This window comes from Schistocerca nitens, chromosome 1 (assembly GCF_023898315.1).
Source record: "Schistocerca nitens isolate TAMUIC-IGC-003100 chromosome 1, iqSchNite1.1, whole genome shotgun sequence".
Taxonomy (NCBI): domain Eukaryota; kingdom Metazoa; phylum Arthropoda; class Insecta; order Orthoptera; family Acrididae; genus Schistocerca; species Schistocerca nitens.
In genome coordinates, this window is record NC_064614.1 from 297,313,754 (window position 1) to 298,467,186 (window position 1,153,433).

At 43.7% G+C, this 1,153,433-nt stretch overlaps 2 protein-coding genes and 1 non-coding gene across 3 annotated transcripts; all 3 read left to right on the top strand.

Moving 5' to 3' along the window:
• The first annotated feature begins 88,282 nt into the window (after positions 1–88,282).
• On the top strand, positions 88,283–218,441 carry LOC126243639 (translation initiation factor IF-2-like). The gene is made up of 3 exons (XM_049948179.1): positions 88,283–88,392; positions 147,772–148,008; positions 218,021–218,441. Exons 1-3 carry the CDS (start codon positions 88,283–88,285, stop codon positions 218,439–218,441), a joined length of 768 nt encoding a protein of 255 aa, XP_049804136.1.
• Trnas-cga (transfer RNA serine (anticodon CGA)) lies at positions 153,002–153,076 on the top strand. The gene has a single exon. It is a non-coding gene; the product is annotated as a tRNA-Ser (tRNA).
• A 170-nt stretch (positions 218,442–218,611) lies between the features above and the next one.
• LOC126235517 (transcription factor collier) lies at positions 218,612–819,049 on the top strand. The gene is made up of 14 exons (XM_049944238.1): positions 218,612–218,721; positions 318,302–318,455; positions 330,602–330,665; positions 353,819–353,874; positions 428,364–428,437; positions 431,307–431,375; positions 709,689–709,770; positions 737,085–737,202; positions 781,710–781,864; positions 786,972–787,098; positions 790,718–790,806; positions 795,083–795,275; positions 804,308–804,610; positions 818,946–819,049. Exons 5-14 carry the CDS (start codon positions 428,370–428,372, stop codon positions 819,047–819,049), a joined length of 1,308 nt encoding a protein of 435 aa, XP_049800195.1. The 5' UTR covers positions 218,612–218,721; positions 318,302–318,455; positions 330,602–330,665; positions 353,819–353,874; positions 428,364–428,369.
• The last annotated feature ends 334,384 nt before the right edge of the window (positions 819,050–1,153,433 follow it).

Below are 1,153,433 nucleotides of genomic sequence, written 5' to 3' on the forward strand. Positions count from 1 at the left end.
ACTCGCGTAACCATCACAGGCAGACTTAACGTTTAAAGTACGAATATGACCACGGTACAACTTGGAAAGCCGGCCGGTGTGCCCGAGCGGTTCTAAGCGCTTCAGTTTGGAACCGCGCGACTGCTACGGTCGCAGGTTGGAATCCTGCCTCGGGCATGGATGTGTGTGATGTCCTTAGGTTAGTTAGGTTTAAGTAGTTGTAAGTCTAGTGGACTGATGACCTCAGATGTTAAATCCCATAGTGCTTAGAGCCAAAGAATTTTTATAGCCATTTCCTAAGTCGAAGGAGGCCCATATTGTAGTTTTTTGGTGGGAGGGCTCTAATCTTGGGAGTATGGAATACTTCTAACATTCTGGAAGACGAATGGCGACTTTTAAGTAGGCGTAAAAAAGTTCCGGTTCCGATCCTCTCCTGTTAAAAACCTGTCTAATACCAAGTTTTAAGTCATTTCCTTGAAAGAAAAACACCTCACTACACGATTTTTTTTTCTCCTTTCCCTGACAGAGAGAAGGGGCGGCGGCGGGGGCGGCTCCCCTTTGCCCCCAACTATGGGAGCCCTTGCTTATGTCTCCTGGCGATTTAGTCTAGTGCTTTCCGCAAGACATGATTTAAAGTACTCTCCTCTTTCTTTTACAGTTTCCGTACTTACGTTGAAGGGAAAGTATTCACTAAACTATCTCCAAAGACGCAACTATCTTGCTTGGAGTGAACTTGTAACCAAATACCTCTAATAACATCTCTCACAATAGGTTATTTTATTTTCTGTATTTCACGCAACTTAAATGGCGCACTACCTAGAATTGTCGAAGCTCCGCTACTTCTTAGCAGCGCTTCAAACTCCGGTGCTTTGTTTCGAATACAATTGATCACTGGGATTTTAATACCCTCGCCAGTGGGAGACATTTCTTTGGTTCTTACGCTGATACTACGCTATCCGAACTGGATATACCGTCACCTAATATAATAAAAGTTTGTGTGCACCCCACACGGAGCCAGATACCTGAGTAGCATCCGTTGATGTATAGTGGACACCTGACCCATTTAGGGGGACCTCACAGTTCTCAACCTTATGTCGCAAGTGGCACCCTAGTTTGCTACAAAACCTGCGAAATTTTTGATCCAGGCCTTCCACTCAGAACAAGGGGGGCACGGCCAGTTCAGAGTAAATTGTTGCAGATTGTGAGCTCCGTTGAATCTCCATGAGCAAGACAAGTGTTTTCCGGTTCATTCGAGGCCAGCTGGAATACACTCAAGAACATGTTGAGTGAGCCCTCCAGGTGATCTTTCTTATTAGTTGCTGCCATTTACCCAGAGGGTATCAATATTCATCGTAAGTTTGAACAGTCAATGGTTAATGGAATATACTCTCTTGCGCTTGACTTCTCTTTACTTGGGACAGAGCTGACTTCTCAACAGGTGAAACGAGTCTCATCGGCTCAGATTCAGTGCCAGCGGAAGGCAACACCTCAATTAGGGAGATTAGGGAGATGGGCGTAACACCTCGACAGCTCCTTCGACCCTCCCTACCCTCGAAAAGGTCCTCTGGACCTGCTGCAGACACGCCACTCGTTCAAGTGGATGAGTGGTGATGGATGTTGTACTTCAAGTAGAGGCGACACCGTCAACAGGAGATGACAGTACTTGAGGTAACTTTTATGTGTCTGGCACATATCTCTCAGTAGCCATCCCTACACATCCACTCGCAGCAATTTCTGAATGCATGACACTAGTCAGGGCGATTTGCAGCTGTTTCCAAAAAGTAATTAATCATAACGGTAGCATTCAAAGGGGGACTCCATTCTCACTGTTGAAAATGTTTATCTGAACGCTGAACAAGTAAGTTTATATTAGCCTTGCTGCCTCTAATTTAATTCCTGGATCTATCACAATCTGAGAGTCAAGATGATCACGGTGCCAATAGTGTCATAACTTTAGCTACTGATTAAGTATTGATTTCATAGTGTATAAGAAGATGTTCAATCGGAACCGCTGAGTATACACTTATTTAAATGCCGGTGTTTTGTAGTTAGCACTAACACGTTACCTCCAAGTGTTTGTTTCAATATTACGAAACTTTGTTTACAGGTTTTTCCTGTGGCGAGTGTGGCCGCTCGGGGCATCGCGAAAGCACCAGCTGCTCGGCCGAGCAAGCGAGCAGCTCTGAACTGGCCAAACCACAAACATGTATTTATTACGAACACACTGCTGACGACAGTGAATCACTCAGAAGGGGAATAGGAAACTAATGAAAACGCTGTTGGAGAGGGCATGTGAGGTTACTGCAGCGATTACAAAATCGAGCCAAATTTACAAAGAACGTGGCAGTGAGACCCCACTTATTCCGGCAATTGTTAGTGTCCGACCAGTGGTGTGGGATAACAGTTGTCGCAGGTAATCCATTACTGGATCTCGGATGGCAACCGAAGATGTGTGCTCGGTACACAATACGGCAATCCTCCCTTGCGGTGGTCAGACACACTGACGACGAGTATGCTTGCCGCGCCCCCCCCCCCCCCCCCCCCGTACGTTTTCCCGTATAATCCAACATCGAGCCACTGCTCCATCCGAATTCCCCTGAGTTCTATCAACCGACTAAATGTAAAGCCCCAATGAGGCGCCCTTAAAACTCAATCAGATGCTGATAACGTTGTCTCACACGATAACGCAGCACCTCCGAGTCCTTCACCGTGATCGTTCAACATCTGACGCCTTTCACGCATCTCGCACACACTAAACACACTACCAACACTATAGCGCTCTGGTGTCCGTTATACCTGTCACAGAGAATTGCAACTCTAATCGTTCATGTTCCCGCCGATGGTGTGTACGTGTACGACGTTACATCGATATCCGACCACGTCTTCTGGGTGCTTCAACGTTTTGTCTGGCTGTGTATCTTATGCACTACACATACGCCTCCCGAAAATTCTCAAAAACATATCTTTTATTCAAATTCTGAAATTCTGGGTGAACGACTTTTTTAAACGAGTATAGTATTGGAAAAATTGTATAAAGTACAAACGGTAACTCTATTTGATGCTCTAGCAGGAAATACTGCTTTCTCGGCACTCCACATTCAAAGATACACAATAAACATGCACGCGTCTGGAACTTAGCTGGTTTCGTTACAACTTCTACACTATGTGTTTTATTTGGTGTACACTGAAGAGCCAAAGAAATTGGTACTCTTACCGAATATCGTGTAGGGCCGCCACTCGCACGCAGAAGTGCCGCAGCACGACATGGCATGGACTCGACTAATGTCTGAAGTAATGCTGGATGGAACTGACATCATGAATCCTGCAGGACAGTTCATAAATCCGTAAGAGTACGACGGGGTGAATATCTCTTCCGAACAGCACGTTGCAAGGCATCCCTGATGTGTTCAATAATAGTCATGTCTGGGGAGTTTTGTGGCCAGCGAAATTGTTTAAATTCAGAGTGTTCCTGGAGCCACTCTATAGCAGTTATGAATTTGTGGGATGTCTCATTGTCCTGTTGGAATTGTCCAATTCCGTCGGAATACACAATGGACATGAATGGATGCAGGTGATCAGACAGGATGCTTACATGTGTGTCACTTGTCAGAGTGTTATCTAGACGTATCAAGGGTCCTATATCACTCCAACTGCACATGCCCCACACCATTACGAAGCCTCCACCAGCTTAACAGTCCCCTACTGATACGCAGGGTCCATAGATTCATGAGGCTGTCTCCATACTCGTACACGTCCATCCGCTCGATACAATTTGAAAGGAGAGGCAACATGTTTCCAGTCATCAACAGTCCAACGTCTGTGTTGACGAGCTCAGGCGAGGCGTGAAGCTTTATTGTGCAGTCATTAAGGGTACACGAGTGGGCCTTCGGCTCCGAAAGCCCATATCGATGACGTTCCGTTGAATGATTCCTACGCTGACACTTGTTGATGGCCAAGAATTGAAATCTGCATCAATTAGCGGAAGTGTTGCACTTTTGTCACGTTGAACGATTCTCTTCAGTAGTCGTTGGTCCAGGTTTTGCAGGATCTTTTTCTAGCCGCAAGGATGTTGGAGATTTGATGTTTTTCCGGATTCCTGATGTTCACTGTACACTTGTGAAATGATCGCATGGGAAAATCCCCATGCCGACCGCAGCGCCGTATTCTGCCTGTTTGCGTATCTCTGTATTTGAATACGCATGTCTATATCAGTTTCTTAGGCGCTTCAGCGTATGTCTATTTCCATGTTTATTACCCTACTGCTTATAACATCGTTGTTTAGACTCCATGCCCGACGAAAAATCATTCCTTCATGGACGCTGGGTGTGCTGAGAGAGTCTTTTTGTCTGGAGTATGGACTCTATTCCATTATAAACTGCTGACGAGTTAGAACAATTATTCCTTGTAGAACAGTGGTCCTACGCTGAAATATCAGTACTTTCTGAATAAAAGAGATAAGTTAGGAATACTTTTCTTAAATAGCGCTTGATCATTGATCGTCGGTAATGAGGTCTCATTGACTTCTCATTTTTATTGGATTGGAGAGGACTTTTTGTTTCCTCACCAAACGTAAACGCTCTTACAGAGCACACGTATTTTCTCGTCCCCCCCCCCCCCTGCCCCCCCCCCCCCCGCCCCCTGCCCCTCATCAGCTTTAATTTCCCTTCCTGACAGTTTTACCTGTGATCAAACCAAAGTACCTATCGCTTGTCAATTTGAAGTGGGTTACACCCTGTGTTCTCCAAGGTCCTCTTTAAGATTAATTGCTTGACTTGGAGTCATAAAGTTTGGATATTCGCTGGTGATCGTTCCTTTTGTCTTCGAAGACATTGTCGGGACATTCTGGCTGCGGTGGTAGATGTTCTCATTCAGAAATCTGAATGACGATCTTTGCTTCCCGCCTTGAGGAATTCGTCTCTCGTCGTCTGCTCGACAGCGCTGTCTGCTGGCCAATTTAGACGAGTGTTTGCGATTTAACTGCAGAGACATTTAGCAGTACCTCCAATACGCAAATTGCGTGTCATGGACATTGATGCGCCATTGATTGGTAGTTGTGTGAGCCTGCTAAGGAGTCACAGTTAATGCAGCAGTTTTGAGGAGACAGTACTTATTTCTAAGGAATCTGTATTTTCAATAAGAGTAGTAACAAATTAGTTATGGCGATATTCTACAGTTTTCCTAGTGATGAAAATCTAGATTTACACTCTATGAAATCCGCTCTTTCATTTCTTTGGTGTCCAATTCGAACACTGGTTGGGAAAATTCCGATTGGCAGCAGTGTGATTATCAGCATATTGCCGTTCTACATGGGTTTGTACTTTCCCCTTCATTTCTGTGTAGGTATTACAACTGATATCTTCTATAACTTAGTCCATGAACCTCACTAGCTGTTTTCCTTTGGGTTCTTTTCAGTTGACACAAACCTCTATTATGACAAATAATATGGACCTTTCTTTCTGCAATAAATAATCACAAACTTCTATTCCCATACATTCTCGTAAGGAAGTTTTCATCTCTGATGTTAAACGTCCAGCTTATTTGCAGGATGTGTCTGTAACTGAAAGATAGTTGCGACATTTACGAAAAATGGGCGAGGCGCTATCACTAGGAATTGTATCGTAGCTAAGTGTTACAAATCGGAGTCAGCGGAGCTTAAAACAGCTACCAATTTAAACATCCAATGATCTTGAACAGGCTGCCATCCCATATTTTTGAGATTGATATTCTCAGTAATAATTATTTTGTTTTCTCTCTTTCTTATCTTACATAAAAGCCATAGTGAGTTTTTCGAACCTTAAACGATTCAGTGAAGCAGAGCCCGCCTTTTCCGCAGCTGCCAGTATCTGTGTCTTGTGGAAGACTGTATTGAGCGCCTATGATGTAATGGTTTATTATCGGCAGGAAATGAAGAGAGAGTGTGTGCAACCAAGTGCCAGAACCTTATCCCGGAGAAAGTGCAATACTCTCGTAAACGAATGAGTCACCATCAACAAAGTCGCTTGCACCCGGCCTGTTAGACACTACGAACGGGTTTTCTAACAAAATTATTAATGAAAAACCATACGTCACAGCATCTCCGTCCTCTGACGGACCAAAACAGTGATAGAAACAGCTTGTGTACATGTCGCCATCTATAAAAACATGACTATTTTACAAAAAAAAAAAAAAAAAAAAAGAAAAACAATTCAGGGTGAAAACGCTGAGTGTTTTGTTTCAAAAGACGTGTGGTATCTGGTGGCTTGTTACAAAGTAATAATGTAATTATAATTTATTCGGTTTGTTGCCCCAGTTATTTTCTTTTCGGTGAATAAGCTTTCACGGCATGTCAGGTACTGCAATATTCAATCACCAAAACAGGTGCAGAAGTGCTGCGATGTAACTGTCGACGGTGCGTGAACAGATCAGTATGATGTCACTGTGATGCTCTTCCATTGCATTCAGTGAACCCATATATGGGGAACATATCGGCCAAGCCTTCGTCACTGAATCTAGCCGTAATGCTGTGTACTACACTCCTGGAAATGGAAAAAAGAACACATTGACACCGGTGTGTCAGACCCACCATACTTGCTCCGGACACTGCGAGAGGGCTGTACAAGCAATGATCACACGCACGGCACAGCGGACACACCAGGAACCGCGGTGTTGGCCGTCGAATGGCGCTAGCTGCGCAGCATTTGTGCACCGCCGCCGTCAGTGTCAGCCAGTTTGCCGTGGCATACGGAGCTCCATCGCAGTCTTTAACACTGGTAGCATGCCGCGACAGCGTGGACGTGAACCGTATGTGCAGTTGACGGACTTTGAGCGAGGGCGTATAGTGGGCATGCGGGAGGCCGGGTGGACGTACCGCCGAATTGCTCAACACGTGGGGCGTGAGGTCTCCACAGTACATCGATGTTGTCGCCAGTGGTCGGCGGAAGGTGCACGTGCCCGTCGACCTGGGACCGGACCGCAGCGACGCACGGATGCACGCCAAGACCGTAGGATCCTACGCAGTGCCGTAGGGGACCGCACCGCCACTTCCCAGCAAATTAGGGACACTGTTGCTCCTGGGCTATCGGCGAGGACCATTCGCAACCGTCTCCATGAAGCTGGGCTACGGTCCCGCACACCGTTAGGCCGTCTTCCGCTCACGCCCCAACATCTTGCAGCCCGCCTCCAGTGGTGTCGCGACAGGCGTGAATGGAGGGACGAATGGAGACGTGTCGTCTTCAGCGATGAGAGTCGCTTCTGCCTTGGTGCCAATGATGGTCGTATGCGTGTTTGGCACCGTGCAGGTGAGCGCCACAATCAGGACTGCATACGACTGAGGCACACAGGGCCAACACCCGGCATCATGGTGTGGGGAGCGATCTCCTACACTGGCCGTACACCACTGGTGATCGTCGAGGGGACACTGAATAGTGCACGGTACATCCAAACCGTCATCGAACCCATCGTTCTACCATTCCTAGACCGGCAAGGGAACTTGCTGTTCCAACAGGACAATGCACGTCCGCATGTATCCCGTGCCACCCAACGTGCTCTAGAAGGTGTAAGTCAACTACCCTGGCCAGCAAGATCTCCGGATCTGTCCCCCATTGAGCATGTTTGGGACTGGATGAAGCGTCGTCTCACGCGGTCTGCACGTCCAGCACGAACGCTGGTCCAACTGAGGCGCCAGGTGGAAATGGCATGGCAAGCCGTTCCACAGGACTACATCCAGCCTCTCTACGATCGTCTCCAAGGGAGAATAGCAGCCTGCATTGCTGCGAAAGGTGGATATACACTGTACTAGTGCCGACATTGTGCATGCTCTGTTGCCTGTGTCTATGTGCCTGTGGTTCTGTCAGTGTGATCATGTGATGTACCTGACGCCAGGAATGTGTCAATAAAGTTTCCCCTTCCTGGGACAATGAATTCACAGTGTTCTTATTTCAATTTCCAGGAGTGTATTTTTAACGTTCAGCTAACACTGCCGGAGAGACAAACCCGACAGAACCGAGCAGTACTTAACACAACCTTGAGAGAGGAAAGTAAAGTGGTCAACAGAAAGTATCGTGAGTGAATGTAACAAGTTGGTTTCCAAAGAAGACCCACATCTCGTACTGTCGATATCTGCATTTGCTATGCAGATATCTTCAGTGCAATACTGATGCAAAAAAAATGGTGAACAATGGAGTTAGACGAAATGCAGTTATTCTGTAACCACAAGAGACCACGAGTCTCAGGAAATATCGCTTAATATCGACCCAAGTTTTGTCGACGGAGTTTCAAACCGAAAACAGCTGAAAAATGGAGCGTGTTCAACTTTAGAGAGATGAAGAACAGTTAAGGGGAGGCTAACTGTTTGCAGCGGTGTGGGGAGCTGTCAGACGCGGTTGACAATGCGGCCTGAGGTCCCCTGGGGGTGTGTCGCAGCCCCCAGAAGTCAAGGGGCGCAGCTGGACGCCGGCCGCAAACAACGCCGCCACGTGCTGCCTAACCACCGACCAGCGCACACACATGTCACATGACATTCGGAACCAATGTTGGCACAGTTCTCAGACAGGCGCACGAGAACGGAAACGCCGTGGATTACTGTGATATACACTAATAACAAAAACGAGACGGCGGAAGGGATACTTGTATAAAACTGTCTTTGTGTTCAATCTGCGACACGTCTGAACTAGAAGTCTAGCTGTCCAAGATCTTTTCTATCTTCCTCATCAGCAACTCACTGCCAGAACTCACGTAAGATCCTTACTCAGTAAAGTCTTGTTTTCTCTATGCATACACCTCTACATCTAAAATCTGTAATTCAAATTAAAGTGCATAGTAAAGGGTACATCCCACTGTACCACGCATTAAGGCTTCTTGCCGTTCCATTCACGTATGATTAGTAGCGTGACGACACCAGGGGTGAGATGCGAAAACTGGGTTGGTGCAGGTCTACACGATAGTCAGTCACAACGAGGTGGCAGAAGTCATGGGATACTACCTAATATCTTGTCGGACCGCCTTTCGTGCAGAATCTCGACGTAACATGGAATCCTAAGTCGCTGAAGTCGTCTGCAAAAATACTGAGCCGTGCTGCCTCTACAGCCGTCCAAAATTCCAAAAGTGTTGCCGGTGCAGGATTTTGTAAACAAAATGACTTCTCGATTATCTCCCATAAATAGTCGAAGGGATTCATGACGGGCGATCTGGGTGGCCATATCATCCACTCGAATTGTCTAGAATGTTCTGACAATGTGCATTGTAATCCATAAAAACTCCATCGTTGTCTGAGAACATGAAGTCAATGAACGGCTACAAATGGTCTCTAAGCTGTTTTAAGGCAAAAGAAATTATTATAGAATAAGATATTTAATTATAACCAAGTAAATATTTTGTATTATAATAATAGGGCATTATACACTCCTGGAAATTGAAATAAGAACACCGTGAATTCATTGTCCCAGGAAGGGGAAACTCTATTGACACATTCCTGGGGTCAGATACATCACATGATCACACTGACAGAACCACAGGCACATAGACACAAGCAACAGAGCATGCACAATGTCGGCACTAGTACAGTGTATATCCACCTTTCGCAGCAATGCAGGCTGCTATTCTCCCATGGAGACGATCGTAGAGATGCTGGATGTAGTCCTGTGGAACGGCTTGCCATGCCATTTCCACCTGGCGCCTCAGTTGGACCAGCGTTCATGCTGGACGTGCAGACCGCGTGAGACGACGTTTCATCCAGTCCCAAACATGCTCAATGGGGGACAGATCCGGAGATCTTGCTGGCCAGGGTAGTTGACTTACACCTTCTAGAGCACGTTGGGTGGCACGGGATACATGCGGACGTGCATTGTCCTGTTGGAACAGCAAGTTCCCTTGCCGGTCTAGGAATGGTAGAACGATGGGTTCGATGACGGTTTGGATGTACCGTGCACTATTCAGTGTCCCCTCGACGATCACCAGTGATGTACGGCCAGTGTAGGAGATCGCTCCCCACACCATGATGCCGGGTGTTGGCCCTGTGTGCCTCGGTCGTATGCAGTCCTGATTGTGGCGCTCACCTGCACGGCGCCAAACACGCATACGACCATCATTGGCACCAAGGCAGAAGCGACTCTCATCGCTGAAGACGACACGTCTCCATTCGTCCCTCCATTCACGCCTGTCGCGACACCACTGGAGGCGGGCTGCACGATGTTGGGGCGTGAGCGGAAGACGGCCTAACGGTGTGCGGGACCGTAGCCCAGCTTCATGGAGACGGTTGCGAATGGTCCTCGCCGATACCCCAGGAGCAACAGTGTCCCTAATTTGCTGGGAAGTGGCGGTGCGGTCCCCTACGGCACTGCGTAGGATCCTACGGTCTTGGCGTGCATCCGTGCGTCGCTGCGGTCCGGTCCCAGGTCGACGGGCACGTGCACCTTCCGCCGACCACTGGCGACAACATCGATGTACTGTGGAGACCTCACGCCCCACGTGTTGAGCAATTCGGCGGTACGTCCAACCGGCCTCCCGCATGCCCACTATACGCCCTCGCTCAAAGTCCGTCAACTGCACATACGGTTCACGTCCACGCTGTCGCGGCATGCTACCAGTGTTAAAGACTGCGATGGAGCTCCGTATGCCACGGCAAACTGGCTGACACTGACGGCGGCGGTGCACAAATGCTGCGCAGCTAGCGCCATTCGACGGCCAACACCGCGGTTCCTGGTGTGTCCGCTGTGCCGTGCGTGTGATCATTGCTTGTACAGCCCTCTCGCAGTGTCCGGAGCAAGTATGGTGGGTCTGACACACCGGTGTCAATGTGTTCTTTTTTCCATTTCCAGGAGTGTATATACAAATGTTTAATAGAGTATAACAGCATAATCATTCCCAGTCAATGATTGGTTCAGTTGGACCAAAGGACCCACCATATTCCATGTAAACACAGCACGTAGTATTATTGAACCACCACCAGCTTGCACAGCGTCTTGTTGACAACTTGGGTCAATGGCTCCGTGGGGTCTGAACCACATTCGAACCTCACCATCAGCTCTTACGTACTGAAATCGGGATCCATATGACCAGTCCATCGTTTTTGTTCGTTAATTGGTTGATTTGGGGAAGTTGACCAAACAGCGAGGTCACCGTTTCCATTGGATTAGAGAAGGATGGAGAAGGAAGTCAGCCGTGCCCTTTCAAAGGAACTATTCCGGCATTTGCCTGAACCGATTTAGGGAAACCACGGAAAACCTAAATCAGGATGGCCGGGTGCGGGGTTGAACCTTCGTCCTCCCGAATGTGAGTCCAGTGTGCTAACCACTGCTCCAGGTGACTCGGTGGCCACGGTTTTCCAGTCATCTATGATCCAGCCGATATAGTCACGAGCACAGGAGAGAAGCGGCATGCGATGTCATGGTGTTAGCAAAGGCACTCGCGTTGATCGTCTGCTGCTGTAGCCCATTAACGACAAATTTCGCTCTACTGTCCCAACGGATACGTTCGTCATACATCCCTCATTGTTTTCTGTTGTTATTTCACACAGTGTTTGTTGCTTGTCTGTTAGCAGTGACAACTCTAAGCAAACATCCCTGCTCTCAGCGGTTAAGTTGCCTCTAGTGTGAGGTAATACCTGAAATTTGGTACTCTCGCACACTCTTGACACTTGGATCTCGAAATATTGAATTCCCTAACAATTTCCGAAATGGAATGTCCAATGCGTCTAGCTCGAACCACCATTATGTGTTCAAAGCGTGTTAATTCCCGTCGTGCGGCCACAATCACTTCGGAAATCTTTTCACATTTATCACCTGAGTACAAATGACAGCTTCGCCAATGCACTGCCCTTTTATGTCTTGTGTATATGATATGCTACCGCCATCTGTAAGGGTACATATCGCTAGCCTGTAACTTTTATCACTTCATTGTAATGTCCAAGCCTTTTCGTCTCTGCATAACTACTGCTGTCTACATCCATTGTAACCTGCTTCCTTTAGTCAAGCCTTTGCCTCTCTCTACAACGTTTACCCTCCACATTTCCCTCCATCCAAACTGGCGATTTCTTGACGCGTCATGACGTACCCTATCAACCGATCACTTCTTTAGTCACGTTGTGCCATAAATTTATTTTCAGCCTGAAAGATTCACTACCTTTTCAGCTGTTATCTGCTCTACCCACCTAACCTTCAGCAGTTTTCACTAGCTTCACATTTCAAAAAGTTCTATTTTCATCTTGTGTGGAGCGGTTATAGCCCACGTTCCACTTCTGTATAAAGACTACATTCTAGACAGATACATTCAGAGAAAATTTCCAAACTCAAATTTAGAATAGACATTAACACATTCCTATTTTCCAGAAATACTTTTCTTGCTATTGCCAATGAGCATTTTATATCTTCTCTACTTCGGCAAATCGTTCCTTATTTTCCTGCCGAAATTATAAAACTCATCTATTCATTTTATTATCTTATCTACTAATCTAATTCCCTCAGCAGCATCTGACTTAATTCGACGATATTCCATTACCTTTGCTCTACTGATTTTCATCTTATGAACAATTTTTAAGAGGGTATCCATTCCGTTCAGTTGATTTTCCAAGTCTTTTTCCTCCGCTTCTGAATTACACTATCACAGGCAAACGTCGATTCCGGTTTACCGTCCTACAGATGTATTGCGTTTCCCAATTTTTATTGTTTTCCTTCCCAGCTTGCTCAGTGTACAAACTGAATGACATTGGGCTTAGATTACAACCGTAGATCACTTCCTTTTCAGCCTCTGCTTCCCGTTTATGTCCTTTCGCTCATAACTGTAGTCTGGTTTCTGCTGAAGTTGTAATTGTCTTTCGCTCAAAGATTTCCCTAAATATGGACTTGCGACGGTCATAGGTTTGATTCTTTGTGGATTTTCCATTTCAGGTTCCAAATCCAATAATGCGTGATGATCATAGGCACTCTGCGTTAAATTTATGTATTAAATTTAGTGTTGTCAGAAGAGATCTGTTGCGACGATACCAACGCGCCAAACTAAAGACTCTGTTATAGCAACATCAAGGTCATATTTATACCCTAGAAAATTACAACGACAACAGACGAGCAGAGTCACAAGTTAAACTTCTGCACATAATTAATTGTCGTGGGCACTTTTGTTCTGGAATAACTTTTTTGCGGCGATAGTATGGCATTTACTCACAATGAAAAGCATATAAACGAATGTCTAGCTGTTTGAACTCTGATAACACATTGTTCCATGAACGTTCAATGTACGGCAAAAATATTCTGCCATTAACTCATGGTCGTTGGTTTAATTTGGAATTTTAAGGGTTCCGTGCCTCAGTCGGTAAAACCGGAGCCCTTACAGGATCCCTTTGTTGTCCGTCATTCTGTCGGACTATAGAGAGCCCTTTACCACAGTGACAGGCAGAGGTATCAAGTTGTAATTCATGTCAAACGCTGAAGTCTTAGATCGTTGGCGGTGAAAAAAGTTAAGCTTCTAAGTCACTGCAATCGAAAGATACGGCGATTTATGGTTTACTCATCACAAGCTATGGGACATCTTCCATTGACAGTCATGAAATTTAGCATGAAAGAAGATTTCACATTTACAAAGAAAGAAAAAAAAATCGAAAGTTGGTAAATTGAAGTTCTGTAACTTAAAAAGTATTTCTTATCATTTGTTGTCGTCTATCTGTCTGACCGTCTGTTACGAGTCCTTCTTTTCAGGAATGGGTAGGAACATCAAGTTGAAATCTAGGCGAAATACTAATCTCTATCATCCCTTGACGTAGTAAGGAATTTAAATTTCTAGATCAATGCAGTCAAAGGATACGCCCATTTATGTTAAATATTTTGATACTCGCAAACTCACTCGTCAAAATCTGTAGATGAACTACTCATATACATAATTAAGGTTGTACGGAATCCTGAAAGCGCGAGTCCTACCCACACTTGTCCGGTTTTAAATCTAATTTCCTTTAAGTTCTGATCTGTGTGAGGAAAACTGTGAAATGATGGTCTCGTTAGTATCTCTCTTAATTCTTCATAGCAGAAGTTGCTCCCTAAAATCATAATTATGAGTATTTCTTAACGAATATTCGTTGTCAGCATTTCGCTACCAAATTTTAAGATGCATACTATGCTGTCGGAGAGGGTGATGTAGATGGTAAGAGGGGGAGAGGGGATGCGACTAGTAATACGGAAAGTGAAGTTCTTTCTTGCTCACAACTATTTTCATCGCACTGTTTGGCCTAGCAAGGGTTTACTGGCTTCGACTCTTACAAGTTATCATCAGAAAGAATAGCTAGTTACGAAATTAACACGGGGAACATCCACGTAATGATGGCCGTTACATCACTGTTGGCATGTTGCTTTCGTAGCAAGATATTGGTTCTGTGTGCAGAAGTTTCCGCAAACTTCAATATAGGAATCTATATCCAGCGTGCCTCCACGCACACACACGCACACACACACACACACACACACACACACACACACTCACACAGAAGTTGGATACAGTCGGAGAAGACGTGCAGAGGGAAGACAGTGGCCGATGGGTCATTAGAGTATCGCTTTAAGCGACCAGCGGCCGGCGGCCCCTTTTCGGGGCGGCGTGTGGGCGGCGCGGCAGGCGCGCGCGGTGATGGATTGGCAAGTAGTCCGGGGACCGCGAAAACCTCAACACGGCCCGCCACTCCGATCGCGGCGCTGCTGTCAGGCCGGTCCCTGCTACAAAAGAGCGCCGCCAGGGGACGCCTTGGGCAACGCGCCGCCCTGCATACCGCTACCGCTAGGCCGCTCTCCTCGCCGGGTCACCCGCCCGGCCTCGCCTCACCTCGCAGCCTGCCTGCCTCGGCGTCGCTCACAACGGACGTCACAAGAGGCTCCCTCCCTGCCTGCCTCCCTAACCCACCGACAGTTCGTGTTCCAACATTATAGGTGATTTGGGCGTATACAGGTTACGAAATTTGTTACGAAGAACTGCCAACTCCGGCAGCAACAACGTCTCTAACATATCTGGGCGCTGGGTCGAGCTGAGCTTAGGTGACAAATACAAGTACGTCAGTCAACGCTGGTTCAACCCTGTTCCACCGTTCATCAATTGTAGTGGTTGGGCAGTGGTGGCATGCCAGTCTCTCGGCCATCCCTGGCCAGATTTAGCTTGGGCAACATGGCGTCTTACTTATCTTGATGGAAGATAACCTTGCGAAGATATCGAAGACAGGATCCGGCCACCAGCGTTAACAGAACGGAAATGTAGCGCTTGATGTCCAAATGGTAGGCTATGCAAATCAGAGGTGATGGCGCTGTGCATCCAGTTCCACCCCACACCGTCACGCAAGGTATTGGGCCGTGTGGCTATGGCGAATGCAATCTGGCAACATTCAGGTTCTCCTCGGAGCCACGACACACGGATACGTCGATTGTGATGCTGAAGGCAGAACTGGGGCTCCTTTTGGAAAGATGACGTGTTGCTACTCCTTTGTCGGGCATTGGATGCACCACTAGAAGCGTGATTCTCTCTCTGTTCAAGTCTTGGGAAGCTAGAACAATGGTCGCCGTTGCGACACTCCGTGGTGATCTAGATGTCATCGGACTGTCCATGTGGACACTTCTCTCACTGCGAACAAGACCATTTACTGACGAGAGGTACGTGACGGTGTTGTTCAATTCTGCACGGCCGAGTGACTAATATGTTTTTTCTCTCGGGTGTTAGTCGCGTGGAACCTCTGTGTACTGTATGAGGTTCAGTGTACTGCCCAGAACTGGGGCATATTTACACTGATTTATTTCCGGAATTTTTAATTTTTTTGGCTAGTTTTATCGTGTTTAAATTGTTTAGCCTTACAACATGGTCATTAAAGTATAAATTAGTATATATACCTCTAATTCAACATTACATTTAAGAGTGGAAAATAGTTTTGTATAAGCTCAAGTCGAGTTCGTAAACGTGCTCTGGGTATGGAGCAGATTTACTCGACTTTGGGAGCAAGTTAACCCATACCGTAGAAGACAACGAGTAAACGAAGTACACTACTAAAATTTTCAGCATATGTTTACTGACAGTAAATAAAATGGCAGCCTTACTTACAGCATTTAACATGGTAAAATACAAAAAATTTAGTGGCAGTAAACAAATTTCCTGGCGAACGTCCACCTCATAGCATAATATGACCTATATGCAAGCTTGAATATTAATTAAAGTTCTATTCATCATAACTGTCGCAATTTATGTGCACAACACATGTGCTTCCTGTGGTACAATTGTTGTGAGCCCACCTTTTACGTCTACGGCACTAGATCCATTCTTGATTTCTTTTTGATTGATTGTATCGTTTCACGCAGTTAATATAAGACAATTTTCATCCTCATCAGGCCGCTGCGTATTATATGAGAAAGGAAGAAGAACTGGATGGGACAATCGTTGAGATGGAAGTTCTTGCTAACAGGCGCTTTGGAAGAACTAGTTTGAGAGGAAGGAGACACAAGATGAAGGACGACAGGAAGGGAAGAGGAAGTTACGCGCGGACCCGAAGAGGATGACAAAAGACAGGGGAGTGACGTGTGAAAACTTGCCTTTGGGCAGAACACTAATGATAACATCAGAAGTATGTCTATTCATATTTTTGCTTGTTCTAGTTGTTAGCCATTTCCGGCCTTTATCAGTCATCGCTCTCATAGACTTCTTTCTGACTGAGATTCATTAGCTTCAAACAGCTGTTTTAGCAATTTCTATCTCTTATTCTCTTGTGCTTTCATTTATTTACCTTGCGTTAACAACTGCCGTTGTCTCAAAGTTTCTTTCAAAGGGGTTTAATTTAGGATGGCAATGGGAGATAGTACATAAACGTGCTCCAAAAACTGCGTGACTGTGCCCCATACCCATGTTTGGATTAGTTTCGAAACTACATCAGTAACTTTCAGATTATACGAATACCTTGTATAGAGAATAATCTCCTACAAACGAACATACATTTCTCCATTCTCAAATGTAATGGATATGCTCCTAAGGAGCTTTGATAGTTCAGTAACGAAATTTACTCACCTTGACAAAAACACAACAATTTTCTTCGCACTAAGACATTCACTCAGTTGGTACTGTGAAGTTTGTGAAAGAGCCGTTAGTAGACGGTATTATTAATGTTCCATTGTCGGTAGCGCTCTAACAATAATGGTTACCGAGAAAAGTGCTCTCTCTAAACGTGCACTGTGCGTAAATCCCCCCAGGTCTCCCTTACAGAATCTCTAAGGCAGTGCTGCTACCTACTTTGTGGGTTGTGCTGAAGTGCTCATCATTTGCATTTGCAAGCAATTTAACGTTTGTTGCATGTCGTCTTCAGAGTATTACAGTTTTGATGGCAGCGGTGTTCAAAGCTAAACCTGTCATCCAAACCGATTCTGGCGGCAGAGAGGGGAATTATGTTAAGGTAGCAACCCACACACATACGTTATAAAGTCTGCAAGCCGCTGCAAAGCGACGTCTCTTAAGGAATTTACAGAGGCTGTGGATAGATCCATATTACAAGAAGTTACACCAATTAAAGGCTGATATTGCAACTGGTGTGTAAATTACTTTGTGTAATGACACATCTCCCTCGACTTTGGCCAAAGATAATGTGTCTAACAACGTGATACGCATTAGCTTTACTTTTTTATATATTTTTTTCTTATCCACTGGATTAGGAATCACATAGTCTCTGCTACCAAACGCACCCTGAAATGTCACACTAAGATAGAGATGAAGGCAGTTAAATGAGACTGACAGATTTTAGTTCTGACTGACGTTGCGTATAGACATACTTCACTTTGATCAGTAATTAAATTAGGAATGCCATCTTTATCAAGACGAATTATACGTGAGCAGTTGATTGCGAAGATAACAATAAAATGGTGAGTGGAAAGTATTAATTCTGTAGTAGGCTATGCCATTTAAATCGATAGACATAAATCTTAACTGTGTTAGAGAAGCTGAAGAGATGTAATGAAAATTCCCTGGAAGGATAAAGAAGTTTCTATCTCAGTTGACGACAAGGCAGAATTCTGACGTTTTTAAGCGGAATATTCTTGCGCCTCTACCTCCATAAACGGTAGTAGCAGCTATTCTTTGTCAACAAATACCAGTTTCCCCTCTAATCAGCGGAATATGATAGTCGCATTACGTGATACACCTACGACAACCCTGGCAAAGTAGGGAATGTGGTAGAAATATCGAGAATATGTAATTTTTTCTCACATAACACTACTCCATGGTCGGTGACGCTTATTTAAGTTAATGTGATGATATCAGACCTTGAAGAAATTGAAGGGTTCGGCAGAAGGAGGTATTACTGTTCTGGTCTTTAGTCCGAAGTCTCTCCGCTCAAGTCTATCCTGTGCAGGCTCTTCATCCCCGAGTAACTTCTACAACCTACATCCATTTTAACCTGCTAATTGTATTCACTACATGATGCCTTGGCTGTGGTGTCGGGGATCTCAAGAACTCAGCTGGACAGATGGCGACTAGGGTCCTCTTTTGGGGATGCAGCGGTGGTGCATGAACAACAGACTAATCATAGCCCCACAGAAAACAGCCCCACAGCCCCACATACATACCTCTTAAAAGTCAGCTTTCACTGCGGAGAAACTCTACAGTTGAATCAGAAAGCGTCTCTATCACCAGACAAACAGTAACACGATACGTTGGAGTCAAACTGGACGAAAAGCATAAACTTCACACAACACATTCAGACAATTGCAAATAAAGAAAGCAACATTATTCTCAAAACTGCCCGTGCCTCAACAGCAAATTACAAGCTGCAGCTGCACGCATTGAAAACCAGTTATGGTGACATTTTCACGTCCATCACAGGCTACACAGCAAGTGTTCAGGCGCACAGACTTCGGTGCGCGCAGCAGAGACAAATACTTCGATTTGCGCAGAGACGTGTGTTCCTCAGACTCACCGGGGCACTGTGCCTACCGATGCTTTACTTAATCTATGTTTCTGGAAAGCCTGTGTCATTGTTTAAATCACGATGCTTTACTGGTAGTCCTCCGAATTTGCCAAGTAGAATGTCGTGCAGCCTCCTAACGGGTTAACTAAAGGGGAGTTGACTGAAGTCCCAGAAATGTTACACCGAAGGGTAACAAAGAAGGCCCAACTCCTGAAGTGGAGGATGGGTACATGACAGACCGATGGGGGAAATAATGAAACAGGGCGTATCAAATATTCCCGTGAATTTGAGAACGCCTAGAGCTTGGCCATGTGAAAACCAGCGAGGGCACGGTACATTACCTATCGGAAAATGGCTCCGGCGAGTGTACCTGTACGGATATAACAGGAAAGACAATGAAACTTCCTGGCAGATTAAAACTCTGTAAAACCCTGTCTCCCTCCCTTCTTAACCACTGCTTCCCTTTCACGTCGTCAGACCCTCATAAATGCCGTCTGGTTTCTATACAACTTGTAAATAATCTTCCACTGCCCAAATACTAGCGCCGTTTACTTCAGAATTTCAATGAGTGTATTCCAGTCAAATTGTCAAAAGCATTCTCTAAATCTAAAAACACTATAGACGTAGGTTTGCTTTTTTCCATTCTTTTTCCCGTCAGATCACCGAAGATAGCGCTGTATGTATTGGCTAGCGCTTGGATGGGTGACTGTCCGGGTCTGCCGAGCACTGTTGGCAAGCAAGGTGCACTCAGCCCTTGTGAAGCCAATTGAGGAGCTACAATACTTGACTGGGAAGCAGCAGCTCAGTTCACGAAAACTGACAGTGGCCGGGAGAGTGATGTGCTGAGAACATACTTCTCTATATCTGCATCCAGTGACGCCTATCAGCTGAGTATGGTTCAAATGGCTCTGAGCACTATGGGACTAATCATCTGAGGTCATCAGTCCCCTAGAACTTAGAACTACTTAAACCTAACTAACCTAAGGACATCACACACATCCATGCCCGAGGCAGGATTCGAACCTGCGACCGTAGCAGTCGCGCGGTTCCGGACTGACGCGCCTAGAACCGCTCGGCCACCGCGGCCGGCTTCAGCTGAGTATGACACGGCTGTTTGTCGGTACTGTTCGGCCTTCCGAGGCCAATTCGAACGGAGAGTATTTTGCAACCATGACTTACTGAACTAACAGTTGCATAATACTAACACCTGTCGGTATCTGGTTTCTTTGGAAATAGAATCATTACACTCTTCTTGAAGCCTGAGGGTATTCCTCCTGTCTCACACATCTTTCACACCCAACTGAATAGTTTTGTCATGGCTGACTCTCCCAAGGATACCGGTACTTATGAGGGAAAGACATCTGCTGCATGGAATTTGTTTTGACTTAGGTCTTTCAGTGCTCTGTGAACTTCTCACAGGATCATATTGTATCTCCCATCTCTTCTTTATCTGCTTCCTTCTTCATTTTCCTTATTTAGGCTCTCTACGTAGTCTGTTCACCTCTCAGCCATCCCTTCTTTGTTTAGTACTTGTTTTCTGTCTGAGCGCTTGGTATTCATACAGCTCTTTAATTTCCCTGTAACCAGTACCTGCCTTTCAATGGCCTTCCATTTGTCCTCCAGCTGCATCTACTTAGCCATTTTGCCTTTTCTGTCAATCTCATTCTTTAGACATCTTTATGCCCTTTTGCCTGCAGTATTTGCTGTATTTTTATATATATATATTTTCTCCCTTCCACCGATTAAATTCAATATCTCCTGTAATCCAAGGATTTCTACTAGGCTTGTCTTTTTACTTTTTTGATCCTCTGCTACCTTCACTATTTTATCTCTCAGAGCTACCCATCCGTCTTCTAGTGTATTCCCATCCCCAGTTTCAGTCAATCGTTGGCTAATACTCCCTCAGACTCTCAGAAAACTCGGGATCTTTCAACTTTGTTCCGTGTTGTCGCATTTATGTTCTGATCTTCAAATTTAATCTAAAATGTAACGTTGAACAAAAAATATGATATTGTAGAGTGGCACTTTCTTTCGGCTAATCAGAGTGACTAAATAATTTGTCATTGCATGTATTTTTGTGACTAGCGACCATAGTAGTGAGTAGTTTGTGGTGATCAGATTTAGTCCCAGTGTCCTGTGTTGAATCACAAACCTCCCAGCAGTGTCTCAAAGAACGACGACGACATGTAACAGTGACCACATAGTCGCGAAACATTGCTACTTGTGTTTGTAAGAATTTATGAGTACTTTAATTTTTAGCGAAACCTTTTCAGATATGATTCGACGGTCGCGAAATATAACGCAACCTCACTGACAAATTTTTATGTACGTTATATGTGTAGATTGGTATCCAACAGGCCTCATGTTCTTACTTCACGATGCTGTATTTTATAGCGACACTTTAGCATGAGATTATTTGTAACAATGTGTACAATCAAACATAAGTTTGCTTTCCCCTTCCTTTAAGCTGAAGTTCATCCACGATTCTCCTTTCTCTTGAAGTCGTTTCGCCGTCTATTTTGTAATAAACCACATGCAATGAAAGCCGTTTTTGCACCATGGTTTTTCGAAGCACAAAGCAAACATACTCTGCGCCCAGAAAATATAGCTCTGCAAAGCTGAGAACAATCTCATTTCGTTGATAAATATGCTGCAAGTGCGAGAGGGACATGGTTCAGTACATGCTTAAAGTGAGTCCATAGCTGTACAACTTACCTATCACAGACAGATTGTGCTGACCTGTGCCTGCTACCGTCGACTTGAGAGAATGTTCTGCTGACACTACTGACGATCAGTCATTGACTAAATTGTCTAGTGGAATATAAAAATCGAGTAACTTATTCTGTTTGTTGTAGGTCTTAGACAGCTGAAGTGAAATATTTCATACTGAAAGACGAATCTAACTTTTACGTTGCTGGTTATTTTATATTTTTTTTTATTTACGGTGTGTTTTTACCGAAGTAAGTAATTTTGCAGCATGCAGTTGATTGTTCACTCTATAGAGCGACTGACACCTCCGTTGCACAGTGCTTAGCATACTGGACTTGCATTCGGGAGGACGACCGCCCATCCAGATTTAGGTTCGCCGTGATTTCACTACATCACTTCAGGCAAATGCCGTGATGGTTCCTTTGAAAGGGGACGGCCGATTTCCTTCCCCATCCCTGACACAATCCGAGCTTGTGGTTCGTCTCTAATGACCTCGACGTCGACGGGACGTTAAACCCAATATTCCTCCCTTTTTTACTGAGACCTCTCCATTTATTTGTACTTGTTGACAGAGCAATGGGAAAGAAGGTATCAGACTCAGCACTTTGTGAACTCGCGGGAACAGGTGTTCTTAGCTGAAATATTGTAGCTAAATATAACCTGCCAGATTCAGAGGACATTTCTCAGCAGGAATCTGAAGAATTCTCACAGTGTCTTACAAATGTAAATTGAAGCAGACAATTACAACTTTTAATCCTCCATATATATTTTTATGCCGTATGGATACCGCAAATTTGTAACGATAGGTACAAACCAGGATAGGTGGGCAGGGTTTTGAAGTGGCGTCCTCCCATGTCTCACCATTGTGCCACCTTTTTCGCTTTGACTGAACATGTATACTGCATACGAGAAGTATACATCAGGGACTTCAATGAACTGCCCACAATAGTAAGCGAAAGTAAGAATGTCAAATTAAATGGGTAATTAATTTGTAACGTGAGCTGACCCTGACTTCTACCAAGACGGAAAGATAATCTTAATAAGGCTTGTATTCCATTTTATGACTTCAAAGCATTCTCGGTAATTATTATTTTATAGTAAACATCAGTCTTAAAATGGAATACAAGCTTTATTAAGGTTTATAGCTCTGAGAGATCATATAGTGAAGGCAGCAGACGATCAAATAGGTAAAAAGACAAGGGCTGGTAGAAACCCTTGGGTAACACAAGAAATATCTAATGTAATCGATGAAAAAAGAAAATATAAAAATGCAATAAATGAAGCACGCATAAGAGACTACAAACGTCTAAAAGATGAGATAGACAGGAAGCGCAAAATTGCTAAGCAGGAATGACTAGAGGACAAATGAAAGGATGTAGAAGCATACATCACCAGAGGTAAGGCAGATACTGCCTACAGGAAAATTAAAGAAATCTTTGGAGAAAAGAGAACCACCTGTATCAGTATCAAGAGCTCAGATGGAAATCCGATCCTAGGCAAGAGAAAGGAAAGCAGAAAGGTGGAAGGAGTACATAGAGGGGTCTCTACAAGGGAGATGTACTTGAGGGCAATATTATGGAAATGGAAGAGGACGTAGAGGATTCCGCGTGAAGAATTTGACAAAGCATTGAAAGACTTAAGTCGAAACAAGACCCCGGGAGTAGACAACATTCCGTTAAAGTTACTGATAGCCTTGGGATAGCCAGCCATGACAAAACTCTTCCATCTGGCGAGCAAGATGTATCAGACAGACGAAGTACCCTCAGACTTCAAGAAGAATATAATAATCTCAATTGCAAAGAAAGCAGGTGCTGACAGGTGTGAAAATTACCGAATTAACAGTTTAATAAGTCAGCACTGCAAAATATTAACACGAATCCTTTACAGAAGAATAGAAAAACTGGTAGAAGACGACCTCGGCGAAGATCAATTTGGATTACGGAGAAATCTAGGAACACACTAGGCAACACTTACCCTACGACATCTCACAGAAGATAGGTTAAGGAAAGGCAAACCTACATTCACAACATTTTTAGATTAGAGAAACCGTTTGACAATGTTGACTGGAATACTCTCTTTCAAATTCTAAAAGTGGAAGGGGTAAATACAGGGAGGGAAAGACTATTTACAGTTAATACAGAAACCAGATGGCAGTTATTAGAGTCGAGGGGCACGAAAGGGAAGCAGTGGTTAAGAAGGGAGTGAGCCATGGTTGTAGCATATTACCGATCATAACGCCTAGGCTTTCACGGCCGGCGTCTTCGTTAGTTAAAACTTCCGGGCTGAGAGATCGTAGTGACCTCGGAAGATGCTGCCCGCAGTCGGCAACGACACGTCAGAAAGAAGAAGTTTTACAGATCCACCACGGCCTCTCAGCCCGGAAGTTTTAACTAATGACTTATCACCAATGTTATTCAATCTGTATATTGAACAAGCAGTAAATGAAACAAAAGAAAAATTTGGAGTGAGAATGAAAGTCTAGGGAGAAGAAATAAAAACTTTGAGGTTTGCCGATGATATTGTAATTCTGTCAGAGACAGCAAAGGACTTGGAAGGGCAGTTGAACGGAATGGACAGTATCTTGAAAGGAGGATAGAAGATGAACATCATCAAAATCAAAACGAGGATAATGAAATGTACTCGAACTGAATCAGGTGATGACGAGGGAATTAGATTAGGAAATTAGATACTTAAGGCAGCAAATGAGTTTTGTTATTTGGGAAACAAAATAACTTATGATGGTCGCAGTAGGGACGATATAAAATGTAGAATGGCAATGGCAAGAAAAGCGTTTCTGAAGAAAAAAATTTTAACATCGAGTATAGATTGAAGTGCCAGGGAGTCCTTTCCCGAAAGTATTCGTATGCAGTGTAGCCATGTATGGAAGTGAAATATGGACGATAAACAGATAAGACAAGAGGAAAATAAAAGTTTCTGAAACGTGGTGCTACAGAAGACTGCTGAAGATTAGATGGGTAGATCAGGTAACTAATGAGGAGGAGCTAAATAGAACTGGGGAGAAGAGAAATTTGTGGTATAAGCTGACTAAAAGGAGGGATCGGTTGGTAGGACACGTTCTGAGGCATCAAGGGATCACTAGTCATCGTAGTACTGGAGGGAAGGGTGTGAGTAAAAATCGTAGAGGGAGACCAAGAGATGAATACAGTAAGCAGATTCAGAGGGATGTAGGTTGCAGTAGTTACTCGGATATGTAGAGGCTAGCACAGGATAGAGTATCATGGAGAGCTGCACCAAACCAGTCTTTGGACTGAAGACAACAACAACACTGTCAAACTGCAGAACTGAAGTATTACAAATACATGAAAGACTAAAGAAAAGCATTAGTGCAGTAGTTGTAAAGGCAAATACTGTTGCAAGGAAAGACGCAGTGTGGCGCACTGTTCCTAGAACAAGTGAAGACCACGGTGAACCATCTTACTGGATCCTGCTTATCAGCCTGCATGAAACATTCAAGTGGTAAACTGACTGATCAAGACTAACCGTAGGGATGTAGGTGAAGAAGAAGGCTCAACCACCATCTCAACAGCTGGAACGGCCCATAGCTGAGTCCATAACTGAAACACATGCGCAAGAGATTCGCATTTACTGTAGAAACCAAATATTTTGTACTAGGATTGATGAGCAAGGAAATAAACTTTGGAAAAGTTTATAAGGGAATATTTTTAGTTATTTCGTGCTAAGACGAGCGAGAGAGAGGAATGCGAAAAATGACAAACAAAAGTGTGACGATACGGTGTGCTAAGTAGACTGCAGGTACAATTAGGCTGACGTGTAGCTGTAGAGCAGATATATCCAACCTGCAGCCCCCATGCGTCCAAAACAGGTATTAATGCCGCCCAAGAAATCAGCGTCCATCAAACGATCGATAAAAATGCCATAAAATTCTGTTTATTTCAAGTTATGATAAAATGAGTATTTTCAATTTGAAACTCCTCCAAATCTCCGCCATACCTCAGTCCGCCTCTCTCTCTCTCTCTCTTTTTCTCATCGTGTTAGTGTTAAGTGTATTATGTGCTGTTCAAAACTACTCATCTTCTTCCAACCGTGGCCCAGATAAGCTGAAAGGTTGGAAACTCCTGCTGTAGAATGAAGGCCACCGGCCCAGCTTCCAGCACATAAAACACGAAGATATTTTAAGCCTCGGGTACACCAAAAATTACGGTCCATCTAACCCTCAGCACAAGACCTTTCAACATGGCGCCTAGGACGAGATTCGTAGCAGTGGACACTTACTGCACGACACGAACTTTATGTGTTGGGCGCTTAAAAAGTGGCAAAGTTAAAGCTGAGTGATCCTACTGTTTTCTATTTAGACTCGGTGCTAGCAGTTAAGAAAGTATACTCCAGAAGCGTGGCGATTGTAGTCAACGGGAGACAGGACGGTGCTTTCTCTGCTGGAGTTCTGGTTGTTCTTCGTTTTCTACTGGCCCAGTTAACACATGTCGATAAAACGATTATCGCACTAGACTAATTTTGGCACATAAAATTCCGATTTGAAAGTCGTTTTCTTTGCCCGCGAAAGGCAAAGGTTCCGAGTTCGAGTCTCGGTCCGACACACAGTTTTAATCTGCCTGGAATTTTTATATCAGCGCGCAATCCACTGCTGAGTAAAAATTTCATTCTGGAAACATCCCCCAGGCTGTGGCAAGCCATGTCTCCAGAATATCCTTTCTTCCAGGAGTGCTAGTTCTGCAACATCACAGGAGAGCTAATGTGAAGTTGGGAAGCCATGAGGAGGAGGTGTGACTCATGCTTGAGTAGCTCAGACAGTAGAGCACTTGCCCACAGAAGGCAAAGGTCCCGAGTTCGAGTCTCGATCCAACACTCAGTTTCAATCTACAAGGAACTTTCGTATCAGCGCACACTGCGCTGCTGAGTGAAAATGCCATTCTTCAAACCAGAAACAAGCCGACGCTTTCTGTCGATACCGCACGTCGGATGAGAGACGCGATGCCCAATATTTGTTTAGGCTGATTCCAGCTTCACATTGGAAAAACGAAATTGCAAATATCTGCCAATACACCAGAGAAAATACGACTGACGTCTCTTAGGAGGGACGTTCTGTGTATTTTCTATAATCATTAAATAAATTTTCAACGAGAAACAGGCTAGTCAAGATTACGAATCTAGCCAAGCTATTTATTCAGAGAAACGTGTGAAAAATTGTTAACAATACCCTTCAGTGGACGACAAACGAAAACAAAGAAAATAAAAAAGTATTTAGTAAGAAAGATATGAAAATATATCTAATAGTTTATGCGTTATTGAAAAATACATAAATTATTGTCACTGCTACAAATCTGAGTACCTTGAAGAGTATGCACACTGTTTTTATTATATGGATCAAATGGCTCTGAGCACTATGGGCTGGCCGCAACGACCATCGACCATCGACTTCATGTAATACGAAACGTGATTCATCCGACCAGGTGCTACGTTTCCACTGATTCACGGTCCAGTCTCTATTATACCCCTCCGAGTGCAAACGTAGACGATGTTCAGAGAACAAGCGAACAAGCTGTCGCCTGTTACGGAGCCACACGTTCCGCAAGGCACGCTGAATGATGCGCACGGAAGTGCTCGTACCTGCACCAGCACAGTGCCCGCCGTCAGATCTGCCACAGATCGCCGCCTAACCGGCCGTCAAACTTCCGACTTCCATGTTCTGTCACGAGGCGTGAATGGGGTACACCCTGTCGCTTTCTCGTGAATTCACTATCCATCCGCCAGTTTTCAGAGATTCTCAGGACAGCGACACGAGAACACCTGATCAGATTAGCTGTCTCTGATATTCTGCTGGCAGGCTGCGGCCATAGCAATCTGTCTTTCGTCAAATCGCATATATACGTAATTACTGATACGTAATGATTCAAAGCTTCGGAATAGAAATTAAAAACCAAGGAGAAGAAATAAAACTTTGAGGTTCGCCGATGACATTGTAATTCTCTCAGAGACAGCAAAGGACCTGGAAGAGCAGCTGAACGGAATGGACAGTGTCTTGAAAGGAGGATATAAGATGAATATCAACAAAAGCAAAACGATGATATTGGAATGTTGTTGAATTAAATCGGGTGATGCTGAGGGAATTAGATTAAGAAATGAGACGCTTAAAGTAGTAAATGAGTTTTGCTATTTGGGGAGCAAAATAACTGATGACGGTCGAAGTACAGAGGATATAAAATGTAGACTGCCAATGGCAAGGAAAGCGTTTCTGAAAAAGAGAAATTTGTTAACATCGAGTATGGATTTAAGTGTCAGGGAGTCGTTTCTGAAAGTATTTGCATGGAGTGTAGGGAGCCATGTATGGAAGTGAAACATGGAAGATAAATAGTTTAGACAAGAAGAGAACAGAAGCTTTCGAAATGTGGTGCTACAGAAGAATGCTGAAGATTAGATGGGTAGATCACATAACTAATGAGGAGGTATTGAATAGTATTGGGGAGAAGAGAAATTTGTGGCACAACTTGACTAGAAGAAGGGGTAGGTTGGTAGGACATGTTCTGAGGCATCAAGGGATCACCAATTTAGTATTGGAGGGCAGTGTGGAGGGTAAAAATCGTGGAGGGAGACCAAGAGATGAGTACACTAAGCAGATTCAGGAGAATGTAGGTTGCAGTAGGTACTGAGAGATGAAGAATCTTGTACAGGATAGAGTAGCATGGAGAGCTGTATCAAACCAGTCTCTGAACGGAGGACAACAACATAAAACATTGCGGCAGTCTCTGAAACATTTACTAGTACAACATCAGTATATTTAGTAGTAACGTTATGTTCTCTAACAGACAGAGCGTAAGGACACACAATAAACTACCGGAGGAGCCCGTCAAATTTTTATGTCTAAATAGCTAAGGACGTCCATCGAATATTGAATTATCGAGACAACCGTAATGCAGCCAAGTAACATTTGTAATACTGATCATTTCTTACATTGTTTTAGGCAAAAGCAAATTTATTATCAACAGCGAAACATTACAAAAGCGGGTATGTCACAGAAAGTTTATTACACTGCTGTGATCTATGCACTCAAAACCTTTGAACAATAGTGTATTTCATGTTTCGTTAATAATATTAATGATATAGGTAATGGTCGGAGAATGAAAGAAAACTTCTAAACAAGTTAATATTAAAAATATTATTAGCAACTCTGACGGAAACCGTAACTAATAAATTATAAAGCCGCTTACATGGCATTCCCCTTTTGGGACCCGTGCCGTCTCTAGAAAGAATCTCTATTAAGCCAGCAGAATGATCTTCACTACCTTACTTCTCCTCAAACTGTTTTAGAGGGTTAAGCCTTTCGGCTACTCCCGCAGATATTCAAAGGCGCTTGCAGAATGTCTATGGAGACCTCATAGTGAACAAAAGCACGGCGAGTCGACGGGAGAGGTGTCTGTCATCATCAAATGGTTCAAATGGCTCTGAGCACTATGGGACTTAACATCTGTGGCCAGCAGTCCCCTAGAACTTAGAACTACTTAAACCTAACTAACCTAAGGACATCACACACATCCATGCCCGAGACAGGATTCGAACCTGCGACCGTAGCAGTCGCGCGGTTCCGAACTGAGCGCCTAGAACCGCTAGACCACCGCGGCCGCGCAAACCTGTCCTGTCCCCCGCATGCCGGCCAACCGCACACAGCTGTTATTCCTACAATATTGGAAAGTGCGGATACTCTCTTTCGATACGATACGACATTGCAATACCGAATTACGGTGCAAAGTTCGTTCCTTCGGACATCCAAGCATATCCGAAGGAGCCCTGCATGGATGTCCGAAGGAACATTGCGTCGTAATTCGCTATAACACAGGCACTACCATATCGAATTTATTCGCAGACACCGGGAGAGTGAATTTCAGACAAAATGTCTCCCCTGTACGGGATTGTGCATAACTAATGAACGAGTACGGGCTGCAGACACATGGGAGTTGCGAAATTAGAGTTATATTAACACCTTCAGCTGCTATTGGGCGTTGATATATATCAACGGGGACAGGTTGAAATATGTGCCCCGACTGGGAATAGAACGCGGGATCTCCTGCTTACACGGCCGACGCTCTATCCATCTGAGCCACCGAGGACACAGAAAAGTGCGACTGCAGGGACTATCTTGCGCACGCCTCCCGCGAGACCCACTTTCTCACCTTGTATGTCCACACACTATATTCGTAGTGTCCCACCCCAACACACTTATAGCCCGTGGAAGAAATTCTTACCAAGTCCCGTAAGAGTTCGGGGAATGTTTGTCCATCCGCACAGAAGAGGAAGGTCATGGCCGGTATTGCCAGAACTATATGCTTATATGGACATGGTGTCTGTTCTTTCGGACATAAGTATATGGAAGTTTCGGTCTGGCTGCCGTGCTCGGAGATTCAAAGCGACCGCTCGCTATAAGCGAGAAATCTGGGTTGTAGCCAAGCTGGCACAGATTTTCGCTGTCGTCATTCCACTATACAGCTGATGGTTGCCCATATTCGCAACTGCGAATACATTTCACGAATCTCATTCGAGGTGATCGAAGGATCATAATGAAACACCTGGCTGCACAGCTGTGGATTACGGGAAGGTTACTGATTTAGGAAGACATTGGGTCCGACGAAGGCCATTAAAGAGGTACCATGCAGGAGAACAGTAGGCTACCGTAAGGTCATCGCATTTAACGAAAATTATGTTGAAAAACAAGGGTTTTTTTTAGCCAAAAGAGTGTGTAATAACACGGTGTTTTGGGATCATGAAGAAAACCAGCCTGCTAACAGAAAAAAAATGTGGCGCATTAATTATTGAACATCTCTCGTATAATAAAAACGTAAGAAAAAATGCATAAACCATTGCCAAGAATTTCAGTATTTTTCGCTTCAGTTTTCTTCAGGTGAATTAATATTCTAAGAACAATCACCTGAACAACAATAAGCATGGAACTCCGCGCACGTTAATGTTATGTTGACTGAAAGGAACGATGGATACAATGGATTTTCTTCCCTCGATCGAATCGACCAGACTCACGAGAGCCGTAGGCAGTCCGGCGGGCAGTGAGGTGCGGCGTGGCTCGCGCGTGGCAGGTGGTGGGCGGGACGGACGTCCGTGGAGGAGAGGGCGGCGGGGGCGGAGATATGTTGCTCCGCGCGACGCCGCCGAGGAGGGACGGCCCTGGAATTAGTCTCCGCCGGTGGGGGCAGGCCTGAAAAAGCAGCCGCGCAAAAACTAAATTACCCCCGACTAAAACGAATTAGCAATCCTTGATAGGGACCTCGCAAGCCCAACCGCGTGCATAAATCTAATACTTGCGAGAGAGCGGCGCCTCTTCCCTTCTCCCGTCTCCCGTCTCCCCGGCCCGTGGAGCCGCGCCGGCCGGCCCGCCTGCCTTCCCCATGTAAATTCGTTGCTCGTAATTGTAATTAGCCGGCCGTGCGACACACGGCGCGCTAAACGACTCCGCCCAATACCATCTTAACGCGGCACCTTTGTTTCCAATACACACACACACATACACACACGCTATAATTCGTTTTCCTTCTACATCTATACCCACATCTACATCTGTGTTGCTAGCCACATTATGGTGTGTGACGGAGGGTACTAGGTGTACCACTTACGCTTCCCCCCATTTTTTCGTGTTCCAGATGCGAACAGTTGTAACGTATTACTATCTTTACGACGTTTCTCATCGAGCCATATACGTTATCTCGCATTTCTAGCTGCTTCTCTGACACAAATAATGATAAAAATTCAGAAATTCAGGGTCGCCACCAGCCCAAGCCCTTCCTAACCATTTACAAAAACGGAGCTTGAAAATTGTTAGTTTAATTACTTTAATAATTTAATTACAAGTACACAAATTTCTTTAAGCGGCCAGATAAATAGCACTCCATGTCGTGCTTGAAGCAACTTGATTAATTCAGGATTGGAAATCGGAGTAAGGGGGTAAGATCGCCACCAAAGAATTTATCTTTCATGTAGATTATTTATTGTAACTAAATATTTGGTTGCACATCCTAACTACACATAACTGGTGCCTGACTCGAAATATTTAAGTAAGAATTACGTGAGAATGAAACAGAGCACAATTTAACTACAGCAAGAAGAAACACAGAAAACGGGGGTGGGAGACAATGATACTATCATCTCCTTCGCATTCATACGATAAAAATGTCTCAGTGGGATTCGCATTACGATTCTACGCATGCACTATTGTGGACAGAGGTTTACCCAATGCACGAGGTTGTGCGATAGTTATTCAACATACTAACTGCGTCTGCTGCTTGCAAACGGCCGAACTAGAGCACGTGGTGCATTCCGAATCAAACTGTTGTGCTGCTTTGTAGAAAGCGCACGAAAGAACAGATATTCTTGCAGAAATTTTAGCTCATTAAACAAGCAAACTGTTAAAATAAAGCCTATTGTGGTGCCGTGGTGGACCAGAAGGGTCATTGATTACCAAACGCGTGGCACAAAATCGACACACAAAGACAAAAGCAATTTTCACAAAATATAAGACTAAAAATCATTAAAAAAACTCGCTTTACACGCTTCAGTTAAGCTGAAGTTCTCAAGTATTTCACCAGTTAAACATAACGAAGTCCTAACTCAACCTGATTCCTATCACCTGAAACCCACCTTAAGAGCTAGGATCCGTACTCACCAAGCGTTCACCGAAGAGTGCCCCATTCTCTTTCCAGATTACCTAGCTCCCCGTGCAGCGGAAGCTACCAGAGGGGTAGCCCTCCGTCACCAACCTCACACACAAAAACAGCCTTCGACAAAGATGGGTAAACCTCTCTGTTCAGGTATTGGAAACCTAAGTTGGTCATCCTGCGCTCTCCTTCGAACGAGAAGCAACATCGTCTGCTCCCAGCAGACGATGACCAACTCAGCGTTTCCCACAAAACCGAAACCCCACATTAAAACACACATACAGTATTCAATAGGCCTTATTTGAGTGCTCACTCTTTCTGGAAAAGTTCATGAATTGAGCTAAAATCAGGTAGTAAAGTGAATAAGTTGTAAAGAATTCGACAAGCGTCGTATGAAACGACTTCACAGAGACGTTTCACGGTGTGCGGGAACAACGATTGTTAACGAAACCGTCCTGTCAAGGGACGCGGAAACACCCGCGGACGAAGAACTGGTGACGTCACAGCGTGGAATTCCACGTTCTACTACACTGCGAGTGTAAACTGAAGAATATGGACTGGTAGATTTTTTCCTCGTGGAGAGGAACGTCGCCAATGAGATGCAACATCGGTTTTATGTTACAAACAGAACTTAGGGGAGCCACTACGGAGTTAAACTCCGTGTTTGGTAGCTATTTTTACTGTAGGGTATTTAGTATGAATATAAGCTGCTTTTGAGCATCTCGCGGTGTTTTATTTACTAGTTGTTATAATAAAATGAAAGGAAGCTACATATCAATAGTTAAAGGCTTCCCGTAGGCCTGTTTAATACTCAAGTTTTATAACTCATGCCCTACGAAAGTATACTGTTTAGGGCAAGGTGGTCGTCTGTCAGAAGCGCGTCATTTTGGAACAATTGTCGTAGTTAAATATCAAATAATGATATTTGCAGACACAGCATTTAAACCATGTATACCGGTTACGGACGCACGCATGCCATTTCTAACTCGTAGTGAAGCTGTTGGCATCATAAGCAGGGAAGAGAAAGGCAGTAAGTTCGCGTCCAGGTTCCTCGAAATTTTCTTTTTTTTTTCTTCACTTTTTTATGTAAGAGATTCTGGGTTTTTCTTACTACTTTAATAAAAGTATTGTCGGCAATAGTTGATGTTATTTGCTATAAATACTATGTTTGCAGCAATTCTTGTTGCTGGAATGTTTACCCGATGGCCAGAAATTATCGTCACTGCCAGTCCATGTCTGAAAGTAAACGCAAGTTACACACTGTAGGTTTTTGCTATCTTGAAACTTTGTGAAGTACATGTACCTATCCCATGGGTTTCTGCCCGCAGCTCGTGGTCCCGCGGTTGCGTTCTCGCTTTCGAAGCATGGGGTCCCGGGTTCGATTTCCGGCGAGGGATTTTCACCTGCCTCGAGATGACTGGGTGTTGTTGTGTCGTCTTCATTATCATAATTCATCCCCATTACGGTCGGAGGAAGGCAATGGCAAACCACCTCCGCTAGGACCTTTCCTAGTACGGCGGTGCCGGTCTCCCGCATCGTCACTTACGCTCTGTCAAGGAGTATGGGACTTCATCATTATCATCATCATCATAATCATGGTTTTCTGGACCACCTCATGTCTGTATCTTGCCGGTAAATATATTTTTGAATGATGGTGAGCAGCTTCGAAAAAACTCACCCCTCCCATTCCAAGAAATAATGGAACGTTTCCCGATCTTGAAATCTGTGTGATCAAGTACGTTACTTCATTGTGACAGTAGTCAGTATATCATTTAGACCATGCATATTATGCATGTGAAAAACTGATCTTAGACACTATACTGGAGCTATGTTCAATTCAACACCGAAAATAAGAGGGAGATTCATCTGAGTAAGCGAATAACTTCTAGCAGTAGGTATCTCAAATCACCGTACAACATTATGTAGTGTTCCCGTACCAGCAATTCCTAGTTCAAGATATTGACGAGTAAAAAATATCTTTTACGATTTTCTACGATCTACTTCGACAGACGAAAGCAGAGTTAACTCAGCTATTTCACGCGGGCCCATAGTGCGATTTACGCGCCAAATGCAGCTGGGAAGAGCCGCTAGAGAGAGCTGCCGTCGCAAATACGATGAGCAATACGTTCCGTGAGACGCAAGAGGTCGTTTCACAGCGTGCTGCAGCGACGATTCGCTGTGAGAAACGTGTCCCATGTGAGGACAGCTTAAGCCTCAGTGCGAGTTAGCATCTCTTTTATGTTACATCCATCGTCTTTTAGCGAAATATCCGTAGGACGGTGCAGTTCATTGGTCGATTCTTCTAGGAACTTGCGCTCTCTCTGAATTTAATAGTAAACCGCATTATGATGCAGAGTGTGTCTCGCTAGCGTCTGCCATTGGAGTTGTGTGAGTTTCTCACTTAGTAAACGGACCTATGACGAAACACGCTGTCATTGTTTGGAGCTCCTATATTTCATCTGCCAATATGGTAAAAGTCCCAGACAGAGCAACAGTATTCGAGCATTGATCGAACGAGGGCCTTGTAAGCTATTTCCTTCGTAGGTTAATTACACTTTCTGACAGTACAGCCCTCTGAAATCCGAGAGAAGTCACGGACGCGAACGCACCCGCCAGTGTGGGAGGAGGGGCGTGCCTGTTCGGCACGTGTTTGACACTGCGCAGACTTCAGGAGGTGGCAGACGACGTGTGTCTGCAGAGTGATTTTCCGGCAGGCATGCCTTTCAAAGTACCATGTCAGGAGGCGGCCACGTTCTTTAGGAAACAAGCGATCCATCTCTGCTGCGTGCCGAGTGAACGTGGCTGACCAAACGACGGTTTGAAACACCAGTATTAATAACAAGTACATCATGCTCTACAGCCAGATAAGAGACATGCAAACACAATACAATTGAGCCCATGTTGAACCTTGTTCCACAATTACTTTAGTAGATATAGCGTGATAAAAATGTTTCACTTGTCACGAACTTAGAAAAATTGTAACTTTTGTTGTATTACCTCCACAAAGCAAAGTGCGTGGCGTTTGGAAATTTGTCGCAAGGTCTTATAGGTCCAAACTGCTGAGGTCGTCGGTCCCTAAGCTTACACACTACTTAACCTAACTTACACTAAGGACAAGACACACAGCCATGCCCGAGGGAGAACTCGAACCTCTGACGGGGTCAGCCTTGCGGACCGTGACAAGGCCCCATAGACCGCTCGGCTACCCCGCGGGGCGAGTGGCGTTTCTCGTATCTTCCAGTTTCTGTGTTCTTCAGGAGCAGATGTTCAGTCAGCCGACGGTCCTGAGTAAACCTGAGTACTTGAAGATACAGTTACCGATACTCAGGGAAAACCACACAAAAACAGAATGTCAACTGAAATCCCAGTAATTTTCCGACTGTAATAGTCGTTAACAAGCCCCGGCTTGCCTCTCTGCAATCTGAATAGTCAGAAGAGTCCAAGGGAAACATCCGTAACTGAGAGTAAACAAAAATTATCTTAAGTCAGTCATAATTTAACTGTAGCACAACAACATATATTCTTCAACTCAGTACATATATTGCGCCAATCGTATCCCTAGTTGTCATACAGTCACGTACATTATTCACAGGCACTATTAACCAAATCTGGCCCGACGCCGAATGCTTTACAGAACACAAACCGGACGTAATTTAATTGTTTCAATCCGCAGCCAGCCTCGACGGGGAGCCTTTGACATTCGCCGCACTGTCACGCGGCCATCGGCTTTTCCGTGTCGGTGACCAGTCGCCGGTTGCAAGACTGACAGCGGTGTCCACCTATACATATTATACTTTCTACAACATATTTTCCACACAATTAGTGACAAAATTTTCTCCGTTTCGGACCATGACTGCACCCTCTGCTGCCTCTTCACCGAACAACGAGCAGAACGGGTGTTGGCTCACGAAATAAATTATGATTATCGTAATAATTCGTCCCTTACAACAGGTGACTCAAAAAAAAAGATATATAAGTACAGAATACTAACCTAATAGCAAAAACTGACAATTAATATCTTTTAGATGTTATTAGAGAGATTTTCTATATTTTGCCTTTAATTTTAGTAAAAATATCGTAAACTCAGATTACCAGTAAGAAACGCTATGCAGCATGACAAAGTAGATCTCAAGACGAATCGATGGAGGTGTCACAACCTACGGCGTACCTCAATCTGATTCGGGAAAACTTGTGTGGAGCTGCGCCAAGGAACCCGTTCGCAGTTGCGAGAGTTCAAAATAGCACCAAAACTAGCACTCACTACCAGTAATAGGATCTCTTCAGTGGGTCGTGAAGGCCCAAGGAATGTCTACCCTCCGGCGTGTCATCTTCTGCGTTGCGACGTCATGGGGAAGCGACGTGGAGGAGCATGTGGTCAACACACTGCTCTCTCGCCCGTTTAGCAGACTTCCCAGGCGGTGGAGCTGCTACTGCTAGGTCAGGTAGCCGCTGCTCTTTTAGAATCACGAGGCTGAGTGCAGCCTGTACCAGTCTTCCAACAAGGGAAAATCCCTGGCAGTACCAGGAATCGAACCTGGGTTCTCTTCACGGCAGCCACCTCCGCTGTCCACTCAGTGACGGAGGTGGACTAGCTCTCAGTAAAGTCCACCAAGTATACGCTGGTGGTCTACCCTTCCATAGCACGTGAAAATGTAAGAACGTTGCAGTAATTTTAAGCAAGTTGTGATTACGGGAAAGTTTATGGAGCGAACAGTTATAGAATTTGTAAGTGTGTGTCAAAGTAATGTGCACGGAGAAGATGCGTCATCTGACATGCATAGCTCGTATATAAAATGAAATACTCTCAAATGGTGACACAAATATTTCGATGGCTAGGAAAACTGTATAGAGGCAGGCATTACAGCGCGCTTAGCGGTCCCTTGTATGCACAGTTGTTTTTGGTAGCATAGTTCGCCAAGAGCCTTTCCCCCTCCTCCATGAATGTCGCATAGGTTTTCTTTGCTACGGCTTGCCTTTTTCCCACTGATCCACACCGCCACCCTTAAACCGATTCTGTATACTGTACCACAGATGGATCTATGTCAACTGGTGATCGTATCCAGACGTATGGCCAACACTGCAGACCAGCCCTTTTCGCAGAGGCGACAGTAGAACATTTTGTGATGCTCTCTATGGAAGTGCAAGCGAGGAGGGACTGCACATATTCTTACTCTCAGGACTCAGTCTTTTGCTACAGACAGTCGCAGTCACCCTGCTCCTAGCCAGCGGCGCGGCTGTGTGGTATGAGTAAGTGAGACGTATTCGAAGAAGAGCTGTGTAACTGCTACACTATTGAACGGAGAAATTCCATTGATTTGTAGAACGTATAAATATTCAAGCTAATGCTAGAAAATTTCCGACAGTCGCTGGGATCATTCGAAGTCGTAGGAACTTTTAAATAATTACGTGAATTTCGGACTTCCATTATTTGATGTGAATCAGTAGTATTATACTGGACTGAACAATCTATCAGTGATTGCCATCTAGAATACATGAACGACTCGCAGTGTGTTGCTGTGTTTTAGGAATATAATAGACTCCATTAATTTAGAAAGAACTATTTAGCGTAGAAACAGTCCCTGTCACTCTATCTTACTTAGATGCATCGCCCCTCCGACATGTAATTAATTTGCTAATTTTCCCGTGGGTATAAAGTAAACTCGAAAATATCCTTTGTTGACCACCTAGACAACTATAAACTTCAATGCAGTATTAAGCCCCAGTTAGAGGAGGCAAAACCTCAGTAAATCAGCCTGGCATTTGTCTTACCTGTGATTAGTTTTATATTGTCATTCCATCTTAACCCACACAGTACTCGTAATCCCAGATATTTAATGGCCGTGACTTTTCTAAGATTAACAAAGCCCTGAAAAAATTAATTACTGCAACTGATAAACTCTTATTTAAAGGAAATGGATTTTCTGCTCAGCTGACCAAGGCTTCATTATTGCGCACATTCACTAATGTTGAATATACAGACTGAATGAACCGATAATGACAGTATAAACGCAACGGATTGGTAATGAATATACAAAGGCAACTGAGTGATATTGAATATACTCGTACGAAGGCTACAGACTTATAATGAATGTACACTTCAAACTACGATGAATTTTTAACGGCTACGGAATTAATTTATTGTTACTTAAATAAAACTGCATGCACACATTTTTATGACTGCACAAGATTAACGCATTATCTGCGCTCTTGGTCAGTATTTTATCACATTTTAAATATTATCACAGCCCATTATAACCAGCGGAGAAATTTCCACCCACCTGTTATCTCGAGCGCAGCGAAATTCACACCGGGACATAAAACAGAAAGAAAGCTATGTTGTGATACGCCATGAAAGCTACGTTCATGCAACTGGCTAACTGGGCCCTGACCACTACGTTACTAAGATCTTATGTCAATTGATTTCAGAATTTCCTTACTAATTCTCTATTCTAATTCACCGGCTGAAATCAGGGTTAATTTCCAGAAAGAAGGTCCGTTAAAAAAAATCAAAGCCGCGGACATAGGTGATATGTGATGAACAAGTGTGCAGTCATCTTTAGTACAGGTTAATAAAATTCGAGTGCACTATTTGAAAACAGCAAAATTTATACTCTGATTACGTTAAACTAAAGGCACACAGGTTCATCACATCTCTAACACTGTTCGCCCCGGGACAATCTCTAATCAAAACTCAAGACGTCTGTTTCCACGTAGTTTGTATGTTAAAAATCGAATTAACGATAGAAATTACACGATACGTAATATACAGGTAATACCATAGGGCTACCCTTCAGACTGTCACGTTCTACACAGTCTTGGCTCGAAGGCCTTCGTTTCGCACAGTTAAAACAAAAAGACCGCGAAGCTGACCCAAATAACGACAAGTTCGACTCCATGTGAGAGAGAATTATTATTTCGTTAAAGTAGATTCTGGTTTCATCAATCACCTCCTAACAAGACAAAGGACTTGGGCTCACTAGCCACAATATAGCGCACAAAATCTCGAATTTACCTAGAATTTCCACTTCAGGTAGTTACGAGCACAAAATACATATCTGCATAATAAATTCCCAAAATTTTACCAAATACGCGGCCAAGAAGTGACGGCAATAACGGGATGTGAAATCTCGCAATTAAAAATGCCAAGAAACGCCAGCCAACGTCTTGCACACTAATTTACGAAACAGCGAATTTACAGAAACATATAAATAAAACACTGCAAGGAAATGAGTCATGAAATAAACGAGCAAGGTAATATTACAAATGACCATTTGGCTGAGGGTCACGTGGATTATGAAGTAGCTTCGCTCAAGAGATTTTAATTATCTCTTATCTGTCTTAAATTTACACACTTGATTGCAATAATTCATAAAATATAACGGCGAACCCCCCCATGAACCATGGACCTTGCCGTTGGTGGGGAGGCTTGCGTGCCTCAGCGATACAGATAGCCGTACCGTAGGTACAACCACAACGGAGGGGTATCTGTTGAGAGGCCAGACAAACGTGTGGTTCCTGAAGAGGGGCAGCAGCCTTTTCAGTAGTTGCAGGGGCAACAGTCTGGATGATTGACTGATCTGGCCTTGTAACAATAACCAAAACGGCCTTGCTGTGCTGGTACTGCGAACGGCTGAAAGCAAGGGGAAACTACGGCCGTAATTTTTCCCGAGGGCATGCAGCTTTACTGTATGATTAAATGATGATGGCGTCCTCTTGGGTAAAATATTCCGGAGGTAAAATAGTCCCCCATTCGGATCTCCGGGCGGGGACTACTCAAGAGGATGTCGTTATCAGGAGAAAGAAACCTGGCGTTCTACGGATCGGAGCGTGGAATGTCAGATCCCTTAATCGGGCAGGTAGGTTAGAAAATTTGAAAAGGGAAATGGATAGGTTAAAGTTAGATATAGTGGGAATTAGTGAAGTTCGGTGGCAGGAGGAACAAGACTTCTGGTCAGGTGACTACAGGGTTATAAACACAAAGTCAAATAGGGGTAATGCAGGAGTAGGCTTAATAATGAATAGGAAAATAGGGACGCGGGTAAGCTACTACAAACAGCATAGTGAACGCATTATTGTGGCCAAGATAGATACGAAGCCCACATCTACTACAGTAGTACAAGTTTATATGCCAACTAGCTCTGCAGATGACGAAGAAATTGAAGAAATGTATGATGAAATAAAAGAAATTATTCAGATAGTGAAGGGAGACGAAAATTTAATAGTCATGGGTGACTGGAATTCGAGTGTAGGAAAAGGAAGAGAAGGAAACGTAGTAGGTGAATATGGATTGGGGCTAAGAAATGAAAGAGGAAGCCGCCTGGTAGAATTTTGCACGGAGCACAAATTAATCATAGCTAACACTTGGTTTAAGAATCATGAAAGAAGGTTGTATACATGGAAGAACCCTGGAGATACTAAAAGGTATCAGATAGATTATATTATGGTAAGACAGAGATTTAGGAACCAGGTTTTAAATTGTAAGACATTTCCAGGGGCAGATGTGGCCTCTGACCACAATCTATTGGTTATGACCTGTAGATTAAAACTGAAGAAACTGCAAAAAGGTGGGAATTTAAGGAGATGGGACCTGGATAAACTGACTAAACCAGAGGTTGTAGAGGGTTTCAGGGAGAGCATAAGGGAACAATTGACAGGAATGGGGGAAAGAAATACAGTAGAAGAAGAATGGGTAGTTTTGAGGGATGTAGTAGTGAAGGCAGCAGAGGATCAAGTAGGTAAAAAGACGAGGGCTAGTAGAAATCCTTGGGTAACAGAAGAAATATTGAATTTAATTGATGAAAGGAGAAAATATAAAAATGCAGTAAATGAAGTAGGCAAAAAGGAATACAAACGTCTCAAAAATGAGATCGACAGGAAGTGCAAAATGGCTAAGCAGGGATGGCTAGAGCACAAATGTAAGGATGTAGAGGCTTATCTCACTAGGGGTAAGATAGATACTGCCTACAGGAAAATTAAAGAGACCTTTGGAGATAAGAGAACCACTTGTATGAACATCAAGAGCTCAGATGGAAACCCAGTTCTAAGCAAAGAAGGGAAAGCAGAAAGGTGGATGGAGTATATAGAGGGTCTATACAAGGGCGATGTACTTGAGGACAATATTATGGAAATGGAAGAGGATGTAGATGAAGATGAAATGGGAGATACGATACTGCGTGAAGAGTTTGACAGAGCACTGAAAGACCTGAGTCGAAACAAGGCCCCAGGAGTAGACAACATTCCATTGGAACTATTGACGGCCTTGGGAGAGCCAGTCCTGACAAAACTCTACCATTTGGTGAGCAAGATGTATGAAACAGGCGAAATACCCTCAGACTTCAAGAAGAATATAATAATTCCAATCCCAAAGAAAGCAGGTGTTGACAGATGTAAGAATTACCGAACAATCAGTTTAATAAGCCACAGCTGCAAAATACTAACACGAATTCTTTACAGACGAATGGAAAAACTAGTAGAAGCCGACCTCGGGGAAGATCAGTTTGGATTCCGTAGAAATACTGGAACACGTGAGGCAATACTGACCTTACGACTTATCTTAGAAGGAAGATTAAGGAAAGGCAAACCTACGTTTCTAGCATTTGTAGACTTAGAGAAAGCTTTTGACAATGTTGACTGGAATACTCTCTTTCAAATTCTGAAGGTGGCAGGGGTAAAATACAGGGAGCGAAAGGCTATTTACAATTTGTACAGAAACCAGATGGCAGTTATAAGAGTCGAGGGACATGAAAGGGAAGCAGTGGTTGGGAAGGGAGTAAGACAGGGTTGTAGCCTCTCCCCGATGTTATTCAATCTGTATATTGAGCAAGCAGTAAAGGAAACAAAAGAAAAATTCGGAGTAGGTATTAAAATCCATGGAGAAGAAATAAAAACTTTGAGGTTCGCCGATGACATTGTAATTCTGTCAGAGACAGCAAAGGACTTGGAAGAGCAGTTGAACGGAATGGATGGTGTCTTGAAGGGAGGATATAAGATGAACATCAACAAAAGCAAAACGAGGATAATGGAATGTAGTCAAATTAAATCGGGTGATGCTGAGGGTATTAGATTAGGAAATGAGACACTTACAGTAGTAAAGGAGTTTTGCTATTTGGGGAGCAAAATAACTGATGATGGTCGAAGTAGAGAGGATATAAAATGTAGACTGGCAATGGCAAGGAAAGCGTTTCTGAAGAAGAGAAATTTGTTAACATCGAGTATAGATTTAAATGTCAGGAAGTCATTTCTGAAAGTATTTGTATGGAGTGTAGCCATGTATGGAAGTGAAACATGGACAGTAAATACCTTGGACAAGAAGAGAATAGAAGCTTTCGAAATGTGGTGCTACAGAAGAATGCTGAAGATTAGATGGGTAGATCACATAACTAATGAGGAGGTACTGAATAGGATTGGGGAGAAGAGGAGTTTGTGGTACAACTTGACCAGAAGAAGGGATCGGTTGGTAGGACATATTCTGAGGCATCAAGGGATCACCAATTTAGTATTGGAGGGCAGCGTGGAGGGTAAAAATCGTAGGGGGAGACCAAGAGATGAATACACTAAGCAGATTCAGAAGGATGTAGGTTGCAGTAGGTACTGGGAGATGAAGAAGCTTGCACAGGATAGAGTAGCATGGAGAGCTGCATCAAGCCAGTCTCAGGACTGAAGACCACAACAACAACAACAACGGCGAAAGGGATATATAGTTAAATTTCGCTTTTTGGCGCAAGTACCGTGTAACGCAGGTAACCAAGGAGCAGCGGTGAGGTGAAGCTCGGGCAGCGCCTACAATCCAAGTGTATCCACGACTTTCTCCACCAGCGGACCTTTGTTCTTCTTTTCCACCCAAAGTCCTTTTACTTGGAAGCCTGTGTCAGTGCCCAACAGTTTGTACTCTGATCGATAGTCATCTGTCTTAATGAACCATAGTTAACGTGACTTCTTTGATCAACACGAAATCCGGATTGTGCACGTTAAGTAAATGACTGTTTATGATTCATGAAAACCTGCCAGACTTACATGTTACTTCTATTAGAATAGATATGAGTACAAAAAATCACATAAAAATCTAATTATCCTTTCTTACTGACTCAGCATTACATGGCAGAGATATTTCACACTGACTGTTTGGCAATCGTGTAACCATTCAGTAACAGGTCTTTCCGACTATTTATGCGAAATAAGTTACGTCAGTTTTTGTTGAGGGTCAGCTGGAAAACCCCTGCACCAAGCACTGATCCAATCCAGGTCTTCTGCATTTCGCTACAGTTTTCTAGCGTTGCGACTTTTTTATATGCAACAGCTTCATTTGCGAATATCCTTATAGAGATTGTAGCATTGTATAATACTTCGGTGGAGAGCGCTCGATGTCAGTATTAAATCTGAACATTTCTCTTCGTTAATATTAACCTGCTGTATTCTCTTTTTCAGCTGTATCTGAGACGAAACTATGTGTCAGCCACCAATTCAGTCATCATTTTCATATTAGAAAACTCCTATTCCGATATTTAACTACAGCTTTACTTGTCGAATGGGAGTCTGCGACAACTCGACAAAAAATCACCAGTTTTAGACGGCGGTGGACGCCCTGGGGACTAGTGAACGCCATCACCTCCCAAAATACCAAAATGTTTGTTTATATGAAGAGTCTGACAGAGCCTACCGGCGACACCTGGATCGCCACTACGGGTGCAGCACTCTACCAGACAGATATGGAAAACTCATCTGTTATTTATGTCTTACAGCACGCAATACCATCGCATCTAGTAATCATTTAACCACAAAATAGAGAATTTCTATAGGATTAAATTGAAAAAAAAGCTGTTAGTAGTGGACACGTCTTACGTATTCTATTACTCAATAATTTGAAAAGAAATGAATAAAAAATTTATTTGAGAAACACGGTTTACAAAAAAATCGATAATGCAAAGGTCATCTTTAGCTCTAGACACACAATATTTTTAGTACCGTGGATAGAGGAAACCAGAGTTCTTCGGAGTTTCTAGACTTCCATATATCTTACTGCAGTTTATCTCCAAAAGATATTGCATACAAAATGATCTTATAGCCAGTACATGAGTACTGGTCAAGCGTATGCTATTCATACAAGTTTCTCAGGTTGGATTGGCTCAAATGGCTCTGAGCACTATAGGACTTACCTTCTGAGGTCATCAGTCACCTAGAACTCAGAACTACTTAAACGTAACTAACCTAAGGACATCACACACATCCATGCCCGAGGCAGGACTCGAACCTGCGATCGTAGCGGTCGCGCGGCTCCAGACTGTAGCGTCTAGAACCGCTCGGCTACTTCGACCGGCTCAGGTTGGATTAACAGGAAATATTGAGAGTATACGAAGAAAGGTCACCGACGTATTCTAATCACTATGGAATGTAACAAATATGATATAAAACCGTAATTATCTGACACTCGAAGAAAGACAGGAGAATATGCTTAGAAATATCCAAAAATCGACTTTCAGGTCTGAAACTATAAATATTCGTCAGCCCGCTACATATCGATGCCGTAGAGATCATACAGATAAAAACTGAACTAATAACAACTCATACATAGGCGTACATGTAGTTAATCGATTCGCATTCAGTCCCTCGCAAACGGAGAGAGAGAGAAAAAAAATGACTGTACAAAATTTCCGGACGAGACACAATTTCTCTTGTCTTCACGGTCGTTACGCGAGATGGTTCTTGATGGCTGTAGGATGATTCTGCAGTCTGTACCAAATGCGGTTCTTTAGCCTTTCTCAACACTGTGTCTCGAAAAGAACATGTCATTTCCCCTAGTAATTCCCATTTGAGTTTACATTGCATTTCAGTAACACTCGAGTGTTGATCGAACTACGGGTTACAGATCCAGCAGGCCGTCTATGGACTGCTCCGATGTCTTCCTTTACTCTGACCTGGAGGGGATGCCAAACACTCGATCAGTACTCAAGGGTAAGTCGCTCATGAATGAGTCGCTCAAGAACGGGCCTCCGTTAGAAATGAGCTACACCATCTTAGTGGTGGCGACGCGGGAGACAAAAATTACGCGAAGTATTACTCCACAGATTTACTCGGATATTTTTATATTAGACGCGGATTAAACCACTGAGCTGCTACACTCAGATCATTCTAAACAGGAATCGCCAGCTTCGCTTTAACCCACGAAACACTACTAATACAGTCGTTGCTGCAATCAAATCACTTTCAAAACACTCACAGGCCCTACCACTAGACAGATAACCGTACACCTGTGCACACTTACTACATCGCCTGCAACTATTTGTTACCTAATTCTCCATACACAAAGCAGGCTGGATTTATTCGTTCAGTCGTACTTCAACCACGTTTGTCACCACCTCCAGCTCCACACTCTCTTACACAGTATTTTCCTTGCCATCACGTCCGTGATCACTAAACTGCAACACACTGCAGCTTGGACAGAACTGGGACGCACTGGCAGAAGAACTTTATTAATCACGGAGGATCACTCATTGCAGAGTTGATACACTCAACAATCTTGAAACATCACCGCCTTCTCACAGGCCCTCGACTCCTTTACTATACGCCTGAGGGCCTCTGGTCGGTTAAGGAACAAATGAGAGGTCCCAGTTCAGTAGTATGCACTAATTTTTTAAATGTATTATTTTGTTTCATTATAATAAGTGAAGGTAACGAGTAATACAGTTTTCTTTCACTAAATGTGAAATTTACTTAAATTCGCGTAAAGAGGAACAACCACTGTTTTCACAAGTAAACTGTTAGATGGCGACACGTATTTTGCTTCCGTTAACAACTAGAAAATTGTTAGGCCGCTGAGGTACAGTACATGCCAATATTGTCAGATCAGCGGGGCAAGTGCTGTTTCGATTTGACCCCTGGTCGTTCTGAAGCGGTTACTCGTACTCCTCTGTGTACTGATGGACAGTACAAGCTTTGCCGCGTCAGTTATCCTCCATAGAGATAGGAAAAAATACGACAAAGGAAGGGGTGTACAACAGAACACTAACACGCAGATAAACTACACATGCATCCAGCAGAATATTTAACAGTTAATCATCCTGTTTAATCATAACACGCATGGATGGATATTTCCACAAAAAAGAGAGAGGAATATGCCGGATTCGACATCTCTACAATTTTTGTCACAAGTCTGAGAAATACAGCCGGCCTCTGTGGCCGAGCGGTTCTAGGCGCTTCAGTCTGGAACCGCGCGCCCACTACGGTCGCAGGTTACAATCCTGCTCGGGCATGGATGTGTGTGATGTCCTTAGGTTAGTTAGGTTTAAGTAGTTCTAAGTTCTAGGGGACTGATGATCTCAGATGTTAAGTCCCATAGTGCTCAGAGCCATTTGAACCATTTGAAAAATACAGGTGTTGGTAAGAAATTTATCCCACACTCCAGCCGATAATATATTTTGCAGTCACTCCTCCATATATCCTTCATGAGGCCAATATTTAAAATTTCAAAGCAGTTTGATGAACAAACCTCCACACCAGCTGATATTAAGTGCGAGATGTAAGTTACCATTATTTCTTAGACGAAAAGTGTAAATAGATCGACGCTAATACACAGGTTGGCACATTTTTATTAAGAGAAGCGCTATGTCCAGGCTTGGGAAAGAAATGTGTCTCCTTGATATAAGTATACAGATGCCAAATAAAAGGTTATTATTGTTGTTGCGGGAAAATCATCTACACCGTTACTGTAACCATGAACGTTGCCACAGTGGAGACTCTTGAATACCTCAACGTTTCAGACAGCAACCACATCACAAGCGTGTTTGTGGAGAGGACAGACTAACGTACGGTTCATGAAGAGGGCCTGTAGTCTTTTCAGTAGTTACAGCGGCAACGGTCTGAATGATTGACTGACGAGGCATTGTACGAGGGCTGCCCAGAAAGTAATGCACCGCAGTTTTTTTCTTCAACAATTCTTTATTGAACATAATGAGAATTACTCACAGGAAATAATGTTGTTTTATCTACATACCCTATTTTTCCACGTGATCTCAATCCCGTTCTACGGTCTTTCTGCAGTGCGAAGCAAGGGCGTGTATGTCTTGTCGGTACAATCCTTGTCCTAGTGGCGGAGCCACTGCTTCACTGTGTGAATCACCTCCTCATCATCTTCAAAATGTCTTCCACGAATGACGTCCTTTAACGCCCCAAAAAAGCGGAACTCCGAGAGGATTAGGACAGGGCTGTAGGGTGGATCGGGTAACACCGTCCAACCCTGTTTTGCGATATGTTCAGCAGTCCTCAGACTTATGTGGGGCCGAGCGTTACCGTGTTTCCTGCGTTGCTGTGGCGTCGAAGTCGCTGGAAGCCCGTCTTGAGTTTTATTAATGTGTTGACATGTGCTTTTGAATAAATTCACTATGGTGTTAGACTGTATGGAACCTCGAATTAAATGTTTTCCAATTTTCCACACACACACACGCACACACACACACACACACACACACACACACACACACACACCTGTCAATAATGAAAACCTCAGAGCCCTGTCCTAATCCTCTCGGAGTTCCACTTTTTTGGGGCATTAAAGGACGTCATTCGTGGAAGACATTTTGAAGATGATGAGGAGGTGATTCACACAGTGAAGCAGTGGCTCCGCCACTAGGACAAGGATTGGTACCGACAGGGTATACACGCCCTTGCTTCGCACTGCAGAAAGACCGTAGAACACCATTATTTCCTGTGAGTAATTCTCAGCGTTCTGTTATAAAACTGTATAGGGGCTTATAGACTTTTGTGTCTTCTGTTGCTAAAAGGGTCTTAATGTTTGTAGGTAAGGCATTTCCAGAGATAATCACATGCTATAATAGTTTCGCAGTTTCTTGAAACCCTCTGTGGCATCCGAAGAAAAGTGATCAACTCACCACTGCCGCTTTCATACGAAGCAGATGTGACCCTATTGAGGCGGTAGAGAAGTTGCCGTAATCTCCCGCGATTGAAGCGAAATCGTAGTGTTGTCAGTTTCTGTTGTATCCTAAGTATCCAAGGGCGTGATGAAAGTTTAGGTATCACTGCGTCATTGTGCGTCTCTTTACTTTCGTAAAACTACTGGAGATTTTCATTCCATCGGGCCTTCATTGTAGTCCTTATGTTGCGAAGATGAGAGGTGGCATGAGCCCCCTCTCATATTTCTATCTTACGATTCTCCTCTCTAGTTGCATGCGGTGGAGGGTTGCTTTTCCTTCACACGCGAACTTCCCACGCAGCGTCTCTCGTCACCCGGGTGGTCCGGTGACAGGCGGGCTCTGTAGAACTGGAGAGGGTTAAGCCGACGTGTGTGAGGCAGTCGAGTGAATGCTTTGCAGACGCCGACATTGTCAAGAGACACGCCCGCTGGGGTGTGAAGTAGCGGCTGGGCTAGAGGTTCCGTTACTTCGGAGAAACTTTGCGAAAACACTTTCTGGCGGGCTACCAGCGAGGCGTGGGAATGACTTGTGTACCCACGCAGTTGTGGCGGGAAAATTCCCGCACTTTCTGCAAAATAGTAACGGTGATTGGTTTGCTCAGGGCATAGCTCCGTGACGTAGCAAAATCAGCACAGAAATTGGCGCCAAGAATCTCCATTGGTGGAATGGTAGTGCTCCGGCAATGGAGTGGAATTTCCGCCGGTTTTCGAGTTGCTGATTGGAACGTAACCACGGCCACTGTCGTGGGGGCGGGAATGTTCTGTGTTCGGCCTGTACGGGTGCTCTTGTGGTAGTCGGCAGTCGCCTTTCGGTCGAGGACGTCGAAGCAACCAGCCCTCGCCTGCGGTACGCCAGATCGTGTTCTAGCAGTTGATAAGGCAGTTTTGGTAATGTATGTCCGCAGCACCGGCAGATAGGGATTTTCCTAGGTGATAATCAGAGCTCAGCAGAGCGCGGCTGTTCGTCTTTTTCTAACTCTGTTCTGTCTTGAGTAGCAGCAATTACTGTTGGGTTAGCTGTGTGTCTCTCTTGAGATTTGAGTGGCAAGGAATTGGCTCCACATACCACTTCGTCTTAAACCTCACGATCTAAGTTAGGGACAACTTCACCTTTATAGTGTTTGTATGAATCTCCGATTTAGCCAATTTGATGTTTTATAAATATTTCCTGTATTTCTTTTACTATTCTGTGTTTAATCTTAATAAATCATATTGTTATTTTGGACAGAACTTTCATTCTGTTAATCGATAGAGCAACCCCATCATTCCTCCCTATGTTAATGGAACCTTTGTTTATTTAACTTATTTATCAAATTAAATTATTGCAGGTGCCAAACTCTGTTCTACTCCACTGGCAGGGTTGATTAGAGTCAGTTCGCGTATTTTTTTTATCCTTGTGCAACAGCAAAAGTCGGAGTTAGAATAGGGGGGGCTTAGAGCATGATTTACATATGTGGATTCTAGTAAAATTTAGTGATAAATACACTGCTAGCCCCGGCACCTCGCAAAGAATATCATCCGATGGTACTTTATCATATTTCACCGAATAAGTGTATACAGCTTCCTTGGTCAGGGTATCTGCTTTTTCATTTCCTATCAGTCCGCTGTGCGCTTTCAGCCGTAACATGACAGTAGTATTATTTAAACGAGAAAGGTCGCACACTACTTTAATAATCAGATATACTACATAATTTTTGCTATTGGTGACGTCGTAGCATTTGAACAGCTTCAGTGCTGAAAGTGAGCCTCATAAAAAAATGGTCGTTTCTTCCTGCACTTATTTTGCGTGTGTAACTCCCTCTAAAATCGATATATGTTCTGCAGTGAGTATGGACGCAAGTTGTGAGAGCTTGAATTTACCTTCTCAACTAGTCTTGTCATCTATGAATGCACCTCCTGCCCCCGTTTTCCGTCTACATGTGCCTTGCCTATAGCGATGCTGCTATAGTGTCAGCTAAAATTTTCTCACTCGGTGAACGTTCACTGAATGGAAGGCGCATCTTGATATTCAGCTTCACTAAGGTGTTAGCATATGGCGTGGTCAAGCGGCTGATAGCTCGTGAAGTGGCGACATATTAACCCAATAACTGCCTGCATAGTACTTCATAGTAAAATCACTAATCTTTGCCAGTAAATTGTCATTTAAGAAATGAAAACACTCAAGAAGAATTTGACTGCGAAGTATTTCCTCCGTAGCTGAAAATTACTTGCTCGTTGTTCGCGTATCTCTGCTCATCACGGACCCAGTGCCTCCTTTGTTAAAGAAGCGCTGTTATCATTGTAAGATGTACAGGGGTGAGCGAGTGTGTCGGGGTTTACCCTTATCCCAGTTTACTACTACCCACTGCCACATCATTATAACGTGCCTGTGCTTAACAGACTAAGGACAGCAAATTAATCTAAGAGTGAAATTAAAAACTAAAATAATTTTTCCAAACTTCTTCAGTGTAGACTTCAGGGTATTAATGTTAACATTGTAAGGTTTCAGAATCATCAAATGAGTATATTAGCAAAAATATACAATTTTAAGAAAAAATAAGAGGCGTTAAATAATAAAACTAAAAAGCTAAAAATTGGTCAGAATATGCAAGTTACAAGTTTAAACTTGATCAGAGCAATATTTTGGACAAAATCGGCATTTTTACGACAAATTGAAGGCATTAAATATTAAACTCAGAAAGATGAAAATTCGTTTGTAGCTTCAGTTTGATATAAAAACATATGTATGTAACACCAATAGCTGCTTTTATTAGTTTTCAAGTTATTTACTAAAAACCAAATTTGAAATGAAAACGTCCTTATTCATCATAGATTAAGTATTATTTGTATTTGTAATAGAAAGTTATAATTACAGCAGTCGATTACAGTCATGCAATAATACAGATGTGTCGAGTTTCAAGACTGTTTTGTAAATAACTACAGTTGCAAGGTATCTTAAAGAGGCAGTTTAGAGGTCATGTTCTAGTATCGGTTTAATTTTAAAAATTGTAGGCGGCAAAGTTTAACAAAGTTAAAATACAGTCTAGCTAAAAGTTGTTCAGTAACTAAAGCTAACTTAACTCTACATCATCATCATCATCATCATCATCATCATCATCATTTAAGAGTGATTATGCCTTTCAGCGTTCAGTCTGGAGCATAGGCCTCCTTATATAAAAATTAGGTACATTGTAAATTGTTGAACAACAGAGCTATTAATTAATAAGTGTTAGAGAAAGGGACCGCTTAGATGCTGCTACCTGTGCCTAGGGCCGCTGGTAGCAAATGTTCCATTTGGCGGTCCACTTCGCCCATAAATAAATGCGGTCAGTAAGGCGGTGACTAGTGACATTTCGCATCCACATGTCAATCTGTCCGCATCAATGAAACGTGTGTGCGCTGTGCAAAAAAAGTAGGGAGTGAATCCGTAAGGACTGTATACCGTCCTGAATCACTTAGATTTCATGGAAGTAGCTGTTCGTGTGCTGCCCGTAATGTTGACAAAACCGCCTGACAAGTGACGAGATAGTCTTCCACTTTTAAGGCGAGCAATTAACTTTTGGTCATTAGAAGTCAGACAGATAGACAATTTTCACTGAACCTTCCCGTAGATGTCACTTCTGAACAGTTAATAGTGCTGTTTGTAATATAAATATTTCTGCTTTTTCTTCTTTCTTCGTTTGGGTCATCTAAGGACCACGCAACAATTTCAATGCTTCCTTCGTTGTTGTTCTTTCTTCTTCCTCCAGTATTCTTTCATTTTTACACTATGTATCCTTTTTCTCTTCTCGGACCCTTTTGACCCTGTCTTCCTCTCCCTCCTGCCTTGGAATCCCATTTTAACACTTTCCTCTTGAAAATCTCTCTTTCTGTTGCATCTTTTTCACTTATGTTGTTTCTTTCCAAATCTTTCCTAACTTCTTTAATCCAGGCTGTTGTTGACTTCTTGTCCCAAATATATTTAAAAATCTGTTTTATTAACCTATTGCTGTTCTTTCTGTATAAGCGTCCAAAAAATAGCAGTCACCTCTTTCGTAGTGTTTCATTTATGTTTTCTATGTTGCGATAAACTTCTTGATTCCTTCTTAATATCCATACCTCTCTATTTTTTGGTGGCTTAAGTTTTTTGAATGTTCTTTCTTTCCAGGTTATCAAGTTTGTGTAATTTGTGGTTCAGTACTAAACATTCACTTGCATAGAGACATTCTGGTTTTACTACTGTGTTGTAGTGCTGTATCTTCAAAGTTTTAGACAGACACCTTTTGTTGCAGGCATTCCTAGTTATTCCATAAGCTCTCACCATTTTATGTACTCTTTCTTCTACAGCGAATTTTCCTAAGCCATTTTCTTGGATAATTTCTCCCAAATATTTAAGTTTATATACCCTCTTTATCTAGTCAATATCTGTTGCCAGGGATTCTGGAGCATTTTTTGTATTTATCATAAATTTTGTTTTTTATGCAGATATACTTAAACTGCTTTGTAGGCTATTTCTTCTAAGAGATTGATTTGTATTCCTGCATTTGTTAGGTTTTCAGAAAGAATGACAAAGTCATCCGAAAATGCTAAACAGTGAATTTCAATACCTTTGTTTTTAGTTTCCAGTCTGATTGGTGATAGCTTATGTTCCTTTATTTTTTGTTTCCATTCTCTTACTATTCAAAGAGGAGTGGAGACAGGCCATCACCATGTTTTTATGTTGAATGCCTTCGATATTTCACCCCCAAACTTTACTTTTTATTTGGTGCCTGTGAACGTTTCACTAATAAGGTTTGCTAATTTAGATTTGATGCCAAATTCTCTGATCACTTTATCCTTGCCTATCAACAGAGTCAAATGCCTATTTAAAATCTGTAAATGTTACAACTATATATTTGGAATTTGTAAGTCTGTGACGAATTATGGACTTTAGGTTGAAAATCTGTTCTGAGTAGGATCTACCCTTTCTAAATCCACTCTGATATTCTCCCAAATGGCTATCAAGTGTTGTTTCTACCTTGTTTAGTAGTATTGTTGAAAATATTTTATAACCCACTGGCAACAAAGATACACCTCTGCAGTTATTTACATTTTGCTTATCACCTTTCTTGTGCAAGGGGTAGATGAGATGCACTTTCCAATCTTCTGGTATCTTTTCAGTTTCCATATTTCTTCAAACATGAGCTGAAGGTTAGTTATAATTTTTGGTTGAAACCATTTAATAAGTTCAGCTGTAATAGAGTCTTCTCCACTGGCTTTGTTGTTTTCCAGGGTACTTACTGCATTTTTTAATTTATTCAGCTGTGGGTGGCCGATCTGCTTCTGTATTTTCTTGGAGATCTGGAAATTCTAGCTTACAGTTTGGTTCTTCACAGTTCAATAAATTTTCAAAGTACTTTCTTAGTATTTCACAATTCTGGCAGTGGCTTAGGCCTACTCTACCATTTTCATCTGTGAAGAAAATACTTGGAGATTGGTAGCCGTTTAGATTACTTTTAAACATCTGATAGAAATTCCGGTAGTTATTTTTTACAGAGTTGTTTTGTATGTCAAGAAGTTGTGATTTCTCAAAAGATCTTTTAGCTCTCTTTATTATTCTTGCTGTTTTATTCCTTTGCATTCTAAATGCATCAAGGTGTTCAGGCTTCCCAGAATATTTTCATTTCTTCCACTGTTTTGTTCTTTCTGTAACTGCTACTTCACAGATTTCATTCCACCAGGCTTTCTTCTTCATTTTGTTTGTTCCAAATACATTTTTCGCTGCCCTGTTGATTTCTTTCGATATTTCTTCCCATTTCCCTGATTTAGTTACTTTAATTTCTTCCTAAAAAAATTTATTACCTCTTTGGTGATATTAAGCCTGTCTATACTGTATTTAATTAATTTTTGCTGTTTCTTCTGGTTTTTATTGGGGAGAAGTTTCAGTTTAACTTTAGTCAGGTTGAAAGGGTACAGTACCGCCCAACATTGAGAATAGGTACGAAATTCTGTCAGAACAACACATTTTTTTTGTAAAAGTAACTCAATAATTTCAATTAATACAGCGAAGCCGGATACCAGTGTGGGAAAGAATGACAATTTATTTATTTAATTGATCACATGTGCACTTCCTCAACATAAATCCTTACATCCAGTTTGGTGAGATCTGTGTGGTGTAAATGAATGAATGTATGGTCGTCTGCTAACCACAGATAGTGAATCGACATGAGCATCTTTGAGTCGATCCTTTGGCTACCTTTGGTGAGACCAAAGAGATGGAAGTTACCAGAGCTTTGAGCGTCTGAAATGGGGCTGACCAATAAGGTAGCAAGGTGCTTCTCCCACTTCGAGAGAGGTGCGAGAGAACGAAAAGACGGCCATGTTTCAGACTCGGCACTCTGGCGCTGAACCTTCTGCTGTGAAGACCTGTTTTTTGTTGTGCTCCGTAATGAAAGCGTGGAGGCATGGTATGGATGTGGAATACTTAAGAGTAGTTAGAACTAATCATTTCTCTTTCCTAGGATCTTTTGTGGGGAAAATTACAAAGTGAGGCAGGTAATTTTAAAGGGATTATAGTAAACCAACGGTCACAAAGGGACCACGTGTAGTCATAAGTTGAGATACTAGCGTGGGTACAATAAGCTGAAATATTTAAGAATTAATATCGTGTGTACCATAAGCTGAAATATTTGAGAATTAATAGCGTGTGTACAATAAGCTGATATATTTAAGAATTGCGTGTGTATCATAAATTGAAGTATTTAAGAAATATCATTCCGTGTGACGCTGAATTTAAACTCTGAGAGAAAATCAAGGTGAGTCGGCCGTTTTTCCAGCAACGCCACTTGGCTTGCATTGCACAGGAAGACGAGCGTTTATCTCCAGAGTTCACAGTAGGAAACTGGAATTACAAATTGGGGCAGTGTCGAGTGAAACTGGGTTAAATATTGATTGAAGTGGGAAAGCGGAAAATGATGAAGTTGTAACGGTTTTTGTGTATTATTTCAGATTGTTGTATTGGGTATGTCTTGTAATTTGAATATGTGTGTTTTGCATGGGAGTAGCAAGGTAGTTTCGGAAGATTTTGTGGGTATGCCTGTTCCTTCTGCATCGCTCGATCTGGAGGAATGTTTCTGGAGAATGATTGTGAGAGGCGAAGTGTGAGGTATAATAAAAGATCCACCATCCGATCCAGGGAGTGCACAGTTGTGGTAGATAGATTACGAGACCGTAGTATGGAAATTCTCTTATGATATTGTCGTAGGTTGTAGAATTTGTGTGCTAATGAATAAATCAAATAGTGAAAAGAAAGAGATTAGTGGCCTATTTCATTAAATTGTATGTTATCATAATGTCCCGAATTTGTATAAAAGCCGTTAAATCAAAGACAAAAAGTAAGTGTGGTATTGCCAGTGCGTAGTGTGCAGACAGAGTTCTATAGTCAGATGCGTGTTTCCGTTGCGTATTATTCATGCAGGAGGATAATTTATAACAAAATCGTAAGATACGAGAATTCATGTTGCTAATCCACTCGCTTGGCAAACCACCCATCTTGCAGGCCTGACTGCTTGATGCCACAGTATGAGAAAGGCAAGTGGGTGCCTCTCAAGGTAATGATCAGAATCAAATTCCCTGTTTCTTGCTACTTTTACATTTATGATTTCTTTAAAATTGCATTTAGAAACAGCCACGTGATCTAACTGGAGCTCCCCTAGCATTGGATTTGGAGAGATCCATTGTTTTGCCTTTCTTGGTAATTTTTTGAAGAAGGTCGACAGTACCTTCAACTGAAATGTTCTCCAAAGACTGATTAGTCTTGTGCCATTTTTTGTTCTTTTATGGACTGGATAATATCCTACTATTTTATGAAACGATTTTTTCCTCCCTATTTATGCATTAAAATCCCCCATTAGTATAACAAAATTTGGTTTTTGGAATTTTTATTTCTTTCTTCTTATAGAAGTTCCCAGAATGCCCCTACTTTACTGTAATTTTTCTTATTGTCATCATTGATTGGAGCATGACAATTAACAAAGTTATACTGTTTATTTTTACATTTAACTGTGAGGAGAGATAGTCTTTCTGAACTGCGTTTGATGTCTATAATGTTATCTACTAGATTTTTATGAACATAGAAAGCAGTACCAAGTATTGGTATGCCTTTCATGATTTTTTATTGCTGGTTTACCCTTAAAAATTCTATAAGTTTTGATTTCTGTAACATTTTCATCCAAAAATCTTGTTTTTTGAACTGCTAAAATTTGTATTTTTTGCTTATCTAAGAGAATTTCAAGTTCTTTTGCTTACCAAATTTTAGTAATGAGATTACGTTCAAGGTAACTGCAAAGAATTTCCTTTTGAACTTGAGTTTGGAAGGATACCTAGGATGCTCCGACTCATCCTTAATGCAAGTGCTAGGACTCGGCAGAACCCTAGCTCCCGATGCATTGCATAAAGCAATGGTGGATTCCTCGTTCGTGTTTCCACCTGGGGTAGTGCTTTCATCTAGTGGACTTTCCATTCTGCAATTGAAATTGTACACTGCACATAGTAGGAAAAAAATTCCAAGGTAAGAGCGGATTGCTAGTCCGAAATGATTAGTTTTCATGGTTTTCTTCATTAGGTTCTTCCACTCTCTCTGCCATTGGGAGTTAGGATTCCTCTTCCGCCTTTGAGACCGTTGACCGGGCTTCACCTGTAACTCTAGGCAGGGGCCCCACCATCCGGAGCCAGATGGACCCAGGTGTTTTTACGAGGTTTCATTCCTCCCCCTCCTCCATCCCCATCACTTGCGAGATGAGGTCCCAGGCTTGGGACCGGCACTGGCGGAGTTAATAAATATAAATATTTAATATAAATATTATTCTTTATGTTATTATTATTATTACCGATATGATGATATTTTGTGCGTGTGAGTTTTCCTTGAATATATCAATCAGTTAAAATGGTTCAAATGGCTCTGAGCACTATGGGACTCAACTGCTGTGGTCATAAGTCCCCTAGAACTTAGAACTACTTAAACCTAACTAACCTAAGGACATCACACACATCCATGCCCGAGGCAGGATTCGAACCTGCGACCGTAGCAGTCGACGGTTCCGGACTGCGCGCCTAGAACCGCGAGACCACCGCGGCCGGCTCAATCAGTTAAAACTCAAAACTTTTACTTATAGTCATAATTCCTGATTCTGCTGAGTAAACAGAAAGTAGGAAAATTTTCTTTCAGTGAGCGCAAGTAGTGAAGTGGATTTGCGGACAGGAAATTATGGTCAGTATGTTCTACATCAGTTTCCAGCTGACCGCAAGAATAGTTTTCAGACTCCTGTAAACGTCGAAGGTAGGTAGTGTCGTTTCATGACGCCATAACAGAAAACACGGACCTTACGATTATTTACCCGCCGCTCCACCGTGTCCTAAGCCGAAGATAACGCATTATGCTATTTCAACAAAGTTTCCATAGGAATATTTTTATAGGCCTCGATACAGAAACAGAAGCAAAATTTAAAAAGAAACTGAAATTGAAGAAATATATGTAACTGGTAAGGCTGGAGGCAAAAACTGAGAGTGATGAGAGAACTTTATCGAATGGAATATTCTCAAATATGTCAAGGTTCATTTACGTTATCAATATTTCCAGGGGATGCATTTGGAATTTTTTCTGTACACTGGGCTAAGGTGAGGCTTTTCTTGCACGTGCCTGCAGGCTGCAGCCAGTGGGAGTGACCGATCGATGCTGGTGGCGTAGATTCGAGAGGGCGAGTATGGGCGCCGCTGAAGCCCCTTTGATTTAGCGACGTCTTCAGCGGAGACAATTACTCGAGGCTGGGCTGGGGGCCGGAGCTACCGCCGCCGCCGGAGGCGCTCGTCGCTCGTTAATTGCCGCAGCCGTTCATTAGAGTAATGGCGGCGGGTCGCCGCCGAGGTTTGTCCACGGCCATCCACCTGCTGCCACCTGGGCCGGCCGCCCCTCTAAATTTCATCACCGCCCGTAACATTCGTCACCCCAGCAGGAAGACAGCACCGAGTACCTGAGTAACTGTGCACACACTGTAAGACAGCAGCGCCAATACTAGCCGTGAAAGTGGAAGAGAGAGGTAGTAAAAATAATGCCCAGAAATCGTTTCTAGGATTTACTACGCATGTTTTATATTTCACTTAGCAGGAGAGTCTAACCGTTCTCACTCGGATGGAGTAGCCTTTATCACATACACAGTGCTACATGAAATGACAAAAAACTTCATTCGACTGACCACATATCAGTTTGCGAAAAATGGAACACTGTTAAGCTGTGTTTCGTGTTAAAAGAATGAGCTACTGCCATCATCATTCAAGTAAAGCCGTAAACTATTAAGCTAAGCCCCATTACACTGAGATGACAAAATTCGTGGGATATCTCCTAATATCATGTCGATTCGACGTGACTTGGACTCAATAAGTCCAACAAGTTGTTGGAAGTTCCCTGCAGAAATGTCGAGCCATGCTGCTTCTGCTAAAGTTTGTGCACGAACTGATCTCTCGATTATGTCCCATAAATGTTCGATGCGATTCATGTCAGATGATCTGCTGGCGAAATCATTAACTCGAAATGTTCAGAATGTTCTTCATACCAGTCGCGAGCAATTGGGGGCCAGTGACATAACGCACTGTCAGCAATACAGATTCCATCGTTGTTTGGTGGTGGTGGTAAGTATAGGGCGCTCAGCACCGAGGTTCCCAGCGCTCCATCGTTGTTTGAGACCATGCAGTTCGTGAATGGCTGCAAATGGTCACTTGTCGGTTCAGTTGGACTACGTGAACACACCCCACTCTGTTAATGAGCCACCAACAGCTTGTACAGTGCCATCCTGACAACATCGATGCATGGCTTTGGGGATCTGCATCACATTCGAACCCTACCATCGGCTTTTACCAACTGAATTCGGAACTCACTTCACGAGACCGCTATTTTCCAATCGTCTAGGATCCAATTGATGTGGTAATGAACCCAGGAGAGGCGCTGTAGGCGATATCGTGCAACGCAAAGGCATTCACGTTGGTGTTCTGTTGCCGTAGCCCACTAACGCCGGATCCCACCGCGTGGTCCTAACAGATACGTTCGTCGTACGTTCCACACTTTTATCTGCGGTTATTTCACCCAGAGTTGCTTTTTTGTTAGGACTGGCAACTCTACGCAAACGCTGCTGCTCTCAGTCGTTAAGTGAAGGCCGTCGGCCATTGTGTTGTCCGTGGTGAAAGGTAAGCCTGCAGTGTGGTACTCTCGGCACATTCTTGAGACTCTGGATATCAGAACATTGAATTTCTTAAATATTTCCGAAATGGAATGTCGCATGCGTCCGGGCTCTACTACCATTCCGCAATGAAGGTGTGTTAAATCACGTCGTGCGTCCATAATCCCGTCGAAAACCCTTTCACATGAATCACCTGAGTACAAATGACAACTCCACCAATTCGCTGCCCCGCCATCTGTATTGTGCATATCGCTATCCCACAACTTTTCTCATCGAAGTGTATATACAATTTTAAACGCGATCTGACCACAGATGAATAATGAAATAGTCACACAACACGCATATTCACTTAATGCATGCGCAGCGTAAGTGAATATGCATAGCAATGCGTCCACATATCAAGTAGTAAGTAATCATTCATCAAGAACCTATCCAAAAGCTATCTACCAATGTTAATGCTTTCAGCTTATAACTAAAGCTACGAGGCTGTTTGCTCCTCCCTTTAATCACTGAATTTAGACTTGAGAAGAATAATTAGTTTGGCGCCTCAAATCACTCATAAAAGAACGTAATTTAAGACAAAGTCTCCACATACATACTTTTACCATTCGAACAGCATCTGAAGTAAGTGATCGTTAAACACGAAAATTAGTCTACTTTGCTTATTTTCATTCTCTTATGTCGTATCGTATTATATTCTGGAGTAACTCTTCCCATTCTAAAAGGATATTTTTGGCTCAGAAACGGGCAGTTCGGGAAATAAGTGGTGTAACTTCGCGAACCTCTTGTCGACCCCTGTTCACTAGTCTGGATGTTTTGACATTGGCATCTCAATATGTATATTCTTTACTGTCATTTCTTATTAACAATATCAGCTTATTCCCAATCATAAGCAGCATTCACTCAGTTAATGGCTCTGAATGGTTCAAATGGCTCTGAGCACTATGGGACTCAACTGCTGTGGTCATCAGTCCTCTAGAACTTAGAACTACTTAAACCTAACTAACCTAAGAACATCACACACATCCATGCCCGAGGCAGGATTCGAACCTGCGACCGTAGCAGTCGCACGGTTCCGGACTGCGCGCCTAGAACCGCGAGACCACCGCGGCCGGCCACTCAGTTAATACTCGTCAGAAATCAAACCAGCATTTGGATAGGACTCTTGTGCAGAAAGATGTGCAGTATACTGCTGCATCCATTTTCAATAAACTACCACAAGAATTCAAAAATCTTAGCAGTAATCCACGCGCTTTCAAATCGAAACTGACGGGTTTCCTCATGGGTCACTCCCTCTATTATGTCGAGGAGGTCCCTGAAAAATTAAGCTGATTCTTATGTTGTATTGTTGATTGCGTTTAATTAAACTTATGGCTTGATTTTTTTTTTTTTTTTGGTTCACAAACATTTCATTTTTATCTGTTATTACTTTTACGCTGTAATTTCATGTACTGACACGTTCCATGACCTTCGAGATTGGTCCTTCAATTTGGTCCTATGGAACTTGATGTGTAAATAAATAATAAATAATATTCCTGAAAATAAATACTCCCTCACTAACATGTTTTCATCAAAATATGTTACTATTGTGCCGAAATGCAATTCATGGTCTTTCAAAAATCATCATCATTCCTTCACCTGTAATGGGATTCATGTAAAGAACGGAGAATTCATTATTAATGGGTGCAATATTAGTGTACGACTGAATCATGTAATTATTCGTACCAAGTTTGTTCATTGATATGACGAAGTCTGGAGCAACAGATGTGGACAAGATGGCAGCAAAACAACATGAAACTGTTGTAGATCGATAATGAAAAAATGACTTAGGTTGTGCGAGATAAATCATAGAAATATTAAGAAATATTTTTGTGTTTATCTCAAAACAGTGCAGACAAATCACACAGACCACATAGGTTCTCATTGTAGGTAATATGAACTCAGATTCTCGAAAAAGGTAATGAAATTACGTGTCCTCAAAATACGAATCCCAACAAAACAATAAAACATGCAGGACAGGATGATAAGTTTGTATCTACAACACAACAGATTGAAAAGATCCTATAATCAGCTCCCATTTCATAAAAAGGTGAACAAGCTATGAGTCTTCATGTCACCACACACAGGCATACCATTTCACATTATACTGGGTGACCAAAAACCCCGTTAACATTTGAAAATACACTAATTCAAGGAATAATGCCAGTTAAGAGGTAAAACTTAACACACATGCCTGAAATGAAAGGGGATGTTATTGAAATCAAAAGTGAGTGCAAAAACGGACCACCAGATGGCTCTGAACAGGAAGACGTCAGTATCGCCGCATGGAAATCGCGTGTAAAATGAGCTGTAGTGAGAGAGGGAGTCAGATGGGCCAGCAGTCGTGGCATGTTGACTCTACCGGAATAAGTATTGTTGGTGAATCTTTACTATCAGACTGGAAAATCCGCTACTGCACGTTTACTATCGTATCATCTTAAGAAACAGAATAATTAATTGTCGCTATGAGTCACGGAGTTCGAAGCCATGGACGATCGGGCCCGTAATGCGTGACCAGACACAAGTGCTACTGTTGCTCGGAAAGTTCAGGAAGGAATGGAGACTTTAGCGGTTTCGTCTCCGCATGGTGAAGTCAGCGCTCGTGAAGTCTCACGTTGCACCAGGTGTCACAAAATTGTCCATCGACCAAGGTATTGTCGATGAATGACGGCCGAAGTTTTGGGCATTTCTCATGAAGAACAATGTCTTTGCTGAAAATCAATTATCATGATAATTATTGATTTTCTATCATATGAAGCGCCATTTGTTGGTAATTCTGTGCACTTTTTGTTTCAATAAGGACCCATGTCATTTCAAGCATGCTTGCCAATGTTTACCTCTCTACCTCCATTATTCCTTGAAGTATTAAATTTTCAAATGTTAACGGATTTTTCTGTCACCCTATAAATTATTGCAAGTTCTCTAAACGGATTGATTTCAAAGTAACTGTCTGATTATTCGGACCTCACGGTTGAAATAACCGACACATCGCCTATTATTCACAACGGCGAGTAAATGTAAAGATCTTACCCAGAATCTCCATCATTCCAGCACTCCAAACCCAAACCAGCATGTGTCAGCCACAGAACACACCAGACAAAGCACAAAGTAGAACATGACAAAACAGAATGGAACAGAATGGTGTAGACCCATTCGAACTACACGATGTGGTCAAAAGTATCCGGGCACCTGACTGAAATGACTTACAAGTTCGTGGCACCCTCCATCGGTAATGCTGGAATTCAATATGGTGTTGGCCCACCCTTAGCCTCGATGACAGCTTCCACTCTCGCAGACATACGTTCAATCAGGTGCTGGAAGCTTTCTTGGGGAATGGCAGCCCATTCTTTACGGAGTGCTGCACAGAGGAGAGGTATCGATGTCGGTCGGTGAGGCCTGGCACGAAGTTGGCGTTCCAAAAAATCCCGAAGGTGTTCTATACGATTCAGGCCAGTCCATTACAGGGATGTTTTTTTCGTGTAACCACTGCGCCAAAGGCCGTGCATTATGGACAGGTGCTTGAACATGTTGATAGATGCAATCACCATCCCCGAATTGCTCTTCAAAACATGGTTCAAATGGCTCTGAGCCCTATGCGACTTAACTTCTGAGGTCATCAGTCGCCTAAAACTTAGAACTAATTAAACCTAACTAACCCAAGGACATCACACACATCCATGCCCGAGGCAGGATTCGAACCTGCGACCGTAGCGGTCGCTCGGTTCCAGACTGTGGCGCCTAGAACCGCACGGCCACTCCGGCCGGCTTGCTCTTCAAAGTGGGAAGCAAGAAGGTACTTAAAACATCAGTGTAGGCTTGCGCTGTAATAGTGCCACGCAAAATAACAAGGGGTGTAAGCCCCCTCCATGAAAAACAGGACCACACCATAACACCACCGCCTCCGACTTTTACTTTTGGCTCTACACATGCTGGAAGATGACGTTCACTGGGCATTCGCCATACCCACACCCTGCCATCATCGGATCGCCACATTGTGTACCGTGCTTCGTCACTCCACACAACGTTTTCCCACTGTTGAATCGTACACTGTTTACGTTCCTTACACCAAGCGAGGCGTCGTTTGGCATTTACCGGCGTGATGTGTGGCTTATGAGCAGCCGCTCGACCATGAAGTCCAAGTTTTCTCACCTCCCTTCACGCTTCTACTTCACTATCACATCGGAAACAGTGGACCTAGGGATGTTGAGGAGTGTGGAAATCTCGCGTACAGACGTATGATAAAAGTGACACCCAATCACCTAATCACTGTCGAAGGCCGTGAGTTCTGCGGAGCGCCCACATTCTGATCTCTCACGATGTCTAATGACTACTGAGGTCGCTGATATGGAGTACCTGGAAGTAGGTGGCAGCATAATGCACCTAATATGAAAAACGTATGTTTTGAGGGGGTGTCCGGATACTTTTCAACATATAGTGTACATTGTCTCGTAGCTCAACAGCCGCAAACGATTCCCATTGGCTGACGGCTTTCACAGGTCACCAAAGATCAAACATGCGCCGTCATAGATACAAAGAGATAGCTGAAAGATCTTAGCTTTTATAAAGCAAAAACATTGTGGGAAAAAATGAAAATGAAACTGGACAAACGACTTTCAGTATTTACAGGTTGTGCCATACGGATGTATACACTCTTAGAACTGTCACAGGAAATTTATTTCGCAATCTACAAGGATAAATTTCAGGGAAAAGTAAGGATATAATCCACTCCAAGAAATACACTCCTGGAAATTGAAATAAGAACACCGTGAATTCATTGTCCCAGGAAGGGGAAACTTTATTGACACATTCCTGGGGTCAGATACATCACATGATCACACTGACAGAACCACAGGCACATAGACACAGGCAACAGAGCATGCACAATGTCGGCACTAGTACAGTGTATATCCACCTTTCGCAGCAATGCAGGCTGCTATTCTCCCATGGAGACGATCGTAGAGATGCTGGATGTAGTCCTGTGGAACGGCTTGCCATGCCATTTCCATCTGGCGCCTCAGTTGGACCAGCGTTCGTGCTGGACGTGCAGACCGCGTGAGACGACGCTTCATCCAGTCCCAAACATGCTCAATGGGGGACAGATCCGGAGATCTTGCTGGCCAGGGTAGTTGACTTACACCTTCTAGAGCACGTTGGGTGGCACGGGATACATGCGGACGTGCATTGTACTGTTGGAACAGCAAGTTCCCTTGCCGGTCTAGGAATGGTAGAACGATGGGTTCGATGACGGTTTGGATGTACCGTGCACTATTCAGTGTCCCCTCGACGATCACCAGTGGTGTACGGCCAGTGTAGGAGATCGCTCCCCACACCATGATGCCGGGTGTTGGCCCTGTGTGCCTCGATCGTATGCAGTCCTGATTGTGGCGCTCACCTGCACGGCGCCAAACACGCACACGACCATCATTGGCACCAAGGCAGAAGCGACTCTCATCGCTGAAGACGACACGTCTCCATTCGTCCCTCCATTCACGCCTGTCGCGACACCACTGGAGGCGGGCTGCACGATGTTGGGGCGTGAGCGGAAGACGGCCTAACGGTGTGCGGGACCGTAGCCCAGCTTCATGGAGACGGTTGCGAATGGTCCTCGCCGATATCCCAGGAGCAACAGTGTCCCTAATTTGCTGGGAAGTGGCGGTGCGGTCCACTACGGCACTGCGTAGGATCCTACGGTCTTGGCGTGCATCCGTGCGTCGCTGCGGTCCGGTCCCAGGTCGACGGGCACGTGCACCTTCCGCCGACCACTGGCGACAACATCGATGTACTGTGGAGACCTCACGCCCCACGTGTTGAGCAATTCGGCGGTACGTCCACCCGGTCTCCCGCATGCCCACTATACGCCCTCGCTCAAAGTCCGTCAACTGCACATACGGTTCACGTCCACGCTGTCGCGGCATGCTACCAGTGTTAAAGACTGCGATGGAGCTCCGTATGCCACGGCAAACTGGCTGACACTGACGGCGGCGGTGCACAAATGCTGCGCAGCTAGCGCCATTCGACGGCCAACACCGCGGTTCCTGGTGTGTCCGCTGTGCCGTGCGTGTGATCATTGCTTGTACAGCCCTCTCGCAGTGTCCGGAGCAAGTATGGTGGGTCTGACACACCGGTGTCAATGTGTTCTTTTTTCCATTTCCAGGAGTGTATGTTTACTTTCTAGTCAAAATAAATATTACAGATTATGATTAAAGTAAATGTTCAAAATGGTGGTTTTCAAATGTGATTCATTTCTGAGTACGTCATGATCGATTCCATACTTCGCACAAAAATGTCGAATGCGATTTCTGCACACACCTCTTGAATTTCGCCCTAAAGTGTGCCCAGGTTACGTGGCACATGATGGTCTCATGACTTCAAAATCACATAAGATATTAAATTCAAATTCATATAACTATTTACAAAATAATTATATACGCCCGTTCACTCTTACCTTCCACACCTGGTGGCATTAGTATTAGCAATATTTTGGTTGTCGTCTCTATCGGTTTATTTTATTAGTCACCTCCATTAAATTTCATCTCATTTTTTAGATAGATTCATTTTCCATTATGACCATGTATCTTCATGCAAATCATCTTACTCGCTTTCCATTAGTAATGAAATGCTAACTAACACCTTTTTTTTCAGACATCAACTTTTGTAACAATACTGCACAATTCCTTTACCATTTTCCAACAGGATAACACTCCCTTCTACAACAAGTTATGCCCTTCCACCTCATTACTCTGAGACGTTTTATTATACTCTATAATTAGTCATCTCTGTTACTTCTCTCACTACTACTTCAAAATGTATACCTTCATATACAACACGACAACACCTCACTACTGCAAAATCACCATAACGCATCTTTTTTTTTTTTTTCAAATTATATCCGCCTGTCTCATTACTCTAACTTTCTCAACTCCTTTTTCCACACATACTTTACTCGTACTGTTACCACTATTCGTCACAACAACACCCCCTGCTACTCCTCATTTCCAATAGCATGGTGCATATGAAAGATGACAGATACGTTCATAAAGATAGAAGAGGATGATTGACAACACGAAAAGAAAGTGAAGTAGTATTGTCAATAACTGAAGCACCTGGTGATCGTCGGTCACCTAGCATTGCAAAGAGTACAACACCCTCTGAGGTTTTAGTACCCTCAGATCCTATTCTACATGCACATATCTTTTCAGGTCAATAATATTCCGCAATCCCAACAACTTTCCTGATTTCCAATATGCCAACCTATATGCATTTGGGTGCGGCTTTTCAATAACTCTGAACGGATCCACGTACTCGTTGGTAAGCTTTTTAGTTTCCGAAGTTATCTTTTTGGTTTTAACAAGAACTAGGTCTCCTATCTTAAAGCTTGTAGGCGGCGCCCTTGCATCATGCCTCCTCTTTCGCTCTAATACCGTCTTCTTTAAGTTCTCTCGAGCTACAGTTTCCTTCTGATCCTGGGCTAAATCAACGATAGCTGGAAATTCCACAACATCGAATAATAAGTTATTAGGTCTTACACCACACATCAGTTCACAAGGAGCAAAACCTGTTGCCTCGTGCTTTAGATGGTTTATCGCTTCCTCAAAATATTCTAAATGTTGTGCCCATGCAGTATGCTTTCTGTGGCAATACGTTCGACACAGTCTGTTGAGCTCCTTCATAAGTCACTCACACATATTCCCCTGAGGAAAGTATGCCGAAATTTTAATATGTTCAATATTTTTACTTTCCAAACATTCTTTAAATCTTTTTGACACAAACTGCGGACCATGGTCCGATAATATTGCTTTTGGTACCCCTATTGTAACAAAATAGTCTTTATGCAATTTACTCACTAATACCTTTGCATTTACTTTCCTAATTGGATAGAACTTCACAAATTTCGTACACCCATCTACCAAAACGAACATACTCACACCGCCCTCTAGATACAGGCAATGGTCCAAAAAGGTCCACCGCGACTAGATCTAGTCTATTCTGAGGCTCTACCGAGTATATTTCGCCTTGCAGAATTCTGTTATTGGCTCGAACTTTCTACTCTCTTCTGTACTCGACGCCACATGTTATTAAATATTACTGTCTCACTCAGCTTTGCTATGCACTTCTTTGCCACATAATGTCCAAACTTTATATGTACATAGTCAATAAGTAGGTCTACATGCTGCCCAGGAAAACGAAATTTCCACTGACTGTCGGTATTCTTCTTTCTCCTAAACAGAATGCCCTTATGTATTTGGTAGTATTCCGCTACTTTAGGCTGTGCAGGATCACCCAAATAACTCTCTACCAACTTGATATTGTCATCTTGATTCTGCTCCCTTCGTAAATTTTTACAAATCTTTTTCAACTGTCCTTCCTCATCTATTTTCATCATAACTACAAAATTACATACCCCTGCTTACTCAACACTGGACTTTCACTTTCTTCCTCATTCTCCACACTTCTAGATAATGCATATGCAAATCGAAAACAATAGCTAAGGCTTCTTGTTCTGAAATGCAATAATTATTCTCAGACGGCAGTAATGACCTACATGCAAACGCTATAGTCTTGTGAATTTCTTCTTCTGCCTCTGTATCCACTTGAAATAACTCAACAGCAATTCCATACCCACATGCATCCGCTACTAAACAAAACGGTTCCATGAAGTCTGAGTGGTGTAGTACCTGACTATTACATAACGCTGCTTTCAGTTCTTCGAATGCAGACTGACACTCAGCTGTCCATTTGTACGGTACATTTTTCTTTAAAAGGTTCCTTAAACATGGAGTATTAAACAGCTGACCTGGCGCAAAACGAAGATAAAATCCAAATAATCTGTACATATCCTTCAAATCTCTTCTATTAGTAAGTGCCTTATATTCCCTAATTGCTTCCATTTCTCCAGGACCTGGAAGTATTCCTTCCTCACTAATAATATGTCTTAATAACTTCAACTCTTTCTTCACAAATTCTGTCTCGTCCAACTTCAATTTCATTCCCCCTTTTTCAATAGCTTATAAAACTTTGTCTACCAGCATGCAGTCTTCATCCCAAGTAGATGTGGAAATCAGCACATCATCAACATATACTGTAATTTTTCTAAGCAGCTCATCACCTAACACCTGTGACATTGCTCTAACAAAAGCACAAACACTTATATTTAATCCGAAAGGAACGACTTTGTACTGATAACACCGGCCTTCAAACAAGAATGCCGTGTACTTCCTTGATTCTTTAGCCAGAGGCAAGTTCCAGTAACCACAATTTACGTCCATTGATGTAAATAATTTAGCTCCCTTAAATTTTTGCAGCAGTTCGTCAGTGTTTTAGGGTCGGTCACTTTCCGGTAAAACCACCTTATTTAAAGCTCTCGCATCTAGTACCAACCTTACTGACTTATCCTTCTTGATCACCACAATTAATGGATTGTTAAATACACTTACTGCTTTCTCTATTATTCCTCATTCAAGCATGCTCTGTATTAAATCCCTGACAGGTTCTATATGTTTTTCAGCAAATTGGTATTGGCTTCTTAAAAAATTGTGCACCTTCTTTAACATTCAGGTAACACTCATAGCCTCTTACCAAGCCTGGCTGATCGGAGAAAACTTTTTTATGTTTGAGTAAGACCTCTTTCTGCTCCCCTTTTTGAGTTTCGTCTAAACCTTGAATATCTCTAACTTTTTCGTCTATTTTATTCTCTACTGAGAGCATTTCATTAGGATATACCTTCACTTCTTCCCCATATTCGTTATACCCTTCCAGATCTGTTCTCTTCCTACAATATCTAATAGGAATCTGCTCACCTTCCCTCTTTGTAAGCTTTCTTTTCTTAGAGAAAGGCACTATAATGTTTTTCTCACTCACTTCCAGGCTTATACTGTCATTTTCAAAGTCCAGCCTTCCCTTGTACTTCATTAAGAAATCAATTCCCACTAACATATCTCTACTTAAGCCCTCAATAACTAGAAAGTTATGATACAATTGGTTACCATTCATACTGATAGGCAACATCACTTCATACGTTACATGCTTCTTCTCTTTTCCTGTGGCTACAATTATCTGGATTCCCATGACAGGCATAATTACTAGCTCTCTTTTATTAGGCAAAGCATCTAACCATTGCTGACTAACAGCACACAAATCACTGCCACTATCCGCTAGGCACTGTACTTCTTTCCCTGCACTAACAGATTGATTACTGGTCGAACTTTCTTTTCTTCCTTAACAGTGACTTCATTCTCCTCAAGCAAGTCGTGTACACTTTTACGCCTTTCGAAACCTTCCTTGGGCCCAGAGTTTATATTAATATCTATAGGATTGCTTTCACTATTCTCACTTCCTACATTCTTTAGCCTATCCACTATGGATAGATTAAAACACTTCTGCAAATCTGCAGCTCCCTTTTCTACAGTAATTAGTTTCTCCTCTAATTCTTCTACCTCATCTTCTCCTTCTACATTATTTTTACTCAGCTGACCCCCATTCTGGTCATCACCGGCATGAAATGCTTCCATAGCTTCCTCTAAGTCCCTATTTACTGACATCAATAATTCTTCTACCCACTTCCCATCTAGCTCCTGCAATCCCTGTATATTCATATCTCCTCCTTCTCCCTGGCAAGGTTCCTCATTCGCTCTACTGTACACTTCTCCCTCACTGCTAGATTTTACATCAATTTCAACATCTTTTCCCACCAAACAACCTGCAGCACAGTGCTCCTTTTGCCTGCTCCCATCTACATAGTCACCTTGTAGCATGCCTATTCTATCAGCCTTCGCTTTACTACTTTCAATTGTATCATTATTGTCAATAATTTGGATTTCTGTTACTTTATTCTTATTGTATACAGAAGATAAGGCCAGCGGATTCAAATTACTGCTACCCGTTCTGCAAATGCCAGCCCCTTCACAGACGGAATCTAGTTTCCCGTGCCCTGTCATTCTGCTTCATTTCTGCTCGCACCCCCACCTGATCTTTCTCCTGAAAATCATTGTCATCATGAATTGGCGATCGCGATCTGTAAGCGTGCCCCTCATCATTCTCAATTGTCCTTGGAACTGGAGCATAGCGCCAACTCCTTCCTCTCCTTCCTCGGCTATTATGTGACACACCCATTCTGTTTACATTAACATTCTGACCTCTTTCAACTGTATTCTGAGGCCTAAAACTACGAGATGTCTGTTCCTCTTCCTGCATAAGCTTCTCCACACTTTCCACATAGCTAATAAATTTATCAACATTGTCCCGAGGAGCAGCAACTATTTTATTTCTCCAGCTTAGAGGCACTTTCCATCTAACCCCATAATTATTTGCTCAGGCTCTAATTTGTTCGTCAAATATGACAGATTAGTCACCCATCTCAAAGCAAATCTTTTTATCTTCTCTTTACTGGGATTGAACTTTTTCCCAGCCCGGAAACTGTTTTGCAATTCTATTTGCTTTTGCTTGCCCCAATATTCTTTGAAAAACGCTTCTTTAAACTGCTCTAACGTCTCATATTGTTCCGTTGCAGTCGTTCCCCATATCCTAGCCTCACCCAAAAACTTCGATGTTACGAAACCAATCTTCTGTCGGACACTCCACAAACGAGGCAAAACATTTTCAAAATCGTTCCAGAACTCTTTCGGATGAACATTTCCAGCTGGATCAAAACGAAGAAACTGCCTGTTTGTAATATAAGACACTTCAGCAGTTTCCGTCACCATACTACAGTTCACACCGTTAGCACCCAATCTAATATTACGTTCCACTTCGTTTAGTCTACTGTCATGCTCATTTAATTTAAGGGTTATTTGTTCAGTTTTGTTAGTAATTTGTTCTACACCAGTCACAACCGTATTCACTCGTTCAGACACAACTTTAACACTGCCCAAACAATTTTCATTCGCAGAATCAATTTTTTATTTAAATTTCCATGTGCAGCTTGACACATAGATTCTACTGATGTCAGGTTTGACTTGACTTGACCTACTTCTTTTCTTATCTGATCTGTATTCTGTTTGCTTCCAATAGCAACCGTGCTAACCAGCTCTGTTAATTCACTTTTTACATTTTCTGATGGCTTTTTACACCTACTTTCTGCATCAGAAATTCTCTTATTTACATGAGTATCAAACACCTGCAAATCCGTCCTCCACATCTTCTTAAGCTCAACAGCCTGTTGTTCTATTTTCTCCTTAATTTCAGTCTTAAACTGTTTCAGATCATTAGCTAGCTTGATAATACTACCAGACTGTTGTTCAACTTTCTGATCTAACTTCCCAAAATTTTGTTTTACCTCAGTGAAATTTTGATTCATATTCGTCATTAAAGCTGCAAACATATCTTGTAAATTTACTGGTTTGTTTTCCTATTGTACAATTTTTTGTTCAGCTAATTGTACAGGCACAATACCAAATTTGGTATCTGTTCTGTCAACCTCCTCACTCACATTAACACTACTGATATCAAACAAATTATTAATACTAAAATCATTCAACTGACTATCGTCAAGATTTAAACTGTCACCCATACCAGAATCGGTCGGAACATTATGTTCCACTTCCATCTTTACAACTGGAGATATCTGAGCACATCGTTACTTAATACCTCCATATTAACGGTATCCCCTTCTTGCTTTTGTTCAGGAGTACTTGCCTGACTAGTACTCACATCGCCCTTTATCACAACCACAGAATTATCATTCCCATCCATACTAGCTAGTCTGTTTACACATGCAAATAATACACTATATAAATAAACTTAGCTTATATTTCTTCGTCCAACATCGTCGCAGCGTGTTGAAAACAGCAATCTGCCTTTCTCCCGGCGGTGTACCACATTCAGGGCCCCCACGCGCTGCCACTGCGATGGAAGCTGCTGCGCCTTGCTGTCCGCTTACCACAGCCATCTGTTGCTCAGCGACCAATTCTACACTGCGCCTTCAGACCCGTAGCATCCAGTTCGCTATAAAATCTCCGTTCCACAGGTTCTCTCCTCGTTGCATCTCAAAACGTATGTTCGTCTTCACAGCAATATCTCACTCGCACCTACAGTCACTGTTGCAAAGTTGCTTATTGACCGTTCCTCTCGATCACGAATTCGGTTCCTACAGCTTTATAGTTTCCCGGCCGATGCACCATGTGGGGCGCGGCACATTACTTTTTTACCCCCCTGCCAGTGTCCAGCAATGTTCATTTGTCTAGCTAAAAGCTGTAGTAGGAAATACTAGACCACTACTGTCTATTGCAGGTCGCAACATACATAGAACTGTCCGGTGAACGGGATGTGGCTAGTTACTGAAATAAAAGTTTTAACTTGGCAATGTAAATTTTCAGGTGTATTTTTACGATAAAGATCACAGTTAATACTGCCAAATCCGTACTAAGTGGCAACAGAATGTAAAGTTCACACACACACCACAATCACACACATAGCCAGTTTATGGTATTTACACCCGTTACCGAAGTTAATACAGTTCACCGGATCGTTTAGTTATGAAAATGCTCGCTGAAATGTTGTGCACTCCACTCTACACGTAATACCTGTTCCAGTCTTAGATCGCACAACACGCCACACGGTTTTAACTAACAGTCAAAAGCAATAATTTTGATATTCCGTCCGAAATTCCACTATACCGTTTACTTAAATACACTTTGTACTACTTCGCGAACTCGTAATTATCATTTTTCCGCGATTTTACAGTACTTTCGTCGGAGCTGCTTTCAATGAGATGTTACTAGTTCGAACCATCAGCCCGGACCCCCCTAGATCACACCAAAGGCTTTGTTCCCAGCATAGATTGGGGCGAGCCTGCATTTTTCTGATTGGCTGATATCACAAACAGCAAATCAGGTTGCAGTATTATCCCGCGCTAACCCGCGCTTTACTTCAATGACCAATCATAGTAAAATATTTCTTTCTATGGCAATAGCTAATTAAATAAATTTAGAAAAGTATCAAATATAAAATTACTCCTTCTGAAATTACCGATTAATTTATGTTCTACTCACGATTTATTAGTACCATAAACTGACTGCACTTTAAATTATAGTAAATCCCCTGTATAGTTTGCAAGTAGGCTGTTTAGGTTTTTATGTTGGTAACGCCACGTAGTGCTCTGTATGAAAATCACTGGCTGTGCTGTGTGCAGTCTGTGGCTGGTTTGCATTGTTGTTTGCTGTTGTAGTGTTGGGCAGCTGGATGTGAACAGCGCATAGCGTTGCGCAGTTGGAAGTGAGCCGCCAGCAGTGGTGGATGTGGGGAGTGAGATGGAGGAGTTTTGAGAGCGGATGATCTGGACAGAGACAGTAAATTTGTAAGACTGGATGTCATGAACTGATATATATATATATATATATATATATATATATTATGACTTTTGAACACTATTAAGGTAAATACATTGTTTTTTCTCTATTAAAACCTTTCATTTGCTAACTATGCCTGTCAGTAGTTAGTGCCTTCAGTAGATAGAATCTTTAGCTTAGCTGGCAGTAGTGGCACTCGCTGTATTGCAGTAGTTCGAGTAACGAAGATTTTTGTGAGGTGAGTGAGTCATGAAAGGTATAGGTTATTGTTAGTCAGGGCCATTCGTTTGTAGGGACATTTTAAAGTCAGATTGCATTGCGCTAAAAATATTGCGTGTCACTTTTTGTGAATGTCTGAGTACGTTCAGTTTTGCTCAGCTGTTTGAAAATCAAATAACATAAGATGTTTATCAGCACAATCATTCATAAAATTTTCTAAGGGGACGTTTCATATGGCGACCCTGCCAGGATACCTCACTGGAATCTTCTGATTTTTTCCTGTAGTTTGTGTAATTAGTGAGGCTTTTGTTTATTGCTAGTGTGTAATTGTAGAGAGAATCTCCTTTATACTTGCAGTCTTTCATTGTTGTACAGTAAAACAGTTGTGGCATGCATGTAGATTTGCACCAAGTATTTTGCAGCCGTTCTTGCAATTAACTAGATATTATTTTCAGTGCTATGTTAATGTGTTTTCTTATTTTTGCTCTTCAAATTGTACTTTTCTGTGTTATCGTGTGAAACATTGTGACAGTTATGGCGTGTGAAAAACGTAATACTAGGCTCCAAAGTAAACTGAGAAATGACAGTGAAGACGAAAGCAGTGTGTTAGCGCCACCGTGTAACAAATTAACTAATGTTCAAGATAGTAATTTGGTAACTGTGCATAGGGAAATGGAGTGGGAAGTACAAGATCAGTTAGCACAAGTAATACTAGAATTACATATTTCAGAGGACACTCGCGCTCCAATACAGGAAGAGGGACATAGAAATACGGAACAGCCACAAAATAATAACACAGGGCACTTCAGAAATTATGAAAGAAATTGGCAAGGTACACCGAATTTTGAGATGGAACCACCGAAACGACGTAACAATGACCGACATGTCACTCGCCGATATGATGATTTTGACTATAAGCTGTTTATTACTACACGTAAATTCAAAATATTTAAGAATTCCGGCAACGACATTCATCCACAAGCGTGGCTTCATCAATTCTCTCATTGTTTTCCTCCCAACTGGTCATTAGAGCACAGATTAGTATTTATGTGTGGCTATTTAGAGAATGAACCAGCTGCAAGAATGCGATCGGTCATTCACGATTGTCACAGTGAAGGAGAATTTTATCATGCCTTCCTCTCAGCATATTGGTCTCAAGCTACACAAGACCGAGTAAAACATAGCATCATAATGATGAAACATTTCGAACAATCTGAATTTTCCAGTCATGAAATATTTTGAACACATGTTGCACAAGAATCAGTACCTGTCAAACCCATACAGCCCCTCAGAACTCATCCGCATTTGCTTAATCAAATTGCCTGAACATTTACGACATATTATTTTGGCAGGACGTTGCAAAGACGACATTGAAGCTTTTCAGGGACTCTTACAAGAATTGGAAATTGACACTGACAATCGCTGGACGCGAAAACAGGAACACAACAATTACAGGTCACATCCGTCACAATTCTGCAATGAAAGAAATAATAACTGGACACGACAAGGCTATTCTTACAACGCAAATCGTGAACGAAACAGACACCACCCATATGACAACCACTGGCAGAGTAATAGTTGCAGAGAAAGATCGCATTTCCGTAGTAATGAATATGACAGAGACAATCATAGAAACAGACAATACGGCAACCAGGACTATTATTATCACGGGAGACAGAATAACTTGACGCAACGGTCCACTGTGCAGTAATAATTCAGGGAGAAATTCTCCACCACTTAACCGACAAGAAAGAAACTACAGGAACTACCGACATGACGACAGACGATATAATCATAACGACAGACCTGATTTCATCAGAACTGGCGGGATTCAAACAGGGCTGGGCCCTCTCGGCAAGGTGAATTTGTAGAAGTTAGGTCTCCTAATCCCAATAACGAATCACGCCAACAAAGAGATAGCAGTGACTCTCACCGCAGGCAGCCACGTGTGCCGGCTGGCTCAGAGAAAAATAACATAGACGCTAACCTTGAGAAAAATTTGACCATTCTTTACCGATGTACCATATACCACATGATACTTCCGTTGAAGCTGGAGCTCTGCATAGTAGGAAGAGTACAGGCTTGCACCACATTTCACATGTAAAACCGTTTATTGAAAGATAATCTGCTTTTTCACTTTGTCTTTGCCATAAAATTTTTCACTTCACACTACTAGCACGCGTTGTCACACTTAGAAACTTAACAGTTTCTAACAATGTTTTGAAGTTAACTATCCAGTCTAGAACCTAGGGAACATATTTAGACAGTAATTACCACTTCATTGTGATAGTGAACAGAAGACACAGTGTTATTGTGTATGTACATTCTTGCTTGTTAGTTGCACGATTATGTAGCGACTATAAGGCTTACATACTTAGAACATATACTGCTAATGAGATTTTAATGCAACATTTTGGTTTACTTGAAAAGACATTCCTTATTTGAAGTAGTTTCTGTGAGATTAAAGATGACTTAGTATTTGGTTTCTTTGACAGCTACAGGATTATACCACGACGCTACTAATGTGTGACACAATTTACATTGTTGCTTTTGTGCTATATCTGCTTTATATCGGCACAGTTTTTCTGAATTCTTCTGGAAAGTAAAACATGTTTCAGTAGTAACTTTTGTAGCACAACAATACGTTACAGTCTAGTACTTTCTTGATCACGGTAATGTACGTAATAACTACGATATCTATACGCAGAGCATTTCACTTTTGTTTATGATGAGCTAAGTACATTGAGTTCTGCAGAACTTAGATTTCGGAGGACGATAACTACGACGCTTCCACAGAATTATCTTACAGCAAGACGCACATTTAGTGCTAAAGGACACGTATTTGAGTGATTAATTTTGTACTTAAAACATTTATTTTTAAAGATTTTTGAATTACAATGATACAAAGGTTTTCCGTGATACATTTCATTCCATTGCTGTAATCTGTAACACCTGAGGGTATAATTACATTAATCCTGAGGGGGTACACACTTACTTTGTGTACCATGTGTTTGGCAAGCACAAGGAGCCCTAGATAATAAGGTATTTGCTTATACAACTTTACACATAGGTACCATATTTCTCTAACACATAATTACACAGCTATCTGATCATTTAACTGAGAGAGACAAACATTTTTTTTACTACATCAGTGACAGATGTTTACGCAATTACACAGTTGGATAACTTCACACTTATGAAATTGTATTTTGTCAGTACTTTGTGAACTGTTCATATTTTTTCGGAACTATTGTGATACTATGAGAGCTTTGATTGATGTATTTGGTATGGGATCATGATTTTTAAAGTACGTTTGAGGTAGATGACGCTGTTTAAATGAGCAGAGAATTTTTTTTTAGGTTGTGAAATTATTTCAAAAAGCTACGACGTTTTTGAGATTTGGCTGTGTTTTTATGATATTATTACGATGACAATGTGTATTATGCTGTTGAGGTATGTTTATGATCAATAAGCTGATGCTATATGAGGAATCTGATTATGCTACGTATTTATTATGATGAAATATTGAAGTGTCAACGCAAGATTGACGTGTCGACGAATATGTATATGTGTAATAAGGTAAGGAATAATGAGTAGTGGGTAGGGACTCTGATTTGTGAAAAAGGATGTTGGAAACCAAGAATCGTACTTTAAGAGTTATGAAATGTGTGTACATGCGTGAATGTTTCACAATGCCGGCGAAAATTTTTTGGACACTGTTATATTAATAGGATTTTGTTTCTACACATTTGTAACGCAAATTCTCGACCTGTGAAATCTTTTATGAGACTGTCACTGCAGCGCGAACTGCTGTCGTAAATATTTCGGTAAGGAAGCTAAGTGACCCAGGTGGCGCCCAGGTGTGCCAGTCGCCTGGAGAAAAAGACATTAGGTGAAAAAAAAAGGATATTATTAACGTCGACATTGACATTCCTTTGTAGAAAAGCATCGCAAATACGACACTTTCCGATATTTACTGAAATGACTAATGAAACGATGAGAAACATTTCACGGCTATTGCCTTGCTAGTTGAGAGATTTTTTATTCCCTTATGAAATGCCATATGGCTAGTGAATGACGTTTCATCCCTTGCTTTATGTATTTATTTGCTCATTTTGTTTAATATCTAGTTTCTAGTTGCACTGCAGCATTGGTTAAAATAAAATTTAATAGATGTACTAATATCACTATTTTCTGTCTACAGACCCAGTAAAGAATAATTTTATGATGTATTTTCTTAGAAAAGAGAGCACAAATAGACATTTCCGTTCACAGGAATTGCATACATAATTTTTGTCAATGACTGGGTAACTTGTTTAGTAGAGTAAGTCAAGGTGATGCATCACTATAGTGTTAAGATGTGACAGTTATTAGACATTTCCTATCTTTACTGTAATATTTTTTCTGCTTGAGCTTTGCCATTTTTAGGTATTAGTTATAGTATTTGCTGCTGCTGTTTGCCAGGCATAGTGTTATTGAATTTGACTTTGTATTACTCTGTCAAGTCACTTTTACTACTGATTTATTTTTCTTGTTGCTGCGCATTGGCTCATATTCGTTGTAATGTTGCATTTGCTCTGCTAATTAGGTATACTGCTGCTTGCTTTGTCAATTTGCATTTTTTTGTCATTGCTGTTTGTGTTAATTGTTTTGTACTGCTGCATTGCCTCGTCCCTTAGTATATATATCTGAGCTCAGTAGATTTAAGTTAGCTTAAGAGGGGGTAGACTATATAAGAAACTAACTCTCGAGAATAGGGAAAGAATGCATTGAGAGGTTATATGAAAAAGATTTGGGCCAAAATGAGTATTGTACACTGAGAAACAATTATTTTGAAAGAAATATGAATTGAATACAGAAAGCAGGTATAGATAGGACTTTTTGGGATTAATGATGAATGAAGGGAGATCTCTAAGAAGTAAAGAAAGTTTTGTTTGCAAAATACTGCAGTAAAACAAACCCTGTCCTTTCCTTTTGTATTACTCCGCTATGCTGTTTAGCTGATACGAGTTATGTTGTAGAATTTTTCTAATAATATGTTATTTACTTTGTAAAGATGTTTAGACATTATTTATTCTGTTTTGTTTTAATGCTCACATGTGAAGTTGATGTTTCGAAAGTTATTCAGACCTTTTATGTACACTCCTGGAAATGGAAAAAAGAACACATTGACACCGGTGTGTCAGACCCACCATACTTGCTCCGGACACTGCGAGAGGGCTGTACAAGCAATGATCACACGCACGGCACAGCGGACACACCAGGAACCGCGGTGTTGGCCGTCGAATGGCGCTAGCTGCGCAGCATTTGTGCACCGCCGCCGTCAGTGTCAGCCAGTTTGCCGTGGCATACGGAGCTCCATCGCAGTCTTTAACACTGGTATCATGCCGCGACAGCGTGGGCGTGAACCGTATGTGCAGTTGACGGACTTTGAGCGAGGGCGTATAGTGGGCATGCGGGAGGCCGGGTGGACGTACCGCCGAATTGCTCAACACGTGGGGCGTGAGGTCTCCACAGTACATCGATGTTGTCGCCAGTGGTCGGCGGAAGGTGCACGTGCCCGTCGACCTGGGACCGGACCGCAGCGACGCACGGATGCACGCCAAGACCGTAGGATCCTACGCAATGCCGTAGTGGACCGCACCGCCATTTCCCAGCAAATTAGGGACACTGTTGCTCCTGGGGTATCGGCGAGGACCATTCGCAACCGTCTCCATGAAGCTGGGCTATGGTCCCGCACACCGTTAGGCCGTCTTCCGCTCACGCCCCAACATCGTGCAGCCCGCCTCCAGTGGTGTCGCGACAGGCGTGAATGGAGGGACTAATGGAGACGTGTCGTCTTCAGCGATGAGAGTCGCTTCTGCCTTGGTGCCAATGATGGTCGTATGCGTGTTTGGCGCCGTGCAGGTGAGCGCCACAATCAGGACTGCATACGACCGAGGCACACAGGGCCAACACCCGGCATCATGGTGTGGGGAGCGATCTCCTACACTGGCCGTACACCACTGGTGATCGTCGAGGGGACACTGAATAGTGCACGGTACATCCAAACCGTCATCGAACCCAACGTTCTACCATTCCTAGACCGGCAAGGGAACTTGCTGTTCCAACAGGACAATGCACGTCCGCATGTATCCCGTGCCACCCAACGTGCTCTAGAAGGTGTAAGTCAACTACCCTGGCCAGCAAGATCTCCGGATCTGTCCCCCATTGAGCATGTTTGGGACTGGATGAAGCGTCGTCTCACGCGGTCTGCACGTCCAGCACGAACGCTGGTCCAACTGAGGCGCCAGGTGGAAATGGCATGGCAAGCCGTTCCACAGGACTACATCCAGCATCTCTACGATCGTCTCCATGGGATAATAGCAGCCTGCATTGCTGCGAAAGGTGGATATACACTGTACTAGTGCCGACATTGTGCATGCTCTGTTGCCTGTGTCTATGTGCCTGTGGTTCTGTCAGTGTGATCATGTGATGTATCTGACCCCAGGAATGTGTCAATAAAGTTTCCCCTTCCTGGGACAATGAATTCACGGTGTTCTTATTTCAATTTCCAGGAGTGTATTTACTAAAGTCATAATTCCTGTAACACTGATGTCTATGTTTATTTCTATTCTTTTGTAAAGCCCCTATTACTACAAATGTTATCTGTATTGTTATGTTCTTTAATGATGTATTTTGTACCTTTGTAATTGTATTCTCATGTTGTAAATTTATAAGTGTATAGACACCAGTTCTTCAAATTAAGTTACATTTCACTGCACACGTTTCTGTCGGACATAGTATATGCACAATATATGAAAACAAAAGGGACTGTTAGTGATTGCACGTGTGTTAATAATTCAGCAAGGGACTGGTTAACAGCATTGCTGGTTCTTATGACAGTTCCAAAAACTTTGTGAGTGCACAAGTGGTGGTTTGTGGACTTGCTATACTGTCCGCAAGACTCTTTGATGGTGACTGTGCACCTGCACAGTCGCAACAGATGGCTGCTGGCCGTCTCTACAAGGACTGCCGTGGGTCTGCACCTCTGGTGGCCCACCAATACCATAATCTCTACCAGGACTACAGTGGGTCTGCTTTGTGATGACCTACCTACCAATATTCTTCAAAACTTCGACTGACTCTGCTGTGGGTTTGCTCTATTGTGGCTCATTACCTGTCTGCATGTCAAGAGTCAGCACTGTCTTTCCGTTGGAAGGACAACACTACTTGTTCCAGACTGCATGGAAATCCACTACTTCCGTGCGCATTTTCTTTTACTGCTCAGACTTTGAAAAAAAAAACACACTGTAATTTTATAATGATGAATGATCAGGACTGTCTTTATGGACTGTGAGAAAATTTTAGCTTTTGACCACCATTGTATCAATAAGTGTGTGCATTTGATATCTTTGTTATTGTAATTATAAAAAAAATTCTAATCTGTATTGGCCACTGCCCAAAACAATTTGTAAAATTTTTTGTGGGGAGCATGGGGGCTATGTATGTAGGCTGTTTAGGTTTTTATGTTGGTAACCCCACGTAGTGCTCTGTATGAAAATCACTGGCTGTGCTGTGTGCAGTCTGTGGCTGGTTTGCATTGTTGTTTGCTATTGTAGTGTTGGGCAGCTGGATGCGAACAGCGCATAGCGTTGCGCAGTTGGAGGTGAGCCGCCAGCAGTGGTGGATGTGGGGAGTGAGATGGAGGAGTTTTGAGAGCGGATGATCTGGACAGAGACAGTAAATTTGTAAGACTGGATGTCATGAACTGATATATATATTATGACTTTTGAACACTATTAAGGTAAATACATTGTTTGTTCTCTATTAAAATCTTTCATTTGCTAACTATGCCTATCAGTAGTTAGTGCCTTCAGTAGTTTGAATCTTTTATTTAGCTGGCAGTAGTGGCGCTCGCTGTATTGCAGTAGTTCGAGTAACGAAGATTTTTGTGAGGTAAGTGAGTCATGAAAGGTATAGGTTATTGTTAGTCAGGGCTATTCTTTTGTAGGGATTTTTTAAAGTCAGATTGCATTGCGCTAAAAATATTGCGTGTCACTTTAGTGAATGTCTGAGTACGTTCAGTTTTGCTCAGCTGTTTGAAAATCAAATAACGTAAGATGTTTATCAGCACAATCATTCATAAAATTTTCTAAGGGGACGTTTCAAGTTTAACTGGTACTTCGTGAATAAACATAACAATTTTCATTTACTTCTGTTCTTCTTTACTCATACAACACTCACACTGCTATTTACTACACATATAAAACAATTATAATTATGCAAATACATTAAATATTAATGAAACATAACTTTACAACATTGTTTTGACTACGACTGCTAGCACTGTCCGTCAACTGCTGACCTCTGCCGCCTACTAGTACAACTATGTGCAGCTCTGTAACTGAGGTCCATATCAGCTGGAGACATCTGTTGATGGCTCATGCCTATAACTATATCGTCCTAAGAAGTGACAGGAGCGATGCGAAGGTGCTACGGCTCAGCTGGACATTGAAACCGTTCCAGGCCCGCAGCCTTCATCACTTGTAGCAACGCGACGTCACCCTGATCGGTCATTATACACATCACACACTGTTCCATGAATGTCGAATTTATCTCTTACACATGTAGTTGTTAATATTCATTGTGGATCAGTCCCATACTCACTTCTCCACTGTCTCTGAACCGCAGAAAGATTCTCAAACTCACAATACCACTGAATAGCCTGTTTCTGCGCTTGATAAGTGAAATGCACGTCCGTCTTGTCGATGTTACTCTCCTGGTGCTAACTGAGTTGCGAAGTTACATCGACTCTACTGCTGCCCGTTAAGAAAACATAAAAATTCTTTTACTTACAAATTACAGTCGGAGAAGGAAGCTGGTGGTAGTATTAGCAGAGGCAGCCGAAGACAGTGGCCAGGCAGGAGTAAGCAGAGTTATCTCCAATAGCTGTATCACATGGAAACCTAGTCGTTTAGTAAGGGCTTCAGCGCGTCGTGTCGTCGGTTCGGGCACAGTTAGTAGTGATAATTTCATTCTAAGTACATGGAAAGGTGCTAATTGTTGTATTGTATTGTATGGAACTGGGGACTTAGAAACGACGGAGAGGCTTCGTCCCCGCCGTAGCCCTCAGCGGTTCACAACCCCACAACAGGCTACAGTTATTGTGCGGTTCGGCCCCCAGTGGACCCCCCCTCTCCCCTCCCGGGAACGTCTCACACCAGACTAGTGTAACCCCAAGGTTTGCGTGGTATTGAATTATGGTGTACGCCTACGTGGAGGTAGTGTCTGCGCAGCAATCGCCGACGTAGTGTAACTAAAGCGGAATAAGTGGAACCAGCCCGCATTCGTCGAGGCAGATGGAAAACCGCCTTAGAAACCATTCACAGACTGGCTGCCACAACGGAACTCGACACTGATCCGTTGGGTGGATTCGTGCCGGGGACCGGCACGCCTTCCCTCCCGGAAAGCAGTTCGTTAGACTGCACGGTTAACCGGGCGGCACGGTGTAAGTTAGTCACCGTATCTGTGTAAAGACTTGGTCGTTCCGTAAGTACAGTTTCTTTAGAACTAGCATATTAGGAGTTGATACTGTTTTCTGAATAAGGTGGGAAGCTTTACCACTCACAGTGTTTGTAATTTCGGTACTTATTTGTAATAAGGATATTTTAACAGCGTAGTCAAGAGTCCCTCTCACTAACGCCAGCTGAGTATTTCTCTTCTTTCCGAACCTTGCGGCCCAATACCAACCATGACTCACGTCTCGAACGCGACAGAAAAAGCCTAACTGGTGCCAGACGTTTGGGTAAACTACTTAAACTACTTAAACCTGACTAACCTAAGAACAACACACACATCCATGCCCGAGTCAGGATTCGAACCTGCGACCGTGGCGGTCGCGCGGTTCCACACTGTAGCGCCTAGAACCGCTCGGCCACCCCGGCCGGCTTTTGTTCATTTATTTTAGTTATTATCCTGTGCGTTAAATGACAATTACTAAAAATTTGTGCATACCGTGTAATATACTAGTACTCATTTAAAAGTAGCAATAAGAAATAAAGTTATAACGTTTATCTTCCCTTGGTGTAACAGTTATGCCTCGATAATGCTGTACCGATTTAATGTACAGGCTGAATGATACAACCAATTGTGTGATGCTGTCATGGACATACACTCGCTGACTGTCCCCGAATTATGGTTTTGCACATTAATTACAGCGGATGCACATTTCCAGTGTTTTTGCTACCGTGGAAACGCGAGTGACTTTGTTTTGGCGAGGGAGGGGAGGCTATATTTTGCGGTACCGCCAGGCGCATCGGTCGCGCCATATAATAACGGCATCAAAAGTCAACGAAGCGCGCCTAACGAGCAGAAGGATGCGATTTTGCGGCTGACCAGGCGCGCACATTGAAAGCCAATAATGAGGAGCGGCCGGCCAGGCGGTGATCAAAGCCAGAGCCCGCCCACGCGCCTCTGTTTGTCATCGCCAGTAGCGGCGGCAGTGACGGTGGCGGCGGCGGCGACGCAAAAATTGAAACGGCCGCCAGCCACTGGCTGCGGCCTACGTGCCACCTGCAGAAAAGTCGGGAGCCTCACGCTGGCAGTCGTGCAGAATTGATTTCGCGGACAGGTTCCGCCGAGGTATAACACTTGACCTGTTCACTACGATTAGTCACATAGCTTGCACTTGTGTAGACTAAATATTTTTGTTTCTTCAGTTACGTGAAAAGTAATGTGATAAATCAGAACTTGTCGTCAAAAGGAATGCTACAAACTGGGATGGTTGGAACTTAAATAGTGGCAACTATTTATTCAGAACCGATACAAAGAGTTACATGTTTGCACCTGTTACAGTCCTTCAAAGTAGTCACCGGCGTCGTGTAGAACCCGTTGCCAGCGATTTGGAAAGCGTAGTATAGCGATAGCAGAGCCTGTTCTGTTGATGGCGCGAATGGAGCGTTCTATGGTTGGTTCTCGTGTACGATTGTGATGGTGATATCCTAACACATTACGTTCCCCCACGGTAGACCATCAATGCACAGTATTACTGTTCGCTTTTGGAGCATCACCTGCGACCAGCTTTGCGAAAGAAGTGGTGACACTTTCTGATCAACCCACTCATCATTTCGCGTGACAATGATCTGTTCGGTCGATGGGACTGGGAAGTACTGTACCATCCACCACACCCCCCGGACGTACGTCCCTGTGACTTTGATCTGATTCCAAAAATGAAGGAACCACTTCGTGGCATTCGCTTCAGAACTATTACAGAGATTCGACACGCAGTAGACCGCTCCATTCTCACCATCAACAGAACAGGCTCTGCTAATGGTATACTACCCCTTCCACATCGCTGGCAATGGATTCTACACAACGCTGGTGACTACTTTGAAGGGCAGTAACTGGTGCAAACATGTAACTCTTTTGTATCGGTTGTGAATAAAGAGTTGCCACTATTTAAGTTACAACCCTCGTATATATGGTTAAAGAAAGGGCTTATGTGTTTGGTGAATTACGTGATAGCTGTTTGAGTCACTTGATAGTAAGCAAAAAATTATTATAAGGGGCATAGATGAAAAGATCAATTATCGTTCAGAGATATGTCATTCATCTCATTGCACACTAGCTAATAATACTGATAGATGTACTCTGTGGACTAAGGAAGGAAACAGAACTCACAATACAGTGGTCTAGTCCTAGCCCCTTTGATTACTAATTAAAACGTTCTCAGTCCAGGGTTCGAACCCCATCAGCGCTTACGCTTTGAATAAAACTCATCAACAACAGCGGATGAAGACTTCCGGCATCAAAAGACACCCACATTGTGCCAACAGCCATTGTGCCAACAGCCAGGACGGAGGAGCGGATAGAGGTTCAGGACATTCTCCTGCCTTTGGGGTGCGAACCTACTCCTAAAGGAGGAAGAATCAGCAATGATCAACGAGATTCGGATGCAGAAGACAACAGAAACCACTGCATTAAAGACAAATAATGTTTATCTGCGGGACATGTAGCCCTTCGTTGGAAGTGTCATGATGATTTCTCCATTGGAAAAATATTCCGGATTAGTCCCCCATTCGGGAGCGAACTGCCAAGAGGAAGGTGGCCATGAGAAAATGACAGAATAACCAACGAAAGAATAACGTTCTACGAGTCGGGACGTGGAATGAGCGAAATTTGAACGTGGTAGGGAAGCTATAAAATCTGAAAAGGGAATACGAAGGCCCAGTCCAGATATAGTAGAGGTCGGTGAAGTGAAATGGAAAGAAGACGAGGATTTCTGGTAATATATATATGAAGACAGTAACTGTTCTCGAAAGAACAGATTACTGTTGTTGACCGTGCAGCTTTTCCCTGGAATAAATGATGACTAACTGAAACCCTCAGCTGCCGACAGGTGTTGTTGATATACCTCGATGTGGACAGTTGAATATGTGTGCCCCGACCGGGACTCGAACCCGGGATCTCCTGCTTACATGGCAGACGCTCTCTCCATCTGAGCCACCGAGGACACAGACGAATAGCGCGACTGCAGGAACTTATCCCTTGCACGCTCCCCGTGAGACTCACATTCCCAACTGTCCACAATTCTACAAATGTAATGTACCTTATAGACATTTGCCCATTCACTCATAACTCGCGCAAAAAGGGTTCAAATGGCTCTGAGCACTATGGGACTCAACTGCTGTGGTCATAAGTCCCCTAGAACTTAGAACTACTTAAACCTAACTAACCTAAGGACAGCACACAACACCCAGCTATCACGAGGCAGAGAAAATCCCTGACCCCGCCGGGAATCGAACCCGGGAACCCGGGCGTGGGAAGCGAGAACGCTACCGCACGACCACGAGATGAACTCGCGCACGCTTTGGTGATTCCCGTAAGAGTTTAGGCAACCTGTGCGCATTCGCACAGACGAAGGTCAATGAGTGAATGGGCAAATGTCTATAAGGTACATTACATTTGTAGAATTGTGGACAGTTGGGAATGTGAGTCTCACGGGGAGCGTGCAAGGGATAAGTCCCTGCAGTCGCGCTATTCATCTGTGTCCTCGGTGGCTCATATGGATAGAGCGTCTGCCATGTAAGCAGGAGATACCGGGTTCGAGTCCCGGTCGGGGCACACATATTCAACTGTCCACATCGAGGTATATCAACAACACCTGTCGGCAGCTGAGGGATTCAGTTAGATTTCTGGTAAGATGAGTATAGGGCAAGATGAACAGCAGCAGAAGATGGTATAACGGGAGTATGACTATGAATAGGAAGGTAGGGCAGAGAGTGACCTGCTGTGAACAGTTCAGCGATAGGGTCGCTCTCATCAAAACCGACAGCAACCCAACTCCGACGACGATAGTTCAAGCATATCTGTCAGCGTCGCAGGATGAAGATGGAGAGACAGAGAAAGTATATGAGGACACTGAAAGGGTAATTCAGTACGTAAAGGGAGGTGAAAATCTAATGGTCACAGGGGACTGGAATGCAGTTGTAGGGGAAGGAGCAAAAGAAAGGGTTATGGGAGAAATGGGCTTGGTACTAGGAATGAGAGTGGAGGAAGACTGAGTTCTGCAATAATTTCAGCTAGTAACAGCGAATACTTCATTCAGGAATCACAAGGGGAGGACTCACAGTTAGAAATGAGCGGGAGACAGGGGAAAATCTCAGTTACATTACATCATGGTCAGGCAGAGATTCCGAAATCAGATACTGGACTGTAAAGTTACTCATGTACAGATATAGACTCAGATCACAAATGAGTAATCATCAAGAGAAAGCTCAAGTTTAAGAGACTTGTCAGGAAGAATAAATGAATAAAGGAGTGGGATACGAAAGTACTAAGGATGAAGAGATACACCTGAAGTTCTCTTTGGCTTTAGATACTGTGGTACTGAACAGCTCAGGAGGCAGTTCGGCTGAAGAAGAATATGCATCACAGAAGTTGGGAAGAAAAACGCTGGTACAAAAAAGGTATGTGCGAGGAAATCATAGGTAACGGAAGAAATACTTAAAATGATCGATAAAAGAAGGAAGAACAAAAATGTTCAGGGAAATTCAAGAACACAGAAAATAGGAGCAACTTTTCAAAACGCATGTCCACCAGTGAACAAAATTGAGTTTGACATGAAATCCGATATTTTATTGCCCGCTCTACACACTCATGCAATCAGATTGTGTCCAAATGCATTTTAACACCTTTAAAAAGAGCGCTCAAAAATAGCAGATGCAACAAATAGCATTTCGTCCTCTAGTATGGTGACTCAAACTGCATTAAGTCCAAGTTTTGTTTTATTAGGCTATTTTGGCTACAATGTAAGACTGGTGGACTAAAGCGAAACCCTTTAACTGACCAACAATGACCAGTTAATATTCGTTTTCAGTATTAAAGCATTGTTGTGTGTAAACGTTTATCATTCTGTCTGTTAGACTTATAGAAGTCAGGCGTAAAAACGTTGTTGTGCTAAGATGGAGAGTATTATAGCGAGTGAATGTGAGACTGTTGGAGAGGAAATGAATAGTGGAAAGAGAAAACGAATGAAGAGCACATCGAAAAGGGAATTAGAGCATGAAAACAGGTAAGAGTAAAGAGTAATAAAATTACTGTTATTCCAAAGTCATAAAAATCAATCTATTTGTACTTACCTGTATAATTATTTCTCTTGTAATTTTTTATTGTCAGATATCGGGAGAAGGATTCATCATCTCTTGAGCTTCGAACCTCCTTGCCAGCAAAAGGTCGGATGCTTTTACTGTTGGTCGATTCCTGTTAACAGTCTACACAAAACTAAAAGGGTAGCGTTTGCTAAACCAGGCCAAAAGGAACATGATAAAAGGCTTTCCTTCCTTCTCAATGTGAGCAGTCCAAAGCGCAGGACATTAGGGAATGATCGGAAATATAAATCAACTGCTCTAACAGAGCAGTATCATGTATGTAAAAAATTGTCAAATTTATGATTTATTACACTGATAAAACGTGTTAGAGGAATAACATTGTAATTGCTACCTTCAATGATTTTCAGGTTTATTCAAAAGGTGGTGACAGCGTACACAGGGGTACTATAATCAGAGTACTAAAGGAATTTCAGTTTTCATCTAAAATAACCCGCTTGGCGGCAATGTGTCTAGAACAAACACTCTGTAAAAGTGCAGACAAGTACCGGTCTATCAGAACAGTTCCAAGTTCGAACCGGCCCTCTCCCCTATATTATTTAACCTTGTGCTAGAAAAAATAGACCGGGAATTTATGAAAACTGACACCACTAGAATACCCCTAGACAACATGTCAATGACTCGACTGGCATACGCGGATGATATAATCGTAATTAGCGGTAGTAGAGAAGAGCTCAGAAGAATGGCGAGCTCGTACTGCAAGATTGCCAGTAGGGCAGGCCTGCAAGCAAGTAAAGATAAGACAGAATACATGGTCCTGAGCAAGTCAGCGAGAGGTGGGGACCCGCTCACGGTGGACAGTCTCCGATTCAAAAGGTCAAATACTTTCAAATACCTTGGTAGTCTCTGCAGCGATCAGAACCACTGTGAAATTGAAATAAATGCAAGAATTGTCGGGGGCAACAGAGCATACTTTAGCCTTCAGGATGCGTGAAAAAGAGATCCCTCTCAAGACGTTTTAAGATCAGGCTGTACCAAAGTATGACTGTGAAAGCCTCACCTTAGGTGAAAAGACGAAAAGAAACTACTTATTTTCGAACGAAAAATCCTCTGAAAAATATATGGTACTGTGATAGACTCACAAACAGGGAAATGGAGAATTCGAAAAAAAACAAGAATTAAAATACCTTTACGCACATTCTGACATTATAAAAAGAATAAGAAGGTTGTCCTGGGCTGGACATGTAGCAAGGGTGAATGATGTGTTTCTGGGAGCTGTAGCTGGAAGGATGTACCGGGGACGACCCGTACAAGATGGAAGGAGAATATTGACAAGGAGAACGAGGAAATGGGACTAGCAGCGGGAACGACGGAGGAGGAGTGTGGAGCAGGCATATGGTCACTGAGGCCCAAGCCACCGGTAAGTAAGTACGTAAACTTCAAAAGGTGGTGGGGTTCCTGTGTGTGCTGCTTTCTTCAGGAAGCTTTTTGGCTTTGGTCAACGAAGAGTGCATACCATCATTTATGCCCTTATAACAGGTGAAGGAGTGCTTAACAAGAGAGGAGACCATAAAGCTGGAAAGTATAGTGCAAAACGGAAAAGGTTAGTGAATTCATTTCACATCTACAAGCAAGGGAGAGTCACTCCTCCAGAAGTAAGAGCCAGCGCCTTTATCTGACAAGAGACCTGAGTACAAACAAACTTTTCCTCGTGTATAACAATTCAGTCACATCTAATCTGAAAGTGAAGAAAACATTTTGTACGAAAATATTTAATACAAAATTTAATCTAGCTTTTGGATCTCCAGCAGGTGATACCTGTAGCTTCTACCATCGAATGTATCACCAAATAAAAACTGCTACAGACATCAATACAAAAAATAAGTTAATGATTGAAGTTAGGTCACATAAATTAAGAGCTAGAGCTTTTCACAAATTAATGAAGCGAACGTATGACTATAGCCTGACATTTGCCTTTGATTTACAGCAGGTACAGCCTCTCCAAAAATTATCAATTGATGAGGCATACTATGCAAGACAGATACCTCTGTACTCCTTTTTTGTAACAGATGTGGCAGGTACAGAATCTACAGTTTACATTTCGAATGAAACTCAGCTAGGTAGAGGGTCACAAGAAGTTTAAGTTGACCCTCGGCACAGCTGTCACATTTCTCAGAACGTTCGCGAATGGATGTGCTCGCTTAAACATAAAATCAGCACGTTATTAATGCAATTGCTTTCTGGTTATTCAAAGAATCTCCAGTGCATGTGACTGATGTAATACTCTGCTTTCCAGTTCGAGGACATTCCTTTTTACCTCCTGACAGAGTATTTGAACGAGTAGAAAGAAACTTCGTAAAATTTCAGAAATACTGAATCCAAACACGTATGAGTATGTTTATGCAGAAGTGGGAGAAACAAGGATTTTAGGAAAAGACTGGGAAATATTTGATTTCAGGGAACTAAGTACAGTTTTGAGGTCTGTAGATTGGATCAGTGATCTGAAAAGGATCCATTTGAAGAAATATATGGTAGGTGAAAGGGTAACTGATGTGCAAATAAAAACGCACATGACCTACTATTCTGATGATCCTTCAAAGCGCTTTTTGCCATTAGGTAAACGTGGATACTGCTTCAACAAAATATCAAACATCTCCAAAGTGTCATCACTGAGAGGTTGAAACAAGAAAAGAAAGACGATTTGTAAAAACTACTAAGCCTCGGAATGGAAACAACTGGAGAGAAAATTAAATACTTGAATTTTTCACTCACACTATCAGCCTTCCATGTACAGAACTTATTGCCTAAGCTACTAATTGTCATTTTTTACTTTGCTATTGTGAACTTTGTTATCGTAAATGAAGCACATTTTCGTTTTTCTTCCTACTTCTAGTGTTAAAATGTTTTACTAAACCATAAAAAATGTATTTTCAAACAGTAAAAAATATTTTCAACAGTTGTATGTCACTGAAAACTACTCAAAACGCATGCTGTCCAAAATAGCTGACATCAAAAGGCAGATTGTTCAACAGAACCTGCGAGGTGCCGGGGCTAGTAGTGTATTTATCACTAAATTCTACTAGAATCCACATGTGTAAATCATGCTCTAAGCCCCCCCTATTCTAACTCCGACTTTTGCTGTTGCACAAGGATAAAACAAATACGCGAACTGACTCTAATCAACCCTGCTAGTGGAGTAGAAGAGAGTTTGGCACCTGCAATAATTTAATTTGATAAATAAGTTAAATAAACAAAGGTTTCATTAGCATAGTGAGGAATGATAGGGTTGCTCTATTGATTAACAGAAAGAAAGTTCTGTCCAAAATAACAATATGATTTATTAAGATTAAACGCAGAATAGTAAAAGAGACACAGGAAATATAAAACATCAAATTGGCTAAAATTGGAGATTCATACAAACACAGTAAAGGTGAAGTTGTCCCTAACTTAGATCGTGAGGTTTTAGACGAAGTGGTATGTGGAGCCAATTCCTTTCCACTCAAATCTCAAGAGAGACACACAGCTAACCCAATAGTAATTGCTGCTACTCGAAACTGAACAAAGTTAGAAAAGGATGAACAGGCGCGCTCTGCTGAGCTCTGATTATCACCTAGGAAAATCCCTATCTGCCGGTGCTGCGGACGTACATTACCAACAGTCTTCTTATCTCCCAGAACACGATCTGGCGTACCGCAGGCGAGGGCTGGTTGCTCCGACGTCCTCGACCGAAAGGCGACTGCCGACTCCTCAGAGCACCCGTACAGGCCGAACACACAACATTCCCACCCCCACGACAGTGGCCGTGGTTACGTTCCAATCAGCAACACGAAAACCGGCGGAAATTCCACTCCATTGCCGGAGCACTACCATTCCACCAATGGAGATTCTTGGCGCCAATTTCTGTGCTGATTTTGCCCCGTCACGGAGCTATGCCCTTAGCAAGCCAATCACAGTTCCTATTTTGCAGAAAGCGCGGTAATTTTCCCGCCCCAGCTGCCTGGGTACATAAGTCATTCCCACGCCTCGCTGGTAGCCCGCCAGAAAGTGTTTTCGCTAAGCTTCTGCGAAGCAACGGAACCACCAGCCCAGCCGCCACTTCCGGCTTTCGCGGCCGCGTCTCCTGACAATGTCGGCGTCCGGAGAGTATTCACTCGGCCCCCACACCTGTCAGCCTACCCTTTCAAAGTGAGAAGAGCCCGCCTGTCACTGGACCACCCGGGTGGCGAGAGACGCTACATGGGAAGTCCGCGTGTGAAGGAACAACGGAACCTCCACCGCATGCAACTAGAGAGGAGAATCGTAAGATAGGAATATGAGAGGGGGCTCATGCCACCTCTCATTGCCCCTACGCCATTTTAGATTGTAATTGGTGAGCGGTTGGCTCACTTAGGAGCAAGGTAGTGAGTCAATCGCCCAAGAACAATCTTACAAAGTGACTCCACATGCCGCACTCTATAAAGAAAATCACTGCAACTGAAAAATGCAGCTCATAGAGGGAGGATTATTTATGATGTAGCCAACTTCACCTTCTTAATATGGAACACTAACACTCACATCACACATCCATACCCAGGGAGCCCCTTCCAAACACCGATTCACGCAGACATTCACGCTCTAAACATGGCCCGGGCATCTGAGCCAAATATGGAGCAGTTTATTCTTTACAATCAGAGTTGGAGTGCTCCGCAATTAAATGCCCAAGATGTTACAACAATTTTAATCATTAAACTAACCTGACCTCACTCACACATGGTAATATTTAAGTTAACAATCTCTTTGTGAGTTTTCCGAATCTAGTTACAACCTCCGATTCATTCTGTCTCCCTGCAGCAAGAATAACCTTTACAAAATGTTCCCTGAACTGATGGTCCATTCACAATGACAGTGGTGGTATCTGCTTCAGTTTATGGGGACTTCAGGCACACTGTTAGCATACACACAACAATAAACACAAAATACAAAAAAAACATGATGTGGAGAACAATACAGTAATCTGTAATAAGAATTACAGTGTAAAACACAAACGCATACAAGGTATAACATACATTACAGAAACAACATAAGAGAAAGAAATTTAAGAAAAACAAAAAAAACAAGGTTCATGGGGCATCAAATTGTGCGTGCACATTGCACAAAGTTCACGACTGTGCTGAGAATGAGGCACTAAATCACATTGTTAGAAATATCCGTGGCACTTCACAAATTCCACCGTACTGACATCACATAAGGCTAAACGTCGGGTGTAGTTGCTACGTTGTGGCAACAGCAATAGGGAGTTCTGGAGTGTCTGCAGTACGCTGTTGAGATTGTAGTCAGACCCACGCATATGATCACGGCAGTACGGTAGGAAGACACAGTGATAGGTTCTCCTCACGTCGATTAATTGTCTCTGAGATCTCCTTGTTGGGATACATCGCTAGTCTAGGTCTCTTCTCTCGCTGGACAGAACTTTACGTTTCCCAATATTGCAGTTCGACGAGGGATGATGGCACGTGGAGTGACTCCACAAGTGTGTGAGGTCATCCATACAGGATCGAACTAGGAGCGACTATTGTTAAAAACTGCTCTCTAATAGAGAGGAGAAGTAAGACATGAGACCATACATGTGGCACGATGCTGCTTTGTGTATGCAGATCGGCCAATGCTAGTGAGTTGTAAAAACCCAAACAGGTGAGTATAGAGCGTCCCTTTCTGTCCTGAGGCATATGAGGCGCAGGTTCTGACACGATATGTGATCTTCTTCGTGTACTCACGACAACGTGGTCTGCCGCAGGGAATCCCTCCAAGCGGCTGCCGCGTCCGGAGAGCTAGCAGGCTGTCGCGTGTCAGGGTCAACGGCCAGCCCCACTTTCGCTTGTGGCGGGGCGAGGGTCCCGTGTAATCCCTCAGGTAGGCAGCCGGGTGACTGTCAGCGTGTAGGACGGGACGCTCGCCCTCTAGCAGGTAGCCCAAGACCTCTTGTTTTTGCGCTGGCTGGCCTCTGCATTGCCACGATACCCGTCATCTGCACAGTTCTGACAAAAATCTTAAGCCTAACTTTTTCCCATGACCTTCTATGTTATAATAAATTTACATAGTGATACATTGATGGTCTGTCATTTCAGACACTCTTATTTTACTTTTATAGTTATTAATCTATGGCAATCATTATAACATCTAATCTAGACATGGAAATAATTTATTTTGATATATGTGTAGAGACTGATCTCAGTATGTACATGGTGTGTGATAACTGATGCTTTATAATGGATGAACAACTAAATGTGCGGGCCCGCACTAATATTACTATTAATTATATAGATCGACAGTAGACATGCTTCAAGAATTAACTACCATATCCCAACGATCTACATTCGACGTCTTTTACTTAAATTATGTTGTTATGCAGGTCTAAGTTTTACTGTGCTATAAAGAACATGCAACTACGCTACTTTCGCTCGCCCGTCGTCCCTCCATCTCGGGTCTGTGGTTTGGTGACCTGAAAAATAGCAACTCAACAGGCGCGCGCCACACTTGTGGTAGAAATCCCCCACAATATTAATCTAGTTATTGTTAAATCCTACAGTTTAACTTATCCTAGTATCGTACTTTCCCTTTTATTTATTTATTTATTTATTTATTTATTTATTTTTTTTATTTACCTTATACAATACCCTTACATAGTTCCTGTTACGCTGAGATGTCTTGCTGCTCGCCGCTATTGACGACAGTGATGTGCGCGCCGTACGACATGACCTCCGAGTTTTCATTACGCCTCACTGAAACTCCAGAGACTGGGTTAGCCATGGCTATACACGACAATAAATTTATAGTTGCAACTTCCTTCTCTATGTGAAGCGGTTTTCGCGATCAAAGTACACCTTTCTGGAAGCAATGTAATATGACCAAGCCAGGACTGGTTCCTGTTGAGGATTCAGACACCCAACACACGCCAGCTACACAGTATGTCACGAATATCCAAGTACAATTCCTTGGTGATTCATCTGTGACAAAAACGAGCAGCACGCTAAATCCCCAACCAGCACATTAGCATGGTAGGCTTTTATGCCCTCATTTCTCTCGTCTAGGGCACCATTAGAGTCAAATGCTCACAGGTTCACCCCGACTTGCAAGACAACGATACCGGCGCAGCTCTGCAAAAACTATACTGCCCATATTCACCCTCGAAATCGCGCAATATACCACAATCGTGCAGTGCACTGACGCGTGCCTGCAAGCATTGGTATGAACGTCTCACGAACTGGTTGTGGCCGCTATGGAGCGTATCACGACTTCTCAGAACGCTTCTAAGAGCACGTTCTTGTATGCGCCCGTTTGTGCGACGTCTCGTCACTCATCCTTATCCCTTAACATGGACACCAGATAGGAAAGGACTAAAACATTGCTCATGGAAAGGTAGTGTCTCCTACTCCATCGACATTGGAGATCGCAAACATAAACAAAAAGAGGATAGCAGCAGTAAATTCTTATGCAAGACAACGCAGCGTGTTAATACTTTAGCAATCTTAATCTATTAATGTAACGATTATTGTTCCCCGAACAAAGGTTCATATATTTGCCTATTCTACTATGTACATTTCTTACACTACTACTATTCTACGAACTCCTTTATGTGAGAGAAGTGGTGGAGTCCTATGGACTAGCGTCAATCCCTTCTTAGACTCCCCCTCCTCTGACGTGCATTAGGATTTGGAGGTCTAATTTCAATCTCCTGGTTCTCCTGTTGTCCTTGATTTCGCTCCCTCCAATTACGGTCGCTTTGCCGTTCGTCATTCCTCCTGTCCCAGATTGCTTGTCTGGATTGACCCTGTTCCCTGACGTTCTGGTTTCCGTGTCTCTGGTTTCCATAACCTTGAATAGCGTAACCTTGATCTCGGTAACCCTGGTTTCCTAACTGACCAGTGCGATTATGCGATCTGTTGTCGTCTTCCCTTGCTGGCCCGTGGTATTTGTTATTTTGCGCCTTCTTCCTGTCCTTTGCGTCTTGTTTATCGAAGACTACTTCGAGTTCGCGCAGTAGACTCTTGAATGCATCCATGTCAGATCCACACTTCCCGACAAGTGTCTGTTGATACCTAACTGGCAATTTCGAAAAGCAAAATTTAATAATTTCTCCGTTGCTGTATGGACTATCTAAAAACTGATTCTTCTTGAGTAAATCATCAAAAAATTTGGTTGCGCTCTTATGCCCGGACACTTCCAGTTCAGGACAAAATATTATTTCCTCTTTAATCCTGTCTTGCGTTTCCTTTGACCAGTAGGTCCGCAGGAATGCACCAACAAATTCCTGATAAGTCCGACACGTCGCTGCCACGCCCCGCATCTTTTCCGCGGCTTGGCCTTCGATGTGTCCACACATGAATTCTAATTTGGCCTGGGTTGGCCATGACGACGGTAATGAATTAGTAAATTGCATCACCCAGCTCTTCGGATGCATCGACCCTCCATTATCTTTGAACTTCTGGAATTTGAGTATCGACAGGAAGTGATTGTGATCAAAATTCTGTCCGATCCTCGCACTGGTGTTGTCAGACGTTTCCGATACTTGCACGTCTGCGGAGTGTCCTGATCTATCTTGCTGATAACTGTGATGTGCTACGTCTGTATCACAGTGGAAGTGGCATTCAGCATTCACTCTTCTAAGTGGGCTGCAATTATTGGAGCTATTACTCGCTGTTTCTGCGTGTGCATTGTTTGTTCCGCACGCTGTCACTGGGCTAGAGCACGGCGGGCTTTTCCTCGGAGACACAATCCTGTGTGCTCCATCATTGGTATCCGAACGCGCAGTGCTCGTGTGCCCATTTCGCTCTAGTTTTTCTATCCGACTCTCTACTTCTTTCATTCGTTTCGTGATGTTCGTAACCGCAATATTACCTTGGGTTTTTAAGAACGCTAGGGATTTTGAGTGGGCTTGTGTCGCACGTCGCAAGCGACCTGCGAGTTGAGAAGTTACTTTTGCAACTTTCATTGCCCCCATTGCTGCCGTTTTGGCTAGGCCTGCTACTTTTTGTGCTACCAGTGACATCTGTTTTGCTTCTCCACATTCTTTCTTTATTGTTAATAATTCCCCACGAATTTCCCCTATATGCGAAATTATTGCCTCCGTGTCCTTCTTACGCTGTTCGTCAGCTTCTTCTTTCTCCTTCTTACGCTGTTCGTCAGCTTCTTCTTTCTCCTTCTTGCGTTGTTTCTCATCTTCTTCCTTCTCCTTCTTACGTTGTTCGTCAGCTTCTTCTTTCATTGATCGTAGGAAGCTTAGTATTGGGTTAACGTCATCTTCTTGATCCTCTTCAAACATGGGCGATGTAACTCGGGACACCTGGGCGCTAGAGCTCTGACGTGACCGAGCTGGCCTCTGTCTGCACTCGTTCGTTTGACTATAAACTTCTGCTACCGTCTCGACCTGTGTGCCTGTCTCTGTTCCATCCTCCAATTCACTATCATAATCATGGCCGCGACGTTGCTCTAAGATCGCGTCCAAATCACCGTGCTCATCAATGACCCTGTCGTCCTGTCCTGCTAAAAATGTGCCCATCTCATCTCCGAACCTATCCCCGTCAGTAAACTGCCCCTTATCCATTATAGTATCCACTTTTGTTTTAGCTTCGCTCACTAATAGTCGTGCCTTACTTCTCGTGATCATTCATGAGAAACAAAATTTATCCAAAATACACAATAAAAATAATCTACTCCCTGTATTTTTACACATAGACATAAAATTTCAACAACGCTGTTCCAACGCTGTAATCACAAACACAATTTGATGTGGTACAGAAACCGCACACAAATCCGACAAAGTGCGATGCGGTACAGACACCACATCAGCGAAACACAAAAAAAACAATGAACAAAAAATATATACACTGAAAACAAAAACTGTAGTCATGCGCCGCTACTTAAAACTAAACGCGGAACTACCAAAAAAAACTTGGGTATTAATCATTAAAAAAAATAGAGAAAAAAAATTGAATGTTCCTACTAAGAATCCTGTTTGTTTATCAGAGATTCACAGGAAAGATCCGAGGCCAAGGGTCGCCATATTATGCGAGGTGCCGGGGCTAGTAGTGTATTTATCACTAAATTCTACTAGAATCCACATGTGTAAATCATGCTCTAAGCCCCCCCTATTCTAACTCCGACTTTTGCTGTTGCACAAGGATAAAACAAATACGCGAACTGACTCTAATCAACCCTGCTAGTGGAGTAGAAGAGAGTTTGGCACCTGCAATAATTTAATTTGATAAATAAGTTAAATAAACAAAGGTTTCATTAGCATAGTGAGGAATGATAGGGTTGCTCTATTGATTAACAGAAAGAAAGTTCTGTCCAAAATAACAATATGATTTATTAAGATTAAACGCAGAATAGTAAAAGAGACACAGGAAATATAAAACATCAAATTGGCTAAAATTGGAGATTCATACAAACACAGTAAAGGTGAAGTTGTCCCTAACTTAGATCGTGAGGTTTTAGACGAAGTGGTATGTGGAGCCAATTCCTTTCCACTCAAATCTCAAGAGAGACACACAGCTAACCCAATAGTAATTGCTGCTACTCGAAACTGAACAAAGTTAGAAAAGGATGAACAGGCGCGCTCTGCTGAGCTCTGATTATCACCTAGGAAAATCCCTATCTGCCGGTGCTGCGGACGTACATTACCAACAGTCTTCTTATCTCCCAGAACACGATCTGGCGTACCGCAGGCGAGGGCTGATTGCTCCGACGTCCTCGACCGAAAGGCGACTGCCGACTCCTCAGAGCACCCGTACAGGCCGAACACACAACATTCCCACCCCCACGACAGTGGCCGTGGTTACGTTCCAATCAGCAACACGAAAACCGGCGGAAATTCCACTCCATTGCCGGAGCACTACCATTCCACCAATGGAGATTCTTGGCGCCAATTTCTGTGCTGATTTTGCCCCGTCACGGAGCTATGCCCTTAGCAAGCCAATCACAGTTCCTATTTTGCAGAAAGCGCGGTAATTTTCCCGCCCCAGCTGCCTGGGTACATAAGTCATTCCCACGCCTCGCTGGTAGCCCGCCAGAAAGTGTTTTCGCTAAGCTTCTGCGAAGCAACGGAACCACCAGCCCAGCCGCCACTTCCGGCTTTCGCGGCCGCGTCTCCTGACAATGTCGGCGTCCGGAGAGTATTCACTCGGCCCCCACACCTGTCAGCCTACCCTTTCAAAGTGAGAAGAGCCCGCCTGTCACTGGACCACCCGGGTGGCGAGAGACGCTACATGGGAAGTCCGCGTGTGAAGGAACAACGGAACCTCCACCGCATGCAACTAGAGAGGAGAATCGTAAGATAGGAATATGAGAGGGGGCTCATGCCACCTCTCAAACCCAATAAAACACATTTTGTCCATCACTAAAGTGCTCACAGCTTGAGAGTATAAAAAGCAATTTCCTTGTATTAAACACATTTTGATTAACAGCCCTACCTGAGTATGTTGTGTAAAATTCACAAAGAATATTTCTTGCGGTATACGTTTTTTTTTCTCCTGAAAAATTTACTTTTTGGGATATAATGCGTTTTGAAAAATAACTCCTCAAATACAAGTCGCTTAGGACAGAAATAAATAGGAAGTGCAGGAAAATTAAAGCGAAATGCCAAGGAGAGAGCGGATAGGTGGAAAGAGTACATTGAAGCGCTCTATGCAGGGCAAGACTTGTCTGAGGTAATAGGAGAAGAGACAAGAGTCGATATAGAAAAGATAAGGCGTCCAGTATTAGAATTTGAAAGAGTTTTGGAAGGTATAAGATAAGATAAGGCAGAAGAGATAGATAACATTCTATAACAGTTTCTAAAATCATGGGGGAAGTGGCGACAAAACGACTACTAACATTGGTGTGTAGAATGTAAGACATACCATCTGACTTCCGGAAAAATATCATTCACATAGTTCCGAAGACTGCAAGAGCTGACAAGTGCGAGAATTATTGCACCATCAGCTTAACAGCTCATGCATTCCAGTTTCTGGCAAGAGTAATATACAGAAGAATGGAAAAGAGAATTGCCGGGCGCTGTGGCCGAGTGCTTCTGGGCGCTTCAGTCCGGAACAGCGCTGCTGCTACGGTCGCAGGTTCGAATCCTGCCTCGGGCATGGATGTGTGTGATGTCCTTAGGCTAGTTAGGTTTACGTATTTCGAAGTCTAGGGGACTGATGACCTCATATGTTAAGTTCCACAATGCTTAGAGCCATTTGAATCATTTGAAAAAAAACTGCGGATGTGTTAGATGACGATCAGTTTGGCTTTAGGAAAAGTAAAGGCACTAGAGAGGCAGTTCTGACGATGCGGCTGATAGTGGAAGCAAGAGTAAATAAAAATCAAGACGCATTTATAGGATTTGTCGACCAGAAAAAGCGTTCGGCAAAGTAAAATGGTGCAAGATGTTCGAAATTCTGAGAAAAATAGTAATAAGCTATAGGTAGAGACGGGTAATAGACAAAATATGTACAAGAGCCAAGAAGGAATAACAAGAGTGAACGACCAAGAACGAAGTGCTCGGATTACAAAGGGTGTAAGATGTGGATGTAATTTTTCGCTCCTATTGTTCAATCTGTGCATCAAAGAAGAGATGATGAAAATAAAAGTAAGGATCAGGAGTGGAATTAAAATATTAAAATTCAAGATCAAAGGATATCAATGATACGATTCCTGATGACATTGCTACCTGAGTGAACGTGAAGAAGAATTACACAATCTCCTGAATAGAATGGACAGTATAATGAGTACAGAATATGGACTGAAAATAAATAGAAGAAAGACGAAAATAATGAGAAGTAGCACAAATGACAACAGCTAGAAACTTAACATCAGGATTGATGGCACAAAGTAGATGAAATTAGGGAATTCTACTATCTAGGCAACCAAATAACCAATGAGGGATGGAGCAAGGACCTCAAAAGCAGTCTAGCACTGGCAAAAAGGGCATTCCTAGCCAAGAGAAATCTATTAGAATTAAACATAAGCCATAATCTGAGGAAGAAATTTCTGAGAATGTACGTTTGGCAGACAACACTGTATGACAGTGAAACATGGACATGGGGAAACCAGATCATAGAGAATCGAAGCATTTGAGATGTGGTGCTACAGACGATGTTGAAAGTTAGGTGGACTGATAAGACAAGGAATTCTGGGCAGAATTGGAAAGGAATAAATTGGAAAGGAATATGTGGAAACACTGACATGGAGAGGGTACAGGATGATAGGAAGTCTGTCAAGACATCAGGGAACGACTTCCATGTACTAGAATGAGGTGAGATGAAGCGGTTGGCATAGCATAAGAATTCGTGTGGGAGACATAAAACCAGTCAGAAGACTGATAGCTAAAATAAAAAAATTAAATTTCTAAAAAACAATTTAAAGATGTGGTATTCCCATTACTAACTGTAGAGTGAACCACTCGAAACTAAAAGACTCAAATTAAACAAGCACCCCAGTTGTGAGACTTCTCGACAAACAAGAATGATTACTCCAAATCTAATAAAAAAATTAGGTTCTTGAGTCAGTTGGTTTTTTAGTTAAGAGTTCACTCGCTAGTAAATATCTAAGGGGGCAGAATAAATGGTCAGATTCGCACCTTCACAAATCGCAATGAGAAGGTGAAGATGACATCTAACATAAATCACCAGTTATGAGAACATTTGCCTATCAATATGTAATGCAAAAAGGGATTACAGTCAATCGACAGTAATTAACACACCATTCTTATACAATGCACGTCTTTGAGCGGAAGGTAGAACACGGAAAACGAGTCAAGTCGCTTTTAGTTTTGAAAAGCCAGCTCCGCAACGGCGTAGCAAAACTACGCTGCGGGAGTTACGCCGGCAACCACTTAAAGAGTTGGCAGAAAGGAGGACAGCGACCCCGGGCCAGGTTATTCAAGCTGGAGGGCCACCTGTAGAGAAGGCATCGGTATAAGAGCAGAGAAGAAGCTTTAGAAAACTGCGTTTCGAAATTCCAACAGGATACCAACAAAAGCAAGTGACGCATTTTCGTCCAGCAAGTGCAACACATGGAAAGGTCAATGTACAGTCGTGGACAAAACGAGCGAGACCCCTCGCCTTTTCGTTATGCTGATCCGCACGGCTTTAAAGTCTGCTACACAGCATAACAGGCAAGGCGACGAAGTGCTACCAACATACTATGCGCAGGCGTGAAATTGACAAACTATCTGAACTTTTTTAGACTGTATTCCATAATTTGTAAGACTATATTAATGCTGATTAGTGTGTTAAATACAACACGTAAATATAAGACAGAACTGAAAGAACAAACGCTAATTGGTATGAACTGGACAAATAAAAATGAATTTCAACTTATCGAGATGACTTAACTGTTTCAGTAAGACAAAGAACCCCAGATCGTTACGAAGTAGCAAAATATTATCCGCATTCGGCCGCGAAACGGTCTGTGTCAACGTTCAGACCAGTCATACTGGATTACCGTTGCTGACCTACCATGAAAGTGTGCAAATTTAGCAATGCGTGAAGATTCATAACGAAATTCAGTTAAAAATCATTCAGTGCCACGCTTAAGTCAATTCCATTATTGACAGAAGCGGAAAAAGTAGGCAGTAACATGTATGAAATTCTACAAGAGTGTCATATTGACATGCACAGGGCGCCAGTACAGAATAAAGGTAGCGATAAAACGTATTGGGTGCGCGAGAATTTCTTAAAATTGCTTTACTGATATTCTACCTGCCTCCATAGAGATTAGAACCGAAAACAAACCAGACCTTCCTTTCACTATGCTAGCAGACAACCTAGGCAAACAGCCCTCTATTATTACCCCAGACATGAACAAGCAGGCAATTTCGAAATGAAAATCTGCAGTTTCTGTTGCATAGAGCTTTCTGGACTCAAAAACATGAATTTTCTTCCTTTATGTCACCGCTTATGTGACAATCATTCGGGATGTTTATCGAAATAACAAATTACTGTTATTAGAGAGTAAATTTTGTAGGATAATTCTGCACCACCCCAGGAAATAAACGGCTACATAGCTGCCAAACGTATTCTGCATTGTTTCGAATTCTCCACTAGACTCGCCACAGCCAGAAAACGTTCATTAGCATAAGTGTTTCTTAAGCTAGCTAGCAATGAGAATGTTCGTACTTCTAAAACGCGGTGGCATTAATACTGGGATGTGAATTACCACGTGTATGGGCAAATACATTCTATTTGCATTCCTGTAAACGTGATTTGGATCGAAAACGTAGCTACGACTAATATGCTTATGTATCGACAGCAACTAGAACATTTCGAATAAAGAGTAGCGGGTGTTATTTATGCGGCCCTCATCTTCAGTGTTTTCGTTCTTAGGATTTCGTCACCTAAACCGGTAAAAACGGAACCCTACTAGTCTCACTTTCTTGACCGTCTATCGGTCTACCCAACCCTTAAAACCCGTTTACCTCCAGAACGGGTGGACATAATAAGCGGAAATGTATCGCACTTCTTGCTGTAACCGGTCCCATGCTGGTGTAAAAAAGTGAGCTTCTATGTCAACGCAATCAAAAGATACGACGGTTTATGTAAAGAAAATTTACGCGAAAGGTCAAAAAATGGCTTCAAGAACTATGCGACCTAACTGCTTAGGTCATCAGCCCCTAGACCTAGAACTACTTAAACCTAGCTAGCCTAAGGGCATCACAGACATCTATGCCCGAGGTAGAATTCCAACCTGCGACTGAAGCAGCCGTGCGGTTCGTCACTGAAGCGCCTGGAACCGCTCGGCCACCGCAACGCGGCGAAACCCTACTCACCTCATGTATAATGATAATATATACTGTCTAGTGAGGATAAACTGTATTCTCCAGCAACTCAGATCGTTTGCTCACGGAACTTTTACGAAGCTACATTCAAACTTTGTCGAAGTCGTCTGCAATATCCATTACAAACACCCTAGGAACTTCGTATGCGATATCCACTTCTGAAGACGCTGGCAGATACTGCAGTACTATAACAAGTAGGTGGGAATTTATTGTTATTGGTCCACGCATGACACTTTATTTCAATATCAATTTAACGCGCCTAGGTGTTAGTATATGCCTGAAACTATTGAACAAAATGTAAATAAACAACAAACGAGCCGGCCGCGGTGGTCTCGCGGTTCTAGGCGCGCAGTCCGGAACCGTGCGACTGGGCATGGATGTGTGTGATGTCCTTAGGTTAGTTAGGTTTAAGTAGTTCTAAGTTCTAGGGGACTTATGACCACAGCAGTTGAGTCCCATAGTGCTCAGAGGCATTTGAACCATTTTGAAACAGCAAACAACTTCGATGTTTAAATCAAATGAAAGTCACATGTCGTAATTAAAACATAATTTCGTCGTTACATCTACATGACTACATCAACAGGATTTCTTGGCAATCCGGACTTACGTGCCTGGCAGAAGGTTAGGGTTATTTCTCTACCGTCCCACTCATTAACAGTGTGCGGGAAAAAGGACCACTTAAATCTTTTCTTGCGAGCCTTGAATTACATTATTACTATGGTTTCTTCCTGTGTTCCCGAGGAAATACCCCGATCTTGCTGAAACTTCGCTCAGTGAAAGCGGGGACAAAATAAGCGAACACGTGTCTCGGCTTATCTGCTTACACTCTACCGCTTCTGAGAAAACGACGGTCAAAGTTTTCAATGCGCTGTTACTATAGTGTAGACACCTCTTAGCGGGTAAGCATTCAACTGGAGCGGTGGCTCTGCGGCTACCATAGCGATTTCTGAACTTTGCGCTGCGAGTTCGAAACCCGGTTTTTCCTTTTTTTTCCCCTCACTCTCTGAATTATCTACGAATGTTTATTCCAATTTATGTTGAAACACTGTTGTCGTTATTCGTCAGTTAATTTACTGTGTAAAGAAATAAGTTAAAAAGGGAACACACAGTGCGTAGTGGGGCGATCACTCTGTTGTAGAAATAATTCAGAAGCCAAGATCGCTTAAATACTGTCTACTGGATAACCGGTTTCAACACACTAAAGGTGCCATTATCGGATCTAAATGTAGATTAACATTGATAAACCATTTGGATATAACGATACATGAGGCAGACGAGATGATTTTATATCAGCTTGTCTAATTCGTTTATTATTTTTTTAATTCATTAATTACACATAAAGTTAATTGTCGAGTAATGACAACATTATTTCAACATAAATTAGAAAAAAAACATTCGAAGATAATTCTGATAGAGAGGCAGGAAAATAAAATAATTAAAAAACCCAATATGGTCTCGAACACGGGAATCAATGCTAAGAAGGAACGACGGTAGCCACTGAGCCACCGCTTCAATTGCGTTCTCGGCTGCAGAAGGTATCTACACTAGAGCAACAGCGCGTTGATAACTTTGGCCGTCGTTTTCTCGGAAACGGTCGAGTGTCTGCAGATAAGCCGAAACACATGTTAGCTTATTTTGTCCTCTCCTTCACTGAGCAAAGTTTCGGGACAATCAGCCTATGACATTTGGCGAGTTCCCCTCGCTCGTCGAGTCGCTTCTTACGCCCGGCGAGAATTATGTATGCCTCCGAGTAAACTGCGCCACCTGGAAACACGGCGAGCGGGGATAAACACGTTTTCCTTCTTATAAGGCAACCTTCTACAGATAATATTCACGAAGTGTTCTTCAGGTTGCCTCAGATATTTCAGAAATGTTTCTTGCCTCAGGCCTGCCGCATATGCAAAACGTAAACATTTCATTTCATGTAATATTTATCAGGATAAGACATGACAAGAGTGGACCAGTCACTTCTGAGAAAAATTAGAGATTCTAAGTTGCTCCACTATGTAATGACACGGGCACGGGCTTGCGATCTGTCTTTTATGCCATCGATTTCCGTGTTACACATACTTGGCCACTGCGTTGCGGCTGCCATCTTGGAGGAGGCAGTCTGTTTCCTGCCAGCGCTGTTTCCGCAGCCAATATTAACCGCGACGAATCATTCAGTCAACGCTAAATGGCCCATCTGGCTGAGGCAGACAAGGGCGCTATAATACTCCATGCAGAGGGATCTTCAAATGCCGACATAGCGAGAACTATGGGTCTTCACAAGTCGACGGTAGCCAGGTGGATCAGACGAAAGGAAGAGAGTGGTAACTTGAATGGGAGGCCTCATGGCCGTCGCCGCAAAACAACGCAAGCTCAGGATCAGCAGATACGCCGTTTCAGTGAGAACCACCCATTTGTCAACGCACGACAAATCAGCAAATTCATGAAGCTTGGAATGAGTTACTTGAATCTCCTAGTTCTGTGGCTCGAGTTGTGGGCTCAATGCCCAACAGACTTCCAGCTGTTGTGGAAGCCAAAGGAGGCTATACGCGATTTTTTTTTACAGACTTACGTTTTATATAATTTCAAGGAAACGCAATAAGTGGAATGGGGACAAACAAATTAATTCACAGCAAGATATGTAATATTTAATTTGATAAGAGAAGAAATACTCACCTTATATATTCATTCAGTCTCTATAAAATACGTGACACACGTGTGTATACAAGAAGGGTACAAAACAGTTCAGCACAAAATAAAAATGTTGAGGAGAAGCTCCCCGATGAAGACGTAATTGCAGAACAAAGGTTGGGCTAGAAGGAGAAGTAAGGAGGCCCGAAAAAGCAGAACAAAATCAAATACCCAATAGACTTTGAGTAGTTGTCGCAGCAAAGGGCGGTTGGTATATGCGATTCGGAGCAACTGTACAAGAATAGTTTTATTTACTGATTTTTGAGGCTTTATTTTGTGACGGCTAAACAGTGCTGCATCATGAGACCCGCTATTTTTCCACATGTGGCTAAACATCAGAGCTGAAAAAATTTTGAGAGGTACCGAAGTTCTCTGGAAGAGTAAAGTGTTTTAGACAAGAAGATGATTTTTAGTTCATTTCATTTTAACCATTCACACTATGCTTCGACATTCTAATCTTTGATTTCATTTTATTATTACGTATCTTTCCTTCAGTGAAAGTCAACGGTAGTAAGTTTCAAGATATGAAGAATAACTGGAAGTTTTTAATTTGTGGAATAGCGTATTTAACAGTTCATATTTTCAACAAATCTGTAGTTATAGGACATATTAAGAAGCAAGTAAAAATGGCACTGTGGAAAGATCAGGTTGGCCTCTAAAGGGTAACGACGGTAAAATAGCAAATACTAAACAATGGGTAACAACTATTGTTGATGGTGAGTAGCCGTAATCGATATGTCACTTTTCCGTAATTGTATTTCTGAAGTTTATCGTCAATCCTAGGACTGACATCGATACTCTGTTTTACGTAAAGAATACAACCTTCAAAGTTTATTTAGCAGCGCAGAATATTAAATCACAGTTTATAGATCAGGAACCTAATCCAACTGCCTTTAATTTTATTCTCACGGATGACTTTGGGACAGTAAATAACAAGAGAAATAACAAAACTCTCAGAATCAATATATAGAATTCAAGTGTCCAGTGGATTCAAAAGTTTGCTATAATAGCGATTAATTGCTTTTACAGACTCCTTCATGCCTACATTTTCTATCAGACAATGTTTGAAACTAGGACTAAGAAGGTAAACAATTTTTCCACAAATTGTCAAATTGGAAGTCGGAGAGACAGTTACACAAATTACGATGACAACAAACGTTTTTCAAGTAAACTGATCACAGGAGGAATCCAACGCATTTATTGTGAGTTACATGCACAGTATGTAAACTGGCAACGCCACCAACACACAATACCACTAACAAGGGAACATCCCCATCGCACCGCCCTCAGATTTAGTTATAAGTTGATACAGGGGATAGGCCTTGAAAAACTGAACACAGATCAATCGAGAAAACAGGAAGAAGTTGTGTGGAAGTATGAAAAAAATAAGCAAAATATACAAACTGAGTAGTCCATGCGCAAGATAGGCAACATCAAGGATAGGGTGAGCTCAGGAGCGCCGTGATCCCGTGGTTAGCGCACGCAGCTGCGGAACGAGAGGTCCTTCCGTCAAATTTTCCCAGGAGTGAAAAGTTTAATTTTTATTTTCAGACAATTATTATCTGTCCGTCCGTCCGTCCGATGCGAGGTAACCGCGCCGTAGTATGATGACGCTACACCTAAAAAACATCGAAAGACATGACGTCAGTCGACTATAGCGCACGGAAGAGAGAGTATTCCTGCTAATGAGGCTCCCTGGCTGGCAGTTAACTGTTCGCTACTTTGGACGAGAGTGCATTAAATACGTGCGATGCATTGCGTGGGCAATATGAATCCAGCAAATATAGCTCGTGACTCCAATAACAATGTCAATGAATATTTTCCGAACTGTAAGGCATCGGAAAGTTCCTTAAGGGATCGAACGATTGTCGAACATTTGTATGATTATTTCCTACATTTGTTGAATAACAGTACGTGTGGTGATGATTGTCTGAAAATAAAAAAAATCAAACAACTAACCCGAGGGAAGACTTAAACCAACGACCTCTCGTTCTGCAGCTCCTCACGCTAACCACGCGACCACTGCGCTCCCGTGCTCAAGCTATCCTTGATGTTGCTTATCATGCACACGGACTACTCAGTTTGTTTGGTTTGAATATTTTTTTCATAGGTCCACACAACTTCTTCCTGTTTTTCGAATGATCTGTGTTCAGTTTTCAAGGCCTATCCACTGTGTCAACTTATAACTAAATCTGAGGAGGGTGCGATGGGAAGGTTCCCTTGTTAGCTATGAAACAACTGTAGCAAAACGGAGCATCCTCGTTATCCATGTGATGGATAAGACGACTAATTCGCAACATAAATGTCAATGTAAGCATCAGTTTCTGTTGGAACGTGCTTCCCGGACCAAATAACATACATTTCCTACGTCTTCAATGCGAATCATGTAGCAAATGTAATTTAAAGGACATAAAAATATCGAGTGAATTTACTAAAATAATTATGAACCACTTGAATTTGCATTCAACAGGCAATGTTCAGAAGTCTGGTGTAGGAGTACTGCATGCTCTAATTCGAAACAACAAAAATCAACAGAGTAACTATTATTGAACGTCATCAGGTCACTCATCGAGCATTCCTATGCAGTACTGTTACTGGTGACGTGTTATGATGCCTTTATCGTTAACTTCCTAAGAAGAAATGAAAGGCTGAGCCCCACCAAAAGACGTAAACTCGAGGAAAGAGTTGCGTGAACATATTATTTTACATCTGATAAATCCAAAAGTGTGTTTTGGGCTACGAATTCTGCCCCCAGGGTGTGTGCAACACAGCTGGAATTTGTTACCAACAACTGAGACACCTTTCGATCACAGTGTAAGAAAATCGAGCAACAAAACTACATCACCTGTGCTACTGCATGATAACGCACTATGTTGATTTGAGAAACAAAACTATCCAGGAGATTGATAGGAAAGTCGTCTCTCAGGCACATTTGTATTGATAGGGAAGTCCTCTCTCAAGCACTTGTCCCTCTCGTCATATATTTGTAAAATTTTACCTTTCCCACTCTAGATCGATCAACCGTCAAGGCAATTCATTTCTAGACGAAAATACTTTTAAAACTACTCTGGTTTATTGACATCGTTAGAACAAGTAGGTTTCTACAGGCGTAGAATTTGTAAACAACTTTAGCATTGTCATATCGTTTTAGATATCGTGAAAGAAAATTCTGCTGCTAATTAATTTCTCTTTGATAATTACTGTTGCGTTTAGTAAACTAATGGAAAATGCAATTAAAATATTCACTGTACTAATACAAACTAAAGTCAGCTTAATACAGAAACATCACGACGGCAGTCTATCTTAATAAAGCATTAAGTTTCTGTGAGACAATTGGGCTTATTTTAACACGAATTAGTAGGATATTACAGACTTTACACTTAGAAAAGATCTGTATTTATTTCATTCCCTGTACCATTCGTAAGTGTTATGAAAATGGGGCTTTTCATAGATAAAATTATGTATTCACAACAACAAAAAAATGTCGGCAGAAAACAAAAGTGGCATTATGAATCTGGCAGTACCGTAAGGTTTTCACTCTGACACTAAGAGTTACTGAAAGTAGCAAGAAGAATTTTGCTCGAGCGTTGTCTTACGATTCCCTTATTAAGTTTTTATCTGCCTGCTTGTAGCTGTGCTACAAAAGAATTAAAAATCTGGCTTTCAGCAAGTCTCGAAAGGCGAACAAAAGCAGCTTGCACCTGGTTACTAAGCATGTTACCTGGGGACTGGTTTTTTCTTAAAGCGGGAAGACATCCTTTTGTGGTTCAATTGGCAAATGTCAGTCAGACGTGTGACGTTAGTCTAAGCGTTTCGGTGTGTTGAATTTGTACCAATGATTTTTCTACACGTTTTTTCTGTCCCAAATAGAGTTGAAGTCTCCCATTAGTATTTTCACGTCATCTTGGTGAATTTTGCTCATGGTATTTTCGAGTGTGTTCCAGAATTTTTTAACATTGTCGATGTTTTTCTTATTTTCGATGTTGGTGGGTTCAAATGGTTCAAATGGCTCTGAGCACTATGGGACTTAACATCTGAGGTCATCAGTCCCCTGGAACTTAGAACTACTTAAACCTAACTAACCTAAGGACATCGCACACATCCATGCCCGAGGCAGGATGCGAACCTGCGACCGTAGCGGTCGCGCGGTTCCAGACTGTAGCGCCTAGAACCTCTCGAACACTCCGGCCGTCGATGTTGGTGGGGACACGTGCATTGATGAGTGTATATGTTTTACTGGGGCTCTGAATGACCATAGTCATAAGTCGCTTGTTGACGGGCCAGCCGCGGTGGCCGAGCGGTTCTTGGCTCTTCAGTCCGGAACCGCGCGACTGCTACGGTCGCAGATTCGAATCCAGCCTTGGGCATGAATTTGTGTGATGTCCTTAGATTAGCTAGGTATAAGTAGTTCTAAGTTATAGGAGACTGATGACCTCCACTGTTAAGTTCCATAGTGCTCAGAGCCATTGGAACCTTTTGATTGTCGATCGGTGTGATTTCTTTGACAGAGTTGATAGATCGGTGTTCGAGAAATGCAATGCCGAAGATTGGTACGCCTTTCGTTACCTTTTGTTGTATTCTGCTCTTGAAGATGCAATGGTTTCCCTAATGCACGGTTTCATTGTCAGTTAGTCGTGGTTCTTGAAGTGCAAGGATGAGAATTTTTTGTCGGTCCATTTCTTTTGTGAGATTATTTAGTTTTCGTGTTTGGATCAAGGTATCGATGTTTACTTTTAAATGCATGTTTTTTGCTTGTAGGGAAATTTACCAGAGATCTTCGATATTATCTGTCGCGCTAACCTGGACTCCCCAGAATCCGAAAATCCAACTGCCGCCTGTCGACAGCCGGGTTGTGTACCACCTGGGATAAAGTTGACTTTGCTTGCATAGTTTACGTTTGCTTGTGTTTCATTGGTTGTGCTTGGGTGATACCAGGACCGGACAGGACCAGAGGGTGTTGAAGCCTTTGAAAGCAAATATTTTCAGCCAAGCTCATTGAGCTAACACGGTGACCAGAGTAACGGTGATTTTCACTCAGACGTGTCTGGATTTTGCGTTCAACGGATTGAGTAGCCGTTCAGGATTGTGTTAGTATTTGGTTCACCCCTAGTATTTGATTTCCTCGGTACCACCCATATGGGGGAGGGTTTCCACTATCCGCCACACGCGATTATTATTATTATTATTATTATTATTATTGTCATTATGTCTCAGCAAATCCCATATGGTGTATCTTCCCACCACTGAAATAGATGTGTATTGTTCGATTCAGTATTTCCATCACATAAATGTGGTTTATAATTACGTTACATTGCTACTAGTAGACATATTTCTCACTTTTTCTTAGACAGTTGCTACCTGTTACTCCATCATAGGAATTTATGTGCGAAGCATTGTTGAAATACAGACGTTCAAATTATCCGATTTCTGTAATTTCATTTCGATACCAGATCGTTCTAATCGGATTCAGCCAGGTAGTCTTAATGTGGATATCCGACCACGACTGTCATCATATGATAGACTGTGTAAACCACATTCTTTATCGGACTGTTGAATATAGATCACTTATCTATGACAGGACCTGAATTCTTAAACACTGTCGAAAATAATAATCCGATGTGCTTATTACAAATACGTTATTCCAATATAAATATGTGAACTAACGAGATAACAGTTTATTTACAGGAGCAGAACTAATGTTCAAATGTTCAAATGTGTGTGAAATCGTATGGGACTTAACTGCTAAGGTCATCAGTACCTAAGCTTACACACTACTTAACCTAAATCATCCTAAGGACAAACACACACACCCATGCCCGAGGGAGGACTCGAACCTCCGCCGGGATCAGCCACGCAGCTCATGACTGCAGCGCCCCTGACCGCTCGGCTAATCCCGCGCGGCTACTAAAAGTATACTCGTCCACAAAACCCATGTGGACAATTATCTGATAATTGGTCAAGCTTTGCTTTGTCGCAGCTCTTTAGGATACAAGTCCATTTACTTTCAGGCTCTTACATACAATTCTTGCAATGCAAGGTAATTGAAAAAACTCATCCACTCGACGCCAACTGAGGAACTGACTGGTGCATGTGTTGTTCAACACACAGTAGTTGTCACCCTCACTAGAATCAATGAGTGTGTGCGTGTGTGTGTGTGTGTGTGTGTGTGTGTGTGTGTGTGTGTGTGTGAGTGAGTTTTCGTGTTAATGCACAATCTGAATCAATACTATTAACATCAGACAGACAACCGGGCATCAAATATGACTGTAAAGTATGTTAATGCGATGGGAAGTTACAAACTGAATTTTCACCTAACCCACGTCCTGCATATTACGTTAAGTAAGATGTATTAACTCCATAGTATCGTTAGCAGAGAGTGCGCTCTTGTTGTCGAGGCCTGCGACAAGCGCAGCGATCAGCACTGCCCAATGCCGCCGCGATTTGTTTATGTTGGCTGAGCGTGGACACTGCAGCAGACGCTTCGCCATAAACAGAAAGAAATCACCTTGGCTCTGACTGCAGTGAGCGGATATCACTGCCTGCGTGTTCTTATAGTAACCAACGTGAGACTCTACTCACAGGTGCCATGGAGCAATTGCAACGGGTATCATGTCATTAGTCATGAGAATATTAACCAGTGATGAAATGTCCACTCTATTTGAATCCTAAGAAAATAGGAACCTTCTCACAAAGGAATGTGAGGTGATATCAAAATTTATCCAACATACAAAAATTAACTGCAGGGCTTTCATGTATGCAGTAGTAGCACACAAGGAAATAATATGTCTTGGAAGCGTATATTTCATTTCCTCTTCTCATATTAACGTCCTTGTTTTAGAATGAAGTGAGAAAATTAACGCGAAAAACTTAAGTTCCTGAGAAGCATATAAGTCATTTCCTCGTCTCATATCATAGCTTTTGTTTTAGTATGAGGTGAAAAAATAAACAGTTTACGGCTCTGAAACATAATATGACACCAGATTCTTATCGTAGGCGCTATCGGAAACGCAAAAAGCAGGGAGCTGTCCATTCTTTTGTCCTAAAGAGCTGCGACAAAGCAAAGCTTGACCGATTATCAGATAATTGTCCACATGGGTTTTGTGGACGAGTATACTTTTAGTAGCCGCGCGGGATTAGCCGAGCGGTCAGGGGCGCTGCAGTCATGAGCTGCGTGGCTGATCCCGGCGGAGGTTCGAGTCCTCCCTCGGGCATGGGTGTGTGTGTTTGTCCTTAGGATGATTTAGGTTAAGTAGTGTGTAAGCTTAGGTACTGATGACCTTAGCAGTTAAGTCCCATACGATTTCACACACATTTGAACATTTGAACATTAGTTCTGCTCCTGTAAATAAACTGTTATCTCGTTAGTTCACATATTTATATTGGAATAACGTATTTGTAATAAGCACATCGGATTATTATTTTCGACAGTGTTTAAGAATTCAGGTCCTGTCATAGATAAGTGATCTATATTCAACAGTCCGATAAAGAATGTGGTTTACACAGTCTATCATATGATGACAGTCGTGGTCGGATATCCACATTAAGACTACCTGGCTGAATCCGATTAGAACGATCTGGTATCGAAATGAAATTACAGAAATCGGATAATTTGAACGTCTGTATTTCAACAATGCTTCGCACATAAATTCCTATGATGGAGTAACAGGTAGCAACTGTCTAAGAAAAAGTGAGAAATATGTCTACTAGTAGCAATGTAACGTAATTATAAACCACATTTATGTGATGGAAATACTGAATCGAACAATACACATCTATTTCAGTGGTGGGAAGATACACCATATGGGATTTGCTGAGACATAATGACAATAATAATAATAATAATAATAATAATAATAATAATCGCGTGTGGCGGATAGTGGAAACCCTCCCCCATATGGGTGGTACCGAGGAAATCAAATACTAGGGGTGAACCAAATACTAACACAATCCTGAACGGCTACTCAATCCGTTGAACGCAAAATCCAGACACGTCTGAGTGAAAATCACCGTTACTCTGGTCACCGTGTTAGCTCAATGAGCTTGGCTGAAAATATTTGCTTTCAAAGGCTTCAACACCCTCTGGTCCTGTCCGGTCCTGGTATCACCCAAGCACAACCAATGAAACACAAGCAAACGTAAACTATGCAAGCAAAGTCAACTTTATCCCAGGTGGTACACAACCCGGCTGTCGACAGGCGGCAGTTGGATTTTCGGATTCTGGGGAGTCCAGGTTAGCGCGACAGATAATATCGAAGATCTCTGGTAAATTTCCCTACAAGCAAAAAACATGCATTTAAAAGTAAACATCGATACCTTGATCCAAACACGAAAACTAAATAATCTCACAAAAGAAATGGACCGACAAAAAATTCTCATCCTTGCACTTCAAGAACCACGACTAACTGACAATGAAACCGTGCATTAGGGAAACCATTGCATCTTCAAGAGCAGAATACAACAAAAGGTAACGAAAGGCGTACCAATCTTCGGCATTGCATTTCTCGAACACCGATCTATCAACTCTGTCAAAGAAATCACACCGATCGACAATCAAAAGGTTCCAATGGCTCTGAGCACTATGGAACTTAACAGTGGAGGTCATCAGTCTCCTATAACTTAGAACTACTTATACCTAGCTAATCTAAGGACATCACACAAATTCATGCCCAAGGCTGGATTCGAATCTGCGACCGTAGCAGTCGCGCGGTTCCGGACTGAAGAGCCAAGAACCGCTCGGCCACCGCGGCTGGCCCGTCAACAAGCGACTTATGACTATGGTCATTCAGAGCCCCAGTAAAACATATACACTCATCAATGCACGTGTCCCCACCAACATCGACGGCCGGAGTGTTCGAGAGGTTCTAGGCGCTACAGTCTGGAACCGCGCGACCGCTACGGTCGCAGGTTCGCATCCTGCCTCGGGCATGGATGTGTGCGATGTCCTTAGGTTAGTTAGGTTTAAGTAGTTCTAAGTTCCAGGGGACTGATGACCTCAGATGTTAAGTCCCATAGTGCTCAGAGCCATTTGAACCATTTGAACCCACCAACATCGAAAATAAGAAAAACATCGACAATGTTAAAAAATTCTGGAACACACTCGAAAATACCATGAGCAAAATTCACCAAGATGACGTGAAAATACTAATGGGAGACTTCAACTCTATTTGGGACAGAAAAAACGTGTAGAAAAATCATTGGTACAAATTCAACACACCGAAACGCTTAGACTAACGTCACACGTCTGACTGACATTTGCCAATTGAACCACAAAAGGATGTCTTCCCGCTTTAAGAAAAAACCAGTCCCCAGGTAACATGCTTAGTAACCAGGTGCAAGCTGCTTTTGTTCGCCTTTCGAGACTTGCTGAAAGCCAGATTTTTAATTCTTTTGTAGCACAGCTACAAGCAGGCAGATAAAAACTTAATAAGGGAATCGTAAGACAACGCTCGAGCAAAATTCTTCTTGCTACTTTCAGTAACTCTTAGTGTCAGAGTGAAAACCTTACGGTACTGCCAGATTCATAATGCCACTTTTGTTTTCTGCCGACATTTTTTTGTTGTTGTGAATACATAATTTTATCTATGAAAAGCCCCATTTTCATAACACTTACGAATGGTACAGGGAATGAAATAAATACAGATCTTTTCTAAGTGTAAAGTCTGTAATATCCTACTAATTCGTGTTAAAATAAGCCCAATTGTCTCACAGAAACTTAATGCTTTATTAAGATAGACTGCCGTCGTGATGTTTCTGTATTAAGCTGACTTTAGTTTGTATTAGTACAGTGAATATTTTAATTGCATTTTCCATTAGTTTACTAAACGCAACAGTAATTATCAAAGAGAAATTAATTAGCAGCAGAATTTTCTTTCACGATATCTAAAACGATATGACAATGCTAAAGTTGTTTACAAATTCTACGCCTGTAGAAACCTACTTGTTCTAACGATGTCAATAAACCAGAGTAGTTTTAAAAGTATTTTCGTCTAGAAATGAATTGCCTTGACGGTTGATCGATCTAGAGTGGGAAAGGTAAAATTTTACAAATATATGACGAGAGGGACAAGTGCTTGAGAGAGGACTTCCCTATCAATACAAATGTGCCTGAGAGACGACTTTCCTATCAATCTCCTGGATAGTTTTGTTTCTCAAATCAACATAGTGCGTTATCATGCAGTAGCACAGGTGATGTAGTTTTGTTGCTCGATTTTCTTACACTGTGATCGAAAGGTGTCTCAGTTGTTGGTAACAAATTCCAGCTGTGTTGCACACACCCTGGGGGCAGAATTCGTAGCCCAAAACACACTTTTGGATTTATCAGATGTAAAATAATATGTTCACGCAACTCTTTCCTCGAGTTTACGTCTTTTGGTGGGGCTCAGCCTTTCATTTCTTCTTAGGAAGTTAACGATAAAGGCATCATAACACGTCACCAGTAACAGTACTGCATAGGAATGCTCGATGAGTGACCTGATGACGTTCAATAATAGTTACTCTGTTGATTTTTGTTGTTTCGAATTAGAGCATGCAGTACTCCTACACCAGACTTCTGAACATTGCCTGTTGAATGCAAATTCAAGTGGTTCATAATTATTTTAGTAAATTCACTCGATATTTTTATGTCCTTTAAATTACATTTGCTACATGATTCGCATTGAAGACGTAGGAAATGTATGTTATTTGGTCCGGGAAGCACGTTCCAACAGAAACTGATGCTTACATTGACATTTATGTTGCGAATTAGTCGTCTTATCCATCACATGGATAACGAGGATGCTCCGTTTTGCTACAGTTGTTTCATAGCTAACAAGGGAACCTTCCCATCGCACCCTCTCAGTCAGCCTTCGGCGGCGCAGCGGTTCGGACGGTGTTTACGTCCCTGCCGCACGTCTGCGCGAGAGGTGTTTACGTTACGTGTGTAGCGGTGTGTCGCGGTAATACATAGAACGAATCATGGCCTTGTCGTTCCGCAAATCGACACTGAAATTTAGTTTTGCTAACGAATATGCTCGACCGAAGGCTTACGAGATCGAACGTTATTTACGGGACGAGGTGAAAATCGAACCTGACGTTCTAGTAGGTATACACTTATCTATAGTCAGCAGCGTGGTTTATGTCAAGCTTATAAATGAAACGGCATGTGACGAACTACTACTTCGACACCGACAAGGACTTCGTTTCTGTCATTCGGACGGGAATGTTGGAGCGGTAACAGTTGAACACGCCGGCATGGGACTCCGAACGATCCGCGTCTTTGAGCTTCCATTCGAAGTGCCAGAAGAATTGGTGACAGACGCCCTGCGTCCTTACGGAACGGTCCTATCCCACGTGGCTGAAAAATGGGCGAGTTTCAAGACGTATCCTGTCCTCAATGGCGTCAGACAAATACGGATTGAACTCCGAAAACACGTCCCGTCATACTTGTACATCGCTGGTTGTAGGGCGATTGTCATTTACGACGGACAACCAAGGACGTGCTCTGGATGTGGGAAGGAAGGACACATACGTTCTGAGTGTGCTCAACGAAGATTATTACAGCTGCCACGGGATGATCCACCCCTCACGCCGCATCCGACTGTGCTTCCCATGACTTACGTCGCCGCATTACGCGATGACGTGGGCCGCGAGACAGACGCGTCCCAGAACACACAGACAGCGGCGGATCGTGACGAGCCACAGAAAGACGACGTTGCGCTGGACCGCCTGCAGCAGTCACAGGACGCCCTCTCTTCGGTTCCGCTTGCGGCCCCTTCCGATAAGGCACTTGGAGACGTCGATAATACGACGGCACACGATTCTGACGTCCCCCACGAACAACTGGAGACCATGCTGACCTCTGATTCCGAGGCCCGGCAACGTAAACAACGCTCACCAAAACGCCGGAAGAAGCGCCGCCTCACGGTGGAGAACGACCACTCTGATCTGGCAGATACTTCTGAGAAGTTTACGGGTACAGAACAGACGACCATGGATACAGAAGAACTGCCTAGCGTGGATGCAACGGTGGCCAGCGGGACGGCGGCACGACCTACCGCTGACGATGCTCCAGCCACAGCGAAGGAACTCGATAGACGGCAACAGGCTACTGAGGAGGCTACGGCGCCTGCACCGCACGACAACGATGGGACACTAGGGGACTGGTCGGAAGAGCCACCCCCGTGGGGGTCAGATGATGCCGGAGGAACTGCTCCCACGCACTCTCCCGGTGTTAGATCGGCAGAGTGCACGGAATAATGGCAGACCATATGAGGGGACGGCGGGGGACGTTAGTCCGACAGCAGCCTATGTACGGCAAAATTAGCGGCCGTACGGTACCCTATCTACGTAGACCGCCATGCAACAGGCTTATCGGATAGGGTCTGTTAACATCAATAGCATTGGGACGCCGGTAAAAATCAAGATGCTCAGTGACATGATAAAGGCTGCGGATTTAGACATCGCACTATTACAAGAAGTTCGGGTACTTCCCCCCTCGGACTTTTACGGTTACGACGTTTACTGCTCCCCGTGTGACGAGAGAGGCGTTGGCACAGCTATATTATTAAAGGAAGGGATACGTGCAGACGAAGTAGAGTATCTGCCTTCTGCCCGTGGTACGGCCGTGACCATAGGAGGAATACGTTTGATCAACATATACGCACCGTCAGGCTCGGATAAGAGAAGGGACAGAGCAGATTTTTACGCACATGAGGTTGCACCGTTGTTCCAGGGACGATACGATGGTTGCATACTCGGCGGAGATTTTAATTGTGTGCTTGACAGAAAGGACCAACAACCTAACTATACTACTAGCCCAGAACTTAGGGAGCTGGTCAACGGGATGGACTTAGTCGATACATGGGACCTGAAGTATCGCAACCAACCAGGATTTACATTTTTTACTAGCCACTCCGCGGGCCGTTTGGACCGAATATACGTTTCAAGGGCGTTAGCAGTGTCGACGGTGGACGCAGAAATATGGCCGACAGCGTTTACGGACCACGAGGCATATATTTGTACGGTTAACCTTGATAGACAGCAGGTATGGAGACGGAGGGGTAATTGGAAGATGAACGTCTCCCACCTGCGAGATGCAGAATGCCGACGCATGGTGGAGGACGCGTGGCATGGCTGTCTCCGTCGCCGAAATTCTTTCGGTTCTATCCTGCAGTGGTGGATCGAGTGCGCGAAGCCAGCTTTACGGCGGACGTTAATAGGTTACGGGAAGGAGGTTTCTCAATGGCAGCGCACGTCCAGTGAGTTTTACTTTACGGCTCTCCGGGAACTGTTAGCTCAACCACCTACACCAGAACGCCAGACGGCCGTCCACCGCGTTAAGGCGAAGCTGGTACAACTTACGAAGCAGAGGATGGCAGGTACGATGATACGCGCGAGGTCGCAGGATTTCCTGCCCAACGAGGTTCCCTCGATGCATTACGTGATAAAGGAAAGACGAAGAAGACGCAGGAATTTAATACATGAGATCGATCTCGGCGATGGCCGTCGTTTTACAACACAAAGGGGCATAGCACAGGCGTTCACGGATCATTTTAGCAGATTCTATGCGAGCAACGGGGAGGGTCAGAGGGAGCTGGGGAACGTCCTGGAAGAGATCCCAGACGCGACGAGTGTGAACGGGGAAGCAGACGGGTTGTCTGAAATTACGTGTGAAGAGCTGGAGGAAGCGATTACACGAGGTGCTTGCAACAAGTCCCCAGGTCCAGATGGATTCCCTTTGGAATTTTACCGTGCCTTCGTGACCATTATGACACCGATGTGGCTATGTATGTATAATGAGCTTCTGCGGCAAGAAGTACCGGTTCACATTCAATTCACGGAAGGGCTCATGATACCGATACCGCAGCCCCGTGGTGGCAAACGGCCTTGTGATTATCGCCCCTTGACCCTCCTTAATAGTGACTACAAGATCTTCATGCGCATCCTGGGAAGTCGTATCAAAAAGTCGCTGGAGCATCGAATACATGCCGATCAGACTTGTCTTGGCGGCATCAGTAATATCCACACAGCCTTGGGAGACTATCGTGACGTCGTCGCCCTCGCGGCTGCATGCCGCCTCCGGGGGGCGATGGTTGCTGTAGATTTCGATCATGCTTTTGATCGCGTGGATCATGTGTACCTCGCGGCGGTGATGAACAGGATGGGTGTCTCGCCATTACTGACCAATGCTGTGATGCGGCTGTTGCACGGCGCCAGATCAGCGATGGTGGTCAACGGAGGGAGAACTGAGTATTTTCCGATCTTAAGATCAGTGAGACAGGGTTGCCCCTCGTCGATCCTCCTTTATGCGATCGCCTTAGAACCGTGCCTCGCAGGCCTTCGCCGCCGTCTTACCGGGATCTCACTACGGCATTTATCATTCAAATGCAGAGCATACGCGGATGATATTGTGTTCCTCGTGCGGAATGAGAGGGAGACTCAAACAGCACTGGATTGGCTACAGACGTATGGGATGGCAGCTGGAAGTGTGGTCAACTACCGAAAATCACAGTTCATGCATGTGGGGCGTGGACTAGAACCGGGAACGGAAGGGCCCTTACCTGCGGTGGAAACCCTCCGCTGTTTGGGTATCACCTTTCATAAAGAGACAGCGGGAACGGCTGCGGACAACTACCGAAGACTGTTACTCAGAGTCCGCACGGCAGTACGACTAAACGCCCTACGGTCGATGGATATGCTGCAGCGAGTGTCACTCGTCAACATTCATCTCGCGCCCATGATGTGCCACCTGACACACCTTCTCCCCTTGACGCGTACGATGGCTATGAGGATTCAGGCGGCTTTTGGGTACTATGTGTGCCTGGGACAACTCTTTAAGGTACAGTACAACACGCTTACCCTCCCAGCGCGGGAGGGGGGCGTTGGTTTAGTGAACGTGCACGAGAAGGCGCGTGCCATGTTTATTAATACTATGCTAAAACGGTGGCGCAACAGGAACCACTCGCTTACGGGGACGATCATCGAAGAACTCGTACCAACATCGCATCTTCCTCCAGTCAGTGTCGGCCATATATCGCCCCCTTTAACGTATGTGCGCACGTTCATCGTGGAACACAGTTACGTTGGAGAGCGTTTACCGATGACCCGACAGTCGACATCGAAGGACGTGTACCATCTGCTTCTTCGACAGATCGCCCGGAATAGGGTGGAACGCAAACATCCAGCTGTTAATTGGCACGTGGTGTGGCGCACGATCCACCACCCCCACCTACCTACATCAGTCAGATCAACATGGTACATTGTCGTCAACCGGAAATACCCTACAAACGATAAAAAGTATGCAATACATTTGGTGGATTCGCCCTTGTGTCAGCAATGCGGCGTGCTGGATACGGACGACCATCGGCTGGTCTGCGGCGAGGCATTGGCTGTCTGGACTCTCGCAAGAAAGATAATAGCGTTCATGCGGCGCACTATCTATACATCGGTATCTTCTGACATAGTATTTTTTCCAGAGGAAACGTATTTTCCGCGTCATAAGACGAACGCGGTGGCGTGGATCACAGGTATGACGGTCCATTACATCTATAGAGACTCACGTACGAACTTACTGCACGTCCTGGATTACTGGCAATACTTGCAAGATGGACACACAACACTATTACGGCTACGAAAGTACAAGGATTGGTATGCCAATTTCCTAGTAACGGTTTTTGCGGACCCGCCATATACCTGGGGTGTGCCGGGTGCGCAACGATGAGCGGCGGTGCTGTCGTTGTGAAACCGACCAAGTTAAAGTGATCGACTAAGAATACTATGCGAGTATGCGACCTACGAAAAACTCACGCTTGAACAGTTATCAAATGGATGTATTTCAAATTTTGTTTTCATATCCAACATACTTTTCTTTAGGGTGCCGGAGGTGGCCCCACTTCGATTTCGTTGTTATTTCATGCTGCATGGTAGGACTGCAGCGAGGATCCTTCCAGAACAGTTATCATGTGGCAGGACGTACTATGTTTCTTTTGTGAATAATAAAGGTTTCTGTTTCTCCTACCTTCCTTCATATTAAATACATAAATAAAACTCCTCACAAAAAAAAAAAAAAAAAAAAAAAAAAAAAGCACGGGAGCGCAGTGGTCGCGTGGTTAGCGTGAGGAGCTGCAGAACGAGAGGTCGTTGGTTTAAGTCTTCCCTCGGGTTAGTTGTTTGATTTTTTTTATTTTCAGACAATCATCACCACACGTACTGTTATTCAACAAATGTAGGAAATAATCATACAAATGTTCGACAATCGTTCGATCCCTTAAGGAACTTTCCGATGCCTTACAGTTCGGAAAATATTCATTGACATTGTTATTGGAGTCACGAGCTATATTTGCTGGATTCATATTGCCCACGCAATGCATCGCACGTATTTAATGCACTCTCGTCCAAAGTAGCGAACAGTTAACTGCCAGCCAGGGAGCCTCATTAGCAGGAATACTCTCTCTTCCGTGCGCTATAGTCGACTGACGTCATGTCTTTCGATGTTTTTTAGGTGTAGCGTCATCATACTACGGCGCGGTTACCTCGCATCGGACGGACGGACGGACAGATAATAATTGTCTGAAAATAAAAATTAAACTTTTCACTCCTGGGAAAATTTGACGGAAGGACCTCTCGTTCCGCAGCTGCGTGCGCTAACCACGGGATCACGGCGCTCCTGAGCTCACCCTATCCTTGATGTTGCCTATCTTGCGCATGGACTACTCAGTTTGTATATTTTGCTTATTTTTTTCATACTTCCACACAACTTCTTCCTGTTTTCTCGATTGATCTGTGTTCAGTTTTTCAAGGCCTATCCCCTGTATCAACTTATAACTAAATCTGAGGGCGGTGCGATGGGGATGTTCCCTTGTTAGTGGTATTGTGTGTTGGTGGCGTTGCCAGTTTACATACTGTGCATGTAACTCACAATAAATGCGTTGGATGCCTCCTGTGATCAGTTTACTTGAAAAACGTTTGTTGTCATCGTAATTTATGTAACTGGCTCTCCGACTTCCAATTTGACAATTTGTGGAAAAATTGTTTACCTCGTTAGTCCTAGTTTCAAACATTGTCTGTCTGACGGAAAATGTAGGCATGAAGGGGTCTGTAAAAAGCAATTAATCGCTATTATAGCAAACTTTTGAATTCACATGATACTTGAATTCTCTATATTGATTCTGAGAGTTTTCTTATTTCTCTTGTTATTTACTGTCTCAATGTCATCCGTGAAAATAAAATTAAAGGCAGTTGGATTAGGTTCCTGATCTATAAACTGTGATTTAATATTCTGCGCTGCTAAATAAATTTTGAAGGTTGTATTCTTTACGTAAAACAGAGTATCGGTGTCAGTCCTAGGATTGACGATAAACTTCAGATATACAATTACGGAAAAGTGACATATCGATTATGGCACCTCACCATCAACAATAGTTGTTACCCATAGTTTCATATTTGCTATTTTATCGTCGTTACCCTTTAGAGACCAACCTGATCATTCCACAATGCCATTTTTGACTCGCTTCTTAATATGTCCTATAACTACAGATTTGTCGAAAATATTAACTGTTAAATACGCTTTCCACAAATTAGAAACTTCCAGTTATTCTTCATATCTTGAAACTTACTACCGTTGACTTTCACTGGAGAAAAGATACATAATAATAAAATGAAATCAAAGATTAGAATGTCAAATCATAGTGTGAATGGTTAAAATGAAATGAACTAAAACTCATCTCCTTGTCTAAAAGACGTTATTCTTCCAGAGAACTTCGGCACCTCAAAATTTTTTACACCTCTGATGTTCAGCCACATGTGGACAAATAGCGGGTCCCATGATGCAGCACTGTTTAGCCGTCACAAAATGAAGCCTCAAAAATCAGTCCACATTCCATTTACTGCGTTTCCTTGAAATTATATAAAATATACGTCTGTAAGTAAAAAAAAAAAAGACGAAGAAGAAAGAAACAAAGCTTGAAACAGCTGATTGGTGAAGCCTCCTTTGGCTTCCACAACAGCTCGAAGTCTGTTGGGCATTGAGCCCACAACTCGAGCCACATAACTAGGAGATTCAAGTAACTCATTCCAAGCGTCATGAATCACATCAGAAAGCTGTCGGCGAGTCGACGGTGACTGCCCTTTTCTCGTTTTACTCTGACCATTTCTGCCCAGATATTCTCAATGGGATTCGTGTCAGCTCCTTTAGGTGGCCATTCCGTTACAGTAATATTACTATGGTCGTCGACCCGCCTCTTAACCACACGTGCCATATGAATAGACGAGCGATCTTGTTGGAACATGATCTGATCATCGCCAAATCTTGCTGCCACAGCAGGCAACATCACGTTCTCCAGAATTGATATGTAATTGCGCGCATCGAATCTTCCTTCCACTTCCCACAGGAGCCCACACCCTTCGGCCGATATCCACGCCCATACCGTTACCGACTACAAATGGCTCTGAGCACTGTGGGACTTAACATCTGTGGTCATCAGTCCCCTAGAACGTAGAACTACTTAAACCTAACTAACCTAAGGACATCACACACATCCATGCGCGAGGCAGGATTCGAACCTGCGACCGTAGCGGTCACGCGGTTCCAGACTGAAGCGCCTCGAACCGCACGGCCACACCGGCCGGCACCGACAACCTGCCACTCCTTCGGCAACTGTAAATATATTTTCGATTATACCTAGCACATTTAGGCCGGTAAACTAGTACTTTTCCGGATGATACTGTAGAGAAAACTTTTTGGTGCGTGAAAATCACTCGCCTCCAAAACTGGAGAGGTTTGTCGCCATTTTCAGTAGCAAAAGCAAGGCAAGCTTCTCTTTGGGAAACAGTCAATGTCTCTTTCACAGCAGCGCTTCTTGCTCTCAGTCCACCTTCCCTTACACGAGGAGTGACGGTCTTACTGCTAACATTGAGACCCAAAGTTTGCTGAATTTGTCGTGCGTTGACAAATGGGTGGTTCTCACTGAAACGGCGTATCTGCTGATCCTGAGCTGCTGTTGTTTTGCGGCGACGGCCATGAGGCCTCCCATTCAAGTTACCACTCTCTTCCTTTCGTCTGATCCACCTGGCTACCGTCGACTTGTGAAGACCCATAGTTCTTGCTATGTCGGCATTTGAAGATCCCTCTGCATGGAGTTCTATTATAGCGCCCTTGTCTGCCTCAGCCAGATGGGCCATTTAGCGTTGACTGAATGATTCGTCGCGGTTAATATTGGCTGCGGAAACAGCGCTGGCAGGAAACAGACTGCCTCCTCCACGATGGCAGCCACAACGCAGTGGCCAAGTATGTGTAACACGGAAATCGATGGCATAAAAGAGAGATCGCAAGCCCATACCCGTGTCATTACATAGTGGAGCAACTTAAAATCTCTAATTTTTCTCAGAAGGGACTGGTCCACTCTTGTCATGTCTTATCCTGATAAATATTACATGAAATGAAATGTTTACGTTTTGCATATGCGGCAGGCCTGAGGCAAGAAACATTTCTGAAATATCTGAGGCAACCTGAAGAACACTTCATGAATTTTATCTGTAGAGGGTTGCCTTATAAGAAGGAAAACGTGTTTATCCCCGCTCGCCGTGTTTCCAGGAGGCATACATAATTCTCGCCGGGCGTAAGAAGCGACTCGACGAGCGAGGGGAACTCGCCAAGTGTCATAGGCTGATTGTCCCGAAACTTTGCTCACAAGGGGAGGCCGCCAAATGTGAAATTCAGATTCGATTCATACTGCGCATAATAAAAGCTCATGGCCAGAGGTGTAATGTGGCAAAGCACCAAGATGCACTTCTCAGCTGTTGTCGAGAAAATCGACAGTTAGAAGAAACCGTTGCGGTGAAATACTCTCTACGACTAATAATTTTATACAGCGTCGTGGCGCAGCGGTAAGCGCTCGAGTTCGTAATCCGAAGGTCGCCGGATCGAATCTCACGCCATGCAACATTTTTTTATTATTATTATTTTTTTGTAATTCAAATATATATATATATATATATATATATATATATATATATATATATATATATATATATACTATTAATGAATTGCTTATGCATGTTGGTGAAGGCGGATCGCTCTCCAATTGTACCGCCTCCATTTTACCGTTTGTTTAACAGGGTGTACCAAAGCTCTCACGTCCGCACTGATTTTCGACGGTGTTATAAGTTGTGCTAGGGACCGCATCTACCTTCTTTCGAAGGTAGCAGGCAACTACGCTGTTATGCGGCGGCTCGTTTCGGCCCATTCAACATCTGTCCTTCAAGTGTAACGAGCGATTAACAGAGTTTATATTTCATACCTGCCACAGCAAATTTGTGTTCGTGGGGTTTCTATTCTAATTCGAACGTTTGACTTACGCTATACGTATTCGTTTCGGAATATCGTTTCTACGTCTTCCGCTAACTATACGTGGTTAACATTATGAAGACAATTAATAACATTTGTGAAATACAAATTTGTTTGCGGAAAACATAATGATGTTCGAAGTCGCCAGTTTTTCCACGACAAACGACTTTCAACAACTTATTATATGCATAATTGTTGCAACCTGTTGCCGGGAATTATATATATATATATATATATATATATATATATATATATATATATATATATATGTGTGTGTGTGTGTGTGTGTGTGTGTGTGTGTGTGTGTGTGTGTGTGTGTTTATACACACATTTGAATTACAAAAAACAAATACTAAAAAAAAAAAAGTTGCATGGAGCGAGATTCGATCCGCCGACCTTCGGATTACGAACTCGAGCGCTTACCGCTGCGCCACGACGCTGTAGAAAGTTATGAATCGTAGAGAGTATTTCACCGCAGCGGTTTCTTCTAACTGTCGATTTTCTCGACAACGGCTGAGAAGTGCATCTTGGTGCTTTGCCACATTACACCTCTGGCCATGAGCTTTTATTATGCGCAGTATCAATCGAATCTGAATTTCACAATTGGCGGCCTCCCCTTGTCAGTGAAGGAGAGGACAAAATAAGCGAACTTGTGTTTCGGCTTATCTGCAGACACTCGACCGTTTCCGAGAAAACGACGGCCAAAGTTATCAACGCGCTGTTGCTCTAGTGTAGATACCTTCTGCAGCCGAGAACGCAATTGAAGCGGTGGCTCAGTGGCTACCGTCGTTCCTTCTTAGCATTGATTCCCGTGTTCGAGACCATATTGGGTTTTTTAATTATTTTATTTTCCTGCCTCTCTATCAGAATTATCTTCGAATGTTTTTTTTCTAATTTATGTTGAAATAATGTTGTCATTACTCGACAATTAACTTTATGTGTAATTAATGAATTAAAAAAATAATAAACGAATTAGACAAGCTGATATAAAATCATCTCGTCTGCCTCATGTATCGTTATATCCAAATGGTTTATCAATGTTAATCTACATTTAGATCCGATAATGGCACCTTTAGTGTGTTGAAACCGGTTATCCAGTAGACAGTATTTAAGCGATCTTGGCTTCTGAATTATTTCTACAACAGAGTGATCGCCCCACTACGCACTGTGTGTTCCCTTTTTAACTTATTTCTTTACACAGTAAATTAACTGACGAATAACGACAACAGTGTTTCATCATAAATTGGAATAAACATTCGTAGATAATTCAGAGAGTGAGGGGGGAAAAAAGGAAAAACCGGGTTTCGAACTCGCAGCGCAAAGTTCCGAAGTCGCTATGGTAGCCGCAGAGCCACCGCTTCAGTTGAATCCTTAACCGCTAAGCGGTATCTACACTATAGCAACAACGCATTGAACACTTTGACCGTCGTTTTCACAGAAGCGGTAGAGTTTAAGCTTATTTTGTCCCCTCTTTCAATGAGCGTAGTTAAAAGCAAGATCGGGGTCTGACACTTGGCGTGCCCCCTCGTAAATTGCGTGCGTTGGGATTCAGTAGACAGAATGCGTCCACTTTCCTCGACTACTCATTGACATGTTTGGAAACTTTCTTTGTTGTAGTTGCACTTTGCATTATGAGGGCTGGTTTTCCTGATGAGGATCTACTTATGGACTTTGCTCCTAATTTACGTTACTGTGTAGTAGACCTACTGCAACTACTTAAACCGGAAACGTTTGTTTGTTTGGATACTCCGCTTCTTAGTTGCTACATTTCGCTAAAATATTTTCCTTTTTTTCAAAACGGCAAGTTAAGATGACCACTGCAACATGGTAAGATCAGTAACAATTTAATACTTTGAAACAGTTATGTGTGGTGTACGAGGAGTCTACTGTTGTTGACTGAGGAATACATTAAACACGAAAGCTGCGTCCAATAACAATAATTAACTTTCGGTTACATGACAAAACACAAGTCGAAGCACTGTCAGTTCATCTCAGTACCCAGTAAAACTTAAACTGGAAAGATCGAAAACATACTTTTGTGGGGAAGGCAAACGAATGACTGCGTTTTATTGGCCGCACACTAAGAATACGCAACAGGCCAACTGAAAACACTGCCTACACTACGTTTGTCCGTCCACTGCTATAATATCCTTGACAGACGTGATTGACTGTGCACGCAAAAACGTCCAAGGAACGGTAGCACGCTTTGTAATGTCACGAAATAGGGGAGAGAGGATCCCAGATTTGATAATCGAGTTGGGGTAACATTCATGAAAACATATGCGTTTTTCGTTGCCACGAGATCTTTTCACGAAATTTCAATCACCACCATATGTTCTGAATGCCAAAACATTATTTCCTAGGGTACTTACACAAGAAGAAACCATAGTAATAATGTAATTCAAGGCTCGCAAGAAAAGATTTAAGTAGTCCCTTTTCCCGCACACTGTTAATGAGTGGGACGGTAGAGAAATAATCCGAACCTTCTGCCAGGCACGTAAGTCCGGATTGCAAAGAAATCCTGTTGATGTAGTCATGTAGATGTAACAACGAAATTATGTTGTAATTACGACATGTGACTTTCACTTGATCTGAACATCGAAGTTGCTTACTGTTTATTTACTTTTTGTTCATTAATTTCAGCCATATACGAACACCTAGGCGCGTTAAAGTGATATTGAAATAAAGTGTCATGCATGGACCAATAACAATAAGTTCCCACCTACTTGTTATAGTACTGCATTATCTGCCAGCGTATTCAGAAGTGGATATCGCATACGAAGTTCCTAGGGTGTTTGTAATGGATATTGCAGACGACTTCGACAAAGTTTGAATGTAGCTTCGTAAAAGTTCCGTGAGCAAACGATCTGAGTTGCTGGAGAATACAGTTTATCCTCACTAGACAGTATATATTATCATTATACATGAGGTGAGTAGGGTTTCGCCGCGTTGCGGTGGCCGAGCGGTTCCAGGCGCTTCAGTGACGAACCGCACGGCTGCTTCAGTCGCAGGTTGGAATTCTACCTCGGGCATAGATGTCTGTGATGCCCTTAGGCTAGCTAGGTTTAAGTAGTTCTAGGTCTAGGGGCTGATGACCTAAGCAGTTAGGTCGCATAGTTCTTGAAGCCATTTTTTGACCTTTCGCGTAAATTTTCTTTACATAAACCGTCGTATCTTTCGATTGCGTTGACATAGAAGCTCACTTTTTTACACCAGCAAGGGACCGGTTACAGCAAGAAGTGCGATACATTTCCGCTTATTATGTCCACCCGTTCTGGAGGTAAACGGGTTTTAAGGGTTGGGTAGACCGATAGACGGTCAAGAAAGTGAGACTAGTAGGGTTCCGTTTTTACCGGTTTAGGTGACGAAATCCTAACAACGAAAACACTGAAGATGAGGGCCGCATAAATAACACCCGCTACTCTTTATTCGAAATGTTCTAGTTGCTGTCGATACATAAGCATATTAGTCGTAGCTACGTTTTCGATCCAAATCACGTTTACAGGAATGCAAATAGAATGTATTTGCCTATACACGTGGTAATTCACATCCCAGTATTAATGCCACCGCGTTTTAGAAGTACGAACATTCTCATTGCTAGCTAGCTTAAGAAACACTTCTGCTAATGAACGTTTTCTGGCTGTGGTGAGTCTAGTGGAGAATTCGAAACAATGCAGAATACGTTTGGCAGCTATGTAGCCGTTTATTTCCTGGGGTGGTGCAGAATTATCCTACAAAATTTACTCTCTAATAACAGTAATTTGTTATTTCGATAATCATCCCGAATGATTGTCGCATAAGTGGTGACATAAAGGAAGAAAATTCATGTTTTTGAGTCCAGAAAGCTCTATGCAACAGAAACTGCAGATTTTTATTGCGAAATTGCCGGCTTGTTCATGTCTGGGGTAATAATAGAGGGCTGTTTGCCTAGGTTGTCTGCTAGCATAGTGAAAGGAAGGTCTGGTTTGTTTTCGGTTCTAATCTCTATGGAGGCAGGTAGAATATCAGTAAAGCAATTTTAAGAAATTCTCGCGCACCCAATACGATTTATCGCTACCTTTATTCTGTACTGGCGCTCTGTGGATGTCAATATGACACTCTTGTAGAATTTCATACATGATACTGCCTCCTTTTTCCGCTTCTGTCAATAATGGAATTGACTTAAGTGTGGCACTGAATGATGTTTAAGTGAATTTCGTTATGAATCTTCACGCATTGCTAAATTTGCACACTTTCATGGTAGGTCAGCAATGGTAATCCAGTATGACTGGTCTGAACGTTGACACAGACCGTTTCGCGGGCGAATGCGGATAATATTTTGCTAATTCGTAACGGTCTGGGGTTCTTTGTCTGTTATCTGGATAAGCTGAAATTCATTTTTATTCGTCCGTTTCATACAAATTAGCGTTTCTTCTTTCAGTTCTGTCCTATGTTTACGTGTTGTATTTAACACACTAATCAGCATTAATATAGTCTTAGACATTATGGAATACAGTCTAAAAAAGTTCAGATAGTTTGTCAATTTCACGCCTGCGCATAGTATGTTGGTAGCACTTCGTCGCCTTGCCTGTTATGCTGTGTAGCAGACTTTAAAGCCGTGCGGATCAGCATAACGAAAAGGCGAGGGGTCTCGCTCGTTTTGTCCACGACTGTACTTTAGGCATCTAGAATGGGCACTAAACATCCAATTGGCAGAAACTCAATAGGAAGGAGAAAACTACTCAAGTTCTGACGCAGTTTGATAGAAGGGACATTGCGAAGAATATAATCGCTGTCGCACATCAGCTGATCGCTCGCCTCGGTGACGTCTAAATCTGCAGCACGCGCTGTCGGGGGTGCAATCCGGCGTCTACGCCCTCAGCACTTCACCAGATTACCACGAAATAAAATTGACGATGAACATTCTATTTCTTGTAAAAAAAACTTAACGACAAACCGAATTGAAGTAAAATATTGTCTGTATTTATGTACTTAAATGTTTAATTAGAGTATAGTCTTTATAGCTCTGCCCTGGCTTTACCTCGGTTTCCCAGTGTCTTTTACCCAAATGGGGGAGCATAAAACAAATCATTCCAAGGAGAAGTAATAAAAAAGCTGTACTCAATTTTAAAGTAAAATCATCCATGTGCAAGAATTGCAGAAAGCACCTGTATTATCACAACTATTAAAATCAAATGGGTCTGTAGTCACCTGTTAGGACACAGGCATATTTAAAATGTATTAATATAATGATAAAAAATTTAAAAAATCAATCTGTAGTCACCTGTTTGGATGCAGATAAGCTAAGAATACATTAATACCACGATTAAATCAAATATGTCTGCAGTCACCTGTTTGGATGCAGACAACCTTAAAATATATATTAATATCATAATCAAATCAAATACGTCTATCGTCACCTGTTTGGACGTAGACAGTTTAAAAAAGAAATATGCTGTCGTTGAATGCCGTTTATAAGACTGATGTAACTATGCAAACGGCATTCCAGGGGGCTTTTATAGCACAGCCTCCGGTAAAAAAGAATATAAATCATTCGTCGATACTCAACAATGGAGAAGCGCAATCTGCGCTCTTAGAATCACAGTAATTATTATCTTTGTCCCTTTGTACGAGAAGAATGAGCGTATTTTTTGTTTCATTATCTTATCGATTCTGATGTTAAAGCTGACGGACACTAACTGTTCACGATTTGTAACTGATACAATTATCTGTAGTAGTAACAGAATTTTGTTAAATATATATGAAACTAATAATTGCAATGTGTGTTTTTGTCAGTAGTGAGTACCTATTCTGCATATGATTCAGTACGTAATAATTAAATGTTGCCCTGGCCATTCTGTGTAAGCTCATTATTGTAGCTATGCCGTTGAAGACAAAAATTATATAAGTTCTTTTAACAGTCATTTAATTCTAAAATTATTGAAAAGAATAATCTCAATAAACTGAAAACGGCATTTTCCAATTCATATTAGGCCAGAGATACAGTTTTTTTAATAATAGTAATATTAATAAATGCTTACGCTGCCATTGCACATAGGAAGCTATCCTGGGGCATCCAGCCTCACAGAAAAAATAACTAAGCATTGTTTAAATGGATTATCGCGTAATATTAAAGAAAGATTTTTAATCCATCGTGTGTAAGAGAGATGTCTTCGTGTTGGGATATGTATATTTCTGGCAGTAGCGCCCTGAGAAAAACAGGCTGTGGCTTTTAACAGAAATAAAAGAGTACTTTCAAAAGCTTTTCGTACAGTAGGAATAACGGCACAGTTATCGTCGTATGAAGCAGTATTTAATTCAATTCATTCAAAACAACTACGCGATAGTCTGATACCAAAGCAGAGGAAGCAAGGGCGCCTTTGAGACAAAAAAGTCCTAAATGAATGTTAACTACCTCTATCACACTGAAGTGTATTCAATTATATTTCTGTCCCCCATCTTCAATGAAGCTTGCTTCATCGTAAAAAAATATAGGATCTTATAAATAGCTGGCGCTTCGCTTCCTAAACAGATTTGTCGTAACACGCCGATGCTGCAAGATACTCTCATCGTGTTCGGAGATAGTGTATGAGCCGAGTGCTAAAGGCGTTGCTCCAAAAGCTAGCAATGCTGTGCTGCAGACTCGAACTTCAGACTTTCTCCAAAGTCTCCGAAGTCGAGAGTCGCCTTCAAATTCCAGAGCCAGAGAGTAGAAGTCGAGTCTGTGTCCGCAGTAAGAGAGAGTTTAGTGCAGGTTCCGAAATCAGAGTGCTTCCCGAATCAAACTAACGAATCAGAGTCCCGAAGCGGAGTGCTGTCAAACAGGAAAACTGAGTCTGCTCTCTCTCTCTCTCCTGTTTTGGGCCCAGCAAGTCTGTCCACCACCTCGAAACGTTTACAGTGATTTCCAGCCAATGTTGTAATTTTTCAGTTGTTCCAAATTTCCCACCATAGGCTCAGATAAACAACAACTCCAATTAACTGGCCCGTCAGCCCCCTTTATTAGAAATTGTGGCCTCAAACAGCCGTCATTCTTCAACTTTTGGAGCGCTGTCTTCCTCAGACGTATGTAATACTATGTGGAATTGTTTATTTTTACTTCTTGGCCTTATAACTACGAAAACGTTGAAACAAAAGTTAATGGATAATAACACTCTAATAACAAGAACAGAAAAGGGAAATGAACAGTACTTATGGCCAAAGAACAATACATCACAAAAACCAAGGAATACATAAACGCCAATACCATACAGAAACTGAAGTGAGACTCAACTGCACGATTTCAGGCAAACATTAAACGAACACTGAAAAACATTGACATGCACTCACAGATAAACGGAAAGACAATATAACCAATATAACACAGAAAAACCCACAAGCACCAACACTCTGCACCCAACCAAAGGTACATAAAGATGTTACGCCAATGAGAGCTGCTATTAACTTCAGGAAAGCTCCAATGTACCACATAACCAAACATCTCCACAAGTTAATCACAAAACACTTGTAACACCGGAAATGTATATCCACCTATTTCCATCTATTGTACTATAAATTTTTTCCTTGTTTTGTTACCTGAATATATGACATTTCTGTGCCTTTATATATTGTAATTGTTTTACTATTTGTATATATATATTTATGCATCTATGTCGATGTATAATTGGTTTGTTTTGTAAATATTATTTGTATTTTGCGCTGGGTCTTGCCTAAGGAAAACTATGCTGTCGAACGAATTCATCGATAGGTCGTGTGGAGAACCAAAGTGTTTAGGATCTTTGGTAGTGTTAACTCTGCCGCGTGGAGCGCGGGCAGAGCAGAGAGGGTCTGGCTGGAGGAGGGCAGTGGAGCAGGTGTGTTGTGTGACGCTCCCGCGAGTTGCCGCGCTTTCGGGTTTTGGCAGCATGTAATTGCGCTCGACTTGCTATGATAGTTTCTGACACGGTGTCGCGGACGGGAAGCATTAGCTGGCGCACATCAAGAGCCCGTTTCGCCTGGTGACAGTGTCGAGAAGAAGGCGAACCAACATCCAGCTTCTGCAACAGCGACGGCCGACAATGAGTGACTGCCGCCACCTCATCGACCGACGACTTCAAACCTTCAATCAACCAACAAGGAAGACTGGAAGCACGTAAAGTTTTAGAACTGTATGGCAGACCTCAGCTTTTCAAACTGTTAAATTTTTCTCACTAAATTACAGCAACGTAGCATGAACCTTTGTTGCTCATTGTCCCAATTGCATTACCAAGCAAGGTCCCTTCCTTTTCCGGAATGAACCCGAGTGTAGTTGAAATTCAAACGCCAGCATTAAAGTAATATCATTCTATTTCACTGCTTTAATTTCAAAGTTCAGTTAAGGTATTCATAGCTGGCTACAATATTTAGATTACACAAGCACAAATTAAGAGTGCGAGTTTTGTTACCGTATTTTAGCTTACCTGTGACTGCATCTCAGCTTGGTACGTACTAAATTTTACTATTGTTAATTGTTCAGAATCATTTAATTCAAGTTCAAAGTTAAACCTCTTATTTCTAAATTGCGTAGATTCAAGTAGTTTTTGAAATGATTGTTGAGGTAGCCCAAGACTAACCGTATTTTACTGAATTTCGATGTGCTTCAGAAACAAAGCTCACTATTAATTTCAGTCACTAAATTAACTTTCAATTTTCCGGTTTTATTAATTCTTTTGCTAAATTAAGTCAGAGTGTAGCGAAATTTATTACTTCTGACAAACTTTCAGTTTTCACACTACACGTGTCGACCTTCAGTTGCCACGCTTCTAGTGCTATTTATATGTGTAATAACATTTCTTTTTCAGTTACTATAGTAATTGTCCATAGGACTGGCGACCGTAATTTCCCCCAAATCTCAAATATCTAATTACCGCTAGTTAATTGTTAACTTAACGGCCGCACATTTACTTTCTTTATTAACTTTACCCCTTTTCAAAATTAATTTCCACCAGTTTCATATGCATTTTTCCTTTCATTTAGATATAACCCTTTCCTCCCTCTTTACCGACAGATTAACTTCGGTGACGATTGCTTTTCCCAAATTTCCATTAAGTACACGCGGTTTAATTTTTCACTGTCATTAAGATCGATAAGTGAGGGGGAGGTTACACACTATAAAACGGAAAACAGCACAACAGTGATAAATGCAGGAAACCTAATAGAACATATCCAGAACATACAGCATCACTGATTTAATTTGACATAGGAATCCAGGTATTTATGTTTTCTATCAATGAAAAAATAGAAATCATAGAACTACATCTCATATCCCACAGCAACCTCACTACACAAGCGATCACGGAAATAAATTTGCTCAGATTGACAACCAAACAAAATTACTTCCAGCTCGAGAATGAATATTAGAGATAGACTGCACACGGGATCCGCAATATCAGGAAAATTAGCAAACATTTTTATCAGTCATCCAGAAATTCAGGTATTTGAAAAGATGACCACTAATGAAAGATTTAAAATCATATGTTGTTGCTGTTGTGGTCTTCAGTCCTGAGACTGGTTTGATGCAGCTCTCCATGCTACTCTATCCTGTGCAAGCTTCTTCATCTCCCAGTACCTACTGCAACCTACATCCTTCTGAATCTGCTTAGTGTATTCATCTCTTGGTCTCCCTCTACGATTTTTACCCTCCACGCTGCCCTCCAATGCTAAATTTGTGATCCCTTGATGCCTCAAAACATTTCCTACCAACCGTTCCCTTCTTCTAGTCAAGTTGTGCCACAAACATCTCTTCTCCCCAATTCTATTCAATACCTCCTCATTAGTTACGTGATCTACCCACCTTATCTTCAGCATTCTTCTGTAGCACCACATTTCAAAAGCTTCTATTCTCTTCTTGTCCACACTAGTTATCGTCCATGTTTCACTTCCATACATGGCTACACTCCATACAAATACTTTCAGAAACGACTTCCTAACACTTAAATCTATACTCGATGTTAACAAATTTCTCTTCTTCAGAAACGATTTCCTTGCCATTGCCAGTCTACATTTTATATCCTCTCTACTTCGACCATCATCAGTTATTTTACTCCCTAAATAGCAAAACTCCTTTACTACTTTAAGTGTCTCATTTCCTAATCTAATTCCCTCAGCATCAACCGATTTAATTTGACTACATTCCATTATCCTCGTTTTGCTTTTGTTGATGTTCATCTTATATCCTCCTTTCAAGACACTGTCCATTCCGTTCAACTGCTCTTCCAAGTCTTTTACTGTCTCTGACAGAATTACAATGTCATCGGCGAACCTTAAAGTTTTTACTTCTTCTCCATGAATTTTAATGCCTACTCCGAATTTTTCTTTTGTTTCCTTTACTGCTTGCTCAATATACAGATTGAATAACATCGGGGAGAGGCTACAACCCTGTCTCACTCCTTTCCCAACCACTGCTTCCATTTCATGCCCCTCGACTCTTACAACTGCCATCTGGTTTCTGTACAAATTGTAAATAGCCTTTCGCTACCTGTATTTTACCCCTGCCACCTTCAGAATTTGAAAGAGAGTATTCCAGTTAACATTGTGAAAAGCTTTCTATAAGTCTAGAAATGCTAGAAACGTAGGTTTGCCTTTTCTTAATCTTTCTTCTAAGATAAGTCGTAAGGTTAGTATTGCCTCACGTGTTCCAACATTTCTACGGAATCCAAACTGATCTTCCCCGAGGTCCGCTTCTACCAGTTTTTCCATTCGTCTGTAAAGAATTCGCGTTAGTATTTTGCAGCTGTGACTTATTAAACTGATAGTTCGGTAATTTTCACATCTGTCAACACCTGCTTTTTTTGGGATTGGAATTATTATATTCTTCTTGAAGTCTGAGGGTGTTTCGCCTGTCTCATACATCTTGCTCACCAGATGGTAGAGCTTTGTCATGACTGGCTCTCCCAAGGCCATCAGTAGTTCTAATGGAATGTTGTCTACTCCCGGGGCCTTGTTTCGACTCAGGTCTTTCAGTGCTCTGTCAAACTCTTCACGCAGTATCTTATCTCCCATTTCGTCTTCATCTACATCCTCTTCCATTTCCATAATATTGTCCTCAAGTACTTCGCCCTTTTATAAACCCTCTATATACTCCTTCCACCTTTCTGCCTTCCCTTCTTTGCTTAGAACTGGGTTGCCATCTGAGCTCTTGATATTCATACAAGTGGTTCTCTTCTCTCCAAAGGTCTCTTTAATTTTCCTGTAGGCAGTATCTATCTTACCCCTAGTGAGACAAGCCTCTACATCCTTACATTTGTCCTCTAGCCATCCCTGCTTAACCATTTTGCACTTCCTGTCAATTTCATTTTTGAGACGTTTGTATTCCTTTTGCCTGCTTCATTTACTGCATTTTTATATTTTCTCCTTTCATCAGTTAAATTCAGTACTTCTTCTGTTACCCAAGGATTTCTATTAGCCCTCGTCTTTTTACCTACTTGATCGTCTGCTGCCTTCACTACTTCATCCCTCAGAGCTACCCATTCTTCTTCTACTGTATTTCTTTCCCCCATTCCTGTCAATTGTTCCCTTATGCTCTTCCTGAAAATCTCTACAACCTTTCGTTCTTTCAGTTTATCCAGGTCCCATATCCTTAAATTCCCACCTTTTTGCAGTTTCTTCAGTTTCAATCTGCAGATCATAACCAATAGATTGTGGTCAGAATCCACATCTGCCCCTGGAAATGTCTTACAATTTAAAACCTGGTTCCTAAATCTCTGTCTTACCATTATATAATCTATCTGATACCTTTTAGTATCTCCAGGATTCGTCCAGGTATACAACCTTCTTTTATGATTCTTGAACCAAGTGTTAGCTATGATTAGGTTATGCTCTGTGCAAAAGTCTACAAGGCGGCTTCCTCTTTCATTTCTTCCTCCCAATCCATATTCTCCTACTATGTTTCCTTCTCTCCCTTTTCCTACTGACGAATTCCAATCACCCATGACTATTAAGTCTCCCTTCACTACCTGAATAATTTCTTTTATCTCGTCATACATTTCATCTATTTCTTCATCATCTGCAGAGCTAGTTGGCATATAAACTTGTACTACTGTAGTAGGCATGGGCTTTGTGTCTATCTTGGCCACAATAATGCGTCCACTATGCTGTTTGTAGTAGCTAACCCGCACTCCTATTTTTTAATTCATTATTGAACCTACTCCTGCATTACCCCTATTTGATTTTGTATTTATAACCCTGTAATCACCTGACCAAAAGTCTTGTTCCTCCTGCCACCGAACTTCACTAATTCCCACTATATCTAACTTTAACCTATCCATTTCCCTTTTTAAATTTTCTAACCTACCTGCCCGATTAAGGGACCTGACATTCCACGCTCGGATCCGTAGAACGCCAGTTTTCTTTCTCCTGATAACGACATCCTCTTGAGTAGTCCCCGCCCGGAGATCCCAATGGGGGACTATTTTACCTCCGGAATATTTTACCCAAGAGGACGCCATCATCATTTAATCATACAGTAAAGCTGCATGTCCTCGGGAAAAATTACGGCCATAGTTTCCCCTTGCTTTCAGCCGTTCGCAGTACCAGCACAGCAAGGCCGTTTTGGTTATTGTTACAAGGCCAGATCAGTCAATCATCCAGACTGTTGCCCCTGCAACTACTGAAAAGGCTGCTGCCCCTCTTCAGGAACCACATGTTTTCTGGCCTCTCAACAGATACCCCTCCGTTGTGGTTGCACCTACGGTACGGCCATCTGTATCGCTGAGGCACGCAAGCCTCCCCGCCAACGGCAAGGTCCATGGTTCATGGGGGGGTAAAATCATATATTGGTACATATATGTAGACGAAACATATGAGAAAATATATGAACTCCATGACATCAACAAAGCACATCAGAACATAAAATTCACACTTGAAAAAGGAAAAGAATATAAAATAAATTTTCTTGACATAACAATGATAAAAGAAAATGGCAAACATACAGTTAACGTCTTCATAAAATCAATGCCCACAGACATAATAATACATTCAACATCTAATCATCCTCACAATCAGAAGGTTGCTGCACTAAGTATCCCACTGAATAAGAGAGACTACGAAAAAGAAATGAGTACAATCATACAAATAGCTAGGAGCAATGCGTATGACATACGTGTAGTACACAGACTCTATCAAAAAATAAAAACACAAATACAAAACAAACACAACATTTCCAGAATACAAGATAACTCGCAAGCTGAAAACTCACAAACACACTCAACACACATAAGCATTGAAAACATCACACAGAAAAGAAGCTGATGGTACAATATGACTTACACACATAAATTAACACACAGAGTGGTGGCAAACATACTAAACGGGGCTTCCAAACAGCATATGAAACAGTGCAAGCCCTCCAATCAAACGCAAGCCAGCCAACAACCAAGAGGGATAAAATCCAGGGATCAGGAATATACAAACTTGAATGTCAAAGTTGTGATGCTATATACTTAGGCATGATATGCAGGACTTTTAAAACACGATACAAAGAACATATCAGGTGTTGGAATTATGAAACAAACCATTCCACATTTGCAGAACACTTAAAGCACCGTAACCACTATCCTACAAGCATGGAACGAGATATGAAAATGTTTTTGTTGTTCTTGTCTTCACTCCTGACACTGGTTTGATGCAGCTGTCCATGCTACTCTATCCTGTGCAAGCTTCTTCATCTCCCAGTACCTACTGCAACCTACATCCTTCTGAATCTGCTTAGTGTATTCATCTCTTGGTCTCCCTCTACGATTTTTACCCTCTACGCTGCCCTCCAATGCTAAATTTGTGATCCCTTGATGCCTCAGAACATGTCCTACCAACCGATCCCTTCTTCTTGTCAAGTTGTGCCACAAACTCATCTTCTCCCCAATTCTATTCAATACCGCCTCATTAGTTACGTGATCTACGCATCTAATCTTCAGCATTCTTCTGTAGCACCACATTTCGAAAGCTTCTATTCTCTTCTTGTCCAAACTGTTTATCGTCCATGTTTCACTTCCATACATGGCTACACTCCATACAAATACTTTCAGAAACGACTTCCAGACACTTAAATCTATACTCCATGTTAACAAATTTCTTTTCTTCAGAAACGCTTTCCTTGCCATTGCCAGTCTACATTTTATATCCTCTCTACTTCGACCATCATCAGTTATTTTACTCCCCAAATAGCAAAACTCCTTTACTACTTTAAGTGTCTCATTTCGTAATCTAATCCCCTCAGCATCACCCGACTTAATTCGACTACATTCCATTATCCTCGTTTTGCTTTTGTTGATGTTCATCTTATATCCTCCTTTCAAGACACTGTCCATTCCGTTCAACTGCTCTTCCAAGTCCTTTGCTGTCTCTGACAGAATTACAATGTCATCGGCGAACCTCAATGAGAATAAATAACCATGACAGATACCTTATACAAATGCAAGAAAACTTCCACATCCAGAAAGCTATTGCTGTAAACAAACATGATAAATGAGCAAACACACATCAGTACAGCCTCCCTTTTACATTTAATATAAGAAATGGCATGTAAAAATTAACCCTCTTGCACATGCAGTCGCTTTAAAACAAACACAAACCTTCCTCTCTCTCTCTCTCTCTCTCTCAAACCTTCTGGTCACCCACAAACCTACGCGTGCGCGCCCACACACACACACACACACATACATATGCGTACACAAGTGATCACCGATATCTCAAAAAAAAAAAAAAAAAAAAATTACACTCGACAGTTGGCAATAACGTTCGATCTTTGGCAATAACAACCTACAGTCGGCGTCACAAGCCAAAACACAGCATAAAACCAAGTGTTTAGTTCCTAGTGCTGCGAAGTGTGGAAAACAAATACCCAAATGGCAATTATAAGATGAAGAACATCACCAGAAACAGAGCTAAAACACGGAAGTGGAAAATCATCCACGGAACCGGTAAGTAGAATTTAAAATATTACTACGCCATAGAAAAACCAACCTCCTGAACTGTTTATAACCTATATGTACATAGCTCCAAAATGCAAACCAAATAGTAAAAATATGTACGTATTCCAGGCTTCTGAAAATGCCTTGCAGAGAGTAAAGGCGAAAACTGTGTTTCATTCAGTTGTAGTCAGACTGTCAACAAGTAAAAATTAACAATATACCGTAACTCGTCATTCTTGAGTCGCAAAATTTCCGCCAGTGTGTGTTGTTTAGGGCACACAGCAGGGTTTTCTCCGACCGTTGGAAAGAGAAACAAAAAAAGAACTCTGTTCGCTCTTTTCGGCCTGTCGGCCTCCCACCAAACGATAAAATTTCAGGAACAGTTTGCTGTATTTTTTATGGCGGCCGGGACGTGTTTATCTGCTGAATGCCATCTTTTGACATAGTCCCAGCTGCCGCCTCTGGTTAAACCCTCATTCCAAAGAGAAAGCTTGCAGCTCAACATTTCTCTAGAAGGCAAAATCAATAAAAATACTCTGTCGAAACAGCAGGACATCGCCTCGTTGATGCTGTTTCCGACTCGCCGTATTGTCCACCGACTCCCAGGGCCGTGCCCGGCGCCACTTGCAGTGGCGTCTCCCGGTCGCTAGCGGGCCACGCAAACAATGAGGACGACTCGCCGCGTCTACCTGCCCCCAGGTCAACGTCCGGTTCTCGGAAACTCGACTTCCTAAGCCCGCAAGGAGTCCACCTGCTCGCGACCAAGCCTTCACGTTTCGCTTCCCAAGATCTCCAGCAACTCAGCTCGAAAGATCACCCAGAAAAATAATTAATACTGCTTACAACTACTTTCTTAAGATTCAGAGGAGAAAAAGAAATGGTATTGCCTTTAAAATCACTGTTATTAATTTATTGTTTGCATCAAAATGTGTTTATTCGGTTTGCATGACTTTAATAGCAGTTTAATCGAATTTGCCTGTCAAAAACGAATGAAAAGTGGGAAGTCGAAATGGCTTGCCACTTTTCACATTGAGTAAGATAAAACTGGTTGGAAATAAAATATCTGCTGAAAATTTTTGAGCGACATCTGTTTGTGCTGCAATGTACCAGAATTATGTTGTTTTGTCTTGTTCTCAAACTGAAGGGTTTTTCAATTCTGTTCCTGCTTAAAACTTGGTTTCTTTCTGTCCTCCATGCTTTAAAAAGCTGCTGTTCTGCACCTTGTGACCACAGGTATTTTACTCTACTCATGACAGAAGCTCTCCTACCCCCCATCCCCTTTTTGTGCTGTTAGCCCATCATATTTACCCTTTCCTTCCCTGTTGAGGTGAAGGCCATGCCTAGTATTATCCCATCTACTGACAGAATCAGCAGGAACCACACCAGTATGTGACCCTGCACCCAATATAAGCACCCTTTGCAACTCGAATTAGCTCTCCTGATAGAGGGATTCGAATGAGATCGGTCATGGCGTCTCAGAAGAACAAACTCAGTATTTGTACGTCTCTGTGCTGATGCATTCTTTACCAGATCACACCTTATATTGTATCCATGATCTCTGCCAATACAATTACCCAGCCCACCTACTATAGTCACAGTATCTTCCTTGGTAAATTCTTAGCGAAGTGGTCCTATATCCTCTGTCACCTGTTCCAGACCAGCAGTAGGTTTACAAATACTGGTGACCTGGTATTATGATCCTAGTTTATCATGCAAAATTTGGCGAACACCTCTAGCGTGAGGGCTACCTAACAGTAAAACTTTCTTTCTCCTAGCAGACTTCCCTACGTTCTTACCTTTCAATTTACCGCTGAAAATTCGATGTGCCCTCTCTGCACCTTCATCTGCCTGATCGTCATCAGTTTCTAATTGAACCATCAGATCAAACTTATTTTCACATTCACAACTAAGTTGTCAGATGAAGTTCTAAGCCTGTTTTTTCTGTACCCGTTGACACTTACGCTTTCTCTTCACGTTTCCCTGTCCTTAACTTGTCCAGATCTTTCCTAGCCTTGTCTAATTCAGCCTGAAGGGTAGCAATTTTCAGCTCCTGTTCCACTATCTTTGTCTCCTTACTACATATCCCACAAAATCATCAAAGAGCCTCGTTAATTCCCCAGTTTCCACGCCAATGCAGTCACAGCACTTGAAGAAACTACAGGATCTATCATAACCAAACTCCGGAACTAACAACTGTATGGCAAGTCAGACACTTTTTACTCGTGGTAAAAATAATACTTTAGTAAGAATAAGTCAGTTAAATGACCGGAAAATAAAAAAAAACACATTTACAAACATTAGACCCAGACGCAACTGCGTGTAAACAAACCACTAGTGCAACACCTTAAAAATTTACAATACTTCCAGAAAACATGAAGAGATATACTCTGCTTAAATTGTTGGATAAAAAAAATTAAATGAGATTCTCGAAGTTTATTGCAACAAAACGCAAACCAGAGTCATGTAATCCACCTCCGCGATCTCTTCGCGGTTTTTTGCAATAATTCGTGAACAAAAGTAAAACCTTTATCAGTAAGCTCAAAGAAACACACTAATACCCGTGTTTACTGAGTAATCTGTACAAAATTATCTGTTATTCCAATCTAAATGATTTATCTTTACGAGCGCACAAATTCGCTCGTCTCGCCAGCCATGGGACTGCCAACGATTTAGTGAGCTAGCAGGCGTACTCTGTACAGAGACGTCATATCACGTTAGCCAGGAGCTAGTTGGATGTGGCTTTGGATAAAAGCGGCGTACTTGGTGAGGTTTAATTGAGCCAAGGTTCCATTGGTGTCTGTGGCAACTTGAAATGAGGTTTTTCTATGCTTCTTTTCACTAATTGAATTCCACGGCATCTTTGTTTTGTTGTTGTTGAGATTATCGGTGGGAGTTGCTAGGAGCCAAAGAGACAAATGTACATTGGTGGTTTACATTTTCTAGTTCAGGGGTCAGATCTCGGAATCTTTTCCAAATTAATTAGACTGTACAGATCACTTATTACCAGTGCGGAAGTAGTGACATTTTAAACCCTGTATCCCGGGTCAAAGCGAGTAGTTTTATTTAGCAACGTAGCAGTGCAGAGTATTAATGCAGATTCGCCAACAAACATTTCCAAGTAAATGTGTGGGGCAATACGTCGTGTAATTTGCAGTAACTTTCCAAAATTTCCATGAAGCTCTCGATATTACTGTTACCAAGCCATTCTCACTTTTTTAGAAAAAACAGCAGGAAAAGAGTGTGGCAGTTACGAGACATTTAACATCAGGTCAAAACTACAATTTCATTAATCTTTTTTAGCTGTAGGCAGTTTCAGATCTGTCACCAGATGAACCGACTCTTTTTTTCTGTTATCCCTTTATTACATGGAGAATGAAGATCTTTTAGTGTACTCGCCTCTGAATGTAAGGGCAGTATCATGAAAACTGGAGGTAATCATTGTTGTTTTCGAGATCATTGTGGTAAATTTATTAGGCAACAAATGTTTATTCATGTTAATGTTTTAACTGTTGGCTAGTATTTCAAAGCTGGCCTATGATGCAAATCTGATGTTGCTGTTGCGCCTTCAGTCTGCAGACTGGTTTGATGCAGCCCTGCACGTTAGTCTGTCCTGTGGAACTCTCTTCATTCCGGAAAAACTACCACAACCTACATCCATTTGGACATACATACTGTACTCATCCTTAAAATTTTTACTCCCCAATAGTTATCTACCACAATGAAAATTAATTGATGCCTCAGGACGTGCCCTGTCAACCGCTCTCTTCTTTTACTAACGTTGTGCATTAATTTCTGTTGTCCCGAATTAGATTCAGTACCTACTTTTTCAGTTAGCTGATGTACCCATCTTCTGCATCTTTCAATAGCAACAGGTTTCAAAAGTTTCTGGTTTCTTTTTGTCTAGGGGACTTGCCGGCCACGCAACACTCCCGCACTAAGCTTCGGATACACCGACGGCAGTCACACATACTTGTGTCTCATCCAGTGACGAAACTGATTTTATAATATAGTATTTGGTATTTTCATTGCAAGAGACAAAGATTTTTTGATTACTTTGATGAAGACTTCATAATAAAATAATAATTAATTTTCTTTCCTTTAATTATGTAGAGCTGCTGTCTGCACACCCTTATAACAATTAAGTGTCCAACACAGAACTTTCCACCTCTTCTTAATCAGGTAACACAAACGACAATTGAGGAAAGGTTAACTCAGTTAATGCGACCTTTTGTTATCTACGATGAATATATATATATATATATATATATATATATATATATATATATATATATATAAATTAAGAAAAGTCACTTTACAAAACTATATATATATATATATACAATGTAATAATTCTGTGGACATGATCCTGTTTACAGAACAACTTTAAGTTATTTTCAGAGTTTAATTTATTTGCAATTCTTCATTATAATGAAGAATAGTTTTGTAAAGTGACTTTTCTTAATTTGCCAATACGCCTTCCGGATCTTTGTCATTAATTCCGGGAAGTCTCACAATTGGAATTTAAAATGCAGACACATTATATGGACTCATTGCACACGGAGTTCATCTGTATTTAGCTTACCGCCCAGTAAATGAGACGCCCCTTTTCAGCAACATTCAAGTTGCAGCAGTTTCCAGAGTGTAGTTGCCCGCATGTTACTCATTGCCACAGGTAAGCCAAAAGAGAAAAGGAATAAACTAAATTTCAGGTTTTAAGGGACTTCACTTCAAATAACGGGAAATCAGTTAATGGTTCGTCAAATTTCATATCAGAGAAGTAAAGAACTATGGAAGAGAGTCAACTGGATGGGAAATTAGGTAGATTCTGGTCTTCTTTGTTAGGCGACTCAGTAGACTTTCTTGGAAATCACGCAGCCAGATCAACTTATGTTTCTATTCATTGTTTGCAATAGACGCAACTTCTCAAATAGCCTTTCAGGCAATCCAAGCAAAGCAGTTGCCAATACAAAATCAATAAATAGCACTATCAGTAAAACCAATAATTATTTTATAAATAAAATATCACATTGCCTAATCTAAGTCCCTCAGGATCACCTGATTTATTATCTGACTACATCGCACTAACCTTTGTATGACCTTAGTTGTTGTTCATCTCATAACCTCTTTTCAACACACCATCTACTCCATCCAACAATTCTTCCAAGTCCTTTGCTCTCAGTGACCGAATGGAAGTGTCACCGCTAATCTTAATCCTTCTTCCTGAACTTTAATTCTTCTTCCACAGTTCACTAAACAACGCTGGAGATAGGGCACAGGAACCAGACACGTGAGGGAACCGGTGTTTGAGAAGGCAGTGATACAGGCTTTAATGCTGTCTCATTCCATTCACAACCACTGGTTTCCTTTCATGTCTGTTTCCTGTATAAGCTATAACTAAAATACCTCTCACGGTATTTTACCCATACTACCATGAGAATTTCAGAGAATTTATGCCAGTCGAAATCCGTAAGAAGTTTGTCTAAATCTGCAATTACGGTAAATGTAGGCTTGCCTTTACTTAACCTTCTTCTGAGATGCCCCTAATGTTCGTACGTATCTCCACCAGTTTTTCCATTCTTCTACGAGTAAGTTAACGTAAGACGGCGCAGTAGATGAGCAGTGCCAGCCTGTAAGCTGCGTGTACGGTTGACAGGGCGCCGCCGGCACCTGGCGAGAACTTGTCCGTCCGGCGTGCAGGTGGAGGAGGCGGAGGGGCGGCGAGGCTTTCCCACGGGGCGGGCGATCGGAAGCGCCGCCTGGAGAGTTGCACAATGACCGCCGCAATTAGCCGCGCCATTAAGGGCCGGCCCCCGGAGGCTGGGCCGCGGTCTCCTCCCACCTGCCGCCGTCTCCGCGAATTTACCGGCGCCGCCCGCCGCACTCCCGAGAAGTAACCACCCCGCTATGTTCATTCTGCGAAGCGTATCTGTACGTGGCAAACAACCAAGGCTGTATTCGACGAATCCACTTTTGGCAGAAATAATACTGATTCATTTATACGCTCTTTTTTTTTCTTGCTTTGAGTCACCAGTCTTCTGAGCGGAATTATGTGGTCCGCCGCCAGTTCCTCTCCTGTGCTGTCCTCTTCCTCTCAGAGTAGCACTTGCAACCTACGTCCTCAAATGTTTGCTGAATGCATTCCAACCTCTGTCTTGTTTTACAGTTTTTACCCTCTATAGCTCCCTCTAGTACCATAGAAGATATTCACTGGTGTCTTAACTGATGTCCTATCATCCTGTCCCTTCTTCATGTCATTTCTTTATTTGCCGATTCTCCGAAGAACCTCCTCATTTCTTATCTTATCAGTCCACCTAATTTTCAACATCTTTCTGTAACACCGTGTCTCAAATGCTTCTCTTCTGTTCCGGTTTTCCCACGGTCAACGTCTCACTGCCATATGGTGCTGTGATCCAAACGTATATTATTAGAAATTTCTTCTTCAAATTGAGACGAATGTTTGATACTAGCAGACTTCTCCTGGCCCGGAATACCCTTTTCACTAGTGCTTGTGTGCTTTTTATGTCCTCCTTGCTCCGTCCGCCACGGATTATTTTGCTGCCTAGGTAGCAGAATTCCTTAACTTCATCTACTACGTGATCATCAACTGTAATGTTAAATTCTCGGTGTTTCCATTTCTGCTAATTCTCAATACTTTCGTATTTCTTCGATTTACTCTCAGTCAATATTCTGCGCTGTTTCTTTTGTACAAGAGGTCCTGTAATTCTTCTTCACTTTCACTGAGGACAGCCAAGTCATCAGCGAATATTAGCACTGATATCCTTTCACCTTGAATTTTAATCCCAGTTTTGAACCTTTCTTTTATTTCCGTCACTGCTCCTTCGACATATAGATTGAACAGCAGAGCCAAACGACTACATCTCTATCTTACATCCTTTCAAATCTACATCTACATCTACACGATTATCATGCAATTGACAATCAAGTCCCTTGATCTTCCACACTTATTATTGTAATGTTGATGCATTAATTTGATCTGAAAGCGGTGCTGATATTCAAGACCATAAAAGTGGGTTAAAAGCTGTGAGATATCTGTGGAAGTTAACCTTGCATTACTGAGCAACTGTTTCACCAGGTATCCAGTCTACCTTACCAAATTCCCAACTAGACTAACATTAATTATAATCTTTTAGTACTTATCTTACGATAACCGGTGATATATATATATAAAGACAATTTAAATAAAAAGAAATAAATCAGTTTATATTTGGACATTTATTTTAACACTGATCATTGTTCCGTTAAAATTTTAGCATATTAAACTTGGTTCATAACTAAACTGGTGCCTTATTTAGGATTGTGAAAATGTGAGTTTGTTATCTTACGGAAAACATCAAATATGGAGCCAAGATTGGGAGACTGCAAACAACACTGCATTCATAAAATAACACACGAAGAACGTTGACACATATCCAAGAGGAAATCAACCACAACCAACCGATTCAATTTTCACCCAAAGAAGTTACGGTCGTAGCGCAATCCTGTCTGTCATGAAATTACCACACACTGGTATACTAAATTCATACTAACTCTCTGTGAAATCTTCTCGAAAAGAATAACTGAGGACTACTTTGATGATTACACCACATGCTTCACGTGGTCAAATTGGTTTACACAAAGAGTGTAACTCCACAACAATTTTGATAGTTAAAATAAATTACATCGAAACGCAATTTACAAAAGAAAAACCTCGAACTGGTTACTATCGACTTACTATTTACCTGATGGGTCAAACAATTGTACAAGCTCGTGGCACTGGTCTCACAAAGTACACCCCACGTGGGTTGAACATAAAGAAAAGTTGCTGTATTGAAAAATACTGTCAAGACGAGACGTTATAATCTCACGCACATTCGCATTTAAGATTGATGATCTTAGTTAGAGTTACAGATCATCAACATCTGGTTCCACTTTACTCACAAAGTAGTGACAAAGCAGCTACTGGAAGATATGCTGAACTTCACACTTGCATTACACTGTGCATTGCAATTTAAGATAAGATATTTTAGAGCTAAACCTGAAATAAAGGTGATTAATTTTTCAGATAGGTTGAACTTAAGAAATCCATTGTCCTACGGACTTAGCAGACACGCGCTTAGCCGGAGATCTTACCACTTCACACGCTCGCCGCGGACAGACTGACCTGGGCCCTTACCGAGCGTGTTTAACAGATACAAAGGGAAGTGACCAGAGAGGCAGCTTCCTATACCAACATGACAAGGCACGGACAGGACCATACCAAGAATAGAAACCTCTTTGCTTTTAGAAAGCGTAGCTACCTGTTCTGACATTGGTCCAACTGTTCTCTAGCAGACAAGCTTGTCTGCTACCATCAAGCATGCAACTAGAAATACATTTGCTCATTCATTCTTTCACACAAAAGGGAAGGGGGATGACAGTATCTTATCATATACAGTATATAAAAGAAAGCGCATGTAGGTTCCATATGAGACTGTGTGACATAAATTACATATAAACTGTGTTTTTAAGTGTAGTAGTGTGACAGATCGTTGTTGTTTATGTGTAAAAGTAACATGTTCCACTGCTCAATCTCCTCCCAATAGAGCAGAAACACCACAGTAATTTTATAAGTGGAATTTATGCCGTAAATGACAACAGATTTAAGAAATTAGCATGAAAGGAATCCAAAAGAGACCTTTCAGTGTCTTATCTGTTGCCCTATCATCCAGTCCCTCCTTCTTGTCATTCCTTTATTCGCCGATTCTCTGGATAACCTCTTCAATTCTTACCTTATCAGTCCACCTAATTTTCAACCTCTTTCTGTAACACTACATCTCAAATGCTTCTGTTCTCTTCTGTTCCGGTTTTCCCACGGTCCACGTCTCACTGCCATACGACGCTGTGCTCCAAACGTACGTTATTAGAAACTTCTTCTTCAAATTGAGACGAATGTTTGATACTAGCAGACTTCTCCCAGCCTGGAATGCCCTTTTCGCTAGTGCTTTTCTGCTTTTTATGTCCTCCTTGCTCCGATCGACACGGGTTATTTTGATGCCAAGGTAGCAGAATTCCTTAACTTCATCTACTACATGATCATCAAGTATAATGTTAAATTTCTCGCTGTTCCCATTTCTGCTACGTCTCATTACTTTCGTCTTTCTTCGATTTACTCTCCGTCAATATTCTGTACTGTTCATTTTGTAAAAGAGCTCTTCTTCACTTTCACTGTGAACACATCAGCAAATCTTAGCAGTGATATCCTTTCAGGCTGAATTTTAATCACAGTGCGTCACTGCTTCTTCGACTTTTAGATTGAACAGCAGAGCCAAAAGGCTACATCACTGTCTTACAACCTTTTTAACCTACATCTACACGATTACCTTGCAATTCACAAGCAAGTCCCTTGGTCTTCCACACTTATTGTTTTTTCTTCATTCTTGTAAATATTGTATATTATACGTCTTTATCTATAGATTACCCCTATTTTTCTGAGGATTTCTAACATCTTGCACCATTTAACATGAACGAACGCTTTTTCCAGATCGACAAATTCTATGAACGTTTCTTGATTTTTCTTCAGCCTTGCTTCCATTATCAACCACAGCATCAAAACTGCCTCTCTGGTCCCTTTATCTTTCATAAAGCCAAACTCATCGTCATCAGACAGAACCCGATTTTGTCCCCCATTCTTCAGTTTCTTATTCCTATCAATAATTTGAATGCATGAACTTTTAAGCTGATTGTACGATGATTCTCGCTCTTGTCAGCTCCTGAAATGTGGGGAAATGTGTGGCTGATGCGAAAGTCTGAATGTGTAATGACACTCACATACATTCTACACACCAAAGTTTTGTATTCATTTTCCCACACGATTTTAAAAACTACTAGCCAATATTTCTTGAACAGTTGATACTATCAGAATTATTGTTAGTAATACCAATTGGCTAACTCATTTTTAAATCTTATCGATATAATGATAAAAGTTTAAACAACAACTTAACACTAAGTTAGCTATGTATCAAAGAACCCACCGAACAGTTACGTAGGTTACCAGTACAGTGAAGGCTACAGTTTTAAGTCCTGTATCCTGTTCCCAGTTCATTCTGTGATAAAACTGGGGTCCTATTTATCACAGGGAAGATGTGTAAAGTGTGCAAAGAATAACGTGGCTGGTAGATGAGCAATCGGCTGGGCATATGTGGGGAGAGCAGTAGTGGTGCAGGTTGCAGACAGGAACTGTAGGGAAACGCCGAGCACTGGATATCCTGGAAAGAAAGGATACTGCGGAGACATGGCTTAGCCACAGCCTGGGGGATGTTTCCAGAATGAGATTTTCACTCTGCAGCGGTGTGTGCGCTGATATGAAACTTCCTGGCAGATTAAAACTGTATGTCGGGCCGAGACTCGAACTCGGGACCTTTGCCTTTCGCATGAAAGTGCTCTATCATCTGAGCACCCCCAGGCTGTGGCTAAGCCATGGCTCCGCAATATCCTTTCTTCCAGGAGTGCTAGTTCTGCAAGGTTCGCAGGAGAGCTTCTGTAAAGTTTGGAAGGTAGGAGACGAGGTACTGGTAGAAGTAAAGCTGTGAGGACGGGGCGTGAGTCGTGCTTGGGTAGCTCAGTTGGAGTATTTGCCCGCGAAAGGCAAAGATCCCGAGTTCGAGTCTCGGCCCGGCACACAGTTTTAATCTGCCAGGAAGTTTCATATCAGCGCACACTCCGCTGCGGAGTGAAAATCTCATTCTGGAAACATCCCCCAGGCTGTGGCTAACCCATATCTCCGCAATATCCTTTCTTTCAGGAGTGCTAGTTCTGCAAGGTTCGCAGGAGAGCTTCTGTAAAGTTTGGAAGGTAGGAGACGAGGTACTGGCAGAAGTAAAGCTGTGAGGGCGGGGCCTGAGTCGTGCTTGGGTAGCTCAGTTGGTAGAGCACTTGCCCGCGAAAGGCAAAGGTCCCGAGTTCGAGTCTCGGCCCAGCACACAGTTTGAATCTGCCAGGAAGTTTCATATCAGCGCACACTCCGCTGGAGAGTGAAAATCTCATTCTGGAGGCCAATATTGTTTGCGATGCAATGAGAGAATGGAGTCGCATGTCCTGTAATCCTCCTCAAGTGATTTTACAGAAACTATTCGCTAAAAAAATTTAACTTTTACGTTGTTTATAGCTTTATATGTCAGCTTCATGACGATGTGTCCATCATTTCGTTAATGATTATAATTGTTGTGATACTTTCATTTAAGTAAGAGACTGTCCGAAATTCGAAAAAGTTTGCAATGAAAAATAGGGATCGCTATGATTTTCTAGGGGACTGATGACCTCAGAAGTTAAGTTCCATAGTGCTCAGAGTCATTTGCAATCGAAGCTTTGATTCATATTAACAGAATCTTCCGTCGGTTTTTGGTAGAACATCATTATAATAAATGAAAAGCACCAGTTTGCTTAAACTGAAAGGGTAAATCTGCCGAGATCAATGACGTATGCGGTACGAGAGATATCTTTCTGCTGGATCTCCAGTGGTCCGCGAACTTACATCACTTATTGTCCGAACTGTCCGTTTCTGAGCCAAAGATATCCATTTAGAATAGGCAGAGTTGCCCCAAAATATAAGAGTTATCCCAAAATATATTTCCATACGACATAAGCGAATGAAAATAAACAAAATAGACTAATTTTCGTGTTGAACGATCAATCACATCAGGCACCATTCGAATAGTAAAAATTGCAGCCTTAAGACTTTGAACAAGGTCCTGAACGTGGGCTTTCCACGACAGTTTACTATCTATCGGAACACCTAGAAATTTGAACTGTTCAGTTTCACTAATCATATGACCATTCTGTGAAATTAAAACGTCAGGTTTTGTTGAATTGTGTTGAAAGGTCTCTGTTGGATTTCTTTCATGTTAATTTCTTAAATATGTTGACATTTACGGCATAAATTCTTCTTCTAAATTTACTGTGGTGTTTCTGACTATCTGGGAGGAGACTGAGCTGTGGAACGTGTTACTTTTACACATAAACAAGAACGATCTGTCACACTACTACACTTTAAAACACAGTTTATATGTAATACTTGTCACACAGTCTCATACGGAACCTACATCCGTTTTCTTGTATATACTGTATATGATAAGATACTGTCATCCCCCTTCCCTCCTGTGTGAGAGGATGAATGAGCAAATGTGTTTCTAGTTGCATGCTTGATGGTAGCAGACAAGCTTGTCTGCTAGAGAACAGTAGGACCAATGTCAGAACAGGTAGCTGCGCTTTCTAAAGGCAGACAGGTTTCTATTCTTGGTATGGTCCTGTCCATCCCTTGTCATGTTGGTATAGGAAGCTGCCTCTCTGGTCACTTCTGTTTGTATCTGTGAGGCAACCTCGGTAGGGGCTCACGCCAGTCCGTCCGCGGCGAGCGTCTGAAGTGGTTAGATCTCCGGCTAAGCGCGTGTCTGCTAAGTCCATAGGACAATGAATTTCTTAAGTTCAGCCTAACTGAAAAATTAATCACCTTTATTTCAGGTTTAGCTCTAAAATATCTAATGTTATCTTAAATTGCAATGCAGTGTAATTCGAGTGTGAAGTTCAGAATATCTTCCGGTAGTTGCTTTGTCACTACTTTGTGAGTAAAGTGGAACCATGTGTTGATGATCTGTAACTCTAATTAAGGTCATCAGTCTTAAATGCGAATGTGCGTGAGACTATAACGTCTCGTCGTGACAACATTTTTCAATATAGCAACTTTTCTTCATGTTCAACCCACGTGTGGTGTACTTTGTGAGACCAGTACCACGTGCTTATACAATTGTTTGACTCATCAGGTTATTAGTAAGACGATAGTAACCAGTTCGAGGTTTTTCTTATGTAAATTGCGTTTCGATGTAATTTATTTTAATTATCAAAATTATTGTGGAGTTACACTCTTTGTGTAAACCAATTTGACCACGTGAAGCATGTGGTGTAAGCATCAAAGTAGCCCTCAGCTATTCTTTTCGGGAAGATTTCACAGAGAGTTAGCATGAATTTAGTATACCAGTGTGTGGTAATTTCATGAGGGACAGGATTACGCTACGACCGTAACTTCTTTGGTTGAAAATTGAATCGGTTGGTTGTGGTTGATTTCCTCTTGGATATGTGTCAACGTTCTTCGTGTGTTATTTTATGAATGCAGTGTTGTATGTAGTCTCCCAATCTTGGCTCCCTATTTGATGTGTTTCGTAAGATTACAAACTCACATTTTCACAATCCGAAATAAGGCACCAGTTTAGTTATGAATCAAGTTTGATATGTTGAAATTTTAACGGAACAATGATCAATGTTAAAATAAATGTCCAAATATAAACTGATCTATTTCTTTCTATTTAAATTGTCTTTATATATATATATCACCGGTTATCGTAAGATGAGTACTAAAAGATTATAATTAATGTTAGTCTGGTTGGGAATTTGGTAAGCTAGACTGGATACCTGGTGAAACAGTTGCGCAGTAATGCAAGGTAAACTTCCTCACATAGCTCACAGCTTTTAACCCACTTTTATGGTCTTGAATATCAGCACCGCTTTCAGAATAAATTAATGCAACAGCATTACACATGGCGACCCTGTTCTGTGATTCCGCTAGACTCTGGAATCTCTGAAACGTTAGATTGGGAGTATTGTATAATCTTCATTTTTTTTCTCTGCAGCACTCAAAAAACTTCTGCATTGTTTCTGAACCGAGCGAGGTGGCGCAGTGGTAGCACACTGGACTCGCAATCGGGAGGACGACGGTTCAATCCCGCGTCCGGCCATCCTGATTTAGGTTTTCCGTGATTTCCCTAAATCGCTCCAGGCAAATGCTGGGATGGTTCCTTTGAAAGGGCACGGCCGACTTCCTTCCCTAATCCAATGAGACCGATGACCTCGCTGTTTGGTCTCTTACCCCAAAACAACCCAACCCCCATTGTTTCTGAGCAGACTTTCAAATGATTCACGGTGTTGTTGAGCGGTATTGTGTTGTTTGTCTTGTTGTTTTTTTTGTATATTTGTGTGTTTTATATGTGTGTGTGTTTTTTTTTCTCGCTTGTAAATTGCACTGCTTCGATCAAAGATAAAAATTTGTTTTGCGTGTGAAAAAGTGCGTACTAGGTTGGGTACCTTTCGTGTAACTGTCGTAATTTTTGGGGGATACATTTATTGTGATTAGTGTGTTGCGTACTGGGTATAAATTGAACTAATGCAGACACATAACCAAGCTAAAAGTAGGCGGTCCAACAACTTAAACAACATGGATCAAGGGGATAATTTGATTTCGAATATTAATGCGTCGGACGGTTCCGAAATTGCAATGGGGAATACTTCAGACGAAATGCAAAACAGGACGAACGGGCTCACAGCAGAGCCAGAAATTAATTTGCCTCCTACTAACCAAATTGATTTGGCAAAACTCATGAAAGCCTTATTGCAACAAAATAAAGAAAACGCAGAGAAATCAGAAAAATCGGTCCGAGAACAAAAAGAATCATCTGAAAAATCGATCCGAGAGCTAGGCGAACAAATGATGCAGAAATCTGAAAAATCGATTCGAGAGCTAGGCGAACAAATGACGCAGAAATCTGAAAAATCGATCCGAGAGCTAGGCGAACAAATGACAGAGAAATCTGAAAAATCGATCCGCGAGCTAGGCGAACAAATAGACGAAAAACTAATTCAGCAGACAAATAAAGTCGACAAGTCGATGCAGAGAGTGTCCGATGATATCTCACAAAGAATAAACAATCTGACAAGTGAAATAAAAAGTGATATTATGAAAGAATTAGGCCGTACATTTGAACAAATCGATGACCGTCTGCAAGCGGAGTCGCGATGCAGAATCGAATGAGAGCGAAGAACAGCTACTTAGGAATTTCCAAGCGCTGAGAGAAGAATGCCAAAGGGAAGACCAGCAGGTACTCTCGAGGGTCCAGGAGGCGGAAACGCATTGTCCCGCGTCCGTTAGCAACACAGTAGCAGACAACAGTCAAGCGATTCACGCACTCGAACAGCAAGTAGAACAATTGAAGCAGACTGGGGCGGAGGACAACAGACAAATACATGATAAGATTGCGGCATTAGCGGACATCGTAGGCACGATGAAGGTGACAGAGAGCGATAACACTACAACGGTAGCGGTCGTAGAGACTGAGGAAGTGCGTTCGCTTCTTGGATTTCAGAAGGGACAGTTCGATATGAACAGGAGGCACAAAGCTGTAACAGGCGAATTACAAGAACGAGTGGCGCATCTGGAAACCGCATTGGGTGTGATTCCGAACTCGCCAATAGCACTAAAAATAGCTGTACGAACAGTGCATTGAGGGACTCCGGCCATGAGGGAGATTTTGACGACAGGGAAGAATGTAATTTGAGGGGCAGACATGAGAAAAATAGAAACATTCAAGGGCCTCGTCAGGAGGAAATGCGGGGATTTGATTTCAAACATTTCCTTACGGTGAGAAAGTTTGAGATATTTCGAAATTCGCAAAAAGGAATACATCCACGAGCATGGCTCGAGCAATTTGAGTTTTGTCTTCCCCCCGACTGGGCAAGTTCACATAAGATAGAATATATGTGTGGCTATTTGGAAGGCGAACCGGCGAGTCGCATGAGGTCGGCAGCGCGTCACTGCAACTCCACTCGGGAGTTTCGACAAGCCTTTCTGTCGGCCTATTGGTCGGAAGCGGCACAAGATAGGGTCAAGCATGGCATAATTATGTTGCCAAATTTGAACCAGTCTGGTTTCGGCTGCCCAGCACGCCTATTCGACCACATGCTGCAGGCAAATCAATTTTTATACGACCCATACGGGCCTGCAGAACTAATTAGGATATGCATCACCAAATTGCCGATGCACTTGCGCCACGTCATTCTTGCGGGACGATGCAAAGTGGACGTGGAAACGTTTAAGACACTTCTCCAAGAGTTGGAATACATTACAGGAGAATGCCCGCCTAATCAGGCACAAAGTTATTACGGGGCACAGCAGCGCGATCGCAGTCGTGGCCGTAGTACTAATCAACGGCGTGACTGGTCGGCGCGACGCGAACGGAACAATAATCGGGACCGGCCGTATAGTGTGTTAGAAACTGTAAAAACTGAGTCTTACTGTGATTTAGTGTCACGAACAGCAGTATTTGAAACTGAGCCAATGTTGCACACAACATCCTTTACTACCAAGCTAGTGTCATCAGCAAACAGAAATATTTTGAGTTACTCGTAATACTAGAGTGCATATCAGTTACACAAATAAGGAACAGGAGTGGCCCCAACACTGATCCTTGGAGCAACCCCCACTTGACCATACTACACTCAGACCTCACATCACAGCCATTCTCAATATTGTGAATAATGACCTTTTGCTGTCTGTTGCTAAAGTAAGAGGTGAACCAATTGCGAGCTACGCCCCGTATTCCTTAATGGTCCAACTTCTGGAGCAATATTTTGGGATCAATACAATCAATCGCCTTAGTTAAATCAAAAAATATGCCTAGCGTTCGAAACCTTTTGTTTGACCCAGCCAGTACTTCACAGAGAAAAGGGAATATAACATTTTCAGTTGTTAAACGACTTCTAAAGCCGAACTGTGCATTTGATAGTAAATCGTGTGATGTAAAATGAGTAATTAACCTTACATACACAGCCTTTTCAATAACTTTACTGATGTCATAGAAATAGGTCATAAATTATCTACATTTCTCTTTCTACCGTTTTATAAAGCGGATTTACAACTGAGTACTTTAATCGTTCAGGAAACTGACCATTCCTAAAGGAAAAATTACAAATATGGATAAATACAGGGCTAACATGTGAAGCACAGTACTTTAATATTCTGCTAGACACTCCATCACAGCTATGAGAGTCCTTAGCCTTCAGTGATTTAATTATTGACTCAATCTCCCACCTGTCGGTATCACAGAGGAGTATTTCGGATATCAATCTCGGAAAGGCATTTGCCAGGAAAGTTGTTATATGATTCCTCTGGGAACTAAATTTTTATGTAATTCATCAGCAATTCTCAGAAAATGATTGTTAAATACTGTACATATATCTGATTTATCAGTAACAGAAATATTTTTACTACGAACTGACTTTATATCGTCGACCTTGGGCTGCTGACCAGACACTTCCTACACAACTGACCATATGGTTTTAATTTTATCCTGTGAATTAGCTATTCTATTCGCATACCATATACTCTTTGCCTTCCTAATAACATTTTTAATAACCTTACAATACTGTTTGTAATGGGCTACTGTAGCTTGATTGTGACTACTTCTGACATTTTAATATAACTCCCGCTTTGTTCCACATGGTATCCTTATCCCACTAGTCAGTCACCCAGGCTGCCCATTATTGCTGGTACGTCTCAATTAGCAGTATAGAGGATTTCATTTACTAATAGGAAGAAATGGCTGAATAATACTTGTTCCCTGTGAGTTAGGCCATGGGACCAGTGATGTAATAATTAGACCAAATGGCCACTAAGTAAGTAATGAGGCCAAGTGGACAGTTATTCAGTAAACGATAGAACAAGTTGAAACAATTGCCAAAGAGCTATGCACTTCAGATTCTACGTCTTATATTGATTACAACTGAGAGCCAAGTGACCCTCGTCTCTCGGTAACAAGAAGCCCGTGTGTAGTAAGACGGAATCGAGGGGAAAGAAGTTTTGGCAGTAAAACGTTAGTATCAGGAGTATCTCATGTATGTTAGTGGATCATAAACCTGTATATAAAAGTGTGTAACGGAAAATAAATTTATTTAACGAGTTCATATCTACTCGCTACGTTGTCAGAACACCATCCTAACCAAGAGATTCTACTGCCTCTCCAGTTCGGTGTAAGGGTTAGTTAAGAGAAAACCACAACGGACAAAATTTTCATCAACGTCCTGATTTCGCTACGTAGGCCAAACCAGATCTATATTGGCAGCTTGGAAATATGTCAGGACGTGACATATGCACCTGTTGCTGTTACTATTTTTATTAGTTCAACTTTATTCATCACTTTTATCACGTGGAGTACAAGGGACTGTTTCATTACTACGCAGAAAAGGGACTGTTTCATTACTATGCAGCAATTACTTTACTATTATTATTGTTATTAGTTCAGCGTTGTTCATCACTGTAACGTCGAGTCGATTACAACGGACTGATTTATTACTATGCAGTGGTTACTGTTATTATTATTATTATTGTTATTATTAGAGGAAGGTGCCCTAAAGTGGACTGCCCCCTCTAAAGCGGACCCCCAGATCTCCTGGCTTTAGATTCCTCTCAACTCAATCGGGATCAGGTTGTGATGTCTCGTGTTGTCTCAGCTCGATGGTGATGGTTATCCCTGTCGAGATGACGTGGAACGGCGTCCATCGATAACGACAACGCAAATCTGTAACTATTATAAAAACAAACTCCTCGCGCGGTTTGGTTATTTTTCAGATACTGTCTCTCAAAACTGATATCAACGTCTAGATGGAGCAGCATTCCGGAGTGTGCGCGGCCGCCCTTGCTTGTAATTAAAGCAATGGTGTTCGATCTTCTCCACTTATAAATATAGCGACTGCACCACTCGATAACGCTATGACTCCCTTGATCTGAAATGATAACCAAAAGTCCTCTGGGTGTTCGCGACAGGCTTTTCAGTTTACGCGACCTTGCTGACTGTAGTTCTTATGCCCAGTTTGAGAATGGGTATTCAAACGTTGAAAATATAATGTCTTGAATCATCAATCCATCACCCAAGCCGATGTCACATCATGATTTTTGCAAGGATATAGAGTTGTTAATTATTATTCCGTCGTCAAGGCGCTGCTACGTCGCGTATTCAACAACTACACGACGTAATTCCAGAGATAACATACCCTTGAGCAATGTTCAGAATGCCTCGTAATTCGGTGCAAACGTATTACTGTTTGCAGTTAAACTGTCACTAAATCACTTTTCACTTTTATGTTATCCGAAGAATCAGTTAATTCCACAAATATACTTTAAATGTCCATTAAATGATGTATGCGACAGGAAGAATTACAGTTGAATTAAAGGTTATTGTTCTTCGTAATCATTTGCCCCTACACTGAGCACGCACACCGATTTTTCATTCAGGGAATTGCGTCTGTTAGCATCAGCAATTCTGACTTCGACGATAGCTTCTGACATCACGGCGCAATTGTAAGTTCTTCGTGATTGCGTTTATCTGTTGCCTACTCAAGTCTAATAACTGAGTTTATGTCGGCGGTCAGTCTCTTTCTGTGTCCTTTGATGTTCGTGACTATTAAGTATCACGAAGGCTAAGTCCCATCACAAATCAGCAATCACACGAGTTATTTTTCTTTCACATATATCAACTATCCCCTTCTCTGTCTAAACGGTAAAGATGATTTTACTTCAGTCCGACTTCTAATACTTCCAACCGCAAAACTTTTAAACTTCAGATCGGTGTTAAAACAATCTAGTAGCGCTTAACATGCGCACTACTATTGCAAGCGTACAAGAGAGAAGTGAAGTTAACATCTCCATTGCCGAGTTACATTGTAGTCACAGTGAACTTAAGAGCCCGATGCGGCTACAACTCTCATCTAGGATAAATGTTATCTTTGGTCAATTTATGGTCTGGGCTTTAACCTTCGTAAATAATAATTTTGTGAGTTCTTTCTTTAAAGTTTCTGTTTCGTTCGTATGATATTTTTTCATTCAGTCCTTCCTTTATGATAAGCATTAGTATTTACATAACATTCTTGTTAATCAAACTGTCAAGAGTGTAAATTTTGTTGTCAGTAGCTGTCATCACTGTCAGAATGACTGATTTTTCTATTTCTTTTTGCAACAAAAGGGTGTTCATTATGGGTTCTATAATTGGGATGTTACAATGTGTAAATAGTAGTTAAAGCTTCTACCACTCTGTAGTGGGATGCACAAGTCGTCCGATCCACTTGACGTTTATCAGTTCGCCATATCCTAGACATTGGCAGCTAAGGTTTTCAACTTATACGTTTTCACGAATAGTAAGGCTTAAGCTTAAAGTTTACGACCAAGCCATTTCATTTAGATGTTTCGTTAAAAATTTATTCCGTTAACACAATGTAGGCTCTAGTCATGTTAAGTGGACCTCCTTCAATTGTCTAAACTCGACCCCTTACTTTTTCAAGTCTAAAGTCTAGCCTTATTCTAGTAAAGTTCCTTTGCATATTGCAAGATGATAACGGGGAAGACTGATCAAAGAAAGTGAAGGCCATCTAAACTAGCAAAGGCGATAGAAGCAGTTGAGAAAAGAAAAGATGTATTGCAAGAAGGCCAATATATACAATGTTCAAAAAAACAACACTTGTGAGGTTGTCCACACCTGAGGAAGCATCAGACTCTGGATAAGACCTAAGACTCTGGATAAAAATCTTAAAGAAGAACTAGTTTAATACTACTTTGCTGTGCAAGCGTTTTTCTGTGGGCTTACTCATAATGACTTGTGAAGAATTGGCATACAACTGGGAAAGAGAGATAATACTGAACGCCCTTTCAAAGACGAAAATGCTGGCAAAAGTGCGTTAGCCTTTTTCTTAAAGACCACAAAACCAAATTGTCAGAAACAAAGCCTACGTGGGCTTCCTATAGCAAGACTACTGGGTTCAGCATAAAAAAGGAGTCCTATAACCTTCTGGATGCTGTTACATTGTGCCTATTTCGAAAATAGATTGTCTTTTGTATGACTGAATACGTTTTTTAATTTTTTTAGTGTTAGTTTTATAACTTTTAAAATGGATGCGATTTTGGCAAAAAGTCGCTAAATGTAAAGTTTTTTAAAATAAAATTTTTCATAATAACTTTTCATTATATTTTCTAAAATAAAAAGCAAACGGTGTACAACATAATAAATATTACAGGATTTTAAACATAATTTTTACTGTCATTTATTTTCTTTAAATCAGAACAAAATGGTGGTCTGGTTTGGGCAATTTCCTCTATTATTATAATTATAATTACTATTACTATTACTACTGATATTTTCTTTTGGCAGTGCTACACAGCTCGCCCTATTTAAAAACGGCATCATGGAACTACCAAAAGCTATTGTGATGAATATTCGTTATAACAGCTTTTAGTAGTTCCATCTTGCTGTTGTTTAAATTATTATTATTATTATTTCTCGTCACCCACTGCCTCATTCAAGTCTTATTTGTTTTTGTTTCTTTTCTTTTTTTCGATTTAGCAGTCTAGCGTTGCGAAGTCGTACATAATCACGTTGCAACTCTTGTGTTACATACTGGTGTTATTCGCTTGCTGGAAGTGATTAAACAAACTTACTGTGCTTGTTTCCATAGAAGGAAAAAGTCATTTGATCTTCGTTCTGACTGTCGACATACATTACTGTGACTTGTTGGATGTTTGGTCTTTGTGAAGATTTCTGCGGAAGTGACGAGGAAGCAGCTGGAAGCAGACTATTGACCTCGCACATCGTATATGGTTTCTGGCCGCAGACGCATTTGAGTCTCCGCGGAAAGCCGCGGCACCATGAATATCGAAACCGAAGGAGGGTTTCAGATTCACTGAAGGTCACAAATAAGTATGAGTAAAGTGTCCTGCTTGTGTTGCTAATGACGATGCGTGACCATGGGAAGAAAAAATTATTGGCCTAATTTTGTCTGGCAACACCAAGGGCGCCGCAGAGATTGGGATATCAATTTGACGTCCGTCCCGCCGTAAACGGTTAGATGCCTTCACACCATGAGACGCTGTGGGGAGCTCTGTCATTCCGTGCAGTAGATTGGCACGAGGCGTCACCAGCTTTTATTGTCTATCAGCACCGCTTGCAGAATAAAATAAAGTAACAACGTTAAAATTGTACAAATCTTCTCGCCACTGTTTACTGTTTTGTGCGTCCAGTTCTATGTCTGCCCCTAAGAAGCTTCGCTTTTACTGCTTCTTTCTTTGTCTAGTTAATTTGTTTCTGATTGTTTATAGAATTTATTTATCCAGTTGCCACCAAATAATTATGGGAACTTAAATGTGTAGTGGCCCAGCCAGTCAGTCATGGGGTGTCACATCCACGTCCCACCCGCGTCAACCAAACACATGGAAGCGTAGGACCAGCAACCATAGCACCTGCCTAGACAGCACGACACGGAAGCTTCATACGGAGGCACGTAGACATTTGCATTTCCCTCGCTGTATTTGCAAGTGGAAATGGCTTGCTGTGGTAGAAGGTACCTTCCGCAATGCAATTTACGGTGTCTTGCGAATAATGCATGCTCATGTGGATGTAAATCTAAAGCTTCATACACATTTCGCAAGCTACCGTATGGTGCAAATCTGTAACATAATACAGCGCTTGAGCTACCGTGAATTGTTCAGACATAAGAAATACAGCCTTTAGTTGCAAGGTAAAATTTTTTTAGTTTACCTAGGTTTCGATGCCAATTATGGTATCTTCTTCTTTTGTTCTGAAGAAGATACCAGTATTAGCATCGAAACCTAGGTAAACTAAAAAAAATTTGCCTTGAAACTGAAGACTGAATTTCTTATTGTCTGAACCGTATGGTTCTTCATCTGCCTTGCTTCTTCTCGTGTCTCCTATACTTAATATTCTTCCATAATCTTGCCTCCTAGTTATCAGATAATTTTAAATACTTCATTTCCCAGTTTTTAGGTTCAGCAGGTTTTTCATCCGATTCCTACCACACTTCATCCATTTCGTATTCTTCATATTTCATCTTAAACCAAATACTGCATGAAGTAATAGATCAATCACTTTTGACGATCCTCAAGTGTCGTTCTCACTTTATTCGAGACGTAAAATTTTTTCTCATTTAGCTTCTATTTATGTTCCCAAGTTCACAACCATAATTACATATCTCTTTAAATTTTCAACTAATTAGTCGCAAAGAGCCTTATACGAGGGGCGTTCAGAAAGTAAGCTCCGATCGGTCGCGAAATGGAAACGACTATGAAAATCCGATAAAGCTTTGCACAGATTTGTTGGGTAGCGTCTCTAGTATAACCCCAGTTAGCATCACGTCGCTCTTCTCATTTCTGAGCTCGCAGTGAGTGCGTAAAGATGTCTAGAAAATAGTGTCTGCCGCCAAGTACGAGGGCCTGGTGAGAAATTTCGCCTGAAGCTACGCAGCTAACATTACATAACTGTCGCGCTGTTTCTTCTTCAAGACAATTCTCAGCCGCATTCTGCAGGGGCAATGAAGATGCTCCTGCATCGTTTTCAAATGGAAATGTGAGATTACCCACAATACAGTCCGCAATTGTCTCCCCCTGAGTTTCATCTCTGGTCACATGAACCGCTGTCTTTGAAGACAACATTTTGACACAGACAACGAGGTGTAGGCCAGCGTGGATAATTGGCGGAAAGCACTGGCGGCTGCCTTCTATGATGAGGCTATTGAAAAGTTGGTACAACGCTATGACAAAAGTCTAAGTCAGAACGGCGACTACGTAGAGAAGTAGCTGAAAGGTGTAGCTAATTGTTACAAGTAAAACATTTCTGATGTTCACTGTGGTTTCAATTTGGCAATCAATCGGAGCTTACTTTCTGAACAGGCCTCGTACTTTTTTAACAACTGACTCCCTGCACTACAATGTAACAGACCAATACGAGATCTTGTGCTTCCTCTAATGTTAATGCTTGCACTGCACTGCAATAAATACGGATTTTTCGCGTCCTGCTAGTCAGGCAGCCCTATTGCTAAATAGCATTTGTACGACATGTTATTACCTTGCACGTGATCCTTCGTTGTTTTCTTACATTGAATACCGACAATATGAATGATCGGAATGAAGTATAATATCCGAAAAACCCTTTCTGTACGAGTTGAATTAGGAATCACAAAATTCAGCGGCTTTCGATATGATCTGTATTAGCTTCAGAAAATTTGTGGCAGCAAAACCTTTGGGTGCGTGTGTCGTACAAAATTTAAGTTCTCCTGATCATTCCTTTCCAGTGTCACATTACTTATATACTAGGATATACTCTGACTGTAACGAGTAAGCACAAGCTGCCTTTAAGAATAATGGGACGCCCGCGTCATCCATAACTTTCCATCCGATAAGTAGCCAACACCACCTGTTCCCTTATCCGTTACGGGGACTGTCAACACGCTGACACATATCGGCAGCAGCAGAATTTTAACGCTATCTTAAAGGCTGCGGTAGTCAGTTTCCCCTATCCATGCTTCAGTTTAAAGTGAATGTAACAGACGGCCTCTCTCTCTATCTCTCTCTCTCTCTCTCTCTCTCTCTCTCTCTATCTATCTATCTATCTATCTATCTATCTCTATCATCGTTGACATGGAATAAATAATGATATTACTCTTAAATTTTCCTAACGCCTCATCTGTTTACAGCCACTGCAATTGACAAAACAAATACTAGCTGCAATTTGTGAAACAGCAATTGTTATAATAAGAGAGCTCAGCAGCGTCAAAATTAATAGCATTTGAAGAATTCTTCGCATGGTCAGTTCTCTCAGAAAATGCTCAATGAAAGCAATCGATTACACATCATTCAGGCTGCGAGCTAATCGTCTTTGTAGTATGTCACTTTGTTCAGTTTCACTTTACGCAAATGGTTAACTCCTGAGGTTATGGATGTTATAGTGCGTGCTTTATTCATAGTAACTCCCTATTTAAAGCTACTACCCTCACAGATCCAGCAGAAAGATATCTCTCGTACCGCATACGTCATTGATCTCGGCAGATTTACCCTTTCAGTTTAAGCAAACTGGTGCTTTACATTTATTATAATGATGTTCTACCAAGAACCGACGGAAGATTCTGTTAATATGAATCAAAGCTTCGATTGAAAATGACTGAGCACTATGGAACTTAACTTCTGAGGTCATCAGTCCCCTAGAAAATCATAGCGATCCCTATTTTTCATTGCAAACTTTTTCGAATTTCGGACAGTCTCTTACTTAAATGAAAGTATCACAACAGTTATAATCATTAACGAAATGATGGACACATCGTCATGAAGCTGACATATAAAGCTATAAACAACGTAAAAGTTAAATTTTTTTAGCGAATAGTTTCTGTAAAATCACTTGAGAAGGATTACAGGACATGCGACTCCATTCTCTCATTGCAGCGCAAACAATATTGGCCTCCCCTTCTGAACAAACGAATGAATGCGCCCAGCGCTGTGGACAGAAATTGGTCACTGCGCATCAGCCATCGTACCTTGCACAGACAGTACAGAGTTATGCATCTATGTGGCTCTTAACGCCTCTGTAAGATCCCTGTATCCGACCAGCTGCTTATTGCAGGTTGTTCATAATTATGGACCTTTGGTTACAATGATGGCTATGAGAAAGATGGATTGCTTAGTTCTTTTAATCACTTTTATGTAAGCTCAGTTACGAGTGTGTGGAAAAACCAAGTACTTGTAAATGATAATGCCTTCGGATGCAGCTGTCTCCCATTTACCATTTGATGGCTTTCCAAGATTACAGTATGTAAGGTACAACACTAGTAAACCCGCAAAGTGTGTCGAGAGTTGAGGCCAAACTCGTGACAGAAAAAGTCAGCTCTGAATTTTGGCTGCTAGGTGGGAATTAAGATGATCATGTGGAGACAGAATGTTCCAGTAAGATAATGAAAAGGGTAAAGTGCAACCAGGTTCAAGTGGAAAAAGTCTCTTAGGAAATGTGTAAAGGAACAGCTATGGGCAGCAGTGAACAGTCAGTGAGTAGCCAGTAGTAATGTAGTAAGCAAAGTATTAACACAGGCGCCGGAAACTTGGATGGCAGCAGGTACTCGTGAATGGGCAGTACTTCACCCACGAAAAGACGGTACTACTCTGGGCAACACAAAAACTGATGGATGAGTAGCAATTTTACGAGTGTCTTATATAAGCATCGTTGAATAGTTTTTTTTATATATTTATTTACATGTCAAGTTCCGTAGGACCAAATTGAGGAGCAAATCTCCGAGATCGTGAAACGTGTCAGTAAATGAAATTACAACATAAAAGTACTAACAGATAAAAATAAAATGTTTGTGAACCCGAAAAAGTCAGTCCATAAGTTTAAGTAAACGCAATCCACAATACAACAAGAATCAGCTTCATTTTTCAAGGCGCTCCTCGACGGAATAGAAGGAGTGGCCCATGAGGAAACTATTCAGTTTCGATTTGAAAGGGCGTGGATTACTGCTAAGATTTTTGAATTCAAGTGGTAGCTTATTGAAAATGACTGTAGCGCCTAGAACCGCTCGGCCACTCCGCCCGACTTCGTTTGCAATAACGATAAACAAGGCTCAAGGTTAGACATTCAAATACGATGGAATGGATTTACAATCACAACATTTTTCGTATTCTTAGTTTAACTTTGTTTTTTAACGAACTAGTAATTCAGAAAATCAGTCCATACTCTTACCCGCAGTATCCAATTATGTGTCGAAATTTCGTAACTGTATTGTCTACAAAAAATAAGAAAAGCTTAAAAACACACAAAGGAAAACAGAGGAGTCTTCTTCACTCATGTTCTATTTGATTTATTATCATTTAGAGTTCAATACCTTAAAAGTAGGTGAAGTCACAACGAGGAACCGAAATCTGTGTCCTGGCACAGTTCCCAGGAATACTCAGATTAAGACGTATATCCAATCTCCAAACATATTTGCCGATTGCAAAGCATTTCTGGGTTAGCTAGTATCACTCTAAGATAATATTGGTAATATTTCTGATTTTAGTTTGAGATGAAACAGCAGGTGTTTCGACTATTCGGGGTTTCAGTCCACCTTTAAAAATTCCCGAACTGATAAAAAAACATTCAAAAGTACTTTATTCTTAAAAATAATATCCCTCACCTTTTCGGATGAACAAAGACATACGCTGTAAGAAGAAGAAGAAGAAGAACAAGAAAAAGAAACAGAAAGAAAGGAAAAGAAAGCGCACCTCGAAGGAATTATATCCGAACGGAAATCGCCAGATGTGATGTATATGTATAGCAAACAAATGATAGCAATTTCAGAAAAATTGGATGATTTATTCAGGGAGAGAGCTTCACAAGTTGAGGAAGTCGATAACGCGTTGGTCCAACTCTGGCACTTATACAAAAAGTTATTCGCCTTGGCACTGATTGATAGAATAGTTGAATGTCCTCCTGAGGGATGTAGTACCAGACTCTATGCAACTAGTGCGTTAGATCATCAGAATTCCAAGATGATTAGAGGGCCTTGGGTGTAATGCTCCAAACGTTCTCAACTTAAGAGAGATCCGGCGACCTTGCTGACACAGGTAGAGTTTGCAAACAAAACATGGTGCAGAAACTTTCGCTGTGTGCGGGCGGACATTATCTTGCTGGAATATAATCCCAGGATGTCTGGTCGTGAAAGGCAACAAAACGGGGCATAAAATAGTGTAGACATAACATTATGCTGTACCTGTGCCACGGATCTCCAAACACGTCTGCGCTGGTCACCGGGGCTCAGTTCGCAGAGGCACTCATCAGTGAAGATAATTCTGCTCCAGTCAATGAGATTCCAGGCCGAAGACATTTCTGAACATGATCTGGATAGTTTGTCTTCGTGCTTGCCAAACCCTACCTTGGACAAGCTCGCCGGATCTCTCCTCTACTGAGAACGTTTGGAGAATTATGGCTATAACTAGCTAAGGCACCAACTGGACAGAATTTGGCACGATATCCCTCAGGAAGACATCCAAGTATTCTGTCAATCAATGCCAAGCTGAATAACCACTTGTGTAGGTGCCGACACATTATTGACTTACTCAATTTTTGAAGGTTTTCCTCTTGAATAAATCGTACAACTTTTCTGAAATTGTTATCATTTGTTTGTCTGCAAATGTACAATACATTTACCGATTTCCGTTCCATTCGGCTAATTCCTTCTTGGTGTGCCCTTTCTTTGTTTTATGGTGTACTAAGGTGCCTTCCAAGGAGACTAACATAATTTTCTACTATCCGAACTGAAATTACTGTTCTGAACGCTGAATAACAGAACAAGAAAAAGTAAAACCAGCAAAGGCATTGTTTAAAATGGAATAGAGGGTTGTAGTTCATCTACATCTGCATGACTTGTCTCAGATTCACAGTTAAGTGCCTGGCAGTCTGTTGATCAACCTCCAGACTATTCTTCCACTACAACACTTGCTACAGGACTGTTTTTCCAGAAACAGTCTCGTAACGTATCCAAATTCATAAAGTGAGTCCTATTTCATTGGACACTGAAGAAGATGGTAAACTGCAGTACTAGTCGTTGTGCGTATGTAACTGCAGCTTTGCTGTTATTTTCACGTTAATTAGTATTCTCATGCCCTGCAGATGTGGGAAGACGATGAAAGGAACAGAACTGTGAAAAGGCCTGGGAATCGCCAGTAGCAGTGAAGTCAACTGCCCCTAAGCGCCAGCTCTCGGAAGGCCACTGGAGTAGGGTCGAGGTCAATGTCCCACTGGCTGGTGGCTGTTGCCTTGGAGCACAGCTGCAGGACCTCAGGCTTTAAATAGAAAAACAGGCAGTATCTCCGATCAAGAGAACTCCTGGTGAAACCGTTTATGACCTGGAAATGGAGTGAGAAGGATCTTCCTTTTCAGTAGAAGGAGCCATACAGAAAGCTGACCATTTCCTCAATAAGCACTGAAAGCCAGAGAGTAGCATTTCGAAGGTGGATAGGCGAACCACAGTCCTGGACCTATGAAAATGTGAGATACAATGTAAAAACTGTCAGCATTAGCCCGGTTAAAAGAATTATGAGTCATAAAGAGACACCAGTTACAGATGACACACCGCACCTCACTGGTCGGAGAAAGCGACAGAGAGTGCCGCATTTTATTTTTTATTTTTATTATTATTATTATTATTATTATTATTATTATTATTATTATTATTATTTTTGTGTAGAGGACGGTAGGACACAAGTGATTGGTTAACCAGCTATAGGAAAGGAACCAGTGTTTGGTAAGGAGCAGTCTGATCAGTTGGTGCTCAGAAGATCCAGAGGCGAGCCAATCAAAATACAATGAGAGGTGAAAAACATCGCAATGCAAGGTTTTCGTTTTAATTAACACTCGATCAGAAATCAGACTAAAGCTTCATCTCCAACCTTCAGCTGCATCTTTGAGAGCCTCTATTGCCAGCTTTCTATGCTGAGAGCTACTGCTGGCCACTGAGCGGCCTGTGCTGATGCATTGAAGATTTAAAAAATTTTCTGTCTAACATCAAATGAGCTGCTGACGGGGCTGGTGGTTCTGCCAGTAATCGATTCTGCAGCCACTTAAGTCACCCCCTACTGTGTTACCGTGAGATCGATCTGTAGAACCATTAAAATCATTTTGAAGTAATACAGCTACTTCAAGTTTCACTCTAAAGACTTGCACTAACGCCATGAACAGTTGCTTTCAGCTCTAACCGCAGGTGTGACTTATTCCCGTCTGTAGCACTACCTGTTTTCATTTAACATTATGACAATCACTGGACCTTTAACGATTGTAATTCATTTACTTACAGGATTAATAGCATCATTCCTCCGGAACCCTCATGTCAGATATGCCAAGCTTTTATTAAACTACCATTGCCACAATTTGACATCTGTTTATCTATTATTTTGTATTGAGAGAAAAAATGCTATCACTGCTTGCCATTTGTTTAAAGGCTGTTTGTACTGGGATAAATCAAAGTAGCTATAATTCGTGTCTCATTTAATAACAATCGAAGCGCACCAGGGCTTAATTCACTTACCTGGAGTCTCAACACGCAATACATAATAAAACAAAAACGACTGCCGGCACGCGCATGGGAAAAACGAACTGTTAACGCTTCCCATGTGAGCTCTGATTTCTCTTATTTATTAAGATTTCTCCGTCTGTAGGCGAACTCACTGACAGGAAATCATGGATTCAGTAGCACCACTGAGACGATTCTCCATAGCAACGTAGTGTGATTAAAGCCACTTGTATGGGGTTGTGTCAAAAGCCCTCTGGAAACCTAGATATATGGAATCAATTTAGATCGCTTTTCGATAGTGCTCATTACTTCCCGTGAATAAAGAACTAGTTGTTTTTCGGAAGAACAACATTTTCTGAATTTGTGCAGGCTATGCGTTAATAGATCGTTTTCGTCGAGGTAGTTAACCATGTTCGAGGACAGTATATGTTCTAAAATTCTGCTGCAAATCGAAAGCAGTAATATGGGTCTGTAATTCAACGGAATACTCGAGTTTCCTTAGGACAACCGTAATTGGTGACTCCGCTATGATGGCACTGTCAGTGGTAACATTACCATTGCTATTGTACAGTGAAGGTAATGATTGTGTCTTGCCGCTGATTGCATTAGATATGGTCAGAATCGGATTTTTTGCCAGATTTCGAGACCTTTCAAGCTCTACGGACGGAGTCTTTCATGCCCTCCGACTAGCAACGAAATAATTCTCAAGACGAAGATATAAACTCTGACTTCTACTGAAACATATTGCAAATAATGTATAAGATATCTCGAGCTGAGAGGGAGTTGAAAGATTTTCTTTCCTTGCTCTATCCGCCAACTTTTTGTGAATCCTCGCTTTTGTTGTGGGTGGTGATTCGAATCTCAGTGTAAATAACGGACTGTGTGCCAGGGTTTTTGATATACCGTGTGACGGAAGCTACCATTTTCTTTCTCGAAAATTAGCTCATCAAGAAAAATTAATATTCCGCATGCCTCCTCCTCCATGGTAAGCTGAATCTTCAGATTGATCCTGTTGAGATGTTTGAGGAAACGACCCAGTTCCTCTCTGCCGTGGCACCACAACAAACGTATCATGACAAGTTTTCCCGTTATTAGCGAACTTGTGCGCCACAAGTGTCGAGGCTCTACATACAGCGCTACATACACGATTGCTGGATTTACAGATTTTTGGTACCAAAATCGACTGCCACGCGTACATGGACAATTACAAGTTTCATCGTTAACAACGCAGCTGAAATACAGTTATCCAGAAAGATACTTAACAAATACCTCGGAGCTACAGCAGTTAAAATAAAATATCAGAAAACCCAGCTGATGTAACGGAGCTTTCCAACAAAACTGGATCACGACAACGGAGGGTAGGACACAGCTGAGGTTAAATAACACGGCTAATCCCCGAGAAATGTGCCTCGTCAACTCGACTTCCAATATTAAACTTTTGCGGGAAACACTTCAAGAACAAACTCAAAGGATATCATATAGATTCCAAAGGACAACATTTTTAAATATATACATCCTCAGTAAAATAAACTATTCGGCGGCAATCATGCCACAGCCCGTGATAACAAACAAGAGACTTCAAAGTGACGTTCAGGACATTCAGCCCAGTTGTCAATCGTAGGATTATTGCCACAACGGGGTTCGAGATAACGTTATCCCATTTTCACGTGCTAAACACAAGGAAACCGGAAAAAACAATCCTTATACCGACAGACATATAGGGATTACAGATGTGCAGAGCTATAACCTACCTGAAAATCTTTTGGTGCCATTAGGCCTCCTCACAACTTAAAACAAGCTGCACAAGTGCATTGTCATGTCAAACCGTGAAACATAAAACATCACATGCCGGCGCATCCACAGTTGAAAAATGGCTCTAAGCACTATGGGACTTAACATCTGACGTCATCAGTCCCCTAGACTTAGAACTACTTAAACCTAACTAACCTAAGGACATCACACACATCCATTCCCGAAGCAAGATTCGAGCCTGCGACTGTTGCAGCAGCGCGGTTCCGGACTGAAGCGCCTAGAACCGCTCGGCCACAACGGCCAGCATCCACCGTTCCCGAGGTAGAGTTGCAAGCTGGAAACTGTTGCCACCACCTACCAACGATGATATTTACTTAAAGCCTAATGCTCAGCATCAACGATACTACCGTCTGCCATAAAATCTACACACTGCACTCTGTACGGAAATAGTTTACTTAAATCCTATGTCACTAGGCAAAATATGTTGGTGGTTGCTTCTTAAGGAGAATATCGCTAAAGTGTGCCCAGAAATGCCCTTTAGACACTTCCGCCGTCGCATTCCTATCACAACAAATCACTACCTCCTCTCAATTTGATATCAACCACCCTTTTCTTTGAACGTGCAACACCCGCACGCTATCCGCTATATCCCCCAACGATTGGTGCTAATTCTTAGTATGCTTTGCGGCAGATGATGAGCCGTTCTCTCTATTATTATTCTCTTTAAATCTAGCGTTAAAATTCCGTCCTGTCTGTTCCACATGTCCTCAATATTGCTTGAATAAACTTCAAAGTATTGCTTGTTGGTTCGTATGGCAGTATTTTAAAAACAAACTTTAAAATAATATCGACAGAAACAATCGATTGGTGACTGGGCGTAAAATATATGGCAGCACAAACGACGGTTTTATTCGTAAAATAAACCTGAAATATTTTACAAAACAATGCCCATGTCGTTACAAAACGCCTCTTCAGGGAACTAAAGTGTACGAACTATGTGCTTCCAGTCGATGCTGGACCCACACAACGAAATTTGTTTCGTGTAAGACAGCCTTATTTGAAATGTACGGGGTAGGAACTTAAATAGTGGCAACTATTTATTCACAACCGATACAAAAGAGTTACATCTTTGCACCTGTTAGTGTCCTTCAAAGCAGTCACCAGTGTTGGGTAGAACCCGTTGCCAGCTATGTGGAAGGCGTAGTATACCATTAGCAGAGCCTGCTCTTTTGATTGTGCAAATGGAGTGGCCTAAAGTTATGGTGAATCTCGTGTACACAACTTTCAGTCACTGAAGTTTTCTAGTCCACACAATATGCTTCGGAGTACATCAAGCCAAACTAAGAGAGGATAGTGTACAGTGTCCAACTCGTCCTGTCGTTCTAGACCAGCATGAGACGAAAAGGACTTAGAAAGGATTTAACTGCAGCATTTCAACGATTCGCCTTCTGAGAAAGATCCTTCTCGTGCTGGGGAAAATGGAGGTGTTTTATTTACTTACTTGAGAAGAGTTGCTTCGTGTAGTCATTTTGTATGTCTTCAAATGTCTATGGAAAACAGAATAGTGTTGTCCAGATGTCGAAGACACATCACAATCCATTAAATGTTTCGAAGCAGCTTGTCCAACATATGCCCTAAGGCGGCTGGTGCGCTATACTGTCCAAATGGCAGATCTTCGAACTTATAGAGGTGATCAGGAGTTTTGAAGGCAGTGTTTGCCAGTCAGCTTGATTTGTCAGTATGCTATCTCCATGCACATAACTGAGAAACACTTTGACCCTATCAAGCAGTCTATCGTGTCGACAATGGGCAGATATCTCTATTCGTGATTTTGTTCAGTTGTCGGCAATCGACGCAGAAATGCCATGTGCCATCATTATTCTTCACAAGTACCAAGATGGCAGTGCCCTATCTTTAGTGTCGTTAAGTGCAACACGAATAAATAAAATTATCAGTCTATGAATGATAGCACAACATGTGCTGTTAAGAGATAAGATATTGCTCTTAAAAATGTCGGCACAAATTACAAGCTTACGAAGAGAATGTTGTGCGTATTTAGTCTCATAGAAAAAAAAAACCATGAACCATGGACCTTGCCGTTGGTGGGGAGGCTTGCGTGCCTCAGCGATACAGATGGCCGTACCGTAGGTGCAACCACAACGGAGGGGTATCTGTTGAGAGGCCAGACAAACATGTGGTTCCTGAAGAGGGGCAGCAGCCTTTTCAGTAGTTGCAGGGGCAACACTCTGGATGATGGACTGATCTGGCCTTGTAACATTAACCAAAACGGCCTTGCTGTGCTGGTACTGCGAACGGCTGAAAGCAAGAGGAAACTACAGCCGTAATTTTTCCCGAGGAAATGCAGCTTTACTGTATGATTAAATGATGATGGCGTCCTCTTGGGTAAAATATTCCGGAGGTAAAATAGTCCCCCATTCGGATCTCCGGGCGGGAACTACTAAAGAAGACGTCGTTATCAGGAGAAAGAAAATTGGCGTTCTACGGATCGGAGCGTGGAATGTCAGATCCCTTAATCGGGCAGGTAGGTTAGAAAATTTAAAAAGGGAAGTGGATAGGTTAAAGGTAGATATAGTGGGAATTAGTGAAGTTCGGTGGCAGGAGGAACAAGACTTTTGGTCAGGTGAATACAGGGTTATAAATACAAAATCAAATAGGGGTAATGCAGGAGTAGGTTTAATAATGAATAAAATTATAGGAGTGCGGATTAGCTACTACAAACAGCATAGTGAAGCATTATTGTGGCCAAGATAGACACAAAGCCCATGCCTACTACAGTAGTACAAGTTTATATGCCAACTAGCTCTGCAGATGATGAAGAAATAGATGAAATGTATGACGAGATAAAAGAAATTATTCAGGTAGTGATGGGAGACTTAATAGTCATGGGTGACTGGAATTCGTCAGTAGGAAAAGGGAGAGAAGGAAACATAGTAGGAGAATATGGATTGGGGGGAAGAAATGAAAGAGGAAGCCGCCTTGTAGAATTTTGCACAGAGCATGGCTTAATCATAGCTAACACTTGGTTCAAGAATCATAAAAGAAGGTTGTATACCTGGAAGAATCCTGGAGATACTAAAAGGTATCAGATAGATTATATAATGGTAAGACAGAGATATAGGAACCAGGTTTTAAATTGTAAGACATTTCCAGGGGCAGATGTGGATTCTGACCACAATCTATTGGTTATGAACTGCGGATTGAAACTGAAGAAACTGCAAAAAGGTGGGAATTTAAGGAGTTGGGACCTGGATAAACTGAAAGAACCAGAGGTTGTAGAGATTTTCAGGGAGAGCATAAGGGAACAATTGACAGGAATGGGGGAAAGAAATACAGTAGAAGAAGAATGGGTAGCTTTGAGGGATGAAGTAGTGAAGGCAGCAGACGATCAAGTAGGTAAAAAGACGAGGGCTAATAGAAATCCTTGGGTAACAGAAGAAATATTGAATTTAATTGATGAAAGGAGAAAATATAAAAATGCAGTAAATGAAGCAGGCAAAAAGGAATACAAACGTCTCAAGAATGAGATCGACAGAAAGTGCAAAATGGCTAAGCAGGGATGGCTAGAGGACAAATGTAAGGATGTAGAGGCTTGTCTCACTAGGGGTAAGATAGATACTGCCTACAGGAAAATTAAAGAGACCTTTGGAGAGAAGAGAACCACTTGTATGAATATCAAGAACTCAGATGGAAACCCAGTTCTAAGCAAAGAAGGGAAGGCAGAAAGGTGGAAGGAGTATATAGAGGGTTTATACAAGGGCGATGTGCTTGAGGACAATATTATGGAAATGGAAGAGGATGTAGATGGAGACGAAATGGGAGATAAGATACTGCGTAAGGAGTTTGACAGAGCACTGAAAGACCTGAGTCGAAACAAGACCCCGGGAGTAGACAACATTCCATTAGAACTACTGACGGCCTTGGGAGAGCCAGTCATGACAAAACTCTTCCATCTGGTGAGCAAGATGTATGAGACAGGCGAAATACCCTCAGACTTCAAGAAGAATATAATAATTCCAATCCCAAAGAAAGCAGGTGTTGACAGATGTGAAAATTACCGAATTATAAGTTTAATAAGTCACAGCTGCAAAATACTAACGCGAATTCTTTACAGACGAATGGAAAAACTGGTAGAAGCGGACCTCGGGGAAGATCAGTTTGGATTCCGTGGAAATGTTGGAACACGTGAGGCAATACTAAACTTACGACTTATCTTAGAAGAACGATTAAGAAAAGGCAAACCTACACTTCTAGCATTTGTAGACTTAGAGAAAGCTTTTGACAGTGTTGACTGAAATACTCCCTTTCAAATTCTGAAGGTGGCAAGGGTAAAATACAGGGAGCGAAAGGCTTTTTACAATTTATACAGAAACCAGATGGCAGTTATAAGAGTCGAGGGGCATGAAAGGGAAGCAGTGGTTGGGAAAGGAGAGAGACAGGGTTGTAGCCTCTCCCCGATGTTATTCAATCTGTATATTGAGCAAGCAGTAAAGGAAGCAAAATAAAAATTCGGAGTAGGTATTAAAATTCATGGAGAAGAAGTAAAAACTTTGAGGTTCGCCGATGACATTGTAATTCTGTCAGAGACAGCAAAGGACTTGGAAGAGCAGTTGAACGGAATGGACAGTGTCTTGAAAGGAGGATATAAGATGAACATCAGCAAAAGCAAAACGAGGTTAATGGAATGTAGTCAAATTAAATCGTGTGATGCTGAGGGGATTAGATTAGGAAATGAGACACTTAAAGTAGTAAAGGAGTTTTGCTATTTAGGGAGTAAAATAACTGATGATGGTCGAAGTAGAGAGGATATAAAATGTAGACTGGCAATAGCAAGGCAATCGTTTCTGAAGAAGAGAAATTTGTTAACGTCGAGTATAGACTCAAGTGTCAGGAAGTCGTTTCTGAAAGTATTTGTATGGAGTGTAGCCATGTATGGAAGTGAAACATGGACGATAACTAGTTTGGACAAGAAGAGAATAGAAGCTTTCGAAATGTGGTGCTACAGAAGAATGCTGAAGATTAGATGGGTAGATCACATAACTAATGAGGAGGTGTTGAATAGGATTGGAGAGAAGTTTGTGGCACAACTTGACTAGAAGAAGGGATCGGTTGGTAGGACATGATTTGAGGCATCAAGGGATCACAAATTTAGCATTGGAGGGCAGCGTGGAGGGTAAAAATCGTAGAGGGAGACCAAGAGATGAATACACTAAGCAGATTCAGAAGGATGTAGGTTGCAGTAGATACTGGGAGATGAAGAAGCTTGCACAGGATAGAGTAGCATGGAGAGCTGCATCAAACCAGTCTCAGGACTGAAGACCACAACAACAGAAAAAAAAAACGCGATATCTTCAAGAAAACTGATGTCCCCTTTCGCATAAAACTTGGGGTAGTGATACTGAATGCCAAATAGAATGAAGTGAACTTAGTAATGCTGCAGTAATCAGATTCTCAATACTTGGAAAATTCGCGCCCTCTGTCAGCCTATACCATTGCATATGAATACTTTTAAGCGAGAAACAGTACACAGAAGAATGCAAACTCACGACCTAACTCACCTCAAATAGTACCACAAATTCAGTACAATAAAATAACTTGGAATTGTCCTACCGGTTATCTTGTGCATCGTACCAATTCTTCAACATCAATACCCTCCATCAAGCAAAAATAATTTCATCAGACTAGCAAGCTCTATCAAATGTCTTAACATTCTAAGCACCGTACACGAAAGTTACTGCAACTAGAAAGAGAATGGAAAATGGAGTGCTGACTTCCTTCGAACAAGGAAAGCACATAATGCAACTCTACCTCCAACGCATCGATATGCAGTGAAGTTGGATGGCACAGTATCTCACGGATAGCTGTAAAATAAATATTGTTTTTGTTGTTGTGGGCTTCACTCCAGAGACTGGTTTGATGCAGCTCTCCATGCTACTCTATCCTGTGCGAGCTTCTTCATCTCCCAGTACCTACTGCAACCTACATCCTTCTGAATCTGCTTAGTGTATTCATCTCTAGGTCTCCCTCTACGATTTTTACCATCCACGCTGCCCTCCAATACTAAACTGGTGATCCCTTGATGCCTCAGAATATGTCTTACCAACCGATCCCTTCTTCTAGTCAAGTTGTGCCACAAATTTCTCTTCTCCCCAATTCTATACAATACCTCCTCATTAGTTATGTGATCTACTCATCTAATCTTCAGCATTCTTCTGTAGCACCACATTTCGAAAGCTTTTATTCTCTTCTTCTCCAAACTAGTTATCGTCCATGTTTCACTTCCATAAACGGCTACACTCCATACAAATACTTTCAGAATCAACTTCCTGTTAGTTAAATCTATACTCGGTGTTAACAAATGTCTCTTTTTCAGAAACGTTTTCCTTGCCATTGCCAGTCTACATTTTATATTATCTCTACTTCGACAGTCATCAATTATTTTGCTCCCCAAACAGCAATACTCATTTACTACTTTAAGCGTCTCATTTCTTAATATAATTCCCTCAGAATCACCCGATTTAATTCGACTACATTCCATTATCCTCGTTTTGCTTTTATTGATATTCATCTTATATCCTCCTTTCAAGACACTGTCCATTCCATTAAGCTGCTCTTCCAGGTCCTTTGCTGTCTCTGACAGAATTACAATGTCATCGGGGAACCTCAAAGGTTTTATTTCTTCTCCATGGATTTTAATACCTACTGCGAATTTTTCTTTTGTTTCCTTTACTGCTTGCTCAATATACAGATTGAATAACATCGGGGAGAGGCTACAACCCTGTCTCACTCCCTTCCCAGCCACTGCTTCCCTTTCATGCCCCTCGACTCTTATAACTGCCATCTGGTTTCTGTATAAATTGTAAAAAGCCTTTCGCTCCCTGTATTTTACCCCTGCCACCTTCAGAATTTGAAAGGGAGTATTTCAGTCAACACTGTCAAAAGCTTTCTCTAAGTCTACAAATGCTAGAAATGTAGGTTTGCGTTTCCTTAATCTGTTTCCTAAGATAAGTCGTAGGTTCAGTATTGCCTCACGTGTTCCATTTCTACGGAATCTGATCTTCCCCGAGATCGGCTTCTACCAGTTTTTTCATTCCTCTGTAAAGATTTCGTGTTAGTATTTTGCAGCCATGGCTTATTAAACTTATAATTCGGTAATTTTCACATCTGTCAACACCTGCTTTCTTTGGGATTGGAATTATTATATTCTTCTTGATTTCTGAGGGTATTTCACTTGACTCATACATCTTGCTCACCAGATGGTAGGGTTTTGACAGGGCTGGCTCTCCCAAGGCTATCAGTAGTTCTAATGGAATGTTGTCTCCTCCCGGGGCCTTGTTTCGACTTAGGTCTTTCGGTGCTCTGTCGAACTCTTTACGTAGTATCACATCTCCCACTTCATCTTCATCTACATCCTCTTCCATTTCCATAATAGTGTCCTCAAGAACATTGCCCTTTTATAGACCCTCTATTTACTCCATCAGACCTTTCTGTTTTCCCTTCTTTGCTTAGAACTGGGTTTCCATCTGAGCTCTTGATATTCATGCAAGTGATTCTCTTTTCTCCAAAGGTCTCTTTAATTTTCCTGTAGGCAGTATCTGTCTTATCCCTAGTGAGATAAGCCTCTACATCCTTACATTTGTCCTCTAGCCATCCCTGCTTAGCCATTTTGCACTTCCTGTCGATCTCATTTTTGAGACGTTTGTATTCCTTTTTGCCTGCTTCATTTACTGCATTTTTGTATTTTCTCCTTTCATCAATTAAATTCAATATTTCTTCTGTTACCCAAGGGTTTCTATTAGCCATCGTCTTTTTACCTACTTGATCATCTACTGCCTTCACTATTTCATCTCTCAAAGCTACCCACTCTTCTTCTTCTATATTTCTCTCCGCCATTCTTGTCAATCTTTCCCTAATGCTCTCCCTGAAACTCTCGACAACCTCTGGTTCTGTCAGTTTATTCAGGTCCCATCTCCTTAAGTTCGCACCTTTTAGCAGTTTCTTCAGTTTCAATTTACAGTTCATACCCAATAGATTATGGTTTACTATTTAAAACCTGGTACCTAAATCTCTGTCTTACCGTTATATAATCTATCTGAAACCTTCCAATATCACCAGGCTTCTTCCATGTATACAACCTTCTTTCATGATTCTTGAACCAAGTGTTAGCAATGATTAAGTTATACACTGTGCAACATCCTACCAGGCGGCTTCTTCTTTCATTCCTTACCCCCATTCCATATTCAGCTACTACGTTTCTTTCTCTTCCTTTTCCTACTATCGAATTCCAGCCACCAATGACTATTAAATTTTTGTCTCCCTTCACTATCTGACTAATTTCTTTTATCTCATCACCATTTCATCAATCTCTTCGTCATCTGCGGAGCTAGTTGGCATATAAACTTGTACTACTGTGGTAGGCGTGGGCTTCGATAGATACCTGGGCCACAGTAATGCGTTCATTATGTTGCTTTTAGTAGCTTACCCGCATTCCTATTTTTTTTATTCATTATTAAACCTACTCCTGCATTACCCCTATTTGATTTTGTATTTATCACCCTGTATTCACCTGACCAGAAGTCTTGTTCCTCCTGCCACCGAACTTCAGTAATTCCGACTATATCTTACTTTTACCTATCCATTTCCCTTTTAAATTTTCTAACCTACCTGCCCGTTTAAAGGATCTGACATTCCACGCTCTGACCCGTAGAAAGCCGGTTTCCTTTCTCCTGATAACAACGTCCTCCTGAGTAGTCCCCGGCCAGAGATCCGAATGGGGGACTATTTTACCTCCGGAATATTTTACCCAAGAGGACGCCATCATCATTTAATCATACAGTAAAGCTGCATTTCCTCGGGAAAAATTACGGCTGTAGTTTCCCCTTGCTTTCAGCCGTTCGCAGTACCAGCACAGCAAGGCCGTTTTAGTTAGTGTTACAAGGCCGGATCAGTCAATCATCCAGACTGTTGCCCCTGCAACTACTGAAAAGGCTGCTGCCCCTCTTCAGGAACCACACGTTTGTCTGGCCTCTCAACATATACCCCTCCGTTGTGGTTGCACCTACGGTACGGCTATCTGTATCGCTGAGGCACGCAAGCCTCCCCACCAACAGCAAGGTCCGTTGTGCTTGGGGCGGGGGGGGGGGGGGGGTAATGATTGTTATATATCTTAAAAAAGATAATGCAGATGGTGAAGACGTGATGAGAGCCTAAAACGGGCACGATTAAATTCCTAATTTGAAAGCATCTGAAAATTGGCGCAGAACCGCTAACACTCGCCGACATATGCTCCTCGTACTTATGTATGATGACGGGGAATGGCTACGTTGACTTGGGGATGGTATGGCGAGGGATTTAGTTCCACAAGTCGACTATAGTAGTCTGTAAGTGAGTGACGTGAACAGAACTGTTGTGATGGTTGACGTCTGTCAGTGTAGTAGTCGGCGAACACTCGTCTTCTTTTTCGATGTCTTATCTTAGAGACACGTATTCGGGGAGAATTGTTCAAAGTCCTCTTCAGCCATCCCGATTGGGTTTCCTTTGATTTAGGTATGTCGGTTAAGATAAATGCTGGAATGATTTCTTTGAAAGAGCATTGCCTTCCTTAATCCGAGTTTGTGTTCTGTCACTACTGGGCCTCGTAGCCGACGAGACGCTAAACATTGACCTCTCTTCCACCCTTCCTGTTTTCTCCAGAGTAGCGTGCAATTTGTCCAGGACGCGCACAGTGTCAACATACCGGCGCGTTATCCTCTGTCCTCCAAATGTCTATTCTTCCGCTGGGTGTTAAACTTGGCGGAAGTGTTGGTTGTACCTGTGTTTCTCGGGTGCAGGATTGTCGATTGATGGCTGCAGGATAAGTCCGAATTGACCGAGTTCATTCTTTCTGGCGCGATCGACTGGTGGCGTAGATTGATGCTAAAGGTTGGTCGGTACAGATCTTCTTCAACACTCTTTTTTACCTACTGACGTATGGGGTCAACAGTCGTGGCTGCTATCTGTCCGACAGTTCTTGCTGCCATAAAATGCCATTTCTCTTCTCTCTCTCTCTCTCTCTCTCCCTCCGCCTCTCATGCTGTCCCTCCCTCTCAACCAGGGACCATATTTGGGAGTCGATCACTGGCACCACTTGATGAATTCCTCGGTTGTTGTAACATCCTTTACCAGAATAGCTTGATTACAAGTCTTCCGCTACTTCTTTCGTCAAGTATGATGAGCTTCGGTTGTAGTTGGATTATCAATACAGCATAGTGCCCAAAACATTCTGTACGGAGAATGTGTCTTTTTTCCCATGACTATGGGCCCTGCTCTTCAATTGTTTCTTGCTGCTGACCGTCACCAAACGTTTCCTTCAATTCGGCCTGGAATTATCCCAGATACTCAACATCTCTTCGTTGTTCCCGAAACACTCCTGGACTGTGCCGTCCGAGTAAAACATATCAGTTCCTAAACACATCACGTCATCCCACCAGTTGTATTTGGCGACTCGATCGAATTCCTTCAGCCATTTCGTCCGGTCCTGACCAGCATCTCGGGAAGACATTGTCGTAAACCTGACGTGCAGTTGACTTCCCAGCCACGGTAATGTGGATGTTTTGATGTACGACGCATCCCATCAAGCAATGTCACGTCCTAACCAGAATCAAGTAAAAATACGAAATTAGGGTCGTCAAAGAAGTGCAACATTTAGCACTGAATTGACGTTTATTACGAACTCCAACGTACAGCCAGAAAAAAAAAAACTGTCGTCCTCTGGACAAAAAGTACCGATATTTTTACAAATTGCGATTAGTCCAGAATATACAAAAATTATAAACATATGATATTTCGAGAACCTTTCAGAAATAACAAACACTAAATAACAACCAGCTGTCGGGTTTGGAAAAGCGAAACGCAGTTTGCTATCCAGCACCACCAACGGCTAAGCCACACTGCATGCTGTGCAGTTGCCTCCTGCATGGAGTATCTTTGATGGACACATTTTAAAGTAAGTTTGACACAAAGTTTCTACATTGGAACAAAGTGTATGGTGTTTGAGATCTCTGGTAAATGTATACCTTTTGAAATTGCGCGAGCTGTAGATTACTACGAAACGGTACACATCATCAAAAATAGGCTCTATCAGAAGGCACTTTGGAGTGTTTGGTCAATAGTATCGCTACATTACCTGAACAGTAATGTTAACTGGCCACAATTTCATTGCTGGTGTAAATTATTGTATATTCAGTACACGAAAAACTAGAAACGTTCGCAATGATACAAAATATAAACTGCGGTCTCCTCCACGAATTAAATTTCAGCTGTGGCTTAAATACACACGTGAATATGCGGTGGAAATGAGCAGTAGATCTCGCCGTTCCGACCATCCACTAACCGCGGCCAAACTTGCGGAAAGTTCGCGGATTCACTGCTGGGGTGGGTGTTAACCACTGTATCGGAAAAGCTACGATCAGTTTCCTGTAAGGAAAAAAGATTTTAAAAAAATGTGGCAATCTCTGACTGCGTATCACAGCGGCTGCATCGAGCAAAGTTTTATACAATGTTTTTCTTTAACGAAAACAACCATACGAATTAATTCTCTCCCGCTTCTTTGTCGGCGAAATTCTGACAACAGTAGTCCGCCCCAGTAGCTGAATGGTCAACACGTTGGAATGCCACGCATGGGGGCACGGATTAGATTCCCGGCTGGGGTAGGAGATTTTCTCCCCTCAGGGACTGGGTGTTGTACTGTTTTCATCATCATTTCATCCCCATTGTCGCACCCAATAAGACTTACACTTCTCGGCCGAATTTCCCGCCTGGGAACTAATGGCTCTGAGCACTATGGGACTTAACATTTGAGGTCATCAGTCCCCTAGAACTTAGAACTACTTAACCTAACTAGCCTAAGGACATCGCACACATCCATGCCCGACGCAGGATTCGAAACTGCGACCGTAGCAGTCGCGCGGTCCCGGACTGAAGCGCCTAGAACCGCCTAGGAACTCTCGGCCACTGACGCCATACTATCATTTCTATTTTCTAACAGCAGTTCACTGTAACTCGCAATTATTACACTTGTGATTAAGTTCAAATGGTTCAAATGGCTCTGAGCACTATGGGACTTAACATCTGTGGTCATCAGTCCCCTAGAACTTAGAACTACTTAAACCTAACTAACCTAAGGACATCACACACATCCATGCCCGAGGCAGGATTCGAACCTGCGACCGTAGCAGTCGGGCGGTTCCGGACTGAGCGCCTAGAACCGCTAGACCACCGCGGTCGGCTGTGATTAAGTAATCAGGTAGGAATGCCCAGAGCAAAAACTTCATCCGAAACGTACGTTATTCGCCTGCAGCGTTACACATATAGTACCTCATTTCTTGTTCTTTTGTCATTCTTCTTTTAAATATAAGCTCATAGTTGTGCTCGTAATTAGATAATTTTGTAGATCGTCCTATTGTAAAAATAAGAAAAACAAAAGAATTACCGAATAAAACTAGAAAATCCAAACCTTGCCTTCAAGAAGATTAAACGAAGGCACACTTCTCAAGTAAATAAATAAAATACCTCCGTTTTCCCCAGCATGAGAAGGATCTTTCTCAGAAGGCGAATCGTTGAAATGCTGAAGTTAAGTCCTTTTTAAGTCCTTTTCGTCTCATGCTGGTCTGGAACGACTCGACGAGTTGGACACTGTACATTATCCTCTCTTAGTTTGGCTTCATGTACTCCGAAGCATATTATGTGGACTAGAAAACTTTCAGTGACTGAAAATTGTGTAGAGGCAATCTGTACCCACTCTGTATACCTGGGATTTTGTTTCCGCTTGGAGTATTCTGTGATCGAAAATTATATGTAGTCGAGATATGAGTGAGAGTTGCTTTCTACTGTGTAAAGCACAAAGTGTCCTAGTAACAGACAGACGTTTACTTTTCTGGCTGTTAGGTGGCAGTGCCAGTCCGGTTTGGTGATAAGATCAGTTGTAATTAATGAGAGATTCGTGCCGACAGTATTGGCCGCCTTTTTTCTGGTTCAATTACATGTTTCGAATTGTGCCTTGCATACAAGTCTGTTGGGTTGGGAGTCAAAGATTTGGCGCCTTGTGTATCCTAGACAGGTTTTCTTTAGTTGGCAATGTATCATTAACCACCTCGTATCACAGTCGTCAGACTATACTGAGAGACAGGGTTGTTAATACCCTTCCACACTCTTTTTTATTCTATCTGCGGGTATTTTTGTTCGATGGGGATGGGTGGACTGTATTTCACTAGTTCCGTAAAGACTACCGTGGCGCATGGAAGTGTTGGGACTTGTAGGTAACTCCGAAGGTTCGAACTTAAAATAGTAGCAACTATTTATTAACAACCGATACAAAAGAGTTACATGTTTTCACCTGTTACTGTCCTTCAAAGTAGTCACCAGTGTTGTGTAGAACCCGTTGACAGCGATGTGGAAGGCGTAGTATACCGTTAGCAGAGCCTGTTCTGTTGATGGTGCGAATGGAGTGGACTAAAGTTATGGTGATTCTCGTATACGACTCTGATAGTGTTATCCTAACGCACTACATTCCTCCACGGTAGACCGTCAGTTCACAGTATTACTGCCCTTTTTTGGAGATCACCTGCAACCAGCTTTGCGAAAGAAGCGGCGACATTTTCTACGCAACGAACCCATCATTATGCACGACAAAGCGCGGGCGCATACAGCGCGCAGGAACTGTGGCTGCCTCTGTTCGGTCGATGGGACTGGGAACGACTGTACCGTCCACTACACTCTACCTATCTATCTATCTACATTTATACTCCGCAAGTCACCCAACGGTGTGTGGCGGAGGGCACCCTACGTGCCACTGTCATTACCTCCCTTTCCTGTTCCAGTCGCGTATGGTTCGCGGGAAGAACGACTGTCTGAAAGCCTCCGTGCGCGCTCTAATCTCTCTAATTTTGTATTCGTGATCTCCTCGGGAGGTATAAGTAGGGGGAAGCAATATATTCGATACCTCATCCAGAAACGCACCCTCTCGAAACCTGCCGAGCAAGCTACACCGCGATGCAGAGCGCCTCTCTTGCAGAGTCTGCCACTTGAGTGTATTAAACTTCTCCGTAACGCTATCACGCTTACCAAATAACCCTGTGACGAAACGCGCCGCTCTTCTTTGGATCTTCTCTATCTCCTCCGTCAACCCGATCTGGTACGGATCCCACACTGATGAGCAATACTCAAGTATAGGTCGAACGAGTGTTTTGTAAGCCACCTCCTTTGTTGATGGACTACATTTTCTAAGCACTCTCCCAATGAATCTCAACCTGGTACCCGCCTTACCAACAATTAATTTTATATGATCATTCCACTTCAAATCGTTCCGCACGCATACTCCCAGATATTTTACAGAAGTAACTGCTACCAGTGTTTGTTCTGCTATCATTTAATCATACAATAAAGGATCCTTCTTTCTGTGTATTCGCAATACATTACATTTGTCTATGTTAAGGGACAGTTGCCACTCCCTGCACCAAGTGCCTATCCGCTGCAGATCTTCCTGCATTTCGCTACAATTTTCTAATGCTGCAACTTCTCTGTATACTACAGCATCATCCGCGAAAAGCCGCATGGAACTTCCGACACTATCTACTAGGTCATTTATATATATTGTGAAAAGCAATGGTCCCATAACACTCCCCTGTGGCACGCCAGAGGTTACTTTAACGTCTGTAGACGTCTCTCCATTGATAACAACATGCTGTGTTCTGTTTGCTAAAAACTCTTCATCCAGCCACACAGCTGGTCTGATATTCCGTAGGCTCTTACTTTGTTTATCAGGCGACAGTGCGGAACTGTATCGAACGCCTCCCCGGACTTAAGTCCTTATGGCTTTGATTTGATTCCGAAGATGAAGGAACCACTTCATGGCATTCGCTTCAGAACTGCTCCAGAGATTCGACAGGCAGTAGACCGCTCCATTCGCACCATCAACACAACAGGCTCTGCTAATGGTGTACTACGCCTTCCACATCGCTGGCAACGGGTTCTATACAACACTGGTGACTACTTTGAAGGACACTAACAGATGCAAAGATGTAACTCTTTTGTATCGGTTGTGAATAAATAGTAGCCACTATTTAAGTTCCTACCTCGTATATTCCAAATAAAGGTGTCTTACACAAAACAAATTTCGTTGTACGGGTCCAGCATCGACTGGAAGCAAATAGTTCGTACGCTTTAGTTCCCTGAAGAGGCGTTTTGTAACGACGTTCTCTATGTTTTGTAAAATTTTTCAGGTTTATTTTACGAATAAAACCGTAGTTTGTGCTGCCATATATTTTACGCCCAGTCACCATTCGATTTTTTCTGTAGATATTATTTTAAAGTTTGTTTTAAAATACTGCCATACGAACCAACAAGCAATACTTTGATGTTTATTCAAGCAATACTGAGGACATGTGGGACAGACAGGACGGAATTTAAAAAAGCTAGATTTAAAGAGCATAATAATAGAAAGAACGGCTCATCAGCTGCCGCAAAGCATACTAAGAATTAGCAGCATTCTTTGGGAGATATAGTACATAGCGTGCCGGTGTTGCACGTTCAAAGAAAAGGGTGGTTCATATCAAATTTAGAGGAGGTAGTGATTTGTTGTGAGAGGAATGCGTCGGCGGAAGTGTCTAAAGGGCATTTCTGGGCACACTTTAGCGATATTCTCCTTAAGAAGCAACCACCAACATATTTTGCCTAGTGACATAGGATTTATGTAAACTATTTCCGTACAGAGTGCAGTGTCTAGATTTTACGGCAGACAGTAGTATCGTTGATGCTGAGCATTAGGCTTTAAGTAAATATCATCGTTGATAGGGGGTGGAAACAGTTTCCAGTTTGCAACTCTACCTCGGGAACGGTGGATGCTGGCCGTTGTGGTCGAGCGGTTCTAGGCGCTACGGTCGCAGGTTCGAATCCTGCCTCGGGCATGGATGTGTGTGATGTCCTCAGATTAGTTAGGGTTAAGTAGGGGGACTGATGACGTCAGATGTTAAGTCCCATACTGCTCAAAGTCATTTTTCAACTGTGGATGCGCCGGCATGTGATGTTTTATGTTTCGCGGTTTGACATGACAATGCACGTGTGCAGCTTGTTTTTGAGTTGTGACGAGGCCTAATGGCACAAAAATATTTTCAGGTAGGTTATAACTCAGGACATCTGTAATCCCTATATGTCTTTGGGTATAAGGATTGTTTTATCTGGTTTCCTTGTTTTTAGCACGTGAAAATGGGATAACGTTGTCCCGAACCCCGTTGTGGCAATAATCCTACGATTGACAACTAGACTGAATGTCCTGAGCGTCACTTTGAAGTTTCTTGTTTGTTATCACGGGCTGTAGCATGATCGCCGCCGAGTAGTTTATTTTACTGAGGATGTATATATTTAAAAATGTTGTCCTTTGGAATCTATATAATATCCTTTGAGTTTGTTCTTGAAGTGTTTCCCGCAAAAGTTAAAGTTTGTGAGTGTAGTTGACGAGGCACATTTCTCGAGGATTAGCCGTGATATTTAACCTCAGCTGTGTCCTACCCTCCGTTGTCGTGATCAAGTTTTGTTGGAAGGCTCCGTTCCATCGGCTGGGTTTTCTTATATTTTATTTTAACTCCTGTAACTCCGAGGTATTTGTTAAGTATTTTTCTGGATAACTGTATTTCAGCTGTGTTGTTAACGATGAAACTTGTACTGTCCATGTACGCGTGGCAGTCGATTTTGGTACCAAAAATCTGTAAATCCAGCAATCGTGTATGTAGCGCTGTATGTAGCGCCTCGGCACTTCCCGGGTTCCCGGGTTCGATTCCCGGCGGGGTTAGGGATTTTCTCTGCCTCGTGATGACTGGGTGTTGTGTGATGTCCTTAGGTTAGTTAGGTTTAAGTAGTTCTAAGTTCTATGGGACTGATGACCATAGATGTTAAGTCCCATAGTGCTCAGAGCCATTTGAACCATTTGAACCTCGGCACTTGGGGCGCACAAGTTCGCTAATAACGGGCATTCTTGTCTTAGGTAGCGGTGTTTGTACGTTGATGATACGTTTGTTGTGGTGCCACGGCAGAGAGGAACTGGGTCGTTTCCTCAAACATCTCAACAGGATCAACCTGAAGATTCAGCTTACCATGGAGGAAGAGGCAGGCGGAAGATTAAATTTTTTCTTGATGAACTAATTTTCAAGAAAGAAAATGGTATCTTCGGTCACACGGTTTACCAAAAGCCGTGGCACACAGTCCGTTACGTACACTGGGATTTGAACCACCTCCCACAGCAAAAGCGAGGATTCACAAAAACGTTGGCAGATAGAGCAAGGAAAGAAAATCTGTGAACCAGAGCTGCTTGACGCAGAATTAAAACATGTCCCAGTGCACTGCTCAAGAATGTTTATTCGGTCGCTGAGATAAAAAGAGCTTTAAAACCGCCACGTAGAAATCATAGCGATTCTCAAGCGCCGTTGAAATTGAATGTTTTCTGCCTTTTATTGAGGACGTTACTGACCGCAAAGGAATAATCTTGAAAAAGTGGCACACAGCAGAAATCTACAAACACATCCGGAAATACATAATCACTTCAAATCAGCCAAGGCTGTTTGCCATCCGCTGGAAGAAACAGGAATTTATAGGACTCCGTGTAGTTGTGGGGAGTTGTATGTGGATACTACAAAGAGAAAGGTCCAAAAACAACTGGAGGAGCACAAGAGGCATTGTAGAAGAGGGGAAATTGACAGATCAGCTGTTATGGAACATGATTTGCAGCCAAGAGACGGCCACATTCATTTTGATAGGTTTCAAGCACCGACAGCCACAAGCGAATACCATGAAAGGCTATACGGAAAGGCCATAGAGATTGTAAAACTCCCCAGGAATTTTACTGGGAAGGAGAAGGGCGTGAAATTGAATGACATCTGGATTTCTGTCTGAAGAAGATGTTTACCAGTTGTGTATCATATAGCAACAGCGGACGACGGCATTCGACAACGGTCAATCGCTTTCCCGTGTTCAAAACATGTGACGTCACGCCACTGCGCGGAAGCACGCGGAAGCGGAATATTGCTGCAGTCAGTAACGAGCCAGGACGTGAATGCGACATTCAAAGAAGCTACTATCCCACATGTGAATGTTCTCCGCAGATGGGGACGAAACATTGGGTTTTAAAGTGAAATCCATTCGACAACGGCATAATAGCGCGGAACTTTTTATTAATTGTGATATTTCCGGGCGTGAAAGTTTACGTTTTGCGGTCTTAAAAAAACTGACCATTTTAACGCTGTTTAAAGGATGAGATAATTGTGGGGCTGCTCAAAGCTGAAACTGAGACAAAGTAAGTGCACCCCTTTAATGCTACAAGAATTCCAGAGTTGGTAAGGTCAGACGTACCTGGTGGGCATGGAAAGGGACCTTCTCGCCCGAACTATGATGAAAAACCTCTAGTTGAGCACAGTATTTCCGACGTTGGTAGTGGGCCCTGATGCTGCGAGCGGAGGCAAAGTTGCGTTTTCAACATACAAGTAATAATGAGTACAGTGACTGTAAAGCTAGTCTGTACTTTGAAATACTCGAAACGACGGAGAACGTTTTTTTTATTTTTTTATTTTTACAGCGCTTTTCATAGTACCATGCAGCGCACCAAATTGTTAATACGTTCAGGTCTTTCATGCAAGTCAGCCTAACAAGCAGAATGCAGCCATTTTCATTTGCCACTCTCAAACACTCTTGTGGAAATTACTGCTACCTGCCATTGACTTCTCGAAATTTAATTCCAGCTTAGAAGGTGACGTAAAAAACTGACATCGTGGGAAAGTGTCTCGCTCCTAAGATAGCCTACCGGCCCCCGAGCACAGCAGCCAGTGCGTACTAGGTGTCTTTCCTACAGCTCACCTTGTGCGGATTAGGGAAAAACCAACCCGTCTGCTCCAGGCTGGACAAAAACTGTTTCTGCAGGACACTAAGCTCTTGCATCCGTAAAAGGTAAGAGGATGCCCCCATGGTGTAGCAATATGTGGCGGCAGACTCTCAAGGAATAAAATTTCTGCTCCAAATAAAATCCTAGTTGAATAATTGTTCCTCCAAATACCAACCCAACAGCCTCGAGAATGGCGGCGCATGCTGTCTTGCCATAGTTCGGTGTTTCTTGCCACAATGATGTTTCGTGGGTCTCAAAGATGCTAGTAGTGGGAGCATTATGACACTGTTGTTGGCAATCGTGGATGGGTCCTAAAGCACGGGAACAATGGGAAACATGACCGATACTTTATCCGGATGTATTCTGAACTTACAGCATATAATAACGATTTGCTTGAATCAATAATTTCTCGAAAATCTGACTGGTACTACACCAGAGAGCGTTCCAAAACTGTAGCATATAAGACGTAATAGCACTTTCCTTGAAACTGTTGTTTCTCTTGCTATAGTCAAAAATTTTTCCTCTACATAATTTGCTTCTCAGCGCCTCGTACTTCGTTTAACGTGAAATTAGTTCCTTTTCTTAAAATCTTCTGACAGTCATACTTTTCGATCTGAGATTAACATATGTATTATGTCTGAAAATGTGAGAGTTTCCTACCGAAAGACGGAAACAGATATCACATGCAAGTTAGATCCGTATGTGCATCTCCTTACGAATTAACAGCGCATAAACAGAAAAATAATATCAGTTTGAAGAAAATGTTATAAGGTGTGCCCAAAGAAAAAGGTGACAGCAATTATATGTATAGATATTTTAATAATAATTTTACAATTAGAGTTAAGGTGGAACAGTAAAAATATACGTAACTGAAAATGATATTGACATACCGATCCCAGCGCGTAAGAATGGAATAGATGGCTTTAATGTAGAAGAAACTTTTACGTTGATGAAGGATCCACTTTTCCACTGTGCCCAGCAATTCCTTGTTATAGGTTAACCTCTGACCTCTCAGAGTTGTTTTAAAGAGTCGAAAATTTGCGAGTCCCAAGGCAAGATATCGGGGCTGTAAGGAGGGTATTTCAGGACCTCCTATCGACTTTTCTCGTAACGTTGACACGACTGAAATACTGTGCCGCTCTTCGTACATACATTTCATCATGCAATAAATTTGTGAAGCATGCACTCCTTGTGCATTAAGAAATTGGATAACCATTCTTCGTGCTGTTCGGGAGGAATCATCATGCAACGAACTGCGGAAAAAAACATTCCAGAATCGAGGAAATTGCTGTGAAGCTGTTAACTCTGCAAGTGCAATTGTTAGTGCCACAACACAATCTTTCGCTAAACACATTCACCCACTGGGACTGCATACAACTCCGCTACAGCGAACGTCTCCCTCTCAGCTGGATATATCTTATACATTATCTGAAATGTGTTTCAGTAGAAATCAGAGGTTATATCTTCGTCTTGAGAATTATTTAGTTGGGAGTCAGAGGGCACCAAAGACTCCGTCCGTAGAACTTAAATAGTCTCCAAATGTGGCAGAAAATCAGATTCTGATCATATGTAACGCACATCAGCGGCAAGACGCGATCATTACCTTTACTGCGCAATAGCAATGGTAATGTTACCGATGAGGTGGCGCCGTTGCGGAGTCACCGGATACGGTTGTCCGAAGGAAACTGGAGTAATCCGCTGAATTACAGACCCATATTACTGCCTACGATTTGCAGCAGAATTTTGGAACATATACTGTGCTCGAACATTATAAACTACCTAGAAGAAAACGATCTATTAACGCATAGTCAGCACAAATTCAGAAAATATTGTTCTTGCGAAAAACAATTAGTTCTTTTTTCACGGGGAGTAATGAGCGATATCGAAAAGTGATCTAAATTGATTCCATATACCTAGGTTTCCAGAAGGCTTTTGACACCATCGCTCACAAGTGGCTTTAATCACACTACGTTACTATGGAGAATCGTCTCGGTGGTGCTACTGAACTCATGATTTCCTGTCAGAGACTTCGCCTGCGTACGGAGAAATCATAATAAATAGGAGAAATCAGAGCTCACATGGAAAGCTTTAAGACTTCGTTTTCCCCATGCGCGTGCTGGTGGACGTTTTTGTTTTATTGTGTATTGCGTGTTGACACTCCAGGTAAGTGAATTAGGTCCTGGTTGGCTTCGATTGCAATTAAATGAGACACGAATTATAGCTACTTTGATTTCTACCAATACAATCAGCCATTAAACAAATGGCAACCAGTGACAGCATTATTTCTCTTAATACAAAATAATAGATAAACAAAAGCAAATTGTGGTAATGGTAGTTTAATAAAAGCTTGGCATATCTGACATGAGGGTTCAGGAGGAATGATGCTAATACGCCTGTAAGTAAATTAATTGCAGTCGTTAAGGGCCCAGTGATTGTCATAATGTTAAATGAAAACAGGTAGTGCTACAGACGGGAATAAGTCACACCTGCGGTCAGAGTTGAAATGTTTAGGGCGTTAGTACAAGTCTTTAGAGTGAAGGTTGAAGTAATTGTATTACTTCAAAATGATTTTAATGGCTCTACAGATCGTCTCACGGTAACGGCTCGTTCCCACGGTAACACCGCGGGGGGGTGGCTGAAGCGGCTGCAGAACCGACCACTGGAAGAACTAACGACTCTCGTCAGCAGCTCATTTGATGTTAGACAGAAAATTTTTTAAATCTCCAATGCATCAGCTCAGGCCGCTCAGTGGCCAGCAGTGGCTCTCAGCATAGAAAACTGGCAGTAGAGGCTCCCAAGGATGCAGCTGAAGGTTGGAGATGAAGCTTTAGTCTGATTTTCGATCGAGTGTTTATTAAAACGAAAACCTTGCATTGCCATGTGTTTCATCTCTCACTGAATTTTGTTTGGCTCGCCTCTGGATCTTCTGAGCACAAACTGTTCAGACTGCTCCTTACAAAACACGAGTCCCTTTCCTGTAGCTTGTTAACCAATCACTTGTGCCCTGCCGTCCTCTACACAAAAAATAAAAAAATAAAAATAAAATGCGGCACTCTCTGTCTCTTTCTTCGACCAGTGAGGTGCTGTGTGTCATCTCCAACTGGTGTCTCTTTCTGACTGATATTTTTTTTTACTTGAGCCAGTGCTGACCGCTTTTACATTGTATAAACATATTTTTCTTTGCACAGTCAAAGCATTCGTTGATCTCTCACATTTTCATAGGCCCAGGATCGTGGTTCGCCTATCCATCTTCGAAATGCTAATCTCTGTCTTTCAGTACTTACTGAGGAAATGGTCAGCTTTCTATATTTCGAGTACAATGGCTCCTTCTACTGAAAAGGAAGATCCTTCTCACTCCATTTCCAGGTCATAAACGGTTTTTCCAGGAGTTCTCTTGATGGGAGATACTATCTGTGTTTCTGTTCAAAGCCTGACGTCCTGCAGCTGTGCTCCAAGGCAACAGCCACTAGCCGGTGGGACATTGACCTCGACCCTACCCCAGTGGCCTTCCGAGAGCTGGGCACTGAGGGGCAGCTGACTTCACTGCCACTGGAGATTCAAAAGCCTTTTCACAGTCCTGTTCCTTTCATCGTCTTCGCACATCTACAGGGCATGCAAATACTAATTAACGTCAAAATAACAGGAAAGCTGCAGTTACATACGCACAACGACTAGTACTGAAGTTTACCCTCTTCTTCAGTGTCCAGTCAAATAGGACTCGCTTTATGAATTTTGGTACGAGACTGTTTCTGGAAAAACAGTCCTGTAGCAAGTGTTGCAGTGGAGGAATAGTCTGGAGGTTGATCGACAGACTCCCAGGCACTTAACCGTGAATTTGAGACTAGTCATGCAGGTGTAGATGAACTAGAACCCTCTAATCCATTTTAAACAGTGCCTTTGCAGGTTTTTCTTTTTCTTGTTCTGTTGTTCAGCATGTCAGAACAGTAATTTCAGTTCGGATAGTAGAAAATTATGAGTTAGTCTCCTTGGAAGGCACCTTAGTACACTATGAAACAAACAAAGGGCACACCAAGAGGGAATCATTTGAATGAAACGGAAATCGGTAAATGTTGTGTACATTTACAGACAAACAAATGATTACAATTTCAGAAAAATTGTATGATTCATGCAAGAGAAAAAGCTTCACAAATTGAGTATATCAATAATGTGCTGGTCCACCTCCGGCACCTACGTTCAGCTTGGCATTGATTGATAGAATACTTGGATGTCTTCCTGGGGATATCGTGCCAAATTCTGTTGAGTTGGCGCCTTAGCTAGTTATAGGGTCCTAGCCATAACTCTCCAAACGCTCTCAGTAGATGAGAGACACGGCGGCCTTGCTATCCAAGGTAGGGATTGGCAAGCACGAAGACTAAAGAAGAGAAGTTTGTTAACATGGTATATAGCTTTATGTGTCAGGAAGTCTTTTTCTGAAAGTATTTGGAGTGTAGCCATGTACATAAGTGAAACACGGACGATAAACAGTTTAGCCACAAAGACAATAGAAGCTTTTGAAATTTCGTGCTACAGAATAATGCAGACGATTATATGGGTAAACCACGTAACTAATGATTAGGTGCTGAGTGGAATTGTGGAGAAAAGAAATTTGTGGCGCAACGTCATTAAATGAGGGTGTGTTGACAGGGAACATTCTGAGACATCAAGGGATCACCAACTTAGTACTGGAGGGAAGTGTGGGAGAAAAAATCATAGCGGGAGACCAAGAGACGAATACAGCAAGAAGATTCATACGCATGTAGGTTGCATTTGTTATTCAGAGATGAAGAGGGATGCACAGTATAGAGTAATATGGAGAGTTGCATCAAATCAATTTCGGACTGAAGACTACAACAACACAGTGCGTAGCCCACTCTCTCAGATATATATATATATATATATATATATATATATATATATATATATATATATATATATATATCGAAAGTTTCGAAAATAAATTTTATAGAATTTAATAGACATAACGCTGTAGGTGGAGAGGTGCGCAGTGATACAATTTATGAGCGGCTCATCTAAATTGTGTCACTGGTATTATAAATGGTACCAATAAAGATTTTCCCAAGTACAGCAAAAAATTCAGAATTTATATATTACCAATATTTTTTTTAATTTTTAAGATGTTAACAAACAAATTTGAACTCTTAATATCATTATCTAAACATAAGCCTACTTTTGGACTTACAATGATCAGTTTCAGTATTATCTACTCATTCAGGTTTACAGCTATCACAACAAAACACTATCTTCCTCTCACTTACTTTCGCACGCCAGGTATGGAACGAAATATTTGAGGAACTTAGTCATTTCTTGCAGCAGGTTAACTTGGCAGATCTTGCAGAACTAGCTTGAAGAGATATTGTAACGTTTGATTCTGCAATTTTAATTTTGTTTGGCCTACTTATGTTTTTGTCGGAGTCTTTGTCAAGGAGGACCCTCGCCTTAGAACTACCTGTAATCTCAGCCGAAGATGATGATGCTCTGCTTGTTTTTCTTTGCTACATAGTTGGCGTTGGAGGGATAACTTGTGAACCTACTGACACTCTCCTGCTACAGGTCTGTTATGTGGAAGTTGAAGGATTGAGGAATGCGTATTTATCCGTTAGTTTTTCTTGATTTTCCTTTTGGTTCTTGACTTGTGAGACCATTCCTTTCTTGTTTCTCGGTTCTAGCTATTGATTCTGGACTGGATTTAATAGCAACGTAGTCCGAAAACTGAAAAAAAAAGTGATTACAATGGCCGGATTCCAGCTTTGGAGAAGCCACTGTACAGTCGCGGCCCTGCCATATGAGTCTTCCCACTTCTGAACAGTCCTTGTCTGACTAATATTTCTGTCATGGTTTGTGTGGAACCATTTGTCAGCTGCTTGGTTGTAATAAGCGGCCAGTGGCTTATAAATGCAACGTCTTATGGCTGTAGCCAGTGAATGGTGTGTGGAGGCAAGCAAAGCATGCTTACACCATTACTGCTAGTCTAAGTTAGAGCTTGTAGACTTTTTCTATGTGATTCATGTCCGTATAATATTAGTAATACCCTTCTGTTAGAATCAGATTTTACACTTTCAATGGAGTGGTCTACTCACGGAACGAACAATACACTAGTTACTCAACTCCAGCCAACTTTATGAAATCGCATATTTGATGTCAGGTGGAGCTTCAGGTTTTAAATCAATAGAAGATCGTTTCCTATCGAATACTATCACTGTAGGCACATACATTTCAGAATCACTGTAACAACAAACACATGTGCATAGCCTGAAAACCGTGTTTGACCAATAAACGAGAAAGAGCTTGAAACAATTTACAATTTCATGGGAGCATCGTTACTGAAGCCAAAGGCTCTATGTATCGAAGTAGCTTCTGATTGACGCAGAAGAAATTCAGGATGCCAAGTTATGAGGCTGTAGTACCATTGTTTACTTCCCGTCAGATTCTTAAATATGTGTGTAATCCTATTTGCTTTTGCCAAATCAAACGCTAGCCTTTACAAGTCTACTCGAGGACATCCAAACATGTGGGATTCAAATGTTAGAATGTCACCCACCAGTTATTCCCTATGCTGCAAAGGTAGATCTGCGCTAAATCCAAATTTCTTTAAACCATAATGATTTCGCACTTTTATTCTCCAGTCTATACTTCAAAACGGGCTTTGGAACGCCGTACATCTCGCACATTTCATTTAAGCTAGTATCGCTGTTTCTAAAAGCATCAATAGCCCTCTCCGTGTCTTCTGGGTACTATAAACAATATTTCTTAGGTATTATCAGAAAAATGACAGTCTGATTATGTTACTATGAATAATAACAGTAATAATATTTATAATAACTGATTCACTCTTGCTACGTAATTGGGGCTATACTAAGAAAAGTACTTCCTTTTCTCCTGCTGAAAAGACGAAAAATGTCGTTCTCCACTCTTATTTTTGATTACGTGACTGGCAGCAAACGTATCAAAATGGTTCAAATGGCTCTGAGCACTATGGGACTCAACTGCTGTGGTCATCAGTCCCCTAGAACTTAGAACTACTTAAACCTAACTAACCTAAGGACATCACACACACCCATGCCCGAGGCAGGATTCGAACCTGCGACCGTAGCAGCAGCGCGGCTCCGAACTGGAGCGCCTAGAACCGCACGGCCACCGCGGCCGGCGCAAACGTATCTTACGATTACGTGTTTCAATAGAATGATGTACAATATAAAGTGTAGTAATCTAATATGTGAAAATTATAATCATAAATTTAACATAATCTTTTACTTTCTGTGGTTGAGTAAAATGAAATAAAAAAAATTTCGAAATTCAGTCTTCGAAACATAGCTTGAAAACAGCACTCCTGCGTTTAATTTTTCACAACTGGGAGCTCATATAGCAAACACAATTATTAGATCAAATCAATTGTTAAAACATGTGTAGTGTCGTTATTTTAAAATGTACGGGTACAATATATAAGAAAAGTGGCGGTAGAGTTTATAAGATGACATCACACTCTGTAAACTTACTTTTCACTGCGCAAAGCTAGGATGTTTGTAAATGTTTCCACGCTGTATTGTCACTGAATAAGTGTAGCTGACTTTACATATGTGTGACAGTACAAATGCTCTCATAACACAAAATAAACTTTAACCGTTCCACGCCGGTATTCTCAGCGGTCTGTCGAAGTAGTCACGTACTACAGCTAGATACCACATAATAAACAGGCGACAACACGATGCTGATATTTTGCTAGATACGTCAGTGGTACAATTTAAAATGCCGTACAATTTGTAAGACTGCACCCTACACGTTAAAATATAGGTCAGCCTAAAACTTGATAGTAACATCGAAGGTAAGAGAGAAACAAATCAACCTTTACTACTATAAAGTGCTGGGTATTCACATATATGCATATCTTCACTATCATTGTAGAAATAAACAGCTCTTTCATACTCTGTCGATTATTTTGTTGGAAGTTAACACGTAATCTGTACGTAAATTCACGTGTACGATCTCTCGCCGTCCCTTCGCTACAATAAACAATCTGCACGGTAAACGTTCCTACAGAATCCGCAGAATATTCATGCGCGTCACAACATTCACTGAAACCATAGCAGACCTGTGGTAACTCTAAGGCGTGTCACGAATCATTTCTTCTCTGGCCGAACGGACGATAGGTACGTTCCTTGTCTGTTGTATAACAACGACATTTTCCCATGTGGAAAACAATCTGCTCAACTATAATTGCCGAGAGAAGGACCACGACAGTTAAAGTGGACTGGACACAGCTGCTTCGCCTAACACGTAACGTGATTTTGTTTATGTTCCTATGGTAACGCCGCTGTTCTACAAACCAGCTTACAGTCAAGATCTGCGACAGACTTTTATCCTTCGCGGATGAAAGCCAGCAACAGCGCTGTAAACAGTAAGGGATCATCTCTCGCCGGATGGAGTTCAGTTAGTTGCAGCATATTTATAAATAGAATCACTGGATAGCTAAGCACTTTTGACATTTATAAATGATGGCAGTGATAGTCACTTCAAGCAAATGTAGGATCGTGGGCAGAAGCTCGAAGATTTATATTTGTTTAGTGGTTCAAATGGCTCTGAGCACTATGGGACTTAACAGCTATGGTCATCAGTCCCCTAGAACTTAGAACTACTTAAACCTAACTAACCTAAGGACATCACACAGCACCCAGTCATCACGAGGCAGAGAAAATCCCTGACCCCGCCGGGAATCGAACCCGGGACCCCGTGCTCGGGAAGCATTTGTTTAGTATTACTGTTTGTCACCTACAATCTGGCTAATAGTAGCTACCTGTCCGCTCTCTTTTACTTCTATGCTCTCTCTATATTGCTGAATGTTCACTTTCATGGAGGTATGATAATAACGGGATGTATGTATGTGCGAATGACACGAGACTGGTAAGCTGACTGAAGAAATCGACGAATTGTTAGACAAACAACTAACAGTTGAGAAGAAATATTCGTTTTTATGCATCGCTATATCTTTGCCTGAACTAGCAGTATCATATCGGAGCTGAAATGTGTAAATCTTCAAGCATTAATTGCTAATAAACCATTCGAAACAATAGATTTCTGTTACTCTGGCTTTGATCAAATACTTCTTATTGCACGTCATGTTCGTGCAAGGGTCTTTCCACTGAAGAATTAATGTGACTCTGATAACGAGTAAGTAATTGGAGATATATTAACACTGATACCATCGTGTTGATTCCTTTTCTCCGTGCATTACTGTGACAAGTGAGCTGTCTTCGTAACGTACCGTATTTTTGGGGCGGGTCGGTCTTGGCATGAGCCATTTATGTTAGCGTGGATTCCAAGCAGCGGTTGGCGCAGCGGAAAGAGTACATAAATGTAACTGGAGAGTCGTGGGGTCGAGTCGCTATGTGGTTTATTTACAAAGCAAATAAACCAAAATAATGCTCAATATATGTATTTATTCAATATGAGCACCAGAGACGTTGCCGGGATGCTATACAGCGCCAGATTTGCACCAGGTGACCAAAATTGGAACTAATTTTTTTCCAACGTAAATGGGTCCCGCGTATCATCAGCATATCTACCAAGTGTCGCTGCTATACGATAATTACAACCGCACTGGACCTCCGTGAATAGCTGCACTTTAATTGCAACCATCCGGCAGATAGAGGGTCCGTCCCCTATACAATATGTGTGGTCCCTCTTCTATTAATCCCACGTGACATCCCCCTGTGGGTCCAGGGGTTAGAATAGGTTCAAATGGCTCTGAGCACTATGGGACTCAACATCTTAGGTCATAAGTCCCCTAGAACTTAGAACTACTTAAACCTAACCAACCTAAGGACATCACACACACCCATGCCCGAGGCAGGAATCGAACCTGCGACCGTAGCAGTCCCGCGGTTCCGGACTGCAGCGCCAGAACCGCTAGACCACCGCGGCCGGCAGGTTAGAATAGGTCTGAGGTATTCCTGCCTGTCATAAGAGGTGATTAAAAGGACTCTCACACGCTTCAGCCTTTATGTGATGGTCCCCTGTAGGGTCTGACCAACATTTTTCAAAATTTTCCCCATGAGCGAGCCAATTGGGGAAGGGTGCCTTACATGGTGCATGGAGTCCATCATGCCCTGAGACATCTCGCATCCTTCATCGAAGTGGATCTGCACTTCTGTTCATTCTCCAGCTGTTGGGCGAGGTCACCCACCTGGGTGCGTTTTCCCCCATCCTCTGTGCAGTATCACTTTCTGCGCTGTCGACGGTAATGGACTTCTTAGCTCGTTTACACCTGATATCCAGCACGGTAGCTAGTCCGTTGTGGTGGGGCCGCCATGTACTCTGTTAATTGTAGCCGCTGACCACACAGGGATCACTCTGCTGCTGCCTGCGCTGTTGACTCCAAGGAGTAGATACCCATCACTCGGGGGTCTCGGCACTCTCGGCAATGGCCACCCTGCCAGGTGGCCTTGGCTGCGGCTGGGTGGCGCCCGTGGGGAGGGCTCGTGCTCAGAGTGGGGGCATCAGGGCGGATGACGTGCCATGAGACGTAGTACATCATCTCTTGCTGGTAGTCAAACACCAGCAGTCTCTAGGCGTTCAAGGTCTAACTTCAATGCTAAGAAATGCGACCCCAAATCGTCCCCCACCCCCACTCCCTGTCCACACCATGGGAGCAATGACAGGCTAAGATTGGCAGTAAAGCTTATTCACCCCAGTACCTTTTATGTACGAGAGTTGATGGGGAATCATACTAGTCAGTGAAAACTCCGTTTTTTGTGGAGCATTTAGAGGACACGTTTGGAGAGGTAGAGGACTTCTCTAAAATGCAGTCAGTGTCAGTCTTGATCATAACAGCATCCTCTGCCCAGGCACGGGCACTACTCGCCTGTGACAAGCTGGGGGATGTTTCTGTTTCCGTCACGCCCCATAAGAGCTTAAATATTCCATTTCGTCCAGCGCGTCCACCGGGGTCCGAGGGATAATCAGGTTGCCACTGCTGCCTTCATCTTGGCCTCTGAGGGTGACACATTACCCGAGAAGGTCAAGGTAATAGTCTACTGCTGTGACGTAAAGCCACATATCCCTGCCCCAATGCAGTGCTTAAAGTACTGGAAGTTCGGCCATGTGTCTTCCTGCTGTACTTCCAGCGTCACCTGTCGGGATTGTGGACATCCTTCACATCCCAATACTCCCTGTGCCCCAGCTCCCATCTATGTTAACTGTGGAGAGCACCATTCGCCTTGCTCGCGAGATTGCAGGATTCTCCAGAATGAAAGAAAAATAATGGAATACAAGACCCTGGACTGATTGACCTACACTGAGGCTAAGAAAATATGAGAGGCTACATCCTGTGCACATGACGTCAACATACGCCGCCGCTACAACAACGTTTCTACCATCTTCCGTTTCACCGTGTTCAGTTTTCACTCAGAGCCATCAGACTCCAGCTGCCCCCACTTGATGGTGGGGCGCACTTCCCTCCCTGTTGCTCCTGCACAACCTATTTCAGGAGCAACAACCCCCCCCCCCCCCCACCACCAACCATCGGGGATGTCAGTTCCCGCTTCTCAGCCAGAGAAACGTAAGTCTTCTTTGGATTCTCTCGCCTGGAAGAGATCCCTTGGGTCACTCCCTTCGCAGGTTCAAGCTAACACCTGCCAGTGGCTGAAGCAACCACAGGTAGCTGGTCTTAGGGCTTCACAGTTCGCCTCAGTCTCGACTGAATCAGTGAAGCCCTCCCAGCTGGACAAACCTAAGTAGCGAGAGAAACCTAAAAAAAAAAAGACCCCCAAGAACCAAGGCACTGCGGTGGCACCCACACCACCACTACCTACAAGCTCTGTGTCTGAGGATGAGGTGGAGAGTCTGGCGTCCGCTGAGGACCTAGATCTCGCCAGACCCTTAGACACAACGGATATAGACTGCTCAGGCGGTAAGTCGGTGGCAGCAGGTGACCCTGAGGTGTAAACTGCCTCATTGAATGTTCCAAGTCTTCCCAGTCTCACGATGACGTCATCCTCCAGTGGAGTTGCGGCGCTTTTTCCACAGCCTGGCTGAACTACGGCAACTGTTAAGCTATAAGGCTGCTTTCTGCATTGCCCTACAGGAAACCTGGTTCCCAGCAATGCGGATCTCTCCCCTGTGCGGCTGTTAGTGATGTTATAGGAACCACAGCGACAATAATCGAGTGTAAGGTGGAGTCCATGAACCATGGACCTTGACGTTGGTGGCGAGGCTTGCGTGCCTCAGCGATACAGATGGCCGTACCGTAGGTGCAACCACAACGGAGGGGTATCTGTTGAGAGGCCAGACAAACATGTGGTTCCTGAAGAGGGGCAGCAGCCATTTCAGTAGTTGCAGGGGCAACAGTCTGGATGACTGACTGATCTGGCCATGTAACATTAACCAAAACGGCCTTGCTGTGCTGGTACTGCGAACGGCTGAAAGTAAGGGGAAACTACAGCCGTAATTTTTCCCGAGGACATGCAGCTTTACTGCATGATTAAATGATGATGGCGTCCTCTTGGGTAAAATATTCCGGAGGTAAAATAGTCCCCCATTCGGATCTCCGGGCGGGGACTACTCAAGAGGACGTCGTTATCTGGAGAAAGAAAACTGGCGTTCTACGGATCGGAGCGTGGAATGTCGGATCCCTTAATCGGGCAGGTAGGTTAGAAAATTTAAAAAGGGAGTTATATATAGTGGGAATTAGTGAAGTTCGGTGGCAGGAGGAACAAGACTTTTGGTCAGGTGAATACAGGGTTATAAATACAAAATCAAATAGGGGTAATGCAGGAGTAGGTTTAATAATGAATAAAAAATAGGAGTGCGGGTTAGCTACTACAAACAGCATAGTGAACGCATTACTGTGGCCAAGATAGACACGAAGCCCATGCCTACTACAGTAGTACAATGTTATATGCCAACTAGCTCTGCAGATGATGAAGAAATTGATGAAATGTATGACGAGATAAAAGAAATTATTCAGGTAGTGAAGGGAGACGAAAATTTAATAGTCATGGGTGACTGGAATTCGTCAGTAGGAAAAGGGAGAGAAGGAAACATAGTAGGTGAATGTGGATTGGGGGGAAGAAATGAAAGAGGAAGCCGCCTTGTAGAATTTTGCACAGAGCATGACTTAATCATAGCTAACACTTGGTTCAAGAATCATAAAAGAAGGTTGTATACCTGGAAGAATCCTGGAGATACTAAAAGGTATCAGATAGATTATATAATGGTAAGACAGAGATTTAGGAACCAGGTTTTAAATTGTAAGACATTTCCAGGGGCACATGTGGACTCTGACCACAATCTATTGGTTATGAACTGCAGATTGAAACTGAAGAAACTGCGAAAAGGTGGGAATTTAAGGAGATGGGACCTGGATAAACTGAAAGAACCAGAGGTTGTAGAGAGTTTCAGGGAGAGCACAAGGGAACAATTGACAGGAATGGGGGAAAGAAATACAGTAGAAGAAGAATGGGTAGCTCTGAGGGATGAAATAGTGAAGGCAGCAGACGATCAAGTAGATAAAAAGACGAGGGCTAATAGAAATCCTTGGGTAACAGAAGAAATATTGAATTTAATTGATGAAAGGAGAAAATATAAAAATTCAGTGAATGAAGCAGGCAAAAAGGAATAGAAACGTTTCAAAAATGAGATTGACAGGAAGTGCAAAATGGCTAAGCAGGGATGGCTAGAGGACAAATTTAAGGATGTAGAGGCTTGTCTCACTAGGGGTAAGATAGATACTGCCTACAGGAAAATTAAAGAGACCTTTGGAGAGAAGAGAACCACTTGTATGAATATCAAGAGCTCAGATGGCAACCCAGTTCTAAGCAAAGAAGGGAAGGCAGAAAGGTGGAAGGAGTATATAGAGGGTTTATACAAGGGCGATGTACTTGAGGACAATTTTATGGAAATGGAAGAGGATGTAGATGAAGACGAAATGGGAGATAAGATACTGCGTGAAGAGTTTGACAGAGCACTGAAAGACCTGAGTCGAAACAAGGCCCAGGGAGTAGACAACATTCCATTAGAACTACTGATGGCCTTGGGAGAGCCAGTCATGACAAAACTCTACCATCTGGTAAGCAAGATGTATGAGACAGGCGAAATACCCTCAGAGTTCAAGAAGAATAGAATAATTCCAATCCCAAAGAAAGCAGGTGTTGACAGATGTGAAAATTACCGAACTATCAGTTTAATAAGTCATGGCTGCAAAATACTAACGCGAATTCTTTACAGACGAATGGAAAAACTGGTAGAAGCGGACCTCGGGGAAGATCAGTTTGGATTCCGTAGAAATGTTGGAACACGTGAGGCAATACTAACCTTACGACTTATCTTAGAAGAAAGATTAAGAAAAGGCAAACCTACATTTCTAGCATTTGTAGACTTAGAGAAAGCTTTTGACAATGTTAACTGGAATACTCTCTTTCAAATTCTGAAGGTGGCAGGGGTAAAATACAGGGAGCGAAAGGCTATTTACAATTTGTACAGAAACCAGATGGCAGTTATAAGAGTCGAGGGGCATGAAAGGGAAGCAGTGGTTGGGAAAGGAGTGAGACAGGGTTGTAGCCTCTCCCCGATGTTATTCAATCTGTATATTGAGCAAGCAGTAAAGGAAACAAAAGAAAAATTTGGAGTGGGTATTAAAATTCATGGAGAAGAAGTAAAAACTTTGAGGTTCGCCGATGACATTGTAATTCTGTCAGAGACAGCAAAGGATTTGGAACAGCAGTTGAACGGAATGGACAGTGTCTTGAAAGGAGGATATAAGATGAACATCAACAAAAGCAAAACGAGGATAATGGAATGTAGTCAAATTAAATCGGGTGATGCTGAGGGAATTAGATTAGGAAATGAGACACTTAAAGTAGTAAAGGAGTTTTTCTATTTAGGGAGTAAAATAACTGATGATGGTCGAAGTAGAGAGGATATAAAATGTAGACTGGCAATGGCAAGGAAAGCGTTTCTGAAAAAGAGAAATTGGTTTACTTCGAGTATAGATTTAAGAGTCAGGAAGTCGTTTCTGAAAGTATTTGTATGGAGTGTAGCCATGTATGGAAGTGACACATGGACGATAACTAGTGTGGACAAGAAGAGAATAGAAGCTTTCGAAATGTGATGCTACAGAAGAATGCTGAAGATAAGGTGGGTAGATCACGTAACTAATGAGGAGGTATTGAATAGAATTGGGGAGAAGAGGAGTTTGTGGCACAACTTGACTAGAAGAAGGGATCGGTTGGTAGGACATGTTTTGAGGCATCAAGGGATCACAAATTTAGCATTGGAGGGCGGCGTGGAGGGTAAAAATCGTAGAGGGAGACCAAGAGATGAATACACTAAGCAGATTCAGAAGGATGTAGGTTGCAGTAGGTACTGGGAGAAGAAGAAGCTTGCACAGGATAGAGTAGCATAGAGAGCTGCATCAAACCAGTCTCACGACTGAAGACGACAACGACAACAATATGTATTTATTAATATATTTATAAGACATGAAAAGGAAAGACAAAGGAAAATGCAGGATAGTAAATAAATTACCAAGAAAGGATCGTACTTACAACGTCCACGTGGACTTTACAGATAATCACCCCAGAACGTCTAAGTCGTAACCTGTAAACTGATAAAAGTATCTAATTTTATACACAAAGTTCTCGTGTATGCCTTACAATCCCTTTCTGGAAATTTAGTTTTAGTCCGCGATTTTCTTTTTCCTTTCTTTTTCATGCCTTTTATGAATATATTAATAACTACAATATACTGAGCATTACTGCTATTTATTTGCAGTGTAAGTGACGTAAAAATTGCAAACTAAGAAAACGTTGCTACGTAGGGAGTCGACCGTAAGGCCTTCGGACTACCGTTTGTACTCTTCTCGCTGTGACAACAAATGCCTGGAATTTACGCTAACTAAATGGTTCATGCTACGATAGATCTGCGAAAAAAGGCATTTTTTTCTAAATGCTTGGCCATCTAGAATTCATATTTGTGTCACTATCATTTCTGGCCAAGGCCTAGATGCACCATAGATTTGGACGACGGTCGGTGATGACTGGCAGACACAGTGGGCTTGTAAGACAAAAGCACGTAGAAAATTTCGATGAAACCTTACTAAACTGTTCTACAGTACCTATCCCGATGATCAGAACATTCATTTGTAGGGGAACTATATGACCTTAGGTGGTCTTATTTTTCAGTTTAAAAAACGAAGATTACTTTGTGATGTTCCATCCTTTCTTACACGACCCTCTGTTACGTCTGCAATAACCTCGACGTCAAGTGGACATTACAAACTAGTATTCCTTTTTTAAATTGGAAAATAAATCTATCAACAGTCATATCGTTCCCTTACACATAAATGTTCTGATCATCGGGATGGGAGCTGTCAAATAATTTAAGGAAGTTTTCGAAGATTTCACTTGCTGTTCGATATGGCCGATTCAAAACGTTCCTTCCGTCCGGGCCTCGAAGCTTCCTCGGAGTCGAGCGATGTTGCATCAGCGGCCGCGGCCAGAATCCACGCACTCTGGCGATGTGTGGCGCGCGACACAAATTAAGCGACGTTCTGATACGTGGAATTAATTAGAAACGTTTACTGTCGAACCCGAATTAATCCTCTGCTCTCCTACACATATTAAAACCTGTTTAAATAACGGTTACCAGACACGTTTTGACCCGGATGACAGAGTCAATGTTTCTCACTATCCAAAGTTAATAATTAAAGGTCCTGTATCGGTCTAATCACTTGATTCCAAGGTCTGACCACTGGACTGGATACGTACCCTGCTGTCGGTTCGTACACCACCTCTACGTGGCCTCTAGCAATTATCACACATTCACAACAACAGCAAAAAAATGGCTCTGAGCATTATGGGACTTAACATCTGGGGTCATCAGTCCCCTAGAACTTTGAACTACTTAAACATAACTAACCTAAGAACATCACACACATCCATGCCCGAGGCAGGATTCGAATCTGCGACCGTAGCGGTCGCGCGGTTCCAGACTGATGCGCCTAGAACCGCTAGGCCACACCGGCTGGCTAACAACAGCAAAACAGGAATATACACCCCCAGAAAAAAAAATTAGCACACCATTTTAGAGCTTTCCAATTCCCTCAAGATTTATTGTTGCAACAGTGCAAACGGTGTACAGGAAACGATTACATTTACAGATCAGCAGCACAAGCGGTTCTGAGGTAACAGGTAACGACTATGCTGAAACACCCGTGTTATTACGTGGTGTACGCTCCGCAGGCACTGGCTTCAGCATTCAGCCGATTGCACAGATGGCGAATACTGTACTGATATATGTTACGTCACGCCTGCTCGAACTGTTCACATAGTTCTGTAAGAATTGTTGGCTGACGAGTCGCGCGAGCCAGTTCTCGTCCCATCATATCGCACACGATCTCGATTGGAGACAAGTCCGGAAATCGATCGTGCTGGCCAGGGAAGTTGCTGCACGTCTAGCAGAACACGTTGAGGTTCAAAGGCTGTGCGTGGGCGAACATTATCCCGTTAGAATAATACATCACCTTCCTGTAGCACGAACGGCAAAAGGACGGGTCTAGCAACAAACATTCTGTACGTACCGAGCGCTGGTTAGCGCCCCCTCCACAAACATCTTATTGCACCCCTCACCCTAAGGCCTGGGGTGTGGCCAGTATATCTGGAACGAAAGCACTCTACGAAACAGCCTTCACCAGGTCTACGTCGTACCCACAAAACACCATCGCTTACGTACAGGCAGAATCTGCTTTTATCGCTGATGACCGCGGCACGCCATCTTCCAAGTGATACTGTAACGCCACCAGTCGAGCAGTGCATGTGGAGGCTGTGGCGTGAGTGGAATACGTGCTAGAGGTGTTCCTGCCCGTAGTCTCACTGCTAATAACAGGTTCTCAACAGTTCGTGTTGACACGTCTGGGCTCACAAATCCTCTTACCTGTACTGTGGAAACTGTACGACCTGCCACTCCTGCCCTTACAATACGACGTCCAGAACCTCGTCTACAGGTGTGAGAATGTTCACGTGACCACTGATACCAATCCACTGATACCAATACTGCTGCACAACTGACGCGGCGCGTCCAACTAGTGTGGCAATTCTCCGATAGGACCACCAAGCCACTCGGAAGGCCACAGTCTGACCCCTTTCAAACTTGCTGAGTCGGCTGTGGGAAGCACGAGTGCGTCTCTGTGGCACGATTGCCTGCATGCATCAAGCCTTTTCACCACAGTGAGCACTCCCTATTACAGGCTAGACGCAGCTGGCGTTTTATCAGTACATCTACTATCCTCCATGTGTAATATGGTGTCACTGTATTCCCGGCAGTGTAGTGCAAAGTCAGTAGGGTAGGCGTTACACACAAACATCACTCTCAAATTTGCAAGGAAGCAAATTATACTTATTTGCACAAATTAAACCTATCCAAGGTCGTCACTTTTATCCAAAACCACCTCCAGCTAGCTAATGGCTCGACGCTCTCCTGTGAAGCCTCTTTGTACCGAAGAAGCACGCTATACTCTCAAAAATCCACCACACTCACCGAGAAGAGCAGTAAAATGCCTAAGGCGAATTTCATGACCGCGCAAGGGAACTCGCTCTCGAATGCTGTGTAGGCTTTTCTTGCCGGAAAGGTAACCTAGTTGATCACGCAGGATCTTTAAAATACCACTCCGCGCCAGTGGGTCCACAACTTGCCGCCTTACCCCTCCGAGATCTGCAGGTGGCTTCTAGAGTTCGCTAGCTCAACATCGCTCCACGAAATTATAAATGCGTTTGAGAAGGTGCCAGAGAGCGCCAGACAACAGGTGTCAATGCGCATGCACACCTATGATGACGTAACAAGCCCGTGCTCGGTGTTTGCTCATCTCATTCGCATTTCGTGGCATTTTTGATTGCGATTGCGTGCGTATTGGAACATGACGTGACCATGGAAAGCACAGCGGCTTGTTGTTCAGAGGGGACATACGAAGTTACTGCACTTACACCAATTGTTTTATCACATCCTATCCAGATAAGGAATCCAAAATAAGGAAGGAGTTCTTGGCTAAATACTGATTTCAAAACTAGACTCTATACGCTCAAAATACCTTAATATTTTGCTATGTAGTGAATGTAACATAGATTATTTTGTATTCGTACTGTTGGATACTGTTATGCAGCATTTCCAATCCACTTTCCAACACTGCAAGTATCTAGCAAGAAGGAACGTAAAATTCTTGGAAAAAAATACACTTGCTTGGACAGACCAGAACGAAGAGCAGTGTGTTATTTAATTACTATTTCAAACTGCATAAAAAAATTAACAAGGTTATCCGTGAAGCTAAGAAACAGCACAACTGGTAATTTTATTCTACTTTAGGTATAAATACAAAACCATATGGAGACTTACAACGATAAAAGACAGTGTGCTGCCAGTTTATAATTTACCAAAAAATAAAATTCTGTAAATTTAAGTCGTAAACAACACTAATTAAGGAATAACGTCAAGCCTAGATGAGGTAAGAGCCAAGTGTTGAAAAATGTCTTGTGATAGAAAAACATTGCGTTTCACCGAAGACAGACTTGTAAAATTCAGGTGAATCTGTCAACATATTTGAAACAAAATATTTTATTCAATGCTATTGACCAAACTTGCCTGCTTGGTCAACTGCAAGTAAACATTTGCGTATGTTCATACGTATATACCGCCGGCCGCGGCGGCCGTGCGGTTCTAGCGCTGCAGTCCGGAACCGCGGGGCTGCTACGGTCGCAGGTTCGAATCCTGCCTCGGGCATGGATGTGTGTGATGTCCTTAGGTTAGTTAGGTTTAAGTAGTTCTAAGTTCTAGGGGACTGGTGACCTCAGAGCCATTTGAACCATACGTATATACCATTAAGAAAAATTGGCTCTGAGCACTAAGGGACTTGACTTCTGAGGTCATCAGTCCCCTAGAACTTAAATCTATTTAAACCTAACTAACCTAAGAACATCACACACATCCATGCCTGAGGCAGGATTCGAACCTGCGATCGTAGCAGTTCCGCGGTTCCGGACTGGAGCGCCTAGAACCGCTCGGCCACCGCGGCTGGCATCATTAAGAGAGCTTACATTACGTCATAAAACAAACAAGACATCAGAAAATATTCGAATAGCACAGCAATTTCGTAAACTGTACTAAATGCATAATTCGGCTTAAATTTCACGTTTGTGTGTCCAGATTCATACTGAACTACCTGGTATTAAGCTTTACAGTGTGGTTTTTTCTTGGAGTACCACTACTGCTTTATCTCATGTTTTGTTCTTTATTATGGAATAATGTCACACATGTCAGAAAATTAAAATCTACATTTGAAATTCAGCGAACAGTTGAAACTAGACAATAGTGTGGAATTAAGCACTTTGTTTCAAATAAAGTGACTACCTCTGAGGAAAAGATTAATAAAAGCCAAATTTCTTTAGCAAACAGACAAATTAACTTCATTGATCTGCAAGTCCATTAACGTTTGAATACTGACGAAGAGAAAATAAAATAAAATCAGAAAACTGAAACTATTAACATATTTTAGACTTCCGTGATTATGTGAATGTATTTAATTCATTTGATAGCTCCTACCCACAGAAATTCTTTTTGTTTCCATTTGACGCGGGAGCTTTAAACGAAGAGAAAACGGCAAAATAACGATACGTAAACTACCCTAACTACAACTCAGAATGCTCTGCGCATGCGCGAATCTGGCAGCTTGGGCGCTCCAGAAAAAAAATTTTCGGGTAGCGTCTGGCCTCTTGTTGCTATAGCTCATACAGTTAACAGCCACACTTGAAATAGCCAGAAGCGGGAAAAGGTGCTGCTCATACGCGGCTTTCGCTCTACGTATGCACGTGAGGGCACAGGCAGCTGCTCAAGCGAATCTTATTTAACATTTTAATCTTCAGCCAATCAGAATTAGCACCACCTCGCTCGCCGCTTTTCCAGTTCACACCATCCTGCAAAAGGAAAAGGCGGACGATGGTTCATTTACTCGTCCATGTCTCTCTTGTTGAAATCAGTAACATGATACCAAATACAGCTAACCAGTGTAGGAGAATGGTGGAAGGTTCAAATGGTTCAAAAGGCTTTGAGCACTATGGGACTTAACATCTGAGGTCATCAGTCCCCTAGAACTTACAACTACTTAAACCTAACTAACCTAAGGACATCACACACATCCATGCTCGAGGCAGGTTTCGAACCTGCGACCGTAGCGGTCGCGCGGTTCCAGACTCTAGCGCCTAGAACCGCTCGGCCACCGCGGCCGGCAATGGTGCAAGGAAGTAACTTGGCGGAGGCAAGTGGAAATAGGCGGAACAAATTACCGCTGCTTTGAACAGATTGTTAACTGCAAACATTTCAAATCCACTGAAAAATATTATTTTAAAACGTTGGGTTACCACATTAACCAGTATCTATTGTATATTTATTTATTCACGCAAAAGCTGTAGAATTTTACCACTACAGAGGAATAATATTTAAATACTGCTGGTAAAGAAATGAACTTTTATGTACTGATTTCAAGCACCGGTCACGCGATGTATGTTCATGTCCATTAAAAAGTATAAAATGTCGTCATAGTCACATCTAAAATGTGTACATCATACATTCTTACTGTTCTGTTGCGTCGTAAAAGTCAAAGACTTTCCTGTTTCATATTTAACGAACAAACTTTCCGTTTTTATTATTCAAGATGCTCTTACACAATAATTCCAGTTCCGGCTGCTAGTAACTGAAGTTAAATATAACCCACGATTAACACTATCCAGAAGTTAACACTGCTCAAAAATCAATGTATTTGATTTCGTAGAAGTGGGACGAAAGTGTTCACAGACTGAAGCTTTCAGCTTGCTAAGTTGCGTGTTTAAAAGTTGTCTGCGTGCAAACATCTGTGATCATTTGCCGCTCCGGTGCACAGTTCTAATGTAACACTTGGCTTCAGCAATGTTGCCGCTTAAATACCGCATTCAATGTTGCCGCTTAAACACCGCATCTAAGACCGCACAGACGGTCACCCTAAAACCAATAATTCTTCGCTATCTCTCTATATTCGTCAATGTCCACCGTAACACGTCAAACAAATCATTGGTGTTAACTATTGCGGACGCGTTCTAGACTATTATCATTAACCACCTACGCATTATGTACACTGGGAAAAGCAGTTTAATAGTTTGTAGGATTATTTTTTTCCAAATATTTACTATTGCTTTTTGGGATTACCAGAGCTTCACAACGCATACTAATAATGATATTAGGGTATGTTTCGGATACTACGTAACTAAAAAAATCAGGGGTGTCTCAGTTATATGTTGTGAAGCAAATTGATAATCAGAGGAAGTGTCTTACGGAAATTGACAGGGACGATCAAATGAAAGTGGTTCAGTTGAATACACATTGTTGAAACTTTTACAGCTAGCGCGAGGTCTACGTAGCTGGAACTCGTGTATCCCCATGAAAAGCAAGACGCTCTCGTTGGAGTTTGAGGCTGTTGATATAATCGCATTCTTAACCTTTTCATGTTTCCAAACTGAAATCACGCTTTCAAACAACTCCTCTTTCCCGCTGTTGTAGGGAGAATATTGAAATGAATATTGCACTGGAAGGTATAATATTTATCTACGATAAAGCCCGTCTGAATATTTCGAAAATGATGCTGGACATTTTTTAGGGTTTACTTGGATGAAACTTCATCGATTGTTCTAAACTGCTGGTAGTTTCCTATCTGACTGCCCAGCTCTAGAGGCCATTGAACATTGACACAAGCCCTGTATGTAGTCCGTAATACTAAGGTAAACCAGATAGTCGTGTTGTGATTCATGAAAACAGGAAATGGGAAGACTCTAGCAACCTAGATGAGGACGAGGCGTTAATCGTAACTTCACCTGCTTCAGTTTCCTAACAACCCAAGCACCTTCGTCTCATTATGCAAATTTAGACACATAACGTATGAATAATTTGCACGACAAACTTCAGTTAAAGGTTCACTAAAAGCTTACAACTTCTAGAAATGAATGATTTAGTCCACCAACTCATACACGTAAGAATCCTTTAACTTTTTTCAATTAGTAGTCTGACATGATACATAGAAAACAGCAACTCGTAATTACCTCAGGTTTGTTATTTGTTTCACCACTGAGCTGAATGAAAGCTCCTCAGAACCTCTACTTTACTGGCTACAACGACTGAAAACGGGTTGTCCGAGTATTATCCCAGGAACTCATAGTCAGCGACTGCTTATATTTGACATGCATATGAATTCACGTCCAACATGTAAATTCTTTAATGATTCCCTGCCATGTCTGCTTGTGTCGTTTACGTGGTTACCTGTCAGCGGTTCCAGATTTGAAGCGGTATGAGGTACTTCTCTTCGGACTTGTCCATACCAACGAAACGGTCTTTTCACCATGGGAGACATAGCAAATCTTTGGTGGATAGTGTTGCTGGTAGTAAAATTCCCATTGTCCAATACCACACACGCATTTCATGGCACGAAGATGGTTTTTCAGATTACGCATTAGTGCCATACAGAACGAACGACAGCCTGGAGAATCTTGGCAACCATGTACTTTGGTATTTGTACATCGCACAGCGTCCCAGTCATCTTCCAGCATCGCACGAAGGGTGCCATGAGCGTAACTCTTACCTCAGGACTCGGACTGGCTGCAGTGGACATTGGATATCTCTAATATTTGTGACTGAGGAGATCTACTTAGCAGACAGCTGAAATGAACAAATGTGAGACACAAAAACAGAAAGACAGCTCAATAACCATCTTGCAGAGATTTCTAAATTCCTTCATACTGTGAAAGAAGTAGTACACTCACTGCAACTGAAGTAAAATCCTTTCAAATTCTGAATCAGAAATTAGCATGATACATTAAATGATTAGAAAGTATACACCAAAAATACTCGTTCTGAACATAGCAAAACGCTCTATGTGCGACTACATGACACAGACATCTCGAAATCACTTTTTGTATCAGGAACCCGACTTTGGAACCATGTTCCTCAAAATATCAGCCGCCTTTCCATCTTCAGAAGACGGATAATGGTTCACCTCCTGACAGTATCCCCCTATTCTGAGGCTCGCTCTAGCCATATCCCCCTCGGTCTACAGAGAAGTCCATTAAGTCCACTATCGAAACACTCTGTTCTTTGTTAAGAGTTACTGTCACTTCCTTCTTCATTTCTAACATCATGTCTTCCTTTTCTAATCTTTTTGTTCACTGATCCTTCCGCAATCTCTCGGTAGACTATTACCGTAATCATAAATGAAAGCCACAAAACTGAAAATGTTCTACAGTATTAATTTCTTTCTTTGTCTGGTTTCCGGCTTACAGTGTCTCATGAAGTTTTAACTGAGTATCGTCGTCAAATTGGTGAACAACGCTGCAAAAGATATTCTGCGTAAAAAGTGATGAGAATACAGTATAAATATCATCTTTGACAGTGTAATGTTAACGTAAATTAAGATGTTGAAATTAAACAACAAAGTGAAAAACCAGAAACTAACTCTGTGTGTATCTGCGTGTGTACAAAGTGCAAGGGCGGGACATCATTATTAAATAATTACGCTCAATAGAAGAGCAGATATATCTTTTATACTTTTCTGTTGAATTATTTGATAATGATGTTCTCTTTCACCTTATATTCACACACACCCTGCTTAAGTTTAACATTTTGAATAACATTACAGTACCAATGTCAAAGAAGATATTTATTCTGTGTTTACATCCCTCCACGTGTAATATCTTTTGCAGTGTTGTTCAACAGTTATGTATCCTTTTTGACGATGATACTAAGTTAAAATTTGATTAAGACCTTGTAAATCGAAAACCGAGTAGCGAAATAAATTTTGTATAACTCTCACAATTTTGTGCCTTCCTTTTCTGATGACATTAACCGTGGGCTCCAAAGCACTAAAGTAATTAATGTTACTGTTTCGCTTAAAGTCTGCTATTATTATTATTATTATTATTATTATTATTATTATTTACTACTCATTTTTGATGGTAATAGTAATTTTCCTCTCAATATAATATCTTAGTTGTCTGTTACCGAACCACAAATACGCACAAAACTTGAGTGTGTTTGGTATGTGCAGGTACTCGCCTGATGTAAAATACTGCCTGGTCATCCTTAGTAAAGCAGTAAATAAATTAAATAATGTGGCATTGAGCACATACTTGGGATATCTTTACAATCGTTACAGCACCTGTGTTTAAATTCTGGTGGAGAAATCTTAAAAATTCGAAATTTAGATTGAGTACGTTTGAAAAAGTTTGTGTGTCTGTCAGCTCCTCTCCATTTGTTCCTATTCGACAGTTGATAAGTTGACGCACATTATAAACATGACAACGCGGATTATCGTTATTTACTAATTTCGAGGCAATGAGCGAGGACGATACGTGGGTCATAAAACTGGTGACGCAATGAAGTAGTTTTCGTAGTAAATTATAGGAGTGTCGAAGTGTTGTGTGATTCCGAAACTGGTCATCGTATGAAATACGGCGAGAAGTAACTGGGCGACGCGGACAGGAGTAACGCGCAGCAGGAACGCACGCGGCCGTGCAGTGCGGGAGCGCGCGCCTCGGGGCGCCGAGTGGCGAAGCTGCCGCTGCTCCCCGCGTGGGGCGCGCGTTTGCCGCCAGAGCCCGCCAGCGGCAGCCGGCGGGGAGCAAGCAGATGCTAATGTATGGCAGCCCGGGGCGGGACCGGGCGCGGCCCCCATTGGCCGGCGCGTGGCCGGCGATTGGCGCGCGCGGCCGGCGGGGGCGTGTCGGCCCGCCCCGGGGAGCGGCCGGTGGGGGCGGGCCGCGGTGCGGGCGGGCGCGGAGCGGCGCGGCGCGGCGCCGGCTTGTTCCTCCGCGCGCGCGACGGCCGGCGGACGTGTGCGCGAGACCAGATCACGGTGGCAGCCAGCGTTAGCGTCGGCGTCACGACGGCGGCGTCTCCGTGGCCCGGGCTGGGGCTAGCCGCGCCCGCGCCCGTCGAGCTCGACCCCGTCTGGGGGCGCAAGCTGTACGGCCCGCCCGGCGCTGGCGCGGGAGGCGGCGTGGGCGGCCGCGGGCCGGCGGCGGGGCCGGGGCCGCCCGCGCCGGGGCTCGTCTTCGGGCTGCACCACCACCACCAGGACGTGGCCGCCGGCCTGCACCACCATCACCACCACCACCACCGCGGGCAGGCCACGCTCAAGGAGGAGCCGCTGCCCGCCGCGCGCTCCTGGGCGCTGCAGCCGCCCGTCGACCAGAGCAGGTATTTCGCAGCATCGCTCCGAGTAGAAAATGTGCCCGACGAATTTAACATTTCTCCTGCTCGTCTTCGCCGAAAATATGTTTACAAATTGTGAGAACTCCTGTTTGTCTTAATACGACGTTGCCGAGACCTATTTGTGAAACAGGTGAGCCACTCGTTCGCACTTCCACACCCATCTTTCTTTTCTGATTACTTAGTTTTGAATGTGGTTAAAACTGTCCTCGGTGTTGCGAATCTTTTAATGTGGACCTCTAACAACGGAGCTACTGCCTTGTTACCACCAGTTGGTGATTGTTTTTGTTTGGTACACGGATGAAAATCGGTGTCCCGACTCCACTGACATGGGGAACGATAACGTTTGATGTTAACAAGCTGCACCTTTGTCGTCGATGTGTTACAAAAGTAACCAAACATCTCGCTATAAAGATTTTCTTCGTACGAACTACAACGCGCGATGCTTATGTCATTCACTTACTGGGTCTGTGTTGTTTCGGATCAATTATGCGAAAGAAGATGCTACTAGAAACTGTAGATGTAGTAAAGACAGCCTCCCGTCTCCCAAAGATTCCAGATTATGCTCATAATTTTTTTTAATAAAACGCCGTCTTCATTGTTACGCGTGCACTGTTTGTGTTCCTGAGTGGACCACCAATCCAGTAAGGTGCGTCTTCCTTGCATTATTTGCTTGGCGACGTAGCCAGAGGAATGATCGGCCGTCTGTTATCGTCGTTTCCGGCAGTGCGATCTGAGCTTGCGACCCGTCAGCGGAGGCGAGAGGTGGGCAGTCGACAGCTCGCACATTGTCGCTGCCGTAAATGAATGGGTTGGGGGGCAGGGTGGGGGAGGCCGCGGTGCGGGGGCGTGCCAGGTGCGCACGTGGCCGCGCCGCGCCGGTAAACACGCGCACGTGCCGCCGCACGTGGCCGAGCCTACCTGCTCCCACTCCATCGTGCCACTTGTCTCTGCCTTACGATTCTCGCTGTACCTGCTGCTTTCCTAATCGACAGCATCTGGCACTTAACTCATTTCCGTTCCGTGTCAGCGGTCATTGCCTCAGAGTTTCTCTTGTTATCCATATGCGTCACGACAAAAGTCTGCACCTGCTACCACGTTCTCAGACGTCCACCTTACCTTGCTTTACAACAATAATTACTGTATATCGGACTGTTGTCTGTATTCTAACACGCCGTCTATTACCAAATGGAATTACAGACGACGAATCCAATACCTTTTCTGCAGAAATTTGACAAATCCGACGGCACTAACGCCTTTATTGTAAGATTTCACCTATCCGTACATACACAGATGCGCCAAAAACATACACCAGTACGTCTACAAGTGTTTTGTGAAAACACTTGTTTCGGCGACCTCTCAGCAGCCAATCCACGTATTACTCACCATCTTCAGCAGTATAACTGGCCTCTGTTTTTTCTTTCAGATCAGTTAAGTCGCAAATATTAATCAATAATTACGTCGCTTATTATGTCACGTTAATACGATGTCTCGTAGGTTTTTGTAATTGCTTAGTCCGTGCACTGCGAATAAGTGCTTTGTGCACACATTGCAGACATACTCGAGAAGTAGGGCTACTGCTGTTATAACTGGAGTATTGTTGTGGTGTTCTGTAAAATTAGCAATGTTCTCCTCATAAAGCTACACAATTACCTCAATATCCAAACAGTTTGCTCGCAGCGTAACATCTTACGTATGAAAATAGTTGTCTGCAGTCATTACAAAACGGGATTTCACCGCCTAATACACAAGTCGCTCAGACTCAATGAATAACAAAAGATTTTCCATTTAAAACATTTGACTCTATAACCAGAGTAATTTTGTACATAACGTTTAGCGTTATTTCCTTTTATCGATTACAACTTCGCGTTTGACTAACAGCAGTGCCGTGTTTTGAAGCGGGACGGTAGCTTCTTATCGATGCTATGCAATGTTCTTGCATCACTGCTGGCTGGGAATCCTCCTCCGGTTGTCTTTTCGGTGTTACTTTCGTTATCTCACTACGTGCTAACAGGTCACATGAGCCAACTGATATACGCAGCTTGATATGACCGTTCTGTACCTCACGCATTGCATTCCGGACTTCAGTTACGCTCATCCACGCTGTTACTGCCTCTTTTCTGACGCTGCACATGTAGCTTGCATTGGGCAGTCATCCCAGTATATTCCTGCCTCAGTAAAGTGCCAACAGCTGTATCTGCTCACAACAGACGTGTTGCTTTGTTAAGATTGTACATCGCAAGCTGTTTTTCGAATTACTGTGCGTGTTTACTTCGCATATTACTAGTATTTCTCGCAGTCATTATTACTGATATGAATTACGACTTTTTTCTCATAAAAATCTCAAATACTTGCCGTTAAAAAGCTGAATTTATTCACGACACTAATAGAGAACAGATTGTTAGCTACCAAAAAGATAGTTGTTGTTGTGGTCTTCAGTGCAGAGACTGGTTTGATGCAGCTCTCCATGCTACTCTATCCTGTGCAAGCCTCTTTATCTCCGAATAACTACTGCAACCTACATCCTTCTGAATCTGCTTAGTGTATACATCTCTTGGTCTCCCTCTACGATTTTTGCCCTCCATGCTACCCTCCAGTACTAAATTGGTGATCCCTTGATGCCTTAGAATGTGTCCTACCAACCGATCCCTTCTTCTGGTCAAGTTGTGCTATAAATTCATCTTCTCCCCAGTTCTATTCAGTACCTCCTCATTAGTTACCCGTCTAATTTTCAGCATTCTTCTGTAACATCACATTTCGAAAGCTTCTATTCTCTTCTTGTCTAAACTGTTTATCGCGCAAGGTGCACTTCCAAACATGGCTACAGTACATACAAATACTTTCAGAAAAGACTTCCTGACACCTAAATCTATATTCGTTGTTAGCAAATTTCTCTTCTTCAGAAACGCTTTCCTTGCCATAGCCAGTCTACATTTTATAACCCCCCTACTTCGACCATCATCAGTTATTTTGCTTCCCAAATAGCAAAACTCGTAAACAATTGCCCCTAAAAAGGTGAATTTATTCGCGACACTAATAGAGAGAAGGTGGTTAGCTACCAAAATGGTATGAGTAAATATTTACGATTTGACATGTTAGGATACCTCGAGCCTTCTTAACGGAACACGAGGGAAGTCGTACTCACTGTTTACATTGTGTTTTTTTTCTTTCTGTTAAGAACTACAAAGCCGTCAACTTGTTTGGAGCAAGTTTTTTGAGACGGTAACAATACTATTCGGATCTTCTGTTGTATAAAAAGTGGTCAAGCGGCAGCTCTTCGCGTGTGCGGCATTTAGTGTGACGAAATATCTTCTATTTCTGAATGCGGAATGAGACATATAGCTCTTATTTTGTACATACACTTTCTTCTCTGAACAGCAAGAGAACTGATAGTCAATAATTTTACTTGTACTTCTGTCTCAATAGTTCGTAGACAACGATCAGTACGGGTGTAATTTTAAGAATGAGCAACACTCTGTTTTGAACTGAAATAAGTAGTTGGGTTTGAAGTGAAACAGTTGTTGCCATCTTACTGATGGAAGAAATATAGCGTGTTTTTAATGCGACCACGTAAAATAGCACGTTTGTAGTATATAGGCCTAGCTGACAAAAAAACTGACAAGTTGTTTTATATACGTTTGTGCTGGAATAAACCGTACTGTAGGAGTATCCTACATTTTGTTACATGAGCTTACATTTCAGTAAATCAGTTACGTGGCGCGACACCCATCAGGCAATACCAGGGCATTAAATGAAGCATCAAGAAACGCCTATTTGAGTTGTCTTGCGCTACGTGAAAAACATATGTAGTATATAGGTACACAGCCGAACAATACCAGTAAATCAAGCAAGTGATGTAGCACTCTCAGTGGAATATGCCCGCCATCTGTAGCTTTTTTTTAAAAAAGAAAAAAGAAAAAAAATAGAAGTGTCGCAGCAAAGTTGAGGTACGTACGTTCGCTAACGCGCTGAGGTCGGGCAGAGCGTCAATACTCATACTGCAACGTTTTTTCACCACCTTTCTGTTTTATACTAACAATTGTCCTTATCTCATGATTTACGTAGTTTGACGTTACTGTAATAAATTAACTGAGAACTAGAATAAAACCGGAAACATATAAATAGTAGATAACTTCTTTTAATAAACATACGGTTTTTTGTGTTGCTTTCAGGCTTTATAGTGCGATAGTGTATTAATGAGGTTTTATTCATTAAATAGTATTAAGATTCTGATTGGGCCAACGGTCAACATGGTATTCTCGGAGAATTTTTCTTCATACTGTTTTTCATTTCTAAATATAGAGATTCTTCTTGAAGTTCTAAAGTCACAACGAGTGAACGTAAAGTTTCTCCTGGATAGTAGAGGATATAACAAGGTGGTTGATGGTGACGCACCATTACGTTCTGCCATCATAGGCTATTTTTTTCATTGCATTCTTTCTCTCCCTGTCTGTATGACTTGACGTTTCACTTATTCAAACAGTTGTTAAAGACAGTAGAATTGTCATATAGCATGAAGGTATATTCATTGATCAAATAGTTGAGGACGGCATTAAGGGATGAGCTGGGGCCGGCCGGAGTGGCCGTGCGGTTCTAGGCGCTACAGTCTGGAACCGAGCGACCGCTACGGTCGCAGGTTCGAATCCTGCCTCGGGTATGGATGTGTGTGATGTCCTTAGGTTAGTTAGGTTTAATTAGTTCTAAGTTCTAGGCGACTGATGACCTCAGAAGTTAAGTCGCATAGTGCTCAGAGCCATTTGAACCATTTTTGATGAGCTGGGCAAATTGCTAACTTCGCAGACGAATGTGGTAAATGCGTTGCAAAAGAAGCAAACGGTCCCGTACAGCGCAAATGGCGCACCAGTCTCCTCGTCAGTGTGAAACCGCAACTGGACAACAACAAAAAAAGCGTTTAACGATAGTTTAATGAAGTAAACAGTAATTTAATGAAACCAGTGCCAACTACTCCGCCAGCGTACGGCGAATTGTCGACGTTCCGCACACCTAAAATTGCTCCTGAAAACCGCGGAGGGAAGCCTGTAGAGGTGGTCGCGCACCTCGGCCCGCGCCGGCGTGAGAAGTGCGGCCGTCTGTAAACAGGAAAGACAGGCGGCGGCGCTGTTTGAGCTGCGCCGTGTTTACTGTCCCGGTTGGCTGCGCGGAAAGGAGCCGGCGTGTTTGATCTGCTGCATAATGCACGGCGCGCCCGGGACGACCAAATTACATGCACCTGCGCCCGCTGAAAACATAATTAATAATCCCTCAAGTGTGTCAAGTATGCTCCGTCAGATACCTGGCGGCCAACGACACAAATTAGTTTGCACTTAACAGAATTTGTGCGCTGCGGTCGTGGCCTGCTGTTCCCTATCCCGGCTTCCGTTCGCCGGCCCTTCCCCTGGCACGATGCGTACACCGGACCCCCGCATCAGCCTACACACAGCCACTTACAGCGCTACAAACACCTTTCCGATGCTCCAGTCAATTCTTCCATTTATAAACAAAGGGGGTTATAACCTTTCTCTAATTATCCAAAAGAGGCGTCTGGACGAAGTGCGTACGTGGATAGGATTGTGACTTAAAACTATAGCGTCTTATTTTATAGATTTTATAGATTTACTCTCAAATTCTGTAAAGTTTATCGCTCTGCTTTTACAGAAGGTAAGGTCGGGAATGTAGGTTTCCGGAAGAACAGGCTTCTGGAAAGTCGCGGTACAAGTAATACTCTTAAATTTTCTCAATTGTAACGTCTTCCTGCTTTAGGCGAGTCCGCGTAAGGAATGTAAATCGGCATTTCTATTGCGCAAAAGTATTTTTTTCTTCCCACCGCAACACAATGGAAATTATTTCAAATCCAACATAGTTTTTGTAACTTGCGTCAAATTACAACCAAGCTTTCACTTTTTCCGTAAGATTAGTGCGATACGTTTCGACATGTCGTCAGCTACATTATCAGTTGTCTTTTTGTTGCGCCATTTCACTTAAGGTTAGAACAGCCAGACATTTTAGTCATTTTGTAAAAATAATATTCTTACAGCTGTTATTTTTGTAGCTTTTTATATAAGCTACTAGTTTGGACTCATCAACAGAGTCATCTTCAGGCTCTGTACCTTGAACGACAAAACGCATCTACACTGCACATGTATGTCACAGTGAGCTAATATTTGTGCCCGGTTACCGTAGAAGACTTCACAACTAATGTGTGCCCTTTACATGCTGTTACATCTGTGGAGAGCACACATTGCTTGTGAAGTCTTCTACGGTAACCGGGCAAAAATTTGGTTCCCTATTATAAACGTGTATCACTGGGTGCTTTTTTTGTCGTCCGTGCTACAGGGCCTGAAGATGACTGACGAGTCGAAATTTGGAGCCAAAGAGAAAGCTATACAAATAACGGCTGTTGAAATATAATTTTTACAATTCCTTGACCACCTGCAGTCCCACACTCCATAATTGCAATATGCTGTTACGTCTATTCTAGTCCTTTCGGCTGCACTGTAGTAGTATGTACCACAGAATATAGTTGCCCTCATATTCAGTAAGTCACGCAGCCAGCTTAGTAAATAATGATGCAAGACTGTGAGGATGCCGATGCACAGCCAAGGAAAAAGCGACCGAAACACGTAGCGGTAACCAGGTTAATGTAGTGAACGAAACAGCCTTGTATTGCAAGTAATTCTATAGCAGTAATTTTCTCTTGCTATAAGGAATGTGCTACTTAATTTTATCAGCGGTCTCAAATAATCGAGAGTAACATTTATACATATTTATTTCTTTGTCAGTACATCAAGGTGATCCGTCCTAAATAATAGAAAAGAAAAAAGGCATCTGGATCCATGAGACTACTCCAGAATTTGCTATAATAGTATTTTCGAGCATAGTATATTTTCGAATTACCTAAAGAGGTACATAATGCTTTCTTGCTTTTTAATTCAAATTACGCAACATATACACTTAATTTTAAACCATTTTTATACTTCCTATTTGTAATACTAATATCAGCGTAGGGAGATACGTGTACTACGTAGATGCGTGTGCTCTGTGCGACAAACGTACGTCCAGAGCTACTACCGGACGTCCGGACAGTTGTCATTTCTTCCTTCGCCTCTCCCCCTTTCATTACTAAGAATAACAATAGTTCGTCTGGAATACGTAACAAGCCTCCACTCACTAGGAAAAATTGCAGAAGTGAGAAGTGCATAGAAGAAAAATTAGCATTTAGTCTTGGTTGCATCCCCAGCAATCTGGTACACAAGATTAGAGAAGCAACATAAACGTGCATAAAAAAGGCAAACAAGAAAGTCTGAAACCTTTCTCAGTGTTCTGCCCTAAAAGTAAGCCGTTGCATCAGCACATGCGTGTAACAAAAAATAAATCTTTTTTTGAAGCCTAAAATTGTGGCGTAAGAAGAAAAGCCGCGAAGCCTGGACTGGAGTGTTTTTGACAGTTCGACGTCTGTGTACTTCCAGGCCGGAGCTGCCAGTGCCAGCACAGTAGATACATTCTGGATGAAGGACAACCTGCCATTTACGAGAGGTCGATAGCATAAAGAAAAGGTCATAGCTACTGAAGTAGGTGTTACTGGCAACTGACATCTAGACTTGAAATAAGCACCAAACGTAATAGCGTGTTAACAGTTGAAGAAAAAGAAAACTGTGACCACTGTGCGTAGAGGCGAGAGCGTGGTACAGTTTCTGAGTGGGTCAATCTCCAAGTTGATCACTCCCGCGCCCATCATCAGGCGCTTAGTTCAATCAAATGCTGTTATATACTGTAAAAGCAAGTATCTTTTTATTTCATTCGAGATTCAGTGCTATATCATCTTTCTTAAACTGTGTGTCGAAAAGAAGAGTTGCTTACATAATGAATGTCTTGTTGTGATGTTCGCAGACGCAACACACGGTTGCTTCACTCTTCTTCGCCTCTTCAGATTTCCACACGACAACTTGCCAAATGGCACGGCGTCTTAATAGCAAGACCTCCTTCCTCCAGTGTTCCTAGAATTTCGCCTCGCCGTGGACCGGTTGGCTGAGGCTTATAGCCCGTTTTGGGAAGGTAAATAACTGTAATAAAACGTTTTACTGTCTCACACGGCATATGATACTCTGACTCCAACCATTGTAAATGTCTATCGATTACTTGTGTTAGAGTGCACCGTATATTACGATGGGCATTGGGATTAATGGTTTTTGTGATCACAATGTAATTATCGTTTACTTTTTACCTGAACGATGAACGAGTTGCAAATGACAGAAGAACTCCCTCGAAGTATCCGGCTACTCGCTCTTCTGATCTCGATCCGTCCATTATATATTTTGCGAAGCATTAGAAATATTTCGTACATTCAACATTGAGTCCCTTATAGCCAATCACATGGCACAGAAGCAGGTAACTGTAGATGTGGAACTTAATCATCGCTGATGATTGTCGTGAAATCTCAAATGACGTTCTAGTAATGTCAGCTGCGAAATGCAATAGAATGTGGCGTCATTTTCCATCAGTACAGATAGAAAAATATGGTTAATATCCAATTGCAGCAGTATTTTGCAAATGCAATAAATAAAACGTGTCGCACAATCGTCTTTTTAAGGAAACAAGTTGTCAGTGGGAATATTGTGATAAAAGGTCATACAATAACTACTCAAAAGTACAATTCTTTGTTCTCTAACTGCGTCCGGCAGCTGAGTGAGAATCATTGAACTTGGTTAATTGTGACTTGCTGTTCAATATTTCCTGCCCAGACGCGAGAAAACTTGGATTCGTTTCATTGTAATAGCTTTTTGCTTGGAATAGAAGAAGCAGAGGGAAGATATTTTGAACAATATGTAGACTAGTTAATTCATTATATAAAAACATGAGCAAGCAAACTACTTCAGAAGTATGTGATCAGCAACAGTTCCACCACGCCAATAAAAACTATATTGTGTGATAGATAGATATATATGCTGGATACTAAAGAATAGATATCTCACTATCAGTAGACTATAGTATCTCCAGCATAACAACAGAAATGAAATGAAATGAAAACAGCCGGCCGGTGTGGCCGAGCGGTTCTAGGCGCTTCAGTCTGGAACCGCGCGACCGCTACGGTCGCAGGTTCGAATCCTGCCTCGGGCGTGGATGTGTGTGATGTCCTTAGGTTAGTTAGGTTTAAGTAGTTCTAAGACTGATAACCCTAGATTTTAAGTCCCATAGTACTCAGAGCCATTTGAACCATTTTTTTAATGAGAGCAGACGAGTTATTGTCTAAAGAAATATCGAAAAATAGTAAAAACCAAGAAAGAATAGAAACATAGCATAAAATACGCTGTGTCTGTCCAATGATACTGTGCAACTTTTTTTGCATTCGTATGGCATGTATGCCTTTGTTTACAATCACAAATGGCTGTGAGTACTATGGGACTTAACATCTATGGTCATCAGTCCCCTAGAACTTAGAACTACTTAAACCTAACTAACCTAAGAACAGCACACAACACCCAGCCATCACGAGGCAGAGAAAATCCCTGACCCCGCCGGGAATCGAACCCGGGAACCCGGGCGTGCGAAGCGAGATTACAATCACAGACAAAGTGTTTAAACTCTTCATCAAACACGTCTTTCGTAACATACAACTGCGTAGGCCTAAATAATAAATTCATTTGACAATATAAATGTAGCTGTTATTAAGATAAAGTTATAATTTTTAACGCTAGCTGAATTTTTCGTCGGTGATTGGTAGAACGTGGTAATAGCATTAAATAGGAAACACTTCATAATTTTCCTCAAAATCATAATTTTTGGTCACGAGTCGGCTTTCGGAATCTTAGGCCATGTTCAGGTGACAAGCTGAAGACGCCCTGAAAAGCCGAAGGCCAGTTTGCGATCAAATAAATAAAAAACTCTGTATCGTCTGAGCATCTTGAGCCCGTGTTGACGTATCACTAAAGATATAACAACTGCGGTTAAACTTACAGGTACGCGAAGTGGTTTCAACGGTGCATTGTTATCTTATCTAGCACTAGGACTGTACAATAGTAGTGCATGGAAGTGAGTATTCCACGTTTTTTGTAAGGGATCTCCTGTGTACGTCAGCCAGTTTCTGAACGTTGGGTCTCAGGCCTCACAGTACCTCTCACTATAGGCAGTTGGTCATGACGATGGTCGTCTAGATATCTCAGTTGTTTACTCGAAACTGATGCGGCCGGCAAGAATACCGAAAACATTCCATACAGAGGTACATCCTCCGGCTGACATGACCTCTGTAGCTTTTATCCACATAACGCCCGAACTCCGCAGCTTGCCCAAAACTGCCCTTGCTGCCAGAACACGAACTGTGCAGCTAGTAGTAGATCGTGATTTTCTCTTGCTCACTGCTTGCAACATACCAGTAAGACGTATTCTAGGAGTGTAGCTCTGTTATGTTAGAGTGTGTTATAGCACTTTCACTGCATTTTTTAAATTTAAATTGTCTTATATATTCTTACGAAAGGATGACGAAAAATTCTTTAACGAAAAAAGTATATAACAAACAGCTTCAGTTCCAAGTACTTTTATTCGGAACATATTTTTAAGCAAACGATAAGTGCAACCTGCCTACTGCACTATTTTATTCTAACTGGATTTCTTGTCAGTTTTTCGTACGGAACCTGAGCCAAAGCTATTGAGCCGAATGTTAGAACCTATTTTTACTCTTCTCAAATTCCTTGAATTGGGAAGGAAACAATCTTAAAACTTCCTAGCAGATTAAAACTGTGTGCCTGACCGGAACTCAAACTCGGGACCTTTCCCTTTCGCGGGCAAGTGCTCTACCAAATGAGCTACCCAAGCACGACTCACCACCCGGCCTCACAGTTTCAATTCTGCCAGTACCTCATCTCCTACTTTCAAAACTTTGTAGAGCACTTTCCGGCGAAAGGCAAAAGTCCCGATTTCGAGTCCAGATCCGGCACACAGTTTTAATTTGCCAGGAAGTTTCATATCAGCTCCGCTGTAGAGTGAAAATCTCATTCTAGAGATATCTTAGATGGGAAAGTTAAGATGTCGTTGAGTAGCCTCTGCAGCTCCGTCTTTGTCGTGACGATAGAGGAATCACTGTTAGCTATCAGTGGGTAAAAGCTAAGCTGTGACAAGGGAAGCGTGCACTTTTGAGCTCTGCATTCGCACAGTTGTTGTACATACTATGATGTATCAAATGATCTTCTCAAGCGGTTTCGGGAAATCTGTTAAGGCCAAGGAATACAAATCTGCACGTAATGCGTTCTAATTTCGTTATTGACCTATTTTTTCTTATTTTCTACCAAACGCTCGTGTGATGATTTTTCAGTCATCTTCGTGGTTCCAGTAACGGGTACCGACTCTTATTTCAAAAACACAGTTATCTTATCTCTACTGTCAGACGCAGATTAGGATTTGGGAAATTAGTCACTCTTCATCCTCCACAAACATAATTTCCTGTCAGCCCGACATTTAACATGCCACATATTCCTACGAATTTATTAATAACGGCATTAAAATACAAAGTATGTTTTAATATAGTCATAAAAGTTAACATGAGCGGTTAATACACCGATTTTTCTTTTTTTGGGAAATCATAACTCAATGAACCCCTCCAACTTCGATCTGCGTCTGTTTGTCGTGTAGAATGGATGCCCTGAGTGATCACTAACTAATCGATCACTTCTAGTGTTGAAATGAAGCGCTCCGTGATACTGCAGACAGGAAGAAGGCGACCCACGCTCATTTCACGAGAAGGGGACGTAACTGCTCCCAAAGCAGTACAAATACATTGTCATTCGACACAGGTTCAGCCTGGCTCGACATTTCTTGGGTTAAAGTTCTTTTCAGTACGAACTCTGCAAAGGCGAAAGACTGCCAATCTGCACATAATGCGTTCTCGTCTCCACATCGGTCTTTTATTTCTTTTTTTCTTTTTTGTTTTTCCCTTCTGCCAAACGCTCGTATGATGATATTTCAATCCCCTTTGTGGTTCCGTTAACGACTCTTTTTTCAAGAACACATTAAATTTATCTTTGTAGTCAGGCGCCTCCAATTCATCACTATGATTATCGTTATTATTATTGTTGTAGTGGCACATATGATTGGTGGAAGATTAGAATTCATTTGTTTGTTTTACGCGTTCAGGACAAGGGGAATTAATAACGTATACACAGAGATTAATTACATGCCAAGCTTCAATTATAGAAGTTATTTATGACGCTATAGCTCAAATGGCTCTCAGCACTATGGGACTTAACATCTGACGTCATCAGTCCCCTAGACTTAGAACTACTTAAACCTAACTAACCTAAGGACATCACACACATCCATGCCCGAGGCAGGATTCGAACCTGCGACCGTAGCAGCCCCGTGGTTCCGGACTGAAGCGCCTAGAACCGCTCGGCCACAGAGGAATAACGCTATAGCACAGGAGTTAATGTGTACAATACAAATTTATACAATAGAGTCAGGAAGATAAGAAAACAGACAGTAAGATCCTTCTCCTCATGTTCTGTGGAGAGCCCAAACCTGACTGCTGTTTTGTTAACTGCATCAGCATGACTGGTAATGTATGTGCCCGACAGGTTCCTGCAGAGTAACAGGTGGTGTTGGTCCTGTAGATCATCAGAGTGACAAATTTCATCATCACTGGTGAGGACCCATTTCCTGAGGTTCACTCTGCATGGTGAAACCCCAGTTCTCAGACTGTAACATAAGGCAGGTGTGATCGTGCAACTGGTTCCTCTTTAACATTTTAACATTCGTTCGGGGCGACTCAGACAAAGAATTTCACCAAAATCCCATTCGTCGAGTCACTTGGGCGGGGGGATGAAGGAATAGCTGCAGTTGTCTCCATGGAGCTCTTTCTTGATCTCCGTTTTGGTCGCTGAGACTCATGTCAAAAAAGGGAACGTCTGGGATCGGTGTCCTGTTTCTTCCTCTTCACTTCTGAAGCTGCTTTCCTGAGAATACTTGGTATATGTTTGCCCACAATATGGTACAGTATACTGACACGAGTTGGTCGTAAGATAACCGCTCACAATGGGTCCAGTCTCGACCAAAGCTTTATCAACCTGTCTGACATGTAGAGAATTTTGCCAGGCTGGTGCAGAATATTCTGCTGCGGAGAAACAAAGTAATAGGACAGGTGTTAGAAGCACTTTTGACTGAGCGCCTCGGCTGGTTCCTGTAATTTTACGGATGATGTTGTTCTGTGCAGATATTTTGAGCAGGGTTTCTTCTCAGTGAGCTCTGAATGTAGGGGAACGGCCCGTTTTGACTCCAAGATATTTGGGAGTGTGGCAGTTGAGTTGTTCTTCTCTCCAAGTGCTGTTTGGTGTTTTATTAGCTTCCCTATTTCTTTGATGAAATGCGCAGACTTGTATCTTTCCAGGATTTGGCTTCAAATGGTTGACATAACGGTACTTGGCCAGGTGTTCAAGACATCTTGGCAGCTTTATCTCCATTTCCTCAAACGCTTCATCTTGAACAGCACTCGCCGTATCCTATGCAAATGAAGCCCATTTTTCTGAACCCTCCATACGCTTGTCTTGCTTTGTGTGATGACAAAGTATCGCGTATTTTCCTGCCAACATTTGATGAGCTGTATTAAGCGGTAACCGTTTACGACTGAATACTGATTTCGGAGCCACCTTTTACAGCTGACAGTATCGTAAGCTGCTGTGGCGTGAACGAAAATCACAGCAGTAACTTGACCTCCATCATACCCATCCACAGTATACTGGACAAAATTATCTGTCCTCAGCAAGACTTTCCTGGTCAAAAGCTTGACTGCTCTTGTATGAGGTTTTTATTAACTTACTCTGGTATTCGATTCACAGACAGTCAGTCTTTCCATTATTTTATACAAATGACAGAGAAGTGAAACTGAATGGAAGTTTTTTGGATGTACTGGCTCTTTCCGAAAATTCGAGTACAGTAAAGGCAGTGTTGTATCCTTTCACCCTAGCAGGTTGCTCAGAAGCCGCTTATCGGCGGCTGGCGCTCTCGTGTCTGCTCAACAGGCTCGTAACACTCTGAACCTCGATTTATCTGAAAAGTAGTCAGCGAAAAGTTGAACTGCGCTCCCTTGTGAGCCGTAGTTCTTTAGGCATAAGATTTTTCAAGTGTTTCAACTTTGTCCTCTTCAAAGTAAATCCCCCTCAGATATAATACACTTGTACCAGCACTTTTTCCAACCTTGGATCGCTTCTGGAAGTCACTCTTCGTTACGGTTTTCAGCTCCTTCAGCGGTTTGTTTCTGTCACAGCAGTGGTGGGAAAAAGACGTCTTTACATGGTCCTCTTCACACTCAGGTATAGAAAGAATTTTCAGGGGGCAATGTCCTGCTAATTTGGTGGCTGAGATATCTTTTTACCAAAAAATCACGTACAAGCATTGAGACGTGAGCGGGAGCATTATCGTGATGCGATTACCACGTGTGCTTTTGCCACAGTTCTGGTCGTTTTTTTCGGATTGCTCCACGCAGTCGGTGCATAACTCCCAGGAAGTATTTCTTACTGGTCGTAAGACCATGACGCAGGAAGTAATGATGTACTGTCCCACTGTAGTCGAAGAAAATAGTGACAAAACCTTCACAAGTGATATAATTTGTTTTTTCTCTCTCTGTCTTCCGGCAGTTGCCGTTGGGACGATTGGGCCTTGGTTTCGGCTTCATACCCGTATACCCATGTTTCGTCGACTGTTATCACCGCCCTTAGAAGTTTTGAATCGTTGTCGATTCTCGACTTCATTCGGCAATTCCTGATCGATGTCTCCGCTACGCTGTTTCTGCTCGAAGTTCAACAGTTTTGAAACAAACTTTACTGTCAAACGTCTCGTACACAATACATATACTTGGCATGAACGAGAGGATATGCCGTCATCATCAGCAATCTCGTCGATTTTCCAGAACCATTTTCTTACTTCTTCCACAGTGGCGTCAATAACTGATGTGCTAGGGCGCCCAGGGCGATAGTCGTCTTCTCGACCCTGTGTGAAACGCTTTACTCATAAACGCTTGTCTTATCATAGAAGATTCGCCAAATGCCACCATCAGTAGTTCGATTGCGGTGCTGCACTTAATTCCATATTTAGAGCAAAATTTACTGCAAATTCCTTGAACCATCTTTTTCTATAGTAAAAATTCGCCGAGCGCTCGAAAAGAGATATAACATTTTCGACTCTTAACAATATATTCCAAACGGCTGAAAATTGAAACATACGAGCAAGAACATGTGTACCAACAAGATAAATGAAATCGAAAATTGGATGCATAAAATCCCGCGACATTAAAAAAAAAATTCCATTACTTTTTGATTGTACCTCGTATTTTGACAATACGCTGACTTGAGGCTTATGTAGGTTGTTCTTCTATTTGAAAGCGTGAGTAAGAGTGAGAGGAAGTGTTGCAGAGTGACTTAGAAGTACGTTTTATACTTAACCATTTGGCGCAGTGTTTTCAAAAAATTTAACCACATTCGTTTCGAATTAGTTTCCTAAGGGCGCTGGCCTGGTGTCCCCGCTGTTGACCGCCCTGTTCATAACACCATCACCACCGCCGCCGCCGCAGCGACGTAGCGGAGAAATGACGCGCAGGATGGCTGCGGGCAAGGCAGGCGCGCCCACCGCAGGCGTATCGGACTGCTGTGGTGAATTAGCTGCGCACCCGTCGCCGCCGCCGACCGCCCAGGGCGTTTTGTTAACAAGCCACGCGAGACGAGACGAGACGATGCGATGCGAGGCGAGGCGCGTGCGGCCACGCACTGCGCCACGCACCACACGCACGCGCGCACGCACACGCTCGCGCCAGCTGGCCGACCGCCCCTAATGAATTGCGTTAAGATGATGCCTCGCCGCCGCCGCCGCACTGCTGCCAACCTAATTGCAGCTCTCAATCCATTACGGAAAATAATAAGCGGAGACAAATTATGTTGGAAAATGTTGTTAAACCGTTATGCGGGGCCCGCTGGTAATGCAATCACACGGGGCGCGCCTCCTTCCCCCGCCTAATATCTGACAAATTTGCCGGCGCGCGCATCGCTCAATCTCGCTGCGCGCTCCAAACTCGCCTCTGACGTATTGCGTGCAACGCGGCGGGCGCTTGCGTAGAGAGTTCGCGAGGTTTCACGGCGTGGCAAGCAGCCCACCAGCGCTGCTCCTTCTCTCACGCCTCATCGAATTTTGCCCGCAGCGCGATTGCTTTTCCGTTTGTTCTGACTAAAGTATGTCTAGCGGCTGAGCTAGGTCATAGAGGTACGAAGTGCACATACCAAGGACTTAACTGCTAAGGTCATCAGTCCCAAAGCTTATTACACACTACTTAACCTAAAGTATTCTAAGGACCAACACACACACCCATGCCTGAGGGAGGACTCGAACCTCCGCCGGGATCATGATTTCAAAGATGCTCCGAAAAACAATACTAAATAAACAAAAATAATGAAGTTACTTCCATATTCATATCATTGGGAACGCCGTCAGGTTTTTTCGGCGTTTGGCATTTTCCAGTCAGCTGCGTATACACTATGTTATCGATTTTAAAATGATACAATTATATCCTCACGTATCCATTTGACTGCCCAATCGTGAAAATCATGTCTGAAGATGGTGTTATTTAGCTTCGAAATCGATAACATATTGTACATCTGAACAGCAATAATATAGAAAGCTGATCGGAACCTGTCAAATATAAGTTATTAATAAATACGCCTGGAATCCTACTAATTTCTTTTGACTAAATGAATCAGACAAAAATGAAGACAATTTTAACATCTGTCTGCCTGCCTATCTCTCTAACTCTGACTCCTATTCTCGCTATTCGCGCTTTATTGCGACTCACTCGTCATTGGCATTCAAAAATTAGGTACTGACATTAACACATTTAGCGAGCAGAAGACTTTCTTAACCCTAAATAATCACTTCAAAAAATGTACACTTTCTGCCAGTGGTGTTAAGGATGTCTCGTGTATTACAACTGCTCTTTCGTTGAGTTTTTGAAGCGGAGAAGGAAAAATAGTCCGGTATTTTCTAGATCTGTATGAGAAACCGCTTAAAATCCTCACCGAGACTGGCCAGTGAATCCCACCACTTTCCATCATACGTCACGCGATTACATTCCTATTGGCATATCTCCATTACCTGCATACCGACATCATTGAGCACGCCCTTATCACCGCGGTTTGGACGATAATAAGAAGAGCTCACTTATTAAAACGTTTATTTTTATTTTTGCGTTTTAGGCATGGCGCTACATCGGAATATCAGAGAAAAGAACTTAATAAAGCGTATCATGTCAATTGGTATCTATCGCAACATAGTTGCTTAAGAAGGCATTGTTGAACACCAATATTACGGTACATACCACTTGATACGATACGCTGTATTAAGTTTTTTCTCTAATATTCGTACTGTGCACCAATACCGAAACTCGCAACTGAAAAAGGTTTAAGAGCAAATAAGCTCTTGTTATTAGTACCCAAAAATCAGTGATACGGACGTGCTCGATAAGGGTCGCAGAATTCCTGCGCGACTACGTATGACAAGTTAAAAAATAGATGAAATCATTTTATGCATCTCTCCTCCAGTTCAAAGAGCAAATAGTACTGATCTCCCAAATCCTTGATGGCCTATCAGGAATATTATGTGAGCTACCAGCAGTGAAGTGACAAAAGGTGCTGCATTTTCTAAAATTTGTAACAAATCTGCGTTTATTAATTAGATACAAAAATGACGGACAAATTAATGTCACAAATTGTGGATTTTTTTTCTATGTTATTGATAGCTTTTTCAAAATGCCATGGAGAACGATGTTTTTTACCAAGTAAATTCCTTACAAAAATTGGTTGCACAGTGTCGTTACGCTAGACGACACTCCTTCGCAAATGATGTCACGCAGCAGTTTACTCCAACCAATGTTCAGTTTTCTTTTGAAGAAGACCTCGTCATTACACCCGAGACATAGTGAGCGTGTTATATTACAGGCGAGCATCGGATTATCTGTAAATTGATTTTTTAACTGCCCTCTCGGATAAATATTCACACAGTCAAACGCACGCATTACGGACACACACACATACACACACACACAAAGAGAGAGAGAGAGAGAGAGAACGAGAAACAATTTTGCTGTAATTTTCAGGCTGCTGTACTGATATGAAGAAAAGCGTGAGGAACATTTAGGAGTTGCGATTGTTAATAGAATCTACCATACGTTTCTGAGGTATTCACGTTTTCATAACATTACGCCTTGGTGCTGATCTGAGGTCATGTTTCGCCTCCTTATTTGTGCACTAGTTTAACAAGTGTCTGTGACTCACTAATTTCCCTTTAGAATATCCCCTTATTCACGTTCCACTTCCGTACAGCTATGTTAATCAAACATGCAGTTTCACAGTTTCAGAAACTTCTTCTTCACTTGAGTGACCAAGAAATTTCTACTGATAATTTCTTTCTGTTGAAACCTACGTCTTTGTGCATCTCGATGAATTTCGTGATAGGCTTCCCACGAAGGAACTCATTGAACAGTTTCCTGCCCAAATTTGATTTTTGTGAACTTGTTATTTTCGCTTCTAGTGGTCTTTATTGCTTTGGTATTCATTGTTATCCTTAATCTACACTAAGTGCGGAAAGAGTAGCTCTCAAATCTCAAAGTTATTGTCCGTTTCCGTTGCAGCTACGAAACTTCGATTAGATTTTCATTGTCAAACTGCAGGCTATGTTTTCAAGTCGGTTGCGTGTGAGCCTGTCCACGAGCATGGTTTTGAGGCCTGGCCGCCTGCACAGAACATTCCAGACAGGTCAAACAAAGTCCACATTCACGAACTGACAGTGCCTGTCGACAGCCCCAAGTCTGACAAGTAAACCACAGGACCAGATAAGCTAACGTCCCGACGTGTGTGGAAAGGAAAGCATGGAACACAATCCCCTCATTTACACGCTGGTATAGCCATAGTTTGCAGACGACTGTTCGCAGTCGTAGTGCTAACGAAAATGCTGATAATTTTGGGTGCCCACTTCGATTTTATATTGTGTATGACATTATCAAAGTTGTGAGAGTTTCTTGATACTGTAGTTCTTAAATTAATTGTATTGCACGTGTAATTTGCGTATGCATGCATTTCAAAAGACTATAGTTTTGTGAAGTGTAGTTTCTTTGTCGTAATGCTGAAGCACTGCACTATTCAGAATGAGATTTTCACTCTGCAGCGGAGTGTGAGCTGATATGAAACTTCCTGGCAGATTAAAACTGTGTGCGCGACCGAGACTCGAACTCGGGACCTTTGCCATTCGCGGGCAAGTGCTGTACCATCTGAGCTACCGAAGCAAGACTCACGACCGGTCCTCACAGCTTCACTTCTGCCAGTATCTCGTCTCCTACCTTCCAAACTTTACAGAAGAGTGAAAATCTCATTCTGGAAACATCCCCCAGGCTGTGGCTAAGCCATGTCTCCGCCGTATCCTTTCTTTCAGGAGTGCTAGTTCTGCAGGTTCGCAGGAGAGCTTCTGTAAATTTTGGAAGGTAGGAGACGAGATACTGGTAGAAGTAAAGCTGTGAGGACCGGGCGTGGGTCGTGCTTCGGTAGCTCAGATGGACGCCGGCACGGTAGCTCAGCGTGTTCGGTCAGAGAGCCGGTTGGCCTCTGTAATAAAAAACTGAGTGGAACGATCAACCACCGAACTTGAACAGGATGTCTTGCGACGTCCGCAACGACCAAACACAACGATCAATAACGACCAAAAAAAGATGGTAGAGCACTTACCCGCAAAAGGCAAAGGTCCCGAGTTCGAGTCTCGGTCGGGCACACAGTTTTAATCTGCCAGGAAGTTTCACTGCACTATTCATTAAAGAAATTGTTATTACATTAGAATATTTATATATTTTATGGTGATTAATCAATTTGTTATTATTTTAGTAAACGATTTACACGTTTTGTTGTTGTTCTTAAAATGATACTCATCTGTGGCATTTTAAAAACGGGGGTGATGGAATGTTATATTTGGAGGGGTTTGAGGGGGGGAGGAGGATGAGTGCGTGGTGGGAGATACAGACGATGATGAAGTGTGATCCTCGCCTTGCACCTTGTCGCAGTTTGTGCGTGGGCGTGTGCGTGCCGCTGCCTCTGTGCTGGTGACGTTTTGCGGAGGTGCGGACAGTCGCTGCCCCGCGCAGTTAGGAGCGAGCGTGCAGCGGCTCGCGGCGGGCGTTTATCGAGCCGCTGCCGCCACCGCTGCCGGCGGTGTCTGCCGCCTTGGCGCGCGTCCCCGGCTGCCGCCGCCGCTGCTGCAATGCAGTAAAACACGGCGCCCGCTGCCGCCCCCGCCGCGTCACACAATTAAGACGCCCGCTGCATCGCACACCGCCCGCCGCGCGGCCACCGGGCGCGCCGAAACCACGCGTCTCCACCAACACAGCAGAGACACCGCGCTGCAGCTGATTCTGAGCGAAACTTGACGCGAAAGTCGACACCGCAGTTCATTCCCTGCAAGGGACTGAACTACGGTGTGCCTCGCAGCTTTCGAGCTGAAGTAGACTGGCGTTGCTTGGGAAAATGACATGTAACAAATCGAATGTGTAGGTCTTCAAGATTCTCCGGCGAGCCGTTGTTATCTTGGAAAATCGGGTTTTCTGCCGCTAATCCGCGTAGTACTTGCACGATATTTCGATCGTGTAACTCACAGTCTTCGTCAGGTGCTGGGGATTGCTGACAGAAAACCTGGTTTTCCAAGATCACAAACCGCGGTAAACTGGAGACAGAATGTAACATATCATGTGAGCGTAGGGTTCAGCGATCGTTGTGAGCTGTAATAAAAGTTATGCGAGTGATTCCCTGTGTATTTCGCAGATTTCGTGGCGCTGCCGTAATCCTCGCACTATTCGCGATGTCCGTAACGCGAGACCAATTAGTCGAAGTGATGCTCCACAGAAGTAATCGGAAACGTTTGTTGGCGGACTCTTAGTTGACGGACTCGGATTAAATCTCTGCACCGCTACACACATAAAATCAGGTTAAATAAGGGTTGTCAGCCTCGCTTTCACCGGCGAGACGACGTTAAACTTCCGACCACTCCACAGCCGATAATTAAAAACTTTATAGCAACCTAACCGCTTTCAGAAAGATTTCGGCAGCGGCGGGTAGCCGCGCGGTCTAGGGCGCCATGTCCCGGTCCGTGCGGCTCCCCCCGTCGGAGGCTCAAGTGCTCCCTCGGGTGTGTGTGTTGTCCATAGCATAAGTTAGATTAAATAGCGTGTAGGCTTAGATACAAAAATAATTTCGAAATCCGACCAGTGTACCAGAATACGTAGACAGACAGCAGTCCAATACACGGTCGCCAGTTGACCCCTAGAAACGTCCTCCGATAATCTAAAACAAATCAGTGATAGAGTCCGAAGTCAAAAGAGAATGACACAGAAAGACTACACTCAAATTTTCGCGGAAACAAATATAATTTATTGTGTTCAGTGAAGACCTCCCGAAATCCGCCTCGTTCGTTCAACACCACCATCCAGCTAGCTATTTGGCTTCACAGCTTAATCAGATCTCTTTACCTAGTGAGCGTTACATATTCGCTAAACGCCATTACTCGCCCACAAGAGCGGTATGATTCGAGCCGAAGTCCACGCCCGCATACGAAACGCACTTTGGGTATCTATCAATTTTCCGTACTGCAAGAAACAACTCTGTCGATCACGAAGGATGACCTTCTCTCGACGTTACGAAAACACCACCTGCTCCCGAAAGGGAAGGCTCCACAAGGACCGTCCTCACACTTCGCGAGCTCCAAACCGCTCCATAAGATTGCTTAAAGTTTAAGCTTTACAGCCAGTTTAGATCAGAAGCAGAATGCAGGCATTTCCTGGTCCGGCTCGTAGCGCTTCTGTGAGGTGCTGCCTCCTGACGGGAGGCGGCGACGATAGCGAACTGTGCTAGCAAGCTTGCCTGGCCTGGAAATGACACACTACAGCATGTTAATGATGACGATGCTTGGTTCGTGGGGCGCTCAACTGCGCGGTCATCAGCGCTCTTACAAAGTCCCAATTTTTACACAGTCCAGTTTTTACACAGTCCAATCTTGCCACTGTCACGAATGATGATGAAGATGAAATGTTGAGGACAACACAACCACCCAGTCTCTGGGCAGAGAAAATCCCCAATGCGGCTGGTAATCGAATCCGTGACCCCGTGATCCAGAGGCAGAAAGGCTAGCCACTAGAACACGAGCTACGGACGTACTACAGCTTGTTGACTTTCTTTCCAAGTTGTTCGACTAGTAGTTCTTTTGTTTTTTTACATTATTCTCTCACGAATAACTGTGATTACCGAAGGTTAAAGCCATTTTCTTGGTATTACATGGGTATGGAAACTGCTAGCTGATGTTAAACGTACCCACAGTAAAGTTGCCTGGTTTTCTTCTTGCTTCACGAAACAGATCTCTGTAACGTGTAGTCTAAGGGCCACTTTTTTTCTTTTTTTTTTTTTTTTTTTTGGCTCTAGTTATTTCCTCGCTTTCAGCTATCAACAGATTTAAAGTTGCAACAACCATTCCTGACACCTACCTGATTTGCAGGTGACAGGAATGTGCTACAAAGATATTTGTCACCTAATGAACCTCGTAATTAGAATACGAAGATTTCTGTTTGCAGTATTTACAGAGAAAGACAGCATATTTTTAACATTGCTCATACCATAGTGTTCTCAGACACCGGGATCAGTAGATGCAACATAGAAAACGACTTAGTCACTTTTGCATTCTCGTAATTTAATCACGCGGATAAAACTATGTGCGACAAAAAAATTTATGACCAACAGGATGTTCTGAGAGCGGATAAATACAAGGCAACGACTGCCGCCTTGGTGTATGTGACGTATAGGGCAGTGAGTAATGTACCGGTGATAGCCGCAAGCAGCGCCTCTCAATGCATACGTAGCGACGAGGTGCTCCCGGTGCTTTGGATCCCTCCATTCCCGACTAAAGCACGCTACTCTCACCGATGACGTAGACAGGCAAGCTCTTCAACACCCTTCGGGAGGACGACGGTTCAATCCCGTATCCAGCCATCCTGATTTAGGTTTTCCGTGATTTCCCTAAATCGCTTCAGGCAAATGCCGGGATGGTTCCTTTGAAAGGGCACGGCCGATTTCCTTCCCCATCCGTCCCTCACCCGAGCTTGCGCTCCGTCTCTAATGACCTCGTTGTCGACGGGACGTTAAACACTAATCTCCTCCTCCTCCTCTCTTCAACACCCCTCAGATACCGTATGCTCACAAGCAGACGCTACAGCAGCAGTGTAGCGCCACCTGGCTGAAGGGTGTCGAGGAGCTGCCTGCCCATAGGCACCTAGGACTCAGTCAAGAGTTGTCCTTGTATAGGTACATTTTAAAGTCCTTAACAAATATGTGAAGGTGCCACTGGTGGTTTTGTCGAACTGGGAGGTCTTAGAGGGAGTCTTTACGACTTTTTTCACGCATATGTCAACGTCGAAGCCCCAGTGATCAGGCCACAGGAGGGCTGAAAAAGTACAAACACCCGTTTTTGCTTTCGATTACGTCGAATGGTTTTAAACGGGCCCTACTGGCTCAACACAGTACATCAGAGCAAAAACTGTGGTCACCGTGCTACACTCCAAAGGGGTGAGACCCCATTCAGTGATGTTGCAGCCCCACGATTTTCTTAGTGACGGGTTTAATCGTCTGTAGGGTGTCAGCAGCGTCATAGGTTCTCAAGAACGTCGTTCTGTTGTGCACCTCAGTGCTTTTTGTAGTTTTTGATCGCGGAATGTGTGTAAATGAACGCTCCAAGGGGAGGTGTGGTTTCATTGACGCCCTTTATGCCACCTCCTGGGGCCTTCTAGTGTGCATTCTGAAAGGCGGTGTGTCTGAAATGTTTTCCTCTCCCACCTATAAGAAAACCGCGTGATTTTAAAGCTTAGCGTGACTTCCATCGCAGTGGCACCGAGAGAAGTGGTGACATGTGGCCGTAGGGAGGCCGGTGATAGCCTTCCCATTGTGTGGTTTGTCCACCGTAGTGCTGGGCAGAATTGTGGTAAAATTTGGTGTCATGTGACATCATTTACCGACTTTACAGCTGACACGAACTTCTGAGCTTCGGTCTTTTTCTCGCATATGCGGTCACCTCGCCGTTTGAAGCGTTGTCGAGCCCGAGGGTGACGTCGTGGGGCGCCACGCTTTTGCACCGTTACAGAGGAGGACAGTAGGCACCTTTGAGCGAAATTTCGAACTTCTGCATAGCAATGAGAGAAAATGATGGGGGTTTCAAAACAGTGATCTTTGAAATCTTTTGTGCAGCGTACTTAATGCAATAAAGTGTTTACCAATGCTCCTGAAACACTGAAATCATGTGCTAGTAAATTCATACATGGATCGTTAAATGTTATTAAAGTCGTTACTGTAAAATACTAAATGAGAACTAACACATATTTTAATGCTGGCATACAAAAGCAACGCTTTAGATACAGAAGTAGTCAGAAATTGTTGCTGTTGTAGTTAATGACTGAAATCAATTCATTATGCTTGTTATGTGATATAAGCGATTTTTGTCATTATAAACTTGTTAGCCATGGGCATTCACTGTTTGTTTCCTCCGTATACTATTCTGGTATGCATTTTTCATTGTGGATATGTGTAATTTCCGGTGCCGAATAGTCAGTGAAACCTTTACCTTGACCGCCTTTCCGTTCCGGCATCTTTCTGTGTCTTCGACTACACACTGCGGTCCCCTGATCACAGTTGGGTACGTGACAAGATCAGGGGAGTTCAGCTAAGTGCTAGTTCTTACTGGCGCTCCCGAGAATTTTTTGGTTCAGCCGGCTGTTATGCAGTAAGTGTGGACATTTATTAGGTTATAGCTGTGCGGGGTTGTTATGCAGACTGCGTTTCCTGCAATATCTCTGCAAATAATGTGTGATCAGAGAAAAATATGTTTGGCGCGAGAAGTTAACAAATGGAAATCAGATTGATTAACGAGTTACTCGTGCCGTTAACGCAACTCGATGAAGAACCCCTTCGTGTACCGTCGACACTCCTTAGCGCACACGGCTAAACAGGTGCTTGTTTACCGATTGCTGCCACATATCCTCATTGCCACTGTGTACGAAGGTGATCTCAAAGTGAACACAGGGTGAATTACCGCTACGGTCGCAGGTTCGAATCCTGCCTCGGGCATGGATGTGTGTGATGTCCTTAGGTTAGGTAGGTTTAAGTAGTTCTAAGTTCTGGAGGACTGATGACCTCAGAAGTTAAGTCCCATACTGCTCAAAGCCATTTGAACCATTTTTTTTTTTTTATGACTGAGCCAACCAGACACAATGGTCATTACAACTGCGCGGACTAACCTATCACGCCTTCGATCAGACCCCAATTTTCAACTTTTTGTCATACTTCTAGTGTAGTGCCCTTGCCCATTATCCTCACTACTCGCGGCATTTAGCCGATTCCTGTAAGAGTGCGAGCTTGGTTTGCGTCTACACCGAAGAGATACAGGATACGAGACACTAGAGTTGTGGTGAAACGCTCGTGTAGTGGTGAAGTCACTACGTTGGCATTCGCAGAGGGACTGCAATTGTAATCAGTCTATTCTAATTTAAATTCTTCGTAGTTTTCGCAGATCACTTGGATGAATGCTTTGAATAACTCAGGATCAATGTCCTTCCTTCTCCTTTTAAATCAGCGTTCCGTTTCTGAATAATTTATCTCGCTGACAACATACATTAAAGTCCAAATTACTTCTTGAAAATGTTATTGTCTACACACAGCGTTACGGAGTAAGGACTTGTGCGGCATTGGGTGCTATGTGTCTTGTCATTTCTTGAGCGAAATGAACAGTGCGTGACAATTACAAAACGTGTGGCCTCAGACTTTAGTGTCGAAATGGTTCAAATGGTTCTAACCACTATGGGACTTAACATCTGAGTCATCAGTCTCCTTGACTTAGAACTACTTAAACCTAACTGACCTAAGGACACCAAACACATCCGTGCCCGAGGCAGTATTCGAACCTGCGGCCGTAGCAGCAGCGCGGTTCCGGACTGAAGCGCCTAGAACCGCTCGGCCACAGAATCCGGCTCTAGTGTCGACGAGTGACTTGCGCCACAGAAGTCGCTAGACGCGCCAGCGTGTGCACCACCGCGACCGCCAGCCGTGTCGCCGGTGGCACAGGTGGGGCCTGCAGCAGCTGACCGTACGGTGGCAGAGCGTCAGTCGACGGCAGTGGCCAGCGCAGACAGATACGCACGGCTGCGTCGCACCGCGACGCGCCTGCGTGCGTGCTGCGTGCCGCGCGGCCCCCACGCGATGCGATCGCCGCCCTTGTTGTTGCCGTTGCCTAATATCCATAATGCGAATCCTATTCTCTCGCAGCTCATCCATCTTGCAGCGCCGCCGATTACCATCTTATCTGCGGCCGGCGCGCTCCTCGATAGCAGTCCGGCCCATCACGACACGGCCGCGCGCCGTCGCCAGACGCAAACACCGCCGCCAGGGGCCGCGACTGCTGCCGGCTTTCTGCCGCGTTTTTAATTTCCGGCCGCGCTGCTCGGCCCTGCCGTGTTGTCACCGCCGCGCATTTCCGGCCACACTCGCCACGCCAAAATATTCCGAGCTCCACCTCATCGTTAACGGCTTTCGTTAGTTGACAATATGAAACGCCTGCATTTCGCTTCCGTTACCATTGACATAATTTACACTCGCGTTACCCATTCTGCAAATATTTCTTCTATTAATTGTCAAGCTCCTTCTAATGTTACGAAGATTACATTCTATTCATATCACTCCATTTAATTTTGCTCACAGCAAATATTTACTTCACGTAAATAATGTTATTATTAATCAGATATTAGAATAAGAATCATTTGATATTTCGATAACCTCCTTACGTTCTCACCAAATCTGTTTAGTTACACATTCGACAAGTTTACGCATCACGAGGCCTAATTCAACTGGTTCTGAGCACTATGGGACTTAACATCTATGGTCATCAGTCCCCTAGAACTTAGAGCTACTTAAAACTAACTAACCTAAGGACATCACACAACACCCAGTCATCACGAGGCAGAGAAAATCCCTGACCCCGCCGGGAATCGAACCCGGGAACCCGGGCGCGGGAAGCGAGAACGCTACCGCACGACCACGAGCTGCGGACTAATTCAACTGCTCATTGATTTAGCAAATCACTGCTTCCAAATTGTTCAGTAGTATATCGCAGCGTTACCGAAACCCTCCACCGGATTCTGTTAATGTTAAAACTCGTGATATAACTGGACAAGAGCATTGTGGCAGGCCTCGCAGAGGGCAGTCACAGATTTTACTCAAAACTGCGGTCGTAGATGTAAATTGTAATTGTACAGTAACTATATACCATCACAAACTACACTTTAAAGTAGTAAGTAGAGTATACTGGATTTGAAATTCATTTACTGAACCCTGCTTAGAAGCGAAAGAGAGAGATCGAAGAACCAAGAACCAACGCTTTACTTGTGTGTTTAAACTGCCCTGCCCAGGTACAGAAGGGCCAGCGTAAAATCCTCCTAAGCAGTCTTCTGTATTTCCATGAGAAGAACACGGCACGTTTCCTGTAGGAAGAGACTTTTGAAAACTCAATGTCTTCTTTACTATGATCAACAGATGTCGTTAGTTATTATGGAGGTCTTCATCGTAAAAACATTGTTGTCGGAAGAGATTTCGGCTTCCAGTCTCTTAAGTGACTTTGGGTTTTAAGTGTTGCTTTACAATATTCTGTTCGATTTTTGGCGAACAACTTTACACAAATCCAAGCCATTAAAATCGATCCAAATCTCGCCGCAGCTGTATGTCTATTTGGTGTGGCGTACCTTCGCATACAAACGTGCTCAATAAGCACAACCACAGTGCATATTTCTCTTTCTCTCTCTCTCTCTTTCTCTCTCTCTCTCTATCTCTCTCTCTCTCTGTAACATTTATACCTGGTGAGTCACTCTGAAGTGTAATAAGCAAGGGAACTTCATACTGTACCATGTATTAGACCTTTTCCCCATCCCATTCACGTATGGTACGTGCAGAGAACGCCTTTGTGCCAACTGTTTTTTGCCTAATTTTATCTGCGCGACCTCTACGGAATGTATCTCCATACATATTCTGAAAATCAGTTTAAGTGCCTATCAAAGAGTAATTGCCATTGTACCACTGATATTTTACCATGTTCTAAGTGGATATTTCTGAAAGTTTTACTAATTAGAATTTGGAGTACGATGACCACGTTAAAACTCCCTTATTGATAAACTGCACAACCTTAGAAAACATATAGCTTACAGCCACTGCTATGGCTCAGTGATTAATGTAGTACACGAACTGCAACGAGTGTATTACACTCCGCTACAGTGCATCAGACAAAACTTCGGCATCCATACAAGACTCTCCTTCCAGCGCAACGTGCTGCCCGTCAGGAAGTTTCCGACAGAGTCGCAAACCTAGTAATGTGTCCCACAGGAACATAATTTCTTCCGAAGGTGTCGATGTGGTACTACGTCAAAAGGCTTGAGAGAGTCTAGAAACACCGAACCAACTTGGTACCGTGTACCCTTAACACCGAGGATACCATACGCGAAGATCATTAGCTGAGTTTCGTATGATCGCTGTTTTCTTAGTCAATATTTATTTTCGTGGAAAACTATACTTTGTTCCAGGTATGTCTTATTGTTTGAAATTAAAATGTGTTCTAGAATGCCGATTCATATCTTTGTTTAACGTGCATCACGCTGTGATAAGTGCGTGGTGGCACGGTTACTTCTGAAAGTGACGCCCCCACCTTTTTACCTGTCATAATACCTCGGTGACCGTTGAAATAAATACGAATAGTTTGAAGCTATTTCAGAAGCATACAGTGGCTGTAGGAACAAAATATTGCCACAGACTTCTCACTTCTATACCACCTGAGTTGGTTCATTGTTGCAATCCTGTTTAATGTCGTGCCCGATGCCCCATGTTCCTTGACCGACATGGCAAGCTTTTATTTGCATTACATATTACATACATAGACGAATGTAGTTGCGAAAAATGTAGCAAATCCGAGTAATCATCTTCCGTTTTCAATGCATGTGATCGCTCTGACTGAGGCAGTCCTTGAATGTGAACACTCACAAGTAAATTTTGAATTTAACAAAATGCTGTGCTCATGTTCGGCATTACTGTGTAACCACAAGACATTACCATTTTCTGGTACATCATAGTAGTGGTTCCAGACAATTATTTGCTGATTATTGATACAATCGTATATGTTAGATATAGAAATCTGATATTGGTGTTCCTGAAAATCAATGTATACTTGTTGAATCCTTTAGAGGTAGGAACCGCACAGGATGGCACTTTTGACGTTCTCGACCAACATCGGCTGGGATTTTGTATACGTGGTGAAATAATCTTCCCCTTTGCGGCGAGCACGACTCGAGAGCGCATTCGGCGTCCACAATAAAACACGTTACGGAGTAGGCAGCCATTGCTACGGACGTGACGGGGAGAGCAGGGTAGGGGAGGGGGTGGGGGCCATGTTTAATTAACAGACGCAACGATTGTTTGATGGAGCGGCCGGCGCCGCTTAAGACCGCGCCTCGCCGCTGGATATCCTTTTAATTACCTGCTCTGTCAATAGCCGGCTCGGCGCGCTCTGCACCTTTGACAGTTTTTGCCGGTTTTATATTATACTTGCAAACAACTACATTTATTTGGTTACACGTTTCAAGCCTAGTATTAAATTGCCTTGTGCAGACTTTTTGTTTACTCAAGAATGAGAGACGGATTATTTCTTCATAAGCGTTCCGCCGAACTTTACGTTTCGCCTCACACATCTATTTGCTTTCCTTCACGTCCGATGTAAACGGTTTTTGATGAGAAAAAGAGTTATCTTTTACGAAGAAATTTTTCGTCCTGTTCACAGAACGAGTTCAGAAACCAATACTGACCGCCCATTCGGCTGGGAAATGTGTGTGTGTGTGTGTGTGTGTGTGTGTGTGTGTGTGTGTGTGTGTGTGTGTGGTGTGTGTGTGTGAGTGAGTGTGTGTGTGTGTGAGCCCCAGTTGCTGGTACGCTCCTGCCCGTGGGTGTCTGGTCGAGCGTAGGCGGTAGCCTTTATACTCATATGCAACGATCGGTCGCCATGCTCATACTACGCACTGAAGATTAGCAGAAAAAGTACTGGAGCCCTTATTCGCGAATGGCGGACTGGTTTGTTCTGCTACGGAATAATACCACCCGCGTTTGTCTGTCCGTCCTTAGAGAGCATGCTCCGCAAAAGTCTTTAAGCATGCCACAGAAATGTGTCAGGCAGTAGGAGGTAATTAAAAATTCGTGGAGGACGAATATATCAGTAAGCTCAAATAAGGTCGTAAGAAACCCACTCTGAACAACAGAGGAGTAACATGTCGGTAAACTATGCATACCAGAAATAAATTGACATAAGAGACAGACAGGTCGCGAGGAAACCATTATATACTACACTAAGCGATGAAATACGTGCACAGGGAAGAGAAATACACATAGGAACAATGAAAAGATGGGAAACGTTTTAAAGAGAAAAGAACACAGCGTAAAATTGTACGAGAGCAAGGTAAGAGATACACCGGCACGTTCGGGCGCTTGCCCAAGGTTGTATAACAGTGATAAAGACACAAAAATAACTTCGCTGATCTTCAGGAGATGTAGACTTATGAAGCGTAACGAGCAGTGAGTATCTTTAGACCAATATACACAGAAGAACAGTAGTCTATCTGGATTAGTGGCGCTATAAATTATGAGGTATGGCTGGACAGTCTGAAGAGAACTAAAGACTCACAACGATATGGGAGAGAGTGGTTGAGGGCTGTGATCATGTAATCTCACGTAGGGGAGGAAACCCAGATGTTGAATAAGTTTGAAGGGCGAGCTCTTAAACATCATGGGTAGACCGGAGCGGGAGAGAGCTAGATCTCCGAGCCGGTACTCTACAGAGCTCTAATCCATCTCCTTAAGCCACACGAGAAACATCCTCTCTAATCAGATGATTGTTTTGCTTCTCTAATACTCCCGTAGTTATTAACGAAGTGCCGTTGCTGTAGGTCTTCTTGCGACAGGCCTCGAAAGGCCCAACGGTACCGACCGATCGCCGTGTCATCCACAGCCCATAGGCATCAGTGGATATGCAGGGGCATGTGGTCAGCGAGCCACTCTCCCTCTGTTATCAATTTTCGTGACCGGGGCAGCTACTTCTTACTCAAGTAGCTCCTCAGTTGGTCTCACAAGGGCTGAGTACACCTCGTTTGCCAAAGCGCTCGGCAGACCTCAACGGTCACCCTTCCCAGTGTTAATGAAGCTCGTCGACGCTTAATTTCAGTTATCTGAACCCGTGTTACCGTTGCGGCAAGGCTGTTGGCGCCCTTGCTGTGAAGCCGAAATATATCAAACTTGGCTACACACTTCCTAGTACCTTTCTCTTACAGGGTAAATGAGGCTGACGACTGCAGGAGGTGGGATGGCTGCTGACGAGCACATTGGGGAAAGGTTTAAAGAACTTGCTGACTCCAAATTAAAATTTATTCACAGACTAGTGTACCCCTCGACTTCAGACAATATTCAGCACATATAACATCATTGCACTATGATTCCGTAAGAGGATACTGTTTGTCATTATATTATTTGTCATTATTCAGCAAAGATTAGTTTGATTGGGGAACACAACGTGGACTCTCGTGTGCTCACAGACCAAGATTCAAACATTCACAGAATAACTGAGGGAAAAATTCACCATTTTCTAGTAAAGATTGAGTCGCCAAAAGTGGCTTGTGACTCGCAGAGTAAAGAAGCTCGACACTTAATCAGTCTCACGATGCATGAGAACAATTGTAACCACTTACAGAACAAACCCAGGAGCAGCGAAGTTACCGCGCCGAAGAACCTGCCTCGCGTCCGCGCACAGAGACATAAAAAACTTCATGGTGGCAAACTGACCAAACGACAAGACAGATCTTTCAGTGGTTTCAGATGTCTCATCCAGTGGGAAGGTAGAAGAAATAACTCTCGTTTCTTTTCCTCAAAATTTTACATCGGTACAACGTCTAAAACTTGAACTAGCGCTTGCCTTGCGCGGGGGTCTGAGGGCACCAATCGCAAGGCCCTCCATTAAGGGAGCCGGGCAGCTAAGACCCGGTCAGTCTGCTGCCCCAAGCCAGTTTCGAAACATTAAACTCAATGGCCGTTCCTAGGTTCTATGTGAGTAGTCACGGCTGGAGGATGCTTGCAGTGTTAACTACATACATAAAAATGGACCTGTACATCTGACAATTAAATTGTTGTGCACCAAAACAATGACCAAGGTATTCGTTTTCTAGGAAATTAAATAATAATCATAATTAACTCCGTTTATTACATTAAAATGCATGATAAATGGTTTGAAAAATGTTGAAAAATGGTTCAAATGGCTCTGAGCACTATCGGACTTAACATCTGAGGTCATTAGTCCCCTAGAACGTGGAACTACTTAAACCTAACTAACCTAAGGACATCACAAATATCCATGCCCGAGGCACGATTCGAACCTGGGACCGTAGCGGTCGCGCGATTCCAGACTAAAGCGCCTAGAACCTCTCAGCCACAACTGCCGGCGAAGAATGTTGACAAGGATAAGAAAATTCCTTGGCAGGTCTGCATAAGGGCTCTGGAATGTGATTCAGTGAACACGAATCTGGATAAGCAAATAGGTTCGAATACGTCGTACCATTATTGCCGTCAGGATAGTGTCTAAAGACAGAAAGCGCTAAGAAAGGGTATGTGTTTTCATCTATAGCCAGAACTGAAAGCATATTGAATCTTAAACTGCAAACAATTCTTCAAGATAAAGCCTGAAATTACTGAATCTCAGTAAAAATGACTCGAGTTTTCCTACAGTTCGTCTCGCTGTTGCGACTTGATCTCACTCTTTTATTCAGCAGGTGGAGGCTGAAAGAGCTGCAGAACTGGTCATTGATTTCGTACTAACAACTTGCATCCGCGTCTAAGTTTAGGTCAGCCGTAAAATGCCTGAGACATCTGCTCATTAAGCCTGTTCGAAGAGGCTCCTCCCTGGGGAGACGCTCGTCCGAAGAGACCGTCCCGTGATGTCTCCTGGCTGCAGGGTAATTTTGTACCATCTGCTCCCTTCAAGGAAGACTCGGGTCTCTGCGTTTTTCTTGTGTCACGTAACTTCGATCTAACGATAAACGTTTTGAGTGCTGACCAGTGAAAAGCTGTCTTGAAAGACGCTGGCCTACTTCCTTTACTCTCATTTCATGCGGTTAACCAGTAACAACCTTTGTAACACTATGCGTTGAAAAACTGTGTCCTACCCTCTTTCTTTCTATGTCTACGGCCAATAATGGAACTCTGTAAACACAGCTGTGTCTTTCTCTATCACTTGTAAATCATTTGTGCTATGCAGTCGTCGCAGTTTTGACATTGCAGTGACTGAGCTCGATCGCATTCTCCCACTATCTTCAAAGACATCCCAAACTTCGCTGTACCTCATTCCACTCTCAGATGTTAGCCTTACCGGTCTGTCTGTTGCCACAAAACCTCACTTTCTACCATTCCGTCCACAGTGGCGCTCTTCCAGAATAATACCAAAAACAGCACGCATCCTCCGCTCCACACAAAGATAGTTAAAAACAAACTCTGTTGTCGCGGCATAACTTCGAGGTCCAGCCTTCGCATCCAGCACCCAGGGCGGCTCCTCAAAGCACAGCGTGCCTGACCAGCCGGGAGAGACCCTCACCAGTGAGCTTGCGGGCTTTCTGCATACTCGGCCGAGGGCTGTTTCCCTCGCTGTCTTTTATGACCTACCACGTCCGTTTACTTGCAGCTAAGGACAACTTGAAATCATGAAAATGTGATCTATGTTAGTTAAGTTCTGGCAATCACTGGTACTGGTACATATTTCATTTATCTGTATGATTAATTATTTCGATTTGATTTGCCTTTTTAATTCTAGTTTCCATCAGTTATGGGACAGTTTTGGGAACACGGAGGCTTAACATCAGCTGCAAAGCTGAACCAAGAAAGTACACCTGAATTTATCAATGTGCTTGTTTTTACAATTACACACACATTCATACAAACTAGCAGTCATCCGTGTTTAGGAAACGTGGTTAAAAGTACACTATGTGATGAGTATCAAACATAGTCAAATTAAAAATAAAAGTCAGGCATTTTGGTTCCCAGTGCGATGTTCCCCCCTGAGATGTTAAAAATACAATAAAAAGATGCTATTGTGCACTTAATTAACTACAAAATCACATAAAAGGCGGAGCGACTGCCCGTCCTTCAAATATTAAACTCTAAGCGTACGGTCTGTCTACAGCTACTCGTGAGGAAACATATACTGCCGCCTTAATAGTTGGAATTACGACATAATCTCTTTCCAGACGAGAGGCACTGGATTAGTTAATAGTTTCTTGCTGTCACGCTTTCTAGTGTTCGTGGTTTCCATTTCCGTATAACGTCGCTGCAGCTATCACTGCTTTATATACATTTTTGTTTTCGTGACGATTGTGCGCGGGGCAAAACAGTTGCTAGGCTTTCGTATCGCCACCTCGACTGATTTGAACCTTGTGTGATGTTTCGCTGCTTATACGCTTTTAATGGAGACGCTTCCTACAACAGACCGCGGAATGTGTGATGCACCACAAGGTTATTATAGATGCATCTTTATTGTTTGACATATTATCACAGGGCTTTGTACAAGCATACAGAAACTGAAAACCTTTTTTTTCCACAGATTACAAGTGCTAAATATGTGCCCCCTACTGATTCTGCAGATATCAAGTCGATAATGAAGTTCTTCCCACAATCGGTGCAGCATTTCCCAATAATCTGTTCAAAAGCGCTGTTGGTGCGAGCTCACAGTTATGGTACGTTTATTGACAAAGAAGGTGTAAACACTAAATCTTGCAAATAACCCTCACAGAAGAAAATCACTCGCATTAAATCGAGAGAATATGGTGGCCATAGCATGAATTGCTGATCATCAACTCCACTACGACAGATCCAATGGTTTTTCAATTTCTTATTTAAAAATTCACTAACTTTATGATGGAAATGGGGTTGAGCACCATCCTGGTAAGTCCACACTGTCAGTCTCTAGTTGTGACGTGAGCCAGTTTTCCAGAATCTCCAGATACACGTGTCCTGTAACTGTCTTCTCACAGAATAAAAAGGCACTGTAAACTTCGAAACCTGAGACTGCACAGAGCACATTAACCGTATGTGAATCTCGAATGCGGTGTACGACAGCGTGGAGTTTCTCTGCCCCAGATTCGTACACTGTGCCACTCATCACTCAAGATGAGTTCTCACAAAGCCCATCCTCTTCCATAAGCTGTTGCAACTGTGCCGAAAATTCAAAGCGTCTGACTTTCTCATTGCGAGTCGGGGCTTGTGGCAATTGCAAGGGGTAGGGCTTCAGCTTCAGTCATTTCCTTAAGATCTTTCAAACTGTCGGTTGTGGTATGCTCAGCTCTCCGCCTGTTCCGTTCGTCGACTTCTGTGGGCTACGTGGGAACTCTCCCGCGCGCGGTCAACCGTACCTTCACTCACTGGAGGCCGACACGTTGATTTCCCCTTGAAGAGGCAGCCTGAAGCTTTAAACTGCACATGACATTGCTGAATGGAGTTGACAGTTGATTGGTCTTTGTTGAACGCTTTCTGAAGTGTCGTTGCACTGTTACAGCAGACAAAAATGGTTCAAATGGCTCTGAGCACTATGGGACTTAACATCTGAGGTCAGCAGTCCCCTAGAACTTAGAACTACCTAAACCTAACTAACCTAAGGACATCACACACATCCATGCCCGAGGCAGGATTCGAACCTGCGACCGTAGCGGTCGCTCGGTTCCAGACTGAAGCGTCTAGAACCGCTCGGCCACACCGGCCGGCTTTCTATACGAGTTTCGAGATTTGTGATGATATGTCAATGTAGCTACAGTCAATTTATGAAATCGTCGTGTGCAAAAACAGATTTACAATTAGAGAAGTAATGGATGCGTAGGTAAGTCTGCATTGTATCTCTTTTTGTTTCTGTTGCGGTGGTTATTGAATGAACTGCCCAGCTCCCTTCAGTCCTCTGTCCTTGTCGGTCTCCAACCGCCAACTTGTAATGGGGTACGCTGCGGTGATTATGTTCAGTCTAAGATGATATGTAAAACGACGCTACATGTGGCAAGAAGCACCAGTGAGGCGTGATGGTGGGCGGAAACCAATCCTCCAAGGTTTGAAAGAAGATTCTTGAAGAGTACTTGTGCAAATGAAGCCTTACTGTTGATACAACATCTCAGTCCAGCAACTTGAACCACCTGTTACTACAATCACTGCGTGACGTCATTTATGCAGTCTAAACATTCTCGTAGACATGGTGCTATTCGTATCAATAACGCATTTGTAAGACTCAGATAGCCCCAATACTGTGCTAAATTCTTCAATTATGTCTGAGAAGGAGATTGCTGTGCCAGTTTCCATAACCAGGCAGGTCTATGTAAGATGGACGCCCACGGTAGATTACGCATCGGACTGCCAACTTCGTGTAGTTAAACCTGGAATCGACCTGCGATGACGTGGGCCGCAGCTTCATGGTATTCGGTCGGCTCTGTTGTTACTATGAAAGGAAAATTTACCGTCAACGATCTTGTGGACAATGTAGGATACACGGTGTGGCTTAAAAAGACGGAACCTTCCAGGGTGTAAAAGCTCTAATTTATACTACTGTCGGTGTGCAGACGTGGCTTATTACATACATCTACTCAGAGCTGAATAATCACCTGGCTTTCGTTTTGCCATAAAGACCGAATTACATCCTGTGTGACAATTCAGTGGTTATGTATCATTCTGGCAAAGGCTGCCTGGTGTATCTAATCCGGCTAGTGCGTATATCTTCAAGTATTTCTCCTTTGTAGCATCGTGACTGCTACAGTCATATGCAAAAGCAGCTAGAGCATCACAGAATTCCCATACAAAATTTCAGATCAGTCTCTTGGCAATAGGGATAAGTGCATGAATAATATTGTGAACTCTGTACAGCCGTTACAAGCTTTCGTAGCCAAATGGATGTAATACTCTGAACAGTTGTCCAAGAAGTCACTGGGTTGTGAAGATGCGGGGACCAAGCAAACGCTCCTTAACAACGCGAACACACCCTACATAAGACTCGATGTTATGATAAATAAACCTCAGCCAAAAACCTACCTTTTACGTGGATATTGCAGTCTGCCCACACAATGTTCAGATGTGTGTGTTGCCACGTAGTAGCCCCCTGTAATTGATAGTCGTTCTGACTGCTGTCACAGCCGAACCCAAACAATCAAATGAGTTTTAAATGTAAGATTAATTGTTATTGAAGGATCAGCCGTATTGCTTTAAAATCGTTTATGCCATCCGCACTGATTGTATCGTCGAATTCGACGAAAAGCAATTAAGCAGCAGCTCGTCACAAAGAAATTACGATAGCGTGCGAACGGATAGTCTCCTTTTACTGAACCCGTTGATGGTAATAGCACTGTGTAGCGCTGTTTTTATCTGGAGTGATTGTTCACAAGCAGATCTGCTTACATGTATTTCCATTTTACAGCGTATATTCTTCTGGAAAAGATTTACTGACTGCATTCTGCTGTGCCTAATTGACATGTACATGAGAGTGTAATTTGAGTGGGTCAGACGGCAAATCAGAGACACGGAACGAAGTGCGCTGAATACCGAACGGATGTTGAGCGGTCTTCGTTTTGAGGTAGGCGTGGAGCTCTATGCCACCTTTCATTGTGCTGCTTTATGCTCATTAACTAGTTGGTCTCGGAAGTAGCACCTCCCATGTGTAAATGACCGCCTTGTTAATATACTGTGACGAATATTTTATAACTAAATTGGAGAAATTATGTTGCATGCTGTATCCGTTATAGGTACAAATACATGCCAATAATAACGCAACAAAACAAAATCTACCAGAAAATAAATTACAAGTCTTTCATTTGCGATCGAAATGAATAAGATCACTCAAACACCTGATGAGTGTAAAATCACTCGTTTACTTGGGTTTAAAATTAAGTGTTGGTTTATAATAACAAGACCATTGTATAAACACAAGTAAGAACATTTTGCAGTATGGTAGTACATTTCACATATTTACAGTTTTTTTCTTCTAATGTACAGGGCCAGGATGCTCTTCTGTTCCCTTTCAGTCATGCGTCGAACTCTGGGAGCAGAGCACGCTTCCATTCAATGATTCTGACGTCCCGCTCGTTGTAAAGACACCTCTGTTTCAAATACTTTCTTGTGTCTTGGAATGATGTAACGTCACTTGCATCTAAGTGTAGACTAGACGAACAGATGTTATGGTAGTATGCAAAAGAATAGATGCAAGCGTAGCTCTCGTGTTGTAAAAGCCATGCCCTTGCTCTTTACCTTGGACGAGGCTTTCCGAGAACTTGAAAACCACCTATATGGTTCTGCTCTCTGTGTTCCCGGGACAAAATCTTCATGAGTCTGCTCTCACCGAATAGCTGAGGGGCTATTATCTGCTTACGAAGGAAAATTGTTTTCGATGATTAGTTCAAAATGATTTCTTGGTGTGAATAGACCTATTCTTATCTTACTGAGGTACATCACAACCAGAAACCTAAGTTAAAAACATTTGCGCTGTTTTTGATACAGTAAACGTACAGTATCATTGAAAGCCTTCAAGCAGCATACGGAAATCGATTAAGGCATGGTGCACACACAAGCAATTGGAAGTTTCTAATGTAGGAATTCGAGAACATTCGTCCACTTCTCCATTTGGCTGTAAGTTATTGGCCTGTCCGTGAAAGCAGCAACCAAGTGTCGCAGTGCAGCGTTCAAATCCCCGTCCAGCCATGCTGGTTTAGATTATTATAAGGTATTTTCTCGCTAACTTTGGAGCAGCTTCAGGGCGAGGGTTGTGTGTCGCCGCGCGGAGTGGCCGTGCGGTTTAAGGCGACGTATCACAGACTGCGCGGCCCCTCCCTCAGAAGGTTCGAGCCCTCCCTCGGGCATGGGTATGTGTGTTGTTCTTAGCATCAGTTAGTTTAAGTAGTGTGTAAGTCTAGGGACCGATGAGCTCAGCAGTTTGGTCTCTTAGGAATTTTGGTTCTGTGTCTTGAAGTCCCTACACTAACAATCATTATGAAACTAGCGAAAGCCGCTCTATTGAACTCTACTCTGAAGACAGGCGTTTCAGTTTCGCTGCTTATTTACCCAGGTAGTTCCTTAAGTGTTCTCACGAGTATGAGTGCACCGCGTTTTAGATCTTCCATTCCACAAAAACAAAGACAAAATCGTAAATGATTGAAGGTCTGCTCCTCAGACGGTGGAACCGTTCAATCAAAAACCATAATACTGCATCTTCGCTGTCTCCCCACTCGCTGTTAACTTCCTTTTGAACACTGAAACAGATAAACTGCAGGTAGAGCTATAGCTTAAAACTTCATGAGATTCCAATTCTGGGTAAGCGAAATTCTCCCTCCAAATTCAGACTAGATTAAATTGAAAATTAAATCTCTCCCAACATTCTGAGCACACTGTCGGCATTACATCGCAGACCTTTCCTCATACGCGTGATGTGTTTTCCTGACTATTCTCCTCCATAATGAACGAAGTGACACAGTGGCTGAGGAACTCAGTTCACTTTCGAGACTACCATTCAAAACTCCTTGTAGCCAACATGGTTAACATTTTACGTGCGTTTGTGACTTTACCTCTGTCTGAGAGAAAAGATCACTCGCAACTTTTTAAATAAATGGTTTTGATATCGTCTAGATCAGGTTACATTAGACTAGATCAGAGGATAGCCTCCCGTCGACAACGAGGTCGTTGGGGATGGTGCATAAGCTCGGTTGGGGAAAAAAGCTGAGAGAATTGGGCCGTGCTCTTTCTTTGGCTGGAGGGATTTAGTGAAATCACGGAAAATCAAAAACTAGGTGGCCAGACGGGGATTTGGACCGAATGCGAATCCAGAGTCCAGTGGCACACTTCTGTCGAACAGCTCCAGTTAATAAAAGATGTAGGTAGCGTAAATGTAACTGAAATTATCAGTCTCTTACACAGACCGGTTTAATTTTTCACTAATACGTTTGTTTAAACTGTCTATAACGTGATGACATACGACTGACCTGGATATGAAGAATTCGGCACACAAGTTAAATTTCCTTGAAAGCTGAAATAAATTCGGAATATCGATGGAGCGTGGTATTCCAAGTTACAACTCAGATTTAAAGTATTTCTAAGAATTCACAGACTGGAAGAAGTCAGTCCCGCAGTCGTGGCATAGACCAGATATCTACTGTCCTGTCAGATTAAAACTGTGTGCCGGACCGAGACTCGAACTCGGGACCTTTGCTTTCGCGGGCAAGTGCTCTACCAACTGAGCTACCCAAGCACGACTCACGCCCCGTCCTCACAGCTTTAATTCCGCCAGTATCTCGTCTCCTACCTTTCAAACTTCACAGCTCTCCTGCGAACCTTGTAGAACTAGCACTCCTGGAAGAAAGGATATTGCGGAGACATGACCTAGCCACAGCCTGGGGGATGTTTCTAGAATGAAATTTTCGCTCTACAGCGGAGTGTGCACTGATATGAAACTTCATGGCAGATTAAAACTGTGTGCCGGACCGAGACTCGAACTCGGGACCTTTGCCTTTCGCGGGCAAGTGCTCTCTTTCTCACAGTGCGACAGCTGGGTCGCTCAATCATCAAATATCTCTTACAACCGCTAACGACCTGCCACACACAAGTCTGATTCCTAGTCAAATGGTCGACGCTAGCGATAACTCGCGACGAGCCATCCTATGTCGTCATACTGAAGTCCGTTGTTTTCCCAGTACAACATACAAGGTATCTTCCTGAATACTGTTCTTACCTTAATTTTAATTGCACTAATAGACGCGCAACTGTCGATTCAACTAACAGAACATTTACCGTGAATTTGATGAGACGCACTTGTGGACTTTTCCAAGGATAAGTTATACTTGGTCCCTATGCTGTGCTATGCCATTACTGTGGCACATTCGAACCAATTCTGCGCCAGCTTTCACATGGCCTAATTTTTTTGCAGGTCCAATTAGTTCAGTAATTATTCGCTAATTTCCAGGCTCGTTAACGAACAATTTTGATCAATCTACTCACACTTAAAGCAAGCTGTACTTCTTTTATTTTATCCCTCAGAATGGTTGGTGAAAGCCTGCAAATGTAGAAACAATTGGCTTGTTTACAAAATAATTTTTCCTGCTGCTAGTCACAATCGTGACTGCCTGCAGAAAAAAGTTATATTACAAACAATCCTAAGTTATATGTTCTACAGATTCATAATTTTGTACTAAGCCTGATAAATACCGTTTCCTATTCAGGCGGATTTTAATTACTCAATTAGTACACGTTTTCGGCTCTTGCGTAAATTCGGACATTTATGAAAAACGTAAATAGCTCACTTTTTAATGCCACTCTCTTGCTGTCTGATAATGGTTTCCTTGTTGTAATAGCATAAGGCGTCTAGAAATCATACTGTTTTTAATAATCGTTGTTAGACCACGCCTTCCGAAGCCTTAGTTACGAGACTATTCACGAGTGCTGCAGTTCTTCCCACCTTCCGTGCCCTCTGTCCGGCCATCCGCTACTGGTCGCCTGGGAAATCCACTCGCAGTAAGCGTTCCGAATACCTGCTAAGCTGTGACTTCCGGCTTACTTCCCGTGTGCTCCTTCCTAGCAACGAGTTGGGACCCTGCAAACTCGTCATCTGCCTGTCCGCTGACATCTCACCGTGCCGCGCGTGCTCTGGGGGTTCCAGCTCGCTCTGATGTCCATTGTCACGCGCGCGCCAACACGCGCACTTTCCACAGGCTATGTAAATAATGTAAGTGGAATGCCAAGCCTTTTCTTCAAGAAGACCACATCTCACTCTTCTGTCGTCCCCCAACTTAGCTAGTGCTCCGTTTCTAAAGACAATAACGTCGTCGACGCGTTGGTCGAAACGTCCTCGCTTTCTTTTACTTATCCTTTGGTACACTTTGAAACTTCCCCTTTGAATGAAAAGAATGATTATGATGGTAAAACTTCTTTGTTACTTCATTTTCAAACTCCAGAGTGAAACTGAACGTACTGAGACTCTTTTCTCTTTACTTATTCTGATCATCACTAAACTGACACACAATATTTTAGCTCAATGCAATCTGACTTTCAATAATCCCTACAAAAGAATAGCCCTGCATAACGATAACCTATACCCTTCATGAATCACTTACCTCACAAAAATCTTCGTTACTCGAACTACTGCAATACAGCGAGCGCCAATACTGACAGCTATATAAAAGCTTCTAACTACTGAAGGCACTAATTACTGATAGGCATATAGTTAGCAAATGAAAGATTTTGGTAGAGAAAAAAACAATGTATTTACTTTAATAGTGTTCAAAAGTCGTAATATATATATATATATATATATATATATATATATATATATATATATATATATATATATATTCTTGAAATCCAGTTTAACAAATTTCCTTTTTCTGACGTCCAGATGGTACGCTCATATTAACATCTCAGAAATCTGGCCTCTCTCTCCCCACATCCACCACTGCTGGCGGCTCACCTCTAACTACCCAACTCTACGAGCTGTTCACATCCAACTGCCCAACACTAGACTAGCGAATAACTTCAAACAACGAGTCCAACAAGCCACAGACTACGCACAGCGCATTGAGAGATTTTTATACAGAGCGCTAAGAGGCGTTACCAACATAAAAACCTGAACAGCCTACTTACAACGTCTGTTCTAAGATGCATCGGAATTTTCTTACTAGCACATCCACTATTTAGAAATCAGCTTGAGAACTGTCTGAGCACGTGTTACATTCTTTCCTGTTTTTCTCTACATTCTCCAGCACAATAACGTTTCCGAACGCCCAAACTTACCGTACAATATTTCTCGTATAAATTTACTTTTTCTTTTAACTCGTTAAACTGCTGATTAGGCCTACAACAATTAATCGTTTTGGATACCGCCTCATATAGCTCTCGAGCTCCTCTGCCATCTAAAAGATTACAATAGGTTGATTCATAATTCATGTCACTGATTACTACTACATTCCATCTTCCACATTGTTTCTGCGCCATAGAATCCTTCGTGTCTTCCACTCCCAATCACATTAAGAGGCAGTTCTCGCCACCGCACACTTAGTCATACAGCTGTTCTCTTTACCCCGTTTTTATGTTCTCATTTCCCTAATAAACGGATTTGCACTTACGTCTTGAATTTTTCCATGAACATCTTACATGTTACGTCATCTTTGTTGACTGCCGTTTCCATTTCTGTTCCTCTATTTTTTCTAATTCAATGTGCATTTCACTGTTGAATTCGGCTGTTTCTGCTTCTAAGTATCCCTTACCATTACTTTACATACAAAGTTTCTACATCATTGCATTTTACCTATTCTCTCATAAGGTTTGAATATTTCTTTCGTTATATAAGGGACGATCAAAAGGTTTCCATTTCAGAGAGTCGCTGCAGCGTATCTGCAACCCAGCGCTCCCGACATGTATGCAAGGTGTTGATGTGGCCTTCGAGCGGAAAGCGTTTCTTCAGCTCTTGTACAGGATTATCAGTAACAGTCAGTTTTAAGAGTGTAGGACGGTAGGTTGTGGTGAGAAATAATCGTTAAGGAAAAAAAAAGCGCTATGCGTTAAGCAGTTTCCTAGTTAAATAGCATTGAAGTTAGCCGATCAGGTAGCTGCGCTTGCAGTTTCAAGCAGCCTACCGGGTATAATTAGTGTCCGTTATTCTCATAGCGTAGATGATTGCGCAAGAGACTCATCAGCCTGTCCAATTTTTATATCGCTCTCTTGTTCGGTCTTACGAAACCAAACGTAGTACATGTTTGACGACGCCATCTCTGGAATTTTTTCTTAACAATTATTTCTCAGCACAACCCACCCTGCAACTTTCTTACAAGCTTTTCAGTTTGTTTCTAGCTACCCTACATACGTAGCAGTTATACCATTTTCTCAGTTTTTCAGTCCTCTGGCAGTTTTTATCTTTTTTTACTTGTTTAGTTTCGCTGCTAAAGCAGACAGATTACGTTTTCGTTAGTGAATCATTCTTATATTGCAACACACAAAAACTACTCGCATGGCGAATCTTAAAATTTCAAGCAATTTCATCTGCACAATATTTCTCGTTAATGTGACAGCTTCGTGTTTTTTGTTAAGGGCTCTTTCTTACAAGTCAAAAGTTCCGTATCTAGGTCAGTATCTACACTTGGGTACGTTCCAATGTCGGTGATTGAAATTTTGAGAAGATTCCGCCTTTGTTTTAACGATGTCCACACCAACTCCTGTATCATGTCAGTGACACTCTGTTCCCCATTTCTCTTTAGTACAAAACGTGCTGCTCTTCTTTGAACTTTCCCTACGTACTCCGTTGATCATATCTGGTAATGATCCCACACTGCGCAGCAGTAATCCAAAAGACGACGGACAAGTGTAGTGTAGGCAGTCTCTTTAGCAGATCTGTTGCATTTTCTAAGTGTTCTACCAATAAAACTCAGTCTTTAGTTCGTCTTCCCCACAACATTTTCTGTGTGTCCTTTCCAATTTCAGTTGTTCGTAATTTTAATTCCTAGGTATTTAGTCGAATTTTCGACCTTTAGATTTGACCGAAGTTTAAAGGATTCCTTTTGGCACTCGTGTGGTTGACCTCATATTTTTTCATTATTTATGGTCAATTACCAATTTTTGCACCGCACAGAAATATTTTATAAATCGTTTTGCAATTTGTTTTGATCTTCTGATAACTTTACTAGACGATAAACGACAGCATCATCTGCAAACAACCTAAGACGGCTGCTCACGTTATCTCCTAAATCTGCACTGAAATGTTCAAACCAACATCCTGCTTGAGAATGGCCTTAGTTCACTTGGGGGCCGAATGTTTACTTAACTCACAGCTAGTGTTCAGAAAACATCTGGAATGCAGTTTTAATTTCATACAGTTCGAGATGGGAAATGCTTAGTGTACAAGATAGAAAAATTGGAGCAGAATATAGATCGAAAATGAAAGAAAGGCGACCCTCGATGTGGGCAGGCTCTGGTGTCCAGCAGGAGAGCGCATTCGCAGGCGGGCGCAGCCTGGTGAAGAAGCGGTGCGGGCCGCGGCGCATCTCTAAGTGGCTAACCCGGTTATCAGCCAAGTGCACCGCTAATGCGATTGAGCTCACCGCGCTGTGGAAAATATGATTCTATTTGTGCGCCTGGCCGCCAGTTTTTCCCTCCGACGGGCGCGAGCGGCTGCGGCGTAGCGCCAATCTAATTAGCGGCCAAGTCTCTCTATTGATTCTCAAAACAAAAAATAAAAAAAAATGATGGTGAAGTCTGTCGCTAAGACCGGCGCTCTCGCAGCACGATGTAAATCTGTTCGCAGTCGCTGCGGTTATAGCTTCTGACCACTGTATTTGTTAACATTATAATTCCAAAGGCTCTTGTGTGTGGATGATAAACATGCGACATCCGCTGTGAATTTCTGTAATAATACACTCGTACATTAAGAAGGATTCCGTACAAACAAGACAAGCAAATTTCAATTTCTGGTAAGGGAATCCGTTAGTTCAAACACAAAGAATTTTGTTTTCTGAAGGCAATGTAAGAACAAGGCAAACAGCTCTCGACAGTGGAAACTGAACCGTTGGAATATTCTTTTCAGAAGTACGCGCCCGTAAATGTTGGGATGTGCCGTTACCGCACCTTTTACGTACTACGCTGCACAACTATAATTTTTTCCATCTACTCGTTTCCCGTCACCTGCTTGCCTCTGGAAGTCGTCTAAATCCTGGGGAGCCTTATCACATAGTAGAGTTTCACGTTCTCAGTTGGTACGAAGTTTGTATTACGGGTGAAGTATGTGTCTTTTGGTTCTTTAGGTTACTTACAGAATCGGGCTCCTACTGTAAGAAAGTGGGATCCAGATCTTGTCTCTGGTGATTACTTTGCTCTACAGGTGAACTATTACTGCAAATAGCGTCGAAATAAAGCACTTAACGCCTGCTGGGCCGACACTGAAGTCCTACCGTTAACAGAAATCAGAGTATACTATCTGTTACTGAATCTGATGCTAAAGAGCCGTAGGTTAATGAAGCAGTTGCAGACAAGTGGTGAACTCTAGTTTACAATACAGGGCACTAGCTAAGCCCTCAACAGATTCTGCGAAGTTTTAAGGACTGAGACACACTGTGGTCTTCTACCCCTCGGGAAAAGGAATGTGTTGTGATAAACAATGAATGTAATTGTATTTATTGTCTCGTCACAGAAAATTAGGGGGCCTACATTAACTGCGTGAGCTGCTTCGGGGGCGGGGTGGGGGGAGGAAGGCGGTCGAGCCGAATCTCACCCGGTATCACGTGGGGGAGACACCACGTAATTTTTTCCCGCAAGAAACAGTGTAAAATTGAGAAAAACTGGGTGAAACTAAATAAACATGTTTCTCCACTAAAATATGGCTAAATCCTACACAATAGTATTTATCGTGGTTATGCGAACGCCACAAAGTAGTACAGTAGCCCCTCGGCCAGCCAAACGAGCGACTGGACGAACGTTGCGTTGGCAGCGACGTGCTGTGTTTACTGCAAAAGAGGTGCTGTAGTACGTGCGGTGTCTACTCTTCATCCATCACAAGCGCTGTACAACACCGGCGCTCGGTCCACAGTACACCAGCGCGCAAAGTGCCACCCTCACGTCGAGCTTCTGCGTGCGACAACGATTTAGAATGGCTAAATCACACAGATTTTGAGGGTGCAGATGATTTTACCGAAAATCACGTGGACATGTTGGTTCCAGTACTCATTGTTTTGACCATACATGAGACCCGTGGACTGAATTAGAATTTTAGTAGTCCCTTTTACTGAAGTATTTTATTGTTGAATTGATGCTAGACTAAGTTCTGTCTTAAATACTAGTCTGGAATAAAACTAATTAAGCAATAGGTAGTAATTTAATGTCATCCATTTCAAACACTAAAATATACGTAGTCAGTTGCAGGGGTTTCGTACTTTGGTTTCGTAACACTGTAAAAACAATTAACCATTTATTCTGCTGAAAAAGAAAGCTGCATATCGAACGCAAAATACATTTCTTGCAAAGGTAGATAAATGAAATTCGTAATAAACATAAACGTTTATTTTCGTTTCTATGAGATCGTTTCGTAGTGGAATAACAAATAACCTTCCACAAAAGTGGAATCTGACATTCAGGTTCATTTATACATAGCCTAGGATTATTTCTGAATTGAGCGGCACGAACAGCACAAACGTGTACTACGTTCTTGAAGACGCTATATAATAACACGCACGAAATTGCCATTCGTCAAAGGTGGTAGGGTACAAATGTTTCAGCTCTGCTCAACTTCTTTCTCTTGTTACGTACTGATTGCGTGATGTGAAAAGTATATTAAAAGTGTACAGCCAAACAATGGGTATATGATGATGATGATTGGTTTCTGGGGCGCTCAACTGCGCGATTATCAGCGCCCCTAGAAATGCCCAACCTTTGCTCAGCCCAATCTCGCCACTTTCAGGAATGATGAAATGATGAGAACAATACAAACGCCCAGTCATCTCAAGGCAGATGAAAATCCCTGACGCCGCTGGTTCAAATGGTTCAAATGGCTCTGAGCACTATGGGACTCAACTGCTGAGGTCATTAGTCCCCTAGAACTTAGAAGTAGTTAAACCTAACTAACCTAAGGACATCACACACATCCATGCCCGAGGCAGGATTCGAACCTGCGACCGTAGCGGTCTCGCGGCTCCAGGACGCCGCTGGGAATCGAACCCGGGACCCCGAACGCAGGAAGCGAAAATGCCACCGCAAGACCACGAGCTGCGGACACAGCGGGTTAAGCATCGGGCTACGTAAATCCCATCAACATGAATAACATTCAATACACTGTACCCACAATCTCAACAATAAACTATCACTGCATTGCCCATTGCTATAAACGCTTCTACCAGTTAAATGAAACCCAGCAAATTAGAAAGAAAGTTGGTACTTTGAAAAAGGTTGTAGTCACCTGATTTACATGTAACAGCTACAGCTTACTTACATAAGTAAGCAACAGTTCAGCATTTCTTTTTCCGTCGCTCAGTGATATGCAAGGATAGTCTGCAGTGTGCTGTTTGTGTTGTATATTTTACTATAAGATACGTTAACGTTTTATACGAGGGCTGTTCGGAAAGTAAGGTCCGATCGGTCGCGACATGAAAACCACTATGAAAATCAAAACGGTTTTATTTGCAACAGTTACCTACAACTTCCAGCTACTTCTCTACATAGTCGCCGCTCCGACTTAGACATTTGTCGTAGTGTAGTTCGAATACCATCGTCGCCGGCCGAAGTGGCCGTGCGATTCTACGCGCTGCAGTCTGGAACCGCGAGACCGCTACGGTCGCAGGTTCGAATCCTGCCTCGGGCATGGATGTGTGTGATGTCCTTAGGTTCGTTAGGTCTAACTAGTTCTAAGTAATGACCTCAGAAGTTGAGTCCCATAGTGCTCAGAGCCAATACCCTCGTCACAGGAGGCAGCCGCCTGTGCTTTCCGCTGGTCTACAGCTCTTTGTCTGCGTCACAATGTTCTCTTCATTGCCATCGGTTCATGTGAGCCTAGATGAAACTCAAGGGGAGCCAATTACAGGCTGTATTGTGGGCGATCAAACACTTCCCATAGAAAACGCTGCAGGAGAATCTTCATTGCCCTTGCAGACAGCGGCCGAGAGTTGTCACAGAAAAGAAACGCCTGGCATTTACGTTATGTGGGCTGCATGACATCAGACCAAATGTCTCAACCAAGCCCACATACTCGTACTTTGCGGGAGACACAATGTATCTAGGCATCTTTGCGTTCTCTCTGTAAGCTCAGAAATGAAAGGAGCGATTGTGCCGCGATCGACGGGCGTACTAGAGACACTGCCCAAACACATCTGTGCAAGGCTTCATCGGATTTTGTCTGTGGTTTCCATTTCGCGACCTTAATTTCCGAATAGCCCTCGTGTGCTTTGCTGCTGTAATACGAACAATGAGAGCACAGTAAAGGTCTTCTTGCTTTCGTGTCCTACATTGAAAAATGGTTATGTTCGAAGCTTTGTCTCTCTAAATGCGACTGCACGAGTTTCCAAAAAAAAGTGATGTTAGTAATGAAACCTACGATAAATGTATTGTGCTGAATCTATTCGCTCCGTGCCGAGTAAGGTTTCGTAAGCAACACACTAATGCGTAGTGTACTAGCTAGGGCTTCGACCTCGTACTGCTAGTTGATATCTGTCTGCTCCATTGTAATGTCCGCTCCACGCAAGCATCGAGATATGTCCACAAACAGGACGATCCATTTCAGTCGACGAAATATTAAACTGTACCCGCACTTCCGTCTTCCCGCAGGCAAGTACTGGGTAATACGGTCAGGACTGTCAACTCGAGAAGCATCTCACAGAGCGGGTTTTCCCGAGCAGGGTTTAGGGGCCAACGTTGGCGAGGCTGGCGTCTTTCTGTACTTAGCGAGTGGCGCAACGTCAGCTGGAAATTCCGGCCGGCCGGCTACACGTGTTTACGGCGGGGCCACGCGGCTTGCCTGCTACCTGTTGCGGTCGTAAAGCGCCGGCGCCGGCTGCCAGTTGCAGACCTGCGACAGACCTGCGCTCCTTCTTCTGCTGCGGCCGCGCTCGCCGTCACCTCCCACTCTACAGTGACCGCAGCTGCAGTTTCTGCCATCTAAGTCCAAGCCAAATATACACACCCAATTTACGGCGAACTGCGGACTCCGAGCACACGTTTATCGCATTCGTAGTAATATAGCGCAGTTGCTCAAGTTCTTCTCCTGTTATATGCATGTACACAAGACATTTCCTCGATAAGGAAAAAACGTATACCTCCTTAGTGAACATTTTGTTCACTGGAAAAAACTTGAGGACTGTGCTTTTCGAAATGTACAAGGTTCCAAAGTAACAGGAATTTTTGTGTTTCTTAAAGTATCTTTATTTGTTCATCATCAACATCAACTTTGTACCTTCAAAGCAGTCCCCCTCAGACATAATACACTTCTGTAACTCTTCTTCCAATCTTGGAAGCACTTCTGGAACTTACTTATCGTTATGGTGTTTAGCTCATGCAACGATTCTGTTTTCACATCCTCGATGGTCGCAAAACGACGTGCTTTCGCGGTTCTCTTCAGCCTCGGGAATAGAAAGAAGACGCATTGGGTCTTGTCTGACGAATACGGTGGCTGAGGCAACAAAACGGTTTTGTTTTCTTCCAAAAAAATCACGAACCAACTTTGAGTTGTGAGCGGCAGCGTTAGCACAATTAAATTTCCACGAGTGCTTTTGCCACAATTCTGGTCGGTTTCTTCGGACTGCTTCACGTAAACGGCGCATAACTTCCGGATAGTATTCCTTACTGACCGTAAGACCGTGAGATAGAAACTCACGATGCACTGTCCCATTATATTCGAAGAAAATATTGATAACAACCTTCATAACTGATGGAACTTGTCGTTTTGTTCCCTTCTCTCTCTCTATCTCTCTCTCGCCAGAGCCGGGCGTTGCAGCCGCGCGGTCTCAGGCGCCTTGTCACAGTCCGTGCGGCTCCTCCCGTCGGAGGTTGGAGTCCTACCTCGGGCATGGGTGGGTGTGTTGCCCATAGCGTAAGTTGGTTTAAGCTACGTTAAGTAGTGTGTAGGCTTCGGGACCAATGACATCTGCAGTTCGATCGCTTAAGACCTTACCATAAATTTTTTTCTCTCACCAGGCAGTTTCCATTGGGACGATTGGGCCTTGGTTTCGACATCATACTCGTATATCCATGTTTCGTCACCGTCCTTTGAAGTTCGGGATCGTTGTCGACTTCATTCAGAAATTCCTGAGCGATGTTTGCGTGATGTCTTTCTCGGTCGAAATTCAACGGTTTTGAAACAAACTATGCTGCTACAGGTTTCATGCCCAAAACATCCGAAAAAAAAATGCTTGGCATGGGTCAGAGGATATGCCGACATCATCAGCAACCTCTCTGTTGGTGATTCGGTAATTTTCCAGGGCCGTTTTCTTTACTTATTCCACATTGTCGTCAGTAATTAACGTGCTAGGGCGTCCAGGGCGGTAGTCATCTGCAACTTCTTTTAGACCGTCTTTGAAACGGTTATACCACTCATAAACTGTTGTCTGACTCATAGTAAATTCGCCAAATGCCACAATCAACATTTCGAGTGAGGTGTTGCACATAATTCCACTTTCAAGCAAAATTTAATGTAAATTCTTTGCTGAAACTTTTTCGTAAGCAAAAATTCGCCGAGTGCTCCAAAACACTTATCATCTTTTCGACAGTCAACAATAAACTCAGCATTCAAAATAGCTGAACATGCAAATATACATCAGGAACATGTGTACCAAAAAGATAAAAAATTGTAAATCGGATGTAAAAAGTCCGCAAAATTAAAAAACTCACGTTACTTTTTGAGCACACTTAGTACGTTACACCTTTTGAGGTGACCTGGTTGTACAGCTTAACACACAGCGCCCTAGGTTGCTACACAAAGAGGTGAGCCAGTCTTGGATGTAATCTGCATGGCGGACTAACGACTGTTGCTCCAGCACACTGGCCAGCCTGAATGCTTGTTTGGCAGTTTCCCTCGCTCGCTTAGGCCAAAGCTGGGCCGGCCCCTACTCTCTGCCTCAGATAATTCGATACGCAAACAATTAAAACAATAAAACACACAGTACGATTGACATACGGATCTCCCACGAGGTATCCCTCTGCTAGGTGGACGGTTATAGCGACTGGAAGGCATTCGGCCACGAAGTTAAGACAAAATAAATGCGCTCTATCATAAATCAGCGACGCGCGCACGGTGGGATTTACGCCAGGAAAGACAGAGACGTTCACGCTGAGAGAAGCGTTCGCTCTCGCTCTAATAACCCTAGCACCAAAGCATGAAGTCCTAAACACTCGTCCTCCGTAACTTGGTCGGCGCTAATGTTTCATTAAGCACTCTGTGCTATCGAAAGGAAAAGTTTTAGAAAAGCACCCAAAATGTTGAGTATTTTCTGTATCGTAATGTGGCTTTTCTACGTTTCGTTTGCCATGCAGCATGAGCTAAATGTAAGAAGAACACGGTAACGCAGAGCAGATTCCGTACCATTAGCAGATGATCAAGTATTAATTTTGGAGCCGGCCGGTGTGGCCGAGCGGTTCTAGGCGCTTCAGTCTGGAACCGCGCGACCGCAACGGTCGCAGGTTCGAATCCTGCCTCGGGCATGGATGTGTGTGATGTCCTTAGGTTAGTTAGGTTTATAATATTACTTGAAAATACAGCTCTTCGGTTGCACAGGTAAAAAATGTATTAACATTAATATTGCGAAAGTACTTCGGCTCTTACATCCCGTCTCTTCTCGAATACTCGGCTAGCAGTTTCGGTGGCATCATTGTTACGTGGAAGAAAATGCGCAGCGGTCATACGGTTGGAGGAGTGTACCGTCTTATTTATTGCTGTCATTGTGTTTTGTAACTTTTCTGATGTAACAATGTAAGTGCTGTTCTTTCGAATCATTTAACTTGTGAATGACACACCGTTATTGAACCTTTGATGCTTAGCGTCGTATTGTTGCGAGTCTCTACTGGAGAGAAAACCAATACATTTATTTCTTTTAAAAGTTAAAATGTTATATGATTTGCCACCTATCGCGAAATAATGTCACTGTGTCGCTAAGAGTTCACTGATATCTATTACGGACGTGTAATTAAAAAAAACAGTATATATTCATAGTAATGGAGACAGTGTCTTACGTGCACCCGATGCATGTAGTCTCACGTCGAAGGAAGATTGGCGCTTAACGTCCCAAGATCGTTAGAGACGGAGCGCAAGCGCAGATTGTCGAAAGATGGGAAAGCAAATCGTTCGGATATTTATGTTTAAGGAAACCACACAAAACCTAAATATTTATCGCCGGACGCGGAATTGCATCCTGGTCTTCCTGAATGCGAGTCCAGTGTTTTAAGCACTGCACCACCTCACTCTGTCCTCTGACGTTAAATTCTAATCGTCTTTCCTTCCTTTACTTTTACTATCATTATTACTTTGACGTGATCCTCTCACTTGCAGTTAGTAGTTTTCAGGTGAAGACAAGGAAACACTTCCGGCCGTTCTGTGACTCTCGCTACCTCTTATATATTGGGTTTTTGTATTATTTTCATTATTATTATTTTGACTAACGTTGAATGTTTTTAGCGTTTTAAAACGTGTTTATTAAGCTACGTAGAGGATATTTTCAGAGTCATGCAGGTTTTTCTAATCTTATTTTTCCGTTACTGTCCAAGAGGAAGTTCCATATTAACTGACATAATTTCCTAAGGTGGTGAATTGGGAGTACTTTTAGAAAAAGTTATTTCGTTACTTGGCTCTGAGCACTATGGGACTTAACTTCTGAGGTCATCAGTCCCCTAGAACTTAGAACTACTTAAACCTAACTAACCTAAGGACATCATACACATCCATGCCCGAGGCAGGATTCGAACCTGCGACCGTAGCGGTCGCGCGGTTCCAGACTGAAGCGCCTAGAACCGCTCGGCCACTCCGGCCGGCATTTCGTTACTGCAGCTAAGAAATTTTTTATACGAATAATCTCTTACTTCAGTCGCGTGTACCCTAAACGTTTCTAAAGTTGCCGCCATTAGCTTAAGCTGAAACTGGCCTCCCAACATTTTGTGAGGGTGAACTAGACACAATTTTCAATATGCGCCAACGAACCTCCTCCCGTCGTCATGGTTTTCCCAAGTCACTAGAGGCGGGTACTGGCACAGTTCTTCCGGGCAGACCCACGACGATTTCCTTCCCCTTCCTGTTCAACTGAGTTTGTTCCGACACTAATGTCCTCTCCTCCTGCCTTCTTGGAGGTTACTTGGAGCGGATGGGCATTGTCCAAAGGTTTTCCCTGTTACCGTTCCGGTCTGGTTTCCGGCTTCTGCGGGGGGGCCTTCAGCAGTATACTCCGTGAAGGGGAAATCCAAACTCTGCTTATGCTGAGACACCGTTTACAGTTGGGGTTGCTGTTGAGCTACTCAATCCGCATCGTTTCACAGAAAAAAATTGCAATACAGAAAGAAGACGTTAATGTTTTACTATTTTATTCCCGCGTTGTTACTTTTATTAACATAGTGGTAGATATGATTTGAAGCGCCACTTCTAATTAATGCTATGCTTGTCTCAAGTTACACAAGGAAACATGTGTAGTCTCTTTTGAAATTGGAGGTGGATCCTCGACTATATCACATTTTTGTGTAATTTTCTTAAACAACTGTTGGCTAGTAGAAGAATGCGATAAACACATTTTCCTCAGGTCAGGCTAAAGCGTTAATTGTGAGGGCTGGCGGTTGTCACAGAGGAAACACTCTGGCATCCCCTTAACTCTCAGTCTGCTGTCACAGAAAAACCTAAATATAGTCTCGATTTATAACTTCAGGGTTGGAGAGGAGCACAGTCATTCTTCAAGCATACTTGCAACATTAGCGAGCAGTGATTGGAATCAAACTCCTCTCAGTAAATTCGTTCAGTACAGACACAGAATTCAACAGTTTATTTTAATATATAGACTTATGCATACAGCAAAGCTTGACAAAATTATTTCTAGACTTCCCTTAAAATTTAGGGACTTTGTTTCGTGTTGTGATAACTTTAAACCAGTTGCATTTAGAGATCTTAGCTATCTATCACTGCACTATTTTTTTATGCACTTCTGCATTTAAACTTCTCGTCTAGAAACAGAAAGGGGCCGTGCTACGTACAAAACTGTTCTACATGATTACTACAGTGCTGTGTACTTTACTATTTTTTACTCAAATATTTTCATAAAATTAGCGAACATAACCACAGCATCCCATCCTTTAGCGTAGTAGGATACAATCTAGTTTCCTGCAGCGGATTTTTTTAGAATCATTTTATGTATTTTTCTTAAGTTTAAATCTGTAAAGTTTACATTTTTTGTTTACATACTCTTTGTCACATGAGAAAAACGTCAAACGTCGACAAACAAAGAACGAATCTCTGAATGTATAGTTGATGACCTAAGTATGCCTTTCCTCAGAAAATACCTTAAGCAGCAGTGTAAGGATCAACATGTTTCCTTCCTCCTATAATTGGAACGAAAAAAATGGTTCAAATGGCTCTGAGCACTATGCGACTAAACTTCTGAGGTCATCAGTCGCCTAGAACTCAGAACTAATTAAACCTAACTAACCTAAGGACATCACACACATCCATACCCGAGACAGGATTCGAACCTGCTACCGTAGCGGTCGCTCGGCTCCAGACTGTAGCGCCTAGAACCGCAAGGCGACTACGACCGGCAATTGGAACAAATTTATTTCTGAGATCGTGCACTCAATGGAAGTCAGAGAGGTCTCTCATTTTTTCCTTCTACACATGTTATAATGAACTCATGAATATTTACTTCACTACAGTAACAAATCACTGTTTCAACGCACGAGCGAACAATGTAATGAATTCACAACGATACTGTGTTGTCGAAAATATGCGACTACGATTTTGATGATTCATTGTACGAGTGATTTTATTCAATACTACGCACCGTGCCAAAGCAGGTCCTTAGGCAGTGTTGCCTTCGCAACGTCCTACAGCAGGTAATTTACCATTGCCTCCCTACGACCGGTGACTGAAGCGTCAACTGTATCAAGCCGGTGCTCGTGCTGTCCTGTGATACTTAATGTTTTTATTTAAGACACGAATGAAAGGAAGGACGAGACTGCATGTCGGTATCGACATGTCTGAGGGGCGTTCAGTAAGTAATATCACACATTTTTTCCCGAGAGCAGGTTGGTTTTATTCAGTATTATGCGCAGTCTTGTGAGAAGCCTGGCGCTGTCATCGGAAAGAAGATCGTTTGCACTTTTGAGGCGACGAACATGCCGAAGTAGTCACAACTGTGTGCGGTCGGGCAGCATGCAGGAGATCGGACAGGTTTGCGCGATCTTGCCACGATGGTGACATACGCCTTGCCCAACGACTCAACATGCTTTCATGCGAGGTCACCGTACAGATTCTGCAAGCGCCTATGGGTATCTGATATGCTCTGGTTTCCCGCCAAAAGGAATTCAATGACCGCTCTCTGCCTAGAACGCACCTCCGTTACCCCAGTTGTAGACGCCATTTTGACGCCGCGCGAGGTAGCCGAGCGGTCTGGGCCCCTTGTCACGGTCCGCCCGGCTGCTCCTGACGGAGGTTCGAGTCTTCCCTCGGGAATGGGTTTGTGTGTTATCCTTAGCGTAAGTTAGTTTAAGTTAGATTAAGTAGTGTGTAAGCTTAGGGACCGATGACCTCAGCAGTTTTGTCCCATAAGACATTACCAAAAATTAAAAAAAAAAAGTCATTTTGATGGATATGTATAGCGCTGCCACCTATCGGAACTTAGTGAAACTATAAGGTCTGAAGAGGGAATATTCCACGATGTCCCACAACAGATACCAAACTTTTTCAACCTAAACTGGCCGAGAAACAAATGTGCTATCTTACATATTGAGCTCCCCTTGTAGCTTATTGCAACAGCTTACACAGGAGCGCCAAGTTTCACATGTTCTCGCGTTTCTAACTTTGAGTATCAACAATGACATTTAAGCTTGCTCCTTGACACACTGCACAACGCTTTAAGATGTAACCCGGTCACCTGTTCGGCAGCACATTCTAGTGATCACAACTGTGCACCAGAACCGCACTCTCCCCTCCACCTCATCTACCTTCTTCAGTGCTTTTCTGTGTCAAATATTGGGGACGAAAATGTGATCTGCCGCCAGGACTCGAAATGGCTCCCTCTGTTCGAGCGACAGCACACTAACATGCGTTAGCGGCTTCGGATACAATTCTTATTTTCGCCAAACGAAGGTATAAGACATTCGTCAAAAAGCAAATGAGACAAAGTCAACAAATTTCTGTACTTACCAGTTATGTTCATACAGTGGACGACCTCTTCAAAATGCGATCAATCTGGATCCACGCGTGTCTGAATTCAGTTCTTGCACAACTCATAACATTTTTTAATGTTGTTTCCCGTCAAACTGTGCAGGGGTTTCGCCATTTTTTGCCACTCGGTGGATCAGTAGGATACATATGTAGTAAACAACTCGTCCAGAAGCCCTGACTTCGAAGATGTTTGGTGAAATAGGAGGGGCCTTCAATAAGTAATGCAATATATTTTTTCATACGCGTATTTCGGTTGAAAAAATGTGGAATTGTTGTGAGACATCGTGTAATATTCCCACTTCATCCTGTACAGTTTCATGAAGCTATGATAGGTGGCGGCGCTCACGATGCCTCCAAAATGGCGTCTACAACGAAGGTGCGTTCCAAGCAGAGAGCTGTCATTGAGTTTCTTTTGCCGGAAGACCAGACCATCGCAGATATTCATAGGTGCTTACGAATGTCTACGGAGACATTACAGTGAACAAGAGCACGTGGAGTAGTTGGACAAGGCGTGTGTCAGCAAACCTGTCCGATCTGCCGGGTGCCGGCTGGTCGCACACAGCTGTGACTCCTGCAGTGTTGGAACGTGCGGACACTCTTAGTCAAGGTGATCGAAGACCTCGTTGCCCAACTGGACATCTCTGTAGGTAGTGCTGACACATTCGTCTACCAATTCGGGTTCTCAGAGGCGTGCACCTGCTGGATTCCTCGCCTTCCGATTTCTGTCTGCTTCGCTCAATGAAGGATGCACTCGGCGGGGAGCAGTACGTAGATGATGGGGAGGTTATTGACGCAGCAAGACGTTGGCTCCGATGTAGACGAGTAGAGTGGTACCACGCGGGCATACAGACCCTCCCAGTAACGTGGGGAAAGGCCGTCGCACTGAGCGGAGATTATGTTGACAAATACGGTTTTGTAGCAAAGAGAGTGAGGAGTAATATGTTTTATCGAAATCCTGACTAAACCCAATCTGTTTTCTGAAAAAAAGTGCCGCATTACTTATTGAACGCCCCCTCGTGAGTCATAGCGTAAAGCAAAGTTCAAGGTCAAAAACAGTAGGCCATCAATACACCAGAAACAAATAATGTCATAATAACATCAGAATTCTCGATCTGTTCTTGTCGGACCTCGAAAATATCTTCATCAGACACTAGTTCATGAAGTTTTTTTTATGATACATGTATTCGTTTATTTTATTTCAGATACTTAATACGTGCTCGATTCGCGAGGTGTTGAACAGTTTGGCCACCACGGATTGGTGAAGCAATGAGAATACGGAGCTGATCACAGTATCCTTCCGGCTGCTCGTATCTTTCAGAATATTGCATTAGTTATGGAAACTGAGCGTTTCGACTGGCTGTCACGCAGGCGGAGAGAACGACGCTCCTGTCACGCAAAACGACGCTAATTTTCATAAAAGATCAGAAAAGTAGGTAACGACCAGAGCGGAGGACTGTAATGCTTATTTAATCAGCGTGCGGCGCGAACGGCGGCTGGCTCGCGTGACGCCGTGGCATGCTGGCTGCACACCAATTGCAGCAGCTCCGGCTCCGGCACGGCTGTTCGACGGCGCCCGCAGTGCAATTAAGAAATGAAAAAGCGGCCGGGCGCGCCTTGCGCCCGCTGGTGTTGTTAACACTGCTGCAGCCCCACATTTTACGGCAGCTGACCTCTGCCGCTCTGGCAGCGTAATGATGACAAGTCAACGTCACTTTAACAGGTATGCTTCTCATACCAGCTGATGAACTCTGCCGTAAAATGTTAATTATAGCGTTTTAATATTGGAAACAAAACACAGGAACGGGGTCTGATTTTCTAGATCACATTAAGATGTAAAAGGGAGCCAGTAGTTGAGAAGGGAGTAAGACAAGGTTGTATCCTAACTGCAGTATCATCCAATCTGTATGCCGAGAAAGCTGTGTAGAAACCAAGAAGAAATTTGGACATGGAATTAATGTTCAGGCATCATAAATAAAAACGCACACGTTTGCCAGTCAGACTGTAATTCATTCAGAGCCGGCAAAGGACTTGGAAGAGTAGTATCTTACAAACAGATTACAAGACGACGAAATTAATAAAGTACAACAAGGGTAATAGGATGTAGTCGAATTAAATCAGGTGTACATAATGAAAGCGCTGACGACCAATGATGCTTTCAGTGTAGATGCATACGAAACTTGAACTCTTCCGCGAATCGGCGAGATGTCCCGAGAATGAAGCGTCTCAAGGTAGTCCGTACTGTTGTGGTGACCACTGTGTCCGGATGGCGTAGTGGTCAGTGCTTTTACCTAGTTAGCAGGAGACGCAGGTTCGAATCCCAGTCCGGCACAAATTTTCAACTTTTCCCATTGCCAGGTAGTGGCTTTAATTTCTTTGTGTCTTAGATTAGGTGATGCAGAGGGGATTAGTGACAAAAACGAGACAGTAAAAGTGATGGACAACTTTTGCTATTTGAGCAGCAATATAATGTATGACCCAAGCATAGAAGATATAAGCTGCAGACTGGAAAAGAGGATTTGTTAACATCTAATGTCGATTTAAGTGCTTGAAAGCCTTTTTTGAAGGAATAGGTGTGGAGTGTAGCCTTGTGTGGAAATAAAACGTGGACGGTAAGCAGTTCAGATAACAATAAAAAAAAGCTTTTAAAATGTGATGCTACAGAGGAATTGTGGATAGTAAGTGGATAATCGGAGAACTGACGAGGAGACACTGAACTGTATAGGGGACGAAAGAAATTTATGGTACAACTTGACAGAAAGAAGGAATCGCTTTGGACTCGTCCTTAGGAATAAAGGAATGGTTCAAAATGGTTCAAATGGCTCTGGGCACTATGGGACTTAACATCTCTGGTCATCAGTCCCCTAGAACTACTTAAACCTGACTAACCTAAGGACATCACACACATCCTTGCCCGAGGCAGGATTCGAACCTTCGACCGTAGCGGTCACGCGGTTCCAGACTGAAGCGCCTAGAACCGCACGGCCACACCGGCCGGCTAAAGGAATGGTCGATTTCATAATGGAACGAAGTGTGAACGGAATATATTGTTGTGAGAGAGCATGGCTGGACTGTGGCAAGCCCGCATCTCGCGGTCGTGCGGTAGCGTTCTCGCTTCCCACGCCCGGGTTCCCGGGTTCGATTCCCGGCGGGGTCAGGGATTTTCTCTGCCTCGTGATGGCTGGGTGTTGTGTGATGTCCTTAGGTTAGTTAGGTTTAAGTAGTTCTAAGTTCTAGGGGACTGATGACCATAGATGTTAAGTCCCATAGTGCTCAGAGCCATTTGAACCATTTGACTGTGGCAAGCAGATCACACTGGGTGCAGGGTGCAGTAGTTTTGCAGACGTGAAGTGGCTTGCACAGGATAGCCTGGTATCGGAAGACGTATCAGACCAGTCTTCGGACTGAAGATCTCAGCAATAACAACATTAAATTGTAATTGCATGCTCGTAGGTACAAGAGCCGAGGACCGTGAAACTGAAGCACCGGTTGACAAGGGAGTGAGACAGGGTTGTAACTTATCTTCGATGTTATTCAATCTCTACACTGAGCAAGCAGTAAGGGAAACCAGTGAAAAACTTGGAGTAGGAATTAATGCTCAGAGAAAAGAAATGAAGACTTTGAGGTTCGCCAATGACATCGCAATTCTGCCAGAGACGGGAAAGGACTCTGAAGAGCACTTTGAACGGAAAGGAGAGACTTGAAAAGAGGGTGTAAGATTAACATTAACGCAAGCAAAACAAGACCAGTGGAGTGTAGTCGAATTAAATCAGTTGATGCTGAGGGAATTAGATAAGGAAACAGTAGATGAGTTTAGCTATTTGGGCAGCAAATTAACTGATAGTAGCTGAAGGATATAAAATGTAGACTTGCAATGTCAAGAATATCGTTTCTGAAGAACAGAAATTTGTTAACACAGAATACAGATTTAACTGTTAGGAATCGTTTCTGGAAGTATTTGTCTGAAGTGTAGCCATTTACGGAAGAGAAACATGGATGATAAACAGTTTATATAAGAAGAGAATAGAAGCCTCTTAAATGTGGTGTTACAGAAGAATTCTGAAGATTAGGTGGGCAGACCGCATAACTAATGACGAGGTAGTGAACGGAATTGGGAGACAAGAAATTAGTTCAAGAATGTTCAAATGTGTGTGAAATCTTATGGGACTTAACTGCTAAACTCATCAGTCCCTAAGTTTACACACAACTTAACCTAAATTATTTTAAGGACAAACACACACACCCATGCCCGAGGGAGGACTCGAACCTCCGCCGGGACCAGCCGCACAGTCCATGACTGCAGCGCCTGAGACCGCTCGGCTAATCCCGCGCGGCAAAGAAATTAGTGGCGTAACTGCACCCAAAGAAGGAATCGGTTGGTAGGGCACATTCTAAGACATCATGGGATCACCAATTTAGTATTGGAGGAAAGTGTGGGCTGTAAAAATCGTAGAGGGAGACCAAGAGATGAATACAGTAAGCAGATTCAGAAGGATGTAGGTTGCAGTAGCTATTCGGAGACGAAGAGGCTCGCACAAGATAGAGTAGCATGGAGAGTTGCTTGCACCAGTCTTCGGACTGAAGATCATAAATAACAATCATTTCAGCCTTTGAGTGAAAATGTGCACGATAGTTACATGTGACAATCACCAACTGACTAGTTTGTTGCATATTGTAGTAAATTGAGGGCGTTTTGCGCCTCATTCTGATGGTCACATGACACCACTATTTCAAATAATTATGATTGTCATTGAAAGATAAGAGAAGTATGCACAAGCCACGGAGAGCATTGAAAAGCTGACGAAAAAGATATCCATGTCTGACAGAAAATGCTGATAAACATTGTGTACGCATATTCGTTTGCCATAAAAATGGCAGTCAATTGCTGATACTTCTATTCAACAACTCCTCTACGCCATGCATTTTCGAAACACTTTTAAACAAGAGGCAATCAGAAATCAAATTTATTTTTCCTGGAAATGTCTGCGTCCGAACGGAATCATTTAATTATTTGTCTCTGCCACCAGATATTATTGTTGATTTAATAAACGCCTTTGGAGAGCCGAACAATTTGCAGGTATAATTTTTTGACAAAACGAAGAAATCGCTCGGGGACCTGTCGCGGGCGAACAACGGCGAAAGCCGGCGGGCGCGGGACGTGTCGCGGCCGGCTTCATTTTTTATGTAAATACAAGGCATAGCGCTGCGGTAAAAATAAATGATACCGCTCATAAAATATGCACAGCCGCAGAGGACAAAAGTGGACTGCAATATTGGCGGCATACGCCTGAAATCCCGAGAGGCAGGGCGGGCCGAGCGAAATAAAAAAAAAAAACAAAAAAGGCCAGAAAAACGTGCATTTGATTCAAGGGCCGGACCTCGCAATTAAACATTTGTTGCTAATTAAAAAGCTCGCCGATTGCCTGCGGCGGGAAAGGCCAACGAGGCGAGCAGAGGAGGCCAATTGGCGACGGCGGTCCCGATGGCAAGTGTGTGTACGTGGCGCCGCCTCCCCAGTTGCTGGAGTCCAGGGCGGGGCGGGAGCGCGTAGCGGCAGCCAACTGCGAGATCACCGCCGCCGAGGCTGCACTTCATTATTTTCTTCTTCGCTCTCCCGGTCATTCTGATATTATGCAACGTGTTTCCCGACAATGAATGACTTAAGTCGAATTCTTTTCCTGTTATCGCTAAGAAAATCACCTCTTAGAGTACATTTGCTCCAGAATATTATATCTGAGAAACAATACTGTAACCTCAAAGGCATACTCCACTATATGTCAAAAGATGGGTCCTTGAAGAAGTGCAAGGAGTGCTCTTCGCCAGCCGGAGTGGCCGAGCGGTTCTAGGCGCTACAGTATGGAACCGCGCGATCCCTACGGTCGCATGTTCGAATCCTGCCTCGGGTATGGGTGTGTGTGATGTCCTTAGGTTAGTTAGGTTTAAGTAGTTCTAAGTTCTAGGGGACTGATGACCTCAGAAGTTACGTCCCGTAGTGCCCAGAGCCATTTGAACCATTTTTTGAATGCTCTTCCAAATGCTGCCACTGGGGTATGGAAAGACACTTCAGCTTGTTAGTTTATGCGTCAAGAGAGCTGACACTAATAATATATTATTCTTCAAACTAGCCCACTCTACCGTATCGGCAGCTAACGAAAAGTAAATAAAAAGAAGAACGAGTGGCCAAAAGTTTCATTTATTTACTTCGAATAGGATTTTTTCTTCTCTTAATACATTAAAACTTTTTCCGTTGACTTTTACTTCTTTTCGCTCAGTCATCAGCAGTCTTCTCCACGTTTACGTTTCCACCGCCTCTAAAGTGTTATTACAGTTCGTGTAACATGTACAGTCTATTCGGTTTAAGCTGTTCGTCACATCTGATGTTACTATAAATTTAAAAATACTTAAGTTAACAAATATGTGCGAAGGCAGGGCATGTGGTCTGAAGGGACTAAATTGGCCTTTGTCTGCCGAAAACGCCTTGAATTTCTTAAGCTCTGCATCACCTTTTACAAAGCAGTGACACAAATAATTTGGTTCTGATAACGTCTTCAACAAGGCCTCTCTTTCCACTTTGAGCTTAAGTGCCCTTCAACTGCAAAGTCAGTGGTGACGGAGCAGGGAAGCAATCAGAATGCCGTCGTGCACAGATTTCTTGCGTAACGACTAATTTAAGCGATCATGAAACTCGATGAGATAGTTTCACAGTTTACAGGACGGAATGACAGTGAACAAGCAAATCGCTAGGGCGGTAACTGAGCAACTTTTGAAAACTTAAAGAGTTTTCCTGAGATTATTTTTTTCTTTTATTCTAAAAATGGGCGTATCACTTTGGCCAGTTGTCATCCACGTTCTCCGTAGCGATACCTCCTCAGCCTTTTTAGAGGTAATGCTAGCAGGAGAACCGTAATGGAAGACGAGTGTCAGTGGAACACTAGAAGATGAAAGGAGAGAGCCATATTACTGCATCATCGTTTGCAATAAAAAAATGAGAACGCCTATGTAGAGACGCGTAATGTCACGACGTCTTTTTTCTTTTTCGGTGTCTGGTACTTCGCCTCGCAACAACACGCCAACAGCGATGGATTCGACGGGACGATTGTTATCAACGGATGAAATCACCGGGCATTAGTGAAGAATCCATATTTTGTGAAGACGCGAAGACCGCTGATTTCGAGAATGGAGACGCGCCGTGTCCCGCCCAGAGCTGTAGGTGATTATTACCCAGAATAACGCAGCCAGACCGAGCGTCGTCTAGCATGACTCCATTTACACGCTACACATCTTCTGAATTATGATAGATCAGGGAACAATGGCGGACGATATACGAGAATGGTATTTATCTATTTATTTATACATCAAGTTCAGTAGGACCAAATTGAGGAGCAAACCTCCAAGGTCATGGAACGTGTCAGTACATGAAATTACAACATAAAAGTAATAATAGATAAAACTAAATGTTTATGAACCCGAAAAAAGTCATTCCATAAGTTTAAGTAAACGCAATCAACAATACAATAAGAATCAGCTTAATTTTTCAAGGAACTCCTCGACAGAATAGAAGGAGCGACCCATGAGGAAACTCTTCAGTTTCGATTTGAAAGCGCATGGATTACTGCCAATATTTTTGAATTCGAGTGGTAGCTTATTGAAAATGGATGCAGCAGTATACTGCACACCTTTCTGCACAAAAGTTAAGGAAGTCCGATCCAAACGCAGGTTTGATTTCTGCCGAGTATTAACCGAATGAAAGCTGCTTTTTCTTGGGAATAAGCTATTACTATTTACAAGAAATGACAGTAAGGAATATATATATTGACAGGCCATTGTCAAAATACCCAGACTCGTGAACAGGGGTTGACAAGAGATTCGCGAACCTGCACCACTTATTGCCCGAATCGCACGTTTCTGAGCTATATCCCTTTAGAATGAGAAGAGTTACCCCAAAATATAATACCATACGACATAAGCGAATGAAAATAAGCAAATTAGACTAATTTTCGCGTCGAACGACCACTCACTTCAGATTCTTATAAAATGATAGACGGTCCTTAAATTACAAAATTCAAAGCCAAAATTATAAAACAATTTATATGAGTATAGTAGCGTATTCGTAAAATTAGCTTTTCAGATGGCGGCAATTTTATGACTAAACAGCTTCCTTTATTAATAAGGATCAACGGAACTCAGAGTACACTGACGCGCATTACTACAAGAAAAACTGATTGTCAGTCATACCGTACGATAGGACAGGCGTTCTTCAGGAGAAAGCCATTACCAGCACCAAATTCACTGCTCGCTTTCAGCTTACAGACTATACGCAGATCCAGATAGCATCCACACATCTAACTGAAGGCTTAAATCGTGTAAATACACAGTTTCAATGCGTATTAGGTGGTTTATTGGTTTTCACAGTTGAAGGTGATTGTTCATTTGAGACCCAAATAGTTGGTATAGAAGCAGTAGACAGGCTATAAGAAAACACGATACCATTAGCACAAACTGCTATGCTCGCAACAAACGGCATACACGACTCCTTACGCTGCCCCTTCTCCCACCACCAAGTTTGTACACATCGGCATGTTAACTACATAATGAGATACGCGGTCACGAAAATAAAATTACTAAATGAAGGACGAACTACTGATCATAGCAGAAGCGGCGACGAACTTCTTGTCTATGTGGTCGTCATTCAAAGTGTAATGTAGTTTTTGTTGGTGCAGGAAAAGAAGCGGCCGAGGCCCCATTAATGACTCCATCCCTGGACTCACGTGCAGTGATTTTCTAGATCAGTGAGGACGTAAACCAGTGTAGCCGGCTGAAGGTGGGATGCCCAGCACCCGCCAACACTCGTGGACCCACTTGTTCACTGCGCCACCGAGCTCAGTTGAATAAGATTATTAAATTTTTCTTATATTCATCTGCACGATGCAACCTCATTTGATTATCTATCCTCTTCACTCCCGAGATAAAAAGCATTCGCAGGAAATTTGAAAAAGCTATAGATCCCAATGCACACAGAAAATAGGATTCTAAATGCTAACATTCGTTTCTGTTGATGCTCCAATGCAACTTCATAAATGCATAAAAATGATAATAATACAATAATTTCTGGAAAGTAGTAATTTGCTACTGCCAGTGAATAAATCTCTACGGTCAAGTTTTACGATAAGCATCAAAACAATTATGTTTCAAAATATGTAAATAATTCCATATCGGAAGCACAAGTCTCTTATCTTGGAATTGCAGCTAGGTTTCCTGCATTTTGAGGCATTCCTTGCCTCGAGAAATTTTGATAGATGGCCAACATTTTAAAACCTAACTTCTCAAGTTTGTTGCAACACAGCCCTTCTTGGATTGTTATTCACATGGACATTTACATCTTCATTATCGGTGAAACTCACTATACAAGGATGTCTACTTGTCCTAGCTACTGGCACGACATCTTAACGTTCTTATTATTTAACACTGCCCGCATCTCGTGGTCGTGCGGTAGCGTTCTCGCTTCCCACGCCCGGGTTCCCGGGTTCGATTCCCGGCGGGGTCAGGGATTTTCTCTGCCTCGTGATGGCTGGGTGTTGTGTGCTGTCCTTAGGTTAGTTAGGTTTAAGTAGTTCTAAGTTCTAGGGGACTTATGACCACAGCAGTTGAGTCCCATAGTTCTCAGAGCCATTTGAACCATTTATTATTTAACACTCAGTTTCATCAAGCTCAGTTGGACAATCTTCAGTCAAAAACGAGAATTCGTCATCTTCCCAATCAGATAACTCCTCACTCCTGTCATTAAAAAGAGATTATAATTGTTCATCAGTTGATATTTCAAGCATTGTTATTGTGTACAGAAACAAGTTATTTCAATATCCCATTTTAGAAGTCCAAGTTGAAATTAGGAAATGTGTATTACGATCAGAGGTCCACGTACGAGGACCTCCAGGAAATGGTTTACTTCATAGTGACGAACAAAATTTGTACAAATCTAAAAATGATACTAAGCATCTATAATAGTTAGTGAACTTTAAGAAAGAAACGTCCGAAGCTCGTGGTCTTGCGGTAGCGTTCTCGCTTCCCGCGCATGGGGTCCCGGGTTCGATTCCCGGCGGGGTCATGGATTTTTCCTGCCTCGAGATGACTGGGTGTTGTTGTGTCGTCTTCATCATGATCACTCATCCCCATTACGGTCGGAGGAAGGCAAAGGCATACCACCTCCACTAGGACCTTGCCTAGAACAGCGGTGAGGGTCTCCCGCATCGTCCCCTAAGCTCCTCGGAGTATGGGACCTCATCATCATCAAGAAAGAAATATAAATACTCTGTCTGTTGTTTATTTACATTCCTTTTCGATTCGTAGGAGTTACCATTTTTTGTGTACGACCAGCTGTAAACCAACACAAGAATCGTAATTTTCAAGGCCCTGGGCCCTGTTTTTAAAACTAAGAAGCGGAAAAATGCACCTTTTTACGGAGTAGAAAAATAAAGAACGAAGGTCGACATGTGTGGACCGAAAAAACGAGGAGGATATACTGCACCCAGAGAGATGCCGTTATCGAAAGAAAGCGCTTGCTGACACTCAGCTTCTTTCCGATCTCAACTGTCGGATGTCTGGGCTACAGCAAGAGACAGCTCTCTGAGAGACATCGGCGAACGCCGGCTGCGACCGCCTCGGTGGCGCGCAGACCGACTTCGGCCGCCTGCACGCAGCTGGGCAGCCGCCGGACCTATCGCACGGGCGCACACAGCGCTCTCCTTGTGGAGCACACACTTGCCGCCGCCGATAGCGCCGCCGCACAATTACACCGTCCGTCTCCGGGAGGGCAAAAACTGGCGACAGGAGCGCACAGCGGCGCGCTTGTGCTCTGCTCCCGACCTTCACCCACACCGGCAACGTGGGGGAGTCGTGCGGCTTATTACACACGTGAACATTTAATGTTCCGAGGTGGTCGTCTTTCATGTCTCCAACTGTTTACCGAACCAGTTCGCCCAATGAACGAATCATTGGACTCGTATTCAAGAAGAGGCAGAGAGAAATCGTCGTGGGACCATCCAGGTTCATGTTTACCGTCCTTTGTTGTAAATAAATGTCGGGCTGACACCTTCAGTGAGGCCACGAATTCTTCATTCACTTGAGCTTGTCTAATCTGTTCGACTGCTGTGTCTGTAATAACCTTGCTGTCGATCTGACATTACAGTATTTACTTTTCTTTTTCTTCATGTGTTTTTCAACTGTGATCTCTAGAGCTTTCATGAAATTCTTGCCTAAAATCCATATCGTTTTATGGCGTCTCACAATGCTATATCTGACTTTCAAAAACCACGCGCAAGAATTTCATATTCTCTCTCCCACTACGTGAAAACTATTAGTCAAAAAATGGCCCTTTTTATAGAAAATTTAACGTAGTTACATTTTCTATTGAAATATGTTTTCGCCGGAGGCCATTGTTTTGGAGTTGCTGGAGCAAAACGTACAAAAGCCACCCTGAAACGCACCTCCACCTCCCCACGCTCATCCCTCACCAGTCAGGATGCCTAGTATTTTGTTCGTAGCATTCCCTCCTACCACTCTACGAAAATTTACAACTACACGAACTATTCCCGATATTCGACCTCTGTTGGTCAGTACTGATTGGGCTATTTCGTTGACATTATTAATTTAAACGTGCCCTTGACGGTAATGATAGAAAAATGACTTTTGCAAACGTTACACTAAAGTCAATTACGTTGATAATTGTATCCAAACTTGACCCTTATAGGAAAAATAGTTTCGTAGCCAAAAGTTCGATGAATACTACGAAGTAATTGTTTATTTTATGCTATTAAAATTCACAAAATTGTAGGGTAAAACTTCTACAAATCGTACGTGCTCGACTACGCTGGTGACGTGGGAAATAATTCGTACAGTCGGAAATGGTTGTACATCGTTAGGAAGGAGTGCCATGAACAACATACTACACTCCTGGAAATTGAAATAAGAACACCGGGAATTCATTGTCCCAGGAAGGGGAAACTTTATTGACACATTCCTGGGGTCAGATACATCACATGATCACACTGACAGAACCACAGGCACATAGACACAGGCAACAGAGCATGCACAATGTCGGCACTAGTACAGTGTATATCCACCTTTCGCAGCAATGCAGGCTGCTATTCTCCCATGGAGACGATCGTAGAGATGCTGGATGTAGTCAAATGGTTCAAATGGCTCTGAGCACTATGGGACTTAACATCTATGGTCATCAGTCCCCTAGAACTTAGAACTACTTAAACCTAACTAACCTAAGGACATCACACAACACCCAGCCATCACGAGGCAGAGAAAATCCCTGACCCCGCCGGGAATCGAACCCGGGAACCCGGGCGTGGGAAGCGATAACGCTACCGCACGACCACGAGATGCGGGCGGATGTAGTCCTGTGGAACGGCTTGCCATGCCATTTCCACCTGGCGCCTCAGTTGGACCAGCGTTCGTGCTGGACGTGCAGACCGCGTGAGACGACGCTTCATCCAGTCCCAAACATGCTCAATGGGGGACAGATCCGGAGATCTTGCTGGCCAGGGTAGTTGACGTACACCTTCTAGAGCACGTTGGGTGGCACGGGATACATGCGGACGTGCATTGTCCTGTTGGAACAGCAAGTTCCCTTGCCGGTCTAGGAATGGTAGAACGATGGGTTCAATGACGGTTTGGATGTACCGTGCACTATTCAGTGTCCCCTCGACGATCACCAGTGGTGTACGGCCAGTGTAGGAGATCGCTCCCCACACCATGATGCCGGGTGTTGGCCCTGTGTGCCTCGGTCGTATGCAGTCCTGATTGTGGCGCTCACCTGCACGGCGCCAAACACGCACACGACCATCATTGGCACCAAGGCAGAAGCGACTCTCATCGCTGAAGACGACACGTCTCCATTCGTCCCTCCATTCACGCCTGTCGCGACACCACTGGAGGCGGGCTGCACGATGTTGGGGCGTGAGCGGAAGACGGCCTAACGGTGTGCGGAACCGTAGCCCAGCTTCATGGAGACGGTTGCGAATGGTCCTCGCCGATACCCCAGGAGCAACAGTGTCCCTAATTTGCTGGGAAGTGGCGGTGCGGTCCCCTACGGCACTGCGTAGGATCCTACGGCCCGCATCTCGTGGTCGTGCGGTAGCGTTCTCGCTTTCCACGCCCGGGTTCCCAGGTTCGATTCCCGGCGGGGTCAGGGATTTTCTCTGCCTCGTGATGGCTGGGTGTTGTGTGCTGTCCTTAGGTTAGTTAGGTTTAAGTAGTTCTAAGTTCTAGGGGACTTATGACCACAGCAGTTGCGTCCCATAGTGCTCAGAGCCATTTGAACCACTTGATCCTACGGTCTTGGCGTGCATCCGTGCGTCGCTGCGGTCCGGTCCCAGGTCGACGGGCACGTGCACCTTCCGCCGACCACGCGACCACATCGATGTACTGTGGAGACCTCACGCCCCACGTGTTGAGCAATTCGGCGGTACGTCCACCCGGCCTCCCGCATGCCCACTATACGCCCTCGCTCAAAGTCCGTCAACTGCACATACGGTTCACGTCCACGCTGTCGCGGCATGCTACCAGTGTTGAAGACTGCGATGGAGCTCCGTATGCCACGGCAAACTGGCTGACACTGACGGCGGCGGTGCACAAATGCTGCGCAGCTAGCGCCATTCGACGGCCAACACCGCGGTTCCTGGTGTGTCCGCTGTGCCGTGCGTGTGATCATTGCTTGTACAGCCCTCTCGCAGTGTCCGGAGCAAGTATGGTGGGTCTGACACACCGGTGTCAATGTGTTCTTTTTTCCATTTCCAGGAGTGTAGATCGGTGATGGCTGGGAGTGAAAGTGTGGCGCGTTTGAAGGACACTTTTTTACATTTCCTTCAATAACTCTAAAACCGTGGCCGCCATCGAAAACATATCCCAGTACAAAATTTAACTACATTAAAGGTCCTGTTCATTTTTTTTCTGAAGAGCTAATTGCTTCCGCTTAGCAAGCGAGATAATATGAAAATCTCGCATGTGGTTTTTGACGGCCGGATATACCATTGCGGGTCGCACACAGAACATCATTAGGGGCAGCTGAATCTTCCTGTATAGCTACATGATATGTGATCATTCTCTTTGTGGCTGCTTTTCAGCTATTGCTCGTGCTTATACATGAACGTTTCATATTTAAGAGTGAATGTTGCTCTCTCTACCTACACTTTTCTTATAAGTTTCTATCTAACATTTAGCACCATTATTCAGAAACTTTTTTTCTTATTTCTTTTCTCACGTTGGTATGTTGCTTCAACATCTCTACAAAAGAAATCGAGCGAGGTGTCGTAGTGTTTAGCACACTAGACTTGAATGTCGGAGAACGGCGGTTCAAATTTGCGTCTGACCATCCAGATTTAAGTTCTCCGTAATTTCTCTGAATCTCTGTAGACAAATACCACAGTGATTCCTTTGAAAAAGCGGAGCGGATTTCCTCCCCCATCCTTAAAACGATCTGAACCTGTGCTCCGTCTCTATTGACCTTTATGTCAACGGACCGTTAAACCATAATCATCCTACTCTCCATTTTACTACAAAAGAATCAGCGGTGCTCTTGATATTAAGGACCCATTTTCCGATATTGAACTGCGTCTTACGGTGCATTGTTACTTCTGTATATGACGAATTGCTTTGTTCTTGACGAATACGAGCTGTGCTGTATTACAGACTGAGGTGACAAAAGTCATGGGATACCTCCTAATATCTTGACGGACCTCCTTTTTCCCGGCGTAGTGGAGAAACTGGACGTGGAATGAACTGAACAAGCTTGCCGGTACAGGATATAGTGCACGATCTGATATCTCGACTATGTTCTACAAATGATCGATATGATTCACGTCGAGCGATCTGGATGGCCAAATCATTCGCTGGGATTGTCCAGAATGTTCTTCAATCCAATCGCGAACAGTTGGGACACGATGACGTGACGTTGTTGTTTGGGAACATGAAGTCCATGACTGGCGGCAAATGGTGTCCAAGTAGCCGAAGATAAACGTATCCAGTCAATTATCTGTTCAGTTGGAGCAGAGGACCCAGTCCACTCGATGCCAACACAACCCACACCATTATGGAGCCACCACCAGCTTGCACAGTGGCTTGTTGACAACTTGGGTCCATGGCTTCGTAGGCTCTGCGCCACAGTCAAACACTACCATCTGCTCTTATCAACTGAAATCTGCTATCATCTTACCAGGCCACGGTTTCGTAGTCGTCTACGGTCCAACCGATATGAAGACTAGCCCAGAAGAGGCGCTGCAGGCGATGTCGTGTTGTTAGCAAAGGCGATCGCGTTGGTGGAGTGTTGCCACAGCCCATTAACGCCAGATTTCGCAGCACCTTCGTCGTACGTCCCACATTGATTCGTGCTGTTGTTTCGCCCAGTGTTGCTTGTCTGTTAGCACTGACAACACTACACAAATCCCTCTGCCCTTGCCCGCATCTCGTGGTCGTGCGGTAGCGTTCTCGCTTCCCACGCCCGGGTTCCCGGGTTCGATTCCCGGCGGGGTCAGGGATTTTCTCTGCCTCGTGATGGCTGGGTGTTGTGTGCTGTCCTTAGGTTAGTTAGGTTTTTAAGTAGTTCTAAGTTCTAGGGGACTGATGACCATAGCTGTTAAGTCCCATAGTGCTCAGAGCCATTTGAACCATTTGAACCTCTGCCCTCGGTCGTTGCCCGTATTGAGAGATAATGCTTGAAATTTGATACTATCGGCACACTTTTGAAATTTGGTACTCTCGGCACACCCTTGACACTGTATCTCTCAGAATACTGAATTCCCTAACGATTTCCGAAACGGAATGTCCCATCCGTCTAACTCCGACTCCCATTCCGCGTTCAAAGTCTGTTAGTTCCCATCGTGCGGCCACAATCACGTTGGGTAAGTTTTCACGTGAATCATCTGAGTACAAATGACAGCTCCGCCAATTCACTGCCCTTTTATATCTTGTGTACGCGATACTTCCACCATCTGCATATGTGCATATCGCTGTCCCGTGACTTTTGTTACTTCAGTGTATTTATCTTTACGGTTGTAAATTAATTTTGGACGTTAGCCGTGTTAAAGAATTTTGCAAACATTTCTCCAACAACTGTTGCTAACGAGACTTCTGTTTGCCTTAGCAAGTCATCAAAGTCTGTGTTAATGCTTAGTAACAATACTGATTGTGATGCTCTATTACTTATCTTAGTTTTCGCTTGCTTGGTACTCGTGTGACAATAACTTCTTAAAGTCCTGGGTACTTCGTCTTAAGAAGGCCTCCAATAGATGAGACCCCCATTAATTCTGAAATGCGAAAGAACTTGTAGCTTCTCAGTCGCATCACACGAATTTAATTGCAGACTTGACTGAAGTGTGAGTAGCTTCATTGTACCACATCGAGCTAAAAGTATTCCATTTCAGATGATTTTCGTATAAACATCTGAATCACTCCGTACGTCAGAGTCCTGCATAACACATTGCTATGATGTAAGGGGCGATAAAAAGTTTTCATTCAAGGGTTGTATGGTTCAGAATCGATAGGCCAACCAGGCAAAACCGGTGTGAGCACTGATGCAATCATCCGACCGACGCCGACGCTCCACGTAGAAGAAACGCGTTTGGTAAAGCACCGTGTCCTGCGGCGCGAGGAAGTTCGTAACTGTCTGCTGCCTCTCCTCGTCCGATTGGAACCGTAGACCTTTCAAGGGTTTATTAACGAACTGTAGGCGTGATAACCGCTTGGGGAGAGAATAGGACCGTTGGGAGGATGCTCGAGTGTTTCCGACTTCAGTTGGTCCGTGATAGCTGAGGCTAGTCCCCCGCATCAACCGGCGTCTTGTGTCGAAGAGTCAAAGCAAGGAACTTGCCGCACCGTTTCACACTGACGGTTTTCGAAAGACATACTGTCACAAAATTGTTGAGGCTTTCGTGGCCACTTGTTGACAAACTGCCTATTTGCTTCTGTCTCGGGTTCTTCGGCCGACGTTCGTCTGATTTTACTGACATTTCGCCAGCACGAGTGGCTGGCACTGTCAAAGATTCACCCTCCATTATCGGTGGTGTACTGGAGTAGAGCTCGCGGCCGCAGACTATATGTACCTGGCGCGCCAACGTCCGAGGGCTTCCCCGCGGTCATTTCCGGTGCGGTTCTCCTCTTGCTGCCTGCGACGGTCGTTCGCTGCAGTACGGGAAGCCAGGATCCGTTCACCTTAAGGCTTTCTTCTTTCTTGTTGAAGCTATTCCCTTGTTTGTGTATTTCTGCAGCTTCTCTGAACAAGCGGGTGTGATAGTGCTTCTCTACAGCCAGAACTTCCGTGTCGGTGAATTTTATTACACGGTCGGTCTCATCAGCGCGTGCTCTGCCACGGCGATCTATACTCCACAAGCCACTTTATGGTGTACTCTGTGTACCACTGTCATTTATGACCTTTCTAGTACCATTCACGAATGGTGCGCTGGAATAGCGATTCTTGGTGGTCCTCCTTACGAGCTCGAATCTCTCTACTTTTACCTTTATGGTCTTACCTTGAGGTATACGTCGGAGGAAGCGATATATTCGTCGACTCTTCTAGAATTATTCAGTGTCGACAATTATCGCGCCTATTCCTTAGCAATACTGAAACTCATCGTAGAAGCTGCATCCCCCCTGTGTGTGTGGCTGGCTTCCATAGAGAGTGCTTAGCTGCGATTGTCCGGCGGAGCTGCCACAAGCGGCGCGCTCAGCAGGTGGCCCTGACTTCTGGCTGGGGACAGCCGCGGAATTCCGATGCTACTGGGCCATCAGCCCCGGAGGCAGGAACAAAGGCTCACTCATGTTCAACATATTTTTACGTTGTATGTCGAGACGATACGATACGCTCACTCTTAACTAAAGTATTGGTTAAGAGAAGCTACCGTACTGCACTTACTCGACGATACTTTTGCGGCGAAGAATAACGTCGTAGTTAACAGATTAGTTATTTTATTCTTACTGTCTGTTTGTCCGTTACTGAAGAGCGAAAATTGCAAAGTGGCATTTCCTGATAGCTGCTCACGCGAACTGAGCACTTACTACCTGCTAAACACCCGAACCCCCCAACTTGCAGCCGGCCGGAGTGGCCGTGCGGTTCTAGGCGCTACAGTCTGGAGCCGCGTGACCGCTACGGTCGCAGGTTCGAATCCTGCCTCGGGCATGGATGTGTGTGATGTTCTTAGGTTAGTTAGGTTTAGTTCTAAGTTCTAGGGGACTGATGACCACAGCAGTTAAGTCCCATAGTGCTCAGAGCCATTTTTGAACCCCCAACTTGCACAAAACTGCTGCTACCGCCAGTACCCGAGCTCGGCAACTAGCAGCAGGCCTCTGATTTTCAATACCTGCAAAGCGTCAATAACACATTTTTAGGAGTGTGGCGATGTCAAGCTAAAGACTACTGTTGTCTTTTTATTGATGGATTTTAAAATAAGGTAAATTAATGTCCTGAGCACTCTAGGCGGCGGAATGACGGGAATGTGTTTACAGAAACTAAGATATGTAGTGACGAGCTTCAATTGCAGTTAGTTTTTTAGAAGATAATAGTAAGCTAGTGATAACACTCAAGTTTTGCCCGAAATCTAAGTGTAATTAGTTCATTTGTCATTGCAATTTTTTGTCAGTTTTTGGAACCGAGCTAGAGTTATCACAGTGCAGCCAAATACAAGTGTAACCTTGTTGCGATGATGACAGGCGCCTCTCCAAACGACTCAGCGTGCCTTTTCTCACTGTTAGGTCTCCGTAGACATTCTTCAAGCGCCTGTGAATATCCGCGATGCTCTGGTTTTCCACAAAAAGAAACTGAGTGACAGCTCCCTGTTTGGAACGCATCAGCCGCCGTTCTGAAGTCTACGTGTAGCGCCACCACATCTGAACTACACGAAACTATAGAAGACGAAGCGGGAACATTCCAAGATGTCCTACAAAAATTCGGCATCTTTTTAACCGAAAATGTGTTGCATTACTTATTGAACACCCTACGTACGTAGACTGCTTTAAACTCCGTAACTATTTGATTTTTGTTCCTATTCTATCATAATTTAATCTCTAATGTTCTGATTTGATAGAAGACAATCATACAATATATTTCGTACACCGCAGACACATATAGCGAAAAATAACTTGCCGCCGGGCGCCTGCCTTTGTAACCATGTCGGCCCGTGTAGTGTACCTCGCCCGTCCCGTCTGATGCTAACAACATTAATTCTCGTAATAATGATAATAATCTTACTTGGCGGACTTCGTAAATGAAATGGAGGTTCTAACTCGTCTCGTGAAAAACTGTCGTGTAACTGGATTTAGTTACTGAATTAACCCACCAGATAAGAGTGCGATGCTAAACAGACTATAAATGTAATTGCAAACAGCGCTGAGGTTCATTAATTAACTTTGCAATTATTTAACAGAGGCATTTTAGTGAATGCCGTAAATCACATAAGGTGTTCACGTTTTAATTATAGTTCGAGGTTAAATTCTTAACGCTCAAAGAGAACGGGTACATAAGATACTTTTTATTGTACTGTGAAGTACATTGTACCTGAACAAAGCGAATAATCATCAGGCGTCAGTAATGTGAGAGACAGATAACGAACGAATGTGAGTCTGAGTGAGAGAGAGGTGCTCGTAGAGCCATATTACGATTTTTTTTTTAACAAAACGGAATGAATCAACAAGTGGATGCCATAAGTAGCACGGAATCCCTACATGGAAAATGATATAGCTTCTCTTCTTAGCTTCTTTGGATGGGAGGCGCTCAGTACAAAGATATCGTTGTTGCGCCAAATGCGCACTCGTACGTATTTTAAAAACATTTAAAAAAATACAATTACGTGATGTACTGCATCCCGATTTAAAATGGGCGCCGCGGAGGGCCAGGTCTAGCCGTCTTGTGGGACAGCGTCTCCCTGTCTGTAGAACGGGAGTGGGCTTCGCCTGCTTGCTCTTCAGTTTGCCGGCAGACTTTCATTTTAGTTTTGTAGTGAAAACTGTACCGCATCACCACTATTCCTACAGAGCTCAGCCGGTATAGGAAGCTCCATATTTAATTGCATAACTTCGGGATGTTTAGTTGCAAAATTTCGGGAGTCTAAAACCTTTTGTAAAGTAGCATAGATGTTGCGATTATGCGGAAAGATTCGGAAACGCATCTCAAGACACGTCACAGAGTTTCTCTTCTTAAGCAGCCTTAAAAGTGAAACACACTCATTCGAATAAAGACGGTACTGAGTAAAGATGGTACACATTACCCTCGATGGTGATTCCTTATAATTTCTTCGTTCGAGCCTGTTACTTTTGCAGGTACAAAATAAAATTGCGTACGCCGACCGACAGGGATATAAAATTACAACACTAGACTCGAAATCGGAAGGAACGAATCCGGAAATTTACATCACGTAAGAAGAATTCCAACATTTGTCTGGAATAAATCTAAAACCGATCCGAATGCATTCTAGCTACACTAGTGAATTACTCACCATGATATATTAGAGGATTATTCTTCATGCCTTCGAAGTTTGATGCAGTACCATAACAAAAAGGCTTTGCCAAAAGAACGTGAACAATGTAGAAAGTTTCACGTAATTTTACAAGGTTTTTTATATAAAGTAATTTTTTTGTCACCAGTAATGATTTTCTTTTTATTCATCTTTTGAAAGACGCGTTTCCAGAAATGATCCCTATTTACAGGCGCGTTTTTGATTAATGTCATTTATCCGTGATGATTTCGATGTGTCATATGCTGCATTGTCCTGTTGTCTTTAGATTTCCTTATAGTCCACTTATACAGAAACGCACTCGCATTGAACATCAATACACAATTTTCTTTGCACGCAACACGTTGACAACAGCAAACGTTTTTGTACTGAGTCACTTCCTTGCGTAGACGTGTACTGTACCGTGCTATCAAATAACGATATTGGAAATTTTCTTTACATTTCTTGCCGAAACCACAATAAGTAGTGTAAAAGAATCACAGTACCCTTCTGGCTGTAAAAACTTCATTGCAACCGATTTCTAAAATGTTATTTTCATGCAAATGCTCTGTAATGCTTTAATGACGGTTTGCGTTCACGTGCGGATGTACGATGTCTGAAATACGTATGAATTGGCGGTACACGGTGCGTTTACTTATTATTGTGGGCTCGCTTGAAAACTGCGTCAAGGTCCCGCCAGACTGGGCGCATGGACCCCCCACGCCCAACCCGGCGTGACTCGCCCGGCGGCTTATGGTAGTGCCTATACGTGCGAGCTATACGTGCAGCACACTCAGTCGAAACCGCCCGATGCCGCACTGCAATAAAGATTTTACCGGCAGAGGCGGGCAGTGACTCCTTTCCAAAAACGGGACAGGAGTCATCCAGAACAGGAGTTAGCTGCGGACGACACGGAGGTGCTCGCTACCTGCTGTTTCCTTTGTCGTGAGAAACACCGTAGCCCAGGTCGGCCTGCGACGTGTGCGGTCCGGCACCGACAGCCCAGAGCCCACAAAACGACCGCCCCGGAACAGCCGCCCAGCTGTCACCACGCACAGACACACTCGCGTGCTGAACCTGCGGCGGCCCTTTCAGTTCTTTTACGGGCCCCAAACACCAGCGACGGATCGCAGCGATCTGTCGCATGCGACATCACCTGCAGTCGGTAGCGCGCCTCAACACACGAGCAATTTGCCAAGCAGTTTCAATTAGTAGTAAGAACTCTATTGTGTCGAGGAGCTCTGCTATGGAAAATGAACTGCTACCTTAGCAACATAGGTATCCTCTCCTACCTCCACAAATACTAGCAAAAAATAATTTAAAATAAACGAAAATTATTATTTATTAAACTTGTTTTGAAACGCTTTTCTTGCTGATTGTAGGTTAAGTTGCAGAATATATTACATTTTTTTACTTACGCCAAGTGGGTTGCTTACATCTCTCCAGTGTGTCAATGCAATTCGTTTATCATATATTAGTCCTCAATTCCTGTTTCACTCATTAGTCATACTGTTTAACCAAGTATTTACACAATTTGTTTGCACTCTCTACAGAGATGTTGTCAATAGCCCCACTACTGATTGCCATACGTCTGTTATAAATTGTACGAGGGAGAGTTACGTTATGTGGAATAACGGGGTACTTGAGTGCAGCTGTGTAATAGATCCCCCCTGAACATTTAAACTAAAATGTCCCCTTCACAAAGTAGTACGTATGTTATTCTGTTTAGGTGTTGTTGTTGTTGTTGTGAGCTTCAGTCCAAAGCCTGGTTTGATGCAACTCTAAATGCTACTCTATCCTGTGCAAGGGTCTTCGTCTCCGAACAACTACTGCAACCTACATCCGTGTAGAGTGTCACTGAAATGATGCAGGATTTTGGGTGGACGTCTTTAAAACAAAGGCGTTTATCGTTGCGGCGGAATCTTCTCACTAAATTCCAACCACCATCTTTCTGCTCCGAATGCGAAAATATTTTGTTGACACAGACCCACAAAAGGAGAAACGATCACCATGATTAAATCAGGGAAATCAGAGCTCTTACGGAAAGATAAAGGTGTTCGTTCTTTCCGCGCGCTATACCATATTGGAAAAATAAACTGTGAAGGTGGTTCGATGAACATTCTGCCAGGCACTTAAAATGATTTGCAGAGCATCCATAAAGATGTAGATGTAGATCCTTTTGAATATGCTTACTGTATTCCTCTCTTGGGCACCTTCTACGATTTTTTACTCCCACCGTCTCACACATCCCTCCAGTACTAAATCGATTATCTCTTGAGGTCTCAGAACGTGTCCTACCAACTGATACCTTCTTTTGTTTAAATCGGGCCACAAATTTCTTCGCTACCCTCTCTCCCCCCCCCCCCCCCTAGTTCTATTCACTATCTCGTCATTAGTTATGCGCGCTACCAGTCTAATCTTCAACATTCTTCTGTAACACCACATTTCAGAAGCTTCTATTTCCCCTCTTGTATAAACTGTTTATCGTCCCTGTTTCACTTTCGTACATGGATACAGTCCATCTTCAGAGAGAACTTCCTAACACTTAACTCTGCATTCAATGTTAACTAATTTCTCTTCTTCAGAAACCCTTTTTTGTCACTGTCGGTCAACATTTTATATGCTCTCTACTTCGGCCATCATACACGTAACTATTTTATAAATTATTCGAAATCATCTGATGGAGTCCACTGAATTCCGACTACAGCTGTTAACTTCCCATCAATTCTCCTTGTATAGCACATGCTTCAAAATGCTAATCATTGCAAATTGGTAGCGTATATTTCGTATTAGTTCTTAACATACTGTAAATGGAAATTCCGCTCGCCACTTCACTTCTCACAGTAGCTGGTGGTCCCTGAATAACTATGAATTCAAAGGTACAGTTCTTACACGACGTGGGAAAAGTGAAATGAAAGAAAATTGCACGACCATGCTTAGTAACTGCAGAAACGAGTCGCCTCACAGTGCCACTAATCAGCCAGGAAGCCACGTTGTATGCACGAATCACATTCGAACCATCAAACTGCCTGGGACCTCCAGGTGACCAGCGACCAGAGACCAAACGCTGCGATTTGCTCACACACCGTTCTACGAAGCAATCGGTAGCCCATGCGACGGATCGCTGCGATCCGTCGCACGTGTGATGGGCCTTTGCTTCAGTTCCAACCACAGGAGAATGTCTAAGGCGCCGTGTTGTATGTCATTTCACAATTCATCTCTATTCGGCACCGTGCCCATTATACATTGATATACATTTCGGTACGAAAGAAATCGTATGTCTTTATTCATTTGTAGTTTCTGGAAGCATCTCGGATCACCGAAAACTCGAAACAATGCCAAGATGATAGTAAAAAGTTATCGTTTTAGATTATTTTGGTTTCAAATTTACAAGCTTTGGGCATAAAGCACTAAACGTGTAACACCATCGGGGGTTCTGAGGATTGATAACCTCAGCAGTTGAGTCCCATAGTGCCCAGAGCCATTTGAACCATTTTTGAACCCACGTAAAGCTTAATCGGCCGTTTATGGGTTCCTGCTCCAGTTACGAACCATTAGCTTAGCGACCGTTTCCCGAGATATAAGCAATGAATCCGCAAGCTACGTTTCAACATAGTTCGGATTCAGTGATGTATAATATCAATAGGAAGGAATCATGTCTACTAAATAATGCGTAAGTTTCTATCTTCGGTTGATGACTATTTACTGTGATTGCTTCGCAGCTATTCGAAGGCTGTAATCCTGATAGGATTTTATAGAACCTGAGAAAATGTATATTTAAAGAAGTAACAGTCATCTGCGTAGTGGTGTGTGGCATTCTCGTCACCCAGCCTTGACGATACAGGGTGTGCAAAAACGCAGGACTGATAGGGACGAGGTATTGGTGCATGCACACGTATATCAGCAGCTGCTCTTAGTAGACCCTGCAACAGCCCGAACGTCTGGTCCGTAAATTTGTTTGGCGCATGTCAAAGTAATACTGGAGTTAATCTAAACTGCGGCTAAATTGGAAAGAGCGGCTCGGGTATCTGATTAATTTGACGGCTGGCCCGAGTGCGGGCTTGTCGTAGGCCGCAGATGGCGGGCGCGCCGCGCTTTTTGCCCGCGTGCTATCGCCGTGATGCGGCCGCGACTGGCGCCAGCCGCGTGCGCCGCTGGCCACTGGCGTAATGAGGCGCCCGCGCGCAACTGGCGCCACTGCCAACCTCAAGTCTCTCCGCTGTCGGCTACGATTCAGCATCGCATCAGTGTGGGGCTGATACGTGGATTCACTGTCGCAAAGCGCTAACGTCATTCCATCTAAGATCTCGATGATGAAGTAAGGTATAAACTAGACGTTCTAAAGAATAATGGTCATTAGTGACGGAGCAGCACTTCAGTTGGAGAAGAATGGCGACAGGAAACGCCGTGGGCTGTTAACAACCATTCCAGCATTCTCCAGAAGTGGTGACAAAAGTCATGGGATAACTCTTAATACCGTGTCAGATCCCCTTTTGCGCGGCGTAGTGCAGCAACTCAACGTGGCATGGACTCAACAAGCAGTTGGAAGTCTCTGCAGAAGTAATGAGCCACGCTGCTTCTATAGCCGTCCATATTTGCGAAAGTGTTGCTGGTGCAGGATAATGTGCGCGAACTGGCCTCTCACTTATGTCCTATAAATTTTCGATGGGATTCATGTCGAGTGATCTGGGTGGCCAAATCATTCGGTCGAACTGTCCAGAATGTTCAAACAGTTGTGGCCCAGTGACATGACATCGGTGTTTGGGAAAATGCAGTCCACGAATGGCTGCAAATGGTCTCCAGGTAGCCGAACATAACCATTTCCAATGATCGGTTCAGTTGGACCGTAAGACCCAGTCCATTCCATATAAATATAGCCCACACCATCATGAATCCATCATCAGGTTGCACAGTGTCTCGTTGACAACTTGAGTCCATGGCTTCGTGGCGTCTGCGCCGCACTCGAAACTTACCATCAGTACGTACCAATTGAAATCGGGACTCAAATAACCAGGCCACGGTTTTCCAGTCGTCTAGGGTCCAACCGACTTGGTCACGAGGCCAGGACAGGCGTTTCAGGCGATGTCGTGCTGTTAGCTAAGGCACTCGCGTAGGCCGTCTGCTGCCAAAGCCCATTAATGGCAAATTTCACCGCACTGTCGCCGCACGGTCTTAGGTGTCTTGTCACGGTCCGCGCGGCTCCTCCCGTCGGAGATTCGAGTCTTCCCTGCATCGGTGTGTGTGTTGTCCATAGCGTAAGTTAGTTTAAGTTAGATTAAGTAATGTGTAAGCGTAGGCACCGATGACCTAAACAGTTTGGTGTCATAAGATCTTACCACAAGTTTACAGTTTTTATTTCATCGCACTGCGCACTGTCCTAAAGGATAGGTTCATCGTACGTCCCACATTGATTTCTGCTGCTATTTCACGCAGTGCTGCTGGTCCGTTAGCTCTGACAACTCTACGCGAACGCCGCCCCTCTCGGTAGTTAATTGAAGGCCATCGGCTACTGCGTTGTCCATGGTGAGAGCTAATGCCTGAAATTTGGTATTATCGGCACACACTTGGTACTGTCGATCTCGGAATATTGAATTCCCTAAAGATCTGTCAAATGGACTGTACCATGCGTCTACCTCCGACAACCATTCCCCGTTCAATGCCTGTTAATTTCCATCGTACAGGCATAGCCACGCCATAAACCTTTCCAGATGAATCGTCTTAATGCAAATGACAGCTCCACCAATGCACTGCCCTTTTATACCCTATGCAAGCGATAGTACTTTCGTTTGTATAAATACATATCGCTGTCCCATGGCTTTTGTCACCTCCGTGTAATTTAGGGAAACCTCATAAAAAAACTGGATGGACGGCGAAGATTTGAACGCCACTCATCGATAACGTGAGTTCAGTATCTTAACATTTCACTATTTCACTGGAGTGCTTTATTCTGAACGGATTACACAGACAGTTCTGCTAGAGACAATTGTGTAAACTAACTTTCGACCTTTCTTATCAATACAATCACTCTTAAATTAATGCTATGTCGCTACCGTCCGTTTTCACAGTCGTCTACTAAATGAAAATGATCTTTCATCAAGCGCCTTATATTTGCTAAGACTTACCAACAATACTAGCTGCTTACCCATCCTTCGCGTACAATTAAAAGTAAATTGAACGATGTTTAACATCTCATAACGTTGAACGATGATCATTGCTGTCGCCCTTCTTCTGACTTTCTTGTCGTACCGACCGCTAAGTGTGCCATCTGGAGCTCCAGCAGTGAAATCTCTATCTCTCTCTCTCTCTCTCTCTCTCTCTCTCTCTCTCACACACACACACACACACACACACACACACACATACACACACACACACAAACACATCGCATAAAATGATTTCCTCCTTTCTTTTGTGACCGTGTGATCGTCAATTTAAATAAATTAATTACTTATTTTTGGATTAGTTTTCGACGCAAAGTACAGATTCGTAATTTGTGTCTCAAAGTTATTAAAACATTTTACCACCGGCAGCTGAATTTCAAGCACGTGGTTGTAGAGTGAACGATCACTCAGGTTGGTAGCAGGGAAGGCGAATGCTCGACTGCCTTTCATTAGCTCAATTTTGTGTAAGTGAGTCTCATCCATAAAGAAGACGGCGTATAGAACGCCACAGTGACCCATTCTTGAGTATTGTTAGAGTGTTTGGGATCCCCACCGGTCGGGTTACAGGAAGTTATCGAAGCAATCCATGTGCGTACTGCTAGGTTCTTTCAGCAAGCAAGTATTACGGCGATGCTCCGTGAATTCAAATGGGAATCCCTGGAGAGAAGAAGACGCTCTTTTCGCAGGGCACTATTCCGAAATGTAGAGAACCAGCATTTGACGCTGACTGCAGAACCATTCTTGTTCCGCCAGCATACATTACGCGTAAAGATGCGAGAATTTAGGGCTTTCAGACAGTTTTTATCTCTCGCTCTACTTGCGAGTTGAACAGGAAAGGAAATGACTGGTGGCGGCACAAGGAACCCTTCGCCATGCACCACACGGTGGATTGCGGAATATATATGTAGACGTAGATGTAGGAGGAACGAAATTCATCTTAATCGAACTTCCCTCTCATGATCTTCACCCTACAGTTTCACTCGACTTCCGCCTTATACTGCGTTAGACATTCTACTCGCGTCTGTTCTTCTAACTTTATATTTTGTGCCTCAGCTCTTCTTGGAAGCTCCAATGTGATACTAAATATGTTGTCGAGCTCCTGCTGCGCAATGAAGAGGCGCACTTAGCAGCTACCAGAGATTCAATGCTTGCGTGGAAGGAAGGCGCGGGCAGCAAGTACATAAACTTGGTCGCCTGCCCTGCGTCGCTGTTTTTGCACCAGCAGGAGGCACGAGCGGTCAACCGAGGCTACAGCGCGGCACAGCCTTACCGCCTGCGTGGTGGCGACAGGCGGCCCTCGCAAGAGGTCAGGGGGCGGGCGAGCAGGCTCACTACTGTTAGCCAAATACTTCGGTAGTATTTTGACGGGATAATAATAACTGCTGAACGAGTGCGTGAGAAACCCGAGGGACAAAAAGGTGGACGTTAGTATGCGTAGTCTGCCTCTGTCAATTCTTATCCTGCCGGCCGGTGTGCCTGAGCGGTCCTAGGCGCTTCAGTCTGGAAGCGCGCGACCGCTACGGTCCCAGGTTCGAATCCTGCCTCGGGCATGGACGTGTGTAATGTCCTTAGGTTAGTTAGGTTTAAGTAGTTCTAAGTTCTAGGGGACTGATGACCTCAGATCTTAAATCCCATAGTGCTCAGAGCCATTTGAATCATTTGAACCAATTCTTATCCTAATCAGGAGCAACAGTAAATAAACTTTGAGACGATTGTGGCTAAACCATGTCTCCGCAATATCCTTTCTTCCAGGAGTACTAGTTCTGCAAGTTTTGCAGGAGAGCTTCTGTTACGTTTGGAAGGTAGGAGACGAGGTACTTGCGGAATTAAAACTGTGAGGACGGGGCGTGAGTCGTGCTTGGGTAGCTCAGTTTGTAGAGCACTTGCCCGCGAAAGGCAAAGGTCCCGAGTTCGAGTCTCGGTCCGGCACACAGTTTTAATCTGCCAGGAAGTTTCACTTTAAGACGATGTTTGGTTGGTTGGTTGGTTGGTTGGTTTTGGGGAAGGAGACCAGACAACGATGTTTGGTTTGTGGGGCGCGTAACTGCGCGGTCATCAGCGCCCTTACAAAGTTCCAATTTTTTCGCAGTCCAATGTAGCCGCTGTCACGAATGATGATGATGAAATGATGATGACAGCACGAACACCACTCCGCGGTCACAGAAAATCCCCTCCCCGGTCGTGAATCGAACCCGAGACCCCGTGATCCAGAGGCATCAACGATAGCCACTAGACCACAAGCCTGGGACAGTGAAAACGCTTTCCCTCCTGTGCTTGTAATTACCCTCACTGAACACAAATGCTAATTTTCAATTGATGTTGTAGTTTTCTCGAGTCCGAAGGCTGGTTTGATGCAGATTTCTACGATAGTCTATGTAAATGTCAACTAATTTAAAAAAAACCTTAAAATTTATTTAGATGATACATAAGTCCGAATTCTCCACCATTGGCGTTAGTGAATAGGCGGTTGCACATAACACTGACCATATAGAAAATAGTTTTCTCATAGATGTTAACAAATAGGAGACCGAAAAATTTGTGATGTAGGTAACATTCTTAATTTCACACGGATGGATGTATTAAGCAGTAATTACTTCTTAACCGAAGATTTTTTTTTTCCTTCTAGCTACATTTGAATATTCCTGAAATGTATAATTCAGTGGTGTAGCATTTGTTAATAGTTGGAATGTACGTTATATAAATATTAACTCAATGTGATGACTTCAAGTTACCTCACAGGCAGAATAGCATTCTGCTTTCATCCATCTGTAGGCAACAGGCGTATCGCAATAGATCGTGGACTGTCACTATATAAATTGCTGTCCGCTGTAACATGTTAGTTTTGACCGTGAGATTAGACTGGAGGTTCCGAAATATCAGAGTCTTATAAGTCACCTGGCATATTTTACTAACGACTAATTGGTCAAGTCCCCTATCGTATTACTCACATTCAGGTCTGGGAACTAGCCTTCAAAAGTTTCGATGACCCTGGAATCGTCTCATAAGGACGCTGATGCTAATGTCCTCAGCAAAAACAAATTTATCACAATTCAGTTACGTGCTCTTTGCCACTGTTGAAGGATGTAATGTCTTAGTAGACTGAAACACACTTTCAAAGGAATCCATACACAGTATAAAAGTGTATTTGTATGTGTGTGTGTGCGCCCCACATTTCCTAAACCTCTGAACCAAAATGGTTCAAATGGCTCTGAGCACTATGGGACTTAACATCTATGGTCATCAGTCCCCTAGAGCTACTTAAACCTAACTAACCTAAGGACATCACACAACACCCAGTCATCACGAGGCAGAGAAAATCCCTGACCCCGCCGGGAATCGAACCCGGGAACCCGGGCGCGGGAAGCGAGAACGCTACCGCACGACCACGAGCTGCGGACAAACCTCTGAACCGATTTCAACCAAACTTAGTACACATATCCCTTGCTCTCAGGCAACAATCGGTGAGGGTGGGGGGGGGGGGGGGGAACCACCTTCCCATCACAACTCAGGAGATATGAGGTGATAAACGTTGTCATGTGTGATAAACTACCGCGTCATGCATGACATTTCAGTGTATTCATTTCTCTGCTACTAACTGTATCTCCAATAAATTTCGTAGGCAGTATCCATCAATGCCGCTAAATGCACATACAAAACTATATCAATTACTATTAAAAACAGTCTTGATCACGATTTATTTAACAAGGTGACCGGTTTCAACCACTACTGTGGTCATCTTCAGACCTATAAGTTGTATACAAAGCTCTAATTAGAGGGCTACATACATTAAACAAAATACATAAAGTTATAAAGCTATAAAACGTTGAATTACCATTGAGTAGGAACCTCTTTCTGTTGAAGAATCACTACTGGAGAAACCAGTGCACGTCTTACTATATATAATGGAGGCTCCACCCACTTCTGACTGCATGATGTCATTATTAACCAATGAGTTATAAGTCGAATTACAATTTAAAATTTCTTAGTTAAAAGAACATTGTCAAGAATTAGAAATAAATACACACTAAACTTAGCTTATTAAACAGCTATTGTCAATTAAGAAGCGTTAAAAATATTTAAATATGTAGGAAAATGAACTTCGGTTTGGCAGTACATGGGTTGCCCTCTCAAGGCCTGTCAGTGAACCATTTGGAACCACTGGTTGCTATGGCGACGTTAGACGCCGTTGCAAAGATGAAGCAGCATGCTTTTTTCACTGAAGTTATTGTAAAGTCGATAGTCGAACTAGTGGTTGCCATGGTGAGGACAAACGCCAGTGCAAAGATGTGGCAGCAGGCTTCTTTCCAACGAAGTTGTTGCGAAGTAGAATGGCAAAGACTGTGGCGTCAGACGATCTATTATTGAGCAGCAACTTGTCTTTATTGAAACGAAAAGAGTAAGCTACAATAATCTGTAGCTGACATGTATACTACATGCTGTCCAAATACGATACGAAGTAGTTGTCCGTATGTATGAAATATTATCTATGAAGTTGATATGTAGATTACGTGTGCTGTTTTAAGGCATTGCTATTCCTCAAGTTATATGCCAGTAATATAAGCAAATAAAAATGAAAGAATTTGAAATAATAAAATTATGAGCCAGTGTCAAAAATAAAACGATGTAAATTAGCAATATGCAGTCTAAAAGCATAAAAGCAAAATTCTAAAACAGATAGTCAATCATAAAATAATGTTTGGTAAAAGACAATTACAATGTAAAGATAAAATATTTGCTAAAAGTCTTTATAATTAAAAGAATATATATAATTTTCTTTAAACTTTCAAGACAAAGGACAGAAGAGTAAACATTCTAAATCAGATCATCGAAAAGCTCAAAGAAATGTTTGTCTTTGAACTGAAGTTGTTCGTTTAAAACAGATAATGGATTACTTTTGTGAAGTGAAAAAATTTTAATTTCTTCTAAGGTATTTAGCAGTGGTCCTTTTGGCACAGTATGTAATATTTTCAAATTGCTAGAAATGCAACCCTCAGAATGATTGTATCCATCAAGATGTTGACCAAATATTGATTTGATACGTGCAGTACCAGTAGTATGTTCTTTGAAACGTGTTAAAAAGTTACGGCCAGTTTGGCCTATATACTGTTTCTCAGAGTCATTACATATTATTTTATAAACGCCTGACTTTTGGTATCTATTTGAGTCTCCAATTGTGTGTTTCAGTTTCATCTGTAGGGGGTTAGTAGTTTTAAATGCTATTGTCACGCTTGTGTTCTTAAATAATTTATTTATTTTATCTGAGATAGGTCCCATGTATGTCATTTGTGTAAATCTCTTCTTGGAATTTATAACAGCATCATTTTTTTTCTTGTAATTTTTGATATCAGGTTGATCTGTTGTATCAAAAATTACAAGAAAAAAATGATGCTGTTATAAATTCCAAGAAGAGATTTACACAAATGACATACATGGGACCTATCTCAGATAAAATAAATAAATTATTTAAGAACACAAGCGTGACAATAGCATTTAAAACTACTAACCCCCTACAGATGAAACTGAAACACACAATTGGAGACTCAAATAGATACCAAAAGTCAGGCGTTTATAAAATAATATGTAATGACTCTGAGAAACAGTATATAGGCCAAACTGGCCGTAACTTTTTAACACGTTTCAAAGAACATACTACTGGTACTGCACGTATCAAATCAATATTTGGTCAACATCTTGATGGATACAATCATTCTGAGGGTTGCATTTCTAGCAATTTGAAAATATTACATACTGTGCCAAAAGGACCACTGCTAAATACCTTAGAAGAAATTAAAATTTTTTCACTTCACAAAAGTAATCCATTATCTGTTTTAAACGAACAACTTCAGTTCAAAGACAAACATTTCTTTGAGCTTTTCGATGATCTGATTTAGAATGTTTACTCTTCTGTCCTTTGTCTTGAAAGTTTAAAGAAAATTATATATATTCTTTTAATTATAAAGACTTTTAGCAAATATTTTATCTTTACATTGTAATTGTCTTTTACCAAACATTATTTTATGATTGACTATCTGTTTTAGAATTTTGCATTTATGCTTTTAGACTGCATATTGCTAATTTACGTCGTTTTATTTTTGACACTGGCTCATAATTTTATTATTTCAAATTCTTTCATTTTTATTTGCTTATATTACTGGCATATAACTTGAGGAATAGCAATGCCTTAAAACAGCACACGTAATCTACATATCAACTTCATAGATAATATTTCATACATACGGACAACTACTTCGTATCGTATTTGGACAGCATGTAGTATACATGTCAGCTATAGATTATTGTAGCTTACTCTTTTCGTTTCAATAAAGACAAGTTGCTGCTCAATAATAGATCGTCTGACGCCACAGTCTTTGCCATTCTACTTCGCAACAACTTCGTTGGAAAGAAGCCTGCTGCCACATCTTTGCACTGGCGTTTGTCCTCACCATGGCAACCACTAGTTCGACTATCGACTTTACAATAACTTCAGTGAAAAAAGCATGCTGCTTCATCTTTGCAACGGCGTCTAACGTCACCATAGCAACCAGTGGTTCCAAATGGTTCACTGACAGGCCTTGAGAGGGCAACCCATGTACTGCCAAACCGAAGTTCATTTTCCTACATATTTAAATATTTTTAACGCTTCTTAATTGACAATAGCTGTTTAATAAGCTAAGTTTAGTGTGTATTTATTTCTAATTCTTGACAATGTCTTTTAACTAAGAAATTTTAAATTGTAATTCGACTTATAACTCATTGGTTAATAATGACATCATGCAGTCAGAAGTGGGTGGAGCCTCCATTATATATAGTAAGACGTGCACTGGTTTCTCCAGTAGTGATTCTTCAACAGAAAGAGGTTCCTACTCAATGGTAATTCAACGTTTTATAGCTTTATAACTTTATGTATTTTGTTTAATGTATGTAGCCCTCTAATTAGAGCTTTGTATACAACTTATAGGTCTGAAGATGACCACAGTAGTGGTTGAAACCGGTCACCTTGTTAAATAAATCGTGATCAAGACTGTTTTTAATAGTAATTATTTATAAGACATTGATCACTGCTGTGCCCATAATATATTCAAAAGTAAAACTATATCATTATATAACACATAGATCAAGAGATACATCATAAACATTGAGGTATGTGAAAAAATGCCGCATTATGTATGAACTTAAGGAAATCCCTGACACCTGACAGTGCTTTTGACATCTCTCTACCGCGAAGCGCAAACGGCTGTAAGCGAAAACGATAGCCGTCAAAAGATATATAAATGGAAGGTGCCATGGACACGTTTAGAAAATCGCCTTGTAGACACGCGAAGCAGCTACGCCCAGCATACAGATACTGTCCAGGGTCGTGTTTTCAATTTGGATACTGTACTTGCACGTTTGCACATTATGCATATTGCTTTGTACTACTGCCGGCCGTTGTGACCGAGCGGTTCTAGGCCCTTCAGTCTGGAACCGCGCGACTGTTATGGTCGCAGTTCGAATCCTGCCTCGGGCATGGATCTGTGTAAGTTAGGTGTAAGCAGTTCTAAGTTGTAGGGGACTGATGACCTCAGGTGTTAAGTCCCATAATGCTCAGAGCCATTTAAACCATTTTTTCTTTGTACTACTGCTTCATAATTTAAAAGGTGCTTTTACGAATATATGGGAAATGGAATTTTTTCGATACTACACTACAAACACACTTCAGTTTTCCGTTTCTAACAAAAAATTGGAAGAACGTATACACGAACAATGCCGGATTTGTCAGCTACTCAACTTATATAACCGAATTACTGAGACAGCGCAAAGCTTTGTAACTTGACGATACTGCTGCGTTATCAAGAACTCCTTGCGGCTATTAATGGAACGTAGTCTTTTCCTTTCCCGCAGGTGCGTGTCGGTACATGTCTGCCTTGACTCTTCTGTAGCACTCGGTAGAATGGCACAGTCAACAATACATTTTTTCGGAAGCATGAAGCGGTCCTATTATGGTTTCCAGATTGTCTCGTCAAACATTATTTTAATGGATCATATTAAGCAAGGGGCACACATGCTTTACTTGTTTGTTAATCCGTCTCTGCTGCACGACACTTATTCCTGTGTCCCCTGTAGCAAAATCTCCAAGATCCGGAACTTCAGTCTGGGAAGAGAACACCTCTGAAACTAGAATTTCCGCTACAGCACTGCGTGTTGAGTGCACTAATGTCTGGAAGAAATTACGGTCTTAACATCCTTCCTTGATTAAAATAGCCCTAGTAAGAGTTTCATTCGGAATTTTACACAGAAATGGTCAGTTTTCTTGTAAACACATTCTGTCATTTTTCGTCATCTAACTCTTCCTTTCCACACACGCATTTCTGAAATTCGTTAGCATTGCACATTTGCTCTTCGTAGTGTGTTATTTGAAATTTCATTCTACACATTTTGATAAACATATCTGTTGAATTTGTATAAATTAGGATCGTCACAATAATTACTTCCTAGATTTGCCTTTTCTTCGTTTAAAGATGATAAATTTTCTTATGAACATTTTACATTTACTTACAACTGCCGCAAGGCAATTCACACTAAGGACAATGGCCACCCACTGACCTTAAAGGCTGCTAACGAAATCAGTGCGAACAAAGGAAGAATGCTTTTTTTACTGCAGTACTGACGACTCACGTTTAGAACTGGAGGCATTATTTAAATTTTACGGAATACGTATAAGAAACTCCACAACAAAAAGGAAAAAAAATCATTTCACCCAAATAGGGTCACGTTTCAAACCATGGACGAGAGAATGTGTCACTGAGCATGCTAGCGAATGATTCTGAATATCATTTCAGACGACGGAAAGCTCGTCAAAAGGTGGGTCATTGTTTGCCCTAGTGAAAGCGTGTTATTTCCGGATTTAAGCTGATTTATTGGACCCATCTGAAGATTAGAGTTGAACACACGGGGGGCTCCAGAAAGGCCTGGTGTGGGTTGGCTGTTCGTCACTGCTCGCCGCATTGCTGACGGCTGCTAGGCCGGAGCTCGACACTGCACGCCTCACAAGAGCGGAGCGGCGTCTCCCTTGGGCATTTTTCAGGCTATTTCGGAAAGGCAGCAGTCTTTGTCTCCAGCCAGTCTTGGGAAAACTAACAGAAACAAAAACTCTCTACTTGGCGTGGATATGTCAGTAGGCGTAGGTTTATTCACGGCCGTTGCTGGTGTACACACACAATCTGTCACGGCCGAGAGAAGCGGCGCAGTGGTTAACGCAGCGGGGAATAGCGATATTCAAATTCCCGCCCTGCCATCTGGATTTATTATGGTTACCTTGACTCAGTTAAAGCGTATACCAACACGATTGTTTTGAAAAGGACACGGCCGATTTCCTTCTCACTCTCTCCCAGCCTAGCGCGTGTTACCGCCTGTCGTGACATCGTCATCGAACGGACGTTCAAGCCCGATCATCTGTCCATTTCCTGATTTTGTCACCTGGTGGTAGATCAGTTAGACTCAATGTCTGTGTAACGTTCATTGTTACCTGCAATTTTGTACAAGAAATAAAATGTCAGTCATAGAAATTACGCACAGAAACAGCCAAATTTTAATATCGCTTGACTTAAACGAAGCCACAGAAAAAAAAGGTATTTACTAACATTTAGTCAAGGACACAGACTTATACGTTGTTTGTTCGATAAGTAGTAAATCGAAGAGACAGTTACCTATACATACAGAACTATGTTAATAATAACCATCTTACGTTAATGCTATTCTGAATTATTAAATGAGTGCGTGGTGTCTATTCCTTCGGAAAAAAAAGGTTCAAATGGCCCTGAGCACTATGAGACTTAACATCTGAGGTCATCAGTCCCCTAGAACTAAGAACTACTTAAACCTAACTAACCTAAGGACATCACACACATCCATGCCCGAGGCAGGATTCGAACCTGCGACCGTAGCGTTCGCGCGGTTCCAAAATGGAGCGCCTAGAACCGCTCGGCCACACCAGCCGGCCTTTCGAAAAAACAGACACTACGCATTCACGTAATTTGAATGTCCTAGCCTGGAAAGGGATCCATCTTCTTCAGTGCGGATGCACAAATATGTCCGACCTCCTGTGGGAATCTCAAAGAGCGAATATGGAGAGCGTGGACAGGGACAGTTGATAGCTTGCGCTCAATGGGAATGTGGACCGGCCGTGAGGCATGCATAGATAGTCCATGAGGTTGCGGTGTGACAGCAGGAGCGCTCTCCACGTTTTCCCAGGCATCCTGACTGCAAAACTGTGCGTCGGTCTAGGGATTCGACCTGTTATGCTGTCATTCATCAACAGCATTCCACGGGGTGTCGACATGTTGCCTTGACCTGCTAGATTACAAGATCTGTCTCTAATCGAGCACGTATGGGACATAATCGGACAGCACGAGTTTCATCTATAAACAACATTAACCATCCTTGTATTGATCGACAAGAGCAAAAAAATGTGAAATCTTATTGGACTTAACTTCTAAGGTCATCAGTCCCTAAGCTTACACACTACTTAACCTAAATGATCCTAAGGAAAAATACACACACCCATGCCCGAGGGAGGACTCGAAGCTCCGCCGGGACCAGCCGCACAGTCCATGACTGCAGCGCCTTTAGACCGCTCGGCTAATCCTGCGCGGTGACAAGAGCAAAAGACATGGGACTCCATCCCGCAAACTGACATCCGGCACCTGTACAACACAACGCATGCACGTTTGATCAGCTGCGATCAAAATTGTGGCGGTTACGCCGGTTATTGATGTACCAGCATTTCACCTTTGCAATGGCTTATCTCGCACTTAGATTAGTCTGTGATCTTGCAGCGCTAATCACTCAAATATGTTACCTAGGCAAACGTATTACAGAAATTTTATTACTCTACATCAATTATTTCTTGCTGTTGGGATTTTTCCCCGTCAGTGTAATTCGTGCAGGATATCAGTATTTTTTGATGGTTGTAATCACAGTTTGTTGATGGTAATTTGCTATCAGTGCTAGAGTTTATTATCATGGAATAATTTATTGTTGCTAATGGAATGAAACGCATTGGTTAAGTGAAGTTTCCAAAAACAGGCTTTTATATTGAACACATGATATCTATCGCTGATATTTCCACGAATGTCGTTCAGAGATTTGTGTGTGTCTGTGTGTGCGTGTGTGTGTGTGTGTGTGTGTGTGTGTGTGTGTGTGTGTGTGCGTCTATTGTCTAGTGAATCAGCTCATTTGACTGGTGTGAACACGACTGTAAGGATTTGTTTATTAGATAACTAAATGTTTAGATGGTCAGCAGACATCTGTGTTATAAAAACTACATGTATCATTTAAGCGAAGGGGGACACTTTCAGGATAGATTCTACGTAAATATCATTTTTATAGCTTGTGTGAACAAATGACTAAGCTCTTGGGATGAAAGATGAGCCTCATCACACTGAACTGGACAGCCCTTGTCGAGAGGTGAACGCTAAATAAAGTCCTGACTTGCATCGTTCCTCCTTTAACACGTCTAAAGAAAAGAGAGAATGTTTTGAATAGCCAGCTGGCACAGGACGGGACGCCTGCGAGCACGCGCCGTGCAGTGGCATGGGCTCCCCCCGTTGTCGGCGGCCTTGGACCGTCCTAGCGGTCGCCTGTCAGGGAGGGCACACCCCGCCACACAAAAGCTTGACATGCGCTGCTGACCACAAGGGACCCCGTTTCTGCATCTGTAAAAGCGACCGTCCCGTCCCTAACGGTTCTTGTCTCACGGAACGCAATTCTTCTGCGCCATAGCACTCTGTGTTGTAGTCTTATTCCACAGACACGAAATGCAGTGGCTGATCTCCAAAGCAAGGTGGGCATGTTCATGTAGATTCAGTAATGTGTAGCCCTTTTTTCAGGCAGTACTTAGTAGAAACATTGTCTTCAATGTATATCAGGTTTTCGCCCAAGAGCTGCCCTCGTTTCTGTTTTACTATTCTCATGGCATCTAATCTGATTTTGGGACACAAAAAAAGACGGCACAGCTCCATATGCTTTATCTGATTTGTAAATTAGGCAACTTTAGGTGTCTCCTACGTACGGCCTACGCCAGTAATTTAGTAACAGAAAAAATAAACCCTTCCTTTACATGAAAATCTAGCTTTTAAAGGGTACACTGTCTCGGCATTTTTAGGTTTTCTCATTAAAGTATTGACTGATGAAACGTCCGAAAAATGTAGGTAACAACAGCACTTAGCATACAACAGATACAAGTGGAAAAAATAATTTGATTAAAACAAATACAACCGTCTGCGGATAGACCCCAAGAACCACATAAAGAGAGAAATAAAAATTCAAATGGCTCTGAGCACTATGGGACTTAACTGCTTCCCCTAGAACGTGGAACTACTTAAACCTAACTAACCTAAGGACATCACAAACATCCATGCCCGAGGCAGGATTCGAACCTGCGACCGTAGTGGTCGCGCGGTTCCAGACTGAAGAGAGAAATATTTCTCGGCTGAAACACCAAAACATTTTAGCTTCAAACACAATTATACGACCTTATCACATTTAATCTGAGACTATTCTATTATTTTTGTGGTGCTAACTAAAGCGGAACATCCAAATACAAGGCAGTCAGCAAGGTAACTTACTTAATAACCTTCGTGATGGGCTTTTAAACTGAAGAGGTCCGTAAGCGTTATAACTGGACTAGTATTAGGAACAACAGAGTTCAAATTCTTGGCCACCCATCCTGATTTTACATCGTTTCCACAAATCACTAAAGGCGAACACCGTTATGGTTCCTTGAAGAAGGCGGCCAATAACTGAATTTAGCTATTGAACTTTCTGACACTTTAAAAAGTCACATGCCAACTCTCAGTTTGTTATTTGTGAACGTTAGAAATACAGAATGTTATATTTTATTGCAAAATGATGGCATATTTAGATGACCCCAATATGCTAAAGAAGCGGCGCTCTTGGCATATTTACGAAAGAAGATGCTAAAACGTGTAATATCATTCTGCAGAGGAATCATCAATACTGTCTGACCTCTCGTCGTCGACCGTTACCTTCAGACGCATATAGCCAAACCATTCTCGTTCTTTCCACTCGTTACCCACGTTGCGTACAGCTCTTTGCGCCTTCTTTCCTTTCTTATTTTACTTCGTTCACTGTTTTAATGTCGTATTAGGTCATAATAAATCATTCAATACTCTAAATAACTTTCCTGAAACGTTCTCTCAAAATAATGAATAAAAAGGAAATTTTCGTAACTTTTTAGTTATGTTGATTAGTACGTTGCGCAGCGTATTTTGTTCATTGTCTACGATCTATGGAGACTTTTAGCTCGTGTGTTCTGCATAGTTGTTTGGAATTGTCTTGTGTTCTAACTCTGGCTGCCCTTGAAGTATTTGTTTTTCTGCTGATATCTTCACCAGTTATTTCCTCTTGTCAAATGGCTGTCACATACTGACATTTTATACAACTGAGAAGCTTTTCCCTACCCTAGAACAGATACGTTTACAGCGTTGTATTCTTGTCGATATGCTAACACCTCGTGTACTGAATGCTCCATTAGACGAAGAATGAAATATACTCTAGAATTCGACAGCATCAGCTTGATGGTCGAGTCTCAAGTAAACTACATGAACATTTCGGAAATCTGACATACGAAGAGAGATTAATTTCAAGTTTAAGAAATTAAACCTATGAATGCTGCCTTCTGCTTGGAACTAATTGTTAGATCCCCGCAACAGGAAAACCAGTGTAGCATAAATATGTTGACTGAGCCTAACATTATCCCTTTTTTAATTCAATTTTTGAGACTTTAATAAAACTGAATCGCTATGAAACATTGAAGCAGAGTTCACAAACCGGATTGGAACCATTTTTCCCTTATATCTCTTCTTAATGAATCTATGAGTACTGGCCTGCATTGCTGCATTGTTAATAACTATTGAAACGTCCCCTTAGAAAAATTTATGAATTACTGTGCTGGTAAACCCCTTACGTTATTTGATTTTCAAACAGAGGAACAAAACTGAACGTACTCAGACATTTCTCTCTTTACTTATTCCGATCATCACTAAAATGACACTGCCGGCCGAGGTGGCCGAGCCGTTCTAGGCGTTACAGTCTGGAACCGCGAGACCGCTACGGTCGCCGGTTCGAATCCTGCATCGGGCATGGATGTGTGTGATGTCCTTAGGTTAGTTAGGTTTAATTAGTTCTAAGTTCTAGGGGACTGGTGACCACAGAAGTCAAGTCCCATAGTGCTCAGAGCCATAAACTGACACACAATATTTTTAGCGCAACGCAATCTGACTTTCAATAATGGCCCTGACTAACGTTAACCTGTACCTTTCATGAATCACTCACCTCACAAAAATCTTCGTTACTCGAACTACTGCAATACAGCGAGCGCCAATACTGCCAGCTAAATAAAGGATTCTAACCACTGAAGGCACTAACTACTGATAGGCATAGTTAGCAAATGAAATATTTTGATAGAGAAAAACAATGTATTTACCTTAATAGTGTTCAAAAGTCATAATATATATATCAGTTCATGACATCCAGTCTTACAAATTTCGTTTTTCTGACGGACACACGTGCAGATCGTCCGCTCTTAAAACTCTGCCATCTCTCTCCCCACATCCAGCACTGCTGGCGGCTCACCTCCAACTGCGCAACGCTACGCGCTGTTCACATCTAACTGCCCAACACTACAATAGCGAAATTCCAACAATGCCAACCAGTCACAGACTGCACACAGCACAGCCAGTGATTTTGATACAGAGCGCTACGTGACGTTACCAACATTAAAACCTAAACAGCCTACTTACACTATAAAGCTGAGAGGAAGTTAGGCAAACCAGCGTGACCACTCAGCTGAAACACGCAGGAAGGGCACTAGTTCTTAACGTGTAGTGCTTTTTTTCGGCACTCCGTTAGGTACTTCGGAAAGGTTCGATATTTAAAGAAGACTAGAAGAAGAGAGTTTTTTTATCATCTCTAGTTTACCATGTTCATTATCAGTCAAAAGTAGATTCTGAAAGTCTTTCCAGCAGTGTTATCTCCCGAGAGTACACCTAGGCCTCTCGACGGATTTGGTCGTGTGGACGTTTCGGTACCCAGCTTTAAAACTTCTTGGAATACAATCCTCTGTATATCTACGTATACTTTTACACGACAACGTATCGATTCTCTCTTCTTTCTATATATCCAGTTATGTTTGCTTAGTTTTCGTGAGGTATCAGAATTTCTGTTTCACAAATGGCATTTGAAAAGCTTTTTCTGCATTTCTGTGGATATTTGCAGTATGAGTTTATGGCAGGACGTTGTCTTCTTGCTTATGGCCATGAACGCAATCTGCAGTACGCAAGAATATGTTGGTATAGGCCTATAAATCTTCTCCGTCGTTTGCTTTTATCTTCTTCAGTTCGATGTCTAATTCTGTGCAGCGCTTCTTTACGTTACCGTTATGTGAAAGAGATTTTTTTTATGTTTCCACCTCATTTACGCACACCGGCTTTTGTCACCGAATAGGTATTAACAACTCTACGTATGCTGATACTAATATGGACGATCGTGCACAATGATAAAGTCATTTAAATTCGTGTTCCATCTATATAGCGTGATGCAGGTCGCCACCACACAGTGTTTCGACAGCGTGTGAGCACGTGATGGGCTTAATTAATTTTTTATGGAACACTCATTTGTTTGTTTACAGTATGCGACGTGTAGTAATTTGTTATTACCTGATATTGCCGGTGCTACATACTGTCAATAATCCATAATACCCTCTCTGATGCGTAACAGCCCCGCCTGCCGCGTCTTTAGGAGCGACAGTGCAGCAGACTTACTTCACTCGCTAGCGCTTTGTTTCTGAAATTCCTGCCCAGTTGCAGCGAGGCGAGTACTGAGGTCTCGGTGTGGCGTTGTGTGTTGCAGCGTGGGCATCGGCCGCGCGCACTTCGAGAAGCAGCCGCCCAGCAACTTGCGCAAGTCCAACTTCTTCCACTTCGTGATCGCGCTGTACGACCGCGCGGGCCAGCCCGTCGAGATCGAGCGCACCGCCTTCATCGGGTTCATCGAGAAGGACCAGGTGAGACATCCAGGCGCCGTCTCCTTCTATTTGTTTGGTGCATAGGGTCGCAGCCTTTCTGTTTCGCATGTTGGTATTCCAGTTGCCACGGTTCATTTATCGATTGTCACTTTTTACTTGTAGTTCATTGTTGTTATTTGAGTTTTCATATTCTCATTTTGTCATTTGGAGATGCAGAGCGGAGCTGTGGACGCTTGAAAATGAAGTGCCAAGTGCAGAAATCGGAGCATTTCAGACATGTTTTTCTGTTTGAGTTCATCAAAGGAGTGACAGCAGCAGAGGCAGACAGAAACATCTGCGCCAAGTATGGGGATAATTCCACTGCACACAGGAGGGCAAGAGAATAGTTTAAGGAGGACCATTTTGACATTAGTGACTCTCCACGTTCAGGGGGCTTAATCCACAACGATTAACATCAGTGTGCTCGAGAACTAGCAAATGTAATGAACTGTAATCATTCCACCATCGTAAGACATTTGCATGCATTGGGAAGGGTTCAAAAACTGGGTGTCGCGATACCGTACGCTCTAACCCAAAATCACAAAAAACAGCGGGTGGTCATATGTGCATATTGCTGACTCGTCATCAGCTGGCTCCTGAACAATACCGACCATTGGTTCAAATGGCTCTGAACACTATGGGACTTAGATCTGTTTAAACCTAACCAACCTAAGGACATCACACACATCCATGCCCGAGGCAGGATTCGAACCTGCGACCGTAGCGGTCGCGCGTTCCAGACTGAAGCGCCTAGAACCGCTCGGCCACAACGGCCGGATTTCGACTATTCCTATCCTGTATTGTTACTGTTGTCGAGAATACATAAGGAAAAGAAAAGAATGATTAAGCCCAAACAAAGCAACAGTTCACCTTACAAACACCTGAGCGCTTCCACAAAAGATAACGTTATGTATGTGGTGGAACAGCGATGGTGTGGTGTACAAATGACACTTCTTGCAGACGCAATCCAAGAACAACCGGGAAGTCTGAGTGAAATGATGCTAATCCACAATAGCGCCCGTGCGCATTCTGCTAGACTCACAAAAACACTTACACAGCAGTTTGGTTGGCAAGTCATTCCGCACCCACCTTAATCACCTTATCTTGCACCCTCGGATTTTCTGCTCTCTATTGAATAACCCTGGAGGAACTTCGTTTCCGAATGAAAATGTGCTCCGAACATGGTTTGACGAGTTCTTCGCCTCAAAACCATGTGATTTCTATAGTCGTGCGATCGAAAGTTACCCAAGCGTTGGCAAACTGTTATAAATATTCCAGAATGAGATTTTCACTCTGCAGCGGAGTCTGCGCTGATATGAAACTTCCTGGCAGATTAAAACAGTTTGCCACACCGAGACTCGAAATCGGGACCTTTGCCTTTCGCGGGCAAGTGCTCTTCCATCTGAGCTACCCAAGCACGACTCACGCCCCGTCCTCACAGCTTTACTTCTGCCAGTATCTCGTCTCCTATCTTCCAAACTTCACAGTAGCTCTTCTACGAACCTTGCAGAACTAGCACTCCTGGAATATTGATAACTTAAGTCTCCGTTATGTATATCTGCTGTGTTTATCAAACTTACGGAAATGGAAATGAGCGTTTGGCGTCATTGGCTGGGAGGCACCTTACGCGGCACGTCCGGCCGCCTTAGTTCAGGTCTTATTACATTCGACGCCACATTGGTCGACCTGCGCGCCGGATGGGGATGAAATGATGATGAAGACAACACGGTACCCAGTCCCTGAGCGGAGAAAATACCCGACCCAGCCGGAAATCGAACCCGGGCCCCGTAGGAAGGCAGTCCGTCACGCTGACCATTCAGCTATCGGGGTGGACCAAACTTACGGAAAAACGCTTCGAATTTATGGACCAAGACAATAATAAATGTCCTCCTGGGAGAAGTCTGACGCTCTGAGCACATTTTTACATGTAGCAAGCAACTCCACGAAACTGTTTTAACATCTGACCCTGCCAGCAAATCAACATCTACAGTAGAATGCTGCTATTTGATGGCTCGATTGCTGCTCCAGCTAATAGAATTCATCTGAAAAATGCAGCTTCCCACCAGAACTGTTCAAAGTTTATTCCGACAGCTCCCTGAGAATATTTGTCGTCGTGGAAAAATCACTCCCCTTTAAGCGAGCATTGTGTATTATGTATTGAATCAGGGATCTAGAAACGACGGAGAGGCCTCGTCCCGCTGTAGCCCTCAGTGGTTCACATCCCCAGAACAGACTACAGCAGTCCACCCACCCTACCGCCGCCCCACACCGAACCCAGGATTATTGTGCAGTTTGGCCCCCAGTGGACACCCCCCGGGAAAGTCTCATACCAGACGAGTGTACCCAAATGTTTGCGTGGTAGAGTAATTATGGTGTACGAGTACGTGAAGACAGTGTTTGCGCAGCAATCAAATGATTCAAATGGCTCTGAGCACTATCGGACTTAACAGCTGTGGTCATCAGTCCCCTAGAACTTAGAACTACTTAAACCTAACTAACCTAAGGACATCACACACATCCATGCCCGAGGCAGGATTCGAACCTGCGACCGTAGCAGTCGGGCGGTTCCGGACTGAGCGCCTAGAACCGCTAGACCACCGCGGCCGGCGCGCAGCAATCGCTGACATTGTGTAACTGAGGCGAAATAAGGGGAACCAGCCCGCATTCTCCGAAGCAGATGGAAAACCGCCTAATTCCATCCACAGGTTGGCCGGCACACCGGACCTCGACACTAATCCGCCTGGCGCATTTGTGCTGGGGATCGGCACGCCTTCCAGCTCGGGAAGTGGCACATTAGACCGCGCGGCTAGCAGGGCGGGCTTTAAGCTATCGTAGAAGGCCTCCACCACAGCCCACTTAGATGGATTATGTGAAGTCCGACCCATCATCTTCAAGTTGGACAAAATCCTTTCCGCAAGATGCCAGAAAGCGGTGCCTGTCGTTCACAGTAGGGAAGTACAAGATGCGCCACAGCTGTGGCAAGAGACGAAGTTATAAGAAGCAGTACACATATACGGTAGGGGCAGGATTCAAATATGCGTTTGACAATTTATGTTTGGCTTTCCCATGGTTTGCCTAATAGCGTAAGGCGAAAACCAGGATGGTTCCACTGGAAATACCGCTGCCGTGAAATTAAGAAAGCTAGAGTCACCTATAGTTCATGACATGGCCTCAAGCGTGACACTCTGAAGCTGTCGACTGCGACTGCGACTGCGACGTTGCGCGGAAGAGAACTTAACGAGGGGCGTTCGATAAGCAATTGATTTGATTTATTGCTCATTTAGAGACCTGTTGCCTTACATTTTATAACAGGTCATTAATTTTACAGCTTTTCATGTAGATTACAAAACAGATTCCATATTACAAACAGCAGTTATTGTTTTCAGCAATTACTATGGAAATAATAATAAATTAAACATACATTAGAAACTGAAAGGAAATAAAAACAAAAAATATTCACATTTTAAGAATATATGTAGTAGAACAAAATCTGAATTTGTTGTGGGACATCGTAGAATATTCCCGCTTCAGCCCCTATAGTTTTATAAAGTTCCGATGGGTGGCGGGGCGCTATACATACCCTTCAAAATGGCGTCTGTAGCGGAGGTGTGTTCGAAGCAGAGAGCGATCACTGAGTTTCTTTTTGCGGAAAACCAGAGCATCGCAGTTATTCATAGGCGCTTGCAGAATGTCTACGGATACATGGCAGTGAACAAAAGCACGATGAGTCGTTGAACGAGGCGTCTGTCATCAGCGCAACAAGGTTTCACAAACCTGTCCGATCTCCCGCACGCCGGCAGGCGGCACACAGCTGTGACTCCTGCAGTGTTGGAACGTACGGACACTGTCATTCGAGGTGATCGACGGATCACAATTAAACACCTCGCTGCGCAACTGGACGTCTCTGTTGGTAGTGGTGATATAGGCGTGATACTGTTGATTATGAGAGTTGGCAGCTGCACAGGGTCGACTGGGGCGTCCTAGTCGTGCACATCTTTTTCATCACTACTGAAACGCAGTACCCCCCACCTCACATTACTCACGTCTTTTGTATGGTCCCCACATACCTGTGGAGGGCGGCGATGAATTTCAATTGACACAATTTATCTTGAAGTGTGGAATTCAACGACGTATCTCTGGTTCAAATGGCTCTGAGCACTATGGGACTTAACATCTGTAGTCATCAGTCCCCTAGAAATCAGAACTACTTAAACCTAACTAACCTAAGGACATCACACACATCCACGCCCGAGGAAGGATTCTAACCTGCGACCGTAGCGGTCACGCGGTTCCAGACTGAAGCGCCTAGAACCGCACGGCCACACCGGCCGGCGACGTATATCTGCTTTACGCTATTCGACGTCAGTCGCCATTGTGGAACGCTCCCCTCGTGCTGGTGTCTGTCGCAAAACACCGAAACCAACAGGACATTAGCGTGAAGATTCAAAAATTAGACTATAGCAACATCATCCAGCTCGGATACTCAAAAGTCACAACAAAAGAGAAAGCATTTGTTTCGGAATGACCCTTGTACAAGACGGGCGATTTTTGTGTACCCTTTCACTGTACTTGTTGACATAGCAACTAATTTACAGTGTCAGTTCGTGTTCACTAGCGATGGGAACGAATGATATGTTTTTATCTGGTTATGCAGATAACTAGTGCGTCGAGTCGTTGCCATAAGATCAGCTAGAAACTGAGCAGGGGAACTACAGGATCAGTAATGACAAAAACAAAGATGCCACCCAGTGGCAGCCAGTGTTGGCCTACGCTTTCCACAGCAGCACACGTCTCCTTGGCGACGCCGATAGCGGAGCCGGTACGCAGATTACTGCGGCGGCGCTGTATGCAAATATTTTCGCACGAGCAGCCGGGTCAGGGCGGGCCGTGTAATTGTGTTGGTGGCGGCGCGCAAGATTAGGCCGCGAGTCGAGCAGCGCATTTATCATCCGGCAGCCTGGCCCCCACCCACCCCTGCGAGCAGTCGATAGCTCGGCGTTCACCGGCACCCGGCAATCTCTCGCCCCTTGCCGCCTGCAAACCCGTGAGAGATTTCACTGTTCTCCAGCTAGAGCCTACGTTTCTTCAGCGTCCAACCACTACAAAGCGCGTGCCTAACATTTCACATTCGATGAAGTCACCGCAACCGAAGAAAGCTACAAGTGTCACTACAGTACAGTACTGTGTTTGGTCGTCTGTCTGTTACATTACTGCTCCTCTATTCCTCAATAATCCGTAAGTTAAATCAAATTAAGCAGCAGTACACACATCAGCATACGTTTTGCATCGCCCCTTTACTTTTAAATTAGTGGTACAGAGAAAATGCCTCTGAGGCACGCGTATACAGACCAAAAGAAAAAACGAAAAAATGAAGCACCACTAAGAAATTATCGGAATTGGACGGAAATTGATAGATGCTACGTACATGTACAGACAAACAAATGACTACAATTTCAGAAAAATGGGATGGTTTATTCAAGAGAGAAGGCTTCACAAGTTGAGGAAGTCGATAACGGATTGGTCCACCTCTGGCACTTCTGCAGGCCATTATTCGGATTCTCACTGATTGACAAAGTTGTTGGATGACCTCCTGAGGGATATGGTGCCAAATTAGGTCCAATTGGGGCAATAGAGCGTCAAAGTCATCAGCTGATCGGAGGGCCTCTCTCATAATGATCCAATCCTTCTGAAATGGGGAGAGGTCCAGCGACCTTGCTGACCAAGATAGGGTTTGACAAGCAAGAAGACAAGCTGTAGAAACTATCGCTGTGTCCAGGCGGTCATTATCTTACTGAAATGTAAGCTCCGGGCCTGCTGTGGCCGCGCGGCTTGGAGCACCATGTCACGGACCGCGCGGCGCCTCCCGCCGGAGGTTCGAGTCCTCCCTCGGGCATAGGTGTGTGTGTTGTTCTTAGCATAAGTTAGTTTAAGTAGTGTGTAAGACTAGGGACCGATGACCTCAGCAGCTTGGTCTCTATCTTACCACAAATTTCCTAATTTCTGGGTCGTCTCCAGGCATGTCTTCGCAGGTCACGGAGGATCAGTTCGAAGCGGGACTTGTCACTGAAGGCAGTTCTACTCCAGTTTATGAGATTCCAGGCAGCAGACGTTTGTGGAGACGTCCCGGAAAACGGTAGGATATTAACCTGACTGTCGTTCGCCATACAGCCCGACAACTTGGAGTGAGATCTGGGAGACGATTTCTTTACGTAGCAGTTCCCCTGTGGTTGCCATCAGTGGCAGTATTACAGCACAGCTGTACATCGACAATGTTCTACGCAACGGTTTGTTGCCTTTCATGTAAGCCATCCTGGGCTTGCCTTTCAGCAAGGTAATGCCCGCCCACACTGGGCGGGAGTTCCTATTGCTTGTGTTCCTGCTTGTCAAACACTACCATGGTCAGCAAGGTCGCCGGATCTCTCCCCAAATGAGAACGATTGGAGCGTTATTGGTAGGGCCCTCCAATCAGTTCGGGATATTGACGATATAATCGCTTCAAGTGGACAGTATTTGGCACATCCCTTAGGAGGACATCCAGCAACTCTTGTCAATCAATGACAAGCCAAATCCAGAGGGAACCAAAGCGTAATTTATGTTGCTCAATTTGTAAAGCTCCTTCTCCTGAATAGATCATCAAATTCTTCTGAAACAGTAATAATTTGTTTGTCTCTACATACACATCACATCTACAGATTTTCTTCCCATGCGAATAATTCCTTCGTGTTGCGTCGCTTTTTTTTTCTCCTTCTTAGGGTGTATATTCATTTGCAATATGTCCAGACAAAAAGAATTCTGTAGTAACAAAATCACCTGTTTCCCTTAGTCCTTACTTTTCCCACAACAGTCCTTAGCAATGTTAAAGCAATGTTAATACGCGGTGCAATGTCCTTTCGCTGTGATGCAGGCCTGAATCCACCGTGGCATATCATCGGTGAGATCATGAAGCCAGCAGTGGTCCAAATTGTTCCACATTTCAGTGGAGATTCTGTGTAAGGCGCGCAGAGTAGGTGGTCACTTTTGACGTCCGGAAAATTTTGGTTTTACGGTCCTACTGTTCGTTGCAGAGTCTCGTTCCTCTACCGTAGAGCAGTGAGATTATCCTTAACAACCACGACAGGTGTACGGTCACCCCATATAACGCCGTCCCAGGAAACCGTATCAGCGGATATCGTCCATAAGCAACACCCGACACCAGTCCAGGGACGTTCTTTCTGCATGATTTCTTACCCATGTGTAACAGATGTTATGGTGTACGACATGGTGCTCGCCGTGGTCATTGGGGGCGGAGATTCGCATCGTGCAATCGCCTGCTAGCGGTTTGAGGCGATACGTCTCGTGCTTAGCCTCTTCGGATGCCGTACTCAGTTCTCGAGATGTCGACCCACTGTGCCTTTGACTCAGAGTCCTAGATATGGATTACCCTGTAGACCTGTCGAACGTGGACGGCCCGTGCAGTGTAAGTCCTTTACACTACGTCTCAAACTGGAACCAATCCCGCGTCCGCACCGCTTGACTTTGATTCCAGCACACACGTCAAGCAACTTCCACGATTGACATATCTTCAGCGAGTGACGTGATTATGCGAAGCACATCATCTGTTGCGATTGTCCCCCGTGGCATGATGGATGTTCACTCTGTTGTTGAACAGACGTCCCTCATGCGTCCCTACTTTTGCTTTAGTTTCAACTGTAATGCTGCACTCCATTCGAGTGAGGTGTTCTAGCGGTAATCAGGGTTCTAACTATCTGTGTGTGACGTCAAGGATGATCTTCCTATGAATAAAGGAACAGTCACAATGGCAACACACCTGTACGATGTATCGGGGTGATAAAAAACTTTCTATGATGTGTGTATTATCAAAAGCCATTTATAAGTTAAATATGTTTTGAAATTGAGGTTACTGGAAACTAACAAAAATTCCCGTTTTCAGGAAAAGTGAAACCGTTAAGACATTAACGAAACTCAGTTAATTTGCAAATATCCCATGTTGCGTTGTAAAAACTTTCTTCCGGTTCTAGACACAGGATGGTGCACGACCGATGAACTGTGGCTTTACCACCCACACGTTTTGTAAGTAGTTTTAAAAATATATAGAACTTTTCTTGCTATAAAATTCTATAACTGAAGAATCTCATATATAGGTGTATTAAAAAGCGAAAGATTGTGTGTACGACGCTTGAATACCGATACTCATCCAGTATTTGAGAATTCTCGCCGACAGCCCCCACAAATGACGGAAGGATAGAAATTTAACAGTTACTACAGTTGCGCTGTTCATGCAGTAAAACTGTCACATGAAGAATGACTTTTTAATTTATGACTTCTTTGCTAATAATTGTACCCGAGACATATTTTGCAGATAGTATTAACATGTTAAATGTAGCAGCAAAATTACGTCATTCTACGATACATAGCCCAGGAGACATGACGTCATAAACTACTGCATCAGGTATGATGTTTAAATTTATTACATCTTTGCTATTAAGTATATTAGTATCAAATTTCTCATACAGGATCCACATATGCTGCTGATTCTATTTACCAAAATGTATCATTGTACGACGCAGAGTTCAAGAGATATGACGTCATAAATACTGAGCTGCGAGAAAACGAAACAGCATGGCGAAATTCGCCAAAGACACAGGTTAAATATGTGTATAAATACATGTGTAATATACCTGACATGTCTGTGCACGGGCAAAGCCACGGATAAAAACGATTATACTAAACCCCTGGAACGATTTCAAGCTAATTTGGTACATAAATACACACATCATAAAAGGTTTTGCATCACCTCGGATCCCAGAGTTACGGATCTGTTCAGAAAGTTGGAATAGAGATCAACATAAACATCATTTCCGACCTTTTTATTGCTAATAAAAACCACACATTGCATGTTGTACTACTATACAGCGAGACCTTCAGAGGTGGTGGTCCAAATTGCTGTACACACCGGTACCTCTAACACCCAATAGCACGTCCTCCTGCATTGAAGCATGCCTCTATTCGTCGTGGCATACTATCCACAAGTTCATCAAGACACTGTTGGTCCAGATTGCCCCACTCCTCAACTGCGATTCGGCGTAGAACCCTTGGAGTGGTTGGTGGGTCACGCCGTCCATAAACAGCCATTTTCAATCTATCCTAGGCATGTTCGATAGGGTTCATGTCTAGAGAACACGCTGGCCACTCTAGTCGAGTGATGTCGTTATCCTGAAGGAAGCCATTCACAAGATGTGCACGATGGGGGCGCGAATTGTCGTCCATGAAGACGAATGCCTCGCCAATATGCTGCCGAAATGGTTGCACTACCTTATCGGAGGATGGCATTCACGTATTGTACAGCCGTTACGGCGCCTTCCATGACCACCAGCGGCGTACTTCGGCCCCACATAATGCCACCCCCAAAATAGCAGGGTATCTCCACCTTACTGCACTCACTGGACAGTGTGTCTAAGGCGTCCAGCCTGACTGGGTTGCCTCAAAACACGTCTCCAACAATTGTCTGGTTGAAGGCATGTGAGATACTCAACGGTGAAGAGAACGTGATGCCAATCCTGAACGGTTCATTCGGCATGTTGTTGGGCGTATCTGTATCGTGCTGCAAGGTATCGTGGTTGCAAAGATGGACCTCGCCATTGACGTCGGGCGTGCAGTTGCGCGTCATGCAGCCTTCTGTGCATAATTTGAGTCGTAACACAAAGTCTTGTGGCTGCACGAGAAGCATTATTCAACATGATGGCGTTGCTGTCAGAGTTCCTCCGAGCCATAATCGGTAGGCAGCGGTCATCCACTGCAGTAGTAGCCCTTGGGTGGCCTGAGCGAGGTATGTCATCAACAGTTCCTGTCTCTCTGTATCTGTTCCATGCCCGAACAACATCGCTTTAGTTCCCTCCGAGAGGCCCGGACACTTCCCTTCTTGACAGTCCTACTTGGTACAAAGTAACAATGCGGACGCGATCGAACCGCGGTATTGACCGTCTAGGCATGGTTGAACTACAGACAACACGAGCCGTGTACCTCCTTCGTGGTGGAACGACTGGAACTGATCGGCTGTAGTACCCCCTCTGTCTAATAGGCGCTGCTCATGCATGGTTGTTTACATGGTTTGGCGGGTTTTGTGGCATCTCTGAAAAGTCATAGGGACTATGCGTTTGATACAATATGCACAGTCTACGTCTATCTTCAGGATTTCTGAGAATCGGGGTGATGTAAAACTTTTTTTGATGTGTGTACATTACCATGGGTTAAGAACCGCCAGCCTTGCACTAGGGTAATAACGTGGAAAGAGAGAGAAGGGGAGACGAGGAGATGGACAGACAGTGAAAGAGCAGGAGATGGACACAGGTAGAGGGATAGGAGGCGATAAACAGAGAGAGAGGGAGGAAGAATCGGATAGAGAGAGGGTGAGGACGAACTGGACAGAGAAATGGAAGAGGAAGAGATGAGCAAAGAGGAGGGAGGGGGAGATGATCCGCGAGAGATGGAGAGGGAGATGGACGGGACAGGGCAGAGTTGGAGACAGGAAAAGAGGGAGGAAAGGAGGAGAGAGGGGGAATGAGGGAAGGGACAGAGAGAGGAGGAAGGGGGAAATAGACAGGAAGAGGGCTAAGGAGGAGATGGACTAATAGAAGATTGGAATAAATACAAACCGAGGCACTTTTGTTTTTTTTGATAACTATTTAATCGCGGGTAACACCGTAGGGTGCAGTTAGTTAACAATACAATCAAAACAGCTTTAATACTCTATATTATTCGACACTTTAATGTTTAGAACTCGAAATATTTACAAAATATGCGCAAAACATTACCTCATGGTTCAAATGGCTCTGAGCACTATGGGACTCAACTGCTGTGGTCATTAGTCCCCTAGAACTTAGAACTACTTAAACCTAACTAACCTAAGGACATCACACACATCCATGCCCGAGGCAGGATTCGAACCTGCGACCGTAGCAGTCGCACGGTTCCGGACTGCGCGCCTAGAACCGCGAGACCACCGCGGCCGGCCATTACCTCATGTCATAGCAACAACGAAAACTGTGGAAAATTGTGGCTACTACTTAGTGAGCATTCCTTCACGTGACTCTAAATTCAAAGACTACACCGAAGTATCGACGAAAAAACCTCACGTGTTCCTAGTTACGCTATGCTCTGGTACAATAGTCTCCACCACTACAAGAAGAGAAGAGCTTTCGGGTTACTGTCCTACTACTTGTCTGTTTTTGATTGAAGATGACAAGGTTCAGTTTCGTACATCGTACAATAAATATTTCACACTTGTGCTAATAATTATGTCACGTAATAACCGACTGTTAAACTATATTCCCCGAGATTCGCAGCTCCCATTTCGCGCACAGAGTGATGCAGGTTGAGTCCTGTTTGCAGCACTGATGGGAATTAAAGTCGAAACGTTCACATAAAAACTCTGAAAGACATCATACGGTGTGCGGCAGAAGATGCTTGGTGTACCAGAACAATTTCCTCTCTTCGTGTTCCATTCGCGGATGACGCGCAGAGAAACTGATTTTCAACCATCTTCTGTGTAGGGCCGAAATTCTGTTATACGCTCGTGGTTACTACTCGAAATGCAGATTGGGGAGCGTAACCCGCTTCTCAGCTCATAGTGGAACATAGGCTCTTATTCTTGAGAAACATTCAAATCAATCTCGTGCAGTGCTCCGCACTGGAGTTGGTTCAGCCTTTCTGTGGGCCTCTCACACTGACTAAACTAACTTTTGATGATTTGCATAATTCTGTTGTGAATCTTCTGTATCTGTTCCGATAGCTCAAAAGCCTAAGGGTGATAGGCTAACTGACTGAAGGAGGGTTATGTACGTGAGCTATGTACGGATGCCATGTTCTAGCCTGATTCCGCAGAATGGGAATCTTGGATTTGGCTGGGAGCGTAGTGAGAGGCTTAGAATAAGATCAGAGTTGTAGTTTGCTCCACAACCATCAAATCTGTTTCCTGGTTGACGCACCGAACGGAAAGATATATACATTTAATCGATCTCTCACTTACACTTGATTATTCAAATTCTCGTTCTTAATTCATACGTGAATGAACTCTTTTCTTTTACTGAAACCGTATTTTCATTTCCCAATTTGTCGACACTAACATTCTCATTGTGGCATTGTTTCAGGAGACGGAAGGCCAGAAGACAAACAACGGTATCCAGTACAGGCTGCAGCTGCTCTACGCCAATGGTAAGTTAGCATTACTGCCTGCATAAAACTCCTGGCATTAGATCTGCTACCGCATACAATAACAAACTGATAACAGGGTTAACACACAACATCGTTTTCACAATGTGTAGGATAACGAGTGGCCACTTTGCTGAAAAAATTCTTTTATTCTGCTGTTTTACGTTAGATATAACGGGATAGTTGATCTCCATTCATGTGCCTTCCACTTATGATCTAACGCTACTTCTGTTGTAATTTACAAAGCGAAATCAACCTTTACTGAACTACAGAGGAGGCATACACGCATGGTTAGGTATAAAATGGATATTAAATCATAATTACTTCAGTGAAGTTATCGGACTGTTCTGGAATTTCAGAAATATGATTACTTATGAAGCCACGCTACCAAGAAGCTATTTAAGAAATTTGCATAGAAGCTATTTACAGATTCGGAAAAGGCGACGTCAGAGGAATTATACAACGGAAAGAAATGTGTTATGCGTTGTCACTAGCCCTTTTAGACCTTTTAATGTTGCATCTGAACTTCAACGAAAAGTAAAGGATTCGGGGCAAAATGTAGCACACTTCGAGATAATTTCTTGCAGTACAAAACATTTGTCACATTTTCATAATGGATGGTGGAAACGCTACCGCATGTAGAAATAACAATAAATAAAATAGCCTCAGACTGCAATTATGGTGGTACAAATTTTATTGCATGATCGACCACTGTAGTGTCGCTTGCATGGCGTTGCGGACGTAGGATGTGAGTTATAGGTATTTCGATTGACAACCTGTGTGACCTGGGAAATGAACACATAACTGTCTGTTAGATGTTTACAAAGCTGCATCCGAGGATGAGGCGTGAAGTCACGAAATCGATCATGCAGTATAATTTATAACACCTTAGCTGCAGCCGAAGACTATTTAATTTATTGTTTTATCTATCACATTAATTTTCTTACAGTTACTTTTCTCGGTCAGTGTTTGTTGATTACTAATGAAAAGAAGATTTCAAGCATCATGAAAACTGCCTTTTAGGATCGTTTATCGAGTCATATCTCAGTTGTTGGCAGTTTTTCCGTTACATATTACGTATCTTTTATTTTTATTTTTGCATCACCGAATAACTGCTCCGATGGTTGATACTGCTGGCCCTTGACGCAGGGGTACTAGATACGATTTCTGGCAACGAAGTTTATCGCTGTAGGAGGTTCTGAAACTAGAAGTCACTATACCAAATAAGAAGTTACGTAATAATAACGACGCTGACATGCTGTCTACCTAAAGGGCCTAAAATAGAGCAGCTTGCGGAAGTTGGTAGTCAAATGACTTTCATTTATTTCACGTTTTGCTGTGTTTGAGGCTAATTAAACGCAAAGTAGCCTAATATCTGTAAGATGAAGTAAAATTTAACCCAGGACATAATCAAAGGCGGATCATAAATTGCTCCTCATCACGTCTAGTTTACTTGTAGGGGAAACACTATGCCAGTGACGAATCTTTCTCCTACCACCAGAATTCTTCGTTACAGGGGAAAAAACCTAATGTTTTGGCAACGCTCATAACGTAAAAGTTCTTCGAATTTGAAGTCTTGACAATTCTGTAGTGAACAGCAAGGACACTGTGACCAAAGGATAAGCATTGTACAGCTTAAGCCGTCCTCAAACGGGACGATTTTCTCGCCTTGACGCACGCCGGACGTGGTTTGCATCGTACTTGGTGCACGCTTAGAAACAAGCTGGTGCAGCTCAGGGAGCATGCTCCTCGTCGTAATTTGCGATCGCAGCACTCTCCAGCGTCAGTTATCGTCTCTACCTGGCTCACAAACAACATAGTTTGTTTACGAAAATGGATGTTCGCAAAATTGTTACGATAGCTTTATTAAACCGCACATTTCCTCCTTTGTCGGTTTCCTAGCAATATTGGTGTCTTCGTGATGTGCACAGATAAAAAATTCTATATCCTGAAACAAAAGGAAAGCTTTTGAAACTTCCCTTAGAATAGTCCTCAGCATAACATGAAAATTATTTCATCCTTCTCACTTTTCAGTCAAACTGTAAGGTCATTCTCACTGGATCACTGCTTCTATTCAGCAGTAGAATTTTTAAAACATTTGAAATACAAACCTTTAAACAAGGAGGTGCAAAATATCCCACTACAAGGGTTGCAGCCTCTATTATAGATAGAGCTAAAGAAAATATTTGCTTACTCGTTCTACTGTGACATTTTCTATACTTCATGCGTGTGTGTGTTTTTACAAAATCAAAACTCACTCACTCACTTACACAAACAGACTCACTCCTGAGAGAGAGAGACTGCTTTTATATGCACACTTGCTAAACCGGCAGTGCTTCGCAAATGCTAAGGATGTAATGGTATTGGGTATACACCCTAATCTCCTGCTCTCCCTCTCTCTTCCTATTTCCTCCCCCCCTCCACTGTTTGTCCATCTCCTCCATCTCCCCCCCTCTCTGTCCTTTCCTCCTCCCGCTCTCCTACTCCCCTCTCGGTCGGTCTCCTTCTTCCTCTTCCCTACGACCATGTTCTCCCCCTCCCCCCCCCCTTCTGTCCATCTCCTCTTTATCGCTCTCTCTGACCTCGAGACTTCTTTATAGTTATTGATTGAGAAGTGAAGTCGCTTAAAATGAACGTGCAAATCGGGGTCATTGGTATGCGGGGGACGAGAGACGTCTCCTGCTGCTGGATGTGTGAGAATAATAGCTGAAATGACAGTATTGCGCATAGTTTTCATCTGCAAACGGGCAGGATTACAAAGTTGCGCACGATTCAAGTTCCATAGTAGTATTTTCATCATAAGCCGACAAGCCATAAATATCACCTACCCATTTACGGTTGAAACCGAGGGCGAGGAAATAACAGTAAGGAGAATATTGTGAACTACGGTACAAACAATTCGTCTAATGGCGTAATACCTTGCTATCGTAGTTAATACTGACTGGAGAAAGAAAACGATACTGGACATTTCACAGCACAGTATAGTACAGCATATTCTTTCTCGCAATTCGGTTTAACACAATACCTGTAATTTTACGTTAAAAAAATGTGAGAGTCGTTAAGCCGGCCAAGATCTATTTGTGGTTATGATAGCAACTTTAAATAATGGTTTGTGGTTATGAGTTAGTATAGACAACGTCGAATGTCTAGGTACATACGCCTTTTAAACTGATAAGAAAGTATAGTATCTTTTAGAAATGTGAAAGTGAGTTATAAAAAGTACTTGACTATAGCAGACGCAAAAATTCCTTCGGACATTGTAACGCTACGTATCTTACCACTACACTATGGTCAACATAACTGATTTGTGACCTGTCTTCCATCTAAGGATCACCTCAACGGTTATATTGGCGTTAATAAATCATACCAAAAGTGGGCTGCTTTTTAAGTCTTCATACGGAGGCAACCAAATTCGGAAATACTTTAACCACCAAGTTGACGTTTTTCTTCATTGTATTGCAGCAAATCGTACCAAGACCGACACGTTTTCAAGAGATGTTTAATGTGCTGGTGCTTTGAAACAGCCTGTATTCATAGCACGTGAACGTCAATATAAAACCAACCAAATACCAGTTTGAACTAAAATCATCGATATTTAGTCTGTGTCTCGCAAGTTCTGCTTCTGACACAGAAAGCGATTTTGCATCTCATTGGCCACGTAAGCAAAAATCTGACTTGTCTTATTCACCCTTTCAGGCTGCGCACTGCTGTGGAACGTGAAATTCCACGTTGGTCGTCGTAAAACTCGACCAACTCCTCATTCACGAACGCTTTCTCTTCCCGTGTAAGGACGGCCTTAGAGGTTACACAGAGTGTCCGTGGTTTTCACGTACCTCTGCAGGTATGTTTATGTCTATGTATATTTAAAAATATTGTGTAAAAAAGTTAAAATAACTTGGAAAGATATGGTAGGTCACATGAAGTTAAAAACGCTTAGCCTCTCGCGGATTAATCACTTGTGTGCTCGCTTTCTGATATAGCACGCAAATGCTTTCAAGCCCTTGGCTCGTCAGCAAAAGCTTCGTCGAAATAGTCTCTCTGCACGAGATCACTATCATAGACGCCGAACAAAATTAGTCCACTGATCACAGGGAGATGCCTAAATAACAAAAATCTATACGTACACCAAGTGTTTAGACCGTTTTGTCATGTCTAGAAAAAACTGTCAGAAAGCCAATGAGTCGATGCAAACGATGTGTAGTCACCTGTTGTTCTTGACGTAGAGAACAGTAGGACCACAGCTTACCTCGCCAACGAACAACGCGTGAAGCTATAAACGCTTTCTTCGAGAAACAGTTGTTGGATGTCCACTTCAGCGATATCGTGCCAAATTTTGTTCAACTGGCGCATTTGATCGTCAGAATCCCGAGCTCGCTGGAGTTACCTACCCACATTGTTCCAAACCCACCTGAAATGGGGAGAGGTCTGGCGACCTTGATAGCCAAGATAGGGTTTGGCAACCACTGACACAAGCAGTAGAAACTTTCAACTTGTGCGGGAGGGCATTGTCTTGCTGAAATGTAAACCCGGCGTGGCTTGCGTCATGGCAAGCTATCCAAAGCTCACATTTCAGCAATACAATGTCCGCCGCACACGGCGAGAGTTTCTACTGCTCGTCTCCCCACTAGCCAAACCCTACCTTGGCCAGCAAGATCGCCGGATCTCTCCCCAGTTGAGAAGGTTTGAATAATTATTGGCAGGGCTCTCCAATCAGCTCCGGATTTTGACTATCTAACGCGCCAGTTGAACAAAATTTGCCACGATATCCCGCAAGAGAATATCCAACAATTTCGTCAGTCCATGTTAAGGCGAATAACTGCTTACATAAGGGCCGGAGTTGAGCCAAAGCTTTATTCAGTTGCTGAGTTTGTGAATATTTCTCTTGAATAAATCATCCATTTTTTCTGAAATTGTAGTATTTGTTTGTCTGAACATGTTCATCACATCTACCGATTTCCGTCCCATTCGGATAATTCCTTCGTGGTGCCATATTTTTCTTTGTCTTAGAGTGTATTTTTAAATCCAAGTACAGCACTGTCAAATAATAAGCAATCGAATAACCATTCAATGAAGTGAGCAGATATTCCTTGTCGGAAATAAAAGTGCAAGGTAATACAGAGTTCTTTTTCTGTCTTGACTGCGAAGTATTTTACCATTTTAGATACTTTATACAGGATCATCAAACATTAAAAGTTTGTGCTTCACTGTCTTCAGCTCGTGACACTGCAGTTCACACTGACGGGCTATTAGTAGGTAAGCATTCTTTTTACATCTAACGACGGTGCAGAATGCCTAGAAACCTTTCATGTCTTAATAAAAATACTTTGAACTCTAGACAGATTTTTTATGTATATTACTAATAGTACTGGAATCGCTACATCAAAATGCCGATGTCACCATTTCAAGTGTAAAGGTCTGTATACGAGACACCTCTTATGATTAAAGGTGAATATGACTTAGGAGACAATAAGTTACTCAGCAAAGACGTTATGGAATGCAGTCGAGCAGAGGATAGTGACTTATCATCAAAGTTATGGCAGTCAAAGCAGAGGATAGTGACTTATCATTAAAGTTATGGCAGTCAAGACAGAAGAATTCGACTATCCAGGAAATACATACTGAAGACGAGTGAAGCAATGCAGATATCAGAAATACACTGAGCTCGGCTAAGTACGTCTTCTTCCGTAAAGGTGTTTTCTTAGTATCAGTATTGGGTGTGGCTAAAAAACATGTTTCCGAAACGGGACCCATGGAGCAATGCATCGCATGGATGGGAAACATGGACTAGTTTAAAATCAACGATGATTAAACGAACGATTTCAAAGTGATTGCTTTGGAAGTACATTCAAAATTGAAATAGACGTATTAATTAGAAACTGAAGACGAAACAACGAACTAGAAAGAGTAGGTGTCCATGGAGAATCCTCAGCAAAAGCACGCACATATCGGACATGCACTTCTTTTGGTAATAGTTCGCTTGGCACTGGGAGATACAGTAGAGCGGAATAGTTATAGTACTAGGAAAATATGGAGAGCAGATTATCAAGGGTATTGGGTACCATAGAGATCCAGAAAGAAGACTAACACAGCGGGATTAGCAATGGCAATGTGTCTGCATAATTGATAACTTCTCGCTTTCCCATCAGAAAGTGTTGGCGTAGCCAGAGAGTCGTCCTTGGTTGTTCGCGGTTGACGAGCAATGAAGGATAGTTCCTTGAGAATCGTAGTCATTCGTGCTGGCGGCACGTCAGACTATCAATAAACGTGCCAACGGCCAAAGAACACAACATAGCTACTATGATTAAGTGGACCGGATGTCTCAATGATTACGTAACATTCGAAGGGTTTATAATATTTTCTATCACATTTGTATGTGATCAGTATACGTGGATACCTGTTACGTAGTGCAGTAACGTGTCGTTAGGGAAAGTATGAAACAGTAGCTTGTTACCTTCCACGTCCCAGCAGTGCAGACTGGGAGACGCAGCTGTAGTTTATTGTCGATACTGAAGGTCCCCGTGGCGTCCAGCACAGTGGCGGCCACTCCAGAGGCGGTCTCTGCGGACGGCGAGGAGCGGAGTGCCGCAGACCGCGGAGATTGCCCACCAAGGCAAACTGTCTTCAGCCGGTGCCAAACTTGGTCGCCCCCGCCCCTCCCCCTCCCCCTCCACCCCCTGGCGATAATCACGCAACCCGCTCGACGGCCGCAGGCCGCTGCGGTCGCTCCCTCCGCTGCCTCTTGCTGTGCTGTGCTGTGCTCTCCACTGGCCATACCCCTCCTCTGCTCCACCACAGTCGCCTGCCGGCCCTGGGTACTGCATCTGAGCAATAAGCTACATAAAACCACTTACACAACCTTTGTGGTGGATTACTCGTACTAATTCAAGGGAAAAACTATTATGCATATGTGGAATTACATTTATTTATTTACAACTTTACCGTGACACTTCATCCATCGTTCACACCTGTCGAATCGAAAGAATTGTTTACACTGTCATCAACTCATACCAGATGTTCAAAATGTCATATCATCGAGTGACAGTGTGTCTTCGTATGAAGGACGACCGATGCAAAGATAAAATTTTTAAGAGTCCATATAGCTAAGGCCAGTCGTGCGTGGAGACCAAGGAATTGTTTATCTACCTGTTATGGTAGACATCAACTTTTGCGTCTCAGACAACGTTAATAAAACGTGCTGGCTCTCCATCACGCGTGGTACATAGATTCGTCTCCATACCTCCAGCACAGTCTGTAGAAGATCTAAAAGGCTTCATGGGCAGAATGAGTTTCAGTGGCATCTTCATGTCTCCAAATTTCATGTATACCAATAATAAGGCTGTAAAACTGCCGTATCTGTCCCTTTGCCTGTCTGAACATACTAAACTCCAAAACAGCTAAACGAATTTTCATGGAGTTTTTACAGATAACTTGACCATATCTTGGAGCACATGTAGGCTTTTTTTTATCAAAATAGATTCAGAAATTTAAGGTTTTATCTAAAATTATCTGCTCATCTTGGTAATTCGGATGTTTACTTCGGTGCTGCGATCATCACGTCGTAGTACACCAAAGAACAAATAAATGGCGCTGTTATTTTAACTCAGTGACACATGTATTTTCGGAAGTGACATAATTAATCACTACAAATTTATTCCTACGAATACGAACTAACATTGAATTTACTTAGCTAGAACATACGGATTTACATCGATTTACATATTAAAAATTTAGTGACATTGCTTAGCTTCTTTAGAGAGATTTTATTTAGAGCCTATTCGTTGCTAGTGAAAACCAATTTATTAAGTTTACTTTGTGATTTTCATGCCTACTCATTACATTTTGATGTTGTTTTGTTTACGAATAAAAATGTCTAGAAAGCAGCAGAGCTATCTGAATACGCAGTGGCTAAAAGTCTGAGGACTATGCGATCTTAAGAACCCAATGAAGATCTGAGGTGAGACTTATTGCAGCTATAGAACATCAGGCTTCGACTCACTCTTTGGAAACTCATTCTGAAAGCGAGATATGACATAAGTCTACTCGAGGGTGTCATGCATTTCCTCGCTACTCAGAAACCTTCACTCACAGTGAAAACCACCGAAGTTCTCAGCGTGTTTGCACAACTGCTTCGCGGTCTCTGCCGTGTTACTGAAGCAAACAAGCTCTTCGTTCAGTCTCAATCATACTACCTCAAACGTTGCACCCAAACAGCCCTGTAAGTCAAAAACTTGTTCCATGTATACGAAGTCTTGGACACAGCTGTCAATAAATACTCAAGCAATGCCGGATTTCTCAGCTAGTCGTACAAATTTTTTGGTACATCCTTTGTGATTCATCTCAGCTGATACTTTCGCTTTATTCAAGAAAAGAATAATGCCAGCAAACTGTCAAATTAAGTTTTTTTATTCGCTTTGCTACATAGCCTTCAGATTTGCACATACCTTGACATTTATTCTACCAGCGAAACACGTGAGTGAAGAAATGGCGAAAAATGCTGGTAATAAACAAATTTATTGTGCGTAAACTTACAATTTACCGATCAATGACTTCATAAGATTCCTCAACGCTTATGTTTATGTTGTAGCAGTATGTCTGAGCTGATTTAGTGTAAAGATAGTCTTCAAAACACGGCATCAAGTTTGTGTCATTTTTACATATTATATTGTCTTCTAGATTTCTCCTTCATTGTGAGAAAAGTAGGAACAGGCGTTAACGAACATCGAAGTTACAAAATGCTTACTTATAAAGGAAAAATTATTTCGCTTTTATCACTAAATTCGCCAGATAGTGCGAAAGACATGTTAAATACCTCTCAGAGAACAAACTATACACTCGCCATGTTACTACACTCCTGGAAATTGAAATAAGAACACCGTGAATTCATTGTCCCAGGAAGGGGAAACTTTATTGACACATTCCTGGGGTCAGATACATCACATGATCATACCGACAGAACCACAAGCACATAGACACAGGCAACAGAGCATGCACAATGTCGGCACTAGTACAGTGTATATCCACCTTTCGCAGCAATGCAGGCTGCTATTCTCCCATGGAGACGATCGTAGAGATGCTGGATGTAGTCCTGTGGAACGGCTTGCCATGCCATTTCCACCTGGCGCCTCAGTTGGACCAGCGTTCGTGCTGGACGTGCAGACCGCGTGAGACGACGCTTCATCCAGTCCTAAACATGCTCAATGGGGGACAGATCCGGAGATCTTGCTGGCCAGGGTAGTTGACTTACACCTTCTAGAGCCCGTTGGGTGGCACGGGATACATGCGGACGTGCATTGTCCTGTTGGAACAGCAAGTTCCCTTGCCGGTCTAGGAATGGTAGAACGATGGGTTCGATGACGGTTGGGATGTACCGTGCACTATTCAGTGTCCCCTCGACGATCACCAGTGGTGTACGGCCAGTGTAGGAGATCGCTCCCCACACCATGATGCCGGGTGTTGGCCCTGTGTGCCTCGGTCGTATGCAGTCCTGATTGTGGCGCTCACCTGCACGGCGCCAAACACGCATACGACCATCATTGGCACCAAGGCAGAAGCGACTCTCATCGCTGAAGACGACACGTCTCCATTCGTCCCTCCATTCACGCCTGTCGCGACACCACTGGAGGCGGGCAGCACGATGTTGGGGCGTGAGCGGAAGACGGCCTAACGGTGTGCGGGACCGTAGCCCAGCTTCATGGAGACGGTTGCGAATGGTCCTCGCCGATACCCCAGGAGCAACAGTGTCCCTAATTTGCTGGGAAGTGGCGGTGCGGTCCCCTACGGCACTGCGTAGGATCCTACGGTCTTGGCGTGCATCCGTGCGTCGCTGCGGTCCGGTCCCAGGTCGACGGGCACGTGCACCTTCCGCCGACCACTGGCGACAACATCGATGTACTGTGGAGACCTCACGCCCCACGTGTTGAGCAATTCGGCGGTACGTCCACCCGGCCTCCCGCATGCCCACTATACGCCCTCGCTCAAAGTCCGTCAACTGCACATACGGTTCACGTCCACGCTGTCGCGGCATGCTACCAGTGTTAAAGACTGCGATGGAGCTCCGTATGCCACGGCAAACTGGCTGACACTGACGGCGGCGGTGCACAAATGCTGCGCAGCTAGCGCCATTCGACGGCCAACACCGCGGTTCCTGGTGTGTCCGCTGTGCCGTGCGTGTGATCATTGCTTGTACAGCCCTCTCGCAGTGTCCGGAGCAAGTATGGTGGGTCTGACACACCGGTGTCAATGTGTTCTTTTTTCCATTTCCAGGAGTGTAGATGGTTTTGTTGAACCATTATGTTAAAACTTATACTGGTCAAGATGGCGAAGGATGCATATAATTTTTTTTTGTAGGAGAGACATTTTTCCTCAGCTGGTTCTAAACACGGAACGCCGTACCTGGAGCACATTTTTACCTTAGCCGTATTTCTTTTGGGTCGAAGTGCGCTGCAGTCTGGACATTAGAATTGAAGAAAATGTCATAGGTTTGTCTGTAGGTGGAGTGCAGGCCGCGATCAACATTTGTGACTACTGGCTGCCGCCCTAGTGTCGAACCCGGGTTTGGCGCTTGCCTCTGCCCGCTGCCGCGAGCCTTGCGCTGCCGGCCGCACAGCTCGGTAGTTCAGCCCGCAACTAGTTCCCCCCTACACCTGTCCACTTGCGTTTGAGCTTCGGTTAATCGTCGAAATTAGCTTTATTCTATATGGGCTCCATCCCCAACGACGGGAACGTTGATAAAACGATCAACCATAGTCTTCCTTCCTCTCCCATGTTTGCTACATGAGCAGCATCTGTGAAGCGTCTCTGTAGAATCTGGAAGGCATGGAGAAGAGAGAGAAGTTCAAGCCCTGAGGAGTGATCAGATGGCACAACTGGTATATCACTGCCCTGTAAAAAAGCAAGGCTCTGAGTCTGAGTTTCGGGGTTGCCCACTATTTCGAGCATCGTGAATATTTGTAAGGAAATAACTAACGCGACTTTTTTCCTGTTACGGTCTACAGTACAGGAGCTATTTTGGGAGGAGCGAAGATTGGAATGAAATGTAGCGTTTATGTCTAGTGATTAGAGGCCGAGCAGTACACAGTTCAGGGGAGATTTTGCAAGAAATTCTGTAAGAAACTATCCGGGTAATGCTTCTCTCTTCTAATTCAAGTAGAGTGTCCATGGTATTAACAAATTCGCCATGTCGTTCTGTAATATCATCAGAAACAATCAGTTAGCTCAGCCTAGCAAGAAGGAAACAGCTACATTCTGTTTGAGGACTCTTTGCTATCATTCTACTGACACGTTTTAGGAAACTATGAAAAATTTAAATCACTGCGGCACGGCATTGTTTATGTCTAAAGTAAGCTGTATACTATACTTACTGTTCAGCGCGCTTTTTAGCAACATGTTTGTGGTGGCTTTTCCTATCTATATTGCTGCTGCTTTATTTCTGTTAATGGTAGTTACCGTCATGTGGACAGAGCAGTCCATAAAGGGACATAATAGTTGAAGACAGAAGCTAATCACCTTGAAATTCGTTTGGACTGACTCCGAAAGTAGCTTATATGCAAGTCCAATACTTCACCAGTATGTTATCTGCATCGTATTAACATTTTTGGAATTTCATTAGAAAATGTAGTTTTGAGTAACTTTGGAAAGAAGGAAACTGAACTGAGTTATTGCAGTTTTGAGATAAATTAAATCGAAAAAAAGGGTTGCAAATGGAACTATTTTAGGATATCCTAATAATTTTGCAACGAAACTTTTATTACTCGACCGAGCAGTACATATGTTATCATCACGTCTCCGCCGTGCCTGAAATACAGACGATAAGGAACCTCTCTCTTCTCTCTCTCTCTCACTGCCTGTCTCTTTCTGTAGCAGGAACCACAGCAATGAACTTATTAAAATACGTTGTGATTTTCCACTTTTTCTGTATCTATTTTATTTGTTCACAACTAGTTTCAGCCTTCTATGCCTTTCTCAAGTGATTTTCTAGTTCTGCAACAGAAAACTGACGAAGAGAACAAATTTTAAGAAGCTGACATTTCAGCATAGTCTTCCATTGCACGGTCACAAAGTCAGTTGAAAATGGGTCGAAGGTTGAAATTAGCTCTGAACAAATAAAATTAATGCAGCAAAAGTGTAAAAGGACACCGTCTTTTGATAACGAAGCTGCTTTACCGCGGAGCCTATAAGTGCGAGTGGGCAGATAAGTTATGTGCTAGGTGGCCAGTAATATTGGCAGAGGCGCTAAATCCTCGCAGCCGGGTCCGGACTAAGTGGCAGCGAGGTGGTGGAGGCGGCGGCTGGGTGTGTAGTGCGGGTAGCCGGTCGCCAGGCGCAGGACGTCGCCTAAAGCCACTTTGCTTTGTGCCGCCGCGCTGTTATCCAATAAGGTATAACGTGCTGGGAATTTAGTGAAACCCTCGGCCTAATGCCGGGCCAGGCGCAGGCAACGGCGCAGGATTAATACGGGGGCTTTAATTAGCAAGGTGTGGCTTAGGGCATTCCCACCGGCAGCAGCGGCGCGCGGCCACCGGATGGCCAGCACTGGCCGGCCTTAGCGCTATTGAATAAGTAGCGCCGCCTCCTTGCTTTGCTGCCGCTGCTGCTGCTCACGCCGCCAGATTTGCGCGCCGAATAGATCTCACTTAATGCCCAATTAAACTTGCAGGTGGTGCCCACTACAGGCCGGCTTCGGCGGACACTGCCAAGTTTTTATTTCGCTGTATCTGGCCATTCCCCTGCGTCATATTGGCTGGAAGGTGGTCTGTTAGACAAACTAGTGTAATTCATTTGAACTTAACTGCAATGGACAAGTCCTTTTCAAAGTATACTGGGTTTCGTATTAATTACGCGAACTAATTCGTTTTCGCACCTGACATGCTCAGTGTCGTGTAATACCAAAATCACTTAAATTATGAATGATCTCACTGGTGTCATACTACGAGTTCAAGGTCACATGGTTCGAACGTCCGCCAATTCCATGAGTTAAGGGGCAACTTCTGACAAGCGTTGTGCCAGAGGAAAATGCCATTGTGAGCAGATGTTCTGCTTCTCCTGGCAGGTAGTGAGCGGGGTAGCACAGTGATTTGCACACTGGACTCTCTTTCGGGAGGGCGACGGTTCAAAACCGCGTCCGGCCATCCTGATTTAGGTTTTCCGTGATTTCCCTAACGCGCTTAAGGCAAATGCCGAGGTGGTTCCTTCGAAAGGGCACAGCCATTTTCCTTCTCCACCCGTGCCTAACAGGAGCTTATACTGCGTCTTAATGACCTCTTTGTCGACGGCACAGAAACCACTTATCTCCTTCTCCTCCTCCTCCTTCTAGGTTGAGGGATGAGTTGGCTCTCAGTTCTGAGGAAGGCAGAGGCACGACAATTGGAACAGTAGTTCCAACCTGGTGGTAAAGTGGCATCTCCTGAATGGTGAAAACGGAACACATTCCTTTATGGTTCAGTACCGATTTTAAATTATTTTAAAATACAACCTGCTATTATAACAATTTTGTTAGACTTCAATACACATTACATCATCACCGACCTTTAGGTACTGATTGCACCCTCTACACTTTTACAAGGACTGAATTCTTTAGCAACAAGTATCCATGGTGCTCCGGAAAGCTTACTGATGTCATTGTCATCTCCTAACCTTCCACTGCGACATTTTCTAATGGTTTTGAATCTAGCAGGGAAGTTTCATTGCCCACATATCATTCATTCGACTGGTTGTATGTCTAATCCACCCCCATTCCTTCTCGTTCCAGTCATAATTACATCTACCACGATTGTTTATTCCCCTGTCTCTACTGTTCATTGCAGATCAGCATAGCTCCATTTATCGTTGAACCACCGTCAGTTTTCGAATGGCTTTCCATTTAAACCCAATGCATGAGTGTTGTAAGTCAAAATTGGTAACACACATCGATTGCATTTCGGTTTCAGACACACTGGAAGACCGCCTTTGAAAACTATTTACTTTCCAACAATCACTCCAAACCAATTTTACTCTTCCTATCAATTCTCTTGCGGGGCCAGTCGTTGTAACCATCACTTCTCATCATCACTACATTCCATTATACACTATTTTCCTGTCTCAATACAAGACTTTTGGGTATACTGCCGCGTCACTTCTACCGTACCTTATCAGACGGCGCTGCAGTACACCAAGTAGGGTTGTAATGAGAGTGACACTAGCCTCATATACATATGTATTAAGCAAGTTTTCTGTTTTGGAAAATCAACAAGTAAATGCCGGGGCTCTAGGACAGTTTTTAGTTGAACGAAGGGTTACAATCAGAAATAAAAATTCGAGTCAAAGTACAATTTCTGGGATTCCGCGAAGGCAATACATTGGAAATAGATTTTGACGAAATAAAAAACGTTTCAAGAAAACGGTCTCCAAAGTTTACAATAGTCAGTGTAGTTTCTCGACTGTGGCTGCAAGGTAAACTAAAACGATGAAGCGTGTAAACTTGGAGCATAGCATACTATGTTCAATGGCCGACACTAAACTGAATATAAAGAAGATATTTAGAAATAAGCTGTACAAGCGTCTCATACAGTCGGTTATTTCTTTGTTCAGCCCATTACCTTAACAATTCCTACACCGTTCACGATCCAAAAAATACCATTTTTAATGAATAACTGCATTATTTGTAATTATTCACAATTATCTTTAAAATGGTAACTATGAAAAATCTCCCGTTATATTCATGCTGTATGATGCTCGAGGAAGTGTGAATGGGGCAACTGCTGTACTTTAAATATTTTTGGATGCAGGGAATACTCTGAAGCAGTCTGGAATGTATATGGCAACTAGATATTTATGAATGACGTGATCCACCAACCACTCTGAGGGATCTACGCCGAATCGCCGTTGAGGAGTGGGACAATGTGGACCAACAGTGCATTGATGAACTTGTGGATAGTATGCCACAATGAATACAGGCATGCAGCAAGAGGACGTGCTACTAGGTATCCGAGGTACCGGTGTGTACAGCAATCTGGACCACCATCTCTGAAGGTCTCGCTATACGGTGGTACAATATGCAATGTGTGGTCTTCATGAGCAACAAAAAGAGTGGAAATGATGTTTATGTTGATCTCTACTCCAATTTTCTGCACTGGTTCCGGAACTCTCGCAACCGAGGTGACGCAAAGCTTTTTTTTACGTGTGCAGTTTATTTCAAAATTAGTTTCGACAGTAACTAGGTGTCATCCACAGATTGTCAGATATCCTAGAAATGTAATTACACATCAGTCTAGTCGACATACTGAGAACATGCTGCAATTACAATAATACAGCTCCACGCTGGTTTGCCAGATGTAAAAAAAATTTAAAAAAGAAAAAGACCAAATAAACTTTCCACAGCACATATAAGGCTTACAGTGGTGAGTTTTCTTGAGTTGTCGTCGTCGTATCATCTTTACTGATGTACCTGTTTTTCAACCTATACTCCTTATACATGCTACTGGTATTTTATTTAGCAAGCTTTTTTTTATATTTGACAAACCAGTGTGGAGCTGTGTTATTATAATTTTAGCATGTTCTCAGATGTCGACTAGACTCATGTGTAATCATATTTCTGGGAAACCTGGGAATCGGGGGATGACAGCTACTGTCGGAACCTCTCGTGAAATAAATTATTTCACATCAAGCAATCTTGACTTCCGATATTGTAAACTGCAACACATCTAAAACTACGGACGTGTTGTATACGTTGTTTTTAAATTCTGAAGTCTCTAAGACGATGAGGGTGTCGCAACAAGTTACAGGCAAAAATGATTTTGGCAGCTTCTTGGTGGTATGCGTAAAAGTTTTGGAATACAACTTAAATAAGGTTTTTTGTTAGGGTATTGGCTGATACATGATCTCGTTCAAAGGTAACTGCCTCGTGAAGTTTGTGAAGCACAGGATCAGAAGGAAAGGTCTATTTTGACATGCGACCCAGTGCTCTTTTAAAACACGCACGGACAGGATATTTAGTGGCCAGCGCCGACTCCGCTGACTTGTTCCTTCGGGCTGGGCTGTTCACGGATGCGTTATGAAGAGAGGGCAGCTGCGAGCAAGCAGAGCTCGACAGCAGGCCGCGGCCGGCGCGGCTGCCGTGTCCGCCGGGGCCGCAGCAGGAGCAGGCAGCGCCAGCGCCACGGGCACGCCAGATTAAACGGCCGTGCGAGGACGCGCGCGCCGCCGCGGCTGCGGCCGCGAATACTCCTGGGAAGGCCGCGGACGGCTCATCTCAGAGTTTAAACAAAAGAACGCCGGCTCCGGAGATGATTAGGAGAGCGCCGGTGGCGGCGGAAGGGCGGACGCGGCGCGGGGATGATCCGCGTTTGCACAAGTCCCGCCCCCGCCGGCGCCACAGCCGCCCCCGCGACGCGACGCCGCAGTCTGGGACGCTAATTCCCGCTCCTGGCGGGACGGCGCGCCGCCGGTCTTGTGCGGCCACATGCATAATACAGCGTCGCGTATAATTCCCGCTTCCTTCCGTCGCGGCACTACTCCATAAAAATAACCCGGCCTGCATCATCTGTCCGCAAGAATTGGGCCGCTCTCTCTCTCTCTCTCTCTCTCTCTCTCTCTCTCTCTCTCTCCCTCCCTCCCACCTAACTTATAAATTATTTGCCGCGCGCACATACTTATCATTTGTCACAGGACGCGAAAGAAAACGCGTTATTCTTGACAATAAAGCCCATTGTAGTCGGACGTCTCTGTCGCTGGAAATAACACACCTCTCGTGAAATATAAAACAGCCCCGCAAGTTTTTCCCTCTTCTGCCAGCAAACGGATCTTTTGTTTTGCTTCGAATTTCGTGTTGGGCTGGAATACATTAAATTACTTGGCGATGCATTAGGTAAATAGTCGCATTTAGCGAGAGGGGCTGCGCTCTGACGTCTGTGTTGTACAGTAGCGCTATCTGGCCGACAGGAAAGCGTGTCTTTTCCGCTTCCCGGAAGACAAATGACGTACCCCGTATGGCAGCGCCGTGGGTTAACGAAAACGACAGTTGTCAAACTAAGTGGCACGTACACGTTACGCAACTCAGTCAAAACCATAATACAACACAGAATCAGACTAGAAAACTTTGCATCGCTATACCTTCCTAGCAGTGTACTTCAGGAAATAGTCCATTACAGCTACTTGTTCCTATTTTATACACAGTAGTCCCGTGTACTTCATCTAATTAGTAACAAGTGCCATAAATACTTCTACATTAAAAAAAAGAATGATGCTCATTTTCACCAAGATGTCAGTAAAAAAGAATAATATTACTCGTGTGTGAATGCCACTTGAATACGGCACTAACTGACTTCGGCTACAAACATTCTTTCGGCCAGTCTTTCTGCTAATTAAAAACGGTGAAACAACGAAGTTACAGACAGTCACGTGTAGACATGGAAACAAAAGACAGTGAAAGGGACACAAATATAATATATAATTGAGTGTTCCGTTACTTTATGTCAGTGCCAGTACGAACTTCGATGTTATTTATGTGTGTAACTTAGTAATTCAGAGGTACGGTATTTTATTTCAGCTATTAAGTAAGTATTTATTATTCTACTCATAAATTATCCCTCATTTGTTACTAACAGAGACGATTAGTTCTCATGAGCCAAAACTAACCTAAAAACAACTGAAATACCATCGTAGCGCCTGCCACTATCATTCTCTAATGCTGTTACACATTTACAGAAAATTTAAATCTTTAGGTTTGTATGAGAAACTATAGTCGGAAACCACATGTAAGTTCTCCATTCATAAAAATACGCACCAAAAAGGTTCAAATGGTTCAAATGGCTCTGAGCACTATGGGACTTAATATCTTAGGTCATCAGTCCCCTAGAACTTAGAACTACTTAAACCTAACTAACCTAAGGACATCACACACATCCTTGCCCGAGGCAGGATTCGAACCTGCGACCGTTGCAGTCGCGCGGTTCCGGACTGAGCGCCTAGAACCGCGAGACCACCGCGGCCGGCCACCAAAAAGGGAGAACAAGCTGTCCGATACTGCTACTATCTCCTTTCTTGTCTTTTTTCGTCTCTTGTAACTTCTGGGTTTTCAGATTAAGCTTCTAATTTGTGTCGAACTTAACCGGGCTAGTACCATTACTTCTCTATGAAGCTGCATTTCTAAATGCTGTCTTCTTTGCTGCTGTTGTATAATAACATATTATTTCCCAGCAGATATTGTAATGTTAGTTTTGTGTTGATTGGCGTTTTGTGTAGTTTTAAGTAGACTAAATACTCTTTTTCATTAAGTAACCAGCCTGACTCTATCAGACTGTTGAGTATAAGAAACTTACCCGCAATAATGTTAACGGAAACTTATTTCCACGTCCCCTTATTTGAAACAAAATGTGAGTGCATTGTGACCACGAATCTCTTGACACGAATCTGACGCACTTTGAACAAACTTATGCTCAACGAAGAACGTGCTCTCGTCACCAGGTGGCCGCCGTAAGAGATGCTCAAGATGCTGATGACAGCTTTACACTCCTCTAGTCAAATTGTGAAAGGAGTTACAACTACTTAACGTTACTCGGTTTTACGCGACTACTGAACAGAGATGAAACAGGTGAACCAATTAATTTTGCAATTTATAAGCAGTTTCTACGTCTATTTAATTATAGGGTACACGAATGCTGTTATTAAGAGGAAAAAAATTTACAATTCAGATGCTATGCAAATTTTTCGTTCTTGAAGCTCGGCCAGTTTCTCCAGAAGGTCGGAAGCGGCGAATTTTAAGTGGCGATGTCGGCGGAGCCCACGGGCCCGCCACCTGCTGCTCCGTTGCAGCCAGCCGAGTTCTTTTGTCTTAACTGGACCGTCGTACCCCAGTAGAGTTTAAGATGCAAGACGGAGTGGATGCGAGAGAATCTCATCTACTAATTATGCACGTACACGAGCTCTTTCCGTTCATCTGTCTCATCCTCGTGTATTTCAGAGATGGTAACTTGCGAAATAAAGAACTGACCTTTCACAGGCTATGCTTGACTGGACATATTCACCTGGCATGAAGCCGAGAGATTTTCTGTAAAAATAGAGAATAGCTCGGCTTGCTTAGCGAACAGAACAGGTGTCAACTATTTTGATAAGCAGTAGTGGTGTACCACCGTCTATCTAAGATGTTTCTCCTTTGCCTTACTTCCTTGTTCAAAGGAGAGAGCGAAGTTAGTGATTATTACCACGTCTCTCCAAAGCTTTGTTGCTACAGTATATGCATCTTTCTGTAACACGAAAGAAGACTATGTACGCTGCTGTTTATTCGGTACATCCGGTCCCCCCGCAGACGTTTACCTTCATTTCTTTAACCGCGTCTTTCCAGATGAAAAGTTTTTGCTTGTTTCTTGAAAATGTGGCCTACTCTTGCATTCCATTAGTAAGTCGATCGCACTTCTGTACGTCTATATAACAGATCTCCAGATTTTACACATCTGTTTCTGCTTCGCTAAACAATCTTTCCTTATTTTTCTTATCCAGGTAGTAAGATTTACTTCTTTTTTTTGCGAGTGTTAATGAAATGCAGCTCAGCCTAACGAGTATCATGTCAGATTGTCCTAGATGGGCTGTGCTCTACTGTTCTTTGGATTCACTGTTGTCTATCCAGTTACGTATGAATTTGAATTTCCTTGTGTGCTTCATTGTTCCCTAATGCACGTCCAGTTTACTTTTTCTTTTAACAAAGGTTATTTCATGAACGTCATTATTTTTATGGCCGTGAAAGTTTGGACCTGGATGAAGTGGTTTGGTTTTGCCATAGAGAATATATATTTATGGAGTGATCGTAGCCTACCGCTCATGTTCTCAACATCAAACCGGGCTAGTCACGAGATTCTGGGAAGACGTCGCCTCTCTGTATTTTGTAGTAATACCAAAACTTGAATGTTTCACGTCTTCACCTTGTTTTATATGCGTTTGAGTACTAGCAACAGCTATGGTGCAGTATTTTTGTTGCTATGGATATAAAGAGAAGTATGTGAAAGGAGGACCTTAACGTTTCATAGGTATGTACAACAAATGTATAATTGTAGCTGTCATATCATATGAGGCACTTTACACGTTCGAAAAACATCAAAATATGGTATTATAAAGTCCTGTACTGTAGAGGTAATTTCTGCGATTTTTTGGGCATGTGTTTACGAGACAACTGCTTGATAAATTTGCAAATATGTTTGAGTGAACTGCCAGTCATCGTATACATGTTCGTGCTACGTTCATATGCAAATGAAATTTATCTATGCCAGCCTGAATAATTTCTTCCAATTTATGCAGGTTCTCAAACCACTTAGTGTATCTAAGTATTTCTGCATGAGACAGTTTCCTAAATTATGTGATTTTTGTATTCTAATTTCCCGAAAGATGAACAAAGAGTCAAACATTGAAAATAATAAGAAAAACTGGTAGTGTGATTAGCTTATGTACTGTAACAATTTCATAGTTCCAAATGCATTGTTTTTTGTGGCATTTCGGAGCTCTGTACGGTCTTATTGTAACGAAATTACTTAAAACAGATTCGACAATAAGAATAAGTTAACACAACACGAAGAAAAATATTGTTGGATGTCACATCTTTCAGTAACCGAGAAAAGCTTAAATAAATTGGAATCTCAGCTATGATACTCTGGCGAAAAAGTGAAGTATTTTTGCTGCTCCCATCTTTAAACTAACTTCAGTTCCGGGTACGCTGTCAAATCGTTAAGATGTCTATAAAGCACATATACAAAGTTTCGCGGTACTTCTGAATGTGATTCATCTGTACCACCGAAGTGATAACACTCAAAAAACGCTAAGCGCTATACGGGCTAAAATGTGCCGTCCAAAAATCACGTGACTTGAACTGAAGGAGATGTTTCGGACAGAATTCTCGTTCTGAGCATCCGAATGCTCACTCCATAGACATTTGTACTCTATGGGTTTCGCACTCCGCAAACTGTACTCAGTCTCCACTATGGGATTAAGCCATAAATGTCTGCGTAGCTTCCGGTGCTGCACCCCGCAGCAGGCGCCTCAGCCCACACGCACGCTCCCTCGGCACGCGCCACGAGGCGGCGGAGGCGCAAATACCGTCTTGCTTGGCCGGCGCCGATGCCAGAGGCGGCGGGGAGCGCATTGTGACGTCAAATGTCACCGCCGCCGCCCCTCACGGATTAAAACAAGTTCGTTCTGGGGAGCCGCCGGGCCCCGGGATTTCGCTGTCGCCCGTCCTCCTCCAAACCACACACTGACTGCTGACATAATGCGGCGTCTGTTCGGGATAACCACTTACACGGCGAGACGCGTTGCACCGCAATAGCCACTGAGCTCTAGCTGTTGACTACTGATAGCGACCCAACAAGTGCAGGTCAGCGACATCCTTTTGCACTCCGGTCGCGTGGCCAGGCACCGAGGATAGGATGTATTTTTGTACCCAATATCCGAAAAACACGTGATCGACATCAAGAATAAAGACTGTTCTAGGCCAAAGGAAAATTTCTGTTCTTATAGTCAGTTATACCCAAAATTCTAAGAAATTTGCCCAGAGAAAAATAACATAACAGTATTTTTTTTAAAGAGACGATTTACTAAAGAATACGAAAGGAAAGATAATCGGCCAACAGCGTAGGATGATTACTTCCAAAGAACAGACAACAATAGGGTATCTGGTAAGCGTAGGTCGTGGTGAATATGATTTATGTCCTCGAAACGGACTGGAATGAGAGACTGCTTACAAAGAACGAAGAGGCAGTACCGCTTATTATGTCCTCGGAGATCATCGTTCACAAGCTTTTATTCTGACAATGATAAAAAAGAAACAAATATTATGAATTGAAAATTAATTTGCTGTCCTTACAACGGGAAAGCCGAGACGCTTGACGTGTACTCGTTTTTACATAGTTGCATCTTTGAGCTTAAAAATGGGAAATCATTACTCACTCTTAAAGATCTCCTGGTTTTCCTATGACTGCAGTAGTCTGTAAGCAAAATGTGTATGTACACCTAATTACAAGAAAGCGAATTTGTATATTTGAGCAAGGGGTCACCACAGACGGTGAGACTACTACGACAATTTTTTTGAAGTTAAATAGCGGTAATAGTTTCGTTCAAGGCTGACCTACAAACACAGCATTACTAAAATTAACTATCTAACGCAACGTAATAACTGCTATTTGATGCAAATATTAATTTATACAGGTTTTAGTTAGAAACGCCATTAGTCTCAAAATAAATATTGTGGGAATATCTGTAACGGACATAGGAGCGATGTGCATATTGCATCTGCTTAAAAAAATGTCGTGCGATACAAATTGTAATGATCCTGGAAATATAGACTCGAAAGTCACGCAGTATAAATTGCAGTGGTCCATACTGCCTTACGTCTGACGTTGAAATCTTCCCACAAAAGAACTGGGAGTGGGTGCTCACATAAGGGACGTTAAAAAAGTGTCCCTCCGAATGCGTGCCGTCAAGAACCGGTGTGCCAATCAGGCAAAATCTCTGCGAGCACTGAGGCAATCGTCCCATCGACGCACCGGCTTGGAGGTACCCGTTTCTTAAAACATCGTGTCCTGCTGCGAGAAGAATTTGTTAACTGCCTGCTGCACATCCGCCGTCCGACAGGAATCGTCGGTCTTTTTTAAGGGACCGAAGGCGTGATAATTGCATGGGAAGAGGTCAGGATTATAGGGCGGGTGTTCGAATGTCTCCCACTTCAGAGGGCGTAACTCCAAGGCCGACTCGCATCTTGTGTCGAATCGCGACCAGCACAGAACATGGCACACCATTCCACAACGGTTGTTTTCGACATACATGCTGCCCATACACATCCTTCGTGCTTCGATGGATGTCTACCGGTGTTTGAAGAAAAGAATTACAGCACGTTGGTCCTGTATGGGTGCATTTCGTAATAACTTCGCTATAGTTCTCATTTCTACATTTACCGCACGCACGTCGGATAGACACGGGTGCCATACTAATTCCTTGCCTGCACGTCGGTACTTACATACCCGCCCTACGTTGCATGTACACTGCAACAACGCCCTCAAAGAGAAACATTTTTATCGCCCTAGATACTTACAGGAAGTTATGGGAAACGTAGGGCGACGATGCGGAAAGAACGAGCCCTGAAGCTTTTTTTTGATGACGTGTGAAGCGGCGACCCGACTGTGACAGCTTTGCTTGTGTTGCAGGCGTGCGGCAGGAGCAGGACATCTACGTGCGGCTCATCGACTCCGTGACCAAACAGGTAAGTCGCTGCTCGCTGCTAACGACGACCTATCTCTGCTTGCCGAGGTTCAGCACACAACCCTTCCTCTTCCAGCATCTCTGTAAGCCCAACATACAAGTATAAGGCATGTTTCAAAAAGATGTACCCGATTCCTAGACTCTATATCTCCCACATAAATGAAGATAGAAATGTCGAGTGAATTTTAACTTAGGCATCGAAACCAAAAGTTTATCTAGGCGCCAGTTGCAAAGTGTCGGTTCATTTTGTTGCCTTTGGGAGTCACCCTGACGCAGCTAGCTCTTTTGCTCGTTCATTACCCAATGAGCGTCGAGTTGAGAAGGCGACATTACAGCAACAAAAGGCGTTTTGAAGTGTGATTTTCGTTGAGAGTTTGAGGGATCGGCCGTAAGGTTTGTTTGGGTCCTGTGCTGTGCCATTGGCCTCCAGTGCGGCCTGATCTCACGGTACGTGACTTTATACTGAGACCTTGTAAAAGTCTCCATCTGTGCGCCTCCCCTTCGGGCGCCTCTGGTTGAACTGCAACGCCGTATAACAACAGCGCTGCAGTCAATTCAGTAACTCCAGACATGCTCCCTGAATTATGGCACCAGTTTGACTATCGTTTGAATGTTTGCTGTGTGTCCGTTCGAGGTCACATTAAACATTTGTGAAACGTAAATGAAAACTTTGATACTAAACACAATTGTACAGTGTACCCCTAGGATGCATGTGCTTGCACATAAAAAGATATACCTTTGAAAAATCGGACGATTATTTTGAAAATTTAGTCATTTTCATAAGTAAAAATCTACCCCAATTTTCTGTCTTCATTAATTTAGAAGAATGAATCTTTTTGAAACATTTTATTTATTGTGAGAGGGAGATATTTTCACATTTTCCGTATCTTTTGACTGTAATCGTGAGGGCGATACAGATGTGATCCGTGAAATGTAATATGGTATACATATCTGTGACATGCGCTGTTGCCTGGAGGTTCCATCTCCCACTTCTTCCAAAACACTTCCATGGAGTTCATGCATGTTTGCTAATTCCACCCATTAGGTCATCTTGTCATTGCGTATCCAGAAAGTTTCTCCTTTCTTTTACTGATAATCACCGATCTTTCGACTGGTTTGATGCCGTCCTGCGCTTGTCCTGTGGCGATCTCTTGGTCTTTAAAATCATATTACACAACTATGTCCACAGACGCAGTCGTCCTTGTCCCCTGCTATTTGCCCTCTCCGTTACCTGCTTCCACATTAACTTCGTTAATCAAAGGTGCCCACCAGCTTACCTCTTCTTCTCGAAACAGTATTCAGTAGATTTATTTCCTATATCATGTTTTCTAATATTCCTGCGTCTAATAGTATACTTGCCCATTTAGATTTTAAAATCCTTGAGAAACACTACATCTGAAATCCTTCTAGATTTCTTTTTCCTTTTTTAAAAAAATGATTATCGGCTTTTAAACCCAATGTCTGCAGACCTCATTTTTAATTACCTTAAGAAAGAATTCACCAGTGGAAACAGCAGTTTTCTTTTTCATAAAATCTCTCACGGTACGTTAATTCTTCATTTAAGAGACACATCGTGTACAACTGAAAAAAAAAAAACAACTGAGAAGTGCGTCCTTATTGTTATCACTAACCAATAAACACTGGGGTCAAATAACTTTTCTTTGTCTTTACATTTACTGTTCGTCAGGCAAATGAGAACATCAGGCTTTAAAGGCCAAATGATGTCATCTACAAACAACAATATCCAGCCCGATATAACGAGCCAAACGGGTCTCCATATTTTTTTCGTTAAAATGGCTGGAAGCATACAGTGTGCACTACAGAAAAGTTTTCGTGACCTGATGTCAGATTCAATGGAAGAATGTCTCGTTTTCGTCACGGAGGCGGCTAAAGAGATAAGAACTGAAGGGGGCCGGTTACAGTTCCAGCGCTTAAAGTATTCGACAAGGCTTCGGGAGGAACGGATCTCAAGCCGCCGACCAGCCTACTAGATTGAAGTTATCTGTAGCTTTTTTAACTCAGCGACGGAATTCTCTGAAATGGTTATTTTAGAACATCACAGTCGATTTCCTGCCCGATTCTTGTTCAAACGAGCTAGTGCTCTGTCTCTAATGACGTCATTGTCAGCTAGGCTTTAAACCCTTATCTTTCTTCCTGGCGCCGATTCGCATGGTACAAAGTTTTCTGCGGACTAGGGTCCGGCCAGTGAGGTGAAAACAGATGGCAGCTTACAGTTGATCATCAATCGATTACAAGTCGCAGTATAGCATCTCATAGGCTAAGAGCACGAGTGTCGTCGCAGTTACTTTTGATACGAACATACTCTCTTCTGGCATCAAGTTAGTTTCAGTTTCCATTTAAACAACAACAAAAAGATACAGAGAATAACACCTCCTCAGTACTAGAAATATCTAACCCGTATATAGATTGCAACGAGATGAGAGCTGTCAACACCACCAGATTTCCCGCAACATCGACATCACCCAAACGCCCAAAGTCTTTCCATTACTTGTTTCCAGACAGCACACAAATATCCGGTTCAAACAGCGAACTTCTCGCTAATGTTATTTATAGTGAGAACATAGACTTCGATTATTCTTCCCCTGGATTAAGCTGTTATGATTTCCTAAGTCGGCCGTTGTGACCGAGCGGATCTAGGCGCTTCTGTCCGGAACCGCGCTGCTGCTACGGTCGCAGATTCGAATCCTGCCTCGGGCATGGATGTGTGTGATGTCCTTAGGTTAGTTAGGTTTAAGTAGTTCTAAATCTAGGGGACTGATAACCTCAGATGTTAAGTCCCATAGTACGCAGAGCCATTTGAACCATTTTTTGATTTCCTCAGTCCATATGTACTCTTCAGAACAATACGTTGTTTCCTAACACTCCTTCCCCTTCGTTGCTACCTTGTTCAGAACAGTACAAATACAACAGCTCACTGTAGGAGTATTCTGTTGTCATTAACATTACACAACTACAAACGCAACACACCTAACACAGAACTGAGACACGTACGGCTGCTCTTGTCCAGAAATGTTTTGGCGTGATAACAGTGAAGTGTGAGGACTCCTTACTGTCAGCAAAATTGTTCATTCGATCAGGGGCGCTCCCGTCATTGTTAATGTTATCACGTTGCTTTCCCGTTTGTAATAAAGACTAATTTCTTCTTTATTCTTCTTCTGGTTTTTCGTCAATTTTCTGATATTGATTCACTTTTCATAATAAGCTTCGTATCATAATGTTGACAATCATTTCTGCGGATACATGTTTTTCTTGAAACGACAGTTAGTTCGAGATGTTTAGGCGTAAAGAAAAATGAACTCTGTGTGTGTGTGCGTGTGTGTGTGTGTGTGTGTGTGTGTGTGTGTGTGTGTGTGTGTGTGTGTGTGTGACCTCAACGTTAAAAGTAGTATATATTTCTCTTTTTTTCAGTTAATAAATGGAAACCGTTCCAGTAAATATGAGTAAAGATATCTGTACTGTTGTATTGAGACAGTTTACTGATTGGAGGTTGTCGGACTCCGTTTTTCAGTAAAGTTAGGAGGTGTTGTTTACTGACAGTTCAAAACTGCTTGCCGTAGGAGGACACAAATCCGACCTTTCCGTGTTCAGTATTGCAGTATTGTTAAAAACTGAGTCACCGGGGCAAACCACATCAGTTGCCTCACAGCCCCGGTCTCCGAACAGGTCAGTTCCAAGGTTCAATGGCCGACGCGCTTGTCTCAATTCTCGCTGACCGTTTTTTGTGGTGGAAAAGTCTGAAACGGAGTGCACTCATCCTCTTGAGGACAAAGGAGAAGCCACTTGATGAAGTAATCGGCAGAACTGACTCGCAATCTGCCGAAGCGGAATCGTACAGAAATGACTACACTAGGCTTTATTTTGTCTATCAATACACCTGTCTCACTTTCCAGCCTGGGCTCTTGGGAATAATTATTATAGAATTATGAATGACAGAGGTTTCAACTGTTCATTTTGCCTGAAGTTTCTGTCTCGAATTTCGGCGTGAGGTGGTCAGTCTGAAGATGTTACAAAATAACAGAGAGTATCTCATAATAAATTCGTTATCAATCAAAATAATATAAGCCAATTAGCCGTTCACGGTACGTATGTCACTGTGTTTGTTTTGAAACGTCCCATTTGAACATATGAAACGTCCCCTTTGAACAATTATACAAGATTGTGCTTATCCTGACACACAATATTCTTAGCGCAACGCAATCTGACTTTCAAAAATCCCTACAAATGAATGGCCCTGACTGACATTAACCTATACCTTTCACAAATCACTTACCTCACAAAAATCTTCGTTACTCAAACTACTGCAATACAGCGAGCGCCACTACTGCCAGCTAAATAAAAGATTCAAACTACTGAAGGCACTAACTACTGATAGGCATAGTTAGCAAATGAAAGATTTAAATAGAGAACAAACAATGTATTTACCTTAATAGTGTTGAAAAATCATAATATACATAGCAGTTCATGACATCCAGTCTTACAAATTTCAAAACTCCGCCATTTCTCTCCTCACATCCACCACTGCTGGTGGCTCACCTCCAACTGCGCGCTGTTAACAGTCAACTGCCCAACGCTACAATGGCGAGTATTACAACAATGCAAAGCAGTCACAGACTGCACACAGCACAGCCAGTCATTTCCATACAGAGTGCTACGTGGCGTTACGAATAAGAAAACATAAACAGCCTACTTACATAGCCCCCATGCTCCCCACAAAAAATTTTACAAATTGTTTCGGGCAGTGGCCAATAATGATTTGATAAAATTTTTCATAATTACAATAACAAAGAAATCAAATGCACACTCTTATTGATACAATGTTGGTCAAAAGCTAAAATTTTCTCACAGTCCATAAAGACAGACCTGATCGTTCATCACAGTAAAATAGCAGTGTTTTTGTCAAAGTCTGAGCAGTAGAAGAAAATGCACACGGAAGTAGTGGATTTCCATGCAGTCTTGAAGAATTAATGTTGTCCTTCCAACAGAAAGACAGTGGTGACTCTTGATATGCAGACAGGTAATGGGCCACAACAGAGCAAACTCACAGCACAATCAGTCGAAGTTTTGAAGAATATTGGTAGGTAGGTCATCACAGAGCAGACCACTGTAGCCTTGTTAGAGATTACGGTATTGGTGGGCCACCAGAGGTGCAGACCCACTGCAGTCCTTGTAGAAATAATGGTATTGATGGATCATCAAAGGTGTAGACCCACTGTAGTCCTTGTAGAGATGGCCAGCAGCCATCTGCTGCGACTGTGCAGGTGCACAATCACCATCGAAGAGTCTTGCAGACAATATAGCAAGTCCATAATCACCACTTGTGCACTCACAAAGTTTTTGGAATTGTCCTTAGAACCAGCAATGCTGTTATCCAGTCCCTTGCTGAATTTTTAACACACGTGCAAACACTAACAGTCCCTACTTCTCACATATTGTCCATATACTATGACCATCAGAAACGTGTGCAGTGAAATGGAACTTACAAGTTACTTAATTTGATGAACTGGTGTCAATTACAATTTTATAACATAAGAATACAATTACAAAGGTACAAAATACATCATTAAAGAACATAACAATACAGATAACATTTGTAGTACAGGCTTTACAAGAGAATCGAAATAACATATACATCAGTGTTACAGGAATTATGACATAAGTTCATACATAAAAGATCAGAATAACTTTTGAAACATCAACTTCACACATGAGCATTAAGACAAAACAGAATAAATAATGTCTAAACATCTTTACAAAGAAAATAACACATTATTAGAAAAATTCTACAACATATCTCATAACAGGTAAACACATAAAGACAGGAAAACGCAAATATACAAGAGTACACAAACACATAGCAGAATAACACAAGAAGAAAGGACAGGGTTCGTTTTCAGTGTAACATTTGGTACTGCACTATTTTGCAAACAAAACCTTTTTTTTCTTGGAGATGTCCCTTCGTTCATCATTATTCCCAAAAAGTCCTATCTATACCTGCTTTCTGTACTTTTTTTGTATAACTTCTCAGTGCATTTCTTCCAATTCATCGCAACTCATTCTCTTATATAGTCTACCCTCTCTTAAGCTAACTTAAATCTACTGAGCTCAGATGCTAAACTAAGGGACGAGGCAATGCAGCAGCACAAAGCAATTAACACAAACAGCAGTGACAAAAAATGCAGATTTGCAAAGGAAGCAGCATTATAGAAATTAGCAAAGCAATTGCAATATTACAACTAATATAAGGCAATGTGCAGCAAACAAGAAAAATAAATCTGGCTTAGCAGAGTAACACAAATTAAAATTCAGTAGCACTATGCCTGGCAAACAGCAGCAGCAAATGCAATAACTTATATCTAAACATGACAAAGCTCAAGCAGAAAAAATATTACAGTAAAAATGGCCATGTTTAATACCTATGACACATCTTAACACTAGAGTGATGCATGACAAAAACTTACTCTGCAAGAAAGTTACCAAGTCATTAAAAAATTATTTATGCAATTCCTGTGAAGGGAAATATCTATTTGTGCTCTCTTTTCTAAGAAAGTATATGAGAAACGTATTCTTTACTGGGTCTGTAGACAGAAAATAGTGATATTAGTACATCTATTAAATTTTATAATAACCAATGCTGCAGTGCAGCTAGAAACTAGATATTAAAGAAAATGAGCAAATATGTACAAAGGAAGGCATGAAACATCATTCATTAGCCATATGGCATTTCATAAGGTAGTAAAAAAAAATCTCTCAACTAGAAAGACAGTAGTCATAATCAGGTGTATAGACATAAAATATTTATCGTCATTTCATTAGACATTTCAGTAAATATCATAAATTAAGAGCTCCATAGTGTTATCATATGTTTTCAAGTTTGAGCTTGTCGTATTTGCGATGCTTTCTACAAAGGAATGTCAATAGCGAGGATAATGGCCCCCTTTTTTTTACCTGTGCCTCTGAAAGGCACACACAAATGGCTTTTTTCCAGGCGATTGTCGCGCAGCTGGGTGCCCACGACGCATTACGTGCAGGTGGTCACTTAACTTTCTTACCGAAATATTTACGACACCAGTTTGCACTACAGTAACAGTCTCCTATAAAATTTCACAGGTCGAGAATTTGTGTTACAAATGTGTAGAAACAAAATCCTTTAAATATAATAGTGTCCAAAAAATTTTCGTCGGCATTGTGATAAATTCAAGCATTTACACACATTTCATAACTCTTTAAAGTACGATTCTGGGTTTCCATCATCCTTTTTCACAAGTCAGAGTCCTTAACCACTACTCCTTATTCCTTACCTTATTACACATATACATATTCATCAACACATCTTCAATATTTCATCATAATAAATACATAACATAATCAAATTCCTCATATAGCATCAGCTTATTGATCATAAACATATTTCAACAGCATAATACACATCGTCGTCATAATAATAACATCATAACAGATCAATCACATCTCAAAATCGTTGTAGCTTTCTGAATATTTTAAAACCTAAAAATAATTCTCTGCTCATTTCAAAAGTTTCATCTACCTCAAACATACTTTAAAAATCATGATCCCATAACAAACACATCATTCAAAGCTCTCATAGTATCACAATGGTTCCGAAAAAATATGAACAGTTCACAAAGTACAGACAAAATACAATTTCATAAGTGTGAATTTATCCAACTGTGTAATTACGTAAACATCTGTCGCTGACGTAGTAAAAAAAATGTTTGTTTCTCTGTTAAATAATCAGATAGCTGTGTAATTCTGTGTTAGAGGAATATGGTGCCGATGTGTAAAGTTGTATAAGCAAATACCATATTAGCTAGGGCTCCTTGTGCTTGCCAAACACATGGTACACAAAGTAAGCGTGTACCCCCCTGAGGATTAATGTAATTATACCCTCAGGTGTTACAGATTACAGCAATGGAATGAAATGTATCACGGAAAACCTTCGTATCATTGTACTTCAAATATCTTTAAAAATAAATGATTTAAGTGCAAAATTAATCAGTCAAATACGTGTCCTGTAGCGCTAAATGTGCGTCTTGCTGTAAGATAATCTCTGTGGAAGTGTCATAGTTATTGTCCTCCGAATCTACCTTTGTAGATAAGTTAGTGAACTGATCTGAAAGGTCGGCTACTTTATCCGATAGCGAAATTATTTCCTCTGTGTGTTTTTCTGAACCAAGTTTCAGAGTGTCCATTTGTGTTGAAATCGTATCTACTGTGTCCTTTAAGTTTTCCAGAGTTTTTGCAAGTTGCGTAACCGAATCGGTAGATGCAACTGAGTCAATTTTAGCTTGCAAGGTGTCGTGATTTTTATGAACAATAGTTTGCAGTTCTTTTATGGCTGCTTCGTGATTCTGTAATGCATTTTCATGACGCGAAAAAATAGGTTGGGAATGCTCACAAATTTGTGTTTTTATGTCATTACAGACTTTTTGACATTTCGATTCAATGTTGTGTAACTCAGTAGTTAACGTGTTTGTTCAAGTGTGGTGTCCAACTTCCGAAGATTTTGTTCCATTGTGTCTAACAGTTGCTGTGTTTGTCTCTTTTGTTGTTCCATTGTGTCTAACTTTTGAAGCTTTCGCTGTGTTTGTCTCTGATTTTGTTCCATTTGCTGCATTAATTGCAATAATAATGTATTATTGTCTGGAATGTGTTTCTCTATGCTTTTTGGCAGTGCATTTTCACCGGCAACATTCACGTTTTGACAAGCAGAAAATGTGTCTTGACTCATTTGAGAAAACGGTGAGGACCCAAAACCTGAGTCTACAGTATTTGCAATATTGTGTTCTGTCATTTCGGATTCCTGAGGCGAGCTGTTGCCGACCGATCGATCGATAATGCTTCCTTGTTCACTAATTCTTTCACTGCCTACACCATTATTTGCAGCCCGCTCCATTTCCCTATGCACAATTACCAAGTTACTACTTTGAACATTAGTTAATTCATTACTCTGCGGCGCTAACACACTGCTTTCGTCTTCACTGTCATTTCTCAGTTTACTTTGAAGCCTAGTATTACGTTTTTCACACGCCATTATTGTCACAATATTTCACACGACAACACAGAAAAGCACAATTTGAAGAGCAAAATAACAAAACACATTAACATAGCATTGAAAATAATATCTAGTTAATTGCAAGTGCAGCTGCGAAATACTTGGTTCAAATCTACATGCATGCCACAACTGTGTACAACAATGAAAAACTATAACTACAAAGGAAATTCTCTCTATAATTACGCGCTAGCAATAAACAAAAGCTACACTAATTACACAAACTACAAGAAAAAATCAGAAGATTTCAGTGAGGTATCCTCGGCTAAGGGTCGACATATGAAACGTCCCCTTTGAACATATGAAACGTCCCCTTTGAACAATTATACAAGATTGTGCTTATCCTGACACACAATATTTTTAGCGCAACGCAATCTGACTTTCAAAAATCCCTACAAAAGAATGGCCCTGACTAACATTAACCTATACCTTTCATGACTCACTTACCTCACAAAAATCTTCGTTACTCGAACTACTGCAATACAGCGAGCGCCACTACTGCCAGCTAAATAAAAGATTCAAACTACTGAAGGCACTAACTACTGATAGGCATAGTTAGCAAATGAAAGATTTTAATAGAGAACAAACAATGTATTTACCTTAATAGTGTTGAAAAATCATAATATACATAGCAGTTCATGACACCCAGTCTTACAAATTTCAAAACTCCGCCATTTCTCTCCCCACATCCACCACTGCTGGTGGCTCACCTCCAACTGCGCGCTGTTAACAGTCAACTGCCCAACGCTACAATGGCGAGTATTACAACAATGCAAAGCAGCCACAGACTGCACGCAGCACAGCCAGTGATTTCCATACAGAGTGCTACGTGGCGTTACCAATAAGAAAACATAAACAGCCTACTTACAGTTTGACTTTTGTAGTAACCAGATCTGTGTGAGAATTACCGCCACTTTAATTTTTTACACGCCCACTTGCGAGTTGTGCGTAGCACTATGACGGGCGTTGCGCGAGGTCACGCCCAGGAAGCGAGAGCTCGCTGTTCACTAATGTAGGCCGTCTCACGGTCGGTGGTAACCGCAAACGTTGCACGACTCGTTTGCCAAACAGTGGCTCTCGGGTATTCTCATTCTAGGCAATGTGCGCGATGAATCATTTGGCAGCAGATACGTCCGCGGGTTGAAAATTTTATAAAATTTCAGTTGGCGGCATATCGCGGTCGGAAACATTACAACTAAGGCAAAAATTCAACGGGCCGTGCGCTACAGCAGCCTCTTGCTGCGGTCGATAATTAATAATTTGTGAGGTGTGAAAACGCGGCGCTATATTTAACCGTGGCCACACAGGATGTTATATTTACAGCGATCTGCTGCGAAAGGTGGCAGAGCGCTCACCGTGAGAGAATCAAACGCGGAGCCAATGAATACTTGAGCAGCGGACGCGCCGCGCGCCCTGCCCTGCACCCCCTCCCCTACCCTGCCTCCCCTCCCCCCCTCGATCGTCCTCACCCACCCTCCTTCTCCTCCTACACAACCCGTCCTCCACCCGTTTTTCGGCGTTTTAATGATTGAGCCAGCGGTATGTCTTGATGGGCTGCTCCAGTGTTGGTGCCGCGACGAATCCACGCCATGCAGCGTCTCCGTCTGACGGGGACTGGCCGACCTAGTCACTGTCCGACATAGGAAATTTCCACTCACATAGAAGAGCAGTATTTTGTCTTAGGAGAGAACATATTGTGACAGGTATTCAATCGTTGTTGATAACAGACGTCTGCAGTGTGTCATTTTTTTGTTTATATATTTGAGCGGAACGAAAGCAAGACTCCCTAGGAACTACACAATGGATTTTTGTACTAATTTTAATAGCCAAATGAAGAGTAAGAAATGGACAGATGGGTTATCAAACTGACCAGCATGAGGTCCAGTTCTGCTAAGGAAGATTTAATTATATGAAAGTAATCAGGATACTTAAGAAAACCTTCATTAGAGATTTGAGGAAAATTTAAAATATTTTCCGAAAGTTGCTTTCTCTTTATGTCTGTACTCTTATTAACAATAGAATATTTTCAAGAAGGCAGTAATAGCTATAGTCCAATAAAGCTGATTTTACATAAAATCGTACTCACAAATATTCCTTTCAAGGAGTAGAGTAACCAAATCCAAAGCGAAAGACTTGTTTGAACTGCATGATTGAAATTTATATCAAACGGGGAACTACTCTTTTTTTGTCCAGCTGAGAAAACGTAAAGGCAATAATGTAAAAGAACGCGTTTATAAATACACTGTAGGAAGATACTAAACGCCTTGCGGTTCAGTCTTCCGATCCTAAAGTCCATCAAAAAGATGTAGCCTAATTTCTTTCATGACCTAAGACTGTCTATGTGTAATTTAAGGTATAATACGAATAACTTGTAGCAACTGCATCTCGATACATTACCAGTTAATATATTTCCGCGTTAAACTGACCACAAGATACGCGATATTTCACCAACATTAAATAACATGCGACTTTAGGATTGAAAAGAAAAATAAACGTCGTATCAGAATATCCTGAAATTCTAGGCGATACCAGTTTTACGAAATTTATTCGTGGCTTTCCAGGACTTTAATGGAAGTTTTTGTTGGACTAGTTTGGGTATATGGCATTTGTCATAAGTGGCTTTTGAATAGAGGTAAATTCACCACTTGTTGCTAAGTGTAATGTCGACATTCGTACCATCTCACAGTTGTCTTATAATGTCATATAACTGGACTTTCTTTTGAAATGTTCGTTACGGAAGCTTCAGAAACAACTTCGATTGAAATTGTTCTTAGCAAAGAAGCAGACGAAACGTACACCGATATCAATCTCGCATTCAGTCATAAGTATTCTGATGTTTTAAGAAACAGGCAGCTTAGTGACTGTCATTCAACGCTTTGATTTATTTCCTCTTTAAATGATACGCATTGAATGCAGGTAGAGGTATGAAAACTCATAAAACCTTGATCACACTCTTGGCATGTGTGTAAAAATTACTCATTTGTTATTCTTTTGTCTAGGGGTTTCAACTGTTCATTTTGCCTGAAGTTTCTGTCTCGAATTTCGGCGTGAGGTGGTCAGTCTGAAGATATTACAAAATAACAGAGAGTATCTCATAATAAATTCGTTATCAATCAAAATAATATAAGCCAATTAGCCGTTCAGGGTCCCTATCTAAATGGAAATGTTTTCCCTTCTACGCCAGTACTGATACATTCATTCGCGTAGTGTTCATATTGTGTCTTAAATGCAATTGCGTTAACGTACATGACTGTGGAGCATATATGTAAAATAGAATGTTGTAGACCTATCATTATTATTTGTGTCAAAGAGATAAGAAAGAGATGGTAGTGATGCAAGGATGAAGTATGTTATGGAACGCGACATGGTGATGTGTTTTCCGGTGTGTGATTTTCGAAGATGTGTACACCACGCAACTTATTCGTCGAAGACTGGAAATGTTTGGCTTGGTGGTAAAAGTAGAGGTACATCAAATGTCAACCTCGCCAGACAAGGAATGTTACGTGCTAATAAATACGAACAAGGTCTTAAGTGATGAGAAAGACCCACCGTGTTTAATAGCCTTGTTAGGAAACGGCTCCGAAACGAAGAAAACTTATGCCAGATTCAAGAGAAGTCAAAACCTAACTGACAAACAAACGCTGAAGGAAGCGAAAATGAGCGTAAGGAGGGCAACGAAAGAAGAGTTCAGTGAATTTGAATATAAAATTTTGTCGGTCGATCTGAGTGAAAACCCTAAGAGGTTTTGGTCATATGTAAAATCAGTAAGCGGTTCGGAATCATCTATTCATTCACTCAGAGACCATAATGGAATAGAAAAGTAACTACAGTCGCTTTTAGTGGAAGGACGCCAGGGCCACATTATTTAAGCGCCTCTTTCTATATAAGAACCTTCTGAATCATCACTTTTGCGTAAATGGCAGGGACATAATTTGAACTGTCATAGACAGGATGAGGTTGTGTCGTTAAAGAGCCCTAAATTAGGAACAAATAGCCAAATGCAGAATTAGATACACTGCAAACCTCGGTCAAGATAGAATTTACCAATGTGTACAGTTTGGTTTTAAGTTGTGAAAATTCAGACTAGTTCTGTGAAAGACTGTATAAATAAAATTCAGACAACGCCCACATGGATTAAGCTAAAACTGCAAGTAGCAGAACTGAACTTACATTAATGCTGAGTACAAAATAAATTAGACATAACGAGCACATATAATATTTGTAAATTGCCAACGGGGCTCAAACCCAGTAAATAGTAACTAGGCAATTTACTCCGAATAATTGTACAAAAGTTTCACAAAGATCTTGCTAAACCGAATTAGTTCCACCCCAGACTCAGCCCAACTTATAGAACAAGCTGGATTCCGAAGCAATTTTAGCACTATTGACCACATTCTGACCGTTAGTGAAGTGATAAGCAGAGCGAATGAATACCAACTGCCTCTCTGCATTGCCTTTGTTGACTTTGAAAAGGCATTTGACTCCGTTAGCCATGTAGCTGTCCTCCAAGCTTTGAATGAGCAAGGAGTGGGAGCAGCATACATTGAAGTGCTCAGGAAAATCGAGAATTCTTCAGCTTATGTTAACATCGGCGAATCAACTCAAGAATTCCGCATCATGAGGGGTGTCAAGTAAGGCGATCCCATCTCCCCAAAACTGTTCTCTGCTGTATTGGAAATGGCTATGTCAAAGCTGAGCTGGGAAGGTAAGGGAATTAGAATTAATGGAAGAAGGCTTACCAACTTGAGATTTGCTGATGATATTGCCTTACTGGCCAAAGACTTCGCAGAGCTCCAAAACTTAGTTGCAGATCCTGCATCGGAATGTCAGCTGGTTGGCTTGAACATGAACCTTTCCAAAACAAAAGTAATATCCAACAAATGGGTCCCAGCTGGAGATGTGAAAGTCAAGGACAGTCTACTAGAAGAGGTCAGTGAATATGTCTACCTTAGCCAGATTATAAATATGAAGGGAGACATAAGGCCAGAAATCTGTCGACGCATCAAGCTTGGCTGGCAAGCATTTGGGAAGAATTCAAAAGTATTCAGATCAAAAATGCCAGTAAATCTGAAGAAAGCAGTATTTGATCAATGCATTCTTCCTGTGATGACGTATGGCTGCGAGACATGGACACTGAACTCATTCACAAAAGGGAAACTTAGGACAGCACAGAGAGCCATGGAGAGATCAATGCTGGGCTATACAAGAAAGGACAGGAAAAGGGCAGATGACATCCGGTCTGTGACGAAGGTTAATGACATCTTAGAGAGAGTAGGTTCCTTGAAATGGCAGTGGGCTGGCCACGTTGCAAGAAGAAAAGACAACAGATGGACGAAGCTAGTACTGGAGTGGAGTCCGAGAGAGCACCGGAGGCCTATAGGAAGACCACTAGACAGATGGGACAAAGTCATTAAGAAGATCGCTGGTAACACCTGGCAGAGAACTGCCCAAAACCGTCCCACTTGGAGAAGACTGCTGGAAGCCTACCTGAATCCACAACTCGAAGAGGCCACATCATCTAATGATTGAATTGGCTGATGATGATGATGATGATGAATTGTAGCGAGAACAGTTTTAGCAATGTAAGTTAGTCAAGGTGGAACCGGTAAATTCTTTAAATGAAATCAGGATTAAACTCAAACCTAAAACAATATAACACACATAGTTTAAAGAACTCTGTGGCAGAGCAGAAAGCTCTGAACAACTGTTCCTGCAGTCTACACTCTAAGAAGCTCTCCAAATAAGTCCAACAAGCGCTCCCCTGACACACTAATTGCACATTGCCCATGAACTCTGTAGACATAAATAGCAGACAAAGTTCCAAGGCCGTCTTCCACCAAATCCAGACTACATGCTTCTCGGTAGAATAAAGAATCACACATTCGCTAATAGTCTTATACAATTTAGGCAAATGTTCGTAGCATCCAGCACATGTCCTTGCATGGCCATTCTGCAGTTCCCGGTTGTAAACGATGGAGAGCGTGCGTGCCCCCCGGAGGGACGCGAAGGACGCGGCTGCTTAGCTGCCAACAGACTGTTCTTCGAAGCACCACACGGGTCAGTTAGAGAAACAAAAACGAAAAGAAGAGAAGGATCATTTTCACTTTCGAAATTCTGTCGACACGAGTAACAAAAGGAAGAAAATGTAATTTGTGTCAGTGCCGTTAACAACCAAGTTGTGTGTCAAATTTATACTATTAATAATTCGGTTCTAAACCCAGTCTCATCACTATTAAAATGGATAGACCAAATTGACCAATACTCTCCCGCAACCCGGGTTAATATCCCGCAACTGCAAAACTGTCGTTAAAGTAAAATTTGTGCTAAGTGCGTGCGCTTTACACTCTGCGTGTCTTTCAGTTAGCAACTTAAAGACGCAAAACTGCGCAATTTTCAGGGTGAGCGTTCTCTCTGCTTATAGCCAACAAGCACTGCAAGCACTGTGTTTCACCAACAATTATTGAATGAACTCTATAATCAAGACAGAATAGAACGAAACAGAGCAAAGCAGATATGAAACATCTTGGACTTTGCTGCGAAACAAGCACCGTGTGAAAGTGATGCCAGGAGTCGCTCCTCCCCCCCCCCCCACCCCCCTCCCCCGCGGTAAGCGGCGCGTGGTTTCCGCTGTGAGGCGCTCGCAGTGCTCCCTAGCAAATTAGATTCGCAGCTTTAAACGCGTTAAGCCGCGAGGCAGCAACCCGCGCCGCGGCTGGCGAAAATTCGGCACCGCCCCACGTGTTTTCCCAGAATCAAGCTTGTGGACCGTTTCCGACTCACAGGTTTCCTCGTGCTAGAAAAAAAAGGTTCTGGGATAGTACAATAGGGGTCAGCGTATGTAACTGAGCACTTGACACTGTTTGTTGATATGAAATTGAGATTTTACTTCGCAGCTGGATGTGCTTAATCGTACTCACTGTTCCTAAAAAGACCGTACGTCTCTCAAGCAAGTGCAACCAAATAGTAGTTGTTTCAAAAAGATTCATACGATTTTACGAGACTGTATCTTCTACATGAATAAAGCTATAAACTTGGGATAAAATTTTTAAGTCACACTTCGGATATGAAAGTTTTGCTCGGCGCCAGTTGCAAATTTCCGGTAGTAGTCTTCCTGGTGCAATTCACTTGTTCACAGAAATCACGTATCCGTTTATGTTGTTGATTTGGTTGTTCCCACAACTGTGAAAACGTACTGAAAATTTCATTTTCTAACAATCCGAAGCGTCATAGCACTGGTACACGCGTGTAGGAGCGTTTCTTAAAAGCAAGCTGCCTCCACGGCGCACTGACTTCACTCTGTGCCGTCGGCCTCCGAAGACGCTTCAGCTCATGGTATGCGACTTTTTTATATAGGGTTTTGTGAAAGATTCCATTTGAGAGTCTGATGCAGCTTCATGTCGACTGCGACAGCGCATAGCACCAGCAGTGGCAGACATGCTATAGGAAGTGTGGGGCGACTTTGGCTATCGTGTGGACGTTTCTGATGCCTGTGAGATATATAGTCTTATGAAATCAGATGAGTCTGTTTGAAACAACCTGTATTATGAATTCTGTTTTCTTACTGATGAACTATAGCAAGCACCAGCAACTGCTATAAAAGTTGAATTCTTTTATCTTGGCGGCTCGCGCATGCCCGCCCAGACGCGAGAGATTGCTGCGTTGCCAGTTGCACACGACGCACGCGCCAAGAGAAACAGCGCCATAGTATAGTACAGTTCGCAAGCTTACGTTTAGGGGGGAGCGCGCAGTTTATGAAGTAAAGCCACCATGGCCGCATTAACCCTTTCGCTGCTACAGAGACGTGCTCCCCGCATTCCGCGCTGTGCGCGATTTTGTCACTGCACTGCTCGCCTGTGCCGACACATGGTGTTTCCGACTGCTTTGACACACTTATCATTCGATTTCACAAAAACTATTTGGCCCAAAAATTAGATTTTTACACATCTTCTTGACTGATACCTTCCCCCCACTTCCTTTGACTGACTGAAGTGCTTTAAAATAAAGCCAAATGCGCCCGGTGTAAATAAAACTTTTATTACAGTCGCGAAAGACGGAATATTTCTCAATATTACATACGACACGTATGTGGTACTTAAATTAAATGAGATATTGTTATACAGTAAATTTTATATGAAATTTAGGTACCTTGTCCACATTTCATTCTCAACATCGTGGCAACTAAAATCGACCATACGGAAAGTATACGCTATGGACTTTTACCTCTGCAAACTCTTCAAAATTTCGTGCAATGGTTTGCTACATTCAATGCTGCACAATAACTGGGTTGAACATCGAAACAAAATTAAGTCATTTATGGGGGGAAGGTATCAGTCAAGAAGATGTGTAAAAATCTAATTTTTGGGCCAAATAGTTTTTGTGAAATCGAATGATAAGTGTGTCAAAGCAGCGAAAGGGTTAATGAAGAGACAAAGCACTAGAAATTTCAAAAAATTGCATTCAAACGAATAAAATTCATGAAGTAAGACACTTCGATATTGTTTTAAAATAAAAAAAATATTTAGCATCGCACAAGGTTTGAACTCACCTATCGCTTCCTAACCCAACGCCTTAACCGTTACGCTAGTGCAGCTCGTCCTGCAATGTCTCTCCATAAGGACACTAACAGGTTACGCAAAATTCTGACAAACACTGTTGGTATGCCTGTGAATTACTCGCACTTCGTCGAAGTACAATAGGAAATAAACAATTACCGCTGTTCTTTATTGCGAAAAAGCGGTTCGTGAAATTGATACAAACACCTTTCCTTGCTATCGCCTGAATTAAGAGTCTTATTGCTTGTTTGGTTTAATTAATTAATAGAAAATGAAGCAATTGGTATAAAGAATGGTTTTTCCAAACTTTCAAAAAACAAAGTCTGCTATCAAGACATTGCTTTTGTTCTATTACTTTATTTATGACTGAACGTTTCTAAAACTGAAGACACTCGTCCGTGCTCTGCTCTGCAGTCGGGATCTGGCAACGTCGTTCTCTGTTCATTGGCTGACTGAATTTTTTGACGTCAGATGCGCAGAACGAACCTAAACTCGGCCGCCAACATAAATGACGCGCACCTTAACAGGTACGTACACAACAGTTAGTCGACCAAACAGGCTTTACTGCAGTTTTCAGAATGTGTTTCAGCAGCGCTGGTATAGCTACAACATAGGGCTACAATCTCCACAATGGTAGACACAGCAGCTGCTACACTGACGCCATGTTAGTATGGTCTTTTCTTGACTTGTCTTATCTTGAATAAGGATTTTCTGAGCCTCCTTCAAAACACGTAAGATCAACGATTGGATTTTTTTTTTAACAATAGCACAGCAAACTCATTACTGCATCCTTTTCTTTTCCTAACAGAGTGCCATATGTACGTTATTCGCTTCATCTTTCCATATCCTACCGGTAATAGCAAAATATTATCTTACGTGTAGCCGATAAAGATGAGTCAATATAGATGGATATTATACGAAAGCTATTTTTCTTCGAGATCCAGTCGGTCGTGACATTGAAACCACAGTGGAAACTTGATGAAGCTTTGCCAGATAAGTTGCACAGCGTCTCTAGTATATCCGTCAGTCCCATCACGTCGCGCTTTCCAGTTCTGAGCACACAGTGAGCACCTAAAGGTGCCTAGAACTATAGAGTCTCCCACCAAGTGTGAAGTGCATACCGTACCGTTATTCGATTTCTTCGTGCTGAGGGGCTCCGTCTAATTTCATGCAGCCCGCATAATGTATCTGCCCTGCGCGACAGCGAAGGGCGGCAATGGCGCAGGAATTTTGAATCAGGACATGCGGACGTTCACGATGCAGGTGGTCAGGGAAGGATGCTAGTGTCAACCGACGATCTTGTTCAGCGAGTGGGTCACGCGATTCGAGAAAATCGTCTACTAAGGGCAGTTCATAACAACCGAAGAGGAATATTTAGTAATTCTCCAGGCTCACTTTAGTTACTTTAGTCAGGCTTGTTATTTCTCCATAACAATGCTTTGTTCCACACTGCAGCTGCAAACAGAGGCGCTCCTGCAGCGTTTTCGACGTGAGGTATTTGATCAGCCACCACCCAGGCCGAACTTGACTACCTCTGTGACTTTCATATCTTTGCTCACATGAACCGCTGACTATGGGAACAACATTTTGGCACAGACAGTGAGCTTCGGACCAGCGCAGAGAATTGGTGAAAACCACAGGAGGCTGCTCTCTATGATAAGTGTGGTTCAAAGTTGGTATCATGCTATTAAAATGTCGAAGTCGGAGCGGCGACTATGTAGAGGAGTAATTGAAATGTTTAGGTAAATTATGCAAATAAAACATTTATGATTTTCACTGTGATTTCCATTTCGCGACCGACTGGACCGTGGGAAAAAGTACCGCTCTTATTAATAATGATACCACGCGAAAAAAGTTTCCTTCACACGTTCTCTTACATAGGAGTTGTGCTCCAAGCCATTTGTCTCTCGAGAGATATCTTTCTGCCCAAAATAGACTATTACTGGAAAGCCTTGCTTCATTTCGATGGCGCCACTGTCTAATTCTCTGCAACACTATCATTGACGTGCATTAAAAACAGACGTTGTACCCTCTTAGGTAATAGCATTGAAGCAAGAACGCAACGCTAGATGGTTTTTGTTGACATGTCAATAACGCGTCAGTGGCATGCTTCTGAGAGCCATGTAAAGTGATCCTTTTTCGAAATGTGATCCTCGTGTGTTATCAAGGTCCATTCCCGAAGAATGTTAAGTCTTTTATCCGGATTTTGGACGCAGATTTCAGGCAAGCACTTCTTCAATTGAGTGAACTTGCATAGAATCCAGCTCTGTTGTGCCAACCAAAGCACTCGTGAGAAATTTACCATATACAACATGAAGTACGAGGGAGGTTATGCGGCATATAGAGACAGAGAATTTTACACAATTTACCCCACTCGTAGGTTTTGAGGACGTCTGCAAGTACTTCCACAAGTTCTTCACAGGGAGACACGTGGCTGAGTGCTCTTAACATCAGTGTGTCTGCTGAGTCCCTGAGTCTCTGTGTCATAGACAACAAAGAGCTTACCATAATTTTTACCCAGATTGCAGAAGGCAAGTAACTTGTAATGTAAATAATCAGGCCGGCTACTGGAGTGAAACCTTTGTACTCTCTGCGAAGTATCGTAACAGTTGAATATCAATGGGAAAAAGAGTGCGGCAGTTCGGGACTATAAACCGGAGAGCTTCCACTCGCGTCCGGGGCTTTTGTGATTACACTGCCCCGGTACAGGGACCTCAGACAAAGTCACGACCCTAGCATCTATTGATGTGCGGCTTATCTCTCATCTACCAACAATTTAGCGTGATCAGTACTAGAATATATAGATGTAAATTTGTCGTCTTTAATAAACAATCGCCGGCCGGAGTGGCCGTGCGGTTCTAGGCGCTACAGTCTGGAACTGAGCGACCGCTACGGTCGCAGGTTCGAATCCTGCCTCGGGCATGGATGTGTGTGATGTCGTTAGGTTAGTTAGGTTTAATTAGTTCTAACTTCTAGGCGACTGATGACCTCAGAAGTTAAGTCGCATAGTGCTCAGAGCCATTTGAACCATTTTGAACCAATAAACAATCAGTGTTCTCACGTCATGCGTGCGGTAAACAAGTACAGCGGAACCGACTTTCGTACAAAGAAATGTTTTTGCTCTCTTCCGGCATGGACTGTTTACTTCGAGTGGCTCTCTTTCGACAATACACGCTTAAGAAGAACTGAAATAGCGTTTTGCCCGCTCTCTTACACCTTTCACTTAAAAGCGGAAGCTTCAAAAAAAACGTTCTATGGTTTAAATGTTCCAGTTGTGACAACAACCAGTAACTACGTTATCCCAACAAATTGCTTTCCACCGCGAAGCTCATCTTAGTTCAAGTTAAATGTTATCATTTTATGTTAGGTTTTATCATGATGCTTATTGACATCGACTGAAACAACAAGTTTACTGTTCCAGTCACTATTTATTTTATTGCCACTACCTGTTTCAGAGTTTTAAACCTCGAGTATCAGATGGTTTTCTGTCAGTTAATATGAAATGTATGTATTGTGTTTCAGATTTATGGGTAAGCTGCGGCAGTGTCTCCACTGAACACAGATTCTTTGACATGACAGAAAAAGGAGCATCTGATCGTTCGCGACAGTGCTACATGTTACTTTAGAGACGCTAACACAACACATACATGTCGTATTACGCCACATAAATCCACCTGATAGTGGAAATTTAAACTTATGAAACAGGCAGTGGAAATAAAATACGTTACGACTGAACAAGAAACTTGTTATTAAAATCGATTTCAGTTGATTACCTGAACTGTCTGTTACCTTTACGTTCTTAAACGAACGAGCCACTGAAGGTACATTTCACATCCGAAACCGGATTGAGGGAATATAGTTGTCTTCAACTGACTGTTTCATTTACTGCATCATATGATCCATGGGCAGTGGCTGAGTTTTGCCCGCCCACTACGGATAGAATAACTAAAACGTACGTTACCTATCGAGAAGATACCGAAAATAGCAAACTAGGGAAATAAAACAGACGCGCATGATAAATATAAATTTTCAGACAACAGGGGTTGTCATTCATATTTTCTGGTTTTTGAAACTGCTGTATTTCGTCCAATTAGTTTTACAGCAGCAGGCCTGTCGAGGCAATGGCAGACAACGTACAAATACATAGATTGCTTCGTTATGGAGCACTTGTTACGTCTGCAGCGCCGTGCTGTCAACATCGCTGCAAAGCGGTGTCGCGCAGCCTGTTACTCAGCGACCCACATCAAATTATTTCTGCACTCGCGTTTTCAGTTACGACTGCTAAAACGTCCAATGTTTATCCACTTCGCATGCGGCAGTCGTATCGATCGGAGCGTCCAGTAGCTGTGCGGCGATTTCATTGATGAGAAAGAAACCTCGGCGTCGTCATTAAGCTGCCCGCAGACATTAACGAACAAGAGATCCGTTTTCGATATTAACAGACGTTCAAGCAGACCGTACTCAATTGTAAGGAAGACGTCAGGGATCACTGTTTTCTTTTTTGCATTATATAACTTCATGGTACATTCTTTACAACACAGTCTCACTCGAAGTAAACAGAGGTAACAACTACGCTGAACAAATTACCTTATTTTCAAATTATCGACAGTGCCTTGCGACTAGAAAGCTTCAAGTCTCTACAGAGTCCATCTTTATAGAGATGGTTGTGAGACTTCGGTTATTCATTATACAATGTCGAATGAGAACACCTTCGGCCGTTTAAATTTCCAGTTATTATTCTATTTGAGCAACCAGTTTCAGCGCTACATTATGCAGCCTGCCGGCACCCTGACCGACGTGAAGGAAGAATCCCACCTCCGGTCCAGTCAAAATAGGGGCCAGCATTCAGTGACTGGTATCTGTAGATGTTTTCTTAATACAACGATCCCTTCGATCATCACTTGCCTACAAGTGCAGCTCTGAAAATGGTTGCTCAAGTAAAATAATAACTGGAAATTTAAATGGCTGAAGGTGCTCTGATTCGACATTTTATTTAGAAAGCTTCAAGGCTTGTCCCCTTTGTTGTTTTTAAGGGTTTTCGTTATTAGCGACATTTCAGTCCTGCAAATGCTCGTGAAGTCCAGCGGATAACCTTCACTCCTCGTAGCACCGCTGCTCCTCGATTACGAATCAAGAATGCTTCATTCGAATAAAAAGCATAATTTCTTGTGTTTGTGTTTTCTCTGAACAGCCTGTAAGTGACACGTTTGCAGTAACAGCAAACGAGAATATCTGCAAGGCTGTAGTAAAGGCTTCAGCTACATTGTCAGCACTGAGACATTACAATAGAGACGTTTACAAAATAGCGTTACGTTATTTGTTGAGGTAGGCCCACGAAGCTGCCGCGCTCAGCCCACTGCAGCTGTCAAGGATCAACTTACGCCGACTCGACTATAGTGCTGAGAAGATACAATCCCTCTCTCTTACTCCCTATTAAAGAGTATATCTTTCGTGTGATTGTTTATGAAATAGGTAGATTTTCTTTTTGCACTGAACTATCCAACATTTGTGCTTATATAAGCAGTTATTCTTTATATTTTAAGTTTACAAGATTGTCGGCTAGCAATGTTTCATGTCATTAACAAGTGATCAGCGACTGCGGAAATTTCAGTCAGTTGTTTCCTCAAGCGACGACCTTTGCGAGGTCATAATGGCTTCACATGCGTCGTATTACAGCTGTTATGCCCGGATAGTCTGACGCTACAAAATGCTCGATTCTTCTCGCGAAGAGTGTAGTCAGGTCTCACCATATACTGAAGAGCACTTACACACGGAATTCAGTAGCTCGAGTTCGTCATGAATGTACAGTCCAGTGACTGATTGGCGAAAGACTTTTACGTTCTCAGCTTCTGTATGTCGTCTACAAAGGTGTCAACCCCATTTGATTTGTGTGTTCGTAGTCTGAAAATTGGTTCTTATTAGTTTTGCAGTCATTATGTCAGTGCATGTCTGACAAGAAAAACGCAGAAGTGTTTCAGATTACCATATCAGTCAAATCAGTCAAACATAGTTCAGTTTCTGTCCAGGATAAGTTCACGGTTACTCTCGTTTGTGGGTAGTTATAACCCGTATTTTTATCTTTAACTACACTCGTTCAGATTTTCTCCGATCTGTAGTTTTGAATTTTGCAGTTGTAAAGGAGAATTCTGAGTAGCTGCTTCATTTTGAAACTAAATAGAGATAAAAGTTTTTCGTAAGATTCAGACTTAAAAGTAAATTTCGTGTCTTCGCTAGAAAGGAAGGACGTAGGTTAGGATTCGTGGTCTTGCTCCCGTGATCTATCGCTAGCGTCCTCCTCTGGAGTGTGCGCAGTAAATCTGACAGGCGGCGTGGCAGCGCCCCCACGGTCCATTTGTTCGTTCCCCGTTGCCTAGCAACGCGCTGTTCCGGCCTCTCGCCGCCTAACGACGTTCCCACCCTGATTCATTACAACCTGTGGAACAATGCCTTCTGCACACTCCCTCTATCCTGCCAACTTCGCACGCCGTTGCCCAGAGATGGCCTGCGGAAGTACCATCTTCTTCCTGGTGTCCTCGTCTCTCCGCGATTCCTATCTGTTCCTCTAACGTAAGGGGGACTGCTTCCACTTGCACATTCGTACATTTTGCTTCAGTGAGTGGTACAATCTATGGCAAAAGAAGCATAATTTTTGAAGTGGTCCGGAAATGGATTTGAGCTGAGAGATCTACTTCGAAAAGTTTCCAAATAGGTTTGGCTTTATAAAAACAGATAGCCTGTACCGACGATATCGTGAGCTTCTACAGAAAGTACAAAATTGTTATGGATATTGTGCAGGAACTACATACAAATCTGACACACAAGTAAGAATTTAGTGTCATATACAGTGAGATGACAAAGTTTTTTGATAGCGATACACACATATAGATATGGAGGTAGTGCATTGGCTGAGCTGACATTTGGACTTAGACGATTCATGTGAAAAGGTTTCCGACGTGATTATGGCCGACCTATGGAAATTAACATACCCTGAACGCGGAATGGTACTTGGAGCTAGATACATGGAAAATTCCATTTCGGAAATCGTTAGGGAACTCTGTACACCGAGATCCACAGTGTCGAGTGTGTACCGAGAATGCCAAATTTCAGGCATTACTTCTCACCAGAGCCAACGTAGTGGTCGACTGAGAGCAGCAGCGTTTGCTTAGAGTTGTCAGACTAACAGACAAGCAACACTGCTTGAAATAATCGCAGAAATCAGTGTGGGACGTACGACGAACATATCCGTTAGGCCAGTGCGGCGAAATTTGGTGTTAACGAGCTGTGGCAGCAGAAGGCCCACGCGGGTGCCTTTGCTAACAACACGACATCGCCTGCAGCGTCTCTCCTGGGCTCATGATCACTGCGGTTGGACAGTAAACGACAGGGAAACCGTGACCTGGTCACACGAGTCCCGATTTCAGTTGGTAAGAACTCTGTGCAAGCTGGTGGTGGCTCCTTAATACTGTGGACTGTGTTTACATGGAGCGGAATGGATCCTGGTTATGTCCGGCTATTTGAGGCCGTTTTTAGCCATTCATGGACTTCATGTTCCCAAAACACGATAATTTTTACGGATGACAATGCACCATGTCACCGGACCATAACTGTTCGCGATTGGTTTGAAGAACCCAGATGGGCCGACGTGAATCCCATCGAACATTTATGGGACATAATCGAGAGATCAGCTAGTGCACAAAATCCAGCACCGTCAACACTTACACAATTATGGACGGCTATAGAGGGAGTATGGCTCAATATTTCTGTAGGGTATTTCCTACGACTTGTGGAGTCCACCCCACGTCCAGTTGCTGCACTACGTCGGGAAAAAGAGGTCCGACACGATATTAGGAGATATCCCATTACTTTTCTCACCTCAGTAAACGAATAAGAATGAAAAGATGCAAAACATTATTGGGTGCAATATTATAAAGCTATGGTAAAGTTGCCGGAGAGAGGCCAAGAAAAACTACACTAGCAGCCTTTAAATATGGCTGACATTTTTAAATGGTGCAGATCCTCTTTTTGAAGTGTTCTTCTAAGATCTTATGTCACAGGGAGTAATATTTCAACATACAATAAAATGAACCTGATATCTGCCTAAAAATATATTTCCATAGAGGAAATACCTGAAGAGGCACTTGAATTGAATCTCGTCGGCCCTCTGAAATAGCGTGGAAATATGAACGAAAACTTAGCAATAAGTGCAGAATTAAAAGTACAGTAGCTAATGTATAAAATTTTATAAAAAATCAATAAATAAGTACGGGACACGCTTTCAGAAGGAAGGCTTTCGTTCCCTGTCTTGTTATCCAGATTTACGTCCTACGTGGTTTCTCTAAATTATTTTAGTCCCTTTTAGAAAGTGCACGGCCGATTTTCTTCTTCATCTTTCCCTAATCTGACATTGTGCTCCGTAATGATTTGGCAGTCGTTTGAACAGTACTCTCTAATGTACACTCCTGGAAATTGAAATAAGAACACCGTGAATTCATTGTCCCAGGAAGGGGAAACTTTATTGACACATTCCTGGGGTCAGATACATCACATGATCACACTGACAGAACCACAGGCACATAGACACAGGCAACAGAGCATGCACAATGTCGGCACTAGTACAGTGTATATCCACCTTTCGCAGCAATGCAGGCTGCTATTCTCCCATGGAGACGATCGTACAGATGCTGGATGTAGTCCTGTGGAACGGCTTGCCATGCCATTTCCACCTGGCGCCTCAGTTGGACCAGCGTTCGTGCTGGACGTGCAGACCGCGTGAGACGACGCTTCATCCAGTCCCAAACATGCTCAATGGGGGACAGATCCGGAGATCTTGCTGGCCAGGGTAGTTGACTTACACCTTCTAGAGCACGTTGGGTGGCACGGGATACATGCGGACGTGCATTGTCCTGTTGGAACAGCAAGTTCCCTTGCCGGTCTAGGAATGGTAGAACGATGGGTTCGATGACGGTTTGGATGTACCGTGCACTATTCAGTGTCCCCTCGACGATCACCAGTGGTGTACGGCCAGTGTAGGAGATCGCTCCCCACACCATGATGCCGGGTGTTGGCCCTGTGTGCCTCGGTCGTATGCAGTCCTGATTGTGGCGCTCACCTGCACGGCGCCAAACACGCATACGACCATCATTGGCACCAAGGCAGAAGCGAGTCTCATCGCTGAAGACGACACGTCTCCATTCGTCCCTCCATTCACGCCTGTCGCGACACCACTGGAGGCGGGCTGCACGATGTTGGGGCGTGAGCGGAAGACGGCCTAACGGTGTGCGGGACCGTAGCCCAGCTTCATGGAGACGGTTGCGAATGGTCCTCGCCGATACCCCAGGAGCAACAGTGTCCCTAATTTGCTGGGAAGTGGCGGTGCGGTCCCCTAAGGCACTGCGTAGGATCCTACGGTCTTGGCGTGCATCCGTGCGTCGCTGCGGTCCGGTCCCAGGTCGACGGGCACGTGCACCTTCCGCCGACCACTGGCGACAACATCGATGTACTGTGGAGACCTCACGCCCCACGTGTTGAGCAATTCGGCAGTACGTCCACCCGGCCTCCCCCATGCCCACTATACGCCCTCGCTCAAAGTCCGTCAACTGCACATACGGTTCACGTCCACGCTGTCGCGGCATGCTACCAGTGTTAAAGACTGCGATGGAGCTCCGTATGCCACGCAAACTGGCTGACACTGACGGCGGCGGTGCACAAATGCTGCGCAGCTAGCGCCATTCGACGGCCAACACCGCGGTTCCTGGTGTGTCCGCTGTGCCGTGCGTGTGATCATTGCTTGTACAGCCCTCTCGCAGTATCCGGAGCAAGTATGGTGGGTCTGATACACTGGTGTCAATGTGTTCTTTTTTCCATTTCCAGGAGTGTATATTGACCATCCAGTTACGAGGAAAGTGCTTGTCCGTTCATTAAGTTTCAGACTGCAAACGCCTATACAAAACCATAATTGAAAATGAAGGGTCTTCGCATGAAAGTGTAAAAGGCTCAGTAATTGGGTGCTTGCTAGCTAAAGAAGGAGAAGGCTTTTATCATTGTGTTTGTTACTGCATGCTATGGGTGATTTAACTGTCCATGAAATTTCTCATTCCATAGTTTCTAATTTTCATCAAGTGTGCATTTTTACTTGTCAAAGTCTCATGTCTCTCCATTCGTTAAATTTCGTAACTGTTTCATGCTGTTGTAACGTTGTTGCCGATATAGAATATTAAGGTTTTGGAGTCCATATTATGCTCACTTTGATACGTTTCATTTTTGCAAGTGATACATAATTTAAGGCAAGTTCACTTGGACGACTTCCGTACGCGCCTCAGTCCGGAATCGCGCTGCTGCTACGGTCGCAAGGTTCGAATCCTGCCTCGGGCATGGGTGTGTGTGATGTCCTTAGGTTAGTTAGGTTTAAGTAGTTCTGTCTAGAGGACTGATGACCTCAGATGTTAAGTCCCTTAGTGCTCAGAGCCATTTTTGACTTCCGTACGTACTGTTGAAAGTACTCTGTATTACATGAGACGTAACTGTGGTATGAATGAACTAGTGCAACTGCGTGCTGGTGAGGCGACTTTTTAATATTTTCGATTATAAATGGGGAAATTAAGTGTGTAACAACTACTGAACTTCCCTATATGACTTTTAACTGATCACATTAATTTTCTCTTTTTACAGAACTTCTTGTGCTCTCTGCTATAGTGTCCTCTGTGTAATATCCAGTCTAGGCTCCGCAGAAGTGAACAGTGAAACATAACAGGAGCTACTTTTAAATTAGTAAACACCTTATTTCTGTCACAGTAGTATTGTTTGGTTTGCAAGTTGTAGTTAGTGTAATTCGAAGCTTTAACTTGAGCGTGGCTCAGTAAAAGCACGTATCGTCTTTTTGTGTGTACTTCTACAACCGACTAACGTGCAGTTGAGGACAGGTACCACAAAAAGCACAATGACAAGATATATAATAATATAATTAATGTCCTACAGAACCTGACATTCGAAACAATTAGATGGGAATAAAAGTACCCATTGATGACGGTAGAAATTTGACGAAACATATTTGAGCATTAAAAAGAAAAGTTGCTTACGTGATTGGTCGAACTGAATTGCCACAGTTTGTCTTTAACTGTGCCGACTGAGACTGCGGACTAAGTAACGAAACGAAAAGTGCGTGAGCAAACCCTCCCTATGCAGTTCACAAGTGGCTACATTATACCACTCTTGCGAATGTGTACTTCAGTACGCCCTGTGCCGTTGACTATCTTAGATCTTAGGCTCTGAAACCTTAACTTATCAGTTCGGAAGCAAAAGTGATACTTCGTGGTAGGTGGCAGGAGTGTCGATGCTCGCAGCCTCTCCGGTAATGAGAAGTGACGCGGTTCTTCAGAACATTTCCTGGCCCGGCTCCCACCTTGGATTTCCTGCCACCCACGCCACAAAAAAGTAGAAAGATCGGCACTCCCAATCAGCCTGGTGGGCGGCAGGTGACGGAATAATGAAACGATTTCCGCCGCCGTCGCCGCCGACGCCGCCTAATTGAGTGGCCGGCTGTCAGCAGGGCGAGGTCAGCCGCGGCGTCGCCAGTCGCCGGCGCCCGCCGGTCAGCCGCGGTGTGCCCAGAGGTCCCCACAGCTGGCGCGGCCGCCACTCGTGCAGCCTTTTGTAGAGGCAAATTCTAACGGCCAGTCATTTGAAAAAGAGACAGGTGGAGAAATGTAAGTCAACTTTTCATTATTTCAAAAGTAAACGCTGCAGCTGTTAATACATTTATCGCACTGCGAGACGAGACGGTAAATGCTTTCACGGAAAAATGTTCGCGGTCGCCTGTCGGACTATGATTGCATCCAGCCCCGCCCACCTGTTGCCAAAGTAGCTTCGAGTACGATACCGACGTTTCACTGAGACCCCTTTACACATCCTCTATACAACCCCGATCTCTCCCCGTACGATTTTCATATCTTTGGATCGTGAAGAAAACTTTCGTGGCTGTCGATTTGATTAGAACGAAAAGATGGGCGCCAGGGCACAGTTATGGTTCCGTGTGCAGCAGCAAACATTTTCCGTGGAGGCAGTGAGCGGCTTTCCTCAGTGTGGGTTAAATGTATTAACAGTTATGACAATTACTTTTATAATAATGAACAGGTTACTTTTTTTCATCTCTCTCGTTTTTATTTCATTTCCCTTTATGTATGGCGTACCAAAATTGGCCGTTTATTCAGAGATCTCTGTTACAGAGAAGAGACGAGTTTAATAAAGAGAATCAGATCCCATTAACATGTTATTCCAAAACTTCTGACATTGTGGACATAACAAAAGTATGGGAAATATTGAAGGTAAGATATACAACACTATTTCGTTCAAGTATGGGAGAACTTACACCGGGGATACAGAGACAACGTGCGATTTTATTAGCACTAATAGTATGAAGCTTTAATGCGAGTTTACTACGACATTCCCTCTTTCTAATTTACATCTTGGCAACTCCATTACAGAATAGAAAATCCAGCTCAGATTTATAAATATTAAAAGGGAAATTTTTGTGAACAGTTTATTTTCACTCCTATGTGTAGGGGTGTTTCATGACCACCAGCTATCATTTGAGATCCCTTCTACGTAAAGACGACATCTAGACCTATCCATGCCTTGCCGATGTCAACTGCCTGCAGCCATACGGCTCCAGCACGTTTTCTGATTTCATATATCCACTTACCTGCCATCAGGTGCCATCTAGGTGTTTTCTTACGACTGGGAATACATTCCGTTCGCTGGCTATATGCTCCGACCTGCTATATTCCGTTACGTTCATAATTACGTCCATCTTTCTAGTCTGTTATTTTGTTCATTTCTTTGATTCCCTGCCGATGCTAGAAATTCCTAACAATGTCTATGATTAAGTTGTCTCATCAAATCCGGAAGTAATTTTGTAGCAATGCCTTAACCATTTTCCATATGATTGTTCGCAGGTATCTGTTTTTGAAGTTATGCCCTTCACAGGATCGTCGCCAATATGTTGTAAGCTAACTTTCGGGACCGAAACCATTGGAAACGTTAACCGGTTCAATCGTCTGTGCTGCGGATATCGTACATCAGAGAAACTTCAAACATGTGTGTAGAACCATCAGAAGAGGCTTGCGCTAAAGTAATTTTTTTTAATATTTTGCTCTGTTCCTTAGCTGTTTCTGCCTTCTTAGAGATGTGGTCAATCTATGCGACTGAACTCATTTAGTTGTATAGACGTACCACATCTCCAGGTACTGGACAAAAGTGTTTGCAGATACGCGATAATGAAATGTCACTAAACCGTGTCTGCAATGAACTGCGTACATCGCGATGAGTGGTGAGCATTAAAAGAGTGGAACAGAGCCAGAGTCCAGGGTGCCACTAGTGCAGCTTCCTGTAGGTGCCGCTTCTGTTCAGTCTCGCGGTGGAGACCGTTGGGTCAAACATGGACCAGCCACTACCACAGGCATTTCTCTGCATTGATGGTGGTGTCTAGTCAACAAAGAGGATGACCGATCTCCGACTCAAAGTTAAATTATGAAACGACTGGCTACTGCAATACGGTCTGCCCACAATCAGCAATGGTATACAACTTACTGATGAGATCCATGCAACCTGCATTATGTGACGAACAGTTAGCGTCGCCTGCGACCGTCAGTTAAAACATCATCTCGCGAGGAAAGACTACTGCACCTAATACCCAATATTGGTGTGTTGAGAAAAAAAGCAGAGCGTCGACTACGCATTATGGAAACAGAGAAGCTTTGGTGGCTTATTGTTATCACTATACTGAATCATATTAGAAATGTTGACAGTTATTTGGAAACTTACTATTGGCGAAATGTGTTGTGGGAAAGAAAGAAAGACAGGATTCGAAGTCGATAGGAAGACTCTCGGGTGTTGACCAAAACAACGCTAAGGGACGCACAACACGCTGTAAAACTGAACGCCGACAGGGCACAATTCCACACGGAACAGAGAAAACGGATTCCCAAAATGGACTCACCGACACGATGGGACAAACACTCTAGAAAAGAAGAAGACTTGAAGTCGCCGTAGTGGGAGTGAGACAGTGACCCGTGAAGTTACGGCAGCAATTTTACATCTGGAGGGCAAAAGGAAAGACGATGTAACACGGAGGCAAATGGTGGACCAGCGAACAGTGCCACGTCACAGTCGGTCTGGAATACTTCACGGACAAACGGAGTAGGGAGTAATTTAGGCAAAGCTGATATTGTGGTTTGCTTACTAAATGACAGCAGTCCATTATTAAATATTCTTTTATTCTTCTTTGCGAGAATGTTCCAATAACATTGTTCTGAGTGCCTCTATATCTCTTATTAACCGATGTACTAGCCCCAAAATTAATCACATAGCTTTATTAATTAACTCATTTGTACAATATGATCCCGACCAGACTTACGCATAAGCCCTCGGAAACACAACCGGATAGCTTTCCTTTTTTTACCTTCCATTCCTTACTCATGAGAGCAGGGCAGGCTGTTCTATAGCTTTGTTATTGCCAGTCGAATATTTTATATGTGAGTACTTCGCAAAAAAATTAAGATCATCTAACGTTGGTTGGTTTTTGGGGGAAGAGACCAAACAGCGAGGTCATCGGTCTCATCGGATTAGGGAAGGAAGTCGGCCGTGCCCTTTCAGAGGAACCATGCCGGCATTTGCCTGGAGCGATTTAGGGAAATCACGGAAAACCTAAATCAGGATGGCCGGACGCTGGATTGAACCGTCGTCCTCCCGAATGCGAGTCCAGTGTGCTAACCACTGCGCCACCTCGCTCGGTCGATCATCTAACGGTATGCTCATCTAGCACCCAAGTGAAAAGCAAATATTGAAAACCCGAACAGAAGGTGATTCCCCACCGATGCTGGATCGAAGCTACAGTGGCCCGCTGTCTCTATTGTTTGATCGAAGGAGTAGAAGAAATGTTCATTTCGCCACACACATTTACTTAGAAAATAATATCGTGAAACCACATACCCTGTTGCAATATCTACAACTACAGAAAAACGTGGCAACAATGACTACGTAATCAGTAAAGAAGGTACAGAATACTCAATTAGCGAATGAGGAGTTTTGTGACTTCTTAGTGCCCTTGTACCAGTACTCCCAGTCAGTGATATGTACTGATACAAGTGATCTATGTACTGACATGAGCTAGAAACACCCTTCACAAACGTAGCTAGGAATTTTAAACAGAGCCCAACAGCGCTCGATTTTAAATTCGAAATCAAGTGATTAAAATAGCAGCTTCCAGATGCCAACCACTACACTGAAAATAACAACGTTGTAATGTCGAGCATACAGGCGAAACGTTGCAGTACAGGGCTCTCAACAGTGTGATGCTGAATTCTTTTCCCATTGCTATGTTTTGTTTATCTCGCTCATATATTCTCAACTTCAGATCGTGAAACTATCTGAAACTGGACAGACGAATGGGAAACATACATTGACGTACAGAAAAGGGTTCAGATTTCTCGATTCCCTCCTTCTAATTTCTTTAGTTGAAGTCCAAGTTATGTCTTAGTTGCGACAAAATCCGCTCGCAGACAGTATAAAATGTCAGCGTGATGTACTGGCCTAAACGCTTGGAGCTGGGGTTGCCAGCGCATCCGTGGTGCTACGATCTAAGCACATCGATCCGGCTGCGGTGACTCTTCTTCCGGTCGTCACGATACGGCCACAATCAGATACAGCCCTAATTACTGCCCGTTGCTCTTAAATCATTAAAACAGTATCCAGAGATAAGGCGGCGTGCGTCATCTGTGTCTAATTTCTTTGTCCGAATAATTAATAATTCTTTGTGGCTCATTCGGAGATAACCGTGCGCTCCTCGCGCTGCGAGTTAATCGGAATGGTCCGTGCGAAAGGGTGGTCGCCGTCACTATGCTAATGCCGCCAGGGGTGCCAACCTACGGCCGCACGCACGCGCCTTCTTACCTAATCCATTCATTAGCTGATTGCCGGCGTCCCGCGCACGCTACCCCCAGCCAAACGAAACTCGTTGATTTGCTTGCCTCGGTTCAAATGGGAGCTTCTGCACCGTACATCAGGCTCTTTTGGAGAAAGGGGAGACATGCTAGGTTTCTAAGCTTCATTCTTCACAATTATACTATGGCAATCCAATGTCCATCTAAGCTCTGTCAATACTAACATTAGTTTTTGAAAGGGTATTAAGTAATTGTATGACTTATTCCTTGCAGTAGTAAATTCATTGTAAGTGGTCCTTTTCAGTTTATGTTTACACTTCATATAATTATATACCATTGCGATTCCTTACTTTTGTCTTTTCACAGGACTGAGATGTCAAATGACATCCTCCTTTAACGGTAGTTTTCGTCCGCCCCTATCTGCGATCTCTTTTTACTCTTGAATGGAAGTAATGTATCGTGGTCGTCCTGAAGACACAATTTTTTTTCTCTTCTTTCAGCAGTACGTCTTTCTGTTAATTTCACTTTTTAAGCCTTTTGACAGGAAGCACGAATCACCTGAAATTCGCGCAGTTGTATTGTCTCGATTGGCTACCCTGTGACATCGACAGCACGTAAAACTTTCACTCACTTTTAAGTGATCTTATAGTGGGAAGATATTAAGACTCGAGAGAGGATTACGACAGAAGTAGTACACACGGAAATTATTCTGTCAGAGAAAATTAGTCCAGGCAAAAATGTCAAGCGTTTGCTGCTGACACGCAATTTCTTTTTCGTCAATATGATCGTTGAGAATCTATTAACACTTTCTAAAAAGTAAATTTAATATTTTTGGCCTTATATCTCAGCACGGAGTTGAAATCCTTCCGCTTGTGCTGTCAGGAGGAATATTTGTCTCGTAAAGGATTAAGAAAAGATCGTTTGCAGATTGAAAACGCAGCGTTACATTATTCGCTCATCAGAGCAATATTGCTGTACATGTTGCAGAGGTACTCCGTCTGTGGTCTGCAGGCTGCTGTAGATATGTCGAATGACTCGCCAGTAGATTCCATCTCAAAATTGTTAAATAAACATTTTTGTGTCTTTAATGGTGGCTTCATAAATAGACCATAAATTTCTGTTGAGCTGGTAACAGAGACGAGTCAGGGGATGCCAAATCTGGCATACAGGGAGGACATTTCAATGATTAGTACTGAAACCCTTATGATTTCCTATTGACTAACACTGCCCTGATGAACGATACGATTCTCATTTGCACTCCAGCTGTGTTGCGCGTGCGTGAATTTCTACTTAATGAAGCAGGCACAATACTTTGAGACGATTACAGGGAAAGACAGGCAGCACTCCACACACCCATACATCATATCCAATACGGATGTGCGAATAAACTCACGCAGCGCCCAAAAATGGGAATAAACTCTCCACACGCACTCTGGTATGCATACAAAATTTTAAGCTGTGCGACGACCCTATTGATTAAAGCTCGGTTTTCGGGTAATTTCATTGTGTAAATGGTCCAGATGCTAGTGCTGGAACAACGCGCTTCCACGATGGCTTTGCCTGTTGTTTCGTTTCGCTTTGATGCGTTTGACTCACTTCTCACTCACGGTAACTCAAAAATGGCTCTGAGCACTACGGAACTTAACTTCTGAGGTCATCAGTCCCCTAGAACTTAGAACTACTTAAACCTAACTAACCTAAGGACATCATACACATCCATGCCCGAGGCAGGATTCGAACCTGCGACCGTAGCGGTCGCGCGGTTCCAGACTGTAGCGCCTAGAACCGCTCGGCCACTCCGGCCGGCACTCACGGTAACTAATTGGTGCGCAGTACCCGTGGAACCGTTCTTGAAACGGTTCAGACGTTACTGAAAAATCCATTTTGGCTTTTGCCGTGGTTAGCATCACATAAATGATGCATGCTCCTTGCATAAACCTTTCTCAAGGTTAATTTTCAATTTAAAATGCGCCACACTCTTACCTTAAAGTTTGCCTACAGTGTTGTTTTGAACATTCTTAATTGTCAATTCTGCTATACACAGTTTTTAGATGTTTCCACGTGTTATTCCAGTTTTGGGACTTCCATCATGTTTCGATCTTTATGATACACACAACTCCGTCCGAATTGAGTAGCCATTAATTAATTTCTGAAAACGAACCAATAGGTTCTTGATGAACTTTAACCAACCTCAAATGAATTTTTTTGGCGGATGTTTTATCTAAAATAACGAAATTTTATGTAGTAGTAGTACTTAATTTATCAGTTTAACCAACTACATAAAACAGGTCTGCTTAAAAAATACGTAGTTCTGCAGATCACTTGACAGTTGGCTTACATTACTGTGCAGAATGTATGGATGTACAAAAAAATAATTATATGATGAAAACGCCTTTTCTGTACCGGTTTGAGAAATTTTCTCTGCGTCCCAGTATTACCAAACAAGAAACGTAACAGATAGCATCAAAACTGAATGAAATCGACAACTTTGTTGCATTTCGTCGTGATCGACCTGAAATGGCACAGTACTTCAGACTTTTGCTGAAAACGTCTCATACGACAGTACTAGCCTTTTGAATAGGCCTTTATACACCCTGGTTCATTCTGGATTAACTTTCTAATTACTCAGTTGCTTACAGAGCATTAATCTGTAACGTATCTTCCTTAATTCATTCCTTATTACGCTCCAAGACAAGAAAATGAAGACGCACAATGAAGGATTTATCCGAATGGGACAGAAATTGGTAGATGTGATATAATTGTACTGGCAAACAAATGATTGGAATTTCAGCAAAATTGGATGAGTTATTCAAGAGAAAGAGCTTCGCAAATTGAGCAAGTCAATATCGCGTTGCGCCATCTCTGGACCTTATGCACGCAGTTATTCGGCTTAGCATTGATTGATCAATCCTGAGCTGATTGGAGGGCCCTGCTCATAATAGTCCAATCGTTCTCAGTCGATGAGAGATCCGGGACCTTTCTGGCCAAGATAGGATTTGGCAAACACGAACACGAGCAGTAGAAATTCTTGCCGTGTGCGGGCGTGCTTTATCTGCCTGAAAGGTAAGCCCGGGATGGCTTGCCACGAAGGGCAGCAAAACGGACTGCAGAGTATCGTCGACGTACCGCTATGCTGTAAGGGTGGCGCAGACGATAACCAAGGGCGCTCCGCGCTATGAAAAGAATGGCATCCCAGACCACCGCTCCTGGTTGTCGGGCTGTATAGCGTGCTACAGTCAGGTTGGTATTCCACCGCAGTCTTAGGGCATCTACACACACGTCTTCAGCTTGGAGTCTCATTGACTCGAGTAGAACAATCTTCAGTGATGAGTCCGGCTTCGAACTGAGGCTCGATGACCATCGACAGAATGATCAGTTCGACATAATTTGGCACAGTATCCCTCAGGAGAGCATCCGACAACTGCATCAATCAGTGCCAAGCCGAATAACTGCTTGCATAAGAGCCAGAGTTGGACCAACGCTTTATTCACTTGCTCATTTTATGAACCTCTTTCTCTTGAGTAAATAGTTCAATTCATCTAAAAAAATTTTCATTTCTTTGCATGTAGATGTACATCATATCTACCAATTTCCACACGGTTCGGATAATTCCTTAGTGAAGCGTTTTTTATTTTATGTAAATTGACTTACTGAGCGAGAGAATTCACATATTATTCGTAGTAAACACAGGTTTATTTACAAGACAAAGTTCTTGGTCTTGCTATGCACTCTCCTAGCAAATGCAATGTATTTTATTGACTATCTGATGTTGTTTTAGTTGGACAGCGTCATAAGTTTGCTGTACAATAATAAATTTTAGCGCCCAGAAGAATTAAAATTCGGAGAAAAGAAGTAAAAACTTTGAGATTTCCTGAAGACTTCGTGATTCTGTCAGAGACGGAAAAGGACGGGACAGATCAGTTGAACGAAATGAACACTGTGTAACGGGACACCCTCCTCTAGCATTACTTTTCCCCAACAGTAGTTGTTGATTCCAGTACTATTTTTCAAATTTTGGACAGGTCAATATTATCTCAGCTGCTTTTCTGAAAAATTACAAATAATTTTATAAAATCTATGAAAAGGAATTACTTTATTGTGGATGTTAACATCGATAAATTCTAGCTCTGAATGTACAGTTACAATTATTGTTTTTGAAACATTTGAAATTACGAATTATTTGTCACACTTAAAATTTCTCTTATTAATTACACAATCTAGTACTGTATACTATGTTGATTTCTCGATTCATTTATGAAATAATAATCGAAACTAACAGAAATTCATTTGTCAAGAAAAATTGTAAACCCTTTGGAATATTGTTATTCCCGGTGAGTGAGACAGTAGTAAGCCTGCCTCTGATGTGATCGCACGTATTTTTGTATTTTGTGCCTGCAATGTGATTTCGGCTTTGTTAACGTTAAAAATCAAAAGACTGTACGATATACTAAAATGTGACAAAATACAGTAAATAACAACAAAAATTCTGTAACAACAATCTTCGCATTTATTTAGATCAGTTCAACCATGAGGACCTAAAATGTGAGAATGTCACCTTCAAGAATCAGACTACTAGACAAGAAGAACCGGAAGCAACTCTGATGAAAAGATAAGTAAACTAAGAAGTTTATTGTAATCGTCGCTCCAGTAAAATCTTCTAATATGGACAACAGTGCCAAGTAGGAAAGAAGGGGTAGATTACAAGTGTCTTCAAAAGAGATTGTAAGAGAATGTTAACTAAGGAAAAACAACGATAGCGGAAAATAATCGAGTTAAATGAGACGGTGCTAAAGGAATCAGAGTAGGAAGTGAGACACTAAAAGTAGTAGATTAGTTTTGTTATTCGGGCAAAACAAATAAATGACTATGGTCGAAGTACAGAGGATGTTGAATAGAGACAAGAAAAGCGTTGAATAGAGACAAGAAAAGCGTTACTAAATAAGAAAATTTTCCAACATCGAAAATAAGTTAGAAAATCTTTTCTGAAAGTATTTTTCTAAAGTGTATCCCTGTACAGAAGTGAAACGTGACGACAGGGATTTCAGTGAAGAAGGGAAGAGCGAGATGTGTCGTTAAGAAGAATGCTGAAGATCACATGCGTAGCTGGGATAAATAATAAAGAGGTACTGAGTCGAAACTGAAGCGAAAACAAATTTTTGGCCCATCTGGACTAAAAGAAGGGATTGTTGGCAGTATACATCCTGAGGCACCTAAAAATAGCGAGGTTGGTAAAGGAGGGAAGTGTGTTTGAAAACTGTGGGAGGAGACCAAGGCTTTACTGCAGTATGAAGGGCCTAACGGATGCTGATTGCAGTAGTTACGAAAATATTAAGAGTCTTGCGTAGGACAAACTAGCGTGGAGAGCTGCATGAAATCAGTTTTCGGACCGAAGACCACAACAAGAATAACGGATTGCAACGCTCAGCCATTTGTTTTATCATAGGTTATAGAAATCAGTAGTCTTAGACAAAAACATCGTACACTACTGGCCATTAAAATTGCTACACCAAGAAGAAATGCAGATGATAAACGGGTATTCAATGGACAAATATATTATACTAGAACTGACATGTGATTACATTGTCACGCAATTTGGGTGCATATATCCTGAGAAGGCAGTACCCAGAACAACCACCTCTGGCCCTAGGGCCTAATAACGGCCTTGATACGCCTGGGCATTGAGTTAAACAGAACTTGGATGGCGTGTACATATACAGCTGCCCATGCAGCTTCAACACGATACCACAGTTCATCAAGCGTAGTGACTGGCGTATTGTGACGAGCCAGTTGCTCGGCCACCATTGACCAGACGTTTTCAGTTGGTGAGAGATCTGGAGAATGTGCTGGCCAGGGCAGCAGTCGAACATTTTCTGTATCCAGAAAGGCCCGTACAGGACCTACAATGCGGTCGTGCATTATGCTGCTGAAATGTAGGGTTTCGCAGGGATTGAATGAAGGGTAGAGCCACGGGTCGTAACACATTTGAAATGTAACGTCCATTGTTCAAAGTGCCGTCAGTGCGAACAAGAGGTGACCGAGACGTGTAAGCAATGGCACCCCATACCATCACGCTGGTTGATACGCCAGTATGGCGATGACGAATACACGCTTTCAATGTGCGTTCACCACGATGTCGCCAAACACGGATGCGACCATCATGATGCTGTAAACAGAACCTGGATTCATCCGCAAAATTACGTTTTGCCATTCGTGCACCCAGGTTCGTCGTTGAGTACACCATCGCAGGCGCTCCTGTCTGTGATGCAGCGTCAAGGGTAACCGCAGCCATGGTCTCCGAGCTGATAGTCCATGGTGTTGCAAACGTCGTCGAACTGTTCGTGCAGATGGTTGTCTTGCAAACGTCCCCATCTGTTGACTCAGGGATCGAGACGTGGCTGCACGATACGTTACAGCCATGCGGTTAAGATGCCTGTCATCTCGACTGCTAGTGATACGAGGCCGTTGGGATCCAGCACGGCGTTCCGTATTACCCTCCTGAACCCACCGATTCCATAATCTGCTAACAGTCATTGGATCTCGACCAACGCGAGCAGCAATGTCGAGATACGATAAACCGCAATCGCGATAGGTTACAATCCTACCTTTATCAGAGTCGGAAACGTGATGGTACGCATTTCACCTCCTTACACGAGGCACCACAATAACGTTTCACCAGGCAACGCCGGTCAACAGTTGTTTGTGTATGAGAAATCGGTTGGAAACTTTCCTTATGTCAGCACGTTGTAGGTGTCGCCACCGGCGCCAACCTTGTATGAATGGTCTGAAAAGCTAATCATCTTGTTCCTGTCGGTTGAATTTCGCGTCTGTAGCACGTCATCTTCGTGGTGTAGCAATTTTAATGGCCAGTAGTGTAATAAAGAGGTACTGAGTCGAACTGAAGCGATAACAAATTCATGGCACATCTGGACTAAAAGAAAGGACTGATTGACAGTTTATATCCTGAGGCATCTAAAAATAGCGAGATTGGTAAAGGAGGGAAGTGTGTTCGAAAACTGTAGGGGGAGACCAAGGCTTTACTGCAGTATGAAGGTTCTAATGGATGTTGGTTGCAGTAGTTACGAAAATATTAAGAGTCTCTGCATAGGATAGATCAGCATGGAGAGGTGTATGAAATCAGGTTTCGGACCGAAGACCACAACAATAATAACGAATTGCAGTTCTCAGCCATTTGTTTCATCATAGGTTATAAAGGTTAGCAATCGTAGACAAAAACATCATAATTTTATCTCTACTAGAGTCACACGTTCTAGTCAAAGATAACAAAGTAACCCTTTGTAGTGTATAACTGATTGGCGGCAGTTTCGTATGCCGTAGCGAATAAGGATTATCTTTCCCGCCGGCATATCGTACCACCATGCGAAACTCGACTACATCTGTTCTTTACAGTACCTGCGTATATGACTAGACCATTGAGGCACCTGGGAGAGCACCATTTGGCGCTGGGCGTGCGTGCTGGGCGCAGCGGGCGCCGGCCGCTGGTACACTTTGTGGCTGACGGGCGCCGCGATCCCAGGTGCACGAGGAGGAGGCGTGGGCGGAGCGGTGCCACGGCGGGGGCGGAGGCGGAGGCGGAGGCTGAGCGGGCCAAAGTGCGGCCGCGGAGCCCAATTAACACGAGTTATTACGGCGCCACGCCGCGGTGCCTGATTTAAGGCCGGATTACCACGAAGCGAGCCCACCGGAAAGCGAACCGACCGGCAAAAAGGCCCGTGATGTGTGGCTGCTTCCCCTGTCAGCCAGGCCGTCACCACTCCTTCTCCCACAAAAATGCGTGGCTTTGTATGGCTCAGCTACTGAAACTAAAACTAATTATCTGACACATTTCGACCTCTGACAAATTTTCTTAAAATATCTGCACACATATTACGAGAATGATAACCCTTCATACTATCATGCATACATATCACACACCATACTAAGAAAATACAGAGAACGCGTATAATACGATACAGAGATAGATAGCTCTCTCTCTCTATCTCTCTCTCTCTCTCTCTCTCTCTCTCTCTCTCTCCTGTAGCAGATAAAGAGTATCATATTCTCTGGTTGTGGTTCTTGATGGACTCGCACGGAGACTGACCTGAATATTCGGCAGTAAACAGTAAGACGAGCAGGGACTAGCCTAACATTTGTAGCCAGGAACCACACTCCAAACGCAACTGACACAGCCGCTAAGACAAAGATGATTTCTGAAAACTGACTGAAACTTCTCAAAAACTGTACTATTTGAACCTTATTTTGATATTTTCTGTCCTGATCGCGGAATGTTATTTCCTCGGTTAATTGCAGGCTAGAATGTATCTAGTTGTTTGCACTTTGTCAACCGTAAATAATATCTTTAGTGGGGTGCTTTTAACGGGGCCTTTCTTAAGTCGTAACGAAATTACCATGCTTACGTTGTTTATGGCTTGCCGCTGACAACATTTCTCTGTGCGTAAAACCAAACCACGGTTGGCCTCTTTAAAAACTGTACGAGACGGCAGTGACACCTATTAAGAGAGGGCATTTGCTCACTTTACTCATGGATCCCTCCATTTTATAAATCATAGGTAAATTTCTTTCAGGAATTCAAAAAATGTCCAGGAATTAAGGACAGGTTCATCCTTTCAGCATTTGAGCTCAGTTGCTAACCAATGCGAGCCAGAAAGCAATTTAAGTGGGTGTTGAAGACCGCGTATCTGACCAGGCATAAGATTTCACTACTCCAGCTAACCCAACAGATCACTAGAAACATGTTATTTTCGAGCATTTCGGCTCCTTGGTGTAGCATTGATCCTGTTAGTGCACAAATCAGTACAGTACCAGCTCTCCCTTAGCTTTGACAAATAAGTCATTTATGCACCACATTGCAAAAACTGCTTAGAAGTAGCTAAGCGGTCTTCATTCCCTGCACTCTGTTTCTTTTACCTGTATAACTAATGATTATGATTATGATAGTTATTATTATTACCATTTTTATTACTACTATTATTACTACCACTATTGTTACCACCTCAGAAGACAGAGTCTGTAAAGTATCCTATGCGGTGGCTGTGAACTCCGAACCCTTGCAGTGGAAGAAATGTTCACCGCTTGTATGTGGCCGGCTAGGGACGAGAGGTGGTGACTAGACCCTGCGTTCGTGTCCTAGATAAAGTTAATGTCTGCGCAGCGGCTCCTGGAGTAAGTGAATGGTGGGTGCCCTGTTGGTGATGACAGTGATCTGTCCGTCGGATGGGAACACTAGTTGTAAGCTCGGTGGCCCCGTTGTTCGACTGGCACCGGGTTTCACCGTCCCTCCTCCCATCATCACAAAACACAAACGTGACACCACATTACACATACACTACACTCAAGAGAAACACTCTTAGACACGACTCTAATACACCGCGAGGAAATGGGCCACTGAGCGAGGAGGGAGAATACGCTTTCTGACTAGGCAGCTGAACCTAGATCTTGGGGGTTTCCTAACCAACAGTGACATATGCTTTTCTTTTTGGACTGTCATTAGTCCTTCAACTGACATGGTACCGCCTTAGATCTCTTCATTTAAACAATGAGATCACATTCGAGAGAAGTGAAATTCAGATCTCTGTCCAGCCATCCAGATTAACGTTTTGTGCACTTTTCCTAAATCACTTTAGACGATTATAGTTAAGATTACTTTAACCTGAATAAGGCCAATATTCTTCAATAGCTGAGAATTCGCGCCAACTCTAGCGACCTAAATGCACTTTAAATGGTACCATTCCTTTCTTCTTGATTCCATTTGATTCATCTCTGCGCGCTATCTACACTCAATTTTTTCTATAAGTTGTTTTCATATTTTTAGTTATCGACCCTCCTTAGGATTTAAACTCTGTCCCACCTACCCTCCTCCCTCCCTCTGCTGCTTATTCCAAAGATAGGATCACTATTGCTGGATAATTTAGCCCATCGTTCATCTTTTGTAAGAGGTTTTCGACAGAGTCCTTTACTTGGCTACTTTTTCTACCAAATTACTTCCTGCTTTATCTAACAGTAAATAGCCTCTCGGGTGGTTATTAACGTGCAGCTACTCACACAAGTCCAGTGTGGGATGCAATTATCGTATGGCATCGAAATTTGGAAGATATTGAAATGCTTTAATGCAGAACCGATTTACGCCGGAAAAAATTAGTTCCAGTTTTGGCCGTCAGGCACAAATCTGGCGCTGAATCCCAGAAAAACGTATAGAAATGTTTCCATATGTTACTGATTAGGAAGAGGATGTGGACAGAAAATATCATCAAGTGGGAAACGCATAATATTGATTTTATTATTAAGCTCCGCTTACACGTTTCCTTCAGTATGAGCACGGGAGACGTCAACAAGATGCTGTACAGCGCCAGATTTGCACTTTGTGGCTAAAACCGGAATTAAATTTTTTTCCACCGTAAAACGGTTCCGCATTAAAGCATTTGAATATCTGCCTAATTTCGCTGTCATACGATAATTACAGCCTCTCGTGGTCGTGCGGTAGCGTTCTCGCTTCCCACGCCCGGGTTCCCGGTTCGATTCCCGGCGGGGTCAGGGATTTTCTCTGCCTCGTGATGGCTGGGTGTTGTGTGATGTCCTTACGTTAGTTCGGTTTAAGTAGTTCTAAGTTCTAGGGGACTGATGACCATAGATGTTAAGTCCCATAGTGCTCAGAGCCATTTGAACCATTTTTGATAATTACAGCCATGCTTATTCGCTAGATTCTGTCACAATAACTACTGCATCTGCGAATCCAAACATTGGTGTTTCTTTAACTTGCACTTTTATTCCTGGTGTTACACGTTTTCATTCCCTTCATTTCTCCTGCTATGTACAAATAAAACAATACTGGCTGTAAACTGTAGCGTAATCTTGCACCCTTCAAAACATGAACATGTTTACCTAATTCACATGAATTTGCTCGATGACTTTCTTCTCGACTAACAAGGGCATGGTCCAATCCGACATGTCGAAACCTACCCTGAAATTTTTCACACAGGAGAATACATCGAAAGAAATGCACAGTCAAAATTTTAGCTTCTAAGGCGGACAGCAAGTTTTTTTAAGTTGAGGCTACTCATTTTTGCCGCACGTAGAACCACTTATAACGGCGATTTATACAGTCCTTCCCGCCTAGCGCGCGATCGGCGAATGAGTAGAAGCACCCATGACATGATCACGTAGCGCGAAGCCCAAAGTGCACACAGGCGAATTTTAAGCAGTTAATGCGTTCTAAACATGTCTCAGATTATTAATTATTTGAATAACAATCATTTCACATCTAAAGTTAAACTGTTGCAGACATATGTGTTACATATATGACTAAAAGAAGAAAGAAAACCGAGCCACTTTATCACGTTACCTTACAGACGACTTCCACCAGTCGCGACTTTAATTTGTTGACGTTAAGTATTTTACAACAATTCCTATTGCGCAGTTCTTATGATACTTTTTTGTAATGTATATTACTAACAGTGAAACAGTTCCTTGTTAATTCCCTGTAATCGCCACAAAAATGCAAAGTGTCTGTTGGGTGACGCATACAAACATTTTCCTTACACTAGGAACACCTGATAAAAGAATAATTAATGCATTCAAGCACTTGACAATAATTACCACATTTATTTATACACAACAGGAACGGAGAAAGGAATGTTCCTGGCCGATCTTCTGCATATTGTACTGAATACCAAGTATACTGGATCAAATTGGTAAAATATGGTTATGCAAATTGTTAGCGCTGAGATGGCTGCCGTTTAGCAGTACTATTCCTCTGACAAACTTGAAATGACAAAGAGCTATCGGAAATTACGTTCTCTAATAACTTTTTGAAAAATGCTTTGCACTGTTGCAAAATTTTTTTATCGAGAGGCCTAATCACACTTTTGTCCCTGGATAAAATCCGAATTATATTTCCTCGTCCTCCTTAAGACAGGGATGTAGTTATGTCCGGACCAAAAGCCCAACGAAAGCAATGGGTTGTTTTGTGCAGATGGTAAGAAGACATTTTGGACCTAATATTGAAAATTATTCCCTCCATTTTTTCCAGATTTAGGTACATAGATTATGGGGTTTTTGCAAGTAAACAGTGGTTTTTTTTTATTTTTGTCTTAATTTATCTTGAAGTTCCTGTAGACAGGCACAAAGCTGCGGAAACAGTAATCCACTGATACTTGCAACAGGCGTTGTTGTAGACGAATCTGTCATAGATTTCATCGACTGTACAAGCGAGTGTGTCTCTTTTCGCTCGAAATAATAATGTTGCGGTTTGCACGCAGTTCTTGCACGAAATCTTACTGATTGGCTTTATACACACAATTTTATGAGAAAACAAGAAGCTTCGTCTTCGTGTCTGTAGTGTTACCTATTAATGACATCTACTCTACACGTTTACTTCAGGTAAACTTTGTAATTTTGGGATTTCCTTTCCGAATAATTTCCTAAATCTGTTTAACCAGCTCGAAGAAGCCAGGAAATCAGTAACGTTTATCTCACTTGCAATTCAGAGGGCCCAGTCTCCTAGATATCCCCCGGTAACCGTCCACTGACTCTCACGAGCAGCACTACATCTTTCGAATAGTTTTTCATTCACACTTTTGAGAGTTTCATTTTGGCGTATGTTTTGTACTTCGTGTACATGTTTCTCCCATTTATACAATTCATGCCCATATTTTACGAAACAAAAATGGCTTTTCACATTGCTTAAGTTTAAGCGTTTTCTCTCCCTTCGTTTAACCAAATGTTTTCTCTGGACTTTAATTAGCGCATCAATCGTCGCTCGAACTGCAACTCATGGAACCTCCCGAGTTACTTCCTGTTTACTCCAATACTCGTATTTCCACAATTTCTAGTGAAATGTCGATATCATTTGAACGTATCTCCAAGAAACTGACTAATGAACAACACCTATGTAAGTATTCGGGAGAAGGAGGTAATTTCGTTTGGACATGACTTCCTTCTGTTTCATTGTTGTAAGGCTGTAAACACTTATTGGAATCCACATTGCTGTGAACCTGGGACTGCACAGAGACTGACTTTACTGGCAACCTCCTCTAATTATTACGGACGTTAAATGAGGTGCAGATTGTAGGGAACAGTAAAACATATGCCTGCCTCGTTACTACAGTTTCGGCAGGGTATACATTTCTGCAGTCGCCTGGCAATCTACGATTTTGGCAATTGTCAACATTTAAAAAAAATACTTTCATTGTGTCGTAGCAGCTAAAGTTCTGACATTGTGTTTCTTTGAGTGTATTCTTCCTGTATAAAAATTTCAGGGCAGGTTTCGACATGTTGGACCGCACCGTTCCCTATTGATAAAATACTTTATGTCGGTGCGAAATACATTGTACGTGTACATACATACTCATCACTTCACTGTATGCATGTATCAGAGGGTCTTTTTTTACCAATGAAGCATCTCTTTAAGAGGGGAATGGTATTGGCAGTAGAATCACTACACGGTCGAAGTCGCATGTTGGTTCCCTAATTTTAACTTACATTTTATCGTAAGAATAAAGTCAGATTTCTTTCGATTATATTCATTTAATGTTTGTGAGCTTATCTGATATAGTTTCATATGAAATACAAAGAAATATTAAGGTCTTAACAGTTCATCTCTGAATCTTCCACCTCTTCCGGCAAGACAAAGTCGTATGGGGTGCAAGTACAACTATCTCGCAAACAGTTTATTTGTGGAATGAGATTTCACTCTGCAGCGGAGTGTGCGCTGATATGAAACTTCCTGGCAGATTAAAACTGTGTGCCCGACCGAGACTCGAACTCGTGACCTTTGCCTTTCGCGGGCAAGTGCTCTACCAACTGAGCTACCGAAGCACGACTCACGCCCGTTACTCACAGCTTTACTTCTGCCAGTACCTCGTCTCCTACCTTCCGAACTTTACAGAAGCTCTCCTGCGAACCTTGCAGAACTAGCACTCCTGAAAGAAAGGATATAGCGGAGACATGGCTTAGCCACAGCCTGGGGGATGTTTCCAGAATGATATGGGGTGCCATTGGAAACACGTCTCGGTCACCTCATGTTCGCATTGACGGCACTTTGAACAGTGGACGTTACATTTCAGATGTGTTACGACCCGTGGCTGTACCCTGCATTCGATCCCTGCGAAACCCTACATTTCAGCAGGATAATGCACGACCGCATGTTGCAGGTCCTGTACGGGCCTTTCTGGATACAGAAAATGTTCGACTGCTGCCCTGGCCAGTACATTCTCCAGATCTCTCACCAATTGTAAACGTCTGGTCAATGGTGGCCGAGCAACTGGCTCGTCACAATACGCCAGCACTACTCTTGATGAACTGTGGTATCGTGTTGAAGCTGCATGGGCAGCTGTACCTGTACACGGCATCCAAGTTCTGTTTCGCCGGCCGGAGTGGCCGAGCGGTTCTCGGCACTACAGTCTGGAACCGCGCGACCGCTACGGTCGCAGGTTCGAATCCTGCCTCGGGCATGGATGTGTGTGATGTCCTTAGGTTAGTTAGGTTTAAGTAGTTCTAAGTTCTAGGGGACTGATGACCTCAGAAGTTAAGTCCCATAGTGCTCAGAGCCATTTTTTAACAAGTTCTGTTTCACTCAATGCCCAGGCGTATCAATGCCGTTATTACGGCCAGAGGTGGTTGTTCTGGGTACTGATTTCTCAGGATGTATGCACCAAAATTTCGTGAAAATGTAATCACATGTCAGTTCTAGTATAATATATTTGTCCAATGAATACCCGTTCATCATCTGCATTTCTTCTTGGTGTAGCCAAGTGCGAACAGGACTCGCACACTGAAGAGTATGTACAAAGTTATATATATATATATATATATATATATATATATATATATATAGTTCATCCATCCCGGGACTCGAGAGTCTCAACGATTTTTGCTCTTATCGATATTGGTCCCAGAAACTCCAAGACCACAGAATGTATGTAATCGTCTACTGCAGTTTCTCAGACTAGCGTGGACACAAAAAGAATAAACGCAGACAGAGAAAATTTAATAAAACATTTTTTGTTTGTTTACTAAAACATGACAACCATTTACATTTTATGTTCACCTATTATGCTCTCGATGGATGACGAATGCAATGTATGTTCAAACGGAAAAAGATATTTGCATGTGGTACAATTACAATTTACCAAACTTCAGATTTTTTTGCTTTACTTGTACTGTCAAATCTTACGATTCTAATTAGCGGGTTTTCGAATATCGTAATTCGTGACATAAATGGCCGTATCTTTTGATTGCATTGACTTAAAGCTTATAGTTTTTACGCCTCAGAGAGGCCACAGGCCTTAACATGTGACATAAATTTGTACTTGATACGTCTATCCGTTCCTGAAAAAGTAAAAAAAAAAGGCTTTCTGAAGCCGGACGTACAGGCAGACGCACGAGCAGCAAAGCGATTCTATGTGGGTTCCTTTTCTGTAGACTGAGTCACGGAACCCTAAAAATAAAAAATAAAAAATTAATATGACTTACAAAAGAAAATTAAAGTAACTAACGGAGACGGAAGATCTTTTATAGGAATGTCATTAATTTGTTGAAAGTAAAGAAAGTTTAAAGATGAAACGAAAGGTTGCAGATGAGTTGTAGATTCCCGTCACCAAAAGGTCCAGCGTGTGGTGAGGGATAGGGATACCTCGAAAAGACATCGAGCCGTGCGCCCACCGCTGGTTCGTGTTATTAATAAGCTATGTGCCTACTTGTGCTAAACAGGTTTAACGTGACTCTAGATACAGTACCCTGTTGCAGCTTATTTACTAGGTGATTTGGTCAAGGAAGTTGTCATCATCGTCCGTATTGTTGCGTTCGTATTGTTGCTTGAGTCAGTTTCGCCATGTTCCTCTGAGGTGCGTGTGATGCTGTCCTGGGCCATATGTCAGGTCTATTTAGTCTTTCTTTACGTACTGCCTGTGCAGAGATTTTGAGATGAAGTCTTACCATCGATTGGCTTCCGTTCTGTTTCGTCTTTAATCGCGTCGCACAAGCCATCGCACGTGCGCCCCAGTCGCCTGGCCCGTGTGAGAAGTGCGCAGTGGACAGGAGGAAGACGTCGGGCAGCAGCGAGGCACGCGGTGGCCGGCTGTCGCACTCGCCGCGGCCGCGGCCGCATGTGTCCGGCACGTGATTTACGGTAACGGTAATGGCCGCCCGCCTTACATGATCACCGCCGGCGTCGGCCGTCCATCACGGCGTCTTCCCCCCGGCGGGCCCGACCCACCTCCCCCCGCCAGCAACCGCGCCAAATTTCTGCTCGTTTCTAGACACTGCTTCTTTCTGGCTCTTACACAGTGCTTCTTCTGACAAGTTCGCAGCAAACGTCAGCAAACTGTACAGAGCCACGACTACCCTGAGAAAACATAATGGCAATATACGCTGCTAGCCATTAAAACTGCAACACCAGCAACGATAGCAAATAACGAAATAGTTACTTATCGAAGTCTAGTCTCTTAGCGGAATGCAAGTGATTTGAGGGTACACTGCGCGAAACTTAGCACACACAGAGGCCAGTAACACAACCGCGCATGGGGTCACTCTAAGCTTACGTGAGATATGCGGCTTCAACCGTATGCTGAAACTGTGTTCCATACGTCGGACAGCGTGAGATCAGAAGGGCAGTGTCACCAGAAAAGTCTCTAGACCCATCCGTTACCCCGACTGTGAAACAGCTGCATTCGCCATCTGCCTAGCCTTGACCGTTGTTAAAGTACTCTGCTAGGTGATCCGGTTCACTCCTTTCTTAATAACGATATACTGAACTCGCATCCGAGAGGACGGCGGTTCAAACCCACGTCCGGCCGTCCTGATTTAGGTTTTCCGTGATTTCCCTAAATCGCTTCAGGTAACCGCCGGTATGGTTCCTGTGAAAGGTCACGGCCGACTTCCTTCCCCATCCTTCCCTAATCCGATGGGACCGATGACCTCGCTGTCTGGTCTCCTCCCCCAAACAACCCAACCCAACCCCAACAGCAGCTAAGGTGTTGCTTTACATGTACGGTAGCTTAAACGTCCTATTAAGTGCTTATCTTTCTCCAATTTGAGGACAGGTTCTCGTAAAAAGTTTTAGAGTTGCTTAGGATTCAACTTGGTATGCGAACCACAGTTCAACTTGAATTTGTCACATACACCGTCACTGCCACAGGTGCAAGTCACGTTAAATGCCAGAGAAAGTCCTAGACCTATCTGAATCTACAAACTAAATCCTCCCCCGAATCAACCAACCGACCATCTCAATAATGCGAAATATCGTTGTCATGTCGCATAACTGTTAAACGGAAAAAGTTATAATTTTAAACGACCTAGACCTGTTGGTAATTCTACCGGTTTCGACCGTCTCGCTACCTTTCTTATTGTTATTAAATTATTTACCACAGCCTGCGTGTCAACGCTCTCAATGTGACGCAACAGTAAGAAATGGTTCAAATGGCTCTGAGCACTATGCGACTTAACGTCTGATATTATCAGTCGCCTAGAACTCAGAACTAATTAAACATAACTAACCTAAGGACATCACACACATCCATCGCCGAGGCAGGATTCGACCCTGCGACCGTAGCGGTCGCTCGGCTCCAGACTGTAGCGCCTAGAACCACACGGCCACTCCGGCCGGCCAACAGTAAGAACTTCGCCACGTGGGCTGTTGGAAGTAATTGTATGACACCTGAATATGATCGAAAGAACGGACCCAGTGTTAAGTAAAGTCTCTCGATGGTTTTGAAATGTCTCTCCTTTTTGTTAAATATGCTATTACATGAACAATATCTTCCAAAGCGAGTCCTTAAGCTCCTGTCGAGTTTGACAAACTTTTTCACCTTCACTATTCAGAATTACTTTCGAACAGTGGTCGTCAAACTTTTTGTTGCTGAAGAGCCAATACTGATATTGCTGGCAACACCTTGGACCCCACGTGTACCGACCTTATTACTGACCGATAACCCACGTGAATCTATGTTATCAGCCAACAATGTATTAGCTGCAGTAAGGGTGCGATAAGTTGGCCGTCGTCGCCAGATACTGGTCGTTAAAAATCTGCACCCGTCAGAACACTTCTTGTCGACGTTTCCTATTTCATATTGCTGCCACCCTCAGAATCCCCAAACATGTGGCGCTATAATTGCCTCACGAAGTGTTGTTGTCTTGCCTGTGTGAGCGGATTATTCATTGATTAATAACAGTAATTTTACTTGCATCTAAATGTATTATGCAATATGAGACACGAACAGAAATGTTTACTAAATGTTTTCAATGTCATTTTTCCTTATTCATTGTCTTGCATTCCAACAGCCTTAATACAGCATCACGTCCTTTGCTACAAATAACTACCGCATTTCATGATGACTGTCTCTGTAATACGAATTCACGAATACATGTTACTTACGTGTTCACATTTATATTATAGTAACTGATCAGTTCGAGTCGCGCACACTCGTGAGTTCTCAGTACCGGAAGACAAACAGTAAAACATTCTTCCTCTCGCAACCTTTAACTCCACAGTGGCTGCGGTACTGACAGCTCTGCCCCTGAGGTAAGCGATCACTTTACTTAGCTCACGGCCGAATTCATCAACGTCAATTAAAATTAAGTACAAGTTAAAATATTACTGTCTCTACAGTATTTTTCTTTCTTATTGAGCTGGAAAAATACGCTTTTAGGAATGTCTTAACGCTATTGACGTCTTTGGATTCGCTTGTTAGTTGATAGATGCATTCACACAAATTATAAAAATGGACGTACTGGGTGAAAATTATTGAACTATATGAAGTAAAATCGTCTTAACTTCTGAACGATTTGCGTTAGGATGTTCAGACTGCACGGCTGGCCGCGGGGGAATTAGTACGCGCATGCATGGTTTGGTTTAGCGACGAAGCCCACTTTCATTTGGATGGGTTCGTCAATATGCAAAATTGGCGCATTTGGGGCACTCAGAATCCGCATTTCCAGATCGAGAAGTCTCTTCACCCTCAACGGGTGACCTTGTGGTGTGCAATATCCAATCACGCAATAATCGGTGCGATATTCCTTGATGGCACGGTGACTACCGAACGGTACGTGAAGGTTTTGGAAGATGATTTCATCACCATTATCCAAGTGACCCTGATTTCGACAAGATGTGGTTCATGCAAGACGGAGCTCTACCCGATCGAAGCAGGAGAGTATTTGATTTCCTGGAGGAGCTCTTTGGGGACCGCATTCTGGCTCTGGAGTACCCAGGGGCCACTGGTGTGGGCCTCTACTTGCAGCCATATTCTCTGGATCTGAACACAGGCGACTCCTTTTTGTGGCTATATTAAAGACAAGGTATCAGAAATAAACCCAAAAACATTGCTGAGCTGAAAACAGCCATTCAGGAGGTCATCGACAGCATCGACATTCCGACACTTCAGCGGGTCATGCAGAATTTCGCCATTCGTCTGCACCACATCATCGCCAATGATGGCACGCATATCGAACATGTCATGATTTAAATTCAAATATCTGTAGCGACGTTTACATGTTCAATAAAGTTTGTGCGCGCCTTAGTTTGTAACTAATTTACATTTTTTATGTAGTTCAGTAATTGTCACCCTGTATTAGTTACTCTCTGGAAAGATATACTGTACGGGCAAGAACCGTCAGCCTCACGTTGGGGCGAGTGTGATAACGTGGAGAGAGGAGGGACGACGAGGAAATAACAGACAGCGAGGGGAATGGAAATCACAGGCACTAATAGGAGGAGGAGATGGACAAAGATTGGGGAGGGGAGAAGGGGCAGAGAGAGTGTAGAGGAGACGTACAGACAGAGGGGAGGAGGATATTGACAGAGAGAAGGGAGATGAGGAGACGGACACAGAAAGGAAAGGGAGGAGATGAACGAAGTGAGGAGAGGAGGAGATGGACAAAGAGAGGGAAGAGGAGGTTCACAAACACAGAGAGAGAAAGGAAGGAATGGAATTAGAGGGGGGAGGAGGAGTGGGACATCGGGAGTAGACGTAGATGTACGGACGGGGAGGAGCAGATTGACAGAGAGAGAGGAGAGAAGGCGATGGTGAGGTGGTGCTGAAGGTGAACAGAGAGAAGGGCAGAAACAGAGGGAAGGGCGAGATGGACTAATAGAAGATTGTAATAAATACATACCTGGGTGACGCCAGGTACTCATTTAGTATTATTATAAAATACAGCTTAGAACCACGGGACACACGACCACCTAACTCGGGCTGCAGTTCGACGAGCACTGCTTTACATTATGCGCGACCCCCAGCTAACAGTTGAGAATGTGTTTAAGGTGTCTGTTAAACTGTAGTCCTCACCCAGCGCCTTAATTATTCCTCTAGTTACCTTGATCATTGCAAAGCACTGGCGGTGACCAACTGGAAACCAGAAAAGCGTAAACTGGCTTTTCGCACGTACGAAAGCGTCGCATTAAGTCTGAAAAACGGGAGGGGCTGTACTGCCATTAGAACGGCACTCTAAATCTAGAAATATGTGCCGGCGCTTGTCTCCCGTCACCAGCGGTACCGTAACGACGGAACCCCCAGGTGGTGCGTATAATGGACGAGGGGCGCAGGGACGCGGCCGGCTATTGCTTCCGTCCGATCGGCTGTCGATGTCGGCTCACCCGCGCCGCATCCGGCGGCGGGCCGGCCGCTTCCGGCAGTCATTAGCGCCGCCACCCCCGCAGTCTCTGTATTCTGCAAAAGCCTGTCTGTACGAGCCTGTGCTGGACTCAAAGGCTGGCTTCCACTCTGCCAGCGTAATCGAGTCCTCCAGTATGACAGAAAGTCATCGAGGTTAATGCCTGGACGTTGCAATTGTCCACGGTGCCGTGTGTGTCTAGACGAATAGGGGCAGATGTATAACGAAAAGTGTAAGGTTTGCCTTAATTTAAGTTTTGAGTCAGTAAAACATCAACGTTTAAGGACACAACAATACAATTTGCGTAGAACGATAAACGAGCAGCAAGTAAGTAGTAAGTAAAAGTATAGCTGCCCTCAAGCCACAGATAGGTTTGAACACCGCCCTGCTCAGAGTGGTCCTATGCATGCCATCTTCTCATCTCTGAACTTTTAACGCTGCCAGCTGTAGCAGAGTCTAAAGTTTAATGTAGACTGCCTACCACACGACAGCTTGGCGTCTTCATATCAAAAAATCACTGTCACCGGTGATAGAATTGGAACATTACAAAAAAAGATCCTCGAACTTTGTATGTCAGGTCTGGCACTTGATTAAGATTGCACAAAGATGGCCTTCAAGTGAAACCAGTGGCGCTCATCTTCTGTGACCAGAAAGGTCAACGTTTCAGGAGCACAACCTCTTAAGAGCCGTTTGAGAAACTGGACAAGATAGGGACTGAAACTGAGATTAGCAGCCGGCCGCGGTGGTCTAGCGGTTCTAGGCGCTCAGTCCGGAACCGCGCGACTGCTACGGTCGCAGGTTCGAATCCTGCCTCGGGCATGGATGTGTGTGATGTCCTTAGGTTAGTTATGTTTAAGTAGTTCTAAGTTCTAGGGGACTGATGACCTCAGATGTTAAGTCCCCTAGTGCTCAGAGCCATTTGAACCATTTTTTTGAGATTAGCAAATCAAAATCAGAATTACTGAACTCCGTTTTCAAATGATTCTTTACAAATGAAAATCCGGGGGTATTCACCCCGCTTAATTTTCGCACCACTGCAAAGATGAGTGACATACGTAGAATTAACGTCAATGGTGTAGAGAAACATCTGAAATAGCTAAAATTGATTAAGGCTCTAGGGCCCGAAGGATTTCTACACCTTAATTGCTGTTGAGTTGGCTCCTCTTGTAACCATAATCTACAGTAAATCCCTCGAACAAAATCGTGCCTAACACAGATCACACTCGACTACAAGAAGTGCACCAGAAGTGATCCACAAACCTGCCGTCCAGTACCCTTGAGATCCACATGCTGTAGAACCTTAGACCATATTCATATCTCAAACGTAATGCAGTCTCTCGAACAGAATGACCTCCTCCATACCAACCGGCATGGATTCCGGAAACATACGTCATGAGAAACCAACTTGCGCTTTTCTCACATGCATCTGACACGATCTTATGGAGTATCGCGTGAAATTTGTAGCTGTACTGAGGATTTTTTGGTAGAAGGACGCAGCATGTTATCTTGGATACGGAGTTATCGATAGACCTAGAAGAAACTTTGAGGTTGCCCCAGGGACGTGTTAAAGGACCCTTTATGTTCCTGTTACATATAACTAACCTTGCAGACAATATAAAAAGAAACCTGAGACTTTTTTCAGATTATGCAGATATCTATAATGAAGTACTGTCTGAAAATAAGCTGCACAAATATTCAGTCACTGGTTGATAAGATTTCAAAGTGGTGCAAAGATTAGCAACTTACTTTCGCTGTTCAGAAATGTAAAGTTGTGCACCTCTCAAAAGGAAAGAACACAGTACCCTACGACTATAATATCAATGAGTCACAACTGTAATTAGTCAACTCAAGAAGACACCTGAGTGTAGAGATATCAAATGGAACGACCACAAAGTCTCAGTCGTGGACAAAGCAAGCGACACACTCGAACTCGACAGTAGAAAACTAGAGAGCTCCAGTCAGTGCACGGAGGAGATTGTTTAAAAATCATTCGTGCGGCCCCGCCTAGAATATCGCTGAACAGTGTGGGAGCCGTACCAAATAGGAATAATACCTAGAAAGGCACCACTGATTGTCACAGGATATTTGACCCGTGTCACAGAGATGATGAAGAAGCTGTATTTGCAGACACCTGTCCTATTTAAAAACTTCCAAGAAAAAGCTTTCAGTGTTGAATCAGGGAACACTCTTCGTACCCATCCAAAGAGATCGCGAGAACAATATTAAAATAATTACAACGAGAACAGTGGTATTTAAAAAGTCTTTGTTGCCGCGCTCCATACTTGAATGGAATGGGAAGCAGTTCTAATAACTGGTACTTAAAAGGGCGAAATGACAACTGCGTGAATGAGTTGAAACAAGACAAAAATATTTTCGTTTTTTGTAGTCGTTGGAGACCTAATTCATCGTCTTCATAGCCTGTTACGACTGCTTTATTACCAGCAGACTAAATGTCAATTAGAATAGTAGGCCTAAGACATTCCTATATCCCAAAGATCAGTTACCACGAAAGAAATTTAAGACTTACTAGCAATACGTATTTTCACTCTTCCCATATGTCAACTCCAATATATACCGCCAAGCTTCATTTCTTTCGCACACGTGGTACATCATTGACTTTGAAAACTACACCATTCTCACTTAATTACAAGTACTTCGGAAATTAAGCGTGTTTGTAAAACCAAGGAAATTGTGCAAGTCACGAAGCAAAACCATTTTGTTTCTTTTTTCCGATATTAAATGGTTCAAAAATGGCTCTGAGCACTATGGGACTTAACATCTATGGTCATCAGTCCCCTAGAACTACTTAAACCTAACTAACCTAAGGACATCACATAACACCCAGTCATCACAAGGCAGAGAAAATCCCTGACCCCGCCGGGAATCGAACCCGGGAACCCGGGCGTGGGAAGCGAGAACGCTACCGCACGACCACGAGCTGCGGACGATATTAAATACCTTATGAATAAGATTTGCTAATTTGTTAATGAAACTTCTACGATTCTTCCTGTTAACATAATTTTTCCACGTTGAAAAACCCAAAATGATATTTTGTATCTTTCAATCGACGATAGATGGTAGTAATTTGATTGATTTCAAAAGCATAGTTCGTGTGTGTGTGTGTGTGTGTGTGTGTGTGTGTGTGTGTGTGTGTGTGTGTGGTTTGAGGTTTTCGGGCGCTAAACAGCTTGGTCATCAGCGCCCACATAGTTCGTAACAGCACAGCTATTCAGTCGCTCGACCCAGAGGTAACTAGTTCGACTCGTGGTATAGAAAGACGTTATCATCTCCGATATGTGCCCGGAGAAAGAAGCTATCATAATGCTCATCTACAGACACACTGCGTTAAGGAAAGAAGACGCACACTAGCTCAGTAACTTCGTATGTTCCAAGAACGTCCATGGGAACGTATTATATACTGTGGAATCAGCTTTTGAGAACGCCTAAGAAATATCAGAAAAATCTCATTTTGATCCGAACTAGAAATACCGTTTTCCGTCCCTATTTGCTAACTGCCGCTAAAAAATTAAGTTTTCTTCCTTTGATATCACGGTGATATTTCTCCGATCATCAACGCAAAAACAGCATGTGTTGTTTTTTGATAAGTGAGCAAAATAAAGTAGCATTGCAGCCTGCCACAATATGACGGTACCGCAACATCGTGGAGAAAAAAGCTGTTTAATGCAAAGGAACCTGTATAGCCAGCTTAGATGAATTGTTTGTGCTGGCGGTCTGCAGCTAACTATCGAGCAACCCGAGCTAAGAAGATTAAAAAAAATTAATTTATATTTTATAGGCAGTTATCAGTATTTACTATGCCAATCCAATTCCCATGGGAGCAGTGCCACGGGGGATTATCGCGGGCGGGGGTGGGGTGATGTTATCCCACTTCCTCAGAGATCGCAATCGTGGGATTTGAGATTTGCGCCGAGGAAGATGCTAGATTATGTCCGACAGAGTGTGTAGGGGTAAATCCCATGGGAATAGTGTCGGGGGCGGAAAAGTAGTCGCCCGGGGGCCGGGGTCCTTTCAAGTTGCGGTCCTCCGGGGAGCGCTACGGCCGGATAAGGTCAGCTGATAGCCGGCGGCTCCCTGCGGGCGGCCCGCGCCGGCCCAGAGGAACGCCGCCGCCGCCGCCGCTGCCGCCTTCTTCTGCGGCCCCCGGGGGCGGGGCGGCCCCCATCTGCATCTCCCGTCGCCGCCTCCGCTGCCACTGCCTCCGGCTAATCGTCTCGTTGGACATACGAGCAGACTATAGTCGTTGCTGCCTGCCAAGTTGCCGGTTCAGCAGGTCTTGTGAAGTACGGTCCACTACACTCGCCATCGTCTGCATCTGTCGGCATGGGCGATTTCTAGTAGGATACAGCCTCGTGTGATTAGTACGTCAGCTGTAGGAGCGCACATGGTGTTCGTCAGATTTCGTGACTGTTAGGTCTGGTCCCAGAGTGCAGAGCATTCTGCAATCCGCCATCGCGAACATTAACTTCTGAATGCGTAGCCGACATACGGACAATGTAATACTTTCTGATGAAGGTTCCTTATGATGATGGTACAGCTTACTTGTAAATGACTCAGTGTCTATGACGATATCTGGGATGCGAAGTACCTCAATCTACGTACTTGCGAAACACATTGCCCCGGACTCGTAGCATATTGTTTTCCACGGATTATAGTGACCACAGTAAGGTAGTAGTTTTAACGGTATATTGCCCCATGTTTCCACCAACCGCTAACACAGCCATTAGCATCAGTAGTCGAACACTTGGGAAAAGAACAGTTCTGAACTGGTCCATGTGTTTTCACATCGCTTTCTCAGTACACGATTTCCACTCTAAACGTTGAATATTTCTAGTTGTCTTTTAAATATGTTTCCTTAAGTTTTATTCTAGAAACACAGAATACCCTATCCGCAATGAAAAGAATAACTACCTTGCAACTCAGTCAATATTCCTTAGTGCTCCGAGAAAGTGCCGAGCATGAAAGCAAGCATTCCGACGATAATTCTTTTTGAAAGAAGAATGACTGTGAAATTGAAAACGTAATACTGCACCTTAACGAGCACACTCTTTCTAGATCACTATAATGTCTCAGTCCCCGTAGGGTTCAAATGGTTCAAATGGCTCTGAGCACTATGGGACTTAACTTCTTAGGTCATCAATGCCCTAGAACTTAGAACTACTTAAACCTAACTAACCTAAGGACATCACACACATCCATGTCCGAGGCAGGATTCGAACCTGCGACCGTAACGGTCGTGCGGTTCCAGAGTGAAGCGCCTAGAACCGCTCGGCCACCCCCGGCCGGCCCCGATTGGGATAGCAGTAAGATGGCACTCAAAGAGTAACTCTAAATATTTGCCGAAATCGATATACACCAAATATTCGCGAGACAGCATCGGTGCCCTCAATTCTCAGGGTTCTTACAGTTATAGACTTAACGATGGAAATCAGTCACAACAATCAGGGAGTTATGAATATCACGTGTATTTACAGATCGTTAATTGTGCTAGATTACAGATCAATTTATGGAACAGCTTTCAGTTTCAGATATGCTGACGAGTATTTTGGACAACATTTTGTCCTTTTCTTAATTTTTCTATTTTGTGAAGAAGCGTCGTTTATTACTGCAGTACCTTAGAGAAAGAACTGGCTTGAATTAGCGTTAGCACACCTTAAGCACATGCATTTACCCACCATCAGAAAAAGAGAACGCACTGAAATATTACATTAATGATATACTAGGACTGCTGAAAAACCTTTTTAATGAAAGAATGTCGTCAGACGTCTAGAAGATTTTAACAGAGACCTAGGGACTTTGTCCATTTATCAGTCTGAGCGTGTCTATTGAAGTGTATTTGCGCTCTTGAGCACACGCTGAAGATCAGTGATATACCTGATGTTTGTGGTAAAGTGTATTTAGCTGTATGAGTTATGGTGCTAACGCTTCCGACATTGTTCAAAATACCGAGGTGCGGACTGAACTGTGACCACTGGTTCCCGGCGGCATGATTCCGTTCCGTATTCCGTGGCCCCCCACGGCCCCCATCCAGTTGCCTCGCGACACGTGATTCAGCGGCGCCACCGCGGCTGACTTGGCAGGCACGGTGTGCACAATGGGCTGGCTTTGCGCTACATGGGGGACGCTGTATTACATATTCAATTAAACAAGAATCTATCAGCTGGTCTGGCTAAGGCATCTTAATCCCGGGCAGGCGAACTGCGCGGCAGGGCGGGGTCGGCGAGCGGCCGGGGTGAAGAGCCACAAAATGCGGGGATTACCTCGGCTCCCCGTCCGTAATTACGGCCAGCGGGGCGCCGCCTCGCATCCTGCCGGCACCCTGCGACCTGTCACCTGCAGCCGCGGCCCGCCTCTGGAAAAACAGAAGTCTAACAGGTGCCACGTCTTGTCATACAATCGGAGGGAGGTGGTCCTCAAACCATAACACCACAGCCTCGCCACGTTAATGATAAATTTTGGAAAATACTTAGTTTTAAGTGAATCAGTAATTAACAAAAGGCCGGCCGGTGTGGCCGAGCGGTTCTAGGCGCTTCACTCTGGAACCGCACCATCGCTTCGGTCGCAGCTTCGGATCCTGCTTCGGGCATGGATGTGTGTGATGTCCTTAGTTTACTTAGGTTTAAGTAGTTCTAAGTTCTAGGGGTCTGATGGCCTCAGATGTTAAGTCCCATAGTGCTCAGAGCCATTTGAACCAATTAACAAAAGAAGTGAGTTTCATTTTATCCTTTGAGTTGATATTTTGGTGTTGACAATGCTTATGCAGTGGTATTGGGCGGCGCGGAGTGGCCACACGGTTACGTCACTGCCTGCCCCTCCCGCCGAAGTTTCGAATTCTCCCTAGGGTATGTATGCGAGTGTGTGTGTGTGTGTGTGTGTGTGTGTGTTTGTGTGTGTTTGTGTGTGTTTGTTGTCCTTAGCGTAAGTTACTTTAAAGTAGTGTGTAAGTCTATAGACCGATGACATCAGCAGTTTGGTCCCTTTGGAATGTACACACATTTCAACATTTTTTTGGGAAATTATTTCATCGGTCCCTGAACATTTATTTATTTATTTATTTATTTTTGAATGCTGCTGTTGAAAATATCCTGGTAGATTCTCTGTAGAAGAGTCTCTCCCCATCGTTTGATGGACTGTTGTAGTCTCAGCAAGTGTGCTGTCCAACACAGAGTTATTGATAAGTACCTCCGAGGTTTCAGAAGATGACTGCGTCAACACTGTAAGGCACACAGAATATAGACACGTATCAGTGAACAGCTATCTCTCCAAGCTTTTAACTCGCAATACAGATGGTCAATACGGACACCGTTCGTAACACAGCCAACGTCAGTACGTGATTGCAGTTTGCTGAAGTTGCCGACACGAATTACCCAGGATGGTGTGTAAGTATCCCAGTTCGTAAATCAGTTCATTCGGCTGCCTACCTACAGGAGCGAACTTATTCAATGCGAGAATACAGAGTGGATGATTTGTGTACATGTTCCGTCTGACACGCTTGCCCCTACCAGTGCACTCTGCAACTACGACACAGCGCTTCTTGTGAATCGAAACATGGAGACGTTCTCTATTCTTCGATTTGAGTCGTTTTTCTGTGTGCCTTCTAGTTGTCATGCAGCTGTCTTTTGCAGTTTTGATGCAGTTGTCTTTTCAGATTCTAGTGGTACTTACGAATAAACCTGTATATTGCTATACAAATGCATCGAAACTGTACGTAACTACTGTTGGCCCACTATTCATTTCATCAACGTTTACTGCATTGTGTTTGTCTCACACAAACGCTATATATATTCCGTAACATTTACCGTTAGCGAGTAATTCAATTTACGTGGACAAGACAGTAGAAACTGACTCGATGTGGCTATGTCGGATACCACAGACAGCCATATTACACAACAGCGGGATACACATAACAAGTTTTCCCGGTAGAAGATTGTAAAACTAACGGATGAACCGTCATAGAAGATAAAAAATAATTTCAGTAATAGGAAACTGACGAAGCTTTTTAGTTGCTGCAATGGAATAGCACAGAAAATCGACAATACTGATAGCCGGCCGCGGTGGCCGTGCGGTTCTGGCGCTGCAGTCCGGAACCGCGGGACTGCTACGGACGCAGGTTCGAATCCTGCCTCGGGCATGGGTGTGTGTGATGTCCTTAGGTTAGTTAGGTTTAAGTAGTTCTAAGTTCTAGGGGACTTATGACCTAAGATGTTGAGTCCCATAGTGCTCAGAGCCATTTGACAATACTGATACGGAGTACACACTGCGAAAAACTCTACAGAGGCTTCCTGAAAGTATACGTATATGGCGAAGCTGAGAGTGAAATTAATACTCTATATTTGTCTCTAATAGTATCATTGGAGGTAGCAATCGATGTCAGCCGATTCCAGTGTGTCACCTGGATTTTGCTGTTTCTCCGAAATCCCGTATGACTAGGATAAGTTAGTTATCACTAACTAATTATAGTGTTTGTTTTGTCTATGAAACAAGAGGTCGCCACTTAAATCAGCTGATAACCTCCACTGTAGACTGTAGACTACTTCTGCAAGCGAGATAAACGTGGCATTGTACGACTACTGTACTATGCCTTAATTGTCATTCGACACCTAACGACGCATCTCAAAAGTAAAGAAAACAATCTGGAAATTTAGATGCAGTATCTCAGCATCAACACGCGAAAACATCCCACGCTCACTATAAACGTAAGTGGCTTTCATGAGAAAAGCATTAATGGATTTACCGATCTAGGATGGCTCATGTATTGAACGGCCGGCGCGCTACGACAGGCGAAAATAAGACAATTACAAAAAATTCGCATTATCATCGTGTCGCCAGGAATGTGAGCACATCAATAGAGTTACATACATTAAAGTTTATTACATTCACATTACTAATAGCTTTAAAAAAACATAGTCATAACATTGCAAACCTGAGCACGTCAATACGCTGCTGGTTTTAAGACATGGCTCATAGTAATTCCATTCACAAAAATCTTACAGTTGTCGCAGGCACATAAACGTTTCTTACTTTTAACGGGCAGAAACGAGATACAACGTCGCTACCAACTACCAAGATGTGGTTCTTCAGTCCACCAAGTCTACAAGAGACGTCAAAACCACCACGTGTCCGCTAGAAGCGAACTTTACTATGTCTCCCTGAGAAACACCAGAAAATTACGGGGTAGTAGTTTCCCCACTCTGTCTAACCTTGTTATTACGTTTTTGCATTTGCTACACACATCAAAAAAAGTTTTGCCCCACCCCGGTTCCCTGAACTCCTGAAGATAGATGTTGGCTGTGAATATTGTTTCACAGACACAGTCCCTTTGACTGTTCAGAGATGTCACTAAACCCGCCCAAAAATGTAAACAACCATGCATGAGCAGCGCGTATTAGACTGAGGGGGTCCGACATCAGATCAGTTCTAGTCATTCCACCAGGGAGGAGATACATGGCTCGTGTTGTCTGTAGTTCAACCATGTCTAGGCGGTCAATACCGCGGTCCGTCCGCGTCCGCATTATTACTTTGTGCCAGGAAGGGCTCTCAACAAGGGAAGTGTCCAGGCGTCCCGATGTTGTTCGGACATGGAGGAGATGCAGAGAGACAGGAACTATCGATGACATGCCTCGCTCAGGCCGCTCAAGGGCAATTACTGCAATGGATGAGCGCTACCTACGGATTATGGCTTGGAGGAACCCTGACAGCAACGCCACCATGTTGAATAATGCTTTTCGTGCAGCCACAGGACGACTTAAACTGTGCGCAAAAGGCTGCGTGATGCGTAATTTTACTCCCGACGTCCAGGGCGAGGTCGGTTTTTGCAACGACGACACCATGCAGCGCAGTACAGATGGGCCCAACAATATGCTGAACGGCCCGCTCAGGATTGGCATCACGTTCTCTTCATTAATGAGTGTCGCATTTGCCTCCAACCAGACAATCGTCGGAGACGTGTTTGGAGGCAACCCGGTCAGGCTGAACGCCTTAGGAAATGGTTCAAATAGCTCTGAGCACTACGGAACTTAACTGCTGTGGTCATCAGTCCCCTAGAACTTAGAACTACTTAAACCTAACTAACCTAAGGACATCACACACATCCATGCCCGGGGCAGGATCGAACCTGCGACCGTAGCGGTCGCGCGGTTCGAGACTGAAGCGCCTAGAACCGCTCGGCCACTCCGGCCGGCTGAACGCCTTAGACACACTGTCCAGCAAGTGCAGCAAGGTTCTCTGATGTTTTGGGGTGGCATTATCTGGGGCCGACGTACGCCGCTGGTGGTCATGGAAGGCACCGTAACGGCTGCACGATACGTGAATGCCATCCTCCGAGCGATAGAGTAACCATATCGGCAGCATTTTGGTGAGGCAATCATCTTCATGGACCACAGTTTGCGCCCCCATCGTGCACATCTTATGAATGACTTCCTTCAGGATAAATACATCGCTCGATTAGAGCCAGCATGTTCTCCAGACATGAACCCTATCGAACATGCCAAGGATAGATTGAAAAGGGCTGTTTATGAACGACGTGATCCACCAACCACTCTGAGGGATCTATGCCGAATCGCCGGTGAGGCGTGGGACAGTCTGGACCAACAGTGCCTTGATGAACTTGTGGATAGTATGCCACGACGAATACAGGAATGTTTCAATGCAAGAGGACGTGCTACTGGGTATTACAGGTACCGGTGTGTACAGCAATCTGGACCACCAGCTCTATGGTGGTACAACATACAATGTGTGGTTTTCATGAGCAATGAGGAGGGCGGAAATGATGTTCATGTTGATCTCTATTTCAATTTTCTATTCAGGTTCCGGAACTCTCGGAATCGAAGTGATGCAAACCTTTTCTTTATGTGTATAGCATTAAATTATACTTTTCTTCTCTCAAACAGGCTTCTCTCAATTTTTAAGGTACTATTTCTGTCATGTAAAATATAAACATTAGTTTTAGTTATTAGTGTATTTAATTGTCTCTGATCTGTGCTTTGTTGAAACAATATTAGGCGCGCAGCATTTTCTAGTCACCCCCCTGGAGGATCGTTAGATGCCCACCTTACCAATGTTCCGGCTCTCTGCGTGGTTATTTCTGAAAAACTGTAGTGTCTTTGATCGACGAGTGACACAGCTAGCGCTTGCAGAAATGCAAAGTATAGAGTCCTACGTTTGATATCAGCGAATCCATCTTTAAGCACGTTTCCGGCATTAGAACAGCGCCTCGAACAGTCGTGAACAATGCAGAGATTGAAAACACCACTCTAGTGTGATCTGTACTCTCCATCGCGGCCCTCAGGGTCGCGGCACAAAGATAGCACACCAGGTGATGGGAGTGCAATAGCTTGGAAACGGTCGTGATCCATGCATTCAAAAACACAAAACTTTGAAACTGAAGCGGTATTTTCAATCTCTACTATAAAGCTGAACTGCGGATGTTCCTCCGGCAGGATTGTTTGCGGTCTGAGGAATGTGTCCTGGTGAGATAAGTTCGCCGCGACCCGGCGGCAGGTGGTGGATAGCGGACGCACTTGCAGGCGTGCAGCGGCGGCGTGTCCCCATGCCCATCCCCATCCCCTGCCCCTGCTGGGCCGGGCCGGGCTGAGCCTTAGTCCCTAAGCCGGCTCTGCGGCCGTAGTTACAGCGCAATCCGCCGGCATCTGAGCCTGTCCTGCCCCAATCGCTCGCTAACTGGCCCGCGCCTACACGCCCCCTTCTTCGCCGCCAGCTGCGCCACGCCTGCCGCCCTCCGAGCTTCCACCACGCGTTTTTTTCCACAGTCAGGTTTGTGGGCTTCCCAGGATTTGTGACAACAGCAATATTATGCGCTCCGAGAGCAGCTACAATCCATCAGAAATACACCTTTACTACTCAACAGCCCGCATCTCGTGGTCGTGCGGTAGAGTTCTCGCTTCCCACGCCCGGGTTCCCGGGTTCGATTCCCGGCGGGGTCAGTGATTTTCTCTGCCTCGTGATGGCTGGGTGTTGTGTGATGTCCTTAGGTTAGTTAGGTTTAAGTAGTTCTAAGTTCTAGGAGACTGATGACCTAAGATGTTAAGTCCCATAGTGCTCAGAGCCATTTTTTACTACTCAACAGGAGCTTGTCACGCCAACTTGTCTGCTTATCAAAAAAACAATAAAGCAATTAAAATCTGTAATCAGTCACAGATATTTTTATAAAGGGGCACCTCCAGCAATGAAAAACAATGCATACTACTATAACACCACAATAACATCACGACGATGGAAGTCAGGCGAGAGGTAATAAACAGTATGTAGACTAAAAGTACTTGAATATGTCGGTTGAAACCTCGGAACATAACGTATGATACTTGGTTCAAATGGCTCTACCACTACGGGACTTAACAACTGAGGTGTGTGTGTGAAATCTTATGAGACTTAACTGCTAAGCTTACACACTACTTAACCTAAATTATCCCAAGGACAAACACACACACACACACCCATGCCCGAGGGAGGACTAGAACCTCCGCCGGGAGCAGCCCCACAGTAGATGACTGCAGCTCCTGAGACCGCTCGGCTAATCCCGCGCGGCCTCCGTAGTTCCTCATAGAGTACGCACTCATTCAAAAATAATCCGTCCATACAATATGGACGTAGGCTGGGTTGACCTTTGCTGCCAATCAAGAGTAGTACCTCATCTGCTGGCACCGGATTTCGCCTTCCCCCTTCCTTTGAGTCAAATCGTTCAAATGGCTCTGACCACTATGGGACTCAACAGCTGAGGTCATCAGTCCCATAGAACTTAGAGCTACTTAAACCTAACTAACCTAAGGACATCACACACGTCCATGCCCGAGGCAGGACTCGAACCTGCGACCGCAGTGGTCGCGCGGTTCCAGACTGAAGCGCCTAGAACCGCTCGGCCACAGCGCCGGCTCCTTTGAGTCACACTGACCCACAACGACATAAAAACAACGTAAAAGCGAAAGATCTCATCATTCTCATGCACACCGTGCATATACCACGTATTGGTAAACGGAACAATACAGTAGCAAACCATGTCCTCTAAGACCTGGAACAAAATATTCCCGCGTTGTTCCCAGTGCTCGGTGGATGAACCTGGGATTGACTTTAGGAGCAGGCAGATCTAAGGCAGTATTTATCATTAAGTGTAGGTGCACGATTAAGCGGTAGCCAGAGCCGATTTCTATGTCGGAACAATACAAGCGTTTACTTACGTAAATAAACACAGCGCTGACTGTATTAACGTAGTTCAAATGGGAGACGGTTCAAATGGCTCTGAGCACTATGGGACTTAACAGCTGAGGTCATCAGTCCCCTAGAACTACTTAAACCTAACTACCCTAAGGACATCACGCACATCCATGCCCGAGGCAGGATTCGAACCTGCGACCGTAGCGGTCGCGCGGTTCCAGACAGAAGCGCCCAGAACCGCTCGGCCACACCGGCCGGCTTCAAATGGGAGACAAAATATCTTATAATTGTTAGTGACGTAGACGTACATTATCTCATATGACGGCTATCCGAACGATTTCAAGGGCAAATTTTCTCTTTGGCTTACTTCCGTCACACTTTTCTTTACTATTTGTATTCTCTTTAATCATTATTTATTTATTTTTTCCAATCTTTGTATTTTATTTTATAACCTGTATTTATATTAACAAAGAATAAAAACAATTGTAATTTGTTAACGCATCGTCATAATAGAAATTTTATTAGTAGAATTACATTAATAATAATACTGCCCACAAACTGTTACATAGATAGTGGGCTAATTGTAGTAAATAAATAAATAAATAAATATTTTATAAATAAGGCAAGTAAATATGTAATTTTTGTTTCTTTATTTTTCTTCTTATTACCGGAAATGGAACTCAGCGCTTTTGGTGACCGGGCTTGACGCTGGATTTTTACCACTTGTAGTCGTATTTTGAGACCTTAAAGACATCCTACTGAAACAGTTTCATTTGTTTCGCCGTCTGCAACGTGGTACTTGATATCTGCATAAGACAGGTAGATAAGAAAGATGACATCAGATGAATTGAATACCCGTGACAACAAACAACAAAAAGGAAATATCAGCTTAGATCTCAAGCTTTAACAGAAATCTTTTATTGCGTGTAGCCACAATTTTTTCTTTATCAGGTTCTCGTATACGATGAGGAAGTCACGAATAAAGGAAAACTAAACGCAAACGTTTATCCCGTTCAGATTACGACTCTAAGTAGGATCACTGTAGAGTGACAAAAAAACCACGAAGGTCGTTTTTGGCGGCACGTGGTCGTGACTGAGGTGGCGCCGCCGCCGACCGCCAGCTGCCTGGGAGTCATCACCACGTGACGCTGCGACCGAGACACGCCTCTGCTGTGACTAAGCGGCCACTCGCCTTGGCCACGCTCCTCAGCTCATCCGATAACTTCTTATACACTGCACGTGACAACATACAAGCCCCACTGACCTGCAGCCATTCCGCGGCCATTTGCTCGTTAATGACCTGATCACTGTCATATACGTCATGCTTTGGCTCTAGTTCATTTCAGTGTGTTCATGGCTGTCTTAAAACTGCGATTTGTCACTTTCTCAGTCACGTTTCTCATTTTATTTATTACTTCCGGCAATATACATTTTGATAACAGAAATGCTAAAACACTTTGGCTTCTGTAACTGACTACGTAATCAATGGAAAATTTACCGTTCGCTGTAGCTGAGTTTAACTTTCATTTTTCGCCCTCGAGCGGAATTTATGTTGGATATAATTGCCGGATTTGCTACCTACAGTGCTATTCAGACTTTGAGGAACCAATTATGGCGTATTTATCAGGTCTGAGGACGATGGTTCGTCACAGAAGCCAGTAATGGTACTTAACAGATATGGTAGTCAGCGCGAAAAAGTAAGAAGTTTTTGTTTCTTGAGTTGTACTAGCTGGGTACTAAGCCAAATCGACTGTAAACGGGCAGCCTTATGCGCACTAAGGCTTCCTGTAGAACAAACAATCCGATAGAAGTAGGTGGCCGTGCGGTTCTAGGCGCTTCAGTCTGGAACCGCGTGACCGCTACGGTCGCAGGTTCGAATCCTGCCTCGGGCATGGATGTATGTGCTGTCCTTAGGTTAGTTAGGTTTAATTAGTTCTACGTTCTAGGCGACTGATGACCTCAGAAGTTAAGTCGCATAGTGCTCAGAGCCATTTGATAGAAGTAGAAGAGGTGATAGTGTTCTTGAATCAATCAGTTGTTTTACTAAATGCATACTCGTCAAGTACATAAAGGGAAATTACGACCAACAAAAAATTAAGGTCATCAGTAGTCCTCGACATCAAAGATACTCTAGATATTTTAAAAGTGATTGAAAGTATAGAAAAAACTGTTTCAGAAAGTGACAATATACAAAGAGGCAGTATTTTGCTGTGTGGTTAAGTCGTGTAACATAAAGTGAAATACAGTAATACGACACAAGACTGAGCTTACTGTGAAACTAATGGCAAAAAGACTCTGGAAATAGGGTAAGTTGTAGCCGGAGCTTGTTTACGTGCCGCCGTTCCAACTTAATTGCTACATCAACATTTCTTGAAAGTTTGAAAATGTGCTGTGCTTGAGCCTTTCATTCAAAAAACAATCATTCCAGGCAATTTTCGGAAATTTTCGAATATTGGCAAGATTCATATCAGATAACTGTACACAGGTGCTATCGAGTGTAATTGACACTAATACGTAGTCTTCATTCAAAAATTTTTGCAGTTCTTTGTGAATATTTTGGTAGATAAATGAAACGGGTATTAAACATGTAGCGAAACGCTTGCCGCATTGCGCACGACTGCCTTAGCGACGTGCAGCTAAGGAGGCGGCCGCGTGATGCATTGTGCACAGAGAGGGCAGGAGATGCTGTGCGATGTCAGCGGTATGCTCTGTGCTCCTGTCCCACACGCGACGCCCCAGCCGTTGCGTGTCCTGGTAACTGGGAATGCCAGGGTAGTCACACACCAGGCCACTGTTTCTGCTTCCCTTTCTCCATAAAAATATTTATATGGTTGGAAAACTCTCGCTGTCGTCTCTTAACGCAATAAGTGATATTTTTACTTTAGACAACCCATGAAGAATTCTGCAGTGGGTAATTACTTTCACCGTACGCAATGCAACATGAGAGTGAACTCTGAATGTTGTACACCCCGAAGCGCACGCCACAGACGATAACAGTGGAATGCCGTTATTGGTTGGCGGATCATGTGCTTTACTGCTCCTTGCGTGTACACTAATATAGGTACCGAACTAGTACTTTGATAACGTGGACGTTTTAAGAGTATAACGGATGATTAAGCTACGTACAGCACACTGTCATTTTGTAGTCGACATTTTATCTCTGTGTATGAAAGAACTACTTAAACCTAACTAACCTAGGTACATCACACACATCCATGCCCGAGGCAGGATTCGAACCTGCGACCGTAGCGGTCGCGCGGGGTCCAGACTGAAGCGCTTAGAACCGCTCGGCCACTCCGGCCGGCGGAAAGCAGATCCCAGGGAGGTATTCATCGTGAGGATCTTAAGAAAATCTGATTCATCCGTGAAAGGAGAGGCTTGCAAAAATATTCTTCGTCCGATCCTTGAATATTGTTCATGAATCTGGGACCATCTTGTTGGAGTAATATAAAAGGTACAGATCCAAAGTCAACAAACTCCAGTGGCAGACGCTACGAGAAAAATACATGAAACGTATTCGCAGTTGCGAATATGGACAACCATCAGCTCTATAAAGAAATGACGACTATGAAAATTTGTGCCGAACCGGGAGTCGAACTCGCAATTCCCGCTTATAGTGAGCGGTCGCCTTACATAGGCTGCCCGATTACCCTCCACGGCCAGACTTCCATAAGTCGTCAACCAAGCGTCTACAACTTGCGCTCGTACATCCGTTATGTATACTCCCGTACAGGATAGATGTTTAATTGGAAATTGCTTGTCCGGTGCCGGCGAATAAATACGACATCGTGCAATACCGTATACCACAAAACAAACGTCGTGCATCACGGAGAAGTTTACTGTTGTAATTCCGAGATCGTGCGTACCAAGATTAGTCGGCAGCGTATTACTCCCTCCCACACACGTCTCGCGCAGTGACCACGGTCGTGAGATCTAAGAAATTAGAGCTCACACGCAGGTTTATCGTCACGCGTTGATCTCACGTACAACTCGTGAATATAACAGCGAAAATGGGGGGGGGGGGGGGGGGCAGATACAGGTACCGGAAGTATCGTAAGGTGACTTGCGGACTGTGGGTGTAGGTGTAGACTGGTGATTTAAAGAGTGAGTGCCTTGCCGCAGGGAGATGTAGAGGAGGGTCGCGCTGTTGCAGTGAGAGTCGGCTTATGCAGAGCTTTGCCTCCTTCCCCGTGGCGCGCGTGCCGCGGCTCCGCTAGCCGCCGCTTCCCCCCTTCCCCTCCCCCCCCCCCCCCCCGTGACCAAATTGAATCTTTGTGCGCGCGCAGCCGGGTCGCGTGCCGGCAAGCGCACCCGCCCAAATGTAATCTCGAGCTCATCACTAAACGGACCGGGCGGCGGCGGCGGCGCTTTAAATCCGCTGATTTGTTTAACTTTCGCAGGCGCGCCTTTGTGCGCAGATCGGATGTTGAGCGACATCCGGCCGGCCGGCAGATTATCCCGTGACAAATGTGCGACCGGCCGCGCGCCGCCCAGCAACAAGCGGCCGGCAACGGCGGCAGGGCAGGCGCCGCCGGTGTCCGGTTACACGGCGTCGCCGCGGCTGCCGCCCTCCTTTATGGCGACGCTGCAGCTGCCACCGACAGAGGTGGCTCTGTGTAGGCACACTGCGCTCCCGTACTGCGTCCGCAGCCGTACTCTGCAAGCCAACTTACAGAGTGTAATGGAGAAACTACTGCTACTGCTGTCACATCTCTCGAAGCTCTTCCGTTAGCAAATGCTGCCATGCAAAAATGCCCGTCAGCCGGTAAGGATCTGTATCAAGTCTACTTTGTTTGATTTTCTCGTCGTGGCCATGTATGCGAGGAAGTAAAACGTTGAATTCCGTAACGCTTTTAATACCGCTGCCCACCACACGAAAACAACATAAAAACTCTTGATCGTTCTGTAATAATGGCGATATCTTAAAATTTCTCGTAGCATGGGCAGAACCTGCAAATGCTCTTAAATACGGAAGAAAGGTTTTATTTAACGTCCCGTCGACATCGGGGTCAGTAGAGACGGACCACAAGCACGTATTGTGTCAAACATGGGGAAGGAAAGCGGCAGTGCCATTTCAAAGGAACCATCCCGACATTTACTTGTAGTGATTTACGGATATCGTGGGAAACCTAAATCTGGATGGCCGCACGTGTGTTTGAACCGTCGTCCTCCCGAATGCGGGTCCAGTGTGCTAACCACTGCACAACCTCGCTCAGTCTCTTAAATACGTGTAATAAATTAATCAAAACTCGATTAATCAAACAGCCAATTCACTTATGTTTTTTTATTATTCATAGTACTGAAATGGCGCGTTTCTACACTGCCCGCGTCCAAACAGTAACACAGCTAGAGAACAAGCGCGTTGTTTCTTGCTTAATTTATTAAGACAGGAAATATTTTTGAGCGCTACCGCGACAAGCTACACAGATAAACCGCAATAGAACTAGCTACTCGATCGAAGCGGCAAAAAACGTTGAAAGGCTTCACTAACACTTTCGTCCGAACCCAATGGTGATGATGGACACTTTCTAGCGGTTACTAAACGAACTCGTGACGAAACTTGGCTGTGTCTTCTGTACGTCTTCTCTTAATCCAACATGCTAAGGGTCCGAGAATGATGAGCGATACTCGAGAATAGATTGAAAGACTGTTTCTTAAGAGCTTCTTTCATTTATGAGTTGCATTTCAATGAAACTTTCCCAATGAATCTCAGCGTGGCATTTACGTTACCTACCTTTACGTTGTCATCCCACTTTAATCTCTGTGAGCGGTTACTCCCAGATATTTTAAGGTTGTTTCTGTTTCCAGTGATTTCTTGATTAGTTCATCTTCCATGACCGTGATCTGTGACTACTTACTCAGATCATTTCCCACTTGTGGACTTACGGGACGGACATAGAGACTAAACAAATCAATATGAAAGTTGAGAGCAAAACACTTCATGCTGTATCCTTTCACAACAACAGCTGATGGTTACATTGGAGCCGGCCGGTGTTGCCGAGCGGTTCCAGGCGCTTCAGTCTGGAACCGCGCGACCGCTACGGTCGCAGGTTCAAATCCTGCCTCGGGCATGGATGTGTGTGATGTCCTTAGGTTAGTTAGGTTTAAGTAGCTCAGAGTTCTAGGGGACTGATGACCTCAGATGTTAAGTCCCATAGTGCTCAGAGCCATTTGAACCATTTGGTTAATTTGGACAATATCCGGAAATCCGCTTATGAATTCCCCGTGTCCGGAAAAATTTTCTGTTTAGAAGAACTCCTCTTTTCTTTAAGAAAAGAGAGAGAGGGAGAGACGAAGATAGAGAGAGAGAGAGAGAGAGAAAGAAAGGAGAACCTGTGAGGTGACACACGGAAGACTGAAATCAACCTCTTTTTCTGACACTGTGACAGATCAAGAGTAACATATCAAGTCTTGTTTCCTAAGACCGATTTTATTATCAAAGGCGTGAAAAGCAGACAACTTATCGACTTACACAAAACTGGATCATATTTTTGTATATATAGGTAACACGGCTTTCAAGAAGGTATGACTTTCAACAAAATAAACCCAGACCCCAAGCAGATTTTCGATCGAGTTCTATCCTTTCCTAAGTGATTCTCTTTCGAGATCTAGCATAAAGTTACGGACCAATAGTGGCGCGTGATTATACAAAGTTAAAATGTCAACATTGATCTTCTCTTGCTCACTGGATTTCTTATAACGTCTTGCAAATCAACGAAATATCAGTTTCCATCAAATAAACGGACTGTGAGTTTTCGATTGAAAGGACAGGATATATTACCGGCTATAGCATGTTTCCCTGACTCAAAAATCGGTGCGATTCAGATGAAAAATGCTAGAAGATTCACTTAAAACAAATCCGTTGTTTGTCACAGAGATGCTTACATATTCATATTCACTCTTGCATCTGTAAGTATTTTTGCTCGCTCGATTGCCTGTTGTGTGTGTGTGTGTGTGTGTTTGTTTCAGAGAGAGAGAGAGAGAGAGAGAGAGAGAGAGATTTGTATTGCACGCAGTCCCAAATCATTTGTCACTGCAACGTGTCAGTTTCGTCCAGATCACTCGTCTGATGAACACACCATATTGATAGCAATGTATTTTTGTGTTCCAGGCCATTATGTACGAGGGACAGGACAAGAACCCCGAGATGTGCCGGGTGCTGCTTACGCACGAAGTCATGTGCAGGTTGGTATGATTGCTCTGTGCCCTATCTCTAGCACAAATACTTCGTTCTTAATATAATAAGTTAACTCTATTCATAGTATCTGCGAACAACTCAAATAAATGCGGAATCAGAAATGAAAACTGTCTTAACAGAATCGTTGTACTGAAGAGATGATATTGCTGTAAGGCGTTGGTTGCAGCTCAAAAAAACAAAGAAACATAGAACCTCTTCAGACCTTAAGTTAACTACCAAGAGAATAAACTATAATTGTAGCACTGCATCTGACGTGACAAAGAGATAAGCCGCAGTAGCGTTCGAAATCAGTTTGCAAAATGTTGTTCTTATTGTTGCAGTCTTCAGTCCAAGGACTGGTTTAAAGAGTACTTGCACTCAAGTCTATCCTGCGCAAGCATCTTCACCTCCGATTAACGAATGGGGCCTTCATCCATTTGAACGTGCTTACTGTATTCATATCTTGGTCTCCTTCCACAATTTTTACCACCCGCTCTTTCCTGCAGTACCAAATTGACAATTTCTTGATGCTTCAGAAAGTGTCCTAACAATCGATCCCATCTTTTCGTCGAGTTGCGTCATAAACTTCATTTCTCCCCAAGTCGATTCAGTACTTCCTTATTAGATCTAACGATCTATTCTTCAGCATTCTTCTGTAGCACCACATTTGAAAAGCTTCTATTCTCTTCTTGTCTGAACTGCTTGTCGTCCACCTCCCTATGCGGCTACACTCTAGGCAAATACCTTCACGAAAGACTTCCTAACACTCAAATTTATTTCGATGCTAACAAATTCCTCTTTTTCAGATGGGCTTTCCTTGTTATAGCCAGTCTACATTTTATATCCCCTCTACTTCTGTCATCATCAGTTACTTTGCTGCCTAAATAGCTGACCTCATCTAGTACTTCTAGTGTCTCGTTTCCAAAACTAATTCCCTCATCATTGTGTGACATAATTCGATTACATTCCGTTACCCTTGTTTCACTTTAGTTGATACTCCTCCTATAACCTCTTTTCAAGACATTGTTGATTCCGCTCAACTGTTCTTCCAAGTCCTTCGCTCTCTGACAGAATTACAGTGTCGCCTACTAACTTCAGATTATTTATTTCTTCTCCCTGAGCTTAAATTCCTTCCCTGAATTTTTCTTTGGTTTCCTTTACTGCTTGCTCAATATACAATATGAATGACATCGGGGATTGACCACAACCATGCCTCACTCTCTTCTCAACAAATGCTTCTTTTCATGTTCTTCGACTCCTATAATTGTGGTCTAAAGTATACCCAGAAGAAATTCATGTCTGACGCGGTAAATCTTACTCAGGTTCTGTACTCAAATTATGAAGAAAAGAACAAATATAAGTCCAGCCTGAAGTGTGCTATGGCAAAATCTAATACAAATCACACAAATGGAAGGAAATTGTAGGGGCACTGTCACATTTCCGGACTCGGAAGGCTTAACGAGGAGAGTGTACGTGGCGAAATAACTCAATTCCCTTAGCATACGGCTACGAGTCTTACGTCAGATGCCGAAACGAGATAATTGCGTAAAAGACTTGCTTTCTGCCCCTCTTTCACCTTTATTTTCTCTCTCTCTCTCTCCCTCCCTCCCTCTCTCCCTCTCTCTCTTTCTACCCACACCTCTTTCTCTCTCTGCGCTACTCCGGATTTCAATATCTCTTGATTGCATTTCAAAGTCACCTCTTGAAAGCATCGTTATGAATTTGCATTCAATTAAAGTGGGATGTATGCACGTACAGCCCGAGTTTTCGGTTCATTTTGACTAGAAGTGCACCCTGAAACTCTTAAATTTCTCAATTCAGGCTAGCGAGTAATCCATTCGTAGCTTTTGTGCCACTATTGACGTCAGTTTCTATTATATGAGCTATTTCCCAGAATTTTTTTCTCTTGTCAATGCTTTCCTGAAAACACATTAGTTTTTCCCATTCCCAAGAGAACGGAATGACTTCATTTCTTTGATAAATTTTTCTTATACCGTGTGTCTTCGTCCTACTATCTTACTCACAGTAGACTTTGGTGCTAATGGCCTTAAAACTCTTAATAGTATACTATCCATTATCGTAATGAGTGGTTAAAATGGATCTCCATGTTTTCGTCTCTAAAAATGACTCAGCAGTACCAGAACTGATGTGCAGAAATACTAAAAGAAAATCGTTATGTACGTAGTGCGTAACTTACAGCTCATAATGCGTCGTAAGCAATTCATATCACGCGTAACAGCATAACGCCATTGTTCATATTTAACACGTAATTGTAAATTAAAAGCAAAAGTACGTTACAAATAAAAAATTAATGTAATTACTTTATGAGTTTTTATGTATATGCAAAGTGGAAGAAAGTACCTCTGGTATTTTCGTACAATAAGATATACTGCGGACTGCTGGAGAATTAGAACTTCATTCTGTCTACGCAGAACACGTAGCTTGTCGATAACAGAGCTTTCCTAATGCTTATTCGTCCATCCACAAACAAATAAGCTCGAGTAATTCGTTGTGAGTATACATTAAATTTACTTTATACGTAGTATCTGAGAAGTGATTAGGACTCAGCCAATCACTATGTATCACAAAATTTGGGCTTACTATTTGCTTAGAAGCAGTGATAACAGAAGAGTAAATACTCTTCTTATTGGTTCCAAACGCATTTCTTCTAATCTTTCAACTCCAAACGCACTTACTACCCGTAACGACCTGCACATATGTTATGTTTCTGAAGCTGCGTCTTAGTTACGATTGGTCTGAAAATTCGTCTTGACACACAAATGCATGCAGTAACTTGTTTCTGTTCCGTTACAGATAAAGTGTGAGTTGCATGACGTATGTGGCGGCACTGTAATCGCTGCTGTTGGACTGTTTCAGCCGGTGCTGCGATAAGAAGAGCTGCGGCAACCGCAACGAAACGCCCTCTGACCCCGTCATCATCGACAGGTAGGACCGTTGCAGATTACCATAGCGACTGCTTCAAAGTAGTATTTTGTTGCTCAGTGTCTGGGACCTTAAAATAAAAAAAAAACACTACACTAATTCCTACAGTACTGTATTCAAATTTGTCCACAATGAAGCTGGTTTAGCCATTTAAATGTGCATTTGTATAACTTCCACAGATGCGTTCTTGCTGATTTCACTTTTGATTTGACCGAGGATACTCAATGCGCTCTATCGATAATGCTTCGGAATACTTGTATGGCATATTCGTTGATATGTCTACAGATACAGATCAACATTAACATTCTCCATTGGTAATAAAGTATCTGTGGTGTATATTCTTAGATCATCGTCCAGGGAACATGAGAGAAATAACTTACTCAGTGTCGAATGTAAATCGATTGTTCATAGAAAGAAACGCATTGACTGTTCGAAAAAATACAGTCTTAGATTTAACACTAAAAAAATTTTCGGGAAACAATCCAACATAAAGGGTTTGTGAAAGAAGAAGAAAAGTGTATTTTCTTGTATTTAAAAGTCCTATTTAAAAAAATTTAATGCACTCGTTTACACACAGCATAAAACTCATTAAACCTAAAATTGTAACAGAATAATTCTAACAATCCAAAACTAAATAACACACGTCCTTGTATTCGATCGTGACAATTTAAAACGATGATATTCCCTTCAAGGATTATCCTGAAGAAAAAATGCATTGCCCCAATTTTAGGCGTAAACTACTTCTTGCTTTGCACAAGTAATTTCTTTTGTAAAATAATTCCCAGCAAACGATTTTTGTGCAACGATTTCTGATGTACAATAAAAAACGAAATTTAGATACTGTGGTTGGGCTACTGTAACTGTATCAAGCAGGAAGTAGTTTAATAGTTTACCGTTTGAAGCATTAGATTTTAATTTTTATGACCTAAAAGGGACCCATTAGTGGGCTTACACAACGACCTGCGGAGGCACACGTGCGGAAGGTTGCCTCCAACACGAGCCAAATCGTTGATTTCCGTTGCACTCACCACGCACACAGTCAGAAGAATATTATTGAGCCAGATTGCGGCCGAAACAGCCCAATCTCACTTAAATGAAGAGCCCTTAGGAGTCATGTCAATCAGTCAAGGTCGTTCATACCAGAACCAAACGGTTCATCTAAACGGACAAAGCGCGTTGATTGAAGGTAAGTCAGTCAGTACATTAGTTGATCTACCGATTGTGTATCTACAGCGTTTTCTTTCCGTAAGTTTCACTGTGATATGCGTTACTTGTTGTATATTGACACTACGGGAAAGGTATTTCATGTTAATGCTGAATATTATTCGACACTGTTGCATGATTTTAATGAACCACATGGGAAGAAATCTGAAAGGTGTCACCACCGTCTTTGGAGTGCACAGGACGGCCGTTGTGGCCGAGTGGTTCTAGGCGCTTCAGTCTGGAACCGCGCTGCTGCTACGGTCGCAGGTTCGAATCCTGCCTCGGGCATGGATGTGTGTGATGTCCTTAGATTAGTTAGGTTTAAGTAGTTCTAGGTCTAGGGGTCTGATGACCTCAGATGTTAAGTCCCATAGTGTTCAGAGCCATTTGAACCATTTTTTGGAGTGCACAATTCTGATAACGAATGAGTCTTGTTATACGTAGGGCACTAATTACTCAGTACTTGGACAGACAGTTCTCATTTTTTTATTTCGTTTTCATACATTTAATTTAAAGAATAAAAGTTTAACGGATGTTTAATATATTAAATTTGGAATATATATGCAGTTTGGTCTAATTTTGCAGAGATGAGAACCTTTGTCCTCCTCTCACTCTTTATAACTCAAGAATTCAGGAGGACGATGGTTCAAACCCGCGTCCGGCCATCCATGTTTAGATTTTCCGTGATTTCCCTAAATCGCTTCACTCGAATGCCGGGATGACTCCTTTGAAATGGCACGGTCGATTTCCTTCACCATCCTTGACATGATCCGAGCTTGTGTTCATTCTCTAATGACATCGATGTCGACGAGACTTAATACCCGGTCTTCCTTCCTTCTAATTCAAGGAACGTTTTAGTTCGTTTCCGCAAGCACAACACGATTTCCCTCGCTACGACCGCCAGCACCGAATGTATCCCAGTAGAGCGGGAGCAGCGTGGAAATAAAGGTGTTAGCGTTCCTCAGTCCTGTGTTATAGCGAGGATAAGTGAGGGTGCGCCGCCTAAGTAAACAAGGCACAGTCGCGGGGCGAGCCCGCGCCGCGTCTATTTCAGAAGAAGGGCGGGGAGGGGGGGGGGCGCTCCTCGGGAATAAGTGAGGGGAGACAAAATGGCGTCCCTGGGGAGGCGCGGGCGCCCGCGCGCGCGCGACACCTCACGGTTCCCTCACTGCTGCTTCCGGCGCGGGACACCTCACTGCTTTATCCGCTTCCTCACAGTTCAGAATATGCAGGCCATCTAATCACTGCGCGTAGCGCCCCACTCGTCACGGCTCATCCTGTCTCCCCGCAGTCTTTTATCACTAACTTTGCTCGTGATGATGGAAAAATAAGACTTGTACATTTACATGCTCATGACGTATACGAATTTTCAGTAGGCTGTCAATCGAACGAGTATGTGTTACATCAGAGGATTGTTAAACTCTGGAGCCGGGCGACCGCTACGGTCGCAGGTTCGAATCATGCCTCGGGCATGGATGTGTGTGATGTCTTTAGGTTAGTTAGGTTTAATTAGTTCTAAGTTCTAGGCGACTCATGACCTCAGAAGTTAAGTCGCATAGTGCTCAGACCCATTTCAACCATTTGATTGCTAAACGGAAATAAAATTGCGAGATTAAAGATGAGCACTTGGGTAACACGTGCGAAGGCCATTTTTATTCAACGACGGGCGGGTAACAGATCAAAGATTAGTAGGTGTGATATGTAGCGCATTACGTTTATGGAAACAGTAATAATACATAAATTACCATTTCATATGCCGTGCGGGAAGGAGCGCCTGGTCGTCGGCACGAATCCACCCGGCGGACGTGTCGTGGTCCCAGTGGCGTCCGTCTTTACAGCGTCTCAAGCGTCGCTTAGCACAGACTATAGAAGTGTGTGGCTTATGGGGAGATGCTCGACCATCGCCCCCCCCCCCCCCCCAATTCTTTTTAACTCCCTACGCACCGTCACTGAGCTAGCTTGACTGCTGGCAGCACTGTGGAACTCACGAATGATTCCTTCCGCGTATCTCATGCGTCTTTTCACAACCGCACTCCGCAACGCTCCACGGTCCGTATTCGTCAGTACATGAGGCGTGTCTGGTGTTGGTTTAGCTAAGGTTCTTCCTTCACGTTTCCGCCTCACAGTCACATCACCAACAGTCGAGTTGGGCAGCTTTAGAGCGGTTGGAATGTCCCTGATGGATTTGCTACTCAGGTGACATCCAGTTACTAGTCCACATTCAACATCACTAAGCACTACTCATGAATCCATTCCGCTGTTAGTGCTTCTCTACTGACAGCACAATACTCCGCTACTTTTATGCTGACGGGCCCGTTATCGTCATATCTAGTAGTATGTGGATACGAGTACACATCCTGTAATACGACGACTGGTAAGACCAGACATATGTGATTTTGACGATGATATGTCATTTATGCATGTCGGACGTTTTATGACATTTTAATTTGCTATTGAGAATAATTATAAGGCCGAAATTAATTGTGTACTACGTAAATGAATAGTAATTTACAAGCGAATACGGAAGATTCATAAGAAAAGAAAAAAGACTCATCTTTGATGCTGACGTAACAAAAGCGACCACTCGTGAAAGGCGAGACTCAGTACAGAAATAAAACACGAGGGGCGCTGCTGTAGACTCACTTGATGCGACTAGTCGATCGAGGCAAGGTAGCCGCTAGTTTAAAAAGCGGCTCTGAGACAATCTTCACGACGGCCACACTAAGTGTGCGTGGAATATGGAGATGTGCGAGTTCGCTACGAGAGGGATAGAAAGGGCGTGGTAGCGTCCACGGCGTAGGCTTGATCAGAGCGAGAGTCAGTTTACACGAGGGCGGCAAGCTGGGCCGGCTTGTTGGGAGCTTTTACAGGGTCGGCGAGATCGCGGGGAATTCCCGCAGCGGCAGAGCCAGAGGCGGCGGCAGGATGTTTTCCGGAAGAGGACGGCCCGACACGGGAAACGCATTACGCGGCCCGCCGAGGCAGCAGCCGCTCGCCAATTTGTCGTTGCGTCAGCGGGTAGCCGCCCCGTGCTCTCACACGTGTTGATGCTTTCGCTCTGATGCGCGCAAAAAAAATTAAGCAAAGTGCTAGGCACCTAGTACTAGCACCACCGCCAACTGCTGGCAGATTTGACTTAAACATGCACAGCTTGTTCTAACTGTCGTTTTAGTTACCAGAATAGAGAGGTGAAGAGAAAAATATTTAAATATAGTTAGAGAACGACAATAAATTCTAAAAGTGAGAACTTGAAAGAAGTCTAGATAAACTGCTGTCAGAAAGTTGATGTATATTAAATCAAAAAGGTAGTCTCCTGTTATACACTGACGGAAAAAGATCCCACTAGCAAGAAGGAGTTGGGCGAGATAAACAAAAGTTGGTAGGCTGTTTCTGCATCTGAAAATAGACGACACTATGACGATGCAAATCATCTTTGCTTTAAATTCACGCTATAACCGTCGTGAGCGTTAGTTACTGTTGAGAATGGACGTAGTGCGTCTATGTTACTCAATAATAACCTTACGACGTTGTGATGACTAGCTCACTGAGTTTGAACGAGGTCGTGTATTAAAGGCTACAGGAAGGTGGATGTTCCTTCCGCCATATTGCAGAAAGACTTGGCAGGTATCTAGCTATTGTACATGATTGGTGGCAGACGTGGTCATGGAAAGCTGCGGTCAGAAGCCTGAGCTCCGGGCAGCTATTTGGCACTACCGAGAGGGAAGGCGTCGTGTTCGGTGTATGGCTGTGGGGCATCATGCTGCGTCTGCAGCAACAATTCGAGCAGCAGTTTGCACCACAGTAATGCAACGAACTGTTGGAAATTGGTTACTTCAAAGACGCCTTGAAGAGTGCATTCAACTGACTCCAAACCACCTCCTTTTACGAATTCAGAGGTGTCAAGTGAGAGCTCATTGGAGGGCAAAGAGATGGTCTGTTGTGTTTTGTGACAAAAGCCGCTTCTGCCTCGGTATCAGTGATGACCGCGTGTTGGTTAGGAGGCCAGGTCACCGCCTACAACCAGCCTGTCTGCAGCCTAGACATACTGGACCTACACCTTGCGTGGTCATCCCACGCAGCCTGACTGCAATTTTGTACGTCAGTCTAGCACTTCGACCTGCTGGTCGTCTATTCGCTCTGAGAACTATGGGACTTAACAGCTGTGGTCATCAGTCCCCTAGAACTTAGAACTACTTAAACCTAACTAACCTAAGGACATCACCCACATCCATGCCCGAGGCAGGATTCGAACCTGCGACCGTAGCAGTCGAGCGGTTCCGGACTGAGCGCCTAGAACCGCTAGACCACCGCGGCCGGCGGTCGTCTATTCATGAACAGCACTGCAGGGAGTATTTTCCAACAGAACAGCGCTCGTCCACATATCACTGCTGTAACCCAACATGCTCTACACAGTGTCGACAAGTTGCCTTGGCCTGCTCGATCACCAGATCTGTCTCAAATCCAGCACGTACGGGACATCATCGAACGACACCTCCAGCGTCATACACAATCAGCATTAACCGTCCCTGTAGCAACCGACCAAGTGCAACAGGAATCCCACCACTGATATCTGGCACCTCTAAGAGATAATACATGCACATTTACGTGCTTGCATTCCACATTCTGGCGACTACACCGCTTATTAATGTACCAGCATCTGACATTTGCAATGGCATTTTTCACTCTCACTTTAACCCACGGTTTTGTAACGTTAATCACTTATATATGTTACCTACGTAAATGTATTCCCGTAATTTCACTACTCTACATTAATTTTTTCTTGGTTTTGGGATTTCTTTCCCTTCAGTCTAAAAGGATAACTAAGATAAAAACAAATTGCACTAATCACCTCCAATATTACCTTGAGTCACAGAACCACATTAAGTGTTATGAGTTCTACAGATTCTACCTCACCATTTCTTTGCAATCCTACGCCCCACATTCATACATTATATGTCAATTCAGGTTCTTTATACTTGTCTGACACATATTCGTTAATACGAAAGTCACCTTTCTTGCATTCAGACGTATGAACCTGTTATCCGACGCCAATCTCTCTCTCTCTCTCTCTCTCTCTCTCTCTTTCACTGATAAACTGATGAACAATCAGCTACTTTAATATGTGCTGGGGACCTACCGTTACTGTAAACATACAGAACATACTCCACGTGATTCGAGAGTCTACAATTAGTAAGTACCGTGTGTTTGATACCACGACCATTCTGGCATATGGGCCGAAAATTGTGCGGTCTTCTCTTTTGATGTCATTTCGGATTTGAAAAGCTTTTTCTACACAGAGTTACACTGCTAATTCAGAATGAGTTTACGGAACTGTACAATGAACTGATATTGTACAAAGCTGTCATACAGTTTCCACAAATTACATCGACTCTTTGCTGCTACTACTTTTTTTTTTATTTATTTATTTTACACTTTCGTGCTAATATTGGACGGAAAACATATCTTTCAACACGTATACTGGTTAACCAGTCTTCCTGCTCAAGGTTTTTTGTCGTTTCCCTTAGTCGTTTCGGACGAATGTTGCGATACTTACTTGACTGATTCGTGGCTGAATCCTTCGTAAATCCTTTGTCGAGTCGACATAGTGTTTCGCTTCTAATGAAGTGCAATTGGATGTAGAAATGACATTATGTAACACATGAACCAGCTGTAGAGTTCGTGTTTTATATGAAAAAGAAATTCTACAGCAGTTTCACGTGTTCCATAATGTCATATAAAATCTGTGGAAAACAATCAATAGACACTATTTTGGAGGCTGAGCTGGTACAGTATTTGAACTGCAGTCACCACCGTGAGAACAGACGATGCAAGGACTGGTGTCTCACCTCCTTCCGCCTCACCCCGGCTCTCGCCGACCAGTGGTGACCTTGAGGTTCTTGCTATCATCGTGAACTGCATAGTGTCATCTAGCTGTAAGTGCCGAAACACGGAGAACGAACAAGTCTCTTCTCAAACCTGTGTCCTGTCTCTCCATCCGTAGAGACATGCTGGTGGCAACTGTCAAGAAATTTTAATTTCATTAAAGTGCCGGCGATACACACGTTCCGTGTAAATTAGCGATAACACACTCACTTGAAAACAAGGCAGGAACAGATTAAGCATCGTCTGCCCAGGAAACGGAAGGGAATCGATTCGTGTGGTGTAAAGTAGTTCTGTAGATTTTTCTCAAGAGCTAACAGAAACATTAAGAAAGAGAAAGAGACTCTAGCCAAAAAAATGGCTCTGAGCACTATGGGACTTAACATCTATGGCCATCAGTCCCCTAGAACTTAGAACTACTTTTTTTTAATTTTTTTTAACAGTAAGGAACTGAAAACTAGTAAGCGCACGCTTTGCGTCGAGTTGGGGACGCACAGAACGAAAACCACGCTAACAGTTGTAGAAAAAGGCATAAAGAAAGAGAGCAAAGTGCGGGGCGAAGGAAACTATGAAACAAAACTGAAGGGTGGAATCCATACCACCATTAACCAGTGCTACATCTTGCACCGGATGGGAAAACTGAAACTGCGAAGACCTTTTCGCACCGGGGACAAAAAGAGGAAATGGGGCAAATACTGCTACAGAGTGTGAGGGTTCACAACGAAACTCTCCATCTACCGTATCATCCAGGTATGACTTCTCGTAATGATGAAAGTAGATCCCACGTTGTACCGTGTAGTGTTCTATCATCGTATTGTAATTTTAGCTTCTCTTACCCGTGATGTTCCAGCTACGTGGAGGGTCGTGGAACGCACTCCACAAAAAATTGGAAAAATATTGTCGATACTTAGGGTTACGGAGGATCTTGCAATGTCGTTCCTGCAAATAGTTCCAAAAGTCTAGAGTGTCCTTAGCGCCGTCTTGAAACAAATAATGCACTGCATGTCCACGAAGCCACGTCATTGCATTAGTTTTAGTGCGTGGGTAATACGTTTCATCCGGGAGTAAGATAGTCTTGGGGTCGATATGATTCGGCGTTACCCGAAGGAAGTATGCTGACATTTGCCTCACTAAGTGCCACACTGCCGTAGACTCGCCACAGCTAAGACGGTGTTCATCGTCGTCTTGAACTCCACAGCTCGTGCACGTGGGTGAGTCTACCATGTGGATCGCATGTAGCCTTGATCTGGTCACCTGCTTACCATTGACAGTGATATACCACATCGCCGTGACGTCAGTGTCCAGTGTTACGTGGTGAATTGTCCTCCACACTACTCGCCAGTTGACGTTCGGGTGCTTCCTCTCCACGACGTTATCGGGTCGTCCACGTTGCAGGACCCTATAAACTGCCTTTGCCGTCGCCAGTTGAGTCGCTGGTAAGGCAAGTCGAACGTAACTGAGTTCGAGGTAAAAGACACCGATGTAGAAGAGCGAGGAGGGGACGTGGTGTATCGGCACAGGCGGCAACAGGGAGGGCGGTGCTAGTTCTTCTATTAACAAACTGGTCAGACTGTCCGGACGGCGGTGCCATAGTTTGACTAATGTGCTCACAAATAGGGCGACCGCTCTGTCATAAACGTGATAAAGGCCAAGCCCTCCCCGATCCGGGGGAAGGGTGAGAGTCTCATATTTTATCTTGAAAAGCATTCCTGAACTCACGAAGGACCCAAAAGCCGCAAGTATACGGCGAGCTAACATCACCGGTATAGGTAATATCTGGGCGATGTGCGGAATGCGTGACGCTAAATGTGTGTTAACATACTGGGTCCGTTGGACGATGTCCAGGGCTCGTAGGCGGTTGTTGGCAATGCCAGTCCGAACATTCCGTAAAAGCCGTCGAAAGTTGTGAGCAGCGGTCCGTCGTATATCGTCTGTAAAGTCAATGCCGAGACATTTCAAACTATCTCTGAGCTGTAAGGGGGTGACACTGTTCTCAGACAATCCGACCCCGATGTTCATCGCCACCGATTTTGCGACGTTGATACGACTACCAGTGGCCATGCCATACTTCGTTATCCAATTTAGTGCGCTAGCGGTGTCGTCACCGTTGCGGATGACAATCACCAGGTCGTCAGCGTACGCTTTACATCGGAAAGTGTGGCCTCGTAACGTCATACCCGTTAGTCGTTGGCGCAGGCCGCAGAGGAGAGGTTCCATGGCCACAGCGTAAAGTAAAGTGGACGGAGGGCAGCCTTGGCGTATCGATCGAGAAATGGTGAGGGGCCGCGAAGGTCGGCCGTTGACGATCACCTTGGACGTCGCTCCACGGAGTAGTCGCATGACGACAGTGACGAATGGCTGTGGGTACCGCATATGTTGGAGGACCGCTTCCAAATAGTTGTGGTCCACTCGGTCGAAAGCTTGACTAAAATCGATTGTCGCCAGTGCACCCTTCAGACGACATGCCCTCGCCAGTGAGATCAAGTCACGATATTCACTGAGTGCTGTTTGAATATTATTGTCGCCTCCTAATGACGTTTGATCGGGTGAGATAACATTTCGTAGGGTCTGGCGTATCCGCGCCGCCAACAGTCGAGAAAAGATCTTAAAGTCGCAGTTCAATAGCGTCAACGGGCGGTAGTCCTGCTGTCGTGAGCCACCGGACGGTTTGTGAATAGGAATAATCATCCCTTCCACAAGGGCCGCAGGGAGCGGCACGTCCGGGGATAGGAGTTCGCGACAGATGTCCGTCCATCGGGAGGCTAATAAATATTGAAAAGTCCGGTAAAATTCCAAGGGGAGGCCATCAGGACCCGGAGACTTGTTGACAGCTCCTTTTCTAATGGCGTCGATCACTTCTTCTTCTGTAAATTCTTCCATCAAGACCGCTTCCATTGCCGGGGTGACGGTGCCGTAAATCGTCTGAGAGACGTCCTCCAGTGCTGTCTGATCAGGGGTCTGAGCGGAATAGAGTTGGGAATAATGAATGTAGAACGCTGTGTTTATGTCTTGTTGCGTGGTGAGGCGATGACCGTCCTCCGTGTCGATGAAGCGTATCAGCGCTCGTTGGCGTCGTTTACGTTCACGAAGGACGTGGAACATTGACGGGCGTTCGCCCGGTATCCGATCCTGCGTCCTCGAGCGGATGACTACCCCCTCTAGGTGGCGTCGTACATGAGCGAGGATCTGAGCCTTAGCACGGTGGACCGCCGTTTGTCGTTCCGGAGACGGCGCCATAGCATCGCAGTCGCGCAGGACCCGGAAGTAAAAGTCGAGTGTATATCTTCGCCAAGTAGCGTGGTCACGACCGTAGGTTATCAACGTTCGCCTCAGTGCCGGTTTGGCGCAGTCCAGCGGAACGTTGTGGGATATGCACGGAGGCGATTTTCACACGAATGCCACGTATCCTCAACGGCTTGGCGGCAATCCGGGTACGACAGGTGAGCGATGTTTAATTTCCACGGGCTGTGGCTTCTCCACACTTGTTGCCGCCGCAGGGTGACGGCACAAATGTAAGCTGAGTGGTCCGAGAATGCTACAGGCCACAGTTCCGCATCCTGTGTTCCAGCGGCGAGAGAGCGTGAGACATAAATCCGATCGATACGACTGGAAGAGTGACTTGTGAAGTGCGTGAATCCCGGTCGGTGGCCGTGAAGATGTTCCCAAGTGTCCACCATCTGCAGGTCTCGAATTAGCGTCCCGAGTTCCGGGCACGGATTATGTCGTGGGAGTTGATCTCTGGGCGCCAGTACGCAATTGTAGTCACCTCCAAACACCAGATGGTCGTGGCGGCCTTGGAAGAGCGGGGCGACGTCTTCCGCAAAGAATCGGGAACGTTCGCGACGTTTGTCCGTCCCGGAAGGTGCGTAGATATTGATAAGGCGGACACCCAGTACTGTGAGTGCCATTCCTCTTGCCCCAGGCAGAAACAGGATATCGTCCGCCACTATCCCTTCCCGAAGAAGTACAGCGACACCGCTGCCTGTTGGGGAAGCTGGAGAGACGCAAGCATCGTAACCGTACATGCCTGGGAAGTCGTCGACGTACACTTCCTGGAGAAGGGCTATGTCGATGGAAGCAGAGTTCAACATATCCTGAAGCAAGGATAACTTAGCGCGCGTCCGTATAGTGTTGATGTTTATAGTTGCAACGCGATAAGTTTGAGGTCTATCCACAGCATCCGTGTTGGCCATCAATACCCTGGTAAGGCTGTCTCGTCACTGTAACTGACGGCGGGAAAGGATCAACACTGGTGGGGTAAATTTCCCCCCGTGTCGTCCGACACGATGGGCAAGGAGTGTTCCTCACAGTCGTCCGCCCAGTCGCCATGAAACACCATCGGCTGTTGGTGGCTGTTAGTGGCTGCTGCGGCACTCGGCGCTGACTCCATCGGCTCTGCTGGCTGGGAATCGGCAGCGGTTGTCTGCTTGTGATCCTGCTGTGCTGTGGGGTCTGAGGGGCTGAAGCTGTCACCACGGCGATCTGTTGAGTTTGAAGTTACAGCGGCCTCTGTACCACCGGTACCGTCGTCGGAATTTCCACAGTCCATGTCAGACGATCGCTGCAAACACTCATCCGATGGAGCACGCCGCCGTCTCTTGTGTTTTCGCGGAGAACGCTGTTTACGGACGTGTGTTTCAGTATCTGAATGTGGATGGATTTCGTCAGCTGCTCCGGTGTCTGGAAGAAAAGCCGCTGTCGGCACAACCCGTGGGTCAATGTCCATCCTGGCATCCACGCCTTCTTGCAAGGTCGGTCGGTGATTATCTTCAGGTGGGGGCGCCGATGTAGAGGCCGGATCCTGTACTGCAGAAGCCATTTTGGTCTCTCCATCGGGGGCGGCTATCGGACTAATGTCGTCAGCATCGGAAAAGGGTGCTGCCCGTGTAACTTCGGCGTAATTGAGAGGAAGGGTCGTCACCGTAGAAGGAGTCATAGATTCACCTGTCGGGATTTGCGTAAGCCGTCGTCGGAGACAATCCGACCGGATGTGCCCTACTTGGCCACAACCAGAGCAAGTGCGTGGCTGACCGTCATACATAATGATCGCCCTACATCCGCCGATGACAAGATATGAGCCGGCCGAAGTGGCCGTGCGGTTAAAGGCGCTGCAGTCTGGAACCGCAAGACCACTACGGTCGCAGGTTCGAATCCTGCCTCGGGCATGGATGTTTGTGATGTCCTTAGGTTAGTTGGGTTTAACTAGTTCTAAGTTCTAGGGGACTAATAACCTCAGCAGTTGAGTCCCATAGTGCTCAGAGCCATTTGAACAAGATATGACGGAACATGTTTGGTCAGTTCAATTTTAATCTGTCGTCCCCGTTAAGAACGGGGTACGTTGTAAAGGTGGTCCATTTTTCGGCCATATGGCTGATCACTTTACCGTAGGGCTGGAAAGCCGCGGTGACGACGTCCGGTGGTACTTCGAAAGGGAGTTCGAAGACGCGTATCGTACGGAGGCCAAGCCCCGCGTGATCGATAGAGACCGCCCCAATATGGCCATCAGAATGTTTGAATTTAAGATCGTTCGCATGTGCGCTCACGATTCTGTTGCACACCTCGTCACTTACTAGCTTGACGTAGACAACACTGCTCGTGATAGAGAGATGGATACCAATTATGTCTCGCGGGTCAATTTTAACGTCGTGACGTAGAAAACGTTCCACTTCGAAAGCTCGCGGTCGTGCATGATCGGTTTGAAAACTGATCTTGATGGTGGTTTGTCTGTATGAATGTGCCATGTTGCGTCGGTAGTGATGGACTCCAAACTAGCGACAACGCAGTAGTAAACAACTACGGGCACTCGCGACCGCGCGGACGGGACGTAAACAAGACGTCCTCGCCGCAGCGCTGCGGAAAGCAGACTGAACTGCTTAAACCTAACTAACCTAAGGACATCACACAACACCCAGTCATCACGAGGCAGAGAAAATCCCTGACCCCGCCGGGAATCGAACCCGGGAACCCGGGCGTGGGAAGCGAGAACGCTACCGAGACTCTAGCCCCCCGCCCCTTAACCAAACCACAATAATGGATACGAAAATAGACCCTTCATAGGTATGTTTTTTGGGCGTCAAAATTGATAATAAAAGTGACTGGCAGGGAACGAAATGACGTTCCTAGATCACTTTCGAGTGACTAAAACTACTTTTTTCCATTATACGCAAGACATATGTTTGTGCGAGATCTGCAGCTCGCATTAAGTAACAAGCAACGTGCCAACTGAAAAGAGTCCTACAGCCACTGCAATACGCTTGCTGCATTTTTAAAAGCTCAACTTTTAAGTTTTTATGTGGAATGCTGTTTGCACTATCCTGAAGGTATATCTGGAAGTATAGATTTTCTTTCATCAGTACTGGTTAGAGATCGCAGATGTTGCAAATACAATTAATTACCCTCCTGCTCAGTTTTGTATCCAAACTTTCATTTGGTGTGTTATGTGGCTATTTATATCCAAACTGTCACGCAACCCATCTTACAATGTGGTATGCAAATCTTGATAGCCAGTATAGAACATACCTTAACGCCGCATGATAACTGCAGACAGTATTCACTACTGTTAATGACTGCACAGCTAATTACTTCTTCTTATCCTTTCGTTTCATTACCGTGAGGGCTTTCTGTTACTTTCTGCACGTTATTTACTTCATTGTCCGTTGCTACCGATACTTCCAAATTATTCTCACGACCTTTTCTAGCTTCAGTACGCTATAAACTGTCTTGTTCAACTTCCGTCCGTGCGGTTTAAGGTGCCTCGCCACGGTTCTCGCGGCTCCCCCGTTGTTTCTAAAGAGGCCCGCACAGAACCAGTATTTATTGACAACACTAGGTTCGTCCAACCTTCAATGTATTGAAGCGACCTTCGCACTACTAATAGTAGTCTTAAAATTGTCAGTCGGCAAGGCAATTTCAGAAGGTTAAGAAGTCGAACAACGAAAAGACAGCGACTAGTTCATAAACAACAGGAAACAACGAAACAGAGGAAATGACTCTGGGGATGACTGATAAAAGGAGCGAGTTTCATGTTAACTTACTGTCTAAAATCGTACCCATGGAGACGAAAGAGCGACAGGCAGGTCTTTTGAATTCTTGAAGATTAGTATGGTAACAGATCCAAAAGTTGCAAGATTGTTATTAAAACCCGAGCAGTTAATACGGATGTCTGTCCTGCAATGGTGTACTCAGTAATTAACGCAAAATATTCTTTACATTTTATGATAAACTGGTGAGGATGACTTGTATTTCGCGCTCTTGTTGCTAGTCATTGCATCTATTCATGTACTCTTGAAATACAATTGTTTTCTGCATTGTTGTGTAATTCAACAAACTACTAAAAATAATACGTTTTCAAATTAATACAGAAAGCCGTGCCAAAATGAAGCCTCGATTGACCACCCTAAGTAACAAAAACAACGACTACCACTGTATAAATTGGGCAAATGGCTCCGAGCACTGTGGGACTTAGCATCTGAGGTCATCAGTCCCCTAGAACTTAGAACTACCTAAACCTAACTAACGTAAGGACATCACACACATCCATGCCCGAGGCAGGATTCGAACCTGCGACCGTAGCGGTCGCGCGGTTCCAGACTGAAGCGCCTAGAACCGCTCGGCCACATCGTCCGGCTACCTCTGTATAGTCACAATAAAATGTTTTGTGTTAAAATACTTATCGAGAAATTGAGTATGAGGAATGCTATGCACATAGATTCAGTGAAAACGTAACAGGGCACACTAACGCCATGTGGCTGAATTATACAGCTCTGTTGACGTTTGAGTGACGAATATTGTGAAACCTCCAATTCCCAACCTCACACGCTGAGTCGTATTGACAATAGTGAGAGTGTTATTGGGACCATCAAAGCTGCTCGTCAAAATTTCTCGCCGATATACACGTGTGAGGAGGCCTTAAAAGTTATTTAGCTAACAAGTGGGGCTGTGGGGCTTCGTAAACGAGTTTTCGTCGCCTGTGCAAACGCGACTTTGTAAGTAGGCTGTTTAGGTTTTTATATTGGTAACGCCACGTAGCGCTCTGTATGAAAATCACTGGCTGTGCTGTGTGCAGTCTGTGGCTGGTTGGCATTGTTGTAATATTCGCTATTGTAGCGTTGGGCAGTTGGATGTGAACAGCGCGTAGCGTTGCGCAGTTGGAGGTGAGCCGCCAGCAGTGGTAGATGTAGGGAGAGAGGTGGCAGAGTTAAATACATTGTTTGTTCTCTATCTAAATTTTTCATTTGCTAACTATGGCTATCAGTTGTTAGAATCTTCTATTTAGGTGGCAGTATTGGCGCTCGCTGTATTGCAGTAGTTCGAGTAACGAAGATTTTTGTGAGTTAAGTGATTCATGAAAGGTATAGGTTATTGTTAGTCAGGGCCATTCTTTTGTAGGGATTATTGAAAGTCAGATTGCGTTGCGCTAAAAAAATTGTGTGTCAGTTTAGTGTTGATCAGAATAAGTAAAGAGAGAAATGTTTGAGTACGTTCAGTTCTGCTCAGCTGTTTGAAAATCAAATAACGTAGAGGTTTATCAGCATAGTAATTCATTAATTTTTCTATGGGGACGTTTCAACTTACTTCTGAAAACAGGCGGTAGGTGTTGTGGGGGCGTGCGCGGTGTTGGCCCAGTGGAGCGCCTCGGCGACGCCGACTTGCCGCGGCCGACAATGGGGCGGCTGCGGCTCGGCGGGGCGCCGTAAACAGAGAGGCCCCTTTCGCGGCTTATTAGCCGGATGCGTGTTTCCGCGCCAGCGCGTCACAGGCGCCTGTCAATCGCTTTGTGGTCCGCCGGGCCCCACAAATTAACCGCGCGCCTTCCTAACTAGCCCGATCGGCCGCCGCGGCTATTCTCCGCGCGACCGCCTGCCGACTGCCGCCTCTGAAACAATGGCCCCCGTCTCCTGTCCCCGCGGCGTCCCTTCAATGGCGGCAAAAAAGCCGAGTTACAGAAGGCCGCTATTGAGAGCGGCGGCAGGATGCGACGTATATCCCAAAATTAAAACGGATCTTATCGATCATCTTCTAGATTAGCTGCGTTTTCTATGTTTCATCTACAGGCTCATACAGCCATATTTACGCTATTGAGCAACGGAATCAAAGTAGACTGCAATGGTGAAGGGAGAGGGAGCGCGGGCGCGCGCGCGCGTGAGAGAGTTACCGAATCCTGCTTCGCGCGTGGATGTGTGTGATGTCCTTAGGTTAGTTAGGTTTAAGTAGTTCTAAGTTCTAGTGGACTGATGACCTTAGAAGTTAAGTCCCATAGTGCTCAGAGCCATTGAACCATCATCGGTCTCATCGGATTATGGAAGGACGGCGAAGGAAGTCGGCCGTGCCCTTTCAAAGGAACCATCCCGGTATTTGCCTGGAGTGATTTAGGGAAATCACGAAAAACCTAAATCAGGATGGCCGGACGCGGGATTGAACCGTCGTCCTCCCGAATGCGAGTCCAGTGTCTAACCACTACGCCACCTCGCTCGGTATATAATAAATGGTAACATTCAACCAATCTGATCATACTTAAGACAAATCAACCATCCTTTTAGAGACAGAATGCTCTGATAATCAGTTTCTCAGTATTCAACAGGAAAATTCTCATAGCCTTCACGGATTGCGGGAGCGTAAGGCCATTGTGAAAGCAGCCTGCAATTCTCATCACAAAATACAGGGACCACTTTGGCAATTATTGATACAGAACAGATTAATATTTCTAGCATTCGTCTGTAGATATCGCTTTACACTGCAGCATTCGTTGGAAAGCAGAAGCCCTACACGATATCAACGACTTACTACGTGACTGCGTACTGCGTATTCTGTTTTTTGTGTATGTGTGTGTGTGTGTGTGTGTGTGTGTGTGTGTGTAAAAGAGAAAGAGAGAGAGATAAAAAGAAAGGGAGGAAGAGGATGTTTAATGTCTCTCTATCATTGACAAAACCATGTCAATCGTTATTATGTTTCTGCCCGTTGTTAAGTACCGTAGTTGTCATTACTCATTTCTGAAGTGACTGTGATTCCCAGCTGTCGAACGTTCTAATACTTTTCACTGTAGGCTATACAGGGATAATTCTGGACATGTATGCACATTTCGCATATGCGTGACAACAATGATCCTCTACTTTAAAATTTTATAGGACATAGCAATTCATCTTCCTCTAGCGCTTTCGTGGGCCTCATGATCTGCAGATTGACATTATCTGCGTCTTCACTTTGTGGATTAGGTCGTAAGCCTTGTGAACTGTTTGCCCATCTTTTCTTAGGTCTTAATAGATCTCTTTTATCTGGCAGTGTCTGAGCTTTCCTGATCAGAGAAAGCAAGTGTTGTCTATCCTCGTTATAGTTCAAATGGCGCTGAGCGCTATGGGACTTAACATCTGAGGTCATCAGTCCCCTGGACTTAGAACTACTTAAACCTAAGGACATCACACAGATCCATGCCCGAGGCAGGATTAGAATCTGCGACCGTAGCAGCAGCGCGGTTTTCGGAGTGGAGCGCCTAAAACCGCTCGGCCACCGCGGCCAGCCTTCGTGTTCGACCGAGTTGTTTCTTGCAGTACGGAAAATTGATAGATATCCAAAGTGCGTTTCGTATGCGCGAGTGGACTTCGGCTCCTTATGTCCTCATACCATGTGTTGTGGTATTTACTTATGCTATATCATATTTGGCTACACTTGCAGCTCCTTTGATACTGTTACGTTGCCGGTATCAGTAACCGCAAACAAATATTAGGTTGACTACGGACCGAGACATTTTTAGTGGTGTTCACGTCGTTTATCACCAGAAGCGCTCCTCACCTGGTCAGTAATTAGACATTCTTTTATATGTTATTTCACGTCTTCTTAAACCCCAACCTTATACTATAATTATATGTGCTTTGGTATAAATTGTGAGTGATAAGTCTCTCTGACTGATAGACACAGTTCACAGTGAAGAGTGATCGTGGGGAAAACTTGTTTCATTTATGTTTTTATTTGGCGTAGTTCGAGTTTACCACTGATAAGCCAATGAAATTTTACCTGAGTTTCACAGAAAGATTTCAATCGTTCCATGCCTGCTGGAAGTGATTAACACTCAAAATTTTACGGAAATTCTTGCTACCGCCGTTTGTCTGAAACGGACTAGTGTGTACTAAAGTCAATGACTAACTTGCGCCAGCCGCGGTGGTCTCGCGGTTCTAGGCACTCAGTCCGGAACCGCGGGACTGCTACGGTCGCAGGTTCGAATCCTGCCTCGGGCATGGATGTGTGTGATGTCCTTAGGTTAGTTAGGTTTAAGTAGTTCTAAGTTCTAGGGGACTGATAACCACAGCAGTTGAGTCCCATAGTGCTCAGAGCCATTTGAACCATTTTTTGACTAACTTGCTATTTGAATACACCAGACCAAAATTAATCACCGCAAGGAGGCGCCACGTTAATACTGTCTAATAACGCTCCCAGCTTTGATAATGACCCCATTCGGCGAGGAGAGTCTGCAAGTTTCCTGAGGTCATATCCAGTTGAAACGACTCATTGGTGATTAGACCCCGTAGAGCAACAAATTGCGGGGTTTTGCTTGTTATGCTGCAGTCACAGACATTTTAGATGGGGCTGAGATTGGGTAATTTAGTGGACCGATCAGCGTGCTGTAGGGTGCTCGAGTTTTCCTCAAGTCCGGTATGTATGGTTGAAGCTCTGTGAACACAACCTTCGAAGGCGGGAGTGTTCAGAGAATACTCATCATGAAGAAGTAGAACAGTCAACAGGCCAACATTTTGTCTCCGAGAATGCTGAAATAAACTTTTTGGGTCATGTTCACAGTAACGTGAGTGATTGGTCCCAAGTCACGGTATGGAAAACACCACCAGAATATCATAGTAGCACCTCTGGTCTGAACTAGACTCTCCACACACTGCACGTTAACCGCTTCATTGGGCCGTAGGTGCTTTCGGGGGCTTGTGTCACTTGAAAAGACGAAAAGCAGCAACTCGTCGGACTAAACAACACGCCTGCAGTCACCTGTTGCCCAGTTGCTATGTTTTTTGGCTCACTGAAGACGTCCAACTTTACATGCAGATGTGAGCAATTGTCTTTTCCGAAGTACTCGACTTAAAACTGAGTTGGAGGTGCGTTCACTTACATTAACTGCTGTCGGGTTTGAAACCGACTGTCAACGACAAATCGTGACAATCGGCCGGAGTCCTTGTCGATTAGGATCTTTTAACGGCCATTGTTCTTACGCCGCGTTACCTGTGTACGAGTGGTAAAGCATTCTGTTGATCTGATAGAATTACATTTTCAAACGGTTCAAATGGCTCTTAGCACTATGGGACTCAACATCTGAGGTCATCAGTCCCCTAGAACTTATAAGTACTTAAACCTAAATAATCTAAGGACAACACAAACATCCATGCCCGAGGCAGGATTCGAACCTGCGACCGTAGCGGTAGCGCGGTCCCAGACTGAAGCGCCTAGAATCGCTCGGCCATACCGAATTACATTTTTCTGGAAACATTTGAGTCTCAACTTTATCGTCGGTGAAGATAGGAGCTGAAGGTCTCCAACTTAGTAGGCAGACGGGCTAACCACTGTACCACCGTGGCATTGTGGCTAACGCAACTGCACGAACTATTCTAGTCCAATGCCCTCCCTAACACAAACTTCATTTAACGCCTTTAGCCGATTTTGTTTTCCAGGAAAATGTAATTCCATCATATCAATAGACCACCTACGCCTGAGGTACATGCAGGATTTCTCCATTACATACAAACCTGTGCTGCTCCAATATCTGCATCTACATCTACATCAATACTCCGCAAGCCACCTGACTGTGTGTGGCGGAGGGTACTTTGAATACCTCTATCGGTTTTCCCTTCTATTCCAGTATCGGAGAGCCTCGGCAATACTGACGATCAAAAAAGGGGAAAATGGGCTGAAGGCGTGAACTGAAGTTTTCGTTAGGGAGGGAATTGGACTAGTGTATCCGATGGAGCTATCTTACCCACGATGTGGATCAGTGGGTAGCACACCTTCGTAGTAAGCCGGACATCTGGGTTCAAGTCCTGGTCTTGGCACAATTCATTACTTCATCTTCTATTCTTATCGCTGTAACATTCCTTATAGACATGTTGGAGAGTCTGCGTCGATGCTAACAGAGCTAACAACTGTCACGGATGCATTCTGCCAAATCCTCATGTCGACCCATTTTACTGCGCTAGTGCCACAAAACCGACTGGCACACACGCACTACTCCAGTCCCACGACTTCCGTCGACGGTCCAGGGTCGTATGACTTCCTGATGTCAGTTGGATACCAGTAAACCAGTAACGGTGTGTTCTTCTAAGACGGTAACATTTTGTCCGGTGAGTTGACGTACGATACCTGTCGTAAATGCAAGTTGTGACTGAGAACCTCACCTGGGAGATGGGACCACTTGCCGCTGCTCAGAAAGCTCCGCCCCTCCTTCGCAGGGAGCGCGGTGCGTGCGGCGGCTGCCGTGTCGCGGGGACATACATTAGGGCGGCAGGCGGAGCTGCTGGTCGCCCCAATTGAAATGCTAAATGACGGCCTCCGCCATTAGGCCGATGAGCGCAGAGCACGACACAGCTGCCTGCAGCTTTTCGAAATGCAGCTCCACCTTGTCAGCTTCAGGTATTACCAGTATTTACATTACTCAGAGAAGTGGCCTGAGATGGGGCCACCTGCTTAGTTGACTGAAGATGGGAGGAGTTTCTGTGCCATCGTAGAGAAGTATTTCGTACCAGTATGTGGAAAAATCACAACTGATACTGTGATTCGATGCCCATCATTACTGGAAGTCTGAGACAAAAATATAAGATTGTGATTCGCCTTGATGCAAAACACTTTTGTTATTTATTAATTCCCAAACCTATTTCAGCGACAAATATCGCCATCATCAGCGGAATTTCTTTTATTCTAAAACATTAAAAAATAGCATACATATAAAACATTGTAAAACATTATTACAGGTGTATCCTTTGGTTCCAAATATTGTTTTCAGTGAATAATTTCACAATGCCTTATTTACGATACGTCACAGCATGGTTTCTCCATGGAGTACAGTTTAAAATCCATAGGGAAGCTTACAAAATATCATGACACATAAATTTCCAAGGAAACGTATACTTTTTGGCTCCAGTTAAACCTCGGAAACACCATAAACTGATAAAATTCTTGTGCCTGCTTAGCACGTGCACACATTCTAAACTGCAAAAGTTGTCAGAAAAACCGGAACAGGACTAAACAAAATTCCAGACCAGCGCATTGGAGTGCAGTTCCAATTTTTGTACACTTTCCGTGTGCCTCAACTAACTTTTTGATGACGAAGCATCACTAACTCCCGACTTCAGAAAGTTAAACACTGCGCCCCAGGAGGTGAAAGACATCTCCTCCCAACGCCGCGAAGGCCGTCGGTCTACTCCTCGATTTAGTGAGCTCGACCGGCTCGGTAAATGGGCAGTCAGCGGGGTGGACTGGTAACCAACATGTCAACCGCTATTTCGTCCAACGGGATTCTAATCCCGATCGGGTTGGAAATTTTCTGCACTCTGAGTCTGGCTGTTAGGATGTTCAAATGGCTCTGAGCGCTATGGGACTTAACATCGGAGGTTATCAGTCCCCTAAACTTAGAACTACTTAAACCTAACTGACCTAAGGTCATCAAACACATCCATGCCCGAGGCAGGATTCGAACCTCCGAAGCCGGCCGTGGTGGCCGAGCGGTTCTAGGCACTAAAGTCTGGAACCGCGCGACCGTTACGGTCGCAGGTTCGAATCCTGCCTCGGGCATGGATGTGCGTGATGTTCTTAGGTTAGTTAGGTTTAAGTAGTTCTAAGTTCTAGGGGACCATTTTTGAACCTGCGACCGTAGCAGCAGCGTGGTTCTGGACTGAAGCGCCTACAACCGCTCAGCCACAACGGCCGGCGCTCTTAGGTTGTCCTTAGGTTCGTATCGTCATAATTGACATTACGTTATTGAGACGGCTGTACAGGCGCACCCCGAAATCCAATAAATTAAAAAAAACCGCTCCATGAAATTATTTAAAGTTTACCTCCTTTCAACCCTCAGGAATAGAAATCACACACTTCAGTTAGTCATTTCTTGCTCATAGTAATCGCAGTATTCTGGAAAGAGCTGAATATGGTCACGTGTTTCAGAAGTTTCTTTCGAATGCTGGAAAACACCTACTACGCTGTAAAAGTCGCAAGCCGATACGCCTTGATTACATCCCAGTTAGGATTATGGAAAAATCGGCCCACTCCGAATAATGAACAGGACGAGCACTGAGGCATGACCAGGAAATGGTATTTTGGAAGGTGTTCCGGAACAGCGCAACTGATAGAATGTTGCCTTAGGAAGGATCTTCGTCATAAATTTTTACCCATGAAGATACATTCGAGCACAGAAGCCACCACTGAGAGGAAATTTGCCCCTAAGAGCTGCGGCCGACTGCCGTGTCGCGGCAAAGGCCCGACACTTTGGCTGCCGCGCTGACAGCAAAGCGCGGCGGCCGCGGCCCGGCGTGTCCGCAGCCGCTGCTCCTCGCGCCGCGGGCCGCGGGGGCGGGGGGACGGGAGGCCAAGACGCGCCCTAATGCAAACCAATTAACATGCATAATTAAGCGATGCGTGGTGGGGGCGGGGGGCGGGTGGGGGAGGGGCTGAGCGCTGCCGCCGCCGCCGCCGCCGCTGCGTGAGTCATGGCCACCTGGGACCTCGGCGGCGCCGGCCCCTCCGTGACGCAACGGGGATGCTGCGCTGCGGTCGCAAGCCGCTCTCTGTTTAGTTCGCAAAGTTGGCGCGCTCGTACGACAGCGGGCGACTGCCTTTCTTACTTTGTGCCTGACAACATGTCAACCGCTATTTCGTCCGACATTTTTCCATGGACAAAGGGCATCCGCAACTGTCGGTACTAGTTATATTGAGTGACAGCCCTAAAACTTTTTACAAGGCCGGTATTAGCCTATAGACCATTCTCAAGTGTTCATAATAGAACCCCATTTGTCCTTCAGCCAGTTCGTGCGCTGCAACTAACAGAAGAGATCCTACTGTTCGCTTGTGAACTCTTTACTACTCGAATCGTACATTTCTTACTTATCACGATGCCCATTAGAATGGACTGACAAATAATTCTATTATCTAGTAACAGAATTTATTCTCTATCCTTCCAGGACGATATGATAAAATGAGTAAGACAATAGGTTCGAGATGAAATTTTGTTTGAAAAATTCTGCACAAATATTCAATCACGTTTTAATAAAATTTGAAAGAGATGCAAAAACAGGTAACATGCGATAAATTTAAAATTCTGCACTTCACAAATCTCAGAAATTTAGTATCCTATGACTGCAGCATGAACGAGTTACAATTCGAAAAAGTAGCTTCGTGTTAAGATACGTGACAGTATAAAATGGAATGATTGCATAGCCTCAGTCGTAGGTTAAAGAGGTGGAAAACTTCGGTTCATTTGTAGTGTGGTGGGAAAATGCAGTTCAGTCTGGAACCGCGTGACCGCTACGGTCGCAGGTTCGAATCCTGCCTCGGGCAGGGTGTCCTTAGGTTAGTTAGGTTTAAGTAGTTCTAATTCTAGGGGACTGATGACCACAGATGTTAAGTCCCATAGTGCTCAGAGCCATTTGAACCATTTTTTTTTTGAAAATGCAGTCATTCTACAGAGGAGATGTTTACAGGACTCTCTCTTGACTCTTTCTAGATAATTACTAAAATATTTAGGACCCGTACCAAAATGGGCTAACAAGGGAGAATGCAGGTATAAAAAGTATGGCAGCAAGAATCGCCACAGGTTTGTCTGACTCAGGGAGAGCGCGACAAACATTCTGAAAAACTGAATTGATTGACGCTTAAAGATAACCAACCTTCCCAGAAAGACTACTTCAAAATTAAGAGTGAGCAGTGTAGAAATGCTACGGACTCCTCGTATCGCTACCGCAGGGACGAGGACTTGAGACTAACTAGAGCGCACACAGAGGCATTGTAGTAGTCATTCTTCCCGCGAATGGAGCAGAAAGAAGCCCTAATATATGGGAAGTAGCCTCTGTCATTCTCTTTACAGTGTTCTTAAGAATATACACTACCTGATCGAAAGCACCTGGACACCTATTAGTGGACGTTAATATGGGATGTGTCCACCCTTCCTCTTTACTATGGCTGGTGTTGTGTCGGGGAAACTTTCAGTGAGATGTCTCGATGTCTGCGGAGGAATGGCAGCCCACTGTTGCTTAAGAGCCGAAGCCAAAGTAGTGATGTTGGACGCTGGGTTCAGCAGAGAAGTCGACATTCTAACTCATCCCAAAAGCGTTCCACTGGATCCGTGTCAGGACTCTGTGCAGGTCAGTCCATTTCAGACATGTTATCGTCCACAAATCGTCATCTCACAGATGTTGCTTTGACAGGGGGATCTGTCATGCTGCCACAGGCATTGTCTACGAAATGTTCCTCTCTGCACACAATACAGAGTAGAGTAAAATGTGCTCATATCCTGCCGCATTTAGCATTTTCTTAAGCGGACCACACCCTAAAGACGAAAAACACCCCAATAGCGAAATCTACCTTCTCAGTGCCTTGCTGTTGGCACTACACGTGATGGAAGGTAACTTCGCTTGGCATTCGCTGAACCTAAACCCGTCCATCGGATTGCCAAAGGATATCGAGTGGTTCACCAGTCCAGACCACTCATTTGCAGTCGTGCACTTCCCGTTGGCGTCGCTCTTCATACCAGCTCGCTTAGCATTGATCACAGGAATACGTGTCTTATGAGGAGCTTCTCGACCACTGTAACCCACTATTATTAACTTCCCCACGCACAGCGTGCTAGGTGGCCCGCTGGTAACACTTCCGCTATTCCATGCTATTTTGCACAACCACCCTGCACAATGCTAGGCGGTCCCTGTCGGTCGTTTCATGAGGTTTGCCTGGTGTAGGTTTATTTGTGGTTGTTCTTTCGTGTTTCCACTTCACAGCCACACATCCAACAATCGACTTGGGCAGGTTTTGAGGGGTTGAAATGTCGTGATGGATTTGTTACTCAGGTGATGTCCAGCGACCAGTCCACGTCTGATTTTCCGCAGCTCTCCTGACCGACCCATCCAGCTGTCACTGACTCTCTGCTGACAACACTCTACTCCCAGCCTGCTTTTATACTGGCGGATTCGCTTCTCGTAACATCTATTGGCCATTCCCACATTATATAGGTTTGTCCGAATACTTTTTATCAGACAATGTGAATCTAAATGTTGATCTATTTGGAAAGAGTGCTAATTAGCAGTTTGGCACGCAGACGTAGCTCTTCTGTGATACTTCCAAAACTGTTTCACGCTATTGTCGGAATCGTTCCTTCCACTAGACTGCTGCAACTTCGTTCCTCTTCCTTATCTAACAGAGGAAGCGCTCCGCAACTAAAGACATAGGTGTTAACTTAATATTGAACACTAACCTTGTTTCTGCCTTCCGAGTCGTTTTCTTTATTAGAGTGGGGTTTCAGTCAGAAATTGTTTAATCAACAATGCTTCAAACCGTCTTGATTCATTTGACTACCAGGCAAGCTGAAAACAGCGATGTTCTGGTCGTGTTTGATAATTTACAAATATCCAATGAGGCTACGGATTTCTTTTGTTAGCACATTACATTGACGAGATCTCTATCGCAAGAGCCGCGTTAAGAAGAATGGAACCGTCAATCCTGTTGGGTACCCTGAAAAATTTCCTACAACTGCTTCGTCCACTGACAATCACCGTAGTTGTTTTCATTTGCGTATGCAGCTGCCTTTTCCTTTGTTAGTTCTGAAATGTAGAGACAACTGCTGAAAGTGAAATGGCCTGATACAGTGAGTTACGAAGATGTGCTTAAAGAGAGTAGGACCTGAAAGAAGTCTGTAGGAGGCAATAATAACGAGGAAAGTGTCTTGCTTAGGGCACTAACATAATGCAGGTTTAATACAAGCTGCTAAGAACTACTAGAATACTTTTCGTTAAGAACTGGGATTTAAGTTCGGTGCCCCAATTCGGCAGCCACGCGGTTTTCACTTCACGCATATGCTTCACTAGAGAGAATGTACTTCAGTTCCAGAAAACTGGGAAGTAGGAAACATCTTCTGGAATAAAATCATTTAAAAACCAGGTAACTAAACATTGGTCTAATCTTCGTTCTCGACAAAAAGGGCTCATAGAGATGCATCGTGCTGTTAAACATTGCAACAGAAACACGATTCTTGCTGATCTTGACTTTTCACCTTTATAACTCTTCATTCACATAGCAATCTGTTATTCTCTTAGCAGTTCGAAAGGCGTAGGCCTAGTAAATGCCGAAACACAGCGTTCAAATTTCTGAACAGAGGTTCTTTTTCTTTTCATTAAAATAACTGCTCTAACATCGGCAGAGGTGCAACGGCCAGTTGACTGTTCTAAAACTGTATGTGATTGGTTTGGTCTTTACCACCAATGCGGGAAAAACGAAACTACTCGCACAACCTGCGCCAGGATTAACTCTCCCTGAGTTCAATATCTCTAACCTAGACGCAGGAGCAGTTTCAGCATTCTTCGTATCTTGGAAACATCATGTCTAAGCAACGTACGTGCGAACAAGATGTTGATAAAAGAACTGGGGCTGCCTACGCAGCATTTCGAAGGTTAACATACAGAGTCTTCATGAATAAAATCCCAAAGCTGCACACCAAACACATGGCGGACAGAGCTGTTGTCGTCTCTACGCTCCTGTATGGCTGTGGAACTTGAACACTCTATCGCCGTGATATCAAAAACTTGAGCGCTTCCACAAAAAAAAAGTCAGATACATCTCGAACACTAAGTAGGAGGCCAGGTGACTCACATTGCGATTCTCGAGAAAATTAATGTAAACAGCTTTGAGGCAACCATCATCGGTCATCAGCTGAGACTTGCTACGGTCGCAGGTTCGAATCCTGCCTCGGGAATGGATGTGTGTGATGTCCTTAGGTTAGTTAGTTTTAAGTAGTTCTAAGTTCTAGGGGACTGATGACCTCAGATGTTAAGTCCCATAGTGCTCAGAGCCATTTGAACCATCAGCTGAGACGGCCCGGTTGTATCCATCGCATGAGTGATACAAGGCTTCTCCGCCAAATCCTTTGTAGTGAATTCTGCTCTGGCAGTAGACCTCGTGGGGCCGCTCTCAAACGCTTTAAGGACCAGTTAAAACATACGACGGGCGTAAACACAGAAATACGGGGAAAATGTGTTGTGGGCCTCTTACTGTGCAGGAGTACTACATCCACCGCTGTCAACTTGTTTAAAGGAGAACGGCGCAGACACGTAGAGGCCAAGCGACAAGCAAAAAAATCCCGTCAGTTACAATCCCGCCATCCTCCAAACCATTCAGTGCGATTGATCTGAACACATGTTTTATGCCAGGACTGGTCTGCTCAGCCGCCGGAAACACATCCGTAAGTTGAGTTGAAATGCTCATTCTATGTAGCTCCGAAGCAGTGCGTACTCGGAATCGTGTTGCAGCTAACGACGACTTAATGAGAGTAGCTACTGTCACGAAGTAAGACACGGGACGGGTCAAAGAGTTTCGAGCTAGACGTGGAGACGGCTGCGTACTCTTCGCCCGCTGACAGACGGCGCGAGGTGGAGGGGGGGATTAACGGATACGCGAGGGTCCGGTGGCCGTGGCCCCGCGCCAGACAAGGCGGAAGCGACGGCGGCGCGGGCCGTAATCTGCTCGCAGCAAATCTGACGGAAGTATAAGCCTAATATCTGACTTAAGGATTGGCAAGTAATTACCGGCCCCCTCCTGTAATAAAGGCTGACGCATCTGCCCCGCCGATCTTCATCCGACCGCTGTTGGCTTTGTAGTCAAAACATTGCGGGGGAGTTTTGTGTGGCCGGCCACAAGAAACAGCTGGCACCGAAACGGGTGTGGAATGGGGGCGCTCTGTCACAACGAGAGATGACTGCTAACAGCATCTACCTTGCTTCTCACTTACGTGAGATCATCAGTTAGACAAGAAATAAAACAACAAAAGCAGTGTTTCCGTGCTATAACTGTCGGAATGAACACAGAAAAATCGCAAAGGCCGTGCCTATCTTTTGAACTGTGACATCTCTTTCGAACAAAGACACATTTCATTGTGTATCAAATATGTTTACAAGATTGTGGCTCAGTTAAAAACATTTAACTCTACGATACGGTCAAGCCTCAATGAACATTCTGACCTACAATTCTTTCGATTACTGCCGCACGCTATAGTATCCAACATAAAACTTTTTCCTCAAAGTACCCAGTTTTGTGAAACGTAAAATTATAGTTTCAAGTGATCTTTTCCTTGCTTCAAGCAAATACGTAAAGCAAGGAAGTTGTGAAACAGAATCAGTATTTTCAGTGCATTATGGGCAAACAAAATGTAAAACGTTAAGTGAATTATCTGTACAAGCACTAGGAGTTATTTCACTAACAGTTGTAAACATGAACCCTCGTTTCTTTTGACCGAACAAAATACTGCAGTGGTTAGCACACTGTACTCGTATTTGGGATAACGACGGTTCGAACCCGCGTCTGGCCGTCCTGATTTAGGTTTTCCATGATTTCTCTAAATCGCGTAAAGCAAATGCCGGGATGGTTTTTTCTAAAGGGCACGGCCGATTTCCCTCTCAGTCCTTCCATAATCCGAGCTCGTGCTCCTCTCTAATGACCTCGTCGTCGACGGAGCTTTAAAAACTACTCTCCTCTTTTCCTCCTCCTCTTCCTCTGCTTCTTTTAGATGTATTCATTCTTCAGGGCTAAAGTTCTCCAACGAAATGATCTCTACGCTCTTTGCTTTACAGGCCTAGAAACAGAGAACAGTTGCTTTCCCCCGTGTTCTACAATTATTTATTGCTGTATAAGCATACATGGAACAATATCACCGACCAAACACAATTTTTTGTGCGAAATGAATTCAACGGATTCTTAATATCAATGTAACTGTGCAGTAGGCAGAGAGATAATGTTTGTTATGACTTCATTAAGTTGTCATTAGCAGATCAAGATAGAAACATTGTTACCTTTACATAGTTATTGTGATATATTGTTTGCATGCTGTTACGAAACTGACACATTTCATGACCAGAAGATCATAAGCCAGAGATTAAACTGTATGTATAATATACAAAGAAAAGAATCTGAAATTCTCTTGCCAACCCTATTCTTTTCTTCGTTGACTTTCTGGGTTTTTACGTGGAGTCTGTTTCAAGCACAGATGAAATTTCTGTTTGTATAGGACGCAGTTTAGCCGCTTAGTTTGTTTATATTACAAAGAAGTCGAATGATTATGCACTAATGTAAAATGTAACTCGAAATCGTTTAAAAAGATGATATAAGAACTCTGAATCTAAAACTGATTCATTGACAGTGTAACGATTCAGACCTTCGTGCTTTATACGGAACAGGAACACCACACTAGACATCGATATGTTGACCACATTAAAATTGTATTCGGCGTCGTGAAAGAGTATTGCGTTACTTCGAGCATCCCACTGGGTTAGTAAACGTTGTGGACATAACGAAACGACTCTTCGAAGAGCTCAGACCGTGTAGTTAACTGCGTTTCAGCGAAGTCCTGTCATAGACCTGTGCGAGACGGTGGAAAGTGCTTTCGAGTAGCTGCCCAACACCCTTCATTTGAGATACCAGACAGGCATCGCTGCTGATACCAAGGGTGGTTGTCGTGCTCGGCGATCTTAGTGACAACATCACAACAGCACACGCATTTACGCTTGGACTGCCTTTCATGAATGAAAGCAAACCATTGGTCATCAAGCAGTGACCACAGCACATATCAGGAGCAGGGCTGCTCTGAGAGAGTCAGAATGGACTGTCAAACTGGGCTACACGCAAAGGTGCCGTTGTCTAGGCCGCCCCTTACAACGCATTCATGTGCAATCTGCCACCGACTATGCAGCGAAAGTCGCATCTAGAGGTGTGAATTACGCAAAGTTGTACTTAGCAACGAGAGATGATTCAGTCTTGCCATGGGTGATAGTCACGTGTGAGTGTGAACCAAGAGCACGGCAAGTACAGGAATGAATCGCACAACGACGTACAGGAACAGCATCTGACGTAGAGAGCCGTAGCCGACATGGACCGTACATTCCCATTTGAAGAAATTTTGTGTCAAATGCTGCACCCTTTCGTCTCGGGACATTGACTCATTTGGTTACGTCGCCGCCATGCACCAGCAGCAGTTAGGACTGCGGATTTAGTGGGCACGGGTGGGGAACGGAGTGGGTGCGGTTAAGAAGGGAAGACGAGGTCTTGACGAGCGGCACCCGCGTGGCGAATGAGTGACGGCTGAGAGCGGGAGGAGGGGGCAGGCTGATGAGCGCTGATTAATTAACCGGCGGGTCGGCGGCTCCGGCAAAACTCAATCACCGTGATTCAATTTCTGGCGGCCGCAAGAGGAGAGGAAGAGGCCTGCCGCCGCCCTCTCTGCGCCGGCGACGGTGCCTGCGCCTTCCCTAGCAGTCGCCGTCTCTTCCTGGATTTTGTAGCGGCTAAGTGGTGTCGCCATTCTCGGTGCGCTAAGGACCAGGAGCGGAGCGGTCCTGTAGGACCAGCTGCGAAGGTGTGAATGTCAAAACGTAACCACAGTTATATTCCGGAGGAGGCAGTTTCAAATCTCGAGATGAATAGTCTATTCAAGATTCTCATTCGATTCACGAAGACACTGTGTTAATTGATGGCACTAGTGTCAACAGAAGTTGAAAGAAAAAAGGAAGGTATGTATAGCGTAGTCTAAAACTTCGCTTACTGTTTTGAGTAACATAATTCCATTATGGAAATCACAACGTGAAAATTCTGTTCCCTTGCACGATTCAGTTCCTGTAAAATGGTACAGTAACTAAAGGATAACAACGAAAAATCAGGAAGCCAAATTAGTATTGGGCGTCCCGTCAAACGGCATTCTTATTAAAGATGGAGCACAAGTTCGGGTTTTGGAGAATGCGGAAGAATGGAGTAGAAAATGTAGATGTCGTCCTGAATGGAACCATCGGGGCACTTGCCTTAACAGATTTACGGAAATCACAGAAAATCTTAACGTGAATGATAGGTTGAGCAATTGAACTCTGATACTCCCAAGGGCGAATTCAATGTCTTAACCTCTGAGCCAACTGCTTCGACAGAACAATATAGTTATTTTAATGTGGGCCGTGTTTTTTAAGAAATTAAAATAATTTTTTTTTTACCTAACACTTTCCTCTGCTTCTCCAGTCTCCCCAAAGACAAATTGCACAGGTTACCCCAAAGTCATGCAAGCAGCACATACATGTACATACATGTCGAATTCATTCACATAAATCCGCTAATGACAGGGATTTATACCAGTGAAACGCGGAGCGGAAATAAAATAAATTGTGACTGGAACACTAAACTTGTTGTTTGACTCGATATTAACAATAGTCACGGTGAATGTTAACTTAAAATGTTCGCGTTTAAAAAAAAACATTTATATTAAAATATGAGGATAGTAATGTATCTACCTGGTTAGTTCTTAAAGTTTATTTTATAGCTTTCATTCTAGAAACGTAAATACTTCTTGTCTATACAGTGCTTCAAATAACTAATTTTGGCAAGACATTTTGATGGAAAAGCAGTTCGTGTAAATGAAAATAAATGTCACGGAAATAGTTACAAGTATAGTGAACTAATTACAAATTGGGAGAAGTATGACCGGGTGTGGCGAATAAGATTGGTAAAGTCTATAAGAAAGACACCGGGGAGATGAAATAAGACAAAAACAGCAATAACAAAAATACACTGACGGAAAAAATCTCAACACGAAAGAGTAATGAAATTCGCAGCATGCATTTATCTAGGTAACATATTTAAGTTATTAACATTGCAAGAACACAGGTTAATGTAAACGCGACATAAGCAATTGAAAATTTGAAATGTTAGTACGTTAATAACTGGTGAAACCGCCAGAATATTGAATGCAGACGAGCATTTATTGTGTTGCACAGATGCCGAATGTCACTCTGGGGGATGGAGTTGCATGCCTGTTGTACTTGGTCGGTCAATACAGAAACAGTTATTGTTGTTTGTGGATGAAGTTGAAGTTATCATCCGATGGTGTCCTATATGTGCTCGATTGGAGACAGATCTGCCGATCGAGCAGGCCGAGGCAACATGTCGCTACTCTGTAGAGCATGTTGGATTACAACAGCGGTATGCGGACGAGCGTTATCCTACTGGAAAACGCCCTCTAGAACGCTGTTCATGAATGGCAACACATCAGGTCGAATCACTAGACTCAAGTACAGTTTTGCAGTCAGGGGCGTGTGATAACCACAAGAGTGGTCTCCTGTTGTGATGTGAAATAGCACCCCAGACCGTAACTCCAGGTGTAGATCGAGTGTGTCTAACACGCTGGTAACTTGGTTGCAGGCACTCAACTGGCGTCCTTGTAACCAGCACACGGTACATCACTGCCACCGAAGCAGAACCAGATTTCATCAGAAAGCACAACACACCGCGATCCTGCCGTCCAGTGAGCTCTCATTTGACGCGACTTAAGTCGCAAATGACGATGGTTTGGGGTCAGTGCAGTGCAGGTTACAGGGCGTCTGGTCGGATCTGTCCTTAAACTAACTGATTTGTAACTGTTCGTTGTGTCACTGTAGTGCTAACTGCTGCTCAAATTGCTGCTGCCGATGCAATACGTTGCGACAGAGCCATACGCCGAACACGGTGGTCTTCCCTCTCGGTAATGCCAAGTGGCCGTCCGGAGCCCGCTCTTCTTTTTCGACCGTACATTCTCTTGACTACTGCTGCAGCAACCATGCACATTGAGTACATTCATGACAAGTCCTTCTGGAATATCACGGAAGGAACATCCGGCTTCTGGTAGACCTATTACACTACCTCGTTCAAACTCAGGCGCTGATAATGATGCCTTTGTCGCCCTAAAGGCATTCTTGGTAACATAAAATCACCACGTCCAGTCTCAGAGGTAAAATAACGCTCATGACCTTTACAGTGTGTATGAAGCGTGAATTTACTTTCAATACTTTTTCATAAGAATTTATTTACTAGCGATTCATCAAGAACGTTAACACACTTAATCACACTCTGTGAGCGTGGAAGTAGTTGCCATGGAGTAACAGACGAAATCAAAATGAAATTGCTTTTAACAAATGGGAATTTTATTCCTAAAAGTTTTTTTAAGAAACAGATTTAAAATTATAAGCAGAAAGAAACAGACTTTTGAGTGTATGAGCTTTCGGGCTGAGAACCTTGTCGCTCCCTTTTCACACGGCCGTAGACACGACCGCTCACAACAACCTCTGAAAGGCTACACAGGTGCAAATCTGCAACACACCAGATTACCTTAAAGTAAAAGTTTTAACAATTCACAGAAACACACAAACTATGCGCCCCGTAGGAGGGACGGAAACGGTACAAAACCCTAAAATTAAAAGTTTAACTTGCCACCGAAGGTGCAACTTGATTTTAACTTCTAATAAAAGTCTTACGGTGGAAGGATGGCAACTTTATATACTAAAATGACCAATCTTACATAAAATTATACAAGGTTGGCTAAACATGCTCTACAGTACACATATACCGCCTCTCAAGATGATAGGCAAGATAAAAACATATTTCAGAAATTAGGCCGTTACACTTCAAGCAATAAATTCGTTATCACACCGAATCCGACAAACACGACAGAGGCAGCTCCAACCGACAGACATACTAGCACTCCGACCGACAATCTGACCGATTTCCAACCGTCAGATCTAACTGCACAAACAACAGACAATATCGGCCGATGTCGAGTAAACCAAGATACCTACACCTTCTAACTCGGCCTCACCAAGATCGAGGCATCAAACATCACTCAAGACAAGTTTAAAAGAATACAGAAAACACAACTGTCAAATCACGACGGAAGAAGGCTGCGGGTTCTAGACAACAACACACACCACTTGTTATCACACGCGTGAACGGCTGAGGAAACAACAGTCCACAAATAACGAACAAATCGTAACAGTCAAGATTTAAAAGGAAGTAACTAATTACTCAACTTGAGGATCCTGCTTCGTAGGAAAGCGAAAAGTCGCTCTCGGAGCCAGCGCCTCCAAATGCAACAGTGCGTGCCCGCCGCCAAAAGCCCCGGCCTGGCTTCGCGCTGTGAAGACTACGTCGCTGCTCAGTTCCAACGAACCAACAAGGTCCAACCACATACCGACTCGGAAAATGGTGTTCATCCTGAGGATCCAAGACGTCGTCGACTAAGACGACCGCCCAAGCAAACGACCAATGGCAGTCCGCTTTCGCCGACAGCGGTCCCGCCGAATACTAACACCATACGACCCGACTGTTGCTGATACTTGTGTCAGCGCTCAGCAGACCACATGTCGCCACCCGACGACCAGTCGACCGTGCGGACCTGCCTGCTGCTGACTGCCAACTCGTCCAACAGCGGAGTAACGACGAACCCGACTCAGTCCACAACCCAACAGCTACTGAGACTTAGAGCCGACTAACTAACATGCGAGTGTCTGCCTTCCGACTGACTCTGTCGACTCACTGCACCGACTCCCAGACTGGCCGGACTCACCGACTGGCGAGCTCATAACGCCCCTTAAATGCACGTAAACAGGCTACCTTTCCCCTTTCCCACCAGAGGGAGACACCAAAGCTGCGATTGCCACAGCGGCGCCACTTCTAGAAACGGAGGGCGACTGCTTCACACTACGCGCTGCGGCGCGCTCTTCAAAACAGCCATTTTTACCACGGTTCAGTGTATTTAAAGCAAAACTGATTTTCATCCTCATATTGACGCTACTAGCGCCACTCTTGTGTGGCTAGCACGAAATTTGAATAGACATCATCTTTCAGATGTAGGAACACGCCTGCCAACCTTCGTTCATGCCACATAACTCCTTCTTGGTGCCCTATATTTTTCCATCAGTGTAAAATAAAATAGTGCCGCGCGAACTGCTAAGTGCATTTCTAAATTTTGCAACAAAAGCATGTGGATGGAGAAAAATCCTTCGCATATTTAGCAGGCGCAAAAGAGTTGTTTAGAGAGAGTGCTGGAGCGTTCCCCGCGCCGGTGTTTCGGTGGGGACGTCCGTGCCGTGCAATCCGGGGGCGGCGAGTGCGTGACGGGCGGGTTGCGGCTTCGGCTGGCGCTGCTGCGACATCCATTGGGCGCTGGCGCCGGCGACGCCAATCAATGCGCGCATTAGTGGCGCTTCTTGTCACTCATCAGGCGTCATTGTCGCCGCGCCGACCGCCGTTTGCCTGCCATTCACCGCGTCTGCAGCCGTATTACTGCTGTGCCTAACGAGCGGGGACCGCGAGTCAAATGTCAGCTTCCGCTCCTCACAATTTCATCGCACTCTGATATCGGCGCGGCAAATATTTATAACTGCCGCCTTCAGTGACTCAAACGCCAACGTGAGTTTGAAAAGTGATGTAAGCGGTGATTCAGAAAGACCTACGGTGATCGAATTTTCCTGAATGGGTTGTGATTGTCATTTCTTTGTCGCTGTGAAATGTTTCGCCTTTGACGACACACAAAGATTAAACACATTATTATTGTTTGAAATCATATTGCAGTCGCTCTCCGTTCCATAGTAGCTCCGTTTGGAGAGTTAAGATTTAGGACAGCGTTGAATTTTGTTAATTTGTTGCTCAATGTCTTTCAAATACCAACCTAACACGGTGCTAACGAAAAGTGAAATAACCTCGGTTTGTACTCGTATAGGCTTTATTTCTTCAAAATAGGATCACGGAAAAAAATCTTAAAGTTTTAAGAGTCTGCTCAGCTTACGAGAACGATACGGGAAGAGCCATAGATTGATTTCTCAGAATCTGCGCTTGGTGGAAGAGAGATCAAAATAAACGAACATGGATCTCTGCTTGTCCGTAGATATTCGACCATTTCCGGCAAAATGACGGGCAAAGTTTTCTATGATTTTTATGTACTTTTAGCGAGTAAACGGTTTAACCTAAGCGATAGCACAGTGGCTAGAGTCACGGATTTACACTTTTGCGCTCCGTGTTTGGAAGCCGATTGCTATTTTTACTTTGTTTTTTATTTATCTCTCCACGTCCGCAGAATATTACTATACGAGTGTTATCCAATGTAAAGTTGTCCTCATTCGTCCACTAACTGTATGTATGGTGAATTAATTTAAAAATCAATAAGTGGATGAGAAAATTATTTAAAATTGTTTTCTGTGAAATTCCTTTAGTCCATCTTGATTCATAATCAACTGCAAGCTTTCGGTAAACTGATCCATTATGTTTCAGAAGCTACGACATCGTCGCGAAAAAACACAGTGACCCGTATATGTAATAAGCTTCCTTTAATTTACGTCTATGGTCACAATCTTTTCTGTTAAAGGAAACTGATCCATTATGCGTAGTTTGCCGCGAAATTATTGCCAACATGTGAAATCTTCAGTAGTGTCAACGACGTCTATTTCCCGAGTGAGATACATACGAAGAAATTTCTGGCAAAGCTGCCTTCGCCGGCGCTCGTAGTATTAGGAATATCTATGTTTCGAATGTTTCTATGATCGGTATCATCCAATGGATTCACCAAATCTTCCTAAAGAATAAACGCAAGTATAAATTATAAGAATTAGCATAAGAATTGATATTAGGATGAAATATAAGTATACGAGATTTAAAAACCTGAAAACCCTGAATATACCAGATGCACATATTTCATATAATAAATGTTTGACACTTGTTGTGCAATCCAATTGTAATTTTACAGTTAATATAAAGACTTTGTATCCCCTAACTTGATAAGAAACACTCATGTAATAAACTTCTACGGACAAAGGTACCTAAATGAAAAAGTAAATAACTAAAATAAAATGAAATCAATAATCGAGTATCGAACACGGGGCGCAAAAGTAAGAGGCCCTGTGCTCCCATTTAGCGTTCATTATCGTGCTCTAAAAGGCGTCTAAATTACGTCAAAAACTTTGAACGCCGTTTCCTCAGAAACGGTCGGGAATTTACGGATGAAGCAAGACAAGTAATCACTTATTTTGACTCTTTTTTCACTGAGCAACGTTTATGGCTGTTAGTTTCGTAGTAGACAGTACACCAAACGACCAATAGATGGCGCCAATTGTTTTCTTTTTTTTCTACGTCAGTGACACACTTATTTTAGAAATTTGTAAATAAGTGTAAGAATTAACAGCTTTGCTTCTTTCACTAGGTTTTATTTATACTCGATTTCTTGGCTAGGAAAAAGTTCTCATCCACCATTGGCTCCTTTCCCCCCTCCCCCCTTCTCTTTTTCCTCACCTTCCCCCCTTTTTTATTTTCCCATCATCTGCCCAGTTTCCGCCCCCCCCCCCACCTGCTCTCGGCTTTGTTATGTCATATTTTAGTGCAGTGTTCCAGTGACTGTTCGGTGCTGTTTCGTCTTTGCCCGTGTTGCAAACAGAAACCACGCTGTCGCTGGGTGTGAATTTTAAGTCTTTTGCGAACAGAAACCAGACACTCGTCGTGTTTTTAATTGTCTATTATTTTACCTGCCTGCTTCATACTTATTTTATTAACATCATCATCCCTATGTTCTATGTTTTAAGTTCCACGATATTTCGCCATGTTACCCTTTGTCTCCGATTTTGTCGCCTGTTTTTTTTATTATCTACTATCTTCTCCTTTTTTTAAACAAAGTCTGTAGGCTGAAGAGCGACATACTAAGCTGCTGCCACCCCGCCCCCTTCGGGGGGAATCGAAATTCAATAAAGAAAAAAGAAAAAACTAGGAAAAACGAATTTAGTGAGTTTATTTTGTGATTTGGATGCCTCGTTATTACATTTTGTTCCCGAATAAAAATTCGTAGGAAACGGACGAGTCTTTCTAAATGCACTAGAACGGCTAGAAGACTGAGGCATATACAGTTCTAACAATAGAACGAAGATCGCGAGGCGAAACTTGCAGCAGTTCGAGAACATCAGGTTCTAACTCGCTCTTTGGAAACTCCTCCCGAATGCGAGGCAATATGTAAAGCAGACGGGGGCAGTCGTGCATTTTCTCGCCATTTACTACATATTTTGAAAAAGTCATCGAGCTATAGATATTTAGTGCTACCTGTGCGAAGCCGGGCCGAGTTGCTAGTAAAAAATAAAATTGAGAAAAAACTCATTCCTTCGGCGCCATTAATAGTTGAAGAACTTGTTTCGATGGGTCGAATCGTTTTGTGTAATGTTACTGATGCAAATTATGCGTTTTAAAAGAGATTGCGAATAGTCGGGCTGTAAAGCAAAATACAGCGTTTCTTCGCTGTTGAGTAAGTGCGTTTTCCAGCTAACAGACTTCTGGTCAGCGGAAACTCCCGAAATCTCCCTCGGGTAAAGCACGAATCTACAATAGGGGCAGAGTGGCGTCCGTATTTGTTTCCAGTAGCAATGGAAGCCGCAACACGCGGAGCGACACGAGTCCTGCCGAGAACGCAGGAATTGCTGTCCCTGCGGACTGCCAGCTGTCCGTCGGCACGTCAGCGACACGCGCTCCTCGTTACGACACGCAAGGTGTCTGCAGCGCGCCCGACATCGCTCCGATACAGAATTACCTGCGGCAGCGGAAGCCGAGCGGCGCGAATGCATTTTTGGACGGCGCGCGGCCGCAACGTCGGGTGGCGCGGCTGCGCGAGGCGAGCTGCCCGCCACCCGCTACACGCTACGCTCGGCACACTACACGCTGCACGCGCGAATCGCTGTCACGGCCCGCGAGTCGCAAATAAGCCGACCGCAGCGGCGCGCGCCGGCGACAGGTGTAGCCGTGACGGGCGCGCCGGAGTGACGGCGGCCGCGCTGCGCTGCGAAAGAGTGGCCCGCCATCAAAGATGCAGGCGGCGCGCAAGGACCCGCGATGCACAATGGATGCGGCCGCCGGCGGCCGCGCGCCCGACACGCCCGAAACAACTGTCCACCGCCGCACGTTAATAATGGCGGCGCGACCCTGTCGCATTTATAAGACACGCCGCTAGTAAACGGCCATGCATTAAACACCGCCGGCGCATTAGCCTTGCCCTGAAAAATTCACGCTCGCCTCGTTCGATCAATTCCCAAACTAGTGTCCCATATTTTTAATTATTCACCGGAATGCTTTACTCCATTAGTGTGTAGGCTTCGAGTGACACGCTCTCGCGTTTTCTGTTTTTGTTTAAATCGCTAAGTAGCGGCGGGTGCTCCGGCAGGTGCAGTAGACAGGGATTTACACTTCATCTGCGCCAATAAAATACGGCTTCGTTAATAAAAAGCGAAACTGCTGCGTTAGTCGTCGTACGCCCGAAAGCCAGGCCGTGGGCGTGCTCATAAGCACTGCATGATACACTGCCTACACAGAAGCTAAGACGGGAATCTGCTTTCTACATTCATGCCATCTCTAATAGAGCACATTCTTCGTGTGGCACGTAACGCTGTCTCTCACAAAGTTATGCCGTACGTCGTACAGGAATTATGACTCAGTATATACAGGAGTGAACATTAATAAACTCGACAAACTGTAAGGACGGATTGGCTGACTGGAAATGGAGGAATAAAGATCCCATGAACAAGGATCCGGAAATTGACAGTGTGCGTACAACGACAACAAATCGTCCCGGAACACAATACGCAGCTGCATCGCAACAGATGTTCAAAGTGGCCTCCGTAGGATTGCAGATGATAGCGGTAGGAGCGCTTGTCACGCAGGAAACACATAATCGTACTTCGGCTTACACCATGCTGCCGGGCCACTTGCCTCCATCTTGTACGAGAGTTCGTCTCAATATCCTGTAGAACTTGGTCCTCCAAATTTGGCGTAAGCACAGTCCGCCGCCTCCCTGCACGTTCGTCTGTCTGAAAGGACCAATGATCCCACAAACGTCCAAAAAGGGCTTGAAATGGGTGATGTGGCCGGCCGAAGTGGCCGAGCGATTCTAAGCGCTACAGTCTGGAGCCGCGCGACCGCTACGAAAACGGCTCTGAGCACTATGGGACTTAACTGCTGAGGTCATCAGTCCCCTAGCACTTACAACTACTTAAACCTAACTAACCCAAGGACATCACATACATCCACGCGCGAGGCAGGATTCGAACCTGCGACCGTAGCGGTCGGCCGGCCGTAGTGGCCGAGCGGTTCTAGGCGCTTCAGTCTGGAACTGCGCGACCGTTACGGTCGCAGGTTCGAATCCTGCCTCACGCATGGATGTGTGTGATGTCCTTAGGTTAGTTAGGTTTAAGTAGTTCTAAGTTCTAGGGGACTGATGACCTCTGCAGTTAAGTCCCACAGTGCTCAGAGCCATTTGAACCATTTTGTGTGATGTGGTTGGTGTTTTTGAGGGTACTTGTTTCGGTATAGCCATGCTGCCTCTGCACTGTTTCCATCTGCTTGGCCGCACACAGACACCATCTCGGCTTGTTTCCTACATGAATACGGAACATTCCATTGATTACAGCCCGCTGCGTCAGTCACACAGCCTGCAACACGCAAGGAACACACAGCACGTGGTTAGATGAACTTTCATTCGTTAAGAACCATTTACTATGGCAACGATGACACATTTCCCGACACATGTTCATAGGACCTTTTTTCCTCCATTTCCAATCACCAATCGGTCCCTGCAGTTTTTTTCGGATTTATTAGTGTTCACAATATCACCGCTTTTTCGTAATCGAACTAAATCTCCGTTGTCCCATTCAGATATAGTTGAGTTTCGACCATTGGCAACGGGGATGATCAAACCCATCAACTTGTGTCGTTGCGTTTTGAATTATTTGCGCATTGTGGGGTGGATGTTTATTCCAGCGGTCTTGTCAGTCTCGGTGACACTGAAAACGTCTATGACCTGATCAAACATATGTGATCTTCAGATCGATCATAATCGACTAGAGTGACTTTAACATAAAACTGTCTGATTCTGGAAAGCGGTTCTTATGTTACGCTACACGCTACACGTTTCCTTACGAGCAATCCTTAGCTCGTGAGTGGGCAAGGTGAGCGATAAGCGCTATTGCTGCAAATCGTGGTTTTGGGAGTGAGAGAGAAGTGACTGATTTGGACGCGCCTGTTGGATGCTTTGCATCCATCGACTGTTACGACTTTTTAGGCTCGCAACAGGTCAGGCCAACATGTAGCCCAGTGCCTGAATGGCCCAGTGCCTGAATGAGCCTATTCTGAGACTGTTCGGTCTCTTCACAGAAATTTCGCGACGATTGACGGAAACGGTTCCTGAGAAGAGGGATTCCAGTAACTAGGCAGACGGATAACGCCATGCCAGTCGATGGGCGAGCCGAAGTGCTCGGTTCTGCACTCTCTGGAGTTCAGCAACGTGTGTGTAGGCAGCATTCCCCCACACCACGGCAGCATACTCCAACAGTGGACGAACCAGTGCTAGGTACATGGTGATGCCATGGCGAGGGGGAAGCGTCGACGTTGGGTTGAGCAGAGGGTACAGGACTCGAAGACGCCGTGCAGCTCTACCCTTTACCTCCTGAATGTGGGGACGCCAGGTTAGCCTCTAGTCGAGGGACCCCGAGGTATTTAGCAGTTCTGCTCCACGGGACGGGGCCTCCCGTCATCGCGACAGGCTCTAAATTTGGTGGTAGCATTCTTTTCTTGAAGATTACTGCTTGGCTCTTGGCAGCATTAAATTTAAGCCGCCATTTCGTGGACCACGTCCCTAATGCTCCGCACCCTAATTGGAGACGACGTCGCATTTCGAACACGTTGATGCTCCGAATGAGTAGCGCAGTGTCGTCGGCATAAAGCGTCAACGACACTCGCGCCACCCGTGGAGCATCTGCGGTATATAGGGGGCACAGCAGAGGTCCTAGTACGGACCCCTGTGGCACTCCAGCCTGAATCGGTAGTTGCGTCGACAATCCGTCGTCCAGGCGCATGTGGAAAGTTCGGTTTCCAGGTAGGACTTAAGCAGCACCCCGGGTGACATCGGGACCCCGTGCATAAAAAGTTTATACACGAGACCGTCATGCCACACAGAGTCAAATGCCCTAGAAACGTCCAGGAATACCGCCCCAAGGTATTCCCGGGTCTCCAGGGCTCGCATCTCCTCCTCCACAGGTCTCATGAGTTGATGCACTGTAGAGTGACCCTTGCCAAAACTGAATTCCTCATCAGGAAGCAGACGTCCGGCGTCCACTTGCCTGAGGAGCCGTTTGGCGTACAAACGCTGAAATACTTTCGAGAGCGACGGCAGAAGACTAACAGGGCGGTAGTTTGCTGCCAGATGAGGGTCCTTGTTTGCCTCGGGGATTGTTACCACTTCCGCGTGTTTCCGTACGGAAAGGCAGATCCCCTTGCGCAGAATTTCGTTAAAAACCTCAGTCGAGGCCTGTAAGGCCCCTGCCGGCAGTTCACGCAAGAGGATACCGATGATACCGTCGTCCCCTCCCGCCTTTTACGGGCTGAACGACCGCAACTGCAAGGCCACTTCTTCCACTGAAATCGGTTCAATTTCGTCTCCACCTTCCCTGGCAGTCAGGAAGGTGGGTAGTGGGGCTTCGACTAGGCGAACGTGGTCCTCGAGCACAACGTCTTCGATAGGCGTAAAAGACGCCGCAAGGTGGTCTGCCAGCACATTCGCCTTTTCATCGTGAACGCTGCGCCGACGTCTCACGAATGATTTGGCAACACGCCATGCGTTACCATCCGCAGGATTCAGTTTTGCCACCAGATCTGCCCATTCCCTACTTCGGTGGGCCTCAATCGCGGCCTTGATCTCGCGGCGCATACCGGTTAGGTGAGCTTTGGTGCGTGGCTGACGAGTGAGTTGCCACTCACGGAAGGGTCGCCGACGACGCAAGCGCCGCCGGACGGCGATCTGCCACACCATTCGCTGCAATACGCTCCGTACTCTCCGATATCTCGATGCGCAATGCGTGCGTGCGACATGCGTGCGTGCGTGAAGCGGTTCTTATGGGACTCTGTCTCCTTAAGAAGCGCAGTTTTGTAGCTTTTCTTCTGAGACCCGAAGGAACATTGCTGGATAGCAGAGGCCAACCACTGAGCAGGGATAGGTATAGCGGATTCGGTAACTGTCGCCATGCCCTCATTCGGATGTACAGCTAGCGTAGTTGTATCTTGTCTGATTTCCCATGCAGGGTCACAATGTTCAGAAGCTGAATACACAAGTGAAATCGAAGCATTTCGTAGCGTAACTACCTTTTCTCCCCGTCTGTTGCCATCTGTTCTGTGGAGTAGAGTCACCTTTGAATATCAGCAGTTCTCATTTAAACACACATCAGACAGGTCAGTTGTAAATCGACCTGTTGTGTACATCATGCGTTAGTAAATCATCAAACTCGTTGTGAAAGTTTGCGTACTTCAATTAGTTGCGTGTTACGTATCAAAACAAATCGCCTTTTGTTTGTAAAATCGTGATGGTTTTTGGTTAAGAGAAAGTAGGATATAGGCTAGATGCTGATATTTCCCTGCATGCTTAGCTTTCTTACCGGTTTCATACTATTTAGGTGGTGGACACTGACAGCCTTTTTGTGTGCAGGCTTACGGCCTTTGATCCCATGCAACTCACAATAGTCCACTTGGTATTATGTTTGCCAGTTGATAATTATCTCACCAGTTTTACACTTGGCACGCAGAGAACTTCTTAATCATGTAATAGTAGCGACTAGTTCTCAGCATACTGCATCGGATTTCCAACTGGAAAGGTGTTTCAAAAGGAGGAACGCAGCCTTGGATTTAACGGTCCGTCGCAGATGAAGTCATTAGAAATGAAACACAGTCTCCAACAGGGAAAGGATGGGGAAGGAACCCAACTGTGTCCTTTTTAAATGAACGAGCCTTGCATTTGCTGTAAGCCATTTAGGGAAACCACGGGAGGCCTATATTTGGATGGCTCGACGGTTTTTTCAACCTCAATCCTCCAGAATGAGAGTTCGAAGTGTTACCACAGCGTTATCTACCTCGCCAGACGTGTAATAAACTGTGACGCAATACGTGCTGGTTTTTTATTTTGTATGCTCAAGGATGAGGTGTAGTTTCAGTCAAGTCGATTTCAATCCTGGTAGTAATTGGAAGTAGAAGTAGTAGTAGTAGTAGTAGTAGTAGTAGCTTTATTCATCCGTAGATTTCTTTCTACAAGGAAATGTCAAAGTATTTACAAGTTCAGACCAATTTAAAATAAGCTAATTCGTATACACATACATTTACAGACTTCTAGTTAGAGGCAATCATTAGATTTACTATACAATACTTTAAAAAAAAAAACATATTAAATAATGTAACGCCACACTGTTCACTCATACGTCACTATCAGTCACTGCACACACTATACACACATTGTTTCATAAGACTTTATTCACTACGCACACACACACACACACACACACGCACACACACACACACACACACACACACACACACACACACACAGAAAAAAATACTTATTTTGGCGCAATATCAGTTACGAGAGATAAAGACGGATTGAGTGTCGTGTTTAACATGCACCTCCTGACAAATGATAACTGTATGCCATAGCGAGTCTCGAACCTGGAACGTCTCATGAACAATGCTCTTACTCACTGAGCTATGCAGGCAGAACTCAGAACCCGTACCTGCAGTTTTTCCAAGCTTTACGGAATCCCACCTGCAGACTTTGCCGGACTACCACTGCAAGGGGAAGGATATCTCGTAGAAATACACCACTGTTATGTACTCTACGATTTCTCTTACTCCGAATACATTGCTGTGACGATTAGGTATCTTGCCGCTTGCTGATATTATTCTGCAACTTTGGTACAGTATCGTGCTCTTGCTACATAAGTTCTGAAGTGGAGCCGTGGTCACGCGAGGCAAGAGGATGAGGTGCAGACGGTCGCAGGCGAGCCGCCGCGGCTTGCGCGCCTCGGCAGGCAGGCGGCATGTGGGCCCGTAATGGATGCAGCAGCGGCTGATCGCAGACTTAGGCGCCGGTAATGGATCCGGAGAGAGCGCCAATTCGATTCCGGCGGGAGCTGGGCCGCCGTAATAGACAGACGCGCGCCGGCGGCCCCAGACCTGCTCCCTGCTGCGCTCCGCCCCGAATAATTCCGTCACTTTTCCCCGGCGTGACTCGCCGTGACAGTCGCGCCAGCCCGGCTTCATCTTCTTCACAATGGCGCACCCGCCTCAGCAAGGGGCGCCTTCAGCATGCCGATCACACACGTAACCTTATATTCTGCCTAAGAATACAATATCCCCTTCGCGAAAGAGGAACTCACATATTTACTATCTGCGCATCTGCTGCGACACTCCTTGCCGACAGTATGAGGCCGGCCTAACGCAGACGAGAAGCTTCGTAAGAACACGTAAGCAGTGGTTCCACTGACATCAGTGAACAGCTCCACATCTACAACTACACCCCTCAAGCTCCCATTGCTGCTGATTTAACATTCGGTTTTTTACCCTTCCCTAAGCCACGGAATGGGCGCTTACGACCGCAGCAGTTTTGCGCCCTAAAACCACAACATAAAAATATACCCCGCAGGCCAGCTAACGGTGTGTGGCTGAGGGAACTTTGTGCATGAGTGTCACTTTCCTCTTTTCGATTTTTAGTCGCATATGATTCGTGGGAAGAACGGTTGTTGGTTGCGTCTTCTCGCGAAATATGAGTAGGAGTGAGCAATATACTGGTTGACTCTTCTAGGAACGTAAGCTTTTGGAAACTTAACATTAGACTCTGTCGTGATGCAGAACGCCTCTCTTGCAGCGTCTGCGACTGTAGTTGGCTGACCATCTCCATGACGCTTTTGCACTAACTAAATGAACCTGTAACGAAACGTGCCGCCCTTCTTTGGATCTGCTCTGTTTTCTCTATCAGTCCTGCCTGGTATGGATCCCATACTGATGAGCAGTGTTCAAGTATTGGTTGAACGAGTGTTTTGTAAGCTACTTTTGCTGAGTACTCTTCCAATGAATCTCAGTGTGACGTGTGCCTTACTCGCGATTGATTTTATGTAGTCGTTCCTCTTCAAATCGCACTGTATGCATACTCCCAGATATTTTACGGAAGTAACTGCTTCCAGTGATTGTTCTGCAATTTTGTAACCTTACAATAATATTCACGCGTTTGCATCTTCATCAGAACTGCAGCGTTGCGCCAGTAAGTGTATCTTCTGTCTTTGTCGCACGGTACACTCTCCGTCCGTTGTGTAGCCCGGTAACTGGCAACGCTGCGACAAGCTTCACGTTAGCCACTGTTTCTTACTCTCCTTAGTAATGTTTGAGAACATTTCGTGAAGAACAGCTGTTTTTCTTAGTATTTTAAGATGGATATAAACAGTCTTGACAACAAGAAACTTTTATTTTTGTGGTTACTGGTTTCGGTCAGTTACTGACCACCTTCAGACCTCATACCATGTTGGTAAGCGGTGGCGGTCAATGGAGCAAGCGTTACTAACTCCAAGGACGTCAACTGCTTAGTAGGAACCACAAAAATAAAGACTTCTTGCGGTCTAGAGTGTTTATGTTCATTTTAAAATCTCTCTAGTAACATCTGTATGCACGGAGAACTATAACTGTCGCTTCTAAAACTGTTTCTTTTATGCCACCCATAATTAATACTACAGTGGTTAAGTAACTTCACGACAGCTAAACTAACATTAAAATCAATGCTAAGCGTTCTACGCGTATTCGGAAGTGTACGCTGTATCCAGATGTGGCAGAATGATGCTGTTAGCGGAAACATCCTCTGGTGCACTCTCCCTTACTCAAACGCACCATTCTACCAATCTCTGTCTTAAGTGCACAGCAAAATTTTCAAAGCGGATTCGGCTGCTGTTCGTTACGGCCTACGTCATTCCGAAACAACACAGTAGTAACAAATGAGGAGACGGTATTTTCTCCGAGTCTCCATCGAATAGTTTCAAAAATAAATTCTTGGAAGATATTTTCTCCGAGTCTACATCGAATATTTAAAAAAAAGTCTCCTGTAATGAAAGCCATTACTATTATTCACAGCCTCTTCCTCGTGGCTTTGTCAGTATTTTCTGTGATCGTACTGTCTTGACCTGCTTCGTCTGACAAAGACTTTGCCATATTATACATACAGTGAATAGCCCGTTCGAAAAATTGTGATATATTGAATGGGAATGTTTAATTTTCATTTGTTGGATAGGGATCGCTCGAAATGACAGGTGACTGGATTCAGGAGAGTGACAATAACAGCAATTGGTTAAAGGTATGGGCTTTAAACGATTATTTTGCATAAATTTCTTTCTTAATTATTTATCTAAAAGGAAACTATGTTTAATGATAATTCTGAGGCTTTTAAACCTCTCACGCCCATAAAAGATATCATTGGATGTCACCATATTGACGTGTACGTAGTAAGGGAGCTGTGGGGAGATGCACCTTTGTAAGGAGCAGTGTATCACGTGACGCTCCAACCAATAGCATCATTCTGCCGCGTCCGAAAATAGCGCGCGACTACAGTGTTTAGCGTAAATTTTCGTGTCAGTTTAGGTATAGTGCACGTGCTTACGGCAGGTAGTGTTTTTAATGGGCGGTATAAAGGAAACGGCACAAATATTAATTTAAGAAGCACAGCGTTACTCTAAAATAGAACTGATCTTAGGGAGAGTCAGAAGCAAAGACAGTGGCCTGATGTGTCACTTACCCCAGCGCTGCCAGTTATCAGGGTACGTGACAGTTGGGGCGTGTGGCCTGCGACGGACACACGGAGCACACTGGTGACGCCTCAAAGCATTTGTATTCCGTGCCCTTCTCTGAGTAGAACGCGTCACGTACCAGGCATCTAACTTGCGCACGACTATAATACACTACGTGATGCGCGCCGCTCTTGACAGGCCTAAGAATCATATGACTAAATTCACGGATTTAGTATAGCAACTTACCTGCACAGCTTCGCGTGTGGTTCAGTGTCCAACACGCCTTAACTCAGTTAAATGATAGTATTATTTATTCCAGTAATACTATAATCTTAACAAGATTGACGTGTGAAGTTATATCTTTACTAAATAAATAATTCTGCACTCAAGTTGCTAACAAGACCACACTTGAGCATCTAACAGAGGAGATCAACACACGCACTACATTTACCTATCTTCTGATCTCCGGCCGGCCGCGGTGGCCGTGCGGTTCCAGGCGCTTCAGTCCGGAACCGCGGGACTGCTACGGTCGCAGGTTCGAATCCTGCCTCGGGCATGGATATGTGTGATGTCCTTAGGTTAGTTAGGTGTAAGTAGTTCCAAGTTCTAGGGGACTGATGACCTAAGATATTAAGTCCCATAGTGGTCAGAGCCATTTGAACCATTTTGATCTCCAAATGAATCCGAAGTGAAAGAACATTCAGGACTTCGTCTCCCCTCGTTCTGTTTCTTTACGCTCATGGAAACTGTCTGAATCATACGGAGTTCTGACAGAGCATATAGCTTTATGCAATGCTGAATGAGAGGGATTAACGGTACGTTGTCTATCTTAGGCTTCAAACTAACCGTATCGTTTTCGCGTAACGTGAACTCAGTAGGGGGGGGGGGGGGGGGGGAGGGGGCTGGCGCTTACACGACCGCACGGAGCAGATGGCGCTTTGCCAAGTGGAGCAATACGTGCGCCCTGTCGGCGTCGGCGTCGGCGCCTTCGTTTCCTTGCGGCGGGGAATGACGGAGTAAGGTGGCAAACATAACTCGGGCTATTGAGCGGAGGGCACCGTGGGGAGCTGTACGCCCGATGATGAAAAGGAGAGCGCGCCGTGCCGCTGCCATAACGCGACGTAACGTAACCTGACGTTACGCTGCCAGATAGCGACGGCAGAGGCGGCCGCCGTACACGCGCACGCGCATGCGCCGCGTCCTTCTCCGGCAGACACCGACCGCCGTGCCGAGTGTCCGGGCACCACGATCACGTGCTCCTCTTCCTGCTCAACTGATGCTTATATGCGCAGGGAGAGACTTGACTTTATGCTTCCGCATTGTATTCGCGTGTCCTCCTAAAAATGCCTCAGAGATCTGGGCCACTGTGTACTAAGGTGCGAGTAAAGCGTTCTTCTGCTCGTATCTCGACGCAGTTGTTTCGGTTTCATACATACAGGGTGTTTCAAAAATGACCGATATATTTGAAACGGCAATAAAAACTAAATGAGCAGCGATAGAAATACACCGTTTGTTGCAATATGCTTGGGAAAACAGTACATTTTCAGGCGGACAAACTTTCGAAATTACAGTAGTTACAATTTTCAACAACAGATGGCGCTGCAAGTGATGTGAAAGATATAGAAGACAACGCAGTCTGTGGGTGCGCCATTCTGTACGTCGTCTTTCTGCTGTAAGCGTGTGATGTTCACAACGTGCAAGTGTGCTGTAGACAACATGGTTTATTCCTTAGAACAGAGGATTTTTCTGGTGTTGGAATTCCACCGCCTAGAACACAGTGTTGTTGCAACAAGACGAAGTTTTCAACGGAGGTTTAATGTAACCAAAGGACCGAAAAGCGATACAATAAAGGATCTGTTTGAAAAATTTCAACGGACTGGGAACGTGACGGATGAACGTGCTGGAAAGGTAGGGCGACCGCGTACGGCAACCACAGAGGGCAACGCGCAGCTAGTGTAGCAGGTGATCCAACAGCGGCCTCGGGTTTCCGTTCGCCGTGTTGCAGCTGCGGTCCAAATGACGCCAACGTCCACGTATCGTCTCATGCGCCAGAGTTTACACCTCTATCCATACAAAATTCAAACGCGGCAACCCCTCAGCGCCGCTACCATTGCTGCACGAGAGACATTCGCTAACGATATAGTGCACACGATTGATGACGGCGATATGCACGTGGGCAGCATTTGGTTTACTGACGAAGCTTATTTTTACCTGGACGGCTTCGTCAATAAACAGAACTGGCGCATATGGGGAACCGAAAAGCCCCATGTTGCAGTCCCATCGTCCCTGCATCCTCAAAAAGTACTGGTCTGGGCCGCCATTTCTTCCAAAGGAATCATTGGCCCATTTTTCAGATCCAAAACGATTACTGCATCACGCTATCTGGACATTCTTCGTGAATTTGTGGCGGTACAAACTGCCTTAGACGACACTGCGAACACCTCGTGGTTTATGCAAGATGGTGCCCGGCCACATCGCACGGCCGACGTCTTTAATTTCCTGAATGAATATTTCGATGATCGTGTGATCGCTTTGGGCTATCCGAAACATACAGGAGGCGGCGTGAATTGGCCTCCCTATTCGCCAGACATGAACCCCCGTGACTTCTTTCTGTGGGGACACTTGAAAGACCAGGTGTCCTGCCAGAATCCAGAAACAATTGAACAGCTGAAGCAGTACATCTCATCTGCATGTGAAGCCATTCCGCCAGACACGTTGTCAAAGGTTTCGGGTAATTTCATGCAGAGACTACGCCATATTATTGCTACGCATGGTGGATATGTGGAATATATCGTACTATAGAGTTTCCCAGACCGCAGCGCCATCTGTTGTTGAAAATTGTAACTACTGTAATTTCGAAAGTTTGTCTGCCTGAAAATGTACTGTTGTCCCAAGCATATTGCAACAAACGGTGTATTTCTATCGCTGCTCGTTTAGTTTTTATTGCCGTTTCAAATATACCGGTCATTTTTGAAACACCCTGTAGTTAGTCAGAACGCAAGAGTAGATGCGAAAAAAGTTTTGTCGTTGGTAAAATTTCCAAGACGCAAGATTACTTGTAAATGTATTCCTAATACACAACTTATACATAGAATATAGCGCATTTGGCAGTAGTTAGCTCTTATTTTTAAGCTCCATTATGAGTAAGTTTGAGGAGAAAGTATAACACAAGACCGTTCGAGAGTTTGATCGATATGTGTGATGCCAATAAATTACATATCTCCCTCGTAGTAGTCATCGAACTCCCGACTAGATGAAACCATTTTAAATCTTGATTCGACGCAGTCTACTAACTCTATATTCCGACAACTTACAGTTACAATCGGAATTTATTACTCGTTGACTATATAGCAGACAAGAGACTAGCAAGCGTCTTTATGTTAAACTGACATCCAATTCCTATTATGATATTCACCTAATTAAACAAAAAGAAATGTCACAAAAAGATATATGTTGACTTTATTGCTATACATTATATTCAACTCGCTGCTATTCCTTGGGGCCGTGCACGGCGCCGCAGTCTCTTTGCTCCACTAGCGATGACGTCAAGCACAGCTCTACTGTTCTCGTTGCCGCAGAAATCCGTCAGGAATACCTCAGGCACATAAATAAAACAACCCAGACAAAACGCTCTCCGTAGTAAACCTTCGTACACAATCAAGGTAATTGTAGCTCTCGAAATGACTTCTCTACTCCGCTTTACCAAGACGCACAACTATGTACGCTTGTTCATTTATATTTGAATTTAGTGCGGTATTTTCCTGTTAATCAGATGGTTTCCTTTCCTGAAATTCTTACCAATAAAGTAGCGGCAAATCTCGTGCTCTCTCCGCTGTTCAAGATATGCAGTAAAGCCGTGACCTGCATCTACGTCGTACTTTATGTACTGCAGTACATGCGCAGTACTCCACTGTGAGGAAGGCGAACCCTAAGGGGAATATTAAATGTGACTGGTCACATTCCCTCACACTGCCTGCCATTGGATGTATTAAAATATCCGTTTATATTCTTTTATTATTGCGCCCTGGCGTCTGGGTAGCCCTTTTCGAATAATCGAAATGAATGCGCTTGGGTTACATTTCAACAATTCATTAAATTACACAATGGTAATGGGTCTTGAACAGCAGTTGTGCGGCCCACCAGATATGCATGTAACAACAAACTGCGTGGTAAAAAGGTAAAGTCTGTGGCGCATGCTCGTGACCGGCTATAGCCTTGAGTGCAGCCTTTCTTGGCCGCGGTACCAGGAGGGGGAGGTTGGAGGGCCCATCGTACCGACCACCTTTTACTCCGGGGGAAAGTTCGCGGTACTCATTTGATAGCTTGATGAATTGAACTAGGACCATCCTGGAGGTAGTGGAACGAGGAAAATTCCGCATTCCTGTCTGGCATTGGAGCCGGAACCTTCAGGGTCAGAGCCTAGTGCTCCACCCGCTATACCACCAGGGCTACATACTGCGGAATAAATACGGGGTGTTCAAAAAGTCTCTCCGCAGTGCCGTATGATTGTTAGCCGCGCGTGCCGTATGCCGCAGTGAATATACCGACATGAAACTCAGTGAAATACAAGTTACTAATTTATTGAATACTCATTTTTACTCACATATTTTCACATTAAATGTTGAAAGTGTCCCCCCTGTTGCTGAATACACAATTCAATTCGTCTAATCATGTTTCCAAGCACAAGCTGTAACATTTCTTCTGTAACAGAAGCAGTGAAAGTGGATATTGCAGTTTTCAATTTATCGATGGATTTTGGACCGTGTTTATAGACAGTTGCTTTCGCTGCACCCCAGGAGAAAAAGTCAGGTGGTGTTAGGTCAGGCGATCGTGGAGGCCAAAGTCCCTGTGAAATTATGCGATCACCAAAAACATCAGCAAGCAGTGACACTGAAACGCGAGCTGTATGCGCGGTTGCACCGTCAACAGTTCAGTATTTCACTTTACACAAGTCCTCCTATGGATGCATACAGAATATCACTGCAGTATCGTTGTGCGTTTATTTTTTCGTTGAAAAATATGGGACCCACAATCCGACGCCTAGAAACTCCTAGTTTCACAGAATGAAGTGGTTCCTCATGAATACACAATGGATTTGCAGTACTACACATACGAGAATTTTGCGAGTTCATGTACCCGGATAAAGGAAACCACGCCTCGTCAGTGAAAAACATTTCATTAAGAATATCCCTTTTGTTGCACGAAATTTTTGAACCGTTGACAATAATGCAGTCACCTGCCATGATCAGTATTTTCAATTCTTGCACGACTGTCACTTTGTATGGGAAAAGTTCTAACTTTGTCGTTACAACTGTGTGAGCCGTTTCGACATTAACATCGATTTCCTGGGAGAGTTTTCTTACTTACTTGTTCGGACTCATGGACATTTTATCGGAAATATCGAGTAGTTTATCCTCAGACAAAACGCTAGGATGACCACTTCTCGGTGCGTCTGTCACTGAACCCGCACTTCGAAATTTGTCAATCAAATCCCGCACAGTGTCGCGATGTGGGAGTGTTGTCTCCGAGAAAACTGAATTAAATGTTTGACGAACTGAAACTGTGTATTTACCGCCTGTTTTGAACACTTGTTCGACTAAAAACACACGTTCTTCAATGGTTAGCATTTTAACAGTGACTAAAACGAAACATACGAACAAAGGAACTAAACTTAAACGTTCACGTCAACACGTAACGACACACACCAACGATACTACTGACGCTGGCTGAGATAAACGAAACAGTGGAATGTTGGGAGAGTCCACTTGAAGGGAAGCAACCCAGGCAGGCGAACAATCACACGGCACGCGCGGTTATCAATCATACGGCACTTTTTGAACACCCCATACTATAGCCCATCCAGTGCAGCCAGTGTGGCAGAATGTTATCAGTCACACAATTTGTGTTTGCTGTGGATCTTGTTGCAGCTAAAACATTGACGACATCTACTTACATGATTCTTTAAAAAGTAGCAAAATTCTGAAGAAAATATGGCAGCTATTAGCGGTGGGTACTACGTTGAACAAAGTATGGGAGTTGCAGGTTTAACTTCGTCTGGATGAAGTACAGCCAGCACCTGTCGGGGTGCCGCCGCTAGAAAGTGTTCCCGACGTAGCCGCACGCTGTCAGGGCTGGGCTGCTTTCTGCGGCGCCGCTGTTTGCCTCTCTATGTCAACTCGATGCGGCATTACGCGCGACAGTGTGTTTAATAATGTAGCGGTTCCGAATGCGCTGAAGGCGCACGCGCGGGGCGTGTGTGAGTAATTAGGCGGCGCAGTATTTACCCGCGCCAGCTGCAGGCTCCCACCCAGACACCTGCCTGGCACTCGCCTCTCGAATCGTACCGAGACGTCCCTATGCGTGTTGCCACAAGGACATAATTATCCTCCTGAGGAATCTTCCCATTATATACATCTCTATATATAGCTCTGCTGCTACAGAGTTCTGATCAAACTGGAACATTTAAGATACGCAGATGTAAATGGAAAGTGGTACACCAATAAGCACTAGTCATTTATCAGACTAGGTGGACATATTAAGTCACATAACAGGTAGTAAATGGTTAAATGTTCATTCTGTTAGGAACTGAAGTCCATCATCGTCTGTGTGAGGTGTGATCCCCCACGGGCATACTCTTTTATTCATTGTGGCGTGGAAGCAAACAACTTCCAAATGTCGTCTTAAGGAATTACATGCCACCTCTGAAACACTAACAGTGTCATATCACGAACACTGTAAACCAGAGAGTGTAGTGACACTATGCGTCTTGTCAAGTGCATTCCAGAGATGCTGTGTGGGTGACAAATCAAAACACCAAACAGGCCAGTCGAGGATTCAAATATACCGCGAGATATCTGTGGAGTGAACTGCACTGTGAGGTCTTGCATTATCTTGCTAGAATATGTCATTTAGTACCCTGGTCATGTAGGGTATGGCATCACGGTTTACCATTCTTGCTATATACTAGCGACTATTGATAGTCCCTTCAACGATTATCAAACGAGCCCTGTTGTCATAGACCCATGACCGTAGCAGTCTGGCTCCTGTAAATCCCCCAAACAAACCAACCCGTTTTCATATCCAGTAGCTCCCCATTGTTCTTAAGATACAAATCAAGGCTAGCCTACGAACCTCTTTGGCTGCGTGGTATCAGGGTTCCGAGCTTTCACAATATCTTTGCAGCGAAAGCGTTCTTGTGTTGATTGCCTGGACAGGAATGTCAAATGCGAATACAAATAAAAGAAGCATTCTTACAGAATCTCGACTATGCAGCAGTCAGGAAAGTCGACTATCATACGTAGTCAGGAGACAAAGGCGCTTGAGGAAAGTAATCGCTTTTGCCTAACTACGCAAAATAAGCCTCACATATGAAAACAGTGATCAGTTAAAAAAACGTTTTAGAGAAGTACACATTACGAAAAAAACACTATTACACATTCAGACACACACATGTGTGTACGTACACAGAGTTTTACTCGGAGCACCTTAGGTTCTCCATTATCGTTGGTAGTATTATTTATCATTCAGAGACACAACTGACGCCATTAGTCTCTAAAATAATTGTGCGTCTCGATATTAAGCTTTAAAGAAATTACTCATTTTCCGTAGCGAGTATATAGGGTGCTCCGTAATTCTCGTTACAAACTTCTAGGACGAATAGGGGGGGGGGGGGGGGGGAATGAGTTCATTATATGTTGAATAGGAACCCATGTCCGGAAAGGTATCGTTTCCTTACTACAGTGTTACAGCCGTCTGAAAATATATTTGTTAGGTGATGGCGGTAAATTCGTATGGGACCAAACTGCTCAGGTCATCGGTCACTAGGCTTACACACTACTCAATCGAATTTACACGAACTTACACTAAGGACAACACACGCACACACACACACACACACACACACACACACACACACACACACACACACACACACACACACACACACGCGCGCGCGCGCGCGCGCGCGCGCGCGCGCGCGCGCGCGCGCATGCCTGAGGGAGGACTCGAACTTCCGACGGGGATAGCCGCGTCAGGATGGCTACGTCGGTTCGTATGATTTCTGGTTCCAGTCTCATTCATGTGTCTGTGAATGTTAGAGCAACATGATTGAATACAATTTTGCAGAATACACGAACATGGCCCTTGCTAGCGGCGAAGCTCATGGTAATGGAATAGCTGCTCGCAGCCTTTGTGAAGATCGTTCTCCACAACGTCCGACTCCATCGGGTATCCTTTTCGAAACAATTACGCAACGACTTCGAGAAAGAGTACCTTCACTGCCAGTAGGCGTGGCTATAGTGCTCCAAGGAGACGCCACATACCCGAAGTGGAAGAGGTTGTTCTGCATCCTGATGAAGAGAATCCGTCAACGAGCATAGGAGCAATTTCTTTGGCTATTAATGAGTTGAACTGTAAAACAAGTGATGTAATCGGTCGGGCCTGATAAATTACTTGTAAAAGGAGTCACGTTACCAACAGGTTTTCAAGTGGTTGTAGCACGGAAACGCTACGCTTCTGTACATGAGTTCCAACTCAAAATATGATCTACTCATTCCCCTCTACAAAGCCTAGAAGTTTGCAACAGGAATTTACGAAAACCAGTATCCTTCATATTATTTATTTAGTTGCTGCAGTAGTTGGAAATCTGCCCTGTTCAAAAACAACCTTAACTCGAATCTTTTTGTCGATGTTTGTGAACTTATTTTTTATAAAACCACATATAATTCATTTGGTAGGTACGTCAGGTGAATATTTGACACGAAAATACACCTCGTCGGTACGAGTTTGGCGTTTTGTCTGAAAAAGATCGAAGGCGGAAGTCGTCAACGTGTTTCACTTCATCTCACTTTGCTTAAAACGACAAGACGGAAAAAAGTCAACAGAACATCATTTAATCAATGGCTTAGGCACATAACTCGCATTTGAGGATATCGGGATTCAGTCCTCTTCTGACCATACAGGTTTAGATTTTCCGTGTGTTCTTTCGATTTCTTGAGGCGATGTGCGAATGTTTCCTTAAACAAAATCGAAATTGGTTTCCGTCCTTATCGGATCCAACGAGAGTTTGTGTCCCGGCCGTAAGAACCTCGTATTCCACAACAACTTAAAGCCTAACATTTTTATGTCGAGAAACTGATAGGCAAGACGAGTTGGACAAGAGGTTGAGCGGCGACGTTAGGGGCTGTTCGGTGCGGCAGTCTTGGGCTGGAGGCGCGCGGCGCGGCGCGGCGGCCGCGGATGGCGTGATAAACGGGGCCGGGGAAAGCCGCGGCAAAGTGATTGCCGAGGAGGAGCGCGGAATGAAGATGAAGCGGCCCGCGGTAAATAGCGCCTGATCCGGCCGGCCGCTGGTATTAGCGGCGAGATAAGGCGCCCCTCTCCCCTCTCCACACCCCCTCTATTGTTTGCTCGCCGCGCCCGCAGTGTGCTCACGGAAAACAATCGCCGAGGTTTAAAGGCATTCTCGACATATCAGGCCAAACACCAAAATTTACTAGTACTATCAAGTAGTAATAGGCTGACGAAGGCATCTATAGACAAGAATAGAACCAACGGAACACCATAAAGTATGTTAAAAAAGAACAAAAGAATGTGAGACACCTAGCTTAAAAGTTGTTACTATCAAGGAAGGCAAAACACGTTGAAGTTCTATTCCTCACGGTAGCCATCTAGATGACGAACGTATATTTGTACTGTCATTGTGGCACAGACTGTAACAAAAGGTCCAGTCTCGTGGAGATGGTCCTTCCCAGAATTTCATTTTTCTTTATTTTGTGTGTGTGAGTTCCTAAGGGTCAAACTGCTGAGTTCGTCGGTCCCTAGACTTACATACTACTTAAACTAACTTATGCTAGGAACAACACACACACCCATGCCGGAGGGAGGACTCGACTTCCGGCGGGAAGTACCGCGCAATCTGTGACATGGCGCCTCAAACCGTGCGGCCACTCCGCGCGGCTGCTTTATTTTGTTTTGCTTGAATACGTGCAATCAGAGAACGTCAGTAGAGTTAAAGACGTTGGAAATGGCTTCTAACAAATATTAGAAGCATAAAAATTTGCCAACGTGAAAGACAACTCGACATAACCTAGTACCGCGTTTCTCAATTATTTATCTATTTTTTTCCTTTGGGGTACACCAACGAACGTTCCAAACTATTACGACAACCATACACGTGATTTTTTTCCCCTAGACGCCAAAAAAAAAAAAAAACACATAAAGTACATACAATACACTGAGATTGCAAGACGTTAAAAACACGTATTCGTGGCACAGAACGTCTCGTGGCGTGGTGGTTGTGAAACGTGACCTAGTGCGGTTGAAAATTTAGCCCAAATTTTAATTATCTTACGCCATGCGAGATGTAGGCTGCTATGATATGTGACAAGTCACATATGCACGAGAAGCCGTGATTCGAACCCGTATCCGTTCCTTTCACGGGCAGTATGCGTACCACACAGACCCACTCAAAGCTTCAAACTGACAGTGGGTGGTGCCTCTGTGGAGCGACAGGTAGCTCACTGCCCTTGAAAGGCACTGAGTCTCAGTCATTTAATTGTTCTTATTGTCACTCGACCTTCAGTTAAACGTCAAACCTTTAGAGCTGTTATGTGTTCATTAGATTTCTTAGAAACTTGAGACAATTTCAAGTGTTACGTCGGCGTACAGAGTTGGTTTCTTTGTCGCGATAAGGCATTGCCTTTGGCTTAATGTACACTCCTGAAAGCTCTTTCTACAAGTAACTTGTTGTAGCCGTCACTAGCTCGAGGAATGATTTCAATACCACTCTGCTTTTACGAGGCAAGGTCCTACTGGAATAATTATATTCGTGTTCTGTATTGGGATGCCATAACTCTTAATACGTTAAGACGTATGTGAAACATCGCCTCCGCTGCTTTTAGGAAATGCGTTGATTCCAACTAGTTGTTACATTCTCTGAACATCGCCAAGTAACGGCTGTCTAGAACATGGTGGAGTGCTTTGATAAACATGAAAAAAAATTCAGTAGCATAGGATATTATGCCACGTGTCACGACTCAATAGAATTACTAACAAGAGCCGGCCGGGGTGGCCGAGCGGTTCTAGGCACTACAGTCTGGAAGCGCACTGCTGCTACGGTCACAGGTTCGAATCCTGCCTCGGCCATGGATGTGTGTGATGTCCTTAGGTTAGTTAGGTTTAAGTAGTTCTAAGTTCTAGGGGACTAATGACCTCAGAAGTTAAGTCTCACAGTGCTCAGAGCCATTTGAACTTTCTGTGGTTCCGTTCCCGTCCTTCATTATAAAGTAAGTCGTGTGTCTTTTAACACGGTTAGCTGCATTTCCTTTAACGGTTGAGAGTGGTATCTTGTCTGGATTTTGGAAAGCTGCTGGCTTCACAGCGTTTAGGGACGTGATTTTGACGCAGGCGATTTTCTGCCTGGCACAGAGCCACATTTTGTCCACGCTTTTCCAAACACATCTGTGCTCTTTAGTTTCTGTTCAGCTACATATGAATGACACGGATGAATCGTCTAAATGTATGTTAGTCAAACAGGAGTACGGATAGAAGACCACTACCCGTCGTGGACAGTCATCAACAGTATGAGCCACCTCCGCGCCGAGTGGCCACGTTGTTTGAGGGGCCATGTGACGGATTGCGTGGCCCCTCCCGCCGGAGGTTCGAGTCCTCCGTCGGGCATGGGTGTGAGTGTTGTTCTTAGCATAAGTTAGTTTAAGTAGTGCATAAGTCTACAGACCGATGACAGCAGTTTTTGTCTCTCTCTCTCTCTCACACACACACACTCACACACACACACACTTCCTCTTACTTCTTCCATTACCTAAAGCCAGGCTGATATGTTCTAATTTCAGACATGTATCTGTTTTACTGTAAATCGCGAAATATCAGGGAGATATCACTTTAGATGGTAAGCCACAGTTGTTGATGTTTTTCCAGACTGACGGCCAACCAAAATTTGGGTATTTCTGTTCGATTATGTTACTATCCTCGCCTAAAACCATAATTCTGTTGCCGGAAATCAAACCCGAGCTCCCTGCGTGACAGCCGGGTATCCTAGCCACTAGACTACACTGGAGGCTGTGGCGGGGCGTCGTTTTCCATCGTGCGAAACCGGAGTAGCGTCCCATCAGCGCAAGGACGATGAACGAGGCGCAGTTTGAAGGAATGGTGTCGAATTCGAAAAACGACAACTGGTCGAGAAAGTAGCGTCTGGCTGCTGTAAAAACGCCTCAGCGGTCGGTACGTCAGACTATTATGTTGTGAAAGTTATCCATTCGTGGAATACGTTTGTGTCTCTGGCGAAACACTTGTGCTGGGAAGAAGGTTAGGGAAGCCCGGAACGGAGACGACACAGTTTGGAGATGGGTGGGACCCGTGGCGAGGTGTGCCGGCGGTGCGCGGCGCGTGAGTAATCGCGTGCGGACGGCGCGGTAATTGGCCGGCGGTGGCGACAGCGTGACAAACATGGCTCCGGGCGACGCCGCGCCGCGCCGCGCCGCACCCGCCGCTCATGCGCAGACGTGACGTGTGCTGCGAGACGCGCGCCGCGTACCGCGTGTCCCTCGGCGGGCCACTCCCGCCTCAGTTACGTGTGGCTCCAGTCTCCGTCACTGCGGTCCTTCTCTAATCACGGCCACATCATCCACAAGTCACTGTCGGTGCCCGGTTCAAAATGGTTCAAATGGCTCTGAGCACTATGGGACTTAACTTCTGTGGTCATCAGTCCCCTAGAACTTAGAACTACTTAAACCTAACTAACCTAAGGACAGCACACACATCCATGCCCGAGGCAGGATTCCTAGAGCCGCCCGGCCACTGCGGCCGGCATATTAGAACATCTGGAATGGATTTCAGCCCTCACATTGTAAGTTGACTTGACCGCACACGGCTCATAGTAAGACTCTACAAGGTGAGAAAAAGCTTGTTTCTGGTCTGTCGGGGATGCATTTAAAAAGAAAATCAGGTTACAGAAGGAAAACATTCTGAAAAACACAGTGTAGTTTTCTAAGCTCAAGGGTGTTAAGGAGCGTGACGTTTGAAAAATTCGTTATGGCCTTGACAGAATTACGTGGATAGTGTCCTAAATGCTTTGAGGACACTGCCAATTACTCTTACGTCTGTTTTCAAGCTGTTTCCCCGTTTGCCGTTTCAGCTGAAAGCGTCCCAGTTGAAGTACAGATGAAACTTTTTGATCTGCAAGGTAATTCCCGTCTTAAAGAGATAGCGGGTCGTGCCCTGTGGAAGGAACCAACCCAGTATTTACGGAAATACGGGAAAGCCTAAATGACGATGGCCGGACGCGGATTTTCTCGATTTCTACCTACATGTGTGTGTGTGAATGACTTTTTTTCGATTATCAAACTACAAAAAAATCACAATTTCTTAGCAACTTGAGTGGGAAAAACTATGAAACTGTCTGCGTCTGTCCAAATGGCAACATTTTGTACCCGATAAAAATCATATTGTGTTTTCAATGCGCAAAAGTAATTAAATAATACTGAAAATTTGTTTTGTTTTTGATCTATCTGAAATATAATGCGAAATGTAAAATATAAAACCTAGTCGTGTGTTGGGACTGCACTGTCATTCAAATGCGGCACGTTTGCAATTTCCCCCTCTTCCCCCTCCTCGCGCTCAGATACTGTGGCCTGGCGGTGGGGGAAATGTGCCAGCCAGGCTTAGTGCTATGGCATTCGTTCCAGAGCACAGCCTGCGAGCCGAATTATTGGCCGACCTTTCTTGTACCAGTCCAACAGGCTCCACCTGTTATGACTGGGGGAGCATTTTCAGATGACTTCCGACCACACTGTGGAAATGAGATAGAATCCTTTCTGCATAAGCGAATCAGAGATCTTCTAACCCTGGTTCACACTGTACTGTTTGTCTGTTATATAATTAGAAAGAAATATCAATTAAGTATGAGATCGCAGGAAAAGGCGGTTTTAGGTATCGTCGATTTCTATGAACTGCCTATGAAGACGTGCCAGATGGTGTGTAATCTCGGATGTTCTGCCGAACACTGGGTATATTTGGGAAGCACTTAAGAATAATGCACTCAGACATGACAACAGTATGAAAGGATTAAAAGTGCAATTTCAACTGAACCGGAATTCTTACTTAAATTCCTCGTTTGCACTTGAATTTCCGTACCATGTGTAAACATGTCTGAAATCAGAACATATCAGCCTGGCTTTAGGTAATGGAAGAAGTAAGAGGAAGTGTGTGTGTGTGTGAGTGTGTGTGTGTGAGAGAGAGAGAGACAAAAACTGCTGTCATCGGTCTGTAGACTTATGCACTACTTAAACTAACTTATGCTAAGAACAACACTCACACCCATGCCCGACGGAGGACTCGAACCTCCGGCGGGAGGGGCCACGCAATCCGTCACATGGCCCCTCAAACAACGTGGCCACTCGGCGCGGAGGAAGTTTATGGGGTCTGGCACTGCCATCCCTGGGTGGCTCATACTGTTGATGACTGTCCACGACGGGTAGTGGTCTTCTATCCGTACTCCTGTTTGACTAACAGTCACGATTCACTTCGGTACACATCGTTCTACAGTGGAAATACTTCATTCCTTGTAGACTACTTTTATCGTAAAAGAATCACTATATATAGTACTTTTCGTAGGTGCACTGACAGGGCACAAATATTCTGTAGAACATTGGCGTCGGTAAGAATAAGATATGTTCCCCACTCAGTTAATACGTTCTTCATGTTGAATATATGTTTCATTACGAATAAGTGAAAATAAAAGCACATCAAGCTACCAGGAATAAACTCAAATTCTATTTTGGAGGCTATTGCTCAGTTCGCACAACAACTTCGATCATGTAATCTACCGAAAGACAGACTTCCTTCGCGTAATGTGTTTGAGGTATTGAATGTCTGTCGCTCTTCCGCAAAGTGTGTGCAATTTGCGTGTGAACAGACACTCGTTAATGACTTCCAGTCCCTAGTTGGCACTGTCTGGTGAAACAACAAAAGCTGGTTTCTAATGAAATCACTAGGATTTCAAGAATTTTGCCAAACCATCATCGATCTAGTAAATACCATTAATTTCCACTTCGTTAAAAGCTGCCGACCAGCTGTATTGTCCGCAGAAGTAATGAGAACAAAAGTTTAACAACTACTGAGAGTATGTAGCATTTTTAAACACTCCGTCTTCAGGCCACAGGTGGCCCATCGGGACCATCCGACCGCCGTGTCATCCTCAGCTGAGGATGCGGATAGGAGGGGCGTGTGGTCAGCACACCGCTCTCCCGGTCGTTATGATGGTTTTCTGTGACCGGAGCCATTACTATTCGGTCGAGTAGCTCCTCAGTTTGCATCACGAGGCTGAGTGCACCCCGAAAAATGGCAACAGCGCATGGCGGCCCGGATGGGCACCCATCCAAGTGCCAGCCACGGCCGACAGCGCTTAATTTACGTAGCATTTAGATCTTACTATTTCAGTTTACATTATTAGACTTGAACATAATCAGTGTAAATACAATTGGCAGTGTTAGGTAGCTTCCCTTCTTGTGCGCAAAATGTGATTACGTTCAATACGAATAGGTTGCTTATAGACCACATTATGACCCTACAAGTACGAAATGCTGAATATCTAGGTAGCAGAATATGTGTGCAATATCTTCATGAAATCAGATACTGGACTGTAAGGCGTACCCAGGAGCAGATATAGACTCAGATCACAATATAGTAGTGATGAAGAGTAGGCTGAAGTTCAAGACATTAGTCAGGAAGAATCAATACGCAAAGAAGTGGGATACGGAAGTACTAAGGAATGACGAGATACGGTTGAAGTTCTCTAACGCTATAGATACAGCAATAAGGAATAGCGCAGTAGGCAGTACAGTTGAAGAGGAATGGACATCTCTAAAAAGAGCCATCACAGTAGTTGGGAAGGAAAACATAGGTACAAAGAAGGTAGCTGCTAAGAAACCATGGGTAACAGAAGAAATACTTCAGTTGATTGATGAAAGGAGGAAGTACAAACTTGTTTCGGGAAAATCAGGAATACAGAAATACAAATCGCTGAGGAATGAAATAAATAGGAAGTGCAGGGAAGCTAAGACGAAATGGCTGCAGGAAAAATGTGAAGACATCGAAAAAGATATGATTGTCGGAAGGACAGACTCAGCATACAGGAAAGTCAAAACAACCTTTGGTGACATTAAAAGCAACGGTGGTAACATTAAGAGTGCAACGGGAATTCCACTGTTAAATGCAGAGGAGAGAGCAGATAGGTGGAAAGAATACATTGAAAGCCTCTATGAGGGTGAAGATTTGTCTGATGTGATAGAAGAAGAAACAGGAGTCGATTTAGAAGAGATAGGGGATCCAGTATTAGAATCGGAATTTAAAAGAGCTTTGGAGGACTTACGGTCAAATAAGGCAGAAGGGATAGATAATATTCCATCAGAATTTCTAAAATCATTGGGGGAAGTGGCAACAAAACGACTATTCACGTTGGTGTGTAGAATATATGAGTCTGGCGACATACCATCTGACTTTCGGAAAAGCATCATCCACACAATTCCGAAGACGGCAAGAGCTGACAAGTGCGAGAATTATCGCACAATCAGCTTAACAGCTCATGCATCGAAGCTGCTTACAAGAATAATATACAGAAGAATGGAAAAGAAAATTGAGAAGCGCTAGTTGACGATCAGTTTGGCTTTAGGAAAAGTAAAGGGACGACAGAGGCAATTCTGACGTTACGGCTAATAATGGAAGCAAGGCTAAAGAAAAATCAAGATACTTTCATAGGATTTGTCGACCTGGAAAAAGCGTTCGACAATATAAAATGGTGCAAGCTGTTCGAGATTCTAAAAAAAGTAGGGGTAAGCTGTAGGGAGAGACGGGTCAATATGTATAACAACCAAGAGGGAATAATAAGAGTGGACGATCAAGAACGAAGTGCTCGTATTAAGAAGGGTGTAAGACAAGGCTGTAGCCTTCCGCCCCTACTCTTCGATCTGTACATCGAGAAAGCAATGATGGAAATAAAAGAAAGGTTCAGGAGTGGAATTAAAATACAAGGTGAAAGAATATCAATGATACGATTAGCTGATGACATTGCTATCCTGAGTGAAAGTGAAGAAGAATTAAATGATCTGCTGAACGGAATGAACAGTCTAATGAGTACAGAGTATGGTTTGAGAGTAAGACGAAGGTAATGAGAAGTAGTAGAAATGAGAACAGCGAGAAACTTAACATCTGGATTGATGGTCACGAAGTCAATGAAGTTAAGGAATTTTGCTACCTAGGCAGTAAAATAACCAATGACGGAGGACATCAAAAGCAGATTCGCTATGGCAAAAAAGGCATTTCTGGCCAAGAGAAGTCTACTAATATCAAATACCGGCCTTAATTTGAGGAAGAAATTTCTGAGGATGTACTTCTGGAGTACAGCATTGTATGGTAGTGAAACATGGACTGTGGGAAAACCGGAACAGAAGAGAATCGAAGCATTTGAGATGTGGTGCTATAGACGAATGTTGAAAATTAGGTGGACTGATAAGGTAAGGAATGAGGAGGTTCTATGCAGAATCGGAGAGGAAAGGAATATGTGGAAAACACTGATAAGGAGAAGGGACAGGATGATAGGACATCTGTTAAGACATGAGGGAATGACTTCCATGGTACTAGAGGGAGCTATAGAGGGCAAAAACTGTAGAGGAAGACAGAGATTGGAATACGTCAATCAAATAATTGAGGACGTAGGTTGCAAGTGCTACTCTGAGATGAAGAGGTTAGCACAGGCAAGGAATTCGTGGCGGGCCGCATCAAACCAGTCAGTAGACTAATGACAAAAAAAAATCTTCATGGTAACGACTGTCATCCGTTGGAGAATAATTAGTGCGACACAGGCACATTCTGCATTCTGGAAGTTATTTACTGTCGTGTCGTACAGAGCCAACCCGTGGGCAGAGAAAATAAATAAAAAGGTCGGAAACAGTACTATTACGAATATTTGTTCGATTAGAAATTAAAACGAATCAGACTGAACAAAATGAGACGTAAAAATTGATGAGCACACACAGAGAAAGTAAATCGAATATGGAATTCTCGAGTACAATCACCGCGGACAACGACCGCGCGCCTGAATCGGCGGGGCACAGTGTGACGTGCCGGCCATATTCGATATTGGATTGATTGGAGGCGGAGTGTAATTGGGGCCTGGCGGCCAGGCCAGAACAAATAGTGTAAAATGTTAAGGCCGTCGGGCAGCGGGCAGCGGGCGGCGCGCAACGCTCTCTGTACGGCCTGGCGGGCGCGTCGCGGCGCGTCACGGTGCTGCCTGCCGCAAGGCGCTTCAGCGCGTCTGACTGCCGTGCAGCGGGCCCGGGTTCGATTCCCAGCCGAATCGGAGACTTTTCTCCGCTCGGGACCTGGGTATTGCGTTTTTCATCATCGGCACGCAAGTCGTCCACTGTGGCGACGACTGAAAAGACTTGCAACTCAGTGGTCGAACTTCCCCAGGTGGGGACTCCCAGCCATCAGTGACACAGATCGTTTCACTTAGAAGAGGTATTCAAAAATGGTTCAAATGGTTCTGAGCACTATGGGACTTAACATCTGAGGTCATCAGTCCCCTAGAACTTAGAACTACTTAAACCTAACTAACCTAAGGACATCACACACATCCATGCCCGAGGCAGGATTCGAACCTGCGACCGTAGCGGTCGAGCGGTTCCAGACTGAGAGAAGAGGTATTCTCAGCTGACAGATTTTTTAATTTCCAGTGTTACACATGGCGTTTCTCAAGCTAAGCTCTCACCTCGCTATTGTGCGATGTGGCACAATGGTTAAGGTACTGGACTTATGTGCGGAAAGACCAAAGTCATGCACGAGACCGTGATTTTCTAGAATCGCGTGAGGAATTGAGTTAGTGCTTCTTCTGTAATGTTTTCTACGTCACGGAACGTAAATTGTAATCTTACTTCCTTTCTCACTCCAGCAAGTTATTAAACTGTATATTCTGTGTCAGTATCAGTATTCTTGAGCGAACAGGTTTTTGTTAATAGCGCGTCTGAATAAGACCCGTGCATGGGACCGAAAAGCGTTGTTCACATGTTCCAGTAATGAGTAAAAGTAACTGTTATGCTTCCGGGAAAAAAATTAGAAAATCCAGTTGACACACTGCACTACGATCGCTAAGCATCGTTGCTGTGTTTTTTGTCATAATTTTTCAGATTCCTAAGTTGTACCTTTCATGAGCTATTGGTTAGTGTTTTGTCTTCATATTCTTGACGTACTGGAGCAAGTTCTTTTGCCAGGTGCTTTAACGCTTATTCAGTTTATGGGACGTTATTTTATTCGTATTTGACAGAATACACATTCAGAAGAACAGAAATTAAAGACGATCTCTAAAAATACTGAACTGTTATTCTGCCGGTAAAAATGGTTCAAATGGCTCTGAGCACTATGGGACTCAACTGCTGTGGTCATAAGTCCCCTAGAACTTAGAACTACTTAAACCTAACTAACCTAAGGACAGCACACAACACCCAGCCATCACGAGGCAGAGAAAATCCCTGACCCCGCCGGGAATCGAACCCGGGAACCCGGGCGTGGGAAGCGAGAACGCTACCGCACGACCACGAGATGCGGGCTCTGCCGGTAAACAAGAAGAAAAAATGTAAAAAATAGAATATTTCAGTATGCTACGAAAGCTTGGGAAGTTAGACAGGTTTTATGTTTTGATATGTAAGATGGATTGCGGAGATACTGAGACGTCTGTTTGCTCTCATTCTACAGGCTAGCTTGGACTCGGGTGAAATTTAATTCGTGTCCGCGAACAGAATAGCCTCATTCTTAACGATTTGCGTCGCACGAGTAAATTATGGACTTACAGGTCCGTAGCCTTATTCAGAAACATTAGTTTTGTGCGCTGTCACACTTACAAAAGTCTATGTAAATAAGAGTCCCCAGCCTGGTTTTGATCCTCGAGACAGGGTTAAAATTTCCAATACTCCTATGCCTCTGATAAAAACACTGCACCGGTCTAACAACGTTCAGAAATATTCCGAGGCCCGACCGCCAGACATCAATATCTACACCACCAACTGTTTATGCATCACCTTCAGCTGGACCCTGGCAACTTCCATCGGTAGTCTCCTCTGTACAAAAAACCGATACAGTTGAAAGTCAAAACGAAGAAAAGGGGTCACATGAAAACACCACGCTTCCATTTCCAACGGAAACAAGTCCAACTCATTGGCTTAAACTAGGCTTAGCGAAGTCAGATTCATTGACGAAATACCACCGTCGAACCAGCTATTTGGTTCCATAACACAATTTTCTGTCGCTTCCTCAGTAAGCACACGTAAGCTCACTAAAAAGCAACGCTTGGCGAGAAAATTGGAAGATTACGCCGGGTTTCATCCTCGCTGCTCGAAAAGGGACTGCCGGACTGTTTCAAGGCTTACCGTACTGGCAGAAATACTTTACTGTTCACCGAGGACCACTCACGCACCGCTTGATGTAGCTAGTACTGTTAAACATCACCTTAGACACTGCTACTTGCCTCCGACAGTCGCGAAGATTTTCGGCTCTGATTTTGCGAGCTCCATAACCCTCCACGTTATTATTGCAACATTCACGCCTGAATCAGGCTGTGGCTTACACTATAGGTACTGCACTGTGCATTTCCTGCTCTCGCTAATAGCGTTTTTTCTGAAAAACGCTGCCCCGCGGGGTAGTCGCACGGTCCAAGGCGTCTTGTCACAGCGCGCGAGGCTATCCCCGTCCGGGATTCGAGTCCTCCCTCGGGTGTGTCGTCCTTAGGATAAGTTAGTTTAAGTTAGATTAAGTAGTGTATAAGCTTAGGGACCGGTGACCTCAGCACTTTGGTCCCGTAAGACATTACCACGAATTTCCAAATTTTTGAAAAACGCTACTTCTTGTCAAGACTTTCAAAGCTTTATTTATTGCATGCGCTAGAATAACACTTGTCACGTGGGAACCTCATTATCCCTTAACAGGAATGGCGGTTATAGCTGAAACAAGCGGATTTCGGTTATACCGGTTATTTTCGTTTCCAGCTTCATCTGACTACTAAAACAGCTCAAAAAGAACCGGTGCCAAAATAACCGGCTATTACTTCGAGTAATAAACGTAGAACTTCGAACAAAGATCATGGGATTCAGTCTGTCAGAAATCGGTCTCAGTCTCTCCAACAAAGATACCGGATCAATCTAACATACCTTTATTTTCTAAGGAACATTGTATGTATTTTTCCTTGTATGATGTCGCAAGTTTATTGTGCCTCGTCCCGTTTTTAAACTTCTAAGGCAAATGGAATTTTGTACTTCATTGCTACGGCACTTTGTACAGTACTTTCAAACTACGGATGGTACCATTCTACAATACAACTGATGTCCCAGCATGACCGTGGGGCGCTGTCCTATAGATTATGTGGGGCAGGTCTTGAAGTCTGCACGTAAGCATGTACTGTCTAACAAGCCACGCCACACATTAACGTCTCATCAGTGCTGTAGCAGTTCTCATCCCATGTTTTTGCAGCTCATTTCCAACTGTCGGCGTCGTTATTAAAAAAAAACACTGATAAAAAAGTTTTATTTAAAAACCAAAAATTTTGGCATTGCTGCTATGGAAAGCTGATATGTCAGCTTTTTTAATCCGGTTATTAGTATGAAATGAAAAATATGAAATGAAAAAGACCTGTTATAGCCGAGACAAATGGCTCTGAGCACTATGGGACTTAACATCTTAGGTCATCAGTCCCGTAGAACTTAGAACTACTTAAACCTAACTAACCTAAGGACATCACACACATCGATGCCCGAGGCAGGATTCGAACCTGCGACCGTAGCAGTCGCGCGGCTCCGGACTGCGCGCCTAGAACCGCGAGACCACCGCGGCCGGCTAGCCGAGACAAAACATATACCGTAAAGTACGGGTTATTCAGAACAAAAATATCGGAATCGGTTTTAACCGCTCGCTCTTTCCCATCCCTGTCCCTTAAGCCAGGATGGTAGGGTAGACCACAACTCAGAGTGATCTATTTCTCCTGGCTTAACAGAAACCTCCCTCTGCCGGATGCCGGAAACCAGCCCTGGGGCCCACACTAGTGAAAACGACGAGCAGCTGCCTTACATTTGGAAAATGTTAATCGTTGAACAAGAGGGTAACGGTGAGAGTCGGTAGCGACAGCTGTGGTGACGAAGCATGGTCAGTGACAGACATGTAACGTATGGCACTTTTGCACTTCTGTTGCGCTACTCCATACTCGTCACTGGAAAGAGTTCCGTTCAGCTACATTAAAGGACTGTAGCCGGACGGGTACACAAATACTGCTGCGCACACCTTAAGACATCTCATGGGCTCTTACTTATACCTAGGACACTGGAACGATTAATCTATAGTAGCTATCACAATGGTCTGTAGTAAAACTATGATCAGCCACTGACTGAATCAACTATTTCTTAAGATAGGTATACATGTGAGAGTTTTTCACTCTCAGAGAGTTTTTGCGAGTAATACGTATCGTGTAAACAGCGGCTAGGGTGAGCTCACTTGCAGTGTCAGAGAGTGGAGCAACGTCTCAGGAACTCAGTTCAAAAAATGGTTCAAATGGCTCTAAGCACTATGGGACTTAACATCTGATGTCATCAGCCCCTTAGACTGACAACTACTTAAACCTAACCAACACTAAGGACATCACACAAATCCATGCCCGAGGCAGGATTCGATCCTGCGACCGTAGCAGCAGCGCGGTTTCGGACTGAAGCGCCCAGAACCGCTCGGTCCCAACGGCCGACAGGGACTCAGTGCTAAGCGATTTTAAACCTATCGCGTAGACGGCAACCTCCATCTCTCGAGAGCTGCTTGCCGAAGCTCTCAGACAAGAAAAACTACATCGGCATTAACGGGAGGTAGGTCCCAGATGTGCGCCATATTTCACAGTTTGTGCACTACCACATGTTGGGAATATATTTTGCCGTACTAGTGTGTACATTAAATAAAAGTACCTACGAAACTGCGTGTTTTGAGCCGTAATATGTAGCCGTGGCTTGTTTCTGATCGAATAAATCGCCCGTTTTACCACCAAAACGAACAGCACGAGCATCTAACCTATTTGGAAAGTTCTAGACTTCAACGATGTTACGCAGCAAATAACGCATAAATCTTCATAGACATATTGTATGGAATTAACAAACGAAAATAAATAACTGTCATTGAAGTGACTCGATACTATGTCAACATACAGGTAAAACTCTGAACGTAAGTCCAATCCGCTACCCGTTGTACCACATTAGCAGTGCAACAAACTGCTGTGTGAACGCGTGTTGGCATTGTCGGGACAGGTGTGACTACTGTCACGTTGGATACTTACTTTGAGTGAGAGTATCAGCGTTGTGTCGGCACAACAAGTAGTTAAGAAAGCTGCTAGAAGTGGACTCAGGACAAAGTTGTTCATTTAATTAATTTGTACGAAAAAATGCCAGCTTTATGGGATTTACAGTAGTTGGACTACAGGGACTGATACAAGAAGAAAAGTATGTTGGCTGAAATGGCTACAGTTTTTAACGCCTTCACAGAAGAAATTTACCAGCATATCTACGACTGAAGAAATCAGGCAAGTTAATTTTATAACACAGATTAACTAACAAAGAGAGACAGGTGAAGTAATCAGAATGAGATTTTCACTCTGCAGTGGAGTGTGCGCTGATATGAAATTTCCTGGCAGATTAAAACTGTGTGCCCGACCGAGACTCGAACTCGGCATCTTTCCTTTCGCAGGCAAGTGCTCTTCCATCTTTGTTTTTATTTTATTTATTTATTTTTAATCTATTTAAATTTTTTTTATTTTTTTTATTGTTCTTAACAGTAAGGAACTGAAAACTAGTAAGTGCACTCGTTGCGTCGAGTTGGGGACGCACATAACTAAAACCATGCTAATAGTTGTAGAAAAAGGCATAAAGAAAGAGAGCAAAGTGCGGGGCGAAGGTAACCATGAAACAAAACTGAAGGGTGGAATCCATACCACCATTAACCAGTGCTACATCTTGCACCGGATGGGAAAACTAAAACTGCGAAGACCTTTTCGCACCGGGGACAAAAAGAGGAAATGGGGCAAATATTGCTACAGAGTGTGAGGGTTCACAACGAAACTCTCCATCTGCTGTATCATCCAGGTATGACTTCTCGTAATGATGAAAGTAGATCCCACGTTGTACCGTGTAGTGTTCTATCATCGTATTGTAATTTTAGCTTCTCTTACCCGTGATGTTCCAGCTACGTGGAGGGTCGTGGAACGCACTCCACAAAAAATTGGAAAAATATTGTCGATACTTTGGGTTACGGAGGATCTTGCAATGTCGTTCCTGCAAATAGTTCCAAAAGTCTAAAGTGTCCTTAGCGCCGTCTTGAAACAAATAATGCACTGCATGTCCACGAAGCCACGTCAGTGCATTAGTTTTAGTGCGTGGGTAATACGTTTCATCCGGGAATAGGATAGTCTTGGGGTCGATATGATTCGGCGTTACCCGAAGGAAGTATGCTGACATTTGCCTCACTAAGTGCCACACTGCCGTAGATTCGCCACAGCTAAGACGGTGTTCATCGTCGTCTTGAACGCCACAGCTCGTGCACGTGGGTGAGTCTACCATGCGGATCGCATGTTGCCTTGATCTGGTCACCTGCTTACCGTTGACAGTGATATACCACATCGCCGTGACGTCAGTGTCCAGTGTTACGTGGTGAATTGTCCTCCACACTACTCGCCAGTTGACGTTCGGGTGCTTCCTCTCCACGACGTTATCTGGTCGTCCACGTTGCAGGACCCTATAAACCGTCTTTGCCGCCGCCAGTTGAGTCACTGGTAAGGCAAGTCGAACGTAACTGAGTTCGAGGTAAAAGACACCGATGTAGAAGAGCGAGGAAGGGGACGTGGTGTATCGGCACAGGCGGCAACAGGGAGGCCGGTGCTAGTTCTTCTGTTAACAAACTGGTCAGACTGTCCGGACGGCGGTGCCATAGTTTGACTAATGTGCTCACAAATAGGGCGACCGCTCTGTCATAAACGTGATAAAGGCCAAGCCCTCCCCGATCCTGGGGAAGGGTGAGAGTCTCATATTTGATCTTGAAAAGCATTCCTGAACTCACGAAGGACCCAAAAGCCGCAAGTATACGGCGAGCTAACATCACCGGTGTAGGTAATATCTGGGCGATGTGCGGAATGCGTGACGCTAAATGTGTGTTGACATACTGGGTCCGTTGGACGATGTCCAGGGCTCGTAGGCGGTTGTTGGCAATTCCAGTCCGAACATTTCGTAAAAGCCGCCGAAAGTTGTGGGCAGCGGTCCGTCGTATATCGTCTGTAAAATCAACGCCGAGACATTTCAAACTATCTCTGAGCTGTAAGGGGGTGACACTGTTCTCAGACAATCCGACCCCGATGTTCATCGCCACCGATTTTGCGACGTTGATACGACTACCAGTGGCCATGCCATATTTCGCTATCCAATTTAGTGCGCTAGCGGTGTCGTCACCGTTGCGGATGACAATCACCAGGCCGTCAGCGTACGCTTTACACCGGAAAGTGTGGCCGCGTAACGTCATACCCGTTAGTCGTTGGCGCAGGCCGCAGAGGAGAGGTTCCATGGCCACAGCGTAAAGTAAAGTGGACAGAGGGCAGCCTTGGCGTATCGATCGAGAAATGGTGAGGGGCTGCGAAGGTCGGCCGTTGACGATCACCTTGGACGTCGCGCCACAGAGTAGTCGCATGGCGACAGTGACGAATGGCTGTGGGTACCGCATATGTTGGAGGACCGCTCCCAAATAGTTGTGGTCCACTCGGTCGAAAGCTTGACTAAAATCGATTGCCGCCAGTGCACCCTTCAGACGACATGCCCTCGCCAGTGAGATCAAGTCACGATATTCACTGAGTGCTGTTTGAATATTATTGTCGCCTCCTAATGACGTTTGATCGGGTGAGACAACATTTCGTAGGGTCTGGCGTATCCGCGCCGCCAACAGTCGAGAAAAGATCTTAAACTCGCAGTTCAATAGCGTCAACGGGCGGTAGTCCTGCTGTCGTGAGCCACCGAACGGTTTGTGAATAGGAATAATCATCCCTTCCACAAGGGCCGCAGGGAGCGGCACGTCCGGGGATAGTAGTTCGCGACAGATGTCCGTCCATCGGAAGGCTAATAAATATTGAAAAGTCCGGTAAAATTCCAAGGGGAGACCATCAGGACCCGGAGACTTGTTGACAGCTCCTTTTCTAATGGCGTCGATCACTTCTTCTTCCGTAATTTCTTCCATCAAGGCCGCTTCCATTGCCGGGGTGACGGTGCCGTAAATCGTCTGAGAGACGTCCTCCAGTGCTGTCGGATCACGGGTCTGAGCGGAATAGAGTTGAGAATAATGATTGTAGAACGCTGTGTTTATGACCGTCCTCCGCGTCGATGAAGCGTATCAGCGCTCGTTGGCGTCGTTTACGTACACGAAGGACGTGGAACATTGACGGGCGTTCGCTAGGTATCCGATCCTGCGTCCTCGAGCGGAAGACTACCCCCTCTAGGTGGCGTCGCATATGAGCGAGGATCTGAGCCTTAGCACGGTGGACCGCCGTTTGTCGTTCCGGAGACGGCGCCATAGCATCGCAGTCGCGCAGGACCCGGAAGTAAAAGTCGAGTGTATGTCTTCGCCAAGTAGCGTGGTCACGACCGTAGGTTATCAACGTTCGCCTCAGTGCCGGTTTGGCGCAGTCCAACCACCAGCGGAGCGTTGTGGGATATGCACGGAGGCGATTTACACACGAATGCCACGTATCCTCAACGGCTTGGCGGCAATCCGGGTACGACAGGTGAGCGATGTTTAATTTCCACGGGCTGCGGCTTCTCCACACTTGTTGCCGCCGCAGGGTGACGGCACAAATGTAAGCTGAGTGGTCCGAGAATGCTGCAGGCCACAGTTCCGCATCCTGTGTTCCAGCGGCGAGAGAGCGTGAGACATAAATCCGATCGATACGACTGGAATGTAACTTGTGAAGTGCGTGAATCCCGGTCGGTGACCGTGAAGATGTTCCCAAGTGTCCACCATCTGCAGGTCTCGTAGTAGCGTCTCGAGTTCCGGGCACGGATTATGTCGTGGGAGTTGGTCTCTGAGCGCCAGTACGCAATTGTAGTCACCTCCAAACACCAGATGGTCGTGGCGGCCTTGGAAGAGCGGGGCGACGTCTTCCGCAAAGAATCGTGAACGTTCGCGACGTTTGTCCGTCCCGGAAGGTGCGTAGATATTGATAAGGCGGACACCCAGTACTGTGAGTGCCATTCCTCTTGCCCCAGGCAGAAACAGGATATCGTCCGCCACTATCCCTTCCCGAAGAAGTACAGCGACACCGCTGCCTGTTGGGGAAGCTGGAGAGACGCAAGCATCGTAACCGTACATGCCTGGGAAGTCGTCGACGTACACTTCCTGGAGAAGGGCTATGTCGATGGAAGCAGAGTTCAACATATCCTGAAGCAAGGATAACTTGGCGCGCGTTCGTATAGTGTTGATGCTTATAGTTGCAACGCGATAAGTTTGAGGTCTATCCACAGCATCCGTGTTTGCCATCAATACCCTTGTAAGGCTGTCTCGTCACTGTAACTGACGGGGGGAAAGGATCAACACTGGTGGGGTAAATTTTCCCCCGTGTCGTCCGACGAGTGTTCCTCACAGTCGTCCGCCCAGTCCCCATGAAATACCATCGGCTGTTGGTGGCTGTTAGTGGCTGCTGCGGCACTCGGCGTTGACTCCATCGGCTCTGCTGGCTGGGAATCGGCAGCGGTTGTCTGCTTGTGATCCTGCTGTTCTGTGGGGTCGGAGGGGCTGAAGCCGTCACCACGGCGATCTGTTGAGTTTGAAGTTACAGCGGCCTCTGTACCGCCGGTACCGTCGTCGGAATTTCCACAGTCCATGTCAGACGATCACTGCAAACACTCGTCCGATGGAGCACGCCGCCGTCTCTTGTGTTTTCGCGGGGAACGCTGTTTACGGACGTGTGTTTCAGTATCTGAATGTGGATGGATTTCTTCAGCTGCTCCGGTGTCTGGAAGAAAAGTCGCTGTCGGCACAACCCGTGGGTCAATGTCCATCCTGGCATCCACGCCTTCTTGCAAGGTCGGTCGGTGATTATCTTCAGGTGGGGGCGCCGTTGTAGAGGCCGGATCCTGTACTGCAGAAGCCATTATGGTCTCGCCATCGGGGACGGCTATCGGACTAATGTCGTCAGCATCGGAAAAGGTTGCTGCCCGTGTAACTTCGGCGTAATTGAGAGGAAGGGTCGTCACCGTAGAAGGAGTCATGTCGGGATTTGAGTAAGCCGTCGTCGGAGACAATCCGACCGGACGTGCCCTACTTGGCCACAACCAGAGCAAGTGCGTGGCTGACCGTCATACATAATGATCGCCCTACATCCGCCGATGACAAGATATGACGGAACATGTTTGGTCAGTTCAATTTTAATCTGTCGTACCCCGTTAAGAACGGGGTACGTTGTAAAGGTGGTTCATTTTTCGGCCATATGGCTGATCACTCTGCCGTAGGGCTGGAAAGCCGTGGTGACTACGTCCGGTGGTACTTCGAAAGGGAGTTCGAAGACGCGTATCGTACGGAGGCCAAGCCCCGCATGATCGATAGAGACCGCCCCAATATGGCCATCAGAATGTTTGAATTTAAGATCGTTCGCATATGCGCTCACGATTCTGTTGCACACCTCGTCACTTACTAGCTTGACGTAGACAACACTGCTCGTGATAGAGAGATGGATACCAATTATGTCTCGCGGGTCAATTTTAACGTCGTCACGTAGAAAACGTTCCACTTCAAAAGCTCGCGGTCGTGCATGATCGGGTTGAAAACTGATCTTGGTGGTGGTTTGTCTGTATGAATGTGCCATGCTGCGTCGGTAGTGATGGACTCTAAACTAGCGACAACGCAGTAGTAAACAACTACGGGCACTCGCGACCGCGCGGACGGGACGTAAACAAGACGTCCTCGCCGCAGCACTGCGGAAAGCAGACTGCCCATCTGAGCTACCGAAGCACGACTCACGCCCGGTCCTCACAGCTTTACTTCTGCCAGTATCTCGTCTCCTACCTTCCAAACTTTACAGAAGCTCTCCTGCGAACCTTGCAGAACTAGCACTCCTGAAAGAAAGGATACTAAGGAGACATGGCTTAGCCACAGCCTGGGGGATGTTTCCAGAATGAGATTTTCACTCTGCAGCGGAGTGTGCGCTGATATGAAACTTACCCACGAAAGGCAAAGGCCCCGAGTTCGAGTCTCGGTCGGGCACACAGTTTTAATCTGCCAGGAAGTTTCAGGTGAAGTAATGTCCGAAATTAATCGCTTTGGAACTCGGAAAACTGCCATTTAACTTCAGGCAATACAGCTGTTTCTATAATTTTATATGATGTGGTATCTATTGATTATGTTATTACATCGGGTGGTGAAGAACGAAGCTTGAGTAATTTACGAGTGATTTCTTATGTCAACACAAGTAAGAACATTCAAATAAATGTACTGTATCTCAGCAAGTACTTCATTTATCAAATATCTGCTCTATTTGGCTTTTGAACGTCTATAGGTATCGAAATGGAATTGGTATAACATTATTTCATCGTAATTGTTACTTTACCAGAAATTAAAGAGAATAAACGCAGCTCATTCTATACATATTAATGCTACACTAATGTAAACACTAATGTACTTACGCGTAATAGTATCCATATTGGTTATTTTGTGTCCAATTATAAAGAGCATTTCCTCCATTTCGATCGATGCCGTTCTCGTAAAATGTCACTATTGATGCGGATTTTCCATCACAACCTCTCCAATGAGATTCTTGCATGCCCAAAAACATCCTCCCGCCCGATCGAATACGGACGTTTCTTATTTTTTTCCAGTCAGTAAAAGTATTAAAAGTGCAACTACAGCGTGACGCTCTTCCATGGCAACCTCTTCCTTGACGTACAGAACTATGACAGAAAGATTCGGCGGAGAGTGATCTCTCAGCTCACCACACAGATACTCTCACCCTGCTGTGTGTAAACCTTCCGACTTCAGCTCTCTCAAGACCCTCAGAACTTACAGAAATTACTTGCAAGGAACTGTCGGACTGTAACTATAAGAGGAAATTCGCCGCTAATGTAAGCACTTCCGGGAGTACTATCTGAGAGTAACAAACCGTACGAGAGGAAAAATATCTCACGTGTATCCCAGGTGTTGCGGCAATTTTAAGAGTGTGTCTCGGTGCCAGAACATGTGTGTCCTAAGAGCACAGAGTCAGGAAACTGTCCGTCGGCCAGTTGATGAGTAAGCAGCGGCGGAAGACGTGCGGTCTGCTGCTGCGCTGTTAATCGATGGTAACGCGGCGGCGCTGATTGGATTGCGCGTCGCGGTGCGTCGCGGCCCGCGGCGTGTCGCGTTACGCGGGGGCCTCCCTCAGCGCTCCCACGCTGCCCCCAGCTGCCGCCGCCGCCGCCGCCCCCGCGGTGCTCAGTCCAGCCGCCCTGTCTGCCACGCTCTCACCCGCTCCTATATGTTATCCACAACCTCTGAAATTTAGTCGGTGGAGTTGTGTTTCACGTACACATGTTAAATACCTTTTCCATTTGAATGAATGCATCTTACGAACATTATGTGTTCCATATGCTGAGCCGGCCGAAGTGGCCGTGCGGTTAAAGGCGCTGCAGTCTGGAACCGCAAGACCGCTACGGTCGCAGGTTCGAATCCTGCCTCGGGCATGGATGTTTGTGAGTCCTTAGGTTAGTTAGGTTTAACTAGTTCTAAGTTCTAGGGGACTAATGACCTCAGCAGTTGAGTCCCATAGTGCTCAGAGCCATTTGAACCAACCATATGCTGACCCTCGGGTATACATCAAATTTTGTTTTAAAGAATGCTTTAAGGAGTATAAAAGATAAGATTTTTAGAATCCGAGTCTCCAGCTTAGGCATTACCAGTCCTTGTCCGAGCGTCTCCAGACTTCTTTGTCAGCATGCGTCAGGTAAGGGCGGAGCGTGGCGAGCGCTCGGCTCTTGTACCTGCCGTACAGGTGTCCCGGACTTGTGTTGTGACGGAGGCGGGGGGGGGGGGGGGGGGGAGATAAATGGACCCTTACTGGACCGTTTCAGGGTGCAAATTTCACTGGGCGCAGATTACACTCGGTACAGTTTACAGGATACCACACGCAAAAACCAGCGAGCCCAGCCTTTAGGCAACAGCACACTGGAATTGGGATCAGGCTGCTAGAAGCATGCGAAAAGACGCGTTATACGGTTTCTGTGATACACAAAACGACTTAATCAACACGCCTTTACTTCACTGTTGCTTCATGACGCCCAGATTTCTCCCTCAGTAACGAGAACCAACAGTCTGGGACCGGGACATAACCGAGCGCGCTTGGAGACAAACATAGTAAATTGTAATCCTCTAAGCACACACACACACACACACACACACACACACACAGAGAGAGAGAGAGAGAGAGAGAGAGAGAGAGAGAGAGAGAGAGAGAGGAGTAAGAAAACTGTACACAGAGAGAAAGGAGGCATTAACAGTTTGCTTATTGTTGAGTAGGAAATGTTTATAATTCATTTCCCTTTGTTCGAGCATATGTAAATAATATAAACAAAGGGGCCGTTAATTTTTTTGCAAAACGTAATATCTAATACGTTTGTGTACTTTGCTCTGTACGGGAAAGATCGCAACTAATAACTTCCTTATTGTAGTTATCCATTTGTTTTCAAGTAAACTGTCGTATTTAGTCCGCGACGAACAGAAAACTTACTTCGTGTATGTAAAAAGACACTCCCACGAGAGACTACACGCACTCATCACTGCTCCTAGTGCAATGGATCGTGGTCTGAGGATAAAAACAGTCACGCATCAGCAGCAGCTGCTCGAACATGAGAATTCTGACCCCGTGTATCGAGATGTAATCTCCAATTGTACCACATTTTTAATTTTTCTGGCATTTAACTTGAGCTACATGTTTGTCAATATTTAGTGTCCGTAAATTGTAATAAGTGGCATCGTTGCCTACAGGAAACCGTCTCCCCCTTTGCCACTCACCCCCCTCTAGCAATGCGTGGGAGAGCTGCTCAAGAAGTATAAATAACAGCAAACATATAATGACTGGATCACTTTGAGTTTAAATAAACCTTTGGTTATATGGCTCCTTCGTGCAGGACTACTTAGTACGCAAACAAATGAATTTCAAAAGCATGTTTATCCGAGACCTTAATCTACAAAATGTAGATTTTTCATTACAAGTCATAGTTAAGGCAAAATAGGCCTACTCATTCAAAAATAAAAGTTGAGCATGCAATTTTTTTTCTATGTTAACGGATTATACACTCCTGGAAATGGAAAAAAGAACACATTGACACCGGTGTGTCAGACCCACCATACTTGCTCCGGACACTGCGAGAGGGCTGTACAAGCAATGATCACACGCACGGCACAGCGGACACACCAGGAACCGCGGTGTTGGCCGTCGAATGGCGCTAGCTGCGCAGCATTTGTGCACCGCCGCCGTCGGTGTCAGCCAGTTTGCCGTGGCATACGGAGCTCCATCGCAGTCTTTAACACTGGTAGCATGCCGCGAAAGCGTGGACGTGAACCGCATGTGCAGTTGACGGACTTTGAGCGAGGGCGTATAGTGGGCATGCGGGAGGCCGGGTGGACGTACCGCCGAATTGCTCAACACGTGGGGCGTGAGGTCTCCACAGTACATCGATGTTGTCGCCAGTGGTCGGCGGAAGGTGCACGTGCCCGTCGACCTGGAACCGGACCGCAGCGAAGCACGGATGCACGCCAAGACCGTAGGATCCTACGCAGTGCCGTAGGGGACCGCACCGCCACTTCCCAGCAAATTAGGGACACTGTTGCTCCTGGGGTATCGGCGAGGACCATTCGCAACCGTCTCCATGAAGCTGGGCTACGGTCCCGCACACCGTTAGGCCGTCTTCCGCTCACGCCCCAACATCGTGCAGCCCGCCTCCAGTAGTGTCGCGACAGGCGTGAATGGAGGGACGAATGGAGACGTGTCGTCTTCAGCGATGAGAGTCGCTTCTGCCTTGGTGCCAATGATGGTCGTATGCGTGTTTGGCGCCGTGCAGGTGAGCGCCACAATCAGGACTGCATACGACCGAGGCACACAGGGCCAACACCCGGCATCATGGTGTGGGGAGCGATCTCCTACACTGGCCGTACACCACTGGTGGTCGTCGAGGGGACACTGAATAGTGCACGGTACATCCAAACCGTCATCGAACCCATCGTTCTACCATTCCTAGACCGGCAAGGGAACTTGCTGTTCCAACAGGACAATGCACGTCCGCATGTATCCCGTGCCACCCAACGTGCTCTAGAAGGTGTAAGTCAACTACCCTGGCCAGCAAGATCTCCGGATCTGTCCCCCATTGAGCATGTTTGGGACTGGATGAAGCGTCGTCTCACGCGGTCTGCACGTCCAGCACGAACGCTGGTCCAACTGAGGCGCCAGGTGGAAATGGCATGGCAAGCCGTTCCACAGGACTACATCCACCATCTCTACGATCGTCTCCATGGGAGAATAGCAGCCTGCATTGCTGCGAAAGGTGGATATACACTGTACTAGTGCCGACATTGTGCATGTTCTGTTGCCTGTGTCTATGTGCCTGTGGTTCTGTCAGTGTGATCATGTGATGTATCTGACCCCAGGAATGTGTCAATAAAGTTTCCCCTTCCTGGGACAATGAATTCACGGTGTTCTTATTTCAATTTCCAGGAGTGTATGTCAGATGCCATTCGCCAAACGTGTAACGTTTCAACGTGAGCATAATGCGCATTGTAGAGACTGTTGAATCAAAACAATTTTTAGTTCAGTCCTACGATACCACTGTGTTTTTAATGGAATGCACGTGACACTTTGACAACCAATGAGTCAGCACGATTTTCCTGGGAACTAGTAGATTGTGAAAGTAAGAACGGAAGTTTTGGAAGTATCAAATTCGAGTTTTACCGCTAACGAGTCATCTTCTGTCGGAATCTCACAACTTCAGATAACTTCCGTTTGTGGTTGCGCATCTGCCAAGGGAATATTTTGCTGATTCTGATGACCTTGTACAAACTCTGGTCGAAAAATGAATGTTCGATAAACGAGAATATTGCTGTGAGTTCCTCTGTGATTCGCTAAGCCTGGATCCCATTAATGTTCTTTGTATTAGCGTTCTTCCATGCAGTGATTTACGTTGGAATGACATTTTTCACGCCGAAGCCTTCATAAATGGCTCTGAGCACTATGGGACTAAACATCTGATGTCATCAGTCGCCTAGACTTAGAACTACTTAAACCTAAGTAACCTAAGGACAGCACACACATCCATGCCCGAGGCAGGATTCGAACCTGCGACCGTAGCAGCAGCGCGGTTCCCGACTGAAGCGCCTAGAACCGCTCGGCCACAAAGGCCGGCTGCCGAAGTCTTACCGGTGTGGTAATCAACATACTTTACATTACGAAAAGATTGTTCAGAGGTCGAAGCTACGTTAATTTCCATAAAAAATCACGAACGAAAGCAGCGATCGGATTCAGATGTTCATAGACTCGTATGTAATGGGTAATCAAGCTGGACACATCAAAAGCGCTAATCACATTAAATAAATGGATGTAAATACGCGTTCTTACTTTCACAATCTACTAGTTCCCGACTCTATCAGTCGGCGAACTGGATCTGTTTGTGTGACAGTACTCTCCATAGTGGCGCGGTTAGCCTTTACTTCCCAGGAACTTACAGACTTGTTGAGTGTGGGTCTATTTCTTCGTGTTTTTGTCGTGACCTGTTCTCAAACTGTGGAGCTGCAAGTGCTTCAAAAACTTAAGTCTGTTAGCTTCAGCCGGCCGGGGTGGCCGAGCGGTTCTAGGCGCTACAGTTTGGAATCGTGCGACCGCTGCGGTCGCAGGTTCGAATCCTGCCTCAGGCATGGATGTGTGTGATGTGCTTAGGTTTAAGTAGTTCTAAGTTCTAGGCGACTGATGACCTCAGAAGTTAAGTCCCATAGTGCTCAGTGTCATTTGAACCATTTTTTTCGGCTGGTCCCGGCAGAGGTTCGAGTGCTCCCTTGGGCATGGATGTGTGTGTTTGCCATTAGGATAATTAAGGTTAAGTATTGTGTAAGCTTAGGGACTGATGACCTTAGCAGTTAAGTCCCATACGATTTCACACACATTTGAACATTTTTGAACCATTTTTTTGTTAGCTTCAGTAGACTATAAAGACCTCGTATATAGTTTGTCTAGATTGTAAAAAGCTGAGCTACGTACCTGGAATTGAACCTACTCCCTTCATGCCGCAGGTTTTTTTTCAGTAATTACTGCACAACACGGACAAAGCAGTGCCATTCTGATGACTTACTCGAATTTTCACAGTACTGCTGAGTGATATGGGTAGACAATTTCGATTAAAAATCTTAAACATGGCTTCTTCTGAAGAAGATATTTTTAGAAAAATTTCGACACCTAGGTCTAGGGCTAATAAACCTTTGTTTTGCAAATGGTTGGCTGATTTTTTTCGATCTCTTCAATTTCGATTCAAGTAATATGGGTAGGATATTTCGTTTCACTACATATGCTCCGGGGAGCGATGGGTGTTGCAACTGAGACGTGGACGGGGGCGCGGCGCGGTATAAAGTGTCGCACTTGGCCAGAGGAGGGTGCGCGGCGCGTGCGCTCGCGCGCTGAACAAATTTGCTCTCATCGGAGCGAGGAGAGCGGCGACGTTGCCGTGAGGGGGGCGCCGTCTTCCATCTGTTAGCTGGAGAGTACTTCACCGTGATTAGATTGATTGGAACAGCAGTTTCATTGATGGTGATGACTTCACTCCGGGAGGCGCGCGGGGAGCCTAAGTTGATTATTTTTGCCGGCCGGCCGGCGGCAGGTGGCGGCGCGGCGCGGCGCGGCGCGGCACGCGAGGCCGGGACGCAGTGGCAGCGGAGGAGCGGCGGCGGCGGCGGCGGCGGCAAGTGTCGCGTGCGCCGGCGTCGTCAGCGGCTATCGCCGGCCATCACTCGCCGCCACTTAGCTGCGTCTCCGCCGCGGCCGCCACTCTAGAAATTAAAAAATACAGCCGGGGATGACCGCGCCGCTCCCGCACGCAAATGAGCTTACCCTAAACTCAAAATAAACTCCCTGCTGTCGCATACTAACTACGAAATATGGGAGCAGGGTCTAGCCTGGATGAAAACTCATTCTCGGAATTGGGAACCATTAAAGCAGATCTAAATCTAACATTGTACCGTATTACACATCAACTTACTCTAGTTCGCAGGACGCAGCGTAGTGTCGCTCCATATTATTCTACCCTGTGGTGTACATGTAGAACACGAGATTACCGTGTCTCTGTGCAAATCATATAAGGCTCATGGACAAACTGAAAGGTATAAAGCCCAACTGACATACGAGATAAAATGTATGTACCAGGGGTGTTCAGTAAGTAATGCAACACATTCTTTTGTCGGTCAACTTCGGTTGAAAGAATGCTGAGTTTTGTTGTGTGGTATCGTGGAATATTCTCGCTTCAGCTCATATAATTTCATGAAGTTCCATTAAGTAACGGTACATATCGTTCATTCGAAATGGCGTTTGTAATGGAGGTGCGTTCCAAGGAGAAAACCAGAGCATCACAGATATTCATAGGTGCTCGCAGAATATCTACGGAGACATGGAAGTGAACAAAAGCAAGATGAGTCGTTGGGAGAGACATCTGTCATCATCGAAACAAGGTCACGCAAACCTGTCCTCTCCTGTGTGCCGACCGGCAGCACAGAGCTGTGACTCCTGCGGTGTTGGAACGTGCGGATACTCTCACTCGAGGTGATTGACAAACCACAGTCAAACGCTTGTTGCACAATTGGCCTCACACAAGCCTGCGAACCCGAGAGGAGCTCACTAAACTTCATGGAATTGTTCTTCCTCATCCATCCTACAGCCCGCGTCTCGCACTTTCCGTCTTCCACCTGTTTGACCGATGAAGGATGCATTTTGTGGAGAGCAGTACGAATATTACGGAAGGTTATTGAGCAGCAAGACGCTGGCTCCAGCGTCAACCATTGGAGTGGTACCATGTGGGCATAAAGGCCTTGCCAGTAAGGTAGCGTAATGCCGTCGCATTGAACGGAGATTATTTTTAAAAATAGGGTTTTGTAGCCGAACGAACGGGGGATATGGTCTATTGGAATCCTGAATAAAACCAAACGGATTTCAGAAAAACAATGTGCTGCATTACGTATTGAACGTTCCTCGCATTTTACCATGGTCGGAGTATACGCTATATTGATTACATGTAAAAAGTTAACTCTGTGGATACAGTCGATCGAATAACTTCCGTGGACAATACATTACTCCTTCAACACTGACAATTAGTATAGTGTATACTAATCCCAAATATAAAATAAGAATCCAGTCTCAGTCGCGGTTCTGATTCAATGGTTAAGTCAGACTCGGTTGTATCCACTCTCTTAGAGGTATTCATACCATAACGTCGTGTAAGAGTACTGACAAGCTGAAGCCTTGAGTGAGCTAGTGAGACATCCTCAGTTGTCTCAATTGGCAAAGGAACTGTCCTAGGAAGTACTCGAAGTTCGAGTAGCGACCGGTATAGAATATTGTTCCGTATGAATCTTATGATAAACATAGATCTATCCACAGACAAGTCATTTAGGCGAGTCGTATCGATATGTCAGTGTATAGGTCTACTCCAGTATCTGTGAGGTGACATTCACGTAAAGAGGAAGTAAAACATTCTCCGAGAATGGACAAAAAGCCTTTCCACAGAAACGTAACATTTTAGGTAAACTTTACAGGTCCCTCGTCTAATGATCAGTATAGCAGTCTGTATACAGACAAGTGCAAGACAGTGGACACCACTACGAGAATCCTCATCCAGTCGCTCTTGAGTACCCTGTATTCATTTGCGATCAGTGCGATCCCTAGCAAAACACAAGAAAAAGCTAGAAATTATTAAAATATCAGTTAAGAGATTCGTGCTCGGTTAGTGTAATAAATACGATAGCAACCTGAAAGCATTCCACGAAACTGTACAAGGGAAACAGAGGTTGTAAAACGGTGCTGCGGCATCAGCGCATGTCTCCCAGGTCCACCATAAGGACAAGGGAGACTGGAGAGCGTGTGGAGAAAACCGAAGAGTCATTTTGCACTATTAAGTGAACGGCTGCTTTAGAACGTCGAAGACAGATGTAAGTACATTCTGCAGAGAACGGGGTGGGGGGGGGGGGGGTGAAGGATGTTGTAGTGTGTATCAAGATACCGTTACGACAGAGATATTTCATTTACATGAGAGAGACTACGGACTGTCACGACACTATGAATGGATCTTAATTCTAAACAATCTCTACTTATCCCTATGAACACCACATTAACTGCCACAGTAAAGGAAAGAAGGTGCAGTACTACGAGCAACTTTAAGAGAAAAAAACTATCAGAGCTCTGACATGTAATTTATAGGAATGTCGGCTACCGACGATTGCACACTGTCAGAGAGGCAAGCAAATCACTTATCTACGCTATAACTGCAAAGCAGCGTTGCTGTACAGCTCTGTATCCATTCCACATTTGCTGGAGTTTAGGAAAGCACTTTTGGAGTGGCCACCTTTGTACAGCGCGCTGTGGAGGTGTCGGCAGGGCGGTGATAAATAGAACGGCGGCGGTGGGTCTGGTGATTGGTGCGTAGCCGCAGCTTCCCGCGCTACGGCTCGGCACGCACAAAGCGCGCACCAAGCCGGGCGGGGGAGATTATCGAGCGCTACTGCCGCCCTAGCCCTCCAAATGTATATATATCTCCCCCAGCATCTGATCTCATAAATAATGTATATTTTGCTTGTTATGGCCGGCTGTAGGGGAGTAGGTTGGCGGCGCGGCATCGGCGCTCGCGTCAGATAAGGTCTGCGGACGCGCCGCTCTCTAGCGCCTAGCGCGCTCTAATAGCGCCCGCCGGTTAGATCCGCAGATTAGCAGCTTTGCACTATTCGCCCCACTGACGAAGAAGCACTGTGTCTAGAGGGCACTTACAAGCCGTCCAAAGGCCCTTACGCCACTTTAAATTACTAAATTTTGTTGCCGGGCAAGTTAAACATCATCGACTTCTGTCGTTAAGTTAAGGGACTTTCGAGAACCACGAAATTACAAGAAACGAGATAAGCGGCAGTAATAACATGTGCGCTCAAAAGCTGTTATCACAGAATTGTACTTGATGCAATATAACCATCTTGGTGCCGGACTGCAGCACATGAACAACATTGCTTGTCTTTTCACGGCATTTTTCCTCCCTCCGGAAATCTTTTCCACCGCCGTGAAATGGCGCTATCGGCGAATTTCAGCTACAAGAATACCTTACGATTCAGGCAGTCTCTATTCTGCCAGCATTTGGCACTGTGTAATGTCATCCAAATGTGTTCGCGTTGCCATCCAAATTTCTGATAGCTCTAAAATTGTGTACTGAAAGGGAGGAACGAGAACTCCACAATTCAAAAATGGTCGATGAAGGGTCCCTTAATCTCCATACCCGAATTCCACAACTTGTCGTTCAGGCAGAGTATCGGGTACATATATTTGGGCAAATGAGTCCTCTGCTCTTTGAAGAGAGGCGAATCAGTGCAGAGTTTACATGCTCGTTTTAACTCTTCGTTTGAATTGGCATACTCTAACACATTCCTATGAGTGACTTAACCAGAACAAAAAGGGCTCTTATAGTCAACCCAATCGTGTCGGCTCTGGTTGCGACTAAAGAAAACCATATATAGAGAGGTATTCATTCGGAACAAAATTGTGCAATTTAAGCTTAAAGATTTCCGTTAGCATTCATTCAGAGCCATTGAACCAATCTCTTTTATCCTGCATTCTTTTACAGGTTTACTAAGCGATTTCGTAGCAGCGCGTTAATATGTCACTTGCGTCCGTATTTTCCCTCCATAGGGCGATCCGTAGTGTTGAAATGAAGCAATATTTTTTTATTTATTTTTAGTTTTTATTTGGTTTTTACTTATTTTAGTTCTTGAAAAAGCTTTTAAGCTGTCGATACGATTACAGTCTATAGTAGTTACATTAGATGCGTAGTATACTACAGATTGCGGAAAAGGTAGATGAGAATTAAAGTACGGCTTTCAGTGTAGTAGACAAGAAGTGGTAATGCAACTGGAACCTTGCGTATTGGTAACGTGTTGCGAATTCGTAATGACAATGACATTAAGCACCCGCCCAGTAGTTCTCGGTTAAAATAAAAGTGGACCATTGTGGCTCTAAGCACTATGGGACTTAACATCTGAGGTCATCAGTCTCCAGTGGACCATTGTGTGTACAAACCTTCCTAATCCGGTTAGAGAGGTAATATGCATTAGAACAAAGTTGCTTGGCCCTAGAAATGTTCGTTCAGATAATGAGAATCGTTTTTGTTCTTCGTGCTATCCGGCACCTTTTCTTTGTGAAGGGCTAAATTTATGGCAGTCTATCGTATAAGTACAAAAAATGGGTTTGAAATTACGAAAATGATGAGACTCCAGCTGCACAGTGTATTGGTGACAATACATGCATGCATGTCCAGCTGCGCAATGTGTTGGTGACACTACATGCATGCATGTCTGAAGGACGTTGCAGAGTAAAAAAAAAAAAAAAAAACAACAGGACACTGCAATATGGTATCGTGTGAGTGATTCTGAAGATTGTATGCGGAACCTAGTTTCAAGTGTGCGATGTAGAGTGAAATTCGGCGGCGGACCTTAAATATACCTAACCTAATCGCACGTAGAGCACATTGCTTAACGTACCTTCCAGATGGCTCACCATCAACAGCATCACATGCTCCCACTCCGTGAAGATAATTTTGATATTTGGTACAGGAGTTTGGTATTCCTTCTGATCGCCTTTATGCCGTTAGCGACTTCATCTATGAAGCCATATGGGGAGCTCAGAAGTATAAAACAAACGCTTAGTTACTATCTGCGTGATAAGTAAGATAATTCAGAAAACAAATGGAGATACCAATAACAAAATTCTAAGGTAGAAGTGCCTTTCAGTATCAATAAAGAGTCACTGAGGTTCAATAATATCCAGTGTACTATCCACCACCAATGAAACCTGGACATTGAATGTCGACAGTATATTCTATGATGCCCAAATACTCTACCACTGATTCTACGCAAACTACGACCAAATTATTTGTAGAATCACGTCCTATCCATAGCTCCAGTCACATCTTCTTATTTTGCAGGGGTAACGCCGGCTGGAGTGGCCGAGCGGTTCTAGGCGCTACAGTCTGGAACCGCGCGACAGCTACGGTCGCAGGTTCGAATCCTGCCTCGAGCATGGATGTGTGTGGTGATGTCCTTAAGTTAGTTAGGTTTAAGTAGTTCTAAGTTCTGAGGGACTGATGACCTCAGACGTCAAGTCCCATAGTGCTCAGAGCCATTTGAACCACTTTTTTTTTGACAGGGGTAACTTTGTTTTGTTCAAAACAAGAAAGAAAACGATTTAAAGAGCTTATTTTATTAGCGGATATGGTGAAGGATGGGGCTTCTTGTACTTTATGACCTGTTTCAAAATAAAAGCCATAGTCTGATGTATCTGATCGGACCCGTCATCTAGGTGTCCCCGTCGTCCATAAGTAGCTCTTGAAGGCCTTTGATATGTGGCACGTACAATTCTCGCTTGGCCCGAGATGCCGAGCCTCCTCGCTGGTTAGTTATTTCTGTCTCTTTGGGAGAGGTTGTCCTGAAATCTCTTCAGCGACTCGGATGGTTATCGTGGCTACCCGTATTCCTCGATATCAACCGAAAACCACTCACAAACTACTGTATGTACTTTTAAACTCTGCGAAGCTTTGTGGAGTACGTGGCAGAGGGTGCTTTGTATTGTTCTATTTATTAAGGTTTTTTACCTTTCCATTTACTTACGGGCTGCCACTCTCCTCGCTTTGGGTATCCATTTCGAGAAAACTAAAACCATTGTGCACGCACAAAATGAAAGACGCTGTTTAATACTGACAACACAATGTTCTCCTTAAGAGTGCAGAACACAAGCATTTTGGTTGTCAAGCTACAGTGTTCGCGAACGTGCCCTGTGTGCGGTGGCACGGACAGGGAACGGCAAGCTCCTTGCGGAGACCGAAGCTGATTGACAGCCACTGCGGCGGCGGCCGGAGTAGCCAGACGTGTCAGCACCGGTCGCGATGACAGTAGCCTGCTATATTGAATGTATGGCGGCAATTCACGTCAGCATTAGCTCATGCAATTTGGCGGGACACGGCCGAGCTGGGGCACGGCCGGCGGGGCGCGATTATGGCTGCCCGGCTACTCACATATAACCATTACGGCATCCTATCTGTCGGCCCGTCAGTCACGCATCCCTGCCCGAGTCGCGCTAATTAATGCCTCGCCAGATGGACGCCGGGCCGCCTGCGCCAAGGAAAAACGCCGGCGCGGCCGCTCGGTCGCCGCGTCGCCACCTCAGCCGCGGCACGCGACGCCGCTCGTAACGGCGTGGCAATAAACACCGCGGCAGTGTGGCGCCGGCCAGTTTAGCTTCTCTCTGTAAAGAAAGCACCGTTCTCTGGCGAGGCCTCGAAACTGTTGGCGAAATATACAGATGTACCACGGCCCCGTCACTAAGACCAAAACTCACTACAGCATAATCCTTCTGCTTTCAGTTTCATCTTAAACACTGATAACATTTCTGCATCTCTCCAACTTTCTCGAGCATCTTCACACACGTTTTGTTCCGTGAAACGTCCGATCCCACTTTCACGTATGCTCAGAAACTCAGTGTTCCTTTAGACCCAAGACGTAAAACGCAGACTGAGGCGTCAAAGAATCTTCAGATTGGTAATGCAAGGAAGTATGGGGATACAAAGCACACATGGCAACTAAAGCTTACACTGAGGTGACAAAAGACATGGGATACCGCGTAATCTCGAGTCGGACCTCCTTTTTCCCGGTGTTCGTGCAGCAAGTCGACGTGGCATGGCGTCAACAAGTCTTTTAAGTCTCCTACAGAAATACTGAGAAATGCTGGCCCTATAGCCTTCCATAACTGTGAAAGTATTTCTCAAAAAATGGCTCTAGGAACTATGAGACTTAACATCTGAGGTAATCAGTCTCCCAGACTTAGAACTACTTAAACCTAACTAACCTAAGGACATCACACACATCCATGCCCGAGGCAGGATTCGAACCTGCGACCGTAGCAGCAGCGCGGTTCCGGACTGAAACGCCAGAACCGCTCGGTTACAGCGCCCAGCAAAAGTATTGCCTGTGCAGGATTTAGTTCACGAACTGACGCCTCGATTACATCCCATAAATGTTCGATGGGGCCGGCCGCTGTGGCCGAGCGCTTCTAGGCACTTCAGTCCGGAACCGCGCTGCTGCTACGGTCCAGAATGTTCTTCAAACCAATCACGAACAATAGTGCCCCGGTGACATATTGCATTGTCATGCATAGCAATTCCGTCGTTGTTTGGCAACATGAAGTCCATGAATGACTGCAGATGGTCTCCAAGCAGCCGAACATAATCATTTCTAGTCAAAGATCGGTTCAGTTGGACCAGAGGACCCAGTCCATTCCATGTAAACGCGACCCACACCAGTATGGAGCCACCAACAGCTTGCACGGTTACTTGTTGACAACTAGGGTCCATGACCCCGTGGGGTCTGTGCCACAGTCGAACCGTACCATCTGCTCGTACCAGCTGAAATCCGGATTCATCTAACCAGGCCGCGGTTTTCCAGTTGTCTAGGGCCAAACCGATGTGGTAACGAGCCCAGTACAGGAGCTGCAGGCGATGTTGTGCTGTTAGCAATGGCACTCGCGTCGGTCGTTTGGCGCCAAAGCCGATCAACGCCAAATTTCGAAGCACTGTCCTACCAGATACGTTCATCCTACATCCCACATTGATTTCTGCTTTTATTTCACGCAGTGTTGCTTGTTTGTTAGCACTGACAACTCTACGCAAACGCCGCTGCTCTCGGTCGCTAAGTCACTGCAATATCCGTGGTGAGAGGTAATGCCTGAAATGTGGTGTTCTCGGCACACTCCTGGTACTGTGGATCTCGGAATATTGATTTACATTTCCGAAATGGTACGTCTCATGCATCTAGCTCCGGTTACCATTCGGCGTTCGGCCCGTCGTTCGGCCATCATCACTTGAGTACAGATGACAGCTCCGTCAATGCTTTTGTACCTTGTGCACGTTATACCAACGCCATTATTGTATGAGCATATCGTTGTCTCACGACTTTTGTCACCTCAGAGTATTACAGTAAGCAGCTTAAAGTGAATGTTAAGTCACAGTAGTTATGCAGAGGCGAAGAGACTTCAACAGGATAGATTAACGTGGACTGCTGCATCAGTCTTCAGACTGAAGACCACAACAAACAACTCCTTACCCATCTTTTGTAAACTTTCGTCCTTTGTTTTTCCTCTCTTGCAGTTTCTTCAAACCGTTATACATCTGTTACACTACACATGGACAACATTCCACTAGTACTCCCCATCGCTCAGTTCACCGCCAGATTTTCATACTATTATCTCTGTGCCGCTTTCGCAATCATAAGCGCCGGCATATACGATTTCCACCATGAAAGTTCATTTTTGTCTACATATTAAAACTCGAATAACGATTCCGTTCAGTTTCCTCAATAACCGTTAACCAGCTATTCAGTTACCATCCCGTGTCTTTGGGAACGACGTTTACAACAAGTTCAGTTTATGTCTTCTATGACGTATAGTCTGTCTACACGGCCACTCAAACGTTTATTTTCCGGCCTAAAGCAGATAATAACTTATATTAATTAGAAACAAAGATCAAAGTAAGCTTTTAAAAGAGAGTGCTTTCTCTAAGAATCTAAGTTAGGGTTATTATAGAAACTAATGTGAAACTCATTGCACGTCCTATGAAAAAAATGGTTCAAATGGCTCTGAGCACTTTGGGACTTAACAGCTACGGTCATCAGTCCCCTAGAACTTAGAACTACTTAAACCTAACTAACCTAAGGACATCACACAACACCCAGCCATCACGAGGCAGAGAAAATCCCTGAACCCGCCGGGAATCGAACCCGGGAACCCGGGCGTGGGAAGCGAGAACGCTACCGCACGACCACGAGATGCGGGCACGTCCTATGACACATGACGGAAAAACTGAAGCTGGGAATTCCAGCGGGTTATAGAAGATTGTTGTTTGACAGTGCTCTATACCCCATGGTAAACAAAAGAGAAAGGACGATAGCTAGCGGAAAATCGATGTAAGAAATTAGCATTTTCGAAAAGACTTTCATCACGATTTATTTGGACGGACATTCTGCTCAAAACACTCTTGGTACATTACACCACTTACAGTTACTTCATTTTCTTATTGATTTTGATGTACTTCTCTTTGTGGAGAACGTAATCGTTAGCTGTTGAAAGAAAAAAGTCTTGACTAATTCCTAAGTCTCTTCCGCTGAGTGACAGAACTGTATAACTCTACTACTTTCCTTTGTAACTCCCGCTCGGAGTGGCCGTGCGGTTTGAGGCACCATGTCACGGACTGCGCGGCCCCTCCCGCCTGAGGTTCGAGTTCTCCCTCGAGCATAGGTGTGTTTTGTTGTTCTTAGCATAAGTTAGTTTAAGTTAGCTTAAAGTAGTGTGTAAGAGTATGGACCGATGACCTCAGCAGTTTGGTCCCTTAGGAATTCACACACACACCTTTGTAACTAGTTTCTTCTGGCGTATTAGTCAGCCGCTTGACAACATTAATCACTTTCATACGTTGCAATACTACATTCGTAAGTTACTTGCTTGTTATCCGTTTCAGTCTAATTATTTAATTGATTTGTTAGGAATATATTTCAACGGGACATGGATATTACCACGACTTCTGATGAATTGTATAGAATTTATTCCATGTGTTATTATTATTATTATTATTATTGCCATCGTTATTATTGATAAAAGTGGTTTCCCTCGCTTTTGTCGTATTCTCAACAGCTGGGATATGACTGCTGTGATGAGTCTGAAAATTGAAAGCGAACTTGAAAGTCTTACAACCAATATATGTATCAACTGTACCGATAAAAAAGCTTACGATGGAAAATAATATAACTTTAGAGAAAGATGAGTGTGTTATTGCATAATAATCACAACTAACTTTTGGGGCAACACATTGAATGAGTATTTCCCATTCTGTATCAGAACGGCAGAAGCAAAACTTTATAAGCTCTGTGTGGCTCGTTTTCACGGACAATATAAGAAATCGCCTCGAGAGAGACAAAACAGCAAATTATCGATGCATTTGAGCCGATTTATTAATCCCAGTTTTGTAATATAATCACCGATCGATTTCCTAGAAGGTTCAACATAGTAGTCAGAAAGCTCTGTACACTTGTTTTAAAGTACTGCAGACGGTCGCATCAAATGAAATGAAGCAACGTATACGGTAGTGCGAGTCGGCCCCGCAGCCCCGGACAGGCGTCCCGCGCCTTACGACCTCCTTTCCGCCCTCTCTCCCCTCTCCCCGCCCTGTCTTTTCCTTTTCCTTTCTTTTCTTCTCGCCCCTGCCGGGCGCCGCCCTCGAGCCTGGTTATTAATTCAGCCCATGCTAATTAGGCTCTAAACGAGGACACGAGCACCTGTTATTCAGCTTTGTTTTAATTCCCAGGACAAAGTTGGCAAACTGGCGTCGAGCTTTCTCTTTCTCCTTTTGTGTTTGCGCCAGGATTTCTTGGATCGCCAAATTAGTGACGAGCGCCAGCCCTCGTCACCAGATTCCTCCTTGCCACAGTTGCACTTCTGAATGCCGCGTTTCTGAGAGGAAACTGAGCATAGAATTTATCTGACTTTTACGAATTTGAGCACAGAAGACCTGTTGCAAAGCTCCGTTCGTCTAAGACACAGGCTCAGACTTTCGAAGTTTCACAGACATCGGAGAAATCAGGCTCAGACTTCCACGGACTTTAGAGAAATCAGGCGTTAGTGACTGTCTCGATGATGAATGTTGTTCACAGGTAGATTTTTGCCTGAAAAGCATCAGCAACCTAGGAAAATACCAGTTGTGGTAAACATTCAGAGGAGGCCGAGCAGACGACACGTCCTTGAATTCCAGGAGCTTAAGAAACCATAATCGTCTTTCACGGATACCAGCCGTTGTCACAAGGCTACATCTTGTGAAAGTTGCAACGGAGAAACGTGTGAGCTCTGCTTGTGTCGTGGAAAATCGTAGCACGTGTGCGTCTCACAGCTCGTAGAAGAGAAAATTACGAGATTGGAATAACAGATGCTGTCTCTACTTCGAATATTTGTCATCCTGTATGAAGTTATCGTATGTATTGAGATACGTATGCCCAAAAATGTGACCGTTTATCCGCAAACCGAAGCAAACATATAGACTAGAATCATAACTAACGTGGAATTATCTCAACTGCAACAACATTTTCTGCCACTGGAACCAACGGGCTGAATTTCCTCCAGTAATTACCTAGCTGGACAAAACTTTTGTACACTATATAGTGTGAGTGATATATATATATATATATATATATATATATATATATATATATATATATATATATATATATATATATACCTGTGTGTGTAAAAACTTAACATGTCATAAAGAATGCTCAACCGGACAATTTTTCGTAGGGAACGTAGGGTCGGAGAAGCCAGTATAAAGAGATAATAGGAATAAAAGCATATTATTGTGTACTTTTTTATTTAAATTAGTTACAGTTAACTGCAAATACAATTAAAGTACCATTTGTACTGTATATAACAAAATGTGCTGAAACTGATGGCCCTAAACGTCAATGTAAGTACGACATCGGCGAGCAGGATTCTGGCGCACCATGACAAATATCCTTGGTGTGTTTCGAATCACGTCACAGGCAGCTACAATTCTGGCAACTAATTCCATCTCCGCATCCACTGTGGTCTCATATGAAAGTGACTTTAGATATCCCCATAGGAAATAATCAAGGTTCAAATGGTTCAAATGGCTGTGAGCACTATGGGACAACATCTGAGGTCATCAGTCCCCCTAGAACTTAGAACTACTAAACCTAACTAGCCTAAGGACATCACACACATCCATGCCCGATGCAGGATTCGAACCTGCGACCTTAGCAGTCGCGCGGCTCCGGACTGAAGCGCCTAGAACTGCTCGGTCACAGCGGCCGGCTAAGTAATAAAAGGGATTCAGGTCAGTGACGTCGCAAGCCATGGAATAGAACCTCCCTTTCGAATCCAGCGACCAGGAAATATACTATGAGACGATTGCGGGCATCCCCAATGAAGGGAGGCGGTGCACCGTCGTGTTGTGTCCATCTCCTCTCACGAACAGCTAAGGGCTCGTTCTCCAAAAACTCAGGTAGAACCCTTAGCACGAACCTCAAGTACAGGTGGCCATTCAGAAGGCCTACTGCATCATGACTACCTACTTATCAAGCTCGTCCTCCTCGTTTCCTCGCAGGAAATAAAAAAAAAATGTACATGTAAATAAACAACACAGTACGTGTCAACTTGCCCGCATTTAAGTTGTAGATAAGGTGGAAAACAGTAATGCTAGACAAAGCGGCAAACAAGTTTACGTCCATATCTCTTAAGCTGGCTTCTCCGGCCGCAGATTCCCTACCTCAAATTGTTTAGTGGAGCATTCTCTATCTCCTGTTACATTTTTGCACGCTCTTATGGAAACACCCAACCGTCCTTCCGACGCACCATGTTGAAGATACGCGTTTGGTGAAACATCGTGCGGTGCTGCGTGAGGTAGTCCGTGACTGATGCTGCACATCCTTAACCGACGGTAATCATCGACCCTTTTTTAAGGGACCGAAGGCATGATAATCGCATGGAGAGATATCAGGGCTTTAGAGCGGGTGCTCGAGTGTATCCCACATGACTTGGCGTAGCTTCTGCTTTGTAAGCCCCGTTCTGTTACGCTTCATGGCAACTCATCCTGAGCTTACATTTCAGCAAGTGTTTCCAACTCTTGTTGCGCATACGTCGAAAGGAACAGCCCTTACTATCGTACTCGAAGTTGAGTAATAAGACAAGTTCCATACCGACGTCTCATTTCCCAATTATTCGCTTTCTTTACACTATGGCTTTCCAATTCTTTGCGTCACGTAGTTGACTAGATACTGCATTGTCCACGTTTCACGTACACTACCGGTCAAAAGTTTTCAGTCACTCATTGCAACTATGGATTTGTGGCTAAAACAGGGATTTCGTTTAGAATATTCTAGCATATGATGATGAAACAAGTATAAACATGTAAAGACTAAGCCCCTCTGTAATGTATTTGACTGGTTGTTCGCACAGAGGGGCGCTGAGGGGTATCCACAACACCGTTGGCGTGCTTTTACCGAAGGCCGTTCGTTTGGAATAGGCCTCGGACTTACAGCTATCTGTGTAGCAGTCAGTTTTAGTTTGAAATACACTGTATGCGTCTAGCACTGAGTTGCATACCTGATCATGTTAGTACCATATTACCTGCTAATGGAGCGCAAGCAGGAGACTGGAATTGCTTTAACTATAGCTCTGCATCAGGAATGCTGTTTCAGTAGGATAGTAGCAACAAAAGTTGCGGTAGCCTAATCTACAATGGTGTATACATTGCAGCGGTTCAAGCAAATTGGTGTTAGTGTTTCGCAACCTGGAAAACACCGAGTAACGTCGCACATGGAAGATCAGTTCATAGATGTCAGAGGAATCTTTCTGCACCTAAAATTCGCGTGGAAGTTAATAGTATACGAATCTGTCTCAACAGTACAGCGCCGTCTTCTATTACTCAAACAAAATAAGATGAAAATATTGCAGTGGGTACATTAACATAAGATCTGGAGAGTGCAGCAATGGTTCAAGGTGTTATTCCCGAAAGAATCTAAATTTGAAGTTTTGGAAGCAATCGTCGAATGTTTGTTCGTCGACGTCGTGGAGAACGTATGAAGAGTCAACGTATGGAAGGTCAGTCATGGTGTGGCGATGTTTAGTGGGTGATAAAGTCGGTGATCTGGTGAGAACTGATGAAACATTAAAGAAGCAAGGATATTACGGGATATTGATCAACAATGCAGTTCCATCTGGAAAGATACTTATTGATCGGGTGTTCGTTCTGCAGTAGAAAAATGATCCCAGGCATGCGTCCAACTTGTGCAGAGTGTATGTCAAAAGAAAAGAGAAATCTGGGGAACTGAAGAATATGATTTGGCCAAGTCAATCACCTGACTTAAATCCCCTGGTATCAACCTATCAGGTGGCCAAAAGACTGAGGTCATCTAACGTTGAACGTCTATGGAAAAGCTTACAGACATGTTAGACTGAAATATCTGTAAAAAAAAAAGGCTAAAAAATCTTATTTCTAGAGTACAGTATATGCATCTGTTCTGGGGGCAAAGGGTGGCTAAAGTATAAACCATATTGTATAGTGCTTAGTGATGAGAGAGAAAATATTTATTTTGTTGATCTCTTTAGACTGTTCGATGTTTTTGTACATCGAAATAAAATATATATTTTTTAACATAGGTGATCGAAAACTTTTGACCAGGGGTGTACGTTCATAATAATAGTAACCAACTGAAGACTTGACATAGGAGATCTCTTTTTGTTGATAAAATGACTCATCTTTACCACCACTCTCTCTTTTTGTACGCAGCCTTCTCCCCAGTCTCCGCGACTAATTAATGGTAGCTCAGCACTGGTATAGTAACATTATTATCAAGTGTTTTTTTATTTCCTCCGCACTGACACCTAAAATCGGAGAAAACTGTTGCAAGCCGGCCGTTGTGGCCGAGCGGTTCTAGGAGCTTCAGTCTGGAACCGCGCGACCGCTACGGTCGCAGGTTCGAATCCTGCCTCGGTCATGGATGTGTGTGATGTCCTTAGGTTAGTTAGGTTTAGTTCTAAGTTCTAGGGGACTGACGACCTCAGATGTTAAGTCCCATAGTGCTCAGAGCCATTTGAACCATTTTTGAAAACTGTTGCAGCGAAAGAACGTAATTTGTTGACATTTGTTGACCATATATATTGCGTAAAGTGACGAAATAGAGGTCGCAGGCAAAAAGAGTCATAGGTGGAACTGTTTGTTTTTAGCGATTAACGTGACATTAATTTAAATGCGTTACGTTTTCCACCTTTCATTGTTTTCTAATAACAAAAGGAGAAAGGCGTTCAATATATCAAGAAAATACGAATTGAGTAGACTTGACAATTGTAGTCTGACAGTGTGAGAATTTCCTGAAGACATAATGACCTCTTCAGGAAATCTTCACCTCGTTGGAGGCTGCGTGCGTTAAGTTAACGGCACTTGCTGAGATAATAATGTTTTTGTAACAGGTGATGGTGGAGGGGAGCTGCACTCATTAAAGTTGGAGACACGGAAGCTGCAAGTTATGGCGGCAGAGGGCCCATAAAAAGGAGGCGCGGGGAGGAACGGGGGGAGGGAGAGTCCACCGGAGTTTCCATGGCAACCAAGACTGAGCAAAGTGCAGTTCCACACACGAGCCGCGCACAGCCACTCGATATTCACGTCATCTCGCGCCGCCTGCCTGCGTTTCAAGGGGAGGGCTCCTTACGAGTATCTCGATGCGCCCTTGAGTGCGTCTTCCAAAAACAACCGCTGCTCGATCCTGGCCAACTATACTGGCAACGTTATTTCACGCTTTTGCTGCATGGATAATAGAACAACCGTGAGCAGTACTTTTTGAAGTCCTACTCGCTAGCCTTTGCAACTAGTTGCAGTCCGTTTTGTAGCGGGAAACTAAACAAAACTCTGTCGTTACTTTTTCTACATAACGGAAAAGGTTTTGATCGTTGATGTTACTCAGTAATCTTCTTTGAAAGACTATGAATGGGCAACGATCTGCTCCTAATCTGAAAAGAAAACAGCTATTAACTATAACAGTCACTAACTATTGCTCCAGTATTAAGTTGTAGATCTTTATTGCCGCCTGTAAAGTGAGCATCGTGAGACGAAGCTTGTCAGTTGAAATGAATGAACAATGAAACAAACTGTTTCGTCAGTGTAAGAAGATATATTTTAACATTATACGGGTGGCAAAGGACTTCATACTTGCCCCATACGCTGAGCTGTACAATAGGTGAAGCAAACAGCATTTGATTAAAGTAGATAATTCATGTTATAGATAATGCGCTAACGTCAAATGAATACCACTTCTGGAAAGTTGGGGTTATCATGTAGACAGTGATCACTATTGGTAGGGAGAGATGAAAGACGTAAGACCGAAAGACAGTGGCACGTAAAGTGCCCTCCGCCACACACCGTTGGGTGGCTTTCGGAGTATAAATGTAGATGTAGATGTAGAATGCGATTAACTCTGTCGGCATTAAACTGACAATTTTTTTGGTAAGGAAATTTAAATTTTCACAGTACCGTAAAACTGGTTAACTTTGAGACCCTCTTAGCACTTCTTGTATCATAAAAAACATAAGATGGACTTGTAGCTCAGCCGAAGGGGAATTAAAGGTAAATAGACAGTGGTCTTCTGCAAAGAACGGTCGCCGATTTCGCCTAATCTGATTTTGGGCAAATGACAGATTAACTTCAATCTGGAGACCTCCCTTCAACGAATCCGATGTGTAAACGATAGCACCACCTATTTTATGCTTTCATTGGATGTAAATCGTCAGTGACATTCTCGTGGACAGGACGTTAAACCCTAATTTTGTTTCCTTTCTTCATTTTGTACGTGGTACCTGTGTAAGAAATCACGATTTTTAAGGTTCCACTTAGTCCAGAAACATTGCTTACACAGAAAACGGAGGCTCCAGTTGAATACTTAAAATGAAAATTGAAGCTTGTAAAAAGGGAATACCTCGGTTTGAGATATTTATTGGAACAGGCAATATAATACCAATCTCGTGGGAGAAGCGCGTAGAGGTTGTGATGAATCAGAGTAGTCCGCTGTCAGTACCGCTTCTATAGTGGTACGTACACTATGTGATCAAAAGTATCCGGACACCTGCTGAAAATGACTTACAAGTTCGTGGCGCCCTCCATCGGTAATGCTGGAATTCAATATGGTGTTTGCCCACCCTTAGCATTGATGACGGTTTCCACCCTCCCAGGCATACGTTGAATCAAGTGCTGGAATGTTTCTTGCGGAATGGCAGCCCATTCTTCACAGAGTGCTGCACTGAGAGAGGTATGATGCTCGGCGAGGCCTGACACGAAATCGGCGTCCCAAAACATCTCGAAGGTGTTCTATAGGATTCGGGTCAGGACTCTATGCAGGCCAGTCCATTACAGGGACGGTATTGTAGTGTAACCACTCAGCCACAGGCCGTGGGTTGTGAACAGGTGCTCGATCTTGCAGATAGATGCAATCGACATCCCCGAATTGCTCCTCAACAGTGTGTAGCGAGAAGGTGCTTAAAACATCAATGTAGGCTGTAATAGTGCAATGGCCGAGCGGTTACAAGCGCTACAGTCTGGGACCGCGCGACCGCTACGGTCGCAGGTTCGAATCCTGCCTCGGGCATGGGTATGTGTGATGTCCTTAGGTTAGTTAGGTTCAAGTAGTTCTAAGTTTTAGGGGACTGATGACCTCAGAAGTTAAGTCCCATAGTGCTCAGAGCCATTTGAACCATTTTTGTAATAGTGCAACGCAAAACAACAAGGGGTGCAAGGCTCCTCCATGAAAAACACGACCACACCTCATCACCGCCTCCGAATTTTACTGATGGTACTGCAAACGCTGGCAGGTGACGTTCACCGGGCACTCGCCATACCCACACTCTGTAATCGAATCGCCACATTGTGTACCGTGATTCGTCACTCCACACAATGTTTTTTCACTGTTCAGTCGTCCAATGTTTACGCTATTTACCCCAAGCGAGGCGTCGTTTGGCATTTACCGGCGAGATGTGTGGCTTATGAGCAGCCGCTCGACCATGAAATCTAAGTTTTCTCACCTCCCGCCTAACTGTCATGGTACTTGCAGTGGATCCTGATGCAGTTTGGAATTCCTGTGTGATGGTCTGGCTATATGTCTGCCTATTACAAATTACGACCCTCTTCAACTGTCGGCGGTCTCTGTCAGTCAACGGACGATGTCGGCCAGTACGCTTTTGTGCTGTACGTGTCCCTTCACGTTTCCACTTCACATTCACATCGGAAACAGTGGACCTATGGATGTTTAGGAGTGTGGAAATCTCGGGTACAGACGTACGACACAAGTGACACCCGATCACCTGACTACGTTCGAAGTCCGTGAGTTCCGCGGAACGCCCCATTCTGTTCTCTCACGATGTCTTATGACTACGGAGGTCGCTGATATGGAGTACTTGTCAGTAGGAGGCAGCATAATGCACCTAATACGATAAACATATGTTTTTGGGGGTGTCCGGATACTTTTGATCACTTACGCGGCTTGCGGGGTGACATGCGTTGGCAAGGTGCAGTGTACGATATCATTCTCCAGCCAATACTGTCATTCTGTCGCCCCTATCTATCATTCCCAACATAGACCTTTCACATGTACATGGTATTCAGTACATTCCCGACACTGCAAGTGGGTCCCTTTCCTGCACTGCCGTTTTGAGACACTCTGTAATCTTCTTTGTCAGGTTATAAACAGTCTTTACACCGCATTTGCGCAATATACAAGCAATTCTGTCCGCCACTCTGCTAGTGTATGACAGAAAGGGCATACCCTACATTTCTTTTTCCGATGTGTCACTTCGCCGAGCGTTTCATTCTTTGACACTTCTTATGTAACTGTTGGAATACTCATTGCTTCTCAGAACGCTTTCAAGGTGTTGCGTCTCGCGTATATGGTGCTGTGGCTCACATATTCGTCTTGCTAATCATACCACTTCTCCGGCTCGGGTGGAGATTTGACAGTTTGTGCATGTATGGGTCCATGTACGTCGGTTTTCGATACACGCTGAGTCCTAGATCTTCATCGTCCCACGTGATCAGCACGTATAGAAAGCGTAGCTATTGGTCCTTTTCTACCTCCATGGTAAAGAACTGGTGGAATACTTGGTGTCTCTACTGCACCCGCCTCGAGGGGTAGTTGCGCGGTCTACGGCGCCTTGCCACGGTTCGCCCCCTCGGAGGTTCGAGTCCTCCCTCGGGTACGGGTGCGTGAATTGTCGTTAGAGTAAGTTAGTTTAGGTTAGATTTAGTGTGTAAGCCTAGGGACCGATGACCTCAGCAGTTTGGTCCCGCAGGAACGTAATACAAATTTCCAAATTTCTACTGCAGCGGCACGTAGGAAAGACTGACATACACGTAAAGGATTCAGGACATTTCATTGAGAAACTGAAGAAATTAAAACTTGAATCAAATAAAATCCTGGTCAGCTTTGATGTTGTTTCTTTGTGAAAGTCCACTCAGCGCCACTCTGGAGCACATCGCTCCATTATCCCGCAAGACATCACAAAGCTATTTGAAGCACGTCTCACCACGAGCTATTTCATGTGGAATGGCAACTTCTAAGGACAGCTGGAAGGCTTCGCCATGGGTAGCTCACTTAGTCCAGTGACGGCTAACTTCTTCGTGGAACATTTAGAAGCACAGGCGCTGCTCTTTGTACCTTGTAAACCTATGCTGTGATGCAAAGATATCGACGATACCTTCGTGACGCGGAGGTATGGTGAGAAACATCTCAGTGACATCCTAAGAGATCCGAACAGTCTCCACGCCGAAACAAAATTTTCAGTCTCTCTCAGCTCAGATTCTGTCTGGTTACAGAAGTTTGTACAGCTAGTCTTCGCTCTTCACGTTGTGATAGCTTGCCTGCAAGGATGCAGTGGGACGCGAGACAGGCGCCGTGCTGTGCCGAGGCAGAGGCAGAGGCAGAGGCAGAGGTGGGCCGCAACAGCTCGGCCGGCGGCGGCTGCCTCGGCGGGGAGCGCCGTGCGCTGCGCTGCGGTGCGGTCCGTAGGCGGCGGCGACCGCCTTCCGCCGCCTCACGGGTAATCGGCTAAATTGGACAAGGGCGGGCGGGATTGTGAATTAATGAGACGGGCGGCGGCGGGAGTCCGGCGACGGACGGACGCGCCGCGACGCGCGCCGATGATAAATGATTCCAGCCGGGCTGGCCAGGGCCGGTATTAGCCGGCCGCCTGTCCCCGGGGGCCGCGCCGGCTCCTGCGCCCTGCCAAACTGCGGCGCATACCTAATGTGGGCCGTCTCCGACAGCGGGCACTCTCTTCTTTCCATACTGCGCCCTCCTCCGATTTCATTTCCGACTTCCCCCCCTGTACTAATTTCCTTAGCAAAGGTTAGGTGCACCAGTCGTCATCGCCGATTTTGAATTTGGACACCGTATTGTTTTATGACCCTGAAAATTTGGAAAGTGAATTAAAGCCTCGTATAAGAAATAAAAAAAAGAAACTGGATAGCCGATAACATTATAATTCTGTTAGACGCGAGAAAAAACTTCGAAGGTTGGTTTGAAAAAAAATTACAAGGTGAATATCAGCAAATGTAAAACAAGGGTAATGGAATCCTGTCGCATTAGATCAGGCGATTGTGAAGGAATTAGGTTAGGAAATATGAAAGTAAAAGCAGTGGATAAATGCTATTATTTCGGCAGAAAGCTAAGTGACGTTGGGAAAAGTAGAGAGACTATAAAATGCGGACGAAGGAAAGGATCAAGGAAAGCGTTTCTGGAAAAGAGAAATTTGTTACAATCGAATATGAATGAGAGTGTAACAAAATCTTTTCTGAATGCCTGGAGAGTAGCATTCTACTAAAGTGAAATGTCAGGACACCAAGGATTCACTTTAGTAAGCAGGTTCACATTCATCTACGTCGCAGTAGTCATGCAGAGATGAAAAAACTTCGAAGATCGGTTTGAAAAGAAATTATAAGGTGAATATCAGTGCTAAGGCGGGTGCCAGGTTGAGATTCATTGGGAGAGTCCTTAGAAAATGTAGTCCATCAACAAAGGAGGTGGCTTACAAAACACTCGTTCGATCTATACTTAAGTATTGCTCATCAGTGTGGAATCAGTACCAGGTCGGATTGACAGAGGAGACAGAGAATATCCAAGGAAGAGCGGCGCGTTTCGTCACAGGGTTATTTCCTAAGCGTGATAGCGCTACGGAGGTGTTTAGCAAACTCAAGTGGCAGACTCTGCGAGAGAGGCGCTCTGCGTCGCGCTGTAGCTTGCTGTCCAGGTTTCGAGAGGATGCGTTTCTGGATGAGGTATCGAATATATTGCTTTTCCCTACTTAAACCTCCCGAGGAGATCACGAATGTAAAATTAGAGAGATTCGAGCGCGCACGGAGGCTTTCCGGCAGTCAATCTTCCCGTGAACCATACGTGACTGGAACAGAAAAGGGAGGTAATGACAGTCGCACGTCAAGTGCCCTCCGCCACACACCGTCGGTGGCTTGCGGAGTATAAATCTAGATGTAGATGTAGAAAACGTTTTTGCGAGATAAACCAGGGTGGAGAGGTCCATCAAATCAGTCTTCGAACTGAATATCACCACGACAACAGTATATTTTTCGGTATAATCCTGTTATAGACAGTGTGCCTCAACTTCACCTGATCCAGGAATAGCTCACTCTTCCGAGAGTGAGCGTCTCCGGCCATCCTGATGTAGGTTTTCCGTGATTTCCTTAAATCGTTTGAGGCAAATGCCTGGAAGGTTCCTTTGAAAGGGCGTGGCTGTTTTCCTTCCCCATCCTTCCCTAATCCGAGCTTGTGCTCCGTCTGTAATGACCTCGTTGTCACCGGGACGTTAAACAGTAATCTCCTCCTCATCCTCCAAGCGTAAGGGTGCTACAGTTCAAAATGGTCTAACGTCTCGTTTTCATCTGTCATCTAGGCGTAGCTTTTCCACTATGGAAATCATGTTAGAAGCCAAAAAAGGTTACGATTCCTCCTGCATCTCGCTCATTATCTTCGGATTTGCGTCCGACAGTTGGGAAATGTTCGTGTCATTCCTGCTTTATTTAGCTTTCCATGAATTCTTTGATGTTTTTATCGTTTGTTCTGGCATTTCATTTCTAGTCATAAGAGTATTTAATATACTGCATTCTCCAACGTGACTGGGAAGAATGTAATTTTAAAAAAATATGTTTTCAGAGCTCGTAATATTCTTGAATACCGACTGTTATTGTTCCCAGTCCTTTCGTCAAGGCTGTACAAGTATGAAGCCTATGTAGGCGCACTGCCCAAATTTAACTTTCCAGAATATGTGACGAGGTTGGTTCGTTGGTGGGAGGGGACCAAACAACGAGGTCATCGGTCCCATCGAGTTAGGGAAGGATAGGGGAGGAAGTCGGCTGTCCACTTTCAAAGGAACCATCCCGCAATTGCCTGAAACCATTTAGGGAAATCACAGAAAACCTAAATTAGGATGGTCGGGCCCGGGTTTGAACCGTCGTCCTCCCGAATGCGACTCCAGTGTCCTAACCACTGCGCCACCTCGTCCGGTGTGTGACAAGGTAGTTGGTGCTGTTTGCAATTACGCCCTTCCCAGTAGATCGCTGTTCTACTGTTATATTGTGTCATTGTACATAATGAATATGTCTCCCTATAAGGACACACACAACTTATAACTATTGTCTCACAACTGTACTGAAAGTTTACCACTATTGCCGTTAATGTAATAGGATGAGGGAAACATTACTCGTCGAACATATTATATTCCAAACTGTAGTTTACTAAGCAAATACTCACAATTTCTGCAGATAACATACTTCGGGTGTGTCTAAAACGTCTTTCATCTAGTAGGAAACAGAGCGATGCCGTTAGTGTTAAATGAGTAATAATCGTTTAACACGCAATTTCACGTAGCAGATTTGATGCGTCTGGTTTAAGCTCGTGTTTTGCTGCCCATTCACCACAGTACGTAACGCTGCCTCTTTGATTGCTAACCGAGAAAGCTCTCATGCTAGGTATAGAAACGGAGTGAGTACCTGTATAATGTACGCGTTGCATACTTCACAGATCAAGGCGCCACTTTTAACGGGCTTCCTCCGTTCCCGCTGTAGTTCCGGAAATATGGCGCTGCGGTCGTTCATACTCGTCGACTCATTCTCTCTTACTGAAGCGTGCAAGAGTGTAAGACCAGTCGTGACTTACTGCTAGTACGTGATCTTGCTGCTGCAGACTAGCACTGACAAAGCGAAATAAGCGATTCTCGTGATCAGATGGCCTTTAACGCAGCTGTTTTTTGCGTGAATGTGGAAAATTAATTGCTGTAATGTGAACAATTGCAAATGTGTTCTATCATTAGAGGAGGAGTGATATCTGGAATAAGCTTCACGATATAGTCCACGGTTCAGACGAAAAACAAACAAATTTCGTCCAGTGCAAAAAAAAAAAAAAAGTTGTATTCTTGTTTGTACCACTTCCACCACGAGAGAACGTATGTGCTGCGTCAAACGGAAAAAAGAGCACATAGCAACATCACTGTTATATCCCGCGACAAAAAATCGCGCTCTTTCTGTATTCATTTGGTCATGGCAGCTTGCGTTTATGAGCTAACAGCGAGTTGTGTAACTTATCATTAATTTCTGTAATTTATTTTTAGCAGTTAATCCCATTTAGAGACTGCACCTCGTCCTCAAGTCACGTTTTCTGGTATTGTCGGTACAATTTCGGTAACGCCTCGAAAGTGACAACGTAATTGCTAGACAAACTTTGAATAGATATTAAATATTAAAATAAATTTACAGCAGATTTCTAAAAAGTATTATCTATATAAATGTATGTATAAACAGAACAATATTCATTGCTAACCGATCAGTCGTTGTACTGGTATATAACTTGCACCTGTCTTTTAGGCAGGTCGGACGTTCTGTGACATTTCAACTTGCGCTTGAGAATGTATATAAAGCGGAAATAATGACTGTGTGACACAAATGAATAGTAATTTACAATTTCACGACGGAAATTTCTTTCGAAATAATTGCGTATTTAGCGGGAATGGCATTGCGCTCGTGGTTCTACTTGTGAACTTGTGTATGCGCTCTCGTTTCTGAGTGAGTCGAGTCCACTTGTACGCAACAGACTGAGGTGACGAATGGGCTGCGCTGGAGACTCACGAGTCGGGTCTGTGGGCACAAGGAGACGGCGAGCTCGGAGATGACGTCACAGGACTCGCTGGCGAGTTTAAAGGGAGCATACGGAGCTCATTTCTGATCTCTAATGAGAGTAACTAGCCGACCTTATACGATCTTCACAAGTAGCACGACATCTTTTCTGTACCGAATGACGTCGTATATTTTTCTACATGTTTCCAACAACAGAGGCAGCTTAGTAACCTGAATAGTTGGGCGTGTGATATCGACAGGGACTCGATTTGAAGATTCAGATCACCTCACCTGTGAGATTTATGGTCTGTTCTGAACGAAATGATGGATAACAATTTTTCTCTTACCTCAGAGAGTCCTCCGTGCGCCACCGTATGCCATTTCTAACGTTTGAAGTGTGTTCTATATTTACAATGTCACATCTGAACATCGGTATAAGTTGCGATAGGCACTCGATGGAAAACTATTATATTTTCGTAGACTATTCTGCTAGCTCACTCTCGCCAATTTCATACCACTGCCGACACTGAAAATTCACTGACGACGACCGACGTTTTGCCGATATCGAATTGTCTGTCATTGAAGCACAGTAATGAGTATATCAACACCCGTCAGCCTACGAGAGTAGCCTACAAAGGTTAGTGAAAAAAATGGTTCAAATGGCTCTGAGCACTGTGGGACTTAACATCTCAGGTCATCAGTCCCCTAGAACTTAGAACTACTTAAACCTAACTAACATCACATACACCGATGCCCAAGGCAGGATTCAAACCTGCAACCGTAGCGGTCGCGCGGTTCCAGAATGAAGCGCCTAGAACCGCTCGGCCACCCAGCTTTAAAGGACAATGTCTTCAACTCCGTAACGAATATTTTTTGCTATACAGCACGTTGGCCGTTAGAGCGATGTGCTGTACGTTGGATTGCTCTGGCGTTGTTATCTGTTTAATTTGCACCTGGTTAGTTTACACAACCTCTACTTTCAAGGTGACACTCGGCGCGTATCACAACGAAAGGTGTTGGTGCACGTCATGGAGGGAGTAGGGAAGATAAAATTCGATTGGCGGAACGTGCTGAATGATGGGGGCGAGCTGACGAGTCGGTTTGTCGGCATTTAGCGCGGCGCCGCCTCGCCGCCGCATTAAAGTTGCAGCGCGCCGCCATTACTGCCTCTGCCTGCCTCCCCCCACCTGGTCGGTCGCTCGCCCGCCCTTTATTGGGAAGCCGGCCTTCGATTGCCGCCTTACGCCTGCGGTGGGCGGCTGCGGCCACGAAAGCTAGCGGGCGTCTTCTGCCAGGTCGGCCTCGCTGCGTGCCACCTGCATCGCCCTCCCATTGGCGCTCTTCATGCCTCCGAGGAGAACACAGGCGCTCTGTCTGTCTAGGTGCACCTCATTAACACACAACCGCTGACAATTCATCGTATCCACAAACACCTGAATAAGCACTGGAACGATTCTATCCATCGTAAATTCCTGTGGAACCACGCCATCTTTCTGTTTATGTGTCATTCCACTATTCCATTTGCACGGTTTTATTTCCATTTTACGTTATTAAGGTGATTATTAGCGTTCCTTGTTTTTCTGGTTCTTGATGGCACTAAGGAAGAGTTTTTTAGTCAGATCTCGCGCAGTACGGGCTCAGTTAAAATAGGATGGGAAAGGAGCCGGCCGTGGTGTGCTAAAGTGACCATTCAGGCACTAGCCTATAGTGACACCGGTAGCTATCATATATTGTTGGACTAGTTGGAACCTTGGTTGTCTGAAATTTGTGGAAATCCACTCTTTTCACCAAAGAGACAGTTCGTTTGAGGGAAGTTTCTTGAAAAAAAAAGAAACTTTGAAGAGGTGCAGAACTCTAAAATTTGTCATGGATAGATACATGCACAGATTAATATACTCATCTGCTGCCCAATACTAAAGACACGAAATTCTATTATTTCTGACATTCTTGGTCACAATCTACTTTAAGTTTATTTGGGATTTTGTTTGTGGGCTAGAACCTGAGCCATGCCACGCAGAGAACCCCTCTAGGGTAGGCGCCATTGGTCATCTAAGGTCAGAGGGATTCGTGGCCGAGGAACCAGGTTGGATAATGGTGTAGTAATTTAACTCAGATAATGTGGTAATAAATACAAAAGAGGAAAAAGACAGTAAACTGCAAGGTACAAGGGAAATGCCTAACTTAAGAAAGTTGATGCGTGATTATATGGTAAAGTACGGTAAAATTAGAAAAATGCGAGCAGACACTGTCTTAGCGACAGCCCGGAACTGTCGTTGAAGTTGAGCAGGCGCTTGGAGTGAAGTTACAATCGATAAAGCGACTGGAACAGGGCGATCAGAAGTGGAACGTGTAAATAAAGCCGGCCGGGGTGGCCGAGCGGTTCTAGGCGCTACAGTCTGGAACCGCGCGACCGCTACGGTCGCAGGTTCGAATCCTGCCTCGGGCATGGGTGTGTGTGATGTCCTTAGGTTAGTTAGGTTTAAGTAATTCTAAGTTCTAGGGGACTGATGACCTCAGAAGTTAAGTCCCACAGTGTTCAGAGCCATTTGAACCTTTTTTTTTTTTTTTTTTTTTTTTTTTTTTGTAAGTAAAATCGCTAAGTCAGGTTATGGTCACGGCTCCAACCTGTTAGTCTGGAGGTACAGAAACGTGCGTTCCACCATATGATCCCCCGCGACAGTAGTTAGGCAGGTACTATTAAAAAAAAATATTGTTCGAACAGGCCTTAAGGCCCAACGGAACCGACCGGCCGCCGTGTAATCCTCAGCGCTTATGCGTCACTGGATGAGTATACAAAGGGGCTTGTCGTCAGCACACAGCTGTGCTGGTCATGGTCAGTTTCCGTGACCGGTCTCACTACTTCTCAGTCAAGTATCTCCTCAATCAGCCTCACTAGGGCTCAGTGTACCCCACTTGCCAACAGCACTCGGCAGACCCGGACGGTGACCCATCCAAGCGCTAGCCAGGCCCAACTGCGCTTAACTTCGTCATCTGATGGAAACCAGTGTTACTACTGCGAAAAGGTCGTTGTCAGATACCTACTAAGAAGGCAGAAATTAAGGCTTCAGGTACGCGTAGTTGTCTTCCTTAATCTTATGGGGACCGTTGCACAGAGGGAGTCTTGCAACTTCATAAATTGGCCCTAAATCTCCAGCAAGGAACTAAATAGCACATTGAATAACCCTTAGCAATAAGTAAGCAGTTTACCCAATTTACAGGTGACAAAAATTTAACCAGATTTTTATTTCTGGTCTTTTGCTTAGATGAGTATGTGCCAAGCAAGATCGTAAGAGATGGAAAAGAGCCACCGTGGTACAACAACCGAGTTAGAAAACTGCTGCGGAAGCAAAGGGAACTTCACAGCAAACATAAACATAGCCAAAGCCTTGCAGACAAACAAAAATTACGCGAAGCGAAATGTAGTGTGAGGAGGGCTATGCGAGAGGTGTTCAATGAATTCGAAAGTAAAATTCTATGTACTGACTTGGCAGAAAATCCTAAGAAATTCTGGTCTTAGGTCAAAGCGGTAGGTGAATCAAAACAAAATGTCCAGACACTCTGTGACCAAAATGGTACTGAAACAGAGGATGACAGACTAAAGGCCGAAATACTAAATGTCTTTTTCCAAAGCTGTTTCACAGAGGAAGACTGCACTGTAGTTCCTTCTCTAGATTGTCGCACAGATGACAAAATGGTAGATATCGAAATAGACGACAGAGGGATAGAGAAATCATTAAAATCGCTCAAAAGAGGAAAGGCCGCTGGACCTGATGGGATACCAGTTCTATTTTACACAGAGTACGCGAAGGAACTTGCCCCCCTTCTTGCAATTGTGTACCGTAGGTCTCTAGAAGAGCGTAGCGTTCCAAAGGATTGGAAAAGGGCACAGGTCATCCCCGTTTTCAAGAAGGGACGTCGAACAGATGTGCAGAACTATAGACCTATATCTGTAACGTCGATCAGTTGTAGAATTTTGGAGCACGTATTATGTTCGAGTATAATGACTTTCCTGGAGACTAGAAATCTACTCTGTAGGAATCAGCATGGGTTTCGAGAAAGACGATCGCGTGAAACCCAGCTCGCGCTATTCGTCCACGAGACTCAGAGGGCCATAAACACGGGTTCCCAGGTAGATGCCGTGTTTCTTGACTTCCGCAAGGCGTTCGATACAGTTCCCCACACTCGTTTAATGAACAAAGTAAGAGCATATGGATTATCAGACCAATTGTGTGATTGGATTGAGGAGTTCCTAGATAACAGAACGCGGCATGTCATTCTCAATGGAGAGAAGTCTTCCGAAGTAAGAGTGATTTCAGGTGTGCCAAAGGGGAGTGTCATGGGACCGTTGCTGTTCACAATATACATAAATGACCTGATGGATGACATCGGAAGTTCACTGAGGCTTTTTGCAGATTATGCTGTGGTGTATCGAGAGGTTGTAACAATGGAAAATTGTACTGAAATGCAGGAGGATCTGCAGCGAATTGACGCATGGTGCAGGGAATGGAAATTGAATCTCAATGTAGACAAGTGTAATGTGCTGCGAATACATACAAAGAAAGATCCCTTATCATTTAGCTACAAAATAGCAGGTCAGCAACTGGAAGCAGTTAATTCCATAAATTATCTGGGATTACGCATTAGGAGTGATTTAAAATGGAATGATCATATAAAGTTGATTGTCGGTAAAGCAGATGCCAGACTGAGATTCATTGGAAGAATCCTAAGGAAATGCAATCCGAAAACAAAGGAAGTAGGTTACAGTACGCTTGTTCGCCCACTGCTTGAATACTGCTCAGCAGTGTGGGATCCGTACCAGATAGGGTTGATAGAAGAGATAGAGAAGATCCAACGGAGAGCAGCGCGCTTCGTTACAGGATCATTTAGTAATCGCGAAAGCGTTACGGAGATGATAGATAAACTCCAGTGGAAGACTCTGCAGGAGAGACGCTCAGTAGCTCGGTACGGGCTTTTGTTGAAGTTTCGAGAACATACCTTCACCGAAGAGTCAAGCAGTATATTGCTCCCTCCTACGTATATCTCGCGAAGAGACCATGAGGATAAAATCAGAGAGATTAGAGCCCCCACAGAAGCATACAGACAATCCTTCTTTCCACGAACAATACGAGACTGGAATAGAAGGGAGAATCGATAGAGGTACTCAGGGTACCCTCCGCCACACACCGTCAGGTGGCTTGCGGAGTATGGATGTAGATGTAGATGTAGAGAGAATACTGTTTACAGTCACAGCGATATACTGCTGACAAATAGAGCCGAAAGAACACAAAATAACTCTATGAAAAAGAGAGTAACAGAAGAAGGTAGAATAGGCGGTGGCCGAAGGAACAATGCTCGAGTTTAGTGTCCTGCCAACGTTGTGATCAGTAAAGACTGAAACTAGTTGAGTGAGGAGGACCACAGGAGTCATCGTTGCCGTTCTGAACAAACGGTGCTCACAACCGCCTTGAGTAATTCGAGGAAGTCACGGAAGAACCAAATCACTGTGTTAGAATGTATTTTTCACTCTGCAGCGGAGCGTGCGCAGATAAGAAACATTGCTTTGAAGGGTAGGAGATGAGGTATTGCCGAAACTAAAGCTGTGAAGACAGGTCGTGACTGATGTCGGCGTACCTCAGTCGATAGAGGACTTTCCCGCAAAAGGCAAAGGTGCCGGTTCCAGTCCTGGTTCGGCATGCAGTTTTAATCTGCCAGGAAGTTATAAAGCATTGTGGTTGGACTGAGATTTTATCCTCTGTACCTCCCCTCGGTCGGTGTGGTAGGAGGTGTAACACAGTGCGGTGCAGGTCTTTTTGTAAACCTAATGATGATTCCCGACTTTGGCTGGCAGAATAGCTCATCAATCACCCACGTAACATGTATGCATTTTTCGTAATTCCACCCAGTGGCCGAACAGTGAAACGGTCGTTCTAAAGCAAAATTATAGTGGCAATCTGTTACTACAGGACGAACAATATCGTAAATGTTTTATCTTTTTGTGTTTTAGCGATCTCTTAACCTAGCAGTGAAATATTTAGCGAATGAAGTGAAACATAAAGACACAGGTACTAGCTCTAAATTTTCGTAATTTTTTATGATATAGACCTGCCTGCTGTGATATCGGTAAATGCTGCCGCATAAATGATGTGAACTACGTTCGATTTATACTCCAGTTCTTGCAGAGTCACCAACTACCAATTTTCGAGGGAGTGTGGCTGTCAGTTTGGTTCAAATGGCTCTGAGCACTATGGGACTTAACTTCTGAGGTCATCAGTCCCCTAGAACTTAGAACTACTTAAAACTAACGACATCACACACATCCATGCCCGAGGCAGGATTCGAACCTGCGACCGTAGCGGTCGCGCGGTTCCAGACTGTAGCGCCTAGAACCGCTCGGCCACTCCAGCCGGCGGCAGTCAGTTTCTGATTATTTTCGAAGAGATCACTAATCTTACATATTTGTGTATTATCGTCACTTTCGGGTGTAGACCGTTACATCTGATAGGTACGATGCGAGGCGATCGTTTAATTATTTGCGTTATGCTGTTTCCCGTGACAAGGCACGGATGTGCCAAGTAGAGAAGTTGCATGACGAAGAGCAGGTCGGTTGTTCTTGCATCAGTCTCCGTTTCGTAAGGTGCCAGGGGCCGGGGGAGGGCGGAGAGGCCGTGATTGCTGGGACAATCCCGTCATTTCCCCGGGGACACGCGGCCCGCGGCGGCTGCCTGGGGTGGAAGCCGACGGGGAAGACTGCTGCTGAGCGGCCGACCTCGCCAACGGCGGCGGCCGGCCCGCTCTCCAACATCTGTTGCAGCGGGCTCGGCTCGTTCGCGGCGCTAATGCAGCCGCAGGCGCACATGTGCGCTCGTGCCACTGCGGCAAGCGCCCAACTGCTGCCACTGGGAAGCATTCGCGGCTGCAGTGCTTACGGCACTGACAAGGCAACCATATACTCAATGTGCGATCGAATTTGCTCATCTTTCGCTCTAGAGTCGTACATATTTAGGCGTAACAAATGCCGCTTTAGTATGAAGTTCGCCGCGCGGGATTAGCCGAGCGGTCTGAGGCGCTTAAGTCATGGACTGCGCGGCTGGTCCCGGCGGAGGTTCGAGACCTCCCTCGGGCATGGGTGTGTGTGTTTGTCCTTAGGATAATTTAGGTTGAGTAGTGTATAATCTTAGGGACTGATGGATGACCTTAGCAGTTAAGTCCCATAAGATTCCACACACATTTGTACATTTAGTATCAAGTTCTTCCCAAGTGTTTTGAAAAAATCGGGATCCGAAGTGGAATATTATACGTGAGTTAAGTCTTCCTCCCACGGGAAGTGTATATCATCAAGAAGCGCGCGCCAGACGAGGTGTCCGTCGATTCCGTATTTCTAGGTTTCCGGAAGGCTTTTGACACTGTACCACACAAGCGGGTTGTAGTGAAATTGCGTGCTTATGGAATATCGTCTCAGTTATGTGACTGGATTTGTGACTTCCTATCAGAGGTGTCACAGTTCGTAGTAATTGACGGAAAGTCATCGAGTAAAACAGAAGTGATTTCTGGCGTTCCCCAAGGTAGTGTTATAGGCCCTTTGCTATTCATTATCTATATAAACCATTTGGGAGACGATCTGAGAAGCCGCCTTAGGTTGTTTGCAGATGACGCTGTCGTTTATCGACTAATAAAGTCATCAGAACATCAAAACAAATTGCTAAACGATTTAGAAAAGATATCTGAATGGTGCCAAAATTCGCAGTTGACCTAAATAACGAAACGTTCTAAAAGGAATTCGTTAAACTTCGGTTACCCGATAAATAAGTCAAATCTAAAGACCGTAAATTCAACTAAATACCTAGGAATTACAATTACGGACAACTTCAATTGGAAGGAACACACAGAAAATATTGTGGGGAAGACTAACCAAAGACTGCGTTTTATTGATAGGAGAGAATTGTGAAGGTGGTTCGATGAACCCACTGCCGGGCACTTAAATGTGGTTTGCAGAGTATCCATGTAGATGTAGATGTAGATGTGGTTGCTGCACCCTCTGAAACGGTCTCCTACATCTCAGGGGACATAACGTGCTTCTCGTTGTGATTTGCGACCGCAGCGCTCTCCAGCGGCAGATGGTGGCTGCATGTGGCCTGCCGATCACACAGTTTCTTTACGAAAATGGACGCGAGTGTAATAGCTGCGTTAACTCTCTTAGTGATCGTCGAAGAGGGATCGAGCAAATCGCGAAGAAGCTTCTGTACTCGTCGATGGCTTCAGAAGTGATTTTCTGGTACATGAACTCTACAAAATATTGTACAGCTATCGGGTTGGTTGGTTAGTTGATACAGTGATGTGAGATATATGCTAGTAGAACTTATTCGTTCGAAACAAAAGAAAAAAAAATTCAAACATCAGTTTCACAGATATTTTTATTTCACTTTGCTGGGTTCAACAAATTAGACATCTTCAGAAGCCTATAAAATCAGGGATGATATAAATCATTAGACCCTGGCCATGCATATTGTAAAGTGCAAGAAGTATATTACAGAATCTTACTTAGTACTGGTTTAGTAGACGTCACAATGTTCTTCACAGAAGCGAAATTTCACGAAATATCCAAAACCGTACATACTGTAAGTGATTTTGTGAACACAAATTGACAGATTGATAATTTGCAGCAAGTGAACCACACCTACGAACACGTCAAACTGTTGTGCTAGCAGCAAGGAATGTATATAAAAACAGAGGGAAAGTATAACTAACGTATATAGGGAAGGTATATATAACACATTCGGAAACACGACACGTAGTTCTAATATCTAAGAGGAATGAGCTAATTTTCAAATTGTATAACAGATGCTACGCAATCAAAATAGTGTCTATTTTTCAATGCAAGATGATCATTCAACAAATCTTTTGAATTTAGGCAGGAATGTTCACGTATTTCGAATTCTTCTAAAAGGTTTATTTTGTAGCGTTTGTCAGTTGTATGTAAAATTTCCAAGTTATGAAGGATGCAGCAGGAAGAGTGTATTTCCCAATTTTGAGATGTTCTGCAAAAGTTAAATTATATGAATATTTACAGTCTTTGTTGGGCAAGTGCTCACCAAAGTGGATCTTACAAGGCCTCCCTGTCTGTCTTCATCCATTCTTGCTTAACATGGACAGTTTACATATAAATGACAACAGCTAAGAGAAGAACCTTTTGGAAGCATTTGAGGTATAAAAACATTCGTTAGATCGTCAAAATCCTGAGATGATAGGAGGGCTCTGATCATAATGTTCCAAAAGTTTTCAGTTGGAGAGAGACTGGGGACAGATCCTGCGACCTTGCTGACCAAAGTACTGCTCGGCAGGCACAAGGACAAACCGTATAAACTCAAGCCTGCGCGGGACGGGCAGTATCTTGCTCAAGCGAAAGAGGATGGCTCGCCCTAAAGCGTACCAGAACGGGGCGTACAATGTCGTCGAGTTACTGCTGTGCCGTAAGTGTGCCGCTGATGACAACCAAAGTTGTCCTGCTATGAAATGAAACAGCAGCCCAGACTGTCACCCCCGGTTGTCGACCCGTATGGCGGGCAACAGTCAGGTTGGTATCCCACGCTATCCGGGTCGTCTCCAGACACATCTTGGTTAGTCATCGGAAGTCAGTTCCAAGCGGGACTATTCCTGAAGACAATTCTACTGCAGACTATGAAATTCCAGGCCCAAGACGTGTCTGGAGAAGCTCCGGACAGCGGTGCGATACGAACCTGTCTGTCGCCTACCGTAGAGCGCAGACACGTATGTGTATTCTCGTATACAGTAAGGCATACACTGCAGATCAACGAAGTGACCATGGGCAGCAATTTTGATTTCATGACAGCGAACTTTGGGCAAGTCAGCCTCTGGCACGGACACATGTTACCAGCGTCTGTGGCGGTTTGGGGCCAGACGAGGTGGCGGCACGGCCTCACGGGGCGGCCGCAACACAAGCCTCATTAGCGTCGCGGCCGCAGGCGTCTGACCACTGCCGGGACGACGCCGGCGCTGGCGTTGGCGCAGCCTGCCTCTCACGGGAGAAATGGACAGCCAAGGGATACTGCATCCACGAATGCGAACTCAGAACACATACGTTAGCGCTGAATAGGTGTAAGATCAGTTCAGTACCCAGGAAGAGTGTTGGGGTCGGGGGGAGGGTGGGGGTGGGGGGGGGCAGTTGTGGGGAATCCCGCGTTGCCCACCTACGCAAAATCCTAATGGAGGTGGTTTGCCGTTAGCCTACATTCTCCCGACTTGCTATGAAGCGGGAACTGTATATTCGTGCCGTTCGATGGCTGTAATCAATGTCTGCGCAGTGTAACTTTGTTATGCATGAAACGAAGAGGCAGGGTGAAAACCCGTGCCACCACATAGGTTCTCCTCTCGAATAGCTCTGGGGTCTAAGCTTAACGTTCGCATCCAACGGACGCATCGCCATCACGTGGCACATGCTCTCACTCTATGAGGCACTTTCGACTGGACACTGGCGCATTCCGATTATCTCGTTGCCGACCAAAAACTAGCGATGAATATTCGGATTCGAATCTGCTACCTCCGACTCGGGCGCCACTGCACAGGCGTGTGTTAACGACCTTGCTTACGGAGCCGGGTGTGACGAATACTACAAAGTTAAACTGTTACCCCTAACCGCCACCAACCTACTTCAGTGGTTAATGCGGTATCGTTCGCTCCAGACAGTGCCCGTTAAATCATGGTGGTCGAAAGAAATCTCAGATTTCCAAATTCATGCGAATGATGGTATAAGGACAGGCAGAGAAGTGCAGCATCTGATTGAGAGATTGTGCTGCATTATGCTGCGCTAAATCCCAAATTTATCTGTTGGGGCTCTCGATGTGACGAGACCTCTTCATCGGATAGGGACTTTAGCCTCTCAGCCTACTCGATGCTCTACAGAAAACGTAATCTATATGCTGAATCAGTATTATACACGTTCCCATCTCTCTCATTGCTATCAACCACCTTAACATTGCACTCAAATCTGAACGCAGTTATCACAGTGATCTAGTCTACATAATTAAACATATGACATAACACAGAAGTGTACAAAGAAAGAAAAAATCCAATGAGACAGTTGACACACAATGCTCCCCTCAAATAAGGCCATACGACTTTATTTCTATTTTATTGTTTACTTCTTCCTCCATTCAAAAGAACTCTGGAAGAAATATAGTTCAGCTGCGGAGAAGCAACTGAACGGTTTGGCTCATCTTTCTCTGGTGTACAGTAAAGTTTGCAACTTTGTTGTTTCTAAGCAAAATTGGTAATAAATTGACAGTTTTCCTTTCGACTGAAGCTCTGTACACTTATTCACTCAATAGCGAACCTGAATCTTGCCTTGGTTTCCTCATGTGAGTAATAAGTGGATTACTGAAAATTTTTGTGAAGTGTAGACGCTTATGAGACACACGAGCCTTGTATAAATATCTACTTCTTACTGATATAAATGTAATGCCGCCAATAAATCCGAGAAGAAATGGAAGAAATTACTTCATTATGGCAGAAGGACATTATTCACAGGCATTAAACACAAGGCACTCTGTAGTCTAACCTTTCAAAGTTTGCAGTTCGTTCACTAATCGAAGGTGGACAGTAGAAACACTCGGAGAAGAAGTGTCAGAAAAGAGTCCCAAGCAGGTTTGTGATGTGACGGACACTACAGGATTCTGTCTCACACAAACGCAAGACTACTCAGGGGCATTCTGGTTCATGTTACAACGGGGTCGTCGCGTCTCGTGGACTCCAACACTCCGTATCTGTCACATACGTATTGCGACACACCCTAAAGGATACTCAGCTGAGTAGTAGCTCTCTAAGACCATCCCATGCGAGTAAACCAATTGCGATTTTGCCTGTGGTTGCCTGTACTTTAGGTAATTGGGCAATACACGGCTCTGTTTAAAAAGAGTAGATCGATAATGTCCTAAGTCGAGCTTCACACGTCTGCTTTCATGCCCAGCAGCTGTATATAATAAACCTCAGCTGTCATCCTGCAGTAAAATAGTATACGTATTGTGAATTAATAAAATAAACAGATATTTTAAATAAAACATTGATTAATAATTAACGGTAAGGTTTTACTCTAGCATCTGTAATTGATGTAGACCACACCAGAGAATTGGTTCAAATGGCTCTGAGCACTATGCGACCTAACTGCTGAGGTCATGAGTCGCCTAGAACTTAGAACTAATTAAACCTAACTACCCTAAGGACATCACACACATCCATGCCCGAGGCAGGATTCGAACCTGTGACCGTAGCGGTCACGCGGTTCCAGACTGAAGCGCCTTTAACCGCACGGCCACACCGGCCGGCACACCAGAGAATTACGATGTATAATGTTTATTAATGAAAGTACATTTCAAACAAATGGAAAGTGGTCCTACGATAACTACATATAATACAGACAGAAATAACCTTATTAAATGCAGTAAAGTTGCGTTGAGAGCGTTACAGAATGGTAGCAGAATACCCAAGCTAAACTGTCATCCAAGACGCGCGAAAAACAAATAAAAGTAATAGTTTGTTTATACATAAATAAGCCAGTATTCTTGTGCAAGTGCGCTCATTTTACATGACAACAAATTGCCGTAAAATATTGTGTAATCAATTATTTACTTCTCTTGATAGAAGTGTATTTTGGCATTCTTTTCAATTGTGGTGCCAGCTAACATACGCGATTCACCACTTTTAAATTACGTTGCTTTTTCATATTAGCTGTTATTATTTGCAAATAAAGTTATTTGGAAAAATGGTAACTAATTTCCAAATATGACAAGATATGAGGTATTCATGTAGCATTCAGCTGCTATGTTATTGTGGAGGATATGAAGTTCTGACAGACATTTGCCTAATGAGGAACACATTATTGGTTCATTGGCTCTGAGCACTATGGGACTTAACTTCTGAGGTCATCAGTCCCCTAGAACTTAGAACTACTTAAACCTAACTAACCTAAGGACATCACACACATCCATGCCCGAGGCAGGATTCGAACCTGCGACCGTAGCGGTCTTGCGGTTCCAGACTGCAGCGCCTTTAACCGCACGGCCACTTCGGCCGGCAGGAACACATTAAAAACGTAATAAACCATTAAATAAAATAAGTACAGATGTGTGGCTCTCAGGGGCAATGCTATCTTCTGAGCTATCATAAGTCACATGAAGTATTTACAAGTTGTTAATTCTAACTTTCATTATGAAAATATTTGGTCACTGTTAAATATTAACTTCCGTAGTTTTTAAGTTTTTGAAAATATCCTTGTTTTTCTGAGACCGCCGATGTATTCATATTTGTTTTGTTATGTAACTTTGGTTCATTATAGATTTTCTAAAGATCTCACACTCCGCCATTGCCGGTCCTCTTAAGGGAGCGGGCGCTGTCCACAAGACTCGGGGTTTACCCATTTCCTGCTTTGCGCTCGCAACCTTTGTACTTGGGCATACCAGCAACGGTCTCTTCTGCTCGCACGATTTCCGGGTCACGATGGCTAGCGTTCCATTACACAACTAATTTTCCTTACGTCCTATCAGTTCTAGGCGGCCGAATAGCTCTCCCACATGCAAGTAACGTTACAATATTGTACATACAATATACGAGGGCAGTTCAATAAGTAATGCAACACATTTTTTTTCTGAAACAGGGGTTGTTTTATTCAGCATTGAAATACACCAGGTTATTCCCCAATCTTTTAGCTACACAACACTATTTTTCAACGTAATCTCCATTCAATGCTACGGCCTTACACCACCTTGAAATGAGGGCCTGTATGCCTGCACGGTACCATTCCACTGGTCGATGTCGGAGCCAACGTCGTACTGCATCAATAACTTCTTCATCATCCGCGTAGTGCGTCCCACGGATTGCGTCCTTCATTGGGCCAAACATATGGAAATCCGACGGTGCGAGATCGGGGCTGTAGGGTGCATGAGGAAGAACAGTCCACTGAAGTTTTGTGAGCTCCTCTCGGGTGCGAAGACTTGTGTGAGGTCTTGCGTTGTCATGAAGAAGGAGAAGTTCGTTCTGATTTTTGTGCCTACAAACACGCTGAAGTCGTTTCTTCGAGAGTAGCCCAATACACTTCAGAGTTGATCGTTTGACCATGGGGAAGGACATCGAACAGAATAACCCCTTCAGCGTCCCAGAAGACTGTAACCATGACTTTACCGGCTGAGGGTATGGCTTTAAACTTTTTCTTGGTAGGGGAGTGGGTGTGGCGCCACTCCATTGATTGCCGTTTTGTTTCAGGTTCGAAGTGATGAACCCATGTTTCATCGCCTGTAACAATCTTTGACACGAAATTGTCACCCTCAGCCACATGACGAGCAAGCAATTCCGCACAGATGGTTCTCCTTTGCTCTTTATGGTGTTCGGTTAGACAACGAGGGACCCAGCGGGAACAAACCTGTGAATATCCCAACTGGTGAACAATTGTGACAGCACTACCAACAGAGATGTCAAGTTGAGCACTGAGTTGTTTGATGGTGATCCGTCGATCATCTCGAACGAGTGTGTTCGCACGCTCCGCCATTGCAGGAGTCACAGCTGTGCACGGCCGGCCCGCACGCGGGAGATCAGACAGTCTTGCTTGACCTTGCGGCGATGATGACACACGATTTGCCCAACGACTCACCGTGCTTTTGTCCACTGCCAGATCACCGTAGACATTCTGCAAGCGCCTATGACTATCTGAGATGCCCTGGTTTCAAAAATGGTTCAAATGGCTCTGAGCACTATGGGACTTAACATCTGTGGTCATCAGTCCCCTAGAACTTAGAACTACTTAAACCTAACTAACCTAAGGACATCACACACATCCATGCCCGACGCAGGATTCGAACCTGCGACCGTAGCAGTCGCGCGGTTCCGGACTGAGCGCCTTAACCGCGAGACCACCGCGGCCGGCTGCCCTGGTTTTCCGCCAAAAGAAACTCGATCACTGCCCGTTGTTTGCAACGCACATCCGTTACAGACGCCATTTTAACAGCTCCGTACAGCGCTGCCACCTGTCGGAAGTCAATGAAACTATACGAGACGAAGCGGGAATGTTTGAAAATATTCCACAAGAAATTTCCGGTTTTTTCAACCAAAATTGGCCGAGAAAAAAAATGTGTTGCATTACTTATTGAACTGCCCTCGTATATGCTTCAAACGGAAACCTTATTATCGTGCATAACTGAGGAGTGTATTTCAATTTGTTCAGCAGCGTTCTTTGTTCCTCTACCTACACTTCCTTATCAATTCTCCGTTTTCTTCTTGCACTCTTCAACCACCCTTCAATTTGTAGTTTGGTCAATATGCCATGATTTCTCCATGAACAGCTAGTTCATTCAGAACTCTAAGAATTTCTATTAGTTATTTTTTTAATTTTTCATCGTTAATGCGAAGTTTAATTTTTTCATTCTATTCCAAAACGTATTCCTGTTTCTATCTGCTCTACAAACAGGTGATTCAAAAGGTTGTGCACAAGTTGAGGGAGCTGACAGAGGTATCGAAAAACAACTACTTTAGAATAGAAACTTACGGTCTTAGAAATAATTCTGAGCCATTAAAAGTTTTGTAATCAGGAACAATACCGAAATCAATGCTTTAAGTTCGGCAAAGATGTTGATGTTTAGTTAAGAGCGTTGGACATTACAGCGACCACCAAGTTCAATACAGCCATAAGATTTAAGTAGAAAATACTGGCGCACAGTAACAAGTACATCAGACATCACATGAACCCCATAGATGTTGCAAGTATCCTGACGAGATATGTTTCTTCTTCCGAAACTGGTATCACTTACACGAGGCTTTGGATATAAGCCCCCCAAAAATTGTCTAATCAGGGAAGCGAGGTGCTCATGAAGTTGTATCTCCCCATCTGACACGATGCCTGGGATGTGTGGCATTGAGTAGATCACAAGATTCCATAGAAAAGTGTGTAGATGCTCCGTCTAGTTGCATGCACACCTAAAGACGCAAGTGGTTCATCCCCTTGTTCGATCTAGACTTTGTATCTCACTCCACTGAAACACTGGTGGCGGGCTGTAAGATCCGATCGCGAGATCGCCAATAGCACCGACTCATACATTGACAACTGTTGTTGGCGTTTGTATTCGAATGGGAGGCGGGCATTGGGCCACACCTACATATTATTCTTACGACAGTTAAAGGACCCCTCTCTGGTGAACTATGCCTTATCTTTGGACAACACGTTCCTTAGAAAAACAAATTCAGTCTGACAACGCTGAAGAATCCACTTACAAATCGAAGTCAACGATGGAAATCATCCACTCCCAAATCTTGAACATGCTGATGATAGGGGTGCAGAAGGTTTTCATAAAAGACACGCCGCGCACTACTCTCAGACTCATCCGTGGTATGAGCACTTTCATGCGTGCTTGGTGATGACTGTTCTCCCACATGTGCTAGTACCTCCTCTTCCATATTGGCTGATTGGGTATTCCGGATGTACGTTCAGACTAACAGATACACGAGGCCTTAACGGCACGACAGCAGACGGAACGCCTTGCACGACAAGAAGTCGTACGTACGGCGTGTGTGCATTGCTCATCCTTGTTGTACTTGACATTGCAGAATTTGCACTGAGACATGATTATTTACAAGACCGTAAGTTCCTACTCTAAAGTTGTATTTCGATGCCTCTATCAGCTCCTTCAGTTTGAGCTACATCTTTCGAATGACCCGCTGTGTGACCAAAAAGAGTAGTCGTCGTTTTGTAACGTGTCTGCGGACTCTACAATAGGCTTAATGTAAATCCTTTCATTTGATGTCATTCGCTAGCAATCAAGATTTTCGTAGGTAGCAGAGCCACTATTTTTTCTGTTGTATTAAAGTGTCGGCATTTTACATTTTTTGATATAGCTCATTTTCGACATGAATGCTCTGCAGGTCTTTCGTTGTCTGGTTGCTGATATAGTCCCAACGGTTCAGTAAATTCTCCAAGTTATTTGAATCTGCTCACTTGGGAAACTGAAGAATTATTTAACTTTTAACTACGTTATTTACACAATGAAATATTTCTGGCTTCCCATTTCAAGCAGTAAGTTAGTTGCCAGTACCGCAGATCGCTTGCGCGCTACCCGACCCGCAGGTTTTTCCGCAGCCGAGTCAGCAGGTACGGCGGTGGCGGCCCGCCACTGGCAGACATAAACCAGTCGTCTTCGCACTTAGGCGGTCATCCCGGCGCACGCGTGTTCCCACGGCAGCGGCGGAGGAAGTCGTTAGTCTCCGCTAACAACAACACAGCCGCCAGCTACCCTCACTCCGCCACCTGCGAACCGCACTCTGCGGAAATCGCGCGTCTTCTGCCTCGTGTTTCATCCCTTGACAGTCTGCCGGTCACCGCGGATGGGGCAGCACTTATCACATACTTAACAGACGTGCGGAAACTACGTGGCTGTAGTTCGAACACAGATAATGCCCTGGGTGTGTAAAAAGGTGAATGGTATGGATGTCGTTAGTCGAAATGGGTGCCGTACGCTATACAACTGCATGATGTATCCCGTATCAAAGCTGCTATTTATTCATTTTCAATGACAGTGTAGTGCTCCTTCAGTTAATAGACTGTACACTCTAGTGGTAACAATCTTCCGCGGATCCAGGGTTCTGTTCTGGGTGGAAAAGCGGGTGTGTGGATGACGGGCAATTCACACTTTGTTGCTGTCTGCCTCCCTCCACCCCCCCTCCACCCAAATCTAACTTCAAAGAACTTCACCATTTGAATCCATTCGTCCAAAAATTTGTGAAGTACATGTGTCGTACAACTGATTCAAGAACTAAACACCTACAAAAACTCTCACAATTTTGACAACCTCCACGTTTACACAGTATAACATCAAAGACGATGAACACAGGCCTCCCGAATATAACCACGTGGGCGTGTTAAACGAGGGGAATGCTGCTTCGTACATACCCTTCCGCGGAATCCTCGGAAGTCGGTCTTTCTGTAGGATTTTTCGTAGTGGGACGGCGGTCTTCCTCGGCCCGTTTAGCTTCCTGTGGGCTACCCGTGCCACCTGTGGACTTCGGAACTGTGTCGACTGTGTTGTTGACAGCAGGTGCGGTCAGCGTGGGAACGGACGTCTTTATCTGGCTGGAATGTTCCTCGCAGGCGAACAGAACGCAGGAGCATCCGCGTAGGCAAGAAACTGAAAAGTAGCTTCTAATTTTCCAGAATTCCTTGCCGTTTTCGTGAGTCTTGGTTCTTATGGTAGCTTTTTCTCCGAAAGTTAACTGAGAAATTTGGAAATTTATTTATGTAAAAATATAAAAGCTCTTGCTAAAATGTTTTTTCGTGGGTATCACGACCGTTACTCCGCTGAATCCGCACCTGGGGAGAATACACGATATAACTTTGAAGTTCATCAGCCCTCGTTCACACACACTGCAGAAAAGGAAGGAAGGTTGAGGTTGAGGTTTGTCTTCCCAACGACGATGATGTCATAGACACATAGCACAATCATAAGTGGACAATGATGGGAAAGGAAGCGTCCTTGCCAATTTCAGAAGAACGATCCTGGCTTTAGCGATGAAGAGAAATTACAGGAAACGCAAAAATTGTTGTCTGAACGCGTATTTCAAACTCGTCTCTCCCGAAGTCATGTCCAGTACGTAATCTACTGCAATAGCCCATTCGAGAAAATATTTCTTGGAGGCAGGATTGCGTCTCTTGGAAATCCTTACAGCATTTAGTAAGCTATATATTTAGTTTTACGTAAGCTTTATAGTCAAACGTACGTTCTTTAAATTGTTTGTAAAAGCGGTTAATCATCACCTGCTTACTCGATGATTTTATTTAATGAAATAAAATACAACTGTCTTCGATAATGAATAATTTTAACATCAGCTATGTTTTTATTGCTTGCATCCTCACCTTCGGGTGCACACTGCATATTGTAGCGTGAGTTGTGATGTGAGAGACAGTATGTTCACTGTAGAATGTAACGCTGACAACTACTTGCGTCTCGCTCTGGTTCACGTGCTCACATCATCAGTCATGTAAACACTTACGTGTCCAAATGCATATGCCGGAGCAAGCACAGAAAACTTGTCGTGGACACTTTCATATCATTACAGATGAAGTGCAAACTGCAAGGAATGCGCCGAAGTTTTGACGCAAAACGTACCGCTACATCCCCTGAAATTCACAGGCAAGCCTGCAGTCCCACAGTCCAGCATTAGTTAATTGGTGTAATGTATCCCTTACCCACATCAAAGTCAATTACAAAAATTAGTTACGTGGAAGCGGGAATGAGTTTTTCCGCAAAATTCTGCCACCACAGTTGGCGCCAAAGATAAAACAGCCTTTATGTACTTACTTCCCACTCTGTTGATAGCGTCTTACCCTTTTATCAACAGAAAATATCATCTTCCGTTGTCGGGCAAAAGCCGACGTAAACTATCAGGCAAGTATCCATGACTGCCGGCCGAAGTGGCCGAGCGGTTCTAGGCGCTACAGTCTGGAACCGCGTGACCGCTACGGACGCAGGTTCGAATCCTGCCTCGGGCATAGATGTGTGTGATGTCCTTAGGTTAGTTAGGTTTAAGTAGTTCTAAGTTCTAGGGGACTGATGACCTCAGAAGTTCCATAGTGCTCAGAGCCATTTGAACCATTTTTGTACCCATGACTGACCATTATCATATAATGCCATCAGCAAGACAGGAATCAGAACAGCACTGAGGATTATAGAAATAAATGGCTCGGCGTGTTACACGCTCTCCGTACCACGTAAAGGTTGAAGAATGATGAACATCCAACAAAGCTGCAACACTAGGTTCCTTTCTGTTAATTCGTTGGAAAGAAACTTGTTAATATGATCAACTGTATTTGTAAATAAGTTGAGAAAAAAATTTAAGGAGTTTGCAACTTCTGGCAAGCGTACACATATTCTTCTTTCGTATCTACAGTGTAACTGAGCGAAATGTTTCCCTTATAGCTTTGCCTGCTGACGTAGAGCCTTAAAGTCAGAGAACCTGTTTTTCTCGTACCGCTTGTACGTGACTGTCTCCCTTTACTCACGTTCTTCGCCTGAACAAAGGCAGCAAGAGCTACTACCTGCTACAAGTGAAGTTGCCGAGCATATTATTAGAATCAGTGGTCGTATACTTTTGCACAGCCTCTAATCTACGAAATTATAAGAACTGATCTACAACCAATCAACTAGTATTTTTTAGTTTAAAAAAACGAATTTTCGTTTGGTTGCCTGTTATTTGTAAATGTTGCGCCTCAGACCTCTGTAGGCTTAATGCACTTCTTTACAGTGTAATTCTCAGACAAAACAAGTACGTGTGTTATTGCATTGAACGTTCATATGATAGACGCCATTTAACACATCTCATCCGAAGTATGGACGGCAGCTCTATCTGATAGCGTTCGCTCATATATTTGCGCTAAATTGCCTAAAAGAGTTTTTTTGGTTAACCAATGCGTTTCATACCTTTGCCTGTTGTTGCGAAAATGAGACGATAAAACCGTAAATATTTTTCAAAAGGTCATTATTAGAGCGGTCATCAGTGTCGGATGTGGGTAATAACCGATGCAAACGCACGACCCGCGCTAATTAATGTATTATCGTTGTAACTTTATAGCTTCATTTGCCATTTTTACGCTAACATTATTAGTCTATTAATGCTCTGTAATTATTCCCGTTATTATTGCCGGCCAATCGAATAATATTCTCAAACACAAGCTTTCCATTATACAGATATCAACTCCCAACACAACACGCAGTTCCGGACTTCGCCGGGTAATTTATTTATTTATGATGTTGAGTTCGTGTTCTGTGATATTTACAATTCAAAATACGCTATTACGAGTAGAGAGCGTCTGCGCATATTTCGATGGCTCATTGTAATTCAATCATCCGGCGATCCGAATAAACGCGTGAAGCACTTTCCATCGTGCATGCTGACCGCATGGCAACATGAGTAACAACGTACGTGCCCCGTCTGCTCATTTTCGAACCGAGTCACAATAACACCAACGACTTTCTGCCGATATTCTTTTTATTTTTCTTGGGGTTTCGGGGTATTTGGCAGTGATACTATGCATCTAATTCTTTGTTAATTTTCACAATATAGAAAAGATTACAGGAACTTTACAAAAATGAAATATTTTCTAACATGGTAAAGAAATCAGACTTTGTCTGTTTTCATTTACACGACTTTCAGTTCTGTTGATGTTATTTACAGGATCATCGAGATTTCCACACTGAAACTGTCATTTCAGTGGCAGAGATGTTTCTTCCTTGTTGCCAAAATCGGGTGACTGTAAAGAATTTGTATTTGAAATGCCCACTAAGAAATTCTGTATGATATCATTTGTTGGTTATTCTCGACCTACTAACATCAGTATTAATTGCGCAAACAAAGTTGGCACTCGGCGCGGTGGCAGATGGGAGCGACGCTCTCAAACTCCGCTTGTACTTCAGAAGAGAACTGGTGAAACGTAATCGTTAATGTTCTGCGTTTGAATTAGGAGACAATGAAACACACGGGATAATAAAGTGCAAATGCAGGTACTTCACTGGCAACAACTCTCGGCTGTTTTAATTGTTGCTTCGTCTGATTGGCGAAGGTGAGACTGATCTCCGTCTTCAGGTAGTCTTCTGTTCTATTTAAAACTCATGCACTTCGTACCATGTCTTTAGACATTTTTCTGATTTATAGTATGAAAGAAATCGCTCTTCACGAGCAGTCTCTATTTCGTCTTCTAAAATGGAATGCAACAACCACACTTATCTCAACATGTATTACATCCAGACGTATGATCTTCTTCTAACAGGATTCTCTGGCTTCTACAATTATTCTTGCGAGACTTGATGATGTATTTCTAAAACGGCTACAACGGCAGAGGACGTCGCTGGACACCGTGGTCTCGGGTTAGCGGTTAAAGACACCTCCACTACGTTTTCTATGCTTGCAACGTTCAGCTACATATGTGATGACTGTAAACTAAATGAAGAAAATACGGTGATGCACTGTATCAGCTACGGTTACTTTATGCTTTCAAAAAGATGATTCTGACTTCTAGACAACTATTCACCTGCAAAAATCAATATATGGTGTCAGAGCATCAATATGTCATTAATGTTTGACATTATTTTTCATGTATTATTATTTTTTCGTGCTTCGAAGCAGACTTATCGAAACTGAAATTATAAGATGTGGACGTGTCAACATTCAATAACAAGAGGCACATGAATAACAAGGACACGCTATTAGTACCAAACTATAAATTTCTTTTCTATAACAGTGGCAGTTGTATTTACTTAATCTAACGAATTACGCTTCACAACTGTAACTGTTTCTGCTACGGTCTCCTACCTATTATTTCTGGTTTGCGGCAAGCCTCTGTCTGTTTCTTTAGAATTTTCTCATGTATCTCTCGCAAGCTTTATTACTTCCGCACTTTTTTGTTTTCTAATCTGTGGAGACGTTTTGTGAGGGTACTGGTGTGTAGTATCTGTAAGTGGTTGTTCTTTGGAGGGCGACAATGCCCAGTGGCGCAGAGAGTCGCAAGCAGTGGCAGTTGTTGAGAGGCTGTGGAAGGTGTAGGCTGCGTGAGCCAAAGGCGGTTGCGTAGCGAAGGATTTATCTCTGTGTTTAATAGTAGTGGCACAGTTTGAATAATAGTGTGTTTATGTTTGTGCAGTGTGATAAAGAAAATAAACTAAATTTTACCAGTTCTTAATGCGCCTCCATCAGTTAGTACCACACCATTGCATTTAACAATGAACGAAGTCTCGATATACACGGTCAACTAAAACAAGAGGAATGTAACACAATAATCATTAATTAACCTATATAATCTCCAAGACGAAGGGAGCTGATAGTCTGTTTGTACCACGTTGTGCACATGCACGGCCGAATGTTGTCTAAGAAGCAAGCTGAAAATTCTAAGCGCTACCGGATTATACCAGTTCATAGGAACGTCGCGGATTCTTTCTTGAATGTAAGTAAGGAACCAATTATGAAATTTTATCGGGTTCTCAGTAGAGGAAAATTCAACAATGGACTGCTGCAAGTAAACCAAGGAGCAAAATTGTGCACTGCTTTGCCGTCAGATCATGTGAGCTAAATGCAGGGTGTCCTAGGAGGAACGGTCAGCATTCAGTGATATGACTGGAACGAACTTGCTCATTCCATGTGTTTCACAGTAGCGAAGATGAACAAGCACTCACGGTTCTTTAAGGTATACATTGTAGAGCCAACGTTTACTGGACTTTTTTGTTGTTTTAGTCTGCACTACCGCTTCCCAAAATTAGAAAAGCAAAGAGCATTCTTTGCTTAGGATTGGTTTACCATCTGGCCTCTTGATTTTCATGCAGGTGGTTCTCTTTTCTCTAAGGGCCTCTTCAATTTTCCTGTAGGCAGCATCTGTCTTATCCTCAAGCCATTCCTGCTTAGCCATTTTGCATGTCTTGTCGATCTCATTTGTAATGCGTTTGTTTTTCCTTTCGCCTGCTTCATTTAGAGAGTTTTTATATTTTCCCTTTCATGAATTAAATTCAATGTCTCTTGTGTTACCCAAGGATTTCTCCTAGCCCTCGTCTTTTTATGTAATTGATCCTCTGCTGCCATCACTATTTCATCCCTCAAAGCTACCCATTCTTCTTCTGTTGTCTTCCTTTCCCTGTTCTTGTCAGTCGTTCCCTATGTTCCCTCTGAAACTCTCTACAACACCTAGTTATTTCAGTTTATCCAGGCCCCATCTCCTTAAATTGCTACCTTTCTGCAATTTCTTCAGTTTCGATCTAAAGTTCATAACCAACAAATAGTGGTCAGAGCCCTCTTCTTACCCTGGAAATGTATTACAATTTAAAACCTGGTTCCTAAATCTCTGTCTTATCATTATGTAATCAATCTGAAACCTTCCGGTGTCTCTAGGTCTCTTCCATGTATACTGCTTCCTTTCATGATTCTTAAATCAAATTTTAGCGATGTAAAGTTATTCTCCTTGCATGATTCTACCAGGCGGCTACCTCTTTTATTCCTTACCCCATTCCATATTCACCTACTACTTTTCCTTCTCTACCTTTTCCTACTATCGATTTCCAGTCCTCCATGGCTATTAAATTTTCGTCTCCCTTAACTATGTGAAAAATTTCATTTATCGCATCATACATTTTTTTCAATCTCTTTATCATCTGCAGAGCTAGTTGTCATACAAACTTGTACTACTGTGGAAGGTGTGGACTTCATGTCTATCTTGGCTACAATAATGCGTGCTCTATGCTGTTTGTAATAACTTATCCGCGTTCCTATTTTTTTAATTCATTATTAAACCTACTCCTGCATTACTTGTGTTTGATTTTTTATTTATAAACCTGTATTCACCTGAAAAGAAGTTCTGTTCCTCCTGTCACCGAACTTAACTAATTCCCACTATACCTAAATTTAACCTATCTATTTCCCTTTTTAAATTTTCTAAGCTACCTCTCCGATTATGGAATCTGACATTCCACGCTCCGATCCGTAGAATACCAGTTTTGTTTCTCCTGGTAAAGACGTCCTCTGAGTAGTCCCCGCCCGGAGATCCGAATGGGAGGACTATTTTACCCCTGGAATATTTTACCCAAGAGGACACCATCATCATTTAATCATACGCTAAAGTTTCATGCATCAGCAATGCTGTTTGGTTGATGTAACAAGGCCAGATCAGCCAATCATCCAGACTGTTGCCCATGCAACTACTGAAAATGCTGCTGCCCCTCTTCAGGAACCACACGTTTGTCTGTCCTCTCAACAGATACCCCTCCGTTGTGGTTGCACCAACGGTACGGCTATCTGTATCACCGAGGCACGCAAGCCTCCCCACCAACGGCAATGTCCATGGTTCACGGGCGGGGGGGGGGGGGGGAGGGGGGGAGGTTCACGGGAGGAGGGGGGGGGGGAGGCGTCTTGAGACAGGTATTTTAGGTGGGAACCTGGCTCACGAATAAAGCAACAGTCGTAAGCGACTGGATGATGTTCGTTATTGTAGACCAGATCTCTTTTGGTATACAAGGATCCACAGAAGTGTTAAACATTTTTGTTTGGTGGGAGATTTAGAATGGGGTATACACAGCCTCGTAAGGGCAGCTAAGGATATTGCTAATATTTTCAGCCACTTTTCCTCATTTTGATATTTTGATCATGCTTACGCCTTTTAATGCTAGGCATGATTAGTGGTCTATAATAATGCCCCAGTGACTTCACTGGTTACCCGTCAGATCTCGAAGTTAAGAAAAAAAAGTTCAAATGTGTGTGAAATCTTATGGGAGTTAACTGCTAAGGTCATCAGTTCATAAGCGTACACACTACTTAACCTAAATTATCCTAAGGACAAACACACACACTCCCATGCCCGAGGGAGGACTCGAACCTCCGCCGGGACCAGCCGCACTGTCCATGACTGCAGCGCCTTTGACCGCTCGGCTAATCCCGCGCGGCTCGAAGGTAAGAGCGGTCGGGCTTACCTAATTCGTGGATGGGTTGGAAAGCGGGCTGTATTCAGCCTTTGTGAGAGCAGTTGAGAAGCTACTTGACTGAGAAATACCGGCTCCGGTCACGAAGACTGACAGTGGCATACTGACCACATGCCCCTCAATATCCGCATCCAGTGACGCCTATCGGCTGAGGATGGCACGCCAGGCTGTCGGTACCGTTGGGTCTTCCGACGCCTGTTAGGACGGAGATTAGTTTTACTTTATATGACAAACCTCACGTCTCTCTCATATTGGTCTTCAGACCCTCTGGAGCCATTACAGGAATTAGTTCGAGTGAACTATCTCGTGGCGAAGTTTGCTGTTATTGATACATACTGTAATCAGTAAAAATCGCGTTGCTACATTTACAAATATTTGAAGTGAGATATGCTATGACCAGATGCTGACAGTTAATTGTATAAAAATTGGTGTCATCGTCGAACTTTCAACAAGTATCTTTTACCTTCACAGGGCCATTTTCGGACCAATGAGATTTATATTCTTCTCAGGTTCGCTGATTGTACTTTCATATTTTTCGAAATAACTATAGGCGAATATGAGAACTAACTTTTCAGTAATTCACGTCTCTCCCATCATTACTCAACTTTACTAGCCCGCATTTCCTCATGACCTCGACCAGTTTTAAATTTCATCTTTCTTTACCAGTAATGCATCAATTTTAAGAGGACACTACGCCTCTTTTGTCGCAGCTTAGGAGTCGTTCGTCGCTCTGCTATTTGAACGACAAATAAATCTCAGGCGTACCGTAATTGTAACGATGTTAGCTACTTATCGGTGTAGAGTGAGATTCCGGACTAGAGACACCGGCAGCTGGGCCCGTCCCCGCGCGGCCAGAGGAAGAAGGCGGCGCCAGAGCGCGCTGGCTGCCGGCTGCCGGCTTCGCGCGCGTCCCGGCACGCTCACCAGCGCGCAGTTAATTGTTGTTGTGAAGCGCCGTGTTGCGGTAGCCATATGTCACCCCACGCGCCGGCCGCGCGCCTCTGGCCATCGATTCCCCATTATCACCCCGGGGTCACCACACTAGCCAGCGGTCCGCTCCGGTACAGTCGCGGCCCCTGCCGAGGCGTCCCTACCAGCACCGGCCGTGCTCACACACTGCGGACACGCTCTCGTACAAACGTAGCAGACGACTCAGTCTTCCTTTTGAATCGTCTCGTCAGTGTGCCAGTAACTGCACGGTCGTATAGGTCGTGTACTATGGGCGTCCAGTAACTAATGCAACACTCTTTTCTGAAAGCACGTTGCTTTACTTACGATCCCAATGCACCATATTATTCCCCACTCTCTTGGCTGAAAAACCTTTCTTTTCAACATAATCTCCGTTCAACGCGAAGGCCTTACGCCACCTTACTGGGAGGGCCTATATGCCCCAGTGATACCATTGTATTCGTCGACATCGGAACCAACGTCTTGCAGAATCAATAACCTCCTCACCACCCACGTACCGCTTCCCGCGAAGTGCATCCTTCATTGGGTCACATAGATGAAAGTCGGAAGGCGAGGAGCCCACAGGGCACACACGTTTCCGTTCCCAACTGGTGAACAAGTGTATCAGGACTATCAACAGAGCCGGCCGAAGTGGCCGTGCGGTTCTAGGCGCTACAGTCTGGAGCCGCGTGACCGTCAGACCCCACCTGTGGGTATTCGACAGGCTGCGGCAAATCTTTCTATTTGATGAGACTTCACCGACTTGCACATCGATGAAGATGAGATGAAACGATTATGATTGCACCAACACTCAATCCATGAGCGAATAAAATCTCCGACCTCATCGGGACTCGAACCCGGAATCCCGATATGTAGAAGCATCGACGCTAAACACTGCTGCAAGCGTCTTTATTAACAAAAGCTTACACATATCACGAGGTCGACATAACAGTTATGACACTAGTCTTTATCGGGCTATTACTAGTTGCAAAATGACGAAAGTAAGAGAAGACAGACTCAAAAAATAATTGCCAGCCACAACTCATTAATTCAGCTGTGGAACGAGAATGGTCTGCAAAAAATATGCTATCAAGAGCGTGTTTAGGAAAGTAAATATCTGGAAATGAAAGGAATTACACGTACAAGAGGCGTTCTCTTTCGCTTCAGTCCCTATAGTTTTACGAAGTTTCGATAGGTGGCGGCGCTATCGTAGTCTTCAAAATTGTGTCTGTAATGGAGGTGCGTTTCACTCTTTTAGCGGAAAACCAGAGCATCGAAGATATTCATAGACGCCTGCGGAATGTCTACGGAGAGCAGGCCGATGTGGCCGAGCGGTTCGTGGCGCTTCAGTATGGAACCGCGTGACCGATACGGTCGCAGGTTCGAATCCTGCCTCGGGCATAGGTGTGTGTGATGTCCTTAGGTTAGTTAGGTTTACGTAGTTCTAAGTTCTAGGGGACTGATGACCACAGCAGTTAAGTCCCACAGTGCTCAGGGCCATTTGAACCATTTGAACTATCAGCAGAGGCGTCCAGTTACGGAACGATGTGTTTGATTGTGGTCCATCAATCACCACGAACGACAGTGTCTGAACGTCCACACTGAAGGAGTCACAGCTGAATACGACCTACCGATACGCGAGAGATCGCGCAGGTTTGCGCGACCTTGTTCCGATAATGACTGATGCCTCGCCGAACGACTAGCCACGCTTTTGTTCAATACCACGTCCCTGTAGACAAAAGAATGGTTCAAATGGCTCTGAGCACTATGGGACTTAACATATGGGTCATCAGTCCCCTAGAACTTGGAACTACTTAAAACTAACTAACCTTAGGACATCACAGACATCAATGCCCGAGGCAGGATTCGAACCTGCGACCGTATCGGTCACGCGGTTCCATGCTGAAGCGCCACGAACCGCTCGGCCACATCGGCCTGCTCTCCGTAGACATTCCGCAGGCGTCTATGAATATCTTCGATGCTCTGGTTTTCCGCTAAAAGAGTGAAACGCACCTCCATTACAGACACAATTTTGAAGACTACGATAGCGCCGCCACCTATCGAAACTTCGTAAAACTATAGGGACTGAAGCGAAAGAGAACGCCTCTTGTACGTGTAATTCCTTTCATTTCCAGATATTTACTTTCCTAAACACGCTCTTGATAGCATATTTTTTGCAGACCATTCTCGTTCCACAGCTGAATTAATGAGTTGTGGCTGGCAATTATTTTTTGAGTCTGTCTTCTCTTACTTTCGTCATTTTGCAACTAGTAATAGCCCGATAAAGACTAGTGTCATAACTGTTATGTCGACCTCGTGATATGTGTAAGCTTTTGTTAATAAAGACGCTTGCAGCAGTGTTTAGCGTCGATGCTTCTACATATCTGGATTCCGGGTTCGAGTCCCGATGAGGTCGGAGATTTTATTCGCTCATGGATTGAGTGTTGGTGCAATCATAATCGTTTCATCTCATCTTCATCGATTTGCAAGTCGGTGAAGTCTCATCAAACAGAAAGATTTGCCGCAGCTGGGGTCTGACGGTCATTAATGCCACAGTATCATTTCATTAGTAACGATGTGTAGTTGGAACTTTCGGTATTTGCATCAGATGTGCAACACGGTAATAATAAGCATCTGCTTCTTCATATAACCTGGATTAATTTTTGTCGTCAGTGCTGATGTCAAGTCTGTGTGAGATTTCAATCTTGTAGTTTCGTCACTACAGTGGGCACGTACGAAGGTCACGTTTAAAACCCATACCCGTAGTCCAATCGAGACTCGAACCGCGGACATACGCTTTACGAGGCAGCAAAAACACTATCTCGACCCGCGGAGGCCTTAGATGCCCAGATAGCTCCACAGATTGCCGGGTGAACGTAGGAAAGCTGTTCTGCGTGTCGTCAGAGAGAGTCAGCAGCAGAAGCAGCAGCAGGTGCAGCTGGGCCGAGGTTCGGTGACGGCCCCAGAGCCACGTCGCGATGTTTTGGCGCTCTCGCGCGCTGGCCCGGCCTCGGCCAAGAATTACAATATTAATGGCGGCCATTAGGTGGGCATTGTCTCGCGGGACGCGCATCTGCGCCGCGGAGACAACGGCCGCCCCAGCCCACTCCCCTCAGCCTGCGAACTACAGCCCTACGCTCGCCCCGGAAACACATCTGTGCAGCGTAGTATCCTGCACTCTGACATAATGACGAGAGAAGCGTACAGTTCTATATCTGAGCGCTATAGCGCCATGCGCAGCTACTCAGCTACTGTGCTCTTGCGTTGCCTACTTTCGTCGGTTGTTATAAATCTCTCTCGAGCGGTGTCGCACACCGTTATAAGTGACTGTCGTAGTGTTCGTTCTTCTTTTTAAAATGAATGTAACTGTTTGTACTACTCTTTGCGGGACACACACAACTGTAGCTAAAATTTTTCAGGATGGATAACTGTTTGCGTAGTGACGACGTCTTACTCGATCAAACAGGAACAAGTGACTCTTCGCCAGTAGAATTATCCATTTGCCTTAGTCCGGGTGAGGGACCGGACAACTTAAGAAGTGTCACAAAATCTTGTTCTTTGGTATGAGGTGCACCTCAAGACAACCTAATTCGATAATTAATTTGCCTACTTCTACTTCTTCCATCGTTGGATCAATAAATTTCTCATTAGTAAGTTCATCTCAGCCGGCGATACTCAAGTGTAACGCCATACATCACTGCATATTAACATATTAACGACAAAAAAATGGTTCAAATGGCTCTGAGCACCATGGGACTTAACTTTTGAGGTCATCAGTCCCCTACACCTTAGAACCACTTAAAACTAACTAACCTAAGGACATCTCACACATCCATGCCCGAGACAGGATTCGAACCTGCGACTGTAGTGGTCGCGCGGTTCCAGACTGTAGCGCCTAGAACCGCTCGGCCACTCCGGCCGGCTATTAACGACAGAGGGGTCGGGGGGGGGGGGGGGGGAGTGGCGCTACATGGTACCCGCTACTAGCATTTATTGCAGTAACCTCTATTTTCATTGCTTATTTGACTGTGGTCTTCAGCCACCTTTTTAAAGTAGTGAAGTATACGTAATAAAATGGTTCAAATGGCTCTGAGCACTATGGGACTTAACATCTGTGGTCATCAGTCCCCTAGAACTTAGAACTACTTAAACCTAACTAACCTAAGGACATCACACACATCCATGCCCGAGGCAGGATTCGAACCTGCGATCGGAGCGGTAACGCGGTTCCAGACTGAATAATATTTACAAATGTTGTCTACAATGTTCTGCATGAAGGCGTATGTTGAGGATATAGCGGTAAATATAAAATTTAATATTAATTTATCCATAATAAAGGTGGCCGAGTTTCTTGACTGTGGATTAAATTGTTTAAAAAACACGCCAGTTGTGCACTTTTTACGTAGAATTATGTATTCCAAGACTTGTTTCGGGCTTTAACCCACCTTCTTTTAGCGTAACACATTTGTATCGATGATTATATTGGCGTAAGGCATTTGTATTGATCACGATGTAAAGATTCCAAAGAAACAGAAGTTTATCCGGTATAAAATTCGATTAAACATAAGTAACACCATTGCTTTAGGGAACCCATAACTTGCATAAAAATGTTGTGGAAATGTTCGTTTATACCGGTGGCTATAGATATACGTATAACGCAGCAGTACCATCGTGCGTTCAACCACTGCATTTGTGGCCAGAGGAACGCATAGTCCAGTGCACACGCAGAGAACATTTAAAAATTTTGGTAACTGAATATGGGGGATGCATTTTGTAATACCGGACGATGTCATTCAAGTCCATTAATGCTTGCATTGCTCTGAAACCCAAAAATCTCTAATATTGACAGTAATTGTGTCCGTACTGTAACTACAGCGAGAGTTACTTCGTTCATCAGCCGATATGACACCTGACGTCTGTGCAGCAAATCACTGCCCCTTTGACTTGTTTTTGGGTGGCAGCGTAATGCTTGAGGATGAAAGGGCAAGAGCTTTCCTTAGTGAGCGGTAGGGCAATCGCGAACCGCAGAGCATAACCCCTATTAAGTAACCAATAGCATCTGTTTATTTCCACAGACGCCACTACGGCACACTCTTTGTTCCAGTATTGCAACCCCAATGGCAGAACACGATGTTTGAGTCTTATACAGAAATATTTTGGACCTGTCCTTTAACTCGGGAGTATTAGTTTATCTCTAGTAAATACGAAACGTTACCGGTTTAAGCAATCTGTCAGACTGAGCGTGTGCTGATTATAGAGTGAGGTGTTGTGCCGAGTGAAACGCTTCGTTCAGAAGCCAAGTCTAGGCCCCTACCTGCGCTCTCTCACTTTTCTGCTGAAGAGACCAGAGCCGGCGGGAAGGACTACTGAGGGCCTGAACCTGCGCGGTGGCGGTCCTCTTGACCGCAGGGCCCGGATCAGTCAGTAGGACAACTGTGAACAAAGGTAAAGTGTAGCCTCCCCAGCACGGGAACAAGTTCGTCCCTCGGCGAAAGGCTTTCAGGGTACATTTCGATCTAAAAAGATAAAGTAGAGAGAAAGCCGTATTTTTTTTCAGCTACGTATCCTAGCAAGACTGAGGCCACAGTGCCATCTGTAACATCTAACCAGACGTTCTTCGTTTTTCATCGTACGTGTCACACACCTGTTTCAATGAGAGTTCCATATATATTTTGAAATAAATATTAAAAAGTGTCTTAGCTAGAACACAAGACAAACGTATTTCGTATTTGTTGTGAAGAGCAGAATAAAAGAGATAATTTACAGGCTGGTAACATTAGACTCTGGGACGTGACAGCCAAGGAGAAAAAAGCTGGGGGACGGAGAGAAAGAGGAATTTGGAAGTGAATAGTGAGTAGAACAAGAAAGATGAAATGAGACAAACAATTTTTTTTTTCTTTTTGTTCTGTAAGTAGAAAAAAAGTTTGCGTGTCTTGTAACCGATGTCTGTGTATATGCTCATTCATAGTGGAGAATGTAGAAAAGAAATGTAGTCAGTGGTTAAAACTCTGTGTTTAATTTATTTCAGAGGGAATGTCGAAGACTGATTAAGAAGTTTCTGCTAGTAGCTCGACAAAAACGTGAACTGCTCTAAATCGCTTCTTTTTTCATGTGCAAGTTATTGCCACTTAATCACTAGGTTCAGTAGTCGCCAGATGTTAACATTGCAGTTTCGTTTAGACATGGTACATTATGGCGACAGATCGAAAGAGCAGAAAATGGAAATATGACGTCACAGTAATACCTCAGTAAGTAAATTAAACTGAGTACATCAACCACGCTGGCTCATGAAATATACTGTAGATCATTACAAATGGAAAAACGAGAGCTTTTTAACAGCCTTCGTGCCTCTGTATGTCACTGCCTCGTTTCCGAGCACTGAAAAGATACGCCACAAAAACAAGGAGCTGATGTCGTGTCAACACGCCGTCAGCAATAACCACGGTTGAAATACACTAAACCCTCCATTGTATTTAGCATGCCTAGTGAGAAACAGGTTTCTCATGTGATGAGATAAGTGTCTATTGTACGATGCCTGTGGCCTGCTGGAAGTTTTAACGTAATCAGGAAATTTACTTTCTGTTATAAGCTTGAAATACATTTCAGTCAGAGAAGAGGGTATTGAATCTCTGTTATGTGACGTCGCTTTATTTCGATAATCTGTCAATGATGAGAATTGTATGTTGTTCGGGTGATTAATCGTATCTGTATAAACTGATAAATACACTTCAGCACAACCAGACTTCGATACATCACTTTATAAACGATATTTCACCAGCTTTCTAAATTGTGTTTCATAATCATTGCTTCGTAGTTATTAAATATGAGTATGGGAGGACGTTAGGTGCTACGCACTCGAAGTCTTCGGATAATATTATGAGACGGTCAACGGCTTCGCTGTGACGTCTTCCATGACACATTAATCAACGTTTCTCTCACACAAACACGTGAGAAATCGCGAAGATCGCCCCCCCCCCCCCCCGTCTCCCTCTCACTGTCTCTTTTTCTTTCTTTATTTCTCTTTCCCTCCCTCCCTCCGTCTTCCTCCCCCCTCTCTCTTTGCCACTTTCCTCCCTCCCCCTCCCCCCTCCTCCCCCTCCCCCCCTCGTTTCTGTCTCTCTTTCTCTCTCTCCCTTTCCGTCTCTCTTCTATTATTCGAAGTGTTTAGATGATCAGGTTGCAGAACACTTTAGAACCAGTCGGAAGAAAGTTTGTGAGCGTCGTCCTTCATGAATAAGTTACGTTTTTCCTAGTACCCTTCCAGTCAGTTCCACTCTCGTAGCTGCTTCCTCAAATTTGACTTACATATTCTTACCACTTTAAATGCTCCACATGGTTGACTTTATTCGACTGTTCCGAATAATAGCCGGCCGAAGTGGCCGCGCGGTTCTGGCGCTGCAGTCTGGAACCGCGAGACCGCTACGGTCGCAGGTTCGAATCCTGCCTCGGGCATGGATGTGTGTGATGTCCTTAGGTTAGTTAGGTTTAACTAGTTCTAAGTTCTAGGGGACTAATGACCTCAGCAGTTGAGTCCCATAGTGCTCAGAGCCATTTGTTCCGAATAATAGATAATACAAGGGTTGGAACTTAAATAGTGACAACTTTTTATTCACAACCGATACAAAAGAGTTACATGTTTGCACCTGTTACTGTCCTTCAAAGTAGTTACCAGCGTTGTGTAGAACCAGTTGCCAATGATGTGGAAGACGTAGTATACCGTTAGCAGAGCCTGTTCTGTTGATGGTGCGAATGGAGCGGTCTACTGCCTGTCGAATCCCTGGAACAGTTCTGAAGCGAATGCCACGAAGTGGTTCCTTCATCTTCGGAATCAAATCAAAGTCACAAGGACTTATGTCTGGGGAGTGTGGTGGATGGTACAGAACTTCCCAGTCCCATCGACCGAACAGAGCAACCACAGCTTGCGTTACATGCGGCCGCGCATTGTCGTGCAAAATGATGGGTGGGTTGCGCAGGAAGTGTCGCCGCTTCTTTCACAAAGCTGGTCGCAGGTGATGTTCCAAAAACGAACAGTAATACCACTTAAGTCGCTTCAGAACTGTTCCAGAGATTCGACAGGCAGTAGGCCGCTCCATTCGCACCATCAACGAAACAGGCTCTGCTAGCGGCATACTATGCCTTCCACATCGCTGACAACGGGTTCTGCACAACGCTGGTGACTACTTTGAAGGACAGAAACAGGTACAAACGTGTAACTCTTTTGTATCGGTTGTGAATAAATAGTTTCCACTATTTAAGTTCCAACCTTCCAGTGCACAATTACATCATCAGAGAACTACCGGCGCTCGCTGTAAGGACGTTTACGTATGCAGGGAACAGTGACCGTCGAGTCACATTTTCTAATTCTCCTGATACCATTTCCGCTTCTGAGGGAACGACGGTTTGCCCGTCCGGTACTACGTCAGGACCGTTACCTCGCAAGCAGGTGTTTTGTTTACTAGGCGGCAGAGCAGAACTAGAAACTCGAACGAAGTCGGGGCCCGCTACCTACCGCGTTCGGCGCGCCCCGGTGACGGCACTGAAGGCGGGCAGGCTGGCTGCGGCGCGGAGCGAGGTGGCGGCGCCGCCTAATTGCCGTCCGGAGCCGCCTCGGCCGGCCTCCGGCTTGTTAGCGGCGCGAGCGGCCTGGCAGCCGGCCGCTATTAAGGCTAATCTGCACCGCCATTCGTTACGCAGATACAAGTCCGCCAGGCCCCGCCCTATCTGCGGGCGTCGCGGCCCTCGCCCGCTGACCAAGACTCCCGCGTCCCTAGGCCGGCTGCAGCCGCTGGCAGCGTCGCCCGCTCCTCCTGTACTCCGCAACCGCGGTGGAAACCGAGTAGGCATCCCTGGGGCCACGCTGACAGAAATTCCCACCATTTTGTTACGAAGCGTATTTACTGCGAGCACCTGCTAGTGTGTAGTCTACCTGCCGAACATCTTTATCCACATACACGAGGTGTTTAAAGGGGACAAATGTGTTGGCTACAACTGACTGCCTCCTAACCATCCGTCCTGCGTGGCCGGGGTCAACTTTCTCTTTTCAAATGGGAAAGCCCGTCCCCTCCTTTTTATTGAGTATTCGGATTCCAAGCCAAAAACATGCGTACAGTTTACTCAAACCATTGTTTGTCATTTGTGGTAGAACGCAATGTAATGGACAGTATCAAGTGTGTCTCAACTGCCAATCCGTGCACCAACCCTCGTTCTTCTGCAGCTCTTGCTGTGGTAGTGTCATCTTAACAAACATAATATGACACTATTATTTCCATAAGCTCCATTTAAGAAGCATAAAGAAATGTGTACAGACTTACTAGTAAAGAACGATGTTACAGAGGCAGTGCAATTTGCCAATTGGTTGAGTGCATACATTTTAAGGAAATGTAAGGGGACAAATAGCTTTATATTTAATATTAGAGATAAAAAAACTGTAGAATTAAATGCTTCATTATTCAGACGCGAACGCCTTCTCCGGCACAACGATTGTCTCTCGGGACAACTCGTACTTCTTCCCTTTCGAACTTTCGAATATTGCAGTGTCAGAACAAACTCTCTTCGTGCGATCGCTGGTGGAAGTACCCAAACTGATCACTAGAATCGTGGTGAGGGAAATGCTTTCGTGGTGTTTTTCTTTCAGATCAGTCACAGATATGGATGTCCGGAGACATCGAAAAATGCTGCTTGGATTGATGAGACGGGACCGCACCTGTTTTTGTTGGTTCAACGGTATACATTTCAGGGCTCAAATGGTTCAAATGGCTCTGAGCACTATGGGACTTAACAGCTATGGTCATCAGTCCCCTAGAACTTAGAACTACTTAAACCTAACTAACCTAAGGACATCACACAACACCCAGTCATCACGAGGCAGAGAAAATCCCTGACCCCGCCAAGGAATCGAACCCGGGAACCCGGGCGTGGGAAGCGAGAACGCTACCGCACGACCACGAGCTGCGGACACATTTCAGGGCTGAGGTAATTTTCATGTAGCAGATGTTGGTGCAAGATGAAATCGAACCCATATCCCAGTTGCTACCGTTCCTCGTAGTTGAAACATACTAAAAGAAAATTTCAGGGCTTGGATTGAATTCGCGGTGAAAGGTTACTAATAATAAGATTCGTTGCCTGTAAATCTAACAGTCTGCAAAAGATTTATAGGCAGAACCCAGTTTCAGCGGTGAGCAACGCTAGTAGATGGGTCATTGGTTCCATTTCACGTTCACGCCCAGCAAAACAATGCACCAGTTCTCTTACATTGGGCCGTAATTGTTCGACAAGAACTCCAAGCAAGGCTAGGTCACCTGATTTCACGTTTTTGGTAGACGGTGCCGTACACGCAATGCTCGAGCCTCCGACCAACCTCCGTGAGTTGTGTGCGTCTCATGTACGACCTCGGATCGCCGTAGGTGGTTAATCTGTTTAACGTATTGTACCAAGTCCATAGTGGCCACTGCGCCTCTGTAATTCAGTTCCTCGACGGTGTGTAGTTTAAAGACAGGGGCGTTGTCCTAACGCTGACGTCACTTCATTATACACTGAGATGAAAAAATCGTGGGATACCTCCTAATATCGTGTCGGACCTCCTTTTCCCCGTTATAGTGCAGCAGCTCGAAGTAGTATGGACTCAACAAGTAGTAGCAAGTCCCCTGCAGAAATATTGAGCCACGCTACCTCTATAGCCGTCCGTAACTGCAAAATTATTGCCGGTGAAGGATTTAGTGTACGAACCGACCTCTCGATTATGTCCTATAAATGTTCGATAGTATTCAAGTCGGGTGATCTGGGTGACCAAATCATTCGCTCGAATGGTCCAGAATGTTCTTCAAACCAACCGTGAACAATTCTGGGTCGATGGCATGACGTATTGTCATCCATAAAAAGTCCACCGTTGTTTGGCAATAAATAGCCGAACATGACCATCTGCAGTCAATGATCGGCTCGATGGGACCGGAGAACGGAGTCCGTTCCATGTAAACAAAGCCCACATACAGCATTATGAAGCCACCAGCTGTTTGCCCAGTGCCTTGTTGACAACCTGGGTTCACCCCTTACCAACCGAACTCGGGACTCATCTGAGCAGGCCCCAGTTTTCCAGAAGTCTAGGGTCCAACCAATATTGTCACGTGCCCAGGACAGCTGCTGCAGGCGATGTCGTGCTGTTAGCAAAGGCACTCGCGTCGATCGTCTGCTGCCATGGCGCACTAACACTAAATTTCGCCACACTTTCCTAAAGGATAAGTTCATCGTACGTTCCATATTGATTTCTGTGGCTACTTCGTGCAGTGTTGCTTATCTGTTAGCACTGGCTACTATACGCAAACGCCACTACTCTTGGTCGTTAAGTGAAGGCCGTCGGTAACTGCGTTGTCCGCGGTGAGAGGTACTGAAAATCTGGTATCTTGGCACACCCTTGACTGTGAATCTCGCAATATTGAATTCCCTGACCATTTCCGAAATGGTATGTCCCACTCGTCAAGCTCGAACTACCATTTCGAGTTCAAAGTCTGTTAATTTCCGTCGTATGGCTGTAATGATGTCGGAAACCTCTTCACAGGAATCCCCTGAGTACAAATGACAGCACGGGCAATGCACTACCTTTTTATATCTTGCGGAAGCGACGCTACCGCCATATGTGTATGTGCTTATCGCTATATCATGACTTCTATCACCTCGATGTAAGGCTTCAGCAGTGCCTTGGATGGTTACAGAGTTCCTTCAAAATGGTTCAAATGGCTCTGAGCACTATGGGACTCAACTGCTGTGGTCATAAGTCCCCTAGAACTTAGAACTACTTAAACCTAACTAACCTAAGGACAACACACAACACCCAGCCATCACGAGGCAGAGAAAATCCCTGACCCCGCCGGGAATCGAACCCGGGAACCCGGGCGTGGGAAGCGAGAACGCTACCGCACGACCACGAGATGCGGGCAGAGTTCCTTCAATCGGAAGTATTAAAATGGCGGAAAAGTCAGAGCCATGCTACAGTGGAAACCGAAGTACGCAGGGAAGGGTTATAAAATTTGAATGTCACAGGAGTCCTCGGTTTTTGCAGCCCACTCCCACAAAGGAAATACACGTCGTCGTGTGGAGGAACTGAAGGAACCTCGCCCGCAGTTCTTCGCAGCCTTCCGGACGGAGCTGTCAGCGCGGCGGGGCCGGGATCGCGCTTTATTGCACAGTAGGGTTGATGGGGCGGGGGCGGAGGGGGCGGCTGCGGCTGCGGCTGTCGTCGCCGTAATTTGAGGACGGCGGCTGTTAATTGGCACGCGGCGCCCCGCCTGCCGCCTTCCGGGCCGGCGGTGTCTGTCGGCCGGCGCCGTCTGGCTGCTCCGTCTCCGTTGCGGTACGCGCCGCGCGCCGCCTCCTCCGCCCCCACACCAGGAGGCCGCAGTACCGTCGTGTTGCCGTCACTGTTGACGCTTCTTCTCTCAGCCGCTGCGTCGATTGTCATGCGAGACTAACGAGGCTATCATCAAACATTGTTCTACATCTACATTTATACTCCGCAAGCCACCCAACGGTGTGTGGCGGAGGGCACTTTACGTGCCACTGCCATTACCTCCCTTTCCTGTTCCAGTCGCGTATGGTTCGCGGGAAGAACGACTCCCGGAAAGCCTCCGTGCGCGCTCGAATCTCTCTAATTTTACATTCGTGATCTCCTCGGGAGGTGTAAGTAGCGGGAAGCAATATGTTCGATACCTCATTCAGAAACGCACCCTCTCGAAACCTGGACAGCAAGCGCCTCTCTTGCAGAGTCTGCCACTTGAGTTTGCTAAACATCTACGTAACGCTATCACGCTTACCAAATAACCCTGTGACGAAACGCGCCGCTCTTCTTTGGACCTATCTCCTCTGTCAACCCGACCTGGTACGGATCCCACACTGATGAGCAATACTCAAGTATAGGTCGAACAAGTGTTTTGTAAGCCTCCTCCTTTGTTGATGGACTACATTTTCTAAGGACTCTCCCAATGAATCTCAACCTGGCACCCGCCTTACCAACAATTAATTTTATATGATCATTCCACTTAAAATCGTTTCGTACGCATACTCCCAGATATTTTACAGAAGTAACTGCTACCAGTGTTTGTTCCGTTGTCATATAATCATACAATAAAGGATCCTTCTTTCTATGTATTCGCAATACATTACATTTGTCTACGTTAAGGGTCAGTTGCCACTCCCTGCACCAAGTGCCTATCCGCTGCAGATCTTCCTGCAATTCGCTGCAATTTTCTAATGCTGCAACTTCTCTGTATACTACAGCATCATCCGCGAAAAGCCGCATGGAACTTCCGACACAATCTACTAGGTCATTTATATATATTGTGAACAGCAATGGTTCCATAACACTCCCCTGTGGCACGCCAGAGGCTACTTTAACGTCTGTAGACGTTTCTACAAAGGCAAAGACTTACGATATTTTATTCTGTTGATCCCAGCGGCAAAAGATTCAGAAGTGCGATTAAAATTCAGGATGAAACAATATGAACAATAAAATTCACTGATGACGCTGCTGTAAGGAGAATACGGGTTGAGCGTAATCCAAAGAGAGATGAAAATATTGTGAATTAGCACAACTGAGATTACCGACAAATTTACTAACCAAACTGGGGCCGCATCTCTCAACCTTTTTTCCCATCAGGGCACATCGAAATACGGTTCAGACTTCCGTGACACCCCTAAGTGTCAATGTTTTCTACAAGCAAAAAAGAAAACAAGTAAAGTACATACTATATTTTTTTTATTACAGAACGACTATGAGACACAAATTTTAAAACATATTACGTAAGACACATTAATAAGAACAGTTTTTTATGTTCTAGAAATTTTATTTGTGGAATATAAGAAAGCATCAAAAATCTAGCGACACACCTGACGTATTCGAGACACACCAACGTGTAGTGACACGGCGGTTAGGAAGAGCTGGACTAGGAAATGGCCTTGTGCTGACTACGAAGCAAAGTAACGCATGACCGACGAATCAAGGTGTACATAACAAGCCGACTAGCACAGGCAAAGCCGTTACTCCTTGTCAAAAGAATTCAACTTGTATCAGATATAGGTCTTAATTTGTCTAAGAAATTTCTGAGAATTTGTGTTTGGAGCGCAGTAATCTGAGAAAGCGAATCAAGGGCTGAGGGAAACGAGAGGAGAAGAGAGTCGAAATGTTTGAAATGTGACACTGAAAAAGGACGGTGAAAAATAAAAGTGACTCATAAGAAGGCAGGAGGTTCTCCGTACAGTTTGTGAGGAATGGAATCTGAAGAAATCACAAACTATAAGAAGGTATAATATGATTGGTCTCCAGATAGGAGATGCCTGAGTGTTCGCTTTGTTTGCTACCATCCTGATATTATCGTGTAACATCGTTCTTGTAACACTGAATAATTTCTGGTATAGTGAACTACCTTTTACTCAAAATGTGATCAAATGCTTCATTGCAATTCCAGTTCACATATTTATGTTAATACTCGTTGTACTGTTAGTTCCATTCTTCAGCTTTTTGTGGGAGAAACACGTTTCGACTGGCGTGACGTTTTTACTACTTTTTAGTTTCTTTTTTCTCTTACAGTACAATCTGAACATGCAGTCATTCGAAGAAGTCCGATAATTTTAACTTGTTGCACTGAAAAGAGTGGTTATCAGATCGTGATATGCGAATTGCATTTTAAGAAATTCGATCAGTCCCTATCTTTAGTTGTGTTGCTCCCAACACCAATTTGGGACAATTACAACGTACATTACTTCACTGCTTCGGTACTTATTTAGTGGGAGGTGGAACCTAACATACACTGTTAACCTCTGTAGTCTAATTTAATCTGCTCACTGCTACCCTATGCCAACAACGTGTCAGATGTGAATGAAGGCCTTTCTTAGATAAGATGGACAATAAGTGAAGCTGGGCTTACTTCTTTTTGCGACTCGGTATGTTTGGCAGAATTGTTGATGTGGGGTCAGGGTGCTACGTAAAATCACTAAGGTGGTCTAAGACTTCTGTCCAGTCATTCGTCGACCATTCTGGTGTGGCAGTAGACAACGGAAAAAGGGAAGGTGAAGCTTCAAATTTCACGTTTAAAAAATCAGTCACGCAGGAGGACCAAATGAGTCGCCAAGTCTGGATGGTATCCCAGTTCGATTTTACCAAAAGCATTCTTGGGCTTTGGCCCCTTACTTACAATGCATTTGCCCATCATAAAGTCCAAAGCGATTAGAAATAAGCACAGGTGACTCCTGGATATAAGAAAGGTAAAATAACGGACCCTTGTAATTATATACGAATATTCTTAACAATGGTTTGCTGCAGAATACTTCACCATATTTTAAATTCAAATGTAATAAATTTCCTTTCAGCGGAAGAGCTTCTGTCCACAAATCAGCTCGAATTTACAGAGCAGGTCGCTGTTTTCTCAAGCTGCACTCTGCGAACTGTGTATGAAGAGCAACAGGTCGATTCCATACTACTAGATTTCCACAATGCGTTTGACAGAGGGCCCACTGCAAATTTTTAACGAAAAGTGCTGAATATGTCCCCAGGTATGAAGACTTCTTATGTAATAGATCCTACTACGTTGTCCTGGACGACGAATGTTCCTCTGGGACAAGGGTATCGTCAGAAGCGCCCCAAGGAAGTGTGATAGGACTGCTTTTGATTTCTACACCCATATATTGGTCTCATGGCTAAGCTGCGCAGCAGTTCGCGACTGTCTGCTGATGACGCTGCAGCGTAGGTGAAAGTGTCGTCGCTGTAATACTGCAGGAGGGTACAGGATGACTTAGAATCTCTGCTTAGACTAACGAATGGCAGTTTACTCTAAATACAGAAAAATATAAGCGAATGTAAATGAGTAGGAGAAAGAATACGGTTATTTTCGAACATAGTATTAGTATCGTGATACTTGACACAGTCACGCCGATTAAATATCTTGGCGCCGCGCGGGACTAGCCGAGCGGTCTGAGGCGCTACAGTCATGGACTGTGCGGCTGATCCCGGCGGATGTTCGAGTCCTCCCTCGGGCATGGATGTGTGTGTTTGTCCTTAGGATAATTTAGGTTAAGTAGTGTGTAAGCTTAAGGACTGATAACCTTAGCAGTTAAGTCCCATAAGATTTCACACAATTTTGAAATAACTTGGCGTAATGTTTCGAAGCGATATAAGTCGGAACGAACGCGCAGAGCCGGTTGTAGGGAAGACGAATGGTCGATTCTACGAAAGTGGAGCTCATCCGTAAAGGAGATCGCGTATAGGATACTAGTGCAACACTTTCTTAGTATGCTTCTGTGTTTGGTATCCTCGTCAGGTCGGATTAAAGGAAGATGTGGAAGGAATTCAAGGGCTTGTTGATAGATCTGTTACCGGCAGGTTAATTCAGCATGCGAGTACTACGGAGTGGTTTAGTGAACACAAATGGGAGTCCTTAGACGGAAGACGATTTTCTTTTCACCAAGCACTATTGAAAAATTTATTGTTGTTGTTGTTGTCTTCAGTCATGAGACAGGTTTGATGCAGCTCTCCATTCTACTCTATCCTGTGCAAGCTGCTTCATCTCCCAGTACGTACTGCAGCCTACATCCTTCTGAATCTGCTTAGTGTATTCATCTCTCGGTCTCCCTCTACGATTTTTACCCTCCACGCTGCCCTCGAATACTAAATTGGTGATCTCTTGATGCCTCAGAACATGTCCTACCAACCGATCCCCTCTTCTAGTCAAGTTGTGCCACAAACTCCTCTTCTCCCCAATTCTATTCAATACCTCCTCATTCGTTATGTGTTCTACCCATCTAATCTTCAGCATTCTTCTGTAGCACCACATTTCGAAAGTTTCTATTCTCTTTTTGTCCAAACTATTTATCGTCCATGTTTCACTTCCATACATGGCTACACTCCATACAAATACTTTCAGAAACGACTTCCTGACACTTAGAGAACCGGAATTTGCGGCAGGCTGCAAAACGATTCTTCTGCTGCAAACATACATTTCGCGTAAAGAACGTGAGGACAAGATAAGAGAAATTAGTCTCCCACGGAGACGGGTAGACAGTCGTTTTTGCCAGGAGAAGAAAAAAGGGAATGGGTAGTAGTGGTACCCTCCGCTGTGCACCGTATGCTGGCTAGCGGAGTATGTACGTGGATGTAAAAGTATATGTAACAGAGTGCAGGGAGCAGGTGGCTGTGAAGTGGCGCGGGTCACCTCCGAGGACTAGAGCGGACTGCGGCCGCGGAGCAGCGACTTAATTTCCTGCAAGGCAAGGAGTCGGCGGTCGGCGGGTAATTGCGGTGTCAGGCGGAGGCCGACGGCCGGAACGGAAGGCCCGGCGAGGCGAGGCAGCAGGCAGGCAGCAGGCAGCGGGCGGAGGGTCGGACACGCCCACGGCGACGACAGACACGTGGCCCGCAGGGCGACACCGCCTCGCGCGTGCGCCGGGGACCACTCGTCACTCTGACGTCTCATTTCTTTGTACGCCCTCGAGGCTCCAGTTCACAGTACAACAATTAGCAACCCGAGATAGCTGTTGTTAGCGAAGGCGGGCCTCCCTGCCTCTGGACGAGGAGTCATTGCGCCTCGGTACACGACCGTAAGGACATTATGGCCATCTGACAGTCGTGAGCGGATTAAGTAACTTCATATCAGTAAGTTTGTTCGCAGTGCTTCCAGAACCGAGCACGTAAGGTACCTCAATTTGTAAGCGAGACACCCCTTAGAGGTGCACTACATCCTTATTGTGGAGAAGAGCCAGTTGTGATTATATTTCTACGGTCTGCATAAATCGAAGTGAATGCTATCACGGTACGTCCAGGATGACGTGTCCAGTATTCTTCCCTGAGCTAAAGCTCCGTCTCTAATACTGTGGACGTTAACAGAATGTAAAAACCTTAACATTCCCTCCTTCTGCAGTCGCGTAGGCTTTCAAGCTCGCTGGTCACTCTCTTAAGAGTCTTAAGGGAGTAATTTGGTTGCTCTAAAGCCACTGCCATGAACGTGAACTGACATGATCAACAACGGTTGCATGACGCTGTTTGCTCGAATCGCAGTACAGAAATACTGCTAAACAGCGCACGGCATGATCAGCTGATTTAGAGTACCTTAGTAGCCGTACCCTCCACTCTACGAGATACAGGCGGTATACTTCTGCTGGTACCACTGCTAACCTCTCAGCACAGGGCGCAGAGATTAGCATATTAACACTTACGGTGAACTAAAACTGGGTTTTGGACTCGAATCCGGGTCGTTATCTTTCTCAGGCAGTCCGTTACCAACTATGCTACTTCAGCACGCATTATGGAATGGCTAACAGTTTCTGTCATAAGTTCCACTCCATACGAACCAATGTCCACAAAAGGTCCCCGATATGGAACTGGTGTAGCACCTCGGAGATGAAGGTTATAATGGGGAATTCGACTTATTTTATCACGGACAGACAGCAATCCACACACGTAGTAGTAATTTCATACATGCCCTAAGAAACTGTGTTGGGACTTTCATTGTTATGTTTTATACAGGGTGTTTCAAAAATGACCGGTATATTTGAAACGGCAATAAAAACTACACGAGCAGCGATAGAAATACACCGTTTGTTGCAATATGCTTGGGACAATAGTACATTTTCAGGCAGACAAACTTTCGAAATTACAGTAGTTACAATTTTCAACAACAGATGGCGCTGCGGTCTGGGAAACTCTATAGTACGATATTTTCCACATATCCACCATGCGTAGCAATAATATGGCGTAGTCTCTGAATGAAATTACCCAAAACCTTTGACAACGTGTCTGGCGGAATGGCTTCACATGCAGATGAGATGTACTGCTTCAGCTGTTCATTGTTTCTGGATTCTGGCGGTACACCTGGTCTTTCAAGTGTCCCCACAGAAAGAAGTCACAGGGGTTCATGTCTGGCGAATAGGGAGGCCAATCCACGCCGCTTCCTGTATGTTTCGGATAGCCCAAAGCAATCACACGATCATCGAAATATTCATTCAGGAAATTAAAGACGTCGGCCGTGCGATGTGGCCGGGCACCATCTTGCATAAACCACGAGGTGTTCGCAGTGTCGTCTAAGGCAGTTTGTACCGCCACAAATTCACGAAGAATGTCCAGATAGCGTAATGCAGTAATCTTTTCGGATCTGAAAAATGGGCCAATGATTCCTGTGGAAGAAATGGCGGCCCAGACCAGTACTTTTTGAGGATGCAGGGACGATGGGACTGCAACATGGGGCTTTTCGGTTCCCCATATGCGCCAGTTCTGTTTATTGACGAAGCCGTCCAGGTAAAAATAAGCTTCGTCAGTAAACCAAATGCTGCTGGCTGGCTCTGAGCACTATGGGACTCAACTACTGTGGTTATCAGTCCCCTAGAACTTAGAACTACTTAAACCTAACTAACCTAAGGACATCACACACATCCATGCCCGAGGCAGGATTCGAACCTGCGACCGTAGCAGTCGCACGGTTCCGGACTGCGCGCCTAGAACCACGAGACCACCGCGGCCGGCCCCAAATGCTGCCCACATGCATATCGCCGTCATCAATCCTGTACACTATATCGTTAGCGAATATCTCTCGTGCAGCAATGGTAGCGGCGCTGAGGGGTTGCCGCGTTTGAATTTTGTATGGATAGAGGTGTAAACTCTGGCGCATGAGACGATACGTGGACGTTGGCGTCATTTGGACCGCAGCTGCAACACGGCGAACGGAAACCCGAGGCCGCTGTTGGATCACCTGCTGCACTAGCTGCGCGTTGCCCTCTGTGGTTGCCGTACGCGGTCGCCCTACCTTTCCAGCACGTTCATCCGTCACGTTCCCAGTCCGTTGAAATTTTTCAAACAGATCCTTTATTGTCTCGCTTTTCGGTCCTTTGGTTACATTAAACCTCCGTTGAAAACTTCGTCTTGTTGCAACAACACTGTGTTCTAGGCGGTGGAATTCCAACACCAGAAAAATCCTCCGTTCTATGGAATAAACCATGTTGTCAACAGCACACTTGCACGTTGTGAACAGCACACGCTTACAGCAGAAAGACGACGTACAGAATGGCGCACCCACAGACTACGTTGTCTTCTATATCTTTCACATCACTTGCAGCGCCATCTGTTGTTGAAAATTGTAACTACTGTAATTTCGAAAGTGTCTGCCTGAAAATGTACTGTTGTCCCAAGCATATTGCAACAAACGGTGTATTTCTATCGCTGCTCGTTTAGTTTTTATTGCCGTTTCAAATATACCGGTTATTTTTTAAACACCCTGTATTAATGACCTGGCAGATAGTATTAATAGTAAACTCAGATTTTTCACAGCTGATGAGGTTATCCGTAATGAAATACTGTATAAGAAAAGTATTCAGTCAGATCTTGAAAAGATTTCAAAGTGTCACAAAGATTGGTAACATGCTTTAAATGTTCAAAAACGTAAAATACAGCCCTTTAGAAAATACATAAACTTAGTCTCCTATGGTTTCTACATCAGTGTCGTAAATTGCAATCTGTCATCTCGCACAAGTACCTGGGTGTAATCGTTTGTGGAAGTATGAAATGGAATGATTACATAGACTCAGTCGTAGGTAAGGAAAGTGGCAGACCGGTTCACTGGTTGGATACTGAAAAAAGGCAGTGGTGTACAAAGGGGGCAGCTTGAAAACCCTCTTACAGTCCATCCTAGAATACTGCTGAAGTGTTTGGATCCGCTCCACACAGGACTAAAAGGAGAGACTGAACGTATGCACGAGAGGACAGCGTGTATGGTCACAAGTTTGGTTGACGTGGGATACAGGAAAACGTGAAATGGTAGATGCTTGGAGATACTGCAAAGGTACACGTGAGGTATTTGGACTAGAGATATATGAAGTAATTAAAAGACTCGATGACCATCCATTGTATACCTTGAGTCCTAGGAACATTTTAGACGTTTACTTTCTGATGCTACACACGTATCCCTTCTTGGGAAATTGCAGATAGGTGAAAAAAATTAATATAAATTCATACTTTTGTGCATTTTTGTTATATACTTGCATCAAAATGTGAGTAGTATCAGAATGTTAGGGTATACGGAAACGCTCCACAGAGGTAACCAAGTTGATGACACTGAGGCTAGATTTCAAAGCCATTAATTCACTGCCAATTCGCTCATTTGTTTCGGCCAAGTCAGTGGTCTTCAAAAAATTACACGGCGCTCTCAAACCTGTAATTCGCATTTAAATTACTTTGTTTCACATAATAGTTTTTTTTCCGAAGTTCTTTTCATTACTACACTGGTGAGCCGCAAAAGTGTGGCCCGCTGCTTAATAGCGTATTACTCCACCTTTGGAGCGGAGAATAACAGCGATTCTACGTGGCACGGATTAGACAAGTCCTCAATAGGTTTCTGGGGCTGCCAGTTGGCACCAGACGTCACCGCGCGGGTCACGCAGCCAGCGCAAATTACTGGCCGGTGGTTTGTGGACGCGGAGATGGGCCGGATAGCGTCCCGGGGTGTGTTGTATCGTTTTCATATCAGGCGAATTTGGTGGCCATGACATCAATGATAGTTTACTACCATGCTCCTGAAAAGAGCGTAGCACGATTCTGGTCTTCTCCGACAGTTGTCCTACTGAAAGACGCCACGTTGTCGGTAGAAGTATTTAATTACTAAATACTTTTAAGCAAAGTACCTATGCCTAAACGTCTGTGTTGTTCAATCTAAACTTATTAAACAATATGTATAAAAATCACCGCCTGTAACTGACGTACATTTTGTCGAAAATCATGGCTGTTGGATTTGTTTTAGTTGTAACAAGAGATCACAAAAGAAAGGAATGCTAAATACCTGAATGTTTATCATGTCTTCGCTTAGGTAATGGAAAACAATATGCATTACAGATAAAAATTCGTTTCTACCTACATAAATTTCAATTCGCCTAAACTTATCTTTGTCGGAACCAGCTGTAAGTACTTATATTTGCCGACACAATGAGTTGAGAAAGCTTATTTGATAAAGTTCGTACACGTCACAGGCTTAGGTTTTCACAAGTGAAGGTAACGTATAAACTGGAAATTGTAATGTGGGTGACTCAAGTACCTCAATTTCATTTGAACTGTTCCACCGGCGACGTATGTATACACAGTAACGGTTAGCAGTTAACATATTCCCTAACACAACTGTATGACTACTCTTTGAGTATGCTTGCTTTCGAGTTCTTTCCGAAATGTAACTCAGTACAAAATAGCACCACATAATGGTCGATAAACTATGCAGAACACGTTTCTTACCCAGTGATTTCCAAAAACGTATCTGAAAAGTGAGATGCGTAATGATCGATGATAGTGTTACAACTAATAGTAGAAATGAAACTTTGCTTCGTGTAACAACCCAGTTTTATTTAGATTACAGTTGCCTGAAGTACTACCATTCATAAGGACAGATTCCCTTCCAATGATTTCGTCAATATTCCCTGTTCGACACTCGCTGCCTCACGCTGGACTAGACCAACACTGGATTTCGAACTCACTTGCTTTTTTCTAGATTTACATAATGTGTCGGACGTGCTCAGTGTGTTCAACATTAATTTTGTAGTCAGATAATATACCGGTTCTTCCTCTTTGTTGTGGACATTATTTTATATTTATTCGCATTTAGGGAGAGCTGTCATACACTAAGCCAAGTTTTTCTGAAATGCCTCGCGATCATCCAATGACGACACTTTCTTATATGCAACAACATCGTTCTTGCTGCTACTGTCTGATAAATCGTTTATGTACGCACATAAAAAAAGCTTTGCACCACCCTTTTATTTCGAAATTAATGGCACAGGAAACAAAAACTGGCCCTGAGGCTTGCGTATGTATTCATTTGCGACGTGTCCAGATCACCAAATAAAACAAACAAAAAAATAAATAAATTTGAAAATTTGTAACGAAAAATCGTCTGTTTCCCATGTGGCGCATTGTACAGACTTCCGAACAACGAAAATACGTGGTGGATCGTCTCCTTGCTCGATTTAGACTTGAATCTGTTGCGGCATACCATCGATGAGATGATGAAGTACAAATTTACTGTCTCACTCTTCAGTGGCCAATGGCAATTCTACAGAAGCCAAGCCGAGTACGTGCTCGTTGTCGACGTCCAAAAGCTGCTCGTTTTCAATCGATCCCACACATGTGCGATTGGGTTAATGTCCGGGGAATAGACAGGACTCGCCGTTCTGGTCATCCTAGAACGATGAGGAACATGTTCACGAGAGTAGCACGATGAGCATGCGAGTTATAATACATTAACAGAAAATTCTCACCAAAATATTGGTGATAAAGTCTGACTATTGGTCGCATAATCTCGTCCCTGCACCGCAGAGCAGTGGGATTGCGGTCAACAACGATGAACCCCATGTAATGCCAAGTCAGAAGATGATTCTAACATCACCTTGTTACATGTGTATGACACCATGTTTGAGGCGTTCGATTTACCCGGTTGTCTTCAGACACACGATCTGCTTTTATTAGGGTATAAACAGTTGGGAGTTTCTTCCGTAAACAACACCCAACGCCAGTCCAGAGGCGCCCATTCTACATAACTTCTTATCCGTCTGTAACGGAGTCGATGCTGTAGTGGTGTGCGACGTGGTGTTGGACATAGTCGTCGGGAATGAAGATTGGCATCATCGAATCATCTCCTAACAGTTTGATGCGGTACATGACGTCCTGTGCCGGCCGCGATGGTCTCGCGGTTCTAGGCGCGCAGTCCGGAACCGTGCGACTGCTACGGTCGCAGGTTCGAATCCTGCCTCGGGCATGGCTGTGTGTGATGTCCTTAGGTTAGTTAGGTTTAAGTAGTTCTAAGTTCTAGGGGACTGATGACCACAGCAGTTGAGTCCCATAGTGCTCAGAGCCATTTGAACCATTTGACGTCCTGTAGTCTCTTCGAGCATCGAATCCAGTTCTGGAGCACTCAGCCCACAGTTCCTGTGACTCCGAACTCGTAGATATCGATCATCCTACGCAGCTGTCGAACGTGGACGGCGTAAGTCCTCGACACTACGTCTCTGACTGGAACCGACTCCATGTCCACACCACGCCACTTTGTCTCCTGTGCACATGCCGAGCAACTTCCCTGGTTCGCAAGCCTTCTGCGCGTGACGTGATGGTGCGGACCCGATCATTGGTCGCGACAGTCCTAACTACCTGCAGGTGTATGTTTACAAACAACGTCAGGCGTGACCTGGTCAGTACAGTAACAAAACAATGGCTCTGAGCACTATGGGACTTAGCTGCTGAGGTCATCAGTCCCCTAGAACTTAGAACTACTTAAACCTAACTAACCTAAGGACATCACACACATCCATGCCCGAGGAAGGATTCGAGCCTGCGACCGTAGCGGTCTCGCGGTTCCAGACTGTAGCGCCTAGAACCGCACGGCCACTCCGGCCGGCAGTATAGTAACAGCCACAATAGCCACACACCTACATGACCTATCGCGGTAATGCAAAACTTCGGTTTCTGTGTTTATGTTGGAAGCATTAGAGATTCTATTCCGATTCCTTCCTACGTTACTTTCGTCGCCGCCGAGTCTTACGCTCTGGCTTCTAGTCTACTGCTTCTTGAGCCGGGATTTCTACGCACGATATGTTACCACCTTTTTTTCAAGCATTTGGTTGACCGACGACTGATGATAGACGCTTCTTAAAAGATAAAAAGAGACTCAAACACCAGCAACCGGAGGCCGCACGGCCTGTGTAATGGTATTACGGCAGCAGCGCTGAGGTGGTTGGCCAGAGCGGCGCACATGCGCGTCGGCGCGGTGGGGTGCGAAGCGCGCACCGCGCGGGATGGGGTGCTTCCCGATCCATCTTTGACGACGACTCGCATCAGTCGTTCCTCACCCCACCGACAGCCCACTTCTTCCCGCGAATGAACTCGTACGTCGCTACTTCCTCCGAGCGGCAAAAGGTGGCGTCGCTGCAAATGAAACAAAAAAACCGGAGGAAGGAGCGAGCGGAGAAACGGGCCGATGCGCAGCGCGAAGAGGCGAAAAAGAGCGCGGCCGGTGGCGGGAAGCGGGAGGGAACGGAGGAGGAGAGCGCGCCAGGGGCTGCGGGGGCGAAATAGATTGCCTCGGATAAGCAAGTTGTCAGACGGAGCGCGTTCATCCCTGAAAACGTATGTTGGTGAAGTGGAGAGGAAGCGCAGCGCAGCGCCAGCTAATTGACGCCGGAATAAACTGTGCGGCTGGTGTGTCCGCGTCTCGGCGCGGCATTTTGTTTTTACACCACCGCCGGGCAGTAGCGTCACGCATGCGCAGAACGCTACCGGGTACAGAGCCCACTGTGCGCTGACGGTCGTATATTAGGACACGCGGACAGCCGGAACGGGCAATGTTCATCCGGCTACAGACGAAGCAACGCCGTCATATCGCAACAGCTATATTTCAGTCCCGTGTTAGATGCTCGAGCAGCGCCCGGGATAGAGTTAACGTACGGACGCGAGTCAAATGAATTTCTTTTATAAGCGGCCTGCAAATACTGTGTTACGTTGAATGGAGCTCGACAGTCGTATCATGCCTGTTAAGCAAACGCGATAAGCAAGTTGTTATTTTCATGCAGCTGCCTCGTTTAATTCTATCCTTCCTTATAGCGCCTGGTAAATGAACCGAACGCTGACTATGATTTCTGCTGCGGTTTCCCGTGAGTCATTCAATGGCGTGACTGTACCCTGGATAGCCATACTGAACGTTTCCCGTTATAAGATTGATGCCAGACATTTAGAAACGGGAGAAATAAAGAACGTCTAAATACCAGACACGTAGCCTGGGATCAACTTGATCATTACTGGGGGAAGGAAATCAATATAATTGTTTAAGGACCATCTTCGTTTTCGACTGAATGCGTGATATACAGGGTGTATACAAAGTCCGGGAACACTTTCAATTGCACAAGAAGTAAACATTGCACAGATGTCACACATATTGCATTTTCAAGAGAAACTAATTTTTTTTTTTTTTTTACGAACATTCTATATGCACGTCGCACCGATTTCTTTGAACTCCTTATGAGTGTCTCTCGTACGCGCTCCACATTCACTTCAGTCACACCATGACGTCCGCTTCTCTTTGCCGGGCACAAGCATCCCGTCATAACGAATTTGTTGTGCCAGTGGTAAATGGCCTTCCTTGTTGGTGGCTTCTTTCCGTGCTTGTTCTAAGCATCCGTTGAACAGCTGTAGCACGCTTGTTTTTGTCGAACTCCAACACACAGAAAGCTCGCTCCGCACCTGAACTCGCGGTGTTTGCGACTAGCCCTAACTATCGGCGGATTAACAAACTACGGTGTGGTGGTGTTCATGAAAACAAAACTTTCAGATTTTCTCTTCAAAATGACATATGTATGATATGTTCCCTTCACCCAAACATTATCATTGTACTGATCGGAAAGGAAGGCCAGAAAAATCGCACTCCCATACTCGTCTACAAGCAATAAGCGAAGTTTGTGAGTCTGACATGACGTCCTATACGAAAGATGGCTACCGTTAAGAAACAGGTCATGGCGGATGTGTGTCTCAAGGTGACTGTTACGAGTGCACGTGTATGCGTTGTCGGGCAGCAAAATAACAACACAAGACAGGGAAAAGATAATTTGTAATACAAATACTTCTCTCAAATAACATCAACAGTGAAATCGTCACCCCCGGTGAGGAGTGTGGTACGGGTAGGCTTCAAATGGCTCTGAGCACTATGGGACTCAACTGCTGTGGTCATAAGTCCCCTAGAACTTAGAACTACTTAAACCTAACTAACCTAAGGACAGCACACAACACCCAGCCATCACGAGGCAGAGAAAATCCCTGACCCCGCCGGGAATCGAACCCGGGAACCCGGGCGTGGGAAGCGAGAACGCTACCGCACGACCACGAGATGCGGGCGGTACGGGTAGGGTGGGGACGAGAGAGGTGGGAGGGCGTAAGGCAATCAGCCTAGCTTCGCGTCAGTAAGGTCTTTGTACTTATTTTGCCGTTTTAATGAATCATGTAGTTCCGATTTTAATATGTGTAGTCTACCCCCTATAGAAAATCTAAAATATTTTAGGGTAAAAAAAGAAAAAGAAAAGAAACGACTCAGACTCAAAACGACTCAGACTCACATCCGCTCTGACAGTGTTACTGCTTGGACGCTGAGCTGAGCAAAATTAGAGTTCCTGATTGGCTTATAAAATGTATTTCTCCGCTTAGAGACAGTCATTCTTAAAATCACTCTTTCTTTTCCGTTCCCATCATCAAACTGTTGGCAGGAAGATGCACTATGAAGAGGTGAATCGAGTGCATTCGATGGTAAATCATGATGTAGTTTTGATAGATTTCGGAGCCTGTTTATAACTTAGTGAATATTGTTGTAATCAACAGTACAGTAGCCGGCCGCTGGTGGCCGAGCGGTTCTGGTGCTACAGTCTGGAACCGCGCGACCGCTACGGTCGCAGGTTCGAATCCTGCCTCGGGCATGGATGTGTGTGTTGTCCTTAGGTTAGTTAGGTTTAAGTAGTTCTAAGTTCTAGGGGACTTATGACCTCAGCAGTTGAGTCCCATAATGCTCAGAGCCATTTGAACCATTTGAACAGTACAGTACAAATACGATAATAGATGTGAACTTGAATTTAACAGGTACCCACGTGTATGCTTATAATTTTTCTTTGATAGAGGATCGGTTTTGAAATGCCAAACATTATATTTCTGTACTTGACAAGTGTGATGCAACTGTGAAGCATTGCACCGACCATCGCCTAATGATCCGTACGGTATAGTTGTAGGTTCCTGTGCTTCATCTAAGCATTTCAAACGAACAGTGACTGTACACTTGTTGCTTAATGCGATGACCGATTTGTTTCTTCATCCTTCGCAACTGAGTTAGTACTCTGTGTCTCATTTAACAGTTTTCAGTGAGGTGCTAAATGTTGAAAGGAATGAGTTTTGATTTTTTGTGGCAACTAGATCGTTGAAAATGGACACAAGTTTAGTTTAAGATGACTGTATCACTTTGCCATTCCCCGGAAATCATTCAATGAATCCGAGAAACTGGCACTCCGTGCTTTCCTAGAACTATTCTACCACACTCGGTGTTAACCATCGGCCAATAAAGACTGTTGCACAACATCTCTCTGTGAATTTACACGTATAGATATATTTGCAGGTGTCTTCCTTGATCTCAGGTAATTATAAGCTGCGAACTGTCGTATGAAAATATAAAACGCAGTTTCAGACACGTTTGTTTCTACATAATACCCACGTACTTCGGATGATGTGATGATGTACTGTACTAACGATTAGTAGTCTAATACTATAAATGATATTTTGTTGCTAATGTCAGAAAAGGAGATCCATAACGAAAAGTCGGCTTTTGCGACGATGTTCCATGTTTTTCGACGTGTATAATCACCTACGTAAATGCGGTGATATTTTTCTACTCTTTAGCGAAGTATGCGCTGCTGTGAAAATTCATTACTGTTCAAACTATGTGCAAAGTCGGGTTTCCAACCTGGAATTTCAACATAGAGTCTAGCCTTTTGGGGGCAGTGTGGTATCTAAATGAGAAAAAGTGTCGATTTCGAACTTTACGTCGGTCTCTAAAGGCGCGCACGAATAGCGTAGCTAGTAACGCTCTGCCTGCGAAAGGCAAGTATCTCTGTTCGAGTTCCAGTAAAGCTCAATTTAAAAATCTGCTTGAGTCTCACCAAACACATGTTCCGTGACAACTGAAAGGCTGGAACTAAGCTCGCTGAATATCGCTACAGCTGCATGAGAATCTAGTTCCCCAAGATTAGATAAGTCGTTATTTATTATTTCAATTTCTGTGATTGACCTTTCAAGTTTGATTTCCGATCTACCTCTGTTATCGTTCATTAAGTTCGGAGAATGTGGCTTGTGAAAACAAAGACAGCAGGTAATTCAAGAGTTTCTTTTCCTACCAGGCTGAGTCAACAGTTATCATAAGGGATATGAATCGACGAAATAATTTGATTCCCTTAATAATCTGGAGTGTCTTGTTATCAAAATAAAATATCTCGCTTTATTACGAAAGATCCGATGATGTGACTGTTGTTGATGGTGTAGCAGTGAGTGGTAAAGTCCGAGCATATCTGAGGAGAGTCTGTTAGGGCCCAGACGGTCGAAGGAGGAAAGACACTGCCCTAGGACGGTAAACTAGGAAAGGAAACTAGGGCTTAAATTCCCGTTGATGACGATGTGATGTGAGTTGGAGGACAAAGTCACGTAGGAAAAGGTGGGGGAAAATATGGACCGTGCCCTATTCAAAGGACTCGTCTCGGTCATTACCGTAAACTATTTAGAAAAATTATGCGTTATTTACAATATATTGTACTTGTTTGGACACACTAAACAGAAACGTAGAAGTTTACTTCCCAACATTAGCTTATTTGCAAAAAATGAAATGTAGTACAAGACAATGATAACAATTGAATTAAAAGACGAAATTTTTGAAAAACTATGTGTTTTAAGGGAAATATGTGTGCTTTTCGTAGTATAATTCAGTTTGGGCCACACTTTATTTTATTTACAGAGTTAATTGGTTTTCGCTTTACGGCAAGATCATTTCTACAAGAGGATGGTAAAAATAAACGTATTTCATAGTTTGTGAAACATGAAGATGAACCTATTATAAACATAATAAAATTATAAACAGCCGACCAGTTGCAATGGATAAAGAAATTCTTTACCTAGGTTTCGACAAATATAAATTTGTCTTCTTCAGAAGGTAACAATTTTACATTAGTAAGGACTAATGTACCATCGCCGTTTTTACAATTGTCGGCATAGATCCATGTGTCAAAAATAAAATATAGCCCTAGAATTAGGTTTTGTGACATTAATATGAAATAGCTCATGGATCTTGCAGAGCTCACAAAGCTCACAATACTCATGGCATCTATTACAAACCTACGAAAATACTTCTATTTTTGTTCTTGTTGTCTTCTTGTTGACATGATAGTGGGTGTCAACCCGAAACTGATTATGTACTCAAAAAATTAACATGTGGCCAAGACTGCGAATACGTATGAACGTCTCTGGTCGTCTCGAAATGTGAAAGCGATAATATTTCAAGTTCGTCTTTCACTCGCAACACTGGGTAAGCGGTAAAGTAGATGATGGGGATGAATACATGTAAAGCGCAGAGTTATTTTGTGCTGTTGAGGAGACAGGACCCCGTGAATGTGGTCGAAATTTATCCAGACGCAGGATCTGGTAATGAGAGACTGTGCACCATTCCTTCCTCCTCCACTACTGGCAAAATCCCAACAGAGAAAACTACTTTCACGAGCCGAACTCGAATCAGCTACCTACGAATCGAATGGCCTCCTGCACAGTAGCGTAAACAATCTCGGTCAGTGAGACGGATTGTTGTTCCGCTAAAATAATTATCGCTGCAGCCGAAAGTACGTAACAGCTACAGCGCAGTACTTATTCCGGATGAGGCGCGAGGGCGTGCAGCGCTAGATGCCGGCGGACGGTAGGCACCGAGATGAAGGCGAGGCGTGTGTGCGCCGCAGCGCGGCACTCGGCGTAATGAGGGCGCGCCGCGCTCCGCCCTGGCTAAACATGTGCGCACGCAGATTGTATTTGTGAAGCGGCCTGAGTGACGTGCGGCGCTCTGCAAACACGGCCGCGTCCGCAACCTGTTGCCAATCAGCGAGCGCCGCCGCCGCCGCCACGGACAACTTTATCCGGCGCGGCGCGGCGCGACCTGGCCACGGCAAACACCGCGGCCGCATCTGCAGCTGCAGGTGTACACGCTCTGTGCAGCTGCGCCGCGCTCCAGCGCCTCACACTCACACACCCCCTGCCGGCCGCTGAGCGCCGGACCGAAGCCGCGTCTCGAGACTGCTATCCGTTATGTTCCATCGTAACAAATAGAAATGCAGCTTCTTGCAGGTAGCTCTCAATATGAAGGGGAAAGAGAGCTCCACTGTCAAACCCACCGACTAGATGCGACTGATTGCAGATTAATTTGGTTCTTAAGACGTCATTTGACGGTAGACATTAAGTAGAGGACTACGCGGTCAAGACTGTCATTAATGTTGGTTTTCGAGGCCGAAGTCAGTACCCAAGTAACTCGAAAGTTGTCCTCATATTCTTGAGTAGACACCGGTCAAGTTCTCTTAGAGCAGAAAAGTCCTTAACAGTACCAAGAGACAGAATCCAGTCTATCGTGTAGAAATCACACTGACAGCTCAGCTACCAAGGCGGATTCATTTTGACGGGAAAATGACTATTCGCTCGTCGGTCGAACTTTGTATGACAAAATACCGTCAGATTTGAATCGATAACTGCGAGACTGCCGGCCGCGGTGGTCTAGCGGTTCTAGGCGCGCAGTCCGGAATCGCGCGACTGCTACGGTCGCAGGTTCGAATCCTGCCTCGGGCATGGATGTGTGTGATGTCCTTAGGTTGGATAGGTTTAAGTAGTTCTAAGTTCTAGGAGACTGATGACCACAGATTTTAAGTCCCGTAGTGCTCAGAGCCATTTGAACCATTTGAACCAACTGCGAGACTAATAATAGGTAAACAGTATTTGAACTCACAACTAAGAGATCAAATCTGTACGTGTTTGTCGCGTAGTGTTTGTTTCGCCTGTGACGTTACTGTACGGCGGCTCTGAGCACTATGGGACTTAACATCTATGGTCATCAGGCCCCTAGAACTTAGAACTACTTAAACCTAACTAACCTAAGGACAGCACACAACACCCAGCTATCACGAGGCAGAGAAAATCCCTGACCCCGCCGGGAATCTAACCCGGGAACCCGGGCGTGGGAAGCGAGAACGCTACCGCACGACCACGAGATGCGGCGTTACTGTACCACTGTAGGCTGATGCTCCATGCTCCTTTTGTTATGAATTAGTGTAAAACTGTATATTAGTGCAGCGTAGAAATACGGTTGGCTAGGAGATTGATTCTGGTGTTCTGTCAAGACATTGAGGAGCATCTCTAGGACCCAAAGTGGAACAATCAAAATATTCGCGAGAATAGAAGTGAAAATCGGTACCAAACTGAAAATTACAAAATAACTAAAGATCTCCTCTCATATGACTCGTAAATATGATCGAAATGGTAGAAAACAGAAGCCAGGGAAAAGCTCGAGTCGAAAGAAACCCAAAATGCCTAAAAAGCCCAGTGCCGAGCGAAGGTGAAAGATACGGCAGCGAAGAATAGCAATTGAAGAAACGGCGCAAAGCGATTACGCCCTTCGGGCGTACAGCGGCCATCGCCAGACCGAACGTTTCATGAGCACGCGTCGTCGGAAGGCAATAAAGAAATAGTGATAATATAGACGTAGATGACAACGTGACAGCGCTACACAAGTATGTTTCGCGACCGTCAAGCATCGTCGTGTTGTCAAGCGACGCTGACATGCCGGGCTTTAATGGGCGTACATCGACGAAGGGTGCTACGATAGCCTGTGACGTTATTGAGTAACCCACCAGAGATCCACAGATGGATAATCGTTGGAGAGCGGTGCGTAGTCGTTTCGCCAAGTCCTTCAGCGCAAACGAGTTCAGCTTTGAGTGCGCAAAGCTAGAGATCACACTGCACTGGCAGACGCATTCCGCTGTGAAACAATCTCAGAATTCGTAAAATATGGCACTTGTACCAACGAGCGGTTTCTCGTGCTAAATAGAGCGAGTATCTTCTTGTACCTACCGAGGCAATAATACAGGTTAATATGAAACCCTCTGTGACAATTCAGTCACCCATTGTCGAGTGCGATGATTACTTTTCCGCTTCTTCCTTAGCTAGTTTTGAGGAGAGTACATGGCTTGCCAACTCAGGAAGAAGGCTTAACATTTTCTTGTTAGAAACGACCGATCCCAGGGGTTCAAAAAAATGGTTCAAATGGCTCTGAGCACTATGGGACTTAACATCTATGGTCATCAGTCCCCTAGAACTTAGAACTACTTAAACCTAACTAACCTAAGGACATCAAACAACACCCAGTCATCACGAGGCAGAGAAAATCCCTGACCCCGCCGGGAATCGAACCCGGGAACCCGGGCGTGGGAAGCGAGAACGCTACCGCACGACCACGAGCTGCGGACCCCAGGGGTTCGTCCCATGGTCTGGTTTGATTGCTGAAGGCTAGTCACAGTGGCTTTACGGAAGGGGCATGCTTCTCAAGGTCACTATATTTTGCCGAAGTCGGGTGCAATAAGCCCCTGTTCCGCGCTTTGTCGGCAAATGCCAGTGGTTTTCTGCTTTGGATATAGTCTGCCGCTAAGCCACTGCAGGTCCCTACTGTATCACTGAGCGTGACGAACACACCTCCGTACAGATCTAAGAACGGGTCCCCGCAGCTCTGCTCGACCATCGTGAGAAAATTTGCTGCCGTACCCTTTAGGGTTCAAATGGCTCTGAGCACTATGGGACTTAACATCTGAGGTCATCAGTCCCCTAGAACTTAGAACTACTTAAACCTAACTAACCTAAGGACATCACACACATCCATGCCCGAGGCAGGATTCGAACCTGCGACCGTAGCGGTGACGCGGTTCCAGACTGAAGCTCCACTTTGGCCGGCGTACCCTTTATATTTTGCTATTCAGTCAAATAAATCCGGCTTGCCAACTTGCTCCAGCGCAGAGAGATCAACCAAGGAGTGGAACGTGTGCAGCCGATACCAACCGCATGCGTGTTACGAGGCGTTCTATATGCCAAGAATGGTCAATTGCTACAGGGTTCCCCTTTATTCACCTAAATGTAGCGAAATCCTCACTGCTCGCTTTGGCAATGGCTGGGAGTCCTCCCTCCATTTACCGTTTTTTCAGGAAGCAGGGACGTTGTCCCGTGCTGAATGGCGCTCGCTGATTTCGGTGAGTCTTTCGCGAAAGAGTAGTCCAACTTTGGAGGAGCTCAACAATTTGTCAGATCTTATCTGATTAGTTGTATTTTGTACGACTTTTGTACTCGTTAACCGCGCGGAGTGGCCGCTCGGTTTAGGGCGCCATGTCACGGACTGCGCTGCCCCTCCCGCTGGAGGTTCGAGTCCTCCGTCGGGCATGGGTGTATGTGTTGTTCTTAGCATAAGTTAGTTTAATGAAGTCTCGGGACCGATGACCTCAGCAGTTTGGTCCCTTAGGAATTCACACACAAAAAATGGTTCAAATGGCTCTGAGCACTATGGGACTTAACTGCTGAGGTTATCAGTCCAATAGAACTTAGAACTACTTAAACCTGACTAACCTAAGGACATCACACACATCCATGCCCGAGGCAGGATTTGAACCTGAGACCGCAGTGGTCGCGCGGTTCCAAACTGTAGCTCCTAGAACCGCGCGGCCACACCGGCTGGCAATTCACACACATTTGAACATTTTTTGTACTCGTTAACTTTCAGTTGCGAGCTGCACATATTGGGAGAAGTTGGTGTGATTTCCTCAGCAGTATTCCGAGTAATTTGATACCTCCACGCAGTATCAGGGAGATTTCGTAATTTCAGTTAAGATTCTTGACAACTTTGCGCTCCGATATTGTATGTGTTTTTGTACTCATTTATATGTGAGCAAATCCTTTGTCAGTTAACGTGCATTGTGTTCACTCATTTCAGTGAATAAATATCTGTTGTATTCAGATGCGATATGAATTCCAGACCCTATAGTTCTCCTCTAACTTTTCTTGGTTGTGTGGCCCTCTAAATACGTAACTAGTCTTCTGCATTTCTAATTTGTTTATTTCATTATGACGGTGTTCTGCTGCAATACAGTGGTCAAATCTTCAGATAGTTCAGTTTATACGCAGATATTGTGATCGTTTGTTTAATTGAAGGATAACAAGCATTACACACACTTGCGAAATGCAACAGCCTCGCACAATACTAGAAAGTAATAAAAGGAAAAAATTAAGAAATTGTTCCAGGACGTTCGTAAAAGGAGACAGTCCTCCAAATCGGGTACAGTGCTGTATTTATCCTCCTTCACAAGAAAGGACATTTTAAAAAGTCACAGACCTTCAAGGTTCCAATGCATAATGTACAAGATAGTCTGTAAAATTACTACCAACTGCATAGGAAATTTTATTGAGGCACAGGAACACGTTTTAGAAGTAGATACAGCACGGCAGACCGTTCCAAAGTCGTGAGCGAAGTTACAGAACAGCGAACATGAGTTACCGATTTGTCTGTCGTTAACAGATTTTGAGAAAGTTTTTGAGTAGGTTTCAACTAAATCTGTAGCAAAAGTCTTTGAGAAACAGGGGATTGGTTAGTTGGTTGATTCGCGGGGAGTGGACCAAATAGCGAGGTCATCGGTCCCATCTGATTGGGGAAGGATGGGGAAGGAAGTCGGCCGTGCCCTTTTCAAAGGAAACATCCCGGATTTTGCCTGAAGCGATTTATGGAAATCACGGAAATCCTAAATCAGAATGGCCGGATACGGGTCTGAATCGCCGTCGTCGCGAATGCGAGTCCAGTGTGCTGGTTACAATGCGCCACTTCTCTCGGTAACAGGGGACTGATTCAACACATGTTAGTATACAGCAGAACAAATACGTCATTGTTACAGCTTTCATTATATCCCAAGAAGATTCAAAATTGAAGAGGAATCAGTCGAGGAGATTCCATGCAACCAGCTGTTATCAGCAGATTTAGAAGATTTTAGATCATTACTGGGACGTATGTGAACCGCATTCATTTGCTGATGATGCTGAACAGTTTGCCTGAACAACGACTGCGGGATCTGCATAGTACATGTTTGGAAGTGGGCTCGTAAATCAGATACAATAAGACCAAATATTTGCGACCAACATGTCTAAAAGAAAATAGTGCAAATTAACTATTAGATCATAGAACCAGTTGATGAGATTTGATGTTTATTGAAGTTCGAGACTGACTGGATGGACAGGAAAAGTAATAAACAGCAGAGTAAAAATAAACTGGAGTGATAGGGTTCTTACAAACTAATTTTCCGATTTGTTAGCGTGAAACCATTAGAAAACTAAGAGTTTCTCACCGAATTATAAAGGAATACATGTTGGGAATTACTGGGGGAAACAGGGAACTTTACAAGTGGATCAGCGAACACACTAGAGTAGAAGACGTAACTATGGCTGTTATGAAAACGAAATGGAGATGGGCGGAACATGTGCCAAAGAAATGTTACGTAAAAGTATGAGCTTTGCTGGATTCCAAAATTCAAGAGGTGGGTGGGACAAGGAATTAATGGAAAGTAGATAAATGAAACAACAAAACATGCAGGAGGAAGTAGCTAGTGACCATAATACATCGGAAAGTCTAGAGAAGGCCATTATCGAGAAGTGCATGTGAATGACTGGTGAGGATGAGGAAATGTAATATATAATACGCTACAATAGGCCGAGAGGTCCATTACAGTCTGCTTCGTGTCTGATGTCATTAGAGTCAGTCGTAAGAATCAAATGTTTAGGCGAAGTCCTCAGTGACAAGTCGGAAGACAAAAAAATCTGACAGTTGGAAACTCTGATTTATTGCAGGCAAATACTGCTATTTTAACCCCTTACCGCATACTGTGCCAGATATGGCATATACCACTTTTCTCTTTGTCAATCTCATATCTGAGAATCTATTTCCAAACTGCATGTTGGGACATATATAGCACACAGTCAAGAGCAGCTGTGCAAGTAGAGTATGCCATCTGTTGGGAATTACGTGTTATGAATCTTTGCTTTGTGTTGCTAGCTGTATACATCCAAGTTTGGTCACACAAACAGTTGCATCAGGTACAGTAAACGATTGATTTCAGTGTTTATATTATTTGCAGAGGGAAAAGGACATCTGTGGACAGTTATAAAGAGGTAAGTTTATATATCTGTTCATTAGAATACATATAATATAGAAAAATAGGTCTGTGACGGATATGGCACAACATGCAGCCTTGAAACCGTAGAGTAAAAATTGAACATAACCTAACCTTTCCTACTAACATATATCAGTTCGTTTTCTTTCTTTTCAGCTCTGTTACTGCAATGAACGTAGGAAAGTTTTATGGCTCTTCGGTCGCAATAAGAGTTATAGAGGATGGAAATGCTAGTGAGGGTCCTGATATGTCAGATGACGAAACATTGTCCACGGAAAAAAACTTGCAAAATGGACATCTTGTTTTCTGTTCGGAATCAGACAGTGATGATGATATTAGGCCTAAGAGTTATAATACAAAAAATAAAAGTACTGTGATATCAGAAACGGAGTCAGAAACAGAAGACAACAGTGAGATTTGGTCTACTGATGATTGTGACCTTGAAAGCATTCCTCTTGCAGACAGGATGACAGCAATGCAACGAGATTCAAAACCTTCAACTAAGGTGGGGAAACCTACCATACATTGGAAATCAGGACATTTGATTAGAGGGGATGATGAGACCAAATTCGCCAGAAATACTGCTCTTCCTCAGGAAGTATTGGAACTTGACACTCTAGTGGAATATTTCCAGTATTTCGTCACTAAAGACATAGTGCAGTACATAGTCGAACAATCCTATCTGTATTCGATACAGTGCCGACCCAATAAATGTGTAAATGTTAGTGCTGGAGAAATTGAACAATTGATTGGTACTGCCTTGTTATGTCAGTCATTCAACTCCCAGCAACAAGACATTATTGGTGCAAATATCTTGGCCACCCTGCTGTGGGGGCCATAATTAGTTGTAATCGATGGGAAGAAATAAAGCGTTTCATACACTTCTGTGATAACAGTAATCTAGTTCCTGCTGGTGAACCCAACCATGACAAACTTTTCAAAATTCGCCCACTGCTAGACCAACTGCGTGAAAGACTGTTGCGAGTACCAAAAGAGGAATTCTTAGCTGTGTATGAACAGATTATTCCAACAAAATGAAGATCTTCACTAAAGCAATACAACCCCAGTAAACCATATAAATGGGGCTTCAAAGCTTTTGTCCTCGGTGGAGTGTCAGGCTTCAGCTATGATTATGAAATTTTTGCTGGAGCTCAGAGTAATATCATAATACCTGGTGCTATGGATCTAGGAGCTAGCAGCAATGTTGTTGTGCGTCTTACACAAACAGTCCCACGACATGTGAATCACAAGTTATTTTTTGATAACTGGTTTACTAGTGTACCCTTGGAAGTGTATTTGCACAAGGAAGGTATACAATCACTAGGGACAGTCCGGTCCAATCGATTACGTGGTTGCATTTTACCTAAGAAGGCAGCAATGAAGAAGAATGGTCGAGGCAGCATGGAGGAAAAGATAGCAACAGTAGACGGTGTGCAACTGTCAGTAGTCTCCTGGTTTGATAATAAAGTAGTCAACACTTTGTCAACTTACGTTGGATGCGAACCAGAAGGCGAGATCAAGACGCTTTTCAGGAAGGAAAAAGAATACAAAATGGTACCTTGTCCACGCTCTGTGATGATCTACAATGATTACATGGGCGTTGTCGATCTATTACGTTCTATGCTAGGATATTACAGAATTCAAATCAGATCAAAGAAATGGTACTTGAAGATATTCCTTCATCTAGTTGACTTGGCTTGTGTGAACAGCTGGCTGTTATGGAGAAGAAGAAATACAGACTACATGCCCCTTGTGTAGGTCGCAGTTGCAGAGGCCCTCTGTAAAACTGGGAAATCCTTATCCAAGAAACGTGGTAGGCCAAGCAATGAAATACAAAAACAGCTTGACTGCAAGAAGAAGAGAGGCCCTACAGTAGATCTTCCACAGCGTCAGGTGCGACTGGATGGGATAGATCACATGCCTATCTGGCTGGAAAACCGTGGTCATTGCAAGTATCCAGAATGCAAGGGAAAATCCTATATAGTGTGTATGAAGTGCAGTGCGACATTGTGCTTGAATAAGGAGAGAAATTGCTTCATCAAGTTTCATAATGAATAGAGAAAAATTGAACAGAATTTGTGTTATTTTCTCAAAATATGTGTATTGTAATGAATAGAAAGTGTAATTGTTTTATATAAATACAGTTCTGCTAGTTCATGTACGTATCTTATTGTATATTTTCCACATTGTGCATCATCAATCCCAAAACTGGTATCACATGATATTAGTCGTTACTGCATGCTGTCCCATATATGGCACAAACCCTTAATTCTAAAATAACCGCCTCTACACAAGATTTAGAATTTTTAAGCATTTTTTATGAAATCAGAACATCGAACATAATACACTCCTGGAAATGGAAAAAAGAACACATTGACACCGGTGTGTCAGACCCACCATACTTGCTCCGGACACTGCGAGAGGGCTGTACAAGCAATGATCACACGCACGGCACAGCGGACACACCAGGAACCGCGGTGTTGGCCGTCGAATGGCGCTAGCTGCGCAGCATTTGTGCACCGCCGCCGTCAGTGTCAGCCAGTTTGCCGTGGCATACGGAGCTCCATCGCAGTCTTTAACACTGGTAGCATGCCGCGACAGCGTGGACGTGAACCGTATGTGCAGTTGACGGACTTTGAGCGAGGGCGTATAGTGGGCGTGCGGGAGGCCGGGTGGACGTACCGCCGAATTGCTCAACACGTGGGGCGTGAGGTCTCCACAGTACATCGATGTTGTCGCCAGTGGTCGGCGGAAGGTGCACGTGCCCGTCGACCTGGGACCGGACCGCAGCGACGCACGGATGCACGCCAAGACCGTAGGATCCTACGCAGTGCCGTAGGGGACCGCACCGCCACTTCCCAGCAAATTAGGGACACTGTTGCTCCTGGGGTATCGGCGAGGACCATTCGCAACCGTCTCCATGAAGCTGGGCTACGGTCCCGCACACCGTTAGGCCGTCTTCCGCTCACGCCCCAACATCGTGCAGCCCGCCTCCAGTGGTGTCGCGACAGGCGTGAATGGAGGGACGAATGGAGACGTGTCGTCTTCAGCGATGAGAGTCGCTTCTGCCTTGGTGCCAATGATGGTCGTATGCGTGTTTGGCGCCGTGCAGGTGAGCGCCACAATCAGGACTGCATACGACCGAGGCACACAGGGCCAACACCCGGCATCATGGTGTGGGGAGCGATCTCCTACACTGGCCGTACACCACTGGTGATCGTCGAGGGGACACTGAATAGTGCACGGTACATCCAAACCGTCATCGAACCCATCGTTCTACCATTCCTAGACCGGCAAGGGAACCTGCTGTTCCAACAGGACAATGCACGTCCGCATGTATCCCGTGCCACCCAACGTGCTCTAGAAGGTGTAAGTCAACTACCCTGGCCAGCAAGATCTCCGGATCTGTCCCCCATTGAGCATGTTTAGGACTGGATGAAGCGTCGTCTCACGCGGTCTGCACGTCCAGCACGAACGCTGGTCCAACTGAGGCGCCAGGTGGAAATGGCATGGCAAGCCGTTCCACACGACTACATCCAGCATCTCTACGATCGTCTCCATGGGAGAATAGCAGCCTGCATTGCTGCGAAAGATGGATATACACTGTACTAGTGCCGACATTGTGCATGCTCTGTTGCCTGTGTCTATGTGCCTGTGGTTCTGTCAGTGTGATCATGTGATGTATCTGACCCCAGGAATGTGTCAATAAAGTTTCCCCTTCCTGGGACACGGTGTTCTTATTTCAATTTCCAGGAGTGTATGTAACATTTTCAGAAAAATAAAAAAATCATGCAATAAGGGGTTAAATTTCTCACTCCAGTCTTTACTAATATTGTAGCTTTGTCCGGTACTCAAGAGGTAATAAAAAATTGATGCGTCATTCCATTGTTTAGAGAGAGAGGTACTGTCATGTACGTCAGTAGCAGGAAAATGCATTGTGCTTTGCGGAAAAAGAAATGTTGTTGCAGTTTAAGACACCACCTTCCAAGAGGCCGTACTGCGCAATGACCAAAATAAAATCTAGAGAAGTTGAGGATCGCAGAGTAGAAACATATCATTCTCTACCAGTAGCCATTGTCAACACAACACAGTGATGCCATGGCAGCCGTTGTCCAGAAGTGCATACGCTGTCGTTATTTTGCCTGATTGTAATAAGAGTTTGGTATACCCGCAAGTAGTGGTTGAATGATGCAAGCTCCAACGGAATTTCTTCGATTCTCTGTTACCTGTTTATTATCCACGTAGTATATCGGCCCCTGTTCTGCAGAAGATTTATTATGCATTCCCCTCTCTTCCACTCTCTTCCAATGTGCTTTACTCTTTACACAGAGTATTAATAATTAATATTAGCAAAATGGTGCATGAACGTTCCTGTGGAGTTCTTTTCTTACTAAAATGACACTGCCTGGCAAGAAAAATTAAATACTCGGAAGGGGAGGAGAAAATGAAATGAAACTTCTCGTACTGAGAGGATGTGTGATGGTGATTCAGTGATTACAGAACAGAATAAAATTTACAAACCGCTTGCCAGCGTGAGCCCACTTCTCAGTATGACGGAGAACACCGTGGTCTGGATGTGTGCACTGATTCGGTCGGGAAGAATGTCGTAAGTCCACTGTGCGCTGCCGGCGGAGTGGCCGTGCGGTTCTAGGCGGTACAGTCTGGAGCCGAGTGACCGCTACGGTCGCAGGTTCGAATCCTGCCTCGGGCATGGATGTGTGTGATGTCCGTACGTTAGTTAGGTTTAATTAGTTCTAGGCGACTGATTACCTCTGAAGTTAAGTCGCATAGTGCTCAGAGCCATTTGAACCACTGTGCGCTCTTCTGAGGCAAGGTGGGCCACAGCTGTTGTAACTGGTCTTGATATCCTGGATACTGACAGTGGGTCTGAGTTGATGTCCGTTCGTATTCTGTCGCGGACAAATCATGGAAATTTGTTGGCTTGCTGGCCACGAGATTACCTCAACATCGCGCAGACAGTTCGCAGACACACGTATCATGTATGGTCGAGCATTGTCCTGTTAAAATATAGCAACACGGCATTGTAGCATTAGAGGTAGCACGTGATGACGCAGGATGACAGAGATGTATCGTTCTGCCGTCAGATTTCCCTCAATCACTACCAGCTCTAGCCTGACGTCATACCCAATGCCTCCCCACACCATGACACCAGAGTTACACCGTTGCACCTCTTCAGAACATTGAAAGAATGGAACCTCTAGGCATGTCGCTGCCATAAGCACCGACGCTGGATACCCGAGATTCACCTCTGAACACGTTCGTCGGCAGTCCTTGCTTCCTTCTCATGGCAGTACTCCAAATGCAGCCTCTTGTGCTACACTGTTAACGGGCAGCCTCTGCTTGGGATGGCAATTCCCTAGTTCGATTGCTGCTAGTCTCCGGCCAGTGGTGTGCGGTGACACAGAATATTGTACGGAATCCATCGCTAGTTTTCGGATGGCAGTTGCAGGTGTGTAGGAGATACCACGTGCCTGGGGAACAATACGGCAGTCCTGTTTTGTGGCTGTCAGATGTGGTCAGCACCAAACTTGACAACGTATCTGCCTACCCCCATGTTCTCAAGTAGCCCAACATCCAGCACTTTCACGTCAGAATATCCCACAAATCTAGATATTGGAAGATTTGATTATCCAGCCAAATGGTAACTCACATTGAGGCTCCATCCACACTGTCAGATGCTGATAATGGTCACACGAGTACGCATCAGCTCCGTGTCCATCACAGCGATCACTCAACATCTAACGCTCTTCACACCCCTTGTATATCCTACCAGGTCTGCACTAACCACGAACAACATTGACGAACTATTGTGGCAGTACAACCTGTCTTATCACTTACATACCCGCCGATGGTGGGTAAGTGTACGAATTTACGCTGACATCTGACCATGTCTTCTGGGTGGTTCAATTGAATTTGAATTTGTGGTAAGATCTTATGGGACCAAACTGTTGAAGTCATCGGTCCCTAAGCCTACACACTACTTAATCTAACTGGAACTAACTTACGCTATGGACAATACACACACCCATGCCCGAGGGAGGACTCGAACCTCCAACGAGGGGAGCCGCACGGACCGTGACAAGGCGCCTCGGACCGCGCGGCTACCCAGCGAAGCCGGGTGGTCCAGTTTTCTCATCAAGCAGCGTATGAAATTTCCGAAATACTTCTTTTCTTACGCACAGTTCTCCCATTGTTCGAAATTATTACGAGAGCCATACCAACCAAATACATTGAAAGGCAATTAGCAGCAAAAGCATCGGTAAATAATTTCCATCATTTTCTTTAGAACTAAACACAGTTAGTGCAGATCACTTTTGGCAGCTTATATTAAATGCTGGACAGGTGCGTCCACTTTCCACTTGTCTGTCTCACTGCACCACGAAGACTTGACCACAGTAACTGGGTCATTCAGCTGCTCTTCCGATGGGTTTCATGCAACGCACGACAGCTTCAAAAACTATGCGCGTGATTTTCCTATTCTCTCACTCGCTAAGAGCAAACTAAAAGTACTAAAGATGAACAGGACCTGTTTATAGGCAATTTAATGTAGTTCACTATTATACTGGAATATGTTCTCGCTGGGTTTCAAACTATTCAAGAAAAACTTGTTTGGAGTTCATTTTCGTACGTTTTGCTATAATAATTCGAAAACTACGGACTCTAGCGGAAACGAACCCCACGACAAAATTTAATTACATTAAATTTCCTACAAAAAGGTCCTGTTCATTTTCTCTGTAGGGTTGCTTGCGCGTAGCGAGCGAAAGAATACGAAAACCTTGCGTGTGATATTTAAAGGCGTTGCGGGCTGCAAAAAACCCATTCGTAGGGGCAGGCTAAATTGCTCTGTATATAGCAATGAAATGTCTTTAATATGCTAGTACTTTCATTTACAGGGAAAGAACTGAGAATCTTCTTCACCATTTCAAGCTTAATATATGATGCAAGCTCTTTCTGTGTTTATTCCAGTTCACGCCAGAACTTAAAAAGAAAGGGAAGTTGTTAGAGACGAAACATTCGGCCAGATCGAGACAGCAAGAAACGAGTCACCTGCGTATTTAAATGGTGTAGAGAAACGTACGGTTAACACAAATATGGGATTAGACAGCCACTCCTCCAGAACACGAGTTCATACTTTACCTATTGCACCACCTCACCCGGTTTCTACGATATCCTCAAATGCTGCATGTTACTTTTAATTTTAAAACTGTGAGTTCCCTCTATGTTCATAAATTCATTTTGGAAACCCGTCGTGGTCAGTACACTCTTGTTAACAACATGCTTCCCCGCCTCTGGTACTCGTCCGTCATCCCATAGGAGCGGCGCTGCCGTGTGTAGGGAAGGTGGCGGCTACTCGCTGCGCTAGAAACCGGTCACTTGGGCAGTGACTGGGCGGCGTGCCTGTGGCGAGGCGTTTAGGCGCTAGGTTTGTAAGAGTCGCCGGCCTTTGTTTTGCGCGGGGCGTGGTGGGGAGGGCGGGGGCGGGCGCGGGTGCGGGGGCGGGTATCGTCTGCAGGGCGGCGGCGGCGGCCGTGTGGCTGCTGGCGCTGGTGCTCCCCCGGGAGCCGCGTATTGACTCTCCAGTCCCAGGAGTTGGCCGGCCGGCCGTCAATACCGCGGGGACCGCCACAGTCGCCCGGCCGCCCCCGCCACCGCCGCCTCAAACCGACGCCTCGCGCCTCTTCCACACTCCCGCCTCCGTCTCCAACTATCTGGGCCGCCGTTTTCTTGCTACTAAACTGCTTCAGCCGCCTTTAGTGTCACTTTCGGCAGTGGCAAGGTGAACCACACGCTCTGCGATGTCTAAGATCTCGTTCCACGTATAAAATTTGATACCAGTGGTATTTCTGCTGGCGTGAACTTATACGTCCTGGTATACTTATGATATTTCTTGCTTAGTTTCTTCCTTTCTTCCTTAAATTCAGTCTATTTATAAACTCATCTTGGAAATGGATGGTTCAAATGGTTCAAATGGCTCTGAGCACTATGGGACTCAACTGCTGTGGTCATCAGTCCCCTAGAACTTAGAACTACTTAAACCTAACTAACCTAAGGACATCACACACATCCATGCCCGAGGCAGGATTCGAACCTGCGACCGTAGCAGTCGCACGGTTCCGGACTGCGCACCTAGAACCGCGAGACCACCGCGGCCGGCCAGGAAATGGAAGTTAAGCTCTAATTTTCCTGCCTTTCCTCCTAGCTCACGACTCTTCTTACGTTAAGCATTCACGCATCTTTGGATTTCTTGTGCACTGATGCGCGAAACGTAAGGACGAAATGAACTTTCGCATGAAGTGTCACAGCCAAGTGTTCCCATTTCTCGCCATATGAGGGTAAGTAATGCACCTAGGAACACTGTCGAACACGATCGTTTTGGTTATCAGATGTTATGGAGTGGGGAAGTTTAATGTGATTAAGCGTACTGACCCTCAGATCTTTGAACGCGGTACATTCAGCGGTCAACGTTGTTGTGACAGTGTATTCCCTCGCCATGTGCGTCTTTCCAGGGGTGCATTCGGCCACGACTTCCTTTTTGTGGCTGACAGTGCAGGGCCGCATCGAACTGCGCAGGTGGCGGAGATCTCAGAACGAGAGAATGTTCGGCGAATGGACTGACCTTCCCGTTACCCAGACTTAAATCCTATCGAGCGCGGGTGGAAAGCGTTTGGGAGAAGTACGTCCACACGCACAAAGGACCGTCCAGCAATCTGCAGTAGTAAACCGCGCTGATGGAACCACAACACCCCCTTACCAACCTCGAACCAGCACGTGAGAACGTTGCAGAGTTTTCGTCGGTGGTGACCATAACCTTATTAAGAACCATGTCCTGCCTTATGTAATGTCTAGGGAACCATCGAAAATAGCGGGGACTTCAGTGTAATTATTGTCTACGAATAAAAGTATCATTTCTGTCCAACCATATACGTAGTTAAATGATGACTAACTGAAACCCTCAGCTGCCGACAGGTGTTGTTGATATACCTCGATGTGGAATCGCCAAAGCGTGCGCGAGTAATGAGTGAATGGGCAAATGTCTATAAGGTACATTACATATGTAGAATTGTGGACAGTTGGGAATGTGAGTCTCACGGGAAGCGTGCAAGGGATAAGTCCCTGCAGTCGCGCTATTAATCTGTGTCCTCGGTGGCTCAGATGGATAGAGCGTCTGCCATGTAAGCAGGAGATCCCGGGTTCGAGTCTCGGTCGGGGCACACATTTTCAACTGTCCACATCGAGGTATATCAACAACACCTGTCGGCAGCTGAGGGTTTCAGTTAGTCATCATTTATTCCAGGGAAAAGCTGCACGGTCATAAACAGTATTCTGTTCTTTCGAGAACAGTTACTGTCTTCATATACCTGTATATACGTACTTCTTTCAGTTACCTTCAGTACTATAGTGTAGCATTTAGTTCTGTGCATGGCGCAGTTTTCATCGAGCTATGTTTAGTTCGCAGTGACACGTGATGCAAAAGTTGTTTTCGTCATTAAGTTTTGCACACCAGAGTGTTTCTATGGCCAGATCCTTCTCTTGACGCCATATTTACCTTATCCTTAAGTGGGGCTAGATAATGTCTTGTGGTCCTCGTTTCCACAATTCTTGTGATTTTTGTTCTTATTTATGGGTACTGTCTGTCTGAAGACAATTGAAAAAAACAGACATTTACCTTGAGTTCCATATCACATCCTGCAATGTCGGTGTACATCAAAAATGGTTCAAATGTCTCTGAGCACTATGGGACTCAACAGGTGAGGTCATCAGTCCCCTATAACTTAGAACTACTTAAACCTAACTAACCTAAGGATATCACACACATCCATGCCCGAGGCAGGATTCGAACCTGCCACCGTAGCGGTCGCGCGGTTCCAGACTGAAGAGCCTAGAACCGCTCGGCCTCTCCGATCGGCGGTGTACATCAAGGATGGGCCTGTATGCGTCTTGAGAATCGTGCTGAAAGCAAGACGTAAGTGCAATGAGAGTGTTTTGCATAAACAGTTTTGGAGAAATTTATTGACGTGTTACTGGCATACATGAAACAATCAAAAAAACACAGTAGCACGAGTCTCCTGCTTATGAGTATCATCCGAGTATTATTCTGAATTCCTAGATCCAGTTGCTTACATCAAGCAGCAGTTACAAGGAAAGGGAAAAATTTCACACCAACATTAAAGTGGTGTTGACTTCTCTAATTGCTAAGCCCGGAAAGAGTTGTTTTCACACATCATGCTCAAACGACTGACGCTTTTCGTGAGACTTACTTTGAAATAACGACAGTCAGGAATGGTTGCGTTTACCGTAGTGAACTAGTTCGAGGAACGTCGTCGTCGTCGTGGGAGAGTCTAGGATGTTTCCTTGTTGTTGTTAATGTGCTAGTGGCATGCGGAAATTTCTTGGGATGATTATCGGTTTTCTTCTTTGATCCAGTAAAGCCTTTGTTTAGAGCGAAGCGATTCAGTCCTTTAGCACAGAGTAAAGAAAGGGTCAGTTTAGTCAAAAGGAATAACTTCATGCATCTTGGACCAAAACCGGATAAAAAGTAAAAAAAACTTCACAATTGTGATTCATCACCTGGCATGATTAATGTACCACAAATGTAGTAGGTTCGTCATATGATGTTCCACACTTTTACTTCTCAAGTCTGTAAATTAGTTTCTGCAAGTACTTTCTGCAAATATGGTCCGCCTGTATACACACAAACAAGTCAGTTCACTATAGGTCCACGCATATACATGGAAACATCTTTTAGCCATAACTTCACAACTCATTTGCTACGTAATTCACTGTCAACCTGAAAACAATAAGAGTACGGAGCTTGTTGAGACAGCTTGACAATACTTGCAGCGAACCTACTCCGCTTTGCTTTACATTCAGTGGTAAAGGTTGTTAAAGAATGTGCGTATGCCGCAGTGGTATTGACGGTAGTAGCTATCGTCCTATGTAGAGATGGAGGAGAAGGTATGTCGTTTTTTCGGCTTCTAATTCTATGTACATAACCTAAAGGAACTGAAACGAAGGCATTTCATTGAATGAAGGCTAAAGAGAGATGATTCCATACTATTTCTGGACAAGTGGACGTTATTTCTCTCTACTGCTACCCACTCTCCACCTCTCTCGCTTTCTCTCTCTCTCTCTCTCTCTCTCTCTCTCTCTCTCTCTCTCTCTCCCCCTCCCTCCTTCCCTCCCTTTCTCCCCTTCTCTTTCTCTCTTTTCCTTATCACTATATTTTGTTGTTGTAATGATTCACTTCTTAGTAATCGGATCCCTCTCGCTTTACCTTTTCTACTAACTGCAATTACATTTATGGTGCAACAGCTAATCGTTATACTGTATATACTGTATATACAGTACTCTTACGCGTTAGATACTCTCAAAACAATCTGGTGACAATACTGGTTTGCAAGTCGTCAACTCACTCTCTGGTTCCCTTTTCTCAAACATGTATCTAAATGACGATCTCGGTAATCACAATAAACTGCTCAACGTGAACGAAAATCCTACAGCATCTCAAACTGTTCTACCACTACACTGCCTCACGAAAAAAAGTGAAGCACCCAGAAGACGTGGTCGGAAGTCACACAAAAGGCGGGTATGTAAACGATACGAGTTGCAACTCTCTGTGAGAGGCAGAACGGCCATCAAAGTGCGTTAGTCTTGTTCGTGTTTAGTACTGTTTCCAGGCCTGGATGCGTACATCAGGTGCGTTAAGAGCGTCAAATATCGGGGGAGCGCAGCGGAGGACACGGAGATGCCGCTTACCCTTGTGAGAGTGTTACTGGCACCTAACAGAGATTGAAAGGGGCATCCCTGAGGGTCTCCTTTTGCCGTCTGGTCGAATAGTGTGGCAGAGGCTTGATGTCGAACTGAGTGGGAACCGAGAGTGGGCATTCTCCTCGTCAGGGCTCTAGTCGAACATGTCAAACAGCCGCAAGGGAGGATGCCATATTGTGGACCAGACATACTGTAATCCCTGCACATCTGCACCTTCCAACCGACAACAAGCAATCGAATCTGTGCAGCAATCTGTGTCGCCTTGTAACATTAGACGGAAACTGAGAGCGCCATGTGTAGGCTGCCGTTAACACTGAGGCACAAACGGCTGCGTTTGGGCACGGTGCCGTGAATGGGAAGCACGGACTGTTAATGAATGGAATCGCATTGTGTCCAGCGGATAATCGTGGTTCCGCACTATCCCAGATGACCACTGCCGGCGGCATGAGGAGAGGTCCCTTTCTTGCAATGTTTTGAACGCTCACCATGGTTTTAACTCTTGGCGTCATTGGTGAGGAGATATCGGGTGTGGCTTTACGTCACTACTGGTAGTGATTGTGGGAACTCTGAGGGCGCAACGAAATGTCACGTATATTCTGCATCCCCTTATGTTACCTCTCTTGCGACAATATCATGGTGCCATTTTCCAACAGGTTAATGGTCGTTCACACTATCACGTGCTTCTACAAACTATCTGCATGATGTTGAGGTAGTCACGTGGCCAGCAAAATCCTCAGATCTGTCCGCGACAGAACATGCGTGAGACCAGCTCTGACGTCAGCTCCTTCCCAGTGCCAGTACATGAGATGTCAAGGGCCAACAGTTGCGGACGTGCTTCCTCAGCAGATGATACAACGGTTTTATGCCACCCGTTCCAGTCGAATCAGTGCATGCACGTAGGCTACAAGTGCAACGTCGTACTGGTAAGTGGCCTCATTGTTCCAAGTTCTTTGTAAATTTGTCTCGATATTGCAGTCACTGAAATAAGATTATGTACCCTCCCATCCGTTTTGGGTGCTTCTCTTTTATGGCAGCATCTTTTGTTTCCTTTGTTTGCTTTGTTATATTTCCTCATCGCTCCTTTTACGTTACTGATGTGTATCTGTAACTCTCTTTGGATCTTATATAACGGAGGATTTCTTCAGCGAATGTACATTGTCAATTCACCTGCGAGAAAATTTGGAACGCAATAGCAGTGAAAGGTGTATTTTGATTGACTGGCGTTTTATTCATCAGTGACGACATGTCTTGTTAGGTCTGTCGTGACCGGATCGGCCAAGTACCAAAACATATCCAAACTGTAACACGTCCGGCAACAGTTTATGTTCTGTGAGAACTAATTACAGAGTATTTGTTTTGCGCTGTCTCTGGCCTAACACAACAACGTAAATGTGGTGGATAAATCAGAAAATGAGTCTCATAGCAGAAGGGTGTTCTACAGACACTTAGCTCGGACCTGAAACGTCCTCAGTTATTAGGACAAACGTAATGACCATTCGAACTGGTAAACTACTGCACGAAAATGTTTCTAAGGGGTAGCGTGAAACTGCATATTTGAGCTTCTCCTCCTACACCAACGACACCCAGTTCCTATATTCTTGCAAATTAATCCAAAAAGCGAATTTTCAAGAAATTGCGCTGTTTCACAAAGCTGATAATATCTTTCTGTAACTGATAATTCGCAGTTTGAGGCCGTAACCTAGATAGCTTGCACAACTGATCACGGTGGCGGTAGTGTAGCGCGAAATTCATCTGAACTGTAGTTGTGGAAGGAAGTTTTACTGTCACTATTTGACAGGAAAAGAGACGGGACGGGAGGTGACAGCGTATTCCCCGTAAAACAGAAAACGGAAACCTCAGCACATTGTTCGCCCGAGAGGGGACGTATGTCACTCTGGATGAGGATCAGCCGGCCGCTGTGGCAGAGCGGTTCTAGGCGTTTCAGTCTGGCACCGCGCTGCTGCTACGGTCGCAGGTTCGAATCCTGCCTCGGGCATGGATGTGTGTGATGTCCTTAGGTTAGTTAGGTTTAAGTAGTTCTAAGTCTAGGAGACTGATGACCTCAGGAGTTAAGTCCCATAGTGCTCAGAGCCATTTGAATCAAAGGTTCTAGGAAGATAACGGGAAACTACCTCCACTAAGGTCTTGCTCAGAAAATATGGAATTCTCGCATTTCCTAGACGCTCATAGACTGGCATGGGACTGACTTACACAGATATCCTCCCGACAAGTATTCAGGAACAAGTGCGCTGTTAGGATCCAAGCGGTTTACTGCTCGTTACATTCTTGACGCTGAATCTGCTGCCGACGTTGGAGTAGAAGATCCTCGTCATAATGCGTACCCCTGTCAACTCGGCAGTGAGTTCATAGCCTCGCAGGAAATAGAATTGTTGGTGCGGAGACGAGATAGCCGGCGCTACCTGTGCGTCCGGCAGTGGGTGGGCGAGTGGCAGCGCCGGGGCGCGAAGCGGGGGCAGCAGTGCGCGCGTGTTGCAGACGCGGCTCCTCAGCTCGTTAGGCGCGGCCTGAGCAAACATTGAGCAGGAGGCGAGAGGCGGCAGCGGGGGCGGGCGCGGGGGCGGCAGGCGGCGCAAGTCGGCCGAGAGCGCGGCTGCATATTTAATGCGGCTCGCAATTGCGCGACGCCGCCGCCGGCTTCTTCTTTACCGGCCGCGCCGACCGGCGCCTAATTGCCACAGGCGTCCACGCCGCCTCCACGCCCACACTCGCAGACCTGCCAGCCTGGGCGCGCCACAGAACCCGTCACCTCTGTAGCAAAATCTCACTGTCCTGGATGCGGCGCTGTTACGTGGGCAGTCCCCAGGGGGTTCTGCTTCTTACACCGTACTTCTCGAAGTTGTTTCCTTTTTAGGGATACACGCTTGGTCCAGCTGTCCTCCAGCTTCTTAATCTCATCGGAAAAATATATTCTGTCAAACTCTGCAAAATACTTCCTCATTTGATGAAAGTTTCTTCCCAGCAAGCCAAAGTTTCTAGTTAACGAACAGGAATAAGTCACCTGAGGCTAAGTATGGGGAAAGAGATGGACGGGGAACCAAATCAAAGCTTAATTCATGCACTTTCGCCAACTGCGAGCTGGAACCTTGTTGTCGCAACGAATGAAAGAAGTCTGGCATGCAGCGGAACACGTAATACAGCTTTCTGAATGTTTTTTACCTCCCTTCAAAAACTGTGTAGTTATTCCACATTTCTTCCAGTTTATATATTGTCCTGCATGAAAAATTTCCAGTGTCACAAAAAGAGATTAGTGGGGAAACTGAGTCGTTTCCAGCTCACCTGAGAAATTGCGACAGGAACGCTAAACATTGACAATGTGTGTGGATACGGAAGCCAGGCGGAAAGATTCGTCGTAAGCAATTAATAAACGATGGTTGCGCCTGCTAGGCTAAATAAGCAGATCCTTAGTACGTATCCATTCTATATATTTGGAGTGACGGTACCGCTCGTTAACGCCTCGTAGATTAATAAATTTGCTCACGTAACAGACTTTTCATATTTCTGGCTGCGGTAGTTTCAAGCTTTCCTTTGTAACTCGATTTCTGGTAAGTATATGATATGATCGTGAAAAACTGACCCAGAGAACCACGTAAAATGCATCTCATTTATCAATTTTCGTAAGTAAACGAAAAGTTTTGTAGATGTTGTTTTGCACACATTGTTACTTAAGAGAGGCATATGCATGTAAGTTCTTATCGCCAGACACACTTATGTCCTCTGTCGGACCTCATACACTCTGCGACCTTGGTGCAGTAATGAGTTTTTGGATAATGGTTGTTGATGGTGGTTTGGTTCCCCTGAAGGCAAAGAGACATTACGACCGGCCTCAACGTGTTGTTTTACGATTGCTCTTTCTTTATTTAAATTGATTATTATTTTCCTTGTTAAATTTGATTTTGATTATTTTTTTTTCCTTTTTTGTTTTTTCTGTTTGTGAAGGGCTTGCCTGTACCGGTTTTCACAGTCCCACACTTTTTATTTTGCTACTCGTCAACAACCCAATTCTAACAGACAGCTCAAATACACACATAGAACACACGGAAGACGGAAAAAGGCAATATCAAAGTACAGCAACAAGTATGTTGTCTCAGGCACCAACAAGATTTTCGGAAGCTTCCAGTACTTGTTTCCTCGCGAACCATCAAACAGTGTGTGACCAGCTGCAACAAACTTCACCCACAGAAATAGCAGTGTTTTATTTCTCCGGAGAGGAGCTGTATGGACCAGGTTTCTCCTTCTATGTTTTCAGACTTTCAAAACGACGTCGTTGATAAATTCAAACGTTTTACTCCGGATAGATTTCCTTTAGTGACCCCCGTTGCCTTTCTCGGTGCCTTCCTGCGTGCATATAATTTTTGGATACGTCATAGTAAATATTCGTATTTTGCAATAAATTTCTTGTAAATACTTCAACAGGAGTAGGACGTTTTGTAAATAATGCCCCAGTTCACCGCGTAAGGACCGTTTACTCTGACGTTTGCTATTTCTATGTGTTATTATTACTTATTATTTCCTTCTGTCAATGATGGCAGTCAGCGTTTCCGTGAGACTTCTACTAGTTACCTAGTAGCAGCCTCAAGGAACTTTTGTGATGCAGCTGTCGGCAAAGAAATATTTGTGGGCTATTGATAATCAGTAGTGTGTCGAAATCGGTGTCGATGTTACTAAAACGCTATCCCAGAACCCGGTACCAGTGGCAGCTCAGAGGCCGCAAAAAGCCCTTTTTTTAAAAAAAATGTTGTCACTTTTGCGAAACCCTGTAATTCTTTCAAATTGCGAAGTATAAGTTTGAAATTTGGCTCAAAGGTGCCTATAACCTCCCTCTGTAATGGAGCAAAAGCATGCTGCCTTTGAACGTCAACCTCGGGCTCGGCGATGCTTCAAACAGCAAAGTGTCGAACATGCGAAAAAAAGTCCACAGCTCAGTTCATATGAGTTGTAAGATGGGTTTATGGTGTCACATTGGCAGCCTTCTCTAAAATTTCGCCCAACACCGTCATGGACGTATCACATCACAGCTCCTCTTACCCACATTTCACCATTTCTTTTATCGCCTCTGCTATAGAGATCAAAACCGTGACACCCACCGTTGGGATCAGGCGATTTTCTAATGGTTGGCCGAGGAAAGCGTTTCAGGTACACCGCCTCTCAGAATCGACACGAACAGCCTTCAGGAAGTGGCATAAAGGGCGTCAGTGAAACCACCTCTCCCCTTGGGGCGTTGATTCCCTCACATCGGAAACGACGACTTGCTGTGCAGTGAACAACAGTACAACATTCTTGACAACTTTCGACACTGCTGATACCCACCGGACGATTCAGCCTTACTCTAAGGACATCGTGGGCTGCAACCACATTGAACGTGATATGACCACTATGGTGTGTAGGGGACCGCAATTTTTTGCTCTTGTATACAGGGTGGAACCACTAGCGACACATTCGGGAGGACGACGGTTCAATCCCGCGTCCGGCCATCCTGATTTAGGTTTTCCGTGATTTCCCTAAATCGCTCCAGGCAAATGCCGGGATGGTACCTCTGAAAGGGCACGGCCGACTTCCTTCCCTAATCCTATGAGACCGATGACCTCGCTGTTTGGTCTCTTCCCCCAAAAACCAACCAACCAACCACTAGCGACAATTCAAAGCTGACGTGATCCGAAGCATCAAAGGGTGTTTATGCTTTTACAGTTCTGCTTTGCTCCATCCTGTGGCGTGATTACAGGTGGATGTACCATTGACATGTAAGTGAGTAAAAAGGTAAAGGGTCCCTCTACGACTCTCAGTTCGGCAAAACCCTCGATGCTAGCCACACCTCTTACGGCGTGCAAATACCATGATTTTATTCATCCAGTACTTGAGAAAGAGACCACTCAGCGTCTTGCGACAGAGTTTAGACATAATTTAAAACCTTTACGAATCTTTTTATCGCCGATACCACCCCCACTGAATAATGAAAGCAAAAAATTTTCTCGCTTACTACATTTTCGGTGCTCATACAGTCAAACTTCAGCAACGAGTATTACGTTTTAATTTGTTACTTCTTTGCTACTACTTCTATCCGCAACACAGTCTGCAGACAGTACCCAGATATACCACTGAAAGCACCTATAACATTGTATCATGCTTCAGGAGATATGACGTCATAACTTTTTACGTGTGCGAGAAACTAGGTTTTCCTTAAAACAGCACGCAGTAAAACTTCAACATCAGGTAAAACGTTTCAATATACCACCCCTTTTTTTACAAGCTCTATCGCAATACAATTCACATGCTGTGTCTACGTATATCACTGAATATACCTGCAAAATTATATCACTGTACGACCCATAGTGCTGGAGATTTGACGTCATAAGCATTGAGATGGGTGAAAAATTAGGTACTGTATAAAATGGAGAGCAACTTAGCCTGTTTTTAAAACATTAATACAGTTGTAAATTAATCAGATGCTTGAAGCTGTGTTATACATGGGATATGGATTCCTTAAGGAATCGGGGGTTTACTGGTAACCAATTAAAAAGTAAGTGAGCATTGACTGAAATCTAAATCTGCATTTATACTCCGCCAGCCACGTTGCGGTATGTGGCGGAGCGTACTTTGTGTATCACTCTCACTTCCCTCCTCTCCTGTTCCAGTCGCGAATAGTTCGCGGGAAGAGCGATTACTGGCAAGCCTCCGTGTAGGCTCGAATCTTCCTGAATTTGTCTTCATCGTCTTTTTGCGAGATACACGTAGGAGGAATCAACATATTTGATGATTCTTATAGGAACGTAAGCTCTTGGAACTTTAACAATACACCACACCGCGCCGGCCGCTGTGGCCGAGCGGTTCTAGGCGCTTCAGTCTGGAACCGCGCGACCGCTACGGTCGCAGGTTCGAATCCTGCCTCGGGCATGGATGTTTGTGATGTCCTTAGGTTAGTTAGGTTTAAGTAGTTCTAAGTTCTAGGGGATTGATGACATCAGATATTAAGTCCCATAGTGCTCAGAGACATTTTTTTGAACACCACACCGCGATATGTTACAGTTCTCTTGCTGCCACTGCCACTGGAGGTGGTTGATCATCTCTGTGATGCCTTCGTGCTTACTACATGAAACTGTAACAAAACGCGCTGTTCTTCTTTGGCTCTTCTCTGTTTCCTCTATCAGTCCTATCTTATACGGATCCCACACTGACGAGCAGTATTCAGGTATTGGTTGAACGAGTCGTTTGTAAGCTACACTGCCGACTGTGAAAAATGCAACTCCGAGAAGGCATTACCCGAATAGCGCCACACTTGGTGGAAGTGGCGACGAGTGTGCAAGCAATACGTGATACGTGTTGCAGCGAGATGGGGTACACGTACCCCGAACAGAGCCCTTCTCGTGTCGGTCCAACAGGGTCGGTGTTGCGCCTAGTGTAGTCGGTGTAGAGCTGTCACAAAAGGTGGAAACAATACAGACTGACGATCTCAACCAAAAGCAGCAAATCTAATCAAATTACATTATTTATATTTGTAATTTTATTTATATTTTATGTTGAATCTGCCTTTCTGCCGATGGCTGGCAAGCGATAGTAGGTGAAATGATACCAAGCATTTGAAAGAATTTCTCCACAACATCCTTTCTTCCAGTATTACTAGTTCCCCAATGTAGTAGGAGAACTGCGAAGTACGGAAAGTAAGAGATAGTTACTGCAGAACTATAGTAGCAAAATGACGTCGGAAGGTGAAGGGGATCGGTCGTAAGTGACATCTGGATAGTTCAGTGGATAGAGGATTTGAGCGCGATAGGTACAGGCTCAGGGTTCATGTTCTGGTCCGGTTAACCTGTCACGAAGTTTCGCACCAATACACAATCCGCTAATCCGCTGCAGACTCAACATTCAGTCCTGAATTTAGAATGTCAATGTGAAAAGTATCAGGGGGACCCCTGGGTGGACAGTTAATTGCGCTTTCTGTAATTCGTGGTGGATCGCTGGATGATGAACGAATTAATAAAATAAAATTAGTAACTAGTAGTTACAATTGTACTTAAATTCAAAACCCCATCATCTAAGTCATTTTACAAAAGCCATTGATTTGACGTGGAGTATTAGGGAGAAGAATACTACTAACACTTCCTGCAAACGTGATGTCATTTTGACGTCAAGCCCAATATCGACGACCGCATGACTGGCTACCGACTTTGTAACAAAGAAGAATGAATGTTATTGCTGCTCGATTCACTCGTAGCAATTTAAGCTGTCGTCTTGGGTTCCTGCCTAACCGCACACTCTGAAATCGCTAAATATTTTTATTTCAGCATTCGTTATCAAATCAGAGATTATGTAAATAACAGAGAATATTCCAGAACATATTTGCATTATATTCACAAGAAAGTGCTAGAAGGTGATAACAACGCTAACATGAAAAGATGGGATGCGAACTCACGACTCTATAAATCACGATGTTATCCATTACACTAACACTTAGTCGTGAAATGTTTGTATTCTGTCGTGTTTATCATAATCTCTCTTGAAGGCTTATGTCGTTGAGCTTTTATTAGTTGTCATTTAATGATAATGGTGAAGTGCTTGTGATAAATATTCAGTGCTCTGTTAGCTTGAAAGGGCACAATGAAAATTATAAAACAAGCGTCTTTCGTGGTTAATTTGGTAATTATTGACAATAACAACTCAGTCCTGCGAGGACACGCTTATATGAAGTTATTAACCGTCGATAAATCATTATATCACATTTTATTACAGCAAGAATTACAATAAATCATTCCTACAACGATTTGTTTTTGTACGTGCGCGCATAAGTCTTGTAAGGGGCCCGTAATGAACGATAACAAAAGTAGATAACCGATCATGCGGTCGTCGATATTGCGTGTGACGTCAAATTGACATTACGTTTGTGGGAAGTGTTGTGAAGGGAGTGTTACCCTACTACTACGCACCACAAGGAACATCGTAACCTCACCTGCGGTATGTTCTGTGTTTTGGGCGAGTCCACAGTCGCGGGAGCCTACAGAAGCAGCGGGAGCGCGGAGTGCGGCCAGTTGATCTGCCGGAGTGTCGGGAATGGCAATGGCGGCAACCTCGGCTGTGCGGCGCGGCGCGGCGCGGAGAGGAGGACATGTTTATGCCGGCGAGGCGGGACGCAGTCTCCTCCTCCCCGCTTTCTTTATCTCCTCCCTTTTGTCACGGCGCGTCGAGCGGTGGACGTGGTTGTCATGACGACCGCCAAATAAAGGCGCTTGCAAATATGGCGGTGTGTTGCCCGTGGGGGAGGCGAGACGGCGAGAGGGAGAGGGCCGTAGCCGCAGCAGTGCGGGGGAGGCCAAGACGCCAGCCGGGCGCGTAGAGGGCGGCCGGCAGTAGCAGCCACCTGAGCGCCGCTGCCGGGGGTGGAGCTGGGCGTCTGCCGAGCGGACGGTCCACACGCACTTCAGCCTCACCTGGGCGGCCCACGTTTACGTTTACGATCTCTCCTTACGACGTTACGCGCATCTTGTCAACATAGTCGCGTCATTCAAAGAATGCCTTAAATCGTCCTGACGGAGATAATATCAGCCTGAAAATTTTCGTTGCGAAGTAGAGTATTAAGCAGCTGGAAAACTGCTCCAATCACTGTGAATAATGTAGAAACTTGCAGACTCAAATTACCATCTTTTTTTCACTCACGATGTTGGAAAAATACCAGTATCGGGCGACACGACGTTAAAAAGATTGTTCCATTTGAGTGTGTAGCAAAGGGCAAATAATTTCCTGTATGTCCCTCAATCGTATGCGTGCGTCATGAGACACATGACGGATTCAGAGTCGGCCGCTGTGGCCGAGCGGTTCTAGGCACTTCAGTCCGGAATCGCTTTGCTGCTACGGTCGCAGGTTCGAATCCTGCCTCAGGCATGGATGTGTGTGATGTCCTTCGGTTAGTTAGGTTTAAGCAGTTCTAACTTCTAGGGGACTGATGACCTCAGATGTTAAGTCCCACAGTGCTCAGAGCCATTTGAACCATTTTGAACGGATTCAGAAAGCTGTTGCACAGTCCATCTCTAATACCGATTGTGTAAGCTGACCTAACAGGGTCACTCTACCAGCGCTTTTATACGTATGCTCCCAGAATTTTTCTGTTACATTTCCCTTAAGACCCTCTCAGTGTGCCTCTCAAAAATGGTTCAAATGGCTCTAAGTACTATGGGAATTAACATATAAGCTCAACACTCCCCTAGACTTAGAACTACTTAAACCCAACTAACCTAAGGACATCACATACATCCATGCCCGAGGCAGGATTCGAACCTGCGACCGTAGCAGCAGCGTGGTTCCAGACTGAAGCGCCTAGACCCGCTCGGCCACAGCGGCAGGCAGTGTGCCTCTCATTTCTTTCGACAACAGTACGCCGCTCAATTCTTTCAACGTCTACAGTCAGACCGACTTGATTAATGGCCCCAGGACTCAGCATTAGTCTAACATAGGTTGTACTAAAGTCGTGCCTTCAGCTTCCGTAAGAGATTCTTCATACTTCCTCATCATAATTCCGATACGTCTTCCATTCTCTTTGCCTATCACAGTTTTCAAAGGTTCGATTTATTTTATACCTTTTACGGTATAAAATGCACTTTTAAAAGCGATTAATTAGTTTTCTACGTGTCATAAGAGGATCATGTACGTCAACCATGTGTAAATAAATAATTTTATTTATAACTACTTTTTCCCCACTACTTCGCCCACATACGAAAACAGAGGTCAGTCGAAAATATGGAAGGACCGCGAGATCTGTATACATAAAAATAAATACAAACGCTTGCCAAGCCTGCGAGTTGTACCGTTGTGTTTAATCACAACGGCATCCGTGCAATGTCGTCAATATGTTGCAGGTGGTAGTCGTGGTCAGAACACTATTCTGTATAGCTGTGAGTGCATTATGTCTGGGATAAGTGAATTCGAACGTTGCCAAATTGTTGGTACTCGTATAATGGGTGCTTCTGTACCCAAGGTAGGCGACGTGTTCGGTGTTTCAAGAGGCACCGTATCGAAGGTTTAAAGCGCATACGGGGAAATCGGAAGAACGTTATCCATTATGTCACAACACAGACAAAGAGTTCTGAGTGATCGTGATTGACGGTCATTGAAGCGGAGTGTGACGAAAAATAAGATGACGGCAGCTGCAAAAGTCTCTGCAGAACTGAACGTCTCACTCGTGAAACCTGTCAGCACCAAAACAATACGGGCCGAACTCCACAAGCTGGAATTCACAGGGTGAGGAGGAATTTTAAAACCACATATGAGTAATGCTAATGCTCTTGACAGGAAAACGTACTGCATAATCAATAAAATATTGCCTATTCTGCAATGGAAAAAAGTCATGCAATAGGATGGATCTTGTTTCACTCTGTTTCCGACTTCTTGTCGAGTTTACGAACCACGAGTGAAATATAATGTGGTTGAGTCATGATTCAGGTATCTGTATCCTGGTATTCCACAGAACCCACGATTATTCTGCAAGGACACATTATAGTCAAAGGTTATGTGACCACTTTAGCTGGCCAGTTCCCTCCCATGGTACAGTATTTGTTCCTCAGTGGTGACGCTATGTTCCAAGGTGACAGAGCCCCCTACTCGCAGAGCTCGCATCGTTCAGGGCTGGTTCTGTGAGCATGAGGATGAGTTGTTGCATCTCCCCTGGCCACCAGTCTCCAGATGTCACTATTACTGAACCTTTGTGATCAACATGGGACAGAAGAGTGCTTGTTGCTGTCCACCTTCATCATCGTTACCTGAACTTGCCATTTTTTGCAAAAAAAATTGGGTAATATTGCCTTTTAGACCATACAGGACCTGTATTTATCCATTAAGAAAGGACTGAAAGCTGTTTTGAATGCCACCGCTTTCCCGATACCGCATCTGGCATTGTGTTATTCTGTTTCCTATGTTTCCGTATTTTGTCCACCCCTGTTTGCCACATATATTTCACATGCATATATATGTCACATATATTAACATCTTTCATATTTGTACACAACTTTCATCTCTGCCTGTAGTGATTTGGCTTTGAAATCTCATCTCAGTCTCCAGACATATTGACAACAGCAGCTGACTGTTGTTTTGAGCAAAGAGACTGTTCCTAGTAATTGTCTGATTCCCCGCCGTTTTACACCATACGACTCCTTGCAGAACGTTAAAAATACATGTGGTATGACCTGTCGCGCCGAAACACGCTGACAAAATTATTGATTCTCTGCAGCACTAGTCCTCGAGATTAATAGGGGTAGTAGAGGTGTCTTACTTGCACAGTATTTCTCTACAAATAACGAGTAACACATATTTGGTTGAAATCGCTCCAGTAGAGTTATGTTTTTATGTCACCCCTTTCCTCCCCAAACCAACCTATTGCCACCAATAAGCGTAGACGCTCTGAAAACTAAATGGGTCATTAACGAATATTTTTACGTGTCGCGACTTCTTACCGTCACCACTGACCTAGAGGTGGTAGAGGTATATTTTACCCACAGTATATTCTTGCAGAAAAGGAGTCATATATACACAAAATTTCGTTTACATCGCTCCATACGTTCTTGAGTTATGTTTCTGTGTCATTGCTTTCTATCCCCACCCCTACGGGAAAATGTTTGTACGAACTCAGAAACCTTCACGAGCGAGCACACGACAACTCACCAAAGATTCATAGTAATCAGATAAATGGTATAGGAATGCATAGACGACGAACGAACAAATATTCGTTTCTGTTATATTATTTATCAAATCACACACAGCTTCTTCATGTTGAGTATTATTTTTCTTTTAGACAGGAACGATATTATATCAACAGCAGGATAAGTGATACGGTCGGCCAACATATCACAAATTAAAGAAATAAAAATACCCGAAGATGGCACTCTCGCGCTGAAACTCGGTGCGTCACATTTACCGGCTAATAAAACAGTATTTGTTGTGGCACGTATTCTACTGACCTGGCCCAAAATTTAAAAAAAAATCTAGTATCCTCCAACCTGAGATACTTTTCCAGAGTTGGGATATGTGATAGTGGCCCGATGTTGGACTACATGGTACCATGAGGACAGACTTGCTCTCCGTCAACGTTCCGAAGGACCACGTCTGACCAAAACAACAGAGAATTGCCGTACTGTGCGTCAAGTACATCGGATCCCCTTCTCCTCTGCGCCTGCCGTCCAAGAACAAACAATGGACTTCTTGCAACATTCTGCGTCATTCGGAGACTAGCAGCAGCCGCCATTTACACCACAACACAAGCGTCTGCGTTTCGATTGGTACCCTGACGGGAGGGGGGACTGCTGATGAAAGGCATCACATCGTGTTCAGCGACGAATCACGGTTCTACGTTACCCCGGATAACCATCGTCGGCGAGAGAGGCGGTGACTTGATAAGAGATCCCATTCTTCCAACGTTTTGGAGAAGCACATCAGTATCACCCTTGGTGTCATGATTTGGAGAGACATCGGATGTGACTTCAGGTCAGGGCTGGTAGTGACCGAGGGAATACTGACGGTATAACGGTACATAACGAACATCCTGCGCCTTCGTGTGTTGCCTCTAATGCGACAGTGTTGTGGTGGCATTTTTCAACAGGACAATACGCGCCCTCACACGGAACGATTTTCTAGGAACTGTGTGCCTCATACTGAGACACTTCCGTGGCCAGCAAGACTCCACAGATCAGTCTCCGATAGAATATGTTAGGGACCAACAACGACCTTAACTCTGTGTCACTGGCAGTATCCAGGATATCAAGACTCAGTTAGAACTGTTGTGGGCCAGATTACCTCAGGAAAGGATACAACGCCTTTATGAGAGCTTTTCCAACTGAATCAGTGCACGCAAGCAGGCAGGGGGGGGAGGGGGGGGGTACAACGCCATACTGATAAGTTGGATCCTGCTGCCAAGTTCTTTGACTCGATTTTGTAATTATTGCAGTAACACCACATGTCCTTTCAACCCATAAAGTTTCATTCGTCTCCTCCTTCCTTTTTGTGTGCTTCATTTTGGGTCAGGCAGCGTAACTGCTACGATGCAGCCTGTTACTGGACACGACTTTCCTTGTTAATGTCGTCTATCTTTCCACAGATGTGCATTCTATTTTCTAGCTGACTGTACGATAACCGCGAAAATCCGATAACGTTATTGGGTATAATGATATTGCTCTACATAACGTGAAGAGCTTAGTCCTCTCGTTATTTACGACAGTCTTCTGCAGTTCCCGTGACTGAATGGAGAAGTAAGCGACGGTGTTACGTAACTGTTCGTGACGGCGCACAGTTAAAGCGCCCCTTACGTAACAGCATTACCGGCCTCGACGTATTAGTGCAGAGTGCATGACTTGACAGTATTAGATTGTTTCAGTGTACTAAGAGTTGCACTCAAGGTTGTTTTCTCCCGTCAGCTAAAGAGCATGTCCTACCAGGACAGCCCCTGTTCCTCCTAACGTCACTTTGTCGGTCCATTGTGGTCACGATAAATAATGTCACTTTGTTCGTTAACATCGTTTCACTGCATTTTTCCTGAAGAGCAACACACTTCGTGCTTTCTATGCCATCATCAGAAAACCGTGCTAGGCCATAAAAAAGGCCCTCGCAGGAGCTAAGCAACTTTTACCGACTTTTAAAGCTCTCGTCATTATACATCGCGTGTTTTAGTTAACTGTTTAAGCATTGTAGCACTCAGTTAGCGTAGATAATTGTGGAGCGTTTTTGGCTCGTGTACAAGATTAAGTGGTTTAATGTCGTCCCTTCGGGGTTCAGAATAGCTTCTGTTTAATGCGATTGTCTCTTTTTATACGAAATAGCTCTTTAAACAATGTAATTCAGTGTTCATAAGATTGTGATAAGTAATTTTCCGCTCGGCGTGGCGGCTGCATTGTGAACAGAGGTGATAGCGCGCAGACTCACCCCTCGACGCAACCCCCAGCACACAGCGCGCGGGGGTTGCAGGGGCGGGTACAGTCCGCTTTAAATTCACTGCACCTGTTTACACAAACAGGCTGCACGTTCACACCTGAATCCTCCGCTAAGGTGCTACGCTCACAATGCTTACGGCTAAAAGTGTTATTGACTGTTTTCCTATTAACTTTGAGAGGAAATGCATCAGCTTACAGATACAGCATGCACCTTTGGAATAATGATCGAAAAGTGACGAAATAACATCAGTTAATGAAAAAAAGTCTACAAAAGCTGACTTATAGAAAAGCTGGACAGGTATGGAAGGAACACGAACATCATTCCACGTATTATTCTAACTACCTGGCAGTCTGTAGGAACAAAAGGATGACGTTAAACTTTTTACTTGTAGCCGAAAGCAAATGTAGTTTCTCCCAAGGTATAGACAGGGGTAGTATTTACAAAAGCAGTTAAGATGAAAAGAAGAGGAAAATAGGAAGATACTTCTCATTTTCCCCAGTTAAGTGTTATTGTCGTATGACGCCGAGGAATGTGATGGAATGTAATGTGAGCGAATTCCTTAGGGACCAAACTGCTGGGGTCATCGGTCCCTAGACTTACACACTGCTTACATTAACTTATACTAAGAACAACACACACATCCATGCCCGAGGAAGGACTCGAACCTCCGGCGGGAGGGGCCGCGCAATCCGTGACATGGCGCCTCAAACCCCGCGGCTACTCCGCGCGGCGAGAAATGTGATTCTATGCTGCGGCATACTTTATCTATTTCATGTTGACTTTATTCTCTTTAAAGCTTTCCATTCTCATCAACGAGCCCCATACTTCTGCGTCCCTTCTTCTGTTTACAGGTGTCCTAACCCTTAAAACTACACTGATTCTAACGGATCACTGTAGTTATTTTTAATACTGCTTCCGGCTTGTTTACTTCCCACGATCAAAACATGGCTTCCTCGAGCAAACTCGTATCCTGTTTGCGATTTTACTATGGTATTCGCTTGTAACGCTTGTACCAAATTAAACAGGATTCTAAGTGAAAATTACGTAAACTCAAGTACGAGTAATTTCATTGGGTGACGAAAAAATTTTTTAAAGATACCTTGGAGTAAAATACTACTTATCCTTAAAAATTAAGCGTGCGTCTATCCGAAGTTTGATTTTGAATACTGCAAAGCTTAAGTAACCATGATGGTGCAGAGAAAAATTTTCCACGTCATCCTACATACAACGGAGTGATGCACCGATACAGCTAAGACATATACAGTTCCACGTGGTATATGAAACGCGCAACAACTTGCCATTTTTTGCGAACACAAAACAGTTCCAGACAATTAACTTCAGAAAACTGTTTGACCTGTTGGTGGTCGAAAAACTAACGTCTACATTTCTAGTGTGACTTTTAGTCTTTTGAATCTTAACGTACTATTTCACTGGGACATGTATTTTTCTGTCAGATGCAGCTATTGTTCTTAATAGTTCGTTGTTCGCTCGACCTACTTTATTTTTATTACTCCAGCAGTAGCTGCCGTTCCTTACTTTAGCGATTTATGAGAACTAACTTCCACCTCTCCTTAACCGTGCAATGGAAGGTTATGATATCGGGAAAACTGGAAGTTGTCTACAAGCACTTCCATACGCACTTCCATACTCCGCGTGTCACCTTGCAATGTGAGGCGAAGTTTACTTCTCGGTTTGCCATCTTTTTCACCTTTCTCTGTTTCGTTTGCGAATGGCACATGGGAAGAATTACTGTCGGCGAAGTTGAGTATAAGCTGTAATTTCTCTGGTCTTAACGTCGTGATCATCTCGCAAGACGTGTGAGGGAGCAAGTAAAATGTTGCCCGACTTTTCGTGAAAGGTACGCTCTCGAAGTTTAAACAGTAAATGCACTACACCTCTCTTTTAGTGTCTGCCGCTGAATTTCGTTAAGTATCTCTGTAACACTGTCGCGTTTATTAAATGGCGTCGTGACTAAATGTGGAGCTTTACGTCGGATCTTCTTAATCTCTACTATTAATCCTCCCCAGAAAGATGACAATTTCCCAAGAATCAGTGGACAGAGTGTTTGGAAAACCGCTACACCCGTGGATGAATTACATTTCCTTAAGATGCTTCTAATGAATCTCAGCCTGGTATCTTTTGCCCGCCACAATTAGTGTCGGCACTGCTCTTTAGATCTTGTCGCTACGGCCGGTTACTCCTAGGCATCTTATGGCCGTTGCTGTTTCCAGTCGTTAATCACCAATAGCTTAATCGAACAGTGACGAGCTGAGTCACTTGTCATATTCATAAGCAATAGGTTACATTTGTTTACATTAAGAATCAACTGAGCGAGTCCTTGCACCAATTATCGATCGTCCGCTGGTCTTACTGTATTTGGTTACAGTCTTCTGGTGTTGCAACTTCCCTATGGACAACAAGGTCTGCGAACATTATCATGGAGCTTCCGATGATACCAACTAGATGATTCATATGCAAACCGCAACGGTCCTGTAATACTCCAATGGGGTTCTCCCGAACTTACCTTTATATCCATCGATTTCGTAACTTTAGGAACAACGTGTTGAATTGAATCTGGTAGAAGGTCTTCAACCCAGTCATAAATCTTGTCCGATACTCGGAAAGCTTCTATTTCGGTCACTCAACAACAAAGCGGAACTTTGTAGAATGTCTTCCGAAATCGAGAAACACGCGGTCAACCTTGGCGCCTTTGTGTACGGCAATCGGCATCTCATAAACGAACAGAGTAGACTGACTTTCGCAAGATCTTTGTTTGCAGAATCAGTGTTTATTTTCATTGACAAGATTTTCGTTCTCTAAAATTGAGTGTAAAACATTTTATGCCTTTTATGTACTTCTACAACAAAATGGCGCCAACGACATAGGCGTATGATTATGTTCATAGGTCCAACGATCCATATCGGAAACGGAAATGTAATCGCTTGGTACCCTTTATTGCTCCAACGACCAATGATAAACTGCTCCTAGGAGAGGAGCAAATCCTTTCTCGTAATCCCTGTAGAATCCTACTGATGCCTCATCCGTTGCTGATGTCTTTCCACTAGTTCCTTATAAGGATCTGACGGATCGTTCAGTACCGATTTGCCTCCGTCTCCTCCTCCACCAGTGACGTCGTTAGGATGCGTTATGGAGGGGCGTGGGGTCAACACACAGCGCCTCCGTCCGTTTTGAGCCTCTGAAACGTTAGAACCATTACTTTTCACTCAAGTATCTCCTCAGATACCATCACGAGGATGAGCGCACCCTTTTCCAGTCATCCCACAAAGGAAAATTCTCCGTTAATATCAGGAAATAAACCCTGTCCCCCACAAAACACACGATGATCACTTGCTCACAGAGGCAGACACAACTTTTCACTCTTGAGTGATTCTAGTTAAATTTCTATTCTGCGATCAGTTATCATAATACCTGCCATTTCCGTGTACGTGCGATTATTGAGCTAAGGACATGTATATAATGTATAATCAACATGATTGAACAAATATGTTACAATCCAGGGAAATGTCTGATAATATCTGTAGACTGTTCAACAGTTTTCTGACGTCGTCTGTGTGTTAGCATGAGTATTGTAACTTGTAATAATAGGAAGACAAATTTAGTCACAGTTAGCGGATTCTCTGTATTCGGCAGTGTCTGCATAGTTTGACGCAGATGCCCTTCAGATGTGCCTGTATGTCTGAAGTAACAAACACTGCTGAAGATTTACAGCTACACTACTGGGCATTAAAATTGCTACACCAAGAAGAAATGCAGATGATAAACGGGTTTTCATTGGAGAAATGTATTATACTAGAACTGACATGTGGTTACATTTTCACGCAATTTGGGTGCATAGATCCTGAGAAATCAGTACCCAGAACAACCACCTTTGGCCCTAATAACGGCCGCCATACGCCTGGGTATTGAGTCAAACAGAGCTTGGATGGCGTGTACAGGTACAGCTGCCCATGCAGCTTCAACACGATACCACAGTTCATCAACAGTAGTGACTGGCGTATTATGACGAGCCAGTTGCGCGGCCACCATTAACCAGACTCTTTCAATTGGTGAGAGATCTGGATAATGTGCTGGCCAGGGCAGCAGTCGAACATTTTCTGTATCCAGAAACGCCCGTGCAGGACCTGCAACATGCGGTCGTGCATTATCCTGCTGAAATGTAGGGTTTCAGAGGGATCGAATGAAAGGTAGAGCCACGGGTCGTAACACATCTGAAATGTAACGTCCACTGTTCAAAGTGCCGTAAATGAGAACAGGAGGTGACCTAGACGCGTAACCAATGGCACCCCATACCATTACGCCGGGTGATACGTGCTGACATGAGGCAAGTTTCCAACCGATTTCTCATACACAAACGGCAGTGGCGATGACGAATACACGCTTCCAATGTGCGTTCACCGCGATGTCGCCAAACACGGATGCGACCATCATTATGCTGTAAACACAACCTGGATTCATCCGAAAAAATGTTTTGCCATTCGTGCACCCAGGTTCGTCGTTGAGTACACCATCGCAGGCATTCCTGTCTGTGATGCAGCGTCAAGGGTAACCGCAGCCATGGTCTCCGAGCTGATAGTCCATGCTGCTAGAAACGTCGTCGAATGTTCGTGCAGAAGGTTGTCGTCTTGCAAACGTCCCCATCTGTTGACTCAGGGATCGAGACGTGGCTGCACGATCCGTTACAGCCACGCGGATAAGATGCCTGTAATCTCGACTGCTAGTGATACGAGGCCGTTGGGATCCAGCACGGCGTTCCGTATTACCCTCCTGAACCCACCGAATCCATATTCTGCTAAGAGTCATTGGATCTCGACCAACGCGAGCAGCAATGTCGCGATACGATAAACCGCAATCGCGATAGGCTACAATCAGACCTTTATCAAAGTAGGAAACGTAATGGTACGTATTTCTCCTCCTTACACGAGGCATCACAACAACATTTCACCAGGCAACGCCGGTCATCCAACTGTTGTCTGCGTATGAGAAATCGGTTGGAAACTTTCCTCATGTCAGCACGTTGTAGGTGTCGCCTCCGGCGCCAACCTTGTGTGAATGCTCTGAAAAGCTAATCGTTTGCATATCACAGTATCTTGTTCCTGTCGGTTACATTTCGCGTCTGTAGCACGTCATCTTCGTGGTGTAGCAATTTTGATGGCCAGTAGTGTATATTAAATTAAGAAAATTCTGAATACAAATCATTAGAAAACAAATTTCGGTACATCTTTTCTGCTGCTGACAGAATACCCATTCCAACGCCAGAGGTTTTATAACCTTGACGTTATGAAATTGCTGTGACAGAATGGAGAGCAGCATATAGTGTGAGTACAGTAACAGGCAAAGCGGCACGCGCTGCCGGATTGCCCCTGCCGCAGCCGCTGGCTGCTCGCACGGCTGGGAAGTTGTGCGGGCCGGCGTGGCGGGAGCACGCAGGCGCAGCGGCCAACCGCGCTCCGTAATTGAAACAGCGCAGCGGCGGGAAGGTCGCGAGCGGTACTCCTGTAATCCGGTTAAGGCGTGAGGTGCCGCTCATCCGGCCGACTTTTAAACGAAACAAATAGCGCAAGTTGTAGCGCGGGCGCGGCAGGGGGGCGAGCATAAATCTGCCGCTCGGCGCCTGCCGCTGCCACTGCTGCGGAACGTTAGCGGGCCGGCGTGTGCCAACAGCGAGGGGGCAATGGACAGACAGGCGAGCGCTTCTGTGAGGACTCACCAGCCTTCCGAACACTCCGAATTCCAAGATTATGTTAAGCGCTGACCACATTTGTAGCTACTATCCGTTGCGCTCGGGCGAATGTTAGTAGGACTAGAAGGCACTGTACGGAGAATAGTGTTCGGAATTTCTGTCAAAAGTATACAAAATGTGTTTGTTTATCATAGTTTTCAGTTCTACGGATGTTACTTATACAGCCCGAAGAAACGCTTTTATACAATGACATTAATCGGATGAATCCTCAGGAACTGCTATCCACCAACGACGCACACCGTAATGTGGCTTGTAGAGTGTAGATTTACATGTGAGGAGAGGCACCACCGCCTAAAATACAGAGGTAGTCATGCCTTATAGAACGCCTCGAGCAGCGTGTTCACGTTTTAACTAAAAGTGCCCAATTATAAGGTACTAACAATGACGGAAAAATCTATTTCACACGAAATTTCCTTTTTTAGCGAACTATTTCTAATTCTGATTCTGTGATCAGATCAAAACTTTATCTCGGGAAAAATTGCGTTAGATATTCTTCTGAGTACTAATTTAAATCATGGATGAAAAATGTGTTCGACTCTACACAAACCCGAAACTATATAACGAACGAACGAAGGTTATATTTTAATGACGATGGCAGTGAGAATGAAGTGTTACCCCATTTAGAGAATGTGGTACAAGAATTTTTTAACCAACTATCCTATTCAACTGAAATTATTTAAGGAAGACTTCGGAAAGTTGAATCAGGATGGTAAGGAATAGACCACAGTACGAGCCCATTATCTTAATTCTATCGTATCCTGTGCTGTTTAGAACACTGTATGAAAATAAGTATTCATGCTAATAACTGTCTCTGTAGCACGATACATGTACTCATTGATTTTCTCATTATAAGCTGCCACAAACACAATAAGTTGAGCACTACGCGTTTTGTGTCAGCCTGATCGTTCTAGCATTGTAGAGAGAGACTGTAAGCACCCAAGTATCTCTTGGAGAGATTTCATTTTATTCCTAGTACCTCTTGGAGGTGCTGTGTCCATCTTCAGATGACAATATGACGTTTATTACGTGGTCGATGTTTTCAACGACGTGTCTCCTGTTAATCTGTTTGTGAAATATAAATGACGCTAACGCCGCTGTTTATTAAACAGAAACAACATAAAAAATTATCAGTTGTGTTTGTCTGGTATTTCTGTGATAATTTTACAAGACACGAAAGGTGTTTTCAAACGCAATTACTGAAGACACATTTTCCTCTTTAATCGTTGTACGTGTTCCCGCTCCATAAATACCGCTGCAGTATTTGCGTTGTGCCCTCTGTGTGGCTGTAATTTTTTGGGCCAGTCATTTCACCAAGTAACATAGTTTGTTTGTATGAGCCTACAAAACAATAAAATACAGAGAGGTCGCAGTACATTGACGGAAGACTGCTTGTAGAATCCTTTACGTGAGCAGTTATATAGCTACAAAAATGTTTCAAATGACTCTGAGCACTATAGGACTTAACATCTGAGGTCATCAGTCCCCTAGAACTTAGAACTACTTAAACCTAACTAACCTAATGACATCACACACATCCATGCCCGAGGCAGGATTCGAACCTGCGACCGGAGCAGTCGTGCGGTTCCGGACTGAAGCGCCTAGAACCGCTCGGCTACGCCGACCGGTATATAGCTACAAAATCGTACCATTAAGTGAACATAAATTGCACTTTAAAATACGTCTGTTTACGGTACAATTACAAGTACTTCCGTTCCTTGAATCACATCCTGTCGTAACTGAAAAAGCCATCGCATCTTCTCCCTTCAGTGGAAAGAAAAATATTTTATGTTGAGGAAGCCAATTGCTGTGATTTGATGTTCTCCACTACCTTACATTAACAGTGAATTTGTGTGATAACGTGGTCTGTTAAATTTCCTGTCACCTATTGCATCGTTACTTGTAATGTTCTCTAAGTAATTCACAATTCCATTCCGGTCACAGGAAAGACAGTTCCTATCCCACGAAGTGGGTACACCCTTAGGCACAACTAGTTGTTTTCTGACACAGAATTTACCGTCGTAGAAAATAAGTAATGTGCATAATTTCTACTATGAAAGCCAGGGCAGAGAACTTGCCAGCTGCAGAACAAATCTGGATTTTCCTCTACCAATTATTAAGTGTTTGTTTCCTTCCTTAATAATGACTTTCATTGCGGGCGCGTAACCTTGTAGTTTACAGTCGGATATTGAAATTCAGCGACGACTTCCGTTAAATGTACATTTTTAGTGCAGGTGTAAGAGAATTATCTCTAAGGGACGATTAATGTAACATTCGCTAGCTCCTCTCTTTTTAGTGCTACAAAATTTATGGCTTCTCATGATTTATGGACTCCATATTACTTTATATCTACTGACGGTGCAGTGTGACAGATGTAGAGTACACCTCCGCCTGTGAATAATGTACATGTTATTCGGTGAGTATCACGTTCCAGCTGATTGTGGGTTATAATTCTGCAGTCTTATTGCGTAACCCACGACTGTTGTTTCCCACTTCAGAACGTATATATTTGCGACTGTCGATACATTCAAAATCGTTACAGTGCACAGTTACCGTGTTGGGAACTCTTCCAGTTGGTGCTCTGTCCCAATGTTTATAATGCAGTAGCAATCGGAAGATGAAAAAAGGCAAACAAGCAGTTTCTTGAAGAAAGTGTACGACAATAGACTCCAAAAGATCTCTTCAGTAATGACAGTCAAAATCAGCAAGTTTATCTTCGAGGCGCGCCGGGCGTGAAATTCACGAACTCGCAGACGTAGCGGGAGTCTTGGCGGTGCGACTGGAAGGAGCTGACCAAGATGTAGCGGCGGTCAGGGCAGTCGATAGCCGCGCGCCAAGGCGTCGCGGCGGCGGCGGCGGCGTCGCCGGGCGGCGCTCTGGCAACGCCGCGGGAGCCGGCCGGCGCATGCGCAGACGTCTCCCTCGCTCCTCGCTGCGAATCTCTTCCCCTCGCCGTCGCGAGATCCTAACTACGGCTGCCTCGGTTACTAAATAAGGTTTATTCAAATTTTCGTTTGGCGCGTGATGCGAGAAAGTCCCAGGACGCAGCCAATTGCTGAGGAGCTGACGACGAAACTTGGCGGTCTTGTTACAATTTAACCCAGCCGCCATCCCCCCCCCCCCCCCTCCCCATCCCTACCTTACCCCAGCGCGCCGTGCTGTGCCGTCGCTTGTCGCGCGATGCTGTCTTGCGAGTAACTTTGTTAGACTCCGGGGCTCCCCTACCACCTCGCCACGCCAAGTTTAACCCAAGTTATACTTACTTTAACGGCATCAAGCTCGTTCGCAGCTAAATTTATAAGCAATTCATAATCAGAAAAGTGTGGAGATGAAATTGAGTGAAAGTTCCTTAACAAGATATTTGAGAGGGAATAAGAGGATTTCTTCATCGCTTTATTCCGCACACAAGCGTCAACTCGTGAAATATAAATTGCGTGTTAAATTGGGTTTGTGTTCTAAGCGAGTCAGGGCGCCGTAATCTGGCAAATGCGACCTACTTACCTTCGCTTCGCTTGTCTTCACCTTGCGGGTATCAAACAGCAAACGCGTTCCGCCTGTGGGAAACTACATTGTCCTCCGGTGTCGCAGAAGAGCAAAAACCAGAGTTAATGTCATTCTGAAGTGCGTCAAAATTAGTACAGAAAAATTAGTTTAGATAAGTCATCGAAATCATGTGGCAATAACAAGCATAAAATAAAAGTTTATCACTCCCGATATCGCTACACTTTTGTGAACCATCTGCTCAGTGTTCCTGCAGTAGAATTGCAGCGCTGATTATAACGTTTAAAATAATTAGTCAATAGGGAAGATACCACACAAAGGCTGCTATCAGTGTACAACGTAGAAACTTGACGAGCAAATACCGTAACACACATTTGCATCTTTGACTGTAGGCGTGAAAATCGATACTGTAGCTAGGGGGCGAGTCATTTGCATTGCAGGTTTTTATTCAGGTCAAACGCCTCATTGGTGTGGTTTCCTAAAATTCCTGGTTTATGTTGGCACGGGAAAGGCAGAACCAGATCTGCTATGGTGTCACGTTTCAGATACCATAGGACTGTCCCATGATGTTGGCTTCGTTTTTAAATGATGTCACATCTTTAAAGATGATCAGGGAAAGATAACTAATACCTGCAGCCATAGACTAAGTAATCTTCTGCTAATACCAGGACTAAAGTGATTACGAAACGCAGCTAACCTGTGCAGCTAACCTGTGCGTAACTTTCACACAATATAGGGCCTGACAATATAATCATGACATGTATGCACATTGTTCCTCGAACATGAAATGTACTATATATATGAGGACATGATGTGCCTCCAACTCGTAGTATGACCCTGTTGTGTAGGAAGACTGGACAGAAGAGAAATTGTTGAAACGCACAGCTGGAGGGGGTATTTTAGAAAGCGTGGAAAGCGTGAAAGCATAAACAAAATTACATATGTACCTGTAGTATAGCTTACCGTTTTCGGGCAATGCCGGTAGAAATGAGCACTAGCCAGTTGCGTTCTTGGATGTTCTTGACAGTTTTTTTCTGACTTACGTGTCACTGAACGTTTGCTTATTTCTATGGGCTAAAAACCTCGTTTCTGCAGAGCACGTGCAATGGATGATATGTTGCAACTATACAAAAATGCTCAAATCTCACGCCCAGTGCCCTCGCATTTCTACAATCCTGCTATGACAGATAACTAGTGATTTGAACCTACCGATACCAGAAGTCGGTTTTGACGTGTTGCGAAGTGATTTTATAGCGTGTGAAGCCATTCACGCTCAAACGGAAAAATGAAAACGTTCACTTTGACGTTGTGTTGTTTCTGAAACATAGATTGGCCTGTAGCGTAGCCCGAGGTTTAGGTTAAATTTTAGTTTACGTTGTAATGTGATATTTTGACTGTGAGCTTGAGAAACGTATTAATGTGAATGAGAAATGTTTAGTTTTGATGATATACTAATGTTTAGGGTAGGGATGTACGTTAGGTTGAAATGTGAGTGTTTGGCTGGCTATTGGCGAAGCCAACGGATGTGATGTCTTCAGAATATTATAACTCTTGTTACGGCGCTTGTTTCACTCATATTCGATTTCGATTTTAGTGAAATGGTTCAAATGGCTCTGACCACTATGGGACCTAACATCTGAGGTCATCAATCCCCTAGAACTTAGAACTACTTAAACCTAACTAACCTAAGAACATCACACACACCCATGCCCGAGGCAGGATTCGAACCTGCGACCGTAGCAGTCGCGCGATTCCGGACTGAAGCGCCTAGAACCGCTCGGTCACCGCGGCCGGCCGTTTTTAGTCTTCTGTTTTGATAATGTCATGAATTAAAGCACATATTTGTTAGGAACTTGTCTGAAAATGGTGGTGCAGTTGGGACAGTGACAGACACAACCAGCAGTAAGCTAGAGAGCGCCGTGCTGCGCTATGCCACAGTTTCCCCAGACCAGCAGTTTACGACGTCGCTACACTCCCGACATGCTACTGCGGCACTACGGTGGCTGCCGGATAACAAATATTGAATTCAGGTTTTCTGATTGAGACTTTTATCGCATATTACCACCAAAGCGACAGTGCATTTTATAACACGTGTCCATGTTGCAATTCAAGGATGAAACAATGCTTTTGACAGTTTATTTACGTTTGTAACAAAGACAGCATAGTGGCTTTGTCAGATTTACTTCTCTCTGTGTAGCTGAGCTATGACGCAATTTCTCTGCCGATGCTTGTGCAGGACCACTGGGACCCAAAAGACACTTTAGTCTAACGACTAGAACGGACGCAATTAGAAGGGCAAGCAAGGTGCTTTGTAAAAAATGAGTGCCTCGGTCCACCAAAGAGAAAGCGCCTCGTGCTGGCTGAAAAGCGCATCTGATGTAATCCACGAGAAGACAAATTCGGGCGCGGCGTTTTTATCTGCGCCGTGGCGCGACTTCTTTGGGGTCGGGTGGGCGGCATATCGGCCGCGTCAGAACATTCTCTCCGGCCGGCTCGGCGGAGCGGAGGATTCTTTTTTGCGCGACCTCAGAAATAAAGAGAGCGACCGCGTAATCGGCCCACTGGGAGCCGGGGGCGGAGGCGGCGGCGGCGGCGGCGGCGGCGGGGGCGGGGGCGGTGGTCCGCCTCCTTGCGCCGAACTTCTGGCCAGCGCTGAGCGCCGCCGCTGAACGCCTCGGCCGCTCCCTCTGCTCACATGCTGGCTCTGCGTTCGCATTTCTTCCCCTGCGCACCTCGATGTTGTTCCTGTTGCCAAGGCGATATCACTTTTTTATTATGTTGCTAAAATGTTGGTTCTCAGGAGTAGTGTAATAACATAGAATGTAGGTAGCCGGCGAACAAAGAGTTACTTGGTCTCTGATTGTGAAGGTGGGCCTAGACTGCATGATAGCAGTATTTTGGCACTTTAACTGCAAAATATATCGACGTCGAGTACATATGTTTGTGCACTCATATTGATAAACCCTGCACGACACTTCGCCATCCATAATATTTCCATCGTCAGCATTTGCTGCCAAGGCGGCTAGAGTAACTTCTCAGAAACTCACGAAGTGTGGGCATCATGCTAAACTGCTGTTGGCGATCCCCCTGGATACATATGTCTGGTTCAGGAGCTTACTGGCGCTGTTCCAGAGGAGGTGCCAGGTTCCACGCTCCTCTGCTCTCTCATCGCCAGTAAGAACTCCGACGCGACTCTGTTCACGCTTCCATTTAAAACTAGATTCGAACCAGTAACGTATGGTTACATTACTAAGTAAGACACGGTACTCGGTAGAGTCGGCCAGTAGGCGCATCTAGCTCGCTCATTACTCGTGATCGTGGCAGCCGCTCGGGATGGGGCAGCGAGTAACTCGCGGCGGGAGCACAGGCGCTCACTAGCGACTCGTAGCGGGAGGAAAGCTGCCAAGGGTGGTAAGCGAAGGCTTGCGACGGAAACCGTGCGTATAACGTGTACAAGTTTTATGAAATCATCGTTTCATCTTCATAATACATTTATTTTTGCATTTTCGTTCTACCTTGTTTAGAGATAATGTAGAAGCAGGAAATGGCGATCGATTTGTTCGATGAGCATCTGTCAATATCTAAAACTTTTGTCTGCTTTTATCGAACTCAATTTATGAAGTCATTTCGTGGTTATTTAATGGAAGAAATAACATTCTTTATACTTACATGAAAAATAAGATTAAAACTACCAGAGTAATGAGAGGTCAAAGGTATCAGTTAATGAAGTAGAGGTTGAAGATAACGTAACACAGTACATGACGCCTGTGCGTGTAGAATGCAAAAATCTAGTGGTAACAGAAACTCCTTAATAGACACCTGTATATTAAATTTGTAGTACACAACTGTAGGATATTTACTCAGATTATTTGCGTTCCGTCCCGTACGATATGTTTGTCTTCATAAAATAATTTCCTTTTAATTCTTATTGTTATCTCTTAATAAAATGTCATTAACACGTCCTGGATCGATACAACAGTGCTTATCGAATACAGTTAACCCTGCCCTGCTAAAATGTCTTTGGCTTGCAGCGCTGCTGGCGGGAATGCAGAGGGTTTCTTTCGCCACTTTAAGGGTCTTAGGAAAGGCACAGGCGTTGGTCTCCCACCACAACAGTACGTTCTTGACGTTATCACCTAGGATGTACATGTTCAAACATTTCTCAAATTCATCTTTGCGTTTAGAAGCTGATGAACGCCAACTTCGGAACTTTTTTACTGAAGAGGGAATAGGATCTTCTTTCTCTTTTTCCATGGAAATGGAAATGAGCGTTTGGCGTCATTGGCCGGGGAGGCCCCTTACGGGGCAGGTCCGGCCGCCTTGGTGCAGGTCTTATTACATTCGACGCCACACTGGACGACCTGCGCGCCGGATGGGGATGAAAGGATGAAGGAGACGACACAACACCCAGTCCCTGAGCGGAGAAAATCCCCGACCCAGCCAGGAATCGAACCCGGGCCCCTTAGGACGGCAGTCCGTCACGCTGACCATTTAGCTATCGGGGCGGACTCTTTTTCCATGAACACTCTTTAGCATCTGATGAACAGTTCGATAAATATTTTCCGTCTTCTCTTCACTCAGTACTAAGAATTACTTGAAATATAGATGGTAAACTGTAGCAGTATAATGAGAATCCTGTAATTCATTAACGGCTTTCCCTTTTAAGTATGTTTCTGCACGTCCTATCAGCAATTTAACTACTGCATTGCCATCTTCACTTTCGCATGTTTCTAGTAAACTAAATGCCCACGGCACTACAAAAACCGAGCGAGGTGGCGCAGTGGTTAGCACACTGGACTCGCATTCGGGAGGACGACGGTTCAATCCCGTCTCCGGCCATCCTGATTTAGGTTTTCCGTGATTTCCCTAAATCGCTTCAGGCAAATGCCGGGATGGTTCCTTTCAAAGGGCACGGCCGATTTTCCTTCCCCATCCTTCCCTCACCCGAGCTTGCGCTCCGTCTCTAATGACCTCGTTGTCGACGGGACGTTAAACACTGATCTCCTCCTCCTCCTCCACTACAAAAGGCAGAGTCGGCTCTGTTTCACCCTTCAGGTTGTTTGCGGCCTCTTTAAAAGGTTCAAGGAATTTAATTACGCCATCCATTATATCAGGTTGATACGAATATATCATTTCCTCCTTGTTTTTCTTCTAACAGCAAATTCTCAATTTAATTTTTTTGTTGGTGAAACGAGTCCAACATCGTGTACAGTACATACCATTCCACCTCGTTTCAGCATCTTAATGTAATGTTTTTTTCTGATCTTGCCACCATACCGGAGCATTTCATATATCCTACAGGTCTATGCACTGACGAGATGGTTTGATAATTATTAGGTAATTATCCACTAAAGAGTTTTCATCCAGTGTGTGCCTTAACGCTGTGTTTACACAGTGCATTGCGCGCGGTAGACGTTTGTGGTGTTGAAGAGCTTTCTGTATGTTTGGATCTTGATCCATCACAAGTTTCACTTTGTTTAGTTTAACAGGAGATATATCTTAGACAATTTTTCATATAATTCTGTAACAATATTCTCAGTCATTTTTGAAACGTTGGCAAATTTCGTTGTGAGGAGGATATTGTTTCTCAGTTCAGTCCTGCCCTCAGAAACTACCATCACACTAGATGTGACAGTCAGATAATGTATTTTGCGATAACTGTCACTCCAAAGAACGCGCGTCGTAGAACACTCGATCTAATCAATAGCTGTTCTTACCCTAGGCAAGATCTCAGTTCTCACTTTATCGGCAATATCTTGTATACATCTAAAGACGGTTCTCGGAGGAGACAAAATCTCTTGTGCTCTCATTGTCCCATACTTGGCTCCAATATCAATTAGTCCTTATGAAAGGCTAATAAACCCTTCCCCACTAACAATGTTGAACGGCCGTAGATCCAGCGCACACAATTGCACACACTTTCCATGACTGTCTCTTTACCGTTGTCCGAAACTGTTGTAGATGTGAATGTGTGATGCTTTTGCACGTATGTCTTCTCATGCTCGCGCTGATTCCCTTGTATACCAGTAATGCTTTGTGTCCCTCTCTTCAGCTCTGAACCTAATCCACAAGATCACAAGTATCCCTTTCAGCCACTACCTGGAATTAAAAATAGGAATAATAAACATCTGTTCTAGCTAATTAACATAATGAAACAAAATGTTCAGAAAGTACAAAGCAACGAAAAGTAAAACGGGAAATAATATGATGACTATTCCCACAATGTCCAAAATGAAATAATGATGGACAGTCCCTTCAGTGCATCATAGCTATCACGAAAGTCTCGATGACGTCAAAGGATAATATTTTCTAATTCCCTTTACTACTTTTAGTGTCTAATAAAGTAACGTAGCCGGCCGAAGTGGCCGTGCGGTTAAAGGCGCTGCAGTCTGGAACCGCAAGACCGCTACGGTCGCAGGTTCGAATCCTGCCTCGGGCATGGATGTTTGTGATGTCCTTAGGTTAGTTAGGTTTAACTAGTTCTAAGTTCTAGGGGACTAATGACCTCAGCAGTTGAGTCCCATAGTGCTCAGAGCCATTTGAACCATTTTTGAAAGTAACGTATTTGCGTCAGTACCATCTGATTTAAGTAGTACATTCCATTACCCTGGATTTATTGACTGGTATTCATCTTACAACCGTTTTTGGGGAGGTTATTCATTCCGTTCAACTGGTCTTCCAAGTATTTTGCTTTATTTCTTCCCGCAGAACTTCGATTTCGTTCCCAAATTTCTCCTCGTTTTCCTTCGGCTCTTGGTCGACATGCAGGCTAAATAATATCGTGGATACAATTCAACACAGTCCATCTCCCTTCTGAACAACTGCCTTCGTTTCGCGTGCTTTGACTCTTATAAGTGCAATATGTCTCATGCACAAGTTGTAGATAACGTTTCTATGAGCGTCTTTTATCTCTACTAACTTTAGAATTTGAAAGAGCGTAGTCCTTTCGACATTGTCAAACGCTTATTCTAAATCTGCCTTCTAAGATAAGTGGTAGGTTGAGTATTTGTGCGGAACAGCCACAGACCGTACTTCTGGGATGCGAGGAATCCAGCGCAGGGTGCGGAGTGAGAAGCGCGTCGCCCAGGGTGGGTGACTCTCTAGAGGGTGAGGAGAGGAGAGGAGAGGAGACGCGATACGGCGCTGGCCGACCCGAGGCGCTGCCGGCGACTGCCGCGGAGGCGGCCCGCGGGCCCAGCCGAGGCAGAAGCGCCGCTTTTTGCCGACTTATCAGCAGCGGCCGTATCGCCTGGGGACGCGGCTAGGCGCCGGCCGCTATCAGCGCGCAGCGCGGCGTGGCGTCGGCCGCCGGCTCCTATCTCCGCGGCTGCTGCGGCGGCAGCGGCCCGCAAGAACACTCGCCACATCTGTCGGACACGCGGCGTGGCTGCTGCGTCCGGTGGGCGCGATAGCCGCCACGAGCGCCCCGCTCACACCGGCGCTCTCTACTCTAGGCCGTCCTAGGCGTTCCAGCTACACCCACGGGCACGAATAAACTCTCGTATCCGTTGTAGCACGGACGCAAACAGTCTCTGAATGATATCTTAAGGAACTTGGTGACATGCCAGAAACACGCGCTGTCCGTGTCAGTTAGTGCAAATTGCTGGCTGGAGGATCGTATGAAACTACACTACTTCGCATCGCATCCCAGACGTGCTGTACGAGTGACAGGTCAGAGGGCCGTACAGGCGTTTATGCTGTGAACAGCAGTATAGTGTCTTATACTCGTGCAGTATGTCGTTTAGTACACTTCAGGAAAGATATGAATACGGGGTTTGATGTTCTCGCCACATACCTGTGAGAATTCAGCGTCTCTGTCCTGTTGCCATATCCGATAGCTGCCCAGGCCATGATTCCAGGAGTTGGAGAGGTATGTGTCTCGAGAATTGCTGCTTCCCTTGAGTTTCACCAGGTCGACTACAGACCATTTTTACGACCGCCATACACAGAACTGAGACTCGTCGTTGAACACTCGGGCTTTACACTGTGCAGGTGTCTGTTGTCTATGGTACGGTTCCAACTGTAAAAGACGTGTGACAACTCGCTATCTGAACCCAAATGCTAGTAATCTGTTCGTGACGGTTCGCTTTCACAGCCTGCCTGTGACCGGTACCCGGGTTTCAGTTGTTATCAGCAGTGTATTCGTCAGAGGCAGTCGACCATTCCTACCCTTTTCTGATCCCTAAAGTTTTCTCGGCATTATTGATTAATAGTGCGCTTCTGGACGTTCACCGTTCTCACATGTGAACGTCCCTTCGGCATGCTGTGTTTGTGTTGCGATCTGCACGTGAGAAGTTCCAGTAACATTAAATATAGACAACAGTACTCATTCTTCATCTGTGGTAATGATTCTTTTCTGAACTCAAAATACTTAAAATTTTAATCAGTAGATCCAACAAGCATTGAAATACTGAAGTATTAGCTTCGTGTCTTTCGCCAAGGTATTTACGATCTAACGCATAACATCTCCATCAGCATACTATGAGCGCACCATCCAAAGAAGCTGAATGCCTTGTTGGAAAAAGCGAAGCGTGTTTCCAAACACTGTACGGGAAGGCGCGCATTGAGACGCATTCGGACGGTGAGTAGCGGACTGCTCATTGTGTGGAGGTTGCAGCGGTGGCAGATGGCGGGTGCCCGCCGGATCGCCCGCGGCTTGGCCGCTGCCGCCGCCCTAATCTCGTTGGCTAATTCCAGCAGGCAGGGGTCTTTCATGTGCGCCGGCCACACGGCGTGTCTGCAAATATTAACTCGCCAGACATGGAGCCGTCGCCCCGAGGCCGCCCTCCTTGCGCTCCCCCGCCGCTGACCTCCTCCCCCTGCCGCTGTGGCTTTAATTGCCAAATAAAACCGAGTTACATGTGGGGTGTCTGGGCGCCAGCTGCGAACCAGCTGTGTCGCTGACGCAGCCCGCCGCTCCTCACCTGCGGGCCACAGCCGGTGTCGAGCGCAGGACAACTCAATCAGTGCCGCTTAGTCCAGTGCCACCGAGGATCGTACGCTGGACGAGAGAGTGGGAGATGCGGGGGGGGGGGGGGGGGGGGGGACCACGGTGGCGAGCAACTGAACGCAGAAACAAAATCAACGAGTCCTTCGCAGTACCTGCCTGTTGTTAGATTCAAGTAGGTCGAGACTGTAAGCCGATATTAAAATGCAATCCGCCAAGAAGTAAACAATTATTGCTAATGTTACCCGTATCAAAACTGAGGAAGGACAACGATTTAAGCTCATTTCCGGGTTAAGGTGAACAACGCCACTCGGAGACACCGGAAACAGACAAAAGTGTAGGGACTAGGACTGAAGGAAGACGATAAGGAAAACAAATACGAAACATAGCTAAAACGTACAAAACGAAGATGCTCTTAATATGGACCCTATTGTCTAACTCGGCTCCCTGTACAACTGTCACTTTACATGTGAAACCACTACCTTCTGTGATATTCGTATAACGTGGTTTGAGGTTCAACAGTAGCAGAAGCGAGTCATCTCCTTGTTAGGAAATGAGGTTGTGTCGCACATCTCTACGGTGGAGTGATCGTCATCAACAACTTTCCGCGTCATGATATGGGCTGCCTTGTCCTAAATCACACGTAAAATCTGCTGCATTACACTGAGGTCACGAAAGTCGCGGGATTCCTCCTAATATCGGGTCGAACCCCCTTTTCCTGCGCGTAGTGCAGCAACTCGACATAGCATGGACTTCACAAGTCGTTGGAAGTCCCCAGCAGAAATATTGAGCCATGCTGCTTGCGTCATCATCATCATCATCATTTAAGATTGATTATGCATTTCAGCGTTTAGTCTGGAGCATAGTCCCCCTTATAAAATTCCTCCATGATCCCCTATACAGTGCTAACATTGGTGGTTCCGTAGGCACCCATAAATGCGCATGTGTTGTCGGTGCAGGATTTTGTGCATATCCCATAAATGTTCGATGGGTGGCAAAATAAATCGCTCAAATTGCCCAGAGTGTTTTTCAAACCAGTCGCGAACAATTATGGCCCGATGACATGTCGCATTGCCATCCATAAAAATTCCATCGTCGTGCGGGAACATGAAGTCCATGAATGGCTGCAAATTGTCTTCAAGTACCTGAACATAACCATTTCCAGTCAATGATCGGCTCAGTTGGAACAGAGGATAGAGTACATTCCATGTAAACACAGCCCATGCCATTATGGAGCCCCCAGCAGCTTGCACAGTACGTTGTTGACAGATTGGATCCACGGCTTCGTTGTTCTGCGCCACCCTAGAACCCTCCCATCGTCTCTCACCAAGAGAAATCGGGACTCGTCTTCCCAAGACACGGTTTTCCAGTAGTCTAGGATCCAACCCATATGATCAAGAGCCCAGCAGAGGCACTGCAGACAGTACTGTGGTGTTAGCAAAGGCAGTTGTGTGGGTCGTCTGCTGCCACAGCCCATTAACGCCAAATTTCACCGCACTGCCCTAATGGCTACATTCGTCGTACGTCCAACATTGGTTTTTGCGGTTATTTCACAGTCTTGCTTGTCCGTTAGTTCTACAACCCTACACGGATGCCGCTGCTCTCGGTCGTTAAGTGAAGGCCGTCGGCCACTCCATTCTCCGTGGTGAGGTAATGCATGATATGTGGTATTCTTGGTACACTTTTGGTACTGCGTATCTTGGAATACTGAATTCCCTAACAATTTCGTTACGCGGCCGCTACTATCACAACTGACGCTCTTCTCCGCGGCCGCCTGCGCCACCAGCTCTGTTTGTCGTCGAGGAATTCTAAGCAAAGCCCAGATTTTTAACTTATTGTGATAGACCATCCAAAAATTGAGTCATTAAGCGTTTCAAGGAGAGACGAATGTTGGAATCAGTACTACCAGTGGACAAATGCTCCTATCCGAGTAAAAAAAAATGCGAATATGTTCCGTTCATTTAAAAAATTCCGACTCAAAAGTGGAGTACCAGCTGCCTCATTCTACTTTCCTCATCACCCTTAAAAACTTTCCCAAAAATCTTACGTGCAAAAAAAAATTTGTACGTGCTTCAGTATTGCAGCACGGAGTTCCCAGATGATAAATGGAGACACGTTACAGCATATATCTCTGTGCTACGTCACTTTATAAACTACGTTTTCGCCCCACAGCGGATTCTACGTGCATTTTTACGTGAGTAAGTAGGGTTACTTTGAACTTCTGTATATCGGAAACGAATAAACAAATGAAGAAAATTTTCAGAGTTTTCCGACATCGGTATCTTAGGAATACATCGCAAAAATTACAGCCATTTGCTGTGCATAGCCGTTTCGGAATCCGCGGCTAGGTTTTAGTGCCCAAAAAACAAGTTTTTGTGGTGTTTCTCGATGGCGGATAAAGGTGTTTGAAAACTGGCTTATGGCTCTTCTATATATTTGCCTAAAGATTATACCGTTTAAATTTGACCAGTTTACTGCGGTTACTTATTATTTAGATATCGCCTGATACCGGAATTTACGAGTAGAAATAGGGTAACTTTGAATCTCTGTATGTTGGAAACGGATAAAGATACCAAGAAAATTTTCAAGGTGCTCCAGATCGTCATCTTAAAAATATATTGTAAAAATTTAAGCCATTTGCTGCTCATAGACTTCTTGGAATCCCCGGATGGGGTTTGGTCTGCAGGTGACGGCGAAAATATAATAAAAAAACATTTTTGCCATGAACTAATAGTGCCTCCGCTAATCCCATCAACCCCACTGTAGATCACATCAAATGGCAAAAAGAACCAATCGATTTGCTCCATTTGCCTAAGCAGGAGGAAGTGTGTAATATTCATATTTTGACCCCGTACTGTAGGGTAGTGACACTAAGATGATCCTTCAGTTAGATATACAAATGGTCCCTAGCTGAAGGGCTATCCAAAACACTTGATGCTATCTTTTTATTGCCAATAGAAACTGAGGTACGAGTACCGGAAAATCCCGTTTTTATGCTCTGTGTTTTGGAATATATTAGCTACGCATGCTGTCGCATGCTTACCAGTAACTCTTACTACGAATGAAGAACCTTGACAAGTGGCAGCGCTGTTGCCAGTTTTCAACTGCAAAGCGCAAAAGCCTGCTGCCAGATCCACGTCGTCTATAGAAATGAGGCGACACTGAGGCTTCCTCGTGGAGAAGTATACATAATCGCGTTACGTTTTTTGGTGCGGCAGCCGCACTAAGCATTCGCGCCAGCCCTCAAGGCTGTTCCCTCTCAGCTGTTTGCTGGATTCCAGAGTTAAGTAAAATACAAGACAATCAGGTACTGGAGGATGGATAGGTGGCACGCAGGTGCATCATGGGTACGTATAGCTGGAGACGGTGGTGCATGAAGAAATGCAGAAGAGGCTCTTATCCAGCAGTGGACATCAGATGAATGATGGTCTCTCCGACATAGTCAAATATTTTAAAATTGTTCCACAGCCGAACTTAATATAGGCACTGTACAACTGAGGAACGAAGTACCGATGCATTTAAAACAAGGCGATGACTAATCGTGCCGGCCGCTGTGGCCGAGTTGTTCTATGCGCCTCAGTCTGGAACCGCGCGACCGCTACGGTCGCAGGTTCGAGTCCTGCCTTGGTCATAGATGTGTGTGATGTCCTTAGGTTACTTAGGTTTAAGTAGTTCTAGGTTCTAGGGGAATGATGACCTCAGATGTTAATTCCCATAGTGCTCAGAGCCATTTGAATAATTTTTTGAACTAATCGTCCATATTTCCTTAAAAGTCAGATTCGTAATAGTGGCACATGTTGGCGCAGCAACAAATATGAGTGGTGCACATCGTTGAAACACAGGAACAACGAACCAATGCCAATACATTTTAGCCGGCCGAAGTGGCCGTGCGGTTAAAGGCACTGCAGTCTGGAACCGCGAGACCGCTACGGTCGCAGGTTCGAATCCTGCATCGGGCATGGATGTTTGTGATGCCCTTAGGTTAGTTAGGTTTAACTAGTTCTAAGTTCTAGGGGACTAATGACCTCAGCAGTTGAGTCCCATAGTGCTCAGAGCCATTTGAACCATTTGAACCAATACATTTTCTCTTTTATGGAAGAAGCAACCCAACTCTAACGCAGTGGCGCAACTACAATATTGTACCCGTGGCTGGTGTCCTCGGCACCTTAGAGGCACTGTTTTGTGACAGATTAACAAATGAGGAAGAGTAATAGAAAAAAGTAGGAGCGAGGCTGAAAGACGAGCGGAAGAGGAAGGAGAAGAACATGAACAAGAAGAAGAAGAAGAAAGATGAGGAGCACGAGGAGGAGGAGGAAAAGGATTGGTAAGCGCTAAAATGGGAAGGGGTCGTAGATGTGTGAAATGAAATCGTGAGAATATTCGGAATGGGCTGTGTCGAGCAATAATCCATGAGACGTATACATTCGTGGTACGGAGACGCTTGTGAGTTGTTTTCGGCTACTAGTTGGAGCCAGTCTCATTTTTTCAAGTGAGCTGACATAAAAAAATGTAAAGTGTGCATTTTGTGTTCATTGTTTGTGCTTGTTAAGGCGTTGCGTTGATCGACAGTAAAACATTGAAAAAAGGAATCCCGTTATTGTTGCAAACAATGTGACTTAGGAATACGTATTTTCTATGTTTTGAACTGTATCATTAAAAACTAATTACTGAAATACGAGGCCTGTTCAGAAAGTAAGCTCCGATTGATTGCCAAATTGAAACCACAGTGAACATCAGAAATGTTTTACTTGTAACAATTAGCTACACCTTTCAGCTACTTCTCTACGTAGTCGCCGTTCTGACTTAGACTTTTGTCTCAGCGTTGTACCAACTTTTCAATAGCCTCATCATGGAAGGCAGCCGCCAGTGCTTTCCGCCAATTCTCCACGCTGGCCTACACCTCGTTGTCTGTGTCAAAATGTTGTCTTCAAAGACAGCGGTTCATGTGACCAGAGATGAAACTCAGGGGGAGACAATTGCGGACTGTATTGTGGGTAATCTCACATTTCCATTTGAAAACGATGCAGGAACATCTTCATTGCCCCTGCAGAATGCGGCTGAGAATTGTCTTGAAGAATAAACAGCACGACAGTTATGTAATGTTAGCTGCATAGCTTCAGGCGAAATTTCTCACCAGGCCCTCGTACTTGGCGGCAGACACTATTTTCTAGACATCTTTACGCACTCACTGCGAGCTCAGAAATGAGAAGAGCGACGTGATGCTAACTGGGGTTATACTAGAGACACTACCCAACACATCTGTGCAAAGCTTTATCGGATTTTCATAGTCGTTTCCATTTCGCGACCGATCGGAGCTTACTTTCTGAACGCCCCTCGTATTTACCTTTTACTTCCTTGTAAAGTGGTGTTCGTTTCAGTAAACGAATAAGCAAGTTAAGCAGCCATGAAGATGCAGGCACGGGCTGGGGCTCGTAAAGCCGAAGTTTGTCTTGGCGCCATCTACCGTAGTCACAACGCTGCTTTAAGCGCAATGGAAACAATTCGATCTTCCTCGAAACCTGAACTCATTCGCGACCTATAGTTCACAACTCAAGATCATTTCATGCCTCACTTTCTACACTACCGCGTTTTGAAAGAGCTCAGAGGTCAACATTTTAGATCATTACCCTGTCTTAAGAAAATTTTAAAGTGTAAAACAGTGGATGATTTTGTCTATGTGTATTCAAATGAGTGACGAGTATAGCACGTCAGTCATAAATAAGTGCACTATTCAAATGGTTCAAATGGCTCTGAGCACTATGGGACTTAACAGCTGTGGTCATCAGTCCCCTAGAACTTAGAACTACTTAAACCTAACTAACCTAAGGACATCACACACATCCATGCCCGAGGCAGGATTCGAACCTGCGACCGTAGCAGTCGCGCGGTTCCGGACTGCGCGCCTAGAACCGCTAGACCACCGCGGCCGGCAAGTGCACTATTGATCAAGCTTGTTTTCTAAGTAGCAGCATGAGTTTGTATGTGCGCTGTACTACACCTGGACTTTTCTTTTGTTCCGCTTATAATGCACTACAAAATATAATTTGTTTCGTTAAATTCTTTATTGTTCTTTCTTATCAGACTACACGTTGAGAAACACAAATGTACCAGAGTCCATCCTCTCTTTCTTCATCTTTCTTTCTTTTTTGTGAGGTAAGAAACTGCTGTATTGGTATTGACAGTAGTCGCGACAAAGTTTTCTGAAATCAGACCATGAGTAATGGCGCTGTCCTGTGTGTTGTGAAAGCATTTCATCATACTTCTCCCGCCGTGTATACACAGCGGCTTTCCCTGCTTCGCTTCACTCTGGACTTGTAATGATTTTGTACAATATGGCGTTGACAGTGAAAAGATACATTTATGAAATGATAATTAAATAGACACCCTAGCAGCATACAGGCGTTGATGTACTTCATTGGGGACATGTTGAAAATTTCAACATGTCCCCAATGAAGTACATCAACGCCTGTATGCAGCTAGGGTGTCTATTTAATTATCATTTCATTTCTAGCAAAGCTGCATGGTCATCCACGGTAACTGTTCTTTCGGCAACAGATACTACCGTCATATATAGATACATTTATGTTGTAACTATGTTACAGCCGTTGTTTTTATATGAATAGTGAATGAAGCTTCCTCAGTGCTGGGATATAAAACTACTCATACTTTTTAATACTCCTAAGTTGAAATATAGCACGAATTCCTGTGTTTCCGTGGTTTCATTTAATCGAGAAAAGTCATGTTTCTAGATTATGTACATTTTATACAAATATGGAGTGAGGTGATGACGGGGTAGCGTAAAATTCTGATACTCGAGCACTTACGCAAATATCGTCAGCACTAGCTTGTTCTGATGTGCGTAGATACAAACATAGCTGTATTTGTTAACAAATTGTATCGACCATAACGGAACATAGACACTTAGCAACTTCAGATGGCATTTCGTGCGGGACTGACGTGTAACTAGTACAATGGCGACGTTAAAATGCCAGTATTCAGTTAACTACATTATCTAATCAAAAGTATCCAGACATCTTTCCCTAATTCGGGGTTTAGCATTAGACGTCACGACAACGGGACCCGCCAGTATACACTACTGGCCATTAAAATTACTACACCAAGAAGAAATGCAGATGATAAACGGGTATTCATTGGACAAATATATTATACTAGAACTGACATGTGATTACATTTTCACGCAATTTGGGTGCATGGATCCTGAGCAATCAGTACCCAGAACAAACACCTCTGGCCCTAATAACGGCCTTGATACGCCTGGGCACTGAGTCAAACAGAGCTTGGATGGCGTGTACAGGTACCGTACAGCTGTCCATGCAGCTTCAACACGATACCACAGTTCATCAAGAGTAGAGACTGGCGTATTGTGACGAGCCAGTTGCTCGGCCACCATTGACCAGACGTTTTCAATTGATGAGAGATCTGGAGAATATGCTGGCCAGGGCAGCAGTCGAACATTTTCTGTATCCAGAAGGGCCTGTACAGGACCTGCAACATGCGGTCGTGCATTATCCTGCTGAAATGTAGGGTTTCGCAGGGATCGAATGGAGGGTAGAGCCACGGGTCGTAACACATCTGAAATGTAACGTCCACTGTTCAAAGTGCCGTCAATGTGAACAAGAGGTGACCGAGACGTGTAACCAATGGCACCCCATACCATCACGCCGGGTGGTACGCCAGTATGGCGATGACGAATACACGCTTCCAATGTGCGTTCACCACGATGTCGCCAAACATGGATGCGACCATCATGAAGCTGTAAAAATAACCTGGATTCATCCGAAAAAATGAAAAAAAATGACGTTTTGCCATTCGTGCACCCAGGTTCGTCGTTGAGTACACCATCGCAGGCGCTCCTGTCTGTGAGGCAGCGTCAAGGGTAACCGCAGCCACGGTCTCCGAGCTGATAGTCCATGCTGCTGCAAACGTCGTCGATCTGTTCGTGCAGATGGTTGTTCTCTTGCAGACGTCCCCATCTGTTGACTCAGGGATCGAGACGTGGCTGCACGATCCGTTATAGCCACGCGGATAAGATGCCTGTCATCTCGACTGCTAGTGAGACGAGGCCGTTGGGATCCAGCACGGCGTTCCGTATTACCCTCCTGAACCCACCGATTCCATATTTTGCTAACAGTCATTGGATCTCGACCAACGCGAGCAGCAATGTCGCGATACGATAATCCGCAATCGCGATAGGCCACAATCCGACCTTTATCAAAGTCAGAAACGTGATGGTACGCATTTCTCCTCCTTACACGAGGCATCACAACAAGTTTGACCAGGCAACGTCGGTCAACTGCTGTTTGTCTAAGAGAAATCGGTTGGAAACTTTCCTCATGTCAGCACGTTGTAGGTGTCGCAACCGGCGCCAACCTTATATGAATGCTCTGGAAAGTTAATCATTTGCATATCACATCATCTTCTCCCTGTCGGTTAAATTTAGCGTCTGTAGCACGCCATCTTCGTGGTGTAGCAATTTTAATGGCCAGTAGTGTAAAATCGGGCAGAGACTTCTGTGTTGTCAGTAGAGAAGCAGCAGCAGCACACTGCGCCTTTCAAGAGAGCTCAGTGACTCGCGAACTTGGGCCGCTGGACTGCTCATGGGATGTAACGGGAGTAACGAAACCATCAAGAGCATTTCAATCCCCTACAGCCACCCGACTATTGGTGGTGATATTGTGGAGTGGAAACGTGAAGGGACGGGCAGAGCTGAAGCAGAACCTGGCAGACCTCGTGTGCTGACTGAAAGGCACCGTCCAGCATTGCGGCGGAGGATGGTTTTAAAAAATCGCATTAAATCAGTGGAAGGAATCACTCGTCACTTGCAGTACACATTTCTGTAGTCAGTGCTAAGCGGCGGTGGAAAGAGCGGAGCCCCAGCACCGTGAATGACTGGGAAAGAGTGATGAATCCCGTGACAGGCCGCTAGAGAATATGGGTTTGGCGAATGTCTGGAGAGCGTTACGTGTCACCATGTGGCTATTTTCGCGATTAGGGTTTGGTCTCCATATTGCGCTTCAGAAAAAGCTAAATGCGGGAGGTTATGAACACATGTTTAGCATTGTGTACTGCGTACAGTTTAGGAACGATTCGAAGACAATGTCGTATCAACAAGACAGCATGCATCTTCGAGGCAATAGTTTGTGGACTATAACAATGGAGTGGGCCGCCCAGAGGCCATACTTGAACTCTTTGGAACACGTCGACATCGTTCCAGACCTCAGCATCCAACATAAGACGTTTTCTGGTTTCGACTCTCGAGGAAGAAGGAGCTACCATCCCTCCACAGACATTCAGACACCTCGTTCAAATCGTCGCCAGCAGAGTTTAAGTCGTCACAAAGGCGTATGGTGGGTACTTCCCATACTGAGTCCCCCAACAGTTGTCCCGATACTTCTGATAGTGTATATTGCACGTAACAGTGTTACACTCATTTATTTCCGTCGATTTCATGTAGTTAAAAGTTGCACAATATATTGCGACTTCTGATATTCTACTACGACTGCAATTCTGAGGTGTGAAGGTGTTACTGAAATTCCTGTATAATTAATTAACTGCGTCACTTTTTCTGCTGTATAAGAACAGTCTATTACTGTTTATGACCCTACAAATATCATTCTTACTTTTTACTTCTTTTTTGTATGATACAATCTGATGACATAAGGAAATTATGCTGAAAGAACCTGCGACATTTAATATCTGTTCATGAGCTCTGAATCCTATAGTCTTCATGTTTAATTGTACCTTGATCCGTCTTCTGCGAATGAAGTGATGTTTTCCTGAACATGCCAATAATGTGCTCTGTTTTACTTTCGTCATGACGGGGAATCCTGGCTGAGTACGTAGCTCCCTTCATAGTGATATCACTGTACATTTTCGTTGCACTAATTTTTGTGGGAAGATGACTAAATTAAAGAAAACACCCATAACAGCTCTTTTTTATTGTAAATTATTATTATTCTCCTTGCATCTTCGCACCCGTACAAACTAGTGCCAACTGCACAATCTTGATGAGTCATGTGAGCACTTCGTCAAATTTCTGTACCTTTTTTTTTTTCTTGTATCCTCGACATCCTATCACAAACGTTTATTTTATCACTTCTTCGTATGCATTCTCACGACACCCACATCCAACTCTGTCCTCTCACTGCTACTGTCCAACTCACACAAGGGTTGGCAGCAACAAAACGTGCGCGTTCTATGTGATCATCATAGGAGAGTAATATACTTTTGGGCAGTTCCTTTTCTTTATGCACTTTTATAATCGAACAGCTACATCAGAGGGGCACTGAGTTCAGGACAAATTCAAATATTCATTTACATATGAAGAATTTTAATTATCTGTGCATTAATAAAAATATAAGGTCACATCTGAGGCATCCTAGGATACGGTCACTTAACAATAAGCATCAGCGTAGCATTACTCTTGCGCTACCATCAAGAAGTTAAGCTCTCTCGCATGAAGGAATCTAGGGTCTACCGTCAATGAAAACTGCTATACATGTGACCTAAATGAACTTTATGTTACAATTTTGATATGTGAAACTACACAAAGCATTAGGATCACAGAAGGGTGATTGTGAGAATTTGTTATCCCCAAGTATTGCAGTCAAAGCTGCTACAGGTCGTACCGTGAAAACAAAGAGGGTCTGGATACATTGATGGGTATTATACCGCCATGTGGCCTGTATGCTGGACCACATAGCACCAACAGTAGTTACCAGAGGATCGTGATAAACAATTTGCCGAGCAGCTGGACATAAAACATGTTCGATGGACGGCATGGCAGGCAAACGTGATACAAGGAAGTATAGTGGTTCCAGGCGTTCAGGCATATTCCTCGCCACACGGAGTCGGGCTTCGTACTACAATATGTCACGTGGAATTACCTGAAGGAAGCCATTACCTCAGGCTCTAAAGTGGGTGCTCTTGTGACTGCGTTTATTTACTATGGCACCCAATAACAGAGAGTAGCGTCTAACACTTATGCGGCTACCGTACAGAAAACGTAGAAGCGAGATTCGTGACATTCAAGCGTCCAATGGAGTGTCATGTGTTTGCGGTTTCCCAATACTGAAAGGCAACGTAAAGGTGGTGGAGACATTGGTCTATTCCTTTGCCAGCAACGTCTGTCGACGCCTTCTAACTAAAACCCATTGCAGTGTTCTATCGTCAACCCGCAATGTGGATCAAGCGGAAAGGTCCTTTATGGCAGTGTACGCAAAACAGCGCTCATTTCCCGACACGTTCACATTTCGTCGTCAGGTACCCGTTCGCGGCTCATGACTGGGCACGACACTCTTCTACACACTGGTTCCACACAAACAGACTGTCGTGGGCGCAAGTCTTGTAAATGTCGGAATGCCACGGCATGACAAAGCTATCTCCCAGACATCAAAACAAAGGTTCAAATGGCTCTGAGCATTATGGGACTCAACTGCTGTGGTCATAAGTCCCCTAGAACTTAGAACTACTTAAACCTAACTAACCTAAGGACAGCACACAACACCCAGCCATCACGAGGCAGAGAAAATCCCTGACCCCGCCGGGAATCGAACCCGGGAACCCGGGCGTGGGAAGCGAGAACGCTACCGCACGACCACGAGATGCGGGCTCCCAGACATCGTTGACGTTACTTACATATTTTCATCTCTGAGAAATACCAGCACTTGTTGACGCGTTTGTGACAACTTTTTGCTGACAAGTTTGGCAAAACACAGGCCTGGCCTTTCTTGTCATAAAGCAGACAGCTCTGTCAGGTAAAGGGGCTGCGCGTACGTCATGTCTGTGAAATATCAGTCGCTTATTGTTAGTACACCGTTCTATCCTCAGAGTTTGGACCAACTCGGGCAGTTCATTTGGGCAGCGCAATTTTCCCAATCTTTACTGTACGTGATTCTTCAGCGGCATTACGCGGAATTCGAAACATGCCCAATTGATTGGTAGACGGAAATGATTAAAAGAGTTCTACCGACGAATATGAAAACACAAGAGATGGAGGGAGAGTCATCATTCAAATCTAAACTCCTCAAGCACGTGATGCCACCCTCAGCTGAGCTTGTGGAACGAATGCTCGTAGAGATGTCCGAGGCCCCGTAGTTCAGTGTGGTGCAGTGTAGACCGCCTCCTGAGACGGACCGCCCCCTGCGCCGTCGCCAGATGGCGCCGCGTTCCGCCGGCCACGGGGCGGCGGTAATCCTGTTAAGTATGTCCCAATTATTGGCGCTCCCTCCGCCTCTTAGCCCTTGCATTGTCTGCCAATTACACACGCGGTGGCCGCTAAAAGCCACACACTCGACGGCTCCTGCTCCTAATCGAATAAGGCGAGACCACCTCGGGACGTCGCGGGCAAATATTACTCGCAAACACCGCAGTCCATCCGTCGTCCGCCCTGGGGTCCTACGGTCTGGAGAGAACGCGGCACTCTGAGAGCTGCCTCTACGTCATTGTGTGTTCAGTACCAGTAAGTAACAGACGGTATGGCGAGGTGGATCAGTGGGAGCCACCAATGCTGGATACCTTCCGTAAGAGGCACCGTATCGAAGCTATACACCGCATGCAGGGAAAGCGGAATAACGTCAACCTCTAAGTCACAACGCGGATGAAACTGTGCGTTGAGTGATCGTCACAGACGATCATTGAAGAGCATTGTGACGAACAAACAGAAGACGATACCTACTGCAGAACCGAATGTTGCACCTGCGAAACCTGTCGGCATCATTACGACACGTAGAGAGCTCCTTAAGCAGGGAATTGCGGGGCGAGTGATTCAAATGCCCGTAAAAGGAAAACGTGGTGCCGAAGCCAAAAAAGTTGGACTATGGAGCAATTATAGGCAGTGATTTCGTCTTGTTTCACATTGTTTCCAACTGGCCGGGACAACGCCGTCCCAAGCGTACGATGCCGACTGCTTGGGCCAAGAGTGTAATACAGCGGGGATTCGGCGATGATCTGGATATCCACATCGTGGTATTCCATGGGCACCGTGGTTACTCTGCAAGGTCGTGTTACTGCCAATAATTTTGCGGCCATTTTGTTCCCCAACAGTGGTGCTGCGTTTCAAAACCCAGGACTGGTTTTGTGAGCACGAGGATGAATCGTCACATCTCCTCTAGCTACCAAACTCACCAAACCTCAATGTGTTTAGTCTTTTTGATCTACTTTGGGAAGAAGGATGCGAGATCGCTATCCACCTCCACCATAGTTACCTGAACTTGCCCTATTTTGTAAGAACAATGATGTAAAAATCCTTTGAAAACCATACAGACCCGTATATACCTATTCCGAGGTGACTGGAAGCTGCTTTGTTTTCCAACTGTTTGCCTACACTGTGTTAGACATGGTAAAGTGTTGTGTTTTGGGTGTTTATCCTCCGTCATGAGGTGGCATCCTTGTCCCCTTCGTTTTATCTGTAACGAGAAACACAAGGCGTGGGACTGGACCCATAACATGTAAAGCCCTATAGCATGTTTAGCTGGAAGATCCAGAACGGCAGGTTCAGTCGCCAAATTGAGAAGTATTTTCCTCCTCCGTGCACACTGGCACCTTTCCTTCACGAAGAGTGAGAGTTATGCGTTTAAGTGTATATGGTAAGTGTAGATGACTGTAATGACTGTGTGTACAGTGCGGTGCCATATTTGTGTTGGATGACAACTCCATTCGAATACGCCTTGAAATGTCCACTGGAACCAACCGACCAGTCGGTAGGCGCCACCGGGCCTGGATGTGGACGGGCATGTGATCAGCAAACGGCTCCTTCGGTCGCTGTCGGATTTTGTGACTATTTCTCAGTCAAGTAGGTCCTTAATCGGCCTTGCAAGGGCTGAATACACCACTCTTCCCAACAGCGCTCTGTAGACCCGAATGGTCAGCCATCTGTTGGCCAGGCCCGACTGCGCTTAATTTCGATGATGTTACGACAACCGGAGTTACGACTGCGGCAGAACCGTTGGCGTGTTGGATGATGATGAGAGAAAAAAGGAGGATGACATACGACGCCGGCATGTAGCATAGTCCTATTGAATAGCAGAAAGGGAGTCCCCGAGCTTACCCTCCATATCCGGCGGACGGAACACCAGCAACAGCGTCACAAGTCCTCACTTCTGTGTGGAGAAGTTCAGGATTTAATTCAGGACATTTCCGCAAAGAGGCTTGCTTTGATAACAAGGACAGTCCCTTAGACCATGTGTTCTAACGATACACTATTTCCACACTATAATCTAGACGTAACTACCAAATATAATGCCTAAACATGTATGCGTGGACATTTTATGTATTAAATATCGACTGCCAATGGGCAAGCAGAGACAAAGGACTACAGACACTACCTACATTACCTGCACTGGAAGCTGCAAACCCAGTTTGTCGGTAAACATAAGAAAACGTTCCAAAACGATTTCATTAATAGTCTGAAACAATACGAGAAGAGAATATTCTCAGTAAAGCTGAAAATAACAATAATTTCGTGTGGCTCAATGGACTGGTGCAAGTCTTTCAACTGACACCACTTCAGTGACTGGTGTGTGTCTAACCTTACCCATTCACACGACAAGGGCAGCGAGACTTACAGCTTAACGTGGAATTCGAATCACATGCCGTTTCGTGCGACTGCTACGTTCGCAGGTTCGAATCCTGCCTCGGGCATGGATGTGTGTGATGTCCTTAGGTTAGGTTTAAGTAGTTCTAAGTTCTAGGGGACTGATGACCAAAGCAGTTGAGTCCCATAGTGCTCAGAGCCATTTGAACCACATGCCGTTTATGGAGAGTATTAATGCCGATGAGAGGTGAATTCTGGGCAGCCATAAAAAAATCTCTGATCTGACCTGGATTTAGTCCCACAACCACTCGGTTTGCAGGCACGCAAGTTACCGATATATCAATTTTTTTTCTTTTTACTCTGATCAATAGAAGTATCTTAGAACATGCCAGGCAATGAGTGTTAGTGCATTGTGAATTGTAGGTGAGTCGCAGTCTTGCGCCTTTGGTGTTTAAATTAATCTTCAGACTGATGGCACCTTTTCTTCATTGTGCAATATACAAAAACTGCTGCGATCTTTCAGGTGTCTGGTTCATGTACACTCCTGGAAATTGAAATAAGAACACTGTGAATTCATTGTCCCAGGAAGGGGAAACTTTATTGACACATTCCTGGGGTCAGATACATCACATGATCACACTGACAGAACCACAGGCACATAGACACAGGCAACAGAGCATGCACAATGTCGGCACTAGTACAGTGTATATCCACCTTTCGCAGCAATGCAGGCTGCTATTCTCCCATGGAGACGATCGTAGAGATGCTGGATGTAGTCCTGTGGAACGGCTTGCCATGCCATTTCCACCTGGCGCCTCAGTTGGACCAGCGTTCGTGCTGGACGTGCAGACCGCGTGAGACGACGCTTCATCCAGTCCTAAACATGCTCAATGGGGGACAGATCCGGAGATCTTGCTGGCCAGGGTAGTTGACTTACACCTTCTAGAGCACGTTGGGTGGCACGGGATACATGCGGACGTGCATTGTCCTGTTGGAACAGCAAGTTCCCTTGCCGGTCTAGGAATGGTAGAACGATGGGTTCGATGACGGTTTGGATGTACCGTGCACTATTCAGTGTCCCCTCGACGATCACCAGTGGTGTACGGCCAGTGTAGGAGATCGCTCCCCACACCATGATGCCGGGTGTTGGCCCTGTGTGCCTCGGTCGTATGCAGTCCTGATTGTGGCGCTCACCTGCACGGCGCCAAACACGTATACGACCATCATTGGCACCAAGGCAGAAGCGACTCTCATCGCTGAAGACGACACGTCTCCATTCGTCCCTCCATTCACGCCTGTCGCGACACCACTGGAGGCGGGCTGCACGATGTTGGGGCGTGAGCGGAAGACGGCCTAACGGTGTGCGGGACCGTAGCCCAGCTTCATGGAGACGGTTGCGAATGGTCCTCGCCGATACCCCAGGAGCAACAGTGTCCCTAATTTGCTGGGAAGTGGCGGTGCGGTCCCCTACGGCACTGCGTAGGATCCTACGGTCTTGGCGTGCATCCGTGCGTCGCTGCGGTCCGGTCCCAGGTCGACGGGCACGTGCACCTTCCGCCGACCACTGGCGACAACATCGATGTACTGTGGAGACCTCACGCCCCACGTGTTGAGCAATTCGGCGGTACGTCCACCCGGCCTCCCGCATGCCCACTATACGCCCTCGCTCAAAGTCCGTCAACTGCACATACGGTTCACGTCCACGCTGTCGCGGCATGCTACCAGTGTTAAAGACTGCGATGGAGCTCCGTATGCCACGGCAAACTGGCTGACACTGACGGCGGCGGTGCACAAATGCTGCGCAGCTAGCGCCATTCGACGGCCAACACCGCGGTTCCTGGTGTGTCCGCTGTGCCGTGCGTGTGATCATTGCTTGTACAGCCCTCTCGCAGTGTCCGGAGCAAGTATGGTGGGTCTGACACACCGGTGTCAATGTGTTCTTTTTTCTATTTCCAGGAGTGTATATACTCCTCAGTCTCCTCATTACTGTCACTGACGAATGTCGTGATTGGTGTCTGATAAACGTTGAAAAAAATAAATTTGCCTCAATAAATAGTTCTACATGAACAACTTTAGCAGATACCTAATGACCAAATTTTAAATTTATAAAAGAGTAACTGCTTCAGTTTATACCTGGTTCCAATTCCACACCAGCTGCAGTGCTCCGAAGTGATCAGTTTGCTCTTTTAGGAGAAGAGGCTGACTAATGTTACGTCCGGTGAGCTTAATATCTCTTTGGAAATCGCGACGCCGCAGTTCTCCTTATCCGACAACATCCCGTTCCCTGCAAGTGCTCTCTGAAATGCTTCAACTACACCCATCGTATCATTTCCTCCGAAGAGGATACACAGCGAGCATCTAATGCTGTGCTCCGTGGCTAAATATAATACCTGCCTAACTCAGTCAGTCAAGCGAGGCTAGGCGCATACGAGATGTTGGTGAGCTGGGAGAGTCCCCTGGAGCGCGCGTATTAATCAGCCGAGTCAAGGTTGACAGGGAGAGAGGCGGCTGTCCGGCAGAGGCTGGGGAGGAGCTACTCAGAAGGCGGCGCGCTTGGTTACCCGCCGTCTCGAGGCGCCGCCCCGCCACTTTGCGCGCCCGTCTGCTGTTAATTTGCGTAAAGCGTGTCCAGCGCGCCACCCTAGGGTCGCCTTATCCCCGTGGGTGCACGTCTTCAGCATTTATCTGGCGACACTATCGTGGACACGCTCTTAAGCTTCGAGTGCCGCGATGAAAAATCACTTGCTATGCACTAGTGTCCTGAGTTTGGATCGCTGGAGAACTTTTCGCACGAAGGCCTTGCCGCATGTGTGCAGCACCGTGCGGAGGATAACTTTGTGATTCCTTTAGGTGTACAGTATTTAGCTACATTCTCTTTACCTAGTGTTGGGTGTGGTTGTCTAGCGGTAAAGCGCGTGCCTGTAAACCGAAAATGCGCGGGATCGAATCCTGGTCAGACTATGGAAATTTTCAGTCTCTCCTTAATCCTTCATCTTTGAACTACATGATCTGTGCAACTTTTTCCCAGTGGATGCCTTTACATGTACTGTTCCTCGATCAGTATTATAGTATTCTTGAGCCATCGATGTCAGAAAACTTTTAACACTGACTGGAATCAGTTAACAGCTTTTTTCTCGATTTCTTTGATGTCGTCGGTACACCTGCTTCACACTTTCTGCTTCACGATTTCTCGAAATGGTAGGAAACACAGATGACATACGCAAATTTTTCCTGTCTTAAACAGTTACTACTCTATTGTTAATAGTTTTATACGAGGTAAGTCATTTCATTCGATTTATTCACTCAGTACAAATGGAAAACGAATATGTTTTTGTCATCTACACAAAAAGTACACGCTATCACTCTCCGCTAACAGTTATTCGTACCAGCTGAGGTGTGCAACGGCAGAGACGGTGCATTCATATTTGCAACGGTGTTCGAAACTGACTTCTAGCCGTGGTGATGTAATTTTTCCCCTCACCTAATCCGCATTAGGAACACTCAGTGATGGTAAGAATACATACGATTCCCTCTGTCCAGTGCCTTAAAACGAATAAAATAATACTGGATCACTTTCGCTTCAAAATATTGTGCAAACGTATTGCCTAAATTCGTGTATAGATCTGCATAGTATTAAAGACTCTTTTCTTTTTCTATGCAACTCTGACAAAGCCGAATTGTCGTTGACGTTGTTGGATAGCATTCTTTTACATGACGAATGTTAAAGAAGTTTCTTTGGTTTATTTTACAAATCATAACATTTTCTATACTTTTGAAGCTAATTACGTCCAAAGAAAAACGGTCTTTCACAAATGTACTTTTGCCCAGCAAGCGATTCTGATAGCTATAGCTCATAAAATTGATATTTGGTTTCTCCGATCACAAATAAAAAAAAACGTGTTTCAGCGGTTGTGAAAATGAAACCTCTAAGAGGGTGCAAGAGGGTGTCAAAGTTTCTTTGAGAAAAAAAATCGTTATTAAAGAACTACTGAACCTAAAGCTAAATCTATGAAAACTGTTATTTGACTTCAAAGTTAGAAATGAAAAAATAGGCGTTTCGGTGTTTTTGTAATTTCAACTTCTAAAGGAGTGACATAAATGCTTTCCTAATGAAATAATTCCATAAAAACTTCCGCTCCCTTTTACATCCCCTTAGAGGTTGAATTTTGATGAACTTTGAAACAAGTATTTCTTTATTCCTAAATGCAAAGCTGAAAACACGTGGATTTTTATAGAACTTTTCATTCCCTGTTCCACCCCCTTAGGGGCTGAACTTCCAAAAATATTGAACCGCGTATTTTTGTCGGTTGGTTGGTTGGTTTGTACATTAAAGGGACTAAACTTATAGATTATCTGTCCCTTCGTACATTCGTAATTCTAACCGAAATGCCAAATACAAATTTCCACAGATTTAGTTTTAAAAACACTTTCATAACAAAAGATTTTTATAATACTTGTCATCCGTTATTGAACCGCCTTAGTGACCTAATTTCCAAAAAATGATGCAGCATGCATTTTTAAAAAAAAAAATTGTAACCGAAAAGCCAAATACTGCTTCTCATAATTCTAGCTTCAAAACTGCCTTAGTAGTAACATATTTTCAATACGCCTTTCAGCCCCTATTTCACTGCTTAGGGGTTGAATTTCCAAAAATGCCGAAAGACATACTCTTTTATTTCTGACCAAGAAATCAAATAACTGTTTTTATAGTTCTAGCTTAGAAATTGCCTTAATAGCGTCCTATTTTCGCAAAGCCTTTCATCTCCTATTTCACGCCCTTACGGATGGAGTATCTGCGCCTACAGTATAAGATCCTCTGCATATTTCAAGTTCCTCCCCTTAGTGGTTTGGGCTGGGCGATGAGGTCAGTGAGTCGGGACATTGCCTTTTATATATACAGGTATTGTTGTCATGATACTTGTGCTAATCCGGGGGAGAAACTGTCACAAAAAAGCAAAAATAAACTACGTCATAAGGAATTTGACTCTACGCGCTCCAGTGTAACTAAGCAAAAGAAACTAAATGGTAAGCTGTATGAGATAGTAGAAGCATAACGTAGGCTGCTTAAAGGCGTGGGTTAATGACAACCCGCAGAGGCCGGGATTAGGGCGGTCTGCAGTGAGGCTACAGCGGCCACTTAGCGGCTGCCCTCGCCTCCCAAAACTGCCGCCGGTGGACTGAGATTTTAAATTCATGCGCGGCGCTTAAAGAGCGTCGGGGTGCCGGCGGCGGCAGTGGCGGCGGCTCGGAGCTCCGGATTCCGGCGGCGGCGGCCGTGCCGGCCGAGATGAAAGGCGGCCAGTCCTCAGCTGGCCTCTCGCAGCCGCCCCCGCCGCCCTCGCCTCCGCCCCCGCCGCCTCCGAGGCGTCTTCGGCCCGAGGCGCTCGCTCCTCCTTATGGTCCGTAATGGAAGCTCCATCAATTATGGACGTCCCGTGATATGGCTGTTATTAATTGATGGCAAGGAGCGGCGGCGACGGCGGGAGCGGAGGAAAGCCGCCGTGCATAATGCATGTCCACCACAAGACACGGCGCCCGGCGCGGATAATCAGTCTCCGCGGGCGGCGGATGCGACGCCGGGCCGCGCCTCGCCACACGACGCGCGGCGCCGGCGCTGTCAGCGCGCTGTCGCCGCCCCCGGCGCGCACCGCGGCCGCCCCCGCACTCCGCTGCCTGTCCCCGGCTGCCGGCTGCCGACTGCCGGCTGCCGGCTGCGGAGAAATGTGTCACCCGAGTGGAGGCGGCACTTCCAGGTGTCACTTGCAGGACACTCAGCCCATTTCTTGACGAGACTATTTATTAACAACGGTGCAGTGTGAGAAAGCAAACAGTTTGACACAAAACACTAAGAGGCACAAAAAACATAATCAACTTCGACAACGTAATAAAATTAGAACCATTTCTATACAGTTGTCTGCCTCGATGGAAATTCGTTCTCATGTTCTCCTACTACATGCAATTCGCATGTTGTCGTAGTAGCAACTCTGAAGTGGATACTTTGTTTAATAATGAAAAAAAAAGAGTTTTAGACACACTAAGCACCCTGCATGAAGCGTATGGAAGACGATACAAAATTTTAGATATCACTGCTCTGCTCTGCCGTGGAACGTGGAAGTGATCCAAAATCCGTACATAGCTAGATGTGCCGTAGTGATGTGAAGACACTGGAAAGGATTACTGCCTTTCTACATTATGATCATACTTGAATCGCATACTGGAGAACGGAAGTTCACATCTCAATCCAGCCAAGCTGTAGTGTCTCCGAATCACTGTCGGCAAACACCACGGTAGTTCTGAAACAGAGCGTCTCCCTACCTCATCCAGTCCGATTTAACGCTTCGTCACTATCGACCTTGGTACCGACGAGACGTCAGATTATAATTTCCCTTTTTTCGTATTACGACTGATGAAAAAATATTTTCTGGTATATGGATTGATATAATATGGCATTTTCTCACACGCATGGCTATGTAAATATCAATGCTAATTTACTTCAAGGAGCATACACGAGTAAACACGGTATTTTTTACGCTGAGAAACATCGATAACTCATCACTGTTTCAAGCAGAATTAATCTCATTCGCGTATACTGCCTACAGTGCAGATATCCAAAAATCAGCACTATTTCATCTACTTCCCAGGTAGATACGCAAAAGCCATCCGCATTACGAACAAATAATGAAAATTACGTTACGTCACGGTGGAATCAGAAATCAGATACATACTATCGGCGATGATTTCTGTGTAATCAATACATCGTAATTTACAGCACAAACATGTCTTTGTTTACTCACCTTTTTACATTTTTTCCTATTCATTCTCAAAACCGTGCTGCCATTACTAAGCCTGTTTGCTGCTGATGAAAACTTAATGTCTTAATGTTGTTGAGAAAAGCCTGTACTTTTGCCACACGTGGTTTGAACTTGGTTTACGGTACCACACTACTTCTGTTGTTACAATACAGCGGATAACAGAAAAGTATGTGCATACTTTCAGGAAACATTCCTAACAAGTAGAGGAATAAAATACGTTATATGGATATGGGTCCGGAAGTGCTTTGTTTCCATGTTAGAGGTCAGTTTCTACTTCTCCTCGTAATCACGTTTATCATGGGAAACACACAGAAAAAGAACGTGCTAACATTACAGAAGCGTTTGGTCAGGATGTACAGTAAGTTGTAATAGTGTTTGCAGTTCTAGCTCAACGAAGTTAATGTTGACATGTGACTCCTTTCACTGCTTTGTGTTGGCGTGCGATTAACTTCACGGCTCGACTAGCGTCGAGCAAGTACCATTAAGTATTTAGTGTTCAGCTTGGGCTGTGCAAGCACGTAGCGTCAACTATTTAGTGTTGGGTTGGGTTGTTTGGGGGAAGAGACCAGACAGCGAGGTCATCGGTCCCATCGGATTAGGGAAGGACGGGGAAGGACGTCGGCTGTGCCCTTTCAAAGGAACCATCCCGGCATTTGCCTGGAGCGATTTAGGGAAATTACAGAAAACTTAAATCAGGATGGCCGGACGCGGAATTGAACCGTCGTCCTCCCGAATGCGAGTCCAGTGTGCTAACCATTGCGCCACCTCGCTCGCTCAACTATTTAGTGTTGATCACGGACTTGGTTTCCGGTACAGAGCAATGGAACACGTGTACTGAAATGCAGAGTTGGCACAGCCCATTTTCTGTACGGATTAGCGGTTGGTAATGGACGTGGAGCTCGATGTTTGTATCAGGAGAGAGTTTCAGGACAACTGTGCTCCGACCGGGGGATATTTGTGAAAACTGATCGACGTCTTAGATTCTATACTGGGGACAGGGGAGGCCTAAAAGGACGAAGAAACCTCAACTAGAGGGGGAACTTCTACGAGCAGCTGACGACAACCCCAGAGTCTGAGTAAGGCAATTAAAACAACTAATGTTGGCCACATGACTGTCTGGAGAGTTCTGCATGAGAACTTGTATCAGTAGTATGTACAACGTGTGTATGCACTATGGGCAGTAATTCTCCAGGGATACATCAGCTCATCACTGATTCAATGCGATGACGGGTTGATGCATGTATCTTTGCTAACGGAGGACAAATTGAACATTTCAATTACGAAATTGTTTCATACTGTGCTGATATGTTCTTTTCCTTTGTGTTTCTCACGATAGATGTGTTGAAGAGTTGTATAAACTGAGTTTTAGCATTCAAATAAAGCGTTTCCTATACGCCTCAGGAATGTTTCTTGAACGTTTGGCCATATTTTTTGTCACACCCCTATATAGTCGTAGCTACTTGTGTCTCAGTCGCAAAAATAGAATGCTCCAGATCAACTCTGCGTAACAATACTTGTTTCTGTAAATGCTGGCCGTATTTTGTGGTTCTGTAAAAGAAGCAGCGTGTTATCAGTATTATAAGTAACTGTACCTTCTACTTGACGATCGAATTTCAAGATTTCCCTTGATTTTTAAGATTGTTTGCAAAGTTATTAACCACTTCAATGTAAAATATGTATGAGTTCAGAAGAGCGCTTTCTGTAACAGATTTTTATTCTTTTCTGTAATCTAAATTCATTCGTTAAAAAAAGTCTATTCTACAGTCTCGTTGCACATTTTTAAATACATACCATGTTCCGATCTCTTTGGGTCATCTTCAGATCCAGAACAAAGTGTAATTAAATGTTTAGCGTCTATTATTTTAGAATAAGTAGAAAATGTTTGTACATAAATGTAGAAATTACCTATCTAGTGGCGCCAGCAACCCATCGTGTCTGGGTCAGAACCTCGTATCAGAGTACTCTGTTTTGCAACTGCGGTCAGTGTTTTAAACTCGTATCGGGTGAAGGTAGGAGAGAGGGGAGGGGGAAAGCGAAGGAGTGTGAGTAGGAGAGGGGAAAGGATACAAGGAGAGGGAGTGGTAGGGATGTCACGGTTTCACAAGAGAGAGTCTTACGCTAAAGTTGTAAGAAAAATAATTACGTAAATATTTTAAATCAAAAGCGTAGAACAATGGGTGTGTAAACTGAAAAAGACGTAAAATTACAAAATAAAGAGAGAGGAATTGAGAGGAGAAATAAAAAGCAATGGGAGGAGGGGGATGTGGCAGTGATGTCATGAACTTAATACGAGAGGATCTTTATCTCTGCCTCGAGATGACTGGGTCTTGTGTGTCTTTCATCATCATTTCATCCTCAGTCACTAGCAAGTCGCTGTCGTGGCGTTAAAGAACTTGTGGAGCGGCGGCCGAACCGCCCCGCGAGGGGTCTCCCGGCCACCAAAGCCATGCGCTCATTTTTACACTAAAATTGTAAAAAAAAATAAAAAAAGATATGCAGAACACTTTCGTTAAAAAATTGCAAATGTAGGTCAATGAGTACTGAAAACTGTAAAAAGTGGAAATAAGGTAACTAAAGATGAATTAGTGCCTTAAAATATGAAAAGTGTGAAACATTGAAAGTATAAAACCATAAGGCTCTTATCATATTATATTATTTTAAAAGGTAAAATTCTATAAAAATTCTCGATAAAAATTAAAAGTATAGAACAATGGATGCACAAACAGTAAAATTATACTCGTGAATTATGTACCGTAACTAGAACTGAATTATGCGTCGTTAAATATTAAAAATGTAAAACCTTCCAAATGTAGTATGATGAAAAGTATAGTCCAGTAAATTATAAAAGTGAAACTAAGTGCAGCAACTTAATTTACAGAGAACAGGATTCGACCGCTACGGTTAATTCCATGTGCTTCTGCTTGGTGGCGTTGTACGACTTGCAGTTTTATATCGTGTACCCTAAAGCCAGACTGCACCCCATCCTGCTGCAAGGATGCCGTGCGCTGCGTCGTGGTTGATGGTTGGAAGAGGCCTTCAAAATTTCTAAAAAGTGGAATGTTAATAAAATCATTCTGCTGATGTAATGCACTACCAGGCTCTTAAAAACAGTGTGTAAAAGTCTCACTTTCTTCCAACATTGTCAGGAGGTGCCCTTTAGGTTCATTGTGCAGCACTTCCAAAAGCGTATCAGTTGTTCCAACAGCGTGCTTCGATGGCAGATCTTCTTTTATGAAAATCTCCGCGATTAATAACTGCATATGCGAATATGGTACACAAAAGTAAATTAGTTTTTTCGTTTTCCTCTACTAATGCGATTGCAGCACTTTGGCACATGCTTTTCCTGAGAGCACAGGAAAGTTGTTACCAAAGCCCACACCTAATCGATTGTAATGAGAAATTTACATTGCCTGCTGTAAGTGGGCTGTTTAGGTTTTTATATTGGTTACACCATGTTGCGCTCCGTATGAAACTCACTGACTGTGCTGTGTGCAGTCTGTGGCTGGTTGGCATTGTTGGACTATTCGATTTGTAGTGTTACGCAGTTGGATGTGAACAGCGCGTAGCGTTGGGCAGTTGGAGGTGAGCCGCCAGCAGTCACCGGTGGATGAGGGGGGAGAGATGGCAGAGTTTTGAGAGCGGCCGATCTGGACGTGTGTCCGTCAGAAAAAGGAAATTTGTAAGACTGGATGTCATGAAGTGATACATATTATGACTCTTGAACAGTCATCATCATCATCATCATCATTTAAGACTGATTGTGCCTTTCAGCGTTCAGTCTGGAGCATAGCCCCCCTTATAAAATTCCTCCATGATCCCCTATTCAGTGCTAACATTGGTGCCTCTTCTGATGTTAAACCTATTACTTCAAAATCATTCTTAACCGAATCCAGGTACCTTCTCCTTGGTCTGCCCCGACTCCTCCTACCCTCTACTGCTGAACCCATGAGTCTCTTGAGTAACCTTGCTTCTCCCATGCGTGTAACATGACCCCACCATCTAAGCCTGTTCGCCCTGACTGCTACATCTATAGAGTTCATTCCCAGTTTTTCTTTGATTTCCTCATTATGGACACCCTCCTGCCATTGTTCCCATCTACTAGTACCTGCAATCATCCTAGCTACTTTCATATCCGTAACCTCAACCTTATTGATAAGGTAACCTGAATCCACCCAGCTTTCGCTCCCATACAACAAAGTTGGTCGAAAGATTGAACGGTGCACAGATAACTTAGTCTTGGTACTGACTTCCTTCTTGCAGAAGAGAGTAGATCGTAGCTGAGCGCTCACTGCATTAGCCTTGCTACACCTCGCTTCCAGTTCTTTCACTATGTTGCCATCCTGTGAGAATATGCATCCTAAGTACTTGAAACCGTCCACCTGTTCTAACTTTGTTCCTCCTATTTGGCACTCAATCCGTTTATATTTCTTTCCCACTGACATTACTTTCGTTTTGGAGATGCTAATCTTCATACCATAGTCCTTACATTTCTGATCTAGCTCTGAAATATTACGCTGCAAACTTTCAATCGAATCTGCCATCACAACTAAGTCATCCGCATATGCAAGACTGCTTATTTTGTGTTCACATATCTTAATCTCACCCAGCCAGTCTATTGTTTTCGACATATGATCCATAAATAATATGAACAACAGTGGAGACAGGTTGCAGCCTTGTCTTACCCCTGAAACTACTCTGAACCATGAACTCAGTTTACCGTCAACTCTAACTGCTGCCTGACTATCCATGTAAAGACCTTTAATTGCTTGCAAAAGTTTGCCTCCTATTCCATAATCTCGTAGAACAGACAATAACTTCCTCCTAGGAACCCGGTCATATGCCTTTTCTAGATCTATAAAGCATAGATACAATTCCCTGTTCCACTCATAACACTTCTCTATTATTTGTCTTAAGCTAAAGATCTGGTCCTGACAACCTCTAAGAGGCCTAAACCCACACTGATTTTCATCCAATTGCTCCTCAACCAATACTCGCACTTTCCTTTCAACAATACCTGAGAAGATTTTACCCACAACGCTGATTAAAGAGATACCTCTGTAGTTGTTACAATCTTTTCTGTTTCCATGTTTAAAGATTGGTGTGATTACTGCTTTTGTCCAGTCTGATGGAACCTGTCCCGACTCCCAGGCCATTTCAATTATCCTGTGTAGCCATTTAAGACCTGACATTCCACTGTATTTGATGAGTTCCGACTTAATTTCATCCACCCCAGCTGCTTTATTGCACTGCAATCTATTGACCATTTTCTCCACTTCCTCAAACGTGATCCTATTTCCATCATCATTCCTATCCCATTCTACCTCGAAATCTGAAACATTACTGATCGTATTTTCACCTACATTGAGCAACTCTTCAAAATATTCCCTCCATCTGCCCAAGGCATCCACAGGATTCACCAGCAGTTTTCCTGACCTGTCAAAAATACTTGTCATTTCCTTCTTACCTCCCTTTCGAAGACTGCTAATTACACTCCAGAATGGTTTTCCAGCAGCTTGACCCAATGTCTCCAACCTGTTTCCAAAGTCTTCCCAAGATTTCTTCTTGGATGCTGCAATTATCTGTTTGGCTTTGTTTCTTTCTTCAACATAACTTTCTCTGTCTACCTGAGTTCTAGTATGTAGCCATTTTTTATACGCCTTCTTTTTCCTTTTACAGGCTGCCTTGACTGTCTCATTCCACCAAGCTGTTTGCTTCCTCCTACTTTTACACACTACTGTTCCAAGACATTCTTTAGCCACTTCTAGTACTGTATCCCTGTACCTTGTCCATTCCTTTTCCAATGACTGTAATTGACTACATTCAACTAACTGGTACCTTTCTGAGATCGCTGTTATGTACTTGTGCCTGATTTCCTTATCCTGAAGTTTCTCCACTCTTATCCTCCTACATATGGACCTGACCTCCTGCACTTTCGGCCTCACAATCCCAATTTCACTACAGATTAAATAATGATCAGTGTCATCAAAGAATCCCCTGAATACACGTGTGTCCCTCACAGCCTTCCTGAATTCCTGATCTGTTATTATATAGTCAATGACAGATCTGGTTCCCCTGCTTTCCCAAGTATACCGGTGAATGTTCTTATGTTTAAAAAAGGAGTTTGTGATTACTAAGCCCATACTGGCACAGAAATCCAAGAGTTGCTTCCCGTTCCTGTTGGCCTCCATATCCTCTCCAAATTTACCCATAACCTTTTCATACCCTTCTGTTCGATTTCCAATCCTGGCGTTAAAATCACCCATGAGCAGAACACTGTCCTTGTCCTTTAACAACTACATCACTGAGTGCCTCATAAAAACTATCCATCTTATCTTGATCAGTCCCTTCACAATGCGAATATACTGACACAATCCTAATTTTCTTGCTAGACACTGTCAAATCTATCCACATCAGTCGTTCGTTTACATACCTTATTGCAACTACGCTGGGTTCCATTTCTTTCCTGATGTAAAGCCCTACACCCCATTGTGCTATTCCTGCTTTGACTCCTGACAAGTAGACCTTGTATTCTCCCACTTCCTCTTCTTTCTCACCCCTTATCCGAATGTCACTAACAGCTAAAACGTCCAGCCCCATCTTACTTGCAGCCTCTGCCAGCTCTACCTTCTTCCCAGAGTAGCCCCCATTGATATTAATAGCTCCCCATCTCATTACCATTTGTTTGCCAAGTCGTATCTTAGGAGTCCCTGGTTTGTCAGTTAGAGGTGGGACTCCGTCACCTCCAAAGGTCCGAGGCATTTTGCTCTGATTGTTGCCAGCATCATATTTAAAGTACCAGGGAAGCAGGTTGCTAGCCTTACTTGCCCCGAGTCCCATTGGGTTTTACCCCTAACGGCTGAGGGACTAACCGGTGGATTTGGTAGTCTTTACCGTATGAGCACAAAGGTGATCACGACTCAGAATATGTCCGAGATGCCCAGCCTTATTCCAAAGTAACTGGTATCCCGACTGTCGGGACCACTTGCTTGGCCACTCATACGTTGCCCGTGGTTCATGAACTAGGACATGACTACAGGAACCCACACCATGAACCTCTTGAACAGTATTGAGGTAAATACATTGTTTGTTCTCTATCCATATCTTTCATTTGCTAACTACGCCTATCAGTAGTTAGTGCCTTCAGTAGTTAGAATCTTTCATTTATCTGGCAGTATTGGTGCTCGATGTATTGCAGTAGTTCGAGTAACGAAGATTTTTGTGAGATAAGTGATTCATGAAAGGTATAGGTTATTGTTAGTCAGGGCCATTGTTTTGTAAGGATTATTGAAAGTCAGATTGCGTTGCGCTAAAAAAAAATTTGTGTCAGTTTAGTGATGATCAGAATAAGTAAAGAGAGAAATGTCTGAGTACGTTCAGTTTTGCTCAGCTGTTTGAAAATCAAATAACATGAGAGGTTTATCAGCACAGTCATTTATAAATTTTTCCAAGGGGACGTTTCACTGCTAGTATACATTGTTGTAAGTAGAATGTCTCCTGTGTGATCAAGGACAAACAGTTTCCTGACACAAAATGGAGACATACGTTTTAACGCGTCTTGTCTTGAGAGCGGTCCGCGAAGACGGAAACCAGCGTGGACACACTTGCATCTCTCGCAAATAACTTAAAACGGCTATATAACTGGAGAGAAGGCTTGATAAGCCAGTGAGTTTCTTCCTGTCTTCTTGCTGTGTCGTGCAATTCATGATGCAGATACAAGAAAAAATTGCATGTAAATCTACGTTGCGCAGTTGAAACGCGCAAGCTACAAAATGTATTACGAAGGGCATTCAACAAGTAATGCAACAATTTTTTTTACTGAAGGCAAGTTGGTTTTATTCAGGACTACAGTACATCACATTACTCCCCATTCGTTCGGATACAAAACGCATTTCTCAACATAATCTTCGTTCAATCTGACGGCCTTATGTCGCCTTACTGGGAGGGCCTGTATGCTTGCATGGTAGCACTCGATTGGTTGGCGCCGGAGCCAACGTGTAGCTGCAGCATAACCTCACCATCTTCCACGTACTGCTTCCCGCGGCGTGCCAAACAGACGGAAGTCGAAGGGTGGATGAGGACGAACAGTCCAACAAGTTCCGTGATCTCCCCTCGGGTGCGCATACTTGTGTGAGGCCAATTGTGCAGCAAGTGTTTTATTGTGGTCCGTCGATCACCTCGAATGAGAGCGTCTGCACGTCGCACGTTTCGACATTACAGGAGTCACAGCTGTGCGCTGTCGGCCGGCGCGTCGGAGATCGGAGAGGTTTTCACGATCTTGTTTCGATAACAATCGACTCACCGTGTTTTGGTTCACTGCCAGATCTCTGTAGGCATTCCGCAAGCGCCTATGAATATCTGTAATGATCTGTGTTTCTGCTGAAAGAAGCTCAATGGCAGCTCAGCTCTCTGCTGGAACGCATCTCCGTTACATATGTCATTTTGGAAGCTACATACATCCCCACCATCTGTCGGAACTTCGTAAACTGTAGTGGCTGAAGCGGGAATATCCAACGATGTCCCCACAACGAACTCTGCGTTTTTTCAACCGAAATTGTCCGAGAAATAAGTGTATTGCATTACTCATTGATCGCCTCTCGCAGTCGAAACACTAAGAGCAAATGTTATTTTTTTTCGTTGGACAGTAAACACGAGTGAAGGTGGTAATAACAATGTGCTGAGTATTTGCACACCCTTTAATGATCATATACGCATTTGTGTAGTGCACATTTGCGTTTGTGTACACAGTTGCCGTGGTCAAGCAGTACCTGTTGTCGTTAAAGTGGACAAAATTTCCTTTCATGAATTTCTATTGGTCATTGAAGTGTGTTGTATTTCATTTGCGATGGTAAGAAATACGAAACTAGGGCAAAAATAGAATTTATAAGAAATTTCAATGAAATATATATGTACTGTGGTGCAACAGCCTTATCACAGCGCAGATATATTTAACGCAAGTGGAGCGCAGATGATCCAGTTGAAGAGCGCAACCCGCAGGTCTTGCGGTGGAGGCAGCGACGGGCGTCGTCTGCGCGAGGCGCCCCCCGCCACTGCCGCTGCCGGCCGAAGACAAACGACGCCGATAGCGATCGAAGCGTCGCGGCGCCTCCCTTCCGTCCAATTAACTCCGGCTCCTCGCCATCCGATACGGATGTTAAGTTAATTCCGCAGCCTATTACACGGCCGATCCCTGTCCCTCGCCGGCGCGGCGCGGCCAGCGCTGACTTGCCCGTTTCCGCAGCCCGTGGCCGGTGGCTCGCGCCGCTGCTACTGCTGCCGTTGGCGCCTCCGCGATGCTGCAGCACTCGCCAGGCACGCCTGCTTATGAGCTGACTGGCAGGGGGAGAATTGTAGGTTGCTGTGGTAATAACTCGAGTATCAGGAGCCGACTGCCCATTTCTGCACTCTTGTGTAGCTCACTTTGCCTGGTTTCCGTATCCACAATTGCCTTTCGCTGAATCTTTCGAAGGGGTGGGTTTAAATTTTCTCTCTTCTTGAGACTAGTAGAAAAAATTCTCTGTCTTACAATTTGAGGAACTCGTAATGCAATTATGTCTTCGAATCGTAATGAAGGTTGGTTAGATTTAAGTCCCTGTCAGTGAAATCCAGTTTCATGTATTATTCCTTTTTCTGTGACGTAGTCAAATTCCAGATAGACTACTTCGTTCACGTCGCTGTATTCTCTCTTTTCCATTTACGTTGTTGTCAAGAAGCGTTCCACATCTGTTACCATTGCCGTCATTGATGCATCACATTACATTAAAAATAAAATTGTAGAATTTCTTGTAACTTAAGAAACTCACATACTTCCATTTGTCTCAGCGTGCAATGAACAAATGAAATATCTCTTTCCTCTCCGCTTTCCTGTATTGAACATCATAGACAGCACGCATCTATTATGAAAATATAATTTTTATGTTTACTCCATTTCTATCAACAACCTGCGGAATACTGTGATAAGAACTTATGGAAACCAAATTCAATCTAAAATAATTTTCATTCGTAAAATAAAGTCTGTGGTGTTAATGGTTGGCAAAGGATCAGGGCTACTGTCAAGTAGCGTAATTGGAAAGGCGGGTGTTCCGTCGCAGACAGTGATCCCTCTCTTCGCGACAAGTAAGTGTTGTGCCTTACATCTACATATTCCGCAAGACACCATGCGGTGCGTGGTGGAGGGTACATTGTGCTACTGCCAGTTACTCGTTTACTGTCCCACTTGCAAATAGAGTGAGGGGAAACGGCTGCCCATATGCTGCCATATGAGACCCGAATTCTCTCATCGTGTCTTCATGGTCCTTACACAAGACGTACGTTGGTGGCAGTAGGATCGTTCTTCGGTTTGTCGCAAGTCTGGTTCTCTAAATGTTTCTCGAAAATAACGTGTCCTTACTCCAGATGTTCCCACTGGAGTTGCGAGGTGCCGGGGCTAGCAGTGTATTTGACACTAAATTCTTCTTGAATCTACATATGTAAATGATGCTCAAAGCCCCCCCTATTCTAACTCCGACTTTTGCTGTTACACAAGGATAAAAAAAAAAAAAAACACGCGAACTGACTCTAATCAACCTTGCCAGTGGAGTAGAAGAGAGTTTGGCACCTGCAATAATTTAATTCGATAAATAAGTTAAATAAACGAAGGTTTCATTAACATAGTGGGAAATGATGGGTTGCTCTACCGATTAACAGAATGAAAGTTCTGTCCAAAATAACAATATGATTTATTAAGACTAAACACAAAATAATAAAAAAAACACATGAAATATTTATAATACATCAAATTGGCTCAAATTGGAGACTCATACAAACACTGTAAAGGTGAAGTTGTCCCTAAACTAGATCGTGAGGTTTAAGACGAAGTGGTATGTGGAGCCAATTCCTTGCCACTCAAATCTCAAGAGAGACACACAGCTAACCCAACAGTAATTGCTGCTACTCAAGACAGAACAAAGTTAGAAAAAGACGAACAGGCGCGCTCTGCTGAGCTCTGATTGACTAGGAAAAACCCTATCTGCCGGTGCTGCGGACATACATTACCAAACTGTCTTCTTGACTGCCAGAACACGATCTGGCGTATCGGCGGCGATGGCTGGTTGCTTCGACGTCCTCGACCGAAAGGCGAGAGCCGACTACCCCTGAGCACCCGTACAGGCCGAACACAGAACATTCCCGCCCCCACGACAGTGGCCGTGGTTAAACGTTCCAATCAGCAACTCGAAAACCGGCGGAAAATTCCACTCCATTGCCGGAGCACTACCATTCCACCAATGGAGATTCTTGGCGCCAATTTCTGCGCTGATTTTGCTACGTCACGGAGCTATGCCCTGAGCAAGCCAATCACAGTTACTATTTTGCAGAAAGCGCGGGAATTTTCCCGCCACAACTGCCTGGGTACACAAGTCATTCCCACGCCTCGCTGGGAGCCCGCCAGAAAGTGTTTTCGCTAAGATTCTGCGAAGTAACTGAACCTCTAGCCCAGCCGCTACTTCAGACCCCTCCTGGCGTGTCTTTTGACAATGTCGGCGTCTGCAAAGCATTCACTCGACTTCCTCACAGCCGTCGGCTTAACCCTCTCCAGCTCAGAAGAGCCCGCCTGTCACCGGACCACCCGGGAGACGAGAGACGCTGCGTGGGAAGTCCGCGTGTGAAGGAATAGCAACTTTGCACCGCATGCAATTAGAGAGGAGAATCGTAAGATAGAAATATGAGAGGGGGCTCATGCCACCTCTCAGAGTTCACGAAGCATTTCCGTAATACTTGCGTGTTTATCGAATCTATCGGTAACAATTCGAGCAGCGCGCTTCTGAATTGTTTCAATGTCCTACTTTAATCTGACCAAAGCAGACTCCAAAACATTCGACCAGTACTCAAGAACCGGTCACGTAAGTGTTCTGTATGTGGCCTGTCTGCTTCATAGACGAGCTGCACCTTCCTAGAATTCTCCCAATAAAATGACGCCGATCATTCGCCTAAACCTACCACTGACCTCATGCTCGTTCCATTTGACGTCGCTCTGCAACGTTACGCCGGTGTTTGGGATCACCGCCAGGTCCGGTCTAAGGAAGACATCGAAGCAATTTAGAGGCGGGCTGCTAGGTTTTTACCGGTAGATTCGATAAACAAGTGAGTATCACCAAGATGTTTCAGGAACGGAAATGATAATCTCTGGAGGGAAAGCGACGTTCTCTTCGAGAAACATTGCTGAGAAAATTAGAACTGACCTTTGCAACTGACTGGAGAATGATCCCACTACCCCCGACGTACTTTTCACGTAAGGATCACAAAGATAACATAAGAGAAATTAGGGTTATTACGAGGCTTACAAACAGTCGTTTTTCTCTCCCTCTATTTGGGAGTGGAACAGGAAAGGAAATGACTAATAGTGGCACAAGGTACCATCTGCTACGTACCAGATGATGGGTCGCGGAGTATGTATGTAGATGTAGATATTTAACCGACGTGATTGCGTTAATCAGCAGACCATTAATACTGAATTCGAACATTATAGTAGAGCTTTTTCTACATACCTGGAGTAATTTACATTTTTTTTGTATTTACAGCAAGCAGCAATTCATCACATCAAATAGAAATGGAGCCTAGTTCTCCCAATGCTCCCGTACTCACTTAAAGATGACACTGCCCCTTGTACGACAGCGGCATCAGCAAACAGTTGCAGACTGCTGCTCACCCTATCCTTCAGATCGTTTATGTATACAGACAACAAGAGCGCTGTTATCACGTTTCCCTCGGGCATTCCTGACGAAACCCTCGTTCTGGATGAACACACGCCGTCCAGAAGAATGAAGGAATTAAGACTAGACTTTAAAGCCCCATCGACAACGCCGTTACTTAAGATATCTTCGTGTGTCTCACATATCTGAAAATGTGTTCCGTACGCTCGGACGTTTGTTAATACTCTGCTGTGTATCGAGTGTAGCTGCTTAATGCAGCCGCTTGTAGTGATTGCACACAGCACTCTATTTTGCATCGTTGACAACACTGCGAGACATTAAATGATGTTGCGGCATAGAACCTGTTTTCGTCGAGTAGCACCGTGAAGACTAGCAAGCTCGTCTCCATCTGATAATGCTCAGTAGCGTCACAAACCCACACTACACCAGACGCAGCGCAGGGACTGGGCAGTGTCGCACCACCTGGTGAGTTTCAGCTGTCCACTCACATCTCTCCTCCCACTAAAGGCAAAATTACGAAGACGAAAATTTTTTCCGCCACCGATATTTGCAGCTGCTAAGATCGTTACCTGGAAGTTCGTTTACCTTAGCGATTCATTCACTGTCCTGTAATTGATATTAGTCTCTCCGCTACCAAAGGTAGTGCACCGTCATTGTATAACCTACAGAAAATAACTATCACACTACCCAGAATCAATGTGTTCTGCTCAGTGTCGACTCAGCACAAAGGCTTACTACAAAATTCAAAATTATTCTAAAGTCATTCCTTTCGGCAGATATGTCGGACGCGTATCTTGTTCTTTGGTTATTATAATTTATAACAAAAATTTCCTCTTCTGCGCAGGTATATTGCCACGAGAACTTATGTCATCTGTTATAGGCAAACATCTATCCAATTATAATTCCTTAGCTATGTAATATAATTTAAAATTCTGTCTGTGTTAAAGAGTTGGCGAGGTGTTGAACCAGACAACTCCTCGCAGTGTGCTCGAGGACGCCGCGAAAATACAGTGTTTGATGACAAAATGTCGGCAGTTGATTTCAGTGGGAGGCGACACGCGACCAGAGCGCTTCACTAGTCTGTTTAGTGTGTCGGCTTGTTCTTGCCCCGACCCCCGACTACGTTTGTCATTAGCGAGGTATAAACAAACAATACACGAGTGAAGAGGGTGAGGCGGCGGATTCTTGGGAGGCAGCGGCGGCGCTAGCGGAGCGTGTAATGAATGTTAAACACGCGCCCGTCCGAGCCGATATAAGACTCGGTCCGGCGCTGCGAGTGCAAATACTGCAACCCCCTTGCTCGTTGCTGGCGGATAATCTGCCCTCAAAGAAAGGAGATCGGCCGCAGGTCGGCGGGGACAGTCCTAATATTTGGCCAAGCCTCCTCGAGTGTATTACGGAGGATTGTCATCCGCATACATATGCAAGTGTCTGCCGGCGCAGCAGCACGGGAGGGCCCTTCAGAGATCTCCGCGGCCGGTGTGTACACGCGCGCGGGCACGCGCTTTTCGAGTTTGGCGTGTGCGCGCACGCTCACGTGGCCACCGACAAAGGCGGCCGGGCCGATCCGCCGCAGTCTTGCGGCGGACGCGCTCCTTGCAGCGCTCCCACCCACGCCCGCTCTCCTGCGTCAGTGTTCGCAGTCTGTTTACCTAACAAAAGTCGCCCCGCTGTAGACACAACTTCAGCCTGCCGTGCGTAATGGAGACAATTATCTGCCGGAGACATTCCTGAGCCATGTGGCGCAGCCACACACACACGCACGCACACACACACACACACACACACACATACACACACACACACGTCTCACAGAGAGAGAGAAATGGATGGCGCGGTACAGGCAGGTGGCACAGCCGAGCTTTGTTTAACCAAACGCCTTTGTTCGCACTGTTCTTGTCCTTGGAGACAAATGTGTGCAAGCGGTGAGTCACTGGCGAACCCATTGTTCAGGATGAGCTGTAGTTATTAGCCCGCCGTGTCGTGATATTGTCTGCTCGACGAAATATGAGACTAATTAAGCCCGGAGATGTGAGCTTATGCACGAACGAACAAGCCCGCTCCTCGTATCAGGAAATATCGTTATCAACGAGGTTTGCGAGACGGAGAAAGCGGCGCCTCGTACTGCAAATTACCCTTTGCAAATAATTCCAAAACCATCAATCAGAAGAGAGAAAGAAGAACTTTTGAGACATTTAATAATATTCTAGAATATTTCTCACGTATGATGAAGTACTTTTCTCAGTTTTACTTACTTCAAAAGCAGAATAATAATCACAGCTAGTTTGATGAACAAATGCCACTGTCGACATTACCTTGCGTATACGATTCTTCTGAGGTGCGCTACATAATCAAGCCATTCATATCCATCGTTTTCCTTTTTATTTAATTTGACTTTTTGCACCGTGCCATTTAGTAATTGTTTAAAAAATAGAATTCTATTACTCTTTTGACAATGTAGTCGGCATTCTTTCAAGTTCTGATGTCAGATATAAAATACAGGGAAGTAAAGAAAAGGTGAAATAGCGATTCTAGTTGATCGGTCTTATTATTTCGTGAGTACATTGAGCAAGCGGTACAGTAAACTAAAAAAAAATTTACAAATTAAGTTAAATTGCAGGAGGAGAAATGAAACTTTAATGTTTACGAATGAGTTGGCAAAGCATTTGGGAAATCATTTCAACGGAATGGATACTGTCTTGAAACGAGATTAGAAATTTGAAGATCAGCAAATATAGAACAAATGATGGCAGGAATAAAGAAGTTATGAAATACAGAGGGAATAGCAAGAAAGCGTTTTGTGTAAAAGAGAAACATTAATGATGTGGTTTCGGATGTTAAGCCGAGCTGTTGATTCCATTTCTCTGCACGATACTTTTTTTTGTTCTCGTTCCACTCCAAACAGAGAGTACGCATAATAACAAAGTTCGCTATATCTAAAGAAGGCGATTGTCTGGTACGTCGAAATATCGTGCAGAAAAATGCAGTCAAAAACTTGTTGAACAACCGAAAGCATGCCGTGAGAACGTACAACAATACACTGAGGATTACAGATTTACCTGTTAAGAAGTATTTCCTGAAAGGAATTTATCTGGAGTGTACCTTTGTACATAGATAAAACGGGGACGATACGCAGTACAGAAAATAAAAGAACAGATGTTTTTGAGATGCGGCGCTACAGAAGACTGCTGAAAATATGGTGTTTAGATTCTGTAACCAATGAAGAGTTACTGAATCGAGTCGGGGTGCATTTTGACTCACGTATAGGACTAAGTGAAGGGATACATCCCTGGTCGTCAAGAAATAGGTCAAGGAGTTCGGTGCCGCGCGGGATTAGCCGAGTGGTCTTCGGTGCTGCAGTCATGGACTGTACGGCTGATCCCGGCGGAGGCATGGTTGTGTGTGTTTGTCCTTAAGACAATTTAGGTTAAGTAGTGTGTAAGCTTAGGGACTGATGACCTTAGCATTTAGGCCGGCCGGTGTGGCCGAGCGGTTAAAGGCGCTACAGTCTGGAAGCGCACGGCCGCTACGGTCGCAGGTTCGAATCCTGCCTCGGGCATGGATGTGTGTGATGTCCTTAGGTTAGTTAGGTTTAAGTAGTTCTAAGTTCTAGGGGACTTATGACCACAGCAGTTGAGTCCCATAGTGCTCAGAGCCATTTGAACCATTTTTGAACCTTAGCATTTAAGTCCCATAAGATTGCACCCATATTTGAACATTTTTGAAGGAGTTTGGTAATGGAGAGGAGTGTGGCAGGTAAATGATGGAGAGGAGTGTGGCAGGTAAATGATGTAGAGGAAGACCAAGGCCTGACCACAGAGAACAGGTCCAAGGGAATGCAGGTTGCAGTAATCACGCTCGCGTAAGGTAGCGCAGCGCAAAGAGCTGCATACAATAAATAGTAGTGTTGTGGCCCTTATGAAGTGCGAAACATGCTGCTGAATGTTTCGGTAAGGACAGGAGTGCATAACTCGGCGGGTGTGGTTGGTGTGAATCACGAGCGCCGACACGCCTCACCGCTGAGTCAGGCGGGCCATTAGACGCGGCGCCGTTTATTTAATCCCGAACGAAATTTAGCCGGAGTCAATGCGACGGGTAATAGTTTTTCTTTCGGCACGGCCCGAGACGCGCGCCCCCAGCGCAGCGGAGGGTCAAAGTGTAAATAATGGATCTCTTTCTGCGCCATTGTCAAGGTGGGAATTGGATTTGCCGGGAGCTGGCTGGCGCCGGGAGAGACAGCGCGCCGGGCGCCTGCTGTGCTACAGCGCCCGGAGCCGCCGCCTCGCAGCTCGTTCCGATTCCGATTTTAATAGCGTGCCACACTAGCGCCTCGTGAATACGGCAGCCAGCCAGCCAGCCAGCCAGATAGGATAGGGTAGGGCGCACCGCCCAGATTGCCGCGACGCCTTATCTGCTGGCAGTGCGCGCCGCCGCCGCCTTGCCTTAACGTGGTCCCAGGCCTTCTGCCGGCGAAGAACAAGGTGACTCTTTGAGATACGGGCCATTACCGCGCCGCGTACTGTTTACTGCGCCCGGAATAGCAGGAAGAGCGCTCCGTGTCGCCCCTAGATACTCACTGACACGAGCACCTCGGAAAATAGCTAACTCCCATGTTAAGGAATACTAAATGTTATAACTCTTTTACAAGGGTACTTGTTAAGGGGGGTAGGACGTCAAACGGGACGACTTGGAGCAGGAGAGACACCACAGGAATTTTTAATGTCCACTGTCTATACTTTTAAAAATAACTTCATAGCCGCGCGGGATTAGCCGAGCGGTTTAGGGCGCTGCAGTCATGGACTGTGCGGCTGGTCCCGGCGGAGGTTCGAGTCCTCCCTCGGGCATGGGTGTGTGTGTGTTGGTCCTTAGGTTAATTTAGTTTAAGTAGTGTGTACGATTAGGGACTGATGATTTTAGCAGTTAAGTCACATAAGATTTCACACACATTTGAACATTTGAACATAAATTCATAAAACTTTGTCAGAATGACCAGAAAGAATTCAAGACTTACACTTATAGTGGTGGAAGTTCAAAAATATAAGAAAATAATTTATTTTTTTACATTTCAATTTCACCTTTTTTTCCCTTACGATTGGCTGCATTTTTTGCTATAGGTACACTTCTCTTCATAAGTAAGGGAGATTCTTCGATGAATTTTGCACAGCATACAAACCATACATACAGGTGTATGGAACTCTAGAATTTTCCAAATCCATTAAAAACTGTGGTAAAAATTGATATAATTAACTATAAAATTTGAGTATTTCTAAACATGAAATTTAAAATGTAACAGCACATTCATTTTTTCACAAATTAAATAATTTCTAGAGTTTCATACACCTATAAGTATGGTTTGTATTGCTGTGCAAAATTCATGGAAGAATGCCTCTTACTTATGAAGAAACGTGTACCTATAGCAATAAACGCAGCCAATAGAAGTGAAAAAATGATGAACTTTCACATGTAAAAAAAATTATTTTGTTATTTTTTTTTTGAACTTCCACTGCTATGATTGTGAATCCTGAATCCTTCCTGGTCCTGCTGACAAAGTTTTATAAATTTATTCGTAAAACTATAGACAGTGGAAATTAAAATGTCCTGTGGTGTCTCTCCTGCTCCAAGACGGCCCGTTTGACGTCCTACCCCCCTTAAAAGCAACTGAAGTTACTCAGTTCATCAATTCAGCGAAAATTTCGTAATCTAAAATAAGGCGTCATTTTCCATTAGAACGACAGATATCAGTATTCTCATATTTTAAATCGCTTCACTAACGCAGCTATACATATTTCTGATTAACAATATTCTCTAATTCTAGGGTTCGCCTCCGTTGCTGGGTGGTAAACCCGTCTGTACACGGGACGAGTTAGCTACCGTTGACGTGGCAGTCTACGAGTTTTGTGACGTCACTGCCTCTTGTTGCAGTTTGATTAGCCATTTCGTCACGTGAAACACAAAATAAATTCTGCAATGTTTCGGAGACGTGACCAGGAAGGTTGCAGGAAGCAAGGCGCCGAATTGTATTATAGTGTTCAGTAGAAGCCAATATTCAGTGGTTTTTATGTTATACCTTACACCCCATGAATATATGGTGTTTCTAAGCACGAGCACATTCAGTGTCTCGAGAACGAGTCGTTATTGACATGATTGTCGTAAATAAACAACGGGAGACGTCATATTGATTCTAGAATTTTCGTATTTACTCATCATTGCATTTTAACTCGCGTTTTATGAGAGTGAGCCGTTTTAAGGCAACGGCACGCTGAGGATCCACCTGTCGTTCTTGTTAATATTTATTATAATTAGCTGTAAATTAATATTATTTCAGCGATTAAAGCTTTTAAAAGACCGTAATATTAAATACAAAGATGCTGCCCATGAAGCTGCAGCCTAGCGTGGAAGACTAGGGCCACCACGACACAGAACAGAGATTAGGTTGGTGTAAGGTTTGAATCCTGCTGTATCTGCTTTTTTTTTAGCTTCGCGTTTTCTAAAAGGTAGCTGAACTTCCTTACGAAATTAATAGAAATAATTTCTGTAAATTCTCCTTCAGCAATGATTTGGTTCGATTTGGTGAACTTTTAGGAGCTAATGTCCTTACTGACTGGACATATGTCTTTCCTTTATGTCTTACTAGGGTTCACGGATACTGAAATTATTATTTACATATACCAAAGACAGAACAACACGAGTAGCGCATGGACAAGGAAGAAAATGTGCATCTTAATACCTAAAGATAATGTAGAAATTTTACGCGCTTCCGTTTTCGTGAACAATCAGCAGCTAAATAAAGCCGACAACTGCCGCTAGAGAGCGCTGAGAGTACAAAATCATGGTAACGAGATCGCCCCATTTGCATCGGGCGCTGTATCTCGTGACGTTGGATACCCCGTCTGCGTGCACGCCCGTCCCGCGCGCTGACGCCTTTAGAACGTGTGACCACCGTGTGGAAGAAACGAGTCAAATTGTGAGGTACCAACAGAACTTTTTCTTTAGTGGAAGGACTGGAGCGAATTGCACTAAACCTCATGAAGCCACTTGAGAATCTAAACTACAAGTGGTGACCTCAAGGTCTGCAAAGCTTATAGTGGCTAGGAGAGCGGAGTGCCGCCAACATGCCCCTCCACACCGCGTCCAAATGACGCAAGAGTGTAGAGTAAGACACAGAGGCTGGTCGGCATCATGTGGATCACTGGGTCTCATTCTAGAGTTACTTTCAGCATTCCACCAATTATAGGTATTATCGCTAATATTGACCCTGGACTTGCTACAATTACTCTATATCTCTGTATGAAGTAAAACAGATTTATTATGCAGCTACCAAATATTTTTACCTTGCATACAGTTTTCATAGCATTACACGTTTGTTTTCAATGCAAACAATGTATTTTGGATTCTACAAGTAGTTTACAAATACTACGAGACGCGGTAGTACGCCTGACGTGCGCCCACTCCCCTCTGGTGTTAACAACCGCTGTCTAGTACAGTGCAATGCCACATCAGTAATTATCATAAAACGTACACACTTCTTTAAAAAATGACACGCAATTACCCAAATACGTACAAGGAAGAGCATAAAAAGGGTGAACTTTTAAATACATAGCACATACGACAATATCTAATTTTTGTCACGGTTCACTGACACTAACATGTCTTTCAGGAAAAAACGTGAAGTTAAACGACACAATAATTTGGACATCATATTTGAATGACTCATCATCTGCTTAGCTAGCCTACGAGACGCGGTAGTACGCCTGACGTGCGCCCACTCCCCTCTGGTGTTAACAACCGCTGTCTAGTACAGTGCATATCAGATGAGGCTCTCCCTTAGGGAATTCGTACGACCATTTAGTTTTCGATAAAGGCCAAACCGTTTGCTCCTCTTTGTAAGGAAGTGCGGGAAAGAGGTTTCGTCAGCGTGAAGCGCTAAGACGGTTTATGAGACGTGCTCGTATGTTTCAGTTACGCGTCGCCCACGTAAAGGCGAAGAACTTCGTTCTACGCAGAGAATGGCGGACAGTTTTAGCGTGCAATTGGTACGTATCTTAAGCACATGCACAGCATTTATACTTTTCTGACCTTACTCTAGACGCTTGAAGGCAGTATAGAGATTCTGATATGTAGCGAACTATACGAAGCCGTTCAGGAGTGTTCCGAATGGATCGTATAAAGCATTTGGTTGGACGACTTTGCTGAGATGTCCTGAAAGACTCGACTTCGTCATTGTCTGAGTCTTAACTTTTGAATCCAGCAAAGAACTTCCTTGGTCCAACTACTACCCGTTTGATAGGCTACATGTCCCATCACCTCCAATTCATTTTCCTTATAGATGCATAAGTTGATCAAAATCATCAGGACACGTCTTACTTGACATTAATATATGATGTGTGCACTCTTCGCCTTTATGATAATGTGAACCCTGCTCGGTAAACTTTCAAGGTGGTGTCTATGGACGAATGGCAGTCCATTCTTCCTCAAGTGGCGGAAGCAGAGAAAGCAGTGATGTTGGTCGCTGGAGTCTGAAGCTTAGCCGACATTCTAACTCACCCTGAAGGTGCTCCATCGGTTTCAGCTCGGGACTGTGCGTAGGCCAGTCCATTTCAGGCACGTTATTGTCCTCAAAGCACTGTCTCATAGATGCTGCCTGATGGCAAGCTGCACTGTCGAGGTGATAACCATCGTCTCCGAAGTGTTCCTCTCCTTTACGCAGTCCACAATTCTTTCTGTTTCATATACTTCCGAATTTAGAGTCTTCTTACGCGCAATAACGGGACTGCTCTCCAATCACAGAAGAAACCCCCCACACCGTAACACTGCCTCCTCTGCACATCACTGTTGGCAGTACACATGATGGCAGATACCTTTCTCCAGGTATTCGCCAAACCCGAACCGTCTATCGAATTGCCTCAGTGTCAGCGTGATTCATCTCTCAAAATCACTCTTATCCAATCATCCACTGTCCAGTGGCAACGCTGTTTACGTCACCTCAAGCGTGTCTTTGCATTGATTACAGAAATGTGTGGCTCACGAGGAGCTACTGGACTATGGCAGCCCTTCTTTATTAACTCCCCACGCACAGTTATTGTACCGGCTGGACTACCGGTAAAACAAGTAAGGATGAATAGGGTTTCACGTCCCGCCGACATCGAGGCCATTAGTATTGTTTCAAGGAAGGGGAAGGAAATTGTCCATTCCCTATCAAACGAACCATCCCGGTGTCTGCCTGGAGCTATTGAGGGAAATCACGTAAAATCTAAATCTGGGTAGTCGGACACGGATTCGAACCGTCATCCTCCCGAATGCGAGCTCACTGTGACAACCCATGCGCCACCTCGCTCGATGGAACTGCCGGTAGATTATTCCTGCTCAGGAATGATTCCTTCAGCTGATATTATCCGACTTTTTGCAATCTACCTCCGGAATGCTCGACGGTCCCTGTCGATCAGTACACCAGGTCTGCGTGGCCTTCGTTTAACTCTGGTTGTTCCTTCGCGTTTCCAATTTACAGTCGCCTTGGAAGGGTTGCACTGTTCCTCAGGGGAGATCTAATGACTAGTCTACGTTGTAAGTCTCTGAGTTCCGCTGTTGCTGGTTCTCTACTGACAACACGACACTCTCCGCCTCCTTTTGTACGGTCGGATCCGCCTCTCGTGACATCCCATGGTCAATTCCGCATTATATTCAGGTGTCCGGATACTTTTGATCAGATAATGCATCAGATAGTGGATTGTGATACCGTTCCGGATTTCAGGTGTTTCGGTTGGATTAACCAGTATATTTTCCCAGTAACCAGCATTTGTATTTCGTTCACAGTATTTGCTTTCTGCAAATGAATTCAACTCAGTTTATATTAGATGTTACGTAATATGTTTGATGAGTGTGTGGGAGTCGGAAAACCTAGTACTGTAAATCTTGAAGGAGTCTGAACAGAGGGACGCACTTGTAGTAGCAGCGCTCGTAGGATTCCCCGCGGCCGCGTCCAAGATCCACGCACCTTGAGCGACGTGCGGCGCGCGAGACAAATCACGCGACCTTGTCTACTGCTCTGCCGATTTAGTCGAATCCGTTTATAGGCGAACCCGCATTAATTCTCCGGTATGTTACTCTAACAAATCAGTATAAATAAAGGTCACCGGTCTCGCTTCGACGCGCGAGATAATTCTAAGCTTATCACTGTTCCAACGTCAATAAAGTTCTTTAGCAATTCACTGGCGATTTCCTACTCTCGCTAATCCGATTTCTGTGAGTTTGTGCTCCCGACAGGACTTTTACAACTTTTTCTGTAACTGATGTTGGGGAAAACCGGCTTTCATGAAGAGTTTACTCGTCCTTAATGTCAGTCTAGTCGGCTCCGACAGTCACCCATTTAGGAGGATTACGGAAGCCCATTCCATCTTCTTCAGGCCGATTAAAACCAATTGGCATGCAGCGTGAACCTGGCTAAGATGGCTACAGCAGGAAGCGATAGTTACACCGTAGACAGCATAGCAGTGGATCACTGCACAATAAACGTTGAACACCCATGTATCTACTTTCGCACTGCCTCCTCTCATGTCGTCTTTCTGACAAAGATACTACATCTTCTTTTCCTATAGTCTTTATGTATTATTTCTTACAGCAGCAGGAGTACCACAGAGTCAGTCATGACTCAATGTCGGAACATTGGTTCGGAGGCAACTATGTCATCGCCAAACACTAAGTTGTAAGTAGTAAGTCATTTATTTTAAAAACGTAAATAGGAAATATTTTCATAAATATGAAATAAACGGTGAAGGTCAACTTTGTAATAGGGAAGCGGGATATTAAAGTAATATGTCAGGGTAGGGGTAAAGAAGTCAGTAGAAACAAATACAAACGAATACAACAACCGTGAAGTAGAGTAAGGTACTATATGACTGCAGTAAATTTAAGAACTATGAGTGAATAGGGAAGGTCCAAAACTGAACTAACAAAATATTTGCCGTAAAAGAAGATTAGAGAGAACAAGTATACCGTAAATAAAATAAACAGATCACAAGTACGAGTTCGTATTAGAATGAAAAGCCTAATTTATGAAGGACTGACTTTATAATGAAGTAATACGTGGTTCTAGTCAGTGAAGAATGTGGCCGGCCGCGGTGGTCTCGCGGAACCGTGCGACTGCTACGGTCGCAGGTTCGAATCCTGCCTCGGACATGGATGTGTGTGATGTCCTTAGGTTAGTTAGGTTTAAGTAGTTCTAAGTTCTAGGGGACTGATGACCACAGCAGTTGAGTCCCATAGTGCTAAGAGCCATTTTTTTTTAAGAATGTGATAAGAATGGAATCCAAAAATACATGAATTTCATTATTAACACAAAGCCGTTTTTTTGTTTCTTCTTTTTCGTTTTTTCTGTTTATAAATCAACACTACGTATTTGACACACGAGGAGGAGCTACTGACGTTTTTCTCTCTTTATTTCGAGGGATATGGCGCAGTGGTCAATGGTCTGTTTTAGCATTCTGATGGAGCACGGTTCAGATTCCAGTCAGGGAATTGGAAATTTGTGGTAAGCTCTATGGGACCAAACTGCTGTCATCGCCTATACACTACTTATCTAACTTAACCTGACTTCCGCTTAAGACAACACACACCCATGCCCGAGAGAGGACTCGAACCTCCGACGGTCAGGAACGGCGCGAACTGTGGCAAGGCGCTTTAGACCATAAGGCTACCCAGCACGGCTACCAGTCAGGCTGTTCACATTTAGGTTTACCCGAGGTTTCCCTAAGTTGATTAAAGCGACTGCTAAGACGGTTCCCTTGATAAAGATGCAAATGACTTCCCTTCTCAATCGTGTCTTACTCGAAGTTTTACTCCAATGCCCTCGTCATGAGAACGTGCTGTTGTATAACTTAAGGTGATGTAGGTTAGTAAGTCGTTTTTAAACGTCTTTCACTCTTTGCAAATACTTATGTGCGTCATTAAAGTAATTTATGGCTATTTTATGTGAATTTGTTTCCTTTAAAGTGCTCTCGGTGATCAAATCATTTCAATGATATCGTGACATTCACGCCACATCCGTTTCGTTGTATCGGAAAAAATTTCGTTTATTATACCGCGTTGATCTCTAAAATTTTCCCGCCAGTTGTCTGCGTTCGGTTTGGCGGACAAACGAGAAACGCTCGGTTTGTCACAAACCCGGAAACAACTTTCAGAACTGGAATGAAACCTGCCACTGCGCCCTGTCTCTCTCTCCCTTTTATTTTTTTTATTTTTGCCGCCTCTGTTTTATTTCGGCGAGTCTGCACCGCCAGTTCGCTGCAGAAGAGAAACGTAAAAAGCATAACACGACAATCACTTTCGGCGGGCGGATGACATGCCCCGTGTTTATACAAGACACAAACTGGCGAAACTGGCGCCGGACCGCGACAATGCTTCTGTTTACAGAGCCCGGCGGGGACCGCGCTGGCGGCGGCGGCGGCGGCGGCGGCCGACTGGCCAAATCGCGGAGTTTCATTTGGACACGGGAATGTTCGCTACACGCGCCGGGGAGCAGCGTCGGCGCGCTTTTTGTGGCCAGACAATCAGGAGTTAACAGAAACACTCGCCGCGCCGCGCCGCGCCGCCCGGCCGCTACACGCGGGCCGTACACAATTCGTGTGTTCTGATTTAATTGCATGTGACACAAAACATGCCCACATATAGACACATATACAGTCACGTGTGGCGCGCTATGAAAAATTCAGGCGTCCGCAACGAAAAACAAAAAATAGGCACGAAAAAAGAGGGAAGGGGCAGACGAGCAACAAAAAATACTTCCTAAAACCGACGTTTTCTGCTTCCCTGTTAATTGGAGCACGGCTTTAAAAAAACATGTCCGTAAAAAATATGAGTGGGCCTCGTGAAATAATTATTAGGGGCGGAGAGGGGGAGGGGGTCGTCAGCCGGTCAGATGTTGTCATTACACTGAGGACGGAGGCGAGGGCGCCGCGGCCGGCCGCCCCCCGGGGCCCGCGACACGCCGCGTTTAATTGATTCGTCGCAGCGCGTCGACCGCGATACACCTCCCGGCCTCGTCGCAGAACACGCGGCCAAGACGCGAGGTCGCTCCCGCTGCGGCGCCCGATCGGCTGCTCCGCCGATGTGTGTTTCGGAGGACTGGTCAAGCGAGAGCCAACCGTGACTGGTTAGCTCCGTCGGTGGAGAAATGTTCAAATGTGTGTGAAATCTTATGGGACTTAACTGCTAAAGTCATTAGTCCCTAAGCTTACACACTACTTAACCTAAATTACCCAGGAAAAATACACACACCCATCCCCGAGGTTGGACTCGAACCTCCGCCGGGACCAGCCGCATAGTCCATGATTGCAGCGCCCTAGACCGCTCGGCTAATCCCGCGCGGCTAGGTGGGAAATCATCGGCGTCTTTTTTTTCCATAAGCTGCATTTAGGAGTGGAAGGAAGGAAAGGTTCCTGCGAAAGTTATATACAATGTCTGAAGGGAACATGAATCGAATTTATTATGAAGGTATAGATATGTACATATGAAAGATAAACAACTATGACGGAATTACATATTATAGTTTCTTTCACAACACAAGTAAGAAAATAAGGCGTTTGCATATCCTGGGTGGAAATTGGTGTAAAGGCACTCATTGTCTTGTTGTGTTAGTGCAGTGTTAGCATTCTGCCCAACCTCCGTTCTTCCTAATTACCTCTGACATTCTCTTCGCCATTTATTTTGTTAGGGTGTGCAGTTCTTGCAGTGAAATTGTCTCCCACTCTTCTCGCATCGCTCTTTTCATTTGAAGTAGGGTCTCAAATTGCCTTCCATTGCGATAAACACACCTTCCAAGCATTCGCCAAAGGTTGTCCACGGGATTCAAATCCAGGCTATGTGAAGGCCAGGGCAAGACATCGGTATCTTTATCTTCAAATCATTTCCTTGTTGCAGCAGAAACTTTCAGAGGTGCATTATCTTGTGGGAACATTAGATTTCCGTCCCCTAGGTCCTAATACATTCTAATCCATTCTGTCTCTACCATCTTAGCCGGCCGTTGTGGCAGAGCGGTTCTAGGCGCATCAGTCTGGAACTGCGCCTCGGGCATGGATGTGTGTGATGTCCTTAGGTTAGTTAGGTTTAAGTAGTTCTAAGTTCTAGGGGACTTATAACCTCAGCAGTTAAATCCCATAGTGCTCAGAGCCATTTCAACCATCAACCATCTCAGTATACATAATAGAGTTAATTCTAGCGTTTACCCAAACAGTGTGTGTTTTACCTCTACTGCAAAAAGCTGCCCAAATCATAACACTTCCACCACCAAAATTCCTGCTCATTCTTATCTGCTACTCTGTTCTCAGATCATGCAAGTCACACTGGAATCCATCCGTATCATCTAAGTTAAGCTTCTTATCAGCACTGAAGATCACTTCATCCCACTCTCGAGTCCCACCTATAATCTATCCTGTTTATGTTTGGGTGTTAGAGCACGTTTCTACAGTCGTTTCTTGAATGCAAGACGTTTGCATTTGATAAAATTTGTTGTACACGTCTGACCGATAACGGCTACTTTAATTCAGCACCAAGCTGAGGAAAATAATGGTTTGTGGCCCTTGCTTTACGCAAAAGTAGCAATTTCGACGCCTCAGATAATTTTCTAATTTGCCCCTATTTTTCGGTCTGTCCATGTCTTGCTGCCAATTTAACGAAATTGTAAATCACTATACTTGAACTATTCTACTTCTTCAAGATTTGACCATTAGAGAGTCCCATTTCCTTCTACGCAACGATTTTTGCTTTTTCATCACATAATAAGTGTTTTCCGCGTAACATTGTCACGACCATGGTTTATGTGCACAATATGCATTGTCACTAATCGTGTGTGTTTCCTATGTGCAGGAAAGGCATGTATACACACACTAACACCCCACAGAGCAGACTGCCTTCATACCGATTTCCATTTTCTACCGACTGAATCGTTGACTTCTTCTTATATATTGTACTACTGGCATCAAATTTGATAACATTTGACTGCATTTGTCAGTATACTGGATCTCATACTATTTCATATACACGGTGCACAACTGTTCCAACCGAGACTGTCAATTTTCCTACAAATGTCCATGTCTACATATACTGATATCCACTACGGTAGATGTAGGACGTACTGATCTTGTTTATGTTCATTCGAAAAGTGGTCTTTTGTCATCGATAAATCGCTATTAATTTCATTCTCCGTTTCTCCACATAAACTCGTAAGATGGTCTGCTACCTACGCTTGCGTGCTAAAGGCAATGGGCGACGTAAGCGATTTCACTACGCTACGCAATTACGTCGGAAAGGGTAACCGACTGTTAATCGTCTTCTGGATTAGTATGTACCTAGTAAGCGGATTAACGACGGGAAAGACCCACCGTGGTTCAACAACGAAATTCGAAAAACGCCGAGGAAGCGAAAACTCTGCCGCAGTCTCTGTTCAAAAGAGAACGCACAAATGACGACAGGAAAAGGTTAGTAGATGAAATATATTCGCAGTTACAAATATGGACAACCGTCAGGTGCATAATGGAATGACGACAGTGAAAATTGGTGCCGAACCGTCACTCTAACCCGCAGAGTTCTACCTACCGTTAAGCTACCCGAGCGAGCTCCACAGCTAGACTCAAATTTCCATACGTCGTTAACCATTTGTCTACACGCTACACTCGAACATTCATTATGTATATTCCCGAACATAATAACATTTTGTTAATTCACAGACGCCTGGCCGGTGTCGGAGACTAAATACGACAATGGAGTGCCTGTGTTGTTCAGAATTACGATGCAATATTATTTCGGACATGCATGCATGCAGGTACTGCAATCTCATAAAGGTTAGAAGAGATTTGTGGTCTGTGCAAAGATATATGCGTAGACCATACAACTACCGTAGCAAAAGATCTGGCCAAGAACCATAGGTAATTCTGGTCCTGTGTAAAATCCCTAAGCGAGCTAACTCGTTGACCACTCTGGTGTGTCAGTAGAAGACAGAAACATGAAATCCGAAGTTTTAAATTTCGCGTTTAAGGAACGGTTCGCGCAGAAGAATCGCACAAACATATCGTCCTCTGACCGTCGCACCCACTTCCGTATGGACGACATACCAATAAGCGTCCCTGACCTAGACAAACAGTTGCAAGTGTTGATAACAAATAAGTCGCCAGGTCCGCATGGAACCCCAGTCCGGTTTTACAAAGGCCACTTACTTAGCTTACATTTATCGCGAGTCTCTCGTTAAGCGAAAAGTACCTAGCGACTGAAAAAAGCACATATGACTCCTGTGTATAAGAAGGGCAAAAGAACGGATCCCCAAAACTACAGACCAATATCCTTAACACTGGTTTGCTGGAGGTTTCTTGAACAATTCTCAGTCCGAATATTTTCTAGAGACCGAAAAGCTTATGTCCACAAATCAGCACTGTTTCAGAAAACTTCACCAGTGTGAAGCTCGGCTTGTCGTTTGCTCACATGACATATAGCGAATTATGGATGAAGGACAACAGACAGATTGGTTCAAATGGCTCTGAGCACTATGGGACTTAACATCTATGGTCATCAGTCCCCTAGAACTTAGAACTACTTAAACCTAACTAACGTAAGGACATCACACAACACCCAGTCATCACGAGGCAGAGAAAATCCCTGACACCGCCGGGAATCGAACCCGGGAACCCGGGCGTGGGAAGCGAGAACGCTACCGCACGACCACGAGCTGCGGACGGCAACAGATAGGTTCCATACTTCTAGATCCCCGAAGAGCATTTGACACGGTGCCGCACTACAAACTGCTAACGAAAGTATGAACATATGGTGTAGATTCCCAGATAGGTGAGTGGCTCGAAGACTTCTTATGTAATAGAAACCAGTATGTTGTCCTTGACGGCGAGTGTTCATCAGAGACAAGGGAATAGTCACGAGAGCCCCAGGAAAGTGTGGTAGGACTACTACTATTTTCTATATACATAAATTATCTGGCGGACAGTGTGGACCGCAATCTGGGGTCGTTTGCTGCTGATGCTGGTGTCGATGACGAGAGACTGGAGAAGGATACAAGATGACTTTCTAGTTGGGTGAGATGAATGGCAGCTAGCTGTAAATGTAGAAAACTATAATTTAATGAAGATGAGTAGCAAAAACAAACACATAATGTTCTGGTGCAGCAGTAGTAGTGTTCTGCTTGACAAAGTCAAGTCGTTTAAATATCTGGGCGTAACGCTGCAGATTGATATGAAATCGAACGAGCATGTGACTACTGCGATAGAGAAGATGAATGGTGGATTTTGATTTATTGGGAGAATTTTGGGAAAGTGTTGTTCATCTTTAAAGGAGACCGTACATAGGACGCTAGTGCTACCTATTGAGTACTGCTCGAGTGTTCGCGATTCGCACCAGCTCGGATTAAAGGAATGTTCTGAAGAAATTCAGAGGCGAGCTGCTAGATTTGTTACCGGTAGGTTCAAACAAGACGCAAGTATTACGGAGATGTTTCGAGAACTGAATCTGTAATCTGAATAGGGAAGACGACTGGAAACTGACTGGAGAATGATTCAACTGTCGGCAACAAACATTTCGCGTAAAAACCACAAAGATGATACTAGAAATTAGGACTCTTACGGAAGCAAATAGACAGTCGTTTCTTCCTCGCTCTGATTACGAGTGGAACAGGATGGTAAGTGACTAGCAGTAGTACAGGGTAACCTCCTCCAAGCACCGTACGGTGGCCTGCGGAGAATGTATGTATGTAGATGTAGAATATGTTATCGACGAACCTGGAAAACCTTCCACACACTTAAACTTGGAAAATTTTCGACAAGATTTAACAGGATCACACTGATCAGTAAAATAAGGTAATTTAGCCACGCCTCCTCCACCACTAAATAGAGAAGAAGTCATGATGCACTGGAGTGTGTATAATTTATCGTGAACATCCTCCACCTATCCTCTCGTCTACTTCCTTGTAATTTTCTGAGAATCATTGATAAGAAAGTCTTTGGATACAGTGGAAAAAATCCGGATCTACAAAGTCATGTAAAAAGTTATTTTGCATGGAACCACATAGATTGTTCACAATTTGGTAAACCTCACCAAGTCAGTACAACTAAACAAAGATTTCACTGTCAAAATGTGATATCCGTACCACAGCATAACTGCGTCTACAGGAAACCCGGAACATGGACTCTTTTCTAAAAATGCGCCACACAATGGTCTTAGCGTTAAAAGATATGCGTAACTTACTTTTCGAAGTCCCCTTGTAGGTTTCTGTTTGAGCGCCTCTGTTACCCTCTTCAGTTGACGAATTAATATGTGAAAGATTCATGTGCTTATACTGAGGTATAGGAAGTTAGTTTGAGTTACAATTTAGTTTCCTAGTATTTTGCTACATCAATTTTAATTTCTTTTGAACAGTAGACCAAATATGACCTACTAACCGATGAGGATACTATTCGTGTGACTCGTGGGTGAGAAATACTGTTAAACAATTTCTTTACCCATAGGTACAGTCGTATAACTACCACAGGCTACCTTAGACTATCATACGTATAAGTAGATGCGGTAGTTTTCCTGGCAGCCATGGTCAGCTAAGATCTTAGCCGCGTTACCTGTATGTTAGGTGTGTTGCATACGTATCGGGCGTCGCTCATTTCGATCGCTTTGTTTGTGTATGAGATCAGTCAGTGTCTTACTAGATTCTCCTAGAAACTGGAGGTGGTAAACTGTCGGTAAGTTGAGTGATGCCGCGTAGCTTATGGAACATTTTTGTTGTGCATGGTTTTCGTCCTGTCGGTTACTTGTAAATAAACATTGTTTATAGCAGAACTGAAATTGTCAGTGTTTCATTCAGGTTTTATTTGTAAACAGAGCTTTATCACATAGCGCTAGATAACGTAACTACCTAAAAAAAAGTATAATTAAAAACTGCAAAAAAAAGTCATGCGTCGCTTCAATACTTCGTCGAGCTCATATAAAGCATGTTTCCGTTATTCATAAACAGCTTATCACTAATAACAGAAAACTGTTGCCTTTCATCATTATGAAGAACATTTTATTGAGTACAGAATAACATTAGTTCTATAGTTTTCTTTTTGTTTGTGCACGTAAACTCTTCTTGCATCAAAGTAATAGCTTTCACTACGTAAAAGCGTAAGAGTTACGTCACCAACCGGTTTTTATCACTTATAAAATCCTCCGGCCGCGGTGGTCTCGCGGTTCTAGGCGCTCAGTCCGGAACCGCGCGACTGCTACGGTCGCAGGTTCGAATCCTGCCTCGGGCATGGATGTGTGTGATGTCCTTAGGTTAGTTAGATTTAAGTAGTTCTAAGTTCTAGGGGACTGATGACCCCAGATGTTTAGTCCCATAGTTCTCAGAGCCATTTGAACCGTTTGAACTTATAAAATCCAAGGATATGAAGTACACAATGGACTAACGGTGAACAATGAATCCTTTATTGTATGAGTATATGGTAGCGGAACAAACACTGGTAGCAGTTACTTCTGTTAAATATCTGGGAGTATGTGTGGGAAACGATTTGAAGTGGAATGATCATATAAAATTAATTGTTGGTAAGGCGGGTGCCAGGTTGAGATTCGTTGGGAGAGTCCTTAGAAAATGTAGTCCATCAACAAAGGAGGTGGCTTACAAAGCACTCGTTCGACCTATACTTGAGTATTGCTCATCAGTGTGGGATCCGTACCAGGTCGGGTTGACAGAGGAGATAGAGAAGGTCCAACGAAGAGCGGCGCGTTTCGTCACAGGGTTATGCGGTAAGCGTGATAGCGTTACGGAGATGTTTGCAAACTCAAGGGGGAGACTCTGTAACAGAGGCGCTCTGCATCGCGGTGTAGCTTGCTGTCCAGATTTCGAGAGGGTGCGTTTCTGGATGAGGTATCGAATATATTACTTCCCCCTACTTATACCTCCCGAGGAGATCACGAATGTAAAATTAGGGAGATTCGAGCGCGCACGGAGGCTTTCCGGCAGTCGTTCTTCCCGCGAACCATACGGAACAGGAAAGGGAGGTAATGACAGTGGCACGTAAAGTGCCCTTCGCCACGCACCGTTTGGTGGCTTGTGGAGTATAAATGTAGATGTAGAATGTGCGGTTCTAATAATGTGCTAAACAAAAAATAAAGAGAGAATTCAGCAGCTCCCAGTTTCTCTCTCACACTTTCATTTATTTGTTTCCCTGCCAATGGTGCCAATAATACCGGCAATTCTACCATTTACTACGTCATATAGTGTACCAAAACTACCGAACCGTAGTTTTTGTAGAGAGCAACTCTACCCACAGGCAGTTCGGCCAGTCTGGGCCAAACTTTCAAAACTGCCGTGACCAGGATTCGAACCTGGGTTATTGCGGCCACAACGCAATGCCCTAACCACGGAGGATAATGTGCGCGACAGGAATGCACAAGCTCAATGTTCCATATTTCATGATATTAAAAAAAGAGCTGCCCTTCATTGAACTTTTTTGATGTCAAATACCAATGTTCTTAGATGTTGGTTTAAAAATACTTTAGTAGTTCTTTAATACTGGTATTTTTTCAAATAAATGTTTAGGCAAGACTTATTTTATGATTCAGGTGAAACAAAGTCATGATTATTAAGCCAGCTCTTTGGTGCAAATGTAGATTCAGATCACAGTTTAATATTGATGAAGAGTGGGCTAGAGATTCGAGCGCGCACGGAGGCTTTCAGGAATCGTTCTTCCCGCGTACCATACGCGACTGGAGAGTTAGTCTTCTTGTAATTAAGTCGGCATTGTGCCTTTTGTATTTAATTTCGATGCAGTTTCTGTGTTTCATCGTCAATGTGAAGGTCGAAGGGGCGGCCATACAAGTAATGATAGAATTTGGTCACACCATACACAATAGCGCGTTGTGCAGCTGCACTAGACTGGTACACCAGAATATAATACACAGTACACAGTAACAGTAAAAGTTGGATTAGTATAACAGTACCGTTGTTAACTGGTACTGACCGCTGCTCGACGTGGTTACTTGCATCGCAAGAGAGGGTGAGTACAGAGCGATCAGCGGTGGTGTTTGATGTGGGCAGACGCGGCGCCCCGTCGGTACGCACTTTGCGGCCAAGTTTGCGCCGCGGCGCCCCCTGGCCCCCCGGCCGAGGCGGCGGTAATTGGCTCCGGCCGGCGACTAGATTGGCGCGCGGCCGGCCGTGTCGGTCGCCCTTAGCGCCGGCGTCCGCCTCGCCTGCTGATCAGCGCCGCCGCTCCGCGCGCCACGCGCCGTCTTCCGCCATCCGGAAGAGTGTCGCGTCACGTGTCGGGCATGCAGAGTCCTCTACTGCAGGGGCGACTCCCGTTGTACCGGGGCCAAGCTAGGCAGTGGGGAAACACCACGAGCAGCTCAATCTCCACTCCTCCCGTCTTCCCCGTCCCGTGAACCTTAGATCTTGCAGTCGTTGGGCAGGCTCGCATGTCTCAGCGATACAGATAGCCGTACCGTAGGTGCAACCACAACGGAGATGCCAGACAGAGGTGTGGTTTCTGAAGAGGGGCAGCAGCCTTTTCAAGCGCAATCGTCCGGATTATTGACTGACACGGCCTTATAACATCAACCGAAAAGGCTTTGCTGTGCTGGTACTACGAACCGCTGAGTCCAAGGGGAAACTACTGTACAGCCATAATTTTTCCCGAGGTCATGCAGCTCTACTGTACGGTTAAATTATGATGGCGTCCTCATAGGTAAAATATTTCGGAGGGAAAGTAGTCCCCTATTCGAATCTCCGGTTGGACACTACACAGAAGGATGTCGTCTTCGGGAGAAACATACTGCGGATCGAAGGGTGGAATGTTAGGTCCCTTAATCAGGCAAATAGGTTAGAAATTTAAAAAGGGAAATGGATAGGTTGAAGTTAGATATAGTGGGAATTACTGAAGTTTGGTGGCAGGAAGAACAGGATTTCTGGTCAGGTGAATACAGAGTTATAAATACAAAGTCAGATAGGGGTAATGCAGGAGTGGGTTTAGTAATGGATAAGAAAATAGGAATTCGGGTAAGCTACTTTGAACAGCATAGCGAACGCATTATCGTAAACAAGATAGACTAGCTCTCTAGATGATGAAGCGATTGAAGAAATGTATGATGAGATAAAATAAAGTATTCGGATAATTAAAGGAGATGAAAATTTAATGGTGACGAGGAAAAGGAAGGGAAGGGAAAGTAGTAGGTGATATGGACTGGGCCAAGGGATGAAAAAGGAATCCGCCTGGTTGAATTTTACACAGAGTATAATTTAATCATTGATAAAAAAAGTTCAAATGTGCGTGAAATCTTATGGGACTTAACTGCTAAGGTCATCAATCCCTAAGCTTACACACTACTTAACCTAAACTATCCTAAGAACAAACACACACACCCATGCCCGAAGGAGGACTCGAACATCCGTCGGGACCAGCCGCACAGTCCATGACTGTAGTGCCTTAGACCGCTCGGCTAATACCGCGCGGCAATCACTGATAACACTTGGTTTAACGATCATAGAAGAAGGTTTTGTACGTAGAAGACATCTCGAGACACAGGAACGTTTCAGCTTGATTATATAATTGTTAGACAGAGATTTAGGAACCAGATTTTAAATTGTATGTATGACATTTCCAGGGGAAAATGTGGATTCTGACCACGATCTATTGATTATGAGCCGGCCGTTGTGGCCGAGCGGTTCTAGGCGCTTCAGTCCAGAACCGCGCTGCTGCTATGGCTGCAGGTTCGAATCCTGCCTCGGGCATGGATGTGTGTGATGTCGTTAGGTTTAATTAGTTCTAAGTCAAGGGGACTGATGACGTCAGATGTTAAGTCCCATTGTGCTCAGAGCCATTTTTATTGGTTATGAACTGTAGATTAAAATTGAAGAAGTTGGAAAAAAGGTAGGAAATTAAGGACATGAGCCTGGATAAGATGAAAGAGCGAGAGGCTGTAGAGAGTTTCAGAGGGAGCATTAGGCAACAGTTGACGAGAACGGGGAAAAGGAATACAGTACAAAACGAATGAGTAGCTTTAAGATATGAAATACTGAAGGCGCTAGCGTATCAAATAGGTAAAAAGACAAGGCTTATTAGAAATCTTTGCATAACACAAGAGATATTGAATTTAATTGATAAAAGGAGAAATTTGGAAAATGCAGCAAATGGAGCAATCGAAAGGAAACACAAACGTTTAAAAAATGAGGCCGACAGGAAAGGCAAAATTGCTATGCGGAATGGCTAGAGGACAGATGACTCAGAAGCTTGTTTCACTAGGGGAAAGATAGATGCCGCCAACAAGAAAACTAAAGAGACCTTTGGCAAAAGAGGAGCAGCTGTATGAATATCAAGATCTCAGATGGTAAACCAGTTCTAAGCAAAGAAGGAAAAGTCGAAAAGTGGAAGGAGCATATAGAGGATCTCTACAAGGGAGACTAATTTGAAAGCTATATTATGGAAAGGGAAGTGGCGTAGATGGTGAAAAGGGAGATTATGATACGGCGAGAAGAATTTTACAAAGCTCTGAAAGATCTAAGTCGACACAAGGCCACTGGAGTAGACGATATTTTGTCAGAACTACTACAGCCTTGGGAGAGCCATCTATGACAAAACTCTTCCACCAGGTATGCAAGATCTATGAGATAGGCGAAATACCCTTAGACTTGAAGAAGAATGTAGTAATTCCAACTGCAAAGAAGCAGTTGCTGACAGGTGTGATAATTACCGAACTACCAGTTTACTACGTAATGGTTGCAAAATACTAACACGAATTCTTTACAGAACAGCGGCAAAACTGGTAGAAGCCAACCTCAGGAAATATCAGTTTGGATGCCGGAGAAATGTAGGAGCACCCGAGGCAATACTGAACCTTAGAAAGCTTTCGATAATGTTCACTGGAATACTCTCTTTGAAATTTTGAAGGTTGCAGGAGTAAAATACTGGGAGCGAAAGGCTATTTGCAGCTTGTCCAGAAACCAATTATAAGAGGTGAGGGGCATGAAAGGGAAGCAGTGGTTGAAAAGGAAGTGAAACAGGCTTGTAGCCTATCCCCGATGCTATTCAGTATGCACATGAACAAGCAGTAAGGGAAACCAAAGAAACATTTGGAATAGGAACTAAAGTTCAGGCAGAAGAATTAAAAAATTTGAGGTTTGCAGATGACACTGTAATTATGTCAGAGACAGAAAAGGACTTGAAACAGGAGTTGAACAGAATAGACACTATCTTGAAAGGAGGATACACGATGAACATCAACAAAAGCAAAACAAGGGTAATGGAATGGAATGGAATTTAATTAGGTGATGCTAAGGGAATTGGATTCGGAAACGAGACACTTAAGGTAGTAGTAGATGTGTTTTGCTATTTGGGCAGCAAAATAATGGTAAGAAATGCATTTTTGAAGAAGAGATTTAAGTGTCAGTCTTTTTTGAAGGTATTTGTTTGGAGTGTAGCCACGTATGGAAGTGAAACATGGACAGTAAACAGTTTAGATAAAAAAAAAGAATAGAAGCTTTCGAAATGTGGTGCTAGAGCAGAATGCTGAAGATTAGATGGGTAGATCACGTAACTATGGAATTAGGGAGGAGAGGAATTTGTGGCACAACTTCACCAAAAGAAGGGATCGGTTGATAGGAAGCATTCTGAGACATCAAGGGGTCACCAACTTAGTAGTGGAGGGAAGTGTGTCGGGTAAAAATCGTAGAGGGAAGTCAAGGGATGATCACATTAGGTAGGTTCAGAAAAATGTTGGTTGCAATAGTTATTTGGTCATGAAGAGGCTCGCACGGGATAGAATAGCATGGAGAGCTGCATCAAACCAATCTTCGGACTGAAGACCGCAACAACAACAACAATTGCCACCAACAGTTATAACTTAGAGCATTACCCAGACAGTACCGACTAGACCCTGGCTTTTAACTGCACGAGCAGAAACTTACCACAAGCGTCTTATTAAGGTCAAAGGATAAAGCCCTACAACTCACAGTCAGCCAGAGAAATTCTTTTCTTGGTAGACCAAAGATGGACGGAGGCTTAGCGTTCAACGTCGACGACGGTTGAGACGTCAGACATCACATCGGGAGAAGGATAGGGAAGGAAATCGGTCGCGTCCTTATGAAAGGAACTATCACGGCATTTGCCTTGAGCAACTGAAATATGAACCTTCGCCCTTCTGAATGCAAGATCGGCGTGTTACCCCTGTGCCACCTCATTCGGTCCAGAAGAAAGACTGCCCTCATTCATCGTAAGGCACATTAACGATGTGAACGTAATGGAAAGTTAAAAAGATCGGCAGTTGTCAGTATTATCAATTGTTTTAGCTGTACTCTACCTCTTCTTGTGTTCATCTTGTCATCTCTGTATATCCAGGATCGGAATATAACGCTCAATACCTTTTTTCCACGGTATAGCAGGCGGAATGTTGAAATTTAACGACGATATAGTTTGCTCTACAGAGGGTATTTTGTTTACATGTGCAGCTCAGTGAGAGAAGCCTCAACTACGAAATAAACATTGCGCCCTTGTTACTGTCGTCAGCTTGTAAGAGCAGCGAAGTGTAGTCCGAGTAGAAGTCACAGGGACCTGTGTGGCGAGTATAGGGACGACTGTACGGACTGTAGCAATGTCTCCATGTGGTGTGCCTTCCCCAAGAGGGCCGTGTGAACCTTAGTGACTCGCCACGCTCCAGGCGGCCGGTAACAGCTGCCAACTCCGCAGAATGTCGAAGCCACTGAGGTAGCAATTTTGAACGACCGGCGTGTGAAACTGCGATCTTCATTGCAGCAGTTCGACATTTCCTATGGTGCGGTGTACGATACTGTTCACGACGCATTCAAATTTCATAAAGTTAATGCTCGATGGGTACCTAAGAATCTGACAGAGAACCACGTGGGCCTGCGATTGATGACAAGCTTGGATCACTTACCACGTTACGTTGCAGAAGGGAATGAGTTTCTGAAAGGAATCGTCACTGGTGTGGCGTACATGTTCGAAACCAAGCTGGCCTCTATTGAGTGGAAATAAGCTGTTTCCTCAGTACGAAAAAAATTGAGAGTGACTGGTCTGCTAAGAAAGTGCCCTTCGTGTTAAACGCCAGAACATTAATGCTGACGGTGTCAAACTTCTTCATGACAATGCTCGTACCCATGTTGCTGCTCCTGTTCCTGAGAAAGTCGCTAAATTTGGATGGGAGGTGCTCCATCATCCAGCCCGGACCTTGCACCGTCGCACCTTCATCTGTTTTGCCCCATGAAGAAATTCCTGCGCTGCGAACGCTTTGCGACAGATGCGGAAGTGAAATCAGCAGTACGGAGATGGCTATACTCCAACCAAAGAGACTTCTACAAATAGGGCATATTGAACCTGGTGCCACGCTGGAAGAAATGTGTTGAGAACGTTGGTGACTTTTTAGAAATGTCAGTGAAAATATAAGTTCATTTGTGCTTATTTTTGTTTTGTTACCTGTTAAACATTTTGCTAATAAAATTATTGTGCGTTACTTTCGGAGGCTCCTTTGTATTTTAATCTTTGGGTGACCCTACAATATTTGTTTCCTACTCCGCTTCCCAGTGCAGGTTAACTACTTGTGAGTGCATTAGTGCATGTCTGACTACTCAGTCCCTCCCTGTAATAACCACTTTCCATAAATTTCCACTGTTATTTTTGTAATACCTCTCCACTTAGTAATTTGTCTCAACATTTAATTTTTAACAGAATTTTGTAGCACCACACCGAACATCCTTTCACTTTCTTCTCCAGTTTTCCCGTTTCGCTTCGAAACTCCCCTGTGCCCCAGGGGTATATTTTCCGGAAATTATTCCTCTTTCATTGAAGGAATCTGTCTTTACTGCTATCAACCTCTGATTGATATTTTATTTGTAATCACTACCGTGTGGAATCTTGTTTCGTAGATAGAAGAAATCTTTCATTTTATTGACCACTTTTCCGGAGTTTTGTGCTAACGAGCTGCAGGGTTTTTACCTTCGGTTTGTTAATCCATATTATGTTTTAACAGGCTGCGCCAATCATACAACTGTCTCTCCATATCATTTTTACCTTCAGCCAGAAGAGCTGTGTTTCTGTAAAGCATGCCATTGGTGCGTCTTCCCCTTGCATTATTAATCACGTTATTAACTTTGCTTGCACGTTTTAGTTATTATATAAAGATATAAGTCGACAACATACTAACTTCAGTGGCACAGGCAGTGCTAGTGTGTCTTCTGGGGAAAGCAACGAAAAGTCAAACGACACCTAACTTCAAAAGTAAAGGCAGCACCTGTACGTTTTCTATACACATCAACGAACTCATAAATGACTTGCATTACGTAAGAGATAGGTAACATTAATTCTTCAAATACAATGGGCTGATGAGAATAGCGGTCGCTGACAACAAATGCAAGCAAAAACTGACGACGATAATGATTCGAAAATAATTCTTCAGAAAGGCACTTTCTGCTTCAGCCACTCTACAATGATTCTCCCGGTTACAGGAAACTTAATGAAGCAAATTCTAGTGTCACCGATCTGACAATTTTTCTGGCTCAGGAGTGGGTAATGTTGCAAAACCTGTAAGACTTAGAGGAATTCCGTCCGTAAATTTTGACTAGCAACGGATATGCGTCTGAGGACAGCGTTGCCAACAGACCATCATGCCATTTCAAAAAAAGATGCCGAGAACCATTACAAACTACTTCGGTAAGATGGTCTATGGCAACATGGCCGTTATCGGGCACCGTCCTGGGAAAGTGAGTTACACGTATAGCTGGGGATGTTTGTCCCCGACGGCATTACAATTCGTAACTGAAAAACAGAATACATTTAATGAAAGATTCTTGTAAATTCATTTGTTATTTTACGTTGGCAAGAATCTGAAATGCTGATTTTGTTGCTTGGGTATAAGATATAATATTTTTTTTAAAAAAAGAAATGATTACTGTGTGCCGTAATTGTTATGCTGATTATTCTGTCAACCAGCTGTTTATACTGCGACCGCTTACATTTTTGAAATATATTAAGTTTCGCGTAACGCGGATGTAGATGTACTTAATCTTTCCCTTTTTAATTTTAGTGCAAGTTCCCATGTTCTTAGGTTATACTTCCGTACGCCATAACATGCCTAGAACATTCCTATAAAACTCTATAACGTTACGAACAAGTAAATCTACACGCTGACTGCATGATACATCCTGGAAATAAGAGTACACTCCTTTATTTGAAAAAAAAAGAAAAAAAATGTAATGTCAGTGCTCCCCAACGAATAAGACGTCCGTAGCCTGTAACAACTGCGTTGAAACTATTTGTATTTTAGCAGTAAGAACAACTGAATGACAGCCTGTTACCGCACATCTGTGTTACAGGTATTAATTTTAGTTTTTTATGTTTCAGGTTCTTCCTGAAGTTTTTCCTCAAGTGCAATCAGAACTGCCTGAAGAACGCCGGGAATCCACGAGATATGCGGAGGTTCCAGGTAAGAGCCACAGCTTTTGCTCCTATAAAGAGTTGGTTTAAGAACTTCACTATAGCACTAAAAAATTAGAATCTGTTTCATTTTTCTCAACAGAAATGAGGTACTGAATGTACTCAGCGTTACAACTATTACCGCCTTACATGCAGGTAAAATCAGTGATTAAGTATGCGGTACTAGCATCAGTGGTTTGTGTGACTGACAGATGAGGATTAAATGATAAACAGCTGGCCAGCTGCCTCTTTAATTCTGTTTTTCGCAGACCAGTACTGGCTGTCAATCGACTTAAAAGGAATACAGCACAGTACCTGAAGACTACTAGAAAATCATTTTACTCAGGCGACCCTTCGGGTGTTTACTAGGAAAACAAACTTTCCTTATCATTTGTACTGAGGCTATAAAATTAAAAGCAGTTTGCTAACCAAAAACTGGCGAATAACGACAAAATGCAAGGTTACAAGTAAACTTAGTCATTAATGATATCTGTGTGAAGAAACGAAGTTACGTCGACACTTATCATATTTCTTTCTGTTGTGCTGTATACCATCCTTGTAGTTCAATAAATGTAAAGCTTATGACCAACACCATATGGGAATAACAGCCACCGGCTCTTGATGAAAAATGAGCTGTTGTGATACTGAAGCAGCAAATATACATCTGTAATGAGATATGAAAGTCTCATTAGCAGCAATTTTAATACACGCGATAATAGCCCTATGCCTCCAGTAAAGTGTTTCAGCACTGAGCCTAGTAGTGATTTGCTGCACACTGCGCGAGACGTGGAGAAATGAATTCGACTTTTGGTACTCCCTGTACGCCTTAGAACCTGCAGGGGTTGGATAAGATAAAATGAACATCCATAAAGTATGATGTTCCTTCACCTTTGGCAACTATAGAAGGCAACTTACTCCTACCGCTCAATGGGATATTCTACGATTTATGGCATTTATGGTTATAAATATATTTTTTTGTGAAAGCCAAGCTTAAGACCTTTATTCCAGTTATTTGCATCTACAGAATCGTGCTGTCATCTTCTGATTGGCATTACACTTTGCGTACATGTCCACACACATGCATCGTCTATATTTTGAGAACAAAGTGATTTTTAATGTGTTTACACTTTTTTCTCAAAAAGTCGACGACGTAATGCCAATTCTGTCGAAACTACGTAATTGGAATAAAGGTCTCAAAATCAAGCGATCTTGGCTTTCACAAAAAATATATGTATAAACAGAGAGCTCCCCAACAAGGCATGTGTAAGTTACATTGTTATAAAATATTTTTCCTAGACCCATTACAGGGTTCGAGTACATACACATCCTCATCTTCATCAAGCAAGCCTTCAGATCTCCAGCTCCATGAAAGAAAATTGCTGTCATATGCTAGAAATAATACCTGAGCGATTAACTGGATATGATCGCGTTCCTTCTCCCCCGTTTTTTACTTTCTTTCCTTTGCATTGGATGATGTTATAATTGCTCTTTTTCCTGTATCTTCATCATAGAAGCTCGTTCTTCTGTAGGTAACCCTTGTGAAAACATGTCTCCAGTATAGTCAGATCACAAGTTTCCTTGGCCAGTAGCGAAGTGTTGTGTTCGTTGCATCTTTATGGGTTAGAATTCGTCTGATTTACTAGATATTTATATCAGACAGCTCTATCGAGCAGTATATAAAACTCAGAATTTATTTTAGTAGTAGTAGTAGTAGTAGTAGTAGTAGGATGTTGCTGTGGCGGACCGACGGGTAGAGCATTGTACTCTAGCTGCCGGCATAAGGCTTTGGCACGGCGCCAAGCGCCAGATGCCTCGCTATGCGTCACAGCTCAGAGTATATTGCATCACATTGTTCCAACTCTATGGCCTCCGGTCAATGTAGCGTACGTCTTGCGTTCAATGTATCAACAGATCAGAATAAATATGAAATATGGTTTTGAAATAAAAGACTTTAGTAATAGAAAAAATATTATTTATTTCAATTTCTATAATAATGTGTTACATCTCCAGTAAGTTGAACTTTTGCACATCTTCCTGCACCTTTCATCCAAATACAAACAGACTCTTGTTCACTTATTTTACGATGATTCCTTGTTCTTAAATAAAATGACTGGTTAGATACAAAGTATGACAGTCCCAAATCTTTATTATACACTTCTCCCACATGAAAAGTACGGTAAGATATTACATCTCTTGCATTGAATGCTTCCAAACCAGTAACATTCTTCACTTTATTACCATCAAAACGAACAACAGCAACTGTAATCCATCCATTGCCAGCTTGATGTGTATCTAATTGCGTAAGTGTAAAATTAATAATACACCCACAAAACACTGATGGACCTTGCAAAATAACTTGTGATCCCTTGTTAGCAACTCTCACTTCCAGATCTTCTATAGCCTTGTAAACAGTTTGACGGGAACGTCGATATCTTCTGGTGTAGCGAGGCATCTCGGAACATGCAGTTGCACGCGCTGCTGCTCGCCGACTGAAGGTCCCTGGTTCAGTCCGGATAGTGGCGGGGACTTTCCCTTGTTCCAGTCGCTCCAGGACGGCCCCAGGTCTACGCAACCTGCAATCTGCTATCAGATGTACGGTTATCTTCCCCATGGGTAAAAAGCGAATGGGACGAAGGGCCCGCCACCCTCCCGCTGCTAGTGCCGATGCAAAGAAATGCTGCGTTCTACCTGCAGTCAGGCGAACAGTTTGGCCAGACGCCTGCGCCACTGACTTTGCCTTTACTTCACATTTTAGCAGCAGTAGTAGTAGTAGCAGTAGTAGAGGCAGCAGCAGCAGCGGAAGTCTCCTAATTAAACGTAAAAATCCTCTTTAATGCCCTTATCACCCCATTGTGAAGTTACTTTCTTAGGGCATCACATTTAGACGAGAAAGTTTCTCCTTGAACTATTTATGCTTTAATAGCATTAGACACAATTGCCATAAAACCTCCTAATGGATTTATTACTGTTGTCACGAGTGTACAAACTAAACTTGTACCGATCATTTTCCCCGTTGCGTTTGTAAGGACCAAAGTAACACTAAATTATCATAATGATTGCAGAATGGTACCTCTGAACGTGTCCTGTGACCATACATACTCGGAGAAGCAAGTGAGGAGATCAATCCATTGTAGGTCTGGAAATGAGTCTTTCGCACCAAGGAATTCAGGTCATTTTGTCGAGCCCCTGTTCACTATAGTTGCGAATAATCCACTTTATGTCGATAGTGGGATGTTTAAAATATAATAGTGAAAGTTATGCAATACATAGACTGAATTGTCGAAAGTCACGGTATACCTCCTAATATCGTGCCGAACCTCCTATTGCGCGGCGTAGCGCAGCAAGTCGACATGGCATACACTCAAAACGTCGTTGGAAGTTCCCTGCCGACATATTGAGCCATGCTGCCTCTACAGAAGTCCACAACTGCAAAAGAGTTGCCGGTGCAGGATTTCGTGCACGAACTGACTTCTCCATTATGTCCCACATAAACACTCGACGGGGTTGTTGTCGGGCGGTCTGGGTGACCAAACTACTCGCTGGAAATGTCCAAAATGTTCTTCAAACCAATCGTGAACAGCTGTGGACCGGTGACATGGCGCACTGTCATCGATAAAAATTCCACCGTTGTTTGGGAACATGACCTCCATGAATGGCTGCAAATGGTCTCCAAGTAACCGAACATCCAGAGGACACTGTCCATTCCACGTAAACACAGTCCACACCATTATGGAGCCACCACCACCTTGCACACTGCCTTGTTGACAACTTGGGTCCATGGCGTCATGGGTCTATACCACACTCAAACCTTACCATCGCCTCTTACGAAGCCGGCCAAGGTGGCCGAGCGGTTCTAGGCGCTTCAGTCCGGAACCGCGCGACTGCTACGTTCGCAGGTTCGAATCCTGCCTCGGGCATGGATGTGTGTGCTGTCCTTAGGTTACTTAGGTTTAAGTAGTTCTCAGGTCTAGGGGACTGATGACCTCAGATGTTAAGTCCCATAGTGCTCAGAGCCATTTAAACCTCTTACGAACTGAAATCGGGCCTCATTTGACGAGGCAGGTTTTCAAGTCGTCTAGGGTCCAACGATCCCGGGAGAGGCGCTGCAGGCGGTGCGGTGCTGCTAGCAAAGGCACTCGTGTCAGTCGTCTGCTGCCATAGCGCATTAACGCCACATTTGGTCGCACTGCCCAAACGAATAAGCTCGTCGTACGCGCCAAGTTTATTTCTGCGGTTATTTCACGCAGTGTTGCTTGTCTGTTAGCACTGACAATCTCTACACAACGCCGCTGCTGTCGACCGTTAAGTGAAGGCCGCCGGCCACTGCGTCACCCCTGATGAGAGGTAATGCCTGAAATTTGGCAGTCTTGGGGCACAGTCTTGACACTGTGGATTTCGGAATTTTGAATTCCCTAGTGATTTCCATGCGTCTAGCTCCAACTTTCATCCAGCGTTCAAGGTCTCTTAATTCCCATCGAGCGGCCATACATCGGAAAACTTTTCACACGAATCGCCTGAGTACAAATGACTGCTCCGCCACTGCAGTACACCTTATACCTTGTGTAAGCGATACTGCCGCTATCTGTGTATGTGCATATCGGTGTCCCATAACTTTTGTCATCTCAGTGTATGCAAACGGTTGGAGTGGGTCGAGCGGCGGCCCGTAAAGCCGCAGTGGCTACGGGACGGCGTCTCCTCCACGGCGCCGCGGGCTCGGCTAGGAGCGCGCCGCTCGTTACGGGCGCGGCGGCTAATCGAGTTGCCGCGTGACACGTGATCCGAGATCTCCCCCGCAGCTCTCAATAAAGAAGCCTCGCAGAGCGCCGGTGTTGATGAACCCCTGGAGACGGCGGCGAAGGCGGGGCGCTCGGCGCTGCCTGCGCCGTTATGTTAACGAGGGCGCCGCCTGATAGCGGTATCGGCGTCGTATAAACAAAACCCTCCGCGATAAGGCCGGCCCGGACCGCCGCGTCTCGCTTCCTTCAAACTGCGCCCGCCACCCGCAACTTCCTTTCTCCTCGCCTCGCCTTTTTTCCCCTTTTTTTGCCAGCCTCCTCAAAATGAGGTGGGGAGATAGCGAACTACCGGGGTGGCGGCGGAAGGCGATGGCTGCTTCTGCAGCAGCGAGTGGAAGAAGAGGAAGTGGAGTTAAGAAAAAGGGGGAAGAAATTAAGAGCAGTTCCGTAAAAATAAATTGTCTCCCGGCTGCGGAGCATGTTGCTTTAATAGCGTCTCAGGGGCGCTGCAATTAGCCGGCCTGTGAAATTAGTCGCCGCCGCCGCCGCCGCCGCCTCTTCAGCCGACTCGCCCGCCGACTGGCTGCTACTGTCTGCCGCCGCCGCTTCTGATTAAAATCGGCGACCGGCTCGCACGCGCCGCACTTCCGCTTCACTGTGCACCGTGACATTCATTCCCACCACGCCGCATCTCCGTGCGAACTGTTAAAGAAATTGTGAACGCAGTTAGCAAAGAGAGTATCACTTTCCATTACTATATGCGATGAATTTAATTCGACGCTTTGTAACCGACGTTTCTCCGTCAGAAACGCTGTCGTTCTCGTTTTCACTTTCTTAGTTTTGACGTGAAAACTTACGTTCCTTCGACGAATTTTCTAGTGTGACAAAATACCGTCAGATTTAATTCGCTAATAACTAAGAGATTAACACATGTAAACAATGGTTCAGGCAACAACTGACAGATACCTGTTTATCGCACAGTATTTGTTTTCCGTATGAAGGTTTCGTACCAGTGCAGAAATGGTTCAAATGGCTCTAAGCACTATGGGACTTAACATCTGAGGTCATCAGTCCCCTAGACATAGAACTACTTAAGCCTAACTAACCTAAGGACACGACACACAAGCAAGCCTGAACCTTGACCGTAGCAGCAGCAAGGTTCCGGACTGAAGAGCCTAGAACCGCTCGGTTACAGCGGCCGGCCCAGTGAGGAAGCATCCGCGATATAGTTACGAATTAGCTTTGCATAAAGCTATAAACTGGTGTAGCATGAGAACGCGTTTACTAGGTCGTGTCACGGTGAAGAGGTTACGGAGAACCACTAAGACAATACTAACCATCGCTGGAATATAGGTGAAATTCTGTATTAAATTGAAAATTACAAACTAATGAAAGACGTCGTCCGATATAACTCAGAATTATAGAAAACGAAAGTGAGAAGAGAGCTCGCGTCGAAATGAATACAAAAAGCCTAATAAGTCCATCTCAGGCGAATGTGAGAGATACGGCAGTGTCTAAAGGGTCACGAGAAAACGGGGCAAAGCGATTACGGTGTGGACCCATTAGGCATGCCTTTGGACAGTGACAGTCAAACCATGTCGTAAATCTTCTATAGCCATTATACCACTCAGTGTGATCATTGTATTAAGAGATTGATAAATTATATAATATGAAACACTTCCTTTGTTATTATTCCGACGTTTTTACGACATATCTGCGGTGAGGACCCGATCTGTGTACACATAAATTTTCTTTCTATTCCGTTCTTCTCTTTAAAATCCACTGTCTCTAATTATAGCGGATGGATTGGGGTTATACCAGCCGCAAGAGAAAATCATTTCAGTCGAATCCTCGAATGGTACATGGAACATGATCCAAGTTCCTTCCATCCCTAAAAACCTAGGGCATTTCATTGATCTACTTGTCACTCAGAGGCTAAAGTGCAAGCTTTCTTCCATCGTCCGATTGGTAAAATTGAAAGCTGAAAGTTAACGTCGGTTGGCCTCCAGTTGCAGCACCGGTTGACTTAACAGCACTATATTTAGCCAGCTTGACGATCTATGTGTTGAATACATTATAGCAACATTTAATGCTCCGAAGATAATCATTATACAGCCGAGTACAACAAAAGTGGGGGAATGTTTGTTAATTATGTTGGCAAATGCATATATTTGAAAATTAAATTTGATGAAAATTATTTTAGAGTAGCAAATACTCATCAATCGAATATCACAATCACTCTTCCAGTCACACATTGCTCCCCGTCAGGCCTCGTACTGCACACTCCAGACAATGTGCAGGGAGTTAACGAATTGGTGACTGCTGACAGACGCATCACAGTCAACGAATTGTCACGCTACGTTGGGATAGGGGAAGTAAGTGTTTGCAGAATACTGAAAGTATTGGCGTTAAAAAAGGTTTGTGCCAGTTGGTTTCCCAGGATGTTGACAGTGGCTAACAAAGAAACAAGAAAAACGTTATGCAGCGAACTTTTGGAACAGTACGAGAATGGTGGAGATGAATTCCTTGGAAGAATTGTGATAGGTGATGAAACATGGCTGCATCATTTTTCACCAGAGACGAAGAAGCATTCAATGGAGTGGCATTATGCAAATCCACCCAAGGAAAGTAAGTTCAAAACCACACCTTCTGCTGGAAAAGTTATGGCTACGGTGTTTTTCGATTCCGAAGGGCTTTTGGTTGTGGACATCATGCCAAGTGGAACCACCATAAATTCTTATGCGTATGTGACGACACTGAAGAAATTTCAAGCTCGACTGAGTCGTGTTCGACCAAATCGGCAAAAGCAGGATGTTTTGCTGTTGCACGACAATGCACGGCCACATGTCAGTCAAAAAACCATGGGAGCGATCACGAAACTCGGGTGGACAACACTGATACACCCGCCTTACAGTCCTGACCTAGCTCCATGTGGCTATCATCTCTTTGGGAAACTAAAAGACTCTCTTCGTGAAACAAGGTTTGAAGATGATGACTCCCTTGTGCACGCTGCCAAACAGTGGCTCCAACAGGTTGGTCAAGAATTTTACCGTGCGGGTATATAGGCGCTGGTTCCAAGATAGCGTAAGGCAGTTGAGGGGGATGGAAATTATGTGGAGAAATGAAAATATTGTTTCTAAAGGATGTATCTACACACTGTAAAACTGTCAAACAGGTAGAATAGAAGATGGATTTGAAAAAAAAATAGAGTGCATTTCTTTTGGAGTGACCTTCGTATTTCGCATATTTATGTAAAGGAGGCTTTATCCAGGTTGTAGCGGCATCATTATAACGTCTTGTAATGTAATGCTTTAGGTTCAGTTTGTAACTTTATCGTTATTTGTTCCAGTATTATTTACGCATTCACAATTTTTCTATTAATTTCTTCTTAGTATGGTAGCTTTGGTGTTTTATATTCCACCATGAGCATGAGATGTGGACGACAACAGTAAAAAAACGGAACGGAAAGACGTATTTTTTTATGTCAGTTTTGTGTGGAACTAGTTCTTATGTGAGGCGCAGACAGCCGTATCGGTTTCATCAGCCAGTGGTGATGGGGTACGGGGAGACGGCGGCCAAGGTGTGGTCGAGCGGGCGCCGGGGGAGGTTGTGACATACGCGGCGGTCTCTTTTTTCAGTTAACAAGCGGCCATCAGTCAGGAGTCAGGCGAGGAGCGCCGCGGCCGTAAGCAGCCGGCTGACCTTGGGAGCGGCCGCGGCCAGATGGATGGCGTCATTAGCGGCCGCCCTTCGGCCGGACATTTGCAAATTGACGAGCTCTTCCGCCCGCGCAGTAAGCATTTTTTAAAAATTAAAATTGACACCGCTACGGGAGCCGTGAAAGATCGTCCGGTCGGGGGCAGCGGTGACGGTGCCGGGGATTCGTGTTGCCTCGGAACTCGGCTTTCAGCGTGACTTCCCTCCCCCCCCCTCCCACCCTCCCCTCCCCTCACCGACCAAGCCCTGTCGACATACGGATAGGCTCCGGCACCACTCCTAGGTGACATGATGTTCTGATCCGTCGTTCCTTACGATCTCTTAAGCAGTGACCAGGAACGAATGAGAGCGTTATCTTCGCTTAACCCAATGTTTCTTTGATTTGATAATTAATTCAGCTGGTGACCATTCGCGTCTTATAAAACTCTTTTATTTATGCTGGTGATCGCCAGCACTTATAGGTGTTCAGTCACTTCAATTATTGTCTCGGATTTTTCATTACAAATATTTTTGTACATTGTTCGGCGGTAATTCATTGTGGCCTATGTGCCAAGTACGACAGTCGCCTCAGCAGAAATTCTATATTTTCTGGAACAGTCGCCGTGTAAAGAAGGAATTGTGTGTTGACAATTGGTTACCGCCAACGAGCGTCGGCAACTACGAACTCCGTCTGTCACCTCTGTGCAGCCAGGCAGAACTTGTTTCCTTCCTTATTCCTTTGCCGAAAATGACAAAATACATTTATAACGTGATCGTTTCTCAGTCCCGCTATGACTGGCAGGCTGCTTTGCAACTGAATCTGGGCGCACCCAGTTGCACACCTCATAATTAATAAATTTTCTTTTTGATACTTGGATAACTTAATCTTATGATTTAACACTTCTAAAAATATACCTTGACCGCACTCACATCTGAGCACAAACACTCCTAAAAATGTAAGTGTACTTAGATTTTTACGTCTTAGTTCTTATGGTACATGCATTACAAATATAATATTTTTGTTGTAAGGAATATAAGACGTACACTAAAGATTCGCAAGGAAAAGAACATCTGGATCGCAGAACGCTGTGACGAAACTATCAATATTCGTTGCCAAAGTTCAAACGGAATATCATCTGAGTTACGATGCTGACTGAAAAATGCAACCAAAAGCCTCAACCGCAAATTTAAATGCTTCAAGAAGCTGTGCTGAAATAAAGTAGTATAGATCTTGGAAAATCACTGTTCCGCTTCATCTCATTCAACCAGTACACGCAGGCATCAGTGGATACATAATGAAATCTGAGTCACTTCATAGCAGCCACATCAAGACAAGAGGTACGTTTGTGTGAGCTGAGAATAATATGTCACTCAACCGCTGACCGGCTGGTGCAAGGCACTGGGTCACTAGTCGAGATGGTATCTCCACTGGATACCGCTATGACGCCTTGGGGCGGAAGCACTGCACCATCTTTACTACACGCCCAACCCATCAACCTATTACTCATGACTTACGTCTGTCACTTCGCACCGCAGAGTACCTAGACAGTCCACGAAAATCCTCCTGCTCATTTCCGTTCTTAAGAGTTCATTTTCTATTTCTCCAAACTGATGGCACTTCTTCAGTAACACACATCTTTTTTATTATAACAGTACCATAGGTAATGCTGTGCGTGCCGGCCGGGGTGGCCGAGCAGTTCTAGGCGCTACAGTCTGGAACCGCGCGACCGCTACGGTCACAGGTTCGAATCCTGCCTCGGGCATGGATGTGTGTGATGTCCATAGGTTAGTTAGGTTTAAGTAGTTCTAAGTTCTAGGGAACTGATGACCTCAGAAGTTAAGTCCCATAGTGCTCAGATCCAATGCTGTGCGTCATATACTTTTAAAATATGTTGCTATATTTCGATTTTATTTTTTGAGCTTTAACCTTCTTAGCCCATAGGAAATGCATTGTAACCCTCGCATCTATAGAATGTCTTTCTTCGTCTTATTGTTGAAAAATATGGTTTGCTTTAATTAATTTCCTTTCATTCACCTTGATTCCTTGGATTTCAATACTTCGCTTTCCTTCATGATTATGAATTCAGATACTCTTTTCTCCAGAGTGGTTTCAAATTCCATATACAACATTAAAAACGTCTGTTTTCATGCGAAAGTTGTTTTTCCGGAAGTCTGCTTAGCATGTTTTGCATGTACTTCAGTGTAGTACAACTTATCATGCCGAAGGAAAAAAACTTCCCCTACATTTTTTTGACTATACAAGTGTAAACAGTGACTGTTTTCAGCGTCACACAGTGGTGGGCGGGAAGTCGATATGAACAACTGCGGTCTGTCAAGCCGGAAAACAGCATGAAATTGGCCTGTAAGAGCCACCTAAACTATTCCAACACTGCATTCGCGCCGCGAGAGGTTATCAGCATCTTCTCACTCTCTGATGCCACAGGCTTGGTTAGCTGTTTTCTTAACATTATTAATTTAAAGTTTCCCATGAGAGTAATAAAAGGGAAGAAGGCTTTTGTAAACAGTATGCAAAAACTAATTACGTTTACCATTCGATAGAAACATGACGCTAACAAGCACAGTAGCTTCGCAGTGAAAATGTCACATAAACATTGGATTTAATTATTTTTATGCTGTCAGAATTATCAATACTTTGAAGTAAAATTTACACAGACAACACTTTCATATTTTGTAAGTGTAATGGACGATTTTAGCCAAAAGTTCGCGCGCGCACACGTTCTGTAGCTTAGGTGGGTTTTGTAAGTCAATTTGAGGCTTCTTCCCGACTTAATAGCCCACAAGTGTCCTATATCAATCTGTTCGTCTTGACGTCACCTACACCACTGTCATACATTGTAAACAATAATCGTTTACATCTTATATGTGTAAATATAAAGGGTGTCTCTCCTAAGAGTCGTCACCCGCATTTTCTCTGGTGTTTCGGCAGATAATGCAATTTTGTTTTTGCAACGTTAAATCGAATCGAGCCAAAGAAATGCTGCTCATCACATCTTTCATACCACCAACAGCGTCGATTCGTTTCGTATCACAAACAAAACGAATTGTAAAGTGGGATTCTACGTAACCATTCGACAGAGCGGTCCAAAATTAGTCTAGTGTGTCATTCATTTTACCGATATGTAGTACCAGGGACTGTAAAACACGAGCAATAATGAGTACTCCAGCAGCCACAGCACCGCCCTGGCACCCCGACTGCTGCCGCCATGCAGCTCGGTCGCTGCTGGAGTACTCGTTATTGCTCGTGTTTCACAGTTCCTGGTAATACATATCAGTAAAATGAATGACACACTAGACTAGTCTGGGAGCGCTCTAGCGAATGGGCATGTAGAATTCCGATTCAAAAATCATTTTGTTTGTAATGTGTAACATACCTACGCTTTTCGTCGACGTTGGCCGTCTCTTGAAAAGCATGACGGGCAGAATGTGTTTGGGCTGACACAAGCCACACGTTGCTAAAACTAAATTGCAAGTATCTGCCAAAACACCAAAGAAAATGCGCCCGACGACCCATGCTGTGTAGACAGGTAGGTTGAATAAATAGGGCCCTGCTACTGGTGGCCGGAAATGTCAAAACCAGGCTGTCAGAATATGACCACCTTTTTTTTCTTTTTTCTTCAGAACGAGTTTCGAGTCAGTACAGAAATGTCAGAAGCGAGCGTATCGATAGTAGATTACAGATTACAGGAATCCATTGACAAGGCGAACAGAAAAGTTTGCTTCAGTTATTTTGGCAGTGAATTGACCAAGAAATGTCGTCTGGTTGCTAGGGACGACGAACAGCTTACCAGTACGACGCTGTTGCGTGTGTAGACAGGAACACTGAACTGGCCAGCCGCCACGCGCTCGACTGTGCCACGCAGTAGCGTCCGCCGCCGCCGCTGCTCGGGTAAAAACGCGCGGCCACATGAGATGATCGGCGCTAGGCGGCGCGTAGATTTATGACAGCGCCAAGACAGCGGCCGCCTGATTGATGGTGGTTTTTGGGCGCGCTAATTACGCCGGCCACTGTGCGGGCACGGCCGCGCTGACTGATGAACCGCTGCCCGCTGCCCGCTTCCTGTGGCGGCCAACTGCCGCTGCCGCTGAAGCTGCTGACAGGTCACGGATTCCCAACCACTGCATCCGGTCTTCTTCCCGTCACTCCAAGTGTTCTTCTCAGATGGTAGTAAATGCAAGTAAGGGGTACAGATATTCGACGCTGTCACCGAAGTCTTAAGCAGCAGCAGTCCGCCACCCAGCAAGCTCATTGTAGCGCACCATCCCTACGCGTTGTTAACGTAGCAGGCTTATCCTACCCATCCTGCAGACATTACTTCACCATCCTCTGAACCGTCATACCCACAAAATTATGCATCCCCCCCACCTTCCTCTAGATTTCCGTCACACGCTCCTGTCAACACACAAAGAAGACTGACAGTTTCGATAGTTGCTACTTTCTTTTCAACTATTAATTAACCATCTTCTCCAACCAACCAAATATACACTACTGGCCATTAAAATTGCTACACCAAGAAGATGACGTCCTGTAGACGCGAAATTTAACCGTCAGGAAGAAAACGCTGTGATATGCAAATGATTAGCTTTTCAGAGCGTTCACACAAGGTTGGCGCCGGTGGCGACACCTGCAACGTGCTGACATGAGGAAAGTTTCCAACCGATTTCTCATACACAAACACCAGGTGACCGGCGTCGCCTGGTGAAACGTTGTTGTGATGCCTCGTGTAAGGAGCAGAAATGCCTACCATCACGTTTCCCACTTTGATAAATGTCGGATTGTAGCCTATCGCGATTACGGTTTATCGTATCGCGACACTGCTGCTCGCGTTGGTTGAGATCCAACGACTGTTAGCAAAATATGGGATCAGTGGGTTCAGGAGGGTAATACGGAACGCCGTGCTGCATCCAACGGCCTCGTATCACTAGCAGTCGAGATGACAGGCATCTTGTCCGCATAGCTGTAACGGATCGTGCACCCACGTCTCGATCCCTGAGTCAACAGATGGGGACGTTTACAAGACAACAACCATCTGCACGAACAGTTCGACGACGTTTGCAGCAGCAGTGGACTATCAGCTAGTAGACCATGTCTGCGGTTATCCTTGACGCTGCATGACAGACAGGAGCGCCTGCGATGGTGTACTCAACGACGAACCCGGGCGCACGAATGGCAAAACGTCATTTTTTCGGATGAATCCAGGTTCTGTTTACAGCATCATGATGGTCGCATACATGTTTGGCGACATCGCGGTGAACACACATAGGAAGCGTGTATTCGTCATCGCCACTCTGGCGTATCACCCGGCGTGATGGTATGGGGTGCCATTGGTTACACGTCTCGTTCACCTCTTGTTCGCATTGACGGCACTTTGAACAGTGGACGTTACATTTCAGATGTGTTACGACCCGTGGCTCTACCCTTCATTCGATCCCTGCGAAATCCTACATTTCAGCAGGATAATGCACGACCGCATGTTGCAGCCCCTGTACGGGCCTTTCTGGATACAGAAAATGTTGGACTGCTGTCCTGGCCAGCACATTCTCCAGATCTCTCACCAATTGAAAACGTCTGGTCAATGGTGGCCGAGCAACTGGCTCGCCACAATACGCCAGTCACTACTCTTGATGAATTGTGGTATCGTGTTGCAGCTGCATGGGCAGCTGTACCTGTACTCCCCATCCAAGCTCTGTTTGACTCAATGCCCAGGCGTATCAAGGCCGTTATTACCACCAGAGGTGGTTATTCTGGGTACTGATTTCTCAGGATCTATGCACCCGAATTGCGTGAAAATGTAATCATATGTCAGTTCTAGTACAATATATTTGTCCAATGAATACCTGTTTATCATCTGCATTTCTTCTTGGTGTAGCAAATTTAATGGCCAGTAGTGTAGTTTCACACATTACCTCCAGGTGTTAAATTAGAATACGCAGGCCTGCCTTCTAACCATCTGAGTAAAACATCGCATCCTGTTGTTTTACAAGAACAAATTTCACATTAATCTGCGTCTGGTCCGAAGATTATCACTCTTCCAAAATATTAAAATTTCCTCTGAATCACAGGCATATGGTTCTCCTTGCCACCTGCCACCTTTCCCACTCTACACTCTTCTCGTAAAATGTCCTCTTCCTGGAACATCTACTTTAACCGCTCAGCTCCTTAATTGCCAATATTATACATTACTTACATCTACATGATTACTTTCTAATTTGGTAGCTGGTCCATAAAAGCACTTTCAGACATTCTGTCTGCCGTTCTCGAACAGCACGTCGGAAAAATTACACCTCAATCTTTCCGTACAAGTTGCAGTTTGTCTTATTTCATTACAATGGTCATTTTACACTCTACTGAGGTGACAAAAGCCATGGGACAGCGATATTCAGATGGCGGTAGTATCGCGCACACGAGGTACAAAAGGGCAGTATATTGGCAGAGCTGTCATTAGTACTCCACTGATTTATGGGAGAAGGTTTCCGACGTCATTATGGGTGCACGACGGGAATCAACAGACTTTTAATGCGAAATTGCAATTTGAGCTAGACGCATAGGGCATTCCATTTCGGAAATCGTTAGGGAACTATTCCGAGATCATCAGTGTCAAGAGTGTACGGAGAATACCAAAGTTCAGGCATTAGCTCTCACCACGGACAACGCTGAGGTCGACGGCCTTCACTTAACGACCGAGAGCAGCGGCGTTCGCGTATAGTTGTCATTGCTAAAAGACAAGCAACAGCGAGTGAAATAACTGCAGAAATGTGGGACGTACGACGAATGTATCCGTTAGGACAGTGCGGCGAATTCTGGGGATGTGGCGTTAAAGGGCTATGGTAGCAGACGACCGATGCCAGTGCCTGCAGCGCCTCTCCTAGGCTCGTGACTACATATTGGACCCTAGACGATTGGAAAACCGTGGTCTACTCCAATGCGTCCCGACTTTAGTTGGTAAGATCTGATGGTACGATTCGAGTATGGCGCAGACCCCACGAAGTCGTCGACCCAATTTTTGAACAAAGCACTGTGCTATCTGGTGATGGTTCTGTAATGGTGTGCACTGTGTTTACATAGAATAGACTGGATGCTCTGGTCCAACCTGAAAATGGTAGTGCTCGGCTTCATGTTCCCAAACAGCGATGGAATTCTTATGGATAACAATGTACCATGTCACTGGACCACAGTTGTCAGCGATTGGTTTGAAGAATATTATGGACATTTCGAACGAATGGTTTGGACACGCACATCGCCCGACTAGGATTAGCAGCTTTTGAATAGGTAATTAACAGATTTTCAGCGCGGAGTGGAAGTTCGTGCTAGACGCATGGAATGTTCCATTTCCACAGTGACTAGTGAGTGCCGAGAATACCAAATTTCAGAGACATCGCAGTGGCCGAAGACCTTCACTTAACGATTTAGAGCAGCGGCGTTTGTGTAGAATTGTCAATGCTAACAGAAAAACGACAATCCCTGAAACAATCGCAGCAATCGATGCAGGATAGTGCGGCGAAATTTGGAGTCGATATGCTATGGCAGCTGACACGATAGCGTTTGCTAACAGCACGACATTGCCTGCAGCCTCTGTTTTGGGCTTGTGACCATATTGTTGGACCCTAGATAGATGGACAACCGTGGTCTGATCAGGTGAGTCCTGATTTCAGATGGTAAGAGCTGATGGCAGGGTCCGAGTGTGGCGCAGACCCCACGAAGCCGTAGACTTAAGTTGTCAACAAGGCACTATACAAGCTGTCGGTGGCTCCGTAATGGACTGGGATGTGTTTGCATGGAATGGTCTGTGTCCTCTTGTCAAACTGAACAGGTCATTGATTGGAGACTATCCGCAGCCATTTGAGATGGAATTTTTGTGGATGCAGTGCGTCATATCACGGGAGCACAATTGTTGGTGATTGGTTTGGAGAACATTCTGGACAATTCGAGCTAATGGTTTGCTATCCACATCGCTCTACATGAGTTCCCTCGAACATTTATCAGACATAATCGAGAGTTCATTCACAAAATCATACATCGGCAACACTTTCGCAATCATGGACGGCTATTCCTGCAGGGAGCTTCCACGTCGGTTTGCTGCATTATGCCGGCCAAAAGGAGGCCATGACTTTTGTCACCTTAGTGTAGTTAGGTGAGGTCAAGAAAATATTTGGTCATTCGGAGGAGATAGTTGATGATTGAAACTACATGAAAACATGCAGCCGCGACGGAAAACGCCTTTGCCTATCGATTGCCACCCTATCACCCTTTTAAATAAGCTACTCCGCCACTGTTCTACATTTCAAACATGTCCATGCTTATTGTTTTCTGCCATCCCATGCATCCTTTCCTCATCTCAAACACTGACCGAGGTGTCGCAGCGTCAAAGCACTCAACTCCGCACTGGGGAAGATGGGGGTACAAATCCCTGTACAACGATACGATTTCTCTGGCACCAGACTGGAATCACCCGCAACGGGCGTCGTCTCTATATTTCCTCTCTGAATAACATCACCAATTATCGAACTTAGCATTTCCGGTCAAGCACCAAATTCCAGACTAGAATTTCCATAAAAGGGAAGCTGCCAGACGTCCTTAAGTAGCCATCATCCTAAAAGTGGCGAACTGCGTTTGTATCTGAATGTAGAGTACGAGAGTCGTACCTGAATATGAGTGCACTGTTTGCCTTTGTACCATCTCGTTCAGCTTTACTACTTTCTCGGATTATTCACCGTCTCCTAGCACCCAGTTACACTTCGTGAGGCATTAAATTGCTTTACATTTGGGTTCATTCAAATTTTGGAGTGACAGAATGACTTTTTGGCTGTTTGATCCCTCACTCTCAATACTCAGCACTTCAAGCTGAATGTCTGCACTTGAGTAACACAAAATTCAAACCTAAGCGGTGTTACCTCGTCATTCAGATATCTACACTCCTGGAAATGGAAAAAAGAACACATTGACACCGGTGTGTCAGACCCACCATACTTGCTCCGGACACTGCGAGAGGGCTGTACAAGCAATGATCACACGCACGGCACAGCGGACACACCAGGAACCGCGGTGTTGGCCGTCGAATGGCGCTAGCTGTGCAGCATTTGTGCACCGCCGCCGTCAGTGTCAGCCAGTTTGCCGTGGCATACGGAGCTCCATCGCAGTCTTTAACACTGGTAGCATGCCGCGACAGCGTGGACGTGAACCGTATGTGCAGTTGACGGACTTTGAGCGAGGGCGTATAGTGGGCATGCGGGAGGCCGGGCGGACGTACCGCCGAATTGCTCAACACGTGGGGCGTGAGGTCTCCACAGTACATCGATGTTGTCGCCAGTGGTCGGCGGAAGGTGCACGTGCCCGTCGACCTGGGACCGGACCGCAGCGACGCACGGATGCACGCCAAGACCGTAGGATCCTACGCAGTGCCGTAGGGGACCGCACCGCCACTTCCCAGCAAATTAGGGACACTGTTGCTCCTGGGGTATCGGCGAGGACCATTCGCAACCGTCTCCATGAAGCTGGGCTACGGTCCCGCACACCGTTAGGCCGTCTTCCGCTCACGCCCCAACATCGTGCAGCCCGCCTCCAGTGGTGTCGGGACAGGCGTGAATGGAGGGACGAATGGAGACGTGTCGTCTTCAGCGATGAGAGTCGCTTCTGCCTTGGTGCCAATGATGGTCGTATGCGTGTTTGGCGCCGTGCAGGTGAGCGCCACAATCAGGACTGCATACGACCGAGGCACACAGGGCCAACACCCGGCATCATGGTGTGGGGAGCGATCTCCTACACTGGCCGTACACCACTGGTGATCGTCGAGGGGACACTGAATAGTGCACGGTACATCCAAACCGTCATCGAACCCATCGTTCTACCATTCCTAGACCGGCAAGGGAACTTGCTGTTCCAACAGGACAATGCACGTCCGCATGTATCCCGTGCCACCCAACGTGCTCTAGAAGGTGTAAGTCAACTACCCTGGCCAGCAAGATCTCCGGATCTGTCCCCCATTGAGCATGTTTGGGACTGGATGAAGCGTCGTCTCACGCGGTCGGCACGTCCAGCACGAACGCTGGTCCAACTGAGGCGCCAGGTGGAAATGGCATGGCAAGCCGTTCCACAGGACTACATCCAGCATCTCTACGATCGTCTCCATGGGAGAATAGCAGCCTGCATTGCTGCGAAAGGTGGATATACACTGTACTAGTGCCGACATTGTGCATGCTCTGTTGCCTGTGTCTATGTGCCTGTGGTTCTGTCAGTGTGATCATGTGATGTATCTGACCCCAGGAATGTGTCAATAAAGTTTCCCCTTCCTGGGACAATGAATTCACGGTGTTCTTATTTCAGTTTCCAGGAGTGTATTTAAATTTCTGCAGAAACACTGTAATGTGTTTAGGATACAACATTATCTTCATATTACTACACATTCCGCAGGCGAAGATCTGAGGAGACGACTGAGTTAACTTCTCAGGAGTGTTTGGTACACGTCAGCACGGAATTATGTTTTGACTTTTCCACTCTCCCTTTAAATAGGGGCGACCAATGACTAGCACAACTTCAATTAGACATACATAGTTAAGAGGAATCAATGAAAGTTTTGAAAATTAGACGATTCTATATAAACCATGTCCCCAAATCATTACTGTCTCTTCCTCTTTCAATAATATCTCTGTAGAGACAGTCCAACACGATTAATGAGACGCTGCAACGATCTCATTACATTGAAAACATTGCAGTTTTACTCTGTTGTCTTCAACTACGCCAGAATGAGACAGCTGGACGACGAATAGTGTTTCAAAACCCATGTAGTTAAAAAAGTTTCTGACAAATTAATACTTTGCCCCGAGCAGCTTTCGAGTATATGAACCCTTGTATTTCGCCGACTTTGTGATTCCCATGGAGTTCCCCGAAAATTTGTGATGGTTCGACTCGCAGTTTCAACTGTTTCAACTTCCATTACCTCTCTATTTCCCGCCCAGAGTCCATGGAGGACCTCATACTGGCTATCCAGGACTAACAACACTAGAACAGATGGGGAGATGAACGGAACAACAAAGTTTTCGGTTGAGGGGGAGAGACATTCGTGTTTGCAAGAAACAGGAAGTTTTAGCAGTTTTACTCCTTCCCTTTCACGTATGTCACATGCTTGGAGTGAAATTCGTGATTATCAGGTAACGCCATAACAAAAATCTTACTGGTAGTTGTATTAATGGCCTTCATCTTCAGTTTCATAACTTAGCACATTATACTGTATTTACTGAGTTTTCGATGCCAGGAATTCTAAAAATGGTTCAAATGGCTCTGAGCACTATGGGACTCAACATCTTAGGTCATAAGTCCCCTAGAACTTAGAACTACTTAAACCTAACTAACCTAAGGACATCACACACACCCATGCCCGAGGCAGGATTCGAACCTGCGACCGTAGCAGTCCCGCGGTTCCGGACTGCAGCGCCAGAACCGCTAGACCACCGCGGCCGGCGCCAGGAATTCTGCTGACGATTATTATGCAGCGCTATATTTGGTGGTAGCCCTGTGCTTGCATACCAGGCTTGCTAAGAAAGTATGGGGAATTTTGTAATTTCGCTGTTACATTGGTCCACTTCATTGTTGTGTTGGTAAAAATGCCTGAAAGGTATCTGTACACTGACAGCAATATTGGATATTTAGTTTGTAATCAGTTGTCAATAATTTTACATGTATTTGCTTACAAGTGGCGATTATTGATTTGTTTTTAAAATGGATTAGAGAATGTCATTAAATTTTGCTATAAAAATAGAATAAAATGCAACAAAGTTTTTGAAAAAGTTGAATGTTGCCTTTGGTGTGTCTGCTATGAGTAAAACAAGGGCTTAGTGGTAGAAGCATTTCCAGGTTGACCGAGAAGAAGATGAAGATTATGGGCTCACGCCATGTAATCTGTACGGATGTTCTTGGTATGAAACGTGTGACGGAAAAATTTAGACAAATGTGTTGAATTTCGAACAAAAACAGCGGCGAATGGAAGTTGCTAAATGACATGAACGTGTCATAAAAGGTGATAAAACATGAGTGTACGGGTAAGACGTCGAAACTAAGGTTCTATTGTCCCAGTGGAGGCATTCTGTATCGCCAAGACAGAGAAAATCTCGGCAAATGCGATCGAATGTGAAGATCCTGCTTGATGTTTTCTTCGATTTCAACGGCGTCATCCATCATTAGTTATTGCCAAACTGTCAGACGGCCAGTAAGGAGTATTTCCTACAAGTTCAACGGCATTTGCGCTAAGCAATCCGGAAATACGCGTGGATTTGTGGCGAGACAACTCATGGCTGCTGCACTACGATAATGCATCTGCTCATACTTCATTGTTCGTTCGTGAGTTTTTCTGGGAAATACAACACTGTAATGACAGCTCAGCCTCCCTATTCGGCAGATATGACTTTTCACTATTTTCAGAAATAAGGAGAACCTTAAAGTGTCGTCGTTTTACATTCTTACATGAGATTAAAAGCACGTCACTGAAAGAGATAAGTGCCATGCCAAAGATCGAGTTCCAGAAGTGTTTCAGGGATTGGAAGAATCTCTGGCATAAGTGTATAATATCTAACGCAGACTGCTTTAAAGGAGAAAACATTAATGTCGACGAATAAATAAAATTGTTTCCAAAAAACGAAAATTTCCGAAACTTTTTGAACACACCTCGTATGGACGCTGAAGTGCTGAAGTTAACTTATTTCAAGCTTAGCGCCACTTTTTGTAGTCGTACTGCTGTTTGTTTTAATATTGAGACGCATACTCTTTGGTCTGTATTTTTACTACGCATTGCCGCAAGAGGCTGTAACTCTGCCACCGACGTCTGCTTTTACTGTGTTGTCCAGGTTCTTTCTTTCCTGTTCCTGCTTCTCTCCTTTCGTCTTCATTATTTTCTTAGCTTTAGCGTGTTGATTAGTGTATCTCTGGAGCCATTCTGTGAACAATGGTGATCGGCTCTTTTTTGTTTGTACAAAAGTACTTAAAAGTAAACAGTATTTAAAAATGCAGAAACCAATATAAATTGCTATAAAACGCGATTTCCTCAACAAAAAGGTAAAATAAAGAAACTGCAAAACAAAAGCATTAAACACCACTTCAATACTTCGTCGAACTTATATGAAACAGGTTTCCGTTATTCATAAACAACTTTTGCGTTTATCAAGAACAACAGGAAACGCTTGCCTTTGATCGCGAGGAAGAGCGTTTTACTGAAGGGTGGATTCCTGGCTGGAAACAGAGAAAAAAGGTCCTATGAACATGTGTCCGGAAATGGATGGTGTACGTGCAACGACGACAAATTGTCCCGGAACAGTGTAGAGAGCAACATCGCATCCACGTCACAGCAGATGTTGAAAGTGGCCTCCAGGGGATCGCAATGTACGCGTTCACACGTCGCATCGTAGATCGCCGCACTCTTTCGCTCTTTCCGGCCTCTCTCCGAATAGCGTCACAGGCTCCGTGTTCACGCTGTTGAAGGGCCTGCGCGTCAGGAACTGGTTCAGCACACACACTGCCAGGGGGTTTGCGTCCGGTGATCTAGCAGGCCACGCTACAGGGCCTCCGCGTTCCATCCAACGTCCGGAGAAGATGTTGTTGAGGTGTGGGCGAAGTGTAACGCGGAAGTGAGGCGGTTCTCTATCATGCAGAAATCACATAAGCTCTCGTACGGCCTAAGGCACATTGTCAAGCAGTTCAGGCAGAGTATTCCTCGGGTTCGTTCCTCCGTCTAGGCGCTATGGAATAATAACTTGTCCAAGTAGATGTTCGTCAAGAATCCCTGCCCACAATCTGACGCTGAACCGATGCTTATGCGTCCCCCCACCCCCACCCCCTCCCCAACCATTCCCCGATAGTTGTCTGTAGCTGACAGATGACGATTATGCAGACTGATAATGCAAGTTCTGGTCAAGGTTGCTTCGTCGGTGAAGAGGACTGATGACAGAAACCCATAGTTGTGATAATCTGGTGCAAAAACTATCGACCAAATCCTTCCCGTAGAGGGAAATCGGCATCTGATAATCCGTGCTTTCGTTGCAGGTGATACGGTTAATAGAGTTGACATGCAGGATACACATAATCGTACTTAGGCTTACTCCATATTGGTGGACCACTTGGCTGAAGCTTGTAGTAGAGTTCGTCGCAGCATTCTATAGAACCCAGTCCTCCATATCCGGTGTATGCGCAGTCCGCCGCCTCCCTGTAAGCTCGTCTATCTCAAAGGACCCATGCTCAAATGCCCAAAAACGGCTTGAAATGTCATGTGGTGTGGTTGGCGTCTGTGAGGATAGTTTTTTTTTTTTTTTTAAGCCGTGCTGCCTCTAGACCGTTTCCATGTGCTTAGCCGTACACAAACACAGCCCGTTCCCGAAACAAATACTGCACCATTCTGCTGCTCGTCAATCACACAGCCTGCAACTCAGAAGGAACACATGTCACGTGGTCAGCGCTTACTATCGCGTCAACGAAGCACTTCCGGACACATGTTCGTAGGACCTCCTTCCCCCCCCCCCCCCCCCCCACCATTTCCAGTCAGAAATCCGTGCCTACAGTTTGTCCGGTTTCGTTAATGATCACTCTGTACATATATTTTTTATGTTTGTGCATATAAACTGTACTTACATCAAAAACACTTGCTTTGATTACATAAAAGCACAGGATTTACTTGTAAAATGTAATTTATGTTCTGCAAGGATATAAAAGACGAAAAGCACTAACACTAAACGATGTGCGGTTCTAATTATGTGAAAAAAAAAGAAATCGTCGGCTTCCAGTCTTTCTTACACATGCATTTATGTCTGTTTTCCTACCAGTGCTACCAGTACTATCGGTAATCGGACCATTTACTACGTCATGTATGTAGTGTACCAAAATTATGGAACAGTAATTTTGGTAGAGCGCAACTCTAGTTAGGAACATTTCAAAACACAACTGCTGAAAAAGAAAGGTCGTTGTTGTCAGTAAAATTGTTGACGAAGACCTTTCTTCTATAACTGAAACCTGTACCAAGCAAGTCAGCGTAACATCTTTAGTGTCCTTTGAAACGTGAAAGAGGGTGGAGGAAGTGGAGTAGCTGCCGGCGAGGCAGTTAGGCGGTGGTGGCAGCCGCGGCACATCTCGTGAAGGCGGCGCCCGCCCCCACCGCCCCCGCCAGCGCCGCCGCCCCCGCCACTTCCTCTTTAAAGGTAGGCCGGCGACTCGGCCGGCAGTGCAGGCGGACTCTCCAGCTGCGTCACAACACCACCCGCGCCGCCGCTCGCCGCCTACTGCAAGCACCACTACTGCTCCCTAGAATGTTCCACACTCATAGCTGACGGCTGCGTCTACTCACCTTTTTGTAAATCCATCTTGTGTGATGGAACTGGACTGCAGCTGATCGAAGACTAGAAGGAAATAGATACCGACAGCAGTAATTTTATGTAATAATTTTCTTTGGCTAACAGTTTCGGTGCCTAATTGGCACCACCTTCAGGCCTCTATACACAAAACTAGGTAAGTTATCTAGTCGTTTTTGTGATTGTAGCAACCATTACATCCAACTGGTTCCCATAGATTTCTTAAGTATCTTGGTATTCACACCTCTAACGAAACCAGTTGGTTATAGTGGTCCCTACAGTAATACCAACGGCTAGATGACTTGCCAAGTTTCATGTATAGGGGCCTGAAGATGGTGCCAATGAGGCACCGAAACTGGTAGCTAAATAAAATTATTAAATAAAATTACGGCTGTTGGTATCCATTTTCTTAAAGTTTGGTTTGTTTTGTTCACCTAAAACACGACGAACAAAGAGAGTTTTCACTATCTACAGAGTGATCTATTGAAACAGAACAACAATCGGCCCGTCTAGGAAAATTCTACTTTATGAAGAAATAAAATGGCTCTGAGCACTATGGGACTTAACTTCTCAGATCTTCAGACCCCTAGAACTTAAAACTACTTAAACCTAACTAACCTAATGACATCACACACATCCATGCCCGAGGCAGAATTCGAACCTGCGACCGTAGCGCTCGCGCGGTTCCAGACTGTAGCGCCTAGAACCACTCGGCCACCCCGGCCGGCTATGAAGAAATAAGAAAATCTATAGTTTTCACATAAAATTCTCTTAATGAAACATTTGTGCTTGAAGCCCCAGCATATAAGTTGTCAAGAAACATATTCAATGGGCACACGATATAAACGGCACATTCATGATGGCACTGGAATGCTGATGTGACGCCACCCAACGTTTTAGAATTTCTGCTCTCGGATTGTGCGAAGCATATCTTTTCGTGATGCACTACGTCTCAGGTGGCTCCGTTGATTTTTTGAAGCGCTTTGTGAAGTTGTCGCGCTGATTGAACAAGCTCGTGATAAATCGCGGAGTTTATTTCTTTTAATCTTCTGCCTGTCATCGAATAATGCTTGAGGTCCAGGACTGACGAGCAGTATTCATTAATCGGACGAGGTATGGGACCGTAAGCAACCTCTCTCGTATTTGTCTTCACTTATTCGTAATTCTGCCAATGTATCTGCCGTCTTCATTTCCCATATTTATGTGGTCATCCTATCTTAAACGCTCTGGATATATAACGAGGCTTGTGACTGATTGGCGATTGTATACCTAGAAAATACGTGCAATTTCGTCGATTTCTCTTTTAGTAATCAGTCGAAAGTAGTCGAGTACATGTTACTAAAACGAGGAAATGTCACATTAAAAATGCGAAGTTACTCTCGAATAATTTTCATCTTCTGTGCGAGAGAACGCAGACGGCAACTACTAGTGTCAGCAGATTTGTCACTACGGATCTCAAGTATAGTGGTACTTTCTTTCCGGAGCGATGAGTGGGACCGACTGCGCAGCAGTCCCGGAACGGCGGCAGGGAGTCTGGGGGCAAGCGGCCGGCGAGGTGTCGCAGTTAGAGGCAGCGGCAGGGCAGGGGCAGCTAATGAGCGGGGCGACATGTTTGCGGCAGCGCCAGTAAGTAAGTACAAACGCGGCCGGGCGGCGGTCTAATGGCGGGCGCCGGGGAGGCAATCCTCGGGCGCATCATCGACTAGGCCGTTGTCTGTTCCCATGGGAACGGCTCGGCGGGGGAGGGTCGGCTCGGCTGCGGGGGTGGCGGCTGCGGGGGCGGCGGGGGCGGGAGGTTAGGAGAGGGAGCCAGTCCCAGGGGGCGCCGCGGCGCCGCGTCCCCGGGGAGGAGCAGGAGGGGCGGCCGCCGCAAAATGGCGGCCGGACACTTGGCGACGCGACGCCGCACGATTGTCTCCGCAGTCGTCATGGCAACCGCAGCTCGCGAGCTCGGGATTTGCATCGCCGCACGCTACGGTTACTGCTCATTTGCAGCGCTCCTGTGGCTGCGGGATGGTACTACCTCTACTGCAGGCTGAGACACGTCTTAAAGATTTGTAGGGGGTGTGAAGTATATGGCTGGAAACACTTGCAGGCAACACGAATGCCCGAAGATGTGAAACAGTCCTTACGAGACTTAACTGATATTTTGAATGTATATGATCAATATCTATAGTCCGACACTGAGGTCATGAAGAGGTGATTAGTGCGCACATCTCTCACATATGTACTGAAAGAAAGCTCTGGACCTAAAGTAGTACGCAGACTTCATTTTATTCGAGAGATGAAGGAATATTTTTTTGGGCAACAGTTTACGAAGGATGAGGGTATCTGGGAAGCTGTGATAAATCTAAACAGCAAAGAGTGTAACTAGTGTCCAAACACGACTGTTATTTTAGTGTTCTAAGCGAATAGATACATGAAAGGAGAGCTCAGTTCACACTGTTATTAGTCACGCTGCACGACTTAGTGCTCAGCACTCCACAATGAATTCACCCTTTACAACTGCCAAAAGTCTTTAAAAAAAATCCTTTCTCACTTCCCCGTATTATGAGTGTCTTCAGTGCAAAATAAATTCGCTGAGTAACCAGAGAGGGTTAAACCAGCTATAGCAAGATTGACACTGGCAGTGTCATAGAAAGCTCGCAAGAATCTTACATAAACTGGATCCAAATGTCCCGGTTAGTCTAGACAGAACTCTTTACACACGTTGTGACTTTTGCAAGGCTGGCCATTTTGTAAAAATATTTCTCATGCTGTAAAGATTTATGTAACGTTTTGCATAACTCTTAGAACCCATCCGCATTTAAACTACAGCACCGGGCGATTCTTAAGTACAGTGTATCACTTTATTATATTAAGCTGTTTATCTCACACGATGTTTAAAGACAGTATAAGACCTAATGTCAACAAAGAGAAACACTTAATTTGGTTAGTAGTGTGATATGTTTGGACAAAGTTCATCAGCTTGGGACCGGCCGGGGTGACCGAGCAGTTCTCGGCGCTACAGTCTGGAACCGCGCGACTGCTACGGTCGCAGGATGTGTTTGATGTCCTTAAGTTAGTTAGGTTTAAGTAGTTCTAAGTTCGAGGGGACTGATGACCTCAGAAGTTAAGTCCCATGGTGCTCAGAGCCATTTGAACCATTTGAACCATCAGCTTGAACCCGTAAATATCATAGTAAAGTCTTCACATTCTGAGGCTGAGCTGATTAATATCGTAGTCGTAAGGCCTCAGAGGTGTTCTTACAGCAGTAATGAATGTAAAAAGAGAGCTGTCGTTTCTTTATCACCACGATCGTTAAAAGCGTGCGATTAATTCCGCCGTATGAATACAAGTAAAGGAACAACGATAAGTGAAAGGTATTTGACAATATCTTTTGCAGTGTTTCAGCTCATTAAAATCCTTCAGGGCGTACTGCTGCAGTGAGCAGGAGTACCTTTTTGGTCAGAAATTAACGCTCCCTCGATCCACGACTGCAGAGCGCAGTGTTATTGTTTAGTTTGTGGGGTCGGCAGCTGGCGCGCAGTGACAGCGGGTGGTGGTGTTGCAGGTGGTGATCTCGACGCAGGTGGGCGTGGACGGCCCGCTGCTCGCCATCTCGGACAACATGTTCGTGCACAACAACTCCAAGCACGGCCGGCGCGCCAAGCGGCTCGACCCCGCCGAAGGTAGGCAGCCGGCGACGCGCGCGCTGCGGGCAGCACGGGGCACGCGCCTGGCTCCCAACTAGGGATACGGCTATCGCTTTCGGTATTTTTCAACGCCGGTTTAACCTGATCATTAAAACCGCTGAAAATAACCACTTTCTGAAATTACCGGTTTTCTGTTTTTATACCTGTATTTTCCGTAATAAACATAGAAATCGAACAAAGAATGAAGAAAATTCACTCGCACAGTAACAAGATTCATAGAATCAAAATACTAAACAGACAAATAAAAGAAAACTTAGTCAGTCCACCGTTCGCTGCTCTTCTCGAAAAGTGATACGTCTTTGAATACTACACAATCACCAGTTATTGACTCTAATTTTTTGAAACTCTACTCAAAAATCATTCCGCAATCGAGGATCATATCACTATTTAGCCATTACGAATAGTCAGTGCTAAAGGGTGAAAACTGATGTTGGAGAACACTATATTTCGTGTTAACTTGTCTGTTTTTAAGAGCTGCACGCAAACAAAGGCATATTATGTAGACACAAGCATTACATCAGCTAATTTCTATTTTGATTGTGAACTATGAATAAATTATTAAGTTTTAAGGTTCCTCCTAGTATGATATTTCAAGTTTGTGGTGGCTCCTCCCATTCTTAATCTTCTAAAGCAAGTGGAGCAATATACTTCAATGATAGGACATTTCAGTAAAATACTTCCTGACTAAGGATGGTTCCGTTGTGTAATATAATTAATGTCCAACGACAACAGCGGGAAATTACCATATAGACCAGATAGGGCAAGTCTCGCGCACTGCATGCACATACGTACCAGCCAATAGGCCACGCCTCAAGGTAATGAGTCAATTTTGTCTGAGCAATGCTGTACCAAGTGTCTGTTGCTCTTTTCTTTCGACATTGTTATTACAACAGCACTGATAGCTTTTCCTTTTTTCTACAATAGTGCAATGTTTCAAAGCAATGGAAATTTGACGAATAAAAATTACTCGTTTTTTAAAAATAGTTTATTGAAAAACCAAATATTTTAGCACTGTTGCTATGGTTAGCCGATATTTCGTTTCTTTATTTGGTTATTAGTAAAAAACAAAAAACACACGCTATAACCGAGACAAACGAATACTGAAAAATACCGGCTGTTGAGTAATAAAATATCGGCATCGAATTTCAGCAGTCGGTTGTTTTCCATCCCTACTCCATTCTGGATATACTAGTTAACACAGAGAGAAAGCAGGAGGAAAACATTTCAGAATTTCAACTGTGGGAGACAAACTCTAAGGACAGAGAACTGCGACATGATGGTGAAATACAATACATCATTGAGGGAGCTGAAACAACGCACAACTGAAAAAGAATTAATCCCTCCCAAGAGATGTCACACTAATACGGTGTAACACCGCCTCTAGCGTTAATGATGGACTCTGTCAGGAGAGGTAAAGTGTGCAGACGTTTCTTCAGGTATGCCACTTCCAGATAAAGCCACCTATTGATGATTGCATCCCATAGAGCTATGAAACTGTGAAGATTTTGATTCATATGTTTCACCTACTCTTCCAGATAGTTCCGGAACCATTATGTGTGATTAAGAATAGTGATTTAGAAAGCCAGTCCTCTTGTAATAGAGCGCCCGCGTGTTCGATGAACAGACAGGGCAGTGTGAATCCATGTCAACACTGCTGTCGTAATTTTGGCGGAGGGACTGTCCCCAGCGGGCTCATCACGGAGATGCAGAAGAAAGAGAGACACCTGATCAGCGAGTATGCTGAAATAAACATCGTGGTTCATGTTCACGGTAAGCTGAATGAGTGGGTGTAAGTCATGGTACGAATCACACCCTCAGAACATCACCAACTGACCTCCGTCCTAACGCTCAACCGCCACACAACGCGAATTAATCAACCCTTTGGGTCGTCGGTCCTCTCGACGTCTCACATCATTCGAAAAGACGTAAAATCTTAACTCGTCGGACCACATTACACATCTGCAGCCAGCTACTGTTCAGTTTCCGGGTCGCTTAGCCCGTTGAACATGTGGGGCTTTATACGCCCCTGTAAGCAACGAGTTCTTGTGAAGAATCCGATTTAAAATGACCATTGCTTCAAGTCGACGCAGGTTACTGCACTGATTCCAAACAATCGTCTGGTACACACAAACCACTTCATCATCATGACTTATTTCAGTGATGGAGGGTCACGTGACCGCCTGCTACCACTTCCATACCATCTTCAGAGCTCCAAAGCGACTAGAGTATTCTTTCAAGAAGCTGGCCAGTACTTCGCCAGGTGAATTTATTTACCCTTCTCACTCAGACATCCTGAAGGAGCAAATAGTTTTTGCTAGCGCAGAGAACACATATACTATCGACAACCGTGGTGTTAGACATGCAAAGGTAATTATTAAGAGATTTTTTAAAAACATTTACATGGGACTTGATATGAGAGTACATATGCGCGAGGCTGCTTTTACTTTATACTACATCGCTCAGGCACCGCCATCGCTCCCCATGACCGGCCCAGCCAACTCCATGCACCAGATTGCTCGCTACGACTTACTCCTATTGCCACACAGTTCCTACTGCATACAACACTGCTCTCTGGTCTGAGATTCTCTTATAGCTTACATATCGCAGGCAGCGCGTGAGCAATCCATCAAAATTACATCTACTCGAGTGCGCTAGCAAAAAATTCCTTAGTCACGGACCTCTTACATCTGCTCGAGCAAAAAATTCCTTAGTCATGGGCCTCTTACATCACGGTAACCAGAGCGAATGTAACAAGTGTAACCGAATGGAGTTTTGAAGCCAGCTTCTTCTGAACAAAATAGTATATTGTTCGTCCTTGACGTCAGTTTGTCCGTTGGGAATAGGGTTTGCAGCTTTGCCGTGACTAGAACTGATTTCTTTTTAGAGGTAAATAAAGAGTAGTGGTTTTTAATAAATAATGCTTTAAAAAGAACAGTATACATATTGCTACAGAAATATGGTAGCTGTAATCAATAATACTGCAGATATTATCAACCAGTCGGAGTATCACATATTACTGTAATGTGTAAAAGGTGGTGGGTAGGACTTATTAACACACAACATCTGATTTTTTTTCTTTTTTAAATAAACGAACAAAAAACTGAAAAAACCATAGAAACGTTTCGAATGTAACCATATGTACAAAGTAATTTGCGATGTTAAAGTAAAATGACACTTTCCACATCACTACGGTCTATCGTGCAGAATGATCAATGGAACATGAAGCTATTACCTAACTATTCGCCAACGATAGAAAAGCAAACAATAACGGTCATTTGGTTTTCTTTTCTCCCTTTAATGCGACAAAAGCTATAGTGGTGTAACACAGAAAGCGATATCCTCCATCCTGAAGTCTATTACTTGCCGCGGAATGCGGTATGAGCCAGTGTTTGGACAGTGCAGCGGGTAGCGGGGCCTCGTTATGGGTGGGAAGCACGAGGCCGGAGAACGCTCGACGGCTGATGGTCTGTGGTGTTTTTAAATTATTGAGACCTCACATTACGTAGTGCCGTGTTCGGTAACACACGTGTGCGGTGATACGCATCGAGAGCGAAACGCGCGATGAGCGAACAAATTACGGAATGTTTGCCGTGGGCTGAGCGACAGGAAGGTACCGGTGTCGCGATACATATCGCGGGGCGGCATTAACGGATTGCGCCCGCTGGCAGATAGCATCGCGGCCGGCGCTTCTAAACGACAAATAATGACGGCGGCGCCGCAGTGACAGGCGGCGCGTATTGACACGGCCGCAATTAAAGTCGAGTTAGCGGCGCCGCGAGCGCGCGATCAGGCGAGTGGGCGCGGGCAGCGGGCCAGAGGCCGCGCCCGGCTGGCTGGCTGGCTGGCTGGCTGGCTGGCGCGTGGTCGAGTGGCGAGGTTCCGCGGCGTCACACCTGCCACTGCGGGCTGCCTTTCCTCCCCAATGCCTTTACTGCCGCAAGTGTAAGATAACAGCAACCACATTGCATTTACAAGGGTCACTCCAAAAGAAATGCAAACTATTTTTGTAAAAATACAGTTTTCATTCTGCATGTGTGAAAGTTTTACAGTGCGTAGATACATCCTTCCCGCTTGTTTTCAAACTTAGTTCAACCTGTTACCGCGAGCGGCGCCGTCACAGCATGTCATCAAGATGGCTGTTACACTTGACGTTCGTCAGAAGCAACGTGCCGTCATAGAATACCTGTGCTGTGAAAACGAGACAGTGGGAAACATCCACAAGAGGTTGAAACAGGTGTATGGAGATGCTGCAGTAGATCGCAGTACAGTTAGTCGGTGGGCAAGCAAGTTACGTGATGAAAGCGGGCACGGCAATCTTGAGGATTTTCCTCGCAGTGGCAGGCCTCGTACAGCACATGCAGCATGTGCAGAGAGTTAACGAATTGGTGACTGCTGACAGACGCATCACAGTCAACGAATTGTCACATTACGTTGGGATAGGGGAAGGAAGTGTTTGCAGAATATTGAAATTGTTGGCGTTAAAAAAGGTTTTGCCAGGTGGGTTCCCAGGATGTTGACAGTGGCTGACAAAGAAACAAGAAAAACGGTATGCAGCGAACTTTTGGAACAGTACGAGAATGGTGGAAATAAATTTCTTGGAAGAATTGGGACAGGTGATGAAACATGGCTCCATCATTTTTCACCAGAGACGAAGAAGCATTCAATGAAGTGGCATCATACAAATTCACCCAAGAAATAAAAATTCAAAACCACACCTTTTGCTGGAAAAGTTATGGCTACGGTGTTTTTCGATTCCGAAAGATTCTTGCTTGTGGACATCTTGCCAAGTGGAACCACCACAAATTCCGACGCATATGTGACGACACTGAAGAAATTTAAAGCTCGACTGAGTCGTGTTCGACCACATGGCCAAAAGCAGGATGTTTTGCTGTTGCACGACAATGCACGGCCACATGTCAGTCAAAAAACCATGGAAGCGATCACAAAACTCGGATGGACAACAGTGAAACACCTGCCTTACAGTGCTGACCTGGCTCCATGTGACTATCATCTCTTTGGGAAACTGAAAGACTCTCTTCGTGGAACAAGGTTTGAAGATGATGACTCCCTTGTGCACGCTGCCAAACAGTGGCTCCAACAGGTTGGTCCAGAATTTTACCGTGCGGATATACAGGCGCTGGCTTCAAGATGGCGTAAGGCAGTTGAGAGGGATGGAAATTATGTGGAGAAATGAAAATATTGTTTCTAAAGGATGTATCTACACTCCGTAAAACTTTCAAACATGTAGAATAGAAAATGGATTTAAAAAAAAATAGTGTGCATTTCTTTTAAATTGACCGTCGTAACAACCCTCTCGTATAATAATAAAAAAATGTTACGTGCAGAGTAGAACGATAAACAAAGTTCTGGCAGCTATGATTAGCTTATAAGTGAATGAAACCAGCGAAAGAATAATATTTCGCAAATCCATTATCGCAAAATGAACCAGTCATATGAAACATACAAAATTCGATATATCTCATGCAGTGTTAGTGCGGCTCCCCCCGTCGGAGGTTCGAGTCCTCCCTCGGGCTTGGGTGTGTGTGTTGTCCATAGCGTAAGTTGTGTGTACGCCTAGGGTCCGATCACCTAAGTAGTTTGGTCCCACAAGACCTTACGACAAATTTCAATTTCTTGCAGTGTTAAACACTATTGACAATCATATAAATAACTTCAGTGTGTGAGAGAAAGTAGTTTATCGCGGCCACATCCTTTCTCGATTTTTATGAGATGTTAGATTTGTAAGCACAAGCTTCCTCTGACTGCGTCTGTGGTCGTCGTAACGAGTTAACTGTTGTCCAAATAGATCGTGTGATACTGTACTCTGGTATATAATTGGCTCAATTATATCATGGAGATATAAGGAAATTACGTAATTTTCATTTGCTATCGGAGGTTATACCGAGGCCTGTGACGGAGCAATATTACTTGAATGGTTTATAGCTAAATTGAAGAGTGTTCGGCGGTGTAAGACTTTGTACACAACAGTGAAGGGAGGTGGGCTAAATAGTGGTGCGGCAACTGTCGTCATAGGAAAGCTGGACAGGAGCTGAAACAATTAGCAAACAAGTTAACAAAAGATTTACTGAACTTGTGTTTCTCCAAGCGCACAAAGACTCATTCCAAAGCCGGCCGGTGTGGCCGTGCGGTCTAGGCGCTTCAGTCTGGAACCGCGTGACCGCTCCGGTCGCAGGTTCGAATCCTGCCTCGGGCATGGATGTGCGTGATGTCCTTAGGTTAGTTAGGCTTAATTAGTTCTAAGTTCTAGGCGACTGATGACCTCATTCCAAATGATGCAGCAAGAAACAGAGTCCAGCTGACACGATAGCAATAAGGATATGGCTCTCTGAACCAAAGCACAAACGATGGTGTCGGGTCCGCGACTACGTGGCATCTGCATAGCGAAGAAGTTCCAAGAGCGTCTGGGCTGTGCGACTGCCGCTGGTCATTGCACATCACGGTGGCGGAGTGCGCTAGTGGTACGGAGTCGTTGAGGCGAGGCCGGTGGCCGTGCTCCATTGGATCCGCCGGATCCTGTACCACAGCTTGTAATTGTGTTGCCAACTTTGACATTCTGGGGTGGTACTGATACGTGATACCACAGTCTGACCTGAATGTATCTGCAAGGTGACCTGGTGGAATATGGTGTGTGGTGGTAGACGATGACCGGCTCCACTCCCAAAACATCATATATTTCATACGACACGAAAATCTCAAGACAAAATTCAATTTTTTTAGTGCTGCACGTTTTGACAGAGGAAGTCACTGAACGCTCGAATTCTCAAACAAATCTGACGTGCCAACAAAACCGGGAAATATTTTCGTGTGGCAGTGATCATTGTATCCAATCATTTGCAGTTATTCTACTGTCTGTACAGAGAGGACGATATCACACAAACACCGACCATGGATGTCCTTGTTCCTTCATGGTTAAAACACGAGAACCAAGGCGATAAATGTATTTTTCAAGGATTAATTTTTCAATTGGCTTACAAGTATACTTAGTAATATAGAATCACAACGATTTTTACCCATACTAAACCTTTCTTCATATAGGGCAACGAAAGCGAGATTTGCTGCATAGCCGTTGTCGCAAACAACAATTCATATAGAAGTTGGGAAAAAAAGAGAACACTGCAAGATGTGCATGTTTGAATATACGTGGAGATTCTAGCCAAGCCTTCAGGTTGCGCTGTGGTATTTGACCGCGAACGGCTAATGTGCAATATCTTCAACACGTCGCAAACGTCAGTCGTGGTCAGAACAGCGTTCTGTGTAGTTAAGAGCGTATTATGTCGTAGCCAACTAAAGTCGAAGGTGAGCAAACTGGTGGACTTCGTATAGTCGGTGCTTCTGTAACCAAAGTATCCAACGTATTTGGTGTTTCAAGACACACTGTGTCGAAGATTTATACCGCATACAGTCAAAGGGGAAAAATATCATCCGGTAAAAATAATGCGGGCGAAATTTTATGTTGAGTGATGGTGGCGGACGGTCATTGAAGAGGATATGTGACGAAAAACTAGGGGACGACAGCAGTACTGAATGTTGCACTCGCGAACCCTGTCAGCACCAAAACAACACGAAGGGAGCTCCATAAGCTAGGCACTGCAGGACAAGCCGGAATTCCAAAACCACTCATCTGTGATGCAATCCGGCGATAGAAAACGTGGTGCCGAAGCCATGGAGCGATGGAAGGAAGTCCTTTGGTCGAATGAGTCTTGTTCCACACTATTTAAACTTCTGTCCGAGATTACGAGCCAAGAGTGAAATATGGTTGGGGTTCGGTGACGATTTGCGCAGCCATATCGTGGTATTCCAAGGGCCCCTTTGTTACTTTGGAAAGTAGCATTACCGACATGGATTGCGTGTCCATTTTGGTTGATGAAGTCCTTCTCATGTTTCTTCTGCAAATGTGATGCTGTGTTTTAAGACTGCAGGGTCCATGTTCACACAGTTCGCATCGTCCGGGACTGGTTTTGGAACAAGGGCGTGAATTCTCGCATCTCTCCTGTCCACCACAATCACCATATCTCGCCGTTATTGATCCTTTGTGGTCTACTTTGGAGAGAAGTGCGTGTGATCGCTATCTACCTGCATCATAGGTACCTGAACTTGCGAGTATTTTTCAGGAAGAATGTTATAAGATTCCCTTGAAAGCCATACAGGAATTGTATTTATCCGTTCCGAGACGACTGAAAGCTGTTTTGAATGCCTATGGTTTTCTGCACTGTATTAAGCATGGTAGTGTGTTGCGTGTTTGGTTTTCCCGTATTTTTGTCCACTTCCTGTATAACTCGACATTTCTACGAGACCTTTTGGAGTATCGTTGCTATTGCCTATTCGCCATCATAAGCAACTTCTTAAACGGTGCAGGTGACTCATAAAAATATACTGCAGACCTGCTCCACTAAATGACTGTCCGAAAACTTAAAACTATACAAATTGGTGCGTTTTTGCGAATGCCAGCAAAGGCAGTCGTATGTAGGCATATGTCTGTAGTTGGGTCACTCAAATGATTTTTGTCTGAGTGACTATACTTGAATACTCGTGTCGCACGAGGAGCTGTATTACTATTTTTGGACGGAATATTCCCGCCGTGGAGGGGCGTGTTGAAACACGCGCGAGCAGTGGCCAGGCCGGCGTTAAGCGGAACCGGCCGCCTCCACCGCCGCCGCCACCACCCCCGCGCGCCCCTCATTGGTATGCGGCGTTCCGTTCCGGCCGGTGCGCGCCAACCTAAAGATTACCGGCAGCGGGGGCGGCGGCGACGGTGGCGGCGGCGGCGTTGCGCGACCGGACGGGGGAAACATCTCGTTTGTATGCGGGCCCCGGCCCAATCCAAAACTTTGTGAAATTGCCTCCCGATTCAGTTCACTGGAGGAAGGAAACACCGTCTCAATCTGTCTCGCGCCTTCTTTGTCTTCCGCCCGCTTACTCTGTCCATCTCCTTCGCTCCCGGCGCCCGGCGCACTGGCCTTCTCTCTCGGCCCTCAACATGCCACCTCTGCCCGCCTCTACACCTTCTCTCTCGCTTTTCCTTCTTCGTTCCTCGCCACACTCTCATCGGCCTTTCTTTCTCCCTTTCTGGTCGCGCCATTTTTCAGCCTCTTTGGCCCTGCGATAGAGTTTCAAGCCCTTTCTTAGTGGGTCGTGAGTGGAGAGGAGTTACGCGAGCGACCGTGCAGTCAGAGGTTGGCGAGAGCATCCAACTGTAATACATGTCATTAATGCGTCGCAAAATGTTTACTAACAATGATGTGCTATTCTGGCTGCAGTATGTTCAGCGCTTTGTCATAAGTCCCGTCAGCCACTTTTACACTTTAAACGTTACCGCTGTATTGTCTTTTTAGAAACAATGAGGTGAAACTTACTTTCTCTATTTTTCGTACTTCGGTTTGTTGGCAGCCTTGACTCAGGACACCTTCTGCTGCCGCAGAAATGAATTTTAAATTCCTTACCATGAAAATGAAGCAGAAAGGATACGGCGTAACGCAAACAAGAGAAGAAAGGTCTAAATTCCGGTGAACTTCAACGGAAGGGAATTCTGCGTAACTGGAATGTCAGAAAAACCGTGAGGCCGTTCATGGTCAATGTAGTTGTCTATAGTGAGGATGCTACCCTAAAAGACGCGGAATGCGAGAAGACCTGCAGAGGATCGTCGGCTGATGCATTACGTGGTAGCTGTCAGTCACTCACAAAAACAAATCTCGACTTTCATACGCTGCTTTCAGGTGAGCAACGTTGTCTTACTGTGTGAAAAGATATTCTCGTGAAACGCTGATCATTTCCATCAACTGAGGCTTTAACGCAAGACCTGCTTTGCAACACGGAGAGATACGTAACAGGCAATAACAATACTATGTTCATGTGTGTGCTGTGGCCTTTACGCGGCAAATCGACACAGAGTAAGTTACGCAGTATTGTTTTTGTCCAACGATGGTATCCTATGACAGACAATACTGCAATTACTTCTGACCACAGATTCGAACTTCCAATTAAATCTCGAGTAAATTGGTACAAACACAGACCGATCGGTTAATTAATTAACAAGTCGTAAATCTTAATTATCAATTAATACTACTAAACTAATTTTCCCTCGTCCGCAGACACTAGCAGATATTGTCTTCATAGAGGATCAATGGTTTAAAGGTGAAGAATAATTTTGGCATTCCCCGTTTATTTAATAAAGGAAACGCCAAAGATAGCGAAATCTAGCTTAGTTTCTTGGTCGTTATGTAGAATCGTCGCTGATCCACGCGGTGGCGGAGACATACAAAGTCTGTCGCTTTATGGAAATCCGCGCCAGTAGAGGCCACCGAACTTGAAGGCAAGAGCTTGGCCACTCCAGTCGGCCAGAACCGCAGGAATGATTACATCTCCAACTACCGTTAGGTTGGCTCAAGGACCTTATCGTACATAGCGAAAGTGTACTGTAGTTCGTCGATTGTGTCTTTAAGTAGTCCGGAGACCAGCTCTCTAGCTATTCCGTTGCAGTTACTAAGCATGTCGATATCGCGAGGTTCATAGTGCAGCAGTTACAGTCATTTTGTGTCAAGTGTTGTCTTCCATTACCTCGGGAGCAGCCTTGTGTTTACCAACTGCGAGTTTCTCGTCATGTTTAGAATTACGAAGCACACTGGTTGCTTCTGTGCTCCCGTTACGTTTGCACCATTAGATGCGGGCGCTGCAAATAGACATGTAGCGTGGTAAGCTCTATTTTCCAAGCCCTGCTTTTGTAACCTCATTTTTGATCCACAGCTAGCTTCTTTCTTATAGTGATTCATATTAATTCATTTTACACTCTCCCTAGAGACTGGTCCTTACGCTGAAAACATTATTGTTCTTGTGAACTCTTGTTCTTTTGGCTTTTCCTACCGCAAGTGTGTTGCTCTTCTAGCAGCTGCTTTATTGTGGGTGACGCTTTAGGAATCTTATGAGCCGGCAGCGGTGGCCGTGCGGTTCTAGGCGCATCAGTCCGGAACCACTAGACTGCTACGGTCGCAGGTTCGAATCCTGCCTCGGTCATGGATGTGTGTGATGTCCGTAGGTTAGTTAGGTTTAAGTAGTTCTAAGTTCTAGGGGACTGATGACCTCAGATGTTAAGCCCCATAGTGCTCAGAGCCATTTGAACCATTTGTATCTTGTGACAGGGCTACCTCTCATATACGTGTCCATTCCTGAACAGACTCATTGCCTGACGAAAATGACTTTCATTAGTGGGTAGTATCCATGCTGCCCCTTTAATCAATTCATTACTAGGAGCTGCAAAACCTACTGTAAGAGAGGAAGTCCGACGCCTGGGACAGAGGACCAGCAAGTGAGTCATCTGTTAGAGAACAATGCAGTAGATACATCTCCAAATACCAGTTCTTGCATCTTTCGACATTTGTACTAATTCAGACTCTTAAGAGTAGAGTTGACGGACACAAGCCATAGCTACAGCTATACACCCAACCAATGCACGCTACAGTACGTCCACAGCGCAGTTATGATCATTGACACTTGTGGAGCGAAACAGTCACAGTTCAAATTCTTTCCACGCCAGTACGTTAACCTTGAATAACTGAAGATGAACAGAAAGTCAGTCGGCTCTTAGCCAGACAGCGGCCTCGCTTTCGCTGACGAAACGGGAACTCCGTGGCCACGGTGAAAGGGGGAGGAGGAGAAGCTAGTGGCCGCCCCGAATCGATCAGTGATGCGTCGCCGGGCTCCGTCACGGCAGCGAGACAAGGAAATCCGCTCTCTTGCACTTTTCTTCCTCCTCCTCCTCCTCCTCCTCCTCCTCTGCACCTTCGCTTCTCTCGTGCCTCGCAGCGTGCGATTCGAACCTTTTAATTACATTGAAATCTTGTCTTGTATGAGGCCTATTAATTTTTGGAGCGTGTAATTACGTAATAAAATAGTGGTTGCAAGGGGTGCGCGGGCGCAGGGGCGAGCGCGGCCCTTCCTATCGCTGGTGCTCATTACCCTAATGGCTGGCACAGGGTGCTCCGCAAGCTCCCGTCTTAGATTTCAGCTCTGTCGATCGATGAGGCCTCGCTCTCCGCAAAACCCGAGATCCACATCTAGCAGTACAAGCCGCTCTGAAAACTCTTCTCTGCGAAGACGTCGAATTCTCCTAATAACAACGACAGATTTCACGTTTCTTCTACTCTAGTTCCCTACTTAATTATGTCCTACGACATCCATCACGTTATTTGCAACGACTGAAAGAACAAGCTTTCTTCCCCCCTGAATTTTTTCTTCCAGCCTACCTCGTACAATCTGGAAGGTCGTTTTCTGCTACAACAGACAATCTTTATTTTATAGGCAAATGTCTTTTGGCCAGTTTGATGCCACCCTGCACTCATTGCTACTGTTTGTAAATTTCTCCGTCTTTACTTCCTTGGCCATTTTCTTGCGTCGACTTAATTTTCATTGTTATTTCGTAGTACTATTTTTAAGGTAACTTCGAATTCACGGTTTTTGTAGCTTTTTTCCATCATTTACGAACATACAGTAGTGTAGTCCAGGCGTGGAAATTCAGAAACTTCTGTCATAATTGTTTGAGACTGATTTCTTTTGTCAGTCAGTTACTGATAAATTATTATTTGCCGGCCGGTGTGGCCGTGCGGTTCTAGGCGCTTCAGTCTGGAACCGCGTGACCGCTACGGTCGCAGGTTCGAATCCTGCCTCGGTCATGGATATGTGTGATGTCCTTAGGTTAGTTAGGTTTAAGTAGTTCTAAGTTCTAGGGGACTGATGACCACAGATGTTAAGTCCCATAGTGCTCAGAGCCATTTGAGCCATTTTGAATTATTATTTATTAACTGTGTAGTGCATAGAACAGCTGTTTGCATCGAGCCACAGATAGTGTAATGTGGAAATCAAAACAAAGACTGCGATTAATTGCAGAACATTTACAAAATGTAACAGATCTATTAAAGAGACTGCTTGTACTATGCATACCCGCCCTCTTCTGGAGTACTGATGTGCGGTGTGGGATCCGCATAAAATAGGATTGACGTAGCTCATCGAAAAAGGTCAAAGAGGGGCAGCTCGTTTTGTACTATGGTGAAATAAGGGAGAGAGTGGCACGGATAAGATACACGATTTGGGATGGCACTTATTAAACAAAGGCCTTTTTCACTGCGGCAGGACCATCTCATGAAATTTCAATTACCGACTTTCTCTTCAGAATGCGAAAATATTTTGTTGGCGCCCACTTACATAGGGAGGAATGATCATCACAAAAATAAGAGAAAACAGAGCTCGTACGAAAAGATTTAAGTGTTCGTTTTTCGCGCGCCCTATTTAAGTGTGGTACGGTGGAGAAGTAGCTTAAAGGTGGATACTAGGCACAAGATTGTGAACTGCAGAGTAATCGTGTAGATGCATCTTTATTGCTTCTTCCAAGTCCAACTTGCTTCTCAGTTATCTGTCCTGAAATTAAACTGACCTAAGTAAAGTTTTTTTTTCTGTTTTGCTGTGTATCAGTTTCACCGTAAGCCACAAGTGTAACGTGACAGACTGGTGGTCAGGTAATGCTGCCTTCCTCAGGAATGTAATGAATGCTTGTTTGAAAACGTTAATGTAGCCAAGACCTCTTCTAAACACCATATCAAACAATCTTCAAATTTCTATGTCTTCCATTAGTGGCCATGCAATTAACTGAATGTCTGTCTATGACTCTGTCAACTTCAGACCACATTCCGTAATTACCTACTTCTGCCAGATGATTTTCCTCCCCTTACTCCATCACGCTGCGAAATATTTTTTCCCCATGAAAATTGCTTTCGATTTACTCATGTAATTTATCTGCCCTTTAAGTACATCTGCACTTCACATCGTAATAATTTTCACTTTAACTTCTCGAAGATTACGTATAACCATCCTGGGAGCTTGGACAAGTTCTCCACTAACTACTCCGATTTTTAATATCTTCAAAATTCTTGGTAATTCTGTCCTCCTGTAGATTTCTTTTACCTACAACCTGTAACTGCAATAACCTTTCGCACCAATTACGTATTTGTATTTTTTTTCTTTCATCGATGAGCCAATTATTGGCGGTTTTTCCTTCCGCGCCGTCGCTGTCTCGTGTTGGCATATTTACTTCCAGAATTTTTATCTAATCAGGATTATTATAGTTGATATCTTCCCTCAGCCATTCCTAAAACTATCTTCTACTTCCTGCTTTTTAATGTCGGAATTTTCAAAACAAAGTTGAAGTCTATGTAGAACTCTGAAAGCCTTTCTCATTCCTCATTTCTTCCCTCAGAATTTTTATCTAATCAGGATTATTATAGTTGATATCTTCCCTCAGCCATTCCTAAAACTATCTTCTACTTCCTGCTTTTTAATGTCGGAATTTTCAAAACAAAGTTGAAGTCTATGTAGAACTCTGAAAGCCTTTCTCATTCCTCATTTCTTCCCTCTAATCCTCTTCTTTCCCGTCTCTTTTAGCGATTATGGCTCTTAAAGTATTTGATCTCGAATGGAAACGTTATTGTGGTCAGTGTTGGAACTCTAAGATTACTAGTCAAAAGCACTTTCTCAAGCTACTGTTAACAGGGTTTTACTGCAGTGTAGGAGTGGGCGAGACTGGTGATGGAGAGCGCGAAAAAGGCAGCCAGTCAGTTGATACAACACTTTATTGATGAACACGAACAGACATGGTCCAGCACATCTGGAACGGACAGACTGCGGGTGACGGGAGGTGATCCTCGGAACCCAGCACAGTGGTAAGGGCGTGCCGCCGCAGGCGTTTCTCGTTGACGGTAGCGGCGGCCCGGCGGCCACAGGATGCTGGTGGATGCCGGCTGACGGCTGAAGGGTGGCGGCGCGCCAGTGAGGCGGCGTCCCTGTGCCCTGGTTGGGCACTCAGGCAGCGGCTCGGCCCACATAGGCACTGCGTCATCGGACGGCCCAGCTGTGACGACTTGCGGACGGGTCTCCTGCTGGTTTAAATGCCATTTCCGCATGCTAACAGTCGCGGAAGGCCGGAAACATAAGGAGTGGGGTCTATGGCCTGATGTGGCGTAATGGGTAGGTCGGTCGCCCACGCGATGGGAATCCGCGTGACTCCCTCACGTGGAAACACCGGTTAAGGGAGCCGTGTCTGCTGATTTTACTCAGCTGGCAGGAATTGTCCGGTAAAGGCGGCCTGGTCTCGGTTGCCAGACTGCGGTCTCGGATATCGGTGTTCGAGCCTTTACACTACTCCTTAAGACATAACTGCGATATCTCATTTCAGTTTTTCAACAATTTTTGTGACTTTTCTCCAGTAAAGTCACTCAAGAATTACGAGTAAATGCGTTCGTCATGCTTCCTTAAATACTGTTATCACTTTACGAAGCATCTTTCTTCATTCTAACATTTGCTCCTTCTACATGAGACTGAGAGGACCTCTTTTCAGCATCTTTAATCTGAGAAGATATGAGAATACGGCCAACTTTCTTTCGCATTCCATCAGCCGAAGTACACAGAGCGTTCGGCAATTCCCGTATTGTGCTTCTGCACAACTATCGAGCCGTTACAAACTTCTAGGACTTGTAGAGGAGAGTGAGTACACGATATTTTTAATAGGAATCCATGTATGGAAACGTACCGTTCCTGTTGTACGACGGTTTCAATTCGGCGGTTTAACTCATCCACTTATGATTGAGGAAGTGAATTAGGCTTGACACAGCACAATAATTAGATAACAGTTCGAAAGGAAACGTAACGAAACGTCCATTTATCACTTAAGCACACTTGTTTGTACCAACACTTAAACTGAACTTGTTAACATTATTTCGACACAAAAAAGAACCCAGCGTACTGTACGTACAGAACAATACTGATGCATTACAACAGCTGCTCGATGTGGTGACCAACAACGTTGTCACAGTGTACCTACGAAGCATTTTCTGGTACACTCTCGCCATCCCGACTGGTATCTCTTCTGTTTCTAGTCCAACGACCAGAACTCGTGCCAGCAGTTCTTCCTGTGTCTCTGCAGGACTCAAATTAAACCTAGCATAAACCCCATAGTAAGTAGTAAATACAGGTGGCCGTCTGACGTACTACACGTCTTCCTGTCTACCCAATTGCGTACCAGGACGAACAACTCTCCGTTTCCAGCGTAGGTTCCCATTCAAAATATTATATACTCATCCTAGAAGTTTGTAGCGGGAATTTCCGAACACCCTGTAGAGACAATAACCGAGCCTAATTAATGACGCGCATACGTGTTGGAACATTCAAACACTTCTCCAATATCGCTAGAATTGATGCCGAGCACATTTTCCTTCAATACAGCTTCAAATGTTCCTTATAAATAGGAATTCGTTGTTACATCTCTTGTCATTCGTTTTGTGTAGTGATCAGTGGTGTCATCGTTTTGCTTCGCCCTCTGGTTGTGAGAAGCACGGATGACGAACCAGCTGTTGTGTATTAAATAATCAGGTGAGACATTAGAAAATTTTAACGCACTAACTGATGCTAACACCGTAGCGAAAGGCGCCTCGTAGGCATTGATGATTACGCGAGTATGATGTATTTGTGATTCCATAGAATAGCCACATAGAAAGCGAGCAACAACGGACATATTGCCGCTGGAGACGTGTGGAAACCAACTTTGTGGGCTTATAGAGTTCACAGGTATTGCGAGCATGCAATGGAAGCATACCACGAAATGACTTCAACACGCATTTCGTCTGTGGGAAGAAACCTACTAGAGGCCGACGTAGCATAGCTTTCTGCCATGTTACGACTGTCTCTTGCGCTAGCCTTAATTGTTACAGGCTCAGATGTAAAACTCTAGATGGGTACAGTGACCCGTAAGGCTGTGCCGTTTCTAGGCCGAAATACGTTACCTAAGACGTCTTCGATGAGTCACAGGATATGCGTCCCCCTACTCTGACAACCGCCAATTGCCGTATGTCTAACACGGCGGGTAATTCAAAAACTGACGGAAAATATAAGAAATGGGAGTTTTTTCCTACTCCTGTGATGTCTCAGTGGAAGTACGGCTGTTGTGATAGGTATAAATTGGTAGGATTTCTAAAATACAAGATGACACAGCTTATAACGGCAAAATCCAAGATGATGGACCTGGGATACTAATGCAACCTTACTATGACGTCAAAATGCAAGATATTTGATCTGGAATACTGGGACCGGCTCTATGACGTCCAAATCCAAGACAGCTATCCGAGAAGACTGACCCGGTATACTGGCGCAATTCTAACACGTCACAATCCAAGATGTTAGGACAAAGAAAAGTAACCTGCCTGCTAGAAAGCCCCCAGTCATGTTCGTATTTATAGTAGTCAGATAATTTGTTGTAAGTGTGGACTTCCATCCTGCGTGTCCCAAACTAAGCAGTTCCCCTCTCACATTGTTATTTAAGTCACGGTGCTACAGCTAGAGCCCAATGCGATCAAACTTAAAATTGCATCGGAAATTGGGAATGTAAGCATCACACATTTATTTTAACACATACTGAAAAGTAGTGCAACATTCAAATGACCTAAAACCAACACAATAGTTTCGCTGGAAGAATTTAAAAGTGGGTGGGGTAGGGGTGGTTATTCGGGCTCGTCCTATGAGCATTTCTGTTTTCTTTCAGCTAAAACAAAAAAAAATACCTGTGCCGGCCCATTTCGCTTTTAGAGCCATTGTTTATATCTGACTGCCGCTAGTTGGAGTCAAGTAACGGTCAAATTCACAGCATGTGTGAATTAGGAGCGGAATCAACAAATCTATAGCAGGAAAACATTTGCAGCGCCAGATTGCATAATTAAGTCGCACATTCACGTTCGAGATGCTCCTTTTCTCGCCTAAGTGGCACCATGCTCGTACCCCAGGAAAAAGTCACAGTACCATTAGCATCCACACTCTTTTATCGGCAGCTGTGTTGCGTGACATACGAATCGGATGCGCAGTAATGATGCGCCTTTATTAATCCAGTATGCGTGAAGCCAATACACGGCATTTCTTGCGCGTCGGCGGCGCCGCAAAAACGCCGGCGCCAGCCGCAGCCGCAGCCGCGAGGCCTGGCCCGGTCCGTTCTGCAGTCAGTCGCATTCCGGCGCGCCGCGGCGCGCGCTTATTGGCTGTCGGCGATGACGCAAGACGGCCGTAAATCAGAGCGGCGAGTGGCGGCGGCACATAAATCAGCGGCCGGCCGGCCCATTCATTGCGTGGCTAACGAGCGACCCAGCACCCAGCGCGCAGCACGCGCCTCGCTGCCATTCAGGCCGCCCAGCCTCTCTTGTGACGCTGGCAGGGCGCGCTACGGGCACGTCCCCAGAGTCTCAGAAGAGCTCTCCTCCCTGCATCGCACTTCACGTATTGCCGGAACCAAAGAAAAGCCTCACCAACAGACGGGAAAGCCAGTTACGGGAGAAGCCTCCAATGGACTGTGCAGAAGCATAGTACGATTTCGAGTTGAAATATCTATTCAATATTTTGACACGGACCTAATTGTTTTAGTCAGGTGCCGCTTGGTATGCTCTTAAAAGTGACCACATCTTAGATCATTCTGTCAAATGGCAATCACTTCCACGACAACGGCTCGCAGCACTTTACAAGGACACTAACATTAATCAAAATGCGCTCTATGACCCAAAAAAGGAGAGAAACGTACCACTAAGGAATTATCCGAATGGGACGGACATCGGTAGATGTGATCTACAGGTACAGATAAACTAATGATTCCAGTTTCTGAAAAAAAAAATTGAGCAAGTCAATGACGCGTTGGTCCACTTGTGATCAGTTAAGCGGCTTGGTATTGATTGACAGAATTGTTGGATGTCCTCCTGACGGATACCGTGCCAAATTCAGTCCAATTGGCGCGTTAGATCGTCAAAATCCCGAGCTGGCTGGAGAGCCCTGCCCATAATGCTCCAAACGTTATCATCTCGGAGAGATCTGGAGACCCTGCTGGCCAAACATGCAGATTGGCAAGCGCGGAGACGAGCAACAGAAGCTCCCGCAGTGTGCGAGCGGGCATTGTCTTGCCCACGATGGCTTTTCACGAAGGGCAACAAAACAGGACACAGAATATCGTCGACGTACCGCTGTGCTGTAAGGGTGTCGCGGATGACAACCAAAGAGGTTTTCCACAAGATCTGGTACGTAGGACACCCGCAGCTGAGAGGCATGACGATTAATTTCGAGAGATCCGCTTCAGTTGTACTAATATTTATTTAAACGACGCCAGGTTTCGAGATTTTAAAATCACGTTTCCAGTTGTATGAAATATTAGTATCTGGTAATATATAACATGCGGTAGGGTCAGTCAGTGCTTCTTAACAGTGGTAGTTGGCTTTCCACCGTGCGGCTGCCCAGCGGCGGACAGTTTCGCCAACGTGCAGGGAATGGAACTCTTACCCTGACTGGCCCGACTGCGTGTTATGTATCACCACTTCATACAGCTGAATATGGGATTTTAAAATCTCGAAACCGGGCGTCGTTTAAATAAACATTAGTACAACTGAAGCGGGTCTCTCTAAATTAGTTATCGAATGGGTTCTGCTTTATCTGTGTCATCAGTCTTCTGACTGGTCTGATGCAGCCCGTCTGCAGTTCGTGGTCTGCCTCTGGATCACTGGGTCCCGGGTTTGATTTCCGGCAGGGTTGGGGATTTTCTCTGCCCGGGCACTGGCTGTTTATGATGTCCTCATCATTTCATCCTCATCATCATCATTCGTGACAGTGGCGAGATTGGACTGTGAGAAAATTGGGACTTCGTACGGGTGCTGATGACCGCGCAGTTGAGCGCCCCACAAGCCAAACATCATCATCTGATGCAGCCCGTCACCACTTCTTCTCCTATGCCAACTTCTTCATGTAGGAGTGGCACTTGCAACCTACGTACTCAATTATTTGTTGGATATATTTCAGTCTCTGTCTTCCTCTATAGTTTTTACCCTCCACGGTTCCGTCTAGTACCATGGAAGTTATTCCCTGACGTCTTAACAGATGTCTTACAGTCCTGTCTCTCCTTCTTGTCAGTGTTTTCGATATATTCCTTTCCTCGCCGACTCTGCAGAGAACCTCCTCATTCCTTACCTTATTAGTCCACCTAATTTTCGAAATTCTTCTGTAACATCACATCTCAGATTCTTCGATTCTCTTCTGTTCCGGTTTCCCTGAGTCCCTGTTTCACTACCACACTATGTTGTGTTCCAAACGTACATTCTCAGAAATTTATTCCCCAAAGAAAGCTCTATGGTCGATACTAGTAGACTTCTCTTGGCCAGGAATGCCCTTTTTTCCAGTGCTAGTGTACTCATTAGACTGATCATTCCACTCTCATTTCTGCTATGAAAAGAAATGGCAGCCTAGGCCACCCTGGTTATTGGGCCGTATGGCGGGCGTTATTCAGTTTGGTATCCCACTGATGTCCGGGGCGTCTCCAGACGCGTCTTTCACCTGGAATCTTATTGACTGGAGTATAATCCTCCTCAGTGACGAGTCCCGCTTCGAACTGAGTCCCGATGACTAGTGATGAATTGTCTGGAGGCGCCTCGGACAGCGGTGGGATACTAACCTGAATGTCTCTCCTTTGTCATCCGCGTCACCTTTACGGCACAGCGGAACGTCGACGATATTCTGCACCCCGTTTTGTTGCCCTTCATGGCAAGCGATCTTGGGCTTACATTTCAACAACAATGCCCTCTTGCGCACGGCGAGAGCTTCTAGTGCTTGTCTTCGCACTTCCCAAACTCTACATTGGGCAGCTACGTCGCCAGATCTCCCCAGTTGAGAGCGTTTGGAGCATTATGGGCATGACTCTCCAGCCAACTCCTGATTCTGGTGATCTAGAGGGCCAATTGGACAGAGTCTGGCACGATATCCGTAAGGTGGACATCCAACAACTCTAATAATCAAAGCCGATCCAAAGAGCTGCTTTCGTAAGGGCCAGAAATGGAGCAACTTGCCCAATTTGTGAAGCTCTTTCAGATGGATAAATGGTTCAGTTTTTCTCAAATTGCAAGCATTTGTTTAGCTGTACATGTACATCACAATTACCTCTTTCCGTCCCATTCGGATAATGCCTTCATAGTGCGTCTTTGTTGTCCTAGAGTGTACTATTGGAGAAACGAAACTGTCATATCATTCCGACATCTATCAGTACATCTTCTAGCACCTACACAACGAAAAGTTCACAAATCACGCATGTCTTTCTTCTTATCTATTCAGCACTCAAAGGTTGATTGTATAACTTTTTCACTGTATCAGGTTTTTAGACATTCTCCTCATCTGGCAGATACTACTGCATCTTTTGTTCCTTATCTGTTCCCAGGAAGTTCTGAAGTGCCTATTACTCCGTATCCTCAGTATACGGCAGTGTTATCTAGTGGTGTCTTTATGTATCTCAGTACTGCTCTCTCAGTTAGCTTGTTCATTTCTGGTAACTGTATCTTTAAAGCCCCTGACTTATTTAGCCGTCTGGAGTGGCTTGTCACGGCTGCAACATTCCCACTCCTGCCAAAAATGAATTACCGCTCGATACTCCACCACGTCAGAGGACTGTGTCGTTTTGTTTTCGCTACCTAAGCGTCGTGCTACTTTACTGTGGCACAGGGATTTCAGCGTGTGGTAGGACTCCGGCATGTACAAACATATAATTATTAAATAACTTAATTTCCTCAAGTCGATAATTAAAACTGTATGATTGCCCATGTTATACTTCTTTATTAAACGGGGATGGAAAAAATTATGTTTTTTTTATAATAGCTTGACAGGCCCGTAACTTGCTATCGGTATAAATTTCGTGTCGTTCAGAGAAGAACATAGCATTCAAGTATACAGGGAGAAGAACCAGCCAGGCCCAGTGCTTGATGGTCCGAAGTCGTTTTTGGGCGCGACGGGATCATGTCTCTGCTCGGTCATCCAGATCAAGTTTTCCATGGTTTCCCTAAATCTATTAAGATGAATGCCGAAATGGTTCTTTTCAAAATAATCCGGCCGATTTCCACCCTAGTTTGGCCCTAGTTTGACATACGGGTACGTCTACATCTAATCACATTTAAGTGCTTGGCAGAGGGTTCATCGAACCACCTTCACAATTCTCTATTATTCCAATCTCGTATAGCGCGCGGAAAAAACGAACACCTATATCCTTCCGTGCGAGCTCTAATTTTATTATGATAGTCGTTTCTTCCTATGTAGGTCGCCGTCAGCAAAATACATTCGCATTCGGATTAAAAAGTTGGTGATCGAAAATTCGTGAGAAGATTCTGCCGCAACTAAAAACGCCTTTGTTTTAACTATGTCGACCTCAAATTCTGTATCATTTCAGTTTCACTCTCTCCCCTATTTCGCGATAATACAAAACGCGCTGCCCTTCTTTCAACTTCCTCTGGTAAGGGCCCCACTCCGCTCAGCAGTATTCTAAAAGAGGACGGACAAGTTTAGTGTAGGCAGTCTCTTTATTAGATCCGTCACATTTTCTGTCTTGTCAATAAAATGCAGTCTTTAATTAGCCTTCCCCACAACATTTTTTGTGTGTTCCTTCAAATTTAAGTTGTGCGTAACTGTAATTCCTAGGTATTTAGTTGAATTTACTGCCTTTAGATTAGACCGATTTATCGTGTAACCGAAGTTTAACGGATTCCTTTTAGCACTCATGTGAATGTCATACTTTTCGTTACTTAGGGTCAATTTAGATACGTCATCCCATGCTGCTTCAAGTCTATACCAGAGTTCGTCAACCATAGTGGATACCTCGAAGATAGGGCCCGGCCATCGACCGTAGCACGTTATGAATGCAACATCCGTGGCCGCTATGCAAACCAGAGGTTTGGGGGACGGGACGTGAGTCGTGCTTGGATAGCTCAGATGGTAGAGCACTTGCCCGCGAAAGGCAAAGGTTCCGAGTTCGAGTATCGGTCCGGCACACAGTTAAAAAAATGGTTCAAATGGCTTTAAGCACTATAGGATTTAACATCTGAGGTCATCAGTCCCCTAAGAACTACTTAAACATAACGAACCAAGGACATCACACGCATCCATGCCCGAGGCAGGATTCGAACCTGTCACCGTAGCAGCAGCGCGGTTCCGAACTGAAGCGCCTAGAACCGTCAGCGCACACTCCGCTGCAGAGTGAAAATCTCATTTTTTGGTCGTATTGTTCCGAATGGCACCTCATACCATGTCACCAGGTGCTAGACCCATATGACGATGACAAATACTGTCTGCCAGTATACGTTCTCCTCGGAGTCTTCATACATGAATACGTCAATCGTACAGCTGTACGCAGAAGATAGGGCCCGGCCATCGACCGTAGCACGTTATGAATGCAACATCCGTGGCCGCTATGCAAACCAGAGGTTTGGGGGACGGGACGTGAGTCGTGCTTGGATAGCTCAGATGGTAGAGCACTTGCCCGCGAAAGGCAAAGGTTCCGAGTTCGAGTATCGGTCCGGCACACAGTTAAAAAAATGGTTCAAATGGCTTTAAGCACTATAGGATTTAACATCTGAGGTCATCAGTCCCCTAAGAACTACTTAAACATAACGAACCAAGGACATCACACGCATCCATGCCCGAGGCAGGATTCGAACCTGTCACCGTAGCAGCAGCGCGGTTCCGAACTGAAGCGCCTAGAACCGTCAGCGCACACTCCGCTGCAGAGTGAAAATCTCATTTTTTGGTCGTATTGTTCCGAATGGCACCTCATACCATGTCACCAGGTGCTAGACCCATATGACGATGACAAATACTGTCTGCCAGTATACGTTCTCCTCGGAGTCTTCATACATGAATACGTCAATCGTACAGCTGTACGCAGAAACGGGACCTACGTGGTGACACTCCTGTGCTGGGCGCACCACAATCCCCACGCCTGATCTGTTACGAATTAAGGGTAGTAGCAGCAACAACAGGCTCCTGCGGTGTTCCGTACGTCGTCGTACTGGCCTTGTAGATACGTGTCTTCTTATAAACAATCCCATTTCCTGACTCGCAATACGCTGTTATACAATCCTGCACTGCCAAGCGAACAATATGCCCACGCTTCGGGTGCTAGTCGCATAGGATAGTTCATTTCCTGTATGGCGTTGAGTATGGCTCTCCTGAACCCATCGATTATACACTCGCAAGAGGGCTGTGGGCTCCCGATTAACGTAAGCAACAGTATCCTGGAACAAAAACCCTCAGTCTCGAAAGACCAATAATCTGCTTCTGTCGAATTCCGACACGATCTCGTGGCCTTTTCTCTTTCTAACACCATCTTCTCACAAGCAAACAACTTTCAAAGGTGATTTATGAACGAGAAGCCGGCAGACTAACCTTTCCTTATACAGAGAATATAGACGACGTTACTCCTACTTAGTGTGTATGATAGCACTGAAATGTCAATCATTTTCACATTCAAGCTGTGCTGGGGGAATGAGCAACATCGACATCAGCTGATGCCTCAGGCCTTAGCATGAAGGTCAGTTGCACAGTCGTACGACGTGCCACAACCAGTAATCACATCATCATCCCAGATGTACAATAGAATACAACGGACCACGCCACATTCGAGCGATTCGCTCTTATTAAATCTGACTGATGTAAAGCAAGGCCCCACATAAAGCGGAAACTAAACTTACACATAACTGGCAGCGTTGACTGCAGGGCACATAAACTAACCGAGATACATTAGACAGCACAGTATATTGCTATACCACGTGCAACAGACAGACGTAGGACTATAGCAACGTGGTGCACTGACATAACTAGACTAAGACGGTACACAATACGGAAAAGAAGACTTTACCAGAGAGAAATCAGAGCCAGAGACAGACAAATCAGATTGCAGAACTACTGAGAAGCTAAAGATCTCTCCAAGAATAAAAGACATTTGTGGTAAGGTACTATGGGACCAAACTGCTGAGGTCATCTGTCCCTAGGCTTACACACTACTTAATCTAACTTAAGCTAACTTACGCTAAGGACAACTCATACACACCGATGCCCGAGGGAGGACTCGAACCTCCGACGGGAGAAGCTGCGCGATCCGCGACAAGGCGCCGTCTATTCAAGAACAAACTACAGGAGACAAGAAGAAAGCACTGGTAGCCACCCGGGGTCAACCACATAAAATAATGGCTGGAAAGATAAAATCTCCCTTTGTTCTGGCCACATTAAGAGAAGACGATGGTAACATAACCCAGAGGTGGAAAAACACGTCGCAATTTCTGCTTAATATTCGTAAACTACTCCCGGAAGATGATCCCACGAAGAACACAATACCATAACAAAGACCAAATACGTAAATGAAAGAGTTACATACCCATTTGCACGGGATGACGTCTGAAGAAAAAGAAAGCTCTCCACCCAGACAACATTCACTTAGACACATTCACAGCACCACTAAAAACACCTTACTTGGCAGGCCTATTAAATGACGCCCTATGGCTGGGTAGAGTACCATAATCATGGACAAGAGCCAATTTTGTCACCATAAAAAACTCAGAACCTAAGTCTTACACACCTACGTGCCTTATAAACTCCGAAGCTCTTGTATAGCCGCCTGCAGAAAAACGGAGAACTGTATGGCCTTGAGCCACCACCAGTATAGGTTCAGAGTAGACAAGCCAAAAAACGATCCAATAAATACTGTCTTTCATATCATCGGGCACACTCAATTTAAGTATGCTGTCACTATCTTAATCGAAATTGCAGACTCCTTCAACAATTTTTGTGGCCTGCATTGTTTGCTCGACTCCGTGACCTTCAGACACTTGCAATCCTTTACAATAATTTCCTCGATTATTGCACGAAAAGAGTCGCAGAGTGGCAAGCAGGAAACCGGAAAGTACTCAAGAAGATTACAAAAGGATGCCACAAGGCTAAGTTTGCGGATTTATCATTAGGGACATCGTAATTGCCCCCTCATAAATCTCATAGATGGGTTCTCACCCACTGACGGTGTGACACGCCAATAATCTGTTAGTACTGGTTTTCGCAGACAACTGGTCGTCACTAGCGACTACAGTGGAACCCCAGCACTACACAGTACAGGCGCAACGCAAGTTAACTAACACTCGCACCCCCAAGTCAGTTTTACTTATACTAAAAGGCACATCGCAGCGACACCCATCGATTAAAATACACAACATAAACATTGGAAGAGAAACTTCCACACGATGCGTGGTAGCATACATTTATGAAAAAAAAAAATAGTTTCACCCAAACCATTTGCACAACTACCATTAAAGCGGAGGAAATACTCTGCAAACTTGCACTCATTAACACTGTAAGTACTAACGACCAATCGCACACATCAGAGCATACCACTACATTCGCTATGAATCGGTGGTGAGCTTCACCGCTACTGTGTGGGCACCTACGTTTCTCCAGGGACCAAAGCACCACACTGAAGCTTGGACAAACGGTGCACTCAAGGCTGTCAAGACACTCCGTACTATCGCAACAGAGCCGCTGAGTATGATGTTGGGAGTCTTGTCGATGGACATAACGCTTAGATATCGGACCGCAGGCCGCTGGCTTAAGGGGGAAGGACATGACAACATCAGTGGGATAACAGAGGCAGACGTCCAACACAAACGTCAACTAAACACGTGACGCCTGGGTGTCTGGCAGTGGGAGTGAGACCAAAATGATAAAAGCCGTCGAGTATAAACCTTCTTCCCGAACATCAGGAAACGGTTACGGATGAATCGTGCCAATCCCGGTCCTAGCATGGTTCATTTCCTGACTGATCACGGCTCATATCCAGTGCACTTACAGCGTGTCTCACTTTCTGCGGACGGCAACTGCTAATGCGGTGATCATGGATCTCCTGAGCATATTGTTCTGTTCAGTGAGCGGTACTCACACATACGGGGAAAAATGACAGGAACCACAACAGAAATATTACAAAACACACTCATGGACTCACAGCAATGAGGACTGAATGGACTAACTGACCACATCTCGAAGACAGATCACACAATGTATAAACAAACGAGACATCACAGGCACCGTAGCTGATGTCAGAGAGACGACTGTGTTGGTTCAGATGAGGACTCCAGTGCAACAGATTGCTCCATCAGCGAAACAGAGTAAATAACACACGAAGAACATGTAGACATCCGAGTACAGGAACATTAAACATAGATCAAACCAAGAAACATATGTTACATATTCTTGGCCGGTTATTGTAACAGGCGCCACTTTAAATCTATTACTGTAATTCATAGATTCTTAAAACATGTTGAAAGTTAGAATAAGACTACACACAGCGCACACAAGACACATGAATATTAATCATTTATCACGTAGTATACGAACACCATGTAGAATCTAGAATTAAGTAGCTATCATATCAACATACCTTAGTAAGTAACCTTGAAAGGCATTGCACAGGGATGTCGGGATCGAGGTCATACTTACACCATCACTAGGCAATGCTTGGGAAGGGCATATGCTACTCAGTCCTATTTTCATTTATAGCTCTTCTTAAAACAGTTTCTTTTCTAATTTACTGTTTGCAGTCTGATTGCTTACAGCTAAATGACATGAATGGAGCAATACGGCCCACACAAAACCTATTAGATTGCCGGCTCTAGTAGTCCAAATGCAACATGAAAAAGAAATCCAAGCATGCAGTACACTTTATGCCATTTTGACATTTGCTGCATTCTGTTTTCACGGTGTCGCTGTTTTAAGGGCCAGATGTGTACTTGCTTCGATCAAATCGTAGAAACTAGTATTCCCCTGAAAACCAATCGGCGGCGGAAAACTGTCAAAAGGAACAGTGCCTCTGTTGATCCCCTGCATAATGTGATCTATAACGCAGCTTGCGACTGTAGTTTTAGGTGATCACCAGGGAGCGCACAGCGGCGACTGCATGCGATGACAGTTATCGTCAGGTGAGCGACGAGTGTTTACGCCGGCTGCCGCGGTGGCGGCGCTACTGAGAGGATGGGGGCGGGAGCTGGTGTAATTGCGCCCCTCTGCCCTCCTCTCAGGATGATTTTCTGCTCGGCAGCTCGGAGCCCTGAGCCGTGCAGCAGTTTAATTTCAAGACTCCGTCGACAAAACTGATTAACTTCTGCAGCCTCCACAGCCGCTGCCAGCGCCGTTTCCGCCGCCTTCTGATTGGCGCAGCAAAAAACTCGCGTCGCTGTTTGCCGGCGCCGGAGGCGGGCCGCCCCGCCGGGTTGTAACAGTTTTACGTATTTAAATTAGCGCCGGTAAGCCGGCAGATCAAGGCGAGCAGTTGGCTGCACGCGCCGCGGCCGCCCCTGCAGCCGCGCCCGACCGGAGCGCTAGGCGACGCCGGGAAACGAATTCTGGAGAACTGCCATTGTTTACGTATAGTCTGGCGGAAGGAAAGACAGCTCAAAATTGGAGTGTTTGGACAATACAGTGGAAAGAATCGGCCATTGCCTTGTCGAAGTAAGTATATTGGCACTTTCCTCAAGACATCTGCATCTGCATGACTGCCCTGCAATTCACACTTCAGTGCCTCTCAGAGGTATCATCGAACCGCTTGCATACAATTTCTCTACCGTCCCGCGCTCGAGCAGCGCGCGAGAAAAACGACAACTAAAACATTTCCGTGCGAGCTCTGATTTCTCTTGTTTTATTACGGTGATAATTTCTCCCTATGTAGGTAGGCGCCAACAAAATATTTTCACAATCTGAGGAGAACTAACAACATGGGAATTGTGAGTCCGCCTTGATGCAAACCACTTTTCGTTATTTATTTATTCCCTAAACTAATTTCAGCTACAAATATCGCCATCATCAGTTGGTTCTTTAAATCTAAAACTTGCAGAAATAGTACAGTTATATAAACACTGTAACACTTTATTACATTTTTACTGTTTGGTTTTTGAATATAGTTTTCTGTGGTTACGTTCGTACTACCTTATTTATTGTACGTTATAGCATGTTTTTGAGAATTGTTGCCGGCCGCAGTGGTCTCGCGGTTCTAGGCGCGCAGTCCGGAACCGTGCGACTGCTACGGTCGCAGGTTCGAATCCTGCCTCGGGCATGGATGTGTGGGATGTCCTTAGGTTAGTTAGGTTTAAGTAGTTCTAAGTTCTAGGGGACTAATGACCACAGCAGTTGAGTCCCGTAGTGCTCAGAGCCATTTGAACCATTTTTTTGAGAATTGTCGCTGTGTGCGGCAAATTTTCTGTGGTTCTCCTCTTGCCGTTTTTTTCGGCATACATCTTGAAAAAATGCGGAATTTGTTATTGGATGTCGTTGAATGTTGCCGCTTCAGCCGCTATAGTTTCATGAAATTCCAATAGATGGAGGGGCGAAGCCCTCAAAATGGCGCCTATAGCAGAGGTGCGTTCCAAACAGAGAGCTGTGACGGAGTTTATTTTGGCAGAAAACCAGAGCATCGTAAATATTTATAGGCGCTTGCAGAATGTCTACTGAGACCTGCAGCGAACAAAAGCAGAGTGAATCGCTGTGCGGGGCGTCTGTCATTATCGTTACCAGGTCGCGCAAACCTGTCCGATCTCCCACGTGCTAGCCGGCTGCACATATCTGTGAAACCTGCAGTGTAGGAATGTGCGTACACTCTCATTCGAAGTGATCGAAGGATCGCAATCAAAGGCATCGCTGCTCAAACGGACGTCTCTATTGGTAGTGCCGACACACTCGTCACTACTTGGGATACTCAAATGTGTGTGCCAGCTGGGTTCCTCAGCGCCTAACAGAATAAATTAAAGACAAACAAAGGACAATCTGTGCGGAATTGCTTGCGCGTTACGAGGCTGATCGGGACAGTTTTTTGTTGAACATCGTCACAAATGATAAAACTTGGGTTCATCAGTTCGAATCGGAAACAAAACGGCATACCATGGAGTGGTGCCACACTACCTCTCCTCCGAAGAAAAAAAATTCAAAGTCGCCCCCACAGCTGGTAAAGTTATGGCAATGGTCTTCTGGGACTCTGAATGGGTTACTCTGTTTTATATCGCCCCTAACTGTGCAACGATAAACTCTGAAGTGCTTTATGTTACCATCAGAAAGTTGAAGAAACGATTTCAGCGTGTTTGACGCCACAAAAATGCAAATGAACTCCTCCTTCTCCTTGATTAAGCAAGGCCTTACACAAGTCTGTTCACAAACCTTGGATTGTTCTTCTTCATCCACCCTACAGCACGGATCTCGCATCTTCCGTCTTCCACCTGTTTGGCCCAATGATGGATGCGCTTCACGGGATGCACTACGTGGATGATGGGGAGGTTATTGATGCAGCACGACGTCGACTAGTAGAGTGGTACCATGCGGGCATACGGCCCTCGCTGTAAGGTCGCATTGAACGGCGATTGTGTTGAAAAATAGGGTTTTGTAGCCAAACGAATGGGAAATATTATGGTTTATTGGAATCCTGAATAAAACCAACCTGCTTTCAGGAAAACTTGTATTGCGTTACTTACTGAACGCCCCTCATACAAAGCGGGCTGCTCTCCTAAGGACTTTTTCGATGGCTTCCTTGTCCGCAGCTCGTGGTCGTGCGGTAGCGTTCTCGCTTCCCACGCCCGGGTTCCCGGGTTCGATTCCCGGCGGGGTCAGGGACTGATGACCATAGATATTAAGTCCCATAGTGCTCAGAGCCTTTTGAACCATTTTTGATGGCTTCCTTCAGTCCTAACGGATGCGAATCCCACATCTTCAAAGCGTCCCGCCAATAACACGTAGTCTTTGGTTCGCCGCCCCCACAACATTATCTACGTGATAGTTCCAATTTAACGGATTCCTTTTAGTTCTTATGTGGATGACCTCACACATTTATGTATTTTGAGTCAGCTGCTACTTTTCGCACGTAAAGATATTTCAGTGAAGCGTAAACATAGAGGGGCGTGTTTCATATCGCTCTGGTCGGACCGCCTTTTGATCGATGGGTTGCCGACTCCCGCTGTCAGAGTCCTTGTCTTAAGTTAACGAGTGCAGTGTCGTATTGAATAGTCCTGGAAGCATTTTTCGAATATGTAATACCAAACTTTGCTTGGTCTAATGATAACCTCTTTTACAATTCGAGTGTACCTTTCAGCCATTGCGATTCATCAAAGAAACCTCCGAGTAGGATGAGAGAGCATCAAGCAGGTTTTTCTAGTCATATGAAGTGTTCAGCCAAATTGGAAAAAAAGGACTTATCGGATAGATTACAACAACTGATTTTAACATACAGTTGTTAAAATTCGTATAGCAGCTTGTAATTGCTGTTCCACATTTCCCCGACAGTCATAAACATGAGATACTGAGTAAATAAAGATAATTTTCTGCCATCCGTTGGGTTCAGTTTTCTGTTGTAGTTCCCGAGCTTGGACTACTGTTTCTTACTGTTTCAGAACCTATTGTAGAAAACTGTAGCTCTGTCTGATTGGTGGCTGGCTATCACAGATACCAGGTCAAGATTTCGCAACTGTGTGCACCTCCCTCTCTACGTGTCACGACGCCTAATTTTTTCTTCCACTGGGTTTGAATATTATTTATCAGGCTCTTTTTGAGTATTTAGAAACTGCTGCCAAATACAGGAAGATAACCTACACCTTTCTTTTAAGGGCGTTTTTCAGCATACCATTTGGTTACAACAACTTTTTGATTCTGTCAGTATCCTCATGCACGTCTTTGGACGTTCTTTCACAACAAAAACTATGCTGTACCTTAGGATTGTGAGGTGTATAGCTCTGAAGCCCACTCCCAGATGTAACTGTAGATGCAACAAAAAGAGTTTAATTGTGTAGCACCTATTCTAACAACTATTCCGGTTGGGTAAAGCTCAAACCTATTTTGTCAACTTAACGCTGCACATATGTGCGACCAAAAGCTCAACATACACGGAATAAATTACGCCGAGTTTTTCTAAATTCTCGTTTTAAGACATTGGGGTTAAGAAACATTAAGTCCGGAATCGCCATTTTCGTGCGTTAGGAATAAACATCTTGCAATATGTCTGAAATAGTGGTTATAATTTACTTTGTCTGATAACGATTACATTTGTAACCAGGTAGCCAATATACCTGCAGTGCCGAATGCTTAGCGACAAACGACACGCAGATCGTCTAGTGGCGCTTCGGCCACATAGTGTGTTGTCGTCCGCCGTTGGTCCTCAACGAATCACTGCATCAGCGGTTAAATGGTTCAAATGGCTCTGAGCATTATGGGACTTAACATCTGCGGTCATCAGTCCCCTAGAACTTAGAACTACTTAAACCTAACTAACCTAAGGAAATCACACACATCCATGCCCGAGGCAGGATTCGAACCCGCGACCGTAGCAGTCGCGCGGTTCCGGACTGAGCGCCTAGAACCGCTAGACCACCGCGGCCGGATCAGCGGTTAGCATTGATCATTTTACCACACACTAAGCAAGCAATAAAAGAAACGGAGGAGAATTTTTTTAAGGACGATTATACTTCAGCGTGAAGAAATAAAGACTTTAAGGTTTGCCAGCGGCATTTTAATTCTGTGACAGGAAATAACGTGGAAATCAGCTGTTGTTGTTGTTGTTGTATTCAGTCCGAAGACTGGTTTGATCCATCTCTCCATGTTACTCTATCCTGTGCAAGCCTATTCATCTCTGAATAACTACAGCAATTTACGTCCTTGAGAATCTGCTTACTGTATTCATCTATTGGTTTCCCTCTACGATTTTAACCCCTCATACTTTCTTCCAGTACTAAATTGGTGATCTCTTGACGCCTCAGAATGTGTCCTGTCAACCGATCCCTTACGTTAGTAAACTTGTGCCACTGATTTCTTGTCTCCCCAACTCTAGTCCTTAAGTTGTCATTGTATAAGCGATCTACCGATCTAATCTTCAGCATTTTTCTGTAGCACCATATTTAAAAAGACTCTATTCTTTTCTTGTCTAAACTATTTATCGTCCACATTTCACTTCCATTGATGGCTACACTCCAGGCAAATAACACCACAAAAGACTTCTAACACTTAAATCTATATGAGTTAACAAATTTCTCTTCTTCAGAAACTCTTTCCTTGCCATTGACAGTCTGGACGATACTGAATAGAAACACGAAAATGATAGAAAAATCTGAGCTGTGATGCCACAGAAGAATGCTGACAGTTGGATGGGCAAACTGAGTAACTAATGAAGAGGTTTTTATGATGCATAAATCTTTTCCAGATGTCTTGACAAATCGTCTATTCGGATAAAATCGTACAAGCGACCCGAATTTCAAGAAGAAAATCTCATTTCTAGGCGCTACAAAAAAAGAAAAAAAGGAAAACGTAAGGAAGGTTCTTCATAAAATTAATTAACGTTAACACGCCCGATGTAAATGTGAATATCAGGGTATACCTTGAGGCATGCCTCACTCGCACAGGTTCTCACATGCTTCTTGATAAATTTGATTTTTTTTTTTTTATCACCTGAGATTGGGATTTACATCTTGTAATCCTGGTCGTACGTACGAGTTCATCCAAATAAAGAAATTGTCAAGTAAAATTGGAGCTGATTTCTTAAAGATGAAAAATTTTAGCAACAGCTGAGGATCTCTCGAAAGAGTATATTATGCTAATGAAGTGATGGTGAATCGAGATATTGAGGAAAGAGTTTTGGCTCTGAGCACTGCTGAGGTCATCAGTCCCCTAGAACTTAGCACTACTTATCCCTAACTAAACTAAGGACATCACACACATCCATGCCCGAGGCAGGATTCGAACCTGCGACCGTAGCGGTCGCGCGGTACGAGACTGTAGCGCCTAGAACCGCACGGCCACACTGGCCGGCAGGAAAGAGTTTTGTGACACAGGTTGTCTAAAGCAGTGATTAGTTGATAGGAAACACGCTGAGGTATCAAGAAATTGTTAATTTAGTAATGGAGTCTGGGAGGTAAAGAGAGAGAGAGAGCTAGACTTGAATGCAGTAACCGGTTCAAATGGATGTAAGGTGCGTAGTTCTGTAGATACGAAAGCCTCGTGCAGGGCAGATTAGCGTGGAGGGCTGCATCAAATCAGTGGTTGGAGACAAGACGTCAGCGGAGAGGCTTGTTTACAGTCTGGTGCGGTGCAGCCGCAGACTGAACTGCGTGCGCCGGCCCCGCGGCTGCCTGCGGGAGGTTGCGAGTCGTGATGAGCGGCAGGCCGGCCACGTGGCGAAGTCGTCGCGCGGATTGCATACGTCGGCGCTGCGGGCGCAGACACTTCCTTTTTCCGCGCTGGCTCCGCGGCGAGACAAGGGAAGCCGGCAGCGCCACAGCGGTGCGGGACGTCTGAAAGGACCTCATTACTTTTGCCGCTCGTAAAGTCCTTTCATCCGGGGCGGCGGTGGGCGACGGCGGGCGGTGGGCGGCGCCAATCCCTCGGCGCCTCCTTCCCGGCCGGGACATTCTTATCGATCGGCGCGGTGTCCTTCCCCGGCGCCCGGCTGCTGGCGCCCTTACTGATTTCTCTCGGCCGCCGCGTGTTTCTTTCTGTTAGCCGATGGATTTGGGTGGCCATAGAGTGACGTGCGCCCCGCCGCACTGCCGCCCCCATCCAATCTCATCCGCCGCCCCCGGACTCCTCCCTCCAGCAGCGGCCACTCATCGGCGCCGGAGTCCGCCGCTGCCGCATGCGTACTGGGAGACGTCAACAGCACGCGGAGGCCCCACGTTCGCTGCTTGCCACCACTATGGCGTCCGTGAACTGCTCTGTACACATTCTGTATCAGCCTGCCGCTGCAATTCTCCACTGTATTTCAACCTTCGTACCCTCCTTGACAACGAACAATACCGAGACACACAACAAAGGTTCAGGAAACAAACAGTTCCACCAAAATTGCTTTTGGACTGAAGGAATAGCTCTACGTTGCTCCCTATAAGACGCTGGCAGTACGTTATGTTATTGACTGAAATTTACTTTTGTTGTGTTTTACACACAGAAGGAAAAAGTCGCAACGCTAAAAAATAATTAACGTAGAGTAATGAAATTTTGGGAATACATTTGTCTGGGTGACACATTTAAATGCATAACATTCCAAAGGTCACTGGGTACGGTAAGTGCGAGAGAAGCCATTGCAATTGTAGAATGCTGGTACGTTAATAACCTGCGTAACCGCCAGAATGTTGAATTCAAGCACGCAAACGAGCATGCCTTGTGTTATACAGGTGCCAGATGTTAGTTTGCGGGATGGATTCCAAGCCTGTTGCACTTGTTGAGTCAACACAGGGACGGTTAATGCTGTTTGTGGATGACGCTGGATTTTCAAATGGTTCAAATGGCTCTGAGCACTATGGGACTTAACATCTGAGGTCATCAGTCCCCTAGAACTTAGAACTACTTAAACCTAACTAACCTAAGGACATCACAGACATCCATGACCGAGGTAGGATTCGAGTCTGTGACCGTAGCAGCAGCGCGGTTCCGGACTGAAGCGCCTAGAACCGCTCGGCCACCGTGGCCGGCACGCTGGATTTGTCAGCCCATGATGTTCCGTATGTGTTCGATTGCAGACATGTGATCGAGCAGGCCAAGGCAACATGACGACGCTCTGTGCAGCGGTATCTGGGTGAGCGTTATACTATTGGAAAACATTTCCTAGCGTGCTTTTCACGAATGGCGGCACAACAGGTCGAATCACCAGCCTGACGTACAAATTTGCTGTCAGGGTGCTTGGGATAACCACAACTGTGCTCTTATGTCTTAGGAAAAAGCACCGCACACCACAACTCCAGGTGTATGTCCAGTGTGTCTAGCATGTAGACAGGTTGGTTGCAGGCCCTCAGCTGGCCTCCTTCAAACCAACGCACGGCCATTACTGGCACCGAGGCAGAACCAGTTTTCATCAGAAACAACAAATGACCTTCACCCTGCACTCCAGTGAGGTCCCGCTTGACACCACAGAACTATGGTGGTGGTTTCGGGTCGGTGGAATCCACGTTACAGAGCGTCTGCTCGGAGCTGTCCTTGAAGTAACCGATTTGTAACAGTTGTTGTGTCACTGTGATTCCAACTGCAGCTAAAACTGCTGTGGCAGACGCAGTACGATGCGCCAGAACCATACACCCGACACGATTGTCCCCCTTCTCGGTAATACCACTGGCCGTTCGGAGTCCAGTCTCCTTGCGGTAGTACATTCTCGTGACCGCCACTGCCAGCAGTCATGTACAGTGGCTATAAGCCTGCCAAGTCTTTCTGGAATACCTAGGAAAGAATAAGCAGCTTTTCGTAGCTCTATCACACGAATGAGTGAGTTGTTGGTAATGACGTCTTTGGCGTCTTAAAGGAATTCTTGACTGCCACCAGCTCACAACGTCCCACCTCAACGCTGACGGCCGCCACAGCGTGTGTTTAAAGCCCACCTGATTTACATCCTCATAGCGGTTCTACCAGCTCCACACTTATGCTTATGACGCGAGTCGTCATCTTTCGGAGTTTGAAACATGCCTACGAGCGTCCGTTTATGTCGCACACCAAAAATGTTTCCTAGGCTTAAATTTCCAAGGAAGATTGGGTTACAGCGACAATATAGACGTTAGTTGCTTTTTATTTGGTCGCGGGATAAGAATGTAAAATAATACACTGGTGTCTAATGTCCTGCACGAAAACTAGCATATCTCAAGAAAATGCCCAACGGAAATTGTGCTTTGTTACGCTCTGGGTCTTTCCTATACACACGTAGCCCATACTCGGAAAAACTGCCTATGGTAAAGTAGCAGAATCATGCCTAGAAAGTGACCGAAATTGAGTATCCGGATTCTGACATCGTGCTTACGAATAATACCCTCTAATTTAAAAGAAACATATACAAATTAGTATGCCACTACGATACTGCAAAATAAGGAGTGAAGTTGGACCGTAGTCTCACATTCAAAAATCATTGCCAAGAAACAAAACGAAAATTATCTGCCCGGAACAACATCATACGTAAACTTACTGCCACCACGTAAGTCGCACAGCCAAACGTTCCCCGCACATAAGCCTTGCAATTAGGCTTTTGTGCAGCGGAATATGCAGCACCAGTCTCCCCAAATTCCACAAACAGGTGCATACAGCGTTCAATGAAACTGGACGCATTGTGACAGGCTGCCTATAACCATTTCCTGGCACAAAAATTTATCAAATTATAGGTGTAGTGCCATCTGACACCCGCAGAAGAACAGCCGCAGAAATGGAGGAAAAGGAGCAGAAAATTGATCAGAGACACGCCCTGTTCGAACATGAGCCACAAAAACCCTAGGCTAAGGTCAAGAAGGAGCTTCAATCGCACAACGTCAGCAATTTCATCAGCAGCTGGAACTCGATGACAGAGCTCTGGCAAAATTCATAAAGCGGGTGGGTTGAGGAGAACTTCAAAGAGGAACCTGCCACGGGATTTCATCTGCCGTGCGTGACATGGAAAGCACTAAACCGAATCAGGACATGAGTGCACGATGTTAAAACCCCAGGAAGTGCAGATTCATGAGTGAAGACGAGTTCTGTGAGTGTTGTAACCTGCAGGATCCACAACATCTCCTGGTCTGCAGAAACCTATCCGATCCTTCAACAGTATAAGACCTCAACACAGCAAGTGATACGGCCATCAAGACAGCAGAAGTCTGGAGCTTACTGCCCATCTAACAGAAAATCAGTAGTGTCTTGCAGAATTAGTTATTAATTTGTTTTACTCTTTTGTATTTTTATTTATTGTACTTTGTTTTTATTATTTTGTGTTACCTAAGTCGTGGACACGTAAAATAAATAAGTAAATCAGTAATAATCAGTGCATTAAAATGGCTACGTTAATAAGTAAAAGTAAAATAAATCTTATTCCGCTGTAAGAGTGCCTCATGCATCATAGAAACTCGTTACTTTTTCCTCCTTATCGGTAAACAGTGATTGATGTTCTCATTAGAAACAATAATGTAGAAATTATGTGCTGAAGAAGGGAAATTTGTTAACATCGAGTATAGATGTAAGTGTCAGGAAGTCTTTTCTGAAAGTATTTGTATGGAGTGTAGCCATGTATGGAAGTGAAACATGGACGATAAATAGTTTGGACAAGAAGAGAATAGAAACTTTCGAAATGTGGTGCTACAGAAGAATGCTGAAGATTAGATGGGTAGATCACATAACTAATGAGAAGGTATTGTGCAGAATTGGGGAGAAGAGAAATTTGTGGCACAACTTGACTAGAAGAAGGGATCGGTTGGTAGGACATATTCGGAGGCATCAAGGGATCACCAATTTAGTATTGGAGGGCAGCGTGGAGGGTAAAAATCGTAGGGGGAGACCAAGAGATGCATACACTAAGCAGATTCAGAGGGATGTAGGTTGCAGTAGGTACTGGGAGATGAAGAAGCTTGCACAGGATAGAGTAGCATGGAGAGCTGCATCAAACCAGTCTCAGGACTGAAGACCACAACAACAACAACATGTGCTAGCGGAATATTAAATTTCAAAGGCGTTCCAAGATGTGTGTAATAGAGATAGAGTAAAGAGAGAGAACACAAAACGTGTAGAGACAATTTATTGACGTGGTTTAATGGACCATAATCCAATAAATTCAATTTATGCAACACGTGTCGATGAAACATTCAGTTTTAATAAAATCTCTGCCTACCAGCATTAGCTTTGTTCATTTAATGTCTTGATTTGCCGTCGTTTTTACGACGTAACCTGTAGGTAGGGCCCTACCTTAGTTAGTAAGGTTGTCTGACCCCATACACGTCAGCGACATTAGTACAACTGCACGTTGATCGTCCAGCGTACTACTCCCTGACGCTCTTCATGAATCTTGTGCCTCTTCTTCATTTATTTCAAAATTGCCTCTGCCACACAAAGACCTTGTTACGTCGTAAATGACTGTGTTGCCTAACATACAACTCAGTTTGAAATTTGGTAGATTTCTATAACCTCAGTATGGCTCGACGATATACAGTAATTTTTTCCGCCATTTGGTTTCTACAGACAAGAGAACATATTATAAATCCATCACCAATTTCAGATCAGTGAACTTCGTTGCAGGCTTTATTACTTCCGATCGACCAATTGTTATAAAGTGTGTTCCTCTCGGGCGATTCCTAGTTAAAACTACTAATGTTACTTGCAAGGTTTTTGTGTTTCCATTTACACTGTACAGGCTTTTAAGCATAACCTAAACCCGTTTCCTCAAGTTAGGTACACTCACTAAAAACAATGGCTGGGGAAAACATGATAACCGGCACAGTACTGAGTAAGTTGTTGCGATGTCATTGCTGCAAAAGCTAACATAAACTAAACAGAGGCGCTGCAGTTACTTCGTTTCATGTAACAGAAATTTGCAAGTTTGAAAACAGAAAGCGTTTAATGGTACGAAAGTAACAGAACACGTCCAGTATAAGCATGTTACTAGATAGGCATCATTTACAGAATTAATTGCGATGGGAACATTAAAATCGGTATGATGTCGTTTGTGGTTGCTATGCTTCTTAACGTTGTTTATTTACATCCGGAAGCAATATATAAACCGATCACATAAATATTTGTACATGGCCGAGATCAACCTTATAAAACTACTATCTTCACATCAATGTACGACACTGGGGTGTTTGTACCGTTATGAACCGTGCATTATCACCAACTAAGTTAGTGTCAACACATAGTCAACAATTAGACGAGGACCTCATTACCTCACATTGATCTGAAAATGATCGTTTAATAGGGTTAAAACCGGTCATATGCGAATACACACTGATGGCCTAAAATACACTCCTGGAAATGGAAAAAAGAACACATTGACACCGGTGTGTCAGACCCACCATACTTGCTCCGGACACTGCGAGAGGGCTGTACAAGCAATGATCACACGCACGGCACAGCGGACACACCAGGAACCGCGGTGTTGGCCGTCGAATGGCGCTAGCTGCGCAGCATTTGTGCACCGCCGCCGTCAGTGTCAGCCAGTTTGCCGTGGCATACGGAGCTCCATCGCAGTCTTTAACACTGGTAGCATGCCGCGACAGCGTGGACGTGAACCGTATGTGCAGTTGACGGACTTTGAGCGAGGGCGTATAGTGGGCATGCGGGAGGCTGGGTGGACGTACCGCCGAATTGCTCAACACGTGGGGCGTGAGGTCTCCACAGTACATCGATGTTGTCGCCAGTGGTCGGCGGAAGGTGCACGTGCCCGTCGACCTGGGACCGGACCGCAGCGACGCACGGATGCACGCCAAGACCGTAGGGTCCTACGCAGTGCCGTAGGGGACCGCACCGCCACTTCCCAGCAAATTAGGGACACTGTTGCTCCTGGGGTATCGGCGAGGACCATTCGCAACCGTCTCCATGAAGCTGGGCTACGGTCCCGCACACCGTTAGGCCGTCTTCCGCTCACGCCCCAACATCGTGCAGCCCGCCTCCAGTGGTGTCGCGACAGGCGTGAATGGAGGGACGAATGGAGACGTGTCGTCTTCAGCGATGAGAGTCGCTTCTGCCTTGGTGCCAATGATGGTCGTCTGCGTGTTTGGCGCCGTGCAGGTGAGCGCCACAATCAGGACTGCATACGACCGAGGCACACAGGGCCAACACCCGGCATCATGGTGTGGGGAGCGATCTCCTACACTGGCCGTACACCACTGGTGATCGTCGAGGGGACACTGAATAGTGCACGGTACATCCAAACCGTCATCGAACCCATCGTTCTACCATTCCTAGACCGGCAAGGGAACTTGCTGCTCCAACAGGACAATGCACGTCCGCATGTATCCCGTGCCACCCAACGTGCTCTAGAAGGTGTAAGTCAACTACCCTGGCCAGCAAGATCTCCGGATCTGTCCCCCATTGAGCATGTTTGGGACTGGATGAAGCGTCGTCTCACGCAGTCTGCACGTCCAGCACGAACGCTGGTCCAACTGAGGCGCCAGGTGGAAATGGCATGGCAAGCCGTTCCACAGGACTACATCCAGCATCTCTACGATCGTCTCCATGGGAGAATAGCAGCCTGCATTGCTGCGAAAGGTGGATATACACTGTACTAGTGCTGACATTGTGCATGCTCTGTTGCCTGTGTCTATGTGCCTGTGGTTCTGTCAGTGTGATCATGTGATGTATCTGACCCCAGGAATGTGTCAATAAATTTTCCCCTTCCTGGGACAATGAATTCACGGTGTTCTTATTTCAATTTCCAGGAGTGTATTATGACTTCTGCCCACCAGCAGATTCAGTGTCGCCTCAGGCGTTGCGTACACGTAGTCCGTTAAGGTAAGTATATAAAGAGAGCAGAGACGAATAGGAAACCATTCTAGCGACAGTACGGGCCAGAAATGGAGATGTCCACTGACATAAGCGACTGGCGCCTCGAAACGAGCATCTCGGAAGCGACGAAGTTGGTCGGCTGTTCTCGTGCTACTCTCGTTTGCATCTATGGAAAGTTGTTGAAGGACAGTGATACCACGAGTAGGCGACAAGGTGCTGGACGTCCTTGCATCATGACACAATGTGGAGGTCTCAGACTTAGGCGCTCTGCAGAGCAGATTAGTTGACGATCTGTGACAGATCTCACGGCAGAGTACAATGCCATTCGACTAATATCCGTAGAAGCAAATTTCTTCTCTCTCGTACAGCACAATCAACAAATTGCCGTCCAATTCTAAACCGTACAACTGCCTTAAGGAAAGCGCAGTGTAGTGATAATAAGTTTGTACCTGCCAGTACTGAAAATGAAATGGCTGCTGGCTTGAAACGCAACTGCCGACGACCTGCAGACTAGGCCGACAATGCTTCCTGCGCGTCGGAAACGCTAGGGGAGCGGCCGTTGTGGGGGCGAGGAGGGGTGGGCGAGCCGTTGCTATGGAGACGACGCCGCCGGCCATAGCTGGCGGCCGATGGATTATGGCTTCCGAAAATAACTGCCAGCCATAGTTAGGGAACAAGTACGCATCCTACGGAACGAAGTTACCGACGTTAGATTACCGAGAAGAGCAGATCCGAATGTTCTGTTTAAAAGGAAAGCCATCTCGGGATCCCGAAATTACGGTTCTCATTCTTTTATTTGTAGAAATTACTCGTTCTACAACTATCATCATCCATAACAAGAGGTTCCCTTAGCAAACGTGCTTCAGAATTCCTTCGACACTATTAGCAGATGATTTTTTTTAATTTACCAAAACAGGTCATTACTACACATATTGATTATAATGACCATTTAGCAGTACACAAACAATACATAAAAAGCAGAAAATAGATTATACTAGTTAATGTCTTAAGTAGAGACAAAATTTAGGAACAATTACTTGAAAAACACTATAAAAATGGCTCTGAGCACTATGGGACTAAACTGCTGTGGTTATCAGTCCCCTAGAACTTAGAACTACTTAAACCTAACTAACCTAAGGACATCACACACATCCATGCCCGAGGCATGATTCGAACCTGCGACCGTAGCAGTCGCACGGCTCCGGACTGCGCGCCTAGAACCGCGAGACCACCGCGGCCGGCGAAAAACACTATAATAAAGAGGCTGACTAAAGACAGGTGGCAGCTTCCCTGACTGGAAGTTTTTAATCATGAATTCGAGGTTTACATCAGCGGTATAAAACAGGAACGACGTATTTGAAATCTAGTTTCATTCCTTCACTTAATAAGCAAATAAATTCCAGAGATAAGTGACCTTCCGAATTTTTTCCTTTTGTCAAGTTTTGAGCTATAACGTTGATTTTCCCCTGTACTTTTACAATTCCACGTTAGCAGGCAGCCTCCCTGGTCACATACCTTGGCTTAATTGAAACCTTATTGGTCAAATCTTTGAGCAGCGAGAAAATACGTCTATTTAGAAATTGCACAACTGATTTTTGTCCCAATTTTCATAGCCAGACGAAGAGAGGGCAATGAACAAATCAGGTAGCAAACTGACCAGATTTAATTACTTGAAAGTAAACAGATTTGTTAGTGATCTGAGGGAAAATTTTTGTCCGAAGTTTTGTAGCCCAGCAGAAATGGGAAACAGAGAAACGGTGTTTCAAATTGACCATCATGAGGTCAAGTTTGCTAATATCGTGGCAATGAAGGAATACTAAATTAGTGACTTGAGTGTAAATTGAAATATTCCACATACAGACGCTGCTAGCTATGTAAATGAAGTGTCAAAAACCTCACATCTTCAAGGCCTAGCTATTTTGCGTATAAAAAGTTTGACTGATGTAGAAATTGTGAAATTATTGTTTTCATGTTGAAAAAGTAAAATAAGTATCATGTTACAGCATACTTTTAAACATCTCTGGTTTCTACTGATCTGTATACTCTTAATAATAATAGAAAATCGATCGATATTTAAATATATGAGACTTAACTCTTTTTGAGCTAAGTTTGTAAATTTAAAAAAAATTGAAAAATTCGTTGAAATGTTTTGTGAAATATTCCGCCTAAAAGGAAGAAATCAAATACCCAAAAAATATTTTACAACCCTCATTTGCTGTTACATGATTTCGAGCATCATTCAAAGGCACGTCAAATATTTCTGTAACCTCTTTTATTTCTTACTTTTACAGAAATCATTTCACATAACATTTTATATGAATTATTCCCCGAGCGCGTCATGATAATTTCTTTTCTATTTCCAGTTTTGCATACCAGAATGTAAAACCCTCGTATAATCGGGAAGTTAAATAATGCATACCTGAAAAATAATGCATAAATAATTTGAATCTAGTGTATAAATGTGCTCTATATGCTTTATACAGATAGGGGAATACATGTTGGTGATGAGCGTCCGTGGGCGCATCTGACTATAGCGGTTATCAGTCAACGTTCACACAAATTTTGTGTATTGACTATAATCGTTTAGACTATTTAGTTATTTTCAGTAGGCCATAATGTTTCTTGGCCGATGGTTGCGTCAGAACGCAGAAGGAGTGAGCATCCTGTGCATCTCCTCAGTGTTGCTACTAGAGAGAGCTGTCTAAGTTTACAACTACTACTGACATAATACAGTTTCTAACAGTGCTTATCTGAATATAAGTTTCTTTCCTTTCTTTTTTTCTTTTTTTCTTTTTTAGATACAGCGCTCGCTCTTAGTCAAGAAAATGCAAAGTGTCTATCTCACCATTTGCACTCGTGAAACATGACAACACTTGGATTTCAACTTCAGTTAGCGAGTTAACTTTTAGCATCAATACTGAAGCATAAGACAATTTTCTTTGTCAGTTATTGGGATATTTTACGATTTTCCTTCTGCCTTATTTTCGATAATTAATTCCTTGTATGAGTCATTCAATGTTACCATTTAAATGTATTTCCATTTACAATGAAGTAAATTGCTTTCTTAAGGTGTTACTTTCCGTTTGTGAACAATTGAACCGCAAAGTCTTAAAAAGAGTTGCTTTTATTCACTGCTAATATGAAAATGTGTTTGTCCTGTCATACGGGTCGCATGCTGCCTAAGATCACTTCTGGACTGCCTTCACTGAATGCAGAGTCTAAGTTCGTGTTAGTTAATCAAGAGGAGCGTTAAACGCACCAACGCCAGATTCTCCCGTGGTAATAGCTTCTTGAGGTGTGTCCAGCGCTCTCGGCAGCCGGTGTCCCGTACCAGTCGCAGCGCCTTATCCTGTGACGGCCGTCTCTCACTGTGGTACACCCCTGTCTCATAGGCTTGTACCCTCCCCTTCCCGTAGCCACCCCCTGCATCAAGGCCATCAGTCCGAGCGAAGGCTGGACGTCCGGGGGCTCCACCGTCATCATCATCGGCGACAACTTCTTCGACGGTCTGCAGGTCGTCTTCGGGACCATGCTCGTATGGAGCGAGGTAAGTGAAGTCTAATGCTTAGTACTAAGTACAGTGTACAAGTGTAATGTTAGTAGTGAAAAAACGAGTGTATTCCTTTCTGCGAGACACAGTGGTAATCATGTCTAGGGGTCTGCGCGAATGCCTAATGTACCCGCAAAAGTAAATATATTACAGTTTAATGGATGCTGTTGATATTATAATATGGTTTTCATTTACTAATATCAGTTACTATCGATGTATAGGACTGCATGAAGCACACCACGCGCCGGTTCCAGGATAGCTGAAAACTTGCAGTCTGCATCAATTGATATTTTTTTGCTGAAATCGTATTCTTCACGGAATCTGTAAAGCATGGTCGCTGACTGCGATGAACAAGTTCTGAACTTACAGCTATTGTACTCGAGTGAGCTGCTGAAGACTGCATCGGAGCTAAAATTTTAGGAACTACGTCAATAATTTTTTGTATATGTGAACCACGATGGCTGTAAGCAAGTAGGAGAAACTAAATGTAAATTCACATTTTGGTATAAATTTTGTTACTTTCATATGGCACGGAAAAAAGCAATTACGTAATGTAAAAATTAGGTACTAGGTTTCTTGGCATAAAGAATGCCTTAAACACAGCTAGCGATCAAAATGTTGGATGTCTCTCTTGGATGTAGAAGTAAAATTTATGCAAATAACTTACGCGAATGCAGACGGCAGACGTCGTCAACAATCGTTGATATTTCGACAGGCGACCACAAACTTGCAGCAAACAAACGCTGTGCAAGGGAATTTAAAACGTCGGTTTGCAGAGCGATTCCGGAAAGATAACACACACACACACACACACACACACACACACACACACATACATACACACACATCAAAAACGTTTTGCATCACCCCGGTTCCCAGAACTCCTGAAGATAGACGTTAACTGTGGATATTGTATCACAGACACAGTCCCTTTGACTATTCAGATATGTCACTAACCCCCCCCCCCCTCCCGCCCGCTCCCAAAGATGTAAACAACTATGCATGAGCAACTCCTATTAGACGGAGGGGGTCCGCAGACGATTAGTTCCAGTCATTGCACCAGGAAGGAGGTACACGGCTCGTCTGTAGTTCAACCATGCCTAGACGGTCAATACCGCAGTTCGATCGCGCCCGTATTGTTACTTTGTGCCAGGAAGGACTCTCAGCAACGGAAGTGTCCAGGCGTCTCAGAGTGAACCAAAGCGATATTGTTCGGACATGGAGGAGATACAGAGAGACAGGAACTGTCGATGACATGCCTCGCTCAGGCCGCCCAAGGGCTACTACTGCATTCGATGACCGCTACCTACAGATTATGGCTCGGAGGAACCCTGAAGGCAACGCCACCATGTTCAATAATGGTTTTCGTGCAGCAACAGGACGTCGTGGTTCAAATGGTTCAAATGGATCTGAGCACTATGCGACTTAACTTCTGAGGTCATCAGTCGCCTAGAACTTAGAACTAATTAAACCTAACTAACCTAAGGACATCACACACATCCATGCCCGAAGCAGGATTCGAACCTGCGACCGTAGCGGTCACGCGGTTCCAGACTGAAGCGCCCAAAACCGCACGGCCACACCGGCCGGCCAGGACGTCGTGCTACGACTCAAACTGTGCGCAATAGGCTGCATGTCGAGCAACTTCACTCCTGACGTCCATGGCGAGGTCCATCTTTGCAACCACGATACCATGCAGCGCGGTACAGATGGACCCAACAACATGCCGAATGAACCGCTCAGGACTGGCATCACGTTCTCTTCACCGTTGAGTGTCGCACATGCCTTCAACAAGAACTCGTCGGAGACGTGTTTGGAAGCAATCTGGTCAGGCTGAATGCCTTAGACACATTGTCCAGTGAGTGCAGCAAGGGGGAGGTTCCCTTCTGTTTTGGGGTGGCAATACGTGCCGCTGACGTACGCCGCAAATGGTCATGGAAGGCACCGTAACGGCTGTACTATACGTGAATGCCATCCTGCGACCGATAGTGCAACCATATCGGCAGCATATTGCCGAGACATTCGTCTTTACGGACGACAATTCGCGTCCCCATCATGCACATCTTGTGAATGACTTCCTTCAGGATAACGTCATCGCTTGACTAGATGGCCAGCATGTTCTTCAGACATGAACCCTATTGAACATGCCTGGGATAGATTGAAAAGGGCTGTTTATGGACGACATGATCCATCAACCACTCTGAGGGATCTACGCCGAATCGCCGTTGAGGAGTGAGGCAATCTGGACCAACAGTGCGTTGTTGAACTTGTTGACAGTATGCCACGACGAAGACAGGCACGCATCAATGCAAGAGGATATGCTACTGGATATTAGAGCTACCGGCGTGTAGAGCAGTCTGGTCCACCACCTCTGAAGGTCTCGCTGTATGGTGGTACAACATGCAATTTGAGGTTTTGAATGAATAATAAAGAGAGCGGAAATGATGTTTATGTTGATCTCTGTTCCAATTTTCTGCACAGGTTCCGGAACCCTCGGGACCGAGGTGACGCAAAACTTTTTTTTATGTGTGTACGCACGTACATACATACATACTGTAAACTCTACGTTCAAAATGGTTCAAATGGCTCTGAGCACTATGTGACTTAACATCTGAGGTCATCAGTCCCCTAGAACAAGAACTACTTAAACCTAACTAACCTAAACTTTTTGTAGGGCCAGCACCGAGCCTGCGATATGCTGAATCAGATACTAAACAGTGCATGTTTTTAATGTAATACAGCTTGTCATAACAACTGTAGCATTGCCCATGTCTGGGGGTAAAATAACAATAACCAGATCAACTCTACCGTAAGTGAAGGTAAAGCAGCTTCCCAGCTGTCTTTATATTAATCCTGGGTGTACTCGACAAATTCATAAAATCAGCTACTGACAAAAGCTTTGGCGTTTTGCAAATTTTAAGCATTTCCCTAGCACAGATTAAGCTGTGTAGTGGAAACCTTTCTCGATGAGATTCATCACAGAACGTCGAGATATAGAATTTGTCTCGTAGCCACGGAAATGTTCAACCTTCGCCAAATGGCGGGCAGTTACAGAATGAAATCTCTAGTCAGACCGCGAACCATGGAGTATCGCCCAGCCAATCCCAAGAAATAGGCCAACATTTTTGAAGGAATTATTAAATGAAGTCGAAACAATATTCCTTGAAAACAATTTGACGAGTGTAGTGGATCCTTTCACGAACAAGAGCTATGCCAGTGCGTCGCTTTTTCCCTTGTACAGCGCCCTCTTACTGCAGTTTTGCCTTGAAAATGACAGGATGGTCAGCTGTCGAAAAATTGGCAGTTGTCGATGAGGTCACCCGGTTACATTCCCGTAAGTTATTTGAGCATTGTATATGCCGGGAGAAACTCAGATCTCAGAAAATTTGTGCAATTTGTTATCCAGACACATCCAGCTGTTAATTTACAGTAAAATTTCAAAGCCAGATTTAATCCAGCAGGACTCTGAGGTCGTTAAAGACGTTAACGAAATTTGACTACCGCTGTACGCGATCAAAGATTTAGAGATACAAATCGAGTACTTGTGGATGCATATATTGCATCCGCGCTTTTTTGCCTTCTTTTTCTTGCGCCTTTGTCCCTAATCGACGGTGGGTTGAACGTATTTGGCATGATTAGCTTAAGGGGTGGCCACCCCGTTACCCCCGGGACGGAATATGCCCACCCCAACTGCCTGCGTGCAGTGCCATTCATGTAAAAGTGAGGTAAAGTTTCCTAAATGTTAGCGAATCGTGAAACTGTTCTGGAGCGTTGGCAGCAGCCCTGTATTCAACTATTGGAACGCGGGAAACGGCCTGAAAACCAAATCCGAGCTGGTCGGCGGACCGACGTTGGTCGTTAATCCGCTGGCGGAAATGGCGCTTTAACACTCAGGACTATCCAGGCGTGTGGATGCAGATATCACACATACGTGCAGACCTTTATTCATAGCCGTTACGTCCACATAGTCACCCTTCCTGCGTGCATAATATAGCTTTTAAAGCTGAAAAGTTTTTAAAAAAAGTATTTGGTAGTGTTCATTACACTATAGCGCAGGTTCCTCGGCATTCAGTGACATTTTACAATGCACACAGGAATTTCAAGCGGTCCTTTATCTGCTATGCGTTACCGCCGTAGAAGTCCACACTGCGTTTCAAAGTTTCCTTTTATGGGAGAGGTTACTGAACTAGTTGAAAGCTGGGGCCCGTGCGTTGCTTTTTCTCTTGCACAGCGCTTGCTTGCTGCAGTTTTGCCTTAAAAATGAAAAACTCTTTAAACGTGTCTTTCAGATCAAGCAATCTACCAATGAGGAATCTTACGCTCCCTTCCTGTTGTCAGTCATTGTGGTGTAAATGTTTAGCTTTTTCACTACTTTTATTAACATTTAAAAGTATGGGACTATGGTTTTTGGATACAAAACAACAGATCCCTAAGAGATAAAATCAGAGATATCTCATTTTTGTAGATCTGACAAAAAAAGTGCAGAGTAATAATGCATTGAATATGTGGATTTTTCTAGTGTGGCCGCAGTCATTTGAATTACGTGCTACTCTGAGTTTCCCCCTCTGAGAGTGACATAAACATCACGTATCTCTTGACCCCGCCGCGTCAGTTTCCTTGGAGAGTATTGTAAATATCCAGGAGGCAAATTATTCAAACGACCGGAACAACGAAAATTCCGCACTTTCTATCTTTTTTCCACGTATTTTCTTGTCAGATCTACGAAAGAGTTATATCACTATAATGTGTCCCATACAGATCTAATCTGGCAGGAAAAATGCCTTAGTCCTATAGTTTTTTTTTTTTTTTACAATGTTTCATTCACATAATTTTCCGTAGCTCGAGCAGCTAGGGTTATTGGAATCAAACAACCTTTATCTGAAATGGTTTCATTTGGATTAAAAGTATCATAGCTCTTGCAGAGCCCAGAGTAAACGCTGTCAAAAGTTATGTGTTATAATAAATCCTTGAATTTAGCCAGTCTTTAGCAAAATGAAAAGTACACTGGTTGCTCAAAAAATGTATATCAATGTGACTTTTATTGAAGCGTCCAGGAAAATACGGAGACAGACGATGTGGAGCTCTGTGGGTTTCCGTGTTGCAGCTGATAACGTCGCACGCGATCCGCGTGCAGACGCCCCCGCGACACATACCGGGCGTCGTCGAGGTGACGCTGTCCTACAAGTCCAAGCAGTTCTGCAAGGGCGCGCCGGGACGCTTCGTCTACGTCTGTGAGTATCGCAGCCAGGTCACGAAAATCTAGTTGCTTCTGTTTCTTGGGTTATTGGTATATGGATGAAGGTGATAAGCCCCGTTAGTGCTGTTCTGAACGAATACATATCGCATTTGAAAATAATGATGGGCACTCTAGCTTATTCGCAGGTGCTGGTCGAGAAACAGTTAGTGCTGAGTCCCACGACAAGCAGACACAGTATAATTGCTCAGATATGTTTGTGACCTCAACTCATCCTCACGATATTCATCAAGGTTTTGACAAAAAATCGTGAAAATTCATGGGAAGATCCCCAACAGTTCGATACTTGAATGACATAAAAAGTACGCTTTAGCTGAGTGAATTAGTAGCGCTAATAGCTGTAGCCACTATCATCATTCATTCAGCGAACTAGTTTTTCGAAAAAATAGAAACTATTATTTTGTAACTCCTCACGGAAAGACCAGTTACTAACAACCCAGAAAATTTAGTGACTAGTGAAATCATGGTTCCTCCACGCCATAATTCGTAGGTAGCGGTCATCCACTGAAGTAGTAGCCCTTGGGCGGCCTGAGCGAGGCATGTCGTCGACAGTTCCTGTCTCTCTGTATCTCCTCCATGTCCGAACAACATCGCTTTGTTTCACTCTAAGACGCCTCGACACTTCCCTTGTTGAGAGTCCTTCCTGGCACAAAGAAACAATGCGGACGCGATCGAACCGCGGTATTGACCCGCTAGGCGTGGTTGAACTACAGACAACACGAGCCGTGTACCTCCTTCCTGGTGGAATGACTGGAACTGATCGGCTGTCGGACCCCCTCCGTCTAATAAGCGCTGCTCATGAATGATTGTTTTCATCTTTGGGCTGGTTTAGTGACATTTCTGAACAGTCAAAGAGACTGTGTCTCTGATACACTAACCACAGTCAAGACCTATGTTCAGGAATTCTGGGAGTCAGGGTGATGCAAAACTTATTTTGATGTGTGTATTATGTTCTGTCAGTCCCCTCCGTACACTTAGCCCTCCACTCAATCTGATGCAACCAATAAACTACTCGATTTCATTCTATTCTGACACAAAATAGACGAAATTCCAGAAGAAACATCATATTTTTTAATTTGATGCAGAAAAGATAATTTTTATTTTAGGTTTAGAAAATGAAATAAAATAATGATTAAGGGCGACCACTCATTATAAGGGGGAAATCCGAATCGAGTCTTTCCATGCATGCTGCTACGAGAATCATAGGATTAAGTATACAGAAATTTAATATTGTTCGAAGTGGCACGCTATTATCGCCTGACAAAGACCATTCATGCCTATTCACATCATTGTGATCACTTTCAAAGATGTGGAAATATTGTGAACCGCAAAGAAACATCAAACGGAAACTTTTAATTTAAGAGCTTTGTCACAATACCAATCACAATGTTACAACTGTCCAACCCGGACTGGTCATCAGAGGGAAAGTAAATATCATACATGATTAAACCAGGAAAAAGTCGAAATTTGAGCACTGTTGAAGCAAGATATGGACCAGTGTGTCATTCTTGTTTCCTTTCGTCAGACGCAGCCTGTGAGGTCTCAGACCCTAGAAGAGATAGACTTCTGGAAAGCAAACTGTCGAATTTCTGAAGGAAAAAAACTAAATATATTTTGCCTTTGCAGATACATCGATTGTGCAGCTATCACGTGAGGAGTAAGTTGTATTGCAGCGAACATAGAAAGATATGAAATAAAGGCTTCCTTTCTTTCTCCTCTAGTACAAGTAACGTAAGATAGTTTGATGTGAGATATACTTTCAGGTACAGGGTATAAAGTGATGAGTACAAAGGCAAAGAAGGCACTGAGACATATCCTCACTGCAAGTGTACGTATAATAATGCGACGCCCAGAAAGTGGAAGTGAGAATACGTACTTAACGTTATTGATTTCCTACTCCCCTCTGGTGGGCTCCTTCCCTCTTGGTCTGTCGTTCCTCCCACCACACCCTTTAGATTCACACATCTGATATATTGTATCAGCTGCGTGATTTCTGTCTTGTGATTGACAGTTGAAGCAGGAAGCTTCCTATTTGCAAATCGGCAAATTTCATGGTGTGAGTGCCGGTTTTATAGTTTCACTATGTGAAGCCTGAATATTTTTCCAGAACACTTAAGTAAAAAAAATGAAATTTTCCTATCGTCGTACTGGAAGGTAGCTCCAAGCGTACAAACCAAATCAAAGCAGCAAGACATGAACACCTCGTGGCAACGCGAGGTACGAGCAACAGAATAATGCTCCACTCCGACAGTTGCTGCCACCTGTTGGCGCAGAGCGCAACTAACCGCGGCTTCTGCGTTTACTCAGCAAATACTGTCCGCGTTTGCCTTCAAAATGGATTCAATAAAACAACTTTGTATGTCATGTAAACAGGATTTCCTTTGTCCCTCAGGCTAGCGTTCGCCACGAGTATTAGTCTGCACTTAATTACGACCTAGTGGTCTGCAATGAAAATTACAGTCTGTTAAACTACCGGTAAAGCAATCTGGCTGCGCTGTTAGCAAGTAACAAGGTAAATCTGCTAATTTCGCATATAATTAAGCGGCACCAATGAGGTGTAATGTGCGATATTGTCTGCTACAAATGATGTCTAACAGCAATAATGGGACAACGTTATAATTTGTCTTTAAGCCTTTCGAGGCAGACGACTTGGATGTAGCTGCGTGTAGTTCATTTTAGCACGCTATTTTAACGAATTTACATGCAGCAAGAAAGCTTAGTTCTATATCGAACCCCAGAGCCCCCTTCACACTATCTGAGTCTTCGTTAACTACAGATGTAGCATAGAACTGAAGCACTTTTTCTTCACTCACTCTACCATCTCTGTGAAAATAAGAAACAACAAACAGCTAATACATGGTAAACTGGCAAGCACCCTGTGCTGTATACACCAAGATGCATTCCTAACAGGCAACAACTGCTACATAACTAATAGTCCAAATTACAGCGAACCAATATTCATCGTACATTCAGATGTTTTTTTCTAGAGAAGTGTTTATACGTCGTTGTTACGTAAAGGTATCCCAAAAACTAGAACTGTATTAAATATTTCGCGTCCCAGTAAGGTACCCACGTATGGCGTTCGTTGACAATAGGAAATATTTTCGTGTAAATCTTTGTCAAGATTTGCTTAACTAAAGCTCGTTCTTCAATGAGTAGCTACAGAGTTACAACGAGCGGCCAACCATATTCACTATAGGTTATTGCGTGTATGCAAACTGCCTGACGAAGAAGTGTAGTTCTGAACCTGGAACGATATTTTTAATACAAATCAAATACTACATCTATTTAATGGGTGACTCGTGAGTTGTTTTATTTTCTTTATTTAAAAAAAATTGTTTTGAAACTTAGAAACGTTGTTGATCTTTTTCACTTTTTATGTAAATCTCCATTCCCTGTAAACTTCAGCCGTAAACTGTGTAGAGAGTCTTCTTCAACTAAAAATTTATTCCTGTAACGTCTCAGAATGAACCAAGAAGTAACTCTCACGTCTCATACGCTTTTCTGTGGCGCGACAACAAAAAGTTTGTGTTACAGGTTTACGTAAGTTTCGAGAGTATGCGTAAGGTATTGACATGTGATGTTTACTGTTGCAGCGCTAAACGAGCCAACCATCGACTATGGCTTCCAACGCCTTCAGAAACTCATCCCCAGGCACCCAGGAGACCCGGAGAAGCTGCCAAAGGTTGGTCCATATAGTTCCTGTTTTGCACGGACAGTAGACGCAGAAATGTGAATTGAGAAAGGAGATGCTTCGATCCACATCTCTGGCTTTTTGTAGCTGCAGTTGAGTATTGTAGACACCTTCGCATCGTTCCATTATGTTGGAACCCTCTCTTATTTTATGTCAAACTGCTAGAAGCTATGCCAACGACCTTGCTACAGTGGTAACACCAACCCCCGTCGTATCATCGAAGTTAAGAAAGCTGACAACGGCCTGGAGAGCGGTGTGCTGACAACATGCCCCTCCAAATCCGAATCCAGCGACGCATATCGGCTGAGGGTGACGCGGCAGTCGGTCGGTACGTTGACCTTCCGAGGTCTGTTCGAACAGAGTTTAGTTTTATTGGAAGCTGTGTTCCTCTCAGACGTTTACAGGCGCCCCCTGTAGCTTAAGCTGTCCCACCTGTACGATCGTTATCATCTATTAACAATTATTACGCCCGAATTAAGGCTGCTTGCTTCAATCTAAGAGTATGCGGTACTCGTTTCTATAAACGAGTATACTTAATGGACCATTTGGATATTATATTTTGGTTCGTATTTTTCAGCTTCTCATTGGAATACTGAACAGTTGCAGAAGAATATTCTCAGGATCTGATACCAAGAGTCACATTCCACCAATACAGATTCCTCCTACGTGTTCGTACCACGACTTCAACAACCGTGGCACAAATGAGAGAAGCGCTGGCAATAGAGCTTAATTAAAAATCAGACTCGTATTTTGCGGCGTCATTCTTGCTGGGCTACTGCTGTAATTGCGGCTAGGTAGCCGAGCAGGTGGTAGCGCTACTCACTGGGAGACCACCTTTTGTGCGCATGCGTGATTTACTCGTCACATTTCAGCGGCGGCAGGGGCTTTTGTGTCCGTCCTCCGAAATACGATGTCAGCGTTGCGATAACAATTATCTGTCCCGCTTATCGACATCGTTTAAAGTGGCTTATGTAATCGATTGCACGGTGGGCAGTTTGTTTGGTTATGTTTAGTGGGATCATCAATATAAACAGCCGTGCCTGATAAGGAGGGCGCTACGTCAGCGTCGTCGATGGCTGGGTTTTCGACGCTGCCAGCGTGCGCTACTGGGCGTCATATATTCAATACCGTGAAAACGAACCATAACACGGAGATGCATTGCTTTTTTTGTTTTCTTTTTACAAGGGTCTTCTTTTGATACGGCAGGAGAGGCGCTGCGAACGATGCCGTGCTGTTAGCAAAGGCATTCGCGTCGGTCGTCTGCTGCTATAGCCCATTAATGCCAGGTCGCCAGATTTCGCCTCACTGTCGTAATGGATACTTTCGTCTGATGTCCACATTAATTTCTGCTGTTATTTCGCGCAGTGTTGCTTGTCTAGCACTGACGACTGTAAACAAACGCTGCAGCTCTCGGTCGTTAAGTGAAGGCCGTCGGCCCTGCCTTGTCCGCGGTGAGAGGTAATGCCTTAAATTTGGTATTCTCGGTACACTCTCGGCACTGTGGATCTCGACTTCCGAAATGGAATTTCCCATGCTTCTAGCTCAATTTTTATTTTTCGACACAATCACTAATGAAGGCTGTGCTTTCTCTTCCGGGTCTGTGACGCTGGATGACGATTGTGATGATGAGGATCATGACCACACATAGTCTGTTGCAAAAATCTCTGTACATGATTGGCTATACAGTCACCAGATATATAGACAGGAGACTGAGCTGGAAGCCTTTCTCTAAGGCACGTGTAGTAAACTGAATAGCTCATCAGTATGAATACCATACCTGCCAGACATGGTTTCCCTATATTCCGCAAAGATAGCATCCCAATCCGTCGTATGGTGTCTTTATTCTCAGCTCCACGTTACAGATTAGCCAGAGAGTTAAATGACCTGATCAAGATAAAAACCAAGTTTAATCCTATTCATTATATTTTTAATTTAGTTGGCTTGGTAAACAAGTTAAAAGACATTCAAATCCCTCCTAGTATCAGACTAGTTTCTTTTGAAGTCAACAGCTTATTCACTAATACACATGTTCAGGAGTGCCTAAACATTCTCACACACTTACCAGATAAATCAGAATTTACCCAGTTGTCACAGATCACATAAGGTTAGCTACACAGACTTGTCTGACATAAAATAATTTCCATTTCAATGGCAGGATATACAAACAGCTGGATGGTCTTTCTGTTAATCCCCTCTCAGTCCACTTCTTGCTGAAATCTACGTGGAAAATTTTGAAAAAAAGTTTTTGGCAAATAATTCACTCTTCCAAGATTGGATACTGCTTTAGGTGTGTTGATGATGTGTTGTGCTTATGGACAAGTACTACCAGAAAACTTCAAAAATTCCTCGAGCAGTTAAATTCTAAACATATGGTTCAAATGGCTCTGAGCACTATGGGACTTAACATCTATGGTCATCAGTCCCCTAGAACCTAGAACTACTTAAACCTAACTAACCTAAGGACATCACACAACACCCAGCCATCACGAGGCAGAGAAAATCCCTGACCCCGCCGGGAATCGAACCCGGGAACCCTGGCGTGGGAAGCGAGAACGCTACCGGACGACCACGAGATGCGGGCATTCTAAACATAACAGCATAAAATTCACGATGGAGTTTGGGGGCAATTGCATAAATTATACAGATCTAACCACAGACATCAGTGATTATATTCATCCTTTCAAGATTTGTATGAAGCCTACCACCACAGATATTTTACCGCCTGCCAATTCTCGACACTCAGTGACCTGTAAACATGCTGCCTTTCATTCAGTGACATATCACCTAATATCCATCCCCATGAGTGAAGACAACTTGCTAATGAAAGTAAATGGAATGAAACAAGTACCATCAAACGTTGGTGGCCGCCATTATGCAGGAAAAGCAGAAACAACAGGTGTAATCTCTTCTTTACCCTGTTCTGAACTCACCACCTCAACAACGCAATAAATGTTGCACAGTTCCATATTTAGGAAAAGTGTCAGTGGATGTAGCCAGAAATCTTCAATCCGGAAACTTAAAAACATCATTTTATGTGCACAGCACTGTTGGACACTTTTTTCCCAATGATAAAGACAACACTAGAGCTCGAAAAAAGAGTGATTATATATATGGTGTTACAGAAAGGTACGGCCAAACTTTCAGGAAACATTCCTCACTCACACACAAATAAAGAAAAGATGTTATTTGGACATGTGTCCGGAGACGCTTAATTTCCATGTTAGAGCTCATTTTAGTTTCGTCAGTATGTACTTTAGTTCCTCGAATCACCGCCAGTTGGCCCAATATATATATATAATTACTTGTAATTGTGGCACATTCTATATAGGCCAGTCTGGAAGGGCAATATGCACCCACGTGAAAGAACACCACAGAAGTTGGAAACTTAGAGAAGGAGACTCTGGTTTTGCAGAGCACCTGGTACAAGGTGCAGCATGAAATATTACATCACATGTATAAAGGAAGGAGAATGAACTTCGTTGAAATGATGGAATTTAATAAACATACGTCCATCTACCCAACCTAGTTACTGAGTAACCAGCCACATTTCCCTCGCTCGTCACTTCTAACTGCAGATACTACCACTCATAATCCCATCAAGATCATGCTGTAAATTACCCCTCGTAGTCACATGTCCCATTTTTCCTTTATTTCAGTTACTAAATTCTTTTGTTGTGTTAAAAAAATTACTTTTGTAATCCTAGCTCTTCACTTACCTGCTTTATCTCACTAGTACACTGTATATGTTAGTAATTTAGGACCTATTAAAGACAAGTTTATTTTGTTCAGCAACACCCATGGAACATGTCACCAAAGTTTATCGTTAAATGTATTTTCTACTATGAACAATTTTTGTAATGTGTATATAGTTTATTGGTTAATGTGTTACATATCTTATCTTATTTAATTAACCTTGCATCGCATTTATACTGAAATAAAAATATTTCTAAATTTAAGGTTAAAGTTTTCATCTCTGGAAATGGGAATACTGTGTAGCTGCGCTAGTTTAAAATCTTTTATACAAAAAAATTCACCCTATATTTATCTTTGTACCAGATGATGACATAGCAGTCGAAAACCAGTGTCGTGTCTGTTTTCAATCATAATGAATATCTGTAGTTACGATGAAGTTGATTACATCCCATCACCACTATTTTGCTTCGTGTAAGATACACATATAGTCAGAGACTTGTAGTGCCTCCTGCACACTGGGCACTCAGTGAGCAGAGTGGAGGGAGGATGGTGAGGGTGTGCGGTGTGCCCGCAGGAGATAATCCTGAAGCGCGCGGCCGACCTGGCGGAGGCGCTGTACAGCATGCCGCGCAACAACCAGCTGGGGCTGTCCGCGCCGCGGTCGCCGCCCGCCGCCGCCAACGGCATGCCCTCCGGCTTCAACACCTACACCGGCCAGCTCGCCGTCAGCGTCCAGGACGCGCCCTCCGCCGCCCAGTGGACGGAAGGTGCGTACGCACGTACGTTCACCTCACCACACTAAATACTTCTCATAGCTGTTGCTAACATTAAGGAATTGTACCGGCATGTCCTACAAACAAATATCAACACACAGACAGAGATGTTCACCTGAAGGAAATAGGGTCGAGTGAGGTAGCGCGGCAGTAAGGCATTGGACCCGCAGTGGCAACGACGTCCTTTCAAATCTCCAGCCATCCAGATTTAGGATTCCTTAAGCAGCTTAAGGCGAAAACCGAGATAGTTCTTCTGAAAAATACACACCCGTATTCCTTCGCCAGACATTGCCCTTTCTTCTAACGGTATCGCCATTAATGAGATATTGAACCTTATTCTTCCTTCCCTCTGGGGCAACTAAATTCAAATAACTGTATGATCTAATCTGATGCTCCAGAGGTTGATGCTTCTAAAAATGCATCAAGAGTATGGAATGTGACTACGTAAACTTCTCCTGTGTATTAACCGATAATATTTTCGCCAGGTCTAAAGTCTGATAGTACACACGCTATGCACGATGTTTCAGTGGTCCATCAATGGCTGAGGAAGTCTGCTGTCTCAGAAAACCTTAGTCATCGAGGAAAAACGTAAGCTATACTGCCCAGACAATTCGTACCATTGATGACAAATGCGCTGAATGCTATCATCATACGGGATTTCTGCATCCAGAGAAATCTGTGACGGTGAAGCACTGTCTAACCGAGGCACACAGAATATTTTATAACGAGAGCACCCGTGCGAAACTTTCGCACTGTTTTAAATAATGACAGTAACTGGAATTAGTGAAGTCGTTGGGCCAAGGGTAGTTGTAGGAATGAAGAGAAAAATCTGTAAAAATGAACCAAACAACGAGAAATAATAATCATGAATTTATGATACATCCTTTTATATAAATTTCCATGTGTCCAGAAATGTATTTTGACTTCGAAATGTTTTCCCCGGCTTGTACGAGGCGTAGAGATAAGGGAATGTCAGTAGAGCCGCGTAACGCCTAACTATAACTCGAACATTTCAGTTGTAGTATGCACGTTAGGCCGTAGTAGCAATTGGTAAATTACAATTCAAGGTGACAATGACAAATATTTTTGTCCTTTCGGAAAGTATATTCATTTAGAAAAGTCAACTTTTAGGACAGCCAGAGAGTAATGAACTAGTGTAGCGCCGTGTGGTTCTAGGTGCTACAGTCTGGAGCCGAGCGACCGCTACGGTCGCAGGTTCGACTCCTGCCTCGGGCATGGATGTGTTTGATGTCCTTAGGTTAGTTACGTTTAATTAGTTCTAAGTTCTAGGCGACTGATGACCTCAGAAGTTAAGTCGCATAGTGCTCAGAGCCAGTCACTAGCGTAGCGGTCGCACTTATTATCTCTATACGACAATGCTGCATGCAAATTATCCATTTAATAAGTATTTTAAAACAAATAAAATGGTATTTGTAATAACACGAAAAGGTTGAAGTTGGGCATCCTTGATGCCCTTTCTCCTACAGTAGTTAAAAGTTTCTTTTATATTAAAATTTTCCACTAATACTAAGCTTTACCGCAAAATCCGCATGCAGTGTCAGAATCTGGCCAAAAAGCCTTTCCAACAATGCTTCATTCATTCCTGTACGACTAATTTTCGTTGGGAGAAAGCGATCTTACCTTGAGAAATATTTATGATGAGACACAGATAGTGGGGCAGCTATTAGGAATGTATCTTGAAGGAATAAATTGAAATTAGACAGACAGATATTGTTATAAGTGGAGACTAGGGCTCTCCTTTAAGTAAAATGTGGAGTCGTGTTTCATCTCATGGTTAAAAAACAACGGTCTTCGGCTCGGCTGGCAGAAAGTATTGACCCACATACTCAGTAGCGATGTATCGTTTCTACAAGCCTCCACCAAGGAGACTGTGCCTTTTATACATTTCTGACGTCTTTCAACAACATAAATTAAATTATAACTGTGCTGGAACGAAATTTTCGTGCCCAGATAAATTGTCTGTTTCCCGATTACTCCGATCACATGTGAGAGTTTCATAGGAAGTGGAGGACCACCATCATTCGGGACGTCTATTGCAACCAGTGCGGTCAACTGAACGTCCTCTAGTTACTCAAGTAAGGTACTATCTAAGGAAACAACAAGTGCGTATTTCCTGCCATCCGCTCATCCGTATCACGGCCTAGAAACCTATAACCTATTGCGCTATACTTCAGTCTGCTAGAATAGCGAGCTTGTAAATTTATTTCCACTGCACCTTGTGGGCTGTCCCATGACGGCGATGTTTATTGATGTTATTGATTTCATTTCGCATAAATGGAAATGAGCATGTGGCATCGTTGGCCGAGAGGCCCCTGCGGGGAAGTACGGCCGCCAAGTACAATTCTTATTTCAGTCGTCGCCACATTGGACGACTTACTTGCCGGAAATGAGGATGAAATGATGATAAGGACAACACAACACCCAGTCCCCAAGCGGAGAAAATCTCCAACCCGGCCGGGAATCGAACTCGGGCCCACTTGCATGAGAGGCGAGCACGTTACCACCCAGCTAAGCAGGCGGACTCACATATAGTATGGCTTCAACATCATATAACTTACTAATAATGGCCTCGTATTACGATTGGTATTTAACAAGTGGCAAAATTCAAGGCGTGCAGCATTGACTCCAGAATGGAGATGTTGCATACGCGGCGCTGTAGGTGAAGTGGATACAGCTTTTTGTGGGAGTTAAAAGTCGTCACATGTTAATTGAAAGCCTATACCTAACGATGTTAACAATGTTCTGCTGTTCCTAGGCGTCTTATTGAATCTCGACTCACATGGAAATACAACTGGATAGTGCGTCGATATTATACAAAAAGGTAGATCTATTAAATAGTGCCGACGACATTCTTCAACAATGTGAAAAGCACTGACATTGCAAAAGGCGTAATCATATTCCATATCTACAAATTTATCATTAGTGACAACGTGTGACATTTTTAACCAGTTACTTGATGTTTAATTCTGACGCAGTCGCAATCTTTAGCATTCATACAGTCGCAGCTACGCACAGTCACCTGCCAGAAAAGGTTTTGTGGTCGACTCCAGGGGCCTTGTTTCGACTTAGATCTTTCAGTGCTCTGTCAAATTTTTCTCGCAATCTCATAACTGCCATCTCATCTTCATCTGCGTCCTCTTCCCTTTCTATAATATTGCCTTCAAATTCATTTCCTTTGAGCGCCCTTCTATATACTCCTTCTATTTTTGAACTTTGCCTTCTTTGCTTAGTATTGGCTCGCCATCTGAGCTCTTCACATTCGTATAGCTATTTCCCTTTTCTCCAAAGGCCTCTTTAATTTCCCTATAGGCGGTATCTATTTTCCCCTAGTGATATATGCTTGTATTGCCTTGCGTTTGTTCTCTCGCCATTTCTGCTTACCCATTTTTCACTTTCTGTCAATCTCGTTTTTATTTACCACTATTTTCTTCATTCATTTTTTAAATTCAATATCTCTTGTGATATCCAAAGATTTCTACTAGTTATTGTCTTTTTTACAGGTTTGGTCCGTTGCTAGCTTCGGTATTCTATTGTATTCCTTTCCCCTGTTTCAGTAAATCATTGCCTAATGCTTCCTCTGGAACTCTCAACAGCTTCCGGTCCTTTTAACTTACCCAGGTCTCATCTCCCTAATTTTCTACCTCTTTGCAATATCTTCAGGTTAAATTAAGGTCAGAGTTCACATCTGTTCCTGAAAAAATCTTACAGATTAAAATCTGTTTCCAAAATCTCTGTCTTACTGTTATATAATCAGCGTGAAACCTTCCGGTGTCTCCAGGTCTCTTGCAACTTGTTTCATGATTCTTAAACGATGATTAAATTCTCGTATACACTGTACAAAATTCTACTCTGTGCAAAATTCTAGCAGACGGCTTCCTCTTTCATTCCTTTTCCCCAGTCTATATCATACTACTATCTTTCCTTCTCTTGATTTTCCAACTACCGATTTCCAGTCCCACATCACAATTAAATTTACGTTTCCTTTAACTATATGAATAATTTCTTTTATCTTATCATACATTCTTTCAGTCTCTTCATCTGAGGAACTAGGTGGCATATAGACTTATACTACTGTGGTGGGCGTTGCCTTCGTGTCTATCTTGGCTGCTATAATGGTTCACTATGCTGTTTGTAGCAGCTTACCAGAATTCGTACTCGTATTTTCTTTTTCATCATTAGACCTACTTCTGCGTTACACCTACTTCGTTTTGTATTTGTAACCCTGCACTCACCAGACCAGAAATCCTGTTAATCCTGCCACGGAACTTCACTAATTTCCACTACATCTGACTTCAACCTATTCATTTTCCGTTTTAAATTTTCTAATCTACCTGCTCGATTTAACGTCCTAACATTCCATGCTCTGACCTATATGATGCCAGTTTCTTTTCCTGATGATGGCAGTCTCCTGAGCAGTCCCCACTCGGAGGCTCAGAAGGAAAACTATTTTACTTCCAGAATACACTTTAAGACAAAACAGACGACGCACCACGAAGGAATTATCCGAATAGCACGAAAATCGGTAGATATGATGTATACGCGCAGCCGTTCAAATGACTGCAATTTCAGAACAAACGGGATGATTTATTCAAGAAAAAGAGCTTCAGAAAGTGAGCAAGTCAATAACGCGTTGGTCCTGCTGAGGGTCATCGTGCACATTCTATCCCATTGGCGCGTTAGATCGAGAAAATCCCGAGCTGGTTGGAGGTCCTGCCCATAATGCTCCAAACGTTATCAGCAACCTTGCTCTCCAAGATTGGGTTTGGAAAGCAAGATAACAAGAAGTACAACTTTCGCCATGTAGAGCCAGGCATTGTCTTGCCGAAATGTAGGCGCAGGGTGGCTTGCTTGCCACGAAGGGCAACAAAACGGGACGTAGGATATCGTCGACGTAATGCTGTGCTGTAGGGGTGCCAATCAAAAGGGTCCTGCTATGAAAAGAAGCGGCACCCCAGACTGTCACTCCTGGTTTTCTGCCCGTATGGAGGGCGAGAGTTAGTTTGGTATCGCACTGCTCTCCGCGGATTCTCCATACACGTTTCCGGTAGTCCTCGGGGCGTGGTTCCAATTTTGGCCACCAGGTGCAAATCTGGCACTGTGAATGCAAGAAAGAAGTATAGAAATGTTTCCATGTGTAATGGATTAGGAACGGGACGTGGGCAGAAAAGATCAAAGTGAGAAAGGTTTAATATCAATATTATTACTAACCGCAGCTTTCAAAATTTGTTCAATATGAGCTCTGGAGATGTCGACGAGATGCTGTATAGTGCACATTTTCACCTGTTGGCCAAAACTGTAACTAAGTTTTTTCCAGCGTAAATCTGTCCCTCAATAATACATTAGCATACGTACCAAATTTCGCTGCCGTACGATAATTACAGCCGACGCTGGACATCAATGAGTAACTTCACTTTAATTAGAACCACCCGGTATATTATGAATATTAATGGTCCTATGGCACTCACTTGAGGCACGTCCGAAATTTGTTTTGGATTTGGGGACTTCTCTCCTGTGAATCAAACACTGGTCGATGTGATGTTTCATACTCACATGTCATTTCTCCATTAAGTTGTTGAACCACTTTCATTCCAATTGTGAAAAAGATAGTTCTTCGGTGTTTAGTGTTCTGAACATTCACTGCACTTGTGCTCTTCTCTCAGTTTATCACTTCACATACTGCACTCTGTCCTACGCTGATGATACTTTTCTCTAGTTTTAAAATACATATAAAGGCTGTTTCAGCAAGACATTTTTCTCTGTGACTTAGATAGGTGTAAAACCTTCTTTCAAGATTCTTAAACCAAGTGTTAGCAATGACTAAATTATGTTCTGTGCAAAATTCTACCAGGCAGCTTCCTCTTTCATTCCTTACCCCATATCCTCATAGCTTTTTGCCTTCTCTTCCTTTTCCTATTACGGAATTCTTGTGCCCATCTCAGTGAAATTTTCGTCTCCCTTTACTAACTGTAAGAAGGTAAGAAGCATTACTCTTTCTGTGGAGTAAAGAGTTTATTTAGTTAACTTACAGAGAGTTACAACAAAGAATTATAATTTTTTCAATAGAACATTTCTATGACGTAGCTAATGTTTTTAAATTAACTGTGTACAAATCAGTTTAAATCAAATTTCTGTTAATTTCAGTTAAGTAGCTAAGAAACGTTGGAAGTTGTAGGGATGGATACAGCACGCTGTACATGGAGTTGCTGGTGTTGCGGAGTGACAAGCCTCCTCCATGCGTTGTCTGAAGCCATGTTAGAAGATGGAATGTGTGCTCACACTGCCGTATACAAGGCAGAGGGGAAAGCACAGACAAATGTGCTTCGGTCGGCCACGAATAATGGCGTGGTATAAAAATGGTATACGCATCCAACGATTACGATGACTTGTTGCTCACACTTGATGATAAACAATGACTTTGAGAAACAAGTAGTTTGAGAAGGCGCGGCGGTAATGGGCGAAGAGCAGCAAGAAGTGAGTGTATGTAAGTGTTTGTTTGAGCTGCAGTACAGCACGATCCGCAAGTCAGTTTACTAGAAGTTGCTGCAGTCACCGGTGTGAGATTTACACCTGTGTGGCGAATAGATACGGCCACAAGTTTCGCACGTACCACCTAACACTGACACAGGAGCTGCGAGGGGCGATTTCCATTGGAGAGACAATTTCTGCGAATGGGCTGTGAATAATTTCACTCTGGACGCTTTACAAAGTGTTATGTTCTCTTACGAATCCACATTTACAAATTGCGGTGCAGTGAATCATCATAATATGCATTGCTGGGCGACAGAAAATCCTAGATCTGAAGCGTGAAAGGAGGTTATCCATTAACGTGCGGTGTGGAGTCCTTGGAGTAGCAATCATCTATCCACACAACTTCAAACATCTTGGGACAAGTCAGATACTTCGAGTATTTAGCGTCGACAATTTATGTGCCGTATACTGGTGCAGCACGATGGTCAAAAAGCCATTTCTGAACCTGAAGTTGTACAAGAACTGAATAACAGATTTCCTAGGACATGGTTAGGACGCCATAGTCACCAGAAATTACCCGCACGGTCGCCATTTCGAACATCAGTAGATTTCTTTTTGTGGGCATATTTAAGGAATCATGCAACTTCCTGTACAATTATAGCATCCATCCCTAAAACTTTAAACATTTTTATCTCAAGTACTGAAACACTAAAAACTTGATTAAACTGACTTATACTGTCCTACTTCAAAAATTGTAACTCTTTACTGTAATTCTCTAGGAAATCAATAAACCGCATGGTGTCCATAAATTAACTTTACTGCTTAAGCCTTTAATACATTTAAAACTACACTAGATATAATAAATTGTTTTGAACATTTGAAAAGATAAGTTTTGTTTCTTCATTCATACATATTAACGTGTGCACACTTAGTGGCGCAGATAACGTCTAGTCGGGATTCCGTTTCTCTTGACGTATGATTCAACAACTCCATGGGGAATGCGTGTCTTGAAGTCCTATTAGCCTCTAACCACGGTTCAGTACACCAGATCCTTTACAAAACATCTTAGAAGGAAGCCTAGTGATGTGACGGCAGGGGATCGTGTCTGCCATCGAATTGGACCATCTCGTCAAATCAGCCTCTCCGGGAACTTTTCATCCAGAAATTGATGGACATTTGGGGACCAGTGGGATAGTTCCCCATTCTGCTGGAATATGACAGCAGCGTGCAGGTGTCCGAATTGCGACACAGCAAACTCTTGTAATATGTCATGGTAAACAATACCGTTGGCGGCAGACTCGATGAAATAGAAAAGACCAATGACGCAATTGTGCTTCAGTCCACCCCAAACATCGACCCTGGGTCTTTCTCTCTCCATTTGAGGTATAACATGTTGATGCTGTGGATTCCTTATTCGAACGTGTTCTCTGAGTCTACCGCAGTGGCATGCTTCAATAAAATCTCCTCGGTCAGGATAGAACACTCGATCAGTCACTGATTTCAACTCCGAAAGCTACCGAAAACTTAAGTGTTTTATCCCATATACGAACGTTAAGACGATTCAGTCTGTCGGATACGTGAAACCGGAGAACCAAACATTTTCGAAAAATTCATTGTTTGCATAACATATCCACTGCAAACTGTTTGCGCTGAGGTTTTCCTGTAGGCTTTAATGACTGAAGCACCAGCACCTCGTAAGGATGTAGCCGTAAAGTCTTATCCAAGACATTGTGCACCGTTGTTAGTCTGTTTTCCAGCTCTCTGGCCGCCGTATGCGGAGATTTTGTCGGACTCATTGCAAACGCTTGCCGACCCTTCTCCACGTTGGCGCCTAAAGCATACGGACACTCTCCAACCCCTCCTCTTTTTATGGTGAACACTATTTGTTTCCGTAAATGATGTATGCCAAGTCCGAATAGTTGTTCGAGACCGTGGTTGCCTTCCGTGCCGTGTTCGAAAGTGTCGATGAACTTGGGTATCGGACGTCGTGTGTATTAACCAGGCCACTCTCAGAGCTTTGACCGACCTGTGGTGTGAACATTTTTCAGGTTTTCAGGTTCAGTTGTACATTAGAATTGCTTCACCTGGAAGGTAAAAATTTTGAGTTATCTAATAACTTGTTGAAAACCATTTGTTAATATCTAGTATAGTTCTAAAGTTATTAAAACATTAAATTATAAAGATAATTTATGGACACGTGTAGGTTCATAGCTCTACAGAAAGAACAACGTTTCTTATGTTTATCTATTCGAATGAATATTCCTTTTACTTATCATTTTGAAAGTTACAGGGGAAAACAACACCCTATATGTTTAGTGCATATGTACGCTACAGTTCATTCATATCACTGTCATGTGAAACTGTATTGTGCCTACTGGGGCGACATCTACGGTCCTGTCAAATGATCAAATAATCGTTGGAGAGTTTTTTGGGAATGTCGGACGGCCTTGCATTTAATTTGGGAGGGTGTGCAGCTCGGTGGCTTTTTCGCTGAGGTAAGACGACGTCTCTGTTTACCGGTAGGGTTTCTCTTGTAGAGGAGTACGGCCGCGCGCAGAGCAGCAGCGTGTCGCCCCGGGGAGGCGGCTACGGCTCCAGCGCCTCCACGCCGCACTCCTCCAACGGCGGGGGCGGCGGAGGCGGCGGCGGAGGCGGCTCGTACGGAAACTCGTCCGGGGGCGGCGCGGGGGCGGCGGGCAGCGCGGGCGGTGCGGGCAGTGGGGCGGCCGGGGGCGGCGCGGCCGTCATCAACGGCGCCGCCTACGCCGCCTCCGCAGGCGGAGCCGCCCTCTCGTCCATGGGGTCGCCCTCATCCGCCAGCCTCTTCAACTCTTCGCCCAGTGAGTAGCCACTCGCCCCCCACCCCTCCGCTACTCACTTCCTGCAACTACGAAATGACTTAAGCTAACATCTTAACTTTGGTTAAATTACGATAGTAATAAGTTTCAGACCCTCCACTGCGCGTAGTTTATCACTCCTATGTGAACTCCTGCTTCATCCAGTAAGATACCACCTTGATCGATGCTCTGTAGTGTTTCCAGCACGATAGGTAACTATTACTCAGTAGGCCTCTTACGTATTACTAGGCTGCGGCATTACTCGTATTTCTCTTGCCTCTGATATTGAGAAGAGGCAAAAGGCCGCGCGGTTGACTTATTTCCGCGGATTACTTTCGTGCATCTACATCATGTGACGTGTACAGTAACTTTACAATCAGTGCTTCTCAAGTTTTCTTCTTCCGTAGCCGCTAAAAAGAGCGAAATTTTACATTCAAAAATCACAGTAACACGTAGGACATTAAAATTTTCGACAAGAGAAACACAGTGTGACGTGATATAGTTGTTATGAGAGTGAAATCGCATTAGATAGGTGCAGTGTTCGGGTCCCCGTTTGCCATCGAGATTTAGGATTTCTTTGTCTCTCTAGAGAGCACAGTCTTAAAATTCGAGAGGTACCTTTGGGAAAGCCACTGCAAGTTTCTTGGCCTTTCCGGGCCCAGTACGTGTTTGTGCTCTTACTCTTAAAACCTCATCAACAGCACAATAAACACTAGTCTCTTTTCGTCCTTTCTCAATCCAAACGAAACTGCTTCTTGAATGTACCTCGAAAAATTTCATACTTTAGTTTCATTTTAAGGACAGTCTTCCGGCTTTGTAATTCGTGTAGAATCTTAATCTTGCATCTGCGTCGTTGATAGAGAGGTTTTTAGCACATTCCATGTCTTTCATCTGAGATAAATTCTACTCAGGGGTGCTGGTATCGCATAGGCCTTTATAATGACACCACACAACTTTGCAACTGTTCCGTGATACCATGCGAGGCTGTAACTTACGTCGCAGGTCAAGAGACCAACTATACTGGGCAGAGGAATTTCAGTAGCCAACGATCCTGTATAATCCGACAGAGCACACTCAACTGAAATGTTTAGTCAACAACGTCACATTGTGCACAGACGCACTCACTGGAAACTGCATTGAAATTATTATAATGTCTTCCTGGTAGTGGTAAAGGTCGCATTTAAAATCTTTGTATCATTGTGATGCCCGAGCACTTATTACGTGGTGCAGCAACATGACATGAAATATTCTCCGTACAGAAACCATCACGTGAAAAACATAGAAAACCGTACGGCAAATATATTAGTACTGCTAGCGTCACAGGAGTTGTGTGGCAATGACGTAGGATCAAATTGCTGCAGGGGAGCATGTTTGATTGATACGTACTGTGTCGTGTATATATAAAATTTGACAACAGGGAGGCGTCAAACTGACAGCGGTTAGAGCCTAGCTTTCAAGACAGCGCGTCACATTAGTGCTTGTGTATAGAACTGAAACATCAATGTGTGGCCAATAACCGGCGAATATACAGTAATTAATTTATGCCCCGGTTATTGGCCACACATCGTGTTCCCAATTCGATACGTGAGCACTAATGTGACGCTCTGTCTCGAAAACTAGGCTCTAACCGCTGTCAGTTGGACGCATTCCTGTTGTGAAACGTTATGTACATACGTCACAAAACCTACCAAGCAAACATCCATACCTTCAGCAATTTGATGATAGGTCACTGCCACAGAACCCCTGTGGAGCTAGCAAGTACTAGTTATAAATGAAGCTTACCCCCCTTCCTATGAATTGTAAATACAGCTTAACCCCTTCCTGTGAATCAGTCTTACATTCCTGCTTTATGCAGCGTAAATGGTTTCTTGCAGTTTCGCAGCACCTACTGTGCTTCGGACCTTGCAGCACGCGGTCTGTGACCTCATAGGGGGGACTTGCTACTGGACTCTGACTCACATCTTACATACGTTACAGCTGGCACACTACTGGCGCCAGTTGTTATTGGTGGGCAGCCTTGTAAGCGTCAGGATGGTCCAATGGTCATTGACACTTTAAAATGTCAGGAGGACGAGTCAAGATCAGGAGAAGGGCGTTGGGTACGAAGCACCAGTTCCCCCACACCTATGTAATCAGAAATGGAGCAATATAAACATCATACTTGATTTAGCAATAACTCGTGCAGTAGTGACTGGTGGCGTTTCGATGATGTGCGTTGACGCCGTGCAACAGAGCCTTTGTCAGTATAAGACAAGGCGGTGTGTTGGCCTACGCAGCCTTGTGAGCACGTCGCTACTTCAGGCGTTCCGCCGATGGCAAAGTGAGGAAGCGCCGGAAGGGCAGCCTCCAGCAACAGGTCAGCTTCGGGATGGACGCAGGTGTGGGCTGCGAACCAAGGAACCTTCGGAGGTGTCCACGAGTCGGTTGTGACCCCAGTCGGATGGCACTCTTTCAGGTATCACCAGCCTCAGGCCTAGGAGCCGCTCATGGACCGACAGCTGGCAGAGGTGGTAACTATTTGTAGACGAGGCTTGGTGACGAATATCGGGCCGACATGTAGCGTGAAGTAGTTCACGGTGTTGGCAGCAGACCACAACAGATACTGCTAGGCTGGAGCAGCTAGTATTTACATTCGCTCACCTCGGTTTTACGATCACAAAGCGCCACTTTTGGACAAGTTGATAGCCCGAGACAACACAGTGTGAGGTATCCCCGCGCACGTCTGCACAAGGTTATACTCCAGTTAAAACTGCTTTGTGATTGACAGAGTGAAGTAGTGCGGGGCGGTGTTGCCGGCGTGCAGCCAGTCAAGCTTCAGAAGGCGCTGCACGTACTTACAAAATAGATAACGCAGCAAACTCCAGAAAGAATTTTGATTAGGTGGCGTCTTGCCCCTGCCATTCATCTTGCTGAAAAATCAGTCACAAAGCAATTTAAATCGGAGTATGGTGTCTTGTATTGTGCCATTTCAGCATTATTACGGCCCTCACAGCGGAATTTCCCAGGCAGCAGGCTGCTGTTGTTGCAGTGTAAAATAAAACTAATAAGAAACAGAGCTGGAAAACCCAGAAATACGAGTATTATACTTCAATCTGGCCAAAAAGCTCTCTTGAGTGAAGTGCACTTGTAAGGCACTAAAAGTGTGGTCTGCGAGGTCAAATCAGTATCACGGGGATAATGTTTAGTGCAGGATGATGCAGCTCTGTGGAGATCGGTGTTTTATGCCTTGTCGATATGTTGTGGCGTAAATGAATTGAACATGAATTAAGGAATCAGTTGCAGCGTTTCTGAGTGATTGACGAAATTATACCGATGACCACCTCACTCAAAAAGTTAGGATGAATGGGATAATTGTTTGAAGCTAAGAGAGAAAGAATGAGGTACCACTACGTCATAACACTGTGAGGATTGGAGCCGAAGCGTCAATAGCCTTGCTTCTCGACCTGAAGCTGAAGAATTTTTGTGGCGTCATGAGAGCATGTGTTTTAGTGAGTTGCCCAAATCCGTGTTTCAATGATGATAACCGTTCCCCTCTCTTATGCATTCTTTTCTAAAGGAGTTCGTACGAAAAAGATTCAGTCCAAATGAGCGTGGAATTGAAAAACAGCCGAAGAGACCCAGAAGAGGAATTGCCATTTGATTTGATCCACCGCCCGCCAGATTCTACATCGAATACACGGAAGAACTAGCTCTTTTCTAGCAACGGCCTACCGTGCGTATCTCCAGCAAAAGAGCTTTTCACGTAACTGATATAGGCCCTTCCAGTCTTTAAGGACAATCATACGACAATTACATCAATCTGTAGTAGGATTACGAAACATTTTTGTGCTCGAATTTCTGGCTACTCCACTATATGAATCATTGTCGTTCCCGTAAGAACTAATTCAACCGAGCGTGTGATACTGGGATTGATCTACTTGTCTACTAGATCTATAAGGCTATATGTTGCAGAGGACAAGGCAGTCTTTCATTTCCTGAAAGCCTTCCATTTAGCCTCGCAACGTCGTCTTAAAAGACTGACTTTTGGTCTTCAACATAAAGAAATATAAGGTAATCGACGTAAATAGATGTAATCAGCCGACGTCATTCATATGACTACACGATCAGAGACCAGACACTCGAAACAGTAGCAAACGTAAAGTGTCTGGCAGCCTTTCTACAGAAGAATTTAATATGAAATGATCGTAGGAATCTCCCTATATGGAAAGCATACAAAAGAACACAGAGTGAAATCCAACAAAAGAATTCCAAAGAGGAGTAATTCATCCACGAATAAAGAGTTCTACAAACAAATACAAATCGTTCGAGTACTTTTTGCGCGTTGTAATTCGGAATGAGAGCCTTACCAAGCTAGATTAACAGAAGAGAAGAATTACTATTCACGTATGTTTTCAATCAACATGTGAACGTCACATAAATATTGAGCCAGTGCCTCTGAGAGGAAAAAAAAAAGAGAGAGAGAGAGCGAGAACCACACACAGAGCACAGAGATCGCTGTGATCCTTACTCTTACTATAAATACATTAGACTACTAGAAAATATTACTTAGTCTTATATCTAGCGGAATTCGCACGAGAGTAAAATTATACAGCGTGAATCACCTAAAACCTGCATCGTAAAGATTGCAGAATTGGAAAGTGCTATTAATGTGCGGTTTTCACAGAATTGATTAGTAGTAAGGGGCTCGTATCGTTAGCCAATTAACAGACTGTAATAATACTTAGAAAGTGTATTTTTTGTGCAAACTTACCCCTTTTTAAATGGAACAGTGCCTATTGACATTAACAAACTAAAAGTAGCTTAAATTAAAATGTCAGTGGTGTTCGTTGCAGGATACTAGAACGAGTCGTTTACGTTATATCGTATTTACAAAAGCTCCCACACCAACACATTAAAGAATACCACAAGCGCATACACTAGTTATGTGGATTACGTACGGTAACGAGACAGTTGACTATCACAGGTTGTGTTCAAAATTACAACCGGCAGCGGCAATACACGCTTCCTGTCTAGAATGGAACGACTGCTGCACGCGTGCTAACATTTCAGCCGAGATGTCCGAGCAGGCTGCAGTAATACTTGTTGCACATCACATGATGTAGTTGGTACATCCCAGTGGACGGCGTCTGTCAGCTTTCCCCACAGAAGAAAGTCTACAGGCGTCAAATCCATGGAACAGACCTGCCAAGGTACAGGTCCTTTGCGTCCAATCCAATGATTTGGGTGAAGACTGTAGTACTCCGTGCACTATGGGCGGACTGCCATCGTGTTGATACCACAGGTTCCTTCTAGTCAGTCCATGGACGCTAACGTTCCACTTGACGAAGCCAGCGGGGACTGTCAGCAGACCAATAGCGCACGTTCCGGCGGTTTACCTGGCCATGATTGGTAAATGTGGCTTTATGCTTCATCACTAAGCAAGGAGACTGGACTCGCATTCGGGAGGACGACGGTTCAATCCCGCGTCCGGCCATCCTGATTTAGGTTTTCCGTGATTTCCCTAAATCACTCCAGGCAAATGCCGGGATGGTTCCTCTGAAAGGGCACGGCCGACTTCCTTCCAAATCCTTCCCTAATTCGATGAGACCGATGACCACGCTGTCTGGTCTCCTTCCCCAAACCAACCAACCAACCAACTAAGCAAGGAGAATGCACAGAACACTTACCTGACTCATGCCACTTCCTCGTGCGATTACTCGGGAGCTAGCGTTCGGATCAACAGCAACAGCAGCAAGAACATTAATTTCCCGCTCTTCTATCGTCAGTTTTTTTCCTTCTGTTACGTTGTCTAGGTCCACACTACCAATGGTAACTGGTTAAAGAGGTTGATACATAACTGCCGAGGTGGTTGACGTCTGTTAAGATGCCTTGCCGCATACACCGTACAAGAACGAACTTCATTCTTCCTGCACCCCCCATACGCCATGAGCATGTCATCGTTTCCTGCGTTCATAAATACCATCGTCTGCTCATGACCTACTGCTTGGACTGTCACACAATAACTGATTAGCACGTCCCAATGCACTCAAGGAACACCTTAGCACATTGTAAGCAAACATAACAGCATCGTTCCCAAAAACTACGCTGGTTGAATGGCACAAACAAGTGTGTGAGTGTGGAAACTTTTCAAAATACGATATCTCATAACGACTCACACTAGAACCCTGCGACAAACACCACTGACATTCTAATTTATCCTACTTTTGTTTGTTAGTGTAAAAAGGAACTGTTCCATTTAAAATGTGTATATTTGTATAAAAAAATACGCTTTCTAAGTATTATTACAATCTGTTGATTGGCTAGTGATACGAGCCCCCGAATATCAATGCATTTTGTGAAAAATGCACTTAAATAGGATTTCCGCAATAACTGCGATGCTAGTTCTAGGTGATTCTACCTGTATTCGAGGAGCGTTCAATAAGTAATGCAACAATTTTTTTTTCGACCGATTTCGGTTGAAAAAATGCGGATTTGCTGTACGTGATCGTAGAGTATTTTCGCTTCAGCGGCTAGAGTTTCATGAATTTCTAATAGGTACCGGCGCTATACGTAGCCTTCAAAATTGCGTCTGTAACGGACGTGCGTTCAGGGCAGAGAGCCGTTATTGCGTTTGTTTTCACGAAAAATCAGACCATCGCAGATATTCATAGCCTCTAACAGAATGTCTACGGAGACCTGGCAGTGAACAAAAGCCCGTTGAGTCGTTGGTCGAAGCGTCTGTTATCATCGCAAACTTGTCCGATCTCAGGCGTTCCGGCTGGCCGCACGCAGCTGTGCAGTGTTGGAACACGAGGGCACTCTCATTCGAGGTGACTGAAGGGTCACAAACAAGCGCATTGCTACTCAACTGGATGCCTCTGCTGGTAGTAATGTCGCACTCGTCCACCAGTTGCAGTTACCAACTCTGAGTACATTGTGCCACCGTCAGGAAACTGAAGAAACGACTTCATCATTTTCGTCGTCACAAAAATGCAAGCGAACTACTACCTCTCCATGGCAAAGCTAGGACTCGCAAAACTCTGCTCACAAAACTTCAATGTATTGTTCTTTCTCATCCACCCTACATCCGGGATCACGCACCTTTCGACCTCCATCTGTTTGGCACAACGAAGAAAGCACTCCGCAGGAAACAGTACGTGAGTGAAGGGTAGGTTATTGATGAAGCAAGACTTTGGCTCCGACGTCGACCAGTAGAGGGTACCATTTGAGCGGACACGCCCTCCCAGTAAGGTGGCGTAAGGCCGTCGCATTGAACGGAGATTATTTTGAAAAACGGGGTTTTGTGGTCAAAAGAGTGGGGAATAATAATGTGTATTGAAATCCTGAATAAAACCAACCTGCTTGTTGATATACCTCGATGTGGACAGTTGAAAATGTGTGTCCCGACCGCGACTCGAACCCGGGATCTCCTGCTTACATGGCAGACGCTCTATCCATCTGAGCCACCGAGGACACAGATGTATAGCGCGACTGCAGGGACTTATCCCGTACATGCTTCCCGTATCAACAACAACTGTCGGCAGCTGAGGGTTTCAGTTAGGCATCATTTATTCCAGGGAAAAGCTGCACGGTCATCAACAGTATTCTGTTCTTTCGAGAACAGTTACTGTCTTCACATATATATAAAAAAATGTGTTGCATTAGTTATTGAACGTCCCTCCTAAATCTGGATTTACGCAGGTGGGTGCTGATAATCCCTTTCCGTGTACAACCCGTGAATGGAGCTGCAAGAGGGAAAATGATTCTGATGTACATTGTGCGAGCACCCTCATGCTCACACTCTAATGTGACTTGCGGAAGACAAGTCTAGATGTTCACCACTCTTTCCGTTAACACTATCACGCATGCATGTGAATTTTCTTTTAAGTTAGCTACTTGTAAGTTTTATTTTGGTCTGTATTTCAGAGCTTTGCTAATGTCAGTGATACACAGTGATATAATGATAAGCGTTGTAGTTTGTATTGTAGAGCGAGTGGTCGATGTGTGTGGGTGTCGTGTCGTGAGCGTGCACCTTGACTGTTCTAGTCTTGCCCGCGCCGGCGCCCGCCGGCTGTCAGTATGAGCAGAAAAGCGCGTTCGCGCCGGTCGTGCGCCCCAGTCCCAGCCCCACCCCCACCTGGCCGCCCCCGCACCTCGCCGTCCAGTGCTAGCCCCGCCGCGAGCCGCTCGCGGTGAGTACCCTGCCTGTCGGCCTGACTGACTGCTGTGCGCACGCTACCGCTTCTCTTCTGTCCCTCTCACCTCTCCTGTAACAGCAACAAGCTTCTCACATCCAGTCGCACGGGATGCTCAGAAACAGCTACAAAAATGCCTGTAAGGGTGTAGCAGGGTAGGTTGTCCTGAGAAATACTTGTTAAGAAAAAAATTCTATACGTTGCGCGTTTTCGAGTTAATAAGCACTGGAATTAGCCAGTCAGGCCGTTGCACGCGCCAGTTCAAGTGGCCCACCGGAGACGGTGTCGCCAAAAACGTGTTCTTCAAACCCATTAAGCTACTTATATGCTAAGCTCTTGTAATAGCAACGTACATTTACAAGCCTGTTGAGTCTACATGACTCACTTCATACGCACTGACGATAGCTATACTGTATCTGAAATCTAGAGCTTCAGTAACGGATTGGGTGACGGCTGTTTGCTGACGTCCTTCTTGTTTGAGTTACATCACGGTCGCTGTGCACAGCTGTTGCAGTGGAATGCAACCTGATGAATCTCACGTCCGCTCCTCCTCAATACCTTCGTCTTTGTTCGGCTTACTCTTAATCCGCGTTCTGTGCTCCTTGCACTGTTCGTTCCTTTCTTTCTCTCTTTCACAGAGGGTAGCAATGTCAACAGCCAAGCTTGCCTTTGATATCTTTTACCATGACTTTGAGCTCACCTTTGAATGTTCCTTCATTGCTGCTTCGATATACACACCGAATAGCAGAGCAGGAAGGCTGAGTCCCCCCCTCAGCTTATGCCCTCTTATACCAGAGCACTTCTTTTTTGGTCCGCCATTCTTGTACATCTCGTATGTTACCCATCTTCCCCTACGGTGTATGCTTATTTTTCTGCGTATTTCAAACATTTTGCACCACATTACATTCACACGAATGCGTGGTGTCTGTTCTTTCGGACATGTCAGCTGCATTGGGACTTAATGCAGAGTCAGTGCGACGAATTAAAATGTGTGATTCACTTAGATGGGCAATTAATTCACAACCTTCAGTGCGGATGCACAATTATTTTCGACCTCCTGCGGGAATCTCAGATTAGCGAGCATGGAGGACATGATAGGCGGTGCTAGATGAGAACTTGGCTCGCCTGGGAGGCGTGCTGAGATAGTCTGCGCAAGTGTGATGAACCCCGTGCCCGGATGGCGCAGTGCTTCATGCAGCTGCCAAGTAAGCAGGAGATTCCAGTTTCGAATCCCGGTTAGCCACACATTTTCACTCATCGCCGCTGATTCCACACGAAGTCCCGATCCTGTTGACGTCAGTTGTTCCTTCCTTTTCTTTTCCTTTCCCTTCTCCCCCTTCTACCTTCAGTTTACATACCGGCGTTATATTGCTGGATAACTTCTATGTGTCAGTAAATTATATGAAACTGCTCGATTTTTTTAAAAACTCTTGTCTGTCTGTATGATGTTTTTACCTTTCTTAAAGTCAAATTGTTACCATTTACTGTGTTCAATAAGTTTGGGACAATTCGATATTAAAATTACAAACGAAAATCTTCTATTTCGAGCGTCAGTAAGCCACTGAACGTTATTTTTTATGTTGTCGTTTAACATGAATTCCACATCAGATTTCTTAAAGTGAAATATCACAATTCGCACAGGTTTTCGGATTTGAGATAAATTGTCGAATGGCTGGTGAGTTTCGTGCCAGATGTAAGAGAATGTGCAATATCCAATAGAACAATCATTTCAGTTTCTCTCTTATACATAGTCACTGTAGTCTTTGGCTACGTTGTATTATTGGTCAAACAAATATCATACAGTTAGAAAGCAAACTGCAACTAAACTAAATATGTTCAGATTTAATCTCGGAAACGTGTGTAATTTAAGTTTGTTATCGTTATGTCATAGTTTAGTTACATCATTTTACTTTCTGATAATTAAACTGAAACAGAATGTGTCGTTACTGAACTGATCAGTAAAGGTCATTTCTTACAGAGCCACAAAGGCGTGATAAACCACAAGTGGGAACCTCCTAAAAGCGTGGGCACAGTTCGTAATTGCGCTGGAATTTCGTGGCGGCTCTTTTCCCTAAATCGATTACCTTATATTGCCCCTAAGATATTAAACTGAAGCAAAAACTTAGTAATAAATCAAAGCATAAAAAATGGTTCATTTGAGAAAAATGTATATTCTTTCACATTCAGATTTATCGTATAATTATTAAGTCATTAATTTGTAAACAGTACTTTTTAATAAATGACGGCAGAATTGCGTTCTAATCCTGAACGTACTCATTACATTATGTTTTAAAGGGTGTTGTTGCCACTATTACTACTAATTTTTTAAACCAGCCGCTTTCACTGTTATTTATGAAATATCGACAGAAATGTCACTAACCAGTACTGTTCAGTATTTGTAGTCACAATCAATGCTCTTGCGCCTGTTCACATTTATGTCCTGTTGGTCGCAACACATGATCGACTTGTTCATAAAATAACTGATCACTGGACACCCATCTCTTGAATTTCACACACTCAGATTCGAAGTACTGTGACCACCCGCTAATACGAGCAATTCTGACGGATGACTTTCATTTAAGAATAAAAACCGAAAATTTTCTTCTCGTGTTTAACTATTTATTCAGTGACAGACGTCATGAGCTTACTATTTTTGTACCTTTACAATTTCTGACACAATCCCTTATTAAGATCTCGCTAAAATTAAACGCTTTTGTAGAGGGAAATTTCTGTTTGAAACAAATTAAAAATTTTTTGGTCAGTAATTTACGTATCCGGGAACAGTAATTGCAATTGGAGAAAACGGGGCTTAAGAATGGCCATGCCATATTATCAGGACTCGAATCCGGTTTTCCTGATTTTCGCTAGCAGCCGCCTTACCGTTAGTCTACGCATGCACGCCTGTCGACATGACGCACTTTCTCGATGTCACTTCAAATTTCCACTTATATCCAGCGGTTTCCTCATAGAGGAAAATGTCAATCCAGGTCAGAGACTTTGTTCTGTACAAATTTTCAGTTGGTACTTCAGATGAATATCAACGCAGCTATTGCAATAAGAATGTTTTCACACAAATCTCTGATTACAGTAATGAATTAAGAATGGATCTGTCTTTTTGCAAGTACATGAATTATTGTTCTGCTTTCACACCCAAACATGTTTTACCACAGTTACGGTATGTTGAATGAGTTTTTTTTTCTTTTCTTTTCCTGAAATACATACACACAGATTACGTTTAGCTTTGATTTTGTTAATATTTAAATTATATACGCACGTTATTTTTTATTTTACACTGTGTGTGTCCTGTGGCTGCCAACCGAAGTCAGCCACAGGTCTAAATTAGTACAGCATATCATCTGCGAGCACGAGAGGTATTAGAAAATTGTCTAAGTTGCATTTTTGTTTATAATCCAAACTTTGAAATGAATGTTCAGTTAAAACAAGTGGCTTGCGATCCTTTTTGGCCGGACTGTTGTAGTATTTGGCTATTCCTGAAATATGCTAATTTTATATTTATGTGCCAAACGTGTTTTTGTGTAGTTGAGTTGAATAATGGACATCGGTAAAAGTTTTGTGATGCTTAGGTACGGCGAACTATTTCGTGAAGCTTATTATTCAAATAACACAAAACTTTTACCTATGTAGACACGTCCAGCTCAACTACACAAAAGCACGTTTGTTACACAAAAATAAACTTGGCACAGCTCAGGACTAGCGAAATACTACAATTGTGGGGCCAGAAACAGGCGCATGCCACGAGTTTTAGCTGAACATACATTTCAAACATTGGATTATGAACGAAAATTCAATATAGACGGTTTTCTCACATCTCTCATGTTCACAGATAACATGGTGTACTGATTTACACCTGTGGCTAATTTCGGTTGGCATCCACATACACACAATCTAAAATAAAAGTAAAGTGCATTTATAGTTTAAATAACAACATAATATGGTGTATCATATATCGTAAGCTAAACATAAGCTTTACATATGCATTTCAGGAAAATAAGAGAAAAAACATACAGCGGACGCCACAACTGTGGTGAAAAGCTTTTGGATGTTAAAACAAAACAAAAATATTGTGTACTTGTAAAAAGGCGGATACATCCTTAATTCATTATTATTTTTCTGCAAGCATGGAAACTCAAAACTCCAGTATGATAGTCTCTGATGCATGTTAAATATATATACAACAAAAAATAAATTTGGAAGCATCGTATTTGTAAGGGTTAAAAATACTGACGTTACATTTTTATGATCTCACATTTATTTTTCTGGTAACGAAGCAGGGTACAATAAGCAGCAAACAACTCCAGTTCCATGACCATGGGTTTCAGATGATTATATTACATTTCAGTTCAATTTCAGCATGCATGTTGGCGGGCGAACACTGCATCAGTACTACACAGTATGCCATTTCTGTGTTGCTGAATGTTTGAGAGAAAATCGATAACTGTTATCCTGCAATATTTGCATTTTTGTTGGCGCTGATGGGCTGCAACGTTTCGAGTGCCCGCCTGGGTTGACGACTGCATTTTTGCGAATAGTACTCCAATGACTGACCTCGTCGTCTTCGCGAGACACCTTGGACGGTCATCGATATGTATGCTTGCTGCCTGGACTGTATTCTCGTTGGAATCCAGGCAACGACCATGCGCTTAAGAAAACCGTTCACAGATTTTCACGAAGGCGATTGCGTCAGTCGTAACCAGTGGGCAAAAATACAATTGTCAGTAGGAAATGCCACTGCGAAGTTGTTAGCTTTGTAAACTTTTTACGTAACTTTTCTACATGTAAAATTACTGATTATTCCTTTTTTTAACGTTCTACTCGTGTAACGTGTGCTTTAGATATCGTATTCAGCTTCTGAGCAAAACTGACCGTTGGTTGGCCCTATGTTGCGCATCTGAACAGGGTCGTGAAACAAAACTAAAATGTTAATGATATGCTGAGTTTGAAATAATGAAAATTATTCTAATTAAATGCCAAAAGAAGCTAGTCATGTCCTCAGGGAAAACTAACTGACACTCGATTCTGAAGTACATTATGAAAGTTACGAAACATGAAGTGCAATGTCTGACTTTAAAGACCCACGAAATAAAATAGTGCTCAGCACGGAAGAATATAACTATTGAATATTACTTTCACAGTTCTCTGCAAATTAATCTGCGTACTTGGTAGATTACATGAAAATTCTGAAGACATACTGCTTGCCCACAAGAATAAAAAATGAGATCATGGTTAAAAGAAAAGTAACTTACCTCCTGTTCGGCATGCTGTTTTGTGTCTTGTGTAGGTGTACTGATGTTCTCGAAAGTAAATCGAAATCGGAAAAATAATCTGTTCTAAATTTTTCTTTGTTTGTCAGAAATAGACCGTTGCTGCGTGTGGCGTAATGTGCAATGCACAAACGATAAAATATTTTACACTTTACTAAGAATGATAAAGGAGAGTTATACTTTAAAGAAAAGCGTTCTTGAAAAATTAAACTCTGATTATTGACAAAAAAGACTGTACAACACAAGAAGACTCTAACAATTAAGAAATTCTCTCATTATAAAAATTACAGACACTTCACCTAATTGCGTAATTTGTGACATAATGAAAACAAAGAGATAAAATTAACTCAGATTATGAATATCATTAATTATGTAAGGGATAAAGATTTCCCACAATTGATAGTTCTGACAAACAAAAATTTCATTGTTGCACCTGCTTGGGTTACCTTTAAATATTCCTTCAAAAATCTTCTTGCTCAACACAACCAATGAAACAGATTTATAAACAAGTGTTAATATCGATAATAAAGTAGTCCAGAGAATTTCACCCAGATGCACAAATATCACAACTCCAGATCTGAAACTCAACTGTTCGCTATTATGCCTCTGATAAGAGCTTCCCAGCGCTGCAAAACTGACTGGCGACCAAGAGCACCACAGATTACACTAAACACAGTCAAGGGTCTTATACACTACTCGTGCAGCGCGCTCATGAGTCTTCGTCCCAGTAGAATAAAAGTGAATTATTTACAGTGGCATGAAACATATGAAAACCTTACAGCTCTACCGGCAATTTTGCTCTGTCGGTACGCTTCACGAGACGACTTAGGACGTAGACTGGACGTGGGAGTGACGAGAGCGTTGCGCGCGCCTTTGTTGCAGGAGTGGGAGGCCTGGCATCTCCGTTCGCCACGATGAACCCGTTCGGGCTGTCCACGTGCAACTCGCAGTCGTACAGCCCGCTGCTCAGCTCGACGGGCAAGTAGCACCCGCACCCGCGCGCCGACCACTACGAGGGAGCCGCGGCCGCCTTCTAGCGGCTGCGCACAGTGCCCCGAGGGACACACCCGGTGTGCCCGTGACTGCGCGCGTGTGCCCGTGTCCGCCGTCTCTCGTGTTCGAGTGCGACTCTGTCAAAGCCACGAACGACTCTTCAGCAACGAACGTACTTCATTGTTCCAAGCCATATAGACCTTTTTTATTTGTTCTGACCAAAGGAGTTCTAGTTCATAGAAACATTGACTGTTAATAAAAAAAATGTGATACGTTATTTTACGGAAAAAAATCATGAAAATATGCATATCCTATTTCCAGTGATTGTAGTTCGCGGTAAATTCACGAGATCAGTTGGGTAAGAAGAGAGTAGAGAGTATTTTTCAACTGTTTTTTCTGCACAACATTTGAAGTATTCGGAGAGATCTTACCAAAATTCCTGTACTGTTGTATTTCAGTGACCAACGAGAATCTGATGATTGAAGTAGTAATGAAGATAGAAACTTTACTTCAGATTTCCTGTTGAACGAAAGACTTGTTTTAATAGTGTCTACAGAAAATGATCAAAATTGTATATTTTATGTATATTTCGGTTTTTCGGCAAGGCCTATGCTAACACATAAAATAAATACATATCGCTTCCTGCTGGGAATATTACATTGTTGATATATTCGAAGGGACAAGAGAAAATATTAAGCTCGAGAAATCTAAAGTACCAGATATATGACCTTCCTCACATAATCTTACTAGTTTTGTACAATTTGTGAATATTTCAATTCTTGTATGAAGGTTAAGAAAGATATGTATACAATTTAGTGACGGGCATATCCTTTTGCCAGTGCACTTAATTAGCTGAGTGTGCCGCTCTCAGTAATACTTCTTGTACATAGTATAAGTATAGATTGTAAGTAATGAAGGAACCTACAGTGACCATATGTGTCTTTTTCGGGTAAAAAATAAAAACAGTTTCAAACGCAGTTCTTCCACTTCGGGAAAACTGCAAGCTACAAACATGTATACGATCTCATTCTTTGTAATATAAACTTTTACAGCATTCTGAAACATCAGTAAAAAAGTAGTACGTTTATAAATTTTAATCTGTGCAAAAAATCTTTCGGATGAATCACTTCAAACTGTTTACCAGTGAACAAGAAACCAATGATTTTGTATACAACCGTTACAGGATGCCACTCCTTGGCAGTCAAATGTGTGCATTATTTTATCTGATGCTGTAAATGTCTGTCTTAAGTACCACTGATATGATTCGTTTGTTTATGTGGCCTGTTCAGTAGGAAACATTCCATGGAGGAATCATTGAGTTAAAATCGTCTTCAAAATACTGTTTTAAAGCTGTTACCGGTTCATGTTCTATAATCAACAGAAGTTTAGAACAGAAATATGAAACGGCACTAAGACATAGACAGGTCAATAGTAATTTTAGTTTCTGTCTGTAATTGCTGCTACAGATCTTAGGTCTGTGTTCAATACCAAATAAGCGTAGCTGTCTTAATTTTATTGGCGTATTAAAAGATGGATTTAATTCAGTGTCGGAAGCAACTTAAGAAGAGTGGCAGAGCCTTCTCGTCAGTTGAAATATGTCTGCTATCTGTATTCACCACCGAATCAAGATATTTTCTGTCATTTGTTATTTTAATGTACAAAAGGTTTGCCTTCTCTAATTTCCTCCGCACCTACCATACCTCAAACAGAGCGTCAAAATGTCGACAGATATATGACAGCAACTTTGTTTCAATCACTGTACAATCTTAACTGTCTGTTGAACTAATTATTTATGTGTTCCTTTGTGATCCTCTAAAATATATTTCTGAATTTTATTAAAATATCGGTGTACATTATCAGAAAAGCTTTTTCTTTCAGTCCCTTCAACAAAACACATGTTTTATGCAATGGACGGAAACATTTTATAACTATTGCAAAACTTTTGCAGATCACACAACAACACACTGAAAGAACATATCTTGATAAATAAACTAGGAAACCGGAAAAAGCATTGAGTTGATAGAATCAGACTTAATTCTCGTATTTAAGCACCCTTTCATTGATAGTACTATCGTGGAGGACGTACAAGATTTTGAAATGAAAATGGAGTCATTATTCAGTATTGGTAGTACCGACATTCAACAGATGAACATGTGAATCAGGTAATTTAACGTTAGCTAGCTGTTTACAAAATGGCTCTGAGCACTATGGGACTTAACATCTATGGTCATCAGTCCCCTAGAACTTAGAACTAAAAAATGGCTCTGAGCACTATGGGACTCAACATCTTAGGTCATAAGTCCCCTAGAACTTAGAACTACTTAAACCTAACTAACCTAAGGACAGCATACAACACCCAGTCATCACGAGGCAGAGAAGGCTGTTTACAGATAATACTTTCATTTAAGCAACACGCACATTAAATTATAAGAAACAGCAGCGCGTTATACCGCAGGAAGTAGACAGTAATTTGAACGAGCTGCAGTTGAGGTTATACCTCTTTACCCATATATTCAAAAATTTCTGCCCTCACGTTTGGCTGCAGAAGCTTTGGTAGTCACTTCTTACATTGCTACTACACATAACTGATAGAAATTCTGTACACTGTATCAATATGACTTCCGCAATTTCTTTTTCAGTAATTAAATACTATTTTATGGATGACAAAGATGATTTAAAATTTCAGGTTACCAAAATAATCGTTGCAACAGCAGATTCGCCGAAAAATCGAAGGCAAAATTAGGTACAACTATGTACATCATGTTTACCTGATATCAAGATATCCATAACGGCGGCTAGCAGAGGCGTCAAAATACGCTGATAAGAGTTTCGAGCTCTGAAACGTCTAAACGTGCAGTGAATGAGAAATTGTACTAAATTTTCTTATAACTATGTCAAAGGTTATTTAAAGCCCAACCAAGAATTACTGAACAGAGCTTACGATGATTTCCAAAGTGCAGATATGTGATATCCAGAAGCACTCACCGAGGAATTTACCAGTAATACATAGGACAGTTTCTAAATCTCTTTTATCCATGAGGCATTCATGTACTATTAAAAACTTCAACATCATTCAGACAGTGACATTACCTATATATAGAAGAAATATCTGGGTGAAATTTCAAGGAAGTTCGAAATTAAAACAGGTGTTAGACAAGGTGATGGTTTATCCCCAATCCTCTTCAACTGCGTACTGGAAAAGATATTGAGAATATGGAAAGAAGAACTCAAAGGCACCAAGAATGACATCAGAATTGGAACAAAAAAAGAAAAAATAGAAGTGGACTGTTTAGCTTTTGCAGACGATCTGGCAATAATTACAGAAAACGAAGAAATAGCTCAGAATTACTTGGAGAAACTACAAGAAGCTTCGGCCAGAGCTGGACTGCAGATTTCATTTGAAAAAACCGTGTATATGTCTAATCATAGAAATAACAAGAAAAATCTTATTACTAAATACGGCAATATTAAGAGAGTAGAAAAATTTAAGTATTTAGGTGAAATAATTCAAGTGAATGGTTGAGACAAGAGTGCAAACCAGGCGAGAGCAAGGAAAATGGAATTTGCTTTTCAAAAAACCAAAGACATATATAACAAAAAAAACATTTCGATTCAAGCTAAATTAAGACATTATAAAACTGTCATTAGACCAGAATGCCTGTATGCATCGGAGTGCCTAACTCTTAACAAAAAGGGGGAAATAGAAAACATGGAAAGGAAAGAAAGGAAAATTTTGAGAAAAATATTAGGACCGAGAAAGATTGGAGAAGAGTCCAAGCTAAAGAGTAATAAGGAAATATACAAAACTATTGAGAAAGTGAGTGATGCAATGCGTAAACGCAGACTAACGTTTTATGGTCACCTGTCGAGGATGGATGGAAACAGACTAACAAGAAAAGTGTTTGAACATAGTAACAGGAACGAAAAAACCAACAATAAATGGATACAGATGGTGAAAAAGGATTTGGCCTATTTTAATGTCACCCGTGAGTCAATCAGGGACAGGAAAAAGTTTAGACAAATAGTGAACGAAATTAAGTGTTTTCCAGAAGAAACGAAACTAAAGAATAATAACAGGAAATGGTCGGAAGAGCGGAGGAGGAACCATTCGAAAATGATGAGGAAATATTGGGAAGAGAGAAAAAAGATCAAAAAGCCGGGCAAGTGAATTGTTGAACGTGGTCCAAAGATGGCCGAAATCGAAAGAAGAAGAAGAAGAAGAAATATCTCTTAACATTTAGGTCAGAATTGGTAGTGTTCACATTTTAAATTTAAAAAGTTATGTTAATTGACCTGATGTCATAATACTACACTGCGTGCACTTTCCATAGTAGCTATATAACATAACATTAATTCAGCAGAATACTTCCAATGGACGAGAGGTTTGCAAAGTGTACAGTACCAAGCCCAGCCACTGCTTTATGTGACGTGTTCGTTAGTAGGTACAGCAGTCTGATGTGAACACAGTCCATTATGGTGATGGAATAGTTGTAAATAGTTGTAAAAACCAGCAACACTAGTTGAAAGAAATGCGCTATATTCACACTACCCACAAAGCCAGTAAAACTGTTTTGAACCATTTGTTCATAAACCATCATACAACAGAATATCAAGTAGGTGCCAATTACAAACCCGCTCTGCAGATGTTGCAATGTTTTCAATGTTACGAGGTTGTCGGCAAACTCGGCTGCCTGCTCAGTGACCTTGTCCATATTCATAAATTTGCTAATGGGGTCCATTGGTCATTCTCAGAATATGTTTGCAGATCAACCATTTTGGCCAATCATCGATGACTTTTTTAGTGACTTTGTGTTATCCCACAAGTTACTTGAACTCTACAGCAATCAAAAAATTCCCAAAATTTTTTCAGTTGCAGAGGCAGTCGAGATGTCCTGCCTAAAACTAAATTCGTATCCACGAGAAGTGGCATTCTAGCCCCCCCCTCCCCCCCAGGCATAAAGATTTAGGTTTTGCTTGGTTTCCAAAAATCATTTAAGACCAGTACCGGCTTGGTTCCTTTAGAAAGGACATGTCTGCTTCCTTCCCCATCATTATCTTTTCCGTTCTTGTGTTCCGTTACTAATCACCTCGTCATTGACGGAACATAAAATTTCAAACCTTATTTCTTCGCCCAAATTCCAGCTGACGCGAACTGAGGTCACTGAGCTCCATGTTTATCAGAAGATGGTCGCTGTAGAGGCTCTCTTGAATCTTGCTTATAGTCCAGTCATTATGACTGATCGCACCGTAAGATACTTACACGAGTGCCACTTTGGCACTACAGAAGGAAAATTCGCGCAAGTGATGGGACGACTTACAAAGAGTAAAGTGCATAGTATAAGTGAATTGATCTTAGTACAGAAAGAGCAGTGTGTTAATATTATCGGTAATTTGTAGGTAGAGTTGGGTAATTGGTCAAAATTCAGAAACTGTATGATGCACATGTTCACCATTTTCCGAACGAAAACTTTCTCACTCTTTTTACAATTAGGTCTTCACATCAGATTTATTTACACTTACGAAAACTCGTTTGTTGTTCTAGCTACTGCTGAATGCTACACTACCTGTCCCTAACTTCAGTTACAACTTGGTGCTTAAGTCAGGTTTGCTTACAGTTTCGAAAATTCATTTGCTCTCCTGGGTATTACTAGCTACTAAATCGTCTAAAAACTTCCATGTTATCTCAAATTAAGGCATATATATTCTTCTTGTCTTCGTGAAGTCGTGTGTTAGATAGGACGTAATAGAACTTCTATGGTGTCTGAATGCGAAAAAAGTGCACTTTACACTTGTCGTCATATTCCAATTTTTTCAATTGCGTACAGAACATTTGCTGTAAAATAGTGAGTGTCGCCCATCGAGAGACATCAGTGTTTCAGTTTCCGAAGTGTCTCGTTGTTTCCACAATGAATTTTCACTCTGCAGCGAAGTGCGCATTGATTTGAAACTCTCTGGCAGATTAAAACTGTGTGCCGAACGAAAACTCGAACCGGAGACCTTTCCGTTTGCTTTCAAATTAGCGTAAACTCCACTGCAGAGTGAAAATTCATCCTAGAAATAATACTATAGGCTGTGAATAAGCCGTGCCCACACCATTACGGAACCACCACCAGCTTGCACAGAGCCTTGTTGACAACTTGGGTCCATCGGTTCGTGGTGTCTGCGCCACACTCGAACCCTGCCATCAGCTCTTGCCAACGGAATTCGGGACTCATCTGACCAGGCCACGATTTTATGGTCATCTAGAATCCAACAGATGCAGTTACGAGCCCGGGAGAGGCGCTGGAGGCGATGTCGTGCTATGAGCAAAGGCACTCGCGTCGGTCGTCTGCTGCCATAGCCCATACACACCAAATTTCGACGCACTATCTTAACGGATACTTTCGTCGCACGTCCAACACCGATTTCTGTGGTTATTTCACGCGGTGTTGCTTGCCTGTTATAACTGAAAACTCTATGCAAACGCCACTGTTCTCGGTCGTTAAGTAAAGGTGGTCGGCCATTCTGTTGTCCGAAGTAACGCTTGATACTTGGTATTCTCGGCACACTCTTGACGCTGTGGATTGTGGAATATTCAATGGAATGCCTCATGCGTCTAGCTCCAACTACCATTCAGAGTCTGTTAATTCCCGTCGTGTGGCGATAATCACGTCCGAAACATTTTCACATAAACAGCTGGAGTACAGATAACGACTCTGCCCATGCACTGCCCTCTTGTATCTTTGTACGCGATACTACCGCCATCTGTATATATACATATCGCTATCCCAAAGTTGTCACCTCAGTGTTTATCTGACACACGTCGTTTTGGGAATGCACAACGTAATAGCTTACAGCTTCCCTTTTGAGACAGCCAGTGAGGCTATGAAACAGGTGGTTGCACGCTTCGAAACTTGCAAATACAAGTCCACCGTCAGATATTTTAATGTATTTAATCGTGGGGGAGCTGTACGAATAGATTTGGAAGAACACTTTTCCTCTTCCTTAAACTTACATGGTTGCAAGGATCTCATTATACTCGAGGGTCAACCCAACATGTGTGTGACATGGTGTGGTTTAGACCGCCTACTAGTACGTGGCTAGTGCCCAGCTACCATGCGGCCAGTCACGAGCTCAGCTCTTGCAAGGAATTTCGGAAACAAATTTCGCAGACAGACCCATCCTACACAACCCTTTCATTTAGGCCCTCCCCCCCCCCCCCCCTTTAGCATTGGTGGCTGTTGAATAACAGCAGCGGAACGCTCCCGCAACATCAGGACACGAACCCATCGACAACACATGCGCTGACCCAGCCTTCTGCTGCCACTACAGTTAGTTCGCCCTCCACTACCTCGACAGCCATCGCCACTTCTCCTGCAGATCCAAGCACCCAGCAGGTGAAGAGAGAGATCCAGAATGTACACTCCTGGAAATTGAAATAAGAACACCGTGAATTCATTGTCCCAGGAAGGGGAAACTTTATTGACACATTCCTGGGGTCAGATACATCACATGATCACACTGACAGAACCACAGGCACATAGACACAGGCAACAGAGCATGCACAATGTCGGCACTAGTACAGTGTATATCCACCTTTCGCAGCAATGCAGGCTGCTATTCTCCCATGGAGACGATCGTAGAGATGCTGGATGTAGTCCTGTGGAACGGCTTGCCATGCCATTTCCACCTGGCGCCTCAGTTGGACCAGCGTTCGTGCTGGACGTGCAGACCGCGTGAGACGACGCTTCATCCAGTCCCAAACATGCTCAATGGGGGACAGATCCGGAGATCTTGCTGGCCAGGGTAGTTGACTTACACCTTCTAGAGCACGTTGGGTGGTACGGGATACATGCGGACGTGCATTGTCCTGTTGGAACAGCAAGTTCCCTTGCCGGTCTAGGAATGGTAGAACGATGGGTTCGATGACGGTTTGGATGTACCGTGCACTATTCAGTCTCCCCTCGACGATCACCAGTGGTGTACGGCCAGTGTAGGAGATCGCTCCCCACACCATGATGCCGGGTGTTGGCCCTGTGTGCCTCGGTCGTATGCAGTCCTGATTGTGGCGCTCACCTGCACGGCGCCAAACACGCATACGACCATCATTGGCACCAAGGCAGAAGCGACTCTCATCGCTGAAGACGACACGTCTCCATTCGTCCCTCCATTCACGCCTGTCGCGACACCACTGGAGGCGGGCTGCACGATGTTGGGGCGTGAGCGGAAGACGGCCTAACGGTGTGCGGGACCGTAGCCCAGCTTCATGGAGACGGTTGCGAATGGTCCTCGCCGATACCCCAGGAGCAACAGTGTCCCTAATTTGCTGGGAAGTGGCGGTGCGGTCCCCTACGGCACTGCGTAGGATCCTACGGTCTTGGCGTGCATCCGTGCGTCGCTGCGGTCCGGTCCCAGGTCGACGGGCACGTGCACCTTCCGCCGACCACTGGCGACAACATCGATGTACTGTGGAGACCTCACGCCCCACGTGTTGAGCAATTCGGCGGTACGTCCACCCGGCCTCCCGCATGCCCACTATACGCCCTCGCTCAAAGTCCGTCAACTGCACATACGGTTCACGTCCACGCTGTCGCGGCATGCTACCAGTGTTAAAGACAGCGATGGAGCTCCGTATGCCACGGCAAACTGGCTGACACTGACGGCGGCGGTGCACAAATGCTGCGCAGCTAGCGCCATTCGACGGCCAACACCGCGGTTCCTGGTGTGTCCGCTGTGCCGTGCGTGTGATCATTGCTTGTACAGCCCTCTCGCAGTGTCCGGAGCAAGTATGGTGGGTCTGACACACCGGTGTCAATGTGTTCTTTTTTCCATTTCCAGGAGTGTATATTCCTCCGAATCACCGCTCTCTTCGGAACTTAAACTTTCGACACGCGACCCAGCCGAGAGGCCAAATCAGGCGGCCTCACAAACGCGAACCTCTTCATCGACGCTGCTTAGGAGGAAGTTTCAGATCACCGCACACTCCACTACAAAGTGAAAATTCTTTCTCGGAACAGTTCCCCGGCTGTGGCTAAGCCATGTCTCCGCAATATCCTTTTTTTTTTCAGGGGTGCTACCTTTGCAAGGTATGCGGGAAAGATTTCTGTGAACACTGAAAGATAGGAAATGAGGTATTCACGTAAGTGAAGCTGCGAGGGTGGGCCTCGAGTCAAACGTGCATAGCTTAGTCGGTAGAGCACATGCACAGAAAGGGCAAAGGCAAATGTCCGCCCGTCCGGAACACTGCTGTAATCTGTCAGGAAATTTCAAATCTTGCACCATTTGCATTATCGAATGCTTTTTCCAGGTAGACCAATCCTATGAATAACAACATCCCAGAGTGCCCCAGAGAGCATCCCAGAGTGCCCCAGTGAGATAGATAAGGATGGTTCGCAACTTTAAACACAAAAATAAAATAAAAAATAACACGTACACCATGCCAAACTGACCCATAGATAATACCAGAATAACAACATCCCAGAGTGCCCCAGAGAGCATCCCAGAGTGCCCCAGTGAGCATCCCAGAGTGCCCCAGTGAGCTAAAACACCAAGAAGAATCGCTTCTCGGCTTTTGGCAAGATCAATGTGTAGCTTTGCATGAGATAACAAACACTGTCACAGCGTACTTACGAGAGGCGCTGATTTTGGGACTGGATAGGGTACTTGCAGCAGGAAACTCAAGGAACTCAGTGGCCTGAATAACACTATTTACCTGACATCTTGGATTGTCGGGTGTTCTGCCGGATATCAGCGTCGTACTTGCACGATATTTCGGTCACGTAGCTCGTAACCTTCATCAGGTGCGACCTGATGTAGGTTACGAGCTACGTGACCGAAATATCGTGCAAGTACGACGCTGATATCCCGCAGAACACCCGACAACCCAAGATGTCATTAGATCGCCGGGAAAGCCTGAAGAGTTACACTACTTACCTGCATTCATTTATCACTCTGAAAGATAGTTCTAAGCTTTAGAAAGAGCAAAGGCAGCAACTGGTTGCACAACAGAAGTCAGTAGCTGAGTCCGTAACATAAGAACTGACACAAGTAGCAATCACTAGCAAAACTGTAAAGCACGAATTTTGAAAGCAACACTGCAAGTGGGAAAAACAGGCCTGTCAGGGCTTCCCGGAGGCTGGAGACGAGTGACAGGCAGTTGGCGTCCCAACAGCCTAATTGGGAACTGCCCTGAATACGAAACATGTGGGTTTTCAAAGGATTCTGGAGGCACGCTATTTGTTCCTACCCCTGTAGTCGTCCAGCCAGTCCACAGGCACTTTGCAGGATTCGGCCAGTCTAACGTCGGGCTCTGCGACTCCCCAATGCCTCGGCCGACCACGCCAGGTCCTTTTCCGGTTCCTACTGCATAGGTAGGGATGTGTCGGGCTTCCATACTAACAAAGTTCGGTAGCAACAACATTCATTTCAAAGCCACACGTCACTACCCACCATATTATAGCCAGCAACAACTGTGTTTTACGTCACTTGGCCACGCGCTGTGCCAAGTCCTCTTGTGAGTGGGGACCGCTGTTGCAGCAGTGTTAACCATTTCCCATCTCACTCTAACCTGTATAAACCCACTGACATTGCGGTTCTCAGGAACAAGTATGAAGCTCGCTGCCTATGCTACGAGGTGTCTGTTTGTGGCCATCTTGTATTGTGCTGCCTTACAAAGGCGTCTAGACGGTAGACTGAGTTACCAGTTGTATCTTTGAAGTGAAACGTCGACTATGGGACAGCTGCTCATAGCGTCTGCGATTCGCAGGGGCTTTCCATTATTATTTACCCCTTATAACTTAAGCGCTAATACGTTTGTCTGCTCTCTATTGTGTCTCTGTTTCCACGTCTTGGAGTACCCTCATTGGCTCCCAATAGCCTTCAGTTTAATAATGTACAAGTCAATATATCATCAGTATGTCAATCTGCCTACTGTCACGGTTAAAACATCTTAGTTCTAAAAATGACATTATATACAGTCTTGATAAATCACTTTGATTCTATTTACATCTTGCACTCTGTAAAGATAATTTGCCCTCCACTTTTGCATACACATGTAAACATCAATATAAATCGTTATTTCATTTTTCACTGCGTATACATACTCACAAAAACAGCAGTATAAATCATTCGTTAAACAGTTTTGTTATCCACATTGTCAGTTCACTTTTTCTTTACATTATATGTACATAAATACCTCATTACAGAACATCGCAAATCATGATTACAATAATAATTTTGAAAGAGAACACATATCCCTAAAAGATCGTTGCGTACATTTTCCCCACGTGATCCACAATACTAATTTCTAATGTACTAAGGTAGTTTTGCAGTGCCTTGTATTATCTTTGACCTCTGCATGGAGCTGGCATAGGCAACGAGGTTCTTTCCTCATTGTGTTCAAACGAAATGAGCTTTCATCACGATCTTCACTATTTCCGCTTCCTGTAGAAAGATACTTAAAACAATCTTTAAAATATTTGCAGTATCTGCACAACAACAAATGAAAATAATAGTAAATATAACTACTCCTAGGTAAGACCAGAACGAATAATGATACCAAGGTATTTCTGAGAAACTTTGCTGCTCTTGGAAAGCTATTTCCTCTTCTGTTTTTGATATTTTATGACTTGCTTCTTTATGGTCGCCTAAATTTTGTATTATTTTTAAAACGGCATGCGTATCAGAGCTTTTCCTCTTTTTCCCTGTTTATTATACAGCAATCAGTCTCCATGTTTAAGCCTGGCACTGTGTACTGGTCACATTGATTCTTATTATTTGTTTGGACTCTATGAACATCTGTGGTTCATGTCCTTTGCATTTGCCATAAAATGTTATTTTCCCTGTACCTTTGACCAATAGATCTGTTGGCTTGTTGCCGTTACACAAAATTGACAAGCCTTCCTCTTTTTGAGCAACAAATAAACATTGGTCCAGATGCTGTCATTTAGTTTCGCAAACTTCTAAATACAATCCTTGGGAATTTCCCTTACTGGTTGCAGTATCATTGCTTCACACGTTTCATGAACATACATGGACATTAAAACAAACTTTGCCTACAAATTTTGCAAATGCAATCAATCTCTTTATATAGTTGTTCATTACTCAGTTTTCACAGTGTCGGCTGGATTCATCAGTTAACAAACAATCTTTCTCTTGTTGTGTGTACAAGAATAAACTTTGACTTCCATCAGCTCTGGAAGGTAAGGGTAATATTCTGTACAAATTAAACAGTTCATTTTCCACTGATGGGACATTCAGTATATGACTGACATTAAGACATAAACATCAGTTATGTATAATAACTGGTATCCACACTGATCTATGAGAGCAATGGAAAACTTCTTGTCTTTAACATCAACTGAAATTAAATGCAAGTATTTAACTATTTGCACTAGATTAATTATGTAAGATTCCAGTATTAGTTTCTGTGCATTTACTAAACAGAAATTAACATCTTATATTCCCTTTCAAACTCAATGTATATCTAGACCAGTAACTGTGTATTACCAGTAATGCTCATAGATAAGTGCTTTATCTTCTGATCAGTGCTGTTAACATATTCATTAATGTAACTATGGAGCTTTTCAATATTTTCAGTAATCATTTTCTCGTTTCGTGCAAGTAAAGATACTATATGATTGATTACTTGTCAAAGTTACCTTGACTACTGTTACTTGCTCCTTGGTCAACTTAAGCAGTTACCTGTGTTCATTTTCAGTTAAATTTACCTTTGATTTGAAATATGAGGCATTCTGTTCATCTAATATCTCAAACAATAATTTATTAATTTCACCCACACAATTTAGGACACTTCATTTCCTGTTGTTCCCAGGCCTCGCAAATTCCTCATCTTTTACGCTCTCTTTAGAGCTGCACATTTTTGATCGCATATTCCAGAGCCTGTTAATTTCTGTTTGCAGTATCCTACAGATAAATTTACCAGTCTTTCTGTCGCATCAGTTTTTCCCTGAAATTCTCCCAGATTAATGTAGCTGATGATTTTCCGCGTCACAACGTAGATTTGTACCTTGCCAATACTGTCATAATATAGGCCTGGTGATGAAGGGTATTTCTCCATGATAAAATCTTTATATTTTCCAAGGATGTACGCTACTGTAATACAGCTCACCAGCTGCAACATTCCCATCGGCTTCCTTATCTGAAATTCAAGAAAAAGTTTTAATTCAGCAGAACTCCTTTAAACTATTAGTGTGCACAAAAAATTGTTTCTCTTGAAACAAACGACCACATTTGGGACTCTTGTCTTTACTACAGGCCAGGCGGAGTAGTCGCGCGCTCTAAGGCGCCTTGCCACGGTTCGCGCGGTTCTCCCCGCCGGAGGTTCGTCTTCCCTCGGGCATGGGTGTGCGTGTAATCCTCAGCGAAAGTTAGTTTAAGTTAGATTAAGTAGTGTGTAAGCATAGGGACCGATGACCTCAGCAGTTTGGTCCCATAGGACCTTAACACAAATTTCCAAATTTCGTCACTACAGTGTATAGGACCATGCCACTGCGTATCTAGCGTACGACTCCTGCCCCTTCTAAAGCTTTCTTCTTACAATAGAACCTAAACATTCAATTTAAACTATATTGGATTTTGGTCTCTATCATAGTATTCTTTGTTCTTTTCCTTACACTGTTTATTATAATCCGTGGCACATTGGTGCATCTGTTTTATTAAGCAACACCTGTGGGATCTATTTGCAATATACCCTGTATGTCACATGCTCATGTGGTGTATAGTTTGTCGCGCTATGGGGCGGATATTGTACACAAATATCGCGAACTGAAGCCACTCGTCCCAATTTGATTGAACCCCATTGATATAGTGTCTCAGGAATTCCATTATTGATCGGTTTGATTGGAGATGGTAACAGGAGGTCTGTATCTTACCAATCCTTAACGCTCTGCACACTTTCTTTGGTGTGTAGCTCAAAAAACTGCTAAAGTTGTCACTGAATGTTAGTGAGGGTATCCCAAATATAAGAATTATTCTTACTGCGTCCTGCTCTTCTGTCAGTTCTGCTACAAGGAACTTGCTAGAGCCTCCTGGAATGTCAGTATGTATTTTTTATTTCTGTCTGTTACCATCAGGGGACTGACGATATCAGTATCATACCTATCAAATACTCCTGGTGTTAGTGTTACAGACAATGGCATTTTTATCTTTTTACAGCTAACCCATTTTCTGATATGTATTCCTCAATATCCATCTTCATACCGAACCGTTCAGTATTTCCTAATTCGTTCGTATGTTCTCACGATCCCTTGATGACCACCTGCGAGTGCATCATGGACTTCCCACAAAATTTCCGCTGTTTCTGCAGCAAATATCTCATGCTGCTAGCCTGCCATGGGAATAGGCTTTTCCTCACTCTCATTTGCCCCAGTTTCAGCATCAGCTGACTGCACTTGTCATATCCTCGACGATGCATCAGCTACCAAGTTATTCTTGCCCTTTTTGTATGGAATTTTGTAATCATACGTCTCTAATTTCAAACTAACTTCATTAAACGTGTGAACAGATCGCTAATATTTCCAGTCCACTGTTGTGTTTTTGATCTGTACAAATAGTAAGCTAACGACCAACTCGTTGTCGCTGGCCCGTCCCCGCAGTGTCATGCAGTCACGAAGATAGGCTGCCCTGGCTTCATCTTCCCTCGTAGGCGTCGATTCCGCGTCTCTGCTTCGTCTGTTCGCACTGGAGGGCAAGTGCTGCTTCTCATAAGAGTCTCAAAGCCATCAGTCCAGTCACGACGTCGGGCAGAGTATGGACGAAGTAATTATCTATCTCAAAATCGTTAGATAACCCCCACACCTGTCACCAGAAACTGTTTGCCTATGTTGTATCCTAATAAAGGATAGAAGGAAGAAGGGATTTATGGGACAGTCTGTAGTTTCCGATCGGTTAGGAGCAAATACAGAAAGTCAAACTTCCAGTGATGGCAGGTTGATTGCTTGCATCAGCGCCAAACACTGTCACAGGGCGCCTACGAGAGGCGCCGATTTTGCTCCTCGACAGATACTCGCACTAGCAATCTTGAGCAGCTCAGGGATCGGAATAACACTGCATTCAGACTAACTATTACACTGAAGGCTAATTCTAAGCATTAGAAAAGCAAAACATGCAACTGATTGCACAACAGAAGTCACTGTCTGACGCCGTGGGGTGACAGCTAACAGAAGTAGCCATCACTAGCAGTATTGTTAAGTACCAACTTTGAGAGCAACACTGTAAGTCAGAAAACAGGCTTGCTGGAGCTTACCAGAGGCTGGTGATGAACAACAAGGAGCTGGTGTCCCGACAACCTGACTGAGAACTCCTGTGAATGCGAAACAAATGGTTCTTTAATTGATTGTGGCTGCACCTATTTCTCCGTAGCTACACTGGACCCGCCAATCGACTGGCACTTTACAGGCATCGGCCTGTCTAACGTTGAGCTCTGCACTTCCGCGATGCCTCTGGCTGACCACCTTCAGGTTCTTTCCCTCCTCCTACTCTATAGGTGGGCGTGTATCTGGCCCTTTATATTAACACCTGTATTGGGACTTATGCTCGTTTACCTATGCGATGTATGTTTTATCTTTTCTGTCTATTTTTATCCATTAACTCGCCTAAGTAGTTCACGGCAAAGATTAAAACGTGGTATGCCCACATCAATCAAGCCTTTGGGGTTCCCTCTCTCCCTGTCAATCTCCTCGTTCCCTACCCCTCTGTCTCCTCCTCTTCCCGTTCTCTGTCCACCTCCTCCCCCTCTCTGTCCATCCCCTCCTCCTCCTCTCTCGGCCCATCTCCTCCTCCCTCCTCTCTGTCTGTCCGTCCCTTCCAACCGCCCGGCACTTTACAGGTATCGGCCAGTCTAGCGTTGGGCTGCGGTTCCTCTGGCTGACCACGTTCAGGTTCTTTCTCTCCTCCTCCTCTAAAGGCAGTCGTGTTCCTGGCATCTCCTCGCCCCTTTGTCTGTCAATCTCCTCTCTATCTGTATCCATCTCCCGTCCCCTTGCCCACCTGGTCATCTGAGTGGTAACGTGTTTGCCTACTATGGAGCGGGCCCGGGTTCGATTCATGGCCGGGTTAGAGATTTTCTCCAGTCGTGAACTGGGTGCTGTGTTTTCCTCATCATCATTCATCATCACCGACACGCAAGTCGTCCAATGTGGCGTCGCCTGAAATAAAACTTGCAACCTGGCGGCCGAACTTCCCTGGATGGGGCCTCTTGGCGATCAGTGCTACACTATCATTTCATTTCATTTCCCCTCTCCTTCACCCTGTCTGTTTATTCGTCCCCTTCATCTCCCTCTCAGTCCGTCCATCTCCCCTCCCCGTTATCTATGTCCATCTCCTCCTTCCTACCAAAAGAGTTTGTGCAGTGGTTGGCACACGAGACTCGGAATCGGGAGGATAGCGGTTCAAATTCCCGTCCGGCCATCCAGATGTAGGTTTTCTGTGATTTCCATAAATCACTTCAGACAAATGCCAGGACTGTGCCACTGAAAAGTGCACGGCCGATTTCCTTCCCCATTCTCTCGTAACTGGAGCTTGTGTTCCGTTTCTAATGACGATGCTGTCGACGGGACGTTAAACTCTTATCTTCTTCCATTCCTTCCTTCACCTCCCCGTTCCCCTCTCTGCCCGTCCATATCCTTCTCCCTCCTTCTCTGTCCGTCACCACGTTATCATTATCAAGTTGGTGGTTCTTACCCCCGCAGTATTTCTTTGCGCACAGTATGTAATATATGTACCATGATTGGTTGAAATCGATCCAGAGGTGTAGGATTATCTCTTTACCTTCGACTTCGTCCGCATTTGCACATGTCACGTATATTTAATGTATTTCACATATGTTTGTACAAATATTTCACGTGTATCTCTAGTGAATTTCGCGCTACAGGTTCGTTTTCACGCAGCTCAATATTTATGACATCATATCTCCTAAACAACCTGTTGTATAGTGACTTAAATTTTCAAATACATTCAGATGCATATATGAATCCTGGTTAGGAAATATGTAGCGCGTACAGTTAGTAGTAAATGAGTAATAATTAAAACGTCATGCATGATGCGGAAGGATTTTTTTGCGTGAATAGAGAAATTGTAGTAAACGTTGAACCTTTTTCCTTGCATCATCTTGTAGAGTATGTCAGAGAGAAAAAGTTTCGTAAAGGTTTTTTCCAAGATTTTTTGTAAGTCACTAAGTGCTCTCATTCTCATATACTGGATGAATATAGTCTGCCTATTTGTCTTCGTGAGCTACGCTTCTTTTACCCCCGTCCACATACCCTTGAGAGGTAGATGGTTATCCCCACAGTGCTTCTTTACAGACAGTAAGCGTTTTGTTTACCAATTTTTACTGAACTCGATCCAGTGGATCCAGGGTCAAGAAGGAGGTGTGGCTCGTACATATATTTTTATGATATGTATGGATATATGGATTGTGATCTGAGTCCATACCTCTCCTGGGTATACCTTACAGTCCAATAGCTGATTTCGGAATCTCTGTCCGACCATTATGTAATCTAGCTAGAATCTTCCCATATCTACATGCCTTATCCAAGTACACTTCCCCTACTTGTGATTTTTTGATAATATATTCGCTATTACTAGCTGAAATCTACTTATCCAACTACCAATCTGATATGCTCCCATTACTCTTGTTTATGTTTCCTCTCCTTCTACCGCGTTCCAGTCCCCGCTATTATTAAGATATCATTTCCTTTTACGTACTGAATTACTCGTTTAATATCCTGATATATTTTCCCTATCTCTTCATATTCTGCGTATGACGTTGGCATATACACCCGTCGGAATCTGTTTGCTGTCGATTTTGGTGAGAACAATCTTTCACTGAACTGTTGCAGTAACTTACCCTCTGCACTACTTTCCTATTCATAGCGAATACTGATTCTGTTATACCATTATCTTCTGTTGTTAATATTCGTCTGGCGTGAAGTCCTTATCTTCCAATTCACTTCACTGATACCCACTATATCTGAGCATTTGCATGTTCCTTTTCAGATTTTCAACCATCCCTACCTCGTTCGAATTTCTGACTTCCACGCTCCGTCTCCTGATGTGTTATCCATTCATTGGTTATTCCCAATGGTTACCTCCTTCCGGAGATCAAAATGGGGGACTAATCCGGAATCTTTTGCCAATGGAGAGATCATCACGTCACTTTATCCTGATTCTTCCGCCTTTCTGGGGCAGTTTCTCACCTCAGTGGGTAAAGGTTACCCTAAAACTCTGTCCGCACCTCCGAACTATTTGGCAAGGTTGTTGGCAGAACGATCGTAACTCATTTTACCAAGAATATTCGGCTGCAATTTCTGATGATTTTTATTCAAAATTTAAGCAATGACTACGTTTGAACCTGAGATCTAAGACGTTTTGACCACTAGTCAATGACAGGATCACTAGTTCACGTGTATAGTACGCCAAACTTCCACCGATTTAAAAATTCGTGCCCGGGACCATGTAGACAATATGCATACCACCTCAGGCATTCACCACATCATCCAAGAGGCGAAGTAAGCCCTCTCTCACTTAATCATCACTGTTATTGTTGCTGTTGTAGTTGCTGTTGTGGTCTTCAAATCCGAGGACTGGTTTGATGCGGCTCTCCACGCTGCTCTGCCTCCACATCTCCAAATAACTACTGCAACCTATGTCGATTAGAACCTGCTTACTATATTCGTCTCTTGAACTTCAACTCTCGCATCCCAAACTTATCAGCAATATTAAAATGATGATTCTTTGATGTCTCCGAACGTGGACTATGAACTGATTCCTTCTTTTAGTCAAGTTATTCCACAAATTTATTTTTTCCCCAATTCCGTTCAGTACTTCCTTATTAGTTACGCCATCTACCAGTCTAAACGTCAACATTCTTCTGTAACATCACATTTAAAAAGTTTCAGTTCTCTTCTTGTCTGAACCGCCAGTCTATAGTTTATATCCTCTCTACTTTGGGTATAATCAATTATTTAATTGTTCAAATTTCTGAAGTCTTCTGTTACTTTCAGTGTCTCATTCTGTAAGCTGATTTCCTAAGCATCACCTGATTTAGTTCAACAACATTCCATTACCCTTGATTTGATATTGTTGATTATCTAATATCCCCCTTTCAGGACTCTGTCCTTTCTGTTCAAATGCTCTTCCAAACCCTTTGCTATTTCTGACAGAATTACTATGCCATCAGAAGACCCTAAAATTTTTATTTGTTTTCCATCCTTCCTTCTTCAAATTTTTCTTCCGTTTCCTTTCCCGCTTGTTAAATGCACGGATTAGGTAACATCAGGGATAAGCTAAAACACTTTCCCACGTCCCTTCTCAAGTGCTGCTTTCCTTTCGTGCCTCTCGTCTCGTGTGTAACTGCCATATCGTTTGTGTACAACCTGTATATAATCTTTCGCTCCCTATGCTTCATCCCTGTTCCCTTCAGAATTGCAAACAATGTATTCCCCTCGACATTCACAAAAGCTTCCCCTGAGTCTCCAAATGTTTTAAACGTAAGTACCTTGTTTTTTTTAAAAAAAAACCTTTATTGTAAATCAAGTCGTAGTTTCAGTATTTTCTGGCGAGTTGCTACTTTTCTCCGGAACCCAAACGGAACTTTCCCAAGATCGGCTTTCAACGGGTGTTACATTCTTCTGTAAAAAAATTATATTAGTATTTTGCAACAGTGACTCATTAAACTCTTCGTTCAATAATATTAATTCTTGTCAGCATTTTTCTTTGGAACTGTAGATATTATATTCTTCTTGTAGTCTGAGAATATTTTCTCTTTCTCATATTTCCCTTTCAATAATCTTGCCTAAAGTTGATTTCCTTTTTCTATAGTCCCTCTACATATACCTTCGTCCTTCCAGATTTTCCTTCTTTGCTTACTACTGGTTTTTCATCTGAGCTCTTGATATTCACACAGCTGTTTCTCCTTTCTCCAGATGCTTCTATAATTTTCTATAGGAGGTATCTATTTTAACCTATTTGTACATACATCTAAAGACTTGCTTTTATCCTCTAGTCATTCCTGCCTAGACATTATGCTCTCTCCGTCAGTCTCAATTTTTGGACGTCTGCATTCGCTTTCAACTGCTTATGTTCTGCATTTTTATATTTTCCCTTTTCATCTATTAAATTCAGTATCTCTTGTGATATCAAAGGATTTATATTACGCTTTTTCGCTAAATCTATTTGACACCCTGCTGCCTTTACTATTTCGTCTCTCATTGTTACGCATTCGCCATGTCTCAGTTATCGTAGCTTAATGCTAACATTGAAACTCTCACCATGGCCTGGTTCTTTCAGCTTCCAGGCCCATCACCTTAATTTTCTATCATTTTGCAGTTCCTTCGTTTTAATCTGCAGTTAATAACCAACAAATTATGGTAAGAGTCCACATCCGCCCCAGGAAAATGCCTTACAGTTTAAAATTTGCTTCCTAAGTATTTGTTCAAAAATGGCTCAAATGGCTCTGAGCACTATGGGACTTAACTACTGAGGTCATCAGTCCCCTAGAACTTAGAACTACTTAAACCTAACTAACCTAAGGACATCACACACATCCATGCCCGAGGCAGGATTCGAACCTGCGACTGTAGCGGTCACGCGGTTCCAAACTGAAGCGCCTAGAACCGCACGGCCACACCGGCCGGCTAAGTATTTGTGTCAGCACTAAACAACCAGTACATTCATATACCTTCCACATATCTAACCTTCTTTCATGATTCTTAAATCAAGTGTTAATGATGAGGAAGTTATGTTCTGCACAAGATTCTACCAGTTGTCTTCCTCTTCATTCCTTTCCCGCAGTCTCCAACTATTTGTCCTTCTCTTTCTTTTCCTACTATCGAACTGCAGTCCCCCATCACAATTAAATTTATCTCACCCTTAACTAATATTTTCTTTTATGTCATCATACAATCTATGAATCCCTTCACCATCTGCGGAGGTAGCTGGCATATAAATTTGTATTGCTGAGCACTACATCATTTTCTATTCTAAACATATTACAGACGTCACACACATCGAGACATGGCTATGAGCATCTCATCAGTCTCAAAGAACACCTGCGAACAAACTAAAACTCTAACCGCCGAAGTTCATAACAGAGGAACTGCACTCAACTTTAAATCCGGTACCAAGCCCTAATTCTGTGGGCGCGGACGACCTACCAGTAGAGTTTTATGGGTGTTACTGACATCTCTTCATGACTTATTTAGAGAGATGATTAAAAAAATGCTACGAGGTGAGCCCATACTAAAGGATTTTGCTCAGGCGATCACAGCAGTCATTCCCAAAACGACGAAAGACGCTACCGTAAAAGCGGTGTGGCTGATTACGTTAAACTCTGACTTCAAATCGCTGACGCTTTCTTCAATAATCGAAACCTCTTTTATCGTGTGTCCTGGGACTGTACCAATACAGCACCATTGACGGCCGATCAATGATGACCATTCGAGCCTACTATAGAGCCATCATATACAGGGTGTTACAAAAAGGTACGGCCAAACTTTCAGGAAACATTCCTCACACACAAAGAAAGAAAATATGTTATGTGGACATGTGTCCGGAAACGCTTACTTTCCATGTTAGAGCTCATTTTATTACTTCTCTTCAAATCACATTAATCATGGAATGGAAACACACAACAACAGAACGTACCAGCGTGACTTCAAACACCTTGTTACAGGAAATATTCAAAATGTCCTTCGTTAGCGAGGATACATGCATCCACCCTCCGTCGCATGGAATCCCTGATGCGCTGATGCAGCCCTGGAGACTGGCGTATTGTATCACAGCCGTCCACAATACGATCACAAAGAGTCTCTACATTTGGTACCGGGGTTGCGTAGACAAGAGCCGGCCGCGGTGGTCTCGCGGTTCTAGGCGCGCAGTCCGGAACCGTGCGACTGCTACGGTCGCAGGTTCGAATCCTACCTCGGGCATGGATGTGTGTGATGTCCTTAGGTTAGTTAGGTTTAAGTAGTTCTAAGTTCTAGGGGACTGATAACCACAGCAGTTGAGTCCCATAGTGCTCAGAGCCATTTGAACCATTTTTGTAGACAAGAGCTTTAAAATGCCCCCATAAATGAAAGTGAAGAGGGTTGAGGTCAGGAGAGCGTGGAGGCCATGGAATTGGTCCGCCTCTACCAATCCATCGGTCACCGAATCTGTTGTTGAGAAGCGTACGAACACTTCGACTGAAGTGTGCAGGAGCTCCATCGTGCATGAACCACATGTTGTGTCGTACTTGTAGACACATGTTCTAGCAGCACAGGTAGAGTATCCCGTATGAAATCATGATAACGTGCTCCATTGAGCGTAGGGGGAAGAACATGGGGCCCAATCGAGACATCACCAACAATGCCTGCGCAAACGTTCACAGAAAATCTGTGTTGATAACGTGATTGCACAATTGCGTGCGGATTCTCGTCAGCCCACACATGTCGATTGTGAAAATTTACAATTTGATCACGTTGGAATGAAGCCTCATCCGTAAAGAGAACATTTGCACTGAAATGAGGATTGACACATTGTTGGATGAACCATTCGCAGAAGTGTACCCGTGGATGCCAATCAGCTGCTGATAGCGCCTGCACACACTGTACATGGTACGGAAACAACTGGCTCTCCCGTAGCACTCTCCATACAGTGACGTGGTCAACGTTACCTTGTACAGCAGCAACTTCTCTGACGCTGACATTAGGGTTATCGTCAACTGCACGAAGAATTGCCTCGTCCATTGCAGGTGTCCTCGTCGTTAGGGGTCTTCCCCAGTCGCGAGTCATAGGCTGGAATGTTCCGTGCTCCCTAAGACGCCGATCAATTGCTTCGAACGTCTTCCCGTCGGGACACCTCCGTTCTGGAAATCTGTCTCGATACAAACGTAACGCGCCACGGCTATTTCCCCGTGCTAATCCATACGTCAAATGGGCATCTCCCAACTCCGCATTTGTAAACATTGCACTGACTGCAAAACCACGTTCGTGATGAACACTAACCTGTTGATGCTACGTACTGATGTGCTTGATGCTAGTACTGTAGAGCAATGAGTAGCATGTCAACACAAGCACCGAAGTCAACATTACCTTCCTTCAATTGGGCCAAGTGGCGGTGCATCGCGGAAGTACAGTACATACTGACGAAACTAAAATGAGCTCTAACATGGAAATTAAGCGTTTCCGGACACATGTTCACATAACATCTTTTCTTTATTTGTGTGTGAGGAATGTTTCCTGAAAGTTTGGCCGTACCTTTTTGTAACACCCTGTATGTGACCTGACATGCGAACATATCAACCGCCATCGAATTTTTACTTAGAAAGAGCGCATGGCCGAGTAACTTATGATTACTATTGCACACAATGTCTGCTCTCGGTTTTCACTCAACCTTTACTGACCTAATCGCCTCATCAAATCTTCGAAATTAAAAATAAATTAAAAGCTCGCGAACTCAAGACCTTTTCAAAGAGGACTTCGGGCAATGCCCTTTGTGCGTACGTTTTTTACGCTCGCTATGCAACCCCTGCTATACATCTCCACCATACACTACCGGTAGCGAATCTATAAGGAACGATCAAAAACTTTCCGTTCGAAGGCCACACTAACCCTTGGGTACTTCTCGGCGCTTATATATCAGCATCTGAGTTGCATATATGCTGCAGCTATGGCCTAAAAGGGAAACTTTCTGATCGCCCTTATATATGGGGTCAAAACAGTCCGAGCGTACGCGGAGGATGTCACCTTGCCGCTACACGGTGACAGTTACCCTCACGAGAAGACCATGGCATGCGCCATATCCTGATTTCGCAGAAATTGCGTTCAGTGAAAGAGGAGTCAAAGTAAGAGAACACGTGTCTTGGCTCATCAGTAGATCCTCGACCGTTTCTGAGAAAACGACTGTCAAAGTTTTCGTTGTAATTTAGACGTCTTTTAGCGCATAGCAATTGGTCGCATAGTGGCTAACGTCGCAGTGCCTACGTTTTGCGACCCGTGTTTGAAACCTGATCCTTGTTTTCACTTATTTTATTCAGTTATCTAACCATGCCCGTAGAAGGTTACAACGCGAATGTATATATATATATATATATATATATATATATATATATATATATATATATATATATATATATATATTAATTGCGAAATTACAGCTGGCTTTCACAATAAGTTTATTTACATTTATTATAAAGGGTGATTTTTTCCACCGTGTAAAAACACTAGGAGTTGATTGATGAGTGGATAGGGAACAAAAAAGGGTTAATGAACTTATGTCCGGAAACGCATGGTTTCCATGCTGGAGACCATTTATTCAGTCATACATTGTTACACAGACTGCACTCCAACATGCGCCGTACCTTGCAGTGGCAGTTGCAGAACGTGTTGAAAATAGTTTCCATGTGCCTCAACGCATGCGTGTACGCGCCGTAGCATGTACTGTCTCGCACGTACACATCGACCAGGCTGTATCCCAACAGTGTCAAAGGCAGCATGAATACGCCGTTCCAGTATCTCCAGACCTGGAATGGGGTCTGCACATACGATATTTCTAAGATGGCCCCATAACCAGTTGAGATTCGGTAAACGAGCAGGCCATGCAACGGGACCACCTCGTCCGATCCATCGTCCAGGGAAGATACGATTAAGATGCGTTCGGACGCTAAAGGCAAAGTGGGCTAGAGGACCGCCATATAGCACCCACTTAACGCTTCGAATAATCAATGGCACTTCTTCCAGCAGAGTCGGCAAAGTCACCCGCAAGAAACGCCAATAGTTCCGTCCTATAAGGCGACGAGGAAGGAAGACTAGTCTCAAGATACGGTCGCCAATTATCCCGGCCCACGCATTCCGGCTGCATCGATGCTGATGTCACCATACCATGGGGGTTCTCAAAATGGTTCAAATGGCTCTAAGCACTATGGGACATAACATCTAAGGTCATCAGTCCCCTAGACTTAGAACTACTTAAACCTAACTAACCTAAGGACATCACACACATCCATGCCCAGGGTAGGATTCGAACCTGCGACCCTAGCAGCAGCGCGGTTCCGGACTGAAGCGCCTAGAACCGCTCGGCCACAGCGGCCGGCACCATGGGGGTTCTGCATACTATCCCATAATACCACTCCGCATAAAATGGCCTCATCTGTGAATAGGATGGATGACACAATCCCGGAATCGTGGTTTCCTGGTGAAGAAAGCCGTGAATAAACTGCTCGCTATGTGGAACTTGTCGCTGATAAGCCCTGCACACGCTGTAAGTAATAAGAGCAGTAACAATTGTCAAGGAGAATGTTCCACACGATCGTCTGCTTTACCCCGTACTGGCAGGACAATTGTTTGGTACTGACACGGCGGTCGCCTTCCACTTTCCTCCAAGTCTGGTGTCTGAACATTTCAGGTACGTCCTTCATGATTTCATTCTTTCTGAAACGACCTTGTCTCAGACAAACGGCGAAACAATGTTGCAAACATTGAATGCTGCTGTTATCGGCGAGGATAGGTCTCCTGATACAAAATTCCGCCCGCCGTCCGTAAACACCTTGCCGGTAAGCTCTCGATTCGAATACGCAACAATTGAGTATAACGATGTATCACATCCACTACAAGGTGTCAGCATAAGAAGTGAATCGGACACATAACCAAGCTCTATGGGGGGAGATGGCATGACGCATGAGAAACAGTACCACTTTCCAGAAGGAAAGCAAGCATACTGTAACTATGGCTGCATAGTACAGCGCGTATTACACCACAGTCTCTCTTGCACATACACTCCTGGAAATGGAAAAAAGAACACATTGACACCGGTGTGTCAGACCCACCATACTTGCTCCGGACACTGCGAGAGGGCTGTACAAGCAATGATCACACGCACGGCACGCACGGCACGACCGAGGCACACGGGGCCAACACCCGGCATCATGGTGTGGGGAGCGATCTCCTACACTGGCCGTACACCACTGGTGATCGTCGAGGGGACACTGAATAGTGCACGGTACATCCAAACCGTCATCGAACCCATCGTTCTACCATTCCTAGACCGGCAAGGGAACTTGCTGTTCCAACAGGACAATGCACGTCCGCATGTATCCCGTGCCACCCAACGTGCTCTAGAAGGTGTAAGTCAACTACCCTGGCCAGCAAGATCTCCGGATCTGTCCCCCATTGAGCATGTTTGGGACTGGATGAAGCGTCGTCTCACGCGGTCTGCACGTCCAGCACGAACGCTGGTCCAACTGAGGCGCCAGGTGGAAATGGCATGGCAAGCCGTTCCACAGGACTACATCCAGCATCTCTACGATCGTCTCCATGGGAGAATAGCAGCCTGCATTGCTGCGAAAGGTGGATATACACTGTACTAGTGCCGACATTGTGCATGCTCTGTTGCCTGTGTCTATGTGCCTGTGGTTCTGTCAGTGTGATCATGTGATGTATCTGACCCCAGGAATGTGTCAATAAAGTTTCCCCTTCCTGGGACAATGAATTCACGGTGTTCTTATTTCAATTTCCAGGAGTGTATTTCATTGTAGTCGTAGAGTGTAAATATAGATCTAGAGATAGATATAGAAACAATAGTAATGTCATTAAAGGACATAATGAAAGTGATTTATTGCACATGTGCCCTTTCACAACAGAAGAAGCAGAAATATTTAAAGAAAATTTCATGATGATAAATAAGACATAAATACTGTATGCATAAACTACTGAGGTATAAGAACAAAAATAAAATTGAACATAGTACTAGAATTACGGGGCTGCAGCACTAGACAAACATATTACACAGGGTAATTAAGAACATGGCTACGCCATCGTTCAACACGCGAAAAATGCTATTATGTCTTAAGAATGGTAATGGACTACTATACTACTGAAGCGGCACTACATGCTCATTACGAAAATGTGGCGAGTGTCTTACGAAATGGCATGTTGTTCTGGAGAAATACAAGCTTAGTAAAACTCGGAAACGAGCAATAAGGGTAATGAAAATTATGAATCAATAGGGAACCACATGGGTAGATTTTTAAAGAACACAAAATTGACTCTTCCAAGATTAAAAAGCGAAGTTGCAATCATGAGACGAAAAGCAGGAATACGTTTCGTAGCGTTGTATAACATCTCACTAAAAGTGTTTGGATGCCCCCAGGGGAATGCGGAGTAGTCCACCATATCTCAGGAGGGGCAGACTCGCTACTATAAAATGAGGTGAGGAGTGTTGTGTTGTCAGCAGGGAAGCAGAAACAGCAGAATGGGTCGGTCAGGAGAGCTCGGTAACTTTGAACGTGGACTAATCATTGGACGTCACCCACGTAACGTATCCATCATGGTTATTTCTGCCCTTCCAAAGCCGGACAGTTCGATTGTTGGTGATGTAACTGAAGTGGAAGCGGAGGGAGGTTATAACAAAATCTCATGAAAATCAGTGGCAAGAATCACTCGTGAGTCCCAAAGTGCTACCAGCAGCTCACTTAGCACGATTACTGTGAGTAGGGAACTAAGAAGAGTGGGGTACAAAGATCGAGGAACTCTCCATAAGTCACATGTCTGTAGCCAGGGGTCAGCGGTTCTGTAAAGACCGACGTCGCTGGACAGTAGATGACTGGAAACGAGTGGTGTGGAGTGAGAACACACTACACCCTATGGCAAACCGAATTCAAGCCATCATATTGGCGAAGGGTGGACACACCCCATACTGAAGTCCACTAATACGTGTCCCGATACTTTTAATCAGATAATGTACATACCAAACTCATAGCAGATAATTATGCCATAAAATAACATTCTGTCCATTCCCTGCTGAAATGAAGAAAAAAACGTTAGGGCCTTCTAAGAAAGAGTTCAAATTGATCATAACATCTAGCAGTTGTTTCCATAGCGTCAAGGAGCATATAAAAAAATTCACACTGACAAAATTCGTTATGTGAAAGTCAAAAGAAACACTTATTCTTGGACAAAGCCGTTTATATAAAGAATATTTTTTCTGCTTCTGTGTTTTCATTGTTTCGGTGCAATCACGTACACAGCAAACTGTCATCTAAGCTGCTAAATACACTGTGCAACTGAATTAAAGAACCGCTTTTGGTAAACGCCTTAGTTGTCTCCCATTATGACATAAGTTTTGAAATTTGCCTCAAAGGTGCCCACAGCCTTCCTCCGTAATGGCGTCAAAGCTTGCCGCCATGCGAGGTCACCCACGGACTTTGCAATTTTCAGACAGCAAGGTGTCGACCCACCCATGAACCATGGACCTTGCCGTTGGTGGGGAGGCTTGCGTGCCTCAGCGATACAGATAGCCGTACCATAGGTACAACCACAACGGAGGGGTATCTGTTGAGAGTCCAGACAAACGTGTGGTTCCTGAAGAGGGGCAGCAGCCTTTTCAGTAGTTGCAGGGGCAACAGTCTGAATGATTGACTGATCTGGCCTTGTAACACTAACCAAAACGGCGTTGCTGTGCTGGTACTGCGAACGGCTGAAAGCAAAGGGAAACTACAGCCGAAATTTTTCCCGAGGGCATGCTGTATGGTTAAATGATGATGGAGCCCTCTTGGGTAAAATATTCCGGAGGTGAAATAGTCCCCCATTCGGATCTCCGAGCGGGGACTACTCAAGAGGATGTCATTATCAGGAGAAAGAAAACTGGCGTTCTACGGATCGGAGCGTGGAATGTCAGATCCCTTAATCGGGCAGGTAGGTTAGAAAATTTAAAACGGGAAATGGATAGGTTAAAGTTAGATATAGTGGGAAATAGTGAAGTTCGGTGGCAGGATGAACAAGACTTCTGGTCAGGTGACTACAGGGTTATAAACACAAAATCAAATAGGGGTAATGCAGGAGTAGGTTTAATAATGAATAGGAAAACAGGAATGCGGGTAAGCTACTACAAACAGCATACTGAACGCAATATTGTGGCCAAGATAGATACGAAGCCCACGCGTACCACAGTAGTACAAGTTTATATGCCAACTAGATCTGCAGATGACGAAGAAATTGAAGAAATGTATGATGAAATAAAAGAAATTGTTCAGATAGGGAAGGGAGACGAAAATTTAATAGTCATGCGTGACTGGAATTCGTCAATAGGAAAAGGGAGAGAAGGAAACGTAGTAGCTGAATATGGATTGGGGGTAAGAAACGAAAGAGGAAGCCGCCTGGTAGAATTTTGCACAGAGCACAACTTAATCATTGCTAACACTTGGTTCAAGAATCATAAAAGAAGGTTGTATACATGGAAGAATCCTGGAGATACTGACAGGTTTCAGATAGATTATATAATGGTAAGACAGAGATTTAGGAACCAGGTTTTAAATTGTAAGACATTTCCAGGGGCAGATGTGAGCTCTGACCACAATCTATTGGTTATGAACTGTAGATTAAAACTGAAGGAACTGCAAAAAAGTGGGAATTTAAAGAGATGGGACCTGGATAAACTGAAAGAACCAGAGGTTGTAGAGAGTTTCAGGGAGAGCATAAGAGAACAATTGACAAGAATACGGGAAAGAAATACAGTAGAAGAAGAATGGGTAGCTTTGAGGGATGAAGTAGTGAAGGCAGCAGAGGATCAAGTAGGTAAAAAGACGAGGGCTAGTAGAAATCCTTGGGTAACAAAAGAAATATTGAATTTAATTGATGAAGGGAGAAAATATAAAAATGCAGGAAATGAAGCAGGCAAAAAGGAATACAAACGTCTCAGAAATGAGATCGACAGGAAGTGCAAATTGGCTAAGCAGGGATGGCTAGAGGACAAATGTAAGGATGTAGAGGCTTATCTCACTAGGGGTAAGATAGATACTGCCTACAGGAAAATTAAAGAGATCTTTGGAGAAAAGAGAACCACTTGTATGAATATCAAGAGCTAAGATGGAAACCCAGTTCTAAGCAAAGAAGGGAAAGTAGAAAGGTGGAAGGAGAATATAGAGGGTCTATACAAGGGCGATGTACTTGAGGACAATATTTTGGAAATGGAAGAGGATGTAGATGAAGATGAAATGGGAGATACGATACTGCGTGAAGAGTTTGACAGAGCACTGAAAGACCTGAGTCGAAACAAAGCCCCGGGAGTAGACAATATTCCATTTGAAATACTGACAGCCTTGGGAGAGTCAGTCCTGACAAAACTCTACCATCTGGTGAGCAAGATGTATGAGGCAGGCGAAATACCCTCAGACTTCTACAAGAATACAATAATTCCAATCCCAAAGAAAGCAGGTGTTGACAAATGTGAAAATTATCGAACTATCATTTTAATAAGTCATAGTTGCAAAATACTATCGCGAATTCTTTACAGACGAATGGAAAAACTAGTAGAAGCCGACCTCGGGGAAGATCAGTTTGGATTCCGTAGAAATATCGCAACACGTGAGGCAACACTGGCCCTACGACTTATCTTAGAAGCTAGATTAAGGAAAGGCAAACCTAAGTTTCTAGCATTTGTAGACGTAGAGAAAGCTTTTTACAATGTTGACTGGAATACTCTCTTTCAAATTCTGAAGGTGGCAGGGGTAAAATACAGGGAGCGAAAAGGTATTTACAATTTGTACAGAAACCAGATGGCAGTTATATGAGTCGAGGGACATGAAAGGGAAGCAGTGGTTGGGAAGGGAGGGAGACAGGGTTGTAGCCTCTCCGCAATGTTATTCAATCTGTATATTGAGCAAGCAGTAAAGGAAACAAAAGAAAAATTCAGAGTAGGTATTTAAGTCCATGGAGAAGAAATAAAAACGTTTAGGTTCGCCCATGACAACGTAATTCTGTCAGAGACAGCAAAGGACTTGGAAGAGCAGTTGAACGGAATGGACAGTGTCTTGAAAGGAGGATATAAGATGAACATCAACAAAAGCAAAACGAGGATAATGGAATGTAGTCGAATTAAGTCAGGTGATGCTGAGGGAGTTAGATTAGGAAATGAGACACTTAAAGTAGTAAAGGAGTTTTGCTATTTGGGGAGTAAAATAACTGATGATGGTCGAAGTAGAGAGGATATAAAATGTAGACTGGCAATGGCAAGGAAAGCGTTTCTGAAGAAGAGAAATTTGTTAACACCGAGTATAGATTTAAGTTTCAGGAAGTCGTTTCTGAAAGTATTTGTATGGAGTGTAGCCATGTATGGAAGTGAAACATGGACAATAACCAGTTTGGACAAGAAGAGAATAGAAGCTTTCGAAATGTGGTGCTACAGAAGAATGCTGAAGATAAGGTGGGTAGATCACGTAACTAATGAGGAGGTATTGAATAGGATTGGGGAGAAGAGAAGTTTGTGGCACAACTTGACTGGAAGAAGGGATCGGTTGGTAGGACATGTTCTGAGGCATCAAGGGATGGGCAGTTTAGTATTGGAGGGCAGCGTGGAGGATAAAAATCGTAGAGGGAGACCAAGAGATGAATACAGTAAGCAGATTCAGAAGGATGTAGGTTGCAATAGGTACCGGGAGATGAAGCAGCTTGCACAGGATAGAGTAGCTTGGAGAGCTGCATCAAACCAGTCTCTGGACTGAAGACCACAACTACAACAACAAGGTGTCGACTTATGGGAAAGACAGGTCAGAGCTTAGATGATCGTGTGTCGTGTAAGAGGGGTTAATTATTTGACTTTGGCCCCAGATTTCACGAAAATTTTGCTCAGTGTTTCCGTAGACCTGTCACACGATGAGGAAGTCGCCACAGCCCCTCTTACACCTCTTACTCCTTTCTTTCGACGCATCTGCGATGGAAGTCCGAGTTTGGTAACAGTTCATTGAGAATTCTGAAAATACGCGTTTACAGCCTGCAGTTTCCTAGGGCTAATTAGGAGGCTTTTTTCTGTAAAGGCGCATTGTCAAGAAATATGGATAGGTGCCACGAAATTACCAATCTGGGTTATCTTGGTGATGCTTTGCAATTGTTTTCACGCTTTTATTAATGTCACACCACTTCGTGCTCATGCAATAGCACAGCTTGAAAAAGAAGGGTGAGAAAGCATAATCACCGCTTGCTGCTTGGGGTCACGTTCAAATTTCGTCGAATAATTCTGAAAGGACCCTAGTAGCCCCAACATGTACACAGGAGCAAAAATTGCGGTAGCGCTACGCTCCAAAGGAGTGCGATTACGTTCAGTGAGAATGAGCCCCAAAAATTTCATTAGAGGGTGGTGGAAACGTCCTATGGTGTCAGCAGCGTCAGAGCTGTCAAGAATGTCGTCCTGTTGAGCATCCCACCGAGAATGGTCGTCTTCGGCCATGAAATGTGCTTTTATGATCGGCCCAAGGAAACGGGTGTGAGCCGTGCGTGGCGCGTGTTACCGCCTTCATGTTTTGTACACGGTGTTTTCAACGTACTTCCATCGCACTACGTTAATTCAAATTACTACTGTCACTGAGTTGACTCTTTGCCTGAGCGTGAGTGGCGTTAGCAGCGCGTATCGATATATCCCCTCTCGTAGTATCTTTGCTCGACTGCTATTACTTCCCGCTCGTGGTCTGTTGTAAGGGTGTTGGCCGCAGTTAGGACTGGCAGTTCGTCCGGAGTTCGGATCGCGAGTTCGCGTCGGGAGTTCGGGTTGCGACTTCGGGTCTGTCAGTCGGTTGGAACGCGTCTGAAGCGCAGTCCGGGCCTGCCAGTCGGGGAGTTGCAATGAGGCACTAGTGGAAGCGGGTTGGAGCAGCAATGAGGTCTGCGTCGACATGACTCGCCCGACTATTGCCGCTACACATCACTTGAGCCGGGCAATGGTCTTAGTGGATCGTCAGTCGGTCGTCCTATCGGACGGCGCGTTTTGGCTCGCCGATCGTTCATGAGTCGACTGTGTGTGAGCATCAACTCCCGTCTTGTCTTAGCGTGTGCTTAGTTACTGTTGGGTATCGTTTAGGTCTTCGTGCAAGTGTTTGTCAGCTTGTGTGTGTAGTTGGTGTTAGTTCCACTGGCGACTATTTTAGACGTTGTCGGAATTTTGAGGGCAGTGCTCCGTCTCATTGGGCGACGTGTAACTGGTTCTCCAAGCGCTTCTGGCCATCTTCAGTTACCATCTTGTGGAACTTGGATCGGTCCTTTTCTGGTGCAGGGATGTCGTTTAGCCAGTGGGCGTGTTCCCTCTGCATAGTTGGGTCCGAGCAAGTATTGCCACCGTCGTGTGTCTGGAAGTGAGTGGGAGACGCATCAGCAGCGCGGTCGCGAAGGAGCAGCAGTCGCGACGGACCAGCAGGTAGTCGGTCAGTTGCTGCGGACCAGGGAAGATATCTCCGCGCGGTGCAGTCGCTGGGTCCGCTGCCGGTCCCTGCGCAGTGTCGGAGCGTGTGTGGAGCTGTCCGATCGCTACGAGCTTCGTGGTTCACCGACCCCTGACGTCAGAGTTGAGTAGTGGTTTCAAATATCCAAGTCACGTCCATTCGTGTTTGAGTTCTGATGTACCGGTTGGTGGCAGCAAGTCGCTGTGTCTGTCGGTCCGTGGCTGTCCCCTGGTTGGGTTCCGACGGATCAAGTATAGTTCGGTTTGAATGGCTCCAAGCACTATGGAACTTAACATCTGAGGTCATCAGTCCCCTAGACTTAAACTACTGAAACCTAACTAACCTAAGGACATCATATACATCCATGCCCGAGGCCGGATTCGAATCTGCGACCGTAGCAGCTGCGCGGTTCTGAACAGAAGCACCCAGAACCGCTCGGTCACACTGGCCGGCCATATATAGTTGGGCTCACCGCCTGTCTCACGTAAGTGAATGAGGGCAGACCGACCTCCCTGGAGGCCTTCTGGGTGCCACCGGTGTTCAATTATCTGTTGTCAGCTATTTTAAATTTTAGGCTTATGGTTATTGTTGTTTCTTAAAATTTTAAAAAAATTATTTTTTAAATGTATCTTTCAAGCTTAAACACTGCGACCTTCTGCCTTTAAAGGTCTATGGTAATATATTCTGAAGTTTCGAAATTTAATTGTGGCCTTCAGCCATTTGTGTTGCACCTTGTATATGTTGCCTTTTGGGTTTTTAATCATTTTGTTGCTATCTTAATTGAATTTCTGATTTTTTTAAAGATTTCTTGTTGGCCTTCTGCTTTTGAAGGTCTTATGGTAATATATTCTAAAATTTTGGAAATTAATTGTGGCCCTCAGCCATTTGTGTTCACTTTGCGTATGTGTTTTTTAATTATTTTACTGCTATCTTAATTGGATTTTTATCTTGTTAAGATTTCTTGTTGGACGCCTTCAGCCGTGAAAGAGTTGCTAAATTACAATAAATAACTATTAGAAGCAGAAACTGACCTCAGCCTTTGGCCCCTTTTCCACAATCTTATTACCAGTTCTGTCCAGCGGGTTCAGCGGGCGTCTCAGGGTGGTTTCATCGACGTCCTTTCTGCCACCTCCTGACGCCCTTTCATGTTGCTTCTGAGAGGCTGAGTGTCGTAAGCCTTATCTTCGACCACCTATAAGAAAGCCATGTGATTTAAACGCTGGGTGTCTTCGTTCTGGCCTCCATCGCAGAGGCGTCTAAAGAAGAAGGTGAAATGTTGGTAAGAGGGGGTGTGACGACCTTTCCAGTGTGCAACACGTCCACGGTGGCCTTAGGCAGAGCTGTGTTGAAATTTGGTGCCAGTGTAACGTATTAACCAACCCTACGCGCCACGGTAACTTCTGAACTCTGGTCTCGCTATCTTGCTGTTTGTAGCGTAGTCAAGCCCCAGGGTGGCGTTGCAGGGCGCACCGCTTTTACACCACTACAGAAGGAGGTTGCAGGCATATTTGAGGCATATATTAAACTTATACGCCACAGTGGAACTCAGTTACGATGTTTCGTAAAAATAGTCCTTTTATTGTGTTGTGCAGTGTAGATTACATTAGACTGCATTTTGAAAATTTTTGGCAAACGATCTTTCTACAATCCATACAGATTATGAAAATTACTTTCATTGTGTTCTATCATGTTAGGATTTTTTCTCGAAATAAGACTCTTACGTTAAAGATTTAATTTGTCGAAACACAAATACAGAAATAAAACTTCAAACTATGTGCTATAAAACTACTGCCCTTCGTGATTCATTGTAATGCTCATGTGATATAGAGAATTAATACTGCTACTGGCGCTTTTAAAGGTTTTTCAAGAAATCGCTGTTTCAAATTGGGGTTTCGAACAGAAGTTTTCATCCTTTTTCACGCCGCTTCATAATGCCGCAACCTGCTAAGCAACAGAAGTAACAACCAATATACAAAGCGGAAAAGGAGAGAGGAAGGGAGAGGAGGTGGGCGGGGAGGTTGGGAGGGAGGGTGGCAGAAAGTATGCACCTCTCTCCGATATTCGTCGCACAACTGACCAGAAAGGAAAAGACATAAGCCCCTGTCTTTTACGCAGCTCACTCACCTGTGTAGTTTACAGGTTTGTGTGATGTCGAGGGGAGAGTTTTCAGCCGACTTAAATGGTGGTAGATGGTGAAGTAGATCAAAAATAGCTGTACTTGGATAGTACATTATTATGTGCTGATATTAACTACTGATTATCTTGACATTTAGTTACTTGGTTAACACACACACATTATATATATATATATATATATATATATATATATATATATATATATATATATATATATATATAGTAAATTGACTGTTGTTATGTACCTCAGTGGCACCCGAAAATGATGTGTTCATTGTTCTCTTCCGCAGCAGTCACACAGGTGTGTTTCAGTCCATTTTAGACAATAATGTTGGTGCATGAGTCTTCAGTGATTAAAGTGCGAACAATAACGACGAATTTTCTGTAACGCACCCCAAACGTGTTCCATTGCTGGGCAGGGATGTTCTGCACAATATCCGCATAATCTCTTCTGCTAAGTTGGTATAGAAGCTATGATTTACCGTCATACTGCCGGCCGGAGTGGCCGTGCGGTTCTAGGCGCTACAGTCTGGAACCGAGCGACCGCTACGGTCGCAGGTTCGGATCCTGCCTCGGGCATAGATGTGTGTAATGTCCTTAAGTTAGTTAGGTTTAAGTAGTTCTAAGTTCTAGGGGACTGATGACCTCAGAAGTTAAGTCGCATAGTGCTCAGAGCCATTTGAACCATTTTACCGTCATACTTCTTTAAGAAAGTCTGTTTACAGAACATGGTCATATGTTTTTGTCCCATGGTGAATCGTTCTTTTAGCGAAAACGTACACCTTTTCATTTCCTCCGATATTCTAGTGCCCCGTCGCCCTAACATAACTCTTATCGTGGCAGTGTAATTCTGCAGTCCGTTCTGCTAGCTAGTGTCACTGACTGCACGTTTCTGTGTGAGCAGCAGTGCTGGCCGTAAGTGAAACAGTGAGTTCCACTTCATGTAAAAAAAACTTCCTGAATTCCCCACTATGGTGTGTCGTTTCGTCTTCTCATGTGCTGTTACCACCATCTCAGTTAAGTGACCCGCTGGTATAGACGCGGCACACCTGTTCCCATCCACGAAAAAGGTTCAGCCGTTCCATCATTGACGCTTGTCTGTAGGCAACACATACTTTTGAGCGACGTGAAGCTTTGTATACTCATAAGGGGAACATTCAGGGCAGGACGTTAATTTATGACACGTGGCGTTATCTACGCTCTTCAGATATAGATCGTTTAGAGTGCTTCTCCGCTGTCCCCAAGTGTCTTTCAGTCTTATAATGTAAGATGTCAGACTCCTTGGTGTTTGTAAGAGCTTTCGACGTCACCACCACCACAGCTATTATGTTTCCAGCGACTCGTTCTTAGCCCGCACCTCGTGGTCGTGCGGTAGCGTTCTCGCTTCCCACGCCCGGGTGCCCGGGTTCGATTACCGGCGGGGTCAGGGATTTTCTCTGCCTCGTGATGGCTGGGTGTTGTGTGCTGTCCTTAGGTTAGTTAGGTTTAAGTAGTTCTAAGTTCTATGGGACTGATGACCATAGCTGTTAAGTCCCATAGTGCTCAGAGCCATTTGAACCATTTTTGACTCGTTCTTACCGGCGTCGTGGTCGTCGTACACAAATAAAAGCAAAGCTCTGAAACAAAAAGAACGTGCATAAGAAAGAGTTTACTACCAGTATGAGCTCATACGCCACTCCATACATTATTACAGTTCGCAGACAGCATCGACCGAGCCACCTCCTCAGGTTTTGGGTTTCCAGTGATGTTTTCACGGGGGTGTCGTCGTCGGCGTCGCACTCAAATAAATCCACGGCTCTGCAAGAATATAAGAAAAAAAATTACTGCGAGACCTGGGAGCTCGTACGTGGTCAGACACCACAGCATACCTTTGTATAATTCGCAAACAGCACCGGCGCCGCCACCGCCTGAGCTGTTGCGCTTCCAGCGACTTGTACAAGGCGCCGGCGTCGTAAGATACGTTCGCTTTTGCAGTATGCACCCTACTCGCAGCGACCTGTCTCTGAAACTCTGCCTAAATTTCGCAGTGTCTTTCTTTATATAGAAGCATAACAGTGTTAAGCGTGGTTTGTGTGGAAATGTGCTCTATTGAGAGATGTGTTATTCAGATGATACTAGGTTCAGCTCTCCGGATAGCTGTCTGTATGTTCTTGTTTCGTGGTTTCCGTTCACAGTTTAACACAATTCAAGAATTTTCAAATAACTTACGGGTTTGCTGCCGGGTGACGTCGTCGAACACCGCCGATATTTCGACAAGAACACACCCTGCCATTCTCAAGGCACAAATGCAAGGAAGAAAAAATGTGCAAGCAAATTTAATACCTCTGTTCACAGAGGAGAAACAAGGAAGCCACCACACACAGAACAAGTGTCAACACAACCAAAGATAACCAACATCAGAAATATCGATAGTTACTATTAATCAACACGGAGATTCTGGCTTGCAAAATGGTTCAAATGGCTCTGAGCACTATGGGACTTAACATCAGTGGTCATCAGTCCCATAGAACTTAGAACTACTTAAACCTAACTAACCTAAAGACATCACACACATCCATGCCCGAGGCAGGATTCGAACCTGCGACCGTAGCAGTCGCGCGGTTCCGGACTGAGCGCCTAGAACCGCTAGACCACCGCGGCCGGCTTCTGGCTTGCACGTCCAGCTGTTGGGATGGTGTTATTAAGGAAGCTGTTGAAATCAGACTATCAAGCAACCTTATTAACAGAGATGGTGGATTTTGTTGAAATGCTGCTTGGAATCTGGCTCTGTATCTCAGCAAAAAACAGAGGGACAGAATTAGTGCTACCTCACTTGTTGATTAATAGTAACTACCGATATTTCTGATGTTGGTTATCTTTGGTTGTATTGACACTTGTTCTGTGTGTGGCGTCTTCCTTGTTTCTCCTCTGTGAACCGAGGTATTAAATTTGCTTGCACATTTTTCTTCCTTGTATTTGTGCCTTGAGAATGGCAGGGTGTGCTCCTGTCGAAATATCGGCGGTGTTTGACGACGTCACCCGGCAGCAAACCCGTAAGTTTTTGAACATTGGATTCGCCGGGAAAAGCTAAGGTCTCACATTGTTTACCTCTATGGGGAGGAAATGTATCGTTCCCTGCGGAGGTTGGATAAACGTCGCAGCAGTAGAGTAAGGTTGGAATGTGCATTATCGTTTTTATTGAAGTGTCGAAATCATAGTGTGGTTCCAACGTTTGCTAAGGTTGTGCATCATATTAATTCTCCTGCCGCCAATCGCATCAAGCAACGTGCTGGTTTAGCTCTTGTTCGTGAAAGGATCCACTATACTATCCGTCAATTAGATTTTGTTTCTAAGAAACTATTTCACCCTCATTTAATGATGGCGTCTAATGGTTCTGAATTTTCTTGGGATTGGGTGGACGGTGCCTCTTGGTCGCAGTCTGACTGGGAATTTCAATCTGTAACTGCTCGTCATTCGGCGAAGTTTGAACGTTTCCTTGGCTCAGTGTCTAATTCTAATTCTCGACATTCTGTGATCAATCTCACGGAGAAAACGTTTGACGACGCAGCTTTGTCTGCGCTGGGGAAAGGTTTGAACTTCGCACCGACGCCTAAGAGTTTGCCAGTCGTTGATTTTATTAGTTCTATCGAACAGGCTGTTTATAAACTACCTTCCGAGGCTGCGGATGAGGTTAGGAGGGAAGCTTGTCGTATGTTGACTGGGGCCCGTCCACCCAAGTGTAACATTACAGCAGCTGAGGCGGCTGCTTTACGTTCACTTAGAATGGATCCTGATATTGTTATTTTACCTGCGAACAAGGGTAACACCACCGTTTTGTTGAACAAGCACGATTACATTCAAAAGATGCAGTGTCTACTTTCTGATTCGGCGTATCGCAAAATCGGTGATGACCCTACTAAGAGTGTTGAGAGAAAGACAAATAACCTCCTGAAGAAAAGTTCTTTGTCACAGGAGACTATCAAGAGTCTTTATTCTTACTGTGCTGTACCACCTACATTACATGGCCTCGCTAAGGTCGATAAAGAGGCTATCCCGTTGAGGCCTATTGTTTCTAATATTAGTGCTCCGACACACCGTGTAGCTAAACATCTTGCTAGTTTGTTGAGCCCACTAGTAGGTAGGTGTGAACACCACATTAAGAACTCTGCAGATTTCTTACGTTGATTGCAGGGATTGCGTTTGAGTGACTCTGATATTTTAGTCAGTTTTGATGTGGTTTCTCTTTTCCCTCGCGTTCCTCTCTCTGATTCGTTGCAGCTATTTGAGGTTAAGTTTGGTGTCGAGTTAACAAATTTGTTTCGACATGTGCTGACTTCCACTTACTTTTTACTCAATGGTCAGTACTACGAACAGACTGATGGAGTTGCAATGGAAAGCCCGTTGTCACCTATTGTGGCCAATTTGTTTATGGAGGACTTTGAGGAACGTGCATTGAAGTCAGCGACCTTTAAACCTGCTTGTTTTTTCAGATATGTAAGTATACTTTTGTTGTGTGGCCTCATGGTAGTGAGAATTTAAACCGGTTTTTGGAACATCTGAATTCAATCCACCCGAATATTCAGTTCACCATGGAGGTGGAAAAGAATGGATGCCTTCCCTTCCTTGATGTGTTGGTCAAAAGGAAGACTGATGGTACGTTGGGACAATCTGTTTATAGGAAGCCCACCCACACTGACTTGTATTTGCGAGCTGATAGTTGTCACCATCCAGCTCAGCGTGAAGGAGTACTTCGCACCTTGGTTCACAGGGCCCACGTTATCTCAGACCCTGAAAGTTTGGCAGCTGAGCTAGCACATCTCGAAGTCACCTTTCGTCAGAATGGTTATACACTCCTGGAAATGGAAAAAAGAACACATTGACACCGGTGTGTCAGACCCACCATACTTGCTCCGGACACTGCGAGAGGGCTGTACAAGCAATGATCACACGCACGGCACAGCGGACACACCAGGAACCGCGGTGTTGGCCGTCGAATGGCGCTAGCTGCGCAGCATTTGTGCACCGCCGCCGTCAGTGTCAGCCAGTTTGCCGTGGCATACGGAGCTCCATCGCAGTCTTTAACACTGGTAGCATGCCGCGACAGCGTGGACGTGAACCGTATGTGCAGTTGACGGACTTTGAGCGAGGGCGTATAGTGGGCATGCGGGAGGCCGGGTGGACGTACCGCCGAATTGCTCAACACGTGGGGCGTGAGGTCTCCACAGTACATCGATGTTGTCGCCAGTGGTCGGCGGAAGGTGCACGTGCCCGTCGACCTGGGACCGGACCGCAGCGACGCACGGATGCACGCCAAGACCGTAGGATCCTACGCAGTGCCGTAGGGGACCGCACCGCCACTTCCCAGCAAATTAGGGACACTGTTGCTCCTGGGGTATCGGCGAGGACCATTCGCAACCGTCTCCATGAAGCTGGGCTACGGTCCCGCACACCGTTAGGCCGTCTTCCGCTCACGCCCCAACATCGTGCAGCCCGCCTCCAGTGGTGTCGCGACAGGCGTGAATGGAGGGACGAATGGAGACGTGTCGTCTTCAGCGATGAGAGTCGCTTCTGCCTTGGTGCCAATGATGGTCGTATGCGTGTTTGGCGCCGTGCAGGTGAGCGCCACAATCAGGACTGCATACGACCGAGGCACACAGGGCCAACACCCGGCATCATGGTGTGGGGAGCGATCTCCTACACTGGCCGTACACCACTGGTGATCGTCGAGGGGACACTGAATAGTGCACGGTACATCCAAACCGTCATCGAACCCATCGTTCTACCATTCCTAGACCGGCAAGGGAACTTGCTGTTCCAACAGGACAATGCACGTCCGCATGTATCCCGTGCCACCCAACGTGCTCTAGAAGGTGTAAGTCAACTACCCTGGCCAGCAAGATCTCCGGATCTGTCCCCCATTGAGCATGTTTGGGACTGGATGAAGCGTCGTCTCACGCGGTCTGCACGTCCAGCACGAACGCTGGTCCAACTGAGGCGCCAGGTGGAAATGGCATGGCAAGCCGTTCCACAGGACTACATCCAGAATCTCTACGATCGTCTCCATGGGAGAATAGCAGCCTGCATTGCTGCGAAAGGTGGATATACACTGTACTAGTGCCGACATTGTGCATACTCTGTTGCCTGTGTCTATGTGCCTGTGGTTCTGTCAGTGTGATCATGTGATGTATCTGACCCCAGGAATGTGTCAATAAAGTTTCCCCTTCCTGGGACAATGAATTCACGGTGTTCTTATTTCAATTTCCAGGAGTGTAGTTAGAGGCAGATCAAACGTGCGTTGCGAAATCATCCTTCTGTGCAATGGGTGAGTGACGATAGCAATGAAGTGGCACCTAAGTCTACGGCCTTTCTGCCTTACGCAGGAAGCATTTCCAACAGGATTGGCCGTATTTTGAGGAAATATGATGTGAAATGTGTTTTTCGACCACCTTCTAAGATTAAGGCCCTGTTGGCGTCCGTAAAAGATGCTCTTGGTTTGCGTAAGCCTGGGGTCTATCGTATTCCCTGTAGTTGTGGCATGTCATATATTGGTCAGACAATCAGGACTGTGGAAGACAGGTGTCTTGAACATAAGCGTCACACACGCTTACAACAGCCGAGCAAATCCGCTATTGCAGAACATTGCCTTGACACCGGTCATCCTACGGAATACAACAACACGGAGATTCTGGCTTGCACGTCCAGCTATTGGGATAGTGTTATTAAGGAAGCTGTTGAAATCAAACTATCTAGCAACCTTATTAACAGAGATGGTGGTATTTGTTTAAATGCTGCTTGGAAACCGGCTCTGTCTCTCATCAAAAAACAGAGATACAGAATTAGTGCTACCTCACCTATTGATTAATAGTAACCATCGATATTTCTGATATTGGTTATCTTTGACACTTGTTATGTGTGTGGTGTCTTCCTTATTTTTCCTCTGTGAACCGAGGTATTAAATTTGCTTGCACATTTTTTCATCCTTACATTTGTGCCTTGAGAATGGCAGGGTGTGCTCCTGTCGAAATATCGGCGGTGTTCGACGACGTCACCCGGCAGCAAACCCGTAAGTTATTTGAACATTCGATTCGCCGGGAAAAGCGAAGGTCTCACAATTGAAGAACCTCAACCCTTTTCTAGCTTAGCTTTTCTTTGTTGGCAAAGCTTCGTGTCTCAATTTTGATTATATGTTACGAAGCTAGACTTCAGATAATGTAGTTGTCACTCTGCCAACAGCCTTGTCAAACAGGGCGGAGGAGGTGAAATAATTTCAGAGAAACGTCTTGCTCTTCAGGTAGGAAACTACACTACTGGCCATTAAAATTGCTACACCAAGAAGAAATGCAGATGATAAACGGGTATTCATTGGACAAATATATTATACTAGAACTGACATGTCATTACATTTTCACGCAATTTGGGTGCATAGATCCTGGGAAATCAGTACCCAGAACAACTATCTCTGGCCGTAATAACGGCCTTGATACGCCTGGGCATTGAGTCAAACAGAGCTTGGATGGCGTGTACAGGTACAGCTGCCCATGCAGCTTCAACACGATACCACAGTTTGTAACCTCCCCCTCACTTATCGACCTTAATGACAGTGAAAAATTAAACCGCGTGTACCTAATGGGAAATTTGGGAAAGCAATCGTCACCGAAGTTAATCTGTCGGTAAAGAGGGAGGAAAGGGTTACATCTAAATGAAAGGAAAAATGCTAATGAAACTGGTGGAAATTAATTTTGAAAAGGGGTAAAGTTAATAAAGAAAGTAAATGTGCGGCCGTTACGTCAACAATTAACTAGCGGTAATTAGATATTTGAGATTTGGGGGAAATCACGGTCGCCAGTCCTAAGGACAATTACTATAGTAACTGAAAAAGAAAGGTTATTACACATATAATTAGCACTAGAAGCGTGGCAACTGAAGGTTGACACATGTAGTGTGAAAACTGAAAGTTTGTCAGAAGTAATAAATTTCGCTACACTCTGACTTAATTTAGCAAAAGAATTAATAAAACCGGAAAATCGAAAGTTAATTTAGTGACTGAAGTTAATAGTGAGCTTTCTTTCTGAAGCACATCGAAATCCAGCAGAATACAGTTAGTCTTGGACTACCTCAACAATCATTTCAAAAGCAACTTGACTCTACGCAATTTAGAAACAAGAGATTTAACTTTGAACTTGAATTAAATGATTCTGAATAATTAACAATAATAAAATTTAGTACGTACCAAGCTGAGCTGCAGTCACAGGTAAGCTAAAATATGCTAACAAAACTCGCACTCTTAATTTGTGCTTGTGTAATCTAACTATTGTAGCCAGCTATGCTTTAACTGCACTTGGAAACTAAAGTAATGAAATGCAATGATAGTACTTTAATGCTGGCGTCTGAATTTCAACGACACTCGGTTTCATTTCGGAAAAGGGAAGGGACCCTGCTTGGTAATGCAATTGGGACAATGAGCAACAAAGGTTCATGCTGAGTTGCTGTAATTTTGCGAGGCAAATGGAACAATTTGAAAAGCTGAGGTCAGCCATACAGTTCTGAAACTTTACGTGCTTTTAGTCTTCCTTGTTAGTTGATTGAAGGTTTGAAGCCGTCGATCGAGGAGGTGGAGACAGTCACTCATTGTCGGCCGTCGCTGTTGCAGAAGCTGGATGTTGGCGGGCCTTCTTCTCGACACGGTCACCAGGCGAAACGGGCTCTTGATGTGCGCCAGCTAATGCTTCCCGTCCGCGACACCATGTCAGAAACTATCATCGCGAGTCGAGCGCAATTACATGCTGCCAAACCCCGAAAGCGCGGCAACTCGCGGGAGCGTCACACAACACACCTGCTCCACTCGCTACTCCAGCCAGACCCCGACTGCCCTGCCCGCGCTCCACGCGGCAGAGTTAACACTACCAAAGATCCTACACACTTTGATTCTTCACACGACCTATCGATGTAATCGTTCGATAGCAGTTTTCCCTAGGCAAGACCCAGCGTAAAAATACAAATAATATTTACGAAACAAACCAATTATACACCGACATAAATGCATATATATATATATATATATATATATATATATATATATATATATATATATATACAAATAGTAAAACAATTACAATATATAAAGGCACAGAAATGTCATATATTCAGGTAACAAATTAAGGAAAAAACTTACAGTACAACAGATGGAAATAGGAGGATATGCATTTCCAGCGTTACAAGTTCATCAAGAGTAGTGACTGGCGTATTGTGAAGAGCCAGTTCTCGGCCACCATTGACCAGACGTTTTCAATTGGTGAGAGATCTGGAGAATGTGCTGGCCAGGGCAGCAGTCGAACATTTTCTGAATCTAGAAAGGCCCATATAGGACCTGCAACATGCGGTCGTGCATTATCCTGTTGAAATGTAGGGTTTTGGAGGGATTGAATGAAGGGTAGAGCCATGGGTCGTATCACATCTGAAATGTAACGTCCACTGTTCAAAGTGCCGTCAATATGAACAAGAGGTGACCAAGACATGTGAAACGTCCCCTTAAAAAAATTATACATGACTGTGCTTATAAACCTCTTACATTATTTGATTTTCAAACAGCTGAGCAGAACTGAACATACTCAGACATTTCGCTCTTTGCCTATTCTGATCAACACTAAACTGACACACAATATTTTTAGCGCAATGCAGTCTGACTTTTAATAATCCCTCCGTAAAGACAAAAGAGTGGAGACATGGTATGCATGTGGAATATTTAAGAGTAGTTTGAAATAATAATTTCTCTATTTCAGGAACTTTTGTGGGGAGAATTAAATGTCAGGCAGGTAAAATTAATGGGATCGTAGTAATCTTCGGAAGTGACCAACAGTCACAATGAAACCACGTGTAGCAAAAAGTTGAAATACTTCCGTGTGCTTAAGTTAAGCTGAATTACTAGCGTGTGTACTATAAGTTGAAATATTTAAGAAATAGCGTGTGCAGGACTTGAAATTAGAGGCGAGTACTTCCACGTGGTGAGTACTGTGTGAGTCTCAATCTGTGTATGAGACAAAGGATAAAGAGAAGTACTCGTCCATGGTATCAGTTGAGGACTCGTGTGTGTGATGAATATGTTCTTAATGTTACTTTGCGAGATGTGTTTCCGTGTGACGCTTGATTCAAACCATAATACTCTGAGAGAGAAACAAGGTGAGTCAGCCGTCTATCCAGCAACGCCACTTGGCTTGCATTGCACAGGAAGACGTGCATATATCTCCAGAGTTTATAGTAGGGAAAGTAGAATTAAGAAGTGGGGCAGTGTCGTGTGAAACTGGGATAAATATTAATTGAAGTGGGAAAGCTGAAAGTGATAATGTTGTGACTATTCCCTGTGTTGTATTTCATGTTGTAGTGTGGTGTATGTCAGGTAATTTAAGTATGTGTGGTTTGCATGGGAGAGTAGCAAGGTAGTTTCAGAGGTAGTGGGTTATGCGTGTTCCTTTTGTACCGCTCGGTCTGGAGGAAAGTTTCGTGATGGTGATTAAGAGAGTCGAAGTGTGAGATACAATAAAAGATCCACCATCCTATCCAGAAAGTGCACTGTAGCGTTAAATAATTACGAGACCATAAGAAAGAGATTCACCAATGTAAAGCCATGCCCACTGGGCGGAATTTCTCATTTGTTATTGTTGTAGGTTATAGAAAATTGTGTGTTTAGGTTATAGAATTTATCGGAATAAATAAGATAGTGAAAAGAAAAAGATTGGTGGCCTTTTCCTTCGAATTGTATGTTGTCATGATATCCAGAATTTATAATGTGTGCATCACTCATATTCAGTGCGATGGCCACATGTTGATAAAAGCCGTTAAATAAAAAAAAGAAAATGTGGTATTGCCAGTGCGTAGTGAACAGTCAGAGTTCTGTAAATCACTGATAGTCAGATGCGAGTTTCCGTTGCGTATTATTCATATAGGAGGATAATTTGTAACTTAATTGTGAGTACGAGAGTTCATGTTACTCGATAAATAAGAATGAATCCACTCGCTTGGCAGACCACTCATCTTGCGGGCCTGACTGCTTGATGCCACAGTATGAGCAAGGCATGTGGGTGCCTCTCATAATTTCGACCCTGCCAGGATTATTGCTGTTAAGATTTTTTTGATGGAATATATTGTGATAGCGCTAAGAAGTAAAATTTTTTTTGTTTGCAATTTCTTTCTGGATTGGTGAAGATCTTTTATTTTTTTATGTAATTAATTGCTATATCGTCCAAGGCTGGAAGATCGTTGCATAATTTTTTTTGCATAATGTCTGTAGTAACTAGGCCGCAGTCGAAAAGTGTAGTCACCATGGAGAATAGTAATTCTGGGGTGAACGTAGCAGTGCAACAGGAAGTAGGTGTCGACCTTGGGTTAATGAGCGAGAATGGCAAACACTCGGAAGGGGCTGAATTGTTCAGCAGACCGCAGCTAGGTGATCCTTTATGCGGCGGGCTTTGTCCTCAAACGGGGGCTTTTCCCGACGACGAGGGCGAGCCGGGACTAGGTCAGGTATGCAGTGAAAGTGAAGCTCCCCTTGGCGGAGCTACGGTTTCTCAGGCGAACGAGGTGAGCGCACTGAGAGTAGCAAATGACAATGTGCTACTGCAGTTTTTCAGTTTTTACAGAGGATGGATAGAGATAATAAGGAAAGATTGGAAGCAATGAACAGAGATAATAAGGAAAGATTGGAAGCGATGGATAAAGATAATAAGGAGAGAGATAGGTATAATAAGGAAAGATTGGAAGCGATGGATAAAGATAATAAGGAGAGAGATAGGTATAATAAGGAAAGATTGGAAGCGATGGATAAAGATAATAAGGAGAGAGATAGGGAGAATACAGAAAGATTGGAAGCAATGGATAGGGAGACTAAGGAAAGATTGGAACCAAATAAGGAAAGATTGGAGGCAAATAAGGAAAGATTGGAGGCAAATAAGGAAAGATTGGAGGCAATGGATAAGGGAAATAAAGAGGCAATGGGGAAGCTACACACAGTTATCGATGAGTGTCTGTCCGCAGTTAATAATCGGTTAGATAAGGGGGAGAAGAATCTGGATGCGTTGAAGCAAGTATGTGATGCTGTGAAAGAAATAGCCAATAATTTGGAGGTACGAATAAGTGCAATAGAGAGTGATATTACAGAACGTAAGGACGTGTTGCCGGATGAGCGAATCAAAGAGATAGTAGAGGACTTACTTGCAGATAAACAAGGGGCATTAGACAGCGTGGAAGCTCAAGTCACCCGGCAGGAAGTGGCGCTAAATAAACACAGGGATGAAGTTGCGGAGGTAGTGGTCAGAATGAATACGATTAGCGCAGATGTAGAAAAGATCAGTATAAGAGGCGAAACAGGCTCTGACAGTACGCAGCGAGAGGTTTATGCCAACCAGGAGGAGATACAATCACTATTACAGTTTAAAGAGGCACAACTAGAAACAAATAGGAAACATAGGGAAGAACTAGCACAGTTGCAATTAGTGTGCAGAAGTGAAGGTGAAACACCACCAGGTAGACTGCAGAGGGAGAGTGAGATAAATTCAAAAAACGAAAATAGGCAGAAAGAGGAACACGAACTTAGAGAGTTAGAAGAACGGTTCTGTCGGATAAAACAGGTTGCAAACCCAACTGGGTATAGTCCAAGGTCAGAAAACATAAATGCGGAAGAAGAATGTAGGAGGCACTTTGTGTCGGTACAAATGTACACTTGTTTTCTGGATCCTGATAATTACCAACATCCATGCCTGTGGCTGCCTCAATTTCAAGATTCATTACCTTCATCGTGGGGACCACTCCTCAAAATGAAGTTTGTGTGTAACCATTTGAGGGATGAGGCTAGAGCGAAAATGCAGGAAGTTACTAAAGACTGTAGTAGCTACAAGATATTTTGTGACAAGTTTTTAAATGAATTCTGGTCGAAAAGTAAGCAGGACCAGGTTAAGCAAAGCATATTGATGATGCCAAATTGTAACGAAGGTGGTATAAGAGATCCAGTGTCGTGCTATCAGGAAATGCTGAGACTAAATAGGTATTTGGATGTGCCATACGAAACTGGGGAGTTCATTAGGATCTGTATAACGAAGTTGCCAGTGAGATTGCGCAGAGATATAGTGATAGCAGGCAGAGGCTTAGACGATTCCGCGTCATTTCAGCACTTGTTACAGGAACTGGGTAATGAGAGCAACATTGTGAACAGCGACACGACTCATAGGTCAGACAGAGTCGAGGATAGGAATGGCAGAAACTATCAGAATGACAGGAGAGCATGGAATCAGAGGAATGACGGAAATGGAAGATGGCGAGGAAATAGGGGGCAGAATTCATGGGGATATCGACCGGCAAACCGGGAAAATAGAAAATGGGACAGAGATGGAAGAAGGTGGGAAAATGAAAATGAGGGGCGAAGAGAGGATAGGCAGTCTGTGCGCGCGGGCTCTTCTTCCCGTGGTGGCACATGGGAGTGTGAATGTATAGTGCGAGAGAACTTACTGTCCTCCCCTTGTCTCCACTCACAATAACTAGATGGAACAAGTTGTCTGGTATAATTGTTTATTACATTAAACGTTACAACTTGCACAGGCAGCGCGCCAACTGCGGCTCCTGGCTTAGCTGGAAGACATACACGCCCGTCCGCTATGGGGTCTCGCAGCTACCTGCTCGGCCGTTACAACGGCTAATCCTCCCTGCGCGCACAAAGGACCTGGGAGGTCCACTTCCGCACATAGGTTGCAAATTCTTCCGACAGGGAGCAGACTATACTGGACAGTCTGACCTGCCCAGTTTGAAGCTGCCACTAGATGGCAATTGGAGTGAGTAGTAGAGTCCAAACATACTCCCACTCTAAAATGAGTTTTCTCATTTTACAAATACCAAAATTTTAAGAAACAACAAAACCAAAACAAGTAAACAATAAAATATATAACTAGGTACAAGATCAATGAACATAAAACATGAATACACTAACATTTGGTATGTCCACATCACCAAAACACCACTGTCACGCTGCATGTGGAACACGATGGGTACTAACATGTAGGACACAAAACAATAAACTATTAATGTTGTACTGCATAAAGACATGAAATCATTACTAACAGCAGTTAGTCCACAAGAAACATCCACAGCTTCCAAGCTGATCATCTTATGAATTTTGAGGTTATTCTAGTAAATGGCCATTTGGCACTGGCTCTGTATCATATACCACTACACAGATCTGACGGAACACTTAACTGATTCACTGCTTAGGTAGGGGACACAATTTTGCTATAGGCCTCTTAATCTGCCCATTAGCAGTTTTTACCATCACCACACGCACACACTTATCAGGACTGGGAAACAGCTGGTCAATGACACCCATCCTCCACACCAAAGGAGGCAAATTAGCCTCCTTGACCAACACATGATCGCCGATCTGCGGTTGCCATGCACCTTCCCATGTCCATTTTTTGCGTTGCTGCAGATCATGTATGTATTCTGTGGTCCACTTCTTCCAAAAGGACTGATGCAACAGCTGTACAAGTTGCCATCTGTGCAACCTGTTGGCGGGAACCTCAAGGACAGAGGGTTCAGGATGAGCACAAAGGGGCTGTCCGATTAGGAAATGACCAGGAGTGAGAGCAACAGGAGAATCTAGGTCATCAGAGAGAAGACACAATGGCCTTGAATTCAAGCATGCTTCTATTGCTTCTATCTGAATTAACACAGTAGTCAGTTCTTCAGATGTCAGTACTGCATTGCCAATGAAGCGTTTGACATGCGACTTCATGCATTTGATTCCTGCCTCCCAGAGACCACCAAAGTGAGGGGCACGAGGTGGAGTGAACCTCCAACTGATTCCTTCTGAGGTCGAAAAATTCACAACAGTAGCAACATTAGAGAGAAAACGTTTAAGCTCATTGTCTGCACCTACAAATGTGGTGCCATTGTCACTGTACATGTGAGAAGGTTTCCCTCTTCTTGCAATGAATCTCCTGAGGGCGGCCGAAAATGAACTTGTTACCAAGTCACTAACTAATTCTAAGTGGATGGCCTTGGTTGCCATGCAAATGAATAAAGCAATATAAGCCTTGGTGGTAACTTTACTCCGCCTTCCACCATGCTTTACAGCAATAGGGCCTGCATAATCTACTCCACCGTGCTGGAATGGATGAGACTGGTTTACTCTAGCTGCAGGTAGCTGATCCATGAGTTGAACTGCTGTCTTGGACTTAAGCCTAAAGCATTTTAAACATTTTCTGATAACTCCCTTGACTGTGTTACGCCCATTGGGGATCCAAAACCTCCTGCGCAACATTGCCAACAAAATTTGTGACCCAACATGCAACAGATTTTCATGTTCATGTATTATGAGAGTTTTTGTCAAATGATGCATAGGCGGTACGATAATAGGATGGCGCTCATCATATGGTACACTAGCATTCATTAATCCCCCTCCCACTCGTAAAATACCTTCGGCATCAACAAATGGGTGCAAATCCCTTAATTTGCTATTATGTGGAATAGGGGAACTGGCCATCAGCAAAACGATCTCATTACCATATTCATGCATGAATGCAGCGTATTCCTTCTGCAGATTCGGTTGCCTTTTAAACCTCCTCTCAAGATGCGCCAATCTCCGAGATGCTTGTTGTCGTGATTCGCCTAATGATTTACAGTCAGGTTTCACTGGTAGTCGAACCACAAATCTCCCTTCTTCATCTAGTGCCGTGTGGCGCTGAAAGTGAGCCTCACATATTTTATCCTGCTTACTAATCGTTTTCGTAGACAGTTCCTCTAACTCCCAAAATCTTTGCAGTTTGGCATCTAAATTGTCACCTCTAATAAAGCACGAGGCCACTGTAGAACGAGGCATGTTGCATGAAACTGAAGGCATCCTACCAGACAAAATCCAGCCAAATTTTGTTTCGACCAGTGAGGGATGACTTGGTTTCACCAGCCTTTCCTAACAAACAACGTCAAAGAAAACCTCAGCACCAAGAATTAAGTCTACTGTGGCAGGCTTGTTGAATTCTGGATCAGCGAGCGGCAGATTACAGGGGACACTCCAGGACCTTGTGTCTATCTTGCTCGCTGGTAGGTCACTGGTGACATGATCTACGATAGCACAAGTGGTTCTGATATGAAAGTCGTTGACCCTAGACGACAGTTCAACATCACAAGTGTAAGACACTGAGGCTGCAAAGGCATTGTTTATACCCTTCACAGGAAACGAATGTTTACTTCGTTTCAGTTTTAATTTCTCTGCCATGCCCTTAGATATAAAGGATAGCTGACTCGCACTATCTAGCACAACTCTGCAAACCTGCTGTCTACCCATGCTGTCTTTAATGTTGACAACAGCTGTTGTCAACAAAACATTACAATGGATGTTTGCTTTCCCGTTTGTAGCTTGATGGGCCAAGGAATGGCCTCCTGGTCCACTATTCTCCCCATTCTTTGTTCAGCAGGCTTGTGGAGCAGTATGTTGTGCCTTCCTTTACAGGTCTTACAAGGAGAAATGCTGCATTTAGTCGAGAAATGACCAGAGCAGATGCACAAAAAACAAAGCTTATTTTTTGTTACATATGCCCGCCGCTCATCGGCATTTATTGCCTGAAACCCTTTGCATTTAGTGATAGTATGAGGTTCACTACAAAAATTACATGATTCCTCAGCATCAGCATTAGCGAGATGAGCCCTCCTCACATGTCTTGTTTGATTTGAATTATTGACATTTCCTTGCGAATCCCTTGAGGTGTTATCCCTGAACCTGATCAACTCAAGAGCCTGACATTTTGTTTCCAAAAAGTCTATTAGTTGATTTAATGTGGTGAATGTCGACCCAGACATCTTTACCTCCCACTCATGACGATCTGTGGGTCGCATACTGGACAGAATCTCTTCCGAAAGAATAACATGAAGTGGAACATCAGGTTTGAGAGCTTCTAAGGCCTTCAAATGGCTGCATACGTAATTAATTAGTTGCCTATAATCGCTCGCTGCGCCATGGCCGACTGTAGGCAAGGCCAACAAAGCCTTAGCATGTCTGGCTGCAATCATTTTTGGGTTATTATACCTCTGCGTAATAAGTCCCCAGGCTATCGCTAGATTTCCTGCTGTGACAGGTACATATTTCAAAAGGTCTTTAGCTTCACCTCGCAAAGACGAATTAAGGTAGTGAAGTTTTTGAACGTCATCAATTGAATTGTTATTCAGGATGAGACTCAAAAACGTATCCCTGTATGATGACCACTTAAGGTAGTCACCTTCAAAATTTGGCAAGTTAATAGCGGGTAGTTTCAAAGAACTGTCACTGCCTGATGGATTCGAGCCCAAAGGCTGCGGAAGCTGGGTGTACCTCTTCATTGAACCCTTGAGAGTGGATTCAACAAAGTCCCACGAATCCTCGAATTCTGCCCTGTCCTTACGGTGATCTGCTGATTCGTCTTCAATTTCCAGCCGTGTTTGAGACGACTCAAAATCAGTCCGAATCCGAGTCAATCGATTTAATTTTGATTCCAACATTTCGATGCTGGCACTGTCTGCAGACTGCACAAAGCTCGCTAAGCGCGCGAGAGCGGCCTTTGCTACACCTCTCTGCTTGACTAATTTTGTTTTCTCTGAGGGCTCCAGTTTAGGACCAGGAAGATGATAGCAGGAAGCCAACAGTTGCACTTACCAGGCTGCAGAGGCAGTACGAGGCAGTACGGACTGGAACAGCAGCGGCGTCACGGGCACTGGCAGCTGGCGTGGTAGGCGCTGCAGTCTCCGGCGGCGCGAAGTTTCGGCGGGAGCAGGAGGTGACGTCACCGATGATGCTGGCACCGACACGTTTCTGTGCCTCTCGCGTTTGAATTAGAGACACATTAAATGTTCACAAATATGTCCCCGATCGCCGTTGTTAAGGCTGTTATTGTCGAAGTCTCGAACAGGCCTTGGGACTCGATAGCAGTCAACAACGAAACCGATAACGTGCGCAGCTCACAAGTGGTTTTTTAGAAGTTCACAAATACCGGAAAACAAATCCGCGCGAACGTAAATTCCGCGTGGTCACTAATCCGGCGCGGAGGACCAAAAAATGTGCGCGCGGGCTCTTCTTCCCGTGGTGGCACATTGGAGTGTGAATGTATAGTGCGAGAGAACTTACTGTCCTCCCCTTGTTTCCACTCACAATAACTAGACGGAACAAGTTGTCTGGTATAATTGTTTATTACATTAAACGTTACAACTTGCACAGGCAGCGCGCCAACTGCGGCTCCTGGCTTAGCTGGAAGACATACACGCCCGTCCGCTACGGGGTCTCGCAGCTACTTGCTCGGCCGTTACAACGGCTAATCCTCCCTGCGCGCACAAAGGACCTGGGAGGTCCACTTCCGCACATAGGTTGCAAATTCTTCCGACAGGGAGCAGACTATACTGGACAGTCTGACCTGCCCAGTTTGAAGCTGCCATTAGATGACAGTTGGAGTGAGTAGCAGAGTCCAAACACAGTCATTGGGTTCACGACAGGACAATCACTGTCACAATGACGGAGGGACAAGAAGGTGACTACATGATAGACGGGTACAAACCAGGACTATCAATGATGTAAATATTAGGTATATCGATTACGGAAAACTAAGGGAGAATCTGTTAGAGGAGGTAGGAGATGTGGGGAGTGAAGTCCACCCAATAATTAGCGTAGAAATAAATAATATAATCGTACCTTGTGTCATCGACACAGGCAGTGTAATGAGTGTTTTGAGGGAAGATGTGTTTAAGTGTTGTAGTCTTACAAAACCATGGCCAACGTTGCCATTGCAAAGGACAACAGTGAGAGGGGCAGTTACAGGAAAGGGATTTGAGGTGAAGTTACAAGGGCAGGTAGACTTTGTGTGCCAGGCGAAGAGGTTTAGTACAGTGTTCATGATTGTGTCATCTCTAACTGTTGAAGGGATATTAGGCGTTATTTTTTGAACCAATATCAAGCAGTCGTTAACATGAGAAATGGTTCGATGGAGTTGAAACGAGATTCGGAGGAAATTACATTAAGATTCGACGATTGCTTATATGCTAAAGATAACGCACACTTAGCGTTATGTCTGGCGGTAAAGTCCGGTAGACAGGCACAGAATACGGGGTTCGAACAAGAGAAGAAGGAAATTCATAAATGTTTGGAGGAGGAGATCAGGGAGAAAATCTGGCATTTACGAGGGACCACGATCTACGGGGAATTGCAGAAAATTTTATACGAGAATAGAAAGGTATTTAAACATGCTGCGGGTACAATAAGAAATTTTGTGTATAGATTCAAGGTCAAGTCTCAAACAGTTTAGGGCCCAAGTGTACCCGATACCTGTTGTGTACAAAGAAAGAGTGGAAGCTGAGATCGAAAGCATGCTACAACAAGGGATTATCGAACCAGCATCCAGTCCGTACAACAGCGCTTTAGTTTGTGTCGAAAAAAAGGATGGGTCAATTAGATTAGTTTTGGACGCAAGAAGGTTTCATAAATGGTTCAAATGGTTCTGAGCACTATGGGACTCAACTGCTGTGGTCATAAGTCCCCTAGAACTTAGAACTACTTAAACCTAACTAACCTAAGGACAGCACACAACACCCAGCCAAGAAGGTTTAATAAGATAATAGAGCCAGAGACAGATCGGCCGCTGACACTTGACGAATTGCTACAAAAGTTTCACGGGATCAGAGTTCTCAGCTCAGTTGATTTGAGAATGAGTTTCTGGCGGGTGGAGTTAGATAGGGGGTGTAGAAAATACACTGCTTTCTTGTGCTACGGGAAATCGTATCAATTCTGGAAACTACCATTTGGGTTAAATGTATCATCCGCAGCATTTATCAGAGCGCTAAATACTGTCATTCCTAATGAAATAAAAAATAAGGTAACACAGTACGTGGATGATGTCCTGATAGCCGAAAGAAACTGGGAGGACCACAATAGAACGTGAAGCATATTGCTCGGTGCATTGGAGAGACATGCGGTAACCGTGAATTTGGGAAAATCAGAATTTGAACGAAAAGAAATCGAGTTTCTAGGTCACATTGTGACACCAGAGGGAATAAGACCAAATCCAGACAAACTCGAAGCAATCAGAGATTTTCCGGTGCCAAGAACAAAACGTCAGCTATGGGGTTATTTAGGATTAATCAATTTTTACAGGAGGTTCATTAAGATTGGGGTGCAGCGACACCCAGACTATGTCAGCTGACTGGAAAGAAAACGGTATGGAATTGGGACCCTGTCGCGCAGGAAGAGTATGAGGCGTTAAAGAAGGCACTGCTATCGGCACCCCTTCTTGGGCATCCAGACCTAGGGAAAGAGTTTTGTATGGCCACGGACAGTTCCCGTAGTGGACTTGGGGTAACATTGTTCCAAGAGCAAGAGCAAGGAGGAGAAGTAATACAACAACCTATTGCATTTGCGAGCCGAGTGCTTAGCAAAGCTGAGCGAAATTACATGATAATTGAGCTTGAAGCTTTGGCAATAGTATGGGGTTTTAGTAAGTTTAGATACTATTTATATGGGAGGCATACTAAAATCTATACTGACCACAAGTCACTACAGTTTCTGATGTCAGCCAAACTTAACCATAGACGACTCGCTAGGTGGGCACTCTATTTACAGTTTCAGTTTACGGTCATGAATATTCCTGGGCCACAGAATATAGTGGCAGATGCGTTGTCAAGGAACCCAGTAGGTCATGGTCAATGCTTTGATGAGGAGGTATACGAGAACAGATATGCAGGGCGTGCCGTTCGAGAAATACATAGAGGCGGTACTCACAAATATCGCGAAAGAGCAGGATAAAGACGCGTCATGGAGAATGGTGAAGGACAGAGTTAGAGCGAACTTAGATGCCAATATAGCGCGCTTTTATACAATTCAGAACACACAGGACTGGGTGTTGTGTATACCAAATGAAATAGTCAACAAGTTGATCTGGTACACGCACCTAAGTTACGGGCATTACGGGGCAAGGAAATGCTGTAAGAAGTTAAGGGAATCAGTTTATTTCATTAGTATGGAGAGGAGGATCAAGAACGTGCTTGGTAGTTGCAAATTGTGCCAGAAGGCAAAATCGTTAACTATCTCATGCAAAGCACCACTTTTTTCGATAGTGCCAGGTAGATTGAGGGAATTCGGAGCAACAGATTTATTTGGCCCGCTACCTAAGTCCGTGCAAGGATATAGATATGTTTTAGTAGCAGTGGAATTGGTGTCAAAGTATGTGACTTTTACTGCATTGAAACGTGCGACGGGAAGGACAGTAGCAGCAGCGATCGTTATAAACTTTTTGCAAGAAGTAGGAACTGTAGAAAAGTTCATAGCTGACAATGGACCACAATACAGATCCAGACAATGGCTAACCACACTGAAGAGAAGAAGGATAAAACCGGTGTTCATATCCCAATACCATGCTGCAAGTAACTCCAGTGAAAGAGTGGTAAAAGAACTGGGAAAGTTGTGTAAGATCTATTGCCACAGGCAACATGGAGTATTTTTCTCAAAGATTTTCAGGACATCCTCAATGAGCTACCACATGGAGCAACTGGTTTATCACCAATTACGGTACTAAAGAATGAACCACCACCAGATCGAGTCAGGGAGCTGGTAGATTTTCCGCGATCAGGAAAGCAGAGGCACACAGAAATTGTCAAGGTTGCGATAGAGCGTATTAAGAAAGCAGCTAAGGATAGGCAGGAGAAGCAGAAAGGAAAGATCCATAAGATCGAATTGGCAGTAGGAGACAAGGTTCTAATTAAAACTCATCGATTATCAAAGAAGCACAGATTCCTAACTAGCAAATTCTGTACGGTGTATAGTGGACCATTCAGAGTGAGGCGGATTGTCCATGAAAATGCTGTACTGATTGAGACGATCAAGGGAAAACAATCTCGTGGGCTTCATCACATTTCTAACATCAAATTATGGAAAAGTTGAGGATAGGTCGAAAGTAGGCAATTTATGGTAGATAGTCAGTGTATTTATTTGTGGTGTGTAACGTTGTACAGGGTCAAATCGAACATAACAATTTTCAGGCGGGATGTCAGGAAGTATGACGGAATAGACTGGTCGAATGAGTCATGAACAGGAGTCGACAGAGTGGTGTATGTACGTATTTTTTGTCATATGAATAAGGATCAAGCAGAAACGACGTGATAAATAGTAGTGGATAAAGGTGATATTTAAGGAGAGAAGCGACGTAAAGCAGTGTGATTAATAAAGAGAGATTCGACGTGTTGAAACAGTGGTAAATAAAGGTGAGTAGAACTAATAATGTGGAGATGTCTTAGAGGTATGTTACAGAGAGGCCTGTGTATGCTGCAATCGAGATTGATGCGAATGGCGAAGGAAGACCAGGAAATGGAGAAATCGACGGACGGAGAGCCGAAATACGAATGAAGAGATGAGGACGACTGCACAACGTGAAGGGACATACAGGGAGTATGAGATCCAGATGGTGAACGTTGTGGAATACTGACGTAAGATGTAATATAAGTGTAAATCTAATTCTTACCATAACATTTGCAATTTGGCAAAAATAATATTTTTTGTTGTTGTTGAAGCCTGGTACCAGTATAACTAATCAAAACGGTACCAATAATGTGTACATTTATTTTGCAGGATGAATAATTTGTGTATTTTTTTGTTCTTAGATGAAATGTCGCAATTCTAAAGTGATATTTAGCAGGATGAATAATCGGTAAAGTGAATGCAGAGGTAAGCCGATGGAGAGAGGTGCCAGAGTGAAAGGACGTAATCGGAGACTGGAATGCTATCTCCGAAACAACTCCATGTGTTATGTAGTTGAGTATAAGGTAGCAAAGGTATGGTATGTTGTCGTGAGTGTGGTGGTGTTATGGGTATAAGGGAGCTAAGGTATGGTATGTTGTCGTGAGTGTGGTGGTGTTAATGTTAGCTGACTTCTAGACCTATTCTGTTAGTGTATTAATGCATTGAATGAGAAGGAAAATGTGATGTCTGGTGAGTGACAGTCATAGAGTAGTGTGATCAATGCGCACACTCCTGTAAAGGGGATGCTACCGATCCATAACTAAAACATTATTGTGCTTTATTGTTTGATTTGGATGAACCTCGATGGCAGGTCAGGATCTGACATCATGTGGATGGTTCATACATGTCCTAGAAATGTTGTTATATATAATAAAAAGGTGAAATATATAAAGAGATACTAATTTCAGTCTGTCACATGCACAAAGGTGCATTGTATGTTGTAGATTTAGAGTCATCAGTTTCTAAAATGTTTATTGTGTTAGGATGTTAAAGTAGTTTACTATTTAATAACATGTGGTAGGTAATTGTGAGCTGTGTTGATTATTTCTTATTTTTTTGTTAGAACACTTTCAAGGGGTATTAATTTCAGTCTGTCACAAGCACAAAGGTTCACTGTATATTGTAGTTTTAGAATCAACAGTTTCTAATATTTTCACTGTGATAGGATGTTAGAGTAGTCTACTATTTGATATTGTAATTATGAGCTGTATAGATTGTTTCTTATTCCTTTTTTTTTACACTTTCATGTTTTGTATGAGGGACGACAGGTACAATCAATAGCACAAGTGTGGGCCGTATATAGAAAAGGGATAAATGTTGATGTTGTATGTGTAGAAAACTAGGGTGTATGATTTTACGTTTTTTGGAACAAAGATTCTTTTATTACCAATGTATCTAATAGATCATACATGTAATCAATGAGTATTTAAATACTGTAAGAATATCCTTTTGTCTGTAATGTTGCGAGACGCACGGAAGGGTCTGACTGATTGGGTGTCATAGCGCTGAGGGGCTACACAGAACGCGCCCGTACCACGTAAGCCAAGCTGACGTCGGCATGGGAGAGGCGACAGAGCCACGGCACTCCCCACTCTACTGCCGGATGGGGTACACTCCACGCGCCCACTACAGCAGGTCAACGGCCTGGGGCGACACGCACGTACCACTGGCCATTCATAAGTTCCGCCACCCTTACGACTGAGGAAAGTATCCCGTGGAGGCAACAGCGGGTGGTTTCTTCTGCTCAACGGCTCGCGCGGCGGCACCACGGCAGAATGAACGACCCGCAGCAGAGCCCGGCGGGCATTTTTTACCAGCAACTATTAACTAGTACTGGACTGTGGAGCTGTGAAACAAGATGACTGCTCGTATGTCTCCATAAGGTGGAAAGTGAAGGACTGTTGTTTCCATGTTGTGAGTGGTGGAAAAGATTTTGTCTTTAGCAGACAGGACGATTGTTTTGTTTTGTCTTGACCACTGAACGGTGGGATCCATAAACTTTTGGCAGTGACTTGTTAAGTGTGCTTTGTAAAATGCATGTGGGACGCTTGTTATACTTAAAGAGGACAGTTGTCGTTTGGTGACTAATTATTGTCTGAATGCAAGAAACTAAAGTGGGACATTGACATTTGCATTTGTAGTAGGAGACATTTCTTTAATTGGTGTGGGAATAAGTGCTGTTTGTTGGAACTTACGACTTTTAATTACACCATGAACTGAAAGGACAGAACCGTGGAAAATAGTGGTTGTAGGGCCATTTCTGGACGACCAGATTCGTGTGGATGGTACTCTGAGAGTGACTATGACATTTGTGTTTAATGTGTTCAAAATGCCGATTTGAGTGACTTAAAGACTTTCGTCCGGGTAACAATGGGAGAGCTTTGACACCGAGACAGTGTTTCTAGGGAACCTGTCAGCAACTTTTTTGACCCCAAGAAAATCACAGAATGAAATCATTCCGTGTGACTCGCAAGATAGGGAATAATGTATTTGTACTTGTAATTCTGTAAATTTTTTTATATGTTTCATTCCTGAAGAGACAGCAAGTGTAATTGTATTTCATTAACATTTGTGTTTAGAATAGTTAGTGTTTTTTTTTTTTTGTTTGTTCTGGGTTACCAGTTCACGTAGCATGTTTAATAGAATATTTGGTACAATGATGCTTTAATTATTAGCCAGTGGCGTAATACTAACGTAGCGGCTCTTGTTGCATTGGTCAGTAAGATTGTCACAGGGGACAAGAGTTTGCATTGCACAACAAATATCGGAATAAACTGATGCATTTTGATGCGCCTACGTTAAGCTGAATTACTAGCGTGTGTACTATAAGTTGAAATATTTAAGAAATAGCGTGTGCAGGACTTGAAATTAGAGGCGAGTACTTCCACGTGGTGAGTACTGTGTGAGTCTCAATCTGTGTATGAGACAAAGAATAAAGAGAAGTACTCGTCCATGGTATCAGTTGAGGACTCGTGTGCGTGATGAATATGTTCTTAATGTTACTTTGCGAGATGTGTTTCCGTGTGACGCTTGATTCAAACCATAATACTCTGAGAGAGAAACAAGGTGAGTCAGCCGTCTATCCAGCAATGCCACTTGGCTTGCATTGCACAGGAAGACGTGCATATATCTCCAGAGTTCATAGTAGGGAAAGTAGAATTAAGAAGTGGGGCAGTGTCGTGTGAAACTAGGATAAATATTAATTGAAGTGGGAAAGCTGAAAGTGATAATGTTGTGACTATTCCCTGTGTTGTATTTCATGTTGTAGTGTGGTGTATGTCAGGTAATTTAAGTATGTGTGGTTTGCATGGGAGAGTAGCAAGGTAGTTTCAGAGGTAGTGGGTTATGCGTGTTCCTTTTGTTCCGCTCGGTCTGGAGGAAAGTTTCGTGATGGTGATTGTGAGAGTCGAAGTGTGAGATATAATAAAAGATCCACCATCCTATCCAGAAAGTGCACTGTAGCGTTAAATAATTACGAGACCATAAGAAAGAGATTCACCAATGTAAAGCCATGCCCACTGGGCGGAATTTCTCATGTGTTATTGTTGTAGGTTATTGGTGGCCTTTTCCTTCGAATTGTATGTTGTCATGATATCCAGAATTTATAATGTGTGCGCCACTCATATTCAGTGCGATGGCCACGTGTTGATAAAAGCCGTTAAATAAAAAAAAGAAAATGTGGTATTGCCAGTGCGTAGTGAACAGTCAGAGTTCTGTAAATTACTGATAGTCAGATGCGTGTTTCCATTGCATATTATTCATATAGGAGGATAATTTGTAACTTAATTGTGAGTACGAGAGTTCATGTTACTCGATAAATAAGAATGAATCCACTCGCTTGGCAGACCACTCATCTTGCAGGCCTGACTGCTTGATGCCACAGTATGAGCAAGGCATGTGGGTGCCTCTCACAGGGAGCGCCACTACTGTCAGCTAAATAAAAGATTCAAACTACTGAAGGCACTAACTACTGATAGGTATAGTTAGCAAATGAAAGATTTTGATAAAGAACAAACAATGTATTTACCTTAATAGTCTTCAAAAGTCATTATATATATATATATATATATATATATATATATATATATATATACATATATATACATATATATATATATATATATATATATATATATATATATATCAGTTAATGATACCCAGTCTTACAAATTTACTGTCTCTGATGGTCACACATCCAGATCATCCGCTCTCAAAACTCCGCCATCTCTCTCCCCACTGATGGCGGCTCACCTCCAACTGTGCAACGCTATGCACTGTTAACAGCCAACTGCCCAACACTACAATAGCAAACAACAATGCAAACCAGCCACAGACTGCACACAGCACCGCCACTGATTTTCAAACAGAGCGCTACGTGGCGTTACCAATATAAAAACCTGAACAGCCTACTTACATAGCTCCCATGCTCCCCACAAAAAATTTTACAAATTGTTTTGGGCAGTGGCCAATACAGATTTGAAAAAAATTTCATAATTACAATAACAAAGAAATCAAATGCACACACATATTGATACAATGTTGGTCAAAAGCAAAGATTTTCTCACAGTCCATAAAGACAGTTTTGATCGTTCATCACAGTATAATTACACTGTTTTTCTCAAAGTCTGATTAGTAAAAGTAAATGCACACGGAAGTAGTGGATTTCCATGCAGTCTTGAAGAAGTAGTGGTGTCCTGCCAACGGACATACAATGCTGACTCTTGACATGCAGACAGGTAATGGGCCACAACAGAGCAAACCCACAACATAGTCAGTCGAAGTTTTGAAGAATATTGGCAGGTAGGTCATTACAGCGTAGACCCACTGTAGTCCTGGTAGAGATTACGGTATTAGTGGGCCACCAGAGGTGCAGACCCACTGCAGTCCTTGTAGAAATAATGGTATTGGTGGGCCATCAAAGATGCAGACCCATTGTAGTCCTTGTAGAGACGGCCAGCAGCCATCTGTTGCGACTGTGCAGGTGCACAGTCACCATCGAAGAGTCTTGCAGAGAATATAGCAAGTCCATAAACCACCACTTGTGCACTCACAAAGTTTTTGGAATTGTCCTTAAAACCAGCAATGCTGTTAATCAGTCCCTTGCTGAATTATTAACACACATGCAAACACTAACAGTCCCAATTTGTCACATATTGTGCATATACTATGACCAGCAGAAACGTGTTCATGGAAATGAATGCTTACAAGTTACTTAATCTGATGAACTGGTGTGCATTACAATTTTATAACATGAGAATACAATTACAAAGATACAGAAAACATCATTAAAAAACATAATAATACAGATAACATTTGTAGTAATACAGGCTTTACAAAAGAATAGAAGTAAACATATACATAAGTGTTACAGGAATTATGACATAAGTAAATGCATAAAAGATCAGAATAGCTTTTGAACATAATGTCCAAACATCTTTACAAAGTAAATAACATATCATAAATGCAAATTATATTTGAGGATAACACTATTCCTCATCATAGTGAATGTAGCTAAGTATTAGAAAAATTCTACAAGATAAGTCTTATCAGATAAACACATAAACACAGGAAGAACACAAATACACAAGAGTACACAAACACATAGCAGAATAATACAAAAGGATAGGACAGGGTTTGTTTTACTGCAGTATTTTGCAAACAAAACTTTCTTTACTTCTTGGAGATCTCCCTTCATTCATCATTATTCCCAAAAAGTCCTATCTATACCTTCTTTCTGTATTCTATTCATATTTCTTTCAAAATAATTATTTCTCTTTGTACAATACTCATTTTGGCCCAAATCTTTTTCATATAACTTCTCAATGCATTCTTTCCCAATTCTCCATAGTCATTTTCTTATATAGTCTACCCCTCTTAAGCTAACTTAAATCTACTGAGCTCAGATATATATATATTAAGGGATGAGGCAATGCAGCAGTACAAAACAATTAACGCAAACAGCAATGACAAAAAAATGCAAATTGGCAAAGCAAGCAGCAGTACATCTAAATTAGCAGAGCGAATGGAACATTACAACTAATATGAGCCAATGTGCAGCAACAAGAAAAATAAATCAGTCGTAAAACTGGCTTAACAGAGTGAAATTTAGTAGCACTATGCCTGGCACACAGCAGCAGCAAATGCTACAACTTATATCTAAACATGACAAAGCTCAAGGAGAGAAAATATCACAGTAAAGATAGGAAATGTCTAATAACTAAGTCAGTTCTTAACACTAGAGTGATGCATCACTTTAACTTACACTACTAAAAAGTTACCAGTCATTGATAAAAATTATGTATGCAATTCCTGTGAGGGGAAATGTCTTTTTGTGCTCCCTCGTTTTTCTTAAGTAGATCATAAAGTTATTATTTACTGGATCTGTAGGCATAAAATATCTATATTAGTACATCTATACAATTTTGTTTTAACCAATGCTGCAGTGCAGCTAGAAACTAGATATCAAACGAAATGAGCAAATCTCTCAACTAGAAAGACAATAGACATAAAATGTTTCTCATCATTTCATTAGCCATTTTAGTAAGTATCATAAATTAAGAGTTCCACAGTGTAATCCTAAGTTTTCAAGTTTGAGCGTGTCGTAATTGCGATGCTTTGTACAAAGAAATGTCAATAGCGAGGATAAAGGCTTCTTTTTTTTTCTCCACCTAATGGCTTTCTTTTTTCAGGTGGCTGGCACAGCTGGCCGCTCACAACGCATTACATCAAGGTCACTTGGCTTTCTTACCGAAATATTTACAACAGCAGTTTGCACTACAGTGACAGTCTCATATAAAAAATTCCACAGGTCAAGAATTTGCGTTACAGATGTGTAGAAACAAAATCCTATAAATATAACAGTGTCCTAAAAATTTTCGTCGGCATTGTAATACATTCACGCATTTACACACATTTCATAACACAAAGTACGATTCTTGGTTTCCAACATCCTTTTTCACAAATCAGCGTCCCAAACCACTACTCATTATTCCTTACCTTATTACACATATACATATTCGTTGACATTCTTCAAAATTTCATCATTATAAATATGTAGCATAATCAAATTGCTCATATAGCATCAGCTTATTGATCATAAACATACCTCAGCAGCATAATACACATCGTCATCATAAAAATATCATCATAACACCTCAGTCGAATCTCAAAAACGTTGTAGCTTTCTGCAATAATGGCAAAACCTAAAAAAAATTCTCTGCTCATTTCAATAGTGTCATATACCTCAAACGTACTTTAAAAATCATGATCCCATACCAAATACATTATTCAAAGGTCTCATAGTATCACAATGGTTCTGAAAAAATATGAACAGTTCACAAAGTACAGACAAAATACAATTTCATAAGTGTGAAGTTATCCAACGGTGTAATTACGAAAACATCTGTCACTGATGTAGTACAATAAATGTTTGTCTCTCTCAGTTAAATGATCAGATAGCTGTGTAATTTATGTGTTAGAGAAATATGGTACCGATGTGTAAAGTTGTATAAGCAAATACCATATTAGCTAGGGCTCCTTGTGCTTGCCAGACACATGGTACAAAAAGTGAGCGTGTGCCCCCCTGAGGATTAATGTAATTATACCCTCAGGTGTTACAGATTACAGCAATGGAATGAAATATATCACGGAAAGCCTTTGTATCTTTGTAATTTAAAAATCTTTAAAAATAAATGTTTTAAGTACACAATTAATCACTCAAATACGTGTACTGTAGCGCTAAACTGTGCGTCTTGTAAGATAATTCTGTCGAAGTGTCGTAGTTATCGTCCTCTGCAAGCAAAGTTCTACAGAAGTAAAGTACTTACCTCGTAATAAACAAAAGGGAAATGCTATGCGTATAGATATGGTAGTTATTATGTACATTACCGTGATCAAGAAAGTACTATACCGTAACGTATTGTTGTGCTACGAAAAAGGCTGTCTCATTGTATCTATACCACAAAAGTTACTACTAAAACATGTTTTACTTTCCAGAAGAATTCAGAAAAAACTGTGCAGATATAAGCAGATACAGCACAAAAGCAACAATGTAATTGTGTCACACATTAGTAGCGTCGTGATATAATCGTGTAGGTGTCAAAGAAACCAAATACTAAGTCGTCTCTAATCTCACAGAAAGTACTTCAAATAAATAATGTCATTTCAAGTTACCTAAAATGTTGCATCAAAATCTCATTAGCAGTATACGTTCTAAGTACGTAAGCCTTATAGTCGTTACGTAATCGTGCAACTAACAAGCAAGAATGTACACACAAGGTAACACTGTGTCCTCTGTTCACTATAACAATGCATTCGTAATTAATTGTCTAAATAAGTTCCCTAGGTTCTTGACTGGATAAATAACTTTAAAACATAGTTGCATGTTAACAGTTTCTAAGTGTGACAAAGCATACTAGTAGCGTGAAGTGAAAAGTTTTATGGCAGAGACTAAATTAAAAAGCAGATTATCTCTCAATAAACGGTTTTACATGTGAAATGTGGTGGAATCTTTTACCCTTTCTAGTGCGCAGACTTTCAACTTCAAAGCAATTATCATGTTGTATACGTCGGTAAGGAATGCTAAAATTTTTCTCAAGCTTAGCGTCTATGTTATTTTTCTCTGAGCCAGCCAGCGCACGTGGCGGCCTGCGGTGCGAGTCATTGTCTGTCTCTTTGTTGGCGCGCGTCGTTATTAGGATTAGGAGACCTAACGTCTACAAATTCACCTTGACGAGAAGGCCATGCCCTGTTTAAATCCCGCCAGTTCTGATAAACTTCAAGATCTGTCGTTTTGTCGGTAGTTTACGCAGTTTCTTTTTTCTCGGTCATTTCTCCCGGAATCGTAACTGAGCGGTGGACCATTGCGTCTGACGTTATTCTGTCTCCCTTGATAATAATTATTTTGGTTCCCATATTGTCTGTTTCTCTGATTGTCTCTGTGATAGTCATTACCTCGGAGAGGTGATCTTTCCCTGTAATTATTACTACTCTGCCAACGGTTGTCATACGGGTGGTGTCTGTTTTGGTCACGATTTACGTTGTAAGAATAGCCTTGTTGTGTCCAGTTATTATTTCTTTCGTCGCGGAATTGTGACGGACGTGACCTGTAATTGTTGTGTTCTTGTTTTCGCGTCCCGCGATTGTCAGTGTCAATTTCCAATTCTTGTAACAGTCCCTGAAAAGCTCCAGTGTCGTCTTTGCAACGTCCTGCCAAAATAATATGTCGTAAATGTTCAGGCAATTTGATTAAGCAAATGCGGATGAGTTCTGAGCGGCTGTATGGGTTTGACAGGTACTGATTCTTGTGCAACATGTCTTCAAAATATTTCACAAGACTAGAAAATTCAGATTGTTCGAAATGTTTCATCATTATGATGCTATGTTTTACTCGGTCTTGTGTAGCTTGAGACCAATATGCTGAGAGCAAGGCATGATAAAATTCTCCTTCACTGTGACAATCGTGAATGACCGATCGCATTCTTACAGATGGTTCATTCTCTAAATAGCCACACATAAATTCTAATCTGTGCTCTAATGACCAGTTTGGAGGAAAACAATGAGAGAATTGATGAAGCCACGCTTGTGGATGAATGTCATTGCCAGAATTCTTGAATGTTTTGAACTTACGTGTAGTAATAAACAGCTTATAGTCAAAGTCATCATGTCGGCGAGTCGCATGTCGGTCAGTGTTACGTCGTTTCGGCGGTTGCATCTCAAAATTCGGTGTACCTTGCCAATTTCTTTCATAATTTCCGAAGTGACTTGCGTTATTATTTTGTGGCTGTTCCGTATTTCTATGTCCCACTTCCCGTATTGGAGCGCGAGTGTCCTCTGAAATATGTAATTCTTATATTACCTGTGTCAACTGATCTTGTACTTCCCGGATTTCTCTTTGGTGTTGCGTATTAATTTGATTCTGATTTTGTTTGAATTTCCTAATTTGTTCGTACTCTTATGTATCATTAAAGACTACAGGTCTTGTGTCATTCTGATTATCATCTACCTTCGTAGATAAATTTTTTAGCTGATCCGAAAGTTCGACTACTTTCTCTCATAATGATCTAATTTCCTCCGTGTGTCTTTCTGAACCAATTTTCAGAGTATCTACTGTGTCCTTTAAGTTTTCCTGAGTTTTTGCAAGTAGCGTAACCGAATCGGTAGATTCAGCTGAGTCAATTTTAGCTTGCAAGGTGTCGTGATTTTCATGAACAATAGTTTGCAGTTCTTTGATGGCTGCTGCATGATTCTGTAATGCATTTTCATGCCGCGAAAAAATAGGTTGAAAATGCTCAAAAATTTGTGTTTTTACGTCATTACAGACTTTTTGACATTTCGATTCGATGTTATGTAACTCAGTAGTTAAATCTTCACGTGTTTGTTCAAGCGTGGTGTCTAACTTTTGAAGCTGTTGCTGTGTTTGTCTCTGATTTTGTTCCATCGTGTCTAACTTTTGAAGATTTTGTCCCATTTGTTGTATTAATTGTAATAACAATGCGCTGGAGTCTGAAACATGTTCCTCAGTGCTTTTTGGCAGTGAATTTGTACCGGCAACATTCACATTTTGACGAGCTGAAAATGTGTCTTGACTTATTTGTGAAAACGGTGAAGACCCAAAACCTGAATCTACAGTATTTGCAAGATTGTGTCCTGTCATTTCGCATTCCTGAGGCTAACTGTTGCCGACCGATCGATCGATAATGCTTCCCTGTTCACTATTTGTTTCACTGTCTACGCCATTATTTGCCGCCCGCTCCATTTCCCTATGCACAATTACCAAATTACTACTTTGAATGTCTGTTAATTCACTACACAGTGGTGCTGATAAGCTACGCTCGTCGTCACTATTATTTCTCAGTTTACTTTGGAGCCTAGTGTTACGTTTTTCACACGCCATTATTGTCACAATATTTCACACGATAACACAGAAAAGCACAATTTGAAGAGCAAAATAAGAAAACACATTAACATAGCACTGAACATAATATCTAGTTAATCGCAAGCGCAGCTGTGAAATACTTGGTGCAAATCTACATGCATGCCACAACTCTTTCACTGTACAACAGTGAAATACTACAACTGCAAAGGAAATTCTCTCTATAATTGCGCGCTATCAATAAACAATAGCTACACTAATTACACAAACTACAAGAAAAAATCAGAAGATTCCAGTGAGGTATCCTCGGCTAAGGGTCGACATATGAAACGTCCCCTTAAAAAAATTACACATGACTGTGCTTATAAACCTCTTACATTATTTGATTCTCAAACCGAACGTACTCAGACATTTCGCTCTTTGCCTATTCTGATCAACACTAAACTGACACACAATATTTTTAGCGCAACGCAATCTGACTTTTAATAATCCCTACAAAAGAATGGCCCTGACTAACAATAACCTATACCTTTCATGAATCACTTACCTCACAAAAATCTTCGTTACTCAAACTACTGCAATACAGCGAGCGCCACTACTGCCAGCTAAATAAAAGATTCAAACTACTGAAGGCACTAACTACTGATTGGCATAGTTAGCAAATGAAAGATTTTGATAAAGAACAAACAATGTATTTACCTTCATAGTCTTCAAAAGTCATAATATAGATATATATATCAGTTCATGATACCCAGTCTTACAAATTTACTGTCTCTGACGGACACACGTCCAGATCATCCGCTCTCAAAACTCCGCCATCTCTCTCCCCACATGCACCACTGATGGCGGCTCACCTCCAACAGCGCAACGCTACGCGCTGTTAACAGCCAGCTGCCCAACACTACAATAGTCAACAACAATGCAAACCAGCCACAGACTGCAACAAGCACCGCCAGTGATTTTCATACAGAGGGCTACGTGGCGTTACCAACATAAAAACCTAAACAGCCTACTTACACGTGTAACCAATGGCACCCCACACCATCACACCGGGTGATACACCAGTATGGCGATGACGAATACACGAATCAAATGTGCGTTACCGCGATGTCGCCAAACACGGATGCGACCATCATGGTGCTGTAAACAGAACCTGGATTCATCCGAAAAAATGACGTTTTTCCATTCGCGCACTCAGGTTCGTCGCTGAGTAAACCATCGCAGGTGCTCCTGTCTGCGATGCATCGTCAAGGGTAACCGCAGCCATGGTCTCCGAGCTGATAGTCCATGCTGCTGCAAACGTCGTCGAACTGTTCGTGCTGATGGTTGTTGTCTTGCAAACGTTTCCATCTGTTGACTCAGGGATCGAGACGTGGCTGCACGATCCGTTACAGCCATGCGGATAAGATGCCTGTCATCTCGACTGCTACTGTGATACGAGGGCGTTGCGTTCCAGCACGGCGTTCCGTATTACCCTCCTGAACCCACCGATTCCATATTCTGCTAATAGTCATTGGATCTCGATCAACGCGAGCAGCAATGTCGCGATACGATAAACCGTAATCGCGATAGGCTACAATCCGACATTTATCAAAGTGGGAAACGTGATGGTAGGCATTTGTGCTCCTTACACGAGGCATCACAACAACGTTTCACCAGGCGACGCCGGTCACCTGGTGTTTGTATATGAGAAATCGGTTGGAAACTTTCCTCATGTCAGCACGTTGCAGGTGTCGCCACCGGAGCCATCCTTGTGTGAATGCTGTGAAAAGCTAATCATTTGCATAACACAGCATCTTCTTCCTGTCGGTTAAATTTCGCGTCTGTAGCACGTCATCTTCGTGGTGTAGCAATTTTAATTGCCAGTAGTGTATCTCTACAACAAAGAATAATTAGCAATACTCAACGATATGAAAACGGAGAAGGCAAAGGGGACAATAGCATTATAAATGCAAAAATTGCTTCTACAAGAAAAGTTCCCTATTACAGGTGGCGGGACACATAAAACCAGCCAGAAAACTTATAACCCCTCCCCTAACAAGGTAATTTGCGTCATGTAAGCAGCGGGCAATGTATTAGATTGCTTAAAGGTCTCTGGTTCGATCCTAGTTATTACAAAATAACTAACGCAGGTTGCAAGACAACTGCGGTGTTACGTGGCGTCCCTGCGGTACTCATATCCAGAGATTGCTTAAGCAGAGATTGACACTAAGCCGGTTGCCATACGAATGTCCTATCGGACGATGCAGCTACAGACTTCACTTTATGACGATGGCGGTTCCTGCGTCTGTTCGTAAGCCTACTTCCTTACGGTCGCCTGCCACTGTGAGGAAGAAAGAAGAAAGAAGAAGGAATTGGTGTATTGTCTCCATAATACCTTTAACAAGAAGCTATACGAATTACGCTGCATGACAAAAAAAGTGAAACACCTGGAAGAGATTACCGGATATCATCGTGAAATCGTATGCGTGCACACCTTCTGCGGGTATTCTCTGCGACAGGTAGAACAGGCATCAGAGAGCAATAGTAGTGTTCTTGTTTCTGGTAGAGTATACAAGTGGTGTAAACAGCGTCATTTGTTGTGGGATTACTATGAAAGACACGGAGATGCAGTGTACTCGTGTGAAACAGTCTTATCAGTTTGAAAGGGGCCTCATTGAGGGTCTCCGTTTGACTGTCTGGTCAAATTGTTTGACACCTTCATTATATTGATTTATGGAGCACAATTAATTCATCCATACGAAAGTGGAGATTTTACATATCTACATATACATCTACATACATACTCCGCAATCCACCATACGGTGCGTGGCGGAAGGTACCTCGCACCACAACTATCATCTTCTCTCTCTATTCCACTCCCAAACAGAACGAGGGAAAAATGACTGCGTATATGCCTCTGTACGAGCCCTAATCTCTCTTCTCTTATCTTTGTGGTCTTTCCGCGAAATATACGTTGGCGGCAGTAAAATTTTACTGAGTCAGCCTCAAATGCTGGTTCTCTAAATTTCCTCAGCAGCGATTCACGAAAAGAACGCCTCCTTTCCTCCAGAGACTCCCACCCGAGTTCCTGAAGCATTTCCGTAACACTCGCGTGATGATCAAACCCACCAGTAACAAATCTAGCAGCCCGCCTCTGAATTGCTTCTATATCCTCCCTCAATCCGACCTGATAAGGATCCCAAACGCTCGAGCAGTACTCAAGAATAGGTCGTATTAGTGTTTTATAAGCGGTCTCCTTTACAGATGAACCACATCTTCCCAAAATTCTACCAATGAACCGAAGACGACTATCCGCCTTCCCCACAACTGCCACTACATGCTTGTCCCACTTCATATCGCTCTGCAATGTTACGCCCAAATATTTAATCGACGTGACTGTGTCAAGCGCTACACTACTAATGGAGTATTACAGGATTCTTTTTCCTATTCATCTGCATTAATTTACATTTATCTATATTTAGAGTTAGCTGTCATTCTTTACACCAATCACAAATCCTGTCCAAGTCATCTTGTATCCTCCTACAGTCACTCAACGACGACACCTTCCCGCACACCACAGCATCGTCAGCAAACAGCCGCACATCGCTATCCACCCTATCCAAAAGATCATTTATGTAGATAGAAAGCAACAGCGGACCTACCACACTTACCTGGGGCATTCCAGATGATACCCTCACCTCCGATGAACACTCACCATCGAGGACAACGTACTGAGTTCTATTACTTAAGAAGTCTTCGAGCCACTCACATACTTGGGAACCAATCCCATATGCTCGTACCTTAGTTAGGAGTCTACAGTGGGGCACCGAGTCAAACGCTTTCCGGAAGTCAAGGAATATGGCATCCGTCTGATACCCTTCATCCATGGTTCGCAAGATATCATGTGAAAAAAGGGCGAGTTGCATTTCGCAGGAGCGATGCTTTCTAAAGCCGTGCTGATACATGGACAGCAACTTCTCTGTCTCAAGGAAATTCATTATATTCGAACTGAGAATATGTTCGAAAATGCTGCAAAAAACCGAAGGATATTGGTCTGTAATTTTGAGAATCCGTCCTTCTACCCTTCTTATATACAGGCGTCACCTGCGCTTCCAGTCGCTCGGGACTTTACGTTGGGCAAAAGATTCGCGATAAATGCAAGCTTAGTAAGGAGCCTGTGCAGTAGAGTACTCTCTGTAAAACCGAATTGGAATCCCATCAGGACCTGGCGATTTATTTATTTTCAATCCATTCAGCTGCTTCACAACCCCAGGGATGTCTATCACAATGTCCTCCATACGGGAATCTGTACGAGACTCAAACGGCGGTATGTTTGTACGATCCTCCTGCGTGAAAGATTTCTCAAATGCTAAATTTAAAATTTCAGCTTTCGTTTTGCTGTCTTTCGTTGCCAGGCCAGACTGATCAGTGAGTGACTGGATGGAAGCCTTCGACCCACTTACCGATTTTACGTAAGACCAGAATTTCCTTGTGTGTGTGAGTGTGCGTGTGTGTGTGTGTGTGTGTGTGTGTGTGTGTGTGTGTGTGTTCCACATCTCCTCTTAAAACACTGGACCGATTTCAACAAAACTTGGTACACATATCCCTTTCCGTCAGCTAACAATCGTTTTCGGGGTAAGTGCCAACTACCGATCATAGTTCAACAGAGATGACGTCAAACACATACACAATGCGACAATGATATGCGTGAGAACTGCCGTATTATGTATGACGTTTAAATTTATTGCTCCTGTCCTACTAACTCTATACGCAAAGCATTTTGCAGACAGTGCCCACACTTGCCGTTAAATGCACCTAGAAAATTATACCGTGGAATCACATATATTTCAGGATGGTTCAAATGGCTCTGAGCACTATGGGACTCAACATCTGTGGTCATAAGTCCCCTAGAACTTAGAACTACTTAAACCTAACTAACCTAAGGACATCACACACATCCATGCCCGAGGCAGGATTCGAACCTGCGACCGTAGCAGTCGCGCGGTTCCTGACTGAGCGCCTAGAACCGCTAGACCACCGCGGCCGGCTATATTTCAGGAGATATGACGTCAGAAACAATTAGATAAGTCAAAAACTGCTGCATTGTGCATGACGTTTGAATTTATTGCTTTTTTGCTATTTATTCGGAAAACATTTTTCATACAGTGTCCTCACATGCCGCTATATGTATCAACACAAACACATCATTGTGCAACACACAGTTCAAGAGACATGACGTCATAAACATTGACAGCATACACGTTTATCATCTGCATTTCTTCTTAGTGTAACAATTTTAATGGCCAGTAGTGTAGTTTCCTACACGAAGAGCAAGACGGTTCTCTGAAATTATTTCACTTCCTCCGCCCTGTTTGTCAAGGCTGTTGGCAGAGTGGCAACTACATTATCTGAACTCTAGTTTCGTAACATATAATCAAAATTGAGACACGAAGCTTTGAATTTAATGTGTCTTTGCCAACAAAGCCACAAGAAGCGAAAGCTAAGCCAGAAAAAGGTTGAGGTTCTTCAATTGTATTAAACTGTGAACGGAAACCACGAAACAAGAACATACAGACGGCTATCCGGAGAGCTGAACCTAGTGTCATCTGAATACCACTACGTTGGCGTAAGAGCTGTTCCACCTCTCTCATTAGTATGGGTAAGAAATGACTTCAGAGCAGATTTCCACGCAAACCACGCTTAACACTATTATGATTCTATATAAAGAAAGACGCTGGGAAATTTAGGCAGAGTTTCAGAGACAGATCGCTGCGAGTAGGTTGCATACTGCAAAAGCGAACGTATTTGACGACGCACGGTAATACAGTAACATTTAAATGCCAGGATTAGCTCCTGTAGATTTGATTTCGTTAGACAAACGTCCATATTGTTCCTTATATACTCGTCTGTATCAAGAACTACTTAACTAGACATGTGATTTTTTTTTCCTGACGATAATAAGCAGGAAGCATTTACACACAAGCCGAATGTTTCAGTGACAGACACTGCCTCTTTAATACTGAAACACAGAAGAGTAACATATTCTAAAAATTGGTCAGTGTCTGTAGGACCCGCGCTCTGAAGGTTCCGTACGAGTTTAATTATGCAAATAGACAGTTCATCCGTCCCGTGTATCGGCACTGATACCGGCAGGACTTTGGTTCTGGGTATCACACGACTATCGAGAATCTTTTAATTTTAAGTTTGAAGTCTGACAACAAATGACAAAACAAATATTTTTTTCGTGTGATGTGATTACAAATTAATAATTTCAGATTTTCTCGTTTACTCGTGTTGTTAAACCTGCATTCTTGCCAAATTTCGTGATTCTACGCCAACGGGAAGTACCCTATAGATTTTGATGACTGAGTTTGTGAGTGTCAAAAATACTTGACGTAAATGGACGTATCTTTGGTTGCGTTCACTTAGAATCTCAACTATTTTTTACACCGCCAAAGGACCATAGACCAGAGTGAGTGTCTAAATTTGAACTTGCTAGGACTATGCATTTCTGAGAAAAAGTTTTTAACAGTCGGATAGGCAGGCAGGCAGGCAGGCAGGCAGAGGACTAGAAACTGAATGAGTTATAAATTTAATTCTTTTATACAGCAAATATGTGGATGAAGTAACGGTTCCTTTATTACTACTCGGAATGCAAGCGGATCTCACCACAATCTGTTAATTTTGTCACAGATATCACATTACCAACTTAAGTTTCGAGTCTGTGGCGTTTTTCCCTTGTCAGTATTAAGCAGAGTTCCTTTCCTGTACAGCCTTTAGCAGAGTTAGAGAAATGGAAGCGATAGCAGCCCACTCTATCGCTGAATGACAGGACCGATGAGTATCCTGTGAGACGTCACTGAAAGCGCGCGACAAAACAGCGCCCGACGGCCGTCCGGTATGAAGCGGCAGCGGGGCGTGGACGGGGCCTTTTGTGGCGCGCGCTACCTAACATGTCAGCAGGACAGGGGCGACGAGCCGAGAGGGTTCAGTCAATTGAACCGCGTAATGGGCGCGATAAGTTTGTATTGTAGCGCTGCCCCTCGCGCCGGCCACCAGATGCTCTGCGGCCGCGTGACGTCACCGGCGGCATATGGCCGCGCCGCGCCGCGCCGACAGATCGCAATCTGTGACGTGCGCGCACGCGCCTCGCGTCATTTCGCGCTATGCGCTTTTGGCAGCGTTCATCAGACGCGAAAAACGATCACACTCTCGGCTCGGTTCTTCCCACGTTAGGACTAAGAGGGAGAGAGAAACTCCATTTTATTGGGACTGCAGGGTTCACCGCCATTTGGATGCAGTCTCATTTGAGGTATTCCGAACGCTGCCGCAATGATCCAAGTAATGGCGTAATTATTCGTAATGAGTTAAAATTGAACAATATAAAATTTATATTAGTTGCACGCGGCGAAGGTTTCACGATCCCATTCCATTATACAGCTACGAACTCTCGTCTACCGCTGCTATAATCTAGTTCATGTAATGAAACATAAGAGAAGCTCTTCAAATTTTAAAGTTCCCTCTTACAAATACGGATCAAATAGCATTTAACTTGCGCAACGGACCTATTCGTCGAAACAGGAACTGCTCTAAGGGAAAAATAACCCTCAATTTTTAAATTATTGCGAAGTGACCCATTGAGCAAGCAGTAAAGGAAACCATAGAAAATTTGGAGTAGGAATTAAAGTTCACGGTTAAGAAATAAAAAGTTCGATGTTTGCCGACGACACTGTAATTCTGTCAGAGACAGTAAAGGACTTGGAAAAGCAGTTAAACGGATTAGACAGTGTCTTGAAAGGAGGATATAAAATGTATAAAATGAACATTAACAAAAGCAAATCAAGGGTAATGGAACGTAGTAGAATAAAATTTGATGATACTGGGGGAATTAGAGTAGGAAATGAGACAAATTAGTAGATAAATTTTGCTATATGGGCAGCAAAATAACTTATGATGGCCGAAGTAGAGAGGATATAAAATGTAGACTGGCAATGGCAAGAAAAAAGTTTCTGAAGAAGAGAAATCTGTTAACATTGAATATAGATTTAAGTGTTAGGATGATTTTTCTGGTGTATAGGTCTGGAACGTAGCTACGTACGAAAGTGAAACGTGGACGACAAACAGTTTAGAGAAGAAGAGAACAGAAGCTTTTGAAATGTTGTGTTACAGAAGAATGCTGAAGGTTAGATGGGTAGATCACGTAATTAATGGGAAGGTAATGAATAGAGCTGATGAGAAAAGAAATTTGCGGCACAACCTGACAAGAAGAAGGGATCGGTTTATAAGACACCTTCCGAGAAATCAAGGGATCATGAATTTAATATTGGAGGGAAGCGTGGAGGGTGGAAATGGTAGAGAAACAGCAACAGATGATTACAGTAAACAGATTGAGAAGTATGTAGGTTGCAGCAGTTATTCGGAAATAATGAGGCTTGTACGGGATAGAGTAGCATGAAGAGCAACATCAACCAAGTCTTCTGAATGAAAATCACAGCAGTAACAATTGTTCTTGTATGATTTATCAGTTTCTGTTACCATATGTACACTGCACTGCAAAAATTAAGGGGAAAATAGATGAAGTACCGCACTATAACCGCAACTCGGTAGTAATGAATGAAAATGCGGGAGGTTGTTGTCGAAGTTCTCCCTATCGTGCACCGAGAGCTCGACGCCACGAAACAACGCACTGCCCGTCGGGCAAAGAGACAGCTACCATGCAAACAGGAACAGATGACCGCTACTTTGTATATCAGGCAAGAAGGGACCCACGATCAAAAAGTGGTGGAGTTACAGACTACATTTAAGAGGACTTCATGATTTGCGATGGTGCCAGGGGCATAGGGACCGGAATGACGACGAGTAGGCTCCCATGTATTTTCTCGGATCAGAGCAGATTCAGTCTTTGCAGTGATTCCGGACTTCCCCACAACGCAGGAGGTGGGAACACGTAATGCTTCCAGCAACACTGTCGAACACGATAGTTTTCGTCATCCAGGTGTCACGGTGAAGAGGGACATAGTGTTGCGTGGGCTTACTGACCTCAAACTTTGAACAGGGCATACTTACCGGTCAACGTTATTATGACACTGTACTCTTTCCCCTTACTCGTTTTTTTTTTTTTTTTTAGAAGCGAATTCGACCCTGGCTTGATTTTTATGGACGACAAAGCGCGACCGCATCAAACAGAGCAGTGGAGGAGCTCTTTGAACGAGACGACATGCAGCGTAATGGTCTGGTCTGCCCCGTCCCCCGACTTACGTCACAATGAGAGCGTGTGAGATGCGTTGGGGAGACGTGCTGCAGCAAATCCACATAAACAACGACCATCTATCAGTGGTCAAGCGCGCTGCTGGAGGAACGGAACGCCCTGCCACAGGAACTCCCGGCCAGCATTGCAGCACATCGCAGAGTATGGTATGCATTGCCGCCCGTGGCGATCACACGCCCTAGTAAGAACCATGTTCCGCTTTCTGTAATGTCTTGCGACCATCATGTGCTTAGTGTCATTATTGCGTTTCAGCAAAAGTGTCATTTCTGTTCCTCTCACTGTGCATTTACTTCTTTACTAGATGTAGCAGTTATTTCTATGTATGGCCCAAGTTAAATCGAGCTAAGTTACTCGCCAGTGTCACATCATGAAAAAATTACTTTCGTCCTTAAGTTTTGCACACCAGTGCACAATCATGAAGTATGCGAAAGAATTAAGTTGCTCTCCACCTGATTTTTATGCAACCCACACATCGTAACATTCTTGCCGATCCTCTAATCGCTTAGCGGTACAGTCATTTGACTAGACAAAATGGTGACAAAAGGCCACTAGTGAGCGCTGCTTTATATGGCAATCTGCCCAGACGCAAATTAATACACCGATAATACAAATGCGAGGGAACACTTCATTAGAGACGGTACAATAAATACCTTCACTGCGTGATACCAATGGTCAAATAACCGATGACAGTTACACTAGAGCAGGGCCGCACAAACACGGAAAACCGCACGCGTGCAAAGCGAGGTGCAGCGAGTGCCTGCACAGTGCATCGGTTCAACTCGGCATACTTCGCCTCAACTCGGCTTGCTAGGTCAGGCCGACGCTGTGCGCTGCCGAATGCACTGCCAGACGGTTTAGTCAACATTGGAATACGTAAGCGCAAGACAATTACCGGAATAATGGAACCATCTGCTCCAAAAAAAGGGAAAATTGCCGAAAGTCAATTTAAACCGGAATGGGAACTCTCCTACTTTTTTGTGCGTTGTGACGGTAAAGCCAAATGCCTAATCCGCGGTACACTAATTACGTGTGTCAGAAAATCGTCTATTGAAAGGCACTACAGCAAATTGCATTCAGAAAAGTATAGTGATATAACAGGGGATGCCAGAGAGGAAGAATTACGGACGTTGCAAACTCTTGCAGAAGAGGATTCTGTATCTACAAACGAGGTTTGTTGCAAGTACTTTAGCATGTATATTTTGGTTAAAGGTCATGCGAAACGAAATAACATTTGTCTGGATTCCTTAGTTTTCGTTTTCGCATAAATTATTTCTAACATATCTTTTTTTCTCTACTTTAGGGTGAAGAAGATGAGGGGTGTTGCGAAAGGACTCTCAGAGCTAGTTACAAAGTTGCTCTACGTTTATCAAAAGCTGGAAGCCCATTTATGGAAGGGCCATTAATAAAAAACATTATGTTGGACGTAGTAGAGACAATGAATCCCACATTAGCTCCCGCGTGCAGCAGAATACCACTTTCCAGAATGACAATACATCGAAGAATCAACGACATTGCTGAGAATTTGCATGAACAACTGGCAGCCAAAACTGAAAACTTCCTAGCGTACTCCATCGCACTTGATGAGTCCACGGATATTAACGACACGGCTCAGTTAGCAATATTTTTGCGTGGCGTGAACGACGACCTACATGCAACGGAAGAGCTCCTGGATATGATTCCGTTGAAGGAGACTGTTACAAGGGCGGATATTTTAGCAGCTGTTGAAATGGCAGCTGAAGGAATAGGACTCCCTTGGGAAAAGCTGTTTTCCGTAACCACAGACGGGGCACCAGCAATGTGCGGTAAAGCAAAAGGGTTTATTGGCCTACTGCGGAAAAAACTTAACATGCCGAATTTACCTTCCGTTCATTGTTTTGCACACCAAGAGGCTCTTTGTGCGAAAGTTATGGGTCTTCAAGATGTGATGAAGGTAGAGGTGCGTATCGTGAACTACTCATCGTCAATTCAAAGAATTTTTGATTTCCTTTGAAGAGGAGTATCCAGATATTCCCTACCACGCTGAGGTGCGCTGGCTGAGCAAAGGGAAAGTGATTTCCCGAATTTTTCGACTATGCCACACTGTGGCTCAGTTTTTGGAGAGCGAAGGACGTCCGGAGCCACTTTTTCATGACCCTGAATGCGTAGCTGATTTAGGACTTTTAGCAGACATTATGGCTCTCCTAAATGATTTAAGTCTGAAACTCCAAAAAGAAAACAATCTCATCAACGATATGATCAGCAAAATAAACGCTTTCCGGTATAAACTGAAGCTCCTCAAAAACAACCTTTCAGAGAAAAATACGCAACACTTTCCTGAACTAGGTAAGCGAGATATAAATTGTATCTTTATTAAAACAGCCTGATTTTTATAACCGCTCTAATCACGACGGTACTATGTTTTTGTTTGACAGCATCTGTGCAAGAAGGAGCGCGCTTTGAAAAATACGTCGAGGTGCAACAATCCCTTGAAAATGCGTTTAACGACCTATTCCAGGTAATGTGCCGGTATATGACATACAGCTAAATAAAGGAGATTGCGTTACATATGCAAGTGTAACATTAAATTAAAACCAATAGTACACATTACATGTTTATTAAAATCTATCGCATTTTAGTACTTCGAAACAACGGCTTACATTACTTTCATTTATTAACATTGACTTTGTTATTGTTTCAGGAAATTACCTACCAGCAGCCCATTCTCGATGTTTTTGTGAAACCTTTTTCGATGGATATTGAAAGTGCGCCTTCAGATTTACATTTCGAACTAATTGATTTGCAAAGCGATGTTCACCGAAAGGATGTGTTTTACAATACAAAAGGTTTGCTCCAATTCTGCCAGAATTTGCCGAAGGAAGAATTTCCCAAGTTACACAGAGAAGCAGCGAAGATTATCTCTATGTTTGGTTCCACTTGTGTATGTGAAAGGTTTTTTTCTGTTTTGTCTTGTACAAAAACTAGATTGCGTGCGAGTATTTCTAATTGTAATTTAAAAAATTCTCTCAGAATTGCTGTCAGCCAATCTCGTGTTCCAGATCTTAGTAGCATAATTGCAAATAAAATAAAGAGCACATAGGAAGATACATTTGTGTTGAAACCAAATTTAAAATTGATACCATTACAGTTATTATATAAATCTCTTTTGCACCGGTACACTAAACTAAGCTCTCCCCCTAGTGTACATTAGTATTTGGCAATGACGAAGACAACAGGGTAAAAGCTATGAAACAGGTCGAGACAGGCGGCGCGAGCGACACAAGCTAAGGAAGTGAGAGGCAGCGCTGTTGCGCAAAGCCGAGGAGTGGGGGGGGGGGGGGGGGGGGTGTGTGCACCGTCGTCAACATAGCGCAGCCGCCTTCTGCACTCTGCACTGTGCGATGCACCGGTGCATGCACCTTGTGCGGCCCTGCACTAGAGCGAAATTATGAAACACAGTTTTTCGAAAGTCCTTCTCCAAAGAAGGCAAAGTAAATATTCCAGAATTCGAATCGAGGACAACTGCCAACGTCAACAACGTAAAAGCACATATGCTCGATGTAGCGAAGCAGCTTAAAGCAGTTAACAAGGGTATGTATTCAAGTCTGGAGAGCATACCAGTAAGATTCCTTTCAGAGTATGCTGATACAATAGCCTCATACTTAGCAAGCGTATACAACCGCTCGCTTGACGAGAGATTCTTACCAAAATAATGGAAAGTTGCACAGGACACATCATCACTAACGTCGGTTTACAGTAGGATATATACTGTGTTCGAAAATTAATAATTACCTGGAAGGTAAAAGTTTATTGACACACAGAACGGATTCTGAAATTATCGTTCTTGTGAAACACAAGTAACTCTTTATTCGTACGGAGTGTTTAAAGGCACATCTGCGGGACGAGCGTAATTTACATGCGAAATATTTGGTGCGTTATAAATAATGTATTAATTAAAAATTAAGTACTATGGAGGGTTGTATCGACTGTAGGGTACAACCGCAGAAACAAAGGTAGAATTACGTCCGTATATTATTCCTTTCAGTAAGATCATAGTAAGTAGTAATCGACGGAAGTGATACCCAGCGTTCCCCAAGGGAGTGTTATTGGCCATCTACATCTGAAAAGCCTGTAACACCTATTTTCGACCTTTTTGTGTCTGAATCGATATTTCTGTGTCAATTTGTAGTACTGCTTATGTAGAATGTTGTATCTGTCAAGGATATTCTTTGACTTTGTATACATGTTTCAGCTATGGGAAATTTTTGAACGATGTTGTTTAACTTACGCTTATGAATTTAAATAAGTACTGAAGTCATTGTTATATAATGTACTGTAAATGACTTGGTCCATCGTTAAGGAACGTAATGTTGAATGTAAAAGATGTGTTGAAGCCCTGCAGCTACGGAAGTAGCCTGGCGGAGTGGAAAAGGTGTGGTTGGCGAGCAAGTGGTTACTCGTCCTCTGTGACGGGTGAATCTGGGCTGAGTGGAACTGTGGTTAACTCCTCGATAGCAGTAACCGATCATTGTGGCTCATATTCCTGGAGTTTTGAAGCCAGAAGTGCTTAAGTGCCTCGGATGCCGCATTTGGTGATACCATTATCATGGCATGGTTTCTGGCCGTATAAATATAACTCCGACGCCAAGAAGGTATGTAACAGGGCGAGGCCAACAGTACTGCTATGACTGCATCGCCGCCAGGTTAATAGCCACTGCAAATCACTCACCAGTACCACCAGCCTTCCAGTAAATTGTTTACATTTGGCACTCTGTAAATGGACCAGGTATTTGTGAAATTTGGTTAATTTTATAATAATAACAGTGGTGTTGCTGAAAACTCCTATCCCAAATCACAAACGTGGACAGGGATCCTATCCTAGTGAATTTAATTCCCAGTGTCCTAATTTATTATTAGAAAGTGGTTGAACTTTAATTTAATATTGTGTTGTCATTTGGACAGCCAATTATATTTTTGAGTAGGTCAAAAGATAGCTTATCAATACACATTTGTTACTTAAAGAATTATAGTTTGTTGCACTTAATAATTAATGATAATAATACTTACCATTTCTCATACATACTGGTGTAGTTTTGTTAATGAGCATGGTTCTTCGGACCATGAAAGTTTAAGGGTCTTCATGTACTAGGCTAGCTAGTTAATGAAGCAATGCAAAGGTTCCTTCAGAGCCTGTGTAGTTAGATTTGCATTCTGTTTAGTTGCTTCAAACCGAGTTTAAGAAAGAACTATTTACTGTGCTATCTATTCTAATGCAAGTTGATTAATGCACAGGCATAGATACCCTACAGTAAGCAATGAAGTTTTAGATTGGTGATCATTAGCAGACCTCCTGATTTAAATCCAGCTTTTCCCTGTTTAGTATTGCTACTAGTTTCAAGTGTACCGGTAATTGGTTTTATAAACTGTTACACCTAGTTCATTTAAGGTACGTGTTGTTGAGAGGCATATGTTACTGTTTACTATCTCATTGGCCACTTTTTTGTTAGTAACACGTTTATCTGCAAGGTTAGGTTAGTGTGTTTTAGTAGGAACAGATGTAATGGAAGAGTTTATGTGTGTGCGTGTGTGTCAAGGAAGGTTGGGTTAGCCTTAGCATTGCCTTATGCTTTGTCATTTTGCTTGACACAAGAATGCCTAATTAGGCTGGTGACCGGTTTTAATATGTAATGTTGCAACTTGTTTTTGTGCTGGGAGAACGTCTAATCCTGACGAACTGTTTACTGTTGGTTAAACTTTGCTGGAGTGTTTCGGAAGCGAATCCCAGTTTCATTGTTCTGTTTCTTAGATTATCTCACGGTCACATTTCAAAAATTCCTCGCGGAGGTATAATGTTAGCATCGATTTTAAGGTGGTCGGTGGAAACGTTAAAAGCCATCTTATATTGTTTGCAGATAATGCTGTCATTTACCGTCTAGTAAAGTCATCAGAAAATCAAAACCAATTGCAAAATAACTTTGAGACGATAACTGAATTTTGCGAAAAGTGGCAATTGTCTCTTTATAAGGAAAAGTGTGAGATCATCCACATGAGTACAAAAAGGAATCCGTTAAATTTGGATTACACCATAAATCACACAAATTTAACCGCTGTCAATTCGACTAAGTATCAGAGAATTACAGTTACGGGCAACTAAGTTAGAAGATCACATAGTTAAAGTTGTGGGAAAGGTAAACCAAAGATTTTATTTTACAAGCAGAACACGTAGAAGATGCAACACGTCTACTAAAGAGACTGCTTACATCACACTTGTTCGCCCTTTGCTGAGAGTGCTGCTGTGCTGCATAGGTTCCTTAACAGGCAGCGTCGACAGAGAACTTCGAAACTGTTCAAAGAGCAGCAGCCCATTTGTTATAGCGAAATAGGGAGCAGGGTTTTACGGATATAATAACCGACTTGGGATGGCAATTATTAAAACAAAGGCGTTTTCTCTTGCGGCGAGATCTTTTCACGAAATTTCAATCACCAACTTTCTCCTCTGTATGTGAAAGCATTTGATTGTCACTAATGTACATAGGGACGTCAAAATAAAATAAGAGAAATAAGCTCAGAAATATTTAAGAGTTCATTTTTCCCATACGCCGTCAGAGGATGGAACGTTAGAGAAATAGTCCGAAGGTGGCTCGAAGAACCCTCCACCAGGCACTTAAGTGTGCATTGCAGGGTAGTCATATCGATGCAGACGCACACGCAGTGTTGGATGCCTATACAATTTAATTTACACACTTCAAAAAACGTTTTGCATCACCTCGGTTCCGAGAGTTCCGAAACCTGTACAGAAAATTGAAATAGAGATCAACATAAACATTATTTCCGCTCTTACTATTGCTCATCAAAACCACACATTGCATGTTGTACGACCATACAGCGAGACCTTCAGAGGTGGTGGTCCAGATTGATGTACACTACGGTACCTATGAAACCCAGCAGCACGTCCTCTTGCGTTGATGCCTTCGTCGTGGCATACTATCCACAACTTCATCAATGCAATTTTGGTCCAGATTGTCCCACTCCTCAACGGTGATTCAGCATAGATCCCTCAGAATGGTGGGTGAGTCAGGTAGTCCATAAACAGCCCTTTTCAATCTATCCCAGGCATCTTCGATAGGGATCATGTCTGGAGAATATGCTGGCCACTCTAATCGCTATCGGTAGGAGGATGGCATTCACGTATCGTACAGCCGTTACGGTGCCTTCCATGACCGCCAGCAGCGTACGTCGGCCCCACATAATGCCACTCCAAAACAGAAGGAAACCCCCAACTCGCTGGACAGTGTGTCTAAGGCGTTCAGCCTGACTGGGTTGCCACCAAACATGTCTCCGACGATGATGTTTGGTTTGTGGGACGCTCAACTGCGCGTTCATCAGCACCCTACGAAATCCCAATTTTTTCACAGTCCAATTTTCTTCATAGTCCAATCTAACTACCGTCACGAATGATGAGGATGATGATGAAATGACGAGGAAAACACAAACACACAGTCCCCAGACAGAAAAAATCCCCAGTCCGATAGGTAATCGAACCTGGGACCCCGTGATCCAGAGGTAGCAAAGCTAGCCACTAGACCACGAGCTGCAGACGCGTTTCCAACGATTGTCTGGTTGAAGGCATATGCGACACTCATCGGTGAAGAGAACGTGATACCAATCCTGAACGGTTCATTCGTCATGTTGTTGGGTCCATCTGTACCGCGCTGCATGGTATCGTGATTGCAAAATGTGTTCAAATGTGTGTGAAATCTTATGGGACTTAACTGCTAAGGTCATCAGTTAGAGGTGTACAAATTCCCCTTGCAGCCTGCTTTCCCGTAGCTCCTCTGCAAACATTCATGCAGGTCAGCCTGTCGCGACGTAAACACAAGAGTGCGCGTGTACTGAGGCATAGTGGGTAATGCGACCGACTTGGGCTCCCGCAAGCTCGGTCTACCTGGGTTCCCGCCGGCCTGCCAAGCTTCACGGGACCCGCTCAGCTTGCTGCGCCTGAAAACAGGTTGCGTTGTCAAGCTACCGTGACTAGAGTAGCCAGGTAGTTAGCCCGCAGTTCATTTATCGCAACGGTGGGGGCAGCACAATGAATAGGTCGAACTTTAGTGAGATTGAAAAAAAAATGACAACTGGCGAATACATGCTGGTACCGAAACAGAGAACAAGCACCGCATGGGAAACGTTTTCGTGTGTTTATGAGGCCACTTCAAATAAATCGATGGTGTGTCTCAATGCAAACTATGTAAAAAGCTCTTAAGTACTTATTCGGGAACCTCGAGTATGTTACGACATGCGTGCAAATTTGACAAGCAGTTACCTCAATCCGTAAATATCTTGAAAGAGGACAAAGATTTCGTGGCCGAAAAGTGCGTCGAAATGTGTGCTAAGGACCTGAGGCCATTTAGCAGTATAGAGGGAGAAGGATTTCTTAATTTAGGGCAGACACTGATCGACATAGGTAAAAAATATGACTCAGTTGATATTAAAAATACTATGCCTTCCCGAGTGACAGTAGCTAGGAAAGTTAAAACCTTAGCTGATAAAATGCGCAGCAAAATGCTCCCAGATATAGTATATGTGCCAGTACAATTGATCTATGGACAGACAATTACAAAGGGGTGCATTACATGTCCGTGACAATGCATTACATAAATTCAGACTGGCGTTTGAATAAATATGTACTGATGTGCTCTGCGTTTCCTGACAGCCCAAAAACTGGCTCGAATATTCGAAACGAGTTGGAAGATCGCTTAGAAACTATGGGTGTTACTCGTGAAGACATTGCCAAAATTACGTTTGTCACAGACCAGGGCAGTAACAATGTCAAAGCTCTCGAAATATATCAGCGTCTTCCATGCATGGCTCATAGTACAAACACAGTCTTGAAACATGTTCTGAGCGAACAGTTTTTGAAATAAAATGTTCCAAATATATTAGCCATTCTTAATACAGTGCGGGCTACGGTTTTCCTACTTCAAGAGAAGAGGTCTCTGTGTGAGACGGAATTCATCTTTAAAGCAGCGGGTTTCAACTCGTTGGAATAGTTATTTTGACATGCTTGTATCAGTCCATTCTCAGATTGATTCAGTGAAGGCTGACTTACATAACGAAGGTGCTTCTGATAAGATGGTTAAAATGGCTCTGAGCACTATGCGACTTATAGTCCGTGAGACGAGTGATTGGTACTGACAGTTCCGGCGGGCAGACGGCGCTGTTGCCGAACGTGGCTCACAGCACGCGGCGCCCTGTCTGCTACACGCATTCTCTAGCAGCAGAAATAAAAGCGAGACAAAATACAAGTCGTATTGGTACGCGTGAATTTATTTAAAGTTGATGCTTGAAATATATTAACTCGAAAACTGATAAGAGCTATTTAGTACAAGTATCTAAGAAGCTGAAACATAATAAAGTTATTTGTTAAACTTCACAACTGAAATGAAAACTGTTTTCGCAAGTTGTTGAACATTAGCAGTTTTGGTTTCCATTGTTAAGTATTAGCATTATTAATTTGTTCTACTACAAGCTACAGAATAATTGGTCAGTGTATTAAGAGTTATAATCTGAAGAAAGTACTCACAATATGGTGATCTGGTTGTAGATCGATAGCAAACTCCCTCCTTACATTCCTGAATACGTTGTAGTTACTGTAATGGAGAAACACCACTCACATCACTGTCAGAATCTGATTTGACATTGTCTTCCTCAGCACTACTCGAACTATCACTGCTCTCTCCCAGATGTATAATTAAATTTTCGATGCATTCTTCCACAACCCCTTCGGTTTTGGCCGCCTCTCTGATGGCACTTGCAGTACTGTTTACAATTTCAGCCCACGTCTCGCTTGTCACTTTATTGATAGCTGCTGGAAGGAGAGTTTCCACTTTAGAGATCGTGAATTTTTTATTGTTTGCAGCAATGTAATTTTTTATCTGCGCCCACACTCCTTCAATTGCATTGAAGTGACAGTGGTATAGAGGAAGCCGAACGATTTCATGCCCGTGCCTTTTAGCAATCTCGTCAATTACATATGTTGGAAATTGGGGTTTCTTTTGTGCCACAATTTCGAGCAGTTCCGCCTTCCTTAAATCTTCTATGAAATCTACTTTTCGCCGTTTCAACCACTGAATGATATCGTCTTTTTTTGTTGCCATGGTTGGTGCCTTATCGTGAACAACGGAATGATAAGGCGCATTGTCCATAACAATCACTGATGGACTTGTCAGATTCGTCATAAGCGATGTCTCGAACCATTCTTGAAATACTACACTGTTCATTTCTTCATGGTGATCTCCCGTCTTTTTTGACCGAAACATTTTCAAGCAGTTTGGCACAAAACCTTTCGATGTTCCTGCATATAAGACAATAATACGCCCTCCTTTGCCAACAGGCACTGCCATTGTCCCCTCGGGCGTTCCATCATTCCAGCCTCTACGTAAAGAATGGCTGGCATTGACCCAAGTTTCATCTAACCACACTATACTTTCGAATTCCACACCCATGATCCTGCGCAGAAATCTGCACCGCCATGCAACTACATCTGTCCTTTCCATTAATATTTTGCGTCCGTTAAACAGTGAATAGCTGAAGCCTATGTCTTTCAACACTGTACGCAATGAAAATTTGCTCCCTTTAAAAAGATCGTCTTTCTGAAGCGACACCTGTAATTTAGATAGAGTGGGTTGTTCCCTTCTCTTATAATAGCTGTATATATGACGACGAATAGCGTCTTTCTGAAAATCGTCCAAAGCTGTCACCTGCTTATTTCTCGGTCGCTTCTTTCCTGGTGTGTGCAGCTTTGTTGTGCCACTCTCGTCACAATCTACACTATACTGTTCTTTCCCTATCTTTACAACAGTGTTCTTACTTATTTTCAATGCTGCTGCAGTTCTCTTCATAGCCTGAACAACAGGAATTAAGGGCCCACCTTTGTCCTTTTCTTTCTCAAAGTAATCCCTCACTGAGCACACGAATTCACGGGCCTGGGTGTGTAGCACACTTTTCTTCCTCCGTTTCACTTCTTGTGTTGGGCTGGTACTACCCGCCGCACTAGACATTGTTTACAACGAAACATAAAGAAAGAAACACTAAAAACAACAAAAACGAAATAAACTGCGAATTCAACTTCAGACAAACGACGAACGACCGCACCGCCTTCACGCGAGACACTGGTAAGTTTCATAAGCGCGCGCGACCGGGTTTCAGAGCGGCAACGTGGCCCTTGCTACCCGCTCAAAGTCAGGCCGTCATTGGCTGCCTGCCTGCGGTCGCTAGGCAACGGAAAGACGCTACCGAGCTGTCAATACCAAAGACTCGTCTCCCAGACTATAACTTCTGATGTCATCAGTCGCCTAGAACTTAGAACTAATTAAACCTAACGAACCTAAGGACATCACACACATCCATGCCCGAGGCAGGATTCGAACCTGCGATCGTAGCGGTAGCTCGGTTCCAGACTGTAGCGCCTAGAACCGCACGGCCACTCCGGCCGGCTTCTGATAAGATGCTGGGTTATGACCACCATATAATTGGCCAGCTTATAGCATTTCTTAAGCCGTTTAAAGAAGCCACAGTTGATCTAGAGCAGGGGCGGGCAAACGTTGCACGCGGCTTATGAGCGCACTGAGCTGCACGTGTGCTGCTCGTGTGCAATCGTCGAATGGGACAGTGGCGACAGCCGGCAGGTTGCGGCAGAGAGCAGGGGCGGGCAAACGTTGCACGCGGCTTATGAGCGCACTGAGCTGCACGTGTGCTGCTCGTGTGCAATCGTCGAATGGGACAGTGGCGACAGCCGGCAGGTTGCGGCAGAGAGCAGGGGCGGGCAAACGTTGCACGCGGCTTATGAGCGCACTGAGCTGCACGTGTGCTGCTCGTGTGCAATCGTCGAATGGGACAGTGGCGACAGCCGGCAGGTTGCGGCAGTGTAGTGCCAGGCTAATAAGTCGCGGACGCTGATGCGAAGCGACCACTACGTAGTGAAAGTTGTATTTCAAGAACCGGAAAATGCAGAGTGAAACAAGGAAACGGAGAAGTGGAGATTTGCTATCTTTTAAAAAGTAATGGGAGAATCATTTTTTTGTGCAAAAACGTGAAAATTCGAAATGTTTAATATGTGGCAGTATTCTCGCTGGTCAGCGGAAGTTTAGTATTGAGGACCATTGTAATAAATTTCACAAGGACGAGTACAATTTATTGTCGGATTCTGAGCGGATGGGGAAATTGACTGAGCTTAAAAAGAGCGATCTCACGATATTTGATGAATCTGTCCTAGTTGCTGTTGTCACGAGAGATCTGCGACTTTCTATCGTCATGTCTCTCATCTAACTGATTTAACATTTTATGGAGCACTGTTTTCAATTTTTCAGGACGATAACAATAATAGCACAGCGGTACGTGCAAGTTATAAAATTGCGCTTAATATCGCGAGAGCTGTAAAACCATTTGCTGAATTAATAAGCCTCGGTTAAGAGCAAACATAAGTGATGAAAATTTACGTAACTGTTTGCGCCTGTCTGTACGTAGAAATTTTGTTCCAGATATTAAACGTATTGTAAACTCCACCTGTGATAATTAAATAAAACGTAACGTAGTTAATAGGTACTCTTTCAAACCATGATTTCTTTGAAGCACTCCTACTAACCTTATTCCATCATTCAATAAAGCAAACTAGGAACCAAAACGCATTACAGAGGAAGGAGTGGAGAGAAGGTATGGTGGGGAGGGGAGATAAGCGGGTGGCCAGCTTGCCCCTGTGTGCACGCAGTACACCTGTTAACTGCACGCGTGCAAGTGGACCGCACATGTGCAAGATTCCTACCCGCCCCTGATCAAGAGGGTGACAAGGAGCCAACCCTACATTTAGTTCTACCGTGGTTTTATGCCTTAAGAGCTCACTGTACTGTACGGGATAACGATGAAGAGGTTTGTAATTTTATTCTATCTGAATATTATAGAACCACTTGTGAAACGTGTATGTTGATAAAATGTATTTTCAGGACATGAAACCTCTGAAACAAGCCGCCGGTGCCTTCCTAGACTAGAAAATGTGCGCTAGTATGCTGCATAAAATTGCAACGTTTATGGTGCCTAACTATCGCACATTAAGAAAGTTAACCGAGGACGAAAAAATTGATGTTTACCAAGCAGCACTACAGATGTGTCCTGAAGGTAAGCTCCTAAGATAATCCATACATTCTTCATCTACAGGTACATGGGTACTCTGCAAGTCAAACGCAAGTGCTTGGTTGAGGGTTCATCGAACCACTTTCAACTTATTTGTCTCCTATTCTCGAATTTCGCGCGGGATAAAACACCTACATCTCTCCGACTGAGCGCTGCTTTTTTGTATTTTATTCTGATGATCATTTCTTCCAAAGTAGATGGGACTCAACAATATATCTTCGAATTCGGAGGTGTAAGTTGGTGATCGAAATTTCATAGATAGATCGCACAAAGTCAAAAAACGCCATTGCTGTAATCATTCCCACCCCAACTCCTGTATAATTTCCGTGACACTCTTTCCCCTGTTTCACGATAATACCAAACGAGCTGCCCTTCTTTAGACTCTTTCGACCTCCTCCATCAATCGTACCAGAAAAGGCTCTCCAACTGCGTAGCAATGCTCCAAAAGAGTGTTTTGTCATTAAAACGCCTACAACATTTTCTGTGTGTCCATTCCTATTTAAGTAGGTCGTAATTGTAATCAGAGGTATTAAGTAGAATCTACAGCCTTTAGATTTGACTGGTTGATCTTGTAAACGAAGTTTAACGGACTTAGTTTAGTACACACACGGATAACCTCGCTCTATATATATTGCCAACTGCTAATTTTCACCCCAAAAATATATATCTTATTTAAATCGTCCTGCCGTTAGTTTTGATCTTCTGGTGACTTTACTGGCGGATAAATGATAGCATCATCTAAAAACTATTATAATTTCAACTATGTGTAGTACAATCTTCACATTATCCTGCAAATATTAATTGGAACCTGTATAGTTTCAGTACAAGTACCCAATCACAGCACCCAAGAAACAAATCGAGGACCGTACAAAATGGCGAAATTTGAGGACTGGGCAGAAGAGTCTCCTCTCCTACATGATGAAGTCAGCAGATACTTGCAAGAACACTGTGTGAACGAGGGAGACATTCTACAGCGGCGGAAAAATAACTCCCAACGACTTCCTCGACTTGCGTGTGTGGCAAGAAAAATATTAAATATACCAGCCAGTAGTGCCTCTAGTGAGAGAATTTTTAGTTGCGCTGGAAACCTAATTAGCGAAAAACGATCACGTCTTAATGCAGACAGACTTAACGATCTCGTCATAATTAATTCAAACACTAATCAGCAGACACATTAAGAATACAGTAGAACATTAAACAGGAAACTAAGAGTTTGAGTGCAAATATACTAATTAAGAGTGCAGTTTTCTTTCTTGTGCTTTCTGGGCGTCAATTTCTGAGATAGAAATTTTGTAATGCATACAGTTCATTTTTATTTTAGACTAAACGTTTTGATTTCAGTCCTCTCAAGTAACATTTATTATTGTTTGTAAACCATTTTCTGTTACTTGTGTTTGCAAAAGTAGCCAAATATTTTTAGGAGTATCTGGTTTGGCCTAAATAATACTTTCAGGTGAACTGAAGGAAAATTTGTAAATATTTTATATTGAAAAGTGTTCTGCAAAATAAAATATTCATTTTTGGATTAAGAAAATACATATTATGAGTTTAAATTACAATTTATTTTGTTGAGTTCCACACACATTGCGAAATGTAATTTTATTCCTGTATTTCTATATTAAGGGGAATCCCACAAGCAGGGTGAAGATGCTGAAGACCTAAACACTACAAATGCTTTTAAAATGAAGAGCGTCTTTTTCCACGAATGTTTTGTAGTAGGAATATAATGGAAACTCTGAGACACTCTCCACAGCGTCTACGTCTGCGTCATGAGGGTTCAGACTCGTCGTTTAGGTCTGTGTTATGAGGGTCTACAGTCGTCGTTTAGGTTTGCATCATGCAAGTAAACACTCGTCGTCTAAGTCTCCATCATGAGGGTCCGAACTATGGTCCCTCATGACGCGGACCTAGACTACAAGTGTGGACTCTCATGACGCAAACGTAGACGCCGCGAAAAAGGCTCAGAGTCGCCATTGTATTCCCAGTACTATAGTTTTTAGACGAACTGGGTACGAAACAAGTGCTTCGATTTTGTTAAAATGCATTTTGGCAATTTAGAATGATTTTGCCAACTTCGAATGAATTCACAGAACCAGTAAAACACATCCTGGAAAAGTAGTTAAAATTTGTATAACTGGTGTCATACTTGGCTGAAACATACTAAAGTTATCTACGCCCCTGGTGGTTGTCTGTAGCTTTTAGTGTAGAAAGGAGCTCGATTTTCAGTGATTGTTCTGCCTGCAACATGAAGTATACGCTTTTCTATTTAGTATTATTGGATATTTGAACATTGACTAATTGTGTTCATGCTAGTTTGAGATGTGATCTGATGGTGGTTCGAATTGAGAATATCCAGTATTGAGAGACTGTGAAGTCTCGAAGAAATCCTTTTATATTTGACAACTAGGTGAAAACCCGGCGTTGCCTGGGCATTTATATATTCCATACTCTCGTAGTCCATCTTCCCTCCCCTATTTTCTCTCTATCCATTTATTCCTCTCCCACTATCTCTCTGTTCACCTCCCCCCCCCCCTCTCCATCCCTTGGCCCATCTACCCCCACCCTCTATCCTTCTCCTCGTCCTTTCTCTGTTGGACTCCGCCACCTCAGTTTATCTCCTCTTCACCTATCGATGAAAACTCATATATATCTGTCAACTTTTGTGGTGATCAGTGAAGCAGTGTCAAAGTTTTGCTAGGTAGCACTTATTGTAATACTTTTTGATACACAGCATTGATAGTTTTGTTTTCTGGTGCGTAAACAAATGATGTTGAAGGTGTCCCGACAGGGGAACATGTGACATACAATTGGTCACGTGAAAAACATGATTTTCAAGATTGATGCCACAAACATATAACGACTGCCCTTGCGATTTATCTATCGACATGGCAAATGCAAGCTTCACTGGAAATTATAACCGTTTAAAGTCGAATGGCATGTCGGTCGGAATTATAGTGATACGTGGAATCAAACTGTCTTCACCTTTGTACTTTCCTTTTAAAATTGTGGCTCTTACGTTGTCCTTTAATTTCTTCACCGCAAGCCGGGTGCCATTACAAGGACGTGGCTGGTTTACCTATCGCAACAAAATGATTGCCGATCCGACTTAATTGCAGGTTGGGAGGCGGTAATCCGGGCAAATTCAGCGAATTTAAAAATTCCGTGGGATAGTTGACTACATCATCTTGGTTAGTAACGGAATAAACCGACTTGTATGTCATCAATTCCCCAGGTATCATATTTTGAATCTGAAAATTCATTTCGTTAACATCAAGGTTTTTCGTAGCCAATATAACACGATCGCTCAACCACAAATGGTTTGCAACTGTTAAACGACATTTGCTGTGCGCGAATTGTCGAACACGATGACTGAATGTGTCAGACATCTCTCAAATTTCAAAAAGATCATAGACATTTTGTTTAAAAAATGTATACACACACACACACACACACACACACACATATGTATGTTAACAGGGAGCGAAAGGCTATTTACAATTTGTACAGAAACCAGATGGCAGTTATAAGAGTCGAGGGGCATGAAAGGGCAGCAGTGGTTGGGAAAGGAGTGAGACAGGGTTGTAGCCTCTCCCCGATGTTATTCAATCTGTATATTGAGCAAGCAGTAAAGGAAACAAAAGAAAATTCGGAGTAGGTACTAAAATTCATGGAGAAGAAGTAAAAACTTTGAGGTTCGCCGATGACATTGTAATTCTGTCAGAGACAGCAAAGGACTTGGAAGAGCAGTTGAACGGAATGGACAGTGTCTTGAAAGGAGGGTATAAGATGAACATCAACAAAAGCAAAACGAGGATAATGGAATGTAGTCAAATTAAATCGGGTGATGCTGAGGGTATTAGATTAGGAAATGAGACACTTAAAGTAGTAAAGGAGTTTTGCTATTTAGGGAGTAAAATAACTGATGATGGTCGAAGTAGAGAGGATATAAAATGTAGACTGGCAATGGCAAGGAAATCGTTTCTGAAGAAGAGAAATTTGTTAACATCGAGTATAGATTTAAGTGTCAGGAAGTCGTTTCTGAAAGTATTTGTATGGAGTGTAGCCATGTATGGAAGTGAAACATGGACGATAACTAGCTTGGACAGGAAGAGAATAGAAGCTTTCGAAATGTGGTGCTACAGAAGAATGCTGAAGGTAAGGTGGATAGATCACGTAACTAATGAGGAGGTATTGAATAGGATTGGGGAGAAAAGAAGTTTGTGGCACAACTTGACTAGAAGAAGGGATCGGTTGGAAGGACATGTTTTGAGGCATCAAGGAATCACAAATTTAGCATTGGAGGGCAGCGTGGAGGGTAAAAATCGTAGAGGGAGACCAAGAGATGAATACACTAAGCAGATTCAGAAGGATGTAGGTTGCAGTACGTACCGTGAGATGAAGAAGCTTGCACAGGATAGAGTAGCATGGAGAGCTGCATCAAACCAGTCTCAGGACTGAAGACCACAACAACAAATATATATATATATATATATATATATATATATATATATATATATATATATATATATATATATATATATATATATATGTATGTGTGTATATATGGAAATATTCAAAAGCCTTCCCCATGAAAACATGCGTACATGAGCAAACTTTCATGGTAACCCACAAACGATGTCAAAATCTTTTGTAAGGTACTCTATTCCATGCACTGTCCGAGATTTTATGTAGACAGTGATGTTCCTCTTGCTGGTCAAGTGTGCAAAATTTCTTCAAGATCGGAATAAAACTGTAGGTTGGTGTAGAAGTGTGTAAGTAAACTACCCTCCGCCATGCACCATTCAGAATTTTAAGCAGCCAGCGACCTTTATCCTGTTTTGAATATCAAGTGTGCCAAATTTCATCAAGATCGGAATAAAAACGTACAATTTGTCGAATTCCGTTAGGTAAAGTAACCTCTGCCATGTACCCTACGAAATTTTATTTAGACTGTGACCTTCCTCTTGGTTTCAAGGTACAGTGTGCAAAACTTTATCAAGATTGTATGCAATACAAACACACGGACACAATGAAAACGCACTTTCAGTTTTTCTCAAATTTTCCAATTTTTCGGTCGATTTTCCAAAAATTTTATTTAATAAAATCCTTGTCCTGAGAATTACGAACACAGCAAAAAAAAAAAAAAAAGCCGAATTGGTTTTACGCTTATCAACACATTTGGCAATTCATTTTTATTTATATAGATAATAAGCCCGAAATATACGCGTAATGGAAGATTGTACAAATAAAACCCAATATTTTTTGACCTGATTATATATATATATAATGTTGGGGTCTGTCTTTTGGTGCTCAGGTAAAATAAAAACTTTTAATTAACGTTCAGAATACGACAATAACGCGCGCAGACTAAACGGCTGCGTAGCGCAGCTCAGCAATAATGTGGGCAGGCAAGCAAGTTTCCCGCAGTCTGCCCGGGTTGGGTTCTGCTTGGCTTGGCTGGGAGTGAAGCAGCCTGCCCGTTCTGTTGACCACGCGCGGCGGCCTGCCCGCCTGGCCACCGGGCAAGCATGGGCGGGTTAAAAGCGGAACATGTACACCACTGTCATCAGTCCTTAAGCTTACACGCTACTTAACCTAAATCAAATGGCTCCGAGCGCTATGGGACTTAACATATGTGGTCATCAGTCCCCTAGACCTTAGAACTACTTAAACCTAACTAACCTAAGGACATCACACACATCCATGCCCGAGGCACGATTCGAACCTGCGACCGTAGCAGTCGCGCGGTTCCGGACTGAGCGCCTAGAACCGCTAGACCACCGCGGCCGGCTAACCTAAATCATCCAAGGACAAACACACACACCCATGCCCAAGGGACGACTCGAACCTCCGCCGGGACCAGCCGCACAGTCCATGACTGCAGCGCCTAAGACCGCTCGGCTAATCCCGCGCGGCTCGTGATTGCAAAGATGGACCTCGCCATAGATGTCTGGAGTGAAGTTGCGCATCATGCAGCCTATTGCGCGCCGTTTGAGTCGTAACACGACGTCCTGTGGCTGCGCGAAAAGCATTATCCATCATGGTGGCGTTGTTGTCAAGGTTCCTCCGAGCCATAATCCGTAGGCAGCGGTCATCCACTGCAGTAGTAGCCCTTCGGTGGTCTCAGCGAGGCATGTCATCGACAGTTCCTGTCTCTCTGTATCTCCTCCATGTCCGAACAGCCGCGCGGAATTAGCTGAGCGGTCTAAGTCATGGACTGTGCGGCTGGTCCCGGCGGAGGTTCGAGTCCTCCCTCGGGCATGGGTGTGTGTGTTTGCACGTAATTTAGGTTAATTTAGGTTAAGTAGTGTGTAAGCTCAGGGACTGATGACCTTAGCAGTTAAGTCCCATAGGATTTCATACACATTTGAACATTTTTGAACACATGTCCGAACAACATCGCTTTGGTTCACTCCGAGACGCCTGGACACTTCCCTTGTTGAGAGCCCTTCCTGGCACAGAGTATCAATGCGGACGTGATCGAACCGCAGTATTGACCGTCTAGGCATGGTTGAACTATAGACAACACGAGCGGTGTACCTCCTTCCTGGTGGAATGACTGGAACTGGTCGGCTGTCGGACCCCCTCCGCCTAATAGGCACTTCTCTTGCATAGTTGTTTACATCTTTGTGAGGGTTTAGTGATTCAAATTCAAATGGCTCTGAGCACTATGGGACTCAACTGCTGAGGTCATAAGTCCCCTAGAACTTAGAACTACTTAAACCTAACTAACCTAAGGACACCACACACATCCATGCCCGAGGCAGGATTCGAACCTGCGACCGTAGCGGTCGCGCGGTTCCAGACTGTAGCGCCAGAACCGCTCGGCCACCGCGACCGGCAGGGTTTAGTGACATCTGTGAACAGTCAAAGGGACTGTCTGTGATACAATATCCACAGTCAATGTCTATATTCAGGAGTTCTGGGAAACGGAGTGATGCAAAACTTTTTTTGATGTGTGTATTACAATAAATGACATTTCAAATAAGCAAGTTTTAACTTCAAAGTACATGAAGAAAATTTTTGTCCTGGACAAGGACCTAGAACTTCTATCCAGAACTCATTATTCTATTATCTGACTACGAAAAAACTTAAATATGGTTTCGTTTACAAATAAAGTGTGCACACGTTTAAACTTGACAGGACGGGGCATAAAGCTGAGTGTTGGGTAAGGATTCGACCCAGTATCAAATCGATTGCAAATTAAGCACAGGTAAATCTTAGACATCGAAATTCTTCGACAGTAAAGATATGACAAACTGAAAAGACGAGATGAAAAAGTTTTGCATTACTGGAATTCGAACCAGGCATCTATCGCCGTTGATTCCTAGCCGTGAATAGACGTTTAACATAAGTTTATTTCACCAGTAGTGAGGTGTCAGTATATCCGTACTGGAAAAAACATGGTATGTTCTCTGCTAACTGGTTGTCGAACCCCAAATATCATCGTTGGAAAGTTCTTTCTTACTGGAGGCGAAATCCGTACTAATCTCAATTATTGACTACACATGGAGAGACACTAAAACCCTAATTTTTTTCACCTGTATGCCTGTTACAGCTTGAAATGACATGATGAAAATTTCTATGCCGTATCAGGATCCTTACACAGAGATATTCGTAAATTTGGAAATTTGTTGTAAGTCCCTACAGGACCAAACTGCTCAGGTCATCGGTCCCTAGGCTTACACACCACGTAATCTAACGTAAACTAACATACGCTAAGGACAAGACACACACCCATGCCCGAGAGGGAGGACTCGACTCGAACCGACGAGGGGGTGGGGGGGGGGGGGGGGCGGGGAGCTGCGCGAACCGTGACAAGGCGCCTTAAACCGAACGGCTACCCCGCGCGGCCAGAGATTCGTATTCGTCTTCAGGAGTTTGGTATCCAGGGGAAACAATGTAACGATGTCTTTACAGTACCGAAGGGGTTAAAACCGGCGAAAGGTGAGATCAGATTTCGAATCCCAGTCCAACACCAATATTTTCAGCGACACAAGTTAAAATACCACAAGAAATAGTTTTCCTGTGTCCTTACATGACAGCTTGTTTGTTAATAAGAAGAAGATGAACTTCGAGATGCGAAAATGCGATAAGAATGTGAAAGAGCAGCGAAAACAAAGTCGAAACAAGGCACCCACAATAGACTCCATTCGTTCAGAATTAGTAACATGCTTGCGACAGCCGACCATGACAAATATGATCCATGTGATATTCGGGATATTTGATTATGTGAGATCCGACTGAGCGCGTCGATGCTTTCTTGATCTCAGTACGTAGGTAAACGATTAAATGAAGTAAGAGACCTCCAATTCTCTCTTTGAATTATAACTTAGTATTTCCACTTTGTTTAATACTCTAATTGTTACCACACAATATTACCATTGACTGCACCACATTTTCACAGTGTTCAACACTTTGTTGGAAATAAAACTTTTTTGACAATTTTTTATTCCGTAGTCGCAACTAACTTGTACCTTCGGTATCCTATCAAATATTGTTTATTATCTCAGTATTTATAAAGCACTCCCGTAGCATTCGTCGTTGTTCTCTCTTACGTTCATCGCTTTCTATGTGCGACGCTGATCCGTTCTGTTGTGGCGATACCTTGGAATTTCCTCTAGCAGTTCAGCTTCCCCGCAACGCGCGTTATGCATTGCACCACATTGTTTCACGTAATTTGCCGACGATTGCTATTTATTATCAAGCTGCTCTATACAGCTGTGGCAAGTTCATTGTGAATATAAATATTCATTTACTTATAGTCTACTAAAGCTTTAATTATTTGTCAAATAAAGTGTGAGGTAGCATCTAAGGTTTCTGAAGACATAGTCGCCTCACAATATCATCATTTCTTCGCATCTGTAATGGATTATTTGCAACACATTTCCTGAGATAAAATACTCGTATGTAGCAAAATAGTGATTGAAGACCACATATAATTCTTATGGCCTTTTTTTTTTTTTTGTACAATGAAAAATTTCTTCTTAAGCTTAATTTCTTAAGAATACAATTCAAAATGGCATATTAAATGAAAATTAGAAATAAACAATAGTATCAAATGGTTCAAATGGCTCTGAGCACTATGGGACTTAACATCTATGGTCATCAGTCCCCTAGAACTTAGAACTACTTAAACCTAACTAACCTAAGGACATCACACAACACCCAGTCATCACGAGGCAGAGAAAATCCCTGACCCCGCCGGGAATCGAACCCGGGAACCCGGGCGTGGGAAGCGAGAACGCTACCGCACGACCACGAGCTGCGGACCAAATAATAGTATCTTGTAGATTTTTTCACACCTGGATTTACAACGACAAGTAATTAAAAAAATGGTTGAACTGCAATATTTAATAAACTCTAAAATATAGCTTCAAATTTAAATTTTCAATAAGAACCACCATCCTGACATTTTCGAAGATTCTACCTTATTACTCTCAATTAGGTTTTTAATTTATCATTACTAGAATTCGTTTTGAGGTGTGGAATTAAAAATTCCCTTGTTAAAGTAAATATCTTATTATATTACTTAATCATAAAATTGAAGCGAACTAGTCTCAGTACCTTTCATGTAATTGTTATCTGGAATAGGATTCACATTCAGTTAGTCTAGGGGATTACTCACCTGCTCTGTATTAAATCATAGCTAGCAGGAGGGCTGTGTAGAGAAACATTTATTGATTTTATTTTTCTGTGCTGCACATCAGCAATCTGTGTTATCCTCTCCCCATAATCTCCCCCCCCCCCCAATTGATAAGCTCCATAATCAATCGATGAACGAGTAATTGGATGTGCACGTGTAACTGGAAAAACCAGGTAGTCTTGTCTTATTCGTTCTTGTAGACGCTGGCTGACTTTCCTCTGAATCTTGTTTTCAAACATGAAATGTAGCCTGAGTTGGCAGAAACACTGTGCCTACCACTCTCTTCAAACGTATGACATGCGATTGCCCAAGTAATAACCAATGTGGGAAGCTGCAGAAATTTTGAGTGCTTTCTCAGTTCAAACTACTTCTGGTAAAATTTAGTGGTAACAAGGCAACGACATTTATGGCGGTTTGCTGTTTCCCACACGATTGAGTAAGAGGCTGGCGTCTCCTGAGCGTTTTGCGCATACGTCGGATAGCGCGCACACTAAGCAAGATGTGCTGGTCACACGGTGGCTAACACATTTTTCTAAAAGGATGGAAGGGAACACTAAGTTTGAATGTGATCTCGTCGATCAGATCCTGATCCTAGCGATTAATAAGGGCGTTAGTAGCTGAGTACAATGAATATCTCGACCGATATTCAAATTTGCGTCTCCCTATTTTCACCAATTTTTTACGTTTTTGCCGGACGGAACACTCATGATTGTACCATTCCATTGGTTTCTAAGTAATTTCTTGATTACTATCAACATTTTCAAGCTGATGGAAACATTGGTGTTTGCAACCTGTCAGAATTATCCGAATTTTATCCAACGTGGTGAACTTAGCTTCTGGCTCCTTTGATCCCCCTGAAATGATGCTTCTTCTTGTTGCACAAATCTTGTGTACCTTCCTCCTGTAGTTTCTAAGTAGTTAGTGTAAATGCTTGGATGTTATGAGTGTTAGAGCTTATTACATTCCAAAGTACATCCACGAATTGTCCCCTTTGTTTAAAGACTCCTTGCAGACGATGACATTTATTGTAAAAACCACGCAGTCTCAGTAATCGTACTAAAAACTTTGTTTTGTTTTTGGTACACGATGAATAAATCAACAAAGGAGAGATTATGAGATAACAAATGTTTATTTCAAGGAACATAATTCGATTTTCCTCTCCCACCATGCACAGTGCGCCATCTTCCTACATCCCCTGTGATATCACAGGCAATAGCACTCTCTGCTTGAGAAATATTTTGATATAATCCATTTCCTAGATCGTCATGTTGATATCGTGATAGAAATGTTCACTGTACATTTCTAGATTTTAAGCGGGAATATTCTGTTGACAATTTCACATGACATTTCACTCAGTGGAATCAGGATATAACGAGGTTTCTCTTGCTCTAACAGCTCGAAAAAGAAAAAGAAAAAAATTATCTTACAGATGTAACGCTATTCTGACTTGTGTAATGATCAGCAGCAGTGGACCATGCATTGCATTGCTACATTGTCTGGTGAACGACAACAGTTTTATTTCGGTGCGAATTTCAGAGGATAACATTTTGTGTAACGTGGGGATATCACCTGTTGACTATATAGCTATAACTGTTTATTCCTGGTTAGTAAATTATTTAGAAATCTTAACCGAGTTGCCTTCTTTGATTTTTTTATTCTGATTTGTGTAAGTGTACATATTTGCAAACTAAAAGTTTAGGCATCACTATCCATGTGTGAGGGGAAAGCATGGAACGTGTAAGGTGTCAGACAAATAACACACCTTACATTGGATTCCTGAAACAATTCCAATTAAATTGATATGTCACGCGACATAGTTATGTGAAAATGTACGAATTTTATTGATGGGCAAATCGACTAAACAGGCAGACGTTTTGAGAATATAAACCACTAATACTCACACTAGTAATTTACGCAAGCAATTTTCCAGACCCGAGCTGCAACGCACACGCCTGAGGAAAGAAGAATTTTACGACGGCAACGCCCGCCCCATGTTCGGCCGAAACCTTCACAATGGGACGTCTAGAGGACACAATGCAACTGGAGATGGCAGATAGGGGTCTGGAAAAAAAACCACTCAAGACATTGGTGACTCACTGTAGCCACTTAATGTTAAAACCCACGTGAAAAAAAAAGCTATTTGTCTCAGCATTACGTAGCAGAAGTTAAACTCTGCCCCACGAAAGAAACGACGACTTTGATAGGCTACAGAAACTCTAGTGGGTGGAGTTGTAACAAGTAGGAAGGCTGTGTTTGACGCTAAAGTAAAAGCGTGGCCACCAGCTTTGATGCAGGCAAAATGCAGACAGAAAAATTCCCTCTTCTCTTGCAGCAAATCGTCAAGTGTTTGGCAAGGCGATTCGCGCCACGCTGAGACGATTGCAAGAGTAATTATGTGAACACCTGTTCACAGGCTCGCCTTAACTCTTAAGGAGTTAAACTGCAAAGTATCCTAGAGCGACGAGCACTGACAGTTGCCGCTTGTGACGATTTGAGAGCAACGGCATACGTGCTATTCCAGCCAAATAGGGTGTACTATGCCTTTAACGTAGCTAGGGAACAACTAGGAGTCTCAGCTTCACTGAAGATGTAGGAAAAGTATCAGACTTTTGTTTAACAGGTGAGAGAGATTTAGAATAGATTCTCAGGTACACAGCTCACGCCGACAGCAGCCACTGCTGCCGCCGACAAAAGGTGAACACTCGTACTCTTACTACGCCAGAAAGTGATATTCAATTGACACTCAGAACTGCGGTCGTCTCCGTCTCTCCTATTTTTTCGTACATTCAACCATGTCCTGTAGTTAAACATATACACGACTGTCGAGCTTAATTTAAGCAGAAACGCGAGATATCCAATTTAACGAGAAGAACTGATCAGCCACTGCAGAGCGCTTTATACTGTTTTAATTGTGCAATTATATTTGCAGTGATATTTACGTATCCTATACAGACCCCATTCATTTTTGGGTATTTTCATCGTGCATTTTAGCCTAATTGATATCTCTGGCCCCAATTGTATTTAATTAGTTTGTATTTTATCAAACCCCAGACGTGATCATCAACCAACGTACTATTAAAGAAGCTTAGAATAGTTAAGAATTTCGCTTCACAGTTGTGAACACCCTATATCAATATTACCATCCTGTATATAGCATAATTGTGATTGCTATGTCTTGAAGTCACACTTAGAGTAAATATAAACCTTAATAACGAAAAGCTAAGATTTTCATTTTTGCTAACGTACAGTTACGCATGAACACGTACACTAATTTCTGTTAGTGATATATTTCCTTTACAGGGAATATAGTGGAACCGACATTGAGACCATTGTCTAATTACCTCACTGTCGGTATTACTGCGCTCTTCTGAACTCTGCATGGTGAGCTGGTGTCTTCCTACCTTGCAGGCAATAGGTTCAACACAAATTCCTAAAACACTCACAGAGTGCCCTTGCGCAACGATGGTAGGAAGATAGATGAGAACCAGTCTCACACCTGTTAGAAACGAAACACCAGTGAGGATGAGAAAGAGGGATTTTCTCTGAACCAAACAGATTTGTCAAACGGTGCAATGTTGGTCAGAGGCCCTATGACACATGTTTTAGACATCAACCTTCCTTTTAGCCCATGGACACGCATCCCTTCACGAGGCAGTAAATCAGCAGACAGCAGAGGCACCTGTAGCTGAGACAGAGCAGGTACGAGGCGATGAATGTTATCCTGCGCCCTCAGCGATTACGCAGATTGAAGTCACACCTGCCACACCTGCATATAGTCTCATCAATTTTCGGAACATAACTCTACAACATTTTTAGATTCAGAATGCGAAATTTGTCTAGCAAAACGCAGGCATGAATAATGTAAGGAAGAAGACAAAAGCCGGACTATCAAAAGAGGGAAAAGAATAGGTGCATAGAGAGTCATTATAGAAATACAAAACGTAAACAAGAAGGATATATTACGGACAGCAAAATCGCTGTGAAGGATTTCGAAGAGAGCTGGTTTCCGGTCTGACTTAGAAATGGTGAATCATGCCACATAGGCACTAATAAAACGATTTCAGAGGTGACAGAGCTTTAGTCCAAAGTGGCAGAGGACAGTAAAAACTGGATGATAGTACTTGGGGGGTGTCAAACTGGCATTGCAAAGCAATGCTGTACCCGTTTATCATACACAGGTGTGAGAACCAGCTGTGAGGTTAACAAGGAACAGGTGGAAATGCTACACAATAGTTTCTAACATACTTTGCAGCATGATGCGGCTTTAAAATTTCGATGCGGGAAACAGGAAAACTTTGTCAGATTAGACAAACTTACTACCATGGTTGAGTAGTTTTCGCTCCACAGCGAAGAGGGCTCTGATCATACATAACCTGTTGCAGTAGGCAACAGTGCGGAAGTTAAGTCTTTGTTACAGTTCAAACTGTATTATGTCAAAATAAATAAATGGAACACGGAAGAGTTGTCTGAGCTTCAGTAACTCATGAACCATGACAAAATTTTGTCCAGCACTGGCATGAATGATGCGTCTGGCACTGGAAACAGCCATATGCACACTGAATCAGAGGAACTGTAGAAATTGGAGGAAAGATAGTGTCGAATCCACGAACCCATGAAACACCTCTGCATACTAAACTGAATGAAATAGAAATGTTGACTGATTTTGATGAGAAGGGGACAAGACGACACTTTGTCTCACTTGACAAGTGCATGCTTTTCCTTGTACTAATGAGTGATGAACATCCATATATGTGGATTGATCAATTTGATGGAGCAGTGCCCATGCCATGGACCCCAATATTAAGGACGCGTTTTGTCTGCAGACATTTGAGGGGAGAAGCAAAATTAAGGGCGTGATAGTTAATGTATGACTGTAAGATGTATCATGGTTTCAGACACATGATTCTAACTGAGTTCTGGTCGAGGGGAACCCAATCATAAGACAAAACTGCATACTTTGATGATGGAAACTTATAGTGATTTGCATTAGAGCATTCCAATTGATTCTTCAAAGAAAATTTTAAACGACAGCAATATCTTGATGCGCTGTATGTTACGGCAGAGTTGGTAAGCATATGCCTAATCAAGCTGCCACACCGATTACAGCAAAAGGGAGTCACAGCCGGGAGGAACATGGATGACTTAAGAGCCGTTCACTGTCTCTTGCAATGGTTAGGCTATGATCGAAATTGCAAGGTATGTGCAATGATGCAGTGAACAAGAAACAATCCCCATTTAAGCCACCAATCAGGGAAATGGAGAGGGCGCCAATCCCTTTATCAAGTGCATCAAAACAATTATAAGTGGATCCGCAGTCACAGGAGGATATCCTCGACGCAAAGAAAATGTTACAGTGGTTGACATGACTTTCGTCGAGATGATAGAGTTCAGATCTGAGAGGTGTCATTAGAAATAATAGAGATGTGGACAGCTGATCTGCAGAATAATGGCCAAAGTACAGATGAAACAGGTAACTATAGGAATTGACTAGACATTTGTACCTTGTAATGAAATACACTCCTGGAAATGTAAAAAAGAACACATTGACACCGGTGTGTCAGACCCACCATACTTGCTCCGGACACTGCGAGAGGGCTGTACAAGCAATGATCACACGCACGGCACAGCGGACACACCAGGAACCGCGGTGTTGGCCGTCGAATGGCGCTAGCTGCGCAGCATTTGTGCACCGCCGCCGTCAGTGTCAGCCAGTTTGCCGTGGCATACGGAGCTCCATCGCAGTCTTTAACACTGGTAGCATGCCGCGACAGCGTGGACGTGAACCGTATGTGCAGTTGACGGACTTTGAGCGAGGGCGTATAGTGGGCATGCGGGAGGCCGGGTGGACGTACCGCCGAATTGCTCAACACGTGGGGCGTGAGGTCTCCACAGTACATCGATGTTGTCGCCAGTGGTCGGCGGAAGGTGCACGTGCCCGTCGACCTGGGACCGGACCGCAGCGACGCACGGATGCACGCCAAGACCGTAGGATCCTACGCAGTGCCGTAGGGGACCGCACCGCCACTTCCCAGCAAATTAGGGACACTGTTGCTCCTGGGGTATCGGCGAGGACAATTCGCAACCGTCTCCATGAAGCTGGGCTACGGTCCCGCACACCGTTAGGCCGTCTTCCGCTCACGCCCCAACATCGTGCAGCCCGCTCCAGTGGTGTCGCGACAGGCGTGAATGGAGGGACGAATGGAGACGTGTCGTCTTCAGCGATGAGAGTCGCTTCTGCCTTGGTGCCAATGATGGTCGTATGCGTGTTTGGCGCCGTGCAGGTGAGCGCCACAATCAGGACTGCATACGACCGAGGCACACAGGGCCAACACCCGGCATCATGGTGTGGGGAGCGATCTCCTACACTGGCCGTACACCACTGGTGATCGTCGAGGGGACACTGAATAGTGCACGGTACATCCAAACCGTCATCGAACCCATCGTTCTACCATTCCTAGACCGGCAAGGGAACTTGCTGTTCCAACAGGACAATGCACGTCCGCATGTATCCCGTGCCACCCAACGTGCTCTAGAAGGTGTAAGTCAACTACCCTGGCCAGCAAGATCTCCGGATCTGTCCCCCATTGAGCATGTTTGGGACTGGATGAAGCGTCGTCTCACGCGGTCTGCACGTCCAGCACGAACGCTGGTCCAACTGAGGCGCCAGGTGGAAATGGCATGGCAAGCCGTTCCACAGGACTACATCCAGCATCTCTACGATCGTCTCCATGGGAGAATAGCAGCCTGCATTGCTGCGAAAGGTGGATATACACTGTACTAGTGCCGACATTGTGCATGCTCTGTTGCGTGTGTCTATGTGCCTGTGGTTCTGTCAGTGTGATCATGTGATGTATCTGACCCCAGGAATGTGTCAATAAAGTTTCACCTTCCTGGGACAATGAATTCACGGTGTTCTTATTTCAATTTCCAGGAGTGTATATAGTAAAAAGGTGTCCATGTTGTTATACACAATCTTTGAAGAGACAAAAGAAATGCTGTTAGGTGAATAGGAAGGAGAGGTTTTGGGTTATCCAGTATTTAAGACAATGGTTAATCATGAGGAGGTTTGTTGTATCCTCAGCGCCAAAAGCCAGGTGTTGGTAATGAAAAGTAGCATTTGTCTACAGGAGAAAGGAAGTCCTGAGTTGCTAATGCACGAAACTTAAAGTCAGAGGTGCAGTTATGGGGAATGCAGCAAAAGTAAAAAATCAGGCTAGCATTGATTATTGAGTTTATTTGCCAGTCAAACCCAATTTGAGCAAATTTCATAATCTTTCTGATTCTTACCATTCACACAATACTAGAGATGAACACACAGACCGGTACAGGATGGTCATAAATTCTGATGAAAAGTATGTCATAACAAATACTAATGGTGGGGCAATCAAGTCAGTTTTCGATGAGGTAACAATTTTTTAATATATATAGAAGACTGTTTCAGATCCATAGGATCCTTAAACCAATGTGGCTGAAGTAGAGACACTTCACACGAAAAGATCTCACGGTGTACATCATGTGTCTGATATTAAGAAATGTTGACTGTAAGACAGATGTGCAAAAATCACGAAGATAAATTTATGAGGTAGCTACAGCACCTAAAGCCATTAGTTGAGCTGTTCATCGTTCACATATTGAGTAGTTGGTAAGTTTATTTTTGTCCCTGAAAATAACTGAATATTTGATTGTCTTTACATCTAAAATGCATTGTGGATTGGAGGATGTTTCTCTGTGTTGTTTTCATTCTTCTAAAACAGATTAATTGAGATGTGAAGAGGCAGTTTTGAAGAAATCACGAGAATATGGATTATGAGTGTGAAGAAATATTTTTGTGTCAGTTGCAAAGGAAGAAATGTGCTATTTTTGAGGAGCAGAGGTAACTGCCTATCAATAGATTCAGAGGTGAGTGCCTGCTAGAGTGGAGAAGCGGAGGTAAATGCCTGTCAGAGTAGACATAAATTGTAGGACCGAAACAGTTTGAAGACTTGTGATCCACAATCATGGTTCTTTCAGAGACAAATAAAGTGATCATGGGTGAAGGATATCACACAAATATTCCCCCACTGTGGCATATGGCGATGATTAATTCGTAATAATCAAGGAAGTGGACATATTCAGTGAAATGATGAAGATTAGTGGACATGAACCTGTTCAGATTACGTATACAGAAAACAGATAAAGGGTAACAAGAATGAAATAGGGTATGTATGTCTGGAAGAAAAGAACGTAAATTGTAGTTTCTTTCCTTTTTGTTGAATTCAATTGCCTAGTTTACTGTATTTACCTATTGGTTGGTTGATTATGAGTCATTTATCTCCTTGGTTAGATCAATTACTTGCTTAATTGTATACCCAGTTAAAAAAAGAGGTATAATAACTGGCCACAATCAAGTAGTGTTTTATACATCTGATAGTAAAGTCTATTCCCGTGGGTTTTTTTGTGAATTACGAAGACTATCTGTTACTGTATTGGCGAAGGTAGTATCTAACGAAATGGTAGATTGCCTCTGTAGCTGGTTTTTTGTTATTGTTGTATTTAGTAGAAGGTTTCATGCGAATAGTGTTGTGGTGATGGCCCTGTGAATACAGATGACCTTTCCCCATGTTAAATGATGTCTCACCAACACGAAAAGCCAAATGTTTTATTTGTTTTTTTACTTACTTTCAGTGACGGCTGATGTCACTGAAACATTTGTCAAAGTAATAATTATAATAGCAAAACCGAGCGAGGTGGCGCAGTGGTTAGCACACTGGACTCGCATTCGGGAGGACGACCGTTCAATTCCGTCTCCGGTCATCCTGATTTAGGTTTTCCGTAATTTCCCTAAATCGTTCCAGGCAAATGCCGGGATGGTTCCTTTGAAAGGGCACGACCGATTTCCTTCCCAATCCTTCCCTAACCCGAGCTTGCGCTCCGTCTCTAATGACCTCGTTGTCGACGAGACGTTAAACGCTAACCACCACCACCACCACCTATAATAGCAAAATTTGGGTGTGCCTATGGTACATGTAATATCATCAGAAAAGATTGAGGCTACTTACAATTAATGTAAGTTGATGTAACTGAGTGTCACCTGAGCGATTTGTTATTCATTATTCGATTTGTATATAGACTAAGGCATCTGTTTCGTGTTAAGAGGCTTTCGTGACGTATTGGGGATACAGCACCATAGACGATATACAGCACCAGTCCCTTCGAGGACAGTGAGTGAGACTTCCGCCAGGCAACTGAGACAGAGCTGGACATACAGCCCATGATCACACCAGGGAGGCTTAGTGCATTCCTCCACTACACACACTCACTCTCTCTTGGCTCCAACGAGGAGGAAGGGGTGGGGTATGGCACTACCTGTTGTCAGCAGCACCCTGCAACCACTGCAGGTGATGTCCCAGAAGAGACCGCCAACCCTATGTCACCCATCACTGCAAGCACACTTCACAATGAGTGCACTACCACACAAACCTACTCACGACTCCATGCTCTGTATGGTCGCTGCTGGCCACCATTATTGCCTGCATTCACTGTCAAGCTTTCAATGGAAACAGCATCTGAAGAGTTGCTGGACTAAAGCCTGTTGTGATGGGGTACCATCCAAAAGGTCATTTGTAGATTCTGAGCGAAGTCCACGCTAAACAGACATACTTTGACTTTATGTGGTATGCATCTGCATGCATTTTATGACGTGATCCTTAATGAGTGTTCTCAAGTACACTTACTGTTTGCTGCACATCAGTTACAGAGGTAGGAACCTCTAAGAGGACCAAAAGGGTGTTTCTCATACCGTTATGTAACGAACAACTGAGAACTAGTGGCTATCAAGAGTAAGTGGTAACTCAGCAAATCATCAACTGTGAAATATGAGAATCATGAACACTATGGTCTAGTGAGTGGAAGAAAAGTGGAACCTGTAAGAGGACTAGTTATAGGATAGTTAATTAATGCTTCGATACCACTAAGAGTTTAGAAAAAAATGGTTCAAATGGCTCTGAGCACTACGGGACTTAACTTCTAAGGTCATCAGTCCCCTAGAACTTAGAACTACTTAAACCCAACTAACCTAAGGATATCACACACATCCACGCCCGAGGCAGGACTTGAACCTGCGACCGTAGGGGTCGCGCGGTTCCAGACTGTAGCGTCCAGAACGGCTCGGCCATCTCGGCCGGCAAGAGTTTAGCAGATTATTACCCAATCCACAACAGGTAATGGAGAAAAGTTAGAAAGTATGATTTTTCTCAGTTTCTATAAGCAAATTAAAATATATGGTTCACTTACATACCGAATCAGCATCATTAACATTATTTCAGATCATTTGACTGTAATTAAAAGAAAGTTATAATTAGTCAGAAAACCTAATGTGAATTAACAAACTGTAGTAAATTTCAGCAAAACTTATAATTTCAGTCTTGTGTTTGCATTATTACATTCCTGTAGATTTGTGAATTTCAACTTACATAAAAATAAACTTACAGAACATTTATCAGTTAACTGTTGTATTGAACGTGACTTGTGTACCTTATGTATCATGTCAATGACGAAAACCAAATTATATCAGTTGTAATTAACCTTTTTAATAAGGGTTCTCAAACATTTTGATGTAAACACTGTTCACTGAAGAAGTTCTGACTGCGGCCTGCAATGCAGCCCATCGCTGATAGCTGACTCCACACGAATCGACGCCGCGTTTGGTAAAGTACTTGGCAGCCGCGCGACGTAGGGACTCAGTTAATTTGACACCACGAGTACCAATCATGCCCTCACAGCGCCCACACCAGATGTAATGTGGAATTTTATAGTTTAGTCCTGTTACTCGATCACTGTACCACAGGTTAGTAAAACTGTTACGATAATCACTCCACTCACAGTTGAGGAAAGGGAGCTACGAACATTTGATAGGTGTCCGCTTCAACTTTCCCAACTAATTACTCATCGAAACTTGTTGTAATTGCTATTACTGGAATAGTTATGCACTATCATAATAGTGAAGAGTGGATTCATTTGCGCCTTAAATCAATAAATCTTATTGTGATACTAAATATCACTATCATTTCAGTAATTTATAGAACCACATTAGGATATTCTGTACTTAACCACATTTTTGGGAGATATTATATAATATACTGTTAATTACTTAAAGGGGGTCAACTCATAAACTGTCGCTAAAGACAGGGCTAAATAGATTCTTACGCATTCCGCAATCCTTGCGGGTGATAGGGAGAGTAACAGTTCCTTGGGGTGATGTGGATCGTCACAACGCTGAGATACACGTTTTATTAAATCAGAGGACAAGTTTCTTCAAGCCACTTGGCAACCTTTCAGCCTCAGTAACAGGTAAGGTAGGTGGTGGACTGCCGTTCATTGTCAGAATACAGGAAAATGCAGTCAGTCTAGGAAGGAAACTGCTTAAAAATCTTTTCCAAATTCCATCTTAGAATTTTAATCAAGGGAGGGCGGGGGGGGGGGGGGGCGGTGGCTCAAACGAAATAGGACTAAGAGGCGATATTGAACGTACAAAAAGAAGGTATACGAATGGTCACTGTTTTGTCTTACTCACTGGAGAGTGTGACAAAAACACAGTAAAACGTGGAGTAGCACACGCTTCATGGGGCGTAAAATGAGATTTTATGAGGGGTAAAAACAAAATATTAAGATTATCTTTCAGTCACGAATCTAAATTATTTTAAAGGATTATTACTATTATCTTTCACTATTCATAAGACTGTAACACTGATTACATAAGTTACCAATAATTATATTTTTTTCTTCTACTAGCTGTAATGCGTGACTCAATATGGTGGGGTTACAACTTGTAAGGAATATATGAACGATAATCCTTCTCACGTATTCCACACAACACAAACGTACTTGCTACTTTGTACGATGCAGCTATAGCAATAAAACTGAGCATGTACGTTACTTGCATTTAAATATCTCATGAAACCACTTCTTTGAGCTGTAGATAGTTCCCACAATGTACAGAAACTTGCTGCATTGTTCACGTCGTAACAGATAAACTACGCAATTATCTATACAATGGGTACCAAACTATCGTAAGGTCTACACTGTATTATTATTATTAGTGGCAATGATCAGACACAAAGCACTGGCAGCCTGATGTCTTCCAATCTCTGTCAGTCAGTTCAGAAATAAGGAGTGGCATACTACGCATGCATAAGAGTACTGCACAACCACACCACTGATGATAAATTGCCGGAAACAGCATTTACGGCAAAATATGTAAGAGTAACCAACCAGAGCGACCTTAAGGGGCTCCGGAAAGGCTCAAAATCATGAAAAGTTCAATTTTTACTTTTTTGCGTTTTCTGAATCTGCAGACTATTACCTTTTAATAGCTATATAATTTATTCAATTCCGAAGACTACAACTATTTTTAATTTTTTTTTGAAATGTGTTCTACATGGGCGTGACCCACTGTGGCGCTGTTAAACTGCTGTCAAATGATATTATTAACGGCCGTGTTCATCAGGTACATTTTAGTGATGTGAGATAAAGTATGTGTTGTGGTTAACCTGTGATGGTTCAATATATATCGCTGGTGTGATTGTCGATTGTTTCATGTTTATTTACTCTGTCGTTATCTCGAAAATATTCGTAATTAATTCTGTTTCTCGAGTCTCTGTTTTGTTGAAGTATAATAATGAGTAAAAGTAGAGTTATTAGAAATCCTCTGAAGGCTTTTAAGAAAAGGAGAAATGTTGGAAAGCCAAAGGTATGTGTTATTACTGTAAACAATAAAGACGATGAAAATCCCCAACATAGCTTGTGTCCCAAAGAAGAAGACAGTTGGTGTAAATATAACAAAGGATTGCTAACTGGTGAAGTGTACACTCATAAGCATAGTCTGCCTCATGCAATAATGGAGGTGATAAAACCTATTTTCAGAGACTTAGCAGCACCTGAACTGTTGAAAAAGTGTATTCACGGAAAAACTCAAAACCCCAATGAAAGTGTAAATAGTGTTATATGGTCGAGAATCCCCAAGACTGTATTTGTTGGAATAGAAACACTTCACTTTGGTGTGTATGATGCTGTTGCGACTTTCAATGATGGCAACATTGTAAGGTGCAAGGTATTTAGAAATATGGGAATGAAGATAGGTTCTAACATGGTACGAGCGATGCTTGCTTTAGACAAGGAACGCCTTCGGGCTGCAGACAGGGCTGTAAAGAGTCTAGAAATACAAGCAAGAGTAAACAGGAGGAGGAACAAGAGGAAGCTGGAGGAGGAGTTTGCAGAGGATGAAGATAATCCATCCTATGGACCTGGAATGCACTAAAAAGTTAATCCAATCTTTGTCGCTCGATTCCCAAAACTTTTATTTTCTCATACTAATTACATGTTTTCTAAGGATCTTCCAAACATATTTGTTTCAAACTTTCAGTAAATGTTACACAGTACCTTCTGCATAATTTAACACAGCCTTTTTCCAAAAAACTGTATATTTTTGAATATATAAATAAAAAATTGCAAAAAAATGTTGTGAATTTTCATTACAATTGAAAAAAAAATCATCTTTAATAACTGAACTAAAATTTTGTAAAATCGCTGTGTTAAGTTGTAGCCCATATTCCAATAAATAATCTGTAAAAAGTTCAACTTCCTACCTCAAATACTTGGTGAGGAAAGATGTAATTTATAAGGGTTATTTTAACATTGCAAGTATAGGGCGTTCCGGAGCCCCGTAAGTGGAATGCCCACAGAAAACAAATATTAGGAAGAGCAGATGCTAGACAGAGTCACAGAAAAAATCTTAAGGAGATGTAACTCATCCATGGGATAAATGGCTTCCCAAAGACTTGTACGGCCAATTCCTCAATACTGCTCATCACTCTGTACCCTTACAGGGTAGGACTAATAGAAGAGAGAGAGAAGCTCCAAGAGAGAGCATGCGTTTCGTCACAGGGCCGCTTAGTCGGCACAAGAGCATTACAGAGATGCTCAACAAACTCCAGTGGTAGATGGTACAAGAGAGGCGTGGTGTACTATTGAAATTTCGAGGGAAGAGTCGGACAACGCATAAATTCCTCTCACATGAGTGTCGCGAAATAACCACAACGAGAAAATTCGGTAAGTTAGATCCGATACACAGGTTTACCGACAAGCATTGTTCCCACTCGCTACTGGCGATAGAAGAGGGAAGGGAGGATCAGATAGTGGTACCAGAAGTACCCTCAACTACACATCTTTAGGTAAATGTAAATGTCGTGTGACTAGTGCCTCCCGTCAGGTAGATCGTTCGCCGGGTGCAAGTCTTTCGATTTGACGCCACTTCGGCGACTTGCGCGTCGATGGGGATGAAATAATGACTATTAGGATAACACAACACCCAGTCCCTGAGCGGAGAAAATCTCCGACCCAGCCGGGAATCGAACCCGGGCCCTTACGATTGACATTCTGTCACGCTGACCACTCAGCTACCATGGGCGGACGCATCGTTAGGTGTCTTGCGGAGTGTTGGTGTAAACTCTCATGTAGACGTAGATGTAATCAAGTGATGTACAAACAATAAGTGTAATGCATACATTTTAACACGGTTGCTTTGAAATGGATGTGCGGGATATGGGTGAAGCAAATGTCTCTATGGAGAGTAGAGGTTCAGGAGAAGAACATATTGTAACAAGTGTCTGCCCTCAATGTAAATAGGTAGATTTCTTTTCTGAGAAAGGGTTCTTGGTAGCACTCGAGATGCGCTGGGAATTGCCTCATCATTCTACAGGGTGAGCAGGAACAGTCAGAAAAGCCTGTGAGAGTTGCAGGGGACGTTGCGCTGAGAATTAATAGTTAAGAAAAAAATTCTATATGATGCACCATTTCCGAGTTATTTAACGTACGTTAGCCGATCAGGTCATCATGCGAAAACTCAAGCACTTGCATGCTCTAAAATATGGTAACGCACAGACATCTGTGGGTCCGTGGGTTACCACTTGCTGAAATTCTATTTACATGTTAAAATGCGCCTTTTTCGGAAGTGATAACATTAAGGTATGTGAGAAAAAGCTACGAAGCGGTCGTTTGGCGACACGGCCTCTGGAAGGCTGCTGAATTTGCACACGTGTCTACTACCTGACTGGCTACGTTTAGTGCTAAACAACTCGGATAAGCAGTACTGACTGTCTCATTGACTCATTACCTCTACAAAAGCTAAATAATCAGTCATCTAATGTCATTTTAAAAATAAAAGTATTCGAAGAAATTTCTTTTTCACTCTGACGTTTAATAAGGCGCTATTATTGATGAGGGATACGGGAGATGGGTTGGTACCAGCCAGTATCTGATTACACTTAGGGGTATTGCTCTCAGAATGGTTGGGAAACACTGCTCTAGGAATATTTTCATGTTCATAGGTACCGCTCCCACAGGGACCCAGAAAACAAGATTAGACGAGTAACTGTGTGTACAGAGTTATTTAAGTAGCGACTATTTCTTTATTCGAAAGACTGGAATGAGAAGAAACGCTAACGTGGGATGCCATGATAAGTTACTACAGCCATGCACGTCTCAGAGGTTTGCATGGGTGTACAGAGTGAAGAGAAAATGCTACACTTGGCGGTCGGCCATCGATTCCTTATCTCATTTCAAAACAGACACATACATGTAGTTTAATTGATCCCACTGTCATATGACAGGCTATTGTCATGCAAGGAAATGGAATCATGCTCGAACGACGAGGACTAGGAAACGGACGTCTGAAAAAAAAGGTAAATGACGAGGATGAGAACTGTGCACGGGAGTCTGATGTCCCAACTGTCTACTCAGTGAGGTACAATGGGCGGTGCAGTAGTGTGAGATGACACATATTCCTCTGTACATTCCGAAGCGCTGCATGATGTGACAGCGTTGTCAGATCCTCATTTCCATACAAGTGTTTTCAAAATGCACCCCCATCTGATTTTGCTCGATACATTTTTCTCTTTAATTTGGATGAAGAATCGCATGCCGACCTCCGAGTGCGGCATTTTTTCTTCGCCATTTAGGTGTAAGGACAAGGTAAAATTGCAATGAATCCAAAGCATAGTTCAGTGTTTACTAAGCGTGGCCCCTATTGGGGGATTTACGTTGTTACTTTCTTCCAACGTTTCGCCCAGTTTAGCCAACCAGTTTTAGCAATTCGTACAGTTTAAAACAGACTAAGTGACGGTTTGAGCATCTAACAGGAAATAATAGCAGACAGCGTGCGAATGTCTTATCAGTTGGGAGTTTTCTTTGTCGGTAATTTTGCAGCGCACTCGGTGTTCAGTTTTGTTTATTTTCTTATGGCGAGAGAGGAGTGCGCCAGTGCTGCCACTGGCGGCAGGGCACGAGCTGCGGCAGCTGAGTGTCGGTAAGTGCGTGCCAGCCAGCCAGCCAGCGCGCCCGCCCGCTATCTGCGGCGGCCACGCGGCCGCGCCACGCCCACGTCCTGTTGCTGTGCCCCCCCGCCCCGCTGTCTTCTCATTCATGCGGACCCCTCTCTGCAGCCGGGGGAAGTGCAGGTCTTAATGGAGCGCACCCCCTGTTACCGCCGGATTAGCCGGATTATCTCCAATACGGCGGAAACTTAACTGCCAGTAGATGGCTGATGCGCCGCGACAAGAAGGCCACGCGCGCGCCCTCGTAAAGAAGCTGCTCCGTGCTCTGCGGCCAGGGGACCGACCGGCTGCCAACGGCCCACGTCTAAAGAGTCGGCCGTGGCTCTCTCGTGGGAAACACACTGCTGCTCGGCCCTGGTTTCGATTCAGTACAAGGTTGAGCTTTCACGAGCGGAATGCTACGGTATGTTGCTGAATTTTATGGAAAGTATAACGTAATGTAGCACGAATGAAACCGGAAATAGCGTTTCACACGTGTATTTTTCGAACTATTTTCTTTCCCTCACATTAAACGCATTGTGTCGTTCGTTTCAGGTAATATACTTGTATTTCACATAAAACTGAGGAAACATTTTTGGCGGGAAGAAACAAAGAGTTAGTTCAAACCATGTTTTCAAGAGAGCTACTCAATATTTCGAACAAACTTGAGTATATCGATTTCAATCAGTTCAATAAATGTATTGTCATCTTCTAGACCGACACGGCCCTTCGCTAATACTTGGAACGCTTTGTCTTTTGCACCGATTAGATATAGTCTCGCATGTCAATCACGCAGTACGGCCAGATTTCCAAAATCAAAATATGGGACCAAAGTAGAAGTTGAAATGAATGAACATTTTATGGACACTTTTGTTAATACTATATCTGTGTAACAGATCGGTGTTAAACTACTTGGTTTATGCCACAACTGTATACATAATCGTACCATTTTCATAAAATTTGCGCTAAAGAAACTATCAAAATACCTTGCATTATTAATCGAGTAAACATTTTATTGTTATCATACGCAAACACAGTACCCCACTTTAATACGATGCATATAACTAGGGTAAAAAATTATTATTATTATTTACAGAGGTCACTTATTTGTCAATCTCAATTGGCCTGGAAGTTTAGTCTTGCGTAGCTTCTCAAAAATCCTTTTTATTATATTATGTAGAAGAATGTATCTCATTCAGGAGTCTTATATTTCCAAATGGAATTTTATAAAAATCAACACGCGAAGTATGCTGAAAACGAATCTTAGTTACAACTATTTTTTAACAGCTGCTACAATGAACTCCTTTTCATCAGATCGCAAATCATTTGTGATCCAGAGCACTCTTTCTGCATTAGCATTAGTTCAAGGTAGAGCTAGCACAAACGCAGTAATGAGCTGCATTTTCTTGCATTAAGTGTCTTGAGATTTGAGGAAGCTGAATGTGATAAACATCGTTCTCTTTGGTTCAAACAAAGAGTGAATTTTTCTTATTTTCTGGGTATGACCACATTTACTCTTCATTTGGTTATGCTACATTTTGCTCAAAAATGCGCTACTTCAAAATATACGGGATGGTTAATGAAAAGCAGGGCTATAAATGTTCAGTGCGTATTTTGTAGGGCAACGTGACACTAAGCTAAATAAGGGACGACCCGTAAAATACGGGGCGTTTCGTCACCCTACAGTCACACCTGTATAAAAAAGAGGCTGTAAAATAAGAACAGGACAACCTCAGATCGTGTACAACTCATTATGTTTTCAGAAACACAGCAGCAACGTACACTACTGTCCACTAAAATTGCTACACCAAAACGAAATGCAGATGATAAACGGGCATTCATTGGACAAATATATTATACTAGAACTGACATGTGATTACATTTTCACGCAATTTGGGTGCATAGATCCTGAGAAATCAGTACCCAGAACAATCACCTCTGGCCGTAATAACGGCCTTGATACGCCTGGGCATTGAGTCAAACAGAGCTTGGATGGCGTGTACAGGTACAGCTTCCCATGCAGCTTCAACACGATACCACAGTTCATCAAGAATAGTGACTGGCGTATTGTGACGAGATAGGTGCTCGGCCACCATTGACCAGATGTTTTCAATTGGTGAGACATCTGAAGAATGTGCTGGACAGCGTAGCAGTCGAACATTTTCTGTATCCAGAAAGGCCCGTACAGGACCTACAACATGCGGTCGTGCATTATTCTGCTGAAATGTAGGGTTTCGCAGGGATCGAGTGAAGGGTAGAGCCACGGTTCGTAACAAATCTGAAATGTAACGTCCACTGTTCAAAGTGCCGTCAGTGCGAACAAGAGGTGACCGAGACAAGTAACCAATGGCACCCCACAACATCACGCCGGGTGATACGCCAGTATGGCGATGACGAATACACGCTTCCAATGTGCGTTCACCGCGATGTCGCCAAACACGCATGCGACCATCATGATGCTGTAAACTGAACCTGGATTCATCCGAAAAAATGACGTTTTGTCATTCGTGCACCCAGGTTCGTCGTTGAGTACACCATCGCAGGCGCTCCTGTCTGCGATGCATCGTCAAGGGTAACCGCAGCCATGGTCTCCGAGCTGATAGTCCATGCTGCTGCAAACGTCGTCGAACTGTTCGTGCTGATGGTTGTTGTCTTGCAAACGTTTCCATCTGTTGACTCAGGGATCGAGACGTGGCTGCACGATCCGTTACAGCCATGCGGTTAAGATGCCTGTCATCTCGACTGCTAGTGATACGAGGCCGTTGGGATCCAGCACGGCGTTCCGTATTACTCTCCTGAACCCACCGATTCCATATTCTGCTAACAGTCATTGGATCTCGATCAACGCGAGCGGCAATGTCGCGATACGATAAACCGCAATCGCGATAGGCTACAACCCGACCTTCATCAAAGTCGGAAACGTGATGATACGCATTTCTCCTCGTTACACGAGGCATCACAATAACGTTTCACCAGGCAACGCCGGTCAACTGCTGTTTGTGTATGAAATATCGGTTGGAAACTTTCCTCATGTCAGCACGTTCTAGGTGTTACCACCGGCGCCATCCTAGTGAGAATGCTGTGAAAAGCTAATCATTTGCATATCACAGCATCTTCTTCCTGTCGGTTAAATTTCGCGTCTGTAGCACGTCATCTTCGTGGTGTAGCAACAGACTGCGTAACAGACTGGTGTTAAAGTACTTGGTTTATGCTACAGCTGTATACATCATCGTACCATTTTCATAAAATTTGCGCTAAAGAAACTATCAAAATACCTTGCATTATTAATCTAGTCAACATTTTATTGTTATCATACGCAAACACAGTACCCCACTTTAATACAATGATGCATATAACTAGGGTAGATAATTATTATTATTAACGTAGGCTACTTATCTGTTAATCTCAATTGTCCTGGAAGTTTAGTCTTCTCAAATATCTTTTTTATTATATTTTGCAGAAGAGTGTGTAAACGCTACTCTCGGGCGCACGATACTCATTAAAGCCTGTACTATAGTAAGTTGACGGGCTTCACCTTAAGAGAAAAGGATTTTTGTATAGACATTGACCGCGTGTACCTGAATGGAGGCAAATCAGACTTACACCCACTCAGTCATAACAATGATACGTCAAGCAAGTCCGAAATGCAACTACACGTCAGGACGGACAAGAAACAACACAGAAGATGTTACCAATTTGTTAATAATACGGTCGCCAGCCTAATTAGGCATTAACTGAGTTTCTTCCCTGTACAAGTTGATGTACGTTCGAGCATAACAACACATAGTAACACTGCATAATATGGTAAATTTTGGAACCAGAAAATCTACTGAACTGATAATTTCACTTTCTGTACCAATATGGATAAACCATAAATACACAGCATTACACTATAATATTTACTACGAAACATCGTAGTGTCTATTGATCTGATTAAAATCGGGCATAGGTTACCCTAGAAATAGCACTTTCGAAACACACACACAATGTCAATTTTGATAAATGTAAAACACTGATAAATTTTTGTTTTTGTATTGGCTTTAACTTTACTGGTCTAATCAGTTTAGAACACTTCAGAATTCAAATGAATAAGAAAGAGAGGGGGAGGGGGACCATGAAACTATTACGATCACTGTATTAAAATAATTAATTTATTGAGATCATTAAGCACTCAAAATTTCCACTATATGAGTTACTACTCTTTTTAGCTTATTTCCTACTCATTTAATTACCATTATATCTGCCTCAAAATAATTAAACTTCATTACTAAACCAATTTCAAAATTATCTTCCCACTTTGTCAAACCTTTGTTATTTACCTATAGATTCATTAACTAAACAGTTCTTTAAACATCATTCTAACATAGCTAGGTCTGCAAGTAATTATTATTAACATAAACTTTAAATCTTCATCTCGGGACACTCGGATTGCACAACATGTGGGAAGGACCCTGTCTAGGTTAGTTGTGAGGATAATTAAATGATAGGACAGTTCTGGTAAAATTTAAGTTGTTATTGAACAGTATGGAACAAAAGTAACACTGGTCCACACGAATACAGTACTAAAAGTCTCAACCTGTTCGTATCGATGCGGCGGTCGGCAGGCAGCGAGATGGCGAGGCACAGGGCACACATACAATCACAGCAATGGCTCTTGATGTATCGGCACTTTGCTTCTTCTTAGCGTCGCAATTCTTTTCCATTTAGTGCCTATGGAATTTTGCCATGCTGTATAGGCGTCGGGACGGCACATCCGAGGCTCAATGAAACTACTTCTTCCAGGAGAGCCTCCTCGATCCAGAACGTGTGGCTCAGACCAATGCCCAACTCCGACTACTACTGCTGAGCCCGTTATGCCGTGCAGCGCCCGTGTGCATTTTCCCGCGCTCGCCTGCCATCCACCTTTTACCGCTCCCCTACAGACAGGGTATTCACCAGAGGTTTTGCATTCTACATATCCCAATACATTGCCTACGTATGGACCAGACGCACAATTACAACTTTAACATCTTACAACAGATTCAATGTTTCTGACATTTCATTTCTGTTACAATATTGTTTGACATTTGACACAAACATTAATATTCACATCGAAATTTGTTTACAGTTTTCTTAACACAATGACATGAAAAGAGAAGAAATGAAATCAGAATATCGATTACACTAATTTATCGAAAATCAGAAGAAAAAAAATTATATGTACAATAGTACAGCGTTGTTGTTGTTACAAGTGTATCTCATTCAGGAGTTTCAGATTTCCAAAAGGAATTTTATAAAAATCAACACACGAAGTATCCTGAAAACTAATCTTAGTTATAACAATTGTTGTTACACATGCCCCTGTTTCCAGTAAATTTCACTAAGTGCAAATTTGATGGGAACACAAAATTTTATATTTATACAGTGGTTCTGAATCTTTGTGTGAATGTCCCATCAAAAATTTTATACCACAAACTTCCTTTCACTCACATTATTTAGGTCTATACTTTTTAACATATCAAGAACATTTACCTATCGTTTACTTAAGTGCCTTTGGCACAGTCCAACCTCCTATCACAACATTATTTAAATAGCAAATTACTTATCATTATTAAATTTCTCAGAGAAATAAAAAATCAAAATCTGGAACACAAGCACTTAGTTACAAAAGCAAATAGAAATACCTATATACACTATAAGACAATTTGTTGCTACTTGCACTGAATGGCAGTCCATTTCCTTACTTACTAATAAACACACAATAATATTCAGAAAATTTATTACACATATTTGCTGCCTATTATTCAGATTTGGGCAGTCCATTTCGCACCCTTTTTTCACATCTCCTGCATCACACTTGCAATTCTCCTTTAACTATTTATCTGCCCTCTTTGATTTTTGGCAGTCCTTTATATTATGACTCATGTACTGCCCACTCTGGTTTTCGGCAGACCCATACTTTATCTGGCTTACAGCATTTGCTATTTCTTTTCAGCCCTTTTCTCCATACATCTTTACATTTACAGTACATTTGGTAATCTGAAACTGATATTGGTATACATATATTTACAAAGATTTGTTACATTTGGAATAAAATAGTTTCAGCATAGGATACAGCACATTTACTGCAAATTGCTTTCTGAGTGTACTTAGGTCACTCACTCCTAGGAACATACAGTTCCAGGTCCACATTTCTTACACCTAAAGGTCTTTTGGATTTTGGGTAGATCAGGTAGTAAGCATTATCGTGTGGAATGTTCTGTATTATATACGGTCCATTATAAATATATTTAAATTTGGAAATTTCATGGTTCAGTTCACTAGACTTTTCGTGGGTTTTTAAAAGAACATAATCCCCAATTTTAAATTTTGACACTTTCAGGTTTTTATCGTGTCTTTTAGATCTAGATTCAGCTTTTTGCTTTGCCCTTTTTCTGACTAAATCTTCCTTTTGACTCAACCCCAAGCTTGTACAAGGTGGAAACTGTAGTTTTTCCTCAATTAAACTTTTACTTCTGCTGCCTAACAAAATTTCTTCTGGTGGGAACCCAGTAGTTTCATGATGTAAGGTGTTCATGACATTCTCAAAGTCCAATATAAATCTGCCCCTGGCTCTAAATTATGCCCCTTCCTGTTTTTTCCACAACGCACCTTGGTCGACTGTGACATAGTCCCAAGATACGTTCCTGGCCTGTGAATCATTTATATCTGGTGGCTTTCTCGGTTTCTGGAGTTCAAAGTCTTTGCTTACTTGAACTCTTTGAAAAATAAACACTGAGTCATCAGGTGGCTCTTTCTTTCTGTGTTCGGTCTCAACATCTGGGTTTTGTTTTGAAACTTCGTTATCAGTAGGTACAATATCGCAATTAGCTGTATTCCCATTCTTTTCACTAGTACCGAAATATTCGTCATCTGAACTATCGTCAGAATCCGACCATTCTGGATCGCTTTCAGGTTCTAACAGAAAAGCTTTTCTGAGACAGGCACTAAGTTCTTCCTCTGCATTTTCGTCAGGCTTTGATTTTAACTCAATATCTTCTTTTGACAAAACGGCCTCATTATCAGCTTTACTCACATCTACTGTTACTTCGTATTTAGTGTAATCCTCGTGGACTTCAATTACTTTCAGGTAATTACCTGCCCCTTCCCCATGGTGCCTTTCGGTAGCAGCTTGTACTGTTGGCGGATTGTTAACAGAAGTTACTTCCTGGTCAATGCTTAGGATTTCATCCTCCAATTCCTTCCTATCTTTAACCTTCGTCCTATCGGCAGCACGCGTACTTTGCGCGGCGCTATTTACTCTCTCCTCTTCAAATTTGGGCCACGTCAGCTTATCGACGTCCCTACTATTTCCTTTTCCACTAATTAACCTCCTTGCCTCATACTCCTCCTTAAAATCCTCCCACTCACATTGCTTGAGGCCCTTGTACAGATCGTCGATCTGCCCACGCCAATTACTTACTCCTGCTAATTCATTCTCGCCATTTACTTCATTGCTAACACTGCTAACAGCACTTCTCTGTGTATCCACAGTTTCATCTATTATTTCCTTCGCCACGGAATTACCACTCGTAATGTATTCACCAGCTCTTACGGCAATGTTCGTACCTAATGCTGCCGCATTGCTAGCGGCTTCTCTCTGAACAGCTGTTCTGCTAGGCTGGGCCGTTGCCCTCTGATGCTCCACTCGCCTGTAACATGCAGCACTCTGCGCAGCGAAGATGAGTCATCTGTGTGCGCACCTGACGCTTGTTCCGCAACGACACGTTGCGTTGTTCCACGCCTGTCTCTAACCTGTCTCATAATTTTACTGTCAGTCCGGTAACTTTTCTTAAATCTGGGCCGGTATGTAATGTCCGCTTCCGTTTGGCCCGCAACGTTCGCGGAAATCAGTTTCCCGCGTCGTTATTATTTCGCGCGGTGTACCCTCTACCGCGACCTAGATAACTCCCTCTTCCTCTGCCTCTTCCTCTTCCTCTCTGTATCACGTTGACGCGAAACCCATCGCCGTCATTTCTCTCGTCATTATTACGATTATTCCTGTTATAAAATTTTGATAACTGGCACGACTTTCGCGCCAATGGTCTTCGTCTTCGACCCTTTCGATAAACGCTTGGAAGCTACGATGATTGCTTCCCACATATCTCTTTGAATCTTCTGGAAGCGTTTTATATAGCTCCCATATGATTTCTGAATCGGATCTTCTTCCTCTTAAATGCGTCAACTTCCGGTACCAATATTCGCAGAAATCTTTCAAAGAATTCCTGCCCCTATTATCATGAAGTTTGGCCATGATAAACTCGCGCCACAAATGATCCTGTTTTTGTTCGGACCAATATTCTTCCGTAAATTTTTGTTTAAATTCTTCGAACGTCATTTGTTCGGTATTCAAATTAATTCCCCAGCGCTTAGCGTCACCTGCAAAGGCGCTAATTACTACGTTTATCTTTTCCTGACCAGACAAGTGTTCAGTAAACATCCTCTCGCAATTTTTGATGAAATCCAACGGATGCCATCCGTTATGTTTCTTGGCGGTATCGAAGCGTTCCTCACCTTCCAATAGCTTCGTAAGTGGTGTGCCATTATAGACAACACCAGGCCTATCTTTAATTTTACTCTCAAGATCGAAAATTTTGCCTTGAATTTTCGAAGTATTTTGTTCACACTTTTGTACACATCTGGTTACTTTTTCGCCTAAATCTCTTTCAGTGTCTGATACTGCCTTTTTCAACTGTAATATTCCATGTTGACATTCGTTTACGATCTCAGTTTTAAGACCGAAAACTTTTTCGTCCACTTTTGTTTCAACTAGAGGCTCTACTTTCTCTTGGATGTTGAGAATTTCAACATCAAACCTACTGTTAATGTTGTCAATTTCCCCCTGCATAGTATCCATATTTTTATTAATTGTGTCAATTTCAAATTTCATAGTATTTACTACAGAGCTTAAACTACCCACTTTTTGTTCTACCTGTTCTATTTGTTTACTGATTTTAATTCCTTGTTCTTCGACCTGTGCTTTAAGCTGACCAACGTGTGTTTTAAGCTGATCATTCTGTGTTTTGAGCTGATGGCTCTGTGTTTTAAGCTGCTCGACAACGTGTGTTTTAAGCTGACTAACCTGACTACTAACTTGTTTTTGAAGCTGATCATTCTGCGTTTTGAGTTCATCAACATGTGTTTTAAGCTGATCATTCTGTCCTGCAATTTGTTTGGTCAATTGTTCAAATAAATCGTTCATGCTTAAAATTTTCACACTGCCTTGTTCTACGAAATCGGTGTGTTCCAATCCTACATTAAAATTTTCTTTCTTTATCTGTGGTGAATCAAACATTTCAGTGGATTCGTTCACGTACCCACTATCGTCTACAAAGTCATCCTCTACTTCTTGTTTTATCCCTTGCTGTGTTCGAGGCGATCTCGACATTTCAATCTGTTCGTTAACATGTTCGTGATATTGTATGTACGCCAATTGTCTTCCGCTAACGCCATCTGTTATCTGGCAGCGTACACTCCTGTCATTCCCAGCCGCATTTTCCATTACGCTCGGCACATCTACTGTGGCTATGTTCTTGTCCATACTGAACGCAAAATACACCACACTACTGTACTTGATGTTCACTGCTATTTACTTTACTGAATATTATTACAATTCGTGCCACTGAACATCCACTGTTCGGTTTTCACATTAATTTGTAACCGACAACAACTGGATGTCCTGTCACGGTCGCCACTTGTAAACCCTACGCTTGGGCGCACGATACTCATTAAAGCCTGTACTATAGTAAGTTGACGGGCTTCACCTTAAGAGAAAAGGATTTTTGTATAGACATTGACCGCGTGTACCTGAATGGAGGCAAATCAGACTTACACCCACTCAGTCATAACAATGATACGTCAAGCAAGTCCGAAATGCAACTACACGTCAGGACGGACAAGAAACAACACAGAAGATGTTACCAATTTGTTAATAATACGGTCGCCAGCCTAATTAGGCATTAACTGAGTTTCTTCCCTGTACAAGTTGATGTACGTTCGAGCATAACAACACATAGTAACACTGCATAATATGGTAAATTTTGGAACCAGAAAATCTACTGAACTGATAATTTCACTTTCTGTACCAATATGGATAAACCATAAATACACAACATTACACTATAATATTTACTACGAAACATCGTAGTGTCTATTGATCTGATTAAAATCGGGCATAGGTTACCCTAGAAATAGCACTTTCGAAACACACACACAATGTCAATTTTGATAAATGTAAAACACTGATAAATTTTTGTTTTTGTATTGGCTTTAACTTTACTGGTCTAATCAGTTTAGAACACTTCAGAATTCAAATGAATAAGAAAGAGAGGGGGAGGGGGACCATGAAACTATTACGATCACTGTATTAAAATAATTAATTTATTGAGATCATTAAGCACTCAAAATTTCCACTATATGAGTTACTACTCTTTTTAGTTTATTTCCTGCTCATTTAATTACCATTATATCTGCCTCAAAATAATTAAACTTCATTACTAAACCAATTTCAAAATTATCTTCCCACTTTGTCAAACCTTTGTTATTTACCTATAGATTCATTAACTAAACAGTTCTTTAAACATCATTCTAACATAGCTAGGTCTGCAAGTAATTATTATTAACATAAACTTTAAATCTTCATCTCGGGACACTCGGATTGCACAACATGTGGGAAGGACCCTGTCTAGGTTAGTTGTGAGGATAATTAAATGATAGGACAGTTCTGGTAAAATTTAAGTTGTTATTGAACAGTATGGAACAAAAGTAACACTGGTCCACACGAATACAGTACTAAAAGTCTCAACCTGTTCGTATCGATGCGGCGGTCGGCAGGCAGCGAGATGGCGAGGCACAGGGCACACATACAATCACAGCAATGGCTCCTGATGTATCGGCACTTTGCTTCTTCTTAGCGTCGCAATTCTTTTCCATTTAGTGCCTATGGAATTTTGCCATGCTGTATAGGCGTCGGGACGGCACATCCGAGGCTCAATGAAACTACTTCTTCCAGGAGAGCCTCCTCGATCCAGAACGTGTGGCTCAGACCAATGCCCAACTCCGACTACTACTGCTGAGCCCGTTATGCCGTGCAGCGCCCGTGTGCATTTTCCCGCGCTCGCCTGCCATCCACCTTTTACCGCTCCCCTACAGACAGGGTATTCACCAGAGGTTTTGCATTCTACATATCCCAATACATTGCCTACGTATGGACCAGACGCACAATTACAACTTTAACATCTTACAACAGATTCAATGTTTCTTACATTTCATTTCTGTTACAATATTGTTTGACATTTGACATAAACATTAATATTCACATCGAAATTTGTTTACAGTTTTCTTAACACAATGACATGAAAAGAGAAGAAATGAAATCAGAATATCGATTACACTAATTTATCGAAAATCAGAAGAAAAAAATTATATGTACAATAGTACAGCGTTGTTGTTGTTACAAGTGTATCTCATTCAGGAGTTTCAGATTTCCAAAAGGAATTTTATAAAAATCAACACACGAAGTATCCTGAAAACTAATCTTAGTTATAACAATTTCCTTAACAGCTGCTACACTGAACCCCTTCTTTTCATCAGATCGCATATCATTTGTGATCGAGAGCACTCTTTCTGCAGAAGCATTAGTGCAAGGTAGAGTTAGCACAAACGCAGTAATGAGCTGCATTTTCTTGCATTAAGTGTCTTGAGATTTAAGGAAGCTGAACGTGATAGACCTCGTTCTCTTTGGTTTTTTATTTTCTGGGTATGACCACATTTACTCTTCACTTGGTTATGCTACGTTTTACTCAAAAATATGCTATTTCAAAATATACCGGATGGTTAATGAAATGCAGGACTATAAATGGTTCAAATGGCTCTGAGCACTATGGGACTCAACTGCTGAGGTCATTAGTCCCCTAGAACTTAGAACTACTTAAACCTAACTAACCTAAGGACATCACAAACATCCATGACCGAGGCAGGATTCGAACCTGCGACCGTAGCGGTCGCGCGGTTCCAGACTGCAGCGCCTTTAACCGCACGGCCACTTCGGCCGGCAGGACTATAAATGTCCAGTGTGTTTTTGTAGGGACAACAGGACACTTAAGCTAAATAAGGGACGACCCGTAAAATACGGGACGTTTCGTCACCCTACAGTCACACCTGTATAAAAAAGGCTGTAAAAGAAGAACAGGACATCCTCAGATTGTGTACATGTCATTATGTTTTCAGAAACACAGCAGCAACATATTTCCGTTGATAATACTCGTACGGATAACGTCTGAACCTGAATTTTGATTACGAAATTAGTGTGTACTACAATTGTTCGTTTAGCGAAACTCAGAGAGTGTAAGTTCAACACGTATTTTTTTATTGTATAAGTCTCCCGTCTTTGTGTTCTCTCAGTATGTGTCTGATCTAGGCAATACGACCAGTTTTACCCCGTTAATAGTAGGGATTTTAGCATGGTTTCGTTACATCGTTTCATCAGTAACATCTGTAGACAGTGACTCATTAATGACTTTAAAACATTGCGACCAATCATGAAATTACCGGAAACCAATACATGCGTCTTTGTAAACAAACGTATGCTTCAACTGAATCACTTAGTATTATAGACCAAGCGTCATACGAGCATTGCTGCAATAGTTGAAAACGTTTCAGTGTCCGCCGACATGTAGCAACTATTTTTCTAGGCGGTGATCGATAGTCAGGTTAGCACATGATAACGCTCTGCAGTCCTGTTGTTGCTTTCTCAGACTATGTCTAACAATGATCTATTTCATTCGATACACTCCCACGCCACAATCGTTTTGCACACTTACTTCTCTGGACATATCGAAGCGCAGCTCGCTACAGTAGTTGAAACCGGTAGCAACGCTATAGAACTCTCACTTTTATTTTTCCTCGAGTTCACACTCTCCAATAATTCTATTTTGTATTCTCGTCTGTACTATAGTGTCCAACTCGTCTACGACCAACAGAGTTTTATCTCATTCAGGAAATTTCGTCAGTTCCTCATTTCATGAGGTGTCACAATGGCAGTCGACGTCAGATTCGTTTCATTCGCGTTTCGGGCATTAGCCCGCTCCATTACCTCTCTCGGTGCAAATAACAATGCCAGGACATGTCACAGCATTCGATGATGTTGCTATTAGTTCCCAGTACTTGCCTGACTAAAAGCCTTTTCATCTCTTCACATTTCACTTCACTAACTGATATTAACAATGAACCAAACTTCATTCGGTTTGACCAGCTCCTCAGAATTTCTCGTTTTAGACCACGTTCAAACTTTCATCATTCCATGTTGAGTTTTGAACTCGATTTACTTATTTAGTATTGTCCTGATGATAACCTCTAGCACAATCACAGCTCGACGCTCTGAATGTTGTTTTCTGTTACAACGCTAGCCGTTAAAACTCTATCGCCAGGAAAGATAGCAGGTAATCATATTATATTTGGTTAAATTTATAGCTATGTGATTTGTGGTAAACTGGGTGTGACATTCAGTATATGCAGCATGGATAGTGAGCCGTGTTGCAGCTCGCGTTGGTGTCGTTGGTAGGGTGGCATCGTGTTATAGAGATAGTGGCGTCTCGTTTTCTTCTTATGTCTACTGGCGCCACTACGTTTGCTAGCGTTGTTTGTCCGCGAGTGGCAGCAGCAGCGGTTATCGATATCTAGTACCGTGGTACTATCTTTGGAGGAACGTCAAGTGTGTTCCGGGTCAGAGTGTGTCGGGGTGTTCGGTTGGGACGGAGCGGCATGAGAGGTCCGGCAGTGCGCGCACAAGCCAGGACCGCTGGTGGCACGCAGGCACTGCCGGATCGAGGGGCTGTAGTTGCGAGGGCCACAACCTCGTTCTCCACCGGATCAGGACGTTTGAGTTGAGTGAACATTAACCTATTTTGAGATCACGCCGTTTCTTCGCCCGTTGCTGTTCGTAGGGTCGCTGACACGAAGACCAATGAGTGGAGTGTTGGGAGTTGGCGAAATTAATTAGCCGTCCTCCACCTTTTGTTATTAATCATTGAATTCCTTGTGTTTATTGATGAAGTTCAACCAGCGCTATTTTTCTGCCTACTGGCCGCTAACGCCCCCGTTACCTGCCCTGGAGGTTAGCGTATTTTCGCGGCAGTGTACCTTTCCTTGCCTTGCCGCTGCTGTCCGGTAAGGCGCGTACTTCGACAGCCTCCTTGATTGTGGTTCGGATATTTGTTTCTTTTGGAGTACTTTGATCGTAGTGGGTCCTTCTGCTTCTGGATGTTTTAAACACCGGATTCACAAAACGCAGTGCTGTCCGCCGGTTCCGCCTTGCCTGGGTTATTCCAACGTTGTGTTGGTTATCACACATTAGGTACATGTTGCAAGAGTGTTGGCCGGCGTTTAAACTGTCACCGGTTGGGGCCTTCAGCCGACAAATAAGTTGAATTTCTTGTCAATAAGGCCTTCAGCCGTGAATTAAATTTGTCTTAAGAATTTTTTATTTAGATATTGTCTTAACCATCAAATTTGATAATTGTTCCTTATTGTCAACCTTATATGCAATTGGTTCCAAATAAAGTGTAAGTGATTAAAAAAAAACTAAGCAACCAACGGTAACTGAGTAAGGTCCTATCCACACCGAAATCTGCCTTTCCCTAAGTACTACGTCCCATGTTTCAGATAGCTATACCACAGGACTACATTCGCGCCTTAAACGTGTCGATGCCATCATGCATGGAACAAGTTATCAGGTCTCGCGGCAGACGCTGTGCCTACTAGGCAACAGGACGCATGCTGAACCGACGTGACGGAAATTCTAATCATTTCTGCAGAACATACTAATGTACATGCCCTGTGAATATGAACGTCTTATCTCTAGATATTCAAGGTGTTCCGTTTTGTTCCTTTTTCTTTTTTAACGTGAGTATATTAACCCCGCCGGCCACACCATGGGCCTCTGAGGCCCAGATGCTCACTCAGACCTGTCTAATCCTGCTCCAACACAGTTGGAGGGGGTGTGACTCTCATGTAAGCCTCCTCTAGTTAGGTGTCTCAGTGCCAGTGTACAGTGCACAACACTTCCGTCCCCGTTCAGGTAAACAACTAGGCCTCCGAGACCTCTGGTGTCGCTTACATGTAAATTGTCCCCAGGCCTGGGAGGCCTATGGTGTGGTTGAACGTATGTCAGCATCTAGGTCTCAGAGGCCTTGGTGTGGTTGTCAGTAGTCCGTATTTTATCTTACAGTATCCCTCTTTTGACTTGTTTTTTTTTTCCCGTCGTCTGTAATAATACTCGTATTCTATCGGTTGATTAAGTATACTGTATTTTAATGCAAGTGTTCCTACTATTGCCAAAATGGATTCTAAGGTGGAAAAGCGAGTCTACACTGATGATGAAATGTTAGCAGAATTGACAAAACCTTTGTCAGATGATGACTGTGCCTCTGAAGCTGAATCACTACTAGGGGACAGGGATTGTGATACTGAAGTAGAAGAACGTTCCAATTCGGAATCAGAACACTCTTCAGATGACCATCCTGAATTCATCCCTTCAGATGATGAAGAAGCAGTTAGAAAGACTGTGCGACGACATGTCGTACCCGAAACTTCCAAAAAGGACACTTCATCGTCTTCAAAACCTTTACAACCACGTAGAAAGAGGAAGACAGAACGTAATCTTCAGGTAAAGGGTAAACCACGTGTAGCAGATGAAGCTGAGAGGATGGCAGTGGAAGAGGACGCTGAGAGCTTGGGAATTTACATCGACGGATCAGAGGTTAAAGTTTGGTAAACCAGACCCATGATGACGACCGTGACGAAGAAACTAAAAAAAGTGTAGTACATCTGAGAGTTAAGAACCTTGGCCCCGCTGCTGATGCTAAGACGCCTGTTGAATGCTTCAGAGCATTTTTCACACGTTCCCTAATGCATCTTGTAGTGAAATACACTAATGAAAAGATGGACAAGAAAAATGCATTTTCCAGCAAAGAAGATATGCAAGCCTCCCTTCAAACCAGTTGTAGAAGAGCTGGAAGCTTTCATTGGTCTTCTTGTTTTGTCTGGAGCCACGAAAAACAGTCATGTCCCCATCAAACGGCTGTATGACCGCACGATAAGTGGAGATAGATTCCAAGCTACACTGTTTCGCAACCGCTTTGTTTTTCTTAGTACAACTTACAATTTGACGATTCCCAGACGCGAATAGAAAGACGAAAGATAGACAAATTCACGTTAGTCTCTGAAATTTGGAATACTCTAATTGAAAAATGTAAGACCAATTATCAACCAAGTTCGTACCTTACTATAGATGAACAGCTAGTGGGTTTTAGGGGTAAGTGCCCATTCAAAATGTACATACCTAACACGCCCAATAAATACGGGATTAAGACCATAATGCTTTGCGATAAAGCAACTCGATATCTAATAAATGCTATTCCATACTTGAGTAAGGGTTCAACACCATCCGGTGTTCCTACTGCTGCTTATTTTACCAAACTACTTACCAAACCAGTTTACGGTACTAATCGTAATATCACCGGGGATAATTGGTTTACTGGTATTCCTCTTGCCATTGATTTGCTGAAAACCCACCAACTTACATATATCGGGGACCAAAAAGAAAAATAAACGAGAACTCCCCCCTGAATTCATCGATATGAAGTGCAAGGTACGCAAAGTTGGAACGTCGCTTTTCATATTCTGAGAAGATGTGACAGCTGTTTCCTGTAAACCCAAGAAAAAATGGTTACTGTCATCTCAAGCATGCATGGAAATGATGCTGTACATCTCGACTCCAAAAAACCCTAAATGATTGTCAACTACAACGAAACCAAAGCGGGAGTCGACGCGTTTGATCAAGTGTGTCAGTACTATATCATTGGCCGAAAAACATGTCGATGGAATTTATGCGTTTTTTTACAACATGATAAACATTGCTTGCATAAGTGCCTATACTGTGTACCTCCATGATTTTTACAAAAACCACGGGAAAGAGAGAAACAACGATCAAACAAAACCATTGTCGCGATTTGATTTTATGTTGACGCTTTCTGAACAGCTTGCAGTACCTTGGATGAAGGCTAGGCTTGACGCATCAATTCCCCACGACCTACGGGACAGTATTTATAGATGCCTGAACATAACTCCACCTGCGGAGGCAGCTCGTGAAGAAATTGAGCAAGGAGCTATTCCCAAAGGACTTACAGTAAATTTTGTGATTGCAAAAAACAAAGGAAAGCATAAATGCAGTGTAATTTATGTAAGTTGCATGTGTGTCGTGAGTACCACAAAAATATTTGTCCAAATTGTACCGGTAAAAACTAGGAAACTTCCGATTAATTTTGTGATACGGGTTTTAGTTCTAAGAAACATTATTAATTGTACGTGGTTTTCTAATATGTTGGTTTTTATAGTTATATGAAGATTAGACTACTATTGTTAATTTTTTAGATTTTGGTTGTTTTTGTTTTGTTGTTTTTTGAGGAAATATATATATTGTTTTATGTTATTCCAGGTTATTTAATCTATTATACCCTAACCCTTATCATGAAATGGAAATCATTTAAGTGTTTTTCATTATTATATATCGTGTGGGCCTCTGAGGCCTACGGTATGGTCCAGACGTAGGAGACTGGTTGTGTGGTCACCAGGGTTAAAGGCAGAGCGGTCAGAGCTGGTACAAATGCCTGTTGCTACGGCGAAATACCAATCGAACTGTAGCTACAGCGCCGACTGGAGAAAATACTTAGATAATAAATCAAGGGTGGCCAAGAATGTGGCTCGCAAGGTGTGCCCTGGCACGAATGCCATTGTGCTGAGCCTTGCTGGCAAATTTTCCACACTGCCAAGCTGTCTCAGTGTGAGGAGGGCAAGAGGTGGAAATTACACACTCGCCGCAGTTAAATAGCAATGCAGTAGCACTGCATATAACTTGGTTTTATATTTTATATTTTACATTGCTCAACTGTTCCCGAAAGAACAGATACCATCGATGACCGTGCAGCTTCTCTAGAATAAATGATAATTAATTGAAACCCTCAGCTGCCCACAGGTGTTGTTGATATACCTCGATGGGAACAGCTGAAAATGTGTGCCCCGACCGGGACTCGAACGCGGGATCTTCTACTTACGTGGCAGACGCTCTATCCATCTTTTTTCTCGTTTTGTTCCTAGTTGATCGTTATGTTTGGTCGTTGAGGACGTCACACGACATCCGTATAAGTTCGTTTGTTGATCCTTCCGCTCAGTTTTTTTATTACAGAGGCCAACCAGCTCTCTGACCGAACACGCTGAGCTACCGTGCCGGCGTCTGAGCCACCGAGGACACAAATGAATAGCGCGACTGCAAGGACTTATTATCCCTTGCACGCTTCCCGTGAGACTCACATTCCCAATTGTCCACAATCTACAAACGTAATGTTCCTAATAGATATTTGCCCATCCATTCATTACTCGCGCCCACTAAGGTGACGATTACCGTAAGAGTTCGGGCAATCTGCGCGCGTTGGCACAGACGAAGGTCAATGGCCTGGTAGCCATTTAACTATATATGAAAATAGTAACTGTTCTCGAAAGAACAGATACCATTGATGACCGTGCAGCTTCTCTAGAATAAATGATAATTAATTGAAATCCTCAGCTGCCCACAGGTGTTGTTGATATACCCTGATGGATGGGCAAATATCTATTAGGATCATTACGTATGTGGATTGTGGACGGTTGGGAATGTGGGTCTCACGGGAAGCGTGCAAGGGATAAGTCCTTGCAGTCGCGCTATTCATCTGTGTCCTCGGTGGCTCAGATGGACCGTCGGCTTTCAGTTGATACCGTGCGGACGGACTCGGCGCGCCGGGTAGCGCTCCGCAGGTGTTGTTTACCCGCTAGCGCGCGGTTGCGTCGTTGTATTGCCTCATAGTACCGATACCGACCCGCCATGGCGTTCTCATATCGACAAGCTACAATCAAACTAACGTTCAACGCATCGTACACGAGACCGAAGGCCCATGAAACTGAACGGTTTCTTCGAGACATCATGCACATAGAACCGCAAGAACTGATAGGCATTCAATTGTCTATTGTATCCAGCACAGTGCACCTCAAACTAATAAACGAAGCGGCGTGGGACAGATTCCACCAACGATCTGCAAACAGCTTTCGCTTCTGTTACGCAGACGGAAATGTGAGCGTGGTAGGAGTTGACCATGCTGGTCTGGGGGTGCGTACCGTGCGCATATTTGAAAATACCGTTCGAAGTTCCTGCCAACCTTGTCGTTGATGCGCTGCGGCCGTACTGCACAATTCTGAGCCACACAGAGGAGAAATGGAACACATTCGAAACGTACCCTGTCCTTAACGGGGTACGACAAGTGCGCATAGAACTTACGAAGCACGTTCCATCATATGTTTTCGTTGGTGGCTGCCGCGCAATTGTTATATATCATGGCCAACCGAGGACCTGCTCGGGCTGCGGCCAGGAGGGCCATGTTAGAACTGAGTGTCTGCAGCGCCGCCTCGTTCAGGTGACCCGCAATGAACTTCCCAACGATCCACGATGACCTCTCTCCCGCTAACGTATGTGGAGGCGGTACGACATGATGTGATGGATGATCAAAACCTGCTACCTCCTCAAGCCGTTCCGAGTTCCGTTGGAGAGTCAGCGCCGACGACGACGCCGCAGCCAAACGGTGCAGAGGTTCCTGCAGCCTCTGCCCACCGCAGCGTCGTGGGCACTCAGCCGCCATCACTGTCGGGATCGGACACAGGGATTCCTGGTGACCGAGACCGTGTCGAGCCCCGCCCTCCAGTGGATGTCGAATCTCGGACCCGCAAGCAAAAATCACCCAAGCGACACAAGAAGAGGCGATTGTCAGTTGAAGAACGGGACAGGGATGTGAAGCCAGCGGAAGACATCGACTTCGTTGACTCGTCTGCCGTTGCAACGGACTCCAGTGGCATCATTCACCAGAAGGCGCCTGAAGATAAGGAACACTCTCCTACATCTGGTGGCCCTGACAACGAGGCGAATTGCGTCGACTCCCAAAATGTGGGCTCCTGTGAAAGCGACCAGCCACCACTGACATCACAATCCTCTCTTGGTGATTGGACAGACGATATGGAGGCCGATGGTGCACAGCAAACATTGATACCTCCACCAGAGCCCATGGCTGACATTGAGCCCGGAGGACTCTGCCAGTCAGGGGCTCATACGGCACAGTAATGCACAGCATGCGGCTGGATAGTTGTGTGGTGTGCGAGATCCCTGTGGGCATGCACCAGCACACTGCCTTCGCCACTTGATATGTCTCAGTCATACCGTGTGGGAACAGTCAACGTCAATTTTGTCTGCTCCACTGTCAAGACCCGCATATTACACGACATGATCAGAGCGGCAGACTTGGACATTGCCCTTCTCCAGGAGGTCCGTCCCGAACTGCTTTTAGATCTATATGGCTACACCACCTACAGCCTACCCTCTGGTGATGGCGCAGGAGGAACGACCATCCATCTCCGAGATGACATAGACGCGACGGACGTCACATACTTGCCGAACGGGCGAGGCATCGCTCTCACACTTGGCGCAGTCCGCCTCGTTAACGTTTACGCTCCCTCTGGTACTTCGCACCGCGGTGACGGGCATGTCTTCTATTCGGAGGAGGTAGCCCCACTTTTGCAAGGAAATATGGACCATTACCTAGTGGGCGGCGATTGTAACAGTGTTCTGTGGCCCGAGGACCAGATACCGCATTACGTTCCATGCCCGACTCTACAAGCATTGATACGTCACCTCGCGCTTCACGACACGTGACTCTTATATCATGGGAACCAGCGTGGATATACGCACATTACCGGCCACTCTGCCAGTCGTCTGGACCGGCTGTACGTCTCGCGTGCCCTCCGCACAGCAACCCGTGATGTTGAACTCTGGCCGACGGCCTTCACGGATCATCTCGCGTATATCTGCACTATCACCTGACCTCGACAACTCACAAGACGCAGCAGAGGCCCGTGGACACTGAACGTCTCCATCCTTCGGGAGGAAGCGTGTCGGCAAGCAGTTACTGACACGTGGCGTCGTTGTCTCAGGCGCCTGCTCATGTATGGTTCCATGTTGCTGTGGTGGCTGGGATGTGTCAAACCTGCACTCCGGAAGACCCTGATGGCTTACGAGCGTGGCAGATCGAACTAGCAAAGGACAACATCGGAATTTTACTATTCAGCGTTACGCGAGCTGGCGACGCAACCGCCGTCTCCCGAACGTCAGATGTCCGTACAACGCATGAAAGCTCGTCTACTTCGCATCAGGGCAGAGCAGCTAGAAGGTGTCCGCATCCGTGCGCGAGTGCAAGACTGCATCCCAAACGAAACGGCGTCGGTCTGTCACATTGTGCGCGAGAGGCGCCACCGCAAACGTCAGCTCATTACGGCGGTAAACACGGAGGAGGGCGGCCGCGCAGTGACGCAAACGGACATAGCGCACTCGTTCGCCCGACACTATGGGACCTTGTACATGGAGGAACAGCGAAACGTAAGTGATTATGACGAGCTGTTGCACAAATTTCCCGCCCCTAGGGACGTGGCACCCGGTGATACTCTGCTGTCGCCCATTACATCCGACGAGCTGACATCGGCCTTGGCACGTGGAGCACCGAACAAGTCGCCAGGACCGGGCTGTTTATCCCTGGAATTCTACCGCACTTTTTACGACGTTATGGGCGACAAGTGACTCCAAATGTTTCAAGACCTGACCCGCCCTGATTTCACTGTCACCACCGAATTCACAGACAGCATCTTGATCCCAGTACCGAAACCGAATGGTGGTTGTAGGTGGCAGGACTCCGCCCACTCACACTCCTCCACAACGACTACAAGATCTTCGCCCGCATACTCCGCGCGCGTCTCCACACCGCTATCGGGAAAAACATCCACACCGATCACACATGTTTAGGTGGTGTCAGCAACATTCATACGGCGTTTGGAGCATACCGCGACCTAATTGCTTTGACGGCGGCCTGCAAAATACGAGGTGCCCTTGTCGCCGTAGATTTTGACCAGGCATTCGACCGCGTCGACCATGGCTTCTTATGCGCAGTTTTGCAAAGTATGGGCCTTTCCCCAGAGTCTGCACAGGTGGTCCTTCGACTGGTCCACGGAGCGCGCTCCCGCATCATGATCAACGGTTACCAGTCTGGTAACACTGTTGTTGGACGGTCAGTGCGACAAGGGTGCCCCCTGTCGGATATATTATTTTCCGCAGCGCTTGAACCAGCTTTACATGGTCTACGGCAGCGATTAACAGGCATTTCCACGCGGTACGTGACCTTCCGTTGTGGTGATCGCCGATGACGTGGTGTTCCTGGCCAGATCAAAGGATGAAATGCATATGGCGCTTCAGTGGCTACGCCGGTACGGTGCGGTCGCTGGGAACGTCATCAACGTGAAGAAGACAAAACACATGGATGTCGGAGGGGGGCTTTCCCACGCAACGGCGGTGCCCTTTGACAAGGTGCCCGTACTCAAGTGTTAAGGAGTGCAATTCTATAGCAATGGTCGCCGCACAGCGGCGTCTATTTACCGCCGGCTCCTACACTACACACGTGCTCTGCTGCAGGACAACAAATTGCGTCGCTTGGATATGCTCCTCAGAACACGTTATGTCACCTCCTATCTTGTCTCCAAACTGAACTACACTCCTGGAAATTGAAATAAGAACACCGTAAATTCATTGTCCCAGGAAGGGGAAACTTTATTGACACATTCCTGGGGTCAGATACATCACATGATCACACTGACAGAACCACAGGCACATAGACACAGGCAACAGAGCATGCACAATGTCGGCACTAGTACAGTGTATATCCACTTTTCGCAGCAATGCAGGCTGCTATTATCCCATGGAGACGATCGTAGAGATGCTGGATGTACTCCTGTGGAACGGCTTGCCATGCCATTTCCACCTGGCGCCTCAGTTGGACCAGCGTTCGTGCTGGACGTGCAGACCGCGTGAGACGACGCTTCATCCAGTCCCAAACATGCTCAATGGGGGACAGATCCGGAGATCTTGCTGGCCAGGGTAGTTGACTTACACCTTCTAGAGCACGTTGGGTGGCACGGGATACATGCGGACGTGCATTGTCCTGTTGGAACAGCAAGTTCCCTTGCCGGTCTAGGAATGGTAGAACGATGGGTTCGATGACGGTTTGGATGTACCGTGCACTATTCAGTGTCCCGACGACGATCACCAGTGGTGTACGGCCAGTGTAGGAGATCGCTCCCCACACCATGATGCCCGGTGTTGGCCCTGTGTGCCTCGGTCGTATGCAGTCCTGATTGTGGCGCTCACCTGCACGGTGCCAAACACGCATACGACCATCATTGGCACCAAGGCAGAAGCGACTCTCATCGCTGAAGACGACACGTCTCCATTCGTCCCTCCATTCATGCCTGTCGCGACACCACTGGAGGCGGGCTGCACGATGTTGGGGCGTGAGCGGAAGACGGCCTAACGGTGTGCGGGACCGTAGCCCAGCTTCATGGAGACGGTTACGAATGGTCCTCGCCGATACCCCAGGAGCAACAGTGTCCCTAATTTGCTGGGAAGTGGCGGTGCGGTCCCCTACGGCACTGCGTAGGATTCTACGGTCTTGGCGTGCATCCGTGCGTCGCTGCGGTCCGGTCCCAGGTCGACGGGCACGTGTACCTTCCGCCGACCACTGGCGACAACATCGATGTACTTTGGAGACCTCACGCCCCACGTGTTGAGCAATTCGGCGGTACGTCCACCCGGCCTCCCGCATACCCACTATACGCCCTCGCTCAAAGTCCGTCAACTGCACATACGGTTCACGTCCACGCTGTCGCGGTATGCTACCAGTGTTAAAGACTGCGATGGAGCTCCGTATGCCACGGCAAACTGGCTGACACTGACGGCGGCGGTGCACAAATGCTGCGCAGCTAGCGCCATTCGACGGCCAACACCGCGGTTCCTGGTGTGTCCGCTGTGCCGTGCGTGTGATCATTGCTTGTACAGCCCTCTCGCAGTGTCCGGAGCAAGTATGGTGGGTCTGACACACCGGTGTCAATGTGTTCTTTTTTCCATTTCCAGGAGTGTATTTTGCGCATGTCCTTCCCTTGATGGCTACGATGGCTGACAGATTTCAAGCAACATATGGACATTTCGTAACCGCTGGCCTTGTTTTTAAAGTCGGGTACGCCACCCTGACACTGCCGCAGCCGGCAGGCGGTATCGGTTTAATTCATGTATACAACAGTGCGCGATCGCTTTATCTCAACACTACGCGTCGCACGTGGACCTCTGCCCATGCCACTCTGACGGGCACCCTGATAGCGGAAGTGGCACCACACTCTCTGCATCCCCTGGTTTCTGTAGGACACATTTCACCGGCGCTCGCCAACATCAGAGAGTTCTTGATTGACTTGAGCAACTTACGGTCAGAAATTCCGACGACACGGATGCCGAGCACGAAAGACTATTATCGCCTCTATCAACAGCAGAAACCTATAAATACGGTCGCCCACGGACATCCTGAAGTTGCCTGGAACACGGTGCGGCGAGCAGTACACACGCCTTTTCTACCTACGACGGTGCGTTCATTGTGGTACGTGGTTGTGAATTGGAAGTTCGCTACTCGTCAGAGGCTACATTCCATTCACCTGACGGACGGCCTCTAGTGTCCGACATGCTCAGTCGTTGACTCGGATGCACACCGTCTGACTTGTGTCACTACCAGCGAGTGCTGGCTACTGACGCAGCGCATTCTGGCATTAATCTTCCGGCGATTGCCGGAGTCTATCTCCCCTGATGATATATTGCGCCCCGACGGAGAATACTTTCCATCGACCAGGACGAACGCTGTTAACTGGCCAAAAGTCATGGCTCTTTACTACATATTTTGCGATTCTCACAAAGGCACATTCGACTTTTGGTCCCTACTGATGACGACACATGCAGCTTTCAGCCGCCACCCGAAGTACAGAATCCGTTTCGCAAACTATTTAGGTTCATTATTTGCGGATCCTCCTGATCACTGGGGCGCTCCGAGTATGAGACGCTGAAAATGAAGAAGAATTCTCGAGCATATTGATCCTCTACGGACGGAATAGGGGGAACCCCTCCCAACAGACAACAGACGAGAAGACGACTCGGATGCTCAGCTACGGCAGTTGTAGGATCTTTTTGTAATGAAACAAAAATAAATCCATAAATACAATACAAAATAAAAATTAAAAACTTTAAAAATGTTATAAAAATTAAATAAATAAATAAATAAAACAACATAGAGAAACGAGCTGCATTCTCTTCCTGATCCCTCGATCCTCGAACACGTTGCTTGGGCGTGGCGGCGGAATGGCCAGGCTTCGGGTGTCAACCCGAAAAAAAAAGAGATGGACAGAGCGTCTGCCATGTAAGCAGGAGATCCCGGGTTCGAGTCCCGGGGGTCCCGGTGGGGGCCCCATCGAGGTATATCAATAACGCCTGTCGGCATCTAAGGGTTTCAATTAATTATCATTTATTGCTCAACAACTTAGGCCGAACACAAAACGAATTTTCATTATTATTTGATTATTTGTCGGTACGATGAACACAATGTAGTTTTTATCGGGTACAAACTTTCGGTATACAGACAGATGCAGGCAATTTCTCAGATTTAACTCACATTTCCACATATTCATGACTTATTTAGTTCATAATCGAAAAAAGGTCTTTCACAATGTCGATCGAAATATTGTAGCACTTTTGCAACTTCATTATGGAAACTGTACCTGAGGAAAGCAATGTAAACGTCCAAGGGCTTTGTGTTTAAAATGGGGATCGCATTGGAGATCAATCAGTTGCATACGGGAGCTTTCAACTGAAGCCGTAAATGGTTTCGAAAACAGATGTGAGATTGGCAGTGTCTTCAAAACGTTTAGAAAACTATTCTCCTTTCATGGCCTTTCAAGGCCACAATGAATTCTTCAGAGTTCACGTTTTCCTTAACACCAGTGAGCTTAGGGAACTGGACTGTGTTTATCATAAAGTGTCCCTTCTGCAAAGATTTTCTTTTTAAATGCATTCTCATCAAATCAGAAAGACATTTTTTTCTCACCCTGCAAAATGTACTGCCAAGTCCACTTAAAATGCGATGTGTGTAACCCATTCTGGATGTTATAATTTTCGTTTCTGCGTTCCTTTTTCGTTCATAAATTCAAAAACAGCGAGTTTTAATTCGAAAAATCTTTTCAGGTGTGCCCCTTGAGTTATCCAACGTACTTATAAGTAATATATGAAGTACCCATACTTTTTGTTTAGTTGCATCGAAATCTGTTGCAACCGACGGTAGAACAATGCGTGTAACTTCAGAAATTTTGCTATTCGTATCACCAGTTTCTCCACGTGCTCCATGCCTGCAAATTTAGCACGGTTATACAAACACAGTGGCACATTATTACATTTTTACTATTCGTTTTCTATGGATACTTTCATACTGCCTTACTTATTATATGTTACAGCATGTTTTTGAGAATTATTGTCGCTGTTTGCGACATATTTTCTGTGCGCTTTTTTTCTGTTGCCGTTTTTACCCAGCCAACATCATGTCATCTACAACTGTGTGAGCGGCTGTTAGTAAACAAAATACTAAAAGGTGAACTTTGTAGGTCTTCCCAATTGAGAACGTTTGGAGCATTATGGTCAGGGCTCTCCAATCAGCTCGGGTTTTTGACGATCTAACGTGGCAACCGGATACAATTCGGCACGATATCCCTCAGGAGGACGTCCAACAAGCTGAGGAACTGCTTGCATAAGGCCCAGAGGTGACCTATGCGTTACTGGCGTGCTCAGTTTGTGAAGCTCTTTCCATTGAATAAATCATACAGCTTTTCTGAAGTTGTAATCATTTGTTTGTCTCATCACATCTACCGATTTCCGTTCGAATCGGATAATTCCTTCGTCGTGCGCGGTTTTTTTTTTTCTTAGAGTGTATTACTTGATTAATTGTCGCTGAAGTCATTGCAGCTCGAGAGACGGTGCCGTCTGTATTCTGGACCTCGCGGTCAACCTAGTTCACGCACTGATAACTGAAGTTCTACCTCCATGCAAATGCTGATCCTGGTTGGGTCCGACATTGCTCTTCCAAGAACTTCGAGAAGTTTCGGCCTTTGTGAAAACTGAATGCCATGTATCTCATTTTTTAGATTAGCTATGGTCAACAATGATGTTCGTAGAGATTACTACTCGTACACTGCATGTGGTAGGGACAGACCCTAATGCACATTCGTGAATTTTTGTTTTTGGCGAGTGATACCTTTGCATCTGTAGAATACGGTAGGGATCAGGAACGGAGCGGAAAACGAGTCTAATGTTGAAGTTTACGTAATTAGAAATCAAGGAATCGCCGTTACGGCAGTAACAACGGTGGCGCTACAGTTGCTTCTTAGTCGTCGACTCGTTGTCTCTCACTGAAGCGTGCGTGAGCGTAATGTTAACGGTGACTTAGAACAGGACATGAGTGCAAGATCTTGCTGTTGTAAAGTAGGAATGAAGTGGTGAAGCGACTGATAGTCGGGATCGGATGGCTTCTAACGAAGCTATGTTTTGTGAAACTGTGGAGAATGTTAGGCGAAAATTAAGTAATGCAGTGTATACTATTGCAGATGTGCTACATTAGAAGAAAAGTGATGTCTGGAAAAAGTTCGATACTATACTGAAAAATATACAAAGTTCGGCCAGTGTAAATAAAATTGTTCTATTTTTGTTTATTCCCCTTTCACCATGACAGGCCGTATGTGCTCTGTCAAACCAAAAGTGGGTTGTCCCTGCAACCAAAAAGCGCGCTATTTGTGTATTCTTTTGATCATGGCAGCTTACATTTCTGGGTTAATAGTAACGTGAGTAGCTTTGCATTCATTTCTTTAACTCTTTAGAATGCTGTTGTTAATCACTATTTAGATAATACACTTCATCTTCATGTCATACCTTGGCTCTTTCTCTTGAATAAATCATACTTTTCGATGACTTTTAATGAGGACCGAGATGATGAAAAGCTCTCCGGTTCCCAGCCAGGTGCATTATAAAACCACGACTTTTCGACGAGTGACGTACTCATCATGTTCTGGCGAAGTGTCGAGAGCTTTTCATCAACTGCATACGCCAGGAAAGTCTATACTCACATATGGGATCAAGATGGTTAAGTTTAACTTGAGAACTCATGTCCGGACACGTACTCTTTTCCTACTACAAACAAAATACCATAACACAGGTTGCCCTCTGACTCCTGTTGCTTGTCGTCTGGGTTCACTTACTAGTAGGGCTCGATGTGACGTACTCCGACGTCACCACAGACACAGGACCTCTGTACCATGTTCCCGTACACAAAATCACCAATTCCTGGTCCCCAAAAATCGCCACAGTCATAACTCGCGCTAGTAGGTCTTCTGAGGGCGCCAAAGGTTCTCGTAAATCAAGCATTGGATGGGACTCCACAGGTAGTAGTCTAGCACTTTAAAAAAAGCGGAAGAACATACAGGCCAAACATTCAGACTTGCACTACCTACCCACTGTTGCTAAAATTGTTGTTCCAGATGATCATGGACTGCATCAAGGAATCACAAGCGTACACCATCTACGGAATTTGGTGGAAGAAGACGTGACATAATCACACGTCCATGCACGAAGCCTATCCAAATGTTCATACCGTATGCTCCTGAAACACACTGGAGCACACAGCATTTGGGTTTTCATCAGCCCACAATGACTGTTGTGATAATTGAGCAGACTTTCCCTGGTGAAGCTGGCTTTGTTCGTGAAATGGATCCACCTCGGGAAGTAGGGCTCGTCCACACAACAATGCAGGAACCTCCTGCTGAAGTGACCTCGCATTGAAAAATCCTATAGCTGCATTGCATGCACCTTGTGCGCATGGTACGCGTGCAGCTGTAGCTCGCGCGGAACGCGCCAACAGTTTGGTGCTCCACATTCAGCGTACTTGCTATGTTTTTGGCACTCGTCTTCGCCTACTTTTCCACTTCATGGAGTGCAGCCTCTTCAAACTCGGATGTGTGGTGCCACTGTGGAACATTTCTTTCGGCCCTGCTTGTGATGAATGTACCTGTCTCCGAGGGCAGCTGGTACACCGTAGCAAAGAATGAGGGTGAAAGTGTTTGGCCGGCCGGAGTGACCGAGCGATTCTAGGCGCTTCAGTCTGGAACCGCGCGACCGCTACGGTCGTAGGTTCGAATCCTGCTTCGGGCATGGATGTGTGTGATGTCCTTAGGTTAGTTAGGTTTAAGTAGTTCTAAGTTCTAGGGGACTGATGACCTCAGAAGTTAAATCCCATAGTTCTCAGAGTCATTTTTTGAAGGTGTTTAGCGATGTGGGAAACGCTCCGCTTGCAACTGACGAGCAGCCCTGTACTGTACCCTGTACTGTAGTGAATGATTACTACTGTACAGTATGAACAAACACCACAAGCACAACAGCAGGCAATGGGCAAGGAAATCAGTAACATATTTGAAGAGAAACGAACTAAAATTAAGCACATTATGGAGAGCCCAGTGCCTCAGCTTAGATGGAGTTTGACACTTGCAACACCACAGAACACAATCTTCACAAAGACTTCTACTTTACGCTTATTTCAAAAGCTGTAAAATAGTATTAGTACGGAGCACCATAGGAGTACAACCACTTCCACCGTATATCCATACGACAATCTTTCGCCAGGAAACCTATTAATATCTAGGTCGCCTTAGCACACAACAAGCCAGCCAGAGCTCCAAAGCCACGCTTCGGATTCGGCACGAGTCACACGCTGACGTGATAGCCACAATATGTTCGCCGACATCGGTCCATAACTGTCACTCCACTTTCTGCTTCGCGCTCGCCGCTCGCAGCGAAGTATCATGATTCGCAGGAGGAATTACTGCCAACCTCAGGTGGCGTGCCAACCACGGCACGGCACGGCACTTTCGTCACTAGGCCGAAGTTATCTTTAACCTCGAGAACCCGACTTAATCTGAATGAGGTTAGCTCGATATTCTTTACCGCCTTTCGGGTTGGCTAACAATAAGGTAACTACAGTGAGAAATCTTTTGATTTGAAAGAGAGCCTTATAACGCGGAAATAACTTTTTGGTAATTCATTCTGAGGCCAGACTGACACTCTGAAAATTTTTGGTATATATCTCATTGCGACTTCGGTAGGAGTTTCGCTGACGTTTGCTATTATACCTCATCGCTTCTCTCAGATGTGCCTCCCGAATATTTTTTCGGGCCAACTTCTACTGAGCAATCACCTGCTGTACAATTTTATCTTCAGGTAAGATGTCCTCTATCGACCGTAGATTCAAAAGTAGAGTTGCTCCCTGATATTCCAGGAGTACTTTGGCCCGTGTGGATTTATGGGCGGCGTTAAATGCTGCAACGAAGCAGGGAAGGGACAGATACCAGGCTCTCTGGTCCTTACTATAAGAGATAAGAGGGCAGCGAAAGTTACGTTTTTTTTTCGTTCAGCATAGTAGGATGGATTGGAATAATAAGGCGTCGTTGTTATATGTCGTACCCCAGTCCATAAACAGAATTGATTAAAACTACTAGCAGTGAGAGAACTGGCATTATGCGTCACTGTCGATCGGGGAGCTCCAAAGATATCAAAAATCCTTCTTAAACTCTGTACAACAGCTTCAGCCATTGCCACTTCAGTAGGTAGCAGCCAAACAAACCTACTGAAAACATCCACACACACAAAAATATATTTATTACCTGCCTTTTACCTAGGCATTGGACCTACAAAGTCGACATGCATTCTTTAGAATAGCCGCTCTACCGGCTTAGACGCCAATTAGCCTTTATTACTGGCCTGCGTAGGCTTACTCATGGCCCATTCAACTGCTTATTTTTCTCTCGCGTTTTATAAATCCCTAAGCCACTCCCACCGCGGTTTCATGGAAATACTTGAACAACAAAGGAGTCAGTTCATCCAGCGCCAAAATTTTCAGCTGTCCTCGACGCCGTGGTTGGCAAAAGAGCTCTTTGTTTCGTAACACACATGATTGTATCATTTTATGCTTCAACAGTCTTTGCTTAAGATTGTAAATACGGGTATCCCTGTCTTGGAACGCCCAAGTGTCGCGAAACGAACTAGGAATTTGGGTAAGGATCGAGGCCATGGCGGTAGCGTGATCTCGTTCCTGCTCATTTGGATCTTTCGTCTTGCTGTATTTTTCAAACATACAACTTATCCATCAGCCAAAACATTTCGAGATCCCGGGTTGTTTCAAAATTTAAATTTAAATGCCATTTTGCGTGGCCTATCCAGCACCCATCTAAGGGCTTGATTATCTGTTTCCAAAACAAAAGTACGGTGCACGAAATACTATTGAAATATCTCAGAATCAAATAACATTGTAAGGACTTCCAATTAGGCCGGCCGGAGTGGCCGAGTGGTTCTGGGCGCTACAGTCTGGAACCGCGCGACCGCTACGGTCGCAGGTTCGAATCCTGCCTCGGGCATGGATGTGTGTGATGTCCTTAGGTTAGTTAGGTTTAAGTAGTTCTAAGTTCTAGGGGACTGATGACCTCAGAAGTTAAGTCCCATAGTGCTCAGAGCCATTTGAACTTCCAATTCGTAAACTGGATATTTTATTTCTAAGTCGTTCAGGAATACAGAGTTACAAGCCGCTGAAGAATGAAGTAAATAAAAGCACTGGGAAGCTAAGACGAAATGGCTGCATGAAGAATGTGAAGAAATTGAAACAGAAATGATTGTCGGAAGGACTGACTCAGTGTATAGGAAGGTCAAAATAACCTTCGGTGAAATTAAAAGCGAAGGTGGTAACAAAAAAAGGTGTGTGAAATCTTATGGCACTTAACTGCTAAGGTCATCATCCCCTAAGCTTACACACTACTTAACCTAAATTATCCTAAGGACAAACACACACACCCATGCCCGAGGGAGGACTCAAACCTCCGCCGGGACCAGCCGCACAGTCCATGACTGCAGCGCCTTAGACCGCTCGACTAATCGCGCGGCGAAGGTGGTAACATTAGGAGTGCAACAAGAATACTACTGTCAAATAGAGAGGAGAGAGTGTACAGGTGGAAAGAGTACACTGAACGCCTCTATGAGAAGGAAAATGTGTGTGATGTGATAGAAGAGGGAACAGGTCGATTTAGAAGAGATAACGGATCCCGTATTAGCATCAGAATTTTAGAGAGCTGTGAAGGACTTAAAATCGAATAAGGCAGAAGCGATAGATAACATTCCATTCGAAATTTTAAAATCAATGGGGGAAGTGGCAACGAGCAGAATGTAGGAGTCTGGCGGCATACCATCTGGCTTTCGGAAAAATATCATCCACAGAATTCCGAAGACTGTAAGGGCTGACAAATGCGGGAATTATCGCACAATCAGCTTAACAGCTCAGGCATCCAAGATGCTGACAAGAATAATATACAGAAGAATGGGAAAGAAAAGTGATGATGTGTTAGATGACGATCAGTTTGGCTTTAGGAAAAGGTACAGGTACCAGAGAGGCAATACTGACGTTGCGGCTGTTTATGGAAGAAAGAAGACACATTCATAGGGTTTGTCGACCTGGAAAAAGCGTAAAATGGTACAAGACGTTTCATATTTGGAAAAAAATACGGGGTAAGCTATAGGGAGAGACGGATAATTTACCACATGTACAACAGCCAAGAGGGAATAATAAGAGTGGACGATCAAGAACGAAGTTCTCGGATTAAAAAGGGTGTAAGACAGGGGTGTAGTCCTTCGCCTCTACTGTTCAATCTGTACATCGAAGAAGCAATGATGGAAATAAAAGAAAGGTTCAGGAGTGGAATTAAAATCAAAGGTGAAAGAATATCAATGATACGATTTGCTGATGACATTGCTGTCCTGAGTGAAAGTGAAGAAGAATTACATGATCTGCTGATTGGAATGAACAGTCTAATGAGTAGAGGGCGTGGATTGAGAGTAAATCGAAGAAAGATGAAGGTAATGAGAAGCAGCAGAATTGAGAACAGCAAGAAACCTAACATCTGGACTGATGGTCACGAAGTAAATGAAGTTAAGGAATTTTACTACTTAGGCAGCAAAATTACAAAGACGGACTGATCAAGGAGTACATCAAAAGCAGACTAGCACTGGAAAATATGGCACTCCTGATCAAGAGAAATCTACTAATATCAAACATAGGCCTTAATTAGAGGAAGAAATTTCTGAGAATGTACGTTTGAAGGACAGCATTGTACGGTAGTGAAACATGGACTGTGAGAAAATCGGAACAGAAGAGAATCGAAACATTTGGAACGTGTTGCTACAGACGAAAGTTGAAAATTGAGTTGGACTGATAAGGTAGGGAATAAGTAGGTTGAGCGAAGAATCGGAGAGGAAAAGAATATGAGGAAAACACTGACAAGGAGAAGGAACAGGATATTATACATCTGTTAAGACATCATGGAATGACTTCCATTGTACTAGAGGGAGATGCAGAGGGCAAAAACTGTAAACAGAGATTGGAATATTATTGTTGTTGTTGTGGTCTTCAGTCCAAAGAGTGATTTAATGCAGCTCTCGACGTTACTCTATATTGTGCAAGCCTGTTTATCTCCGAGTCAGTACTGCAACCTACATACTTCTGAATCTGATTAATGTATTAATCTCTTGGTCTCCCTCTACGATTTTTACCCACCACGCTTCCCTCCATTACGAAACTGGCGATCCATTGATGCCTCAGAATGTGTCCTACCAACCGATCCCTTCTTTCAGTCAGCTTATACCACAAATTTCTCTTCTCACCAAATATATTTTGTACCTCCTCATTAGTTATGTGATCTACCCATCTAATCTTCAGCATTCTTCTATAGCACCGCATTCCAAAATCTTCTATTCTCTTCTTGTCTAAACTGTTTGTCGTCCATGTTTCACTTCCATACGTGGCTGCTCTCCGTACAAATACTTTCAGAAAGGACTTTCTGACACTTAAATCTTTACTCGATGTTCACAAATTTCTCTTCTCCGGAAACGTTTTTCTTGCCATTGCCAGTCTACATTTTATGCGTACCACTGCTTCCCTTTCATGCCCCTCGACTCTTGTAACTGCCATCTGGTTTCCGTACAAGTTGTAAAAAGCATTTTCCTCTCTGTACTTTACCCCTGCCACCTATATAATTTGAAAGAGAGCATTTCAGGCAACATTGCAAAAGCTTTCTCTAAGTCTACGACTGATACAAACGAAGGTTTGCCGTTCCTTAACCTAGCTTCTATAGAAGTCGTAGGGTCAGTATTGCCTCGCATGTTCCTACATTTCTTCGGAATCCAGACTCATCTTCCCTGAGATCGGCCTCTACCATTTTTTCCGTTCTTCTGCAAAGGATTCATGTATTTTGCAGCTGTGACATACTAAACTGATAGTTTGGTAATTTTCACACCTGTCAGCACCTGCTTTCTTCGCAACTGAGGGTGTTCCGCCCGTCTCGTACGTCTTACTCAGCAAATAGAAGGGTTTTGTCATGGCTGGCTCTCCCAAGGCTATCAGTAGCTCTAACGGAATGTTGTCTACTCCCGGAGCCTTTTTCGACTTGAGTTCAAAAGTGGTTCAAACGGCTCTGAGCACTATGGGACTTAACATCTGTGGTCATCAGTCCCCTAGAACTTAGAACTACTTAAACCTAACTAACCTAAGGATATCACACACATCCATGCCCGAGGCAGGATTCGAACCTGCGACCGTAGCAGTCGCGCGGTTCCAGACTGAGCGCCTAGAACCGCTAGACCACCGCGGCCGGCTTTCGACTTGAGTCTTTCAGTGCTTTGTCAAATTCTTCACGCAGTTTCGTATCCCCCTTCTCGTCTTCATCTACATCCTCTTCCCTTTGTATAATATTGCCCTCGAGTAGATCTCCCTTGTATAGACCCTCCATATACTCTTTCCACCTTTCTGCTTTCCCTTCTTTGCTTAGGACTCGTTTTTTATCTGAGCTCTTGATATTCAGACAGGTGGTTCTCTTTTCTCTAAAGGTCTCCCTAATTTTCCTGTAGGCAGCATCTATTTTACCCCTAGTGATATATGCTTCAAGATCCTTACATTTGTCCTCTAGCCATTCCTGTTCACCCATTTTGCACTTCCTGTCGATCTCATTTTTAGGCATGATTTCTACTACTGCATCCTCTGCTACCTTCACTATTTCATCTCTCAAAGCTACCCATTCTTCTTCTACTGTATTCCTTTCCCTCTTATTATCAATCGTTCCCTAATGCTCCCTCTGAAACTCTCTACAACCACTGGTTCTTTCAGGTTATTCAGGTCCCATCTCCTTAAATTCCTGTCTGTTTGCACGTTCTTCAGTTTTAATCCGCAGTTTATAACCAATAAATTGTTGTCAGAGTCCTCATCTGCCCCTGGAAGTGTCTTACAATTTAAAACTTGGTTCCGAAATCTCTGTCTTGCTATTATATAATCAATCTGAAACCTTCTGGTGTCTCCAGAACTCTTCCACGTATACAACCTCCTTTCATGATCCTCAAACCAAGTGTTAACTATGTTTAAATTATGCAAAATTCTACCAGGCGGCTTCCTCTTTCATTCCTTTCCCCCAGTCCATACTCACCTACTACTTTTCCCTCTCATCCTATTCCTACAATTGAATTCCAGTCCCCCATGAGTATTAAATTTTCGTCTCCCTTAACTATCTGAATTATTTCTTTTATCTCATCATACATCCAGCAAAAAATTGGGGGCATAGGTTGCAAGTGCTACTCCGAGACGAGGAGATTGGCACAGGAAAGGAACTCGTAGCTGGCCGCATCAAACCAGACAGAAGACTGATTACTCAAAAAAAAAAGTTTGTTTAATCCTCTGGAGGCATAGGTAATTCCTCTCCTGTAATAAACTGTTCCAGAAAAAAACTGTTCATTAAAATCTGGGAAGGCCAACACTGGAGCTGATTGTAATGTCTTTTTAAGAACCTGAAATGCTGTTCCTGTTAAGGATACCAACTAAATTTGCATCCCTTCTGACGGAGCTCACTGTGGTGAGCAGCCTTTTCAGCAAATCCTTCAATAAATTTTCTAAAGAAATTTGCCATTCCGACGAATCCGCCTACTTCCTTCACAGTACATGGTTGGAACACTTGAGCAATAGCCTCTATTCTTTCAGATGGATGGCTCTGAGCACTATGGGACTTAACATCTGAGGTCATCAGTCCCCTAGAACTTAGAACTACTTAAACCTAACTAACCTAAGGACATCACACACATCCATGCCCGAGGCAGGATGCGAACCTGCGACCGTAGCGGTCGTGCGGTTCCAAACTGTAGCGTCTAGAACCGCTCGGCCACCGTGGCCGGCTCTATTCTTTCAGGATCGATGCAAATTCCTTCCCCAGAAACTACGTGGCCTAAGAATTTCACAGAGGAACAAGCAAGCGCCATTTTATGAGGATTCACATTGACGCCTACCTTTCGTAATCGGAGAAAAACTTCCTTAAGGCGGATAAGATGCTATTAAATGGAAATAAAGTGTATTACTAAGTCATCCAAATAATGATAAATTTAAATTTAACATATGAAAATACAGCATCCAATAATTGTGATAACACCGCCGCACACGTGTTGCTATCCAAGCCGGCCGGAGTGGCCGTGCGGTTCTAGGCGCTACAGTCTGGAGCCGAGCGACCGCTACGGTCGCAGGTTCGAATCCTGCCTCGGGCACGGATGTGTGTGATGTCCTTAGGTTAGTTAGGTTTAATTAGTTCTAAGTTCTAGGCGACTGATGACCTCAGAAGTTGGGTCGCATAGTGCTCAGAGCCATTTGAACCATTTTTTGCTATCCAAAGGGAGATTCAAATAAATTCCATTCAATGGTAAAAGTAGTGAATGGTTTCGAGACCTCCTCCAGAGGTCTAGGGTAGTAAATACTGTGCCTCATGGAATCACCCAAATAATGGCAGTGGCACTGATCTTAACCTTTTTCTTTAACTCACCGTAGTCCACTACCGGACTATAATCACTATTGCCCTTTGGCACTAAAAATATGGGCACCGCATAGGAAGATTTATACAGACTAATAACCCCTCGTTCAAGCATTTCCTCATTTCACTTCTCAATATTTTCACTGTCGGTGGGCAGAGTCTTCTTAACTGCCACACCATCCACTAACTCAGTTCTATACGCCACCAGGTGGGTAACTCCTAAGTTTTTGGTCAGAACACCAGGAAATTCAGGACAAAGATCTGCCATCTTACTTCTGACAAAACTGTGCAAGTGGGCCAACTGCTCACCTTCTATTCCTAATGCTTCTTCACTGTCTACTTTCCCATGGGAGCCCGCCTATCCACCACCATCATACTATCTTGCCCACGTTTACAAAATTTAATCGCAGCCTGAGCCTTAACATTAAAGTAAAAGATTTGCCCGAAACAATCCGGAATCAGACAACCTTGGGAATAAAATCCCCACCAAAAATATATGACGTAGCTAAATTCTTTAGCACCACCATCCTAATCTTCCATATAAAATTCTTCACCGTTGCCTTAACTAACTAACTTCCCTTTACCATTAGAGTGGATGGATCTGCTGTCATATACTGGCCCTTTTCCCCCACCAACTTACTCCAATTACAGACTGCCTGGTTCTTCAAAAACCAATCATAATTATTAGCAGAAGTAGTGCTACCTAAATCTAGCAACGCACTCATCGGTTCGCCATTCAATGCCACCCAAACAAAATGTAAATTCCTAGCGGAACTATGTTCGATGGCTTCCGATTAATTTGTCCTGTCCCTGATGCAGTAACTGTCATAACCCGGATTTCTATTTTACTTCAGAACATTCCCTCGAAAGGTGACCCGCCTTGTTACAATTCCAACATCTCACATTTACCCTTCCATTATCTGTCCGGTCACATTTCCCAGTCCTTCCCGACCGTGACTCTCCCAAAAACCACCTCACTTCCCTGTACTTATCTTTGCGATTTCATGTCTCATAACCCCACTCCCCATACGGTAATCAAGATACTCCTTTGATTGGACCTGTGTCTTATTAATTCCTCCAAATGTGTTAATCTTTTATGGACTTGGCACAGTATAGCTCTTTGCCTGCTCTCTTGATTCAGACTACCCAACAGATTGTTCACTACTTGCTTTTCAGTATAATCTAAACCTAGCACTGTCAATAAAATTCTTCTGGGTTTGAGGCCGCATTGTCATCTGTAAAATTCAGACGTTTCAGCGACTGTTGCAAGGCGCCTTCCTCAGGGTGTATTGCTAACTGCTGAATTAGCACTAGTTTGGATACTTATATACTATGGAGGAGTGCTGTCATTGGATGTGAGGCTGAGGAGGAAGGGTATTAGGAGTTCATTTTTGTCATTCGCGGAAATGGGCGTTTTCCATTGGAGTTTCCTTTACTGTTTGCCATTGGTGGAAATCGGCGAATAGGAGACTGAGCGGCGACTACAGCGTAGCGTTGTTTACTAATTGCCTAGTATCGGCTAGGCCGAGTCAGCGCTCTGTGTACCTTCCACCGCTGTGCCCTACCGCGCGTCTGTTGCTCTGCGAGAGCTGTCCTTCCGCAAAGCTGTCACTGCTAGCAGCCAAGACGCTGGGAAGTCGGTACCCGTCTTCTCTATTCATATTGTCGGGTCGCTTGGCTATTTCTATAACCTCTCTAATCTTCCTCCTCAGACTAAACGGCTGTTTCGCCAGTACGCGGGCCTCTCGAAATTCGATCTTGATTCTGCACTGTTCCTGATGTTCTGCCACCGCTGATTTGTTATATTGTTTGAGGCGGATATATCTCTCGTGTTCAGTTAACCTTGTGCTTATTGGACACCCAGTCCCACCTGCATACACCACTCCACATTCACACCCGATTTCATAAACTCCGGCGGCATGAAACTTGTCAATTGTATCTTTCGTCGAGCCCAGAATGTCTTTTACTTTGTTGTTGCTACGGAAAATCGGCTTAATGCCTGCCCCACGGAGAATTTTGCCCAGACGTTCAGTAACCCCTTGTACATATGGTAGCACGACGGTGTTCTGTGCTTCGTTCTGCATTTCCCTGTTGCCCTCCTCCTTCGGTGCCATGGTTTTGTGTCTCATCCTCATGTCGTAGCCATTAGCTCCAAAAATGGACCTGAGGTTCTGTAGTTCAGCTTGCAGGTTGTGTTCATCACTGATCCTGTAGGTTCTCTTAGTTAAAGTTTGCAGGGCCGAATTCTTTTGCGTAGGATGGTGGTAGGAGGATGCCTGCAGGTACATGTCATTGTTGGTGGGCTTGCTATAAACTCTGTGTCCAAACTTCCCCTCTGGCTTACGGCAAACTTCCAGGTCGAGAAAAGGCAATACCCCGTTCTTTTCTATCCCAATAGTAAAGTGATTTTTACTTTGCTGCTGGTTGAGACGTTCGTGTAAGTTCTGAAGCTCTTCTTCTCCGTGTGACCAGATAACAAAGGCGTCTCAACATATCGTAGCCAGCATTCTGGGCGTAATGGTGCGAACTGGAGTGCTGTTTCTTAGAACACTTGCATAAAAATGTCTTCTGCGCCCGACGAAAGAGGGGAACTCATAGCTACACCGTCCGTCTGCTCATAAAATTCCCCTTTCCACCTGAAATAGGTGGTCGTCAGACAGGGGCGCACTAGCTCGCAGATATCAGGTGCCATGCGTTCCTCCAAGATGTTCATGGTGTCCGTCACGGGTACATTGGTGAACAAGGACTTCACGTCAAAACTGACCATCAGATCCGTATCTGATACACGCTTTTCTTTCAAAAGTGCTATAAAATGGGTGAAGTCCTTGTAATATGACTACGGTCGGTAGCTGTCACTCCACTTCCTGCTTCGCGCTCGCTAGATAACCACCTCAATGTACCATGACTCGCAGAAGGAAGTAGTGCCAATCTCAAATAGCGTGCCAGTGATGGGGAATCGTGGGTACCATCATCCAGCAGGCCTCCTTGTGGACTAACCAATGGGTCCAGGCAGCAGACTGTTCCCGTCTTCATCAGGCCTTCTGTTCCTGAGGGCATACTTTATGCTGCCGGCTGTTCTCTTGTCAGCTGGCCACATCGTAACTTCGCACGACTTCGAGCGCGTCGTGCAGAACTGGTGATGCCTCTCCTGCACGTAGTCGACGATACAATCAGCCATGCCCTGGTAACCCAGTTCCGGAGCTGCTAGCAACCGTGGCCAGAACGAGTGACGCCAGCCGCACAACATGGTCACTGGCTCCATGGCGTCGCTCGGCGCTTACTCCACAGCCGGTACGAGACGAGACTGCATGCCGAGAGCTCGTGTCGGCGCTTTCCTGACGTAGTGCACGCCACAGGCTGCCTTAGGATCGAGACAGCTGCGTGTCTCTGACAGTGAGTAATAAATGTTGACCTTCTTAATGATGTTTCATTGACTCCTTCGGGTGTCTGACAGGCCATCTTACACCGAGTCATTGCTCATCCTCGCCCTGGGCTGGTGAATCAGCTAGATGCTGACTTCGACGACCTCGCGTCAGCACCTGACATAGCGTCGAACGCCGCGAGAGCTATATTATTTTCAAATCCTTGTGACTGAAAAATGTATCAGTATTTTTGTATGTCTGGCTAATTACTTCACCAGTTTGAAAGGTCTCTGTTGGATTCCTTTCATGTTAATTTCTTAAATCTGTTGTCATTTACGGCATAAATTCCTCTTCTAAATTTTCTTGGTGTTTCTGACTATCTGGGAGGAGACTGAGCAGTGAAACGTGTTACTTTTACACATAAACAAGAACGAGCTGTCACACTACTACACTATAAACACAGTTTATATGTAATTCATGTCACACAGTCTCATACGGAACCTACATCCGCTTTCTTTTATATACTGTATATGATAAGATACTGTCATCCCTCTTCCCTTCTGTGTGAGAGGATGAATGAGCAAATGTATTTCTAGTTGCATGCTTGATGGTAGCAGACAAGCCTGTCTGCTAGAGAACAGTAGGACCAACGTCGGAACAGGTAGCTACGCTTTCTAAAAGCAGAGAGGTTTCCATTCTTAGTATGTTCCTGTCCGTCCCTTGTAAAGTTGGCATAGGAAGCTGTCTCTCTGGTCACTTCCGTTTGTATCTGGGAAGCACGCTCGGTAGGAGCGCAGGTCAGTCTGTCCGCGGCGAGCACCTGAAAAGATCTCCGGCTAAGCGCGTGTCTGCTAAGTCCGTAGGACAATGGATTTCTTAAGTTCAGCCTAGCTGAAAATTTAATCACCTTTATTTCATGTTTAGCTCTAAAATATCTAATGTTATCTTAAATTGCAACACAGTGTATTTCGAGTGTGAAGTTCAGAATATCTTCCAGTAGTTGCTTTGTCACTACTTTGTGAGTAAAGTGGAACCACGTGTTGATCAGTAACTAAGATCATCAGTCTTAAATGTGAATGTGCGTGAGATTATAAAGTCTCGGCTTGACAATATTTTTCAATATAGCAACTTTTCTTTATGTTCAACCCACGTGGGGTGTACTTTGTGAGACCAGTACCACATGCTTATACAATTGTTTGACCCATCAGGTTAATAGTACGACGATAGTAACCAGTTCGAGGTTTTTCTTTTGTAAATTGCTTTTCGATCTAATTTATTTTAATTATCAAAATTATTGTGGAGTTACACTCTTTGTGTAAACCAAGTTGACCACGTAAAGCATGTGGTGTAAGCATCAAAGTAGCCCTCAGCTATTCTTTTCGGGAAGATTTCACAGAGAGTTAGTATGAATTTAGTATACCAGTGTGTGGTAATTACATGACAGACAGGATTGCGCTACGAACGTAACTTCTTTGGGTGAAAATTAAATCGGTTCGTTGTGGTTAATTTCCTCTTGCATATGTTTCAACGTTCTTCGTGTGTTATTTTATGAATGCAGTGTTGTATGTAGTCTCCCAATCTTGGCTCCATATTTGATGTGTTCCGTAAAATTACAAACTCACATTTTCACAATCCTAAATAAGGCACCAGTTTAGTTATGAATCAAGTTTAATATGCTCAAATTTCAATGATCAATGTTAAAATAAATTTCCAATCTAAACTGATTTATTTCTTTTTATTTGAATTATATATATATATATATATATATATATATATATATATATATATATATATATATATATATATTACAATCTTTTAATTGTCATACGACAACCAGTGATATATATATATCACCGGTTGTCGTGTGACGATTAAAAGATTGTAATTAATGTTAGTCTGGTTGGGAATTTGGTAAGCTAGACTGGATACCTGGTGAAACAGTTGCTCAGTAATGCAAGGTTAACTTCCTCAGATAGCTCACAGCTTTTAACCCGCTTTTATTGTCTATCAGTACCACTTTCATAGCAAATTAAAGAAACAACGTTACAAGTTTGCAAAATGGCCTACTCAAATGCTCTTTTTCCTTCTGCTGAACATTTTCCCCTTTTCTTTTAGAACAAAGCCCTATGCCTGCTAGTATGTAAAGATTCGACTGTCAGTTAGTAGCAGTTTGTTTTATGCTACCATATTGTAACCGACGAGTAGAAATGAAGCTGTAGCAGGGAAGCGGCTTCCCGCTTGTATTCAACAATGCCCCCTCCTGGCGGCCATTGTCCAATTGTCCACCGCCCCTCTCCGTCACATCAAAAGTTCACGTTCACAGAGCAGCCGTTTTACACAACCATCCCTTGATTCGACTTAATCGACTTAGACAACCAGCGGAATACCTTAGTCTGGATGATCAGAATGTGGTTTGAACACTACTACTCGTCTTGAACGTGAGTTCAGTGCCTTAAACCACCTCTCTCGGCAAAAGAATCAACGCAAGGACTGAGTGAAAATGATATAATCAGTTGTAAAAAACGTTATTACTGTTTAAGATTACACATTACGGTGAAATTGGTAACAGCAGAAAGAAACATTCAAAGGTGTCTTGTGAGCTCGTGTAATTCGCACACCACGTCTCACATGTTCCACACTACACCCATAGCGAAACATATCAAATCCTTCATGGTATGTGTAGCCAAACAGTAAAACGTCTACGTGTTGTTGCCAACTGTGGTGAAACACGTTGACCTTTATGAAACTACATAGCAAGAAGTTACAAGGGTCGACAATTCTCTCGCGAATGTGGTGTGATCAACGCAACATTTCCTTAGGTGCACTTGGTAACTCGTGATAACTGATCAGTGAGATGGTCCTCAAAATTGTGCTGGCAATGAAGAGAGATGTTATTGTGTTGAAGTACAAAGTCGACACTTTTTCCGCCTATTATTTTTGTAGATTGTCAAGGAGGTTTGCCCTTTTCGAAACATTTTCACTGAAGGGAAAGGGCCCATTAAACAATTTGTGGGAAAGCGTGACAAGCAAATTCAATTTTCGTGAACTACTTCATTGTTATGCCATCAAGTGTGTTTCATGATCCGTTCTGTGCAAACTGCTTTAATCCTCTTCTACCATCACCAGTTTATTTGTAATATTTTGACCTACATGCACACGAATAATTAAATTTCCGATAAGTGTAACATAACTTTGATTCACGCTATAGTTCTATTTGTCATTGTTGTTGGTGATACTAATTAGTTAACTGTAATGGTTTACCATGGAACACAGCCATGAACACAAATAGGTTTTAATACTATTGTGATGGGCTTTAACTAAACCTGCCTAAGGTGCACCGATATCACAGCTGAACATTGGTAACATCTTGCTGAAAGAAGATTAAGGGTGTAATATTTGTAAGACAAGCATAGAGAGAGAGAGGCGTTCTGTAGCCTTGCTAAACGTACAAGGGTTGTCCGGAAAGTAAGTTCCGATCCGTCGCAAAACGGACACCATAGTGAAAACTCGATGAAGCTTTGCACAGATGTGTTGGGTAGTGTCTCTAGTATGACCGTCGATCGCATCAAGATGCTCTTTTCAGTTGTGAGCGCACTGTGAACGAGTAAAGGTCTCCCACCAAGTATGAGGGCTTGCTGAGAGGCTTCGCCTTAATGAATGCAGCCCACCTAACACAACTGCCACGCATTTCCTTCTTCATGGCAATTCCCAGCCGCACTCTGCAGGGGCAGTGAAGACGCTCCTGCAGCCTTTTCGATGGGATGTGTACGATCACCCACAGCACAGCCCTAAATGGCTCTTTCTGAGTATCATCTCTGTCCACATGAAACGCTGGATACAAAGACAACACTTGGACGCAGGCTACGCGCTATCAACCAGCGTATAGAACTATCAGAAAGCACATGCGGCTGTCTTCTATGACGATGGTGTTGGAAATTTGGTATAACGCTCCGACAAATGTCTAAGTAGGAGCGGCGACTATGTAGTGAAGTATCTGGAAAGTGTAGCTAACTCTTGCAAATAAAATGTTTCTGATTTTCACTGTGATTTGCATTTAGCGACCGATCGGAACTTACTTTCTGGACAACCCTCGTATTATGAAAAGAACAAGGGGAGTGCTGGTAGTGAGCACGTGCAGATAGCGAGCGGGGCTGTCGGCTGCACGTGGCCAACGCCGCGCAAGGAGAGCTGCGCTAGAAGGTAGGGGCGCGTGCGCAAGCGCAGGAGACAAAGCTGCGGCTTCCGGCTCGCGCACGAACCCGGCTTATGTTATTATCGGGCGGCGCCTAAAGCGCATCAAGTCATCCTCGGGCTGCTCGTCGCTGCGTAGAATTAGAAAGAATAACAAAACGGGCCGCGGGGCGCGTAATAAGTTTGGCTGCAGGGGCCGAGCTGCGGCGCTGCGATAACGTGGCTGACGGCCGGCGGCGCTGCCGCTGTGGTAAGGAACGCTACGCTACCGTCACTCGCTGCCACTGGGCCGCATCTCGTTATGAGAAATTTCGGTACGTTGCAGCCAAGGCAGAGTCATCAAGGCAGGTCTTCCATTAAATCACAAATTTCTCTTTCCAAATCTTCTTATATTTCAATATATGCTACTCGAGTCGGCCGCCGGATCACATTGTGTAAATCTCACATTATTTCTTCATGGTGACTACTATATACGAGGTCTGTTCAAAGAATTCGAGAACTTCGTCCAAAAAATTTTTCTACGCTTATCTTTTACTTATCGTGCATGGTCTCCTTCGAAATACTCTCATACACAATTGATACACCGCTCCCAACGCCATTTCCACTTCCGGAAGCAGTCTTGGAACGCCTTTTGCTGGATCGCGCGAAGCGGCGTCTGCAAATTTTCTTTTATTTCGCTTACCGTTACAAATGTTCGTCCTTTCAACGGGGTTTTCAACTCTAGAAATAAAAAAGTCCACAGGGGCCAGGTCTGGAGAGTACGAAGGATGAGGCAGCATAGTCTATTTTTTAACAGAATCTTCCGTCGGTTCTTGGTAGAACAACATTAAAATAAATGAAAAGCACCAGTTTGCTTTTCTTCTACAATATTACTTTTATTGTTAACCGGTTTTCGGCTTGCAAGGCCATCTTCAGACATTTACTGAGTGTTATCACCAAACAAGTTAAATCTTAGCAGACAACATTGGAAGAGAAGTAACACATCTAGACTGATGTAGAAACATACAGTAAGTAACATCTTTGCAATGAAATAGTACATGAATAACAATGGATTAGACAGGAAAACCTTTAGCACAAAATAGGAATAGCATACCTACGTAACAGTTCCTATTAATAAACAAAACTAATAACATAAAATAAAATTAGTAGTAGACAAGGCATCATCAGTAGGTATGAAACATGGAGAGTGATACACAACAAATTAAAAGAAGAGACAGTTATCAATGTAAATACAGAATACATAAGAAACTTAAGCAAAATCAATAAGATAAACAGAAATAAATAAATGCAGGAAAATGGAGGTGTTTGAGGGAACCTACAATCTAAGACTGTGATGGTACTGCATTTTTAACATTAACATTATAATCAAAACAGTGGCTGTGTAACAGTTTTCATTAAATAAATGAGCAAAGTAACATATGAACAGTATTTGATGAGACAACTACAAGGGGTGTTAAACATGGACAGTAATACAAGTACGAGTTAAAAGAAAGCCTTAACTATTGAAACTGTAGTCTATGTGGAATACAAAGACAATTTCAACAAAACAAAACAACTTAATGAATACAGGAAATGGGAATATGTAGGAAGAGAGAGTGGGGGAAGTAATGAACAACAATGTTGATTATATGAAGTTTAGGAGAGGGGAAGTGTTGAGCTGTGTCTGGTCATTTAGGATGAGATCTGGACTGTGAGCAAGATTGTTAATTTCCAGGGCTTCGCGTAGGTTGAGTTTATGGCCTTTGTTTGCTAAGTGAAGTACATGGGACACTGGCTGGTAGTTGTGACCCTCACTCAGTACATGCTCAGCAAATGCAGAGTCTGAATTCTGCAACCTCCAGCTGCGTTCATGTTCAGCCAGCCTAGTTGATATGTCTCTGCCTTACTGACCAATGTAATTTTTTTTTCACAATCAGAACAGGTGATTTTGTATACCCCACTGTTGGCTAATAACTGGATCTTGTCTTTGCTATTAAAAACACACTGGGCTGTCGTGTTCCTGACGTAGTAGAATTTCAGTGCTTTTGTGGTGTCACCGCTAGACACCACACTTGCTAGGTGGTAGTTTTAAATCGGCCGCGGTCCATTAGTACATGTCGGACCCGCGTGTCGCCACTGTGTGATCGTAGATCGAGCGCCACCACACGGCAGGTCTCGAGAGACGTACTAGCACTCGCCCCAGTTGTACGACGACGTTGCTAGCGACTACACGTACGAAGCCTTTCTCTCATTTGCCGAGAGACAGTTAGAATAGCCTTCAGCTAAGTCCATGGCTACGACCTAGCAAGGCGCCATTAACCATTTGTAACGTTGCATGTACCTCAAGATAGAGTCTCACTTGTATCATCCAGAATGCTGTATACCAAAGGACAATATAAAAGTTAAGTGTTCTAGTAGCTACATTCTTTTCTTTATCATATTCATTACGAATCCTGTTCCAGACTTAACGCCAGACGGCGTGAGTTGACGCGTGCCCTTTCGGCTACTTCACTGTGGACTGGCTGCCTTAACAGTCCACTACATTGGCGACGAGTCTCGAAAGGGACTTTAGCGTTCGTATTGTATTAATTTGCTTGTGTCATGGCTTCGCCACAATCTCCAGATGTACTGTCCGAATTTTATTGCTTGCAGAATCAGCAGACGCAGGCGTTATTGGATGCCCTTGGACAGCTCGTCCAGGGTCAACGTGCGCTGCAAAACGATGCGGCCGCCGCCGCTTCATCGCTACCGCAGCCACACCATGCTGTTGCACCTCAATTTAGGCCCTACGAGGCGGCCAACGAGACATGGCCGGAATGGTCCCGACAATTTGGATTTCATGTCGCCGCCTACAGAATTCAAGGTAATGAGCGGCAGCCGTTTTTGCTTTCGTGTGTAGGTGTGTCCACCTACCGTGTGATAGTGAAATTGTTTCCCAGACACGATGTAGCAACTCTGTCATATGAAGAAATTTTGTCAGCGTTAGATGCCTATTTCAAGGAAACAGTAAATGTCGTTGCAAAAAGGTATACGTTCTTTCGTACGAAACGTACGGCCGGTCAGACTCATAGGGAGTGGGTTGCAACTTTGCAAGGACTTACTAGGGAGTGTGCGTTTGAATGTGAATGTGGACTCCCTTATTCAGATACTATGGTGCGTGATGCAATAGCACAGAACGTTTCTGATGTTCGTATAAGGGAACAGATTTTGAAACTAGTAAATCCCTCCCTTCAACAAGTGATAGACATATTAGATAGGCAAGACACACTTGACTTTGCTCAGGAATCATTTGCAACTTCGCCAACAGTGTGTCGCATTACCCGGCCTGCCGGGCGCGCTGCGCGGACCTGTAAACAGCCTTCGCGCACGTCCGCACAGCCACGTGTCCCGCGCAAGCAAGCAAATGCAGTGAAATCATGCCCGCGGTGTGCAACTAGACATTCGCGTGAGAATTGCCCGTCACGCCAAGCTATTTGCTTTTTCTGTAATAAGAAAGGGCATGTTCAAAGTGTTTGCCAGAAAAAGCTCAGATCAGACATTCACAACCATTCCCGGCCCTTTGCGTCGCGCCGGAATCGAATCAAGGACACACAGGCTCGGGAACCTTCGCCCATGGACATTCATGTAGTTAGTGCCACTCCGCCCAGTGTTCCTCTCGCTAACAGTGACTGTGTTCGTCCCACAAAAAGTGTGCGTCGACGTCGACGGAAGTCCCGTCACGTCGCACGTGATTCTGTACCAGTGTCTGTTCAAGTTGCACAAAACAGTCGCTCTTGTCGTCAGCAGGACAATAAACTTTTTGTAGATTTGGACTTTGCCGGACAAGTGATACCGTTCCAGCTCGATACCGGAGCTGCAGTTTCATTGCTCAATCACGCCACGTACAAACAACTGGGCGCACCTCCGTTGCGTGCCGCAAATGTTCAGCTCACGAGTTACTCAGGACAAAAGATCCCTGTGTTAGGACAGTGAACTCTTCTTGCAACATACAAGGGACAAACAAAACTTGTGTCTTTTTATGTTCTTCGTTCTTCTTTGGCAGTGAACTTGTTTGGTTTAGATTTATTTCAGTTGTTTAACATGTCTATAGTGAATCAGGTCCTATCAGTGAATCAGACTGTGCCTTCCGCCAGTGTTTCTAGTCTATGTGAAGAATTTGCAGACATTTTTGCACCGGGCCTTGGTTGCGCTAAGAACTATGAAGCGCATTTGGAACTGAAAGTCAACGCGCAACCGAAATTTTTCAGAGCGCGCAATGTTCCCCACGCATTGCGTGATGAGGTCGCCAGAACATTAAACGATTTAGAATCGCAAGGTGTAATTGAACGTGTGCAGGCTTCTCTCTGGGCATCACCCTTAGTTATTTTGCACAAACCTTCCGGAAAATTGAGACTTTGCGTGGACTTCAAGGCAACTGTGAATCCCCAACTTGTGACTGCTACTTTTCCTTTGCCCCGCCCGGAAGATCTTTTTGACAAACTGTGCCCGGGAACGTATTTTTCAAAGTTGGACCTAGCAGTTGCGTACTTGCAAATACCGGTGGACGCAGAATCCCAGCGCGTCTTGGTGGTTAACACGCATCTTGGGTTGTATCGCTTCAAAAGACTGCCATTCGGGTGTGCATCCGCCCCTGCATTGTTTCAGCAATATTTACAAACTGTTTGTGCGTCGGTTCCTACTGCTGCAAACTATCTGGACGATATTGTGATCTCCGGAAAGACAGAAGCCGAACATTTAGCAAACCTCCGCACATTATTTCAGGTCTTGCGACAAAATGGTCTTCGCTTGAGGAAGGACAAATGTGTGTTTTTTGCTCGTGACTTACCATATTTGGGACATGTCATCAATGCCCAAGGCATACATCCGAGTCCAGAGCACCTCCGTGCCATACAGGAGTTGCCTTCGCCACAGAATGTGAAGCAGCTACAGAGTGTGTTGGGAAAAATTAATTACTACCATAAATATGTTCCCCATGCATCTTCCATTTCAGCTCCGCTTCATCGCTTCATCCGTTTGTCTGGACGACGGAATGCGAACGCGCCTTTCGCCAGTTGAAATCGGCGTTGCTTTCTCATACTTGCCTTACGCCATTCGATCCCCAGAAACCACTTTTGTTGATGGTCGATGCATCGGATTTCGGGATCGGTGCTGTGCTTGCGCACAAAGATGGTTCACATGATCGCCCTATTGCCTTTGCGTCCAAATTGCTGTCGTCGGCGCAAAGAAATTATTCACAGATAGAGAAAGAAGCTTTGGCTCTCGTTTTTGGTGTTACTAAGTTCCATGATTTCTTGTATGGTCGTCACTTTACCATCATCACGGACCACAAACCTTTGACATCGCTTTTTCATCCGCACAAGCCTGTACCCCCACGTACAGCGCAGAAATTCATTCGCTGGTCTATTTTCCTTTCGCAGTACCGCTACGATATCTTGTATCGGTCCACTGCTAAGCACGGCAACGCTGATGCGTTGTCCCGTTTGCCTGTTGCTGCGGATAAAGCATTCGATTCTTCCGAACTTGCTTGCATGTTCATTGATTCGGAAACCGATGACGTGGTCGAATCGTTTCCGATTGATTTTCGTCGTGTAGCTACAGCCACAGCTGCTGACCCTGTCCTTGCTACTGTTTTGCGTTTTGTTGCTACGCAATGGCCCTTGTCGAAGTCACGGATCGAGGATCCGTTGGTTCGCCGATTTTTTGCTCACAAGGAGAGACTTTTTGTACGACGTGGTGTTTTGTTGTTGCGTTCTGATAATGATCAGTCCCGAGTCGTGGTCCCACGTTCGTTACAGTCCTCTGTCTTACGGCTTCTTCACCAAGGACATTGGGGTATAGTGCGTACGAAACAACTTGCTCGTCAGCACTGTACTTGGTTCGGAATCGATGCTGCGATTACGAATATGTGCTCTTCTTGCATGGCGTGTGCCGAACAACAATCCGCACCGCCGCGGAAATTCTTTGCATGGCCGAAAGCCACTTCCCCTTGGCAACGCTTGCACATTGATTTTGCTGGTCCATTATGGAATGCTCGATGATTGGTTGTTGTCGATTCATTCAGTAATTTTCCATTTGTTGTCCGGATGTCTTCCACGACGTCATCTGGCACCATCCAAGCGTTATCTGCTATTTTTTGCGTTGAAGGTCTTCCACAGACTATTGTTTCCGACAATGGCCCACAATTCATGTCTGCCGAATTTCAGTCATTCTCCAAGGCCAATGGTATTCAACATCTGACATCCGCGCCGTTTTCGCCTCAGTCAAACGGTGCCGCTGAACGGTTGGTCCGGACTTTCAAGTCACAGATGTTGAAGTTGAAAGAGTCGCATTCTCGGGAGGACGCGTTATTGCTCTTTTTGTCCTCGTATCGCTCTCAGCCCCGCGATGGTCGCTCGCCGGCTGAGTTGCTCCATGGTCGTCCTCCTCGAACCTTGATGTCTTTCCTGCATCCGCCGCATCAGGTTCCTGTGCAGCGGCAGACTCCTGCTTTTGCTCCTGACGACGTTGTCTTCTATCGCAACTATCGAGGTTCACGGCGTTGGCTCGCAGGGCGCATTCTTCGGTGCCTCGGCCGCGCGATGTATTTGGTTTTGGGGGCCTCTGGTGAGGTGCGTCGGCATCTCAATCAGCTGCGCCTCTGTCGTCGCCTAGGTTCTGCCGCTCCCCGTCTGCTTTCAGCGACGGTGCCGTCCGGTCAGCGCCTTGGGGACCCATCTACTGGCTCGCCTCATCCCCAGGTGTTGCCGAAGATGCCTTCCATTTTGCCTCATGGCGTTGCGCCGCCGCCGGCGCCGCCCGCAGTGGACGCTTCGCTGCAGCCGCCAAGCGCCTCTCTGGGTCACGCGGCGCCGCTCGCTTCCCGTGACCAGCTGTCCTCCGCCATGGAACTCTTGCCCGCTCCGGTCCAGATGTCGTCGCGCGTCGGATCCCCCGACGCAATGGAGGTCGACCCTTCGGCCCCTCCTGTTTCATTACGGGCGCATACACCGCATGTTGACGTGCACCCTGGACTAGGTTTTCAGGCGTTTCCTAGCTCCCCTCGGACCGAATGGCAGGGTGCGGGTGGCACAGCCTCGCCTGTTGTTAGGCTCCCCACCTCATCGCATACGTCAACATGGGGTCCTCCCCACGGTGGGCGGAAGCCTTATCACACGACCGTTCGCCGATTTGCAGGGGAGGAATGTGGTGTCACCGCTAGACACCACACTTGCTAGGTGGTAGTTTTAAATCGGCCGCGGTCCATTAGTACACGTCGAACCCGCGTGTCGCCACTGTGTGATCGTAGATCGAGCGCCACCACACGGCAGGTCTCGAGAGACGTACTAGCACTCGCCCCAGTTGTACGACGACGTTGCTAGCGACTACACGTACGAAACCTTTCTCTCATTTGCCGAGAGACAGTTAGAATAGCCTTCAGCTAAGTTCATGGCTACGACCTAGCAAGGCGCCATTAACCATTTGTAACGTTGCATGTACCTCAAGATAGAGTCTCACTTGTATCATCCAGAATGCTGTATACCAAAGGACAATATAAAAGTTAAGTGTTCTAGTAGCTACGTTCTTTTCTTTATCACATTCATTACGAATCCTGTTCCAGACTTAACGCCAGACGGCGTGAGTTGACGCGTGCCCTTTCGGCTACTTCACTGTGGACTGGCTGCCTTAACAGTCCACTACAGCTTTGGCTACAATCTGTGATATCTAACCTAGAAATGGTAGTGTACACCACTTCTTACAGACAATGGATGGGGAAGCAGGTGGGGCATAGAGGAGGAGTATAAATTTTCGTTTTTGTTTCCTGTGCAAGATGTGATCAATAGTTACGCACCATCAGGGATGAATGTGCGGGTGCGTTATTGTAATGCAAGAGCCACGAATTGTCTCGCCACATTTCAGGCCGTTTCCTTCTCACATATTCTCGCAGGCATCGCAACACGTCCCGATAGTACCATCGATTAACAGTTTGTCCCTGTGGCACGAATTCATGATGAACTGATCCCCAGAGTCAAAGAAAACTATCAGCATGGCTTGGTTATTTGATCTGACCTGACGAGCATTTTTTGGTGTTGGATAACCTTTCCCGAACCGTTGTGAAGACTGAACCTTGGTCTCGGCATCATAACAGTAGACCCACATCTCATCACCGGCTATGATTATCTTAAGGAACATCTCGTTCTCATTTGCGCAATTCAAAAACTCTTCACACATTGCGAGACGAAGGTCTTTCTGGTCTTGACGCATGAGCCGGGGGGCGAACTTGGCGGCAACACGATTCATTCCAAGATGCTGTGTCAGGATATCATGAAATAATCCAACTGAAATGTTACATTCTTCTGCAATTTATCGGATAGTCAGTATTCGATTAACACGCACAATTTCGTTGACATTCCTGAGATGAGCGTCGTCGGTACACGTCGAAGGGCGTCATCTTTAACTTCCGACCAGCCATTTTTAAACCGTGCGAACCATTCGTAACATCGTTTACAGGTTCAGCACTCATCACTGTAGGCTTCCTGTATCATTTGGTGTGTCTCTGTGAAGCATTTCTTGGGTTTCACAAAAAATTTAATGCAGATGCGTTGCTGCTCTAACTCTGCCATCTCGAAATTCGCAGTATCTATGGCACAACGTTCTACTCGATACAACACTGAACAATAACTAACAGACGTACAATAAGAGAACTTCTGGCAGCTACACTTTAAACACAGGCGTGTGCAGGTATGCCAACCGCATTTCGCTCCAATACACCATTGGCGCGAATATAAGAATGTTCTTTAATTTTTTGAACAGACGTATCAGCACTTGGTGGTTGTTGCTCACTGTTGCCAAGCTGCTACTTGCTAGAAGTAACCAGCAGACGCTGCCTGATGATGTCGATCAGTTGCCTCGAAGAAACATCGTGGAATTTACACGTCATCCAACGGCAGACCCAAGAGTAATGTACCGAACAAATCCACTGGGAAAGCTTGAGTCAGTTTTGTTCCTTCAAAAATGGTTCAAATGGCTCTGAGCACTATGCGACTTAACGTCTGAGGTCATCAGTCGCCTAGAACATAGAACTAATTAAACCTAACTAACCTAAGGACATCACACACATCCATGCCCGAGGCAGGATTCGAACCTGCGACCGGAGCGGTCGCTCGGCTCCAGACTATAGCGCCTAGAACCGCACGGCCACTCCGGCCGGCTTTTGCTCCTTACTCATGTACTGAACAACCTGGCATATTTTTCTGTGCTTGGACTTTTCATCTATTCACGGAATTTTCTACAGTAATACTGCCCAACGAAAAAGGTACACCCAACAGCAGGCATTGAACAGGTCTAAAGGCGTCTTTTTCGGATCAAAAGAAAATTTAGAAGACGTTTAAATCAGCCACCTTCTCCCCAGGGAATTTTCACAAGAATGTGCTAAAAAGTTCCATTACTACCAAAAAATCATCGAATGTTAGTTTCAAAAAATATTCATCCGACTAACCAGACAGCTGTAAACAACAGAGCATGGCTGCCCAATCCCAAGATAGAGAAAGGTGTTTTGGTTTGTCGTGGCTTTTCCTGTCTGGTTTGAGAATACCAGAGAACGGACAAATAATAATAAGTAATGATAATAATATGTGATCAGAGTGTGCTAATGAAAACTTTGGGGGCTTGACAATGGCTTTTTGAGTAAGTTCCGTCCATTGTAAGTTTGACCGTGAGTGATTTTTCTGAAATATTCCTTTATCGGTCTTCGTAGATTGAATAATTCCAAAGTTTTGGTTCTTGCTGGACCATTTGTAACACGGAACCTTTAGCCTTGCCAAGACGCCGTTTAATTGAAACAACAGCTTGCAACAGGATTCAATAATATCACTGTATTCACAAAATATTATACTAAATTAAATTACATGGCCACTTACATTAATTCTCTTGCTGTGTGCAACTATGAGTACGCCTAGTGAGATTGCGTCTTAATAAAATAGAATAATGGAGGTGTGCCAAATAATTATCTGCAGCGATGGCAGATATACGTCCGATGTGGACGGCTTCATTAACTACAAAGGTGCCTTCTTTTCGGCAAGACACCTGAATTGTGTAAATTATTCAAATGTTTCAGCGGTTGCACGCCACAATCGATACAACCGCTTATACTAATTAATGTATTAAGTAATTTTTTACTTATATTTTGAACTTATATCTAGGTTTTTGCAATATATCCACGCCCATCCTGCAAATGTGCCTTTAAAGTTGCGAGGTGCCGGGGTGGAGAAGAGTTTATACCTCTAATTCAGGCGAATTTTGCATGAGAACGAGACATGCACTCGACCCCCTCCTTATTTACCACCTAATTAATTATGCGCACAACGGTAACGGAATAAACTGATGGTGGATCCTGCTAGTTGGTAAAATAAGGAGTGCACACTCACAATAATTTAACAAAAATCGTTATCTACTCAGAAAAAAGGGAATTTTATCACAATAAACAACAGGAAATGGGATTCTGCATATATCTACGAAATGATATGCGGATTAAATATTACAATGAGATTTATACATCAGAACATAAATGCACATGGTTATCGACACAAACAGTAGGTTAAAGGATAGGTTATACCGAAATATTATGAGAATAAGAGTTGGCTCGAGAACAAGGGGCTCCTACTCTCTGTGACGCAATAGACTGACGATAATGACTAAAGGTGCTAATGAATCAAATATTGATCTCCCGACTATATAGCAGTATCGCAATTCGTAGTGAGAGCTCAAATGGGATCACATGGAGAAACAAGCAAGGTGGACTTGTAGCAAAGCGAGCGGGCGTGCTGCTGAGGGATTCAGTATAAAACTGATAAGGCCCTACAATGCCGGAGTCGCAAAATACTGTACCAATACTGAAATCTGCAGCACGTCGTCGGTAGGCAGCGTCCTGATGATGTAGGCGCCGACTTCTGCCGTGCTGTGTCAACCCCTGGCCTCGAAGGCTGTCCGAGAATTCTAAGTTCTTCCGAAAAAGAGCGACCAAGTCGCAAGACTGTCCGACTCCGACGAAGATCAGATCCCGAAATTCCCTCTGTGATGTGTTGCAAGAGCGAAGCCAACATTGCTCAACTCCCTACTCTCCTCAAAAACCGCTTATCAGCATTCAGTGCTGATTCCAAAATTCCCCCACACTGTCTCAGAACATCATTCGCGCCAATAGCGACCTCCAGTTTCGAGCAGGGCTTTATGACATCAACTAGCCTCAGTTTAAGTTGACCAATCATGCCTCTGTTATTCAGCTGAGGGCACTTAACTTGCCATTTGACCGGCTACGGAAACAACCTGTCTAGACCACCGGCCATCCGGCGCCAGACAGTCGCACCCAGCAGGGCACGGTCCACAGGTATTCTCAGAATCAAGAGGACAATGCAGTCAGTCTGTACCAGGAATCTTCGTTCCAGACGCGCCGGAAAGGTAAACACGAACTGCGGTGACACTCAGAAATCTTGCAGATTGTTTTGCCCTGCAAAAAACTCGACCGACGTCAGTCGTTCCGCCAGGCGCTTAAGCCTATTTTACGAACCCCTCAGAATTCACGGAAGTGCAGTCCTCAACCGGAAATGCGGTGTGCCGCGTCCTCCGATGCTTGACTCGCACAGGCCACCCAGGGAAGTAACCCAACGTGTATAGGAATCAATTGAAAAGTATCTTTTGAGCTCTCAGTACAAATACTCTCATTACAATAACCTTATTCGGTCTGTTACTACCATGCAATGACATAGAACATTAATAAAATCGATGAAAATGAGAAGAGACATGCAAAAGAGGGCATGGAACCTCTCAAAGTGTCTACCGAACACAGCCGAAGACGGACGGACACCACTTAAATGTGACAGATCGGACATTGTCGGTCCAAGTTGGGGTACTGTTGCTGCTAGGGTACGGTGTGTTTCATATCCACAACCTACTGTGAATGCTTTTGAATGAGAATATGCCACCTTGGGATATGCAAGGCAAGAGTTATGGCTACCGCACAGCTCAAACAAGTCTTTTGCTGAAAGTTGCAGAGGTCATGAGTAAGATATGTAAGGGAATACGCTAATCGTAAATCAGTCAAAAAACACATCGTCGTGTGAGGATACATACTGAATATTTGACTTTTTTCAACAAAACGTAACATAAAATGAACTGTATGACATAAAAAATGGCCATCACAGAGACTATACACAGTGGGCGCTGTTCTACTCGCTTTGACAACCATAAAATTATTAATTTCTGTTGCGTGAGCTTTCTTGCAAAATATCTTCGATACAACGAGTGAACACTGTGCAGTAACAACATTGGTGCGACCATTGCTCATGCAGAATACGACCCAAGGAATATTGAAGTATGTAACCTAACATCACGGTTGAAATGTATCTGAAACAAAAATAAGTTGATGGATAAGTTCGCACACCTACATCTAAAACTAATCTACATAACTACCCTACAGTTTACATTTAACTGCCTGGCAGAGGGCTCTTTGAACCACCTTCAAACTATTTCCCAACCCATCCACTCTTTAACAGCACGTGGGCAAAATGAACACCTAAATCTTTTAAAAATTGACTATATTTTCCATCAGTGCTTAGCAGAACATGATAATATTAAAAAGAAAAACACTTCCTAATGTTCTGCAAAATTATGTTTATTTCGTTACAAACCAGAACTGAGAAGCCGAAAGCCGATTCGTGACCAAATATACATAATTTTGCAGAACATTACTTAAATGTTTCTGTACTAATTCTGATTTCTCTTATTTATTACGATGATAATTTCCCCATATGGAGGCTGGCGACAATAAAATATTTTCGCATTCTGAGGACGTTCTTCTTTGATGTGATGAAGTACGGGTTACTCTGAGTACATTTAGCAATTGTCATTTCTTCATTGAAGTTCTGCTGTACCTCGTGGTGCAGTATTAAAGCGCATACCTGGAAACCGAGGGGCCGTCTGCTTGAAACCGGTCGGACCAGTCTACCTTGAATCTACCCTTCATCTCTCAGCGATGTGAAGAGTCGGTAAGAAGAGCACGTGGTTCAAAATCCATGTTGATCTGTAAGACTCCTTTCCCTGGCTGGATAACTCGGGTGGGTTAGCGACGTGCAACACGCAGACTTGGCATTCATTTGAGAGACTTGCACCCGGCCATTGAGTCACACGATATTTAAATTTATCTGAAGTTCCATTATTCTTCTTGTGATTACGTACCGAAATTTGCGTATTTGGATGTTACGATTGTTGTGTGAAAATAATTTCCTTGCCGAATGAAAATAAATTGATAGCCTCGTGAGGGAAGAGGTCTGCTAACAACTTTTATGTGTCCTCCACAGGCGATTTTGTAAACACACAGATCACATCCAAACTGACCAGTTTCATAAAAACTGATTCCGATTTGTTTAATTATGTCCACAAACATTCGAGAGGTTTTATGTGATATTCACCACTACTAAAATTAGCTAACGTAACTTGGTTACATATTTCGATAGCCTGTGGGTTGGAGAATCTAGCGCATTAATGATAGGTTGCAAAGGAACGTCCTCTTTGTGGATTTTAGGCAAACCATAAAGCCTTAGCGGCCTTGGGAAATTGCTTCCGCACATTCTTTATCACATTGGCTAGTAGGGTAGAATTCTTTAGTAGCTTCGATATTTTTCTGTTAAATGATGAAGTAGAGTGTCTGTTCATAGTTCTGAACGTACTTTTTTCCAAAAGTAACGACACTTTATCCTAACACGTTATGGGTATAAGAGAGACTGGCTTATGCCCACTCTGCGGTAACCCGAATTATATCATCATCTCTCTGGAAACCGTGGGTCCTTCTCTTTCTGCTCTACTAATGCTTGACATAAGAGGCATGGCTGCTACTAAAACGTATCTTGCAGCGAACCGTACGTCATCGGAGATGTACCATAAGACATGCCATACCGTCTGTTTAAATCCATTGACGATATCCACAATAGGTAGTGCTGTAACGCCGAAACTGCAGAATGCATGGCACCTGCTACCTATATATAAGTTTTTTCTGAATTGTATGTAAATATTTGTAATTTAAATGCTTTCTTTTAATAAGTAAGGACATTGCTTCACTGTATGTGTACATTTAGGTAGAAGTCTGTTGACGTTTCATTGTATTTATCTTTGTTTTACTGTATAAGCTCTGGGAAAAAGCCAAATCGACTAGCAATGATAGTAGCAGTGCTTGTGCGTTGTAAAATCTTTGGGTAGGGAGTTGTTGCGCAGAGCGTGCGGAGAGAGGGGAGACGGGTTCCAGCGCTTGTAGTGTGCGTTGGTGTGGTGTTAACGCTCTCTCAGTAGAGTGTACAATTTTCGGCGGCATCATGTACGCGAGCCGGCCAGATGCCTTGGTCAGGAGTAAGGAAAGTGGACGGGCGGAAGAGGGTGTATTAATTACGATTTCCTGTTCCTATAATTAGCCGTGGCTCCACAATATGCTACCGTCTTCAACAAAAGCAGCAGTTCCAGCAACACAGTTTCGTCGTCGGCTCCGAGTTTCGTCGTATGCACAGCACTGAACTAAGATTGTTCATTGGTAGAAAGTATTAACGGCTAACCCAGCAGCACTACTGATTGTGATTTGATTGATAAGATTTATTTAAATAATAATCAGTTAAACTCAGGGTGATTGTGTCCTCATTACCCCCAGACATTGTTACCAAGCAGGATCCTTGTTCCTTTTTTTCCTAATATGCTAACTGAGTGTCATAAGAAACAAATTGAATAGTTACAGCCAGTTTATTAATGAATAATTTCTCTTTTAAGAATTTTAGCCTCAGTCAACTTTAATTAACTGTTGTACAACAGAGGCTTCAGTATATGACTAAAGTAAAGCAATTTCATTTTTCTAGTTTGAGAATCAATCACTGGAAAAAAATACAAATCGAAAGAAATAAACAAATTAAGAGTGTGGAAGTTTTATTTATTTTACTTATAGCTTGGAGCACGTGGCTGTTTGGTTTGGTACGTATTCTAGTGTTTAATTCTGTTCAAGTCAGTAAAAAAGGCTCACTTGTTCAGACAATAATATGAAATCCAATTTGCAAAATAAGTAACGGCAGAGTAAAAAGTGCTTGCTTTTTTCTAAATTTCTTTGATGACAATATGCTGAGGTCACTGAAAGTCATTGTTCACGTAACGAAGTTCAGTAGTAACATATAGTTTAATTGCATATTTTCAAATCATTACTTGATTGCCTTTTTCAAAATTTAATGCCAAACATAACGTAAGAGTGACTGCTCACTTTTCTTTATCATTACATACTCACTTAAAATTAGTGTAAAAAAAAGTGGCAACCCTTAGATGCCACGACAGTTTTTAATAATACATGTTTCTCTTTCCCATCATCTTGTACAGGATTTTGGATGTAAATTGCCCTAGTGGGCTGGCGACCGTTAGTTACTTCCTTTTCGTTCATTAGTGTAACTTTTGGATTCATGATCAGTGGTACCCCTTTCTGTCCAGTGTTGTTCGTGAGCGAATGCACAAAATAACTTTCATTTTCCAAATTATAGCCCTATTCGATTTAAATTACTTTTATTTTTAGTAGACTTTCCATCAGAAGGGTCGGTTGTACACTTTCCTCCTACTTATCGGTATCACTTCTCCGGGTAAGATAGCCTTATATAATTAGAAAGAACCCATTAGGCATACACGCGATCCACGGTCATATTTTATATCGCCAGCAGGATAGGCCGATTAGTAAGAGGGAGGTTACAGTGCGTGGAGCATGGGAAAAAAGTTAAAACCCCTGTTCAGCGCAGAGATAGTTGCTTCATCAAGTTTATTGACTGATAAATTGATGAGCGTATATGCCATCTCGCTATATAACTTGTTCCTGAGCAAGGTGCTCAAATTTAGTTGTATGTTCGCCGTAATTTCGCTGAGGTAAACTCTTTGACAGACTGCTGTTGTCACATAAATAAAAAAAAATGGCTCTGAGCACTATGGGACTTAACTTCTGAGGTCATCAGTCCCCTAGAACTTAGAACTACTTAAATCTAACTAACCTAAGGACATCACACACATCCATGCCCGAGGCAGGATTCGAACCTGCGACCGTAGCGGTCGCGCGGTTCCAGACTGTAGCGCCTAGAACCGCTCGACATAAATCCATCCCCAGTCGAAAGATGAGAGTGTACTGTACATAGAAAAGTGGAAATTATAAGCAATTCGCATTATGTTTGCCGAATCCTTTCTTTAACAGTTGCCATGCAAGCCTACCGCAATAATATGTTTACTCCAGCGGATCGTAAATTATGTTTGACCACAGCAAAAGGGAATCACTCTAGTATCTCCACAACTCTGCAAAATTGCCAATTTGCTCCGTATTGTGACTGTTTCATGCATTTCTCCTCTAAATGACGTACGCTGCGTGCTGTGTCCTCCCCGTAGAGGAAAATAATATGACAACATAGTTCTTCGCGTCGATATTCCTGAATAAATGCCTCGCGAAGTTCTTGTCGAGACAGAAATCTAGTCGTGTTAAGGTTTAAATCACTTCTTCGATCGTCAGGAGATTTCAGTAAGCCTTCGATTATTTACTTAGTTGACCGAACTGTATCATGGAGCTATCACCAAGTTACGAATCTTTCATATACTCCGGGACATTATGTCAAGGTCTCAACTCATGAACATCGGTAGCGATGTTAATTTCGTTAGATGGTGGTTGAGTCAGTTGTTTTTTCTGTTGCCTTACAGCATCAAGCGCCCGTTTCCGTCCACCACTAAGGGTGTGACCATTGTCCCGGTTAACGTTATTGTTGCATATTCTTTGATGACAGAATCCCAGTAGCCAGATGCGTGGAACAATATTTCCGTTTCATCAAACGTAATCGTGTGTTTCTTCATGAGGCAGAATTGTGGGAATCGTGATATTTAATGTGACGTCAGTGCTCTGAGCGGTGCCTTGAAATCTTTCGCATTTTATAAACATCGGGAACACCGGAACCAAGGGTGACTCTTACTGGGCATAGCACTTCTGTGGTCAAATGATAATTACAATCTGCTGGAATTAATATGATTTTATGGAAGAATAGCCTAGCAATTATTACAGAAAAAATATTGCATACAAATTAGTTGTCAATGCCCGCAGCTAACAAAACTGCTGTCTCTTTCTTTTTACAGCCCTCTTCGACTTGGAATGGATTGATGTGACCACTGAAGCCCATCAAAGAGCTCATTTCGGCAAAAATACGGCGAAACAAACAACTAAATTTGAGCGTTTTGCAGGATAAGTACGAATGTCAGCTTGCGATATAACGCACACGCACATCAACTTGTCAAACAAGAATCTTGACGAAAGAACCACCTCTGCACTGAACAAATGTTTAACCTCGTTTCTGCACTACGCACATACCTACTGTGGACACTGTCAGTGGAGTTCATCAATCTATCACCGATGAGGTAAGGTTCGCTGCAAGTCACATCTTAGTAACAGCCGACCTTGCTTAGTCAAATATTAGGAAAGCAGAAAGGGAACGATTCCCCACTTTTCACAGAGAGACGATCTAACTGTGCTTCCTGCTGGTAAAGGAAATGCCTCAGTCGTCCTTAATGGCCCAGCGTTTCATGATAAAATGTATTTTTCGAAGACGAACATACAAAACTATTAAACACGATCCTACTTTATTACTTCACAGAAAAACAGAGAAACCACTGAAGAATTCTGGCCTACAGAAAATTTAATAAAGAATCTGCGAACGCGGTCTCCTAGGGATCTAGGCCATCAAGGCTTTATGGTTTGCCTAAAATCCAGAAAGAAGGTCCTCCTTTCTGACCTATCGTTAGCGCCATAGATTCTCAAATCTACAGGCTATCGAAATATCTAACCAAGCTATCCGTCCAAATGTTGGGCGCAGTGAACATCGTATCAAAACTCTCCAGTGTTCATGGATATAATAGTAAACAAGTCAAAATCGGTCCTGAAGAAATTATGGTCAGTTTGGATATGGTTTCTTTGTTCACAATATCCACTTGGTACATACATTCAAGTTATTAGCAAAACCACTTCCCTTCGGGGACTATAAGACTGTTTCGATTACATACTTTTCGTATAGTCGTAAACTTTATTAAACAACTGACGGAACAGTCATGGCTTCTGCACTTTCTCCAGCAGTGGCTAATTTCTTTATGGAGCATTTCGGGTAACACGACTTCAGCTTTTCTTCATCATCTTGCTTTTTTCGTTATGTCGACGACACTTTTATGTTCTGGCCACATGGAATTGAAGCTCTTTACCTGTTCATTGCTTAATTTCAATAGAAACGTTGATTATCTGTTTCTCTCTTATGTTTATCTCTTACATTCAATAAACTAATTAGAAAACGGTGTAAAATATACAATGTATCAATACAAATGAATTAAAGTCTGTTAAGATAATCTTCGCCGAAAATGTGTTTTTATAAAACAATGTATGTATAACACGAGACCACCCAAAACTACATAAATCAGTAATATGTCACGCACTTTCGACCTCGACACGGTCTGAGGCCAAGAGCAGCCCAGTGTCACAGCAAAGAAGCATGTCAGGACTGCCACGAATGTATGGAAATCTGACACTAACAGTAGATGCGTAAAGAAGCCACTTTAACAAATTACTCAATACAACAAATTAATCAGTCAAATCGGGAATTAATATAATACTAAAAAATTATGTTTGCAGAAGCATAAAAATAGTAGAATTAACCACTACGCTGTGTTACAATTTTGTAAGTTTTTCACCTTCAGATCTAGGGGGTGCTGAATCAAGGTTTGGAGAAGTCTTACGATGAAGTGTTCTTGAGATTTCCTTATCAATTTTCGACCTGGTTGTTTGTAGCTCTGTACGTGAACAGATAGAAAGCTGGTGAAATATAGGCCCACTATTCCTCCAGTGAGATTGGAACCAACAGCTAATACAGCCTTTGTTTCTTAATGCACTCAAGCAACCACTGAGGTAACAAGCTACTACTGCATTCATTGATCTCTCATTGCCGTAGTGATGGCCATGACATTTAATATAAAAGATAACATTAGATGCAGCTTCATCATGGAACAATGTTTCTAAACTCAAAAACATACATTTCCTAGCCTGAAGTCACGTCTTAAGAGAGACTCGTTCAGAAGGTTCAATCGAGTTGACAAAAAAATTCAAGTTAGTTTAGCAGGACAATTCTGCGCCGCTCCAGTAAAAAAGCTGTCGATCACAGAGTTGCTAAACATATTCTGTGATGCATCGCCTCAATTACACGAGCGGCAGAAAAAATACAGTTCCACATTCGATCTGTTTCTTGAGCATATGAGGATCATAGCTTGCACTTCAAAGAAGTGAGGGGGACAGCCACTGAACTGACACCGTTTATTTACCAAAACAATATGCCAATTAGTGCTATGCCTAGTTTTGGTAAAAGGCTTAGGAGCTAAAATGCAGTTACTAATGCAACCTGAAAACCACAAATCAAGAGCAAAGAAAATTATTTGGAAGGTTTACCTGTCCAGTAGTTGTCATAATTATTTTGGTTCTCTGTCTTAAGCATACTGCAAAACTGAAAAGCTTATTGACCAGTGGCGATTTGCTTTTCTTTGTAGAATCACCATTGCTTGTACAGTAAACATTATGAGTAGACAACTCTTTATATCCTTTTAATTTTTATAGAGCAAAACACTTTTTCTGAAGAATTCTTTCATTGGCAAAACTGGAACAAAAATAAAAAGACATCACCATAGCTCTGACCGGAAAATACAAATATCCATAGAGAAATTTCATAAACTACGAACAATAAACTTTCAAATCAAGGAAGTCAGCCGCGCAAGGAAAATATTCTCAGTGACTAGAAAACAAATAAATATTATAAAGGTTAATTTCTCGTCCATGCACCCATTCTCTTTTGTCATTGGCTGTTTTCTTCAGTTACATTTGATTATCACATCCTACACTATCCAATCCCAAAAAAACTTGGCACAAAAAGTCGTGAAGAATATGTGTGCATTGCAAGTTTGAGTCCATAAAAGAAGAAGCAGTTGACATCAAAATACGTACGAAGACAAAGTGCTGATAGTAATGACGTCCAGAATATATCTTTAAGCAAACCTGCCACTCAGTATGATGCTCACGTGTTTGCAGTCATCGCTAGATGATCCCTAGAAAGTGTGAACAACTGGGGCTGTATTTCCACTTGGTATAATGGACAGCAGCTGTCTTTAATTGTGGATAATTGAAAGGTAAGGTCCATAACAAATAGGAAGACCACTACAGGACGCGGGTGTCGCACATGCTGCTAGTTATTGACAGTGTGGACTGATAGTATCAAATGTTAAGATTTGTAGTGACTGTTTGGAGCACAGTTAAAATATTTGTGGGTAATAAGAAGAAGCGATATGAAACAATGAACACTGTACGTGGGTAGTAGGGAAAGCGATTGCAAGACTTTGACTTATTAGAAAGCTCCTGAAAAATTCAGTGCATCTGTGAAGGACCAGTTCTAGGATACTGTTCCAGCGTAAATTCTTAAAAAGCGATTGCAAGACTTTGACTTATTAGAAAGCTCCTGAAAAATTCAGTGCATCTGTGAAGGACCAGTTCTAGGATACTGTTCCAGCGTAAATTCTTAAAAAGCCGGCATGACAGCAACACCGAACCAGGTGAGAGCCGCGTTGCAAGGATCGCAACATCTTGTTCTAGTCCATACGAAAGTGTAACAGAAGTACCAGAGATTGAAAATACCGCTTCAGTTGTAAAACTCTTTTGTTATCACACGACCGGTTTCGGGCTCTTATAAGCCCATCTTCAGGTGTTCTACTGGAAATAGCAAGAGACGGGAGATAATTTTCACACGCAGCAACACACATAAAAAACAAAGTTTTAAAAAAACGTTTCAATACCGCCAGTCGGGCTGGGTGCTGTGAAACCTATGTCATTGCGAAAATGACACCAAACAGTACTACGGACGACTGCCTGAGTAGGGAAATCAACATACAATACCAGGACACTTACACTTACTCGATGCTGTAGCCTCCGAGCGCCGAGGTGGACATGTACTAGGCGCGGTGTGCAACCTATGAGAGCAGAACGGGGAGTAGCGGATGCGAACGAGGAAGGAAACTGGTAAAACAGAGTGGCAAAAGTGCTGCCATCTGTTGACGGAAAGAAGAACGCAGGGCCACTAGCCCGGCCGTTCACAATTTGAATTAGTGGTTTACATTTAAAATGAAGAAAAAACAAAAACATTATATAAAAAATACATGACATTAGACGTGTAAAGGAGCGTATTGAGCAGGTCAGTACAGAGTTGTGGTAAAACTGAGCGGAAGCTGCGATATAAAATTATTATATAAACCGTAAAGCGCAATGAAACTTTCCTTTTACATAAGTGACAAACAAGTTTTTAATTTAGTGGGGATATATAAGTGGAAACGCGGAACAACGCGCCACAGTCGTCAGTTAAAAGAGCATACTCATGTGCCACTCCCATTTACAAGCTCTCGTTACTGATCAACAGGGAAAGTAGTGAAATCCTACAGTCTATACTTATCAGAAAGTAATATGCCAATTAATAGCTAGCAGCAGTAGCACTAAAAGGATACTTTAAAAGCGGGGTCAGTCTAAAACCTGCTAACCAGCAGCCGACAACTAATCGAGGCTAACATGAGATAAGACCTGAGACGCATTTTACATCATGCAAGACAGATAAATTTTTGATTAGTGAGGGCACAGATAATGCCGCACTTTTAATGTGTCCTCATATGTAGAAATGGATAACTGGAATAACTAAATGGCTCTTTTTGAGATCGTTCGTACCAAGAAGGGATCGACAGCGGAAGTCCATATTCACCACATGACTGCTGCAAAACTCTGTGAGCTTGCATGGCAAATTTTCACGTAGGTAAAAAGCTTCCAAACAAACTACTCTCGTGATTTGGCCGTGCATTCCTAGGCAACTGTTCATCGATCCTATGTTGTTAACGCATTGTTAAGGTATTGCTGACCAACCATTTGATTTGAGAACACACGTTCACCTTTTTTATTTCTCTTTTTTTTTAATTTATGTGGTCCGTTCTCCCCATGGTCGATGCCGTACATGCGTTAGTCAAGAGCACCAAGACAGTTAGTCTTTACTGACACCTGTTATAAAAAGGACTCAATGCAAGTTCGTGCTTTGCTAGAATTTCATGCTCATCACACTGTTACACTGGTGCAACGATACTTAATAACGAGGTTTCTCAAAGATGAACATAGTGTAGACGCCAACCGTCGACGGTGTGCGTAGCTTACAAACATATTATACCTCCCTAAGGTAATACCGGCAACGGCCTTGCCGCAGTGGCTACACCGGTTCCCGTGAGATCACCGAAGTTAAGCGCTGTCGGGCGTGGCCGGCGCTTGGATGGGTCACCATCCTGCCGCCATGTGCTGTTGCCATTTTTCGGGGTGCACTCAGCCTCGTGATACCAATTGAGGAGCTACTCGACCGATTAGTAGCGGCTTCGGTCAAAGAATACCGTCCTAACGGTCGGGAGTGCGGTGTGCTGCCCACACGCCCCTCCTTGTCCGCATCCTCCTCGGAGGATGACACGGCGGCCGGACGGTCCCAGAAGGGCCACTTGTGGCCTAAAGACGGAGCTTTTTTTTTTTTTAAGGTAATGCCAACGAACGACCAACAGTGATAGAAGAAACGGTTGGGCGTGGCGGTAGAGTTTCCTATGTAGTCCACGGATGTCGACGGTCAGAGCAAGCAGAGAGCTGAACATTTCATAAGCGATGGAAGATCTTGTAGATGGAACAGAAGGGAAAATGTTACCCCATGCAGTTGCTGAAAGCTCTGACGTTCGAAGAAACTCTAATCGGCTTGAGTTTCCTTGGAAGAGGGTCATTTTCGTGAGAAGCTTATCTTAATTGATGAAGTAATATTTCGTTTTTGTAAATGGTACTGTGAAAGGCACAATTTATTGATGTGAAACACAGAAAATCTCTGCAAGTCCTACAGAAATTTCATGATTTTTCGAACGCTGTGTTGTGTGCGATTTCATAGTTTTCTGTTTACTGCCCCTTTTTATTCGTGGAACAGACCACTACAGGACACGGCTGTCTTACATGCTGCTAGTTACTGACAGGGTGGACTTCATCTGTCAATAGGATGGCGCTCAACACCATTTCCGTGTAGATATTCGTGAATTTAGAAACACGAAATTGGGAAACCGACTGATCAGTCGTGAGGTGAACCACAATCAAAAATTTCTTGTCCCGGTATCTGTATACATGAAAGTGTGTGTGTTGTGTGTGTGTGTGTGTGTGTGTGTGTGTGTGTGTGTGTGTTGCCTTTACTAGCAGATCTGCAAGAACTAGGTGCCTGCGTCAATAATATCTACGAACCAACTGCTGTGAACACGCTACGTCGAGAGTGAAATGAACTTGATTATAGAACCGGTATCTCAGTTCACCGAGGAAGAGCATCGTTACCATTTTTAAAAAAATCTTTGTGAGTCTCTCCGTATGATCGCAAAGTTCCACAAAATTATATCTAATTCCCAGCTACGGTATATTAATGAAATTGCTTAAATCATTTGCAGTAACACTGCATAGGAAGCTCACCTCACAAATAATTAGTCACCACTGGAGAAATCATTACAAACATCGTTTAATACCGTGTAATTTTGTCCGTGGACTTGATAACCGCCTGGATTCGTTTACGATGTGAGCCTACAAGACTGTGGAGATACGGTACACCCAAGTCAAGCCACTCGCTTAGGATTAGAGGGCGCTGTTCCACCAAATTGCGGGAATGCTGATGTAGGCCTTTTACCCGATGTTCCAATGTTTCCCACATATTTTCTATTTGGTTCAAGTCACGTGATTTTGTAGGCCAATCGAGATGTAATAGGGTGGTGGAGTGTTCGGAAAACCAGTCACATATACTTCCAGCACGATAACTTTACTGTTGTCTTTATCTGCCTCGTGAACGATGGCCTCATGTGAGGTAACAGACTTCAAATGTTCCTTGCATGCAGTTCCCGTTGCAGTGTTCTCTCGCTATCAAGTGGGAGTGGACCTTCATTCACTGTCTGTTGATTTTTGACTCACAAGCAGTGAAAAGCGTCTCTGGTCTCTCTCAGCCACGATATTTTTGCTCCCAATTGTGACCTAGTGTTTCGTGACCATGAATGTTACAGTACTGCTTCTAGACACGTTGAACGGTCCGCCACGAAACACCAACAAATCCAGCAACTTTACACACCGTATGGCCATGGACGCGACCAAACACGATGCCCTTCTTGTCGCTTTGCCACATCCATATATTTGCCAATGTTGACGTACAATGTCCGCTTGAAATATAAATACCTCAACGGTCGCAGCTGTCTCATGCATACGTGCAGTACGCTATCGGTTGAGCAAGTGACTCGATCGCTACGCCATCTGTAAAGTCTGAACGATTGATCTGTGTGTGCTCACTGTGGTGACTAATTTTTTATTCGGTGAGCTTAAAGAACAACATAACAATCCCCTGACGAGGACAAGGCTTACTCGATAAAGTGAATTTAAATTTTCCTACGTCTTCGAATCTTCGTAAGATTCTACGCTTTCAAATAGTGACATAAAACTTGCGTTCTCTCGTTAATTAACAAAAATTCTTCTTTTGATATTTAATTTCAGAAAACCACTTAAGAAAACATAGTAGGGCAGATTGGTGGAAATGTTCAAATGTGTGTGAAATCTTCTAGGACTTAACTGCTAAGGTCATCAGTCCCTAAGCTTAGACACTACTTAACCTAAATTATCCTAAGGACAAACACACACACCCATGCCCGAGTGAGGACTCGAACCTCCGCCGGGACCAGCCGCACAGTCCACGACTGCAGCGCCTAAGGCCGCTCGGCTAACCCCGCACGGCAGATTGGTGGAAAATCGTGAAGAAGATTCAGTTGACTTATTGGCATAATTTTCTTAATTTATGCAGATTGGCATCTTCTCTGCGATACTGAGCTTAATAAAAACTAACCAAACATAAATTCACTAACCAAATTAACCATTAAAGGAAATTCGCCTTTGATATATATTCTATCAGCTTTGATCAAGAATTAACATCTATCGACTTGTTGTGCCAGAGTACCTAATCATTAATCAGGTCACACGGTACCCTTTTACGGCAACCACATGCGCCTCTACATTCGTCTCTTACAACAATACTACATACAAAATAACATATCCTTATCCTCTCCAGATACTTCACGTTAAAGGCTAGTATGTAGAGAATATCGGCAATCATGTACCATAATAACTAAAATACTTGTAGGCATAGGTCAATTCACTTGTTCGCTGACCAGTTTTAGACGAACACACTACCGGCCCCTTTGCGCACAAGTTGGCTTTATGGCAGCTGATACTGAGTACTTAAGTCGTCAGCAGTGACTCAGTTTATGGCAGAAAAATATGGGACAATGAATTAAACTGGTTTCATGATAGGAAATATAAGCTTCCTACAGGAATCCTAAAATACAGTTTCAAAAGTATGGAATCTATGGAATCAACAAACAACCAGCAATATTCTGTTGTTATAAATATATCTTATATATTAGAAACATTTCAATTCACTTGATATAAATTTAGGTTAGTGCAAAAAGTGTGTTGCTAGGTGTAGCAATCGACTTTGCTTCGATCATTGATAACTGTTACGAAATTTTGTCATACTGTGAAAATACGTTCCGAAACTTGCTGAGGACATGGAGGAAGTTGAAGCCTTCCTGCATATGGCGACAGTATTACACTATGTGATCAAAAGTATCCGGACACCCCCGAACACATACATTTTTCATATTAGGTGCGTTGTGCTGCCACCTATTACCAGTTGCTCCATACCAGCGACCTCAGTACTCATTAGACATCGTGAGAGAGCAGGATGGAACGCTCCGCGGAACTCGCACTTCGAACGTGATCAGATGATTGTGTGTCACTTGAGTCATAATACGTCTGTACGCGAGATTTTCACACTCCTAAACATCCCTACGTCCACTGTTTCCGATGTGATAGTGAAGTGGAAACGTGAAGGGACACGTACAGCACAAAAGCATACAGGCGGACCTCCTCTGTTGACTGACAGAGACCGCCGATAGTTGAAGAGGGTCGTAATGTGTAATATGCAGACATCTATCCACACCATCACACAGGAAATCCAAACTGCATCAGGATCCACTCGAAGTACTGTGACATATAGGCGGGAGGTGAGAAAACTTGGATTTCTGGTCGAGTGGCTGTTCATAAGCCACACATCACGCCGGTAAATGCCAAACGACGCCTCGCTCCGTGTAAAGAGCGTAAACATTGGATGGTTGAACAGTGGAAAAACGTTGTGTGGGGTGACGAAAGAGTGGAAGTTGTTATCAAGGCTGAGGGTGGGCCAACACCATACTGAATTCCAGCATTACCGATAGGGGCGGGCCACGAACTTGTAAATCATTTTCAGCCGGGTGTCCGGATACTTTTGATCACGTAGTGTATCTACCCAGTTGAGGTGCTCATCCAAAGTTACACACAAGTTCTTCCCTGCTTTCTGATGTAGCACTGGAAGCTGTCGAGAAGAGCAGGAGGCAGCTGTTCGCAGAATTCAGAGCTTATTCATTTATGATGGACACTAAAATACTTTGAACTTCCGTACATGTAATTTAAGTCCCCGGTTTTGCTCTCACCTTATCACTGAAGACTGAAGACTGATTGTCATTCATCTGGACGATCGCAGTGCTGATATCTCCAGGTCTTGCACTTGGATAAAACTAGAGTATGTCGTCATGCAAACTATATTTACAGAAGGATAGGATCGTCGAGATATTTACATACAGAGAGAACAATTAGTAGACCCAAAACTTATCCTTATCCTTGTGACACTCCTAAGAGTATATGCTTCCAGAACGACTTTTTATTGCCACAGACAACACGTTGTCGGCACTTTTTCAAGTAGCTTTCAAACCACTTCAGCACACTGTATGATAATTTAGCTGTCGTATTTTCCTGAATAGTATGTCGACGTTGACGGTATGAAATGCGTTACGAAGTCTAGTGGTGTCAATAGTATGGCCTCAGGCTTGTCCGTAACATATTTCATGTTAACTATTACATTAATTAATGCAGTCTTCGTGCTAATGATCATTGTTAAACTGTTACGTCATTGTCTTTCCCCTCAGAATAGATTCTCATTATTGCTTTTCCCCTTTGTTTATTGTTAACATGTTTTGAGTGGAAAGGGTTGGAGTTTGTTACTCGTGTGTAGTTTGCGGGTACTCGTCGACAATAGTTCTTTGCAGCCTGGAAGTTGACCGGTACTGAGAAAAATTCATGCTGTTTGTCAGCTGAGATCTGAAAAAGGGTTTCTGGGTTTGCATTTCCTGTTCCTAATCTACAGAGATTCTTTCACATAATTACGGGTGTCCTACCGCTGCACAAAGGCAGGAGCGTGCCTAATTTTGACTTTGCGAACGTATTGCTTTATTATTTAGTTTCAGTTTCTGATTAACCTTGAAAGCGTGTTGTTAGTTATTTGATATCAAGTTGTTAACCAAAGTGCAGCAGTTTTTCTTACACAGATTGTACGTATAGAGGCATGCTTGCCGTAGAAAACCGTGAGCTTATCGGTAAGTTCACGAGTTTTGTCATCAATTGTCGGTTCTCTGATTACTTGAGGCACTCAGCTGTTCGAGCTTCACGATGTCTGGGAGAAGGTCGGATAGTATCCGACAGCAGATTGTGAGAAGAGCAGTTTCGAAACTCTGCTGTTAGTGGCAACACCTAAAACGCCACTGCTGAGTAAACTATGGTAAAAGAAGAGCGCTCACAAGAGGGTTTCAGAGTGGCAACAAGTTATCTGTTTCTAATGAATTGTTCAGTGCACGAACTTAGTTTAGGAGAGTCGTGTTCTGTTTGTAAATAAGTAATATTACATATTTATTTTCTTTTACATACAGCTGACATTATTCTATACTGCAGCCTGTGACAGTGTCTACTAGTCTATAGCCCAGGTAATATCAGTGTGAGTAATAAACTACTACAGCAACATGTTCAGGTTGTGTCCAACAAGGCAGTTTCTGGTTGTATAAGATAAACCAATACCATAAAAACTTCACGGTACTTTTTCTTTAAAAGACAGAAATGGAAAAGTCACGACATAGTGACATGAAAATAAAATGAAGCCAGACTTCTTGAAATGACGATCAGGGTAGCGAGTGAGATATATTCCATTAAGTACAATAGGTGCAGATGGGACCATGCAACCTGTTATAGAAAATAACAATTTTTTTCGAAAACATTCGGTGATGAACAGGAAACAACATTGCATGTCAATAAAACCTTCAAGGAAGACTGGATTCACTAACACATTTGTGAAGATTGGCTCCCTATCGAGATGAACAGTTTTCACCACAAGTGTGGTAAATGTTTCTCGAAAGATTGAACTAATAGTTTGATTTAGACCTTTCCAGTTCAAAACCTTAACTAAACAACTTCATTATGAATTTTTGTTTATTTAAGACGCCCCGGGAGTAGACAACATTCCATTAGAACTACTGATGGCCTTGGGAGAGCCAGTCATGACAAAACTCTACCATCTGGTGAGCAAGATGTATGAGACAGGCGAAATACCCACAGACTTCAAGAAGAATATAATAATTCCAATCCCAAAGAAAGCAGGTGTTGACAGATGTGAAAATTACCGAACTATCAGTTTAATAAGTCACAGCTGCAAAATACTAACGCGAATTCTTTACAGACGAATGGAAAAACTAGTAGAAGCGGACCTCGGGGAAGATCAGTTTGGATTCCGTAGAAATGTTGGAACACGTGAAGCAATACTAACCTTACGACTTATCTTAGGAGAAAGATTAAGAAAAGGAAAACCTACGTTTCTAGCATTTGTAGACTTAGAGAAAGCTTCTGACAACGTTAACTGGAATACTCTCTTTCAAATTCTGAAGGTGGCAGGGGTAAAATACAGGGAGCGAAAGGCTATTTACAATTTGTACAGAAAGAAGATGGCAGTTATAAAAGTCGAAGAGCATGAAAGGGAAGCAGGGGTTGGGAAAGGAGTGAGACAGGGTTGTAGCCTCTCCCCGATGTTATTCAATCTGTATATTGAGCAATCAGTAAAGGAAACAAAAGAAAAATTCGGAGTAGGTATTAAAATTCATGGAGAAGAAGTAAAAACTTTGAGGATCGCCGATGACATTGTAATTCTGTCAGAGACAGCAAAGGACTTGGAAGAGCAGTTGAACGGAATGGACAGTGTCTAGAAAGGAGGATATAAGATGAACATCAACAAAAGCAAAACGAGGATAATGGAATGTAGTCAAATTAAATCGGGTGATGCTGAGGGGATTAGATTAGGAAATGAGACACTTAAAGTAGTAAAGGAGTTTTGCTATTTAAGGAGTAAAATAACTGATGATGGTCGAAGTAGAGAGGATATAAAATGTAGACTGGCAATGGCAAGGAAATCGTTTCTGAAGAAGAGAAATTTGTTAACATCGAGTATAGATTTAAGTGTCAGGAAGTCGTTTCTGAAAGTATTTGTATGGAGTGTAGCCATGTATGGAAGTGAAACATGGACGATAACCAGTTTGGACAAGAAGAGAATAGAAGCTTTCGAAATGTGGTGCTACAGAAGAATGCTGAAGATAAGGTGGGTAGATCACGTAACTAATGAGGAGGTATTGAATAGGATTGGGGAGAAGAGAAGTTTGTGGCACAACTTGACTAGAAGAAGGGATTGGTTGGTAGGACATGTTTTGAGGCATCAAGGGATCACAAATTTAGCATTGGAGGGCAGCGTGGAGGGTAAAAATCGTAGAGGGAGACCAAGAGATCAATACACTAAGCAGATTCAGAAGGATGTAGGTTGCAGTAGGTACTGGGAGATGAAGAAGCTTGCACAGGATAGAGTAGCATGGAGAGCTGCATCAAACCAGTCTCAGGACTGAAGACGACAACAACAACATAAGACGGCTTGGCCCTGATGTGGAAAATTAGTAGTAAGATGTAAAGCTTTTTCTTAACTCTCTTTAATGTTTGTAACAATTTACAGTCCAACTGAAACCTTTTTGTACTTTTTTTACATATTTCATTTTTATGTACACTCCAACACTCCAAAAATTGGAATGGTCAGTTTAGATGACACCATTTAAGCACTTCTGGTTCTGTCGACTTATTTCAAAGAACATGAATTACACCTGTCTTTCTTCGTTAGATTTCAACATTTTTAAGACTGAGTTTTAGATCAGACTGTATGTACATGCCAACACCGCCATCATGCTTGTTTTGCCTGTCAGCCCTAAGATGTCTGCATCCTGGAAGGTGAACATTTTCAGAGCATATGTGTGGTTTTAGCAACTTTTTAGACAGAAGAATTGCGTGGAAGTTTAGTTAATGGAATAGAAGACATCGTTCTTCATAATGTGCAGCCAAGAACTGGACAGTATGATTCGCTACAGCTACGATACCTACTTGCAGACGACCTGTAAAGGTGTCTATTTCCAGTCCGACTGGTCCGCCGAGCCGCTCGCCGACCCAGCCAACTGTGAGTGGACACAGGCCATTGCTGGGCAGACCCTACCTTCCTGCACTGGCTGTGTGGGTTGGCAGGTAGCGGTCGGGGCAAGCAGGTAGAGGTCAACTGGTCGAACCGAAGGACCCAGACCACCGGCCCGACCGCAAACCCATCGCCCAGATGGTGTCCGGACATTTGTCACACCGGACATTTGCCACTGTTTTACCTGCTTCGAAGGGTCGGGTCCCTTGTCCCCCTCCTCCCCCCCTCTACATCCTCCTCATCCGGCCGCCCAGTTTGCTTTCGAAGTTCCGAACGTGACATCAGTATGGAAGATATTACAACAAACAAGGGCAGGCCTCCTGCTCATTACAAAGGTTACGCGTATCTTAAACAGAGGGAATCTAAAGAAGGTGTTGTTACATGGATGTGTTTACCCCGAAAAGTGGATCACTGCAAGGGAAAGCTGCTTTCGAGGAGCGCAGAAGTGTTGAGCGTATTAGAACATCTCTGTGGACCACCTGACGATGCAGCCCTGAAAGTGAGAAAGCAAGTGGAAAGGGCGGAGAGAAGGTCTCGAGAAGAAACTACACAGTTATCGGAGATATACGCGGATGAAATAGGAAATCTACGTAATACAGTTTGTGACTTTGTTACAGTGATGCCTAATTCAGACTCTATGAAGAGAACCATGCGTCGTCGACGGAGTCTAAGAGCGGAGGAACCAACAACAGCCTAAGAACACTTATGAAATTGATCTTCATGAAGATCTATTAAAAATGGGAGATGCCAGTAGTTTCCTTCTGGAAGACGATCGGTTAGAGGCGAGAATAATGATTTTTAGTGGAAGCAAAGGAAAAGAAATTTTAAAAACATGTGCCCATTTTTTTATGGATGGAACATTTAAGAGATGCAGCAAGCAGTTTGTACAGACCTTCACCATACAGGTAGACTTAGGAGGACCGATAAAAGAAAGAAACATTCTTCCTATTGTATTTGCACTGCTCCCTAATAAGAAGAAAGACACATATGTTCGTCTGTTTCGTCTGATAAAACAGGCAGTGTCTGAGGGTGTCCTAAACAAGTAAAGGTGGACTTTGAGGCAGCTGCGATATCGACCATTCGTCAAGTTTTTCCCACAACTGAAATATATGGATTCTATTTCCATATGAAGAAGAATTTATGGAGAAGAATTAAAGTTCTCGGTCTAACTGAGGAGTACCGCTAAAACGAGGATTTAAGACTTCACGTCAGCGTGTGTGCAGCGCTGGCAGTTGTAAAACCGGAGGACGTAAGCAATGGATGGATTGAGATTCATGGAGAAGCTCCTGATAATAGAAGGTTCTCTCATTTTCTTGACTACTTTGTGGATAACTGGCTAGAGAATGAGGATATCGCAATAGAAATGTGGGACTGTTACGGAAAAAGACACCGAACGACGAATGCTGTCGAAGGGTGGCAAAACAAAATTAATAGTATTATTGGAAACCCTCACCCTAGAATCAACTATTTGGTGGAGTGCTTGAAAAAGGAAGCAGAGCTCACAAACTGCATGTACATGAAATTGGAAATGAATCTTGAAGGTAAGAAGAGGAAGAAGGAGTACTTGGATAGAGAGAATCGTAAAGAATTATGAAGAGACTGGCAACATTAGGCCTTGCTTGAAAGCCATTGCCCATATTCAGAAACTGGACTAAAATACGTTAAAAATGTATTACAAGCTATGAAGACCACTGAACCCTCGCAGATTACTAAGATAAAATTATTAAAACATTGAAGCAGCATTATCGGAGCTAATATTAAGTTGTAATTGTAAATAGAATGTACATTTGTTCAGCGTGTTTAGGCTGATTTTACACACGCCAGAATGGTAGATGGTCATTTATCATTTTCACGGTCCAAAGCCTGTGCAAAGTGTGATGCGAATCAGCCTTTAATGTAAAAATTAAAAAGTGTTTCAAGCCTCACAAAAGTATCCCTATTGTTGTCACGTTAAGATAACTTTTTTCTACCTTCCAATATTATGGCCATACTATTAAATAATTGTGAGTTCTAAAATAATTTTCTGAAGCTTCAGAATTGCAACTATCACCTAAAATATCATGGTTTGTTAAACTGATAGTATACGCTTTTGTGAAAGAAAATGGGACCTTAACCTTTGAATTGCACCTAAAATTGACATCCCAAAACTGATCTGATCCTAAGGTTGACAATTTTGGCACCTCAAATATTTTTTATTTAAGTTTAGCTGCAAATATTTATAGTAGATGTAAATCTACTTAAGTACATTTAAATATAGTCCTTTAAAAATTAAAATTTCTTCCTAAATTGTTGATTATCTTTAAACAGGTCAGAAAAGTAAGGAGCTTACTACTGAAAATTAATTGCTACTAAAGAACATCAGAATCAAATGTATTAGACCTACTTTTCTTATACACTACACACTTTTTGAAAAGATATTTGATCATTTCCTCTGTCACTGACAGTGTAATTTCGGTTGCTTTGCAACACCAGGGATATCTACTCCTAAATTATGTTTCCAGCTGTTCTCATTTCGAATTCTGGAATATTTACTTCGTCTTCGTTGGTGAAGGAATTTCGGAAAATGCATTTACTAACTCCACTTTAGTGGCACTGACTACAGTAACATTACCGTCGCTGTCGCGCAGTAAAGGTGCTTACTGAGCCTTTCCGCTGGTTTACTTAACATGGGACCAGTATCTCTTTGGATTTTCCGCCACATTTCTAGAGCGAGTTTCGTTGTGGAAGCTATTAAATGCATGTCGCATTGAAATCCGCCCCAAATTTCGAGCCTCAGTAAAACTTCACCAATCTTGGAGATTTTGCGTTCATCTAAATTATACGTGCCTTTTGCGGTGCTCCTGCAACAGCTTTCTGTCGTGTTTTGTGTACCATGGGGGATCAGTTCCGTCTCTTGGTATGAATATCTCGAGTGCTGTTGATACTTTTTCTTTGAACTTAAGCCAGGTATGGTCTTAATTTACATAGTTTGAAAGGATTGGAGACTACCTCTTGGAAAGACGTCACCCGAATGTTTAGCTGCTTTTATAAATAGATATATTTCGCGTTTAGTTTTGGTGAACTTTTTTGTTACGGAAGTGAGCCTCGCTACGACTGCGTGTTCACTAATTCCTGTATCCGTCGTGATGCTCAGGATTATTTGTGGCTAAGAGTTCAAGTGTGTTTTCGTAACCATTTACAAATGGTTCAAATGGCTCTGAGCACTATGGGACTAACATATGTGGTCATCAGTCCCCTAGAACTTAGAACTACTTAAACCTAACTTACCTAAGGACATCACACACATCCATGCCCGCGGCAGGATTCGAACCTGCGACCGTAGCAGTCGCGCGGTTCCGGACTGAGCGCCTAGAACCGCGAGACCACCGCCGTCGGCGTAACCATTTACAATTTGAATCGGCTCGTCAACTAATTGTTAAAAATAATTTTAAAAAAAGCATTTAGAACAATTACGGAAGTTGTTTTCTATTTACAATAGGGTATGAAAATGTATTTTTGTCGGTCCGCAGCTCGTGGTCGTGCGGTAGCGTTCTCGCTTCCCGCGCCCGGGCTCCCGGGTTCGATTCCCGGCGGGGTCAGGGATTTTCTCTGCCTCGTGATGACTGTGTGTTGTGTGATGTCCTTAGGTTAGTTAGGTTTCAGTAGTTCTAAGTTCTAGTGGACTGATGACCATAGATGTTAAGTCCCATAGTGCTCAGAGCCATTTTGTATTTTTGTCAACATGCGGAAGGTAGATTGAAGTAACTGTCAACTATAATTGTATGAGTAGGGTGCCTATTTGTGATGAGACTCAATTTTTTCCTATCTTTGAACTGTTCAGCAAGTGTTTCATGTGAGACAGTGGGTCGGTAAAAGGAGCCAGTTATTAATTTATTCCGGTTGTCGAATATAGCCTCTTCCCATATCTGCTTCAAAATCGATTGTGAGCTTACATTATTTTTCCTTAAGTTGTCCTTCTTGTTTCTGTTGTAGTGCAGATAATTACAATTACGGCTTTTCCCTCCAGAACCTAAGATGCTTTCTCTGTGACCCTGTGAATACCAGAGCTAAACAATGTAGAACAACAATATACGTTACAAGCGTAGCATTCTGTATTACTTCATTTCCTTATTTCTAACATTTTAAAATTGTAAGTCGACTTTAGATGACATGTCAATCTTAGATGTTCTTATCTCTATTTAGTGAACGTGTTTTCAGTTACGTTTTGAACATTGTCCCGCTACACTTCATTAACTAATGTTTTTAGAGAGTAAATTAATATGGAGTACGTAGTTCTTCTTTTCAAACATTCACAAACCCATTTATTCTTTCTCTATTGTCTTTTGGGTATGCAGTTGTACTAATTAAATAGGCACAAATGCAGTGATCTGAAACAAATGATTAGCGTACATTCGCATTCTCGTTCCATCGAGAAAGGAAGCTACCGTATAGACAGAGGAATCTATATTTATACTTGGCAGAACTAATTACATACTGACATAATCGTCGGTATTGCTTTTGTTTCCCAAAAGTTATAAATATTTCGATTTCGGAAAAGAAGCTCTGTATTTGGCCAAGATGTCGAAGAAGAAGGTCCCTTACGTACTGGTTGTATCGAGTAAGATGTGGAGATGGCGGTTTGAAAGCGGACAGAGGTAGTGCGGGGAAGGGCGTCCCTTACCTGAGGGATCGCTACTCAAGCTACCTGGCGAAGGCAAGCTACCTGGCGAAGGGGCAAGTGTGGCAAATGTCCGGTGTGGCAAATGTCCGGCATTCGCCCAGACACAGGCGAGTGGGTCGGTGCAAACCCACGCAGTGAGTGGGTTAGCGGACCAATGTGCCTGTTTGTGGGAAACCTGGCAATTGCGATCGCGGACATTTGCGGTTGTCAGTGTTTGCCGGACATTGGCGATTATATCCTGCTCAGGTAGTTTGAACAGCAATCCCTCAGGCAAGGGAGACGCCTCCTCGTACTCATTGTGTCTGTTTTGAAGCTGCCACCTTCACATCTTACTCAACAGAGCCAGTACGGATGGGGCCTACTTGTTCAACATCTTGGCTTCTTGAAATCACTTTGCCAAATGAAAATACTGATATAATTATTGATGGTGTCCCACTAGATATATGGATGGGACCAATGACCTTCCCCAAATCAACCAACCAACATAGATGCATTTTAGATACAGAAGTTGCGTCTAATACCATTTCCACTGTACCGAAATACAGAGTTTCTTTTCAACATTATGAATCAAAGTACTTAAAACTTTTAGAAAATGAAAACAATACCATCAATTGTTTCAATATGTGAATTATTCTTCCCAGCATAAATACAGGCCCATCCTCCCTCCATTTTACGATAGCTTCTTTCCATATTTTTTGACTGCAGTAGAAATAGCCCATCGCCATGGGAGGAACACGAAAGGAACTACATAAAAAGAATGTGAATGTTCGATAATCATTTTGAGCGCTGTGTTTGTGGCTATTTTAATTACTATTGCTCACAGTCCAAAAACAATAAGGGAAGAAGAAATGGGTATGTGAATGGTTGGAAAGAAGAACGACACGCTCCATGTCATTATAATGAAATTAATACCCCTACCTACATACAGGCGTTGATATAAGTCGACGGGGATAGTTGAAAATGTGTGCCCCGACCCATGTCATTGTACCCACTGAAATCCGATAGCCCTTGCGGTCACAAATTCATTAATAATGTGTCAAGGGACAACGTTCAAAACAGAGAAAGAAAATATGGTCACTAAATAGGAAATCACGGTAGAAATAAATTAAATATAACTCTAACTGAGGTCATTTGGGTGATGTTTAGTGTTGGCTTCGTTAAGCAAAATCCCACTGCTTATTGAATAAACGCTAGTGAACCGAGGTGCGACCAGCTAGTTTCATCATTAATCAATTTAGGGACAATGTTGAGAGATCTGAAACAATGAGTCACGAGACTCCCACTCCCACAATGGTATTTATAGTCTTGTTTGTCACCAGTCCTTGCTGTGTATTAGGAACAAATCGCGGTTTTCGAAAGTGTTGATAGGCAGGAACCTAAGAGCCTAAAACTGCTACGAATGGAACGAGCAGCAGTCATACTTATAGTCTTGCTTGCAACAAATATTTAGTTGCGATCAAATCTTTAGCAACCCTTTCGTAAATTTGGCTATCAAGACAACCGAGTGGCACTTCCATACCACTTCAGAGCCAAGACTTACATCAATAGTGGAGGATGACATCTCCACTTGGTATCTGTTCGACAACATCTTCAGTGCTCCAAGGCGAGCAGTGTGCTCTTTCAAAGCGATAACTTATCTTTTGTCTGGTGAGCTTGTAACAGAGTTCAAAGTGAAGAGTTAACCGTCTAATATCCCGTAGTAGCTTTCCAAGATTCATTCCCACATGCTCTGGACTCCAGGAGAGGGGATAAATACTAGTAAATGTGTTTAGTTGTACAGTCTAGATAGATACCCAAAGCAGCGTGTGTGACGAAGGTTGCCTATTCGAACTGCAAATGGATTGCTCAAACTTACGAAAACTTCTTCAATTAGTGTACCAAATCATTCATTGGAAACTGTAAGGAATTATCTTCAAATCAGTCCTGCCACTATTACTTGATATGTAGACAAATTTGGACCGCTATCATCAGGTGCGCTGATGAAATAATTGCCGATAGCCTAGGAGCCGTTGTAGGACTTTTATCCCCTCACTCACTCACCCTGCCCCCCATGCACCAGCTCCTAAACAATCAGTTCGTCTGCGCACTTGATGCTGGCAAAGCAATCGTTTACCGAAATATTTTTCCCATTGGACATGCCATCTGGCCGTTCACCTGTGAAATATCTCGTTTCGTTGAAGAATCACAGGAAATATATTAGCGATGAAATGTATGTAATCTACGAAAGCTGCGGATGGTCACGGTTCATTCCTTTTTTTCTGCCCTCGAAATGTGAGGAAGGTGAAAATCAAGGGTTAAACGCAGTCAAACGAGAAGATTAAAAAAATCACTAAGGTGGCATCCTTGGCTTCGCACACATTGTCAGGTCTGTGGGCAAATCCGCTCATAATGTTGTGTAGCATTTCTAACAGAACGTTGTTCATTTCTTGACCAATTCTCCCCTACAAATCCTCTCTGGTTCTTGGATAGCAATCATGAAAAAAATTAGACTTGAGGTAACTCCAAACTGTAGCCGATAAATCTGTTGAACTGGGAGACCACGAAATATCGCTATTTCTGCTGATGAGACGATAAGGAAATGTGAGCTGAACCAAATCTATTAACACTGTAGCAGTATGGCTTTTTGCACCATCTTGCTGGAAGAGACCAAGTCCCGTGTTGTGCCGTCTAGCTGGTTTTCGCGGACTTCCATCATAAAGTTCAACGTAAACGATCGATATTTTCTTGGATCTCGCTTATTTCTACACTACCGCCTCTTTTCTTTTGTAGTGTTACCAACGGCTTCAAAGGTTCCCGTCCTATGGTTTACAGCGCTAGAAGATTGCACGGAGGACAGAAGCACTTGGGATTAACTGAACTTTCGACAGAAAGTGTGTTGAGCTCCAGAAGACTATCAAAGTTTTCGTAACTCGCCTTTTCAGCAAACGGGTGACGTGCACTTGACCGACGCTCCATGGCTGCTATAAATTCCACCTGTCCACACGCCCAAGGTCAAAGCCACCACTCCCATTCTCCTCAACCGCGCCATCCAGCCAGTCCCCAAATCTTTCCATTTTAATGCCTCACCTTGTATAAAATAATGAAGTTCTTGACATGCTGTTATATTTCTATGTCACTGGTGGCTGCTTCTGATTTATGGTATTTAAATCGAGATTTTAGTCGAAACACAATTGAGAAGTGCTGCCATCGGATTAGCCTTTTGTAATTGTCTTGCTGTGCATATTACCTAAGTACAAAATGATGTTTTGGTCTTTCCTGTCTTTCCGGTGCAGGAATCCTGTTTCCCTGAGTCAGATCTACGCAGAGATGATGTGGAGGCAGCGCTCAGATCCCGAGGCGGCGGTTCCTCCTTCCCCGAGGCGGTGCAGAATGCAGATCCCGCGATAGCGGCTATCTGCGCGCTAACGGCAGCGACCGCACGGCACACCAGAGACCCACGGGCTCGCTGCGAAAATTACATTTTATTGCCACAATTGCTTCTGAATCATTACGATAGCTTTCAGCACGGTTCCGCTCTCCTCGCTCAGGCCGGTTCATTTCCCGCCTCGCAGTATGATCCCTCCTTATGGCGACCACATGCCTAGCACTCCGGCAGTACTCGTCAAGTCACTCTAGGGACAGCAGAAACTAGCTCCTGGCTGCATGCTCGTCTCGCTGTTCCATAACCCTGTATAGTAGTGGAATTTTGTTAGCAATGCATGCTTTCTCAATTTTTTTTTTCCATTACCTGGATATTTACTCAACAGTGCTTATGCTTGGGGCTTTTTCCGTCCTGATGCTCTGTCTACCCAGAAGAATTGGAGGGGCTACAATGTAGAACTATGATGTTCTCAGGTACATCATAAGCAAATCTGTGTTGGGTAATACTCTAAGTAGCAGAGGGAATTCTTCGGGGAATGATCTGATGTTCCATATTCGTTGCTTTTGTGGTCTTCAGTCCGAAGTCTGATTTGTTGCAGCTCTGTGCGCTAGTCTATCCTGTGCATTTCTTTTCATTTCTACGTAACTGCTGCAACCTATATCCATCTCAACCTGCTTACTGCTTTTCAGCCTGCGACTCTTACCCCAGACGCTTCACTCCATTTCCAAATCAATAATTCCTTGATACTTACGATGTGTTCTGTCAACGTCAATTTCTGCTATGAATTACTTTTTCCCTCAATTCTATTCAATACTACCGCATTAGTTACGTAATCTACCCATCTAATCTTCGGCGTTCTTCTAAAGCACCACGGCTCAAAAGCTTCTGTTCTCTTCTTATATGAACAGCTTGTCATCCACGTTGTTTCACTTCTTTACAAAGCTACAATCTAGACAAATACCTTCAGAAAAGACTTCCTAACACTAAAAGTTATATCTGATGTTAACAAATTCCTCTTTTTCATAAATGAATTTCTTTGCTATAGCCAGTCTGCATTTCGTACCGTCATTACTTCGTCCATCGTCAGTTATTTTGCTGCTCAAACAGCAGAACTCATCTCGTATGAGGCGAGTGTTGCTAGAGTTTTACGTTTTTGTGTGATGTCTGGCCTTCTTCCCAAAATATTGGGATTGAAGTCTTAATGTGCTGTCCAGTGGTTTGGTCACCCATTATTTGTAAGTGGTCACTCAGCCACCGTTAATTATTTTTCCCTGTTTGTACTGCTATTCTATTTTTAGTTTTATCTCCCTGTTTTGATGTGCTGTGTCCCATATTGCAATTTGAACAATACCAATTCTCTCACAATTCGGCTCTGAATTGAACTTTTGGGAACGGGCGCTGATAACCTCGCTGTTGTGCGCCCTAAAACACTAATAATCATCATCATCATCATCCACGTTTAGTAACCTACTTCCCTTAGCATCTCATGATTGAATTCGACTACACACCATATCCCCTGTTTTACTTTCATTTATATTTATCTCTTAACTTCTTTTTAAGACACTATCCATTCTGTTCAATTGCTTTTTCGAGTTTTTTGCCGTCTCTGACTGAATTGTAATCCTTTAATTGTATCCTTTAACTGAATCCCCTTTCCAAATCTCCCCTGGGTTTACTTAAATGTTTGTTCATTGTACATATTGTGTAACAACGGGGACAGACTACAATCCTATCTCACTCCCCTCTCAATTACTGCTTCCCCTTGAAACCATCTGACTCTCGGAACGGAAGTCTGGTTTCTGTACAAGTTGTAAATCCTTTCGTTCCCTGTATTTTATACTTGCTACCTTCAGTATTTAAAAGAGGGTATTCCAGTCTACATTGTGAAAATCTTTCTCTAAAACTATAAATTCCATAAACGTAAATTTGCCTTTCTTCAGTCTGAGATAAGTCGTACGGTCAGTTTACCAAATCTGTTCCTAAGTGTCTTTGAACCCAAACTGATCTTGCCAAAAGTAATTTCTATCAGTTTACCATTATTCTGTAAAAATTAAATTGACTGTCAGAATTTGATTTCCTTGTGACAGAAATTGTTACCTTTGGCTGTATTTCCCCTATCTCTTATATCTTGCTTATCAGTTGGAACATTTTAGTCCAGATATGTCCTCCCAACGATCTCAGTACTTCTGAGGGAATGTCGTCTACGCCAAAGAGCTTTTATTGAATTAGGTCTTTCATTGTTCAATCAAATTACTCTCACGCATCGTGTTTCCCATCGCATCTTCATCTACTTCCTCTTGTCTTTGTGCAGCATTCTCTTCAAATTCATTTCTCTTTAATTGACCTTCTATATATTCCTACCAGCTTTCCTTCTTTAATTATTACTGGCTTGCCATCTAAGCTCTTGATATATCCACAGTAGCAGTAGGAAACTACGTCCTCAATTATTTGTTGCATGTATTACAATGTGTCTTCCTCTACAGCTTCCCCTAGTACCATGCAAATTGTTCCCTGACGTCTGAACACATGTCCTATCATCTTGCCCCATCTTCTTCTCAGTGTTTTCCACACGTTTCTTGCTTCACCAATTCTGCGGGAAGCCTCCTCATTCCTTACCTTATCAGTCTACATAATGTTCAACATTCTTCTGTAGCACCACATCTAAAATGCTTATATTCCCTTCTGTTCTGGTTTTCCCACTGTCCATGATTCGCTACCATAGAATGTTATGCTCCAAAAGTGCATTTTCCGAAATTTCTTTTTCAAATTATGGTCTACGTTTGACACTAGTACACTTGTCTAAGGAATGCCCTTTTTGCCTGTGCTTCCTTACAAAGTAGCAGAGTTCCTTAATTTCATCTACACGGTTATCACCAATTTTTGTGTTAATTTTGCCGGCCGAAGTGGCCGTTCGGTTCAAGGCGCTGCAGTCTGGAACCGCAAGACCGCTACGGTCGCAGGTTCGAATCCTGCCTCGGGCATGGATGTTTGTGATGTCCTTAGGTTAGTTAGGTTTAACTAGTTCTAAGTTCTAGGGGACTAATGACCTCAGCAGTTGAGTCCCATAGTGCTCAGAGCCATTTGAACCATTTTTTGTGTTAATTTTCTCACTATTCCGATTCTGCTACTTCTCATTACTGCCGTCTTTCTTCGGTTTACTCTCAGTCCATATTATGTACTCATTAGCCTGGTCATTCCATTCAACAGATCTTGTAATTCTTCTCCACTTTCCATTGAAAAACCAACTTCATCAGCGAACACTATCATTGATATTCTCTCACCCCGAAATTTAATCCCACTCTTCACGCTTTCTTTTATTTCTTCCATGTATACAGGGTGTTCGGAAATTCCCATTACAAACTTCCAGAATTTTTAGAGGGGAGTGAGTAGATAATATTTTGAGTCGGAATCCATGTCCGGGAACTTACCATTTCCGTGCTACAACCCTTAGCAAACATGCAAGTAATGCGAACCACTTCCGGCGCTCTGCGGCACGTTTGATGTTGTTCAGCGCAATGTCAATTATTTCGTGGTGTCGTAATCGACGAGATGTAGGAAAGTGTACTAATTCTTTAATTTTGTTTGGTGGTTCAACATTTTTCAGTATAACAGACGGAGATAGCATAGTGGATTCATTTGGAATCGAATTAATTACATCTTGGAATGAGTGTATGTGTGTGTCCCAATTAACATGTCTTTTGTGGCAGTATATTCTACACAGTTTACCAATTTCTTTCATTAATCGTTCACAAGGGTTGGAAGAAGCATGGTACTTGGATATATAGATCGGGGAAATGTTTCTAGCTCGTAACATGCGTGTCCATATAGCAGATCGAAATTGTGGTCCATTATCGGAAATTACTTTCATCACATGCCCTACATGAAATAGAAAATGTTTTACAAATGCTTTCGAAACAGTTTTAGCAGTAGCTTTGCGTAACGGAGTGAAACTAACAAATTTTGAAGTGAGTTCAACAGCGACAAAGATGTAGCAAAAACCTCTATTAGTTCTCGGAATTGGACCAAAAATGTCTACTGCGGCCATATGTCTTAATTTAACAGGTATAATGGGATATAATGGAGGAATGTGTGAAGTTGTGTCTGACTTAGCTTTCTGGCAAATTTTACACGACGCTAAAACTCGTCGTATACGTTTTTCCATGTTGGCAAAATAACAGTTCTGTCTCAGTATAAGAAAACATTTTCTAGCTCCGTAATGTGCGTAGCTTAAATGCGTGTACCAGATTAATTTGTTAACTAGTTCGTCAGGAATGCATAATAACCAATTGTTGCTGTCTGGATGAGAGCGGCGAAACAGAATGTCATTGCGTACAGTGTAGTGGTTCCTAATCGTAACATTATTCTTATCTTGCCAAAGGTGTTTAATTTCTTTCCACACGTTGTCTTTGCTTTGCTCTCGTGCTATGTCCTGTAATGACGATGAAATGAAATTTTCAAATGCAACTTGCTGAATGTACATGACACTGAAATTTGCTTTGCAGAAGTTGGTTGCTACGTCTTGCTGATTGTTGCTGAGAGAACGGGATAATGCGTCTGCTATTACATTTTGTGTGCCGGGAATGTGAACAATCGTAAAATTAAATTCCTGTAAATATAGCTTCCATCTGCTTAATCTGTCATGAGTGAATTTAGCCGAAAGTAAAAATTGTATAGCTCTGTGGTCTGTGTAAACGGTGGTATGTCTGCCATAAAGAAAGTGTCGAAATCTCGTAAAAGCCCATACAACACATAACGTTTCCAGTTCTGTAACAGAATAATTTCGTTCAGCAGGTGACAAAATGCGGCTTGCAAACGCGATGTTTTTAATTACTGTCGAGCCATCTTCTTCAATTTCCTGAAAAATGTGTACGCCTAAAGCTGTGTTGAACTGTCGGTGGCAATAGAAAAATTTCTGGTAAGATCTGGGTGCGATAAAAGTGGAGCATTCAACAAAGCATGTTTCAGGTTCACGAATTCAGAACGTGCTTGCTTATCCCATGACCAAATAGTGTTTTTACCTGTTAATTGGCATAATCTAGGTGTATCTAACGCAGAGTGATGAATAAATTTGCGAAAAAAGTTAATTAAGCCCAAAAAGCTGCGTAATTGTTTCTTTGTCGTAGGAACAGTAATGTCACGTAGAGCTTGAAGTTTTTCTGGATCAGGCGCAATGCCTTCTGCTGAAATTACGTGTCCAAGAAATTTTATAGAAGTTTTGCCAAAATGCGATTTACTAAGATTAACTGTAAGTCCTTGTGCATGAAAAGTTTGCAACAGTCGTTCAAGAATCAGATTGTGTTCACACCAGTTAGCTTCTACAATAAGAATGTCGTCTACATACGTCGTAATTCTGTCTTTAAGTTCTGTCGGAAGTATAGTGTTCAAACCGCGAATAAAAGCTGCAGAGGAAATTGTTAAGCCGAACGGTAATTTACAAAATTGATAACAGTCGCCAAAACAGAGAAATGCTGTGTACTTTCTGCAATTCGGATGAAGTTGAATTTGCCAAAATCCCGATTTCAAATCTTCTTCTTCTTCATGTGCCGTCTCCTCTAAGAAGGTTGGCTGTCATCATGGCAATTTCTGATCTTGATTTGGCCGATCTAAAGAGTTCCGACGTTGAACAGTTGTACCAATTTTTTAAATTGTCAATCCAGGATGTCCGTCTTCTACCCCTCGTTCTCTTCCCACAAATTTTCCCTTTTAGTATTATTCGCAATATTTTGTAATTTACTCCCCTAATAACATGGCCTAAATATTGTAGCTTCCTTACTTTAATAGTTTTAATTAATTCTTTTTCCTTTCCCATTCTTCTTAGGACATCTTGATTAGTAATCCTCGACACCCAACTAATTCTAAGCATTCTTCTATATGCCCACAGTTCAAAAGCTTCTAAACTGTTCATATCCTTCTTTTTCAATGTCCACGCTTCCATTCCGTATAATAATTTTGAGAATACATAGCATCTTAGCAACCTCATTTTTGTGTTTAAACAAATGTCTCTCGAACAGAATGCATTTTTCATCTTATTAAAGATACTTCTGGCCTGTCCTATTCTCGATTTAATTTCTTCTGAGCTTTCAATCTCCTCATTTACAATTGTTCCGAGATATTTAAATTTACGTACTTGATCGACTCTTTCCCTATTGCTTGTAAGATTTTCTTGTTGGTGTGTTTTAGATATCACCATGAACTTAGTCTTGCTTACGTTAAGAGTCAAGCCACATTCTTCACTTTTTTCTGCGACTTTGTCAAGAAGTAATTGTAGATCTTTGAGGTTTCCAGCTAGTAGTACAGTGTCATCAGCAAACCTAACATTGTTAATGTTTAGCCCATTCACTTTAATGCCAGCTATTTCATCTGATAGAGCTGCCTGGATTATGTCTTCTGAATACATATTAAACAATAAGGGTGAGAGAACGCAACCTTGTCTCACACCCCTCTTTATTTCTATATCATTCGATAATTCATTTTCTACCTTAACGGTTGCGGTTTGATTGTAGTAGAGGTTGTATATAATGCGGATGTCTTTCTTATCAAGTGTTTTCTTTTCTAACAATTCTATGAGATGATCATGACGAACTTTGTCAAATGCTTTATTATAATCCAGAAAGCACACATATAGTGGCTGGTTAACCTCCATATATCGTTGCGCTAATGTGTTAAAAGCAAACAATGCTTCTCTTGTACCGAGGGAACTTCTAAAACCGAATTGTGTTTCACTTATACCTTCTTCTACTTTTTTGTATATTCGTTGGTGTATAACTTTTAGAAATATCTTTAAGGTGTGACTCATTAAGCTTATTGTACGGTGATCATTACAAGTTTTGGCATTAGCCTTTTTGGGTAATGTAACAAAGGTAGATGTCAACCAATCCCTAGGAATAATTCCCGAATTATAAATATCATTAAACAATTGTACAAATATATCTATATGGTCTATTCCTATGAGTTTCAGGATGTCATTTGGTATCTTATCCGGTCCAGGGGCTTTTCCTGTCTTCGATTTGTTGGTAACATGTAATATTTCTTCAAATCTAAGGTGGAATAAATAGCTGTACCGTGAAATTTCTGTAGTAGTTCTTCTAAAGTCTGTGGTCGATCTGTTTCATTAATAATAATGTCATTAATGTGACGTGAATCAAGTACAAGGCGAAGTGAGCCATCTTTTTTCTTAACAATATGTAGCGGGTTTATGTACGGACTAACTGCTGGTTCAATAATTCCTTGGTCGAGCATATCCTGCAATTCTTTTTTAACTTGTTCTCTGTGGATATATGGAATGGGATAATGCTTTGCTTTAAATGTGTCGTGCTGTTTCACTTGAAATTCGTACATAAAACCGGACATAGTACCAGGAACATTGTCAAAAATTGGAGCTTGCTGTAAAAGAATTTTGTGTAATTGCGTTCGTTCGTCGTCTGTATTTGCACTGCTTTGTTCAACTTTATCGGAAATCATCTGCATTACGTCGTAGTCAGTCTCGTCTGGAGTATTATAGTTGTGTACGTACGTATCCGAGAACAATGTGGGATTATAGTCTATGTTACGTGTTGCGGAAATGACCTCTGTGTGATTAATTGTTTGTTCTTCCGCAGATAAGGAATGCTGAAATTCTAAAGCCAATTGCACATTTTCGTCCTTCAACATTAAATAAGAATTTTGAAAATCAACCACTGCGTCGTGTTGTACGAGAAAATTAGTACCTAAAATTACGTCTGTTGTCAATAGGGGAACAATCCAAAAATTTGAGTGAAAAGTATGACCTCCAATACAAAATGATAAATGCGTCTGTAATTTTACATCCACTCCTTTACTCGATACTGCTCCTTTCACTTTCGTTTTGCCTAATGGTAATGTGGGATAAGTATTCTCTTTGTTGCATTCGTTAAAAGTCTCCTCATTTATAACTGACATAGGTGATCCGGAATCAGTTACTGCTGAAAATTTCGATGAACCAATTTCAGTTTCGATAACAGGATGTGAAATAGTTTTCTGAATAACTGGTCTTTCCTGTAAAAGAGTGTCTCGGAAGTCGTCGAAAGTAATAACATTTTCGTGAACAACATTCTGCGTGTCAAAGATAGTGCTTGTGTTATTGGAAGATGCGTCCTGTACAGTATCCAGTCAGATTCTATCTGACGTGTTATTATTATCAGGAGGATGTTGTGGCATTTCTACAATTTGAACAGTTCTATTACTTCTTCCAGACGCATTACGCTCTGGATGATACCTACTGTCGGGTTCATTCATGAGAATAGGTTCTTGTGGACAATTTTGCTGTTGGTATGACCGACTGTTGTTAGATGTACGCTGAAAATTGTCCTCATTATTTCTACGTCTGTCGTAATAGTCATTCCTATACGGTGCATTGCGATAGGAATTGAAATACTGTGTTTTCTGTACGTAGCTGTTCCTTTGCTGCCGTGCGTTACTATTTGTTGTATCAGGAACTATACGTGCACGCGGCGAAACATTAAAGCCTGGCTGACCTTGTGCATTCCATTGTTGGTTAGGTATGCTAACCGGCTGACTTTCATGCTATTGTGGTGAAAAACATCTATTGTTACTAAAATGTGTTCGCTGTTCCTGAAAATTTTGTACATACTGATGATTAAAATTTTATCTGTTATTCGAATTACGGCGGTAGTTGTCATTACGGGAGTGCCTACTGAAAATTGTCACATTCGGTAAAAGTTTGTCTTATCGGGTTTTCATTACTACGTTTCTTAATTCTAAATAGAGCAATAGTTAAAGAGCTGTTTTGATAGATATAAAGGATAGTAGAAGAGAAGGCAGCAGTGCAGAAAACTAAAGATGAAACAGCACTACTACAGCTCGGGGCCCTATGCTCGCTACGGCACATATTCATTAAAGCGTAATGAATCCCCTGAGGTCTATTACGCACTGCAAATAAAATTTAATTTTTGCGTTCCAGGCAATGTCGGTAAAATTCCAAACACAAACTGCTGTATTCTTGCAGGTAATCAGACAGGATGCTTACGTAGGTGTCACCTGGTAGGGTCGTATCTAGATGTATCAGGCGCCCCATATCACTCCAACTGCACACGCCCCACACCATTCCACAGCCTCCGCCAGCTTGAACAGTCCCCTGCTGACATGCAGGGTCCATGGATTCATGAGGTTGTCTTCATACCCGTACACGTCCACCCTCTCGATACAATTTGAAACGAGAGTCGTCCGACCGGGCAACATGTTTCCAGTCATCAACAGTCCAATGTCGATGGTGGCGGGCCTAGGTGAGGCCTAAGACTTCGTGTCGTGCAGTCATCAAGGGTACACGAGCAGGCCTTCGGCTCCGAAAGCCCATATCGATGATGTTTCGTTGAACGCATGCTGACACTTGTTGATGGCACAGCGTTGAAATCTGCAGCAATTTGCGGAAGGGTTGCACTTTGTGACGCTGAAAAAAATGGCTCTGAGCACTATGGGACTCAACTGCTGTGGTTATCAGTCCCCTAGAACTTAGAACTACTTAAACCTAACCAACCTAAGGACATCACACACATCCATGCCCGAGGCAGGATTCGAACCTGCGACCGTAGCAGTCTCACGGTTCCGGACTGCGCGCCTAGAACCGCGAGACCACCGCGGCCGGCTGACGCTGAAAGATTCTCTCCAGTCGTCATTGGTCCCGTTCTTGCAGGATCTTTTTCCGGCCACAGAGAAGTCGAAGATTTGATGTTTTGCCGGATACCTGATGTTCACGGTACACTCGTGAAATGGTCGTACGGGAAAATCTCCACTTCATCGGTACCTCGGTGATGCTGTGCCCCATCGCTTGTGCGGCGACTATAACACGACGTTAAACTCACTTAAATCTTGATAACTTGCCATTGTAGCAACGGTAACCGATCTAATATCTGCGCCAGAGACTTGTCTTATATAGGCGTTGCCGACCGCAGCGCCGTATTCTGCGTGTTTCCATATCTCTGTATTTGAATACGCATGCCTGTACCAGTTTCTTTGGCGCTTCAATGTATATTGCTGTATTCCCGTATATCCCTGCACATTTCTGTACTTCCTTCTTTCGTCTATTAACTAACATATTTCTTCTGTTTCCGAACGTTTTTGGTAATTATCTTCCTGCCAGCTATGTTTGTCTGTCCAATTTCTGTCATTGCCCTAGCTTTTCTACTACGTTCAAATTTCTATCAGTCCATGCTCCGATTGGTAGAAAGTTATCTCTTCATTGGTTAGTCCATGTCACCTTCCCCTTGACAGTTCCCTCCTGTAGAACCGAATGAGCGACTAATCCGTAACGTTTTGCCAATGGAGGGATCATCATGATACTTTTTCATTTACAGGGCACATGTCCCGTGGATACACCTTTTACGTATCTTTAATGCAGTTGTTTCCATTTGCTTCTATACCTTCACGTCGTCGATCGTCGCTGATTCATCCACCTGTTAGGGCTAGTTTCCCGCCTCAAGAGCAAGAGAGTATCTTGAACCTGTCTCCGCTCTTCCGCACACGTTGACAAGCCCGTTGGCAGAAGAAGGGTGGCTTCTTACGTCAGAGATCTTCGGTCTCCATTGCTGATAATTTTTATACAAATTGTGGCTAGATTTGAATCCGGGACGCAGGACGTTTTAATTGTTAGTGAAAGATTCTACCCTTTTGTTTCTTTTATTTTTTTTTTTTTTTTCAATTTGTTCGGCATTGCTCTCGGCATTTGGGATGGGTAGACGTCACATGACACCCCTTCAAGTTCATTGTGGAATACTTCACTCAGGATAGCCAGCCCTCCCACCCAACACGCTGAGCAACCGTACCAGCAACCTAGATCACGGATCCAGACCCTGTCTTTGTTAATTACCTTTTATAAGACTCCACTTTCCCTCTTTCACCCGCCTCTTCTCCAGTGTCTATTACCGCCATCGCTAATTCTTTAAATATAATTGCCCGTAATTTGTCTTTATTGTAGTACTTCTCATGAACGAATGTAAAATGGGCTTTTATTGCACGATAGTAATTTATAAATATTGTGTTCTATATCAGTTGTACTTATAACGCGCTAATCGTAACGAACGTAATGCGAAACATGAACAATGCCTTGTTAGGTGTAAGACGTTAAATAAATAAATAATATTACTTACTGTAAACAGGATCGCTGTAAGAGTGAAACTTACAGTTTTAGTTGTTAAAACGAAAAAACACATCTTCGCTCCAATCTTGACCATCCTTGTGAAGAGAGCATTTGCATCATTCCAGTGGGCCCGATCCCCTGTGGACATGAGTCAGTTGCTTTAACAGGCTTATTTGTAGGAGTGAAGAGCATCCCTCATTCACCCGGATGCTCATCGGCTAAAGGCAGACAGTCTGAAGACCAGCCACAGCGCTAAAAATGAAGTTGTCCGCTCGCTTGTTCTTCGGCTCTAGCAGACTCCGTGCATGGCAATAACGGCTCCATAAGGCACGTGATGAAGAGGAGTTTGAGATGGCTGTTTCCGGCTTTGGTGGCTACAGCGCTCCTCCGTGTTGGCGCTGGGACGCCCACAGAGGCAGAGGTGGCGGATTCTGCCTCTGGAGGCCTGTGCTCGGCTAGGGCTCTCCGGAGGGCCGTACCGCCGCTGCCCGGCGCCTGCATGCGCAATGAGACCCGCAACACTCCCCTAATCTCGGCAACACCGCAAACTTGCCTTAAAAGACAACATTACCAGGGGAGCCCTCAGAGAGATGCGGGCCCGGGCTTCCAGATGACCTCCGCCATGCGGACGGCCGCCAGCACCGTCTGCACTAGGACCCCAGCGACGACTGCAGCCACCAGCCAAGCTCAAACAACACTCGCTGCCATCCCGAGGTAATGCTGCTTTAATTTGGTATTACGTGTGAGACACCTTTTGTCCATCATCTACACTAAAGTGCCAAAGAAACTGGTATAGGCATGAGTATACAAATACAGCGATATGGAAACAGGCAGAATACGGCGCTGCAGTCGGCAACGCCTATATAAGACAACAAGCATCTGGCGCAGTTGTTAGATCTGTTACTGCTGCTACAATGGCAGGTTATCAAGATTTAAGTATATTGAACGTGGTTTTACAGTCGGTGCACGAGCGATGAGGTACAGCATCCCCGAGGCAACGATGAAGTGGGGATTTTCCGATACGACAATTTCACGAGTGTACCGTGAACACTAGGAATCCCGGAAAACATCAACTCTCCGACGTCGCTGCGGCCAGAAAAAGATCCTCCAAGAACGGGACCAATGACGACTGAAGAGAATCGTTGAATGTGACAGAAGTGCAATCCTTCTGCAAATTGCTGCAGATTTCAGTGCTAGGCCATCGACAAGTGTCGGCGTGCGAGCCATTCAACAAAACGTCATTGATATAGGCTTTAGGAGCCGAAGTTTCACTTGTATACCCTTGATGACTGCAGGACACAAAGCTTTACGCCTCGCCTGGGCCCGTCAACATCGACATTGGACTGTTGATGACTGGAATCATATTGCCTGGTCGGTTGAGTCTCGTTTGAAATTGTATCGAGCGGATGGACGTATAAGGGTATAGAGGCAACATCATGAATCCATGGACCCTGCATGTCAGCAGGAGACTGTTCAAGCTGGTGGAGGCTGTGGAATGGTGTGGGGCGTGTGCAGTTCGAGTATATGGGGCACCTGGTACCCTGATACGTCTAGATACGACTCTGCCAGGTGACACGTACGTAAGCATCCTGTCTGATCACCTGCATCCATTCACGTCCATTGTTCATTCCGCCGGATTGCCAATTCCAGCAGGATAATGCGACACCCAAAACGTCCAGAGCTGCTACAGAGTGGCTCCTGAAACACTCTCCTGAGTTTAAACACTTCCGCTGGCCACCAAACTCCTTAGACGTGAACATTTTGGGGCATATATGGGATGCCTTGTAAGGCGCTGTTCGGAAGAGATCCCCGCCCCCTCATATGCTTACGGATTTATGGACAGCCCTGCAGAATTCATGGTGTCAGTTCCCTCCACCACTACTTCAGACATTAGTTGAGTCCATGCAACGTCGCATTGTGGCACTTCTGCGTGCTCACAGGGGCCTTACGCCATATTAGGCAGGTGTACCAGTTTCTTTGGCTCGTCACTGTAAATCTAATATTCTGTTCGACAAAGGCGTGGAACTTTCGCACTTATCGATAAATATTAAGCACCATTAGTGTAGAAAGCTAAATTGAAGGAGCTGAAAGGTGGTTGGAGGAACGACACAAGTTCATTTAAACTCTCATTGTAGCGGTGGCTGGAACACCAGTTAGGTTGCTCACTCATCAACGAAGGAAAGATAAACGTTAGAGCTTTACTTTGAGATACACACGGTGTTCTCATTTCGTTATTGAATCTAGTCGTTAACTACTTAGGTTGGATCGATGTTGTCTCTGTCTCCGATCAGCAGTCATAAACAGTTCTGGTGCAAGATGACCTGCAGGCTACCTAGATTTGTGCCGTACTGTCTCCAGGTGCAATGGTGAAGTCAGTGCACTAATCAAACACTAAATGAAACACTAAACCCACTATTTGAGAAGAATGCAATTATCCACTAACTGTCTATCACGTCTATTTTCCTACTGTGACAAGAGCGTGAAAGCATCAATGAGTCCGAACTGCATAGGATGAAACATATTTGTTGCAGATTCAGTAAAACTCTATAACATTTACTTGTAGTATCGTGCAAATGACTAATCCCAGGGGAAAGCATGAATTCTCCAATGAAAACAAACTCCGGCCACCAGCTGTAATGGAACTTGAAAGAGATAGGCATGTGGCATCGAACACGAATCGTTATACTAACAAGATGTAGCTCACGCTTCAGTAATTCGTCATCACACTTGGCATCATCGCCAACCGTTGAGCACAGTCGAAGGTTCTTAGTGACCAAGCAGTTTGTCCAGGTAAAACAGGCTTGTTAGCGTGGTCTAGGTCAGTCAGCAGGGTAGTTCAGACACTTCAGTGAGAGGGCTAACTGTCCTTTACAATTAAAAAAAACTGTGGAAGTATTCATCGATGAATTTCAAGGTCAGTCATGCGACGTCCGCCCAGATTAAACACACAAAATTGTAAAAGAAAGGTATCTTCCTTGACTAGTAACCAAAACTTCCAGAGCTCAAACCTCGGCAATGCTTAAATTCTGAATAAATGTCATCAGAAATGGAGGCCGAAAGCTTCCAACATGAGAAGTCACTCACGTTCTGCCAACGGCCTTGTTGAATGGCCAGAGCAGAGGGCAGAGATTCAGGGCACTCTCTTACCCCTGGGGTGGGAAACTGCTGTCAAAAGGCGGAAGAATCAGCTATGTTCAACAGCTTGAAATGCAGAAGGCAATGGAAATCACAGCATTAGAAACACATAATTTGTATCCACAGGGAATGTGGTCTGTAATCGTAAAATTGGCATGATGATCTCTTCATTCGCAAAGGAATCCAGACTACTCTCCCTTTCGGATCTCCTGAAGATGACTGCAAACGAGAAGGTGACCATGAGAAAAAAGATTGAATAACCAACGAAAGGATACCTTCGTACGAGACGCGGCGTGGAATGTCTGAAGTTTGAGCGCGGTAGGGAAGCTAGAAAATCTAAAAAAGGAAATGCTAAGGCTTAACATAGATATTGTATGGGTCAGTGAGTGAAACGAAAAGAGGACAACGATTCCTAGTCAGACGAGTGTAGGGCAATAGGCCTATCAGCAACATAAAATGGTATAACGAGTAGGATTCATTATGAATAGGAAAGTAGAGCAGAGACTGAGCTACTGTGAACAGTTCAGTGATAGTCCTTCTCATCTGAATCGACAGCAGATCGACAGAGAGAGTATGTGAGGATAATGAACGGGTAATTCAGTATAAAGGGAGATGGAAATGTAATAGTCATGGGGGAGTTTAATGCGATTGTAAGGTAAGGAGTAGAAGAAAACTTTACGACACTGAAATCAGATACTGGACTGTAAGGCAAACCAAGTAGCAGGTATAAACTCAGATCAAAATTTAGTGATGATGCAGAGTAGGCTGAAGTTCAAAAGACTAGTCAGGAAGAAACAATGCGCAAAGAAGTGGGATACGGAAGTATTAAGGAATGAAGAGATGCACTTGAAGTTCTCTGAGGCTACAGATCTTACGATAACTCAGTAGACAATTCAGTTGAAGACGATTGGACATATCTAAAAAGGGTAGTAACAGAATCTGGAAATATTCAGCTGATCGATGATAAAAGAAAGTACAAAAACGTTCAAGGAAAGACATATATATATATATATATATATATATATATATATATATATATATATATATATATATATATATATAGGTCACTTAGGAATGGAATATACACGAATTGCATGGAAGCTATGAGGAATGTGAAGAAATTGAAAAATAAGTTACTGTCGGAAAGACTGACTCAGCGTGCAAAAAAGTCAAAACAAGGTTTGGCGAAATTAAAAGCAAGAGCTGTAACATTAAGACGGCAATGTAAACTCCATCGTTAAATGCTGAGCAGAGAGCGGACATGTGCAAATAGTACATTGACAGCCTCTCTGAAATGGAGGACTTTCCGGAAGAGATAGATGATCCAGTATTAGAATCAGAATTCAAAAGAGCTTTGGACGACGTAAGATCAGGTAAGCATAAGGGATAGGTAATATTCCACTGGGATTTCTAAAATCACCGGGGGAAGTGTCAACAAAACGACTATTAACGCTGGTGTGTAAAATGTATGAAGAAATAGCATCAGAATTTCAGGAAAACATGATCCATACAATTCCGAAGATACCAAGAGCCGACAAGTGCGAGAATTATTGCACAATCAACTTAACAGTTCATGCATCCAAGATGTTGACATGAATAATACGTGGAAGAGTGGAAAAGAAAACTGAGGATCTTTTAGATGATGGTCAGTTTGGCTTTAGGAAAGATAAAGGTAGCAGAGAGGCAGTTCTCACTTTCCGCTTTATAAAGGACGCAAGACCGAGGAAAAGTCAAGACATGTTCATAGTATCTACCACGTGTAAAAAGCTTTCGACAGAACAAAACCATGCAGGATGTTCGAAATGCTGAGAAAAATAGGACTAAGCTACGGAAAATGACGGCCGATATTTAATACGTACAAGGACCAAGAGAGAATGATAAGACTGGAAGACACAGAATGAAGTGCTAGGATTAAAAAGAGTGTAAGACAGGTTATTGTATTCTTTCGTCCCTAATGTTCAATCTGTACATAGAAGGAGCAATGACGGGTATTAAAGACAGTTTCCAGACTAGGATTAAAATTCAGGGTGAAAGGATAACAATGACAAGATTCGCTGATGACATTGATACCCTCGCTGAATGTAACTAAAATTATAGGATCCGCTGAATGGAATGAACATTCTAATGAGTAAAAATCATGGATTAAGAGTAAATCTAAGAAAGACGATAATGATGAGAAGTAGCAGAAATGAGAGCAGCACGAAATTTAACATCAGAGTTGAGAATCACGATGTAGGCGAAGTTAAGGAATTCTGCTACCTAGGCAGCAAAACAACCCATGATGGACGGAGCAGGGAGGGCATAAAGAGCAGACTAGCGCTAGAAAAAGGGCATTTCTGACCCTGAGAAGTCTACCGGTCTCAAATATAGGCCTTAATGTGTGGAAGACATTTCTGAGAATGTGGAACTCAACATTGTATAGCAGTGAAACATGGACTGTGGGTGAATGAGGACGGAAGAGAATCGAAGCATTTGTGATGCTGTGCTACAAACGAATGTTAAAAATTAGGTGGACTATGTGAAGAAAACGGTACCTGGAGATTTACTATGACCTTGAATTTGTAATCAGAAAATGTTTAAAGAAGAACTGCATGAAGTAAATTAATGTTGTGTAAACCCCACGAACCCGTTTTACTTTCTGAAGCTTCAAAAGCACACCTCTATGTGAGAAGTTTCCCAATCATGTTAAAATCCTGATAATAAAATCCTTTGATACTGGAAAACAGTAAAACAATCTGAAGCTAATTTGATAAATAATGACACAGTGTACTGTAATTTTGCTTACCAGTAACAGTTAAACCCAGATAAATTTGCATCTAAACATAAATGAATGGGAATATGACATTAAGTGGCACGTAAACAAAGATCGTGTACTTTGACAGTTGTCATATTCGAAGATCCCTCTAATACGCTAACTTGAACCAATAGCGAATAAGCTACTTCTTTGTAATTGGTCGGTGTAAATAACTTCAATGGCCACAGCAGAAGCGTCCACGTCGCGGCCCTGGGAGGACTACTTGTAGTCCTGCTGATTCTGCTACCACCAAGCCATTACAAGAAAGAACAAAATGCATGACGACTCTCATAATCGGTCCTTCTTAAGACCACGTTTGACTATCATCTCCATAAATGTGGAGGGATTATCACCTGCCAAACAGAATATACTGGCTGATTTGTGCAGATCGAACGAATGTCACGTCCTATGCCTACAGGAAACGCACCGAGTCCCAAACAGCAATAAACCTAAAATTGCGGGCATGAAACTGGCAATCGAACGGCCTGACGATCAATACGGAAGCGCAATTTTCATACGAGAGGGAGTAGCCTTCGACGGGTTTCAACTTTCAGACAAAAACAACATTGAACTTCTCGGAGTTGAGACTAATCATATGACAATAACATCAATATATAAGCCTCCAAATACGCCATTCGAATATGACCTGGCGCGCAATAATCCCCTTCCCACGGGCAGTATTGTAATGGGTGACTTCCATAGTCACCATACACGCTGGGGATACAATGAATCTAATGAAGACAGACTCAAGGTGGAGACATGAGCAGATGCTGAATCACTCTGTCTCATACACGAAGCCAAACTCCCCCCATCTTTTAACAGCGGCAAGTGGCAAAGGGGATACAACCCTGACCTCGTCTTCGTCAGCCAGAACTTAGTAACTGAGTGCGTGAAAGATGTCCTGGGTCCTATTCCACACTCCCAACATAGACCCATCAAACTCACAGTTACTTCAGCAGTGGTGCCAGTGCGGATTCCATTTCGACAAAGATTTAATTTCAAGAGGACAAACTGGGAAAGTTTCGCAATTGGAATCGACGAAAAGCTGAAAACTCTAGAACCAACACCCAGCAACAACGATAAGTTCATAGAAATCGTCCAGAATGTATCAAGAAAGTCTATCCCTAGGGGCTGCAGAACGGAGTTTGTACTGGGCCTAACGAAAGACAGCCGGCAACTATACGATGCATATAAGGAAAAGTATGAGGAGAACCCACTCTCTGAAGAAACTCTTGAACTTGCAAATGCAGCTAATCTAGAAGCGCCGAGAAGAATGGCAACATCTAGTTGAAAGTGTAGACATGATACACCCTAGCCGGATTGCCTGGAAGACAATCAAGAAGCTAAATAATGACCCTAAGCAGCAAACGGAAGCACCAAGAGTAACAGCCAACCAAATAGCGCACCAACTCGTTCTTAATGGGAAAACAAAGACTCCAGCAAAAACCATCCCAATAAGAAGTGGCGAAAGTGACACGAACTACTACAGCCGTCCATTTACCATCGAAGAGCTAGAGTCCGCACTTAAATCTTTGAAACCTGGCAAAGCAGCAGGGCTAGACGACCTTAGGAATGAACAGATCCTTAAATTTGGCGAGTATACGAAAAACTGGCTGCTCCTACTTTTCAATACCTGTATCCGGCTAAACAACATCCCGAAAATCGGGAGAAAGGGCAAGGTCATAGCCATTCCAAAACCCGTCAAACCACTGGACGAGCCAAAAAATTTCAGACCGGTAACATTACTTTGCTGCTTGTACAAGGTGTTCGAGCGCATGCTGCTGAATCGACTTGTGCCTAATATTGATCATCAGATAATTCCGGAACAGGCGGGGTTTCCCCCTGGGAAAACTTGCACTGGGCAGGTCTTGAATCTTACCCAGTTCATAGAGCATGGGTACGAGAACCGTCTGATTACTGGAGCCGTACTTGTCGACCTCTCATCCGCATTCGACACTGTAAATCACAAACTGCTGCTCACTAAAATATACGCTATGACAAATGATTTCGGGCTGATACAAATTATATCAACTCTTCTCAGCAACAGACGGTTCATCGTAAACCTAGGAGGGAAGCGAAGCCGATGGCGTAACCAGAAAAATGGACTACCCCAAGGCAGTGTCCTCGCACTCACTCTTTTCAACATACACTCCTGGAAATGGAAAAAAGAACACATTGACACCGGTGTGTCAGACCCACCATACTTGCTCCGGACACTGCGAGAGGGCTGTACAAGCAATGATCACACGCACGGCACAGCGGACACACCAGGAACCGCGGTGTTGGCCGTCGAATGGCGCTAGCTGCGCAGCATTTGTGCACCGCCGCCGTCAGTGTCAGCCAGTTTGCCGTGGCATACGGAGCTCCATCGCAGTCTTTAACACTGGTAGCATGCCGCGACAGCGTGGACGTGAACCGTATGTGCAGTTGACGGACTTTGAGCGAGGGCGTATAGTGGGCATGCGGGAGGCCGGGTGGACGTATCGCCGAATTGCTCAACACGTGGGGCGTGAGGTCTCCACAGTACATCGATGTTGTCGCCAGTGGTCGGCGGAAGGTGCACGTGCCCGTCGACCTGGGACTGGACCGCAGCGACGCACGGATGCACGCCAAGACCGTAGGATCCTACGCAGTGCCGTAGGGGACCGCACCGCCACTTCCCAGCAAATTAGGGAAACTGTTGCTCCTGGGGTATCGGCGAGGACCATTCGCAACCGTCTCCATGAAGCTGGGCTACGGTCCCGCACACCGTTAGGCCGTCTTCCGCTCACGCCCCAACATCGTGCAGCCCGCCTCCAGTGGTGTCGCGACAGGCGTGAATGGAGGGACGAATGGAGACGTGTCGTCTTCAGCGATGAGAGTCGCTTCTGCCTTGGTGCCAATGATGGTCGTATGCGTGTTTGGCGCCGTGCAGGTGAGCGCCACAATCAGGACTGCATACGACCGAGGCACACAGGGCCATCACCCGGCATCATGGTGTGGGGAGCGATCTCCTACACTGGCCGTACACCACTGGTGATCGTCGAGGGGACACTGAATAGTGCACGGTACATCCAAACCGTCATCGAACCCATCGTTCTACCATTCCTAGACCGGCAAGGGAACTTGCTGTTCCAACAGGACAATGCACGTCCGCATGTATCCCGTGCCACCCAACGTGCTCTAGAAGGTGTAAGTCAACTACCTTGGCCAGCAAGATCTCCGGATCTGTCCCCCATTGAGCATGTTTGGGACTGGATGAAGCGTCGTCTCACGCGGTCTGCACGTCCAGCACGAACGCTGGTCCAACTGAGGCGCCAGGTGGAAATGGCATGGCAAGCCGTTCCACAGGACTACATCCAGCATCTCTACGATCGTCTCCATGGGAGAATAGCAGCCTGCATTGCTGCGAAAGGTGGATATACACTGTACTAGTGCCGACATTGTGCATGCTCTGTTGCCTGTGTCTATGTGCCTGTGGTTCTGTCAGTGTGATCATGTGATGTATCTGACCCCAGGAATGTGTCAATAAAGTTTCCGCTTCCTGGGACAATGAATTCACGGTGTTCTTATTTCAATTTCCAGGAGTGTATATGTGAATGATTAACCAGTTGCACCAGGGACTAGGAGCGTTGCTTACGCGGACGATCTTGCAATAGCCGTGCAGGGTCGGAACTTTAACGACATAGAAATTAGCCTTACGAATGCCCTCAACGGTCTAACGGCATACTACGAAGCCAACTGCCTACGCCAGAACGCAGCAAAAACATTATCCTGCCTATTCCATCTTCGAAACCGAGACGCCAAACATACCCTAAACATCACGTGGAACAACCAACGGATCGCGTTCAGCAGCACTCCTTGTTATTTAGGCTTCACCCTTGATCGCACACTTACTTACAGACATCATGTAGACAAGGTCAGGGGCAAACTATCAACAAGAAACAACCTCCTGAGTAAGCTCACCTCCACAAAATGGGGTGCCGACCCACATACTTTACGTACGTCGGCACTTGCACTCCGCTACCCGGTTGCTGAATACGCTGCTCCAGTTTGGGAAAGATCAGCGCATGCGAAACGAGTGGATCCTCTGCCGAAAGATGCCTGCCGCGTAATCACGGGATGCCTAAGACCCACCCCGGTTAGCCAACTTTATTTGTTTAGTGGCACAGCTCCACCCAACATCAGACGAGCTATAGCAAGCGAAGCAGAGAGCCTCAAACAGCTGCGCGACCAGCGCCATCCTCTCTTCGGACAAAACCTTCCACACACACGTTTAAAATCAAGACGGAGTTTCCTCACCTCAGTTCAACCGCTCGAAACCTCAAAACAAAATGACAGATTGTCAAAATGGCAAGCAACACTGCCTACGGGAGACCAGGCACCTCTAATCTCACCCAACGAACAATTGGCCTCTGGAAATGAACTAAAATGGCCATTATGGAGAACCCTCAACCGCCTACGAACTGGTGTGGGCAGATGCAACGTAAACATGTGTAAATGGGGATACCGAGACGGGACGGACACGTGCCAGTGCGAACAGACCCAAACAATGGACCACTTCCTGGAATGCAGCAACATGAGGGCCGTTTGCAGGAAAGAAGATCTGGCAAACGCTACGGCAGTGGCAGTCAAATGCGCTGAATTTTGGGGGACGTAGTATGATATATATATATATATACTATGTTTGTGTTTATATTGTAATGTGACTCCCCATTTTGGGTTTGTTTTATTTATACATGTGTATTGCATTTGTATTTGTGTGTATATGTAATATGTGGGTTGTCTATGGCTTGGACACGATTAAATAAATAACTTCAATGGCAGAAGCCTCAAACTTACACGTTTGGCCACCTTTCGCAGTGCAACACATAAATTCTTCTGTCTAAATTGCTGGACATACACATCGAAGCACACCCTTCCCAAAAGACACATACAACGCGTGCAACGACTAGTAAAAATACACTGAAAAGCAAAACCAAATAAATGATGGTAGTAACTACTGTTAGTGGTGGGGTCAACAATCACTGATGGTGAACAGTATTTACAATACACTTATTTTATTTACAGAGAAAAACATTAAGAGATAGTCTGTTACAAAGCAGAAAGAAATTGAATTGGTTACAATTGTGTTTCTCGAAGAGAGGAATGGTTTTGAGTCTTATCTATTCTGGGTCGGCGCGATGTGGCGACGACGGTAGAAGCAGTTTGAAGATGCTGATATGAATCCTATAAGTTTATCCAGTCATGTCCTCGGCATTAAAATATGCTCTTTTCTTACATCCTGTTTCGGCTGGCGGTGGTAATAAGTTGCGTAGCATCCACTTGTCGTAGGCCGGAACAAAGTAACGTCTTATGCAGCACCTGAAGGTCGTACCAGTTCAACTGCACTGTCACACAAGATAGTTTGGCAAAGTCCACATCGTGTTTAAATTAACATTCTACTTCCTATACTTTGCCAATTGCGAAGCTAGACAGTCCATCCACTGTTAATATTCATGGTTCATAATAACACTGTTCCCGCAAAAACAGCCACTTACCTAACAACACAGTTCACAGTTTCCACATTGGCAGTTAGTACAAAACTTTTGCCTACTGCATTCTGTTTCACACAATACATTTAATAGAACTATCATAAAGGTCATAAGGAAAAGATCCAAATCTTTACATAAGGAATTTGTATAGAAAACAGCACAGTAAACACAGTCATACACACTTCATGTTCTACAATATACAACCAAATGAAACCTATTCTACGTCATCAGAAATATGTCTATGAAGTACAAGGTAATAGAAGAAAGGAAAAAAATTATATCTCTTTATTAGTCATGGCATCACAACTGATAAGGTAAGGAATGAGGAGGTTCTCCGCAGAATATTCGAGGCAAGGAATATGTAGAAAACAGAGCCAAAACGAAGAGACAGGATGAGATGTCTTCTGTTAAGGCATCAGGGAATAACCTCCACGGTCCTAGAAGAAGCTGTAGAGGGCACAGATAGAGATTGCAGTACATCCAGCACATAATAGGGCGTTGATTGCAATTACTACACTTAGATCAAAGGGTTGGCACGGCAAATAAATTCGTGGCGGGCCGTATGAAAGCAGTCAGAAGACTGACGACAAAAAGATACGACAGCAGCACAACCTGACATCTTGTACTAGAGTCATTCGAAGTTCCTAAACCAAATGTATCAGTGTCAGCGCTTACGTGAGCAACAATAAATTGAATGAACCAGTCAAAAATATACTTCTATCAGCCGTTGTTCAGTCTGTATTATTTACATATGTTTAGGGTTAATTCTTCCTACATCTGCATGATTCATGACGAATCTCTTGGCATGAAAAATTCTTACTTTTTATTCGTCCAGCATCCTTGTGTGCGATCTGGAATCCCCTAACTTGTCCCCTTTGTGCTGACTAACGGCGAACTACAACGGTACGATGTTTTTAGATTCGAGAATGCTTCCTGCACACAAATCATTCTATCCACCATTTCACCGATTTCCCTATGGCTGGGATATGCATCCGGCAAGCTCCGCTATTCTTTCACGTTCTCGATTCAGATAAAAATTAAAATTAAGATCGAGCTATTAAAATGTGAAACTTCCCCTTTGAACAATTTTACACGACTGTGCTTAAACTGACACACAATATTTTTTTAGCGCAACGCAATCTGACTTTCAACACACAATATTTTGTTAGCGCAACGCAATCTGACTTTCAAAATTCTCTACAAGAGAATGGCCCTGACTAACATTAAACTATACCTTTCACAAATCACTTACCTCACAAAAATCTTCGCTGCTCAAGCTACTGCAATACAGCGAGCGCCACTACTGCCAGCTAAATAAAAGATTCAAACTATGGAAGGCACTAACTACTGATAGGGATAGTTAGCAAATGAAAGATATTAATAGAGAACAAACAATGTATTTACCTTGATATCATGACAAATTACAAAACTCCGCCATCTCTCTCCCCACATCCACCACTGCTGGCGGCTCACCTCCAACTGCCCAGCGCTACGCGCTGTTCACAGCCAGCTGCCTAACACTACAATGGTTGAGTATTACAACAATGCAAAGCAGCCACAGACTGCACACGGCACAGCCAGTGATTTTTATACAGAGGTGGAGTTACCAATAAAAAAACCTAAACAGCCTACTTACATAGCCCCCATGCTCCCCACAAAAAATTTTACAAATTTTGTTGGGCACTGGCCAATACATATTTGTTAAAAAAATTTTTTTCACAATTACAATAACAAAGAAATCAAATGCACACACTTATTGATACAATGTTGGTCAAAAGCTAAAATTTTCTAACAGTCCATAAAGACAGTCCTAATCGTTCATCACAGTAAACTATCAGTGTTTTTCTCAAAGTCTGAGCAGTAAAAGACAATGCTCATAGACGTAGTGGATTTCCATGCAGTCTTGAAGAAGTAGTGTTGCCCTTCCAACGGAAAGACAGTGCTAACTCTTGACATGCTGACAGGTAATGGGCGACAACAGAGCAAACCCACAGCCGAGTCATTCGACGTTTTGAAGAGTATCGTTTGGTAGGTCATCACAGAGCAGACCCACTGTAGTCCTGGTAGAGATTACGGTATTGGTGGGCCACCAGAGGCGCAGACCCACTGCAGTCCTTGTAGAAATAATGGTACTGGTGAGTCAGCAAAGACGCAGACCCACTGTAGTCCTTGTAGAGATGGCCAGCAGCCATCTGTTGCAAATGTGCAGGTGCACAATCACCATCGAAGAGTCTTGCGGACAATACAGCAAGTCCATAACCACCACTTGTGCACTCACAAAGTTTTTTTTTTTTTTAATCGTCCTTAGAACCAGCAATGCTGTTATCCAGTCCCTTGCTGAATTATTAACACACATAGAAACACTAACAGTCCCTACTTCTCACATATTGTCCATATACTATGACCAACAGAAACGTGTGCAGTGAAATGTAACTTATAAGTTACTTAATTTGATGACCTGGTGTCAATTACAATTTTATAACATAAGAATACAATTACAAAGATACAAAATACATCATTAAAGAACATAACAATACAGATAACATTTGTAGTACAGGCTTTACAAAAGAATAAAAATGTATACATCAGTGTTACATAAATAATGACATAAGCACATACATAAAAGATCAGAATAACCCTCGAAACATCAACTTCACACATGAGCATTAAAACAGAACAGAATACATAATGTCTAACATCTTTACAAAGAAAATAACATATTATAAATGGAAATTATATTTGAGGATAACAGTATTCCTCATCATAGTGAATGTAGCTTAGTACTAGAACAGAAAAAATTCTATGAAACTACACAAAGGAAGAAAACAAATACACAAGGGTACACAAACACATAGTGGGATAACACAAAAGGAAAGGACAGGGTTTGTTTTCAGTGTATCATTTGGTACTGCAGTCCAACGCAAAACTTCATTCTGTAGATCTTTCGTCTTATTTCAACCTTTGCTTCCACCAAAAAAATCCTATCCAAGCATGCTTTCTGTATTTATTTCGCATATTTCTTAACTCATTATTTATTTCCAAGAAAATCCTACCTATATCTGTTGTCCCTAAACCCTACTTTTTTGGTTCATATCCTCTTTCAAAATACCCTTTTTTTTGGCCAAAGCATTTTCTTTAAGCTTCTCAATGCATTTCTTCCAATCCATCATAGTTAGTTTCTTATATAGTCTACCCCCTCTTAAGCTAACTTAAATCTACTGAGCTCAGATGCTAAACTAAGGGACAAGGCAATGCAGCATCACATAAAACAATTAATATAAACAGCAATAAAAAACGCAGATTTGCGAAGCAAGCAGCATTAAGAAATTAGCAAAGCAATTGTAATATTACAACTAATCTAAGGCAATGTGCAGCAAACAATAAAAATAAATCATTAGTAAAACTGGCTTAACAGAATAACACAAAGTCAAATTCAATAACACTATGCCTGGCAAACAGCAGCAACTTATACCTAAACATGACATAGCTCAAGCAGAAAAAATAGTAGACTAAAGATAACAATGCAGATAAGGGAAATGTATAATCACATCTTAATGTCTAAGTAATTAAAGTGGTGCACCACAAAAACTAATTCTACAAAAAAATTACTCAGTAGTTGAAAAGAAAATTATGTATGCAGTTCCTGGTATTAGTCCCTTCTTATTGTTCTTTCCATTCCAAGAGCTCCTTTTTCGAAGAATGTGGATTACAAAATTATTATTTAATAGATCTGCAGACAGAAAATATTTATATTAGTACATCTATAAAATTTTATTTTAACCAGTGCTGCAGTACAGCTAGAAACTAGATATTAAACAAAATGGGCAAAGCAAGGCGTGAAACGTCATTCACTAGCCATATGGCATTTCTCTCAATTAGCACGACAATAGCCGTGAAATGTTGCGATGCTTTCTACAAAGGAACGTCAATAGCGATTATAATGGCCTCTTTTTTCTTCTACCTGTGCCGCTGGAAGGCTAATGGTTTTTTTTTGTTCGGGCGGCTGTCGCCCAGGTGTCTGACACAGCTGTGTGCCCACGACGTATTACGTGCAGGTGGTCACTTAACTTTCGTACGGAAATATTTACGACAGCAGTTTCCGCTACAATGGCAGTCTTAAATAAAAATATTTCACAGGTCAAGAATTAGCGTTGCAAACCTGTAAAAACAAAATCCCATGAATATAACAGTGTCCAAAAAATTTTCGTCGGCATTGTGATACATTCACGCATTTACACACATTTCATAATTCTAAAAGTACGATTCTCGGTTTCCAACATACGTCTTCACAAGGCAGAGTTCCTAACCGCTACTCATTACTCCTTACCTTATTACACATATACAAATTCGTCGACGCTTCTTCAATACTTCATCATTAGATACATAGCATAATCAAATTCTTCATATAACATTAGCTTACTAATCATAAACATACCTCAACAACATAATACACATCGTCGTCGTAAAAATAACATCATAACACCTCAGTCAAATCTCAAAATCGTCGTAGCTTCCTCCAATAGTTTCAAAACCTAAAAAAATTCTCTGCTCATGTCAAAAGTGTCATCTGCCTCAAACGTACTTTAAAAATCATGATCCCATACCAAATATATCATTCAAAGCTCTCATAGTATCACAATGGTTCTGAAAAAATATGAACAGTTTACAAAGTACAAACAAAATACAATTTCATAAGTGTGAAGTTATTCAACTGTGTAATTACGTAAGCATCTGTCACTGACGTAGTAAAAAAAATGTTTGTCTCTCTCAGTTAAATGATCTGATAGCTGTGTAATACTGTGTTGGAGAAATATGGTACCGATGTGTAAAGTTGTATAAGCAAATACCATATTAGCTAGGGCTCCTTGTGCTTGCCAAACACATGGTACACAAAGTAAGTGTGTACCCCCCTGAGGATTAATGTAATTATACCCTCAGGTGTTACAGATTACAGCAATGGAATGAAATGTATCACGGAAAACCTTCTTTGTAATTAAAAAATCTTTAAAAGTAAGTGTTTTAAGTATAAGATTAATCACTCAAATGCGTGTACTGTAGCGCTAAACTGTGCGTCTTGTCGCAACATAATCTCTGTGGAAGTGTCGTAGTTATCGTCCTCCGAAAGCTAAGTTCTGCAGAAGTCAATGTACTTACCTCATGCTAAACAAAAGTGAAATGCTTTGCGTATAGATATCTTAGTTATTACGCTTATTGTTGTGATGAAGAAAGTACTGTACTGTAACGTATTGTTGTGCCACGAAAAAGGCTGTCTCATTGTTGCCATACCACAAAAGTTACTACTAAAACATGTTTTTCTTTCCTGAAGAATTCAGAAAACTGTGCAGATATAAAACAGATACACCGCAAAAGCAACAAGGTGAATTGTGTCACACATTAGTAGCGTCGTGATATAGTCGTGTAGCTGTCAAATAAACTAACCACTGTGTCACCTGGTATCTCTCAGAAAGCACCTAGAATCCATAATGTATTTGCAAGTAAACCAAAATGTTGCATTAAAATCTCAAGTTAAAAAAGCACATTATCTCTCAATAAACGGTTTTACGTGTGAAATGTGGTTTAAGCCTTTACTCTCCATAGTACGCAGACTTTCAACTGAAAAGCAATTGTCATGTTTTATACGTCGGTAAGGAATTCTAAATCTTTTCTCAAGGTTAGCGTCTGTGTTATTTTTCTCGGAGCCAGCCGGCGCACGCGGCTCCCTGCGGTGCGGGTCATTGTCTGTTGGCGCGCGTCGTTAATGGGATTCGGAGACCGAACATCTACAAATTCGCCTTGCCGAGAGGGCCCAGCTCTGTTATAATCCCGCCAGTTCTGATGAAATTCAGGTCTGTCGTTATGTCGGTAGTTTACATAGTTTCTCGTTTGTCGGTCATGTGGTGGAGAATTTCTCCCGGAATCGCAACCGCGCGCCGAACTGTTGCGTCTGAAGTCATTTTTTTTTTTTTTTTTCAACAGCTTATAGTAAAAATCATTGTGTCGGCGAGTAGCATATCGGTCATTGCTAGGTCGCGTCGGCGGTTCCATCTCAAAATTCGGTGTGCCTTGCCAATTTCTTTCATAATTTCCGAATCGTCCTGTGTTATTATGTTGTGGTTGTTCCGTATTTCTATGTCCCTCTTCCCGTATTGGGGCGCAAGTGTCCTCTGAAATACGTAATTCATGTACTACCTGTGTCAGCTGATCTTGTACTTCGCGGATTTCCCTTTGGTGTTGATTCAGATTTTGTTTCAGTTTCCTAATTTGTTCGCACTCTTCTGTGTCATTAAAGACTACCGGTTTTGTGTCGTTCAGATTATCATCTACCTTCGTAGATAAATTAGTGAACTGATCCGAAAGTTCGGCTACTTTCTCCGATAGTGTACTTATTTCCTCAGTGTGTTTTTCTGAACCAAGTTTCAGAGTATCTACTGTGTCCTTTAAGTTTTCCTGAGTTTTTGCAAGTTGCGTAACCGAATCGGTAGATGCAACTGAGTCAAATTTAGCTTGCAAGGTCTCATGATTTTCATGAACAGTAGTTTGCAGTTCTTTTATGGCTGCTTCGTGATTCTGTAGTGCATTTTCATGCCGCGAAAAAATAGGTTGGAAATGCTCACAAATTTGTGTTTTTACGTCGTTACAGACATTTTGACATTTCGATTCAATGGGATGTAACTCAGTGGTTAAATCTTCACGTGTTTGTTCAAGTGTGGTGTCTAACTTTTGAAGATTTTGTTCCATTCTGTCTAACATTTGTTTCTGATTTTGTTCAATTGTGTCTAACTTTTGAAGCTTTTGTACCATTCTGTCTAACTGTTGCTGTATTTGTCTCTGATTTTGTTTCATTTGCTGCATTAATTGCAATAATAATGTGTTAGTGTCTGGAATCGGTTCCTCTATGCTTTTCGGCAGTGCATTTGCACTGGCAACATTCACATTTTGACAAGCAGAAAATGTGTCTTGACTTATTTGAGAAAACGGTGAGGATCCAAAACCTGAATCTACAGTGTTTGTGAGATCGTCTCGTGTCATTTCGGATTCCTGAGCCGAGCTATTGCCGACCGATCGATCGATAATGCATCCCTGTTCTCTAATTGTTTCACTGTCTACGCCATTGTTTACCGCACGCTCCGTTTCCCTATGCACAATTACCAAATTACTAATTTGAACATCAGTTAATTCATTACTCGATGGCGCTAACACACTGCTTTCGTTTTCACTGTCATTTCGCAGTTTACTTTGGAGCCTAGTATTGCGTTTTTCACACGCCATTATTGTCACAATATTTCACATGACAACACAGAAAAACACAATTTGAAGAGCAAAAATAAGAGAACACATTAACATAACACTGAAAATAATATCTAGTTAATTGCAGCTGCGAAATACTTGGTGCAAATCTACATGCATGCCACAACTATTTTACTGTACAACAATGAAAAACTGCAACTACAAAGGAAATTCTCTCTATAATTACGCGCTAGCAATAAACAAAATCTACACTAATTACACAAACTACAAGAAAAAAATCAGAAGATTCCAGTGAGGTATCCTAGGCTAAGGGTCGACATATGAAACTTCCCCTTTGAACAATTTTACACGACTGTGCTTAAACTGACACACAATATTTTTTTAGCGCAACGCAATCTGACTTTCAACACACAATATTTTGTTAGCGCAACGCAATCTGACTTTCAAAATTCTCTGCAAGAGAATGGCCCTGACTAACATTAAACTATACCTTTCACAAATCACTTACCTCACAAAAATCTTCGCTGCTCAAGCTACTGCAATACAGCGAGCGCCACTACTGCCAGCTAAATAAAAGATTCAAACTATGGAAGGCACTAACTACTGATAGGGATAGTTAGCAAATGAAAGATATTAATAGAGAACAAACAATGTATTTACCTTGATATCATGACAAATTACAAAACTCCGCCATCTCTCTCCCCACATCCACCACTGCTGGCGGCTCACCTCCAACTGCCCAGCGCTACGCGCTGTTCACAGCCAGCTGCCTAACACTACAATGGTTGAGTATTACAACAATGCAAAGCAGCCACAGACTGCACACGGCACAGCCAGTGATTTTTATACAGAGGTGGAGTTACCAATAAAAAAACCTAAACAGCCTACTTACAAATGTTTTGCAACTACACCATTCTAAATGTTGTGAAATTTTGTTCTATCGTAACATCTCGTCGACACTGATATCATTAGAGATGAAACATTAGCTCATGTGGAAGAATGAGAAGGGAAAATCCATGGTCTTTTTAAGGTACCACCCCAGTGCATTTCATTTAACAATATCTTAAACAAATACTATATATATATGAAGTAGGTGACATTAAGGCACATTGCTACTACAGCAGCTTCTCTGTCAGTTTCATGCAACACTATTTCCACACAAAGTGGTACGGCACCGATTAACACTCATTCAGTAGTTGTTATTAACGAAATCTTGTCTTTACGTAGCTATGAGGATTGTAGTTTCTGGATCTCTCGTGACTAAGTGATTATTCCAAGTCTTTCACCTTCTGCCAGTTACTGTTGGATGGTTATTAGTGCTGGTATGAGACCATAACGATCTTATCTCGAGGCCACTGATAAGGATTTCTGGTATCAGGCTATACACTTATGCCTTTCCCCCTATCTCCAGGATCATGAGGAAGGCTGGACCAATAGGAATCGAGTTATCCCCTCCTCTCCTTTATTATATTATGGTTCCAGCTGCCCAAACACCCTTATTCGAGGTCTGAGCTTCGTAGTGGAAGGATGAATAACCAGCAGGGACCAGCCAGTGCTCCCAGGCATAAGAAGAATAAGACTATTAGACTTGAAAGTACATATAGAATAATATTATAGGTATTCATATTGTTATTTTATTAATGTACAAGCGACACGACCCAGCTTCCCACGATTTACATTAACTATATATGGCCAGGCGATATGTGGTGCGTAGTGTATTTTGTTTGCGGGCCTCTCCATAGAATTATGAATAAATTTCATAGAACAGCATTAAGTAAGTAAATACCATCACCATCATGTAACTTACTTGATGTAAGCAGTACACAGTAGGAAAATAGTCTGGAGGCATGAATGTTTTGTGTTCCATATTGAATAGACATTTGGAGTGACATCTCATGACAATGATTGGAGAACATCGTGATGTACGTAATATGCTTATAACCCATGTAAAATTGTACACGAACCATGGGTGTATGTGTGTGTGAGTGATCCAGTACATATCGGAGACTGGCAGAGGTGCCACAAACGAAAGACAAAAACTTGTATGATGTACTGTATAGCTCATGTTACAGCACTCCTCTTGTGATGCTTAGTATGCTCCGTAATGCATTGTTGAAACTCACTGTCGCAGTTCTTTGTCCTCGACTACTTCGCAGTGCCTCATCAGGAATAGTGCCCAAATGTAGGTTTGATTCAAAGAAGGTATAAAGCTGAAAGCTGAGTCATCTGCAGCGCTGCTGAAAGAAGTTTCTGTTTATAAACAAGCAATGTTGCTGAAGTAATTTTTTGCAGCTTAAAAAAAGTAAAACCCCACATATTTTGGATTTGCATGTCTCTTTGTAATACAGTTGTTCCCAAACGATTGCAGGAAACCACTGGTTAAAAATATTTGATTATTTAAAACTGTGACAATGGTATCGTTTCCACAACTTAACTTTAAATCATCATAATTGAGATAAGTTGTGCGAAATATTTATAAATTATATACAAAAAACTATCTTGTGAATCACTGTTACCTATTAATCAAAACCGGATCAAAATCCCTACAGCACCTCCTCAGATTTGCCTGCCTATGCAGACGGATGCGAGTAAGTGACCTCAGATTATACACTGAAACGCCAGATAAACTAGTAGGCATGCGTATTCAAATACAGAGACATGGAAACAGGCCGTATACGGCGCTGTGGTCGGCAAAGCCTATATAAGACAACAAGTGTCTGGCGCAGTTGTTAGAGCGGTTACTGCTGCTACAATGACAGGTTATCAAGATTTAAGTGAGTGGTGTTATATTCGGCGCACGAGCGATAGGGCACAGCATCTCCGAGGTAGCGATGGATTCGGGCTTTTCCAGTCCGACCACTTCACGAGTGTGCCATGAATATCAGGGATCCGGTAAAAGATCAAATGTCCGACATCGCTGCGGCTGGGAAAAGATCCTGCAAGTACGGGACCAACGGCGAGAAGAGAATCGTTCAACGTGACAGAAGTGACACCCTTCCGGAAATTGCTTTAGATTTCAATGCTGGGCCATCAACAAGTGTCAGCGTGTAAAACATTCAATGAAACATCATCGATATGGCTTTCGGAGCCGAAAGCCAACTCGTGTACCCTTGATGACTGCACGACACAAAGCTTCACGCCTCGCCTGGGCCATCAACACCGACACTAGACTTTTAATGACTGGAAATATGTAGCCTTGTCAGACGAGTCTCGTTTTAAATTGTATCGAGCAGATGGACGTGTGCGGGTATGGAGACCACCTCATGAGTCCATGGACCCTTCATGTCAGTAGGGAACTGTCCAAGCTGACAGAGGCTCTGTAATGGTGTGGGGCATGTGTAGTTGGAGTGATATGGGGCCTCTAACATATCTAGATACCACTCTGCCGGGTGACACGTACGTAAGCATCCTGTCTGATCACCTGCATCCATTCATGTCCATTGGGCATTCCGATGTAGTTTTCTGAGTTTAAAAACTTCAGATGGCCACCAAACTCCCTAGACATGAACATTATTGAGCAAATCTGGGATGCCTTGCAACTTGCTGTTCAGAAGATATCTGAACGTCGTGTACAGTTCTGCCACTAGGCACAAGAGAAATTACGGGACGATGACAGATTTTTTGCACGCGTTATATTTAGCGACGAAGAGTCATTCACCAATAGTGGTAACGTAAACCGGCATAATATGCACTACTGGGAAACGGAAAATCCACGATGGCTGCGACAAGTGAAACACCAGCGACCTTGGCGGGTTAATGTATGGTGCGGCATTATGGGAGGAAGGATAATTGGCCCCCATTTTATCGATGGCAATCTAAATGGTGCTATGTGTGCTGATTTCCTACGTAATGTTCTACCGATGTTACTATAAGATGTTTCACTGTATAACAGAATGGCGATGTACTTCCAACTTCCGGCACATAGCTCGCGTACGGTTGAAGCGGTATTGAATAGCATATTTCATGACAGGTGGATTGGTCGTCGAAGCACCATACCACGTCCCTCACGTTCATCGGATCTGACGTCCCCTGATTTCTTTCTGTGTGGAAAGTTGAAGGATATTTGCCATCGTGATCCACCGACAACGCCTGACAACATGCGTCAGCGCATTGTCAATGCATGTGCGAACATTACGGAAGGCGAACTACTCGCTGTTGAGAGGAATGTCGTTACACGTATTGCCAAATGCATGGAGGTTGACGGACATCTTTTTGAGCATTTATTGCATTAATGTGGTATTTACAGCTAATCACGCTGTAACAGCATGCGTTCTCAGAAATGATAAGTTCACAAAGGTACATGTATCACATTGGAACAACCGAAATAAAATGTTCAAACGTACCTACGTTCTGTATTTTAATTTAAAAAACCTACCTGTTACCAACTGTTCGTCTAAAATTGTGAGCCATATGTTTGTGACTACTACAGCGCCATCTATCACTAAGCGAAAAAAGTGGTCCAACTAAAGCATTCATATTTCTTTACGTACTACGCGAATATGTAATAAAAAATGGGGGTCCTATTTTTAAAAAACGCAGTTGATATCGGTTTGACCTAGGGCAGCGCCATCTAGAGGCCAACCATAGCGGCATCTGGTTTCCCCCTTCAAGCTAGACAAGTTTCGTTGTTTGTAGTTTTTTCGTTTGACGCTTATTTCGTGAGACATTTGGCCCGGTCACGATCAATGGAAATATATATATATATGATACATAAAACTTCTTATAGTTAGTTTATACCCCCATGCGTATCCAACAACCTATGAGAACGTATAGCTTCTTACCAAGAGTGAGCACTCACATGCTGCCACTGCTGCTACTGCTACTACCCACAACACTGCTGCGCTCCTCCACCACTGCTGCTGCGTTCAATCTCTTACAGCACATGTGGCTTAGTGTCCAACATGACCGTGCATTGAGAGAGAGACATTAGCCCGCAACTTGCTGGAAGCCCCAATAAACATCTGTACCTCACGAGGCACAGAGTTCCGTAACAGGCTGATTGACACACAGTTGCCTCCTCCTCATTAAAGAATGAAATAAGTGTTCGTGAAAAGATGTAGAGACTGTGGCTTAATGGGTAGTGCCTTTGATGGCTCTGAGCACTATGGGACTCAACATCTTAGGTCATAAGTCCCCTAGAACTTAGAACTACTTAAACCTAACTAACCTAAGGACATCACACACACCCATGCCCGAGGCAGGATTCGAACCTGCGACCGTAGCAGTCCCGCGGTTCCGGACTGCAGCGCCAGAACCGCTAGACCACCGCGGCCGGCGGTAGTGCCTTTGATTCCTAAACATTACCATTTACTTCCTAAGCCACAGTGTCTACACATATTACTTAAACGAAGCACACTGAGTGGAAAAAATCATTTATTTTCCTTTTTACAACCAATACGGTGCACTTTAATTGCAGGAGGCCCATCAATCTGGCATTGTGATTCACATCTTAAAGTTCGTAGTAGGGTTCATACATAGAAAGAAGCATATTATTTTCAAGTCGTGCGGCAGCAAGTTAAATTTGTGTTAAGTATCACTAGCAAAGGCAAAAGACGCGCAGAACAAATAATAGTCTACAGCATTCAAACTGCATCGTCCTTCAGTAAGTTACTTATGTATGTTCAGAAGTACTTTAGAAATATTTCCTGATTTCAACCACTCATAATGTAAATAGTCAATAACACAATCGTCATCATCATCTTCTTGGAAAGGATAGAACTCCAGCTGAAGCACCATAACATACTCATGAATATCCAAAACGTCTGGGTTAAGTCAGTTTCTTTAATACACCAAAGTTGTGCAGTTAACTTTCTCTCTTATAAGCGAGATAATGGCTGACGCATCAGTAGACATAGCTTGTAATATAGACTCTATGCTTTGCAAAGGATCATAACTTGGTTCATTCTGACTATGAATTAGCGGAATAGCCCATCGTATTCGTCTTTTATGTGTGCTAGTAATTCGGTAAATGTTGCATACTCTGCTGCAAATAAATTGTATTAACAGAGATCAATAAATAGTTAACCCAGACATGAAATAACCGGCAAAGGGCTAAGATGTTGAGGTGCATTGCAGTTGAGACGAAGAAGGAGCAGCCACATGACATAGTAATAATTTTGTTTAATGAAGGTGCAATTTAAACATCAGCTGTAAACAATCAGTTTCGGTATGATATCAGACCGGGAGTTTTGTCAGGTTGTTGTATTTTAAAATCTACAGTTAATTGATGCTAAAATTGTATTATCCGTGGATGAATGAGTTCGACTATGTGATGCGTCAATGCATATTTCTGCTTTGTTCCATAGGAACTTTCACTCTCTGTCAGTAATTCTGGGAGATTATGCCGTCACAGCAGAAGGCTTCCCTGGAGCAGTTAAAATATTTGACAACAGACAGAGCATACAACTACACAAACAGACATTTAAGAATGCAATGTGCATAAGTTATGCTATATGCTATAAAGTAGGGCCTCCCGTCGGGTGGACCGTCCGCCGGGTGCAAGTCTTTCGGCGACTTTCGCGTCGATGGGGATGAGATGATGATGATTAGGACAACACAACACCCAGTCCCTGAGCGGGGAAAATCTCCGACGCTGCTGGGAAACGAACCCGGGCCCTTAGGATTGGCTTTCTGTCACGCTGACCATCTTTTTTTTTCATTTCTTTTCTTTTTTTTCATTTTGTTCGGTATTGTTCACTGCGTTTGGTCTGGGCGGACGTCACAAGACATCCGTTCAAGTTGATCGTTGATTCTTTTTACTCAGTTTTTTTTTTTTTATTACAGAGGGCGGAATTTTTTAAATATCATTATGTTCGCTTTCGTTCGTCGCATCTACTCAGGGCGGACGTAGTAAGACACCCGTTTAAGTTCGTCGTTGATCGGTTAATTCAGTTTTTTCTTATTACAGAGGGCAGCTAACTAACCCTCTGACCGAACACGCTGAGCTACCGTGCTGGCACCCTTCAGCTACCGGAAGCGGACATAAAGTATGCTGTAAAGTGTCGACTAAGGTGACAATCGTACGTACACCATTTCTATGTGGCATTGTGGAGTAATCTGTAATCTCTATTATTCGTGTTGTACATCTATAGAAGTAGAGATGTGGGCGCCCAGTGTGCCACATAAAGGAACAGAACTGTGATCAGTAGCGTAGCGTTGCGCAGTTGGAGGTGAGGCGCCAGCAGTGGTGGATGTGGGGACAGAGATGGCGGAGTTTTGAAATTTGTAAGACTGTAAGCAAAGAAGGGAAGGCAGCAAGGTGGAAGGAGTATATAGAGGGTTTATACAAGGGCGATGTACTTGAGGACAATATTATGGAAATGGAAGAGGATGTAGACGAAGACGAAATGGGAGATAAGATACTGCGTGAAGACTAGACAGAGCACTGAAAGACCTGAGTCGAAACAAGGCCCCGGGAGTAGACAACAGTCCATTAGAACTACTGATGGCCTTGGGAGAGCCAGTCATGACAAAACTCTACCATCTGGTGAGCAAGATGTATGAGACAGGCGAAATACCCTCAGACTTCAAGAAGAATATAATAATTCCAATCCCAAAGAAAGCAGGTGTTGCCAGATGTGAAAATTACCGAACTATCAGTTTAATAAGTCACAGCTGCAAAATACTAACGCGAATTCTTTACAGACGAATGGAAAAATTGGTAGAAGCGGACCTCGGGGAAGATCAGTTTGTATTCCATAGAAATGTTGGAACACGTGAGGCAATACTAACCTTACGACTTATCTTAGAAGAAAAATTAAGAAAAGGCAAACCTACGTTTCTAGCATTTGTAGACTTAGAGAAAGCTTTTGACAATGTTAACTGGAATACTCTCTTTCAAATTCTGAAGGTGGCAGGGGTAAAATACAGGGAGCGAAAGGCTATTTACAATTTATACAGAAACCAGATGGCAGTTATAAGAGTCGAGGGGCATGAAAGGGAAGCAGTGGTTGGGAAAGGAGTGAGACAGAGTTGTAGCCTCTCCACGATGTTATTCAATCTGTATATTGAACAAGCAGTAAAGGAAACAAAAGAAAAATTCGGAGTAGGTATTAAAATTCATGGAGAAGAAGTAAAAACTTTGAGGTTTGCGGATGACATTGTAATTCTGTCAGAGACAGCAAAGGACTTGGAAGAGCAGTTGAACGGAATGGACAGTGTCTTGAAAGAAGGATATAAGATGAACATCAACAAAAGCAAAAAGGGGATAATTTAATGTAGTCAAATTAAATCGGGTGATGCTGAGGGAATTAGATTAGGAAATGAGACACTTAAAGTAGTAAAGGAGTTTTGCTATTTAGGAAGTAAAATAACTGATGATGGTCGAAGTAAAGAGGATATAAAATGTAGACTGGCAATGGCAAGGAAATCGTTTCTGAAGAAGAGAAATTTGTTAACATCGGGTATAGATTTAAGTGTCAGGAAGTCGTTTCTGAAAGTATTTGTATGGAGTGTAGCCATGTATGGAAGTGAAACATGGACGATAACTAGTTTGGACAAGAAGAGAACAGAAGCTTTCGAAATGTGGTGCTACAGAAGAATGCTGAAGATAAGGTGGGTAGATCACGTAACTAATGAGGAGGTACTGAATAGGATTGGGGAGAAGAGAAGTTTGTGGCACAACTTGACTAGAAGAAGGGATCGGTTGGTAGGACATGTTTTGAGGCATCAAGGAATCACAAATTTAGCATTGGAGGGCAGTGTGGAGGGTAAAAATCGTAGAGGTAGACCACGAGATGAATACACTAAGCAGATTCAGAAGGATGTAGGCTGCAGTAGGTACTGGGAGATGAAGAAGATTGCACAGGATAGAGTAGCATGGAGAGCTGCATCAAACCAGTCTCAGGACTGAAGACGACAACAACAACAAGACTGGACGTCATGAACTGCTATATATATGATGACTATTAAGGTTAATACATTGTTTGTTCTCTATCAAAATCTTTCATTTGCTAACTGTGCCTATCAGTAGTTAGTGCCTTCCGTAGTTTGAATCTTTTATATAGCTGGCAGTAGTGGCGCCGGCTGTATTGCAGTAGTTCGAGTAACCAAGATTGTTGTGATGTTAGTGATTTGTGAAAGGTATAGTTTAATGTTAGTCAGGGCCATTCTTTTGTAGGGATTTTTGAAAGTCAGATTGCGTTGCGCTAAAAATATTGTGTGTCAGCTTAAGCACAGTCTTGTATAATTGTTCAAAGGGGACGTTTCATATGTCGACCCTTAGCCGAGGATACCTCACTGGAATCTTCTGATTTTGTCTTGTAGTTTGTGTAATTAGTGTAGCTTTTGTTTATTGCTAGCGCGTAATTGTAGAGAAAATCTCCTTTGTAGTTGCAGTCTTTCATTGTTGTACAGTAAAACAGTTGCGGCATGCATGTAGATTTGCACCTAGTATTTCGCAGCTGCAGTTAACTAGATATTATTTTCAGTGCTATGTTAATGTGTTCTCTTATTTTTGCTCTTCAAATTATGCTTTTCTGTGTCATCGTGTGAAATATTGTGACAATAATGGCGTGTGAAAAACGTAATACTAGGCTCCAAAGTAAACTGAGAAATGACAGTGAAGACGAAAGCAGTGTGTTAGCGCCACCGTGTAATGAATTAACTAATTTTCAAAGTAGTAATTTGGTAATTGTACATAGGGAAATGGAGCGGGCTGTAAATAATGGTGTAGGCAGTGAAACAATTAGTGAACAGGGAAGCAATATCGATCGATCGGTCGGCAACAGCTTGCCTCAGGAATCCGAAATGACAGGACACAATCTTGCAAATACTGTAGATTCAGGTTTTGCGTCCTCGCCGTTTTCTCAAATAAGTCAAGACACATTTTCTGCTTTTCAAAATGCGAATATTGGCGGTTCAAATGCATTGCCGAATAGCACTGAGGAACATGTTTCAGACACCAGTGCATTGTTATTACAATTAATGCAACAAATGGGACAAAAGCTTCAAAAGTTAGACACAATGGAACAAAATCTTCAAAAGTTAGACACAATGGAACAACACCAGAGACAAACACAGCAACAGTTAGACACAATGGAACAATATCAGAGACAAACACAGCAAAAGCTTCAAAAGTTAGACTCATTGGAACAAACTCTTGAACAAACACGTGAAGATTTAACTACTGAGTTACACAACATTGAATCGAAATGTCAAAAAGTCTGTAATGACGTAAAAACACAAATTTGTGAACATTTTCAACCTATTTTTTCGCGGCATTAAAATGCATTACAGAATCACGAAGCAGCCATAAAAGAACTGCAAACTATTGTTCATGAAAATCATGAGACCTTGCAAGCTAAAATTGACTCAGTTGCATCTACCGATTCGGTTACGCAACTTGCAAAAACTCAGGAAAACTTAAAGGGACAGAGATTACCATAGAAACAGACAATATGGGAACAAAAACAATTATTATCAAGGGAGACAGAATAACTTCAGACGCAACGGTCCACCACGCAGTTACGATTCCGGGAGAAATTCTCCACCACATGACCGACAAACAAGAAACTATGTAAACTACTGACAAAGCAACAGACCTGAATTCCATCAGAACTGGCGAGCTTCAAACAGGGCAGGGCCTTCTCGGCAAGGTGAATTTGTAGAAGTTAGGTCTCCTAATCCCAATAACGACGCTCGCCAACAAAGAAACACACAATGACTCTCACCCCAGGCAGCCACGTGCGCCGGCTGGCTCATAGAAAAATAACATAGACGCTAACCTTGAGACAAATTTTTGCATTCCTTAATGACGTATACAACATAATTGCTTTGAAGTTGAAAGTCTGCACACTATAAAGGGTAAAAGATTGCAACACATTTCACATGTAAAACCGTTTATTGAGAGATAATCTGCTTTTTAACTTTGTCTTTGCCATAAAACTTTTCACTTTACATTACTAGTATGCTTTGTCAGACTTAGAATCTGTTAACATGCAACAATGTTTGAAGTTAAATATCCAGTCAAGAACCAAGAGAACTTATTTAAACAGAAATTACGAATGCATTGTTATTGTGAACAGACGACACAGTGTTATTGTTTGTGTACATTCTTGCTTGTTAGTTGCACGATTACGTAACGACTATAAGGCTTACATACTTAGAACATATACTGCTAATGAGATTTTAATGCAACATTTTGGTTTACTTGAAAAGACATTCCTTATTTGAAGTAGTTTTTGTGAGATTAAAGACGACTTAGTATTTGGTTTCTTTGACAGCTACACGATTATATCACGACGCTACTAATGTGTGACACAATTTACATTGTTGCTTTTGCGGTGTTTCTGTTTTATATCTGCACAGTTTTTCTGAATTATTCTGTAAAGTAAAACATGTTTTAGTAGTAACTTTTATGGTATAGCTACAATGAGACAGCCTTTTTTGTAGCACAACAATAAGTTACATTATAGTACTTTCTTGATCACGGTAAGGTACGTAATAACTACGATATCTATACGCAAGGAATTTCACTTTCGTTTATGATGAGGTAAGGACATTGACTTCAGCAGAACTTTGCTTACAGAGGACGATGACTATCACACTTCCACAGAATTATCTTACAGCAAGATGCACATTTAGCGCATTTGAGTGATTAATTTTGTACTTGAACCATTTATTTTTCAAGATTTTTGAATTACAAAGAAAGTTTTCCGTGATACATTTCATTCCATTGCTGTAATCTGTAACACCTGAGGGTATAATTACATTAATCCTCAGGGGGTACAGGCCTACTTTGTGTACCATGTGTTTGGCAAGCACAAGGAGCCCTAGCTAATGTGGTATTTGCTTATACAACTTTACACATCGGTACCATATTTCTCTAATGCATAAAATACACAGCTGTCTGATCATTTAGCAGAGAAACAACGTGTTTACGCAATTACACAGTTGGATAACTTCACAATTATGAAATTGTATTTTGTCTGTACTTTGTGAACTGTTCATATTTTTTCGGAACCATTGTGATTCTATGAGAGCTTTGAATGATGTATTTGGTAAGGGAGTATGATTGTAAAGTACGTTTGAGGTAGATGACACTATTGAAATGAGCAGAGAATTTTTTTTAGGTTTTGAAATTATTGCAGGAAGCTATGACGATTTTGAGTATTGACTGAGATGTTATGATATTATTACGACAATGATGTGTATTATGTTATTGAGATATGTTTATGATCAATAAGAAGATGCTACTGTATATGAAGAATTTGATTATGCTACGTATTTCTTATGATGAATTATTGAAGAAGTGTCGACAAATATGTATATGTATAATAAGGTAAGGAATAATGAGTAGTGGTTAGGGACTCTGATTTGTGGAAAAGGATGTTGGAAACCAAGAATCGTACTTTAAAGAGTTATGAAATGTGTGTAATGTGTGAATGTATTACAATGCCGACGAAAATTTTTTGGACACTGTTATATCAATAGGATTTTGTTTCTACAGATTTGTAACGCAAATTCTTGACCTGTGAAATTTTTTATATGAGACAGTCACTGCTGTCGTAAATATTTCGGTAAGAAAGTTAAGTGACCTTCCCGTAATGCATCGTGGACGCCCAGCTGTGCCACCTGCCTGGAAAAAAGCCATTAGTGTGTGCCTTTCAGAGGCACAGGTGGAAAAAAAAGAGACCATTAACCTCGCTATTGATGTTCCTTTGTAGAAAGCATCGCAAATACGACACGCTCAAACTTGAAAACATATGATTACACTGTGGAGCTCTTAATTTATGATATTTACTGAAATGCCTAATGAAATGACGAGAAATATTTTATGTCTATACACCTGATTATGACTACTGTCTTTCGTGTTGAGAGATTTTTCACTGCCTTATGAAATGCCATATGGCTAGTGAATGACGTTTCACGCCTTGCTTTGCCTATTTTGTTTAATATCTAGTTTCTAGCTGCACTGCAGCATTGGTTGAAATAAAATTCAATAGATGTACTAATATACTTATTTTATGCTTACAGATCCAGTCAGTAAGAAATTTATGATCTACTTCCAAGAAAACGAGGGACATAAATAGACATTTCCCTTCACAGGAATTGCATAAATAATTTTTTTACGATTTGGTAACTTATCTGCTAGTGTAAGTTCTCATGATGCATCACCCTAGTGTTAAGATGTGACATAGGTATTAAACATGGCCATTTTTACTGTAATATTTTTTCTGCTTGAGCTTTGTCATGTTTAGATATAAGTTATTGCATTTGCTGCTGCTGTTTGCCAGGCATAGTGCTACTAAATTTCACTTTACATTACTCTGTTAAGCCAGTTTTACAACTGATTTATTTTTCTTGTTTGCTGCTCATTGCCTTATATTAGTTATAATATTGCAGCTTGCTTTGCCAATTTCCATTTTTTTTTTGTCATTGCTGTTTGTGTTAATTGTTATGTGCTGCTGCATTGCCTCGTCCCTTGGTATATATATCTGAGCTCAGTAGATTTAAGTTAGCTTAAGAGGGGGTAGACTATATAAGAAACTAACTATGATGAATTGGAAGAAATGCATTGAGAAGCTATAAGAAAATGGTTTGGCCAAAAAAGTAGTGCACAGTGGAGAAAAACTATTTTTGAAAAAGGATGTGAACAGAATACAGAAAGCATGCTTGGATAGGATTTTTTTTTTTTTTTTTTTGGCTGGAGCAAATGTTGAAATAAGAGGGACGATATATGGAATGAAGTTTTGGGTTGGACTGCAGTACCAAATGTTACACTGAAAACGAACCCTGTCCTTTCCATTGTGCTATCCCCCTATGTGTTTGTGTACTCTTGTATATTTGTGCTTTTCCTGTCTTTATGTGTTTAGCTAATAAGAGTTATGTTGTAGAATTTTTCTGATAATATGTTATTTTCTTTGTAAAGATGTTTAGACATTATGTATTCTGTTCTGTTTTAATGCTCATGTGTGAAGTTGATGTTTCGAAAGTTATTCTGATCTTTTATGTATGTACTTATGTCATAATTCCTGTAACACTGTTGTATATGTTATTTCGATTCTTTTGTAAAGCCTGTACTACAAAGGTTATCTGTATTGTTATGTTCTTTAATGATGTATTTTGTACCTTTGTAATTGTATTCTTATGTTATAAAATTGTAATTGACACCAGTTCATCGTATTATTAACTTGTAAGTTCCATTTCACTGCACACGTTTCTGTTGTTCATAGTATATGGACTTTATGTGAGAAGTAGAGACTGTTAGTGTTTACATGTGTCTTAATAATTCAGCAAGGGACTGGATAACAGCATTGCTGGTTCTAAGGACAATTCCAAAAACTTTGTGAGTACACAAGTGGTGGTTTATGGACTTGCTATATTCTCCGCAAGACTCTTCGATCGTGATTGTGCACCTGCACAGTCGCAACAGATGGCTGCTGGCCGTCTCTACAAGGACTACAGTGGGTCTGCATCTTTGATGGCCCACCAATACCATAATTTCTACAAGGACTGCAGTGGGTCTGCACCTCTGGTGGCCCACTAATACCATACTCTCTACCAGGACTACAGTGGGTCTGCTCTGTGATGACCTACCTACCAATATTCTTCAACTTCGACTGACTCTGCTGTGGGTTTGCTCTGTTGTGGCCCATTACCTGTCTGCATGTCAAGAGTCACCACTGTCTTTCCGTTGGAAGGACAACAATACTTCTTCAAGACTGCATGGAAATCCACTACTTCCGTGTGCATTCTCTTTTACTGCCCAGACTTTGAGAAAGAAAAAAACACTGCAATTTTACTATGATGAATGATCAGGGCTGTCTTTATGGACTGTGAGAAAATTTCAGCTTTTGACCAACATTGTATCAATAAGTGTGTGCATTTGATTTCTTTGTTATTGTAATTATGATTATGAAAAATTTTTTCAAATCTGTATTGGCCACTGCCCAAAACAATTTGTAAAATTTTTTGTGGGGAGCATGGGGGCTATGTAAGTAGGCTGTTTAGGTTTTTGTATTGGTAACGCCACGTAGCGCTCTGTATGAAAATCACTGGCTGTGCTGTGTGCAGTCTGTGGCTAGTTTGCATTGTTGTCTGCCATTATAGTGTTGGGCAGCTGGATGTTAACAGCGCGTAGCGTTGCGCAGTTGGAGGTGAGCCGCCAGCAGTGGTGGATGTGGGGACGGAGATGGCGGAGTTTTGAAATTTGTAAGACTGGATGTCATGAACTGCTATATATATGATGACTATTAAGGTTAATACATTGTTTGTTCTCTATCAAAATCTTTCATTTGCTAACTGTGCCTATCAGTAGTTAGTGCCTTCCGTAGTTTGAATCTTTTATATAGCTGGCAGTAGTGGCGCCTGCTGTATTGCAGTAGTTCGAGTAACCAAGATTTTTGTGAGGTTAGTGATTTGTGAAAGGTATAGTTTAATGTTAGTCAGGGCCATTCTTTTGTAGGGATTTTTGAAAGTCAGCTTGCGTTGCGCTAAAAATATTGTGTGTCAGCTTAAGCACAGTCTTGTATAATTGTTCAAAGGGGACGTTTCAAGATCAGGTGTCCACTATATGTAGGAGGCGGCTACACGGGTAGCGGGGGCTGTGTGGCGTGGACTGGGCGGTTTTTTAGGTTAGAGGGTCTCGAGAAAACACAAGAAGGGCTTCAGTCACAAAGGATGCAGGCTGAACACAGGAAGAACGTAGATACAGGAACCATTGGTATAACAGTTGTAAATTGTCGTAGCTGTGTTGGGAAAGTACCAGAGCTCCAAGCGCTAATAGAAAGCACTGATGCTCAAATAACAGTTTCCACAACGAAACTTTGTCTCGAAACCTGGCAGAAAATCCAAAGAGATTCTGGTCGTATGTGAAGTATGTTAGCGACAAGAAACAATCAATGCCTTCTCTGCGCGATAGCAATGGAGATACTATAGAACACAGTGCTGCCAAAGCAGAGTTACTAAACACAGCCTTCCGAAATGCCTTCGCAAAAGAAGACGAAGTAAATATTCCAGAATTCGAATCGAGAGCAGCTGCCAACATGAATAGCGTAGACGTAAATATCCTCGGATTAGGGAAGCAACTTAAATCACTTAATAAAAGCAAGTATTCTGGTCCAGACTGTATACTCAATTAGGTTCCTTTCGGAGTATGCTGATGAATTAGCTCCGTACTTAACAATCACATACAACCGTTCGCTCGACGAAAGATCCGTACCCAAAGACTGGAAAGTTGCACAGGTCACACCAATATCAAAGAAAGGTAGTAGGAGTAATACACTAAATTACACGACCATATCGTTAACGTCGATACGCAGCAGGATTTTAGAACATATAAGCCTATTGTGTTCGAACATTATGAACTACCTCGAAGAAAACGGTCTACTGACACACAGTCAACATGGGTTTAGAAAACATCGTTCCTGTGAAACACAACTAGCTCTTTATTCACATGAAGTGGTGAGTGCTATTGACAAGGGATTTCAGATCGATTCCATATTTCTGGATTTCCGGACGGCTTTGACACTGTACCACACAAGCGGCTCGTAGTGAAATTGCGTGCTTACGGAATATCGTCTCAGTTATATGACTGGATTTGTGATTTCCTGTCAGAGAGGTCATAGTTCGCAGTAACTGACGGAAATTCATCGAGTAAAACAGAAGAGATTTCTGGCGTTCCCCAAGGCCCTTTGCTGTTCCTTATCTACACTCCTGGAAATGGAAAAAAGAACACATTGACACCGGTGTGTCAGACCCACCATACTTGCTCCGGACACTGCGAGAGGGCTGTACAAGCAATGATCACACGCACGGCACAGCGGACACACCAGGAACCGCGGTGTTGGCCGTCAAATGGCGCTAGCTGCGGAGCATTTGTGCACCGCCGCCGTCAGTGTCAGCCAGTTTGCCGTGGCATACGGAGCTCCATCGCAGTCTTTAACACTGGTAGCATGCCGCGACAGCGTGGACGTGAACCGTATGTGCAGTTGACGGACTTTGAGCGAGGGCGTATAGTGGGCATGCGGGAGGCCGGGTGGACGTACCGCCGAATTGCTCAACACGTGGGGCGTGAGGTCTCCACAGTACATCGATGTTGTCGCCAGTGGTCGGCGGAAGGTGCACGTGCCCGTCGACCTGGGACCGGACCGCAGCGACGCACGGATGCACGCCAAGACCGTAGGATCCTACGCAGTGCCGTAGGGGACCGCACCGCCACTTCCCAGCAAATTAGGGACACTGTTGCTCCTGGGGTATCGGCGAGGACCATTCGCAACCGTCTCCATGAAGCTGGGCTACGGTCCCGCACACCGTTAGGCCGTCTTCCGCTCACGACCCAACATCGTGCAGCCCGCCTCCAGTGGTGTCGCGACAGGCGTGAATGGAGGGACGAATGGAGACGTGTCGTCTTCAGCGATGAGAGTCGCTTCTGCCTTGGTGCCAATGATGGTCGTATGCGTGTTTGGCGCCGTGCAGGTGAGCGCCACAATCAGGACTGCATACGACCGAGGCACACAGGGCCAACACCCGGCATCATGGTGTGGGGAGCGATCTCCTACACTGGCCGTACACCACTGGTGATCGTCGAGGGGACACTGAATAGTGCACGGTACATCCAAACCGTCATCGAACCCATCGTTCTACCATTCCTAGACCGGCAAGGGAACTTGCTGTTCCAACAGGACAATGCACGTCCGCATGTATCCCGTGCCACCCAACGTGCTCTAGAAGGTGTAAGTCAACTACCCTGGCCAGCAAGATCTCCGGATCTGTCCCCCATTGAGCATGTTTGGGACTGGATGAAGCGTCGTCTCACGCGGTCTGCACGTCCAGCACGAACGCTGGTCCAACCGAGGCGCCAGGTGGAAATGGCATGGCAAGCCGTTCCACAGGACTACATCCAGCATCTCTACGATCGTCTCCATGGGAGAATAGCAGCCTGCATTGCTGGGAAAGGTGGATATACACTGTACTAGTGCCGACATTGTGCATGCTCTGTTGCCTGTGTCTATGTGCCTGTGGTTCTGTCAGTGTGATCATGTGATGTATCTGACCCCAGGAATGTGTCAATAAAGTTTCCCCTTCCTGGGACAATGAATTCACGGTGTTCTTATTTCAATTTCCAGGAGTGTATACAAACGATTTTGGAGACAATCTGAGCAGCCGTCTGAGGTTGTTTGCAGATGACGCTGTCGTTTATCGACTAATAAAGTCATCAGAAGATCAAAACAAATTGCAAAACGATTTATTAAAGATATATGAATGGTGCGAAAAGTGGCGGTTGATCCGAAATAACGAAAAGTGTGAGGTCATCCACATGTGTGCTAAAAGGAACTCGTTGAACTTCGGTTACACGATAAATCAGTCTAATCTAAAAGCCGTAAATTCAGCTAAATACCTAGGTATTACAATTACGAACAACTTAAATTGGAAGGAACACATAGAAAATGTTGTGGGGAAGGCTAACCAAAGACTGCGTTTTATTGGCAGGATACTTAGAAAATGTAACAGACCTACTAAGGAGACTACCTACACTACGCTTGTCCGTCCTCTTTTACAATACTGCTGCGCGGTGTGGGATCCTTACCAGATAGGACTGACGGAGTACATCGAAAAAGTTCAAAGAAAGTCAGCACATTTTGTATTATCGCGAAATATGGGAGGGAGTGTCACAGAAATGATACAGGATTTGGACTGGGAATCAAAAAAGAAAGGCGTTTTTCGTTGCGACGGAATCTTATCACGAAATTCCGGTAAGATCACCACGATAAAATAGGGAAATCAGAGCTCGTACGGAAAGATACAGTTGTTCATTCCTTCCGCGCGCTATACGAGATTGGAATAATAGAGAATTGTGAAGGTGGTTCGATGAACCCTCTGCCAGGCACTTGAATGTTATTTGTAGAGTTTCCATGTAGATGTAGATGTAGATGTATACCTTGCAAAATGTAAGTGCTGCTTAACAACGTTTAAAAGCTACATGTATGTGCTCTCTATCAAATATCCTGTATGCCAATGGAGGTGCGTAGCCGTTACCATGAGCAACTGGACAAAACAATCATCGTCCCAAAAGTCATGTAGTAACAGACTGATCTTGCAGTGATATTTAAGCCGGAAGAAGAAGAGAAAGAATGGATCATCACGTCCCATGAACACATACATGCTTTAATTGTTGGGTATTGAGACTGTGGGAAGACTAATCTTCTTCCATCACTGTTAACACATCCTAATGGGATTCTCTATATATATTCAGACACCGTGTTTCAGTCCAAATATCAGCTACTGCAGGATATTTTGCACAGTACTGATGGAGTAATGTATCAGACATTCAGCGAAAGCAGCTATATTCCACTGCCTGAGAAAATAAAGCCAAACAGCGCATTCATATGTGATGATGTTGCAGTGGAAAACCAGGATGATATCCAAAAATATTTCTGTTCTGGCCACCATATGAAAGTCAATGTCTTTTATTTGAGTGAGACACTCTCGAGGATTCTGAAGCAGTTGGTCAGGGATAATGCGAACCTTACAGTCAATTTCAAACAGGACAATCTGAATTTAAAGTATATCTACAAAGTGCATGAAGGAACCGACATGTCATCAACGAATTTGGTACCATAGGTGAGGATTGTTGAAATAACTCACCGTATCGCATTCTGAATATTGATGAAACGAGGAAATTGAATGATGGCCGATATAGAAAAAACTTAAAGGAGATTTTCCTTATAAGTAGTGTGCCAATACACAACTATGTCAGTGTATGAGTGCTGTAGGCTGCGGATAAATTGGCATAAATGTGATGTCCTCATTTCGATGGGATGAAGCACAAGCCTAACGTACATTTATAAGTCGGCAGAAAATTTGAGACACTCGACACAAGATTAACAGAATTAGATGGCAGTGTCAGGGCAGCAGCTGTAAATGGTGAATCTCAGGTTTATGACAGAGTGCAGCAACGTGAGCAAGCAATCAACGTAAGGTTAACGAAATTGGATAGCATTATCAAGGCAGCAGCTACGAAAGGTCAGTCTCAGTTATGGCAATTGAATGATAGAATCCAGCCATATAGCAAGTTGACAAATGCAAAGACGAATGTCGCTCTTACGCTAATTGTAAAGGTCCATGAAATTGAAAAAAAACGTTAGAGGAGATAAAAATATCCTGCGACATTTGTATCGCAGAAAGAAAAGCTCAGGAAGAGGGCAACGAAACCCGTCTGAGGTTGCTCAGTGTAATAAATGGAAAGGTTGATGAAATTGAGAAAATCGTGTTTAAGATGTGTACTTCTCGAAGTGTGATCATTATGCAACAGTATGTTAAGAAAACGCTAAGTCATAGATGTGTGGAGAGCTGTTTGTCGCAAACTAGGACTCTTAAAACCAGGATAGCTGGGGCATGAGCAGTGTCTCTTTGAAACGTTTAGACACATAACACATGGCAGCAGATGGCTGTAGAAGAAGAACAATAACATGGACAAGAGAGATATACTGGGTGTTTCAAACTGAATATCGGGGTTTTAAAGCTTTGTACCATTTATTACATTCAATTTAGAATTATAAATGGAAGAGCACCTCAGTTTTTCTTAGAAGTGTGTAATGTTAGCACCATTTGTCACACATTGAGTTGATAGGCGAATTCTACCTAAACCTTGATCAGTGTGTCTGGAGTAACTGTTCCAATAACTGCTTCAGTCTTGTTTATTAAGTGGTATAGATCAACTGGTAGTGGATACGCAAACACATGATTGTTTATAGTACCACAAAGGTAAAAATCGAATGGCGACATATCGAGTGGCCATGTAAAACAAGCTCTGTCATATGGCCCCTTGTGGGCAATCAAGTGGTCAGTTACAACATCGTTTAACCAGCCACATACTGAGTTACGCCAGCGAGGTGGTGCACCCTCTTGCTACCAAATAAAGTTCTGTGGTTCAGCGTCTTCCAGCTTAAGTAGAGCCATAATTCTAGCGCATCAAGTTAAGAAACACCAGTTACAATTGCTTCACCAGAAAAAGCCCATTAATTTTCCTCTGGGATATGGCACAATAAAATTCAATTTAGGAGAGTCTCATTGCAACTGTAACATCTCGTGGGGATTTCTTGGCCCCCATATGCGCCCATTATGTGTATTCACATTTCAATTTATGTAAAATGTCGATTCATCACTGAAGATGTGAGCTAGAAAATCTTCGTCGTCACGCACCAAGTAGTGTTGGCCGTCTGAAAGATATTGCTTTATTATTAAACTTTGTTGTCATTGAGTAGTGTTTCTTTTTTCGCCATTTCAGCTCTCGATCTTCTTTCATTAGGTCATTATGTTTTTCAGATATTTGTACCTATATAGTTTGCCGTTTTATTTCGTTATTTATTTTCTTTTGTCAAGAACAATGGACAGTTCAGTGAGTGGTGAGCCACTAGCCACTTGAATTATATCTTCTGCCATCACAAAGTCTTCAAATTGCAAGAAGGGACAGACAGTTCATCGCGAGGATAGTGAAATAGGAAGTAATATTATAAAATCATTTCAAGATGCAAGGCTGAAACTTTAAATATTGTACAGTGGAACAAGAATGTCTACGTGCTGCCTATACCGACATTTCTGTATGATCCGTTACAAAAGCTCGAAAAGCAGAAATTTCCATAGACGTATTCTCTTCGTGCTAGATGCGTCCAAGAGCTGAAGTATATGAGTTTCACTGTGATTACTTGGATATGACATTACATTAATATTTGTTTCATAAATCATGAATACATTTCGTAATGATGTGGAATGTGTCAGTTTAACATAAGTTTTCTTTGCACAATATAATAATTTTTTTACGGTTACTACTTCATATCTAAAAATTCATCTATTGAGTAGAAGGAGTTGTCGTTCGGAAATTCTTTTAATTTATCTTTAAATGTTGGTTGCCTGTCTGTCAGACTTTCAATGCTATTTGGCAAATGAGCAAAGACTTTTCTGGCAGCGTAATTTACCCCTTTCTGTGCCTCAGTCACATTTAGCCCAGAATAGTGAAGGTCATCGTTACTTCTAGTGTTATAGCTATGCGCTTCGCTGTTATTTTTGAATCGGGATGGGTTATTAATAACAAATTTCGTAAGTGTATTGCGAAGATACTGTGAATATCCCGAGTTTCTTAAATTAATGTCTGCAAGGTGATCTTTGGTGGGCTCCAACTACTATTCTGATTACACGCTTTTGTGTAAAGAATACTTTTCCGCTTGAAGATGAATGGTCAAAAATATGATGCCATATGAGAGCTATGAATGAAAATAGGCATAGTAGGCGAATTTACTGATGTATTCATCACCAAAATGTGTGATAATCCCAATAGCATAAGTAGCTGAATCTAACCATTTCAGCAGATCATCAATGTGTTTCTTTCAATTCAATTTCTCATCAATGCACACACCCAGAAATTTTGAATATTCCACCCTAGCAACAGACTTCTATTCAAAGTCTATATTTATCAATGGTGTTAAGCCATTTACTGTACAGAATTGTATGTACTGTGTTTTCTCAAAATTTAGTGAGAGTCCCTTTGCAAAGAATCACTTAATAATTTTCTGAAAGACATTATTTGCAATTTCCTCAGCTGATTCTTGTTTGTTAGGTGCGATTACTATAGTCGAATCATCAGCAAAAGAACTAGCTTTTCATCTTCATGAATATAGAGTGGTGAATCATTAATATATACAGGGTGTTACAAAAAGGTACTGCCAAACTTTCAGGAAACATTCCTCACACACAAAGGAAGAAAATATGTTATGTGGACATGTGTCCGGAAACGCTTACTTTCCATGTTAGAGATCATTTTATTACTTCTCTTCAAATCACATTAATCATGGAATGGAAACACACAGCAACAGAACGTACCAGCGTGACTTCAAACACTTTGTTACAGGAAATGTTCAAAATGTCCGTTAGCGAGGATACATGCATCCACCCTCCGTCGCATGGAATCCCTGATGCGCTGATGCAGCCCTGGAGAATGGCGTATTGTATCACAGCCGTCCACAATACGAGCACGAAGAGTCTCTACATTTGGCACCGGGGTCGCGTAGATAAGAGCTTTCAAATGCCCCCATAAATGAAAGTCAAGAGGGTTGAGGTCAGGAGAGCGTGGAGGCCATGGAATTGGTCCGCTTCTACCAATCCATCGGTCGCCGAATCTGTTGTTGAGAAGCGTACGAACACTTCGACTGAAATGTGCAGGAGCCCCATCGTGCATGAACCACATGTTGTGTCGTACTTGTAAAGGCACATGTTCTAGCAGCACAGGTAGAGTATCCCGTATGAAATCATGATAACGTGCTCCATTGAGCGTAGCTGATACCACATACCTCGACGCGTTTCCAGTGGGACATTTTCGAGCAACGTTGGCAGATCATTCTGTAGAAACGCGATGTATGTTGCAGCTGTTTGTTACAACACGCAACTGAACGTCGGAGGTTTCAAGCGTCAACTTTAGGTTACAATATCTCCGGATGTAATTAACATTTTACAATGCAACAAACGGCACTGATTGCGTATTTGTTTATATGTTCAGATGTGCTAACAAAACTAACGTGGTTCCATTTAAAAAACGTAGGTTTGTGTTAAAAAACATACTTTCGTGCATTTTTGTATGGTTTGTATTAAACAATTACACTAGCCCCTCTCCTCACGTTCGGTCTGTGGAATCGGTTCGTCAGTATTTGATGTGGTTTACGAAATATATCCAGCGGTAACGTTAGGTGACTCACCCTGTATTAAGAACAATAAGGGATCAAGATTGAACTCTGTGGGACACTATTCTTGATACCTCCCCAGTTAGTGGACTCTGTCGGTTTTTGCAGACTATCTGTACTGTTAATTTTGATCTTCTGCATTCTTCCATTTAAATATGAATTAAATCATTTTTGCGCTGTCCCGCTCATACCACAATACTTAAGCTTATCAATGTAACAAGCTTATGAAGGTAATAATAGCCTTTATACTACATGCATGCAGACATCACATTTTACTGTAAGCTAGAAATAGTCGACAAACTCCACCCCCTATCCGCCCCCCCCCCCCCCCGTGTATGACAATGTTTTAATAGGCACGTAGTGCAGAAAAAAAAACATTTCAATGGTTGCATACGTGGTATCATCATCGATAAACTAATTACACAACAGGCTACACAAATGAAGAATGCAGTTGGTATTATTCCAAAACTATGAATGCCCTGGAAGAGTCTGGAAATCTGATATATTTAATATATATTAAATGCAGGCCTATATTCATGACAATGATTTTTCGAATGACGTGAACTCTTCCCCACACAAGGCACACCTGGCTAGGTTCCGTATTCCTGTCGCGCGCATTATTCTCAGCTGATGACGGTACACTGACCATCGTGTTGAACGATAGATAAGTTGTTTACTTTTCTTAATAACAACTATTCTATTTGCGGATCACAAGCCGCAGGTGGGCAACAAGCGTCTGGCACGTGTGCGCCACTCTGCCTGAAGGGTACGCTTGCCATTGTTTTAATATTGTGAGAGGTGGCATGAGCCCCCTCTCATATTTCTATCTTACGATTCTCCTCTCTAGTTGCATGCGATGGAGGGTTGCTTTTCCTTAACACGCGTACTTCCCACGCAGCGTCTCTCGTCACCCGGGTGGGCCGGTGACAGGCGGGCTCTGTGGAACTGGAGAGAGTTAAGCCGACGTGTGTGAGGCAGTCGAGTGAATGCTTTTCAGACGCCGACATTGTCAAGAGACACGCCCGCTGGGGTGTGAAGTAGCGGCTGGGCTAGAGGTTCCGTTACTTCAGAGAAACTTTGCGAAAACACTTTCTGGCGGGCTACCAGCGAGGCGTGGGAATGACTTGTGTACCCACGCAGTTGTGGCGGGAAAATTCCCGCACTTTCTGCAAAATCAGCACAGAAATTGGCGCCAAGAATCTCCATTGGTGGAATGGTAGTGCTCCGGCAATGGAGTGGAATTTCCGCCGGTTTTCGAGTTGCTGATTGGAACGTAACCACGGCCACTGTCGTGGGGGCGGGAATGTTCGGTGTTCGGCCTGTACGGGTGCTCTGGGGAGTCGGCAGTCGCCTTTCGGTCGAGGACGTCGGAGCAACCAGCCCTCGCCTGCGGTACGCCAGATCGTGTTCTGGGAGATAAGAAGACTGTTGGTAATGTACGTCCGCAGCACCGGCAGATAGGGATTTTCCTAGGTGATAATCAGAGCTCAGCAGAGCGCGCCTGTTCATCCTTTTCTAACTTTGTTCAGTTTCGAGTAGCAGCAATTACTATTGGGTTAGCTGTGTGTCTCTCTTGAGATTTGAGTGGAAAGGAATTGGCTCCACATACCACTTCGTCTTAAACCTCACGATCTAAGTTAGGGACAACTTCACCTTTACTGTGTTTGTATGAATCTCCAATTTTAGCCAATTTGATGTTTTATATTTCCTGTGTCTCTTTTACTATTCTGCGTTTAATCTTAATAAATCATATTGTTATTTTGGACAGAACTTTCTTTCTGTTAATCAATAGAGCAACCCTATCATTCCTCACTATGCTAATGAAACCTTTGTTTATTTAACTTATTTATCAAATTAAATTATTGCAGGTGCCAAACTCTCTTCTACTCCACTAGCAGGGTTGATTAGAGTCAGTTCGCGTATTTGTTTTATCCTTGTGCAACAGCAAAAGTCGGAGTTAGAATAGGGGGGGCTTAGAGCATGATTTACACATGTGGATTCTAGTAGAATTTAGTGATAAATACACTACTAGCCCCGGCACCTCGCAATTGCTCAGATGAAGAACAGGTTCAAATGGCTCTGAGCACTATGGGACTTAACATCTGAGGTCATCAGTCCCCTAGACGTAGAACTACTTAAAACTAACTAACCTAAGGACATCACACACATCCAAGCCCGAGGCAGGATTCGAACCTGCGGCCGTAGCAGATGCGCGGTTCCGAACTGAAGGGCCTCGAAGCGCTCGCCCACAGCGGCCGGCGAAGAACAGGAATAAAACGTTTGATAAGTTTCCATTCCAGTAGTTCAGTGTTAAAAATAAATTGGGTTATTGGGATTCAACCAAAATTGCAACAGAATTGACGATTTATTTTTGTGTGAATTTTTAACCTTTTCTCATTCAAAGAAGCATCACCGTTCAGGAGTAACGGCTACATTTCTCTTGTTGACAGATTTAATAGTCGTTATTTTGCCAAAACACAGTATAATTTCCACGAACTCACCACAGAATTCTGAAACACAGTCTCTCATTACACAAGCAATTGGCGACCATAGAGATCAATAGCTTACAGAAAATCGCATTATGTCGGTTTGGAGTAGTGTAAGAGAAGAAATTTCATGTTTATTTTCGTACTAGGAAATTATCGTTCACTGGCTATCGATGACTCTTAAAAAATTACACACACTGGAGTGAAAAAAACTATGACTTCTGACACATTGCCATAGATAAGAAGGTTCCGTGTGTTCAGAATTTGGCAAAATGCTCTCCTCCTTGGATGCTGTCATTCGCCATAACATTGTTTTGATGTCTCGAGCGGTTTAGGAGATATGAGGAATGTTATGAATACACTCCTGGAAATGGAAAAAAGAACACATTGACACCGGTATGTCAGACCCACCATACTTGCTCCGGACACTGCGAGAGGGCTGTACAAGCAATGATCACACGCACGGCACAGCGGACACACCAGGAACCGCGGTGTTGGCCGTCGAATGGCGCTAGCTGCGCAGCATTTGTGCACCGCCGCCGTCAGTGTCAGCCAGTTTGCCGTGGCATACGGAGCTCCATCGCAGTCTTTAACACTGGTAGCATGCCGCGACAGCGTGGACGTGAACCGTATATGCAGTTGACGGACTTTGAGCGAGGGCGTATAGTGGGCATGCGGGAGGCCGGGTGGACGTACCGCCGAATTGCTCAACACGTGGGGCGTGAGGTCTCCACAGTACATCGATGTTGTCGCCAGTGGTCGGCGGAAGGTGCACGTGCCCGTCGACCTGGGACCGGAGCGCAGCGACGCACGGATGCACGCCAAGACCGTATGATCCTACGCAGTGCCGTAGGGGACCGCACCGCCACTTCCCAGCAAATTAGGGACACTGTTGCTCCTGGGGTATCGGCGAGGACCATTCGCAACCGTCTCCATGAAGCTGGGCTACGGTCCCGCACACCGTTAGGCCGTCTTCCGCTCACGCCCCAACATCGTGCAGCCCGCCTCCAGTGGTGTCGCGACAGGCGTGAATGGAGGGACGAATGGAGACGTGTCGTCTTCAGCGATGAGAGTCGCTTCTGCCTTGGTGCCAATGATGGTCGTATGCGTGTTTGGCGCCGTACAGGTGAGCGCCACAATCAGGACTGCATACGACCGAGGCACACAGGGCCATCACCCGGCATCATGGTGTGGGGAGCGATCTCCTACACTGGCCGTACACCACTGGTGATCGTCGAGGGGACACTGAATAGTGCACGGTACATCCAAACCGTCATCGAACCCATCGTTCTACCATTCCTAGACCGGCAAGGGAACTTGCTGTTCCAACAGGACAATGCACGTCCGCATGTATCCCGTGCCACCCAACGTGCTCTAGAAGGTGTAAGTCAACTACCCTGGCCAGCAAGATCTCCGGATCTGTCCCCCATTGAGCATGTTTGGGACTGGATGAAGCGTCGTCTCACGCGGTCTGCACGTCCAGCACGAACGCTGGTCCAACTGAGGCGCCAGGTGGAAATGGCATGGCAAGCCGTTCCACAGGACTACATCCAGCATCTCTACGATCGTCTCCATGGGAGAATAGCAGCCTGCATTGCTGCGAAAGGTGGATATACACTGTACTAGTGCCGACATTGTGCATGCTCTGTTGCCTGTGTCTATGTGCCTGTGGTTCTGTCAGTGTGATCATGTGATGTATCTGACCCCAGGAATGTGTCAATAAAGTTTCCCCTTCCTGGGACAATGAATTCACGGTGTTCTTATTTCAATTTCCAGGAGTGTATTTCATCCTAGCTGGTGCTATGTTCCATCCTTTTTATCGAGTCCTGAGGCATAGAGCTCCGCCCAAGTCTAAGGATAAATTCAATATGTTAGCTAAATTTCATATGGAGTAACATATGGTGAAGCATACACCAAACGCAAAATCATAGCTACCACTGCTTTTCGTTGCAAACTTTTCTAATTTTGCGCAGTATCTTACTTAAATAGATATATCACAATAAGTATGACCATTAGCGAGATGATGGGCACTTCACCACGAAGCTGACATATAATGCTACAAGTGTCTCAAAAATGAAATTTTTTACTGAATAGTTCCTGTGAAATGAAATGAGAGTATGGCATCGTTGGCCGGGAGGCCCCATTCGGAGAAGTTCGGCCGCTAAGTGCAAGTCTTGTTTCAGTCGACGCCACATTGTGCGATTTGCGCGCCGGTGATAAGGATGAAATGTTGGTGACAACATGACACCCAGTCCCCGAGCGGAGAAAATCTCCAACGCCGTCATGAATCGAACCCGGGCCCATTTGCATGGGAGGCAAGCAGCTTACCACCAGCTAAGAAGGCGGACGATAGTTTCTGCAAAAATGTTGGAGAAAGCTTACAGAGTGGGTTGCATTTCGATTCTGTCAGCAGAGCGTCACCAACGGACGCTTGCAAAGGCTGTCTACGCGTCTCAGTATGAGCAGAACCAGCGCAGCACATGCGGAACGTGCGCGTCGCGCTGTGGTGTCATGTCACGTCACGCGTGCTATTCGCTTCTCAATTTGCACTTACCCTAACTGTAAGCACATGGAATAGTTACTTCACGCCAAAGCACAGTCATTGTTACGTGTCCACCGGAGTTACTTTGTAAGAGCTAATGCAGATGAAACTTTCTCAATACATTTGGAAAGGATTATTATCTTTCACACAGCAACACAAGTGTGAAAACAGTTTGCTGATCTTACTCAAGTAGGAGCAAAATTCCTTAAAGTGTTTTTCGTGTACTAGTCTGGTTGTCTATTTCAAGACGCGCCTGCACCACACTGTGTTTACCAATGTCTTACTGTTTCACTGGACTCTCCTATATGGACAAACATTGTCAAAGTTTGTCGATTTCAATTTATGAAGCCTACTTCCTAGAAATTCTCTCATGATTAGGCGACCCTTATTTTACAAGTAATCAGGCATACACTAAGATGTTGCTTCAGTGTGATGGTGTCGCCGTTGTATTATTATTGGAACGTTGGATAATTTGCAAAGCTGTTTATTGTGGTGATGAGTGGGTAGTGCTCGTAGGTTTTTATTTCGGAGCGCAAACCGTTGTTTCGGTGTATAAACGTATTCCACTTTAGTTCCCTCCGAACTGTTACTCCTATATATGTACAGTTGTTGCTGTTGCAGTGATGTATCACCGTTAGCATAATTGAATAGTAATGGATCTCTTCGCAGCGTTATGTTACATATTTACAGACAATATGTTACATTTATTTTTCAGGTTCTATCGCCAGTCCTTGCACGAATCATCATTCCTCTGCAGCTTTTCCTGCAATTCGTTGCAATCTTCTAACGCCACTCTCTTCATGTATACAACAGCATTGTCTGCGAACAGCCTCATGGAGCTCTTAACGTTATACACTAAATCATTTACATACTGTGAACGGTAATGGCCCTATGATACAACCTCGAGCTATTCCCGAAATTATGTTTACGTCTGCCGACTTCGTCTAGTCAAGTACAATGTGTTGAGCTGTATCAGTCATAAAATACTGAATCCAGTGATGAATCTGGTTGGATACTCCAGAAGCTCGTAGTTCGCTCGCTAACGAACTGTGGAACTGTACCTAATGCATTCCGAAACTCAAAGAATACGCCATTATTCCGGTTGCCAACTGTAATACACTGTATATTTCACTGACGAACATAACAAGCTGAGTTTCACAAGCTCTCTATTTAAGGAATCAATAGTGATATTTGTAGAGTACGATCCGTATTATAATCTCCGCGCTGATACAGTTTCGGAAGACGGGACTTTGTACTTCGGCCTTCCTCTACCGTCTTCTGTACTTCCGTACTCATTGATTGTTTCTCGCGTTAATCTCCTTACATAAATTTTGACTTCGTTAAGTCTCTGTTTATCAGCCAGACTATGATTTCGTTTAAATCTGTGGTGAAACTCTCTTTGCTTTCATAGCAGTTTTCTAACACAGCCATTAAACCATTATGTTCCTTTCCCTTCCCTTATAATCTTGCTTGTCACATTATTGTCTAAGATGTATTGTACAATGCTTCCGAAATTTATCAATTTGTATTCTATGTCGTCGTCTCTAGAGCTGAATATTAACTGATACTGACTATCAGACACTCTGGAATTTGTTTTCTGTCACTCTTGCCAAGCATAAGCATTTTCCTGCCTTTTTTAAATATTCCTTGAAATACCTGCAGTCATTGATGTTATAATAGCCTTAATCTATTTCTCTAAATTAACTTATTCAAGAGAGGGTCTGTTAGTTATTAGGCGGTCCAAGACGTTGCCCTCACGAATCGGTTCTATAATTATCTGTTCTAAGTAATTTTCAGACAAGACAATGAGAACACTCACGCGCAAAGATTCCGCTTTATTTACTTGATTTACTTGTCTCTCCAATTCTATAACTGACAAATTTAAGTCTCCCCTATTAAGATAGTAAAACCTGGGAAACTATTCGTGATATTCTCAACGACATCTGTGAAATATCTGCCACTACACTCCTGAGGAATGCGCTCTGTAAACGCATCCATTAACCACGTTTAACCAATCTTCATCCAGAATATATTCCATTTGGATTTTGCGGTAATGAATCCATGCACGACAGTGCACGGTATCGATGTGTTGCAAAAAGCTGCGCTCGGAAATTCAATTTTTCGGGGAATTCTGTTGATCACAGAGATAAGGGCTCAAGTGTTTTGTGTAGCCCTTGGCCCAGTAACCACTTGTAAACCTATCGAAAGAACGAGCATACTGCAACTATTCTACAGTACAGAGCCAAAATTCGAAAATCCGGCCCAAGAAAATTGAGGAAATCTGTTAATTCCTTTTCATTACGTGTGATCTACAGTGACCGTTAGGTGCCTTATAAAAGCACTATTCGTTTATGGGTGGTTCCTGAGAAAACACCGAAAGCCGTGATTTTTGGCTATGAAAACTACATATTGTGGGAATGGCCACTTCTACACTCCTGGAAATTGAAATAAGAACACCGTGAATTCATTGTCCCAGGAAGGGGAAACTTTATTGACACATTCCTGGGGTCAGATACGTCACATGATCACACTGACAGAACCACAGGCACATAGACACAGGCAACAGAGCATGCACAATGTCGGCACTAGTACAGTGTATATCCACCTTTCGCAGCAATGCAGGCTGCTATTCTCCCATGGAGACGATCGTAGAGATGCTGGATGTAGTCCTGTGGAACGGCTTGCCATGCCATTTCCACCTGGCGCCTCAGTTGGACCAGCGTTCGTGCTGGACGTGCAGACCGCGTGAGACGACGCTTCATCCAGTCCCAAACATGCTCAATGGGGGACAGATCCGGAGATCTTGCTGGCCAGGGTAGTTGACTTACACCTTCTAGAGCACGTTGGGTGGCACGGGATACATGCGGACGTGCATTGTCCTGTTGGAACAGCAAGTTCCCTTGCCGGTCTAGGAATGGTAGAACGATGGGTTCGATGACGGTTTGGATGTACCGTGCACTATTCAGTGTCCCCTCGACGATCACCAGTGGTGTACGGCCAGTGTAGGAGATCGCTCCCCACACCATGATGCCGGGTGTTGGCCCTGTGTGCCTCGGTCGTATGCAGTCCTGATTGTGGCGCTCACCTGCACGGCGCCAAACACGCATACGACCATCATTGGCACCAAGGCAGAAGCGACTCTCATCGCTGAAGACGACACGTCTCCATTCGTCCCTCCATTCACGCCTGTCGCGACACCACTGGAGGCGGGCTGCACGATGTTGGGTCGTGAGCGGAAGACGGCCTAACGGTGTGCGGGACCGTAGCCCAGCTTCATGGAGACGGTTGCGAATGGTCCTCGCCGATACCCCAGGAGCAACAGTGTCCCTAATTTGCTGGGAAGTGGCGGTGCGGTCCCCTACGGCACTGCGTAGGATCCTACGGTCTTGGCGTGCATCCGTGCGTCGCTGCGGTCCGGTCCCAGGTCGACGGGCACGTGCACCCTCCGCCGACCATTGGCGACAACATCGATGTACTGTGGAGACCTCACGCCCCACGTGTTGAGCAATTCGGCGGTACGTCCACCCGGCCTCCCGCATGCCCACTATACGCCCTCGCTCAAAGTCCATCAACTGCACATACGGTTCACGTCCACGCTGTCGCGGCATGCTACCAGTGTTAAAGACTGCGATGGAGCTCCGTATGCCACGGCAAACTGGCTGACACTGACGGCGGCGGTGCACAAATGCTGCGCAGCTAGCGCCATTCGACGGCCAACACCGCGGTTCCTGGTGTGTCCGCTGTGCCGTGCGTGTGATCATTGCTTGTACAGCCCTCTCGCAGTGTCCGGAGCAAGTATGGTGGGTCTGACACACCGGTGTCAATGTGTTCTTTTTTCCATTTCCAGGAGTGTATAATCTCTATTTATGGTAGATAGTCTAAATTTTTACCATATGTTCTTAACATGATATTCTTCGTGAACTTCGAAACTTTTTTCCATATCATTAAACATTACCTAGCTCCAGAGGTTCAGTTTTACCGTACCTATGCACGTAAAATATGCACACAGTATCAGGACTGAAGCGAAAATATGGGAGCGTAGAATTTAATCGACGTACTGCTATATTATAAGGGTACCGCAGATGGCAACCAAAGGGTTGATGCTATGAAAAAATGGCACCCCAGACCACCATTCCTGTCTGTCGGGCCGCATGTCGGGTGACAGTCAGGTTGGTGTGCATCTCCAGCACGTCTTCATTGTTCATCGGGGCCCAGTTCGTCACTGAAGACAATTCTACTCCAGTCAGTGAGATTCCAGGTCGAAGACGTTGGTCAGTGGTGGGAAACCAACGTGACAGACGCCCGTCATACGGCCATACAATCAGAAGTGCTGGTCTGGAGTGCCATTTCTTTTCATAGCAGAGCTCCTTTAGCTGTCGTCCGTGACACCCTTACAGCACAGCAGTACGTCGACGTTATTCTACGCCCCCTTTTGTTCCCCTTCATGGCAAGCCATTCTGGCCTTACAAGATAATGACCGACCGCATTTGGCTTGAGTTTCTACTGCTTGTCTTCGTGTTTGCCAAACTATGTCTTGGCCAGCAAGGTCGCTGGATCTCTCCCCAGTTGAGAATGTTTAGAACATTATGGGCAGTAGCCTCCAACCATATCGAGATTTTGAAGATTTAAAGCAGCAATTAGACAGAATTTGGCACGATATCCCTCAGGAGGAGATCCAACAACTATATCAGTCAATGCCAAGCCGAATAACTGCTTGGATAAGGGCCAGAGGTTGACCAACGCATTATTGACTTGCTCAATTTGTGAGGCTCTTTCACTTAGATAAATCATCCAATGTTTCTGGAACTCTGAATGTTTGTTTGCCTCTACATGTACATCACATCTACTGAGTTCCATCCCAATCGGAAAGATTGGTAAAGTTTTACCGAAGCTTATCGCAATCTTCAATGGGAGATACTTTCAATAGTTTCCAATATGAAACTCTGTCTCCAAATCTGGCAGAAAATCCAAAGAGATTCTTCTCGTAGTAATGTACACCAGCGAGGAGGCGCAACCAATACTTATACTGCGTTATAGAAGTGGTAATGCTACTGATGACTGTGCTCCTAAAACAAAATCACTAAACACTGCTTTCCGAAATTCCTTCACCAAAGAAAACGAAGTCAAATTCCAGAATTCGAATCAAGAACAACTGCCAACATGAGTAACTTAGAAGTAGGTGTCTTAGTCCTAGCAAAGCAGCTTAAATCAGTTAATAAAGGCAAGACTTATGGTTCCTTTCAGATTATGCTGATACAATATCTCTGTAGTTAGCAATCATATACAACCCCTTGCTCGTCGAAAGATCCGTACCTAAAGACTGGAAACTTGCACAGCTCACACCAAAATCCAAGAAAGGAAATATGAGTCATCCGCTGAACTACAGACCCATGTCTCTAACGCCGGTTTGCGGTGGGATTTTGGAACATAAACTATGCTCAAAACATTATGAACTACCACGACGAAAACGATTTACTAGCAGATAACCAAAGCGGATTCATAAAATATCGTTCTTTATTCTCACGAAGTCATGAGCGCTATCGAAAGTTGACATCAAACTGTTTCCATATAGCCGGGCGCTGTGACCGAGCGATTCTAGGCGCTTCAGTCCGGAACCGCGCTGCTGCTACGGTCGCAGGTTCGAATCCTGCCTTCGGCATGGATGCGTGTGATGTCCTTAGGTTAGTTAGGTTTAAGTAGTGCTAAGTCTAGGGGACTGATGACCTCAGATGTTAAGTCCCATAGTGCTTAGAGCCATTTGAACCATTTGATTCCATATTTTTAGATTTCCAGAAGGCTTTTGAACCGTTCCTCACAAGTGACTTCTCATCAAATTGCGTGCCTACGAGTATCGTCGGTTGTGAGACTGGATTAGTGTTGTCCTGTGGGACTAACATAAGTAATATCTGGCATTCCTCAACGAAGTGTTGTAGAACCTCTGCTGCTGATGATCTATATAAACGATTCAGGAGACAATGTGAGCGAGCAATCCTCATAGATTATTTGCAGATTACGCTGTCATTTACCATCTTGTAAAGTCATAGATGATCAAAATCAGTTGCAAAATGATTTAGACAATGTATCTGTGTCGTACGAAAAGTGGCTATTGACTATAAATAATGAAAAATGTGAAGTCATCCACAGGGGTATCCTACTAAAAGGAATCTGCTAAATTTCGGTTACACAATAAATCACACTAAAATCTGTAAATTAAGCTAAATACCTATGAGACGGGTGTTACGATTAATCAAGGGAAACCCCAGTTGGGAAACGGGGCCAAAACCAGTTGGTTGCTGTCGAGTTGCAATTTACAATTTCTTTATTGATTACTTCAACCATTAAAAGTCATTTCTTTACCACTTGACCAAGAACAGATCCAAAAAAGCTAGCAGGCATGAGTGCCTTTTGAAAACAATTTACTTTACAGTTAACGGCCAAGCCATTTTACTTAAAACCGGCTTTGATAAAACATAAGATAACAAATCAAAATTTTCCAAGTAATGAAATTAAAAACTTTACTTTACCGTTAATAGCCAAGCCATTTTACTTAAAACAGACTTTGATAAAGCATTTAATAACAAAATTAAAACTTTCCAAGTAATGAAACAAAAACACCAATTTGCATACAATTTCGCTACCGAACATGTAGGGAGCCACTTCTTTTAAATTTTGGGACAACAAGATATTATTTCACAAGGGCTCGCTAACAGGGAGGCAGAACTAGCATTTTCAAAGGATGCCAAGAAGATTAAAACAATCAAAGTAAAGATACAGCCATTCACCTTTTACAATAACTAACAATTTTAAAGCCACGTAATTTTAAGAAACCCACCAATGAAAGGCAAACTTAACCTTTTTAAACAGTGGCCAAAAACAATCAGAGTAAAATACAACCATTTAAAATTTTACAATAACTAACAACTTTAATACCATGTCCTGCCACCAAAATGTCGTGGGATGAAAATAATTAACCGACCAGGTGTAAGGGCGGCCACAATTGTCTCCCGAAGGATGCTCAGGGTAGAAGCGGACTAACAGACCCACAACGCCTCACATTAAGCAATCACATCGACCTCACACGAGGCCAGGGGAGGAGGAGGAGAAATCAAATCAGGAACCATAATCCATGCCCAAAAGTACACTTCCTCCCAGGCAGTACTAATAAGAAGCGGAAAAGATCACTGTCTATAAACACACCGGCGACAGGGAGTTACTAGTCCATCATTACCGCCTCCAGACGGACAATTTAAAGACATCCGTTGCCGCTCCCACCAAGTAGTGACTCGGAACCACAGCCGTGGCCCCCGGGTGTTCACAGCAAGAGCTTACAGCCTTGTCCCCGTCAACTCGTCCCACACGTCTCGCACCGCCAGGATAGATCACGCGGCTTCTCGGAACAATAGCCAACTCTCCACCGCCACGCCACGCCGCGGTCTCCTCGTACGACATTCTCTAATTCCCGATTTTAAAAACCGACCGACCGACTCGTCACCGCTAGGCAACCAACCGGCCATCCCCCCAAAGATCTTATTCCCTTACACAAGGCTAGCAGGAAGCAACGACTCGAAGATCGATAAGACCAGACACGCCGCCGAGGGAAATCTCAACAGAATGGTACGCACCATAACGATAAATGTGAAAGAATCAATTAACGATGGAATGGAAGGACTCAGAACAATCTTAACAGCGCGATATTTGTTGAGAGCCGACACACGGCTCAACCTATGGATTACAATTGTGAATAGTTAAAGTGGAACTATCACATAGATAATATACACTCCTGGAAATTGAAATAAGAACACCGTGAATTCATTGTCCCAGGAAGGGGAAACTTTATTGACACATTCCTGGGGTCAGATACATCACATGATCACACTGACAGAACCACAGGCACATAGACACAGGCAACAGAGCATGCACAATGTCGGCACTAGTACAGTGTATATCCACCTTTCGCAGCAATGCAGGCTGCTATTCTCCCATGGAGACGATCGTAGAGATGCTGGATGTAGTCCTGTGGAACGGCTTGCCATGCCATTTCCACCTGGCGCCTCAGTTGGACCAGCGTTCGTGCTGGACGTGCAGACCGCGTGAGACGACGCTTCATCCAGTCCCAAACATGCTCAATGGGGGACAGATCCGGAGATCTTGCTGGCCAGGGTAGTTGACTTACACCTTCTAGAGCACGTTGGGTGGCACGGGATACATGCGGACGTGCATTGTCCTGTTGGAACAGCAAGTTCCCTTGCCGGTCTAGGAATGGTAGAACGATGGGTTCGATGACGGTTTGGATGTACCGTGCACTATTCAGTGTCCCCTCGACGATCACCAGTGGTGTACGGCCAGTGTAGGAGATCGCTCCCCACACCATGATGCCGGGTGTTGGCCCTGTGTGCCTCGGTCGTATGCAGTCCTGATTGTGGCGCTCACCTGCACGGCGCCAAACAAGCATACGACCATCATTGGCACCAAGGCAGAAGCGACTCTCATCGCTGAAGACGACACGTCTCCATTCGTCCCTCCATTCACGCCAGTCGCGACACCACTGGAGGCGGGCTGCACGATGTTGGGGCGTGAGCGGAAGACGGCCTAACGGTGTGCGGGACCGTAGCCCAGCTTCATGGAGACGGTTGCGAATGGTCCTTGCCGATACCCCAGGAGCAACAGTGTCCCTAATTTGCTGGGAAGTGGCGGTGCGGTCCCCTACGGCACTGCGTAGGATCATACGGTCTTGGCGTGCATCCGTGCGTCGCTGCGCTCCGGTCCCAGGTCGACGGGCACGTGCACCTTCCGCCGACCACTGGCGACAACACCGATGTACTGTGGAGACCTCACGCCCCACGTGTTGAGCAATTCGGCGGTACGTCCACCCGGCCTCCCGCATGCCCACTATACGACCTCGCTCAAAGTCCGTCAACTGCACATACGGTTCACGTCCACGCTGTCGCGGCATGCTACCAGTGTTAAAGACTGCGATGGAGCTCCGTATGCCACGGCAAACTGGCTGACACTGACGGCGGCGGTGCACAAATGCTGCGCAGCTAGCGCCATTCGACGGCCAACACCGCGGTTCCTGGTGTGTCCGCTGTGCCGTGCGTGTGATCATTGCTTGTACAGTCCTCTCGCAGTGTCCGGAGCAAGTATGGTGGGTCTGACACACCGGTGTCAATGTGTTCTTTTTTCCATTTCCAGGAGTGTATAATGCGTACATGTTCTAGTTAACGTGTGTCAAAGTATATGAATGCGTCTAAGAATATAAGGAAACTTTATAGAATTCGTTTTATATAAACAGCACACCCTGCTGTATGAGTGTAATCTTAGCTTCGCAGTCTCAATTTGTTTACAGAAATATTGTCAATAGAGCACTGCTGGTTTTCATAACTCTCTTTGGGGCTTGTAAATAACTTGAAGGAGATGCAGAAAATAAGAACGACAAGGGATTTAGTTGCAGCTTTACCATACGTGTGCTCTAAACATTTAAATTGAAATGTAGACTTCCGTCTAGTTGTTTCGTAAGTAACTTACAATCGCCAGATGGGGCCCACTATATTGTGGCAGCAAGGGGTGTTAAATAAGTAATGCAACACCTTTTGTAACGACCAATTTTGGTTGAAAAAATACGGAATTCATTGTGGGCATTGTGAAATTTCCCGCTTCAGCTCCTAAAGTTTCATGAAGTTCCGATAGGTGGCGGCAATATACATAGCCTTCAAAGAGGCGTCTGTAACAAGTGGGCTCCAAGTAGTGAGCTGACATTGAGTTTGGTTGAAAAAATACGGAATTCATTGTGGGCATTGTGGAATTTGTTGGTTGAAAAAATACGGAATTCATTGTGGGCATTGCGAAATTTCCCGCTTCAGCTCCTAAAGTTTCATGAAGTTCCGATAGGTGGCGGCAATATACATAGCCTTCAAAGAGGCGTCTGTAACAAGTGGGCTCCAAGCAGTGAGCTGACATTGAGTTTCTTCTGGCGGAAAACCAGAGCATCGCAGATATTCATAGGCGCTTGGAGAATGTCTACGCAGTCCTGGCAGTGAATAGAAGCGCGGTGAGTCGTCTGTCATTATCGCAAGAAGTCACGCAAAGCTCCCTGACCTCCCGCGTGCCCGCGGCCACACACAGCTATGACGATTGCAATGTTGGACGGTGCGGACCCTCTAATTCGGGGTGGTCGACGGACTGCAAAAAAATACCTCGCTGCTCAACTGGACGTCTCTGTTGGTAGTGCCACCAGTTGGGGTAGTCTTTAAGTGTATGGAAGCTCAGTTCCTCGCTGCCGAACAGAATATCATAAAGAGCAGCGAAGGATCATCTGTGCGGAGTTGCTTGCGCGTTACGAGACTGATCGTGGCAGTTTTTTGTCGAACACCGTCACAGTTGATGAAACATGGGTTCTTCACTTCGAACCGGAACCAAAACGGCAATCCATGGAATGGCGCCACACCACCTCTCCTCCGAAGAAAAAGTTCAAAGCCGCATCCTCAGTCGGTAACTTCATGGCGACCCTTTTCTGCGATTCTGGGCCGGCCGTTGTGGCCGAGCGGTTCTAGGCGCTTCAGTCCGGAACCGCACTGCTGCTACGGTCGCAGGTTCGAATCCTGCCTCAGGCATGGATGTGTGTGATGTTCTTAGGTTAGTTAGGTTTAAGTAGTTCTGAGTCTAGGGGACTGATGACCTCAGATGTTAAGTCCCATAGTGCTTTGAGCCATTTCAACCATTTTTTGCGATTCTGGAAGGTTTGTACGGTTTGTTGTCCTCCCACATGGTGCAACGACAACTCTGAAGTGTACTTCGCTACCCTTAAGCGCGTTCGTCGCCATAAAAATGCAAACGGACTTCTCTTTCTCCAGGCAACGCAAGGCCTCAAACAAATTAGCGCACCTGAAAGGGCTCACAAACCTTAACTGAACTAGTCTTTCTCGTCCGCCCTACAGTTCAGATCTCGCACCTTCTGACTTCCATCTGTTTGGCCTAATGAAGGATGCACACCGCACGAAGCAGTACATTGATGATAGGGAGGTTATTGATGCAGCTAGACGTTGGCTCCGACGTCTATCAGTAGAGTGGAATCATGCGGGCAAACAGTTCCTCCCAGTAATGTGGCATAAAGCTGTCACACTGAACGGCGATTATGTTGAAAAATAGGATTTTCTAGCTAAAAGAGTGGGGAAGAAAATGAATAAAACTAACCTGCTTTCAGAAGAAAATCGATGCTTTACATATTGAACGCTTCTCCTATAAAGTTCTCACGAATTTCTACGGCAACAACACAAGCTTAGTAATGTTAATAATTGTTTTCACATTTGCATTCCTTCTTAATGTCAGCGGCAACTCTGCCCGCAATTCCTTTTGATATTGATTCGTGCTTCATGAATAATTACAAATTTTAAAGGAAGATCCATATCCTGCCGGCCGAAGTGGCCGTGCGGTTAAAGGCGCTGCAGTCTGGAACCGCAGGACCGCTACGGTCGCAGGTTCGAATCCTGCCTCGGGCATGGATGTTTGTGATGTCCTTAGGTTAGTTAGGTTTAACTAGTTCTAAGTTCTAGGGGACTAATGACCTCAGCAGTTGAGTCCCATAGTGCTCAGAGCCATTTGAACCATTTTTTTGATCCATATCCCACGTGAGCTTAGCAAAACGAAACAAAACTACACATCCTCTATTAATAGACAGACAAACGAGTCTCGACCATATTGCATACATGCATTGCATGTGATTTATCAGACTGCTACGGATGTCATTGGTCGATAGTTGCTAAGTATCCACACATGTGCGACGTACGGGCAGATCGACAAAAAAGTATGAGACTGAGCACGGGCGGCCGTGGACTGAGATAATTAAGATCTGTCGTCGCTGTGTGATGCTTACTCCAGACTCCAGAGATAACACTACTACAAGAGTTGATAGTGATTATTTTTCGAGTCCTTTTAAAAAGAAAAGTCATCATTCGTCTCCAAGAACGAATTTGATATGTCACCTTATACGTGAAATCGTAGACAGGATGCAAAATATTCATTGAAAAGTATTTATCTCCGCTGTCAAAATTGGTTTATGAAGCTCTTGCTAGTACAGAACTTAGTACAAAAAAAGAAATACTTTCTTTGGTATTCAAACTTTCCGTTGAAGCCACTATTTGGACAGGCTAACTGCATTCTCGAACTTTCTATGTGGCGAAATCAGTTCAGACGTTGTCCAGTAATTTGTTTTTTTGAAATTTTTGTGTGCATTAATTTTGTGTGAAAGACGTCCTTCTTCACAAATTGGTAAAATAAGTATAGGGCTGTAGCTTTATAGATATTTATGATTGAAAAACCTCAGTTATCGTGTATTATGTCGAGGTTTTCGCCAGTTTCTCAGTTGGTAACGAACAGTTAAGAACTACACGAAAGGCTGTTTTCTGAAACTCAGGTGCACGCACTCTGCACTTTCTTAAATGAAGACCTTACAACCATTAACATTTACAAAAAAGTTACATATGCGTATAGTGCCAAGATATTAGATAAGCCCCGGTTGAAAATAATTTTTTATAAATATAGCAACATGCTGCCCATTTACAAGTTATTTTTAAAATATACGGATATAAATTAGTAATTTCTACTCACCACCTTTTGCATATTACAGTAATATAAATTATTTCACGGAACTGAATGCATTGTTAAGGTGAAACTTTTTTTTAAATGATAAAAAATTTTGGTTGCAGCATTGTGCACCATTTTTGCACTGAAGACATTCTTTAGAAGAAGTAACGAATATTATTTTTTTATTGCATCATAATTGTGTACAGCATGTTTGCTTTTGGATTGCAGGGGTTATTTACAACAAACTTCATGAGAGGATAAATATAGCCTATTGCAAAGCAGCAGTCAAACTGCCTAACTCCTTAAACAGATGTCTACAAGATGACAGGGTGAGCACTACATGTTATAATTATAGCACATTTTTGAGCAATGAAAACTTCCTTTTATAAGAGATGAATTACCTCAGAACATTACTCTATATGACACTCTTGAATGAAAATTGGAGCTCAGCGTACTAATTTGTCTCTCCCCAAGATTTCCAATGATTCTTTGTGCAAATGTGGCTGAATTAGCTAAGTAGTTTAAGGAGTTCTGATATTTTCTCCAGTTTTAATTCTCATCAGTGTGGACAGTTAAGAATGTTGACATTTCCACCCTATTTATTATATGTTAACCATGTATTAGACTTACTGGTATAATAACTCATATTGAGTTGTTTAACAATGATGTATTTCAATCTTTTTTTAGTGACGCATTACATGTTTGGTACATATTTGGGAACATATTTTTAGTTGACTGTTGGAAACATCTTCTAATTCAGATGAAATTTGGTTTTTGAGAGAATATATTATTTTCTTAATTTCAGGAGGAGAAGTTTGTGATACATTCATATGACTGAATTTTATGAGACCTGCTCCTCCAACATAGGCCCAAATACCATGATTTTACTATTGAAATGTTTGTTTTGTGAATTATGATTTAGTCATTTCATAACTTATCTTACATAAGATAATCATTTGATTGAAGTATAGGAGACACGTCTAAATATGGTTTAGGCCTATACAATTTCATTGATATAAAACTATGGTTAAAGAGATGATTTAAACATTAATGTAACTTTTTGAGAAAAGATACCTTCACACAATTACATAAATGACAATTGATAAACTACATCCTGCTCAAATATTCAGTTCATTGTTAATTAATTCTTCAAATGCGTAGTAGCATCACTCAAGTAGAGGATCATGCAGCTTTCTTTTCAGTGAATCTAGGTTCATACTCAGAATGTTTTTGGCTTTTAGTTTGTTGTAAATTTTCATTCCCATACACTGGGGAATATGAGCACATAATTTTAAACGATGAACAGGCAGCATAAAATTTTCTTTTTGAATTGTAAGTGTGATCAAAGCAGTTTTGGCGTAATTCAAAATTGTTACGTAAAAAAATTATAATATCAAAGATATATGGGGATGGCACTGTTAGTAATTTCATATTTCAAATAATGGGTAACATGATTTTGTTGGATGTACAGCGCACGTATTTCTAACAGTTCTTTTCTGTAATTTCAGTATGCAAAACCATACCTTATAACTGACTGGAAGTACCTATGGTAGGCAATTTTGTTTTTGCAAATGCAAAGCTACAGCAAACCTACACAATATACTTGTCCATCCCTACACAACCCTTGCTCCCAATCCCTTACCTCATGGCTCATACCCCTGTAATAGACCTAGATGCAAGACCTGTCCCATACATCCTCCCACCGCCACGTACTCCAGTCCGGTCACTAACATCACCTATCCCATCAAAGGAAACCTGTAAAACCAGTCATGTCGTCTACGAGCTAAGCTGCAACCACTGTGCTGCATTCCATGTAGGCATGACAACCGACAAGCTGTCTGTCTCTATGAATGGCCACTGACAAACTGTGGCCAAGAAACAAGTGGACTACCCTGTTGCTGAACATGCTGCCAAACATGGTATCCTTCATTTCAATGACTGCTTCACAGCCTGTACCATATGGATCCTTCCCACAAACACCAGCTTTTCTGAATTGCACAGGTGGGATCTTTCCCTGCAATACAACCTACATTCCTGTAACCCTCCTAGCCTCAACTTTCGTTAGTTGGTGTCCTCACCCATCCAGCCCCTTCCTGCTCCCGTTCCAGCACTACACAGCCATCATTCAACCACCACCACCACCACACCCAATCTTTTTTTATTTATTTTATTTATTTCTCTCCTTTTCTGCTACTTACTCCCCACCCCACCCCCACCCCCCTGTCCACTGCCCAACCTGCAGCATTTCAGTGTCTGCCATCCCCACCATACTATCCCTCCCCACCCCAGCCTCCACCTTGCCCCCACCCAGTCGCCACTCCCATCATGCAATGGTGCTGTTGCTCGCAGTGTGATTTCCGTTGCCTGAGACTGCAGTCACGTGTGTGTGTGTGTGTGTTTCTTGTCTCGATTTAATCCTAAAAATTTCACAGAATCTACTTCCTATAAGTTTTGATTTTTGTGATTTTAATTTCCAGGGATGTTGACTGTTTTGTTCTGAACTGGACCAAGTGGGATTTTGGGATGTTTTGGGTTAATCCATTGAAATGAAACCAAGTTTCTAAATGATCTGTTGTATTGATGATGTTGATAGGAATAGTTTCTGGCTCCTGTTCTTCAATTAATACATTCGTGTCATTTGCAAATAAGACCGATAGGGCATTTATATTGATTGATAGGTCGTTAATGTAGAATAGAAACAAAATAAGGCCTAGGATAGAACCTTGACGGACACCTTGTGCTACTATCTTCCATTTGGAAAAGTAATTTGCTACATTTGTAGAGACCACCACCCTTTGTTTCCTATTGTACAGGTATGAAGTAAGCCACTATAAAGCACTATTCTTATTGTCTAATGATTTGCTAATCGTATCAAAAAAATTGTTTATTGTATCTGTAGTGCTTTTTCCGCATTGTAAGCCAAATTGAGTTTTCAAAATAATCTCATATTTTTCAGTAAAATTCTTATATTTTGTACTGCATTTAAGAAAGGATTACAAAATATGTGTTCCCTGTGACTCAGAATTTACAGCTCTTCTCTTTAATTCAATAGTGATGTTACCCTGTTCTGTGTCGTGTTCCTCGTTTCACTACATTCCATGTAGCCTGACATCCGTTGTCATAATTGCTGGTTTCTGACATAATTTGCATGTTCATTGATTTTTAATAACGTTTCTTAGTAATTTTGAGTTGTTTTTGTAGTGTGCAACTACTGCAGGGTCTTTACTTGTTCTTGCCAGCAGATACATAGGGTGGACAAAAATAAGGAAAAACACAACACTTTACCATAGCTAAAATGGTGAAAGAAATTCATTGGCATTCAAAACAGATTGCATTCGTATCGGAATGAATAAATGCAGGTGCTACATAATTTTAAAGGAATCTTAAACCAACCTCCTGCAAAATAATGGCAAGTTGAAATACAGAAATAATGTAGGAGGTGGGCACCAATAATTTGGCCTTGTCAGAATTCACTTAGCTCTGACATAATGCATTGCAACTACATAGAACACTGTTCTGATCATGACTGACCTTTGCAATGTATTGAGGGCATTGTACAGGTGCTGTTCATGGTCAGATGTGACAGCACAACCTGTGGGCTTGGATAGCATCTGAACTTGTGTTCAGGCATGTATTTCTTGTGGTTTTTCCATATTTTTGTCCAACCTGTGTACATTTCCCTATCCTGTTTCCTTTCGCAAGATACTTTAAACCGTCAAGTGATCTCTGGTGTTTTACAAGACAGTTAAAATTATTCCTGTCTGTCAATGTTCTGCCTATAAATAAATTTTCACAAATTTCATTTGTAATGATTTCATTCTATTCCCATTTTACTCATTTTTTTAGCAACGATCTTTCTCCACTATTTCATCTTTCAGTTAATATAAAGAAACCTGGGAAAAAATTAGCAAGAATTATATTTTTTCATTACATTAGTTGTCTCTGGGTATGGGAAGAAGTCAAATATGTAGGCCTACATTTCATTTAAATGCTCTACAGTGAAATGATGGTACATGACTGTAAGAGAAATATTGGTGGTAGCACAGGAGCTCAGTGAATGCATGTACTACGAAGCAATGTCAAAATACAAATCTTTAGAAGAGGTCTCTGCTGGATGTTCTGGAATTAACACCAGATATAATTCTTCTGACCCACTTTTGTATTCTGGAAATATTGTTCCTGTGACTTGAATTTCCCCAAAAAGATCTTTCCGTAAGTCATTAGTGAATGGAAAATGCAAAACAAACAATATTAATCATGTGTAAATCACGTATAGCAGTAATTATGTGAACTGCAAACATAACTGAACCACGGTGCTTAATCAATTCTAGATAGTTGTTCTTCCAATTGAAATTGGATCTTTCTGCAGTACTGAAAACTTAAGATCTTGTGCTTCCTACATTTCATTGTTTGATAATTTATTTTTCTTTTGTGGCTTGTGGTGTGTGTACTGAACTGTATGTATTGAGTCTTTCCAAAATTCATTGATAATCAATTTGGAAAAAAGAGGCTGTAACTGTGTGGTGATGTAAATATACATAAAATATGGTGACCAAGTTCGAGAGCAAATGATTATGACAAGAAGCTACAAAACACTATTAAATAGCTCAGCTATTCAGTGAGCTTTCATTTTAATGCTGGTGCCAGAAACATTTATTTTAGCATTGCAGAAACAGTTTCACAGATCTGAGTGCCCTGAAAAGTAGGAAAAGTGTGTTTCGTGTTGTTTCCTTTTGTCAATGATTTGAGCTAAAATAAAGCAATAGTTTTTTATTAGTGTATGTCTATAATAGGATGACTTTTTTTACTACAGTTAGTCATAAATCCACTCCACTCTACCCAGTATCTTACTTAATACTCTTGAGGCAGGCAAGCTCTACAGTGAATCACTACTTTGCTATATGAAAATGTTATGTCACCATCAATTTCAAGTTTAGGTGTGACACCTTCTCTGTATTTGTGGGGCAGTCTTCGCCATGCCCTTTCTTCTTGGGTCCTTGAAGGTTTTTTTACATGTGATATGTACAGGGTGAGTCACGAGTTTTCCCCCAGTTGCTGGAGGTTATTCCGTAGGTTATTTGGAACAAAAAAATGTAAATACAGTAACGTGATCAGATCCATAATTAAGGAGCTACAACATAGTTCCAAAACATGCCACAGTGTATGGAGCGCTACACTTGTGTTCACAGGACACCCCATCAGTCTAAGGTAGACAAATGCAGTGAGTGGTATGCTTGCATAACAGCCATGTTGTTGATACTGCAGTCATTGTTTACTGTTATTGTCTCCTGTATACAGTACACTTTGTGATGCCGTATAAGTTTTCATCACTGGAGTATGGAGAGATGGTGTACATTTTGGGCTTCTGTGATGGTTATGTGAAAGCTGCTGTTGGCAAGTATCACTGTCGGTATTCTAATTGTAGGATTCTGAGTGCCAAAACATTTAGTGGAACATATGGAACATTGCTAGAAACTGGTACTCTTCCCAGTATTCGTATTCACTCTGAAAGACATGGTGACGTTCAAAAAGAGGAAAACATTCTTAATTCAGTAGAGCGCAGTCCTCGTAAAAGTACAAGACGCCTAGCTACCCAACTGAGTGTTTCACAATCGAAGGTATGTAGGATTCTTCATGAGAATGGACTGTAACCTTTTCATGTGTATGAAATTCACCATTTAGAGACACATAATTGTGAGAACAGTTTGCACTCTTGTAACTGTTTAAATGGAAATCGGCAGCTCTATCACTTCATAATGTTAAGTGATGAGGCAATCCTTACAAGAGATGGCATCAGCAATATGCGTAACATGCATGTCTGGACAGACGAAAATCCCCATGCCATGGTAGTATCTCAATTCCAATGCAGATTTAGTGTCCATGTCTGGTGTGGTGTTGTTTGTGAGCAGTTTCTGGGGTTCTTTATTGTCCCAGGAAATTTAAATGGTCAGATGTTCGGTAAATTTTTGCGAGAAGACTTACTGCAACTTCTTGAAGATGTTTCTCTGAAAACAAGATGCCACATTTACATCCAACATGGTGGGACACCTGCACACTTCCACCAAGTGGTAACAGCTTATCTTAATCAGCAATTTCCACATCGTTGGATAGGTCGCAGGGGCCCCATCAACTGGCATGCCAGATCCCCAGGTTTAACACCCCTAGATTGCTGCATCTGGGGTTGGATGAAAGACATAATGTACGAAGTTAAGGTCGAAACATGAGAAGAATTGACACAACGGGTTTTCGATGCCGCAATGGCAATAAGGAATGAACATGTGAAATTACGAAATGCTACTTGCATTGTTCACTCCTGTGCGAATCTTTGCCTTCAAATGCAGGGAGGAAATTTTGAACACTTGCTTTAAATCCACTCTGAACGCAAGAGACTGTTACAAAATGGTTTAAATTAATTATGTGCATTTTTGGTAGTGAAATCCTACAGTAAATGTTTTTTCTGCCATTTTCCTGAGTTTTTCAATTACTGTAGTTACTTGACTATGGATCTGATCCCATTATTATATTTACCTTTTTTGTTCCAAATAACCTAAGGAATACCCTCCAGAAACTGGGGCGAAAACCTCGTGACTCATCCTGTGTTTCTTAGCTTGTAGTGATAATTTCCTCTCTTGACAATCCTTCCTCTTGGCCCTTCCTTTTATCTCTATATTCACCTGGTACTTCATTTATTGTTTCCACTTTTAACTCTTTTTCTGATAGCTAGATTTTTTTTTTTTTTTTTTTTTTTTTTTTGTTATGTTTAATTTTGTACAACCCTTTAAAGCCCACGGATCTCATTTCAGATGCTTGAATCTCATTTCACTGTCATTGCTAAGGGCTCACCACCATAAACTAGTCCATGAAGTGCCATTTCTGTTTTTGCTTTTTACAGCACCAAACATGTGGAGTTTACAAGTTTCTTATTTTGACCTACTAGACAACTTATTTGATTTCCAAGGTCATGAAGACACAAATGACAATTTTTCATCTTAATTTATTCGATTCATCTGAAGGGCTTTTCATTTGTCACAGCAAAGATCTTCAAGTTACATTTGTGCCACAATAAACTCAGCTTGTGGACAGTGGTTTCAGTTTTTCATCATTATGTATAAATAACTTACCAGTGTCCTCTTTGATATTTTCAAACAAGAGTGAACTAAAAAAATTCCACTTTCTCAAGTAGTGGTTATATTAAAAAGTGTGGGTGACAGTGTACACCCTTGTCTAATGTCCTACTTTATTTAGATTTTATCTGATATTTTTGAAACATTTTGATTTTTATGGTTGTACGTTTATGTATATTTCTCACTATGAATATCGTATACCAGTTTCTTCAGTTATGCTCCAGACAAGTTGTGTTAAATGTTTGTATAGTGTATAAATGCTGTAGGGATTTAACTTTCTACGTTCTTTCTTTTCTCTGTCAGTTGTCATATTGAACATATTGTTGGTGCACGATCTGTCTTTCATAAAACCATTTGTTCCTCTGAAGGAAGTACTTCATTTATTGTTTGTACTATTTTTACAGTGTGGTTTACATCTTACATGCTGTATTTATGAGACAAGTCAGCCATAGGCAACTGGCAAAGTTTTTTAACGAAAAATATTTTACACTGTGGAATTTAAAATGATGTGATTGGATTGTGTTCATTGGCAAGCTAATATCAGCTTGCATCCAAAGAGCAAAGTGAGGAGAATATTGGTGGCGCACCAACTAATAATAATAATAATAATAATAATAATGAACAATGGACCTTGCCATTGGTGGGGAGGCTTTCATGCCTCAGCGATACAGATAGCTGTACTAAAGGTGCAACCACAATGGAGGGGTATATGTTGAGAGGCCAGACAAACATGTAGTTACTGAAGAGGAGCAGCAGCCTTTTTAGCAGTTGCAGGGGCAACAGTCTGGATGACTGACTAATCTGGCTGCGTAACATGAAGCAAAAAGGCCGTGCTGTGCTGGTACTGCGAATGGCTAAAGCTGTAATTTTTACCAAGCTCTACTGTATGATTCAATGACGATGGCATCCTCTTGGGAAAAATATTCCAGAGGTGAAATAGTCCCCCATTTGGATATCCAGGAGGATATCGTTATGAGGAGAAACAAAAATGGCATTCTACAGATCGGAATGTGGACTGTCAGATCCCTTAATCAGACAGGTAGGTTAGAAAATTTAAAAAGAGAAATGGAGAGGTTAAATCTAAATATAGTGGGAATTAGTGAAGTTCGGTGGCAGGAGGAACAGGACTTCTGGTCAGTCGAATACAGGATTATAAATACAAAATCAAATAGGGGTAATGCAGTAGTAGGTTTAATAATGAATAAAAAAATAGGAATACGGATAAGCTACTATCAACAGCATAGTGAATGCATTATTGTAACCAAGATAGATACGGAGCCCACACCCACCACAGTAGTACAAGTTTATATGCCAATTAGCTCTGCAGATGAGGAGGAGATTGAGGAAATGTATGATGAGATAAAAGAAATTATTCACATAGTTAAGGGAGGTGGAAAGGTAATAGTCATGGGGGACTGGAATTCAATAGTAGGAAAAGGAAGAGACGGGAAAGTAGTAGGTGAATATGGACTCGGGGAAAGGAATAAAAGAGGAAGCCGTGTGGTAGAATTTTGCAAAGAGCATAATTTAGTCATAGCACACATGGTTTAAGAATCATGAAAGAAGGTTGTATACATGGAAGAGACCTGGGGACACCAGAGCGTTTCAGATTGATTATACAGGATGTATCAAAAAGAATCATCCAATTTTTAAAAAATCTTAACTATTATATGAGATATGTGCATGAACAATGTACTATTGGAAATAGCACACACTCGAGTTTTACTTGGTTCCCGCTGGGTAGCAGCAGTGTGTGCCCACTTCAGTTCTAGTAAAAATGGTGTTGGGGCAACAGAAAGCATTTTGTGTGCTACATTTTGCGCAGTGCGGGTAGATTAGATTAGATTAGTACTTGTTCCATAGATCATGAATACGACACTTTGTAATAATGTGGGTCAGTAATAACTGTTCAGCACGACTTTCCTACTAGGTATGGTGTGGATCCTCCTACAGCACAGAACATTAGGTGATGACACGAACAAATCTAAGAAACACGTTGTTTGTTTAAAGACACAGATGTCTAACACATCAGCCATAGTTTCACAAGGAGCCTGCAAAAGTCTGTTTGCTGTGCAGCTCGACAGCTCAAATGCCCCTGATGTCCATCTGGCATGTGTTGTGTTGATGTTTACACATGAAACCATTCAAAGTTCTGCTACTGCAAGCTCTTCATTAAGGTAACAAACAACAATGTGTGGAGTTCTGTAATTTCATTCTTGGCAAGATGGACACTTAGTGATGAGACAACATTACGTTTAAATAGATAGGTGAATCATCATGATTTGAGAATTTGGGGTATGGGACAGCCACATGAAACTGTACAACATGAGTGGAACACCAAAATTTAATGTGGTTCTTGCAGTTTCATGGGAAAAGGTATACGGTCCATTTTTCTTTGCCGAGAACACTCTTACAGGAAACACACACATCGATATGCTTGAGAAATTTCTTTTCCCACAGTTGGAGACTGATTCGAATGACTTCATTTACCAGTAAGATGGGGCACTGCCACACTGGCATCTGGAAGTGCGGGAATTTTTAAATCAAAGGGTTCTTGAACGATGGATTGGTTGCACTGGTCCAAATGATTCAGCCACACATTACTGGCCTTGAAGGTCACTGGACCTGACCTTATGTGATTATTTCTTGTGGGAGTTTATAAAATACTCATTTATGTGCCTCCATTACCAACAAGAATTAATAAACTGAGACATCACATAACAGCAGCTGTGGAAGCTGTAACTCAAGACATGCTCGTTGCAACGTGGGAGCAGTCGGAATACCACATGACACACGCTGTGCATCTCCAGGGGGCATCTTGAACACCTATGAAAAGTATGAAAAAAATTTTTGAGTTCCCCGTTCATCAAAAAACAAATTCATTGTACATGTTTATTAGTTTCAGAAATATAGACGTGCCAAATTGGACAATTATTTTTGGTCACCCTGTATAATGGTAAGACAGAGATTTCGGAAACAGGTTTTAAATTGTAATACACTTCCAGGGGCAGATGTGGACTCTAACCACAATTTATTGGTTTTGAACTGCAGATTAAAACTGAAGAAACTGCGAAAAGGTATGAATTTAAGGAGATGAGACCTGGATAACCTGAAAGAACCAGAGGTTGTAGAGTGTTTCAGAGGGAGCATTCAGGAATGATTGACAAGAACTGATGGAAGGAATACAGTAGAAGAAGAATGGCTAACTTTGAGAGATGAAATAGTGAAGTCAGCAGAGGACCAGGTAGGTAAAAAGACGAGGGCTAGTAGAAATCCTTGGGTAACACAATAGATCTTGAATTAAATCAGTGAAAGGACAAAATGTAAAAATGCAATAAATGCAGTAAGTGAAAGAGAATACAAACGTCTAAAAATTGAGGTTGACAGGAAGTGCAAAATGGCTACGCAGGAATGACTAGAGGACAAATGTAAGGATGTAGAAGCATATATAATTAATGGTAAGACAGATGTTGCATACACATAAATTAAAGAGACTTTTGGAGGAAAGAGAAACACAGGTATGAATATCAAGAGCTCAGATGGAAAACCAGTACTAAGCAAAGAAGGGGAAGCAGAAAGGTGGAAGGAGTATATAGAGGGTCTATCCAAGGAAGGTGTACTTCAGGACAACATAATGGAAAGGGAAGAGGATGTTTTTGAAGATGAGAAGGGAGATATGATACTGCATGAAGAATTTGACAAGGCGCAGAAAGACCTAAGACGGAACAATGGCTTGGAAGTAGACAACGTTCCGTCAGAACTACTGATAGTCTTGGGAGAGCCAGCCATGACAAAACTCTTCCATTTGGTGAACAAGAAGTATGAGACAGGTGAAATACTTGCAGACTTCAAGAAGAATATAACAATTAGAGTTTCAAAGAAAGCAGGTGCTGGCAGGTGTGAAAATTATTGAACTATCAGTTTAATAAGTCGAGGAGATACTTGATTGAGAAGTAGCGGCTCTGGTGTCTCGGAAACTGACGTAGGGCCAGGAGAGCGGTGTGCTGATCACGTGCCCCTCCATATATGCATCTAGTGATGCCTGTGTTCTGAGGATGACATAGCAGTCAGTCGGTACCATTGGGCTTTCATGGCCTGTTGGGGAGGAGTTTAATAAGTCACGGTTTCAAAATATTGACACAAATCCATTACAGAAGAATGGAAAAGCTTGTAGAGGCAGACCTCAGGGAAGATTAGTTTGGATTCCGGAGAAATATAGGGACACGCAAGGTGACACTGACACACTATGACTTCTCAGAGAAGATACATTAAGAAAGATAAACCTATGTTTATAGCATTTGTAGATTTAGAGAAAGCTCTTTAAACTGCTGAAGGTGATAGGGGTAAAATACAAGGATCGAAAGGCTATTTACAATTTGTGCAGAAACCATATGGCAGTTATAAGAGTCAAGGGACAGTAAAGGGAAGCAGTGGTCGAGAAGGGAGTGAGACAGGGTTGTAGCTTATCTCTGACATTATTCAATCTGTATATTGAGCAAGCAGTAAAGGAAACAAAAGAACAATTTGGAGTAGAAAGGGAGAAGAGGTTTGCTGATGACATTGTAACTCTGTCAGAGATAGCAAAGGACTTGGAAGAGCAGTTGCACAGAGTGGACAATGTCTTGAAAGGAGGATATAAAATGAACATCAATGAAAGGAAAATGAGAATAATGGAATGTAGTTGAATTAAATCAGGTGATGATGAGGGAATTACATTAGGAAATGACACTTAAAGTGGTAGATGAGTTTCACTATTTCGGAAGCAAAATAACAGATGATGGTGAATGTAGGGAGGATGTAAAATGTAGTCTGGTAATGGCAAGAAAAGCATTCCTGAAGAAGAGATTTTTGTTAAGTGTTAGGAAGTCCATTCTGAAAGTATTTATATGGAGAGTAGTCATGTATGTAAGTGAAACATCGACGATAAACAATTTAGTCAAAAGACAATAGAAGGATGTGAGATGTGGTGCTACAGAATAATGTTGAAGATTAGATGGGTAAATCCTGTAACTAATGAGAAGGTACTGAATCAAATAGGGGAGAAGAGAAATTTGTGGTAAATCTGATTAAATGAAGGAATTGATCGGCAGGACACATTCTGAGGTACCAAGGGATCACCAATTTAGTAATGGAGGGAAGCATGAAAGGTAAAAATCATAGAGGGAGACCAAGAGATGAATGCAGTAAATAGATTCAGAAGGATGTAGGTTGCAGTAGTTACTCAGAAATGAAGAGGCTTGCGCAGGATAGAGTAACATGGAGATCTGCTTCAAACCAGTCGTTGGACTGAAGACCACCATCACAACAACAACAACAATAATTAAACAAGTGTAAAATCAATCCCTAAAATAAATACATTCCAGACATCGCACAGATTATTCTTCCAAGAATGTTTTTATGGTAATAATATTAAGTGTTAGGTGAGCTGTAGTTTGTACATTCTATGTACAAAAGCAGGTATTATACAGTTTTGAAATTAACAGCACATTTTACGTTGGTTAATGTACAAGGACAGTACTGCAGTTTAAATAGGTATTTTTTATAGGTACTATACAGCTTTGAGGCTGCTGCACATTTTACATTTTTTTAAATGTACATGGACAGTGTTAGTTTTTGAGGTTAATCATTTTAAATGTGGTCCAGATTAGTTGATACCATATAGACAAAGAACTTTTCTAGTGAATAAAATGAAGTTTGTATCAGTTTTTGTTTAATGGGTCTTCTAATTTAGTTGTAGGAAATACTGTTACATTTCTAGGCAAGGCATTAGATGATTTCAATTGCATCACTCTTTCATGTAATGCTGTGTCATGTCTATTTTTGTGTGTGTGTGTGTGTGTGTGTGTGTGTGTGCGCGCGTGCGTGTGTGTGTGCTTGTTTACGCACACACAATTTAGCAAACAGGTTATGACTTGACATGCTTGTATTTGCACCACAAATAATTGATTGTGGCAGTTCTTTTCTGCATTGTTAAAATGTCCTTAGATTTTTTCATATGGCCGCATCTCATACTCTGATTGCAAAGGCCAGTTTTTATGAGAACAGCTCATGGTATTCATTTTTTAGCACATACATCTCCATTCAGTGTTGACCATACTGGGGCAGCATTGTCATAAAAGTAGCGGAAACTTGAATTTTGATAAATCTGCTGCACAAAGACACAGGGTGTAATCTTAGCATGACATGGCATGGGATTCAGCATGAGCCATGTTAAGATCATAGTGACCAGAAAAGGGAACTATTGGTTGTACAAGAATAGAGCGTGGGTGGTGACAGTTAGTCAGATGACAAAGGGCAAGGATGTTCATACATCAGCACGGATGTGTATGCTGACACAATATGGATGACAGCCTTTGTGCATACACTGAAGCTCTCGGTTCATCATCTGATTGGTGGCATTTGATTTGATTTTAACAGGAGAGCTAAAACAGCTTAGGTCTAACCCGCCACTGCCCGCACCGAAACTAGGTTTATTGTGCAGTATCGTTCACTGTATATCTAGTAAAGCCAACCAGTGCCCTTAAATAGTGCAAGGAGTCTCTCTACCAGTTTTTTGTTAGACACAATTTCTTCAGGTCTAGTTGTCCCGAAGATTCTGTATCTTTTACTCTCCAATGCCATGCATTCAAAAATTGTGTGATGCAGTTTCTTCACCCTCATCACAGATCCTACATTTAGGGTCCTCTTCTATTATACCCATTGTGTGTAGGTGTTTTTTGAAGTTCCCATGACCGGTCATCAGTCCAGTCGTGAGTTTGATCTCTTTCCTGTTCAATCCCAGGATTACAGAGCTTCTTTTAAAACATGGCTTGGGCATCATTACCCTACCATGTTTTTGTTTATGGACCTTGGTCCAATATCCTACGTGCTGTTTCCTAAGCCAGTTCCGTAGTTCTAATTTGATCATAGCCTTGGTGATTGTCAAGACAGGTTCCGGTCCAATAAATGGTTGTTGCCCCCATATTAGCCAATCTATCGGCTTGTTCATTGCCACAGATCCCTGAGTGGCCAGGGGCGCACACTAGGTACACCCTATTGCTTCCCCATAGCTCCACCAGAGCCCTGTGGCAATCTGCAACAATCTTAGAGCTTGTTGCAGGAGCTGCCAATGATTTCAGGGCTGCCTGGCTGTCTGAATAGATGTAGATGCTACGATCATTGTAGCACCTACTCGTATTCTCCTCCACACATTCCCTGATTGCAGTAATTTTGGCTTTGAATACAGAGGCCAGTTTCCCTAGAGAGATGCTGCTCTCCAGTCTTGGCTGAACCCCGTACAACCCTGCCCCAATGCCTTCATCTGTTTTCGACCCATCGGAGAACCAAACGATGTCCCCTGTACGGTGTCGAACTGTTTTCTCCCACTGCTCCCTACTTCCAATTATTATATTGTAAGGCTTGTCGAAGCAGTTAGGAGTTGTTATATAGTCAGCGGGCATTTCCCCAGCCATACCTATATTTACCTCACTCACTATGTTAGTGTGTGATTCTGGATATCAAAATGAGACCCAGTTTTAAGTCTGTATGCCCCAGCTGCTGCCTCCACCTTAACCCAAAGGTGAAGTGGAGGCATGTCCAGCATGGCTTCCATTCCAGCAGTCGGTGTGCTGCTAATTCCGCCCGTTATGGCTAAGCAGGCCAATCTCTGTACCTTAGAAAGCTCTTTAGCAGCAACCCGCTGTTCTACCTTCTTCCACCACACTACGGCCCCATAGGAAATCCTAGGTCTAACCACTGTGGTGTATATCCAGTGCATACCCCTGGGGGTTAGGCCCCAGTTTTTGCCATAAGCCCTCCTAGTACTCACTGAAGTGCTTTTTGCCTTGGAGCAGATACTCTTAATGTGAGGGGTCCAAGTTAGCTTCTCATTCAAGGTTACCCCTAGATATTTCACTGTCCCCTTCACAGGTAGAGTTTCATTGAAGAGCTTTAGATTCCAACTTGCATGCTGAATGTGTCTCTTCGTAAATGGCACCACAACAGTCTTCTTAGGATTAACTCTCAGATCTTGTTTAATGCACCATTTTTGCACAATTTCCAACCATCCTTGTGCCATATTCCTGACTGTGTCAGTGAATTTGCCAAGTATTACTATGACAAGGTCATCTGCGTATCCTTGGCAGAAGCATTGTCTGAAATTTAGTTCCTCAGTGAGTTTGTTCACCACTAGATTCCACAATAGAGGAGACAAAACTCCTCCTTTTGGGCAGCCTCTAGTGGTCTTAATTACCATTTTTCATTCATCATGGTAGCCTCTACCTTCCTTCCATAAGCATGGCTCTGGTCCACCTACCTATAGTGGTCCCCAGATCATGCACCTCTGCTGCCCTTATCATGGAATCGAAGGTCGTGTTATTAAAGGCCCCGTCGATATCCAGGAAGATGCAGAGGGCTATTTCTTGGAAGTGAAGTGCTTTTTCCACCTTCCCGACGAGTTGGTGGAGAGCTGTTTCACATGATTTACCTGGTTGGTGTGCGTGTTGGTTCAGGTGTTGTGGGACCCTACATAGCCTCCTCTCCACAACGTATACATTAACCAGTTTTTCCAGTGTTTTGAGAATGAAGGAGGACAGACTTATTGGTCTCATATCCTTGGCCTTGGTATTATCAATTCTCCCTGGCTTTTGAATGAAGACCAACTTCACTGCCCTCCAAACATTGGGAATTATTCCTACTGCTAAGCTAACCCTAAATAGCCTGCATAGGATTCTTATAAGCTTTCCTCCTGCCTGTTGCAGGAGAGCTGGAAAAATTCCATCTGGGCCAGGTGACTTGAACGGCTGGAATGTTCCCCCGCCCACTGGATTTTGTTGAAGTTCACACACTCCTTGGCCGCTTCCCAGTCCTCTCTTCGAGTGTCTGAGAACCATTGTCTCTCTGGGGTCACATACTGATCTGTGTTATCCAGCAGAGCATATTGAGGAAAGTGAGTTTTGAGGAGCAATTCCAGCATCTTAGGTGCTGTCTTTGTACATTCCCCATCCTCCTTCCTCAACGTGCCTCCTGGATTAGTTGACACTCTAGTGAGAATCTTGTGAAGTCTGGCTTGTGCAGCCGTGCCTTCCACTTCCTCACAGAATGCCTTCCAGGATGCCTCCTTTGCTTGTCTTATTGCAAGGTTGTAACTGACAAGGGCTTCACAATATTTAGCCCATTGTCCTTTGTGTCTCGCAATATTAAACAGTCTCCGTACCTGTTTTCTTTGCATGTCCAATTTGTTATTCCACCAAGAAACACTCCTATTTGTGCACTTCCTGGTGATTGTGCAGTTGTCCTGACATGAGGTCACTATGGCAGAGGTAACAGCCTCTGCTACTTCCTCAAATTCTACTGGCTTCCTTACTGTGGTTTTAATTTCCGATAAGCCTAAGTTAAGGTCCCTCCTTTATGTCTCTGTCTGTTTTCCTGGGATTTCTATAAGTCATGGTCTGTCAACCTTGAATTTAATGTACATGTGGTCCGATGAGGATGTCTCCAACACCACATGCCATTGTTTGACATAGCTACCCATCGTCATGGAACCAAATGTTATGTCAATTACTTCTTCCCTTCTGCTATTCCTAAATGTAGGTTCGTTGCCACTATTCAGGACCTCTAAGTTGTTAGCTAAGAGGAATTCAAGAAGGTACTCACCTCTACTGTTGGTGTCCTTGCTGCCTCACACTAGGTTGTGGGCATTGGCATCGCATCCCACCAGCAGTTGGTCACCTTGCCAATGGCAAGTCTCTACCAGTCTCCTCACCTCCAAGGGAGGGGGAGAACTGTCTTCGTAAGGAAGGTATACTGAGGTCAAGACAATTTCCCTCGTGATACCTTTCTCACATTGCTGCATTTTCATGGTCACTAAGTCCCTAGAGCAGAAATCCATCATTGGCATGAAAGAAATGCCGTTTCTAACATAGATGCATGTTCTGGAGTTTCTTAGATTTCTAGCATAAATCAGCTTACCTCCAGTGCCTTACCTGCAGCACCTTCAGGCTCCGTCTTACTGCCATCTTTGAGGTCTTTGAGAACCCTGACGGTGACCTGCGAGAACCCTAAAACAGTTTCAGGTCCTGCTCCCGCATCGCCTTCAGTGACTTCTCACCAACCTCCACCACCAGGGTTCGTCCTTCTGGAGCAACCTTCTGGTTAGTCACTCTCCAGTCTTCTGTCGGGACTTTTGGGTTCTGGGCCCCTATTTTCCCGAACAGAGTCTTGGGAGAAACTTCGTTAAGGATCTTGGGTACCCGTAATGATATCTTTGCGGTCTTAAGAAGCTCCACTGCCATCTTGACCAGCAGCTTCGCATCGTCCCACAGGGATATCATGGGCACCTTGTCCTTGAGCCATTCTACTGTGTGCACCCCCTCACAGACAAACATGAGTGCACCACAGTCTAGATAGACCCTCCTGAAGTTGGGACCTGGGCCAGCGTCCCCCCCAATCTTTTCAAAGAGGGCCATCTATAGTAGTTCCTCCTGCTGCAAGGTCATGGCCACCAGTGGATAACCTTCCTGGATAACTGCCATTCTAAAAACCGAGACTGCAGTACTATAGGTCTGTTTCCCTATTTGTTGCCTCGGTTGTTTCTGGGCCCGGATGATCAGTGCCTTCATGGGAAATGTCTGCGGTTGCTTATGGAACCACAACTGTACCCAGACTTGCACCTATTCATCTGAAGCAAACTGATGGCCATGAATGTCCTCTTCCAGGGCTCCAAAAACAAGAAAATTGCATGGAAAGAGACTGGGTCTGTATGCATGATATGTAAGGTGTTCCTAGTGAAACTTCTGCAATGTAGTTGAAACAATTACAGCTATGCCACCAATCCCTCTCCGGGGGACATCACCTTGACGAAGCACTGTCTGTGCGGGTGGAGAGGCTTGCGTATCCGCGGGAAGCTGAGGGCTATGCCGAAGGTAGAGGACCTACTGCTGGAAAGGCCTCAGCCGATGGATCCGTGTGGGGTATTCATGGTGTGGACCTTCTAGATCCCCAAATCTCGTTGGACCAACATGGACACGATTACAGAAAAAGAAACAGAGGGGCAAATTGAGACCTCAGATACCCAAACATTGCGGACTGAACCGATGGAAGGCACTTCCACTACTCAATCAGGGTCTAGACCTGAGCCAGAAGTGGGAACTGTAACCGAGAAGCTAGACCAGATTAAGATCGAAGGCCTGTCTGGGGCCCAAAGGAGGAAGCTACTCAGAGAACAGAGGGAAGAGGAAGGAAAAGAATGGCTTCGTAAACACAAATGGAGGGAAGTAAAGGGACTAGAACCCAAGACTCCCAGGAAAAAACTGTCTCAGGTTGAAGAGGACACGCAGACCCCCACAACGTCAAAGACAGGTAGTAATTATTAGATATAATGGGCAGTCAAATGAGAATGAGACAGATGGATAAAAGTTAGTAAACTGTTTGTTATTTCAAAAGTAATCGCCATAACTTTTAATACATGTATCACACTGTGAGACAGGATGATCAGTGCCTTCATGGGAAATGTCTGCGGTTGCTTATGGAACCACAACTGTACCCATACTTGCACCTATTCATCTGAAGCAAACTGATGGCCATGAATGTCCTCTTCCAGGGCTCCATAAACAAGAAAATTGCATGGAAAGAGACTGGGTCTGTATGCATGATGTGTAAGGTGTTCCTAGTGAAACTTCTGCAATGTCTTTGACGTTGTGGGGGTCTGCGTGTCCTCTTCAACCTGAGACAGTTTTTTCCTGGGGTCTTGGGTTCTAGTCCCTTTACTTCCCTCCATTTGTGTTTAGGAAGCCATTCTTTCCTTCCTCTTCCCTCTGTTCTCTGAGTAGCTTCCTCCTTTGGGCCCCAGACAGGCCTTTGATCTTAATCTGGTCTAGCTTCTCGGTTACAGTTCCCACTTCTGGCTCAGGTCTAGACCCTGATTCAGTAGTGGAAGTGCTGCCTTCCATCGGTTCAGTCCCCAATGTTTGGGTATCTGAGGTCTCAATTTGCCCCTCTGTTTCTTTTTCTGTAATCGTGTCCATGTTGGTCCAACGAGATTTGGGGATCTAGAAGGTCCACACCACGAATACCCCGCACGGTGTAAGGCTAATTACTCAGGGAGGTTGCCCGGTATCCCTCAGGCTCCTTTTGTGACACATCTTCCCATGTGCCATGCACCCCTCAGCACGGATCGCATCACACCATGGGTTGGGTCAGGGAATAGGGTAGGACTAGGAGTGGATAGGGAAGAGGAGACGTTGTGGGACACACTTAGTATGATCCATCGGCTGAGGCCTTTCCGGCAGTAGGTCCTCTACCTTCGGCATAGCCCTCAGCTTCCCGCGGATACGCAAGCCTCTCCACCCACACGGACAGTGCTTCGTCAAGGTGATGTCCCCCGGAGAGGGATTGGTGGCATAGCTGTAATTGTTTCAACTACATTGCAGAAGTTTCACTAGGAACACCTTACACATCATGCATACAGACTCAGTCTCTTTCCATGCAATTTTCTTGTTTTTGGAGCCCTGGAAGAGGACATTCATGGCCATCAGTTTGCTTCAGATGAATAGGTGCAAGTCTGGGTACAGTTGTGGTTCCATAAGCAACCGCAGACATTTCCCATGAAGGCACTGATCATCCTGTCTCACAGTGTGATACATGTATTAAAAGTTATGGAGATTACTTTTGAAATAACAAACAGTTTACTTACTTTTATCCATCTGTCTCATTCTCATTTGACTGCCCGTTATATCTATTAATTTTAGTGATTGTACTGTTACATGTGGTTATAAGTGGAAAAATTTCTTCAAACATTTCAAAAAAGCTGCTTACAAATTTATCAAAGTTACTGCTACTTTAAGTACAACTGTCAAGACTGTTCAACCTCTCTTAACCTATTACTAAGTATAGTTGAATTTTTTTCATTGGCATTCCTTTTTGTATGACATTTGTTACATAAAATTTCGCTTAGTTTTTGGTAGTTCAGCGAATAATGCAGAGTGCTTAGAGATTCCTAAATCTAAGGATTTTGGTGTCACCATTTTCATTACTAACCACGGTTTATCATCCCTGTCATTGCTTATAAATTTCCTCTACTACAGGAAATGTTACAAGCAGACTTGGGTGTACCCACTGAATCACACACGCACGCACCAAGCCCCCCCCCCCCCCCAAACACACACACACACACACACACACACACACACACACACACACACACACACACACAACAAAAGAAAAGCAATCTGTCCCAACTTTGCATTGGTAGCACTAAGTTTTTGTGGCTGGACAACTTGTCTGGCATATGATGATAAATTCTAGTGGGGGTTATAATTAAACTTTTCCTATTTAATACATTATAACATGGAAACTAAATACCATACAAGTACCAAACTTGATAGCATTAATGTCCAGTGTGTGGGGTGCATGATTTCCATGTGTCACAGTGCCAGTGTCCAGTTCCAACCATGGCCACCAGGTGCCATGAGCAGTAATCGTGATTCATAGTCTCACACACCTGACCAGTCACAGTGCACTTGTTGATGTGTTAACATGAGCTAGGACAAAAGGAGCAGGGCATTATTGGTGAAGCTCTATTATCACAACAACAGTAATGTTACAGTTGCACTTTGACAGTATGGCTGGCTGAAAGGATTACAGAAGCGTCCTCTTGCTCCACCAGCTGTGCGAATCCTGATGAAGTAGTTCGAATCAACTGGAGAACTGTATGTTGCTCCGGGAAGAGGCTGATGTCTGGTTGCACCACAGGTGGGTGATTAAATCACTGTTGCTACCACAGATGACACTGCATGCAGTTTCCAATAGTCAGGCAGTGTGCGTGCTGTGTCATGACAGTTGAAGAACATCCTGTGGTCCACTGTACAGAAGATTATACAAACCATTCTCAAATGGTATCCATACAAGATCCATATTGTACAGCAGTTTGCACCACAGGATGCACAACAATTGTTGACTTCGCTCTCCACTTTCTCACAAGGATTGAAGTTGACAAGGCCTAGTCGTGGACCATCCTGTGGACAGACGAAGCTCATTTCTCTCTGAATGGTGGGGTGAACACACAGAATTGCTGAGTGTGGGGATCTTCACCTTCATTCACTGTGCATCAAGTTCTTCTGTATGATGAATATGTCACAATATGGCGTGGCTTCACAGCTACGTTTATCATTGGCCCATTCTTTTTTGAATAGGTTGGCGCTCAAGAACCAAAGATGTGAAGTGCGACTGGCCAGCATTACCGCAATATGCTTTGCCAGTTTGTTATGTTCACCCTACAGGAGAGAGACGCATTGAACTCAACAGTTTTCATGCAAGCTGGAGCCCCACTGCACATCGCTCATGAAGTTCATCTGCCTCTCCGAAACGTGTTTGGAAATGTAACTCTTCAGGCTTTCCCGGCGATCTAATGACATCCTGGGTTGTCAGGTGTTCTGCCGGATATCAGCGTCGTACTTGCACGATATTTCGGTCACGTAGCTTCTAACCTTCATCAGGTGCGACCTGAGACTGCTCCTCGAGTGGACCTGGTCCAGTATTTGTGCCTATGGCCTTCCCCCTCCACCAACGACTGCAGGCGCTTCCTGTGTGGTCCGCGCTCATTCCCTGCGACCTGCTGGAGCGTTGCTGCTCAGTTTTCCGTCCGCTACAGTTCAAGGTTTTCCCTCTGCAGTCCGCACCCACCAGTCCCACTTCTGGGTGTTTCATCTTCGGTCTGGTGCGCCTGGCAGTCCGTCAGGAGCTCGTTTTCCATCTCCATGTCTCTGGTTCTTCTGTTTGTGTAGTGTTGCAGCTGGCCCCGTTGCTCCTTTAACAATTCCAGAGACGGATCCCAGGCTCTGCTTAGCTGGTACCCTGTGTCACGGTTTATAAGATCGTCAGCCATTTTAATTTCTATCAATTCTCTTATAACACTGTCCCAAAATCTGGGTGTTTGTGCTAGAATCTTGGTATCCTCGTACTTGATGGCATGATCTAGTTCTAGACAGTGTTCAGCAATGGCTGTCTTAGTCACCTGTCTTAATCTAGTGTGCCTCTGATGTTCTTTGCACCTGATCTCCACAGTTCTTGTCGTCTGGCTAATGTAGGACATGCCACATTGACAAGGTATATTGTAAATCCCTGGTTTTCGTAACCCCAGGTCGTCTTTGACACTCCCCAGCAGTCCCCCTATCTTGTTGGATGGTCAGAAAACACACTTGATATTTTGTTTACGGAGGATCCTACTGATTCTGGCAGAAATAGAGCCAGCATAGGGCAGATATGCCACCTTCTTTGCTTCATGTTGGTCTTCTTCAGGAACCTGTGGTAGAGTGGCTGGTTGGAGTGCCCTCTCAATTTGTCTGTCCGTGTATCCATTCTTGGAGAAAACTGTTTTGAGACGTTCTATCTCTATAGGTAGATTCTCTTGGTCTGACAGGGCACGTGCTCTGTGGACCAAAGTCTTCAGAACCCCATTCTTCTGTGCAGGGTGGTGACAGCTGCTGGCCTGCAGATATAAAGCAGTGTGTGTTGGTTTTCGGTACACACTGTGGCCAATTGATCCATCTGCTTTCCTCTGGACTAGTACATCCAGAAATGGCAGCTGGCCATTTTTCTCCAGTTCCATGGTGAACTTGATATTAGGGTGGCATGAGTTAAGATGTTCAAGAAACTCATTGAGCCTGTCCATCCCATGTGGCCAGATCACGAAGGTGTCATCCACATACCTAAAGAAGCATGTGGGTTTAAATGTGGCTGTCTCCAATGCCCTCTCCTCAAAACTCTCCATAACATGTTGGCAACCACAGGGGACAGTGGGCTGCCCATAGCTACACCTTCAGTTTGCTCGTAATATTGGTTTCTGTACAGGAAATACATGGACGTCAGTGTATGACTGAACAGGTCCAACAGAGCACCGTCAAATTTCTCTGCAATCAGTTCTAGTGAGTCCTTCAGTGGGACCCTGGTGAACAGCGATACCACATCAAAACTAACCATGATGTCCGAATCTGTGATGTGCAGTTGCTTGAGGCGTTGCAGGAAATCTTCTGAGTTGCGGATGTGGTGAATACATTTCCCCACATATGGAGACAGGAGACCTTTCAAGTACTTGGCTGTTGTGTACGTAGGTGCCCCAATATTACTGGCGATTGGACGTAGGGGCACGCCCTCCTTGTGTATTTTAGGCAGACCATACAGTCTAGGTGGCACTGGCGCTTTTTCCCGTAGTTGTCTGATGATCTTATCGGGCATCCCTGTTTCCTTCAAGAGAGCACTAGTCTTCTTGGCCACCTTGTCCGTGGGGTCACACTCCAGAATTCTGTATGCAGGGTCCTCCAGAAGTTGGCGTACTTTCTCATCATAATCCACCCGCTGCAAGATGACAGTGGAGTTCCCATTGTCTGCTGACAGTACCACAATGCTGTTGTCTTCCCGGAGTTTCTTGAGTGCAAGCCTCTCCTCGGTTGTGATGTTCGATTTCGGCGGCCTGGCCTTGGTGAGGGCCCTGCAGGTCTCTCGGCGGACTTCCTCTGCCACATTAGGTGGAAGTGTGGCTGCAACTTGCTCTACTGCACTGACGAAACCTGAAATGGGTACGTTTCTAGGGGTCGTAGCAAAGTTGAGACCCTTGCTGAGTACCTTTTAACGTTGTATCATCAAACTGTATGCCACTCAGATTCGTCACAGTGCGTGTCTCTTCCATCTGCTGTGCTTTCTTACTCATGCGGTCAAACTTTGCAGATTGGCAAGATGAGGCATTCCTTCTAACACACTCAGCTAAAAGACCAGGAGGCACGGTCTACCCAATCCCAATCTTCTCTTGTTAAGGAGGCTGCCATGTACAGATGAATGTGTAACAGCTCCCTGGCCACAACATCTAACTTGTGGCGCATATCTCGAATCCTCTCTCTCACCAGTGCCATGCTGGCTCAGCGTTTTCTCTTGTTCGCTGCTCTGGAGTTGATGTGATGTTTAATTCTGGCAAATACTGGTACCACTTCTCCATCTCGACACCTCAGCAAAAAACTGAGAGAACTCAGCATCTTCCCTTTCTTCTGCCGAAGCTTGTCCAGCTTCTTGATATTCTGATACATCTCCTCCCCGTAGAGACTTTTGATGTAATTCTTCAGGCTTTCCCGGCGATCTAATGACATCTTGGGTTGTCGGGTGTTCTGCCGGATATCAGCGCCATGAAGTATGAGGATACCAAGATTCTAGCACAAACACCCAGATTTTGGGACAGTGTTATAAGAGAATCGATAGAAATTAAAATGGCTGACGATCTTATGAACCGTGACACAGGGTACCAGCTAAGCAGAGTCTGGGATCCGTCTCTGGAATTGTTAAAGGAGCAACGGGGCCAGCTGCAACACTGCACAAACAGAAGAACCAGAGACATGGAGATGGAAAACGAGCCCCTGACGGACTGCCAGGCGCACCAGACCGAAGATGGAACACCCAGAAGTGGGACTGGTGGGCGCAGACCGCAGAGGGAACATCCAGAGCCGCAGCGGACGAAAAACGGAGCGGCAACACTCAAACAGGTCGTGGTGAGTGGGTGCGGACCGCAGGGGGAACGCTTGGTACCCCAGACCGTAGATGAAATCCCCAGGAGCGGGTTAGGTGGGCGCGGACCGCAGAGGGAACACCTAGAACTGCAGCGGACGGAAAACGGAGCAGCAACGCTCCAGCAGGTCGCAGGGAATGGGCACGGACCACACAGGAAGCGCCTGCAGCCGTTGGTGGAGGGGGAAGGCCATAGGCATAAATACTGGATCAGGTCCACTCAAGGAGCAGTCTCAGGTCGCACCTGATGACGGTTAGGAGCTACGTGACCGAAATATCATGCAAGTACGACGCTGATATCCAGCAGAACACCCAACAACCCAAGATGTCATGTTTGGAAATGATTGAATTATCAGTCGATCATTTCCAAATGCTTGGCTGACACGATCACCTAATCTCACTCTCTATAATTTCTGGTTGTGGGACTACCTGAAGATCAGTATTTACCAGGGGAACATTCACACATGCTGATCTGAAGTGCAGCATATCAAGAGAGGTAGCCAGCGTACCTACAGACATGCTTCGTTCTGCTATGCAGAATGCAATCCTGTGCTTTCAGACTCTTCTGGACACTGATGTGTGCCATATTGTGCCCCTTTTGTAGCAGTAATGGTACTGGTATGTAATGGTATGGTGTACCATAGTAGCACATTAAAAGTGTTTAAATTGAATTGATTCTGTTATTTCTGTTCCCCATGTCCTTGACATTAATGCTACCAAGTTTGGTCCTCATATGGTAATTAGTTTCCATGTTATAATGTGTTAAATAGGAGAAGTTTAATATAACCACGTGGTTCATATTGTTGTGTCCATCAGTGTATTGAGGTGGATGAACACACTATACACACCAAACACAATCCCCCCTGTGGGTCTGGGGTAAGAATAGGCCCGAGGTATTCCTGCCTGTCGTAGGAGGCGACTAAAAGGAGTTTCAACCGTTTCGGCCTTCCATGTGATGGTCCCCCTTGGGGTTTGACCTCCATTTTTCAAAATTCTACAGAAGTACGAGCCTTTTGGGGAAGGACGCCTTACGTGGTGTCTCACTGGTCCTCAGTGCACTAAGACCTTGGCACTCAGCATTGTAACGGCGTTGTAACCACACCCACTATTCCTCAAACTGGGCCTAAATGCCTGATGGGTTGCACAAGTTACGCCCATAGTGCGTCCCCATCTGCACCTACGATCATGATGGACTTTCCATGGCACCTGAAATCCAGCACGGTAGCCGGCCCGTTGTGGTGGGGTCGTCATGTACCCTCTAGGTTGTAGCCCCCTGACAACACAGGGATCGTACTGCCGATACCTGAGCTGCACCCTCCCCACGTCGGCCAAGGAGTAGATGCCCGTCTCCTTGGGGCATCAGGACTCCCGGCAACGGTCATCCTGCCAGGTGGCCCTTGCTGAGGCTGGGTGGCGCCCGTGGGGAGAGCCCCTGGTCGGAGTGGGTGGTATCGGGCCGGACGTTTCGCAGTTGAAACGTCAACATGTATCGGGTCGCTCTGCGGCCGAGTCTTTTAAAAAGAAAGGTACTGTCTCAGGTTCTGGTTCTCCTGCCCTTTCCCCCTTGGCCACTCCCTGGGAGGAAGGACAGGCCCGCCAGCTTGGGGCGAAGTACTTCCCCCACTATTTAGTCTGTTCTCGGACCGATGGGGGGACGTTCGCCACCTTCAAGCCCATGTTCTTTGTCCAGCACATCGAGGACACCTTCGGGGAAATCGAGGCTCTCGGTAAAATGCGTTCGGGGTCCGTTCTTATAAAGACCACCTCCGCCACTCAGTCGGCGGCGCTCCAGGCGTGCGACTGACGAGGGGACATCCCAGTGTCCATTGTCCTGCATCTGGCACTGAATAGGACGTAGGGGGTTATTTTTCATCGGCACCTCCTGCTGCAATCTGATGAGGAGCTCAGGGCCAACCTGGAGCGCCGAGGCATGCATTTCGTCCGGCGAGTCCAGCGCGGTCCCAAAGACCGTCGCATTGACACCGGGGCCTTTATCCTCGCCTTCGAGGGGGACGTTCTCCCGGAGAAGGTAAAGGTGATGTGCTACCGGTGCGACGTGTGACCTTACGTCCCGCCTCCTATGCGCTGCTTTCGGTGTTTACGCTTTGGGCACATGTCGTCACGGTGTGAGGCTGAGCCCCTTTGTGGCGATTGTGGACGTCCTCTTCGTGAGGAACATACATGCACCCCACCACCTCGGTGCGTCAATTGTCCTGGCATCCAGTCGCCTAGATCTTTAGACTGCCCAGCGTATCAGATGGAGAAGAAGATTCAAGAATTAAAAACTTTGGATCACCTCTCTTATTCTGAGGCCAGGAAGAAGTATGACCGCCTCCACCCTGTGACGTTGACAACTTCGTTTGCCTCAGTCGTGTCCACTCATTCCACAGTATCCTCACCCCTATCCTGTTCCGCCTCCACCTCCTCACCCCATCCGGGGTCTATGCCTCCGCCTCCCAAATCCCTCCCTTCCAAATCCTCCTCTCTCGCGGCCCCTCCTCCCTCTGCCCCCGGGGCCACCCTTCCTCCTCATCCCCCTCCACCGCCTGAGAAGCGATCCTCTTCTCAGGCGTCCATCGGGGAAACGTTCCGGACCCCGGCTTCCGAGGTCCGGCGTTCCAAAATGGACCCCGCACGTGAGGACCTTCTTCGGGTCCAGCCCACCATCCCCGTGCCTCATCGGACTTCCCAGAAGGCCTCCAAGAAGAAGTCTTTATCCCCCTCTCCACCCCCGGCACGTTTTGTCTGACGCTCCATCCGTGAGTCGCTGCTCCCGGCCGTCCTCAGTTTCGCCGGGACGCTCTGCTGCCAGGCGCTCAGCTGGCCTCTCGTCGGCAAATGATGCTGCCCCTCCTACGCAACCCGGGAAAGCGGCCGCAGCTGGTGATGACTCTATGGAACAGGATCCGCCTCCCACCGGTTGTAGCGTTGTTCCCTCGAAACCTGGCCCTCCGCGGCCGTCGAGGTGACCAGCTTTTCACCCGTTTTGTTCCCCCTTTTTTCTGACTAGCGATGGCTTTGTTACATTGAAACATAAGAGGTATTCGATCTAATCAGGAGGAATTACAACTGCTCCTCCGCCTGCACTGTCTGCTCGTCCTTGGTCTCCAGGAAACCAAGTTGTGCCCAACTGACCGTATTGCTTTTACCCTCTATACCTCGGAGCAGTCTGACCTCACCCCTGTGGACGGTATTCCAGCTCATGGTGGGGTCATGTTGCTCGTTCGGGATGATGTCTATTACCATCCCATCCCATTGACCACCCCACTCCAAGCAGTAGCTGTCCGTATTACTCTTTCTGCCTTTACTTTTTCCATTTGTACCATCTACACTCCATCGTCATCCGCAGTTAGTCGGGCTGACATGATGCACCTGATTGTTCAGCTTCCTCCGCCGTTTTTATTGTTTGGCGACTTCAATGCCCATCATCCCCTTTGGGGCTCTCCTGCATCCTGTCCGAGAGGCTCCCTCTTGGCGGATGTCTTCAACCATCTTAATCTTGTCTGCCTCAATACTGGTGCCCCGACTTTCCTCTCGGACTCTACTCATACCTACTCCCACTTGGACCTCTCGATCTGTTCTACCACTCTTGCCCGTCGGTTCGAGTGGTATGTCCTTTCTGACACCTATTCGAGCGACCACTCCCCCTGTGTCGTCTCCTGCACCACACCCCATCCCCACATCCTTCGAGCTGGAACATACCGAAAGCTGACTGGGGACTTATACCTCACGGCTGTTATCATCAATGTTGCCGAACGTTCCATTCCTCGTACTACCTCTTCTTCACGTCGCGTTTCCGTCCCCTGGTGGAATGAGGCTTGTAGAGACGCTGTCCGTGCTCGACGACGTGCTTTACGCACCTTTCGCCGCCATCCTACGTTGGCGAATTGTATTGGACTCCGAGCGCAATGCCGTAGAGTCATCAAAGACAGCAAAAAAGCTTGTTGGGCCTCTTTCACCAGCTCCTTTAACAGTTTTACTCCCTCTTCTGTCGTCTGGGGTGGCCTGCGCCGGCTGTCGGGCATTAAGGCCCACTCCTCGGTACCTGGCCTGACTTCAGGTAATGAGGTCCTTGTTGATCCTGTGGATGTCTCCAACGCCTTCGGCCGCTTTTTCGCGGAGGTTTCAAGCTCCGCCCATTACCACCCTGCCTTCCTTCCCAGGAAAGAGGCAGAAGAGGCTCGGCGACCTTCCTTCCACTCGCTGAATCTGGAAAATTATAATGCCCCCTTTACTATGCGGGAACTCGAACGTGCACTTGCACTGTCCCGGTCCTCTGCTCTGGGACCAGATGCCATTCACGTTCAGATGCTGGCCCACCTTTCTCCGGCAGGCAAAAGCTTCCTTCTTCGTACCTACAATCGCGTCTGGACCGAAGGTCAAGTCCCCATGCGTTGGCGTGACGCTGTCGTTGTTCCTATACCCAAACCCGGGAAGGATAGACACCTTCCTTCTAGTTACTGCCCCATTTCTCTTACAAGCTGTGTCTGTAAGGTGATGGAGCGCATGGTTAGTTTGCATTCTTGAATCTCGACGGCTACTTACCAATGTTCAATGCGGCTTTCGTCACCACCGCTCCGCTGTTGACCACCTTGTGACCTTGTCGACATTCATCATGAACAACTTTTTGCGAAAGCGCCAAACGTTAGCCATGTTCTTCGATTTGGAGAAGGCTTATGATACCTGTTGGAGAGGAGGTATCCTCCGCACTATGCACAGGTGGGGTCTACGCGGTCACCTGCCCCTTTTTATTGATTCCTTTTTAACAGATCGAAAGTTTAGGGTACGTGTGGGTTCTGTATTGTCCAACGTCTTCCTCCAGGAGAACGGAGTGCCTCAGGGCTTCGTCTTGAGCGTAGCCCTTTTTGCCATAGCGATCAATCCAATTATGGATTGCATTCCACCTAATGTCTCAGGCTCTCTTTTTTTCGATGACTTCGCGATCTACTGCAGTGCCCAGAGAACATGCCTCCTGGAGCACTGCCTTCAGCGTTGTCTAGACAGCCTATACTCATGGAGTGTGGCAAATGGCTTCCGGTTCTCTGAAGAGAAGACGGTTTGCATCAACTTTTGGCGATATAAAGCGTTCCTTCCGCCATCCTTACATCTCGGTCCCGTTGTTCTCCCATTCGTGGAAACAACTAAGTTTCTAGGGCTCACACTGGACAGGAAACTTTGTTGGTCTCCGCATGTCTCTTATTTGGCTGCCCATTGTACACATTCCCTTACTGTCCTCAGAGTTCTTAGTGGTTCATCTTGGGGAGCGGATCGCACTGTCCTGCTTCACTTGTATCGGTCCATAGTCTGATCAAAGTTGGATTATGGGAGACTCGTCTGCTCGGCCATCCCTCTTACACCGTCTCAACTCCATCCACCATTGGGGGTTACGTCTTGCGACCGGAGCATTCTACACCAGTCCCGTCGAGAGTCTTTATGCTGAAGCTGCCGAATTACCATTGACCTACCGGCGCGACGTACTGCTTTGTCGGTATGCCTGCCGGCTGTTGTCAATGCCCGACCACCCCTCTTATCAGTCCTTCTTCGCCGATTCTCTCCACCGTCAGTATGGGTTGTATGTGTCTGCCCTGCTGCCCCCTGGAGTCCGCTTTCGTTGCCTGCTTCAACAATTGGATTTTGCCCTCCCTATTACCTTCAGAGAGGGTGAGAGCCCGACACCACCGTGGCTCAACAATTGGATTTTGCCCTCCCTATTACCTTCAGAGAGGGTGAGAGCCCGACACCACCGTGGCTCCAGGCTCCGGTTCATATTTATCTCGACCTCAGCTCGCTCCCGAAGGAGGGTACTCCGGCTGCAGAGTATTGCTCACGGTTTGTCGAACTTCGTGCGCGACTTGCAAGTCACACCTTTATTTACACTGATGGCTCCAAAACTGACGATGGTGTCGGCTGTGTCTTTGTCGTCGGGGCCGGCACCTTTAAACACCGGCTCCTCGACCAGTGTTCCAGCTTTACGGCCGAGCTTTTTGCTCTCCATCAGGCCGTTCAGTATGCCCGCCGCCACCGCCATTCATCGTATGTACTCTGCTCTGATTCACTCAGTGCTCTTCAGAGCCTTGGAGCTCCATATCCGGTCCATCCCTTGGTGCAACGGATCCAGCAGTCCCTCCATTCTTCTGCTGCTGACGGTTCTCCTGTCAGCTTTCTGTGGGTTCCCGGCCATGTAGGAGTGCCTGGGAATGAGGCTGCTGCTGCAGCCAAGGCTGCAGTCCTCCTGCCTCGGCCAGCCTCCCATTGTGTCCCGTCATCTGACATTAGTGGGGTTGTTTGTAAGAGGCTTGTGTCTTTGTGGTGGGATACTTGTCTTTGTGGTGGGATACTTGGTCATCACTTCAAGGAAACAAGCTCCGGGCAGTAAAACCGTTCCCAACTGCTTGGACAACCTCCTCCCGACCATCTCGGCGGGAAGAGGTCCTTCTGACCAGGTTGCGGATTGGGCATTGCTGGTTTAGCCACCGCTACCTGCTCTCCGGTGACCCAGCCCCGCAGTGCCCTTGTGGTCATGCATTAACAGTGCGCCCTGTTTTATTGTCGTGTCCCCGTTTTAGTCAATCTCGTGTTGTCCTGTCTCTGCCATCTACTTTAAAGGATATTTTAGCTGATGACGCTCGAGCAGCTGCTCGTGTTCTTCGTTTCATTACATTGACTGGCTTGTCCAAAGACATCTAACTCCTTCACTTATTTTATCTGCATCTTTGTAAGAACTTTCTGGCGTCCCCCCCCCCCCCCCCCCCCTTGAGTTTTACTAGATTCTATGTGCTCTAACAATTGTGACTGGGCGCTAATGACCTCAGTAGTTGAGCGCCCTTAAACCCAAAAAAAAACCAAACACAATAGAATGGGTAAAACATAAATGTATTTATTTGAAATATATACAGTATTAACTATTAGTCTTGTGTTCTGTAATCTCTCTCTGTTCCACTGCTATTGGTCATTGGTATTCACTAGCAGTCAGAGTAGCAATAGTGTAATACTAGGTTGATAAAGCCTCACTGGTGTTACACTAGGTTCATAAAATCTCATTGCACTGTTGTCAATATGCTGGACATGATCTGAGAGTAGTCTGACAATGTTGTTGTTGTTGTGGTCTTCAGTCCTGAGACTGGTTTGATGCAGCTCTCCATGCTACTCTATCCTGTGCAAGCTTCTTCATCTCCCAGTACCTACTGCAACCTACATCCTTCTGAATCTGCTTAGTGTATTCATCTCTTGGTCTCCCTCTTCGGTTTTTACCCTCCATGCTGCCCTCCAATGCTAAATTTGTGATCCCTTGATGCCTCAGGACATGTCCTACCAACCGATCCCTTCTTCTAGTCAAGTTGTGCCACAAACTTCTCTTCTCCCCAATCCTATTCAATACCTCCTCATTAGTTACGTGATCTACCCACCTTATCTTCAGCATTCTTCTGTAGCACCACATTTCGAAAGCTTCTATTCTCTTCTTGTCCAAACTATTTATTGTCCATGTTTCACTTCCATACATGGCTACACTCCATACAAATACTTTCAGAAACGACTTCCTGACACTTAAATCTATACTCGATGTTAAAAAATTTCTCTTCTTCAGAAACGATTTCCTTGCCATTGCCAGTCTACATTTTATATCCTCTTTACTTCGACCATCATCAGTTATTTTACTCCCTAAATAGCAAAACTCCTTTACTACTTTAAGTGTCTCATTTCCTAATCTAATTCCCTCAGCATCACCAGATTTAATTTGACTACATTCCATTATCCTCGTTTTGCTTTTGTTGATGTTCATCTTATATCCTCCTTTCAAGACACTGTCCATTCCGTTCAACTGCTCTTCCAAGTCCATTGCTGTCTCTGATAGAATTACAACGTCATCGGCAAACCTCAAAGTTTTTACTTCTTCTCCATGAATTTTAATACCTACTCCGAATTTTTCTTTTGTTTCCTTTACTGCTTGCTCAATATACAGATTGAATAACGTCGGGGAGAGGCTACAACCCTGTCTCACTCCTTTCCCAACCACTGCTTCCCTTTCATGCCCCTTGACTCTTATAACTGCCGTCTGGTTTCTGTACAAATTGTAAATAGCCTTCCGCTCCCTGTATTTTACCCCTGCCACCTTCAGAATTTGAAAGAGAGTATTCCAGTTAACATTGTCAAAAGCTTTCTCTAAGTCTACAAATGCTAGAAACGTAGGTTTGCCTTTTCTTAATCTAGCTTCTAAGATAAGTCGTAAGGTTAGTATTGCCTCACGTGTTCCAACATTTCTACGGAATCCAAACTGATCTTCCCCGAGGTCCGCTTCTACCAGTTTTTCCATTCGTCTGTAAAGAATTCGCGTTAGTATTTTGCAACTGTGACTTATTAAACTGATAGTTCGGTAATTTTCACATCTGTCAACACCTGCTTTCTTTGGGATTGGAATTATTATATTCTTCTTGAAGTCTGAGGGTATTTCGCCTGTCTCATACATCTTGCTCACCAGATGGTAGAGTTTTGTCATGACTGGCTCTCCCAAGGCCATCAGTAGTTCTAATGGAATTTTGTCTACTCCCGGGGCCTTGTTTCGACTCAGGTCTTTCAGTGCTCTGTCAAACTCTTCACGCAGTATCTTATCTCCCATTTCATCTTCATCTACATCCTCTTCCATTTCCATAATATTGTCCTCAAGTACATCGCCCTTGTATAAACCCTCTATATACAATAGTCATAGAATAATCTGAGGTGGAACTCTTGAGTGCTTAAAAAGTGGCTTAAAACGATGCACAAACCAATCAAAATTGCAGGCAATGAGGTGATGTGAATTCAACATCCTCTGGTGGTGTGTGTAGTGCCATCTGGCACTGTCTGGCAGCTAATTTAAACATTCCTTGTACGGAGAAATGAGCGGTGTGCGACAATGCAGCGTGGGCAGTCAGTGAAGATAATACACCATCGATACTGTGTTCCTGTCCCAGCAACCCCCCTCGCCCCACCATGCAGAAAAGGAAAAAAAGATGGATGCAGTCATTACGATTTTGGTGCAAGTGGTGATGTAGGGAGGTCTGTGCCATGGTGCTGCTGATGTATTTTGCTGTGGTGTGATGGCATATGGCACAAACTACCCTGCATCCCAAACGTCCTCTAGCAAACCACCAGGAAGATCTTCCACAAAACCAGAGGGAAGGCATCCATTCAGTGACACAGGAGGATGCACATTGGCACTTTTGTGGATGCCAAAGGCTGTATGGCTGATGCAGGCTTGATGCCCATGATGGATGTTGCTCTGAATGGTGATGGATGGTGCAGCTGCTGAGGTGACAGCAGCTGTGTAGGCAGTCAGTGGTTGACCTCCATGGCAGAGGCATCTGCTGACCCATGTGCCTGAGTGTCAGGCTCTGCCAAGGGCTGATCAGAGGCAACAGTCTCGGGTGCAGACAGCATTTCTTAAAAATGAGAGGATCACAATAATCATGAAAACATACTTTATTTTCTTGCCATCAGTGCATGCCTGTTTTGCTGTGAACTTACAATTAGCTTGGCTGGTCATCTGAGCAGTGATGCCAGATTCCCAGTTGTGGGGCTTGTTAAAGACACTGTATAAAACTTTGTTCCTCATGTGGAACTTCGTTATGAAGTTGGCATCTGAAGCAGGCTGTTGAGGACGAAATAGATGCAGTAGTGTGTGGTGACTATGATCAAGTAGTAATTCTGCTGATGGGCATTGTAAAGGGCAGGCTGCAATAGATGCAGAGAAACATCAAAAAAGTATTTTCCCTTGAATGCTAAGCATGAAATTTTCACATCTTATTCTTGAAAGCCTGAACAAAATTTCAGCTTCACCGTTCAATTCCACTTTCTAAACAAAAGGCAGAAGTGAGTGCCAGCACTAGTTTTCGAATTCACTGGAATGAGAAATGGATATCTACTGTATGCTTCAACTATAATCAGCCACTGCATGTTCCATAAAGGACAAGTACATTCAGTTTGGGTGCATTGCTGAGGACCATCTGGTTGAGGTCAATTGTGAAATTCATGGTGCAGTGCTGCATGGTTATCCACACATACATGACAGTGAGCAGTCATCTGTTCTACCTGCTTGCCAAGCCTGAGTGATGTACAATGCTAGCTGCTTAGTTCTAACAATTTGCCAATTCCCTCTATGTAATAGTTTCAGAATATGTTGCTGCAGTGACTCGTGTGTTCATTAAGAGTATCCCATAAAATTACACAATTCTGAAGAGAAAAGCAGTTGCATTGCATGAAGTATTTGTACATCATACTACTGCATCAGAAATCAATTTCGGATTACTAGACCAACCCATCCAAATGTAATACTTGAGCAATCATAGTGACTGATCCTTTTCAGTAGGTTCTGTGATATGCTAACACACAGTGGGAAAAGCTTGCAGTGTTTGCGAATCAGATGGGTCAATTTGAAGGCGAGAAGTTTCTGATACATTGCATTCTGGATCATTTCCATTAGGTAAGCGAGACCGAGCGTCTGCACCTGCACAGTGACAGGACAACGAGAACTTTTTACTAGTAATTTGAAAGAAGTTGTGGCCAGCATGGCAGCTTCTGTGCTGTACGATCAGGCACATGTTTCATTGGATCAAAAAGAGCAGAAAGAGCAGTCAATGGCTTATGATCCATCATGAGAAAAAATTTTCTACCATACAGGTACTGATGAAATTTTGTGAAGCCATACATGATGGTTAAGGCTTCCTTTTGCAGCTGATTGTAGTTGACTTGGACCTTGTTGTGATGTTTAAAGCTTTCCTGGCATAGTGATTGTCCATAAAAACATGGGAGAACTGCCGGATATCAGTAATGTCCTGCCACGACATTACTGATATCCGGCAGTTCTCCTGTGTTTTTATGGAACGACTTGGACCCTGTTCCACGTCTTACACAGGAATTCTTTGGGGCACTCAGTGTTGCTAACTTTGTGAGATAAAACTGCCCCTATTCCATGTGAAGTGCTAAGAGTTTTTACGGATTGAAATGAATAAGTCAGGGGTGACTAATCAATGCATTTTTCAACATTTGAAATTATCGCTCATGCTGTCTAGGCCATTGGAAAGGAAAACTTTTACATCAGAGGTGATGCAAAGTAGCAACAATTTGTGCTGCATTTAGAATAAATTAGATGTAGTAGATCAGTTTTCCCATGAAAGTGAAACAGATAATGGCAAATTGAGAGCCAAAATGTTGAATTATGTCTTCACAAGTTACATCAGAAACAATACTAAAAATGTTACAGCCGTGAACTGCACAAAGATGAGTGGCATCGCACTAAGTAAAAATGGGGTTGAAAAATGGCTCAAATTGCTAAAACTCAACAAATTCCCATTTCCTGATGGGCATTCCTGTGAAGTTCTGTTCAAAGTAAATTAGCTCCACTCTTGTTCTTAATTCACTGTTCACCCCTTAAGCAGAGAACTGTTGCCAGCTGTTGATAAAGAGTTTGTGGTCCTCAACTTACTTTAGTAACAGACAGCAAAAGGTCATTCTCCATAGTGTTGAGAATGGCTATGATGTGGGCTCTTGAATGCGGCACAACTGTCTTACAACCTTATAAGGTCCAAAGTAGCGCCTGAGGAGCTGCTCAGAGAGAGACCAACCTTCCGAACACGAGTGAAGATCCAGACGAGGTCACCAGGCTGGTAGACAACAGGGCGGTGGCTCGTATCATACCATTGGCGATCGTTTTCTTGAGCCTGCTGCGTGCTGAGTTGAGCTAACTGCCGAGCTTCCTCAGCTCTGATTAACACCAGGCTGATGTAGTCATCATCCACATCATCAGGATGTAATGGAAACACAGTGTCCATCACTGTAGTTGCCTCACACCCATGCACCAGGAAAAATGGCGTAAATCCTGTGGTGTCTTGTTTGTTGGTGTTGTAGGCAAACGTCACGAAAGGTAGTACCTCATCCCAGTTGCTCTAAAAAATGGTTCAAATGGCTCTGAGCACTATGGGACTCAACTGCTGAGGTCATTAGTCCCCTAGAACTTAGAACTAGTTAAACCTAACTAACCTAAGGACATCACAAACATCCATGCCCGAGGCAGGATTCGAACCTGCGACCGTAGCGGTCTTGCGGTTCCAGACTGCAGCGCCTTTAACCGCACGGCTACTTCGGCCGGCTCCAGTTGCTCTGCTAAACATTGATGATCATTGATAGCATGTTGGCCAAGGTCTTATTAAGGCATTCAGTAAGCCCATTAGTTTGCGGATGGCAGGCAGTCATCATGTGATGAGTAATGTTGCACAGACGGTTTATCTCTGTCACAAGATTCGATTGAAAAACTTTCCCGTGATCCGTAATTAACGACCTTGGGGCACCATGTTTTAATACAATGTCTTCCATGATGAATTTGGCTACCTCGGATGCTTCGGCTGTTTTCACGGCTTTTGTAATGGCATAGCATGTCAGATAATCAGTGCAAACAATAATCCATCTATTACCATTAGCAGATGTTGGAAATCATCCAAGGAGGTCAATCCCAACATGCTGGAAAGGCGTTCCGGCTGGTGGAATTGGTATGAGTCGGCCAGATGGTTTCTGAGGAACTGCCTTTCTCCTCTGGCACTCTCGACAGTGCGACACATAGTGACAGACACTTGTAAATAAACCTGGTCAGAAAAATCTCTTGTGGATTCTATTGTATGTCTTAATGAATCCTAAATGTCCGGCCTCAGATGCGTAATGGAATTTCTGTAGAACATCTAAGCGCATGTGTTTAGGAATCACTTGTAGCCACCTCTTTCCAAACGGATCAAAGTTTTTCATGCAAAGTAATCCATTAACTACCTTTCACATCCTCTGACCGATATAAGGCAAGCATAATTTGAGGTATCTTGGCGTTCTTCTTCTGCTCAGCAGAGAGATCCTGGAGTGCAGTGAGACAGTCACTATCTTCATCAAAGTCTTGATGGTCTTGCACAGGGTTTCTTGAGAGACGGTTGGCATTTTGGTGTTTTCTTCCACTTTTGTACACTATGGTAATGTCATACTCTTAAAGATGTAGTGCCCACCTGTCGTGTCGTCCTGTTGGATCCTTAAGATCTGTTAACCAACAAAGTGAATGATGGTCTGTAATTACTGTGAATGGCCTTCCATAGAGATACTGTCAAAATTTGCACATGGCCCAGATCACAGCAAGACATTCTCTTTCTGTAGTTGAATAGTTTCTCTCAGCTTTTGTAAGTGTCTTAGAAGCATAGGCTATAACCTTCTCTTTTCCATCCAAAATCTTCACCAGAACAGCACCGATCCCATACCCGCTGGCATCTGTGCGTAGGTCTGTAGGTGCTCTCTCATCATACAGACCAAGTTCAGGGTCAGTCATCATAGCTTTTCGCAGCACATCGAAAGAATCTTGTTGAGCACTACCCCAGATAAATTTGGCATCGGCTTTTAACAGCTCTTGGAGTGGCCTTGCTGTGATACGAAAGTCTTTGATAAAATGATGGTAATAAGAACATAATCCGAGGAAGCTTCTCACATTTCTAATACTTTTAGGAATAGGAAATTACGGTATAGATCTCACCTTTTCTGGGTCTGGCCGCACACCTTCGTTTGACACAAGGTGCCCAAGTATTTTGATTTCTCTTTCTCCAAAGAGACACTTTCTTGGATTAAGTTTCAGTCTGCCTTGTTGGAGACACTTAAGAATGGCCATCAGTCTTTTTATATTTTCATCAAATGTCTCTGAGAACACTATAATGTCATCTGAATAACAAAGACACATTGTCCACTTCAGATGCCGTAGAAGATTATCCATCATCCATTCAAAAGTTGCTGGTGCATTACACAAACCAAACGGCATTACCTTAAACTCATACAGGCCCTCAGGGGTGATTAATGCAGTTTTCTTACGATAAGCCTCATCTACTTTGATTTGGCAGTATCCTGAGTGTATCCATGGTTGAGAAAAACTTAGCCCCCTTCAGACAATCTAGTGTATCGTCAATTCCAGGGGACTGATGACCTTAGCTGTTTAGTCCCCCTTAAACATCCCAACAACCACCACCACCACCGTCAATTCGTGGAATGGGGTAAACGTCCTTTTTAGTTATCTTATTAAGCTTCATGTAATCAACACAAAAGTGCCAACTGCCATCCTTCTTCCTGACAAGGACCACTGATGACTACCTTGGGCTCTGCGAAGGCTGAATAATGTCATTCTTCATCATTTTCTCTTCCTCGTCATGAATTATTCAATGTTCCATTGCTGACACACGGTTGCTCTCTGGCTTATTGGTTGATGGTCTCCTGTGCTAATCCGGTGCTTCACCATTGATTTGTCTAATTTGCTCTTCACCTGTGGATTGAAGCATTCAGAGAACTCTTGAAGAATGGCAAGTAGCTTCTTCTGTTACGAAATAAATCTCGGAGAACAGCCTGGTATGAGTGTGCATAGGACACAATATTTCGGCAATCGACCATGCTGCCATCATTAGGTGCGCTGATGTACTGACCAGCGGTGTGCCGGCGTCATGTGTATATAGGACATTCCCCTCCCATTCTTCCCTCAGACACTTCCTATGAGTTGGTGCGGTCCGCCCCCGCGCGCGGTCCAGGTACAGCGTCAGTTCACCGCCGCCTGGGTGCTGCCTCCTAGGTCTTCTCGTTCAGGAGGGTCTGCCGGCACCACTCTCATTATTCTTCCCTCCTCCCCCAAAGTCGGTACACTCTGGGAACGGACACTGTACCTGGACCGCGCATGGGGTGCGGACTGCACCGACTCATAGGAAGCGCCTGAGGGAGGAGCGGTAGGGGGATTGTCCTACATATACATGGCACCGGCCCACCGCCAGTCAGTACATCAGCGCACCCGATAATGGCGACGTGGTTGATTGCCGAAATATTGTGTCCTATGCACACTCATACCAGGCTGTTCACCTGAGATTTATTTTGTCATAAAATATGCCTGGAGAAATTGAAGAATCACATCAGCTTCTTCTGTTGTTCCTTAGTGATCCGGTGATGGTCGAGCTAGAAGATCTTGCTTGTCTCATAGCGGTAGCGCTAAATTCGCCCACAGACTCGGCATGGGAGGTTTCTGCGACGCTCAGCTGTTCTTAAATTGATGGCTCAGCATTTGCTATGCACATGCGTCTTGGAAGGATCTGTGGTTCTCGGTGATAGTTAAATATCCACAATTCACCAAATCCGTTCTTAAATGGGGACGACCAAGTCATTCTTCAATGGTATGCTTCTCTTACAGTCCACTACAAGATCCATGGGTCAATGCATGGCTTGACACATGACTGTTACCTTTCTAGCGCTGACTGCAGGAATGATCACTTCATCGAGCACACACCTCCACACACTCAGATGCGCATCTTCCTGTCCACAGTATCTCATCTCGTCTAGCATAATCTTCGAGCAACCACAATCTATAATCACATGAGAAGCTTTCAAAAAGTCCCATCCGAGAATGATGACATGACTACACTCTTGTAAGACGATGAATTCTAAGGGCTGTGTATGACCACTTATACCCACGCAAATGGTACATTTTCCTGTAGGTTTTACATATTTCCCATTAGCCACCGTCAGCAGAGATGTTTTGTTGTCAACGAATACGGTTTTCTGCAACTGGTGACGGGACGTCTCCGAAATGAGTGAATATGATGCTCCAGAGTCCACAAGAGCTTTGGCTGGTTGGTCGTCCATGAGGATATTAACATAGTTTCCTATCATTTTTGTAGTGATTGACGGCGCAGGATTTCTCTCTTTGGTGGCCTCACCTCCAAGGAAGGTCACACCCTTTAGTTTTCCAGGTTGTGGCAGCTACGTGATCGGCTGGAGCTTCTAAACGGTGATGGAGACCTTGATCAGCATGTTGAGGAGCATCCTCTCCAGCGGCTAGCTTGCAGCAATGGTGACCTATGTCGTCCTGCACCCACACCTTTTTGTTCATCTTCGTCGTCCCGGAATTGGCGTTGGTTAAGATCGGTCTGCTGTCTTCTGGGTCCTCCAGATGTCAGTCTTCCTTGGTGTCCAAACAAGTTCCTCATGCGGCATTGTAAGAACATAACTCCGCCTGGGTCTCAAATTTTTCACTGTTTTAAAGGGAAGAGTGATTGGGTACAATGTCTGTTCCACTTCCTCCCGTATGACCTCTTGAAGTGTCTCGTTTTTTTGCTCGCCATGCAATCCAAGTGCCTTCTTTACTTCCTCTCTCACTATCTGACGAAAAACACTTGTGAAATCAGTTTCTTCCTCCATCACAGAATCGATATGACATTTGGAAGCCGTTCAAACTTCTTGCATGTAATTCTTTTTTGATGCTTTGTCTCGATATACTGGCAACATTTTTATGAAGTCGTCTGCTGTCGGAACCTCCTTCAGAAGTAGGGCTTGATACATGTCCTCAGCAACAACCTTCATGAGATGTGCAACCTTATCTTCCTCTTTCATTCAAGGATCCACTATTTTACACAGCTTCAAGATGTCTTGAATGTTGGATGCTGTAGTTTCTCCTGGACACTGTGCCCTGCACTTCAGTTTATCTTCAGCCTTACTCTTCTGTCGTTGTGTGTCGCTGAAATACTTGCGCAGTTCCACCTGGAATACTACCCAGCTTGTGAATTTCTACTTGTTGTTGTCATACCATTGCTTGGCAGTGTCCTCCAAGTAGAAAAATACGTTAGTCAAACACATGGTGTCATCCCATTTGTTAAATTTGGCTATACGCTCATATACCTTCGGCCACTTGTTTGGATCTTGGCCATCGTCACCAGAGAGCCCGAAAGGATGTCTCATGTGGTGGCACACAGTTGCTGTCATCATAACGTCCTCTTCTTCTTCTTCTGTCTCCGGTAGATGGTGATCTGTTGAAAATGGCTCGAACTCGGGTTTCTCACCATGTAAACGGAGCACTTGCACATACAAGAGCGCGGAGTGAACTGCCTGTACATACACATTATATATAATCGGCCGTGGCAGAGCACGCACTGAATGGGACCGACCACGTAATAAAATTCGCCGACACGGAAGTTCTAGCTGTAGAGAAGCACTATCACACGCGCTTGTTCAGAGAATCTGTAGAAATACAAAAACACGCGAACAGTTTCAACAAGAAAGAGGAAAGCCTTAAGGTAAACGGATCCTGGCTTCCCGTACTGCAGTGAACGACCGTCGCAGGTAGCAAGAGGAGAACCGCACCGGAAATGACCGCGGAGAAGCCCTCGGACATTGGCACGCCAGGTACATATAGTCTGCGGCCGCGAGCTCGCCTCCAGTTCACCACCGGCAATGGAGGGTGAAGCTTTGACAATGCCAGCCACTCGTGCTGGCGAAACGTCAGAAAAATCATTGGATGAACGTCGGCCGAAGAACCCAAGACAGAAGCCAATAGGCAGTTTGTCAACAAGTGGCCACGAAAGCCTTAACAATTTTGTATTACGCCTCTACGGGGAGGAGATTTGCAGATTGTACCGATGCCTTGACCAACGACGGAAGAAGAAAGCGCGATTGATGTCCTCTCTCGCCTTTCTGTCACGGTGCCGTGATTAATGTGCTATACCGAAGTTCTTGAGATGTAAGCGCCTATTCACCACCGCCCAAGCACATCGTATCTACGACAGAATGGAACGAGCTTTTCTTCGTGAACGAATACATACAACATGGAGAGACTTGGCAAGAACGGATCAGGAACTTCTGGACATTTTCTATCAACTAAGTAGCAGAATGCATCAAGACGACTGGGACAAGATCGACAGCATCACTCACAGGAGCATGCAGAACGAACTCGAGCGCTGCACCGAGCGGCAGAAGAAAAAGTTTGAAAGATGCCGGAAGCAGACGAACAAGGCGATTCCCGACATGTCACACACAGTGGTCAACCTCACTGAACGACAATTGTCCGAAGAGGAAGTGTCTGTTCTTCAAAAAGGAGGGAATTTCGCTATCGTCCCGAGAACTATACCTATGGAGGACATCATTGCCAACACCGAAGCAGCCATTCGGACCCTTCCTTGTGAAAGGGCAGAGGAAATACGCACGGAAACAGCCAGGATACTGCGCCGAGCAAAACCACCAGCTTGCAACCTCAAGAAAGAAGAGGTACAAGCCATTAAGGGTCTCAATGCCGACAAGAGTATATTGGTACTGCTTGCCGATAAGTTGAATGCAACCGTTGTAATGAAGACCGAAGATTATGAGCAAAAGATCCGAGACCTATTAGATCCGACGACGTACCGAAAACTAAGCGCAGATCCAACGCAGCGTATCACTTGGAATACGAATCGATTAATCAAGCTGTCTTCTCTGCCGGCGGACATAGAGAGAAACCTGCGCAACACGGAAGCCCTACCACCTTGGCTGTATGGATTACCCAAGATCCATAAGAGCAACGTTCCACTGAGACCGATCGTTAGCGCTCCTGGCTCACCAACGTATAAACTGGCAAAACACTTGGCCTCTCTGCTCCAGCCACACGTGGGGAAGACCGACACATGCATTAAGGACTCAGGACATTTCATTGAGAAGCTGAAGAAACTGAAACTTGCACCAAACGACATCCTGGTCAGCTTTGATGTTGTTTCGTTATTTACGAGAGTGCCACTCAGTGACGCTCTGGAGCACATCGGTTCCATGTTCCCGCAAGACATCAAAAAGCTCTTCCATGCATGTCTCACCACGAGCTATTTCATGTGGAATGGAGATTTCTACGAACAGCTGGAAGGCGTCGCCATGGGTAGTCCTCTCAGTCCAGTGGTGGCCAACTTCTTCATGGAACAATTCGAAGCACAGGCACTGGGCTCGGCGACTTGCAAACCTAAGGTGTGGTACAGGTACGTCAATGATACTTTCGTGGTGTGGAGCCATGGTGAAGAACAGCTCGGTGACTTCCTAAGACACTTGAACAGCCTCCATGCCAACATAACATTTACCATGGAAATAGAAAAGGACAAGAAACTGCCATTTCTAGATGTGCTGGTCACAAAGGAAGGCGAAAACCTGGGACACAGCGTGTATCGAAAACCGACACACACAGACCGATACCTGCACAAACTGTCAAACCACCACCCGAGCCAGAAAAGAGGCATGATTAGTACGCTCGTAACAAGAGCAGGACGAATATGTGAGCCGCAACACCTCAAACGAGAAATGCAACACCTGGAAACTGTTCTGAGGAGCAATGGGTACTCCACAAATTACATTAGAAGTGTAACAGAGCTCAACACTAGGCGAAGTAAGGAACCAGAAAAAGAAATGTCGGGTACGGCCTTTCTGCCATACATTCCCAGAGTGACGCACAGAATCGGCCGTACATTGCGCAAACATGGCGTAAAGACAATTTTCAAACCGACAAGGAAGATCAAAGAGTGTCTTAGATCGGCGAAGGAGAAAAGAGACCCACTTGCAAGGTCGAGAATATACCGTATACCATGCACATGCGGAAAAGTTTATGTCTGAATGACTGGATGATCAATTAACACCAGGATCAAAGAGCACAAGCGACATTGCAGGTTGGGGCAGGTGGAGTACATATAGTCTGCGGCCGCGAGCTCGCCTCCAGTTCACCACCGGCAATGGAGGGTGAAGCTTTGACAATGCCAGCCACTCGTGCTGGCGAAACGTCAGAAAAATCATTAGATGAACGTCGGCCGAAGAACCCGAGACAGAAGCCAATAGGCAGTTTGTCAACAAGTGGCCACGAAAGCCTTAACAATTTTGTATATATATACAGCTACAAAACATTCCCGTACAATGATTCTTGCCATTTGTGTATACTTCTATAATGTACTTGAGCTGAATATAGAAATTAAAACTGTACAGTCCAGGTGAGTTTTGAACTCATGACCCACCATGCAACAGTTTAGTATCATATTCACTACACCACAGTGCTACTCAGCTTCTTCTGTGACAATATGATACATGAAACTGAACAGTTCAGATTTCTAGGTGTTCAGATAGATATTAAACTGTCATGGAAAGCCCACATTCAGGCTCTTGTTCAAAGACTTAATGTTTCCATTTTTACTGTTCGAGCAATATCTGAAGTAAATGTTAGTTTTTCATGAAAAGTAATATACTTTGCTTATTTTCATTTGCTTATGCTGCACAATGTTTTATTTTGGTGTTACTCTTCCCATTCTCAAAGGATATTTTTGGCTCAGAAACGGGTGGCTCGGACAATAAGTGGTGTAAGTTTTCGAACCTCTTGTCGACCCCTGTTCATTAGTCTGGGTATTCTCACATTCTGTTGTTTTTTGTAAACAATATCTGCTTAATCCCAAGAATTAGCAGCTTTCATTCAGTTGATACTAGGTAGAAATCCAGTATGCATTTGGATCGCAGCTCCTTGACTCTTGTGCAGAAAGGCATGCAGTATACTGCTGCATCCATTTTCAATAAGCTACCACAAGAATTCAAAAATCTTAGTAATAACCCATGTGCTTTCAAATTGAAATGGAAGAGTTTTCTCATGGGTCATTCCTTTTATTCTGTCAAGGAGTTCCTTGAAAAATTAAGCGTATTCCTGCGTTATATTGTTGATTGTGTTTACACGAACTTAAGACTTGTCTTCTTTTAGGTTCATAAACATTTTATTTAGTCTGTTATTACTATTATGTTGTAATTTCATGTACTGACACATTCCATGACCTTGAGGATTTGCTCCTCAGTTTGGTCGTACCAAACTAGACATGTAACGTAAAAAATAATATATAAATACATGCACCGGAATTTCTAGTGTCTCCCCTTTGCCACTTTTAGGGTAAACCATCTGAAAGGAAGAGGTGTAGAATAAATATAGTTACAGTTTAATCAGCTTCTAGAAAAACAAAATGATTTATCTTTGTGCTGAGTCTTCAGTGCACACATACACAAGACAGAGAATTATGGTTGCTGTAGAGCACACATACATGCACATACACCTCCAAGGCTACTTTACCCAACAGATTTCTCAGGGACAGTTAGTCATTGGAGACAATGTAGTTGTTTGTTACTTTATGTTCCGTGGATCATTTTTTTGATTAATCATAATGATGTGGAACGAGTCAGTTTACATTCGTATTATTGCACATTAATATGTAAATGTGGCTCATCATGACCCTCTACTTTTTTGTGCAGTTTGTGTGTGTGTGTGTGTGTGTGTGTGTGTGTGTGTGTGTGTGTACTGTATTGTTCTGGAAAAAGCTCTGTCATGATTGTGAACCTACCGACAATTCTATACTTTCACCATTTTGTGACTTGTTACCTTTACTCCCTAAGGTATTTATATTCTTCCATTGACTTTCCATATTCAAATTATACAAACCAGTTAGGTACATATCATAGAAAGATAGTAATGGCATCTCTCTTACATTGATGAAGTCTTACTTTCATAACAAAAAACACGGGATCTGATTGACCAACTTTTTCAAATGCATGAAACTACATACATAGTGAAGGAACATAACATTTGTGGTTCCACAAGGATCAGTACTGGCCCCATTCTGTTTCTAAATCTTCATAAATGATCTTTAAATGACTTTAAAGGATGGTTTAAAAACTGTGATTGACACTGACAGCTCCAGAATACTAGTCAAAGACTCAAATTCAGCGGGCGCTGAAGACCTTGCTGTCGTGCGCCCACGAAACCCCTCTACTACTACTACTACTACTACTCAAATTCAGCCTAGGCTAGGGATACCGTCCTTCAAGAAACCCTGGGTTGGACAACTTGATCATACAGAATTAAGAAAATGATACTAGTTCTTACAAATATCATAAGTAATATTACCAATTTGTTGTACCTGTAATTTCTAAACATTTCAAAATTTAGTTTTAATTTTGTGCTAACACAAAAATAAAAAAAAATTCTCTTTTTCATTCTTATTTGTAACAAGCTGTCACCCATGGCTACACTTGTATATCACTAGTTTTGTTATGATGAATGATGGTGAGTAAGTAAGCTTTTTTACATGCAGTAATGTCAGCTGTAGTCACATGTCGACCTGTTCTGGTAAGTATGGCTATTTATCCCTGCTCACCCTCTACCACCCCCCACCCCCCCACCCCCCCAACCCCCCAGCCCTCCGCCCACCCATAGTCCTCCACTGCCACAACACACAAGAAGACGTCATGCACAACATCACTGCTGAGCAGTGCAGGCAGAGGTGCATGATCAGGATCATGCATCTATGGAGTATGAAGTATGAAGTAACTATACATTATACAATGTGGAAATATGCAAGAAATTTAATAATTTTTTGACATAGCGTTTGTTTGCTAATGTAAAAGATGATGTTCCATCCACAATCTCATACCTCACACTCTTGTGGGTTGATTCTTTTTTTCCATTCTACAATAGTCCATGCACTTCCTCAGTGTTCAAGCTATCTCCATACTTTATATCATCAAGATTGGTTCAGCAGCTTAGCTATGAAAACATAAACAGTGTTAGATTTGTATTTGATAATATTAGTACAGAAGTACTGATTTACCATTCTGAGGATTGTATAAAAATTGTATTCATTACATTGAATTGTATTAAGTAGAACACATCAATAAAAGCATCATCACAAATATGATACAGTTCAAATGTCAAAGAGTAAACAGCTTTTTCAAAGAGTAAGTATGTTTCCCTACGTTATGTTAATAAAACATTAAATTGTGATATATTTTTTCTGTGATCTAGTTTTGATGAAATAAAGCTATGTTCAAGTTACCTATGGAAACTCCATGAAAATTCATGTAGCAGTTTTGGAGATAAGCGTGTTGTATGCTGATGACAACACATCATTGTGAAAGTAGAAGAAAATCTGGAAACGCTGGAAAGAAGTGCATTTATGTTGACAAATAATGCGGTACAGTGGCTCATACAGATTGACTCAATTATAAATCTAAAAAAGACAGTATTTATGGTGATCGTGAGTAAAGAAAAGGCAAATCATGCAGATACATACTTAGATGAAACAAGATTGGAAGAAGTTACCTCTATAAAAAATTTTAGGAATCACAATTAACAATAAGTTAATGGAGGCAACATATAGACAATGTCTGTTGCAAAGTAGGCACTATAATATGTATTATAAAAGAGCTAGCACATTATGCTAACAAAAAAATTCTATTGTGTACAATGATCTACTTACTGTTTGGGGAAACTGCAGCAGCAGTAACTGAAAATGAATTTTTCTATTGCTAAGAAAATCCATTAGAACCATTCTAAATAAAAACAGATTTCTGCGGAACTACATTTTAAAAATATTGACGTTTCCATCCACATACCGAGCGAGGTGGTGCAGTGGTTAGCACACTGACCTTGCATTCGGGAGGACGATGATTGAAACCTATGTCCGTCCCTCATGATTTAGGTGTTCCATGATTTCCCTAAATTGCTTCAGGCCAATGCCAGGATGGTTCCTTTTCCTATTCAATGTGACCGATGACGTCGCTGTTTGGTCCCCTCCAACAATCAAGCAACCGACCAATTTATCCACATTCATATACAGAACATAATTTCATTAATCAAAGGCACTACATTACTAGAAAAAAATGCAGATGTTCGTTTGTGTGGTGCAAGAAATAAAGGCCAACTGAGAAGTATATCTCACAGCCTGAGATTTGCTAATAAAAGGTACTGAATACTCAGGTGTTCAATTTGTAGAGCAACTTCCCGAGAGTGTACAGGACAATACAGGTGAAAGGACATTCCAGAAACGTCCAAAGGATTACTAAATAGAAAAAAATATAGTGTAGAGTACTTTATATGTGTAAAGAAAAAGGAATGTTGATATTATTTGTATTTGTGTATTGTAATCAGTTAAAAATATTGTAATATGATGTATGTAAGTAACTTGTAGTATGCTTTTGTATTGTAATATGTAGGCTAAGTATTTCAAGATTCAGTATTATGTTAAGTTGACCTGTCTTTTTTTCGTGTACACTCTCCGCATATAATGTAATCAAGCGGAACCAAATAAAAATCAGACAGGCAGACACAACTGTTGTACATCAAACTTTAAACCATGATTTTTTTTCCGTGATTCAATTTTTATGAAATAAAGCCTTTACATTGCCCCAGCCTAAGCCTAAGTTGCATCTGAAAATCCCATGAACTTTCATCTTGTAGTTTTGAAGATTAGCATTTTCAAATACGCATGCGCGCGCGCGCACACACACACACACACACACACACACACACACACAAATGGTTTGACAATTTTATTATTAGTATTGATGTATGGATTTGCTGTTTAAACATGATATGAATTAGGAATTTTCAAATGAACATTTATGAACATTCCATTCAAAGTTCAAATAAAGAAGAGAGATAAAAAACTCGAAGAAAGTGGCCACCAATAACATGACCACTATTCATTGTTTTTGAATGCATATTTGGTGCTGCTCTTTGCTGCTTTCAGTAGTTCTTCACTGTCCCCCTTCTCTTTCAGAAAATTCAAGAATTCACAGCAACATTCAGAAAAGTTCACTTTTATTTGAAGTTCTCTTTTTGCTAAGGCCGTGGGCCTCCAATTTCTTTCTTGTGACATGTGGTTCTACAGCTTACTGAAGATTCTTTCAGCAAATAATCTACTGCTAGGAACTGAAAATACGTATAATTCTAAGGAAGTGGGAGTGGGAGATGTCAATTATGGTGTGCTGCTTAAAGAAGTGTACTAAAATCTGGTCTTCTGCTTTACTTTTATCAAGTTGGAACATGCATTTTGGATATCACAGAATTCATTGTATAACTGATCTTCATCCAGGTTGAGATTCATTTTCTTGATAACGTTTAAAACTTATAGATATTACAGATGAAAATCACCTTTTTTTTAAAAAAAAAAAGCAGAAAACTTGTGGGCCTGTACAAGACACTGTTCTCAAAAAAAGTCATAGTTTTGGGACAAGTAATCCATGCAGTGCGACAAGAAAGATTGTACATCATTTTCAAAACTCAACCTCTGTGAGTTTGGTATTTCTTCCAGAATTTCATGAACTTTCTTTCCTAAGACTTTATCTAGTTTTCTACTTCTAGCTTGCTCTTAAGGTCCATTATTATTCTGTCCAGCTCAACAGAAGTAACTGAGCTGTTTTCCAGTTTTCTAACAACAGTTTCAGGCATGCGAAATATGCTGTATATAGCATTCAGGAAGTGAGTGTTCAATTTATTCAGCATCAAGCTCCCCATTTGATGTCATAAACTGCCAAATCAATCTTGAACAATCCTCCTCACCCTTTGGAATAAAAATGACTTGATAGCTGGCTAATAGTACGAAATTCCATCAGTTGCAAGGAGCAATGAGAATCTTGTATGAACATGTTGTAATACTTTCTTAAACTCTATCTCCAAAAACTCTGAAAATTCTCTCAGTGAGTGAAAATTTGATGTGGAGGAACCAAAGTCACTGTAGCTTTCAAGAAATAATGTCTCTTGATCATAATGAAATGTTTTAAGCCATTGTTTTACCATATCATTTATGACATGACATTTGCAATTCACTTTCAAAATGGATAGATTTTCGTTTTTCAGTAGGACAAAAACCAAATTGTTTTTTTCATAATTCACTGGAGCGTTGTCAGCACTGCATGCACTTACTTGAATGAGATGAAAGCCAATAGCTTCTTTAATATTATTTATTCCATAGGAAATTCTATGTAGGTTTCTTTGCTTGCAGTCTTTATAAAAATCAAGCTATCTCTGACGTATCCTGCAGTTAACATCAATGTACTGAACTGAATAAGAAAATGTTTTTACATTTCTTTGGCTTGGACAACTGAGGAAATGGAAAAATTAAAGGCTTTATGGAGCTTATCTATGACATCATGTTGATTGAATGGGCCAATAACATTTTCCAGGATAGCTGTTGCCATAGTTCCCCCTCACAAAATTTCAAATGCATTATTACTGTCTGGAAACAAGAAATGATGCAATTTCATTTGGCAATCTAATGGCTTGTAGTTAAGGCCATGTTTTACACTGTGATAAACAGATGCAACTTCATCACTTATCACAGCATTTTCTTCAGACATATGTTTCTTCACAAACAGAGCTGTAATTGTTTTATTTTTACAACACTGCTGTTGTGCCAGAACATGCTTTTGTCTTTTCTGATGATTGACTACTGTTTTGCTTCCTTCAGAGTTTATCAAAACCGTGGCAGGGCAAATCACACACTTTACTGTTAAGTCATTTTCTTTCAACGATGTGAAAAATCTTTGTTTTCTAGTTAATGTGTGTTAGAAGCTTTTTAACTTTCTTCTTCAAAACCTACAAACTTGATGAAATATCTTGATCATTGGAGGAAGGATGAAATATCTGTTCCAAATGCCGATTCTTCCCAATTCTAAAATGTTCAAACTGGATGTGAAATGCACTGGTAACTTGCAACTTAACTACCCAATAACCTTTAATTTAAAATGCAAATATGCATGCTGAATCATGTATAGTGATCAGGATAAGAAACTCGTACATCATTCTTTCTCCTTGGAAAATCTAGGATGGAATTTAACAATATTAGAGAAGAAAAGTTGCAACTCACCATATAGCGGAGATGCTGAGTTGCGATAGGCAAAACGAAAAGATTCACACAATTATAGCTTTTTGCCACTAAGACCTCTGTCGGCAATAGACACACACACAAACACACACACATACACACACACGCAAATGCAACTTGCAGACGTGCGTGCAATTTGCGTTTGTGCGCGCGGACGCATGTGTGTGTGTGTGTGTGTGTGTGTGTGTGTGTGTGTTTTGCTGACAAAGGCCTTAATGGCCGAAAGCTATAATTGTGTGAATCTTTTTGTTGTGCCTATTGCGACTCAGCATCTCCGCTATATGGTGAGTAGCAACTTTCCTTCTCTAATATTGTTACACTCATTCTCCTTGTTTGCATGAGTTGCAAATTCAGCGCAAGGTGGGATGAAATTGTGTCCAGAGTCCCTTCACCTGGGTTCCTGGACAGCACTTTAAATTCTGGAACAATCACACCAACAACTGGACAGTTTGCAACCTTTTTCTTGGCAGACTCAGTTTAGATGATGTCTAAACCTGCTTGCAAGTGTTTCACAGCTATATGTAGATCTTAATCGTTGTTGTTGTTGTTGTGGTCTTCAGTCCTGAGACTGGTTTGATGCAGCTCTCCATGCTACTCTATCCTGTGCAAGCTTCATCATCTCCCAGTACCTACTGCAACCTACATCCTTCTGAATCTGCTTAGTGTATTCATCTCTTGGTCTCCCCCTACGATTTTTACCCTCCACGCTGCCCTCCAATACTAAATTGGTGATCCCTTGATTGGCCGAGCGGTTCTGGCGCTACAGTCTGGAACCGCACTACCGCCACGGTCGCAGGTTCGAATCCTGCCTCGGGCATGGATGTGTGTGTTGTCCTTAGGTTAGTTAGGTTTAAGTAGTTCTAAGTTCTAGGGGACTTATGACCTCCGCAGTTGAGTCCCATAGTGCTCAGAGCCATTTGAACCATTTTTTTGATCCCTTGATGCCTCAGAACATGTCCTACCAACTGATCCCTTCTTCTGGTCAAGTTGTGCCACAAACTCCTCTTCTCCCCAATCCTATTCAGTACCTCCTCATTAGTTATGTGATCTACCCATCTAATCTTCAGCATTCTTCTGTAGCACCACATTTCGAAAGCTTCTATTCTCTTCTTGTCCAAACTAGTTATCGTCCATGTCTCACTTCCATACATGGCTACACTCCATACAAATACTTTCAGAAATGACTTCCTGACACTTAAATCTATACTCGATGTTAACAAATTTCTCTTCTTCAGAAACGCTTTCCTTGCCATTGCCAGTCTACATTTTATATCCTCTCTACTTCGACCATCATCAGTTATTTTGCTCCCCAAATAGCAAAACTCCTTTACTACTTTAAGTGTCTCATTTCCTAATCTAATACCCTCAACATCACCCGACTTAATTCGACTACATTCCATTATCCTCGTTTTGCTTTTGTTGATGTTCATCTTATATCCTCCCTTCAAGACACTGTCCATTCCGTTCAACTGCTCTTCCAAGTCCTTTGCTGTCTCTGACAGAATTACAATGTCATCGGCGAACCTCAAAGTTTTTATTTCTTCTCCATGGATTTTAATACCTACTCCGAATTTTTCCTTTGTTTCCTTTACTGCTTGCTCATTACAAAGACACATTCTTTACCATTTCAAACAAGCAAATGTGACCTAATAGCACCAGAATTAAACATTAATATTCATATGTGAGATGAAAATCTGTTTTAAACCACAACTGAATAAATTATTGAGTCAGCACAAAAATTAATCAAATATTTCAATTCAGCTAGTTTTGCCCTTCGAAGCCTCTCATTGTTTTGACCAGAATGCAAGAATTTTGTCTTATTTTGCATATTTGCACTCCTTGTTGTCTTACAGAATTACCTTCTGGAGGAGTAAACAAAAATAAAATAAAATATGTACACAACATAACTGAGCAGTATGAATAATATTATGTAAAAGTGTATAATTTCACAATTTATAGAAAATTTGTTTAAGGATCTTGGAATTTCTATAATAATTTCCCAGTTCATTTACTTCTCTGTAGTTTTTATTGCTGACTATGTGACTGTGACCTACATAATCCCCACAAAACACACACAAATAATATTTGTGTACACTTTTGCTTTCTTTTCTAGGGTTCAGACTGGGAACCATGTAATCTGGTATAAAGGTATTAAAATAAGCTCCGATATAACAAAGCAAGAAACTGGGAACCCCTTACCCATTCAAAAAGGAATTACAGCTCCATGGCTGATCTGCAAATCACACTTAAGTGCCTGGCAGAGGTTCATCAAACCACTTTCACAGTAATTATCTGTTAAAATAAACATTTATATCTTTCCATGCAAGCTCTGAATTCCCTTATCTTATTATGATGATCATTTCTCCCTATGTATGTTAATACCAACAGAATATTTTCGTATTTGGAGGACAAAGCTGATGATAGAAAATTCATGAAAAACAACTTTGTTTTAACGATGTCCACCTCAAATCCTGTATCGTGTCTATGATTCTCTCTTCCATATTTCTCAATAATACAAAATGTGCTGCTCTTCTGTGAACTTTCTTGATGTACTCCATTAATCCTTTCTAGTAAGGATCCCACACTGCACAGCAGTGCTCCAAAAGAGGACAGACAAACATAGTGTAGTATATCTGGTGCATCTTCTAAGTACTTGAACAATGAAACAGTCTTTAGTTCACCTTCCCCACAACGTTTACTATGTGTTCTTTCCAGTTTAAGTTGTAATTCATAGGTATTTAGTTGAATTTACAATCTTTAGATTTGATTGATTTGTAATGTAACTGAAGTTTAATAGATTCCTTTTAGCACTCATGTGGATGACCTCTCACTTTTCACTATTTAGAGTCAGTTGTGCAATTTTGCACTATACAGAAATCTTATCTGAATCAATTTAGAATTGGTTTTGACCTTCTGATGACTTTACGAGATGATAAACAACAGCATCATCTGCAAACAATCTAAAATGACTGCTCAGATTTCTCCTAAATTGGTTATATAGGTAAGTAACAATGGAAGGCCTGTAATATTAACTTGAGCAACACCAGAAATCTCTTGTTTTACTTGATGCCTTCCTGTCAGTAACAAACTGTGACCTCTGACATGAAATCATGAATTCAGTTGCATAACTGAGACGATATTCCACAAACATGCAGTTTGATTACAAGTTGCTTGCAAGGTTCGGTGTCAGAATCCTTCTAGAAATACATAATCAATTTTAAATCCTTTGTTGATAGCACTCAACACTTCATGTGAGTAAACAGTAGTTGTGTTTGACAAGAACAATGTTTTCTAAATCTGTGTTGACTATGTGTCAATAGACAATACTCTTTGAGGTAATTCATAATGTTTGAATACAATATGTGTTCCACAAGCCTGCTGCATATTGACAAAATGATATGGGCCTGTAATTTAGTGGATTACTCCTACTGCCTTTCTGTATACATTAGCCACTCCTAAAAATTATCTGAATTGATATTCAAGAATTGGATAGTTGTGTTAGCAACATGACAAGTGGCATTGTTTATTGTTAGATATTTAGTTTCATGTTCCACGGATCATTTGCACAGTAAATTGTAGTGATGTGAAATGAATCATTGTACATTCATATCACAAATTAAGTTGTGAATATGGCTACTTGCTGAAAACTTATCTTTTTTTTGTATTTAAATATGCAAATATGATGTAATAATTCCTACCACCTTTTGCGCATTAGAGTAACAGAAATTGTTTAGAATAGGGGGAGCTGTCAAGTAAGTGATAAAAAATTTTAGTTACAACATTGTGCATGTCTTTTTGTTCTGAAGACAAGGTTGATGTAGAGTAATGAATATCATTTTTCCATCTGGTATTGTATGAGGCATGTTCAGAAAGTAAGTGCACTGTAAGCATACCTGGCTGTGGTTTTTTGTCTTTGAAGGGTTGACTACGTTGAGCGGTGGAGGGGGATCCCCTGACCAGAGTGAGCATTGTGGGAGGACAGTAGTATGTTGTAGTGTCTAGTTGCATGAAAGCTGTCAGTAAGAAATCCCACAATGTGCAAGTCATGTGTTGTGATCTGCTTCCCACTCACGAAAGGAATAACAACCACTGTAATTTTTCCACAAATCAAACTAGTTGACAGCAAAGGTGTTATAAACAGGACAAGTGTGTTTAAGTGGTGTATGAAGGTTAGTGGAGACAGACCAAATGGTCATGATGAGCAGAGGAGTGGGAGACTTTGCATTTTGACCGATAAGACATTGCAAAACATTGAATAAACTGTTCATGAAGACCCCTGATTTACAGTGGGTGAAACTTCTACAGTGTTTCCACTACTGTCCAGAACTTTTTATATGAGACACTCACATAAATGCTGGGATACTGGAAACTGTGTGCAAGATGAGTCCCAAAACAGCTGATGGAGCTGCACAAGATAAACCACATCAACAACACCCGCAAGCTCTTCAGCGACTTGAACTGGGAGGTGACGATTTTCTGAGCTCTATTGTAATTGTAGATGAAATATGGGTTGCTCATTATGCACCAGCGACAAAAAAAGACAGTTGTCATAGTGGCATTATACCAATTTTCTGTCTGATAAAAAATTCAAAACCACTATTTCAGGCAAAAATGTCATCCCCTCAGTGTCTTGAGATCATAAAGACATTCTGATCGAATTTCTTCCTCAGGGGGTGAGCACATTCACAACATTGTGAGATCCTAAAAAACCCCAGAAGGAGCACTCAAAACAAAAAGAGGGGAATGATGACGAGAGAAGTGCTTGTTGCAAACACTCATCCTCATGCAACCTTGGTCGCCAAGGTGCTCTTGGACTCATTTGGTTGGGATGTTTTGAACCACCCTCCACATTCCCCTGACTTGGCACCTTCAGATTATCATCTTGTCACCTCCCTGAAGGCACACATTGGGGGAATTAAATTTTCAGCTGATTAGCAGATGCAGAAAGAGGTTCTGAGGTACAGAAAGGATCTGGCTGGAGAGTTCGAGGAGGACATAGAGAAGCTTGTACCACAGCTCATCACATGCATTGAATGGGTTGGCAATTGTGTGGAAAAATAATCAGCAATATCTTGTATGTTTATTCCTTCTTTCAAATAACCTTCTCTTTAAAAAAAACTCATGTAAAATCTAGTACACTTAATTAATGAACATGCTTTGTAATTATATGCATCATTATGTAAGTCTGCAGGCTTTCGTGGCCGTTGTCACTGAAGTTAAAATCTTCTGGGTTATTAGGCCACGTCATGTTTCTTCTAAAATGATCAACGTTTCGACCCCTCTGCTGGGAACTTCCGCAGGATCTTCTGCTGTCCACTACTGCTAGACCAGTGTTTATAGTTCCTATTGAACTGCAGTGGATTATTTACAATAAACTTATGATAGAATGAATGCTCTATGAACTCCTTAAACATAAATCTACAAGATGATCATGGGTGAGCATCACGTTTTGAGTAATGAAGGCTGTTACCCTAGAACATTATTCCATATGACATAATTAATCGAAAATATATCAACTTACTGATTTCTCTCTCCCCTAGATCTTCAATGAGCATAAGTGCAAATGTGGCCAAAGTAATTTGGTTTAGTAAGAGTTCTAAAATGTGCTTTTCCAGTTCAAATTCTCATCAATATGAAGACTTCAAAGACGTGAAGTTTCCACCCTATTTATTATTTCCTCATTGTGTGTTATGGTTATCATTGGTGTAGTAGATCTAAATGTGTAGAACTGATTGCGTTGTGCTTTTTTAAAATTGAGAGTAAGACCATTCACAGGAAACCAGTCATTGACACTGTGAAGAACATTATTTGCCATTTCTTCTGTTGCTGTGTGTGCATGGATTGATTACAATTCTAGTGTACAAAGGAAGTACTTCTGGTTATTATATATTACACAAAAGATTGTTTACATACATGAGGAACAACAACTGACCTGAGATTGAGTCTTGAGGGAACTCCGTATGTGATTTCTTTGCAGTCAGAGGAATCTCCCCTGATTACATTAGTTGAATTACTAAGTATAACTTTCTGCATTCTTTTGGTTAGATATGACATTGTCCATTGGTTGGCTATATCATAATTTCCATAAAACCTCATATTAGCTTAGAGAATATTGTGATTAACACTGTCAAATGCCTTAGACAGGTCACAGAAAATACCAATGGATGCTGTTTTGTTATTAATTTGGTGAGTGAATGTGTAAATGACATTCTCAGCAGAGCAAATCTATGGAGTACAAACTATGATTTACTGAGGATATTATTGTTGCTCAGGTGGAATACTATTCTAGAATATTTCACCATCTCAAAAATTATGGAAAACGATGTCATTAGTGAAAAAGGTTGGTAACTATTGACATCTCTCCTAGCACCTTTCTTATAGAGGGATTTAATAATGGTGCATTTCAGTCCCTCTGGAAATTAAAGCTGTGTTACAAATAGTAATGATTTTTAAATGGAACTGTATTTGTAGATGCAGGTAACCATTTTGTTTGAAAATACTTGTTTAATAACCAAATTAAGTTACCAATAAGAGATGAACACCAGCTACAATATTTTATATAACTGGGGAAGCAATGGTCTGTTTCGAAGTAATTTCATTTTAAATTTAGCTGGCATATACATGAAATGCATTACGGTATATGCTGATAGTTTATTGTTATTGTACAAATTAAGCTCCTACTATTTGTCTGTCTTTTGTTAATATATTCCTGGACTTGCTTCACATCCCTGAAGATTTTCCTCCTTGGTGGTACCTGTGGACCATGATACATGAATGAACAACTTGTCCACTGAACTGTATCCTATATCACTCAGCTTATGAATGGAGTCAAGAAAATAATTATAGTGTTTCTAGGCTTTCAAAATGCTTTTGATTCAGCACTAAATGTATGACCACAAAATTAAATGTGTTCAAGTGTCATGTATAAACAGGTTAACAACTAAATAAAAACTTTTTAACATAAAGAACACAACACACTATCCAATACTGAGAGCCATCTACCTATGCAAAAGTAAAATTATATATGCCACAGGAAGCAGAAAAGGACCATTACTATTAATGATAATGTCTTAATGACTTCCATTTAATCTGCTTCAGTTCTTTCCATTTCATCTACTTCATAATCTTCAACCCTCTTTTTCTTGGTTAACTCTACTCTTAACTTTCCCAGACCATGCTTCCTTTTCCTCTTCAAATCTGAAAACTGTAGCTGGCCGCGGTGATCTAGCGGTTCTAGGCGCGCAGTCTGGAACCGCGCGACTGCTACGGTCGCAGGTTCGAATCCTGCCTCGGGCATGGATGTGTGTGATGTCCTTAGGTTAGTTAGGTCTAACTAGTTCTAAGTTCTAGGGGAGTAATGACCTCAAAAGTTAAGTTCCGTAGTGCTCAGAGGCATTTTTGAGTTACCGTGAGTGAGAAGTGAGTCAAACGCATCAAAGCGAAACGAAACAAGTACTTCAAGTCTGTTATGTTTCTCATTTCATACTTTCTTTTGTATTTTGGGAAGACTGAGCAAGATGGATTGGGATGCAGTCTGTGTGTTACTTTGGAAAATGGATTTGAGAGTCTAACCAGCACAGTGTTGAGGTACAGGATACATATATATATATATATACATATGTGTGTGTGTGTGTGTGTGTGTGTGTGTGTGTGTGTCCTCTAGCTCGTCAAAGGTTTTATCATGAAAGCTAGGAAGTTTAATTTCTTTTTGTGTGTGCCAGTTGACAACTCAACTCTTCTGATAAAAGGTGAGTGCTCTCCTTTACTCCCCCCCCCTTTTTTTTTTTTTTTTTTTTTTTTTTTGCATCCTGCTAAAACTTCCTTACTTGTATTTCATTTATCTGACAATTTCCATGGGACCATTACGAGCTGGAGATCCTTGGCTGTGAAATGAGGCAGTACATAGTTTACAGAATGCTCATTAGAAAATTTATAAAGAAAAAAAATTAAAGAACCAATAAAACACAAAAAATTATGAGAGAGTATATGAAATAATAACACACAGAAAAAAGCTTTCCACTCCTGTGAGTCCTCACTGGACTATTGTACACCACAAAAGAAGTATTTATTGAACAGAAATCCTCTTATGAATTATATTGGAGAAGAACCTGTTGTCAGCTATTGTCTGTTGTGGAACTTGATTGTTTACTGGATGGCTGATTAAACTGAGGTTCCAGTAGTGAGAAATTCAATATGTTGAAAGTTGCGTGTTATTGAAATGTTATCTGATGTAGAAACAACTGCATAAGAATGATTTTAATTATCATTGCCTGCTCTTTGTTAAAAGAATTTCAAGCAGTCCTTTTCTGGTACAGAGTTTAGAAATAAATAAAATAAAATCTGCACAAAGCAGTTATTTGAGCTACATGGTCCAGTCACATTAAAGTGACAACTGCATACTACATCAATTTGCAATAAACACCCACAGGCAGCAGGTGGCAGCGCTATCAGTGGAGGGTACATAAAACATGTCGAAGGGTGAGCAATTTATCTGACATCCAAAATGGCATGACTATTGGCTTTCAGTCCAAGGGTAGAAACATTTCTGAAATAACTTAAGTTTGTAAACTGTTTGTGTGCTGCCATGGTTAAAGTATACCGTGCATGGCAAAATGGCAATATCCAAAAGTGGCGTTGAGCCAACTGTGTGTCACCATGGCCCATAGGTTACAAGAGTGAATGGCAGCTGCAGAGAAGTATATGGGCGAACAGACATGCAGCTATTGAGCAACTGACCATCCAGATGAACCAAAAGGGCTACCAACAGTGTCTCCTCAATGACCGTTTGTGAACTTCGCTGTGTACGGGCCTCCGCATCAGGCGACGGGGTCATGCACCCATACAGACTGCTGTTCATCAGTGACAAAGAGTGGAATTTGCATGCCAATACCACAACTGGATATCGTAGGAGTGATAGGTGGCATTTTCAGATTAACCACATTTTGTGCTCTATCAAACAGATAGTCATTGGTATCTACAGTACGAAATGTCTGAAAGCGAACACCCTACAACAATTGTTAAAAGTTTCCCAGCTGGAGGAGGGAGTATTTTGACGTGGCAAATGTTTTCATGGCTTTTTAAAGGTGAGCTCATCATTCTGGAAAGCACAATGGACCAACACAAGCATGCATCTAACCTTGGGGGGGCCACATCCACCACTACATGCAGCTTGATTTCCATCGGCATGATGACATCTAGGAGCAGGACCATGATTTGAAGAGCATCCGGATGAGTTTACCATAGTTCCCTAACAACTAAACTCTGTAGGCTTAAACCCAGTCGAGAATCTGAGCAACGACGTCGATTGGGCTGTTCACGCCATGGATCATCAACGAAGAAATGTAGCACAGCTAGCCGCAGCACTAGAGCTGTCATGGGTTCACATCTACAAACATGTAAATACTCTGCAAGCCATTATACAGTGCATGGCGGAGGGTATCCTCTACCACTATTAGTCCTTTTCTTTTCTGTTCCACTCGCAAATATAGCGAGGGGAAAATGACTGTGTATGTGCCTCAAAAGAGCCCTAATTTCTCATATCTTATCTTCAAGATCTTTATGTGCAGTGTATGTTGGTGGCAATAGAATCATTTGGCAGTCGTCCTCAAATGCCACTTTTCTAAATTTTGTCAGTAGTGTTTTTCAAAAAGAACATCACCTTCCCTCCAGGGATTTCCAGCTGAGTTCCCAAAGCCTCTCCATAACACTTATTTGTTGTTCAAACCTACCAGTAACAAACCTAGTGGCCCGCATCCGAATTGATTCACTGTCCTCCTCCTATCAATCTGGTACTGATCCCAAATACACTGGTAGTATTCAAGAATGAGTTGCACCAGTGCCCTACATATGGTTTGCTGTACAGATGAACCACACTTTCATAAAATTCTCACAATAAACTGAAGATGACAATTTGTCTTCCCTACCACAGTCCTCGCATGCTTGTTCCATTTAATACTGCATTGCAATGTTACACCAAGATATTTAAACACTGTGACTGTGTCAAGCAGTACACTACTAATGCTGTATTCAAAAAGTACAGGTTGTTTTTCCTGCTCATCTGAATTAACTTACATTTTCCCACATTTAGAGCTATCTGCCAGTCATCACACTAACTAGAAATTTTGTGTAATTGTATTGTATCTTCCTACAGTCACTCAACCTGTACACTTTACCATACACCACAACATCATCAGCAAACAACAGTAGATTCTGCCCACCCCAGCCATCAAATTATTTACATATACAGAGAACAGCAGTAGTCCTATCACACTTCCCTGGGGCACTCCTGACTATACCGTTGTCTCTGATGAACATTCGCTGTTGATGACAACATACTGGGTTCTATTATTTATGAAGTCTTGGAGGCACTCATATATCTGTGAACTTATTCCATATGCTCGTAACTTCACTAACAGCCTGTAATAGGACACCATGTCAAATGCTTTCCAGAAATCTAGAAATATGAAATCTGCCTATTGCCCTTCATCCATAATTTGCATTTGCTTTCTAAAACTATGCTGATTTGTGGACATAAGCTTCTCTGTCTCAAGAAATTTTATTATATTCAAACTGAGAATACGTTCAAGGATTCTGCTGCAAACCCAAGTTTGCGATATTGGTCTGTAATTTTATGGTCCTTTCTTTTACCTTTCTTATATACAGGATTCACCTGTGTTTTTTTCCAGTTTTTTGGGACTTTGTCCTGGGTGAGAGATTCGTGATAAATGAAAGCTATGTAAGGGGCAATGCCCTGAAGTACTCTTTCCATCCAGTCTGTCTGATGGTCAAAAGGTGGTATGTTTGTATGATTCTCCATGTGAACGATTTCTTAAATGCGAAATTTAAAATTTTGGCTTTCATTTTTCTATCTTCAACTGCCACACCAGACTGGTCAACAAGGGACTGAATGGAAACCTTAAACCCACTTCTCAGTTTTATGTAGGACCGCAACCCCTTATGAATGCTACTGTCTCTCTTTCTGCATGTCTTGCAGCAATATGTGCTGCAAAATGTGGTTATTCACACTTTTAACAAGTGTTGACATTAATGTTAGTGGGCAGTGTAAGTTGCTTGAAGTCTCATTTGTACAACAGAGCAATATTAAATAAATCATAAAGTGGTTGTGATCTCTCACCCAAAAGCAGTGTGTAGACTGAAGGTGTATGTGCCCTGGGACACCCAGCAAAAACCTGGGATTTTTTTTTACAATTCTAGGAATTTTTCATTGTTTTAGTTTTTGTTACTTTTTTGTTAATTTTGGCTGGTGATAACTGATACTCTAGCAAAGAATTTTGCTTTGGCCTGCTACTGCAGAATAATACTGCTGCAATAAAACATAAACAAGAGAATACACTGCAGCAATAAAACATAAAAAAGAGAATAACCCCAAAATAAAACTTACATTGCATAGAAACTGTGCTATATACAACATGTACACAGTACACACACAAGCATCTGTCGACAGCAAATTGTGTCAAAGGGCTTAGGATGAAGACTAAGCAATACTTCATAACAAACTGCTTTTGATGAGTGAGGTGTCACAACCATTTACACTTATAACAGTTCAGTTGAAAATATTGTGAACAGTGGCTTGAGAAGCGTTACTTTCATAGTAAATTTCCTTTTACTCAAGATGAATTATGTTACATATGAGAATGAGATGAATTCACATGGGGCATTTGATTATCATTGAAAACTTCCGCTTTGAGGACTAGTTACTTCAAAACATTTCAGGTCCAGAAGACCAGCCATTTATGCAATTATTTAAATTTTACTAGCCATTTGTGTTTGATATATCTTAAAGGGCAACACACACCCTTAAAAGGAGCAAGCTTCAAGGATAGTTTATCATATTTATTTTAGTTCTTTCATAGAATACAAATTATGCAATAGTGATGGCAGAAACTATAAGTATTTAAAAAAAAGTATTAAGTAGTGAGTTCTTGAGCAATTTTGCATGTAATTGGCATTTCTGTGGCAAAGCCAAAGTGTTCTGACATGCAGAGAGGTATGCTGCAATCGGAGCAATACCAGTTTGCTTCTTTAACTTGTTGTGCCAGTGAATTGTTTTGTCTTCTCCAAACCATGCTCTGAATATCTGCTGTCATCGGCAGGTGAGATCACATGACATGAGTTATGACTGGCTCACAAAAGCGCACTGTGCATCGCAGTCTCGATTTCAGTGCTTTGAAGCTACCATCCTGTATTTGCTGGAATCCGTATTTATACTTTCTTAATATACAGTACTTGCTGC

Excerpts from the sequence above, each read along its gene's own strand:
- LOC126235517 (XM_049944238.1), top strand. The coding sequence starts at position 428,370 with ATGTACGAGGGACAGGACAAGAACCCCGAGATGTGCCGGGTGCTGCTT. Across the intron at positions 709,771-737,084 it reads GAGATATGCGGAGGTTCCAG|GTGGTGATCTCGACGCAGGT; the intron begins GTAAGAGCCACA and ends GTGGTGTTGCAG. Across the intron at positions 790,807-795,082 it reads ACCCGGAGAAGCTGCCAAAG|GAGATAATCCTGAAGCGCGC; the intron begins GTTGGTCCATAT and ends GTGTGCCCGCAG.
- LOC126243639 (XM_049948179.1), top strand. The coding sequence starts at position 88,283 with ATGGAGAGTATTATAGCGAGTGAATGTGAGACTGTTGGAGAGGAAATG. Across the intron at positions 88,393-147,771 it reads GAATTAGAGCATGAAAACAG|GGCGCCGCCGGCACCTGGCG; the intron begins GTAAGAGTAAAG and ends TACGGTTGACAG. Across the intron at positions 148,009-218,020 it reads GCCCGCCGCACTCCCGAGAA|GAACGCACGCGGCCGTGCAG; the intron begins GTAACCACCCCG and ends AACGCGCAGCAG.